At 40.4% G+C, this 1,153,364-nt stretch overlaps 6 protein-coding genes and 1 long non-coding RNA gene across 37 annotated transcripts; 3 read left to right on the top strand and 4 right to left on the bottom strand.

Annotated features, from left to right (window-relative positions):
• Window positions 1-27,582: 27,582 nt before the first annotated feature.
• CNKSR3 (CNKSR family member 3) lies at window positions 27,583-113,708 on the bottom strand. Of its 2 annotated transcripts, none has more exons than XM_005608170.4 (13): window positions 113,033-113,708; window positions 64,184-64,347; window positions 57,850-58,052; window positions 57,015-57,102; window positions 50,216-50,257; window positions 47,075-47,194; window positions 44,492-44,551; window positions 40,208-40,276; window positions 39,797-39,943; window positions 35,071-35,195; window positions 31,998-32,206; window positions 31,392-31,481; window positions 27,583-28,950 (listed from the first exon to the last, which is right to left on the bottom strand). In XM_005608170.4, the coding sequence occupies exons 1-13, from the start codon at window positions 113,082-113,084 to the stop codon at window positions 28,652-28,654; spliced, it is 1,668 nt and encodes a 555-aa protein (XP_005608227.2). In that variant the 5' UTR covers window positions 113,085-113,708; the 3' UTR covers window positions 27,583-28,651. The 2 variants fall into 2 exon arrangements, with proteins under 2 accessions (XP_005608227.2, XP_070112597.1); XM_070256496.1 differs by lacking the exon at window positions 113,033-113,708 and adding an exon at window positions 88,454-88,566.
• A 166,497-nt stretch (window positions 113,709-280,205) lies between these two features.
• On the top strand, window positions 280,206-491,014 carry SCAF8 (SR-related CTD associated factor 8). Of its 20 annotated transcripts, XR_011434429.1 has the most exons (28): window positions 280,578-280,734; window positions 286,405-286,467; window positions 311,767-311,850; window positions 314,871-314,915; window positions 323,045-323,206; window positions 325,644-325,797; window positions 326,688-326,818; window positions 329,486-329,662; window positions 331,214-331,293; window positions 333,524-333,641; window positions 338,292-338,423; window positions 338,715-338,827; window positions 340,513-340,706; window positions 342,173-342,273; window positions 344,802-344,915; window positions 346,491-346,647; window positions 348,535-348,668; window positions 350,480-350,624; window positions 352,255-352,323; window positions 355,405-355,623; window positions 356,398-357,862; window positions 454,639-454,727; window positions 458,341-458,530; window positions 464,066-464,305; window positions 476,273-476,436; window positions 483,291-483,952; window positions 484,289-484,504; window positions 487,473-491,014. XR_011434429.1 is itself a non-coding variant. In XM_023632973.1 (22 exons), the coding sequence occupies exons 1-22, from the start codon at window positions 280,227-280,229 to the stop codon at window positions 357,846-357,848; spliced, it is 4,008 nt and encodes a 1,335-aa protein (XP_023488741.1). In that variant the 5' UTR covers window positions 280,212-280,226; the 3' UTR covers window positions 357,849-358,506. The 20 variants fall into 20 exon arrangements, 11 of the variants coding, with proteins under 11 accessions (XP_070112557.1, XP_023488741.1, XP_070112556.1 ...); XR_011434430.1 differs by lacking the exon at window positions 464,066-464,305; XR_011434433.1 differs by lacking the exons at window positions 464,066-464,305; window positions 476,273-476,436 and having other exon boundaries at window positions 454,644-454,727.
• On the bottom strand, window positions 431,301-450,826 carry LOC111771399 (uncharacterized). The gene is made up of 4 exons (XR_002805213.2): window positions 450,762-450,826; window positions 450,429-450,533; window positions 431,672-431,782; window positions 431,301-431,443 (listed from the first exon to the last, which is right to left on the bottom strand). It is a non-coding gene; the product is annotated as an uncharacterized lncRNA (long non-coding RNA).
• On the top strand, window positions 484,391-718,655 carry TIAM2 (TIAM Rac1 associated GEF 2). Of its 11 annotated transcripts, none has more exons than XM_070256443.1 (28): window positions 484,409-484,504; window positions 578,753-578,846; window positions 610,686-610,795; window positions 611,933-613,108; window positions 618,318-618,753; window positions 624,025-624,197; window positions 626,278-626,502; window positions 636,680-636,865; window positions 637,526-637,672; window positions 639,821-639,892; window positions 647,216-647,377; window positions 648,765-648,869; window positions 649,217-649,295; window positions 651,865-651,957; window positions 652,567-652,830; window positions 676,924-677,027; window positions 702,290-702,469; window positions 704,813-704,881; window positions 706,191-706,316; window positions 707,184-707,292; window positions 710,117-710,296; window positions 711,978-712,096; window positions 713,100-713,208; window positions 713,866-713,924; window positions 714,564-714,669; window positions 715,581-715,668; window positions 716,048-716,202; window positions 717,517-718,655. In XM_070256443.1, exons 4-28 carry the CDS (start codon window positions 611,939-611,941, stop codon window positions 718,125-718,127), a joined length of 5,127 nt encoding a protein of 1,708 aa, XP_070112544.1. In that variant the 5' UTR covers window positions 484,409-484,504; window positions 578,753-578,846; window positions 610,686-610,795; window positions 611,933-611,938; the 3' UTR covers window positions 718,128-718,655. The 11 variants fall into 11 exon arrangements, with proteins under 11 accessions (XP_070112545.1, XP_070112544.1, XP_070112547.1 ...); XM_070256442.1 differs by lacking the exon at window positions 484,409-484,504 and adding an exon at window positions 492,667-492,883; XM_070256444.1 differs by lacking the exon at window positions 639,821-639,892 and having other exon boundaries at window positions 484,391-484,504.
• A 63-nt stretch (window positions 718,656-718,718) lies between these two features.
• On the bottom strand, window positions 718,719-787,169 carry TFB1M (transcription factor B1, mitochondrial). Its single transcript, XM_001493402.6, has 7 exons — window positions 786,956-787,169; window positions 784,246-784,397; window positions 770,307-770,415; window positions 768,815-768,966; window positions 759,206-759,325; window positions 722,613-722,740; window positions 718,719-719,071 (listed from the first exon to the last, which is right to left on the bottom strand). Exons 1-7 carry the CDS (start codon window positions 787,086-787,088, stop codon window positions 718,819-718,821), a joined length of 1,047 nt encoding a protein of 348 aa, XP_001493452.2. The 5' UTR covers window positions 787,089-787,169; the 3' UTR covers window positions 718,719-718,818.
• CLDN20 (claudin 20) lies at window positions 736,083-739,664 on the top strand. Its single transcript, XM_070256461.1, has one exon. It carries the CDS (start codon window positions 736,208-736,210, stop codon window positions 736,865-736,867), a length of 660 nt encoding a protein of 219 aa, XP_070112562.1. The 5' UTR covers window positions 736,083-736,207; the 3' UTR covers window positions 736,868-739,664.
• Window positions 787,170-845,557: 58,388 nt separating the features above from the next.
• Window positions 845,558-902,930, bottom strand: NOX3 (NADPH oxidase 3). The gene is made up of 13 exons (XM_001493342.3): window positions 902,883-902,930; window positions 902,173-902,268; window positions 901,950-902,060; window positions 900,850-900,934; window positions 892,048-892,193; window positions 889,395-889,576; window positions 885,826-885,955; window positions 880,461-880,553; window positions 878,389-878,642; window positions 872,486-872,648; window positions 860,962-861,108; window positions 856,662-856,786; window positions 845,558-845,684 (listed from the first exon to the last, which is right to left on the bottom strand). Exons 1-13 carry the CDS (start codon window positions 902,928-902,930, stop codon window positions 845,558-845,560), a joined length of 1,707 nt encoding a protein of 568 aa, XP_001493392.3.
• Between the last annotated feature and the right edge of the window lie 250,434 nt (window positions 902,931-1,153,364).

Raw genomic sequence — 1,153,364 nt, 5'->3', positions numbered from 1 at the left:
AGAGGTTTGAGATACTAAAGTGACTGTGTGAGGAGTCAGGAGATGCTGTATAGGTAGGCAAGAATCCAAAGTGCAAGCATATGGTCTAAAAAAGTCACCCTAGTAACTGACAGAGGCACTAAAAATAGAGATGTAATTATGATGGGAGGAAGACGGAGATGAGAGTTGTCAAGTGAGCCAAACCCTCGTCTCTTGTTCCCTGAGGCCAATAGATAATGTCTGAAATTGACAAAAAAGAAGCCATGCACACGATGCATAGAAATCACAAGAAGTATTAAAAACAGAATTGCTGAGTGAGAAGCCTGTGATCTGGTTGAGAGGAGAGGGTTGCTGCAGCAGAAGCTGCTTTTCCTTTAGCATCCCTTGCCCAGATCACCCTAGCTCCCCGCCCTGAGCTGTCCATGCTTCAAGGTTTAGCCCACGAGTCACTTCCACAGGGGAGCATTCCCATCCTGCAGACTGAGTTACTCTCGCCTCTTTGCTCTTACAGTATTCTGTACACATCTCTAAACAAACTTTATCATATTTTTTATAATTATCTTTATAAGCACATGCCACACGTGCCTTCTCAAGTCCCTGTCCTTGGAACGGCCCCATGCTTGGTTTAATGCTCTGACATAACCCTTTCAAAATTCTTAGTCATCTGTGAACAAGGGGCCCATGTTTTCATTTTGAACTGAGCCTTGCAAATTATGCAGCTGTCCTGTTCATAAGTTTGGCTCCTACCTGGGCTGCCAGGTCTTTAAAAGCAGGGATGGTTTATTTTTGAAATTTGTATCCCCATGAACGAGCATAGGGCCCTCAGTAAACGACCATTTGCCTAATGGATACTCATGTATATTTTACTTGTGAGGGCTATAATTTTATATGCAAGATCCAAGAACATAATCCACCTTTCAGAAAAGCTATGGTTTGTAGTAGGCCAGGCGTCACTCTAACACCATCCCTATAACATCTCTGACTCTTTCTCTGATGCCTGAAATGCTGTAATTACAGTTTTATTCCTTTCTGTGTAAGGTATTTCCTTCTCTTGCACAGTCAGTTCCTTTGGGAGAGGTAGCCTGTAGACCTCATTAGTGAGCCTTAACCAATAGAAATTTGTCAGATCCCTTCAGTTCAGACAGAAGCCCCCTATCCTCAAGGCAGGTGAATCCTTTTAAGTTCACACTTTGAACTCGTAACACCCAGCTGTGTTACTCACTTGGGAGGATGTCAGTAAAACATGTATACAAATAACTCAAATAGCTTCCTGAGCCTCAGCCATTGCAAACGGTGAAGTGAAAATTTTACTGTTACACACGAAAATATATTAATACATAAGATCTTTTTGAAAAGTATACACTGTCACTAACACATAGAGCATCATCTCTAATTTATGCCTGAAACATTTTCTTACCTTTTCCATTAATCAATGTAAAAACCCTTACTTGCTTATTTACTATTCAACATATTAATGGAACATGTTTCCTGAGTTCAAGATACTGCGTAGAACCTGAGGGCTACGTAGCTGGGACAGGAGGAGAGCTCAGAGACCTAAGTAGACAAGGAGAACAGGAGGCAGGGTGGGATAGACGCCATGGGACTAGGAGAGGGCAGAGATAGAAGAAAATCTGACTGGATCTACTTGGGCCAGCTTCACAGAGGAGATGCCATATGCACTGATCCTTGAAGCACAGATGAAACATTGATGGGGAGACGGGGCAGCGGAAGACAACCTGTATAGTGAGAGAAGGTTCAGGAGATCAGCCAGTTGATCAGCTCGGTGGTGCTCACCAAGCTGGTCTAGCTCCCTAAGAGACATTTTGGAGACTTGTAGGGGCACTTTTTGTTAGCAGGGTTGAGAGTTGCTCCTGGCATTTAGTTTGGCGGGGGAGTGGGTTTCATGGCAAGAGGAGTTGGATGCACCTCAAACCAAAGGGCAACCCTGACAAAGAAGCGTGATCCTATGTCCCACACAACTTCAAGATTCATAAATATGTATAGTAGATACGTTTTAGCTGCCTGAATCTAGAAACAAAGTATGTTTTGCATGAGTTTAATACACGTTGAAACATCATTACTTCCAAGTTCATCTTGTAAATTTATTTTTGGGGGGAATTGATGAAGAATTGCTCACCATTTCAGTAAACCACAGTAGCCTAGGAGCCTCGCTTGTGGAGTCAGTCTCGTACCCGCCCGTGTTAGCCGCGGTCATGTTTGCGGTCATCTGACGGATGTGAACAGAGTTAGTTAGGCGCTGCTTCAAAAGCCAATTTTTTTTTTGATCGGCACGTGAGCTAACATCTGTTGCCAATATTTCTTTTCCTTCTTTTTCTCCCCAAAGCCCCCCAGTACCTAGTTGTATATTCTAGCTGTAGGTCCTTCTAGTTCTGCTATATGGGGCGCCACCTCAGCGTGGCCTGATGAGCAGTGCCATGTCTGCACCCAGGATCTGAACCGACGAAACCCTGGGCTGCCGCAGCGGAGCGCGCAAACTCAACCACTCGGCCACAGTGCTGGCCCCCAAATGTTTGCTTAAAGCACCAACAACATTTAGTTGGATATTATCTACTTAGCTTAAATCAAAACTTACTCTTTATAGATTGGAGCAAAGTTCTGACAATTCCATTTGTTTTTCTAGTATGGTCATGCCTGAGCATTTCTATATTAAAATACGTATTATTTTATTACAAACTACTTTCATTTCTCCTTAATATTTTATTTAGGACATTAAGAGTTTATAACAGAGAGCTCGTCGTGTGCCAGACATATTCTAAGAAGCATTCGATGCTCACAATAACTCCCTAAGGCAGATATTATTGCTCCCATTTCAGAGAGGAAACCCAGACACAGAGAGGTCAAGGAACTTGCCCAAGGTCCCACGGCTAGCAAATGGCAGAGCCTGGATTCAAAGCTGGGCAAGCTGGCTCCAGGCCTCATGCCCTTAGTCAGATTACTGTACTGTGTTATATATATTTTAAATTTATATGTAGGCAAGCTATATTGTTTATGAATCTCATTTCAAGATAGTAAAAAGGATATTTCAACATCTAATTTTTAAAGAAAAGGGAAGCATTGAGTCTGATCAAGATGAGAATTATTAGAATAGCTGAAAATTGAAGCTAACGTGAAGGAGTAAGAAATGAGAAATAAGACTTAAAGGATGGCTGAGGGTTAGACCGAGGCACACCTTGGCTGTCAAGCTGAGTGTGGAAGGAGTCATTTGGAAAGATCCAACCTCCTTGAATAAAAAGCATTCTGAATTAATTTACCGTCCTAACATTCTATCATTTTTCCATGCAGAAATCTTCTCCTTGTTAAAAGAAGCAAGATTCTCAAAGGCAGGGGTCTTTTTATTTTTTTTTACCTCTAAACCCCAAGATACACTGTCTGGCACATTGTGGTCAAGTAATGTTGCTTGAATTAATTATATTTTCCAGCATTAAAGGCTAGAATGCAAAAGTTTGTTTTTTCTGCCTCTCTTTCCACGCTCCAGCCCTGAGGCACTTAATTAGAAAAACCAACAGCTCCATTCTCATACCTTTGTGGTCTTCCTCTTAAAAAGCAAAGATCCCCATATTAGTCTCACCTAATGGGTTATTTTGCCACCTTAAGATACCCCTATGCCTAAGAATTCCAAAGTTTACAATAGTCACTCCCTGTTCCAGTAAGAGATCGCAACGGGGAAATTTCAGCCTGGATTGCTTCTTAATAGCAACATGCTGACAGATCCCACGGAGTCCGCAATGTTGTTTGTTAAGAACCCTGTTTTACTACGTCTGAACCAAGTTTTAACCAATAATGACAGGAAGACCACCCCCACATCATGACACAACATCTTGGCCATTTTTCCCTTCCTTGGTCTTGAGGACAGGACGGCCAAGATTTCATAGGTGAGGCCAGGACCCAACAAAGGCATACGAGCCCCAAGTCAGGCTGTAACTTGTTAGGGAAGCAGACCTTTGGCAAGTAGGGGTCTCATCTCTCACCCACAAAGGCTTTTCCTAAAGGATCCCTTCCAGCCACATGTAGCAGAGCTCTGCTAAGTACTTTCCCTACTTCCTACATTTCCAGATACGATTATGTCCATTATCCTGGCCCAGGCAGAGGCTCAGCCTCACTGGATCTTCTAGATTATGAGTGCCATCAATCAGCAGACACCTGGGGAAACCATAAAGACGAATCATGGTGGAGGCGAGATAAGACACTCTCACAAAGCGGATGATCAAAGAATTGGAAACACAAGCAATGGAGCAGGTGCTGGAAATATTTTTTTAAACATATCTGCAATAAGGTTTCCAGTATAAAATATTTTATGCTGAATGAATTATCAAGATATTACTAGAAACTAGGGTTGGTATAGCAGGAAGTCAGAAGTGTTGTAGAACAAGATTCATCTAAAGGTAAGCAGTTATTGAAAGTGACTTCAACATCTACAGGTCCAGAAACTTACTGCATTATAAATTGAAATTCTTCTATGATTATAATTCTTTCTCCGCTGAAAATTCTTAGAAGCCAGAGTCAGTATCTTGTTCATTGATAAATTTCACAATGCTTAGCACATAGTAGGCACTCCACAAATATTTGTTTAAAAAGTGAAAGATGAAAGAAGTGAAGAAATAACCCAAATGGGTGTATAGTTTCCTATTGCTCTTATAACAAATTACCACAAACTTGGTGGCTTAAAGAGTCACAGATTTATTATCTTACAGTTCTGGAGGTCAAAAGTCCAAAATGGGTTGCCAAGGCTGTGTTCCTTCTGGAGCCCATGCCCTTCTCCCAACTCTGCCACCTCACTCTACCTTCAGGCCATGTCCTTGCCCTTACCAGCCAATCTCCTCACCTCCAGGTGGGTCTCTCCTAGCCATCCTCGATGATTCTGAGCGATCTTGCCAACATGCAAATCGGTCACTCCCCAGGAGCTACACATAGTGCCTCAGGAAATATTGCTGAAATATTTGTTGAACAGAACTAGGGATAGTAGATATTGATTTGGAAAAAAAAAATTATTCAAAACATGGCTCCTATAACCTGGGATCTGCTACTTGAGTCCTTACTTGTGAGGGATTACTCTGACTGGATCTCACCGGTTTCTACGATGTGTTTGGTTTTGTAAGAAAGCCCATGAGTCTGGCGATTAGGTCATGTATAATCCACAGGAGGCCCGTTTGTAACATCAGATTTCTAAGATTCAGAGGGTAAATCACAGGGGTTTGTGACTGACTCCTCAGCTTGGACCAAACATCACTGCCACCCAGTGGCAGATGTTGTCATTGGAATGACAAGCACAGGGACACAGCAGCCTCCTTCATTCATTTTCTGTTACAGCCTTAGATATATAAAGAAGACCATGAAATGTATCTCAAACTTTCATTGGCCCAGTGAGAGCTGAGATTCAGAACAGCAATTGTCAGGATTTTTATGTCAAAGCAGGAAAAAAGAAATAAAAATACGTGTGAGCATCACCATAGAAATCAGTTACTTTTACTTGTAGTTTCTGTTCCATGTTCAACATTACAAAACACAATAACACCTTATTTACTTGATATTAAAGGGACTATGACAATGTGGATGGTTATTTTCAAGGTAACTCAAGCTTATGTCCTTAAGAATTAAAATTTATTTTTACAATTTAACCATATGGAAGGGGCACGCATAGATGCCTCCTTGCAGTAGAAATTAGAACCAAATGATGTACCTGTTTGTCTTGGTGCAGCCATGGAAGGCCAGTAGCCGCTGAAAGAGCTGGCTCCTGCTATGTCACAATGTAAATTCACCACTGTCCAGGGTCAGCCCATCCTTGCAGGAACAGACACTCCATTTTGTCCCAGTCTTGGGGTTTCTTGACCACAGGGAGTCCACCTTCTCCTAACCAAGTCACACACAAAAGCCTGAAAGTAGATGTATTCATTTGATATAAGAAATGTAACACATTATATGTTGATAGTAGCCTGACGACTTTCTTCTATACCTGTATGAGGAGTTGGGGGCAGGAGCAGGAGGAAAGAGGAGGGGAACACACAGATGCCTCCTAACAGAGAGAAGCGGAGCTGGGTTCTGACGGCATTTTTGCTCCTGGTCTAGTTCATATAGCTTAGCAATATGCCTCTTTTTTTCTGAGGTACATTACGTGACTCTCTGCTCCTTGAGAACAAATAAAGGTGTTTTGACTTTTTTTTTATTTCTGTTTTTAAGTTTGGTGCATTTGAGCAATTTTTTTGTTACTGTTTAAAGTTTGGTAATCATTTCTAGCTTTATTAGAAAACAGTAAGAGAACGTCAACTGAATAATTTATGCTTTGCAAAATAGATTTACGTATTCTTATTGTCCGTGTACATGATTAATTATTGTAAATGTTCAATGAGCACCTTAAAAAAGGTGAATTCTCTGTGTTGTAAGTAATTGGTATCTATTAATTCAACTTTCAAATTATGTCACTGCTCTTAACTAAATCCTTATTGACTTGGTCTACTTGATCTGTCAGAGACTGACAGAGGGAGCTGTGTTAACTCCTATGGCATTTGGGTATCTGTCAACATCGCTTTGATTTTCCAATAGAAGCTGCATTGCATGTTTTAAGTCCATGTACTTGGGCTCATGCAGGTTTTTGATTATTGCATCTTCCTTGTAGATTGCACGTTTTTTCTAAAATGACACTCTATCTCATCTAATGCTTTTGCCTTGAAATTCATCTTATCTGAAATTAATATGGCTGCTTATTTTCTTTTGTTTGCTTGACTAATCTTTGCCCATCTTTTTTTTTAATACTTCTACATAATTATATTTTTGATCTTTTTTCCTTGTTTGTAGTATATAGTTCAGTACTTTATAAAAACATACTTTACCAGCCCTGGTGGTCTAGTGGTTAAGATTCCATGCTCTCACCACTGGGTCCCAGGTTCATTTCCAGTCAGGGAATCACATCACTGTCTGTCAGTTGTCATACTGTGGCAGTTGCATGTTACTGTGATGCTGAAAGCTCTGCCACCAGGATTTTAAATACCAGCAGGGTCACCCATGGGGGACAGGTTTCAGTGGAACTTCCAGACTAAGACAGACCAGGAAGAAGGACCTGGCCACCCACCTCGAAAGAAGTGGCCATGAAAACCCTATGAATAGCAGCAGAGCATTGTCTGATACAGCACTGAAAGGTGAGAGGATGGTGCATACAGACCGGGCAGGATTCCTCTCTGCTGTACACAGGGACACTAGCAGTTGGAATCCATTCAACAACAAAAAAACATACTTTAAGGCTTTGTACCTACTTGTGTTTGTTAAAAGTGCTGTATTTGCTCTTCTCTCAGCTTGTTCTATGCTGTCTGCTTATTTGTGCTCCATTGGCATTCCAGACTGCAGAGCAAGAGCATGTGGCTAGTCCTAAGCCAATCAGAGAAGTCCATGTGATCTGAGCTAGTCCAATCAGCGTGATCCCAGCATGTGTCCAGGAGCTCTGGGGAAGAGAATCTCTTTCATGACGAACTTAAACTTGTCAAGATGTGTGATTAGAGCTGCTATGGCCACCTTGCTGGACTAAGAATGAAATTAACACAATAGAAAAAGCAGTTGAGAGGTAGAAAGAAACAAGAGTCCCAGAGGCTTTGTTCAAACCCTTGAATTCAGCTGTACTTGAAGATAAGTCTACCTATAGGCCCAGCACAGTCCAACAGAACTTCCTGCAATGATGGAGATGTTTTATGATTTGCACAGTCCAATATGGCAGCCACTAGCCATATTGTGACTACTGAAATGTGCCTATGCAAAAAAGGAATTGAATTATTGACAGATAAGGAAAGGCAAACAACGATTAAACATCTTGACTAAATTCACAGAATTAGAGGAGAGCAACATGTACGAACAGCAACATGGCTCATTTTCCCTCTTAAACAGGCACTATCCATTGTCTTTTTCCTTTTGTATTTCTCTTGTTTGAGCCTATTTAGAAATTTTTTAAATATTTATAATAACATTGCACATATTTGGATTATAATTCTTGGTAAACTGGCAGCTCTCGATTTTGTTTGAAACATCGCTAGTGACTCAGGAAATTCCTGAAGCCCAAGACATTCACCTGCGACCTCTCAATGATTATGCTGTTACCGCCTCGAATGGGTCCTAATGGGTTGCCAAGAAGTCAGGAAATCCAGGTGGCAACAAAAATTCAAATGAGCTAAAATGTAGCTGAATCTTTTTTTTTTAATCATGAAATTTCTGGCTTAAATTTTTGTAGACCCAAATGAAGTAGAGATTTTTACATGTTAATAATAATTAGAAAGCAACTGAGAATCAGACAACCAGTCAGGTTTAGGACCCATGCTGCATCAGCCAGAGAGCAGAGAAGCACAGGAAACATACCTGAAAGAGTCTGGAAGGCTGGAAGGACTGTACCCCTATGTAGGTTGGGCAAAAACCAGCCAGGACTTACAGCCATTCAATTCTCAAGTTAACTGTCAGCAATTTGTGTAATGAAATCTCCCTTAGAAAATTTCCTCCTTTTATCGTCAGTGTCCTACTACGGAACAGTCTAACCCTGTTTTCCCACAGATCTGACTGTTGCTCTAAGTTCTGCATTTCAAGGAGAAAAAAACACCAGAGCATCTTCTTGGAGGCTCCCTGCTCTCAGCCTGCTCTCAGCCTGTGCTGCTCTCACGTCCTTCCAGACAGCAAGAAGGGAGGCAGAGGGAACTAGACACGTGGCTAAACTCACAAAACCCACCCCAAGCATCCCCACCGAGTGAGAAGCTGAACTTCTCCTCCCACCGAAGGTTGCACAGCTTCCCAGATCTGTGCTGCCAACAGCAGATGGCCCTCCTGCAGGGTGGTCCAAGCATCTTCCTCTGGAATCTGCGCATCCTACTCCTGACAGCAGTTTACAAAGAGACCCTCACAGGCACTGGGAGAAGGAAAGCAAACGCTGAAAACCCTGGCTCTGTTTGACAAACTGAGTCCAAACTAAGATTATAAATAAAAGGCCATGAGCGGCAGCAAAGTGCATTTAGGGACAAATTACCGTAAAGTTGGATGTGGAATTCGAGAGCACATCTGTAAGTTTCACCTCAGTCTTTGAAATTAAGAGTGCAGAAAGAAAAATGCTTTGGGGGTCATTTTTGACCCAGAGAAAGAAAAAGTTTGGGGAGAAATTGTGTCAGAGATTAATTAATCCAATAAAACTTTATCAATAATGATAGCTTTTTGCCAATAAACTTTAAAAAATTATATTAGGATGATAATATGTAGGTGGCTTTTTGGTCTGATTGTCATTATCAAAAATTAGGAAATAAAACCCATCCAGATACTGCGATCTTATATAGAGGTAATCCACATTTCGCGTGTTTCCCATATGCATGAATTTCAGTTACCATGGTTTAAATGACACCAGTTCCACGACGGGGTATAAACTGCAGTTACCAAAGATCAACTATAAGCAATTGTATAAAGTACAAATTTCACTGCTGGCTCTTTGGTTCCCAAATCGCTACGTAAATAGCAGATGCAAATCATGATCAGTGACCAGATACCCTACTTCTTCCGTAGTTTATCAGCGATGGGTCTCTGCACAGCGTGATGTGCAGCCCGACGCATAGTGAAGGTGAGGTCAGCCACATAAGCGAGGAATGTGGCTGTGACACAAAACAAGATGTCCCAAGAGAATAAATTAGTGGTTACCAGGGGAAAGGGGGTGGAGGGTGGGCACAAGGGGTGAAGGGGCATACTTACATGGTGTATGACAAACAATAATGTACAACTGAAATCTCACTATGTTATAAGTTATTATGACCACAATAAAAAAAAAAAGAAGAAGAAGAAGATGTCCCAAAGGAAGTGATGTGGGCAAAAAAAAAATGCGTTAGAGAACTCTGAGAGATACTCCTCATTAAACCACAAAGGATAAAATGTTGGGAGCTGATTCAAACTTAGAAAGGAGTACGACAATTCTCCAAGACACAAAAGACGCGAAGAAGGCAAGCACTTCACAAATTACTCTTGATGAGTTTTTTACAGAGAAGTAAAATAGTTTAATTCTCAGTGTTTCTAACAGTTTAAATTACACGGTACTAAATGTATATCAGTTATACTATTTTCTGCATTTCCCTATGCATTTATAACTGACAGAAAGAGCGCGTTTGAGGTTTTGAGAAAATTTTTTTAAGTTCACAGAAGAATAGGAGCTTTTTCCATTAATTATTAAGATCACTTTGCAAAGTGCCGGCTTGCCTCATGGTCCTGCGCCGCCCTCTCCTTCCTTTCCCCTAAAAGCCTCTTTCAAAGAGGAGGTATGTTTGCATTTGCTGAGAGTTAGGTGACTCGTTGGGCAATTTTTGCCTCCTTGGGTCCTAATGGGTGAGACTTTGTGTTGTATGAGCAAGGCTTGGGCTCCACACCCCAGGGCTGATGTAAGAATTTGCCCCCAGGACCACTTTCCTGTCCATTTTCGACTCATCACTCTCTGCTCACTGTTAGAGGTCCCCCATATTCTTACAAACCAGTGATGCCTGATAAAATACCTTCACTGTGATTAATGCAAGACTTAGTTGTAGAGTAGCAGGAAGGTGTTTCAAAGTTCGTAGTAACCCAGACTGCTGTGCGTGGAAGTCGTGGTTTCCTAATTCTTGCCTCTGGTCTTGCGATAATATCTCCCTTCATTGCTATATTCTAAGGAAGGATTGCAACAAATCTGGTTCCAGTGCTAATACCCTTTAAAAATTTTATTATCTATGACAGTTTCAAAATTCTGCCTTGAAGAAGTTGAGATTTGTTTTCTAAATTCTTCAGGCATGCATGCTCAATTTCTACCGTGAATATCCATATGATGACTGACAGCCTAAGAAGAATGTAGCCTGGACAGTCTAAGTCCCAACCTCTGTATTTTTCAGATGAATGTACACTGCTTGGTATTTTACTCTTCAAAGATTAGCCCTTGATTACCTAAATCTACTTTCTGAGCCCTAGTCATTAATAAGGTTGTAAGAATTTAAAAACACAAACATCCTCTCTCCCTCTATTTCTTATCTTATCCTTCATTCATTCATGCCCCGCTGTAATTCATGCACTGCTTACAAATCAGCATCCCCAACTCAAGCTCTTTGCATCATCTTGGTTTCCTAAACCCTAGCGAAAATTATGCAGTGAAGAAATACTTTATTTACTGAACTTGTGCCTCACCTTAGATCCTATTCTGATCATTCTTAATAACTAATTCTGATTCCTAGTTGATCATCATCACTTGGTATATTAGCTATCGATTGCTGGGTAACAAATCCTCTAAAATTTAACAGCTTGGAGAAGCAATAAACATTTACTTCTTCACCCAGTCTCTGCTAGTAGGAAATTTGGGGATGGCCAGTTGGGTGGCTAGGGATCTCATAGGAGGCTGGTGTCAGGACATCAGCCGGGGCTGCTGGCATCTGAAGACTTGATTGGGTTGAGGATGTGCTCACTCGCATGGCTGGCAAGTCAGAGCTGAGTGCTGCAGGAAAGCTCAGTTTCTCGGCAGATGGTCCTCTCTGTAGGACTGCTTGAGTGTCCTCACGACATGGCAGCTCGTGTCCCTAAATTCAGCGACCCAAGAGAGAGCAAGACGGAAGACTCAGTGTCTTCTATGACCTACCTCAAAAGTCACATGCTGTCGTTTCCACGTATCACAGGTCCTCTTTATTCAACGTGGGAGGAAATTACGCAAGAGGATGAACACTTCGTGATGGAGATCGTTGGAGGTCTTCCTGTAGGCTGACCACTGTGCCTGACAAATATTTGTCCTTTGAAAGGGGTATAAAGCCAAAGATCCCCAAAGACTGAAGCATAATGGTTGGTAACTATTCCATCATGCAGAGAAAAAACAGAAAGTAAACTTTTACATTTCCTCTGCAGAAGAAGATGATTTTGCATTTTTGCAAGAAATCTCATAGCTTCGGGGTTTATCACCTTACATCTTTTTTGAGATTCCAAAAATGAAATTACATTTCATAACTAAAGAGCGAGAAGCAGCAGAGTGAATAGAAACAATGGGGTTGTAGCAGAAAGTTGCTATTCAAAGGTTTCTAGGTATTCATCTTGGGAGTCTTTTGGTTTAGTTATTTTCCGCAGAATAATAACCTCCATTCAATGAACAATTTTCTTGCCCTTCTACTTCTGACAGTAACTGTCATCATAGAATAGTGGTAGACTACATTTTGTTTTGCTTTGCCTTCTGGAATGCTTGATATGATGGCACCCACAGAGTTTCTGGAATTTCCTTACAATCTTCTAAGGAGGTAGAAAGCCATAAAGTCTAATTATAAAACAATGTTAGCCTTGTAACTGCTAGGCTTAGCAAGCCAGAAATCTGGCAAAGTTCAACAAAGCAGTAGTTTAAAAATATTTGTCTAAGACTTTGTTTAGCTGCCAAACCATTGAAGAACCGGTGGATTTTTTCACAAGGTGCATCAACATCACCAAGCAATCTTCTCCACGCCCTCTCCTCTCCCTGAATGATGAAATTCAAGACATTGGTGAGATACTCTACCACCAGAATGTCCCAGACATTTTCCTAGACTTCCAGCAGATAGCAAGAAAGCTGTGATCCTGCCCTCCCAGCTGGCAGATCTCTGTTCAGTGTGGGAAACCTCTTAGGCCTCGTGGTGGTTTTCATATCTGCTCCCCTTTGTCAGCTAGCAATAAGCTGTAAAATCCAGTGATGCAGGAATTCAACTAGGAGGCCTCTTCCTTACTCCACCCCTTCTTCCTCCCCTCACCCCTTCTTTCCTTGGAACAGCACGCCTGGGGAGGGCAAGTGCTGGCTCTAGGAATGTTTCTCCTTTCAAATCTTATATGTTCGGAGTCTCATTCTGTCTAAATCCCCAAATCCCCAAATCCCCAAATCCCCAAATCCACTCAACATTTCAACATTTCAGATTTTAGACCCTTCATCCTGCTGGTGCTGCAGCTGTGCGATACAATAGCAACCTAAAGCGAATCTCAGCCCCTGGTAATTTACACAGAAGAGGCGTGTCCGGGACTCCACCACAGCCTGGAGAGCTGGGAACAACTGTCCTGGTGCCAGAGAATGACAGCCTTCCAAGGAAAGGAGAGTAGGAGTGGCAGAAACAATGGCTTTTTCAAATGGGCTCTCTGAGCTTACACACATTCTAGGGACTTCTTCTCCTGAGGAAGAAAAAAGTAGTCCTACTCCATCCAAACTCCAGACTTGCTCAATTTGTTATCTTACTCATATGCATCAACTTCTCTCCTCCTCTTATCTATCCCTCAAATCACTCTGAATTCTTTGAAAAGAACAAGGCACAATGCAAAAGCAGCTAGGGTTATGAAGTGGAGCGGTTAGTCTATTTCATCTTAAAATAAATAAATTTCCTAAAGAAATCTTTTTTTAATTGAGATATACTTGACATAGAACATTATGTTAGTTTCAGGTATACAACCTAATGATTTGATATTTGTATATATTGTGACATCGTCACCACAAGTCTAGTTAACATCCATCACCATACATAGTTAGAAAATTTTTTTTCATGGGATGACAAATTTTAGGATCTACTCTCTCAGTAACTTTCAAATATGCAATACAGTATTATTAACTATAGTTATCATGCTGTACATTACATCCCCAGGACTTAATTATTTTGTAACTGGAAGTTTATACTTTTTAAGATTTTATTTTTCCTTTTTCCTCCCCAAAGCCCCCCAGTACATAGTTGTATATTTTTAGTTGTGGGTCCTTCTAGTTGTGGCATGTGGGATGCCGCCTCAGCATGGCCTGATGAGCAGGGCCATGTCCGCACCTAGGATCCAAATCAGCGAAACCCTGGGCCGCCGATGCAGAGCATGCAAACTCAACCACTCAGCCACGGGGCCGGCCCCAGAAGTTTATACTTTTTCTCCTGCTTCACCCATTTCACTCACTCCACATTCCCCACCTGTGGCAGCCACCAATCTGTTCTCTGTATCTATGAGGTCTTTTTTTTTAAGGTTCCTCATATAAGTGAGATCATATGGTGTTTGCTAAAGATATCTTTCTACATCACAAATTAACAATCCTAAAACCTTCCATGCAAAAGCAATGTTAAAGCACTTATGGGTTACATAAATACAAAGACTCATACAAAATTATTAGCATTTTGCACTCCTTTGTCCCTCTTCCCTAACAAGGAGCATGCGTTTCCTACTGCATCCTTCCACCTGTCAGTACCTAGGATCAAAAAGGACAACAGACATTCCCCAAAGTCCAAAGGCAAGTTTCCCTTTCCCCTTCAGAGCTCTTCACTTTTGAAATGGGACTCAGTTAGCAAAACCTAATTTTTTTTTTTTCTTTTGAGGAAGATTAGCCCTGAGCTAACATCTGCTGCCAATCCTCTTCTTTTTTGCTGAGGAAGACTGGCCCTGAGCTAATGTCTGTGCCCATCTTCCTCTACTTTATATGTGGGACGCCAGTCACAGCATGGCTTGACAAGCACTGTGAGGTCCCCACCTGGGATCCGAACCGGCAAACCCCAGGCTGCCAAAGCGGAATGTGCGAACTTAATCACTGCACCACTGGGCCAGTCCATCAAAACTTAAAATTTTAAAGGAAAAAAGAAAAAGTCTCTGAACAAATATGGCAATTATCAGAACATGGGGGGTAAGGTAGTTTTTTCTATTTGAATAAGAATTATTAAAAACCTGTTTACCACTCTAGCAACTGCCCTGTGAGCGTGCCAGATTGTCTTCTGTTTGTTCCTTCAAATACACTCTTCTTGAACCGCCTGAACCTCCCCTCTATCCAGACCCCTGCCTTGGGCCAGGAAGCTGCCCTCCATGGACCACTCCATCAATAGGGCTCTCCTACCCTCTGGCTTCTGGCTGTGCCCTGCCAATGGGGGGCTACTGACCCAAGGAGAGAAAGATGAGGACACATATGACCCTCTCTGTCTCTCTCTGCCTCTCTTCCTCCTCTGAACTGTCAGTGATCTTCTACCAAAGATCATGGTTCCTAATGGGCATCCTTCCCTCTCCTACTGCCACCTTCTCTCTGGGTTCCAGGGACCTCTCCCTCTCCTAATCTTTAGTCTTTCTTGCTGGTCCTGAAATGCTTCACGGTCCTTGTGGTATCTCTGCATCTGCCAACACTTTTGTAAATAACCCATTCATGAGACTCTCATCAATGACCCCTTTTGAGAGCGTCATCTGTTTCCTGCAGTGACCATGACCAGTACTGTGCATGATTGGCTTTTTTAGCTTTCATATCAATGCATCAAGCATATCATTCTTTTCCAAATGAAAAATAAATTACAAAGGAAAAGAATCAGCCAAACATAGTGTGCACAACTCTTCATAACTAATAAAATAATTTAGGCATTACCTCAAAGAAAATTAAAGAAAGATGTTTTCTTGTGTACATTATTTAATTGAGGCAATAGGAAAGGAATGTCAAGAAAAGCAGGAATGTTTGTCAAGTTCAGGGTATATGATAAACAGATTGCTGAATGTTGAAGTCACGTGAGTAATTCACAATGGATATGAACATGCATTTATAACAATTCTACTTTTAATGAAACACAAGAAACTGACAAGCTATGGAAATTAAAAACATACGTGTTCAATTATTTTATTCAGCCTTATTTAAAGAGAAAGGTTTCCTATAATCAAATGTATTGTACATTATTTTTTTAACATCTAAAATAATGTCATCTGAATAAAAGTGGCCAGAGACATAATGGCTGAATTTTTAGGGGATTGGACTCTTTCTCTCTCCCAAATACGTTTAATTAGCTTTTCAAAATAAGCAGCTAATTGCCTGGATGTATGAAAGAGTAAGGGGTTCTCTGAATTAAAAAGCAACTGCTATTCTCTGGTGTACAGAAAAATAAACAGAACACAGGATCGAAGGACTCATAATTTAATCTTTGATTCTTTATATATCATCATCAACATCGGTCCATGTGTGTCCCTTTTTTTACTTTTTAAATTTCATTTTAAAAATAATAAAATGAATACCTATGTGCCCACCTTCCTAACCAAGAACAAGAATCTTACTGACCCGTCATGAATCATGCACACCTCCTCAACACGCCCCAGGTCTCAGGCCCTCTTCACCTGCTCTGCCTCAGTTTCTGCCCATGCCTGACCAAGTTACCCAGGCTACTCGGGTTCCCCTGTCTAGGGCTGATGAGCTCAGGATGTCCCCTTGATGGTCAACCATGCAGCCAGGCCGTCCACCTGCGCATCCAGGTTCCTAGCTCCTCCTGCCCTTTTTGGACTCAGACGGAAGGCCACACTGCATGGCATGGGCTCTGGCATCTCAAGCAGCCACCAAAGAGGCTAGGCGACACAATGTGAAAGTACAGGGACCTTAACTTCCCATGGGCAAACCTTGACCAATGGGAGACAGGAGATGGGAAGCACCCAGAAGGTAATTTCCCTTTTCATCCTCCCTCTTTAAAGCTTTCCAGAGAAGCCCCACTGAGTGGGACACAGTTGCCTAGTGACCCCTCGTGTCTCCTCATGGCTCATCTTGAAGTGGTGGACAATAAGGCTGGGCATCACTTTGTGTAGTTTGCTCAGGCTTCCCTAACAAAGTACCACAGATGAGGTGGCTTACACAGCAGAAATTTATTTTCTCAAAGTTCTGGAGACCAAAAGTCTGAGCTCAAGGTATCAGCAGGGTTGGTTTTACTGAGATCTCTCTCCTGGGCTTGTAGATGGGCCATCTTCTCCCCACGCCTTCACACGGTCCTCCCTTGGTACACACACACACACACACACACACCTATGTCCAAATTTCCTCTTATAAGGGCACCAGTCAAATTGAATTAGGGCCCATCCTAAAGTCCTCATTACTTCTTTAAGGATCCTATCTCCAAATATGGTTACATTCTGAGGTACTGGGGGTTAGGACTTCAATACACGAATTTGGGGGGGACATAATTCAGCCCATAACACTTTATAGTGCCTCACAGCTTCTTTTGCCTCACTTCCCTTTTTTCTCACTCTAGTTGGGCTGGGTTTTTACCTTCCAAATAAAGCAGCAATAAATTTAACCTTGACTCTGGCAAGAATTAGGCTAACACAACAATCCATTCCGTACACCCTCCTGTGGGTATGCTCTCCCGGCCCCACCAGAGGTAGCCAACATCCTAAACTCAGGGTTTATCATTCCCTTTCTTTGCACTTTTCACTTATATGCTGTGTTTGAATAATATTTTCTCCAGTTTTACCCGTGTTAGAGTGTTATAGGGTGTTAACTAAATGTTGAAGTCTGGCACTTACTTTTTCCACTCAACATTACATTAAGAAAATTCATCTCTCTGATGTGAACAACTGTAATTCATTCATTTCCACTTGCTGCAGATTATTCCATTGTAAGAATAAACCACCATGTAAACATTGTTTTGTTGATGGACACTAGGTTGTGTTGTGCAAACAAAGGCAGATGGCCTAGCAGCACATATAACAGGCCTGCTGGGGACACTCAGAAAAAGCAGCAGCTGAACATTCAATGTTGTAGATTTCATGGAGGGCACTGGACAGAAATCTAACAAAGCCCAACCCCAGACTCCAGGAGAAGGTACCTAACCCTAGTGAGGCTTTTAAGCTCCATGTTTAAGGAAACACCAGACCCTCTGCTGGTGTCATCAGAAGTTGTGTTTGCGGCTGAGTGACACTACCAGCTAGCAACAGGACTTGCTTTGTTAGCATCCATGGCAGGGGGACAACTAGCTCTGCCCGCGCTGGTCGCAGTGGAAAATGGGATTCGATCAGACTTTATTGACCTAAATAATAGATCATTGCCAATTTCCATGCAGCCCTGCAGGAGCCCAATTCCTTTTCTGGGATTCCAGCTTGTAGATCGGTCTTTGACACATTAGCATTTACCTATCAGGTGGTTATCATTTTATTCTCCAGAATATATACCCAGGAGTGAAATTGCTGGGTCATCTGGAACACGAGTATTCAATGCTAATTTAACCTCACACCAGCAATGCATGAGGTCTCACCTATCCTCCTAGCACATCCCCCTAGTATTTTCTAGTTACGTCATTTTGGCCAATCAATTAGGTATAGAAGAATATCTCCCTGTGGTTTTGATTTGGATTTCCCTGATGACTAATGAGTATCCTTCCGTATGCATATGGACCATTTGCATTTCCTTTTGTGAAATGCCTTTTGCCCATTTTTGCACTGGTTTGTCTTTCTCTAATCAATTTGTAAGAATTATTTATATATTCTTGATGCTAACCCTTAGGATTTGTTATCTTGTCTCAATTTGTAGCCTTTTTAATATTTTCTTTACCGTGTCTTTTGATGAACAGAAGTTCTTAAGTTTAATGTAGTTGAATTTATCAATTTTTTCTTTCATAGTTGGCCTTTTTATTGTCTTGTGCAAGAAATCCTTCCTAATTCCAATGTCACAAAAATACATAAACTTCAAAATGATGCATGGACCAAAGAATAAATCATAATGGAAATTAAAAATTAGTTGGAACTGAATGAGAATGAAAATTCTACATTCCAAATCTTGTGAAATATAGCAAAAGTAATGTTTTGAGAGAAATTTATACTTTTAAGTGTTGATATTAGAAAAGAAAAGTTGTATGCTGATGAGCTAAGTATCCAACTTAAGAAACATGGCAGAGCCCATTAGTCCTCACCAATAACCCTTTCCCAATCTCGCTGGCAGTTAAAGTGGCCATGATTGTCATTTCTAGGCCAAGTTGTTCAACTATGAAGATTTACTTCCCCATGTCCCACACCCCAATCTACCCCATGAATAATGCAGAGTAAGCTTGAAACCCCAGGTTGGAGAAACTACAAGATGGTCTGAGTCCCTGAGTCACCAGTTGGAGGAGGGCCATCAACGAGTGTTGCCCAACCTGGAACATCCACAGTAGACTTTGCATGAGGAAAATGTACGCTCGTAGTGTGTTAAGTCACTGCGATATTGGGAGTGTTACGTCGTAAGCCTAAAACAAGAAGTGAAACAAACAGAATAAATCCAAAGGAAATAGAAGCAAGGAGAAAATAACAGAGCAAAAATTAATGAAATGGAAAACAAAGCAGCAGCAGAAAGTCTCCACCAAGGGACAGCTAGCTGTTCTTTCCCGAACCTTAGAAAAGCCATCCGCTAACTGCCCAACTCTGTTCATAGTCTCCTCACCAAATGTATTTCCACCACCACATGCTGCTCAAAAGAAGAACACACTGAAAGCCTATGTATATGAAGCTGCATGGGCTGGATTATTTGTTGCTTATTCCTCCAACTGCCAAATAAATGTACTGGATTTTCTCCCACTGCAGGAACCAAAGGGTGGGAAATGCACAGAGCATAGACAGCAAATCTGGGAACAGAGGTAACTGTGGTTTGAAGGGCATCAAGAAAACACAAATGCAAAAGAGCAGAGCAAGAGGTCAAAAGTCAGAGAGCAAAGGTGAAAAAGGGCAAGAGGAAGAAGGCAGGCGGGGCAGGGGAGCAGGGTTTCCTATGGTGCTGAGGATGAGTGCTCCTCATGCAAGGAGAAAAGACAAAAGCAGAGTATGGTCATTTGGGTGCACCAACTGTTTTCCACTGCCAGGAACAGAATTCAATCCCATCTTTCACGTAATAAGGGTGGCCCACATTTTCAGTTAATTCTACAAGAGTGCTTTTGATAAAAGCACCCAGATGTATTCGGGGAAAGCAGCTATAAGAAGGTCCAGTCATCATTAATGCAATTTGCAAAGGAGTTTCTTTATTTAATTATTTGATATTTCTTCCTTTTAATCTGTTTTTCTTTATTGAACTGCATCATAGTTGAACATCTCCTGCTACTTGTCATCCTTTTGGAGTGCAGGGTTCCTAGGGGAGCAGAATGTCTGCTGGTTTTCGTACATCAACAAAATAGCCTCCCACAGACTCAAGTGAGCCCAATGTAGCAAGGAGCAAAGGACAACATTATTTTAGAACTAGACTTTCATGTCTCAGATGGCATCAGCAGCGCAGCCCGTTGTCTCTAAAACACAGCAACAATATTCTCAGTAGTTCCATCACCCGACCCCCTGGGATGAAGGTTCTTAGCAATATTTCATGGTCTAGTCAACAGCCTTAGTATTTATACACTTGGTTTTCTCAGGTCCAAATCTCCTTCAACCAAACGTCATACAACTGGAATGGTCTTCCCTCTTGCCTAAATTTATAGGAACATTCTTTTGCCCCTATTCCCTACTACTAATTTTTCTATGCCTCATTTGAAACTGCCTGCATGAGTCTTAAATGAGTCCTCTGTAGACTTCTAAAGGGCTTACATTCCCAGCAGTTACTGTAATCCTGGAACCAAAGCAGCTGTTGTCGATGGCCAAAGTTTATTCTTCCTATAAATATGATTGAGTTCTGACACCTGGTATAATGTTTTCTTTAGAATGAGAGCCAATGTAATGAAATTCTATACATAGTAGTCTGCAAAAAAAAACCTTAATATAAAATCTTTTTTTCACACAAAACTTTAATAATTTTTTCTAATTGTTTTCTGACTACACAGTCATTAATTTTACCATCCAGTTACTTCAATAATATTTTCTCTACCTACCATGTGAGTTATATATTCCCTGCTTTAGAAAGGCTCATATTCTAAGCTACAGAGCCAAACATCTAACTAACAGGATGAGTCAAGACCATAGAAAAACAGGAGAGACCAATTAATTCTGTCCAGAAGAGGGTCAAGGAGAGCCTGGATGACCTTGGGACTCACTTCGGTGACCAGACCTGGAAGGATGGGTCCATCCTCAGGATTTAAGAATCCAGAACTAAGAGCTAAGTCAGGATTTAAGGAAGAGCGTGAGCTAAAATTAACCAGGTGCTAATTAAAACTAATACACAAACCAAATCTTACACCCTCACATTTGTATTTTATGTTGTCTACAGAGTATAATTCAATTAATATCACTGAATATCCTCTCTGGGGGCCTTGGTGGCATTCCTTCATTGAGAGAAATCTGAAAAAATCAGCACTTCCAAGTAAAATACAAACAAGATTAGCTTAAACGTTCCTCCATTTATTTAAATGCCCTAAGAGCAAAAGGAGAAGCAAACCTTGAAAGGTTTGGTTTAATTCTTTTCTTCTCCAAAAATCAGGTTCTAGGTTTTTTTGTTTGCTTTGGTTTTTGTAATTGCTCATCTGGTCTCAATGCCCATGGTCTACCCTTGGCATTGCCACAAGCACAAACAGGACAAAATGCCAAGTCAGTCAATCCACTGTGACGGTCTTCCCTTTTTCCTAGGAATTGAACAAATTATTTCCTAGGAAATGAACAGATGAGTAGACCAAATTTGAGGGTCATCATTACATGTTCAGCGTAGTCAGGGGTGAGAGATCCAGGGAGGCAGACAATTAGTACAAAATGCAACCATGACACAGGGCACAGAACAGAACTGAGTTTTGCCAGAAGGAGAAATGAAGGAAAAAATATGACTCTGTCCTTGGGGCATCTGCAATGTACTAGGCTGAATTGTATGGACTGCTGATGATGTAGGTTTTTATTTTAACATGGCCGACTAACCACACATTCATATAGTTCTGCCTATAGAGGAAGAAGGTAAACACAGGAGCTCAAGCAGTGCTGGGTCCAGGAAGCTCACTGTAAAAAGTGTAGCCACAGTCCCACCACCATCGGACGGCACAGATAAATAAATCTCAACTCACGGGCAATCAGAAACGGACTCTATTCACCAAAGTCTTTCCAGAAACAACATTCATGACTACTGTGTCTGTATTAGCCAAGCATCTGTTGGTCTGTGCTCAGGTTGGCTGATACGCTGCACGTGCTCAGATGGTTGGAAGTCACGCACAACGCAATAAACCAAGTGAAAGCCAAGACTAACAATCATTTTCCAGTTCCCTTTGTCCCTCTCGTAATTTCTCTTTCCCAATTTCTCCCTGGACCTAGCAAAGCATTAGTTAGCAGAAGCATCTGAGGACAACCTTCTTCAGCTTCCACAAAGGCAACGCAATCTGTTAGTTTTACAATTATGGAAGAGTTCCTTTTCAGGAGAATTTTCAAAATAGGTACCACTCTCCATGTTTCCTTTTTTCCTAACTATATGACACACAGAAGTAAGTTCGGGGGTACCACTTCAAGCCGGGGACAGGAGGCAGAAGTCACTCAGCCAAATAGGAGATGGGGAAGATGCTCAGATTTCCTTTGTCCTCATACATCATTTTGTTGAAGAAAGTTGAGGGGATTAAAGAGAGAAGACATGCTGATGACAAATCAAGCCAATGTTAAAATAATACTCTATTATTCTGAGTGTGTCCAATCATAGACAGACTTTTATCATTTCTTGAGTTCTGACTCAGCCAGAACTTCTGAGTAATGGAGATGTGTGCCAGTAAAAACCACATTTTTCAGGCCACAGACTACACAGCAGTCTTCTGACAGTGTGACAATGGTATTATTTTGCTGGTTATGGACAAAAGAATGAGCAATTCTCTGCTGACTGGCTCCGAAGGTCATATTTACTAGAGGTTAAGATGGTGTAAACACTCCTAGAGTATTTCAACGAGAGTCAACATCTATGAAGTGCTGTGTGCTAGACCATACTAAGGGCCTTACAAACATTATCTCCTTTAATCCCCATAAGCCTAGGAAGTAGCTTCTATTATTATCCTCATTTCATAGATAACTGGGAAAGAGTGAGATAAGTAACTTGCTTCAAGTCACAGAGCTTAGAAGCAGTAAAGAGGGACAGCTGGATTATGACTTCAAAAGCTGAGCCCCCAACTGGTTCTGAATACTCGATATCAATTTCCAGAAGTCAAAGACTTCTAAATTAGTACTAATTCCTGAAATCTCTCCGCTCTTATCTTGGCACAGCCTCAGTTGGAATGACAGACAAGTATCTATGAGAAAGAAAACGACGCAACACTACAACATTAAAAGGACAATTTCTTACTTGAGAGACAATATTCCTTTCTGTTAAATTTCATCTTTAAAGCTCTTTCATGTTTCTTTAAAATAATCAAAATGTTCAGACCAAGATATGTCCGAATGGTGAAGGAATAGCTCAAAATGCCGTCTCATCACCCTAACAATAAAGTGAAATGGTAAATCTCTTTTAATGGGTCTAGTCAGTGGAAGAACAAAGAAAATGGAGTTTTTTCCTGATGTGTTTCTCTCTTTTTAGTCATTCCTTCACAAGCATTTGAGTACTTACAATACGCCGAGCAAGGGCAAAGAAAATGATGAGAACATCCCTATCTCCGGATCCCTGGATTCCAGAAGCAATGTACCCCTTCTTTTTTTAAAAAATACCTTTGAGGTTTATCTCTTAATTTTCTCCTACAACTTCAGTTTCCAAACTTTTCGAAGAAACAAGAAGCTCGGTAAAGGAGAAGGAATGTAATATTTGGCTGCAAGCGTGACATGCCTGCTCAGACTGTGAACTGTCTTTCTCAGAGCTGTGACTCCAGCATGGTTGGTGGGATCCAGAGAGAAAGTAGGATTAAACCCCACCTCCTTCAGTTGGAGCTCATGTTTTAAATCTGAGGTCCATTGTAAATTGACAGCACATGAATAGTTGATCAACTCAGAAGATAAGCTTCATAAATGTTGCCACAGAATTACAGAATATGCTTAGGGATGATCAGGTTACAACCAGAATCTTGTCCTTAATAACCCAACATCATGCGCATTTCCACGTAAGCAGAGAGGAGTAAGTGCCCCAGAGGTTCTGAAAGGCTGTGTGTGCCAGCCTCTTGGCTGAGTGACATTATTCTGTTGATTATGGACAAAATTTTCTCTCTCCTCTTTCCAAATCAGTAAGCCATAGGCCATTATCCTAGAAAGATTTTTGTAGTAGGAAAAAATTATCTTCTATAAACACACACACACAAACTGGGTTTGGGATAGACCTCACATCCCTAAAACCAGAGAAAAGCATGGTCTTCTAGCAAATCTGAATTTGATGTAATCTTTTTTTTTTTTTACTTACGTTAAACCTTCTGTTTGTCAAACTTTTGTCAAACCAGCATACTTCTAGCAATAATTCTGGCCCCAAATAAAACCCCAAAGGCAAAACTTAGCAGTTGAGACATTTCCAGAAAATGATAAGGTAAATTTTACAAGAAGATTCATATTTTTTCTAATCCCATACCCTAGAGGTCATAAAATCTATTTTTTAATCCTTTTGGGTATCACCAAACATGTACTATGGTTCTGCTAGGCTTGATCCATCATGCAAGGCCTTCCACATATTTGAAGAAACATGAGAAAGGTCAACTTTTGTGTACTCTTTAAGCTGGTTTTTAATCAACAGACTTTTAAATACTCACCTTCCAGGGGATTAGCATGAATGTATTAAAAAAACACAAAAGCAGAGTAACTCCAAAAATGAGTAAAATCAAATGTCATTAGCCAAGCCAAAAAGCGGCCATACCAAAAGTAGTTTATTCTTTTTCAAGATGTTCACCTTCCAGATAATCTCCAAGGAAGTAGCTTGCCGTGGTCTCATCCCAAAGGAAAGGATGCTGTGATTGCATTCACAAGCTTGGGAGCAAACTGTGAACCACTTGTCTGTAAGGACCAATCACAGATACACGGAAACATCCAAAGTAGGCCGACATGGCCATCCTATTGATGCCCTTGGTGGCCAAAAAAAAGCAACAGGATGTTTATTCTTTGCCGGTAATATTCAAGCGTCAAACAGAGAGATTTACTTACTCAAACTCTATAGGGGATGAAAAGTGATGTGTAAATAAATACCTCTTAGGGTTTTCTGAGGGTCAACAAACTGAAACTTGAGGATATTCATGGTCTTTGGGCCAGATGGCAACACCGGCTTGGCTCTTACGGGGAAAAAACAAAAACAAACCCCACAAAACAAATATTAAAACTTCAGGTTTGGGGAGGAGAGAACTAAGGAGAGAGAAGCAGAGATAGAAAATGGACGGATACACAACATGAAGACTGAAACACCACTCAGGGATGCAACAGGTTTCTTTTAAATCACTTGTTCTCAGAGGGATGGTACTGCCCCCTAGAGGCAGTTTTGGAAATGTGAGGGCTTATGAGGTGCCAGCAATGGGGAGGGTGCATGTAACAGGCGGAGTTTGGATGCTACACAAGCCCTGCGAGTTCGACCCCTCTCAGCTAAGAACTGACCCCGCTCAGCACAACTTTCAATTGCCCCACCAAATGTTCATGGAGATGGAAACCCACTTTAGAATTATCTGAGGCTATAATTTTATTTTACATATAAACACACAGGGAATTTTTAGCCCGGTTTTAATATACATTGGCTTTTTCAGGAACGCAGATATTCTATAAATCGAAGGAAGCCTGTACAGTAAAGTGATTATGAGCAAGGATGCCAGAGCTAGATTGTTTCGATTTTAATCCCAGCTCTGCCAGCATCAGCTGCGAATACTTGGAAACTTCCTCATGTAAAATGGGAATGACAGTGGCATCCACCTCATAAAGTTGTTAGGTGAGTATTTAGAACAATGCCAGGCATCTAGCAAGCATTGTATGTGTGTCGCTGTTGGAGACCTCTGCTTGGTCTGGAACACTGGCCACATTTTAGAAAAGCATATTGCCAACATCAATCCTGCTCCTGGTGTTGAGTTGCCAATATGGCCGGACCGCCCTGGTCTGCACTTGCAGCTGCCACATGCCTGGTGATGTTATATACAGACGCAAGTATGTGCCGTGTTATTTCATTGCATCTTGTAATATAATCATCCTAGAGGATTTACATATTAAAACAGTTATTTCATTATGAAATATCTGTATTTGTTTATATTCCACTTAGGACATTATATTGATGTGTACGTATAGAGGTCAGTTACATTACCCGTTAATTTCATTTGGGAACAGTAAATGGGGGTGATGCTTTTATGTGTGAAGGTAGTTTTTATCATCCATGACTTTCATTTAATAATTGTAGTGATGTTATAGAATATTTTTTATAAAAAGTGGTGTGTGTTGAGTTGGGTCTGGTAGGGTTAAAAAAGAACCACTGTTTTGGGGCTGGCCCCGTGGCCGAGTGGTTAAGCTCATGCGCTCCGCTGCAAGCAGCCCGGTGTTTCGTCAGTTCGAATCCTGGGTGCAGACATGGCACTACTCATCAAGCCACGCTGAGGCAGCGTCCCACATACCACAACTAGAAGGACCCACAATGAAGAATATACAACTATGTACCGAGGGGCTTTGGGGAGAAAAAGGAAAAAAATAAATCTTTAAAAAAAAAAAAAAGAACCACTGTTTTAAAGTATCAAATCAAAAAGCGTCATTCTGCATCTTCGTACGTTAACAGATGTCCACCATTAAACCTGGATTGCTTTTGAGACAAGCAGTTTCCATTAATTTCTAAGAAATTAGTATGAAAGTACTGTTTATATATCTCAACAGGAGAAATATATACAAACTTTTTTTAGCAGCAATCTCTCTCTCAAACACAATTCAGGAGAAAGCTCCAAATAAAAATAAAAATGAAGCTGGGGAGGCTGACTGAAGAGAGAGGACTCAGAAATCTCTCTGGTCTTCTTTTAGGGCTTCGGGGAACAGAGTCTAAAAAACACTCATCTAATACAGTAATTTAAGCTGGGCACTGCCTACAGTTAGGACTGGCTGCTGAAAATTCATTTTGAGGACGCTCATTTGATCACAAGTGGCATTTTTTCCATAGAAAAGGGGCTAACCTTCAGCTAAGACCTCCAAAGCTGCTTAACTCATTATTCAGCTGAACTGCAGCCCTCAGAGTCCACCCGCCCCCCCAGCCAGGGAGTGAGAGGAAGTGTTGCCACCCCATTTTCTGGGCATAAAGCCAGCTCACACTAACAGTAAAATGGGCCCGGCTGGCGCGCCTCCTTTTCCATAGCCCCCTCCCAGTCACCAGGGCCCTATTACCAGAGCTCCCCGCCCCTACGCTCTGCCCTTATGTTGTGTCCTTCAGCACCCAATGAATCACACTTTCCCACCCTCTCTACCCATTTGCCAAACTCCTTTCCATCCCCCACGAAACACCCACGTCTTCTCTGCAGTTCCTTAGAGACTGAAAGGAACCCATACACGAGGGTTCCTAGTTCCTTTAAGCCCAGCAGAGGCATCTGAAAGGGCAGATGTGTGCTAACTCTAGGGAATCTCCAATTCATTGAATTTCAAGTCCGTTTAGCAAAGTAAACAATCCCGGGGGGGAGGAGGAGGATATTTTTGTGTAGGGGACACCAGCTCTGCCTAGGAATATACCTCAGAAAATTCCCCGAATGTAATTTTACTTTCCAAGCACTTCCTCAATGTCCCTGTTTCTAATCCATAAAATCCCAAAATGTTTGGGAGGGTTTATTTTTGCTTTTATTTTTTTTTGGTGAAGAAGATTGCCCCTGAGCTCACATCTGTGCCAATCTTCCTCTATTTTGTATATGGGACACCACCGAAGCATGGCTTGATGAGCGGTGTGTGGGTTTGTACCTGGGATCTGAAGCTGTGAACCCTGGGCCACGGAAGCAGAGCACATGAATTAACCACTGCGCCACCTGGCACACCCCTATTTTGCTTTTTAATTAAGTGGCCCATGGTGGCCACTTGTGAATCTGAAAACACTTTGAAGACTCTTTTTCATTAGCTTTGTCAGTGACGCAAAACAGAAATATTTCAATTACATGTGACTAGGAGTAAGAAAAATATACAACTATATTTAAAACACTTAAATTAACAAGACAGTACTTTTCCATTCTAACAAAATATCATACATTCAGTTTAAACAGGAGTTAATATCCAGACACGCTTATCCAAAATAGCTGATGCTAGTTGAAAATTAGTGACCATGAGACTTTCCGAGAAATTTCTAATTAGCAAAATGTGTACAATTTTAAAGAACTGTCCATTCTTTTCTGGAAGATAGACATTGAACAGGTCAAAATGCAAAACTGATGTATCTCTCATAAACCTAAGTATTGTTGCTTCATCTTTCTGAATGATACTTTGGCTGTCAGCAAATCTTATGAATCTTTCTTTCTCCTTAAAGATAATAATATATAACGATAACAACGACACCCCTCACAAATAACCATAAACTTCTTGGTGCGTAACAAGCCCTATCTAAATGTGTCCCTGTGTTTCTGTATTAATTGACCTATACTGAGAGATCATTATGAAAAGGGGATTAACCAAGTGTAACAGGTCTACACGTAAACCTTTGCTTTGAAAGAATATCAGACACTTGCCACATCTTACTTCAAAGTCAAAGCTGCTACACTTACAAATACGGTATATAGCTTGAAAAATCAAAACAAAAAATGTTTTCTCCACTAGCTTTTTCAGGTGAAGAAGTTGGACCACAAACCAACACATCTGTGTGACAATGGCCACCAATTTTAGTCCCACTCCCAAAAACAAACAATGCCCCAGTTCCTTCTAATGACCAAAACATTCCTGGCGAGGCTCCAGTTTACAGAGTGAGTGTGTCTCTGTGTTCCGACCCTAAGGAAGCAAGAAAAGCAGACTCTACCCATTTCTCTCCTCCTGTCTCCACAAACCAGCATCTCAGATCCTCTGGATTTGTTCCCATTCATTTACTTCAAAATTCCAAGAAGGGCAGTAAGCAACTTTCAAAACAAAAAATGAAATCGTATAAGGTCGCTACATAATACTGTGGGTGAAATCAGAGCAGGTCGTCAGCTGAAGGAGCAAGGCACTTGGTAGCAGGAGCCACTGAGGAGTCCAGGAAGGGCCGGGCTCAGTGAGTCAACAGTTTCAGGCGAGTAAACCAGCTGACCAGCAGGGACGGCTCTGTAGAAGAGGACTTGGCTGCGGAGGAGCCGGCTTTCTTTTTGGTCCCTTCCTCCTGGAATGGAATCGTGGCGCTGCTATGGAGATCTGAACTGATGTAGCACCTGCTCCCTCGGATGTAGTCTGCGCCTCGGACCAGCTGCCTCTCCGGCGTGGGTCTTGAGAAACGGTAGGGAGGAGAGGCGCTTTCTTCGATGATCGGAGGGATCCGCTCATTGCTGAAATACCGGCAAACGGCGTCCTCACCTGTGTGCAGACAAAGCCCACGAGTGCATTAAAATAACCCGTCCACTGCCCACTGCTGTTCAGCGGCCCGCAGCCTGCTCAGACTTCTGACGCCCTCTGAAAGTGGGTAACACACCCTGCCCTCCTCCCTGGGAGGGGCTACAGGGCCTCGAAGATGGCCAGGCCCACCCCACTGGTGTTAGAAAGCAGAAATGGTAGAGGTTCATCATACTTCAGGTTGCTTTCACACCTAAGAGGTAACGAAGGGCAGAACAGATTCACAGCATGCTGGCGCTTCCTTAGCAGTGTCAGAATTTTCATAATTTCACTTGAAATCAAAAGACAAAGAGAGAAAGCCACATAATTCTATCACTCCTTCCCCATCTGTCCATGATCTATGCAGGCAGCATGTCACAATACTTCTAGAACAGTGGTCCTTATCCTGGAGCATCCCTAAGGAGCATTTAAAAAGGTGGGGGCACCTTTAAGTGTCATCCTGAATGAAAGCCAGGCTCTATTCACCTTTAATGGATGAGGTTCAAAGATTTTACTGCTCTGCAATGCTCGGGACGTTTCCAAACAAGGAAGAATGACCCCACCCTAAACGTCAGTAGATTCTTTGGGATGAGGGGGGTGCTGTTTAAGAAACAGAATAGAAATTTAAAATACAGGGCACTTTGGCAACACATAACATTCGTTTGATTCAGAAATTCCACTCCTAAAAATGCGTGAAGATCTACATACAAGGATGCTTTCTGGAGCACTATTTATAATTGGGGAGGGGGGGACAGAAAATAAATGTCCAACAACATAGCAGACTGAATCAATAGATGCTATCGTCATTAAGATGGATGACTAACGCAGCTATTTAAAAAAAAATGTTCCAGATAACATTCACCTTACATAGTATTATTGAACATCTATTTCTTCCATTTTGCACATTTTTTCCAAGTGTCTAATAAGTAAATATAGCAATAACTGGAAGATACACAAAAATTCAGAGTAATTATTTCTAGGTTGGGGAAGCAGATTACAGTTGAGTCTTATTTTCTTGTACTTTCTAGATGTTTTTAAACTACTTGTTTCGCTTTTGTAATCAAACTGAAAAAGTTACTTTTAAAAAGTTCTCATTGTCAAAAAGCGACATATCGTACAAGTCTGTATATGAAACGTCCAGAATAGGCAAATCCACAGAGACAGAAAGTAGATTAGTGGCTGCCAGGGACCGAAGGAGGAGGGAATGTGGACTGACAGCTAATGGGTCTGGGGTTGCTTTTTGATGTGATAAAATGTTCTGGAATTAGATAGTGGCGATGGATGCACAACTCTATGAATGTACCAGAAACCACTAAACTGTACACTTTAAAGGATGAGCATTTATGGTATGTGAGTTATACCTCAATAAAGCTGTTGTTTTTTTTTTAAGTGCCCATTGTGAGGAAACCTTTCATTCTAAAATGACCACAGAAGAAAAATGTGGAAGGTGAGATAGGGCATCCAGTATTTTCTTCATATCTCGATTTCACATTCCTTACCCCCACTCCCAACTCTTAACATATGAAGGCAATAAAAGGCTACATGGACGCTCAAAAGGCTAAAAGAATGGCAATGAAGACACTGACATTTCTAAATCTAAACAAAGGACAGCCCTGCCACCTGCTGACTGCTCCTGAAATTTTCACATGTCAACTAAGGGTATCTTGGACCTTAGCCAGGTGTCCTCTTCCTTTTCCTCATTGGCATAATCCAGGTGGTAGGGGTGTTTGGATGACAAACTCGACCCAGTCCCGGGAAGATGGCAGAGGTTGATTGCTTTGGAAGTTGGGCCTCCAAAAATTTATTTCTTCTTCCTTTTACTACCTAAGGTCTCCTGTACTCTAACTTTCTCTGTTTTAGCACTGCAAAAGCAATGTTATATTGTCCTGCCAGCATCGATAATCAAATATGATCTGGCAAAAAATAAGAATATTTATAAACATTTCCCTCAAGACGAGGGTAATAACTACTAACTTTAATAGCAAAGTGAATTAAATACAAATTTCTTTTCCCATAGCAATTACTCTCTAACACAAGAAGGATATGGGACCAAAACAATCCATGTCTGTTCATCAAAAATCAGACTCCAATAATAATAGTCAGAAAATTTAGGAGGAGATTATTTAATGAATAATGTATCTTTACTTGTTTAGAAATTGGACTATCAGTGTCTACAGCCTTTTAAAAACACACAATACTAATGAGGACATTTATGATCACTAACTAGGACTATATAATTCTGCTATTCTAGAAATAGGGGGGACCTTAGAGATCTTCAGCATTCCCGACTTTATAAATGAGAAGATGGGACTCAGACAGACTAAGGCCTCTATCCAGTTATTGCAATACATTTAGGAATAGGGCTGAAAGTAAGGCCTGGGTCTTTTGACTCCCTATTTGAAGCTATTTGCTTAAGTTAATCTCACCTTTCCTCCCATGACCTCGAGGTCTTGCAAAAGGGTCCACAATCCCCATCCAGCTCCCATCCGCAGGCATGGACAGAGGCCGGGGCTTGCCTTCAGAGAGAGGGGAAGGAAAGCGACAAGTCGACAGGGTTTTTGGACATTAGCAAATCCTCCCCTTTAGTTATAACTTAGGAAACGCCCCCCCCCCCCCCCCGCCACCACCAATATGACAATCCCTTAAGCATAAGCAAGAACATGTTTTAAAACCAGGAAAGTATTTTAAGGCATCGTCTTTCCAAAGCAAGCAATGAGGGCAGGGGCGTTCTGAACTTGTGTCTGCGGGTATACAGAGCAGAGCAACTCCAAGTTAGAACCCAGGCACTGAAAGTTAAAACTGTAACATGATCTCACCCCGCTGGGCTTTGATGCCAGGCAGAGTGATGACTCAACAAGGCTGTATTTCAGAGACACAGAAAGGTCTCATACTTAGAATTTCATTGAGGTTTATGTTTTCCTCGGATTACCCGTAAAGTCTGCCAAATTCATCCAACAGTTCCAAAAAAGGAAGGGGGTGGGGAAGAGAAGAAAAAGCCAACGGCAGAACAAAACAAACACTCGGAAACGTACCATAAGATGGTGTTTTCTCTCTCATTTTTGTGGGCAGAACATTGCTTTCCACTGAATACCCAGGCAACTGATCCGAGTCAGCGATGGTAAATCTGCGTCTTCGGCTTTCCTGGTCCAAGAAGGAATTGGGGGACTCTGAACCCTTAGGACCCGGCAACGGCTGTTTACACTTACTGAATCCTCCATAAAGAAAACTTCCGTTCTCATCCCTGGAAGATGATGGGCGATAATTAAGTTGTTCTCAAAGATCCTGTCATCTGAAGAAGCAGAGACCTACTGCCTCCTGCACACATGAAAAAATTTAAATCCTCCTCTTTCACGGGAGGAAAAAGCATGACTTTTTCAATCCCAGTTGCCCCTCAAATACATAGAGATCCTGTTAAATGAGAATAGATGCCATGATCCTATCAAATAAGAGAAAGTGAAATTTTTTTTATAGAGGTCTAAATGGTACAAATATACCTTTGAAAAGATAGCTCTATTTTCCCTGTACCTCTGTCCCATAATTGAATCTCCTATTTACTACAGGAATTACAAGGTAAGGTATGTTCCCTCGAACCATTTTTCTCATGCCAAGAGTAATGTCATTGCAAAGATCCAGCCAAGAAGACACCTGACGTGTAATGGAGTTGTTAGATTTGAAAGTTACATCAAAAAATACAAAGGGGCCTTTATAGTACCCCACAGAGAGTGTCTGATTTCTGAACTAAGTACGGAAACCAGCCAAAGTCGGATCACTGAGTCCAACTTAACTCTACCTAAATGTCAGCTCACAATACAACTTAATTTCAGTTGAGTCCAAGTTACTGGCTGGTTAAATTTTTTGCATTTAGTAAATTCCATTAGGTAATCACTGCAAAAACTACAGAATCAACTGAGTCCAAAAATAATCTAATCACCCTTGTCTACTGGTATTCCCAGTAAGCCTGCTGTCTGCACACCCCTTGGCCCCATGAATCTGTCTCCTACATTTTAAGTCTGGCATATAACTTCCCAGTTCACAAAGTTTTCATGACTCCCAACTTTTTCTCTGTAACCATTTGCAGTTTTGTTCCTCAGAAAATATTCATAGAGATGAGACTGGTGGTTACCAGAGGGGAAGGGGGGTGCAGGGAGGGCCAAGCACTAAAAGGGCACGTGTGCATGGTGATGGATGGTAATTAGTCTTTGGGTGGTGAACACGATGTAGTCTACACGGAAATCAAAATATAATGATGTTCACCCGAAATTTATATAATATTAGAAACCAATGTTACCTCAAGCAAAAAATGATGGGTGTGTACCGTCATTAATGATGGGTGTGTACGTGTGTGTGCGCATGTGTCTCCCCTAAGAAGATTAAAAGCCTCAGGTCCCCTACTCCCTCACTGTGTACATATCCTTTTTCTTACCACTGCTCCTGTGACCCCTCACTGAGACCCACACAAGAATATTCAGGGTTCAGGAGTTGGGAGGGTCCTCCCTACAATGTCTGATAGAATAATCCAGACACTGGTCATCAGTGAAACTCGTATTGTTCATGTGTAGGGGCAACAACTCCCTGTAGCTTTAGACAAACTTAGGACCCCGTGGCCACAGGACTCTGGTCTGGGAATACAAGGAAGAGTCTTGTCCGCCAACCAGAAGGCCTCTGAGCTCCTAAGGCAACTGCTCTACCTGCCACAATCAGTTCTGGGCAAACCAAGACTCAAGGGAGAGGAAAATGACTTTAATTCTTCCTTGTGCCCAGGGAAGAAACACAACAGAAGCAAACAGCTCAGCTTAGCACAAAAGCAAACAAATAAAAAACTCCAAAGTAAAACGTCACAGTAAGTTCAGCTCAGACTTTGTCTTATGAAATATTATAACATAATTACGTATTTCTCAGTTTATTCCTGAACGGCTGACCAAGACATTGGCCATTCTCTGGGGGCAAGAACCACGTCTGTTTTATGTAAGGTGGTAACTCAGGCCCGATGCTCAGTAAGTATGTTGAATAAATGAGTGAGATTCTCTAGTTTTACCAGCATATGTAAATATGTAAGTTGATATAAATAAGCCTTTATTTCAGACCTAAATTATCCCCTACAGAACATCTAATATGTCCATCTCATTGCACCATATAACGTTTAAGCAAGCCATTAAGAAAGCAATGATCTTTAAGACTTTACAATAGACACACACACATGTGAATATAGTGTCCACACCCACATTCACATATTTTTTTAAGTTCTGTGAAGAACACATCTCTCTCAGCAAAATAAAGCTGTACCTTTAATTAACCTCACAGAAATAGTTATTATCTTCCTTCCCAAAGATGAATTTGCCATGTCACTAATAAAACTTCAGCTTCAGGGACCCCCAAACAGCCCCTTGAGAGGCCCGAGGAGGAGTCCAAACCATGCATGCCAAGAGCACATGCCTTCGTAAACGGCCCTCCCCCACCAAACTGTGCAGCCTCAAGACCCATTGAACCTACACTTTTCCCTAAAGGATCACATTCTTCCACCCAGTTTTATTGAGATATAATTGACATATAACACTGTATTAATTTTAGGTGTAAAACATAATGCCTTATGTATGTCCAGTCAGTCCTCTGTATCCATCGTCCTAAGCCATTTGACAGAAGGACTTGAGCATCCATGGATCTTGTTATGGAGGGGGTTCCTGGACCCAATCCCCTGCAGATGCTGAGGGACTGTATGGAGAAATGATCACCACGGTAAGTGTAGTTAACACCCATCACCACAGATAGTTAGAAATTCTTTCCTCTCCCATAGTGAGAACATTTAGGATCTACACTCTTAGCAACTGTCAAAATATACAATATAGTATTGCTAACAGTAGTCACCATGCTGTACGTTACACCCCAAGACGTATTTTTTAACTGGAATTTTGTACCTTTTGACCACCTTCATCCTTTCCCCCCAACTGCCACCCCAGGATCACACTCCTTAACGGAAATTTCAAGACTCAGCCCTGTCACACGGGAGTTTAGCGACCTGTCCTCTCAAGATCCTCGTGGTCTTCACACCGCCGCTTAGAATCTCCATGCTCAGGAGACGTGCACATCACGGAAAGGACAAGGACATACCGGGGAGAGTAGGGAACGGCCGGTGGAGGAGGAATATAAAGATCCAGGATGGCTGGCTTCTCCTTCTTCAGCGAGGTATCCATAGTGCTTTCAGGGGACTGGGTTGTCATGGGTGGAGGTGAGGTCTGAAATAGGCAAAAGGGTGAAGGTTGAATTGAAGATTATTCTTGGTACACACTTCCTCCTCCCCAAAACCAACACCGGCCCCTGTGGAAACAGGGAACGAGGTCATTCACGTGTTTACAGCTACGAGCCACATTCAACTGCATTCTTCTTTGAGACACTCAGAATTCCCTGGGAGTTTTGAAAGACTAGATGCACAGTGGGAAGCGGAGGCTCGGGAGCCAGCTGCCCGGGTTAGAATTCTAGCTCTAAGAGAATCACTTAAACACCTGTGCCTCAGTTTCCTCCTCTGAAAAACAGCCACACTGACACTACCTCTTGCATAGGGTTGCAGTGAGGATTAAGTGACATAATACATGTAACTGGCTTAGCAGATTGCTTGTCACACAGTAAGTGTGCAACCCTTGTGCTGTTTAATTTAGTATGATAGACATACACACAGACATACGAGTTAAATTTTAAATCCACACAGCTTCACTTTAATTATATCATTGGTCTCCAAGGACCTGTTTTTTAAAATCTTGTGTAAGAACTTCAATCTTCTCTCTTTTATAGTCTAACAGCAACGGTCAGTGTTTTCTGGTTGGGACAGGAACAGCAAGGAAATCGGAGTCAAGGCATGAAGATGCTCGGTGAAATGGAGGCACCACATGAGAACTGTGCTCAGGCCTGGATGGACATAAAAAGGTACCTCAAACCCTATCTAGCCCAGATGGTGATGCAAGACCCTTAAGGCTCCCCGAAGTAAGACTGTGAACGAGATCTAAGGACTAGAAGGACTGGGATAGCCAGTGTTCACAGTGACAGCCCCGTTTTGGGGGAGACCCCAAGGCACAGAGAAACATAATCCCCATATCCTGGATGTTGGCCACTATCGTACAATCTATCAACTCTATCAATACGTAATTGATGAACATCTCAATCTGCCAATCTTAGACGGTGTCTGAAGCACGGGGCCAGGATCCAGGCCCTCGACAAGTAGAAGCCAAAGTGAATTGAAACATTTACACAGAACAGGAACTCTCCAAAAGCAACACTGATGACTACTTCTGCACCAATAATGCTCATTTACCAGGACTGTGGCCTAAAAACAGAACATGGAACACCTTTTTGTGACAGGACAACTCTAATGATGTTGACAAGAATTAAAGGAGAGGTGGGCACCCAGGCACAAAGGACCCTGAAGAATGAGACACAGAGCAACGCCCAGGTGGGGAGCTGAGAACGTCTGCGGAGTACTGGTCGACCAGAGTTTATATTCTGAAAATATCCCGACGCATCGCGAGAACAGTTGGTAGCTAAACTGTAAAACGACCTCTGCATTTTGATGGTGGTTCTCTCCCTGGGTCAGAAGCAAAGTTCGGTGTCTCATCTCTCACCATCACCTCTTGCCCAAACTTCAGTTAGTGGAACTCGGCAGGAAGGCAGACAAAACTGGAAAAGACGAACTTGTGTCCCTTCCTGAGTTTCCAGAGGTCAAGGGACTAACTCTAGCCTGTGCTTTGAAATAATTTTCACTTACCTTCTGAACACATCTACTTGAATTTTCCTCTATCACTTCAAACTCACTGATGCTTAAAAGACCCATCATCTCTGTCTTCCAGGCGGCTCTTTCCTGATGTTCTAATTTCTGTCACCGATATCATGACTCATGTTCACGGTCACATTTCACACCTGCCTGGCTTGCCTTCCTCATCCCTTAGCACAAAGGCTTTCTAACAGTCAACACTAACAATCAGGAGGGAGGTTTAGAAGAATTAAATACCATGTCTAACATCTCCTAATAAATGGCAGAGCTGGGATTGGAACTCCAGGGGTTCAACTCCAGATGCCCCCTCCTAACCACTATGTGCTGTTTTGTGAGTCTTTTTGATGCTTCTTCCAAATGGCCTCTTGCATTAATATTTCACTGGAATCGCCCCTGTCACCAGCCTCACCCAAAAGAACCTCATCACCCATCATCTAGACGTGCAGCAGCTCCCACCTGGTATGTCTTGTGTTTAGACAGTGTCATGGGCTGAACTGTGACCCCCTCAAAACTCCCATGTTGAAGTCCTAACCTCCAGGACCTCGGGACGTGACTGTATTTGGTTGACTGAGTTAAGCTGAAATGAGGTCATTAGGGGTGGCCCTAATTCAGTATGACTGGTGTCCCTATAAGAAGAGGCGATTAGGACACAGATACACAGGGGAAGGACCATGTCGGACAGAGGGAAAAGGTGGCGGTCTACGAGCCAAGGAGAGAGGCCTCAGAAGAAGCCAATCCTGCTGATATCTTGATCTTAGACTTCGAGCCTCCAGAACTGTGAGAAAATAAACTTTTGTTTTAGGCCCCCAGCCTGTGGGACTTTGTTATGGCAGCCCTAGCAAAGTAATGCAGATATTAATGTAAAAAACCACCACCAACATGGCACCTGTAGGACGAAGGCCATGCTCCTTAGCCGGGCACTCTGTGCCATCTCAGCCCAGAAGCCCAGCTTTCTGTCCTGCCCTCTGCCCCAGGGAGAGATCTACTCACTCCTACAGTGGGCTACGGTGCCTACTCAGCGCCCCTCTGCCCGCCAGCGAACCCGCTACCACGAGCGTCACTTACTGAAAGCTCACAGCTGCCTCCTTCTCCGTTCAGCCCTCAGCTGACAGCTGCCTCTCCCGAGGACAGCTACTGGAGCCCATCACTGTGTGGTCACACCTGTATAACATGCCAAGCCTACACTTACCTAAGACAGCACCTTGCTGGCTTCCCTTCCTTATTCTGCTTCCCTCCCTCCCTTACAAGTTTTACCTGAAGCACGTGCCCTCAAAAATCACTTTCACAAAAATCTCTGTCACAGATTCTGCTTAGGAAACCTTGTCTAAGACACCACCCTTTGCTGATGGCAGCATACCCACAGTTTGCAGGTGTGTGTCTTAAGCATTCTTGGGCCTGGTGCCGTGGCCCGGTGGTTAAAGTTCCACGCACTCTGCTTTGGCAGCGTGAGTTTGCAGGTTCAGATCCCAGGTGCAGACCTACTCCACTCACCAGCCACACTGTGGAGGTGTCCCACATATAAAAAAATAGAGGAGGATTGGCACGGATGTTAGCTCACGGCAACTCTTCCTCAGGAAAAAAAAAGGATAGCATTCTTGAGGCTGGCCCAGTGGTGTAGTGGTTGAGTTCTGCATGCTCTGCTTTGGCAGCCCTGGTTCATGAGTTTGGATCCCAACCACAGACCTACCCCACTCATCAAGCCATGCTGTGGTGGCATCCGACATACAAAACAGAGGAAGATTGGCACAGATGTTAGCTCAGTGCCAACCTTCGTCACCAAAAAGAGAGAATGCCATTCATCTCCATGACATGGCCTCCCATCTGTCAAATCCCACCTAGGCTTCCAGGATCCAAAGTGCTCCCACCTCCTCGAAAAGAGGTCCCTTCACCTACCCAGTCCATACCCATCTCCCCTTCTTCAGAACCATACATTTATCCCATGTATCAAGTAGCTGGCAGAGCCAGCATGCAGCAGATACTCCAACTATTGATGATGAATTAAGACCTCTCGATGTTAAGTAACACATTCTGAGAATTCCCCCAAAATTTACAAGTACACCTTATACTGAGTGACGCAAGTATAAGCAGCTGGGGGTCAATGGATATGCTCGGTTATTATTTCGGAAGTGATTTTAATTATTTGTCCCCCCCCTTGCTCCACGCTCCACAACCTATTATTTATTTTTAACACCCTCCCCTATTAATGTACTCATGTAGGCATATTTCCAGTGTTCTATGTATCATGAAATGTCCAAATTGATAGCTTGAGACTCCTACTGTTCCTTCTACTTGAGGATGTACAATAAAATCACAGACAGTTACATAGAAATTGCAAGACAGTTACATATAAATTGCAATCTCAGTCTTATAAAAGGGCATTAAAACGTCATTGCTTTTCATTTACAGTTTATGAAATAAACACTTAGGACCCACGGCATAACGAGGGGGGTTGGCCAGGGAGCATGGTCCACCCAGGTGTAGGCAATAAAGGAGTGTATTGTTGGAGAGAATTTAAATAATAAAATTCACTAAAAGTCGGTCTGCTTTGTATTATCACCCAAGACTGCCAATTCTAAACAAGGGAGTGATACAGCTCTCTGCTGGGTATTTTACTCCCACAGTCCCTACCCCTGCTGCAGTAAACCTCTGCTAAGGACTCAACCCCATGTCCCAGGTGCTCTAAGGTAAGCGTTCAAACTGTACACATTTATCTAACTGTGCTTTTGAAAAGAGAGAGAAGAAAGACTAGAATGAATTTGCTGCAATGATCATGACAGCCATTAGCCATCTTTAACTCCTGAACATCTGAAACGTGGCTAGTGAGACCGGGGAACTGAACTCTTCATTTCAACTATTTAAATATTCACAAGTGGCTAGTGGCTCCCATACTGTTCAGTGCAAATCTAGAATGTATATTTTCATATAAGTAGGATTCTGGGATAATTAGGCATACACAAACAAACTCCTGAAATCAATCACCTTCAAATTTTAATCTTGCTTTTTGGAGACATATCAGAAATTCGACATTGTTCAGGAGCTGAGAGGCCAGATGAAAGTTTGCAACTGATAAGATACCTGGACAAGAGGCGGCTTCCACCGCAGGTTTTTCAGGGGAGCAGGAGTAAAGTTGAAAGTACCCGTGGGGCGCTTCTTCAGCAGTAACACAACTCCTGAAGGATTCTCTCTCAATTTTCTCACCAGATTTTTTAGCTGCCATCCCACCTTCAAAGAAAGAAAAAGAGGAGAGGAGAGTCGCTCATGAATGAAGAAAAATGGGACCTATGAATTTCTCTCAAGGAAATCAGCTGTGAGCACAAAGGTAGGTACAAATAGGCAGATACAAATATGTTCATCTTAGCACTACTTAAAATTATGGAAAACTGGATATAAACTGCAAATTTAAAAAATTCAAGCAAAATGGCTTTGGATTTAGTTAAAAGTTCTAGAGGGAAATAGTCACTTTTAAGTCTCAACGAACAAACTCACCACAGTTTGCTGATTGACCTGAATGACTTCATCCCCAGCGTGAATCTTCTGAGATCTGTCTGCAGGAGACTATTAGAAATAAACAGAGATCTGCTTTAATTTTTAAACCTTCCACTTCTTGCTGCTTCTATTTCTTCTTCCTTCTTTCTTCTGTAGACAACGAGTAATGGAAATACAATTTTCTCAAGAAATACCACACAGTATACTTGAGTTCCCTGAGATACAGTCTTTAGAACGTGGCACATGAATACTTGCGTTATCTATTTTATTAGTGGTCTGTTATGATAGATAATCTGTCAGAACAGCTGGGTTCACCTAACCTATCAGGAAGAGGGGGACACATTGTCGACATGATGAGCTGATGAAAGCCACTGGTTCACCTAAAAAATACCTTACAGATATCCCTATCAAAACTAATCTTGTCAAAGTTGACCCACTGTTTAACATGTAAAGATCATCATGGCAACTCTATCACCCCATTTCCTTTTAAGTAATTATTAAAACTAAATCTTATTTTTACTCAACTTCGTTTTATATGTTATCACAATGCTATTAAAATAGAAAGATGGTGGGCTGGCCCAGTGGCACAGCGGTTAAGTTCTAACCTTCCGCTTCAGCGGCCCGGGGTTCGCCAGTTCGGATCCCAGGTTAGACCTACACATCTCTTGGCAAGCCATGCTGTGGCAGGCATCCCACATATAAAGCAGAGGAAGATGGGCATGGATGTTAGCTCAGGACCAGTCTTCCTCAGCAAAAAGAGGAGGATTGGTGGCAGATGTTAGCTCAGGACTAATCTTCCTCGAAAATAAATAAATAAATAAAAATAAAATAAAACAGAAATCTGGTGACAAGAGAAAATGTAATTCTTTACAGAAAATGAAATTTTTTTTCATTTTCAGGTTGCATTCAAAATGAATGTGTTTTCAGTATGAGATGAAGTCCATATTTTGCTTCCCCTAAATAATACTTTGCTATAAATTTGTAAATACATATACATATACATGTTCACATATGTGTATATATCAATATATAGATGTAATTTATTTGTCAAATATTTTGCCCATAGTATTCTTGTTGATTTAATCAAACTAGAACTCTTAAAGTTTAAGACATTTCAAAGGAGCAAAAGAGAAGGAAAGAATAAACCTTTGATTTCAAATTATAATCAAACGTTACCTAGGCCAGAGTGTTTTATTTGATAACTTATGTAACTGGCTGAATCTTGAAACAGATTACAACTATCCTTAAAAAAAATAGCACCTTTGAACACGGTAAGGAGGCAGCCATAAAACCCAAGACACACCTGCTGAATTTTCTCCCTCAGCTCTTGTGAGAGGTTCAACAAGAAATGAGGAGCGGCATTAAACTGCAGAAACATTCCATTTGGTTTATCTAGGTCCAACGCAAGGCATAGGTGACTGTGACAGTTATTTTAAAAAACATTTAGCCTGTCACCCTAACAACCAGCAGCGCCTCACCTCAGAGACTAGCATCCTGGGTACCACAGGGAGATGGCCTACCTCAAATCTCTTCCTCTCGAGGCACTTAAAAAAAAATGTATCAATGCTTCTCTTTGCCATGGCATCAGATGCTTAACCCATAGTTACAGACCAATTTTGGTAAGTCTGATCATAATCAGTCTAGCCCAGTTAATCTTCCTCGGCTAGGGATTCATTTAAAGTAAGCTTCACTTTATAAATGATGGCCCTGAGGCCAAGAAGTCCCTAATTATAGATGTGGAATCTTAAAAACCAAGCCCCAGTGACCTCAATTGACTTGCCTTCCTAAGGATCCTCATGCATTCATTTCTCAAATGTCCTACCAAGTGATTAAGAGCTGAGCTTGGCAGAACACGGGTAAAGAGAGAGCTTGATACCAAAATTCTCCCTAGGGCAGTAGATCTCGCCTATCTTCACCACGAGCTGGACTACTGAAAAATGATGCTTGTTCTGGTTTGCTGCACAAGGGTGATGACCTGAAGAAGAATGCATCTATTCTTCTGAGGCTAATCTCATTCTCCCTCATCTTGGGGGTGGGAAACAGGAGTATGGATGGGATCCTGTCAAGAATCCTTTCAAGGTCTTAAACAACATCAAAAAAGAAGTCAGATAGAGAATCACTAGATACTGTTAGTCTGACCCTGGAATGATCCTGGCTTCTCAGATAACCTCCCAAAAAAATGGACCAGAGGCCTGAGGTGGTCTACTGGCATTGTTTCAGCCTGGAGTGCAAGATAGAGGCATATGGAGACAATTCCCTTGAGAACGCCATGGGTGATTTCCATCTACTACCACCCTCCATACCAGTCTTCCATTAAAACTTTGTGACTCTGAAGTCATAATGACCTTAAGTGATAGCTGGAAAGCTGTCCTGGATCTGGCACTTTCTACTGCCATTTAAGTGTCAAATATCCAGGTTAAGCCTCTGAGAAGTGGGCTCTTACCCAACTTCCCACCCTCATGTACAAGACTTAGCAAGTGTTTAGCATATTCCAGGTACTCAGTGAACACAAGCTGAATGACTGAAAGAATGAATGACATTTTCAAATGGATTACCAGATGGAATAAGACAAGTTTTCCTTTTTTGATTGTTAACAAAATGGAAACCAACTCTCTCTGGGATGACTTCTGTATGGTCCTGTATGGGAGCACTGAGATTGACTATATCCAGGTAAACCTTGAATCCCTGACCTTTTCTTATGCTTCTGGCAGAAATTCTAGGAAATGTATCATTATATTAGATATTTCATTTGATTCCAAAACAGCTTGCTGAGTCTCTCACTCAACACATCCTTAAAAACAAAAGGGGGGGTGGTGAAGAAGAGAAATCTGTGTGCCTTCTGGTAGTAATATTATAGTGTTCTACACGTTTATCCAAGATTGGAGAAGACCAAAGTCTGGAACCACAGAGGTTTGGCTGTTAAACAACGCCATCACCAAAGCGCTAGATGCAAAACTTCAACTCCTTAAAGACTGAAATGACATTCGCCATCCTTCTGAACCCATCCAACTCCAAAACGATGCACTCTGTGGGACACAAGTATGTTCCTGACACGGTTCAGTTGAAATACACGAAGTCTCTGACAAGGATAAGGGATGAACCATGTAATGCGTTATGCCTTTTTTCTTTTGCACCATCTCCAGCCTCAAAGCAGAACTTCCTGTGCCGTTACTGCCTATCAAGTGACACAGTATAAAAATTCCTAGTGGTTCTCAGTATATTCTCACTGTAACTCAACAAAGAACGCATAAAGACACTACCATCTTCCACTCATTCGTCTGCCAGGACCACTCAATTTATTTATAATTCATTGACTGCCTTAAGCAATGTCATTTTTTTCTTACTACAAAAATCAAGTGTGTCACAAACCCTCATCAATGATCATGCCATTTTATTTTATCAAAAGACCTAGCAGCTGAAGCTCAAAATTCAACACGTATTTCCACCAGATTAGAAAAGTAGTTACCAAATTTCTTCTGTTTTCAGGAATTATTTCCTCCTGTCTTAGTTGATTAAATAGATAATTCCACATACGCGTGCTTCTTTTACACAGATCCAAGAAGCTGTTTGAACATTTTTAGCTTCATATCAATGTCATTCAAAAGCTAGCCATATCGTAGGTTGCAAAAAGAAAGCATCCAATTGGCGCTACTTTTTACAAATTCAAAACACTTTGAGGGGCTAAAGAAAAACCTTTCATGTGGCAAAATTTCCAAAGGGGAGAGAACAGTGTACAAAGTCTCTTACAGTAGAAAAAGCCCTGATTTTTCTATTCAAAGGATTAGGGGAAAAAACTAAATTTTAATATCATGCCAAATACTATGAAATACAATTCTATAAAAAGAGTCTATGTCATGCAAAAATGCCGAAATAGTTGCTTTGGTAACACATGTAAATTCCATTAAACAAACAAACCAAAAAAACTGTGTTTTACACATATGGCTACCAATTCCAGTTCTTCTAAGAATGATTCTCAACAACAAAGAGATCGTTATTTTTGTATTTATGGGTTAACACTCCCAGGATGTGAAAGGAATAATTAACACAGGGGCGGGGGTTAAAACTGGTCAAGGTGTGTGAACGAGAGCAATAAAGGACAATTTAAATAAGAAATTGACAACAGCTGGTGATAAGCTGTGTGCTAGCAAAAGAAATAAACAAAACAGGCACCCATGCTCTCATTACAGATAATAAAACAGCACGCACATATTTAAATGAAAACTAGAGAGATTCTGTGTGGAACTGGTTGAAACATACAACAGCTTTTAACAGACATGCACTTACGTTTTCTGTGGTTCCCGTAATCACGTGCAATCCATCGTAGGTCGATTTGATGTACATGCCCTAGAGGGAGTCACAAACCTATTATTAACTCATTACTCCAACATTTAGAAATATAGCTGCAAGTGAGACTTAAACTTATAAAACATTAAAGGCAGTCCTGTCAGAACAATACTCATTTTTAAGCCTCCTAAAAGATTGTGAAACAAGATCCAAAGAGCGGTGAAGGGAAACTAAAGTCGAAATACTAGTGAAAGAAATCAGAAAGGGGATCTCTTTGATATTATAATTTGTGTATCAGGCGCACAGAATTTTGCCATCACTCCAGGGACTCAGAAGGCATCTTCTCAGACCTGCTGAATGAATGAGGCATTTCAAACAAGGACTGTTCGCTCCTGACCGTCTCTTTGTCTAGTGACACAATGTATCCAGTTAAATTTGGTATTAACAATCATTGCAGGGTGACTTAGGCAAGCCGCTAACGACCCAGACCAGGACAAGTGAGCGAAGACTGCAAAGTAACACAACATCGGAAGTCAATTAGAAACACACATCCCTTAATTTTAAGGGAAGCATAAAAATAAATACGCTCCTTCCTAAAAACCCTGATAGGTAAACTCAGCGGTAAATGCCGTATCGTCGAGGAAACATTTCTGCAGTTTGACACATCAAGCATAAAAAATTTCTATTAAACTTTTATTAGATGGAGGAAGAGCGGAAAAAGTAGATTGGCCAAGGAGGAGTTGCTCACCCTGGTATCTGTATTGCAATAACACAGCTCCTCCTCAGAAATCACTTTTGACTCGGACCTTGCTCTGCTCAGCAACCTATCCCACTCTGTAATGAGAATCTCCTCAAATACGAACACCTTCCAGGTTCTCCACATTCCTCTCCTCTCCTGTTACTTTCATTCGCAGAGAAAGCAGCTTCTCCTACACACAGTACTAATCCTCTTCCCAGAGCATCAGCTTGTACAACTTTACCATCTGAAAGGACAACTCCATTTCTGCCCACTTGGAGCATTTCTCCACGTCAATACTTGACTGTAAACTCACCTCCGGGAAGTCTTCCTGTCGAATCTATTACAACCCATCATTTACTCTGACACCCGAGCAGTCTTACTGTCATATTTCTTACTTAGAAACCCACTTAACTAAGAATGTGGGTTTGTCGATATTTGGCCGATTTTTGCTTTCCTATCTGAGAGAAGTGACAGCCTTGACATCTCCCCATTGCCACCTACACACTAGGCACCTGTCCCCCTCCTCCTCGTCCTCATCATCATCTACACCAGCAACAGCAGCTGCAGCCACCAATTTCTGCATAGGTCCTATCCACCCAGCACCCGGTGCTCAACGTTCGTCATCTAATTTAACACTTTCAGCAACCCTGTGAGGCAGTTAGTATTATGATTAACCTTTGACAGATGAGGAAACTGACACGCAAAGAGGTTAAGTCACTTGTTAGCCGGATCTAAACCCAGGTCTCTGACTCAAAGTCTCTAAGCTCATCCATCAGCCTCACCGTTCCTTCACTTAAATTTCAGCAAACTAATGACATCGGATGCAGGCTAGGTCCTGGGAGAGCTGGGTATCTACGTACTGATCTAGGTAGCCAGGTATCTACCTGTATGTCTTCTCAGACTCTGCTACTATAGAGCTCATATATTACTGATGAAATATTTCTGAACTTTTTTTTTTGAGGAAGAGTAGCCCTGAGCTAACATCTGCTGCCAAACCTCTTTTTGCTGAGGAAGACTGGCCCTGAGCTAACATCCGTGCTCATCTTCCTCTCCTTTAGATGTGGGATGCCTGCCACAGCATGGCTTGATAAGCAATGCATAGGTCCATGCCAGGGATCCGAACCAGGGAACCCCGGGCCGCCGAACATGGAGCACACAACCTTAACCGCTGCGCCACTGGGCTGGCCCCTCTGAACTATTTTTCAAGGACCATATCTTTCAACCAGCCTCTTCTCACATTCGTCCTAAGTGCCAATAGAGACTAGCAGAGACAATGTTTCCTACCCAGGGACTATCCTTCCTTTGTCCAAATGTGTTATATCTCCTTACACTGCTAAGCCCTAAAAATAAAACTAAGACAATTCCTTCAGGATATGAGTATACAGTTTTAAAATTGTTTATTTTTATACTTTGAAAACATAGAACATATCAACAGTTCAAGACGGCAAATTCCTAACTACATAATGGAAGACAGTCTAGTTTCATTCTACTATTTAAAACGATAATGAAATAAGGAATTATTAAAAAAAAAAAAGACAATGTGGGGCTGGCCTGGTGGCACAGCGGTTAAGTTTGCCCGCTCCACTTAAGTGGCCTGGAGTTCACCAGTTCGGAGCCCAGGTGTGGACCTAGGCACCACTGCTCAAGCCATACTGTGGCAGGCACCCCACATATGAAGCAGAGGAAGATGGGCACAGATGTTAGCTCGGGGCCAGGCTTCCTCAGCAAAAAGAGGAGGATTGGCAGCAGATGTTAACTCAGGGCTAATCTCCCCCCATGTCCCTCCCAAAAAATGACAATGTGTTGTTATTTGAAAATAAAACAAGTGTTGTTAGAATTCTTACCAGGCCCTCCCCAGGTTTAATGTTGGGTAAGTGAACTTCTTCCAGACACGCACACTGGCTCATAACAGGATCCGTGGTAGATCGGATTGTTTTGTCACAGATGCCATTCAAAACCTTGACCTAGAGTTGGAGAGGCAAATAGTCAGGAAAGGGTCAATCATTAACCAAGTTTATCTCAAGCTGAATTTTAAAGAAACGCACTTCACCTATGATCTTTAGCTCTGGTTGGCAATCGTTTTGATAATACTGCTCAGTGAATGCATGGCATTTGGACTCCGTATTTGCAATCTGTGAAAACGGTGCCAGTATTTCAGCTTTGTTTAAAAATGCCGCTTTCATATTAACTTCTTTACAACCCCTGAAGAGCCCAGGCTGGGCAGAACCCCCTCTTGGCAGTTAAGGAGAATGATCCATTCCCAGCCATTTATATGCTTTTTTAGCGATCACTCACATTCTCTGCATACCAAATATTGACAAGGTAAAAAAAATATTTTTTGCCTGCACCATTTTTTAAAATATATTTTATTTTTCAAAGCAGTTTTAGTTTTACAGAAAAACTGAGCCAAAAGTGCAGAGTTCTTATATACTTCCTCTCCCACTTCAGCACAGTTTCCAATACAGTTATATTACTATAACACAGTTAATAATAACATGATATTATTTTTTTTTGAGGAAGATTAGCCCTGAGCTAACATTTGCTGCCAATCCTCTTTTTGCTGAGGAAGACTGGCCCTGAGCTAACATTCGTGCCCACCTTTCTCTACTTTATATGTGGGATGCCTACCACAGCATGGCTTGACAAGCGGTGCCATGTCCGCACGCCGAATCCGAACCGGTGAACCCTAGGCTGTCGAAGCGGAACGTGCACACTTAACCACTGCGCCACTGGGCCGACCCCAACATGATATTATTAACATCTTGCATTAGTGTGGTACATTTGTTACAACTGGTGAACCAAGGTTGATACATTGTTATTAACAAAAGTCATTAGTCGATGTTGGGTTCACTCTCTGTGGTCTATTGTTCTAAGGGTTTTGACAAGTGCCTAATGTCATGTATCCACCATTACAGTATCATACCGAATAGTTTCACCACCTAAAAATCCACCGTGCTACACCTATTCATCTCTCCACCCTCCCCTCTCCCCCACTATGAACCCCTGGCAATCACTGTTATGGTTTTGCCTTTGCCAGAAGGTCAAATAATTAGAATTATACAGTACATAGCCTTTTCAGACTGGCTTCTTCCACTTAGTAATATGCTTTTAAGGTTTCTCCATGGCTTGACAGTTCATTTCTTTTTAGTGCTGAATAAGATTCCACAGTCTAGATGTCTCAATTTGTTTCTCCAGTCATCTACTAAAGGATGCTTCCAAGTTTTGGCACTTATAAAGAAAGCTGCTATAACATTCTGTGCAGGTTTTTTTGGCTATGTTTTTAATTTATTTGGGTTTGCTGGATCGTAGAGTACGTTTAGTTTTGTGCCTTCCAAAGTGGCTGTACCATTCTACATTTCCACCAGCAGCGAGAGTTCCTATTGCTCCACATCCTCACCAGCATTTGGTGGTGTCATGTTTTGGATTTTGTTATCATGTTATTGTATTAGGTGTGTAGTGGTATCTCATTGTTTTAATTTGCAATTCCCTAATGAAACGTTATGTTGAACATCTTTCCACATGCTTACTTGCCAGCTGTGTATCTTTTTTGGTGGGGTATCTGTTCGATGGTTTGCCTGCTTTTTAATTGGGTTGTTTGTTTTCTTATTATTGAGTTTTAAGAGTTCTTTGTATATTTTGGATACAAGTCCCTTATCTGATATGTGTTTTGAAAACAGTTTCTCCCAGTCTGTGGCTTGTCTTTTCATTCTCTTAACAGTGGATTTCAAGGAGCAGAGTTTCTAATTTTCATGAAGTCTACCTTATCAACTTTTCTTTCTTTTTTTTTTTCCTAATTATTGGCATCTGAGCTAACAACTCTTGCCAACTTTTTTTTTTCTGCTTTTTCTCCCCAAATCCCCCCAGTACATAGTTGTACATTTTAGTTGTGGGTCCTTCTAGTTGTGGCATGTGGGATGCCGCCTCAGCGTGGCCTGATGAGCAGTGCCACATCCGCACCCAGGATCCGAACCAGCAAAACCCTGAGGCGCCGAAGAGGAGCGTGTGAACTTAATCGCTTGGCCACGGGGCCGGCCCCTCAACTTTTCTTTCATGGTTCGTGCTTTTGTCGTTGTACTTAACAACTCATCGCCAAAGCCAAGGTCACCTAGATTTTCCCCTGTTATCTTCTAGGAGTTCTATAGTTTGCATTTTACCTTTACGTCTACAGTCTTTCTGGCAATGGCTCATACTCTCTGAACACCGAACAGTGACAAGGTAAAATCTTGAGACATGAGGATCCCTGTTAAGTGGGCTCCATGTAGAAATCACAGTGGTTACGTGTGGTTACCTCTCCCAATCAGATTCATCTAACCTTTCAAAATTAAACAACTAAAGAAACCAGGAAATTCCAAAGAGTGATTTTCTTTTTCCAAGGGGGGACAATCCAAGAAGCGACACTTTTTACATTCCTCTAATTTGTTTAACCTCTCTATTTATGGAAAATATATTTATAGCAGTTTCATTGCTAAATTCCTCAACATCAGTAGGAGGAAGGCCTTATCAAAAGAGCACAGGCTGGCTTATGTCAAAAGGAGGAAGCGATGATGAATAGTTACCAAAACGCTCTTGAAACAGTCACAGCACACCCCCCGCCATCATAAGATTTTTGCCAAGAATTTTTTTTTAATCAAAATGGGCCTAAAATGAAATTTGCAGATCAGTTTAACCCTGATTAACAGGCTAGCTAGCAATTTAAGTACAACTGTACCCTGAGGAAATGTTCAGAGGAAAAAAAAAACCCCAGCAAAACAGAGACCCCAATATATCCAATTTAAGCACAGGAATTTTCATAACAGTTGGTCTTATCGTTAAACAACTTTATTTTTCCCTTTCCGTCTAAATTAATAGACTCCTATCCCAAACGCCAATATTTCAAAGTATATCCTAAAATAATGAGCCACAGTGCATTTACTTTAATTAATGTGATTCCCACTGTTTTGGGCAAAGGAATTTTACAATAACTTTTAGAATGTATATATACTTACTACAGTTAAAACTTTATCCTCCATTTCTGCTACAAGGCAATCCTAAGGAAGGAAAGAAGAAAATGACAACTGTAAGAGCTAAGAACTTTCAAAAACTGTCGGCTTAGCTCTCTACATATTTCCTGGAGCCCAAGATGGTGCCTGACACGCACCCTACCCTGTAGCCTGAGCAGGCATGCGTGGTCGGGAGGAGAGACTCGACTGGAGAGAGAGGGAAGAGCAGGAATGGGGCTGACATTCAGTGACTTCTAAGGCTCTGTTCAATCCTCGCCCAAGGAGGTTATCACCCAAAGAACCCATTTGACTGATTATTTAATCAGAAAACCTACAAAAATCATTGAACTGAAATATACCTACTGTCCAGACTGTGCAGAGAATAGTAAGTCAGAAGTCCAAGTCCAAGAAACCTGACAATGGCTGCCAAACGTGACCCCAGGCTCGGCTAGCATGGTGCCAACAAGACAGGAGTCTTTTGCTCTGGGGCTGCCTATAAGAACAGCTTTCAAATAAGAGCTTGAGTAAACTTAGCCACAAAAGTTTATTTTAAGCACCACTGAGATTAAATCAGATATTTCAGTCCTTAATAGAGGAAAAAGGTTCAACAAAACATTCATTAACACACTGCCAAAAAAATGGTCTTGAGGTATGCTATTGATGACATTAAATAAAGGGCTGGAATGCAAAGCATTATTTACTCAGCTTAAGAACAAAAGACTTGGAACTGTATGAACCGGTTAGCTGATTATAGGAATCAGCATTGTCCCGTCTAAAAGCAGCCAAACTGAAACCGCCATTGTGAAACTCTCACAGCTAACCTTCCAGAACTGTCTACAGCTGAGGATTTCAATCCACACAGCAGAGGGCATGCAGGAGAAAAGGGACACCAACTGGACTCTAGAGTTTATTCAGCACCATTAAGCATAATCCCAAAAGGGGACAGCCTATGGAAAATGCTAATTATTTCATGTACATGAAGGATATTAATCAACTACGCTGGGAGTGTCAGACAAAAATTTTCACCTCAATCAAAAAGCCATTTTAGGGCCCGGCCTGGTGGCGCAGCGGTTAAGTTCGCACGTTCCGCTTTGGCGGTCCAGGGTTCGCCAGTTCAGATCCTGGGTGTGGACCTACACACCGCTTGTCAAGCCACACTATGGCAGGCGTCCCACATATAAGGTAGAGGAAGATGAGCACGGATGTTAGCTCAGGGCCAGTCTTCCTCAGCAAAAGAGGAAGATTGGTGGCAGATGTTAGCTCAGGGCTAATCTTCCTCAAAAAAAAAGTCTTTTTAGGTTATTTTTTACTACCACTGGGAGGGAGGGGTGGAAATGGCTACCAATTGCTATGCTATGTGAGTTTATAGTCAGATTATCAGAGGCTTAAAAAAATTTTTCATTTTCTCTATTAGGTAAAAATGTGGGAAACAATAACAATTACTCTCCTGTTCCCAAAATTGACACTGACTCTCAGCAAAACAGAAGCCAAGTGACAAAACACTAAACGCATGTGTACTAAAATACAAAATATATATAATTTACATAAATATAAAAATATACTATGTAATGCTAAAATGCGTGAATCTGATATAAATTCAAACTACAGGAGAAAATATGAATAATTACAGCTCAAAAATGTGCTTTTCTTCCTCCATCTTGTGCAAGGAACTAAATCATCAACTACCATAATGGCTCAGCCCCTCTTAACACCATTTGAAGGAGGGAATTATGAAATCAATGTCAACTTTAGCAAAACAGAACTTACATGGTCTCGTGCTAGAAATAAAACTAATAATTTGTGTTCGCGATTTTTCATTACAAACCCCACAACGATGTGAGCACTGTCACCCTCGGGAGAAAATCACCCACAGGCAGAGAGCTCCTCTCCATACGCCAGGGCCCAAGATTCAAGATGGATGTTTGACCTCATGGTTTCTGATACTTGAGTCCTTGACAGATCCAAGAAGCCACCAAGAAAATGGGCTCCTGATGGTGAAGGAGCCAATGTGCGAGGGGAGCTCTCCTTCCTCCTTGAATTGTTCAAGTCAGTGTGTGAAAGGGCTCACTTTTCACCTTCCGCCACTGTGAACGTGGGTTCCCACACCCATTCCTACTGGGAGGAAGCAGCTGCAGGCATGACTTCATGATATCTGGCATGAAGGCAACGGAATGGAAAAAAGAAGTGGAGGAACCAAGTCACCCCCCATCATGAGCCAGACAGTGGGGCTGGGCCTTGCCACATTCCCTGGTCACCTGGATTGGCAGACAGGCCAGCCTACCTGGCAGAGACCCAGCCAAGGCAGCTATCAGGTGCCCCTTCCTTCCCTGGCTGTTCCTTATTCTACCTTCTTACCCACTGAGAAGACTTGGGTGACCCGTTTAACCTCTCCATGCTCCGTTTCCTACTCTGTAAAGAGGGGAGGCTGAAAACCTACCTCAGAGAACTGCTGAGAACCAAATGTGATAACACGTGTCAGCATGCAGCACATACCTGAGACACAGCCCACACTCAATAAATGGTCTCATGGCTTTCTCCTCCTCGGCCTTCATGGCTATCTTTCTTTCTGTTCAGTTTTCATAGGCTTTACATTGCTCATGTCCCCCCATTTTTTTCCACAAGGGAACTCAGCACCCGCCACTGTCATTTCATCTCTCCCCATCGAGATTCCAGATTTCACGTCATCACAACATTAGGAGGATACATTGACGATACAGCTCACAATCCCCTCCCACCTCAGTTTCCTTCACCTGAAATTCTAGTCTGAAAACTCAATGGAACACCCATCCGTGGACCTGGTGTGCGACTAGCTGAACCATGCTCAAAAGAAGTGTGTGCTTTCCTTACAGGGGGGAAAAAAGCAGCAACCATTTATCCTTCAAATCAGGAGCCTGATACATTATCCTTAGAAGGAAGGATGCAGAGAAAGTGACAAGAAAGAGGAGGGGGAAATGGCAATAGGTGGGAAAGGAGAAAAAGGACAAGCATACATCTGTCTTCACAGACAGAGACACAAGAAATCAAGACTCAAGGAGAACATGTTCCTTCTCACTGGCAAGAAAGATACAACTTTCATTCTTTTCATTCCCCAGTTAAAAGGAATAAATGGAAAAGACAGGTTTCTTCTCAATGAGTCGACAGATCTTCTGCCAAGAAATTTAGAGGAAAACAGTACTTCACATAGTTGTAAGAGAGTGTGAAATCTCCTGGCTCATTCAGTCTTATTGCTGCCATTACTCGGCACATTGAAAAACGACATTCAACTCATTCATCAAGTTTGTTATTTCTAATTTGTGCACTCACAGATATTAGCACTTGCCAAAGCCCCTACATTCTCCAATTACTACAGAAAGCATATGTTCATCAAGAGTTAAAGATGTTTTTTCAATCCAAGTTCATAAAATGATATTCTCATATGTATTTATATGTTGCCAGTTTTAATCCTTAAAAATTGTTCAAATTTAAATAAACCAAAAAATACCAGACTATAAGAGGAACATATTTGGTAACTGCCTCTTCTTAAACCATCAAGCTTGATTCCAGAAAACAAATACAGGGCAAGGTTTTTATATGTCCTATTATAGGTTACTCTTTTTTTTTTTTTTAAAGATTGGCACCTGGGCTAACAACTGTTACCAATCTTCCTTTTTCTTTTTTTTTTTTTTTAAGGATTGGAACCTGGGCTAACAACTGTTGCCAATCTTTTTTTTTTTTTTCTGCTTTATTTCCCTAACCCCCCCTGGTACATAGTTGTATATCTTAGTTGCAGGTCCCTCTGGTTGTGGGATGTGGGACGCCGCCTCAACGTGGCCTGACGAGTGGTGCCATGTCCGCGCCCAGGATCTGAACCCTGGGCCGCCGCAGCAGAGCGTGCAAGCTTAACCACTCGGCCACGGAGCCGGCCCCTAGGTTACTATTTCTTAAGTGGGCATAGTGCTTTATATATATCTCATTTAATCTTCATAACAATCTTTTGAGGTAGATATTATTTTTAAAAGTTTATATTATTTCTCTATTTTTAATTTTACACGAATGCATAAATGTGGTCATACGTGCACTTTTTGTAAATTAAAAAAAAATTTTTTTTTGGCTTGACATGTTCCCTCCCCACTTCTTTCCCTAAGATAGACTCAATTTTTCTTCCAAATTGCCCACTGTGCGTATCTATTCCCTTTTATACAGGTTTTTGGACACAGGTGTGTAATATAAACACACACACACACACACACACACATATATATATATATACAATTAAAAAATTGGGGGGGGTCACTATTTTTCTTCACATTACACGTTTTCTTTCCTCAACAATAACTTGTAGAAATCCCACCAAATCATCTGGTGAGGTAAATATTAGTATTCCCATTTTACAGATGAGAAAAATTGAGGCTTATGGTTTTAAGTGACTTGTCCTAGGTCCCAGGGCTAATTAACGGCAGAGGTAGGATTTGAACTTATGGCTGGCTGTCTCTGAAGCATACATTCAATGACCACCAAAGGGAAACCAAGAACAAAAAATAAACCACAAACAAACAAAAACAAGACCTCTTGTATCCCTTAAGTTGGGATTAAATTTTTCCTAAGAGACAAATTCTCTTTCGCTTCTTTGTCAAAAGCATTCTTTCATTTGTTTAAACGCACATTTAAAATATCACCATTAATCACATGCCAGGCGTCGTGAGGCCCCAACTACACAGGTCGAGCGACATGAGGGTGCTCAGTGGACACCTCTCCTGATGGAAGCAGGTCAGGTTCGGCACCTCCCACGGGGAGCCTTTCTTATCATCAGTTCATATCAACACCTCTATGACCACAAGAAGAAAAGCCACCTGAGACAATGCAATCAGCCCATTCTGTCCAGACAAGAACAGAATCAGGGTGGTCAGATTACTCAACGTCACCTTCTCAACGTAGGTGACTCTAGCCAGCGTCTCAATCCTTCCGGCACTCTCTCCTTAGCACTTCTCCAACTTCATAGAACTTGAAATATAGTTTGCGTATTTATCTTTTAATTTTCTCATTCCCCCAGAGACTGTAAGTTCCACGAGGGATTCTTTTCATCCATTTATTTACTCTGGTATTCCCATTGTCTAGAAGAGCAGTAGACCCACATAGCAAGTGCTCGGTAAATATTTATTGAAGGAGCAGTCCAAACACCTACGAAGCCAACATCAACCTGCTTAGGCAAAGCAGCAGCATCTTGTGAAAACAACTGCTACCACCTCTGTTTTCAACTGCATCCCTTTCTCCTCCTCTCCCCCGCACTACAGCAGGGGCCGCCTCGATGAATCACTCAGTCTAGGACCCGTTAAATAAAACACAGATGCACCCAAGAGCAAAACTTCCCCATTTGCTAACTATGATGTTTAACTCTTACACTGTCATTTAATCGATCGCAAGTAAATTCTGTTAAAAATCAAAATAGGAGGCAGGATATTGTGGGAAGAGAGAAGCAGGAAAAAAAAAAAAGAAAGCTCAAGGTATCAGAGAAATAAATGCCTTCTACCACCAATGCCAGGACTCCGTGGCTGTATGATTAATGTACCACAATTGGTACCAGACTCTTTTTGTCAAAATTATTTTACACATCATAAAAAAGAGCAGAAACGCAGAGTCCCATGAGATGCTCCGTGCTCCTTTCTAAGAACATGGCCTCAAAAGCATATAATGAAGCCACACATGCCTTAAGTTCAATGGCGGCTCAGGACTGGACCACATACAGCTGCCACGTGCAAAGCCAACTTCACTCTTCAAGTTCCAGGAAGACACAAAGTACAAAGCTTTTCAGAATTACATCCATTATAGATGCAGTAATACGGTGGGGACCAAGGAAAGGATGTTCTTAACTTTTTGCCAACTCAGCAGTGGAAACAAATGTGGAATCACAGAATTTTAGAACCAAGCGAGATGGGAAAAAAGAACACATTCTTCCTTACATTTTATAGCCTCAATTCAATTCAAAAATATTTTACAAGTCTTTGCTATGTGCCAGGTAATATGACAGCAAGTGACCTTAAGAGCTGATGGTCTAATAAGAAATATTTTTAAAAGTTCAGGTTACAGAAGCCAGGTGAGTTACAGACCGACTGATACAAATCTTCCTGGCTAAGGAAGATTAGCCAGATACTTAGATCTGGTAAGATACTTGCTAAGATACTTAGGTCTGGCCAATGAGCTGGGAGTGAAATGGACATGAGTCACTTCCAAACCAGGACATTTGTCAGTGTGAGAACCTCCTCTGCCACAGGCTCAAGCAACATGAGATACTGCTTGTTCTGCCAGTCTGCATCCTGAAGTGGGGAGAATTAAAGCAGATCCCTAAACTGACCCATTGGGATACAGATAACCAAGCAATAAAGTGCTGAGGTTTGTGGGTTATTTGTTACTACATCATAACTTAGCACATCCTGACTGGTAAAGCCAACCACAGAGGTCGAAATGAAAAGAAAACTAAGAAGCAGACACAGTAAGGTATTTAAAATAAAGAGGATAGTGAAATTTAGTTACTCTAGCATTTCTATTTAAAAAATTAAGTATTCTAACATTTTAGAGGAAGTACAGGACTCCTAGCTCAACTATTTTAAAACAAAAGAGGCCATCTTTGATGGAAAGGCCACTGGTCATTTTTCAGAAACCATCTACACAATACATCTGACTTAAAGCCTTTCATCTCTCCCCAATTCTGATGAGAAAAAAAAAAAAAAACAGGGAGAGAAAGAATGGTACTTCATGCCTGCCTGTAAACCCTTTGATGAAGTGGGAAAAGGGAGGAAAGAAGTTGAGAAAGCGACAACGATGTACTGACCTTCTGGACTGCAGTGGTCAGATCCAAACAAAGCTGAATGACTTTGTTCTTCGTTACTGAGAAGTCAGCGATCCCTGTAAATGGAGCCCTAGAAAGCAACAACAATTCTTAAAAAAGAAAAGTGGGGGCCGGGGGGAGGGAACCCACTGGGATCCCACACTGTGTGCTGACAAGCATGCCTACACAACAGGCTGGCTTAAATTATCCATTGTGTAACTGTTTCAGGTAACACACAGAATGGGAATCTGAATAGAAAAGAGACAGAGAAGTGCTAGATAAAAACATCACAAAATGAGCCAAGAGAATGAACATCCCTTCCGAAGTCAACTAACAGTCCTCATACCAATCAAATACTCATTAATGTTTCTGTTGTTGTTGTTTTGGTTTGGTTTTTTTTTTGCTGAGGAAGATTTGCCCTGAGCTAACATCTGTCCCAGTCTTCCTCTATTTTGTATGTGGGTTACCGCCATAGCACAGCTGCTGATGAGTGGTGTAGGTCCATGCAAGGGGACCGAACCCAGGCCACTGAACCTGAGCGCACCAAACTTAACCACTAGGCCACAGGGCCGACCCTCACTAATGTTTAACCTCAGCAAAACACAACTTTAGCACAGTTCCACTCTCTTCTAAGCGGAAGTTATTTTGTTCCTGCTATTTACCTTTTCAGGAACTTCCAGAGGGACCCTACAGACTACTACTGATCCAGAACTCCTGGAGAGATCCGATGGAAAGACATGAAGGGAGCAATGGTCCATTTTCTTGGGACAAAGTACAGGCTATTGTATGCATCTCAGACCCTCCTTTTACAGCACAGTAAAGCACACCCATGACTCACCGGTCCAGCCAAGCTAACAAGGCCTTGGCAGCGCCTATGAGCTCCACCACAGAAGTCAGGAACTCATTGGGGGGCTTGTGGGAGGTGTTCCCATCATAAGCTGGACTCTTCCGCCGACTACTTATGTAATTCTGTAAGTTGTGGCAAGACGCACGCAGCTTCAGAACCAAGTTCTTCATGTTATCAGTTTCAAGGCCATAATTCTGTGGGAAATAAAATCAAAGGGAAAAACTCAAAACTGACAACAATGTTCAGACTCTCATAATAACTCAACAGCTCACTAAACAACTTGAATAACTCCTACAACAGCCACAAAACCCTACGTAATTTACTAGCAGTGCTGGTTTCACGCACTTGGGCCACACCAGCCTTTTCTCTGTTCCTCCCACAGCCTACTCTTACCTCAGGGACTTGGCTCCCGCTCATTCCTCTTCCTGAAATGTTCCTCCCTCAAATCGCTTTCTTACCACTTGCATCCCAGCCCAAATGTTGCATCTTCTTCAAGGCTTCTCAGACCATCTAGAGCAGCGTTTCACAACCTAGCCCCTACCAACATTTAAGCCGAATAATTCTTTGTTTGGGTTGCGGGGGAGGATTCCTCTACATGGCAGGATGTTGAGCTGGCCTCTACTCATAGGTATCAGTAGTACTCCCTCCCCAGTTGTGACAACCAAAAATGACTCCAGACATTGCCAAGTGCCTCCTCAGGGCACTCTCTAGCACGTCACTTATCTGTCATCTCTCTGAGGCACCTTCTTTGCTGCTGTCTTCCCCACAGGGATGCAAGGTCTGTGAGCGTGCAGCTCTGAGCACATTGCTCACGACTCTATTTCCAGCACAGCAGACAATAAAGTAGTCATCGAATGGATGACTTTCCATCGGAGGAGAGTCGCTCACACGGAAACAGGGCAGCATAGACGAAACATCAATTTCCCTGTCATTTCCGTCTCGTGAGCTTCTAACCTGTGTTCTTTCTGAACAATGTTCAACCTACTTGGGTATTTTTAAAAAATCAATTTCACGTGACAATATTGTCCCAGACTCCCTTTCAGATAAAGAACAAATCTCAGGAAACAACGCATAAATCTGAGCTAACTTGGGGGCTCAGGGATGAAATTTCTATATTCAATGGCACTACATGTGCCTAAATTGGTGTTTCATCATTTTAACAAAAAGTGAAAATATTTCTGGGGTATATACAACTGTATCAACAGCATCCCAAAGCAAGAATGGGGTACCATTTAAAACTTGGGAATAATACAAAATGGCTGACAGGATGGAACACTTACTCCATGCCAGGAACTGGACCAGGTGTTTGACAAGTTTTATCTCAGGTAAACGCAGCATGTGGAGGTGGAAATATTCTCTCTATTTTACAGGTGAGGAAACTGAGGCACAGAGACATTTAAATAAATTCCCTAAAATTACACTACTCATCAGTAGTAGGGGTAGGATTCTAAGTGCTAGAAAAAGAAAAGAAAAAAAGAAAAGCGGCCAGTGATGCTGGATCTAGCACAAACGAACAAGCAGGTCTTAATTCCCCCCAATTCTATCCTGATGTACTCCACCCTCTCTGAAGTGTGAGAAACTTCTTCCAGCTGCTTTCAGCCATTGGGACCCCACTGTCCTGAGAGCCAGGGCACCTGGCCTGTACCTTAGCCCCCTCCTCGTACAGCCTCACCTCCAATGCCCTAGGGAAGGATAAGCTATGTCTCTAAATCAAGATATGTAAAGCATAAATATACCATGCAGTTTGCGAGAACTTTTTTTTTGGCAAGATGAAAAACAGTAAGTTGGTGAACATGATGTGATCTATACAAAATTTGAAATATATTATGACGTACATCCAAAAATAAACAAATGAAGGGAAAAAAGAAAAACGGGAAGTAATAACAATCTTAATGACTCTTCTTTTAATGAAAACAATTCTAACTTTAACTAGATTTTATTTGAAGTTTAAATTTATGTTGCTTCCTAGTCAAATAAAAAATATTTTAAAAAATTTGGATAGAAATTTTAAAAAGAGTTAAGTATAAATATAAAAAAACTTCCCAGAGCCATTAAGTGAAAATCATCTTTTGCAAGCTTTAAAAAAAAACACTAAATTTCATAATAAAAATGAGTGTTCTGTATTAACAGTAATGTTTTATTTAAACCTTATATTCATTCACTTATTTTCTCACTGTTATTTTCTAGAGACTAACACATGATATCGTCCTTCAACAGAGAAGACAAAAATGGAAAGATGGATCTTCATCATGGCTTTTTAAAGTCAAAGAATCAAAGACTCACAAAAGAATGGATAAAGCGCCACATGACACAGCTTGTTTAGAAGGACTATGATTAAAGAGAAATGTCCCCTTATTCAGTCAATTACTCAGCCTGCCAACTTACATCAAGTGTTTTGAACTAAAAGCAGGAAAGTCAGCTTTCTATAGTCAATGTCACCATAAATTACTTGGAACTTTTATTACCATACACAACATTTACTTCTTGAGCTCAAGGAGAATTAAATGCATTTTAGTGTTGCAAAAAGTTTTAAACTTCAGTCTTCTACAAACCTACCACTTTTAACATTAAAATAAAGGATGAGTATAGCTTCTTATTAACTGGTTCTTTTCATTTTCATCCAATTTGCTGATTCTTTCTTCTTTTTCCCCCAAAACAAATCATGGGGCCGGAAGGATGGATGGATAGACTATAACAAAGTATAATTTTTCAAAGAAGGAGGGAGCAAAGTAAGGAAGGAAAATTCCTTCCCCTTCCACCCCATTCCACAATAAGAAGAGAACAAGAAACTGATTATATTAGCTCAAAAGAACCTCTACTGTAGAAACATAATCAGGAAAGGATTATTGAATTAAGTGCCCCACAGTGAAAGACAGAAAATGAATAATTTCCCAGACCAGATTTGATTATTTTCACTAACCTTTTTTCCCTCAAAACCTGTCTCCTTCAGAAATTGCTTTAAGATAAGGTGTCAAGAAGATAGAAACTAAATAAGAAACAAAATGAGTCTCTGAAAATCTACATACATACTAAAAACCTTCCACCAAGATCTCATTTCATTAAAAGTTAGCCTTTGGGGTCGCTTCCTGGTCTGGTTAGAGAAATGACAAACAAGACAGAAGAAAAGGAAAGAGGCAGATAGATTCTCATTCTTCTGCTGCCTTAAGATTGTACACATTTTAACTAAGGACAAATCTTAACTTCTCCTCTCCTTTCTTTTCCCATTCCTACTAGCTCTATTCATGACCTAACAAACTTAAGGAGCGTCACAGATACATAGTCAAAACCTTCCTATTGACTTGGGTCAATTGAGTTACAGCCTAAGAAATATACTTCACATTTTTCTTAAAAGTATTTAATAAGCTCAGAAGCAAAATCAAGTTAAAAACAAATTGCTAGCAAAGATTCCTCTTCCTGTATGATTTCTCCCCATAAAGAAGGATAACATTTTTTAATGATTTGCTATGGATGGGTAAATGATGAAAATGAATCATCTTGGGGGTACACAGAAGTACTCTGGGCAGGTAGACACATCACAGGTATTTCATTTAAGGACACATTTAGGTGGCATCACTCCACACATGATTGATTCCAACCTTGTTCACTTTCTCAGCCTACTTTAACCTTAAAAACATACATATCCCTGCCTCAGTCTTCAGGAAACTAATACCTGCTTGATTTGGCAAAGAAAATGGGTTACGATTATACGTTATTACTCTCAACACCCTCTAGACCAACGCTATTCTATAGAACTTTCCGCAATGATGAAAATGTTCTCTATCTGCATTATCCAAATACAGTAGCCACTAGCCACATGTAGCCATTGAGACTTGAAATGTAGCTAAGTGCAACTGAGGAACTGAATTTTATTTCATTCTAATGTCCATTTAGTTACATGTGGCTAAAGCTATACTACTAGAAAGAACAGCTCTAGAGTCTGCCCCAGAGAAAGGGAAAAAAAATTGGGCTCAGACTCTGAATTCAATCCTGAGAGGTGGTCCTGGTTCTGCTTCATAATACAAGCCACTGTGCTAAGCCACTCCAGCCAGCCAAGGTCAATGTTCCCCAAAGGCACTTCCTCTCCTTGCTCTCTAACCATGGCCAGCTATTTGTGAGCTGTCTGCTCACTGGTTTTCGAATCTTCAATAGCTCTTCCCGATTTTAGGTTCCTATCCATTCTATCTGCCCTTTTCTTTCCAAAACTTTCCAGTGGTTTTGTTTTTTCCTCTCCCTTTCCTTACTTCTAATTCTATTCATTTCCTGTCCGTCATAAAATGAACATCCACGAAACTAAGTTTACATCAAACCGTCTTTTATAACACCAGGGACAACTGCAAATACACATTAACTGTCCAGGGAATGGGCTGTTCAAGGCAAAAAATTATCATCAATTTATATACACGAAGATCTATATGGTACAAATGGATTAAATAGATAGTATAATTAATATATGCGTTGCAATAAGAATATTTTAAAAGGAGATTACAGCAAGACTAAAGGTACTTTAGTAAAACTCTAAAACCCTCCCCAACCCAGAAAAGGCACATTCATTTGAGAACTCTCCAGTGACCCTCCTGTCAAATGCATTCACCAGCACTCTACCGCACAAAACACGTCCAGAATGAGTCTGAGGTCAAAACTTTGTCTACAAAGGAAATTAGAAGGAAATTGTAGGAGATAAAACACAGCTTTAGGTTCTGGCATTTGTCCAGCTTTGTTCATTTTGGTCTAATATTCTAAGAGGTAGGGAAGGGGAAAAGCACAAGGAGGCAGCTGTTATGTGCATTATTGATGTGCACATGTGCTCTGGCCCCTCCTTCCTCCTCGCCTCTCATATTGTGAATTTCAAAGGAATTTACCTGTCCTCAAAGTCCTACAACAAAGTGAAAGAGACAATTCAAAATAGCAGAAAAGACCAAAAAGTGATCTATCCAGAAAACATACTAAGAGTAAACTCAAATCTGTTTTACCGTACAAAAAACATACAGTTTTAATAATAAACAGGACTCTCAGACATCTTCTGGACAGCGCAAAACACTTACACATTAGCACACGGCCACATGTAGGGAAATGATGGGGAAAACAGACAGCCCGTTTCCCTGGAGGTCACAGAGTGAGGAGCGTGCAGCAGAGCCAGGATTAGAATGCAAAAATCCTGCCTCCCAGGCCAACACTCACACCACTTGGCCACAGCGTCTGCCTTGTGGCAGCTCATTTATCAACCACAAATAATTTCCCCATTACTTTCCTAAACAAGAGCAGCACATCTCAGAGCAGAAGACAAGCCTCTGTCCATTTTAAGAAGAAGAATACGCACAATGCAGTAAGTGTTATATAATCAACGGAACGCAGACCAGCAATGGCAAAATAATTGGGAGCACATTCTTTCCCACCATTCTCACTGATGTAATTGTATATACCCCTGGCTCAGGTTCATAGCATTACTAAGCCAGCCTGAATGCTGCCAAGTTTGTCCAAATCCTGACAGTTAGGGAAACTGCATCCTTAGCATGGCACCAGAACAGACAGATGTGGATCCCACCCCGTGCTAACCTGTCTATAAACACAATGCACTTACAGGTGTTATTAGCCCACTCCTAAAACAGCTCCCTCTGCAGCCATAGGTGCAACGTAAGCATCAGAACCTGGAAAAATTTAACTCATTCACATTCAAGCCAAAGCTCAGGCATCTACGAAATGTAACTAAGTTTACATTTTTTCCCACCTAGCTACCATTTCATAGGTTGACTATTTCAAGCACAAACATCAGTTATTTAAATACTACAACTATCTATGAAACATAAAAGCGATTTTTATAGCAACAAAAACAGATGTGAAAATCGGAACCCATTTCTCATTTCCGTTTAGAAGATGACATTTTCATTAGGACTATCTCCATCTTTTTATTCTTTACAGAAGATAAGAAAATAAGACTAATAGAGACTTCTTCTGTAAAGGGCAACACAGTAAATATTTTAGGCTTTGGGGACCACACTCTCCCTGTTACAACTACTCAATTCTACCATTGTAGCACAACAGCAGACACTGACAACACATAAATGAATGAGCATGGCTGTGTCTCAATAAAACTTTATTTACAAAAATAGACGATGGGCCAGATTTAACTCATAGGCCACAGTCTGCCAACTCTTAATCTAGAAAACGATTTCTTTTCTTCCCTTCTTATACTATCTTCAGCTCATGCTTCACTTCAATGGATCATTTAAGAAAATGATGATACGTTAAATCACAAACAATGAAGATTTAAGAGAATAAGGTTCTAAAGAATGCCATCACAGTACAGATCACCTTATTCTGAACTAACCAGTGCACAGAGAAGGTCGACAGCCTCCAACACAAGTTCCTGGTGTCCAATTCGAGTGACACCCAGCTCCTCAAGATCCTGGTGGGAAATCTGCAGCAGCTGCTCTCCATTTATCTTCTCCCGTTCAAACTTGTGGACGTACTGCTGCAGGCAATCATCTAAACCTACCAAAAAAGCAAAGAAAGTCCATAATTGTTATTTTGTTTCTTTATTCGAAAAATTGCTCACATTTAAATCAACCTCAGGAATCACCAACTACGCTCCACTACTTGATTGTCTATACAACGTGTATCCCACCTGAGGGACATCTTTCAAGTGTGCCCTCATCTTCTCACCTCAAACAGATTTTAAATGGGCAGTTTAAAATTTCCAAATAAATCCAGCAGAGTTTTATGACAGTTACTTTCCCATTCTCTTTCAACTACAAAAATAAACACTAACCCCTGCTGACTTGAAATGCTAGTTATCTGTACTAGACATGTTTGACTATTTGCTAAGCAACTCTGCCTTTGGGACACCATCCCTCTTCCAGCCCATGTGCTCCCAGTGGGCCTGCCAATCAAGATGATTTGCCACAGTGGTTGGCCACAATACTCTATCCACCAGCCAATTATAGGTTCAAGAATGAGCATGTGACTCAGGCAGAACCAATCAAAATCTTCCCTGATATCTGATATTTGGACACAGGACGACACAGGCTCTTTCTTCCTTTCCAATCAGAAGTCATAAGGACACAACTTTGGGGATATTGATGGTCATTTCACTGATCAGTTTTCTGATCAGTTTTCTGAAAGTAAACTTCATTTGAGAGAGACAGAGAAAACGCCTCAATAATATCTTACATGCCCCTGCATCTAACAGTCTTTAAAGATCTATCTACCCTTAGATTTTTTCACTTAAATTGGAATAAATTCCCTTTTTAGCTTAAGCTTGTTTGTGCTGAGTTTCTGTCCCTTGCAACTGAAAAAATCCTGATGAATACACAATCCAAAGGGGAAGGTATCAGCATGGTACCAGAGAAAGGCAATGTTAAATGGGTTAGCTTACGGGAATTTTTCCAGGTCAAATACTACTGCAACAGGGTTGTATTTTAATGCTCTTATATATCATTAAAATAGGTAAGCCTAATAGAACTTGGGAATCTTTATTTCTGTATAGAGAATTCTCTGGTCAACTTGTTTTAATGGTTTTTACCGGAGTAAAATTTTACATTGAATCAGTTGATCTATTCAAGCCTAATAATAAAAGCCACCTTAGTGTTTTAAAAGACTAGATTTATACAAATTCAATCCCAACACAAAAGATGAAAACTCGATTTAACTGGAACAAAGTATATAGAAGGTACCATTGTCCCCTCTCCCTTCCACACCCACACCCACACCCTTCACCCCTCACATAGCAGGGTGCCTCTGCTATGTGAGCACCCTGGACTAGGAAAGTAGACACAAGTCCAGCACTGACCCTTGGCAATATTAAAGTTCGTGGATCTTAAAATCTCATGTGCTAAGCTAAACAACATCTCTGCTCCACAAACTTTCACCACTTGCTTCCTGATAAGATAGAGAAAGAGGAACAACATCCTGATAACCGTTTGGGGCTATCACATACAGGAAGAGGAGGTAAGAAAAAATTAATTTTATGGTAACCAGTTGGAACCAACCCATCCTCCCTGAACTGACATCTGTCTCGCAGAGGAACTCTGTCACTTAGCAACCGAGGTTGGGGACACTGATATAAACCCAGCTCTGCTTTGATGGCCTTGAGCTGCAAGTGGCCTGCATAGCATGTGAGTTGGGCGGGCAGTTAAGGCCCCAGAAGTCAGCAGGTATTGAGGGGAATGCTCTGCCTGGGCAGCAGAGTCTCAGCACCCCGATACCCAGGGCCATCTGCAGAGGGGCAGTATCCAACTGTAGCAAGCAACAGTGACAAGGGCTAAGAGCCCAGGAGAGCCTCCGTACAACTCTAGTCCCATTTTATAGATGACTAAATTAGGGCTCGTGTGGCTGCACATGCCATCCACAGTCACATAGCTGGGAAGATGCCAAGAGAAGGATTTTTATAGACATTTTCTTCAGCTTGATGAAGAAAAAAAGAACTTGAATTCAAATCAAGGTCTGTTTGCCTGCTGGTAAACAGAGAATTATAAAAATTCCTCTCCAACCGTCTTCCTAAATAAGCAGTAAGGTCTCATTACAAAACAATGATTAAAATAGAATCACACAATCTTTGAGCTACTTAGAAGGTACTTCAGATGTCAGCGAATCAAAAACTTGGGAAAGTAAGGACAAAAGATCAATTACTGTCAATTTTACCCTACGTCACTTTGCCAGTTCTAAGCCACATCACAACTAATATCCTACAATCTCACCTTCAGAATGTTCTCTCCCCTTGCCTACTTTCAAGCTTTAAAAAGAATTTTTTTTTTGAATTTGTCTACAAGTTTAGGATAACTATATTATACATTTAAACCTTGCTGTGGCCGAACTGTGTCTCCCCAAGAGTCACATGCTGAAGTCCTAACCCCCAGGACCTCAGAACACGACTGTATTTGGACAGCATCTCTAAAGAGACAATAAGTTAAAATGAGGTCATGTTGGTGGGCCTGAATCCAATATGACTGGTGTCCTCATAAGAGGAGGAGATTAGGACACAGACATGCACAGAAGGAAGACCAAGCGAAGACATGGGGAGAACACGGTCACCTACAAGCCAAGGACAGAGGCCTCAGAACAAACCAATCCTGCCGACACTATGATCTCAGACTTCTGGCCTCCGGAACTACAAGAAACTAAATTTCTGTTGTTTCAGCCACCCTGTCTGTGGCACTTTGTTATGACAGCCCCAGCAAAGCAACACAAACCTAAGAGAATTTTATTTCATATTCATCCACACGTGATAAACACTTTCTTACATAAAATAAACAAGGCTCAATGACCAATAGAATTGAAAGTCAAGTCTACTGTGCCAAGTTCATTGCTCAAAACACAGCATGAGACTGAGAGACTTGCATTAGTTTTCAAGTGCAGAATAAATTAGCCCATTAAAATTAAAGTGAAGAAACCGTGCACAATGGATGTTCATCAAACTTCATCCCTGAATAATAAGTAGAAATAAAGATGAGGCTGGATATCTCTTTTAACTAACTGGGAAAAAATTCACTGAAGAAACAAGATTTCAGAAGTAGCTTTGGAGCATTAGGGAAATATTTTGCACACAGAGAAGAAGGTTGAGATAGGAGGTGTGAGGAGGGCTCTAGAGGGGACAAAGGTTGCAAATGATCAGAGAATGAGAACTGAAGAATACAGAGCATTCCCTAAAAAGGCCAGAATCTTCTTGCGGATTCTGAGGGAATATAAATGATCTACCCTTAAATAATCAAAAGATCCCCAAGACACAGGGGAACTATCAACTGAAAATATCACATTGTTACCTACCTAAAAATGGAAGCTATAGTGGCTTAAAGACTGTCCCCTCAAGGGACACATATATTGAATATGCTAGGTTTTAAATAGTATTGCCCCCAGTTTTATTATTCCAATACGTTATGGCCTATTGTTCAGCTAGCCTATTGTTTAGAATACAATTAAACATTCATAAACAGCTAAATCAAACTATTATGTGGGCCCACAAAGGAGGAGAAAATCCCCAATTTCAAGTAAACTGGTTTCAGAATTTGCAATAAACCATACACTTTAACTTATTTGTCAAATGTACCTACTTGCTAGTTTCTTGCTTCAAGAAACTTAAAGAAAGTCTAGCAGACCAAGAGAAACACATAATTAAATAAAATTAGATTAAACACATAATTCAATGTGAAAAGAATCATGAAGGAAAAGGAGAAGGAGCTGCCACAGAATGGAAGCCACAGTAAGAGACAGCCCAGGCTTCCTCGACTGTCACTAAATCTGGCTAGAAATAATCCTAAACTTTCAAAGAAATCTCAAATGCAAAAAGGAACGAAAGAAACATTTCATGATTTAAAAAAATACTATTTCAGGATTTATATCAGCAAGTGATAGGCAGTGGCTAAGAGCCTGATTTCCAACCCCAATTCCACTTCCTGCTAACTAGGCACCTGGGCAAGTTATTCACTTGACTCATTTGTAAAAACAGGGACAATAATATTCTCTACTACATAAATCAGTAATGAAAATTAACTGTTGATATTTATAAAGGGCTTAGAACACTATGAAGCCCACAATACTCTATATATTTTGTTAATTTCCTAAATGTTCTGCATAGAAGTTGCTAGAGAGAGACAGAAATTCCCTAATGCTTAGGTAGTCCCCTCTGGAACAGAGTAAATTGGAGATAAAACAAAGTCTCAACAACCCATGTTATTACCTTTCCCAGAAAGCATTCCCAAATTTGGGAACTTGCCATAATCATTGATCCCACCTAAAAATGTTTTAGGACTTCTATCAGGCTATAAGCACCACGAAAGCAGAGGCTTCTCTGTTCACTGCCTGTTTCTCAGCATCTAGAACATTGCCAGTGCACAACCATATTTGTGAAATAAACAAACGAATGCATGAAGACAAAGAACTTCACATAAATACTAATGTCACGCCAATGCACGAGTTACCTGATTTTATTTTCCCGTGCAAGTAACCAAAGATAACGGAACTCCTGATTGTGCTATCAGTTACAGGTATTTGCGGCAAGCTTCAATGTTTCAAGATTAAAGGAGATCATTTCTACATTAAGAGAAATATTATAAACAAAATCAAACTCCAATCTTTGACAAGGTACTTGGCTTGTACTAAGAATCAGTTTTTATTAATTAATGAATCTCTCCCAAATGTGGAAAGGATTATGCGTATGAGGATTAAGAAGTAAAAGTAAATGCCCCCAGTACAAAAAATCTAGAGCTATTCTCTTCTTTTCTCTAAGAGACAGAAATCAGATCATTGACTGGACCACGCTCTGTTCTGACACGTGAGACCCACTGGAAGGATCTCAGATAGCTATGCTTTGAGCCCACAGGCTCGAGTCAGCAAAAGCTCTAATTCTACAAATAGAGTGAGCCCAGAGTTGTCCCTACAGCATTTCACATCAAGTACTTTTATCACAAAAGCATGTGGTAACGAGAGGGTGTTGGTTTGGTTTGGTTTTTATAAAGAAATGTTTTGATTCAGAAATTGGTCTAGCCACAGCTTGTAGACTCGCATCTCATCAGAACTTTTAAGGGCCACAAGTGACCAATGATGCAAACAGGATTTGGGTATACCAGGTTCTTCGACTAGGAGAATCAATCAGATCACACAAATGCAATTTAACTCAACAAAATTTCTGGAGCAACCACCACGTGCAAGGCACTGTACTGAGGCGGGCCCTCCGCTATGAAGGAGCTGAGGACTTAGGTCAATTCTTGATGGTGTGAACCAGAGCAAAGAAAGCACGTTTACACCTAATTACGATACTCCCAGAATTCCCGACACTTTTGAAAACACCGAATGGCAAAGACCTGACATCAGACCTCTTCAGCCGTCCCAACTTGCTAACACCTCTGATACCCAATATTATAACTTCTTACAAACACAGCACCTTGCTAAGAATAATAAAATCAGGTTTCAAACTGAAGCGCAACATGCTTTGGCTTCCAAAGGGGCATAACATGATGAATGGAGCAAAGCTGACATCAGAGCATGCCAAAATTCAGAAGCGTGGTAGGACCTCCAAGTGCCCTTTTGTGAAGTGAGCCACCCAATGATATCTTTTTAGGATGACTTTCTTTTGTCACCCTTATTTTGTTGAAGCCTGTAGGCCTTAATTTTAAAACGAGCTGATGAAACTGGTATAAGCATAGAAATCTGAATTGAGGCGATAACACCATGTTTGAAACACAGGCTGTACTGACTTTCGGCTATAGAATTTTAAAGGACTGCGGAATTGCTTTTGCCTCGTCAGACAGTCTCCTCCTGACTGACTGACCTTTCCTAATGAGTCAAAACTACAACCAGTGTCTCTAGGAGGCGGTGGGAGGGCAGGGCCACCTCTCAGGGGCAGCCTGAGACAAAAGGCGGACACCCAGCTGGGCCACTGCCTTTGCACCTGCTGAGGCCTCTGATGGAAGCACAGTTCCTCCCTCTAGACATGGAAGGACCTAATTTCCTCACACCCCATCCTTTCTCCCCTGTCAGAATATCCTGTATCCGCTCTGAGAGGAGAAACTGCATCATGACCTCCCTTCTTTGGCTCAGGAGCCACTGTCTTCCCCCACAGGTCTCAAGAGGGCAAGAGGAGCCTGAAAAGTGATATGAACTGCACACTAAGAAGCACATGCTAACGATCAAAAATGGCAGAATGGAGGGGCCAGCTCAGTGGCATAGTGGTTAAGTTCACATGCTCTGCTTCAGCAGCCGGGGCACAGATCTACATAACTCTCACCAAGCCATGCTATGGTGGCATCCCACACATACAAAACAGAGGAAGATTGGCACAGATTTTAGCTCAGGGCCAATCTTCCTCACCAAAAAAGAAGGTAGAATTGAAGTTTCTAACCAATGGGGATCATATGTAATGAGAACTACTTGAAATATGGTGTCACATCCCCTAATGTTAATGAAGAATCACACCTAAATATATATATTTTTAAAATATTTTTAAATCTTTATCTTATCCTTTGGAAATGCCCATTTCTCATGTTAGGTTTTGTAATAAGCATGCAAGTCCAGCAGAATGTATATGCTACTTATAGATAAATGTCTACTTATTCTTGATGCCTGCCCACAAGTTATTTACTTACAGGAAAGCATGATCAAACATCTGGAGGCTACAGATCTGTACAATGATGCCTGCCAGATTCTGCTCTCTAATCGAAAACTCAACACATCCAGACTCGAACTCCTCATCTTTCCCATCAAGTCTGCCTCTCTCTCTCATTTTCCTTATTTTGGTCAACAACCCTGAGGCTTACAGAGTTGCCCAAGCCAGAACCTGGGAGTCGTCCCCTCCTCCTCCACATTCTCCAGTCCCAAGGACTTCAAGTCTCCAAGTCTTTGAGTTCTCTCCATTTTACCTGCTGAGTATTCCTTCACGAGGTCCCCGCCCTCCCGTCTTACGGTCACAGCTGAACTGCTCTCTTGCTCAGGATTCTACAAGAATCTAGAAACTGGTTGCCATGTTCTGTCTCTTCTTCCTCTTCGTTTATCCTCCAATTCCATCTGAGCAAAACCACCCTACACTTCACAGATCCAAGTCCGTGAGCCTAGCAGGGCATTCCAGGCCCTGTAGGGCCTGCCTCTTCCAAATTTCTCCACAGACCCACTTTGCTCTAACATTCATCCTTCTGAGAGGACACAGAAAAAGCCCATGTTGCTGAGTTTCTCCGAAAGGAAAAAGTGTAACTCACAGGTTGGCCAATACAGTTCATGGGCCAAGTGCGGCCACTGCCTGCTTTTGTAAGCAAAGTTTTACGGGAACACGGCCACATGCTCATTTACATATTGTTTCTGGCTGCTTTCACACTACAATGACAGAACTGAGTAGCTGTGACACGGACTGAATGGCCCACAGGCCTAAAATATTCATTATCTGGTCGTCTACAGAAAAAGTTTGCCAACCCTTGGTATAACTCACAGCAGCAAAGAGCAAAAAGTGGTGACCAATCTGCCAACTGGAAAAAATAGACTAGACCAGGAATTAAGTGAATCTGATTTTTTCTTTTCTTTTTATATTTTTGGAAGAATCATTTTATATAATTACACTATATTACAAAGCAGAGAAAATGTTAACCCCCTCCGTCACCAAAAAAGTCTTGAACATGATTTAGGAGACCCTTACAACTTTTTATCCACTTCATTATTTTCTTTTGGTCAGATTTTTTGAGGTATAATAAAATTGACCAATTTTCAGTGTACATTTCTATGAGTTTTGACAAATACATACGGTCCTGTAACCACACTACAATCATGATATAAACATTTCTGTCACCTCAGAAAGTTTCCTCATGCCCTTCTGCTGTCAGTTCCCTCCCTACAGCCCCTGGCAGTCACTAATCTGCTTTCTAACAAAAGGAACTTGATTTCTTTTTTTTCTTTTTTTTAAACATTGGCACCTAGGCTAACAACTGTTGCCAATCTTCCTTTTTTTAAATTTATTTTTTATTTTTTTAAGGATTGGCACCTGGGCTAACAACTGCTGCCAATCTTTTTTCTTTTCTTTTTCTTTTTTTTTTTTCTGCTTTATTTCCCAACCCTCCCCACCCCCCCACCCGTACATAGTTGTGTATCTTAGTTGCAGGTCCTTCTAGTTGTGGGATGTGGGACGCCGCCTCAACGTGGCCTGATGAGCGGTACCATGTCCACGCCCAGGATCTGAACCCTAGGCCACTGCAGCGGAGCACGTGAACTGAACCACTCGGCCACGGAGCCAGCCCCAGAACTTGATTTCTTATCCTGGCTTTACTCCATGTCTTCCCTGTGGAACACTGGCTAAACCACTTACTCTTGGTTCTTGGGCTCCTTGTGTGTGGATGAAGAGGCTTCAATTAGAACTGTCAACTGAAAAGGCAAATTTGGGGGCCGGCCCCACAGATGAGTGGTTAAGTTCATGTGCTCCACTTCAGTGGTCCAGGGTTTCACTGCTTCAGATCCTGGGCATGGACCTAGCACCACTCATGAGGCCATGCTGAGGCGGCATCCCACACAGCACAACCAGAAGGACCTACAACTAGAATATACAACTATGTACTTGGGGGCTTTGGGGAGAAGAAGGGGGGGAAAAAAGCACAGATTTGCCTGTTATTTTATCTCAAAAAAGTTCATTTGGGAACAGCCAAGAGAACTATAATTCAGGATGCGCATGCTATGGCAAACCATAGGCAAATCCAGAAAACAAAGGAGGGGAGCAGCTTTTATAGAGAAAAAGGGGGTCAGGGAGAGGCTGTCCTAAAGCAAAGTCCACTGGGGGAAAGCAGCAGTTCAGGGCAGCAACCGCTCCTCATTGGCTGAGCTGTGGCTTTTCTCATTGGCTGGGCTGTTGCCAGGCGAGGAGAGAAATCTTCCTTCGGTAATAAAGTAGTTTTACTTCCTGTGGAAGCTGCAAGGTCTGTCTCTTCCTGTTTGGTGTAATTGAAGATGTGTGATAGGGTGTGAGAGCTCCCCCTACAGGCCTTCTTGACTCCAATTTAATTAAGATTTCTTTAATTTCCACCAAAAAGACACCCACACACTACCACTGGCAGCTCTGATTTTTTCAGTCATCCTAATAGGCTTCTGGTTAAATCTAATTTGAAGAAAGACTTCTAAACACAATGTCTGACAACTGGATTGGAAGACCTCTCAGTTCCTTCCAGGTCTAAAAGTCTGTGCTTCTACATCATGTCTGAGCCAGTATAAATTACCTTGACTTACAATAATAGCACAGTATAAAGAAGGAAAGAAACTGCCCCGAAACTTACATGCCAAATATCCTCAGAGCTAAAACTAATTAGCAAATGAATGAACTTGGTCTTGAGGAAACCTTGGTCAGGTTTTCTGCCCCGATTAGAGCTGTGAGCACACAAAGCCATTGCTGAGACCCCTGCAGCCTTCAACGCGGGAGCCACAGGAAATCCAAACTTGTCCAGAGGTCCAGCCACGAGAGCCCTAGAAGCCCCGTGAAGAATCAACACAGCTCTTTCGCTATATTTATGGAAGGCAGCAACTGATTTTGAGGAGGAGGGACAAGCTACCGGCCATTTTTTAGGGCACGAAGCTGAAAGAACAGTAACGCTGAAGACAAAAGTATGCGCTTTTAACCATCTGGGAAAAACTGGTCCCCACAGCACTAAGGAGCTACCAAATATGGAGCAACAAATCCACAGCTTCCATTTCTTACAACAGGGAGAGCAGAAGAGCAGTCAGGATTTTGTTCCTGAAGCAAACTGCACTTTCTTGCTAGTAACCAATGTCCTCTAAGACTTAGGTCACCCCGAAGATGTAACCAAGAGACAACCCCCCTTTGGGTTTCACTAACCCCCCTTTGGGTTTCACTACATTAGCAGACAATCTTTTACTGAAACAAAACTTGGAAATAGCAAATGTATCCATGCCAGGATAATTTAAGCAAGTAAAAATAGATGGAGTACCTTAGTTCAAGGATTCCAGTTACCCAGAAAACAACAATCAGATGGACTGTCCTCATCTGAGGTTTCTGAATTGGTAAGTAATGCATCCCAGCTGACAATTTTAACCAGGAAACTCTGGCTTCCAAGTTGTAGGCCTCGGCCACCCCTGCCCCAACCCCCACCGATTCTGCACAATTTCCGATGCTGTGAAAGAGACCCATCCCTCCCAGGATGCTCCCAGCCTCCGGAGCCCAGGCATGAAGGGGGAGAAGTGCCCAGAGTGGGGACAGGGCAAAGGACAGACGGTGGTATTGTCTGAAATCATCTTTTTCTGTTGACGTCGATGCTAATCTAAATCACTAAAAAGGAACTGACAAGCAACTCAGAATGAACCAAAGAACCGACGGTGTAGATGGTCAGAATTCAGAATATAACGACAGCCCAGTCCGCTTCCCTTACCCTCCCCCCAAAACGTAGGATGAACTTGAATGATAACACAGAGGGGAGCAGAGAAGAAATTCAACATTGACTTATATACTGTCTGAGGGTACACGTGTTTGTGCACATGTATATGTACATACACATATATATCACAGTACATGTTAAACAAAAAATGCAAAACAAGTTTTTAGATTCTAAAAACAAAACCCCAGTTGTGGAGATGCACACAAAGCTTGCCACGATCCTCTGGTAAAAGAACTATGTACTTTCCAAGGTTGGTTGTTGTAATTCAGTAACCAAACCATTGTATCCAATTCTGCAATACTTGGACCAAAATGGGGAGAAAGGGAGTAGAAACATGTGAAAGAGGAGAAAAGAATGTGCTTTACCCAATAAGCAGTACTCCCCGCCCCCAGCACAGCTTATTTTGCCAAAACTATAAATTAGATTTGGTCCAAAAGCCAAACATTGGTCACAAATATTGTTACTGGCAAGTTTACACCGAACGGAGGGAAAAATTAACTAGTTCCCTGCACACACTGCAAATTTAAGTCTATAGCACTGGGGAGAATCAAGCCAGCGTGTGAACCATGCAGCAGGACGGCAGCAAGCCTGGGACCTTCTGCTTCGCCCATTGCTGGGGTGTCAACCCTGCCCAGTGGGGAGTTCCCCCTTGCGGAAGTGAACACACAGCACATCAGTCACCTCCATTCCACCTGGGTCCATCAGGATTTCTGTGGAAAAACTGCCATGTATCCAACCCTCTACCAACTGCCATTGTCATCTCAAAGTGCACCGTCCAAATAGCCGGGCTGCACGTTAAATGAGGCCCCCACATTAACTGGGGGCTGCAAGGTTTACAGAGCACCCGCATGTACTATGTGTCATTGATCCTGGCGATGACCCCAGGAAGGATGCCGGCCAGGTTATTATTATCTCTCCCGTGGCTTCCCTGGGACATCACATCAGGAAAAAGACAGAGCTACGGCAGAACCCAGACCTCAACTGGGCACCCAAATCCTCGAATCTGAGGTGGTCAACGAAGAAATGACTGGAGGGAAGAATGACCTAATTAAGTACATTAATTTACAGATATGTTTCAGACACCATGCTGAGTACTGCAGAAATGGTATAAGATATAGTTGCTGTTCAAGAAATTGAAGATCAAAGGATTATCAACAAAGTAAGGAAGGGGCCCATTTACAGGCCAGGAAGGGCAGCACGGAGGTGGAGTGTTCGGAAGTGGGACTCTGGAATCAGACTGCTGGATTCAGTTCTGCTACTTCCTAGCTGTGTGACCTTGTGCAAAATACTTAACCTCTCTGTGCCTCAGTTTTTTCATCTACAAAACAGAGAAGATAACTCCCTACTTCGTGGGGTTATCTGGATGATTAAACGTGTTAAAATTTGTAAAGGAGTTAATATTCTTAAAGCCCTTGAAAATATTAATGACAGGTCCATAGTAAGTGCTATTTAAGTGTTTGTGAAAATGAAAATTAAAAAAAAAGGAAATGAAACGGGAGCTCAGGGAGCTTTTAAGCATCTGGCCTAAAGTCACACAACCAATAAGAAACAGAGCTGGGATTTAAAACCATTTCCAGCCCCATGACGTATTGGTTAAGTTCAGCGTGCTCCACTTTGGTGGCCCGGGGTTCACATCCCGGGCTCAGACCTACACCACTTGTCAGCCATGCTGTGGTGGCAACCCACATATAAAGTGGAGGAAGATTGGCACAGATGTTAGCTCAGGGTAAATCTTCCTCAAAAAAAAAAAAAAAATTCCAAGCATTGTGAAAGGACAGCACAGAAGCCTATATGGGATCAGGAGATTTGGAGGTTTGAGGGCAAGAATCTGACATTGTCAGCAGCTGATGAGGCCTTTTACTTCATGAGGTAGCAGGAGAGGGGGGCAAAGGGGATGCCCAGATACAAGGAGGGTGGAGAAAGGTCAAACCAGCTGCTAAATTGGGGACAGTTGCCTAAGACAATGGAGCAGTTTCTTCGGGCATCATTAAAGTCTTTTTTGTTTTTTTTTATAATGCACAGACCACATAATTCACCTCTTTAGAGTGTACAATTCAGTGAGTTCGGGTGTTTTCAGAGTCACGCAATCATAACCAGTTTGCAGGAGCCAGTGTCCAAGTTTCTTACTAACCTTCTGAAATGGAGCTGAGACAGACTCACTACATTTCGTTCCAGGAAATCTGGATAGAATTCTTTTCTAGCTCTTTCACTTTTGAATGTGGCTCTAGAAACAAGCCCTTTATGCCAGGAGTGACCATAGGAGCGTAGTGAGACACCAATAAAATTGACTGCCTTTAAAGGGTCAAACATCTGTGGAAACCAGAGAACTCTCCACCTATATTTCCCCAAGTTGTTTTTCAAAAACTTGAATTTAGAAAAAAGGTAAGTTATCCCTTTCTGGAACCAAAAAAAAATCTGAAACTGTTTAGGCAGTGCATTTCAAGATTTCTGCATGCCACAAGCACCCCGGGAAAAGACAACGGCAGAGAGAGACAATATTACAAAAAAAAAAAAGAAAATGAGAAGTAGCTGTCAGAGCAGGTCAATACCTACCTGTATATCCTGAGGGCTATGGAAAAAAAAGAAAAAAGAAAAACAACCCCTGTCTGTGCTGTGTTCCCTGAAGAGAGAACAGCCCAGTTCGACCAGAGCAAGCACTGACTTGCCTCTACCACACAAACAAAAGCAAAAGAAGCACGTGCCCCACAGAAACGCATGCGAGCAGACGCAAGGATGCTGTAAAAGTTGGGAAATACGGTAAAAGTGGAGGGTTCACTCCACAACAGTCTGGGACCCAGGCTTTGCCCTAAGGGAAAGAATTGAGAACACCCTGAAAGAAAACTTTTGTGGAGGAAGGAAGAGGAAGGGTGGGGAAGAAAGATGTATTGAGCTATTCTCCTCCACTTGTATTTTTTTATAGAGGGGAAGAAAATGTGGGAGTGGCACTCTGCGAAAAAGAGCTAACCAAAGAGAACAAACAGGACAGGAATGCAGGAGGCAGGTATCCGGAAATCAAGGAGGGAGGTGAAGCTTTAAGGAAGAGGAAACACAGATTAGACGGCTACTCTGTTTCCAATGAGAGCCCCAGAGAACCTTGACAATTACCAAGACCAGCACTTAAGTGAAACAACAGCAACTTTTTCATGGAACCTCCCAACCCATCCTCCCCAAACACTACCACCACCACCCCCCACCCCAAAACTCACAGATATTTGCCTCAAATCACCTCCGCCCTTTCATTTGCCTGTTTCTTGTTTTGGAGAGGCATGGCACTACCAACAAAACAAAAGCCTTCTGTTTGGGAGTTCTGAAAGAATGACACTACCCCAGAACCAACAGTTCATTCCATCCAAGCCAACTTAGACATATTTATTCAACATCAACTAGACACTGCTCTATAGCACTCGTGTGTGTAGGGCTCAGAAATGCCTCCTCACGAAATATATGGTCAACAGGTGGTCCTGAGGAGGGCCAACAACTGGAGATGCCATCTTCTTCTTAAGGTCATCACAGCCAAATGTTTAGTCACCCAAGCAAAAACCATGGGTCATATAAGGAGTAACCTCTTGAAGTGACTTTGCATGAGGCTCATGCCTGATAGGAAAATCGCACATCTACGATATATTTCTATTGAAAATGAAGTATTTAATTTGAAATTTATTTTCATAATATATTTATTATGTATTTATACTATAATAATATACTATAAGTGTGTGTTTACATATATATATACACACACATATAAATACATATACATAGCCAAAAAGTGGAAAATAGCAGATGTATAGAAAGAAGAAGACCAGAACAATGGTTTAAACTCTGGTCTCAGAGTCTGCTCCCATAAGGAACCCAGGAAACGCTGAGGGTATATGCCGCCCTAAATATTCATCTTTCTCGACAGTCTTCTGCCAGATCGTGGCCTGGCTGACTTTCGCAGGTCCTTCCAGTCTCGACTCAAATGTCACCTTTCAGAGAGGCACTCCCTGGCCATCCAATCTAAAAAAGTCCATCTATCTGTCACAGTCATTTCTATCAGACCACCTTTTTATTTTCATCTAAGACATCACTATTTGAAATGACCTTGTTTCTCAGGCTCACGGCCTCCTGTCTGTCTGCTCTCTCTAAAAACGCCTGCCCCATAAGAGTTAGGCTCCTCATCTATCTTATTACCTGTGTATCTCCAGCTTTAAGAACAGATTCTTGCTCCTAGGAGGCGCTGAGTTAGCAACTGCTGAGTGAATGAAGAATCACCGATCCACACGCTCCAAAATAACGTGCGGGTACGATGAAAACACCGCGGACATGGACTCAGACCGCCTGCCTTAAAATCCAGCTTGATTTCTTAATTTTCTAGGTCTAGGAACAGTCATTTAACTTCTAGACGTCAGTTTCCTTAGCTTTAAGCTAACATGAAATACTGTGTTTGAGAGTACTTTGTTAATTATGACATACTCTATTATTGATTTTAAAGACATCTTGAGTCAAGATTTATAGTGGCACCAATGAAAAGGTAATTAGAATACATCCTTAAATGAGTGAGTTAATCTGGCAAGAGTGAGTTTTCTCATCTTCAACCCCATCTTGCAATCCTGACCCTGGCTGGCCACCTCTCAAGTGTGTGACAATCTGTTTACAAATTATAGTAGAAAGTATTATATAAAGACCCAAGGTCAAGCCCTTGCTTTACCATTCAATTTCTTTAAGGCTCAACCTCCCCAATTATAGATGAGTAATAGATACACAAATAACCCACAGATCCTAGAGTACTACTGTGATGACAAAAACATGCTATAATTTGCACAGCAGGTTAGAACTTACCCATGTCAATCTATATTAGGATTCTGGCTCCAAAGCCCACATGGGCACCATTGGGAAAAGCACAATCTTAATAGCAAAGGGACAATGACAAGAGTCCCATTCCATTGGCAGTGGTAGACAACACCCCCACATAAAGTCTCCTAAGACTAGTCACACATTTTTATGCTGCTGGATTTTTTTTTATTAAGATAAAAAAAAGTATAACTCACATACCATAAAATTCACCCTTTTAAATTGAAGTGTACAGTTCAGTGACTGATAGCATATTCACAAAGTTATGTGACCGTTATCTAATTTGAGAGCATTTCTATCATCCCCAAAAGAATCCCATACCCATTAGCAGTCACTTTCCATTCTCCCTTCCACCCAACCCCTGCAATCACTAATCTATCTTCTGTCTCTATGGATTTGCCTATCGTGGACATTTTCCACAAATGGAATCATACAACATGTGGCCTTTTGTGTCTGCTTATGTCATTTAGCATAACATTTTCCAGGTTTTTCCATGTTATAGCATGCGTCAGTACTTCACTCCTTTGTATGGCTAATATCTCATTGTATGGATACGACATATTTTTTAATCCGTTCATCAGTTGATGGACACTTGGGCAGGTTCTACTTTTTGGCTATCATGAATAATGCTGCTATAAGCATTCATGTACAGATTTTTATGTGAACATACATTTTCAATCCTCATGGGCACATACCTAGGAGCGGAACTGTTGAGTCATACGGTAACTCTATGTTTAACTCTCTGATGAATGGCCAAACCATTTCCCAAAGGGACTTCACCATTTTCATTCCTACTGGCAATTAAGAGGGTTCCAATTTCTCCGTATCTTCACCAATACTTGTTATTATCCATCTTTTTGATTAGAGCCATACTAGTGGGTGTAAAGTAATATTTCATTGTGTTACCAGATTTTGGCATCAAAATTTTAAACTGGTCCTCAGAAATAGAAACCAAATGTCAGATAGCAGGAAAAAATCCAGATTACACAAAGGCATTCCTAAATTTCAGTCATTCAAGAAACACCTTCACGATTTTGCCAAATCCGAGTGCCATTTCCACTATTACGTACTTAATTTTTAAAAATCAATTCATTTTTAACATCATTTAAAAAAAATCTTTAAATCACTCCCATAAGTTACTGTCACTTGCCATAAATAGAAACTATCATAAACATGATAAAAACAAAGCAAAGTTAGCTGGATATAATTGTCTCCCAGGGCCTGCTTCAAGTTAAAGGGGAAATTGCAAGTGACAGGTGTTGAAGAAATGCAACTATAGAATCTTCTCCTGACCTACTCAGATATTCTAAAATCTCTCTAGAAGCATCACAGGATCCCCCCTTTGGAAGACTCCGCTATAACATTTCAGGAAATACCTTTCCCGAAAGAGGTCAGAAAATGAGTTCCATAGTGATAATTATACTGGGAGTTTTAAAGGACAATGCCTTAAACAGCTATCATGCTTTAGAAGCCCATTACACTTGGCTGAGGGGGCCTCTTCTTCGTGTCAACAAACTTCGTTCAAATTTCCAACAAGTCGGTCCATACTCTAGCTGCAAGCACCTGGCTCTTCAAGTTTCAACAAAAACAGCTTTCAGAGCAAATGGACGTAATACAAATTAAAATAAAGAGCACCTGCCTTCGGCGAGGCAAGCCCAGACAATGCGACCTGTAACGCGACAAAGTGCCTGGATGGGCTTGACTGACAGCACTGGCCCCAAGCGTAATAAAAAACACAATACCTGGTTGTGCTCAAATACATTCAGCCTCTCTCACTCAGCCTGACACACATACTATTTATACCCAAGTTAGATAAAAACAGGCAGATGTGAAGACTAATTATCATCTGTCATCATCCAAGTTTAATAAAACACTAAATAGCATCTCACCTTAAAAAAAAAAAGAGTATTAAATTTTAAGGTATTGCACTTGGGTACACTTGGGCAGAGTACTCAGTCCTCAGATCTCAGCTCAAACATCCCTTCCAATGGGAATACATCCTTGGCCCTCCACACTAAATCTCCCTTAGTAAGTATCTCCTGCCATGATGCTTGGGAGAGAATGGCATGAGCTAGGTCTTAGAGGACGAATGAGGAAGTTATGCAGTGCATGCATTTAATAAGCATCTGGATGCTAAGATGAAGCACACAGTGTGGTGAGCAGAGATGAATGACATAACCTTTGCTCTCTAGGAGCTTATATGGATGGAAGACAATGAAGACAGAGCAGATCTTAAGAGTGTAGGGTCTGGAGCCAGGTCGAAACACTGATTAGCTGTGCAACTTTGAGCAATTACTTAATTTCCCTGTGCTTCAGTTTCCTCTACTACAAACTGGCAATAATAATAGTATCTCTCTCTTGGGGCTATTTTAAAGAAAACGAGCTAATATAAATAAAGCCCTTAACACATACCTGACACACAACAAACACAAATAAATGTCACTTATTATTATGCTCGGAACTAATGAAAAACAAGGTTAGATAGAGGAGGGATGGCCAAATCAAAGGAGTATGGAAGCAGAAAGGAGTTCAGCAGGACGTGAAGAATGTGCAAGATAGACGGGGCTGCTGAAAATCAGAGATTCCCTCAGAAAAGCTTCTGCGCAATCCATTTGCGAAGTGACATGAGCCCAGCGCAGATGGGGACTATGGCATCACAAGAGGAAGAAATGGACAGGATCTGATGATGGACTAGAAATGCCACATGAAAAGCCAAATTAATCAAAGCTAACATCGTGGGTTTGAGCTAGGTTAACGATAAGAATTCAAACTCTAGCCCAACAGAAAATGGCAACATAAAGGATGAACAGATCTGAAAAGGGAGCGAAGTGTAGGAAGCAGAGGGCTGAGGGACTGTGTTTCCTCCTGCACCTGCTGAGCTGACTGTACCTATAGGTGAGTCAGTAAGTGGGCACAGCCTGTGGGCAACGTGAGGCTCCGGACCAGGACCCTGAGGCAGGGCTTGCCCATGAAATTACCATTCACTGAGCATACACTAGGTTTATAGAGCACATGACCAAACACAAGGTTCAATTATTCTGAATGGTCCACAAGATCAATCTTATCGTCTCCCTTCCTTTTACGAAGAAGTTGATGTTAGAGGGACTAAACATTGCTGAAGATGACAAAACCAGAAAGTGGTAGAACTGGTCTTTAGATCCAGCTTCATCCAACTCCAGAACCCATTGTCTTTCCACTGGGAGGCTCAGGCAGACTAGCCAGGAGAATGAACAAGCTCTCCTGAGGAATGAGCAGATCAGAGTTACAACACACACCTGGCCATTTTCCCCCTCCCCATCCTGGGCATTATTCTCTTGGCAAGCCTTCCCTCACCTTCTCCAATTCAGCAACTGTACTCATTAGTCAAGATCCAATGACAATCTTTCCCATCCCATGCAGTTTCCACGAACCACCCTCCTAGCCATATGGAAGTGATCACCTCCCCCTGACTCCCGTAGCCCTTGCTGTCCACCCCACCCCCCTGGCGTGTACAGACAAGCTTTAACTTAGGGATGCTGATCTGGCCACCATGTGCCACCCTACTGATGAACAGGGCTGATTCCGTAGCTGTGCCTTCCCTGGGGCCTCTTCCCCTCAGCTCCATCTGAGTCATCGTGGAAGCTGTAACCAGTCAAAGGTTACAACCTTCTAGAGAGATGAGGAGTCTTGTTCAGCCATGAGCTTATCTAGGGCCGTGCTACCTTACCGCACCCTCTGACAAATTCCACGTACTGTAGGTGTTTCTCGTCCAGTACTTCCTCTTCCAAACTGGAATTTAAATTTCTAGGAAGAAGTCATTTCCCCATGTTGTTCACAGTGCCTTACATATGGTAGATGCCCAATCAATAATTATTGTTGTCAAAGATGATGAAAAACAACCTTTAGTATAATGATGCCTCCAGAGACCTCACCTCATGCACCTGGGAGCCCAAAGAGACAAATAGTATAAGAGGCCCAAGAGATTTTCTTCTTCACTCTGCAAACCCAGCAGCATTGCCAGTAGAAGTAATAATATTATAATCTTTTTTTTCTAGACATGGATGGCATAATGTTAGAAAGACTTGAACATTATAAAATGAGACCTCTTTCTTTGAAATGTTAAAGATATGATAAAGCCTATGCAATAAAGTACATTCTCTTGACGTACACAGGACTTCTCCACAGAGCCTCACCCAAGGCCTATTTACTCTCATTTTAGAAAGAAAATAAGTTATTTTGTTTTCAGCCTTCAAAGAGACAAGTTGAGTACAGTCATGTGCCACACAACATTTCGGTCAACAATGGACCACATATACAACGGCAGTCCCATTAGATTAGTACCATAGAGCTTAGGTGTGTTGCAGGCCGCACCATCTAGCTTTGTGTAAGGACACTACATGATGTTCATAGAACGATGAATTGCCTAACAATGCATTTCACAGAACGTATCTCCATCGTTAAGTGACACATGACTGTAACTTCACGTAAGGGACACATGGGCATGCTGCTAGAAGCATCCACTACCTAAAAACCAAGGGAAGTAACTTTGAAAACATGGCATCCTGGGGTCACTCAGCAAGACAATGACAAGTGGGGCCGGCCCGGTGGTGCAGTGGTTAAGTGCGCACGTTCCGCTTCTCAGAGGCCTGGGGTTCGCCCATTCGGATCCAGGGTGTGGACATGGCACTGCTTGGCATGCCATGCTGTGGTAGGCATCCCACGTATAAAGTAGAGGAAGATGGGCACGGATGTTAGCTCAGGGCCAGGCTTCCTTAGCAAAAAGAGGAGGACTGGCAGTAGTTAGCTCAGGGCTAATCTTCCTCGGGAAAAAAAAAAGACAATCACAATGTCAATACATTATCATTACAGTAATCCCACACTTCAATAATTATGTAAAATTCATTCTTTCCTAAGCAAGGAATGTTGAATGTACTCTGTTTGTAAGCATGAGAAAGTAAATTATTTCTTTTAGAAAGACTTCCAACCAAACTGAAGAGAAAAATAAAAAATATCCAGTTCTTAAAGTAATAAAGTTCAGTTATCAGGAAAATTTCTGGATATGGAACAGTTCACTCCTTCATTAAGCCCAGTAAACGGGATGATACATCATATCAATTCTCTCAGAGTAAGTACAGAATGTCCACTTTCTTATCTTTTTTCAACTTTGCAGACAACCTAACTGCAAGACACAAAAGGCTATGAGGGTCAGCTATCTTGAAGCCCATTAAAACTTATTTTTGCATAAAGAACCCATTTTATATCAAAGCATTCAATGCATTTCAAAGAAAGATCATTCACTAAGATTTCTCAAATCTTTCTATCACTGAACTATCAATAAATGAAGAAAATGATTATAACAGTATAACAATAATAACAGTAAATGACTATAACAGTATGACATCTACTGGAATGCCTGGGCAGCTATGGGCATTGTAGAGTAGAAAAATATAAATTCTTGGAGCTTCTCTGTAATTTTCAGAGCAGTTTCAAACGTCTCCAATAGAATGAGACTGATACTAACTATTGATAATTAATCAGGTCAGCAAAGCTGGAACTCATCCAAGGCCGCCCAAGGAGTAGGATCACTAACACACTTCCTTCCCTTGCCCTCCATACGCACCAAGGAGCTCTCTTCCTAAAGACTTGTCATCAGCTCTATGGGTCATTCACACTGCTCTTCCTGACACCCAAATACTCATGCGACACCTCACCCCCAATTTAGCACCTTCAGCAGTTCCCCAACACTCAGAGGATGAAGTCCAACCTCTATAACAGCACTCGACACCAGACACTATTCGAGGCACCGGGTATTCAGCCAAACCAGAAGAACGTCCATACCCTCATAGGGCTTCCATCCTAAAGATGCAACACAGGCAACAAACACACTAAGCTATAACAGGTCAGGTAAGTGCTAGGAAGAAGGCTAAAGCAAGGAAAGAAAATAAATAGTTAGAGAAGGCCTCTCACGGGAGGGGAGCAAAGTCACAAAGGAAATGGTATGACCATATGGCATGCAAAGGCCTCCTAAAGTTGGCCCGAGGCCTCCTGGCCCAGCTCCTCCCCTGCCTTTCTCCCTCTTCCATCCTGTAGCCCCAGCCTCTCTGAGTTAGGATTCAAGCTCCTAGCACACCCCGCTGCTTCCTACCTTCGTGCCTTTGTATTTGCTCTTCTTCTGCCTGCAATACCTCCCACACTCCTATCTGATCTGGCAAACTCTTCCTGACCCTCCAAGATTCACCCGAAGCTTCTCCCACTTTGAGATGAGGCCTCTCTGGACACTCAGTGACATACGACCTCCCGTCCCAGCAAGGTTCATCACCCCTCCTTTCTGTGACCTAGCCCGTGTATTCTCCTTCATGTCTCTGCCCTTAGTAAAACGGAGCTATGCCCAGGCCGGAGTGTCTTCGGTGGGGACATCCATCCCAGTGTCCCCAGCACCTGGTCCTTCAAGACAGCCGCACCTTTGGGGACTCAATGAATGAGGCACATGTCCTCTTTTTATAATGCCATCTTTGAAAAGATCTGCTCACGAAGAAAGCATAAACCCATGAATGCCTTTTTATTTAAAACTCTGTTTGTAAAACCGACTCTTTTTTTCTTGAACGCTGCACATTTTAAAAGTCTTCTTGGGTTTTTTTCCCCTCTATAAAATTATCTTGACACCTAGCCATGTGTCGTGGCACATGAACCAGCTACAACCCTGCAGTGGGAAAAACATTATGCTATAAAGGAAAAACCCTATCTGCCAAGACACCACAAGGATTGCTAGTGATACAATGAGAATGTAGTGTTGGACACAATGAAAGCTGCTTATCCTGTCTTTTATAGCCTGGGATCATTTTCATAAAACTTTCTTTTTTAGGATGATAAATTGTTTAAAAGGGAGGAGGAAACACATACTCTTCTCTGGCTTTTCTTTTCCAACAGCTAAACTCTGGACCATTAACAACTCAGCCTACACTTTCCCCATCCTCTTGGTACCCAAGCAGAAGGGCAGTTGAAGGAGACGGGGAAAAAAAAGCAGGGACTAAGACACAACACATATGGCTTTCAAAAATGGAGACAAAGTCAGGGTAAAAAATTCTTTCCTTCAGTGCAGATTCCTCTGTCATTATTTTAGTTTTCATTTTGTTTGCAATGTTGAACAAGTCAAAGTTTAGAAGGCACAGAGCCTCCTGTTTCGGCGTAAGGATGCTGGATTCAGGGTCAGGTTTTAGCTACAGAAATGTTAGCCAGATTCCATGAGGACCAGCCTGGGCCATGCTGCCAGCTGTCGCTCCGCAAGCCCAAACTAGAGTTTTGAAATGAAGACCCTTCAAAAATAACAAAGGAAAAATTCAGCTGCTCCATCGGAACTCAAGCACAAAGACAGGGGGGAAAAATCGTTTCCATATTTCACATAAACACAGATCTTACTGCGGCTGTGAGGAATGCATGAGTCAAACAAGGGCTGACAATGATTACTGCACAAATCGAGCCTCTGCTAAAAATTAATACAAGAATGTGCAACCGAGAACAACGATGGACGTCCCTCCTGTGAAATGTTTATGTTTATATATTTCAAAATGGCTTTTGTAAAAAGAAAGTGGCCTTTTCCACGGGATTCTAACTTTTTTTGTTCAAGAGGAAGCACCTGGAAGAGACTTTCAAGTGTAAAACTTGTGCCAAAGTAACTTGAGATTTTGTGCATGCAACTTACTGTAAGTGTATATTGTTGGCTCTCCCAGCCCCCAGCCTCCTTTCCACTGTGGTTAAGATTAGTTCTGCCCTTGAACAGATCTGGAGTTTACTGCACTGCAGGGGTCATGGTGGGGGAGGAAGAGAGGCAAATAAATCACAGGACAGCTGCAACTCCAGAAGGGTAATTTTTGGAGAAGCCAACTTTCTTTGTAGACTGTCAGCAACAAAAAGTTATTCCCAGTGAACAGTGTTAAGAACCAAGCACCAGAATGTCTGGGGCTGAGGCCATCTCATTTCATGACACAGGAATACAAAAGAAAAACAAAGAAAGAAGTCACAAGTACTATTTCCTGAGGGCTTCCGGATTCCATAACTTGAACAGGCCACTCACTTCCAGTGTCTCATTAATCCTCATAATAATCATATGATATATTATTGTCCCCATTTTGCAGATGAGGAAGCAAGCTCCGAAGAGCTAAGTCCTCAAGCTCATATCACCAGTAAGCACTGGAGTGAGAACTCCATGCCAGGTTTTCTACCCTGCCGCAGGCTGGCTCTGAATTCTCCCTACAGCAGGTGACAGCAGGTGAAGATCCTGTCCAGAAGGGTGACTTCTCCAGGCAAGTAAATCCTGAGTGCGGGAAGGTCTCAGGAGCAGCACGGATATAGGGAAACAGAGCTGTCTCCTTGATTTGTTCTCTACGTGATCAAAGTGACTGCTGTTTATAAACGAATGAATGCAGAATGTAAATCTAATGTCTGAAGAACCCATATTAACCACAGCATGACCATGTCCCTGTATCTGCTGTCAAAGAGGTGACACTACTGAATTGTAAATAGCAATTTCACATTCAACAGAAGATACACCCTGTTCTCTTTATGTCCCACAAACCCCACTTTCCTTGAAAGCCTGATTAAAATAGTTAACTGAGTATGAGCCGTCATATCTAGAGATCACAATTTCTCTAACAAGCCATGACACAGCCCCACATCTTCAAGAAATGTGAAGGTCTTTCTCTGCTTATGTGATAACAGTTAGTTCCTATAAAAGATCTAAGTGACTGACCAGGAAAGTCCATCTCTCCTCTAGAATTTCTCTCTTTGAAGCAGCAAATGGGAGTGAAATACAGGCGAGCTGATGCCTTCAAGAGTAGAGATTAGGAATATCGCCACGTACTGCCTTATGCCCTTCAGAATTACATCATCTTTTCAGATTTTATGATTTTATGCATGCTTGTGTTTTGTTATTTTTAAAAGAGACCTACCAGATTCTGGTCACTTTCAGAGCACTGAAGAAAAAGAATGACAGCAGGTGGCTGGCAAATTGTGGAGCCAATAAGCATCTTCCCCCTTTGTCTACACAACATGTAATGATGTCACAATGACAACATTCCAACAGCACTTGCTGCTTCAGGGACAATTGCTTTCAGGGAGCACTTCAGGGAACCGCCACAAATGCCCATGGTCTCTTGGGGTTTGGCAAGCTCGAATCTACAACGCAATTTTAGCAAATTGTCATCAATTTTAGCAAGTTGTCATCAAAGCTTCTCATGTCAGCAGCCCATGAACATATCACAATAATGACCTGCCCCATTTCTCCTTCCAAAGGGTTCCCCTTATCAATTCTGGGTCCCACTTCTCAGCGTCAAAATTCAAAGAAGTCACCTTGCCCTTTGGGTCAAAAATTGACCACCCTCTCTTAAACAGGCTTGGCAAAATTATGAAGCAATCTTTGGAGAAAGAGACAAGTCCCATATTCTCCCTATGTCTAGGAGATCTCAAAGTCACCTCTCACTGTAACACGATCCTGCCTTAAAAAACAAGACTAAATGCTTGAAGCAGAACTGGTGCCACGGGAATAAACTCTCATGGCAAGAGATCATTTCTCCCTTGCCAGGCTAACCCAAGATGTTTTGCCAGGTGCCAGCCAGCCTGGAATAAAACATCCTGCATCTAATGTTCAGCACCCACATGGGTGGGCCATGACACCCTCCTATTCCTAAGAAGCACCCAGATATTCATACAGCCATTCCTAGATTACTGATAAAGTTCATTAAGTCTGATTGTATAAAACTGACTTCCAAAATGTCTGAGATTTATCCATATATGCTGATGTGGAAAGATCTTCAAGACAGTATCACATGTAAAAAGAAACTATGGATCAGATTCAAACTATGCGCGAATCCGTTGATATGAAAGAAAATAATTATCCATGAATATGTTTAAACATTTAGGCAAATATCTAGGAAGGGTTCTGGAAGTGCTCACCCCAATTCTGGAAGAGGAGAAGGTTTAGTAGAAAGGGGGACTGGTTTTTCTAATTACGTTGTTTAAATTTTTCTTACAAGAAAGAACTTCTGTATTATTGGACAAACAAAAGTAATATCTGCAGGCAACAGAAGGACAATGGAGGCTGGGGTAAATATGTGTAAACAAACCACATTCCATAGCTTCCAAATGTCTCATCCGAGAGGACTTTCCATTGATACTCTGTGATTACCAAGTTGCTCCATGAGGCTGCAGTTCCACCTGCCATGTGAGATGCAGCTGTTTCCTATCGTTTGTTATCTGCTTCCTCCAAGGCTATGAAAACCGAGAGGCAGTTCTGTCTGGTTCCAGAAGCTGAACGTGGAAACCTGCGTCCACACCTTCACCCCAATGGCATCTTGGCGGAAGGGCAGGAAGGCTCCAGATAGAACCTGCTGCCTTTTTATTTCCGAGTCTGAGGCAAGGCATTATTCTGGAACCTTCTCCCCTGATCACACCTAAGCCATGGAGCCTCCAGGCACCCAACAGTCCACACAACCTCTACACTGTCACACGAGCCATCATACTCAAAGGCATTTAACATCCTTCAGCTTAAAAGAAAACAGGGTCACGGAGAAAACTTCCACAATCTCTTTCCATTCTGAAACAGGCTGGAGAAGGTGACAGCGTGAGGACAACCTATTGATTTCTGCAATTTGCCAGGATCCCACTGCCAACTTCACCCTCCACCACTGCCAACAGACTGTTTTTAGTTTTCTAAATCTCTCCACCTAGAAGACCCCACCCCGACTCCCCATGTGGCTGGCAAACCCCCCTCTAGCCTTTTAAACCATCCCAAAGCAACTGTCCCCAAACACACACACACACACACGCGCGCACACACTGCATTCTATGCTCCTGTGAACGGCTCCTAGGCCTGTAAACATGTCCGTTACTGAATGTCCCAGACCATATTGTGTAGTTAGTGTTGACATGTCCCCTGGTAAACGGAAAGCTCCTCATCACTTGGCAGTGAATACAGGCTTATTGATGTGGACCACGGTCCAGACAGGAAAAGAGCTCGGATGCTCCCCACTACTGCTGCGGGTGGGACCTACAAGGCTGTAAATTTTATAGGACTTCAGCAGGAAGGGTGTGATTAGAGCGAAGTTGGGAAAATAGTATAATCAGAAACATTCTAGACTGGGAGTCTGGAGAATTCGGTTCTAGTCTCGGTCCCGCCACCACATCTTAGCCGGGTAACTCTCGGGGCCACAATTTCTTTAAGTATAAAATGAAACAATTTATTCACTCAAAAGAACATGATTTGGACTGTATGATCTAAGGTTATCACCAACCCTCAAAATTATAGTTAGTGACGGGAAAAATCATGGAAATCATAGTGCTGGAACCACAGTCCTAGAAAAACACTCTCGCCTGTTATGTTCCCAGTAGAAGTCAAGACAGAGCCCAATTTTCCTAAGACACAGGCCGCCTCCCACTTCACAGACCTAACTAGGATTAGCATCTCAGCACTGCCTAACGCCTAACATTTCTTCACTGTAAGGATCCCCTGGTCTCACTCATCTCAAACCTAATATGATTTTCCCTTACAGCTTCCTCCAAATAAAATGAAGAAAAATTTGAAAATAAAACTGAATTGCTATTATCTGCAGTAAGAAAAAGGCATGACAGCAAACCCTGGGTCTTCAAGGCTTGTGAACAGATGGTGAATTAGCCACCCAGGCCTACTCGCTGCTCCTGGTCTGACTGTTCCGGGCCTTCAGAGAGGGGATTTTTAGCCTCACTCCCCAGCCCTGCTTTCTTAGAAGGCAAAACTGCCTCTTCCACTGAAGACAGTGCTGCCAATCAGAACAGATTTTAACTCTCTCTGTATGAGATTTTCTGTGGATTTTTTCAACTTCTAAATTCAGCGTACAAGTTTGAAAACTGATAGCATCTAGAACACGCTGGGCTTTAATCCATTAATCATGGACTGCATTTCCCTACACAGAGATCTAAAGCTATAACGTGGGGGGTGGGAGGTGGGCAGGGAGTGGAATAGACATCTTACAAATATATTTTTTAAAGTAATCCATAAACATAAAATAAGCAAATATACTAAGTTGGAAACTGACCTAGAAGAAATTATGTGCCAATAAGTTTCTCCAGGGGAAGTTTCTCTCTATCGGCTAGTATAGATTGATCCAGTTGGAAGACAACTTTTCTACATTAATTGCAGTGAAATTTCTGTTCCAGAAACACATACACAGGAACTAAAATATGAAATCACTTTTTCCCTCGGCTCAAAGATGGCTTATAAAAAGTCTATAGTTAAGCTTTTTATTTAACCCCCCACGCCTCTCAAAACAAACATGAGGTCCGAGTCTTACTCATAAGCCCAGGTCTACTCAGCAGTGGCAACAGGTTGCCCATCACTCCGGGTGCCTACCTGCACAGGTGTCTCTTTGAGGCCTGTGGGGATCACCCTTCCTCCCTTTTTCACGTCTGTAACCTAAAAGACCTTTGAGAAGCTTGTGACTTTCTACGATTCTGAAACTGGGGGAAGCAACTCTGGTGACAAGGACAGAAGTGATCACCATTGTGATAGCTATTCCCACAGAGCTTACAGGAGCAGATCTTACAAAATCACTTCTTGGCTCCCGAGAAGAAACCAACCGGTTTCCTTAATTGGGCTTGGCGAGACGGAGTGCCTGCCATGTGGGGCTGCCCAGCCAGATGATGACAGAAGACGATTACTCAGTGGAATACATACTACACCGTGGCCACACCCAAGGATTACTGTCACACCCACCAGTTATCAAAAGCCACAGTAAAGCAGGAAATGTAACAAGTCGGGGACATTAATTGTGATACAAGCAACATAAACTTCAAGGGCCTCCCTTTGGCGACAGCGTTCTCCCTGACTTTTAATGATCGTATTCCGCAGATGACCCTTAGTAGCTGTCAAGTCTCAGAACACTATGTTAGTGGAATAACTAGGGTGAGAAATTTAAGAAATCATCCACATCTTGTAGTTTAAGAGGTATAATTGGCAATTCCTCTTTCCAGTGCTGTTTTATATCAACATACGCCCCAAAAGATACGTGATCCAATCTGCTTTTTTTTTTTTTCTTGGTGAGGAAGATTGTTACTGAGCTAACATCTGTGCCAATCTTCTTCTGTTTTATGTGGGATGCCACCACAGCATGGCTCAACAAGCTGTGCTAGCTAGGTCTGTGCCTGGGATCCAAACCTGTGAACCTGGGGCCACCAAAGTGGAGCATGCGAACTCAACCACTGTGCCACTGGGCCAGCCCCACATTCTGCTCTTTACCATTCTTCCCACTGGGCTGTTGTAGAAGGCAGGGTATCTTTGTTTAATTTGAAACTATTTTGTTGGAAATGTGAAATTTTTTCTCCAGGATATCCCTGTAGTCTACACAACAAAACAACAGCTGGGTTTCATCAGGTGCTTACTATACGCCATACAGGTTAGCTTACCTTTCACTGTGGTAAATGTTTCACCTGCGTTATCTCACGTACCCCCCCCCCAACATAAACTCTGCAAGTTTAGTAATTGTGAGACCCCAAATTGAAAAAGAAGCTAGTGGATAAACACTGTGTCACTTGGCCAACATCACACATCTAAGAAGTGATGGTAAGGACTCAAACTGGAGCAGTCAGCCCTGGCTCTTAAACACTATGCAGTGTTGCAGCAGCCACCAAGGTTTTAATGAGGAATGGCGCCCCGACACACAAATTTACATAACCCAAACAGAGAGACACTGAGAGAGAAGGAGACTATGAATGGATGCATGAATGCATCTTCTCTCCAGGCAAAATCCTTAAGAGTGAAACAAATAGTACTCTACGGCAGGCAATTAACAACAGGCATGCGCTCCAACCTTCCCCCAAAGCAGACACATTCCAGCGAGGGTCACGATTTTTAAAAGCTGATTCCAACTTTGACTTTTAGGTTTCACCTTCCTCCTTATCAAGGGTTTACCAAAGACCTTTATTGCCTGGCCCTAATTTGAGTAGATAAACAGACACCATCCCTGACCCTCTCAAGTACACATGTTAATCCTATCACTGGGTTTTGGGATCAAAATGACCATTTTTAAAAGAGAAAAAGAATGTTATCTGTACGGAACAAAAAAAACAAAACAAAACAACTCTATTCCTTATATCTCACTGCAACAATGTCACTTTCACTATAACTTTGTATCTGTAAAAAGCAAACAAAACCAATAATTATAATAAGATCTATAGTATGTAATCTTCTTTTACAGAAAAAGAGCCTTATGTTTTTATAACATTATAGTTAGTTATCACCAAGAGTGATAATTGCTGACCTTGACCCACAAAATTGTTTTCAGATATTCTGATGACAATTAAGTCATTACAAAAGATGGATTTCACCTCATTTATCACTTCCAGGAAGTCTACACCACGATTGCATTTAGCCAGATAGATTTTTCTAGGAATTCTCCCTGAATTCCTAAGGTTGCTTAAAGGCATTTGTACTTTTTTTCTTTTTGTTAGGAGTCTTAGAAAATGTTCCTTTTCTCCTTGATTCATGAGACCATGATTTTACGAGACAGAATTTCTATGGCAGAGCTGGAACAATACATACTATCTCAACTTAATTTTAAAAACAGAAAATTGAAAAAAGGTGTCAATACGTATGATACGGCTTTTTAAAAAAAGATGAAGAAGCAAAAACACCCTCGAGATGTTTTTGTCACCAGCGAGCCCACTGATACAAAAAGAAGTTACAAAGGAGCAGAAAAATTGGCTGTTTTTTCTAAATGGTAACTATTAGAAACTAAAATTTTACCTTGTTAAATATTTTTAAACCCACCTTCCGATGAACTATAACAATGGACTGCTGAAGATGGATGCTTTCCCAGAACTGAGTCTGTGCTGAACCCTGGGAACGATGTGGCAATGTCAACCACCCACAACAAGCTGGGAAACAACGCAAAGCAAGAGAAAAGCCACACCCTGCAGAGGTGGGTTCTTATTTTCTTTTTTTTCATCCTACCATAATCAAGCCCCATTAGTTTTAAGTATAATCTGTGTGTTCTCCCAGAGTTCAGGAACTCTGAAATGAATACCCACGAGACTCCTTCTGGATCTGGTATAGCAAGCATGAGTCAACTAGGGTGTGAAATGGTCAGAGTAAGCATTTGCAAGATTTAGGTAAAAATGGCACCAAGCTAAAAGTGGAAATGGGGGGAGAAGGACAATGTGTCTTACATGCTGGACCATCCTTCTAGGGGGAGCCTTCCAAACCCCTGGATGATACTTCTGATCACTTCTAGACAATAAATTCCTACAAATACTATGCTATGCTCTGGCTCACCCCCTGGAGTGAAGACTCTGAATATATAAAGACTATATTCTATGCTGACTAGAAACAATTATTAATCATTAATCAGCCATGGGTAGCAGATTACAGGGGATAACACACAGAACACCCACAGCTCAAGGTGTGACCTCCAGGCCACACTCCTCCACACTCCCCTCAGCACTTTGGTCCTCTGGGCACACCATCCCACCATCCGCACCCCGTCTGCCCCCAGGGTCTGTTCCTCCCGCTACCACACTGCTTACATTCCCTTTTCTCTCCCACTGCCTGGCAGCCCATTCCTATCTCTTGTTCAACTCAAGTCAAAGTTTTAGTAGTTCCTTCTTTTTTATAATGAAGAGTTTTCATGTTTTATGTTTCTTTATGCTAAAAGTCCAATCAGTTTCACATTTCACAGGTCAAAGGAACTAAATACCCAGGAAGTCAAGGTAATTTTTGCACAGAGCCTTTAACTGATATTTCTCCTTGAGATTCAGGGGATCCCCCTTTACAGAAGAGTGACTAGTTCACTCCGGGTCCAAAAGCCAATATAATGCCATGTTCCATAAAAGGGGCAGGTGTCTCCCTAATAGAATCCTGAATCAAACAACATATAGGAGCCTTAAAACATATATACATATATATGTATAGTTACATGTACGTGTGTGAGTATATATATGTATTACGTATGTATACACACACACACACTTCCTCCACAAAGGAAAGCCTTTCATAGATACCAACCCTTCACTGGTTTCCACCTGCTCAGAGGCATAAACAGGGCCCGGTGATCTAGGCCCCTCCCCACACACCACCTCTCCAGCCTCACTTCTTTCCACTCTACCTCATAATAGATCCAACACAACCAAGTTCTTTCTGTTGTTAGCAAATGCCACCTCTCCCTTCCCTCCTAGTCTTCTGCCTAATACTATTTCCCCTACTCTAGGCCTGGCTACCTCCTGCTCATCCTACAGGTCTTGATTTGGACGTCGCTTCCTCCAAGAAGCCCTCTATGCTGCTTCCCTTCAAATTGGAGTTACATACTCCTCCTGTGCGCTGCTAGGATGCCCTGTACTTAAATGCCTGTGGACTTGTCTGTGTACACCACATGATGGAAGCTGCCAAAGACACAGGGGCCTGTCTTGTTCACTGCACCTAGCAGAGAACACTACAAATGAGAGGTGCTCAATAAAGATTGGATGAGTTACATTTAAAGTTGGCTAGTTTCTATTTGCACCAATTTTCCTGCTAACAAATGGCTTCCATGTACGGGCTGTAATAGACATTATTTATATACGATTTCATGGCATTCTGAATATTTCAGATAAGTCTTATCATACATGAAGGCAAATCATCAGCAATAAGAAATTCTTCCAAGGTTTTGGATCTGTCCATAACAAATCTTTTCTACCTAAATGAGTAATCTATGGAATAACACAGAACTCAGGTAGAGAGCTAGTCTTCCAAATAAATGTGGGAAAAAAAAATGCAGACAGAATTTCTGCTGAGTAACTCTTAACTATAGAAGCCACCGGCACAGTCATTCTCTAAATGAATGGCTTTGTTAGTATTAGAGTTAGAGACTGCATAATCTGCAGTGCGCTTTTATCCAGCACAGGAGGGCATGACATATCCCGATTTATCAAATATCCAGTTACCAAACAGTTACCTATTCCAAAAGTTGACGACACATCTTAAAGAACTAAAATAAAATGCATTCAGTACTTAAGTCCCACTGCGAATCAAGAGCGCTGTGTTCATTCAGGGAGATGCTTTAACTTGGGTGGCCTCTCGGGACAGCAAGTCCTATTCTGCCATTTACTCTTGAATTGGTTCTTGAATTTACTCAGACTTTCGCCCCCTTCAACCCACCAGAACTACCCTGTCAAGTTCACCAACATCCTTCACACAGCTAAACACACTGGTCGACTCTCTGTCCTCCCCTTACTGGCCTCAGGACCCCACCCTCTCCTAGTTTCCCTTCTACTTACTGGTAACAACTTCACAGCAATATTCCTGGTTGCTCACTACCCAGACTTCTCAAAGTTGGAAGGCCCCAGATTTCTTCTCTTCTCTTGTTTCCCTTTGTTCACTCATTTCATGACATCATCTAGTCTCAAAGATTCAACGGCCGCCTAATTTCTATCTAGTCCCACCCTCCCCCATTAATTCAGAGACACATACCCAACTACCTACTTCTCTTCACAGACTAATAGGCACTGTCAATCTAAATGTGAATAGCCTCCCCTCAACCTTCTCCTCCCACACTCTTCCACCTCTCTGTGGATGGCAAGCCCATCCTTCCCACTCCCCAGGCCAAACAGTTGATGGACATCCTCACACACCAATATCCAACCTCTCGGTAAATCCTATTGGCCTTTCAGAATACCCAGAACATGGCCACCTCTCATGGCGGCCACAGCTAACACCTGGTCCAAGCAATCATCTTTCAAATGATTATGGCCATAGCATTCCACTCTTGCCCCTTCAGTCTTCTCAACACAGCAACGACTGTAATCTTAAAACATAAATCTGTTATCACTCCTTGGCTCAAAACCCTCCAATGGCTCCCCAAAACACCAAACTGAAGCCAAAATATATATAATAATCCCTAAGGCTCTGCACCATCTGGCCTCCCCTCTCCTCTCTGATCTCCCCTCACTCACTCTGCTCCAGCCACATTGGCCTCCTTGCTCCTTCCACGTGTTGGGCCTTCTCCTGTCTCAGGGCATTTGTATCTGCTCTTCCCTTGGCCAAGACCATTCTTCCACCTGCTAGAAGCACTGATCACTGAAATCTTTCGCTGGTCAGCCTAGTTAAAACTGCATCCCCACTCCCTTCCGGCATCCACCTGTGGCCTTCCCCACAGCAGGGACCACATCTTTGTGCTGCGAATTCCATTTATTGTCGGTCCACCCCCACTGGACTATCAGCTTGAGGAAGACAGGAACTATCATCTACTTTATTCACCGCTGTACTTTCAGCTCTTGGAACAGTAGCTGGCACTCAGTAGGTACTCAATAAATACTTGTTGAATGAATGCATGGTGACTTTCAACCCCCACCAGACTTGGTGGAAGCGCCAGTTAACAGGGCACTCTAGTTAACAGACTAAGAGTGAGTTAAGTGCAAACGGTCAGAGTGAGACTTTTCCTAACGTGTCTCTGTCATACGGCACTTCACCGAAAACCGTCTCCAGACCTAAAATTGATGTGAAAGACAAGCGGCCTCGTTTCGGGATATCAGGTAAGTGGAGTTAGTATTAATTTAAAAATCATAAGTGAGAAAGTAACCAGTTTTCATAGAAAGGTCAGCCATGCAGAATACTGGGGAAGATGTTATAAGAAAAATCAGCTCTCATTTTATAGCTGATCCTGTGAAGTCAAGAATCTGTTACCTTTACCTGAGGGAAATCACATCCACTTCTGAGGGTTGGCTGGACCAACGATGAGTAAGAAAATGGGCCACATCATGCCTGTGGAGGAAAGACCCGCCACCCCCTCCCTTTCATGCCAGGCCCTGGAAGAGCTCTACACACCCGGCTCTCTTCCGGTTGGTGTTTCCACTCACAGGTTTGCTTTGGCAACCCAAAGAAGGCACTAATCTCAGAGAACCAGCTCACCCACCCACAGAGCAACTGCAGCCAGACCTGTTAGCCAGAACTGCTCATCTCACAAAGCACTGGACGAGACTTCAGGGAGTCCTGCAAGACGCACTTTGCATTTATCAGCACTGATTTCCTACCTCCATTTACACTCTGTCCTGCAGGACTCTAACCCTCTAGTTCGTTTTGTGTTCTGTGTCTCAGAATGCACTGTACAGGAATAATTCTGGGTGTCATACTCATGTATATTGCATCATTTCGCACTCAAGTTAGAGGACCTGAATTTTAGCTAACACTCTCCTATTTTAACACATCTCATGTGCCAAGATGCATGCTATTTACACCTCATTAAAACATGAGACAATTATAGTGCTGCAATAAGAGACAGCTCTGTGTCTTCTTAAGGGTTTGAATCAGCCAAGATGTTGGTGCCATGCAAGATGTATCGTTGACAAACGAGAACAGCTTTTGAGGTTGGTACAAGTAAGGTGTGCTCACGCTTGAACCCGTAAAGCAGCTCCTCCCAGAATTCACTACTTTTTTTTTTTTTTTTGAGGAAGATTAGCCCTGAGCTAACTGCTGCCGATCCTCCTCTTTTTGTTGAGGAAGACTGGCCCTGAGCCAATATCCATGCCCATCTTCCTCTACTTTATATGTGAGGCGCCGACCACAGTATGGCTTTTGCCAAGCGGTGCCATATCTGCATCCAGGATCCGAACCAGCAAACCCCGGGCCGCCGAAGCAGAACGTGCGAACTTCACCGCTGCACCACCAGGCCGGCCCCTCAATACATTTTTAACAGTGTTGTCATGCTAAGCCACTCAGGTACAAAACTGGGACAGTGAAGTCCCCCTCTCACCACTCTCACATTCAGACCCTGCCAAGGCTTCCAGGCTGCTCGTGGGCCGTGCCTCTCTCGGCATCTCTTCCCTCCTCTCCTTCCCAACGCCACTGTTCTAGCTCAGGCCTCTTCAGTTCTCCCTGAGAGACCACCCCAAATGCCTCCCAGAGCTGGTCTCTCAGCCCCTAACCACCCTCCCTTCATAGCCCTCCCCACTTCCCACAGTTCTGTCAGCAAGACGCTTCCTTTCAAACCCCTGTAGTATTTCCCCATTATTCAGTGAATTAAGAAGAAACTTCTTAAAAGTCAGTGCCTCTCCAGATGTTAGCTCTGGGCCAGTCTTCCTCAGCAAAAAGAGGAGGATTGGTGGCAGATGTTAGCTCAGGGATAATCTTCTTCAAAAAAAAGAATAAATAAAAAACAACAAAAACAAATAAAGTCAGCCCGTAAGTCAAACTAAGTAAAAAATTACCAAAAAAAAGTCAGTGCCTCTCAAACTGTGGTTCACAGACCATCTGGAAAAGATGTACGGGGCTGCCTGTGAAAGACGTAGCTCCCAGGGCCACACCACACACCTACGTTAGCAAACTCTCTGGAAGTCGCCCAGGAGTCATTGGTCCTTGTAGTGAGTGACTCTTATGCCCACTAAAATCTGAGCTCCGACACCCTAAGTTCCAGACCTCGTGACGGGATACATCTGGCTCTGCTGGATTAACATGCATCAAACCAACCAGACAAGACTGAAAAAGAAATCTAACAGACAGGCTAGAAGTTGGAACGTAACAGTTGGAAGGCCACTACAGCTGCCAGGACTTGATGGCTCAAGATCCTGGAAAGAAAGACAGGAAAGTGAGTCCAATATTCTCTCCCACATTGCCCTTTGTGGCTTTTCTGATTCCCAAGCAGCTGAGGATGAGAAGCCAAGCAGAAAGTAGTCATAGCTCTGAATACGAGAAAAATCATTTACCTTGGTACGTACCAACAAGAGAATAAAAGCCATCTCTAATGCTATCACCCACAGAACACCAACGCTGGCATTGTGATGTATTTATTTCCTTCTAGTCTTTTAAAATACACATTCAGACAATCCCAGAAATCTAACTTATGAGAAAACTAGAACCTAAAAACATTAAGTGACTATCCAAAAGTTACATAATCCCATTAAATATATTTTAAACCCCCTCTTTTCCCATTTACTGTAGCCCAGTCAAATATGATAAAGAGAAAAGAATTTCTCTAGAATTTTTTTACTGAGTGGTGAAATTATAGGTTAAAGTTAAGTAGATCAATTCAAACCATACTGTTAATAACATACATGTTTCTTCCTTGTCCTTGAAACTTATTACCAGGCCAAACCTATGTTGGGACCAAAGACCAGCCAGGTGAGAGGTCAGGTTCTCAAATCAAGTGTTTCTGGATTCAAAGCCACATACCAATTACGCAACCTCAGGAGGGTTAGGGCTTGGCTTCCTGAACTCTAAAATAAAGACAATAAAAGTGTCACTGTCAAATAAGCATCGTGAGGACTGACTAAGCCACCAAAAGCCACAGCAAGGGCCCAGCACACAGAGCAGCTCAATGCCACCTGCTAACTGCGGCCTCCTGACCGACTGGGAGCTTCGTGACCACAGGCTTCATTTACATCTAACTCATCTTTCTGTTCCCAGCACGAAGCAGAGTAATTGGTACCAAAAAGGAAATCTATAAATTTTTTTCATTTTGGGTTTTTAAAAGAGAATTAATAGTTGAAATAAAAATCTAATGAAGGTTTAACAAAGGTCATCTATAAGGAACATATATGCATGTATGTGTATAGTCTGTATACTTGTGTATGTGTGTGTGTGGGGGGGGGGGTCTGTTCACTTACAAAGCAAGTGAAAGGTCAAAATACTCCATAGTTTTTCTTATGAAATCGTAGATTGTACTTTCGACTGAGTACTATTCCAGTTTAGGTACTAAAGTTAGTGCTTTTCTTTGTTTTGTTTCCCAGTTCAGAGCACCATGAAGACAGAAAGACCTTGAGTCAACTGACACCTTCCTGCTTCAAACAGGACCCAACCAACCAGCACAGAAATTTGGGGAATCTGCCCTATTTCAAGTGATACATAAAATCTTTCTGTACAGGGGCTGGCCCGGTGGCACAGAGGTTAAGTTCATGTGCTTCACTTTGGCGGCCCGGGGTTTCACCAGTTCGGATCCTGGGCACAGACATGGCACCACTCAAGCCACGCTGAGGCGGCGTCCCACCTGACACAACCAGAGGCACTCACAACTAGAATATACACGTACTGGGGGCTTTGGGGAGAAGAAGGAAAATAAGACTGGCAACAGATGTTAGCTCAGGGCCAATCTTTAAAAAAAAAAACAAAAATCAAAAAGTAGAAGATCTGAAAACGGTAGGTCCAGAGTCAGCAGAAACTGAGCAGTAAATGTGTCTTTGGGTTTGCTACAGTCTCCACCACTCCCTATTGTCTCACATGACCCAAATTTCAAATTTCTGACATTGCCCACCTGTCTCCTGTTGGCATCTGAGTTTGCAACTCTTGTTGCAAGTCTCCGTGCCATTCTTGGTCTTCAGCGTTCACTTCTGTAGTTTCTTTTTAATGTCAGACTCTCTCAGCCTTTGTCAACTGCAGGGGCTCTCAAACTTCACCCACACCGATGCCATGTCCGTGTACTAAGACCAAAGAGCTTTTCACCTTGAGCTGCAAGGTATTTGCCACTCTGAGTATTTCTCTTTTCCGCTTTTTCTTTCCTTCCCTTCTCTCTGCATTTGGATGCCCTGTTCAAAGCCAAAACCTAAAGTGCTCAGTAAGCGAGAAGAACTAGCCACTCTCTCTCAAAACGGAATGAAGGAGGGGGTGTGACATTCTGCTCCTCTATTAGAGCAAGCCCTGGATATTCTACACAAAACCCAACCAGGTCCCTGCAGACTGTCAAACACTGCCCTCCTTCTGCGTTCCCGGCGCTGAGCGCTCACGGAGGTGCACAACAGAAGCATCCCCTGGGCTTAGACTGTAGCAGCTAGCTAGGAGCCCAGGGGGGTAGCAGCTGTAACCCCTCCCTGCCCACTCTGGAAAGGACACGGACACACCTAGGTGCACTACCTCACCCAGTGGAATACGTAACTTGTCCCTCCTAGAAGAGTTCTCCTTCCTAAGCAATCATTATCTATCGGCTAAAGACCAACTACAGACGGGACTTACGGGGGACAGTCTGCCTTGCCTCCCTTATTTTTGTATGCTCCACATGAGTGACACAGACCACTGGTTCTCAGATTTTAGCCGGCACCACAATCGCCCGAGGGACGCGGCTTCCTGAGAACCTCCCCCGGGGTTCCGGTTCTGTGAGTCTGGGACAGGACTTGAGAATTCACATGTCTAAGTTTCCAGGTGATGCTGATGCTGAAAAAGGAAGTCCAAGGACAACAGTGACAAGATGTTGAGAAGCACCACATATATGTGGCCAGGAAAGAATTTCTTGAAAAATCTCAGTCTAAAAACGTCAGGAGTCAGGCACAACCGCCATTCATTTATAGGTGCTCCTTAAGTGTCCCGATTAGATGGTGCCGAATAAGAATGAAGAGATTCTCCACCTCCAAAAAGGGTCTCTCTTTACACATCAGCATTCTAGAAGGTTCCTCAGCTTGGCCTAGGGGCACTTCCAACCAAAGCACTTCACATCTTATGTCTCTAGACGTCTCACTAGCAAGGAGTCTTTGTGTTTTTTCAAATGTGTATTACTAACAATTTTAGGCTTTGGTGTAGACAGGCGTATTCATAAACACTACTCACAGTCGTGTCAGCTGCTCACGGCTAGGTTAAGACTCCAGTTGGAATCCCTGTTAAGACAGTGCTGACAACACCAGCAGGTGTTACATGAACTCTGGACCACTCTACACACCAGCTCTCCTCTGTTCCAAAGATCGCATTCCAGGTAGTCCTTTACCCCGATTCTCTTTAACATATCGTCATATAAAATCGCTCTGTGAACACGAAAGACTGTTCAATTAACAGGGGTTAAAGCTGAAAACAGAAGCGAGCGCATGCATGCATGCACACACACACACACACACACACACACACACACACACACACATCCACTCCTAAACCCAAAAGCACTGAATTTCCCCTCTGCTACAAATCTCTGAAAATAGGAAATAGAATGTTTCCTTTCACTAAAAGGCTTTCCTGAGGAAAGCATGATGCAGATTATCATAATCGCCGCCTTTTCTGACAGATAACACGTAGGGGGTTTCCTCCAAGAGGGCTGAGACACTCCCTGGGGAGGGGAGGGTGATATCAGGTGTGTGTAGCAAGCTTCCAGGTTATTCTGATATGAGCCCACCTCCGTTCAACTCTCTCCCACTCACGCCCGCCTGTTAACTGATGCATCAAGTGTTAAAAAATTGTGTTTGACTCTCACCTGTTGAAAATTTCTCAAAATGCCATCTATTCAACCAGAAGCATGGTGATTCTATTTTCTAAAGTAAAATGAGGATAGTCTGTCAGCGGAACAAAATATTTTAAATCACATCTACCTACTAGTTCTTTTGACTCAAATATTTTTAAGATTTTCACATAGAAAGCTTTCTAATTTTTGCAACCTCCTGACCCGCATTCGAAGGAACCGTTTTGTTCTAATAAACACCACTGTGTTTACCCTTCTGATCCCAGGTTAAAAACTGCAATCAGCCATTTGATGTCAAAGAAAACAAACTAGGCTAAGTCCACTTTCACAAATAACCCTATTCATCGATGAATAAGCAGCTTCAGAAACTGCAGCTCCCAGCAAATCGCGCCAGGAAAGAACAATGATGCGAGCAAAGCGCGGGAATGGAAAAGAGAGATCGCCTCTCTCCTTCAAATGACAAGAGCGTAACCTGCATGAAGGGAGGAGGCGGTTCTCTTAACCCTGGCAGGGAAAGAAAAAGAATAAATGAATATACATCTCAATTTCAAACATAATTTTAAAATTATCTGGAGGTGAAGCTGTCAATGAACCAACTGTACCTAGAACTCAGCTTCTCAAACACTGGAGCCATCGATACCTTAGTCCAAGATACCAGAATCTCCAGAACACGGCAGTGCCTTCCAGCTGGACTCCTAAATTACCTTCTGCCCCAAGAATCCAAATCAGCTCATGTCATCCCCTGCTTTCCATAACAACTAGAAAAAATTGCAAACGCTTGACCAAGACTCATAAGACTTTACATGATCTGGTGTATCTCTTTCACCCCAGCTCCACTCACCACCACCCCGCCATCCTTGCTCTTCATGACTCCACCATACTTCCATTCCTCAGACACTCCAAGCTCATTCATACCTCAGGGCCTTTGCACTAGCTGTTCCTTCTGCCTACAATACTCTTCCACCTAATTTTCCAACGGCTGGTTCCTTCTTGTCATTCATGTCTAAATGTCATCTTCTCAGAGAGGCTTCCCTGATGACACCAACCAAAGAAGTCCCCCACTCAGTCACTCTCCTTCACATCTCTGCTTTCCTTTCTTCTTGGCACTTATCAATAGCAGACATTTTCCTGTTCATCTGTTTTGCTGTGGTGGTGGTTGTTGCTACAGTTGTTTGTCATCCCCACAATCACCATATTAAAGCAAGGACCCAGCTGGACCCCTGCACGTAGAACACAGCTGGATTTCCAGCACTAGAACAACACCTGGAACTCAGGACATCGTCAATAATTATTTGTTGAATGAATGAAACTCTCTTTTTACCACAGGGTGGAATTTGTCATCTGCCTAAGTGTTCTTCGTAAGCCCTTTCCAAGAGAGCTAGTACTTAGTCTTTCTGGGAAACCACCTTCCTCTTAGATCTACAAGGTCCTCAGAGGAAGTGAGGGGAAAGTATCCAAGGAAATGATGAGAAGACAGAAAATGAAGTTGATTTAACTCGCTGCCTATATACCAATGAGGAGGATGGAATTGTCATAAATTATTGGTAAACGTGAAAAGTGACTACCATTAAATAATTAAGCAAAAATAATCCAATTATATTACTTGGCCTTATTACGAATTAAACAATAATAAGTGTGTGAACATTTATATGCCGCGCATTAAGCAAAGTGCTTTCCCTATATCACCTCTTTTAATTCTAACTAAAACCCTGTGAGTTGGTTATTATCAGCCCCATTTTACAGATGAGAAACTAAGGCAGACTTGGAGAAGATAAGTTACTTCCCAAGCTTTTGAACCAGTGAGTGTCAGATACAGAATTTGAATCCAGTTCTAACTTATTCCAAAGCCTCTGTATTGTTCACTATAGCTGCCTGATGTTCTCTCCCAAAGCAGTTAAAATAAAGAAGCTGTGGGGGCCAGCCCGGTGGTGCAGCGGTTAAGTTCACACATTCCGCTTTGGCGGCCTGGGGTTCACTGGTTCAGATCCCAGGTGCGGACCTACACACCGCTTGGCAAGCCATGCTGTGGCAGGCATCCCACATATAAAGTGGAGGAAGATGGGCATGGATGTTAGCTCAGGGCCAGTCTTCCTCATCAAAAAAGAGGAGGATTGGCAGTAGATGTTAGCTCAGGGCTAATCGTCCTCAAAAAAGAAAAAAATGAAGAAGCTGTGAAGAGTCAAAGACAGGCAGAAAACAGGGCCACAAAAATTGCAGGTTTTGCTTAAGAAAGTTAAAGTATTTGTGTGTGTGTGTGTATGATTCTACCAAATAAGAAATGTTATTGTATCACATGGACAAAAAAATTGCAATATGATACTCAAAATAAAAATCAGATTAAGAGAGTCAACAAAGAGAAATGATTCATTCCATTCCTGAGTTGCATTCTGAAATAACGCAACACAATTAACAAACTACAATAAAATAGATAACTGATAGTAAGTCTCAAAGGCTAACAGGTCAGGTTCAAATATGTAGGGTCCCGCTTAAACTGTGTAATGAAAAAAGGAAAGGAAGGTACCCCACGAGTGTAAATGCTGAGGGCACAATCAGAAGCACCAAAGTCCAAAGGTCTTTGAAGCCGCCCCTTCCCACACTCGTCAATTCAGAGAGAACTAGAAGCATCCACCTTGGCCAGAGGAACCAGGAACTGGACGGAACAACAGACAGAAGCCTGTGGCATCTGGTCCCAATCCTGGCCTTTGACCTTGGACAACTCATTTAACATCCAAAAGTCAAAATGTCCTCAGCTGCAAAGGAGATGCCTTCACTGGGCGTCTCTCGGGCTTGTGAAAAGAATCAAATGAGAACAAATTAAATAAAACTTGCTTTATTCATTAAAAGCCTAGTTAGCGGCTAAGACGGTGGTGAAAACTCCAGAAAGAGCACAAAATGAGAGGAAAGGGAAAGCCAGGTGAGAACAGGAACACCCCAGAGCTAGAACACAACAGGCGAAGAATGGTCAAAAATGCAGGCAAAAGTGGTAAGACAGAGAGGAAAGGCCCTCGCAGCTCTAAGAAATGATGCGAAGGCAGAAAGGGAGGCATACAAGTGCACGGAGAGGTCACCTCCCAGTCTCCATGGGCACAGAACTGAGACACCTGGCCTTGGGATGACACATACTTTCAGATTTTGAGAATTGCCCTGGTTATTTATTCCTGAAAAGACATTCGGTGTCTTTTTCCATCAACAATGAAATCTGCCCAAAAACCAGCTAAAGGTGATGAACCCCAAGAAGTCCCAGACCATAGGATAGTGTGACTGGCCAAGGACTCATCTCACCCCCAAAGTCCACCAGAGGATCCTGAGAAGAAATTAGGACCACAGCGCCCACTGATCACCCCATAACTCCCTTCTTACCACTTGTCTTAAAAAAAAAAAAAGGCTGTAATGAGAACTCTTCAAGTCCCAAGAAATATGCAAGAAATCTCAGGGGAAATGTCTCGTTTAGCTTACTGAGAATTACCTGATGCTGTTGCTAGGTGGTGCTTATAAACATAAGCACACGCCCTGAGATTGCTTTTTTGCTTTAGCAGCCAAGTCAAGCATCCTGAAATTAAGTGTCGTCACTGGAGAACTTAAAAAAAATAGATCGAGCCCACGTCAGAGCAGATAGCAGGACCCACCAGTGGATCGTGAAAGGTGTCTGCAGCTGCGTGCTAAAGCAGGCTGCTCAAACTGGAACGGGCACACAGATCCCCCGGGGGATCCCGTTAAACGGCAGATTCTGATGCAACAGGCCTGTGCTTCTGCATCCCTAACGAGCTCCCAGGTGATACGGATGCTGCTGGTCATGAACCAGGAACCAGACAGGAGTCAGCAGTCAAAGCAACAGCCAGTCCTAATACCATGCCCACTGGAAGTCCAGTTGCTATAAGAAAGAAGTTGAGAAAATAAGGTTTGAATTTCTTTACCCAAAGAAGGTTCATGATATTGGCAACAGGTATCTATCAGTCAGCAAACGAAGAACCTTCCTGGCCAGATGCAAGTCCTGCCCAGGATCCTCCTGGAAGTTGGCAAACAGCAGGGCAACCTCTTTGGCACCAACTGGTGCTCCTGAATGGTAGGAATCAACCTATGACAGACGTGACTGCTCGGGGAGAATGATTACGTCCTGGAGCTATAGGATAAAAGAGGAGAGGAAGCAATAAAAATAAGGAGTAGTAATTTACTGAGAGTTTACACAAGACCACACAGTCAGGAGCAGAATTGGGACACAAACCCAGAGTCGGATGCCAGAACCCACACCCACTACTAAGTTCCAGTGCCTGGTACAAGCCATGGAAGCGAAGATGTGATGGAGGAGAGGAGAGCATTTAAGAGCATGACCCATAAATAAGGGACCCTGAGCAAATACTCTGTCTCTCTCTGCTTTAGTTTCCTCGTCTTTACGGGCTATTAACGGTTGGTACACCTCACTGGGTTTTCCGAGGATTAATGAGGGAGTCCAGATAAAGCACTTAGCACAGCGTCTGACACAAAATAAATGCTTCAATGAATGTTTTTCCATTATTATGATTAAGAAAACTCTATGGCTGGAGTCCAGGAGATAGAACAGAACTGGGAAGAGAGTAGAATAAAGAGGAAAGTTCTTGACCTACAGCCAGATGGTCACAACTGCCAAAAGAAAAGGACCTCCCTTCTTCAGTGACCAGAGAGGCTAAAGGAAAACACATAACCCAACTGGAAGCAGGATTACAAAAAGAAGGGACCTCTGTGTGACGGGCCAACAGAGCGAGGTGCTACTCTGCAGGTGACCTACAATGTACCAGATCCCTATAGTTACTGTGGAAATTCCAGTCCCTCCATGACCAAAATGGTGAGTGCCACATACTAACAGACATCACAGGGAAACAGCAGTGCCCACCATGATCAGATTACGGAGAATGGACAAACGCCCTGAATCCCACAAGCTCAGACCTCAAGCAAGAAAGCCCCCTTTTCTCTTGGTTGGTGATGTGGAAATGTTACCCACGCTAGCAGCGCCAGAAACTGGCAGAGAGACTTCTGTTCTGGGACTAAAGCTGGTTTTATAGATGTGCCCACTCAACAACACACTTATTGAGAGCTTGCCCATTCTAGGCTGATCAACGACCAAGGGCAAGACAGACAAGGTTGCTGGGATAAACCAATGGCCCTTCCTCCTTGTTGACAATACTCCCCAAAGGCCTGAAAGCAAGCCAAGCATAGCTTGGGTAGTTGCTTTTTACAATGCAACTTTTAATATTTAAATCAAGCTTGGAGACAAAGACCTCATGCAAGTTAAGGTTTTGACCCAAGAAAACTTAACAGGAATGAAAACATAACACTATTTCTAAAACAGGGCTGACCTACAGACTGAATGAAAGCAGGAAATTGTGACATGTGTCCTACTTTGAGAACTGATCTATGAAAATCAGTACATGTAAATGACTGTGTGTCAGACACTCCTGGCTGCCTACCAATATCTATTCTCCCCTTTGTCCTTATTGAACAAACTCAAATTTTTTTCAGGGCCAACTCAACAAACACTACAGCAACCAGCCTCCCTTGCAGCATGAGATGGCCACGCGACAGTTCTGGCACCTGAGATGTAAGCCAAGTCACCTGATGGAGCTTCTTAGGGACCTCTTTAAAGGGGAAGACTTGGCTACCACCAGTCTTTTGTCCTCGCTGGGTCTCCTTTCTCCTGCCTGGAATAGGAAAGTGATCCTGAAGGTGGAGCAACCATCTTGCACTGAGGCATTAGTATGAACATGAGTGCCACACGCTAAGCCACATGCTAAGAATGGCTGAACAGGATGACAGAAGGAGCTTGGGCCCCTGACAGCACCACAGAGCCCCCATATAGTCCTGAATTCCTTATCTCCAGCCTTCTTTTACAAGGGAAAATCAACATTCCCATTGGTTAATCCACTGTAAACTGGGTCTTTGGTTATGTGCGGCTGACCTTATTCTTACCTGATACATGTTGTAAAAGGTCATTTGCCTTGCAAGAGCCTTGACTGAGTCATTTGAAAGGCAAGGTGCCATGAAGTATGAATTAATTTGACTTCCAAATAACTTTCCTGACATATACCCAATATGTAGGATAAGGCACACGTATTACCAGGTGCCTCTCCTCCACTAACGTATGATATTAATATCTCACATCACGGGAATGCTAAAGGTCTATTCACCAATGTGGTGAAGATTGTGAGAGTCCTCTAGGAGGGACCCTGGCAAGAACCTCCTGAGAAGATGGAATAGAGTGAAGCCATATTGCCTGAGGTCAAACACTGCTCTGTCACTTCCCAGCTGTGTGACAGTGGTCAAGGCACTTAGCCTTTCTGTGTCTCAGGTTCCTCAACTGCAAAATGGAAATCATATTTCCTACCTCAAAGAGTGGTTATGCCTATCAAATGAGTTAATACTTGCAAATGCTTAGACCTGTGCCGACACATTGTGAACACTTAGGATTTACTAATATTATGATAAAATTGGTCACAGTATAGTAAGGATTAATACAAATAAAAATTATAATAATAAAAAAATAATAACAGTAAAAGCCAGATGAATTAATTCATTCTGTAGACATGAGTCTTTTTCCTAATGTAGGCATCTGCCTAATAACATCAACACAGAGCAAGCTGTCGATTGTAGCCAGGGTTAGATAGTTTTAAAGCTAAGGCTTTCTGCAGCGCCCATAATCATCATATCTATACTCAGGCAATATCAAGGGTGGCAAAGTCTACATGAAGAGCTTTTTATCAGCAGGATGTATTTATAAAATGGGGGTTGGGTGGAGAGGTTAGCAAAGACAGCTAAAAATAGTCCTATAAGCAAACAAGTTTGCATAAGTCAATAGTTAATTAAAAAGTCAATATGTTCACATCACTACTATAAAAAATCTTCAAGTCATGTGTCACGCAATTTGGGAGAATGTAGCCTCTTGTCATCTAAGAGTTAGCCACACACTTTTCCTTGTACCTTTTCTAGATTATAACACAGAAAGTATCCAGGTCATCCTGTGACGCTGTACTTAAGGGTCCAAAAGGGCACAAGCATTCCGTATAAAGTTGCCACGTGATAATCACAGGTATGTAACCTAGTCAGTAACTAATGCTCCAGACACCAAGATACCGAAGCACCCGTCATTGCTCTTTCAGGTCAGTAGGAAACTTTCCCTAGATAAAAGCAATCTCAACGAAGTCAGAACGTTAAGGCAATGGGACACCAAAAGCATTTTAATCTGCTTTTCCTTTTAAATGCTAAACAAACATAACAGGATGTAAATTTACACTTCTCCCTCAGTCCCAAGAGGGACCAAAAAAAAAAAGACAAATCTTGCAGGTGTGAAGATCTCACTCCATAATCTTCCCGTGTGCCTGTTACAATTTTTCTGGTTGTACATTATCAAGTAGGCTGGCAGAGGATCAGGAAAAGCAAGGAGTGATAAATTGTAACCCTTTCCCTACTCTGGAGTAGTACTGTCCAATAGAAATACAATGCAAGCCACAAATGTGAGCCTCATGCAATTTTCAGTTTTTAGGAGCCATATTTAAGAAGGTAAGAATAAAGAGGTGAAGTTTACTTTAATAATAAATTTTATTTAACCTTATACAGCCAAGATACTCTCATTTCGACAGGAGACGAGTAAAAAAATTGAGATAGTTTAGTTTCTTTTTTTCATACCAAGTCTGCACATGTATGTGTATTTTACACTTACAGCACATCACAATTCTGAACAGCTTACACTTCAAGGGCTGAAGAGCCACGTGTGGCTATTGGCTACCATATCGGACAGAGGAGCTCTTGAGGCCAAAAATTGCTGAAACCATCAATTTCTTAAATTGCCTCTATGATGGGCATACAGGTAAAACAGATCAACTAATTCAGCCTCAGCAAGTTGCTAGTTGAGGAATCCAGTAGTGTCCTGAATGGGAGAATACACCCCATTTTCAAAATTGGGTCTGGGTATTTATAGCTTTTAAGGTAATGTATTGTGCCAAGCACTGACAATGCCATTTACTCTTCATCCAACGTACAAGTATTTGTTGTTTTCAGCTTCATTTTAAGTAAGAGCCCAGGAAATTTTGGTCCCTGGACAAACCTCTTCTCAGAAAAAGAGTGGATCCCTTCCCTCATCCCAGAGGAGCAGGAAATGGTCAGACATACCCCACTGACACAACCCATACATCCCGTATTCCCAGGACATCCCGCTGCACGTGGTCCATGTGCACTAAGCAGGCATGAGGAATGAGATGTAGAGATGATCGGTGCTCATTATGTCGCAGCCATGGGTGGGAGAGGTTGAAAGATGACCTGGTCTTACCAGTTTTACCTACCTCACAGGCTTACTGGGATGCCAAGGGCAATAACAGAGAGAGAGCTCTGAGCAAACTGTAAAGCGCTATACAATTCTAGTTATTATTATTGAGAAGGGACACCATTCCTCACCTGAAAGAGCAGATAGAAGAAAGAAAAAAACAGTGACTTGAAACAGAGAGATGCTGAGCTGGGAGGGAGGAACCCATGAAACCACTGTGTGTTCTGGATGGACTCGTTCCCTTAGAACAGTACAAAGAGGCTTGAGGAACCTCTATGCCCTTTTGCTCCAAAGCTTGAAAGGTACCAAAATCTAAGGGTGACAGCTCAGAGGACAAGCTTCTACCCCTGCTCGACCCCCATTACCACCACACCCGCTGCTTTCTCTCATCCCAAATACAGCATAACTCAGGCGAGTGGTTCAAAACACATTTCTTCTTCCCAGGGTTTAAATGTGGCCTAAAAATGCAGCGCCACCGGGGGTACTGGCGCCTTCCCGGAGCAAAAGTCACCGAGTCCCGGGGAATCTGACTCAAGGTTTCTCGCCGGCGCGAATGCCTCAGTATTGGCACTCGTGCAGCTCTCTCGCCTTTTCCAAGAAAAACAGAGGCTCGGCAAGCCGCCGGAGTCTCCCTTTACCTGTCCAACCGCCTCGGCACGATGCGCACCGCTCCGGGCAGGCGGCATTTACGAGGTCCGAGGGGAGTCACCACACAAAGGCGCCTTGTGCCTCTGCGCTCCGGGACGGGCAGCCGGGGCGCCAGGCACCGCACCCAGGCACGGCAGGGAGGGCGCCCCCGCCCCGGAGAGCCCCCCAGCCAGTCCTGAGATCGACACCCCCAACCCTCACGGTCCCTAAGAGAGGCCATCCCTCATCCCCGGGTTAAACATGGGGCTCCCCTCGGCTCGCCACAACCCGCACCCCGGAAAACAGGCACAAGAGCTAGGGGTGAACAGGCGACTCCGAAGAAGTTTGCATTGTCACCGCGCTGCGCCCTCAACGCTTTCTCGCCTGCAGGAGCCGCTGAGCACCCCCTACCCCAGCTCCCCGTTCGCCCCATCTCCGGAGACTGGAGACACCGGGCCCCCCAGGCCGCTCACCTCTGGTCCAATCCACCACTTGTTTGGGGCTCCACTTGGTCACGGGTTCCATGGTAAATGGCTTCGCTCCCCGCTGGGCTACAAATCGGCGATCAAGTCCTGCTGCCTGAGCCCGCGGCCCCTTCCCGGGAAAGCGCGCCCTGCGGCTTGTCCCCGCGCGCCCGAGCGCCCCGTCAAGGTTGCATGGCCGCGGTCAGCGGGTCATCCCGGCGCCACTCGGCCAGGGCTGCGCGGCCCTCTCCCCGGCACACGGGACAGCCGTGCGGCTCCTCCTCCAGCTGCCGCCGTCCAGCTGCAGCTCCTCCTCCTCCCCGCGCCGCCGCCGGGAGCCCGGGCACAGCTGCTGCTCCTGGGCGACGGCAGCTGCGGGGACGCGACCCCAGACCCTGGCTTCGGCTCGACGCGGGACCCTCCCGGCCCGGCTGCTACTCTGCGCCCACGGCCGGGATCACTTCCTCCGGCTCCCGGGCCGCGCGCTCCGCTCCCCCTCCAGCTCCTCCTCCTCGCGGCGAGCTCTCCCCGGGTCCCCGCTCCGCGTGCGCTGGCGTCCCTGAGCCTTCCCGCCCGCACGCCCCACCTTCTGCGCCTCCTTCTCGGTCGCTCTGGGGCAGGATCAGGGCAGAGCGTGCGCGCTCGGGTTACAAAGTTTCAGCTCCGGTCGTAGCTCTCGGAATAAAAGAGGGGGCGGGGCCGAGGAGCCAGCGAAACTCGTGGGAGGGGGCGGGTCCGCCCGAAACGGCCGCCTCCAGTTACTTTCCCTCTCTAAGCCCTCCTAGCACACACCCGGAGTGGCCGGGCCGTACTTTCCTTTTCAAGGGTCGGGTTGTAGGTCGTGCGTGCATCCTGGAGAGCCCGTTGGCTTGAGGGAGGCCCAGGTCCCATTGGTAGAACAGTGCGTCTCGGTGTGAGCAACAAGACACTAAAAAAAGTAGGATCTGCATGTTCTGTTCATTTTCAATGCTTTGTATCAATACTGCTCTGCGCCTAAGCTTTCCTCATTTTAAATTTCTTAAGGTAAAATTATTTCACTTTATATTTTGGATGACATAGTGACAGTTTAACTCACTTCTCTTTGAATGCGACTGCAATATTTCAGCTTCACGAGGAAAATGAATCATAATGAATTGGTATCTTTTAGCGTTATATATTGCAGAAATGTAATATTCATATTTGCAAAGCTAGCTAATGCTCATCTGGATTAGTCATCAATCTTGAAGGGAAAGTTGTTAGCCAGCCAAAAAAATATATCGTGTGCACAATTTCAGCCGCTGACACAAACAGAGCCCTTCCTTAGTCACGGGACTCAATCTGAGGTCGGATTAACACCGCACTGGGAGAAAATCCTAAATTCGAACATCTAGCTCTCCTCCTTCAAGCCCCTCCTGCATTCCCTCTCCAGCCCCGAGGAGCTCTACCTCCCACTCCGAGTTAGACTCTTTGGCACTTAATAATTCTTACCTTCAATTATGGTTACTTATTTACATCTTCTGCCTGCAGACTGTTAACCCCTTGAGGGTAGAACCTACTTGATATTATCCAGAGCTTTCTCTCCTCTCCCTCTTCCTACCACCTAGCTGGTAGCACCTAGCACAGGGTCAAAGGTGTGGTTGGTATTTATTCATTCAGTAAAGATCTGTGAATGCCTCCTGTGTGCCCGGCCGCTGCCTTCATTAAATAGTTGTTGAGTTAGTGTGATATGTACTATTTATACAGGTCTGTTTGCATGCACGTGTTGCAAAGATGGCTAGCAGCAGGCCTAAGCATCTGTTATGTAGCATGATGAGCTGGAGTTACCAAGAAGAATAAACATTTGAAAAAGTGAAACATCAGACCCACCTTCCTTGCAACTTATCTATAGAACTGAGGAACCACAGAGATATGCAGTTATCAAATACAGTTATTTGGGTTTGGGGGTTTTTTTTTGAGTAAGAGTGACTGGCAGACCAGGAAACCTGGGAAAAGCAATGACAAAATTCCCGGTAGAGTAGTTGTCCTTCAAAAGGAAAGATGACTTTTAAAATTAATAACCTTCATTACTAGCCATCTTTATTGTAGGTAGTAGGGAGAAGGACCTTGATGTTTGTCGTTGGATTCACTGGAAAATTAACCAATCTTATCCACATCTGTAGTTACAGCAATCGCTGTATGTTGTGTCATCTTTGATTATAATTAGGGCAACCACATAATTTATCTCCAAACCAAGATATTTCTGAGTATGAAATAAGAGCTATCAATAATTATGTTGGAATAACATGAATAAATTGGGCCATATGGTCCCCGTAATTAAGAAGAAAAATCAAGTGTTAATGATTTTGCCATGGAATTTTACTTGATGTTTTCACAGTGTTTTCAAATTCATTTGCATTAGTCATTACTGGAGAGTAAAAGCTAAAATTCTGGGAGTCAAGCAAGAGTTTGCAAAATTTCATCCCACTGAGTGAACACTCTGTCTATACTCAGTGAATAAACACATCATAGCTAGAGGAAGGCCATGCTAACGTCTATAACTGGGAAGATCAATTAACTATCTAAACGAATTAGCATTCTGTTTACACTTCAGGTCCTGAAGGCTAATTACTATTTAAATAAGGCCTTCTACTTTAATTACAGCTGTTAATATGTGAAAATTTTAGGGAGACCTGCCTTCCTGTCTGAAATGCAAACTTGAAGACATCTGAAGTGACTAATGATGTATGATAAAGCCAGAATCTTAGGTAAATAGCTTTGGAAATCAAAGTGCATACAAAATGATCATTGATAAATTTGCTATCTTCTCTTCCCTGCTATAACCTGTAGCTATACTGTTACAGTGTATCTGTGCACATTACGGAACTGCAGCTGTGCCATCTTCAGAAGCAGAATTCATTTGCACCTTAATGTTTACCACAATTCCTGGCACATAACAAGGAGCTGAATAAATCCTTTTATAGATTGAATTGAGTTTGTGGAAGAGCTGATGCTGGAGCCTGGTCTCCTAGATTTCTCTTTCCAGCACCTTCATTTATCTGACTTTGGGTCTCCTTCCACATTTAGGTCATTTATTCCATCAATGAAATATTCATTCAGTACTTGTTAGGCACTAAACTGGGCACAAGGAGGATTCAGAAAGACATGCTGAGCAGCTTTTATAGATCAAAGGCATCATGTGATGTTCTGAGGGGAGATTTTCCGCTGTAGTCTTTAATCAGAGCAAAGTACTCTGGTAAACCCAGACAAGGGACTTTTAAAAATGCATGTGATATTAACATTTTGAGCCAGTCCATATTTCATTAATTTTTTTGAGAACTAGGGATGGAGCATTTTGGACTTGTGGTTATTACCATAATTTGTTTGATAAACACAGGAGGAGCAAAATAAGCCAACTTTTAAATAAATTACTAATCTTCAAAGACCCAGTCTCCTTCCCCAGTCCAAAACTATGTTTTTCGGAATGGAAGAAAAAAGTGAATACATGGGCTGGCCCCGTGGCCGAGTGGTTAAGTTCGAGCGCTCCGCTGCAGGCGGCCCAGTGTTTCATTGGTTCGAGTCCTAGGCGCGGACATGGCACTGCTCATCAAACCACGCTGAGGCAGCGTCCCACATGCCACAACTAGAATGACCCACAACGAAGAATACACAACTATGTACCGGGGGGCTTTGGGGAGAAAAAGGAAAAAAATAAAATCTTAAAAAAAAAGAAAGTGAATACATAAAGTAAGCGGCTCCAAATATTCCACTTTAACCCACATTCTAAGGTCCTTCTCTTGATTGTCATTTTCCTCCCATCACATTGCTTTTTCAGAACATTCAAAATTGCTTAATATTTTCTTCACATATGATGGTCTCACGTATGTCTCTTACATTGTCTTTTATCTTGAGAATCCCAAACAAACCTGCAAAATATTGCCTGGGAAATCTCCTGCAGTTAGAGCTAGGCATTCTTATCTCTGATATTACCTCACTGCAAAGTCGTGGGTTAACTAAATTATCCAGGCGGCTGATGATCTTGTCTTTCATTCAATTCCTTTTGGTCTGAATTCTTCACGCCACAGTAATATAGCTATCTTCCTAAAGACCACCAGGTTCCCCATCAGATAATTCAGGTAGTAAAATCCTCCAACTTTTTTCGGTTTTTTTAGCCTTACAAGTGCTGCCCTACTTATTCGAATTCTTTTGATCACTCAATCACATTAATGAAGTCATCCTACAGTAAGAAAGCTGATATTTGGCTTTCTAGTACTGAGCCCTCTCTGTAACTCAGAGATCAATGTCAGTTGGATCCACGTTCAAAAACCTCACCTATTTTGAATCAGACTTGGAGAAGTTGATTCAACTTTTCTAACACAAAGGAGAAACACTGACACTGTTAAATCCTATTTTCCAGGACTTAAAGCTGTATTTTTGAACAGTTGTTATAGGAGGCAGTACCCACAAAAGAGCTGAGCTTCCTTACCAGAGAGTGCAAAAGAAGCTAACAAAGGAGCATGCCATGGATAAGGATGGAACGATCAATCCTGCATTTCCCCCCAGGGGTTTATGCTACTTTTCGTTCCAGCTATCAAGTTGCAGAGTGTCCAAAAAGAACAGAATGCCATTTGCACCCCTTGTTCTTACGGTTTCCATTTAACTGCGTGGGAATGGTAATCTCTGAACAAGTAAACAGGAGACCAAGAGTTCAGACCCAGTGATTTTTGTTTCAAACATAAATTCCATGTTGATGTTTTAACATGGACAAAACTTCAGGGTGAAAAAAGATTAATGTAAGTCATTCTAAACCTAGAAATAAAACTAGAATTAAGTTAGGCCAAGGTAACTTTTAACATGAGAAATAAAACAGATTTGAGTATCATAAACACACTAAGAATTTTACAAAATTCTCTTGTGTGAACAAGCAGAACCTAAAAATAATTGTTTATTTACTATTTTGCATTTTTCTAACTTGAGTTTGGCATACCAGAAATATTTTATAATGCCATTTCAAATCAGGTGGAAATATATACCCAAATGCTCCAGACTATAATCAAGCAGCTTTAATGAACTTTGAGTTCAGTCTAAAAGATGTTTGCCCCTTCATTACTTAGCTACAATTGCATACAGAGGAGAGAAATTTCTTCTAGTTTGAACTCATCAAGAGTATTTAAATTCTGCCGCCCATTGCTAATCAATGCATCTAGATTTTCACTAGGATATTTGAGCCTGTACCAGCGCTCTATTCCTTCATTTTCCACCACTAGCTCCTTATATTTGGAAATTCTATAGCCATTTGGGATGGGAGAAAGGCAGAAAGAAAAAGAACATCTTAGAAAAGCAGGAAATATTTCAGTCTACTTCAACATCAAAAGGGAAAGGATGAAAATTAATACCAATCAGTGTTTTCCGGTAGAGAGTCAGATGATTCCATAGGATTTTAAGAGGACTCCCAAAGGTCTAATTGAACAGGAAAATGCACACTTGCTGCCAAAAGTCAGCAAAATGGTTGTTAAAACCCACAACCAGCTCACAAATGATGGCGACAGTAATTGTTTTACAGTGTGCGTTCCACTCCGGAAAAAACTCCCAGATCAAATCTCTTTTTCCATTTGAGTTCTGTATAAGTTTTGCTTTCAGTTACAGAGGAGTGGGGTTACATCCGTTCCTTTTCCACGTTTTTCTCCTTCTCCCGAGCTCAGTCCTAGAGAAACAGCGGTGTGTGTGTGGGGGGGGGGGGGGGGGGGAGAATCCAGGAGCTGGAGGAACCTCAGTTAAGGGGCCAACAGAAAGCCCTTTGGTAGTTTAGCTCATACCCAAGTCCCAGGAAAACCCTGCTGCTGGGCGGAATGAAACAAAGGTGGTATCTGCATAAACCCAGGCGGGTAGGCCAGGAGGCCTCATTTCTGTCCTTCTCCAAATAATGTCCCCTGTGGATGCCACACCGTGGTCAGCCAGGTGGAGCAGGGAATAAGAACAGGAGAAATATAATTACAGTGCTGGCCTCACCTGCAAGGACCCAGGCAACAGAGAGGAGAGGCCAGGTTTGCCTTCTGTAGGGGCCACCCCCTCTCCCTTTGTGCCCATGTCCTGTGCTTAGATAACTTCATCTCCACTAAGATGGAGATGGCCTAAGACGGCCCTTTTCTTGGAGAATTCATATGTTGAAGGGAAACTCTTTGAGGTCCCAACTAACTTTATTATCCCAGTCTCTTAGTCTGTAAACGGTCATGTAATCTTGAGCAAGTCAGCCCCTTTGGGGCTAAATATTGAAGACTTAAGGTCCAAAGGAACTTGATGGATCCTTCTAGCTTCACAATTCTCCTTTCCAAAATAGTGAGATATCAGTTGTTGAGGGCAGACGAGGGGGCAGGCAGTTTTGCACGAAGGAGCTGATGAATTCCTTCCTGTCTGCTGTAAGTCTGCCAAGCTCCCGTGGGTGTATAACCTCACGTGCTGACATTGGCTTTGAAAATAGGACATGAATAGTAATAAAGGGGAGAAAAAGGGGAGATTCAGGATTCTGTATATTGTTCACAGATTTTAACATAGAATGAAGATATGCAATTTGACGGAGGCTATTTTATTACATGTAATTATAGCAAAACATACTTTGGTTGTCAAACTGAGGGTTCACGTCTGTCGATGTTAAAATAAAATAAGTAAAAATTCTAAATGCCCAGAGAAGTACTTATTACTATTCCTGGTCATCAGATGCCAGCACTGCTCCTCCTTGAGGGGCTGGCTCCCCCAGAAAGAAATGTCCCCAGGTGTGAAGTGAGGTGTCTCAATTTCATTTAGGACCCAAACCGCTTCTTCAAGTCCCCTTTGCCCTGCCTTACCCTGACCCAGGTGGTCGCACACGCAAATATTGTTTGAATTTTAACTTTACTAGATTCCTCTTTTGATAATTTATATTCTATTTAGTTCTGTGGCTCTGTTCCTTTTTTTCCCTCAGACGAAAACATATTCACAAAATGACCTCAAATTAAATTACTATTTTACAAAGAGTGAAAATACAAAATCGGTGGTTTTGTTTTTCCTGAAAAAATGTACTGGGAGGTTCTAGCACCAGCTCTGCCCACATCCCTTCACCAAGTAGTGATTTGCCAAATCATTTCATCCCTGTGGGGTCAGAACCAAACCATCTATAAAGTCTCTCCCCCCTCTATGTCGTTATAAATTTAACCATTGCAACACTGCTTAACGCTTTTTAAAATCAACGTAAGTACATCTGAGGTTTGCTCCCTCCTACCCAAAAGAATTCCTGGATACAAGTATGGTTTTAATTAGCACTTGATTTTTTTTTTTTCATTTTGCACTCACGCTGTAAAATATTATGTCTTTTTGAGACAATGGGCATGCATCCTCCTCAGTCAGTGTCTCTGTACAACTAGAAATAGCTCAGATACTCAAGACGCTAAACTTCCACCAGTGGAATTGGGGAGAAAGTGTCTCTCCTCTTCTCCCTTTTCTCTTTAACATCTGGCTCCATCAACATCTTCTTCTATTTAGGGCAGGACTTAGGAGTAGAGATGAAATCTCCACATAACTGACAAGATCTGAAATCTATCTTTTATGTGGTTTGTTTCTTATTTCTTCTTCTGATAGCACTCGTTTCTGCCGTTATTTATTATGAAAGTGGGAACAATTCAAAGAATGGTATTATCTTCAGTTACTAATTAATCCACTAAGAAACTTAAAAGCATTCCCTTCTGGGAAAAGGGGGCTTTATATAGTTGACAAGAGTCCTTTATCTTCAAAGGTCCGGAGGCTAAATGATTATCAATCTGCAGTAGAACTGCCATACTTTTAAAGACTCCTTAAAGGCTCCCCATGGAAGACTCCCCAAAGGGGAAGTCCAGTCATGGAGAAAAGTGGAGCTTGAGGAATTCTAAATTGGCCATTTCAGTCATTAAGAGACAAGCCCTGGAACTGTCCTCACACTCGGGCCACAAAGAGGGGGCTCTCTTGAGTTCCACTCCAAGATGCAAATATTATAGCCCAGTAGCCAATGAATTACTCCTTCACTCACATCTCTCTGTGTGCTATTTCTACCCCCTGAGCAACCATACACAATCTCTCACCAAGGCTCTGGGCTAAAATGTAGCTGACGACCATTTTAAATTTTCACCCCATCGTACAGCATCTATGTACAGACAAACCTCAGTGGAGTCCTCACAGGAGGTGTTTCCGCAGACTACAGATGCCCCACCAAAGTGACTTATCTGAGAACCAGAGGGGATTTTATCTTACCCCTGGGCCATGTAATTCCAGTCTCCAGTCATTCAGACAAATCATGTTCAACACAAATGTGAATGAAGCAGTAATAGATGATCTTAAATCCATCAACCAATCCTAGAAATGAAAAAAAAACCTCAAATGTTTTCATTAATGGAACCCTAACCAGTGTTGACAGAGTGGTAGCAACGCAACCAAAACAGTGAGAAAAGAGTGAAGCTCAAGAAACCTACATTTTCAATGATTCTTTTTCCAAGAATTATAATAATAAACAATAAGAAAGCAACAGCTGTAAAATAAGGCATAACAAGACATTGTGTACTAACAATGTGTATAAAACAAGGTTTAAATAATTTTGAATATCTCTGAAACATACCATTTAGTTTGTTCTTACATTTATCAGAGTAAATTATGGTGGTTTTAAAATAAATCTGCACAGTCTTTGATATCTCTCTTGCAAGAGGTACAGTCTAATTTCCCACCCCTTGAGTGAGTGACTCGCTCCTAACAGAAAGGGCCGAGGTGAAGATAGTGACTTTGAGACTGTCTTAAAGAATGTGTGGCTTCTGACTATCATGCTCTTGGATCACTCCCCGTGGGAGGAACCAGCCTCCATGTGAGGACCCCCAAGAAGCCCTGCAGAAAGGTCCACTGGGTAAGGAATGGAGGCCTTCTGCCAATGACCAGAACTAACTTGCCAGCCATAGAAGTCGGCTACCTTGGAAGCAATCCTTCAGCTCCAGTCAGGCTTCAGATAACTGAAGCCTTGGCCAACTCTTGATTGCAACCTCACGAGAGACCCTGAGCTGAACCATTAGCTAAGCTGATCCTGGATCCATGACTTGTGGAAAGTGGGTAGGATAACAGACATTAATTGTTTCAACATGCTAAGTTTGGGGGATAAGTTCTGCAGCAATAGATAACTAATACAGAATATTTGAGCCATTTCTACATTAAGATTTCTGTCACCTTAATATACTTATCACTATCACAAACATTACTAATTTATCCATGGTCGATCCCATTCCATTAGAATGTAAACTGCATAAAAGCAGAAAATTTCTGTTTTGTTTAATGCTGTGGGCACTTAGAGTGAAAAGCAGTGCATGTCACAGAGTAGATGCTCAATAAACCTTTCTTGAATGTATGAGTCATTTGATGAACTTGTCATAATCTTTATCAGATAAACAGCAGAGGACAAAAAACATTTTCAACTATGCATCATTTCATCAGCAGTAAACTAAATATACTTCAGCAAAAGGGCCAAATGGTAACATTTATAGTGAAAGTGGAATAACCTTTCTAACGTTAAGATAATTTTATTATATAGGTACAGTATCTGTGAAATCTATTTGTTGACAAAAGGAAAAGGCTCAACTGGAGATAAAATCCTGTAATCTCTCCACATAGTGTTAACCAGCAAACAAGTATGAGAACAGAGTTCTACAGAAAAACAAACAAAAATGAGAACAATAACCAAAAACACACAAACACACCACACACACAACACTCCAGAACCTAGGGTGGGAGAAAGGCCTAAAAAGTCTCTAAGGCGCATAGTTAACTTGACTGATAACTTGAAAATGCTGAGAGATGTAACATGAGCGCAATGTGGTAAGTCTTCTAAGAGCCAAAATAAATAGTGCGGTGTTCGTTTTCAACATTTACAAAGCTGTTGTTTCCTGTGTACGCTTCAGAGCCAGATAGGTCCGTTGGTTTTCTCTCTTTCAACAGTTTCCCTATTTGTATCGAAAGACCCATCTAATCAATCTAATTATTTTCCACCCGTGTCCAACTAAATCCTTCTCTCCTAAACTGACTATTTAAGTTGCACAATTCCTCTGTGCTCTTCTGTGGCAGTCATTGTGCCATTTTTCTTTCTTTGTACTCACTGGACGTTAAAGAAACGTTTAGTAAACGACTATGCTGTATTTACCATTCAAGTCTAAGAGCATTAAAATGTCTGTGATTATCTTGTTACCGACTCAACAAGGAGCTGAGTGTCTACCACCAGCTCCTTCTGTTCTAGGTGATATAAATGGAACAACGTTTTTAAAAATTAGATAATCTTTTCTAAAAGAAAATATAACCCACCCCAAAAATGTTACTGTAGTAAACAAGGTCATCACGCTAGTTTTATATTGGGCAATTGGGGAAATTGTGTATTAATTCAACTTCCTGGTTGAATAATATCACAGAGATGATGGAAGCCATGGAAGTTCAGTGAAATTAGAAATAAGTAAACATTTCAAAAGAAGAAAAGTTTAATGCCATGTCTTGTATGGGTTGTTTGAGCTAAAACCTAAGTTACTTACATGTCCTGAAGAAAAAACTTCTGGAAAATAAAAAGAGAAAAACAGAATGAACAGAGAAAAATGATAGTGCACAAATAAATCAGAGACATAAAATCTGACTTAACAATGGAGTTCCACCTTTAATTAAAAAATGGCAGTTGATTCTTTATGCATTTCTGGGGCCTGGGGAAAGAATTAGAACTGTTGAATGATCTTAAAAGCAGATTTTGAGAAAGAGAAACAAAGTTGGAGGAATCATGCTCCCTTATTTCAGGTTATATTACAAAGTTATAGTACTCAAAACAGCATGGCATTGGCATGAAAACAGATACATAGATGAATGGAACAGGATAGAAACCCCAGGAATAAACCCATACATAGGTGGGCAATTAGTTTACAACAATGGAGCCAAGAATATACAATGAGGAAACAACAGTCCTTTCAATAGATGGCGTAAGAAAACGGGACCACCACATGCAAAAAAATGAAAGTGGATCATCACCTTGTACCATGTGCAAAAATTTACTCAAAACGGATGAAAGACTTGGATATAAGACCCGAAACCAAGAAACTCCTAGAAGAAAACAGAGGCTCCTTGCCATCTTGGCAATCCTTAACATCTTGGCAATAATTTTTTGGAGCTAACATCAAAAGCAAAGACAACAAAAGCAAAAATAAATAAGTTTGTAGTTTGACTACATCGAACTGAAAAGCTTCTGCACAGCAAAGGAAACCATCAACAAAATGAAAAGGCAGCCTGCCAAATGGGAGAAAATATTTGCAAATCATATAGCTGTTAAGGGGTTAATATCCAAAATACGTAAGGAACTCATGCAACTCAATAGCAAAAAAACCAAACAACCCAATTAAAAAAACAAGCAGAAGAGCTGAATAGACATTTTTCCAAAAAGACATACAGATGGCCAATAGGTATGTGAAAAGATGCTCAAGATCACTAATCATAGAGAAATGCAAATCAAAGCCACAAGGAGATAGCACCTCACGCCTGTTAGAATGACCATCATCAAAAAGACAAAAAATGTTTTGGCGAGGATGTGGAGAAAAGGGAACTCTTGTGCACTGTTAGTGGGAGTGTAAATTGGTGCAGCCACTATGAAAAACAGTGTGAAAGTTCCTTAAAAAGTTAAAAATTGAACTACCATATGATCCAGCAATTCCACTTCTGGGTATTTATCCAAAGAAAACAAAAACACTAACTTGAAAATATATATGCACCTATATGTTCATTGCAGCATTATTTACAATAGCCAAGATATGGAAACAAGTGTCTGTCAATAGATAAATGAATAAAGAAAACATGGTACATATCGACGGAATGTTATTCAGCCATAAAAAAGAATAAAATCTTGTCATTTGTGACAATTTGGATGGACCTTGAGGGCATTATGCTAAGTGAAATGAGTCAGACAAAGAAAGACAAATACCATATGATCTCACTTATGTGTGGAATGAAAAAAAAAAATGAAAACAAGCTCATAGACACAGAGAACAGACTGGTGGTTGCCAGAGGCAGGAGGTGGGGGCGGGCAAAATGGGTAAAGGGAGTCAAAAGGTTCAAACTTCCAGGTAAAAGATAAGTAAGTCCTGAGGATGAAATGTACAGCATGGTGACTACAGATAATAATACTATATTGCATATTTGAATGTTACTAAGAGAATATGTAAATCTTAAAAGTTCTCATCACAAGAAAAAACAATTATGTAAATATATATGGTGACAGATGTTAACTAGACTTATTGTAGTGATCATTTTGCAATATATACAAATATTGAACCATAATATTGCACTCCTGAAGCTTATATAATGTTATATGTCAATTATACCTCAATAAAAAAAGAATTGTTGGATGTTCTTATGTTTGGAAGAGGAGACAATAGGGAGGAGGTTGGAGGTGTGTTCATAGCTAGAGTGGTTACTACTATGGGCCCAGTCAGGCAACAACCACATTTCTCCCTTAATCAATTATTTTGGAACTTTAAATGCAGATAAACATCATGAGCCCAGTACAAACAGCTCTCAAGTAATCATAATATTGGGGGGAAGGAAAATCATGGTAAAAACAAAATAAGATGATGAGGTGTAGCATCATAAGTAATCTGGACTTTGCCTCCTAACCTCCCTCCCAACCCCACGAGCACTGCCCTTCTCCACTCTTCCACAGTCCACATCCCCAACAGCGTCACTCACGTGCTCACGTGCCAGGCCCTGTGTTGGCTTGGGCATACAGCAGTCAACCAAATAGACAAAGATCCCTGTCTTCTTGGAGCTTGCTTTTTAATGTGGAAGATACAAACAATAAATAAAATACATAAAGAAAAAATATATATATGATAATTCAATGTTAATATCTTTTGATGAAATTTTTAAATGAGGGGGAAAGTCTTTGATATCGACCCATGTCTTTACCCTTGCCCTGGAGTTATCTTTCCCACGGAGCAAGGGAGCTGGGCATGTCCCAACCTCCTCAGTCATGGGTTGAGTGCTACTCCCAGAGGAGTGTTAATTCCCTGGGACAGAGCAGGCTCCTTGGGCCAGAGAAAACCTTCAGGCAAAGAGATGTAAACATTGGCACTAGGTTGTAGGCCCAGCTTGCTCTGAAATGGTAAGACTGAGGAAAAAGGGTGAGCAGAGTTTGCTGCAGTTTCTAATTATATATGCTACATTATAGAGTATATCACTGACAGGCACACTACCGCGTGGGTCCCTATGGCCCTCCTCTGGCTATGACCCTCCCTACAGGGGAAGGTATCTGTGGAGCTAAGAGGACATGGCCACCTGGAACACATGGAGCGCTGTCCAAACCATGCTCCGTGAATCCCAGAATTTCTGCCCGGTAAGGGTAGAATTGTGTCTGCCACCTAAAAATATGTTGGAATCCTAACCCCCAGGACCTCAGAATTTCACCTTATTTGGAGATTGGGTCTTTATATAGATAATCGAGTTTAAATGATGACATTAGAGTGGGCCCTACTTCGATATGACTGGTGTCCTTATAAAAAGGGAAGTTTGGACACAGAGGCACACAGAGGCAGAAGGAAGATGATGTGAAAAGACTCAAGGAGAAGATGGCCGTCTACAAGCCAAGAGGAATGGCCTAACGTTCCTCAGAGGGAAGCAACCCTGCCAACATCTTGATTTCGACCTCCAGCCTCCAGAACTGTGAGGTCATAAATTTGTGTTGTTTAAGCCATCTAGTTATGGTGCTTTGCTCTGGCAGCCGTTAGCTTAGGAAACTAATACACTCACCGAATATCTTCAAGTCAGCAGTCAGTGCCTGTGCAGGGTTCTTCCTTAAGTCCATCTTCCCAAGTGTGGACAAGCCGCCAGTGTGCCCTCCTTAGTTCTAAGGTAGGGCTATTTGTAGGGGAGTGTAGATGATCTTGGGTGTCCACAAGCTTACATGAAAGCTCTTCAAGTATGAGATGGAGCTAGGAATAAGAGAGAAGTGGGGTAAGGCATAGGCCAGGGCCAACTCTCCAAGACCACACCATTTCAGAGTGGAACTCTGAGGGGTCAACGACTTATACCTCCAAACCTGGACTCCCCATTGATAGAATGATATTCCAATGTTGCACAGGTATTTAACTTTTTAACATAAAACTGCCACAGGAAATCACTCTAAACAAATGTGAAGCTTAGTGAATTTTTATAAGACAATGGCTTTGAAACCACCCAAGTCCAGAAACAGAACTTTACCAGCTGCCCCAGAAGCCCCCTCTTTGTGCCCTTCCTAGCCTAATAGCCTCCTCCCTCCAAAAGTAAGCACTGTCTTGGCTTCTAGAGTAATCACTTCCTTCATGGTTTTATCATCCAAGCATTCATCCCTACATACTGTAGTTTGGTCTTGCCCATTTTTTTAAACCTGATAAATCTTTAAATCTACAATCTAGATTTCCCTTCTTTCAACTCCTTTTCCTTACAGTTTGTCTGTTCAATATTCCAGCTCATTTGACGTGGAGTTTCCCACAGTCTGAACGTTAGCAATTGCATTTTCATGGTTCAGTTCAACACATTCCTCTGTCCTCTGCATTTCCTACATTGGCAGCTGGATCCAGAAACTTCATTAAACTCATATTCAGATATGATCTTTTTGGAAAGTCTTAAGTGTTCTTGTGTTTTTTCACAAGGAGAAATATCTAGTTTTCACTTTTTTTATGTTAGCAGCTACTGACGCTCCGTGCCTAGATCTATTCGTTAATTGTGATTACAAAATGGTGCTGTTTTAGTTCTACTATTTTTCTTTTATTTATTAGAGGAAATAATTTTATAAGATTATTTTTCCTCTCATCTACTATTTGGTTACCCAGTGGTATAGTTTGTATGGGAAAGACAGGATACATGCTTGATTTTTTCCTCTTAAGCAGTTTTCAAGATAATAAATATTTTTGTCATCCTTAGAAGGTGACTAACATTAATTTTTATTTTTATTATATCCATTTGCAAAATCTTAGAATAAATATATTTGATAGATTTCAATCCACTGCAATTCTTTTCCTTCTTGAAGCTCAAATTTTTCCACCTTTGGCTAGTGAGAGTTTCTTCAAATTGGCTCACTGAGTCCTTTTGACATCGTGTCCATGTCCTGTAATCCTCAAAGCAATTCTTTTTTGTAGATAATATTTATTACCCCTATGTTACAGGTGGATTTAGTGTGGTTCAATAATCTACCCAAGGCCACATGGTAAGTGATGGAGCTGCAATTCAGATCCAGGCAAAGCTGTTTACAAAGCTTGACCTCTCAACCACTATGACAACTCTCTCTTGACTAGAATATGTCTAAGTTTAACTTTACCACTCTTAACCATGTCAGATAACACTTTTCTGTAATTTATTTTTAAGTGAATTTGTTGCAGACTATACTGCAGTCAGGCAACAAGCATAGAATTGCCACTGGCCAGTGTCACTGTTAGATGAGGTCTTATCGAGGGTCATGGTTTAGTGTTGGCCAAGGGCAGAGGCAAAGCAGAGCAGTGTGCTCAGCATTATCATGTAGGTGACAGTAAAGTCAACCCCCAGAGATTCCTCTAGCACCATTAGATTTCAGCCATTACTTTCAAAGGGCTTAAATAGTACACTGAATTCAAATTATAATTCTGTTCTCAGTATTGATTATGATCTACAATTTAAGAGCAATGGATAAAGGCAGAAACCATAATAGCAACATTCAGACTAAATGGGATCTGTTATGGATTGAATTGTGTCCCCCCCCCCCCCAAAATATATTGAAGTCCTGACCCTGGTACTGGTGAATATGACCTTATTTGGGAATAGGGTCTTTGCAGATGTTAACAAGTCAAGATGAGGTCATTAGGTTGAGTCCTAATCCAATATGACTAGTATCCTTATAAGTCAAGAAGAGACTCAGAGAGAGAGACATGCATGGGGAAGATCACGTGACAATGGAGACAGAGATTGGAGTGATGCATCTGGAAACTAAGGAACACCAAGGATTGCCAGCAAATGTTGAAAGCTAGAAGAAGCAAGGAAGGATTTTCCCCTATAGGTTTCAGATGCTCATTTCAGACTTCCAGCCTAAGATCAAAGCAAGACAATAAACTTCTGTCTTAAGGCGCCCAGTACTTATACTTTTGCAACAGCCCTGGGAAACTAATACAAGATCTTTCAGAGGTCATCACTTTACCTCTGAGGAAACCAAAAGCCAGTGAAATAAAAAGATTTGCCAAAGATCCCACAGTGAAACTAAAGCTAGAATCCAGACCTTCTGACTTTTTTTCTAATTCTCCAGGAACATATTGCCTCTCATTTCAAGCATAAGAATTCATTCATTCACTCACTCCACAAATATTTATTAAGCATCTACCAAATGAGTCATTAACATAGACAAGGACATCCATTGGTCCAGAAAAACATTTTTTACTCATGGTGCTTAGAATCTGGTGGGGAAAACAGATAATGATTAATAATAATAGTAATAATAATGATAAAGTAATTTCACAAGAATATGTAGCAAGTATAATAATTTAATATTCTAGTAAAGGGAATAAAAGAATGAAAACAAAAAGTTACAACCATAAAACATTTTCATAAAAGTGAAAAAATTAAAGAAGGAAATTAAGTCCAATATTCTTGCAATTATCTTGCTAATAAATCAAAAATTAGACTACAATGTTATAAATTTATAGAGATTAGACCATTGGTTCTCAAGAGGGGGTGATTTTGCCCTTCAGAGGACATTTGGCAAAGTCTGGAGACATTTGTGATTGTTATGACTAAGAGGGTGCTATTGGCTTCTAGCCTGTTGGACCAGGGATGCTGCTAAACCTCCTACAATGCGCAGGACAGTTCCCGACAATGTAAAATTATCCATTCAACGTGTCAATAGGGTCCAGGCTGAGAAACTGAACTAGACTAAAATAGAGGCTATATTCTTAGCTATGCTCCTTAAGTTTATCACCAATTCCTTATTGGAAAGGACCTGAAGATTGATATCTGAACCCACTATAAATCCATTAGAGTTTATTTACAATAGGTCTATAGAAAAATGCATGTATTTCTCATTTTAGACTCAATAAATCCCTCTGTCTTCCTAATAATTTCGTAGCTATTATTTTATACCGATCTGTGGACTAGGTGAACTCATGACAATTGCTATCAAGATTCTGGAAAATCTCAAAAACAGCACCCTTTATAGAACGCTGTCTCAACCAGACCCATCTCTACTAGAGTCCACTGTGTATTTCACATATATCAGAGAACAATATTTCTATATTCTCCACTGTTCATCAAGCCAAGTAATTTGCTTCTCATATAAACTGATGTATTATCAAGATAGGAGTCTTTAGTTGTGTTAGGTACCAAGAATTAGCAGTTGAAGCTCAAACAGATCCTTGTGATGACCCTTGTGCTGATTCCTTTGACCATCAAGGATCAAACCCAAATGATGGATGGAAAGCATGCAGTAAATAATCATATGGATATTAAGTTAAGTAGGAAGTGAGTAATGCATTCAGAACAGGAACATACACAGAATCAAAACCAGAGGAGTCGGAACTTACAAATTTACCCTAGCTGAGCAGAATAATCAGGAAATAAGAAGTTTACTAAAAATAGATGACTCTAAATCCAATATAGGAATGACAGGGCAGAGTGAAGCACATTCAAGCATAAAAAGGGCAAAAGGCCAATTCAGATGGCTGGCCTGGAGCTAGGGATTTCTGCCTTAAGGTAAAGGAACCATGGACCTGTGAGCCAAGCCCCGGTTAGGGTTGACCAAGGACAGATGTGAGGCAGAGAAGTGTGATTATGGAAATCTAGCACGAATGATGTTAGGTAGAAAGATAAGAAGATGTAGTCAAAACTTAGAATAACCTGAACTTTTTAACGACCCCTCAATTAGCAGATCATGACTGTAATTACATTACCATATTCATCTATTGAAACTGCAGAATCACCCAACAAAAGGAAAATTTTTTTTTTTTATTAATGTTATGATAGATTACAACCTTGTGAGATTTCAGTTCTACATTTTTGTTAGTCATGTTGTGGGTACACCACTTCCCCCTCCGTACCCTCCCCCCACCCCCCCTTTTCCCTGGTAACCACCGATCAGATCTCCTTCTCAATATACTAATTTCCACCTATGAGTGGAGTCATATAGAGTTCGTCTTTCTCTGACTGACTTATTTCGCTTAACATAATGCCCTCGAGGTCCATCCACGTTGTTGTGAATGGGCCAATTTCGTCTTTTTTTATGGCTGAGTAGTATTCCATTGTGTATATATACCACATCTTCTTTATCCAATCATCAGTTTCTGGGCATGTAGGCTGGTTCCACGTCTTGGCTATTGTAAATAATGCTGCGACGAACATAGGGGTGCAACGGACTCTTGAGATATCTGATATCAGGTTCTTAGGATAGATACCCAGTAATGGGATGGCTGGGTCATAGGGTATTTCTATTTTTAACTTTTTGAGAAATCTCCATACTGTTTTCCATAGTGGCTGTACCAGTTTGCATTCCCACCAACAGTGTATGAGGGTTCCTCTTTCTCCACAACCTCTCCAACATTTGTCGTTCTTGGTTTTGGATGTTTTTGCCAATCTAACGGGGGTAAGGTGATATCTTAGTGTAGTTTTGATTTGCATTTCCCTGATGATTAGCGATGATGAACATCTTTTCATGTGTCTATTGGCCATATTCATATCTTCTTTTGAGAAATGTCTGTTCATGTCCTCTGCCCATTTTTTGATTGGGTTGTTTGTTTTTTTGTTGTTAAGCAGTGTGAGTTCTTTGTATATTATGGAGATTAACCCTTTGTTGGATAAGTGGCTTGTAAATATTTTTTCCCAATTAGTGAGCTGTTTTTTTGTTTCAATCCTGTTTTCCCTTGCCTTGAAGAAGCTCTTTAGTCTGATGAAGTCCCATTTGTTTATTCTTTCTATTGTTTCCCTCAACTGAGGAGTTACAGTGTCCGAAAAGATTCTTTTGAAACTGATGTCAAAGAGTGTACTGCCTATATTCTCTTCCAAAAGACTTATTGTCTCAGGCCAACAAAAGGAAAATTTAAGAATGATTATTGACTTTCAAAGTAAGCTTTTGATTTATAAAGTGATGATAATTATGATTAGCAATAATAATAAGTAAAACATATGATTCTATAGGCCAAGAATAAGTTATTGTTTTATTTTCTCATGTATACAATAATCTTATGAGATAAGTACTATCAATAACTTCAATTTACAGGTAAAAAAATTGATTGTTAAACAAGTAAAGTAATTAGGCCAAGGTGATGTAGGTAATAAGTGGCAGACTAAGGTTCTAACCTAAATCTTTCTGATTCTAAAGGCTTTGTTGTTTTTTTCTTTTTGTTCTTACCCACATATTTTAATTGAGAAGCTAATACATGTACCTGGTGAAAAAACAAATCATGAACTGTAAATGGGTGACAGCCGTTCTTTCTACTCCATACCTGTTCCCCAGTCCCCACTCCAAAAAGAACCACTGTTACCAGTTTTTTATATATTCTTCTAGAAAGTCTATAAAGCATCTCTGATTCAGTCTTTTTATCTTTAACACAAATGGTGGCACACAGCACAAGAAATTCTGCACCTCATAAAGATGTTTTTCTTAACCACTACACTACACAGTCATGTGCTGTGTAACAAAAAGGACCAAATATACAACGGTGGTTCCGTAAGATGTAGCTTAGGTGTGTAGTAGGCTATACCATCCAGGTTTGTGTAAGTACCTTCTGTGATGTTCACACGACGAAATCGCCTAACAATGCATTCTCAGAGCATGTCTCCATTGTTAAGCAACACATGACTGTATTGCTTATTTCCAAATGTTAAGCTCTCCTGATGATATACAAATTATTGAATTTACCAAAAAATAAAAATCGCATGTGAATGCTCAGGAGCATCATCACAAAAAGGCAATCTACAAACACACCTGTAGACAACCAACACTTTGGAGCGGTTTAAGTGTGACCGTGCCTACTAGCAGTGACCTCTTAGGTTCCCTTAAGCCTTATCATGATGATTTAGTGTAGTGATCATCAAAGTGTGGTTTGGGGACCCGTCATGGCCCCTACGACACTCTCAGGCATTCCACAATGTCAAAATTATTTTCATAATAAAACTAAGATGTTATTTGTCTTTTTGGCAGTGGAATTTTCCAGAGGCTTCATAACGTGTGATATTCAACAGATTGAATGCAGAAGCAGACATGAGAATTCAGCCGTCTTCTATTAAGCCAGACATTTGCAAATATGTACAGCAATGCCATTCTTTTCATAAATTCTTTTTGTTTGGTATAGTTATTTTTTATTCAAAAAATATGTTATTTCAGTTAACATTATAATTGCTATTTTAAATGAATTATAAATAAATATTTCACAATTTTCTCAGTTTTAATTTCTATTATAGGTAAACATTGGTATATATAACTTGCATAAACCCACATAAGAACTCCCTGGGGTTCTTGGTAATTTTTAAGAGTATGAAGAGATTCTAAGATGAAAATGTTTGAGAACTACTGATTTGGTGACTGAGAGACCTGCTTATTACATTAGAAATAACACAAACCTGGCGATCCTTATAGAAAAATGATTTGAACATGGAAGTCACATTGCAAGAGGAAGAAGCAAGAGAAAAGTCCATGAGAAAAACAAGTTTTCTAACTGCTAAGAATGGGCCGAGAATATTTTGTCATCTGAGAACAACAGATTTTTTTACCCCATTTAAAACCAAAATGAACCTGTTTTTCTTATTTTAAAATTAGAAAAGAGCAGGATTAGCAGGGAAGCAGTTCAATATTTAATAATCTACGGCAGAATCTTTTTAGGTGACATTAAGATCAAACAACAGGACTCAACTATCCCAAGAAAAAGAAAGCTTCCTAAGATTTCTCATAGAAGCCACATTTGATGCCAGATGTCAGTACAGTTGAAAGATTTTTACGATCCTTTCAAATTTATTATAAATAGAATTTGGTAATATGACGAGAATGAAAACCGTAGGAAGCAATTTCCAAAAATAGGATAGATATTTTTTCAGGTTTTCAAAATTGCAGCTAATAATTCTCTCTGAGATGAAGAAGTAGATGTTCAACGCACCCAATTCACCTCTGTGCATAGGTCTTAGCTGACTGCACAGTGATGAAGATGAACCCCGTCCAGCACAACAAACGCGGGGTGGGAGGACACAAGTATGCCCCCAGGGCTCCCATCTTCACTTTTCTTGCCCTTCACCTTCGTGGCATCTCCTCCTCATTCTCTTGTTTTCACCCTGGGTCCACTGCTTGATCTCCCAGTGTTCTCTGCTTTCTTTTTTTTTTTTTTTTGGAGGAAGATTAGCCCTGAGCTAACTACTGCCAGTCCTCCTCTTTTTGCTGAGGAAGCCTGGCCCTGAGCTAACATCTGTGCCCATCTTCCTCTAGTTTATACGTGGGACGCCTACCACAGCATGGCTGCCAAGCAGTGCCATGTCCGCACCCGGGATCCGAACCAGCGAACCCCGGGCCGCCAAGAAGCGGAACGTGCGAACTTAACCGCTGCGCCACCGGGCCCGCCCCGTTCTCTGCTTTCTTGACACAAGTCAGGGTTCTGGCTGTGGGATGTCGCCTCTCTGAGCATCAGTTTACTCATTTAAAAATGGGTGTAATTGAAATTTTCTAACAGAGTAGAACTTAAATGTTCTCAGCAAGAAAAAAAAAGATAAATATGTAGGTGAGGAATGTGTTACTTAACTAGATGGGGGGAATGTTTTTACAATATATACGTATATCAAATCTTATACTTTCATATGTCAATTATACCTCGGTAAAGCTGGAATTTTAAAAAATTATTTTAAAAAAATGGGGATGATAGTAATGCCCACCACCCAGGGTTAGTAGGATTAAATGAGAACATTCTTTGTATCTTGTATAACTCCCAACAAAATTGACATATTATCATTATTAACCCCCTGAAATTCACATCACTGTAGAATATTCATGCTAGGCATCCCCTATACCAGGTGGGGGTGTCAGAGATGCCCCTGCCGCCCCACGTGTCCTGAAGCTGAGCCAGGTTAGAAGTCGTGGTCTGGGGTCAGTGGGTGGAAACGCTGAGCCAGAGGGTTAATATGGTGCTTGTGATGGGCCTTCTCTTTGCTTCCTAACACCTCTTCCTCAACACGCATGATCACTACTCAAGGATTCAGGGGGGCCAGCCCTTAATCTCAATAGATTCTCTTATTCCTATATGACTGACTATCCCTGAACTTTGGCCTCCCTTCCCTTTTAGAGCATTGAAGTGTTATCTTCTTACCCACCCATAGCTGGGATCCACGGCCCTCCAACCTCATGCTCACTCCCCTAGATCCGGGGCATGGGAGCACGGTGTGGGCTGTTGGAGGAGACAGGGTGGGCCCCAGTGCATAGGTAGGACTTCAGCTCCAGGGTATGATAGGGATGCCATAGAAGGCAAAGGAACCCCAAAGACCCCGTGATTAATACAGTTAGATTTGGTGATGACAATGTCAAAAGAGAATGGTAGGTTTTACAGGGAACATTCAGGACAGATTACAAATACATCAACGCAAGAAATTAAAACTGTGTTTTTTGTAAAAATATAATAATAATTACAGCAATTTATGTAAAATGATAAATACTTATGCTTAATTACTATGCATTTCTGTGATAATTATGTTTATTACTGGATATGTGTCAACTGACCTTTGTTGTTTTCTTTGACAATGATAGCACATGTCTGCATCTGGGTGTTACCATCACATGTGACCATGTGGTACGGTCATCAGTTTCCTGCCCTGAGCAAGACCAACAAAGGCCATAAAGCTCCAGCTGAGCCTGTGGGGCAATCACAGAGGCAACCCCTTGTTAAGGCGCGCCTGTGTGAGTGTGTGTGTGTGTTCCTCTTTCTGTGTCTTCCATCTTTCCCTTTTTATTGACCTGCTTTGGTTTAAAGAAGAGCAAAGGTTGGTGAGCCTTGAATACTCACACACAATAAGTGCATCTGGAGTAGTGATTTAAGAGTTATTTTAATGGCAGCAGCAAACTAAAACATTCAAACAAAAGGGTCCTTGTGTGATTTTTAGCTGTAAAGGAATGGAGAGAGACTGTTCTGATTTTACATCTCTTATTTTTTCCCAATTTTTCACGTTACTGAAATAAAGAAGTAATTGGTACAAATTAAACTTTACTTCTTTTTGGAGGGTGTAGGTTGACAATGACTTTATTACTTCTTAAAATCATCTTCCAGGGAAAGAAAAATAGTGATGAGAAAGATTTTTCCCCCATGAATTTATGTGACAAGTTAAGAACCAGGGGGAAATACAAAAATAAGTAAAAACCCAGCCCTGATTTCAAAGGCATTACAACATAGTACAAGGGTCAGGCATCCGTGGATACCGTAATTGTGACATAAGATGTTATGGCCTTGACCCATTTAATAAGGCACTAGGAAATTGCAGAACAAAAAGTTTTATATTTTCAGTTAAGTTTTAGGCTTAAAAAAAGAAGAGGAGGGCAAAACAATGCTTATATTGCAGTACGTTATAAAAATCTGCTGAACAGATTTAGCGATAATCAATAATTTTTTAAGTAGCAAATCTTATATTAAGAAGCTAATCAGTGAAACAAGAGGGTTTTGTTTTCTTTTCTTTTCTTTTTGGGGGTTGTGTGCATTTATTTGTTCATTTGCTTTTAATTTTCATACTTAATTCCTTCTCCAACCACACATTCTCTTTTGCTATTTTCTGATAGGGTGGATTTACTTTTATATGACACTTAGATGGTAGCAAAAACTTGATGTAGTACACATGAATTATAAGACATTCTTTTGGAAATAATCAGCAAAGTAGATACTGTGAGTTAGGAATAGAAAAAAATAGATAAAGCAGAAGCTGAGGTTTTGGTAATAAAGCCCTATACAGATCATGAAAGTAATGTGAGTACATGGGAACACAAACCTGATGCTCAGAACCATCCTCCTGCGTGTTAGGAGGACCAGAAAGGTTCAAGCTTGTTGGCAAGAAAGGTTTTGGGTTTCACCCTGAGCTAACATCTGTCACCAACCTGCCTCGTTTTTTGCTTCAGGAAGGTCAGCCCTGAGCTAACATCTGTGCCAAGTCTGCCTCCATTTTGTATGTGGTCTCCACCACAGCATGGCCGACAAGTTGTGTAGGTCCATGCCCAGGAACCAAAGCTACTAACCCAGGCTGCTAAAGCAGAGCACGCCAAACTTAACCACTAGGCTTGGGGCCAGCCCCTGGCAAGAAGTTTTTACAGGCAAAGCCAAGACTATACAACCTTGTGTCCTGGTAGCAAAGAGGACAGGAGTTTGGGAAATTGAGAAATGCTTACCTACATCAAATAGCAAATATATCAAGTAAAGTTTTCTCTGAGCTTTTCCCATCATAAGCATTCAGGTCTGCACCTCCTACAACCATACTGGGACCTAAGAGACCAGCGTTAACAACCCTGGGTGTTGAACCCAGAGAGGAACTGAACATGTGAATGGAGGACCCAAAAGGGGAAAAACTACTTTTGGGATCTATTTTGTTATAAGGTAAAATGAATTTATTAAAGATCTTCGAGAAAGAGGAGAGAAAGAAAGTTTCTTGCTATAGCAATGACAAGGAATAGTTCCCCATTCATTATTATTAGTTTAACATATTTAAGATGCCCCCAAAACATTTTTATTTAGTGTACTTTTTTATTTCGTTAAATGCAAACATATGCATAAGGAACTTTGTAAAGGCTAAATCAACTTTTATCACACAAGGGCTGTCACATAGTTGGACCTTTGCTTTGTACAAAATTAGTCTTGCTTTATACAGAAAAGCTGCATTGGGGCTCCCTTACAGAGACGGCGAGCACTAAAATTCTAGTTTTAACAGAATAGTGGTAAAAATGCCTGCACTGTCTAAGTGCAAAGCAGAATGTTGATACTTGGCTCCTTCACTCCGTATTAGGACTACAAAAAGATACGCACGCATGTACTCTCTCTCTTTCTCTCTCTCTGTCTATATATATGATACTTTTTAGGTATGATAGTGACAACAGTAAACCATTATTTAGACATCCTACGATTATGGTAATTTTCTTAGCAACAGCAGAACAACTTTTGCTTCACGATTTCCTATGATGCATTTTTTAAAAATATGTTGGTAAAAACACAGTCATGACATCCTTATAAAAGTTCCTAATGTCAATCTACTAAGAATTGGAACATGCAGCCCTCCATGCTGCCGTCCTTTCCTCTTAGGTTAGTCTCCTCTCTGTTAAGGATGTTGGTGATACACATCTGCTGTGGTTTAAGAGCCAGGTCAAGAGCATCCAAAGTAGCAGATTTTGCAATGATTCCATTTGCCACCACATTCAGAAACATCTGTGTGGCAGAATAACCTTCTGCGAAACTTTGCAAAATGTCCTAATGACAGTTCTCCAACTATAAGTGATCCTACAACTCCTGCAGAAGTTCGGGCTATTTTCATGCTTCATCTTCCCAATTTGATTGGCATTAGCTGGAATTGGTGAGTCTAAGGATAGAATATATTGAATCATGGCCCCATGATGGCCCCAATCTCCATTTTGTTTTCCTGTAAGACACTAAGCTTCTTAACTGTGAATTGTTTACTATAGTGTTTTCCGGAGCTTTGGTCTAGGAGAAACTTTAAGTCAGGAGAGGCCCAGCCTGCTGCTGTGATACAGCTAACAGAACTACGAGGATCTAAGAGTGAGCCTCATAGTCACGGGACCCACCCAGCTTATGATGCAGGGGCAGGGGAAAATACTCTTACCAGATACATTTTAAAAGAAGAGTAGAAGACAAAAATAAAGCTGCATTTTTTAATGCATCCTGTCTTCAGTGTACTAATTTCATTGTTTTTAAATGAAGTATGTCGGCCAGACATAAAACAAAATTTTCTCGTCATGACTAAATTTTGTGTGCCTGAAATATGTAGGAGTTCGTATTTTCACACATACCACAATATTTTAGAGAAATAAATTCATTTCAAAATTATTGTGTCTCCTTGATGCTGAAAACTGGGAACAAAGTTTGGCTGATGTGTGAGTCCTGATGTGTTTGGCTAAGGTGGTGTGTTCACCTTGGTGTATTCTTCATGGACCTAGGCTTATCCTTGGCTTTTATAGATCTCTTTCCTACTAGGGTAAAAGTTCCTTATGATCCTTAGGCCAGGGACCACATCGTATTCATCCATAAAGATGTTGTCCATATTATACGATACAAAGTGTTATGCAATCAATTCTTTTTGTGTGTGGTGAGGGGGGGGTGGTGGGCAAGATTGGCCCTGAGCTAATTTCTCTTGCCCATCTTCCTCTTTTTGCTTGAGGAAGATCGTCCCTAAGCTAACACCTGTTCATCTGTTCCAATCTTCCTCTATTTTGTATGTGGGATGCTGCCACAGGAAGGCTTGATGAGCAGTGTGCAGGTCTGCACCCGGATCAGTACCCACGAACCCCGGACTGCTGAAGTGGAGCACACAAACTTAACCACTATGCCACCAGGCTGGCTCCATGCAATCAGTTCTCAATAACATTTTGTTAAATGAATTTACTTTTAATGTTTTTTTGAGTGCTCGTCACTCAAAACTCTTATGTGCTGTTACTATCCCATTTCACAGATGAAGAAACTGAGGCTCAAAGAGGTTGAATCCTGAAAGCAAGTTCCCACAGTAAGAGTTGGACCAGAATTAACTGTGATCCAGGGTAACTCTGGAGTCTGTGCTCTTAATAACTTTACCACAGGCCTATGTTTCACTGGTTTGTTCAATTAAAAATTCGTTGAGCACCTGCTGTGCACCAAACTGTGATTCAGATGGTGGAGATAGAGCCGTGACCGGACAGACCAGGCCTGGACTCTTATGGAGTTTACACTGTAATGTGGAGAGTCTGAAAGTACATGGGAAGAAGGAAGAGGGAGAAGAGAGAGAGAGAGAGCGCAGTGGAATCCCCTAGTCATTTAGTAACTCAATGTTTCACCATTTAGGAAAGTGTTGGATTGTTTTCCAAAGCAGCTGCACCGTTTTGCATTCCACCAACAAAGTATGTGGGTGCCGATTTCTCTACATCCTCATCAACGTTTGTTTTTATCTGACTTTTTTTTAGTATAGCCATGACGTGCTTTGTTTTTAATTTCTGATAGAACTGCTTCTAAAACAAAACCATTGGATAATGTCACAAATCAACCAGATTAAGAAAAAAAGGAAGTCCTGAGTTTAGGAGCCCCATTGAAGCTCGACCCTGGGGGCAGAGCCCCTCTGTGCTTCTGTGGGAACACGGGTTGCCCAGACACTCAGTGTCCAGGACGCCCATCAGCTATTTGGAGGCGAGTTTCCAGATGGTCTTTAAATGATCAATGAGGCTACTTTCATTGCAGACTCTTCCTCTCACGTCTTCCTCCCTGCTGTGTCTGTGAAAAAAAACGGGTAAAACACTAACTGTTATACAGCCAACAGAGAGCCAACGGAGAAGTATGGTTCATTTTCTTTCTTTCCTATAAATTTGCATTTTACAAGGGTCATAGCTCATTAAGACAAAAGTAGATCACCGGTGCGTTAGAACTTTGCCCGAAAAAGAAAGCCATCTCTTTTTAAGTGGTTTAAATCAGATATGGGGTCATTTTTCAATTAAAGGAATGTAAAATAATTATTTTGTATCGAGAGTGTATTTTTACATCTTAAATGCCATTTTTTACTTTTTGAAAGATGTGTTTCAACTCTTGGGAATATTTATTGTAAAGCAGTGTGTAAATACCCCCTTAGCAATTAGGTTATATCTAATGCAAAATGGAGCTGTGATTTCCAAGCCGCAGCATAGCAGCTTCAGCCAATATTTATTCCTGCAGAAAGATCGCTACAGGCAAAACAGGATCCGGATAGGGACAACGGACTGACTACGCATTTGGATTTCCCCGTTTGTCTTTGTTATGACTAAAGAACAGCCATTAAGTCAATAAAACGACCATGCATAATTGTATTAAAGGTTAAGAAAGGAGAAAAGTGGGATTAAAACCATGGCTTCATGCTATTTTAACTATGAAAGAACACCAATAAAAGTAACTGACAAAGTCTTACTGAAGAAGTCTTTAGATAGTAGTTACATAAAATTCTTGTTTCATGGTTTTTCACTTAGTGCTTTGATCTTTCAACTATTTTTCCTTGTTGGGAACTCCCACTGGCTCCAATTTAAATAAATAAGGTTTGTTTTGAGATCGGCTTCCCTGGAAGGCACTACTGAGAAGCCTGCAATGCACCCGTACAATGCAGTTACTCCACATTTTCTTTTGGCCCGATGCATAGAATCTCTCACGTTCCTTTTCCAAGAACATTTGTGACTTTCCACATAATACTATATTAAAATCGTACTTAAAATAACTGCTGTCTTTCATCTGAAGATCTCAAAATACTTAGTTTCATTAATACATCGCCCTGCCCCATCCTTTCCAAGTGCTTTGAAAGAATAAGGTATTAACTTTTGTTTGCTGAGAAAGATAAGGTAAGAAGGTGAAGAATTTTTCAGGCAGGACAAGACCTTTAAGACATCTCTAGGCCAGGAGTTCTCAAAATGTGGTTCTCAGACAATCTGCAAACTTATTAGAAATACAAATTCGCAGGCCCCACCTGGACCCATTGAACCAGAAACTTGGAGGTTGGACCCAGACAATTAGTTTTTAACAAGCCCTCCAGGCAGTTCTCATCCATGCTCAAGTTTGAGAACCCGTGATTCAGGCCAAGCCATTTATTTTGCAATTGAGACATCTAAACCTAAAATCATTAATGTCAAAACGGAGATTAGTTTCCAAATCTCTTGCAGATTTCAAAGGCGTGAAACCCATCAAGGCAAATCTCAACTCCTTTTCTTCTTTACACTCCTTGATTGGCTACATCTGGTCAGAGTTACAGGTCCCAAACAAGGGCTGAGTGAGCAAAGAGAATTTGATCACAATTGTTTTCAAAATCCTGCCCCCATCCCTTCTTTTCCCCTTGGCTCATTTTAGATGATTGGTTGTATAGTAAGCAAAATATTGAATTTAGATGCTAGAATTCAATCTCTACCACTAACAGCTAGAGCCCTCAGACAAATCACTTCCTTTCTCTTCTGCTTGCATCTCTGTAAAAATGAGTTGTACTAGATTGTATTAGAATTTAAGATTCTCTATAGCTCAGAAATTTCATGATTCCCTGACCCTGACTTCTAGCACATTTTCTGATGGTTACCACGCCAAACGGAAAAAATCCATTCCCTGGTGACCAGAAAATCGGAATTCCCAATGCTTTTATTTCACACTTTTCCTCCATCTTAAATCCATGTTCTTTAAAATAGCTAACATGCGACCATTGTTCAAATGCCAAGCTATGATTTGGTTGTGGTCATTAAAGCAGAATTTAAAGGACAAATCATAAAACTAATCAAGAGAAACAGATTGACCAGCAACACTGAATATTTTAACTTTCCCAAGAATGGAAGTTTAACGGACATACAAGCTTGGTCTGAACTAACGATCGCATAGTTTACTATAGTCCGAAAATAGCAAGGAAACATTTTTGAAATACTTAAAGCAAATAGCGTTGTAGGTTAAAACATTGACAATTGGCAAGGTCAGCTTCTTTTCAGTCTGCTCATGTGGTATCGTGTGTTCCTAGACATGGTATTCAATACATAGTTGCCATTATACATCTACACAAATCAACTTACCACTTCATTTAAATTGAAGAGAAATAGTCCAGAAAGTGGAGCCACCTGGAATGCCGGAGAGAATCAGAGCACCAGTGTGAGGGGGCCACATGGTCCAAGACTGCAATTCCATTGATCTCCGATCATACTTTCAAACCAAGAATTTGTGCAGGACATCAACATCTGGAGTGCTGATGTATTTCTCAGACTCTATATCGTGGAGAGAGCATCATTAATAAACCCCATATAGTGCCTTTCCATCTCTCCTTATGGTTCTCCTAATAAATGCTATTTAACAGAAAAAGGTCACTTTCCAAGAAAGGCCAAAGAGAGCTGCATTGGTGAAGACCTTTTTCCTACCTATCAGCAGTAAGCATTGCTCCCCAACTTCAACACAAGTCTAAAGTCACAAATTTATTCTGGATTTTTAATTTCTGTGTGAGAAAACTTTTTTAAGGATAAGAACCTTAACAGTTGATACAGAAATAGGGATATTATGAGCTTCTAAATTAAATTTTAAAGTATATGAGAAAAAGGAAGGGGAGGAAAAACAATGGTACTTCAGGAAATTTCACACCTTGTTTCATAAACAAGCTACAGCAATTTACAGAAAAGAAAAATCGTGAAATCAGCATCACAAAGGATTAAATGAACTTCTTTTGCTAATAGCTACATGGAAATACTTCCATATTTTATTTTCTTATCTAAAGAAAATAAGAAATACAAAAGACGTTGAATTCACTTAGTGACTTCATCCAAAGATAATGGACAGTAAGAAAATGAAAGCACAACGTTTTTTTTGTTTTTGTTTTGTTTTGCTGAGGAAGATTTGCCCTGAGCTAACATCTGTTGCCAATCCTCCTCTTTTTTTGCTTGAGGAAGATTAGCCCTGAGCTAACATTCAAGCCCATCTTCCTCCACTTTATATGTGGGTTGCCACCACAACATGGCTGATGAATGGTGTAGGTCTGCACCCAGGATCTGAATACACGAACCCAGGCCGCCGAAGTGGACCACCAGGGGGCTGGCCCAAAGCACAATGTTTTAATGGCAATATTACATGTATTAGTTGAGCAAAGAAAACTAGCTAAAAAGAAAATGGCAGAAATTTTAAGTAAGCAATTTTTTAGGATAAGAATATTATATGCATATTACACGCTTTTGAAATATGTTTTAATTTATTTGTTTATTTGCCCCCAAAGCCCCAGTACATGTTTGTACATTCTAGTTGTAAGTCATTCTAGCTCTTCTATGTGAGCTGCTGCCACAGCACGGCAGCTGACAGACAGGTGGTGTGGTTCCGTGACAGGGAAGAAAATCCAGCCGCTGAAGTCGTGAGTGCCAAACTTTAACCACTAGGCCATCACGGCCAGCTCTGAAATAGTTTTTAAAGGGAAAAAAAGAGAATAAACTGGGAATTTAAGTGCATGAAAATGCACCCTAGTTGGACCTTGTGCCATATAAATTGTCTATCAAAACACTGTATTTCATGCCCCTTCCTCACTCTCTCTTACTGGATGTAATCAAATCTCATTCCCTCTGTAAAGGAAACCCATGTATGGATTGGACCTAGAAGGAAATTGGCCTAGGCACCACCACCACCACCCAGGCCCATCCCTTTCCAAGGTGAGGTCAGTTCCGAGTCTTCAGGCAGGACCAGACTCGGGGCAGTTTGGGAGAGGGACAGGGAAGGACACGAAAACCTCCTCCCAAGCATATCCCAGAGACAGCTCCCAAGGGTGCCGTTTTCCTGTCAAGTCTTATAATTGTAACATGACTTCTGTTGTTCTTGGGCTCAGTACAGAGAGACTTCAGTTTTGGATGAAACCGTTGGCTTAAAAAAAATACTTCAGAAGGAAAAAATATCCCTGAACCACAGCGTTGCGAGGACCTTACAAGTCACAGTTCCCGACCCCCCTCAGCCTCCTCAGCGGCAGCTTTCTAAATGTTATCACTCTCTTCCTGTCCCTGAGCCCGCTCCTACCCCCCCAGAACCTCAGAGAATTTCCTCTCCCGGTTCGCTAAGACAATACTGTTCAGAGGGAGGGAATCCCAGAGCTTCCTCTGCTCCTATTTCAAAATCCTTCTCTCTCCCCACATGTACACTCTACTGGCTACTTACTTGCTACGGTGCCAGGCATTCTGCCAGGATCTGAGCACGTATGAGCCAATTTAATCCCAATGACAATTCTGTGCTTTACAAAAAAGGCTTTGAGGGGCTCAGGAATTTGCCAAAGTTACAGAATGTTTTTTCATTTATGTGTTCCTCCTGGATGTCTCAAAAGAAACATCTCGTAGTTGATAACACTGTATTGTATAATTGAAATTTGCTAAGAGAGTAGAATTTAAATGTTCTCAGCAAAAAAAGCAAATATGTGAGGTGATGGATGTGTTAACTCGATGGGGGAAACCTTTCACAAGGTATACCTATATCGAATCATCACATTGTACACATTAAGTATCTTACCCTTTTATTTGTCAATTATACCTCAATGAAGCTGAGAAAAAAAAACGTAAACTAAAAAGAAGCATACCTATCAAATCTTATACACGCCTGAGCTTACTCCAGTACTGTCCATCTCTTCTGGGGACTGATTTATCAATTACTCCATCCTCCTGAGACTTCCCTTTTTTTCCAGTCCAATCTTTCCTTTAATCCCTTGTGATGGTCAATCTTCTGTGTCAACTTGACTGGCCCAAGGGATGCCCAGATAGCTAGTAAAATATTATTTCTGGGCGTTTCTGGAAGAGGTTAGCATTTGAATCAGTAGACTGGGTAGAATGGCCCTCCCCAAAGTGGGGTGGACATCATCCAATCCACTGGAGTCCAAAATGGAACTGAAAGGTGAAGGAAGGTTGAATTCTCACTCTCTCTTGTTGAGCTGGGATGTCCATTTTCTCCTGCTATTGAACATCTGAGCTCCTGGTTTGGGGACTGAACTATACCCCCAGCTTTCCTGGGTCTCTAGCTTGCAGATGGCAGACTGTGGGACTTCTCAGCCGTAATAAATCTCTTTTATTTATCTATCTGTCCTATCGGTTCTGTTTGTCTGGAGAACCCTGACTCATACACCCTGACATCCAACCCATCATTAGGTCCTGATGGCATTACATTCAAACAACATCCTGAATGCCACCTTTTGGCGACATCCTCACCGTCAAACCCCTAGGCATCGTCCAGGCACCGACCTCGCCTTGCCCACAGCACAAGCCTCCCAACTGTTCTCGATGTTTCTCTTGTCCCCCAACAGACCGTTCTCTATTAACAGTCAACATACCTCAAGGAAAATAATCAACCCCCTGTTTAAAACCTCAGGTTGTTTCCTGCTGTGATCAAAACAGAAGCCAAACCCTTCGTTTTGCCCAGCAAGCCCTGCACAGGCTGACCACTATCTCCATCTCAAGCCTCATCTGCAACCCTGCTCCTGCCTGTCTTTCCCTCCGACATGCCAGACTCACTCCACTCTCCTCGATTGCTGCTCCCTCGGCAGGGAGGGCTGCTCACCTCCACGTTTGTGCAGCTGCCCCCTCCCCTTGGCTCAGGCCTCAGCACAAGTGTCCACCCCAGAGAGATCCTGGTCTCTAGATCAAGTGGGCGCACCCTCCACATCACCCAACTTGTATGTTTATAGCATTTGCCAGCACATGGAAATTTTATATATGTTCTGAAATCATGTCTCCTCCCACTAGAATGGGGGCCACCTGAGGGCAGGATTTTATTCACTGCTCATTGCGCTCCCCTACCCCTGATAACAGCATCTAGCATGGAATAGTTACTCAATAAATACTTGTCAAAAGAATGTACTTAATCCACTGGCTTATTCCTCTCAGCTTACACATGTGCTCCTGTTTCTTTCCATAAGACATGTCTTCTTTCCAACATGAAGTCCCACCGCTTCCTGCATTCTACCACAGATTTTCTTAAAAGAATTCCTCCCCTCCAGTCACGCCTCGCCGCGGCTTTACCTCTCGTCCCATCACTTCATTAAAACTGCGCCGTGCCCTCCTAGTGGCAGAATCCAGTAGCTTCTTCCCAGTTGGTACCCTGCTCAACTGCTCTGCAGCTTTTATCTTTTCATTTTTGCATCCCCAGAACCTAATTCCACACCAAGCACATGATAAGTGCTTAACATGTGTTGAATGAATTAATAATTAATTAAGTCATTTCACCCAGATAATCAAAGACTCTTTCTTGAATCTCTCTCTTCTTTCGCCTTCCAAAACTTTGTCTTGCTTTTTTCCGGTTGGTCATTTTACTAACAGTCTTCTTTCTCAGTCTTTCTCATTGGCCCTCTTCTCCATAATCGATATATGTTCTTACTCTTCCTGAAGGGAGGTCTCATCCATGCCAACAGCTTCCCTTATCACTCGTATCTCGAAGACTCTGGTCTATATCTCCTGTCCCAGTCGCTTGCTTAAGATCCAAGCAGATATTTCAAAATATGTCTTGATATCGATAATGCATAATTACGTCAAAGTTAAACTGGTCCAGTTTGTACCCCATAATCATGTCCCAGTTCCACATCCGCGCTAATCTCGTGTGTGTTAGAAGCAGGATCGTTCAAACAGTCGCCCAAATTTGGAACCTCAAACATTGCCTTCTGTTCTCTACTGTCTGTAAAACATTAGAAACAGAAGAAAAGGGAAAAAATGGGACCAGTGAACTGAGAAGTTTGTATTCTGCCGTACACTGTGACTCCTCTTGGAGCTTTGTGCATACAGCAGGTTTACAAAGTGTTTCACATGCTCCATCTGAGATGTGCAGAAAAATGTAATTTCTTTAGTTTCTTTTTCCTAAGTCTGGTTAATAGAAAAACAAGTTAAAAGCACAGTCCAGTCCAGTCATTTAAATAGACCATTTAGGGCATGCCACGTCTCTCTCAGGACAAAATGCTTAGTCTCTCAAGAAGCCTCCCCCTCTTCAGCTTCCTTCTGGAGAAGTCGTCCAGGTAGAGGAGCAGAGCGTGGGATGGGTGTGTCTTTGAGGTTTTGGAGACACTGGGGTTCTCAGAGCCACACAGCATGATCCCAGAGACCCTTGTCATCCCAGGTGTTGGTGGAACCTGTGATTGGGTCCTCGAGGCTTGCTCAGGACCACAAGGATCCATGGCTGCCTCTATCTCACTTGGGCTCCCATTGGTTGTCCTCCCAGATCTGAGAGCCTTGGCCTCCATCTGGACCCGCCGTAGATTGCCTTGCCATGCCTTAGCAGGCCCCATGGCTGACTTAGCTTCGTTCCCACACAGAAACTGAGGCTGAACCTCAGAAAGTATCCACACTGCCATATCTTTCTGAGACCGCACCCTAGGGTAGCTATAGCAATGGCCCCCTCCTTGCCCTTGGTGTCACCCACTGATTTAATGACTCCTCACCCTCTCAAAGGCTTAAGACTCACTTTTGGTGCTCCTTATTCTCCTTCCCCTTCACACAAACACTCTCTGTCTCCCTTCTCCTTCCCACTATCCCCAGGGCCAGAAAACGCATGGACTTTTCTTTTACTCCCCCCACATCCTGCCCTCCTCCTCCCTGACTCCATCTATGATTAGGGGCAGGACTCTCTCCTCTACACTGTGGGAGAGTTCTAGAAGTTCACTTCTCCAAGCTAAGTTGTTGGTATGCTGAAAAAGGAATTAAAGGAATTTGGAAAATATTTTCTCAAGATAGCCTGGCAAGTCTGATATAAATTAAAGCTGATGAAGTGAACTTTATCTGGCAGGCTAAGGCATTTTGATTGATCCTAAAGGCAAAATGAGGAGCCACTGATGGTTAGAAACATGATTTTTTTTTTCCAAAAATCACTTTGGCTGCAGTGTAGACAGTGGATTAGACACCAGTGCTTCCCAGATTTCGCACCCATGACACACATGCAAAACGGTAATACTACAAGGGACAATGGGGGAATTGAAAAAGGTGGCCCGAGGCCCTGCACAGCTGCCAGAGTGCTGAGGGGATGAAAGTACCCGGAGTCCACTCATGGTGACCCGTTGACAAAGTGGGACGTGAGAGCCTGGTAGGCAGGAAGCTAGGTAAAAGGCAATTGCAATAATTCATGCAAGAGATGGTAATTGTCTAAACAGCAGTTCTTTGCGGCAGTGGATATGGGGAGGAATGAATGGATTTCAAGGATGCTAATTAAATAGAAGAAGAGCGTTCTGTTTGATTGGACAGTTGAGCAAAATGGCGGTGCCAACTCATGGAGATTGAAAGGGGTTTCCAAGGCAGCGGGGAAGAGGTTGATGTTTTCACAAAGTCTGAAGCAAGGAAGATACTACAAGGGGCCAAAGAGGGTGCTGATAACACTACTTAGAAATTTTTCTGTTATAAAGGACTCTAGAGATCGTGTTCCCCAACCTGCCCATTTTACAGATCATAAGTCTTTCTGTTTACTGAGTACCTCTTATTTTTTTAGGCAACGATCTAGTTGCACTACAAATATCATGTCATTAATTCACAAGTAACTCTATGAGGTAGCTGTTATTATTTAAGAGTGAGGAAATGGAATCCCTAAGAGATAAGTAACTTGCCTGGACAAATCAGAAATTCAGTCTTGGCGGAGCCAAGATTCAGATCTTAACCTCTCTGTTGCCAAAACCAGCCATTTTCCCACTATCCTATACCTTTTTAAAGAGAATACAATTTTTTTTTTAAAGTTGCAAATCTATGGATGTTTTACAGCTTCCAAAATGCTTCCATTTTATGCCCAAAAGTCATAGAGCCAGTTAATAGTGAGCCAGGTGAGGGCTCTGCCTCCCCTTCAGTGTCTTTCCATGCTCTGTGACTTTCCTTTCCTGAGCAAAGTGCATATGGGAAAAAATGAGACTGTGTTTGTTTGTGACCCATGGAGCTTCCACGTTGTGACTTTACAGCCTCCTGTATACCTCGAGAACCTCCCACTTCCATTGTATTACCATGCTGACCATCTCTGCAGAGACTTTGGGGTTCTTGGCTTCCACACCCCTCTATGTCACAGAGTCCCCACGTTTAGTGGTGTCTGGAATATCATCTGGAGGTAAGCAATGGAGAAAGGTGGACAACTTCAGATCTGCCCTGAACCAGTTCACATACAGACTACTACTTCTTGAGTCTGATTCTGGGAAGCACAGTTATAAGATTTCAAAAATGATTTGCATTTAATTTGAATTAAACCTGATGTCTTTCCTTCTCACAGTGAAAGACACAAGATAACTCTCCCATTATTAAGGATGCAATGTACATTACCCACGTGATCAATTACCCAAACAAAGTCAAGATGATGTCATTTCTGCATTCAACTTAACCATGCCCAAGCCCAAGGGGAATGACTCCTTTTACTCATTAAGAAAAGTCATAGCTTCATACCTGGGTTAAGATATGCTTGGTGATATGACTTCATTTTTGAACCATGACATTTCTAGTGCATTCAGCTTATGCTAACTTAAGCTTCTTAATGATGTATCTGGTTGGTATAAACAAATGCCAACCTTACCACCAGCGCTGTCAAATTCCTTAGATGCCTCAGCACCATTAAGAGAACTAAGTTGTTGCAAGGTAATTACGTTGTACGGATTAATGTGTAATCCTAAAGCACAGTAACACCCATGGCAAGCCTGAACTCTGTTTTGTTACTGTGGGGGAGAAAGCCAGAAGGGTTGGGGGTGAAATTCCAAAGCAGAGGCTTCTGCCCCTCTGAGCACGCTTAGGTGACAAGTTAGTCTGTTGGTAACGGAGGGTATCCAACATGCCTGCATTCTTCAACGGCAGCTGGAATGCCCTGGGAAACCCATTCTGTCCCTCAGCCTGGCACCACACCAAAAGTGTTTTTCTGAGAGAACAGAGGAGCTGAGTGCCCTTAGGAACTTTCTTCTAGGGCTTAAACTGACAACTGTTCCTACAATTATCACTATTTATTTTCTGGGGAAGAGAAAGATTTTTTCTATCTGTGTTTCTTTCATATGGGCAAAAAATGCTTTATGAATATCCATGGTCACATGGATATAGTTAGCAAATCAGAGTAAAACAAGTTATAATTATTGCTCTGATTGAAATATTTTCTACGTTTCACTACTATGTAAGGATTCTATGAAGTAAAATTTAAAAACATTCCCTATATCTAAAGGCAGAGTTAATGTGGGGGGGAAACAGTTATCAGTATGCAAAACAGGTTATCAGCCATCCAAAATAGCTATCAGAAAATTTGTATCTTTGTGCCCCATTAGAATTTTTAGAACTTTATGGAAGAAAATCTCTGTAGACCTGTAGGCCAGATTTGTGGCTTAAATGGGTCTGCCATTTCCCTACTCGTTGTAGATCCCTTTGATGATAAATATTGTTAACAAAAACCAGAGATGAATTTTAGAACCATAAAGTTGAGTGAAAAAATCAAGTGGCAGAAATTGTCATACAATAAGAAATCATTTTTATTACGGTTTCTAATAAGCAAACCAAGTAATACTTTGCTTAGAGATACCTAAGCTCCTCAGGGACAATGTAGAGTAAAGAAGTGTCATCAGGAGGGAGCCAGTAAAGGCACGATCCCAGAACTATGACCAGAAAAGCTTTGAGAGTCACACTGTCTATTTCCACATGGGGACTACCAGTGAAATCCTGAGACAAACACTCTCTGTGGACCTGTCTTCAGACTAGCCAGAGTGGAGCTGGGGTATTTCTTTTGGGCTCAACAGCTTGCCATAGAGGAAGAAGAAAATGAAGGCAGAGATTGAGTGGGGGCCACTTTTTTTTACCTCCAGTTTTATTGAGATGTAATTGGCATATTGTATTAGTTTAAGGTGTATAACATAATGATTTGACATATGTATCTACTGCAGAATGATTACCACAATACCTTTTAGTTAACATCCATCACCTCACATAGTTACAAATAAATTGGGGCCACTTTAAAGAGATAACAAAAGCATGCTGAGTCCCTGGGGCTTGTTCTTGGGTGGCAGCAGCAGGCCTACGAGTGGACAGGCCCAGGGGTGGCCCACCGTGAGTGTGTTCCAGGGGCTGACCATGTTTCTTGAGTTGCCCTGTCACTCTCTTGCTCCTCTGAGCACAGCACTGTGACCATACCTGGTGTGTGGCCAGTTAGGAAAGCTCCATCATCCAGCATTCTCCAATGGGAACCTGGGGCATGCAGGAGTCTCCCTCAGCTCATCGAAGCTCTCTCTCCATTCTCCTGCAGCCCAGTGGGCAGCCATCTGGAAACAGTCCAAGATCTCAAGCTGTCAGACATGACGAAAAGGCGTTTTGAAATGCTAGGACATGTTTAAAGCCAAAAGTCGTATTCAGTTCACGTAGTCATCACAACAAACTGCTGCCGAGTTCTGGGAAAGCATTTCAGAAAAGTGGTTTTGTACTTTTCTGGATTCCTTATGTACTTGGTGCACTGCATGGATATTTGTATTTATTTATTCCTTCATGACCCAGCTCCTGCTCACCTCCCCTGGTTCTCCTCTGGCCACCAGCTCTGGGCACACTGAACTGCTTGCAGACTCCCAAAGACCTCCCCCTTCTCCCTCTGCTGTCACCCTGGCCATCACTTACTTGTTCAGTAAGACTCAACTCCGACATAACGTCCTCCAGAAAGCTGTCCCTGACCACGAACTTGAGCTAGATGCCCCGCCTCTGACTTCCTTTAGCGATCTGTGCGTCATGAATCAACCATATGAAATCAAGTGTTTCTGCCTTCACCAGAAGGTTTTTGGACAAATCTCCTTAAAAAACAGGGACTGATTCTCATTCACTGAATCTGTGGTGCCCAGCACAGCGCCTGCAGTGTGGTCAGTGTTCACGAATAATTGCTGCCATGAAGGATTACATGAAGTTCTTGCTTGCAAACAGCAGCTTGCAGATGCGGACACGGCCTATGTATGGGCGTGCACGTGTAGTTTGGCGTTGGCTAGAATGATGGTACTCGTGTCGAAAGTGATGGAAACAAAACTCCCAAAACCTTCTTGTGATAAGAAGAATCTATTGGTTCCCATCATCCCAGAGGAGGAAGACTGGACAGTGTCAGAAATGACTGCAAGAGATTCCAACACGGGATGCTCATTCTCTCTCTCTCCCCATCTCTTTGCTCTGGATAAAACAGACGGACTTTCTCCAAATGTTGAAAGAAACAGAGACAACCACCAGAAACACTGAGCTCACATCCTCCCAACTTCGCAGGGAAAACCATCTTCTTATCTTGGTCTAAATTTTTATTCTGGACAGGGGCTCTCTTCTGCCTCGGGTCACATATTTCCCTTAATTTATGTGCTGAAAGTTTGACAGGTCTCTTGGTTTCTAAATAATCCATGCTTCCCCACCCCCACCCCACCATTTGTTTTCTCTGTTCTCTCACTCTGCTACAACTTTGACTGATTCTCTAATTTGTTTCCTTTGGCTCCTGCTTCTTATCTCAGTGTCATTTTTTTCTGCTTTTGGGAAAATTTTTCTCAACTTCATCTTTCATACCTTCTATTTAATATTTTTCCTTTTTTTTTTTCTTTTGGCGAGGAAGGTTGGCCCTGAGCTAAGATCTGTTGCCCATCTTCCTCTTTTTGCTTAAGGAAGATTGTCGCTGAGCTAGCATCTGTGCCAATACTCCTCTATTTTGTATTTGGGATGCTGCCACAGTGTGGCTTGACGAGTGGTGTGTAGGTCTGCACCCAGGATCCAAACCTGCAAACCCCAGGCAGCCAAAGCAGAGTGTGTAAACTTAACCACTACGTCACTAGGCCGGTTTTGGGTTCTATGATTTTATTAAAAAAATTTCTTTACTGCTCTTGTAGTGGGCTTTGGGAAGGAGCATAGATAAACACATATATTAATCTGTTGGGTTTAAGCAGAATTTGCAGGGTTATACTCACACACAAAAGACCGTCCGCGGACTGCTAATGGGTGTGGGATTTCTTTCTGGGGTGAGGAAATATTCTAAAATTGATTGTGGTTATAGTCGCACAACTCTGTAAACGTACTAAAAACCGTTGAATTTTATACTTTAAATAGGTGGTTGTATGGTATTTAAATTATATATCAATAAAGCTGTTATATTTAAAAAAAGACTGCTCATGTCGCTGAAGTCCTTAACAAGACCACAAAGCAAAGCTCTATATGCCAAGTTCAAACATAGGTCACGGGGGCCGGCCCGGTGGCGCAGCAGTTAAAGTGCACGTGTTCCTCTTCGGCAGCCCAGGACTCGCCAGTTCAGATCCTGGGTGCAGACATGGCACTGCTTGGCAAGCCATGCTGTGGTAGGCGTCCCACATATAAAGTAGAAGAAGATGGGCACAGATGTTAGCTCAGGGCCAGTCTTCCTCAGCAAAAAGAGGAGGATTGGCAGCAGATGTTAGCTCAGGGCTAATCTTCCTCAAAAAAAAAAAAGAAAACAAAAACAAAATAATCATGGATCATGGGTGAGTGAGTAGATGAATGAATCCTGGAGAAAAGAAATTATAAGTCAAAACTCTTAAAATCCATCAAAACTCCCAATATAAGCACATTTCAGCATTTCTATAGACTTTTGTGATTGTTATACAACACAACTATCTAGGTTGGACCGTGTGAACTCATAAACAATAAATCAAATCAGGTGAGGAATTTCATATCATCCATCAATTTAAAAATATAAAATTTAGAGTGTTTGAGTAGATTCGCTTTAGCTGCTTATGTCTTAATCAGCTGTCAAAATAGCATTTTGTGGTGGAAACTTTTTCAAATCAACTTTATTGAATGATATTTTCAGATCTTTCTGTATATGCCAGCTGTTAGGTTTGGGGGGGAAATCTTGTAATTCGAGGACATGTCAAAACCAGCAGGCATGTTCAGTTTGTCTTTCTGCATCAATTAAATTGCTGCCAGGAAGTAGATGAGCGTCCAGGAAAATTTCAGTCAGGTACCAGAAATCTACAGGGATAACTTTGTGTTTTAGTAACTGCTTTGTGGACACAATGAGGGGAAATGACCCACCAGAAGAAAAACATCTGGAGTTGTCCAAATGTATTACTCCACACCTGGCCAATTTAAATGTCACAGGAGTGATGATACCATCATTTAAAAATATGTTTCCGTTTAAGTGCCAAATGAGGTTGGACGCGATATTATTCTGTGTGGCATGGAACATTTGCTCTCTGAACATCCCTGCAAGTGATATTTATTTTTTAGTTTGTGTTTTTATGACTGGCTGATTCTACATTCTCAGTTTGTGGGTCAAAACCACATCCCCCAAGAAACAAAACAAAACCCCCCAAACCCAGCTCTAAACAGACCAGCTGACCCTGCGCGTGGTGGAAAGCAAACCGAGGTGGACTCACGTGACCTGGCATCCAGCTGGTGGCACATTCGGTACATACGTGAATTTAATGTGGTCAAAAGATCTGACCTTGAGCTTGAGCTTTCTCACTTATTTCGCAGGTATAACCATGCCAGCCTGAGTCACAGTGTGAGGGCGAGGAGCATTAAGATAGCATAAGTAAATGTGATCTATCAACTACAAAGTATCAGAAATGTGAATTAGCATTTTAAGTGGCCGGGGATATAAAGGAGAAAAAAAACAGAAGAGAAATCAGAAGGAGACCTGCCCAATAAAGGAAATTTTCGTCTCTAATTCTAACAATTTCAAGATAAAAGGGATACTTGGATAGTATCTATTAGGAAAACTCTCCTGATGCCTGGTTTCTGAATTAATATTTGTCAGTGCTGACTCTCCCGTACTGTTTCAGACACATGCAATAAAACAGTTCCCCAAACTCAGGTTGCTTCGTGGTCCACAAAAGTAACACTTGCTCATCTTTGGAGATAATTCAGCAATGGCTACAACAAGTCAACTTATAGAAAATACTGTAGAAATTAATTTTATTTACCCAGTCTGAGCTGCTTGGGCCTACCCATGCAGCACCCGCAGGGCATGGTGGGTAGGATATCAATTTGCCCAGGCCTAGAAGACATGGTACCCACTTTCAAATTAGGCACTAGAGAACTGATCTTGAGTTTTATGGAGACACAGGAAAGATTTGCTTTATCACTTATGATTATAGTCAAACTAGAACTTGATTTAATCTTCATTTGTCTTTTGATGACCAAAATTTGATGCCTTCAACAATGGTGGAATTATTTAATTGCTCATACTGGCCCCTTGAAACATCCTTTAGGAAACGGGAGAAATAACAGCATTGTCATCTTCTGTATCTGCTGCTGGAGTCTTGGGTGAGTTAGTCAGATGGTTAGTAGGGGAGCCAACCTGAGGATACAGCTGATCAGGGAGAAGGCCGGGGCTCCTTTGATGTAAAGGACGTGTGCCCTCTGGGAGAACCCAGCAGCCGGAGTCATGGTTCAACTTTAGGGTGGGGAAGGAGATCGGAAGGCGGCGACAAAATCAGCAGAGTAAAATGTTAATAACAAATGGAGTTGTCTGAATGCCAGCTCCGACTCTTCTCTTACTTACATCTCAGTCTCCCACTGCCTTCTCACTGTACCTTCCTCCACACTAGTGCTCCTCTAACCTGAACAAGCTTCACAGGATAAAATGTCAGAACCGGAGACAAGGAATCTCCCACACAGTGTTATTTTTGGAGGGGTCCTTTGACCTTCTTAGGAAGATTTTGTATAGTAGTTAAAAAAAGATTGTGTGGGTTCAAATCCCACCTTCCTCACGCCATTTATTATCCAGATGATCTTGAGCAAGTCGCTTAACTTCTCCAAGCTTCACTTTCCTCATCTAAGAACAGGAGTTTGCAAATAACAGCATCCATGTTAGAGGGATGTATGTGTGTGTGCACGTGTGCACATTAAACAAGATGAATAAAGCATAAGGCACGTTCTACTCGGTATGTGTTAAGAATTATGATTTTTCTTGCACTTACTAATAGGCTTTATATTGGGGGATTATTTTTTCAGGAAAAAGTCAAATAGGGTGTTGAGGCTGTTGCGGTTTTCAAACTTCATGAAAGTGTTCTATTAAAACAGGGAAAAATCAACATTAGCTTTGTCAAGATAGCTCTTTGTCTCAAACAATCAGCTTCTTGTTCATTGTCAAGTTCAGTAAAAGTACACAGAGTCCTAGAGACCTGATAATAATTAAGAATAGTCACAGGCTTCTTCCTAAGGCTTCGTTTAATCATTGGCTCAGTATTTGGGTGGTCTTTCAACTGGCTGCTTTTGTTGTTTTCTATAATCTCTCGTTCTCAATATGGGATAAGAGGGGGAAACGTCTAAATTAGAACGTTTGCTACAACAGCCATTCTTCTTTCATGTTCTGGTTTTAATAATGAGATGCTATTATTCCAGAGAAACCTTTCATAAACTGAATATTGTTTCAAAATCTGCTTATTTACATTTGTTGTGGAACTTTCTATGGCACATGGTGTTCAGTAGGAAACATCTGTCTTTAGGGTTTTCGTCACAGAGAGGCAGTTTGCTACAGGGCGTGGCATGCCTGGGAACACACAGATAAGTCCCCAGTAGGGATTGGCCCATGCTCACGTGTCCACAGTGACAGCCACAGCCATATCCTCATGTGAATGCTCATGCTCATGCGCAGAGAACATTCAGAGATGTGGTACAAGCGGAAATACCCCCAAAGGTTCTAAGGAGAGTGTCTGTTAGACAGAGTCATCACTACTTCAGCGATGTAGTAACGATGGGTGCTCTTGTTAAAAGTGAGTTCAGGCCCTTGAGGGACGTGCAGTTTGGGAAGTTCTAATTAATCGGAATATTAACTTCCCATTGACATCTCTCATTTTCCCGGAACTCCTGTGTAAGAAGTACCATAGAGTCTTTTCCATTTTATTTGCATACGTCTGCCCTACACATAGTGGACTAACAAGTGAAATCCTCTATTTTTTAAGATTTTGACCATCTCACAGTGACCAAGGATTTTGGACAAAAGGAAAACTACAAAGACTACTGCTCCTAAAGCCAGAAGGAAAATCTTCTCAAATATAGACCAACACTCATGAGACATTTTTTACATCTATATGTGTTATTAGCTTTTAATTGAATTAGAGTTAAAACTCTCCAGAGTTGTTGTCCAACTCCCTGATAAAGTGGAGCAGCACTTGACAAGAAAATAAATGACTCTCTCTACTTGTAAAATGGTGTTGCTGGCAGTGGAGTGCTGGAGCTGGCCCCTCCCGGCTCACGAGAGCCCAGTGTGTGTTTCTCCTCCCAATGCCACTTTTAGTGATGTCACATGGGGAGCTTGAAATCAGCTATGCTGGAAGTACTTACACCATGGCAATAGGCTATGCTACCAGTCAGGGCTTGATTTCCCTCCAGATTGGATGTTGAGCGTTTACAGGCACATCCCTGTTTCCAGATTTCCTTTGTAAAGCTGATGCCACCTGAAGCACGTTGCCACAAAGAGGCTGTCAGGATGGCTGCAACAAAGTGGTGTGTAAAGAATCAAAGAACACTTAGGATGTAGGAATTGCCATCTTAGTGTTGGAATATCAAAGCTTCCTACTAAAAAAAACCCCCACCAGAGTGAAGGTTGGACTATTTCTTTCCAGTCTATATATAGGTATATGTGGGGTTTTTTTAACCTAAGGCTTGTCTTTTATAGTTTTTCCTATTTAATTTTGTGTGTTGAATTCAACTCATTTTTCCAGATACTTTCAATACCTTCTTGGATCATGACTCGGTTAGGCAATATATTAATCAACCTGAGTAAAAGCATTTGGTAACTGTAAAACCCAATATAAACTTAACATATTGCAAGTATTTTCATGCACCTGTGACAAATATGCCATCAATAGTCACATCTGGATCACTGCTAGTAGTGTTGAAAAGGACAGGGGTCTGGTTTGGGTTTCCCCAATGCAAAGCCTTGGAGGCACAGAGTTTAAGAGGTGCCCCAAGGAAGTCAGAGCAAAGGAGCAGGCAGAGCGATGAGGAAGGAGGGACATGTCATGAAAGGTGCTTAATAAACTACTTGTCACTGTGGACACAGTCCTGCTGGAGACTCTGAGTAACTCTGTAGAAGATACAGAATAGTCCCTCCAAAGCAGGGCATCCTGGGCATTTACCCACTGACTCCCCTCCTCTACTGGTTGCAGGTTGCCCCTGGGGACTATACCTCCCCTGCATTTCCAGGCTGTGAGGCAACTTCCAAGACAGCTTCTGAGAAAGCCTGATGCAGAAAAGCAGGGGACTCTGCCTGCACATGGAGTGGACCAGCATCCACATGCACAGCGAACGTCCACCCCAGCCATAGCTGCAGGCAGGGGGGGCCAAGGGAACGTGGCACAGGGCACCAGTGGCCTCTGCTGAGGACAGGATGGAGGAATGCATTTTGGGAATTGTTCATTAATTCAATAAAGCTCTACAGAATTATTTATTAATTGATTAGTCATCAAATATTTACTGAGCACCTACTATTTCCAGGTACCGTTTTAAGTGCTGACGATGGAGCGATAAATAAGGTCCCTGCCCTCCATAAGCTTATCTTCTAGCAGAGGAAGACAGATTTTTTGGTAAGTAATAATATAATGTCAGTCAGTGACTCGTGCTAGGAAAATAACTTTTTTTTTAATAAAAAAGGCAAAGTATTAGGCGGTGATGGACCCAGAGGAGAGGCAGGGGGTGTTATTTTAGAAAGGGCGGTCAGGAAGTGCTCTAGATGAGGAGCCATTTGAGCAGAATGTTACACGAAGTGAAGGTGGGGGCATGCAGGTGTCAGGGGGATGGCTTCTCAGGCAGAGGGAATGGTCAGTACAAAGGTCTGGAATCAGGAACAACCCAGATGTCTTAAAGGACTGGAGACAGGTGCTGTGTTAAGCACAGGATCCAGTGGCAGATGAAAGAGAGCCGCTCCTTGTCCTTGAAGAGCTGAGGGTCTACTGGGGGAGACCGCCATTAACTTCAGAAACAATCACAGAAATGAAAGTAAATTCATACATTGTGGTAGAGGCATAACTGGGTTTGTGTTTTCAAATGGTAACTCTGGCTACTGTCAGGGGAAGGATTGAAGGGGGTCCCAGCTTGGTGTTCGCCTACCTTTTGACACCATTCCTTGTGTCACGCTTGCTCCTCACTGTCAATAATCTGGATGTAGCCCTGAGTGCTTAGTGGGCTTCACGACAGACTGCTTCACCGTAGGCTTTCTATGCTGGTTCGTAAAATTGGAACTACCTGTGTCCTATCCTCCATCCCTACAGAAAGTTAAAGGGAAACAAACCTGAAACTCACAGATAGAACTGATTTCCAATGCCGTGCAGAAGAGTAAGTAAAGATTCAAGAGCCAGCGAGATATAGTAGAAAGAACATTGACTTGGACTTACAGCTACCTAGGCTCCAATTCCAGCTCTAATAACTGTTAACCATGTAGCTTTAAACAAAGTGTTGTACCCTGAAAGCCTCATATGGAAAAGGAGGGCAATGATGCCTAGTCAGAGCATATGAAGATTAAACCAGATCATGTATATAAAAAGGATCTAATTCATAACAGAGTCTGGAAAACGAGTTGTTATTATCATGTCATTGCATGATGGAAACACTGTGATTTGTATTTTTTTTTGTCTAAATCACAAAAATATTAGAACAGCACACACAGAACTGAATCTGAGCAAACAAATAAACTGAAAGGAGCTTGTAAATAGATCTGACAAACTAGTTTAGGCTAATTAGCCCAAGACACACATTTAGTATTCGTGAGAAACTGCTGGGGGTAGTAAGAGAGGGACACAGTAGAAAGTAAAAGTCAACAGCATGTGGATGATTTCCTGGAAAACTGTTTCTTTGCAGCCCTTGCGTTTGAAGAGAGGTCAGACTGACAATGAAACACAGATGCTGAAGCCTCCAACTGAGGAATGAGACTCTACAAGGAGCTATCCCAAAAAGAGAAACGTAATATATTTTGATGATCCAGCAAGAAATTCTTGTTAGCACAGGAGCACATGCCTGCCATCTGTCAAGGGAGGCTATCATCGTATCGTTGACTCCCACGCAGCAAGCAGAACCGTAATCATCTTTTACTAGGCCACAGAGATCACAGGAGCAAGCAATCCCTCTTAGCCCCAGGACTGGCTCCACCCTGCGAGGTAAGTAATTCACAGGTGTGTCTGGGTCTACTTCAGGTCAGTCAGTTTGAGACAGCTACACAGGGCTCTCGCCCAAGCCAGAGAAGGAGGTCATCCCAGGGCAGAAGCTCGCACACCAGGGAAGGGAACCTGGGTACCATGAACACCTACTTCACTGTCTCTTAGGTGCCAGACTTAGTCACATTTAGACGAGACTGCAAGCATTGGCTACAAATCCAAAAGGGAAGTGAAAATTAGAAATAGAATTGAGAGCAAAAGCTGATTTTTGTCTGATCAGGAAAAGCAGCAAAACATCCATCACATTCAGATGTGCAGGCCAGTGATCTACAGACTTTTTAGGCTCTGAACCCTTTTAACAAGCCACCTACCCCACTCATGACCACTTACCACAATGTAATGTAGACACATACATGGTATATGTATATGTACCTGTGTATATGGTATTGTGTGGCTTACAAAGATTCTAACATACACAATTTCATGATAACCCTCATAGAAATCCCATGAACAAGGTTATCTTTGTCTTTATTTTAGAGTTGAGGTCACTGAGCCTCATAAAAAAAATTAATTGGTTTACCCCAGGACCCACATGAAATAGATCTTGGGCCAAGGATTTGAACCTGGGGCTCCTGATGCCAAGTTTTATTTTTGTGGCTGCACATTTCATAGAGTCACAGACCCCAAATTTCCCAGTGTAGTGTGTCTCAGGGAGTGGGACAAAATGCATTTTCCTGTGGCTCTGGGCTGAGGCAGCCTCAGAGAGCAGGTAGCCTAGAGAATCCGTCCAAACAAGCCAGGTGGTCATTAGTCCAGAACTCAAGACACCAGATCCAAGTAAGTGTGTTCTGAAAGTGAGATCTCAGCCAAATGGTGATTTCTCAAAAGACAAGGTGATCCTGGGAAGCTGAGCTCATTAAGAGAGCAGGCTTCTTCCCCTCTTTCTGTAAAGTACGAAGCGTGGGTTGAGCAGTATTATTGGAAGATCTTTTTGAATCTATGAATAGAATTGAAGCAATCATCCAAACTTTGCCTACAGGTCTAGTCTTCACCTCTGGTTATGCACTTCCTCGGAGTAAAGTCTTTAAGTATGGAATCTTGACCAAAAGGATGGTTGGAGGCTTTTGCTGGCATTTTGTAAACTCTAAAATTCCTGTAAGCTGTTTTCCTAGTTATGGGCAATGTGTGACATAGCAACTCTGTCTTCACAATGCGAGGCATGTGTGGGTATTTCCTTTGGTGGCCAGTTTCTCTGCCATGAACCCTAATAAACGTGAAGTCTCCATGAGGCCAGGGATTCTTGTCTCTTTGAATTACTCACGGCGGCTGGGAAAATGGCAGCATAGAAGGATTGTGGATTACTCATATATCCTCAACACATGGCACATATTGGAGGCTCAATAAATATTTGTTGAGAGAATGAATGAGTTGTGATTATGTGGGGGCATTTTACTTTGCCTTTTGGAGAAAGAGTTGTTTGTTTGGAAGGTGAACTAAAAATAGATTCCCTAAAGTACCATAAGTATTTCCCCCCTTCCCTGATAACAGTAGCTGCAGCTAAGACCAACTTATTTACTGTATTTCCAATAGCATGGAGCCTTCAAAATTACCACATGCTTATTTATACAACAGATAAAATGTGTGAAGTGTGACATGTATTCATTACGTTAGCCATGGTTTCCAATAAGGGCTGAGGATGCCACACCATAATCCCACACAAGGGATTGTGGTCCCACATCCACTGTGACTTTTCTGTAAGGGGAAAACCTGTTTATATTATCTGAGCCCAGAACCTAACTCCATTTTACGTCTAAACACAAAGTATTTTTGCTCCATTTTAATATATACAGAATTCTCTAGGAATGCAAATACCATATAACTTCAAGGAAGATTGAGACTTATTTTGTTTGGAAATTTACCAAAGATAGTTGACCATTGAGGGAAATCACCATCAACAAATGCTTATAGTATTGGAGGCGCCAATAAGAGAGCTCCTGTGTCAATCCATTTTTATAACTGTGGCATTCACAGTGATACTAAATTAACTTTCAAATTTCATTATCTAGACTTTCACTTCCATTCATGAAGTATTAATGGCTACAGGAATTATTCTCCTGCCAGACACAAATTGAAAACTGGGCAAACTATATAAAACTATTAAAAAACACCCAGTTAATCAAAAGAAAGCAGGAAGCAAGAAAAAAGAGGAACAAAACCAAACTGGACAAATGGAAAACATATAGCAAGATGGTAGATATAATTCCAACCGTATCAATATTTACATTAGGTACAGGTAATCCAAATTTTCCAATTAAAGAACAGAGATTGTCAGATTAAAAAAAAGCAGGACCTAACATAGTGCGGTCTGCGAGAAAAACTCTTTAAACATAAAGAACCAGATAGGTTAAAAGTAAAAGGGTGGAGAAAGATATACCACAAAAACATTAAACAAAAGAAATTTAGTGGGGCTATATTAATATCAAAGTAAATTTTAAAACAAGGAATATTCCCAGGCATGAAAGGGACATTTTCTTAATAATAAAGCTGTCAATTCATCAAGAAGACACATCTAGAAGGCCCATGATATGGTTTATATCACATTTATGGCTCGTAAGTTTTCTGCTTGTAAAACAAGTGGAAAGACTTGACTTTTTTTTTTTTTAAAGATTTTATTTTTTTTCCTTTTTCTCCCCAAAGCCCCCCGGTACATAGTTGTATATTCTTCGTTGTGGTTCCTTCTAGTTGTGGCATGTGGGACGCTGCCTCAGCGTGGTTTGATGAGCAGTGCCATGTCTGCACCCAGGATTCGAACCAACGAAACACTGGGCCGCCTGCAGCGAAGCGCGCGAACTTAACCGCTCAGCTACGGGGCCAGCCCCTAGACTTGACTTATTTTAACTCAAATGAAAACTTTGCAATTACTTATTCCTGTTAGATTTTTTAAATCTAAAATTGTCTTTATTTTACCTTCTTTTTTTCTTTTTTTTTTTTTGCTGTGGTAAAATACAAATAACGTAAAATCTTAACCATTTTTAAGTGTACGGTTCAGTGGCATTAAATACATCCACATTGCTGTACAACCATCTCCACCACGCATCCCCATAACTCTTTTCATCTTGTAAAACTGAAACTCTATGCCTATTAAATGCTAACTCTGCATTCTCCCCTCCCCCTAGCCCCTGGCAACCACCATTACACTTTCTTTATGAATTTGACTACTCTAGGTACCTCATATAAGTGGAATCACACAGTATTTGTCTTTTCGTGACTGGCTGATTTCACTTAACATCATATCCTTAAGGTTCCTCTGTGTTGTAGGATGTGTCAGAATTTCCTTCCTTCTTTCCTGTCAGATTTTATCTCATTGACTTGTGAATCATAGTTCTAGTGTACTGAGATAATGTTGGACATCAGTTCTGACAAACTTCATAGATTTGCCTCCTATTCCCCATTTTTGTGTGAGGGGTAAACTTGATTAGCGCGTCTTTAGTCAGGAGCTGAAACGTCTTTGACATGTTCACATTCATACTTTTTAAACAGTCAGTATTGCTTTGCTGAAAAGCTCCAATATATGTATTTAGCACTATGGATTCCAAAACTGGGAGATCCCGGGAGCAGCACACTGCAAGTCTCTTAGGGACTGAGGTCTCTCAGCTCCACACCCAGCCCTCTGCACCGCTGAGGCTGGAAGCCTGCAAATTACATTCGCTGAACTCTCTTGTCAACTCTCTTCTTGTCGGAGCCTGTCAGAAGGAATCCCCGGTCTGAGGCAGAGAGAAGCCTTTTGTTTAGCGGCAGCTGCTGGCAGTTTGGGGCAATGAAGGCGGCAGGAGAGTGGGGAGCCATTTCAGCAGCTCAGGAAGGGACCACTTTAATGGTACTGACCCGGCGGGAAGACCTCTTCAGTAGATCCAGAAACAACAGTCGACAGCAGGTGGGGGCTCAAGATCAAGGGCTTCAATCAGCCCAGGGGGATTTTCAGCTTCTGATCTTTGCTAATCGCCCCTCGGTCCTTGTTGCTCTTCAGGCAGCCCTCTTCATTCTTGCTCCTCCAGCTCTTCTAATGCATTTGAAACTGACTCCCTGTATTAAATTTGCTCTACTTGAAATACCTAGCGCGGTCTCTGTTTTTCTATTTGGACTCAGATTGATGGAGTGACTTTTGGACAACATTCTCAAACCCACCAGTTTTTCAGAAAAAAAATAATCATTTATTGGGTTATTACAACATCCCAGGTACTTTGTTAGGCATTGGAAACACAAAGTCAAATAAGTAAGATATGATCCCTACCCTAAAAGAGAGTTCGGTGTGGCCAGGGAGAAAGAAAAGGAAATAAATGGTTACAGTCATTGGATACATGTTAAATTAGAAATATGTATAGGATTTGGGGCATGAAGGAGGAATATCCAAATAAAATGTTTGACTCGGGAAGTGAGTCTGCAATGTTTGTGGGACTTTTTGAAGATTAAGACAGACAGACACAGAAGAATATGGGAAGGACATTCTAGGTCGTTGCAATAGATGTAGGTGTGAGCTACCAGGAGAACTTTGGGAACATTATGTTCTGAATGGCTGGAGTTCACAGGTGTAGACGGAGTTCACAAGAGAAGAGTCACCTGCTGAAGAGCATCCGCCTTTCACGGATGACAATGCTGTTTCAATTTCATGGTTTTCTACGCTTATTCGGATGTGGACTCAGAAAGTTTTTCTGAAGAAGTTCTTTAGAAAACATATTAACATACTAAGATATATTCATTTCTACCCATGCACACATCCTTGGAAGAGCTTTCTCTCTATAAGGAAAGATTTTCATTCATCCCACCCAAATGTCCCATGTTCGTCCAGTAAGGTCAATGCTTCTATCCTACCTCTATTACAGGTGCTACACAAATTAATCATGAAACTACAAACAATCCCGTAGCCTGCAGATTGTCATCTGAGACTCATCAGAATGGGGTGATTTTAGTTGGGCACATTTGAAGATAGAGAATAGACATTCTCTTTTGCTGCTTACAAAATTAAGAAACAATTACAAGGTTAAGAAACAATTGAAAGTGTAATAGCAATGGGAGAAAAGTATTATTTTAACTATAGTATATTCTAAGATGAAGAAGATTTTTTGTTTGGTTATAAATCTGTTAAAGGAAAGACCTCTATTCGTTCATTCAACAGATACTTATTGAGAGCCATTTCATGCCAGACCCAATCAGGTGCTTAGAGTAGAATAATTTAATTCTAGAACAATATAGCAACCTTAATTTTTATCTAGTCTAGTGGTTTGCAAATCTTTTTTGGACTTATAGCTCTTTCATCAAATGAAAGCTCATGTAGAAGTCCAATAAATCCGGCCGAGAGAAGTAAAGCTGCTCCATTTGAGCAGATACTGTGGGAGCCCGGAGCCCCAGCCGCTTGTGCCCACTGCCCCCACCCTACTCACTGGTCCCTAAGGGCATCCACAGTCACACCAAGCGTTTATAGATCACAACTGAAAACCACTGATCTACCTGACGACTCAGTTTACAGATGAGGAACTGAGAACTATAGAGAAACAGAGTCCAAGAGATACAGCTGCCCAAGGCCACACAGCTAGTGAGTGGTAAACCCACCCAGAACAGAGTCTGCGATGACCGAGGTTCATGGGGTCACAGATTTAGCAGGTCCCAAGTCTAAAGGGATTCAAACTTCAAACCTCGCCAAAAGGAACCCAAATCACGTATAAGAAAACAAGAATTTTCTAATTTGAAAATATGATATTTTGTATGCTTTATGTCATGTCCGGATACTTACACTCATTTGTAGGTTTTTATCATATTCACAATGTGAGAAGAGCTAATAAAAATGTATTGAGCAAAGAGGTTTTTAGGAACTAAGTTAGAAAAACCAAACTAGTATTTCATCTTGATGCATGACTTATTGGTGATTAAATATACATTTCTGGCTGGTTTCAGGAAAAATTTACCCGATTTGTGGATTATAAGAATAGTTGGACATGTTTCCTATTTGGAAGCAGATGAAGTTGCGTCAAAATGTAAAAGCAATTAAAAAATTTTTATTGTATGATATGATTAGAGATTTACTTTGAAATTATTTCCATGTGCTGAAACCTGCTCCATGTAGTAAAACTTTAGTAAAATTTAAATTATGCAAGCGCATGAGCTAGAATTCCAATTATATGTAATCGACTTTGCCGAAGTAATTGAAGTGTGTGGCCTTACTATATAATTTACAAATCTGTGCACAATTAGTTTTGTGTGATCTTTTTGATCTCTTTTTACAGTGCTATACTTCTCTAAGTTATGTGAAATCCCAAAGCCTGTTACTGAGGGCATTTGTAGATTAGTACACATCTCTGACACCCTTCATAAAATATTTATTCCCTGTCACTCTGGCTCTTGGTTTGACTGATTAAGCAACATCTGTAGTGAAGAGATCCAAATTGGTTCTCTACTTAAAAGAAAGAAATTACGTTCTTAATAATTATCTGCACCCTCATTGTAATCTCCCACCACCATGCAAAGCGTTGATTAAATATTTCTCTGTACATTTCATTAAAAAAAGGTTTCACAAATACATATTTACTGTCCTCTAGAAAATAGTATCTTAAATGGAATATATATTAATTATCTGCCTGAACTTGTCAATATTAGCCAAACCTTTAATGCCTCTAATTTAGACCCAGATACATGGAATTTTAAATAGCAGTTCCAGGAAACCAAAAGCTTTTTTTTTTTTATTAAGGTTATGAAAGCTAACATCCTTGTGAAATTACAGTTGTACATCATTATTAGTCATGTTGTAGGTACACCACTTCACCCCTAGTGCCCTCCCCCACCCCTCCTTTCCCCTGGCAACCACTGATCAGTTCTCTTTGTCCATATGTTAAGTACCACCTATGAGTGGAGTCCTACAGAGTTTGTCTTTCTCTGTCTGGCTTATTTCACTCAACATAATACCCTCAAGGTCTATCCATGTTGTTGTGAATGGGACGACTTTGTCCTTTTTTATGGCTGAGTAGTATTCCACTGTATATATATATATATATATATATATATATATATATATATACCACATCTTCTTTATCCAATCATCAGTTGCTGGGCACTTAGGTTGGTTCCATGACTTGACTATTGTGAATAATACTGCGATGAACATAGGGATGCATGGAACTTTTGGAATTGCTGATTTCAGGTTCTTAGGATAGATACCCAGTAGTGGGATGGCTGGGTCATAAGGTATTTCTATTCTTAACTTTTTGAGGAATCTCCATACTGTTTTCCACAGTGGCTGGACCAGTTTGCATTCCCACCAACAGTGTATGAGGGTTCCCTTTTCTCCACAGCCTCTCTGACATTTGTCACTCTTGGTTTTGGATATTTTTGCCATTCTAACAGGTGTAAGGTGATATCTTAGTGTAGTTTTGATTTGCATTTCCCTGATGATTAGTGATGATGAGCATCTTTTCATGTGTCTATTGGCCATCCGTATGTCTTCTTTGGAGAAATGTCTGTTCATGTCCCCTGCCCATTTTGTAATTGGGTTGTTTGATTTTTTATTGTTGAGTTGTGTGAGTTCTTTGTATATTATGGAGATTAACCCTTTGTCAGATAAATAACTTGTGAATATTTTTCCCCAATTAGTGGGCTGTTTTTTTGTTTCAATCCTGTTTTCCCTTGCCTTGAAGAAGCTCTTTAGTCTGATGAAGTCCCATTTGTTTATTCTTTCTATTGTTTCCCTCATGTGAGGGGTTATGGTGTCTGAAAGATTCTTTTGAAGCTGATGTCAAAGAGTGTACTGCCGATATTCTCTTCTAGAAGACTTATTGTTTCAGGCCTAATCTTTAGGTCTTTGATCCATTTTGAGTTTATGTTAGTAAATGGTGAAAAAGAATGGTTGATTTTCATTCTTTTACATGTGGCTGTCCAGTTTTCCCAGCACCATTTGTTGAAGAGACTTTCCTTCCTCCATTGTAGGTCCTCAGCTCCTTTGTCAAAGATTAGCTGTCCATAGATGTGTGGTTTTATTTCTGGGCTTTCAATTCTGTTCCATTGATCTGTGCATCTGTTTTTGTACCAGTACCATGCTGTTTTGATTACTGTAGCTTTGTAGTATGTTTTGAAGTCAGGGATTGTGATGCCTCCAGCTTTGTTCTTCTTTCTCAGGATTGCTTTAGCAATTCAGGATCTTTTGTTGCCCCATATGAATTTTAGGATTCTTTGTTCAATTTCTGTAAAGAATGACATTGGAATTCTGATTGGGATAGCATTGAATCTGTAGATTGCTTTAGGTAGTATGGACATTTTAACTATGTTTATTCTTCCAATCCATGTGCATGGAATGTCTTTCCATCTCTTTATGTCGTCATCGATTTCTTTCAAGAAGGTCTTGTAGTTTTTGTTGTTTAGATCTTTCACTTCCTTGGTTAAATTTATCCCAAGGTATTTTATTCTTTTTGTTGCGATCGTGAATGGGATTGAGTTCTTGAGATCTTTTTCTGTTAGTTCATTGTTAGCATATAGAAATGCTACTGATTTATGTATGTTGATTTTATACCCTGCAACTTTGCTGTAGTTGTTGATTGTTTCTAATAGTTTTTCTATGGATTCTTTGGGGTTTTCTATATATAAGATCATGTCGTCTGCAAACAGCGAGAGTTTTACTTCTTTGTTGCCTATTTGGATTCCTTTTATTTCTTTTTCCTGCCGAATTGCTCTGCCCAAAACCTCCAGTACTGTGTTGAATAAGAGTGGTGAAAGTGGGCACCCTTGTCTTGTTCCTGTTCTGAGAGGGATGGGTTTCAGTTTTTGTCTGTTGAGTATGATGTTGGCTGTGGGTTTGTCATATATGGCCTTTATTATGTTGAGATACTTTCCTTCTATACCTATTTTATTGAGGGTTTTTATCATAAATGGATGTTGGATCTTGTCAAATGCTTTCTCTGCATCTATTGAGGTGATCATGTGGTTTTTGTTTCTCATTTTGTTAATGTAGTGAATCACGTTGATTGACTTGCAGATGTTGAACCATCCCTGTGTCCCTGGTATAAATCCCACTTGATCATGGTGTATAATCTTTTTGATATATTGCTGTATTCGGTTTGCCAAAATTTTGTTGAGGATTTTTGCATCTATGTTCATCAGTGATATTGGCCTGTAGTTTTCCTTCTTTGTGTTGTCCTTGTCAGGTTTGGGGATCAGGGTGATGTTGGCTTCATGGAATGTATTAGGGAGTGCTCCATCTTCCTCTATTTTCTGGAATAGTTTGAGAAGGATAGGTATTAAATCTTCCTTGAAGGTTTGGTAGAATTCTCCAGAGAAGCCGTCTGGTCCTGGACTCTTATTTTTGGGGAGATTTTTGATTACTGTTTCTATTTCTTTACTTGTGATTGGTCTATTCAGATTCTCTATTTCTTCCTGATTCAGTTTGGGTAGGTTGTATGAGTCTAGGAATTTATCCATTTCTTCTAGGTTGTTCAATTTGTTGGCATATAGTTTTTCATAGTATTCTCTTATGATCCTTTGTATTTCTTCGGTATCTGTTGTGATTTCTCCTCTCTCGTTTCTAATTTTATTTATTTGAGACTTCTCTCTTTTTTTTAGTGAGTCTGGCTAAGGGTTTGTCGATTTTGTTAATTTTTTCGAAGAACCAGCTCTTTGTTTCATTGATCCTTTCTACTGTCTTTTTTGTTTCAATATCATTTATTTCTGCTCTAATTTTTATTATTTCCCTCCTTCTACTGACTTTGGGCTTTGTTTGTTCTTCTTTTTCTAATTCCCTTAGGTGTCGTTTGAGGTTGTTTATGTAAGATTTTTCTTGCTTATTGAGGTGAGCTTGTATTGCAATGAATTTCCCTCTTAGGACTGCCTTTGCGTGTCCCAAATCATTTGGTACGGTGTGTTTTCATTTTCATTTGTCTCCAGATAATGTTTGATTTCTTGTTTAATTTCTTCAATAATCCATTGTTTGTTCGGTAGCATGTTGTTTCGTCTCCACATTTTTGGCCCTTTCCCAGCTTTATTCTTGTAGTTGATTTCTAGTTTCATAGCATTATGATCAGAAAAGATGCTTGATATTATTTCAACCCTCTTGAACTTATTGATGCTTGCTTTGTTTCCCAAGATATGGTCTATCCTTGAGAATGTTCCATGCGCACTTGAGAAGAATGTGTAACCTGCTGTTTTTGGATGAAGTGTCCTATATATATCTATTAGGTCCATCTGATCTAATTTTTCATTTAATTCTATAATTTCCTTGTTGATTTTCTGTCTGGATGATCTGTTCATTGGTGTTAATGGGGTGTTGAGGTCCCCTACTATTATTGTATTGCTGTTGATGTCTCCTTTTAGTTTTGTTAATAGTTTCTTTAAGAATTTTGGTGCTCCTGTGTTAGGTGTGTATATATTTATAAGTGTTATGTCATCTTGGTGGAGCGTCCCTCTTATCATTATATACTGCCCCTCTTTGTCTTTCTTTATCTGTTTTGCTTTGAAGTCTACTTTGTCTGATATAAGTATGGCAACACCTGATTTCTTTTGTTCATTATTAGCTTGGAGTATTGTTTTCCATCCCTTCACTTTGAGTCTGTGTTTGTCTTTGGGGCTGAGGTGTGTTTCCTGGAGGCAGCATATTGTCAGATCTTGTTCTTTGATCCATCCTGCCACTCTGTGCCTTTTGATTGGAGAGTTCAATCCATTCACGTTTAGAGTGATTATTGAAACGTGGGGGCCTACTGTTGCCATTTTATCACTTGTTTTCTGGTTCTTTTGCATTTTGTCCTGATGGAGAGCTGTTACTTTGTGTTATTGTCCTTCTGCTTCTTAACCCCTTTCCTTTTTTTCATTTTTCAGGAATGAGGTTCTTCCTGAGCATTTCTTGAAGAGGAGGTTTTGTGGCGATGAACTCCCTTAACTTTTGTTTATCTGGGAAAGTTTTTATTTCTCCATCATATTTGAAGGATATTTTCACTGGGTAGAGTATTCTTGGCTGCAGGTTTTTGTCCTTCAGAGTTTTGAATATTTCATTCCTATCTCTTCTAGCCTGTAAGGTCTCTCCTGATAAATCTGCTGATAGCCTTATGGGGTTTCCTTTGTAAGTTATTTTCTTCTGCCTGGCTGCCCTTAGTATTTTCTCTTTGTCATTGACTTTTGCTAGTTTCACTACTATATGCCTTGGGGTTGGTCTTCTTGCGTTAATAAAGTTTGGAGATCTATTGGCTTCTGTCACATGAAGTTCCATCTCTCTTCCCAAGTTTGGAAAGTTCTCAGCTATTATTTCTTTGAACAGGGCTTCTGCCCCCTTCTCCTTCTCTTCTCCCTCTGGTATACCTATAATCCTTATGTTGCATCTCCTAATTGAGTCAGATAATTCTTGGAGAGTTTCTTCATTTCTTTTTAGTCTTATTTCTCTCTCCTCCTCTGTCTGCAGCATTTCTATATTCCTATCCTCAAAATCGCTAATTCTGTCCTCCATATTATCGACCCTACTGTTCAGAGAGTCCAGATTTTTCTTAATCTCCTCCATTGTGTTCTTCATCTCCAGTATTTCTAATTGGTTCTTCTTTATAGCGTCAAGCTCTTTCGTGGCATAGCTCCTGGACTCATTGAGTTGTCTATCTGAATTCTCTTTTAACTCATTGAGTTTTTTAATAATGGCAGTTTTGAAATCATCGTCATTTAGATTATAGATTTCATTATCTTTGGGATTGCTTTCTGGATGCTTATCATTTTCCTTCTGTTCTGCAGATTTAATATATTTTTTCATACTGCTTTATGGCGTGGATTTGTGCCTCTGCATAGAGATAGAGTTTAGTCACTGCTTCCACTTGTTGTGACTGGTGTGGGGGGGGGGGGCAGCTGTTTAGACTGTACCAACCAGGAACCCTGTCAGCTGTTACTGACTGGACCTGGACCCCTCCTAGTAGTCACAGTGGTCCTGTGGGGTCCCTTGTCATTTGTGGGGCAATTGCAAGGGGGCCTCAGGCTGCTGGTGCCTACTGTTGCAGCCCACTTAGATGTGCTCCCTCCTTGTGGTCTGCAGCAGTGTTGTGGGCTTTCCCAGCAGCCAGGAGCAGGATCACCTATAATCGCCGCTTTGTCCCTAACAGAGCCCACAAGATCACTCTTGTCCACTATAGGTCCCAGCAGAGCTATGGGTATCTTCTGCAGGCTGTCGTTAGCTCACCTAGCTGTGCTACTTTTGCCCCAGGGCCTTCCCACGTTGCGATTGCCAGTGGGGACCTCTCCACTAGTGCTGGGCCGAGGCTTTCGCTGAGGCTGCTGTAGGAACCTGGAGTTCCCCCCTGGGCTACGTAGCCATTTCACTGGAGCTCCACTCTGCCCCACTCCACTCTCACGGGATCTCTGGGAGCCCCTTGCCTCGTCTGGGACATGGCCAGAGTCCACAGGCCTGGCGGTGGCTTGTAAGCTGCTGCCTTGTGGGGAATTCTGCTCAGGGAGTTCTGAATGCTGGGCAGGGCCTCCCTGCCAATGGCAAGCAGAGGCCCTCCCTGCTGGGGGGGTGCGGGACCCTGGAGCATCCCCCCGGGCCACAGAGTTGGGTGTTGGAGCTCCACCCAGTCCCCAAGCACGTCCACAGGAGGTCCAGGCACCCCCTGCACTGACCCGTGCACCAGAGACCATGGGCCAGCAGCAGCTGGTGGTCTGGTGCAGTGCCAGGGAATCTAACCACTGGGAGCTTCCCTTTGTTCTGGATTCTAGGCGCGGCCTCCCAGCTAATGGCAAGCAGAGTCTTTCCCTGCTGGGGGGGTGTGGGACCCCAGAGCCTCCCCCCAGGCTGCAGAACAAGGCGCTGGAGCTCCAACCGTGTCCCCAAGCACGTCTACGGGAAGTCCGGGTGCCCCCTGCACCGACCCATGTGCCGGAGACCGTGGGCCCAGCAGCAGCTTGCGATCTGGTGCCGTGCTGGGGAGTCCACCTGCCAGGAGCTTCCCTTTGTTCTGGATTCTTGGAGGGTCTCCCTGCTAATGGCGAGTGGAGGCCTTCCCTGCCAGTGGGTGCAGGACCCTGGGGATTCCCCCTGGGCTTAGGTGTAATTGCAGGGGGCTTGAGTAGGGCTGTTGTCACCTGTTTCCACCATCGCTCCGCTGGTGAGTGCACACTCCCACCCTTGGTGTGTGGTGATGCTATGGGGGAGTCCACTGGAAGAGAGCCTCCTGCAGGAACTAGGCCGTCCAGGGGTCGGGGGTCAGGGGTCAGAGTGTTTTCACCTATTTCCACCTCCTCCCAGGGGGAAGTCCGTCTGCCTTCCGATGTATAGTAGCAGGAGACTCTTAGGCATCTTGAGATGCTATCTGGATATCCTTTGTTAATCGGTGAATGTCCAATTAGTTGTAGATTCGACGGGGGAGAGACAAAGAAGACCACTCACTCCGCCATCTTGGTCCCACCTATTAGCACACTCTTATTGCAATTGTCCTCTTAATTGGGTTGGTACCCAGTGTAGCTGGTTGCTAGGCTCAGGGGCATACAGTTGTGATAGGCCTAAGGCCAACAAGGCTGATGTCAGTTCTCTTAGAAGTGCAGCTGAGTAGGGCTAGCCCTTGGCATGGAGGCACTCAGTTGTTTTAGGCTTTGGAAGGTGGGGCTGATCCTTTTTATGGCTGTTTGTGAAGCACAAGTCTTCTGCCACTGATAAGCCTCACCCCACTCTGGACCACATACACAGTCAGCACAGTCCTGGTCCGTGCACACTTCTCAACCCCCTAGAGCATACCCCACCACCACACTGCAGAGGCCCCCACCTCTGCCCCAATGCCCCCCACAGTTCACCAGGTCCTCACACAAGCCCTGCCCCACAGAGGTAGACACCCTTGCCTGCCTGTAGAGGATCAAGACACTCAGTCAATGCAGGCTGAAAAGTAGCCTGAGGGCTTGCTGTTAGGTGGGGCCAGTCCCTAGGTCAGGTTGCCTGCCCTGGCTGAACTGGATTAAATCTGTGCTCTAGTGGGTGTGGCAGACCCCTGGGCTAACAGCCCAAGGGGCACACCTCAATGACCCCCACCGTGTCATATCAGCATGCCTGGACCAGCTCAGAACAACGGCCCCCACCAATGTCTCAGTCTCCAAAGAGGATCCTCCTCTCACCAAGATGCCCCCAGAGCCCACCAGGTGAGTCTCGTTTCACCAAAGGACAGTCAGCCTTCTGTCTGGTGATTTTAGGTTGCTGCAATGAGTGAGTTTGTGCGTGGGCCCTTTAAGACCCGGATCTTTTCGGCTTTCGGCCGATAGCTTTTCTGGGGTGTCCTCGCTGCAGTTAATAGCCAGCAAAGCCAGACAGTACGACCCCCCTCTCAGTTGGGCTGAGTCCGAAGGATGGTTATAGCAGTATTGCCCCCGCTCTGGACCTCACTCCTCCAGGGAGGTCTGCGTACCTTAGGGTGGTTCCCGCCTGGCCAGCTGAGAAGCTCCACTACTCCCAAAGGTGGCTTTTTTCCTCTCTGGCCGGAGTTACTGCCTCTTCTGCTTTCGTCAGGACTGTCCCTTGTCGTGGGGGTTCTTTTTATCCAGTTTTCAGTTTTCAATCCAGGGTGATTCTTCCCAAAATTGTTGTAACCTGGTTGTGTTCGTGGGAGGAGGCGAGTTCAACGTCTGCTCACAGCGCCATCTTGACGAGAATTCGGAAACCGAAAGCTTTTTGACTATAGGTATATCGTGGGGAAGGGATTTTCCTCCTGGCCAAAAGTCGACTTCCTAACAATATAACAGGATCAAACAATTACTAGAACATCTACCTCTTTATCTTAGGCACACCCTCTTCAATGATTCCAGTTGATCTTAATACGGTCATTGTCACGGGGCTGTCAAGGTTGGCCAAGGAGGAATCTCTGGCATTTGTCTGGAGCTTTGAAGGAAGTGGCACTTTGTAGCTTGTATCTTTTTTTCTCCACTTCTCCTTCTGTGATAAGTCCCTGATTAGAAGTGCTCTCTCTTTACTGGCTGTAGCATTTTATGCACCCATCTTTTATCCCTTGGGTGCACTCATTGTGTTACAGAGCAAGGGCTCACTGCCCAATGTGCACAGAAGCCAAAATGACAGCGCTGGCTTTTGAGAGAAGAAAGAGCTTTATTGCATAGCCAACCAGCAAGGAGACAGGAGAAACAGCTCAAATCTGTCTCCCTGAGCTGAAGCAGGGACAAACTTTTGAGGATTTGGGAGTGGGAGTGGTTATACAAATGCTAACTTGGTGGAATCTGATTGGAGGGTCAGAGTGTAACAGTTTTGTATGTCCAGTGTGCTACAAATCAAGAGAACCCTGACTTCATGTTAGGTTTCCCGTTCCACTTTCTCCTCACATTGAGTTCCATAGTTAGAGAACTTTTGTTTCCTGGGCAGCTTGAGGTCATCTGAGGACAAGGTTTCCATCTTCCGAACATGCTCCAGCCACCCAACTAGGCATTTTTGCTCCGTGCCCCTGCAAAACAACTTTGATTGACATTTCATTATTGATACAATAAGATATAATAGGGCCAGTATGAATTGGTCTGTGATGGTTACAATTAGACCCTTGAGGGACAGAGATTTTCTCAGAACATGATAAGAAAAATGGGAACACATAAAGATACCTGGGTAAAAGCCGTGAGAATATTAGGCAGGTCTTGAGCTAACTCTTCTCTCCACCTCTCATAGCCCATGTGGTCTCTCTTTCAAAGTGCCATTGCCTCAACCTAAGTGTCAGTTCCATCCTTCTGTGATTTTACTCTGCATCCCCTAGAAATAATTTTGGAAGGAACTAGTCTGGTTGGCTGAGTCAGTTGCTATCCTCTTACAGGACAAAATCCTTCACTTCAGGCCTTGGGTTGGGTGTTCAATGCTGGTTCCATCAGAGGTAACCCATGCACAGCTACAGTCAGATAATGTTTCCCTAAGCAGGGGGCTGTGGCCAGGGTGGCTTCTGCTACTTAGAAACAACAACAAGAACAACAGAACTCATGGCAGCAAGCGCTGTAATTAACCTGCCCAGTAAATGTGTAATCAGAAGGCATGAGCGCCTCTACCTGGGATACCTAAGACAGGGTTTCCCAGAAGCTCAACGCTCCTCCTTATTGCACATTGAATTGGTCATTCCTAGGCTTTGAGCCTCTACAGAGGAAAACTTTGGCAAACTCAACACTGTTTCACTTTGAATGATATGTCCAGAGCCACCTTCCTTTGTCCAGTTACCCATTTGTGTTTTGAATAATTGACCTGCAATTTTGGTCTGAATATTCTAGCCATCTGAAAATCATCAAAATCATCTTGGTTTATCTTATCTTGGTTAAAAATAGTGAGGGGCCTTCCCCGCGGCCTAGTGGTTAAGTTTGCGCACTCCGCTTTGCTGGCCCATGGTCTTGCCAATTGGGATCCTGGGTTTGGACCTGGCACCACTCACCAAGTCATGCTGAGGCGGCGTCCCACACAGCAGAACCAGAAGAACCTACAACTGGAATATCTGACTATGTACTAGGGGCCTTTGGGGAGAAGAAAAGAATCAAATAATTATACTTATGTGCACTAAATAAAAGGATCAGACTGCTTAACATCTTTCCTGCATTCAGATATTCGAAGGATAGATTACCCACCTTTTTGCTAACTTTCTAGTGATATTAATTTTGGGAACAGATTCTACAAATTTCAAGTTCTGATTCACAGCTTTTGGAATAATAATCATTTTTTTTTAACTTACCATATGACCATATAACAATTACCAAGATTTCAGAAAGATGGAAAACAAAATATATTTAGCTTTTTCTAGTCATTTTCTTCCCCAGTCTCTTCAGACTCCCACTAATTGTGGGGGTTTACTTCTTCAGGAACAAAGACACTGTCTCAAAGTGTTTGGTGCTTGCTCAGTCGAAAAGGACATTGGAAAAAATGACCTTGCAAGCTCAGTAATAGTAGTGTGGAAGAAACACTTTCTATTCATTATATTACCACCACTTTCCTTAAAGATGTGCAGTTAAATATGTGGTATTTCTCACTTCCAAGAAAATTAAAACTGACATGAAATAAACTGATTGCTAAAAATGGATCCAATATTGCGAGGTCAACAAAGCACGTGTTACTCCGATCTGACGATAGCAGACTTGCGCTTCAGTTCTCTGCATCTGCGTCTGTCTAACATGTACACATATTGACTCTGAGGAAACAGGAAAGCAAAGCTCAGCTCAAGAGCAGTAATGTAAACAGCATCGCACCAACTCTCAGCAGGAGTCGTTTGCACACCTGTCTTTCTTGGAAATGTTTCAACTGGTTGTTTTCTCAGGTTCATGTACAATTTTATTAGGCCCTGGAAACACCTACTCTGTGTCAACTGTGCTGGCCATTAGAGAGAAAGAGAGAGAACATTGTATACCAGATTCAGTTTTCTAGATGCTTGTTCAATGTATGTCAGATGCAAATTCATAGACTTATAATTATAGAATAATATAACATATAGGAATAGAGAGTTGCATACACATTAAGGAGGTGAAGGAAAGAAATCCTAATGCAGCCTGAGGAGGAGTTAAGGAGTTAGGGAGGGCTTCCTGGAAGCAGCAATCACTGAGAGCTAAACAAAAAACAGGAATGTGGTAAAAGGAAATACATTCTCTACAGAGAACATAGCAATAAAAAGGACTTGCAAATAAAGAACTCTTCTTAAAGTCTTCTGGGTGGGGCAGTGGGGGAACTACAAGAAGTTTAATGTTGGAAGAACATAAAGCGTGAGTCAACAAGGATTGAGAGATGAGTCGAGAGAGATAAGCAAGAATAGAATTATATAGAACCTTGTACACCACTGTGTTTGAAAAGGCTGCTGTGTTAGGAAAAGCTGTTCAATACGATGTAATGAAAATTAATTATTGTAAACTCATGAGAGCTTATCCAAGGAACGTCCTGTCACTTTAATACCCAGGCAGGATATTAAAGATATTTTCATATTGAAAACCTTTTACTAATTCTCGTCTCTGTGACACTATCATCTACTCTTTCATTTTCAAATTCTAGCTACTTAGGCCTAATGGCAATTTTTTTTTTTTTTTTAAGATTTCATTTTTTTGCTTTTTCTCCCCAAAGCCCCGCGGTACATAGTTGTATATTCTTTGTTGTGAGTCCTTCTAGTTGTGGCATGTGGGATGCTGCCTCAGCGTGGTCTGATGAGCAGTGCCATGTCCGCACCCAGGATTCGAACCAACGAAACACTGGGCCGCCTGCAGCAGAGCGCGCAAACTTAACCACTCGGCCACGGGGCCAGCCCCCCTAATGGCAATTTTTAAGAGGGCAGGAAGAAGTACAAACGATGAAAATATAATTATAATTTAAAAATATAATAATCAAAAGAATCGCTTAAATTTTGCTTTCTGAGCTGCAAAGATCATGACAGATTCAGGAAGCTGAATGGAAGAAAAGTCGTATTTGTCTGAACCGTTTTCCTCAAATATGGGAGGCTGAATGTGTTGCCATTGTGCAGAGACTTGCTGAGATATAGCACAGGTGCTTCTCAGGGCAAAGAAAGAAAGAAAGGTTTAGGGCTCACCCAAGGGCCTCATAAGGAGCCATCTGTCCATATCCCCAGTGGCCAACTTGCATCCTCAGAATCCTTGTGAATAACCCTTCCTTTCCTCCCCCAGTTCTCTCTCCAGCTCTAGGTAAGGCAAGTCCAATGGGCAGACACAGATTTGGCCCCCTTTGTCCGTGAGAGCATTGCTTCTGCTCTCCAGCACACACAAAGGGTGAGCTGGGCTCATGGGTTTCTACTTGTATAAAGGTCAAGGAGTCTTATAATGAAGGTGACCAGCTGTCCCACTTTACCAGGCACAGTCCCAGTTTATGTCTGTGCTGTCAACATAAATACTAATAGTGGCTTTTTCACTCTCAGAAGTGTCTGTGTTCAGATGATAAATTATAGAGTCACCCTACTTCGAACCAGTTTCAGCAGGAATTCAACCTCTGCATCTGAGCCTCTCCCATGTATTCCACACAGCAGTGATATGATGAAATTCCAGTGAATTCCTGTGAAACGTAAGAACTTGAGCAGTGCCTTAGAAATTACAGTTAAGAGTCTGAGCTAATTCCACTGCTGGGTATTTATCCAAAGAACTTGAAAACACAAAGGCATTAAGACACTTGCACCCCTATGTTCATTGCAGCATTATACACAATAGCCAAGACTTGGAAGCAACCTAGGTGCCCATCAAGGGACGAACGGATAAAGAAGATGTGGTATTTATACACGATGGACTACTACTCAGAAATGATGAAATCTGGCCATTTGTGACAACATGGATGGACCTGGAGGATATTATGCTTCCAAGACTTGGCTATCGTGAATAATGCTGCAGTGAACATAGGGGTGCATGCATCTTTATGCCTTTGTGTTAACTCGAAATCTTTTACAGAGAAGTTATTTCTTTATTTGATTTTTTAAAAAACAACTATGCTGAGATATAATTGACAAGGAACACACTGCACATTCTTAAAGTGTATAAGTTAATTAGTTTTGCGGTATGTTTGTTCCTATCAAGACAATGAACATGCCCATCACCCCCAAAAGTTTCCTCCTGCCCCTTGGTCATTCCTCCAGTCAACCCCTGCCGCTCCCCAACTTCCATGCCCAGACATCTTTCATTTGGCTTAAAAGAAAACAGAAGAAATAAACAAACAAAACTTTTAAACAGTAATTCTTTTCAAATACTTTTTTAATTGGTTAATTTAAACCGTCTGCAGTTGTAACGTTTCTTGCTAATCTGCATGAAACATCCATAGTAATCTGCTTTGGTTGTCTGGCACACTTTTCACATTCAAAAATACACAACTAAAATACAAGAAAATTTCAAGAGACCAAAGAACATATTTGGCATGTTTAGCAAGCATAAGGAAAAGAAGTATCTGCTTTAGCTTAAAGCCATTAAAAGCATTCTTTCCTATGGAAAAGGGAATGCCAGGAACAGCTAGACACTGAAATGATCCAAGTTTTTATTAAAAAGTGAGAGACGGCATTGCTAAAGGAAATACCCACTCAGATAATAAAAATAAACCACATTTCACCCAAGTGGAATGCCTTGTGTTTCCTTGGAGGTGTCAATCATTGAGGAACTTCTCCATCAATACTTTATCTAACAAACTAACTGGAAACTTTAACTTTGAAAAAAATGCTCTATGTTTATTCTTGATTTGGATTGCATTTGCTTTGGGGAAAAAAATCCATTTTCTTTTAATGATGGGAACTTTGGGAAAAGCACAGTTTTAAATGTCTAGAGATTCTTCAATTAACTAACTCTGTGAGTCTACAAGTCATTTCACTTCGGCTCTTATTGGTATAATGAGAAGATTGAACTAGAAGAATCTTCAAAGTCCCTTCAAGCTCTAAATGTTATAGTGTATGACATTCTCAGGAATATCTTTGTCCAACAAAGGGCTCAGCTGTTTCAGATTTACCCAACAGCGGGAAGAAGAAAAGTATTGGCTCTAATAACCACCTTCCCCTCCCATGGTGCTTCTCTGTTGTGGCTATTGTGATAGCTTTTGTTGTATAACTATTATATAACTCTGATTTCAACAGAAACTAAATTCATTCAAAATTTAAAATATGATCAGAAGAAATGGAGAGCTATGTCACAGAACTGGTCTTGTGAGAAAACAAGACAGGCCATGACACAGCATCTTGCAGCAACCACTATCGTGCCAGAGAGCGAACCTTCCAACGTCTCCATGACCGTGTCACCAGCTCCCAGTTCAGTTTCCTCGTCCAGTGCTTCCCAGCCTTTTTCATGCCACAGCACTATAGAAAATTTTATTTTTACAGTACGCTGGGGTAAAAGAAGATTCTTATGGTCTGAAGTGACATGGCCAGAAGCTTTGACTACCCCAGGCCCTGCCAGGCATGTCCAAGGACTGATGAATTCCATATCTCAACATTCCTGTGACCTATTGGTGGTTTACCACTTTGTCACAGCGTAGTGGTTGAGAAGCTCCATCCTAGGTGATTGTGTCTACCTGGCTGAGCCGAGGGCATATTCCCTGCTGCCACGGAGGCTGGGATAGCAAATATCAATTTTTACTTTTTACTTCTGTAATAAGGGGCAGGTTCCTGCAAATTGAGGAATTCCCCAAACAGACACAGGCAGTAGAGGAAGACGGGGAGAGAGTGGAGTGTTGGGAAGAGTTGCCAAAAACCTACTCGTGTACACATGTTTATTCCAAAGGACCTTGCCAAGATCAGTTGTGCCATATGACAGGAAGAACTCTAATTGGGCTTAGAGATATGACTCCAAGAGGGTCTGATACCTCATGATCATGAGATCTGTCTACTTCCCTGGAGCTACTCGAAATAGTGACACCAGGTTCAGTGAGCCCATGCTGCGTACTATACACAGAATCACCCATAGACCCAGTTACTGGCACCTCTACTTTAGAGGGTCCTGTTCTGGCCCTTCTCTGGCCACATCCCTCCTCTTCAGATGAGGTGATCGAGGGACCACTCTGAGCCTCACCTGATGTCCCCACTCTGGGCACACACCACATGCCCTTCTAGACTATGCTCTGGGCATCCGAGACCCAGAATTCCCTGCCCAAATGCCTCTAAGCCTACTTCTAGGGCCAATGCAGGCCTTTTCCTAAGGGAGAAAACATCAGACTACTGGGGTACACACCTTCAGGACTGAAGGTAACTATTGGCGGGAAGAGCATACACAACCGGGACATGTGGGCTGGAGGGTCTGCACTCGTGTGTGGGGCCTTGCCATGAAGGACAGAGCCTGGGTGGGAAGAGAAGGGGAGTGCAAGAGGAGGCCCCTAGCTGTGTTCTCGTCCCAGACCTTGCATCTACCATACCTACTCAAAAGTCAAGACTGCCAGGCCATCGACTGCCCTCAAAGCCAGATTGTCCACATCACACGGAGCCTTCCAGAGCTTACTCTGTACAGAATTTGGGGTTTGTTAACCCCATTCAGAACTGAAAAACGATGCAAAGACTGAGCCACCACCACGCCCTAGCTAGCTGGGATAGAGTTCAAATCTTCACGTGTCAGTGAGTCTAACTGCATCTCCTGGCGGGCAAGGGCACGCTGCTCCAGGAGGGCTGTTGACTACACTAGAGTGTACCTCAAAGTTCAAAGAAATAGGACAGGCATGTGCCAGGACCAAAGACAGACTGGGATGACCTGTGGGGCAGCAGTGTTGCTCCTGCCTGGGATCCTGAAACCACAAACTTCCACAGAAACTTCTTTCTCATCCCACAGCTATGACATTGTACCCTGCTTAGTCGAACCAGCCATGCCGGCACCAGCCTCAGACACTCAGCTTCGGAGGAGGATGGTCGGAGTCCACAGCTAAACTTCTACCATGTGTCGGATGGAGGGCTGTGGAACTACACAGTGTCATAATTTATTCCAGCCTCTAGGATGTGCAGTGCTGCAGCTATGTCATCCCGGCCGTGGGTGACTGGACCGGGGCTGAGCATCGATCCCAAGCCAGCCAAGCCATTGGCATCTCAGCATCCAAGCAATTTCTCTCTTGGAAAAACATGAACTAATAGATAGCCCCAGCCAATGATGATCTGATATAGCATTAGGGCTGGCAGCCAAGCCAGCCTATGTGCACAATGGAAAAGCAGAGAAAGTCTGCTGACAGGGAGAATGCATCTGACGCAGAGAGAAATAGAGATAAGAGACCATGTGTCCCCTGAGACAGTGGGAGAGCAGTTTCGGGTTCCAGGTGGCTTTTCAAGCTTCAGTCTGGTGGAAATAATTGCAGTTTCATTGAAATTAGAATTTCCTTCCTGCGCTTGGAGTCAATGGGTTTTCTGTGACCTTAAACATACACATATAAAGACAAAAACAAATAAAAACACCTGTTTTAACTTGAGCACACAAGTATATCTAGCTTGAAGTGAAATGAAATTTAACTAGAAGTCTCTGTAGTTCAAGGTTGCTTTTCAAGATCCTATTCATATAAATAAACATCCCCAACATCTGTCATCAGGTTCCACAATTATGTAGAATGCACGAACGGTGTCCCTCTGATGACCTTTGGCCCTATGCTCCTTGCTCAGAAGACAGCTGGGTCACTTACCTTCCATCCCTGGCTTTCCCTGAAACCCCACCTATATCTCTACACTGAGATCCTTACACAGAGCTCCCACTCCTACCCATACAAGACCACCCCAAGGAAGAATGGAGTCTAGTCTTAGTATGGTTCTTCTTGGCCCAGCTACATCACACACCAGGCATCAGCAATCATGGCATCAGCCCCGTCTTGACAAACCGCCCATAACAACCATTCCTCATACTGAACCCTGTCCTCCTCTCAATCCTCAAACTTCTAACCTTTCAATATATGTCCTACTTCTGCCCTTAGACTTAACACCAAGAGCTATCCTTCTGGATGCATCTTTGGCTTCTCAATAACTATAACTGGTGCTCACACCAGCTACTCTCCTCTGAACACCCTTTGCAACCCTCACATCAATAGCAATTCTTTCCTATTCCTCCCTGATGGACACGTATTCCTGCAATTTGACCCAGACTATCAAGCAGGTACCGACCACCAGACTTTACACTTCCATAGGCACAGAGCTGGAAATCATTTGGTTATTACAGTAAATTCATCCCTTCAAAATTACAGAGAATCAAAACCCTGTGAGCCACCGCTGTACTGAACACATTTCACATCAGACTTAAAAAGCCCATCAGACACTTAGTTTACACAGACTCACCTTTTAAATATAAGCTGTCACAACGGGGTTCACAGAAGGAACAGTCCAAGGAAAATGTCATTATCTGCAGTTGAAGGTCTTAATCTGACTGGGCAGTGAGTGAAATTATCCACGAAGAGTAATTCTCCAGAGAAGGCCTCGAGGGACCTGAGGAAAGCAGCCAAAGACATTTTCTTTTTGCTGGTGGAGAAGCTAAACATAAAAAGTCCAATCAGTAATGAAGGGCATGTCTCTCCTTAGCAGTATAAAAAGTGATTAGAGCTTTATGTCGTTAAACAAACTGCCTCCCAGAATCATTATTTCACTTTCTGCTTTTCAACTTAGGTCTTCGGAAAGCCGCCAGTCATTCTTCCCCGGGAACTCAGATTTTGCTGCAGCACAATGGCCACCTGAAAGCAGTGGAGACTTCTGCCAGATCAGTAAAACTGCAGCTCTTTGATGTTCTCCAGACGCAAGTGCCTCCTCGCCCTCGCCTTTGTTCACACCACCATCCCCGCCTTGTGGCTTCTCCCCAGTGAAATCCCACCTCTTCTTCAAGGCCCAGCTCAAATTGCGTCCCCATTCGACAGTGATCTTTCTCACAGCTCTCGATTCTGATAGCGCCTACTAGCCATGTCACCAATTTGGTGTCTATCAAGTATTGTGTTATGTTGCTGATTTTCTGTGAAGTCTGCTTTCTCACTCTTTTTAACCTCCTTGGAAATCTGATGTCTCTCAGTACAACCCTTAGCTCAGTGACATATACATAATTAGTGCTTAATAAAGCATTTTGATTGATTAGATTAGAATATTAATAAATGAGTGTTTTAATGAAGTGTAGGCTGGTTTCTAAATATAAGAAACTTCTTTTTTTTTTTTTTGGTCAGGAAGGTTCACTCTGAGCTAACATCTCTTGCCAATCTTCCTTTTTTTTGCTTGAGAAAAATTAGCCCTGGGCTAACATCTGTGCCAGTCTTTCTCTATTTTGCACGTGGGCTGCTGTCACAGCAGGCTTGACAAGTGGTATAGGTCAGTGCCCAGGATCCAAACCCACAAACCTGGGCCGCTGAAGCAGAGCATGCCAGACTTAACCACTATGCCATGGGGCTGGCCCCGTGATGAACTTTGTATATGGATTTATTGTACTGTATAAGGACAAAGGTTTAAGCTAGTGAATTGCAAAACAATACAAGGGTCTTAAGTATTAAGAAAAATTCAAATCAATATGTTGTATGTACAAAAGTCTGAAATGAATACATACATTTGAGTTAGATTTTGAGAAAAAGATTTGAAATAAACTGGGTTTGTTCAAACCCTATGTTTGGATTTGAGGTGGCCTCATAAAAGGGCTGTCAGCTGGGACATCCCCAATCCTGGGCCTGGCTGAACCGAGGCAGGAGTTAAAGCAAAGCAGTCTGAGCAAGTCTAGATGGAGGGAAAACTCTGACCGAGGTCCGGAAGAACCCAGGGTCTGAACACCAAGTTCAAGATTCCAGCTTAACCTAAAAAATGTAGAGCCAAAGGGAGGAGAGAATGCAATGTGTGGAGTAGTTCAGGGCCACTGTTTCAAAATTAAAGTTGTAAACAGCTGGAATATTCTGCAAAAACTCTTTTATGTGGTGCCTGGGGCATGATTTAGGGATAAAAGTGGAGAGCTAAAGCAGCCATGTGGGCCGGGCAGTGATTCTTAAGTATTAACACTCAAGGAACCAGAAAACCCTCTTTAACAGACGCTCGCCTTCCTCCGCCATCATTCATGTACTCCCTGTGCCACTAGAGTCTCTCCCCTTTGCTCGGTGTGTTTCCAGAAGGCAGCACAGAGCCTGGAAACCAGCAGATGGTCAGGAATAATGTATTTAACTCCAAACTTAGCTGCCTTGTTCACAGATGTATGCTCAGTACCCAAAACACCGTCTGACACATATTAGACTCAATAGATATCTGTTGAATGAGCAAGAACGAATGAAGTGATGAATGGCTGCTGGCCAACGTATCAGACCCTCTCTAAGGGTTGGGGAACATGATCTTTCCCTATGGTAAGTTAAAGGAATTAAACCATTGTCGTATGTTTTATTCATTGTCAAGCTCTACAAGGGGTGAGCATGGGAGGGATGGGGGACATCATTAAATAGAGGTGAATATGAAATAACCATTGGGTCATCCGAGACCAAATGCCCCCAGATGATCTGTATCTAGTGCTGTAAACAGTTAAATAAAAGTCCATCCAACCATTAACCCATGGCTGACATTAACAGTCAAAGCCATTCCTACTTAATACACAGGGCAATCAAATTTTAGTCATAGAAAGGTCAGGTTCATTATTGAAGCTCACTCCCCCAAAATCTGCAAGAACCAAACACCTCTCCCAATAACAGGCACATGCCAAGTGCCCCCAGCCCAACCATAAAAACACATGCACTTCTTCTGACATCAGTATCACTGATGTTGACTGTCCAGTCCAGCTTGTACCTTGACATAGACAACAGTCTTTCACTTCATCTTCTAAAGGTTCCGTCTTCAGCACACATGCCCTAACGTGGCTCTTGAAGGCAAGAGTTTAATACTTCCCTGAAAAACAATAGCTTAAAGACGATTGAATTTGGGGATGTATGTTAATTATTCATTTGTTAATTTCTTCGCTTATTCTTTCTTCATTCATTAAATGTTTATTGAGTCCCTACTCCTGCCAAATATTGTTCTAGGTAGAGCAGACCATTCGAAGATAAAAATAAGACACATTCCTTACCTTCAAGGAGACTACAATCAATTGGGGGAAAAAGACAATCAAAAACTACTGTGGCGTGGGATCTATGCTAAAAGAGAGAGATCAAGAAACTACTGTGATCCCACTGAGGACAAGAACTCACTTTGATTGACTGCTTGCTCTCTGTAAGGTGCTTTTCAGAGGGTATTTTGTTAATTATTATAACAGCCCTATGAAATAGATATGCTTATACCCGTTTTCCAAATTTCAAAAAGGAAGGCTGAGGAGTTTAAATATTTGTTCCAAGTCACACAGCTAGCAAGTAGCAGAACGAAGATTTTAATCTAGTCGTATTTGGCTCACAAGTCCGTTGCCTGGAATAATAGGGCATAGCTTCACTGAGGAGTTGGAACTTTAATGAAATATTGAAAGATGAAAAGTTATTTACCAGGGAGAGCTAGAGCCTGGGTGAAAGAGCCCTGGGCAGTAGGAACAGCAGCTATGGTGGCTCCTCAGAGGAGGCATATTTAAGGAACAGCAAGTAGACCAGCGTAGCTGAACCAAGGATAAGGTAAAAGGCTGGGTTTCATCTGGATTGCTTCCCTGCCCTTCCCGATTTCCTGTGGAACTTATTCTTCTGAACCAAATATCCCATCTTCTCCTCCATGACCAATCTGAGTTTGCAAACTTGTGTGTGTTGCCAGCCAAAGGAATTCTGCCCCCTCCCTTTGCTGTCAGCTTAGACATGTTTATTTTTCATCATTGCCTCTAACTCATTAACCTCACTGTGAGGAACTCAGGCTCATCAAAGCAGCGTTACCAATATTTGCGTCAGTTTTCAAACTTAATTTCTTGGCGTGGAGGAGAGACAATGGAGCTATGGAATGTTTTTATTTCATGAGTGCAGAATTTCTGTAATGGCTTTTCATTTTGGCCATGGTAGAAGATACCTCCCTGTTTTTCCAGTCAAACAGTAAACACGTCCTTCAACTTCCTGGACTTGCTGAATAAGAAGATAAATAACAATGACTCTTACAAATTTCATTATAATGAACTATATTTTCAAGCTTGTCGTAAACTCTGTGTAATACCTCCCAAATGAAATCAGATGTGATTAAGTGAATGATTCTTTGCCTGATGCTCCAGTTCCATTCTCATCTCCATTCCAGAGTTTGTCCATCTCCAGCTAGTTTCTAGGAGGACAGATTGTGTGTGGGTGGAGCCTCTGAAAGCCCAAGTCATCTCTGCATCTTTACTCAGCTTTCTCTTCTCATGGATTCTAAGCCCCTTGAGCACAGGGTACACCCCTTGTCCACCATTGTATGCCCAGCATCTACTATAGCACCTAGTACATAGTAAGATCCGGTATTTTTTGTTAAATTAATGATACAATAAATTATCTCCAAATGGCTCTTCTACCACCTACTGTGTTTGCCAAAAAGTTATCTGTTACTAACACATTAAAGGAACCCAACAGGGTAATTAATTTAGGGCAGCCTCCAACAGGAAAAAGGCCAGTTTTAATCAAGCAAGGATGAAAGAGAATTGTGCTTGGACAAAATTACAGTCACACGCTGCATAACGACGTTTCAGTCAAGGACAGACCGCATATACGACAGTGGTCCCATAAGACTAGTACCATATCACCTAGGTGTGTAGTAAGCTATACCATCTAGGTTTGTTAAGTATGCTCTACGGTGTTTGCACAATGATGAAATCACCTAATGACACGTTTCTCAGAACGCATCCCTGTCGTTAAGTGATGCTGGATTGTATAATACATGACTACTCCTATTTTCACCTCATTTTTCAGTGCACCAATTCTATGCCCTTACATCAATGTCTTTGTGCAGCTCAGAGGAGGGCTACAGTTATGCGACCACCTCCAAACTACCTGACCTTCCTGAGCTGCTTTCTTCTCCTTAGTTTCCCCATCCATACTCTGCATTGAGCTACTGCCCCAATCACAGGTAGATGATGGCAAGGACAGGATGCTGACAGAGACATGACTTGCTAGAAAAAGAGGACAAGGGTCCTGTGCACTGGATTCAGAGATATCAGAAGATGAGTAGAGTAGGTAGCAATGCTCCCACCCAAGCAGTAGGCAAGCAAGGGAGTAAGGGTCCTCCATTACCCTGCCTTCTATTGAGACTGAGTGGTGAGAAGTAGGATTGAAACAAGCCACCCAAATGGCCCCATGGTTGTTGCTCAATCACTCTCTTCCAGGCAGGTAGAGGAGGAGATGTTATCGTGACAATGGGGCAGCAAGCTGGTGGCTGAAAGGCAATGTGGTTGTAGCAATTGAGTCAAGGAGTCTCCAAAGCTGGAAGAAAAAAAATGATGTTAGCAATGAAAACCTTGCTATTCATTATAGAGTGTTGGATGAGTCAAAAATGTTAGAAGTTAGTTTTTTCTGAGCCAGAAGCAAGTGGCTGCTCAAAAATGGAAGTGGATGTATAGCCTCTTCAAATAGAGCTAAGCCAGCCACGCTCATGTACCGGGCACCTGCTGCAGCCCAACTTGGCCAGCAACAAGGACAGAGCACTGGCTGCAATGGTGGCCAAAGGCACCAAAGACTTGGCAACAGGCACAGGCACAGAAAAAACGGGGCCTGTGGGCCCAACACCCATCAAACGCCAGCAGGTGCTCAGGGGAGGGAACAGCATCAGCGCTTGGGCACTGATGCTGGAACAAGAAATCATGGGAGGAAGAAAAGCTGCTCCAAGATGCCCTCAGGCTTTCTTCCCCTCCACCCTATACTCCTGTACTCCCAGGGGGTTAACAGGGACCTCCTGGCTGTGGTTGGTGTACCCCCAACTCACACACATGCTTGACTCTTTTGTCCACATTCCTGTAGGGGGAAATGGTACCCAATTTCAGCTTATGGGGTTTGGACAGTGGACAAGTGAAATTAAAGTGGTTTTGTGGGTGAGGGCCTCTGGGTTGACTGATGTAGTGGCTTCCAAATCTGAATGTATATGGAATTGATGTGTTACATACTCGCATTTCCCTATTCCTTAAGTGTCGGAGGGATTCTCCCATTCAGGGTCTGTGGTATATAGAAAGGTGCTAATGGAACATCACCCCACACACACACTGCAACAACCTGCCTCCCTGTCCCCTCCCAGGTGGTCCAGTAGAAACACTATAGAATCTGAGAAGGAGGAAGGGAGTGATGGTTTACTCAGACTATTTCCCAGTGCAACATCATCACTGCCTGAGGCAGCCACCAAGTATACCCCTTTTAATAATAAAAGAACAGCTATTAACCTCCTACTAAGCTCTTGTTGAAATTGGAGGTCTTGTGATACTCCCACTTGGAGTTGGGTCAACTCAGACTCAATGACTAACAAGATGGGAAGGGCCCAAGAGGCCTCACTTATTAAGTGGAAATGGTATATTCAAGAACACAGTTGACCTGGCTCCGGTGGCATCTTGGGTTTACATGACAAAGTGGCAGCCACACTTTGAGGAAAACTCCATCCCTCACTCTGCAACTTGAAGTCAAACCACTGGCTCAATGGAGTCCTCAATTTACAAGGTTCCCCTAAGTACCTAAATACCCAGGCTGGCTTCACTGATGGCTTGGCTAAGTTGAAATCCATTGGGCTGTTGTGGCTGTTCAAACACTGTGTCAGGTACACAGAACTGAAAATAGTTGAGGTTTCTCCACTCAGTGAGCAGAACTCAAGGCAGTGCTCACAGCAATGGCCAATAGTCTGCTCAATGAAATATACTACATTTTTAGTGACTCTTGGCTGTTGCCAATGGTCTAGATGTCCGGTCTGCCACGTGGAAGACTACAGATTGGCAAATTAAAGACACCCCTCTTTGGGGCTGTGAACTGTAGAAATAGGTCACCACTGTCACTCATACGTATTTCCATGATAAGGGCCATTTTCTGATGAGACCAACTAGAATCAAGTTGCTGATCAAGACTGCACCATTCAGATCACCACCATTGCCACATAGATCCATCATTACACTGGACATGGCAATACATTCACCATCATAGACCAGGCACAGAACAAAAAATGATGATGCATAAGCTAACACTGTGACTTATAACTCCTGCCAAATGTTGGTCCATTTGTCTTGTGGTAAACGAAGTCATATTGCATTGGCATTGACCCCTTCTGCTCCTGGTAAATCAACTATAGCAGACCTTGACCTCCTCCCAGGGATACTCACTTTTTCAGGGTACAGTGTTGCTGTTCTAGTCCAACCAGTCAACTCTGGCCACATCACTGTGGCTCTTGAAACTAAATTGTGTCATGTTTTTCTGCTTTCTGGATCATTTATAGTCAGAAAATGGTGTGCCTTTTGTTGCAAAGACCACCCAACGAAGTTCAATAGTCAAGATATTGATGGATATTCTATGCTCTCTCCAATCCACAGGCAACAGGGATTGCTGAGCACTGGACCAGCCTCCTCAAAAATCACTTCGAAAAGATTCTGACTCAAAAAGATTTCTTCCAATGCATCCTGGTCCACACAACATAGAAAGACAGTGTGGCCACTGAATGCAGCTGTCCCCAAAAAGAGTTCCTCTTGGGTATCAGAATAAAAGGGGTGAAAGGTTATCTACACCTATTTTGAAAATCCGGTATTCCATCCTGAAAATTTGGAGAATGATATGTCTTTCTCCCCTAATAGCAACTACCCCAGGCCAGCCTGTTTGTTATACCTGTTGGGTGGCAACCCAGACGAAAGGGGACCTACCATACCCAAACTTAAATCTGGTTCAGATACTTGGATTCTCCTGTCGAATTGACACGGTCCTAGATCATGAAGACAATGACCGACCACTTGGCTGGGTACAGTTCACTGAGGTCCCATCCTGGCCAGGTGGAGGACATAATTGGTCTCTGTAAGTTTATAAAAAATGTTCTTTTCCCACTTGCACCTGATCCTTCTAGATAAAAAGTTTGGGTTCAATTAGGGAATGATTAGGAAAAAAGTGTCTTTGTAGCTGCTGGGATGGAAGGCACTGATTTCACAGCTATTGAGGGAAAGCAACAGCCCTCGTACCTGGGTAGGGAAGACCCTGGACCCTTATTCCCAGTGGAGGGATACCCTGTGATGTACTCTCTCACCCATACAAACAAAGGCGCATTTGTCACTCTAGTTTGGAATTTTTTGCTAAACTTGATTTAGGTCCCCAATACACAGGTTTGGTTAAGCCATGGGGGGAGACATGGAGAGGAGGAATAATTAATGCCTCTTAGTCCCCTATATCTAACACCGCAGCTTGACAAAACAATCCCATGACCCATCTAAGTCAAGTAGCAGCTGCATCTGGCAATCTGACACATTGCTGGATTTGTGATTCCCATCTATGGGCTATAGAAACAGAAAGACCTGCATGGGCATGGCTGGTCCTGAACTATTCTATTAAGTCTGACATCACGGGATATTCCTCCATTGGGAATAAGGGTTGCTTTTTGGCCCGTCTATTGCCACTTGTAATTATTGCTAATGACACTAAAGATCAGTAGGTCAGTCTTAACTCCCTTGCACAAATCATAATGGATAATGGAGCGGCCTTAAACTATAGCCTGGTTATCTGAAAAAAAAAATCTACTGGCCCCCTGAGCCTTACTTACAGTTGGTTGAGTCCTGAGGAGCATGGTTGAGGTCAATACTGCAAGGATCAGAGTCCCGTTTGCCATAACCTTAATTAAATGCTGTATGAGATAAAATGAATGGATTTGGTCCCAGCATCTGTCAGTCAGATTAATCAAAGTGGCCAATAGAGTGGCATACTTCAGTGAAAAGTTACCAGAAGTCAAGACAGTATAGGACCAAGGGATTGCTTATTGGGAGAGACAGTGCTCCAGGGGTCTCTCCCACTCTTGAGAATGCTGAGAATGCAAGACCCTGACTCCTCTTTGCTCAGGTAGTTTCTTACGGCAGTATTTGCAGCGAGCAACAATGAAGGGTGAGGTCATGTCTTCCTTTATGTAAAAGAGCAGTCTTGCTTCCTGCTTGTTCTAAAATGGTGGGTTCCTTAAGCTCAATATTTCTCAGCTGTGACCCAAACCCACTGCCTGTGCAGCGTCCATCTGGACCCTCCACACTGCCCCTGTGGGACTCGGGAGACAAGGGGACTGACGCAAACACGCTGATGCTTATGCTTTCTAGTGCCATGAGTAATACAGCCCTTTGTCTCTGACCCTGGAGTTTCGTGTCTTCTGCCATCATCCGTAAAACTATAACAGGCTAACTTATTAACTTGCAGAAAGGGTAAAACTTCAGACCCATCACAGTTCTTGACACTAGCTGTGGGCAGGGTTGGGAGGAGATGGCTGATATTCAGTAAAGTGAGTGATCATATTGGCATATTATTCCCTTAGGGGTCTTTGTATTTTAAAAAGGGGCTAGCTGAAGAGAGATCATTCTTACTAATCTTAAAAAAATAAATGTCAAATAATGGAATTTCTACCACACATCAAGTAGGTGGATGGATGAAGCTCCCCCACTGTCCTTACTCTCCAGGAGAGAGAGGACTATTTCAGCACCCCTCAAATAACATGGAGTAGGTCATCACAGAAGTCAGTGGGGAGCAGCAAAAAAGCTTGGACTGGGGCCTTGGACAGGTCCTGCTCTAAATCGTGGCTTTGTCATTAACTCTAGAAACTAAAGTAAATTACTTAAGGCCTCAGAACATCCTGTTTTTTATTAATACAATGGGAATATTAACACCAATCTCATGCAGATCAAATAAATCAGTTGTCATAAATAATCTTAGCCTGAGCCTCATGCTTCCTCGCTTCCCTCACCTGCTTACCTATAGAACATGTGCCCTGTCTCAGAGCCCTCAGAGGTGACAGCCAATCTGTCATTCATGCCCACCCGCTCCCAGGCAAACTGGCGAACCAATTTGCTCCTCGTTGGCACAGAAGGTCTCTTCTTCACAGGCCCACGTACTGGCACACCATCCATTTGCAGGCTCTGTCTGAGAGAGGTTGATGCTCATGACAAAGACAGACATCCAGGGACGTTCCCTGGTGTGATGGCGGTAGCCTCTTACCTTCAATCTTCTTCCTGCAGCTGCTGCCTCTGAGCCTGAAGGACAGAAAAACAAAGCTGAAAAAGGCCGATGCCAGTGTCGGGGGTTGGATTCACCTTTCTGGGTCCCTACAACTATTTCCAAATGGAAAACATGCGTCACTCAGCGCTCCTTCCAATGTCTCCCCCTCCCCCTGCTTTTCAGCCAGAGAAGAGCAACTGGGCCTGCAGGGATGGGGGCGACCCCTGGCTCCCCCAGGGCTTGTCCTTTGAATTATAGTTGTTTTTCACATGTCCGTTTCCCTTACGAAGTTGTAAGTTCCTGGGGACTCTATTTTACTCACCTCTCCTCAGTAACACTTAGTACAACCCTTAGCATGTCCCATGCACTCTATGAAAACTTGACACTGGCTGCGTCAACTCAGCCCTGACCTTTACCGCTTTGGATCTGCTGCCCCAGGAAATATAGACTCGGAAGAGACCTGGCGAGGCCATCTGTGTCATTTGGAAACAGGCAGGTGAAATGTTCCTCGTGTTCCCGCAGAAGAGCTGCAGTCTGGGGAGGGTAGTTGACATGCCCAAGGTGGTACAGCTGGCAACAGGAAGGGAGCACAGGGCAGGGCCTGGCATGGGTTCCTCTGTTCTTTGAATTATATTAAACTACAATTTGCCTTGACAACTATTGAGTTTACAGGAATAAAGCTTCCCAGAAAACACTGGAAAGAACATCCATAATCACATTTGCAAGAAATGCATTAAAAGACATTCATGAGTGAAAAGAGAGGCTCCAGTTGTCCAGAAAAGTCTGATTAAGTTTGCAAAGGGCAGGAGGAGAAAAAGGTTACTTTGCCTTTTCCCTAAAATGAAGCCAAGAACCAAGTGGCATTCAATATGGAGACCTTCTCTTAGGCCAAAGAGGAGCATTGTAAGAAGCAAGTAATTAAGGTTTATGTATTTTTTTCTCTCAGAGTTAAACAATGCTTTTTCTCCTCAGGTTTCCTCAACTTTTCTCACTTTTTTTTTATATTTCTTTTTCCCAGCAGAGCTAATAGTAAGGAAGAGTCCGTATGAACCTTCCTTTGACTGTAATGCCTCAATCTGGTGTTAGAATGGATTCCAAAGTCGTTGATTTCGTTTGTATTCCATGTTACTTTTCCCATAGGTAACGATGTCTATTAAATCCATAAATCAGTCATTTGTAGGTGTTCTGGCATTTTTTTCTTTCTTATAAAATATCTTATGCTACTAACAAGGTTACCTTCATCCACTTGATATTTTCATTGGGTATATATATTTTAGCTCTGAGTCATAAGAAAATAATATAGCAGACAAAAGATACATTCCCCAAGGCAAATGGCAAGGAAGATTTTAAACACAGATTTCATTCAGTTAGGCCAGCCCACTACAGATACTAAAAATTTCCTTTTGTAAACAATTTGAAGCCTATTTTTGTAAATATGTTAAATAATCCTACCATTTTAAACCTGGAAAAATGTTAGAATTAATCCCGTGCCACCATCTACTTTTCCAAAAGAGGACACTGAGGCTAGGACGTGAAATTACTTGCCTGAAGCCTCTTAGCCGGGTAATGGCAGAAGCATGGCAGGAAATTGGATTTCTCCATTTTTAAGCAAGTTGTTTCTGAGAAAACCAAAATATTGTTCAGTAAAAATGTGTTATTAATGCCTTGCATGTAGTCGGGCTTGAATAAATATGTTTGCTAAGTACATGATTCATGGTAATTATAAAAATCACTAGTGATAAATAAATAAATCGAGGAGAAGAAACAAATCTTTCGTGCAGAAGAATTCCGAGTAATTTATATAGGCACTCCACCCTCAAGGAGGCGGAGCTTAACTCCCTGCTCCTTCAGCGTGGGCCGCTCTTACTGACTTCCTTTCCAAAGAGGACAGCGCGCAACAGTGGAGGAAGGAAAATAACTTTACTGTGGAGAAACTGACAAACGCTGCCTCAGTCAGGTGATTGAGGTCAACATCAACAGTGATAGCTCGTGTTGGTAGCATGTCCCCTCAACATGATGTCATGAGGACGGTACTTCACATCTGTGGTCTACCTTCCAAAAAACAAAACCCCAGTCTAACCGTGAGGATAACATGAGGCAAATCCCCATGGGAGGACATTGTACACAACGCATCACTAGTAGTCCTCAAAACTCCCCAAAACTAGGAAGGTCCGAGAAACCGCCACAGCCAAGAGGAGCCTAAGAGATATGACAAGGAAATGTATTGTGCTATCCTAGGTGGAACCCTGGAACAGAAGAAAGACAGTAAGTAAATACTAATGAGATCTGAATAAAGTAGGAACTTTAGTTGATAATACTAGTATTGATATTGGTTTATTAATTGTAACAAACACACCATACCAATAATGTAGGATGTTAATAATAGGGGAAACTGAGTAAGGGTATATGAGAACTCTCTATACTATCCTCTCAATTTTTTCGTAAATCTCAAACTATTCTAAAAAATAAAGACTATTTTTAAAATCACTGATGAAGTGGGGCTGGCCTAGTGGTGCAGCGGTTAAGTTTGCACATTCTGCTTCAGCGGCCTAGGGTTTGCTGGTTTGGATCCCAGGTGTGGACCTATGCACTGCTCATCAAGCCATGCTGTGGCAAGTGTCCCACATATAAAGTAGAGAAAGATGGGCACGGATGTTAGCTCAGGGCCAGTCTTCCTCAGCAAAAAAGAGGAGGATTTGGCAGCAGACGTTAGTTCAGGGCTAATCTTAAAAAAAAAATCACTGATTAGGGGTCAGGAAAAAAGCAAATGTTTTCTGTTGTAGCCCATTGACCTACTGGCTTGCACGCTGTCTTTTTCACCCATCACATCCCACCTAAAAGTGTGACTTCACAAAAATTTGTGTAGGTTGTTCACAACACTCAGGATGGGACTACAGATTAAGAAAACTAGAAAACACGATGTATGAGGACAGGGATCTTTGTTTTGTTCACTGATGTTTCCCAAATTCATAGAAAAGTATCTGATACACCATAAGAGCTCAACAAATACTCGTAAGATAAATGAAAGCCTTAGGGTAAGAAACTACCCTTTTTTAAAAAACATCTATTATAGGAAATAAGATCTACAATGCTGTAGCCGATTTTTCAAAATAAATATACCCAAACTTAAATATTCAAATGAGTGTGGGCCATCCCAAGTAGTATCCTTGGCAGGCACACACTTCATTCAATCTTGCTGTTATTACTCCAAATAATTTTAGAATTCTTCGCTTGGAATCTTTCAGCACTTACAGGATCAAGTCCCAACCTGAAAACTGAGACCTTCACGATCCAGGCCCTGCCAAGCTCTCTAGACCCATTGCTGTTCACTCCCCTCCAACGGTTGGCTCTAAACCACTTCCCTGGAGACAAGTGTCTTCCTGCATGAAACCTTCTGCCTTACACCCATCCACGGAAAAAATCCCAATTCTTCCTTAAAATCCTAGCTTAAGGAACACACTTTCTGAAAAACTCTTCCTCACCATCACATCATCACCACCCCGAGAGAATTAATCATATTTTGGTCATACTTCTATGCCCTATTATTGCCCTTATCATGACGAGCTGTGTTTATGTGTTTACCCTTATTTTCCATATTAGCCTGGGAGCTTCTCAAAGGCAAGCGCCTTATATCACTCATCTTCATATCCGCAGCTACCTGCAGGGCCGCTAACTCAATAAATGCCTGTTGAATGGAATGGAATGGAACAGATCTGTAATTAAGTCCAGAGTCATAAGACATATTCTTTTCAATAACCTCAGTGGTGGCAAATCTTAATGCTTTGAGGATGAATATACGATTGGAAAAAGATCAAAGCCATTTAGTACCAAGTTTCATGAACAAAGTGAGTAATCAGGCTGACCAATGCTATATTATACAAACCCAGAAATGTCTACAAATAATGAGATTAATATCCTTATATGTCTCATAAGGTAAATAGGTTAAAAAATCAGTTTTAATATCTTATAACTAAATCTGCACCTACTACAAAATGCCTACATATGTAGATAATAGAATCTACCTATTGAAAGGATTTATTCATTTATTTACTCATCAACATACTTTTGAAAAAATGCAGTAAGCGTAGCACTGTGTAGATCTGAGGTACTGCAGGGATGAGAAAAACCAGGTCTCTGTCCCTAACGAACTCACAATCAAGGGGTGAAGACGGATCCACCTGGTTTTTACACAAGTCAGACTGTGACAAATGAGAAAGGTGTAAACACTATATTTTGGGAACATAAATTCTTTTTTTATTTAGCAATAACAAGATTTTATTTCATTTCATTTCATTTTATTGTGATAAGAGCACTTAACATGAAATCTACACTCCTAACAAATTTTTAAGTGAACAATACAGTTTTGTTGACAATAGATACAATGTTGTACAGGAGATCTCCACAACGTGTTCATCTTGCTTAATCGAAAATTTATTCCTGTAGACTAGTAATTTCCCATTTCCCTCTGCCATTGTGCTCTTCAATTCTACAAATTTGACTATTTTGGATAACTCACATAAATGGTACCATGCAGCGTTTGTCTTTCTGTGATTGGCCCATTTCATTTAGCATAATGTTCTCAAGGTTCATTTATGTTGTCACATATTGCAGAATTTCCTCCTTTTTTCAGGCTGAATAATATTCCATTGCACTTATACCACTTTTTTTTAATCCATTCATCTGTCAATGGACATTTAGGTTGTTTCCACATCTTGGCTATTGTGAATAGTGTTTCAATGAACATTGAGAGTAGTTTATTTTGATTGAGAAGGTGTTAAGAAAGCATGTGAATTGTTGCCTTCGGCCATCTTTAGCTCTGGATGCCTAGGGGTAGGTGATACAGTATATGGAGAGAGAAGGAGCTGGAAAGGAAGGTTGAGGCCAGACTATGACAACCTTTCAATGCTAGTCTGTGGTGTCCTTCTGTAAAACCAAATGTGAAGCCACTGGTAGTACCTAAGCTCAAGACAACTACCAGACCTGTTTCAGAAAGATGACTCTGTGCCTGTATGGAGGACAAACTGAGGGTGATCAGGGCAAGGGCGAGACTGGAGAAGCATGAGAGTTAGACAAGGCCCCCATCTGGGCCAGCGATTCTCACACTACTGGTCTCAAGACCCCGTTACCCTCTTTAAAATTATTGAGGACTCCAAAGAGCTTTCATTTGTTTGAGTTATATCTATATTTACTGTATTATAAACTAAAATTGAGAAAATTCTAAAACAAGAGTGCATAAGAACACATGCCATTAGCCATCAGAGATATGATATCATCATCGTTTCTGGAGCTTCTGAAAAACTCCACCTTCTACTCCTTCAAGAATGAGACCAAAAGAAGAAAATAATGTTTCACTATCACTATGAAAATATTCGATCTCACAGGTCCCATGAAAGGGTTTCAAGGATCCCAGGGATCTCGAGAACACACTTTGAGAACCGCTGATCTAGGTAAGAGGCCCAAGGCAGAGCGAGCAGGTGAAAAAGAACGTAGACAGATTACACTTCAGATATAAACGGTAAAACCTGGTGACAGATTGAATAAGCGTGGGGTTGAGTGGGGTGGTTTGGGAGCAAATGAAGGAGAGGAAAAGCTAAGAATAACTCAGATTTTTATCCTGGAATACTGTGTGGATGGTGAGTCTTTCAATCAACCCCTCCCACATACGTGGTTAATAAAATAAAATGTGTATATGCTCACATAAGACTTTAAAAGTGTCCCTCAATATTTTTATCTTTCTATTGAGATTCTTAAGCAAACCCATGACATTCTACGGGTGGAGATGCTGTCAATCTCTTCCTGCAGCTGCCTTAGCCCCACCTCGTAAGGACTCACTGTAAAGGCTCGATGAAGGAATGGGCATTGACTAAACTAATTGAGTCCAGTAAATAATTTTCTGAGCCCTCACGTGAAAAACATAAAAATGCAACCATCTACTCTTAAACAATGAATCACCTTTTAAATATTTATTAAAATTATTTTCATAAGGCGACAGCCTTCAACTTGCCCAATCCAAGAACAATAGTAGTTAACTGACCTTACTCCAAGAAACACCCAGCACTTAACTGTGCCCTTCTTTAAGTAGGGCATGTTCACTTAATTAGTTCTAATTTAAAGTCCAATTAACAAGGTTTCAACATAGAACAACAAGATAAAAGTCAACCTTTTATTTCCTGAACTACTGAATCAATCTCCAATGATTCTGACTGAACCTAAACTTGTTTCTTTGCTGAGGAAGATTTGCCCTGAGCTAACATCTGTTGCCAGTCTTCTTCTTTTTCCGTATGTGAGCTGTGACCACAGCATGGCCGCTGACAGAAAAGTGCGATAGGTCTGCACCTGGGAACTAAACGCAGGCCCCGGAAGCAGAGCATGGCGAACTTACCCACCAGGCCACCAGGGCTGGCCCTCAACTTCTTTTTTAAAATGCGATTTTATTCCAAAGTCTTTATGAAGCCCACACTCAGTTTCTCTTCCCCAACTCTGTTCCACACCCTTCTGTTTTTTAGCCCATTAACCTTGATAAATGTGTTCAGTTTGCCATTTGATTTCAGTCGGCCGCTTCATTCCATTTTCTCTGTCCTGTCACTATAATGTTCTGACAAACCCAGATACACTCCCAGAATCCCACACTGTGTCTCAGGACATGGTATTGTAATTAATATGTTTTTAAAATTCCAAAGCTTTTTGCTGAGAACTTGCAGAGCCATGACAAGACCTCAGCTCAGATCCAGCTATGTCCTTCTCCAACTCTCCATGGACGGCTTCTGCCATGCCCCCAGGTCTCATTGTTCCGTGGTCAGCTTGTGCACATCATGTTCTGTGCCCTTCCTCATGCTGCTCCATTTGTCTGGTCTGTTTTCCCTCTCTCCTCTTCCTTTCCTGCAAGGTACAGTTCAATTTTCCCTTCCTGTAGGAAACCTGCTAAAGTACCCTCCAGCCTAGTTTAATGGCTGACTTCCCACAGCCCCATAGGTCTTCTAGATCTTCTCTAGAAGCTTCACAGTCCTTCACCTCATGACTCATTAGGCTGTGGGCTGCTTTAATTCATAACGTCATGTGTATAATCATCTTTTCATAATTGTTGCTTGGATGGGCTTGAACACCCAACAAGGATAATAGAGATAAGTGCAAACCTCATAACTCAGCATATCTGTGGGAGTGTCCCCAGATCCCTAGTCCACATTTGATCTCTTTCTTGGTCTATAAGAAAAATCTCCGGACTGACCCCATAGCCAAGTGGTTAAGTTCGTGCGCTCCACTTCCGCTGCCCAGGGTTTCGCCAGTTCGGATCCTGGGCACGGACATGGAACTGCTCATCAAGCCATGCTGAGGTGGAATCCCACATGCCACATCTAGAAGGACCCGCAACTGAAAATATACAGCTATATTGGGGCCGGCCCAGTGGCATAGCAGTTAAGTTCACACGTTCCGCTTCAGTGGCCTGGAGTTTGAGAGTTTGGATCCTGGGTGTGGACCTACGCACTGCTTGGCAAGCCATGCAGTGGCAGGTGTCCCACATATAAAGAAGAGGAAGATGGGCACGGATATTAGCTCAGGGCCAGTCTTCCTCAGCAAAAAGAGGAGGATTGGCAGCAGATAGCTCAGGGCTAATCTTCCTAAAAATAAATAAATAAATAAAAATAAAAAAACTTAAAAATATACAACTATGTACCGGGGTGCTTTGGGGAGAAAAAGGAAAAATAAGATCTTTACAAACAGAAAAGAAAAATCTTCTCTGTAGTAGCATTTAGCAGGTATTAGAAAAAATGTCATTATAGCTTAAGAATTATTAAATTGCCAATTCACCATCTCAAAGCGGTTAGTAAGGAAGCTTTTAACTGGAGGAAAAGTATATGAGATGAGATCCAGACAATGAATGTGCTGAGCACGGGTCTCCAAATACTTTGTCCATTGGCGTCTCCCTGGCCCCCTGTCCAAGCACTGTCCCCTGCTTTATGAGTGAACTTACGAGGTCCATTACTGTCCCCAAGAACTCAGCTGGTCTGAACTCACCTCTGGCATAAATTACTCCCCTAATCTGAACTGTCCTTCCACTGTTCCCTCACTTCTTCCTTCAAGACCAAGTTCATATGGTTGTTCCTTCCAAACTTCCTTGACCAGGATCAGAAAATGTTAGCGCTGGAACGTCTAATCCTCTTGCTTACACCCTTAATTAACAAACAGAGGACTGAGGCCAGTTAGGGTAGGTAACGTGTCTAAGACCACACAGCTGCCCAGAATCTGTCTCTTGGATTTTTAACCCTACTCCCTTTTCATCATTCCCACTTCGGTCTTTACTCACCTTGTTCCCCTCTCGGCTGCTATATCTGGTTAGAGTTTTTTCAGGTGAGATAGAGACTTGTGATTCAGGCACAGGATCATGGGAGTCAGGGTGATGCAAGGGAAAATAGATGGCATTTGAAGTGAAACAAACCTAGACTCTAATACAGCCTCTACCCCACTCTGACTGTGTGAACTTGGGCAAGCTATGTAACTCTCTGAGCCTCGATTTCCTCACCAGTAAAATAGGACTAACCATGACTGGGGCCCAGTGGAGCCATCAGAAGCCATCAGAAGCTTGACACCTATCACAGCCTGCTGTGTGGATTAGGGCAAGTCCCTTCCACCAGACAGCCTGCAGGCAGTAGATCCTATCTGTGTGGCCCTCCTTTGAATCCTAAATAGTTCTTGACTCTGGGATACAGGGTAATGTCCACTACAGTAAAACACCAGCTTGTTTTCAAGAAGGGAAATGTTTATGCTGTGTCTGCATAGAGTCATAAGGAAAAACAACAGATAGCCTTCCAAAGAGATAGTCCAAAACATAAAAATAAAAAACTTTAGCTCCGTGCCAAGGTGGTTTCAAAATATTCTTGAAGAGTTCACGTCTCTGAAGCCTGACCTTCTGGTCAAGGGCATCCACCTCCCACCGCAGCTGTTCTGGTCTTCTTGCCCTGAGCAGGGCCACGCTTCCTTCTTCACCAGATATGATATCCGGTAACCCTTCCCTCCAGGTCCCTCTGCATGGAATTCAACTTTTTATCATTTCAAAGCAGAGCCAAGCACAGAGGCTGCTCCCTGAACCCTGGGCCAGAGGATATCATCTATCTACTTTATACAAGGTACTCCGTTTATTAAAAAATAGGAAAGAAAGCCTTAAGTATGCTACATGTTTTATGTGTTCAGGCAGGGTTCAGAAATGGGAAGAGACCAAATGGCTATCTCTTTCTCTAAACACCCCTCATACTTTGCATTGTACCAATGAGCATGTAGTTGTTTTGGCATTTTATAACATAAAATCATTATTTTTTTAAAAGACACTCCTTTTAGTTTTTAATAAAATAGGTGTTGGGGGCCAGCCCCATGGCTGAGTGGTTAATGTTCCGCGTGCTACGCTTTGGCAGCCCGGGTCCACAGGTTTGGATCCTGGGTGCGGACCCACTCTACTCATCAGCCATGCTGTGGAGGCATCCTACATACTAAGTAGAGGAAGACTGGTACAGATGTTAGCTCAGGGCAAGTCTTCCTCACAAACAAACAAAAAACCAAAAGAACAGGTTTTGATGGTGGTTGTTATTTTTATCCCCAACTAGCCTCCGCTTCCCCGAAAGCTACCAAAAGTAGTTTAGGAGATGATGGACAGTGTGATCTCAGGTTTTCTAAAGTAGAAATAAACTCCAAGTTCTCAAAAGTCCAACGTAAGACTACTCAGTCCTCCCAAAGCGCCATGTGCAGATTCACTTCCCCTGATCAATAGTCAATTTTTTTGCCAAAATTTACCTGATCGGAAATAATGCCTAATTCAAGAATGAAAGTGGCTGATAACTGAATGTTTATAAAAATGTTTTTGATCAAATCACTGTGTTGTACACCTGAAACCAACATAATACTGTATGTCCATTATACCTCATTAAAAAAAATGTTTTTGAGGCTTTTATGTAATTTTTTGGATCCCAGAATACCCACAACGTGGAGAGGGTAACTATAAAGTTTAGGGGGATAGAGAGAAGGGAGCTTGGGTCACATTCGAATCTTCAACTACCCATTGTAAATTCCATTGCGATCCCGACTCTGTTATCCTGTTCCCGAGGCCCATGGACTCTGTCCGAGTCCCAGAAGAATCCTTCGTAGCTCTGAATGCACCTGGAGGCCAGGGCTAATGGCTGTATGAAATAATAATAAAAATACACAAAAATGTGTTAACATTTTAATTGAGCTTTTTGCAATCTTAGTTGATAGTTTAATAGGCTAATAAAATGAAACAAGAAATATAGAGAAAATACTGGCATGTTTGTCAATTAGTCAAGTAGAATCTATTTTTTCTTCATAGAGTAAGTTGGAATTTTCCTTTTTTCAGGAGAATCTATTTTGCAGCATGATCTTGATCCAGAATAATTACATATAAATAGAATTTTACTACAGAAAAACAAATTATATCCTTACCAACAGTGGATTCAGAGTCATAATGCTAAAAACCAAAAGGAAAATATATGACGTCACTTTCCGTGAAGAATGCAAGCAAATGATTGGAATGTAGTTTAACCATCTCTACGATCTATAAAGAGGTTAATCCTATTTTAAGTACTCTATGAGCTCTAACCACAAAACAAGTCATATTTAAAAATAAATATCCATAACTTGAACATCTTAGGAACTTGCCTACGTTTAAAGGAGTCAGTCCAAGAGAATATATGCTTTCTCCAATGAGGTTGCCATTATTTAAACAATTTAGGAGAGCTGCTTTTAGAATTACCTTCCCAGACTACAGCATATTCTTTTGAAAATTTTCAGTGGTGAAAAATCTTTGCCCTTTGAGGTTGGATTTGACCTTCAAAAACAGCCAACACCTATTTTCGGACAATCCTGAGGAAAAGTGAATAATAGGGTTGGATAGTTATGGCAATTGCAGACATGTGGTAATTTACAAGGACACTCAGACATAGAAGTTAAAACAAAGATGGTTGCTACATCCTGGCCTTCCACATCCTGGCCCATCTCTTACACAGTTGCCCATCTCTGTATGCCTCCATGGTGTTTTTTTCAACTAGACATAAAATCTGTTGAGTTTTTCTCACAGCCCTGAAGTTCAGCTCTCAGGACATAAATCGAATCATATAACATAATAACAGTACTCTCAGCAGTAATCTCTCCATGATGTTAGCTTGAAGTTTGACTCCTTGCAGTCAATGTGCTGATTGACTACATTACCCTAACTCTTTCTGTGGCAGTGATGCCCCATAGGAGCTTGGACCTTGAAGCCAGGCTGCTTGGGTTCAAATCCCTCTTTCACTATTTAATATTAAGACCAGTTACTTAACCTTTCTGGGCTTCAACTTCATCATCTGTTAAGTGCAGATAATAATTGTCTTTTCCTTATGTTCTTGTGCAGATTGAGTGACAATATACTTCCAGTGCTTAGAACAGTGCCTGCTGCATAGTCAACGCTAAATAATTAGCCATAATTATTTTGTGTGGTAGCTGTAACAGGCAAAGAATGAGAAGCTAGCCTTCTAAAACAAAAAGAAAATGGCAAACCAACCCTTTATTGATTCAACCACTATACTCTCCTAATCCAACCTTAAGAGCATCAAAAGCCCTATGGTGATTCACAGGGCTCTGAATATATAGGAAAGAGATATCTGTTGAGAGGCACTGTGGAGTACCATGACTGCAGATCCCAGTGGAATTTTAGGAACCTCCAAAAGATGTGGCACCAATGCTGTTATCAGAAAGTGTTGGCTGTATTTCATTTTATTGAATATAAGATGTCACAGATTGAAACAAACGTCTGTGTTTTGGAGATACTAGTATGAAAAAATGTGTGCCTCTGAATCAATGAAATATGGTAAGGGAAGTTTATAAGAGGATGCCTAGCTCGCTAGCCTCAGTGGATTCTTCTCCATTCTAGGTGGAGCCCCAATCCTGGAAAGGGAAACCTTCCCAAGATGCAGTGACAAAGGTGACAAATGAGTTTTGAGTTCAGCACAGCAGGGGGGGCAGCCCCCAAGGAAAGACCGTGTTTTATCAGAGGTAAAGAAAATGCAGAAGAATGTGGAAAATTTGAGGGAGTATAAATGGTTCTTAAGGCAGGCGTTAAAAAAACTACCCAAGTGAATTCTGAAATTCAGAACTATTTTTCCATCTGTGGAAAAAGTGCATTGTTCCAGTCAAAAGCGAAACAACCACCCAAGAGGGAAGAACTCCCAAACTTCTCTTTCCACGTTGCCCTTTGGGTTTGTGGTAGCTCCAGGGTCACAAGGCAATCATAATTACTGTCACCTGAGCCAACTGGTCTTCATCTAATAGTACCAGAGCCAAGATACCCTGCAAACAGCATTCATGAGGCACAAGGGTCACTAGGCCCCCCAGGCCCAGCTCCTGATTGTGACCATTTGTTTTTATATTCCAATTCAACAAATATTAGCCAAAGAATTTGGACTAGGTGCAGGGTATTGTTTTAGAAATGAGGCCAGGTGCAGAGCATTTTGCCCTATGGGATGAGAAAGTGACTCAAATTTGGCGTTCACCTGGAACTCAGCTCTGTTCGGGGGTCGGGGAGGGGGAATGAAGGGACTATGAACTGGGGGGGGGGGCGGGTGGGAAGGGGAGAGGAGGGAGAGCGAGAAGGAGGTTTACCTCTGTAAACAGTCCATTTTTCCTTGAGTCTTGGACTGCCCTAAAAAGAACCTTACACAGAAGTGTAGGGAAGCCTGCCTTCTGGTAATCCACTACAATCCTTTAATCATCATTTGTAAGAAACTGAAAAAGTGGTCCTAGGTTTCTTTGCAACTCACGTTCCCTCTGCCCCCACCAGCCTATGACTGTCTCATTTGTAAATGTGTACTACGTTCCCTATCTGAGAATGTGACTTTTGGATCCATCTCCCCAGCTGGTTTTGAGGTATTTTTGCATAAAGTTTCATCTTTTGAACAAGCCCCTGAGTGAAACTATTGCATTTTTGCAAATGAATGAAGTATCATCCAAGACTGATTCATGTCTCAGTATAAAACCTGGTGGATGAGCAGTAGCAAAACTAACCATTATTTTCAAAATTAGGGTAGAAAAAAATGTACCCTATTTTTATGCATTAAAAAGTAACTTCTTGAGGGGCTGGCCCTGTGGCCGAGTGGTTAAGTTCGCGCGCTCCGCTGCAGGCGGCCCAGTGTTTCGTTAGTTCGAATCCTGGGCGCGGACATGGCGCTGCTCATCAGACCACACTGAGGCAGCGTCCCACATGCCACAACTAAAAGAACCCACAACGAAGAATACACAACTATGTACTGGGGGGCTTTGGAGAGAAAAAGAAAAAAATAAAATCTTTAAAAAAAAAAAAAAAGTAGCTTCTTGGGGCTGGCCCAGTGGCATGGTGGTTAAGTTCAGTGCACTCTGCTTCAGCAGTCCAGGTTCACGGGTTTGGATCCCAGACACGGACCTACACCACTCATCAAGCCGTGCTGTAATGGTGGCCCACAAACAAAATAGAGGAAGACTGGCACAGACGTTAGCTCAGGGCTAACCTCCCTCAAGCAAAGAAAAAAAAAAGAAAAGAGGAAGATTGACAACAGATGTTAGCTTAGGGTGAATCTTCCTCAGCAAAAAGAAAATAACTTCTTTTTAGGACAAATCACAGTTGAGTTATGTTTTAGTACTTTCACGGTTATTTAATAATAATATTACTCATACCCTATTACAAGTAATTCCAAATTGTTTCATGTCTTCCATTTATGATTTGGATCAAATGTTACTCGAATATATCACTGAACATCTGGGCCTTGGAAATCTTATATTTATACAAGGATTTTTTTATTGCAGTAACATTGGCTTATAACATATAAATTTCAGGTGTACATTGTTACATATTTTGATTTCTGTGTAATATACAAGGATTTTTAGAGAATAAGATTGGCGTGTGTTAGGCAGGAATTGGCAGGGATCTATGAGGAGACCGTCTTAGAACATCACTTACCTAACTCAAATTTTTCTTGTTTTTTTTCATGTTATATATTTTTAAAAGGCAACTGTACAAAATATAGAAATGAATATGTTTGGTTAAATTGTCTGTAGTCTCTTTTATCATTAACCCATCGATGTTATCGTTAAAGTTTTGGTATTGTGTTTTTCTCATTGACAAGCCGAGTCAGTAACATAGTCACAGCCTGTCAGCTCTAACTTACTATCTTTCAAGCTTAATGACCTCATGGCAATGAATTTTAAGTCTTCTCCACCCCCACTCTTCCTCATGTTTTCCTGAAATGCCGGAGCTCCAGGGTTTCTGCCATTATGTCTGAGTATCTAAAAGATGCCAATGATAAAGCACATGACATCATGTAAACTATGTTATTTTGACTTTTAAATTTTCCTTAAATATAAACTCTGGTTAAGGCTGCCAAGAAGTTTGGCAAAGGTCAGCCTGTTTTTTGTCTAAGTGGGTGAAACCGGAATTCCTTGGCTGTCCAAATTCTTGTGGTCTCTGTGAACAGCTCCTCCTGTCTAACATCAAGTTCATCTTCAGCGTTTACTCAAATGTGTTTGGCCCACTAATACTTCTTTTAATGAGAATGCAGTTCCCTGCCAGAAGTCCCATTTGGGTCATTTACTTTTTCTTTGTTGATCATATCAAGCAAATTATTACAAATAATAATACTGTAATAACATAGTTCTTTCCAGGAAATGTCATCTTGCTGATGGCATCTAAGACGGGATATTATTAAAATCGAACTTGTTTTCTCATCCTGACTGCACTGCAATTTAAAGCCCTTGAAGAGAGACTACGTGGGGACAATTTCTGGCTTGTGATCAGCATTTCAGGTTGGTGGCCAGATGAAATTTCTGATAGAACTCTTCCCAAGGCTTCGTTGTGCATATACAGATTCCTTGTTCTGTGTTCACTCGAGCTGTTTCATAAAATACCTCTGGAAAACAGGCCATTGGGTCAGTTCAGAATTAAACAGGAAAAAATTTTTTCGTTTGTTTTTCATTTTCTGCACATGTATAATCCAAATAACTTTGTTATCCCTTAATGACAATTTAATGCAAAATATGCTAAACTTAATACAAAAACTTTAGACAAAGTTCTATTCTGAAATGAAAGATTTGCCTCCATCTTTTTTTTTTTTTCTTTAAGATTTTATTTTTTTCCTTTTTTTCCCCAAATCCCCCCCGGTACATAGTTGTATATTCTTCGTTGTGGGTCCTTCTAGTTGTGGCATGTGGGACGCTGCCTCAGCGTGGTCCGAAGAGCAGTGCCATGTCCGTGCCCAGGATTCGAACCAATGAAACACTGGGCCGTCTGCAGCGGAGCGCACGAACTTAACCACTCAGCCATGGGGCCAGCCCCGATTTGCCTCCATCTTGAATTTCATCTACTTTTATTCCATGTGTTCTGATGTTGTACCAATCACACAGAAAGTTTCTCCTGAATTAAAGAAGGAAATGGTGCTGGTTTTGATGAACCATACAAAATCTTTCCAAAGCAATATTTGTTTTCAATAGAACTTTGTAGCATGTACCTAGTAAATCACTTCTCAAAAAACAGTCAAGAAATACTTCTTTGGCAGGACATGGATAACAAGGAAAAAAAGGGTCGAGTCTAGGGGGAAAACATTTAATCTTAATGTCAGGAGGTATTTGGCTACAATGCAGAATACCAATCAAAAATAACAAATAATGTAGAAATTTCTATTTCTCTTAACCAGAAGCCTGTTGAAGGGTTGACAGCCCAGCTCAACAATGTCAGAGCTCAGAGCTGATGACGTCTATTGAATACTGCATTGATTCACTCTTCCATTCAACGTTCCTTTACATATTCCCTTGGTCTCCTCTGTGCCAGCCTGTGTCCTAGGAGACGGTGGCACATGCTGGTCCTGGGCCTGGTACCATTCAAGGCTATATGGCTGATACACATAAAAGGCAAGGTTAGAAGTTAACTCTTTCTTTATGAAACCAAAGTAAAACAGTCTGACACAGATTGCCACAGACTATACCCATCTGAGTGTGCACTCTGGCAAACTTAAAGCAGAAAAAGAATTTCCTGGAGGGTTATTGAGTGGCTCATAAAACTGACTGCAAGGCTGGAGGGCTACATTCAGAAGACAGGACAAAACCAAAGGAATCCACAGCCAGGAACACGTAAAAGGAACTGCTGGGTAGCAAAGCCATTATCAGACTCCAGGGACAAGACATGGCCACTGCCAGGTGAATTCTACATTATCCTTGTGGCGTTGTGTCACTGGTCCCTTCACAGTAAGAGTTCACATCTACTGTGAACTTACTACCTGTGAAGCCCTGTTCTGAGCAAGTTAATGTTATTTAATTCTCATGATAATACCCTGAAGAAAGTAATTGTCCCATCTTACAGGTGAGGATACCGAGGCTCAGAGAGGCTGAGCACCTTGCCTAAAGTCATAGAGCTGGTAAACCCAGCTCTGGTCCGCAAACCCAGGCAGGCCAGCTCCTCCACATCGTCTGCCTCTCAAAGTCCAGGTAGGAGCCTCTGAATTCCTGAACCAATGGCCTGTCTCCTAACTACTGGGAGTCGGGAAAACCACATACGTGACCTTTTTGGCTTCCAAAACTCACTCATGGCTGATTCTCCAACATGGAAGGAAGGTCAAATGCTGGCAAGGAAAAATTTACAAATATCACTCTAAAGCCTACAAAGGGAGACAGGTAAGGAGCGAAATAAGTGAAAAATCCAAACTTGGGGAGAATCATCCTAATTATTCTCAGGATATAATTTCCTGTATTCAGCTGTAGTCTGAATGTTTCTTTCAGCCTAGGAACACCTCAATATTTTGTTATACTTTATGGAAGGCAAATTAAAGTATTATATTTTTCCTTTTTGCTCTCTTTAAATTGTGCGCCAAGACAATTCTAATAAAAGACAGCTGTCTGGTTTCAGTCCTCAAATCAATGGAGATTAAAATGTCCTTATTCCATCCTACTTCTCAAATATCTAAATGATTTTCAAGAAATCATATATACAAGCATGAACTCAGAGATGGTTTTACTAAACATAAAAGAAGGAAAACCAAAGCAAAACAAACTTATACTTTTATTCTCCCCTATATCTTTGGCTATGGAGTGGAAGGAGAGCGCAACCATTTTATGGATGCCAAGTTAAGTCAGCCAAGTTGAGGCCATCTTTCCTTTCTAATGGATATAGATAAATAGCTATGACCAGGCCCCTATCTTATCTCCGTCCTTAGCACTTTGCCCTGAATCTATGGGCTATTTCAGTTTATACTCCAAGAGTAGCACATAGAAAACCCTATTGCCAATGTTCACTTTGATCAACCCCATTTCTTCCCAAATAAGGGAAATTTCCCAAATTTGGGAAATTTCCCAAAGAAAAAGAAATTGTGTTCTTCTCAAATTATTTCTTGGATTTGTGTATTTGATATCCAATATACATTACAATATGTACAATACTGATGTATTTTAATAGCAGGGATGGGAATGCAAGGGGGATAAAGGAAATTTTAAACTCTTTAGAAATGGAGCCTTATTCTATTTACTATGGACTTCAAATCATGGGAACAAAATTTTGAAGGAAACGCTAATGTCTTCTTTGGTAAAAGTATGTAAATAGGTATCTAAAGTGTATAAATATCTAGTATTCTTCCTATAGGAGAAAGTCTGGCTTGGTAAAATCCAAAATGTGAATTTAAAAGGACAGAAGCTATAGGAGCTTGCTTGGCTAAGTTAGGAACAAGAGAAAAAACTAGGCAGACATCTCAGGGAACAATTCTGCTCTCACCTTTCCTTTTTCTTATTTCATATACAATCTATCCTCAATTTCCTGAAATGTCATCACTCTCCACTCAATAAACAAATGATAAAGAAAGATCAAGTCATGAAATCAGTGGCAAAATAATCTTCATTTGATTCTTTTAAAATGCCACAGTTAGCTGTGAAAGCTGTTTTGGTTTAAAGCCTAGAGCCTATGACTTTTCAAGAAGTTTCCTGTTTGCTTTTTAGAAAAAAAGCAACCAGTATGAATGATAAGAATTTGTGGCAAATTCTGAGCATAAAACCTTTTTGCATTTAAATATTTCCACAGATTGTAGTTCTCACCGTGGGAGTATAGCTCTCAAAATTTCATTTCTCCTATAATTCCACAAATATGACCTTCCCTGGATTTGCTTCTTGACATCTTTCCAATAGCCAAAATGGGCAATTGACTTTATTGTTTTTCTAATAACATGGGCAGTTAGGGCAAAGGAATCTCATTCATTTCTGTCTGTTCTTAATATTTGTTTTTCATTTGTAAGGACAAATATTCTGAAAGGAAGTTTTTGGTGACTGGGAGAGACACAATATTATTTCTGTTTAAGCTGACTTTCATTAAGAAAACTTCATGCTGAGTTAAACCAGCCTATTATCCTGTCCTTGACAGCAATGTATTCTGGAAAACAATGGTTGCCTTCCATAAAGATAAACTCAAAAGATCAAAAATGTACTCAGAAAAACTCAAGTTGTTCTTGATAATTATAAAAATCCATAAACTTGATCTCTTTGTAGTTTAACAGGGAGTAATTTCTGAGGAAATATATTCCAAATCTCACCCTTCACCTTGTAAAATCATTCTCGTTTATCCTGAAATGACTTAGCTGAGCTTTCAAAGATGCCTCTAAATCTCTTTCTGATATTTTAAAATTATTTCAGATATTTTCTTTACGAAGTAACACATTTTACCTGCTCTTAGGAAGAACGATGGATTAAATGATTTTTATTTTCCCTCCTTCTGTATTTTTATGTACTTCTACATATCTGTAAACACTTTGTTTTAAACATATTCGCTAGTAATATTGTCTGTTGGCTTGACGGGTGGCGCTGGGTCTGCTCTGGAGGTCCGAACCCACAAGCCCCAGGCAGCCGAAGCAGAGCGTGTGAACTTAACCACTACACCACCAGGCTGGCCCCTGATCCTTGATTTCTTAATCAGCAAAATGAGAAGATTGGATAAAGATCTATAAAGCAATGTTCTATAGTTAACCCGAGCTTTTAATGAAAGCTTAAACCTATTCACAAAATGTGCTCCACTTCAGTCCTACATGTTAACAAAAACACAGTAAATATTAAGGTCACTCATAAGTGGACATAAATCCAAAATGTTTTACTCTGTTGAATTATCTGTTTTTACTTCACATTCCTTAATTAGGTTCAGCAAACATTGCCAAAATGATAGAGAAAGTTAGCAATTTTTCCTTTGCCTTTTGCTCTGAAATCTACATGTTGAACTTTCCTATCTTTCCTCTGTGGCATCCTTTCAAGGCTGCCATGTTGGTGACATTGTAAGTTACAAAAAGCTACTGTATGTTCTGGACTTACAAAATGACCTCTTTCACACGGAAAAACATCCTATAATACATCAGTAAGGATTATGTTACCCAATAAGTTAAACACTGAGTCTTTTGCAAAAAGTATTTATTTTTGAGAGGTGCAATTAAGTTCAGCCTCAAATTATGCAAAATAAATTTTTCAAGTGGTAATATTAAGATTTCTTTTTTTTTAAGATTTTATTTTTCCTTTTTCTCCCCAAAGGCCCCTAGTACATAGTTGTATATTTTCAGTTGTGGATCCTTCTAGCTGTGGCATGTGGGACACCGCCTCAGTGTAGCTTGATGAGCGGTGCCACGTCCACGCCCAGGATTCGAACTGGCAAAACCCTGGGCCGCCACAGCGGAGTGCGTGAACTTAACCACTTGGCCACAGGGCCGGCACCAAGATTTCTTTTGAAGATATAATGGAGATCTTGTACTATGTAAAACAACATTTATACATTTAACAATCTGCTAGGGAGTGCTTTAATTGTTTCATGACTTTCTTGGGCACACTGATTTACTTGTTGTTAGATTTAAGTTTTATTCCTTCTAAGATCCATTGTTAGTTCTATACACATCACTTACGAGGTAACTAGCTTCATGACATTGGGCATATTGTTGGTAAAGGAATCATCTAATACTGCAACAAATTTAAATTAAAAGAGCTCACACATTATATCAAAATAAAGTCCAGGTGGATCAAAGAGTTAAATGTAATTGAAGAGAAGCAAGAAAGAGAGAGAGAAAGCCTTAAGAAAACTCATAGTGGAGAAGGCCTTTTTAAATAGGACTCAAAATACAGAAACCATGAAATACAGCATTGCTAAACTCAGCTAGAAAAAGCAATATTAAACTAGAAAATACTTTACGATTCTTATCACTGACAAAGAGCTCATTTCCCTAATATGTAAAGATATCCAAGAACCAATAAGAAAAAGAACAATAAACCGGTAGAAGAGTGGGTAAAAGATGTTACCAGGAAGGGAAATACAGATAGCTTTTAACATATGAAAAGATATTCTACCTCACTTGAAATCAAGGAAATGCTGGTTCAAATTTTACTGAAATACTGTTTTCCAATGGTCAGATTTGTAAAGATGAAAAATTTAGCAACGTGCTATGGTGGTGCATTCTTGTACATTACTGATTGGAATGTGATCGATGCTCCGTGGAGGGAATTTGGTAATAACTACCAACATTTAAAATATACATAGCTTTTAACCTAGCCAATTACACAGATACATACCCTACATATATGCTCACACCTCTGTAAAATGGTATATTTTTAAGGCTATTCATCAATTACAGTAGAATATGAAGGATCAAAATGGCAGAAGTACCTTAAAAGTCAATCAAGAGAAGGCTGATTAAATTTTGACACTCCGTCATTGGAATGGAATGCTAAAAAGCTATTTGAAGAAAAGGTGAGGAAGCTCCTTACATTCTGACGGGCAACAAAAATTAAGATATATTTTCAGATGAAAAAGCAAAATACAGAACATCATTTGGATAAAAATGGAGGGGAAAGCATACATATAATTACTTCAATATCCAGAGATTATCTCTGGAAGAACATCCAAGAAACTGTAATGGTTGCCTCGGAAGAGTGAAACTGAGTGACTGGGAGCAACGCAAAGTGTTACGTTCCAAAGCTGTGCATCAATTGAGCACTTACTGCTTACGAAGTATTGCCAGGGACTGTGACACCCAGGGAGGGTTTCTGCCCTTATGAAGACACAGTCTACTAGAAAGAGAAAGCTAGCAGAGGTGATATATTAGAAAACCATTGTGTATTAAATTGGCCCCAACTGGAAATGCAACTCACCCACAGAGGAGCTAGAGCCAGAATAGAAAGACTCCGGAAAGACAACATCTGAGCAGAGTCAGTGTTCCAGGAGGGGCAATAGCCAAAGGTGTTGGGGACCAGCCTGCCTGTGCCAGGAGTTTGATCAGTGGGAATTCATTATGTTGCTTTCTTTCTCTTTCTCTCTCTCTTTCTTTCTTTCTTTTTCTTTCTCTTTCTTTCTCTCTCTCTTTTCTTCCTTTCTTGTGCTGCTGCTTTTTCCACTTCTTCCTTTCTTCCCTCTCCTGCTCCTCTTTTCTTCCTCCTCCTCCTTCTTCTTTTCCTCCTCCTCCTCCGTCATCACCTTCTTCTTCTCCTTCTGCTGCTTCTTTTCCTTCTCATAAATGGGGTCCTTACCATTCATGTTTCATGACCATAAGTCTGTCAAGCACTTTAATGATAGGCAAGGACATTCCAAACTCCAGTAATCTTGCCAGGACATTCCTGAGTGTAGAATGAGGTCTTTATTTTTCCTGAGTTTTGGGAATTTATCCATTGGTCATGAGATCATTCTTACATACCTAAAGCACCGAGTATGACCAACTGCTATATATATATATATATATATATATATATATATATATATATATATATACATACACATATGTGTATATGTATGTATACAGTGACAACAAATTGATTACAAAGCAAATATTAGGAAGTGCCCATATTTAATAATATCAAATTACTTCCACAGCAATAGATGTACAATAGAAGCTCCCCCCCACACACACACACACCACTCTCTCTCTCCCTCTGATAAGCTACTGTGAACAAGAAATTTAATCAAAATTTTATATATGGAACCCTGAAAGCAAGAGAGTTAAAACATCAGTATCACTGGCCCTGATTCGCACTTTCGAGTAACAGACTTCTGGGTTTTACTTGCATCTTTCATCATAAGATTTCTTCCATCTTCCCACATCAGTTCTGAATTGAAAATTCCTAATAAGTGTCCAAGTCTGCGACAGAGACACACTCACAGCTTGCTTCCTACTCTGGAAATCTTCCCTGTGCTGTTGGCTGGAAAGAAGGCAGGAATCAAAGCATTTCTTTAAACAATGGAAGCCAAGATAAATCTACTTATTCCAAGAAACAATAGAAATGAAATTTCCACTGGGATCAAACTCAGCACAGCTGATTAGCATTTCTCTAACACTAAGTGCTTGGCTTGGACGTCAGGTTAGAGGTCGGTAGAGGTGAGTGCATTAGCCATTGTATTAGACGTGAACATTCACCAAGAGCCATTAACTTGTGTTTCACTTCTTCCAATGCCCTTTCTCATTCTTAATGATGAGCATTAAGTATCCTATTTGGACCATCATTTCTGTTTGCTTTTCACATTTTTCCAGTTTGACAGTAAGAGACATTCTAGGACAATTAACAAAACAGACCACCCACCAACTGCCAACTGGTCGTATTTTGTTGTATTTTATGCTGTGTTTTTAATCCTTCTGCGGTAGCATTTATATCCTATTAATGAAAAGACTCCAGTTTCTTTTTGTTGTTGTTTCCAATAAATATGTAACCTAAATGAACAGGCTTGGAAACCTAAGAAAATACCAGGACATATAATATGTTCTTTGGAAGAGATGACTAAGCTTGTTTATGTATCCAGTACTAGGGATTAAAACTTATCTTCTTTTCAGTGAAGCTAGACCTAACCACAGGTTCTGGTTGGTTCCAGCATTATATCACATTTACTGTACACATATGTTTTTCATCTTGGGTGTCTATTCTCTTTTCCTTCCCTGGCCACTTGGCCCAACATACTCCCCCTGAATATCAAACGTCAGATGCCAGCAGTGACCTGTGCTTCATTTTACCCTTCTTTCTTCTCTTTCGTGGCTTTAATTTTCCCATCAACTTCTACTCCAGATTTACTTCTTTTCGTTGCCCAGGTCTCAAATTTCTAGCTTCAAAGCTTGGCTTCACAGTCTTGTACTGGCTTGCTTCACATCTTACCAACTTCCAAATGCTCCTCTGGGCTGTTAGACCTCTGCTTTCCTTTACTCTTTCTAATTCTACACGTTTCCTTCATTTTTGGTGCCCATTGCTGTCCCCACTGAGATTACCCTGGTGCAGCTCTCACCCGTGGGCAATCACAGAATCAGGAACTATCCATCTTGGGAACTTGTTTCAAAAGAGGCATTCCATGTTCCACTTTCCACTGGACTCTGTGTTCATTGAGGTCCAGTATAAATGTCATATTCATTGTTGTATCCCCAGGATCCAACACAATGCCACACGTATTAGCTTCTCAAGTAACAAATGTCCACTGAATGAAGTTCTACGTTGGTAAGAAAAGTCGTTTCTGTCCATTTGTTCACATAATTAAACCAACAATTTTGGTGTGTCGGCAAGATCCAGGTTACATTCTCTGATATTTATTTTCCTGTTTTGCAGGCATAGCTACATTGGGTAGTACAGAATACTCACACATTGAACTTTGTGGGTCATCTAGACCTCATTAAATGGTCCTCTTGGTGAGAAAACTGTCTGAAGGGAGCCATGAAGCTACTCTCTGAGGCTATGATGAAATTCGAAGATCCCCAAATTAATAGCAAGTAAGATAAATTAGAGAAGGCTCAGAAAATGGCTTAAAGATAATCAAGAAGTTAAAAAATAAGAAACGTAATTGATCTGGGATGCCTAATATGTTCTTTCCTTAAAACTTCTATTTTCTTAAACCAGCTTTCCTAAAATTCTAAACCTTGCCACCAAACATTTCCTGTCTAAGACAAAGATGTACAGGTAAGTGTATTGCTATGGAGGAGTTTATAATATATCATCCTTGAGGAAAGACTTATCAAGCAGCATGGATAATGTGATTTTGTTGCTGTAAAATTGTACAGGGAGGGAAAAATATCTGGAAAATTTTTAAATTGATGTACAAAATACATAAAGTGCACAAATCTTGTACAGCTTGATGAATTTTTACTTTGTATATACCCATGTGACTACCAACCACACCAAAATATAGGACATTTCAGGACTCCAAAGGGTCTCTCATGCCCCTTCTCTGAAGAAGGGTTTCCAAAACATTCAATTAGCACCCTACTGGAGGGATTTTAGGTGATTTTTAACTTTTTTCTTTATGCTGTTCTGTTGCTAGAGTTTTTGACATTAGTATTACCTGTATGGCCAGAAAAATAATAATATCATTTTCCTTGTTGTCTTTTTGAGCAGCAGAACTACTAACGAACCAATCTCAAAGAAAGGGACTTGAGACGTCCAAATTCCTGATTCCAGCATTTACCTAGCTTTCAACGTTTAACTCTTTTATTATTCTTGTTTTTCTTTGCATATTTCTTGCTTTCTTATTTTTTTCTCCTTAAAACTTAGAGAAGCTTTCTTTTCTTTCTAACGGTCTAATCTATTCAACTGCGCAGCCCAATATGTGCATGTTTTCTGAGCCTCATGGGAAGGGCAGCATACTCCTCGGCGTTGTGTGGTGCTATAGACTCAGTGTTTGTGTCCTCTAAATTCATATGTTAAATTCTAACGCCCAGTGTGACGGTATTTGGAGGCTGGGACTTGGGGAGGTGGTTAGGTGAGCCCTCATGAATGGGATTAGTGCCCTTATAAGAGAGACCCCAGAGAGTTACCTTGCCATGTCTTTCCACCATTTGAAAAGACAACACTTACCAGACACTGAATCTGCCTGAAACTTGACCTTCGACTTCCCAGCCTCCAGAACTGTGCAAAATAAATTTCTCTTGTTTATAAGTCACCAGTCTATTGTCTTTTGTTACAGCAGCCTGAATGGACTAAGACATATGGCCATCTGAAATCAAAGTGGAATGAACCCAATCAAGAAAGAGATACAGAGTCAGAAAAAAGAGATCAAAATATAAGATTTATTGCTGATAAAGCCATACTGAAGAAGGCAGCTTGGATCTGCAGCCACAATCAACCTCCTAGTACCCATGGCCATGAGCGTAGCTTACACACCCACTAGCCCACTTCACTGCAGAGACAGCATCTCTCCAGGATGTGCTGTACTTAACCAGAAATAAAAGCCTACAGCTTCAGGACCCACAGCTCCAGAAGAGACAGGGAACCAAGCTGCTGAGTGCTCAGCGCTCTCTACCAACCTCATCAAGCAGAGAAGTCACCAAGTGGAGATGGATGAGAGAATGGTAGAAGTTATTCTCCTAATGTTTCCTCTGAGGAGCTAGAGTGGAAGTTTTCTTTTACAGAAACATGAGGATTCAGAAACATTGTCCCTCCAACACTCTAGCTACATAGTTGATGCTTAAGCACTCCATAAATCCAGATTCTGTGATTCCAAAAGAAAGGAGTCTGGTCTTTTCTATCTTTCACTACAGAGTTTCTTAAAGCAAGTTTATAAATAAATAAACTAGCAAACAAATAAGTTCAATGAGATAAAAAGAAACTTTAAAGGATTGTATGGAATCTTATACTTAGAGAACGTCTTCAGTCACACACAGGGTGGAAACCCCCTGGGAATATCTGCATTATTGAAAAGACGAAACAAAGGGAAACTGGCTTACTAGGAACTGTTCCCTTTTGTGCCTGAACTTCCAGACTCATCTTCATCTCATTGTCACAATCTGAGATGATGAGTCACTGGAGTTCCTATGTCGAGTGCGGTTGGCAGTAGATTAAATGCTGAAGCTGAAATTCCCACCAAGCCTGTTTTCGTAACCTGTGAAACACAAACAGTTCAGGACCCATTTCCTGAAAGGATATTCTCCACTTTCCAGTTACTCTGCTAACTTCAAATTGGATCCAGCCTTCAACCAGTGAATGTGAGGATCCTGAAAAGGAAACAATGTTTTTCTTCAAGTAAAAAACTTCAGGATAGGGAGGGAGGGGGGAAAGTTTACAAGATAATCACTTGCTTCCCTTTCAAAGGTTTCTCAAAAAGAATTGGTACATACTTACTTACTTATTTTGTAAGTTAACTTCTTTTTACTCAAGTATAGGCTGCAGGTAGGAAAGTTCACAAATCATGAGTAAAGAGCTTGACGAATTTTTTTTAGACTGAATACATCTATGTGGCCAGCCCCAAATCAAGATACAGAATATCACCAACAGTGCCCAAACTTCCCGTTGTGCCTCCCATTCATCACTATCCCCAAAGGGACTGCTGTCCCACTTCTAACATGAGGCACTAATTTTGCCTATTTTTGAGCTTTCTGTTAATGGAACCATATAGTGTGTACTCCTGTGTGTCTGGATGCTTTTGCTCCATGTTAGCTTTGGGAGATTCATCCATGTAGTTACATGTAGTAATAGCAGAAGTTCCTTCATTCTCAACACTGTTAGTATTCCCTTGCGTGAATATGCCTCAATTTACTTATTCATTCTGCTGTTGATAGACATTTGGATAGTGTCCACTTTGCAGCTTTTACGAATAGTGCTACTGTGTGGATCCTAGCATAAGTCTCTTGATGAAGATTGGTACACGTTCCTGTTGGGTATAATGCAAGGCGTCAGGCATAGGTTACTATGTTTGCGGTGACTTGTTACAGCAGCAATAGGAAACCATATAATCATCTTTTCATGTGTTTATTGGCCATATGGGTACCCATTTTTGTTGAAGTGTCCATGTGGTTAAGTCTTTTGTACACTTTTAAAAATTATGGTATATTTTTTTTTACTTATGGGAATTCCTTATGTAACCTGCATTCAAGTCCTTTGTCGATAATGATATTTATCATACATTCTCCCACTCCATGGCTTATTTCTTTTCTCAATACTATCTTCTGCTAAAACAAAATTCCCAGTCTTAATCATGTCCACTGTATCTATCTTTTCCTTTATTGTTAGTGCTTTTTGTGAACTTTTTTTTTGGTGAGGAAGATTGTCGCTGAGCTAACACCGGTGCCAATCTTCCTCTGTTTTGTATGGGGATGCCACCAGAGCACGGCTGCCAATGAGTGATGTGTGTGTCCACGCTCAGGATCCAAACCCATGAACCTTGGGCTACCAAAGCAGAGTGCATGAACCCCACCACTACCCCACAGGGCTGGCCTCTTGTGGACTTTTTAGAATACCTTGCCTACAAGGTCATGAAGACATTCTCCAAGCTATCTTCTATAAGCCTTATTACTTTGACTCATCTGGAATTGATATTTGGATATCACATAAAGTAGGTGTCAAGGTTTACTATTTTCCATTTAGATAACCAGATGATCCAGCATCATTTATAAAAAATGTCGTCTTTTCCTCACTGTATTGCAATGACACCTTTGTCATAGATCAGGTGACTCTACATGTGTATGTCTATCTGTGGGCCTTTTTTCTGTTCTATTGCTCTGTTTATCCATGTTTGCACCTGTTCAGAAAAGAGTTAACAAAGTAGGCCTGCGAATGCCATCCTTTGATTGGCCTGTATGTAAGGTTGGCCCTTGGCTGGAGTCTGGGATCTTGGATTTGGGGAGGGTTCCTACCATTCCCAGAACAGATAAGAGCAGCTCACTGTGCCTAAACCGTTTCTACAAACAATGTGATTTATGCTGAACACTTGCTTTCCTTCTAGGAGTTTGGAACTTGGGTGCATACTAGGCAGAAAATGCACACATGACAAGCCCCGAGTAAGACCCCTGGGCACTGAGTCTCTGATGAGCTTCACTAATAGACAACATTTCACACGTCATGTCATAACCTGAAGCAGGAATTAAACGTGACTCCACTGGGAGAAGGCTTTTGTAAGCTTGAACCTGGTTTCCTCCAGACTTCACTTCATGCGCCTTTTCCCTTAGCTGATTTTTCTTTGTATCCTTTCACTATAACAACTCACGTCGATGAGTATGACTATATGCTGAGTCCTGTGAGACTTCTAAAGAATCATCGAACCTGAGGATGGCGTTGGGGACCCTCGATGCGGCACCAGTGCCACACTGTCTTAATTACTATAACTTTATACTCATAATATCTGGTAATATAAGTTTGCCAAATTTCTTCTTCCATAAGATGGTCCTGGCTATTTTTTACCCCTTGAATTTTCAAATAAATTTTAAGATCAACTCAATGTCCATAAAATTCAACCTGCAATGATTCTTATTGGGCTTTTACTTGCTCTTTAAATCTATTTGGGAGAATTGATCTTTCTCCCACATTGAGTCTTCCAATCTGTTAACAGGGTATAGTTAGGTCTTCTTTCATTTCTTTCGTTTTTCTAAATAGTATTTTGTAGTTTTTTTCTTTTGGCAAGAAGGTCTTGTACATCATTTATTAGATTTGTTACCAAGAATTTGGCGGTTTTGAGGCTAATGTAAATCATATTTTTTATTTCTATTTTCTAATTGTTTGTTTCTGTTTTATAGAAACATAAGTGATTTTTGTACATTGACCTTATATCAGCAATTTAGTAATTCCTGTATTCATTCTAATAGTTTAATCATAGAGCCTTTTGATCTACTATGTGAACAATTATGTCACCCATGGATGACAAGAGTTTTGTTTCTTCCGTTATTATTGCTGTTATGGGCTGAATTATGTCCTTCCGAAATTCGTATATTGAAGTCCTAACTCCTAATACCTCAAAATGTGAATGTCTTTGGAGATAGGGCCTTTAAAGAGGTAACCAGGTTAAAATGTGGTCATCTGAGTGGGCCCTAATCCAATGTGACAGCTCATAAGAAAAGGATATTAAGACACAGTCACACACAGAGGGACAACCACGTGAAGACAAGAGAAGACGGCAGAATAGAGGCCAAGGAGAAAAACCAGCACCACCAACACCTTGATCTTAGTCCTCGAACCTCCAGACCATCAAGGAAATAAATTTCTATCATTTATGCTGTCCAATCTGTGATACTGCGCAATGCCAGCCCTAGAAACTAGGACAATCGCTATGTTTCATAAGGCATTGTTACTGAAGCATGCCCTACACGCCAGGCCCTGGGCTAGGTAGTTCTCATTCCTCACAATGTCCAAAAAGATATATATTATTGCCTCCATTTTACAAATGATAAAATAGACTGTGAGAGGTTAAGAAATGTGCCTAAGTCACCTTGAACAAGACATCAAGCCCAAATCTGCGTGACCCTGCTGCTGTGCTGTTGTACCTTCCCAGAGTTGTAAAACACAATTATTATGCCTTTAGTCATTTTCCCTTTATTTAATTGTAAAAAGTATTTTTTCTGATTGTGGGAATATACATATATATGTATATATATATGTATACACATGCACACACATGCACCATATATATATATATAACCATAGAGACTTATCTCTGGCCCAAATCTATCACCCAGAGCTATCTCAAAATATAATTGATATCCCAGAGCAAAGCACCAAACAAGATACAAATATTCAAAGGATTTTGCAAACAAATGGGCATATAATTCTTAAACCCCTCACCTCGCTGAGGACATAAAAGCATAAGAAGAGAGCAAATTGAAAGACTTTAGGTGTTGACGTTCTGTGTGCCTGCCTCCCTCCCTGCCATGTGGAGCCATTGGAGATGTCTGTCCCTCTCCCTAAGCCCAGTGGGGGCTCTCAGTTTAGGGTGACAGTGGACTGGTTGTTCTCTGGTTCTCAACTGAGAAATCTAAAGTGAAGGTAAGGGATGGTTCACTCGCAATGGATGAGCCATAGGAGTGATGGCAGTTAGGCCATCAGCAATTGCAGAATTCGCAGAGACAAAGATGCGTTAACGTTTCCTAAGGACCAGATGTGGGCCCTGTAGGAAGAGGTTATTTTAGGTCCTTTCCAAAAGGGCAAACTACAGGGGCAAGAGACCCCAGCAAAGAAAAGTGGAAGTGATCATCCAAGTTCTAGCTGCTGAGGGAACAAGCAACCAGCTAGACAGAAAACGCATCTCCACAGGTGAGAGGAGAGAGGAGTCAGGGAGCTGAGTGCTCACCTGGAAACTCAATGAAAGAGTCAGCTTCAAACATCTACAGGCCCAGGAAGGCTAGCCCGCCTCAGGGCAGTACCAGGAAAGAAAGGACTGTCCGGCTCCCCACCTCTTCCCTATCCTGTTCCACAGCAGCAAAATAAGGGGGAACAGCTCTAAGAGTAAGAAGAAGAAGAAAGCCAACCATACCCATGAGCCAACGACAGGGTTTCCTGCCACCTCAGGCCTTAGCTGGGGGCCGGGAGTAGTTGCCTCAACTTTAAATCAGTTTGGATGTTTTGACTAAATCAAGATTCTTTCTAATACCTAAGAGAAACTGAAAAAGTCATCTGGGGAAAAGGAAGAACTAATCCCATTCAATAAATCTGACAGATTTAAAAGATAATTAGAGGTGCCGGCCCCGTGGCCGAGTGGTTAAGTTCATGCGCTCCACTCCGGTGGCCCAGGGTTTCATCAGTTGAGATCCTGGGCGCAGACATGACATCACTCATCAGGCCACGTTGAGGCAGCATCCCACATCCCACAACTAGAAGGACCTACAACTAGAATATACAACTATGTGCTGGGGGGCTTTAGGGAGAAGAAGAAGGAAAAAGAAAAAAAGATTGGCAACAGATGTTAGTTCAGGTGCCAATCTTTAAAAAAAAAAGATAATTAGAAACTACAGTGAGATACCACTAAGCACTCATTACAAGGCGATCATAAAAAGACGGATAATAACAAGTGTTGGTGAGGATGTGGAAAAACAGGAACCCTCATACATTTGCTGGTGGGATTATAAAATGAGGTGGAAATAAAATCTCCATTTGGGAAATAGTTTGGCAGTTTCTTAAAAAGATAGCTATAAACTTAAATGACCCAGTGAGTTCACAACGAGGTGTCTACCTGAGACACACGAAAACACATGCTCGTACAAAGACTGCCGCGTGCATGTTCACAGCAGCATTACACGTAATGTAATAACCAACAACTGGAAATGAGCCTAATGTGGATCAACTGATGAGTGGATCAAGAAAATCTAATATAGCCACACAATGAAATATAATTCAGAAATAAAAAGGAATGAATCACAGCTAAATGAGTTTACATGCTACAGCATGCATGAACATCATATCAAAAACGTTATGCTAGGTAAAAAAAAACCCAAGACACAAAAGACTGCATATTGTATGATCTAATTTATATGAATTTCCAAAAAGAGGAAATCCGTAGACTTGCAGATTAATGGTTACCTGGCTGTGGGAGTGGGGACTGACTGCAAACAGACACAGGGAAATTTATTGGAGTGATGGAAATGTTCTAAAACTAGATTGTGGTGACGGTTTCACAACTCTATAAATTAACTAAAAACCATTGAATTCCAATTCAATATAAGTGTACATTCACTTACAATGAGTGAATTTTATGATGTGTAAAACTATACCTCAATAAAGCTGTAAAAAAATAATAATCAACATGGGATCAGAGGCAGCAAGGTATAGCTAAAATAAGTTTGACAATATATTGATAATTACTGAAGCTGGAAGATAGGTAATAGGATTTCTTTATACAATTCCTTCTACTTTTATGTATGTTTGAAATTTTTCACAGGAAAAAGTTTTTAAAAGGTAATGAGAAATTAAAAATAATACTGCTTTACAAAGACACACTCTATTAAATATTCAATATAACTCAGCTTTTATACCTACATTTAATTTTCAAGCTACTCCATTAAATGTGGCAGTATTCAATAGACAATTGGTCGAGGAGATGCAAATGGCTGATGTGTCAGCTAGATCTGTGTTTATTTGTTGTGTCCAATGACTTTAGCAGGCCTACTATAACTCAAAGATCGTGGTGTCAAGAAATCGTAAAGCTAAAAGAGACTTAGAGAGGTCACCAGGTGACCTCAGCTTCTGAAAGGTCTCACGCAGGAAAGCTATCTTTTCCTTTTGAAATATTTGGAGTTGTATGTAGGAGAGTTCTTCCAAATCCCTTTGACATTTTAGGCAACACAATCTGGCTGTGTTAATCAATACCTTCCTTTAATCTGCTGACAGCCAAGTCAAACAAAGAATGTTGGGAAGCCAGAAGAAGTTATGCATCCATTATACATTTGGCTTTTAATAAAAATAAGAGGCTAATGAAGGGAAATTACTGAGGTGTAATTTTATTATTAGAGAGTTTCTAAAAGACTGTTTTTAAGCTATTACGATACCCCATTGGCTCACGGAACAGATGTACATAAGCCAGTAGCTGATAACTGGAGAAAGGGACTTATCTGGAAGGTTTGCTATGGAATAGTTGGCAGTGAAATAGTACCATCTGTTGGAAAGAAGAAATGTCAATCACCAGTTAAGCATATTTGATATATGAAAAAAAAAAATTTAAGTCTTTCCAAAGTGCTTGATAGAGAATCTTGTTAGAATTAGAAGTCACAAGTTCAGTGGAACAAGCACCAAAATATGTTTATACATCACATCTCCCGTAGAAACAGTCTCTTTGTATAGGCTGGGCCGTTACACACACAGACACACACATACACACGTACACACATACAGGAAAAATCTATAAATCATTTAATATTTGCAGCCCTGTAGATATTTTTGAAATGTCACCACGTTTACTTCCTTCCCCTACTTTAAACTCCGAAATAGCTATGCCTAGCCACACAGAATCCGTTTCACTAATTTCCTGGAAGTTTCTGATCATGATAATTGTTATACTCCGACAGACCATTGCCAGGCTTGAAGGGACTGTCATAAATTTTGTACAGCAAGGTAAAATCCTCTTTCCAAAACAAATAAATAGACATTCTCATTGCAATGTCAATCATTGAAAAGATGATTTGTTCATTTTGTATGTTGAATAAAATTCATAGCCTATCACAGTGTGTAAATATCTGAACACCAGAGTGCCTGGTCCTCCTACTTGAGTGCAGTAAGTATAAGAGGAGACAATGCATTATCACTACTCACAATGATCTAGAAGTCAATCCTTTAGATCCAAATTCTTTCTTCAATCTTCCAAGTTTCCTAAAAAGTCAACACTTCAAAAATCATTTTCTGTGCTAAAAATAGATAAAACGTGGACAGTTCCAACCATGAGCACAGAATGTTCTCCACTCCTTTCCTGAGATATCAGCTATTATGCAAAACGAGGTATTTTTTTTTAATCTGTGTAGCACAGAGCCTTTTTAAAGCTAGTCATTGCTGTCCTGCAAATTTATGAGCCTGAAATTTGTAATTAATTTTGAAAGTAAATATTTTAGAAGAGTCAAAGTATATATACCACAAAAAAATTCAGGTATCTTTCAAATTAAAGAAACACACCACAGGAAGGACTGGCGCAGTGGCATCATAGTTGAGCCCCATATGCTCAGCTTTAGCAGCCCAGGTTCACAGTTTGGATCCTGGGCACAGACCTGTGCCACTCATCAGCCATGCTGTGGCAGTGAACCATACGTAAAGTGGAGGAAGATTGGCATAGATGTTAGCTCATCTTCCTCAGCAAAAAAAAAAAGAAGAAAACAAACATACCATCCAAAATCCTATAGATGCTCTCTATGGTTTCTGAATTCAACTTGTTAACCACTGTTGAATTTCTTGCAGTTGTGAACTTTCAGATGTACTGTTGATTCTTCTGTTCAATTATTCACTTAGCTCAGCTTAGGAAGAACTTATTTGAAAGAATCAATGGAGAAGAGGGGTGTAAATTCCCAAGATCTGAAAATGGAGACCCGAGGTGGGATGTCTTGTGACAATAGGAAAGAAGCAAAAAATGGATGTGGAGTGGACAATACTCGCGAGAAAATCCTAACTCCAGTGGGAGATGTCAACCATCTGGAATATAGGGCATCATTCTCCCTTAGCTTGACAGACCTTGCCATTCAGTAAGCGCTGATTCTTAATCTGGCCTGAAAATCCAGTTCAACAAGTGCTAAGAACAGTCATCCCCAAAGTGGGCAGGTAAGACAGTTCTTTGTGGAGTAGAAAGAAAATATCAGGCTGCCTATTTCTAGTTTTAATTTTTATTTTTGTAAATGTTTTCAGAAATATGCAATAAATAGTAGTAATTTATAATTAAATGCATATACATAAATGGAGGTGAAAGCAAAGAAATTGTATGCTTTACCAATAGAAGTGAGAAATAAAAGAAGTTTGCAGTCCAATTTTCTAAGAAGCCATAACCAATAAGTTGGAGTTGTTATAGGAGATAAAATCTAATTGCCATCACTATTCTAGAATCTCTCTAATATACTGCAGCATCTTCCACTCAAAAAACAAAGAAAAAACCTTGATTTACTACTTTACTTCTTGATCAAAAAAAAGAGCTTTCCTTCCCTTTCTCATGACCAGTATAATAATGACTATGTTAAGATTCTATTTTTCTCCCAACCTTGAACCATACTTCTCATTTACTGACTATAGCCATGAACAGGCTTCTTAGAATACTTTATTCTTTAGATAATTATATCGTCAACACCACTAGAAAAAAAGATTTGATTTACAGGATTTTATTCACCAGGGTCTCATCTATTCTTATATGGATTATGATAGTCGTTGGTGCTATTCAACAAATATTTCCTGTTCTCTGCTTTCTGGGCTCAAGGTAGGACTGTACTTCCTTTTGGCAATAAGGGTGGGGCCGTATGACTAATCTGGCCATTGGATTATGAGCAATGTCACTTCTATTCTGGAGCATTTAATTGTCAGTGAGAGATCTTCCAGCGTTCTTTGTTTCCCCCCGCCAGGAGAAGCCTGCTGACCTTCTCCGTCAGCCCAGTATCTGAACGAGCCAAGCTTCTCTGCCAACCTGCTGGGATATGTAGCATGTGCGAGAAATAAACCCTTCTTTTAAGCCACTCAGATTTGGGGGTTGGTTGTTACCCAAGCACAGTCTGGTCTGCCCCAATAACATCTTGAAGGATACCCGAAATTCCACTCAAAACCCAACAAGTCATAACTCAAAGTTTTAGTTAATAAGTTACTGTATATTGCAAGAGATCCAGCCTCAATATAAAAACCACAGGAAGTTCTCTATCAATAAATTCCCCAAAGAGACAATTTGGCCCTACCTATTCCTGTTGTTTGAAAGGGGAATTTCACCCTTTGAAATTTCAAAGGGAATCTTTGGGATCAGGTGCCAAATTGGTCTGCTCAGAAGGCAAAAAGCAGGAAACTGTCTTGTTTGACCCCGACTTGGAATTTTCAGCCTTGAGACCTTGCCTCCGGAGGTGAGATTGATGAGATTGGCAGAACTAGTTATTCTTCCAGTTTTTTCTTAATCTCACTTTAAGTGAAAGGAATCTGATGCAATCAATTCCCCCCAAAAACTCATCTATATTTCGCAAGGGATTGGTGTCCAAATATATTCCTCTACTGTTGTATTTTCCTCCTGTGATATTTTCACCCCAGGAGAATTATGAAAGAAGAGATCTGCTCTAAGCTGTTCTCAAAAGCCTCACTCAGGTGCAGGAGGCAGCACAGGGCAGTGGGCGCGAACTGAACTTAGAACCTCTGTGTTCAAGTCACAGCCCTGTCACTAACCAGCTGTGTGACTGCCCAAGTCACTTGACCTCTGTCGGCCTGTTTCCTCACCTACAAAATGTCCATAATAGTGGCCTCACCTCACTCTGAAGTTCATCAGTTTCTGAAGAGACGTTATTTCTGAAAACAACTAAGCAAGTTGAGTTACATTCTTGGAGGGATCATGTTTGTGAATATTTATTATGAACCAACACAGATTTACTCTCATAACATTTTTGGTCAAATTGTTCTTGACGCTGCTCTGTGGTTTCTGATTTTTCATTTCTCTTTTCCAATTCTTCTCACCTCCATTTACAGAACCAGAAACTCTAGTTTCTGCCACAAAATAGGAGAGGTCAAGCCAACACAAGATGGTGAGCTTCATCCTTCTCCTCTGGTGACTATAGTCCCCTGAAATTTGTTGTTTCTTTTGCTACTGTTTTTTTTTTTCTATGAGGGCTGCAAAATGTATGTTTGGTGTCTGCCTGCCAAAAGAAATTTCTCTCCTGACACCTCAGGATATGGCTCTCTGTGTTTACCAACTTGCCAGTCAACTGACCTGATAAAATAATGTGTGCACATGAAGACCTATACTGCCCCCCAGGGTGCATCTGCATCACTAACCAGAGAAGAAATTAAATGGTTCAGGCTTTGGAACAGATCTAAAGGAAGAACAGTATTTGGGAAAAGGAGAACTTGAATCACATTCAAAAAAGCACCACCTGCACAGCCCGAAACAGAGGCCGCCGTAGTAGTGGCCAAAGACACCGGCCAGTGTGAGACCCAAGAGGGAAGCCTGGCCAGGAGCCGGGAACCAGCGCAGGGGTAAAGTTCTGCAGCATTCACTGGTGGAAACAAAAAAATAACCCCACTAACTCTGAGCAAAGAAAAGAAAAATAATTTTTCTTGGGTTTTTTTCTATGAGGGCTGCAAAATGTATGTTTGGTGTCTGCCTGCCAAAAGAAATTTCTGGAATTTATGTTGGTAGCCTTGAGCTTCAAAGTGTCCAAGGAAGAGATGGGAACGCTGTGAGGGGTGTGTGTGCATGTGTGTTTGATTTTGAAATGATCACTGTAGGGTATTTAAGAATTTCTGGTTTGGGGATGTGCTGTCCTGTTGTCACTTTCTGGTTTCATTTTGTTTTGAACTACGTGGAAAACGTGACATTTTCAGGGAGGAGAGCCTACACAGGAGGGAAATTCAGGGAACAGGAATCAAAACAAGACTGGAAAACCCCCTAAAACTCAAGCATCTCAAAACACAGGACTGCAGAGGCCGCAGCTGCTGAGGAATCAAGACAGGCTCTGCCGTGAATCCTGTGTTGCTCTGTGATCACAACAGTGCTTCCTGTCAGAGTCAACGGTGCATTCAGGGTGGAGCTCACAAGAAAACCTCTCTTAGTCATGAAGTGCCAATTTTCAACTCTTTAAAACAGCCAGGCAACATTCTAGAAGAATGTCATGTCCAGAGTTTGCCAAAAGATTTTTGAAGAAGTTTTAAAACTTGATGTTCAATGATTCCCATCTTTTGTTAACAAAGCCCACTTGTTAATCTCTCATAGACGTGTTACATGAATGCCATTATGTCAGGCACAAAACGGGGGACAAAATTAAAACAAGGCGTGTCCACGCCCTGGAGGAGTTTTCGGAAGACCTCAGGGAAGGTGAGATCTGACGGAGAACTACAGGCTTGATGACTTGGGCAGAGAAGCATAGCGAAAGGCACCGGCTCTAACTTGCTTTCTGCAGCCCCCATGGAATGACAACGTCTGTTAGCAGCCAGAGCCTCTGACCCTATGCACTCGCCTGCTGGTCCTCTGGGTTCCCTTAGCAGAGAACGACACGATAGTGTAGCTGTCGCTACCCAGTACCAGCCTGACGTGCATTGGCCTGCCTGGATGACAAAATGAAAGCCGGGAGGACTCCCTATCCAAAAATACTGGCCCCTCACCTGTAACAGGGTCTGAGGTTCTATAATTAGAGAATTCTTCCTATATAGGCAGCGTGATAAAGTAGAAAGAGCTTGGATTTGGATGTCAGGCAGACCTGAGTTCAAATCTCAGCTCTTCTGCATACTATGGGTCTTAAGCAAGTCACTTCTTTCGTGAACTCCTATTTCCACGTGTGTTAAATGGGGATAATATACGAGAAAGTGAGGCAATCGTAGAAGCTCCGGACGTAGTATTTTCCTTCCTTTCTTTTCAGAGTCTAGTAGTGTGAATACCCCAGAGTTCAGTAACAGTCTAAGCTCTTATGTTCTGGCAAATTGGATGTCTTTGTAGGGAAATTAATTACCACCTTCAGCTGTTATCCAGAATATTGGTGCCCTAACCACTCAAGGATGTGATGCTTTTGGCAAAGATTTCTCTCTTGTGAGTCTTTCCCTTACTCTCATAATCTTCTCACTACATTAGACCACCCTAGAGAGCAAGGACTGTATCTTATTCATTTTTGTATTCCTGATGCATGGCATCAAGCACTCAATAAATGTCTGTTGGATGAATGAATAAATGAATGAACAAATTCTCTAGGGAGAGGAGAACAAGAAAGACAATATGATTAAAAGGGGAATGTACTCCAGGACTAAGAAGAGGGAAGTGAGAGGGTTACCAGAACAAAACAACTTTTTCTCTTAATTTATAATTTTATCCAGAATCAGAACTGCTGCTGCTGCTGCTTAAGAGAGGAAATGATTCCTCCAAACCCCTCCTCCCTCACAGGCACACGTACAGTTACGCTGCTGCTGCTGCTGATAATGACGATGATGATGATCCTGTGGAACAGAATTAGAGAACCACCTTTTCTTAAAATGGCTTTGGCAATTTCTGAAACTATTTTTCTGCTGCTTTTAGGAAGGTAGCTATACCAGTCTTGTCAGCTACACCTGTTTTCTAAGCCACACCTGTTTTCAATATCTTGCCTACACTAAGTATGTAACAGGTGTGACTGCTTTTTAATACAAATGCGGCCTCACTGTGAACTGAGATGAGTGCCTGAAGTGGGTGTGCAGGGTACATCTCAGGCTTCATGAACTTACACTGCTCCTGGGGTACCTGTCCTGGTCCAGGCACCTCCCCAGGCTCAGTTGTGCCCTCCACTGATTGCCAATACCTCACTTTATTTTTAACAATAACTCTCACACTCAGACATTACATCCTGAAACAGGATCACCAGGCCAAAATAGATGAATCTAGAAGACTCTAGTATTATCCAAGCTCTGTGCTAAATACCAGCTCTCTCTCTGAACCTCTAGATTCTGGGTTGAGTATAGATCACCAAGGCCGATGATCACTTTCCTCAAAATAATTTTATTTCAGTCCCCTTCTTGCTCTTCCCTGATTCTGTTTCATCCATACATTTCCTCTTAATATTAAGTTTTAGAGAGCAGGCTGGGGGGTGGGGGTCTCTGAACTCTTCATGAAATAAACCCAATCCTCCCCAGAGCTTGACACACCAAGAGGAGAGACAGGTTCACTAAGCACTGAGAGGGCACCTAAAGGTACCTAATTACACACCAAAGCATCGCTACAGTGTTACCATGGCAACACTAAGGGGCCCAATCCAAGATGGAAGGACAAAAAGCTCTGCTCATGGTGGCCTTTTCTTCCTGAATGTACAGAGAATAGTTCGCAGATGCTCTAGACCAGCACTGGCCAACATATATCATATTGCAAATATGCATGAAATATAATGGAAGCCACAAAGAAAGCCCCATATGTAATTTAAAATTTTCTAGCAGCCGTGTTCGAAAAAGTGAAAAGAAAAAGGTAGAATTAATTTTAATAACATACTTTATTTAATCCAGATATACAATATATTAGTATTTCACATGCAATCAATATAAAAATTATTGATGTATTTTACATTCTTTTTTTCACACTAAGTCTTCAAAGTCCAGTGTGTATTTTACACTTACAGCACTTAGTGATCTAACTAGTTCAGGGGCTGACATGTGCCACCTGATCAAAACACACAACTGTAACAGAGAATAAATGTGACTACATGGGTGAGTCCCCAACATGCTGCTATGTCAGCTCAACCCCAAAACCAAGGTTCACTTTAATAGAAAAACACTAACAGCATTTCCATAATGAACAGGAAAAGGACCAGATGTCCTTTACCACCATTATTACCTAATACAGTCCTAGAGGTACAAGACGGTACAATTAGACAGGAGGAAAGCATAATACGTATAAAAAATTGAAAAGCAGATATAAAATCGTTATTGAAAGATTACGTGATTCTTGACCCATAGAATCCAAGTAAATCAACTCTAAAACTATTTAAAATAAGAGAAGGCAATAGGTTGACTAGATATAAAAGTTAATATGCAGAAATCAATAGTATCTATATATACAAACAACCACCACCTAGAAGCTAGAATGGAATAAATAGTTCCATTAAAATAACAAACAAAGGGGCTGGCCTGGTGGTGTAGTGGTTAAGTTTGCATACTCTGCCTCTGGTGGCCTGGGGTTCACGGGTTTGGATCCCAGGTGTGGTCATCAAGCCATGCTGTGGCAGTGTCCCACATACAAAATAGAGGAAGATTGGCACAGATGTTAGCTCAGTGACAATATTCCTCAAGCAAAACGAGGAAGATGTTGGCAGCAGATGTTGGCTCAGGGCCAATCTTCCTCACCAAATAAATAAATAGATAGATAAATAAATAAATAAAATATGTATGAATTAAAAATGAAATGTGCAAGACCTGTATGAAAAAAATCTTAAAACATCACAAGAGATTAAAAGAAAGATTGAAAGTAGAAGGGCAGACCATGTTCATGGTAGGAAGATTCAATATCATAAATATCATAATTGTCTATTAGATGAAAGAGATGCAAGAGAAATGACATGATTTTGCAAGTATGTGGGGACACTGAGTGTTTGGAGTCCATGCCTACCTGAACATGAATGGCAAAGACAGCGTGAATCACCTGCTCCCCTCTGTCCCATGACTGGATGGTCTAATTCTGTTGGAAAATTTGCAGGTATATACCTTGACATCTCTCTGGTTGCTTTTGAGTAATAACAAAAGAACAGACAACATTTCCCTAGGTCTATCTCTGCCCCAGCAGTGAAATAATGTCAAGTGAAATGAATGCAGGGGGAGAAGATGGAATTGTGGAAGCAAAGAGGTTACCCTAATCCCAACATTTTCACTTAGAAACTGCTAATTTTATGTAACTCACTTTACCTCTCCGAGCCTCAGTTTCCTCATCTGTAAAACAAAGATTTTAAAGGGCCTGCATACTTCACAGGGTTGTTGGGAGAATAAAAAGTGAAATTTGAAGGTTCTTTGGAATTTTAAAACGGTTTATCATTATTAGTTTATTATCCAACAAGACGCAATCCAGGTTCTGATTCATCTTTAATTGAATATTATTAACAAAGCTCTAAGCCTGAGACAAATAAAATAAACATAAGTTTAGTCCTCACGTTTGTTTGTTTATTTTTAAGGAGCTTCAAGGAGTAGACATTCTCTGGAACAACCTCTTGAAGGATTGCCGGCTGTGGTTTCCAATAATTACCCAGAAATATCCAGGTTCCATTCTCTTCTTCCTCTCCTATTGCCCTCTTCCCCTCCTGGAAAATGCAGAATTGTTTGCAGAAGGATGGATGTGAAACACCTTGAAACCATTCATATGTATAGAATATACATGTCCTTGATTCCCTCCTTGGAAGAGAGCTGTGTGACCGGCATCAGAGTACGCCATGAGTGAGAAAGAAACTTCGGTTGCACTACAGTCCCCAGATTTCAGAGTTTACCTGATGCCACGGCCTGGTCTACCCAGTCCTGCCTCATAGCACTTGAGTTTTATAAGTGATGATCTGAAAGAGGAATTAGAGTTCAAGTTCTTGCGTGTGGAGCAGATTCATGAGATGGCCAGGTCTAAGGCATGGCCACCTCTACAGATTGCTGATGTGGAGTGAAGATAAAGATAATTCTGATTACAGATGGGAAACTTTTCTTAAATTTTCTAAGTGAGGACTTTATTAAAGGTCTATGTAAAAAACTTCTGTAAAAATGACCCTTATCACATCAGGGATAGAATTAGATTTGGTAACTAAGGAGAAGGCAGACCAACAAGGGGTGAGTGAATATATTTGCGGCTCAGGGTCTAAAGTCTTTTCTTTGAAAGAGTGTCTATTGATGATGCCTCACAGTTTGGAATTGGCGATACAATGAAAGTGAAATTCAGCCCATACTTAGCCTACCACTCTGAAGAGTAACTGAGACGTAACACAGGTCCATGCCCCACCCCCACCACGACCATGCTGTGGCTCAGGGGCCTTTAGCAACAAATGCTTTTATTTATAATGAGAAACAGTTGAAATATGGAAGGAAATGATGGAAGGACAGGACTTCCTGTAAAGTACGTGAACAAAGCAATAATACACAAGGTGCCTTTCTAAACAGCGTTAGTAAATTTTACGTAAATGTCTGCCACGACCTTTTGTGCTTGTGAGCTACTTCAGTTACAGTAACATCAGAGACAGTGGCCAAAGCATTTACTATAAATTCAAATGTTTTCCTGTTAATATGAATCAATGTATAAAAATCAATGCATGCCTCGTGTTCAGACACAGAAATATTATGCACAGGCACACACACAAGGAGAAAGAATATATATGCCCTTATCTCATTTTCTTTAAAAATGTTACATTCAGAGAGCACCAGCAAGTACATACAGTCTAGAGAAGGAAATAGCAGGCTTCACGCAGCAATTATGAAATGCAAGGCACCAAATTAGCATTCCTAAGTCAACACAAATCGAAGTGACTCCTCCAAGATTTGTCCTAAATCATTAACAAATCAAACCCTTTTTCTGTAAGAGCTGAGAACTTGGCAATATTACAGAATTATTTCATTACTTGACTATTAAAATTCATGGAGCCCTCAATTATATACATTTGAAACTTTTTAAGTTTAAATTATTTCACTCTTAGGAATAGGGGGAAATAATAACATTCGCTCCAGCATTCTCAAAACTTATTTTTACATCAATGAAGGGATAGAGCTGTCTGTATGTGTGGGTCTAATCACTAAATCATCCAGCATATACATTATTAAGAAAAAGAAGGATCATATTTTTGGCCCCAAAGCAAGTCCCAACATACTTCAAAAGACTGAAATCATACAGACTATATTTTCTGACCACAATGAAGTTAAAATGAAAATTAATAATTATCCATATGTAAAAGATTACCATCTATTTAAAAATTAAGAAATATGCTTCAAAATAACCAATGACTCAAAGAGGAAATTTAAAAATATTTTAACTGTACAACAATAAAACATCAAAATCTATATCAAAATGTTTTATTATTTAAAGGGATGTTTATGGTCTTTATATATTAGGAAGGAATTAAGTTGAAAAGCAATGAGCTGAGCATCCATCTCAAAAAAGTAGAAAAAGAATAAAAGACAAATCCAAAGGAAGTTAATAATAAAGACAAAAGTTGAATAAGTAATATATAATAAAGAAAATCAAGAGAACCAAAAGGTTGTTTTTTGGAAAGATTAAGAAAATTGATAAATAGTTGGTGAAACTGATTAAGGAAAAAAGAAGGCATAAATGATCAATTCAAAGAATGAAAGGAAGACCTAACTAGAGATTCTACCAACATTAGAAACATCATAAGAGGATGTTATGAACTTCTTTATGCCAATAGTGTTGGAAATTTAGATAAAATGGGGGAAATCCCAGCAAAATAAACCTTACCAAAATTAGTTCATGAAAACACAGAAAATGTGAATAATTGGTTTGAAGTCTATGTCTGATAATTCTGACATTTGAGTCACTTGCACATCTATTCTCTCTCTCAGTCCTGTTTCTTGACATAAGTAGTAACTCTTTATTGAATGCCGGGCATTGTATATGAAAAGTTGCAGAAGTTCTGAACGATGTTATCTTCCATCAGAGAGGATTTACTTTATGCTCTGGCACGCAGCAGGCATGGGTGTAGATCACCTCAATACGCTCAGTGCATATAGATTTGAGGCTGCCTTGCAATCTTTTTAAGGTTTGACCTTCCTCAAAGTTGCACCCGCTCCTAGGTTCCAGCCTTCCAACAAAGCCTGGGGTGTTTACTACAGCACCTCCTCCATGGCGCCAATTTTTGTCTCCTTCTCTGGCACTGTGAGGCTGCCCAAAACTCCCACTTGGCTTTTCAACCATTTTCAGCTCAATTTATCCACCTCTCCCCTTGTTCAGGTTAAGAATCAGTAAAAATCCCAAGGGAAAAACTGGGGCCAAGTTTTCGGTTGACTTCTCTGCCCTCCCTTTTCCTTTCGAGGATTTTGTCCCCTCAAGTTTTGGCTGTCTTGGTGGTCCCCAAACTCCAATATTTATTTTTTCAGCTTTCTGAGATTACTGAAAGTTCTGCTGATTTCGATACTTCTTAGTATTCATCTCTTACCCAACTTTGTAGCCTCTGTCCCCAGGCCAAGAACTGGCAAACGCCCCAAAGGATGAAACTGTGTGCAGAATGTGGGGCTCATCCCAATGACAAGCCTTTCTCTTCAATATACTGGTCCCTCAAATCCATACTACCTTGATTCCTTCAAACATTTTTTTGGGATCGAGCTTTTCTAGATATTCTTGATGGGAACATTGATCTACTGGAAGCTATACCCTTCCAGCCGAAATCAGAAATCTGGTCATTAAAGCATAGATGAAGCGTTAAAGATGTAGTAATGGTTATAGAAGTTATGCTTTTATTTTTTTAAATTATTTTTTGTGTGTGAGGAACTTTGGCCCTGAGCTAACATCTGTTGCCAATCTTCCTCTTTTTGCTTGAGGAAGATAGCCACTGAGCTAACATCTGTGCCAGTCTTCCTCCACTTTGTATACGGGATGCCACCACAGCATGGCTTGACGAGCAGTGTGTAGGTCTGCACCCGGGATCCTAACCCATGAACGCTGGGCCGCCAAAGTGGAGAGAACGAACTTAACCACTACACCACTGGGCCACCCCCGGAAGTTATGTTTTTAACACTGGCGTGTCAGGAGTTGAAGGCAGATGGCAGCAGTTGGGAGGAAAAGAGGAGCACTGAAGGGAAGGACAAAGATGCTGATAGCCTTATCTTATGAAGTGGTCTGCGATGATTCTAGAAATAAAGACATATGCAGTTTACCAGTATGCTAAACCAGTACAACTGTGGTATGCGATCAAAATGCAGCTTTATTTCAGTTTTCCATTGCTCCTTGCAAATGTATCCAGTAATGTTCACCTTCCCCTGCCTCTGGATGAGATCTTGGACAGATCCCATGACATTTCTGCTCACCACCGGGTAATAGACGTCCCCTTGTTAATTTAAATTGCAAAGAGTCTTAAATCAGAAATTAACATCCAGTCCTCAACAAATCAAAAATTTGAACTGATTTAACGTCAGATCTTCTCTTTTCCACTTGCCGGTCCCACTGTGGGCTGGGTGTTACAGAAGGAAGGAGACACACGGTCTTTCTCTGGCTGCACTTCCTCCTGAAGCTGGGCCTTCTTGACTCTTCAGAGTTGGAGCGCAGGGAGGGGGGAAAGGGGCCAGGGAGGTTGCTTACTTGAACTGATAATAGTGTCGGTTAGCTCCACACTCTCCAGACTGGCACGTGTCCAAAACTGTCTCTTTCTTTCATTGGCACTTGCACCTACCTACTGGGTCACTCTGGCTGCAGTACCTATGACTTGTGTGATGCATTACTTTCAGCTGGCTTCTCCCCCAGCCCTTGGTTCTCCAGCAATCACTTAACAAGCATGCTGGCTGTTGAATCCAATCACCGCTCCCAGTTTGTCATCTTAGGCTGGACTTTAAATGGCTCCAGAGCATTCCACACTCCCATGTGGTCCATATCTGGTCCGTGGGAAATATTCATGCCCCTTTTGACTGGCCATTGAACAGGAGTACAGTTATCCTCTTTGGTAACACAGCTCTCTTTTATTCCATCATCTAAGCTGCTCACTGGCCAACAGTCTGACCTTTTTGTCCTCCAGATTTCTTAGAATGAGAATTAGACACCAGTCCACTCTGTATCCCAAACCCCAGGGGTACATATAGGACACCTCATTTGGTGCAAGTAAAGCCCCTTCATACTCATTTTGAGTCCGAGGCAGGCAAGCTCTGCCCCAACCCTTTCGTGGGATATGTGGATGAGGCTCACAACAGAAACTTCTCCAAAGAAATCATCTTCACGAAATGCTCTCCATCCCTCCTCACTTCAATATTTTATATTCTTGAAGTAATAGTGGGTAAAGAGGAGCTCAAGAGTCAATAAACCAGTTCTTGAGCATTTTCTTTGTAATTCTGTATATGGGAGTTTGTTTCACATTCATTATCATATTAACACTTTGGTCAAAATGGTGACAAGAAGTCTCCTATTTTCACATACTGTTTCGAGTATGTTGCTTCAAGTTGTAAGAATAGCATACAGAGCAATCAATGATCACAAATGCAAGGGCAGACAGCCAAGCAAATGAGTAAAATAGGACTGAGGTAAGAAAGATTATTTGACCTGTTTTGTCAATTTTTAACTTTCCCACATGGGTATGAAGAAATAGTTTACTATAACAAGCAAAAAAAAGAGACAGATGATGATAAATGGCAATATATACTCAGCCTCAGTAGTAAAGAACAATAAGGAGTGGTGGAGTCTGGGGAAAACTGGAAATCTGAATGACTGACAGTCACTACTCAGCTCAGCTCAACTGTTTCCATAAATGCAAACCCAGTTTTGAATATTTGATGATTTTTCAAGAGAATCTGGAAATTCTATATTTTGATGTTTATACTTGATCCTTTACATTTTGGCTCAAACACTTTTTTCAAACAGTGTGCAGGTCAAATAATACTGTCAGTCTATACTCACTACAGGAGAGACACTAAAATAGTGAGCCAAAACCTCACATATCACAGTAGAAAGTCAGTAAATATTTTCTTAAGTTGATAATTTACAAATAGCAATTTTAGTTTTTAAAATATTGCCTGTATTACTTTGAGAACAAATTAAAAATAAAAAGGAATTAAAAACTCCTTCCACAAAATTCCAACTCTGATTTGACATCCCTGGCTGGAACATCTATTTCTACCAGAGAACAGAAACAGCTGACTCCTTGCTCCAGCAAGGCCATAACAGCAGCCCCACCAGCTTTGCAGAAATGTTAACTGTGCAAGGGTTCATCGAGCTCCACGGCCAGCTTCTGTATCTCTACCCTCCTCTCCCACACTAGCTTGCCCGAGATCTTGTTCCTTGTACATACTCTATATGTAATTCTTACTGGCTGCTGAGGGAGGACAATGACAATATCTGAGGACCTGCAGAGCGTGTGCTCAATCCAAGGACCAAGCTGAGCAGTCTGAAGGGCTCCCCAGACATATCCAATATCTGTTGACTACAGAGCATTTTATTACCCAACTTCCTGTCTCTGCCCACAACCCCGTGTCGTTAATCCAACACCATCCTCATGACTACACATCCACTCACAAATGTTGGACTTCCTGCAGCAGCCACAATCACTCCCATTTACACCACTAGAATATCTTTGTCTCCATGGATTCTCCATCCAGATTATATGAGGCCATGAGCACAAATCCGTATCTTCCCTTTTGCAGAATCTCTCCCCCATCCTCGGGATGAGTCATTTGTCCTGAGCTTACTTCCAACAAAAAGACAGCCAAGAGACTAATATTATCCCAGAATGATAGAAACTACAGGGATTTTATTTCCTTCCTTTTAATAAAAGTAGCTAACAGTTGTTGAGTGCTTTACTTTGCGTCAGACACTGTTCTAATCTCTGTGATGTAGAGACAATTATCCCCATTTAAGCCAAGGAAGCTGAGGCCCAGGAATATTAAGTAACCTGCTCAGGGCAGAAATTTAGTAAGTGGCAAAGCCTGTGTTTCAGTCCTGGCTCTGACTCCCAAGCTTGTGTTCTAAACCACTAAATTATGTAGCCTTTCAGTATAAAACAAGACATGAATGCAAAATGACAAATCCATAAAACGGGCTATAACCGTCAAAATCTAATTCTATTACATCCAGGAGGTCTCTCTTCAGATGGAAAAGAAGAATTGAACATCGTTGACTCTTACCTTTCTTCCCCCTAATTATAAATCGTCTAAACGGCATTTGGAGCCTTTATAGTCAATTAGAAAGAACATTTCCAAGGCTTGTTCACTAGAGGTCACTCTCCTAACTGTGGGGTCTGGTTTGGCCCATTACAGTGTGAGAGGGCAGTTAGTGAACAAATGATGGCTACCATTCGATGTGCCCAGCAGATGTCACTAGAATCCCACAGACCCTGAGGTTGATTTCCTAACTAAAGAACTACACTTCACTGACAAGCATCTCACCTCTGTCAAGGCAGGTTGTGCTAAGTTTATTATTTTAATAAAATTTAAAGCATAACACTACTTAGTTGTCAAGATAGTCTACCCAAAACTCACACACAACTCACTTATCTTCTGGGAAAGCAAAATGAAATATCTTGCTTGAAATAACAAACTAAGGTAAAAACAAGGGGGTTAATTGACAGGAATGACAACTCAGACTAGGTTCAAGGCGGTTTTCTCAATGGCTTTCACCAAAAACCATGCTACACCCAGGATCAGGGCTACAAACGAGTGCACATGGCTGCCAGTGTTTCCACTGTCCGTCATCGAGGTGTTCTCAAGGGTCTTAGTTTGCCCAGGTTGCCATAACCAAATACCATAGGCTGGGGGGCTTAAACGACGGGAATTTATTTCTCACGCTTCTGGAAGCTGGGAAGTCCAAGATCAAGGTGCCGGCCAATCCGGCTCCCTGGTAAGGACTCTCTTCCTGGTTTGCAGACAGCTGCCGTCTCAATGCGTTCTCACACGGCAAAGAGAAAGGAAGGAAGCTCTCCAGTGTCTCTTCTGACAAGCAAGCACTGATCCCACCCTGATGACCTCATTTAAAGCTAATTGCCTCCCAAAGACCTTGTCTCCAAATATCATCACACTGGGGGTCTGAGCTTCAACATATGATTTTGGTGGGGGACACAATTCAGTCCATAGCACCAAGTTTATTGGTCAAGAGAGGTGGTCCCTGTAGCCCAGGTTAAGCAAGCACTTGGCTATGTTGGAGGAACCCAGAACATAGGTTCACAGCCTTTTATACCATGTTAGGCTTTGGAGGCCATGTCAGCCCCCAAGGATCCACCCTATTACCTTATGAGGAATTTATTGCTGCACCAATTGCTTACTTCAGAGCTCTGGCTCCTATCAGCATACCTTCAGCGGCCCTACCCACACCTTACCTCTGGGACTTTGCTTGATCTATCTAGAAGGCTCTCAGTTTACCCCTTTATGTGCAGATGCAGCCTACACGACAGATTCATGGAGGTCTCTTGTCAACACCCCTCAGAGTCTGGTGTATGTCTTCCTATTCTATTTACTCCCCATTTCATAAATGGCCAAAAGGCTATCCGGTAAGGATGAGTATAGAGATGAATATTAATGTCTTTTTATTATTATGACTTAGCTGAAATAATTAAAACTTACAGTTGTATACGTTATGAAGACTCTATTTTACCTGAGGTAAAACCTGCTCCATTTTATCAACACTGCAGAGAGTTGAGAAGTGGTGTTTGCTTAAAAGAACCAGTTGCTGAGAACAGCAGTTATGTGCTTGAGTGACACGACCCAGACAACTAACAACGGCTTCTGTTGCACTTTTGTTCATTTTGGTTTAAAATGCTTAAAGATATATCTATAAAGATATACATCTCTTGAGATATAAAATGAGAGAGTTGGAAGCACTGAGGAAAAGTGTACTTTTTTTGGCAGGCTAGGATGCTGAGAGTAGATTGTTCATAGATAAAAAGTTAAAGGGACTGGAGAGTTCAACCGAAAAGATAGAACACATTTCTAGAATATTCCATGCACATCTTTTTAGTACCTTTGCAGAGAGTATCTCTTCTGTTTGAACTTAAAACAGCACATAAAATGTTGACCAGCTCAAACTAGTTTTGCTTCCTTAAAACAGCTTGTTGATTAATCAAACTTTGCTCAACAACAGAGACAGCACTGCGCATGTGCCAAGCAGGAACCTATAGTCCCAGAATGACCCCTGAACCAAGACTCTTCAGAAATGTTGCCAGCTGAGCCCTTTATGAAGATAGAAGTCCTTCAATAAGGAAAATCAGCTTCCAGCAGCTTGACTACCTTATGTGGGCTGATTCAAGACTAGCCAGTCAGCTTACATGGGCCCAGCTGCAGCTTAGTAGCTTCTGACTCCTTAAATTTTATCCCAAATTTTGGATCAAGGAGGCAGATTTAGATTTGAGAGCCATGCCTCCTGTCTCCTTGCTGGTCGACCTCACAATAAAGCCTTCTCTTTTCTCAAAAGCCAGCGCCATGGTATTGGCTTCTATGCTCGTCAGGCAGTGGACCCTTGCCTAGTAACAAACTATCCTCTCTGCCTATAAATCTTATTCATCATTTAAGGTTAAGTTCAAATAGTTCCTCCACTGTAAATTATTCTCCAACCTCCTCAACTGTAGTCAGAATCAACAGCTCCGAACTCTCTTCCCTCAGTCCATTTTATAAACTGTCATCAGTAAAGAGTTTATCATATGGTATCATTGTCAGGCAGGTAACTTGAGGCTGTGTGTGTAGTAAGGAACATGGGCTCCAGAGCAGACTGGGTTGTGGATTCTTGATTCTCCTACATACGAACTGTGTGGCCTTAGATATGTCATTAAACTTTACCCAGACTCGTTTCCTCATCCATAACATGGAGGTAATAATACCTTTATCTTATGGGGTTTTGGAAGGATAAAATACAGTCACGTGCTGCTTAACAACAGGGATGCATTCTGAGAAATGCATTGTTAGGCTATTTCATCATTCTTTGAATGTCATACAGTGCGCTTACACAAACCTAGACGGTATAGCCTACTACACACCTAGGTTATGGTACCAATCTTAAGGGACCACAGTCATATACGCAGTCAGTCGTTGACTGAAACGTCATCGTGTAGTACGTGACTGCAACATAAAGTATGAGAAACCAACAGTGTCTGGCATAAAGCAATCCTCAATTAACGTTAACTTTTATTAACTCACCTATTAGATAGGCTGCTCTTCACTGTATATTAGAATCACCTGGGAAGCTTTTAGAAAATAGTGGTGCCCAGGCCCCACCCAAGACCTATTTTAAAAGATTCTGGATGGATGTGGCTGCCCAGGTACTGATACATTTGAAGGCTCCCTGAGCAAGTTGCATGCTCCAGGGCTGGAGACCGTTCCATTAGATTGTTACCCTTTGACAACAGGAACTACTCCTCTTTGTATCCCCAGAATTTGGGTTAACGCCACCCATATGGGAAAATTAAAAAATGTTTGTTGAACCAAACTGATGTGAGAAGATCCAGAAGGACATAAAATTGAAGTATATCCTCGAAGCACCTCCTGAGAGCTAGAGATGGTTTTAGGTGTAACTGTTGCCCGAGATTACACCCATGTGCCCAGGAGTGGAAAGTTTCCCAGAGTACATTAGGGGCATTTGGGGAAGAAGAGGCAGGGGGAGAACGTTCGTCAGCTGCAAAGTTTTTCCTAGAGACCCAGAATTCATGCTGATAGAATGCCAACAACTGTAAGATCCAGTTAAACCTTCATTTGCGGGGATTGAGAAAATAGCTTCAGCATATTCAACAGTACTGTCCAGTCTCAAAACTATGTACTACTCGTTTCCTGGTTCTTGCAACGGGATTGGCGGCGCTCTGAAGAAACAGAATGTACTACACCAAGACGCCCTGTGGCTAATAAAACCTAATAAGCTTGACAGGAAAATACTGAGCCAACAAAGACGACACAAAGATAAGGGGCATGGATTTTAGGAGTTGAATACAAAGTGAAGGGTAGGTGCTGGAAATTATGCAAACTGAAAAGATGAATGTTTGGATGGCTGAAATTTGAACCTATTATTGGGTCCTCTTATTGTGATTTGCAATGATTGCTGTAACCACAAAGGAGACAGCATTTTGAAGCGCCTGGTTATTTTTGAGGGTGCCTTCACCTGATGATCCCCAATCCAGTATAGCTCAGTTTTAGTGAGGATTGTAGAATTTTGCTACAGATTTTACTTGCAATCAATAAAAAAGTATTTATTAAGGACTCATATACTCAGAGCACTGTGCTAGATACTTCAGAGATTGGATTACATATGCAGTACAAGCTCTCCAGCAGTTCATAATTCCAATAACTCAACTACAATATGGTTCAACTGTTAACTCAGCTTGAGCAGACATAACATGTTTAGTATTTTCTGCTTACACTGTGATTTGTTTGGCTTAACACCAAGGGTATTTTAGAGTGTCTCAAATCAAACCATTTATTCTGAGCCTGGAAATATTTTCAGTAGGAACATCAAAGGCCATAAGTTTTTTTCCCCTCACCTTAAAGCTCTGTTAATTATTGGCCATATATATGCCTAACAAGTGATCTTCGTGAGTAAATCAGATAACTATAAATAAACTGAGTGAAAGATTGTTCCTAATAAACTGAAGTAAGTTGTTGTCTGTACAACTGAATACAATAACTGAATTTATTGTCTGTGAGGAAATAAAGGTCCAAGCTCTTCCACCCTCAACGCTAAGTCCTGTCCCACCTCCCTGCCCCTTTCGTATGTGTACCTTCTTGCAAACTTCCTCATTCTCTCCACATGATCACCAGCCAGAGGCAGAAACAGAGACTTCCCTTTTTGAAAGTGAAAAGTATCAAGTGAAACTCTTGGTGCTTTCACTCTTCAACCTCTTTCTGCTTCCCACCTAAGGGTAAGCTACGGGAGCCTGTAAGTCTCTGACAGGCACAATTTTTCTTTAGTTATTATGAGAGGAATTTCAGAGTAAGGAGCAGGCAGCGTATAACACAGCTACCCAGCAGCGAATCATTTAATCAAACCTAAACCACCCTCATTGGCCGTTATTGTTCTCACTTCCTTTAGTAACTTATGACTTGGGGAAGCCCCCGTCTACTGTTTTCTAGCAACCTGTGGGCTCTTTGTTCAGTCTCAGGTTTAAGACGTACTTAAATTACTGCCACATCTCAACAATCTTGAGATCTGGGTTCATTCAAACTTGGTAAATCCTTCCTGTGGCCATGTCCTAAGCTTTAATGTAGACCATATATTTCTTTATTTTTCTGAGAGCAAATCAGAGTTTTGGTGAGGTTAAGAACAAATGAGAAATCTCCTACACCGTGAGTATAAACTGGCACAACTCTGTTGGAAAACATTGGCGTCATCTACCAAACTTGAGCTCATATAAACTCTGTGACCCAAAAGTATGACTCCTATATATGTACCCAACAGAATACACACTTATATGCCACAGGAGACATATACAAGGGTGGCCAGAACAGCATTACTCACAAGAGCCAAAATCTAGGGGGAAATGTATATCATCAGTAAGTTAGGTAAATAAATGATGGTATATTTGTACAATGGAATTCTATACAGCAATGAAAAAAGAATGAACTTCTGTGATATATAACAATTTGGTTGGCTCTCACAAGCACTATATGGAGTGTAAGAAACCAGTCATGAGAGAAAATACATCATATGGCTCTCTGTACATAAAGTTCAAAAACAGTCATTGGGAGACAGACTAATGTAAACTTGGGAAGAAGGGAGCAGACAGCGATTGGCAGGAAACACAGAGACAGCTTCTGGCATCCTGTTAATGTTCCATTCCTTATCCAGGTGGTGGTAGTTGAGTGTGTTCACTTTGAGACATGTGATTGAGTGCTTCTGATTGTGCACTGTTCTCTGTGAATGTCGTACTATGTGTCTTATAGAAAAAATATCTCAGAGAAAAGATAAACTTCTAAACATTAGGACTGGAGATGAAGTCAAGGCTGGATCATTAGCAAGGAAGGGGAGGTTCTGCTGAATTCTAGAAAGACTGCCTAACATGCCTTATATCCTACTTAAGAACAGGATGTGTCCTAAAGGTAGTGATATAACCTTGTAGACAAGGTTCAAATAGTCATAGCTGTGGCAAAGTGAGGGCAATAGAGGCAAGAGTACATGCCTGGGATGGCTTAAAATCACCCAGTAGCCTGATATAGTAGATATAACTTTAAGAGCAACCTTCCGAAAACAGTTGACCAAAGATATTCACGGGGCGGGCTTACTGAAAGTAATTTGAATTACTATAATTTAATGTATTGCATTAAAATTAGGCAGAATTCTATTTCACCTAATCCTTTCACAGAAGAATAATAAATTGTTAAGAATTAACTTATTTAATATTGAACATGTCACACTTAATAAATGCGAGTTGCAGATTTACAGCAATCTATAAATTTCTAGGTGTCATCTAAAATACTTTTTTATCTTCTTCTCATGACAGGAGCTAAAGTTTTACTTAAAATGCTTTATGTTTCAAAAAGGAACTCTAACTCTTTTATATGACTTTATTTTTCTTAATTAAATTTCAACAAGAAATTCTCTTTTTAAATAATCACATTTTAATAGCCCAATAATACAATAACGTTTTGAATAATCACTTCTTCAGCAATCATTAGATTTTTTCCAAAGGCTGTCAGTGAGAATGGTGTTAGTGAAGAGGCGAAATGTTTCATGAAATCTCTGTGATTTAACAAGTTGAAAATCAAAAGTTTCCATCTCAGAGCCACGTTTGACTGCCCATTGGACTGATTATACACAACCTCAGAAGCACCTAAACCCATAAAAAGAGAAGATGCTCATATGGATGGAATGATTTAGAGGAAAAGAACAAGTTAGGAAGCAGGTGTAGGTCAATTTGTCAAAAATCAACTGAAAAATGGTAGAATATGCAGAGAAGAGCAGCAGTCAGAAGACCTGTCCTCTAGACCAGGCTTTCCCAGTAACTAGCTCTGTGACCTTAGCCAAACAAGTCCCCGTTTCTTGCTTCAATAAAATGGTGGTTTCATTCCCAACAGCCTTTGTGGAATTTAATTGACAGTGAAGAAATGTTTACCAGACATGTTAGGGAAGGGTCAGGCGAAGTCAGCGCCAAGATGACACATCGGCCAAATTCCACCTGCAGAGCTGTTTAGTTTGACTCATGAGGCATTGGTTACATGGCGTTTTAGATTTGAACTTGTTGATCACATTTAGAATTTGGAAAGTAGCATGAAAAAGTCCAGATTTCCAGCTTCCACTGAAAATAGATACAGCAACAGTGGGCTGGCATACTCATGTCGCAAAAGTTGTCTGAAGTGAGAAGTGACTGTTCCTGTAGAGACAGCCTGTATATCCAACTCTACATGGTCCTTATATTTCCTATTGTGGCCTTGTTACTAGAATCTGCTGATTGAATCTCTCCCAACTGAGTTCCATTGGTGCCACTGCCGTGCTACCGGGAATATCGGTAGGCGTATGGATGTGAACAGAAAGAGCTGTATCCCCAAGAGGCTGTGACATGAGGATCCCAAACCTACTCTCATGAGGTGGAATGCCTCTGGCTAAGAAACTTGGGAGAGAGTGGTCTACCACCTGCCACCTCAAAATGTGAACAAACACTGACATTCTTGGAGGAGGAGGGTAAATCCCACAGTGGTTCTTGCTAGGAAGAGAGGCAGCTGAACAGCCAGAACACTGGAACACTACTGTTTCCTTCCATTTTATTATGGGCTAAATTGTGTCCCCCACCCCGAAATTCATGTGTTGCAGTCCTAATCCTCAGTACCTCAGAATGTGATTGTATTTGGAGATAGGACCTTTGAAGATGTGACTTAGGTCAAATGAGGTCACCTGGGTGGGCTTTAATCCAGTATGACTGGCATCCTCCTACAAAGAAGAGATTAGGACACAGACACACACAAAAGAAGACCATCAACAAGCTGAGGAGAGGCCCTCAAAAGAAACCAACCCGGCTGACACCTTGATCTTGGACTTCCAGCCTCCAGAACGGTGGGAAAATAATTTCTATTTAAGCCACCTAGTCTGGGGTATTTTGTTATGGCAGCCCTAGCAGATTAATACAAGTTTCTTGAGGGTTTTTTTTTCCTTCCATTTATACCAAAAAGTTACATTCTTCCAACCACAAAAGCACAAACAAATCGAAGGAATCCCTGAGCCTCCACATTCCTGCTCTAACCCAGCCTGATTGCTCTGCAGACCTGCTACATAGCTATCATCTTGGGACTGACTTGTCTTCCTCTCCCAGCTTGCCTCTTTATAGATCGCACATCTTCTTTCTTGTGTTTCCCACATTTTGCTATACCGTATCATAAAGTGACTTCCTAAGAAATGGGGTACAGCATATAAATTTTCTCGCTCCTCATATGCCAGAAAAAGCCCTCATTCATCCCTCTTCCTTGATTAACAGTTTGTGCTAACATTAGAATTTTAGGTTAAAAATCACGTAGGCAGTCAGCATTAGTTTGCTAGGGCTGCTGTAACAAAATGTCACCAACTGGGTGGCTTCAACAACTGAAATTTATTTTCTCACAATTCTAGAGGCCAGATGTCTGAGATCAACAGCTCCACAAGGTTGGTTCCTTCTGAGGGCTGTGAGGGAGAAATAGTGTCAGAATGATTGCAAGGTCCAAAAAGATTTAATTTGGACCCTTGTCTCACACCATACACAAAAATTAACTCTAAATGGATCAAAGACCTAAATATAAGAGCTAAAACTATAAAACCTCTAGAATACACAGGAGAAAATCTACGTGACTTGGGTGAGGCAAAAAGTTCTTAAATATAATAGCAAAAATATGATCCATAAAAGAAAAAAAGTGATAAATTGGACATCATCAAAATTGCAAACTTTTGTGCTTCAACAGATGCTCTTAAGAAAATGAAAAGATAAGCCACAGACTCAAAGAAAATATTTGTAAATCTTGTATCTGCTACAGGACTAGTATCCATAAAATATACAAGGCCTGTACAACTCAATACTAAGAAGATGAAAAATCCAATTAAAAAATGAGCCAATCATCTTATTAAACATTTTATGCAACGAATTATATGAATGGCTAACAAACACATAAAAAGATGCTCAATCTCATTGGTCATTAGGGAAATGCAATTAAAAGCACAGTGAGAAACTATTTCCCATGACTGTAATCCAAAAAGACACCATAACAAGTGTTGGTGAGGATGTGGAAAAACCAGAACCCTTATACATTGCTGGTGAAAATGTTAAATGATACAGTGACTTTGGAAAACAGTTTGGAAGTTTCTTAAAAAGTTAAACGTAAAAATAACTTGCTCCTGATACAGACTACAATATGGACAAACCTCAAACACATTAAGTTAAGTGAAAGAAGTGAGATAGAAAAGACTACGTGTTGTGTTGTGTGTATGTACGAGATGTATGTACATGTTGTAAAGAAGCTGGATGCAAAAGACCACATACTGTATGATTCCATTTATATAAAATGTATAGGCAGATCTATGGAGGGAGAAGCTTATTAGTGGTTGCCTGGAGCTGGGGACTGAGAATTAACAATAAACAGTTATGAGGGATCATTTTGGAGTGATGGAAATGGTCTAAAACTATTGTGCTGATAGTTTCACAACTTTGTAAATTTGCTAAAAATCATTGACTTTTTCACTTAAGATGGGTGAGTTTTATGGCATGTAAATTCTACCTCAATGAAGCTGTTTTTGAAATCAGATAGCTTCATAATCTTTAGTGAACCACCCCATATTTTCTAGTATTCAGTGCTGCTATGAGAGGCCTATGCCAGTCTGATTCATGTTCTTTCTGGATGACCTGGATAGTTTCTTTGCTTTTTTTAATTTCTGGAGTCTGTTTTTCTACTTTCATTATCAAAAGATGTATAGTACTATTTTTTGGGCTTTTAAATCTATGTAAATAGTATCTTCTGAATCTATCATTTCGCAATCTGCTTTTTTGCTCTCCACATTATGTTTTTGAGTTATCCACATTGATACATAGTCATTTTAACTATTACACAACAATCTGGTTTTTCTACTATAAACAGTTGCAAAGAATATTCTTGTTTATTTTTCTTTAAGGAAAAGTGGCAGTTTCTCCTGGGAATATATCTATAAATGGAATTATTGAGTCGTAGTCGGTGTGCATCTTCAGCTTTACCAAGTATTGACGAAACGTTCTTCAAAGTAGTTGTTCCAGTTTACATTTGCACCAACAGTATATGATGGTTCCCATTTCCTCACACCCTCACTTGTACCTTTAGACTTTTACATTTGGGAAGCAAAATACATTAGCTGAATGATAGAAATGAAAATAATTTCCGTAGCCTCAAAGTTCTGAAAGTTTACAATGACGTGTTTAAGTGTCGGCTTTTGTGTTCTCTTTGTTGGGCCTCCAATGACTCTTTTAAATCTGAAGATGCATATGCTTTAACTCTGGAAAATTCTCATTTCCTCTTCTCTATTGTTTCTAATCTCTCTCTCCAGTTCCATCAGGTATGGCTGTGCAAATCGTGAACTGCACAATCGGCACAATGGCAAACTCACCTGTTCTTGAACCCACTGAAATGATCCTCTCTGATCCTTACTTTATTTTTTCCATCTCTTTTTGTTCAACTTCCTAAGATCTCTAATCAACTTTTCTTTCCTCCAGATATTCCATAGCACTTTTGTCAGAAAAATCTCTTTCTTCTTATCTGATTGTCCTTTTTTCATGGTCTCCTTCTCTTGTGTGACAGACCTAGAATTTTAAAGAGGCTACAAATTAGAGAAAAACAAAATTATGTTCTCTTAAATTTCCTGAGTCATCTGTTTCCTCTCAGGTCAACTTTCCTGCTTGCTATTTTGTTCCTCATCATTCATTTCCATGATCTTTGTTCATCACATTTAAAATTGGAGAATTGGAAGAGTGGATTGGAAGTTCTGAATCTATGGGCGAGTTTGTCAACTGGCAGGTGTTGCTTTAGGATACATGGACAGGGAGTAGACCCTATATTCCAGAATGCCAAAACTGCCCTGGTTTTGCCCAAATACTTCATCTTAACTCTCCAGGGTTTGTCCACGTTTTTAATGTCTTTAGAAGAAAAAAACCCTAGATTATTCCTTATACATCATGCACTATGTCTGGTGTCTGCAAATTTTGAGTCTCTCCAAGGTGCCTTGTGGCCAACTGGCTCTCTTTTCAGCATCATCCCTCTACACGTTGTTTCTAGGTTATAGGTCATCTACTCTGCTTTATTAGTTATTATTGTGTCATCTATTTTTCATCTTCCTCAAACAAGTCAAAATCCTTGTCCATCTTTCCCTTCCTTTGTTGTAATGATTGTACACATTTTTTTCATTATTATAAATTCTCGTAGAATTTGGGAGGGAAAAGCAAAAAAGCATGAGCTCAGTTCATCAATTTGAGCCAGAAGTCTCAAAATTAATTAGAATGTTAAAAGGAAATTTGTGCCCCAAATTAGTGAATTCAAACACATTATTTACATATAATTAAGGTAACATATTAAAATGTACTAAATTATAATCCATCATGCAACAAGCACAAATGAATAGTATCTAAAGTTTTTCGGATTTTTTTGTAGAGAAGAATTTTAGAAAATGAAAAGAGAAAAGAATATTAGAAAATGAAAATAGGGCCTTCAAGATGAGAACCCACAAAGACACTGAGGGATTGCTCAGAAGATCAAGGTTAGAAAGACAAGAGACAAACTGTCAAACCACCTCCTTAGATTTGGCCTCATCTGTTTTCAATCCTATAATGAGGCCACACCTAGGAAAAGTTAGTTTTACATGATTTGGGGAGTTCTTTTTTTAACATGGAAAATATTATAGAGGCTCTCAGTTACTAGAGGATTTATTGATCCCTATTGATTGTCTAATTTCCACTCATTTGCAATATACTTACTGATGACAACTACAACTGCTCTTGGCACTAAAAAGAGTAAGACCAGAAAAAACCACAATCTGGACCTGAAATTGTTTACAGTCTCATGGTGAAATGAGGAGCTAAATAGACACATGTTCCCCAGGAGATACCACGGAACCATGGCAGGGGGGCTCTTAAATTTATCTTGAGACAGGGAAATCATTGTGGAAGCAATGATGTTTCAGCCTAGACTTAGAAGAAAAGGATTCTGCAATGTGCAAGCTGGGAAGGGCATTACAAACAGCATTTGAGAACCACAAAGTGTTCGGAGAGCATGGTACCCTTGGAGACTTACAAGTGGGTTGATATTTCTAGAGCATGAAGTGTAACCAGAGAAGAATTCTAAGTTGGCACCACATATAGCAAATGCAAATTAGTGTGACATGGACCATTACTGTCACAAAAGTATTTATAAAGAAGGTTGTTATCAAACGTGCAAAAATACTTTGAAAATAGTACAAAAACGTTGGCATTTCCTTCTAAGCCAAGTTCATATTTCAGCTTCTTTAAAATCTTGTCAGATTATCTTAGTTTCTTCCAACAAATGACTTTGGTCAGGTTTTCTTCCTCCAGAAATGGAATTTTCTCCTTCCGTTAGGAAATATGTTGAAGCTAAAACTGACTTCTCGTGCACCCATCCTTTGTCAGACAGTCACGGATGTGTTCCTATCAAACTCTAAACAGTCATTTATTTTATCATTTTGATCAGATCCACGAAATTTAGATTAGTAGAACAGAAAACTTCATTTATTCTGTTTCAAGTTGGGAAATAAGAGCTATTCGCTTCTTTCACATTTTAAGAAACCAGAGGTATCTTCTATTTTCTGATTATCTTACGCAAAGAACCTATGGATTCTAAAGATTAACAAATTCACTAAAAGACACCCAAAAGTAAAGACTTTCAAAATGAAGTGAATTACTGGTAGAACTCAAATTGAAGAAGACAATTTAGCATTAAATCAATGTCTCATCCTCTAAACTTTTTTAAAAAATCAAAATAGATAATGGAATTTAAGATGTTTGACTCCAGTTTCATAGGCCTCAGTTTTTCATTTCACATTCTGGCTCACTTAAACATTCATGGAGGGTTTTTTATTCTTGAATTTGTTCCAACTTCAGCGCTTAAATATAGAATCCCTGATGAGTAAACACTTAACCAGAGTCACTCCCCAACAATCCCTCATGCCCTTTTCACTCTTAACACTCAAGTTACGTATTTTTCTATTCCTTCCCTAACCAAATAGAAAGGAGCATTTTAAACTAGAAAGTGCTTTTTCTTCACAAATACTTCTATTAGGTACCAAGGTTGCAAATCAGATTTTTAAAAAAGGTGTGCCTAGGCAAAATTTTTAACAGGATGATCCATTTATGTAGCAGGAATTCATAAAGCATCAACTATCAGCATAATGTTAGGTGTGGAGTTGCAAAAAGAATAAATATAAACACAGTCCCTGTGCATCAGGAGCACATTATGCTACTGAGGAGAAATAGAGAGGAAACAGGCAACAGTAAGTCTCTCGATGATTACGGGACAAGAGAGAGGGTGGCATGTCAGTTTCCCATAATTTCCTGTCAAAAGTATCCCCTGGAGGAGATTCCTAAACTCCTCCTCAGAGAGTTTATTGATTAGGTCTGGGGAAGAGCCAAGGAATCGGACTTATGAGAGCCAGGTGTTGATTATTATGAAGATAAAGGTTGGTGTGCCCAAAGAGTATTTCGTTAAGGAAATGAGCAACCAGCTGAACTTAACAGGATGCAGAGGATTTAATTAGAAGGGTGTGTGTGTGTGTGTGTGTGTTAAGAAGAAGTGTGCTAAACGACCTGTTTGACTGGGGCAAGAGGACTTATTTTAGAAATAGCAAGAATTAAGAGTAAAACAAGATTTTATCAAGGCCAAGAAAATTTTGACTTTGTAGACAGTGTATAGGTATTAGAGCTGAGGAATGGCATGATGAAATCAGCTTTGGAGCAACATTCATCCAGCAGAGGCATTTAGGATAAATTCATGGTGAAAACCAGGAGACCTAGCCTACTCATTCGTTCAGTCACTTAGCAAGCATATGTTGAACATCCACATTATGTGAAATGCCCTGTGCTAAGTAGGAAGAACGCACAGCTGTAAGCACCAACAGTCAGAAGAACTGTCGCACCAATTCTGTAAGTTGTTTATGTTTAATCTTTTTTGTTCACCAAAATTTCTTCTTGTGGCCTGACTTAATTTAGGACCATCCTAACAGCTTTCAGTTCTGTATTTATGCTAATTTGCCTAGCTATTTGGAGTTGCTGCATTTGCAATTAAAATGTTCTGTGTAGTTGTTAGAAAACTACTCTGTAAGTGAGATGAAAAACAATTTTGTTCCATCCAAAATATACTTAAGAGACTCTGAGAGGAAAAATAAAGATTAAAGCCGCATTGATGGGTAGACAGATCTTGAAATACAGAGAATAGTTAAGGACACTGATTAGAGGTTATATGTCACACCTTTCACTGCAGAACTTTTGAACTCTTAGTAAGAAAAGACACAGTCAGAAACCAAACTACTATTTGTGTTATGAGTTATCGTGTCACACATTCCGACCTGTAAGAACTAACAAATTTCTCCATTTTTTTAAGTCAACTTAAATATTTTTCAGAGAACGCCATCCCGCCAAATGATGCGAAAGTTCATCTGAGTTGTCTTCCCTGGTCAGTGCAGAAAGATATTAAAGCCATGTATATAACAGAGGTCAAAATTGGCACCCGTTGGCCTGGATTTAGCTCCCTGGTATGTTCTAATGGCCTAAAAAGTATATATTATAAATAAGATTTGTAACTACTAAAACATTTCCAAGTAGTTGCCAGAATTAATATGGGAAGCATTCATGTAAAATTTGTATTTGGGGCTTCTGTTACAAAATCAGAAGATCTGGTAATATGTGGCCTGTGTTAATTCTTGGCAACAAGTGACTGAGCCAAATGGCCCTTGTTCCTCTTAGAAGGGGTATCTTCTCATGGTTGTGACAGTCTCCAACCTAGTTTATGATCCTACACGCAACAGCTTCAGTCACTGTGTTTTACCTCCTGGCCCCAGTAGGTATTTGATTTTGGCCTCTCTGGCCCACTGGGGTTTTAAGGGGAAAATGTGACTTGTGCTGGGTACCCCAATAGGCCAACTAAGCATGTGTTTAAGATGCTCTGAAAACAGGCCACCAAAACAGGAGAATTGTTTTTGAAATTTTATGTCATTAAGACATTGACGTCACCACGAGAAATGCCAGAACTCTACTGGGTTTTCTAATATTCGTTTTACAATTCAGGATTTTTTATTTTTAATTAAATGAGAAGGGGACACATCAATAGTTTTTCAGCACTAGGACAATAAAAATCATTTTGTGGACCCTAAGTTGGAACTCAAGAACTTTTCTTCCCCTCAAGGTTTTCAGCTCTGTTGAGTCCAAAATTATAGCATCTACAGTTGAAATGACTTGGAGTCCTTTGCCAGAGAGCACAAATAAAATTAGCAATGTAGCCAGTGAGCCCTCACCTTCACTGGTAAGGATAGAAAAATACCCAAGGGGAGGGCAGGGGAAGCCTCTAATTTTGCTCTTCTTTAATTGGGGTCAGAGAGGAATGCACACGAAACACACAAAGCTATGCCAACCCTTCGATCTTAGCCTGGAGTCACTACCTTCCTTCGTAGTTTAGTAAGATTTAAAGTTGTTCATGTCCAGACAAGGCAGACTTAAGGGCTCAATAATGAGTGGTGAGAACCGAAACACATTAAAATACACAAAAATACAAACCTTAAAGGTATTATAAAACAAAGCAAATATTAAAGGTTATTCTCAAACTGAGATTAGCTAATGTTAAAAGTAATTTAAAATTGATCTGAATTAATTTAAGATTATATTAGAACAAGAAAAACAGGAAAAAGGAGGGAAGGGAGAGAAGATTGAGCAACTTATACTAAAACTACTTGCCAAAAATGAGAGGGATTAAAAGGATTTTGTCTCACTGTTGATGCTGACCATCATAGAAATCGAGATTAAAGACTGCTTTTGAAAAAAATTCATAGTCAACAGGTAATTTCAAACAAATAAACTTCCAAACGTAATACAGTAATATATTCCAGTACTCACTGCTAAAAAAATTGATCATGAACTATTTGCCAAGCCTTGTACAAAATTGTTGATGTACATTATCTCTTCTTAGTCTCCATAATTGCTTTATGAAGTAGGAACAGTTATTATCCGATTTTCACAGATGAGGAAACTGTAGCTTAAAGAGCATATGACACATACACACCCAAGGTGATACAGTAAATCATTGGTAGAATAGGAATTAAAAGCCAGATCTGCCTGATTCCAGAGCATGAGCTCATTATTATTCAAATTATATCCTACTCCCTCCCAAAACATTAGAGAAGAGACAGCAGAGAAAATATAGTTCATGTGCAAAATTAACAGGGAACAGAATACAAAAGGAAGATACAGTAAATCATCTCTTTTAATAAGTATATTTGGGTAAAATTCCTATGTTAAAAAAGTCATATTAGGCCTAAAAAAGATTCTAACTATAAGTTACTTATTGATAAGCACATAAAATGAAATGACACAAAATGATTAAAAGTCAAAATAAACAGAAAAAGTATGTCAAGCACAAAGATAAAATTGTTACCACTACATTAATATCAAACAATGTACTCTCAACAGGCATCAAGAGCCAGCCCTGATGGCCTAAGGGTTAAAGTTCAGTGCACTCTTCTGTGGCCCAGGTTCAGTTCCCCATTGCAGAACCACACCACTTGTCTGTCGGCCATGCTGTGGCAGCAGCTCACATAGAAGAGCTAGAAGAAAAGGGGCTAGCCTGGTGGCGCAGCAGTTAAGTTCGCACATTCCACTTCATGGCCCAGGGTTCTCCAGTTCAAATCCTGGGTGCAGACCTACACATAGCATGTCAAGCCACGCTGTGGCAGGTGTCCCACATATAAAGGAGAGGAAGGTGGGTATGGATGTGAGCTCAGGGCCAGTCTTCCTCTGCAAAAAGAGAATTGGCAGCAGATGTTAGCTCAGGGCTAATCTTCCTAAAAAAAAAGAAGAACTAGAAGGACTTACAACTAGAATATACAACTATGTACTGGGGCTTTGGGAAGGAAAAAAAAACAGAGAGGAAGATTGGCAACATATCTTCACTCACGGTGAACCTTTCCCAGCAAACAAAACAAAACAAACAGGCATCAAAAAGTGAGAATCATGGGGCTGGCCTCATGGCCTAGTTGGATGCACTCTGCTTCAGTGGCTCAAGTTCACAGGTTCAGATCCAAGGCATGGACCTACACCACTCATCAGCCGTGCTGTGGCAGGGACCCACATATAAAATAGAGGAGGATTGGCACAGATGTTAACTCAGGGCACATCTTCCTCAAGTAGAAAAAAATAGTGATGATTGTCATCTAAATTGATATATTATTAAATTATATATTTATATTACTATATATATTATATATTAATTATATATATTATATATTTAATGTTATATTATAAAATGTAGACTTCAGGAAAAAAGAATAAGGAATTTTATGCCAATAAAGATATATTTCACAATAAATTATAACTTTCATGAAGGTTTACTAAGTGTTGTTGAACCAGAATGCAGAGCATCCATCTATTTGCATAGCAAAATGGTTAAAAATACTGGAAAAAACAGCACATACGATAGTAATGAGAGAATATAATAGACCTTCTACCACAACATGTGATGGGCAAAAAAAACCAAGGGGATAAATAATTAAAGAGACCTGAAAAAAAAGTATATAGATGAATTTAAAAGAGCACGTACCCTACAATAGCAAATTTTAAGTATTTTTGGAATATTAATAAAATTCTCCATTTTAGGTCATAAAGAGATTCTCACAGTATACGCCAATCTTCCAGTTCCAGAAAAGATGGCAAACTAGCCCAGGCTACTAGTTCAACTCTAAAGGAAATTGGAGCATTAAGACTACAAATACAATCAAGATATAATTTCTAATGCCTTAAGAGATATATAGCAATAACTGGTAGAATTACCAGGAGTGATAGATAAATTGACAAATCCGGCCGGATTTTAACAGACCCTCTCAGAAATTTATTGATAAAGCCTACTAAAAGTAAGAGAAAATGCAGATGCTTTAAGTAACATGATAAATAAATTTATACAAATAGCTGCATAACCAACCAACAGAAAAATATTCTTTTGGAGCATACAGGAAACGTGGACAAAAATTTCCCAGACAGGTCCTCAGCAGACTTTTGCCTACCTCTCACTGACCAGTCCTGTGTCTAATGGCCACTCCTAGCTGCACAAAGCTGATAAACAGGCATTGAGATTTACCAGACTCTATTGGAGAGGGAGCCATGGGAGAAGGCTGTTGGGAATGGAAATGAGTCAGCCAACATTCAGTGTCTACCACATCTCAGTTATGTCATTGTTCTGCTCTAACTTGAATGATCAAGAGAAACTGGATCTAAATATCCAAGTCCCAAATTTTTATGCTCAGAATTTCAAAGGCATTGCCTGCTAGCACCCAATGCATCTAAGAGAAGCTTTATACCTGTCTCTTCCAGATTTCTTTTTAGTTGTCCTAATTTTAACTCTGGAAGTTTTTTGGATCTTTCCATTTATTTATATTCTTATGTTCTGAAATTGCATGTGAATGTGTCTAGGAGTGGGTCTTTTTAAAATTCATTCTACTCAGCAGTGACTGAGCCTTTTTAATCTGAAGACTTGAATCCCTTTCCAATTCTATAAGTTTTCTTCTATAGTTTCTTTGACAATATTTTCTCTTCTTGAGACTCCAATTAGTTGTATGTGTTGGTTCTCCTGGATTGTCTTTCTCCCTGTTTTCTGTCTTATAATTTTGGACTCTCTTTTTTTTCCTTCTCTATCTATGGCTTTTCTACTCAAAGTGTGTCCATGGCCAGCAGCAATGGCATAACCTGGGAGCTTGTTACAAATGTAGAAGTTCAGGCCTCACTTCAAAACTCCAGAATTAGCCTCTTCATTAATAAGATCCCCAGGTGACTCTTAGGCACATTAAAGTTTCAGAAGTATTGTGGGATTTCTTTTCAACTTCATCTTCCAGTTCTATAGAAATATTTTTTGTGTGGTGTTCATATTATTAGTTTATAGTAGCCTTTTCTTGTACTGTTTCTTTTTCAAAGTGTTTTATGTATATAATATTTTCTCGAGACTAATTAGTTTTATTTTAAGCCCTCTTCTGTTTCTTAAATTATCTGCTTTCTTTGGGATTTTTTTTTCTTCCATATCTTAGTCTCACTCTTTCATGTTGCTTTTTGTTTTTTGATACATCTGTTGATCCTTGATAGTTCCTTTACATTAAGAATAAAAGATATGATAGATTATTTCATGTAGTTGGTATGGGTTTCTCCTTCTACTGCCTCCTGATAAGCTTCTTTCACTAAATGAGCAGTGGTTATAAGTTGAAGGGACCTGTTAATGGGGATGCTGTACTTCATCATTAGCAGCCAAGGAGTCAAACCCAGAACTCACCTGGGAAAATATAGGCCTACAAACTGCTTAATTTCCTTAGGAATAAGGCTTTTTTCTTTCCTGAGGCAGCCTCTGGTGGGTGAGGTAGGAGGGTTGGGAGTAGACTGACAGAGCTCTGCTATGTTTTCTGCTCCACATTGCACTCCCACTCTCACTGATTTGTAGACTCTGCTGGTCTCCCAACTACACTACTACCCCATTGAACTGTAGCTTGAGCTTCAATTCAGCCATCCATACGCATCTGTTCCACTTTGTCTTCCAGAATTTGTTCGAAATTTCTTGTCTGCTGATATATCCCCTTATCATCTTCCCTATTACAGTGTTTATATAACTTTTTAGATTTCCATAGTGTCATATCAGTGGAGTCTCAGAAGGGACGTGAAGCGAAAGCATGTGCTCAGTCTATTACCTTGATCCAGAGGTCTCTAAAGCATTTTTGTGGTGCTGTACTTAAATCGTAAAAGTGTGGTCTTTAACTGTAGGCTTAAAGCCATGACACCTACTATGGAGTTGTACTTAAAGATGATTTATGAAAGGAATACTGTGGCATTTAGAAGGAACGTAACAGCATTGCATGTTGCTTTCGTACATAAGATGATGTAACCCGGGTGGATTTGTATTCAATGGAGTAATCAGAAAAAACTGAAACAGCGCTGTTTTATGTCAAACTCAGAAAGGGCTTTAAAGCTGAAGAACAGGCTCCTTAGTAATCAGACTTTTTTTTATAGCTACTGATATAATGACATTGAGAGTATGCTGATGAAATCTTCAGATCAGGTAAAAATAGAAGGCTAATAAATTTGATAATATCAGAGTCAAAAAAGGTAGGTTACAATGATGGGCTTAATCTAAGAGAACAAAGTTTGATATAGACAAGTGTAATGACTGGAACTTGGCCCAAGAAACAAAGCACACAGGAGAAATCTTAACAGCAACAAATGTGATGTGATATAGATACCAAAAACAGCACACGGAATTTTGTGTTATCCAAATAGAAGTATAATAGAGGCCTAAACAGGTCTGGTCCTCTCTAAGTTGGACAGTCTTTATTTGTGGTATTGTATTTGGTTTCAGGAGCCACTATTTAGGAGGAAAATTACACTTTGGACCAGAACTGAAGACAATGGTTTGGCTAGTGAGATGATCATATGAAGAATGGCTAAAAGAAGTGGGGGAAAGTATAGCTGTTTATGTCAAATGGAGAACGTGATAGTTTTTAAAAATGTTTTTTGAAAGACTGTACTGTGGAAGAGAAGTCAAACTGTGTGGCTCTGATGAAAGTTTCATGGAACCATATTTTGGCTCAATTTGAGCTAGAACTTAATAGCAAACAGAGCTGAAAGAAATTGGATAATAAATTTGACTTTCCCATCACTGGCAGCACAAAAGCAGACACTATATGACCACTTGTCAACAATTCACGTAGGAGCTAAGCATTGGTGTATGCTTACATTCTTTTTTTTTTAATAATTTGAGTGATTTTTTTTTTTTTTTTTTTTTTTTTTGCTGAGGAAGATTAGCCCTGAGCTAACATCTATGCCAATCTTCCTCCACTTTGTATGTGGATTTCCACCAGAGTATGGCTGACAAGTGGTATAGGTCCATGCCCAAGATCTGAACTCGCAAACCCAGGCCATTGAAGCAGAGTGAGTGGAACTTAATCACTACCCCACAGATCCAGGCCCTTCTTACATTCTTTTCAACTCTGAGATTTTATGAAGTGTGAATGAGGAAAAAAGAAGTGTAGGCTTGATTCTTTATTAAGTTAGAAATGAAAAAAGTCAACTTAGCTATTTTTTGACAATTAATCTGTGCTCTACAAATCACAGCCTTGTTTTCAGCATGACCTATGCTATATTCTATAGCCTACCATTTTACTTCTCACATCCCTTGCAAGACAGAAAAGAAAATATAAAATGGTGATTAATCAGATTTGCTATTCTGGTGTAACAAAAATTGAAGAGACATGGGCTTCCGTTCAAACAATTATCTTAACTATTATCACCCAATTTTCCCATTTTCTGTGAACTTCAATTATTCATTCCATGCTTGTCTTTAATATCATAGATTATCAAGAATTATTTGAATGATACAAGGGTCAAATTTCTTCTATGATTGATGTTGAAGCTTAATCAGAGAGACTCTAACCATTGCTGCATTCCTGGTTATATGATAACTTCTGGGGATATAAAAATGTTCAGGTCTGTAGGAGTGCTAAAAATTAAGTTCTTTTAATTAGTTAAAATAATTAAGTGGTCTCTTCACAGATTTGTAGTTTGAAGGATAATCTCTAAAAGGCTAGAGATTTTTCATTATTGTAAAATAAATTTTACAAAATAATTCTGATCTGCTGGTTTAAAAGACCCAGGGATACATTTAACAAGAAGGGTCAGTCCCTAAACCCCTCCTGTACTCACTTCCTTCCTCATCCAGCTGAAATTCCATGGTCACTATTATCATCCCCAAACATGTTTATAGTTCTCACTTTGAATTCACAGCTCTACTCTTGAATAGGCCCTTAACGCTGCCTGCTGTTACTCTCATAGTCTCCTTCTCCTCTTAAAACTGCCTTCCAGATCCTCAGTCTGCACAGCTTCCTGTTTCACTAAGAAAACAGGAGACTGCAGGAGCTGCCCGGTGGCGTAGTGGTTAAGTTTGCATGCTCAGCTTTGGCAACCCAGGGTTTGTGGCCCTGATCCCAGGCAGATTTACACACTGCTCATCAAGCCATGCTGTGGCAGTGTCCCACATACAAAATAGAGGAAGACTGGCACAGATGTTATTAGCTCAGGGACAATCTTTCTCAAGCAAAAAGAGGAAGATTGGTACAGATGTTAGCTCAGGGACAATCTTTCTCAAGCAAAAAGAGGAAGACTGGCAACAGATGTTAGCTCAGGGCCAATCTTCCTCACCAAAAACTACTTATCAAACTGCAAATTGGCCAGACGCTAGCTCAGCTAAACACTCTACCTCTTCTCCTGTTACTGTGAGTGAGCTGTTTGTGCTCCTAGCAAAGACCAACCTTTGAACTTGCCACTCCCTCTGTCTGGAACACGACTCCCTCCCTCCCCCACTTTGGGTCTCTACTAAAATATCAGTGAGTCTCTCCTATTTAAAATAGCAACCGTGATCATTTTTATAAATATCAAATCACTATGATGTACACCTGAAACTGAGAAGACGTATGTCAATTATACTTCAATTAAAAATAATAATAATAAAATAGCAACCTCCACTCCCACCTTCCAGGCTTCTTCCCTGCTTTATTTAGCATATATCACCAAACAACATATCATATATTTAGCTTATTTTGATTATTGTGTATATCTCCATAGAAGATTCAACTTCAAAAAGATGTCAGTTCTTCCTAAATTATTTGTAAATGTAGTAGAATTCCAATAAAAATGTCTGTGGTTATGTGTGGGAGCAGGTAAATGGATTCTAAAGTCTCATATGGAAAAGGAATCAAGAAATAATAGACAGGAAACCTTTGAGATAGAAGAGCAATAAGGTGGAACCAACCAAACCATTTAACAAAATATATTATCAAAGCCTAACACTTAAAGTAGTATTATAGAGGCTTGTTAATAGACAAACCGATAGAATAGAATAGAACAACCTATGGGAATTTAACATATCAGAAAGGTTGTATCTCAAGTCATTGAGAAAAATATACCCTTTTCAATAAGTGATTTTGGGACAATTCAGTCACCATCTGGAAAAAAACAGAATCAAATCCAAAGTAGTAGGTAAATGTAATGAGAATTCCAAAAGATAATTTTGTTGGTTTTATACTATGTAGTATAATTCCAAAAAGGAAATTAGTTGAGTTATAATTGTCAAGAAATTTTGAAAAATGAGACTATTAACTAGGAGGACTGATATTATCAGATATTAAAAAAATATAAATCTATGGTAACCAAAAACTATGGACTTGATGCATGAACAAATGTATCTACATTCATGCTCATCCCTCTCCAGAACATTATGGATTTTCTGTTCATGTTTGTTGAAGATAGAATATAATCTTCAATTCAGCAAAGTGTTATCTTTACATTATCTTCTGCCTTATAACTTAATTATCCATTACTTTATTGATAGAATTTGAGTTGTTTCTACTAATATAAATAATGCATCAATGACCAAATTTAAAAATAATACTTTGAGCTAAAGATTGTATTCTATCTTCAACAAATGTGTATGTATATGATATATATACACACAACACATACATACATATAATACAGTTTGAATGATAAAGTGTATGTGTATGCACACATAAACACACACTAGAATACACAGGTGTCAACATGGATGAATCTCGTAAGCATTATATTGATGAAAAGTTGAAAAGTACATTATTCCACTTATATGAAGTTCAAAACATTGCAAAACCAAAAGTAAATTGTATAGGCATACATTCATATGTAATAAATCTGTAGAAAAAAGCAAGGGAATAATAAATATTCATTTAATATGGTGGTTACTTGGGGGATGTAGGGGGAGTGTTGGGGATGGAGCGTGACAGGATTTGGGATAGACATAAACAGGAAGTGGGCGGCAGAATAGATGAACGGCAGGCCTGAAACTGCTCTCCTTAGAAAGACTTGCTTCCAAGTTTAGACCTTGGCTGGTATCTGAGAGCTTAGATTTCATCTTGGGAGAGTTCCCACCGTTGCCTGATAAGAGTGACTCACTGTGCCTAAACTGTTTGTACAAACAACCTGATTTATGCCAATCACCTGCTTTCCTTCCGGAAGTCTTGAATTTTGTACATGCCAGGCAGAGGGAGCTATGTGTCAGCCCCCAGCAAAAACCCAGGGCACTGAGTGTATAATGAACTACCCTGATAGGAAACATTTCGCACATGTTGTCACAACTCAATGCTGGAAGAATTAAACGCATCCCGTGCGGCTCCTCTGGGAGAGGCCTCTTGGAAGCTTGCTCCTAGTTTCCTTGTACCTTTTCCCTTGGCTGATTTTGCTTTGTATCCTTTCACTGTAATAAATCATACTGTGAAGATGACTATATTCTGAGTCTGTGAGTCCTAGCTAATATCGAACCTGGAGTTGGTCCTAGGAATTCCTTTCAGAGTGGGTTATACAGGTGTTCATTTCAAAATTTTTTATATCTTTTATATATCATAAATATTGTATATATTTGCCACTTACTCAAAAGAAAAATACAATGAAAAATGGATAGGAGTTACCCATATAAATAAAAGATGTAGCTCTGTAGAAAGCATTCCAGTAAAATGAAATAGCATGGCAATGTCTAGATTCAAACCAGAGAATATTGCATTCAGGGAACTGAAATTACGGACAGAGGAATCAAAGGAAAGGACGAAATGAGAGAGGTAATCAGAAGTAGCTGCAGTCGTGATCTTCACCAGGTGGTCTTCTCGGTTACCCCCAACCCCGTCCTCCCTCCATGGGCTGCTCCTCTTCCTCCTGATTTTCATTGGGATGAGCTGCGAGAGTTGAGGCACATGTTTTTCCAGGTAGATCTCCTTTTCTCTGTTGCCATTTATTGAAAAGACATGAATTACCTTGGCACCTGTGTTGAAAATGAATAAACTGTATCTGGGAACATATACATATATCTACGTAATTCTGGATTTTCTAGAGTCTTCTATTGATAGATAAGTTTATTCATACTCCAATACCATATTGTCTTGAAGTTGTAGGTTTATAACAATTTTTTAGATCAGATAGTATAAGTCCTTCCAATTTTGTTTAAAATTGTTTTAGGTATTCTAAATCTTTTTCATCTTCATATAAAATTTGGAATCAGCCTGTTGATTTCTAGAAAAAAAATCTTGCTTTTTAAAAAAAATTGCATTGAACCTTTAAGTCATTTTGAGAAGAATTGACACCTTAACAATAGTCTTCACTCCATGAATGTGGTTAGCATTCTTGTTTGGATTATAATACAATACTACTTAATTTTGTTCAAGTTGTTTCTGCTTTGGTCACTGGGAGCTCTTTCAGTTGGTTCCTGTGTTGCTTTGACATACATATCATTGCAGGTGTGTGTGTGTATGTGTGTAGCATACACTTCCCAGGTGTTCAATAAGCTTTCTCCACTCTGGCTGATGAGAACTCAAATATCTCCCAGTTCTGGGATTGTTCGGCTTTCAGCTCCCAAGTGCTTTGCTTTGCCTGACCTTGTGGTGTGTTACTTTATGCACATGCTGCTTTGTATTTACCCCAATCTCAAGGAGAGCTCTATGCCGATTTCTGGAGCCCTGTCTCCACATAGCTCACTCATCCCTAACATACTGTCTTACAAATTCCAGCCACCATTCCAAAATCTGGTCTCTGTTTCCTCAGTTCAGCAAGCCTGCCATGCTTGTTTGGGATCCTCCTCCCTGCATTGTGGTCTAGAAAGAGCTGCGAGGCAGACAGTAGAGTTATTGTTGGGATAACGTTTTTATTATCCTTCTCCATCTATTGTCCGATGTCTGAAAACAGTAGTTCCTTGTATTTTGTACATTTTCTAGTTGTTGATATCAAAGGTCAAGTGTGGCACGAGTATTCCATCATAGAAGGAAGCACAATGCTCTCTGCTATTTTGGTTGCTATTTTATACAGTATTTTTGTAATTGATTACATTTGTTAATATAATTTCCATATGTGGGCATATAGAAATGCAATTGTCTTGAACTCTTACTAATTTTATAATTATCTGTATATTTTTTTGTTTTCTATATAGATAGTTCTATCCAAATAATACTTTTTGTGTTTTTTTTCTTTTCAGTTCTTGGAATTTGTATTTCTTTCTCTAGCTGCACTGGTTTGGGCTTCCAGGATAATGCAGAATAGAAGGGGTGATAATGGGCTCCTTTCTTATTCTTGGGTTTAAAAGGAATGTTTGATGTTAGCTGTAGCCGTTTTTCAGATCCTAGTAGTAACGTGTTATGGCAGCCATTGGAAACTAATACTGTTTTTGTTTAACACATGATACTGAATCACATCAAATACATTTTTTTGCTTCTACTGAAATAATCATGTAGTTTTCCTCTTTTAATCTCTGAATATATGAATTGCATTAATAAACTTTTCTAATGTTAAACCAACCCTCCATTCCTGTGATAAACCCAACCTGTTCATGATGTGTATGTGTGTGTATGTATGTTTTGTCTGTATTTTCTGCTCATTCTCGTTCATGGTATATTGTTTCTTGCGAGCTTAATTATTTGTGACGATACTTATTTTGGGAGCCCTAATAATGTTCCCTCCCAAAGATGTCCACATCCTAATCTGCATGGATATATTACCTTATGTGGCAAAAGGGACTTTGCAGATATACTGACGGGTCTTGAAGTAAGGAGATTGTCCTGGTTTATCTGACTGGGCCCAAGGTAATCACATTTAGAAGGAGCGTAATGAGGGAAGCAGCATCAGAGTGATTTGACGTGGGTACTGGACATACCCTTACTGGCTCTGAAGATGGTGGAAGGGGCCACCAGCCAAAGAACGTGGGCAGCCTCTAGAAGCTGGAAAAGGGCAAGGAAATGGATTCTCCCTTACAGCCTCTGGCCAGAAGAATCCAGCCCTGCCAACACCCTGATTTTAGCCCGGTGAGACATATTGTAGGCTCCTGACCTCCAGAACTGTAAGATTACAAATCTGTGCTATTTTAAGTCACAAAGTTAGTGGTAACTTGTCACAGCAGCAATGGGAAACAAATACACCCACTTTCCTTAAGAATTTATTTGAAAGATTTCCTAAGGCCTTAGAGGAAGGAGGAATCTTCAGAGAGGACTTGTATGTACCTCTCCTAGCTGTCTAGGGGCACTACCAGCCCCGGGACACTTTAAACTACATAAAGCGTTAAGGTAATGCACTTTTTTTTTTCTTTGAGAAGTTCCCTCTATTTGCTGCATATTTCCGCATATGAAATTCACATGATTTTGTAAGTTTAAGTATGAATATTGCAATTGTATGTAGTATAATAGTTTCAGAGTTACCAAAAGATGAAGCTAATCCACGTTTTAAAAAATTTCTGTGGATTCTCCAAATTTATTTCAGAATAGTGATCTTACAGCTTGAAGACACAGAAGTATCTATTATATTTGTAATTCACATTCTTTCCTGTCCTTTCGCCTCACATGGTATATCCTGTGTATAACAACATTGAATTTATAGTAAGAGGAGAGAATACTATACTTTTAACTGATTAAACATCTGTCTATTGAATTATAAGTGATTTATTTTGTCTGTCTTAAAAGCAGCATCTTTTAAGGTCACTTACTTTTGAGCTGCCAATCCATATAAAGGTTAGGTTGTGCATACTTTTCAGTTTTTCCCCTACTTCTTGCTGTGTTAGACAAGGAAGATATTTTCCTAGTCCCTTGGGGTGGGGAAAAGAAGTGAATTTACTCCTTTTTCAGCCTAATCCTGGGTTGTCAACTTTTGCGGGGCCAACTCAACGTGAAGAGACCCTCCTATAAGACTTCCCAATTTGGGGGGCCCTGGTGTTGACATCTGCCCCCTTCAGCCCAAGAGCGTGTCAAAACCCAAGTTCAAGTTTGTCTAGAGTGGAAAATGCCCTCAAGGCAAAAGCAATTTCAGGGCTTTCTCTGGTTCCCATTTTCTTTAGGTTTTGCCCTACCTTCAGTGCTTTCTTTTTTTTGTTTTTCTTTGAGCCAGCATTTCTTGTGGTTTTCAGCAATGAGACTGGTCTGAAAACCTAGTCCATCATATTCCAAAACAGCTGTTACAAATTTTATATTCTGAATCTGTCAGTTCCACCATCAAAACTTTTTGCTGGTCTGGTTCTACTGTCTTGTGTTTCTCTTGCCTCCCACAATGCTTTGTATTCTTGTTTGTTTAATAATAATCTTATTTTCAATAGACCTTTATTTGTCAAACTTCTTTGAAGGTTGGGTTGAAGTTGCTCTACTCCAGAAAGAATTTGCAGGAGGCACACCAACCCAGCATCAATTTAAAATAATTTCTTTGTTTGAGGTTTTTCACATCACCAGGTGTTATGAATTGGACCACAGACATGCGTAAGGTCTGACTTGTGGTTACAGATTCTCAGGGGAATTTTCTTCCTTGTCTTCACTTAGCTCCAATGTTGATACTGGCAAATTTTCATGCTGCTCCCTCCTCCCCCACCCCCGCAACACCTTTGGGTTTTTTTGTTTTTGTTTTATTCTTCCTTTTACACTTCAACCACTTCACCGATGTTGCCCTTTGACATTTAGCTTTATGCAAGGTTCCCTTATAAGACTAAGAGAGTAGATCTTAAAAATTCTCATCACAAGAAAAAACAGAATTTTGTAACTAGGCATGGTGATGGATGTTAACTAGACTTGTGAACATTTTGCAATATACAAATATCAAGTCATTAGGTTGTATGAAACTAACATAACTTAATTAACAGGATGTTATATGTCAATTATACCTCAATAAAAAATTAATTAATATTTTAGACTAAGATTCTATAACTTGGTCACCTCATGTCCTATGTGGCTTATATAGCTATCAAAATCAAAGCTTAGTGACATCAGGGACTGGCAGATGCTCACAATGCTCTGCCATTTCAGTGTTTCCTTATTTCGCCACACTTCTTTGTCTACTTCTTTTGGCCTCTGAGGACAGTTTTCACTTTGTATCAACTCAGCGATGCACTTAAAAAGAAAATTTAAGGGGGCCGGCCCTGTGGCCGAGTGGTTAAGCTTGCACACCCCGCTTCAGCGGCCCAAGTTTCTCCAGTTCGAATCCTGGGCGCAGATCTGGCACCACTCATCAAGCCATGCTGAGGCACCGTCCCACATTCCACAATTAGGAGGACCCACAACTAAAAGTACACAACTATGTACTGGGGGGCTTTGGGGAGAAAAAAGAAAAAATCTTTAAAAAAAAGAAAATTTAAGTATTTTAACAAGTATTGGTAGTCGTTATGTAGCAGAAGTGTTTAGGGAATCTGGTCTGCCATGCTGCCAGAAATTCATAATTTTAAAATGTCAGCTGTCTACAGGAATTTCAGGGACTCAGAGGCTAAGACTATTATTCCTAAATTATGCACGAAAGTGTCCTGACCTCCAGGAAGCCATCCTTGACTATGGTTAAGATTAGATTCCAGGGGCCGGCCCTGTGGCCCAGTGGTTAGGTTCTCGCGCTCCACTTCAGCAGCCCAGGGTTGCACCAGTTTGGATCCTGGGTGTGGACATAGCACTGTTCATCAAGCTGTGCTGAGGTGGCATCCCACATAGCACAACCAGAGATACTTACAACTAGAATACACAACTATGTACCAGGGGTATATGGGGAGAAAAAGGTAAAAATAAAATCTTAAAAAAAAAAAAAGATTAGATTCCATTTGACCACCATTTTATGCCTTGAACGCTAATTCTTTCCACCTCCATACTCAATTCTCTTTTATAACTCTTCTTGATTACTAACCCATTCTTCTCTACAAATCTTTCATGTGAAATAAGTCAAAATAACATGGCAAGGTATATGATTTATTTATTTATTTTTGTGAGGAAGATTGGCCCTGAGCTAACATCTGTTGCCAATCTTGCTCTTTTTTTTCCCTCCCCAAAGCCCTAATACACAGGTGTATATCCTAGTTGTAAGTCCTTCTAGTTCTTCTACGTGGGATGCTGCCCCAGCATGGCTTGATGAGCAATGTGTAGGTCTGTGCCCAGGATCCATACGGGTGAACTACCTGCCGCTGAAGGAGAGCAAAAGAACTTAACCACTATGCCACTGGGCCAGCTGCGAGATGCATGATTTTTAACAGCTTATTAGACTTTACACAACTCTCTGTCTCTTCATATTTAAAGCAGAACAAAACAATAAAAGAAAATCTTAACCTACAGGTTCTCAGACTTTCTGGGTTTAAGTTATCCTTCGTATCCTAATAATTTTTTCATGCTTGGCCCCCTAGGCCAAAATAAATACCTAACATTTCCCTTGTTCAGTGGTTTGATCCAAACATCTTAACAAGTATTTATGTCCTAACAACCTAGTATCCATTTGAAAAAATAATACACAATAAATTAGAGGAAAATTTTTTTTTCTTTCTTAAATAGCACAATTACTTACCAATGGGATGTTTGTGCCTTTTGGCACTGCACAATTTCTCAAATATCGAAATCAGATTGGACACCCCCACCCTGATTTCCTGTTTCACATTGATTTTCACACGCTACTTCCTTTCTATCCCAACAACTGTCAGAAACCCAGCCTCACAAAGGCATGACCTCACTGAAAGGAATGTGGTACTACCTAATGTTGAAACCGAATGTCCTTGAACTAGTAGGTCCTCTGGTGTTCAAATATTGATGTGTTTCCCTGGACGTTTTCTATGCCCATCCTGTGATGCCCCTCTGAGTTCACTGTTTTGCTGTACTCCAGGACATTTTGGTACATAGTTCAGGAACCGCTGTAACTCCTTATCTCCTTTAACACTTGTTTTATCTCCCTCCTCTCTTGACCATAAACTTCTTGAAAAAAGTTGTTTACAAATCAATCCTCATCCCATTGCGATCTGATTTTTGCCCCCATCACTCCACTGGAGGTGTCCTCATCAACGTTACCAATGAAACCTACTTACTAATGTAATGGAAACTCCTAGACCATCAACTACCTAATTTCAGGGCAACAGTTGATACTTTTGACGGCCATCTGCTTAACATGCTTTCCTCATAAAAGCTTCACTCTCTGGGCCTGTCTTTCATCTTTGTTGCTACTTTTCCATTTAAAATCACCATTGGTGCATCTTATTTATCTTTGCACGTCCAGCAGAATAGAGAGTCAAAATGCAAAAGTAAGAAGGGAGGAATAGTTGGGCATTTGTAAGAGCCAAAGGAAAATCCAAGAAGAAAAGCCACAGAAACATAATGCGTATATCTAGGAGGAATGGACTGAATCACTGATGGACATAAAAGGTTAACCCAGAAACTGAGCAATGAATGATTGCTAGTGCAATCAAGATGACCTAATCTTCAGGGGCACTATTTCCTTTGAAACAGAAATAACATTATCCTAAGCCTCCACCTTTCTTGCCTCCAAAACTGACTTTCACTGTGCCAAACCAACTGAATGGCAAGAAAATTCTAGAGGTTCCCCAGCCTTCTACTGTACCACAGGGTTCAGGTTACCTCTGGACAATAGGAATGCCTTTGGGTATATGTCAAGTCAAGGTACCACAAGTCCCTGTAGGCCCAGTAAGAGGTGTAAACCCATTTTTTCCTCCTGCCAAAACTTAGTCCCAACTCCAACTCAGTTTAATAACTTTGCTTACGGTGAAGACAAATTTTTACGTGACCATGCTGAGTGGTGGAACAGTACTTTATTTTCCTGAGCCTTACTTCAGAATAAAACTGTGAATTTACCTTTTTAAACAAAAACAGTATTTCCCCATCATGCCCCCCCCAAATTAAGAGTAATTTACTTTCAAAAGGGGATCCAAATCTCTTCCCAGAAAAATGAAAACTATTGGCAGCTTCCCCCACTACTTTCAGCCTAAGAGCTTTAAAAAGATACTGGGGTCCCAGTCTCAGAGTTTTGCACTCGTCTGCTGGGGCCGCCGTAACAAAGTGCCATGGACTGAGTGGCTTCAACAACGACATTTATTTCCTCACAGTACTTGAGGCCAGAAGTCTGAGATCAATGTGTTGACAGTGTTAGTTTCTTCTAGGGCTCTCTCTTGGCTTGTAGATGTCCATCTTCTTGTTTTGTCTTCACTTGGTCTTTCCTCTGTGCATGTCTGTGTCCTAACCTCTTCCTCTTATAAGGACTCCAGTCATATTGCATCAAGGCCCACCCTAATGACCTCGTTTTAACCTAATTACCTCTCTAAAGATCTTATCTCCAAAAGAGAATGCTTGCATACTGTCGGTTGGAATATAAATCGGTATAGCCATTACGGAATACAGTATGGAGTTTCCTTAAAAAAAATTAAAAATAGAACTAACATATAATCCAGCAATCTTACTTCTGGGTATATATCCAAAGGAAATAAAATTTCTATCTTGAAGAGATATCTGCGCGTCCACATTCACTGAAGCATTATTCACAGTGGCCAAGATATGGAAACAACCTAAATGTCCACTGACAGAGATGCATGGATAAAGAAGATATGGTCTCTATATACAATGGAATATTATACAGCCATGAAAAAGAAGGAAATCTTGCCATTTATGGCAACATAAATGAAACTGGAGGACATTGTGCTAAGTGAAATAAGCCAGACACAGAAAGACAAATATTATATGATCTCACTTACATGTTGAATCTTTAAAAAAGAAAAAGGTTGATCTCATAGTAACAGAGAGTAGGATGGTGGTTACCAGAGTCTGGGGAGGGGGGAACAAAAGGGGAGATATTGATCAAAGGGTACAAACTTTCAATTATAAGATGAGTAAGTTCTAGAGACCTAATGTACAGCATGATGTCTGTAGTTACTAATAATGTGATGTATACCCGAAATTTGCCAAAAGAGTAGATTTCAAGTGTTCTCACCACACACACAAAAAAAGTGGTAACCATGTGAGGTGATGGTGATAAACATTTAACAATGTGTGTATATATAGGTGAGTATATGTGTATATATATATATTTAAACATGACACACCTTATATAGATACAAGTTTTATTTGTCAATCATATGTCAATAAAACTGGGGGTGGGGTGGGGGAGGAAGACCCCATCTCCAAAGGGAGATTTGCCCTGAGCTAACATCTGTGCCAACCTTTCTCTATTTCGTATATGGGTCACTGCCACACCATGGTTGACAAGTGGTGTAGGTCTGCACCCAGCATCCAAACGGGTGAGCCCCGGCCGCTGAAGAGGAGCACACCAAACTTAACCACTATGCAATGGGGCTGGCCCCCAACACACGCATTTTAGGATACACAATTCAGCCCATAAACACCATCCAAAACGTGTTAAAAAACTACACCAATACCTTGAGAACCTTCAGATTTAGATTCAAATCTAAACAAATTAATACATAATCAATAAAATCGAGGCTTCAGAAGACCGTGATTTTACTGGTGTTATTATAGGTATTAAAGTTAGCCAAAAGATGTTAGCCTAAAAAGAAAACAGATATTGGAGAGATGTTTGCAGTATTTATTCAATATAGCCTAGGAAAAAGGAACACTGAAGCTTGGGCATATGTTGGGGGGAAGGATATAAAATAGCCACTAAAAGTTACCATTGAAATATTCAAAGCAATCTTCAGATTATTAGTTTAGTTTCCCAGGTCCCTCGATGTGGATGAATTTGTCTTGAATAGTAGACAGAGAAATTCCAGTCACTTGAAAGAGACACATCATATAGTAAGTTAACACACTTGCATTTGGGGACACATATGGCAGTCTCTTGCGTGTTTGGTTTTCATTAGTATGTCCATGAGGCTCTGATCTACTCTGGATATGTTAAATTGAGTTACTAATCTGCCAACATATGAGGAACACAATGATCACAAGACATTGTAACTCTCTGAGACCTTATTTGGATGGCCACTTTGATGTCACCTATCATTGTGCCCTTAATTTATAACTGGTGTTTGTAGCAGAAAGTTAGACTGAGTCTAGAGATATAAGGAAATACCTTTTGGGTGATATAACCTCTTTTGTAACACCCCAAGCCTTCTCTCATTCTATAGCAACAAAATAATTTGGTCTTTCAATGATCTAAAATGAACGAAAATTTGAATAGTCAGAACAATCTCTGTCATTTCACAACAGCAGCATAAAACTTTAAGGTGGGCAAAATATCCCCTTCTCACAGCACCTTGTCGCAGTGTTCATTTGGGAAGTCTTGGGGAAAACTGAAGATTGTGTCTATAGGTTGGGCAAATAACTTGGGTCAGGAGTGTGTGTAATAGAAGTAAGGACAGAGTCATTGTGAAGGAGAAAGACAAGGATCTTCTGGTTTACTCATTGGGAGACAAACATTAAGCTTAAATTAATATTCAAACTACAGAACCTGGAAATTTAGGAGTTTTTTTGATCTTTGACTACCACTACTGTTAATAATTGCAGGTTGTTTTTCCTTTAGCCATCTGAAGAACTACGTCCTTAATGCACAACAAAACACACCTACCAAATTAAAAATGCCTACTTAATTTAAATGAAGCTGGTAAAAGTAAAATGTTTACTTTGTACCATCAATATCTTATGATTCTCTCAGGCAACACATTTGGTTTCAGTATCAAGTCTGGTGAATTATATCGTGCCCTTTAAAAAAAATAAGATATAAAATTACTGAATTATTGTAAGGGGGCAAAAATATTATTTTAAAAATCTCACAAAGCCATTACACTCATATAATCATCTTTATTTTTATAGACTTTTTCAGTGTTTGCGTACTTATCTTGAGAGCTAAAATACATTAAAAGTTAGTTTTATACTCCTTTGTGCTTAATAGTCTAACATATGCATTTCCCATATTTTTAGTCTTATTCTAACCAGTAAAAAAAATTTTTTTATTGTGGTTAAATATACATAATATACAATTTACCATTTTAAGCTTTTTTAGGTGTACAGTTCTGTGGCATTAAGTACATTCACATTGTTGTGCAACTATCACCACCATTCAGCTCCAAATCTTTTTCATTTTCCCAAAATGAACTGTATACTCATTAAGCACTAACTCCTCATTCCCCCTTCCCTCATCCCTAGCAAGCTTTCTGGCTCTATGAATTTGACTTTTCCAGGTGCCTCATATAAGTGGAATCATACAATATTTGTCTTTTTGTGACTGGCTTATTTCTCTTGGCATAATATCTTCAAGTTTCATCCATGTTAAGCAAAGTTTCTTTCCATTTTAAGGCTGAATAATATTCTGTTGTACGTATATACCACATTTTGTTTATCCATTCATCCCTCAATAGACACTTGGGTTGCTGCCACCTTTTAGTTATTGTGAATAATGCTGTTATGAACATGGGTTGTCAAATATCTGTTCAAGCCCCTATTTTCACTTCTTTGGGAGTATTTACTCAGAAATAGAATTGCTGGATTATATGGTAATTCTTTGTTTAATTTTTGAGGAACAACCCTATTGTTTCCCACAGTCTAAACATTTTTCTTGGCTGTATAATATGCCACTTTGTTTCTATATCCTAATTTACTAAACCATTCCAGAAGTGTTTCCTGAAGAATCTCAAGTTTTCATTTTTTCCATTGGATAGGAATTAATTCTGGTTTAGGCAATGCTCCAGGTTTTTGACTCAGTTTAAAAATAATTCATATACATATATTATTACTTCTGATAGCTGATAATTGTTTTTTTGCTTAGTGCCATCTCACAATGACTCCCCCATATCTATGAAGTGCCATGGGAGAAAGTCCTCTCTAGCTAGACTTCTGCTTTCCAATGTGGTGGCCACTAGTATAGGTTTAAACTTGAGTCAATTAGAATGAAATAAAGTTAAAAATTCATCCCCTCTGTTGCACTAGCCATATTTCAAGTGCATAATAGCCACACAGAGCTAGTGCTACTGAGTTGGGCTGTACAGATATAGAACATTTCCACAATTCCAGAAAGTTCTATGCTGAATGCTGCTCTAGACTCTCTTTTTGACTGACCCACCGCTTGGCCATGGCAGAATTACAGCCTATGAGTTACTCCCAGAAATAATTAAGTCCTAGGGGACAGGTCAATGATAACTCCATTCAGAAGAGAATGCCATAAACTCTAGAATGTGAGTGTAATTTACAATTGGGACAATCACTTTCAGTGACAGGAATATACCTGCCCACTATTTCCCATGGAATCTTCTTCAGAATATGAATTAGTGGTCTCAAGGTTCTTGGTGATGGTCACCTCATCCAAGCGGGGTCATTCAAATTCCTTCCCCATTCCCTTAGGAATCTAGAATTGGAAAGAAGAGGTTTTCAGTCCGGTCCTCTAGGTGTCTAGAACTATAAATCCAGGTCATATTGCTAGTCATATCCCACCAGGTAAAACAGAGTTTTACCTTTAAACAGATCCCCTCCATAGGCCCATCTGCATTCCTTATTTCAGGTTACAGGAGCAAAACTCGCATCCTACTAGTGAATTCTTTTATGCTTAAGCTAGCTCAAACTGGTTTGTCATGCTGGGAATAGGAATCTTAACTAATATACATACATACACTATAGATACGGGTATTGACATTTCCCCATTATGGAGCTATGTGTAGTTGTGTAAACTTTATATTTAGTCGTTTTACTGGGCCTCCGGACACCCTGTTAGCTCCCTCTAACCTTTCTCTGCTTTTCCTCCTGCTTTACTTCCGTCTCATCTTGAGAGTGTGCTTGGGCTGTCCTCTGTTTTTATTTTACTTTCCTTCCCTTGATCAAAGTATGCCCTCTACTATGTTTCCGAGTGTTAAATCAAGTCATGTAATATGTTAACAACTGATTTTATTCTTTAGCTTGCATTGCATTTTAATCTCTCAGGCCTAAGTAATTCAGTCAACATTCATTAATGAACCACTGAATGAACAATCCTTCATAGGCCAAAGCCTTCAATGTCAAGCGTCAGAATCTGGCACGAATAGAACTGAGTGGGTTACTCAATGCAAGTCATGGCATGCTACTTTATTTTTATTCTTTTTTTATTGAGGTAACATTGATTTATAAACAGCATGCTACCTTAGATGGACTGATTAGGAGAGACCTCTTGTGGGAGGGTGAAAAGATGAGGGATCAGCTATGAAAAGAAAATGAGCAACAGCACCCCACTGAGGGAAGAGGCACAAACAAGTGTCCTAGGTAGGACAACTTAGTGTTGTCAAGGAACAAAGGAGGCTGGTGAGGCCAGAAGGAAGTGAGCAAAAGGGAAACTAGCAGAGCCCTGGTAAGAGGTTATGATAATAACTGAATTGCAATGGGAAAGTTTTAAAGGGATTTAAGTAAGGATGTGACCAGATCTGATTTGTGTCCCGAAAAAAAAAATCCCTCTGGCTACAATGTGGAGAATGAATTACAGGAAGACAAGGAGACCAGTTAAGAGGCTACTGCAATTGTTGGCACGAGATCATAATGGCTTAGCCTATGGCGATGGGAGGCAAATTGAGATTGAGAACTTGGAGCACATGAAGGTAGAAATAATAAGCTCTTACTGATGAAGTTATCCCTTTTACCTTTTAAGTAGCCAGCCCCCATATTAAAGCTGTCAACGAAGTGGACTGGAAGACCCTAAAAAGTCAAAAAGGGCTTGCCTTTCTCAGTTTCAGAGGTTCTGGGCTCGGCTTTTAAGGAAGCACCTTGATTCCAACAATCTCCCCGGAGTAAAATTCTGCCATCATCTTCCTCCCTTCTCTTTGAGTGAACTGGGGAGAAGTGAACACTGAAAAACGACTCTCAGCAAGACGACAGCGGTGTTGGGGTTCACTGATACACCCCTAACTTTTAATTTAATTAAATGTTCGCTTTTCATTTCGTATTATTTTACATTGCCTGAAGCGAGAGGGAGCATTTTGCTAGCAGCATCTATTTCATCCAGGAATCTTGTATTCACCTTCTTACTCCAAACAACCTAAGGTGAAATTCCTTTGGAATAATTTATCCTCCATAAAAGATGGGTTCCCTTTCACCTATCCAGATTTTGTGCGTTTGAGGGACCCGCTGTCCGCCGCACAGACAAATGCACTCATTGTCTGTCCCACACCAGTCCTCCTGGATGGAAGGCAGCGTGCATTTCCTGCACTGAGCTCGCGGCTTGCTGGCTGCAGGCGTTCTTCCCTCGTCCCCCTGCCCCCACCCGGATCCAGAGCTTCTGTTTCTAACATTTCCTCCCCACGCTATCAAAATGCTCGGGCCCGTCGTTGCTCAAGAAATGAATGACTTGGAACTTTTCTTTGGCCTCTTAACCTTTAGGCTACTGTCCAGCAAAGTTCTGAAAGGCAACTACAGCCCGCAGCTCGTGGACAGCGGCCAAGGCACAGGGAAACAACGGAAACGTGGACATTGTTATTTCCTAAACTCGCCGCTTTGCGGGGACACGTGGGGTTTTCTTAGAGCAGAACGTCGCCGTGGCCTCCAAGGGCCGGCCGCGCGGGCCGCAGCGCTGGCTCCCGCGTCTGCCTGGCGCGGGGAGGGGGCGAGGCGCGGGCGGCCCCGGGGCCCGGCCGAGCGGGGCCTCCGGGAGGCGACGCTCTGGCCCGCGCCCGCTCGATGGTCTCCGCGCGGCCGCCCGGGTCCGCGCGGTCCCGTCGCCAGGGGGCGCGCTGGCCGGCGCCGCCGAGCTCCGAGCTGCGCGGCCCGACTCGTGGCCGCCATATTGGATGCCGCAGCCGCCGCTGCCAGCGCTTCCTCCTCCGTCTTCGCCGCGCGCTGTTGGTTCCTGCGGCCCGAGCGGCGGGGAGGTGAAACAGGAGGCTGTCTGAGGAAGAGGAAGAAGGGGGTGGAGAGTGTAGGGGACCGGGCTGGGGGGTGGAGGACCGACACGGAGCGGGGCGGAGAAGAGAAGGCGCCGCGGCCCAGCCCCTCCCCCGCCGCCGCCGCCGACCCGCCCCGGCAGCGCCTGTGTTCCCAGACCGGCGCCCGCCCGCCCTCGCGGCCATGCCGGGGCCTCGCCGCCCCTGAGGGCGCCCTGCCCCGCCCGTGCCTGCCCCTCCACGCCCGTCCCGCGTCGCAGCGGCCCGGCCACCCGCCGGCGCCCCCTCCTCGCGGCCGCGCCGCCGCCCCCGGCTCGCCCCCCCCACCCCGTGCAGTGGCCGCCGCCTCTTCCGCCGCCGGGCCCGGGGCCTCCGCAGCGACAACATGGAGGCTGTGAAAACCTTCAACAGCGAGGTTGGTATTGCAGCCGGGCCTCCCCCCGCGCCCACACGCCCCCAACCCGGGCCCAGGAGGGTGGGCACGGCCCCGCAGGGTGTCCCCGGGTGGGGCGAGCGGCGGCCTAGCTGGGTCCGTGGGGGAGGGGCGTCTCTTTGCCCGGCGCCCCTCCCCCGGGCCCCGGGGCGGGGGAGGGCTGGGGGAGGGCCGCCCCGGGGCGGAGGGAGGTTCCGGTGCTTCCAGCGCCCTATTGCAGGGCCGCCGGGTTGGAGGGGAGGCCCCGTTGGGCCCTCCCCCGGAGGCGCCCGGCAGGTCCCTCGGGGTCAGTTCCGCCGAGGCCTGGCCCGCCCACCTCTTTCCTGGGCCTGCGGGATTTTCACTGGCCGCCGGACGTCGCGGCCCAGACCTTCCCCGGGTTCTTAATGAGGCAGGCCCGGGTTAGGGGTGTGCAGGAAGAGCAGCTCCCGGAGTGATGCTCCGTGGTCCCATTGCACGGAGTGCTTATAGTTGAGATACTGTTGGCTGGGTAACCTGCCGACCGGGGACTTAGGCTGTGAGGATTGTGGGGGTCAGGAGACAAGGTTTATTCTGCAGTTTCTTCTGTTCTTACTCCCCCCTCCTCTCATCGTCAGGGCATAAAGACACAAATGGCAGGGAGAGCTGTGCATCCAGAGAGGGAAGAGGCTGGGAAGCATTTCCCACGGGCTCATTCACATGTCCTTGCTAACACTAGATTTTTAAGAAGTAGGTGTCCAGTTTACACTATTTAGTTGACTCTACTGGTTTGAAGGGAGACAGATTTCGATAAAATATATTAAATAATTTTTAAACTCCGGTTAAGTAGACCTTAATGCAAACACCAAACAAACAGCGAGTACGTATTTACACAACCAGAATAATCCTTACCTGTGCACCTTAGGAAAAAGTGTTTTAGGTTGATGTTAACTAAATTTGCATAAATTTTAGGAACTTTTGATGGGGAAGGTGCTAATACTCTGTTCAATAGTATGATTAACAGAATCTTAAGTATTCGTCTCTTAAAGTGCCAGACTCACTGCTATGATAATCCGAAGAGGACAATACTTTTAAAAGCTCTTTTACAATTTTTGTTTTAAGAATTGGCATTTGGGAAGCTTAGTAAAGAGGCTAAAAGATAGCATGCCTGTGAGTTGGGTTCTATATTAGAGTAGATGGCAGGAGCACAGTTATATGAAAGCAAGCACTTTTTTGGTAAAAGATTTTCTTTGAACACTGGATTTTGTTTTCTCTTTTACCGCTTGATAAATACTTAGAGCAACAGTGTTGGGAATCTTCTCCATTTTATTTGTGAATTTATAGCTCATAATTTGAGGCAAATTATAAAATTTGGTTCCACTCCACAATACTCTATAGTGCTTAAAATCTGGAATAAGAAATATTTAATGATACTGTATGTTTTAATTTATTAATAGTTTCAACTGTGTAGGGAAAAAGGCTTTATGTAACCTTTTTATTTGCTACATATAAGGCTACAGCACTAGTAGAATGTTAAGGGTTTTTTTTAATTAGAAAAAATCATTTACTTCCACTTTGATTTATCCCACACCTTTTTGATGGGTATCTCTTTTCTTTGTCTAGGGGGTTCCTAATATGTATTGTCCCCATTTCCCTAAACGCTCCCTCTGCCCCCTAAGTTTTAAACAGGATTCCTGCGGCATAGTGGAGTAGAAATGTTACAGTCATTTCATAGTATTGACGTCAAGAAAAAGGGGGTTAACATTTACATAAAGGAAAAGGGGCCTAACATTTACATAGCTAGCTAGATGTCTCACCTCTTTTCTCATCTTTACAGGAGGTTGAGATTTGTAGTATTCCCGTTTTAGCATGTGTGGCACTCTCCCCTTTCCCTCTCTGGATTTCAAAGAACTTAAAACATCTTTTAACTTCTTTATTGACTAATATGCTCACACTTCACCATGTTTGAAAGTGGGGTTAGCTTACAAATAATGGCAGTACAGGGTTGCAGACACAGTTGCGGAAGGGAAATGTATTTGAAAAAGATTTGAAGAGTATCTTTTTTTTTTTTGGTTTAAACACAAAATACATAATCTTGTTAGGTTTTTTTCTGATTTTGAATATAGTTCTGTGAATGTCTGTAATGCTGACCTTGTTAAAATTTTGTTGTTGTAAGTAAGCATATAGAGGGAAATAGTTCACTAATGAATATTTTCCATTAAATCATGTGTTGCCAAGTGCAAAAAATAAAAAAAGAATCTGAGTTACAAGATGAGGAGACAAGGATGTTTTAGAGTGTTTACTTATGGTGAATTTGGCTTTTAAAGGCATTTATACTTGGACTGAGCCCATCAGAACTTTCTCTGCTAAATTTAAAGATATTTTTGAAGCATTGGATTGTCAAGAAATTCCATTTGCTTTATAAGGCACCAAAATTTAACTCTAAGCGTAATCATTAATGTTTGTCAGCAAGATATTTTGATACTTCTCTTAAAATGTTTAAAATAAGAAATGCTTAGCTTTTGTGGCCTGCTAATTCTCAGGTTTTTCGAGATTGCCCTCCCCTCACTCCTACATATTGGCTTAAAAGCAGGAATGTGCCGATGATTGTGAAGTTAAGAATATAGGTTTTTAATCTGCAAACCGTGAATGAGTTTCTGTCTGAAAATTCCTGACCTTATGCAGGATATGTATGAGTCATGATTGGCATGTCCCCCTGCTCCCCACCCCCCGTAATTTCTCAAAGGGGTTCTCTGGCTTCCCCACCCCCGTGTTCAAGTCACTGTCAGCAGGTCCTTCATGTGGTAAATTCCTCTTCATTATCATGAGTTAAATGAGATTGAGGCTCAAGGGTTGATGTTTAATTGTCTACCGTGCTGGTTTTGTGGGAAAACCATAACTTCCAGTTAGGTATCATCATTGTGATGAAAGAGTTAATCTCATGACCACTAATGTCAGTTCTGAAATAATGAAAGAAAGTTTGTCTAGATTGGAATATAAGACCCCCTAAGAGTCAGTGCTGGACCCACACAGTTAACTCTAGCAGAATTATCATCATTACAAGGTATTATATTTGGTGCTGCTTTAAGATGGTGGCATTTGCTTGTTATGATGGTGTTGAGTTCTAACCTCAGTGAAAAGAGTCTTATTGGTCTGCTAAATCTGTGGACTACTTTAGGAGCACGGTTGGTAACTGGAAGGCAGCAGTTTTGTGTGAGCTGTACTTCTGTACTCTGTGCTTAAGAATGCCACTGTATGGAGGTCCTTATGGTAAGGTGTTCGTTTTTGAAAAGAGAATAGAAATGTATGACCCTTTCCTTAGAAAATTATAACTTAATTGGAGAGGGTAGTTTCATAATGTAGGAATTCAATATATAGAAAATAGAAGAGTCTGTTATGCGTTGGTTGTATTTAGATAAGAAGGTAATTGGAAGAGGTGAATTTTACTTGTGCATTGGATTCTTCTTTTAATTTTTAAGGACTTAAAAAGACAAAACAAAACCTTAGCCCCAGTACCATTATAACGCTTCAAAAAGTTAACAGCAAATTGTTAACATAGACAAATACCAGTCAGTGGTCAGTATTTTTTTAGGTTCTTTGTATTGGTATTCTTGGTTGCATCACTACAATTATTTGTTTCCCTTGATCCATTTCTCTTGCTGCCCTGGATAGGCTGAGTGGTAAGATGTGGGACCAGATATGTAGGTATGATGTTTCAGGAAAATTATTGCATTTAATTTTTGGGTTTACCTTGGTTCATAAATTCCGAGAGGATTCTAGAACCCTTCTTCATCCTTAGGATACCTAAATTCTTCGTGCTTCTTGTCATTAGGCTCCTTTGGTTAGTGAGCTTACACTTTAAACTGTTTCAAGATGGAGACTTTACCGAGTCACTCTAATGCCCAGGACCTTTTCCTCCTCTTCGCTGTGTCTTTCGCCTCAAGAGTGAAATCCCGTCTCCGTTGTACTTCATTTCCAGTTTTGTATCTAGTGTTCATTTGCCTAACTGCAGGACTTTTATTATAATCTTTTTACCAATCTCTAGTAGGAGACATGGGTTGGTAGAGAATAGTGGAAAAGGTAGAGGGAGTGATAAAAGCATGTGAAATTTGTTTTTTATTTGTATATTTTCCCTTTGTCTGTGGTTCAGGAAAGGAAATTTATGTGAAACAGGTATAAAACATTGCCTTTTTCTTTCATTTTCATCTACCAGGGAATCTGTCTCTCTTTTTTCTTTCCTGTTTTGACTTTCCAGTGGGAGTGGTGATTAATTGTATCAATCAGGCCATCTTTTTTGTTTCTACCTTGTGAAAGTCTCTTAAAGATGTCACATACTTAGTGTTACATAGGAAGGAAGCCTTCATGAGCCCCTCCTTGCCCCAGTGGTGGGATAATTATTTGCTGTGAGCAGCTATCCTGTGTGTTGTAGGATGTTTAGCAGCAACCCTGGCCTATACCCACTAGATGCCACTGTTGTGACAACTAGAAATGTCTCTAGACATTACCAAATGTCCCTTGGGGGGCAAGATCCACCTTAGTTGAGAATCACTGCTTTAGGTCCCCCGTTAAACTGTCTTAAAACACTCTGTACTTTCCCTTCTAGTGTTTACTGCAATTTTGAGTCATTAGTAATAGTCTTTCCCACCAGACTGTAAGTTCCGTGGGGACAATGACCATGTATCTTCATTGCTTCATATTCTTGGTACATACATAGCACAGTGCTTTAACACATAGTGTATACCAAATAAAGATTTCTTGAATGAATGAAAGCGTGATAGACTAGGTAGCTGAAAGACCTGGACCAAGGTAGTTAACATTTGTGGACATTTGGTTTTTTCCTCTATAAAATAAATGATTGATTTGAGATTATATTTAGGTTCCCTGTTACTTGGAAGATTCTTTGACTAAATATAAAATAAGTTTTTTGTAGGACTTAATATGTATAAGCATTATTTTGAAGGTCATTTTATGCACCCTAGGAATATAGGAGATTAGGTGAAAATTTTAAGTCAAAACTCTGATCTGTTTATAATTTTCACTTCTTAATAAGGGAGAGTCAGGAGGGGACTATTCCACTGAAAGTTCTGGTTAGATTAAATCCATCCTAAGTTTTATATTGTAATTATGCTATTTTTGTATCCTTTTTTGCTTTATTCTTTTTTCAGTTTAAAACATACGGTAAAATTTTTTTTTACCAAAATTTAAAAAAATTAGCATACAATGATAATTGAGATCGATAATGTTTTTGAGACTGTGTGATTTGAGAGTGTTATAGTCTTAATCATTCAAGACTAAATATAAAAATTTTTTGGGAAGATTGAAATCCACATGATATATGTACTTCAACCATTTTATTCTATCCTAGCATTGAGTTTATTACAGTAGTTTTGAGTGACATTTAGGGGACATCTGTATTCCCCGGTCTCCTAGTCATATTTTTTGGTTACTTGTTCCTTTTTTACAAGGGGTATAGTTGGCTTAGAATTAATGATGATATTACTACTTGTACATGGAATTTCAGTTATCTCTTTCTAGGGCCAGTTTTGCTGTTTTTGGACAACTTTTAACTGATAAGGGTTTGAGAGAATGTAATCATCCTTGACCGTGAACACTGGCTGAGCTCCTGAACTCTTAAGTGAGCTCATTTTATCTGGTTTTGTTTTCTCAACATCTTTCTCTGCTCCTCTCTCTCAGGATTGTGCCTCTACTCCTGCTTGTACAGACTGCTTTTCCAGCAGCATGGACACAAGAAGCATAGTAAGATGATTATAATCCACATAAGGCAGGCCCTTTGGAAAATATTAGGTTTAAATTTGTAGTGAAATGATGTCTTGGTTGTATGAGCAGTACTTGGGAAGCAGAATAAAGTTTGTCGGTTGGAATATATAAGTAATCTTAAAGAGAACATGGAGGAAATAAGTTGAACTTCACAAAAAATAGGTTAAGTGAAAAAAAAGTTATTCTGCTTAACAGTGACCATAAATCATACATAAACTCTTGTTGCATTTAATTGCATTCTGCTCCACATAATTTTACTGTATTTTTTTGTAAAAGAAATGTAACATTACCTATTTAATATGAGTAAGTTAAAAACCTCTTAATTTGGTGGTTGAAAACAAAATATCTTATATTTTGAGGAAGTTCTTCAAACTATAAGATGACAAATCTATGACAGATATACTGTAGGAACGGAGAAACAAAAAAGACTAAATCACATTTTTGATTTTTCTAATTATAGAGGAGCAGATTTTGGTAGAGGTACTATTAGGAGAAGTAAATGCTGATGAAAAATGTTGCTGTAACCTATGATGTCTTATCTGAGTTAGTTCTCTCTCAACTTTGATGGTAAACACGGTGTATTTGCTCTTTCTGATTTTGATTTTATGCATTTATTTTGTCTTTCTAGTTCTGCTTTACGAGAGTTTCTGATACACCATATTTTAAACTCAAGGAAGGGTATATTAATATGTTATGATATCTACTGTAGGTCAGGAAATATCTTAGGAACTTTTATGTTACTGCATTTAGTCTGAATGGGGAGTATAGATTATGCATGTTTTTTAAAGACAGTTATGGCTATTAATGTTTGCAAACTTTGTTTTTAAAATAATTTTGCAGCTTAATATAATTTATGTAGATTGGCTTGAAAGACCTAGGATTTGATTCTTTCATTCAGTTGTTCATTTATTTAACCAGTACTTAATGAACATGTAGCATGTACCAGACGTTTTTCTGTCTGCTGGGACGTGGTGGTAAACGAGACCGGCATGAAGCATACCCTCATGGAGCTCATGTTCTTGTGATCCTTTTTCCTTGACCCCGTCGGCTTTGTGTGCATTGCTCTTGCTGCAGAGCTAGTGAGCCTGGGCAGGCGTTACTGACAGTGGGGTTGCCTCTTTGCTCGGGACTGGGGTGCTTGCAGCGCTGCTCTCCAGGCTCACTTCTGCCTGGTGTCTTCTCAGCCTTTTGCCTTACAGAGTCCAGGTTGCTTGTCTGCTATTCAATATAGAGACTGAATGAGTAGACTTAGGTTAAACAAGAATATGGTCTTGTGTTTGCAACAGTGGGGAAATAAGATGAGCTACCTTAAGTTTTATCTTATACCAAATTGTTTATTCTGTATTAGAAAAAAATCTCCATTTGGTATTTTGGAGTCATAACTATTTCTTATAAAATACAGCTTTAAGGAGGTTATCTTTTGTCAATGAGATGTTAATTAGTCTCCACATGCAAATGATTTAAAAAAAACTTTTAAGTGGTGACTAAACCTGTATGAATTTGGAAGAATAAATTAATAAACATTTTTATTTGTAAAACTTCCTTGACTTAAGTACATGAAAAAATTTGGTCTCTGTCTCTCTCTTATAAACACTTATTTTCTGAATTTGATTTGATTCCTCAGGGCTCATTTGTGTAGCTTGTGAGTGAAAGATGAAACAGTTTGGATGATGTACTTTAATGTATAGAACTTGGGAAATGATGTAAAGATCTTATACTGAGTCACAGTAACTAAAAGGTTGACGAATACACCTAAAACTAATGCAATGTTATATGTCAGTTAACATCTTAATTTAAAAAGAAGTTGTTGACTAAGTCCTAGTTAATGGCCTTCCTTTAATTTAGTAATGTTTTTGAAACTATAACGATAAAGTTTTATGGTTAAAAAAAAGATACAAGTATTTGAATTTATTGAAATATTTGAAAGCACTTGGGTAAAAATAGTGTTGAATAAGTTAAAATGTTTACGAACTGAAACATCTGATATAGCAAATGTCTAGTTTCTGTAACAGCTGTCAGCTTTGATGAAAAAATGTCTGGCTTATGTGTTTTTATTTACCAAACATTGTTGAAAGTGAGCCACTTGATAATATATAGTAGTTTATAGTCTGCCTCTCTTTTCCCCAACCATCAACTTGTTTCAGTGGGTCTTTAGGATAGCCTTGTGAAAAAAGTAGGATAGGTGCTATCTTCATTTTTCAAATGCAGAAACGGAAGCCCACCATTGTGATTTTACCAAGGAAATGCAGCTTTGTAAGTATTAGAGCAGAGACTAGCAGGACGCTGGTTGAATTGTTTTTACCCTTGTGTGTAAAGGAGAACTGTCACTCCATTTTTCACAATACCTTTTTACTAGCATAATGTCCAAAGACAAATTGACTTTATTTTTTCCCACTTTATAAACTTTAGTTTTACAACTTAAGGTTTACAGAAAAGTTGCAAGAATGATAAAGAATTTTCATGTACAATTCATCATGATTCCTCTTCTTATTAATCTTATTTCCTGTCTTATTCTCTTTCTCTCTCCACATATGTGTGGGCACACGCAAAGTTTTTTCCTAAACTTTTTGAGAGTAAATTGTAATTCATGATGCCTTTTACTTCTAAATAAGTCTGTATTTTCTAAAAGCAAGGGCATTCTGTTATATAACCATAGTACAGTTATCAAAATTAGGAAATTAGCATTGATATAATGCAATTGTCTGCAGACCTTATTCATATTTTATTAATTGTACCAGTAATGTCCTTAATAGAAAGATTAAATCCTGTATCACGGCTTGCATTCACTTGTCTTCTCTTAGTGTCCTTTAATCTGCATCAGTTGGTTATTAATGTTTGCTTTGTCTTTTATGACCTTTGATGATATTGATGAGAATAGGCTAGTTATTTTTAGAATTCCTTCAATATGGATTTGTCTGCTGTTGCTTCATGATTAGGTTCAGATTAATGTGCATTTTTGGCAAGAATACACCAGAAGTGATATTATGTCTTCAGTAAGCACATGGTATCCATTTATCCCATTAATAGGGTTGTTAACTTTTTTATGCAAGGTTTCTCTATTGTAAAGTTACTGTTTTTCCCTTTGTAACAAGTATCTTATGGGGAGATATTTTGAAACTGCAATTACCTTGTTACTTATCAGACTTTCACTCTTTGTTTCAGCATCCATTTAGTTCTTGCCTGAGTCTGTTATTACTAACAGTGTTGCCAAATGGTGACCTTCTATCATTTCTTTATTTAGTTGGCTATCTGTGAGAGCTTTTCCTTCTTCCCATTTATGTATTAATGTATGTCTGCCTATCAGTATGAACTCATGGATTCTTTTTTATTCACTGGAGTTTTTTGATGCTTAAACTATCTCACTTTTGACCAGAGCTCCTCTAGGCTGGCTCCTGTATCCTTTTGACATGTGCTCATCATTTTTTGAGTACTCCCTTACTTTCTTGTATAAGAAGATATTGCCACCCCAGCCCTGGGATCAGCCATTTCTCCAAGGAGCCCTAGTTTCTTCTAGGGGATCTTTCTTAACAGATTGAGCTAGAAATTGTATATGTGTGTGAACATACATGTGTGTATATATCTACACATTTTTATGTTTTTTGTCTAATCTGTCTGCCTGTGTAAAAAGCCCTGACATCGTGACATCCCCAGTTCCAGTCCAACACCTAGGGTTCATTCCAGCCTTTCCCCTCTCCAACTCTGTGATCCCTTTCTCTGACAGTGAGAAAACTAGTTTCTTTTATCCACAATATATTTGCTTATTATTTCATGAGTCCTGAAATGCACAAAGTATTTTCAGAATTGCTAACCCATATGTCTGTGAAGATAAACCTATTAACTAGAATTTAATATTTCTTTATAGTTCATTTTTTGTTTAGCCTGAGGGCATAAAGTCAAAATACTGTGTTCAAACATTGCTTGGTTTGTTTTTTTTCCCTTAATGTAGTTCTGCTATTCATTTAAAATATAATTAGGTCCAGTTTTTTCTGCTTGTATTCCGTTTTGTTGTTTTCCTCCATCCATTTTTGTTATTTCGGTTTTTTTTAGCATGCAAAACATTAAACACAAATTAACTTTAATCCTCCACTTTTTATTAGCTTCACCATCATATGCTCTGGTGAAAAAACAAAAAGCAAAACCCAAAAAACCATTTTCTTAACATTCTTCAAATCAAATACCCAGCCAAAATTCGGAGGTTTAGATATGGAGAATGTCTTAAGTGAAAGATCTGTTTCTGATAGCACAGATTCAAAGCATAGGTGAAAGGAAGTGTGTATTCAAAAAACTTCCGTTCTCTTGTGAATAGAATCTCTGTTCACAGAGGTCAGTAGACTTTTTCTGTAAAGGACCAGATAGTAAATATTTTAGGTTTTTTGGGCCACTTAAGGCCTCTTTCTCATAATCTTGTTAGTTTCACAATTCTTTCTTTCTTTTTTTCTTTGGTGAGGAAGATTGGCCTTGAGTTTATATCTGTTGTCAATCTTCCTCTTTTTGCTTGAGGAAGATTGTCACTGACCTAACGTCTGTGCTAGTCTTCCTCTATTTTGTATGTGGGATGCCGCCACAGCATGGCTTGATGAGTGGTGTGGAGGTCTGCGCTTGGGATCCAAACCCACGAATCCTGGGCCACCGAAGCAGAGTGCACGAACTTAACCACTGTACCACTGGGCCAGCCCCCACAATTCTTTTAAAATAGCAAAACCATTCTTGGCTTGAGGGCTTACAGAAATAGACCATGGGCCGTACTTTGTTGGGCCCTGCTGCCCACTCTGCAACCTTGGAACTTGATTAATATTATGCTACTTGTAAAGCAGAATTATAATTGCACAGAAAGATGTATTCCTTATAGGCTTTATAAGGTTTATTTTAAGATCAGAACAGAAACAAAACAATGTAAAAACTGGCTTAGTGAAAATTTTTTATTCAGCAGGTTTTTTGAGCACCTACCACAAGTGCAGACAGTATTGTAAGCTCTAGAGATTTAACAGTGTGCCAAACAGACTGAAACCAAACAACCCAGCCCCCAAAGTCTTGGCCCTTCTGCAGAGTTTACGTTCAGTTTTTGTGTGGGGGTATGTACTGGTGATGCATATTACTGGTTTTCCTTATTTAGTGACACATTTTATCTCCTAAAAGTTGTTTTCATATTAATTACAGAGTAAGCATCCCTGAAATCTTGATTTAAAAAAATGCAGCAAAGGGGGCAAACTTTAAGGAATTTGGCTCGTTTCCTATCTCTCCTTTTTTGTGAAGTGTGATTTTTATTTGAAAATAATTCCCAGACATGATGCTGGCACTATATAACTATACTAACTTACTAAAGGAAGACAGTTATGTGAAACCTCACTAATTGAGACAAAGAACTCAGACTTAATTTAGTGATAAGTACAGTGTATCATAGAATCTTTAAAATAAATTATTCAAGTACATGGCAGTAATTCAGCTAATCTTTCTTTAAGGCTTTCATGAATAAAGAGAATGAGAATGATTCTTAAAATACTATCCAAAGTTGATAATCCAAAGTAGTTGCTTATGGTAGTTTTCTTGAAATAGGGAGAAAATCTCCTGACAGTGCTGATACTCATTGACCCAAAAGAAGCTCAAGAACTGTGTGCAGGTTCTCTATCTTGTCCATGGCCAAATATCAACACCTTTGAATAAAAGTCATCAAAATGAGTTTTTACCATGTTACATGTTTGTTATTGAAATGACTTCTACCTTTGAGTGCTTTATATATGTGTTTAATAAACCAGTAAGTACCTTTTTTTAAAGTTTTATTGAGATATGAGCAACTGCTTTTGTAAGGATTATTAACACCTTTGGGTTTTTTTACCCCAAGAAAAGTGGGTTTTATTTTTATAGCAATTCCTTTTTTAGCAGAATTTTCAAAATTCTTGTTTCTATTCTATCAGAGAATGCAGAACCTCTTTTAGAGGCCTGTCACTGCTTTGGTGGCAATTACAGGAATAAAGCTTGTGAACAATTTAGCTGAAGAGTATTGACCTCCTAAAGGAGTTGGCCAGAGGCTGCCGCATCTTTCCTTGTGCAAAATTTCCCAATCAGAACTTTGATTCATTTGCAAAATCAAAGGATTAGATGTCTTAGGCCTCTTAGAGCTGTAACAATTAGTGATTCCAAATAAGTCTCTGAGTGCTTCCTTTATTTTGCTAGTCTCCAGGATTATCAGACATTTTTTCCCCATTTTAATTAGAATTTTCGAATTACCAGAATACAATAATAGCTCATGAAGGTTTTAATGTAGTAGCAACTAGTGGTTGGGGAGAATGCTAGGAAGTAGTTGCTGGTTGGTTGAGCTTTGTTATTTATGCATATTTGCCGTCTATTTTTGTATTGTATTTTGCAGAGTGATTACCAGCATTGATTAGATACCCACATCCTTTTTCTCAGACAGCTCATATTTTAATAAGGGTGGGTGTGGATTACCACCAAGAATTAGAAGGTAACGTGATGAATATTATGATTCAGAGAGTAGTGATGTAGCCTGTGTATACCATGTATACACTCTTATGCGTATATCATGGTGTACACAGTATGGGGGAGCAGACACTGAGGCAAAGGATAAAGATCATTTTCAAGGAAATGGTGACTTTGGGTGGGGCTGGGGCTGGGAGGAGTGATGGAGAATTAGGCAAGGATCTGATGAAGGGCCTTTGTATACTATGCACAGATCTCATTTTTAATCACAAGGGAGTGGAGAGTCTGAAGGGTTTTAAATGAAAGCACTAGTTCTAAATTTGTGTCTTAGATATATGATTAGTATCTTTGTGGAGTAGGGCAATGGAGGGATGAGATTGGGGGAAGGAAGGTTAAATTAGTATAGAGAATGTGAGGGGCTCAGCTAGAGTAGTGGGGAGAAGAAGACGGGGATGAATGCAAAATAATTTTAGTAATAATAGGGAGCTCCATATGAGGAAGAGGGTGGTGCTATGGTTTGGCTAAGTGACATGGCAGATAAAGTGGTATGGTATCAATCATTGAGATGGGCAAATCAGGAGGGGGAAAAACTTGAGGAGAAAGATACTTTGGTGGGTTGGATTGGGTTGGATGGGGATCGTTTTTTTCTACCTAGAGTAAAAGGAAGATCTTCAGTATGGAAAGAGTATTGGAAGTGCGCATATCTGAACCACCCAAAGACACTTAACTGCTGCTACTGTTTTGTTGAATACAGTGGTCATTTTGTCCATCTGGAAGATTTGATGTCTGTGGAACATCAAGATGGAGATACACAGTTGGATATATAGGTTAGGCACCTGGAGAGAATAGGCTAGAGATGAAGATGTAGGAGGAGGTACAATTATCTAGAAAGATGCTCTAAAGAAAGAAGAGAAGCAGGCCGCGGGCAAAATCTTGTAGAATCTTTTATCTTCCTCACTTTTTGTTTTTTTGTTTTTTTAGATAAAGCTTTAACCCTTTCTATCATATTGTATTTGTGAATATAATACATTTAAAAGCAACTTTGCCTAAAACATGCTTGATTTTAAATTCTGCTTATACAACCAGATGTTCTTGTATGCAATTAAAATATAAGTAGTAAATTAAATGATCTGTGAATAAAATTAAGATTTAAGTTTTGTTAGAATTTCTTAACATTAAGCTGCCTCATATCATTTAGCATTGTATTAGCTTCTCTCAGTCACTAATTCTTTACCTTAATTCTGTCCACATAACCAGTTTAATTATGAACATGGAATTGTGAATTTAAAGACTGTGTCATTAAAATAGAGCCCGTATTTATTTGAGAAATTCTAGCTAATGTGGTTTGTGGGAGTTTGCTATGAAGAGGGTATACAAATGAATTCTTTCTTTGTTCTCATTTTGGCCATTTCACTGTTAATAGTACTTCTAAAAATTAAGAGGAGGTAAAATTCACATTTTTTCTTTTTGATGTTTACAAAAGACATAGCAATGAACTGAAATTAAACAAAGATGGATTATTTGGATCCCAGGGAAAATTTAAACTGAAGAGTTTTTTTTATATTTGTGCATTTTTTTGTTGTATTTATATATTCTGTTTTCTCCTCTGGAGAATCATTTCTGTTCTCCTTGATTTTAGAGTAGGGTAGCTAAAGATCATTACAGTCATGTTATGCATTTGTGGCTATAGGCATAACTAAGTTTGTGGTTCTATGATGGAGTTCCTTGTTTACATCCATGATTAAACTTGATTTCTAGAAATTACAAATTTTAGACCTGAAAGACTTGTGATAGTATATCATTTAACAGATTCATTTTACAGAAGAATCAAGGCCCAGAGATGATGAAACTTGTTCAGAATCACAGCTTATCAGAGGAACATAGTTGCCCAAATTAGAAGAAATTTCTGGTCTCTGTGTCTCAGTTTGTTGTTGTTTTCATTTTCTCAGTCTGGATTTTTTCAGTGAGATTTTGGTAGTATTTAAGTGTGTTGGAGGTGGAAGAGGAGTGAGAATTGGTGGTTCTTAATAGATTATTATCATTTCATGCTAGTAACCCTGAGTTGGGATAAGGAACAAACTACTGTACTGGGACACTCTTGTGCTCATAAAATAGGGTGCCACAGGAAATATGCGTTCCTTGGCAAGGAAGTCTTGTATAATGATGCCCACGTAGCCAGCAGTTCTCTAGCAACTCAGCTCTCTGCAGAAAAGTAAAAAAAAGGGCTTTGAGTACAAAGTTCACATACCTTGTACCTTCTTTGTAGGAGAGCAGTGCAGTTACTCTTTAAGCCGTTATCCTTGGCTTGTTTCGAATTTTCCTGTTTTAATAATGGTGGGTAGTTAGCAACTACTTCCTTTAGATTTTCGCAGACTTCTGTTTAGAAAGCTCCCATACTGGTATTTTAAAGCATGACAAAGCTACAAAATTAATATGGTTGCTTTCAAAGTAAGATGTGATCGATTACAGTTGGCAAGGAAGGAGATAGTTGTTTCATTATTTATAAGATGGGCTTGGACAAGATTATCCTAGGGTTTCTTAAATATTAACCCGAATGAACAAGTTTTCTAATAAATTTTTCTTAGCTTCAGTTTACTCATTTTAAAAATAGGGATAATGATGCTTTCCCGGACTACCTCTCACAATTGGTTTAAATATTTAAAATATTGTCTGGTTTTGAAATATTAAAAATGTTTGTTTAAAATATTTTAAATATTTTTAAAGTTCGTTTGAATATATAAAATAATGAAATAATTTCATGAAATGTTTGGAAAGCTAAAGAATACTAGTTGTAATTTTCTTAGTTTTCTAAAATAGGTTTTTTTCTGAAAGTCTTCCTAGAGAAAACTAAAGAAGGATAGTTTAAAAAAAAAAACTGCAGCTGGGAACATTGCATGTCATTGTGGGTATCTCTGCTGCCCTGGAAAGTATCTTCATGTTATAGCATACTTTAATAATAGATAAAAGTTACGGAGATTATGCTAGAGAAAGTGCTAGATTATGTTCAGCCTATTTTCCAAGTTGGAGAAACATTTGAACAAAACTTTTGAACAGCAGACAATAACAAAATACAGACCATGATGTATTTGGGGCCAGTATTATTACTGGTTTTCATTGATAAGAATTTCAGTTTTTTGCTAAATCCAGCAAGACTTTTTTTTTGAAGATTTTATTTTTCCTTTTTCTCCCCAAAGCTCCCTGTACATAGTTGTGTATTTTCAGTTGTGGGTCCTTCCACTTGTGGCATGTGGGACGCCACCTCAGCGTGGCTTGATGAGTGGTGCCATGTCCATGCCCAGGATTTGAACCATTCAAACCCTGGGCCGCTGAAGCGGAGCACACGAACTTAACCACTCGGCCACAGGGCCGGCCTCCCAGCAAGACTTTCAAGAAAATCAATTTTAAATAGTTATTAGAGTATAATTTTGCACCAGAATGTATAAAGTTTGTATTTCACAGATACACATATGCATTTTTACAGTATTTGTATGTGTACATAGATGCTTATAGAAAATGCGTGAAGGCAGCCTACTAGCCTTTTAACAGAGGTGGTTTCTTATGAGAACAGTAGGTGGAGCGTACAGTGAATGAGAGCTTTCAGTTTTTGGAATTTTTCACAGTCAGCATTTATTACCATATTACTTTTGTAACATTTCCTTCAAACCCAAAATAAACGTGTCTTAGCTTTGGGGAGTTGGTCTATTTTGATATTATTTGAATTAAATCCTTTAGAGAAAGTGAGTTCTTGTTGAGGGTTGGAAGACTCTTAAACCTTATTGAGGATTGCTTAAAATTTATGTTTAAATGGAATTTATTTAGCTGTTATTTGATCAGTAGATGTATAAGCTTTATAATCTGCTGTTTTTTTGATTGAAGTCTTCTTGGTTATTAGTTTGATGCTATTAAATGGTATGTCTCTACAATCATCTGTCTTACTCAGTTGTGTCTGTTGGTTGCTAGCTGGTGGACTTTTTTTGCAGGGAAAGATACACTTGAGCTAACATCTGTTGTCGTCTCTGCCTTTTTTTCCCCTCCCCAACGCCCCAGTACATGATTGGTATCCTATTTGTGAGTCCTGCTGGTTCTATGTGAGCCGCCACCACAGCATGGCAACTGACAGATGAGTAGTGAGGGAGCCAAACCCAGGCCACCAAAGCGATGAGAGCGCTGAACTTTAACCAATAAACCATCAGGGCTGGCTCAGCTGGTAGACTTCGTGAGCTTTGTTTTTGGAAACTGAGTGTCTGGGTAGCCAGAAGAACTCAGTTTGAGACATGGTTCTGTAGCTTAATACCAATCTGCATTTAGTTAGGTCACTTACCCGAAATTTATTTGTCTATAAAATGAGAATAATAAATATTAATCTTATTGAGCCATTTTGAAGGTAAAAGTGATTATAGCATTTGTGACAGTGCTTAATAATTCATAAAGTGCCATTAAGATGAAATGTAATATTTACTACCATCTTTCTCCCTGTCTCTTTTTGGTCTTTGTATTTGTTGCTCATATTTCTGAAATGATTGTATCCTAAGGCCTAGTAGTCTCTTGTTCTACTTACTCTCTCATTTAGTCTTCAGTATTTATTCTTTGTCTCTTCAACTATTATCTCTTCAGAAATGACTTGTAGTTTTGCTTTTCTCTTTTGGGGATTCAGTCTCATATCTTATCATTATTTTGTGTACATGTGCACATATAGTCGTATTGTTATCACCCCAAATAGAAACTTGTCTTTTTCCACAAACTTCTTACGTTTTTAGACATCTTGTTTTATGTCAGTAGTAAAATCATGTTCCCAAATATTCAGACTTGAAAACTTGGAATTTTCCTAGGTGCCTCTCTTTCATCTATATTTTTTTAGTCCTTAAATCCAATGCATTATTTTAAAAAATATGTTTTACATCCTTCCCTTCCTTTTTATTCTCCGTATTAAAAAATAAAGTATTAAATATATGTAAAGTATAAATAAAATATTAAAAATAAAGTATTAATACTTTAATCCATGGCCCCATCACTTCCCCTTGCTTTGTTATAGTCAGTTTTTAATTGGCTTTTAATTTACTATTCTCTGTTCTCTAGTTCGTACAGTAGAACTAAATGTTTTTTAGATTACTAGATTAAGTTTTGGTAGATCGATCTCTTCAAACAACTGTTTTGCCTGAAACACTTTGTACTTTTAAAACCCTTTCAGATTACTTTTACCTTCAACTGTGTAGATTTCTCAGCTATGGATTTAAGGCTTTTTATAAGACTCTATTTTAGAAAATAAATAAATTATTTATAAATATGTGTAAATTAAATATATAAGTGTGCTTATATATACATTGCATATACACAGTGCTATGTAGCAGGAAGATTTACTTTATGCAAAGCTGTGTGCTATGTTTTCATCTGTGTGTCTTGTTTTTGGTACTGAGTGATTCTCCGGTAGGAATGCACAGTGTTCTGTTGAGATTCTGATGCATTCCCATTAGGAAATAGCCACTTATCCAGTCCTTTATGAAAATTATTGTTTGTAAAGAGAGATTTATTAATGAGTGTGTTATAAATGTAAATAGTGTGGAAGCAGAATCACAGCTGTAACAGGAATGCTCTTTCCAGTCAGCCCATTTCTCTTCCATTTTCTTCATTAAACCTTTTGCTCTGTTATTTACCACTGGATATACATTTCATTTGAGTACCTCCCCCAGTAGCATTTTTTATTTTGGCACTAAATTATGCCATACATTCTTGTTTTCATGAGGCAAAGTCTTGAGGTCCACATGGATCCCCAATTTTTAAATACTACTTTAGTATATTATTCCTCTCTTAAATGTATATGGGGCTGTGAGCGGAGAAAAACAAAGATGCTCAGCCACTAATAGTTAAGTAAATTGTTTCCCCATGTACCAACTTTCTGTTATACACAATTCAACTTAGTGTGTCCACATTATTACCTGTGATTACATTTTAGAGACCTTTGAGATCAGTAGTGAATCATCAGAGCTGACAGTGGTAAAGCTCAGAATACTAACAATCTACTCTCTTACAATGGTATGTCTGTGCTCCCCGCTTCCATCTCAGTAGATTATTAAATGCTTGAGGTGAAGGTCTTCAAGTTATTTTTTATTTTCTGAAGGACTTAGTATTGTGCATATCTACGAGTAATGTTGGCTTGATTTGATTTGTCACCGTTTAGCTTTGACCTGTTGATCAGTTGAATTTGGCTTTGTTTTCCCTAGTTCTTTGTTTGTTTTTGGTTGATTTTGCCTTAGTGATAAAACTTTATTGATCTGAGTAGGAATACTGTTAGTGTTTATGATTAACTCAAAAGTAAATTTGAAAATAGTATACAAAAATGATTATTATACAACATTGTGAATGATATTGGAGATATTTTCAGAGTGAGACATTCTGCTGCTTTGAATATATTGGCATAGGATTATAGATACAGGGTTGCAAAGATTATTAAAAGTGAAGTCCAGGGGGGAAAAATAAGAGAAATGTATGTGATCACCTGTGGCTTCGGTATTTCATTTCTTTGAGCAAAATAGATCTGTTGCATTCAAGTGAATTTAGATATGAAGAAGCTGGATAAATTTATTTTGCCTGCTTCTCTTTGGTTACCTGATTGTCTTTGGAACCCAGTAAGCTACTTTATCAAAGATAAGTCAGGATATATTTGAATACCTAATATATGAAAGGAGCTATTTTGGGCATTGTGGAGGATATGAAAAAAAAGATACTGATAATGGTAACTATTTATTGAAGGTTTGCAATATGTGAGTCAGTGTTTTCCAAAGCAGAGGGATAGATGGAAAGATGGGTGGATGGATGGATAGATAGGTAGGTAGGTAGGTAGATAGAGAAATAGACTAAACAGAAAACATGAACAAAATAATTTTACATTGTGATGAGATTGCTGTGAAGGTAATAAGCAGAGTGTATAACAGTTATCGGAGGAAGAAGAGGATCTATATCTTACCTGCACACACGTATACATACAGAAATACACACATACATAAATTTATATATATATATTCACCATTGGTAGCAGGCTATGATTTCAGATGTGGAAGTTACTCCTTTTTCCCATTCTTCTGACTACAATTAGGAAAAAGTCTGAGTTTCATACCACTCTGTCTGTTCCATCTCTAGGTATTTGCTTATCTTCTTTAAAAAAAGAACCAAAGTGAAGATTGTACTTTAGACTCAGATTTTGGCAAGCAGGATTCTCCGAAGAGAATTTAATCATGTTTTATTTTCCTTGTAACTAATTTTGGTATTACCTTCTACTTATGACTGTGGCATAGAGCAGTGTCTCTCAAAAAAATCTTTACCACAACCCACAATACAAAATATAGTTTGTGTCATGAGCCACTAGTCAAATACGTAAATTAACAGGAACAAAAGATTCCCCCAAGATTAGTCAGTGTACCTCATTATTTCTGTTTTGCTCTGTTTTATTTTAATTAGGGGGGAATTACCTTAAGTTTTCATCTGGTGGGTGAGATTATGGTTTGAAGATAAGTAAAAGACCATTCTAGATGGAAAGAATGACATGAAATAGAAAATTTTTTCTTCTAATTTTGAGAAAATTGTCTATGCCTAATAAATTATATTCAATTTTATATTTCTCTGAACATTTTTCCTGTTCTTTTGCATTTGATTTTTATCAAGTTGTAATTATTGCAGATATTTTATATTTGTCATATAACATGTTAGACATTTCCATATTTCTATATTAATAGTATATCATATTAACTTTCTGTCTCTTAGTATACCTTACTGAATCTCTCTTCCTGGGCATGTTTTTCTTTAACTCGCATATAAAATGTTACTGTAAAAATAATCATGAATATGGCTTTTTGTTTCTTTAACTATATAAAGTTATTAGTAAAAATTTTATAACTCTTATATTTAGCATCATACTACCTTTTTCTTCCAGATATTGTATTTTTCAGTTCTGAAATATTCATTTGGTTCTTTTTTTGTAGTTTCTCTTTCTATGCTGAAAACTTTCTTTGCATTTATTTCAAGAGTTTTCTCCTTTATCTTAATGAGGATGATTATAACTTCTTTAAAATCTTTGGTAATTCCAACATCAGCATCATCTGGGGTTGGCATCTGTTGATGATCTTTTCCATTGAGCAGTATGGACAGATTTTCTGCCTCTGTGTATGTGTGTGTGTGTGTTGGTGTGTCAAGTGAGTTGGGCTTGTATGCCAGGCATTTGCAGTGTTGTGGGACTTCATTAAAATCCTCTGAAGAGTGTTGAGTTTGTTGGTTTGCTTAGAAGGTGTTCACCTTAGTTCGGTTCAAGATGCAACTTGTCTTGCCTTTTTGTGGCAGTTCCAGTGTCAGTTCAGTTTTCAAAGCTTTTTTTTTTACTGTTTGGGTGTGCCCAGCACATGTGCCACTCAGAAGTTAGTCTAGGCATTGGGCAGTTTTTTACATAGATTTTAGTCCTCAAAGTCTTTGCTGTGCTTTTTTGGGTCTGTTTCACGCAAACACAATTCCAGGATGAGCCTAGGACTTAAGTTAGACTTAATTAACTTAATTAAGGCCTTAATTAACTTAATTCTTCTTCACACGGGATTAGAGGATTCTCTTCTTCAACTCTCTCTGGGATTCTCCTGCTCTTTCCAGATCACAGGGAATCCTTCTTCAGGTTCCTCTGGCCGAAAAGTTAGGTTTCTCTCCAGGTTTAGCCTTCAGAGTGAAGTGGCAAGAGAAGAAGAAAAAAAACGGGGACTCCCCACCATATTTTTTGGATAATTAGGGGTACCTTTTCCTGGTTCCTGTGTCTGGAGATGGCTCTTCTCTTGGGGTTTTAGGTGCCAGTGTGGCAACAGTGGCTACCCTCCAACACTTAGTAGGGCCAGCAGAGAAAAAGGAGATGGGGAAGAAAGATTTTCTCTTTCCCTCTGCTAGCTTGGAGGCGTCCTTTTACCTAGCCTTCTGGCTAGACAAAGGGGGTTTTCCCTACAGTTTTGCTTCTAGTATGTGCTGCTTTTGATTCTGCCCACTCTGGGATCAAAGCTGGGAGATAACAGAGGAACACAAAACACTGTGGAAATTTACCTCCTGCCTCCCCGGGTATCACTGGCCATTGTTCAGGTGTCACTCCAGTCTCCAGTTGGCTTGTTGTTTTACTTCTCAGAGTCTTCAGTAGTTGCTTTTTGTATTGAGTCTGGAGTTTTCAATTGTAATCAGAAGGAGAGAAAGGCTGTAGTTGGCTTACTGTGCCTTGGCTTGCTGCAACCCCTATGGACTTTTTTTTTTTTTTGCTGAAGAAGATCTGCCCTGAGCTGGCATCTGTTGCCCATCTTCCTCATTTTGCTTGAGGAAGATTTGCCTTGATCTAACATTGCTGCAGCATGGCCAATGACTGGTGTAGGTCCGCACCCTGGAACTGAATCCAGACTGCTGAAGCGGAGCATGTCAAACTTAACCACTAGGCCACCAGGCCAGCCCCACTGTGTACTTTTTTAAAGAGTATTTTTTAACTCCCTTTATTCCAAAGATTTGGAGAGGATATGTAAATTTTTCTGTTGAATTAAAGGACCATGTAAGTTTTTGTGACCTAAATTTAGTTCTTTAAAGGTCGTTTTTTGGGAAAAGTTAACTACAGCTTTTCTTTCTTACCAACACAGTTTTCAGCTATACTTTAGATTCAAAAATAAACACCTTCCTTTTTAACGGTCTTCAGAACTGTGGTATTAACCTTAGACACCTGCCATACTTGAAAAATGAGGACTTCTCCTTAATAATATAAAAGGTTAATTATTTATGTGAAAATGCCTGTAGACAATATAAGAAAGGATAATTAGTTATAAAGCATATAAACATTTGTTTTTGTCATAATCTTCCTAATACTTTTATTTATCAGATTCTGGATTTCTTTTTTTTTTTTTTTTTCCAACTAGAGGGTTCCTCTCACCTCACCCCCCAAACTTGGTATGTAGGTTGATCTTACTAGACAGATATTTGCATACTTCAAATTTATAATTTTAAGAAAATAAGCATCATTTCTCCTTAAAATGTCTTACACTTAAAAAAGGATTCTGGATTTGTGATTCTGAGAAAGATGTACAGTTTTGCATATTCTTCACCAAAGAACATTGTTTATTACCTTCATTGAGTACTTAACTACACTCTGCAAACTGTTATTAGAATATTCTGTCTGCAAGAGCACCAGGTCATCAGTTCCTTGAGGACAGAGACCTTGTCTGCCTGTTCACTGGATCCATAGTACCTGGTACTAATGAGTACATTTGGATTGGCTGATGAATTGTTAAATTATAGATGATTTGCATTTTCTGTTGTCTTTGCTTTTTTGTGTTTTCCGGTTTTTCTGCTTTACTATACTAAAATATTTTTATAACAAGAAAAAAAGGTTATAAGGTCTTTTTTAAAAGATTATTTATGTTCGCTCACTGGTTTTTTAGGCATTATAACAATTCAGATTTTATGTGCTTTGGTGTTTGCAATTACATATGGTCTGTTTTTTTCAAAGATGCATTCGAAACTTTTGTTCTGAAGTTTTCATACTGGCACATTATTTAGTTTAAAATCAGGAGCTGTGCCTTTGTTAAAAGCCTGATCTGGGTGTCCTTGCAGAATATCTGTAACATACCCTTTTGGTCTTTGCTCTTTGAAAAATTCTGATTGCTCAAGAATGTTGCTACTTCAGGAGAAGTTACATTTTTTACGAAGAAATTTGCTTTAAAAATGTTAGGAAAGAGTCAGTATTGATCACATTATGCTTTTACAGTGTGCTTTTCTTAATGTTGAATTGGCTGCTGTCAATTCTAACGTTTATGGTTCTCTCGTCACATTTTGTTACATCAGGTGCATCTCATTTTATGTGTTAGTTTGTTACATGCTTATATTAACTGATACTTTATATTGTGTCCCATGTATATATGGAAGATCATGCTATATAGAAAGGAGAACTTGTATGTTAGGAGTGAGAAATTCTGGATATAGAGAATACCTAGTTTTTGACTTGAAGTAAAATTTGTAATAAAGTGTATTGGTTCTTAGGTATTAAAGTTGGTGAATAATAGGCTCTTTAAAATGACTTAATCAGTGAAACAAGGACCTTATTTACTTTTTATTCTTATATGCAAAATACTGAATTTCTATTTTTTTTTTTTTAAAGATTGGCACCTGGGCTAACAACTGTTGCCAATCTTTTTTGTTTGTTTGTTTAAGGATTGGCACCTGGGCTAACAACGGCTGCCAATCTTTTTTTTTTTTTTTCCTTGCTTTCTCTCCCCAAACCCCCCCCCCGTACATAGTTGTATATCTTAGTTGCAGGTCCTTCTAGTTGTGGGATGTGGGACGCCGCCTCAACGTAGCCTGACGAGCAGTGCCATGTCCGCGCCCAGGATCTGAACCCTGGGCCACCACAGCGGAGCACGCGAACTTAACCACTTGGCCATGGAGCCGGCCCCCTGAATTTCTATTTTTATTTTTACTTAAGTTATTTAGGAAAAAGAGAACTGTTTTATTTTTAAAATTTAATTTCTACTTCCAATTATAAAAATAATTTTCACAAAAATACGAAAATTAAAAAATTTATACAGTCAAGTTAGAAAATGAAGAAAAATTATTCACAACTTTGTTCTACTGTACGTATTAGTTTTCTGTTGCTGTGTAACACATTACCACAAACTTAGCTTGTGGCTTAAAGCACCGTGTATTTATTTCGCACTTTCCATGGGTCAGGATCCAGGTGCTGGTTGGTTGGGTTCTCTGCTAATGGTCTCAGAGGCTGAAATCAAGGTGTCAGTGGCTTGTGTTCTAATTTCAGACGTGGGTTCCTCTTCCAAGCTCATTCACATTGTTGGCATAATATAGTTCTGTGCTGTTATAGGACTGAGTTCTCTGTTTGCTGGCCTTGGCCTGGGGGTCACTCTCAGTTCCCAGCAGCCACTCTCAGGTCCTAGTAGCCATGTGGCCTTCTCACATGTGTCCACATGGCAGTGAGAAGAGCGCTAGCTCTCTAGTGTCTTTTATAAGGACACTAATCCTGTTGGATCAGGGCTCCACTCTTATGACCTCATTTAACCTTAATTACTTCCCTAAAAGCTTTATTTCCAAATATAGTCGCGTTAGGGGTTTGGACTTCAACATAGGAATTTCAGAGGGGGAGATATACTGTGGAGGACCATTGTTGGCAAGTGGAGTTAGAGAGAACAGATTGTATACAATTTTTTTTTTTTTAAAGTACAAAGGAGATTTTATTGGAAGCTCTTCCTTCTCACCCTGTACTGGATCCCCCAAAGAGAACAGTGTTTTAGTTCTGATGATGATTATGTTCATATCACTAAGGAATATTTTTATATCACTTTTATACCATTCAAGAAAGGTCAACTTCAGACATTATTTATTGGCTTTTTGCAAGAATAGATGAGACATTAGTTTACTTGTGCTGCTCTTGCCCCCTGTGGCACCTTGATTTTGAGTGATGGGACTCTGGAACTCTGCAGGACAAATTATTTCCCTCTTTGGCTGTATCTTTTTTGTGTGTACAGTGGCTTAGGGTTTTGTCTGTGTTTCATCAGTTACGAGTCCTCTTTTCACACTTCCATTCTCTGGGAATTTGTGATTTCTTGTCTGGTGATTCTGCTCTCCTCCCTATTCTGCTTTTCATTGTGAGTTTTTATATCTTTTTAAAATTTTATTCATTCATTGTCCTCCCAATAGGAGGAAGAAAAGAAAAATACCTATAGTCAGCGTGCTATCTTAAATTGAAAGTATTGAGATTGTGTTGCCTCCAGGCACTTTTGTTATTTCTGATTTTCTGATTTCTTTGGGGATTTGAGGTATCCTAACTAGCACTCTCAAGACCCTAAAGGACCATTGTTGGGAAAGATGGATTGGTTTGATTACTGTTTTAGTTATTTTAGGTTCACACTTAACGTTAATTTCATTGGTTGTAGAACCAACAACCTTGAGAGCATAAGATTAACCTGTAAATGAGCAAGATTTTACCGAAATTTGATGGTTCTCTGGAGTATGTCAGATAATAAATTCTTTGTTGGGCTCTTCCAGGGTCATAGTAGAATTCGTTTACTATTGCTGAAATTGAGAAAAGCACTAAAACTTTTGAAGTGAAGAGTTTGCTTGAAATAAAACATTATTATTAAGTTTTGGGTATTGAGATTCTCTCAGTGCACAGATGAGGGAGGGCATGAGGTACTTTCCAGAGACGTGAAATTGCAGAGTTTATCCAAAAAGAAAAAAGTGCACATTTGTAGGATTGAGAAATATTGCCCGAATTCAGGGGTTGGCCTGCTGTTGGAATGCACCCTGCCCATTCATATATGAATTGTCTGTGGTCACTTTCTTGACGCGGGTTAGAGCTAGGTAGTGGGATAGAGACCATGTGGCCTCCAAAGCCTGAAATATTCACTGTGCTGATCCTGGGCCAAGTTAGTGATGGGCAGCGTTAAACATCTTTATTAGAAAGAAGTTTTTTGTGGAGTAGCCAGCAGCAACTAAGATATCTCAGTTTAGGTAAAAGATTCCTCAAACCTTGATTAAAGTCATTAGAAACTGATTTGATTTGAAAAAGTTGTTTACACATGCAAAAATAGCCATTGATGTGGTGCCTACAAGTGATAGTATAGTAATTTAAAATGTTACCAGTTCAGAGAGCACTCTTCAGTGTACCTGAGGGGAGTTGAAGCATAATGAATTAATTAAACTGAACACCCAGGATGGTTTGTATCTTTCCTTTGAATTGGTAAGTCTTGAGTAGCCAAAGGTGGGGACTTCATTTCAGTCACTGGGGTCAGATGGATATAGAGAGGTTTATAAGTAAAGAGTTGTCACATGAGGTTAGGTAACATTAGAACACAGTGTCTGAGGGGAAGAAGCTTGGATTTGGGAAGCAGAGTTCAGACACCAAGTATCAGTAGCCCTAGAAAAGTTAAAATAGTCTTAACTGAGGGAATAATTTGATGGACCAACAAACAGGGATTAGTAGCCACTTTAGACTCTGGAAAGCAAGGTAGCAGGGAGCCAGACCGCAAGAAATAGTGTGGTGAGGTTAAAACCTATACATGAGAAAACTGGGTGTCTGGACTGCCCCAACCCAGGGAGTGCACAGTCATGGCCTCTGACCAAGCTTGGAGATGGGGATCGTCAGGCAAAGGAGAAGAGTGGTCCCAGAATCAACTTACTCTGTTTCAGCATTTTCCAGTGTAAAACTGTCATGTATTTTCTGTCCTGAATCAAATTTTGAGAATACAGAGAATTACATTCCCAATTCTTAGTGGCAGATTGACGTATCTGATTAGAATGAGGGTTGAAATAAGCTTGGTACTTCCTAATGACAGTGTTATAGCAATATTAACAAGTTATCAATTGGATAATAAAGATTTATCATTCAGCACTTGCTGTGTATCAGGCATTGGGTCATATCCTATAGCTCTAAAGGTTAAATATACTCTGTTCATAGACATTGAATTACTTATAAAAGTTTTATTTTTTATTTTTATTTTTTTAAAGATTTTATTTTTTTCTTTTTCTCCCCAAAGCCCCTAGGTACATAGTTGTATATTCTTCGTTGTGGGTCCCCCTAGTTGTGGCATGTGGGACGCTGCCCCAGCGTGGCTTGATGAGCAGTGCCATGTCCGTGCCCAGGACTCGAACCAATGAAACACTGGGCCGCCTACGGCGGAGCGCGCTAACCCAACCACTCAGCCACGGGACCAGCCCCTACTTATAAAAGTTTTTAAAAAGCTTCAAATGGGCTGGTAGCGTATTTCATCACTATTTTCTTTTTCTAAAATATTGAATGTTATAGTGACATTCACAAAATTCTCAACAGGTAGTCTTTGATGGAGGCCCTAGAGGATTGAGCAATGGTGGAACATATGGAACACTTAAATTTGGAGGTAGAAATTGAATAGAAGGAAGACTGGATGATGACAGGCAGTCTCTGAAATCTTGTGCTAGGTTCGCATTAGTTCATTAAATGTATGAGTTTACACTCCACCTACTTCAGAAAGAACATTGAAGCAGCTTAGTTAGCAAAATTAAATGCACTTGAAAATATATTTTATTTTTGTATACAACAAAGCTGGTTAAATATGGCAAAGAAGTAGGTGTCAATAGACATCTGAGATGTATGTTCAGACTGGTAAAATAAACCCTAGCAAGAACCCTAGAAACCAAGGCACAAGAAGAGGAAACGTTAAACCATCCTCTTTTGATAAAAAGTAAGCACATGAGAACTAGCTGAATCATTCTTCTATTTCTGAATTTAAGGAAAATGTATTTTTTGAATTCTTGCATTAAGGACTTTTTGGATGAAGATGATAATTTCTTTAACAGATTGGTAAAAGACAGTGTTCTAGGGGAAATTTTTTATCCATCTTTATAAGTTGAGGGCTTATTATTAAATTTTAGTAAAGGCGTTTGGTGAGGAATTAGATGAAATGATCTATGTATGTTTTCTGATGATCAGATTTAATAAATGAGAATCTAGAGAAATGGTTAGTTAAAGCATATGTATTGTGTGCCTTCAAAAAGTATTTCTTTGTATTTCTCTGAATAGTACCTTAAGTTTCTGCAGTAGGTGCATTTTTAAAAGTGGGGTCTCAGATAAGAGCCGACTTTTCGGACTGTTGAAAATGTTTTACAAGTCTAAATTAATTTCTCCTTCCTTGTCTCCCACCTCCCATCCCCCAATCCCCCCCCCCCCCCGCCCCCCAAAAGCAAGCAAGCAAAGCTTTGGTCTGCTAGAATATGGACTAATATTTGATTGAAACTTTAGGGCTTTACCACATAAAATGGAAGAAGTAATGTATTGTCAACCATAGGAAGAACCTGATGCATTTTCATTGCCCCAGTAATATCAATTGCTGTAGAATGGACCTTCAAGTAACTGAGTGAATAAATGTTTGACAAGTCCTTTAATATTAAAGGACTTAAACGGAGAATGCCTACCAAAGAGAAGGATTATTTTGTGGGGGGTGGTGAGGAAGATTCTCCCTGAGCTAACATCTGTTGCCAATCTTCCTCTTCTTGCTTGAGGAAAATTGTCCCCGAGCTAAAATCTCTTCCAATTTTCCTCTATTTTGTGTGTGGGATGCCACCACAGCATTGCTTGGTGAATGGTGTGTAAGTCCGTGCCTGGGATCTGAACCTGCGAATCCTGGGCCACTGAAGCAGAGCACGTGGACTTAACCATTACGCCACCAGGCTGGCCCCAAGAAGGATTTTAATTTTAATAATGGCTAACCCTGTTGAGCGACTTTACTGTGTTCCAAAAGCTTTATATGCAATATTTCTGTGAAGTGAGTATTGTTTCTATTTTGTAAATGAGAAAACAAAGCTTCAGAGGTTTGGTGATTTGCAATGAGGGGACGTAGTTGGCATTCAAATCCAGGTCTTTCTGTACAAAGCTTGTGTAATGCTGTATCTAGTATGTATTTGTTCATTTTAATTTATTCTTAACAATTACCTATTCTCTGCCAGACACTGAGGGTACAGTTTGGAGAAAAGGAAAAGATCTAAACAAAAAAGATAGGGTTTCAGTTCTTAGAGCTTATTCTCTTGTAGGAAAGGTCAGGAGTGGATCTCAGATGGGCAGCAGCCTGGGCCTGCTTAGAAATTCGGGAAACTGGCTTTTGCTTTACATGGCTTGCTGTGAGCACTGTAGAATGTTGATGTTAGTTTGCACCTGGTGAGTAGACTGGCATACCAGTAGGAGTTAAGGCCCCGCATATGTTAACATTCCCTGTGGCTTTGACAGAGATAGCTTCTTAAAGGATCTGATGAGATCCTAACCCTGGTCCAGCTCTATCATTCACAGGTGGGCACCTCTGTGGCACCTTACAGGGAGGGACGTTTGTACTTCTCTCAGGGTTGATTTCAGCTTGGACAGCTCTTGGTGTACAGTTAACCTCTTATTAACTTAAACTGCATTAAAGGAACTTACATGCTTTGTCTTTTCGTGCGAGACACTATCACCCTTTGTGACAGTCTTTTTAAAAATCAAGTATTAGTTAAGTAATCATACAAGTAAATGTCAGATTTCTGCGATGAATGCTTCAAAGGCAAATGACAGTACAGTGAGAGCATAAAAGGAGGTATTGATCTGGTTGGGGAGTTAGGGAAATCTTTCTTCATTATGTGATGCTTTGACTAATACGGATGAGTACGCGTTAACTAGCGGGGAGGCCCCGGTGGAGAGTATTCCAAGGAGAGGGAGCAAGCCCAGTTTAAAGGCTCTGGCAGGGAACTGAAAAAAGACCATTGTGCCAGGAGCAGAGGGCTGGGGAGAGGAGCATGTGGTGAGATGGCACTGGAAAGATAGGCAGGAGTTAGACCAGGCAGGGCCTTGTATGTGTAGATTTTTGTGTTTATCCACAATGGGAAGTCATTGACCTTTTTAAGGTTTTGGAGGGACTGGGTGAGTATTAGTCACCTGATCAGATTAATTTTTGAAGAGATAGACATGCCACATCCAATTTGGTTTTCACTGTGTGGATGGTGAAGGTAATTTGGACTTTGGTCATGGTGGTGGTCAGAGGAGGAAGAAGAGAGAAATATGGGGGAAAAATCAATAGAATTCAATATGGATGGGTTATAAAGGGTGGTAGAGCAAAAACTATAAGGGACTCCTTAATTTCTAGTTAATTAACCAACAGATTCTGTTTACGTTGCTTTTAAAGTCTGTTCAAGTTGCCTTTGCAGTGTTCTAATGGCCAAAGTTTAGTTTTCAGACTTTTACTTATCTTATAGCGTTGTAGTTAAAATCTAAGCATCTCTGAGTGCAATGCAAGTTTTGCTCAGTATTCATTTAAGCTTAGTTATTTGTCTGTTGCCTCATTCCCTCACCTTGTCTTTAACTGTTTTCTAAGTAGTAGTAGTATCCTTTGCTTATATGAGAAATTTCAAGAAAAATTCTTTTTTGAGGTGGGGATTATTGCTAAACATTAGATCCCTTGATTTCTAAAAGGTTTTATTGAGATAGAATTCACAGACCATACACTTAATAAATTTGAAGTGTATAATTCCATGGTTTTAGTATGGTTGTACAACTATCACCACAGTCAATTCTAGAGTATTTTCATCACCCCCAAAGAAATGCTGTACTCATTAGTAGTCAGTCCTCAGTTTCTTCCCAACTCCTCCAGTTATAGACAGTCACCAAAAGAGTTGCCTTTTATGGACATTTCACATAAATGGAACTCCATAATTTCTGGTCTTTTTAATCTGGCCTTTTTAACTGAGCATAATGTTTTCAAGATTTATCTCTTTGGTAGCGTGTATCGTATTTCATTCCTTTTTCATGGCTAATATTTCATTGGATGGCTATGACACATTTTGCTTATCCATGCATCAGTTGATAGACATTTGGATGGTTTCCACTTACTGAATGAATTTTTTATGAATAATGTTGCGAGGAACATTTATGTACAAATTTCTATTGGAACATATATTCAAATCTCTTGGATATATACCTGGGTGTGGAATTGCTGGGGTCATATTACATATTTACCGTATTTTGTTTTTTGAGGGACTACCAAACTGTTTTCCAAAGCTGCTGTACCATTTTACATTCCCCCCAGCCATGTATGTGGGTTCCAGTTTCTCCACATCCTTGCTTAAGATTATTTTGTCTTTTTGATTATAAGCAAGTAAGTGTGAAGTGGTATTTCATTGTGGTTTTGATTTGCATTTTCCTGATGGCTAATGATGTTGAACTTGATTTTTAAAAGAAAAGCAGCACTTCTATTTCATTTCTAACGTAAAAATGGAAATGTTTGGTGATTTCATGTAATTGATTAGAAACAATTAGTTTTGCTATATTTAAAATTTGGTCTTCTTTTTCAACAGTTGTATTCCCTAAATGACTACAAACCACCCATTTCTAAAGCAAAAATGACCCAAATTACTAAGGCAGCCATCAAAGCTATTAAGGTGAGTAATGAATTTTACTCTTGTGTTTTCAAAAGAAAATATTACACTAATATTTTGGAGGAGGGATAAATTTTACAGATTATATATTTTCTTCCTCTTTACAGAGTTAATACATATTCATGGGGAAAAACACAAAAAGGAATATCTATCACCTGCAAGCTCTCCCACCTAGAGATAAGCACTTAATATTTTGATAAATATTCTTCCATAAACTTTGAAACAATTATTTTTTCTTTTCTTAGGCAGGTTAGATTTTAGATATTGCTGTGTTATGGAGAATGTGTTTAACATTATCACACTGACTTTATAGAATCTTGAAATAAAAGTTGGTAAAAGCTTTCTAAATAAAAATTAATGATTTTTATCATTTTAAAAAATTAATTTATGTATTTTAATTTTTTTCTTATTGAGTCTATTATACAGTTGAAAATAGGCCCTTCTACAAAATAATTGAGCTTCATTGTACATAGGCCATTTGAACTGTGGGAAGACGCTACAGGCATTTAACCATTGCTCTGATACAGTGGTTTTGAACCTTTGTTGACTCATGGATCCTTGTGAAAATCTCAGGAAAAGGTTGGACCCTCTCTAGAGAAATAAACGTATGCACAAAATTTTGCATAAAATTTCTTGGATTTGAGGACCTTTTGAAGCTGAACCATAGGCACCTCTCTAAGAAGTTCTCGTCCCTGAAGCTAAGACTCCCTGCTTTAGTAGGGCTGTTAAAGCTTACAGCATTATAGTTAAAGTCCCTGTATTTATATGCAGAAAATCAGAGGGGATAAGGACAGTGTCCAGTAAACACATTTAAGCCAGAGAATTCTTCCAAGAAGTGATTTTTTTCAGAGTATCTAATAGGCTTAGTATAGAATGTGTAGTCTCTTGTGCTTTCTTTATCTCTACTATTCGACATTGTGATCTGATCTTTATGATCATGATCCTGAGATAGTATATTATTTAATTATCTTTATTCTGTGAAAATTAGTAATTGATGCATTTTACATAAATTTTTTGTTGAGCAGAATATTCTTTATTTAGAAGACTCCATAAGGTATAGATGTTAACATTATTTCCATTTTTCAGGTGTGAGAAGGGTCTAAGAGAAATTAAGTAATTTGTGATAGTCAGAATAAATAGAGCTAGATTTGAATCCAGGTTTCTCTCAATCGAGAGTCTAAGCATTATGACATAGTGTGCTATTTTGGTTTACTGTTACTGTTTTAAATTTTGAAAATTCAAACAGATGTTGCAAAATATAATGAGCAACACACAGTCTTTGCTTAGATTCACCAATTGTTAACATTTTGCTACAATTGGTTTATTTCTACATGCACATGTACTTTTTTTGGTTGAATCATTTGGGAGTTAATTTCAGATTTCATTCATAGCACTTAATCCCTAAATACTTGAATGTGAATCTTCTAAGAACAAAGACATTTTCTGAGTAACTACAATACACTGATCACATGCAAGAAATTTCGCTTTGATATCATACTTTTATCTCATATGCAGCCCACACTTTGTATTTACCAGTTGTCTCAGTGTTGACTTTAGTAGCTGTCCCTTGCACCCCTGCTTTTTCAGGATCCAGTCAAGGTCACACATTATATTTATTTATCCTGTCATCCAGCCATTTTGTTTTGTTTTTGATATCATTGGCATTTTTGAAGAGTTCAGACCAACTGTTTTGTAGTACTGTATGATTTTAAACTGCATTTAGTACCTATGTAAATTGAGATTTGAACTGCCTTTTAAATCAGATTTAAATGATACTGTGTTTCATTGAGGTAAGCCGTTTGTTTTTTACCAGTGTTTAGAGACATGATTATCTTTGCTGGGTGCTTGTTAACGTTGCACACTGTTGATGAAACTTCGTGGGTAACCTATTGTAGAAGACTGATGTGAATTAATAAACTTGGAATTAAAGTTTAGTAAGTGGTTTTACTCTGAATTACATGTAAGTAACTAGAAGCAAGAAGTGCTGTCAAGATGTTTTCCAAAACTATTTAACAAAAGTCACTCTGTGTAATTATTTAATATTTTATGTATTGATTTTAAATGTTTAGGTACCTTATGAAGTGCCTAATAACTTTTAAGTAGTTGTTTTAGCTTTTTTAATTCAGTACATTACACTATTGAATAAACTGTTACTTTATAGTAAAAAAATTTTACCTAAACTTAAACTTAATGTAGATTTTAATTTGGTGAATATCAGTAATGAGATTTTCCTTTATTTTTGATTTTATAAATAGTAGGTTTCATGGTGCAGTTCAGTTGAATGTTCTTGTGCCTGTTGAGTCTAAGGGAATGTCCCTTATAAAGCATAATTTATGAGATCAGAAGGATAAATAGAATCACAATTAAGTTCTTTAAATGAAAATATGCTAATTATGCAGTTGCCGTTGAGGTATTAAAATTTAAGCAGCACAAATTCTGGATACTTTTTGTTTCATTTATAATTTAGATTTTATTCATTTTCAGATTTATTCATAATGTTTATAAAACTTAAATCTAAGTTTTCTCATAATTGATAGTAGCCCATTACTAGTTTTTAGTCTATGTGCTCGCTTAACTTCTGCTGATCCATTAGAATGTTATACCTTGCTATATCTTATTATATATACTTGCATTTTCATTTTCTAGGAGAAGCAGAAGGAGATGAGTTGAAAACAACTCTCTTGCATACATTTATTAATGCTATTTTTTGACAGTTATTTGATTCTAGTACTTACCCTAACTTAGCAATAAAATGATACTATAGGAAATCTTTTCCTTCCATGAAGTAAGAATATACATCTACCAGTGTGCTTATCACAAACGTTTTGCTGTCAACATAACTATTTATGAAAGTAGTTAGTGGCTTATGAAATTGAGGGACATGAATGTTTGTCTCAGAATTCATGATTAAAATTCATTGTTTTGATAGGCCTTTGAAACTTGATTAAACTCTATGATTAGCAGGAAAATTCTAATCTAATCAAACAGGTTTTAAAAACACACCTTGTTTTTTTTTCTTTCAGTTCTATAAACATGTGGTACAGAGTGTTGAGAAATTCATTCAGAAAGTAAGTATAGAATTTTCCATCTACTAAATGTACTGTGATTTTAGATTAATGCCTTGAGCTCTTCTTTTTTAAATCAAATACCCAAGTTTAAATTGTTTTGATGGACTGTTCTAAAATGATGCCGTTTGTTTAATTTTCTAATTAGGAAAGAAGATGAATGTGCTTTTTGGTTAGTTCTAAAAACAGTAGCTTTCAGGTAGATGTTTTTGTTAATTTGCATTGCCATAGTGAGCATCTGTCCCTTCGAAAAATGGTGGCAATCTGATTGATTTTTAATGAAATTATGAATTCATTGCTTTTTTAGCCTTTAAAGAAATTCTCGCTTGTCATTTCAAGCTGAATGTCAAGGGAACAGCTCTTCTTTTAGATAAGGTGTAGATAAAACATTGCTTACCAGCTGCTTCTGATTCATTTTGTCTCGTCCATTAGGACATTGTACATCTCAACATCTTATATACATCTGAAGTTCCATTTTCCAGGTTAAGCAGAGGGAGATGAAGTTGAAAACAGCTGTCTTGTACACATTAGTAATGCTTTTTGTAACTGGGTCCGAGGTCACTAGATTATAGTTCTTTGCCATCTTCTTTGTGATCAGCACCCTGTTGGTTGCACAGTTTTTGGAAGGACTACCTAAGAGTTAGAACTTATAAATTGATACTGTAGGACATCTGTCCTTTCTGTAACTGAATTTAGGTTTTGTGTTCTGCCGATGTTCACATGCCTAGATGTAGGCAGGAACAGTTTGAAAATCAGAGGTATATGGCATTAAGGAGTCAGCAAGGTGGCAGTGTGTTTCTTGAAAAGAAGTAGTTGACTGGGAGAAAGGTACATGGATCAAAGTGAGCTAACTGTGTCCCTGAAACTAGCTAGGTGACCTTGGATAAATCAGTTAACCTTTGTGTGATTCAGCTTTTTTCTCTTGGAGTATTGCTGTCTCAATAAAGTATTAGTAAAATATGTTTTGAGATGAACAACTAGTGAATTGGGCCTAAGACCCAAGGTAAAATAACAAGTATGCTGTGTGTTTTAGGTAAATCAAAGTATAAAATAAAAATGGTGACTGGAAAATTTCATTGTTCTAAAGCTTTTAAAAGTCTTTTTAAGAAGGTTTAAATATCTAAAGCAGTGCCTTCTACACTTTTTTGTGCATAGGAATTGCCTAGGAATCTTGTTAAAGTGTGGATCCTGATTCACGAAGTGTGGGGAGGAACTGAGATTTTGCATTTCTAACTGTTCCTAGATGTCTTTGCTGTTAGTTCAGAAACCACAATTTGAGTAGTAGGGGTTTAAAGGATAAACGTGAATTTATGGCTAGATGTTTTTTGACTGATTTGATTTGGGGCAGGGGTACTTTTAGTAAGATATTTCAGAATCGTAGGAAGACCTTGGGTGAGCAAAATTATCTCCATTATGAGATACAGATAATCTATAATGTTCACACAGTGACAAAATCGCCTAACGATGCATTTCTCAGAACAAATCCTTGTCGTTAAGCGATGCTTGACTGTAGTTTTGTTGTAAAAAGTGCTACAATAACAAACCACATTTAAAGAGAGTTCTTTAGAGAAACAGTAAAACATACTTATACCAAACATAATACAAAACAAACAACTTTATGCCTCGGCTGTACAATCCAAGGTTAAAGGTCCCAGGGTGCCATCCTGAACTTGGAATGTACAGCCTGCAGAGATAGTTTCTGGTAGCCTCCTTGTAGTTTCCTTCTGATCTTCCTCTTCCTCTACAGAGAAATACTTCTCAGTCAAGTTTAATGAAGCTTTTTACGAAAGGGTATATGTATGGTTTACAATATTTTTTTCCCAGTTGATAGCTTGTCTTTTCATTCTTTTAATACAAGGTCTTTTGCAGAACAAAGATTTTTAGTTTTGATGAGGTTCAAGAGTGTATATATATTTTTAATACCAGAGGAACCCTTTTTTTTTCTCTTTCCTATTCTTACTGGAACTTTAATATTGGGGAGGGGGACGCGGGGAACGACAGATAAAATACAAGCGAAAGTGGAGCAGCAGTGGTCGTGGTCGGGAACCTGAAGCCCACTCCACCCGCTTTGTTCTCTGCCCAGCAACACTCACACAGACACATTGTTTCCATGGAACCCAGTTTGTCAGACCACTGGATTTGCGTATTGTTTACACTAAGAGATACTATTTTAACAAATTTATGAGAAAGTTCATTTGTCATGCACGTTATATATGGTCAAATGAGAGATCTAAGAAAAATCTGAAGTATTATTTAACAATGATAAACTTGTAATTTTGTTTATCACTCTTCCCCGGAACACTACAAATTACTCAGCTTCTCTGCTTTCCTTCGCTCACCATAAAACAGTGCCAGAAAGGAGAGTGTGGCTGTAGGCTGGTAGTGTGTTATCTGATTCTGTGTTACAGCTATGAAAGATTTATAGCTAGAGTGATGAATGTTGGTAATAAATGAAAAGATTAATTAACAATGGAAGGGGCTTTCCCATAGGCCAAGAAAATTGCTTGAAAGAGTACTCTGGCCTCTGGCCTCTAGCCTCTGGTGTGGGCTACACCAAGATTTGGACGCTTGGGCACAGATAGTTTGAAGGGAGTCAATTTCCAGATTCTCACTTTCCTCATGTATTTTTTACTAAAATTACTCTGCCCTGGGATATTTTAGATGACCTCTTTGTCCCACACTCCTTAAATTTGCATTCACTTGGATCTTGAGCTGATCAGTCATTGTTAATCATTAAGATAAGAGAAACTTTTGCCTGTTGTGTTTTAAGAAGTCAAGGACATTTATAGAAATGTTTCTTTTTATTGTGAAATATATGTACGCATATGCAAAAAAGTGCAGAAAACATAATATGTATAGCAAACTTTTGAATAAAGGGAAGACCTGTGTATCTGCCACTCACTTCAAGAAATGGAACTTTGACTAAAGCCCCCAAGTGCCTCTTGCTGATCTTATCCCTCCCCAGAAGCACAGTCTGACTCTTATGTTAGTCCTTGCTTGGCATCATAGTGTTACTCTGCAGTCCCACATTCTTCAGGCAGTTTAACCTGCTTTTTAATTTCACATAAATGGAATCCTCTAGCATGTAGTCTTTTGTGTATACTTCTTTTACTCAGTATCATATGTTTAGGATTCATTTTTAGTTTGTAGCACTATTTGTTTCTTCTAATTGCTGTATATATTCCATGTGAATAAACTGCAGTTTGTCCATTCTGTTGACAGACATTGTGTGTGTGTGTGTGTATGTATGTGTGTTTTATAGTTTTTGGAATTATGAACAGTACTGCTGGGAACATTCTTACCTATGTATCCTGGTGCATCTTGTGTTTCTGTGGGAGTGGAATTGCTAGGTTGTGGGATATGCATTTCTTCAACTTAGCTAGATAATACCAAGTTAATTTCATAATGGTTGTACTAATTGACACTTCCATTACCAATGTGTGAGTACTAACAGCACTTGGTACTGTTAGACTTAAATTTTTCTAATCTAAAGAGTCTTAAAGTTTATTTAAAAATGATACTACCCTAATATCACCTTCACTCAATGAGTTCCATTGCAACCAGCATTAAAACTTCAAGACTCTTAAGGACTCATCGAGTAGAATGAATTTCTGTGGTCAAAGAGCAAAATGTGCCCTGTTAGCAAGACAAAAATTTTAGGTTGCTTTATGACTACAGTCATGCGTCGCTTAACAGGGATACGTTCTGAGAAATGTGTTGCTGGCAATTTTGTCATTATGCGAACATCCTAGTGTGTATTGAAGGGGAACAAAACTTGCCACCCCAAAATGTATCTCTTTAACATGAGGATTATTTTAGGCTGATTATTTTTATGAAACAAAAGACTCAAAGCTTTTCTTATTACCACTTCTTTAACTGCCTAAAAGAATTTCGATTAAAAAAACCTGTCCCAGGAGGTGAGCCTAGCACCTTAGCATTGCATGAACTAGGGATAGACAGGGAGGAACCTAGAAAAGACTGTTGGGCTCCCCTCTGTGCTCTTCTGTTTCTATGTGGCCAAATAAACTCGGGCTTTTACAAACCTTTGTTCCTCTTCCACCTACCTGAGAATTGCTTTCTTCTCTTTGAAGTCCCTGACTCTCCTTGCAGACAACATCTTTTTGTTTTTAGCTGAGGATGGTATTTAAGGTGAGGGCTTTGACCGTTTTGGCAAGTTACTCAATTTTCCTTGGTTTCTCCCATGTATACATGTTATTAAACTTTTGTTTGTTTTTCCCGTTTATCTGTCTTGTGTCAGTTTCCCCTGTTTATCTGTCTTGTATCTTAGACCAACCAGAAGAATTTAGAACAACTGAGGAAAATTTCTTCCTTCCCTATAGTACTTACACAAGCTAGGTAGTATAGCCTACTACATACCTAGGCTCTAAGGTACTAATCTTATGGGACCACCGTTGTATATGTGGTCTGTCATTGACCAAAGTGTCCTTATGTGGCACAGAGCTGTGCAATTACTTTTCTTCAGTCACTGTTATCACATCTAGTTCAACCTCAGATATTTTACTAAGTTGCGTGTTAAATTTAGATTTGTTTAGCTTGTTCATCAGGAACTAGGAGGTTGTCCTGCTTGTCATCTCCCTTCTCCCATAGTTGTGCAATGACACTTCATGTCACTGAAGAACAAAGTCGTCATCTATCTCTTTCTTCCTTACTAGTGTTGGTGTGTCCAAGGCCCCCTGAATGTGAAGAGAGGAGGAATTAGTGATTTTCCATTATCCTCTTCCAGCTTAGGTGTTGTGGGAATAGAATTGCTATTGTGGAATTTCTGAGGTTCCACACTTTTTGGGGAAATTGACTTATCAGAAGTCTTGAAAATGACATAAAAGTAGTGTTGCCATTTAAAAGAAAATGTCACTTGATTTTTCCATTTATTTTCTACTAATGTTTCTGATTTTTTATGTAGTTAAATATTATTTCCTTAAGAAATACTATGTAGATTGGTTCAAAGTTAGCAGTGAAGATGTTGCAGGCCCAGTTAAGAGTATTACCTATGTTTAGTTTTAGTTGAACCTTCCTTCCCAATCTGTATATCTTTTATTTCCTTTTCTTGTCTTATTGCCTTAGCTAGGCCTTCCAGTATGATGTTGAAAAGCACTGGTGAGACGGGGCATCCATACCTTGCCATCATTCATACCTGATCTTAGTGGGGAAACTAGTTTGTCACCATTAAGTATGATGTTAGTTATAGGTTATTTGTAGAGGCTGTACTTCTGGATTGTGAACTTGTTCTTCTCCATTTTTTTTTTAATCTCCCTTTGGTGGGACAGAATGGCTACAGTGGGCTGGAGTTGGGTATTTCCCTTCCCCCAGGTCTGTTAGGCTCTGGTTAAAGCCCAGCAGGTTAGGCATTGGTTAAATAATTTCTCCTGATGGCAGATGTTTTTAAGAACAGAATGCTACTGGCTGTCTCAAAATGGTTCCTCTTCTACTCCTCCTGTGGAAGCATGAGAGGATTTTTCTCTGGTATTCACCATGAAAACTGTTATCAGATGTGACTGTGTCCTGGGGTAGCCCTCTTTTCTTACATGCTGCTGTCAGCATCATTCACTGCTTTGCACATACAGCCACATGCTCCTGTTGTCATTACTCTAGCTTTGTTTTTTTTTTTAACATCAACTTTTAGTAGCTGAAATTGCCAGCACAAATTCTAATAATAGAATCATTATATAAAGTGTGTTCATATTGCAAAATATGTGGTCCGACTCACCTAGAGGGTCCTTTGTCAAAACACCCTGACTCATCATGGTATTCAGCTAACAACTTGGCTTACATTAGAATGAAAATCACACAAATATATGTAAAGCTGCATTCTCCCTATCTGTTATTGCCTTCTTTCTCTGCAAGGGCTATTTCTCTGCAGAACAAGAAATTAGAAATTACTAGTATATAGTTTGAAGATGGTGTAACTGCAAATTTATTATGACATAGCCTTCTTTTTAATTCAAAAAGTAAAAAATACCTCATGCCTTTGGAAAATCTTAGGAATTCTTGTGTTTTTAGTGCTGATAGAACGTGAAGAAGAATTTGAAAAAAAATTTCATGTTTTTGATCTTAATTCTTGTCTCAAGTTTTAGTTGGTGACTTAGCCAAGTTTACCAAATACTGTTATTTTAAAACAGTAAATCATACTTAAAAATCTTTTTTGTCATTTTAGATGGTAAAAATGCCTAATCTACCAGTGAAGGAAATTCTGTCCCATGACGTCTTAATATATAGTATGTCTAAAGATACTGTGGACAAAGAAATGTTTTTCTCTTAGCCCGTATAGCTTGTTATTGAAACTGCTAATATATTTTTGAAGCTTTGGACTCTTCACAGTAGGCCAGAAAGGCCCAGTTGTTCTATTGTGCACTCATCATTCTTCTGTATTGTAAGTTTGTAATCTGAGTTTTTGATACAAATCAAAGAAAAAGGTATATTCGTTTTTTAAAAAACCTCAGTACATTAATTACTTGCATTACTTGCTGTTTAGTATTAATTTTTGAAGTCTTACCAGCAGTTTATAAATTCTCTTCAGCCTTACTCAAGATAATGATTTATATAAAACAGTAAATTATACATCACATTATTTTTTGTCTTTGAGAAAATTAAAATGCCAATGTCACTTAATAAATAATCACTAATCACTTATCTTTGTGTGTAGCAGTAGAGAATAGATAATTTTTAACAAAATGGATGTCCTGCTTTTCATTAAATTTTAAAAATTTGCTGCTCTTTACCAAGATGTATTATTTGCCTGGCAGATAGATATTTATTTGAATGTACAGTAGTCAAAAGAAAATAACCTTGGCCAGATATATGAACTGAAGGTCAAAATATGCTAGGTTTTGTTGGAAGATAAGGGGAAACTATTTCAGACTTCCACAAACGATAACTTTCAACAGAGCAGACGTTTTGAACCTTTAGGTTGGTTAAACCTAAAACTTTAATGTCCGAACACCAGCATTATTGCCCTTTTATGAAATAGTTCAAGTACTTAACCACCAATTGGTGGTAAAGGTCTCTTCATTTTCTTGACTTAATAAAGACCTTAAAGAGAATGTTCTTAAAAGGGATTTGAAGGAACAAAAGAAGCATCATATCTTGTCTTTTTGCAGAAAGAAATTACTCATTGTCTGAGCTAAAAATCCCCCTAGAAGTGTGTGAGTGTGTGTGTGTGTGTGTGTGTGTGTTTGTGTGTTTGTGTGTGTTGGGGGGTAGACTGAGAATCCTTTTCTTACTGGTACTCAGGTTTTCTGAAAAGTTTTTCAAGAATGCAGTTTTGAATTCGTGCCATGTGTGATTCCCAGGAAATTACTTTGGGTGAAATACCTAATTTCACCCAAACGTTGAACCTGCTTTTTGCAGTCATAATTCCATTTTAATCGGCATGCGTTTGGGAAGCAGGTTTTCTTATGTTTCTGGATATGGAGACAAACTAAGCAGTAAACTTGATAGTGAAAGTATTCTTCATTGTGCTCCCCTAACTAGGTAGGCTAGAAAAGCTTGTGGCAAGAAAGCAGCAGACGTTTCTATTTCTCAATTTGGGTAATGGATAAGAAGATTGAGCAACATTTATCAGTGGAGTAGCTAAAAAATGTTTTCATAGGATAGATTTCTGGAATCGTAATTGGAGAGTCTTATCTTTCTTGTAGGTGTGGTATTTGAGAGAAGTGTTGAAACTTTGGCTTGTCACTGTATTTAGAGTGTTATTATTTGCCATTTGGTATTTATTCCTTCATTAGTACAGAAACCCTTTTGTAATGCGTATCAGATCTAGAGCTCTTCTTTCTTGAATTTGCTGCTTCCTTCCATGTGGCTTTTTAAAATCGTTAAATAAATTTTTGTATTCTAACAGTGCTTTACTCATCCTTTTGTTTTTGTTGTTCAAGCCAGGTGTGCAGTACTACTTTGGAACTTAAGTGATTGGCAGTGAACTGAGCTTGTAGGGTAGCCAAGGTAGATTCTTGAAAATACTGTTCCAGAGAAAGATGCTCTGGAATAGTCCGTGTCTGAATGTTTGTTACCACAACATACGCAGCGTTTTTGTATTTGTATAGGATTTATGATAATTTTTGTCTCTCAAGAATTTTACCTTCTTATTTCCTTCTCTTCCCACTCTCCTTTTTCATCAGTGTAAACCAGAATACAAGGTACCTGGACTTTATGTTATTGACTCCATTGTACGACAATCTCGACATCAGTTTGGTCAAGAAAAGGATGTGTTTGCGCCCAGATTTAGTAATAACATCATTAGCACTTTCCAGAATTTATATCGGTGCCCTGGGGATGACAAGGTATGCTGCTATTTTCTTTTTTAAGTCGATGTATTACCCATTTGGTCTCACGGAGGCTCTGTGGATTATCTTAACTTATGATTTTGTTATCCTTTACTCTTAGTTATTCTGAATTTGAATATTTAGTTTTTACACTGCCCATGTTCCTTTTTGTTCTTAGAATCTTAAACAGAGAGGAAAGATGTAGGTGATCTTGCTACTGTTTCAGTTTGTTAAAGCAATTGGTGTTAAAGAAACTGGCTATAATAAGTTGGAATTATACTAAAAGCTTATTTATTCACACATGCAACCAATTTAGAATTTTGATTATTTGATCTGAGCTGATATTTACCTATTTGGTGCCTGTGAAAAATGGATTTGCCAAGCAATTATTAGAAAATAACTGCATATCAAAATTCTTTTGTTATGGTAGAGTTTTATTAGTGCTACAAGCCACACTACCAGGTCTGCTAGATCTGAATGAGTAAATATTCTGTGCTACATAAAAAGGTGGCTTCAGACTGAGGGAGAATAAAAGGGGATTGTTTATCCTCAAATGTGCTCAAAGATCTTAGAAGGTTACTTATTTTGGATGCTAATTTGGAAATTTAGTGTGCTCTTCTGACAGGGTTGATTGCAATATTGATTATGTAGGAGAAGCTAAGAATAGATGAAGACTAATAAACCACAAAACTCAAAAGCTCACCACAAATCTTTTACCTCATCTCAAATACAGCAAGATTAGGGGGCTGGCCCCGTGGCCGAGTGGTTGGGTCCGTGCGCTCCGCTGCAGGCGGCCCAGTGTTTCGTTGGTTCGAATCCTGGGCACGGACATGGCACTGCTCATCAAACCACGCTGAGGCAGCGTCCCACATGCCACAACTAGAAGGACCCACAACGAGGAATATACAACTATGTACCTGGGGGCTTTGGGGAGAAAAAGGAAAAAAATAAAATCTTAAAAAATATATATATATATATAACAAGATTAGGTAGTTTTTTTTATTTTTAATAACTATGGTCTTGAATAAGAAAAATATCTTGTTGTAATGGATAGATACGGAGATAAGTTTATTATTGTATCATTCTTTGTAAACGATTCTTGGATATACTTTCTGAGACAGAAATTTAAAAAAAAATTACTTTGGTACTTTGATAATTCTCTGCCGTCAAAAAGAATGTGAATTTTAAATGACTCATAATTGATTCTTAAAATAGATACCTTAGAATCCCATCTAAAATAACTCATTTGAAATTTTATATGAACATTTTTTGAAATAACTTCAACACTTTCATTTAGAAATTTCACTAGTTTGGACTTGGATTTCTGTCAGTTACAATGAACAATCAATCTTGATTTGTAGACTTTACAAAAATATTGTTTCTCAGTTATAATGGAGTTTAGGATATAGGGATTTTTTTAACCATAATAGGAAAGATAACATTGATACTGTAACCTCAGTCATAAACTAGAGGCGTGAGTTGTTTGTATCCAGATAGAGATGTAGGGTGATACTTGTCAGAGACTGGCCAGTCTTGAGTACATGATGAGTGCTTTGGAAACTGGAAGATTTTTCTATAAAGCAAAAAAATGTAAGGTTCTTTCTAAGTGCCCACATCTTAGAAAGGAGAAACAATCAAATCAGAAGGTATGAAGCGTTCTTTGTGTAATTTTCTTATGCTTCATTTGAAATACAAAAATTTGCGTGTTAATATAGTTTGGACATATTTTGAAAATTTGTCAATATAATATGAGAGACTTAAAGATGAAGCAGATCTTTATTAAAATTGCTTATTTTACTATTAAAATACATACGTTTAACAGAAGTCTGTTTTTAATATGTAATTTCAGCTTCTGTCATTTAAACTATTTTCCTAATGGAGTAAGTAGCATTACAATAGTAACTAATACTTAGTGCTGTTTATAGAACTTTCATATGCTGAAGAGTTGTGAAAGAAAGTAAATTTGGTTGAATTCTAATGTGAGGAAATAACCACCCCTGTCCTTAGTTTTAAAATGAAATTATTAAGTCTCGTAAGATAAGGACTTTGTCTTGAAGTTACTTATTTGTTTAAAAGATAAAGTCAACTGTAAATACAGGTTTAGTGCCGAGATGAATCTTGACTGCCTCAGCTGTCTGAACACAGGTCTCCACCCCACCATAACCATCGATCTCGTTAGAGTTCACATGGAAGCTGAAACCTCGTTGTCATTCCTGCTGTCTGCCAAATGTAGCTTTCATGTACCTTGTCTGTCTATCAAAATGAACATCGTGTTTTCAAATGAGTTAAGGTTAGCAAATGCAAAATTATAGGAACATAATTTCAGGGGTGGAAAGTACCATAGAACTATTTTAATCCGTCCTTCCCATCCACTGTCCAGATAGTCTCTATGAAATGACTGTGCTAAGGTTTTGAAAGCAAAAAATCAAAATGTCATTTTTCTTTTTTCCTCTAGAGTAAAATAGTGAGAGTATTAAACTTATGGCAGAAGAATAATGTGTTTAAGAGTGAGATTATTCAGCCTCTTTTGGATATGGCAGCAGGGATTCCTCCTCCAGTTGTCACGCCTGTTTTGGCCAGTACTACTGCTGCCATGAGCAACACACCAGGTATGTTGCTTTGATGGAGATTTGTGTTCTAAATATTCTACTTATGCTTTTCAGGTGATTTTTCATATACAATATAGCAATTTGATAGTATAGGAATTGGCTAGCATTAGGTAATTGAAAGGAAGTGTAATTTGAAGGAAAAATAGATGAGAAATTATATTTGTGTGTAATTGTGTTTTAAAAATTAGAAAGCTGAATTTTTTTAATTCCTAGAAACAAATATAATGAACTTTGGGAAATTGGTGTGTCAATAAATTTTTTGAGCTGTCTGTAATCTTTTAAATTTGCATGTAAATCAACTTGATATTCACAGTATACTAGGGAACTTAATATTTATCAAGAACCCTGAAAAAATTATTTAATGGAGCCAAGAATGCTTTAGTAATAATCTGAAAATCATGGGCTTTTTTCAGGTACTTAAATGACATTTAAAATTTTTTATCGTAGTCCAAGAATTGTGTTTAACATTTTGTTATATATTTAGTTTTTGTTGTGTGTTTGTGTATACATAAACATACATACACACATTCTTGAACAGAAAGTTTTATATTGTACATACTATTTTACAGTTTTTCATCGAAGATTGTATTTTGAATATTTCCTTATGTCATTGAATTTTCTTTTGTAGTAAGATTTTTAATGGCTGCTGAGTATTTAGGCTCCTTTAAAGTAGTAGCTTAGTTAATTGAGGACAAGTATGGACAGATCCTTTTGGTAGTTTTTTTTTTAACCTACCTAATTCTGTAATGGTTTTTCAAAATGGAGACAAAATTAAAGCATTTATTTAAATTAGTATATATTTTATAAAAGTGACAGAGCAAATCTCTACTTTTTCAAGTCTTTATTTACTTACATTGTTATTGGGGTGGGTATGATGTCTTTTTTAAAAGGAACTCCCGTGACACCTGTTACTCCAGCCAATGTGGTCCAAGGTTTACCTGATCCATGGGTATCTCAGATAACAAATACAGATACGCTTGCAGCTGTAGCCCAGATCTTACAAAGCCCTCAAGGCCAACAAGTAAGCAGCTTTTTTGTTATGTTGACAGTGATTTACAACTCATAATGTTCCTAATGTATTGTTTCCACCTAAAGGGTATTTTTTTTTATGTTGTAAAAATGTGATCACACTATATGTACTACTCTAGGTTGTTTTTTTCATTTAGTAATGCATCATGAGCACTTTTATGTCATTAAAGATTGTTTTAGAAAAAATTAATTCTACACCAAAATACTTAGCACATAATTTGTAGCAAACGTTATTAGGTGCTCTTGTTGGTGTAGCAGTGAGACAGGAAGGTCTTCGATCTTGGCGGGGTGTCTGTTTATCTTAGGGGAGACAGGTGTAAATATGACCTGAAACAAGGGAAGTCTTTCGAGTGATGACCAGCTTTGGGAGAAGGGATCAGAATTGCAGAGGGGAGCCAAGAGGTGTCTTGAGGAAGTCGCATTTGAGTTGAGACTTTAGTGGAACTAGACATGGCAGGATATGAGGATGGGCCACCTTTAGCATCTCTTTTCTTTACCTGTTCTTTAAAAATCAAATTAAGTGTGATCTCTACAATCAAACTCCCTGAACTCTCTTTCCCCTCCTATTCATATGGTTTCAGCCACCTGTAAGTTTTCGTTTAAATGTCACCTCAGTAAGACCTTCAAACAGCAGTTTAAAACTGCAGCTCTGCATTTCATCCCCTGTGCTCCCTTCTCTCTCACCTGTCTTATTTCCTTCCTTAGCACGTCCTCACTTCTATTATATCATTTACTTACTTACTTTGTTTATTCGCGCTCTCTTCCCACTAGATTGTATGCTGTACAAGGGCAAGGATTTTTGTCTGTTTGTTGACTGCTGTACCTCCAGTGTCTAGGTTATAGCAGCTGTTCAATACATTCTTGTAGAACGAATGAATAATGTATAGAGGCTTAATGATGTTGGGTATACAAGAAATATTTTAGAGTTGGGATGTCTGGAGGATAAGATGGCCTCTGCATGTAAGTTATTAGTGACAAAGTTGAAATGGATGACCTAAGTGTGGGACCTGGGTTTCAAAAGGCATAATGGTGAGCTGGGAAGTAAAGGATTCATAGGCTAAGCAGTGGGGGCTTGCCAGAGATTTTTGTGTTGGAAGTCACATGATCTGAACAGTACTCGAGTGAATGAGAGAGAAGTCTAGAGATAGGAAGTATCTTTGTTTTGGTAACAGTGATAATAGAAGGAAAGTAATAAATATGTGAAAAATAGCAGGATTGTGGAGACTCTAAAAGGATAATCTCAAAAACAAAATGGTAGTGTTCCAGAGTTTTAAAAATGTAAAAACCAATTTAGTTATAGTCTTAGATTGGATCCGGTTTCTACATTTTTGAGACAGTTGGGGAACTGAATTGGATATTAGATACAATTATTGAATTATTAATTTTATGATAATGATATTTTGAAAATAGTTCATAAAGCAAAATGTTCTCATTTTAAAAGATACCTATTAAAATAAATACTTCTGGCAGGAGAAGGGATTTTCCAGAAGAAATAGTGCAAAGAGAGTCAAGAAGGCATAGTAATAGATAGAATGTGAAGTCGGAGTAGAGGAAAAAGTAGGGTACTGCAGTGTTTTGAACCTGGGTGACTGAAGGAATAGCAGTGCTGTTGGGGGAAATGTGGGGATATCAAAAGGAGCAGTTAACATGTGCAAAGGAGGAATAGGACATGTCCTTCCTCCCTCTCTCCCTTCCCCCTTCCCTTTCTTCCTCCCTCCGCCCTGTCTATTCTGGAGCTTCCTCAGTGTAGTAACTCAGCTGTCATGTATTTTTGTATTATTTTCTTTGCTAACACATTAGTAGTTTGTAGTGTTTATTTGATAGTTAAATAATTAATTTTCTTTTTACTGTTGCTGTTTTAGATACATATGAAATTATTTTGCTTATTATCATTTTGTATGTTGTTTGTACCTTCTCCCACTATAAGTTTAACTTTACTTGAAAGAGTACAATGTTTTATTTAGCAATGGCTTTGCTATTTTTATTTTTCTATTCAAAACTGATAATTTTCAGATTTATCTCAGGTTTAGATCTTGATTAGGAAAGTATAAATTACTTGTGGGATGTATATAGGGTTTACTTAACTATGAAATATCTTCAGGATCTTATTGTTTCTCTTTTTTAAGAGAATGGGTGAATAGGGGAACAGGAGTTACTTTTAATTCTTGGTGACACTATTCACCTTTAATTTCCTTAGTTTCAGACTCTGCTGCAAGGGACAGATTTCTTATTGGCTTTCCTGTTTTCAGGAAATGTGTTATCAGGTGATGAATCTGAAAGATAGCAAAAGCATTTATTGTCAGTGCTTGTCCTTTTACAGAGATTAAGGAGTTAATTGAAGAAGAGAGAAAAAGCTTAGTGAAAAAAATCAGTCTGCTGGTGATGAATTCTTTATCTTGTCATGGCATGACCACTTTATTTTGTTTGAAGTTCTCTGACTTTCCAGAAGCAAGACAAACTTTTAAGGACTATGTTATATATGGCACACACAAAAAATCTTTTTTAAAAACATTAACTGTTGTTTTGAGTTAGTATATATGGTTTTGATCTCCAAAGACTGTAGAATGATAAATTTTATTGGATGAAAGTTTTAGGTGGGCATTCTTATAGACAAGTGCCAGCACCTGTCTGTAATAATTTCCCTTTCGTTCTCCTCCAGCTTCAGCAGTTAATACAGACTTTACAGATACAACAGCAGAAGCCGCAGCCTTCCATTCTGCAGGCCCTGGATGCTGGTCTCGTCGTTCAGCTGCAGGCTCTTACAGCACAACTTACAGCTGCAGCTGCAGCAGCCAACACCCTTAACCCCTTAGATCAGGGGGTGTCTTTTAACAAGGTAGAAATTAAGATGTCAAATCTGTTCTATATGAAGTATTAAATTTTATATATTATCATGTGGGCTCTAATTCTGTAAATTATGTTTTATCATAGAACTATTTTAATATTCACTGTACTGTATAAGACATTATAGAATTTACAAAAGGTTCAAACTTCTGAAAGAAATCAAGTAATTTTGTAATTACACTTGAAACATTTAGAATATTTTCTTTTGACTAAAGATGACTGGTCAGTAAAATTGTATATTCACCGAGGCCAGCCTAGTGGCATAGTGTTTAAGTTTGCAAGCTCCTCCTTGGTGGCCCAGGTTTTGCAGGTTTGGATCTCAGGTGCAGACCTACGCATTGCTCATCAAGCCATGCTGAGGCAGCATCCCACATACTAAATAGGGGAAGATTGGCACAGATGTTAGCCCAGGGTTGATTTTCCTCACCAGAACAAAAGAAGTGTATTTACTTTGAGGCAAATGAATATTTTCTGAATTTTCCAGTTTCTTTTATGAATGTTACAAATATGTATATTAATTATGGTATTCTGTGTTCTACAATTTTAACCTGTATAAATTGAAAATGTTCAGTAGATGAAAGTTCAAAGGAACACTTGGCTACAAGTTGTCACTATACTATAATTCTGATAAATTGAGGCCTGACTATGAAGGAGGGTGTTTTTGTTTTTAAAGATTTTGTTTTTCCTTTTTCTCCCGAAAGCCCCCCCGCTACATAGATGTACATTTTAGTTGTGGATCCTTCTCGTTGTGGCATGTAGGATGCTGCCTCAGCATGGCTTGATGAGCAGTGCCATGTCTGTGCCCAGGATCCGAACCGGCGAAACCCTGGGCCGCCGAAGCAGAGTGTACGAACTTAACCACTCGGCCATGGGGCTGGCCCCAAGGATGGTGTTTTTAAAGTTGAAAATCTTTTGTGTATAATTTGTTGTGTAATATCCTCAGTATTCTTATTAATCATGGGAATATTAAAATACTTTGAAAGTGTTATCTGTATTATTTTTACTTCTGCTGCTGTTACTTTCATACGAAAATAAATTTCGATTTATTGAATTATTACTTAGACTTTTTTAGCCAGCAGCTTCCAAGTCTAATTTAGCCTGACTCTAAATAGCTAGACCACATAAAAAGCCTTTAAATTGATCATTTAGAAGATAGTGGAGCATTCTAAGAAGACTGTACTAGGAATAGATCCATTGATTATAGTCTGGGATGTTTTTTATCAAGCTTTATTACCACTGCAAGCCACTTAATTATTTTAATCTTAATATTCTCTTCTATAAAGTTTGAGTATTAGTATTTATCCTAGGAGTATCATGATTTGTTTTGTTACATAAGACAGCATATGTCAAAGTACTTTAAAGAGAAGATCCACTCATATAAAATGCTTTATTATAGTATAACATAAAATGATATAAAACATTCACATATTAAGTGAGAAAGGTAAATTAGTAGGGTGTCAGTGACCTTCAAAATAGAATTTGTAACTTGTATTGTGTGAAGCACTTTTTAATTTGTCTCTGTCTCCTTTTCTTTTCATCTTAGAAGTTGATGGATAGGTTTGATTTTGGGGAAGATTCTGAGCATAGTGAAGAACCGAAAAAGGAAATTCCAGCTTCTCAACTGTAAGAATCATTATTTTTCTTTATAACTGTACATTTTTTCTGTTATTTTTATAAAGAGCAGTTGTGATATTGCCATTTGAACTACTAAGTATACTTTGAATAAGTTGGGTTATCATTTCAGGCTGTTGAGCTCTGACATGACAGAGAGATGGTAGAGTTGCTATTTTTTTGCCTCCCTATGTTATTTTGACTCTCAGGTCTTTGCAAATAGTTGGGATATATCAAAATTCTTTATAGAAAAATTAATATATCTGATTGTGATATTTCTGTATTAGGCTTTAAGTTATTTAACTCAATTGTAGGAATAATTGAAATAATAGGAAAGAAGCTTGCTTTCAGTGATAATGGCCACTTCAAGGAAGTATACCAAATTGTGGAAGTGTATCAAACTAGTGAGAAGTAAGGATTGAGTTGGAGGGATTTTCTGGGTTCTTTTTTTCTTTTTTTTTTTTTTTGGTAAGGAAGGTTGGCCCTGAGCTAACACCTATTGCCTATCTTCCTCTTTTTGCTTGAGGAAGAGTGTCCCTGAGCTAAGATCTGTGCCAGTCTTCCTCTGTTTTATATGTGGGATGCCGCCACAGCATGGCTTGATGAGTGGTGTGTAGGTCTGTCCCTGGGATCCGAACCCGTGAACCTGCAGCTGCTGAAGCAGAGCATGTGGACTTAACCAGTATGCCACTGGGTCAACCTGGGATTTTGATTTTGAAAGAACTGAATTATATGTTTTTACTTAGATCAGTGATTTTTTTTTTTTTTTAAACAATTCTCCAGAGTCCTAGGTTCTGTGGAGGGAGGGTTTGTGAAAGGAGCAGTGGTGGGTGAGGAAGATGGGAGGATGGAAGAGGGATGATTAATGGGGAAAGCCTCTGAGAATCTTGTTTCAAACAGGGATTATTAGTTTTATATATTGGGAAAATATATTTAAAAATATATGATAATATAAACATACTCTTTTGATAGAGATTCTACTTGAAAAAATTGAGATCATGTTAGATTGGTGTCCTGAATAATGTAAGAATCTCCTTTAATAGTCCTGATAGGATACTTCTCCAATGGTTAATGCCTTCTGTGTTGAGAAGTTAAGTAATTGTTATTATTGTGTATTCTTTTGTTACTGAGTCCTGTTTGATATGCTTTCTGCATACTGATCCAATTTTGCTTTCTGAAGCAAGGAAACACGTTTGCTCCACTATCTTTCAGGACATAGCCTTTCAATATTTAAAGATAGGTATCATTCTTCCCCTTTAGGTTTATTTGCTCCAGGTGAAGTACAGTTTTTTCCAACTGTTTCAAGGCTTCTCACCATCCTGATTGCCCATTTGGGGATGCCCCCTTTTTTGTTCAGGTCTTACCTTGTAGCACCTGGAATTCGAGGTGTATTCCAGGTGTGAATTTCCCAGAATATAAATTATTATTTCCTCTTATCTAAACACTGTTTCTGTTAACATACCTAATAATGTGAATGCTTCTCTAAAGAAAGCAGATTAGGGGCCGGCTCCGTGGCTGAGTGGTTAAGTTTGCGTGCTCCCCTGTGGTGGCCCAGGATTCGGATCCTGGGTGCACCACTCATCAGGCCACGTTGAGGTGGTGTCCCACATCCCACAACTAGAAGGACCTGCAACTCAGATATACAACTATGTACGGGGGGGTTTGGGGAGATAAAGCAGAAAAAAAAAAGAAGAAGATTGGCAACGGTTGTTAGCTCAGGTGCCGATCTTTAAAAAAAAAGCAAGCAGAAAGCAGATTAGTTTTATAAGCTTTGTGGTCAATTACAATTGTAGATTTCACGTGTACTAGTTAATAGACCATTTCTCCCAGTAGCTCATAATGAAGAGAAAGTTAAAAGTGACAGTGTTTAAATGCTTTTAACTGTTTTTATTAGTGTTTTCTTGAGACTTTCTTAAAATGCTCTAATGTAAAAAGTACTAATTTGTATGTATTTACTAGCGTGAGACGGCAGTATCACATCTTCCGCAGAGTGTCCCTAACATGTTATCCATCTATTGAAACCCTCTTGAAGAGTATATTTCTTTTTGTTGAAGAGTATATTTATATTTTAACATATTAATGTTGTGAGGTATTTCATTTTCTCTGTTACTATTTCAAAGGTAAACATTGTAGGCGAATGTGTTTCATTTAATTGTCATTTTGGGTTTTTAAAAAATACTTAGTTATTTTCATATTATGTTTATTGGGCTTTAAAATATATTTTACTTGTTTTTCCTTTTAGTTCTCATGTTTCAGAATCTGTGAACAATTCCATTTTTCATCAGATAGCAGAACAACTACAGCAGCAAAACCTTGAACATCTCAGACAGCAGCTCCTGGAACAGCAACAGCCTCAGAAGGTCTGTATCTCCATCTTGTGGTCTTCACGGTTATTGCTGTCTGTGTTCTATAAATTGGTGTTTCTTAACTATGGTGATTTTTCTTCAACTATATATTTCTGGGAAGATCAGTCTTTTCAGGATCTTTAGGTTTTTTTAATAATCAAAATGTGCTCTGGCATCTTATGAATACATTGAGAGCATTTGTAGACATTAGTTTCAGTATACTGAGAGTGGAGAACAAAAGACAGATGGTGTTTCAGTATTGACCACTTAAAACTTCATGCGCTTTGTTCTCTACTCAGTTCCCTCTCAATCAAAGTAATGATGATTTTGCTATTGTTGATGACAAAATAGATTGCTACCTTTAATTAGGTTATTATCATGTGACAGGAACTTCATTAGGCATGATTACTTTTAATGCTTATGATATAGGCATTTTGAGTCCCATTTTACACCATAGGAAATTGAAGCTTAGTGAAATTAAACATCTAATGCAAAAGTATAAAGCTCATATCATATATCATTAGTCTTAAGACACGTCATTTTATATATAGGTAAGAACTGTTAACACTGCTGAAGTATAACATCCCATGGAGTTGTAAAAACCTTGTAAATTTCAGGGATGATAAAATGTGAAGAAAAATCACACTTTAGAGTTAATAAAATGTGTCAAGTTGCAAAGTCAGAATTAAACCCATTACGAAGTCTATTTTGACTTTATATGAGAAATACTTATAGATGTAAGTTGTTTAGAAAGTAAGTGTTTGGAAATTCCCCTCTCTCACACTTCTTAATATTCAAAACTTTTTGGTGCTAATGAATTTAACACAATACCACAAACATTTTTAAAGTGAGTAATGCGTTGTTAGACAGAGGTGAACAGAAGAGCATCTGGCCTCAGCTGACCTCTTCTCTGATGGAGCACATGCATCTGCATGAACGTAAGGCAGAATTCCGTTTCTGTCGCAGAGGCACACGTGAGGGACTGTGGGAATATGGAAGAGGGAAGAGTCACTTCAGACTGTAGGGAGCAAGCCTCAGACACCGCTGGGGTCCGAGCTCGTCCTGTGAAGGCAGAGACACCGCTGGGGTCCGAGCTCGTCCTGTGAAGGCAGAGACACCGCTGGGGTCCGAGCTCGTCCTGTGAAGGCAGAGACACCGCTGGGGTCCGAGCTCGTCCTGTGAAGGCAGAGACACCGCTGGGGTCTGAGCTCGTCCTGTGAAGGCAGAGACACTGCTGGGGTCCGAGCTCGTCCTGTGAAGGCAGAGAGAGAACATAAAAGGGATATTAATGACATTTACTAGGTTGGATCTTATACCTGGAATTAATAGAATAGAATTTCATACCTTGTTTTGAAGAAATAATTGTGAAAGAAGTGGTTGGAGCAGGTGCAGTATTTTATGTCAAGCGAATAAAGCTGCCTGAGAATTCAGGAACTTGAAGATAAAGCACGATGAAGAACATTTGGATATTATTTAAAGAAAAACACAAGTTGTAACTCAAGGAAAAGAAACAGCTTGTCAGTAATACAATAGAGGATCGCAGAGCTGTTATAGAGGCAAGCTGTTACAAGATAGTAGTGGTGGAAGTTTATCCAAACAGCAGATTTGTTCACCTGTAAATGTGACAGTGTTGAATTGCCTTAGTTCCACTTTTATTCAGAAGTTTTAGCAGAAGCATTAAAATCGAGATGTGGTACGCTTGACCAGTTTGTAATTAGCAATAAGGCCTTTGACAAGGTCTTTCCTGTAACTTATACAGGAAAAAATTAGGGGAAAGTGGATTTATAACTGATCAAAAGGTGACGCTCAATGAGTGTTACTCCAGCCTTGAAAGAAGTCTCCGTTAGCTGCTGTTATCCTTGTCTTGTATTGTTTTCAATATTTTTATTGATGTTTTGCGTGAAGACATAGTTGAAGAAACTAGAGATGTATACCAGGATGTGTACTAAGGATGTATACCAGTATATCAGAAAAAATAGTCATTTGCCATCTGAGTCCAGTGGATCCTTTTTAAAAATATTTTTAAGTCATCTTAGAAATTACAGAGGTGAGACTAAAGGGATAGGGGAGAAAACTGTATTAGGAATTTTAGAATAATTGAAATGTAGCAAACCTTTTTATGTCGATTAAATTCAAATGTCATATGTTTTACCAAAACATTGGTCCAGGTTCTTGTTGCAAAATACTGCAAGGTGAAGTCCTTCCTGTTGAATGACTAATCGGATGGAAAGATCCTGTTTTTGTCCGTAGAGCTACATATTTCTTTCATCAGTTCTTGAGTTTGAGAAATACATTTAGAATGTGGTTGTCTGAAAACTCATAGTCTGATATTACTTGAATGTTACATTTCACCATCATCATTAGAGTCTAGGATGCTACTATCTATTTCTTTGCATTCATCTTTTACTTTGTTTAGTATTTGTAAAATATGTTCCTTTGTCAGTTTTCTTGTCTTTGCCGTTATGGACAGTAAGTGAAAAATCTCAATATTCCACCATGTTCCAAGGCAAGCTGAAAGCAGACTGCAAAGATGGTCTCTCCAGTCTTATTTGTATCTTTTTGTATCTATTTGTATGCAGTATTTTGATAATGCAGTAAAACTCAATGATTATGATTTATTTCACTGTTGAATCACCCTTCTCAACAATTCCACTGCTTTTTCTTACTGTTTTAGTGTTTTTTGATGTAATTGGGAATAATTGATGAGTAGTAATGGAATAATTCTTGGGATGGTGAAATAACAAAATCTTTCTCTGTATAGGAAAATAGGACCTCTAAGATCCCATAATGTATCTTAGGTATAGTAGAGGGTCCAATGGACTTGATGCTGATAGCAAGATAATAGGATAAACTTTAGTTGAATTTTTAAAGTAAATTTTCTCTTTGTTATTCGTAAGACCTCTAAGAAACAAAGTCGTGAAATTGCAATCTTCAAATAAGTAAAACTGCTCAAAAAGGAAACTCAGAAACTAAAATTGATTGCAGTGGATCGTAGTAGTCATACCCAAGGGTTAACCATTAAATAAAAAATTAAGGATGAAAAACAAGATGGGGGAGGGATAGATAAGAGGCTTAAGGTGAATGATGAAGTAAGAATAAATGATGTGAAGAATGTACAAGTACTGAATTAGGACCAAATAGTAAGGCTCAGGATGAAGCTGAAAATCATCTTGCTGTGTTGTTAAGAATTCCGTTGTTGCTGTGCTGTTTTACAGGCCTGCTGTAGGACTATACCTAAAACATGTTTATTTGATTTGTCCTGCAAGAGTACACTCACTTACTAACATTTTGCTCAATATTGTAATAGAAGTTTAAAAGAAATCTTTTCTGATTCTAACTTTAGCTTTAATTTATTTCTAAACCTTGAAAATGTTACCTGTCATTGGGGAACCTGTTTCTTCATAAATTAAGAGACGTGGAATGGTTCTTTACTGCTTTTTTGGCTCTTAATTTTTATACTGCTTTCTTTCAGTTTAAATGTCATTAGGGTAAGAGTAATTTTTTAAGAAAATTTTATTGAGATAATAATTGACATATAACATCGTGTAAGTTTAAGGTGTACAACCTACTGATTTTGATACATTTATATATTGTGATATAATTAACCGCTGTAGTGTTAGCCAACACCTCTATCATGTCAGGTAGTTATTTCTTTTTTTGTGGTGGGAAGAGTTAAGATCTAGTCTCTAAGAAATTTTGAAGATAAATTACAATATTGTCTATAATCACTCTACTAGTGTTCCTTTTACAAATAGGGAGACCAAAATTCAGAGTTCAGGTAACTTGTTCACTATCAGATTTTGAATTACTCTTTTCTGTTATTACAGTAGTTCCCAGCTTGTGTACCACTAGGAACTATTTTTGTCAATCTTCAGTACCTGCAAGATATGTTTTAGGAGAGTTTATGTAGGGACTTATTTTTTTCCAAAACAGGTTTCTCGCTTTTAGTCAACACCATAGTGTATGTAATTGCTAATCAGGTTCATACTGATCAGCATCGTGTAAGCAGTGTCACTACCACAAGGTGCTGTCATTCTAGTCCCAGGATATAGGGGTTCAAATTTTTAAATATTCCTTTAATTAGGCTTCATTGCCTAACCTTTGTTAAACTTTCTGAAATGTTTTACATGTATCTTGTATTATTTTGTGAATATCTAGAGATGGGGGTTAGGGCAGGCCAAATTGAGAACTGTTTTGCCAGATCAGTTATTTTGATGTTGGCATTTGAGCTATGTTTTGCTTCTATATGTGTAATGTGTGACTTAGTTTTTTAATGTAAAATACTTTACTGGACTTTTCATTTATAGCATTTTATAAAAATACTAATTGCCGATGTAATTCTAGATTCATTTGGCTTAATGCCATTATATATTATTCATGATATATTAATCCCTTTCTTAATTTTTGATATTGTGTTTTCCACAGTTAAAAGTTTGGTGAAGACCTACTTGATCTTACCATTTTATTCTTAGAGTCTTCTCCCCATTTTGTGGAGATGTCTCATACTTTTAAGTGAACTTGAATTTGTACATAAGTGTAATTTTAGATGATTGTAAAAGGTATGTCTTCGGGCTTCTTAAAAATTGTGATGTTTAAGTGTTTAAGTTTCCATTTGTAATAATACTTATTTCCCACTCTTTGCGTTTTTGCATACACTCTCAATAGGCAACCCCTCAGGACAGTCAGGAAGGAACCTTTGGGTCAGAGCACTCTGCGTCACCATCACAAGGCAGCAGTCAGCAGCATTTCTTGGAACCTGAAGCAAATTTGGATGATTCCATAGATATTCAGCAACAGGTAAAAAGTAACTGCTTTTCTGAGTCATAAATTTCTAAAATTGCTTAGAGAAAAAATACTGTAAAATATGGTAATGATTTTTATTTTATGTAAAATAATTTATTAATGTAAAATAATGGTAATGTCTTGAATGTTTTTTAATCCCCCCTCACTTCATAAGCTCCACATTCCAACCATTTTGCTATTAGGCATTAATGCAACCATGGTGAATATTTTGTGAGGCAGAATCATCAATAAATACTGAATCTCAACCTGGCATTTTGCTTGTTTTCTGTTCTTTTGACTTTCAAGGATATGGATATAGATGAAGGACAAGAGGGAGTAGAAGAGGAGATCTTTGAACAAGAAGCAAAGAAAGTGGCTGTTCGCTCGAGATCAAGAACACATTCACGATCTCGTTCAAGGTTCTGCAATAATGTTGAAGACTAGCTCTGTGTGAACTTTTGAAATATTGGCTCTATTTTCATCAAGATTAAAGGAAATGTTTTTCTTAGAATGACGTCTTATCTTCTCTCAGAAGGAATTCAGGATTTCAAAATCAGAAAATATTTTGTTTTGTTTTTAATTGAATATATCTCTGGCCATTTATTTGAATAATTTGCAATAATTGCAACCATTTCATGAGACTTGGATTTTGGATTATACCTCATTTTAGTTAATAATATGATGACACCCAGCTTAGGATATTACTGCCTCTGAACAACAGCTAAATCAAGCTATAGAAGACAGTGTTAGACACTCTATTATATTCCATTTCATGTCATAATAATACCAAAAACGATCATAAAAATAAAGCTACAAAAATTATTTTTATAAGCATTGAGTATAATATCCAACTGTTATAAGACATATCCTATAAATGGTTTTCTTTGCGGACTTTTCAATGTGGCCAAGCCTCATTAATGTACATGCTCATTCAAATTTGAGTTGAAGGTGCCTTATTCTTAATCTGGCAAATTTGCATGTAGCACATATACATTGTTTTTGCTACAAACTGTCTTAAAACTTAAAGTCATTAGTCTACCATTTTTATACCCTATTTTTTGCACGTTAGTACCCCTGAAAATCTGAACAGTAAATGCTGGAAGAGGGGCAGTATCTTTGATGACTTTTCCAATCATTTCTTGTTTTAAGAAGTTATTTCTATTTACCTCTTGCATATGAGAGCCTGTCAGTTCAACTTTCTCTAAACCCACCTCATGTCAATGAATTACCTTGCTAAAGCAATTACAATGTCAGTGCTGAAAACTTTTGTCTTTGTCTTAGCAACACCTCCTTATTAAGCATTTTGAAGAGAGTTCAGTGCATATGGTTGACGGGGAAAAAAGTGTTTCAGTATCGCCTTATATTCTATTGTCAAGCACCATGAAATTTTAGAAGTTGAAAACTTGTAAGCAGAATTTAGCTAATGCTCTGTTGGAAACATTCTCTATTTCCTAATTTTAAGAATGTAACATTTTCGGGGCCGGCCCCGTTGCCAAGTGGTTAAGCTTGCGCTCTCTGCTTTGGTGGCCTGGGGTTTTGCTGGTTCGCATCCTGGGCTCGGACATGGCACTGCTCACCAGGCCACTCTGAGGCAGCATCCCACATGCCACAGCTAGAAGGGCCCACAACTAAAATGTACAATTATCTACTGGGGGGATTTGGGGAGAAACAGCAGAAAATAAAAAAGATTGGCAACAGTTAGCTCAGGTGCCAATCTTTAAAAAAAAAAAAGAATGTAACATTTTCGTATCCTAAAGGATCTTTTTATTTTCTTGTCTTTCATCCCTGTTCTTGATTCTTGTTTGAAAAATAAGTTGGAAGACGCGACACTAAGAGAAAGTGAGGCCCTTAATAGAATCTCATTTTCCTCTTCTTTCTTGTGGTTGTGAATACTCACCCACACTCAGTAAGAATCATTGCAGACAAACGTCTGTGACTATTGTGGACCTAAGCAGTACATAGATTTGGGAAAATGCATGTTTGATAACTTCATTATCCTGAAACATTTTTTAAGAGGTAGCTAAATATAAGATGACCTTTTTTGTTTTCCCCCCTCACCTAGAATGGGAAATTTGATAGAGGAATAATGTTATTGTTTTTGTAGATCACCAAGAAAACGAAGGTCCAGGTCACGATCTGGCTCTCGAAAGCGCAAACACAGAAAGCGCTCACGCTCACGCTCAAGAGAGAGGAAGAGGAAGTCATCACGCTCATACTCGAGTGAGAGGAGAGCCAGAGAGAGGGAGAAAGAGCGACAGAAGAAGGGGTTACCTCCAATTAGATCTAAAACATTAAGTGGTAAGTGATGACTTTCACAGAGCTTTGGCTTCAGTAAATATTAAGAAGATTATCTGCTGCAAGTCTTTCAACCTTATTTTTAGACTAAGTTGTTGAAAAGTGGTTTGGTAAATGAGTAATTTTATCCTTGAATTTTGTAATGTGCTAGAGGAGGAAAGAAAAAGGAAGAGTGGTTCTACTCCATGCTCAGGTCATTGAGAGAGGCTGGTGAATGCTATACTGTTGGCTTTGAAGATGGAGGTTGGGATCATGAGCCAAGGAATGTAGACAGCTTGTAGAAGCTAGCAAAGGCAAGGAGACCAGTTTTCCCCTAGAGCCTCCAGAAGGGCTGCAGCCTCCTTGGCCCATTTTAGGCCTCCAGCACTGGAAGAGAGTACGTTGTCGTGTTTTCAGCTACTAGGCTTGTGGTGTTTTGTTACAGAAGCAAAAGAAAGCTAATACATTGCCCCTTGAGACTTCAGTTGAGTGTTGAGTTATGTATGCTTAAGGTGAGACTGCACGAGAAAAAGAACAATTACCAGGGATCTGTTAGCTGGACGGTTCCTAAAGCTCACACAGGTCTGGGAGACATTAGAGTTCTGAGTCCCCAGAGTCAAGAGATCTGATTGAAAACTCACATTCAGTAAAGATCTCGCAGTGGCCACTTCTTAGGCTAATGTGGAGTCAGCTCTGGAGTAAAAGCTTGCTCTCGGCCTGCCCTGTTAGAGATCAAAGGTAATCAAAAAGCTGGAAACATTTTTTTAAATGACAGTGACATAAATCCAAATGTTTTGAAACTCTGCAAATATATCAGCTGTAATTATTTTTAAAGTAAGTGCCCTCAGGAAAAGGAAATGTTCACAGAGGCATGAACAGCACAGGTAAAAGTAGGCAAGATGTGGCCTGTGTAGCGTTTGTTTAGTAAAGGGAGGTGGCTTCCAACGGTTAAGTACCTGTAAGCCTTTCATGATAACAAGAAATTCTGATGTAGCCTTTTCTTCTTTGTATCCTTAAAGACAAGACACTGTTTTCAGATTTAGCTGTTGATTAGGGAGAATCCACTTAAACATTTCAGAACAGAAAGATATTTAAAAGGTGCACAGGGAGGATTGCGGTGAAAAGTGATTTTGAAACTTTCTTACATGTTAGAATCACCTATGGAATTTTAAAACTCCCATTTCCCAGTTTGTCATACCCCATACCGTTGGTCATCTTTTAGAGTGGGACCCAGGTATCCACATGACTCAGGCATGCAGCCCAGCTTGAGAACAAGTGACGTGCAAGAGGTTGCCTTTTAGAGGCAATGGATACCTAGGAGTGTAGTTGATTTTAAACATAACAGAAAAAAATGGCAATTAACAGATATTTTAATAACAAATACACTATCTTAAGTTTTCGTCCGTTGTTGTTAGTGCCCTTTCCCTCAGGTACTCGGAAGAGGTAACTGTGTCTGCAATTTAGGTCGCTTGTTTCTTATGTCTCGACAGTGTGTAGTACTACTCTGTGGGTTGGTCAGGTGGACAAGAAGGCAACGCAGCAAGATTTAACCAACCTGTTTGAAGAGTTTGGACAAATTGAATCCATTAATGTAAGTATTAGTTCTTAAACAATAGTTTAAGGTTAAAAAGAAAAAGTAGGGGATGTTCACTCATACAGAGACTCACCTTGGTTCCTAGTTAGCCCAGGAGTATCTGCCTTTAATAATGCCCATCTTTATAAGGATTGTTTGACTTGAATCATTTCTGTATTCTTGTTTATTCTCTTGCTGTTTATCTCCTTGTGTAATTAATTTTTTTTCCAGTGGAATCCTAACAAAATATTTGGGATTTCATAGCAGTGTAGCATTTGATTCCTAAAAGCATCAAATGTTTGAGTTATCAGGAACCTTATATGTGTTCTAGTTTAATTCCTTTTTTCTTTTTTTAATGAAAATGAGGAAACCGAGTTCCACAGAATTGTAATCACGTGCACATGAGTACATCGGTAATGGTGGAGATGCGACTGGACTTGGGCCTTGTCTTTTGCCAGCCTTCCCCACTCCCGGCCCCTAAGCAAACCCTAGGCCAGAAAACCTGTGTGGCCGGAACATCTCCGATTAACTTGAACATAGCTCTCTCACTCTTTAACCTGAACATAGCTCTCTCACTCTTTAACTTGAACATAGCTCTCTCGCTCTTTAGTGGTTTTGCCCCATTCAGTCTCCTCCTTCGAGTATTTTCTTCCTCTCAAGGGCTGTTTTATTCCTTGGGGCCAAAACTAAGTAATGAAATATTTTGCAGTCATTTGTTTGAGGAGACTTGTAATGTATTAACCCTCTGACTTTCTTCACTGTTGTACTTTCATGGTCTGTTGGACCCTTATCGTTATTTACTGGGTAATTGGCTGGTTTTTAGATCCCAGCATTCCTTATAGTGCCACACGTGACTTTGCTGTATTCATAACGGCACTCTTCCTGTGAATTGTTGGACCATTTTGTATGTTACTTTCAACGACATGTGACCTTGCCAGCTCCTCACAAGAATCTGGTTAAGTCATTGAAATTTCCTTATTTTGCCATTGAGAAAACTAAGTGATTTGCCTGAGTTGCACAGATAATAAGTAGATTTGGTTGACTGTCTACACCATGCGACTGCTGTAGGTTCTCTTGCTCTTTGTCTTTTAAAATTTCGCCTGTCAAAACGTAGCTGTCTTTTAGAGTCCATGATCATATAACCTCTGAATTTCCCCTGCTCTTAAACTAGTGGTTCTCAGCTGTAGCTGAGATATCAGAAATGTGTTGGTATTTGAAAAAATAGAAGTGCCCTTGATCAGTGTCTTTAGATTCTTATCACAATGCCACAGCTGCATGGGTGATTCCCATGCAGAGCCGGGATCACTGCTCTGATCCTGAATCCAGCTGGCAGTCTGGATTTGCACGTTGGTGTGACATTTGTGGCCTTTCTTGTCCCACAGTCATTTGGGCATAGTCTGCCTTGTCTCCCTCCTCTTTTACGTCACCTTGTAAGAGCATAGTACTTACAGACGATGGGCACTAAATTAGGTACTGAAGTGTGCTAAATGGCTAGTGGTAAAATCCGGGATTTGAAAAATTGATGGAAGATTTATAAACCTTTTACTTGGTCACTTTAGGGGAGTGTGAGGACTGAGGAAAGTCCATTAGATTTTGCACTTAGTAGGTCATTAGTGAGCTTGAAAAAAATGCTTTCAGTGGGTTGGTAAGGAGTTGGATCTACATTGCAAGAGATGGAAGGACTGTGTAAGGGGTCGAGATAGACTTATCTTTTGAGAAGTTTGGTATTAAAGTGACAGTATATCGAAGTGGTAGCAAGACTGAGGGAAAGGTTTTTATTTTTATTTTTTGACAAATAGAACTTATTACATATTGAGTAAAAATAAAGTGATAGAATGCCTTTTTTGTTCTTCAAAAAGAGACTGAAATGCTCTGTATTTTTCTGAATTAATATATTAAGGATAATTTTATGAGCTGGTAGTCTCTAGAATAGTGAAATGCTTTATAAATAAAACTCAGATACTTACAGTGAGGCTGTTTTCCTATTCATGTTAAAACTTTTGTCCGGAAGCACTTGGACAAAAGTCAGTTTTATAAAATTGAGAAATTTTAGCTTTATCATTTGTTGTAGATTATAGATTTTATATTAGGGATAAGATACTTCCCCAAAGCAAAAGTCCTTCTCACGTTGCTCAGTAGAATATTTGGAAATATTGAAATACTACTGTGAATAAATTGTATGCCTTCAAGTATGTTGGCCATACAATATTATTATCCTTTTATCTGGTAGTATTATTACGTATGTCTTTATACATTTTTTTGTTTTAATAGTTATTGTGTATTAAAAAATTTTAATTGACGTATGATATTCAAGATTTCGCATATATTGTGGCTTAGAATGAGACCCAACTAGGCTTTGAATTTTATCTTCTTTTTTAAATTAAGTAATTGTATGTGAATTGTGCCACTAAACAGATAGCTAGAGGAAAAAGGGAAAACAATTCCATATTAGTTAGTAGTCAATGTTCTGTTTCCTTAAAACCCTAAAATGCTGGAATGAATTGCCCTCCTTATAACTCTTTCTAAAGAAAACTTTTTTTTAATAGATGATTCCTCCCAGGGGCTGTGCTTATGTCTGCATGGTTCATCGACAAGACGCATTTCGGGCTCTTCAGAAACTTAGTTCTGGATCATATAAAATTGGGTCCAAGGTCATTAAGGTGAGATTGGGGGTGGGGGGCATCACATGCTCTTATTTTATTGGATTATTAGAATGTTCCTGTATTTAATTCATCTTCTTTTTTAATGTTATGGGCAAACCTTGACAGAAATTTATTATTTCAGTATTGTTTAATTATAGAATTAAATATAGATAAAACAGTCACCAAAATGTTAGTCTCATGATTCTTTGAAATCACATATTCGCAATTCTCTTAGTCAACCAGGGTCCCTTTTTTTCTATTATTTCTTCTTCTTTTTTTTTTTTTTTGTGAGGAGATTGGTCCTGAGCTAACAGGGCACTATTTTATGACAACTTTTTCATTTTTAGAAGTTTGTCTTTCATTCACTTCTTCCTCCCGTGTTTTCTAATCATACCCCTTAATTATGTTATTAATTTCTCCTTTTTAACATCTTGTCTTACACAACGCAGGCCCTTGTGAAGGGTTTATTTTTAAGTATATTTTAATTTTCCTCTTTGTTTTTAAACTGAGTGTTTATTACATATTTTTCTGTTTTTTCCCTTTCTTTCTTTCTTTTCTTTTCTCTTTTCTTTTTTTGGTGAGGAAGATTGGCCCTGAGCCAAGATCTGTGCCAGTCTTCCTCTATTTTATACGTGGGTTGCCGCCACAGCATGGCCGCTGACAGGTGGTGTAGGCCTCTGCCCAGGAACTGAACCTGGGCCGCTGAAGCAGAGTGTGTCAAACTTAACCACTAGGCCACAGGGCAGGCCCTTTTTGCTTATTTTTTCTGTCTTTACTTCTTGTGACTAATTTACATTTCATTTCTGCTATTTGGAGATAATTTATTCCATGAGTTTCTGCAAGTGAATTAAAAGCTTTAAAATAACTACTTTCTAGGGAGTTAACGTGCCCATGCTTTGTCGTTTCATGGCAGAGAGTTTCTCTCTGCAAACTAAAGTGTCAGTGGTCTCCTCTTTCCTGGAGTACAAAGATTTTCTTTAAATTATAATAGCTATTCTAATTATTCTAATGTAGGAGACATTTTTATAGTGAAAAGAAGATTTGGATTGTTTCTGGAAATATGTTTTTTAAAATTACAGTAAGAAGTGGAAATAAATCCCATATTATAAAGACCATTGCTATCTAATGCAGGTTTTATTTAAAAAAACAAGACAGAAAATACATGGAAAAAGTTTTCTTGGCTACTGTTATTCTTCTAGCCATGATGCTTTGCCTGTCCAACTGAATTTTTTTTTTTTGCTGAGGAAGATTAGCCCTGATCTAATATCTGTTGCCACCAATCTTCCTCTTTTTTTTGCTTGGGAAGATTAGCCTTGAGCTAACATCTGTGCCCGTCTTCCTCCACTTTATATGTGGGTTGCCACAACAGTGTGGCTGACAAGTGGTGAAGATCTGCACATAGGATCCGAACCTGTGAACCTGGGCTGCCAAAGCAGAGCGCGCTGAGCTTAACCACTACACCGTGGGGCAGGCTCCCCAACTGATTTTTAAAACTAATTTTATTTGTGCACATCGTTTCCATATAATTTTGAACATTGTACCTTATTTTTGCAGTATGCATGAGCTTTCTTTTTTTCCTCTCATTCCTGATAGATTGCTTGGGCTCTCAACAAAGGTGTAAAAACAGAATATAAGCAGTTCTGGGATGTGGATCTTGGAGTTACATACATACCATGGGAAAAGGTTAAAGTGGACGACTTGGAAGGTTTTGCAGAAGGAGGCATGATTGACCAGGAAACTGTAAATACTGGTGAGAACCCTAAGGATGGTTTTATTGTTAAAAAGTACACTTAAAAGGTTGTAATTGATAATAGTTTTGCATGATAGGGTGAATTGTGTTTATTTTATTTCCTGGATTCTTCCCTCAAAAAAGAGAAAAATGAAATACTACTGTTCTCAGTGTATATGTTTAATAGGTCCTATTTCGTAAGTGTTAGAGTATAGATAGTGTTTGAGAAGTCTATAAATGTAGCATTTTTCATGTATGTCTTTTTAAAAGTTTTGCTCTTTAAGAGAGTTGTGTATATGGAGGCTTTTTGAAACTCAGTATTTCAGTTCCTTGAGTTTGAATGAGAATTGGGGACTTAGGAAGCTTCTTTGAAAATTTCCTAGATTATTTTGATTAGTATCCATGTTTACAGTGGCAAGAATCAAATTTTAGTTTAGAGAGCTGTAGTTGAGATTTGTGCGGTTGTAGAATGCTGATAACCAAATGATCATCTGGCCTGTTCTTTTTAAAAACGTGTTTTTTTATTCTTAAAAATTCCAGTTATAAATTCACAAAATGATTTGCAATTATAACCAGTAAGAAATCTTAAAATGGATGCTTGGAAAAGAATTGGAATATGATATATGTCTTATTTCTTTGCATTTTAGCTGTTTTACCAAAATTAGCTAATTTTCATAATATTTTCCTTCTCAGGCTCAATGCACACGTTTTCAAACTGTTTCAGTAGTTTTCTAATTGTCAGTCTCTTTTTTTTCTTGATTCGATAAATATTTTTGTTCCTGCTGTGCGCCAGGCATACTTTTAGGAACTGGGATGATAGTGGTGAGACAGATAGACAGAAATCTTTCCTCTCATGGAGTACATACACATTGTAGTAGAGGAGTTGACAACCTGGAGCCCACAGGCCAAATCTTGCTGGCAGCCAGTTCTGTAAATAAAGTTGCATTGAAAGACAGCCATGCTCACTTGTGTATACCTACTGTATGTGATCTCTTTTCAACAGCAGTGGAGTGGTTGCGACAGAGAATATATAGCCCACAAAGCTTAAAATACTTACTATAGGATAAGTTTGTCAACCATGTTCTAGTGGGAAGAGAGAGAGTAAACATATAGATGAACTTGATAGTATTTCAGTGTTGATAAGTTCTGAGAAGAAAAAACAGGGGGGAGCTAGGCAGTACGGGTGCGGAGCTATTGCAGCTTGACGTGGTTGAAGATGACCTAATGGAGATGTGGAGATTTGAAGGGGTGAGGCGTGCAGCGATCTGGGGACAGAGCAGAGCGTTCCTTACAGAGGGAACAGCAGGTGCAAAATCTATTCCAAAATCATGAGACCCATGTGGCTTGAGCAAAGTTCGTGAGGAGTGAGTAGCAGGAGATGAATCCAGAGTGGTACAGAGGGGTGACGTCATGTAACGTCTTATTAGTCATTATAATGACTTTGATCTTCTCTCAGGGAGATAGAAAACCATTGGAGGAACCATTAGGGCCTCTTTGTTCTATTCTTGCATAGCTTTATTGTCAGAAAGATTTTTCTGTATTGGGTTAATACTTGCCTTGTTGGTCTTCCCTTGTATCTTGTGACAAAATATAGAATAAGGTTGGCTCCTCTTATTATCAGACAGCCTCTGAGATATATATCTATTATATCCCTTCCAAGTGTTTTCTCTAGACGAAATATTTTAGTGTCTTTCCTTTGTGTTTCGTGTCATGCTTCTTCGGACTCCTTAGTATCCTAATCAGATTCATCTGGGCAAAACCTTGGTTGGCACCTACAGTTGTGGTCACATCTTAAAGATGTGCCAAGGTAGATGAAGGACTAGTCAGACATGAAATAAATGTATACGTAGAAATAAAATGAAAAGTCACACTTACCCAGAGGAAATCAATTTCAAATATTTTGTTTAGAGTGGGAAACTGTGAAAAGCTCAGAACCCGTTAAAGAGACGGTGCAGACAACTCAGAGCCCACCTCCAGTTGAAAAGGAGACAGTGGTCACAACCCAGGCAGAGGTTTTCCCTCCACCTGTTGCTATGTTACAGGTTAGTGCTGGGTGTTTTTGTTATTGTTTAATGTGTCATTTTACGTTTCTGTTTTTATTCATGTACTTACTTTCTAAAACTTGGAGGAAATTGCCCAAAACAGAATAAATTTGAGTTTAGTTAAACATTTTTGAAAAAACTTTTTTGGAAATGGTGTCTTTTAATATTTACATGTTTGTTTATTGAACGGATCAGTTGCCTGCTCTGTGACGCTCACTGTTGTAGGCACCTGGGATAGGGGTACATCAGTGGAAAACACACACACACATCCCTGCCCTGTATGGAGCATTTGCTCTCAACAGGGGAGACAGGAAGCAGACAGTAAGTGTATGAGCTACTGTGGAAGGCAAAAGGCAGTAGACCGATGATCAGGAGGGCCTGGGTAGGTGCTTACAATTTTAAATAAAATGGTCAGGGTGGGCTTAATTGAGAATGTGACATTTGAACAACAACTTAACGTTACTGAGGAATTAACCATGTGGCTGTCTGAGGAAGAGCATCCCAGGCAGAGGGAACGAGCAGCGCAGAGGCCCTAGGCCAGGAGCATGCTGGGGTGTTCCAGCAAGTGGGCTAGAGTAGAATGAGGGAGAGGGAGCTGAGTGGAAGGGAGGCTCCCAGAAGGACTTCAGTTTTCAGTCTGAGATGGGGAGACATTGGAGGCTTTTGAAGAAAGGAGTGACTTGATCTGGCTTACAGTTTTAAAAGGTGGCCCTGGCTGCTATTTTGAGAGTAGATTAGCGTGCGTTGTTAGAAACAGGGAGACCCATTAAAAGACAAATGCCAGCAGTCAGGATGAGACGATGGTGGCTCAGACCAGGCTGACAGCAGTGGAGGGGAGGAGAGTGATCAGATCCCAGGTGTATTTTGAAGCTACATCCGGTGGGACTTTGTGGCATGATTGGATTTGAGTTGTGAGAAAGAGCAGAGGGAAGGTTTTTGGTCTGAGAAATTGGAAAGATAGAGTTACCATTATCTGAGAGTGGGAAAGACCAGGAAGAGTTATTTTGGGAAGGACAGTTGGGAGCTCAGTCTTATGCATGGGAAGCTCGCAGTGACTTTCAGACAATGAAGTTGAATTGTTGAATAGACCATTGATGTATTGTGAAATTTAGGAGAGAAGTACAGCCATAGTGCAGATAAATATTTGGAAATTACTTTATCTAGAATGAGTAAAAGATATTTTTATGCTAGGAGTAGAAAATAAATTTATGAGAAATTTCAGCCGTTTTAAACCTGTTATTACATGCTTCCTAATGATGGTTAGGTTGCCTAACATAGCTAGGTATGACGAACTTACTGGGAGATGGCAGTTCAAAATTAAGCATGATATTCACTCCAGTCACGTGCTGCGTAACAACATTTTGGTCAACAGCGGACTGCATATACGATAGTGGTCCCATAGGACTGGAACCATATAGCCTAGGTGTGTAGTAGACTATAGCATCTAGGTTTATGTAAGTACACTCTATGATGTTCGCATGATGATACTGCCTAACAACGCCAGGATGTATCCTACTCAAGTGATGCATGACTGTATCCAAGTCGATGCCCATTACTTCACATCAGTTGAACGTAAGATAGGTTTCACAGTCTCCATGTATACTCCATTGAATAATACTGCCTTGCTTTTACCCCAGGTGGGCTCACTTACAGGTATACAAAAAGGGAAAAATATGAAACAACATAATATAGTGGTATTTGTTACCTTTGTAAAAAAGAAATAGAGATAATTTACCTCTAGTTGTTCCAAGATGTAATCATTGCAGATGGATAAAATGACTTACGGACTTTTTATTTTCTATCCACAAAAGATTCCAGTAGCACCAGCCGTGCCTACAGTTAGTTTAGTCCCACCAGCATTTCCTGTGTCAATGCCCGTTCCTCCTCCTGGATTCAGTCCAATTCCTCCACCTCCTTTTCTGCGAGCAAGTTTTAACCCTTCGCAACCACCTCCTGGTAAGGAGTTTTCATTTTATTATTTGAATTCCACTTAGAATGTCTTTTAAATTGTTCTTTTGCAGGTTAAAAAGCTGTAGAGTGGTAAACCTTAGCATACATCCACATCACTTGGAGGGTATGTTAAAGCACGGAGTTCTGGGCCCAGCCTCCTCCTCCTTCAGTCAGACTGAGGTGGAGCAAGACCACTTCGCAGCTGATGCAGATGGTTGGAGGGCCACACCTAAAAAACACCGACAGAGAAAAGAAAAAATCATTGAAATGCCCTTACAATTTATGTTGAAGCTTTTACATCAGAGTTCTATATATTATCACCCATTCATCAGAAAGTATGCATTAAATTATATAGATTGTCCCTCCTAAAAGTTACTAGGTTTCCATTTTGACATTAGAAGTTATAATATATCTTAGAAATGTTGATGGAATTCGTAATACTTTTTTTGACCTAATAAATAGTTGATAAATGAACATTCCTTGAATCAGTGTTTCTACGTAAAAACTATAGATTACTTAAACAGCACACATCGATTAAATATAAGTAATTGTTTACATAGCTTAGAGCTTTAGTATTAGGCCATGGGCGCTGAGAAGGATGGGGAGACGTACGAGAGATCACATGATGTATATTGTTTTTCAGAACTATTTTTCTTTTTCTTTATACTTCCTGAATTACTTGCATATTATAAGCAAAGTACTTGGATTTCTGAAATTTAACTCCTTAGCCATTGAATACAGGTCCTAAAAACTGTCAACAAGGCCAAAAAGTAAATTCCTCATTTGAGAATGGTTATAATTTATTTATCATGTAACATAAACTTTTAAAATTACAGTTTAATACTTAATTTGAAATTGATGCAGATTTTAATGAGAATTTTAGCCTTTTTATATTTTAAATATTAGAAAATTACTCTAGTCAAATATCTGTGATTTGAAAATTATAAATTTTTTCAGAAGATACTTTTAAATGATTATTTCTAAAACCATACCACATAGTTTAGCGTTCATTTGTTGAAAATTAAGTATCTTTATTTTTCTCTTATTTTTAGCACTGTTTTTTAATTGAATTTAATGGTGGCTCTATATTTTAAAAATGCAAGGAAGCAGGTTTATAGTTTGATCATTTCATATTTAAAATCATAAAAACAATATTAAATTGAACATTTGTTTCAGTGTTCAAAACATAGTGTAGTAATATCCAAGGTTAATGAAAATACTCTGATCTGGCAAGTAAACAGGATATATATTAAAGAAATACAATAGCTTGTTTTCCAGATGACATTATTGCGTATGTTTATCAGCAGCTTCAAGTGTTTAACTCTCCATGCAGTTACCATGCTAATAGAAAACAGGTCGCCTGGCTTGTATTAATCTTTTGATTCTATAAACAAGTGAGTAAATAGGATGTGCTCATGATAAGGATCTCTATGCTTTACTTAGATTACTAAGGATCAAATAAAGTAGTGTATATAAAAACAGTTTTTTAAATGGAAAATATATTCGCAAATATGAAGTCATAGTATTGAAAGACTATTTTAAGAATGTACAGTTTCATTTATAGCTACTGAAATCTTTGCTTTAAAAGAAGTAACTTTCTTATGCTATTTTCTTTTTGGTCTTTTTTTCCATGTAGGTTTCATGCCACCTCCAGTTCCACCACCTGTTGTACCACCACCTACTATTCCACCAGTAGTACCAACATGTGAGTTTCTTACTTTTAGAACTTTCTTTATTCACGGTAGTTTTAATATGTCAGTTCTCATTCTTGTGAATTATTGTTAATTTTTTTATTATGAAAGTTTGCAGACAAATGCATTTGTTTTGTTGATTTCCAAAAAAATAAACAGTATCATATGGCAGTCAGTTATATTTAGATTTGCTCTATTTTCTCAAAATATCTTTTTATCGATTTATTTTAGTCAAAATTCAAAGTAGGATCCTCACATTATATTTGTATGTTTTTTGTTTTGTATATTAAATGTCTTAATCTCGAGCCCAGACCTCCCTTCCTGTTTTTATCCTTCATGTCTTTGCCTTGTTGAAGAAACAGTTTGCTTCTATATGCGAGATCCCAAGTAATGGATGTGTGTTTTTGCTTCTTTGCGGTATTGAATTTTTTCCTCTATCTCCTTGAGTTTCCTTCCAAATAGAAAGTTTTTAGCACCAAAGCTTGCTTATAATCTGCTTCAGCTTTTTTAGCAAGAATACTTAACTGGTGAGGTTCTGTAGTCTCGATATTACATCACATGAGGAGCCAAGCAGTGCCTTCTTGTCCCACTTTCAGTGATGTTGAGATGGATCAGAGCATTCAGGTAGTGGTACCTGGTCACTAAAAAAGTTTCCCTTCAGATTTTCATCAGATGTCTTCATCCATTGATCATTATTTCTTGAATCTACTTTTCATTAGTTGCAAAGTGGTGATCTTTCAAATTTTTTGCAGTAATCCCTCCATATCTGCTTTTTCGCTTTCTGCAGTTTCAATTATTCACGTTCAGCCCCGGTCTGAAAATATTAAATGGAAAATTCCAAAAACAAGCAATTAATAAATTTTAAATTGCATGCCATTGTGAGGAGTGTGATGAAATCTTGTGCCATCCTGCTCCATCCCACCCAGCATGTGAACCATCCCTTTGTTGAGTGCATCCATGCTATATATGGCTACCCGCCCATTAGTCATTTAGTAGCCATCCTGTGTATCCAGTCAGCTGTCACCGTATAGCAGGGCTTGTGTTCAAGTAACCGTTACTTTACTTAGTAATGGCCCCAGAGCCCAAGAGTAGTGATATTGGCAATTTGGATATGCCAAAGAGAAGTCATAAATGCTTCCTTTAAGTGAAAAGGTGAACGTTCTCAACTTAAGGAAAGGAAAAATATCACAGACTGAGGTTGCTGAAATCTGTGGTAGCTTTTACTACAGTATATTGTTATATTTTGTTATTAGTTACTATTGTTAATCTCTTACTGTGCCTGATTTATAAATTAAACATTATGTATGCATATGTGTATAGGGTTCACTACTATCCATGGTTTCAGGCATTCATTGGGGGTCTTGGGAGGGTATTCACCGTGGATAAGGGGGGACCGCTGTAATTCCTGTTACATTTCTTAGCTAGAATTTTTCTATAGGAAAAACTGCCTCTTCTCAACTAATAGTATCTAGTTACTTTGAAATACAGTTGTATGGGAGAGCCAGGGTAGATGCTAAATTTTTCTATAAGTAAATTTCAGAGTAATGAGTTGGTTCTATGTGTATTTCCAGTGATAATCAGTATCTGAGGGGAAGAGGATTTCTCTTACTTCATTCTGCTCTTTCTCTGTTTCCTCCACTTCTCCCTCTTTCGTTTCCTTTGAGTTTACGGATTAACAGATTTTTACCTCCAAGCAGTTGCATTCACTTTTCTTTTAGAAGTTCAGTTTGATTTCCTTTTGGACAGTAAGAGACCTTTCGTGTTGCTTCTCTGTCATTTTAAGATGACTACATCAGTTTTCGTGAGCTGCTTAGCCTTTTGGCCCCATATTGGCGCAAAGGACTTTATCGTAAAAAGAATGTACGTGATAGAGTGCTTACATTTTGATAATATCCGTTTTCTGTATATTTTTAAACTTTTTTCTCTCCTTCAGTGTTTAGACAGCATTAGGATCCTTTTTTGTTATTGTTGGTTAATTAGGAAGAATTGTTTATTCTTTCTGAAAACTAGAAAAGTACTCAGAAGCCATCTCTGAATTCACCCTTCACAGAGACTCATCCTAGAGCCTACCTCCCAATTTCTTTTTAGTTTCTTCATTTTGGAAAATCTAGGATCAGTTTAATGGAGAAAGAGAAATACCACTGTGTGCCAGGTACTCTCCTAATTGTTCACACTGTCACATTTAATTCTCGTAATTCCCATATGTGATCTTAGGGGGTTTTATCCCTGTTTTATTGCTCTGTTATGTGCTGACAGTTGGTTGAGGTAATGTAGAGTTAAATGTGAGGATAAAACAGTTCTTAAAATCCCCAAGTAAATGACTCAACAGTGTTGTGACATAAATTGGACTAAAAATTCTGTTTGTGATTTTATATTCCTCTAATTCTTCTTTTTTAACATATAAATGACATATACACATAGAGGTTTTTCTACCTGTTCTTTAAAATGGAGTGTATACCTTTTTCTGTTTAGTCCATCTTACCTCCTCTCATCTGACAAGTTTCTAACTTTGGTAAAAAGTGGTGAATGTCAGGACCCTATCACGTTATTATTTCAAGGGGATTGGGCACGTTTTTATTCTCATATATTAATCGGTCTGCGCTAATGATTTCTGTATATTTAGATATTCGTATAATGGTATCCTTGGAAAATTATGATTTTTTTTGGGTTACTGGGATTTTCTTCTTGAGTACTGGTCCTTATTTTACTAAACATTTTAATGAAAATATTTCTAAAAATTGTTTTTCTCTATTTTTTACAAATAAAGCTTTCTAAATATAACTTAGCCTCTTAGTGATGACTCGTTTGTCATTTTGAGCATCAGTCAGTATATAATGTGCTGGGTGATACAGAGATGCCATTAAATGAAACATTCAAGCTGCCAGAAGTTAGTTTTCATTATAAATGACATAGAGGGACCAGAAGAGAATTCATGTGTTGTGTTAACGGAGCAGTCTTACCAAACAGTTGGGGAGAGAGGATAGGAAGTCATTTAAAACTTTGGCAAGGCCAGTGTTGGTTATAGTTAACATTTTAACTTAGCCCATGAATTTAGCTAATTAAATCTGAAATATATTTTCTCCGTCTTTAAGCAGCATTAGTGCAGCCACCCTTATCCATGACTCCAGAAGCTGTGAAAGATGTTGGATTTGGCAGCCTTGTCTTACCAGGTGGTTCTGTTGCCAGCAGTCTTGCTACTTCCACGCTGCCAGCTGGAAATGTTTTTAATCCTCCAACTAAACAAGCAGAGCCTGAAGAAAAAGTACCTCATCTTATAGACCACCAGATTTCTTCTGGTGAAAACACCAGATCAGGTAAAAAAAAAAAAAATTCCCCAGAAATATGTAGCTAAATCATAAGTACTGCTTTTCTGTATTGACGTTTAATTCTGAGGTGTCATGCATTTGTAACTATTTCAATGCACAGATGTTGAAATGTTGCAATTTTTAAAAAGAGATCACTGTCTCCTAAAATTTCTGTTAAAAGTAAATTTGGCATTCTGTTCAGGATAGTGTAGATTTTGAAACCTTTCCATTAAGACCCCTCCCCCTCCTTTTTTTGCCCTGTTGGGACTGCCTTAATGTGTTATCAAAATAAGATTGCGCAAAATATGTGGACCTACAGAAAGGTAAAACTAAGCAAGTATGAAGTATAAATAACTTACTTCTACCAGGTGTTATCCAGGTGGGTCTAGAAGATAAATATGGTGTTTGAAAGCAGCACTTCCTTTTTATGGTGCTACTGTTTAGTATATTAAGAATTGTTTGTGCTTTAGAAAGACTTTTGTTGACGGTGGAGAATCAGTATAAAACCTGACATTCTTGTTTAACTGAAAAGATTTCATGTGAAGATTTTAGGTAACACCCCTACTTATGTTTTAATATTTATATTTCACTATGCATGGTATTAATAATTTTAGCTTTAATTTTTATTTAGTATCTGGTATACCTTGATTCTTGGGGGATACAAGTAGCTGATTTAGCTCTATGCTAACTACTGGAAATTATAGCACGAATAATTACAAATATAGTTTCCTTTTCATACTAGAATAATTTTTGTCTGTGTTGTTTTTCCTCTTTCGGTTTTAGTGATTCCAAATGATATATCAAGTAGCCCTGCAATTTTAGGAGGACAGCCACCAAATGTGACAAGCAATTCTGGAATTCTGGGAGTCCAAAGACCAAATGTATCAAGTAATTCTGAAATTCTTGGAGTCCGGCCATCTAATGTTTCCAGTACTTCTGGGATTATTGGAGCCCAGCCACCAAATATTCTAAATAACTCTGGAATTTTGGGAATACAGCCACCAAGTGTGTCGAGTAGTTCTGGACTTTTGGGAGTGCTACCGCCAAATATCCCTAACAATTCCGGACTTATAGGAGTACAGCCACCAAATGTCCCAAATATTTCTGGACCTTTGGGAACACAACCACCAGCTGGGCCTCAGAACCTACCCCCTTTAAATCTCTCTACTCAAAGGATGCCTGCAATGCCAATGTTAGACATTCGTCCAGGACTAATACCACAGACACCTGGACCAAGATTCCCTTTAATACAGCCTGGAATCCCACCCCAAAGGGGAATCCCCCCACCGTCAGTACTTGATTCAGCTCTTCATCCACCACCCCGTGGTCCTTTTCCTCCAGGAGATATTTTTAGTCAGCCAGAAAGACCTTTTCTAGTTCCTGGAAGACAAAGTGTAGACAACGTTACTAATCCAGAGAAAAGGATACCACTTGGGAATGACAACATTCAACAAGAAGGAGACAGAGATTACCGGTTTCCTCCCATAGAAACCAGGGAAAGCATTAGTAGACCACCCCCGGTGGATGTTAGGGATGTGGTTGTACGGCCTGTGGATCCAAGAGAAGGTCCTGGAAGGCCTCCATTAGATGGTAGGGATCATTTTGGAAGACCTCCTGTAGACATGAGAGAGAATCTTGTGAGGCCAGGTATCGATCATCTTGGTCGAAGAGATCACTTTGGCTTTAATCCAGAGAAACCTTGGGGGCATAGAGATTTTGACGAGAGAGAGCACCGGGTTCTACCTGTCTATGGTGGCCCAAAGGGCTTACATGAAGAAAGAGGCAGATTTCGGTCTGGAAACTATCGCTTTGACCCTAGAAGTGGTCCTTGGAACAGAGGATTTGGACAAGAAGTTCACAGAGATTTTGATGACCGCAGAAGACCTTGGGAGAGGCAGAGGGATAGGGATGACAGAGATTTTGATTTCTGCAGAGAAATGAATGGAAATCGTCTTGGACGAGATAGAATTCCAAACTGGGTCCCCCCTCCTCATGCTCGGGTTTTTGATTTTTTTGAAGGGGCCACTTCTCAACGAAAAGGTGATAATGTGCCTCAGGTTAATGGTGAAAATACCGAGAGACATGCTCAACCACCACCTTTACCAGGACAGAGTGATCCTGAACTTTATGAAAAACTGACATCTTCAAGTGAAATAAGCAAGGAGAAGAGTGACACAGTTGCTGATATAGAAAGTGAACCAGTGGTAGAAAGCACAGAAACTGAGGGGACATAATCATCACTCAGTAGGTAAAAGATACCTTTTGTAAAGTTGTCATCTCTCTGTAATAGATTAATGGCTGACTGGACCATAGTTGTTCACTTTTGTCTGCCAGAATTAAGTTAATCTGATGTTCATGTTCACCTTTCTCTCAAAATAATTGTATAACTGACTTGTATAGACATTGTTCTTAATATGAACATGGTAGGTAAACATTTTTTTATTTTTCTGATAAAATATAAATGTTGCCCCCAGATTCTTTTAACTTCAAGGAAATGAATAACAGCTTGTCGGAGACTTCCTATGGAAGAAAGAATTTTTTAGATACTACCATTAGGTTGGATATGGTAATAGATATATATCAAAATAGCAAGTGGTGGTATATCTTATCCATATCTTTAGGCTGCTGCAGAATTTTAAGGTAATAGACAAAGCTGTGATATTTTATGCAAAGACTGGCTCTAGATATTTGAGGAGCACAATACAGAGATTTTAAAAAGTGATTTTGTAAAATCTACACTATGGTCTCTGTTTCTCCAAAGTAAGTGTTTGTGATTTGTTCCTCATTACTGCAGTGAGTAAAAAAAGAAAACAACGACATAAATATTAAAGTACGTTTCAATGTTGGGTGAATTTTGTTTTTAGATGCCAATAAAACTTATTTGTTTGATAACAGTGTTCTAGGAATTGTATTTTTTTAACCTATAAATTCTTAAAACCCTGGATCATTAGCATGTGCTTAGTTGTTGCAGAAGTTTTCTAGTACTCTTAATAACAACAATGAAGAACTGTGTGGTGGAAAAGCATGTACTTTCATATAAAAATCATGCAGTCTCATTAGTATGTATGTAATATCAGTGTATACTTATTGTGTAAGTCATGTAGATTTTCTGTTTCTCTGTATGTCTGTCTTCATGAACATACAGAGAAAAATAGGAAGTTGATAGTTTAGATAATAAAGTATTCTTTAAAACAAGTTAGAAAATTAGAGAAATTTGGCTAGTTGACATTGCTCATAGTTACAGCTCTTAGCCTTTATGAAGGGAAAATAAGAACTACTGTTAAGAAATACACTGGCAATTTGGCATTTCTTTTTTAATATAGTTAAGCATGAATCTAGATTTAGCATGGAGCCAAATTTCACATAAACGCTTGCATTGCTTTGTTTCACACTGTATTTGTTATTCTGCATAGATAGTGCTAGTACTAAAGTACTTGTCACTTGCCTGAAGTGAATTTCTTAATTGCACAAAATTTATATTGGTGTTGGTGGATTTCAAAACATTAATTTGTATGCCAGGAACAAAGTGTCTGTCATGTGTTTTATAGGCTCTGGGTAACACTGTTCACTCCAAGGTAAACTAAATAGCAGAAAAATTTGAGAATGGTTTTCAGTTTATTTATATAATATTTTGCTTTTAATTTTCATTTATTTGCTGTTTATTTCTTCTTTGGGTTTTACATATTTATATATACACAAATATAGAACCATTGGTATTTTTTTGTTTCTAATGAAGGCTTTCGTTTGGTCCTATGAGTAGTCATTTTGTTTCCTATGTGTTTCCAACAATTCATCATTTGCTCTATCTAAAATTCCTAAGCTACATTTGTCGAGACCCCCAAAAATAATAGAGCACACCAGCCACTTAAAATTGGATTGTTTCTGTTTACCTCTGATGATCTAGAGAGCTGGAAAAGCTTTGAGGTTCCTGGCCAAAAATAAAGTCTTTTCTTCTTACAGGTTCTGAATAGAAATAGTACATTATTTTCTTATTTGGAAAACTGGGTGAGAGTGGAAATTTGGTCTTTATTTCTAAAGTAATTCAATTCAGTTCAGTAATTTGAATTGGTTTCAGATCTTTTCCTTAAGATAACGGGAAGAACTGTGACATTGGTACAAAGTTTTAATGTTCAGCAAAGATAAGCCTTGTCCTTAAGGAAATTATATTGACTGGGATTTCTCTCAAACTTTAGTTGCATTTACCATTATTTAAAGTAAGTGACATTCACTTGGATTAAGTAGCAATAAAACATGTGAGACTTTTCAGTGACTTTTGATCCTGGGCTTTTTATCTTTATTGGGCCTTCATGTGCAAACTTGAAAACAGAATATGCACAAGTATTGCACTGGTTTGAAGATTCTGGTAGTGAAAGTTACTAATCAGTTGTCAGTACTGTATCTAGAAACCCATCTTGGCAATGTGCAACCCTCTTAAAATAGCTGGAAAAAATTATGTGTACTGGTTCTCACTTTGTCCTTGTTTTGTTGTGTAATATTTAAGCAAAAGGATGTTATTCATCCTTATATTGAATTTCTGAAATTGATATTTACGTTCACCATTTTTTTAATAATAAGGAGAAGCGTTGTCTTACTTTGATAAGTTTGACATGAGACCTGTCACATTTTTGATACTTTTGATCACAGTGCTGTCACTGGAATGCTAGTAATTAGAAGTATGCAAGGAGTGTAATGAAAGGGTTTTAAGTGCTGCAGGCAGTAACTGCATTAGACACCAGATCACATAATGATTTGATTTCTGATAGGTTCAAGGGACAGAATGACATGACTTTCTGCAGTATTAGAAGACTGCAGTAAACAATTTTTAAATGGATTTTTATGTCTGTAAGCATTTCACTAAACATTGGATTCTGTTCTTAGCATAAATGCATATACTGTACTCTGATCATTTATATTGTAGATAAAAACTTATTTTACAGCAAAGTAATTTTTATCTGCAGCATATTATAAGTGGAATGCTTCTTTATTCTAATTTTATTTCAATATATAGGGTGGACAAATACTTAGAAAGGTTGGAAGATGGAATAGTATTTGTTTAAAACTCTGGAAATGACTTCATATAATATTTAATTGATAAAATTTATTCATTATTTAAGCTATTACATTCTTACCAGAGCAGCTTCTTTTGTCCTGATAATTTAGTTGTTTCATTGAATTTATTGGCCATTTTTCACTCACATCAAAGATGATATTTTATGGAGCTACGCATTTAGAGTTGTTTTGGGGATGGAGCAGTTTTGTCACATTTAAAAAGAAAAAGTTACCTCTTTTAGTTTGAAAAAGGAATTTTTTATAAACACCGTAGTTCATCAGATCTAAGATACCATTGATTCTAATAATCACCATTCAGAAATAAAATGTTTCCAACATGACATGCCAGTGATTATAAGACCCATCCCTAATTCAGAAATGTCAAAATGTAATAAGTGTCTTAGAATCAAAGAAATATGGTATTCGTTATTGAACTTAGATATATATTCCCTTACTCATTAAGTGATTTAGAGAACATTTTGATGTTTTTCATCTTTGTATATATTTTGGATAGGCACAACCTTTAATGAAAAAGAAAATTTTAATATTTAATTAAAAATAATTTTGTTACACCCTCTGTGCCTTCATCATTATTACTTTCTTGGCTGTTATATTGGTAAAATGTGAGGGCTTTTAACTCTTTCAAATAAAGAAAACACATTTGTTTTCATTAAATATTTTACATAATATAGAAGAGAGTAAGAATCTTTATATTCATAGGCAAAATAAAAAATTAAATTATTGTAAGTAATCATAAATACTGCCATACGGCAGAGAATTATAAATGATGATGCTGTGGTTTTATATAAAGCATCTTTTAAACTATAACTTAAGTTGTAGGCAGTAAAATTTTATTTTTCACTTTTGAAGGAAAAAAATCAAGTTACTACAGTCTTTAATGGGAGATTTAAAAACAAGATACCTTGATTCAGTACAACTTTCTGGAACTATAATTTAAAATTATTGGCCCAGATTGTTTTCTCTTGGGGGACATACTTTAAATAGGGACATGAATATTGAGATCAATTTATAATACACTGTCTCTGTGGGTCTCAGCCAGGAAGTGTGTAACAGAATCACCTGTGGAGCTCTTTGAACATATCGGGGAGGGAGGGCTCCACAGACTTAGGAATATAGAATCTCCTGGGGACACACACACGCGCGCGCACACACACGCACCCCACCCTTCCTGGGTTTATATGTATTTTAAATCCCCACACACCACTGCTTTAGATATATTAAAATATGTAAATATTTAATACACCGTACACTTGACATTCTTAAAAAATGTTTTAAAGTAAAATACTTTAGTGATACAAAATTATTTTTAGTGTTTCAATAAGGTATAAACTTAATTGTGGCTATTGGTGTTGGAGGATGAATAAAAGAGAAGTCCATTATCGCAGATATTTTTAGCTCAAGCACTAATCGAAAAATGAATTATTATAGTAAGAAAAGGATGGAAGGAAGCATATGAGATGGTTTTGTAGGAAGTATTTTTGACTCAAGTGAAACTAACACAAATCAGTGGTTCATTTATTTGGCATGAACTTTACTCAGACATTTTGCGTCCCCTCTACTTAATTCTCTCCTCTTTTAGGGGTCTCCTTTCATCCTGTATGTACACTTAGAATTACTCTGCCCTATTTTAGTCAAGATACAGAACAAATATTCTAAGCAATTTTTAATATATATATGTGTATATATATATATGTTAGGGTATCAAGGAGTAGAATTGTGCTAATGGGCTGACTTTATACTGTATGAGAAATGTTAGATGCTTCAGACAGTAGGATGACCTGTAATGAAGGAAACTGAGAGAGTGCTAATGCACGGAGCTCAACAGAGTAGAGCGCGAACTTGGAACTTGTGACTTTAAGCCCTGAATTTAATGAGAATCAGATGAGTTCAATGAACGTATTACACTTGCATAGCAATGGCAGAGATGTAGCACTTGGTTGACCTGTGGTGTTTGTCCCACCACCACCACCACTCTCTCCACCTGCCATGGGCAGCTCTCACTGTTTCTTGTTTCATGTTTCTGCCTTTCTCAGAATTCTCAAATCCTTCTCGTCATGGCACTCCAGCCTCTTTTTTGACCCATTATTCCAGGCAAGGACTATCATTTGGATTTGTGTTGAAAGCAATTCCACTTTGCCTTGGCTCAGTGATTTCTAAGGTCATTTCCAGCATTTAAATACCTTGAGTCTATGAAATAAGTTTTCTCTTCTGTGAAAGACCAGTTGAGGAAGCAGGAGGAACAGAGAGAATGACTAGCAATATTGGAATACTTTTTAAGAGAGCACAGATTTTACTGCCTGTGGGTTTTCAAAACTGGCTTTAGCATTTGCTAAGGTGTATGTCTTTGGACAAGTTACTGTACCTCTAAGCACTGTTTCTTAATAGCTCATCTGCAGAGTTACATGTTTTTAATTACTATTGATGATAATATTAGCTGATATTTAATGGACATGTACTATGTGACAAGAACTGAGCTGATTTTATTACCTGCATAATATAATCCTCATGACAATCCTGTGAGGTAGTTATTATCTTAATAACTGTTTTACTAAAGAGAAACCTAAATCACAGATGTAAGTAATCCCAAGGTCTTACAACTTGAAAATATTTAAGCAAAGATTGAAACTCAGGTCTACCAGATTAAAAAATTAGTGTATACCATCTATTAAAGTGCCAGACTCATGTAGCAGAACCAACTATTAGTTCTCTTTAGAAAAGGCAGATTGTGCGGAAAAATGAACAGCCCAACCAGGCTTATCCATATAGGGTAAGACACTTAAATTTAAGTTGTGTTCTCATTGTTACAGATATTTCTGGGGCTGTCTTGTTTTCTGTAGTTAAACAGTCACCTCAGTTTCATTTCTTAGATTCCGTTTTCAGAATTTGTTTTTTCTTAAAGTTATACCATGGCATAATATTAACTTCCTTAATAACTCGCTGTTTTGGAGGCAGGTTTGTGTTGTATTGATATTAAATAAGATTTCTTTTTGAAAACACTTTTTCCCACAAATTAAATAAAATTTCAAAACTTTTCTATCCTTTAAAGTGTTTTAATACATGTAAATCAGAGCCAGCGATTGCTTACAAATTTATATTAGGTTGTGGCTTTGGCTGCTCCTTTCTACAATTTGGCATTTATCCACTATATGTGTAGCCAGAACTTCATACTCAGTGTTCTTGTGTATCAAACTCCTATATTAGGTATATTCCATGGCTTGAATTAAATGAAATACGTAAAATTATTGTTACACGTAGTAAGCATTCACTGTTAGTTTTTATTCGCCTCTTGAATTCAAGCAGTTTAGAAGCTAGTAGTTGTCTTTGGTGGCAGTGGATGATTTGCAGTTACTTTATTAGAATATATAACCTGATTCTCAGTTTTCTTTCTCTTCAATTCTTCTAGTCAGGTCAACTTAGATTCATCCACAGCATGTCATGGTGCTAGCCTTTGATCACCTTTTCCAGTGTCTTTGACCAGATGACTCTAAACACTGTGGCCATATTACTGTCTAATCCACATATCAGGGAAACGAGCTTATCATATTTGTGAGTTCTATTTCTATTTCTACTAGTTTTGCTAAAGGTAATTATTATTTTGCTTATGTTATGATTATTACATGAAATAAAAAGTTCTTGTATTTGACCAATCACTTTTTAATAACATGAGTCTTGTGTTTATTACTGAACCTGGGTCAGTTTACACATTAGTAAGAGTATTAGTAAAATCAGAAGACTTGTAGTAAGTAAATAAAATAAGCTTTGTAAATATAAAGGATAACTGTTGTTTAAGAATTGATCTTCTGTGGTGATTGAAATTACTTTGAGCCTTTTAGATAGGAGAGGGTAGCATTACCATCACAGAAGGTTCTGGAAAACATCACATCTTATATCATTGTGGTCATACAGAGGGGAATGACTTAGAGATTTCTAAGTAGTAAAACCATCAGGGCTTCATTTAAGACAGTGCTTTTTATAAAACTTGATAATATTTTAATTCTAGCCTTCTGTTTTCATCATATTACTTTCTGAATTGTTAGCCAGTCTATGACCACAGGTTAAAATGCATTCACTTAAGAGAGAAGGGTTTGGAAGTGGAGAGACTTAACGTTTTTAACCTGTGTGTCATGAACATTCTACATGATTTATCTTCAGAAATACACTGTTTGGTAGGATTTGTTGTCTCGTCTTTAGAAATAAGCAAACTTAAAGAAGTTCATGGTCACGCAGCTTTTGGTTTGCCTAGGTGTTTGAACCCAGGTTTTGCTGACTTTAAAGTTATGTTTTACTTTAGAAGATACACTTTTGGAAAGTAGATTTTAATATGTGGTCTGTATAATTAGTTTCCTAGGGCTGTAATAATGTACCAAAAATTGAGTGGCTCTGAACAACAGAAACTTATCTTCTCATAGTTCCAGAGGCTAGAAGTCTGAAATCAAGGTGTTGGCAGGGCCACGCTCTCTGAGGGTCCTAGAGGAGAATCCTTCCTTGCCTTTTTCAAACTTCATAGAGGCAGTTCATAGAGGACCTTGGTGTTCTTGGCTTATAGATGCATCACTCCAGTCTCTACCCCTGTGGCCACATGGCCATTTTCCATTATATATTTTCTTATCTTCCGTCTGTGTGTATTTGTGTCTAAATAAGGACGTTAGTTAGATTAGAGGCCCACCCTATTCCAGTATGACCTCATCTTAACTAGTTACATCTGCAATGACCTTATTTCCAAAGAAGGTCACATTCTGATGTAGTAGGAGTTAGGATTTCAACGTAAACTTTTGAAGGATCTAATTTATAACATCCTGTGACTAAATTCTGTAACTATTTAAGATCTAAGTAAATAGACCTTGAACGTTTTAAAGCACACACACTGGGAAAGATAGTCACACTTTAGAGTGACAAAACACATCTTTATAGAATTCATTTTTTTTAAAGATGTTTATTTTTTTTCCTTTTTCTCCCCAAATCCCCCCAGTACATAGTTGTATAGTCTTCGTTGTGGGTCCTTCTAGTTGTGGCCTGTGGGATGCCGCCTCAGCGTGGTTTGATGAGCAGTGCCATGTCCGTGCCCAGGATTCGAACCAACGAAACACTGGGCTGCCTGCAGCGCAGCACGAGAACTTAACCACTCGGCCACGGGGCCAGCCCCTATAGAATTCATTTTTAAGTTACTTTTAGTGTTAAGAACAGTCAAATTTAAATCCCTAACAGAAGTATTGCAAACTGTTAAACATGGTAGTGTTGCTTAGCTTTTTAGATTAATTTGTAATGCTCATACTTTTATTATGTTTCTTCAGTAATAGTTGAACTAAAGGAGTTTGCAAAGAAAATCCAATAATAGTATTATATAGCAAAGAATCTCTTCACTGGAAATTATTCTTGCATTAAAAAAATTAATGCTGGGGCCGGCCTGGTGGCACAGCGGTTAAGTACGCCCGTTCCGCTTTGGCGGCCCGGGTTTCACTGGTTCAGATCCCAGGTGTGGACATGGCACCGCTTGGCAAGCCGTGTTGTAGTAGGAGTCCCACATATAAAGTAGAGGAAGATGAGCACAGGTGTTAGCTCAGGGCCCGTCTTCCTCAGCAAAAAGAGGAGGATTGGCAGCAGATGTTAGCTCAGGGCTAATCTTCCTCGAAAAAAAAAAAAAATTGCTAACTTTTAAAAGTGAAAGGTTTTTTTAGACTTTATTAGATATAGCTACCCTGAAAATGCAGTTTGTGTCTTTCCATTTCATTTCTATTGTTTGTGTCAATTTTTATAGTATTAGCATTTTCTGTTTTGTCTACTCATAAAATTTCCACTTAAGTGATATGACTCATTTCGCCATTTCACTCATTTATTAGAAATAGGTTTTTCATTTACCAAGTAAGTTACGAGTTTGTTCACTATATTTATCTAGTGTTATAATCTTAGTACTTTTCTCTGTTTTTTTCACAGAATTAGCAAAATTTTTATTTGAGTAAAAAACAGCTTTATATCTGACTGAAATCCAAGTTGTATGAATATATATGTCCTTACTAAATAGGTGTCTTAACAAGGCCCTGGTAACCTGTATAGAAATTTGGATAGAGAGTTCTCCTGTTTTTTATTTGAAAAACACCAAAGCACTGAGAACACTGCCTGACACGTAGTACTACATAGCAGTTCAATGTTGTTAATTGTCAGTAATGGCTAATAGAAACTTTGAGGACGTACAAATCAGTGTTGTCTATTAGTTGCAAATAATTAAGGGATTATTTATTAGATTTGACTGTTAAAACCTGAAATCAGTGAGGGGAGGGGTGTTAGGTAGGGACTGGAGTTGTGTTTGATTCTTGGATCTTTATAGGTCTTGTACAGCTTTTTTGTCCTCCAGAGCCTGAACTGTTGGAGCTGTATTTGTGTTTCCAATCCTCAGTACCAACCTTTAAACACAGCTCTCTGATTAGTTAGGCTGGTGGCACGCATCCTGCTGGCCCAGGTGGCTTTCCTGTCATGGAGAGGTGGCTCTGATCTAATTTCAGGAAGAACAATTAGAAAGCATCTTTCCTTCTGTTAATTCTCTATGTCCAGATAGTAACAATTTAGTGGTTAAAAATAGTATTCCTGATTTTCTTATTCAGTGAAGTAGGGATTCAAGTTTTAAGAGTAGATTTTTTTTCCATGGGACTTGAAAAAGGCTGATTCATATGAAATGTAAAAAAGATTTACATTTTTTCATGAATATATTCATGCTATAAAAAAAAGTTGTTAATTATCCAAATAAACTGCTTTCTTAAATTGTGTCTGACTCAATCCATTGTATGGGAAACCACATTTAGAAAAATGACTTTAAAATTCTTTTATTAGACCTCCCTATGTGATACTGAGAATTTCTATAGCGTATTTAGAGCCATTTCATCCCAAAGTAAGTCTGTCATATAAAATTTGAGATCTCAAAAGAGATTATCTATTTGGGGAGAGAAGTAAAGTTACTTACCTATGGTTGATTCTGGACTCTTGAGTCACTATAGTAGGAAGACATGGTAGGGATCTTGGTTTCATTGGAAATCAAAAAATGCCACACTAACCATAGTTATCCATACTTCCAAATGCAAAGCAGTAACTTAATTTCTTAGCAGAGCATTAAAAAAATAACAGCTAGACTCTTTAGGGGATAATGTCAAATTTGTTACCTTGATACAGAAAGCTAAGTTTGGAATGGGCAATCCTTTAAACTTACAGCTCTAATCTTTCTTTGCCACATTGGTTATTTCAAATTTATTTGTTGGACTAAAGCAGTAGATGTAAGACTTTAAATGGAGAGGGACATAATATACCTGCCCCCAAATTCATAATTTAGAGCTTTTGTTTTAATTTAAGCTGTGTGCTTAAAGTTTTCTACATAACATGACTTTTATACTCTGGGCACCTAAAATCTGTAGTCCGCATTTTAGTCAATGGCAGACTAAGGTTGATTTCTAAATTAGTATCAGTTTTCAAAGGGCCAGTAAGGGGCTCCCCTCACTCCAAAAGCAATTCCATTTAACTGATAGTAAAAGTAGGGAATGTGGAAATGTTCATGGATGAAGGAAAAATCCTGATGGAGGATTCATCTGAGAAACAATGGGATAAAGGCACTGGCCTTTCCATCTCGTGAGCCTGTGGCTCTGTGGTTATTCTAGCTGTCCAAGGGATATAGACAAAGATAGGGCTTTGATTCCCCTTAAGCATCAGATGGAAATGATCTTAAGAGGATATAGGAATAGTATTACCAGGTTTTGACAACAGTCATGGTATCTAAGTTCAGAACTGAATGAGGCTGGCATTTTTGTCTTTAGTCCTTTCAGGTGTGATTTTCTAAAGTTTGCCTAAGGAATATTTTGCTTCTTTTCCCTTTGTTCTTAGTTTAGACAGCTCTCCATTCCTCTGTGTAACTCCGAGTGGCTGGTGGGCTGATTGGAAAAGGAAGTGATCATAGAGCACTGCCTTTTGTTGCATTTGTTATCAAATATCTACCCAGGCACCTTAAACAGAGCACCTGTTCTGGCTGGGAGTGGTTGGGCCAGGTTGATTTTTCATGGTAAATATTTTTTCTGTTGCTCCATGAGTGTAGTCTGACTTCTCTTTTTCTTCTCTCTTGGCTGTTTGCATTTTTAATTTAACATTTCAAAATAGTTTTATAATAATCTAATACAACTCATACTTGGAAATACATACATGTTTGTATATGCGCACACATACACACACACACACACACTAGCGTGTGTCTGTCAGATACTCCTCAAAGATCCTTCAGCAAGCATTATAAATTTTCTTTTGATCTTTTTGTGATGGCACTTGACTATTCTCTCAGGAATCAGACAGCTTCAAACCACTGCCTTTTCTTTCTCTGCTTTGATTCTCACGTTTGCTTACCAAACTTGTACTTCTTAGGAGTGAGATCTTTAAAACCTGATATTTTTCTCATCAAGGCCAACTCAGTCTTCATTAGAAAAATGACTCCTTTAAATGCTCCAGAGTAACTAGAAATAAGTACTACATGTATACTCAGTACTAAATGCATTTTCAGAGAATGAGAGTGAGCACAAGAACTGCCTATAATTTTTAAAGCAGTAATATTTCTGATAGCTGGCTAAAAAAAGAAATACTAGTTTTAAATCATTTTTGAGTCATCTTCTGAATAATTTTAGCCTAACAGTTCTCTTTAAAATCACGGTCCAGTGCTCTTAATAGCATCAGTGCTATGGTTCACTTTGTGTCTTCCTTTGGACCAGCTGGGTCCAAAGCTGCCGAAAGTTAACTGAGGCTGAACAAGAGAGAGAAGACAGACGGGGATGGGTGAGAGTGATGTGGCAGGGGACAGGCATGGGCCACTTGTTGCGTTTGACTGTTTGTTAGTGTTCACACAGGAAGAAACCTTTCTTCTGTTTCTCCTTTTTGTGACTTTTTTTTTAAGGTTATTTTATGAGCATACTCTTGGACGTTCTAATTTGTGAACTGTTTTAAACTCCTTTTATCAAACTGATAAATTCAAAGTAAAGCACTTTATTTCATTGAGCCGATGAACATAGGATTGCGTCATAGGAATAAAGATAGTGTGTTTGACTCATCATTTATTAAGAGTACATATTTGAAGTGCCAAACTCTTGGGCTCATGATAAACAAACAAGCCAGACGTTTATCTGGTTTTGGAATTTAGCCCAGGAAAGAAAACCTCTTGGGTGCTCCTGTTTAGATGGCCTGATGTATGCTCTTGGGCCCTCGTTAGTGTTGGCAACTTACCCTAGTAAATGAGAATTAATATCGTTCTCAATGCCTTTGTACCAGTATAATTGTTCCTACGCCCTTCTGCTCTCTAAGCATCATATAATCAGGAATCTACTTCTAAAACAGAACTGCTGAGGCCCTAGCCCCCTTGCTTCTGGCTTTCCCATATCCTTCTGATCTGATAGCTTTCATCTGTAATTAAAAATCTTTGAAGCCCCAGGAGAGGGATTCACATTTTTTAGAGTGTCTTTTTAACTATAATTTGCAGAATAGAACTGTGAGCCTGGGGAAAGTTAGCATTCTAATATCCATCAGTAATAGAATTTGTTATTTTCTTGTGCTGCAGAACTCTGGTTTTTATCTAGAGCAAGGTTAAAAAATGTGCACAGTGTACCAACAGTTCCCTCCCCCATGAGACACATACACATTCCCCCTCTGTGACAGATACCATTAATCTATCCTGGACTCCTTCCTTCAAAGCCCCAGATTTTCCACATTTCTCCGGATAGCCACTACTAGTCACAGTGTTAGAATTAGATCTGTAACCTCTTCTTCATGCTGGTCCTGAAGCATTTTGCTGTTAAAATTGTATGCCTTTCTTAAACAGTTGTTGCAATGTCCTCCTCTCAGTTTGCAGTGTATAGGTTTTTAGTTACGTTTATGTCACATGATGTTACTTTCCATTAACACTGTACAGAAATTCTGTCTTTTGCCTTCACTTGCCTGGAGATGCCGTCGTATCTTGCATAATTTAATGAATTAAGTGTTCTCTTCTGAAATCTTTTAAGTCTTTTTAAACAAAAATAGCAATATAAAGTTATTTATTAGCTCTTAATTTTATAGATGTCATAATGCTGTAATTGTATTTTGGCATTATTTCCAGTTCTTTATAGGGAAAGAAATCTTTAATGAAGATGTTAAATGGAGTAATTACATCTTTTGCCATTTGTTTTAGATTTGGACTTTGACCTTGTCAATAAAATTGTTTTAAATCATTGTTAGAATCATAGTAAGGCATGACCTTTGAACCCAGTTAATTTTTGTTTCAGATATTAAAACTTTATTTTTTTAAAATGTTAAGGGGACAGTTTTATTGAATTACGTTGGAGGAGGAAATTTCATAAGGAAACAATTGAAAAGAACTCAGAAAAAGAGAATGGAATTAGGATTAGTATACTTGCATTATTTCTCAAAAAAAATAAGACTAGTGAGAGGCCAGTACAAAGATTGTTTAAGAAAAGAGCAAGCATTGGTTAGCATCTAAATATAAACAGATTTCTTTTGAAATGAAAAAGGTGAAGTTTCACATCAAGCCTTCTTGTTTTTGTAATCCAAGTATGTTAGAATAAAACATTTTAAGATTATGAGTGATCATGGAAATCAATGCGTATGGCCTTGCTGACTTTTTAATATTGAGCGCCTCAAAGTTTGGATCCATTTTGTTTTTGTTAAGAAAAATAAAAACAGTCTCGTAAATTTAGCCACTTTGGAACTTGACTGAACTTGGTACTTTGAGTTGAATGAAGTGTCTAGTAAAATCTCGTTTGCTTAGATTGACTTTGAAATACAGTCTTGAATCACTTAATGATAGAGATGAATTCTGAGAAATGCGTCGTTAGGCGATTTTATGACGTGTGAACATCAGAGAGTGTACTTACACAAACCTAGTACAGCCTACCACAAACCCAGGCTGTGTGGTGCTAATCTTATGGGACCATTGTCATACGTGCAGTCCATCCTTGACTGAAATGTGGCACATGACTATAATTTGATTTAGTAACTTGCAATACTAAATAGACACGGAGTTGTTTTTCTATCAGTAGTTTAGGATCTGAGCCAGGTATTGAAATCCTTAGATTTGCTAACTGTAGTTGAATTACTTATGTCTAAACTGTTCTTTAAGTATACTTACATTCCCTTTCTCAATTCTTATGCCTCTTAGCATGTTTCCAAATCACGTGTAATTTTTATTTCCTTCGGGAGGAATAGAGACATCCTCTAACAGCTTTAGAGATCACCATGATTGCCGTATGAACATGTTTGCCTTCAGTAAATTTTTTTCCTCACTTGGATATAGGCCTAGTTATCATTTTGTAGTCAGCTTTGGGGTCAAGTGCATGGGTTTTTCCTAATATGCCCATTATCAGAGGTCATCATATCAGAGGCCTCAAGTGTATAGGTCACGTTGCAATTAGAGATACATTTGAATGATACTGTGTTCACATTCGTCTTAGAATATGGAATTTCAGCTTAATTTTCTGCCTTTTATAAGTATATGTTGCAGATCTGAAAGTGAATGCAACTTGAATTGTCTTTCTTTGGAAGAGAATGGGTGACAGATCCGAAGCGCTTCTCATTCAGCATTCAGATCAACTTCAGATGGTTGTAGAGCCTGAAGGAGTTCTCTGTAGCCCGGGAGACTAACCCTAGTGAGATTATAACCAACACTGTGGCTTCTCTCTAGTGGACAAGGTCAGGCTCTTGAACATACACTTATTCTGAGGTTTATTTAGCACAGCTGAGCATCTTTGCCTGTTATATCTGGGATTATTCTTTCCACATATTTTAGTGTGTTAGATATTTGTGTTTGAGATGCATTTGATCTCTTGAGGAAGATACTGCTAAATGCAAATCCAGTTCTGTTAGCTGCACGTGAAAGTCTTGCAATAAGTTTACGGATCCAGGAAGAAGAAAAGCAAAAAATCTCTGGGGCAAAGTTCCCTGCTTTTTTAATAGCTATTTTGGGGAGATTTTTAAGTGAGGTAAATTTCTTTGCAGATCACTTGGTAACCGTGTTGACAACACTGGGGATGTTGTTGTGCGTCCTGTCTCTCTTCACTTGCATGAGGTAAACTGCTTAAACTGTGTTGTGAGCAGGCACACTTTCAACCTTTTCAGGAAATTAGAAGATTTGATGACATAAACCAGATTTTCGAGTTGTAAAGACTGTATGGAGAAGACAAAGTTTAAGTGTGATAGCTAGTGACAGTGTCTTCTGACCAGTCAGTTCTACGGTGTGCAGTAATTAACCTTCAGGACCCAGATCTAAATAGTAATTTTTTCTCCACACTGGGCACAGATACTAACGTGGACTGAGGCCCAGCAGCATACGGAAATTAATGTGACACTTTTTCAAAGGTGATGCCTAATTTAAAATATCAGATTATTTTACTTTTGCAGGTTAAGATAAAAATTGAAGTATTGGTTTTAATGGGTAGAATTTGGGACAAATAAAATATAGGAACCTTACTGTTGAAGACTATACAAAATTATGATACAGTTGTATATTCAGAAAACACGATCAATTTTTACCCCTAAATTTCTATCCTGGCAAACAAGAAGATGGTTCTTCTGAGTCAGAACACTTTTCAGGATGATTCGATTCCTTAAGTTAAGGATATTTTGATAAAGAGCTTTCGGTGCGTTCTTCAAGCCCAGATTCCTTTTGTGTACTATTTTCTGCAGAGCCCGTAAAGGGAAATATACTTACTTTTTAGGCCTAGGAGAATAGATAATATTTCTCATACCCAGACAATTTTACTTTCCCTTATTGTGTCCCTCTGCCATTTTCCACAGAATCATTCTAAAACTCTGCCACTCGCAACAAAACATATCCTTTTTCTCCTCTCAGAAGAGGGCCTTCCTCTTTTCTCGTGGTACAGCAGGTAGGTGGAAAGCACTGTGTTCCAGCGGTCTCCCTAAGCCTGCTTTCAATTATCTAGTCTCTGCCTCTAGACCAGTCATTCCCCACCAGGGAGAGTTTGGCACCCCTTCCCCCACCGCTGCCCCACCCTCCGCCTTCTCCCATGGGACATTTAGCAATGTCTGGAGGCATTTTTGGTTGTCAGAACTGGGATGATCTTGAGAGTGCTACTGGTATGGAGTGAGTATGACGGGCAGGGATGCTGCTCAACATCCTACAATGCACAGGGCAGCCCCCACGACAAGAATTCTCTCTGCAAGTGTCAAAGTTCTGAGACTGAGAAGCCTTACTCTAGTCTTAGGAAGAAGTGTTGCTCCTCTCTTTCCTGTATTTTTAGCCTTTCCCTCTTCGCTGATCGCAAGTTTTCCTATAAATGTGCTCAAGTCTCTCACACTTGTAAAAATTTAAAAATTTGCCCTTGACCTTTTGTCCTTTTCTAGTTATTGGTCTCTCTATTTCTTCTAGCAAGATCTTTGGAAAGTGTTTCATTTGTCACAATTTCCTTTTCCTTTTCTTCCTCAGTACACTGTAGCCTGCTTTGGACCTCACCAGTGCACTGAAACTGCTCTTTCTAAAGTCCCCAGTGACCCGCTGGGCCCACTGATCTGACGCTGTTTACCTTTCCCCATCGGATCTCTGCTGGAAGCATCATGCGCTTCAGCGGTCTGATAGAACTGCGGCCCCTCCAGTGTGCTTCCATGCTTGTCTCGCTGTTTCTTCCGTCTGAGATGGGATCCTCCTCTTCCCCATCTGCAGATTCCTACTTACCTTCAGGTCTCAGTGCAAGAGCCACATCTTAGCTCCAGCCTTCTCTACTCTCACCTGGAAAAGTGGCCCTTCTCTTCTCACTACATGCCTTTGTTGTAGTGCTCTGTGGTTATAGTGCAAGTACTTGTTCACACGTGTGTTCTCTGAGGGCCGAGCGCCTGTCTCTTACTCTCCCAGTGAACTACCTGACTCATAATGCACATTCAGTAAAAATTTGTTGAAAGAATAAACGAAGGTTAAAAAGAAATTAGAAAAGTCAGAACATCACTGAGATCTGGAAAAATTTGTCTTTAGCTACACAAAGCCTTAGACCAGCAACTTCAGCATCACTTGGAAGTTTGTTGGAAACTCAGAATCTCAGGCTCCGTCCCAGACTTTTGGAATCAGGGTCTGCGTTTTACAGAAGCTCCTCAGGTGAATTGTAGGAATGATGAAACTTGAGAAACAGCGCTCTCGTTCATTCCTCTTTTCCCCAACAAATGTAGGTTTCCTGTGTTAAGTGGAATACACACATACACGATATTTTTGATGTTTGTAAAAATTAGAATAGGTAATTTTATAAAGAGGCGTAATGGCAAGAAGAAAAAATGGAAATTTCAAGGCAAAGATAAATTTAATAAGGTTATGTATTCTTTAAAATTATGTTTCTTGTAAGACAACAGCAGAAGCCCTGGTGATACTTGTTTCTGACAAGGAAGAGGAGATCATTTTTTAACCAGAAGTGCTTCTTAGTGTGTTCGAATTTTATTTGATGCCACCTTTGAATATATTTGTAAGAAGAGCCTTGAGTGCCTTTCTCATGTAAATATTTTGTCTATGGATTGAATTTCGTTGAATCTTGGCATAGAGGGGCTATGGATCTGGAGTGAGAAGATAAATTCCTAGACTTCTTTTGGCCCTTTCTGATTTGAGGAGGCATCCTAAAGTTTATCTTGGCCTCACTTTACTAGGAGATGCTGGCAATGTGCCCATAAGGAGTGAATGTAATAAAGTATGAAAGGTTAAAAACAGTCATTGATGAATGAGATGGAAAGATTGGCCACTATCAAAGCTTTATTATTTAAAAATTACTGTAAGCAGTATGACTTAGCTGTGCTTTTAAGAGGAACATATAAGGGTGAAAGCTGTTATATGATACAACTTTTGTGTAATGTAGGGTTTCAGTTGTAGTATTAGCATTTCTATAGCATAATGTCCAAAAATATGGAAAATCTTATTTTTTTATTAGTAGGTTCTGAAAAAAATGACAGCTCAAAGTTAAATGTTTTGTTCAAATATTGAAAATTCTGAGCTTCTTACCAGATCCTTTAAACAGTTTACAAAACTGGTTTTTAAATGCTGAACTTTAAACTTGATTCTAAACTCAGATATACATGCTTGAGGGGTGAGAGTTGGATAAAGCATGTTGCCACAAGGGTTTGTCATTGAAATGGAGAAGCAAATTTAACAAATTTGTAGTAAGTTTAGCAGATACTTACTGAAGAATATATGTATTTTAAGTACATGGACAGATAAAAGTTCGTGATGGTAGGTGATTGAGAAAGATAAGTAAGGGATTGACAGAACACAGCTCTGCCTTCAAGGAGCTTACCTGTCAAGTGGGAGACAGCCAGTAAACTGTATTTCAACGTAATGTGTGGATTGCTGCAACAGAGGGACATGCGATATGCAGCTGGAACATAGAGGAAGGGCACTAGTTGCTGATTTAAGTTAGGGTTTTTTTTCCCACAAATTAACTTCCTAAGTCTCAATATCCTTATCTCTAAAATGAAGATGATAAATATATCTGGAAGGCTTGTTTTGAGGATTGAGTGAGAATAGGTGTCCAGTGCTTAGTACAATTCCTAAAACAGACGGATCACTCAATCAGTGTTTTACTGAGTGGCAGTTACTATGAAGTCTTTCCTTCTGGCTCTGTGGTTTCTGCCTCCTCTTTTCCTTTTTTCTTTTTATATTCACAGCCCCCGTGCATAGATTTGAAGGAGGCTCTCTACAATCTTGGAGGTCAAATTTAGATTCCTTTGGGAGTTTATTTTCCCTTATTTTACCCCATCCCCCAATATGAGTAACCCCAATCTCTTTCACTTTTTAAAGTTTCTGGAACATTAGCGGTATGGCCCTTTAACAGTAGGTTGCCCCTCATCATTCAACATCTGCACCGTCCAGTAAGGAACTCCTTTGTCACATGTGGCTATTTAAATGAATTAAAATTCAGTCCTCAGTCACACTGCCCACACTTAAATGCTCAGTAGCCACATGGGGCTTGTGGACAGCACAGATATAGAGCATTTCCAAAAAGTTCTATTTTATAGCATTGTTCTAGAAGAGCCATTGCTGAGAGCATCAGACCCAGAAAGAGGGCTCTTTACCTTAGCAATTTTATGACTCAAAATCCTCTCTCCCCCACTATATTCAATTTAAAAAAAAGAAAAGCCTAGGGGCTGGCCCCATGGCATAGTGGGGTAAAGTTTGGTGCGCTCTGCTTCGGTGGCCCACGTTCACAGGTTTGGTTCCCAGGCATAGACCTATACCACTCATCAGCCAAGCTGTGGCAGCAACCCGCCTGCCAAACTGGAAGATTGGCACAGATCTTAGCTCCGAGCTGATCTTCCTCAAGCAAAAGAAAAACAGAGAAGAGATTGGCAACAGATGTTAGCTCAGTGAGAATCTTCCTCAGGGGGAAAACCCTATCAACTTTGGTTATTTTTCCATTAAAGAGTTATAATGCTTGAACAATTTTGGTTCTTATTTTTAAACTTTGGATTGGTGATTTAAATCTCATTTTAAGGGTTTTCTTTTCAAGTAAAATTCAGTAAAGTTTTAAAACATTTTTTGACATCTTCAAGTTGTTATTTCTGATTAAAAATAACAGTTTGGATTAAATATATTCGACAGAGTGCTTTAATCCCCTCTTTCCTCTTCGATCTTATATATCTTATACTTGCCATTTGTCATTGCTGAGCAGCTCAGCGTGTATTTTCCAAGTACAGACAGTATTCATTTAGGGTGTTTCACAGTGCAACTGCCATTTACATCTACATTGTTGCTTATGGCAGACACACAAACATGCTGACAAATAATTTTGAATAAATCAGCAAAAATGACAAAATGACCAAAAGGTTTCTCTACTGACTACTGCTGGCAAATTGACAGTGAGTGGCAGTGATCAGTTATGCGACATTCCAGATTGGTTTGCCAAGAACCCACCTGTAATTCATCCCAGAAGTGTCCTTGTGTACCTGTCAGGATCTTCCCAGAGAGACTTTTTTTTCTTAAATTCTAAAAAAGATGTTCCTTATTTTCTGACTTGTTGCAATAAAAATAAATTGGATTTAGAGATATGTAAGTAAATACTGTTTATTTTCATGATGTGAAATAGATTATTACCATGTTGCCCTGTTCAGTTTACTGTATACTTTATGATATGAAGCCATGTTCTGTACAATATATAAAGATACCCATTATAATTAGTAGTTGTAATTGTAGTAATTATTCTAAAAGACTGAGAATCGCATCAGAGTTGAAGAGAGAGTAAATAACCCCTTAGTGATTTTCAAAACAACTTGAATTTAGAGTTTGAAAGCACCATAGAGATCACTGGCTGTGTTTTTACACAAGACAAACTTAGAGAGATTGACTTCTACTCATGGTGACAGACCTAGGTAGCAATTTTTTAAAAAAATATATACTTTTATCCATATAAGTTTGTATATAATCCACATAGTATTTATAGTTTATGCATCTCTGTAGAAATGCACTGAACGAATTTGAGTTCAAAGAGACTCAAAGAGGGCAAGTTACTTCATCTCTCAATCTCACTTTTTTAATGTAAAACAGCCAATTCTTGTGTCTAGCTTAAGTGTTTGCTTTTAGGTCTTAAAAAGTAATGCATAGTGCTAATACAAGCTACAATGTGGTTGAGCCTGGAAAAAATTATGCTTGGTAAAGGAAGCCAGTTATAGAAGACCACATATTATCTGACTTATTTATATGAAATGTCCAGAATAGGCAAATCAATAGAGACAGAAAGTAGATAAGTGGTTGCCAGGGGCCAAGGAGAATGGGCAGTGGAGGGGACTGCTAATGGGTACACGGTTTCTTTTTGGGGTGATGAAAATGGTCTGAAGTTAGATAGTTGTGATGGTTGCCAACTTTGTGAATATGCTTAAAACTACTGAATTGCACACTTGAAAATGTGAATTTGTGGTATCTGAATTATGCTTCAATAAGAAAACAACCAATAATGCATGTAAAGCACTTGGCAGCCCTCTGATAGACAATAAGCTCCATTTGTGAATTTTAAGAAAATAATGCAGAAAAATCTAGGAAGTCTAATATCTAGTGTTTTATTTCACTGCCTGAAATACATACAAGTGATTTAACCACTAATAGTGTATTTAATTATTTTTTTAGCAGTAGCAGTGTTTATAACGTGAAAAAGATATTTGCTAACACTAGTTTGCAAATTGAGATGTTAACTATAGACATTTTTTTTGCAGGAAAGAATCCCAGGTTTTAATCAGTATTACAGTATCATTTCAACAGTTTTCTTAATATAAAAGTAAATGCCATTAAAATGATAAATTTTATGTTTTGTATATTTTATCACAATTTAAAAGATAAATAAATACTAAGTCTCATGAGAGTTGTCACCCTTAGGTAGCCTCTACTTATCATGTTTATAGTCCTTTTTATTGATTGAGAAGAAGATAATGATAGGGATAAAAATCTTTAATGATGGCCGATTATATGTATCTTCAGTTTGGGGCTTTTAAAATCAGAATTATTAAGAGCTAACACTTCCTGATCATATATACCAGGTACTGAATAGGGCACCCAGGAAATAAATTCCATACCTTAAGTTCCTCTCAAAATTTTAGTGTGATAAAATAGAAGATTCAGTGCTTCTGGTCTTGAGGGGAAAGTGATGCCTTAGCTTCTCATCTCAGCTGTAGCATCAGTGTCGGTAACTTATACAAGTAGAAAACTCTGACTTTCAGAATCTGTAATAAAGAAGTACTGTAGAGCTTCATGTAATGCTGTAGCAGAAAAACAATCAGTAGTTGGTGTTTTAAGGACTTACATGAGAGTTAGTGGAGGACAAAGACAATTTACTAAGTGTAGCCCCATTGCCTATAAATAGCTCTTGATGTGTAATGGTTACTCCTCAGATGTTTGTTTAATAAACTAATTTATAGGTATTCATTGGGCTACAATTTGATAATAAATACATAAATTGTAGCTATTACCAAGCTGATTGAGTATGACTGGTATTTTGTTTGAGTGGGAGTCTGGGTTGGGATGGAGATAGCAAGAATTTCTCTAGAATTTCTCATTATTGCCTTCAGGAGATGGGAGAGTTATTGAGGGGAGGGAAGGGTGTGGAATACTAAAGAACAGTGTAATGAAACAAAGGTTGAATATAGTCAGATGCTGCAGTGTTTGGTGAGGATGTGAAATGCTACAGGTGATCAGAAGGAGAACACAGTGGGGACTGCAGTGCTGGTGGAATGATACGTAGGGTAGGCCTTGAAGGACTAAGAGGGGGAAGGGGTGAAAGGGAGTCCGGGCAGGAAGAATGACGCAGCTAGAGCAGAGGTATGAGCCTAGGAGTCAACCCTTCCGAGGTTGATGAGATACAAGACCCATCTGGCTGGAGCTGGCAAGGTCCCTTTAGGAGTAGGGTGACACGTGGTTTGATTAGTTGAGACTGGGTTACAGGATCTTAAACATGAGGAGCTGAGGAGTACGTATTTCATCATTTAGGCAGTGGGGAGCCTCTTAGTGTAGGTTCTCAAACTGAAAAATGATGAGTTGATGTTTAAGGAGAGAGTCATTTATAGTAATTTTATGTAGGACAGGAGGATGGGAGTGGAGAGACTGATGGGTTTGCTCCATAGTGCCCTTGTGTGGGAGGCGCACACTTCTGTGTGACACATGAGTCTGGGCCTAGGCAGAATTATTGTAAGTAGGTTGCCACCTTCATTTTGCCTTTTTTTTTTTTTTTTTTTTTGCCTTTTCGTCTCATGTCTCTTCCTTGCCCCCATCCTCATAATAGTTGCTAGACAATTAACTGTTATTCATTGACTTAGCAGTTTTAGAGAAACATAATCTCTTTTTTAAAAACTCACTTTAACAAGTAATTTTTGTAAACAGAGCTTTCTTTGTCAAATTTTCATTAGAGGTTAACGATGAAATGGCAGGGAATTCACACTTTGGGAAGGGCACACCACCCAGCAGAGTCACACTATGGAAGGGACCACATATAGACATATCTTACTTTTTTTTTTTTAAAGATTTTATTTTTTTCCTTTTTCTCCCCAAAGCCCCCCGGTACATAGTTGTATATTCTTCGTTGTGGGTCCTTCTAGTTGTGGCATGTGGGACGCTGCCTCAGCGTGGTCTGATGAGCAGTGCCATGTCCGCGCCCAGGATTCGAACCAACGAAACACTGGGCCGCCTGCAGCGGAGCGCGCGGACTTAACACTCGGCCACGGGGCCAGCCCCGACATATCTTACTTTGTAAGATCAGTGTTTCTCAGAGTGAGGACCATGGGTAACCTGAATTAGAATACCCAAAGAGTGTGTTTAAAATGCAGGCTGAGCCCTTCTCAGGACCTACTGGAGCTGAAAGCTTTGGGAGTAGAAGGGGGAAACGTGCGTCTTTAACCAGCAATCCAGGTTGTTTATATGCATACTAAATTTTGAGAACCACTGGTTAAGGAGTTGTAATTTGGTATGGAATTATTCTAACAAGTAGTCGTCTTAGATTTTATTTTCTGTATATTAGGTTCTTTCTTAGTGGGACGTTTACCAGTAGACCATATTATACGTGGCATCTTATTCTCGGGTGGAAGCCAAAAGAACATTGAATAATCTGTCGGTGATATGGGTCTGGTCTTGCACTTTTTCTTGTAATGAAATCAATGTCCTGCGTAGTAAGGCAAACCGTTGCCCCTTTGAAAGGTTGAATACTCTCGGCATAAGCAGCCCATCTGTGTTGTTTGTATTTAATCTGTCAAATCTCGTTCAATCAAATTCCTTTTCTATAATCATGTCAGTGTTAGCAGTGTCTGGAGTTGAATGATTCCTATTTCACCTGTTGGACTGCTTATTTCAAATTCCCTGTAAATTATTAGGCTCCCCCTTAGAATGTGTTATTGTGACCATTGAACCTGTATTTTGAAAATCAAGTAACTTAACTAGCCAGCCTTTTATTTAAAAAAGTTAAAACAGGAATTCCAGAACACTGTCTCAGAAGTTAGATGAGTGAGTAAAATTAGCCTATTTTGGAGCAGCAAGGGAGTATAATTAAACTAAGTATAATTTACTTCTTGCTGGGTGAAAATGCAAACAGGTGTCCTTATAGCTGTCTTTTTATTGCACCTGGCTTCCCTGTGGCTTTCTTGACGTTTGGTTAATACTATTATTTTATTACTTACTTGACTGAGAAGGAAATTAAATACCTAACAGATAAATGGATTTCTTTATATTCGTTTTCGGTGAAGTTAGGAATGGAACCCAGAAATATTTATTCCTCGAGGCTGTAACAGAGCATGCTGCTTTTCATTCTAGTTTCCTGGTTAACATTGAAACTAAAATGATTCTTTCTAATGTGTCCACGCTGATAATCACACTTACACTGGAAGCTCTTGTTTGTAACATGAGAAGAGCAACAGTCAGAAGGCAACAGTTTGTTTATCCATATTTTAAGGAAGCTGTAAAACCCAGGAGCTGAGTTTGATACTTAGAAGCAGCAGTAATGCACTCTAGTTTTAACCCACCTAAAATGCAAATGTGCCTCCTACCTTCTTTCCTCAGAAAAGCGTTTCAAGAAGGCAGATTTATTCCTGACCTCCTCTTTTTTTCCTATATATCTCCTGGGTTAATTTTTAATTTGTATTGTTTTCTATTGGCCTAAAGTATGTTTTTTTTAAAAGACAGTGAAAAGGATTTTGTAGTTAACAGTGTTTCAAGACTTCATCCTAATGCAGACTCGTCATTCATCGAGCTGTATAGTATAGTTAGTTTGATGTAGACCGTACAGCTTTTTAGTTTGCACCTTAGTTGTACTTTTCAATGAGGAATAAGTAGCCAAATAGATCCCATCAAGGGGGGTGTTAGAGCCTCTCCTTAAAAGGCCTAATCTTTAAGTTTCCAAGCGGAAAGTAGGATTTTGAAATTCCGATCAGCTGTCAAAAAATAAAATGCCCAAGACACAGCATTACTACAAAGTAAAAAAAGTCATTAGCCATAGCAAAAATTAGTATTCAGGTTTTCCAGTTATCAGTTTTCCAAAGATCATTTGATTTTCAAATCTGTAAGGTGGCATTGTGCTGTTAGTTATTAAAATAGAAGATCTGGAGTCTCTGCCGTGAAACTCAGGAAAGAAGGTGTCTCCCTTTCAGTTTGGTCTTAATCGCATGAAAGCTTTTAGCTGAACATGAAACATTTTGACTCTTAAAGGATAACTCATGTCTTCAGGAATGTCGATTCATTTTACTATTTATGCAGTGCTAGATGCATCCCCTTTGGAGTAATTTTTAAAAATTTAATTTTAAAGGACTTATTTTGGAGAGTTATTAACATTTCTCTCCCTTGGTAATCTCCAAGAGGATTTTGTCTTTGCCGGATGACTTAACTGGTCTTGGATTTTCCCTGGTGAATACTCATGAGGGGCAACTTCCTTACTAATCATTTGATGAAGATGAAGAATGTTACTGTTTTGGCCTCCCCAAATGATAAATCTTTGAAACTGGACAAATGAATTGACTCCGTAATAGTTACAGCCACAGAAACATTTGCATTGTAAAATTATTCTCATTGCTGATCAGACTGATTATTTTTTTAGGGTCGATTGAGACTCAGTGAAAGGTTTGTCTGTTGTGCTTTTTTTACATACATAGATTTTTTATAAGGGGCACGCACACACATGCAGATACTTTGAGAAGGTAATCTGTAAAATACATTGTCAGCCTCAAGTGCTATTGTGAAATAAGTGGAGTTTACCTTTTCCTACGTTTCTTTTCTGCTTTATCTTTTCATTTTTAAATTCATCTACCCCTGACACCTTTCAGGAATTTAAAAAAAGTTATTTCCCCCCCACCCATGCACTGTCATTCTCTATCACACATGCGTTTTTAAACAGAGCAAAATGTACCCTTAAGTGAAATGAATGACTGATAAGTGAGCAGCAGGTCACGAATCCAAACTGAGTTCTCGATCTTCCATGCCAGGCCTCCTTCGCTCTGTCGCCCCTCCTCGGACAGGGGAGCGCTGGGCGGTCCTGGCCACAGCTCCACTCTGTTTTGTTTTCTTCCTCCTCATTGCTTTATTCCACTTCATCTCCACCTGCACTAGTTACCAAAATGAAAATTTATATTGTGGAATTTCATGTTAGATCACATAGTTGCTTTTGTTGTTGTTTTGGTTTTTTCTACAATATTTTCAAGAAAGTAAAAGAGAAAAGGATCTGTCAATTATATAGCATTGTGGAACCTTAAAGTTTGATCTACGTTTAAAAGCAGTGGTATATGTTTTTGAATTGTGGTTGTTTTCAAAATCATTTTTACTGCCTTCTAAGAGCGCCCGTAGAGAATTCTGTCCTGGGCACAGAATTTGACATCCTAAGTGTCTTGAGGACTTGCACAAATGGTTCATCCTGTGTAATCACATTGTTTCTGCTTTTGAGGTGTGTGCAACAAAAGCTTCCATGGGTAATGAGAATATAGTGTTGCTCAAAGCTGATTCTTGGAGTGTTAACATTAGGAGCAAAGCATTGAAAAAGGCAAATAAATGAGAAAATTTGTGAGGATAACTGGAAATAGAAAATCTTTCATAACACTGTATAACACTCCCACACTGAGTAACTCTCGTGTAAAAGTTTATTTTCTTTTAGGCAGACTGGCACTTGACCCAATTCAGTCATTGTTTATTTTTTCAAATTGACATTAGTTTATTTTGACAAATGAATTTATCAAAATATTAATTTGACCAAAAAAAAAGGTACTCTGTCTCGTTTATTTTTTTGTTGTGAAAATCTCTCCCACTGACCTCATAATGACCCTGTTTTCTTTCTACTCCCCACAGAACGGTGGTTTTTGTCATTAAGAATAGTATTTATTTCATGATTATTTTTCTGTCTGTTTTATTTTTAAAACAATACATGTTCATCATGAAAAACTCAACAGGTACCAAAGGGTATGAAGTGAAAATTCAAAATTAGCCAGCCAGGTCTTCTGCAGAGGTAACCACTGTTATCAGACCCCATGTATCCTTCCAGACACTTCCAGTGTATATAAGCATATCATTCTTTTTAATGCTCGCATAATATTCTACTGTTGAATTAACGGTATTTTAGTTAACCAACCTTCTACTGAGGAGTGTTTCAGTTGTTTCCTGTGTTTCTCCCAGATACCCAGTCTTGGCAGAGTTTTAAAAGCTGTTATTGCTTTTTTTGAGCATGTCATTTTAGAGTACTGTCAAGGCTTCAGTATTTACGTAGAATTTCTTGCCTTAATGTTTATAATTTTAAAAGCCATTAATTCTTTCAGGGAATTAGAGTTAACTTTTAGAAAATTGCTTTTGTAGTGTCGTGTTGCCCAGATGTAAGTAAAGCGTTAGCCTGTAGGCTGTGAGGAGAGAGTCTGAAACACGCAGCAAGACTGATGGGTTCACAGTGGAGGTCCTCTTTTCACTGTGTCTCCCTTTAGGCTTAAAGCTGTATGTCCATCCTCTGTGTGATTCCAGGGTGTATTATACTGATAGGATTGGTGGAATAGAAGGAGAGTTATGCAGTGCTAATTGCTTTAACAACTGTTAATATGGATAGACTTTGAGCCACAAGCATAATTTTCCCCATCTCATCCCCCAATAAGAGAGGAGAGAGATCTTTACTGGTCTGCAGGAGCATGGCCCTCTGAGTGGCTACAGATACTGCTGTATGTGGTGGGGGAGTTGCACAAAAGTCTTAGATAGCTTTTTAGTGAAAACTCTATATTTGAAGGGTAAGTTATTTAAAATATGCCCTTATAATTATTTGTATAGGAATCCTATTTTCCTACCAGCTGCACTCTTTTATTCCTGATCGTGCCTTATATGGAGTACCATAAATATCGACTGATAAGTTAATAAATAGAAATGATGAAAAGGAAATGTATTGTAGAAATATGGAAATCCTTATCATCAGAGTTAAATAGAAATGTTTTTATTTTTCCTAATCCATTGCTCTTATTTAAGCAATAAATAACATTTCTTGCAAAAGAACTCTACATTTAATCTGTATATATGTTCTGTGCAAAAACCAAGTAACTCACCAATCCTCAACTATTTTCTTATGCTTGGAGCAAGGTTAGACAGGCTGTATTTCCCCACAACTGGAGTGAAATTTCGTCTGAGTGTTCATCACCGAGAAGTATCATTTTGAATTCTTTCCTACCTCATTTTCTGCAATGGGAAGTTATGGAAATGAAGTTTCAAGGGAATTATTTCAGCCTACAAGAATTAAAAATATTCCTCTTGGTTTTTTAAAACTTATACTCTCCTTTGAACTCATGTACAGTATTTCAATCATAATTGCATATGTGTGACTGTTACATAAGAAAGCATATGATGGCTGTCTCTCAGGTTCAATATTATTTGACATTTTTTCACATTTAGGTAAAATTTGCCCGTTGGAAGGTTTTATAAACTTAATAAGCCTATCTACAGCTAATCTTATTTCTGATAATCTTTCAGATTGAAAAGGAAAAGCCAAAGCTTTAAGCCTTACTTTAAAAACAAGAAAGCAGGGGCTGGCCTCCTGGCCGAGTGGTTAGAGTTCCCCACGTTCTGCTTTGGTAGCCAGGATTTGCAGGTTCGGAATTTGGGTGGGGACCTACTCCACTCTTCAAAGTAGAGGAAGGTTGGCATGAGTGTTAGCTCAGGGCTAGTCTTCCTCAAGCAAAAAGAAAAAAAAAAAAAAGGATTGGCAATGTATGTTAGCTCAGGGCAAATCTTCCTCACCGAAAAAGAAAAAAAACCCTAAATATTCATGAGAAAGTGGGCTACTTAATATTGACAACTCCAAGTTTCAAAGCATATTGAGAATTTTAAATATGTTACATAATTCTTGTTCTATAATTGGTGCCTTTGGTAACTTTTCAGGTGTATTAGAGGTGTTTTCAAAAAGGTTATTTTCTTATAACAGCTTTGATACCATGACACTTACTCTATTCTTGCTATCACAACCAGGATTAATGTTTTAATTAACATGCTGTTTAGTTCTTTCCATTCTGTGATATTATGTATGTGGTTTATTTTAATTGGAATATTTAGTGCTAGTAGAGGAGGGAATTTTTTTTTAATTAAAAATTTTGAAAGGTTCCAAAAGAGGAAATATTCTTAGTTGTGCCTCTGAAAATTTCACTTACAGAGAAAATAGCATTTCGAGATTCTTCCTTTAGACCACTAGAGGTCACTGTGCACCTATGAAAGAGACCCAGTGCTGTCTGAAGATGAGCTGGTCATCCTAGAACTAGCATTCATCATTGGTATTTCTGGAACTTAACCACGTTCCTTCTCCCTCCTTAACAAAGTCTCCTGCCTGTTATCATCTAAGAGACAGTCCCTTGTTGTTTTTCCACATAACAGGAGCATATCCTGATGATGCTGAGTGGAATCCTGACACATTTTCCCATAGTATACTTGGCTGCATCCGCTCATGCACCAGAAGTTATGATTTCACAAAAAAATCATAGCATCTCAGAGTTTGAAAGAATTTTAATATTCAGCATCTATTATTTTAAGTTTTTAATTGAAAATCGTCTCAAAGGAATTCTTTTCAGTAGAATCATCTACTAATTAGTAGTAGGGAATTTTACTTATTAAAACTGCTTGTGCCTTTACAACATCATGGTGGTCATATTACATAGTGTTTCCTTCTCTGAGTAGAGCAACAAAGTATTTCATAGGAGAATATTATTTATAAAGTTATCTCCACAGATGTGTCTGCTGATAATAGCAGAGGAGTATTCAAGCACTAAACAGGGGTTGGTTTGTTATAAAACTGTAACGGCGCCTTACCAGATAGTCAAAGCAAATCTGTGACTCTCAAGCCAGCCTTATCCAGTGATCCAGGTTACTTTTGTATGGTTGTAAAAGATGATGAGGAGTGCTGTGAAAGGAGCAGCAGCTGGGAATCAAGGAACACTTCCATAGACAAGTGGGGTTGGGCCTCAGTTGGTAGGATGAGATGATGACGCTAGATACTGTTACAGGCCCCTTCAGCACCCCCGTTCTAGCCCTCGGTGGTCCGTGTGCACCACAGTGGTTCACAGCATGGCTCCTGGAGGGAGATTGCCTGGACTTGGACCCTGGCTCTGCTGCTTACTACTTCTAAGTTATAGGTACTCCCTGCACGTCAGCTCCCGCCTCTGTAAAGAGGGGCTGATCATAGCACCTGCAGTACGCACTAATTAAGAGACGTGAAAGACTTAGAATAGTACCTAGAACGTAGTGAACACTCAAGCTGCCGTTGTTACACACCCTCAGTTTTGCTTAGTAGAATCCATGCTGGGATATGGTAGCCGAACTTAGACCTTGTTCCGTGCTTGACTGCTACCTGAGGATCAAAATAGCATTTATTCTGTCTTCTCTAATTAACTCTCAATTAAGGACATCTATGTGAAGGACCCAGATGTATATATAATTTTTAATGATTTAGCCGTTCTCCATTTTTTTCTCTAAAGTGGTTCTCAGATTAATTCAGTTGGTTTCCTTCTTTTGACCAGTATTTTGCTCTGGAATTTTTCCTGTGGAGTTATAGAATCACATTCAGTTACTGTTTTTAATGACTCATGTTGACACTTTTTTTCCTTTTGTATTTAAATGTCCTAGTTTCAGTGAAAATCACGAGACACAAATTTTGGGTTTTTTTGCTCTGTAAAAATTCAAATTTATTACAGCATTTTATATCAGAAATCTATTATGTCATTTATAAGGCATTTGTATTCAATCAACCCATTTAAAAAATTTAAAACAGTAATCTAGCCATTTATATAAAAGGTATCTCTATTAACTTTTAAATTCTATACAGTAAAAATTTATTACATACCAATTCTGAGTTAAGGAAACAAATATCTGACATACAAATATATAAACATATTTATAGAGGTATGAACTTGGTCTTGAAATGTGAGACCAGTAAATACTTTAAATTTTTATTTTCACTATATGCTTTTAAACTCCATACCCCTAAATAATGATCCCCATAGTCATTGCCTCTTGGTAAGTGATTTAAAGCGACTATAATGACGCACTTTGGTTGCAACTGGCCACAGTCTGTTACAGGTATATGAACTATTGGGGGGCGGAGATTATCACCCACAAGTGTTGTCTTTATAATAAACATCTGGCGTTTCTCTAGGGGAGGAGTGGGAGCGATTCCCTAGGAGAGATGGAAGACCATAACTAGACTGTCCTCTCCATTAACTGAAGAGCCGTGTATTTCTTAGGCTGAGTGTTAAAAATAACGTTGACAGATATTCCTTGAAAGAATACACCTTATTAACACCCAGATATCTACACACATAGCTTCAGACTAGTGTGTGTGGATACCCCTTCCCTGTGCACACGCGCACATACACACGCGCACACACACACACAGGAAGCATCTCGTGTCGAACATTCCGTAGTGCAGTATGATCCTGGCTATTTCGTACATGCGACTGTATTTTCAGTGTTCGTTAAGTCAGCCATCAGAGAAGGAGGCCGGCCATCTTTCTCCCGATTATATTAGCATCTGTTTTGTGTGGTGAATTCAGAGTGTTGAATTAATTCAGTTTATCCAGATAGCCTAATGACTGGGAGACAGAGGGCACTTTTACTGGAATATATTATGATCTATTTCATAAGTCTAAGTTACAGAGTATTTTTTTAAGACTAAAAATAATCATTACTTTTTAGTATTTTTCATGCATTTTATAAGTTTAGTAAATAAGACTATTGGAGTTAAATCATCAGTTTCCTAACTTATTTTAGTTTTCCAGAATGATATTGTGTCAGTATATGTTTTGTCAAGAATTCTTTTATAGACGCTCAGGAAATAGCTAAGAATGCCATTTACATCACTTTTCAGTATTTTTTTTTTCATTATACCCTCCTTCTTCTGCCCAGACCTATTCTCCAGGTAAATTTGTAGCTAAAGAATTTTAATTTAGGGCATTAGGGTGATGTGTGGGTAAAGGGCATAACTTTGGAACCAAGCTTCTCTCTCTCCCTAGTCTTATGACATTGGGCAGGTTCTCAGTTGCTCTGTTTCCTCATCAGTTTAAGAGGGTTTGTAACGTCACTTATTCGTGCACACACGTTTAGGATTGGCACATGGTAAGCACTTAATCCATGGTGGCTGCTATTATTTTCATTATTACCTAGATTCTAGAAAAAAAGATTTTAAGACTGCAGACATTAGGATGACCAGGCCCTCCTTGTTGTTAATATTCATTCTTGGAGAAAGTTTCCTGGGAAATATATGGAAATAGAATTGGGGGAGGGGGCGTCTTTAGATTTAAAGTCTCCTCTTTTTAGTAGTACTTGGCTTTCAGAAAAGCATACATTTTGGGCTGGCCCCGTGGCCGAGTGGTTAAGTTCGCGCGCTCCGCTGCAGGCGGCCCAGCGTTTCGTCGGTTCGAATCCTGGGCGCGGACATGGCACTGCTCGTCAGACCACGCTGAGGCAGCGTCCCACATGCCACAACTAGAGGAACCCACAACGAAGAATACACAACTATGTACCGGGGGGCTTTGGGGAGAAAAAGGAAAAAATAAAATCTTTAAAAAAAAAAAAAAAAAAAAAGAAAAGCATACATTTTACAAGATATGGGTGTGATAATGTGCTGGATATGGTATAAAGCCAGTAAAAGCTACAGTCTCTGCCATCTTATTTATTCAGAAATTGATAGCATTATTGCACATAAACATGTAGGAAAGTACAGAGAAAAAAAGGCAGCCATTCAAGAAACAGCCCAGCAGCAAGGACTGGATGTATGTAACAGTGTGGGTATTCTTTCAGAGTCTGACTGCTTGTAGTTCATCCCTCTTTTCACTCTGCTGAAAAGGCAGAGGGAGAGACAGGTCGCTGTGGAGGAAGGGCGGGCACCTTGAGGGGAGGGAAGCCAAGCTGGCCTTCAGAGAGCTGGCTCTTGTGGGTGGAGACTGGGAAGTGGATGAGCTGACCCCTGCTCTCATCAGCCCCAGAGAACCTGAGTCTGGTGCGGAATGCAGTAGGTGTTGCAGGTGACAAGCAACAGGGCTGTAGCGACAGGCTCTGACAAGCTCCATGGGATTCCACATTCCTTGAGTGTAAGAGAGTTTGTCTCGCTTGATGAAGTGCAAGGGATGGTAGGCTGCGAGGCTGAGTCTGGAGGTACAAATTCTGTGTGAGATTCTTGAACAAATTGGCCTTGGGACTTATAGCACCTGTATGGGTCACAGATTAAAGGAAATTAGAGCGGGAAGGCACTTGAGAGATTATCTAGTCCATGAATGAGAACTCGGGTGTGTCAAATTGGGGAGAAGAGGAAGGAATTGGAAAAGCATGTTTAACATGCTTTGTTTCATAATGCAAAATGAAACTTTTCCAAACCCTCTTGGTCGAGGGAAGGTATGTGGAATCTGATCATGTGCAAAGGATGCTGGGGGCTTCGGTTAGCAGCACTTGTGAGATGTCAGCCCATCGCTCCGCCGTGGTTTCCTCATCTGTAAAGCAGGTGTGCAGATCCCAGCTTTCGACTGAGCATCAGCTGGCATCACAGGGGAACAATTCCGTGCTTAACTTAGAGCTTTTGTAAATGAATGGTGCTGTGTGTTGCAGTGCTAGAAACCTCATTCTTAGTCTCTGAGAATTGAAGATAAAACAACTCCCTCAGACTCCGTTTCAGTGAATTTTTGAGAGCAAAGATGCAGTAGAAGTAGAGTGGCCAGATTTTGCAAATAAAATTTTGAATTTCAGATACACAACGAACGATTTTTTGATAGAAGCATGTCTGAAATCCAAACTGAACCGTGCATCCTGTGTTTTGTCTTGTGTCCCTAGTTAATTAGAAACCTAGAGTCACAGTAGAGCCAAGACATTGGCTGATGGCTTGATGTTCTAGAAGGTGTAGGAATTTCCCCAGTGGCCTTGGTCTCCTTGGCCTTTTCTAGATACCTAGAAATGATGTCTCTCTTTCTCTTTTCTGCTTCCTCCTCATCCCAGCTTTGTGGAGTGTTGGAACAAGCACTTTGATGGCATTATTGAGCATTGTGTGGTTGTGAGTGTTATAATAGAAAAATAGTAATGACTGTTGTATATTGAGTACCTGATAATCTAGACCCTTTACATAAATTATTTATCTTCATAAAAGCCATGTGAGAATAGGCACCATATTTCAATTCACAGATGAGGAAACAAGCAATTTAGCCCAGGTTATATGACTAATTTGGGCAAAAGGTAGGTCTGATGCTAAATCCTGTGTTCTTAACATCCATTCTGCGTGGTTTGGATCAAGACGGTTTGTAACCAACTCTATGACAGAAAATTAGGGAGAGCTTGTCTTCTTTCCCTCACTGTCTGTGAAGTGAGCTTCTCTTCAGAACTGTGTACTCTGTGCTCACATTCCATGCTCCATCATTTTTATTTTCAGATTTAGAGTTTGTTCACTTTGCCTGAAAGAATAGATTTTATCTTGCTAATTAAAATAGTGAGCTTTGATCGCTTCAGAAATATTTCGGTTTGCTCCTCACATCTGTGGAGTTCAGCATGAAATAAGTGAATTCATGCCTGGCATTACGTGTAACAACCTGGAGAAAGGCGTAGGGGCCCACAGATCATGGCAGTCTGTCTCCAGCGTTTATCTATTCAGTAGACACAGCTTTTAAAATGAGTTGTATCAAGTTAAAGAATGAAAAACCATTGTTGAAAAACATTTCATCAACGAAATTGTGTTTGAAGTTATTTTTATTATAGCTCTCTCACACACAACCATCTTCTCCATCTGATTCCACTTCTGCCATGTTCTTAGCTACAGAGATTTTAGAAAGATGACAGTTGGTTGACTGTGAAATGTAGAATCTGTTTTTATTGAAGATCATCGATTCAAGTTTGACACACTAAAGGAATGTCATGTTCTGCTCATTTATATGATCAGCACCTGCCTTGTGAGTTCTTTTAGTCTAGAAAATGTTCAGTTTTCCTACTGGTTAAAGCTGAAGTTTTGGCTTTGTTGAATTTGTAAGGAGATTTTTAGATATGGGAATTTACAATTCACGTGCACCTGACTGGCTTTCGCTGGGGGGCCACTTGCCTGGTAATTGGGTCTCCTCGACCCTTAGTTAAACACTCCTGAGAGCTGCATGTGCTCTGTGTCCTGCACGGCCTTGTCCTTGTCATCTTTCTCATTTTGTTACAGCTGTGTTTGACAATTGCTTGTGGCATTTGGGAAATTCCTTTCAAAATTGCATTGGGTTTTAGTAGCCAATTTAAATATATAAGAAAACCACATCTTTTTAAAATTTTAAGTTGAAGGCATTTGCATTCACTATCTTTTAGATAAGGAATAACGTAAACAACGACAAAAGGGTCCAATTCTGTTAAGTGTCTTTTGATAACATGTTGGGCTAAGGGGCACTGCAAATACCCAAATGCAATTCTGTATAAAACTCAATATAAACTTGAACTATAACCATTAATAGCTGTAAATTTGAATTTGCTAAATTTTGAAATCTAGTTAAGAAATTTGAGTTTAGATATATATTTGATATTTTTGCAGAACTCATTTGCATGTGGGTTCTTAAGTAGAATTATGTTAAGTAATAGTAAATCATTCATAACACAAATGATCAGGAGAGAGATTTTGCAAATTAATGATAGAGCAGGTGTAGCAGTTCCACCACGTGTATATGTTAGTAATTTTCAGTCATAGTGTTTGTCATGGTCAGAAGTTTTTGCTCTTAATTACTTTGCTAGGTAAGTTCTGTGCACTGATTATTGTCGACTCATTTATCAATTTGGGAAACTATGGAGCCGAGTTTTTCCAGCTTGGTTATTGATATCCATGAGCGAATTTTAAGATATTACTGGTATGCAGGTTTTTATCTCTGATGCTTAGCAAAATGCCTGACCGTGCCTACCTCTCAGTGAATATTTTTTGATTTGAAGTTAAATGGCCTTGTTGAGGTGTTCAAATTTATCATCTTTAATAGAGAAATAAAAAGACATTTTCTTCGGTTTCACTTTGCATATTCCCCTTATGTAGGAATAGAAAATTTGAGGTTCTAAAATACTCAGTCAGGGGCCGGCCCCATGGCTGAGTGGTTAAGTTCACGCACTCCGCTTCTGTGGCCCAGGGTTTCGCCGGTTTGGATCCTGGGCGCGGACATTGCACTGCTCGTCAGGCCATGCTGAGGCGGCGTCCCACATGCCACAGCTAGAAGGACCCACAACTAATATATACAACTATGTACTTGGGGGGTTTGGGGAGAAAAGCAGGAAAAAAAAGAAGATGATTGGCAACAGTTGTTAGCTCAGGTGCCAATCTTTAAAAAAAAAAAAACTCAGTGAACAACCGAGATAGATAACATTTTTAGAAATATTAATAGCATCAGTTTGAGTAAAGAGATTTTTCTCTCAAAAAGCATGTAAATACACTCACCTTTTCATACATAGATGCCTATAAAAATGTGAAAACAAGAGACACGGATAAAATAAACATATATGAAGATATATATTTACTTTTTATTCATTAAAATGTATGTATTTATATTTTTATCAGCATCTTTTACGTCATTAACACATTTTTTCCCTGATGCTCTAGTTTTCCAGAAAAAACTGTGATAGAATTCTCTAGGTGGTTTTATATAGTACGGTACAATGATAAATATTCTCCCCAGGAGCCCGAACTTCCTATCATTAAAAATTTGCTCTTAAAAGCAAGAATTGTGGAATAGCATTGACTTTGTCTTCAGACTTTGCTTCAGACATTATTATTGGCTGCTAAAATAGTTAACGTCCATAATCTGTGGCACAGAAGTTGTATCCTCTGCCCAGTGACATAGCAATAAAACTTTGTGACAGTAGCAATAAAACTTTGTTCTTCCAAATAAATATTAGATAGTAATCTTAGCAAAGTTGTCTATTATATTCCACTTGTTCCACTATATTTTTCCAAAAGGAGGGCTCTCACTTTTATAATTGAAATCAGTGAGGAAAAAAATTAACGAAAATTTGAGGTATAATGGGTTTTGCTAGAATTTATTCCTCTATAAAAGATTTATGCCCGAAGAGCAAAGTTGACTGACTGAGAGAATAGGCCCACTGAGTACAAAGAGGAAAGCATTTTGGGAAATGTGCTTCTAATCACAAGTTTTATGTAGTAACAATGTTGAGTCCAGTTCCCCTGACCTTTCATCTTCCTGTTAATTTAACTTCAGTGAGTGTCCTATACTGTATAGAGAAATTTTTGGCTAGAAGATTCTAGCCCAGGCATCTTACCTCATTACTAAGAAAAATCTAAAGTTACATGGGGAAAAAAATCTTGTAATTTAATTCTCTAAAGAATATTTTCTACTTCCAGTTGACATACATTGTTTTATCTTTACACAAGCTCGTAGCAGTACCCTTAGAATCTGCCAGTCCTCCCACTCTTAGCACGTGTGGCTCTCGTGGTATAACCTGAAATAGAACAGGGCCACTCTTGTGTGCTTGTCACATGTAACTTTGCCTCAAAATTGCTCTAGTCTTATTTGTTTTAGGTCTAAGATATGTAATCAGAATTCATTTTGGCTAAGCAAAGATTCTTTATTACCTTACTTAAAATTAGCGTGACCACATGGGCCAGTTTGCCCTAGAGAACTTCAGTTTATACCTCTTGTCCCAGTTTTTTTTTGTTGTTTTTTTTTTTGTTGAGGAAGATTCACCATGAGCTAACATCTGTGCCAATCTTCCTCTATTTTGTATGTGGGTCACCACTACAGTGTGGCTGCCGATGGGTGGTGTAGGCCTGCACCAGGTAGCCGAACCCAGGCCACTGAAGCAGAGCGAGCTGAACTTAACCTCTAGGCTGTTGGGCTGGACCCCTGGTGTAATTATTGATAGTGCTTGTTTTCACTCCTGAAAGTGTTCTTCCATGGACCATAAATTACATTGTCATCATACTTGTAACTGTGAAATCAGATACAATACAGTAGTCACAACACATGAAATTTGAATGATATAGAAAGGAGAAGAGGAGTTGTCAGTATTTGACAGATTAATCTACCAACTCTGAAGTGGAAGCAGAAATAGCAACTTTCTGTCATGTTTGAGGAAGATTGATGCCAGATAGCTGATGCCCCAGAATGGCTTTTAACCTTGAGTTAGACTTTTATCTCAACAAACTTTTTTTCGTGCCTCCTGTGTGCCCAGTGCCACGGGAAGTGGTGGGGATGCAGCAGAGAAGGAGAGAGACCCAGTCTGTCCTCAAGGCGCTGACAGGAGTTCACCAGTTTGGCTTTCTGTCCAACCTACGTGAACAGGTCATTGTGAAACTTCCCTCTGACTTAGTAAACCCAAGACATGAGCTGCATGTCTGTAGTCTGAAGACGCTTGGTTCTCTCCAACCTCCTCGCCTCAGCACACTGCTTTCTGGGATCATAAATTCAGCGTGGGGTTTGTGTGCGAGGAAGCAGCTGTAGGAGCTTGTGATGACCTGACTCAGTTACGCGTCTGGTGCCTGTTAGCTGCTGTCCTGGTGCCACAGCACTTCCTTCAGAGAGACTGTCAGAACGTCCATTGTGAGAAACACTGGAGAACAAACTAACGAATGGTTTAGTTCCAAAACCCATGCAAAGAATCAGGTGCCTGTAAGCAGTCCTGACTTATTTAAAGTTACCTATCCAGGGCCTTCCATTGTTCCTAGACACAGCCGGTAAAAACCAGGAAGTGAGTACCAGAGGCTCTGGAGCAGCCGCAGCAGTGGTGGCCGGGTCTGTTGTGGAGGAGCCCACAGGACTGGAAGGGCTGGCCACGTACGTCAGGCTTGGGCAGGCCAGGAGGTCACGGCCAGTGCAGCTGGTCAAGCTGGGTGTGGTAAGTGAGTGAGTCCAGGGTCTTGTTGCTAGGGGGCATCAGGCCATCTGGGAGTTGGAGGGGCGTGTGTATGTGTTTATAGGCAGGTTGAAGGACGAGCCTACAGGTCTGGCTCTCTCCAGGTCTGCGTGAATGCGGAAGGTTCTTGGGAAGCCACGTCTGCCTCAGAGAATGAATTCAGGTTCATCTCTCAGACACTGCTCTAAGAAGCTGGGTCATCTGTTTTCTAGTCCATAATAATTGGAGAGGGAGGCTGACAGGCGGTCCTGGTGGAGCGAGAAATTCCGTCATCTAGTCCGGCATCTAGACTAGCTGTAGTGTAGAGCTGGCCCCAGCGAACAGTAATGGCTGGTGGCTTTACATGGTGAGATGAGACTCTCAATAAACTCTTAGTAAACCTCTTAATGAAGAGCCAAAACCGGCCAAGGGCCTTGTGTCTGACTTTGTCTAGATACGCCACTGCAGACTGAGTTGGATTTACATTCCATGTGCAATTGTAGTTCTGAAAAATGACCTTATGTGGAATCTTCCATTTCTCCACGTTGTAGATAACAGATTTAATATTTTTTGTAGACAGCAAGTCATCTGCTTTCTTTCCTGGTTCTTGTGTCTCGACACAACCAGAAATTCACTTTTAACTCTGAAGCCTATTTGTTTGTTTGTTTCCTGGTTGATTTTCAAGGGGCCAACCTTCCTTGTTAATTTTAGGCATATGAGGGATGTGGCTGTGGTCTTGACTCTTTCTTACGCATGTAGGACACTGAGTACCATTCTTTCTCCTCTCAACACCAAATGGCTTTCCGAATGTACACTGCTTAATTGTCTTTTTTCATTTGAAAACACTTTAGAGTTCTTCCAGCGTAGTTAAGAATGTTTAGTTTTGTTGAATAAAAACAGCAGCAAGTCTGTTTTCCTTGAAACTAGGTGCAAAGATTGTTTCCTGTAAAACAGGCAGTACCATGTCACATTAAAAGTGTGGGCCGGGCCAGTCCCGTGACCAAGTGGTTAAGTTCGCGCGCTCTGCTGCGTTGGCCCAGGGTTTCGCTGGTTCGGATCCTGGGTGTGGACGTGGCATCGCTCATCAGGCCACGTTGAGGTGGTGTCCCACATGCCATAACTAGAAGGACCTGCAACTAAGATATATAACTATGTATGGGGGAGGTTTGAGGAGATAAAGCAGAAAAAAAAAAAAGGAAGATTGGCAACAGTTGTTAGCTCAGGTGCCAATCTTAAGAAGAAAATAAGTGTGGGCCTTTGAGGTTGATCCGATTCCCATCCAGCGTCTCCCGTGGCACAGCGCTGAGATGGGAGGGAGGAGACTTGAACTGTCTAAGCCAAGCTGCCTGACGTGAAACAGGGGTTCTGCAGCGGTACCTTCCGCAGAGGGCTGTGTGGGAATTGCGTGAGATAACAGACGTCATCTCTTCCCGTGGTGCCTGGTATGTACTTGAGCTCTCGCGACTATTATTTTATGTTGATGTTTCTTTAGAAGGCTCCTATATGCTTTAAGTAATATTTTAGGAGCCACTCTCCCCACTCCACAGGCCCTGCTCCCAGTGAGTGCCTGTGGGAATCTACCGCTGTTGCCAGGCCACAGGCTGCCCTGATGGAGGGAGGACAGGAGAGGGAGAGTCACTGATGCCCTTGGATGGGGGGGATCTGGCCCACAGGGAGAAGCCGTAGAACATTCGGGAGAGATCAGTGGTCCATAGGGGAGATGCACATTCAACATTACCTATTAAAGGAAAGAGCTTGGTCTTTACTTTGAAAGATGAAAAACAGCATAGCAAACTTTAATTTTCCCTAAAAGATCACTTCTGACTTTCAGTCGCCCTGTCTAGAAGCAATCGCTTTTCCCCCCTCAGGTCTTACCTAGCTCCGGCCTACAGTTATTTGGGTGGATATTTCATCTTTCATGTTGTGTCAGTCTTAGTGTATAAGCGTATGTTATGTATGTTCCTATTTGAGGAGCAAACAGAAGGCATCTTGTCTGTATTGGATTTGGTGGTTCTTCAAGAATCTAAATGGCAAATGGGTGTGGGTTGCCTTCTGACTTGTTTCCCGAGTCCGGGTCTCTGCTCACCCAGGCAGGCTCTTCGTGACTGCTATTGCTCTCCAGCACAGCTGAGCGGTGTTCCCTTAGCAGGGGCATACTTGGCCTCAAGCTGTTTATCAAAGACACTTTTGGAAAGCCCTGAACATTCCTTATATTCCTTAAGGAAATTCTATTTAAAATTACCACCCTTCATTACACTTAGCTGAAAATATCCATCACGTATCATCGTAAGTGCTCAATTAGGTTGAATATTTATGTCATTAGAACTTAGCCTTGGCTTTAGCGATGCCGTGTAAGGGAGCACTAAGTAAACGTGCTCCTCCCTGTGCAAGGACAACCACTTGGCTGTGGAAAGGAAACTCTGGCAGCACTGTTCATGTTTGAGTTTGGGGTGGGAAACTTTACTTTTTTTTTCTCAAATGATGTTGCCCGTCCCTTGTGGAAGGCAAAAACAGGGCCCAATGGAGCAGGGAGCAAGGTGCAGTGGAGATAATGAGAGCGATGGAACACAGGGCACGTGGTGGCAGGTGGGCCCAGGAGAGCGAGACAGGGAAGACAGCTGCTGGAAGACGGCTCAGTAACTCCGAGTCACCCTGGGGGAAGGGCGAGAACTGAGCAGGGTGAGGGCTGAGCAAAAGTGGACGTGTGGCTTGGGAGGTCGTTGGGAATACCAGCTGGTAGAGTGTGAGCGCACAATACAGTGAAGCCTTGCTAGTGAGGGCTGGAAGAATGAGTGGGCACTGGCTGTGGGTTTGTTTAGTGTCCTCTGGAGGATTTGGATGTGGCAGTATTGTCTTTATACTCTTCTAGAGGGAGAGAGCCACTGGGAGAGGGAGGGAGGTGATGAAGTCACTGTGGGAATTCTTATGCTCTGCCTGCTCCAGATAATAGTATTTTAGCCATGATCCTTCTAGTTTGGGGCAGGGAGGTAGTGAAGACTTTTAATTAATAGTTGCCTAACAATCAAAGGAGAGGAAGTGGCCTTCGTCTATGAAGATGTCACACCCAGGTTCTGGACTTTCACAGGCAGCTGGCATAGAGTGAAAAGAGCATTGGAAGATTGGGCTTCCAATCCTGGCTCTGACACCTGCCTTTCACTATTATCATACCTGAGCCTATTTCTCATACACGAGGCTGCCTTAAGGCCTGTCTTGCAAAAATGTGAGGATGACAGGAGACCTTGTTATAGAGACGGTCCTAGCATATGCTCTGTAAATGTGCCATCAGTGATGTCACCTGTCATGAGACCAGCATCACCAATGTATTGAAGTGTAGCCAGCATGTCAGCATTAAACCTGTGCTTTGGCACCTGGGTGTTACAAGGATAGAGCCTTTTTGGCAGCAGAACCTAAGAATACTTTCATCATGGCACCGTCAGGTAGTCCTAGCGTATTCTAAATGTTAAGGACTTAGGAAGAAACCACTCATTCAGCAGATAGTGAGTACCCACCACATGTCTCAGGCATTTCAGTGGACACCAGTTCTGCTGTAATGGTAACAATACACATCTGAACCTAGAGTTCAAAAGAAGTGACCTCATGCCCATTCTGTCCTGGTGTGGATGGTGTTAGACAACAACTTTAACAACAGCAAAATTGGCAAGAATGATTACAGTTCTTATCTGCCATATATATATCTGGCTTCACAAAATAGCAGTTTAGTACTCCGAGAGCTATAAATATCTGACCGTTGAGTGTCCCGGAGACCAGATGACCAGTTGCCTACAATGTCGCCCCACCCAGTCCTCCCTAAAGGTACTGTGCTGTCCATGGTGGCCTGTGTTGGGGCCTGCCTGGATCTGCATGTAAAAGAGATACTTCTCTTCGATTCCTGTTTTTTCCTTCCAGGAGGTAAATGCACACACCGCGCCCCTCATTTCCTCTATATTTCACTGCTTGAAGTTATGCTAATTCTAGTAATAGTCCTCTATGTATACACATATTCTCTTTATCTGCTTCTTAGTTCTCTCTTCCCCATCCAAGGAAGTAAAGAACATCCTGCCTAGCCTTCTAGGTATTCCCCTAAATAATTATTGGGTGTCTGTGCATGGCTCCACACTGGTCTCACTGTTGATTGGAGGTTGAATAAGGCGTTAGTCCCATAGCATAAAGTTTGTAGTCTCATAGAACTGACAATTTATAAACCAAATCTATAGGACAAGCTAGAAAGTAAGTGCTAAAGTATGAGACTTTTTCTACCATATTTTTTCAGTTTTCAAATGAAAAAAAAAATGCATTAGTATAGATTTTCTAATTATTATTCAAAATAGTATAGCAAAAGGAAAAGTTGTAACTAAAAAGAATAAGCACATATTGGTCATCAGTTTGGCTTTAGGCTTGTTTATTTATTTGTTCACCCAACAGATAATTGAGTGGCCACGCACTGTGTTGGGTACTAGAGAAATTAAATGCTGTCATCCCATTTAGAAGCTCTGAGTGTAATAATAGTAACAGAAGGCAGGAAAGCCTGGAAACCCAATATGTACCCAGTGTGTTGCCTGTGACTCCATGGGATCCAGTCTAGCGACTAAGAGGGATTCATCCAAAAGGCTTCCTAAGGAAGATTAGTCCGTGATTTCTGAAGACAGTAGAGGGTGTGATTTTACAGAAAGATGCTACAGGAGGCAGGGAAGTAAGCCTAAGAAAACCCAATGAACCTTTCTGGGGTTGGCGAACATTTGTAAAATCTGATTCTGTATTTGCTAAGAGCAAAACACAAGGGAAATCGCAGAACTTCGAGAAAGGGAGTGATGTAATTATAATGTGCTGGTGGTTTAAAATGTTTCTATGACTTTATCCACTAGGTTAGGAAAGATTAAAGGCAGGTCACCAATTAAAGTCTCAGTTAAGCTTTTTTAGTAAGTCAAAACATTTTTTAAAACATACTGCTTTTAACCCTAGATACGAAAGATTTACAAAAGGCAAAAACCATAATGATGATTCCTATAACTGAATCGCAGAAAATCTTGGCTCCTGTTCTAAAAGTCTTGAAATGAAATGTTTTCTGGAAGATTAATTGGAAGACAGCTTGCTATCACCAAATTGTTAGTCTGCGGTAAAAACTCAAAACCGCTAGCAGATGCACCCTACAGATTTTTAAAATATGGAATTATTTCAGCCAGCTGCCAAACCATTGATCCATATAACTTTTTAAAACTGTGAAACAGGCATGTAAATCTGCATAGCTGTTCAACGGAAAAAAAGCGCTCCTCTTTGTACTAGATACCGTACACATCTGACTTCCGAACTGACGCTTGCCCTGGCTAGAATTAAGCTGTTTAAATTAACTCAGGAGTTTATCTAAAAACAATTTAGATTAAATTCAGTTTTTAAAAAAATAGAGTTTCTGCTTTAGTCCTTGACTCTGTCATTAACTAACTGTGTGACCTTGGACAGGTTTCTTAGACTACATAAGACATCTCCAGGTTCCTTTAGAGACTGTGTTTCTAGTTTGTGCACTTGAGATTTGTACAGTGCACATATAATCCATATATGTTGTTGGAATATATTTAGGAAAACTCCCCAAGTATTCACGTTAGTTAGTTAGTTAATGAATTGACTAAGGCGTCTGGGCCCAGGTTCACTCTGTACCCATATACGTTAATCAGACTTGCTCCCATGTAGAAGTTAAACAGAGTGGGGGAAGTAAACAGAAGACCTTTAGAAGCTGGACCCCACTCTTGGGCACATCTACCAGTCAACTCAAAATGGGAGCACCCAGGGGAGCCATCAGCAAAGACTCGCTGGAGTGGGAGGAATGGAGACCTATGCGTGTGCAGGCCTGCCACACCCTATCCCCATCCAGCTGACTAGGTGCCTCTTTAGAAAGTAAGCAAATGAATCCCTCTCCTATTTTTGTAATAAAATTCCAATCGTGAAGCCTCTCAATTTTGCAAAACTTCCCTTTCGTAATTTTTGTAACTTTTTGTAAATATTGTTCAAGGTGAAAGACTATCCCATTGTATAGCTAAAAGTACGTCTCAGAATATGCAGTTCTATTTCTATTATTATTTCTATTTAAAAAATCATATAAATTTTTTTGTAGAAAAAAGTATAAGAGAGGTAAGTGTGGAAAAAATAAAATCACCTATAATCCTAAATATGGGCCTTTTTTATTCCTAAAAATATAGAAGAAGAAGAATTCTGTTTGCCATGTAGAATAAAACACTTCAAAAAGAAAAACTTTTTCATGTGAAACTAATAAGTTATGTCAGTTACACCTCAAAATGGATATGCAAAGATGAAACTAAAAAAATGCAGTTAGAAAAAAGAATGAAATAGTATGTGTAAACATTGGAAAAGAAGTAGTTAAATCATCCTCTCTAAAAAAAGAAGAGAAAAGGAAAACTTTCTAGAGAGTCTAAGACCGTGTAGGGCGTAGAGGAAGCATGCGGGTGCTGGAGGCACCCAGAGCTGGTGACTTCCTGGTTTTACCGCTTAATCCCTGGGCTGCTTTGGGCCACAAGCTTAATCTCTCTGAGTCTGCAAAAATGGAGATAGTGATGCTGCTTGGTGAGGGCGCTGATGGGAATTCATGGTCAGAGTGTAAAGGAAGGGGGTAGCTGTTATCATCATTAGGTATATGGATGTGTATGGCATTGATCCCATAGGGCTGCCCTGCTGCTCGGAATGTGACATTTTTTGGAAGACAGATTTCAAAGGGTTCAGAGATAATTCAATGGACAGTTTCAAAAAGGGAAGCTGACACGAGAGGGATAATAAAATGTCATCCCGCTAATATATGTAAAATGACCCCTAATCCTGATGAAAAAGAAATGAGATCTTTCTCCCAAAACACTACTCTCGGCAGGGCCAAATTGGAAAAGACACTTAGAGAAGAGTAAGGTGCACAACCCAAGATGAATGTGAGGGAGTAGAAGAACACTGCAGGTCGAATGGGGAGCTAAAGGTTGGTCTGAGACGAGGCTCTGGAAAACGCTGAGGACAACAAAAGTGCCTTTTTAGTATTGCTCAGAGCGAAAGAACTAGGAAGGGAGAGGCCCCCTGCGGCGCCTTGGCATTGTATTCATAGATAAACCAAAACTCAGCCTGAGAGGGAAAGACAGCCTAAGAAAGGTGAGAAGACTAGGAGAGGGCCCTCCTTGTCTTGTTGTGCTGGCCTTGCAAACTTACGTCCCTGGGAACTAGAAGAGCTTACAGACTGACCTCACGGTTGCTGCGAAATCCAGGAACTGTGGAGAGCAGGAGAGGATTCCTGTGCTTGGAACTAGGCAGATACTGTGATGTTCAAGCAAAGAAAAAGGTAGTTTGCTAGAACTACAGGCCAGTGAACTCGTCATCATTCCCAGCATGATGCTGAAAAGAATTAATTCAAAGATTTCTCGGCTATTAAAAAGGGATTCTCTGGGGGCCAGCCTGGTGGTGCAGCAGTTAAGTTCCCACGTTCCGCTTCGGTGGCCCAGGGTCTGCCAGTTCAGATCCTGGGTGTGGACCTATGCACCGCTTGGCAAGCCATGCTGTGGCTGACGTCCCACATATAAAGTGGAGGAAGATGGGCATGGATGTTAGCTCAGGGCCAGTCTTCCTCAGCAAAAAAGAGGAGGGTTGGTGGCAGATGTTAGCTCAGGGCTAATCTTCCTAAAAGAAAAAGGGATTCTCTGCCCCAATGGAACTGGCATAGGTTCACTAAGAACAATTCCTGCCAAAAATATCCTTGCAGCTTTCAAAGAGGGTTATTTGGTGAATGAGAAAAATGTTGTAGATGCTGTGTGTCAGGATTTCAATAAGGTATTTGAGAAAGTTGCTAGAAATTTCTTTATGAAAAGGACGGAGAAGTGGGGCCTGGGTGGCAGTGCAGCCTGACTGGCTTGTACCACCCCACTCAAAGTACCAATTAGTGGACTGGTGTCAGCCCAGAGAGGTGAGACTGTGGGGGTGGACTCAGGCCCCCCGGTCTCGTGGTGGAGCACTGGGTGAGACAGTCCTTAGCTGCCTCTTGCCTAAAAGTGTGGAGCAGAGGTCAGAAGCCACAGTCTAGGTCCGAGGGAGGAAGGCAGGCCCAACTGGATGAAAAAGGAGCACCAAGACAAATGAGGGGGCAAGGGATGAGGACAGCTGGGAACAGGGAGGGGCAGGACTGCCACACGGGAGGCAGTCTGGATGGTTTCAAAGAGGAGGTATGATTGCTGCGGCCGCTTTCTGCTCCTTCTCAGTGCGCCCTTGCACATTGTCACAGGCCATCTCAAGGGGCCAAAATGGGAGAGAGAGATTTATGACCTCAGACTTGCCTTCTTCAACTTATTTCTTGCCCTCTCCAACGTATTTGTTACTGATTTGAGTGAGGAAATAGATGTCGTGCATGCTAATTAAACCTATGAAGGTAGAAGACAACTAAAATGTTGAATGAGTTCTGTACCAGGGTCCAGAAAACTCCGTTGTTGGAAGTGTGGCATAAGGAGATGCTGTAATCCGTGAGGAAGGGGCAAGGCTTAGTCAGTGCAGACTTGCATGGCTGTGAGACACCCAGGAAAGCTCGGACCTCAGCAGCAGAAGGATGTGGTTCAGGCTGTCGGGTGATAATTCTCGACGGTGTTATCCTGCTCCACCCAAGTCAGACCACATCTGAAGTTTTACATTCAGTTCCCCTTTCCATACATTGTGAGTGTGTCCTTAGGAGAGTGACCTAGATTTAGGGGAGACTGGATATCAGATGAGGGGTAATGTGCTCACCCTGGAGAACATTTGAGTGGTCTTATGACCACTGGCTTAAAATAAGGGAAGTGTAACTGAAGTGGTGGGCTTATCCTTGGTAGCACCAGAGGGCGTAGATCCGGGCATCCTAACCCTTGGAGCTGTGCAAAAAGAAGTGGAAGCCTCAGGAGAGAGGCCCGGCCGCTGGAGAGGCTGCCTGGACAAAGGGCACTTTCAGGGAAGTTAGACAACCAGGGATCCAGGTAGGCGTCTGTGTAAACCCCTTTGGACTTGAGATTCTGTGGTTCTTGTTCTTTTATGTTTTCACGTAGTTGTGGTTAACGAAAGCATAGCGTGCAAATTCCGAATGGTTGCTGTAAAGGGTGTGCTGTGTGAGATTGTCTTCTTCTTGCTGGGAGTATGATTCAGAGCTGAGAAGTTTGGGTTATCTTCTACGACAAAGGCGTCACTTTCAACCTGGTTCACTCCACGAGACCCAGGACTGTCCTTCAGGAAGGAACTGGATTGAAGTGAAAGTTAGAGGTGGGCAGTGTCCACTGCGACCCTTCTAGGGGCTCAGGAACAGAGCACATTCTCACAGGTTAAAGTGAGCTGTGGCTTTTTTCTGAATTCTTTAAAAAAATTTTTTCAGATAGGCAAGTTGTTAAGGGTAGACATTTTAATATATTTTAAATTTTTAATTATTGTTTTAAATGTAAAAGTAGGTCCTTCCTTAGAACTTTGGGTACGAGCCCAAGGCACAGTGTCACCAACTGTAACTGATAAGTGATGGCAGGGTTCCTGGTTCTGGTCAGTGCTGCGTGACCACCACCTGAGCTCAGATATTCGTCCTCGTTTTTGTGAGCAGGGGAAGGCATTCAGGAGCCAGGGGGACTTGAGTTCCCTCCTGTTACTAGGTGGAGACACCAGTCCACTAGTTGCTCTGGTGGGGAGTGCCGGTTTCCAGTGTCCACACATTCCTCCTGACTCAAATGGACATGCCCTGGGAGATGAGGGAGGGGTTTTCCTGGCCACAGGGGTCACAGGTGTGCCTTCTTCACACAGTTTGTAAATAGCGTTAACTGTTGCCTTTCCAAAAATATGCTATAGATGCTCAGCTGTTCTAAATGGAGGCCCATCTCCACTCAGGATGCTGCTTTCATGTGCTGCAGGGTCGGCCGGAAGGCGCTTTGTGTTCAAGACTCAATGGTTGCAGAGTGCTCTGCCTTGAGAGTGTCAGGGGGCCACTCCTCCCTCCCCTCCCTCCCCTCCCTCCCCTCCCACACACACCCTCTCTCCCTTTTCCATACTCTCATACTCTCACACCTTCTCTCCGTCTTAATTAGAGAAAGCCCTGAAGAGCACCTTGTCTAAACCACGCCCATCCCAAACCCCTGTGACTGTCCTTTCCCCGCTCTCCCTGTATAGCACACTTCTGTCCCCTCGTTGATGTCCTTCTCGCTCTCCCCTGAGGACAGAGACAGCGCTTTATTCACCGCTTTGCCTCCAGCGCCTAGAACAGTCCCGGGCAGATGGTCAGCGCCAATAATTAGCTGATGAGAAAAAGGAGAGAACTTGTACGGGGATATTCTTACAGTCAGGGAAAGTAGTAAAGGATAAGCATCCTGACAGACATCCTCAGTCCCAGAGTGCCCATCTCGCTGTGGATATGAAGACCACCTCTTCTGTTAGCTCAGGCTCCCTGAGGTACCCACCCACTCCACTCCCCAGTCAGGTGCTAAATAAAATACAGGACACCCAGTTAAATTGGATTTCAGACACACAACAAATAATACCTCTGCCCCATGCAGTATTTGGGACATACTTAGACTAAAAATTATTTCTCGTGTTATTTTTATTTGCAAAATTGACAACTCTACCCTCTAGTTCCCTGAAATGTATTGATTTGCCGTATGTTAGGATGTTTCAGTGTTCTTTATAGTTTTCCTAGAAGAAATCAGCTCTAATGTCAGCCTTGCCCCTTGTGTGTGGTGCCACTGATGAAAGCCGTGGTTCACTGAGGACCTTCCTTCAACTGAAATACATATGATGAGTGATACTCACGGATGACCCCTCCCTTAACTCCTGCTCTTTTCCTCCCACTCAAAAAAACATGTTGAATAGAGATGGCAGTGCCTGTTATGGAAAACCTTGAATCCTTTCTGACTTATAATTTGAAACAAATAATTTGCAGATTTGGACTTTTTATTGTTGTAACTAACCCTTGAGACACCTCTCTCAGCTGACTGCAAATTGATTCTGAGGTTGAGGATGGGTGGGCTAGATTTTAGTGCTAAAAGTGAGGATTGTGGATTTTATTTCACTTCAGAGATGTGTTGCTTTCTTTGCAAGAGAAAAAATTTCCTGGACCCAAAGAGGACCTTTCTAGAGAGATAGAGATGGTTGAATACAAGCTCGCCTCACTACTAGAAAAAGACCCCAAGCATGGATATCATCAATAGTGAGTTGACAGTTTCATTTTTAACATGTAACAAACAAAATCAGAATCCATCGAATTCCACTGTCAGGGCCATTTAAATAGTTGTAGTGAAAATCTTTTTTAATACGAAGGACTATAAAAGTGAGAAATTAGTATATCTTTTTTTGGTTCTATTTACCACAAAATATTTGCTTGTTACTTAACTGTAAAAACCACCCAGGGAGTTTAAGAAACATCAGAGGGGCCGGCCCAGTGGTGCAGTGGTTAAGTTCGCACGTTCTGCTTCAGCGGCCCAGGGTTCGCCGGCTCGGATCCCAGGTGTGGACATGGCACCGCTTGGCAAGCCATGCTGTGGTGGGCGTCCCATGTATAAAGTAGAGGAAGATGGGCATGGATGTTAGCGCAGAGCCAGTCTTCCTCAGCAAAAAGAGGAGGATTGGCAGCAGTTGGCTCAGGGCTAATCTTCCTCAAAAAAAAAAAAAAAGAAATATCAGAGATATATCAGACCTCTGAGGCACAGTTGGAATAAACCAAAAATAAAGAATACCATAGTATCCACTAAGATAATTTTTAAATCATTACTTTGAAATGTAATTGAGGATTGATATAAATTGGAAAAGAAAAAAGACAAACCCTAATACACGACCATAAGCTACCAAAGTGTAGCTTGAGTTTCATTTCTTTTTCTTAAATAGGAAATAAATGAGTAGACATGTTTCCTTGGGTCCTCTGGTTGCAGTGACGTAACCTATTGTCAACACTTTTGAGGTTCCCGAAGCATGGTTATTTTGAGTATAATGCAAACAGAGGAATGGCATGTGAATCTTCCTGTCACCTGGCACCTCTGGGTTTTATTTTATTAAAACTCCCGGTAGTGAGTTGCCTTCTTTCGTGCGTCATGGTCCGGCCCGCCCTGCTGTGTTGGTGTAAGTCCGGCTACCACGATGGAAACCTTGGACAGCTGCTCTAGAGTGACGCTCTGTTAAGCTCCTGGGAGACGTTCCAAAGAGTGAGCTATAGAAAGTGAAAAAATTTGTAGCTTGTCGTGATTCCAGAGAGAAAGCAAGCTAGAAATTTCGACACAGTTTTTGGCAGCTAGATCCTCACAGGATGATTTGCTGACATGCGCTTCGCTGGCAGCTCAAACCCAGCGTTGGGTCCTTGACTCAGAGGAGCCCTTTGTGAGGCTGGGCTCATCTTAGAGCCTCGTGGAAGTTTCTTCTCACTTGACCTCCACCAGAAACGTCAGCAGCCACGTTGAGCTGGCGACCCTCATTGGGGTGAAATGCAGTCCTCTGTTTAGGGAACATTGCAGAAAAGAGGACAGGCTTTGGGTTCAAGTGTGGGCTCCGCCTCACAGGAGCAGTAGGAGCTACGGAGCTGACTCAGACTCTCGGAGCCGCTGTCCTCATTTGTGAGATGAGGTTAATGTTGGCTGCTTGAAGGTCAGGAGAAGGACTGAGGCCCAGCACGCCCCTGGCACCTGCTCAGGTGAAGCAGACCCCCTTTCCTTCCCTCTGTGCTGCAATGGTAAGTTTCCAAGCCCACTTCGGTTGGGTCCCTTGCGAGGATTTACAAAGGCTTGCTAAGTTTAAGCAGTCATTTAAGGAAAAGGGTGGCTAGTTAAGGGCAGGACTGTCCAAAGAGGCAGAAGTCATTTCTTCGAAATTGCCAGAGAGGACACAGGCTTTTGGATGTGTTGAGTAGCCCATGGTTGGAAAAGTAAGTCGCAGTTTCTTTTGAAGATGTAAAAAGACAACTGAATTGCCAACTTTGATAAACTGGCCATCTCAAAATGGACATCATTTTCTTGTTGTGTAATACTTTCTTTTAAATAGTTGACAGTCAGGGCTGTGCTCAGGTTGTCCTGGGACCTGTTGGAATTTTGTTTTCTTAGTTCTCCTGTCTTCTAGCCAAGCCACTTATGCCAGGAACACCTTAGCCCTGTCCTTGCTTCCGATCCAGACTTCCCCTGCTTCCTAGCCCTTTGCTGTAGACATTGCTGGGTCAGTGCATCCTTCTGCTGGGCGCAAGGAGTTCGTTTACTTTAACAGTTTACTCATCAATCCTATACAAATGAGAAATGTGCTTACAACTTAGAGGGGTCTTCTGGCCTGTTTCCTAGTGTATACATGATTAGGGGAAAGGAGGGAGAAACAAAGAGAAAAAGAGAATATTCAGAATCAACTTGTGTTCCCAATATTTTTGCGCCTGACCCTGAATGGAAGAGGTTATTTCCTCTTGAATTATTATTTGTAAAGCAGATCAAGCTTTCCTTTAATACACATCATAATTCCAGGGAGGGATTTATTCCCAGAGAAACATTTCAGTTTCCCAAAGTGTGACCCTTGATGTTGACAAGCATCTGGCTCCTCAGAGGTCAAAAGAAATTTTGAAGGACATTAGACATCAGTCCAGAAAAGCCCCTGAGTTCACAAGAAGAGTTTCGTCCGAGGGAATCTCCGGGAATTCCATGTAGATCCAGGGGCAGCTGCGTTTGCAGTGGCCCCTCGTTTGACCTGATTCATTGATACTGCATAAAACCATTTCCGAAGAAGGCTTTCCAAACGAGTTGTGTATGTTAGATCAGTGGCTCTCAAAATGTATCTCAGAGACTGGCAGGAGCATGCAGGGTCACGTAAGGTACGGGATGAACCGGCTTCTGCCCAAGCTGCTCGGCATTCATCTGTCATACACATTGGACTCTCACAGCTTGGACATAGGAAGCTGATTACAAACTAATGCTTGAGCCCCCTGGCATTCTGGCTTGAACATGTATGGTTTCAGCTCTTCCAAGCTGACTCATAGCATGTAATAAGCAGTAGTTTTGCTAAGGCACAGAAGCAAATAGCCTTGACTGTAAGGCAAGTGGGTGACCATGTGTCACTTAGCTGGTGAGTTGGCCCAGTTGACTGCTGTCATCCAGGTCTCCACTTGGCCTTTTTCTACTCATGATTGCTTACCTGTTTCAGGGGGAAATTACGTATTATAATGGGATTTGTAATTTGGGGGGCTTGTTAACATCTGAGATGTGTCCCTCACAGATGTCAAAGTCTTCTGGGAAAAGGCTTGGGACTCCGGACAGCTGGATGCAATGCAGGTGCCATGGTCCAGGGAGTTAGGAGATATGTCTGGGGATGTTCCGTGCCACAGCGCCTCAGGAGCAGTGAGGGAATTCTGTGTGCGGTACAGAGGCAGTACACATCAGCTCTCAGACACTGCAAATGAAGAGATTGTCTCAGCCCAAATCCTGGCCAAGGCTTCTGAGGAATATGATTATGGAAAGCCACCCATTTTTTAAAAAAATAATGTCGCATGCTATTCTGTGCTTTCAGATCTGCCCAAGACAAATGTTCCTGAGACTGTGCTGTGTTTATAGATAAGAATATCTATCAGTGGTTCATTAACTTGGATCATGTTTGGAGTTCTTTGTGAGCTTGTTAAAATAAGACACTGTGCCTTCCTAAAAACTGTCATTCTGTAAAAAAAAAAAAAGACATGCATTCAAGTACGGTGTTTCTCCTTGACATCAGAGTTATTAGTTGACGTGCTGAAGGGACCTCGATTAAAGCACAGGCAGATGTGGAATAGCTAGTCCATAGCTATTAGCTGTCTAATAGCTAATAGCTAATAGCTGTCGGGTGTGGAATAGCTAGTCGGAGTCTTACATGAGTCCTCTTTGCTCTATGGTTTTAAGTGTAAATATGACCCTGATTGTTGCGTTTGCTAATACAGCATTGTGCCCACGCTATAGATGGGGAGCCTTAGTTCCTATCTTAGCCTTTTTATGAGCACACAAGAGAAAGGCCACGTGAAATGAAGACAAATGCATGCAACTCAGATAATTTACCAAAACAGGCCTGAAAGCATTTACTAGGTATGTCTCTCCAAACGCACATAAGGAATAGTAGTCTCTCTTTTTTTCTTCTTTTAACTTCACCGCTTACCTTCCTGGTTGTTCTTTTAAAAAGCCAATTCCGTGTTTTAAATACTTATTCTAGGTAAGGAGATAAAGCATGTGCTTACAGAGTAAAGATCTGCTGGAGGCACAACCAAGCCCACTGTGAGGGGCAGCCTGTGCGTGAGGCCGGCTCTCCCCAGGGCTTGTGCCCCACAGGGCTGTGGGTGGGTGTTCCTGTCCTGAGAACTCGTGGTCACCTTTCCTGGGGTTGTATTTTCTGGCATCCAAGAAAAGTGAGTGGCTTGTCATTTCCTTGACTAAGTCATGTCAATTCTCTGCCACTAATTCAGTTTGCAAATTAGTTTCTGCAGCTATTTCAGAGAAAGCAGCTGCTCATCTGGGCGGCCATATAGTCTCTCCAATTCAGTTGTGAAGACAGCCGAGGACACCAGATTGAATTTGCTTTAAGCACACTGGATATATGAAAATTGAAATTTTAAAAAAATGGATGATTGTTCACTTTTCAAAAAGGTCCTTTGCCTTACAAAAGAGATTAACATAGGATTTCTTTAAACACCAGCTTCTTCCAATGCTCTAGAAATAAGATTTAACTAATTTCTTGTGTTTCTAGAACATACTTTATGCATAAGGGTGGCATACCTATAAAAAATATTGAAAATCTTTTAAAATTAACTGTTTGAATTATTGAAAATTGATCTAATGGTTTAGTTTTACTAAATGAATGTTAATAGATTTTGCCCCAGCCCAGGGGTACGTCCTCCTACCAGTAGTTTGAAAATGACAAACTTAAAAGCGAGGGCGGTGCACCATGTGACCTGCCACTCATTAATCTTACAGTATCTGTTCTTGGAATCCCAAAGTCAACCCTTTTAACCTTTAAGCTAGAAGGAAAGCTGTCTAATGCAAGCTCTTATGTAAAATTCATGAGCATTTAGCGTCAGCCCCCAGCCTAAAGGCCTCCAAGCAGTCAAGGTGTTTCCACTGCCAACGGAACGAATGTCAAAGGGCTGTTTTAGACAGGTGGTCTAAAATGATTAGGGGTTTGGCAGGTAGACTTTCCTACTTCCAGGATGACTGTTGAGTGTTATATCCCTTTCATTAATCTAGTCCTTCGTTCAGTGTTGAATGGCCATGGAGAAGCCCCGTGCCAACGAGTCAGGATCTTATGGCAACAAAGACAGGCCTTGACTCTCCTCTCATGGAGCCTGCAGTCTCTGCCCATCCTGTAAACATGAAGTCTGTCTCAAGCTTATAGAATGGCCCTTCATAACCTGTTCTTTCCTCTTTCTGCTTCTCGTCTTCTCGCCCACTCCCTATCCCAAAGTTCAAGGTGTCAAAGTGCAGACTTGTCAGGTCACATGTGAGTTGTTAACAGATTTTTTTTTCCCCTTGTATCTCAACAAAGGTGTAAGCTTTGACTTTTTAAAAAATATAGATGTACTGATTCTAGTTGCTTCTGGTGATTCTCTCCTTGGAATAGGAATGGCCCAGAAAAAGAGAGAAGGTTGGGAGGTGGAGAACGAAGGAGGAGGTTGGTCTGGTTATTGGGGCTGGGAGCAGGGTGGAGAAGAGAGGGATCCTGACTCCGTCAGGGCTGAGTGGTGTGGCGTGTGTAGTCAATAGTATCACTGATGCCTAATCTACTGGGAAGTGAGGGGCTGTGGCCTCTTTCATTCACTTCTTCAGTCAATCACAGAGGCAGTCACAGTCAAGGAAGAGAAGGGAGAAGAGGATGATGGGAACAAGGCTCTCCCGGGGGTATGGACCACGGGAGGCTGGTGACTGGGCTTCAGCCACTTGAGAAGGCCTTAGAGAGGAGGCAGCCATCAAGGAGAGTGTTTTCAATGGCTGAGTACACACTCTCGAGCATTCTAGGCAGAGGGAATGGCAAATGTCAGCCTCACTCCTATAACCTGAGCATCTCTGAGCATCTCTGCTCACCCCCTCTGTCACCAGGGCTACCTGAGAACGTGGCTGGCAGAAGGAAGAATCCATACCCTTCCTACCTCCCCTGTGATGGACGCTTCCCACACAGCCGCTCACTTGATCCCCACACTTAGCCTCAACGGTGGCTATTCACCTCTGTGTTACAGTTGAGGAAATTCAGTAACTAAGGAACTTGTCAAAGGATTGTGCACCTAATAAAGAGCAAAATCAGAGATGCAAGCCCAGTGCGTCTGAGTCCAGAGTGCACACTTGTAACCAGTATGCTGAGCTTGCTGGAGAGGCTCTGCCAGACCCTGAGACCCTGTGATCTGGGGCCCTGTGCCTCTCTCCCACCAGCTCACACGAGATTGGCCTTCAACACTATGCAGACAGCTCCGTCCCTTATGGCCCAGAAGTCTATATTACATTCAGATCAATCAGAAGTCTGTGTTATATTTGGATCATTCATGCCAAGTGGCATAATTTTTCAGGCTATAATATCTGAGACATTGGCATTAAATGAGTAAGGGACATTGTGGGACATACAATGTATTGTAGAACAAGAAATCAGAGCATCGTCTAGATTCCCAATCTTTGGGTGCCCGTGGGCAAGTGTGAAACCTATGAGCTTCAATTTTCTAACGTTTAAAACCAGAATTTTGTGCCCTGCAGTTCCTAAGGTCTGTTTTAGCATTAATATGATCCCTCTTTCTATTATGTTGGAATTAAGTAGCTTCTTTGGGGAATCTCAAAGACTGTATGCACAATCCACGTATGGACATGACACAAGAAACAAAACATGTTCTCAATTTAATAGAGCCCCTCATAGAAGTAAACTTCCCTAATGGGAAATAATCACCTTTCTTTTATTTTAATTATTCTTACACTTGGTACTTGGAAAGACCTGACTTCATACTGTTCTGATCTGAGGGAACATCGCTCCACCCATTTTAAGTAGGTTTTTAACTACAGAACAAGAAAACATTGAGCAAATGATGGGAGAACACGTCTGCACACACCGATCCTTTCAGATCTGTGCCAGCCATTCTGCTCCCATATGCACTGACCAAACAGACCAGCTGGACGAGGCAGATTGGGGTCTGGTATCCGTGAAGAACTCTGGCACTTTCCTTTCGGCGTGGCAGGGCAGGCCGGCTGAGGTTTGGATCTGAAAGTCTGTTTGAAAGGACCCAGTTTTCTTGGTATTGCTTCATCACCTCCTTATTTAGCCCACTGGGGATTAATCCAGTAGCATTAGTGGTAGAACAGATCACACCCTGGTAGGTTTCCTGTCCGCTGGCTTCGTAATCACTGGCCGCCTCCTTTTGTGGAGAACAGGAGAGAGCAGGACCCAAATTCCGGTCACTCGGACTGGCGGCTCTCATGAGGGTTCTCCAAGGAGCAGAAACGAAGGAGATTAGTTAGAAAGGGCTCCAGGCCTCTCTGGGCATCCGTTTCTCCATGTCATTCTCCCTGCCTTCTTTTTCTCAGCTGTAATTGAGAAGTGATTCTTCAGGCTGTGGGCAGTTTCCAGCCTGCTAATAAGTCATTTGGAAATCAGAACACATTTACTTAAGGCGGAAAAGTGTGAAATAGACCACAGAAGCCTTTACGTTGTAACTGAAGTTAAGTTAATTTCTGCTTCTCTATGCAGTTGGCCTGCCGGTGGTCCTTTCTCTGGGAGGCGCTCTGCCTGGTCCTTACTCTTCTTCTGGGACTGTATAATTGACGTGGAAACCTGGCCACTATTTCAAGAGCCAGGTTTCTGTGAGTAAGAAAGGATGTGGCTGTTTAGGAAGGAGCTGGGCCACCTGTGCAGGTCTGGTCACTGCTGGCCCCTCATCAGAGTGTTTCAGGTCACAATATGAGTGGCCACTCTCATGTCTGGTGGTTCAGGTATCTGCAGGGCAGCAGCCTGCGAGAGGAAAGGCGGAGAATGTGGGGGTCAGGCACACTTGGCTTGAAATCCAGTCTCTGCCACTTTCTGACTGTGTCGTTGTGGCTAGGTTATTGATGCTCTTTGAACCTCAATTGCAATGTAGGATTGATGCATCCATCTACTTTGCACTGCTGTTTGCGTAGATTAAGTGAGGCATGGATGTCAGTTACCCAGAACCAGTGGACCCCCAGTGCGATACAGCTGCATTAAGGAGCACCTCCGTGTCGATATGCCTCAATAGTGCCCATTTTATAAAAGGATAACTCGGCCGTATGCAGCAAAAACATCATTTATGGCAACGTGAGCTGGTTCTAGAACTTTTACAGTTACCTCCAGGGCTTACTTCCACCTCCAGGCACTGCTACTTCTCAGTTTATTTAAAAAAACAAAAAATTTTACCCTTTGTACCATATTCTCCTTGAAAAGTGGAGGTTTTTGCCTCTGACTCTTCATTTACTGTGAAATTACAGCCGATATTATGGGGAATCGTGAGACACCCTGTTAACTGCTAACAAAGAGTGATCTGGCTATTTAAGGAGTTTGGAATAAGCCACCTGTCTGGAGTGTCCTGTTGGCAGTGGAACTCTGGAGCAGCTGGGTGGCTCATTTTGTGACAAGGCTTTAGATGGAGTAGCTCATGTTGGATTTGACACGGAAAGATGGAGCTCCATAGCATCTCTAGACACTTCTGCTCAGTGGTCGAGCATCCACCTAAACCGAATACAGAATGGAAGGAGCAGCAACTGTGGAATTAAAGGTCACACGGCTTTGAGTTCCAGCTCTGCTATTTGCCATGTGATATTAGGCAAGGCACTTCTCCAAACTTGTGTTTCTTTGTGGAGACAGTTATATCTATCTATTTTGTATGGTATTCCGTAAAAGGCACTTAATATATGAGGGGTAATAGTAGTAACAAAACTATGCAGAAGAGGTGAACAATAGTGATAAACCGTTAATTCATTGATACTCAGTGTTACTAGCCATAGATGGCATGTAGAGAAGAAAGAGTGCTGGTCTGGGGATCAGAAGACCGAGAGCTCATTCCTACTCAGTGACTCAGTGACTCGTATACCCCGGTAATGTCAGGCAAGTTGCCTAAGACCTCAAATTGCAGCCTCCTCATGTGTAGGCTTGGTCCTCGTTATAAGGACCAGAGAGTTCATAAATAAGAAGGGGCTTTAAACTAAAGCACTCTCCAAATATAAGATGTGGGAGTATTGTCACCCTCTCTCTGTATTGTTACTTGATGCTTACTTTTTAATATCCACCTTCTTCCATGATGGATCATTTTACATGTTCTTGTAGCAATTCCATCAGGCACTTATGATATATGCTAACACATCCCAGAAAACCACGGTCATAAAAATACTTGCCAGAATTCCATAGTAAATCTTACTCTTTGTTTATTTCAAGTTCATTTGTCAAGACAGAAATATTTATTTCTCTTACTTGGCAACAAAGAAACACAGAAATTTACTCTGTGTTGGTGTATCTGTATGTGTTAATAGATCATTCTTGTGTGTCCCCACCCTTTGAGTAAATTTCTGTCTTTTTCCCTTTGTTCCCCATTGTGGTCTCTGGGCCTTTTACCACACAAATGCTCATTTGCCCTGGACAACAACTCTATCCTGTTACAACCTGGCAGATCTTATCCAGATTTCAGAAAATGGCTCTGTAACTTTAGCATTGTAGCTATTGAGAGTCAAATGACTGAGCTTATGTTCATTGTCGTTTTCTTTCTTGAGTAGCTTTTAAGTCAACATTTGAAGAATAAACTCCTTGGATAAACTCATTAGCAAAATGTTTAGAATATTCCAAAGTAATAGATGATATCTGGTGCCAGTTTTGTTTTGTGTGAATCTTTCACACATTGCACAAAGGTGCATCTCCCCTAAACCACAGCAGAAAGACGAAAAAGTTATTCAGCCATTTTTCTTGTCACACGTGACAGCCAGGATGTCTTCAAAAATATATAACAGTGTGATATGATATAACGTAACATAATATAAATAATAAATGGTTGTTTTGGCAGCATCTCAGTTTTACCAGCTTTAGGATCAGAGTTCCTGTGCCTCCATCCCACCTCTGCCTCCCAGATGTGTGTCTTGGTAAAGTTATTGGCATAACTACTTAAACTAGTCCGTCTGGTTGGATTTTAGGGCTGTGTAGTATGCTCATACAGAATGAACTGGTGCCAGCAACAGAATGCTTCATGTTATGATACTTCTTATTAATGTATTTTTCAGCTTTTATATAATTATTTCTTAATTTCATATAATTATTTTTTAACCAGCAGGTACCCAAAAAATGATACTGCTTAGATCTTAAGTCAGCAAAAGATGTGAAAACATGTGGAAATGTATATTTTCAGAATTTTACACCTATATAGCTTAATCAGGTTATCATTTAAGAAGCTTTTAATTGACTTCAGATGATAATAGATATTTTGAGATTTCTCTGGAAGTTCAACTGATTCTCCACTCCAAGGTGAACGAGGACCATAGGCACCCAGGTGTAGGTATCTTGTATGTCTAACCATTGCAGCAGACTGAAATGGTTATACCTGGTTGTGCTCTGTAAGGAGCTGTGAAGGCAGGACCACATGAACCCATTACTGTAGTTGGATTGGCCTTCCTTTTAGACCTCATCCATTGAGGTGTTCTTAGTCTATATGTGAAGGAACCAAGGCCCAGCAAGGTTAGGTGACCTTAGGTACTGGCAGAATTGTGCCTGCAGCCTGGGCATGCCGACTTCTAGGACAGGGGTCTCTCCTACACCATTCCAGCACAAGGAGGGAGATGAACACTGCATGCTCTGCTTCTTCCTGCTCTACAGGAAGAAGACATGGCATTTTAGAGCACAGAAATTCATCAAACATTGAAACATTTGCTGTTGTGTTGACGCCATCTCTTCTTTAGGAATTATCTTGGGAAAAAACTAGGAAAAGTTATTCCATTGACCAGTGATGACCAGTTATTGTTCCTTTTGTCAACAGGCAAGATGATGAATGAAGTTCTGGCAGCTTCCTGTGTCCCAGGCCTTGTAGAAATAAATGAGACCTGCTTCAAAGTTCTAATGTGCATCACATCGGATCTTGTTTAAGGAAGCATTAAAAGGAACCCACCGATACCTATTGAGAAGGCTCTGTGCTCTCAGAAATTGTTTCTGATTGAATCCAGAGGTTGCAAGCATGCCTCCCTGTATTACCTGTTGGAGCAGGTTTAATTTTATAAATTTGAAACACAAACTCTATGAGTTTCTAGTTCATAATTGTTCTTTTTGAGGATCCACTCAGATGAACAGTATTGCATCTGTGATAGATATGCACTTCCACAGGACCAGAATTGATTGGAATATAAATGGCAACAAGCACCATCTGTAGCATCATCCGGTACCAGTGATGGAAAGGACAGATTGCAAGGAAACCCTTCAGGGGGAAAAGTCATATTGTGTTGGAACTACAGATTACTAGAAGTATCGCTTTAGTAAACCAAGGCTTTTTTTCTTGAACACAATGTGCATAGTCTGTGTAGTTCTTGACTGGAGGCTTTAATCCATTATTGTTAGTCATCTCCTTGGACACTCTCAAACGCTGAAAGTCTTAAGCTTTCGTTTAAAAACAAAAATGCAGCTTTGAGAAAATCCAGGGTTCGATAGAGCCTTCCAGGTATTTCCTTCCAACCTTCATGTCCTGTTATTACCAGTAGCAGATACCCAGGTGGTAGATGAGAAGCCTAGTGGGAGAGGAAGGAATTGACGATGAATGGGCATATTACATTGTATCGTAAACATACTTTATAAGTACATTTCTTATTATTAGCTTCTTATTCAGGCAGAGATTATAAAAGTTCGTTACAAATATCCAGACCAGGATTTGTGTTTTGGAAATAATCAGTGTTCACCATACCTGCAGGGGAAAGGAAAAAGTACAAAAACTCAAAGATGAGCACTCTTTACACATAAAAGAATATTTTTATCATTCTTTTATTTGTTTTGGCTCTGTCACAAATTAAAGTGCTTGGAATGCTGTAGTCTCTTGAAATTTAATCAATGAGAACCTAACACTTTCACAGTATGCTGTCACTTTGGACATTCATAATAAAAATTGAAACTAATTTTGGTTGTTAGTCATTTATTTTGATTTGTAGCTTAGCACATCTTTCATGGTCCATCTTTGCAATGGTATCACCGTGTATCCAGACAAAGAGATGCGTACATGGTTCAGGCCTTTCGCAGTCTCTTGCATTTGGTCACTGTCATTTTTTATATTCAAACAACCACTCTTTGTTATTTGTTGAAAGGCTGAGATATTTTCAAATGCCAAAGTATTTTCGATTATGCATTCTACAACAGGGATTAAAGATAATTCCTGAGGATTATACCTTAGCTTTCTTGAGTTTCTGATTATACTATATTTTCTATTAAATTGATTATAATCATATTTTAATTGTAATACATTTTCTATTAAATAAGTAGAGAATTGGAGAAGGCTATGGGTAATATAGCCGCAGCTATAGGCTTGTCAATCACTTCTTTTTTGTTTGACTCTGCCCAGAGTGTTGGAGTACATTTTTATGTATTCCACAATATTGTAGTAAGAAATATTCAGAAAACTCCAAAGAAATCCAAACACATGAGCTTATGTAGAAAACTTAGACCTTGCCTATTAGCTCTTTTACTAAACTGGGTATGGAAATAAGAAAAGACCCCTTTCCTTCTATTCTTTTGTAACAAAATCTGCAGTTGGCAGATAGACCACTCACCTGTTCCCACCTCCTGCCCCACCTGTTCCCCCTACCCCCAAAAAAGGGAGCAGAATGGATTTGGGGATTAACATGGACACTCTAGTGCGTATATGAGCGAATGCTTTTGGAACGCTTAAATTTGGAAAATAAGTAAATAGGAGCGTCTGTGGTTCTTTGCGGTGGATGGGGTGCGAGGAGAAAGCAGAACAGCGACCAGACTTAAAAACAGGATCGTGCCTTCAGAACTGAGCGCGTGCGCCATCTTAGCACTTGGCTGGAGGTGCATGTCTAACGATCAGGCGGACAACAGGGCCCACCTGTTGGAAGAGGAGTCTTTCTAAAATCCCAAGGCACCAGAATCAGGGCGGAGGTTGACTGTTTTGTTCCTGAATGAATTCTCTTTTCCGAAGCCTCCACCACCCTCTGCCTGAGCATCCAGACAGGCTCTCTTTGTGAATCGGCATGAATATTTAACAGTCCGCACTCCATCCATGCCTTCAGTCTGAGGCAAAAGGAAGCTTTCATAAGTCACCATTCTCCAGGGACTGAAAACATTTTGAGCTGATTTTAAAAACAGTATTAGGTGACTTTGACAAACTGAAGTTATTTGACGTTTACACAATTAGAAGGAATCCTTGATGTGGGTTGTTTGGTTTTATAATTAAATGCTGGCCTCTCAGTTGAGTTCTAATACCAAGACCTCATTCAAATGAGATGGGCGGTCTTATGCATTTCCTTTGTGGTTAATAAATTCTTCAGAGAGGAAAGAAAAACACACCAAACATCTGCTTCAGAATGATCTCTGCATAGGAATTGCATGTAGATGATTACTTTTGACCAAAGCAATCTGTGTTTTAAACTATTTAAGAATACAAGCAGTTAAGTGGTCAGGTTTGATGCTTTAGAAGAAAACCTCTTTCCATTCACTATTCGTAATTCCCCCAAATCCACTCTTTCTGTTAAAATTGGAGACTGTTCCACACTATTGTGGCTGGCATCGAATCACATCATTTTTGTAGCTGGGCATTCCCTCAGACAACTGCTTCAAGCTGCACAGGAGAGGAGCCCGGCTCGGGCTTCAGACCGGCTCGTATTTATTGTTATGGATACTTAACTGCACCTTATAGTATCTGTGGGAAATGTTATGTTTACTTCTCCTATTTCTTCTGCGGCACGTATCTCTTTCAAATCATTCTTTTTAAATATCATAGAAAAAGACTCTACCCATAGGCTGTAAGGAAATAAGATGAAGCTCATTTTCACACATTCTTGCATTATTGCAAAAATAAAGTATATTGTAATCCAAAAATGTAAAAGCAGATCAAATGGCTATTATTGTAGACAGTTTAGGAAAGAATATTGTAAACTAGAAAAATATATATATACCTTTTAGTAGCTATACTTTTTTGTATACAAACAAGTACTATACTCAAATATAGTTTCTAAAAGGACACCATTCATAGTATTAATACAAATTTTAAAGTCCAGTAAAGGGTCCATAGTCCTAGAAATAAATGTGGCTTTCAGGTGGCTAAGACTATCAGCTTACCCAGTTGGAAAAGAGCCTGAATACACATTTGATAATTTTACCTGGGTGATCATGGCTGAGAAGATTGTTATTGAGTAGAAGCAATTGCTATCCAAAGGATTTGCAAAAAAAGCTTTATGAAGGCTGAGCCAAATTTTTATCTTATATCATCTTAAAAGTCCCTTCCTGAAGAGTTGCCTTGATCTTTAAAAGTTCCCTTCCACGATCTCAAGCAAGCTAAGAAAAGAGCCACAGCAAACAGGTATTCACTGGGCACCTCCCTCTTTCTCATTACATCGTTCCTTTCCTTTCATTACTGACAGGAAAAAGCAAAAGCTAGTGAGGAGGGCTGGCCCGGTGGCGCAGCGGTTAAGTGCACACGTTCCGCTTTGGCAGCCCGGGGTTCCCGGCCCCGATCCCGGGTGTGGACATGGCACCGCTTGGCAAGCCATGCTGTGGTAGGCGTCCCACATATAAAGTAGAGGAAGGTGGGCACGGATGTTAGCGCAGGGCCAGTCTTCCTCAGCAAAAAGAGGAGGATTGGCAGCAGATGTTAGCTCAGGGCTAATCTTCCTAGAAAAAAAAAAAAAAGAGCTATTCAGGAAAAGGAAGTAATTTTTACCAGAACTGTCCCTGTTATCAAGAGTTTTATTTTGCCTGCGTAGACATAAGCACACGCACACGCACACACTTGATGGGAGTGGAGGGTATAACAGAGAGGTCAGAATCCAGTTAGGTCACAGAGAGGCAAAACTTCCAAAGATGAGGCCTGGCTGGGGTCTGCCAGGAGACCACAGGGAAGCGGAGGCCAGCCTGGTTCTGTGACTAGAGCTGGGAATCCGCCACCTCCCTCGGAAAATGACACCAACCCCAGAGGTCCAGGCCGTCACCCGTGTGCTACAGGCCTGACCACAACCAAATCCCCATCTCCTTCACACGATCTGTCCAGCCCACAAGTCGGACTTTTTATTAGAATGCTTCACATATGTCTCCAAATACCAATATTCTTTCATCCATCCAACACATTTATTCAGTGCTTACTGAATGCCTGGTCCTGTGTTGAGACCAGAGACAGAGCAAGAATTAAAATTATGCCTCTGTGCCTCACTAGGATCTGCATCCTAGAAAGGGATCCTGGCGTGTAATGTGTCTTAAACAGAGATGAACGCAAAAGAGGCACACAGAGGCAGATATAAAATGATAGTTTCCCTAACGATGGCTAGTTTTTTATTAGGTCAACTTTCCATGATAGGAAAAAGCAAACTGTCCTTACAGTTGATCTTTTTGCTGTTTTCTAGCCAGTAACGAGCTTATTGTTTACTTGGTTTTGAGAATCTTGGGATTATGTTTACTTATAATAGTGAACCATTCCATTCAAAAGTTTTATGTTTCTAAGGACTTACCGGATTTCAGTGGGCTTGCAGCAAAGCTCCCTGAAACCTGATTTCACAAGTGTGCTCTCAGTTGGACATGCCTTGCGATAGATCCTAAACAGGACCCCTCTTTTTCTAAATCCCTAAACTTTAGCAAGGAAACCAAGTACCACCGTCCATGAATGCTGCCCTTAAAGTCAGCATGAGAAGTGACAGCTTTCAACTGTAGGGGGTGGAGGGAAAAACACACTACTGTCAAGCACAATGACTGGCTTTACAACCTTTGGAAAACAACAGAACGCGGGAAGCTATTTCTACTATCAAACCACTAGAATTCAGAGTTTTTTGAGAGAGCTCTTGTATTTCAAAAAATATATGTATTTAATGGAACAAGCGTAGACTATAACGAGAGAGTGGGGTGGAAGACATAGAAGACGTAGAAAGTTCTTAGCCCACCTTTCTTCTGAAGTGAGTTTGGTTTTCCAGGGCCATCTGAGCAACAAGCATGGTTTCCCCAGATGCCTGTGCCAACGAACCGATGCGTAGAAGGAGGTTGACTCAATGTTTTTGATCTGGTATACCGTGCTGAGAAAGATGTTACTATCAAATACTAAAGAGGGAAATAAAGCCAATAGAGAACCAGTGAATTGTGGATTTCATTCATCTGTCGCTCCTGTCTTTATCTGAGGCAGAAGGATACATCAGACCTAAGTACAGAAATTTACTAAATGGAATATAGGGTTTGTGAGATCTATGTTTGCTCTGGGAATTCAGGCATTTGCATTCAGTGACAAACATCATAGACTCATGCAGGCAATACATGTTCCTTAAAAGACAGCAACTTATCGACTCCAACGCTGACCACCCCCCCATCATTTGCTAATTATCCCTTCTTGTACTTCAGCCGAGATATAAGCAGTAACATTCCATTCAACTAAAATTCCACTTACAGTCCAGCTAAAAGCAATAATGCCTCAATATGCTTAACTGGACCGACACAGTTTTCCAGTTGAGGTTCCACACCAATAAACTCTCATTTCCTAGCATAGCAGGGGAACGAGGCTTTTCCAATGAACCTCCAGTTGTTAAAGAATTTGAATCTATTTCTTAAATACGCTAACACACATGTTCTACTAGATGTAATCTTAACAGTCTTTGCTGTTGCAAAAGGCCGTCAGAGGGCTCCCATGCTGGTCTGGAGGCAGTGGGCAGCGCCATCTACAGAGCGTGGTGTTACCATAAAGAAACCATGAACATAAGTACACGTCAACTACACAGACACCCTCCTCCCGCAGCACAGCAGAGGATCCCCACTTCACAGAAGACCTGTGCTGAGTGTATTTGAGTTCGTCCCTTAAACACTGAGTCACCCAAAACCAGCATCCCATCTGAGGTATCTCTGCTTGTGTCAAGGAAGTTTCTTTTCTTACCCAATTTCTCCCATTGGCCTTAGAGAAAGCAGATTCCCTTATTCAGGTGTGTCTTTTCAGCCACTCTGAGCTCAGTCTTCAGTCGGCTTCGTTTTCATTCCTTGCTCATGATTCGCACTTGGGTTCGTCAGTAAACGCTTGCAGCTGGAGATGCTTCCAGGCACTAACACGGTGGTTCCCAAACCTGCCTGCATGTTAGAATCACCTGGGAAGCTTCAAAAACTGACACCTCTATCCCTTCTCCAAAGATGGTGATTTCTAGGGTGTGCCCTGGGCATTGGGAGTTTTAAAGATCCCCAGGGAATCCGAATACGCAGACAAGTTTGGCAGGTTCTGGGCTAGCGGGAAGAAAGGAAAAGTTCAGTAAGTCTGGGCTTTAATCCTAGCTCTGGCTCCCATTAGTTGTGTGATTCGGGGCAAGTTATTTAACCTGGCCCAGCCCTGGGTTCCTCGTCTGTAGCATGGAGATAATCACGCTGGCAGTTTTCTCATCTATGGAGTGAAAATATCGTTTACGTTCCATGATTAGTGACAGCACATGTAATGCATTTGGGCACAGGAAATGGTGGCCGCCATTACTTATCTCTAGGGTAAAATAACATTTCATCCATACCAAAGGCAAGGAAACAACCCTGCAGACGATTAAGTGATGTCAACTTCATGAAAGTGAAAACAAGCAGGGTGACCCCCAGGCTCCATGCCACATGGGACGCTTTTTTATTTTTTCCCCCCGCCCTCACAATTGAATTGTTCATCTATTGCTGGCTTCTGGGAAAGAATGATACAACCTTATAGGCAGAGATAAGGCCATTGTGTTCATCTGTTTTCCCAGGATGGGCCGAGTCTGCCCTGGGCTCTGTGAACAGGATCTGCTGGGCAGATCAAACCCCAGAAAACTGGGAAGTGGATGCTTTTGAAAAGGCCAGCTCGCCTCCAGGTTTTGCTGGGCACATTTGCTGATGGCACCTCGCCACTGTCCCAGGCACATCCCTAAGGCCAGAGGTGAAGGGAAGTGAGGAGATGGGGCTGCCCTTGGCTCCCCACACCACGCCCATCCCCTTCTGGGTCCTCCTCACGTTAGAATCCAACACCTGATTGTATTCTGACTATTTTTTAATGTAATAGGTCTCTCTCCCACTCCTCCAGTCTTTCTTTCTTTACTGTTTTGCATTCATCTCAAACAAAAATTAACTTCACAGAAAAAAGAAAGAACCACAAACACAGTGCCTCTTGGGATGAATAGTCGTGATTCCTGCGCACAGACTTGGGATTCCTGCGCACAGACTTGGGAGAATCCTGGAAATTCTCTCTCATTTGGCCTAGTGTAGCCCCGGGGAAGTGGTCTTTTGTGGAGGAGGGAGAGAGGGAGGTTAGTGGTGTGCGTTCCCTCGTGATAGAATCATAGAAAGATAGAATGTCAGAGCTGAAAGGAAGCTGCAGAATCACCTGAACTCCAGGGCTTAACTGTGAACACTCTGAAATGATGCGCAACATCTTAGGCACATTGGAATGTTTCTGTGATAAGGGCCGTGGCTTTTCATCAGATTTGCAAAGAGCTTAGTAACCCTCCAATACTTAAGAACAAGTTTTATTAATAAGGGAACTGAGACACAGGAAACTGTTCAAAGCCACATAGGCAGTTAGGAGCAAAATGGCGCTAGAACTCAGGTGGCCAACTTTTCTCCGGCCTCCTCTCCTGCAGTTTCATGGCAAGTCTTAAGCATCACTGGTGGGTAGGCACTGTTCAAGCCACAGGTTCGACTAATTCACCATCTATCACAGCCCCAGTCAGACAGCGCTGACGTGATACAGAATGAGGTTTCCATTGTCCTTTACCTAAGGACGCGCTGTCTCGTGAAGGCACCAGGAAGAAGGAAAAACTGTTGTAGCTGCTGAAAATTCTCATCATTTTAACCTGCAATGAAGAATCAGTCTGGCTCAGAGTCTTAATAGGAATCTGGGTAGACCTAAAGGAATTCAGGCCACAAATTGTGAAAAATGGGTGTCTTAGTTTGTGCCGGCTGCTCTAACAGAATACAGAGACTGGGGGGCTTTTAAACAACGGAAGTTTGTTCCTCACAGTTCTGGAGGCTGGGGAGGGCAAGGTCAAGGCATGGGCAGATTTGGTGTGTGGGAAGGACCATCTTCTCACTGTGTCCTCACATCTCTCTGGGGTTTCTCTTATAAAGGGGGCGCTCATCTTCTTCGTAAGGGCTCCGCTCTCAACCTGGTCACCTCCCAAAGACCTCCAAATACCATCACACTCGGGGCTAGGCTTTCAATTTGTGAATTTTGGAGGGTCACAGACATGCAGTCTGTAGCCGTAGGCAAGGGCCTGAAAGAAAAAGGATGATTGTGTTTCCTTCTTCTTTCTTTAATCTAGTTTAGTTTTCTGTGTGCGCCCTGTTTAGCCAGACAGAGGCTTGGCAGGACGAAGGGACTGGGCACTTGTCTGCCGGTCTCTGTTAACCCCGCCACCGACAGGACCACCTTAACAATTAGAGAGAAAGTGTTACCTCACGGGCTCGCTTGTTGGGGTCTGAGCTGTAGGTGGAAGGATTCTGTGGGACCCACTGAGCGTACCTTGGAGGGACCCCCACTCTCCCCGAGAGAGAGTACTGTCTAGTGGTTAGCAGCTCAGACTCCAGGATTAACTTGCCTAGATTTAAAATCCCAGCTCCACCACATGCTAGCGTGTAACTTCATCTTCCTCCAAGCCTTATTTCCTGTCTGCAAAATGGGGACTGCCGTGCCTACTTAGTGGGATTGTTTGAGGACGAAATGAGAAGATGATTGAAAGCAGATTCTGAATTTAGCTGATTCCACCTGTTCGTCGTGTTGTATATATTTTGTGTCGTGAAATCATGTTGTCACTTTACGTTATAGAAAGTTGACATTTTTAACTGCACTGGGAAGGAATCAGGCCTGATCATTCAAGTTCGAAGGCTATGAGGACATAAAAGATCTTGAATGATGGCCTTTTGTTTGCCTTTCCCATCAGCTGCTGTGTCATGTGACTGACTTCAACCACTACCTTTCTTGATTTGTTTGGTTTTTGTTACCCAAGTAAGGAAAGAATATATTCTTGTTATAAAAGGTTTTGACAAGCACAGAAATTTATAGAGTAAAGGTGACTAGTCCATTTTTTTCTAAAACAGCTATTAATAAACCTCCTAGGAAACTGCCCTGGCCGAGCCCTTCATGTGGCAAAGCCCAGAAAAAGTCTTCGGTGTGCATTTATTTTTTCACACGCCTGTTGACCTAGCCGAATATGGTTCTCTTGTGACAAAGGTTTGAGGAATTTTGCGCTCCAGGAAATAGTCAGCATGTCTACAGGAGTATTTCTTCCTTTGGATGGTTTCATGGCTGCTGTGGCAATGTTGGACACAAGAGGCTGACTTGGACAGGAAAGGAAGACCCATGTTGTGTGTGGGGACGTGGAAGGAAGGAGAGGGGAGATGCAGACTGCTCTGGAGGAGAATTCCCTCATGGAGGCAGAGAATTTGGTGCCGGAGACAAGTAGGAGCCCACTGGGGGTGTGGTGCCGGGGACCGAGGCCAAGCCGACCCCAGAAAGGGAAGAGCTGCTGTTAGCACAGCCTGTGCCTTGTGCAAATTACAGAAGGGGGCCTCTTTGCCCCAAAGGCACATGGCATGGCAAGAGGAGCACAGCTGGGTTTAAGCCCCTGTTTACCCCCACAGCAGGTGCTCTTGTGCGGTAGGCAACCTGCACAGCTGTGCTTAGCAGCCCCAGGACAGACCCAGGAGTTTAATCATTGCACCCCAGCCAGGAAGAACAAGGATAATACCCAGGAGCCAGGATCCTGCCCAGGTTTTGGAGGGATGGTGGGATGGAGGAGAAGGTGCTGGGGGCATGGAGAGGTTAACAACCTCCTTTTTCAGAACTTGGAGAGCTTCTTCTTCAAGCTTATCCAGGGCTTCGTGAATGTTCCTAACCTCTCCAGTCCTTCTCTTTCCTCCCTACCCACTGCTCTCTCAATTCTTCCCCCGGACAGGCTCTGTTCACCTCCTCGGTCTAAGTCCTCTCACTCCCTCCCCACCCCCTAGTTTGTGTGACCTTGGCTGCAAAGGGCCACAGGTGGCCCCTCCATGAGTGGGGCTGGGAGAGGCTTGTCTCGAGCCTGGCACAGGGGAACGCCGGGAGTCAGGCTCTCGGTGCCCAGCCTCGCGTCGGGGGCCCTCTGGTCTGTGAGGAATAAGTGAAGAGGAGGAGCAGCGTCGGGGCCCCTCTGGAGCACCCCTCGGGAGCGCCCCTCGGGAGCACCCCTCTGGAGCACCCCTCTTCCTGTCTTGCTCTGTGTGCACTAGGTGTTAGTTCCCAGGGCTGCCTCTGTCTTCTCACAGATGCCTCCTCTTCTCTCTGTGTCTTCTTCCCTTCTGTCTCTTAGAAGGACACTTGTCATTAGATTGAGGGCCCATCCAGATAACCCAGAGTGACCTCATCTCGAAATCCTTACGTACATCGGCAAAGACCCTTTTCCCAAATATGGTCACACTCACAGGATTCCGAGGTTAGGACATGGGCATGTCATTTTGGGGCCACCATTCGGCCCACTACACACTGTAATCCCAAGCCTGAATTGTGTCCTAATGTATTCTTCTGTATATTTCTTAAGGTCTGCCAGTGCCTTTATGCCAGCCCTGGGTGGAATATGAAACAGTCTAGAATATCCCTGAACAACACTGAGACACTGTTGACTACAGAACTGAATTCCATCTAAGAGTCCAGGCTCAGTGCCCAAGGAGTTGACGTAAAAGGCCAAAAGAGCCTTTAATCTGTGTTTTCCTCTAACCTCCGTCATGTTTCCTAATCCGAATGACCATCGTCTTTTACCTGAGTTACTACAGTCCCTTCCTAACAGGCCTCCTGCCTCCGTGCTTGCCTCCTTCCGTTTCCTTTCCACACCACAGTCAAAGTGATCATTCTAAAGTGTAAATCTGACTGTGCAAATGCACACACATCACACACTGAGACACCCACACACATCTGTTCCCATTTCTCTTAAAAATAAAACCCAGATCCCTAATATGACCTGCACATAATATATATATATATTTCTTTTTTTCTTTCTTTTTTTTTTTTTTTTGCTGAGGAAGATTCTCCCCGAACTATCGTCCATGCCAATTTTCCTCTATTTTGTATGTGGGTCACTGTCAGAGCATGGGCTCTGATGGGTGGTGTAGGTCCATGCCCAGGAATCAAACCTGAGCCGCCAAAGCAGAACACGGGAAGCCCATATTTTTATTTTGAAGGTTCCCAGCTCATATCATATCAATCATATTAAAATGAACCAACCTGCCACATTAAATATATTTGAGTGCAAAAATATTTTTAAAGTTTTAGTGTTTCGGCTTTTGAAATTATTTGCCTATGACTGACTCCTTTCATTTGAGTGCCTGTGATTTCTCAGCCATCTTCCACATGCTTGAGGAGTCTTACGAACTGAGAGCATCTAAACTGGCACTTTTTTTTCAAATACACTGAAATATTTATGACTGCTAAATCCTAACAATACCGTTGACCATGTGTTTTGTTTTACTTGCATTTTATTCAACAGTAATGTCAACTTTGCAGTTTTCCGTTCATGTTTTGGGGACAGTACATTTTTTCAGGTCTCACGCTTTTCTGTAATGTCTCTCTCCTCTCCCTGCCTTTGTCTGGCCAACTTCTCCTCATTCTTCTGGTCTCTACTCAAATACAACTTTCCCCTCAGGAGCCTTGCTTGACCCCTCTTTCCAGGTCAGCTCCTCCTGTCACATCACCTCGTAGCGCTAGGTTGCTTTCCTGTAGTGCACAGCTCAGACTAAATTCAGGGCTATCTGTGTGGCCAGCGCTTCACAGTTTTTCTCTAGCACCTGACGGACTGTAAGAGCCACATGTCAGAGGCCACGGCCAGCGGGTCTCCATTGCGTCCCACCTGGCGCCTACCTCCATTGGTGGTGACTCAAAAATGCCCAGTGTTATCCCTCTTTTCCCGTGCTTGAACCTTATAACAGTAATCAAAGCATCTTTTCCCCCATTTACCTTTTCTTATATTCAAACACAATCTACCATTATTCATTGTTTTCTTCTAGTGACTTAAGATAATCCTAATAGCCCACAATTTGGGAGTCCAAGTCAGGGAAATGTGTGACCTAGAGATTTGTTCAGTCTCAATCACCCGGACAAGGACACTTCCTCAGGGAACAGCATATGTCCCTGGTCATAGCGAATTTGTCACCATCATCATCCTGGACACCAATGTGTAGTGCGCTCCATTTTACAGAGCTCTCTGTATTCCATGTTAGTGGTCTCCTTTGCCACTCAACCACCCTGTGAGGCAGGTCATGGAAGGAACGCATCCTCTACATAGTTACTTGTGAGGCACAAGCGATATGCGGTCTGCAAATCATGTAGCCCGGGACCTGGATACAGCGAGCATTCAATCCTTTGCAGCTGTTCTTGCTGTCAGGCAGTTAGTACCGAGATCATGGGAATATTGGGTTAGTCAGAGAGTGCTTAATGTTTAGTCCCAAATGTATTCATGTCACTAGGTACCTCAGGGTCTGTGTGGCTCACATAAATGCCGGGAGCCGCAGAATGCCAGTTCAGCTTTCAATTTATAATCTGGATTCTAACCCCAGAGAAAATACTGTACAATCGTAGACCAAATGGACTGATTGTTTTGACTGTTTCTAGAAAAAAGACAAGACTTAAAGTTGATTTGGTTAAGTAACCATTTCATTGAACTTTGAATGTCTTGCCAAGATCATTCTGCCCATTTCTTTAAGCTTGACTCATTGGTGCTCGCCCTGCAGAAACTGGTACCGCATGCTCTCTGGATCTTGTTTATTCTAGAAACATTTATTAGTTGCCTACTAAGCAAAGAGTTCTACTTGCCATGTAAGAGAATAAAAAGCTGAATAAGGCACAGAAATCTTGTCCTGGAGATGGTTGGGAGGACCAACATAAACCTCCTACAAGGCAAGATGACACCAATGGTTTAATAGAGGGAGAAAGTGCTGTGCTGCAGAGAGAAGAGTACTTGTTTTGAAGGCAAGGAGAGGGATGGAGATGGATTCATGGAAGAGTTGGCATTTAAGCTTTGACTGTGGGTAGGGGTGGAATGGGATTCCAAGGTAAGGAACCCAGAGCAAAAGCAGGGAGACAGGAAAACGCCTAGCAGGGAACAGTAAGTAACTCACGAGGAGAGGTAGAGTCCACGTATGGATGTGGTAGGAATTGCTGGTCTGAGCGTGAGGGGGCAGAAACGCCATGCCGAGGGGCTCGGACTCCACATCTTCCGTCTTCCGTGCCTGTAGAGCACAGCATTTTGTTCATTTTCAGATTCAACAAATGTGTCCATTTATTTAATAGATTGCATTTGATATGGGCCAAGCACTCGCTAGACCAGAAATACAACAATGTACAAAACAAAGACCCTGATTCGTAGAGCTTTTAATCTAGTGGGAAGAGATGGACAGTGACATTAATATAGTGTTGGGTGGGTATAGGCGCAGTAGAGAAAAATGAAGCAGGGTAAGGAGGATAGAATGGAAAGAGCGTGGGGGAGGCTATGGTTAGTGCTTTATGTGTAGAGATCAGGGAAGACCTCACTGATGAAATGACATTTGTTGGAGTAGAGTTCAGAAGGATGTGGGAGGTAAGCCATGGCTGATTAACTGAAAAAATTATTGCAAAAATGAGTGAAGGCTGCCGTTTGACACAATCGAGTCAGTTTCCATGGTTTATGGTATATCGATTTTCTTTCCCATTGCCCCAAGTTCATCTTAAATCTACCACTTAGAGTTCAGCTTTGCAAGGAGGCTGTGCTGAGCTGGAAGGAGCGACACAGTCAGAGTTACGTGCATTTCTGGGAAGGCTGTTGCTATGCCGGGTGTTTGTCTATGAGTAAGTGGCTAAGCGTTCTGGATTTGGAGTCATCCAGATGTGGTCTCAATTTCCTCTCTACCACTGACTAGCTCTGTGACCATGGCCACATCATTTAACTTCCTTGAGCCCATTTTCACATCTCTAAAATGGAAATAAATAAGATCGCTACATATGAAGCACTCAGCTGTCTGCCTACAACAAAGATGTTTCTAATAAATGTTGGGCAGTAATTGCTGTAGTACAGGGAGCATGGTGCCCAAAGGATGGCTCATCCTGGTTGTGTTTGTGTCCAGAAGTTACTCATTGCCCCACGCCCACCTGTGGCCTCTTTGCTTGAACACACTGTGGTACTCACAAGGACAAAAGATTGATCTGATCTTCATGGTCCATACAGTGCTCTTCACGCACAGCAAGGGCTAAGTAAGTGTTTGATGGAGAAGTGAATTATTGACTGTAATTCAACTGGGAAAGGCCGCAGTGGAGGAAGTTTTCCAGTAGAGGAACATGTCTTCTCAAAGTCTCAGGAAATGAATTTCTTTCTATCAAATCTGTTTCTCTACATTTTTCAAATGCCGTTTTTACGATAATTGGAGGAGCATTAAAAAGAAGTGCGAATCAAGGGTAATCAATTTTTTTTTAATAGCAGCTCTGGATTTCACTGGTAAAACTAGCCTGTAGTCCCTGCATATGTAACCAAATTATACCGTGTGGGAGAAGCGGGGAGGGAAGTGACAAACTGCATCTTTCTGATTGACAGCCTTCAGCCCCCGCCCCTGCCGCTGGCCTGGTTGGGAATCTTTGAGGCAAGACCACCAACATCGACCTCCGCCTTGAGGGTTTTAATAATTTCCACTTACATGCAAGGAACTTTGAGATGCTGAGATGAAGGTTGGCATAGGAGGTCAAGGTGCCTTCTTATGATTTTAAAAGTCCCTGGGCCCAACTCAGGGGCATTGGACATAAGGGGACAGGTGCTGCCTTGTGTTCCAAGGATCCCCAGCTTGAAGCGGGGTGGGAAGGGACCCTGATTGCGCAGACGTGCCAGGCCCCGCAGGTGCCTCTTGAGGGAATCTGAGTGACTATTCCATGCCATCGTCTGAATATTTTAGGATTGTGCCAGCGAAGAGGTAGTCATAATCTTTTCATTCAAGCCAGGTGGAACGCAGTCGTATGTTAACCAAGGCTATGACAAGACTCTGACTTACAGCGAGGGAATATTACTCATTTCAAACCAGCCATCAGAATGTTTACATGAAATGTTGAGCAAAGGCAGCGTCTGTACTTTATGGCCGCTTCGGCAGCACTTCCATCTTCCGGCGTGACTGTTAGGAAGTGAATGGGCATATCATACACATCTGAGGAGCAGCTCCTCCTACTGGAGAAGCCGTGGTCATCCTTCTCCTTCCACTGAACACAGCCTGTTTGTCCGTTAGGGACTGAGGAAGAACGCGCATGTTTATAATCCTCCAAGAATGTTGAAAACCTTGCTTTTAGTCAATTTCAGAAAAAAAATTACTGATTTAAGTGTCGCATTTTCTTCTTGTATCTGTTTATCCTGGTATACAGAGAAATGTTTGGAAAGTGGGATGTGGAGGAGAGAGGGGGATGTAAATGGCCCTCAGTTATAGTCTTGGAATAATCAGTCAGCTGTAGAAGCAGCAGGCAGCCTATGGCATTTTCTCTCGTTTTTTTTTTTGGTGAGGAAGATTGGCCCTGAGCTAACATCTGTTGCCAATCTTCCTCTTTTTGCTTGAGGAAGATTGTTGCTGAGCTAATATCTGTGCCAGTCTTCCTCTATTTTATGTGGGATGCCTCCACAGTGCGGCTTGATGAGCAGTGCTAGGTCTGTGCCCGGGATCTGAACCTGGGAACCCTGGGCCACGAAAGTGGAGTGCACGAACTTAACTACTACACCACCAGGCCCACCCCTGTGGCATTTTCCTTTCACGTTCGCTGGGCTGTCATGCATTTGCTTCCTGACAACTTTGGTTTAAAAATTTCCACGATCTGCAGAGAATCGACCTGCTGGTGTAGGAAGATTGGTGCAGTTTCCAATAACGGAATGCAAATCAAGATGTGAACTGATTTAATGTTATTATTTTCATGGAGCCAAACTGCTTGAGAGGTCACCCAAGAAAACTCGGACCCCGTCCTTTTCCATACTACAAACGGCCTGGGTGCAGCATACTCATCTGCTTCACAGGGACTCCAACTCAGTGGGATCGCTGATCCTTCAGATGACTTCGATAAAAATCCAAATGACCTCAACTAGTTTATAAAATGGTCCCACAAAACCAGAATGAAATTCCTTGGGTTAAATGCCAAATGGTCGGTCACTTTGGAACAATTCCCCTTCCCCTTTCCACTAAGGAAGAGAACAAGGCGAATGACCAGCTAGAAGGGGTTGTGGGACCACTTAGGATAGCTGACCTTGATTGAGACCAACCTCCTGCAGAAGTAGGCTCAAGGATGGAGGTCACCAGTATGGGGGCTTTCCTAAGAAAAGGTGCACTTACCTCCCCCTGATCCCTCACATATGCCCAGCTGGGAACACACACACACACACGCACAAGGAATAACTCTTATTTGTGGGGCACTTTCTATGTGCCAGGCACATACCAAGCACTCTAATTACATTTTCTCACTTAATCCTCACAACAGATCTACCAAGTATTCTCTCTCATCTGTGGGATGGATTTGGAAAGGTGGGGTGACTCGCCCAATTTCATGGCTAGGTTAAGTGGTGGGGTGGGAGCTGAACCCTACATCTGTCTACCTACCTGCTTCCCTCCCTACCCACCAGGATCACTGGGACATAGACTGAGAAGGACAGGTCAACACATGGAGGTGCTAGGTTCCCTGGCTCAGAGCCAGAGTGGGCCAGGAGCTGGGCAAAGGGGGGGAGGGCGTCTATGTGCTTGGGCAAGTTCCCCCAGCCAGGACCCACCCACTTCCTTTCCTGAGATGCCATATATTTCAGCAGTTGGATAGAGGAAATGATAAATGTGTTGTTGGTAAAAAAATGGTCCAACCCAATGAATCACTGGAAACCCTTTGTCATCCTGAGGCCTCCTCCTCCTTCAGGATTGCTGATAACTTGTCTTGGCATCTTGGCCAGACAGAATGTAGCCCCAGAATCCCACCTCGGGCTTTTGATGCCGCAGTTCTGGAGGGAGGTGCTCGGGGAGTTTGGAACCAGGAGCCAAAGGTCTCCAGAGGATGTCTGACCTCATTCCTCTGGCAGAAAGGCTATTAGTGGGAGCGTTTCACTAAAACCAAGAGAACCGAAAAGTTGAGTTTAAAGTTAAATGAGGTGGGTGGGTGGAATGAAGAGCAGGACAAAATTCAAGTACCACATGGGTCGTTTATTCCACCTTCAACAAGTATTTGTTGTGGCACCGGGATAAAGTCGTGAACAAGCACCCTTCCCACAGGGGACATATGTTCTAATGCGTGAGTGACACGCATGGTCTGTATGTTCTAGGACACAAAGCGACAAAGAAATGGCTAAAATAATTTCGGTTGTAGTAAGTGCAATGATGCGAGTAAACAAGAGTCTGAAGGAGAGAATGTTTGGGGATGGGGTGAGAAGGAAGAAAAGTGTTGCCACGGAAAAAGAGGCGACATTCCAGCTGAGACCAAAGTCTGTATTCATCTCAGGGCGATGGGCAGCCCCTGAGGAGTGTTCAGTGGGAGGATGTTATCGTTGTAATCACATCACTTCTGCTGCCTTGGGGAGAAAAGATTGAAGAGGGCCAAGGCGGAAGCAGAGAGACTGCTCCGAGGCTGTCCCTCCTGTGTCGAGGGAGCTGCCATGAAGATGTCAGGAGAGAAGGAGAAATGAGAAAAGAGGGTGCATACTTTTGGATAGAGCCTCAGTAGGACTTCCTGATGGGCTGGATATGAGCGTGGCCAGTATTTTCATTGCAAGCATCTTTGCCACAGACATTTTCGCCGCATAACTAGTTGCCCATGAGGCAGTTTTGCCATGAAATATAAAATCATGAAAAATAAAAAAGGACACCAAAAAGTCATGAAAACTGAATAACAAAATTGAAAAGACCTTATTGCGAAGCACGAAATATTTGAATATATTAAAAATGTGTGTAGATTGATGACAATACTGCGCAAATAATTGATTTTATTCTGTGGGTTGTACCTAAGCGCTTGTCTTCGAAGTGTCTCATTCATAGTAGTATATGTCTTTTTTGCTTGTAGATTCATCTCGTTCAGCATCTGTCACACTTTTATTTTTCGCTAAAATTTCTTCCTTCATTAAGAGAGGTATCGGTTTACAAATACTACTATGCGTGTTTGTAACTGAGCTTTGTATTGCACCACGAAAGCCTTCTACGCTGTCAGTTCGTGGCATACTGTCGCATGTCTGTTAGACATTCTGAAGTTCTATGGGAAATGTGGAGCTAAGATTTATATAATATAAAAATGGGAGCACTGTGTGAATGGAGAAATGAAACCAAACTGTCAACCAGTTATTTTATCTTTTACGGAAAAATTGCCTTATGGCCAATTAGTTATGTGACAGAAATGCAGCAAAAATACTTGCTGCAAAGATGCTTATGGCAAAGATGCTTATGGCAAAAGTACCCAGAAGCAGATAGGAGACTGTGGGGGCGGCAGGAGTCAAAGACGACTGACAGATTTCTGACTGGGTGGGTGCCGTGCCATTTTCCTAGATGGAGAAAGTAGTTGTCAAAGCAAAGGACCCTGTGGTAGTCGTCTGGGCTCTTGAAGAGCCAGGGGGATGAGAGGGCGGGGAAGGCTGTGGATCCACTGGTCAGGGGTGAGCTAAGCGGAAAGCAGAGATGGTAGATCTTGTAAGGGTTCGTCAGATGAAGTGGGCCATTAGCACAGTGCTAGGGGCATCAAGATGACTCAGTAAGTGGGAGTTGTTACCTCAGGAACCCACCAGGTCCCTTCTAAGAGCCAGGATGGAATCGGCAGAGGAGGAAAGGACAGGGGTGAGGCATGCAAGGCAGGGCTGGGAAGACCCTGTGAATGCTGTGTGTCCGCTCACAAGGGAAAAAGAGAGCGGTGTAAGGAGGGAGTGGGTTTCCATCCCTGAAACCTGCAGGCGGGACATAGATGGCTCTTGGTGGCCCTATGGGAGGGTCCAGGCTCAAGGCATGGGCTCAGGCTTCTAGATTCTAGATTCAGGCTTCTAAGAGTCTAGACTCTTGACTGCAGTGGCTTCAGCAGCATTTGACCACAGCATCTAGCCAGGCTCCTGTTGCCCTCAGGCATGTGACCCTTGGCACTCGCAAACTCACTGCTGCTGCTTCTCCTGCCCATGGAGGAGGGGATTCCCTTCAGTCCCCACGCGACTCCTGCTGTTGCCCACTCCATCTGACTCCCTCACCCCTCCGTGTTGTCCAGTTTGACCAGTCCACTCAGACACAGTGTGATGAGAACACAACACTGGGACGCAATAAGCAAATGAGAACTGGGGACCAAATGTTTTTTGTTTGTGATCTTAGTTCTTTCTGTACCAAAATAGACACTCCATTTTAAAACATTTGCTTTTTAAAACTTAAATATGGAAAGGTGACCTTGATCTGAAATCTTTACTCTCAGACTAGATTTCCACCGACTTTAAACAGGTATCTGACTTGAATAAGCCCTATGGAGTTGGACATCAGTAGGAAGAATACTCACATTAGTAATCAGTAGTGCCTGTCTTCTTATCAGAAAATGGGGATGATTAAATTTACCTATTTCATAGTTTGTGAGCTATTATGACTGAAAGTTAATGTTTTATTCTTCTTCTTCTTATTTTTCTTGGTGAGGAAGATTTGCCCTGAACTAGCATCCGTTGCCAATCTTCCTCTATTTTTTGTATGTGGGATGCCTCCACAGCATGGCTGACAGTAGAGTAGGTCCACGCCCAGGATCCACAACCATGAACCCAGGCTGCCAAAGTGGAGCATGAGGAACTTTAACCACTCAGTCACAGGGCCGGCCCCAGAAAGTTAATATTTTTTAAAAAACAGAACTTGAGACTTCCCTACGGGTGCTTTTGAACTGCAGGGTATTTATTCCTTTTAACACACACGCAGACACACGTGTGCACACACACTGTCGTCTCTATTCACGAAACCACAAACATTTCCACAGGATTTATTGGCAGTCCTGATGGAAACAGCTCACGGTGGCCACGATACTGCAGGAGAAAAGGCCGGCGTTGAAAGCTTTAAGTAACATGTTCCTGATTTTGAAAGCTTCCCACTTGCCACCTTCCCTTTTGAGTTTTCCCTCTAGGGTGTATCAAGATTTGAAAAGATGTCACAGTGAGGCTGTTGGAAAATGTGATGCGTGGCTTCTGTGTTCACCTTTGGGACCTTCCCAGGCTTTTCTAGGTCCTAAGAGGGAGGTGAGAGAGTACACAGACTGTCCCCTGTCGCAGCTCATCCTTCACAGGAAAAAACATCCAGCCCATCCCTGGGTGCGCTGCTTCCCTCTATCCCACTTCCTGACACACCTGAAGTCTCTCACCTTTAAAACCTGGGGAGCCAGGCTGGGCCGCAGGGTCAGCGGCCTGCTCTGTGATGAGAGACATCAGGGGAGTTGCGATCCTCCATGGGGGACAACATCTGGAGCCTTCTGGAAGGTTCTGCACATCTTCCAAGCACTCCTGTTCCCCAAGTAAAGATTGCATGTCAGAGGCACTTTGAATGGCCAACAGGACGATCCTGAGAAAGGTTTCACGAAACCCTGCCTGGAATATGTGACATTTTCTTGATGTTCTTAGAGCAGCGCGTCTCATTTTTTCCTATCCATGCGCCATTAATGGCAAAGGAGAAAAAGAAAATCTCCATCCTCTGGGAGCCGAGGGCACAGCAGTGGTCCATCACAAGCATTGAAATAACCTTGTTTTATCAGAAAACTCATGTGGAATCATAAAAACTTGCACAAACCTTATGCTCTGTTCCACACGTAGGTTTGTTTCAAGATGCAAGTCATGGTTTGTACCATATCCAGCTACTTCACTCTCTGACGACAGCTCCTCGCGGTCTTTAAATGAAATTGAGGCTCTACAAGAACATTCAGTGTTTGTCCTAAGGCTCCGTATGCCCATGTGCCCCATTTGTACCTGTTGGGCCGTGAGCCTGAGCACTCTCTGGTGCTGGGGCCTGCCCCTTGGAAGTGCCTGGGCATCTTGCAAAGCTATCTCCACAGTGTCCCAGTGGGCCTTCCAGACTCCTGACTCTCTGATCTTGTTTTGTCCGTCAGTCTTTCCCCCAGTCGATTTGCCTCCGTGGGTGTTTTCCCAGCACCCACCATTTTATCTGTTGGAAACTGAGATCGTTATCTGCCTGCCTCCTTTTCTTTCCTGTTTCTCCAAGGCTGTTCAAAGCTTGCAGACTTTTCTGCCAGTTTCCCAGCTTTGTCTGCTGTTTGAATATGTGGGCAGAGGTGGAGACCTAAAACAAACAAGTAAACAAACGCACAAAAACAAAGAGGCGGCTGGGGGCTGACGCACAAGTTCGCAGCGTGTCCCATTGGCGGCTGCGTTTACTGAAGAGGATGCATCACCTCGATACTGAGGCCAGGCTGGAGTGGGAGGGAATTTGGGACAACGTCACAAATCCCAAGTAGAAAATGTTCCTTCCACCTTTCCAGCATCGTGTCAGGAAGGCAGCCTCCCCACAGCTTGAGGAGATCCAGTGCCATGCCCACGTCAATATGTTTGGTTAAGCTCTGAAAATCGAGCGAGCGATTTAACTGACTCTTCCACCAAATTGATGGTGCTTGTTCAAGTGTCGTCGGCACACTGCCTTAAAGAAGTTCACGGTTGTCATTGTTTTAATTCAGCAGATGATGTCCCCAATGATGGTGAAAAACTTAGAAAAAAAATTTTTTTCTTAGCTAATGTGGAAAGCGTGCAATAATTAGGGATGCTGGAAGCATCTTGGTGATTTTTTTTTTAAATAATGTCCTGCTCCTCATCTAAGAGTCTTATAAATGTGTAAGTGTATACATTTAATAATAATGGTAAATAATAGGAGTGACAGTAAATAATAAGAGCACTCAACACACACTTTCTGTGCACTGGGCCCTGTGCTAAGGGCCCTCTCTCTGCACCCTTTGAAGTAGATTCTATCACTCCCATTTTGCAGATGTCTTAAGGGGATTTAAAAACTTCCCCAAAGTCAAGCTGAGAAGTGACAGTCAGTGTCCAAACCCTGGTCCCTCTGACTCAGAAGTCTCTCTCTAGACCCAGTGTGTGACACACACAAACCCACACTCACCACCTGTCTTTCTGGAGAAAGCTTGCCTTTCTCCAAGGTAAGGAACAATATCTAAAACTAACAAGAGCACCAGGATTCTGAAATCACATTTATCTTTCTGGCTGTCAAAGTATGTCCAACTTTTTATTATTTTCTATTTAGGGAATGCCTTTAGGGAGGCGCTGTTTATTTTTCTGCTGGAGGTCATCTTGTCTTTTAAGAAGTTAGAATTCCTTCTAAGAAGAAGATATTTACGTCCATAAATTAGCCAGTTTATCTTCTGGATTAATTTTATTAGCTCCTGAAGCTGGGACTGCTACCACCAATTCATGCAAATGCAGTTTTCAACATCTTTGTAAAGGCTGCCTCAAGAGGGAGCTCCATGCAAGCCTTAGGTTTATTCAGTTCTCTCAGGCCTGAAACCTGGTTTTAAGACATATTTTCAGAGAATGACTTGCAACATGATATGAATAGAGCGGAAGTTCATGGAAGAAACATGAAGAAACAAAATAGAAGTTCAGGAATTTGAATTCTTAGTGGGGAGGTCATGAAGATCCAGGAGTGTAGATTCTATAAAAATTGCTGTAAAGAGAACCTAAAGAAAAGCTGCTATATTCTTTTAGTATGTAGAATCGTAGCTCCAGCTGGGCTCTTAAGAAGGCAGAGAGCATTGCCTTCCCCTGCTTTTCAGGACTTGGATGGGGCTGCGGGGGTGGCATGGTCAGAAGGTGGGGGCAAGTTTCCCTGCTCACCTCAGTAACTGATTACATAGCTTGATGGATTGATGCAGCATCTTGAGGCAGAGGGTATTAGGGTGTTTGTTTTTGTCCTTTATAAAATCATATTCGTTCAGAACTTCTGAAGAAAATGCAGAGAGACACAGTTAAAAAGGCAGAAGGGAAATGAGAATGGAATTCTAAAAACTATGTAGTTATCCCAGAAAGAGGTGAGAAAGGAGGAGCAGAAAAAATTTTAAAAACAGATGGCACAAACAAAAAATAATTCAGAGTAGCAGACGTCAATTCAGCCACCTCAATAGTTAACATTAAATGTAAAGGGACTAAACACTCCACATTAAAGGCAGAGACTATAAGGCTGGAGAAAAAGAAAGACCCAATGATATGCTGCCTTTAAATACAAACGCAAGTAGGTGGAAGGTAAAAAGGTGGAGTAGTATGTCATATAAACAGTCTGCTTTAGAGAGCTGGAGTGGCCACATAAATATAAGATAAAACAGACTTCAGGGTGATGAATAATACCAGATACAAGGGATAATCCTCCAGGAACACATCACAATCCTAAATCTGTATACATGTAGTAATAAAGCTTAAAATACATGAAACAAATATTGACAGAATTTAAGGGAGTAATAGACAAACCCACAATCATAGTTGGCAATTTTAACATCCCTCTGTCAGTAATTGATAGAACAACCAGACAAAAAAGCATTTCCATTCATCTAGACTGGCCATCCACTGGGAGAACTGAGCTGACATCTGCCAATGGGTGCTCTGCTCACCATAGGTTTCTATTTAATTTTCTTGGCTAATGAAGAAGCAGCTGTCTCGGCATCCTTTGTTCCCCGAAAGACATCTTGAGATTGATTATAATTGCTGTGAGCGTGAACCTGAGGTCTTTACCTTGGCAGATGAGCTAGAGGACTTCCTCTTCACTCACACACTTGAGATCAACGCTGTAGTCTGGACAGGATGAGTTTCTAGCGAGCAGAGTAAATTGCTTCTGCCCGAATAAGGTGAGCCCCTTCCTCCAAGGAGCATTTCATAACTACTAGAATACCAGGCCGTCAGAGAAATGAGGTCCCTGGAGGGTCCTTGTGCTCTGTGTTTGATTATGTTGATGAGCCCTTGAGCTTGAGATTGGAGTTGTACCTCTATAGCTAAGTGATGCTTAAAGTCAAAGATCCACTATCTCACAGCCACCCACTTCAAGACGGGACTGTGTTGTGCCGGGAGCCGCTTTGTAGGATTATCGCAGCACAAGGAGAAGACTGATTCTCTGGGCTCCAGGCAGAGTTCCCTCTCACCCTCTCACTTATCAATTCCCAGCCTAACCAACTCTTGAGAAGGGAATTTTTCAATTTCCTGCAGGGATCCAAACTAACAGTTTTCCCAGCCTGTAGAAATAAAGGATTCAAAAGTTGTGGACACTCCATCAGGATAATTCAGAGTGGTTATTTAGGTTAAACATCTTATGTTTCTGTGTCAGTTAAGGTTCGTGTGGTTGTGGACACTGGACCCTCCGTTCTGGTCTGGAAGTAATTCTTATTTCTAAGTTAATATTTTCCTAGTTCAGTTTAAGCCTTATTCTCTTAGTTTCTAAGTTAAGAGGAGCTAGAAAATAGAAGATAGGCTATTATCCAACTCTATACAATGGGGCGGGTGTGGGGGACATACAAGCTTAAGTTGAACCAAGAAGCCAAATTAAAGAATTGCACATGTCTGATGACTTGGAGGAAATATCCAAGATCAAAATATTATATTTTGTTAGGCAAGGGGAAGAAGTCCTAAAATGTATTGAATAGAGGGAGCTGGTTTCCACTGGGCTTTCATCTGTGGACCAGTAACACACGTTACACAAAATCCCACCCAGAGCAGGACAGTCAGAAAAACACTAGGGACCAAGCCATGTAAAAGAGAGAAGACTGAATACTCAGGCTAGTCTATGAATCATTCGACCCGCTCTGCCCTGAGACACTCAGGTTCCCCAGTCAATTCTTTTATTTTTAGAATCAAGATTGTGATAAATGCAGTATTTGTTTCTTTTGTACAGTACATTTTGCATCTATTGTTCTTTCCATCTGGTTTCCTCAGATAGGCTGGTAACTCTACCTGATGCCAAAGAAAACCTTTTTTGCCCCTTAAATCGTCACTGGTCCCAGTGGCAGGTTCCCTAAATGCAATATGGCATTTTTCCATTTTGTTTTTAGTGAAAGAAATGGAACGTGAAGGAACGAATTTTCCCTCCAGCCTCCTGAAAGACCCTGCCGTTTCCCCTTTTATTACTGTTCAGATAATGAATGGGAGGGCAGGGGGAGAATTATGGTATCATTTCAGAAATAATCTGATACATCCTCTACATTAGTTACTTCTCTTCTTGTGATTTCGTTACGTCTTCCAAAGGGGAAAAAGACATACGGAGCCCATTTATTTTTATATGATAGATGTAGGAAAGGGGAAAGACTTGTCTTCCCTTTTTCCTTCAAATCATTTGACAAGTCAGGAATCATGGCGCTTTAATGGAGAAAGACCGTAAGACGAGTGAAGGAGGTCCCTGGTTATTCACTTTGTGACCTTGGGCAAATGAGTCTTTTCTGAACCTCACTCTCCCCATCTGTAGACTGGGGAGTTTCATCCTTTCCTGCCTGCCCCGTGAAGTCGTGTGAGGAGAACACACTACAGGGGAGAGGTTGACACAAGCGGAAGACCTCACAGATGGCCGCACAGTGGTTGGTTATTATTTCCCAGTCTTGTTGCAATCTGGAACTCTTCTTCCCACTTAGCGGTCTCATCTCATTACCTGTTTTTCTTTTCCCTAATTTCAGGCCCTTATTCCTACTATAGCATCTTCCTACTTCCCTTTTTTCTATTTCCTCTTTCACTTGACTGGTCAACCATCATATTTTTCATGACTTACCACGTACCCCAGTTTTAAGTACAAAATTCTTGTCTCAACACTTCACGACACCTTCCCGTTTTAAGGGATGAATTCTTCAGATCCGTTTGGTAGTTTTCTGATCTTAACATTCCGTAGCTTCGTATTCGGTACAAGAAGCCAGGATTCGAGTTCTATTTTGGGAACTTGATCTGATGGATGAATCGAGGACACTTGTTTCTCTGCCTCTCTTTGCTAGGGGTGCTGGGTACCCTGCCTTCACTCTTTCCTCAGAGCGGCTGAGCGGGACTCCTGCCTCCAGCAGCAAACTAATACCCGCTGGATTCCAAAGCTCCTATTTTTCTTTTTAAACTCTTGATGAAAGTCCCTTTTTAAAGAATTTTAACAACTGATTTGTTGTCAGACATGAGGCTGGGAAGTCCTGTTATCCTGTGTTGCTCTTACACTCTCGTGTTTGAGGGCTGGTGGCCTGATTCTCCTTTGGAGGATATGTCTCATTGATGTAATTCTAAAACAATTTTAAACCCACAGATTAAGAACATGTGTTTCTTCGTGTCACATGTTGAGAGACTTCAACTCAATCTGAAATCTATATGGAAGAATGTCTTAAAGCAAAATTGCGACTTTACAGCTCTGTTAACTACAAATTCTGTCAAGTCTGAAGAGTGCGACCCAGAGAGTCAGACCAGAGGCCCGTCCAACCCAGAATGCTTCCTCTGACAAAGGCCTCAGGCGTTTCGTGGTTGTGCAGGGAGGGTGGGTGGAGCAGCAGTGTGATAAGGTGGAGAGATATCTTCCCCCTCTCTGTGTCTCTCAGAATGTCAGGAATGTCCCTCAAAGGCGGATCTGTCAGCCTGACCTCTGCTAACTCCTCTTGAATCTGTTTGAATTGTATCTGCTACCTCTTGGAACATCAGTTTCATATTTTTGTTATCTAGAGTAGCACAGTACTTCCTCTTTTTGTCCTAAAATTACTTCTTTCAAGCTTCAAAGAATGCCCTGTGCCTTAAGGATTTGGAAGCCATGATTCCTTCTGCATTTTCTCCATTTGGTTCCACTTGATCCTGGAGGCTCTGATGGTATCTGCCCAGCCTTTGTCAAGACTGAGAAAGCTAATTTTGATTGCGAAAATAGAAATTTTTCCAAGGAACTTTCTTCCACAAGCCAAATAGTTTTTGAGCTAGGGTGCTGCGGTCCTCATTGTGGAAATGCAGGAACACATCGTCGTGGCTGTTGACAAAGGGTTAAGCGTCGTGGACGGCATTAGCAGAAGTGAAAAGCACAACTGATCCAAAACATATAATGTATACTCCAAAATAAGCCAGGCTCGCCCTGCTTAATGGGATCATGGTAGACATGCCAAATTCTACAGCTAGTCAATTGTATACATATGGTAAAACTTTTCATTCCATTCAATGTTTGCTGCAATGTGATTTTAATTACGTACAGACTGGGTAGCTGGAAGAAAGCACTGGAATTAAATAGAATCAAGTTAAACACGAGCCCTTTTATAAGTGGCCCTGGTTTAGGTTAGGATGTATGCGAATGGCGAGAGGAATGTGTGGTTTGGGGAGCTCTAGGGGTGGGACGACGTGACTCATCTTCAACCTGGGGACCCAGTTGTTTATCTGAAAGGAGAAAGTTTCCAGAAACAGTGATTATACTCCTTTGGAAGTTGAAACTGATGCTGATGTGTGCACCTTGTTCCTTTTTTCCTGCCTAAGTACAGGCTTGTCTCCAAGAGACGAAATTGCTCTCTGGGCAGACATTGTGTTCAGTTTGAAAGGCTGCGGGCTTTGGAGATGGCAGATTGGTAGATTGGAAGCTTCTCCTTTCCTATCTAGACTTTATTCAGCTGGGCTTCTTGTTTCTCTGAGGGTAACTTTACATAGTGAATTCAAAAGTGATGCTCTTACTTCATTCAGTAAAAAAATGGGAAGCAAATTTTGCTTCAGATGGGCCTCGGCTGTGCAGAGGGGAAAACTACCCCTCTGGAATGTGCTTTTCTCAAACTTGAACAGCATACCTTTGGTTTTCTTCAGAATTTACCCGAATGGCTTTGACTGACTATCTTTTGCGTAAGCCACTCTGAATTCCAGCTTTCTCTCTTTTTTTTTTTTTTTTTTGAGGAAGATGAGCCCTGAGCTAATATCCGTGCCCATCTTCCTCTACTTTATATGTGGGACACCTGCCACAACATGGCTTGACAAGCGGTGTGTAGGTCCGCACCTGGGATCTGAACCGACGAACCCTGGGCAACTGAAGCGGAATGTGCAAACTTAACTGCTGTGCCACCGGGCTGGCCCCCAGCTTTCTGTTTTTTTGTGAAATGAAGATACACCCCGCAGAGCTGACTTCCTGAGGTTTGCTGAAGGCTTCAGGACACAAAATGTGCTCATGTCACAGGCCCTACAAATAGGGCTGCTGTGACCTCCCAGAAGACAGCAGATGGAGTTAGTGTAATAAGGAGTAGAGAAGACACTCGATTTTCTGGAGCCTGTCCTGTGATCACATCAGACCATTTCAAGGCTGGTGAGATGGGAGTGTCAGGAAGTGAACCCACTAAAGGAGCAGGCCAAGGGGTGGATCAGGCCTGGAAGATTCTCCTCACCCAGTATCCATGAAAAGGAGGCAGAGTGACCTGGGAGCACCCAGGGTCGTGGGAAGGGTGAGCTGTGGGATCCCAATTGCTGGGGAGGAAACCACACCTCCCACCACGGCTGCCTTGGGCCTGGCGAGCAGCAGCAATTTCCAGCTGTCCTACTGCCCCTCGGCTGATCTGGGCAGCAAATGTCTGTGTCCACGTTCACCACCTCTTTGTGAGTGTTTATGAATATTCATGTGCAGATATATACGCTCTGGTCTATTTTTCTATTGTTTGGGCTTTGGCTCAGTAATTTTTCTTGGGAAAACCACCAGTTTTAGCCTACAGGGGATTGTGGGAAAGTTAATTAATTAACTAATTAATTAAAGTTCCTCCATAATAACTATCTATGGACTGAAATGTCTCACTCTGGGGGAAATGGCAAGACTATCAATGAACTAAACGTAGCCACTAGATTATGAATTTCTTGAGGGCAGCTTCCACGTCTTACCCTCTTTGGTGGGATAAAGGCTAAATTGATTCTAAAATTCATTTAACTTGGTTGAAATGGATTTTTTTAAAAATGGACTGTTTAATAATGTGTTCAAATACGTAAAAATGACATCTGCCAGTCATACAAGCTAATTTCTCCACATTTAGGAAGGAAGGAGGGGAGAGAGGAAGGAAGGTCATTTGTACCTACAGTCTTAAGTCATGTAATCAGGGGGATACATTCTGAGAAATGTGTCATTAGGCGATTTCGTCGTTGTGCGAACATCATAGAGTGTACTTACACCAACCTAGATGGCATAGCCTGCTCCACATCTAGGCTATATGGCACTAATCTTATGGGACCACTATCGTATATGCGGTCCATCATTGACCAAAATGTTGTTATTCAGCACATGACCGTAATTTCAAATATGGATTCCTCATTTCCTCTTTCATATTTACTCCAGTGGCCTTAACATATTGGCCACAAAGTTAGCCACTTCTAGAAATACTTTCCTGGAGTCCAGATTGTTAGTTCCCAAACTCAAAAGAAGTGAGAGATACTGGAATGAGCTGCAGGGGATCTCTTACTGCGGGGCGGCCCAAAGAATCAACTTCGTCCATAGGAAGGTGCATCCTTTCCCTGTTGCTACCCCACTGCCTCCCCCATTGAAACCACAGCTCTTTGGAGCCTGGGCTGGGCTCAGCCACAAGGAGACCATCTTTGTCCATACTAGAAAGGAGACAGGCTCACAGGAGCAAGGCAGGGCTTGTGCATCCCCAAAAGAGTGAGTGCTTTAGATGGGATTTGGCTCAGGCCCCCACTCTGGGGACCTAGTTTTCCTTTGCTGACCTTTACCACTCTTCAATTAGTTCGTAATCTACTGTGTGCCAAATGGCAGGGGAGGAACTGAAGAAACCATGACCCCTTAAAGTACAGAGCCTGCCCTCAATGTAGCAGAAAGCACAGACAAACAAATGATTGCAGCACAATACAAGAATCTGCTACCAGAGTGGTGTAAACCAAGAACAGGCAGCACTAAAAAAAGAGCAAATAATTCTGCCTTGGAGTATCAGGGAAGGCCTTACAGAGATGGGGATATTGGGCAGAATCTTGAAGGGTGAATAGGGGTTCACGGGGCAGAGACTCAGGGAAGGCATTCCAAGCACTGGAGATGAAGTAAAGATATGCAGGTATCAAAGAACCTGGCACATTTTTAGGTAACGAAAAATTCAATAAGTTTGGAATACAGGAGAAATGGGTGAATGGGGATTCACTGGATCTGAGACTGGTACTCCAGACTGGGGCCAAATCTCAGTCACCTGCTGAAGTGTTTGCACCCTAAGATCTGGGTTTTACCAATTTTCTTCAGGCTTGCTGAATCCCACTGTGTTTTTAAGAGGGTCCAGTGGATTGTGATTGAATGGATGCATGAATCGATGTTGGTTGGCATTGGAAGTCATTTTCGCCCCGACTTATGAGCTGATTGGACTATAAACTCATCGTATACCACAGTGATTTGTTTGGACTTTATCTGTTGGGGAATATAGAGCCATTAAAGTTTCTAAAACAGAGGAGTGATCTAAACCCATTTGTATTTGAGGAAGCAATTCTGGCTATAATGTGACTGATTGACTGATTTGGGAGAGACTGGAAGTTGGAAGGCCAGCAAGAAAACTATTGTAATGGTCCGGAGGAAATATTAGAAGGCCTGAGAGGGTAGAGACTTGAGATTTATTTTTAAGGTAGAATTAGAATCCAGCCTCAATTTCTGGAGACCAATGGAATGGGAGGGGAGAAAATCAAAGATCACTGTTGACTCAGGTGAAACTAAGTCTGACTTTCAAGGAGATTTATACTCAAAGATTAGAAGAAAAAGAGATCCTAACACTTGGCACTAAACATAATTAACTTATCGATGTTGGTTTAAAATAATGAAACTTAGTGAATAAGAGTTGACTAATCAATAAGATTTACATGGACAAGTGATAGAAGGAACTGATTGATGTAAAATGTGTAATATACATATTGCTTTTATAATATACATAATATGCAAATACACAAGTAAAGAATATATTATGACGTTACAAGTATAATCAGGCTGCCACATGTGGCCTCACAGGTTGTACACTGCACAATTCTAGGGGACAGCACTAATAATAGCAACAGGTCATCCCATAAAGCTACCATATGTCCCTCTTATCCTTCAGCTCAACATGTTCACAGACTGTTTCGGATGGGAACCGGATAGACTTGTGAGGTGTAATCATCTGAGAGGAGCCTTTCCATGGGCAGATCGTTGGTGTTAGATGTGTGTTGGGTAGGGGGTGTCATTTCATGTTGAAAATAAGAGAGATTTTTCTCTTTTTGAAGGAATTGCAAGGTTATGCGCCTGTGCTCCCCTCTGACAGCAACGGGAGAAGCCAGCTTTTTATGGGTGGCTATGTTTTAAGGCTTCCTAGTGTGTGATGTGTCCCATGCCGTAGTGCTCGGTGTTTCTGTGTCTTGTTCAAAGTGAGTAATGCAGAATGACATGTGGATTTGGCCATAAGAAGGGATGGATTCGTAGAAGTGGCTGAAGAAAATACACTTCCTTATATTCTTTCACAGCAATCATATGTTGCTTTAAAATTTGTGTGGATTTTGCTCATCTGCTTCGGGGGAAATCGCTTCAAAACGTGATGGACCAGAATATAGGTTGGGCCTGCTCTCGGCTGTGCCTGCTGTGGCTGGGGGATAGATTAGACACCTATCACAGCATTTCTCAGTGGCCCGAGACTCAGCTTGGGGGATGCAGGAGGCTCTGCAGAATGTGTCAGAGAAGAAAGAGCATCTTCTTGCATGCCAGACTGCCGAAGGCTAACCGAAGGGAAAGGAGTCTTGTTGATTTCTAAGCAGCCCCGATGGCTGTATTGCAGACAATCTCCAGATACGCAGGCCCTTGGGACCCATTTGCCAAATTGTGGTCTGGAATGGGGCCTGGGCATGGCGTAGGTAGTGTACAAAGATCTGTGCTTCTCCACACTTATCCATCCAGCGTCACATGTCAGGCTGCCCCCTCCAGGGCTGTGCATTTATTTTAAAGAATGTCAGAGAGGAAATATATCGCTTACCATCTTCCTCTCTCTTTGGGTGTGTTTATTGTGATTGGAAATCCTTCCAGTCCACGTCGCTGTGACTTTCCCTCCACTCTTTGTGCTCCTGTGTTAAACAACCCTCTGTGCAAATAAACAGAGAAAGGGAAAAGTATTTTATTCAGCTACGGAAAAAGGAGTGAAGTTAGGCTCAGGAGAACTGAAATCTCGTCCCCACGGCCTGCGTCCTCTGCAGGATGCTTTGTGTTCTCGCCCGCGGAGCGAGGCCAGGACTTACAGTAGAGGCCAGTGGGAGCCACGTATCCTGCAGTAAATGGGACTGCTGGCCCTGGTTTGTTTAGGAGAATTTACCTGGGGTTTATCTTGACTGTTCCAGTTGGAGGAGGAAATTTTGGGATGCTCTGAACTTAAAACCTAGAAGCAAGAAATAAAGCTGGAGAACTTGTGCATTTTGGATATGATACATTTTCAAATGCAGTTCCGAAGCTAATAAAACCTCCATCTGCTGGGACAATAGATTAGACTTATTTGCCATCAAAACCAATTTGAACACATTCTTAGACGGAAGGGGCCAGATACTACCGAAGACCACTCAGTGATTGACGCAGCGTGCTCTGTGCCCTAGGCTCTCAAAATCCAGCCTTTTGTATGACAAATGAAGGGACCATCGCCTTTCATTTCCACTCTTTTTGTCCTACTACACCTGGAAATAACAACTCGTCATCGTATTGTTAGTTCTCTATTTCAAAAAAATGATTTCTTTATGTATATCCCTTTAGTTTGAAAGAAAAAAAAAAGTCCACAAATACAGAAAGCCACACAAATCAAGGGCATGGCTTAATGAATTACTGTAAGGGGAGCACCACCCAAGGCAAGAAATAGAACTTTACTGCTACCCCCAGAAGCCCCTTCTCTCTAGCCCACCCCGGTCACAGACCCTCTGCTCCACCGGGAACAACCACGTCTGAACTTCTGTGGGAATCAGCTTCTCGCGTTTACCTTTTAATCGCGTTATTACCCATATGTGCATCTCCAGATTTGAAAGTTTAATCTTGCCCATCTAAAAATATTGAGTATCTCTTTCAATACTTTTTTAAACTGTAGATACTTCCTCTGCCCTCTTATGATTTATCTGTTGAAGAAGCTTTAAGTAGAACTTAAAGTAAGTTAAATGCCACCAACAACACATTCGCTTTATTACCTTTCCTTGTATTACTTGTTATTTTGAGACTTTTTTTTCTGAAAACAAAGTGGTACCGCCTGATTTTAATTGACACATGGTAAAACCTAAAAACAGTTATAATTTAAAAGGCTAAGAAGGCAAAAAACTTCCTTTAAATCTAGACTAGCAATAGACAGGGTGAACTTGTCTTGCTGATGATCAGAAAGATCCTTTCGTTCACTAAGGCTGCTGGTAGTGTGAGGTGTGTGATGATAATATATAATAATCATTATGTTACATATAATCATCTATATTCTGGACAAAGACTAGAAAATAGCTTATGGCTCTATAAGGAAAAGCAAACCAATAACCAAAATCATGAGCAAGGCTAGAAGTTAAAGTCACAATGGTCTGATTCTGTGTTCTGGTTCTGCTGCTGTGTGACACTGGCCAAATCATTTAGTGTCCTCGCTCCTGCTGCTTCATCTATACAACGAAGATAATAGAACAAATTTACTCATCAAGGGCCATCTGCACTTCTGTTTTGAAGAACAATTATTTATTAAACTCTCCGCCTTATTGATGTTAATCCTTGAAGATGTTAGTTAAACCTGAGTCCTTGTGTTTAAAAATAAAGATGTGCGGAAAACTACATATCCAGGAAACATCAAATACAATTTCACTTACTTGTGGGCACTAATACTTTTAATTTTTTACTTGATAATAATTTATTAGCATTGGTAATAATAACTGAAATGTTTAATATTTGCAATATACCTTTTAGTACATGAAGCACTTTCACGTGAACTATTTCATTTGTTTCTTAATAGAACAAAAAAGAATCGTACCCTAATTATTTCTCCTGCTTTCAACACATACTACTGTTCTCTCCTGAGCCATCAGCTGTAGTGAAGAGGAACTTATTAAAGACCTTGTAATTTGTTATTTGATGGGTAAAGAAACTTAAAACATAAAATCTAGTCATTATTTTTCTATACATTTCTAGGGCTGTTCATTTTATATAGTACCCAGTTCTTGTCATTATCATCATAAGTCTGTACAAGGAAAAAATATGGACTAAATAACGAATACAATAATTAATCTTGACATCATCTCATGTTGCTTGATAAAAGGTAAATACACAATAACCAACTCCCCAAGATAACGATGAATTTCACTGCCCCCTGAGCTACTCCTTATTCCGTGGTCACTGAAACCCCACATCAGAGAAGCTTACAACATGAATGACTTGTGTTACTCTGTGGGAAGATCTTTTTTCTCTTGCCTTGAATCCATGCTCAGAAACCCGAGAAGATATCTGCACATGGCAGTTTAGTGGATTGCCACAAATCCTCAACCTGTAAACCTGGTATCCAGAATATGCCTGAAGGAAGTTTTATTAAAAGAATAGAAAATTTAGTAACTATCATATGTTGATAAGGGAGATTGCAATGACCTATCATCCCAAAGGAGGTACTGCTCTGGAGATTAAGATCATTTAAAGGACCTCACATGTGGCGTCTTGTCTCCTGCCTTCCAGATTCCACAGGCTCTCTGCATTCTATCAACAGTGGGGTGATGGGAATTTGTTCCAGACCCAGCTGATACTGGTAGACGTTCCAGCAGCTCCCATAGTTCTAGCGATTAAGGTTGGATTTGGGTTCCATCTTCTTGAGGTTTAATCCCCTCTTCCAGAGCCTGGCTTCATCGTGCAAACACAGAACTAGTGTCATTGTGCTTTCTTATGCCTTCATAGGTGCCCATCCTCTTTCCCAGGCTACAGGAGAAGGGACTTCCACTCTGTTTTCTTCCTTAGTCCCTGAAACTTCATACCAGTCCTTTTCAAGCTCTTCTTAGCTCCAAGCATTAGATTTGGGCATCCCATCCTTCAGAGACTTCTTGGTGAGAAGCCAGAATGGTACCCAGCTCACTCTGGAGCTAGGTGCTAACTAATCCACAGGCAGACACTCCTTTTTGCTCTCACCATTTTGCATGAACTTCTAATAAAGCACTTGTCACTTTGTTCTGTAACTTGAGAGCTTTCACACTTTTTTTCACCATGACCTACAAGAGAAAATATATTGTACATTGCAAACCAGTACACACAGACGTATATATGATTGATATAGATATATAGACATATAGCCATGTGATATTGCATGCACACTATTTTCCATTCTGTGTTATTCTCTTCTACTTTATTTATTTGTTCATTCATTTATTTTTCATGCTGATCAAGATCCACTAAATTATTTCATGAGCTTCTAATGAGCTGCTGTTTGAACATCACAGTGCTAATTAAGTTGCCTGACTCCCCTCCCCCATCCCTGCCAGAATGTGACCTTCCTATGGGCAGGAAGCGAAGTGTGTCTATTTCTCCTTTGTATACTCAGCACCTACCTTGGTGCCTGACATGTAGCAGATACTCAGATAAGTAGTCAATGAACCCAAGAACTCAGCCTCCATCTCTGTGCCTGTGTATCCCTCATGAGGCAATCATGAGAACTGCGTGAGATCATGTATTTAGAGCAGAGAACACAGGGCCTGGCACCAAGAGATGCTCAATTAACATACGTTTCTTTTGAGTTTTTACATCTAGTGCTCCCGTTAACTGACCCTCTGACTGTATTGCAGTTTTTTAAGGGTAATGAGAGGTTTGAACTCTATTAGTCTAAGGCCTCAGCCAGCTCAAGAGCTTTAAGATTTCCAAGACGTGGAGCCAGGGACAAATTGCCGTTCAGGAACAGGCTGAAAATATGGGAAGGTCATTGCAGAGTGTGTATCTAATACAGTGCCTAAAACCTCTTCTCTCTATAACCGTTCCTTGCTACTCCCAGGCAGAAACCCTAAATGATGCTTTAGCTGTCCTGAGAACCAATGGGGAGAGTCGGGTTATCTGTTATTTGTATAAATTAAGCCTCAAAACTCAGGCGTTTGCATGGATCATCGCTGCAGTTTGTTCTGAATTGCACTTCATCTTGTCCATGAAATGTGAGCTTTTTGTTTGATGTGGTGTGAATTGATAACTCATGCGAGTAATTAATGAGCCTACTTGTTTTCTCCTAGGACAGAATGACTTGGAAGATGATGGAGCTGCTCAGTCGAGCGGAATGTGAAGTCTTTCCTCTTCAGCTCTGTGGATTGCATTTAAGAAGGTCAGTGTGGGGGCCAGTCCCGTGGCCGAGTGGTTAAGTTCGCGCCCTCCACTTCGGTGGCCCAGGGTCTCCTTGGTTCGGATCCTGGGCGTGGACTTGGCACCACTCGTCAAGCCACACTGAGGCGGTGTCCCACATAGTACAACCAGAAGGACCTACAACTAGAATATACAGCTATGTGCTGGGGGACTTTGGGGAGAAGAAGAAGAAGAAAAGAAAAAGAAGAAGATTAGCAACAGAGGTTAGCTCAGGTGCCAGTCTTTAAAAAAAAAAAGGTCGGTGTGAATTCTGTGTGTTGCATGCTGGTCCCTGTGTGTCTTCACGAGTCCTTGACAAGCAGGCTGTCCTGAAGTTAGCTGGGTGGTCAGGAGCATCTCAGCTGCCTTGGGGTCCTGTAACTGCCTTGGATTTCAACTCAAGATTTTCTCAGCTGTCTAGGAGAAGTCAAATGCTTGGTGTGGAGGGGTCATCAGTGCAATTCTCTGCTGCCAGCCCCACAACACAGGAGCTTCTGATTTGCTCCTTCTCGGCACTGCCCCCTGCAGGGATTCTGGTGGAAAAGAAAATGACATAATAAGTGGTCCAGCTCAAAAGGCTAAGCTCCCACCAAAAAGTTTCAAAAAGGACCCCCTTCTCTTTGTTGCTTTCAAGATGAACTCAGCTTCTCTGCAATGCAGGGGCTGGTGTGTTGGTGCTTGTAAAGAGAGAGAAAGAAGATAGTGTTAGAAGTGGTCTTTTTCTTACTTATTTGCTCTCAGTTGGCTGCTTTTTGGCCATTGTTAACCTTCTGATCAGTCCCCACACCCTACCCTAGTTTCACCACTTTCCACCTAAAATAGGATGCGTATCCAACCATGTCCTTCCCCTGGGAATGCCCCTGATCGGCTCCCATCTCCTGCAGGATTAAATCCAGCCTCCCAGCCTGGCTTTCAGGGACTCTGTGGCCCCTTCCCACCCCCTCCTCAGCCTCGTCTCTTAATGCCCCTTCCTCGCCCTCTGGCCCGTCGTCTGGCAGGTTCCTGCATGTCTTTGCTGTTGCTCTTCTTTGGCATGATATCCAGCCCCTTCCTCCCTTGTCTTCTTGCAAGTCTCACTCATGTGTCAGCCCCTCTGGACAGCCTTTCCAGGACCCATTGTAATGGCTGCAGGCCTCTCCCACGTGCCCATGGTCCCACCATACGCCTCCACCCCTACACTCACCCCGTCATGTCCATATTCCATTTTTACTTTTCTCCCTCTCCTGCCGTCCTGAGCAACTTCTAGGTCAGGGACTTCCGCCTTCTCCAGGCAGTACAGCTCAGTGGTCAAGGCACAGACCCTGGAGCCTTGCTACCTGGACCCAATCGCTGTTTATCCCTAGCTGACTGCGTTTCCTTGGACTCAGTCTCCTCCTATCTTACTTTCCTCCTCTGTAAAGTGGGGGCAGTAAAAATACCTACGTTGGGGGGTTTGTGCGTGTGAAGTGAGTCAGTGTGTAAGAAGCACCAGGGACAGTGCAGGCGCGTGCTAAGAGCTATCTAAGTGTTGTCTGTTCCTAGTGCTCCTCACACTGAAGATTCAGTTCAGCGAAACCACCCATTTCGCCCTTGAAGATCAGAGCCATGCAAATTGCAACAATAATTTGTCACTAATGGATATTTTCTGGAAATTTTAGGACGTTTTGCTGAAGGAAGTCAAATGCAAACATAGTATTTGATGAAATCTTAGGGGTTTCTTCAGTTATTCTTCATTAAATGGTAGAATCGCCCAGCCAGGAAGGCATTACCACTGCTTTGATTCCAGATTCTCCTAAGTTTATCGGCTTTTGGAAGCTTCCAAAATTCTGGCTGCATCATAGTTTCCTTTAAGGCCTGTCTTAGTCCATTTGGATTGCTGTAACAAAAAGACCACGAACTGGGTGGCTTATAAGCCACAAACATTTATTTCTCACAGTTCTAGAGACTGAGACATCCAAGATCATGGCCCTGGCGGGGTTGGGGTCTGGCAAGTGCCGTCGTGCTGTGTCCTCACGTCGGGGAATGGGCAAGGGAGCTCTCTGTGGCCTGTTTTATAGGGGCTCTGATCCCAGTGATGAGGTCTCCGCCCTCATGACCTAATCACTTCCCAAAGCCTTCACTCCTAAAACCATCACCTCAGGGCTCAGTATTTCATTATATGAATGGGGGGGGGGGGCATAAGCGTTCAGACTGCAGCACCTCCCATTCCTGCGCCTCTACAGTATCTGTGCCATGTGAAGACATCGGCAGGCTCCCTCCAGCTTTCTCCAGTGTGAAGGATGTGCCAGAAAGGAGCCTCTGACCCTGAATCTCTCTCACTCAGGAGATGTCAGAGTCCGTGTTCCTTGGCCGACTCATGGGTACTTGCAACACAAGTGCTTAGATTCAGTTGGACTCAGTTGTGACATCCCAGAGTTGTGGTCCACTCGTGGGGAAGAGCAAGGAACTCACAGTCCCGCTGCCCCATCCCTTTGATGTGGCCACTGTGTGCTCTTGCCCGGGGAGCCCACAGGCCATCTGCTCTCTCTACACAGTCCCTACCAGCAGCACATGTGGCTGCGGCCTTGAAACCGGCACCGGCGCTCAGAGTTCCAAGAAACGCTCAGTTCCTGGCGCCCTGTGGCCTCTCCACATGCTCCCCAGGCACTCTCTAAGTGGGCTCTTTCTCTGGGCTCAAAGGGGCTTTGGACACAGAGGAACCACGTGTCCAGAAACCTGGGCCATTTAAAGGTGTAATGTATGGACCTGTCAGCTGGAGAAGAGAGTTGGGGTGCCTGTTCCCACATGGAGCTTTGACACCATGCTCAGGATTGAGGATTATTATAACCTCCCTCAGTCTTGCTCCTTCCTGTAGCTCCTGAACGGCCACCTCAAGGGCAGCCCACAGCCACTGCTGCTGGTGTCTTCATATTTTCTTTCTTCTGAATCTGTGCTCTGCAGCCTGGCCTCTGCTCCCCGCACTTACTGAAGTGTCTTGCTCCCCGCGAATGACCTCCTTTAAAAAAACTGCCATGTCTTTCCTCGGGCCTCACTTTCTTCCAAGGCTGTTGCTGTTGACACCCCACTGCCGTCATCCCTGCCCCTGTTCCTCAGGAAGCTCTCCCTAGAGGTCGCCTGAGGCAGCCTGGCCTGGTTCCCTTAGCTCCTGGGCAGATCCTCTGGGTACCCTTGGCTGGACCTCTCCCCCGCACCCCGACAAGCAGATTCTGGGGCATGCGCGTGATGTCTTCGCTTTTCAGAGCAGTCACTACACGGGTGACGTCTAGATTGGAATCTCTAGCCCTGACTCCTTTCTGAGTCATAGTTGCCGTCTAGACATTTCAGCTTGGGGATCTCTTCAAATTCACTGTGACCAACAGTGGCCTTATTTCCCCCACATCCTCACGCGAGTGTCTCTTAGGGGGGCATCTCTTTCAGTGATCTGATCTCATAGACTAGAGACAACTTTACACTTGCATGTCTTCCACTTCCTTGAAAGTGTCCCCAAGTTCTGCTTTACTTTCTGAAGCGTCTAGATTTGCCCCTATCGTCTGTGGTTGCTGCCTCTGGCAACAGCTTCCACTCTGGTGCCCCACTGCTGGGCTGAAGTACAATTTTTCCTCTCACCCTCTGCTCAGAAAGCTTAAGTGGCTCCTTCTGGCAGACGATGGATGAAGACCAGGTTCTTCTGCTCGGATTCCAAAGCCCCGTGTAATCTGACCCCAACCTACCGCATCTGAGCTTGTTCCCCACACCCTCACTAGACGTTCGTGGGATGTCTCTTCACGGCACTGGCCTGGGTTCCAGGGGAATCAAAACACGAGGAAGGTAAGCCCCCTTCTCCAGGACCCTTCACAGTGACGTGGAAGGTTGGAGGTAGAGTGTGGCCAGGCACAAAAACTCCAGTTATATAATTATAATGGTCACAGGCAGACTAAGTGCCATGGGGACCCAGAAAAGAGAGCCATCAGTGCAGACACATCCTCTCCTCGGGTAGTTACTTTTTGTCAACTTGAAACATAACACTGTTTCTTGAGCCATTTTGTTAGCAACAGCTCCAAACAATTCTTGTGAAACCGTATCAGATTGTTCCATATAATTTTCTGAGTAGAAAACACGTAACTACTTTCCCCAAAACAGGTCGATTTTTGAGGTAGGTTGAGAAAAGTGTGTCTCCTTTTCACTAATTGGGGGTGGGGGGGGGATGGGGGACACTTTGCCTGAATTTCTGTTTTAAAGGAGCTCCTTTAAAACTTTTTGTTATTGGTAAATAATCCATTGAATGTTTATGTGAACATAAAGTTAAATATCCAGTTAGTGTGAAATGGTCTTCCTGGAGAGTTAGTTCTTTGTCAAATGCGTAACAAAGGACTGGTTTCGGGTGAGGTGAGAGAGTGTGCCTTCTTTCTGTGAATCGCTCTAGTTCCAGCGCCCCGCAGCTGCTTCCTATGTGATCCTCCACAGATAAATTTGGGGTGGAAACCTCTGTGAACTGAGGCTCCCATAGGAAGAGCTCACGTCAAGAGAATTCTGTTTCTGTGGAATTTCACAGCCCGCGCCCACGGTCTGGCATTCATGAGACGCTGTTGTGTTTGGACAAGGAGAAAAATTCTCTGTGAACTTGAAACTTTCCTTTGGATGATTCCTCCTTCTTTAACTTCCTCGTTGTATTAATGGCTGTCCACGGGTCCAAGACAAACCATTTTCCCATGCCTGCTGAGAGACTGTAGCTCGAGCATTTGATGTTTTATTGCCACGTTAGGAGGACCAGCTTCCTAATTTGCACTGTAAAATTCTAGAGGGTGAACACCTGGGCGTATATTTTCATTTGTGTGAAACTCACACTGTGAGCACACACAGCCTTTGTTACCTCTTTGAACTTTGAGATTTCAGGTGTATGCCCCTAGGGGTGGCTCCCCGCCTTTACGCTGGGTACAACCCTACTCCAGCCCCACCTGTACTTTTCCCCTTACCTGAACATCTGAGCCAAGGGAGAAAAAGCAAGCAAGTGTCACCCCCTCACCCCCCGCCCTACTGGCAGCCCCACCTTACAAACGCACACACACTTATGCACGTGCATGTGCAAGCATGCACTTGCCTGCAACCCCTCGCCCCTCAGCATACACACACATACTTAAGAGTTTGTAAAAGGCTCTCCTCAAACACACATTGGATATCCGCATGGAGAGTCCAGGTATGGGAAGAGACTGTCCAAGGCCATACCTTGGGTAATTTCTGAATGTTCCTCTCCTTTCTCTTTGCACTTTACCCTTCCTCCCCTCTCTCAGCCAAGGCATATTCCGTGAGGCCTTATTTCTCATGGCTCCTGTCTTTCCTTCCGTCACTGTCTTTTCTCCCTGGCAGAGCTCCAGCCTGAGGTATCCCTCATGTGGATGCTACTATGATCTGTTGTTTCCAGAGACCTGTGCGGGGATTATTCTGAGCCATCCACACTCTGCCCCTCCCTCTCATAACCAATGGCACTGGCAAATCCATTGGACCATCTGGGCAGGAGACAGCTAAGGCCTTGTAGGGAGCCAGCCCCGAGCCCATCATTACTTTATTCTAACCAATTGTGCTCACTGATCCTAGTAGGTCATTATTGGCTTGAGGAGGGACTGCCGTTGTAATATCAGATTCCATTGATCTAAAGATGATCTCTTCAGCCTAACACTCGGTGACCAGTTGAACCACTCTCTGAGAATATATATGAGCCATGTGACCCTACAGTCATGTCAGGTTTTATTTTTCGAGTTTAGGCAAGTCACTGTGCACAAAACACGTTGGGAGAGTCTATGCACATTTGCAAGAAAAGTTTCAAGTCATTATTGCAGAAAGTCTGGGCCCTGGCCAATGGGATCAGATTTTAAAAGCATGTGCACCAATATGGAAAGAGAAGAGTGAAGAACCAAGGTTCATTTCCATGAGAAGAGATTTAGGGCAGCAGAAGCCTAAAATAAGCCTTGGCCTTAAAAGATGCAAAAGATGGTAAAAAGGACTTTTAAAACTATCTTCAGACGAGAAAAAGTGAGAATGGGGGGTAACAAGTGCCCTGCTGGAGGAACCAAGCATGGGTTGGGCAGCCATTGGTGTGCATATCACAGAGGGAATTGAATGAGCAAAGGAGTTGGCTAGGTGACCCCTCCAGCCCTGAGGGTCTATGATTCTGTGCAACAGATGTTGATATTTTGTACAAAGTCCATAAATGTCCAAAGATGTAAACTAGTAAGATACTTCTAGAAACGGAAAGATTGGTTATTGAAGAGTTAGTAATTATTGATTTTCCCCTAAAATGTTTAATGTAGCTTCCAAAAGTACCAAATTTGTTCCCAGGACAGAGTTTATTCTCCAGGAGGATCAGATTTGTTCAATCCTTAGCTGATAATACTCTGCACTTAAATAGCCCCTTTCATCTGTGGATCTCAAAGAATTTTATAAGCATTAATTAGTTCTCACATGTGACTTTGATTTATTTGCACAGTTGTGAAATGGAGAGTAAACAGTTTTTCATCCAGGGAAAGCCAAAATACTGAGATGGTGTCTCCTGGGTGTCTAACTGCTGGTGGATGAGACTCTGGTACTGATGCCCAAATGAATTCCAACCTTTTCCCACCATTTCTGTCAGATCTTCTTCTGACATTAAGCTATCAAATATGATGTGAAATTTGGGAGAAATTTCCAAACTTCTAATCAGTATATGGATTTGAGAATTGTTTATGCTTTCTGACTTTACAAAATGAGAGCTATCTTATCTTCTGTCACACACGCAAAACCAGAGCTGTCTGGAAGGTTCTGGAACGGGATTGAACACCTTATTGTTGCCTCACCACCCCCACCCCGGGTCCCACCTCCCCAGCCCCAGTTACCACTTAACACTGTTTAACGAGTAATAGGGAATTCCTCTGGGGTCGGAGATGAAAGGGAAAGCTGACACATTACATCGTCCCACCCCCTACCGCTCTGACTTTGACACTGACATTTTAAGAGTAGAAATCTAAACATAACCGGCTGCCTTCATTTCCTCTCCATTCGTCCCCTCTTAACCCCCTGCGCTCCAGCTCCCACCCTCTCCCCCCTACTGAAGTCACTTTTTGAAAGTTTTCAATGACCTCCTCATGGCATTCCAGAAGGCATTTCCCGGTTCATTCCACTTGACCTCCCTGATACTTTTGGCCAGCCTATCCCCCTCAAAAGTCTCTCTTCCCTTGAAATTCCCATTTTCCTTTCACCTCTCTAGCAAGTTGTCTTTCTTGTCCAGAGGGCGTTCCACAAGGAATTCCATCAGTCCTTGTGGTCCTTGAGCTTCTCTGAGTCTCCTTGTGGGAGCAACTCTGCCATCCTTATCTCTAGCAGAGATGGCGCTGTCTCTCCCCGCTCCCAGAGTGGAAAACCCAGAGAGCGCATCCATCCTTCTCTTCCTTTCATTTCCTCATCCACTGGCTCACCAAGTTTCTATTTTTCCTCTGAAGTAGCTTCCAGCACTCACTGCCATCTCAAGTTAGGCCCCTACCACCTTAAAGCATTTTCCCCAAAACTCTTTTGATCATGCACATTGTGAAAATATGTTCTGTGTGCTCCTCAATTTGTTAAAGTTTTTTTTAAAAATTGAGATATAATTCCCTCTTCCAATTCTTGATTGTTGACCTACTATATACTGTATTAGTCTGTAGGGTTGCCACAGACTGGGGGGCTTAAAGAGAAATTTAGGGGCCGGCCTGGTGGCGCAGCGGTTAAATTCGCATGTTCCACTTCTTGGTGGCCCGGGGTTCATCAGTTCAGATCCTGGGTGTGGACATGGCACTGCTTGGCAAAAGGCATGCTGTTGTAGGCTTCCCAAGTATAAAAAAAAAAAAAAAAAAAAAAGAACAGAAATTTATTTTCTCGCAGTTCTGGAGGCCAGAAATCCAAGATCAAGGTGACCTTCAGGTTGGTTTCTGGGTAAAGCTCTCTTCCTGGCTTGTAGATGGCCCCCTTCTCACTGTGTCCTCACATGGCCTCTGCTCTGTGCATGTGCAGAGACAGAGATGTGGTCGCCTCCTCTTTTTATAGGGACACCAGTGCTATCAAAATAAGGCCCCACTTATGAGCCTATTTGCCTTTTATTACCTCCTTAAGGCCCTGTCTCCAAATCCAGTCACGTTGGGGCTTAGAGCTTCAACATATGAATTTGCGGGGGTGGGGAGGGGCACAAGTCAGTCTGTAACATATTCATTTTCTATTAAACTAGTATCTTCATTTAAAATATATAAATATACACTCAAATAGATGATAATTTAAAAAATAAATACAAGTAAGAATTTCCATATTTTCTTCCCACATCCCAGTGGTTCTCCTTGAGCACACCTGGGAATACACACCCATTGTTCGAAGCCATGGGCCTCGATGATGACAATGATGTCCTAGCAGCTCTGTCCACTACCAGGCTTCTGATTCTTCTTACCCCCACCCCAGCACAACCTCTGTATTAAGCTTTATAAAACATCGGTTTCTTCTTCTCCCTTCTTCAGAAACCTTTGCTGCTCTGGGTTGCCCGGGAGAGGACAGGCCAACTGCCAGCTTGACTTTCAGGGCACTCCATGTTCCAATGTGACCTCTGCTTCAAGCCACTCTTCCTCCCCATGCCTCCGTCAGGACCCTCTTCCTCCTCCTCTGCAGGTTCTGAGCCTCTAACAGCCTCCTCGCCACCTTCTCTGCTCAATCCAACATGTTTATCTCTCCCTCCTTGAAGCTCTGCCCATCTTTGGGTACATGGTCACTTCCTGCTTGACTTACACTTTCATGGGCACCATCTTATCTCCTCAACTGGATTCTGATCTCCAAGAGCTCATGGTCCAGGTTTCTTCTTCATTTCGTGTCCTCTGAGCACAGACTCTGGTCCTGTCCTCTGTTGTTGCAGTGCTTCCAGGTCCCCCTTCCAGGATGGCACAATTGACAGGGCTGCCTGAGCCTGCTAAGTGGTTGTGGTTGGGCAGAGACAACTGTGGAGGGCTTGTGAGCAGTGACACCATCTGCTTGCTGATCACATGTGTACACGTGGACTGAATGTGTTTGGGGCAGACAGCTTAACACCGCTAAGTTCCTAAACCTACTCCAGCTCAGCTTCTTGCAAATGGTATTTCGCAGAAGTTGGTAATATATTCTCCTAAATAGAAGAAAAGTTGAGTGCTTATTGAAAAGTATGCTTTTGACTGCCAACTTGGATCACCTTAAATTAATGTTGACGAATGTGAGATTTATTAGCAAAGCATCCATCTCTTTAGTGCCTGATGGGGCTCAGGACATGCACATAAATCATTCAAATGACAATTTTCTGGGATGAGTGCTTGGTACTTACCAACCACAAATCAGTACACTTATTCACAGATGGCAGAGCTGGGATGCCGAGAATGACTTGAGATGATGGACACTCAGGAACAGAATGACTCTGAAACATCGAAAAGGCAGCAAGCCTGGAGCTGTTTGCAAATCTTCTTGAGTTCCCCTTTAAAACTCACCAGCAAATGCTGACCTGGGAATTTCAAAACAGTAGACTGAAATGAAGATGCCATCTCACCTCCTGGACTTGAACTTTATGGCCCTGCAATGGAGCCATCCTACTCCGAGGTGCGTCCACACCATAACTGGAACGAATGGCCTTTGAGAGCTGATAGCTGAAACCCATTCTTCTTTGTGAAATGAATATCTGCAGCCTACACAATCTTGGTCCACTTTAGAAGGAGACTGTCCAAAAAAAATTGAATTATTTAATATTTAAACTACATATTTTCCCCTTATTTTCATGGTAAACTTGGCAGACTCAGTGAATGTCATAATCGTGTTCAGAGTCCAAAAGTCATTTCATAGTATTTAATTCAAGTATAAAAGATTCAGTGTCCTGATCCAAGGTTATCTTGCCAACTTCTTTGGATGTTATGCCGTGGCCAAGGATACTACTTGGTACTGTGGGTGACACCCACAGAATTTGCACAGACCATAAAGCTAACCATCAGGTGATTTTTTCAGATTAAAGTGTAATTGCAGCTCTCCTATTGGGGTTAGTTATTGAATTTTCTCTCTGTTTCTTCATACTTTTTCACAGCAGCTAATTGTGTCTCTCACCCTGAAAGCAAAGAGCTGAGTCAGAGAGAGTGACAGCCTTGGGAAAAGGCCGGTGTGATCCACAGAAATCTCTGCTAGTAGAACATTTCTTTGCCATTTTTGCTCCTTTTATTTTCACAGGAGACCTGCAGAGAAAGAAAGGAAAGAGGAAGGATGAGGAGGGGGAGAGTGAGAGGGATCAAGAGAAAAAGAAAAGAAAGAAAAAGAATGAAAGGAAGGAAGGAGAAAGAAAGAAGGAGGAAAGGAAGGAAGGAAGGAAGGAAGGAAGAGAAGGAAAGAAAGTCTCCCACTGTCCCATCAATTTCAGAATGACGCCTCTCTGAGCAGAGTTTAGCTCAGGACACGGCTTTCCCTTCCAGCCTCCACCTTCCACTGTGGCTATTGGCAAGGGCCGCTGGGACCATTAGAGATGGCACCAGGGGAGGGACGCGAGCGCTGGCCTTCTTGTTTCTCCTGGACTTCTGCGGAGCCCTGTGGGGGGAACACCATGTCAGTTGCCAAGTGAAGCATTTTCACAGCCTGAGTCACACAGACAGAGCTTTACTTTGTGGACACGAAACAGGCAAATCAAGAACAGAATGCCAATGCTGAAGGCCAGGAAATGATCATAAAGTGCCATTCTATACACTCCAGATAATTCTGAACACCATTATTCTGTGGTTGTTTGGTGTGAGGGGAATGCAAACTTGTGACGCGTTGACTAGTATGAGCCCCTCCTCACTGTTTTCTTTAAACCCTGCTTTGAAGCATAATGGTGCAAAGCAGTACAAAGTGCGGAAAGTCTGTGTTCATCATTGGGCTTTAATTAAAACACTGAGCCTTGCAGAAACTTGTGGTTTAGAGTAATGGAAAACTTAGGGGATCAGAAACAGGGACTGATCCTGGGAAGAAAGGGCAAACTTCCTCTCAAGCATTGGCTTTCTTGCCTTCCTTTTCCTCCCAGACTGGTGGTTGACTCCTTCTTAAACATATGAATTGTCATTTTTCTATGAAAGAGTTAATCAATTTTTTTGAGTGCTAAGATTAACGATTTTTTTCTGTTATTTTTTTATTGAGGTTATGATAGTTTACAACCTTGTGAGATTTCAGGTGTATACTATTATTTGTCAGTCATATTATAGGTGCGCCCCTTCACCCTTTGTGCCCACTTCCACCCCCCTTCCCCCTGGTAACCACTAATCCGTTCTCTTTGTCTATGTGTTTGTTTATCTTCCACATATGAATGGAGGCATACAGGGTTTGTCTTTCCCTATCTGGCTTTTTTTGCTTATCATAATACCCTCAAGGTCCGTCCATGTTGCTGTGAATGGGATGATTTAATCCTTTTTTCTGGCTAAGTAGTATTCCATTGTATACATATACCACATCTTCTTTACCCAGTCATCAGTCAGTGGGCACTTAGGTTGCTTCCATGTCTTGGTTACTGTGAATAATGCTGCAGTGAACATGGGGGTGCATGGGTCTCTTTGAATTGCTGACTTCAAGTTCTTTGGATAGATACCCAGTAGGGGGATGCCTGGGTCATATGGTAGTTCTATTTTTAATCTTTTGAGAAATGTCCATACTGTTTTCCATAGTGTCTACACCAGTTTGCATTCCCACCAGCAGTGTGTGAGGGTTCCTTTTTCTCCACAACCTCTCCAACATTTGCTATTTTTTGTTTTGGTTATTTTAGCCATTCTAATGTGTGTAAGGTGATATCTTAGGGTAGTTTCGATTTGCATTTCCATGATGATCAGTGATGATGAGCATCTTTTAATGTGTCCACTGGCCATCCAAATATCTTCTTTAGAGAAATGTCTGTTCATATCCACTGCCCGTTATTTGATTGGGTTGTTTGATTTTTTTCTTTTTGAGTTGTGTGAGTTCTTTATATATTATGGAGATTAACCCTTTGTTGGATATATGATTTGTAAATACTTTTTCCCAGTTGGTGAGTTGTGTTTTTGTTTCAATCCTGCTTTCCGTTGCCTTGTAAAAGCTCTTTAGTCTGATAAAGTCCCATTTGTTTATTCTTTCTATTGTTTCCCTTGTCTGAGAAGACATGGTGTCCGAAAAGATCCTTTTAAGACTGATGTCAAAGAGTGTACTGCCTATATTTTCTTCTAGAAGACTTATGGTTTCAGATCTTACCTTTAAGTCTTGGATCCATTTTGAGTTTATTTTTGTGAATGGCATAATATAATGGTCTATTTTCATTCTTTTACATGTGGCTGTCTAGTTTTCCCAACACCATTTGTTGAAGAGACTTTCTTTTCTCCATTGTATGTTCTCAGCTCCTTTGTCGAAGATTAGCTGTCCATAGATGTGTGGTTTTGTTTCTGGGCTTTCAATTCTGTTCCATTGATCTGTGTGCCTGTTTTTGTACCAGTACGATGCTGTTTTGATTACTGTAGATTTGTAGTATATTTTGAAGTCAGGGATTGTGATGTCCTCAGCTTTCTTCTCGTTTCTCGGATATTGCTTTAGCAATTTGGAGTCTTTTGTTGCCCCACATGAATTTTAGGATTCTTTTTTCTATTTCTGTGAAGAATGTCATTGGGATTCCGATTGGGATTGCATTGAATCTATAGATTGCTTTAGGTAGTATAGATGTTTTAACTATGTTTATTCTTCCAATCCATGTGCATGGAATGTCTTTCTATCTGTATGTCGTCATCAGTTTCTTTCAGGAAAGTCTTGTAGTTTTCATTGTATAGGTCTTTCACTTCCTTGGTTAAATTTATTCCAAGATATTTTATTCTTTTTGTTGCAATTGTGAACGGGATTGTGTTCTTGAGTTCTCTTTCTGTTAGTTTGTTGTTAGAGTCTAGAAATGCTACTGATTTATGTAAGTTGATTTTGTACCCTGCAACTTTGCTGTAATTGTTGGTTACTTCTCATAGCTTTCTGATAAATCATTTAGGATTTTCTATATATAAGATCAAGTATTCTGCAAACAGTGAGAGTTTCACTTCTTTCTTGCCTATTCGGATTCCTTTTATTTCTTTTTCCTGCCTACTTGCTCTGGCCAAAACCTCCAGTACTATGTCAAATAAGAGTGGTGAGAGTGGGCACCTTTGTCTTATTCCTGTTCTGAGAGGGATGGCTTTCAGTTTTTGCCCATTGAGTATGATGTTGGCTATGGGTTTGTCATATATGGCCTTTATTATGTTGAGGTACTTTCCTTCTATACCCATTTTATTGAGAGTTTTTACCATAAATGGATGTTGGATCTTGTCGAATGCTTTCTCTGCATCTGTTGAGATGATTGTGTGGTTTTTGTTTCTCATTTTGTTGATGTGGTGTATCACGTTGATTGACTTGCAGATGTTGAACCATCCCTGTGTCCCTGGTATAAAGCCCACTTGGTCATGGTGTATGATCTTTTAAATGTATTGCTGTATTCAGTTTGCCAGTATTTTGTTGAGGATTTTTGCGTCCATGTTCATCAGTGATATTGGCTGTAGTTTTCCTTCTTTGTGTTGTCCTTGTCTAGGTTTGGGATCAGGGTGATGTTGGCCTCATAGAATGTGTTAGGAAGTGCTCCATCTTCCTCAATTTTCTGGAATAGTTTGAGAAGGATAGGTATTAATTCTTCTTTGAACGTTTGGTAGAATTCTCCAGAGAAGACATCTGGTCCTGCGCTTTTACTTTTGGGGAGATTTTTGATTATTGTTTCAATCTCTTTACTTGTGATTGATCTATTCAGATTCTCTATTTCTTCTTGATTCAGTTTTGGGATGTTTTAAGAGTCTAAGAATTTATCCTTTTCTTCTGGATTGTCCAGTTTGTTGGCATGTAGTTTTTTGTAGCATTCTCTTATAATCTTTTGTATTTCTGTGGTATCCATTGTGATTTCCCTCTTTCATTTCTGATTTTATTTATTTGAGTCTTCTCTTTTTTTCTTAGTGAGCCTGGCTAAGTGTTTATCAATATTGTTTATTTTCCCAAAGAACCAGCTCTTTGTTTCATTGATCCTTTCTACTGTCTTTTTTGTTTCAATTTCATTTATTTCTGCTCTAATTTTTATTATTTCCCTCCTTCTACTGACTTTGGGCCTTGTTTATTCTTCTTTTTCTAATTCTGTTAGGTGTAGTTTGAAATTTCTTATTTGGTATTTTTCTTGTTTATTGAAGTGAACCTGTATTGCAATGAATTTCCCTCTTAGGACTGCTTTTGCTGCATCCTAAATGAGTTGGTATGGTGTGTTCCCATTTTCATTTGTCCCCAGATAATATTTGATTTCTCCTTTGATTTCTTCAATGATCCATTGACCGTTCAGTAGCATGCTGTTTAATATCCACATCTTTGCCCCTTTCCCAGCTTTATTCTTGTAACTGATTTCTAGTTTCATAGCATTATGGTTGGAAAAGATGCTTGATATTATTTCAATCCTCTTAAATTTGTTGAGGCTTGCTTTGTTTCCCAACTGTGGTCTATCCTTGAGAATGTTCTGTGTGCACTTGAGAAGAATGTGTAACCTACCATTTTTGGATGGAGTGTTCTGTATATATCTATTAAGTCTGTCTGGTCTAGTTTTTCATCTAATTGTACAATTTCCATGTTGACTTTCTGTCTGGATGATCTATCCATTGCTGTTTGTGGGGTGTTGAGGTCCCCTACTATTATTGTATTGTTGTTGATGTTTCCTTTTAGTTTTGTTAATAGCTGCTTTACATACTTCGGTGCTCCTGTGTTGGATGCATATATATTTATAAGTGTTATATCTTCTTGGTGGAGTGTCCCTTTTATCATTATAAAATGTCCCTCTTTGTCTCTCTTTATCTGTTTTGCCTTGAAGTCTACTGTGTCTGATATAAGTATGGCGACGCCTGCTTTCTTATGTTCACTATTAGCTTGGGGTATCGTCTTCCATCCCTTCACTCTGAGTCCGTGTTTGTCTTTGGGGCTGAGGTGTGTTTCCTGGAAGCAGCATATTGTGGGGTCTTGTTTTTTAATCCATCCTGCCACTCTGTGTCTTTTGATTGGAGAATTCAACCCAGTTACATGTAGAGTGATTATTTAAGTGTGGGGGCCTAATGCTGCCATTTTATTGCTCGTTTTCCAGTTTTCCTGCATTTCCTTTGTTTCTCATCCCATGAATTTCGGACTACCAGTTCAGTTAGGTATTTTTCTATGTTGGTTTTCTTAATTTTCTTCTTATTTGTAATTTGTTTCTCTGCTCTAATTATTTGTTTAGTGGTTACCATGTGGTTTGTATAAAACATCTCATAGATAAGATAGTCCAATTTCTGATAGCCTCTTGTTTCCTTAGACTAAGCTGGTGCCATCCCTCTCCTCTTCCCCTTCTAAATTGTTAATGTCACATCTTTTTTTCTTCTTGTGTTGTGAGTTTGTGGTTAAAATGGCAAGATTATATTTATTCTTGATGTTTCCCTTCCCTTTATCTTTAATGTTACACTTAACCATTTGCTAACCTGTTCTGATGGACAGCTGCAATTTTCTGATTTTCTCTTTCTGCTTATACCCTTGCTCTGGGTTTTGTAACTGCTTTCCTTTCTTTTTTTCTTTTTCAGGTATGAGGGCCTTCCTGAGCATTTCTTGTAGGGAGGTGGTGTCTTGTGGTGATGAATTCCCTTAACTTTTGTTGATCTGGGAAAGTTTGTATTTCTCCATCATATTTGAAGGATATTTCCACTGGATCGAGTATTCTTGGCTGAAAATTTTTGTCTTTCAGAATTTTGAATATATCATTCTGCTCTCTCCTAGCCTGTAAGGTTTCTGCTGATAAATCTGGTGACAGCCTGATAGGGGTTCCTTTGTAGATTATTTTCTTATGCCTTCCTGCCTTTGATATTTTCTCTTTGTCATTGACTTTTGCAAGCTTCACTACCATATGCCTTGGGGTTGGCCTTTTTGCATTGACAAAGTTTGGAGATCTATTGGCTTCTGTCACATGGATTTCCAGCTCCCTCCCCAGGTTTGGGAAGTTCTCAGCTATTATTTCTTTGAACAAGCTTTCTGCTCCATTCTCTTTCTTTTCTCCCTCTTGAATACCTATAATCCTTATGTTGCATTTCCTACTTGAGTCAGATATTTCTCAGAGAGTTTATTCCTTTCTTTTTAGTCTTAGTTCTCTCTCCTCCTCCTCTATATGAAGCATTTCTGTATTCCTATGCTCCAGACTGCTAATTCTGTCCTCCATATTATCACCCATACTCTTCAGGGAGTCCAGATTTTTCTTAATCTCCTCCATTGTGTTTTTCATCTCCAACATGTCTGATCGGTTCTTTTTTATAGTATCAAGCTCTTTTGTGATCTAGCTCCTAAACTCATTGAGTTGTATATCTGCATTCTCTTTTAACTAATTGAGTTTTTTAATGATAGATATTTTGAATTCTTTGTCATTTAGGTTATAGGTTTCCATGTCTTCAGGATTGTTTTCTGGATACTTGTCATTTTCCTTCTGTTCTGGAGATTTAATATATTTTTTCATACTGCTTGATGGTGTGGATTTGTGCCTCCGCATAGAGATGGCGTTTGGTTACTGCTTCCACTTGCTGCCATGGCGGGTGGGGGGGGGGAGGGAGGGGCACAGCTGTGGAATCTGCGCTGACCAGGATCCCTGTCAGCTGTTCCTGACCAAGCCTGGGCCACTCCTTGGGATCTCAGTGGCCCTGTGGGGTCTCCCGTATACTGTGGGACCAATCACATGGGGACTTCGGGTTGCTGCTTCTGCTCCCACAGACCTGCCTAGACATGCTTCCTCCTTAGAGACTGCAACAGTGTTATGGGCTTTTGTGGCAGCTGGGAGCTGATTTGCCCAGATTCACAGCTCTGCCACCATCCAGTCCTGCTGGATCTCACTTTCCCCCTCAGTGCCACAGCAGAGCTATGGGTGTTTAACGCAGATGGCGGGTAGCTCACCCAGCCATGCCACTTCTGCTCTTAGGTCGCCTAGCCTTTGTGCATGATGGGTGGGGCCTCTCCACTAGGACCAAGCAGAGACTCTCCCTGCAACTGCTGTGGGACTGTGGATTTTCTCACTGGTCCACAGGGCAATCATGGGGGGCTTAGGGCTGAAGTCACCTGTTTCCACAGTTGCACTGATGTGCACGCCCACCCTCAGGGCCGTGGCGGTGCTATGAGCGTGTTAGTCAGGAGAGAGACACTCGCAGGTACTAGGCTGTTTAGGGGCTGGAAAGTTCTCACCTATCTCCCCTCCACCCCAGGGGTAGTCCATCTGCCTTCCAATGTATAGCAGTGCAGGTCTCTCAGGTGTGTTGAGGTGCTGTGTGAGTATCCTCCGTTGATCAATGAATGTCCATTTAGTTGTTGTTCAAAGGCGGAGAGACAAAGAAACCTGCTCACTCCACCATGTTGCTGATGTCAAGAGTTAATCAATTTTATAATTGCAAGTATTTAGTATTTACTTATACGGAGACATTTCCAAATGTTCATCTTATTTCACATTCCTTTATATTTGATTAATTTCTAAACATATGGTTATCAGGCAACTACTATGTGCAAAGCAAATGTGGGGTGCTAGGGGTACAATTGTGAACAAAACTAGACTGGCCTGGCTCCTTTCCACATAGAGCTTCTTGAATCTTTGTGGTAGCCCTTGGTCTTCCCATCATGTTAAGAGCAGGGCATTTAGCTCAGTCTCGAGAAGTCAACTTGACTTCCACGGTGTCAATTGGTTAAGAAAAATAAATGATTTTGAGTACAGCACTTGTCAGCATACAATTATATGTAATTGAATCTGTACCTCTAATAGTGATGATATAGCAGTGTTATTCAAAGCATGATATGCACATGTTACTCCCACACGTCGAACTTCATTTCAACAACTCTGTAAATCAGTCAGCGTAACTTTTCATGCATGTTGTTGGGACGCAGGTCTTGGCTGAGCTAAGGCACTTTAGAACAGGCTTTCTCAGCACACAGGTTCTGCATCCAGATCACCTGGGTGTGTTTGTAAAAATTCAGACTCTTTAGCCTCACTCCAGAGCGGCAGAATTAGCATCTCAGGAGTTGAGGTCAGAAGTAAGCATTCCTAAGAGGCACTGGCCCAGTCATTTTTGTGCAAAGGAAAATATAAGAACATTATTTTCAGGGCATTCGTGTCAAAATCAGCACAAAAGCAATCAATCAATTGGTCAAACCAAACAAACCAATCCAGTGTTTGGAGGGCACTGATATCAGGCAGTTCTTCATGATAAGTTTCATTTGGCATCACATAGCCCCTCCCTCCAAAAGCGATAATGATATGGTATCACTTATGTTCAGCTGGCTGTGCCAAGGACCTTAGTCATTTGATTTCTCACTTTCATCATCTGCAAAGTGAGGGGTTGAACTTCATGATCTTTAAGCACTTTTTTTAATGCTTTTTAGTGAGGAATATTGGCCCTGATCTAATAATATTGCTAATCTTCTTTTTTTTCTCTCTCTCCAAAGCCCCAGTATGTAGTTGTACATCCTAATTCTAGGTCCTTCTAGATCTTCTATGTGGGATGCCACCACAACATGGCTTCATGAGCACTGTGTAGATCCACGCCCAGGATCCAACTGGCAAACCCTGTGGTGCCCACGTGGAGCTCAAGAACTTAATCACTAAGCCACCGGCCAACCCCTGAACAGATTTTTAATTAAGGTTTAGAAACGAGTCACCATTAAAAATATGCAAACTTTAGGGACCTGCGCAGTGGTGCAGTGGTTAAGTTTGCATGTTCCACTTCGGCAGCCTGGGGTTTGCCAGTTTGGATCCCGTGTGCAGACTTGGCAATGCTTGGCAAGCCATGCTGTGGTAGGCATCCCACATATAAAGTAGAGGAAGATGGGCACAGATGTTAGCTCAGGGCCAGTCTTCCTCAGCAAAAAGAGGAAGATTGGCAGCAGTTAGCTCAGGGCTAATCTTCCTTAAAAAAAAAATGCAAAATTTATTTTCCCCAGGGAAGACACCAACAGCCTCTGCCCTTGTTTTGCATGAAGAGGCATGAGTGAGTGTTGAAGGCTCCCTCCTCATCCTCAGATGTGAGATGGGTGGGTGTTCTTTGCCCTTCCCCTCCTCACGTTTAGAAAGGATCTGTCTGGACTGCTGTGGGCATTCCCCCATCATGGAGAACCTCATCTGTGGTGATTACTGAGTTAAAACAACTCAGAAAATTGTTTTCACTTTATTGTTTGCATAAAGTAACACCCAAAGAATTTGCAGTGCAAGTTTCATGGTGAGCTAAACCGCACGTGTGACTCTGAGAGGAGGGAAATTCTCCTGTCCAGCGGGGCAGCTAGAGGCATTTTTCCCAGAAGTTCGGCAGAAATGTGAACTAATAATTACTTCATAAGACTAACTGTTTTGTCTGTGAGGAAGAGAGACCTCGCCTGGAACAGACGCAGCTTTCAGCCTCCCTGGGCCTGGAAACACGGTGCAGGCAGCACAAGCGCCTACTTATGGCGCTCTGTGGTGCCCATTATTACACGTTTCCTGTTTCTGATTCAGACCTTTCAGTCAATTTCCTGTGAAATGGAAATCCTGACTGCTCTTTTCTGGTGCATTCTTATTATGTGGTAAATGGCTAATTTCCTATAATTGAGGAAGCTTTTCCCAGAGAGACTAAAACTTGACTGCTGGAGAAAGTATAAAACCATATGTGGGGGAGATATATTGGTGTTTAAGGAAGGGTTGCATGTGATTTTTATGAATGCGTCACACTTCCACAGAGAAATTCAGGGACTCCAACACAGCACCAGGCAGTGCAATTTTAAAAAGCTGGTACAGCCAGTTTATTTTTATATTGAAAAACCACCTCTTTCAAAATCCTTGAGAATTCTCAAAATTCCATATGTATAATAAATTACATGTAATACCAATTGTAATTTGGAAAATTTGATATTTAAACGCTAATGATGTGAACGTTTTTTAAAAATGTGAACCTGACAGAGGCAGGGCAATGCCTTAAAAATAACACATATGACTCTTCACAGCAACCCCATGAGGTAGGACTATCCCCACTGGTCCCATGGGGAAACTGAGGCCAGAGGAAAATGAAATAGTTTGCCCAAAGTCAGATAGCTAGAAAGTAGTGGAAGCAGTTGCCCTCAACTCCACTTGACTCCAGAGCTCGTGATCTTAATGAGCCTCTGTTGTATAGCCTCCCGGGAAATGACACAGACATTTGCTTTAGTTAGTGATTGACTGTGCAAGTGTGACAGCTTTCACGTAGCAGAATCCATGTATTTATTTTGACTAGCACTCTTTTTTCCCAGTTTTACTGAGCAATAATTGATATGCATAACTGTATAAGTTTAAGGCAGACAGCATGGTGGTTTGATTTGCATATATTGTGAAATGATTACAGCAATAGGTGCAGCCAACGCCCATCTTCTCACATAGATACAATGCAAAGAAAAGAATGAAGGAAAGAAAAATTCTCCTTGTGATGAGAACTCTTAGGATTTACTCTCTTACCAACTTTCCTGTCTGTCATACAGCAGCGTTAGCTGTAGTCATCACGGTGTGCATTACATCCCTTCTACTTATTTATCTTACAACTGGAAGTTTGTGCCTTTTGACAACCTTCCTCCAATTTCCCCTGCCTCTAGTAACCTCAGGTCTGATCTCTTTTTCTATGAGTTTGTTTTTTCTTTTTTTAGATTCCCCATATAAGTGAGGTCATACAGTGTCGGTCTTTCTCTGACTCATTTTACGTAGCATAATGCCTTCAAGGTCTATCCATGTTGTTGCAAATGGCAGGATTTCCTTGTTTTTTATGGCTGAATAATATTCCATTGTATATATATACCACAACTTCCTTATCCATTCATCTATTGATAGACACTTAGGTTGTTTCCTTGTCTTGGCTGTTGTAAATAATGGTGATTGACTAGTACTTTTTTGGTACCATATGCAAATGCTCCTCTATTTCCCTAGCAAAGATGCGACTGAAGAAGCTAAATGCAGCCTGTTTGCTTGTCCTCTTCTTATCTGGAATGTTCTCTTCTCCTAATGTCTAATTTCCTTGTCACTGTCTTTCTACAACCAGTGAATCAACAACCCCATTTGTCCCTTTCATTGAAATAATGTCTGTATATTTTTGGAGTAATCAGAAGACAAAGATGTGTGAAGTAAGAAAATATGAAGAATATATTTTGATGGAGATTGTATTGCAGAATTAAGCTTTGAAATGCAACATAATTTCCTGTTTTTCCTTTGATTGAGGCTCTGATGTAAGGTGACTTTTTGCAAAGTATCCCCATGTCCTTTCTGATGGCAGCTCCAGCACACTAGAGCATCAAGCCCGGCTGTGGCCATCTGAGGGCCACCAGGATGATGGAGAAGGGATGACCCAATCCCCCGGCTGGGCTTGCGTGCTTTCCTCTTGGATGAAAGGATGCTAAGTATTAGGTTTGGCTGCCCGGCACCCCCACCAAGGCCCCGAAATGGTCTGGGGTGGGATCAGTCTCATACTCACCATACTCTGGGCTGGAACTTGCTCTAAGATGGGAACCGTGTCTTTATATTTCCAGAGACTTGTGCCGTGCCTGGCTCAGAGTACACACCTATTGGCTGATGAATAAGGAATAAATGGATGTGTGCCGTTTGAGCAAATGGAAGATGCAATGGCTTCTGGCTTTCAATATCACACTATTTTTGTGGAAATGTTGCAGTAGAAGAATGTTTCAGCTCACAGGTTTGGAACCCCTGAGCCAGACTTTCAAACAAAGCCTCAATACAAGAATTGGAAACTTAGAAGATTTCCAAGAAAAAGTTCTCTGCTAGATAAACTGACAATGTTGCTTCAATAGGAGTCTTTCTTGTGTTTCTCCCCTTACCAAATTCTTGGTGCTTTAAGCTGGCCCTAAATCTGTAGACTTTGCTCTAAAATTTGGAGCCCCCAAAAGAGCTATGCTATGGTATGTGCCAAATTAAGTAAACTGCAATACCTAAATATGAATATAAATGCCTGCACATAAATATCAGTTTATTGGGCAACTTGTAACAACTTCAACAAATGGTGTATGACAGTAAACATATGGTAATGACATTGAAGCCATTTTTTTGTTTGAAAAGAAAATTACTGTTTTCTATAGATAATAGCACACACATAATAGCATACCCCATCAGGCAGCCTTTCCCATTTTGCTTTCCTTTCAAACAGATGAGTGATGAGATGGATCTTGGCACACTGGACATTGTCTATATTGCAATAAACATTCATGAAAACAGCAAGGCCCCTGAGGCATTTTAAGAGCACCCACAGCACTGTCCCTCTCAGTGGCCCCAATGATCTTTTCTGGGTCTTGCACATGGTGCCTGGAGAGATCTGACAGAGGTGTGGCCCATTAGGGGATTTCCCAGAGCCAGCTCTGACTCTTAGATTATATTCCATTGATGTCTAGATCCAAGATCTTTCCTCTCCATGGAGGAATTCTGAAAGTATATGCTCTCAGCCCAGCCTTACTGTGTCATTCTAGAAGAAAATTCAACCTGATTTGCATGGTATTGTAACATGGAGATGAAATTTCCCCACTTGCCTTAACTACTGGTGGAAACTCCTACAGCCAGCAACGAACTTTGCTTGTTCCCTTCCTGTGACCCTTATCACAGTCTGTCTGGTAAGATACATAGTTGTGTGCATCTTATCACATCTTAGACTGCTTTCATATTTACTGGTTCTTTATGTAAATGTTTTCTTCAGCCCTTGCTTTGAAGGTCAGGAGACTTGGATTTGAATGCTGGCTTCACTACTACTAGCCGTGAAAAGTTGGACAAGTTATTTCTTCTCCCTTAGCTTTAGTTGTCGCAGCTGCAAAATAGGGAGAATAATGTTTCTGCCTCCATGGGTTGATTGAAGATAAATGAGACACCACTTGTGACATGCTCAGCATGATGGCTGGCTCATCGTAACAACCGAGAAGTGTCATCTGTCATTAGTCATGATACTCTTGGTAGAACTAAGATTTCACCCTAGATCTTTCCTCCTCAGGGAGGAACTCTGAGTGTCTGCTCTCAGCCCAACTCTAATTGTACTGCTGAAGCCCAAGCTCCTTCTCCCAGGGCCGCAGATGCTTCAGGTCTGCAGCCTTGCCACAGCGTCACTCTGCTCTGCTACTTTTCCATGTCACAGAGTCAGTGCAATGTGCCGATAGATTTGTATAATGAAGACTTGAGTCCCTTGAATGACTCAAGTTCTTGTATTAAGAAGATTAAGCTAACCTCAGGCTGTTCCTATCCTCTCTTCCCCATTCTCTCTTCCCCATCCTCAGCCCCTCAGGAGGTCCAGATGGAAAAATGTGTTATTGTCCATCCAACAACAAATATTTCTGAGCAATGACTTTGCTCAAGATACCACGCTGAGGCCATGGCATTTAAACAGGAGAGTGAGGCACAGTCTTTGCCTTTCAGGACCCTATGGTCCATGTTGCCAAGATGGGGTGCAGTGTTAAAAGGCAGCTGACAACACTGGAGGGTTCTAAGTGTTAACGGGGTGGTGCAAAGGAAAATAGGGTTGAAGGAAAGGAAAGATCAATGTAGCTGGAAGAGTCTGGTCTGGGGCTGATGGCCCTTGGCCTCAAGCAAGACCCTGAAGAGGAATTTGCTGTCTTGGTGTTCTCCATGTTGGAGAAAAGAATACTTCCTTTGTTGATTGACTCTAGTAGGGATTAAAGAAGATTTATACCAAATTGAAACAAGCAAAATCTGAAAGTGAGCTTAAGAAGGTGCAGTGATGGGGCTGGCCCCGTGGCCGAGTGGTTAAGTTCGCGCGCTCTGCTGCAGGCGGCCCAGTGTTTCGTTGGTTCGAATCCTGGGCGCGGACATGGCACTGCTCATCAGACCACGCTGAGGCAGGGTCCCACATGCCACAACTAGAAGAACCCACAACGAAGAATATACAACTATGTACCGGGGGGCTTTGGGGAGAAAAAGGAAATAATAAAATCTTAAAAAAAAAAAAAAAAAAAAAGAAGGTGCAGTGATTTATGACTCTCACCTCAAGACCTTCATTTTAAAGATGATCAGCATGAGCAGGCCTTGCCTGAAGGCGAATATTAACTAGTCTAATTATTGGACCTAAAAAGCAATTCCAGTCTTGATGATGTTTGTATCCTATTTTACACAAAGACTAGATGCACTAAATCTATAGCTCTTTCTTTCGACATCAAGAGTCTGTGTAAAAAATGTTGGCTTTAATAATATTTTTATTAAAATTACATAAACACAGAAAAATTCACTGGTCATAAAGCACAGCTTTGTGCATTTACTCCAGTGGACACACCTGGGTAACCACGGTTCAGTTCAAGAAAGAGAACATTTCTCTCCCATGCTCCCTCATAGTCATCAAAGGTAACCACTTTCCTGACTCCTACAGCATCGATTGCTTTCACCTGTTTTTGAACTTTATGTAAATAGAACCACCTAGTACCTATCATTTTACATCCAGTTTCTTCCTCCCAACATCACATCTGTAAGATTCACACGGGAGTTGATTCACTTGCTGTGCTGTATCGTATTCCATAATATGAGTACAGCACATTTTGTTTATCCATTCTACTGTTGAGGGACATTTGGGTTGTTCCTTCTTTGGGCTATTATAAGTAATGATGCTATAAACATTCTTATACCTACACTGTGCACATTTAGGTGCATTTTTATTTGGTATATACCCTGGAGTAGAATGACTGGATCATAGAGTATGCATCTATTCCATTTTCGTAGTTATCATCAAAAAGCTTTTCCAAAGTGATTGCATGAATTCACACTCCCACCGGCAATTTATGAGACTTACACACATCCTTGTCAACACTTGAGATTATCGTCTTTTAGTTTTAGCCATTTGGAAGGTAGGTAGTAGGGTCTCTTGGTGGTCTTAGTTTTTATTTCCCTGATGATGGAGGTCGAGCATCTTTTTGTGTGTGTATCAGCTATTTGGATATCTTCTTTTGGATAATAACTGTTCCAATTTTTTGCCCATTTTTTAATTGCAGTGACTGATTTTTCATTAATTGAATTGTCAGAGTTCTATACATATTCTGCATGTATATGGATTTGCCAGAACTTCATAGAGTCTAGTTATTGCAGATGTCTTCTCTCTGGCAGTCTTGGCAGCTTAGTGGTTGGCAAAGGCCTAAAGGGAAAAGGAAGATGAATCTTGGGCTCCCTTCTCCAAAATTCCTTTTTCTCAGGGATTTTGGTCCAAGACCTTGGTGTCTGGGTGGCCTTTTAATGACTCCCAAACATATGAGTGTGTGTGTGCCTAATATTTTATGCAGATTTCCTCCTAGTTTTTTGCATCAGAAGGGTTGTTCTAATATAAGCTTTTCCTCCATCTCCAGAAGCATAAGGTTAAGAACAAGACTGGTCATTTTGGGCATTTCAAAGGAAAACTGTAGCATGGAGAAGCATGTGTGAAATCCTAAGGGCAATCCCCTCAACATTTCACACACACACACACACACACACACACACACACCTTTACTGGGCTTGGGCTGAGGTGGGGTGGAGCTGGGACAAGGAAAGGATGAGAAAAGTTTAGCCAGTTGCTGTGCAGGGTTCTGCTCTCTGACCCTCGGGCCTCTCCCCAGGAGAGGGAGTTAAAATAAATTAGAGAAAAGTTTGGGGGTCCCAAAACAGTGTCTTTATATCCCAAGACTTTGGGCCTCTTGAGAAGCCCCCATCCAATGGAACAGCGAATTAAAAAAAAAACGCCAGTGCTAGACTGAGAGCCAGCGAACAGCTCTCAGGTCCTGTGTACCCAAGGGCCCCAGCGCCGTGGGAGAGGGCCTTCCAAAACCTGCCTACTCACCAAAGCAAGGCACACAGCTAGGCTGAAAATGGGCCAGCGGACTGGAGGCGGCCTCCGGGTTGAGATAAGGAGGGCACAGCCTATGGGAGTCCTATTGATGGGAGCCCATGGCCTGCCTGGTGGTGGCAGCATTTGCTATAAAGACCTAGGTTGATGCCCAAGTCCAGGCAAGATGGACTCAGGGAGGCCTGGGGCAAGTACGCCCATCAGATGTCTCTCCTGCCAGGCTGGCTTTGCCCTGGTTCTTAAGAACACCTCGCCCGCCCCACACCCAGCCTCCTCCTGGAACTTACTTCAGGTCCAGAGAGAAGAAGAAAAGGAGCAAGGATCTGAGGAGAAGCCTGAATTAACAAAATAAGCATCTAAAGGAGACCAACTTTGAAACTGGAGGGGACTGAATCTCTTGGGTGATGAGATTTAATATCCCATTATTGTTGTGGGTGGAATTGTGTCTCCTCAAAAGATATGTTGATGTCCTAACTCCTGGTACCTGTGAATGTGACCTTATTTGGAAATAAGGTCTTTGCAGATGTAGCCAAGTTCCGATGAGGTCATTAGGGAGGGCCCTAATCCAATATGACTGGGTCCTTATAAGAAGAGACGAGACGCAGACACAGAGACCCACAGGGAGAACACCATATGATGACAGAGGCAGAGATTGGAGCCATACGTCTACAAGTCAAGGACCGCCAAGGATGACAGGCAGCCACCAGAAGCAAAGAGAAAGCATGGAACAGATCCTCCACTAGAGCCTTGATGGGTTTCATGACCCTGCTGACACTTAGATTGCAGACTTCCAGCCTCCAGAACTAGGAGACAATACATTTCTGTTGTTTAAAGCCACCTAGTTGTGGGGGGGGGGGGTCCTTTGTTATGGCAGCCTAACACCATGGCTACAGCCACTAACTGGGAGCTGCTGGACTAAGCTGAGTTCAATTATGGAAAAGGAAGGACAAGTCTCTGTAACTGTCCCCAAGTTTTATATTACACTCAGACTTTGAGTCTATAATTCCCCTCAAAGGTAGCCTTTCATGTCACCTTTGGATCGGGTGACCCTGTGTCCTCAGGGTGCGGATCTGCCTCTCTCGTGGAGGAGTTCCCCAAGTTTACGTCTGCACCAGTGTCAACTGCCTTCTGTCCGTCAACACAGCGAGTGTCAGAAGGCTTTTGTTTTTCTGGTTCCAGTCTCATTAAGCTGGGCTGAACTAGCATGACTCAGAATTTCTACCGACTGAGGAAACAGATACGGTTTACAACCATGTGTACTTTGCAGTAAAAAATAACTCCGGCCAAGGTCTCATCAGGAAGAGACTTGCTGAAGTTACTCAGTGCCATTACGCTATTTTCTCCTGTGACAATGCACCATCAAGCTCGGCCTGTTGGGATGATTGAAGGGCTCTGGGGAGGCTCCTCGGTTAAATTGCCCTTATTGCTTCTAAGTGTCTGAGGTTCCATTATGTATCATCATTCCTTTGGTTCTTGAAGGCGTTGTCCATTTTCCAGTTAAGGCACAAATATCTCCTGAGAAAGTTCACACTTCAGCTCTTAGCAGCAGCCAACAGTTTATTGCTGTTTTCTGTCCTGGGACCTAGAAGAGGCACTGAGGGTTTAACACGGACGGCCACGGCCGGCTTCCTGGTTTGGCCCAGGGCTGGGTCACCATCATCCTCAACAGCCAATCTTTAATGACCATCCACCTAGTAACAATGACAATTAACTTGGAAATCTTGAACTGTATTTTCAAAATAAGAAGGAGTTCATTAATAAAATGACGAGTCCTGTCTTCCCCATCCACTCTGGGTCAGCCGCTCACTAGCTGTGTGACCACTGGCAGGTTGCTCCTCATCTGTGAAATGGGCTAATAATGTTACCTCCCTCCTGAGGAGGTTACAAGATGCAAAGGAAATAAATTCTCTAAAGCGCGGAGCCCAGGGCTTAGCCCAGAGTAAACAGTCAGTGAATGTTAGTGTATCATCAGTGTGTGAATTTTCTCTCCCTAGGTTAGTACATAGTTGAGTTTCTTCATGCTGTGTTGGTTTTGTGCTAAACTCATGTGTGTCATTCCACAGAGTGATCCATATGAATTCAGATATTAGTCCATCAAAAAGAGCAATAAAGACCCCCTACATTGACCAGAGCCCACATGATGCTTCCTATTATGTATTCTTCATATTTGAAAATACACAGAAGTAAAATAAAGCATCAGGATAAAAGAAATCCTGAAACTGTTTTTAAGCTTATATAACACGTAGATAGTGTTTACTGTATGCTTTATAAATATGAACTCATTTAATCCCCATATGATTCCATCAGGTAAATTGTATTATCCCCATTTTACACACGAGGAAACTGAGGCACTGGGGGTTAAGTCATTTCCTGAGGTCACAAAGCTAGTGTAAGAATTGGAACCAGGATTTAAACCAGACATTTAGACCCCAAGGGCTGTTAACTGTTATCCTATGCTGTGAGCGTGCGTGAACACACACACACAGGCTTCTCCTTCCATTATGCTTCCATTCACTTTCCTTGAAAATGTACGATGCTCAGAATGTTATAGACATTCCTTAGTGTAATCACGTCTGGGGGGATGGAAAGTAAGATGTCCAGGAAAGGAAGAGGAGTGGATTTTTAATAAAGAGGAGCCTCTGCTAAGGTGTAATGGTTTCTGGGAGGCAGAGAGGGTTGAGCAAGAATTGCCGCTTCTGAAGACTTCTGACAACATTCCTTCTCTCCACCCTCAGATGCAGAAGCCCATGAACGTGAGACGCCAGGAAGAGTCATCAGTGGCCAGCTTCCAGATGAAAGGAGAGAAGAGGAAAAAGGAGATTTTCAGAACCCAGTTGTGTTAAACATGGTAACAGAGGAGCCTAACAGTGAAGGAGGCAAAAAAGATAAGAGGTTCCTGCCCCTGGGGGCAAGGCATTCAGTTGCCAGATCAATGCATGGGCACAGCAAGGGATGAACGCAGCTCTGCAGAGGCCAGACGACCCACTGGGGTAGTGAGCAGCCCTGAAGTGCCAATGCTGTTCCAAGTCCTGGGCCAGTTACAACTACAACCCCCGCCCCGTCCCTGGCCCACTGTCTAGTGGGGGAGGGGGTGACCATGAGAGAGCAAATAGTCATACTGCTACGGAAGCACAGAGCTGGTTCCACGCAGACAGATCCTGGAAGATGTTCCCAGACAGACGCCATGTCTGCCAGGTCCTGAAGTGGGAGAGGGCTCCCAGGAACTTGCTGCCATTGGGCAGAACTGGCGGGGATGGTGGGGGGAGGAAGGGAAGTTTGGAAACTCTTCAGGACGTAACATGGAGAAGACTGGACACCAAATGGTTGTGGGAGTGAAGGTCGGACAAGGTCAAAGGCGGCCCCGAGCCTCTTGGGAAACCAGGATGTACTGACTGAGGTAGGTGGTGGGACAGAGGAGGAGAAAGTCTGGGGAGGCGTCCAAATGGGAAAGTGAATGTGGATAAAGGCCAGCCCTCCAAGGGGGTGGGAGTCAGGGAAGCGGTGAATCATATTGTCTTGGATTTTTTTTGTCTTCCCCCACTAGGAAGTCTTTTTGTACCGATGAAATTGTGTTGGATTGGAAATAAAAGAGGACCAAAATGTAACTTTCAGCGGGGGGCGTAGGCCGGGAAGAGCCTGGCAGGGACGGCGGTGTGGTGGGCAGGCTCTGAGGCTGTGGACCACTTGGGTGACTCTTGGACTTACTGCTTGCTCGTTTGCTTATCTTTCACAGGAGCTGGTAGACATTCTAACAGCAGGTCTCCGCCACCGCCCGCCCGTCAATTGCCCCTCCATTCACCTTGCCGTCCAGACAGTGCTGGGGAGACACAAAGCATCTTGAGTACTTCCTCATTACCTCATGGCAGTGAAAAGAAGATGGATTTTCCACCGCCTACTTCTTTCTCCAGTGGGTAAACATAGAGCGTCCTCAGCGCTTCTGCAAGAGCAGGTAGCAACAAGAGTGCTGCTGGTTAACAATAATAATCGGGGGTGGGCACACCTCTCAGTTAAAGTTCAGGTCCAGGAAGGAGTCCTCGCAAATGAATGACATCCTCTCGTTATAGAAAATTGTACTTTCACAAAGGAATTTCCTAAAACGTGACAAATTGGGTCAACCTATAATTGCTAAGTTCTATGATGGCCTCGCTGGCTAGGAGTATATATTTGCAGATGATGGATAAAGACCGTCTGTTGAGGTGAGAGGCAAAAAGTCTAGCAGCTCCCTGCACGAAGCTTCTGTTTAGTCTCCCGTTCTCAGGGCTGCTTGTTTAAAACAAGCCGTCTGTTTTTGTTAGGGAATTCCACAAGAGAAAGTGTGCTTGCCGAGACTCTCATTCCAATGACAGGGAATAATGAAATACGCAGAGTTCCCCATCCCTTCCTGGAGGGGGCTGGAGGTGGAGGTGCTGAGGAAGGAAGCAGAGTATTCCAGAGGTTTCAAGAGTAGCCAAAAACTGTGTTTTCTTTCTTTCCCTTTAAAAAAATGGAAAAATAGAAATAGTTTAAAAACTTGACACAAAGCAGGGAGAAATCGTGGGCAGAAAGATTTCATGGATCCTTGACTTTGGGGATGTTGATAGTAGTTTTATAAGAATCTAGATAAGATAATTGTAATGTCAAAATGATTTTTAACTTTTTTTTATGGACACCTATTCTTTACATTGCCATGATACAAATCTAATCTCTTAACGGCAAGGTTATGTATAGTCCTATATCTAATTTAAAAGCCTGAAGTTTGGATTTTAAAGCTTGTGGCTTATTTAAAGCTTATAATTAGAAAGTTTGGATAAAAAGAAAAAACAGTCACACATTCAAGGTATTATTGCTCTAACTTAAGACAATAAAGATTTGTTAATTCATGCATCTGTTAATTCAATAAATATTTATATTATGTGCTAGACAAAATTTAAAATGCAGATTTTTTCTACTTGACACTATTTTTCCATTCTATCACTAAAGTTTGTAAATTCTCTTTAAAAATGCGGTAGTATAAGGCTGTCCAAAGAATTAGGTTTAAGTCTATATGTATTGACATGTAAATATATTAGTTCATATATTTATAAATATGTGATGTGTATGACACATTTGATGAATATTTACTATAATTGTTATAGGATACCCTAAGACTTTATTTTTCTTTCTTTAGAGATATATTGGACTGAGAAGCAACTGACAAGCATATAAATCTAAGCTCAAGGTCAGGCTTTAGCTCATTTAATACCCCAGCTTTGAAATTAAAACCCCACAATTATATGTCATCACTAAATTATAACTCTTTAAGGAGGTTCATAATGTTTAACGTGTACCTATTCAATGACACACAGGTACACCTAAATGAATTTCACAGCTCTGTTTACAAGGAGAAAGCCGCTAGGTCAATTCCCTGTCAGGCATCCATGCTTCAGGTAGTTTAATTTAAAAAAAAATCACTTCCCTACACCAGGTGGCTCTATACCAGCAATCCTCAACTTCCAACGTGGCTTAAGTTATCTTCATCAGTGAACAGAAGTCTATCTGTTTTTCCTCCCTTCCTACCCACTTAGAACTTGACATCCAAGCCCCAAACCCCAATACTTTCAATAATAACAAGCAGCCGCATTTATATAACAGAAAGTTAGGAAGCATGTGCTGTTGAGGGCTGAGGGGAAATGACTGAACATAATGAATAGGTTTGGGAGAAAGGAGAAGGAATTCAGGAAGAGTCCAACCAGAGAGGCGGCGACCCATCCAAGAGCAAGTTTTATGGGACGAGGGAATTGAAAAAGTGGAATTGAAGGCCATAAAGGGAAACTTGAGAGAAAAGGCAAGCTCATATTTTGTAAGTTTTGCATTTCACAGAACGTTTATGGGTTCAGCAAACACATTTCCTATGCTGAGGGCTCCAGTGAAAATAAATGCTGGCCCTACTACTAGCTGGCGAGCAAGAGTTGATTCAACGTCATAGGGTAGATAGCATTATAATAGGTACTGTATTTTGATTCAGAAAGTATCAATGTTTACATTTTCAGTTATGTTTATCGGATTGCTCATAAATTATGAAAAATGAAGCAAACTTAAAACAACATCACTTTTATCAATTTAGAACAATCAATGCCAAAGGCAATTTTTTTTAAGGATATATCTTTTTTTTGGTGAGGAAGATTGGCCCTGAGCTAACATCTGTGCCAACCTTCCTCTATTTTGTATGTGGGATGCCACCATGGCTTGATGAGCGGTGTGTAGGTTCATGCTGAGATCCTAACCCACAAACCCTGGGCTGCTGAAGCGGAGTGTGTGGACTTCACGATGCCACCAGGCTGGCCCCAAGGATATAGCTTTTGAGGGTGAAGTCTGACGTTAAAAGTCTTTCTCTGTATTGCTGTGGGTTACGAGGAGCCAGACTAGTGCATCAGCATCTTGGGCTGCTCCACTCAAAACTCACAAATTTCAGCGGGGCACGTTTCTTCCCAGGGAGCATGGAGGACAGCTGTCTCCCCTTTGAAGATGCCTGGGGATGCCTTCTAGCTCTGGGATGGAGTAGTGACAGTCCTGGCCCTGGCCAAGAGAGAGTCTGTGGGATTAAGCAAGGTTTTTAGATCTGGAATCTTGAGCAATCTTCAAAACAAATATAGAACTTCTATCACGGGGTGGTAATCCTACCAGGAGACCTTACGTTTTGTAGTTTTTCTTCAAAGTTGTATAAGTTAGACTCTAGTAACTTGTCAGTGGGAGTAAGCACTGGTCAAATGAATCCAAGAAAAAGAAAAATCTATCAGTCATGTGCACAGGTATGCCCCCACCCCCTACGACTCTACATCTCAACTACACACCATACACATGTGCAAATGGTCTGAAGACAGCGGAGAGTAGATCCAGATTTTTGGGTTAAATGCGGCTCTTTCAAATGGTAATCAGGCCTACTACCTTCTTTGTTTCAGGAGTTTGAAAAATGCAGTGAGCTCAATCGTGCAAGCTCCTGAACAGACAGCTGGAAGACCCGTTTGTATTTGGCCAAGCGATCTTCAGAAAGGAGAGATGTGGCCTTCCTCGAAAAGGCTATCTTCTAGAAATCTCGACTTCCCCAAAATTAGCCTGACCCACTGGCGGAGTTGCCTGCCTGTGTTGGGGAGATGGCTAGACTTGAGTCAGTGTGGTCTTTTTTGGTTTTTTGCTGAGGAAGATTTGCCCTGAGCTAACATCCATGCCAATCTTCCTCTATTTTTTTTTTTTTTTTAGTATGTGGGCTGCCAGCACAGGATGGCTGCTAACATATTGGTGTAGGTCCATCCCTGGGAACCAAACCTGGGCCACCAAAGCAGAGTGTGCTGAACTTAACCACTAGGCCACCGGGGCTGGCCCAGTGCAGTCTTTACCTGTTTACTAGATCCTGGGTGCTGGGAGGGAGACTGCGTGTAGCTTGGGAACGTTACGGGGAGGAAGTAATAGAAAAGCATAACGTGGAAGTAACCATTGCTAGAATCCTCATTTGCACCCACAGATAGGCTGTAAAACTGCCTTTGAGCCCATGGAGATGGGTATTAAACACAGTCATTCTTCACTGGTATTGCCATCGTGTGCATGTGTGTGTGCGCACACGCGCGCGTCTAACGTCATTTCTGCAGCTGGTGGGGCCCAGGCTGAGGCAGAGAGTTCACACAGCAGGAAGACTGTCTTGCCTCAGTCGCTTGGAAAAAGAGAAAAGAGGGCAGAAAGCCACAACTCAACAAAAAAGAATCTTCTAAAAGCGAGAAAGACGTTTTAAGAGAGCTCTTTTGACATAGAACTCAGGAAGGACAACTCGTTTGTTGAGGCCGTCGGCTCAGTGTCCTGCTACCAGAAAGCCCAGTGAAATACTGCACAGTACTGGAAAGATTTTGGAAACAAAATTCAATTCTGCAAACATTACGAGGCATCTTCTGTGCGCCAGAAAATGTACTAAGTTCCTGGGGATAAAAAGCTGAATTGGGCATGACCCTTTACTTCAAGGGGTTTGGATCTGGGCAATTTAAGTACGAAGACTGTGCAACAGAATATGACACAAATGGTTATTTCTGGGGAGTGGGGTTACAGCTAATATTATTTTTAACTTTTCAGAAAATCATAGGATACTGTAGCTGAGTAGCTTGGTGGCTGTGAAGTGAGTGGCTGGTGAGGAGAGTGGAGCCGCCTCTTTTAACCTCCACGCTGTTCTTGTCTTCCCCAGGGGGGGAGTTTGAATTTATCTCTGGGAGTAGATTTGCCCGAATTGGTTCTTTGGTTATTCTACAGGAAGCTGATCCTGCTTTATAGTGAAGATGACCCAGCTCTTCTTTCTCAGTTCTCTTTGCTGACCCAACTACACCTTGTGAGGGTTCCGTCTCTTCTCAGTCTACAATCTTGACCTCCGGTATTTCAGCCATGTCCATGGCGGTCCATTCCTTCTACATGCCGATCATTTCTCGGTCCACATCTCCAGGTCCAACCTCTGTTCTGAGCACTAGCCTCTTAGATTCCCTGCAAACCTTTCCCAAATATACGCTCCAGTCTATTCTCCACCCCTCAGCTGGACCGGTGCTGAAAACCCTTTAGAGGGTTCTCATTGTTCTAAGGATAAAATCTAAAATTCTTAACATGCCTACAAAAGCATGCATGACTGGCTCTTATTCGCTTCTCCGGGCGCATCTCCTGTGGCTCTGGCCTTCCTCCCTTTCCTACAGTTGGCCCAGCTCTTGTGCACCCCGGAGCCTCAAATCCGCCATTCTCTTTATCTGGAATCATCCAACTCAGTCATCCTTCAGAGCTCAGCTAAAATGTTGCGTTCTTCAGGGGGCCCTCTCTAATCCCTTAGAGCCATGTCAACTCTCATTATATGCTCTGTGTCTTTAGCAGAGACATGGAAAAGAACTATTTGTAAAACGATCTGTTTACTATCTATCTCCTTCAGATTGTAGCAATTACAGATTCCAGCCCTACGGGCCTAACACAGTGCCAGTTGCTGAGTGACGCTCTGTACATGCACTAATAAATGAGTGAGATTAGGAATTGGGGGCTGATTTTCTCTTCCTAACATAACATGAATGTTTATTTTTGCTCTGAACAGAGCTGAGTGTCTGTAGATTATTTTTTGTTTATTGGAGGGGGACTAAGGTTGACGGGGAGGAGAAACTTTTTTCTCTCTCCGCAAGGCCCTGGTGGCATTGCAGCCTGGACTCTGGTGGGGGCACACGCTGGTTCCCTCTCTGGGGCTCCTGCTAAGGAGAGAGATGCCCTGAAACCTGTGGATGGTTTCGCCTCTTTGGGACCATTATTTGGTTTTAAACGTTTTTCTTTTCCCTTCTGTAAGTCCCTTCTGTTTTCCCAAGCCTTCTGTTAAACGTTGACCCTCACGGCTTGGTCGGGGCTGTGCTGGGAGGAGCAAAGAGAGGCAAAAGCTGTAGGGGACAACGCAGAGACAACTTGCGGTTGAGGGAGTGGCAATCAGGAATGAATGGCCAGCTGAGGGGACAAGTGCCAGCAGGGAGAGGGCTGTAGAAATGAGATTCTTCATCTGGAATGTGCAGGCGTATTTCCGGAGGGAACTGGACACCGCCTGGACTCCATGAAGTTCCATAGTGTGCCACCATTGACTCATTGCCTGTCAGCTCCAAATCCATCCTTTTTGCCTTCTCTGTAAAAATGGATCTGGGCCCTTTATACCATTTCCTCTGCCGGCTGGCATGTTGTTAAGCCTCGTCCGTAGAGGGAGTGGGGAGACTGGGCAGGAGGCCAGAGCTCTGCCTGCTGGTTGCTTTGCTCTTGCAGCCGGCTCGGCATTCTGGGCCATGCCTCCAGCATCGGGATCCTGCCGTGCAGGGCAGCCAGCAGCACCCAGTGGTCTCCAGCCAGCATCTCCTGGCACCCTGCTCTTTGGGTGGTTTTGTGGTGAAGTGCTTCTGTGGGACACCCTTCCCCACACGCTAGACAGTAGATTTGCAGTAAGTTCCACTGGCATGATACCACAGTGACAGAGGCTGCCATAGTGAGCCATGGCTGTGCTCTCCCAAATGGAGTCTAGGTCTCAGCCCACGGAAGGGGGAGGCTCATCCTTGGGTGCTCTTTCTTGGCTCTAAGGGTTATGGCTGCTCCTTAAATCTCCTATTCCTATTTTCTTTTGCATTTTCTTTACTTCTTACTAGTCAATCCCTCATTGCTCCAAAGCCTGTTGTAGTTAATAATTTTTTTTGTGTGAGGAAGATTTGTCCTGAGTTAACATACATTGCCAATCCTCCTCTTTTTTTTTTCTTTCTTGAAGAAGATCAGCCCTGAGCCAACATCTGCACCAATCTTCCTCCACTGTGTATGTGGGATGCCTCCACAGCATGGCTGATGAGTGGAGTAGGTCCACACCCATGATCCAAACCCATGAACCTGGGCCACCAAAGCAGAGCACATGGAACTTTAACCACGTGGCTGTGGGGCCAGACCCAATCCTTCTTTATATTAAACTTCCACTGTTTAAGTACTGCGTGGTTTCTCTCTCCTGATTGGACCTAGACTGATACACACAGGATGGGGCTCAGACTCTGAGCACTTGGCTGACAAGGGAAGGTGTCTCTAGAAGACTGAGGGAATTGGAGACATTTGGGCTGTACGTATTTTTCCGAGTTTGTGCAATGAACATATGACTTACATATGCAGAAAAAAGAAAAAAATTTAAAAGTTTGAAAAAATGCAATACAAGAAGCAAAGGGGACAAAAACATTCAAAAAGACCCCAGTGTGGTAGGTGTGTGGCAGAAACAAGTTATGTGCTAAGGGGGGAAGTGCCTTAGAGGAGGTGATGCTTGAAATGAATGTAAAGGGTGAGTGGCAGGGGGCACTTTCCCAGGCAGACACATGTGTGCACTGGTGTGGACACAGGACCAGGGAGAGCCTATGTCATGGGAAGTGGTCAGTCACCAGCTCAGTGTGGACAGCGCCTGTGGCGGTCAGAGGTGGAGTGCCAGGTCTGGGTGATCACAGCAAAGCCTCATGGCTTCATTTAAAAACTATGGGGTGGGTGGGAAAGTGGACTCCATTTGCCTTTTGCCGTCCGCAGCTGTGAGAATCTTCCTTGCATATCTTCGACCATCTCCAGCTATCCTGGAGCTTCACTGACCAAGGGCCCTGGCTGCTGTCCTCTGAAATTCATCTCTGGGTTTGTACCCAAGGCCACACTTCCCACCTGGCTGCTCCCAGCCAATGACTGGGAGTGATATGGGCAATAAGGCAGGTGGGTTCCAAAGAGAATTGGGAGCCCATGATGAGCAACTGGATGTAGGACTCCCCGATGATGTTCCCTAGACTGCATGGAGGTTAGAATGATGGGGTCTCTCTCCTTTACTGGGGGCAGAGTTGCATAAAGCCTGGCTCACTCCCATCCCTTCCTATTTAATCCCACAGCCATTTCCCCTAAGAAAATCCTTCCACGCCCAGCCCTGTCTTGGCGCCTGCTTCTTGGAGGACCCACATCAGCACCTGACTACGCCTTCCTTCCCTTCCCTCTCCTCTCCAGCGAGAGCCTTTGTAAAGGCGAGGCCGGCGATTGTGGGGACACAGCCTTCATTCCCGCTTCTCCTGGGCATTCTCCCCCTTCTGTCATCCGGGCCCTTGGCCTACTCAGGTTTCCCTAATGAACCCTGCAGCTTCTCCATCTGGAAAGTCCCAATTCTCCTGGACTCCGGGGTCACCATCCGAGTGTCACCTCCATGTCTGTCCTCTTCTCGGGACGGGAAGGAGAGACTCTCCTGCCTGCCGCAGGAGACTCCAGATTCCGCCTGCTTCTGTCCTTGGTGGCACCCGAGGGAAGTCTCCGCTGTAAGCTCTTTGGGGAAGGGACTGGATCCTATTCACGCATCGCATGCACGATGGCAGGCAGAGCGCCCAGCTCCTGGTAGGCGCTTCCTCAGCGCTTGTTGAGTTCTTGGTTTCCATCAGTTGGGACGTCCCAAAGAAAGCGCAGGAGGCGACGGTCGGAGCAGCAGGCAGGAGCGCGGGCCCCCCCAGTGCGGGTGGCGGGGTCGGGGCCCGGCTGGGCGGGCGCGGCGGGGGATTGGCGCGGGGGATGGGGAGGGCTGGGGAGGGGAGGGCCGGGCGGCGGGGCGGGGAGGGAGGCGGGCCGAGCGGCCCGGGAGGAAGGTGCGGCCGCTCCGGGCGCCACAGGCGCTGCGCGCAGGGCGAGGGGCAGCGGTGGCCGCGGCGGCTCCCAGCCCGCGCCCGACGACGATCGAGGGACCCCGGCAACTTCTCCGACTCTCCCGGGCGCCGCCCCGCGTCCCCGCGGTGGGGGCGCGGCGGGGACGGCGTGTGGCCGGCGGGGCGGCCCGCGCGCAGTGCCCAGCGGTGCACCGGAGGTAAGCGGCGGCGGGGCGGGCGGCGGCGGGCGAGCCCGGATCCCTCCCCGGCGCGCTGCCCGGCCCGGGGCGCTCGGGGCGCTCGGGGCGCGCGGCTCCCGCGGCGGCGGCCGCCCCGCGGGCGGGCCCGGTCCCCAGACCCCGGCTCCCTCCTCTCTTCTCCGCTTTGTTCCCGGGCCCTCCTCCCCCTGCCCCGGGAGCTGCGCCGGGGGTCGCGGCTGCGGAGCGCAGAGGACGCACGAGCCCCGCGCCCCGGGCGCTTCCATTTCCCCCCGCGCCGTCTGGCCGGGCGGAGACACTTTCCAGAACACTCTGCCACGCGGTGCCCTGGCCACCCCCAGCCCTGCCCGGCGCTGGGCTCCGGTGTCAGCGGGTCCGCGCGCAGAGCCGGGCGGGGGCGGTGCGGGGCGCGGAGCGGGGGACGGGCTGGAGCGCGCGCCGCGGCGGGAGGGGGCGCAGGGCCACCGCGCCGCCCCCCGACGTCCCCGCCGGGCCGGCTCCGGGGCCGCCGAGGTGCCAAGTTTCTGGGAAAGCCGACACGTTGTGTCCCAAGTGGATCATATGTACCAAAAACAGTTTAGGAAGAAAAGAGTCCATTCTTCCCACGATTGCCTGGTGACGGCCGTCGCTTTTAAAGGCAGGGGGGTAAGATTGCACGGGGCGGTTTATCTTTAAGAGATGGTGAAACTCAATATGGATGAGCTTCCAAGCCTCTTCTTTTTAAATAGCAAAATAGGGTAACTTTATTTAATTAGGGGGAGAAGGGGGGAGCTGCTAGGCCCTGAAGGTAATTCCCTTGCTGGGGAGGTTTTCCTGTGTTTCCTTGCCTGGCCCTGTAAGAGGCTGCCTGGTGACACTTGTCTTCTCGGCGTCGTGATAGGATCTTTATTCACTGTGGGTTGAAGATCTTGGGGTTCTCTCCGTGGTTATGCCCCCATTCTCCCTCCTGTTCCTCCGAGGCCGCTGACAGAATTATTTCCACGGCCAGCACCTGGCTGTCTCCACGTGCCTCTCCAAAAGATTTCAGCCAGAGTGCCTCTAAAAATTTTTAAAATAAACCTTCCAAGTCTCTTGCAGGTGCGGACCATCTGCTATAAATATGTCGGGCCTAGGCTCTGAATAAAAAGTGTCGATTACCGGGCTTGTGGTTTGAGCATCACCAATAGAACTTAAATATTAAAATGTTACAAATATTTCCTGATATTCCTTAAGGTTTTCATATTCTGAAAATGTAGTCTTGAAATTAGTGCAGGTCTAAAAGCAACCTTGTTTTCCGTTGCATTTTACTGGCTCAGCTTATGGGGTGAGACGTTGCTTTAGGGTATCGGAGATTTTTGTGCTTGGTAAATGTAAAATACAGCAAGGTGTCATCGAAGAAGAGCTTACCTCCACGTGCCCTATAAGGTGCTTCGTAATCTGGTGCCTGGCTGCGTTTCCAGTCTCATCTATTTCTCGGGCCGCCCCTCCCCCTCCCCCCTTACACATATGCGCGAACGCACACTGCCAGACCCATCAAACTCCTTTCAAGTTGTCATTTCCAAACTCCTATCTGGAATGAGTGAACATTCTGCTTACACTGCGCTTCCACCACTTGCCCATCTGCTGATTATCCACACATCCTTCATGTGTCAGTCAAACGCCTTCTCCAGGAGGCTCTCCTTCCTCATTATCTCTAGGCGGTTAAGCTCTCTTCTCTAGGAGTCAATGCCTCTACTAGAAAATGATTTTTTTAAACATATCTGGTCATGCCGCCTTGTACAGTTGTGCAAGTTGTGCACTGCACAAGGTCAGCCTGCCCAGTGGGCAAGTGGAGGCTGAAATCCAATTTTTCCTCCCCTGGCCACTCCCCTGGCACACCCCTTTTCACTGGAAGGGGACACCTTTTGTAATTCACTCCAAGGCACAGTATGCGCCAGTGGTGATTCTGCTTCAGCCTCTCCCCACTACTGTACTCAGCACCCATCACAGAGACTGACAGAGCAGGAACTCAGTTAAGCTTCTTTGAATGAATGTGAAAAGAAAGAATCGTTTCTACAGAACTGTAAAAAGAAACAAGAGTTGGGGGACAGGTTTCTCATGGACGTCTGTACGTAGGTGTGTGCTTCAGTTACTCTGTCTCGTGTCTGGCTGTCCCAGCGATTCTGAGACAGGTGTCTTCTACTTGATTACAGGGAAGAGTCTGGGAGTGTGGACTCACGGGTGGGCGTCAGAGATGTGTGCTGACACGTGGCTGCCTTTCAAGGCGCTGAGGTTTATACTCTAACCCTGATGTGCTGAGAGAGATAAGGGTGTAAGAATCTCGAAAGTAAGGCCGTAAAGAACTTCGCTCACTTTAACGTGCACTAATAAATCGGATTGAAGTGCCATTTCATATACAAGAACTTAAGTCATCCCAAAGTGACATGTTGCAGAATTAAACAAGAAAGTAAGAAAAGAAGGCTTTGAGTCTGATTTATTTAGATTCTTCAACGAGATCAGCATTTCAGATCACAATTTACATGTGAAAAATGCGGTTTTCATGTTGGGGCAATTTGCAAGCTCAGTTGGCTGCAACATTATAAATACTCCCAATTTGTATGTAGTTAAAAACTTCTAACATTTTGTGGGGTGATCTGGAGATAGTCTTCAAGCTACAATCAATATATGGGTCATCTCATAAAAATTTATAAAATGGTGGTATAAAAAATCATATACTTGTAAATGTCAAAAGAACTCACCAGTTGTAAGGGATCCTGGAATCTCTAGAATTCATAGCATAGAATAATTTTAACTTTAAAGACAGTATAGAGCGATTTTCCCTTTTATGGGTAAGGAAAGTTAAGCCCAGGGCCTGGTCCAAGGTCACAGAGCTTTACGTGGGGGCATGGCCAGGACGAGCGCTCAGATTTCCTGGCTCGTAGTTCATTCCTCTGTTTATTCCAGCACCTATAAGAACAGCCTCTGTATCTTCCATCGTTGGCTTCGGTTGGGAAATCTCGGAGGTGCAGACAAATTTCAGTCTCTTGGGGAGAAGAGGATGCCCAGCACCCACCAGGATGCCCTGTGTGAAGTAGTCACGTGATAAATATTTGCCGAATGAAAGAATGAATGAATGAGCGGGTTGATAGCTTACTTATTTAGAGTAATTTATGATAAAGCACACATCAAAGTCCGTTAGAGTCCATTATAGTGGAATTTGGCCTATGTGTTTGTATTCCTTAAATGCAGTAAAAAGTATTGGAGAGCCAGCCCTGATGGCCTAATGGTTAGAGTTTGCACACTCTGCTTCAGTGGCTGGGGTTCAGTTTGCGGGTGTGGAACCACACCACCCGTCTGTCAGTGGCCATGCTGTGGTGGCGGCTCACACAGACGAACTAGAAGGACTTAGAACTATACACAACTGTGTCCTGTGACTCTGAGGGGTTGGGGAAGGAAGAAAAAGGAGGAAGACTGGCAACGGATGTTAGCTTAGGGCAAATCTTCTCCTGAAAAAAGAAGGAAGAGGTGGGTAGGAATTGTTTTCTATAAAAGAAGCCAGAACTCCCAACAGAAAGATGCAATATAAACACTCAGGATTTGGAATCGGTAGGTCTGTCCAAAAGCCAGCCTTGTTCTGCCAGCCTTAAACATCGCCAGCCTCATTTCTTCATGTAACCTCCTGAGTCTCAGGGTTGTTAGAAGGAGCAAACATGCTCACATGCGTGAAAACACTTTGCAAACTTTGGACCACGGAACAGTAACAAGACGAGAGTCAGAATCTGTGGCAGGGAGTGCCCCCGGGCCCTGTGCCGGGGCTCTGTGTGCATTGTCCCATTTGTTCCTCTGAGGCAAGCAGCACGGCCCTTGTGGAATAAGGAAGAAACTGAGGCCTACACAGCTGCCCTTCAACACGGAACAGGTGCTGAGTGAGCCCCAGGACAGATGAAGTCCCTTTAATCTCTGAACTTCAGTGAGAGAACCAACTTCTAGTGGAGAAGAAGGGCAAGTGACATGAAGTGACCCAAAGTGAGTCACTTTTGTTTTCGGCGGAGGAGTGATCTGCATTCTAGACCAGCCACTCTTCAGATTGTGATGAGTGGATTAAGAAAGCAGGCCTGGCAGAAGGCGGGCAGTTGTAACAGTGCGGATGACCAAAGGCAGCAGGAATAGGGTAGTGAGCACAGACAAGGGGAGAGATTCCTGGGACGGCCTGGTGGCTTAGTGGTTAAGTTTATGAGCTCTGCTTTGGTGGCCTGGGGTTCGAGGATTCAGATCCCAGACGTGGACCTATGCACGGCTCATCAAGCCATGCTGTGGCGGTGTCCCACATACAAAATAGAGGAAGATTGCCAGAGCTGTTTGCTCGGGGACAATCTTCCTCAAGCAAAAAGAGGAAGATTGGTAATAGATATTAGCTTAGGGCCAGTCTTCCTCACTAAAAAAAAAAAAGAAAGAAAGATTCCTGAATTCTGAGGGAGGTGAAATGTTGGCACCTTGGCGAGTGAGAGAAGCGGAAGGCAGAACAGATTGTATCTGATTAAGGATGTTCCCTGATCTGAGCAACACAGAAGGAGAGGATGGGGGACCTGTGGGGGCCCCTCACCCAAACTCATACAGTTATGAATGGCGCAGCTGCACCTGACCCAGGTCTGTCTGATTTCGTGTTCCTTCCTCTCTTCCATCCTGTCCCAACTGTTGTTAGCATGTCTGTAATTGTAAATGAATCAAGGATTTTAATAAAAACAATCCAAATGAGAAAGCTTTAATTTTTGTGAGTTAGTTGTTCATCATTTTAAGAAAGACCAAGAAGGGCCCAAGCTGAAGCCCTCCCACAGACTGAGGCCGGTACACACGGGCTGGTGCCCCGAGAGGGTTCCCGCCAGGAGTGTGTGCTGTATTTCCTACCTGGGATCCTGTCTGGCCTGGGATCCAGCCGGCTCCTCCGCAGGGATCCCGTCCAGCTGGAAGTTGGTCTGCTTTGTTTCCATGTATGAGGTTTGCAGATTGAGTAACAGAATCTGGACAGCAGCACTCACTGTGTTTGTGTAGTGTTGGGTTACAAGGTTTCTCTTAAATTCAAGGTTAGATTTCTGAATGTGTCTCTTGGACGTGGTTCTTCAAGAGTTCCCGTTACTAAGTGATTCCTTTGCACTGGGAACAGGATGTAAAAGTAGAGTTTTGCAGATTCTCTTGTCATTGGTAGTTTGGGAAATGACATAGTAAATACACTTACAAATCTTCTCTGAAACCGGTAAAAGCGAAGGATTCCCAGTACCTTAAAAAATCTAGTGATAGGAGGCCGGCCTGGTGGTGCAGCGGTTAAGTTTGCACGTTCCGCTTCAGCGGCCTGGGGTTCGCCGGTTCAGATCCCGGGTGTGGACATGGCACCGCTTGGCAAGCCATGCTGTGTTAGGCATCCCATGTATAAAGTAGAGGAAGATGGGCACAATGTTAGCTCAGGGCCAGTCTTCTTCAGCAAAAAGAGAAGGATTGGCAGCAGTTAGCTCATGGCTAATCTTCCTCAAAAGAAAAAAACAAACAAAAATCTAGTGATGGGTCTTAGTGCAATATTGAATATTATTATTTTAAAAATCATAATGGTTTTTTGTCTAGTAAAGAGCATTCTGTGCCTCAGGATTTTCATCTGTAAACGGAGGGTGACAGCCCTGCTTTTCTCTTAGAAGATTGTTTTGAGAGTTGCGAAATTAATGAATTAATTAGCATAATGTGCTTAGAACCCTGGCTGCTACAATGAAGGAGTTCCAGAAGTGTTAGCAATTCCTTCCTCCCTCTCTCTCTCCCTCCCTCCCTCCCTCTCTCTGTCCCTCCCTGCCTCCCTCGTGTGATTGGCAGTCTCAAATTATGTAAAATAAGGCTGTTTGGCAGGATGGAGCTGTGGGTCGGGGCGGCAGAGTGCAGCCATACGCCTTCATTTTTCCGTTCCTTCGCACCTGTTCCCTCTGTCACTCCCTTTCACAGTTCTTCTCTGTGAGGCAAACTCCTCATTATCCATTTAGACTCAGCGAAGCCCTGGGACCGTGAAGCCCTCTTCTTGTGCTTCCAGGCGCTTCGTTAGGGCGTGGTCTGTGTCAGTCATTGCCTTCATCGGATGGTGTTTAGTTGTGGATGATTTCTCCACCGGACGGCGAGGGCTTCGCTTGTTTGATTTTTGTTCTCCTCCCAGGGTCAGCATGGTGTTTAGTGGACGCTCTTAAATGGTGGTTGATAGAATGCATGAAGTGTTCACTGAAATTGTTTTTAAAGCTGCTATCCTGATTAGGAAGTTGAGTGACCCTTTGCCAAATATTTGACCCTTTAAATGGACTTCACCAGTAATAAAGTGCTAAAAAATAAATAGCAGTTTCTCTGTCTTTCCTGAGTGTGGAACAGTAGCGATGTTGTTATGCTGGGTGTTAATCGGTCTAGATTCTGGTTTGGAATGCACCTTGTACTCATTGGGCAGGTCACCCAAACATCTGAGGGCCTTGGGCTCTTCAGGGAAAAGATGAAATTGTTCTCTGATGACTCCCACTGTCTTCTGGTATCTGAGGCGTCAAATCCTTCTCGTTAACTTGCCTCCTCAGGCTTCATGCTGAAGTGGTGATTGGCAGAATAGTAATCATACCTACCCTACCACTCTGGGTAACCCGTTAACCTGGTTTAAAATGGATTTATTGCCCTTTCAAAAGAGGGCATTTATACATACGAGCAGAAACTGAGGACAAACACATCTGGAATACATTAAAATGAATTCAGTTATTTGTGTTGATGGCATTCGAAACTTCTGGAATCAATACCTACTGTGTGAAGACATGAAGCTTTGATGAACATCTGCCAAATCAGAAACCAAAAGATTTTCCCGTTCAACTTGTCCATTTTGAACTTTCCCTCTGGTATATTCAGTTGTTCTAGAATCCATCGTTATGTGGAATAACTCTCCCTGCACAACTGTCTGTTGAACTTCTTCTTGGGAAGTGCACTATGTATCACATTGGCAAGTAACTTCATTTTACACCAGATTTCAAAGAAAATCAGAAATCTCACTGGTTGAATCCATTCATTATGGATCCACACATTCAACGTCTGCCAGCAGGTCACTTTCTTTCTTCTTCTTTGTTGGAATTTTGGTGTTAGAACTGGAGAGCACTGATTTCCTGAGACCTCTAGGCTCATCTCAGATGTCATCCTTCTGAAGCTCTCTGTGATCTTTGAAAGGATCTCTTTTCTCATGAAAAGGAACACTGCCCTCACCGCTCTCAGAATCCATCTTCTAAATGGCGGCGTTGCCTGCACAGTAGTTCCTGCGTATGTGTCTGCATCCTTCTCCCATCCCAGATGGATTCCTTATTTACTATATAAAAGTGATGCTTTCATAAAGTTTGCTATTTCTCATGTTTTGGGACACATTATGACTTTTGTCAGTGCCTTCACTTTTCTCCACTCTGCCAGACAACAAAGGATGAATTGTTTAAAAGCTACTTGTATGGTTCTTGGTATTTGTCTAGTCAGAGATAATAAACCAGGTAGTCAGCATACCACAGTGAAAAGAAGACTGGAGCTCAGGGTTCTGGGTAGATTAAAAAGTGCTGAGTTTTGAGGCCAGCCGGGTGGCATAGTGGTTAATTTTATGTACTTCATTTCGGTGGCTTGGAGTTCGAGGGTTCGGATCCTGGGCACGGACCTAGCACCGCTCGTCAAACCATGCTGTGGTGGCATCCACATAAAATAGAGGAAGATTGGCACAGACATTAGCTCAGCCACAATCTTCCTCAGGCAAAAAGAGGAGGATTGGTAACAGATGTTAGCTCAGGGCCAACCTTCCTCACACACACACACACAAAGTGCTGAGTTTTGAGTAGTTTTGTCAGAAAATAGCTGCATGATCTTGAACAAAACATGACGTTCTCTCTGGGTTTCCATTTCTTACTTTGTAACTTTGGGGGGCAGGGGAGTCACATTGGACCAAATGATTTTTTTTTTATTAACATTATGATAGTTTACAACCTTGTGAAATTTCGGTTGTACATTATTGTTAGTCATGTTATGCGTACACCACTTCACCCTTTGTGCCCTCCCCCGACTCCCTCCTTTCCCATGGTAACCACCAATCAGATCTCCTTGTTTATATGTTAACTTCCACCTATGAGTGGAGTCATACAGAGTTCGTCTTTCTCTGTCTGGCTTATTTCACTTAACATAATACCCTCAAGGTCCATCCATGTTGTTGTGAATGGGACAATTTTGTCCTTTTTTATGGCTGAGTAGTATTCCATTGTATATATATACCAATCTTCTTTATCCAATCATCAGTTGCTGGGCACTTAGGTTGGTTCCACGTCTTGGCTATTGTAAATAGTGCTGCGATGAACATAGGGGTGCATGGGACTTTTGGAATTGCTGATTTCAGGTTCTTAGGATAGATACCCTGTAATGGGATGGTTGGGTCATATGGTAGTTCTATTTTTAACTTTTTGAGAAATCTCCGTAATGTTTTCCATAGTGGCTGCACCAGTTTGCATTCCCACCAACAGTGTATGAGGGTTCCTTTTTCTCCACAACCTCTCCAACATTTGTCACTCTTGGTTTTGGATATTTTTGCCATTCTAACGGGTGTAAGGTGATATCTTAGTGTAGTTTTGATTTGCATTTCCCTGATGATTAATGATGATGAGCATTTTTCATGTGTCTATTGGCCATCCTTGTATCTTCTTTGGAGAAATGTCTGTTCATGTCCCCTGCCCATTTTTTGATCGGGTTGTTTGATTTTTTTGTTGTTGAGCTGTGTGAGTTCTTTATATATTATGGAGATTAACCCTTTGTCAGATAAGTAACTTGTAAATATTTTTTCCCAATTAGTGGGCTGTTTTTTGTTTCAATCCTGTTTTCCCTTGCCTTGAAGAAGCTCTTTAGTCTGATGAAGTCCCATTTGTTTATTCTTTCTATTGTTTCCCTCATCTGAGGAGTTAGGGTGTCCGAAAAGATTCTTTTGAAACTGATGTCAAAGAGTGTACTGCCTATATTCTCTTCTAGAAGACTTATTGTTTCAGGCCTAATCTTTAGGTCTTTGATCCATTTTGAGTTTATTTTTGTGAATGGTGAAAAAGAATGGTCAATTTTCATTCTTTTACATGTGGCTGTCCAGTTTTCCCAGCACGATTTGTTGAAGAGACTTTCTTTCCTCCATTGTAGGCCCTCAGCTCCTTTGTCGAAGATTAGCTGTCCATAGATGTGTGGTTTTATTTCTGAGCTTTCAATTCTGTTCCATTGATCTGTGGGACCAAATAATTTTTAAGGATCCTTTCAGCTATAAAACTCAACAGTTCTATGCAGCAAAAGAGTGTAAGGAAGCAGAAGAAAAAATTTATAAAAAGTTAAAAATAGTGTATCTGGAATGTGCTGTTATGCTCACTGGCATTTGCACATGACTAGATGACAGACAGCCATCACCCGACACTAGTAAGGAGGGTAGAGCTGGTGAGCGTGTTGGGTCTTGGTGAATCCAGATTGAGTAATTAGACATTGCTAGGAGGTTATTATCTGTGATCTTGGGCGCTGTGGATAAGGTGAATTTCAAGGCCTCTGAAACTGGGTGACGGGGAATTTGGTGATGAACTAGAAGAATGGCCAAGGAGGAAACTGAAATGAGATCGATGCCTTAATGGAGGCGGTGAAGTGGAAATATGGAGAGCCTGGCAGGTTTAGAATGTATAAACAGAACAGCTACGTGGAATATATGTGAACAAAGTAGCTACATGGAATTTATGTAAACAATGTAGCCACGTAGAGTATGTGTAGAACGAAGAAGCCACATTGGAGCCAAGTTAAGGCTACTAGGAGAGCGTTGGTAAGATGATGGCACTGCTGAGTCTTGATGTGACAGGTTGTAAAGATGAGCCAGAAGAGAATTTAGAGAGAAAGGTCAAGTCTCGTTAGCTTCTCTTACAGGTGGAGAACTGAAGCCAGCGACGGGAGCTCGCAAACTTGAGTTCGCATCAGTATCACTTTGGGAGCCTGTTAAGATGCGGGCTTCTGGACCTCAGTCTGAGGTGATGCTTCTGGAGGGCTTGGGTGCATTTTATCAAGAACACCAGGTGATGCTGGTGTCTGATTGTATTTTGAGAAACTCTGCCCTGTTGGTGAGACTGACCGCTGGGGACACTCAGCTTAGAGAGGGAGGGTGCACAGCGGAACGCAGGCCTCTTTCCCCAGGGCTTTCCCCTCTGAAATGGCTCGTATAGGATTGTGAGGACCTGACCGTGTTAGTTAATTTGCCAGAGATGAGTAAGAGATTTGTGGGTTACTCCCTTACAAATGCAGGACAGTTTTCCTTATTTCAGACTGATTCATGGTTTGTGATTTGGCTGGGACTATCTTTAAAAAGCACCATCTGGCCTGTAAAGAAAAGCTTTGTTAAACGTATTAATTATGAGCATATTAATAGTGACAACTAGGAGGGATAATTTCAACCTACTTAGGAACATCCATTTTGTAGTAACTGTTCGTGAAGAAGCATTTCTATCTCTTCGATTAAGTTTCCTAAGAAATACCAACAGGCAGCATTTTGCTCAGTTCTGTTTCAGCTTTCTCTGTAATTGGAATTTTAAAATTACCTATCTTTAAAAATTTAGGAGTGACACCAAATCTGATTGTAATAATAAGTTCCACCTTGGCCATTATTCTAAATGTGTGAGGAAATTAAGTCCAGAAGAGTGGTTGACATTACTGGAATCTTGGTGTGTGTTGAGATGAGAATGTCATTGCAATGTGGCATTTTCTGAAAACCTGTCGTGGCAGCTAAATTTTGATGGCTCGATAAACCTCAGTAGTTAGGGGGCTGGCCCCGTGGCCGAGTGGTTAAGTTCGCGCGCTCTGCTGCAGGCGGCCCAGTGTTTCGTTGGTTCGAATCCTGGGTGCGGACATGGCACTGCTCATCAAACCATGCTGAGGCGGCGTCCCACATGCCACAACTAGAAGGAGCCACAACGAAGAATACACAACTACGTACTGGGGGGCTGTGGGAAGAAAAAGGAAAAAATGAAATTTTAAAAAAAACCCGAAAAACCTCATTAGTTAGGAAATTCACTAAAACTCAAATGGGATATACAGAGTTGGCAGCCAACGCTTGGAATTTTCAGCAAATTAATAAAGGCATACTTCTGAAAATGAATGGGCACATGCATATTTTATTATCAACAATAAATAACACCTCATGTAATTTTTCTGTTTTCTAAAGGACAACCTTTAACCATTTATAGAGTGCGTTAAAATTCTCAAATAATTTCAAAATGTAAAAGTACCTTTATATTTCTGTGTACAGTAGAAGATATGCCAGCTCTAAAAAAATATGTAAATAATAGTGATACTTAGATGAGAATTTTTATTCACATATGTATATTCAAAATGATGTGGTCCCCAATCCCAAATCATGCTATATTATTTTAATAGTTGTTATATATTAGTAAGCATTTTATTATTTATTTTTATTTTATTAAAGATTTTTTAATTTTTCCTTTTTCTCTCAAAGCCCCCCCAGTACATAGTTGTGTACTTTTAGTTGTGGGTCCTTCTAGTTGTGGCATGTGGGACACCGCCTCAACATGGCCTGATGAGTGGCACCATGTCCGTGCCCAGGATTCGAACCGGCGAAACCCTGGGCCGCAGCAGCAGAGCGCTCGAACTTAACCACTCAGCCACAGGGCCAGCCCCTAGTAAGCATTTTAGAATAGAATAACGACCTACTTAGAAACATCTATTTTGTAATAACTATTCATGAAGAAGCATTTCAAGCTCTTCCATTAAGTTTCCTAAGAAATACCAATACTGTAGAAATCATCTAACTAGCCTGTTTTTCAGGAGAGAAGCTTGATGTTTCGAGGAGCTTAAATGACCTGCCTTCATTCCCCATCATAAGGAGTTCTTGGCAGGCAGAGCTAGGCATACATCCCACAATTCTTTTCTCTAGACTCTTTTCTCTAGTGCTTAAAAATCAGAAGGACTTGTTATGAGGACTGCATCAAAAAGCCAGGAAATGTTTTAGGTTTTCCAGGGGAATGGAAACTGAACCTCTGAGTTTTGGAATTAGCAAAGGCAATAACAACTTCTTAGCTTGTGTACTTTGCAGCCTGCCCAAAAGAATGCACAACCTTACCTAGAAAGGCTGCCACTGGAGCTTATTTTGGTAAAAGCAGATTGTGTCAAATGCTCTAAGATAAATAGGCCTTTTCCTAATTAAGTGTGAGTAGGGGATTTAAGGATACTGTATACATTATTTGAGCTGAATGGAATCCTAGAGGCAATCTAGTTCACCCCTTTATTTTGTGTAAGAGGAAACATAGCTTTGTCCTGCCCTTATGTTATAAATAACTATGATGTTTTTGTTAATAATTTTTTTTGTTTTGTTGTGGAAGATTGGCCCTGAGCTAACATCTGCGCCATCTTCCTCTGTTTTGTATGTGGGATGCCGCCACAGCATGGCTTGGTGAATGGTATGTAGATCTGCACCAGGGATCTGAATCCGCGAATCCCGGGCCACCAAAGCAGAGCATGCGAACTTAACCACTACGACTTGGGGCCAGCCCCCTAATAATTGTTTTAAGAAGAAACAAGTGACATCTTCAAAGTCTATCAACCTGTATTAATTATAAACAAAATAATTATAATGCAGATGTCCATGAAATTCAAAATACGTTTTGTTTTTGATTGTATCCAAATTATTGGAAGAGATGAGTAATATATCTATAAAGATGGTAGTTTGGGGGCTACGAATGATTTTTTTTGTTGTAAGGCAGTGTGCCATGCTCCCCAGTGCACCCTCACCTGTAAGGGCAGGTACCTACAGCCTTGCAACGTCAGCGGAGAGTCCAAGAAAAGGAAGCTTACTGTGTAGGCAAATAGAAATTACCCTTAAATTGTGGTCTAAAGTCTGGTTTTCAAGTCTTGTGTCTTTGTTACTGAATTATCACGCAGCTTTCACAAGGATATGCACACAGGTAGGAGCTTGTTTCAGATGGGGGTGGGGGACGTTACTAAGAGATGAAGAAGGCTTTGCCTATCAAATCATCAATATCGCATTGTATCTTTTTATAATAATAAATCTTAAGCAAATAAATGAGCAGAGGCTATGGCCACGTGCATGTTCTTTGTGAGCCAATCATGCGATTCACATTATTCAGTTCAGGAAATTAACTAAAAGCTTCTCCCTCATATAACCCCTCCCCCACCTAAGCCTCTCCATTTTAGTATATATTTACTTTTCAAGATGAAAGTTCATCTAGTGAGCGCTTAAAAGGGACTAGTTTAAAAGATCTTACTTCATAAAGGAAGAAATGAGGAGCAGGTTTGAATAGTTTGACGCTCACAGTAATGTCTTATAGTTTTAGATATTCGAACTTCATGTTGGAATTTCCCCTTTGGCATTTTTGAAATCTGTTAAAAGAGCATGAAATTGAGATGTGGCTTACAGCTCAGAGCTAGTCTGCATAGGATCTCTTACATGTTTATTTTGCAGAAGGTCAGCAAATTGACTTATATAGATAACTTACATATACTCAACCCTCAAAAATATGAGGGGTGGTGAAATTTAATCACCTCCGGCTGGAGGGGAGAAATGGTGGTATTCCCGGTTATTTTTAGATATTTAAACTAGGTTTTCCTGGAAGGAGCTGATAGTTTAATAATCTTCCCAGGTTTTGTTACTTTGTCTCTTTGGTGATCTTTTTAGATATCATTGGTCACGCTGACAGTCTAGGGTACCACGGTCCTGGTTTTCTGGAAATAAGTTTCTTAGCATTGCTCAGCCCTTTTGAGATTTAATCTCTGAAATATTAGTAAATTCTGCCCTCTTGAAGTATTCTTTGAAAACTTAGAAACTTTTATCTGACCCTTTAGGATGTGAGTGTTCTTATTGTGAGAAAAGAAAGAAATGTATTGGGGCCAGCCTGGTGGCCGAGTGGTTAAGTTCACACATTCTGCTTTGGTGGCCTGGGGTCCACCGGTTCGGATCCTGGGCACGGACCTACACACCACTCCTGAAGCCGTGCTGTGGCAGCATCCCACATAGGAGAACTGGAATGACCTGCAGTTAGGATCTCCAGCTATGTACTGGGGCTTTGGGGAGAAAAGAAAAAAAAAAAGAGGAAGATTGGGCAGTGGATGTTAGCTCAGGGCTAATCTCCCTTACCAAAAAGCATTAAGACAAAAAAAAGAAAGAAACGTATTGCTTGCACCATCGCAGCGTTTGACTCCCTTATGATGTCTCACCTTTTCAGTGGGTGACTCTCTGGTTAGGTTCAGCATTTTGGGGACAGTTGCTCCATGTGTACTGCAGTAGACATGTGGGGTTAGAAGAGGAAGAGAATGCTGGAAAGAACAATGGCGATTGTTCCAGACAGAGGTTGTCGGACTTTAGGGCATCCAAATCACCTGGCAGGCTTGTTCAGACAGAGATTGCTGGGCTTAGCCTCACATTTTCTGATTCAGTAGGTCTGGGGTTGACCTGAGAAGGTTCATGTCTAAGCAGTTTTCAGCGGATGCTGCTTCTGTTGATCCATGACCCCACGTGGAGAAGTGCTGCCGTGGAGCGTTAGTGCTGGTCCGCACTGAATGGGGACGTAGGTGTGGATCCATGCACACCATTCAGCTTCTCAGGGGCTCTGTTTTCCTATCTGTGAAATGGTACAAAGTTAGTGGTTTTCAAACGTTTCATGTCAAAGGAAGCTTTTGTTCTAAGCTATCTCTTGTATGAAACTTCAAAATACAAGAGATAAACTGGAATTATGTTAATTGCAGCAGGGGTAGACGACAAAGGCATTTGTGTATCCTTTCCTCTTTCTTCCTTCCTGGGGTGGACATGGGGGAGGTCCCTGAGGCCCCTCTGAAGACCCTAATACAGTAACGAATCCAGCGGAAGAGATGATTTCTAAGCCCCCTCAAATTTGTAGCTTTCTCTGTGATTCCAATATTCACGAAACTAGACTGTTCGTTAAAGAGTTGAAAGAATCTGACCAAGAATCTTATCTTAACTTTAAGTTTGGGCCTTTTAATATAAGAAACTTTTTAAAGGATATATAAATAGGTAAAAATGAGTTTGAGAATTTCATGGTAACGTAAAGCATTCACAGCTCATCTCAGGTAGAAATGGGAAAATTCTAGTAAGAAAGAAAATGGGGAGGATGCTTTGGGTACCAAGTCATGTCCTTCCCTCCTTGGCACTCAGCAGGTGTGTGTAATTGAATTGAAATGATTTAACCTGTTCTTCTAAGACTGATGGTCATGCCTGAAATTGAATTTCCTAATCTTTACTGGAATCTTTGCTGGAAAATAGATAAGAGGGAGAGCCATGGTACCAATGCTGCGATGAAAGGACTGGAAGATCTCGTAAGTCACAACTATCCAAAGAAGACATCTACCTGCTGCTCTGGGTTCCTTTTGTCAGCCGCTTTATGGGAGCCCTAAAATCAGCCTTCAGGGCAATGGGGAATTAGTTTAAGCTTGACTTTGGTGCTCAGTGGTTCTCTGCTCTGGTTTTTTTGAAATCCTTATTTTACTGTTACTCTGCTTATAAGAAAAGATCTAAATAGAAACAAACTCAGTGTCTATAAATAGGGAACAATCTCTGTGGTCTTATTAAGTGAAGAAATCCAGGTGTGGAGCATTGCATACAGCATGCACCTTTTTGAATAAAACAGCATTTTTCAAACTATGAGCCATGGGTAGTGACATCAGTTTAGTGGGTCAGGTATTTTTTTTATTGAAAAAAAATTTTTTTAGGGGCTGGTCTGGTGGCATAGTCCTTGAGCTCATGAGCTCTGCTTCGGCAGCCCAGGGTGTGGAGGTTCGGATCCTGGGCACAGACATAGCACCACTTGTCAAGCCACGCTGTGGCAGCATCCCACTTAAAATAGAGGGAGATTGGTGCAGATGTCAGCTCAGTGACAGTCTTACTCAAGCAAAAGGAGGAAGATTGGCAACAGATGGTAGCTCACGGCTGATCCTCCTCACACACACAAAAAATAATAAAATAAAATTTTAATTCCAGGAATATAGACGTTTATTTTTGGAGGAAGATTAGCCCTGAGCTAACTGCTGCCAATCCTCCTCTTTTTGCTGAGGAAGACTGGCCCTGAGCCAACATCCGTGTCCGTCTTCCTCTACTTTATACGTGGGACACCTGCCACAGCATGGCTTGCCAAGCAGTGCCATGTCCACACCCGGGATCCAAACCGGTGAACCCTGGGCCACTGAAGTGGAGTGTGTGCACTTAACTGCTGCACTACCAGGCCGGCCCCTAGACTTTTTTTTTTTAATTTCACTGGCTTTCTGACTTTTTTTGACCAAGACCCATACTAAGACATACATGAAGTGGAATAGAAAGTATCTAAATACATTGTATGTAATGAGGATAACTGTTGTTGCTTGAAACTTTTGTTTTAGTGTAATATATTATTAATATTTATATACATATATCTGTGTATATGTGTGTGTACGTATATATATGTATGTATATATATGTATGTGTGTGTGTGTGTATTATATATAGCGTATTAGTCAGAGTTCTCCAGAGAAACAGAACCAATAGCATGTATATATACGCAGAAAGACTTCTGCCATAAGGAACTGGCTCATATGATCATGGAGGCTGGCAAATCCAAAATCTGCACTGTGGGCAGATGGCCTGCAGACCTAGGAGAGCCCACGGTGAAGACAAGTCTGAAGGCAGTCCTCGGGAGAGTTCCCTCTTACTTGGGCAGGTCTTTTTGTTTTATTCAGATCTTCAACTGATTGGCTAAGACCCACCCACATTATGGAGGGCAGTCCATTTACTCAAAGTTCACTGATTTAATTGTTAATCTCATCTCAAAATACCCTCCAAGTTGACAAAGTTAATCATCACATATGGGTATACTAAGTTACAAGGCAAAATGTATCATATATATATATATATATATAATCTATATGGGTGTACGTAGCCATGTTTATATGGATCTATTTATATATAAGGATATATCGATACATATATATAGGGATATATGTATAGGGTCGTATGTGTATATATATATATGGCTATATATGGTTATATATATGGATAGATATAGATAGAAAGCTATCCCTACAATGAAGGGATGGATGGATAGATAGATAGATAGATACATACATACATACATACATACATACATACATAGATGGATGGATATCCTGGGCTATGTCTGAAGGACACACAGAGCAGTCAGAGCCTGAGCTAAAGCAGAGGTTCTCAGTCTGTGGGGCGAGGGTTCTTCTTAATCCCCCGAGGAGCTTTTCTAAAATATTTATGTCTGTGCTGCAGCCCTTCCTTCCTCTTTCCTGCCTCTCCTTCAAGAATGAATTTTAGGGGCCGGCCCATGGCCGAGTGGTTAAGTTCGAGCGCTCCGCTGCGGCGGCCCAGGGTTTCGCTGGTTCGGATCCTGGGCGCGGACCTGGCACCGCTCATCAGGCCACGTTGAGGCGGCGTCCCATGTGCCACAACTGGAAGGACCCACAACTAAAATATACAGCTATGTACTGGGGGGATTTGGGGAGAAAAAGCAGAAAGAAAAAAAAAAGAATTAATTTTAAAATGGGGGGGATAGAAAGCAGCAAAATATTTTTTCAAAATTTTGATGGACTAAAGCAAAGACAGGACTGAGCCCTGAGAGTGGGATTTGGGGCTTCAAGCAGTGATGGGAGGCCATGAGCTCTTGGGGGCAGCGGGCCGCACCGAGGTCTCTGAGGGTTCTGTGACCTCGCGTACCGGACGTGGTCCCTGATGCTCCTGGAAGTGAACAGACATTTGCTCTGCTCGTAACCATACGGAAACCAGTGCTGCTTTCTCTACCCTCCACGCTGTACCTGGATGCCGACGTTCATGCTAAGTGACAGAAAACATGTGTGATGATAATGCCCACGCATTGTATAAGCCTGTGACAGTATTCCTGAGATTCCCCATGGCCACCTTCACAGTTGTGTTATTATAACACATCTTCTACAATATTATAGACATCCTTTGAGTCACAGGTGACGAGCTTTGTTCTGGGTGAAGTTTCCCTTCCCTCAGCACTGGGGAATCTGGGAAATAACACTATATAAAAAAATCAACAGGTTGTTCATTTCCTTCAGCCCAGGAAGGAGAGTAAAAATTAATACGTTTAGGAACAGTTCTTTCAAGGCCTTGTGAACATTGGGTGAGCACTCTGGGACATGAAAAATGATTCCTCACATATTTCAGGTAGCCACTCAATTTGTAAGACGTAATTGTCATGGAGGGCGGAGGCGTTGCTCTGGCACTGACGTTGGTTAGGAAACCTCTGGACAGGTGATCATTTAGTCTGTGCCTTATCTTTTGAGTTAGAAGCTCTCCCCCATGGAGCTGACTCTATAGCTGCTGCGTTATGAGAGTCTCAGCTTATAATTCAAACGAACTGAAATGAGATTGTGTGGCTTCTCAGATTTTGCTAATATTAAAATAATTGGGTGTGAAATATTTGTTTTGAGCAATGGAGATAATTACTCAGTTGCTCTCAGTCCTGAGCTGTGAAACGGCTATTCTCAGTGTACACTTCTTTGGTCATACTGATCTATTTTTCTCCTCAGAGGTGTGTCTGACAATTCTTTGCCTTATGATCAATATATAATTTAAACATGTGCTCAGCAAAATTTTAGTTCCTTTGGGATCATCCTAGTTTTTATACCTTATCTGGCTCTGAGAAATCCGTTTAATTGCAGCTATTTTGGTATTTGGCCAACTCACTAGAACCAGTGAGCTCTCTCCCTGGGGAGATGGCCAACTTTTGATGGGAATACCAGTAAAAATGGCATTTTTCTGCAGACAGACACTTTTCCAGGATTGTTCTTGCAAATGCATAGAGAATTTGGCAGCCTCTTGATACTTTTGGAGGGGTTCTGGTGGGTACCAAATGGTGCATAGCTACTGTGTGTTTGGAAAATGTTAACGAGAGGCTCAGCTTTTCTGAATGTGTGTTTTGGCTTTTTGGGATAGCTTCCATGCAGGAAGAACCTTCTTTTAAAACCAAATGTAGACTCTGGACCTTCTCCAAGAGAAGTATTGTAAATATATCAAAGCTGATACTATACTGAATTGCTTTATAGGAAGAAGAAAAGGAGTGGTTAATAAATAACATATATGTTTGAGTAGAGGCCACAAATTTAAAGAGATCTTCTTTTTTTCTGGCCAGTTTATTGCAAACATGTTATGTTCCAGTCCTGACTCTCTCTACCCCACTTCCCTCCACATCATCCTATTTCATTTTATGACCCCGTCACCTTGGGGCCATTTTTGCATCCTGTACTTGACTAGGAGAGTTTACTAAGAAAAAGGAAGTTGACAGAGCGGGAAGAGAAAGATAATCCAAAAATTTTGGGTTTTTTTTTTATCCCTTTTGAGCTTTTGATTGAATGTAGTCTTACAAAAAACATTTTTTCTACCTCTTTGTTGGGTGGGTGTGGGGCGTTAAAAACAAAAGCAAACAGGGGCCAGCCCCCTGATGCAGTGGTTAAGTTCCCATGCTTCACTTCGGTGGCCTGGGGTCGGATCCCGGATGTGGACCTATGCACTGCTTGTCGAGACATGCTGTGGCAGGCGTCCCACATATAAAGTAGAGGAAGATGGGCACAGATGTTAGCTCAAGGCCAGTCTTCCTCAGCAAAAAGAGGAAGGTTGGTGGCAGATGTTAGCTCAGGGCTAATCTTCCTCAAAAAAATAAATAAATAAATAAATAAAAGCAAACATACCCATCGACCTCCTTTAAGTCATGGGTGTATAAACGTACATAATGAAATTTTACAGAATTAACCACAGGACAGTCTGGGATGGTATTATAGAAATACTTCACACAGGCACACACACATACACACTCCACCTTAAAATCTGACACTGCAGCATTTGGAGTGCCTGATCTATTCGAATCATAAAATACCAGGAGAGACCTTAAAGTGGGTCCGGACCCACTTCAGAGGACAGAGTGAGAGAAGTGACTTGCCCAGCTTCTCCCATCTGGGAAGTGTGGACATCACACTTCGGCCTCTGAGTTTTCTCTCACTTCTTTTCTCGCCCCCCACACGTTGCTGCCTCTGCCCTGGGCGGAGGTCCCAGGCTGTGCCTGAGCTGATGCTCTGACGATGCCTCCACGGTGCCTGCGGGGCCGCAGGGGTTTGAGCTCAGCAGCTAGTTCAGACCCTCTGTGCTACTGAAGGTGTGTGTGCCACAGACAATGCAGAAGGCAGATAATAAAATACCTCTCTGCTTAGCGATGTGCTTGATATTCTCTAAATTCTCTGTTTGGCATAGAGTTGTGTCTCTTTTGCTTTACAGGACTCTGTATTTTGGGGATGGCATGCTCTGAGAGGTTGAGGGGCTCAAGGGGAGAGAAGAAAGCCATGGTTCCTAACATTTACTGAATCTCTGTGTGTCAGGCCCTGGCTAGGTACTTTCACAGAGCTTTTTAAATTGATGCTCCCCTCCACTACTTGAAAAGGATATTGGGAATCCATATCGTAGGTGAGGATATGAAAGCCTAGAGCCGGGATTGGATCCCAGTTTGTCTAGTTTCCTGTCCTTCCTCCCGGTTCTTTCTTGAGAGGGCATGGGGTATAGAGCACATGTGCGTTTTACAAGCCATATGGACTTCTGAAGAGCCGCTCTGCTCTGACAGCTGTTTAAATTATCTATGGCACTGCATTCCGCCATTAGCATGGATGATGGATTGTTGACAGTTCCCATCAGAAGAGGCTGGAGTCCCAGTCGGTGGAACAGCAAGTGCTCTCAGAGTTTTTCCAAAGTGCCAAGTAAGCAAGAGTGAAACTTGGATTCGAATCATTATCGCTCGGCTAGAAAACATTTAAGATACTGTTAGGCAGGGTTTTTTTTTTTTTAAACAACTTAGATGGGGCAGATCATTATTCTGTTCGCTTTGACACAAAGAATGTGGGGACCTTTCCACGTACCAGAGCTCAGAAAATCTATTTTGACTAATCTCAGGCTATTTGTATTCCTATTGCATTTGTATTGACTTTTTGCCCTTGAAAATATATTTCTTCCTCCCTTATCTCATTTCGTAGGTATATATTTCATCTCTCTAGCTAATGTTTATACTCTTTGAAGTCGTTGAGCTTATCTCTTATTTCTTAGTCTTTCCTCAATTATTCAGGACAAAGTTGAACTCATTGGCAACAATGAAATGTTTATGAAGTCATCATTTTCGTTGTTTCCTTTTCAAATGACTAGTTTAAAGACGAAGTATTATGCCAAAGAGTTTTGTCTCTTCAGGTTCTCCGTAGTAAGTTCTGCAGTTCACAGTAGTGATTTTTCTCTATTACAATGTAACAGGTTTCTCTTGCTGCATTTTAATGCCAGCCGTTATCAATATCTGATTCCTGAAACGCTATCATGAGACAAAGGTGACTGTAAAGTGATTCTCTGCTATTTGTATAAATGTAGATGCTTTTGTCTGTGGTGGATGGTTTTCCTGTTCTTATGACTTTAGTTTTTGGCCATTGTGGAGCATGCACATATACCTTATTGTAGTTTCTTGTCAGTTTATATTATATGGTTCATTTACTTATGCATTTTCTTCTACCAAATATTTTTCCTCCTCAAAGTGAAGAAAGAAAGGCATTTCCTTGGCAGGGCCAGAGTCATAGAGGGAATTCCAGTAAGTGTCTGTTTATCTTTTCTGTTCCTTCTCCACAAATTCTTCTATCAGAAAAGAATCTCCTGGAGGCTACGTGGTCACGTGGAGTTTGGTGTATGAGCAGGTTGTTTGTCGCAAGGCTGGAAAGGCGATTGGAGCAGCTTGGGAGGTTTGAAAGTGTGGGTAAGATGTATGGGCTCAGCTTGATCTGCAGCTGGGAAGGGGTTGAGGGGATGGCCTGGCAGGATCGGGTGTGTGTGCCGGGCTGTTGCAGGATTCCTGGTGACCTATGAGGAGAGTCTGTACCTGATGACAAGAGAGAGGGTGAGAACTGCCCAGACCAGGCAGCTGGCTGAATGTGGGGGCAAAGTGTAGGGAAGAGACCAATAGGACACTGGAGGTTGGAGCCTGGGTACCTGTGATAAAGATGGTGCTCTGAGCCCTCTGGGGGAGGGGTCGGTCTGGAGCAGGTCAAGGGGAGTTTGGGTTTGATCCTACTGATTTTGGGGGTATCACTGGGCTCTATGAGAAATGTCCCATAAGCACTTAGAAATCTGGAGCTCAAGAGAGAGGTCTTGGCTGGATGCACACGTTTGGATTCTGCTCCTGGAAATGGTGACTAAAACCCTGTGAAAGAATGACACTGTCAAAGAAGAGTGCACAGAGAGAGGAGAAAGGGACAAGGACACAGCCGTGTTATCCGTTCCATTTTGGGAGGTAAAATCAAACTAGGAGACAGAGAAGGTGGCTCCAAAAAGCCTGTCAGAGAAACGAATTAATTTCCCGAATGCCGTGGAGCCGGGGGTGGGGCATGAAGGAGAGTTTTTAAACTTTATGTATATCAGGTTGTCAGACTGGCAAGAATTTGAAAAGTGACAATACCTCCTGCTGGCAGGGATGCTGGGAAAAGGCAGTCTTCCAGCATCGCTGGTGGGAATAGCCACTGTGGAAAGAGTCCTGGTAGAGTCCATTAAAATTTAAAATGCACATAGCCTTTGACCCAGCAGTTTCTCCCCTGGGACTCCATCCCATAGGAGTAAAAGCAGCTGTGTCATTTGTTTACACAGGAATATTTATCGCAGCATTGTTTGTAGTGGCAAAGAACTGGAAACGGAGTGGTTGCTTTCAACAGGCCAATGGTTGGAGAGCGTGTGGCACAGCCATGCCTTGGGTTTCCGTACCACTTGGAAGGATTCCCATGAGAAAAGAAGAGGCAAAGAATCACGTATAATATGAGTCTGGTTTTGTAGGATATACATAAAATGATAAAAAATAATCTTGTCTGTATGTTAATGCTGCTTGGGGAGAGAGGTTGAGAGGAGGTAAGCGGGAGGTAAATAAAAAAACAAGACTTACAAAATGTCTAAGATAAAACACCATGGAAAATTACCTCGGGGCAGGCCTGGTGGCTCAGCACTTAAGTGCGCACGTCCCACTTCGGCGGCCTGGGGTTCGCCGGTTCGGATCCCGGGTGTGGACATGGCTCCACTTGGCAAGCCATGATATGGTAGGCATCCCACGTACCCACGTATAAAGTAGAGGAAGATGGGCACAGATGTTAGCTCAGGGCAAGTCTTCCTCAGCAAAAAGAGGAGGAATGGCAGCAGATGTTAGCTCAGGGGTAATCTTCCTCAAAAAAACAAAAAAAAAGAAAGAAAATTACCTCTGTGTGTAGGTATGCATAAACAGACAGGGGAAGGACAGACGTCACTAGAATGTTACAGATGAGTATCTCTGGGTATGGAGACATAGATGATTTTCTACTTTCTTCCTCATAACTTTTCTGTGTTGGTTGCAAATGAATGAGACAGGCCACTGGGTTGGATGCCTTTCAGAGAGCAGTGGGGAAATAAGCCCCATGTTGCGCTGTCAGCAGTGGTGACAAAGTAGAATGATTTTTCCTTAAGAGATTTTGAGGGAAAATCTTTGGTGGCCAAAAAGAAAAATGAAATGGTGGCTTGAGAGAGTGATAGGGCTGGGGAAAGGCTTGTTTGGAGCAGGGGACACATGGGCGAGCTAGGATGCAAGGAGGGAAATAGACGCATTGGAGATGGAGAGGCTGAGTGAAGATGCCCAGAGGAGTGGACGTGTGGCGCAGCCGGGTCTCAGCGGAGCACAGGTGAGCGGCCTGGGCGGTGAGAACATGTCTTCTGAGGCAGGTGGGCTGGCTAAAGAGACGGATTTTGAGGTTTAAATGAAGGAAGTTGAGGGACAGTGTTTTGAAAATAATAGAGGAGGCAGGATTTTCGCCGAGTACGAAGGGGCTTTAGGGTGACTTTGGACACTTGGGTAGATGCCCAAAGTTGGGAACAGCCTCTGTAGGGGATGACAGAGAATTAATAACACGTCGGTGAAGAGTGGGAAGCTGCAGAGAGAGCTGGTAAAGAGCGAGAACTAGACCCCCCCCCCCCCCCCCCATTCAGGAACACTTAAGGACGCTCTGCAGGGACTGGCCAGTCCAGGAGCAGGGGTGGAAAGATGGACTTCGGAATTTCCCTCCCGTGGAAACTGATGAGGCTTATCCGTGACAATTAAGGTGGCGAGGAGCTGTAGGTTGGTAATGACGTCATCATGAAAACGACAGGAAATAGTGTCCAGCTGATAAAGGAAGACAAGGGAGGTCAGTGGGCCCCCTGGAAAGGGGCGGAGGGAGGGGCCCGATGGGGGAGACGGGCGGGCAGACGGAGTGGGACTGGGGAGTTCTGCTTCCTGAGAGTCGGAGATCTTGGAGCTGGAGCAGGGGCTTCAGGATTTGCTACAAGACCTTACTTCCTATTATCTGTCTAGAGCATCACTGACGTCTTTTGTTCCCGCAGAGACGAAGTCCAAACTCAGCCTGACTTTTAAAGCCCTCTCTTTAGGATTTCTCATGAAACTCTCTCTTTACGATTTCCCCTGAAATTTCTCGTTTGGCCTAATTGGTTTAGTCATTGCCCCTCAAAAAAAAGCCACTCCTATGGGTGCCCCGGTGGCCTAGTAGTTAAGTTCGCTGTGCTCTGCTTTGGTGGCCCAGGTTCTGTTCCTGGGCATGGATCTACACCACTCGTCTATCAGTGACCAGGCTGTGGTGGCAGCTCACATACAAAAAAAAAAAAAAAAAAAAAAAAAAACAAGAGGAAGATTGGCAGCAGATGTTAGCTCAGGGCAAATCTTCCTCAGCAGAAAACAAAAACAAAGACAAAAAAACCCCACTCCTAGCCATTTTGCCTGTGGACCTGTGTGTCCGCCTCAGTAGCCACTAGCCACATGTGGCCAGTGCAACGAGGATGTGCTGGAAGTGGGTTTAAAAACTTAGCATGAGACAACAAATGACCTCATTAATAATTGTTTATATTATTTACATGATAAAATGATAATATTTTGTTCTATTGGGTTAAAATATATTAACATTAATTTCACCTGCTTCTTTTTACTTTTTTTGACATAATTACTAGCAAATTTAAGTTGCATACGTGGCTCACATCTTATTTCTATGGGGTAGCCCTGTTCTGGACTCCTGTGGGTGTGGCTTCTCTCTGCTGGAGGCCTTCCCGGCTCTCATCCACTTATCCATATCTTATCTCTGTTTCAAGGGCAACATTAGTCTCTCTTCTCCTGTCTGTGACACACTTATTGTCTTGCCTCTTATCACTTCTTCTAGGTTATGTTGGGAATGTCACAGGTTATCTGTCTCGTATCTTTAGTGAAATCTCCTTGCAAGCATTTCTTATCTCCCTTTTCAGGGAGATAAGATTGGCATTGCCTCCCTCCGCCCCTGTTCCCCCCCCCCGCCCCCAAAGCAGGACCCAGAAAATAGGTGTAGTTTTTTCTTGGCTTCTGGCAGTGTCTCTTGTGTTGGGTTCTGTCCCTTTCAGGAGCTCAAATGTTTGTTGAATGAATAAGTGGATGACATATTTACATCTCCCCTGGTCTTAACAAAATGCACTTCAAAATTCAAATTAGCCGTATAATACTGTTTTCTATTTCTTAGGCATCACTGAATCTTAGGGCAAGTGTGGTATCTGAAATTGGCCAGACCTGAGATTGGATCTAGAATCATCATTTTTTTTGGCTGTTTGACCTTGGGCAAGTTATTTAATTCTTTGCACCTTAGCGCCCTTGTTTGTAATTGAGATACTGATACTTACAAGGGCGCTTTGAGGAAAAGCCCTGGTCCTCTGCTCGGGAAATGTCCAATACATGCCAGGCCCCTTCTAGAACTGGGGAGGTTTGTTTGGAAGGTTGAGGCCATGAGTGAAGGCTGACAGTGAATTTACGTAGAACTCTTTCTCCTCTTGACCACGGGAAAACTTATGGATGCTACCATGAGTTTTGGCTCTTGTTATGTTTTGATGGTGTTTTTGTTTGATTGCTTTGTGCTAATTGCAAGTAGTGGCGGTGTTGAGGATCCCCCCATCTCTGCTCAGGAGAGCCCTTGAAGAAATACGTGTTAACAGCATCCCAATTAGTAGGCGATTAGTATCTGCTGATTGAATAATGAATGGATAGCTGTAGGGGACAGTGTATGTCCAGAGCATATTTTTTAAAGAAAAATTAAGTTCTTATAAATGATTTGTTGAAGGAATGATAAAATGAAATGATTTGAATGAAATTAAATGAAAAATTAAGTAAATGGAATTAAGTGAAAAAAATGAATGATGAATTGAAAGTCTCTTATGGGACAAGGTTGAAAATGGTGGAGGCGGACTTGGAAATTCTGATGGGACCTCAGAGGTAACTTTTCTCCCCAAATATGGTTGTTTGTGGTATGGTGGAAAGAGCACCAGACTGATAGCTGGTCAACCTGACTTCTTGGCCGTGAGCCTGCTGGCCAGTCGTGTGGTCTTGGGGAGGTTAGTTGACCTTTCTGAGCATCTGCTGCCTTCTTTGCTGAGTGGGGGCCAGTCAGGTGGTAGAACACGGCCGGAGAGGCAGCTTGGGGTCCTCTGTGCTGGCTACGCTACTTCCTGCTGCAGCCTTGCTCACACTCCTCAACTTCCTTGACACTTTTCAGAGGGTGCGAGTGTGAGATGTTCCCTGTCCCCACCAGAGGAGTCCCTGAGAAAGCCCGTGGAAATCAGCTGCAGATCAGTGGGGGACTGAGAAATATTTGTTGATTTGAAGAATGAAAGGGTAATTGTCAGGGAAGCTTTTGAAAATATTTTTATTTTAAAATCAGGCATATTGAGATATAATTTATGTACCATAAACATCATTCTTTGTTTTATCTTAAAAAAAAAATTTAATGGGGCTGGCCCGGTGGCACAGTGGTTAAGTTCAGTGCACCCTGCTTTGGCAGCCCACGGTTCTCAGGTTCCGATCCCGGGCACAGACCTATACACCGCTCATCAAGCTGTGCTGTGGTGGCGTCCCACATACAAAATGGAGGAAGATGGGCACAGATGTTAGCTCAGGGCCAAGTTTTCTCACCAAAAAAAAAAAAAGAAAAAAAATTTAATGTGGTAAAATATACGTAACATAAAATTTCCCATTTTAATCATTATTAAGTGTACAGTTTAGTGGCATTAAGCACATTCACCTTGTTGTGCAACCATCACCACCATCCGACTCTAGAACTCATTGTCCAGTAGGTAATAACTCCCCATTCCTCCTGACCTATAGCCACTGGCAACTACCATTCTACTTTCTGTCTCTATGAATTTGACTACTCTAGGTACCTCATTTAAGTGGAATCATACAGTATTTGCCCTTTTGTGACTGGCTCATTTCACTTAGCATAATGTCTTCAAGGGTCATCTGTGTCAAAATTTCCTTCCTTTTTAAGGCTGCATAATATTCCATTCTGTATACCACATTTTGTTTATTCATTCATCCATGCATAGACACCTGGAGTTTTCCACCTTTTGGCTATTGTGAATAATGCTGCTATGAACATGAGTGTACATATCTCTTTGAGGCACTGCTTTCAATTCTTTTGGGTGTACACCCAGAAGTGGAATGGCTGGATCATATGGGAATTCTCTTTTTAATTTTTTGAGGAATCACCATATTGTTTTCCACAGTGGCTGTACCATTTTACATTCCCACCAATGGTGTGCAAGGGTTCCAATTTCTTTTCTTTTCTTAATTGAAGTATAGTTGACATACACGGTTCCAGTTTCTTTATAACCTCACCAACACGTATTTTCTGTTTTTTGTCTTTTTTTTAAAATGTCGACTGAAATAAAGAGTCTAGGTAAAGGTTAATTAAAAGAATTTACTTGATAATCAAGGGGAGGAATTCAAATCCTGGGAAACAGGCTAACAGAGTATTCTTAGGAACTGCTCTGAAGTCTTTAGATTTGAGTTTATATACCTTTTAACAAAGCAGTGTCTGTGCGAGAAAGGGCTTACACATCTAATAGTCATATGCTTCACGGAGAACAAGAACCATTGGTTATACATCAGACAAGCCTTCAATGTTGCTGTTATCTCTGTGTGGAGGGAGGCAAGGACCAGGGCATCACTTTTTCCCCCAATCTCTAAGAAATGCAGCTGGGAAGGTGGGAGTGAGGTCCCCATATCTCTTCCTGTTGCTGATTTATCCTGTTGGCATCTTCTGTCATGAGACAAGGGGCTGCAGACTCATTCTAACACTGGTTTAGCAGGCCTGCCCGGCTGCTTCATAGAAGAGCATGGATTTCTGTGCTGACGTTAAGCCTGTGCGGCTCGCTCGCTAGATTCACCTGGTCGACCAGGGAGAGGGGTCCGAGTTTCATTCCCAATAGTAGCTACTAATAGTAGACAGTTGACCGTATTTAAAGGCGATTCCGGTGTTGGACATGCTGCGTGGACACACGTCTGTCTGGTTCTTGAGGAGCTCACTTACGTCATCCCTGATATACTCAACGCTAACAAGGGACTCAGAAGCAACCAGGATGCCTGAGTTGTGTTGGGGCAGCTCTCGCCGTGTAGGGAAATGGTCTGGGGCAATCTTGCAGAAGCAACACAACGTCTACTGTCAAATCCCTGAGTTCTGAGAAGTTAAAGCTTCCTGAAGTTAGAGTATGGTTACTGCTTAAGTACAGGCTCCCGTTGGTGAATGTCAGAACTGATGATGGTTTTTGGGAACGCATCATGGGGGCTTGCTTGTGTCGTGTTCTGGGTTTGGCTTTGGTTTTGCAGCTGTGGATATGGATAAAGTGAATTCCTTTTTGTATCCATCTTAGGTTTCCTCCTTTCTGACTTCTGTTTTCAAAAAGTGGTTTTTCAAACTAGGGCATTGAGAAAGAAGGAGGAACCCAGCTTTTGCTCTGTGTTTTCCTGGCAAATGAATTTACTTTATTTTGAAAGCTACGATCCTTTCCTCTTTGTTCAAGATGTCTGAATTTGACTTGGATTTACTTACAACCACTTCAGGAAATGGACTTTGGAGGAAAATCGGAGCCAGGTGGGACTCTCAGCTATGGATGCTCTCTGTGCCTTGGCACCTGGCTCTCTTTAAGCCAAATCTCAGCTTGAAGTGAAATCCGAGGTGCCAGACTCTGCCAAGATGCAGAGTGTTGGGCGGTCAGTGTGAGGGGCCTTTCTGATTAGGAGCAGGAGGGTTCTTATGAAAATTTGCAGTTCAATAGCTGGGGCTTTATCTTTCTGTATTGAGCCTGTATCCTTTTCAGCAACTTCTGTGCAAGTCTGCCTGCTCTGTGAATGGGATCGAGTGCGGGTTGCAATTGTACCCGGTCTGTTTGTTCTCTGCTGCTTTTGCAGCTTTGACGTGTTGGGTGGCGTCCTGGCCTCACACCAGCTGTAGGTGAAGAGTCTTAAGTGGCTGAGCAAAGGTGAAGAGAGATTTGAAGTCGGATAAAGACGGATCTTCCCCAGCATCCTTTCAAGGCCTTCTCTTGTGGGGAAAGTTCGTATTTCTGGACACACTCGGCAATGATGAGACTTCACCAGCCTTCCTTGGAGGTGGAGCCCTTGTGACCTTGAATATTTTTGCGCTTTTGTTTATATTTAGAAGTCCTAACTGAAGCCTTGGATTGCCCTGCCTACCCACTTACTGAGCCGCAGCCTTGGTTTGCATTGTTAATTTCTCTGGTCCCCACTTTTCTTCCTCTGAGAAGTGAAGGGATTGGGGAAAGGATTTCCAAGACCCTGCTTGTCATGAGCAGCATCGTCATCTTGTTGACTTTGTAGGACCCTGCCGATGCCAGGAGCGCTACCAGGCACTGCTATCAACATCTCACTCAAGGCTGCAGCTCTCCAGAATGGATTCCCTCCCCATCTGCAGAGAAGGACCTGGGCTCAGGGAGCGTGCAGAGCTGGGTTTTGACCCAGTCTGGTTCCAAAGCACTTGGTTGTTGGACTGCACCCTGCTGTTTCCTACAGCTTTGTGATTCTGGGAAAAGTGCTTATTGCCACTTCTCTCTGGTAAGAGATAAGGAATTAGAGAACAAAAGTGAATTTTAAATCTGCTTTATGAGAATTTGAAAGCAGTCTAGAATAACTGCTTTTCTAATTGTAAGATTTAAGTACCTGTAGCTGAATCAGAGATTGAAAGAGCTAACAGAAATGAAACAACGTGATCTAACTTTTTTTTGTTTTACTGGGGAAGATTCACCCTGAGCTAACATCCATGCCAGTCTTTGTCTGTTTTGTGCATGGGTTGCTGCCACAGCATGGCCACTGACAGATGAGTGGTGTAGGTCCATGCCTGGGAACCAAACCTGGGTCGCTGAAGCAGAGTGTGCTGAACTTAACCACTATGCTACGGGGCTGGCCCTTAATTTTTTTAATGTCATAGAATTTTCAGACCACACATTTCCTGGAAGAAATTGTGCATTTTTTTCTGAGAGTGTCGTAAAAGCTGGGTTTAGGAATTGTCCTCTGGTGGCAGATGGACACGTTTTGATTACTTTAATATTTTTGCTTTGGAGGAAAAGAAGCTCCTCTTCCTAAGCTGCTCTTCTATTTAGGTCTGCAGGGGTGGGACCTTGCGAGTTTGCTATTATAGGATACTGAGACCTATATATAGAGACACTCAAATTAAATGTGGTGTAAATCCATGTCTTTAAAAAAAGAAAGCAATTACTACGTTTACAAGCCAAGCTATAAAAAGTAAGTGAAATCAGAGGAGAGCCAAGACGGGATTTCATTTTACTAAGCAAATGGCCCTGACTTTCTTTTCCCTTTTGTGTCCTGCAGTGGCAGAGTGGGGAATGCAGATGTTTCAAAATCAGGATCATAGACCTATTTATAGGTAGCTGAACTTTGGAGGTCTTCCCTATCAGCACTCATCCTGTAGATTCAGAGACAGATCTGAAAGGGTGATGTGCCTGGACACTCTGCTTGTACTTTGTAAAATGTCATTTTAGTTATTAAGCATCTCATAGAACCTTTTTTCTTTTTAAAGATTGGCCCTGAGCTAACATCTGTTGCCAATGTATTGTTTTTCTTCTTCTCCCCGAATCCCCCCCAGTACATAGTTGTATACTCTAGTTGCAGGTCCTTCTAGTTCTGCTATGTGGGACGCCGCCTCAGCGTGGCTTGATGAGTGGTGCTGGGTCCATGCTCAGGATCCAAATCGGCGAAACCCTGGGCCGCCACAGCAGAGCACGTGAACTTAACCACTCGGCTATGAGGCTGGTCCCTGTTGTTGTTTTTTTTTGAGGAGCAGGTTATTTTTTATTCAGTGTGTACTCATACATGTTGTAATATTTTTTCATCAAAGTTAAAATTAATTTCCTTGGAAATATGCATGTCTTTGACCACTGAAGCCAGCCTAGTATGTGCCAATTACATTTAGAAATGGATTTGCAATACACATACACAAATGTATGTGAGCACCCATCCTCCGTTCCTCCCACCTACCCCCTCGACCCAAAGAAAAAGAAGAAAGGGAAGAAAAACATTTGGAGCTTTTCCAGAAATACTTGGACCTTTTCTGCTGAGTGGCTGGAAGTAAGCCTCTTCTGGCAGTTGTGAGAACTGAGAACATCCAAAGTTAACTGGTGTACCCATTTCTTAGTAATCCCATCTCAGAAACGTAATAGACTTCTTTTATAGTTCTTTCTTGCCCAGAGGTACCTTGCAGCCCTGCTGGAACTCTGATAATGATAGGTTGGATTTCTGTGTGAAAATATAAAACAGCTTCTATCCAGGCAAGTTGCTTTGTTTTCTGAAAGTGCCACATGGCTTTGGCTAGGTACTAGATAAAAAAGAACTTCTAAGGAGAGCATTATTTAAGACCTGGGTAAGCTGTCACATCGTAAAATGCTGGGTAAGCTGTCATATGTAAGGGGAACAGTGTTCCCCTTAGGGACATGTTCAAAATTTCAAATGATAAAAATCTTGATTTATTCCTCAGCAAATACAAATGATCTTGGCATCATTTCTGACATGCTTTCCTCAATTTCTCCCCCAGGTTCCTATTAAGAATCATCCTTTGCAACGGGAATGGAGCATTTCTCACTTATTATTTTTTTTTCCTCGCCATGGGAGTAGAATGTTTTAATACTAAGCAGTTGCTTTTCTTTGCAAAATTCACTGTGGTTAACCGTCCTGTTCTGAAGGGAACAGACCACTGCAGAACACTGAGGGAGGGTTACAAATGGTTTGGTAACAGAGGCTGCATGCTGGAGGTGGATGCATCCAAGCTGGGGCTGGCAGGCTTCGAGGGACTGACTCATCCATGACTCAGATGGCAGCCTGTGTGGCCCTTGGCCCTGGTGCCCATCTCTGGAAGGGTAGAGACGGTGCCTCGGCTCTCCCGTGAGAAAACTGATAGTTAAAACATACGACTATGATTCTGGCTTGGTTCAAGTGTGGGCTCACCCTTGGTGAGAAGCTATAAAAAGCTCACACACACCTTTTGGCTTTGGCACCATGTATGGTTTAGGAGACACTAGTGTACTGCTGGTTTGACGCACCAATGAAACTGGGCAATGAAGCGATGTGTGGGAAAGAAAAGCCTTGGTTGTTCTAACATCAGTTGTTATAACACCCATCTTTTCTCTACTTCCTTGAAATGCCACCTTTATCATATATGCCACCTAAATCTCCTTATAACTTGCATGGATTTCTCGACTTTGAATATTTCTGTTTGGTAGCAAACTATTAAAATTATTATAATTTGATAGAATATTTTGCTATTTGATAGGGCAAATACCCCCTTGTTAGTCTTTTTTTTTCTCCAGACATTTTTTCTTGGCTATTCTCTATAAAGTTAGTCTTCCAGATGAAATTTGGAATCAGCCAGTCGTGTTGTTTTAAAAATCTACTTGACATCGTACTGATTGTATAGTAATCTTAGGAGAGTTAGCCTCTCATTGATTAGAATCTTCTTGCCAAGGAACGTAGAATGTCTCAGAAGTTTCTAGGTCTTCTTTATGCCCTTCAGTAAAATGTTTATAGTTTCTAACTATAGCTATTACACATTATTGTTAATTTCTAGTTATTTAGTAATTTTTACTGGTGATGGAAAAGGATTTTTTCCCTCATTTTAAGTGGCTATTACTAACATGTAGAAGCCTACTTATTTTATATCTTCTTTATGTGGTCCCCCTACTGAGCTTGCTTAATAATTCCAACAAATTTTCACTTGGCTATCTTTGATTTTCAAAGTTGTCGTCATATCATCCATTAAAGTAGGAACAATATTCGGTCCTCGTTTCTTGATTTTATTGCGTTAAGGTTCATGCAATGAACTGGTAAGCTTTCTCTCTTTTTCTATATGCAGGAGCTATATGTAACAGAAGAAATTGTTGTTTTTTGAAACTTTCATAGTTTTTGCCCACAGAAGCAAGTGGGCTTGAAATTATTTTTATATTATGTTACGATAACTTTCTGAAGTCGCAGTTTGAGGAAGCAGCGAGAGTGATGGGCTGGCAGCTGCAGAGGAAAAAGAACTCGGCCAGGAGGTGAGGCAGGTCTTCATCCAGAAGGAGAAGTTGAATATTTTGGAACGAGATTAGCTGAGAAAGTACTGTTTCTAAGGAGCCTTTGGGAGATTGACCATAACACACAGGTAAAGAGATGATCCAGGAAGAAGAGGAGAGTGCCATCTCTCCCCTCTCCCATCCGCCACCCCTCACCTGCAAGGACTTCTTGGAATGGTATTAATCCACTTTGTGTAGAGGGGGGAACCCACTGTGTTCCTCAGCTACTTCATGGCTGAGTTACAACGAATCTTAGGGCCTTTTTCCTGGAAAACAAGGAAGTGGCTTAGGGTGTTAAAGTTAAAACTGAACTTCTTTCTGTTGGTAAGAACTTGATTTTAAAAGTCTTGTGCACATTTTGTTACTGTGATCCCCTGAAGAGATTATGGTTGAGAAGGAGAGCTAACTAAGGATTTGACCATGACTAGCTATGAGAAGGAATTAGCATTCAATACTACTGGGAATGCTAGCCGATCCAAGATTTTATCTGATTCCTCACATGATTGTGGAAGGAAGTTCTTGCTAACTTCCTCTCACTTCTGTGGAATAATACTGATTTGTAAATCTTGGAAGAAAGCTATTTTTCTTTAAAGGTGGACATTGCATTCTGCTGCTCACTATAAATGTTTTTGCAAAGTGTGGTCCTGAGTTTATGGCTCAACCCAAGGAGATTCCATGGTTCCAGATGAGATTAATCCTCTCATTTTAGTAAGATTACTCTGTTTAGATCGAGAGGTCTGCTGTCTCTTGTTAGAAGACCTGGGAAATAATAGGTAAGGAAGTTTCTGGCAGGGTAACGATGTCTAATTAGATTGCCACGAGATTTAATAATTGGAGAATGCATTCATGGTTGTGGTGAAATGCGTTCCCATAAGAGTCTTTGTCCTCCCTGGCTTTTGTTATTTCTCTCTGTCATATATGGCTAAGAGTTTTATGAAATTCCGTACAATTGGTATTCACAGGACACCTTCTAACATATTTAATCCTTTGACAGTATGCTGAAAATCCCAATGTGAAAATGCACGTTTATACATATTTCTTGTTGTTAATTAAGTTAGTTGATTAAAGGTGTTACTTAGTCGTTCTGTCGATTTCTTTGTTTTTAATAGGCTAAATATATATGTGCATCTGTATGTGTCAGGTTTCGTATTAGAATTAAAGTGAAATCCATGTGAATCTTTGTAAATGATTCAGTTACTTTTGCTGATATTTTAAATAATTTTTTTTCTATTTTATTGTCTGTCTTAATTTTTTTTTTTAATTGGTTGTCTCAAATTACAAAGGAAATCTTGTCTGCTTGTTTTTGAAAATGAAGAGATGGTTCTTCTGGATATTATTGTGCCTCTCTGGCCCTTTAAAACCAAACAAACTGCAAAGCCTATTTAAATAAAAGGAGCTAAATGTATTAGGAGAGATTTCTGTGTCTTATACTTAAAGATTAAAATATAACATTATTAATTTGAATTACCTCATTCACTTTGCTTACTTTTGGGTGGAATCAAGAGTAAGGAAAATTCCTGGGAATGAATGTCATGTTGTATATCTAATTTGAGGGATTATGAAAGTTATTTTAATTCATATTTTGAAGGTGTATGGAGTGAGACAGGGGCTATTAATCACAGTAGAAAATTCACTGCTTCTGTAAACACTGGAGAAGACAGAACAACCTCTCAAAATAAAGAGTGTATTTTACAGAATATAGAATATACTTAATAGCATATAGAATAGAAGATCTGTGAGGGGAAAAAACTACGTGACTCAGGGAGAGAGGCTGCACTAATGCGAGAAAGGAAATTATGTTTAGGTTGAACAATCTACGCCATTTGGCCAAAATGTTTTCCTCAGTGTTCCTGTGTGTTTTCTCCTTGTACATACACATGTCTTAAGCCTGTGTGAACTTGTCTGTCTGTGAACAGGAGTTAAAGTTTGAAAAGATTACATTATAATCCTTTCCCCACTACCCACTCACCATGCGGTACATGGAATGGACCACTCTGTGGGTTTACATTTGGAAAATACAGATGCTGATAGTAATCTATGTCATGTCTGGCATTAATCATTAAATTCTTGTCCATACAAGCAAAATTAAATGGGGAATTGAAGCATCTGCCAAAAGAACTCTGGGAAAATCCTTTGAGGATGCTTAGGATTTGTTTTCTTCATCTCTGCTCTCTGTGCTGCTTTAAGACGATGCAGGAGAATTTTTAATTTTAAACTTTGGTGTTGCATATAGACTAAAGGAATTTTTGGCACATAGATGAATCCTCTCCCCTAATATTTTCTGTCTTTATGTTGATAACGGCTGTGCGTTGAGTTATTGCAGTTGAAATTCCAGGACCACAGCTCATTTGGATTTTCTCTGTGTTGGCCATGTCGGTGGTCTTATATGTGAGACTGTTATGTTGTGTCTTAAACACACATTTGGGCAAACTGGTTTTGATTTTCCTTGTTCCCAGGTCTTCTGGTTCCCTTCCTGGACACTGGGAATAGGCTAATACAGCTGGGTCCCATTTTGAGTTCATGTATATTCACTGCAGCGTGGTGGCCTCAGGACCCCTGCAGCCCTGCCTAAGTCCGACTTGAATGCAGCCCAAAGAGACCATATTTTGTGTTGTTACCAATGGGCCACTTCTGTGGTCTTTCAGGAGCCGGGGCTAAGCTTTATATTACCTTCATTCCCTACGGGCAGGTGGCGTCTCTCCCCAAGGCGACAGTTAAAAAGAGAAAATATAACCTTGTGCTTTTGAGTGACATTATCTATGGTCTGTAATATCTTTTGCTTAGAAATACCCATTTTATTTTATGATATTCCCAAACCTCGTAATTGGTATAGCCCTTTGGTTCTGAAATCCAGAGTAGAAAGACAGCAAGTTCCTCAGGTTTAAAGAGAACAAAGAAGTTTAGGAATAGGCAGGCTTAGCTTCTTAGTTGAAAAAGAACTGTGCCAGATATGAGTTATACTCAGAAAAATAAATTTTGCCCAAGAGATAGCATCTTCTTGAAGCATCTTCTGCCTTTGGCTTCTGGGCCAGCCCTTTTCTTTTGGCTTTCTTCTTTCTTTGCTCATCATTTCTTTCCTGCTTCCCTCTGGATTCTCCTTCCTCCTCCCACTGTCAGATGATGATGACTCCCTAGGGACTATCCCAGGTTCTCTCCAGTGGATAATCATATTTTTGCTCCTGCCTTCAACTACCGTTTATAAATGCTCAGTACTGCCTGGTTAATACATCTCTGGTTGGGACCTCTGTTCTGAGTCCAATGTTTCTAACTTCCAACTGGATGTCTTCATTTGGATGTTTGCTGTGCTCCTGCAACTTTGTGCATCAAAAAACCAAAGAAGTCTTTTTGCCTCAGAATTGCCTCTCTTCACGGAGCTCCTGCTTCAGAGTATATGCTTAAGGGTTGAGAGTCCCATGTTTGAATCCTGGCTAAGTTGGTTAACCTCTTTTTCCTGCCTTATCACATTGGCTAGTACCTCCCAGACAATGTTGGCTTGTTTCTAGTCTTAGGTAGAAAGCATTCAGTTTTCACCATTAAGTTAGCTGTAAATGTTTTTGTAGATGCTCCTTATTATGAGCATCTTATTTTATAAATAAATACATCTTATTTGTTTTAAAAATGAAATTTAGAAATATTTTTATTAGCTAATTATGAATTAATATTTTTAGTGGTTAGAGGATCACTACTGAAAACAACTAAAATAAAAATCCACTCTAAGGAAATTTAAAATTGTATTTCAATGAAACTAACATGGGTCAAAGAAACTTTCACAGATGAAGAGGAAAAGGCAGAAATATGGCTTGGAGGAAATGAATCTATTGTTATATCTTGTTTAATCATGGTAGACACTAATTCTTCATTTGCTGGATGGATGTGCAAGTGATGTAAATTTTATGTTGCTAATTTTTTATTTTTGGCATTAAAGCTATCTTCCTGTTACTTAAATAGTTCCGGAGACTCAGAATAATGTTGGAATTTTGCAAATACTATCTTATTCCTGTGTGTATGTATAATGACCATCATTACTGGAACTGTAAGGTCTAAACAATTTGGAATTTAATTTCACTCCCTTTTTTTCTATAATTAGGAAAATTAAACCTGATTCATTCCCAGAAGAGAGAGCCTTCTGGAAAAGCCTAAAAATTCTTGTCCTCATCAGAATCATATGTGAACCAAACATTCTGAATCTTTTTAATACAAATGACCACTCAGTGGACCGTGATTAATTCTGGGACAGAATCCTACATACAGTCCTTGCTTGATTGATGTAAATGACCCTTGGAAGGCTGTGATGATGACAAGATTGTAATTTGTCTCCTTTTTTTTTTGAAATATGATGGTTTCTATAATTAGAATTTTCAATTTTCCTAGGACTTGGAGCTTGTGTTGAATGCTTCATTAACAATTGTTGATCCTTTTTTTGGTAAATCTCAGCAGGTTAAAGAAAGAAAATGACTGTCTGCAGAATGTGCATCATTTAGGTCTGTTAGATGGAATTTTTTAATTTTTTTGGTGGGGAAGATTGTCCCCAAGCTAACATCTGTGCCAGCCTTCCTCCATTTTGTATGCGGGACGCCACCATAGCATGGCTTGATGAGTGGTGTGTTGGTCTGCACCCGGGATCCAAACCCATGAACCCTGGGCTGCCGAGGCAGAGCACGCAAACTTAACCACTACAAAACTGGGCTGGCCCCTAGTTACTTAGAGTTTTAAAGATGCCTTAGCATGTAGTAGGCACTCAGCAAACATTTACTGACAGAATGTTGAATGAGAAAAGGAGGAGGAGGGAAATGTCTTGTGTTGAAAGATGTTACGCATTTCTTGTTTTTTTCTCAAAAAATGAGTTGATCTCAAAAGTGTCTGTTAGCTCTAAAATTCTTAGAGCTGGGATATCTAAAATCATGTGATGCTAGGTTCAGGGCTTTATTGCAGGCATTTGCCTTCATCCTTAGGCAAGACTCTTTATAACTCTTTCTATTCCTCTTCACCTAATTGTTACTTCACAGTTTTCCTATCCTGTTCATGAACTTTCTTCCTGGCTGCCCTGGCCATCCGTATTGGTAGCATATTGGGAGGAGCATTGTCCTTGGAATTAGATCTGATTCAAATCTTTTCTCCATTGACTATTTATTGTATAATGCCCTTTAGTAAATTTTCTGAGCCTCAATTTTCTCATCCATGAAATGGGGGCAAGAAAATACCTACGTCAAGTTTAGCTGTGAGCCTTAAATAATGTGAAGAGTGTGGCACCATACCCAGCATTTATTAGGCCCTAAGCAAACTGTGAATATGACCATCTTTTCTTTCTCCTGAGTCTAATAGCTCTGCGGTTCTCTTTTTCAAACGATTGAGACTTTACAGTTTCTCTGCATCTCTATTGTCCTGAAAAAAATGATCACCCACCACTAAATGCTCTTTTCCCCTGCTGTTGTAGGTCAATGTGAATAGTTTTCACTGTGTTCTCCAAGGTTTCTTCCTGCGTCCTTACTTTTTCTGTATCCGTTGCTGTTCTGCATCTTTCTCTGAATCTGTGGTTGCCTGGGTCTTTGTTCTCCATCCTGGTTTTGCAATACCTAGGTGACCCTAAGGAATTCTTTGTTTCTCCATTTTCACTTTTAGTAATGAAAGAGGTGATCTCTTTCTCCAGTTATAGGAGAAAAGGGAGCTTGATCTGGAGAATTTTTTCTTTTGCTGAGTTGCTAAGCAAGAGCACTTAAAAACCTTTTTATTGAAGTATAAAGGGCACAAATCAGAGTGTGGAGCTCAGTGAATTTTCCCAAAGTGAACACACCCATGTAATAAGGATTATAGTAAATTGAAGACAAGTCTCTAACTGCTCCAGGCTTTGTTAAGCTTTCTCGCCCCATCATCCTTCACATTTCCCACCTGTTGTGAGAAGCATTTCGCTGCCCTGGTACCCTCTGACCCACCATCTGCCGACAGGTTCTGTGTGGACTGGGTTCTGCCCGTCTGCCCTCCCTCGCTTCTCCCTGAGACAGGAAGCCTGAGGTTAAAGAGACAGGCTCTTTGTTCTCAATGCTGCCTGCGTTTGAGTAGAGAGCAAAAAGGGAGACACAGAATGAATGCCATCTTTCCACTTTCCCTTCGGCCGCCTACCCTGGTGGCTAGCCAGAGAGGGATGTAGGGTGGAGAGAAAATGCTGAGTGAAACACTGACCATTGGCATGTTCCTTTGCTTTTTTCTCTCTCTGTTCAACAAAGTATTGAAGATACTGAGTAAATATAAGAAGATAGTGTGAAAAAATCATGATGTTTATGATTAAGATAAGAAACAGCATAGCCTTTTTAAGATGAAGAGTAAATGAGAGGGTTATGAATGGATGGAGGAAGGTTATATGGTTTATAGAGCAGAGGTCAGAAGGAAGTGGACCTAAGTCAAGGCAGAAAGATGTAGGTTATATTATGAAGAACTTCCTGTTGGTGGGGGCTCCGATGTATTGGAACGCATGGGTTGCTGTGAGTTTTGTGAGGTCTCTAGGATAGATGGGGTACTGTGCTTACAGTAGTCACAGTCAAAGATTGGAGCTGACCTTCCTTTAATTCTACTTCTAAACTACATTATTAAGTAATTTCTTAAATATGATGAAAGATGCCAGTAGTTTTTAACTGCTTTTGTTTAATGAGAAGAGATGGATTATCAGGTGTTCTGGTACAAATTAGGGATTTTTCCAAAGTGATATGCTAAATATTTCCAGACCAAAGGCATGAGTTCACATCCCAGCTTCACCACTTAGTGGCTAGGGGACCACAAATAAAGGATTATTGAGAGGATGTAGGAGGTGACAGATATGAAGGACTTTGTAAATTGCAACGTCTACCAGAGCTGACTGTGACACTTCCAGTAGAATTTCCCCCTGTGTGTTGACCTCACATCTTCTCCAGCTTCCAGACCTCCTTGTCTCTCAGTGTTACTTGGGGGCACTGGAATAGAATTACCTTACTGGTATTCTGTTGTTTGTCCTAGTTTTCAGGGCTGTCCCCTTCGATGGGTAATGCTGGTTGAGATGAAGGGGAAACTCTGAGAGGTGGGGAGGTGTTGTATTCTTGTTTGAGAGCTACGAAGCTTTTTGAGAAACTGTAGACATAGAAGAGGAGACTAGAAATTAAGAAAAGAAAAATCTGGGAAACATAAACAGGTTGGGAGAGTCATCCTCGGTGTGGTGAGGGACACGGGGCAGGGCAGTGGGGCAGGCTGAGTGCCGTGCCACCGCTGCAACAAACAGCACCCAACCCCCTTAGGAAAGGTGAGAAAAGCCACCGGCCCCTCCCTGTCGCTGACTGGACATCAGCATGCTTATTTCTGGGTGATAAATAATATTCCAAAGTCCAAAGTGGAAATTTACAAACTGAAACACCATCATTGTGTCTTCATCATTGTTAAGATCATTTTTAAAAGGGTAACCGTATTAGTTATCCATGGCTCTGTAACAGATTACCCCAATGCTTGGAGGCTTAAAACAACACACAACTATCTCTCACAGTTTCTGTAGGTCTGGAATCTGGGCCAGCATAGCCTCTGGTCAAGGTGTCTCATGGGGTTACAGTCAGTCTGTTGGCCAGGGCTGCTGTCGTCTCAGAGGTCAACTCCGCTTCCAAGCTCGCTCACGTGATTGCTGGCAATTAGAGTCATATTTTAAATGATGTAGGAAATCTGTCTATATTTATAAATCCTGATGCAAAGGGGGTAATATTTTGTAATTTTATTTAAATCTGGGGTTTGATATTGGGATTTGCTCAAAGATGGATATACTTTTTGAAAAACAAAGACAGTCAAATTCGTTAGAGAAACTTTTGGAAAGAATGAGATGAAGAGCCATGGCAGATAATGTCTTAGTTAGTTTGGGCTGTTATAACAAAAATAACATAACTCCGTGGCTTAAACAACACATTTATTTCTCACAGTTCTGGAGGGTGCGAAGTCCAAGATCAAGGCACGAGCAGATTCCGTGTCAGGTGAGGACCGTTTCCTGGTTCACAGACAATTGTTTTCTCGCTGTGTCCTTGTGTGACAGGAGGGTGAGAGAGCTGTCTGGGGTCTCTTTTACAAGGGCACTAATCCCAATCATGAGGGCTCCACTCATGAGGGCTATTCACCCATCAAAAGCACTGCCTCCTAATACCACCACATTGGGAGTTAGAATTTCAGCATATGAATTTTGGGGGTCGCAAACATTCGGTCCATAGCAGATGCTCAGAAAAGGTCTCCCAGTTATCTTTTTTACCCTAATGTGTTGCTGTGTGCTTAGTATGTCACATTCATGGGCCTTGTGTTCATGTATTGGATACACTAGGAGAGCAGAACCTAATGGTTTGGAACTTGGGCTCCCAAAATTCGGCAGTGCTGGTTTGAATTCCAGCTCATTGATTCCCTATTTCTGTGATTCGGGGCAAACCACTTTAGCTATTTCAAACCTTAGTTTTTCTTATCCATAGAAAGGGGCTCACAATTGTGTCTATAGCAATAGATAAGGTATTGTAAAGCGTTGAGTACAATGCTTGGAACACAGCAAAATGCCAGTACATGTTAGCTCTTGTCACAATTAGAGACCTGAAGACTTCTTCTTTAAGAATGAAATCCAACCCAGTTATTGTTTATAAACGAGGTCAGTGGCTACTTCTCTACTCCTACATGTTTTTTCCTAACTTGTGGCATATTTACCATAAGTGGATTCAGCAAACTGGAGTAGGCAAGCAGTCAAAGAGCATCCCAAATATTCAGCAAGAAGCTGCGTTCCCCTGGGCAAAGAACTTGAATAGATATTTCTCCAAAGAAGATGTACAAATGGCTAAGAAGCACGTAAATAGAGACTCAGCGTCACTAATCATTAGGGGAATGCAAATCAAAACCACAGTGAGATACCACCCACACCCATCAAGATGGCTACTACCAAAAAAATTCCCCCAAACCAAAACCAAAAGAACCAGAAAATAACAAGTGTTGACAAAAATGTACAGAAATTGGAACCCTTGTGCACTGTTGGTGGGAATGTAAAATGGTGCAGCTGCCGTGGAGAACAGTATGGTGGTTCCTCAAAAGATGAAAAATAGAATTACCATATGATCCAGTAATTCTATTTCTGTGTATATACCCCAAAGAATTAAAAACAGGATTCAGGTGTTGCATACCCATATTCATGGCAGCATTATTCACAATCACCAAAATGCAGAACCAGTGCAGTTATTCATGGAGAGATCAATGGGTGAACAAAATGTGGTATATACCGACGATGGTATACTATTCACCCTTAAAAACAATGAGATTCTGACACGTGCTGCGACATGGATGAGCCTTGAAGACATTATGCTAAGTGAAATAAACCAGTCACAAAACAACAAACACAAACATATAGTTCCACTAATATGAGGCACCTAGAGTAGTCAAATTCATAGAGACAGAAAGTAGAAGGATGGTTGCCAAAGCTGGAGGGAAAGAGGATTAGGGAGTTATTTTTTTTAAAGTAAATCCAATTTTTTTCTTCTTCTTCTCCCCAAAGTCCCCCACTACATAGTTATATATTCTAGTTGTAGGTCCTTTTAGTTCTGCTTTGTGCGATGCTGCCTCAGCATGGCTTGATGAGCCATGCTAGGTCCGTGCCCAGGATCCGAACCTGCAAAACCCTGGGCCACCGAAGCAGAGTGCGCGAACTTAACCATTCAGCCGTGGTGCTGGCCCATGGGAGTTATTGTTTAATGGGTATGGAGTTGAATTCAGTTTTGCACAACAATGTGAATGTGCTAATGCCACTGAACTGTACATTTAACACTGGTTAAAATGGCAGATTTTATGTCACGTATATTTTATGATAATTAAACATAAATAAACCAATTTTTGAAAATCGTTAAAAAAAAGAAGCCATGTCCCCTTGTGTACTGTTTTGCCATGGGCGGTTAAATTAACATATACTGAGTTTTCAACTTAAGAATAATGTTTTCGGTCAGTCCCATGAGAAAACTTTGATTGCCAGATTATGTTTTCATCGTCTTTAGCAATAACTAAGCCCCCCTCTCCCCTTTTCCCCACTCTACCTCCAACCTAAGAAATAAATGCCTTGAAGTCTTGCTTGGGCCATGTCTAGAAGGCAAAATCCGGGTGCCATGGTGGCATCCTGAGGAGTATGCTACTTTCCTTGTCCCCCTGACATTTCCAGAAGCTGTTGGCTAACAAGGTAAAGGCTGTGAGAAGTGGGCTGTAGTTCCAGGGGGATCCACGTTTTCTTGGAGCTCAAGCTCACACCATTTGGGGCTCTCTTTAAGAAAAAGAATACAAAAAGCTCTGTCTTCTGTAACTTCTCCAAGAACATTTGTTGTGAACATGTTTTGGGGCCCTTCCCAGGGTATTAGAAAGGGGCCTTGAAGCTGAAGTGCCATCAGCTTCCTGTAGCTTGTCTCTATCCCAAAATCAGAGGCAGAATAAAGTAGGGAGCGCCTGTAGCCAACTGCTCGCTCCCTCTGAGCTTTGTTCTCAGAAGCAAAAAGACGTGGAAAAATGTGTTACATTCAGAAGGCTGACAAATAGCTAGGAAGCCCCTAGGAATGGAAAATGGTTGATACAGTTTAAATGTACTCCAGTCCATGTTTAATTTAACCATTTTCCAAACTTCAATTTGGCAATAATTTGTACTGTAATTTACTTATTACAGAGCAACCTTTGACCCAAACCAGTTAACTTTGAATTTCTCGCCTGGACCATTGCGTTATAAAATTTTAGAGGCATTTTTTGAGAAATTGTACAAAATTTACATGGTAATTATGACCTTGACGTTTTCTTGTGTCAAAGAAGATGCATAATCTTTTCTTTGTCTAGTGATGACTTTCTCATCTTTTGCCCTCCTCCAATTAGTCTTCCAATCTGTTTCCTTGCTTAGATAAATACTTCATCAATCAGAGATTAGAATAATCTCATTACCTATGAGAATTCCTCCTGTCACTCTGGCCTTTAATGGAGCTGTTAGGGAGCCTTTGACATTGAAAGCATCGCTTGGTGACCAGATGGACTCATTGGAAGCTACTTGTGCAGAATGTCAGGCAAGACGACGTTTAATGAGCCATAACGCAGGCAGAGTAGGCAACAGTGGAATCCTGGTTTTCTTGTTATTCCTTTGTTTTTACCTCCAGTAACAGCATAATTTCTTCTTTTTTTTTTGTAGGGGAAATGGTTCTTTGAAAAGTAAAACAATATGTATTTACTTCGTATCATGAAAATAAAAGCAAAAATCAAAGAATGTGCCATGATTCTTTTTTGTGGCAGAATTTATTTTAATGAGGGAGCATGGTACTTGTAATGCCATTAAAGGAAGGAGGTTGCCATTCAGACTTTTCAACTCGGCCAGATTACTTCCTTTTCAGATGTAGATTTCAGTGTCCAGATTGTCCGTTATTCACATGCCCATTGGGCACTGGGGTATATTTCATTTTCACTTCCTGGACAAAGCCAGAGTTTGAATCCTAAATTAAAGGTGAAAAACAAGGTCTCTAAACCAATTAAACCCCATTATCATTCAAGTAGGGCTTTAATACTGTTTCTGGCTACTTGAGTAATAGAAAATGATTGAAAAAATTCAGATGTTTTTTCTCAGAGATTTGGGGAAACTTTATAAAACTTGTTCATGTTTGTGGTGAATTGAAGGCTCTTCCTGCTTATTTTAGACTCTGGAAAGATGAAATTAAAAGGAATTCAAAATCTGTTCTTCTAAATGTGGCAATCATTTCCATAGGTTTGAAGTTAGCCAAATTATTTTTGGCTCGATCTGTACTCCAAAAAAAAAAAGGATGTGGTGGAAAAAATAGTATTGAGAGTGAGTAAAACGAGGAGGAACTTTGTATTGTCCCAAGTTTCTGAGTGTGATCAGTGGAAGAAGGAAGAATTTTAAAAAGAATAATGCCAGATAGAAAACAGTTTGCATGTGCATTTCACAGCTTTGATTTGCTCCTGGTTTCAAACGAGTGCCTAAAATTTATGAACTTCCTTATCAGTGAGTACCTGGTATATAACTACTCTTTAGCCTAAATTCTTAAAGCACTTTAGTTAAAATATGAACAATAAGGTTTGTTTTAAAATGAACTTCCCCATGGTTTTTCCTTCTTCATCTGAGGTATTCACCTTGCAAGGGCGATGTTAGTCCCAATTAGGTCAGTTTGGAAATTTTTATTTTTAGTGTGAGAGGAAAATAAGTGGTATGCTGGCACCAACTTGCTTTCAAATAAATTAACAAATTGTCTCAGTTGAAACAGTTTTGTATTGGAATTTGTTCCCTCATGCTGGCAGATTGGCCAGATGCCACTGTTACAGCTTTTTTCTACTTTTCCCTGGACTTTTTTATCTTTTCCTGTGGCCTCCTGGTGGGTGTGGGCTCCGGTGGGGTTGTAGGCAACACCGGATTCCGTTCAGGTCCCGTTTCAGGCAGCTGCCCTCCCCCGCCCACCCTTCCAGGGTTTGGCACACTGAGCATATGTGACTCCTCAACTCCAACCCTTGGAGGTTGTCTCCTTAGCGGGTTGAAATTGCATGCAGGAGCCCATTTGTCAACTTGTTTTACTAGGACACTTAAGGATGTCACTGACCCTTTTGGCTCGCTTATCCCTCAGTTGCTTTAATTACAGAATTGTAACAGTAGTAATTACATCTTGTGATCACCTACCAAGTGCCAGTTGCTGTGTTCAGGTTCTTCACTTGCGTTGTTTTATCTCCGCCTCATAACATTCTGGGGAAGCACTGTCATCTCCGTTATAGGAGTGAAGGAGGTGAGACTGGCTCAGAGTTGCCTGGATGGGGAGAGGCAGAAAGTGGCTTTGAAACCAGGTTCTGCTACTGCTCCTCCCCGGGCCCTCCGCTGCCTTCCAGAGCCAGAGGGGCTCTTAGAGACCTTCTCGTCTATTGGTTCTCAGCACTGGCTACACATCAGAGTCATCTGCGGTGTTTAAAAGGAAGATTCCCTGGGTCTTATCCCAGGCCAGCTGGGCAGAAGGATCTCCCCAGCTGATTCTGCTGTGCAGCCAGGGGTCTCCCATTGGTCTAGTCCAAATCCCTCGGTTTTCAGAAGAATCTGAGCCCCAGCAGTTTCTTCCAGGTCAGTCAGCTGGTTAGTTACAAGCCGGGACTTGACCTTAGATCTTCCGACAGCCCCTTGGTCTCTTCTTGTTGTTCTTATTCCAAATCCTTACAGTAGAGTCTGGGTATCAGATGCGAGGCTTCTTAGCCTAGAGTGTATGCTGTGTCCTCAAGGGGCGTGGCTTAGTTTTGGAGGATTTCAGACAATCAGGTGGTTGTAATATGGTTTTGTGAATATTGGCTGAAATACTAATATGTAACAATAAATGTGAAGCATACCTTGAATTATATCCATCTTAGTCTGTTTGGGCTGCTATAACAGAATACTATAGACTAGGGTGCTTAAACAACAAATATTTATTTCTCACGGTTCTGGAGGCTGGAAGTCCAAGATCAAGGTGCCGGGGGATCTGGTGTCTGGTGAGAGCCTGCTTCCTGGTTCTTAGAGGGCTGCCTTCTTGCCATGTCCTCACTTGGTGGAGAGAGAGGGAGAGCAAGCTCTTTGGTCCCTTCTTATAAGGGCACTAATTGCATCAAGGGGGCCCCACCCTCGTGACCTCATTTAAAGCTAATCACTTCCCAAAGGCCCCACCTTCTAATACCATCATACTGGAGGGGAGTTGGGTTTCAACATATGAATTTGGGGGAGACACAAACATTTAGTCAATAACAATTCCTATATATACACACAAGTATAAGGCTGCTAGGAAAAGTTTAGGTTTGTATGACTCCTCCTGCTTGCTGGATTGTATACATATATGTTATCATCAGTGGGTGGGCCTGGGACTATCTCCATTTTCCGGAGGAGACGGAAAAAAGAGGTTCCATGTCTGTCCTCCACAGTCACACGAGTTATTCCTAGAGCCAAGACCAGCAGCCAGGTGTTCTCGTTCATGATTTGGTTCTCTTGCCACTGAACCACACAACCATCTTTGATTTCTAAAGCGCATGATACCACCATGTTGCAGAGCCCTTCTGGGTGTGAAGTGGGCAGGTGAGGATGCATCATAGACCTGGGTGAGGATGCATTCATATGCCTGGGTGAGGATGCATTCATAGCCCTGGGTGAGGATGCATTCATAGACCTGGGTGAGGATGCATTCATAGACCTGGGTGAGGATGCATCATAGACCTGGGTGAGGATGCATTCATATGCCTGGGTGAGGATGCATTCATAGACCTGGGTGAGGATGCATTCATATGCCTGGGTGAGGATGCATTCATAGCCCTGGGCTCTTTTTCATTCATCCACCTGAATACTGGTTGGGCCCCTTTCGCTTGGTGGCTCATGCCTGGTCATCTGGGGGAGACCTTTTTCAGTGCTGTGATTCTGTCCCCTCCCCTCACTGTCTTGGTTAGCCCCTTCTGAAACTCGTCTTGCGTGGACGTCGGACCTCTGGATATTTGATTCCTGTCTCTTAACTTTTTGTTTTGCTCTGCGATGTTTTTCAATGTTATCTTCCAGCTCACAGCCTTGGTTGTTAGCATGGTCCGTTTTGTTGCTCCAGTCCATTGAAGTTTCTTTTCAGCAATCATTTAAAATTTATGTTTTTTTTTTTTCTCTTCTTGAGAGCTCTTTGTCTCTGATTGCTTCTTTTTCATAGCAGCCTGGTCTTGCTTTGTGGACACAATATTATTTCAAGTCTGTCTTAAGATACTTATTAGAATATTTTTTTTTAAGTTTTTTTCTATCCCACAAAGTGTGTTTCCTCTGCGACCAGGTGTTCTGTTTGATCACTTGGCCCTTTTCTTTCATATTCGGGGTTTTCCTCAAATAACTTGTGATCCTCGGTTGTTGGTTTGTTTTAATGAACTCAGAACTCCATTGATAAGCTGGAAGGGTTTGCTTTGATCTTTTCTGCAGCTGCAGAGACAGCTTTCAAAACAGGCCTTCTGTAAGCAGCAGGCACACCCTCCTTCAAGCCTCCATAATTGTCAGAGGGAGGGCGGTCACTCTAAGGGCATCCTACCCCTTTGGGGAGCTGCTTTTTCTGGTTCGGAGGTACCAAACTACCCTTAACTCTTCTCCAACTTGCACCGCGGGATTTCCCGCAGGCGTCATGCCCGTTTTCTTGGTTTTAGCCAGTGGGTCCACCCTCTGCTGTGGCTCCCAGCCTTAAAGGTTCTGTTATTGCGGGAAAGAAGAAGGGAGGGAAGTGGCTGGGCGAGGGCGTGGAGGGCTCAGCCCTCTGCATTTAGCACTTCACTCCATCTCCCCTGTGACTGTCCCGGGTCCTCTCCTGACCCCTTATCTTTAACCCCCATCCAGGACTTCGTGGAAGGAGTCCTGTCACCTTTGGAAGCACTGCTGGCCTCTTTTCCTGTATCCAGCATTGCTGTTTTTTCTTTCTTTAAAAGAATGTTTTTCCTTGTGATTCTAGCGCTAGCCTGGGAGGGGGCCCCTCTTTGCTCTGTCCTCTGTCTAGAGCTGGAAGGTAGACAGACATGGAGAATTTGAGTGCGAGGAATCTGCTCACATATTGTTCTCGAGTGTTTCTGCCCTGGGGAGCTTCCCCTTGATCCCCATGCCTCTCTGCAGGGTGCACAAACCGTCATTACCCACAGGACAGTCCTCTCTTCTGTGTGGCAGCCACTCCCCCCTAGATTTGCCGCTGCTGCTGGGATTTTGAGTTGTTACTGTGGCTCATTCTTGTTGGAAACTCAGTATGAGATTAGCGAGGGCAGTAGGAATCGTATGGGTCTGTGAAGTGTGTCCGTGGAGATATTTTTAGTCGGATTGGTGAAGATGTGTATGTTTGGGGTAAGGAAGGGAGAAGGAAAACGTTGAAGTGCGTCCTAAGTTTGAGATTGAGTCTGAGGTCACAACATCTTCGCTTCTCCTTTTTTCCCCGACCACCTCTTCCCATGCGCTGTGAGATGTGTCCCTCTCTGCTCTTCCTTGTCCAGATTCATCTAGGAGGCAGCAGCCGCTGGTTGTCCAGCCCCCAAAGGTTTTTATGCCCTAAACCTGAGCTTAGTGAGGAGAAGAAATCCTAACACTTCATCACCTCCCACTTGTTCTCGCCTTTCTCCTTCTGTCTTTTCACAAACTTCCGGAGAAGCCCATTGAGATCTGAAACACATAGTGTGAAGAGAGTGGTTAAAGAAGGCACTTTCCCTTCGAAGCCAACGAATAAGGGCATGGATTCTCCCACAGTGCTTTTCTCCATTCCATTTCAGCAAGGAAAACAAAGTGACAAACACCTGACCGTTGCAAGTAAATACAGTCGGAGGTTTAGTCTCTGACAGTGCCCATGACAATCACATGGAGCTGAATGGCAAACGCTGGTGGGAGGCTGGCACAGCTGGGGTAATTTCAAAATTCTGATTTTAGGATTTTCTGCCGTCCTTGTAATGAGAGAGATCATTTGGAGCAGACCATACACAGAGCAGAAAACAGCAAATGAATAAATAAGGCTACAAGGAAAAGTGTGGCTGTGAAAGGAAGAAGAAGCAGGAAGAGAAGGAAGAAAGGAGGGCACGTGTGTTCTGGGATGAAGTCAGAAAGCAGCCCAGGGTGGCAGGGTTGAGGCATGAGGATGAGGGAGCTGGGGCTGGCCAGGAAGACCGAGGCCCTGATGTGTTTGGGAAGGTACCATAAGGACTGTGGGAGAGTTTTGGCTGAAAGGCTCGAGAATATTTTTACAGTGTGGTAAATGGTGCAACAAACAAACAGACACAGGGCAAGCTGGAACAGAAAGCGATCTCGAAATCCCCAGTCCACTTGTTGAAAGGGAACATGGCTTCCTGTTGGAGCATGAAACCAGAGGCTGCGTTCGAATTCTGTCCTGGCTGCCGAATGCACCTGTGAACTCGGAACAAGTCTTTGCATCACTTTGACCTCCAGAGATTCTCGCCAGGGAGTGCGGTGCGTCCATTCCTGCGTCTTCCTGGGCCAGAGGAGCCAGTAATAGGTTACCATTATGGAGGCCTGGCAGAAAGTGTGTTTTCACAAACGGCTGCTTCTCCAGTTAGTTCATTTCATACCTGGACTTTGTTGAAGTCCTTAAAAAAACTAGAGAATGGAATATGGTTCTGTTTAGTCTCCCTGTTTTCCTAATTTTTATCTACTTAGTTGCCAAGCCTGCTCATTAGTGATGGGTCATTAGTGCTGTGATAATGGTTAGATTTGGCCTTGGCTGGAAAGTTTGTCTGACTTTATTTGCAGTTGTCTTGACATGTCTGTTACATTAGCAGCAACTAACCTTGTCCTGAGCATACATTTTAACAGCCCAACCTCTGGTTTTATAATTAGTTCGCTTATCAGGATGGTTTTGAGTGTGTGTGTGTGTGAGGAAGACTGGCCCTGAGCTGACCTTTGTGCCAGTCTTCCTCTGTCTTATGAGGGATGCTGCTTCAGCGTGGCTTGATGAGCGGTGCTAAGTCTGTGCTTGGGATCCGAACCCCTGAACCCTGGGCCAACGAAGCAGAGCATGCGGACTTAACCACTACGCCACTGGGCTGGCCCCTTAATAGCAGTTCTTAAAAAAGAGCATTCATTAAAAACAATTGGTCTAAATGGTTGGTTCAAAAGGCAATTATTAAAATTGACTTCAGGATAAGCAAGATACTTTCATTTAAATTTTTCTTTTTGAATTACAAAAAACTGGTTTGTCTGAAAATGATTGTGCTGGTTAAAAGGAAAAGTATGTTTTCAATATATGTCATGATAAGAGAAATAGCACCATGAGGAGTACTTTATTTGGGTAAAAGCTGAATAATTTTTGGATAGTTTTAGCAACAACTTTCTCAACTCACTGCTTACCCTCTCTCTGTAACTGAAGCAAATGGTCTCCAGTAGAAAATAAGAAGACTAGGGGCCCGGTGGTGCAGCGGTTAAGTTCGCATGTTCCACTTCGGTGGCCCGGGGTTCGCTGGTTCAGGTCCTGGGTGCGGACATGGCACTGCTTGGCAAGCCATGCTGTGGCAGGTGTCCCACATATAAAGTAGAGGAAGATGAGCATGGATGTTAGCTCAGGGCCAGTCTTCCTCAGCAAAAAGTGGAGGATTGGTGGCAGATGTTAGCTCAAGGCTAATCTTCCTCAAAAAAAAAAAGAGAAGAAAATAAGAAGACTGGAGATTTTGGATGCCAAAGACAAAGTCTGTATAGAAGACCTCAACCAAAGGGCAGGTACGCAGTGAAAAGGGAGAGCTGTATAGAGGGCCCGGGCCCTACCCAGGAAGTGGGCCCCATTTAGACCTCTCCATTGGTGCCAGTCATGGAGCAGATGCTATGTGCTGGTTTGTTATTTTTAATCCTTTTAACCATTCAAGTTAGGTTTTATTCTCCAGATTTATTTTACTTAGAGAAGGAAAGAATCCTACTAGCTTGCCCGAGGGCAAAAATGCACTATTAGTCCTGAGTAAGCCAGAATGGAGACCCAGTCCACCTGCTTACAAAGCATGCATTCTTTCTGCTGAACCATTGTGTTTCCTGTAAGTCTACTGGCAAGATGTTTTTGGCCTAGAATGCACTCTTTTCAATCAAATGACTTCTGAAATCTCACCTCTTTCAAAGACCTTAGCAAACGGATTTAAAATGAGGTGGCCATTTCCTCCTCCATGCTGTTCTATTTAAAGATGCTGCTCCCACAGCTTGTTTAGAGTGGCCTCCGTGGAAAGTAGATTTACTTTTTAACTTGTTACCTGTGGTTTGTGTGGGGAGGAAGGGCGTGGGAGAAGAACGTGGTTTACCATTTAGTGCTCCGATACATAATAAATTAAGATGCAAAAAATCATTTAAACCCCTCTGTCTATTGTGGTGATTTTACTTGTATTATTTTACTTGTATAATACCCATGATCGATTTATATTTCAGGTGGCAAAATAATGTCTCATATTAACATGCCATTTGAAGTGATATACAAGTTTCTTGATCTATTGATTGATTATAGACAGAACTTTTAAATATTCTAATTATTTCTTGATTATGCTTAATAAACACTGAACTTTTGAAGGATTGTGAAATTGATAGTGCGATATGCAACACAGGAAAATCTCTATTCTTCATGATTTGATTAGCCATAAATTCTATGATAGAAATAAATCTTAGGAAAATATCCTGTAAGTTCCATAAGTGCCAGGACAGTGTTTGTTTTGTTGACTGCTGTAAATGTAACACCTAGCAGAATTGTGTTATTAGTATTTTTTGAATTATTAATGTGTTCAATGAATATGTATATAAATGGATGAAATTGATTTCTAAAAGCAAAAACCATAGTATGTCCTAATATTGCAAGTTAATTTCAATCTTCTGTTCCTTTTATGGTATAATAGAATAAAAATGGGTTATTATCATGACATTGGGCATACAAAGTACTGAAGCACTAAGGAACTGTTATTTACACTTAGAAAGTTCAGATGATAAGAATATAATATATTTATCAAGTTATTACTCTAAAGCGTGTATATGAAGAGAGAGAGAGAGAGGAAGGAAATATGGTAAGGTGCTGCTACTTGAAGAAACTGGATATCCAGATGAGGGGATGTGAAAGATCTTCAAACTATTCTTGCAACTTTTATGTAGGCTTGAAACTATTTCAAAATAATTACTACAAAACCTTATCACTATGTATTTTGCCGTTAGTGAGACACTAACACGTTAGACAGTACTTACAGATAACAGATGATTCTCATCTTTCTCAATGACTCAGAAACAAGGAGAATTCATTTCTCTTTGGAAGTTAAACTGTAAGACAGATCATAATGGATTAGAGCAGAGACGTGCGGAATCACCTGATAGAGACCGAAAAGGCTGTCAGCTCTGGGTATGGAACCTAACACTGTTAATACAGCTAATGAACTTGGAACATTTGTGTTTCATTGGCTAGGAATTGTGGGGGTGGTTGGATATGTTGTATCAGGTCTTTTAGTCTGATGGCATTAAAATTTCATTTTATCCAGCTAACCCTCCTTCTTTTGTGTCCAAGTTCACCAAAACCCCTCCTAATTATAGTTTGTCATGCCGTGTTTCTGTGTTGTGCAAGCACGCTGATGCAGATATCCTGGCGTGCTGGAGAGTCACATTTTTCATCATCAGTTAAAAGGCTGTCAGTCTCTGTGAACTTGGTGATGTGCTTTCTCCCCTGGGAGGCTCTCCCACTCTGTCTTGACGCAATATGGCCTCTGGTCCTCCTAACCTTGTAAGCTGCAGCCGTGCTCTGGTCTGTGGGGAATTCACTAAGATGATGGGGTCTGAGGAGGCCTCTTGGGTGAAAGCCAGTTGGCCTTCCCTCATGATATTCTGATTTTATTGCTTGCGTATTCATTTTGACTTAGACAACCAAGACTTAACATTCAAGGAAAAAAACCCTAGAAGCTGAGTAATGAGTGTAGATAGTATTCAAATCCACCAGTTTCTCTCTTTTCATCAGTTACAGTCCTGTCTGTGGATAGTAGGCGGCTAATAAATTAACTTAAAACCTGGCCTTGGGCAGGTGAAATCACAGGGACAAAGAGAAACAACTTGAAATTCACACAGAAAAACAATTTCCTCTGAAGATGAGGTCATGGTCATAAATTACAGACAATGTGAAGAAAGAATCTGCTGCAAAGAAGCAGAAAAAACAGCAATCAGGAGTATTTGTACTCCAAGGACTTAAGATGCTAAAAAAGTCTGAAAGGCGTTATGAAATAAGTATGTTAGAACTAATTAAGGTTAATAATAAAATAATGGCACACTTTAAAATGAGAATAGAAATATTAAAAGGAACCAAATAGAACTCGTAGAAATACAATGTGCTTATTGCAGTTAAAAACTCAGTCAACATGGGGGCCGGCCCGGTGGCGCAGTGGTTAAGTGCACACATTCCACTTTGGCGGTCTCGGGTTTGCCTGTTCGGATCCCAGGTGCGGACATGACACCACTTGGCAAGCCATGCTGTGGTAGGTGTCCCACGTATAAAGTAGAGGAAGATGGGCATGGATGTTAGCTCAGGGCCAGTCTTCCTCAGCTAAAAGAGGAGGATTGGCAGCAGATGTTAGCTCAGGGCTAATCTTCCTCAAAAAAACCCCCAAAAATTCAGTAAACAGTTAATAGCAAATTAGACAAAGTTGAAGAGAGAACTAGTGAATGTAAAGAGAGGTCTGAGATAATTACCTAAAATGTAGCAGAGAGTGATAAAGAGACTGAAAACATGCAAGAGATTCAGAGACATGCAGGATAGAATGAGACGGTCCCATGTCTAATAGAGTCTAGAAGAATAGAATAAAATTGGAAAGAGCCAATATTCAAAAAGATAGTAGCAGATAATCTTTTCAGAACTGATGGACAGATCCTCGTATTGGGAGAATTACACTGAATCGGGGCAGGAAATACAAAAGCAAATCTACATGTAAGTTATATGAAACTGTAGAACTCCAGAGTTGAAGAGAAACATTTTAAGAGAATCAAGTAGAACAGAGGTTATCCACAAAGACAGCAGTTCTACTTGCAACACACTTCTCACTCGCAATAAGAACAGAAGAGGATGTGAGGGCCATCTGGCTGTGTCATCGTCACCCCATTGATCGTCAGGGTTGATTCGGCTGACCTGGCTGGCTAGGTGGGTGCCCTTCCCTCACTGCTCCGTGTGCATCCCTCCCAAAGCTGTGCACTTAGTCAAAGAGGATGACCTTCCCCGATACAGAAGGACCATTCTTCAGTCAAGGGTATACGAGTAGTTACGCTCCCCTGCTAGAACCTCCTAACCAGCTCTCATGAGAGGGCAGAAAATAATGAAATAATACTTTCAACTTCCATGCGGATTTCTAGAGCCATTCAAATTATCACTCCAGAGTGAGAGACTAATTTTGGGGTAGTTAAAACAAATTAGATCTGAAATACCAGATAACAACATGGAAGATGGGACTGAAGATACTGGAGCTAAAGTGTTTCGAAGTCCATGTATTGTTTAGAGGAGGAGAAAGGTACTAGTTACTTTTAGATGTTTAATCAATTAAGTGTGTAAAACTTTTGAAAATACTATCTTTCCAAATTCTTTTTCTATGGAATAATAAGTATAATAGCTAAACTAAGTGAATTTGCTATATGTGGCCTTAAGCTAGCATTTGTAAATCAATATTAAAATCAAATATCATTTAAAATATGTATCACCCAATGAAAATTTGTTGTTTTAAAGTACTTTATAAATCCAGCTGTCACGTGAATAATCACTCTAATTTAGCTTATGTTTTTGGATGTGGATCTTTATGTTAGATTTATGTACCTTGGCAATTACAGTAAGATGAAGTGAGAGGGAACCGCAATGGATTATTTTTCTAAATTTAAAAAAATGTTTTAATTTTTTGAGGAAGATTAGCCCTGAGCTAACATCTGCTGCCAATCCTCCTCTTTTTGCTGAGGAAGACTGGCCCTGAGCTAACATCCATACCCATCTGCCTCTACTTTATATGTGGGACACCTACCACAGCATGGCTTGCCAAGCGGTGCCATGTCCACACCCGGGATCCGAACCTGCAAACCCCGGGCCGCTGAAGTAGAACATGCACACTTAACCACTGTGCCACCAGGCGGTGCCCCCATGATTGATTATTGATGTCTACCTGGGCATGTTGTGGGGAAGCTACCCATCTGCCACCCCTCCTCTAGAGGGTCTCTAGAGCCCCTTTAACTCCAGTACTCCATCAATTAAAATATACTGTTCCTATGTTTTACATTGTTTTAAAGCTATCACTGTCACTTGGTGCTAAATAATGCTTAGGGACAATCTCAGAAATAGAAGTTAGGTGAGGGGAAAAAGGGAAATTGGAAAGTTATTTGGTAGCGGCGTACCATATGTAATCATAGGTATAAAAGGGATTTCTAGTCTGTATAAAAACAAAGTTTTACAAATGTATATAGGAATTGTGATGGAAAGCATCTGCTGTGGTATTAGTCAATAAGGTACTTAAGATGGTGTACATTTGTTGGAAAGTGTCGTTTGAGAAAGCTTCAGAAGACCACAGAGCATTTGTGTTAGCTTTCATGACCTTTGTGAAGGAGGAGGCAGGGATGTACGTCTTCAAGTCTATAATTAAAGACATCGGTTTGATTGCTGTGGTCTGTGTACATACTGAGGAAATAATCTGAGTGTCCTGTTTCGTTGTGCGTGTGAGGTGGATGAGAACATTTTGTGGTTGCAGGAAGCTCTGGAACAGGATTGTTAGCTGTGCAATTACCATGTGGGGCCATTCCCTTCCCCTGGGGAGTCATTGTTTGGGTGTGTTTTGTGTTAGAATAGATTTGTCTGGATCTCTGACCGTTCCAGAACATATTTCATTAGAATAAGAAAGAAATATGTCTTTCTGGCCTGTGTATATTTTTTTAGCTTTGGCTTTTGCCTTTTGTAGCACATGCTAAAATCGAAGTGCCATACTGGAACCACAGCTTCAGAGTCCAAGTTCCTCTCAAGCGTGAGAAATATTATCATATTTCTGTGCAAAAGGTTTCCAAAGAAAACTAACAAGGATGTGCTGATTACCCATAAAGTCTCTGAGGGATCAGTTTTAGGAAGCAAGGTTATATAAGATGGAATTAATATATTTTAGTATCATTTTATATCTTCAGTGATAAAAACAAAATGAGTGAAATATTCACTTCTTGACTCAAATTTGGGAGTCCATCTTCTGAAATCTGAAACAGCTTTTGATTTTCTTGCCCACTCCCCCTTAATACATATATTTACTTTGAAAAGATCTTTTGTATAAGAAGACAGGAAATTTGGAGTGTTAATGAATGAATACGTTAGAATGACAAGTGTTTGCTAAAGAATTGAGCAGCTCCTGCCAGAAAAATTCAAAATTGACTATTTTCTTCCAGTGTCTTTTTATTTCACAAATAGTTTGTTCAAACTATCTTTTCATTATTTTTTTCTGTATGCTCTATGCTCCTAACTGGTTGTCATGGATCTCCGTGTTTCTTTCTTGGGTCCTGGGAATTTACAGTTTTTGCTCACACTTGCCTATTTCCTATAGCTGAGTCCTGCTCTTTACTCAAATTTTTCATGACTCTTCAGCAATTTCTTTACACTCTGACCAATGGCAATGTAATGATACCATCCATTTATCACTCGGCCAACTTTCTTTTTCTTTTAATAAACTTTTTGTTGCAGAACAGTTTTATATTTACAGAATTATTGCACAGATAGTATGAGAGTTCTTGTATAACCCACACCCAGCTTCCTTTATTATTAACATCTTACGTTATTACATACATTTGTCACAACTTATGAGCCAATATTCATACATTATTATTCACTACTCTATTCTGATATGCTGTTTTTCCCCAGTGTCCTTTCTTTGTTCCGGGATCCCATCCAGGACACCACATTACATTTAGTTATTGTGTCTCTGTGGCTTCCTCTTCACTGTGGCAGTCTTTTAGACTTTTCTTGTTTTTGATGGCCTTGACAGTTTTGAGCAGACTGCTCAGATACTTTGTAGAATGTCCCTCAATTTTCTAATTAGACTGGGCTAATGTGTTTTTGGGAGGAAGATCACAGAGGTAAAGTGCCATTATTATCACATGATATCAAGGGTACCTACTATCAATATGAGTTATCACTGTTGACATCAACCTTGATCACCTGGCTTGAGGTAGGGTTTGTCAAGTTTCTCCACAGTGGAGTACCTCTTTTTGTCTCTCTCTCTCTATACTGTGCTCTTTGGAGGAAAGTCATTATGCACAGCCCTCACTTAAGGAGTGGGAGTTACTCTCCATCTTGAGGTCAAAGAATCTACATAAATTATTTATAATTCTGCATGGGAGATTTGTCTGTTCTCCCATATTTACTTATTTAGTCAATCATTTATATCAGTTTGGATTCATGGATATTTATTTGATACTTTAGGTTCTAATACAATACCACTTTATTTTGTTGTTCAAACTTCCAGCTCTGGCCATTGGGAGCTCTTTCAGTTGACTCTTGTATCATACCCCCATCATGGTGGGTTCTTCCTGCCCCAGTCCTTGAATCAGCCGTTTCTCCAAGGAGCCCTGATTCCTTGGTATTAGAAACCAAGATCTGGGTGCTAGATGTGCTTGTTGCTACTGGGTTGATGTTACTTCTGTATACATATATTTTAATATATATTGCCTTTCCCTCCAACTAGACTAGTGGCTCAACCTGTCCCATCTCAGGTCAATTAAATCAGAATTCCTGAGTGTGCAGCTTGAGCATTAGTATACAGTTGAAGTTCCCTAGGTGATTTTAATGTGCAGATAGAGAAGCTATTATAGCCCACAAAACCCTTGAGGATAAAGGCTGCTGATATGTGAAGTAGGTATTGGATAAATGTTTGTTGATGTTAATAATTGATTAATTCATTCATTCACTTAGCAAACATTTACTGAGTCCTTATCACCTGCCTGACACTATACAAATCACTGGGATAGAAGACTTAGCCCTTGACATTGATAAAGTTGATAGGTAACACTCTCTACCACATTGAAAATATTCTGCATGCAAGCACTGAGCTGATTACCGTATGCACATTATTTCATTAAATCCTCAAACCACTCTTTGTCTTAGGTCTGTTTTACCAATGAGCAAAATTGAGGCTCCGATAGATGTAGGTAACTTGCCCAAGATGACGTGGAAAGTTGTGGAGCTGGGGTTTGAACTGAGATCTGGCACGTCTCCAAAGCTCGTGATCATTATCACCCACTGTCCTGTCTTCCTTGGGGATCCCAAGCTTGAATGGGAGAAACAAATAGTTAAGTATATTAGAACGGGATACATTTTATTCTAGAAGCTCCTGTAGGATGCTAATCAGGAAAGAATAGTACAACACTAAGTGATAAGTGTTATGATAGAAGCCCAGAGGAGTGGTATCTAACAAACTAGAGAGGGAGTGTGATCAGGGAAGACTTCTTGGAAGAGAAGGCACCTGACCTGTGTTTTGTAAGTTTATTAGCAGCTGACTATGCAACATGCAGAGGGAGAGGGAGATGTTTCAGGCATCAATGCTAGGAAATTAACATTGGGACAACACTGTTAACTAAACCACAGACCTTACTTTGCCTTCCCTAGTTTTTCTGCTAATGTATGTTTTCTGTTCCAAGATCTAGTTTATGATTCTATGTTACATTTAGTTGTCATATCTCCTTAGTATTCTCCAATCTGTGACCATTTCTTTATTTTCCTTGGTTTTTCCAAGGTCATGAAAGACCTTGACGTTTTTGGTGAGTCATGATCAAGAATTTTGTAGAATGTCCTCTATGTTTTCTCCTGTTAGATTGAGGTTGTGGATTTGGGGCAGAATATAATATAGGTGATATGTCCTTCTTTTTGCATCATAGTAGGGACACATGATGTCATCATGACTGATTACTGATGATGTTAACTTTGATCACTTGGTTAAAGTGGTGTCAGCTGGCTTTGTCTACAGTGCAATGACTATTTTTCACTTTCTATGCTCGTTAGAAGCAAGTCACCAAGTCCAGCCCACACTCAAGAGGAAGGGATTTGGCTCCACCTTCTGGAGGGAGGAGCATCAAATAATTTGTGGTCATATCTCAGAACAGCACATTTAGCAAATTCGGGGGGACGTACGTTGAGGCATTGCAAGTATCCTGTTTCTCCTTAACATTTCACCACTGCCTGCTGCTTTTAGGGTTTATCCAACTTGTGGCAGTTGTGACGGTGCTGTTCTAATGATGATTTTCTGTATCTCTCATTCTTTCTGCATTTAATAATTGCAATTCTTTTGTCAAGAAGATTTTTTTCCTTCTCCTCTATTTGTTTATTCAGTTATTTACTTATATTGGTATGGACTCATGGTCATGTATTTTATTCTTTGGGTTTTAGTGCAATACTATCATTATTATGTTGCTCAGTTAGTTCTAAATTTGGCAATTGAAAATTCTTTCAGGTTGACTTCTGTGTCTTTTGATGTTCTGGCATTATAGGATGTGCCAGATTCATTTTAAGTTTTTCCCTGTTACAGCTCTAGAATCAGCCATTCTCCAAAGAACCCTGGTTCCTTTTATTTGAGAATGGTATTTAGAAACCAAGATCTGGTTGTTGAGGGTGCTCATTGCTACTGAAGCAGTGTTCCTTCTTTAGGCCCTCTCAATGAACAAACTAGGAAATATTTGTCTGTACACATCTGTATTTCTCTCTCTCTGTCTTCAAATAAACAGGAGTTCATACTGATATCTCTGACTCTGCATGTATGTCTATATTTCTGTGTCTATATCTATTAAAATAAATGTGAGTTCATACTGATATCTCAGAATCTACACGTGTATCTATATTTATTTTTGTGTCTGTTTACCTGAGTGGATATTATCCAGCACCACAGGGTTCATTCTAGCTTTCCTCCTTTTCTTCTTTGTAGGTTCTTTTTCTGACAGTGAAAATCTTGGCTCCCATTATCTATAATTTATTTGCAAATGTGTTCAATCCTTGTGTATATGTAAAGTAGTTTCAGAATTGCTAACTGGTACTCTTGAGAGCAACACATTACCAACCACAGTACAGTGTGTATGTGTATACACACATACACACACACACACACAGATATATATATATATATATTTGTCCTTAGCTTATAGTATCAGTTAAAATATTGGGTTCCAAAGTTGTATAGGTCAGCTCCCCCCTCCCTCCACACTCACACTGCACTGAAGTTGTGTCATCCATCCATTTGTAATATAGTTACGTTCCTTTCTTACAGTCTGCCTTCCATTCTGAGATCCCCTGACACTCTGGTTGTTTTTTTTTTTTTTAATTGAGTTATTGATAGGTTACAATCTTGTGAAATTTCAGTTGTACATCAATGTTTGTCAGTCATGTTGTAGGTGCACCACTTCACCCTTTGTGCCCATCCCCCACCCCACCTTTCCCCTGGTATCCACTAATCTGTTCTTAGTCCATAATTTTAAATTCCTCATATGAGTGGAGTCATACACAGATTATCTTTCTCTCGCTGACTTATTTCACTTAACATAATTCTCTCAAGGTCCATCCATGTTATTGCAAATGTAATGATTTTGTTCTGTTTTGCAGCTGAGTAGTATTCCATTGTATATATGTACCACATCTTCTTTATCCATTCGTCTGTTGCTGGACACTTAGGTTGCTTCCACGTCTTGGCTATTGTAAACAGTGCTGCAATAAACGTTGGGGTGCACAGGACTTTTGGGATTGCTGACTTCAAGCTCTTTGGGTAAATACCCAGTAGTGGGATGGCGGGATCCTATGGTAGTTCTATTTTTAATTTTTTGAGGCATCAACATACTGTTTTCCATAGTGGCTGCACCAGTTTGCATTCCAACCAGCAGTGTATGAGGGTTCCTTTTTCTCCGCAACCTCTCCAACATTTGTTGCTATTAGTTTTAGATATTTTTGTCATTCTAACAGGTGTAAGGTGATATCTTAGTGTAGTTCTGATTTGCATTTCCCTGATGATCAGCGATGATGAGCATCTTTTCATGTGCCTATTGGCCATCAGTATATCTTCTTTGGAGAAATGTCTGTTCATGTCTCCAGCCCGTTTTTTGATTGGGTTGTTTGATGTTTTGTTGTTGAGTTGCAAGAGTTCTTTATATATTATGGATATTAAGCCTTTGTCAGATATATGACTTGCAAATATTTTTTCCCAGTAGTGGGTTGTTTTTTTGTTTCAATCCTGTTTTCATTTGCCTTGAAGAAGCTCTTTAATCTGATGAAGTCCCATTTGTTTATTCTTTCTATTGTTTCCCTTCTCTGAGAAGGCATGGTGTCTGAAAAGATCCTTTTAATACTGATGTCAAAGAGTGTACTGCCTACGTTTTCTTCCAGAAGCCTTATGGTTTCAGGTCTCACCTTTAGGTCTTTGATCCATTTTGAGTTTATATTGGTGAATGGTGAAAAAGAATGGTCAATTTTCATTCTTTTACATGTGGCTGTCCAGTTTTCCCAGGACCATTTGTTGAAGAGACTTTCTTTCCTCCATTGTAGGCCCTCAGCTCCTTTGTCAAAGATAAGCTGTCCATAGATGTATGGTTTTATTTCTGGGCTTTCAATTCTGTTCCATTGATCTGTGCATCTGTTTTTATACCAGTACCATGCTGTTTTGATTACTGTAGCTTTGTAGTATGTTTTGAAGTCAGGGATTGTGATGCATCCCGTTTTGTTCTTTTTTCTCAGGATTGCTTTAGAAATTCGGGGTCTTTTGTTGCCCCATATGAATTTTAGGATTCTTTGTTCTAATTCTGTAAAGAATGTCATTGGGATTCTGATTGGGATGGTGCTGAATCTGTAGATTGCTTTAGGTAGAACGGACATTTTAACTATGTTTATTCTTTCAATCCATGTACATGGAATGTCTTTCCATCTCCTTATGTCGTCATCCAATTCTCTCAGAAAGGCCTTGTAATTTTCATTATATAGGTCCTTCACTTCCTTGGTTAAATTTACCCCAAGGTATTTTATTCTTTTTGTTGCGACTGTGAATGGTATTGTATTCTTGAGTTCTTTCTCTGTTGGTTCATTACTGGACACTCTGATTGGTTTTTAAGAATTTTGCATAAAGTTCAGTTCACTCTTTGTGGTGTACAGTTATGTGGGTTTTGACAAATGCATAGAGTCATGTGTCTCCTACCCAGTACCATACTGACCAGTTCCATCATCCTAAAATTCTCTGTGTGGACCCTACTCTCTGGTAACCAGTGATTCTCTCCCTGGAATTTTGCCTTTTCCAGAGTATCATATAAATGGGGTTATAAAATGTGTAGCCTGTTTTTTTGTCTGACTTCTTTCACTTAGCACAATTCATGTAATACTCACCCAGTTTATTGGGCAAATCAATAGATTGTTCCTTTTTATTGCTGAGTAGTATTCCATTGCATGGATATACCACTGTTTGTTAATCATTTGATTGTTGAAGGACATTTTGGTTGCTTCCAATTTTTGGTGATTATGAGTAAATATTTGCATACAGGTTTTTGTATGAGCATTTTTTTTTTTTTTAAAGATCAGCACCTGAGCTAAGATTTGTTGCCAATCTTCTTCTTCTTCTTTTTTTTCATCTTCGTCTCCCCAAAGCCCCCCTGTACATAGCTGTATATATTCTAGTTTTAGGACCTTCTGGTTGTGCCGTGTGGGATGCCACCCCAACATGGCCTGATGAGCGGTGCCATGTCTGTGCCCAGGATCTGAACCCGTGAAACCCTGGGATGCCAAATCAGAGTGCACGAGGTTAACCACTTGGCCATGGGGCCGGCCCCTGAGCGTGTTTTTTAATTCACTTGGGCAGATACCTAGGAGTGGGACTGCTGGGTTGTATGGTAGAAGAAACTGAAACCATTTTCCAAAGTAGCTGTTTCGTTTTGCATTCCCACTGTTGCTCCATGGGGCCGGCCCCTGAGCGTGTTTTTTAATTCACTTGGGCAGATACCTAGGAGTGGGACTGCTGGGTTGTATGGTAGAAGAAACTGAAACCATTTTCCAAAGTAGCTGTTTCGTTTTGCATTCCCACTGTTGCTCCATGTCCTCACCAGCTTTTGGTGTTATTATTTTATTTGTTTAAATGTTAGCCATTCTAATAGTGTAGCAATATCTCCTTGAAGTTTTAATTTGCATTTCCCTAATGACTAAAAACGTTGAGCCTCTTGTCTTGTGCTTATTTGCTGTCCATATATCTTCTTTGATGAATTTTAGATGTTTAGATCTTTTATTTAGACTTTTTGCCCATTGTAAAAACTGGGGTTGTTTGTTTTCTTATTGTTGAGTTTTGACAATTTTTTATATATACATTTTGGATACAGGTCCTTTGTTGGATATGTGATTTGCAAGTACTTTTCCTAGTCTGTGACTTACCACAATTTTTTAAGGAAAGTAGCTGGTTAAGATTTGGTGGCAAGGCAGCATGATTTAATGAAAGGGCTAGTGATTCAAGACTTAGAAATGTAGTAACAAGATCTCTGCAGCAAATTGTAAATGATACTTTAAATTCTTTATTTTTTCCACAATCAACTAAAAAAGCAGTGTTTTAGCAGTTGGTCGTATTGTGGTCGACCTCTTTCCTATTTGTTTATTCCACAGCTTTGATGCAATCCTAAGGATGGACTGTGGGGTTTGGGTGTGGATATGGGTGTGTATATGTGCGTATGGACACGAACCATTACGTGTACATTTCTTGCAAAGTTTTTGATTTGGGTGATAACTACATGAGTAAAAAATGTAAAAAATTATGGAATGATGGGGCTGTCCCGGTGGCGCAGCAGTTAAGTTCACACATTCTTCTTCGGCGGCCTGGGGTTCACCAGTTCGGATCCTGGGTGCGGACATGGGCACTCCTTGGCAAGCCATGCTGTGGTAGGCGTCCCACATATAAAGTAGAGGAAGATGGGTGTGGATGTTAGCTCAGGGCCAGTCTTCCTCAGCAAAAAGAGGAGGATTGGCAGCAGATGTTAGCTCAGGGCTAATCTTCCTCAAAAAAAAAAAAAAAATTAAGGAATGGTATAGTTATGATCTGTGTAATTTATTGCATGTATGTTATAATTGAGTATAAAAATAAACAATATATATATATATGGATGTAAGATAGTGAAGCCTGGGATAAAAGCAATAAAGAGAAGAAGACAGAAATTATGTAGAAAGAATGGATGAATAAATATGGCCAAATATTCATCTGGAATCCCAAATGATTATCCCATGACATACTTTGGAGGAGCTTAGAAGGACAGATGGTAGACCGACCAGAATATGCCTCATGTGTAAAGCTGGATATCCTATAGCTTTGAAAATTGATAGTTGTCTCTTGATAACTATGACTATGAGTAAGTAGCTTAGCATCTCGATTGTGGGGTAGTATTAACAATCTACCAATTTACCTGTAAACCCCTTTTAAGCTCCTTTTACTTTGTGCTGATTCAGTAATTACCCAAAAGACTTCCTGGGCCAGTGCAGGAATGTGGATGTTGTTGGTGAGTGCTAGAGTAAAATAACATGAGGGACAGTCCCTTACTTTTAAGCACTAAAGCTGAGACTTGTAGTCCAGCTTTTACTGCTCAAGGTCATGAAAATTGCATAACTCACAGAAAAGTGTTATCGTCTCGTAAGCATTACTGAAAATGTAGAACCCTGATAAGTTTATGTCTCTGGTTTGCCTATGCCTTAATTGTGAACTGTGACTATATTTTGGGCTGGATTTTGAATATTTGACCTCCTGAGAACTTTTGCTTTGGCCCTGAACTGAATGTAATAGAAGAGCCGGGCACAGGGAGGGCGTGAGATCTGTCTCGGAGGTTTATTACTGTGGCTGAGACTTTGTTTCTTTGTTTCTCAATGGGGGCAAAATGCTTTAGAGTAATTCCAGGTGGAGGTTTGACAGGGTTCAAACATTAAACTAGGTTGCATAATTACACTCCATGGCCGTGATTAGTAACTTGTGTGCAAGCATATTGAAAAGAAACAAAGCATCTTTCTTTTAGGTTATGTGTGTATCCTTAGCTGTCGTTACTACTGGAGTGAAGATAAACATCTTATTTCATTTTCCCTTCCTTTCCCTCCTGTCACCCTGTCTTCCTTTCCATCTCCTTCATTCCCTCTGCCTTGTTCTCTCCCTCCTTTCTCCTCCTCTTCTCTCCCCTCCCCTTTCCAGAGTAAGATATTGACATTTGTCGGTTTCGTTCACATGTACACACTACTAAACCATTTCCTTCTAGTTTTGCTTATATTCAAGCAATGAAATTCTACTACAAATAAGTCAGGGGAAATAATTGTGCATTTTTTTTCTCTTATTCCTATGTGACCTTCTTATTTTTAAATGAAAATAACCTTTTACTTTTATTATGAACCACAACTTCCCTATGCTTTCAAGGGTGAATTTATATTTGAATGAAAATAATGACATAGTGCAAAGAAGGAACAGCTCCTTTTTTTGGCTTGGTGACTCTGGTTTGAAATTGGGGCAGAAACAGGTACTGAAGCCAATTTGGCAGCAGATCATGCTGCTAAGTTGTGTCAGTGACCCCTAGGCATAGGCCAACCCAGTATTGGTCGTTTGGAGATGAGGTATTCGATACAGATCTGAAAGTCCCAATGCTGGTCTTTAGCCTTTAACTTTGGAAACCCCAGCTGCCTTCTGAAGCCGTTCCAGAATAATGGGCTCTCCCTTGTGCCATCCAAAGTAGTTCTGGGCTGCTCTCCACTCTATAGTCAGTGTCTCCTGCCCTCCCGCTCGCTGTCCCCTCTTCCCAGCCTCCACCCCTGTTGCCACTTTTAGTCTCACCGTGAAGACTCCTCAGTGTTTCTAATTTTGCGCCTCTCTGTCCAATTCTTGTTTGTTTACATCCTGTTTTGTTGATATTTTTTGTTTATTGTTCACGTCACATTATACCCAAGGCTGTGAAGGCCTAGAGTGTGGGCGGAACTCGCATCTGTGAGGCTGTGCTGGTGCACTGTTGTGGTCTCTGGTCTGGAAGAGTGTCTTCTCAGGGAGGAGGTTGTGTGCGTGGGCAGACTCAGAGGAGGCCAGTGGGGGAAGCTTTGGGTGGATGGGCTTCTAGAGTTTATGGGACTCCTGCCTCATATTTCTGCCGTGTCTTTCCTGCTTGGCCCTGGTTTCCCTTTAGTTTTTATCCTTTGTAAGAGACTTTGATTTCAGAAATGGGAAGCAAGCCCAGATTTTAACAATAAACTTAAAAAAAATTGGTGGAATTCTTTTTTGCATACCTTCCTGATGTCTGTTACGTTGAAGTAAAGATGTTTGATTAATTCTTTACAAGTATTTCTATTTATGATCTTTGCAACCTGCTGGATTTGCACGGTTATCAAAGAAGGCCCTGCATGGTGTAGCCACAGCATCATAGGACCCCACTTAGCAGGACCCTAAAGATCCAGTTGGGCTGTGGGGAACTCACTGTGGACTTGGCACAGAGGATATTAACTTCGGCCTCATTTGCATGTAGCAGTGTAACATCTTGGTATGGAAGGTTACATCCCTCCGTTCTTAGAGACCTCTGGCCATCCCGCTGCAGGAAGTCCACTGCCACAGGCGCTGGAAGCTCCCAAACTCTTGCCGTATTGCTTGGCCTGTCTCTTGCTTAAGACTTGGCATGGATCTCCCGACTGTTGCCTTTTCTGGAGCTCCTCTCCGTTGACTGCTAAAGACCGAGGACTCTCTATCCACCTTTCATACACATGGAAGAGCTGGGAGAGGCTTTCACATTTCTGCCTTTCCCTTCTCTGTCCTTCGTCAATCCTTTTCGATGGAAAGGAGAAGTACCGAGATTGATCTGTCCACAGATATACATTGTGCTTCCTCTTCAGGCGACAGAAGTGGTCATGGTTAGTGTTACTTTTAAATAGCATTTTGCCTTTCACTCCTGTGAGTTTACAGTGACATGGAAGAGACGTGCATCGAACATACATTTTCATCTGTATCCAGGTCCATCTTCCTGTCCTGGATTGCACTAGATCGTCCTTTTATGAGAAGAACTGAATCTGTTTCTCTTTTTCCTCCATACCACCTCAGTGATGTCCGTGGGTGTAATAAACACTCACTAAATCTTTGTTTAATCCATGAATCTTAAGTGGCTAAATTCCTTAAGTTTAAGAGATCTGGCTGAACTGAGCTTTGTATGGAAGTGCCCCATTTTGCGACGCTTGGTTAGTTTCTGACCGTCATCCATGATGATCTTATGGGGTTTCCAGAAGCTTTAGGATTCGGAAGAGGTTATACTACCAGATTACCCAGTTCATGTCCTGAGGCTGTTTTCTCTCTGGGTCTCCAATTGTTTTGTACATAAATGTAATGTTTGCCTTCCAGTGTCCAAACATAACTTCTTGATGTCCTAGAGGCAAAATAATGTTTGGGAATGCATGCCCAAATTATTAAGTATAGCTATATTCATTATGAAGCACATAATCAGTGTTTTCTCTATCTCAGTATAAACATTCACACTGTTTTTGTTATTGTAGGAACTCTTCTCCCCCAATCCTTAGGGGCCCCTTGTGGAGAGACCTTCCATACATCATAGCGAATTAACTTTCCTTCCTTTCCCAAACTTTTTAATTAATACTTCACCAATGCTGTTGGAAAGAAGTTATATTTATGTGAAAAAGATAATGACCTTGAGAACCATACCACTACTATTATCTACCGGGGTTCTCTGGTGTGCCAGGCCCTGTCCTGGGCACAGGGAAACAGAGAGTGTAACAGATGCCCTTGGTCTCTGAGCCACGTCCTCATGACCCGCCTCCATTTTCAGACACGGCTTTAAGGGATGGTTCAGTGTGGTTTCAGATGCACTTTGTGGTGACAGTGTTGTCCCTGCTGTTTGCCTCAGTTCTCCAATGCTGGGGGGGCCACTTGATGTGCAAGCACAGACTGGAGGTGGGAGAGTTAACACCCCTGGGCATAGCCCCCTAAATTAGGGGGAGACTGAAACCGGTGGACAGATGCTTCTGCCTCCTTCTTCCAGAGGGACAATTCTTGGTGGCATCTGCATGGCTCCCAGGAGGTCCTGATGGGATTGACACTCTGCTGTCCACGGTGTTGACCGTGGTAACACACCCTTATATTGGCTTTCCCTCCTTCCCTGTTTCACTTTCCCTACTCTCTCTCATTGTTTTCTCCTTGAAGGATCTCCCAAAGATCTCCCAAATGAACCCTCTGTACCAAGTCCTTATCTCAGGCTCTGTTTCCAGAACAATCAGGCTAAGCTAGTGAGTAAGATTTGTTTGTTCCCTGCCCTCCTTTGAATTTACAGTAGCAAAGACATACATTGATTAATCACCTAAGTAAAACTATACTATCTCAGCTGTGAAAAGGAAAAGGCACTTGTTTTCATGAGAGGTGAACCTGACCTAGCTTTGAGATGCAGGAAAGGCAATAATTAGGCTGGGGTGGGGTCAGGAATAGATAAGATCCTTCTGCTTTAGGCAAGAGAACGGTGTGTGCAAAGGCCCTCAGGCAGGAGAGAGTGTGGCTGTAGCATAAAGAGGGAGAATGCAGAAAGTGAAACTGGAAAGGCAGGTAAGGGTTGACTTGCAAGGTTTTGTAGACCGTATTAAGGACCTTGGTCTTCATCCAAGAGTGTTGGGAAGACTCCAGAGGGCTTTTAAAAGTGTATTTGGGGAACCCAGTTGGGAGACTGTTGCATTAGTCTAGAAGAGAGATGGTGTTGTGGACTAGGGGGCAACAGGGGAGATGGAGAGAAGTGGGCACACTGGGAAGATATGGAGGAGGAACCATCAGCAGGCCTTGGAGGTGGGCTGGGGGTGAGGGTGTGTTGAGTTTTCATTGCCCTGGAGACAGCCTGGTGGAAGCGTCAGGTAGGCAGCCTGGAGCTCAGAGGAGAGGTCTGTGCTGGGTTTTTTAATACACATGAAGCATCTAATCACCGCAGCCCTGTGAGGTAGGTCATCGCCGCCGTCTTTAAGAAAGTGGTGGAGGCAGGGTTTACGTCCAGGATCCCTTTACCTCAGAGAGCACTTTCTCTCTGCTGATGACTTCTAAACTGCAAGCAATTCCTTTTTGGTTCCGTTTCCCTCTTCAGGAAATTCTGTGAGTGAGAAGTACCTGCCTAGTGTCTTATAACCCTTTAGAGCCACAGGGAGCTGTGAATAAACATGACAGACTGGTTTTCCATTGTTTCATTCAAGTTCAATCAGAGAATGGCTAGCGTTTCATTCCCTGGAAGGAAATAATGACACACCTTTGGGAAAACCATTATCAAAGGTTCTATAAAGCAGCATGTGTTTGCGTATCATCTTGGTGAAATGTTATTGTCTGTCCCTGTTTGAAGTTAGACACCAGAAGAAAATAAGAAATGGACACAAACGAGGAGTTACATTGTAAAAGCATAGACAAAGGTTGCTGGCCTAGAAAGTCGTACACCGTAATTTGAGTATAGACGAGACACCTCACATTACACTAATATTCTGTATAGCAGCTAAAATATATTAGAAAAATGAAAATATGGAAACAAGGTCAGGTGATTTGCTTTGTCATCTGTTTTGAGTCGCTGCGCAGCTTCTATTATTTAAGTAAAGAAAATGGAAACAATAGAGATATCGAAGAAATAAATTGTCTTGCTGTTTTTTAACTGTACCTCGAGTTTTGTCACACTGTGTGTTGCCCAGCTCTGCAATGTGCTATCTGGACAGCAATTTGTTTTTTAAGTTGTAATTTGATTTACTTTGGCTGATTTTTAAAATCCTATGCCATGTAGTCAGTATTCGTTAAAGAATGTTTCTGGTAAGTGTATCCTTCCTGACTTTGAGGTGGTTCCTCAGAAATTTCCTTGTGATGAGTTAAAACAGGGAAATGATAAATAACTAAGGGCAAAGGCCTTTCAAAACATTAGGGCAAATTGATTGTCTTAGTTTTTTAAAGGAAAATTTATGTTAGGATGATGGTACCCTGAGGCTGGAGCGGGGACTCTCTTCCCAAGAAAGTGAGTTTATTTATGTGGGTCTTGACTACTGAGCCTGGTGGTTCAGCTGGGGCTTTTGAATGTATAAGAAATATTTTTGGAAAGATGTGTTTATGCGTTATAGAAATGAATAGGTTCACATTGGCTTTCCAGACAACTTCGGGGTATGTCTCTGTGGAATTTCCATCAAGGATGAGGACACTTGAACCCGAAATAACTTTGGATTGATGGATGAAGGAAGAAAGTGGAAGCAGCATTTTAGAATGGATTTATTAAACATTAGGACTACTCCATTCTGGAACTCGTATTTGATTATTGTCATTCATTCACCAAACACTCATTGCTCGTATGGTCTTTACCACGCCCCATGTTAGGAATGCTGGAGAAGGACTCAGAGAACAGAGTTTATGCCCTAGTAAAACAGGTGAGCATATGAGCAAAGAATTTCTGTGTTGTGTGGTAAGTAAAGGTGCAGTGATATATCTGATAAAGATTTATTGTCCTTCTTATGTGACATTAGGGAAGTCATCTCCGAAGAACCACATAAGTTGGTCTTGAGAATGACAAGGAATTTCTCAGGTCATTCACGCGTTTTAGCCAGCATGGAGCATTGGACCACACAGTGTGCTGTGGCTGCAAGGAGTTCACATCAGTGGTTGGCGGGACAGGAGGTGGAAGGGTCAGTGGAGTTTCGTATACCATGAAAAGAAGTTTGGGACTTTTGATTGTAAGGGATGGGTGATATTGAAAGATTTCAAACTGGAGCATAACAGAATCTGATTTGTGTTTCAGAATTTTTCTCTGGCTGTTCTGTGCAGGAGAGATTTGTGGATGGAGAAAGGACTGGAAATATTCTGCTAGGAAACAGTGGAGGCAGAGCTCGGATCAGCTCCTGGGCTCTGAATGAACACAGTGCAGTGAAGGAGAGGGGGCACATGTGAAGGGGATACTGAGGGAGTAGGAGCCAGAGGATTTACTGACACCTCGCCGTGCAAGATGAGGAAAAGGAGAGCAAGCCTAGGATGATTGATGGGGTTCTATCTTGTGAGAGTGGCCAGATGGAGGGGCCATTATCCTGGTTTGGGTACACAGAACTGGGTAATTTTGGGGCAGAGTAGGATTGGGAATAACTTTAGTTTGGGTCTTCTTGATTTTGAGGTGACACATCCAGTAGGTCGATGAGTAGGTCTGGAGCTGAGAAGAGCCATTCAAGCTGGAAATGGAGACTTGATTATCATCCACAATAGTGAGAGCCATGAAGTCACCCAGAAGGAGAATGTTGAAGGTGAAGAGATGAGGACCAAGCCTGGAGCTGAGGAACATCGAGGGAGGTGGGCGTGGGTGAAGGAGCTCAGAAAGGAAGCTGAGAATCACAGGAATCTAGTACAGTACAGAGGTTCAAGAAGTTGCATAGACAGCATTTCTTATTTTCGATTTTGTGATGAATGAAAAAATCTAGAGAAATGATAATCTTTGTTAGCAATATTAAAATCCATATTTACCATTAGGAACTAAATCAGCTTTCTTTAAGATACCACTTATAAGTTGTTAGTTATCATGCGTAAAATCTGCTGTTAAAGTTTAGTAAAGGGCTTTAGAAAGACCCTGTATTAGATTGCATTGTTAACCATTTTTAGTTGTACCTGGTACTCTTCCTGTTTCAGACTAAGTACTTCTCTGGGAGGGCCTGAGACTATAGCCACGTCCTACTTCGTGTAATTGCCATATTATGCACGTTTCTACTTCAGTTTGGTTTCCTCTGAGTAGAAGCCCTACTTCTCACAGGGGCTCTGTGTGCTGAACCTGGACGTCCAGAGAAGAAGGTGAGGCTCGAGGTCACACGGACTGTAGCAGCTGAGGAAAAAGGAGAATGGAGGGGCCTCTGGTCTCTGCTCAGCAGTGAACTATGCCCCCTCCCTGTAATTAAGTCTATCATAATTTCCACTTCAAACATAACATTTTCCTACCTGCAGGACACACCCACAGAAGAATTCCAAACCTTCCCATGGGGCAGAGTGGGGGTGCTCCCCACAAATACTCATTAGCCCCTTTCATCCCCGAAGATGAAAGATCGTTCACACATCAACAGTCCCCACGAAATCTCTTTGAGGCCGGGAGGTGGAGAATGCAAAGTGAGTCTGGATGGAGAAAGACCTGAGGTGCTGTTTGCAAAACAGCTTGTTAGGAGACCAACACTCGAGCCAAGAGACTGAGTTTATGATCTGAAAGACGACTCACCGTGGGTACGATCCCGTATTGTCGGTGCCGTTGTGACACCAGGTGCTGCATAAATCCTATCAATGCCTACCTGATCAATAGCTGATATTATCATTGATTTGCTGATGGAGATACAAGCGTTCTGAGCAAAAGACGATTTCTGATGACAAACTTATTCATGAGCTCCTGTCCTTATCAGAGTTAATTTTCTTCTAAAGTTAGTCTTTTGTAAAATAGTTAGTGTACCGTGAGTTTAATGTATCTGTATAAGGTTTAACCGTGTTAATCTTATCTAATTAATTGAATATAATGGTAAGCTTATTAACATGCTCTTCAAATTATAGTTATCAATAAGCCTTTTTCCTGTATGTTTATTAAGTTCTTTCTAAGGAACTAAGCGACTGTTTGTTGCTAGACTGTCATCGATATACTTTCTCTCTTCAGATCTAATCCCAGTGCTATTTAAAATAGTACTGGAGGCTCAGAGAGTTGTCAGTAGAGGGGGTGATGGGGCCACCAACGTTCATCTCACGACCAGGGCCTTGGGGAGTTAGAGACTGGAGGAGTAGACAGGAAGTGGGGCTCCGAGCAGCTCTGGACGAGGACAGGGAAATGCAAGGTGCAATTCTGGAAAAGAACAGTGGGTTCAGGGGGAGTTCCGGCCAAGGACAGTGGGTTCAGGGGCAGTTCCGGACAAGGACAGTGGGTGCAGGGGCAGTTCCGGACAAGGACCGTGGGCACGGGGGAGTTCCGGCCAAGGACAGTGGGTTCAGGGGCAGTTCCGGACAAGGACAGTGGGTTCAGGGGCAGTTCTGGACAAGGACAGTGGGTGCTGGGGCAGTTCCGGACAAGGACAGTGGGTGCAGGGGCAGTTCTGGACAAGGACAGTGGGTGCAGGGGCAGTTCTGGACAAGGACAGTGGGTGCAGGGGCAGTTCCGGACAAGGACAGTGGGTGCAGGGGCAGTTCTGGACAAGGACAGTGGGTGCAGGGGCAGTTCCGGACAAGGACAGCGGGTGCAGGGGCAGTTCCGGACAAGGACAGTGGGTGCAGGGGCAGTTCTGGCCAAGGACAGTGGGCGCTGGAGCAGTTCTGGCCAAGGACAGTGAGCGCAGGGGCAGTTCTGGCCAAAAACAGTGGGTGCAGGGGGAGTTCTGGACAAGGACGGTGGGCGCGGGGCCAGTTCTGGACAAGGACAGTAGATGCAGGGTGGGACACCATGCCAGTAAGCACCAGGTTGGGAATGGGACTCCAGCTCCTCCAGGTTGCTCTCCACCCTTACTCTGGGGAGGCAATACTATTAGGTAGTAAGGGGAGCCTGGGTGAATTAGATATTCAAGTTGGATAATATGAAAAAAAATCCTCTCGCTAATTAATACGGAACATTTTCAAAAACATGCTTAATATCATAGAACTATTTTAAATGCAGTCAAATTCTGTTATAGTAAAAAGATTAAAGATGAGCTAAATAGAATATTGCCCTTTTTATGTCCTGCTTAGAACAACAACAAAAAAAGCCAACAACCAAAACTGTTGAAGAAAGCCTTCATCTTTGTCTTTTTAATTCTGTTTCCTTGGGAGTGAGGACATAATGACCCTACCTTTTCTTTCCTTGCCTAATGTCACTTTGGAGTCCCTAGGGTTTTGAACCAAGTAAGAACAAGATTGGCCAGAGGCATTGGTATAAAGGCAGAGTGAAGGAGAGGATGTGTGTGGTGGAATTATGAGAGGCAGGAGTGAAGGACTCTCAGGCAGGAGGAGAGTGATGGGGTTCCAGACTCGGAGCCGGCCGGCAGTGGAGGTGAGAGGCTGAGGGGTTATTAATAGTTATTGGGTTGTGGGATGAGGCATGGGGGCTGGAGTTCCCCGGGGGTGGTTTATGAGGGGGAAAGGAGTGGAGCATTCATTCTGGGCCCAGAAATTTTGACTCGAATTGCCTTCCTAGATTTCATCCCTGTTGTGCATTTCGCGTGCTAAACAGCAATAAACATTTATGTTGCTCTCCTCTCCCCACCCTTTCTCCATTTACAGCCATGTTCTGATTGAAGTTTTAGTTATTCATTTTCATAAAATAACAGGTAATAAAATACCTATGGGAAATGTGGTGCTCATTCCATGCTGAAGTAATTAAAATTAAAGGTCTGACATACTTTCAGTCGAAGGCAGTTCTGTGATTATAGCTGGTTAGGGATGTACCAGTGATTTAGATGTAGTAACTAACTTGATGCTAATTGGTATAGATGCTGATTTGGTCCCCAGAGAGATTGATTGCTGGATGGATGGTCACAGGAAGAGCCAAATCCTGAAAATATACCATGGCGACACCTTCAGTCACATCCAACTACTGAGTGTTTTGAAATTCATCTCTCGCCCCCAAATTCTTTTTATTTCACATACACAGAACTCACTTTTAACAAATTTGCCATAATTTATGCTAATTTCTCAATTCCCATAGTTTATTGTGTGTTGGGCCCAAAGGACAAGAAGCTGTTTATTCTGTAGACTCCTAAGGCATGCTGAGTACCTTTTTTAGTGATGGATAATTTTTTTTTCTTAAAACAGCAATCCTATAGGCTTAGCCTTATGTTAAACTTAGAAACAGACCTACAATAGCCTCCCTTTTCATAAGGCTCCCTTGCTTGTCTGGGATTGAAGGAAGCCTCAATGCCCTAATTAATTTAATTATGAATGATTTTAGAATATTATGAAAATAATTTTAGCATATTACTATAGATATTAAAACATAATCTTCAAGTCTAATTGTGTAGGTTTCTCAATTTACATTTTTCCCTTTAATTTACCCACGTAGTCAGTTCCTAGAGAAATACATTTTTTTAAAACATTTTGCATTATTTGTTAGTAACGGACATTTTGGCCTCGGCCTGGGCATGACTGAGTCATCTTGCTTGCTTTGCGCTTGTTAAAAATAAGTCAGAGTTTTTATTAGTGTTGCTCACTGTGGAAGAAACCCTGCGTTTCAAGTCAGGGGTTACAGAAACCAGGAGTAGAAGAGAGAACTAACATTTATTATTTAACATTTCTTTACTTGGATAAGCCGTATGTCGGATAATTTAAAGATCTTTTCTCATGTTGTTTTCACAGCAGCCCCGGGTGGTGGGTATAATCATTTCCATTTGCATGGAGGGAGATCAGGTTTAGAGAAGCATATAAGTGACCCTGAGTCTGGGATTACCGAGGGGCAGGTGTGGGGTTTGCTTCTCACTCCTCACCGGGCACTCCGGCATTCTTATGAATGAGCTCTTTTCTGTTTTGCAAACACACTGTAGGATTTCCCCATTGATTTTCATCATTACAAACTCCTTTATAGTTAATGCTCATTCGTATTGATGGATGGTGACGGGTAGTACCTGTGGGTGGGGGCTCATTCATTGTTGGCTTGTGACTTCTGCTTTTGAGGTTGCTTCTAATGAATACAGCCCACGTGACAGCCTGGACTTGAGGAGGCTCCAGAGTGGGGCATCTCAATCTGCTTCTCTCTTTGCACTCATTTCACGCCATGCTCCAACACAGTTGAGGCTTCTCCATGACTGTGCGGCTCTCAGGCTTCTTGGTCTCTCTGTCCTTAATCCATACTGTCCTCTTTATGAGAATATTCATAATAATTCAGGGTCTTCTTGGTTCCTCCATCCGAGTTCGACAATTCTTAAAGGCCAGGTCCATTAGCAGGGCTGTCCTGCTCCGCTCAGCCTGATGCCATATTGTCCTTGTCTGAACTCCCACCCTGGGAGCTGCTCCAGAGCCCTGAGTGATGCTGGGGTGGGTGTCATCCCTCGGTGATCTTTCGTGATCCCAGCCTGCTTTCATCTATAGGTGTAATATCTGCCTTTATCTCTTTGGAAATAGATTTCTCGCATCCTCCAAATCTTTTTTAGAAGTTCTATAGTCTGTTTCATTATAGAGGTTGAATTTTTTTTTAAGATATGTTTTCTTTTCCTTTTTTCTTTTTTTTAAAGATTGGCACCTGAGCTAACAACTGTTGCCAATCTTCCTTTTTTTTTTTTCTGCTTTTTCTCTCCAAATCGCCCCAGTACATAGTTGCATATTCTAGTTGTGGGTCCTTCTAGTTGTGGCATGTGGGACACCACCTCAATGTGGCCTGACGAGTGGTGCCATGTCCGCACCCAGGATCCGAACTGGTGAGACCCCGGGCCGCAGAAGCAGAGCGCAAGAGCCTAACCATTCAGCCACGGGGCTGGCCCCTTCATTTCCTTTTAAGCTGGATCCTAAATATATCCTCCTCTAGTTTAACTTGATGATCTTAGTGGTGGTTGCTGCTGAAAATCTCTGTTTCTGATAGATTTAATGGATTTTCGGTCATTTTTCTTTTCTTTTTTTTAAACCAAGGGAAATTTCTGGCATTTTCTTCACAGCACCGTCTTGCTCCCATCTGAGATTGCCAGTTTCCCTTTCCTCTTTTTATAACTTATAGCGTCTTTACCATCTTTTCTCCCCTCCGACTCTGGGCCCTTTGGTAAGTGCTGCTGTGTCTAATTCATCCTTGTAGCAGGCGTTCACAGTGCCCAGCATCGCACCTTGCTGTTAATTGGGACTTAAATGCTACTAAATGTAGAATGACATATTTGTCAATGACAGTCAATACCGCTGAGATTCAGATGTATATAGTGTGAAACTATAGGCTGAGTTTATATGGATTCTAGCATTTTGCTTTCTTCAAAAAGTTCCTGATATCGTTTTGTTTCTTGGGTCATTTCGATTTGCCCCGTAATAATAGAAGGAAACAGCAACAGCTGTTTGACCATTGGGAACTCTCACACCTTCCCCTTTCTGCAAAATTAATTGATGAACAAAACCCAAAGCAGCCTTCTGTCAAGTGTTTCTCTCACTTTCCAGAAAGGCATCATTATCTGTACCGTGGCTTTTGGTTTTGTATTTGTTAGCATCATTCCAAATCTTGTCTCTGATTTCCATATTGTTGACACAAGCACTGCAAGGGCCTTCTCTGTGAGCTGGTACCTCTTTATCTCCCCCGTACTGTTTGTCAGTAGGAGGACATTAAAACATTTATGAAGGGTGTTTAAACGAGAATTTACAACAAAACCTACAAAATCTTTATTTTCAGAAGTAAAAGTATACATTTTGTGGGCAAAGTGTATAGCCACAGGTTTTCTTTTTCTAAATATTTAATTTTGGACAGAAGTTTAGGTAAAAACAACATGGCATCTTCAGGTGTCAAGTCCAGTATGGCATCTTTTAAGTTAGAGTGACATTAAAGAGCTGTGTAATATGTTGCTATAAAAATAGCGTCTGAAATAACGTTTCACGCCCCGAACTACATCCTCGGCCGTGGGATGAACTCTCAGATGTCACCAGAGGGCAGGATAACAGTTAAAGCAGTCTTAAAATGAACCTTGCATGGGATGGACTGGTTGCTTTTCTGGTGGGTTCTATGGCATGAATTTTCTCAGCTAAGTTCATGACTCTGAAATCATTATTTCCTGGGCGTCCACAGGACCGGGGCCAGCAGAAAATATTTCTTTGTCCATTAAAGTATTAACTTGTATCCTGTCTCCAGGAAGGGAAAATGTGACAGCTTTGAAAAGTTTAGGAGGATGAAATATTTTAGTCATCGATAGTATCATTTTGTGGCCGTCTTTAGTATTAGAACAGCTGAGGACAAATCTTTCCATTTTCTCCTGAAATCCAGGGATCCTTGACTCATCTGCTGCTGTGAACACAGAAATAACTAGCATCATATTTGTTTGTTCCTTCATTCGTTCATACACTCATTCTCTCCCTTATGGTCATTCAACAATTACTTGCTTTCCAGGCATTGTGAAAGAGATCCTCGGTTGCCCTGTCTTTATAAATGAATCCTCTGAAAAAAGACTCACAAATTTCTTTTCCATAATATGCTACCTTTCAGGAGTTATGTCTAGCCTTGGAATGAGGTAAAGTTATCCTTTGAAAAATGTGTCTGGCTTAGTCAGCTGAGCTCTGAGACAGAGGTGGGAGTCCCCTCACTGATTATATCCCGGGAACCACTCACACAGCCCAGGTGGGCGGGTGTGTCCCGTAGATGCTTGCTGAGAGCTGTTTAACACGTGATTCCCTACAGATGGCTCAGAGCCTGTAACACTTCCTGATACAAAAGTGGTTGATGAGTTAGTTTTATACTTGCATGTCCTGGTGTTTGCCCTTTCAAGTGATGTACAAATGTTTATTTCCTATTTTAACGTCAATAGAGCCTTTCAATTCCCCGCCCCCCACCCCCCCTTTTTGGTAAAGGAGCATTTGAATCCATGTTGTAGTAGCTTCTCCTTGTGTTTTGTTCTGTCGCTTGGGCCACCCTTTATAAGCCAGTGTGTTGTGGTAATTTGTTAATTTAATAGTTATTCAACAGTGCCTTGCTTGATCTCATTTACTTCTTTCATCCCCATGCTTCTTCAGTTACTGAAAAGGAATACTTCATTTAATCTAAGGATGGGATAAAGGAAATGATAATATTGTACACATGTAAGCTGTTCCTATAACGAGTGAATGGATATAATTTCCTTCAGTAGCGCCTTTGGCTGTTAAAGTGGGATATTTGCCTATTATAAACATAGAGCCTTGTGATGCTTAGCTTGTGTCGGTGACACTAAGCAGATGAGAGAATATGATAGATGAAGAGAGATCGAAAAAGACAGGTAATTGAGAGCCCCTGCTACTTTTTAATGCCTACCCCTTCATACACAAGCGTTCTGTTTTGTTTATTTATAAATCTTATTCTTCCTTTCTTCTCTCCTCTTCTCTCTCTGAACAGATGCTAGGTATGAGGATGGGATGGTTCTCAGTGTTGGTAGGGCTGGAAGAAGAAGTAGAGATGGGCAGGACGATCATCTCACAGGGGTGAAGAAGAGGAAAGCAGATATTTCCTACTGTGATCATCCAGGTGGTCTCCTGGGGGCCCACACAGTTTTGAGTTTCTTGCGTACGAGGTGATTGCCTGACTCATCTCTGTTCTCTGTACGCCCAGCACTGCATTGTAAATGGGGTGAGATGCTGGCCTCCCCTAATGTAATTCTTGGTAATGGATGCTGTGGTTTTAGAAATGACAGGGAATTATTATATTGCAATTCTCTAGTGAAGAAAGTCAGTCCCCGTGATTCGCTGAGTTCTGTCGATCAACTGGATGAGGGTCATCCTTCAGTCTAGAAACCAGAATTCAGTGGTGGCTTTAAGACACGCTAAATTTCTTTTGTCTTGGCAAGTGATGGGATAAGATCCTTAGTGGTGTCTTCTCATGTCCTGGAAAATATGGCAATAGGTGTCAGGTTGATACAGGGATGAAGGAAACCAGGTCAAGTGCCCCCAGAAAAGCAGGTGTAAACTTGTGGCTTTTTCTGACTTGGACACAGAAATCCTGTAGTATCATGTTGGCTGTACTCCTAAAGGTTGAAGCAGATTCAAGGAGTGGGAGCATAGATTGGCCCACCTTCCCTCATAGGAGAAGTGTCAAAGAAATGTAGACATTCTTTCCTGGTAAAGAAAGATCCATTCTGTTCTACGTGGACACTGAATATAGGTAATTTTTGTGATGTGGGCATCATTGTTATTGCTTTTGGGTTTTTTTTTAACACTAGGCTTGGGGCCACCCCTGTGTGCTTCCATAGCATCTTAGCCCTCTGTACCACAATGTCTACACTGCATTGTGACTGATGACTTACTTGTTTACAGGCTGTGCGAGACAATAGGCAGGTTCTTGGTCACCATCCTATTCCCAACATTTAACATAATGCCTTGAACACAGTAGATGTTCAGTGGATGCTTCTTGAATCGAATTGAATTAACTTAATTAATGTCCTGCACATTAAGCACTCAAGCTAAATTGTGTCAACTTGTGCATCCTTGAATTTTGTCCCTGGATACGTGAACTTTGTAGGAATCCTAGGGAGGATGAATTCTAAACAGAAGCCATCCTAGGGAATACAGTGGCCCATATGGATATGCCTTGTTCTGTTTCTAGCTGTTCATTGATTTTTTTTTTTTGGTGTTTCACATGAACTATTTTATAAATAACAAGGACCTTGCTGTAGCTTGGTTCATAGTCAGCAGTAAGTACTGTGCTCTGTGTGTATAAAACTCTGCCATTTGGGATAGACTAAAACTTCCTATTTTCATTGTAATCAGTCATCCCTTTGTCATCGATTCTCTGACATCCCATAGTCTACCGGGCATCTCTACAGTCTTCTTTTGTTAAGGAAGACTGCTTCTTTGGCTAAGCATCTGATCCATTAGCTCTTTGTGCAGACACAGTGTGTTAGTTTCACCAAGAGGCTGATGACAGTTGATATTTAATGAAGGCGTACAGTACATCATGATCCGTCTTACCTCATGTCGCAAGGAAGAGTCACAGAGAGCTTTGTTTGTTACGGCTCTGACATCTCTATGGCCAAGAGACTGAGATAATAAATAATCCACCTGTGAACGGAGATTCTGGAGGGGCTCAGTCACGTGGTACACACCCGGGTCACATGAGGGGTAAATGGAGACTGGAGTCGCATTTCTCTCCCCCACAGAAATGGCTCCTGGAAAACCTCCCACTTTCTGTCTAGTGTTACTACAGATGTTGAGTTGAGTCTCTGAGTTGATAAGCTGCCTAGCTGATAGCAAGGCTAGAGTAAACCCAGAAACTTTAAAACAGTTTTTTATTCAGAGAGATGGGAGATTACCAAGGGGATTTAATTTGAAGAAGGCGAGAATTTGAGAGAGAAATTTCTCAGTGAGAAATGCCTTCTTTTTACCTAGTTGGGGTGGAGGGGGCGTATTGGAAGGGCTTGGGTTAAGTGGTGACTTTATCTTTCTCTTCCCCAGCAATTTCTCCTTGACCTGCGTTGGGAATTGTGTTGAAGGCTGCAGGCTCTCACTGTGTCGCCCAGCACTGAGAGTTTTATAAACACTGGGTGCTGTGAACTTGGTCCAGGACTCCACAGTAGGCTTCCACATTGATTAATGTGCTAGCCTTTCTTGCGGTGTGGCCTTCCTTTTTTTTAACTGTGCTGTAGCTGAAGGTCCAGTTACATTCAGCTGTTAGGGAAGGTGTGGGGGCAGAATCGTCAGGACTGTAAAATCGAAGGGCTTTTTATCCCGAACTCAAGGGAGAAAAATGTAAGATGTAGTCATGTTGAATTAAAATGATGTCATGGTGGCAGGCAAGCTCAGAGGCTCCAGGCCTGGCTGGTTTTCATGCTGAAGGGAGCGTGAGTGAAATCTATTGATTGATGACTCTGTCCACACATGGTACCTGTGTGCTGTTATAGATGCAAGCACACTCCTGGTCTGACTAAAAACACAGAGATGCTAGAGTTTTATTATAGGTGTGGTTTACCCAGCACAGCCTTGAATCTCAGACTTCAATACACAATGGGCCCCGTTAGATCTTTCTATAGTCACAGGGTATTGCAGCCCCTGTCCCATTGTTCACTCACCTTAAATCATGGCATTCGTTGACAGCTAAACCTAGTCTACACTGTTGAGAGAATATCCACTTGCTGAAAATGGGTCGTAGTCCTTCCAACTAGATGAAAGTTAATTGTTCACGTGGCCCTGGAATACACGCGGGAAGTGGAAAATGTTGTGAACAGGACACCAGGATCCAAGGAAGAGCACTTTGGGCAACCACTGATCCGTCACTGGGACAAACCACTGTCACCTGTTCTGAAACAGGGCTGATGCTGTTGTTTGGCGATTGAGTTGCAGTCCCAGTTTTTGCCACTGTCTATGCGGCAGGTGTAGTTTATCCTCTCTGGGCCTCGGTTTCTTCATCGGCAAAATGAACAGCGTTGAAGTGAGTGTGCCCTAACCTTAAACATTCTGTAATCCTGCCCAAAATCATTTCAATTCAATATGATTAGTGGTCATATTAATCAGGATTCTCCAGAGAAGCAGAATCAACAGGAGCCTGCCTGCCTATCTATCTATCTATCTATCTATTGAGAAATTTTAAGGAATTGTTTCACATTATTGTGGGTGCTGGTAAGGCTGGAATCCATAAGACAGGCCCACTGACTGGAAATTCAGACAAAGGTTGATGTTGCAGTCTTGAGTCCAAATTCTGCAATGCAGGAGGCTGAAAAGTCAGACAGGGTTTCCATGTTGCAGTCTAGATGCAGAATTCCTTCTTCAAACCTGAGAAAAATATCCTAACTGAGAAATCTCAGTCTTCGCTCTTAAGTCCTTCCACTCATTGCATGAGGCCCACCCACGTTATCGAGGGTAATCTGCTTTACTCAGAGTCTAGTGATTTAAATGTTAATCACGTCTTAAAAATACCTTCATGCTAACATCCAGACTGGTGTTTGACCAAACAGTTGTGTACTACAGCCTAGCCAAGTTGACACATGACATTAACGATGACAGTAGATAAGCTGTAACTTCCCCTTCATTTGTAATATGTCATAGTCATGTGATGGAAAAGCAGGCTAGTCTAAAATTAAATCATGTTGTGTTAACAATTTGATGCATCAGTTCTTCTGTTGGTCCATTCATCATGCATTTATTAAGCACCCGTGTGTAAGGCCTTGTGCTAGACATCAGGAAAACAAAGATAAGTAAGATGAGTCCTCTACTTTCAAAGCAATCAAAATCTAGTAAAGGAGGAAAATAAGTGAAAAAGTAATTACTGCAATGCAGTTGCCTATACTGGCCAGAGTGGGGAGGTGAAGGAGAGAGTGATAACACTTCATGGAAGGTAGGAGGTCAGGGAAGGCTTCACAGAAGAGGAGACACTTAATCTGGGTCTTGAAGGGTAATTAGGAGTTCTCCAGGGAGGCATTCCCTGCAGGGAACAGTATATGCAAAGGCATAGAGAATAAAAAACTGTCACACTCATAAAATGGCCAAAAATTCAGAATGAATGTATGGAAAGCTTCTGTCACATAGTAGGTGCTTGAGACTCAATATCTGTTGTTATCACTGGAGAAATTAAAATGTGGTAGATCTTATATATTTTCGTTTTGGTTAGTAAGTAACCATCTGTCAGGTCATCTGTAAAATTTGACAATTCTTGGCTTTGAGTCCCCTGAAGCTTGTTCAATTTCCCATTCCTACCATTTGAAAATATTTTCTTGTCCATACTGGGATAGTTACAAAGTGAATTAAAAATTTATGTCTGTGTGGGATTTATCTTATAAGTCAGGCATTCTTAACCAAATATGTCAGGTTTCTAAAAATGTTCTTTGAATCAGTTATGTCACCTTGGGCATGTCTGCTTCATTTAGCTTTAAATTTTCACCTGTAGAGAGAGGGAGTTGGGCTGGTTTTTGAAGGTGCACCCAGAGGATATTCTATGATCCTATAAATGAAAATTGTTGTCTCTGCTCTGTCTGGTTATGTGCATGTATTTCTGTAGCGTGGACCATTGCTCTAATCGTGCCTTTCCCAATAGTGACTGTTTACAATAATAATACTTTATTGCTACTTTGAGCATTTCACATGTTTCAACCCCTTTATTAAGTATTTTATGTGCGTTATCCCATTCAATACATAGAATAACCCTGCAAAGTAGATAATATCATTTCCATTTTATAGTTCAAGAAACCAGCAGCTCAGACAGTTGAAATAACCAGGCTGATCTCACTCAGGTGGTCATGGGGAAGCTGGGGGTTGAACCCTGATCTTTTGACTCCAAAGTCTGGATTCTTTATCAAAGACTGTGACCCAGAGTACACAGTTATTATCATACACAGTATCTAGTGTACATAGCAGAGGTGAAATAATGTCTTCTAAGAAGACAAGTCTCACTCTCTGACAGCAATCTGTTTCACATTTTAAGTAATGAAAGAAAAGGGAGGTACTTTCTGGTGTGTTGACTAATGGTGCTGTGAGTTTGGATATATCACTGGGCAGCGTATCAAACACAGGAGGAAGTTAGTATTCTCCATAATATGAACGGACCCAGAAACCACCTGCTTAATAAGTAACAAAATTTTGATCCTTTGAGTCAACTTACTTGCATTTGGATTCTGCCCCACAATCCATGATAACTATCCTTAACGCGCTGGTTCTTACTGGGGTCTTGGCTGGTCCCTGTGCCTGGGGGATCATTTCCCTAACTTTGAAATAGCATTCAGATCTCAGCCTAGTTGCCATCTCAGAGAGCCATTTCCTGATCTGCCAATTTAAATCAGCCACTTGTCACTCACCATCTCATCATCTTATTTTACATCTCTCCATTGCATGTATCACTCTAGGATATTTTTCTTATTTGTTTATTTACCTATTTGATTTGACTGCTTCCTCCCATTTGAATGAAGCTCATTGAGAGCAGAGACTTTCTCTCTTATTCACTGCTGTATCCTCAGCATCTGGAGTAGTGGCTTGAACACAGTAGGCTCGCTCTGTCTGTCTATCTAATCATCCATCCATGTATCCATCCATCCATCCAACTGTCCATCATCTCCTCCTCCTCTTCCTCCTCCTCCTCCCTCCTGCTCTCTCTCTCTCTCCCTCTCTTTCTCCCTCCCTTCCTTCCCTCCCTCCATAGACCTATCTATGAAATGACTTGGCCATACGAAGTTACAGGCTGAAGCTGTAGACTTGCTTCTCCAATTAGAATGTGGGAAGACCTTCATATTTCCCTTATAATTAGTCGCTTAACCCTTGGTTTTTCTTTCAGATTCTCCCTTTTCGTATCAAGCCCAAGATATAGCAGAATGCTGAGAAATTGAGCTTTCATTACAAAATTCTAATTTTGAAAAGTTATTTCTCACCACCTCTGTGTGTTTGTTTTCTCTTGCCAGGGCTCTGTGGTTGAATTACAAAGTCACCTCTTCAGCCAGCTCATTCTGGATAAATGAATGATTAGACTAAGTGCCATCCACACTTCCTCCAGGGGTAAGTTCACGGCACTTGTACATCTCAAAGAATTATTGTCTTTCGGTCTGTATTTCTTACGTGTCTATTGCCCATGTAACTCTGTTAACTGATCTTTGTTTGTGGACCTGAGTGGGAAAAGCCAATGTGGATTCCTCAGGTGCTGGTAATTGAGGTTCCTGCGGGCAGTGGGGTACCAAATCTGAATGGCTTATTACAAACACACTTTGATCTGATATGCTGGGAAACTATGCATCCCTCCTCTCTGGGAGCCTGGGTGGAGAAGTTGCAGTCTGGGAAGCATTCATTTCCATCTCTTTCCATGTCAAATACTGTTAGAGCACATCCTTGAACTCCAGACCAGCTAGGACCTCCTGCTGAAGGACAGCTCTAGAGGAGGTAATTTCTGGTTGTAAGATCAGGTAAGCTCAGGAGACTTGGATGCTAAGAAACCACTGAGGAAAGGTGAGGTTCCAGCTGTGATGTCAAGGCTGTTTCCTTGTGACTGGGGCATTTTACTCGCAGCTGTATTGGCGTTGCAGGTTAAGTACCACAGCAGGACTGCTGAATCGTTCCCAAAGCTGTGTTTGGATTGGTTGCAAGGAATTCCCTGGAAATGTTTGCAGTGTCTGCAGTTCAGCTTGCTTTGCTGCAGCACACAGGCACGAGCATACACTTTCCAGGCAGCAATTCATCCTGTCTTTCCTGGGCTGCTTCATGCCCTCTGGATCTCAGCTCAAGGTCCTGCCTCCAAGAGACCGCCTCCGACCACCCAGTCTAAAGTAGCCACCCAGCCACCTGCCACCAAGTCACTTATTTTAATTCTCTGCAAGTGCTTGTCTCTACCTGATAGTTTGCTCCTTTGTGTATTTATTTATTGGTCTGTGGTTCAGCTCCAGTGTCACTGGGGCAGAAGGTCCATAACGACAGGACACTTGTCTGTCCTGTTCCTCACGCAGCCCCACAGCCCCTGGTGCACAACAGATGGTATTTTCTGACTGAATTCGTAGTGCGTGCAACAGTTAAATGAAGCTCACTGTGTGAGTTGCTCGGTGTCATATGGTGAGAAGTTTGTTCACACTGCAGGAGATATTGAAGATTCGATTTGTCTGGGTAATAGTTTTTAAAAATGTGAATTGTTCCATCACAGAATTATCAAGTTTGTCATTATATTCCATGTGAACAGGAAGTTTTCTAACATTTCTGAGTTTATTTGCAAATATAGTACATATTAAAGCTAGAAATTTTGATAATTGGTAAGTTTTGTGTTGACTGACTTTTGTCTATATTAGAATATTCAAAAGAAATATCTAGCCTCAGGGAGGTATTTTATTTATGCTTTAATGAAGTTAAAAAATTGTGACTGAAATACACCTAATTGAAAAGCCTAAAGTCTAGATGTTTTTGGAGTCAGACTGCCTGAGTTGTTTGACTCCTGTCTCCGATATTTCCTGGCTCAGTGACCTTGGGCAGGTTATTTAACCTCTTGGTGCCTCAGTTTCTTCTTCTGTAAAATGGGGGTAATGAAAGCATTTTCCTTATAGAGTGATTATGACTAGGTATGTTAATATGTGTGTTATATACATTTCTATTTTATTAGTATATTCTCAGATTTTTATATATTCACTACATCAACGAGGTTTAAAAATCTTGCATTTGGATACGGTTCATAAAGTGGATGCAACTTTGAGAATTTGTTTTCACATGACACAGATGAAAACAGCTGTCCATTCCTGAGATCACTAGAAAGAATAGACTTGCTTATATTATTTGTAATTTTAATAAGTTATAATAATGATGAAACATTGTAAATAAGCCATTTTCCATATGGAGAGCAAGGCCGTTGTCTCTCTGCTATCAGATAGACTTGGTTTAAGTTTTTTGGTCATCCTAGTTTTGTGATCTTCAGCAAATGACTTTCCTTAGCCTCCTTCAGCTGCAAAGTAGTGAATAATACACAGATGAAAGAAGATTGCTATGAGAATGAAATATGAAAATATATATAGCACCCTGGCACAGTGCTTTAGAATTCTGTTTCCTTCTTCCTTTCCTTCCAGGCCTTAGATTTAAGAAGGATATTGATTATCCAGAGGAAAGTGATCATGGTGAGGAGTGTTTGGAAGTCGTGTCCTTTCATGATGATGAAGGGAACAGAATATTCAGCCTGGAAAGTAGTAAGCTTAGTAGGGAGCTTAATGCCTGTCCTGATGTATTAGAGAGTATGTTGCGTGAAAGGGAGCAGGGATGATGAGCTTGATCAGAAGCTTGAGCAGCTCCTAAGGGAAGCGCTAGTTGGGACCCGTGAGTGACAGCAGAAGGAAGCCACTTTGGGCTTCATGTGAGGAAGGACTTCGTTAGGAGCTGTGGGAAGTGGGAGGGGTGGCCCTGCGGGGTATTGAACTTCCCAGGGCGGTTGTGGTGTCTGGAGGCTGGTTGGCTGCGGGTCAGGAGCTAGGTAGAAAGGATTCCTCTGCTCACCAGGAAGGTGGGGGCCGTGGCTGTGTGGTCCTTTACGGTGCCTCTTCTGTGTATGCGGCTCCCTCCCCAAATCCTGCCTGTACATCTGGTTGTCTTGGCCAGATGTGGTTGTGTAGAGACATATGTTCCTAGAGACCCAGGATTTAGCTTTCTGAAGTCAGGGAGTTGGGACTGCTGATTGGTGTCTTTTAAAATATTTTTGGGGGCCAGCTCCATAGAGTAGTGGTTAAGTTTGGCGCATTCCACTTCAGCAGCCCCGGTTCATGGGTTTGGATCCTGGGCACAGACCTACACCACTCTTCAGCCATGCTGTGGTGGTGACCCACATATAAAATAAAGGAAGACTGGCAACAGATGTTTCTCAGGGTGAATCTTCCTCAGCAAAAAAAAATTAAATTAAATTAAATTTAAAAAATTCAAGATTTAAAATGTTCCTGTTTTATCATTTGCATCCGAGGTTACAAACTGGTGACCTTCCAGCTGCTTCTGGGTTGTGGAAAAGCTTTGTTGGGCTGGCAAAATATGTCCCTGACAAGTGTTTTAAGGATATGTAAATTAGTTACCTACCTTTAAAATGAAAATTTTACATAAAAGCAGCATGAGTGTTTCTTAAAAATGTGTTTCCTCTGGCAACATTGGGTTCTGCATTCCCAGGTGGCAATGGAACTGAGTGGCTGGTGGCCCTTTTGGATGAGTTGTGGATGGGCCAGTTTCCCACAGTCCCTGCCACTTCATTCTGTCTCCCCAACACTGAGTGTCAGTTGCTATTTTTCATTTACTTAAGTTGTTTTTCTTATAGTAGAATTAGGAGAAAATCAAGAACGTTTTATCTACTTCTGCATTAGTTGTGGAAAAACCAAAGATCTTTCTGTAGAGTTTCATATTTCAAGAGAAATGGAACCAGAGGTTTTTTGTGTGTGCTGAAGAATACTCGTACAAGTTTAATTTGCGATCAAGTGGTCTCTGTTTCGTAAGAACACAGCACCCCAGCCTGCTTCATTCATATATTTTAAACAGCCTTGAAGGTATGTGAGTGTGGTCCCCAATCTGGACAGTAAAATTTTCCCTCTGTGTTCAGAGACAACTCTTTTGCTTTTATTTAAGGCCATTTGTTCTCTTTCAGCAGCAATCTCTGTCACCTTCCTTAAGATCACTTGTTGGGTCTCCTGGCTCCGTGACATGGGAGCAGTGTATAATCTGCGCTCGCGTGTGGACTCTGGAATTAGGTTCCATTCTGCCTTCTCCAGGGGACCCCAAAACTCCTTAGACTTTCTGGTACCAAACAGATAAGGGCCTGTAACCTCGTTTTCTCAGACTGGGGTTGCCAAGAGAGTTACGGTCATAGCCCGCTAAGGCACAGACTGAAATCTTAGGACTCTTTTCTGTGTGCATTTGATTTTTAGGGCAAAACATAATCTGGTTGGTTTGTTTATTCTGTTTTACAAGGGTGGTTCTGGCTTCTTTGTGAAGATAAACTCGAAGGGAAGGAGAGAGCAGGGAAGAACCATAAAAATTGACTTCCGTTGTTTGTAGGATGATTGGGTGGCAGAGAGGAGTGGGAAGTGCGTTGATAGTGATGGAAAGACTAAACTTAATTAGCGGAATTGTTAGGATGGCTGATTTAAAGTCCCTGGAAGGAGTTCTCATCTATCAATTGGGTATTTCACCATGGAATGTGCTCCCTAATAGAGCTGTGAACTTCCCATCAGTCAGCGTATTTAGACAGAAGAGAGGGCCCATCTGTCAGGATACCATGGGAGGTTCTCCAATTAGAAGCAAGATCGGGCCAGACAGACGACCTCTGCGGTCCCTTCAAAAACCCAGATTCAATTATTCTCTGAATTAAACCGATTAGGAACCTTTTAGCTTAAACAGCTTCACTTCAGTCCATAAAAAGGAAATATTGTGAGTGGAATCAGAGGCTGAATATAACACTTTTTAATTGCATTTCGTTCGGAGCAGATTACTTGTACTTCCCTAAATGTTCCAATATAACCCTTAAAAAATGTTGTAAACAGATGTGTCTAGTGGCTAGTAAAAGCCACAATTTTATAAGCATATTTCGTAAATGATTATTTCTACTGAAAACTTTTATTTTACCTTAGCTCAAACTCATTTTGTAGTTTTCCTTTTGGTAGCATGATTTTTTTTTTTCAGATTGGCCCCAAGCTAACATCTGTTGCCAATCCTCCTCTTTTTTTTTTTTTCCTCTCCCCCAATTCCCACCAGTACATAGGTATATATTCTAATCGTAGGTCCTTCTCGTTCTGCTATGTGGGATGCTGCCTCAGCATGGCCTGATGACTGGTGCTACGTCAGTGCCCAGGATCTGAACTGGTGAAACCCTGGGCCACTGAAGCGGAGCACGCAAAATTAACCACTCAGCCAGAGGCTGGCCCCTTGTAGTATGATTTTTAATACAGATTTTTTTTTTAAATTAATTATTTTTGTATATATGTTTTTATTTTTAAATTTTCTTTCTTTTTTTTTATTGTGGTAACATTGGTTTATAACATTATGTCAATTTCAGGTGCACATCATTATATTTTGAATTCTGTGTAGATTATATCATGCTTACCACCCAAAGACCAATTTCCATCCATCACCACACACATGTGCCTAATCACCCCTTTTGCCCTCCTCCCTCCCACCTTCCCTCTGGTAACCACCAATCCAATCTCTGTCTCTATATGATTGTCCGTTGTTGTTTTTATCTTCTATTTATGAGTGAGATCATATGGTATTTGACTTTCTCCATCTGACTTATTTCGGTTAGCATAATACCCTCAGGGTCCATCCATGTTGTCACAAATGGCAAGATTTCATTGTTCTTTATGGCTGAGTAGTATTCTGTTATGTATAAATACCACATCTTCTTTATCCATTCGTCCCTTCATGGGCACATAGGTTGCTTCCAAGTCTTGGCTACTGTGAACAGTGCAATAATGAACATAGGGGTGCATGTATCTTTATGCATTTGTGCTTTCAAGTTCTTTAGATAAATATCCAGCAGTGGAATAGCTGGATCATATGGTAGTTCTATTCTTAATTTTTTGAGGACTCTCCATACTATTTTCCATAGTGGCTGCACCAGTCTGCACTCCCTTTAATATAGATTTTATCATTTATACAAAAATATTACCTGTTACTTATTATAATGCATTCTATTTAACTTCGACATTTAGGATTTTATACATTATCAGTACTTGTCAATTGTCAAAGTGTATTTCATTTGGATAGAATGACCTGCAGAAAGAAGTCCCTTTAAAAGAAAAGTTTTGTTAAGAATTTGTTTTAAATCTTAATTTTTATGTTACTTCATATTTGCTCATTCTTGCAAAATTAATTAACTGGCCATTTGGTTAAATTATTGGGGCTTGCCTGTTATGCAATGTTTAGGTACCACTTGAACTTTATAAATATTTATGCCATAAAATATCTCATTTTTGTGATAATTGACTCCATTAAAATTTTTTTGCATGTTTGACACCTTTGAAACGCTTAGAAAAAGCTTGTATGATGAAATTTAGATTTGCTGTGGGTTTAAAGTACTGTGCTGGTATTGCATTTTGAATTATCTTAAAACTGACTATTGATTTTAAAGATACATGGCTGTGTTCTGTTCAGGCATTTTCGTGAGGCCGAAGCAGCCTGGAATGTGAATCACTACAGGAAAACAGCCGGGGAGTTTTAAGCAGAAACTCTGAAAGTTTTGCTCAGTGGGCATTAATAACACGAGGGGTGGCTTATTTTAAAGGAGTTCTAGACGCTTCTGGCACGAAGATGTGGACTGCAACAGATGTGGTTCTTTTCACGTTCTCCACCACCGCCACCATCACTGTCATCTCCCAATCATTCATTCATTCACTCATTCACTCAACGGATATTTATGGGGTATGCACCATGTGCCGGCACTTTTCTAAAGTGCTAGACTTAACAGTAAACACTTTTAACAAGATCTCTGCGTTATAGAGTTTGCATTCACAGGCAGGCCTTGTGTTCGACAATCTGCATGTATGCTTACAACATCCCTGCGAGATAATGTTATTCCCATTTTACAGATTAAGAAGCTGAGTAGTTAAGTGACATGTCCAGTGTCACACAGCAGGGCCTGAGATCAGGGCAGAGGGACCCTAATGCCTGGGCTCTGAGCTGTTTTGCTGGCCCCCTGGGAACAGTGACTAGGTGACACATGAATTGCAGGTGTCAGTTGTACATTTGTGTGGGTTCTCAGCGTCACACCACGCTGGTAAGGTAAAACCTCTGGGAGGTAAAACCTTCAAACCATGGCAGGTTTGGATGTGGAGGCCAGCCATGCATGCTCTCACTCTATTCTCTGGACCAACTTGGAAGCATTTGGTTTCAGAAACAGACCTGCTAGATTTGTGCCTTCTGATAAAGTGAGGAACAAAGTTACCTCTCCCAGTAATATTCTGTGGACTTTAGGATTTTCACATGACTAATTTGCGTGCTTCATTTTCCTCTAGTATTGCCTTCCTCTAGGATATTTTTGCAATATTACTCCAGTTCCATGTTTTTTAGCACACATTATTTGAAGAATTGCTTTTCCATCGGAAACAGCAGACCACAGCTCTTTTTAGCACATGAGCTCATTTGTGTAATTTCATCAAAGGTGGAAGTTTATCTTTGTGAGAGATTTATTTAATCTTTTGCAATCCTGTTTGGATAAAAGTAATTTATATTTTTAACCTTTATTTGTTATTATTACTATTATATATATGTGTATATGTATATATATATATATATATATATATATATATATATTTACTAGATGAAGCCCTTAGAAGTGACTATAGATTACCAATCAAGAATGATGCTTGGCGGGTATTCTTTCCATACCATTGTGTTTGACCTCAAAAGTGAAGACTATGGAAGGCGTTGAGTTTCTTGAATTTTAAGCAGAGAGATTATTTCTGACAGCTCATATTACTTTAAAAATTGTATTTTTAATGTCATTTTTTATAACTATTTATAGGCTAGCACATCCTTATTTATATTTTTATTTGAGATAGGCATTATTATTATCAGCTCCATTTTGTGATAAAGATAATGGGATTTGGAGGGCTTCTGAGTTACTAGGAGAAGAATTGCTACCCAGGTCTACTGGTTTTGAAGCCTATGATATTTCCGCTACTCCCTGCGGCCTATTTTTTATTAATTATGATTTGTCAGGTGATAGTGAGATGGAAGATATTCATGTCCTTGATTACAATCAAGTTAGCAAAAATTTTTGCTTAGTCTTAACTAGGCATATAGTAAACACATGGTGTTTTTAAAAAAATTTCAACTTTATTGAGATATAATTGACGTATAAAATTGTAAGATATTTAAAGTATGCATCGTGGAGATTTGATATACATACACATTGTGAACGGATTCTCACCATCTAGTTAATTAATGCATCCATCAGCTCACATATTTCTCTTTTTTTTTTTTTGGTGAGAACTTTTAAGTTCTACTCTCAGTAGATTTCAATGATACAATACAGTGCTATCAACTATAGTTGCTATGTTTCACATTAGATCCTTAGAACTTACTCACTTTATTGCTGAAAGTTTGTACCTTTTTTCCAGCCTCTCCCTATTTCCCCCACACCCCAGCCCCTGGCAACTGCTTTGCTACTCTCTATTTCTATGAGTTTGACTTTGTGTCTGTGTGTGTGTGTGTACGTGTGTACCCGCCATTTCCCCCCAACTTTGTATTTAAAAAATTTGCAAAAATATAGAACAGTGGAAAGAATTGTACAGGGAACAATAACCCCACCACGTGAATTCTATAGTTGTTAACATTTGCTATATTTGCTTTTAAATATGTCATTTTGCATTATATGTTTGAGGATAGAATACTTCTTAAGTAGTAATTTACATAATTCTCGGAGATCTTTGCCAACGAATTTAATTTTAGATGCCTGTTAACACATATGTCCTGTTATATTATTATCTCAGGATGAAGCATTAGAAAGCTAGAGTCTAGTTTTACGATTTGGAAATATGCTGGGTTTTGTAATTTTAGGATGGAGTACTACATTGAGAATATTTTACTGAGTTAGGCAAAGTCTAAAGAACTTGAAAAATCTTACATAGTTTGAAACCCCAAGTGACATTATAAATTCATAGAACTAAAGTTATTTGGGTGACCTCAGTGATAAAAAATGGAGCCAGACGATGCAAGCCCATTGGAAGAGTCTGAGGCATGTTGGAGATAGTTCAGTCTTGAAGGCATTTCTGGCGTAGAGAGATCTACGTATAAAAAGTATCAAAAGATCAGAATTGTCTTAGAAAGTCTGGAAGCAGGAATAGAACGGGGGCGTGCAAATCTTTCTGTGCTGTTAATTGTTCTTTTCACGCTCTTTTCACTCCCAGGAGCATCTCTCTCTCAATTTCCTGCTTCCTTCTGACATAATGCCCCCTCCCCTATGTGTCAAGAAGTGGTTCTTCTGTCTCAAGGGTATATGGAAGAAATGTGCTTCTTTTATGCTAGTTTATATTTTATTTTTTTCTTTAGTAACAGAACTGATGCTGCTGGGTCTAAAGGAGCAGGAGTTCAATGACTTAGCGTTCTTTCTTCTTCCGTATTTACTCAGGGTGTTTTTTAATACACACACACGTCACATTAACATTTTGGGAATTCCCATGTTTTCTGTGATGTGATTTGGCTTCCGTGGCAACCTTCTGACTTCAGTCCTGAGGGTTGTGGTCTCTTGAGTGACATGGCCTGGCTCTGCTGCCTGCTGCTGGCTAGCCGTGTGACCTTGAGCAAGTAAAGTGAGGGAATTGAGATAGGCAATTTTTGAGGTGTTCTTCACCAGCACTAAAAATTCCTTTGTTCCGTGTTCACTAATTTAAATTTTTGCAGAGGCTAGACTAGTTTGTATAACAACTGGAGTGACGATCTTACGTAATGGCTCTTATTATCTGCCAATTAAAATTAGAAAGTTTACTTTTAAGAAAGTATTAACTACGTGGAAACTATATGGAAAAAAAATCTGTGTGCGTGTACATGTGTGTGTAACATATATGTAGTTGCATGTGTGTGTATGTAACAATTCATTTTTCCTGTAAGATAAGGAATTAAAAGCTTGTATGTCTAACGTAGAATCTGGTCTTTAATATTAAGAATCATGTCTGTTACATATATACATCCATTCACATTTTTTGAAAAATGAAAATATTACCTTAACAAACTGTCGTCACGTGTTTGTCCAGGATAACTTGAAAACTTCTACTTAGATTGTTTTCTTCTATAGAATATAATTTCCCATCCAGCACTCCCTCCCCAATAACTAATATAAACTGATCTGAAAGTGTTGCTTTATCTTTTGGGCATACTTTAAATTGAAGGTCTTTCATCAAAAAATACAGCAAGCCTTAAAAACACTTGAACTTCTTGTCTGTCACTTTTTTGAAAGGCAATTGAATGCATATTTTTGATAAAACTGTGACTTGTTGGGATGACAAGGACTTCCAAGGTGCGGCACGGTAGCTCAGCGAACTTAAAAATGAAATAACTCCAGCAAGGAACATAGAGTAAGTATACACCCGAGATTTTGCACATCACAAAATTATTGCAAAGGGCTGCTCTGGAGGCAGGGTTTTTATGACCGTAACATTCCAGCTGCGGTTTAGGAGACGGAATGTTTACTACTCTCTAAACCCAAGGATGGTAGGTGTGTATTCTTGCTGCTAAAAGGCTGGAAAAAGCAGCTGAGGCTCTCTTTGAGTGAGTAAACCTTTATTCAGCAGACTTTGGAACCGAGTTCCTATGGGACTTTGGTGGTAGTTCTGGAATGCACGTCAACAGCAGCGCAGTCATGGGCGAGCCCCGCGGCTCCGAGGCGTGATGGCAGGCTGTCCTGGCTGATTGCTTCAGGCAGCCCGTGGAAAACCACTTTCTGGTTAAGTCTGCATCATTCTCTTCCACCAATGGAAAAAATTGAACATGATGAGGGTGTGTAGCTAGCAGACAAAAATACATCCAGCATTGCACACAATCTGTTTTTAGCTCTTAACGGCTGAGCATTTGAAGTGGTAGACGCTGCTTCCTGCCTTACCATGGGCAGAAAGAGGAGCGAGTCCGTGGATGTGGATACAGACCCTGACTTCGGGAAACTTCTTCTGCTAATTCAAAGAGCCTGAGAAAAACTGGCTGCATCCAAAGTCTTGGCAAAGGTAAGGTTATAGATGTTTATTTTTCCTCTTCTGGAGTTGAGACTTAATTTTCTACGTGAGATGTAAGTGTTTCTCGGAATGCTCCTGATGGCGATATTTCATTGTGTGCTGACTTTTCTTTGTTTTACATTATTTTGCACTTCGGCTGCACATATTGGTGTGCATAAGGGAATATTACCTTTAAATCCGAGGGTCTATATGCTTTCAAACACCTATTGGTGAGTCATTACAGCTCCCCACCCCGTTTTACTAATTAATTCTCCCAAAGCTGATGTATCTGTTCTATGGATTTCCTTTGCCTGGTATCTCAAGAAAGTACTATTTCTCAGTCTGATCATATTACAGCACTAATGACTGTTTCCTTATCTTTACCAGTTAATTCTTTCAGGGCACAAAGGGAAATTAAAATGTGGCAGAGATCATCTTTTATAGTTTCCTGGTTATTATGTAACTTCCTCAGGACTCTGTTTTAAGCTGAGCGAGCTACTTGGTTTAAGAGTTTCTTTTGAAACTTGGAATTTGATGTTCAGTGTTTATTAATGTCACTCCTTCACTTTTGTCTCGAACTTTCTGAAAAAGAAATGGAATCCCTTATAATCTGTGTGTGTGTGGGGGCTACCTTGTTTAAGTAGAATGATGGATTCTTGTCGTAATGCCTCAGAAGCTGCTCATTCATCAGGCGTTTGTCTGAACACTGAGTTTATCAGCCGGGGTTGAGGAACCCTGCCTTGACATGGTACTTCCCCTGCTGTACATTAATTTGGCTAAGCATGTAATTCTCAGAAAATTGGTAGGTGGAGACACTGAAATAGGGAGCTTTATTGAAGTCCTTGTGACCTGGAAGAGTATTTATAGAATTTCTGGAAAGTAAGGGAACTGCTGAACAGCTGCTGGAGATTTTCCTAACACGTTTCAGCATTTCGCTGTGGCCCTCTGTCACACTGAGGGATTCTAACATTTTATGCTTCATTTCTGTGTACTGAGGGTGTGCGGTATTTTAGGCGAGCAGTGTTCCTTTTCAATGTGTGTCCTCTCTGTGGGTATATTGTGCATCATCAACTCCTTCTGTTCCTTACAGAAGGATCTTTTAGGGATGGAGGAATGGTGCGTGCTCTCCAGGTAGCTTAGAATTAATAGAAACATTGGTAGCATTTTATTTATTACCTTTTTTTCCATTCTAGAAAGTGCTGCTCAGACAGAGCTGGCACCCACTTAGAGCAGGGGCACAGCAAGCCCAGCTGCCGTCTTCTCTAGTCAGATTAAGACTTGTCAACTACTTTTATTTTTTCCAGAGCTTGTAGACAGAAACTGAAGTCTGTTGAAGAACCTTATGACTCCAATCTAGACTGTGAATAGTGTTTGAATCCAAATAGATAACACCTTTCCTTTAGTATTTTAGCGTAGAGGGAGTGACTTGCACAGCCCTCTCCTTAGGCCAGGCCTGTTCAAGGATGCCTGGAAGTGCGAGATAAGGGCGAGGCTCCTTGCCAAGAGATCATCCTTCCAAGTGGGCCCTCACTTAACTGCGAAATAAAACAGATGATTCTGTCCTGGTGGTCTAAGATGGTGTTTGAAAAGAGACATATCCGCTTTTTCAGAGATTTAAAGTGAGGGCAGGGTTTCTGCAACCTCCTCCTGCCATAGATGCTGGCTGGATATGGGAGGACCACAGAGGGCAGCCTAAGGGGAAGCTCGTGCTCCTTAAATGTCCGATGGGATGCTTTCCCATGTCTGTAGGTGCCTCCAGGTTTGGCCCACTTTGGGAGATTCATTTACCTGGAGATAATAAACTGGGTTAGTGAGACCCCTCAGCTCAACTGTGAGATTCAAAAAGTAATAATTTCCTCTTTACGGAAAAGTCAGAACAAGCTCTTTTTGGACATTAAAAAAATTTTTTTAAGTGATAATCTGCATTTTTAATTTGAAGTTAGTTGTACCTTAACTAAGGGCCAAGGTAAAGATGGCTTTACTAGAAGGACTAAAATCATAAATAAGTAATGGTGTGGAATTGAAAGATAAAGCAACAATATTAAAGACGGGGGCAAGGTGGTAACGATAGTACTGGGTAAACCTGAATTTCTGACTGTTGACACACAAAAGTACTAAACATCGTGTTTACGACAGTTTGAATTCTAATAATGGTGGGTTGAGTGTCTTTTTATTACTCAGTCCTATCTAACATAGGCTTACAAATGGTAGGAGGCCTCATCGTCAGTGTCCCTGGAATATATTGGACACTCTCTTGTCAGCTATCTATAGTCCATAGTTTTGTCAAGCTGAAAAGGGACCTCAGACGATTTTCAAATGGGAAAACTGGAAAACCACACAACACGCGTGGCTCGTCCAAAGTCACTGAGATTGTTCGTGGCCGAGCTGGGACGAGATACCAGCTATCCTGTTAGTCAGTCTTTTCTTTACATTGCCTGTATCTTTAATTGGAACTACTTTGTATATCCTGATATATCTTTGTAAATTGATAGAAAGAGACATGAATATGTATACAGATGTATCTATGTGTGTACATAGATACATATATATGTATACACACATCCATACCCATCTGTCCATTTCTCTCCTTCCTGCCCTGCCTTCATTCTTTTCTTTCATCTGCTTACCTACCTACTTACCACACCAGACAGACTCAACGCTCTAGTCAGATACAAGACAAAGACTTCTGTTTTTCTTGCATCCCAGTGAAGTTCAAATCGGTCACTCAGTTGGTGGCCATCAGCCCCATTGGTTATTGCCACAGAGAATTTTAGGCACACGTGTGTTACTCTAACCTATGGTGATTCAATTAGATTTCATCTGCCAATCTGTTCCTGCTTCAGCCTTAGATTAAGAGTGTTTTTCACACTCCTATTCCAAGAGAAGGCTGTTTGGGTTTTGTTAGTTCTGGGCCTGACGAGAGAGAGGCCATGAATGGGAACAGAATGACAGCAAATGGGTTTAGTGTTAGTGCCAAGGTAATGTAAGGTACTTTTGGAAAAATAAATTTCACATATAATGTGACAGACTAGGTTATCATGTCACTCTAGGAAAGGGATGTGGTAGGTGTTACAGATAGTGTCAGGAAGAAGTTGATCCAGGGCGTTCCTAGGACTTAAATAAAGGCTTGAAAATCCTGGGTATCTTGAGGCCAACATTGCAAAATGAAAATAATCCTTATCTTGTTTTCGTATTTGACCATGACATATGTCTAGTTACAGAATTGTTAGAGTAGGGTTTCTAAAATGCAGATAGGAAGAGGGACTAAAGAGATACAGAGTGTATGGGCTGGGAAAGAAAACTCAAACTCCACATGATTAAAGCCAATTAAAGAAACTCTGAGGGGAGAGAATGAAAATAGACTTCTTTTCTTTTTTTTTTCTTAGAAGGTGCCTATTTCTTTTTTTTTTTTTTAATTAAGGCTATGAAAGTTAACATCCTTGTGAAATTACAGTTGTACATCATTATTAGTCATGTTGTAGGTACACCACTTCACCCCTAGTGCCCTCCGCCCACCCCGCTTTCCCCTGGCAACTACTGATCAGTTCTCTTTGTCCATATGTTAACTACCACCTATGAGTGGAGTCCTACAGAGTTCGTCTTTCTCTGTCTGGCTTATTTCACTTAACATAATACCCTCAAGGTCTATCCATGTTGTTGTGAATGGGACGACTTTGTCCTTTTTATGGCTGAGTAGTAATCCATTGTATATATATACCACATCTTCTTTATCCAATCATCAGTTGCTGGGCACTTAGGTTGCTTCCATGACTTGGCTATTGTGAATAATGCTGCGATGAACATAGGGGTGCATGGAACTTTTGGAATTGCTGATTTCAGGTTCTTAGGATAGATACCCAGTAGTGGGATGGCTGGGTCATAAGGTATTTCTATTCTTAACTTTTTGAGGAATCTCCATACTGTTTTCCACAGTGGCTGCACCAGTTTGCATTCCCACCAACAGTGTATGAGGGTTCCTTTTTCTCCACAGCCTCTCCAACATTTGTCACTCTTGGTTTTGGATATTTTTGCCATTCTAACAGGTGTAAGGTGATATCTTAGTGTAGTTTTGATTTGCATTTCCCTGATGATTAGTGATGATGAGCATCTTTTCATGTGTCTATTGGCCATCCATATATCTTCTTTGGAGAAATGTCTGTTCATGTCCCCTGCCCATTTTGTAATTGGGTTGTTTGATTTTTTATTGTTGAGTTGTGTGAGTTCTTTGTATATTATGGAGATTAACCCTTTGTCAGATAAATAACTTGTGAATATTTTTCCCCAATTAGTGGGCTGTTTTTTTGTTTCAATCCTGTTTTCCCTTGCCTTGAAGAAGCTCTTTAGTCTGATGAAGTCCCATTTGTTTATTCTTTCTATTGTTTCCCTCATGTGAGGGGTTATGGTGTCCGAAAAGATTCTTTTGAAGCTGATGTCAAAGAGTGTACTGCTATATTCTCTTCTAGAAGACTTATTGTTTCAGGCCTAATCTTTAGGTCTTTGATCCATTTTGAGTTTATTTTAGTAAATGGTGAAAAAGAATGGTTGATTTTCATTCTTTTACATGTGGCTGTCCAGTTTTCCCAGCACCATTTGTTGAAGAGACTTTCTTTCCTCCATTGTAGGTCCTCAGCTCCTTTGTCAAAGATTAGCTGTCCATAGATGTGTGGTTTTATTTCTGGGCTTTCAATTCTGTTCCATTGATCTGTGCATCTGTTTTTGTACCAGTACCATGCTGTTTTGATTACTGTAGCTTTGTAGTATGTTTTGAAGTCAGGGATTGTGATGCCTCCAGCTTTGTTCTTCTTTCTCAGGATTGCTTTAGCAATTCGGGGTCTTTTGTTGCCCCATATGAATTTTAGGATTCTTTGTTCAATTTCTGTAAAGAATGACATTGGAATTCTGATTGGGATAGCATTGAATCTGTAGATTGCTTTAGGTAGTATGGACATTTTAACTATGTTTATTCTTCCAATCCATGTGCATGGAATGTCTTTCCATCTCTTTATGTCGTCATCGATTTCTTTCAAGAAAGTCTTGTAGTTTTCCTTGTATAGATCTTTCACTTCCTTGGTTAAATTTATCCCAAGGTATTTTATTCTTTTTGTTGCGATCGTGAATGGGATTGAGTTCTTGAGACCTTTTCCTGTTAGTTCATTGTTAGCATATAGGAATGCTACTGATTTATGTATGTTGATTTTATACCCTGCAACTTTGCTGTAGTTGTTGATTGTTTCTAATAGTTTTTCTATGGATTCTTTGGGGTTTTCTATATATAAGATCATGTTGTCTGCAAACAGCGAGAGTTTTACTTCTTCCTTGCCTATTTGGATTCCTTTTATTTCTTTTTCCTGCCAAATTGCTCTGGCCAAAACCTCCAGTACTATGTTGAATAAGAGTGGTGAAAGTGGGCACCCTTGTCTTGTTCCTGTTCTGAGAGGGATGGGTTTCAGTTTTTGTCCGTTGAGTATGATGTTGGCTGTGGGTTTGTCATATATGGCCTTTATTCTGTTGAGGTACTTTCCTTCCCTACCTATTTTATTGAGGGTTTTTTATCATAAATGGATGTTGGATCTTGTCAAATGCTTTCTCTGCATCTATTGAGATGATCATGTGGTTTTTGTTTCTCATTTTGTTAATGTAGTGAATCATGTTGATTGACTTACGGATGTTGAACCATCCCTGTGTCCCTGGTATAAATCCCACTTGATCATGGTGTATAATCTTTTTGATATATTGCTGTATTTGGTTTGCCAAAATTTTGTTGAGGATTTTTGCATCTATGTTCATCAGTGATATTGGCCTGTAGGTTTCCTTCTTTGTGTTGTCCTTGTCAGGTTTGGGGATCAGGGTGATGTTGGCTTCATAGAATGTATTAGGGAGTGCTCCATCTTCCTCTATTTTCTGGAATAGTTTGAGAAGGATAGGTATTAAATCTTCTTTGAATGTTTGGCAGAATTCTCCAGAGAAGCCGTCTGGTCCTGGACTCTTATTTTTGGGGAGGTTTTTGATTACTGTTTCTATTTCTTTACTTGTGATTGGTCTATTCACATTCTCTATTTCTTCCTGATTCAGTTTGGGTAGGTTGAATGAGTCTAGGAATTTATCCATTTCTTCTAGGTTGTTCAATTTGTTGGCATATAGTTTTTCATAGTATTCTCTTATGATCCTTTGTATTTCTTCGGTATCTGTTGTGATTTCTCCTCTCTCGTTTCTAATTTTATTTATTTGAGACTTCTTTCTTTTTTTTCAGTGAGTCTGGCTAAGGGTTTGTCGATTTTGTTAATTTTTTCGAAGAACCAACTCTTTGTTTCATTGGTCCTTTCTACTGTCTTTTTTGATTCAATATCATTTATTTCTGCTCTAATTTTTATTATTTCCCTCCTTCTACTGACTTTGGGCTTTGTTTGTTCTTTTTCTAATTCCGTTAGGTGTCATTTGAGGTTGTTTATGTAAGATTTTTCTTGCTTATTGAGGTTAGCCTGTATTGCAATGAATTTCCCTCTTAGGACTGCCTTTGCTGCGTCCCAAATCATTTGGTACAGTGTGTTTTCATTTTCATTTGTCTCCTGATAATGTTTGATTTCTTCTTTAATTTCTTCAATAATCCACTGTTTGTTCAGTAGCATGTTGTTTAGTCTCCACATTTTTGGCCCTTTCCCAGCTTTATTCTTGTAGTTGATTTCTAGGTTCATAGCATTATGATCAGAAAAGATGCTTGATATTATTTCAACCCTCTTGAACTGATTGATGCTTGCTTTGTTTCCCAAGATATGGTCTATCCTTGAGAATGTTCCATGCGCGCTTGAGAAGAATGTGTAACCTGCTGTTTTTGGATGAAGTGTCCTATGTATATCTATTAGGTCCATCTGATCTAATTTTTCTTTTAATTCTATAATTTCCTTGTTCATTTTCTGTCTGGATGATCTGTGCATTGGTGTTAATGGCGTGTTGAGGTCCCCTACTATTATTGTATTGCTGTTGATGTCTCCTTTTAGTTTTGTTAATAGTTTCTTTAAGAATTTTGGTGCTCCTGTGTTAGGTGTGTATATATTTATAAGTGTTATGTCATCTTGGTGGAGTGTCCCTCTTATCATTATATGCCCCTCTTTGTCTTTCTTTATCTGTTTTGCTTTGAAGTCTACTTTGTCTGATGTAAGTATGGCAATACCTGCTTTCTTTTGTTCATTATTAGCTTGGAGTATTGTCTTCCATCCCTTCACTCTGAGTCTGTGTTTGTCTTTGGGGCTGAGGTGTGTTTCCTGGAGCCAGCATATTGTTGGATCTTGTTCTTTGATCCATCCTGCCACTCTGTGCCTTTTGATTGGAGAGTTCAATCCATTCACGTTTAGAGTGATTATTGAAACATGGGGGCCCACTGTTGCCATTTTATCACTTGTTTTCCGGTTCTTTTGCATTTTGTCCTGATGGAGAGCTGTTACCTTGTGTTATTGTCCTTCTGCTTATCTCCTTTGTTCTGGATTTTGTAACCCCTTTCCTTTTTTTGATTTTTCAGGAATGAGGTTCTTCCTGAGCATTTCTTGAAGAGGAGGTTTTGTGGCGATGAACTCCCTTAACTTTTGTTTATCTGGGAAAGTTTTTATTTCTCCATCGTATTTGAAGGATATTTTCGCTGGGTAGAGTATTCCTGGCTGCAGGTTTTTGTTTTGTTTTGTTTTGTTTTAAAGACTTAATTTTTACCTTTTTCTCCCCAAAGCCCCCTGGTACATAGTTGTATATTCTTCATTGTGGGTCCTTCTAATTGTCGCATGTGGGACGCTGCCTCATGGTGGTTTGATGAGCAGTGCCATGCCCAGGATTTGAACCAATGAAACACTGGGCCGCCTGCAGCGGAGCGCGTGAACTTGACCACTGGGCCACGGGGCCAGCCCTTTACTTATTTTCAAGTCATCTGTAACCACTTCTGGAAGGTGGAGTGACAAGTGAAAGGAAGCATTCTACACATAAACCAGGAAAACTCATGATATTAAGAGGTAGTAGAGAGTAAAGAGCTTCATGAAAAGTGTACATAAATCTGTGGAATACACACATGCACATGCACATATGTATGCGTATGTATATATATTCCATTGAGAATTCATAGGATGATCACAAATGAATCAAAAACCACCAGACAGGTTAAAGACAAAACAACAACAAAAAAACAGGAAATAACTGGAAGCTAGCAAAAACCTTCACTTAGCTTTTTTTTCCTTGTATAACTTACAGAGAAAAAAATGAAAATTAAAGAAGACACAGTGATAACCAATTCACCAAAGGGTTCCTCACTGGAGTTAATGCTCTTTTGTCCTGCTGCCCTGTATCTCCATACGGGTGCCTACACATGCATGTATTGCTAGTTACTTTCACGTGTCTTTTCTGAAGTTTCTCTAACAGTAGAGGAAGTTTGTTCCTGGGCCAATTCCTCCTCTTGTGCATGAGTCCTTCCCCTTTGGTGACTCGAGGACAACATTTGAGCAATTGCCCCTCTCTCTCCTGCCACATCAGATTTGCTCTCCACTCATTCCCGTTCTCATGCTGGGACTTTGCCTAAAAGATACACACGCACAACAGCAATCACCACCACCTTTTTTGGGATTCCTCTGTCCTCCTAGCTACCGTCTGAGTTCTCTGTCCCCTTTATGGTAAAGCTCCTTGAGCAAGTTGTCTCTATTCACTATCTTCAGTTTCATTGACTCATCCTCAAACTCACTCCAACCCAGGTTTCTCTACCCGGCAGCTGCTCTCGCCACGTTCGTGGATAACCTCCACATTGCGAAGTCCAGTGCTCCGTTCTCAGTCCTTGTCCTTTGAACTCTCGGAAGCATTTGACACTCGCTCACAGTCTCCTTCTGGAAATGCCATTTTTTTTTTTTTTAAAGATTTTATTTTTCCTTTTTCTCCCCAAAGCCCCCCGGTACATAGTTGTATATTCTTCGTTGTGGGTCCTTCTAGTTGTGGCATGTGGGACGCTGCCTCAGCGTGGTTTGATGAGCAGTGCCATGTCCGCGCCCAGGATTCGAACCAACGAAACACTGAGCTGCCTGCAGCGGAGCGCGCGAACTTAACCACCCGACCACGGGGCCAGCCCCATGGAAATGCCATTTTTTGATTGGTTTTAAGGGCAGTATATTCTCTTGGTTTCCTCATAATGCGGTTCACTGGATGCTCCTTCTGTTTCCTTGGGTGTTTCTCCTTACTTCCTTGATCTCTTCTGGTCGGGGTGCCCAGGGACTCTTCTCTTCCCTTTGTTTACTTATTTCCTTGGAGACCTCATCCAGTGTTTGTTTTAAATACCATCTTCATAGGGATGAGTAGCAAATTTGTACCTCAAGCTCACCTCTCCCCTGAACTCCAGGTTCTTGCATCCAACTGTCAACTCCACGTTACCACTTGAATGTCAACAGCCAGCTCAAATCTAGCAAATTCAAAACCCAACTCCTTGTCTTCCTCCCAAGCCTGCTATACTCTGCCCTCCCCATTTTTCCAGAATACAATCATGGTGTCTCTTTGACCTGTCACTCCTCACTCCCATCCACCTGGGAAGCCTGTTGTCTCTTTCTTCAACTCTATCCAAACTCAGCCCATTTCCTCCCACTCCCAGCAAGTCCAAACCACATCATCTCTCACCTGAATCACCCTAACAGCCCGACAGGCTCTCCCGGCTTCCACTTTGCTGCCAGCAGTCCGGGACACAGCACAGCCACAGTGGTCCTTTTGAGATATGTCCCAGAATGAGCTTTCTCTAGTCACAACCCTCTAATCATGACTTTCAATCTCAATGTGAAAGCCAGTGTCCTTAAAACATCCCTTCAGGCTGCACTCTCGGGCTCCCTGTCCCCTCTCTGACCCCTTCTGCTCCAGCCACACTGGCCTCCTGCCTGTTCCACCTCTGGGAGTTTGCACTTTCTGTCCTCTGCTTCGGATGCTCTTTCCCCAGAGTCCACGTGGTCTCCCCTCCTGTGAGTCCTTACTTAAACGTCACCGTCCACCTTCCTCTACTCCCCTTCCTACGATGACAGCTCTCCTCCCCCACATTACCGCATATGTCCCTCTTCCTTTAGTTTTTTGCTAAAGTACTTGTCACCTTCTAATATATAATTGACTTATTTTCCTTATTGTTCATCTCTCTCCACTGTAATATAAGCTCCATGAGAGCGGAGATTTTGGTTTTGTTTTTTGGTTTATTTATTGCTGTATCCCCAGGGTCTGGAACATTGTCTAGCACAGATTATTACTCAGTAAACACTTAGTGCATTAATCAATGATAGTGTAGCCTACCTAGCACGCCTGATGATGTAGCTGAAGCAACCTAATGTAAATGCTAAATATCGTTGACCTCCTATATTTTATCTTCAAAATGTAAATATTATATTTTACTTCATGGTGGTGTTTCTTTATTATGGAAGTAATTTTTTAATTACTCGGCATTGGATGAAATTGAAGCTTCAGGAAGGTGTCCCTTGGGTGTTCTGTGGTCTTGAGTACCCCCCCCCCAAGCCTGACGCACTTGGTCTTGGCCGCCATGTCCCACCCCCACAGCTTTTGGGAGCTATATTCTAAGTTATAAGCGATATTTAGGATAATGACCATGAAGCTTAAACTGTCAAGAAAACAAAATTCTCCTTTGTGCAATGTTCTCCATAAAGCAGGAGAATACAATAACTACATTTTAGCCTGAAAGCTCCATAGTTAACTTAAAGTTTCAGTTTTTTGTTTTATTCTCATGTCCCCATTCCCAGTGGTGGAGGCCTTTGCTGCCTGGAAAAAGGATACTTCTAGAGAAAGACTTTTTCAATGCTTTATTTATGAAAGGGGCATAGATCACAACCATTCTTCTAAAAAAGGAGCCTGGATGTGAAATTGTACTTTTAAAAAAATATGGAATAATTTCAGATTAAAAAGTATGGAAAAATTGGGGCTGACTCGGTGGTGTAGTTGTTGAGTTTGCACACTTTGCTTCAGCGGCCTGGGGTTCACGGATTCAGATCCTGGGTGCAGACCTATACACTCTCATCAAGCCATGCTGTGGTGGCGTCCCACATTCACAGCAGAGGAAGATTGGCACAGATGTTAGCTCAGCGACAATCTTCTTGAAGCAAAAAGAGGAGAATTGGCAACAGATGTTAGCTCAGGGCCAATCTTCCTCACCAAAAAGAGAAGAAGGAAAAAAAAGTACAGAAAAATTTAAAATTATTTTGATATACTGCATATGATCTAAAAAAAGATTAAAAACATTTCTATTGGATTCCTACCTTTGCCTCTTAGTGATCTTGGTCAAATTATTTCATCCCCAGAGCCTATCAAACAGGGATGGTTCTGCAATGTGTTGGGGTGATTGTACCCTGGGTAGCCCTGGCACATGGCACCTCAGGGCACATTAAACCCTTTCCCCTCCTTCTGTATGTCCATCTACTTTAGGTCTCAAAAAATTTTAAATTCCTGTAAATTATGAAATTTAAGCTGTACCTACCAATACTATCCATTTTTTTCCCAGAAGACTCTGTAAAGTTGTTAGCTAAAATCTTATCAGATTTGTTGTGAATAATCATATGATTTAAGGAAAAGTGCAACAAGGATGGGTTTAATTTTACATGTAGGCCCAAGAACAATTTCTGGTTTAGCCTTAAGTCGTAGACTGATAGAAATGAACCCAATCAGGCTACAAGCTGAGCTGAAGTAGCGTAGTTGGACATTGACGAGGGCGAGGAAAGCACGTATTTAAATGAGGAACAAAAATGTGTGGTTTAAGCCCATTCATTTTTTAACTGAAATGGACCAGTGTATCATGAAGAAATGTTTTGCCAAGAATAACTTGGTGCGATTACCATGGTATATTTTGGTCACAGAATGTGATTGAGGTTCAGGAGTTCCATGTCTGCTTCTGATTTCCGGGAGTGTGTGCCTTCCATGCAGGTCTCGGCGTCAACGAGAAGCCATGTAGGTACAGCCTGGGATTTCAGCTCAGTGTCTTATGTTTCAGGTTTGGTGTGAAGCTTGGGAAGTGCCCACCCGTGCTAAACTTGCTTTTTGTGGAATGGCTCACGTTTATAGAAGTTAGAAAAGACAGGTTATGTAAAAGTCCTGCTGACAGTTTTGAGTCTCATGATCATAAAGGTTACAAAAACCAGTTATTTAAAAGTCGTGCTAGCCATTTTGAATCTTGTGAATCTTTGCTTCTGGCAGTCACCAAATCAGGACAAGGTCTATAGAGACCCAGATGGTACCAAATTGTGGACGGGATTTGAAGTAGACTGGGAAGAAAAGGCAGAGTGGGACTCAACATTTGATATTTTTTTTTAAAAAAAATCCATGCTAGAAAGAGTGGATGGAAATGTATGAAATTCAGTTTGATTATTTCTAAAAGAAAAATAAGAAAAAAGTTTTATCTTTGCCAGGATTATTTTATTTTAAACTGTATTAATTCTACAATTTTGATCAAAAAGGTGATTTTTTAAAAAAAATCCCTGAAGTAGTTTCAGTTTCTGTGATGGCTCAGATGTAGCTGGGCCTCTCAACTCACTGACATTCCAGAAACATACCAGTAATATTTGTGGGATCATTGGTCTCACCACCTCTCTCATAAACTCAGTACTGTTACAGTTGTAAACTCACTTACTGAGTCTACAAATGTGTCATGTTAATTATCGCCCCTCACCCCCCTGCACAAGAGGGTAAGCCCCCTTGGGGAAAAGGATAAGGTCATACATCCCTTTTGTTTTCCTTGCAGTGCCCAGCACACACGTGGATATAGAAGAGGGTCTGGTGTTGAGTTGGTGACTGGAACTCTTATATTTCACTTCAGTTCCCCAAGTTTCTGCCAACTCTAAGAATGTTCTCCTCCTTTGCCAGTACTGCCTGCCACACTGATCTCGGAGCTGTTGACTACTGTGGCCTCCTTCCCAGACAGTATCCCAGAGTGTCCCCAGGAGATGGTTGCACTGCGGTGCTTCTGGGGACAGTGGGGTGGGGGAGGGCATGAGGGATGATGGGCCAATGACCATCAGAGTCTTCCCCAGCCTCCCTTCCCTCCCTCCGCCGTCCCCTCTACCTCCTCCTCGTCTCTTTAAGCTTTGTCCCTGCCGTTTGTGCTCAGGCCCTGATGCCTTGTGCCCTTTCCTGAACAAGCTGGGGTCTTTCTCCATTTAGTTCATGGCTGATTCAGTCGTTTGTGGATTGAGCCTGCAGTGATGGAGCACCCTTGTCTCTGGACGTGCTGTTTTCTGTTCCTCGGAATGTCCTTCTTTCCTTTCTACATCTAGCAGAATCCCATGCATCCTTCAAGACTCAGTTCTTTGGTTAACTTCTTTCTGGGGTCATTTTTAACTTTCCTAGGAAGAATTTGAATATCTGAAGAACGTTTCTCTTAAGTTGTAGCATGGTGAGGACCATGGGCCTAACTTGTGTCCAGAAGTGCACGTATATGATGGGTAGTCCTTTTCTTATCTCTCTTTTCCTATGTCTAGCAGAAGTGTTTGCCTTGGGCAATGATTTTTCAAATGTTCTGAGACTCTCCAGACTTTGGTTGTCGTTGGATCTTATTAGAACAGATGTGGCATTCTGACAAGAGTGTCACTAGCAGTTTTATTTCATTCTTTTTCAAACTCTCTCTCTCTTTTTTTTTTTTGTGAGGAAGATTGGCCCTGAGCTAACATCTATTGCCAATCTTCCCCTTTTTCGCTTGAGGAAGATTGTCCCTGAACTAACATCTGAGCCAGTCTTCCTCTATTTTATGTGGGATGCCACCACAGTGTGGCTTGATGAATTGTGTCTAGGTCCACGCCTGGGATCTGAACTGGTGAACCCAGGGCCGCTGAAGCGGAGTGCACAAACTTAACCACTATGCCACTGGGCCAGTGCCTCAAACTGTTTTTTTGACCATTACTTAAGAAGACATAATTTTACGTAACCCAGTATACAGGTAAACATACAACTACACATAAGAATTTAGTGTCATAAAACAATTTTTGCCCTTACTGGGATGCACATCTCTATTTTCTGTTCTGTTATGTTCTCTGCTCTATTCTATTTCTTTTCTATTGTATTCTGTTCTCTCCTAGCCTGTTCTATTCTATTCATTTACAAATACTGGTGTCAAGTCATTAAATGAATTTTGTGACGCAACAATCATGACCCAGAGTTTGACAAACACTTCTATAAGCAATGTCGCAGATGTTAGAATTTTTTATAAAACAGGTGTGTATCTGAGACCCTGCTTGTGATAAATTGGCTTACTAAGGTGGTGAACTGTGCAAAAAGCTGGGCTATTGTCTCTGTGGAATTTATTACTTTCCCTCCGTTGAATACCAGCCATGCCTGTGGACTGAGAGCCTGTTCCTAGGCATTCCTTGCCTCAGATTGGTTTATCCATTCATTCATCTGTTAATATGCATTTGGAAAGGGTCCTGCTGAGTTGGAATAGACCCAACGGGGCGCCACAATGGATGCTTAGCTTTTTGAGGCCCTTAGCGGCAGGCTGCTTTCTGTCCACTTTATTTGTCAGGATTACTCTTTCTAAGCACTATTCCTGTGGAGACCAGATGTTCCTCTTGCCTGCCTCTTTACGTGCCTCTTTCCACATATCCCGTTCAAGTTTTCCTATGGTTAGAAACGAGCTCCTTCAAGTCTTGGTATTTGATTCATGTATTCTGAGTGCAGTTCATTGACTCAAGATGAGAGAAGCAATTTTGGGCAATATTTACTGTTTGTTAGTAAGTTTAGATCCTTGGCGGAGTTGAATGCTTTTGTTTTAGATTTTTAGGCATATTTGTTCCTGTGTTTTAGTGTTTTTAATGAGATGGGCAATAAAACTTTAAGGTGGGGATTCTCAGCCTTGGCTCTATTGACATATGGGGCCAAGTAATTATTTGTTGTGGGGGTTGCCCTGTGCTTTATAGGATGTTTAGCAGCATCCCTGACCTCTAACCACTAGAGGCCAATAGCATGACCTCAGCTGTGACAATGGAAAGTGTCTCCAGATATTGTCAGATGTCCCCTGAGGAACAAAATCGCTGTGACTAAGAATGACTGTAGATTATATTCTTACATTTTCTAACATGAGTATCTAATAATACAAGTACATGGCTGCTGCCATTGTTTTTGTTGACATTTGACAAAAATGTTGGACAAATTAGGTAGTTTTATATGCTGTAATAATTTGGAGAATTGATCAAAATCAGACAAGTGCTAATCGTGGAACTTGGAAAATTCCAAACATGTATATAAACATATAATAATTAATAGTTAATAAAATATCAAAAACAGCAGACTGTTATAATAAGGTTTGATATCATGGTACACAAAGTTAAATTTATAACTAAAAATTAATAATAGTACTGCTTGTGTTGCATTTCTCAGTTTTTTAAGTGGATTCACATATTTTTCCACGCTTGATTCTCAATCTATGAGGTAGGTAGGGCAAATATTTTTATCCTCAACTTGCAAATGGGGAAAATGAGATTCAGAAAGTGTAAGTAATTTGCCTAAAGACTCACATGCTATTTAAGAGACGGAAGCAGGTCTTAAACCCAAATTCTCTGACACAAACCAGACTACGATTCTGACATTTGTCTCCTTAATGACTGAAGCTCTCTTCAACCTCCCGCTGCCCCCTCCCAAATAAAGGGGACCAAGTAGATATCGCTGTGGTTAATGATGCTTAGTCCTATTCTTATCTTTTTCTTAGCCGTTATCACTATCTGAAACATTTGCTTTGGACGATGAGGAGGCTCCTGTTTCAGTATGAAAATCTCTGGAATTGGGCGAGAAGCCCTGTTGGTATCTTATGGTGGTAGAACTTGTGCTTCCCCTTACTGCCTTGCCCAGCCATAATTCTTCTTTTGTGCAGTGTCCCCACGCCTCCTTATGGCTCGCCGTCATGGGTCAGCCCCCAGCCCCCCTCACGGCACCATCTGCCCACGGGGGGTTGCCTCTTGTTCCCCTGTAGTTGCACCATCTGGGCAGCCGGCTCAGGGCAGGAGACAAAGCAGAGTTGGAGGGGTTTAGTTTCCTTTGCTGTAAACTCTGTGCTACTTGGAAGTAGAGACTTTGGGAATCTGACATCAGTTCCAGTCCACGCTCAAGGCATGAAGAAAAGGTAAATGTTGAGTTTCCCTCTGGAAGGTGTTTTGCAGCGGGATTTGGTAGAGCACGTGGCTGCTGGGCTCGTGATGACGTATTTGTGAAATTCCTCCACATCGCTGGACATTTCTGGGGTGGTTAATTGATCCCAATTTAAAAAAGAAAAACACTTCCATACTTGTTTGTGATTTTAGCTTAAAACGCGACACAGCATGTTCATATGAATGGGGATTGGAAGGGAATACAGAAAATAAAAAACGAGAGAAATATTTTTTAGGTTCATGAGATTGTGGTCAATTTTTAAAAATTCTAATATTTTATTATAATTATCCAATAAATGAAAAATTATAGCAATAAAGTATATACACAGCATACAGTATTTGCTATGTACACAGAGTCTTAGCAACATATCATTTGTTCCAGAGGGACATCACTTAAATTACCTCTCGGTCAGCTGTGGGCCTCGTTGCCCATTAGTACACCTGATATGTATTCTTTCAGGCTACTACACCTAATGTGTATATTTTTTCTATTTACAGACACTGGGGGCTCTAAGTATTTCTTTTCTTTTTTCAGAAGTTCACAGGGAATCTGTTGTTTTGATATTTTCAGCCCCCTTTCTATCAACCAGAAAAGTTTTTAACCTAAATACCATAAAATTCCCTTCGTAAAGAAGTCAGGGGGTCAGAGGTGCTGAAAATTTGACCCGTTTATTCTCTTGCTTCCAGACAAAAATCACAGCTGAAGCGTGACAGATAAGTATCTGTTCAATTTGCCAAACTCCTCAGGGACAGCAGTTTCATGGCTGCCCTCAGAGATTAGCCTTCCTGTCAATAAATTCCTTGTAAATATTGGATACATTCTTCTTGCTCCAGTTTAAGGCTGTTTTCCTTCTGCAGGATTGACTGGAGATGTGGAACAGCTGGTCCGCATTACCCACATGTGACAATGCACATTGTTGTCCACCTCTGTCATCTCCGCTTTGGTTTTCTCTAGGCAGAATAATGTTAATGATCGAGACATTTCTTCACGGGTTTATGTACATCAATCTTTCAGCCCGACCCAGTTGGGAAGGGTTCCTCTTCTTAGTCTGTATCCAAATCAACTTTCTAGGTTGCTTTTGTTCAATTCAAGAGGTATTTATTTTACTTTATTTATTTATTTTATTCTTGCCTCTAATATTTTATTTTTATAACAAGACTTTCATGTATTTCTTTTGAGAGAGAAGGATTTTTTTTCCAGTAATTTTATTGGGATTATAATGGTTTATAACATTGTGTAATTTCGGCTATACATTATTGTTTATCAATTTCTGAATACACTTCATTGTGCTCACCCACCCAGTAGTCTAATTTTTATCCTTCACCATACATATGTACCCCTTTATCCCTTTCGCCCACCCTCCAACCCCCTCACCCTCTGGGAGCCACTAATCTGTTCTCTTTATCCATGTATTTATTATCTTCCACATATGAGTGAGATCATGCAGCATTTGTCTTTCTCTGACTTATTTCATGTAACATCATACCCTCTAGGTCCATCCATGTTGTTGCAAATCGGACGATTGTGTCTTATTTCATAGCTGAGTAGTCAATAGGTGTTTATTGAATGCTATGTGAGTCCCAAAGTTGCAGGTCATGAGTGGATAGTGCTTCATAAAGGACAGGGTCCCAGGCTATGTTTTTTGAAATATAACATGAAATGAAAAATTAAGGGGGCCAGCCCAGTGGCGTAGTGGTGAAGTTTGTGCACTGTGCTTGGGCGGCCCAGGATTCACGGGTTCGGATCGTGGGTACAGACCTACACACTGCTCATCAAGCCATGCTGTGGTGGCGTTCCACATACAAAGTAGAGGACAGATGGGCACAGATGTTAGCTCAGGGACAATCTTCCTCACCAAAACATAAAATAAAATAAAATAAAATAAATTAAGCTATTTAATTTCAAAAGTAGTAAGATGAGTTTAGGTTATAATTGGCTGCTGGGGATAAGCTTCCAACCCAGAGCCCTTCTGAGGCTTTGCATCTGGCTTTTGTGTCCCTGAGCGGCTGACATAGTAGGCCTCTCAATAGTGGCTTTGTGCCACTGGTGTCAGGCAGTTTGACTTGTTGCTGTGCGTGCTGGTCCTCGGGCACGTGCCCCTCAGATCAGAAGGGCCTGACAAAGAGGAGTGGCTGCTCAGTGAGCCACCCAGGAGCCTGTCACCTTTGGGGTCATCAAGGGACCTTGGTCTTGATGAAGGTGGCAAACACTAAGGCTCACACTTGGATCAGCTCCCTGCAAGAGGTCTCAGTGGCAGCAGCCAGCAGCTTCTCTGGCCCCTTCTGGTTCCCCAAGTTAAAAAGTGTAGCTGAGGAAAGACTGATGACTCAGGTTTTGAACTTTGAAAAGGGGAGGTTCTTGTGGTCCAGCTCTTGTATCAGAGATGCCAGGTGGCCACTTTTTAGTGGCAACTCAACCAGTGGCTATTCTATCTTTTCGATGTTTGTGAGAGCCACCTGCTAAAAGGTAAGTGGTCAGTAACATAACAGGTACTGTTTCAGATCTCGTTAATAAGATTCTGGCCTCACCCTTAATAGACTCAAATGAGCTAGAGATCTCCTGCTGATGCGCAGGTGGGAAATTTTTGATTTTTTTTTTTTTCCAACTTAAAATGTATGTGTAGATGGTATCTTTGGCCTTATTGAAGAAACTTCATTCCTGCCAGTACTTCCTTAACTTTAAAAGTCACTCTTGGAGGTTGTGGAGAAAAAGGAACCCTCATACACTGCTGGTGAGAATGCAAACTGCCATAGCCACTATGGAAAACAGTATGGAGATTCCTCAAAAAATTAAAAATAAAACTACCATACGATCCAGCTATCCCATTACTGGGTATCTATCCAAAGAGTTTGAAATCAACAATTCCAAAAGTCCCATGCACCCGAATGTTCATTGCAGCATTATTTACAATAGCCAAGACGTGGAAGCAACCTAAGTGCCCATCAACAGATGATTGGATAAAGAAGATGTGGTATATATACACAAAGGAATACTATTCAGCCGTAAAAAAATAACAAAATCGTCCCATTTGCAACAACGTGGATGGACCTTGAGAGAATTATGTTAAGTGAAATAAGCCTGATAGAGAAGGACAATCTCTTTATGACTCCACTCATATGAGGAATTTAAAAATGCAGACAAAGAGAACAGATTAGTGGCTACCAGGGGAAAGGTGGGGTGGGGGGTGGGCACAAAGGGTGAAGGGGTGCACTTACAACACGACTGACAAACAATAATGTACAACTGAAATTTCACAAGATTGTAACCTATCATTAACTCAATAAAAATTTTAAAAAAAAAGTCGCTCTTGAGCCTGGTGGCTCAGCAGTTAAGTTTGCACGTTCTGCTTCTACAGCCCAGGGTTTGCCCGTTCGGATCCCAGGTGCAGACCTACGCACTGCTTGGCAAGCCATGCTGTGGCAGGCATCCCACATATAAAGTAGAGGAAGAGGGGCATGGATATTAGCTCAGGGCCAGTCTTCCTCAGCAAAAAGAGGAGGATTGGCGGCAGATGTTGGCTCAGGGCTAATCTTCCTCAAAAAAAAAAAAAAAGCGTCACTCTTGAACTCTCCAAAGAAGCTATGTGAATGGTTAATAAGCCATGAAAAGATGCTCAATATCACTAGGCATTAGGGAAATGCAAATCAAAACCACAATAAAATATCAGCTCATACCTGTAGGATGGCCACTATTGAAAAAAAGAAAATAACAAGTGCTGGTGAAGATGTCCAGAAGTTAGAACCCTGTGCGCTGTTGGTGGGAATGTAAGATGGTGCAGCTGCTGTGGAAAACAGTAGGGTGGTTCCTCAAGAAATAAAAATAGAATTACCATATGATCCAGCAATTCCTTCTGGGTGTGTACCCAAAAGAATTGAAAGCTGGGTCTTGAAGAGTTATGTGTATGTACTCATGTTCATAGCAGCACTATTTACAATAGCCAGGAGGTGGAAAGCAATGTAAGTGTCCACTGACAGATGAATGGATAAACAAAATGTGGTAAATCCATATGATGGAATATTATTCAGCCTTGAAAAGGAAGGAAATTCTAACACATGCTACAGCATGGATGAATCTTGAAGACATTATGCTAAGAGAAATAAGACAGTCACCAAAAGACAAATGCTGTATGATTCTACTTACATGGGGTACCTGGAGTAGTCCAGTTCATGGAGACAGAAAATAGAATGGTGGTTGCCAGGGGTTGGGGAGATGGGGGAGAGAGGGATGGGGAGTTGCTGTTTAATAGCTGTAGTGTTAGTTTTGCATGACGGAGAGTTCTGGAGATTGATTGTATAACAATGTGAATGTGCTTAATGCTACTAACTGTACACTTTAAAATGGTGAAAATGGTAAACATTATGTAGTAAGTATTTTACCACAATTACAAATACATTTTTTTTTTTTAAATGAGGAAAAATGTCACCATTGACCCCTCACTGCCCTGCTCTACTATGCCTGCGGTGAAAACAAAGGCTTTGTGTCCTGCCCGTGAGCACTGCCAGATGGCAGCCCTCGAAACCTGTCCTGGTCCCTCAAAGGTGGGCCTCCCACCCCCACCCCTCATGCAGCAGGACCCAAACCTGTGCTTGAAAAAAACGTCCAATCTCATTCATGGGGTCAGCCTCTGTAACGTAAGTTGTTCTAGCCAACGACTGTTTCGCTGCGATGCTGCGTTTGGGGTTGCTCTTGCTGCTTAGTCAGATGAGAACAATGAGCTGTTTTTGTCGTGTCAGGATGATGCTCCTGCAGTCTCGTTGGAGTCTGAGAGTTGTTTCCCTAGGGGTGGTGACAGATGAGCCATGACTCATTCCAGCACTTTCACCTGCTCTCCCCTGACACAAAGGCCTCCCTTTGACTGCACACTGTGTGTTGAGCTAATGGCCTTTACAAGATCGGATGGGCAGTTCTGGATCTTCCAAACAACCCGGATGAATCAAGCAGTTCACAGACATTTCATTTATTATTTTGACAGTGATTCTGGACTCCAGTTGTTTCTTCAGATAATTTACATTAAACCTTAGACTTTACTCTTTGGGAGCTTGATGTCAAATGCTTGACAGAGTTTTCCTGTATTTCTGTTTTCCAGGATCATTTCATGGACTCACTTCCCTCACTGTTAACCATGCTGCCTTGCTCCCAGGACCACGGAAAGCCGACTGACCATTAATCTTGCTCAGAGCGCAAACTATACTGCAGGTACGTTCAGCTCACGTGAGTTTGGTTCATGTCAAGTTACATGACTGTGATTAAGGTGCTAAGTAAAGGTTTAATTATTTGGTCCAGTTATTTTGTTTTAAAATGGGTTTGATAACTGCCACCAAAGTCAATGCATTTGACTTTTGTTTTGTGGCTGTACATTCTTAAGTATAAAAGAATTAAAACTAAAAATCTACCCAATATAATTGGAAACATAACTGGAAACATCACCTTCCACTTGCCTCCAAAAGTGATATGTTGGTTAGAATGAAAAACTGAGGGTGGAGGGTTTGATCAAATTTTACTTTGAGTTTGACTTCACTAACAGACTCATTAAGCAAATTGGGGTTTTAAAGAGAATTAAAAGAATCTAACAATTTTTTCAGATTGTAACAAGTCAGCTTCAAACTTTTTTCTCTCATCATGTTCTAAAGTGAGGGCCCTTAAAGTCTTTGGAAAAGTTCTAGAGATTAGTTTTATTAAAATGTTTTTCTGCCCCAAATGAGAGCTTTTATTTTTTCCCTTTTTTTTTCATCTCACTCTAGTTTTTGAGAACTTCCAGTCCTTTTCTTTTGTGGTATTCCTACTTGGCGTGATATGTGAACGCTCCGGCAGAATATGGTAGCTGGAGTCATGTTATTATAAATGGGGTAGTTTTTAAGTAATAATTGCTTATATGGCGGTGTCGTATTAGCTCTTCCAGTAGTTTATGGGTAATGAAAATATATCTCTCTGGTCATTGAAATATCAATGTATTGGAGTGACAGAGTAAAGATACTTTTCCCTTATTTTTTCTTCAAGAATCATTGATTCAAAACCTCCCAACCCCAAGCCTGAAGGATGCCTTAAGCTGATTTTTATGCCTGTTCAATTTCTGAATTAACATCATACAACAAATTATGTGTTTACAGTAACTAGCATGTGAGTGTGTGATATTGTGTATCTGGTTGATGACCTGCATTGCAGGAGGAGAACCGATTCAGTAACTCTTGTTGCTACTTCTCTGAGTTGGTCAGGCACAGAAAGAAGTTGCTTGCTTCCTTTGTAACATGAAGAACATTTTTTTTTAGAAAGTTCTTTCATAACAGAATGTAATTTGGGTCATGACTCTTACTGACGCTACTGTTCTTAATTTAGGTTAAAATGGGGAACTCCGAGAGTCAGTACACCCTTCAAGGATCTAAAAATCATAGCCATACTATTACTGGTGCTAAGCAAAAGCCTTGCTCCCTGAAAATACGCAGCATTCATGCAAAAGATGACAAGTCGTTGCATGGATGGGGTCACGGAGGCAGCGGAGCAGGTTACAAGTCCAGGTCCCTGGCCCGAAGCTGCCTTTCTCACTTTAAGAGTAATCAGCCTTATGCATCGAGACTGGGTGGACCCACGTGCAAAGTCTCGAAAGGCAGTGTCTGCTCCAAGCACAGGACAAATGCCTCAGGAAGTGATTTCCAGGGCAGCAATGTTGCCTCCTCCTCCGAGAATGGCTTCCACTATGTCGGGCATGAACCGGCGGATAACCACGTGGCAGAGAACCAGGTGCCCTCCAGGGACTGCAATGGACATCTTCTCAACTGCTATGGCAGACACGAGAGCGTTGCATCCACCCCGCCCGGCGAGGACAGAAAGAGCCCCAGAGTGCTCATCAAGACGCTGGGCAAGTTGGACGGGTGTCTCCGGGTCGAGTTCCACAATGGTGACCACCACAGCCCAGGGCCCCCGGGGGACTCGGGCGGGCCCGTGCAGCTGCTGCGGTACTCGCCCACCCTGACCCCCGGAGCCGACTCCCCGCCCAGCACCCGCCTCTCCGCCACCGACTCGCACCCGCGCTCCAGCAAGGGCAGCTCCCTGAGCTCGGAGTCGTCCTGGTACGACTCGCCCTGGGGCCACGCTGGCGAGGTCGGCGAGGCCGAGGGCCCCTTCCTGGCCTCCGGCACCCCTGACCCCAGCCTCCATGGCTTCCCTCCTAGGGATGCCCAGAAGCCTTTCAACCAAAGCTCTTCCCTCTCCTCCCTCCGGGAACTCTACCCAGCTGCCACCCTGGGGAGCCTGTCCCCCTCCGCTGTCCGACTCTCCGATGAATACATCGGCGCGCACGCCAGCCTCAGCCACCGCGTCTCCTTCGCCTCCGACATTGATGTGCCCTCCAGAGTGGAGCACAGGGACCCGGGCCAGTACGCGTCCTTCACCCTCCCCTGCCGGAAGTCCAAAGCCTTGACAGAGGACACGTCCAAGAAGGACACTCTGAAAGCCAGAATGCGCCGGATCAGCGACTGGACTGGAAGCCTTTCCAGAAAGAAAAGGAAACTCCAAGTGAGTAAACCTTAGAGCCCGAGGGTGGATCCCCTTGTTTCCCCATCTGTAAAATGGATGTATTAGTTAGCAGAAGCTACTGTCGAGCGCTGTCCAGAGGCTTGAACGAGCTCGTGAAAGTGAAGGTTTTGCCTAAGACCTGGCAATCTTGTTTGCGGGTGTCGGTTTTATTTCTTTTGCTTCAGATGTGAATTTTCACTCAACCCACAACTTGTCTCTCTGATTCTGTGTTAATCTCGCCTCCCGTACTCTCGTATGAGTTCCGCAGGCTTTGGCCCAAGATGTGGCCAAACTGTTCTTAGAGAGTACAGCCTTAGAGAGAATTCCCCAAGGAATTGGTTACCTGAGAATTTTGCAAGACCTCATTCTTTTATTATTATTATTATTTGTTTGCGGTAACGTTGGTTTATAGCATTATATAACTTTCAGATGTACATCGTTATATTTCAGTTTCTGTGTAGATTACATCATGTTCATCTCCCAAAGACCAATTTCCATCCATCACCACACACATGTGCCTAATCACCCCTTTTGCCCTCCTCTCTCCCCACTTCCCCTCTGGTAACTAGCAATCCAATCTCTGTCTCTATGTGATTGTTTATTATTGTTTTTATCTTCTGCTTATGAGTGAGCTCATTCAGTGTTTGGCTTTCTCCCTCTGACTTACTTTGCTGAGTATAATACCCTCAGGGTCCATCCATGTTGTGATAAATGCTGGATTTCATTGTTTCTTGTGGTTGAGTAGTATACCATTGTGGATGTATGCTAAAGTCTAAACAGAAAGAACAAGAGGTAGATTGTTGTTATTTTGGGATGAGTAGCCTTCCTGAACTTGATGTTACTTTGGGGAAATTAAAATTCCTATATTTAAGTTGGTACATCAAAAATCAATTTGCTGATGTATGTGTATAATCTCACCACCTCCTCATGGGGCTAGCTACCAGTTTTGAAAACCTTTCATACCTAAGTACATGTAATAGCAAAAATATGATAATTCTGATAAAATAAGAATCACGATGATAATAATAATACTTTCAATAGGTCTGTGACGTTTGGATGGTTTGCCACCAGGACGAAAAGTAGCAGTTTGCCTTTTTAGGTAATTGGTGGCAATTGCTAGATTTTCGGTTTATTGCTGTTGTTTTTTTGTTTTGTTCTGTTTTTACTTTGAATGATTTATAGAAAAGAGATAGCTTTTTCTTTTTTTAACTTGCTTAATGTGTCATATTGTTGCAGGGAATTTGAGAGGGCAGTTGTCTCTAGTAGAATTGCATTTAACCATCCTAGATAGATATATAGATAGAAGATTTTTTGAAAGCTTTGGGGGTGGAAAATAATGTAAATTCCCTGAGCAGATTGATTCTATAAAACTTATCCTTAGTTATTGTCTTCTTGTGTATAAGGCATTCACCATCCCCTCCCATATTGTACTTCGTGGCCCCTTTCTGCTTCTTTACGTGGAGATAAAGAACAGATGATCATCATTCTGTTGCAGAACCATTCATATCCCTGAGTATAGTAATTTGCTTACTCCTTACTCATCACTTCTTCAGGCTAGACTCCTAAATAGAGATTTCTGTGACCTTTTTCTCTCAGCTCCCATTCCCCAAACAACTGATAGCAGTCGAGTATGATCGGAGAAATAGCTGCTACTTGCTCCAGGGCTGCAGTCCCACGCAGGCAACTTTCATATCTTTTTGATTCAAGTGTTACAGTGCTGACAACGTTCAGCTGTCGTCCGATACCCCTAATTGATGCTGGCATTGAGCCATTGAGCCGGTTGTTGAGCGTCTCGTATTTGCATGGAGTGTGTTTCTCATCTGTGTTTGTGGCCTGGCTCACCACGGCTCTGCGGAGTTTCATTCAAGTTCAGTTCAGTTCAAACACAAACCAGTTGCTGCTGTGTGTTGACCACGTTCTGCCCCATGCAGGCCCTCTCTGGCCAGCCCAGCCATGGGAAATTCTGTATCATCCAAAGACCTAACTCTGAATGATTTGTAATGATCCTTACTAGTGTGATCAGTGCGTGGGAACAAAGTTTGTGACACTTTACTGTAATAAGGCACCAACCGAATTCCTTTTCTCTTACACACACACACCCTTCTGTGAGCCAGCAGGGCTAAGGCTCAGAAAGTCTTACCGTGATGGGTAGACTTTTTAAAAAAGTGGCATAAAAAGAGCCACCTTTTCTTTATAGGGCCTTCAATTACTCTGGTGAGTTAGAACCTGAAAGCGGGTTAATCAGTGAGAAAACTTGCACAACAGAGAAAGGATATCACAGTAATCACAAAAAAGAAGGAGGGAGGGAGAGCGTGAGAATGGATACATGCTGGAGAGCACTGTGTGTTTATTCTGATAAACTCCTCATATTAATGTGGCTGTACTGTGACATGTGAGGCCTCACTCCTGTCCTGGGTAAACTTTCTGTTCTCTCAGTCAGGGTAAATTAGGTTATGCTGAGGTAATAACAAAAAGCCCTCAAATCTCTGAGGTTTAGCACAAGCAAAGTTTACATCTCACTCATGCTGCTCTCTGGTCGACGTTGTTTCTCTCTGGGAGCCCCGGTCCACGTCTGGTTACCAGGTTACCATCTGCGATACTGCAAGCCACTGTGGCAGTGGGAGAAGGAAAATCATGTTGGCTTTTCAAGCTTCCACTCACAAGTGACGTGTTTCGCTTCTGTTCACATTTATTGGCCAGAGCAAGTCACATGGCCATGCCCAGTTCCCAGGGAGGGAGGGAGCAGGAAGTGATGCTACCATGCGCCCTAGGGGAGGACCAGAAATATTCAGTGGGCAGCACACTCATGACTCCTGCAGAGTTTATTGCAGACTAGGTTTGGACCCAGAGCCCCTGACTTTCTGGCCCTTTTTAGACTCATTGATCTTTGCGGGCTGCAAAGTCACAGGGAATTTCCACAGAGGACTAATGGTCCTTACTCTGTAATGAAGGAAAATGGCATGTGAAGAATGACAAGGTGTGAATCTCATGCTTTTTCTTAGAAAGTGAGGAATGGTGATCAGAGTTTTCCTTTAGCTCCCCAGAAGGTGAGTGACATCTCTTGAGTCCGTCCCTACTCTTTGCCACAGTGTCCTAGTCATTAAGGTATATTATCCATTGTTTATGGTTGTCTGATTTCGGGGAGTTGGAAATCCAACTGCTCGTTCACGTGCATAACATGACACCTTAGTTTCACACCTATAACACAGTGATCAAGAAAGCCGGCTGAGCCTATTTAGAGATATTCATTCATTCATTCATTCATTCTTATTAGCCTGGAAATTTGTCACTGGTTATTAGGATTCAAGCTAGAATGCTTTAGAAATTTATTAGAGACTGGGAAAGTTCACGTCTAGATATAAGAATCAGTTATAAATACTGAAATGCAATCTTTTCCCATTTCTCGAAAAGGAAAACTTGTCTTGCCTTGCTGCAGTCATTTAAAAAGTTGAAACTACCATTTGAAGTCTCCCCCTTATGAGGAACAATGTCAAGTGTTTATAGGTCGCATTTAAGTCTGGCCCTTGAGTGGCTTTCTCTGGCGGGTTTTGCTGGTTTTGAAACATCCCATTTTAGCTCCTGCTGGGTATCAGAGGCAATCCCAGTGCTGGGGGCTGAGAGTCAGTCTTATTCATAGCTGAAACATTGTTAAAACTAGCTAAATGAGGAGTATTCCTTCACCTCCTAGGAGTTTTTGAAGAGCAACAGTGACAATTAAACAAATCTGAAGCTATTTTGAAAGTTTCCCCAGTGACTCACTGCATCTGGCGTGTTTGCTCTGTTCTTGCGTAAGCATCGGTTCATAAATAAATATGACTATGGGACATAGTGCAAACAGAAGCAGAAAATGATATTTTTATTAGTAATAGCTATGTTGGGGACTCAGCCATTTATAGCCCCTGGGTATTTGGAAACACTCTTCAGGTGATGATTTTCCTACAAAAGATAGCAAATAATTGCTACTTGATTTCTGGATGAAATTTCTGAAAAGAAAACCCCTATGCACAGTGGAATATTCAAAATAAGGCCTTTGGTCAGTGATCCTTGACCCAGTTTTCCCTCATTTTTATTTATGGATAAGGATGTATCACTGAAAGTTCACTACCAACTGAGTGTGTGTTGAGCATCTCGCTGCAGAGTTACCTTAATCTAAGCGCCAAGTGTGGAATGTTGGTGTCTCTTAAGTCGTAAATTAAGCACACTTTCTGCTGAAAATTTAGTTAACTGCTGTTTACTAAATGGTGTCTATGGAAGTCATTCTTCTTGAATGGCTAGTCTTCTAATCTAGACGTCAGAGGAAACCTCCCTGGTGTCAGCTCTCTGTGGCCTGTTGGATGTTTAGTGAATGTAGTCCTAATGAGGGCAGCGGTTATTATAGAAATATTAATTTTATATAGAGCTGCCTGTGTCTGATTTTGTGTTGGGATAAATGTTAAAGTAAAGAATCATGTCTTTGGTATCACCAGTGCTTAGAATAAAATAGGTATTTAAATAAAAGAATGTGAATGGATGAATAGTGTGTTCTTTTCATGAAAGAAATTCCCAAGTCAAGTAAAAAATAATAGTTTTGAAGAAAGCTACGGTTCCTAGCTCCTACCCTTGGTGGATACGGAATCCCAGGTGCATGGTTTTCACTATCTGAAGTGGGAAAATAAGATGCTGGAGATCCTTAAGTCTAAACCAGGGCAGGTGATGAGAGGCTGGACACTGTGTTTATCGTGGGGAGCAGGAGAAGTGTGTGAATAGCAACACTGAGTCCCTATGTCCCACCCACCTTGACCCTGGGACTGAGGGTTTTCTAATTAACTTTAAAATGATCCACAGGAAAAATGACTGAAAGAACATGAGTCCTTTCCCAGAAGATACTGAATCACAGTTAAGAAAGAAGTATCAGTCTAGAAATCCTCACTAGCGTGTTTTAAATATACTAGCTGAATTTTTGATGGTAAGTATAGGTTAGAGTTAGAATAGTCAGTGGTATTTTATTTACATTTTTAAGCCTTGACTTCACTGGCTATAAACTGGCTTGGGTAACACTGTTTCTACAATTCTTTCTGCTTTGGAGACTTGGTGATTAAAGATGCATTTTTGTTAAAAGAATCTTACTTTGCAAGATTAGCAAACAACAATATTACATGTATGCCCTGTAGGGAAGGGATGCTTTCGATATACGTAACCTCTGATGGGGGGTCATGTATGTTGCTCACAGGAGCCGAGGTCCAAGGAGGGCAGTGACTACTTTGACAGCCGCTCAGATGGACTGAATGCGGACATGCCGGGACCTTCCTGGGCGTCTGCCACGCTCTGGTCGGGGGGCTCGGCTCAGATCCTGTCCCAGAGAAGTGAATCTGCTCACGTGATTGGCAGCGATCCCCTCCGACAGAACATTTATGAGAATTTCATGCAAGAGTTGGAAATGAGCAGGACCAACACGGAGAACGTAGAAACATCCACAGAAACCGCCGAGTCCAGCAGCGAGTCCCTCAGCTCTTTGGAACAACTGGATCTGCTGTTTGAGAAGGAACAAGGGGTGGTCCGGAAAGCAGGATGGCTCTTCTTCAAACCCCTTGTCACTCTGCAGAAGGAAAGGAAGCTCGAGCTGGTGGCTCGGAGGAAGTGGAAGCAGTACTGGGTAACGCTTAAAGGTAAGTACGTTATTGACATGTGCAGGGCCACCGGAAATCCTTTCTCCACCTGTCCTCTTTCCTAGGAAATGCCAGTGACTCCAGTGCTAATTTGAGTGAATGTGAAGGGATTTGATACAGAATCTTCTGGCATGCTTTACAAATACTTTCTCAAACCTGTGTATTATGGCTTACTTAATATTCGTATATATTATTCATTCTAATAAATAATGATTGAATTTAATAGTTATTGCTTATTATTTTATAGGTATTTCTGGACCATTCCTTAATACTAAAAAAACCCCAAATAAGTAACCAAATGTGGTTTAGTTATTTGGAATGTAGATCTGGAATTTCATATTCTGTGCTTGTTCAGAATTCCGAAGAGGCCCTCCCCAGCCTGTGCAACTAAGAATTTCGTCTGGATTATTTGATTTGCATCATCCAACCTTTACACTGAGAGAGTCTAATTGTTAGCATTACAAACTAATACTGTTCTTTTTTTTATGGTAAAGGAAACAGGAATAAGGATGTGTTTTGTTAAGATGATCAACGTTTCTCACAAACATTGTCACCTAAAAATTATCAACTCCTCGCTCACTGTGGATGTATATTTTGGAAGCAATTTAAATGTCCTGTGAGAAAGAGCGAGGCTCTAAGTCAATACAGTGTTGATTTATACAGATGTAAAGATGCTTTATGCAGATGGAAACAGGAAGAGCCTCTGGCATTTCTGCACAACTTTCCTGTGACTCTTTGTCAGAGGAACTGAGGGTCGTGTTCAAAGTCAAACCTCATTATCGGGTGACACCCTTCCTTATCACGGGAGAAAGCAGAAATGGGAATGCATCTGCAGACAGTATGTGTGAAAGGCCCCGAGCCCTCTGTTCTGGCTCCTTCCTAGCTTCTTCTGTTTTTTTTTGTTTTGTTTTGTTTTCTTTTTTTTGAGGAAGATTAGCCCTGAGCTAACATCTGCTGCCAATCATCCTCTTTTTGCTGAGGAAGACTGGCCCTGAGCTCACATCTGTGCCCATCTTCCTCTACTTTATACGTGGGATGCCTGCCACAGTGGTGCCGTGTCCGTACCCAGGATCCGAACCGATGAACCCTGGGCCGCCAAAGTGGAATGTGCGAATTTAGCCGCTGCGCCACCAGGCCAGCCCCCTTTCTAGCTTCCTTTTGTACCCTATTGAGAAATTGTGAGCCCCTCCCCAGCCTTGGGGACCTGGTGTCATTTCTAAATTACCCATAAGCCCCTCTGGGACAGGTGCACCTGCAAAGTTCATCTTCAAGTAACATCTTTCACTAGGAAACTGGAGGATTTATAAAAGGCATCCCAGCATCCCACAGATATTGTAACCTTCCTTTCCAACTCTGGATTGAATCCTTGTGGTACATTGTGGCTGAGGAAGGCAAAAAGCTTACCTAGTTTTGGCATACTGGGGAGACAGTTTCTTACACTGAATGACAGAAGAGATTTGGAAAGTTGAAATAATGGGTTGAATCTAGCAAGATAAAATTGTGAAGGGATAAGTTATGCTTTAAGGTTTAATCGTCAAATAACTACCCAAGTACAGGATAGTGAGATGTGGCTGCAGAGTATGCAAGTAAAGAAGATTTGGGGGTTTGATTTGCGGGCCATTCAAAATGAGTTTCCAATGTGATGAGGCTAAAATAACAGTAAATGTGATTTAAGAAGTGAATGGGCTCTTTGGCGACGTCATTAGAGACGTCACGTGATCCGTAGCTACCTTGGTCTCTCCTTCCTCTGCCCTGGTCGGAGTTGGCCCTTTCTCTCCTTGGGGACATGATATTGTACGAGACTTGTTCGTAAACAAGAAAATGATTCTCACAAAGGTTCTACCTGAAACTGAGGAGGAGAGTGAAAATGTCCCCTCAGGGCAGCGAGCGTGGGAATCATTCAAGAGTCAACAGTCTGAAGCTGCCTCGTTGCATGATACTTAGAATGGATACACTCCACTCCATAATGTGTCATATATCTATTTTTTTTAAACCTGAAAATTTGTTTGTTAAAATTGATGCTTTGGGAAGTTGTTCTCTGCCTGTCTTAGGGCTTTGAAAACCCCCAGTGTACATCCCATGGTGGTAGGGGGCTGGTGATGGTGTGTGTGTGTGTGTTTGTGTGTCCGTATCCTACTTGAGAAGCAGGGCCATAGGTGACACCAAGGGTATTTAGAGCCATGTATATGGAGGACGGCATGGGATCTAGGAACATTCAGCCTGGAGAAAATAAGAACTGGGCTCAGTGGGCAACGGTTTTGTAGAAGAGACGCTGAATTCATCCTGGCTCTGTAGAAGTTAGGATGGGACTGATAGATGGAAGACAAGCTGATTCTGAGTTAATGTAGGAAACAACACAACTAGAGCCATGGGCAAGTAGAAAGACACTACCTTCCTGGGTCCCTGCTGCTGAAGACACTCGTGCAGAGCCACACTGCTGGAGGCCTCCTGGGGGAGAGTCAGGCAGGTGCCCCTTAAGGTGGGAAGAGTACAGCTCGAGGTTCCTGTGTTCCATCCTGGAAGCTAAGCCGGGAGCATCTGGCTGCCGACTTCAGGGGCGGGGGTGGTCCAGAGTTGCCTTTGACAATTGCAAGATCTAGTCCTGCCTGTGTCCTGCTGTCTCAGTGCTTGCTTGTGAAACACTTCAAGACCCATGGAGAAAGGGTGTTTAGTAAGTGTAAGTGTTATCAAGGCCACATTCCCTTGTTTCCTTTGCAGCCAAGGAGAGGCATGCGATAAAGATGTTTTTCCCAGCATAACCTTTTCCATGTGGTGTTCTACACCCCTTTGCTCTGGGAATCCTATATGTTGAGTTCAGCTTTCTTGACTTGGAAGCCAAATTGTAATGTTTGGACATAACTATTTGGTTTAATCTTAGTTAAAAACATATATGTGTATATATACACACATATACATTGAAGCAGAATTTTTAAATTATCCTTGAAGTATCTATGTAAATAAATTAGAAACAGTGTTCTGGAGAGAGCAGCTGTTAGCAAACCGTCTGCTATGTACCTACATCCAGTGGATAGGTATGCTAAGGGCACAAATGTTCCTTAGGGCTGAGAGGATGTAATAAATTTTGAACAAGGGTGATTCTGCTTTCCGTCTGTCTTTTCCAGGCAGTGGATTTTCGTGAGGTTCACAGGGGGCTTCCTGGGCGGAATAGTTGGTAAGGTCCTTGAGACATCCCTCAGAATGCACAACAGGTGACCTATGTCAGGAGAGGGGTTTAGAGAGTAATTTTAGGTGATGGTGGTTCTGCCCTGGGAGAGGCCTGGCACAGGGAATGGAGTGGTGAGTGTGAGTCAAGAGGGGGTCAGTGAAAAGGTGGCTTTAAGGGAAGACTAAGACTAATGACTCTCCTTCCGTGGGTGATACTGCTGCTAACAGGGCCTCTCCTGCTCTCGGGCTTCCCCTCCTGTTCCAGTCTGTACTCTCTCTCTGCTACTGTGGCAGGAACTTCCACTGTCAACCCTCCAAGCCAACACCAGCTCCTGGTGAGGACTGGGCAGGGCTGGTGACCACCACATGTGGGGGACAAGAGACTTCACTGACCTGAGTGCAGCCCCTTTCCGTCAGCCTCGGCACCCCACTGTTAGAGTCGCACATTAACGTAACCTGGATGTAACAGATTTACGATTGATCTCCTGTTCTTTTTTTTTTTGAGGAAGATTAGCCCTGAGCTAACTACTGCCAATCCTCCTCTTTTTGCTGAGGAAGACTGGCCCTGAGCTAACATCCATGGCCATCTTCCTCTACTTTATATGTGGGACGCCTACCATAGCATGGCTTTTGCCAAGAGGTGCCATGTCTGCACCCAGGATCCGAACTGGTGAACCCCGGGCTGCCGAGAAGCGGAACGTGCGAACTTAACCACTGTGCCACTGGGCTGGCCCCGATTTCCTGTTCTTTAAATTCGACAGCAACAGGTTCTGCATATTGTTTTACATCCTGGCCTCGTCTAGAACGAAATGTCCTGTTTTGGTTTCGCACTTCCACGGTAGAGCTGCAGTCTGTCGTAGATGGGGTGTTAGGTTTGGCAATGTCTTGGCATCCGCCCAAGGTTACGTTCATTTCCTTTGGATGGAATAATTCAAATCTCGCCCGCAGGGAGCACAGTGTTAGGGAAAGTGGGAAGTCAGTGTTAACCCACTGGAAAGAATTTGGATTTGGGTGGAGCCGGCATCTCTCTGTCACCTTTACTGTGATCCTTGGGTCCCCAGATCATGACATGTTGCATACGCAGCAATAGTGTCAGACAGGCCTTTCTTGATGGGAGCATTGTTTCTAAGTGCATCAGTTGTTGGACAAGAGACTAGCTCCGCCCTGCAGAAGCAGCTCTGGCCGTAAACCTCTTGCTACTTTTCCTTGTTCTAAGAGCCTCTCTCAGCCTTGGAGGAGCTCTGTTTGCAGGAGGAGAGATTGCTCCGTGCTTCTTAAGATCATAAAGTACCACCAAGGGAGAAAGAGCTGTCCTGGTAATGCTGTTTCTGAGGGCTGCGCAGGGGCATCTTTTTCTCCTGGCTTCTGTGCTGTGCTGGGTTCCATTATATAAACTTGTTTGTCCATGTTAAGATTTGCTTTTAAAGGAAGACGTGAAACTGGCAAGAATACGATGGTTTTTAAAACATTTAAACTTTTATGAATGAGGACTCATAACGTATCGGGGTAAAAAAGGCAGCAAGTGGGTGTCATTCATTTACAAAACAGGCGAAAGCCAGCTGGTGCTTCTTTACTGTCCATGTGAAAGGTTTTACAAAGCACAGGGATGGGGACCACAGCATTCATATTTGTATGCCAAAACGCAGCACACGAGAAGTGTTCAAAAATGTTTATTGGATGATGGTTTTAAGGGATATTCAACAAGAGAACGTACTTGTGAGCATTTAAGAATTTGCTTAAAAATTGCCTCTAATAATTATAAGGCATTCCTATCTACTTTTCAAAGCAGACCCTTATCACTTCTGCCTACAATACTTTTTAGCTTCTTAGGAGAAAGCTGGGTACTTGCAAGCATATGTAGCAGCATTTTTAGACTAATATGTTAGAATTCAGGGGTACTGAGTACCCTTTTTCTCTCCTAATCTACATCAGTCACATTATAGTAATATTTCCCATCACTGTGAGATACCAGAATTTCCTTTTGTGTTAAAGAGTTGTCTCATTCAGTTTTTGTGGGTTTTTAAAGATACATCCCTTACCTTCTCATTCCTTTCCTAGATCCTCAGGATGTGTGACAGGGACTTTATTTTGCTTCTCTCTTCCCAGGATGCACCCTGCTATTTTATGAGACCTACGGGAAGAATTCCACGGACCAGAGTAGCGCTCCTCGGTGCGCCCTGTTTGCAGAAGACAGCATCGTGCAGTCTGTCCCAGAACATCCCAAGAAGGAAAATGTCTTCTGCCTCAGCAACTCCTTTGGTGATGTCTACCTTTTCCAGGTACTTCCGAGCTTGCCTTCTAAATGTCAGGTTGAGGCGATGACTTGCATCCTATTAGGATGAGAAGAAACAGAATTAAAAGGCACAACTTAGCAGTGGAGTAGAGTAAAGCTTAGAGAGGCTTTGAATTGGGGCGTAAGCAAGAGAGTTGGCTTCTGCTAGCTGCCAGGTGGGGTGGGGCCAGGGCAAGTCCAGTCATTCGTACAGCACACGTTTCTCGGATGCCCATGAGGGGCCAAGCTGTGGCCCATGGGATGCTCTTCAGGATACGAAGAGAGAAAAGTCCTTATCTCTCTTCTGGAATAGCTCGTGATCTAGTGGGTGCAAGGTCTGCAATTCCCAGAGTGGAGGCTTTTTAAATGAAGCCTAGAGAATATGGACGGGAGAAGTGTAGGTTCTTCCCCAGAATTCCAGTGGAAGTGAAAGAAGCAGCTTTTCGGGAAGACTCTCCTGGACAAAGGCTATCAGGTCTCATTTTCCTATGGAAGTGGTCTTAGGACGTTAAGATTCAGGTTATCTACCGTTGGGATTCTCAGCAACTTTCTAGCAAGTGAGAGGCCGCAGAGCATGTTGGTGTGGGGTCAGGCGTGGGTGTGAATCCTGGCACTGTTGTTGAGTACCTCTGTCATCTTGGAGCGCTCCCTGAACCCCTCTGAGCTTCGATCCTTTAACTAATAGGACAATAATAGCTTCTGGGATTGCTTTAAGGGTAAATAATATAATGTGCATGCGTCAAGTGCTAAAGAAACTCTAACTATTATTGTTATTATTATTAATTAACTGAAAAGAGGTGGAGGTGATCGCCAGGAAGTGAATTGTGCTTCTGAAATGCCTTCCAGTCCAAACCCAGCACTGCGTGTACACATAATACGGGCTATAGATTATATCCAGCTGGAAAGTTATAGAAAACCCCATAGGTCCTGGGTTCAGGTCTGTGAAAAGTTGGTCCTGGATGGCCCCAGGGACCCTGTAGAACAGCATAGTGTTCTCCTGCTGACTTTGGGAATCCAGAATTCTCTGAAGTGTTCGCTGCAGCAGGATTTCCTGGCACCAGTACCAGGTAAACTCATTGGGCCTCTAGCCTTTACTGCTGTCCCCAAACTGACTTGACTTACAAGAATCAGGGCCTGAGATCTGATTTTCCTTCTCTTAACAGAAAAGCTGCTTAAACCTTCTATGATGCTTTAAAGCAAAGTGATGAATTGATGTTAATCTGAGTTATAGGGCAGGTAAATACATTAGATTCAATCTGCACGGACTTCTTAGGGGCAAGTGTGAAATGAATATTTTATGTTTCGATTCAGGTAAAATATCTTTAGTTTTAAGAAATTTTCCCAGTAGGTCCTATTGTATGATCCCAGAGGTCACTGGAGGATCGACCCCGTGGCTTGAATGTGTGTGGTTATTTCTGGACATCGGGAACTGAAAATGCTTTTCAGCCTGCTTGCCCATTCTGCTTTATTCAAATTTTCTTTATTGTTTTTAAGATAAAATATTTTTCTTATATGAAAATAGTGTATGGTTGTTGTGTTGGAAGTTACTGAAGAGTAGAAAAAGAAAAATCACTATCCTTATTCCCAATGTTAAAAGACAGCTATTTCAGTATTGCTCCCAATGTTTTTTATTGGTATTTTTCATAATTGCATCTATACCATAGATGAAATTTCATAAGCACTTTTCAAAATTTAACATTTTAGCTGTAGTATTTTCTCATTCTGTTAAAATTATGAAGCTAAGCCGCTTTTTAGAGAGGGGTGTAATGTAACACTCAGCCAATATATGCTGAGTTTCTTATTATTCCCTTGTTGTTGGCTTATGGCTTGACTCTAGTTTGTCTTGCCATTGTATTTGGGGCTACATGATTATTTTTGCTCTGCTCTCCATGTTCTCGCAGCCCCTCTGGAGTTGAGGAAGCTGAGAACCTGAGCTGAGTGGTCGTGTGTGTTTTCAAAATTAAACAGTTTTTACAAAGTGAAGGTACTTCTTGGGTTTTACACTTCAAAGCCCAGCCTGCCACTCTGGAGATTACTTTTGTGGTAAAACAGCTCCAAATAGGTTTTTTTCCTCCCACTGTGTTTAGGCCACTAGTCAGACAGACCTGGAAAACTGGGTCACTGCCATACATTCGGCATGCGCATCCCTTTTTGCAAAGAAGCGTGGGAAAGAGGACACCATTCGGCTACTGAAGAACCAGACCAAAAACCTCATTCAGAAGATAGATATGGACAGCAAGATGAAAAAGATGGCAGAGTTACAGCTGTCCGTGGTGAGCGACCCAAAGAACAGGAAAGCCATAGAAAACCAGGTACTATTTATTTATGTGAGTATTTTCTTCCATTGTTCGTATCAGTCGCAGCAAAAGTCTGAGTTTGAATGCAGACTTTTGTGGCATCGTTAATGTGATCTGCTCTGTAACCTTTGTTTGAGATAGATATGTATATATAGGAACAGATTGTGACCAAATCTTTGTTCCTAATATTGAGTAGTTTCTTCTTGCCTGGCTGATTCTCTCATATAATGTCACTTTCAGAACAAAATATCATAAAACCCCTAGAAGATTGGAGAGTCTAATGTGAAGGATGGCTTTGAAAGGAGTGGTTTGGTCTAACACAGCTGTTCCTAGGTCTGTGGATTCCAAAACCCAGCATTTTTTCTGTTTATAACAGATAAGGTGCTAAGGAAAAGTCTTTCTCTAGTGTAGTTCCAAATTCATATAACAATTAAACAGTGAGTTTTTGTGCTGTTTGCACTTTAGAGGAGAAGTAGCTTTTTTTAGTATTTATTTTCCTTTGCTCAGACAACCTAAACGCTTAGAGAAATATCAGTGACGTTTCTAGCATCCTTCTCTTCATAAATGCGTGATGAAAGTAACATCTTTGGAACACCAGTTAGGCGGTGGCTTGAAGGGCAGATTGAAGTGGGCAAAGGCATTGGGCAGTGGAATGACGCTGGTCTGCTTGTGCAGTTACAAGGGTCTGGTCCAGAGTGATGCAACAAGAGTTTAACAATTTCTATGGAAAATGTATTCCAGAGTGCATAATTTTCAATAATTCTACAGAATCTTAAAGAGCATATCCTACACTCCTGAACTGAACTATGCCCCAAACAGAATATGCCACTTATTTAAAGAGTACCTGCTGGCAGACAACAAGCTACAAAATAGATGTAAACAAAGGACTGAAAAGTAAGTTGCAACTGCCAAGGAGAATGTAGGGAGGTGGAAGGGCATTCGGGGTTTGATAAGAACACAGCTGCTGGGAGAAGGGCAGCCTCCAGGACCTCAGCTTGCGCTGTCTCTGCCCTCTGCCTGCTTCCCATTGAGAAGCCGCCCCCTGCTCACATCTGGGAAGAGCTCAGGTCCCGATCTCTCAGCTTCCTGCCTGTGTGGCATGTCAGGATGTGATGCTATGTCAAGGTTACGTGAGAAATCCAAAGCTTGAGGAAGAGGAGAAATGGTTATCCCAGTGTTTCCTCTGTGCCATGTCTCCCTTGTGGTTCTGAATTTCCAGGATCCAATCGCCACCGTGCTCTGTCTGTCATCTGAGATGCAACTCATGGATTCAAGTATCTCCGAGTGTTTGGGGCACCCCAAAAATCTCATTCTGATTGTAGAGGGAAAAAGTACAGTTTTAACTTTTACTGGCTTTCTGAGATTTAACTTTGAAGCCATACTTTAATCCTCTTGAAGGGAAACCCAACTTGGAGTTGTCAGGTCCTTATATATTGTCATATGTTTAGGTCCAGGCAGAGAAAAGGGAAATTTGGCAACATTAAGAAGCTCCTGGCTCGAGACCGGCCCGGTGGCACAGCAGTTAAGTGCGCATGTTCCACTTCAGTGGCCCGGGGTTCGCCAGTTCAGATCCCAGGTGCAGACATGGCACCACATGGCACACCATGCTGTGGTAGGCGTCCCACATAGAAAGTAGAGGAAGATGGGCACGGATGTTAGTTGAGGGCCAGTCTTCCTCAGCAAAAAGAGGAGGATTGGTGGCAGATGCTAGCTCAGGGCTAATCTTCCTCAAAAAAAACAAAAAAGAAGCTCCTGCCTCATCTTTTTTTGCCTCCTCTTTCCCTCTTTATGGCCACAAGAAGTCCAAGCAAACAGGTTTTTAAAAATGTTCATTAAGTGTAATTTTATTTCCTTGTCCATTGTTGGTAAATGCTTAATTTATGACGTCACAGTTGGTGCTGTTCTCTGCTTGGGAGGGGGGAATTACTGTCACATAAACCCCTACATGCATCCAAGGGTCTAGGATGGTCAGGTGGCCCGAAGAGAAGCTCTTTTAAAGCATTAGGGTAATTATTACTTGGGGCCCATTGTGCATTCTTTGACAGAATCATAACGGCAGTTATTTTAAGCACACCATCCTAATACTGCTAAATTTTCATTTCAGTTCTCCTCTCCCCCCGCCTTGGCCCTCACCCCTTCCCCTAACGCCCCCTCCCTCAGCCACCCCTTCCGCGCACACACTCACCTTCTCATATTACATTTGTGAGTTTCTGGTAAGAAACAATTTGGATTGACCTTTAGAAATTCCACCTGAAAATATTCTCCTCACCATGTAATTTAGTCCTGTTTTCCCAGACGGCTTTGCAGTGGGTGACGTGAATGGCATTTGCTGTGCCCGCCATCCTTAAAGCATTTGCCAGATGGTTGTAAAGGGAGCTGTTTGCTCTTTACTTGCACACACAAAATGTATGAAACATTAAGGAGGGAAACAGGCACATGCTTAGAATTACTTTTATGACATGGCCTTTGTCTAGAGAATGTTATGTGAAGCTACAAAGGCAGAGGTATTTACAAGTCACGACCAATAAGAACATGATGTTCCAAATAGCCCATAAGTGTAGAGAAGTTTTCTCGAAATGACCTTTTAAAAACTTCCTTAAAAGAGCAGAGCTTTATCCACTTACCATTTAAAAATCTCAACTGTTTTACATAAAATAAAATACTTGTTTTATTTATGTAGTGTGCTTTCCCCAAGAGCCTCAGATGTAGTCATTTATACCCTATAATAGCCTAACTTGCAGTCTCCATTACATCATGCAAGATAAAGTCTCTGGAACAGGTTTTCTGTGGCGTACTTGGGTGGAGAAGATCATGGTCAATGGCTTTTCCATATACAAAGACTCTACCACAATAATAACAGCCGAACTTCATACTGTTGTGTGATGACATGCTTTGCTCGAGGAGGACCATCATGTGGTCTTGTCCTAGGGCCTTTCGGGGATTCTGTGGGGCGGGATGACGCAACTTTCATCTGAGCATGTCCACTGCGGAGCAGACCCCGCAGCCAGTCCACATGTTGGATTCCTTTTGAAGTTCTGAGGGAGGAAGAGCTATAAATTAAGTCCAGTTAGTACTTTATTTGCCTGTCTGTTGATTATTTTAAACGCGTAAACAGGAACAAAAATCTCACCGCTCTTAGGGGGTCTTGGCCTCCTCCCGTATGGCTTTCCCAGCATCCTGACGCATTCTGTGCCTTTGTGTGTTTCTCACTTCCCGAGGTTAATTAGGCCTGAGAGGCCGGAGGCAGTGAGGATGGTGGAGATGATACAGAGGGAGGAGCCAGCGCTCGGTCGGTGGGCTTGGGACTGCTCTGGGTTTTGTGAACCATGGGCTTCATTTTAAATATTTACTTAAAGTTTTAAAATCTTGAAGAGGATGGATTGAATTTAGACAATTGGAAACTGTGGTAAAGGGAACAAAAGGAGCAAAGCCTTGAGGAGAATATGATATGGGGTGTTTGGGGAATAAAGTATTGGAGAGTAGAGTATTTGCGAAAGGGGTTTGAAGGAGACAAGGTCAGATTATGGAGGTGTTGGGCCAAGACTTGGGTTTCATTCAGCAGACAATGGGGAGAAGGTGGCAGTATTTTGGGCAGACGATCCACATTCACTTGAGTTCAGTGGGCATTTACTCAGTGAATACTCTGGGCCAGGCTCGTGTGCACAGACGGGGATTCATGAAGATGCTGTCTCGGCCTTCCTGCTGCTCTCACTCTAGCAGGTGGCAGAATGCTGAGGATGCAGTTTGAACATATATGATAAGTTCAGAGCAAATGATGTTCCAGAGTGTTGTGGAAGACTAGCAGGAAGTTTAGCTTCCTAAGTAGTCGTGGAAGACTTCCTGGAGGAGAGAGGTCTGAATTACTTCTTGAAAAATGAGGGGTTAATCAGGAAAGGAATGGAGAAGGGCCTTCCAGCCAAGAGACAGCCTGAGAAACGGCAGAACGCTCTGAAATGAGGCACTATACCCTGGCAGCTTGATTTTTCAGGCACATGATGGGTAGGTGGTGAGAGATGGAAGGATAGTACTGTCTTCTCTCTTCCCTGGATGCCAATTTTGCCTCAGATACATCCTCCGTACAAGGCTAGAGTGGTTTGTGTCTAAAAAGCAAATCTGATCATGTGATTGCCTGGTTTAAAATCCTTTAGTGGCTCCCCACTGCTTACAAGATAAAGTCCTGATAGTCTCTCCCCAGCTTCCCCTTTATCTGGCAACGCCAAACTTCCTGTAGGTTCCACTGCTTTCTTTGAGTTTTTCCTCAAGCAGAACGGACTCACCTAGGCCATGCACCCATGCACAGACGTGCCCCGTGCCCCCTCACCCCTGCGATCAGGCTCACCCCTCCTCATCTGTGACGAAGGATTTAAGGGTTACTTCCTCCAAGCAGCTGCCCGTGACTCCCCTGCCACTCATCCATCAGGGACCCCTGCTATACTCCCCTAATTCTCAGGGTCACTCTTTATCCCTGCTCTCATCATTTTGTAGTTACCTCCTTGTGTATAAGGTCGCTCTTGGTCTGAAGAGCTCCTAAAGGATCCATCACTCTTCCATCTCTGTACGCCTGGTGCTTTGCTCAGGTTGGTGACTGAATGCACCCACGTCCCCTTTCCTCTTTACTGGGGCACATTGGGTTCCTCTCTGTGTCGGTCCCCAGCCCAGCTCCTCCAGCTTTGCTCCCTCAGGCTTCCCTCCTTCATTCCCCAGCTCACAGGCCATCTCTTTTGCCTCCCTCCCCATCCTCGTGGGCCCTTAGTTTATTTCTCAGGTGTCCTCTCTCAGGCCAAGATCATATGTAATTTCACCATAACTCCAGGAGGTAAAGTTGTTGTGCCGCTCATTTGATGGAGGCGTGAATAGACCTGAGAGAGGTTAAGTGAATCTCTAAGGTCACACAGCTGGGAAGTGGCAGAGCTGGGATTTGAACACTGACCTGTGCTCCTCTACTGCCTCTCAATAAGACTTCTGTGAATCAGATTGTGCTTCGCTTGCTAGTTAACCACATAATGAATGGTTTTGTATAAAATAGAAATTAACCCTTAATTTACTTGTGTTCATAACTTGGATTTTTCAGCTCCATCTGATGGAAAGTGTATTTGTTATAAAACAGAGTGGGGGCCGGCCCGTGGCTGAGTGTTTAAGTTCATGTGCTCCGCTTTGGCTGCCTGGGGCTTGCCGGTTCAGATCCTGGGCATGGACCTACACACTGCTCATCAAGCCGTGCTATGGGGGCGTCCCATGTAGAAGAACTAGAATGACCTACAACTAGGATATACAACTATGCACCAGGGCCTTGGGGAGGAAAAAACGGAAGAGGAAGATTGGTAACAGATGTTAGCTCAGGGCCAATCTTCCTCACCAAAAAAAAGCATTAAAAAAAAAAACAGAGTGAATTTTATGGCAAGTGAATTATATCTCAAAGGAAAAAGAAAACAAAACTGATTCTCTAGACCTTAGCTGGTTGTTCTGACTACTAGTTAACCTCAGTGTAATCTATTACTGGATGAGTTCTTTTGAGAAAGGTTTTAGTGCTTGGAAAATATTGCTTGGGAGTTTTCAACTTACTCCACTAAAAAGGAAAAACTAGTTATCTTTTAGGACCAACCTAGTAATGGACAAGTGACCAAATACTGTGATTGAATGACTAAATGGTAGAAAATATTTGTCTAGCAGCATTGGGTGTGGCAGGAAGGTACTTGTCATCTTTTTAGTGTATCACTCATTCATCCGTTATTTTTAGCTTTGGCTTTCCTCTCCTCCTCCCACTCCTCCACAGCAGACCGTAGGCTTTCTGAGCTCATTGAATGAATATAGCTGTATTAGTAATAAAGAGGGAACTTTTGCATTACATTTGTGTCCGTGCTTAAAAATGGGAGTTTTCTTCCTTAATTTTATTGTTAATGATTTTCCCTTTTACAATGAAAGATAATGAAAACCTCCTTAGAGTGAGTTTTTTTCATCCATATCATTTTTATGCTTTGTGCACGGACATCAAAAGAAAGGAAAGCTCAGTGTATATAGAAGTTGAGTTTTTATTTTCATGTCCTGATATTTATCTTAAGAAACAAAGAAATGTCTAGGGACAATTATCGGTATTTAAGGAATTTAGAAAAAAAGGGAAAAAATAGTTTCATTTTATGGGAATTGATTTTGGGCATTTTAGTTTTTGATAATGTTAGAGAAAATCTCCTGAAATTCCATGTTAAATGTGGTGTCAGATAATATTATTTTAGTTATAAGGATGATGATCATTTAAATTTACTGAGGTAGCTTATGTGCTATTTACAAAACTGTCTTCTATTTCTCTGTTTACATTTTAAAAATGTATTTTTATCTCCTCGTTTATCTCATCTTTTGAGGGATAATTATAAAATTTAGTTTTCTTTTTAGTTAACATTAAATTTGGGCTGAACTTGCACATTAAGGCTGGTAGGAAATGGAAATGCAAAATGTTCGATATGAATAGGGCACCCGAATAAGAGTGTATATTGGCTTGCATCCTTCTATGTAGAACAGCTGGGCATTTGTGGGGAGAAATCAAGTCAACAATTAGATGAAAATGTAAATGACAGTTGCCGTGTAGTTCTTGGATAGTGCCCAGATCCCTGCCTTATGAGTGAGAAGACCTGGCATTCAGGGGCTCCATTTTAAGCACGTGATAGAAGCTTGTCCCCCACGTATTGTTCACACCAGGATCAGCTTGGGCCTTTGCTGGTCTGGAAGAGCTAGCTTAGTATGTGACCCTGGTCAAGTCACTTCCCTTCTGGGCCTCAGCCTCCACTGTTGAGAAATGAAGGTGTGGTAATCCTGATTCCCTTGCAAGTTCATTGCAGATGTTGACAGACTTTCTCAATATTGCGAGGTCTGTTTTGAGCTTGTGGATCTGGCCTTTCTGCTTCCCTCTTGCCTTCAAGGAACCCAACCGTCTGAATCCGTGTCCTCACCATGCCTTGACCTACGTATTCTCCCAAATCCTTCTCTACAACTTTGGTGAATCTGTAGAAAGAAAAATCAGATATTTCATTGTTTCTTATCCAACCACAAATCCTCATTTAACTTCTATGACTGCTTCTCTCTGTAAAGAACCACGACTGTAAAACAAAATAAATATTGTCTTTAAATATGGAATAGATGTGAGACTAATGATGGCTTACTCTTCCACAGAGACCTATGGGGATAAATGCTGTGTTAGTCAGGGTTCTCCTGAGAAACAGAACCAATGGGATGTCTGAAAAAATGTATATAAAGAGATTTATTATAAGCAATTGGCTCATGGGATTACGGAGGTGGGTGAGTCCCAAGATCTGCAGAGTGAGTCAGCATGCTGGAGACCCAGGAGAGCTGATGGTGTGGTTCCCATTTGAAGACTGGCAGGCTCGAGACCTAAGATGAGCCGATATTTCAATTCAAGCCAAAAGGCAGGAAAAAAGTCAATATTCCAATTTGAAGGCCATCAGGCAAGAGGAACTCTCCCTTGCTTTGGGGGGCTGGGGCGGTCAGCCTTCTGTTCTGTCCAGGCCTTCAACTGATTGGATAAGGCCCACCAAAATTGTGGAGGGCAGTCTGCTTTACTCAGTCCACCCATCTAAGTGTTACTCCCATCCCAAAACACCCTTATCGAAACACCCAGAATAATGTTTGACCACATAGCTGGGTGCCCCAGGGCCCAGTCAAGTTGACGCATAGGATTAACCATCTCAAAGTGTCAGTCAGGATACGGATAAGAGCATTGTTGAAACAGAGGAGTCATAAAGCCCTTTCTCATTTGCATTTTCTACTCAATTAAATTTGAAAATTACCTCTACAATGTACAATACTGATTGAGATACTAGTTCTTTCAAAATGTAATCACGTATGTTAGCCAACTTCTTGACCTTGATGAGATCTGCTTTGGGCTGTTGGGGTCTCCCAGCCCCTTCTTCCCTCCAACAAACCTCAGCTTCTGAATCTGTGTTTTTCCTACGAATTCACCTGTGTGTTGTCCCAAGTGTTGGGTGGAGAGGTCTAGGTGTGTTGAAGATTATCAAAGTGTTTCTGACAAAATTTTAAGATTCCCCGTGTTTAGGATGATGTTTCAGATTGCATCGTTTAGGATGAAACTGCCTTTACCTTCCAGTGGTGCCTGTGTAGTCACGTAAATACACTGAGTGATGTCTTCAATGTAAACTGCAGAATTAGTGAAAATATAAGAGATTGTCATCTTCCCTGATAATGGTGATTGGCATAGACCTGGATTTTATTTTATTTTATTTTATTGTTTGTCTTTCTAATGCACTGTGGATGGCGCGGGTTTCTTTGTCTTCTGGTATCCAATGACTCATTGGCTTTCTTTCCTCTTATGCCTCCACCCCTAACAGAACCACTAGACAGTGTCTCATAAACTATTTCACCTGGAGCTATAAACGAGGGCTAAGCTTTAATAGATGACCCAATCTAGAAATATCTACGTATTACTAGAGGACAGAAGAGTGCATCTATGATTGTGGATTTTGGGGAATCAGCTAGAGAAGACATTTGTGAGATAGAATGAGAACCTAGTTTGGCTGTGCTTGTAGCTTCTGGTAGATGTCAGTTTATCGTTACATAATACCCATCCCTTCCTTCTGCAGTCAAGAAGTCTCTAGCATGGCAAGACCGGGAAGAGATTTCCAGCTGCAGTTTGAACTGTCTCGTTAGTCTAGAGCAGTGGTTCTCATGAAGGCTGGGCACCTAGGCGTCTTCATTTTTAAGAGCCAACAGGTCAGTCTGGTATTCATTCAAGGCTGACACCAGTAGGCTATGACATCACTAATAAAGGTGTACAGCGACCTTCCTAAGAAATAGATGTGGAGGACTTGGAGCGGGTCTGGGCAGCCCCAGAATTTGTACTGCTTTCCTCTGGGGAGAGACTGAAGGGAGCAGACTGTTAAATGTTGGAGATCCTTCAAAATATCATTTATCCAGGATCGAGAGTTGACCTGGAAAGTTTACTGTGAAAGGCTAGGATCTGCTTGCGTGCTAAACGTGGCAAAACTAGCGGTGCAATTGTTGCAAATGAAATGACACAAAGATTGTACCGAATCTTTATTACGAACCTTCACTGCAGACCTCCTCTTGAATTCTGAGATTGCTCTCAATGCCATTTGAAGCCCAGCTTTCTGTTCTGCTCCTGAAGCCCTGTGTTGGCAAGTTACTAGAGGCTTTCCTCACTTATTAGTTTATCTTTAAATGAAGGTAATACTTATACATAACATGTCTGTTTTTTTTTCTTGAGGAAGATTGGCCCTGAGCTAACATCTGTTGCCAATCTTCCTTTTTTCCCCCTCCCCAAAGCCCCAGTACATAGTTGTATATCCTAGTTTGGAGTCATTCAAGTCACTCCTCTATGTGGGATGCCACCACAGTGTGGCTTGATGAGCAGTGCGTAGGTCTGCACCCAGGATCTAAACCGGCAAACTCCAGGCCACCAAAGCAGAGTGCACGAACTTAACTGCTGTGCCACCAGGCTGGCACCCATAACATGTTTTGACATTCTTGGAAGAAAGGAGAGTAGCCCCCAGAGTTGGCCTGTATTTCTTTACCAACTTATGACTTCAATTTTGAGGATGTGCATAGGAATTTCTGTTGCGTAAATAATTACATACGCTTTAATTTTATTCAGATGTGGACTTGGTGGTTATTCTCTGTTAGACGGAAAACAGGAGTAAAAGCTCTATTTGTCCTTATCCCTGAAGTCCATTTGCTTGTTCTGGTTTTGAGTCATTTGCTCAGAAAGTCCAGAAATGTTAAAGTCCCTGCTGTCATTTCTTCAGCATCTGTGTGCAATTCAGTTAATCTGGCTTAGGATCAGAGGCTGCGAATGTGAAGGAAATGTAACAAAGCGAAATAACTGACTTGCAGTTGTGCATCCTGCCTTAAATCAGCTTGATTTGAAGTGCTGGAGTTCTCCAAAGGTTGTGCTGTTTCGCGTGACACTGTGTTGGGACCACCGGCTTTGTTTCCTTTCTGACCATCCTGATGAAGTACATTGCCGTCTGCCCCAATGTGTTTTGGCGGGAGGGCGGGAGATGGGGTGAGCAGGGAAGGCTAATTTCAACCAGGCAACACCAGATGAAACACATTTTTCTTTGAAGTTTGTAAAAGGGATCGCATTTTCAACGTGACCCAGGAAAACCTCTCATTTTAATTCAAATTACCGCTGTTCTGGCTTAAACAGATCCAGCAATGGGAGCAGAACCTGGAGAAATTTCACATGGATCTCTTCAGGACGCGCTGCTACCTGGCCAGCCTGCAAGGTGGGGAGTTGCCAAACCCGAAGAGCCTCCTTGCTGCTGCCAGCCGCCCCTCCAAGCTGGCCCTCGGCAGGTTGGGCGTCTTGTCGGTTTCCTCTTTCCACGCTCTGGTAAGTTCCCGAGGAGGGCTGTGTCAGCAGTGCTCAGGGAGGACTGAGGATGCTCATCTTTCTGGAGCTTGTTGCCATCAGCTCCGTGACTTAAGCCACTAACTGACCAGGTCCACCCAGGGGCCGGGCACTGGGGGAAGGAGGGTGGGAGGCATCCTGCTACAGAGAGTCCCGGCTTCTCTGCTGCTTAAGTCTGGGAATCTAACTGCTAGTAGAGAGTTATTAAATATTCGCAACTGCATCTGTCTTTCTGTCTGTCCCACCTCGCACAGTCAGGACGGTGGAGCCCCCGAGGAGGAGCAACAATGATGTGGAAAATTAAAGGCTGATTGGGGGCTTTTATCTACTTCAGAGATCCCCACTGGGTTTTCTGAAATCGCTCCTGTGTGGGTGGGTACTCCCAGCTCAGCCTGGGGGGTCCATGGGTAGTTTGGCCGACCCTGCTGTCCGCCCTGGAGAGATCTGAATGTTGTAACTGAGCTTGTGTTATCCAGATAAGAGATGTCTCGATGATGGATGCATTTCTGGTATGTCAGAAATGCAGTAGTTTTTGGTGCTGGGCAGAACACATTTATAGCAAGCATGGCTTACTTCTGTTAATTCTCTCCATCACCGAAATAATATGCCTTAAGATGTTTTTTTAACTGTGTTTTAAATTAGGTATGTTCTAGAGATGACTCTGCTCTCCGGAAAAGAAAACTCTCACTGACCCAGCGAGGAAGAAACAAGAAGGGCATATTTTCTTCATTAAAAGGGCTGGATACACTGGCAAGAAAAGCAAAGGAGAAAAGACCTTCTATAACTCAGGCGAGTTCCTCAGCATGGGAGGGACAGCAGGCATGGCGGGAAATCCTTGCTCTCCAGCAAATCCTAGATGTTCATCACCCATTAAGGATGACATGAAAGTTGGTTCAGAGGAATGTGGCCTTAGCATGGCCTTTCCCCAAGAGGAAACACCCAAGTTGCTCCCTCTCTTTTTGGCATTCCCAAAGAGGTATTCATACCTTGCTCACATCTACAGAGCCTGGGAACACAGAAATAAGAATGATCAGAAAAAAAGCCACACTTTTCATTGCCTTTAGAGCTAATATTTATTTTTCCTCTGGAGTTTATATTAAAATGCACATTAAAGTTAATAATAGAGTAACAGCACCTAAATTCTATCGATGGTGCCAGACACTTGGCTCACTTAATCTTTGTGACACAAAGTAGGCATTTTGTCATCACATTTTCTAGATGAGGAGACTGAGACCCAGAGAGGTTAAGTCACTTCCTGGTCCCCCCCCCACCCCCCTTCATGCAGTGGCCGCAGGGCAGGGCTGGGGTTTGATCTACCCAGATACAAAGCCGTGTAACACTGGGCTATTGCTGCTGTTTCTATTCCTAGAGGAAGGGTGGCTGTTTTAACGTTTTTTCGAGTAAAAATAGCCTGAGCACTCATTGTTGAAATGTGGCCCACATGCAGAGAATTGTTCTCAGAACATTCGAATACTCCTATCTGAAGTATTTCCTGATGCTATTAATACAGTAGATGACAATGAATTTTATGTTGCTGATTGATATGTTTTAGGATTACTATTTTTTCAGACTGTTGAAAAGATGAGTTATCACATGATGCTCTGCTCATTTCAGTGAACAGGGAAAATGTTTGAGATTAAGTCCGAAGAAGTTCTTGTTTTTACTTTTAACGGGTTGCCGTTATTCTGATATTCTGTGATTCTGAATATCCTCTGGAAGGGAGGGTCACATTTTCTGGAACTTTGTTTTCTCGTTTTATATGGATATTTATTTGATTGTGTGTAATAGTTTCGTGAATTAGGTGAATAATAGGGATAATATCAACTTCTTTGACCTGTTTGCAACCCTGGAACGATAAAGGCGATGGGAAGTGGGTTGGTTGACTAAAGGGCAGCAGAACCACGTGACACCTCATTTGTGTGGCCACTGGTTTTGTATACTCATACAATCGGAAAGAATATCACATTTTAAAATGGTGGTTCTACTTGTACTTGAATTACGAAAAGTACTTATTTGTTGGTTATAAATGGAGATGTTTTTCTTCTTTATAGATTGTAGTCAAATATGAATCATTGGATAATGCTGGGCTTATATTTTTGAACTGAATTTCTGTGAAGTATAAATAACATCTTTGAGGCAAATTCTGATTTTAATTGAGAATCAACTCTATATAATTAAATGATAATGATAAATAGCTTGATAACTTGCTTGTTTTTCTTAAATGTTGACATTTAGCTAATTAGGTACAAGCCTAATATGGTCTTTACACCATCATATGTGGTAAATATTCTTAATGTAAGATTTCTTAAGAAACAGAAGAATTTAGTTGAACGTTTTTGTTTTAAAATGATATGAAACTAATTGTAACATTGGTATTTATATAAATGAATGAAGTTGATGTAGTAGGTATCCATAAATGTTTAAATGGCCTATTCTTTAATGTTTATTATTCTACAGAATCTAGAAGATAAGAATTGGAAAAAGTACAGGAAATTATTCCTAGTTCCTCTACCCAAACACAACCACTTTTAATACTTAACTATATTTCTCCCCAATATTTATTCTATGCACCTTTAAAAAAATAGTTGTATAAGCTCGATTTTGGTGGCTTTGCCAACTCGTCGTTGAACTGTGTTCTGCATCTTCAGAAATGTGTACTTCTCCTTTAAAAGCAACATGAGAAAGATCCAGGATGACAAATAATATATGACATCACAGAAAAGTAAAATATGTAACCGTATGGGAAGAACAAGAGCACAACTTTTTCTTTAAAGTTAAAACTTTAAATGTGGTAGAGTAGTAAATGGTCCAAATTGTGATATGAAGATCTTATAACATGTTATAGAACTTAAATTTTTAAATGCTGATAAGGGATTGCTGCCAAATGAACACAGCAGAACTGTTTCATTAGTCTTTTCTCCCCCCCTTGTCTATCAGATATTTGATTCAAGTGGCAGCCACGGATTTTCTGGAACTCAGCTACCTCAAAACTCCAATAACTCCAGTGAGGTAAACTTTGCCATGGGTGGCCGCCATCTTGTTTTTACATTGACAGCACAAATGCTACATTAATTGGGGAATGCTAGTTCAAAAATCTTTACATCAATCGGCTGAAAATAAATTAGAATTCAAATGGTCCCTATTAGGTAAATAAGAGATATTCTTGGAATGCCAAGTATGTTTGGAAGTATCTAAACTCATCTTAAAATTAAACTCCATCTTAAAATTAGTGACGTGACTGAAGTCAAAATAGCAACTTTCACTCATGCTTCCCTGTTCCTCAGCTCAGTGAACCCAAAATTGCATTTTCGTCTCAGGGTTGTCAGGAATCTTCACACAGATAGTGTAGCCGTGCTGGGGATCCGCAGCCTGTGCATCTCCGGGTGCCCTCGGTGGAGCTGAGTACAGGGTCCCCTTCCAGTCTCCACAATCCCTCCTGACCAAACACGTCCTCACGACTATTTCTGAGTGGAATTCTAGAGTAGGGTGGACTGCCTGCAGGGGCTCGTGCCTCTTCTTTGTATCTTTTTCAAACCCACAGCTTCCCCTTAAAAGCTGTGTTTCCTGTTACTGATCTCTATCTCTATCTTCTTCTTCACCAAATTGTTTATCTTGGATTTTATGTCCAACCAACCTCTTAAGTTATTTCTTGAGGTTGAAACCTGATTTTAATTTATGCTTTCGCAGCGGCAGGCAGTACCATTTAATAAATTAACTGGGGAAATCAGTGAATTTAGTTTGAAAAAACTGAGGCACGGTGGTTAGACAGCGTGATGGGCTCTGGGAGGTGAGTGAGGAACTTTTTTGGGGTGATCCTAAATTATGCAACATAGCCGCCTCTTCTGCCTTCAGGTGAGCTTGGCCGGAACTGTGGGCCCCGAGCTGCTCAGTGGGCCATGGGTATTGTTGAAACTGCTCCCAAGGGCATCTTTGCCTGAAGTGTCTTGAAATGGGGTAGCAGTTTCTCCTCGAGACCCTATCTCCCCGTTCACCTCCCATTCGCAGAGGTCAGGACTTCGAGGGGGCAGGCAATGAGAGGGAACAGCTTGGGCCGGAGGCCGTGGTGCTGATGTTGGTTCTCTGTTCTCAGCGCTTTCCTTTTGCTGGATTTGACCAACCATGAGGCCACACGGAAGCCAAAACCAAACCTTCCTTTTTATAAATCATACTATCAAAATGGCGGACTTGTTATAATAAATAATTTCCATTCCCTCCCCTTTATTTCTGTACACGTGCAGAGCCTATTTCAAAATCCACGTCAAATCACACTGTCCTCTGGGCATTTTACTTGATTAAAAAAAAAAATTATATCACTGTTATTTGCTTGGTTCTTACTAGCCTTTACTGTTAGTCATCCTACCAGATATCTGTGTCCTGTCTCCCAGGCAAGCTTGCAGTTAAGACCCTTGCTCTGCTTAGTTTATGTATATCTTCTGATTATGTATATATTCTCCATTCATAGCACGCTGCTAAGGATATAGTATTGTTTAATAAGTTTGCCTATTAATTGTCTACATTGGAGGTAAGTCTTTAGTGTTTGAGAAGAACTGTTTGATCTACAATAAAACCCCATAATTTTAAGGTTGTATCTCTCCCAGCATTAAATAATTTAAAATTCTTACTTGGAAAGTTAAGAAATTATATCATCAAAGCACTTTCTATTAACAGAACTTATGTTAGACTGAAAATAAATTTTGCTAAAATAGCCATTAATGGTCAGAATTAAGCTTAGTGCTTATTTAAATTGGGCTCAAATTACCAAATGATTTTCTTGTGATTTAATCAAGTCCCATGGGTGCTGTAACAGGTGAGAGGAAGGTATTATTGCATCTGGTTTTGAAAGCATATGCATTTAAACATTTATTCCTGTTTATTTTATCTAAGCATTGCTTCTGGTAGATGGACACCGAAGAAATTCCTGTGACTTATTGGGCTATTTTAATGGTGTATTTATCATTTCTGTACTGTAGTACTCAGATAACAAGGTTTAAATTGAGTTGTAAATAGAATTAAGGGTATTTGGTTTTTTTATAGCTCTGGGACTTAAAATTCTGCCTGTAGCTGGTTGAATGATTAATTTTTTTTTTTCACTTGTTTTCCTCTGCTAATCATTCTTGGAGAATATTTATAACTTGCACAAACCATTTATTTGTATACAGTCAGTATATTGTGTCCACTAGCGTAACACAGAAAAGCAGTCATTCCTGAGCCTCGGGAGGGAGGGGGTCTCAGGCATTTTAAAATATTCCACTCTAATTGGTGCATCATGTCATAGTCCAACAGTGAGTCACCCTAATTTGAAATCTGTTAAGGTTGGAATAAGGCCAGTCTTATTTGAGCATTTTTCAAAGGACACTTTGGCTCGCCAAAAATGAAAGCTTTTCATAGTGTCCTTCTTCATGAGTAATAATGAGTCTCAATCAGCATTTGAAGGGACGTGTTTGTTGTGGAGATTGTGACAACAAATCCCCCACTGAGGCTCGGGATGGCAGCTAACCCAGAAGCTTCATTGCAGAAACTGTGAAGCCCCTGGGCCTTGGCTCTTTCTCCTGGAAAATTGGCTTGGGGTGTCCCAACTTTCTGTGGCAGCGAGTGAATGAAGTATTGTCGCGTTAGTCATTAGCTCCAAACTGGAAAAAAAAATTGCTAATGTTGGTTTTTTAAATGGAAAATATGAATGAACCTACTTACTCTTAACCATAAGATAGTAGTCTGTTTAAATGGAATATTAATATGGAATCCTACATAACATAACACACATACAGATAGACAGATGCATAGATAGGTCTTTGTTTTCTTTCCATATTAACTGATGTTTGGGCATCAGCCCAAGAGGAAATAAACGCTTTCTCCTCTATGACATTTGACTGTGGTTAAGAAAACCAAGAGGGTGTTAACTCCTTTTGTGTTTTCTCCTCATCTCACTTGCTAATCGACTCTCCTTTTATCAGCAACTGGGGTGTGGGCCCATTTGTGACAGCCAGATTGGGATTTTTGCTACTCACTTCCCTTCAGTGATCCAAGTAGTAATTACAAGGCGTTTGATCCAAAAGCATCTGCTGTGAGAACACACGGAGGTTCAATTTTCTCTCCTTGAGGCACACCGAGCGTGAGTAATTTGCCATGTGCTTTCTGGACCATTAATGGAATAGTGGTAATAAATGCTTCTGCAGAAGTTGCCCTACAAGGAGGGTTAAAGTGACTTGTGAACCTTGACTAGTTAGTCTGCAGCGGCCATGGCTGCAGTTCAGGGATGTTGTTCCCATTTTGTGCATGGCCAGTCAGAGCTGGACCGCGGCGGGGACTGAGCGTCAGCGGCCACCAGAGCTCCCCGGGTTTTGAAACAACGGATAAATCTCGTGCAATTCTTCACAGTGGCCATCAGTGAATTCTGCAAAATAATTCCACCATCCAGCCTGAACTTCAAAAATGTTCTTTTATATTGTTATGGCTCTTTCCAGTTTGTGTACCTTCAAATGCCGTCCCTTACACCACTCTGCTGACCTCCCCGTGAGGCTGGTGTTTTTTAGCCCCTTTTAAAGGTAAAAAAACCGAAGCCAGAGACATTAGATAACCAGCCCAGACGAGGCTAGGATTTGACCCAGATTGTCTGTCTGTTATATTTTTGCTGTCTCAGTTTATCTTCTCCAGGAACTGGAAACCTTGAACAGGCTGATTGGAAACTCATGTTTAGGGGAACAGGCAAGGTGGAGTTGGAGGGAGGAAGGGTTTGAACAGTCTTGACAGAAGTAGCCACCATGGACTCTGGGTGAGCGGTTAAAAGATGAGTTTAACGGAGCACCTTTGAGAAGGGTGAGCCAGGAAGAGAGTTTTCCAGATGGCTCAATTTGTTGTGCTTATTTTCAAGAGTCTCTGTTCCTTTTTTGAAAAAGAACGTAGGAGATTGTTTTATGTGGCTTATTGAAAATAAAACTTGTGTGTTTTCAGCATGGCCAGCATTGACCCTTGAAGGAATCAATCTAGTTTTCTCTCCAGCCCAAGGGGGTTAAGCTTACAACAACCTGGGAGATCTGTAAACACCAAATGGCCTTTTCTTTTTCCAGTTGTAATTCATTAATTAATCAGTTCACATTATGATGCTTCCTTTGAATAACCAGGTTTTACCTTTCTTTAATTGCATGTATTTGTGAGATAATATGTGTATGTGTGTGTGTCTTACGCACAGGAAAACACTACATATAAATTTTCATTGCAGGATCTCTTGAGAGGATCAGAATCTTCCGTGTCCTTGCCTTTGATAGGCATCTTCTCTTCTATATTCACTTGACCTTAGGTCAAGTGTAGACTCAGGAAGTGATTCCTCAGAGCAGGTGTAGGCACAAAGTCTTGTTTAGTTGAATATGATATGAATATATCTTTGGTCTTTCTTTCCATCTCTGCATTTACCCACATACTTTTATCTTGTCTAGGACTTCTTCCCCTTCAGTAACCTTAGTAATCTATAATTCAATAATCAAAAATCTGTTAATTTCTGTTCTTAAAACTTTAGAGGGGATTAAGAACTTGACACTGTATAAACAGATTTGAATAACATCCTGAAAATGGACAGGTTTTACCTCCCAAGCGTATGTATGACTGAATATCTAGTTGCATCAGTTCAACACCCATGCATTGGGTGTGTTCTGGGTGTAGGATGCATTGTGTTAGGGCTGAAGGAGGCTGAGAATGAGAAAGACAGAGCCTCTGCTGTCCTTCCTCTTAGCACCCGGGGGCATGAGAGCACCTAAAAATGACTGTCAGGTGGGCTGGGCTTGGCTAAGTGCTATACCAGGGACATAGAGAGTAGACAGATAGAACTGAGTGGAACTGAGGGTAGAGGTAAGACAGCAGGAGAGACAGAGTGAGAGGGGGTAGAATTCGAAATAAGGTTGAAGGGTATAGATAGTCTCAGCACTGGAGCTGTGAGGCTGGTAGAGGAGATTGAAGTGAATGAGGGCCTGGAGGCAGGAGAGTGTGAGGAATGTCAGGTGAGCCATTTTGTCCAACTAGAACGTGGGGTGTGTCATAGAATAAGAGAAAGGAATCGAGAAAGTTGGGTTGCATCCATTTTCTGGGGAGGTGACTGCCAAGCTGATATTTCTGTAGTGTAGTGGTGGTGAGCACAGCCTCGCAGCCAGGTTTCCAGGGTTCAAGTCCCCACAGTACCACAGTCACAGCTCACTGTGTGAGCTTGAGCAAGTTTCTAGAACTTTCTGAGCCTCATATTTCTCACCTGTTAAATAGAAGATCAGGACTGTGCCTACCTCAGAGGGTTGTGAATAAAGAGGGGACTGACAGCATGTCAGAAGAGGCCCCCGTGTCATACAGTCTCTCTTATGGACAGTAAGGGATGGGAACAGGATGGCAGGTACAGATCGTTGTGAATTTGTATTTCCCATGTCCCTCCCCCACCTGTCCATCCTCAGTCACGTTTTTCCTGGCTGCTCTACAAAGTGCAGAATTAAATAGCTTTGTGGCAGTAATCAGTCCATTCGACTTCCTCTGGGCCTGGCTCTCTGTGTGGTTGCGTACTCTACAGTGACCTCTGCTGGGGTTTTCCTTTGATTCTGAGCAATCGTGGCTTGAGAGGTGGGGCTGCGCCTTTAAGGCCTGCCTGCTTGTGGCTGATGCACCTGGTGGAAATGACTGCCCAGATGAAAAGTATCTGGAGGCTGAACCAGAGAAGCAAGTGCGGTCCACGTGAGATAGGACCCTTCAGGAGAAAATGGTGTCTGTGCTGGCTCCCTGCATCCTTGACTCAAGGCACCTGTTCTTCTGTCTCTTTCTTTTTCTTTGGCAAGTGAGGTTCGTATTCATTCTGGGCTGTGATCATCTTTCCAGGAAAGTGTACAGAAAGTGACAGATCCAGAAATGTCACTTCAAAGATGAGCATCACATTTAAAAAAAGACAACACAGAAAGATAGATTCTTCCCTTGCTTTGCCTAAACCTATTGTTTTGAATTTCTTTATCTATTATAGTTTCTTAATCTTGTGTAGAAGAATCTTTTGCCTTGTGTTTTTTATATAAAAAAAAAAAGTACATGGAATTCAAGGTAAAATCACCCATCAATGGTAACTTTAATGTAGGATGAGTGGGATACAATAATGTGATGGTATTGAATCTATATGTAACATTGTCTGTTGTATAAAGTGTTTTCACATAGAGGGCCTCCTTTGCTCACAAAAATTTATATTGTTAATTAATAAAATTATTAATAATATCCCCTTTCACAGAATAGGAGACAAGGCTTAGCAAGGTTCATGTCCTACCCTACTGCTGGTTAAGTGGTTGAGTTTGTGACTTGGGCATCAGGTCTTTTGATTTCCAATCCCCAATTCTTTTCTTTTCTTTTCTTTTGAGGAAGACTAGCCCTGAGCTAACATCTGCCACCAATCCTCCTCTTTTTCCTGAGGACGTTTGGCCCTAAGTTAACATCTGTGCCATCTTCCTCTGTCTTATATGTGGGACGCCTGTCAGAGCATGGCTTGATGATAGTGCGTACGTCCGTGCCCGGAATGTGAACCCGAGAACTCCAGGCCGCCAAAGTGGAGCATGGGAACTTAACCGCTATGCCACTGGGCCGGCCTCCCCAAGAATTTTCTTGACCACCAGACTAATACAAGAACCTAACCAGAGGAAAAACATTTCTGAGTGGCTTAATAAATGTTAACTCTTTTTGTTTATAAGTCATAGAAGTACATATTAGCATGAGGTCATTGAATTCCTGTGAGGATGAAGTTCAGGAAACTCAACTTCTTTGGGAAAAGCTTCCTGAAGGTGGTGTGTTTGGGGATGATTTCTAAAAGAGTGACTAGATGTGAAATAGAATAGAAAAAAAATGTCCCCAGGATTAGGGGTTGATTTTAAAAAACAAGTAGAAATAGGAGAGAAGGGAAACGTGCTTAGATTAAGTGCAGTGTGGGGTTAGGCTGCAGGCAGGCATCAGTGGCCGTGGATGAGAGTGTATGAACATTAACTGGAGTTGTGGCTTGGATGCAGAATTGTCAACCGACAATTCTAGAGCAGGAAGAGTGGATATCGAGCAGCCTTGACCTCGACTGCACTGTCCTAACTTGGGCTGAGAGACAAAGGGCATCGTGGCTGGAGCCCGGGACAAGGAGTCAAGTGACTTCCACTCAGGCTCCCCGAGCTTCCGTTTCATGTGGGTTAAATGAATGAGGACGGGTTGGCTTGTCTGCCCCAGACGGTTGTGAGGAGTATGAACAGGCCTACTACAAAATACGCCATCAATTAAGGGGACGTTATTTCAGTAGTTCCCCTCATTTGTTTATCACATCCATCTGCATTTTCTTTTGGTATCTAAAAACAGGTGGATGAACTTCTGCATCTGTATGGCTCAACAGTAGATGGTGTTCCTCAAGACAACACGTGGGAAATCCAGACTTACATTCACTTTCAGGATAATCAAGGAGTTACTGTAGTGATTAAGCCAGAACACAGAGTAGAAGATATTTTGACTTTGGCATGCAAGGTAATGGATTTTGCTGCAGAAATATACTTCTGCATAATCATTGATGTTGTACTCCTATGCTTTCTGTATGTGTGTGGTATTTAAGACCTCACTTTCTACACTGGGGGACATAGTAACATATTTATTAATTAGCATTCTCCTCCTCCATCTTGTAGGAGAATGAGTCCTTAGGTCGTGACCTCTTGCCTTCATGAAGAACCTGAGCTGTTTTCCTGAAATTCTATATATGCCTTTATATCTAGAATACTTACGAAGTCTGTTGTTATTTGAGTTACTTAGAGATGGTGCTCTCTAAGAAAGTGGCAGAAACTTTGAAGTCGTTTGATTTAATCCTAAATAGTTTTGCCAAGTTTCTCTGGATTAAATGAGTCACTTGACATCATTCACAGTTCTTCATGGAGACTGTTATGAGATGATGTTTTACTCCTTATTTAAACTGGGTTTTATTTCTGAAAAGGAGGTTCATGATGAGTCTTAAAGAGAGACCACTGAGATAGATGAAATAGACTCAGCAACAGAGCAGATGTTTTCAGACCACCAGATGGCGTCGTAGAGCTTAAACATTTGTTTTCAGAGAAAATGCAATCAAATGTATGAAATGGTTAAAAAAGCATGTGGGGTTTGGTAACTCTTTACCATGTACACTTAAGAGATGTGGATAATATTTAATTAGTCTTCCTTTGTCACTTTGACTTAAGCCTTAGGATACCAGACATTTATACATGTTGCTTATATTCTTACGAACTTAATTTCTCTTTACTCCATTATGCAAGGTTTTTATTCAGGCAGCCAACAACATTGTTTCATACCAATGATATCTATTATTAAGTTGATAAATTTTCTAAGTGATAGAGGATGTCAGAAGTAGTGGATCAATTAGCCCAGTTAGAGCATAGGCAGAAGATCATTTCCCACTGTTGAAAATGTGTATGAGAGAGAAAGAGTGAAAATGAGAGTGAGAAAGAAAGAGAGAAAAAATGTGTAGATGTGTACACGTTTTCCTTTTGAAAAGTTTTTGGAGTAGGAAATTCCCAATTCTGAAGTTTGTAGAATATGAGATTGTTCACATTTCACAAATTTCTCTACTTTAGTAATGGGAAACAACGTACAATTAGGTACAACCAATGTATAAAGAGAAAGCATTTGCTGAGATGTTAAGATATATTCTATCGTGTTAAGCAATATCATTTAGAGAAAACAGTCTTAAAAAGAATTATTTGTCCCTTGTTTCCTTTGTTGCACATTTAAATTCGAGCTCTTATATAGGTTTAAACTCAGCAAATTATATATGGTATTTCCTTTAGAAACCTCCACTTCGATTTTTAATGAACCGTGATGAATTTAGAAAGAACATTTAAAATCCGAATAACTGTCTTTTTCTTTCTAGATGAGGCAGTTGGAGCCCAGCCACTATGGCCTCCAACTCCGAAAATTAGTCGACGAAAACATTGAGTGCTGTATTCCTGCGCCGTATGAATATATGCAAGAACAGGCAAGTGTGTGTTTGCTTTAGAAAGGGAATTGTTTTTCAATTGAGGCAATGTTGGTTTATAACATTATATAAATTTCAGGTGTATGTCATTATATTTCGATTTCTGTGTAGACTACTTCATATTCACCACCCAAACACGAATTACCATCCATCACCACACACGTGTGCCCTGTCACCTTTTAGAAAGGGAAATTTGAACCACATCCATGGCCTCTTGATTTTAAAAATATGGAATTTGGGGAGAAAATACTGTTTACATTTGGCATCCAGTTTGGACACAATCTAAATAAATTTCCAAGGTATCCTGACAGCCGATCCTCTGATTTTGTTGTTTTTACCTTTTGTAGGTTTACGATGAAATAGAAGTCTTTCCGCTAAATGTCTATCATGTGCAGCTCACGAAGACTGGGAGCGTGTCTGACTTTGGTAAGCAGAGCTCCCTGCTCAGAGAACGGTGCTGTCCATCTCTGCCTAGTTTGCACAGGATCTTCGGACCTAACTTTTTTCTTTACGTTTACATTTCGGAAACTGTGACCATCGTCTCCTTTCATTTCTATTTATTTACATTGGCAGCCTAAAAAGATATGTATTAATGCTAGGCCAAAATGCCAAAGGAATGGAAAGGAATGAATATAAAAATTGACGAGAAATTTGAAATGATGGTGATAATGACACCTACAGTGAATTTACTGTGTGCTCAGTTCTAAGCTGATTAACTCATGATGCATATGACAGTTCTTTTCATCTCGGTGTCTTAGCTTTTCCAAAAGCTCTTGGCTCTTCATCCACCTGGAATTCTACCCTTCACTGCTTCCCCTCCCCCACCCCCTCCTCTCTGATTGCATAAACCCCATTGTCCTTCAAGTACTAACTAAAGGTCTAACTTTCTTGAAGAAGCCTTCTCTGATTGCTTTAGCTTCAGTTTAACAATTAAGGGTCAGTGTTACCCAAATCAGTTTGTAGGACAGTTGTGTGCCACATAACGACGTTTCTGTCGGTGAGGGACCACATATATGACGGTGGTCCCATAACATCAGTACCATAGAGCCTGGGTGTGTAGTAGGCTGTACCATCTAGGTTCATGTAAGTACAACTCTGTGATGTTCGCACAACGATGGAATCGCCTAACGACACATTTCTCAGGACGTAATCCCATTGTTACGTGATGCGTGACTGTATTTACTTCTTGCATCTCTGTTGTCTGTATTTAAACTTGGTTTTGAGCTCTTTATAGACTGTGCTCATGTCTTAAAGTTCATTTCTATCTTTCATTGTCTTTTACCGTAGGAACTCAATAATTCGATAGTGATCAATAAATATCTCCATAGAAAGGCTATCTCTTATCTTGTTAAATATATTGATATATAATTATTTCCCTTATAATGACTCAAGCTGATCAAATTCTAGTGGTCGTTTACAATATGTTAAGATTTCCTTTTTATGATTTGTTCTTTGTTTCTTTGTTTTAAAATCGATATAATTGACTTGTTCTTTGTTTCTTAATTTAAATAATCTGTTTTGACCCCAGTGTTGCGTTGGGTTTTCCTCTGAAGCGCTCTGAGCATGTCCTCTCTATTTCTGTTGGCCTTCACTCCACTGTCTGTCGTCACCATTTGTGAATCTTCTTTGTATTTGAGTGACTGAAGGACTGGATGAAGATACTTGCAAAGAGATGTTTTGGTGACCACAATCTGCCAGGCTCTGCCTGAGGCACAGAGGAACAGGGGAACATGCCATTCTTCCTGTTGCCAAAGAACTCCCAGTGTAATGGGACCAAGACAGGGAAGCATGTGCTCCCAACTGTGGAATCAGAGAGGAGGGAGATGCATTTAGAGAAGGACAGAGCTGTCCTGAGTTTCCCATGGAGTCACATTTAGGGCAAACGCTGTATCCATCCATTTTACCACCCACTGAGAGTGCCTGACCTCATGTAGAGTTGATTCTTAACAAATATTTTGTATTGAACTGAATTTAGTTTACTTCAATGAGAGTGTATTTTGGTTTCAACTTAAAAAAAAATTGTAATTGTGGTAAAATACACAGGACACAAAGTTTACCATCATGACCATTGTTAAGAATGGTTAAAAATGCTAGTTCCATGACACTGAATACTTCCACATTGTTGTGCAAACCATTAACATCTCTAGAACTGTTTTCATCTTGCACAACTGGAATTCCTCATTTCTCCTCCCTCCAACCCCTGGCAACCCCCATTCTACTTTCTGTCTCTTTGAATTGACCTAAGTACCTCATAAAAGTGGAATTATACGGTATTTATTCTTTTGTGACTGGCTTATGTCACTCAGCTCAGTGTCCTCGAGGTTTGTCTGTGTTGTAGCACGTATTAGAATTTCCTTCCTTTTTATGAGTGAATAATATTTCTTTGTATGTATATACCACATTTTGTTTATCTGTTCATCTGTTGATGGACAGTTAGGCTGCTTCCACCTTTTGGCTGTTGTGAATAGTGCTGCTCTAAACATGGTATATGGTCTCAATTTTTGAATCAGGTTCTGCACTCATATTTCTTTCTTTTTTTTTTTTTTTGAGGAAGATTAGCCCTGAGCTAACTGCTGCCAATCCTCCTCTTTTTGCTGAGGAAGACTGGCCCTGAGTTAACATCCATGCCCATCTTCCTCCACTTTATGTGTGGGATGCCTGCCACAGCATGGAATGCCAAGCGATGCCATGTCCGCACCTGGGATCTGAACTGGCAAACCCTGGGCCGCTGAAGTGGAATGTGCGCACTTAACCGCTGCACCACCGGGGCGGCCCCTGCACTCATATTTCTTAAAGCTTTAAATCTGATGTGTTCTTCTTTTTCTGCACCTGCTAGATATCTGTGCTTTCAGAACTGTTATAATTTAGACTTTTTCAACTTCAACATACCGTACTTATGAGAATAGATGTTCAAGGAAATACTGCTGATTCAGTTGGAGAAATTAATTAACATGATGAATTTAGGCTTGTTTTTCCCTTTTATTTTCATTCCCAGGCTTTGCAGTGACAGCACAGGTGGACGAGCATCAACGTCTCAGCCGAATATTTATAAGCGACGTCCTCCCTGACGGCTTGGCATATGGGGAAGGTTCGTGTGGCACAGAGTGTCTCTGTTCTCTCTTAATTCAAAACTGGGGAGTACAGGCTGTCTAGTGAAATTTTCTTCTTACAGTTTTGTCAGAAAATGGTTTCTCCTAGAATTTTAAAGAAAGTAAACTTAATAGTTTAATTGAAAATGCATATGCATATGTATATATATAGAGAGAGAGAGAGGGAGAGTATTTGTGTGTGTGTTTTGAGAGAGAGTATGTACATACACAGAGAGAATATACATTCATATGTACAGATGGATGGAGAAAGAGAACGTGGGAGCCAGCCAGGCAGACACAGATAAAACAAATGTTATTTCTCGGGACATTTAACATCAGATAAATAGAGGAACAGTTAATTTGGATGGCTCTCAAATTGTTTCCCCTTCAAACTACTCCCTCTAATAATAACCTTGAGAGAGCTGGAATTTGGGTTTTTTTACCAGTGGCATCTAAATACTATACATTTTGGCCCTTTCTTTGAAGATAGCAACAGAACGGTCCCTAAGAGCACCTGGTTTGCGTTTGCAGCCATCTTTCATCTTAAAACATTTCTCGCAGTAATCTCTCTCTTTTTTCTTGCGCTGTTTCCCCTTCCTTGTTCTCAGGGCTGAGAAAGGGCAATGAAATCATGACCTTAAATGGGGAAGCCGTCTGTGATCTTGACCTTAAGCGGATGGAGGCCCTGTTTTCTGAGAAGAGCGTTGGACTCACTCTGATTGCCTGGCCGCCGGACACAAAAGGAACCCTGTGTTCTTCCTGGTCAGACAGTGACCTGTCCTCAAGGGACCAGAAGAGTCTGTTGCCCCCTCCTAACCAGTCCCAACTTCTGGAGGAATTCCTGGATAACTTTAAAAAGAACACAACAAATGGTCAGTCTTTCTTCTTTCTTCCTTCTTAACTGCTACAATCAACAACTAATATTTTTAGGCTGTGATTTTGCTTGCAAACTTATTTAAGCTGTTCAAAGAATGTTTTCTCATTTATTAGGAGAAAAACACAAATGCCAGCCAAGGTGATTTGATAGAAATTCCATGCATTTCAGTAATTACGACACTTTCATGAAAATACAAAATTGTTTTTGTACAAAATAACATTCTTTAAAATTGCAGAATCCAAAAAATCACCTAGGATATTTAGCATTGTAATTGCTTTGTGATTGAAGGCAGATGAAAGCCAACATAAATGGCAAAGTTGATTTTCTATTCTGTTGAATCTAAGGCAAAAACATTTTACCGTAATCTCTTGGGTTCTTAGGATAGTTGACATAATTCACTTCTTCACCTCTTTCATTAAGTACTACTTTGTCAATTAACTGCAAACTTTTAACGTAGGCCAGGGCTTTTAAACTTTTGTGACAGCCTAGAAATGAAAAGTTGTGCGACAGTTTATTTTTCTAAAGGTAAAATTTCCATGTGAGGAGATCATTTGAAAGTTTGAATTTCTGAGCTTATCATTCATGCGTGTTTCATGTATGGCAGTCAAATAAATCAGAGTCTCCAGCCGATACTGGAAACCTGTAATTTTTCTCTGTATTCCTGGAGGGAGCTGGTCAAGCCCCCGAGGGTCGTTATGTTACAAGCACACAAAGTAATTTTTATGCTTAATTACAATGATAACAGATTTCCAATCGAAATCTCTGCACGATTACCAAAAATGAATGAAAAACACAAAAGAGAAGTTGTTAGGCTAGATTTAATTATAAAGCAAGTTTATTACGTCATTTTTGGAATTAAAAAATCAGATTATAAGATTTGTGATCCAGGAAGACACATAATGCTTTCTCCTCCTCTCTGGGGGCTTCGCTCCAATTTAAAATACCATTAAATCGACTATTGGCATATAAAAGTGAGTGTCATAAAACAAAAATTATGATGGAACTAATTAATTACTTGGTTATATTAGGGCCATGATTCAGCCACCCCGGGCTGCTGTTACAGCCCTGAGTATTCCTATGACACATGCGTGCATCCATTCATTGGATTCATTATTCTTGAGGGATGCATTCACTGCCTCTTACATCTCTGTGTATTTTATCATGATAAGAAATCACTGCAGACTCATGACACTTTTGGTACTTGCAGAAATAAATTTCTATAGAAGCAGCAAAAGTGGCAAATTTACCTTTTTTTAAAATAAAGATCAAGCAGGTCCCTTAACCACTTTATTTATTTATTTTGCAAGGAAACGGAGTCAGAGGAGGTCCTGGGTATGTTAGTAACTATTGATTACTTATCTAGGGAGCCATTCTGATGATAGAGACCTTTATAACTTACCTAAGGAGTACCGATGTCTGTGTAGACAGAAGGCTTAGCTAGTCTGACTGTGGCCGGGTACCTACACAGCTGCTCTTCCTTTCCCGGATGGCGCTTTCCCAGCAGCCAGGAGAGAGCCGCTGACCACTCCCGGGTTTCCTGGCGAGACTGCGTGCCCTGCGGGGCTGCATCATTCTCCCCAGCGAGCGCACCGCCACATCTGCCTGGGGTTGTGCTGTCTGTCTCATTGACTGTTCCATAGTAATGTGCTTGTGTTGGAAACAAAACAGCCACGATACACTGCTTCCCCAAACCCTTTGCAAATGTGGAATTTAATTTTTTCCTTTTCGAAGTGGTTGTGTAGCTTGCAAAGGAAGTTAAGTGCCTGTGAGCGAACATCTCAGAAAGAAGTCTGCTCATTTTTAAGGTTGGGGGAAAAGAAACTGGGGGGGGAGTAGGTGAGACATTGAAAGATGAAAGAGAGCAAGAAGAGCCAGTCTCTCATTTGTGCATCATATCTCGATTACACGGAAAGCCTGCATTGTGGAAACCGAGAGGTGGGTGGGGTGGTGATGAGCGCTCCGGCTTCGAGTCAGTCCTGGGTTCGAGTCCTGGCCTGTCCCTTACCCATGTGCCACCTTGGGGGCAGCTGTCAACCAGGGATGTATGGGCATAGTGGACACCCCAGCTTCCTTATACCCTGCTGAGACAGTTCTGAGGTGCATTCCGCAATTCTTCAGTGGCCCCGGGGAATTGAGCCCTGTGGGCACAGCAACCTCGTTTTCACACCTTGTATGGGCTTTCTTCCTTTCCAGTCTCCCCGGCCCTATTCCCTCACTTGAGTTTCTTGGGATCACTTTCCAAATAAACTTCTCTTCCCACGTACTTGGCTCAGACTCTGCTTCTGGGGAACCCAAATGAAGACACTGAGCCTCTGTTCCTCATCCGGAAGATGGGGCTTGCACCCTGCCCAGGGGGTCGCTGTGAGGTTGAGGGAGTCCATGTCTGCCCGTGTCCCGCCCAGCTCCTTACATGGCAGGAATTCTGAAAACGTAGTTCTCTTCTTCCCCCTCCTGTGTAGCTTAACGTTTTATTAAAAATGACCTTGATTTGCTTTCACAATGAATTAGAAAACAGCAATCATTTTCTTGCTAAAAAAAATGAAAAATTGCACAGATAAAACAATTTAACTGACTTTGGAATTTTTTTCATACTACTTTGAATTATACTTAGCCGTGGTTCTTTCAGAATCTCCTTTCCCTAAATTTCACGTTCCCTCGGCATTACCAGAAGTCAGCCTGGTGCTTGAAAAGAAGGGAGATTTTCCCGTTTTGTTTTCTAGAGAAGATAATCCTCTGCGTGTTAATAAAAACCAAACAGCTGGCTATCTGGCAGGGAGGACCTGCTTGTTTTTTTGTGTGTGTGATGAAGATTGGCCCTGAGCTAACATCTGTTGCCAGTCTTCCTCCTTTTGCTTGAGGAAGATTGTCCCTGAGCTAACGTCTGTATGAATCTTCCTCTGTTTTGTATGTGGGACATCGCCACAGCCTGGCTTGATGAGCTGTGTGTAGGTCCACGCCCGGGATCTGAATGCAAACCCCTAAACAGTTGTTCTGGGCATATCTTGACTCTCCAAGTTGAGTATTTACTGCCCTCTATTGGGTGTTTAAAACGTGTCAGGCTCTGGGAATAAGCTCCATCGAGTTCAGGGCTTTGGGTCTATTTTGGGTTTTGGTCAGGTATCCAGAAATCGACATTTGTTAGCTTTAGACTCTTCATCAGGTTTAAGCAAAAAAGCCACACCCCTTCTTACTGTTTATATACCTGACTGAAAGAAGTGTTGGTCACACTGCCAAGGAGCCCTGGCAGTGACTGGGTTCCATGCTTTTCTAGAAAGGAGGCATCCCCTGGCATTTGAGACTCAATGAGATGTATACTGTTTAGGGAAATGTTGCTCCTACTTCCTGATGGTGAGCTTGTGAAAATGCAAATTCCTGCATCCTGCTGTCAGAGAGCCTCCTGCAGGGCGTGTGGATCCCTCCATGGTTAACCAGTGCTCGCTCACATGGCCCCGTGGTGGTGGCTGTTCATCTAAGGGAGGTAGAGCCGAACCTGAGCACAGGAACTAGACTTTTCTGAACCCTTCTGTGCCAAGGTTTTGAGCATTAAATGAGATAATATGTGTAAAGTTGTAGCAAATGATAGCTACTGTGCTCGTGTGTTGTTATTCTCTCCATTAGGGGCTATATATCCAAACTTCTACCACTGTCCTCTTTGGTGGCTCAGAATGCAGCGAGTTGACTTGCTGGCTCACCTCGTTTGTTCCTCAGCCCACCCTCAGGGGACCCTGTCCCATTCAGCAAATTGAGTTCGCTGAGAAGCAAAGAACTTCCAACAGTCACGGGCCTGGTTGTGATGTCCCTCTGACACTCTGGGAGGAGCCGAACAGACTGGAATGCGTCCAGAATCGATGAGTGTTCAATATTAAGTTCCTCTGTTTCCTTAGAAATGAATGACTATTTGATTCTTGCCTCTGAGGGTTTGAAGTTCGGTTCTTGTTATCCGCAGTAGAAACAGAGGGAATGTCTATAGGCTGTGTTTGACTTGAGCGGAAATATCATGTGTAAAGACTTTTCATGGAGAGAATTACTTTTACCGCTGGAATTCCCCAAAGAGGCTGGTGTTATTTTTGAGCCAACAAGGCCACCATTGAAGGGATTGGACGCACCAGCCCTGTTTATACTGGGTTCCTGTTAATGCTGTTTTTGTGATTTATATGGAAAATCCCTTTTCTAGTGTATGCCATCTTTTGAAAAATTCCAGCGGCTTTTAAGAGAGTCTCGTTGGGCATAGAGTTCCTGAACAAAGTCTTTATGTAAACATTGAACTTGTGGTGGCATTAATATAGTCTCCATCTATAAACAGCTATTAATACTGCATTGTTAGGATTAGGGGTGTATTTAACAGGAGAAAAAATAGAAAAGACCTATGTTCCTGTGCCCATTTAGACAGTATCAACCCAGCAAATGCTTACCAGATGATGAAGGTAATTGCAGCCCTAGGATCTTTTTTTAACCTCCCACCCCACTTTGAATCACTCCCTTTTTAAATTGATGTATGGCTAGTGCACAGTCTCAAGCTACCAGAAGCCACTTAGATGCAAATTTACTTTTTGGACTGAATTGCTCCTGGGAATGTATGTGTCCATTATACAGCTTTTCACCGGGGGAGGAATTCCAGAGCCAGCTGTGATGTGGCAAAACCACTGATTTCCTGTTTATGAGAGCGACGGCATTTTTGGCTTCCAGAGCCTGGTTTAGGATGACTAACAGCATTCAGCGCAGAGAATGCTCTGTTTGTGTGTAAAACTGCTATGACCGAGTCTGGCTGGCTGACACCCCAGATCCTCAGATGGAAAAACATATTAGACTTCCTAAAGATGGTTGGTGCATTTAAATAAATTTTTTTTTTTTTTTAAATCTGAGTGGGAAATATCAGCTTTGCCAGGACACAGAGAACTTTGCTCTCAGGATTCTTAGTTATAACACCGTTACACGTATAACAGTGCTGAAGGAGTCTTCAGTTTCATGAGTGGACGTGAACGTGTGGCTTTCCATTAGCAGTAGAGGGAATTAAGTTCCTTAGATATTAATTCCCTTACAAAAGCTAGTGTTATTGTGGAATTTGTTTCCCTTTTTCTGAATCTCAGTCATTCATTTATTCACTTGTTTACTTAACAAATAATTACTTTTAGCTAAATGTTGTGGGTACATAAAGATGAATCAGACATTATTTTGTGCCCTCAAGAAGCTTATAGTTGAGAGGGAAAAGGAAAACACTTGTCAATAATGATTCACAGTTAAAAAAATACCACTTTTCAATAAGGAGAATTAGAGGTCCAGCTCAGAGGTGTAATTCCCACTGATTTTTCTGTTGATTTTGAGGAAAGGGGTCCAAAAGAGAGGCATGAGAATCAGAGAAAGGTTAGCATTTGATCTGAGCACAGGGGTTGGGTTGGGAAGTGTGGGGGTGGGGGGCTCACCTAGAACCTGGAACCTGGACACAGGCTAAAAGCAGAGGTCACCTGGCAAGTGTGTGACTGGGGAAGAAAATTGGAAAGTTCGTTGGGGAGAGATTGTAGAAAACTCTGAATTCCAGGAATGTGAAAAAACTAGCAAGTATTGCATAACTTTCCCCTGCCTATGTAAAATGTAGAGGATTTGTCTGGTCATTTAATGGCCACTAAAGTGTGGCTTGAGATGCTTCCAGGTAGATAGTCTGGCTCTCGCATACGAGCTTTATTATTCCACTCTTGTAGCTTCATTCCTTTGGGTCTTAAAGTGTTGTTGTTTTTAATGACCAAAAGTTCCTTGTAAAATAAATACTCAAATAAATATTTTGGAAGCAAGAATGAATAAGTGAATTACTGTCGGTGCCCTATAAAACTGAAGTGCTGGGGCTGGCCCTATGGCCGAGTAGTTAAGCTTGTGCGCTCTGCTTCGGTGGCTGGACTTTGCTGGTTCAGATTCTGGTCGTGGACCTACACACTGCTCATTAAGCCATGCTGTGGTCATGTCCCACATAGAAGAACTAGAAGGACTTAGCACTAGGATATACAACTATGTACTGGGGCTTTGGGGAGAAAAAAAAAAGAGGAAGATTGGCAATAGATGTTAGCTCAGGGCCAATCTTCCTCACCAAAAAAAAGCATGGGAAAAAACCATGAAGTGCTCCTCAGCATTGTGAAGCCCTATCCACTAATGGTGTGGTCCTCACAGGTCACCGTTAGGGGTGTAGCAGGAAGAATAACACCTCCCTGGCCTGTAGTAGGGACAGCTGAAGTCCCCATAGCAAGGAGGACGAGGTAGTGTTGGAGCTGAGGGAGAAGCTGGTAAATAAGGTTTGCCAGCATTTTGAGTAAAAAGCAGTTCTATCTTCTCTCTCTGAACATCAAATACAGATTCAGCTTTCAGGTGAAAATCTACAGAATTTCTCCAAAGAGCACGGTATGAAATTTCTGTTGCATATGTCACTTTTAATAGCCATTTGAGAGTTTGGGATGACTGGATCACACAGAATCCTGTGCATGCAGAGCGGGCCACATTGCTCTGAAGTAGTAGTTCCTTGGAGCTGTGTTAACTGTTGGAAAGAGGAAGCTTTATAGACTGTCACATAAAGGGAGAAAAGAGATCTGACTGTTTCTGTGGCTGTTACGAGTACGAACTGCTAAATGATGCTTGTCTGCATTTCCATTTTTGTTCCCCTTCTTTCGTAGTGGGCTTAAAAGTGAATTATAGTCCTGGGGCCAGCCCAGTGGCATAGTGGTTAAGTTTGCACACTCTGCTTTGGCAGCCTGGGGTTCAGAGATTCGGATCCCAGGCATGGACCGAGCACTGCTTGTCAAGCCATGCTGTGGTGGTGTCCCATATAAAATAGAGGAATGATTGGTGCAGATGTCAGCTCAGGGCCAATCTCCCTCAAAAAAAAAGAAGAAGAAGAACAAGAATTACTGTCCTGACTTTATTCCTCCCTATGAAGAAATTGAGACCATCAGGAAGGACGTCTCCTTTCAGCTCTCACTTCTACAGACAGCTATCTTGTGACTGCACTTTTAATTTTTTGGATTGGTAATACATGTGCATGGTTCCAGATTCCAGCAGCATCAAAGTTTAGTGAGTGCTAGAGAAGTCCCCCTAAGCTATATGGTGAAGTGGTTAAGAGCAAGGACACTAGCTGGACCACCTGGGTTCAAGTCTTGGCTCCAGGCTCGCCCTCTTACTAGCTGTGTGACCTTGGTTGCAGTCACTTGCCCAACCAAGTGACTTCAGCTCTCTGTGCTGAGGTTTTGCAACTTTAAAATAGGCTAGGATTCTCATCAGATGAATGAGCTAATATTTGGCAAGAACTAGGTTGTGCCCGGCACATAGTAAAGGCCACATAAGTGTTTGTTAAATAAATAAAGTAGATAAATTTCTCCCACCAGTTCCTCTCTCAGAGGTGATCATTGTTGTTTGTTTCCTTCTCATCCTGGTCTGGAGACTGAAATGGTGGGGTATTTCTCTGCTTTTTCTTTTGGCTACATTATTTTCATACATGGCTGCAGTAGGCAGATAATGGCCCTCCAAGAACATCCACATCCTAATTTCTGGAACCTGGGAATTTGGCAAAAGGAATTTACATGGCAAAAGGGACTTCAAAGACGTGATTAAATTAAGAATCTTGAGATGGGGAGGTTATCCTGGATTATCTGGGTGGGCCCAGTGTCATCATGAGGGTCTTTGTAAGACAGAAGCTGGAGGGAGAGTCCGAATCAGAGAAGATGTAATGACATAAGCAGAGATTGGAGTCATTCAGACCTGTGAGCCAAGGAATGCAGGCAGCTTCTAGAAACTTGGAAAAAGCATGGAAACAGATTCTTCCCAGAGCCTCCAGATGGAATACAGCCCTGCGGACCCATTTTAGTCTTCTGCCCTCCAGAACTGTAAGATAATAAATTTGTGTTTGTGTGGCCACCACTGGGTTTGGTGGCAGAGATACAAAACTAAAAACCCACAGTCCCCACCTTCAGGGTGTACAATGGGGGGCGCAGGGCAGACGTGTGAACAGACAGCAATCACCATCCGCCATCATAATTGCTGTAGTTCTGCAGTTCCCCAACTTGTTGGCCTCCAAATCCTTTATTGCATAAAATTATCAGGGACCTCAAAATTAATTATGTGGGTTACATCTATTGATAATTATGGTATTAGAAATTTAAACTGAGAAATTTAAAAAATGTTTATCTATTAAAATTTATTTTAATGTAACAATAATGAATCTACTTCATGTTAACACAATTAGCATTTCTTTTTTCCTGAGGAAGATTTGCCCTGAGCTAACATCTGTACCAATCTTCCTCTATTTTGTATGTGAGCTGCCACCACAGCATGGCTGCTGACAAGTGCTGTAGGTCTGTGCCTGGGAACTGAACCCGGGCCGCCAAAGTGGAGCACGCCAAACTTAACCACTAGGCCACGGGACTGACCCCACAATGAGCGTAGTTTTAATGAACTAGTTCTTCAAACCAAGGAAAAAAATCAGTGAGAAGAATAACATTGTTTTACATTTTTGCAAATCTCTTCAATGTGTGTCTTGAGAAGACAGCTGCATTCTTCTGTCAGCTTCTGCATGCAGTCTGTTGCAGTGTATTGTTTTGCTGGAAGTGGTATCAAGAAAATCCAACCTCACATAGATTTGTAGTTGGAAAAGGGAGAAGTATTTTAATAATCTTTTCAGATAATTGTGGATATTCTTCTTTACTATTACACCAAAACTCAACAGTGGTAGTTTTCTCAAGGTTAGTTGCAGTGTGAATCTGAAATATTACTGGTGGACTTGTCTTCCTTGGTCATGTTACAATCCATTGGCCTGTCTTGCACTTTGACTGGATCCATTACTCATGTACGATTTTGTAACATTCAATGATTATTTGGAAAATATTCGGTCACTAGGTTATGCCGATCTTTTGAATAAGGACATGTCATTATTCAGCACTAAAAATCACATTCTTTACCGTCACAACCAATCTCACTGGAAAAGTCTTGAAGTATCTAGAAGCTGTCAAACTCACAGTGATGGCCACAAGTTTTCCAAGATTTTTTTTTTTTGCTGGAAAGTTTGAATTATATCTACAAATACTGTCAGTTTTTTTTTCTTGGAAGTGAAAGACTTGCTTTCTTTATTTTAAAGAAAACATTTTCTTTAAATATTTGTTTTTTGTTGTTTTTTCAAGTAAAAAATGTGTTTTGTGAAAGAAGCAACAAGTTCAGCTTGCAACACAATCATTGTAAATGCTTTTTCGAGAAACAGCCATTGCAGACGAGCTGTATGGGTACTTCCCAAACACGTTCCCAAGAGTCGAGATGTAGTAAAATCAATCATTTTTACTGCTTCATTGAGGACATCCTTGAGTGAACCTGGCATGTTTCTTGATATAAGCATGTGGTAATGAAGCATGTGGAATGATGACCAGTACGGTTGGTACCACTTCCTTGACACAGGCTATGATGCCAGCAGATCTACCTACCCCTGCCCTGCGCCATCAGGGCAAATGTCCTCAGAGAGAAAAAGGCAAATGGCATTTAGTATTGTGACAAGAATTTTGAACTTGCAGACCCCTTGAAAGGGTCTCCGTGACCCCAGGAGCATACAGACCACACTCTGAGTTGGGCTGTTACAGTGCACAAGGAGCAGCAGTACAGCAGGAGTGGAAAACTCATGCTCCAGGATATCAAGGCCACTTTTTTTTTTTTCACAAAGATTGGCACCTGAGCTAACGTCTGTTGCCAATTTTTTTTTCCTTTTTCTCCCTAAAGCCCCCCAGTACATAGTTGTATATTCTAGTTGTAGGTCCTTCTGGTTTTGCTATGTGGGACACTGCCTCAGCATGGCCTGATGAGCGGTGCTGGGTCCTCGCCCAGGATCTGAACCGGCAAATCCATAGGCCACTGGAGAAGGGCGCATGAACTTAACCACTTGGCCTTGGAGCTGGCCCCTCAAGACCACTTTTGAAGAGGGTCTCACTCGTGTTAAACCTTGAAGAAAGCATTCCAGAGCCCATTCCAGGCACAGAGAAGTTGTATGTGTGTGTGTGGGGGGAGGGGGGGGCGGTGTCTTGCTGGGGAGGGTAGTATGAGTAATGCAGGGTTATTGGAGGGTGGAGTATAAATGGGGAAGATGGAGAAGATAAGGCTGGACAGGTGAGCACGGGTCTTGTATGCCAGGCTGGGGAGCCTGGGTGATGAGGATCCACGGGCAACTGGGGGCCCTTTGAAGCTGCTAATAGTCCGGAGAGAAATGATAAAGGCACGGGCCAGGCTGCAGTGGGGTGGAGAGAGGGGTGGCATGGTGGTGACAGGCAGTCTGCGCTTCCCTCCATCAGAGCACTCAGGTACATAGAGGTCAGTGCCCTCCCTCAGCACAGGCTCCCTGTCTTACTTGTATTTTATCACCAATAAATCTCCAGACACATAAGCAGAGTCACTCAATAAATATGTGCTTGATGGTATGAATAAATGAATAAAGGATATAGGAATGACAGGACTTAAGCTTTAAAAAAGAAAAAAAAAATCCCCAGCTCTTCCATTTCCACTATTACCTTTGTTTTTCAACAGGATGCTAATGCTTACATTGCATGTAAAATGTGGGTGGTATAAGTGCAGAAAATAAAGCTTGTGGCTAAGAAGGGAATCACGGCTTTGTTTAGGAGGTTGATTTGTGATGCAAATAATTTGACTTTGAGAATTCTTTCTTCCTTGAAGTTGGGAAATGAGCTACTATACTTAATTTTAATCTTAATCCTGCATTAAGTCCATGGATCCTGAATTGTTAGTCCATGAAATGAGACATGCAGTTTTCTACCTACCTACCAGACCACCAAGAACTCATTACTAAGGGAGAATGCCCTGGGGCCAAGCTGAGAACTAGTGGTCTCCAGACAAAAGTCTTTTTTTTCTACTTTCCTTTCATGTACTTACTGAAAAATATTTAGTGGCTTCCTATTGTGTGTCAGGCACAGATAACAGGTACAGCAGTAAAACTCCTTTCCTATGTGGAGCTGTATTTCAGTGCATGGAAATTGATCGTAAACAGTAAAGATAATGAATAAGTAAGTTCTACAGTACCCTGACAGGTGATAAGTATGATGGAAAACAGATGGATCGGGGTAGGAGGGACTTGGGGTAGACGGGCAGCTGCAGTGGTAAATAGGGCGGCCAGTGGTTGTCAGTAAGACCGAGGCACGGAGCAAAGATGTGTAGGCGGTGAGGGATGGAGCCGTGCGCATGTGTGGAAGCAGAGCTTTCCAGACAGAGGGAATAGTCAGCGGGTGCCCTGAGATGGAGACGTAAGCAGCAAATAGTCCAGCGTGCCTAAAGCAGAGTGCGGAAACTGGGGAACGGTGGGAGGGAGGCCCGAGCGGACGTGTGACACCGCGTCAGGGAGGGCTTTCAGGCCAATTCCAGGGCTGACGTTTACTCTGAAGAAAACGAAGACCCCCCCCCCCCCAAGTGTTTAAGCAGACCAGTCACCTGATCTGACCAATGTTTTAAAAGGATCACTGATTGTCGAGAATGGACTGTAGCGGCCAAGAATGGGGCAGAAGCTTTTGCAGCAATGCACGCGAGAGGCTATGGTGGCTTTGCTCTCTGTGGTAGCAATGGAGGTAGAGCCAACAGAACTTGCTCAGAGATCGGGCAGGGGGTGTGAGGACGGGAGAGGAGGCGGGATGACTCCCAGGTTTGGCCTGAGCCACTGGAAGGATGGGGTTGTCATCAGTTTAGACGGGGAAGCAGCTTTGGGGCAAAACCAGGAGTTCATTTTGGAACACCTTGGGTTAAGCCTCTATATTTATAATGAATATCCCAGCTGCTTCCAAAATGGTTTGGAAATGGCTTATAATGAAAGCCCATCCATAAAATCCTGCAAAATTCATCAAAATTAATGACAAAGGGCAAGGGAGGAGATTTGAGAGGCAACTTTTCTGCTTTCCAGATTTTCACTGGGGGGTAAGGCAGAAACATGTTTATTTATAGGAGAAAACACTCAATAAAGTTTGAAATACAAGTGCCAGCAAATCAATTCCTTTCATTTCAAACAATTCAGTTATGATTTGTTGCATCTTATAAATTTCTTTCTGATCCTACAGTACCGAGCTCTGAGTATCTATTTATAAATTGTCCATTCCCATGTATAAAGCCTTTGATCTTTTATCCTTTTTTGCTTTTTGGCTGTTAACATCTTTTAACGAGTTATAGGAAAATGTGACAAAGTTCAGATTATCCAGTTTCGTTACTTGTTAGTGGCTCTGGGAAAACTTATATGGAAAGAGGCATATGAAATTGTTAGCAAAATTATTTTGTCTCTTCTGTGAGGAGCCCTGACCGCTGCCCCTGGTCAGTGGGCAGACACTGGACCATATGAAACAGTTTATAGAGTGGCTGGTGCCCCTTCCACTCAAAACTCTCCCAGCGGGCTTCCTACAGAATCTGGAATCTCCAGTGATGCACTCAGAAGCTCGTAAACAGACGGAGTGCTAGTCTCAACTTCTACGTGATTACCTTTCTAACACTAATCATTTACTCCTAAATTGCCACTTGTGAATGTCATTCTGACTTGTATGTTTCAGTTGATGACCACATCACACTTCTGTGAAGTTTAGGCATCTTTGCGTAGTAGTATCAGCAAATTACTTGAATGTTTATTGAATTTCATTATTATTTTATAAAAATGATTGAGGGCAAAAAGGGGGCTGAAAATGTTGATAAGAAGCCTAGGTTTTGTAAGCTTAATACCTATGACCCCCAAATCACGTGTGCCCCTGCCAGTGAGCCTGTAGCCCCAGGGGGACATTCCCTGATCTTCAACAGGTCCCTGTGTCTGCACTGGGGCAGGAGGAGAAGATTGAGATATGTATCAGGTGTGTTGAAAAGGTGAGGCATAAATAGAAAGTTTATAATTTGTTTAGATCTCTGGGAATAGAAGTCTATGCAATACCTATAAACTCAGTTTTCATACTTTTAGGATTGTATTCTGTAAGAAGTAGGGGGCTGGCTGCCTGTCACCTGGAGGGATTGTGGGCTCTTCCTCTTTTGAACTCTGAACACGTTTTGTCTGTATCCATGATCTGGAAGATAAGATTTATTGCCTTGCAATATCACTCTGTGTGCTTGTCATAATTTACCTAATACACTGAAAATTGCTTGAAAAACAGGGACTTTGAGGACTACAGTGATGTTTAAGACACAGCAGCTAGCACAATTCTTGGTGAACAGCAGGCGTTCACTCAAATATCTGTTCATTGAGAGGAAAGTTCATGGGAGTCTCTCAGTATGAAGGAAAGGCCGTGTTCCTGAGCCTAGGTTCTGGGGGTATAAAAAGATGCCTTGGAGCATGTCTCGAAGCTTCGCAGATTTCCTCTTTATAAATCTGATTGCAAAGGAATTGTGCTGGAGACTTTCTCCAAGTGGAAGACTCTGCTCACTTGCACACGTGTGTAGGGGACTCTGGGATGGCCCACGACCCTGCTTAGCTGAGAACCATATGCCCCAGCTCCAAAGAGTGTGACTGTATCTCCTGAGAGGACAGGAGCCAGCTCGTGCCCCACGTCTGCGCTGCTCTGCAACTTTAGTGGGCTGACGGGTGCCCGTGACATAGGGTTATTTTGGCAGATAAACCGAAACCACAAGTAAAAAGGAACAGCAACTTGTGGGTCACTATTGTAGGTCAATGCTAGTAGTGGGATGTGTTTTGAGTTTAATTTGGGGCAGTAACATTTATAAGAGGCTACGAATCTGGGTGGGGTAAGGGAATCTAGATTCTGGCTCTGAGCTTTGTCCTTGACCTTGGGCTGGTGACTCTAACGTCTGTTTCCTCAACTCTTAAAATGAAGGATTGGACAAAACAGTTTAACATTTCTTTCCCTAAAATTCAGTTATTTAATATGATTAAAGCACCGATTTAAATGACTGTAGGAATGTGCATTTCTTACAAAAGTTTGTGAAGTGAAAAAGCAACGTAATGGATCCAGCATTCCATTTTGGTTTTACGACAAAATCTCATCACCTCTTTAAATAGAATCAGGTCTTGACTGCTGTAGAAAAGGTGTTTGTTAAGGCTACATAGTAATAGCAGGCTGTCTCAACGTAAAGGTCGCCGAGAACCTTAGAAGCATTAATTAGCTCTTACGTCACCCTGACACAGCAGAGATGTATTGTTAGCACTTTACTTTCACAGCTGGGGAAATCAAGGCACAGAGACTCATTCAGTTGCTGGTAACTTGGACACGGTCATGGTCCACAGTAGATAGGAGAGAACTGTGTCATCTTGTTTTTCCCTCCATGTAGAGGAAAATGTCTGGATTTTAACCACTTTTCCTTTGAAACACTTCTGTATTAATGTACATAGAGTAAAACTCAGTCATAACATGCCCTGCAGGAAAACCAATTTAGATGTAACTGAATTGATGATGGCCCTTGTCTTCTCATCTGGGGGGCTGGGCATGGCGATTAGGAACTGTCTGCCATGTGATCATTTGGGGCTTTCTCAGTTCAGGAAAGGTCAGTTGTGTCATAACAGTTTCACTTTCTTTGTTCCTGTGCCTTTTTTGGTAATTCACACGGATGTTCATTAACGTTGCAGTAATGGGACCATATATTTCGTGTGACTCTCATTTCTCTCCTGTAAAATTTGCACTGGCATACTTACCTTCTTTTTTAAAAACTGAGTGTAATTCCCATACCGTAAAATTCACCTTTAAAGTATACAATTCAGTGTTTTTTAGAATATTTACAAAGTTGTGCAACCATCACCACTACCTAATTCTAGAACATTTCATCACTTCTTAAAGAAACCCTGTACCCATTCGCAGTCCCTCCTCATTCTTTCCCCACCCCCAGCCCCTGACAACCACTAATCTACTTTCTGTTTCTGGGGATATGCCCAATCTGGATATTTCGTATAAATGGAATCCTATGCTATAACCTACTGTGTCTGCCTTCTTTCATTTAGCACGATGTTTTCTAGGTTCGTCTGTGTTGTAGCATGAACCAGGAGGACTTCATTCCTCTTTATAGCTGGATAATATTCTATTTTGCCCTCTTTTAATCCCACAGAACAATATTACTTCCCTCGAGTTACTCAGGTGTTCTTTTTCCCATAGGACCTCCCCTAGTAGAATCTTGTGTGTGCTTTTTTTTTAGGTTTCTTTTCAAGGTCTTTAAATAGAATTCCAACTAAGTAGTTCGTAAGGGATTTCAGCTTAAATTCTCCTTTATTAAAGTTCTTTAAGTGTCTGAAATGGAGTGGCATCTGTTATTAACCCCTGAATGTAATTAAGTGTGGCATCTGGGACCTCCTAGCTCTGGGGGCTATCAGTTTCTGGTGCAACCGAAACCTTGGCGGAAGATCTCTTTTATCGTTGACCTTGTATTTTTCATAAAAAATTGGATAAAGTCCAATGGGAGGCCCTTCTCCTTCTTTCTATGGGCTGACCACAATGCCTCTGTCACAGGCATAGCCTGCCTGGAGAATGAGAATATGGCTCTACCTGACATCGTTTACCTAAATTCCCTTCTCCCCTTTTCTAAGAGGGTTGTATCCTCCATTATGTTGTAATCAGCATGAAGGTGGCCTGAGCACATTTCTACCCTGATAAACCTGCCATATTCCTATTCCTCTAAGTATTCTTTCAGATGTTGAGGATATTTATCACAAGGCAGTTGAATCAAATCATGGCAGCCTGCTATTAAGAAACATTTACTACCAGTATTTACTTCTCTCTCTTTATCACCAGAGACCTTGCATTGTCACGAACATCACCAGTTGAAATGTGACCTAAGGTTAAGTGGACTTGGAAGATGTATGAAATTTCCATTTTTCTGACATAGTATTTATGCTATGATAGAATTTACTTCTCTGCAAGCTTAATAATGACATTTAAACTGCTGTCTTAAATATCCTTGACCCAGGAATAATAACAATAAAGAAATGTAGAGTCCTAGATATCTTCAGAAAAGTAGATTAATTTTTGTCTATACAGAGGCACAAATTAATGGTGATCTCTTTGTTAATGGTGCAGTTTAGGGCTTGACCAGCCTTTGAATGCGGTCAATTTGAAGTTATTTTTTTCTCTCACTGAATACTCCGTCTATTATTTCATTTAAATGGTTTTATTCTCATTCTGTTTCATTGATAGATAGTAATACTTGCTTGGTTGACAGAGCACAGCAAATGTCATTAATGAAAGATGTCACAAACCATTTCTAAGTAAAAGCATGAGTAAAATTTAGGGAAATCTGAGTTAATTAAAAATAATCATGCTATATAAAGTTTGCAAATTTAAATTTAAAAGGTGAGAGATTTTAAGCTCTCTGCACAAACTCAATGCTTAATGTGCTCTTGGCAACATGATAAACTATGCATTATGAACATTAATACAGAATTTTATAATAGTCGGCAAAGCTTGGAGAACTGAAAAAAACCCTATAATTTTGTATTTACAAAATGCCGTATCCTTCCAGCTTTGATTTACCAAAATCTTTACTTTTTTATTAAAATTGTGTTCACACTTGTTTTTAAAAAACAAAAGAGATACATAAGATGAAGGAACTGAATTGGATAATTTCTAAGTTTCTTTTTAGAGCTAAGATTTGTTGATTCTCTACCAGCTGTTCATTTATGAACTTGCATAATGGAAATTCTGAGAAATTGAAGAAATGGAGTAGATTAAGAACATAATTCACACAAACTATGTTATCTGAATGTAAGTAGATATAAAACTAGAGTTGTATACTGCTTAACGATGTTTTGGTCAATGACGGACCCCATATACGACAGTGGTCCCATAAGATCAGTACCATGTAGCCTGGGTGTGTAGCAGGCTGTACCATCTAGGTTTGTGTAAGTGCACTCTGTGATGTTTGTTCAACGTTGAAGTTGCCTAACGATGAATTTCTCAGAAGTATCCCCATCATTAAGTGATGCATGACTGTATTAAATGTCACAGTTGTACAATTCTAATGCCACAGGAGATTACGTAGTTGAAAACTTAATTAAACCGTTTGTCATTTACTTGTAACTTCTCTGATATTATTTTTTAGATTTTTTTTCCATCTTTTTAATAGAAGATTGTCCTTCTATAGTTTTTACCTCATAGGGAGTCTCAGGGTTAGTGATTTAATCAACTAAACCTTTCTGAACCTGAGATGAGAGCCCCAATTAAATATGCTATATTATTTATCTGAATGCTGTATTTTTAATTGCTTTTGTGAGCATATTTCATCTTTCTTTGGGAAGTGAGGGAGCTAATATCACTTTGCACCTGCTCTGGGCTGGGTGTTTTTTGGTGCATTTTGCATCCTCTGGTGTCACTGACCCCCCCCCCCCCACCCCCACCGCCCCAGATGTGAAGTTCAGGTCCTTGCTGCAGAGAGAGCAGAGGTGGTTCTCAGCAGATGAGACATTGCCCACCAGTGACCTTTCGTTAGTTTATGGGTCTGTTTTTGGTTTTTAGAATGAATTGGGGGACAGTGGCATTCAGTGGTTGGGGACATGGTTGCTGGGTGTCCTGCATGCTCAGGTTAATATCTCACAGTGAAGAATTGATCTACTAAACATTCATGTAGGTGAAAAATGTGTAATGATCTGAGCCAAGAACTGACTCCATTTTACAAATAAACACAAATTATTTTTTCTCTACAGTTAGGGTACTTTGAATTTTCTAGCAATGCAACAACCCAATCAATCAAGGGAAGTTTGTCCTCTGTTGGTTCAGAACTTTGTCAAGATTTTTTGCCCTTTTGGAAAATCATGTTACTGATGGCAACACCCCATATGCATTTAAATCTCCACCAAGACATGCTGGCATCGGTCTCTGACAAAGTGGAGACATCACCATGATTCTATGAGGTGCAAGCATTGGACAGCTTCATCATGGCTTAAAGAGAGGTTGTGCCCACGCATTTACATATTGAAACACCCATACTTTTAAAATTACAAATTACTTTCCATTTGTTTTTCTCTTTGGGTTACTATTAGGGCATTATATTACTTTTTATGAAATTATGTGTGGAGATAGAGTAATATATTAAGAATGAATTTTATTTCAGGATAGTAAAAGTACATGTTATCCCAAAGGGGGCTGTGGATCTGATAGTACTGAGAATCAGTGTCCTACAATGTATGCTTTGAAGCATGAAAAGCATGGTTTAAAAATAATTTCCATTCTCATTGCCTATCCTTTCAGTCTACTTCACATGAATCTTCAGCTCACAAATTGAAGCAGAGCTTTTTAGGATGCTGCGACTACCATCACTGATTTCTCAACAAAGTCTTATTGTCCCTAATAGGGGAAAAGAAATGTTCTCCTCTTGATACTAAACCTCTTAATCTCAGGTCTGTGCCTGATGCGCTGCAGTAGGCCAATCACTGAGTACCGTGCTAGGAGATGTAGAAAGGTTTATTCGGATTGGCCAAGATGAGAAGGTGGGAGAGTAGGTTCTCTCAGTTCAGACTTAACAAAAGAAGGAAGCAGGGGATCTTTATAGGGCTGCAGGGCTTGGGAGGAAGAGTTTAGGGGAAACAAAGGGGAAGTCCATGTTTCTTTCACTTCCGGTAAGACCTTGAGCAACCATACTTCTTGGCATCAGCAGCAGCCGGGGGCTGGTTGTCTGGTGGTCGTAACTTCCTTTAAGGCATTCTTTTTCCTCTGTAAAACGAGCTCATAAATCTTTGCGACCCCTGAGTCACTCCTTTGGTTAGGCAAGAAAACAACAAATTAGCAAGCTGTAATTATGCATGGACTGTGAAGCAAGCATGTGGGCCCGACAAATACATCTAATGGAGACTAAGGTTATTTATTAACTTCTTTTCATCTGTTTCTGTGTTGGTAACAGGTTGGAGGGTAACCATGTTCTTATGGAACATTTACAGTAACGTTACCTCAGGTACCTGGCTTCACTCTCGTTTTGCTTTCCTGTTTTCAGCCCCAGAGATTGATGTCATCTTGAGATGTTAACCCAATTCCTCTTAGAGGCGCTATTTCTGAGAATGCAGGAGGCATGCTCAGACTTTTGGGTAGGGGGTTCTTCATCAGTCTGTCCTCTGGAGGCTGGCTCCTGGCTGCTGCACAGGAGAGCACCTCTCCCACCCTCCTTACAACCAGAAGTTGCCTGGTGACTCCAGGCTCTGCTGGCAGCCACCTGGGTGGGTGTCCGGGGACTGGGAAGAAATTGTTGCCTGTTCCCTTGCTAACTGGTTGAGCAGGGAGGAGGCAGCCAGCAAGAATGGGATTATGGATGGCATCAGCTAGATGAACAGACATTGTAGCTGCCTGCTGAGCAGAGCGAGAGCTCCTGAGGAGTAAGTAGCACGCAGGAGACCAGCAGGGACACCAGCTGACCTCCCCCAGCCTTCCCAATGCCACCCATTTCCAAAAGATCCTCCTTATGCATTTCAGAGTTAGCACCTCGATATCCCGGTGCTTCTTAACGCCAAGGGGAACAAATGGCAAAGCCCACACTCCTGCACGTCACCTACACTAGATTGGATTTGGAACTGATGGAAATGACGCTTTGAATTCACATTACGAGCTCTGTAGGCGAGGCAACCTTAACTTTAGCATTTCCTGATGTTTCTATTTTTAAGTTGATACCCAGGATGTTACTTGAACACAGGTTTTGCCCTTTAATTGTAAAGGATTTGGGGTAGCTAGCTGCCTGGGTGACAGTGACACTAGTGGGGTCTGTACTGACGCACAGAACAGGAAGACCCTGAGTTACTAGGTGTCTGGTACTCCCAGTTTTCTGTTAGGATCTGTGGGGCGGGCAGGAGAGCAGGGAGGCAGTCATCTTCCGGGATAGCCTGCCTGGTGTGTCGTCACTCTCCAAAAAATGTGTTTTGGTTAAAGGAGCAAGATGTCTGACCCTGGTTTCATGCGTGGCACCTGACATATTACCTGGTACCCGGTGGGTGTGCAGTGCTCAGCACCCATCTGACGAGGGAGTGAATAAACTGAATGAGTAGGAGCAAATGGAGACCCTGCGACAGTGACTTGGGACCATGCAGCTCCTCTCACGCGACTGCTGAGTAGAAGGTCTTGTTGATCATGTTAGAGGTTAGATGTTTCAAATGGCTAGACCTCACCCCAAATACTTAATTTCCACAAGGAACAAGAAGGGGCGGACGAAAGGGTGTGTTTACCAGATATAAATAGATGTCTTGACTTGAATTTGTAATTTTGTTATTTTTCATTATTTACAATCATGTTGGCCAAAAACTCTTCTGGAGCGAGTTTGAACATCTGTACTGTAGCGTGCTGAGCACGAGGTGGGCGAGAAGCACGTGCTTATTATTGTCTGATAGAGACGAAGTGTCCTAACACGTGTTACAGTGAACGTGTCCGCACGAGGAGGCTCTCCCAAGGTGGGAAGCCGGTTTTTGGTTGGGATGGGAAGGATATCTTTACTCGCTTCAGCAGCTGGTGCTCAGGACGTGGGCAGAGTCTAAATGGGGCAATACATAGGCTTCTAGCGCCCAGGACAGGATGTCAGTGCACGGCCTGCTTGAAACAGCTTTGTAAATAACATTCAAATTTTACCGGCCTACCCTTATTTATTTTTTTTTTTAGCCAGTCTGCTATTCTCCCAGAACGTGCTTTGTTCTCATTTTTCTTCTAGAAAGAACGCTAAGGGAACACTACTTTTTACAGGTATACAAGTCCTGGGGAGATCTGAGGCTCCTGTAGTTGGGATCTGCAGCCATGGACACTGTCACTTCCCCTTCCCCTGTGCTTTGCCGTCTCCAGGAGTCTTGGCGCATTGCTGGTGGGGTTGGAAAAGGAATCAGTCACCACAGAGATCCTGTTTATGCCCAGAGACCATTCCGCCTCTGTGACATTTGGGTGGTGGAACAGCCCTGAGATTTCCTATCTTGGCAAGGCTCAGGGACCGCTCAGAGCTGCCTCCTCCCCTGGGATCCCTGGGGCCAGCCTCAATGGGAGTTGGCTTCTGTGATCCAGCCTGTCCAAGCTCATGCCTCAGAGAGGATCCAAGCACCACTGACGGCTCCCTGAGGTTGAGGGGTACTGAGGTTGATAGGGGAGCCTCACTGATTCATAGCAAAGCCTTTCATCCTGGGTTGGGCAGGGTTTTGATAGGAAGGATGTCAGACGTTCTGTTACCAAGTAAACCTTTTGCCTTTGTAAGAGGTAAAACATGGTTTGGGGAGTTTTCAGCATTTAAGTTCCAAAGTTTTGTGAATATATTGAATGGATGACTCAGAATTCACATGGCGCCTGCTTTTGACATCAGCCATGTTATTTTCACTAGCATCCATCTGGCTTCTGCCGGCTTCAGAGCTCCTTATGCCCATGCCATCTCTGACATCTTCAGGGGATGTGAGGTTGCCTTTGTCTTTGCATCTCTAGAACTTAGTACATACCTGACGTACGGCAGGTGTTGTAGAAATCGTCATCACGAATAAATGCATCAATTAATTGTGTGTCCTATTTCCTATACCTGATACAACTGTCTGGATATACCAAAGCTCTTTATTTACAAGGTAAAGGCAGCAATAAGGAAAGTTTGATTCTGTTACTAGCTAATGTACTTTCACATTACATGGCTTCTGTGACATTGCTCTTTCTTGATTTCCTTATACTTCTCTGTGATGTCTCTATAAAGAGAGACACCTTCTCTGAGGGCCTCTCCTCCCCTGCGCCCTATGATTGGTGTTTCCAGGGTTCTCTCCTTGGTCCTCTTCCCTGTGCACATTCTCCCTGGGGGCACCATCCATTCCTGTGGCTTCACTGACGGGTGTATTCTGATGACTCCAAATCCACATCCAGGTGCAGAGGTTTCCTAGGTGACTTGACTCTTGGGCACCTGCCGTCAGATGGCCCACCTGTGTCTCAATCTCAGCATTGCCAAAGCTAAGCTTGTGATTCCCACTGCCACCCTGCCCTGTTCCCCATCTGCCCAGTCACCTATCAGGCATCTGCCTTGATACTTCTCTTTTTTGTATGTCCTTCTATGAAGTAGGTAGCAAAGAGGAGCCCCGCAGCTCTACCTGCTCAGACTTTTGTCTTCCCTTCACTTCTTTGCTGTGACTCTGTCCTGCACTCATCTGGGTCCCTACACCTTGTACCTGCAGTGTTGCTGTGACTTTCTGACCTGTTTCTCTCCTAAGGTCTTGCCCTCTATCAATTCCTCCATCCCAGGGCACTCTCCCCGCCCTGCCCTACTCTCTTGGCTGCAGCCACACTCAGCAAGTTCCCACATCTGCTGAGCTCTTCCTACAATTTGCCTGTACTCAGCTGCCTTCTGGTCTTGGAATCCCCTCTCCCCACTGCCCACCCTGCCTGGTCATCTTCAGCTTTAAGAACAAATACATACCCCTCAGATTTAAAGACTTTGCTCAAGTGGCTCCTTTGCTATGAAGCCTTTTAGGGTCCCAGAGACAAGTGACTTCCTTCCTGAGTATCCCCACTCAACCCTGTGTGGACTTTCCTCACATCATCTGGGACACTGTGCTGTAGTCGTGTCTCTGTCTCCCCTCCCTCACCAGTCACCTCCTGCCAGCCTAGAAGTTCTCCTTGAGAGTAGCAACTGTATCTCATTCATCTTTGTATCCCCAGCACCTAGAACAGTGCCTGGAAAATAGCCAGTGCGTGTTGAAGGGATGGATGGAAAGGTGTGCTTATGCTGAATACAATAAGGATGCAGGCTCTTTTCTTTTGAGAATTCTGTCAGTTGGTCTCCCTTAAATAGAGGTACAGCAGCCTAAGGAGGCAGTGATGAGGGAACAGTGGTGGACCACTTTTGGCTTAGGGTCTAATCTTGCTTCCCATGCAGTCCACCTGCTGGTAAATGGACTGCCTCTGTGGTGTGGTGTTAGGGGCCTGGGAGAGGTGATCCCAAGTTATCCCGACTTGTTGTCACTACCTGAAATTTTCCCCGGGATGGCTCATGCATTTGTGATCAGCACAGCCTTATTTGGGCTAACTTACTCTATAACCAATAGCAATGAAGTATGACTTGGACTATCTAGTCCTTTTCTAGGTGGGGTTAGGGTGTTGGAAGAAGAAATTGGAGCTCCAGAATTCTGTAGACCATTCAGATGTTTTCTTTTGGTCCTCCGTTGTCTTAGAAGCAAGTGCCTGTAGTAATTGGTGATATCAGCATGGATCACAGTCTGGCATTCCTATGCATTAGTTTTATCAACTTTCTAGGGCTCCCATAGCTCCCATAGCTTCTAAAGGTCTCCTACAGACCACTGTCCTTGCCCTCATCATGCTAGACAGTTTCTTTGTCAACATCTATGCATGCTTTTTCAGCCTCAGTCAACTCAGGTACAAGATTGATAGCCTCTTGTTGTAGCCGATTGGGATCAGAAACCATCTGGTTTTACCTGGTCCACCAAATACAAGAATTAGAATGAAACCTATACTCTATTTTGATAGAGGCTCATCTTTCCATCATTCTTGAATTTGTTAATTTGGGAACCACTGGAAAGAATTGTTGAGGATGACGTGTGTATAGCTGTAGGCTGGCAAGCTGTGTGCTCTCCTTACTGTTCATGTCATTTCTGAACCCTTCCTCTGGAAGCTAACAAAGGTTTGCTGTTCCTCTTGGCACTTTCAATTTAGGATGCATTGTGGTTGATGTCAGAAAAAGAAGAATCATGCTTGCAAATGAGCCAGTTGTGGGTTGTAATCAGAATCTATATATTACATTATTGGTTTTCCAAGATGTGCTTGGTAATTTTGCCCTCACTTAGCCAAAAATAGGGAGGTACCAACAATAGTCACTGCTCTTTGATTCTTGGTCCAAATAAAGTATTTAAGATCAGAGTTTAGTGAAGTATAGTTTGCACAGCAACAGGAAAGGTGACAAGGCATTTAAGTCACTGTCTTGATTGCTCATTGGTCTCCTTTGACCAAAACAGGCAGAAGATGTTGCTTCTTCAATCGGTGAGAGGCCACACTTGTTTCAGAAGACCAGCTCTGTGCATGTTGTAACTTCAGGGTCCTAAGAACCACAATGTGACGCCTTCTAGGTTGTTAGTTGATTTTTTCTTTCCTCTTTTTCTTTATCTGAGCCTTTAAGCCAGTTATTACTATTCTCTGCAAATGGCCAAACTCACTTTTATGTATGTTTTTTGTCGCTTTTCATGTAGATTTCAGCAACGTCCCTGACATCACAACTGGCCTGAAAAGGAGTCAGACTGATGGCACCCTGGATCAGGTTTCCCACAAGGAGAGAATGGAGCAGACGTTCAGGGTAAGACGCTGTCCCAAATCTCCAGCAAGAACCCAGCAGACAAGCATTAATTCCCAGCTTTACCAGAGGCAGGGAAAAACCAATGGAGTTATCTTCTCCCTCGGTCCAGCAGTCAGAACAAACATTTTTTTCCCTTAAAGAAAATAGTTTCCTTATTCATTTGAAGTGAAGTACTTGTCCTCCATGACGTCTGGCATGCCACCAAAGAGCAGTGCATTCGTACGTCAGGATGGTTTTGACAAGGAAAATCTAAGCCTGGGTGTTCTCATAGTCACGTTAAATTACTACCCATTACTTTCCTACTTTTTTTTTTGGCTGAAGATAAATTATTTTTGCAATGTTGTCATTTTGTTGTGGTAAAATCTATAAAACATAAAATTTGCCATTTTAACCATTTTTAAGTGCACACTGCGGTGGTGTTAAGTACATTCACAATATTGTGCAACCATTACCACTATCCATTTCCAGAACCTTTTCATCATGCCAAACAGAAACTCTACCTATTAGACAATAACTCCCATTCACGCACCACACCCCCCACCCCCCGTCCCTGATAACCTCTCTTATACTTTCTGTCTCATTTGCCTATTCTAGGTACCTCGTATAAGTGTAATCTGTACAATATTTGTCCTTTTGTTTCTGGCTTATTTCACTTAGCATAATGTTTTCAGGGTTCAGCCGTGTTGTAGCATGTGTCAGACCTTCGCTCCTTTTTATGGCCAAGTAATATTCCATTGTATGGATATCCTGCATTTTGTTTATTCAGTCCGCTGTGGATGGACATTTGGGTGGTTTCCACCATTTGGTTATTGTGAGTAACGCTGCAGTGAACAGTGGCATACAAATATCTGCTTGGGTCCTTGTTTTCAGTTCTTTTGAGTATGCGTGGAGGAGTGGAATTGCTAGGTCACATATGTGGTAATTCTGTGTTTAGCTGTTTGAGGAACAGCCCAACTGTTTTCCACAGTGCTGTAGCATTTTCCTTTCCCACTAGCAATGTATGAGAATTCCAATTTCTCCACATCCTTGCCAACGCTTGTTCTATTCCATTCCTTTCCTACGTTTTTAACTGTTCATAGTCAGCTGTCCTTTCAGAAATGGCCTGATTGACGTGATCTATTTTAATACACAGTCCAGTTTTAACAGATTTTGAAATTATAACTCTGTTTTATATTTCTTGCTTTTGTCTTAAATATGAACTAAGAATGGAGGAAATATAAGCTAGGACAGGTATTTAATGAAACTTAGAGCAAGACCATCCCCTTTTGGATTTAGACTAATACTATCAGGAGCCAGGCCCTTGGTGAGTGGCCACGTGGCACACGCTTTGGTGACTGGGGACGTTCACTGTGAGAAGGGTGGATGAGGTTAGAGGCCGGCCAGCTTCAGAGAGGATTCCAGTGGCCCCGGGCACCTGGCCTCTCCTCTCCTCTTCTTTCCCTTTCTCACCCCATGCTCTCCTCTGCCATTCCCTATCCACCTCCTCCAAAATCTCCCTTCGTTTCTCTTCTCTTCCTCATACAAAGCAAATAGTCAGCTGCCTTCACTGGTCTGGTTATGCCCCCAGGATGCAATGTCTTTTACTAAACTGAAATCACCAGCATTTTTAGTCTCACTCTGTTCTATCTCTACCAGGTTATTTACCTTTGGGAACCCAATATCGTGGCTAATAGTCATCTTTTTGTTGTTGTTGTTTTTAAAGCAATAGACCCTAGAGAATTAAATAAATATGTTTTGATTGTTTTGTCTTAAATTCTTTTAAAAAGCCAATGCTTCTGAAACACTCAAGAATCTGGGTGTTCTATTTAAGGTAAGTGTGCCTGTGGGGCACTGCGCAGTGTGGCAGCTTGGGGAAGTCACTTAACACCATTAGGGATGATGGTTTCCTTTATGTTAGAATCTGTTTGAGTTCCACATTAAAGTTCTAAAGAATGAAATTAAATTCTTTTCCAAATTGTCTTTTACTTTAAGATTTAGTAAAATAAATATGCAAGAAGTTACCACATTGTGGCCACTTTCGACTCTATTATTTAACAGTGCATATTATAATTAAACAAAGCATTTATGAAATGAACCTTAAAGCGTCAGTTAGAAATTTAGAAAAGGAGAGCCAGCCCTGTTGCCTACTGGTTAAAGTTTGGTGCTCTCATGGCTTCAGTGGACCATGTTTGGTTCCCAGTCGTGGAACCACACCACCCATCTGTTGGTTGCCATGCTGTGGTGGTGGCTCACATAGAAGAACTAGAAGGGCTTGCAACTAGAATATACAACTATACACTGGGGCTTTTGGGAGAAAAAAAAAAAGAGGAAGATTGGCCACAGATGTTAGCTTAGGGCAAATCTTCCCTAGCAAAAACAGCTTTAAACAACGAAAAAGAAATTTAGAAAAGGAGTGAAAGCTGCATTTCAGCTTGAAATTGAAGTTATCTGGACTTTAATTTTCATTGCTAAAATAGTTAAATAAGAAAGCAAATATATAAATACCAAAGAACACAGAAGGAAAAAATACGGAAATGGAGTATTTGCATGTTAACCATTTGCTGCCAAATTCCTCTCAAGTCTAAAGTAGTTACCTTACTTTTTTCAAATTTGAAGATATCTATCTATCTGTAATAGTGGATTTCAGTACATTTTAAAGAAATCCTAGCCAAATGCCAAGCGGTTTCTCAGTTTACATGTTCTTTGTTCCTTGGGAAAGGAGAATTGGTGACCACCAAAAATAATAGTTGTGATGGGTATTAGTGAAAAGAAAGTTTTCAATCTGAGACTTAAAAAAACCTTTCTGTTCTATATTATTATTATTATTGTTACTATTATTTTTAGCCTCCTAGAAACATCAAATTATGTCTAAAAGCAATCCTTTTCTGTTTTCCAAATGGATTTTGCAGTTCTGTGATGCATGCCCAGTGTGTGTGGGCGTGGACCTTTCGGGATGACCCTAGTGCTGCCCCATGGTGCCCACAGGAGGTCGTCATCTCCAGTGAGGAGACCTGCCTTGTGGGCTTCCCACTGAGGCCCATCTAGCCCTCTCAGAGGTCATTAGCTTCTTTTCAGATTAGACCCTGGCTGAACCTGGGTTGTTTGGGATATTTTCCTAACAATATTCTAGACTTCGGAATAAGGAATAATTTCCCTTGAAAATCAAATGCCCCCTGGCTTGATGAAACACAGCTGTAAGTAGGGCTTTTGACAGCCCCACAATTTCTGCAAATGGTTCATAATTGATTGCCTTCTTTCTCTTCAAGGGTGCCTATTACTGTCACGGCTCTTTGTGTGCCCCTGTCAACCTCTACTGTGTGGGGGATTTTTTTTTCAGTATTGTTAGCAATTAGCTTGCACTATGGTAACAGTTTGGAGTGTGAAAGGAATAAACAATTTCTCTTTGGGTGAGGGGGTTGAGTTTCTGGTTTGTTCTGGGAACTTGAGGTGTGTTGAGCAGTCCCTGCAGAAATGCTGTCTGTGCTCCATGTTCAGCTCCCTGAGCTGGCTCTGAAGAGGTGGCACTTTGTGGTTCTGTCGTCTCCGCATGTGCCCTGACCTGGTGCCTCCCCAGGGCGAGCAGGCTCCCAGCATGGGGTGGAAATCCAGAGGAAGGGGGTGAGCCTTTCCCAACCACCGGTGCTGCCTTGGAGGAAGAGCTTGGTGGCGCTAGGACGTCCTTGTGAGTGTGACTTGGAAGAACAGTTTGGGATTTTTTCATTGCCTGGGGATGAGAGTGAGAGAGAGCGTGTCTTACTCATTTCCCAACAGCCGACTGTAGATGTGATCGTTTCTCCCCGAGGGAGCAGGTTTCTTTGAACTTTTCCTTTTCATGTCCAGCATGTAAGTAAACGAGGGCTTTGATGCTCAGGGGTGTGGATTCTATTCCAAATGTGGGCATGCTTGCATGGTTTCCTTTTCTCTGTCTTGAAAGTCGATTTGACTCTAAAATGTCTAAAGACTGTTATGCAGATGAGAAGATATGCCTTTCTTTCCAGAAGGAATCCTGACAGTAATCTTTAAGCACTCTTTGCAGCTAAGGAGAAGAGAATTGCTTTCGGATACTAGTTCTTCTGTGGCATCGTCAACTTCTCGTTTCTCATTCCAAGGATGCATAGGTCTTCACGTGGATCTCTGAAATAGTTTTGTCCTTTTGAAATAGAAAGATAGCAGGAAGTCCTAGGGAAATTTCAAATATTTACTCTGTAAAATACGTTTGAAAAGAGAGAGGAATTACTTGAAGATGCTAAATAATTTTATGCTTTGGAAAATTTCCTTGGAGTATAGCACAGACTTATAATGAGCTTAATGCTGTAAAAGAAAATCCACAAAAGCGAAGCCGTGTTCTAGAAGGTAAGTGAGTTTTTACTTTAGTTATTCCTGATTAAATATTTTTTCAGCTTTTTGGAAGAATTTTATGTAATCACCTAGTGTAGCGCTGGCAGCAATTATTTTTACAGTTCGTAGGCGTTGCATCGCTAGAACAGAGAGCTTTGGGAATCTGGAGATGTACAGCATGACGACTGTGTGTTGTGCTCTTTGCAATTTAATCATGTTGAAGATATATTTTGTCCTGTTTATCTTTTCAAGGGAAGAAAAAGGGACATGCGCTAATAGCTAGGTGTCAGTACACAGCACGAGCATAACTGGCATTTAATATTTAATGCCTGCTCACCCACTTGGCTTAACCTTTTGAGTTTGTCACATGAATTGCTTTTAAGAGTTTGCATCTCTAAGAAGCTGAAGGAAGACAAAAAGATTATTGGGCTGCGTGATTTGTATTCCAACATTCTCAAATTATACATCTTTCTCACCTTTCTTGGCGTCTCCTGTATTATTTCAAGATCTGTTTGGGTATAAGATGTTTTTGTGAAAAAGTCAAATTAAGATATCATTTATTTATAAATAGCAGTCTTTCTGCATAGCTGCTATTCAATAGATTAATATAATCATGATCTTTTCTTTTTTAAACTAAACATACCTATTTCTAAAGGCATGTCATCTGACATAATCCCTATATGAGTGACAGAGAGAGAGCATCCTCAAAGTAAACCCATTGTCTCTGAAAAATGGAGTCTGACATTCTCCACTAGGGAGGCAATAATCTTTCACAATGACTGAATACCAGGTAGCCTTTTCTTATAGACAGTGGTATAATGGAATCTCCACCTGATGGGCGGAAACCTGAATCTGTATCCTGGTCCACCAGGCTTTCCCAGGGCAAGGTACCCAACCCTTCTGAGCCTCTGTGTCCTCACCTGTAAGTAAAAATAGCAATACCACTAACCATGTGCTGTTGAGAGGCTCATGTACGACTAGAAGCACAAATATGAGAGATTCTTAGGCTAAAAGTTCCCCCTTCCCAATGTGTCTCATACACATAGGTGTTTTGGAATGCTTTCCCCCTCTGCTCACCTAGCGTATGACTTAACCATCTTGGCTGCCTACCCCGTCTTCTTGAAGTTAGTGTCAGTGGTCAAACCCTGCTGAGCTGTCCCATGAGATAAAAAAGAACTGGAAACCAAGGGTCTTGGCCATCGAGTCCTCCCAGCTCTTTGTCATCTGCATGAAGATAAAGACCACCCACCTTTTAGCTTATTTTTCTTGTGTAGGGTGTTGGAATTGTTGCCCTTTTCTAACGGGTTGCTTCCAATGACTAAATCAAAATAGTATGTGTTCAAACTGCCTTTATCTTTAGCAGGAGTGGGCTGTGAATATTGAGATGCCTAGTGAATTGTGACTGACTAGCAGTCGAGGAGGTCTGGCAGGCTTTTTGCATTTGGAAGAGAGGCGCCACTTCAGGGCACAGAGAGGTGCCAAAGGCACAGGCTGAGAAGGATCAGAGTTGAGCTGAGTTTTCCACCGGCTCTGAAATGAATTGTTCTGCGTTACTAACACCCTGCTTCCTTTTGGCCGGCACTTGGCAGGTTTGTGGACTTTTTTGAAGTGACTGTGCTTAGTCTTCATTGGAGTCTAGGAGGCCATCTGATCTCTTTGTAGCTTGTTGGAATTTTGTTTAAAATTTCCATTTTCCTAGCTCCAGGGTATTTGTGCCTTGCTCTTCTTGGTCTGTTCTTGATCCTTAGGGCTGATGTGTTGGGAAGATGCCAACTCTTTGCTGGTGTAGGGGAGGAAGACAATTTCTCTACCCTCTGGGTCCTTCTGGCTGGTCTAAGGATTAAATGGACGAGACAGAATAACAGGAGAAAATCAAACAAAGCTTTATAACATGTATACACGGCAGAAACCCAGGAAAACTGAGCAACTCACCAGAATGACCAAAGCCACCACCTTAAATATCGCCTTCAGCTAAAGACAAAGGATGATGTTGGGGGTAGTGGTTAGGGACTTCAAAGGGGAGGAAGGCAATTCACGTGGAGATGGAAAAGCAAATGTTTGGCAGACAGAACTTTGATAAGAATGGACTTAGCAAGGACCCTCACAGTCTACGATACCCAGAGTTATCTAAGGTGGTGGTCCGTCCTGGAACAGGCCTTCTATCTTAAATTCTTTTAGGCAGTTAGGGGGAAGCTCAAAGTTTCTTTCAGGGTCTCTTGTCCTTAACCAAAGAGATGCATTTTGGGGTAGCCAATTCTGATCCCTGACACGGGGATGACAGAAAGGGACATCACTGTAGCATGAACCACACAAGAGTCCTGTCATCTTTGTTGCCAAGGTCACTTACTCTATCCAGCAGGCTTAGAGATGTTGCCCAGTGTCAAATGAGAAAAAGAAAGAAGGAAAGAAAACCAAATCCTAGGGCAGGGTGTGGGGAGGCTAGCTGTGAGCGGAAGCACTGAGCTCGAAGTGTGGGGCGGCAGCGAGCACTCAGAAGTGACCACTGAGCAGATAGGTGCATGGCAGGCAGCAGGAAGGGAGAGCCTGTCCAGAGGAAGGAGGACGAACAGTGGAGTTGACAAGAAGGCACTGGGAAGAAATGTTGCTGGTGGTGACCTCTCTCTCCTCTCCCTCCCCAACCGCAGACTCCCAACATGACTGTGGGGCGGGGTCCTCCAGGGGTTTATGCTAGGCCTAGTGTGTCCCTGGACAGACGCAAACTGAAAAGTGGAGGGAGGGCTGTTGCTGTTGGCTGAGCTATGGGTTAATGGGGTCCAGGGCACAGAAATTGCCGACAACAGGGTGAGGCACCAAGCGATCAGCTGTCTGTGCCTTTGCCAACAAGGCTTTTAGAGCTCAGACACTGGACTGCTCATTGAGTGAGACTTTGCTGGGGTCGGGGTGTGGAGACCGTAGGAGGCTGTGAGTGTGCCACAAATGTGGCACAAGACTTGTGTGCCCTGTGTTAATATAGAATACACGCATGTTTAGGCAGCAGAGTATGTGGAACTGGACAAGACTGTTCTGGAAGCTGGGTGGCATGGTATTAGCTCTGGGAGGCCTGGAGCCAGCTTTGCCCTCTCACTCTTCCGTCTCCTAATCTGTGAAGTGGGGACCATGCCACCTGGCTCACAGCGAAGCTGGTGGGGTTAAGGCCACGGAGTCCCTTTCTTCCCTTCCCTTTTCCTGTGACTGTGGCAGGGCTGGTTTCCCTTCCAGCCTCTTTCTTCCCTCCATCCCCGTTGGCCCCTCAGCACTTTCCTTCCTGCCTTCTTCTGTCCCCTGCATTCTCATTCTCCTCCAGACTTTCCCTTTTTATCCTGTTTTTCTGGAAAAAAGAAAAAGTTGTTATTGCGAGTCATCTTCAGGGTCACAAAATGAAGAAGAAAAAAACGAGGAAGTCATGAAGAGGCAGCGCAGAGGCTCAGCGTGAGTCACCCGGGGTGGGCCGTGGATCAGGCCTGTCAGGTAGAAGCCGGCACTGGAATTAACTTGTGTGGAAGCAGCCCAAGTGCTGAAAGGATAATTGTACCCTCTTCCTCGCACTGCTGGGACGATGACTCACAGGAGAGTGACTTGGACACTCCCCAGAGCCAAGGCCACACAAAGATTTGACCCTGACCAAGCAGAGATGCCTTACGAACGTGCCTGGTCTTCGCCTCATGGCTGGTGGGGTGCATTTACTTCTGTGCAGCCCTCTCCTGACCTTTCCTCTTTTTTGAAACAGCAGGGACTCTGGTTTTACTCCCATCCTCTCTGAGATGAGACTGTAAGAGGGATGTGTTTGTCCTCTCCAAGGAGACAACAGTTCGGAGTAGCCAGCCAGCTCCCTGCAACTTGGGTGGTGGGACTGGGTCTCCAGCCAGGCTCCTTGACATCTCGTCCTTCCTTCTGGCTTGCCTGGACAAGTCAAGATGGGGTTGGAGGGCGAGTTCCCCGGGTTCTGTGTTGGTTGAAGATGGGCCATTGGCTTTTAGCTGTGGTCGTGGGGGAGAACGTAGCCTTCTGCCATCTTCCATCTTCATCCTCTGTGGCCTTCAGCCCTCTGTGTCTCCATCTTTCTTTTCTTTCTAGGCTTCCTGGATTGGAGATATAGTTATGGAGACCTCAGTGTAATTTCACTTTTTGGAGAAGAAAGCATGGAGTCTGAGTTTCTCAGGCCAAACCCTAACCTCAGTAAACCCCATTTGTAGGCTTTTGCATGTTCTCAGGGGAGGCTGTCTGGACATAAGGCGGCCTCAGAGGAAGAACACATGGGATTTTGCCCCAAGTCTTACACCGAAGTCCCTTTTTCCTTGGATAAGTCCTCAAACTCCTGTGTCTCTGAGGGGCGGGTCTGCCAGTCTCCACAGGGCCATCCCAGCTCTGTACTGCTCTGACGCCTCTCCCGGTCTGCCTTGCTACTTAAATACTTGAGCTAAAGCAGAACTTTGCTTGATATAGCCTTTTCTCCTCATGAATATGGAGAGCTGCTTAAAAAAAGCACTTAAGAAGAACCCAGTTAGAATTAGCAGTGGTCATTTGTTGTCCTTCACACAGTTATTGACATTAAAACATCTAAGATTTGTGGAGGTTTTAAGGTAATGGGACATGAAGGTGAGGATTGTCAGATACCGTATTCCCATATCTGCTCTGGTCTTTTACTCTCTTACTGTGTTTAGGAAGTTATCGCGAGCAGACCGTTTGAGAATCTGATGAGCGGTATGGACCCTCAGAAGATTGCTCACGTATGTCAATTCCAGAGTTCACTCATCTTATGACAATTTACCCGTGGATTCTCCCCTTGGGGATCTATGAACTCTAGGTTCATAATTCTGACTTTGAGTAAACGTCTGCATAGCCTAGCTTCTGTCTTGACTTAATATTATTAACATTACAGAACCAATTATCAAGTACCTACAATAGGAAAAGTACTGTGTTTGTTTAGTCAAGTGGCATTTTGAACTTCGTTTTCATCTTCAAGTCTCATTGGTTGGGTGGGATTGGCTATTAACGCTTTATTTTTTTAATATGCTAAGAGACATTGAGGAGCATAAAATAAACGATGACCCCTCCCTCGAAGGCATAAATTAATAATTAATAATAATAAATTAATAATTTATTAATTATTAGGTTGAGACCAGAAGAGAGAACATTGATGGTGGTGGTTAGATACCTCCGGATCGTTGAACACCAATTGCTACATTATGTGCTGGTGTTGTAGGGTTTGAAAAAGTTTTATTTTCTGTAGTTAGTGGAAAAAGGTGATTTTTTTTTTCCGGAACATGAATTTAAATTTTGATCCTGAACCAAAGGTCTCTAGAACTTGCTTTAGTGAACAAACAGCTACCCGAGGGACTGGGGGGGAGTGGTTGTTATGCTCACTTCACTGGATAATTAGGCAGCAGTTGGTTCCTGTGTTTCTCCTCTGAGGCCACTGAGAGGAGGACTTCCCCCCGCCACTGTCACATCAGCAAGGGAGCTAAGTCTTTGTTGCTGCTCACTCTTTTCTTTTTCTTTTGAAGGAACAACAGCCACAGTTACAATGTTATCTTGGCTGGCCACCATGTGGGCACCATGAATCTTAACAATCTTCTCTTTAATATTTACCAAGAATGGGGGTCGATGTGGTGTCACACAGTTCATTTGTTCCTTAAATCTCCTGCACAGAGACCTTCTCAGATGTTAGCCATTGTTAAGAGGCCCAGTCACGTTGATGCCTTCTTTAAATATTTTGTGCACTTAGAGATTGTAGTCAAATGAAATCTCTGATTGTGCGATAGATGATGTGTTTGAGTCTCCAAGCTTCATTTACGCCTTTTATCACTCATAACAGAGTCTCACCTTTTAATAATGTCCCAGCCCCACAGGGTAGCTGCTTTCACTTTAAAAAAAAATACGTTCTGAGAAATTGTTCTGAGTCATTTTGTAATTTCCTCTCTAGTCTCCACTCTGAGTAGACTTAGGTGCCACTCTCTGTGCCGGGCTGGGCGATGAAGGGAAGAGAATCATGGGGAAATTTCCTAGGAACGCTGCCCACGAGCACACCTTATAGTGTTTTCACATCTCAAATACCAGCTTCTACTTGCTGAGAGCCAAGATTGGATTACTGGTTTTGTAAATCGGTCTCCTGCTGTTCTTCATAATAGCACGAAGAACAGGGCAACCAAAAATATATTTTTTACTAATATGGGAAACGGGAGAAAATTGAAGGTATGTCTTTCAAGGTGCCCCCATTCTCTCTTTTCTCCTTTTCATTCTCTTCTTGGTGTCACCTCCTCCTTCTCCTTTATTTTGTTTGTTCTGCTTCCCATGGCTCCCTCCTCCTCTGCGATGTACCTTCCTTCGCACTCTCTAATTCTTTGCTGCCACCTAAGTTCTCTTGTGTTTTCAAAAAACAGATGTCAGATGAGGAAGCTGTCTGATGTGCAATTGCTTAGAAAGTTCTGGCCTGGCACTTGCACAGGCAGGGGTTTCATTGCTCACTGCTTAGAAACCACAAGTGTTGCATAACTTGAGGAGTCCTGCCGTCTTCTTACCTCTCAAGCTGCTGTGAGCTGGCTTTGGAATTTTCTAGAATCCTTTGCCTTCATGGTTCATTCAGTCACAAGATAAAGGGTAATGGTGATGAGAAGTCTGGCCCGGGCCACATTAGCCTGGTGATTCCAGGCATCAGGATGGGGCAGGGTGTGCATGCTGTCTTCTCAGTTGCATAGCATGGTTTTGAATACGATGATTTTATAGACGTTTCCAAGATGGGAAGACTGATTATCAAACTCATAATCTCAGGTGAGATCTAAAAAATTTTTCTATGTCTGAGGCTTTAAGAAAAGTTTTTAACTGACATTGTATCATGGTTCCATTGTCTCCGATGTCTTCTGCTTTTGCTTGAGCATCTGCCTGTCCGTGCAGCCCCTTCCTAGACCGTCAGCTGTTCCCACCACCACCAGGAAACATGGCTTTAGTTTGTATTTCTTGATTTGCATTTTCGAGCAGTTTGATTGGAATTGCCAAACCATTTATTGAAAATAATCACTGTCCTGTTAAATTTCTTACTTCATTTCTATTACTTAGTCAGTGTTAGATTTTAGACATTGGTTAGTGGTAAAGTCTGGATAAATGTGTAGGAGACAGACATTGTTCCACATGAGAAGATTATTTTGAGACCCTGTCAATAAGAAACAATCCAGAGTAGCGTAATAGACTTGATTATCACATTGCTTAAATCTAGCAAAAAAATTTACCTAAAACTACAAGTAAAGGGGTGTACAGGCTGTATCTGTGCTCACTCAAGGCAAATAGCACTTGGCAATACCCAGGCCTGATTAAAGGTGTCAGGATATTAACAAATAATTTGATGTTTTACATTTTTATGATTTTCCCCCCCAAAAGCTACAATTTTTTGAAACCAGATTCCAAGCATTATTTTTAGCCAAATATTAGAACTGAAAATCTAGGCCTTTTTAAGCACAAAGGGGATGTGGTGGGTCTCACGCAAATCCTAGTGCCTGGACCCTTTCTCCCTGCCCCATACCATTCTTCAAAAGGGACCATGGGGCATCCTCGATCCATGAAACCTAATGCAACAGCAGTCAGTAGATGTCAGTGTACTTGTTAAAGATGTCACAAAGGTACCAACCTCCGGACAGGAGGAGGAGAAGAGTTGGCGCCCCCTTCCCTGAAGCTACAGTGCGGGTCATGCAATACTGGTCAGTCTTGGTAGCCGCCTCGCTGTGCTGTGCGTCTGTGATAGCTCTGCTTCTCAGTGGCAGCAAGACATTGGAGATGGTAAAGTTTAACTGCTCAGAAAAGCTCTTTAAGAATTCATAATTTGTCTGCATCAAACTCAGGCAGGGAAACTGCCCTTCACTCCCCCAAATCAGAGCTCCCGTCTCCCTGTCCCAGGAAGGGGAACCATGGCTTGGTTTCTTCTGGAGAATGTCGCAGGGCAGAGGCAAGCATGCTGGCTTTTGTTCCTCCTTCCTCCGTGGCTGAGTGTTGCTGTCACCTGGGCTGGATCGTCCCCATGGCCAAGGCTATACCAAACAGCACATTTGCAATTTACGTTTGGAGGGTGGGATGGATAAGAAAGATAAGAGAATTCACTAGAAGGATTTCATCCCCTACTGTAGTAAATTGGAAAAGAAAGTAGGTGTTTGTCTCAATTCACTATTGCTGGCACAGGCCGGACGTGGACAGACAACCAGACCCAAGTGCTGGAGCCTCTCACCCATGGCTGTGCTCTTTAGGGAAACCACCTCACCCCCTGAGAATCCTCATGTCCTTATTCCTTAAGAAGATTGGGATTACGTTTCCAGGTCAGTTTCATGGAGGTGTAATTAAAGAAGAGCCGTGTCTGTGAAATGGCTTTGTAAACTGCACAGGGCGCTGAGCAAGGATTCTGATATTTAGCCCTTAGCTTGCACTGTGAATTTTATATGTATCATCTCATTTAAACCCGTTTTCTCCACAACAACCCTATTGAATAGATATTACTAGCCCCTTTTAGCGCAAGAAAACTGATACGGGAGAAGTTAACTAACAACCCAGTTAGGGGTAGGGCCAGCGTTCAGATCCACCTCTGTCAGATTCTAAGCCAGTTCTTTCCACTACACTATACTGCCTAGGAAGGAGAATGTGGCACTGATCGCAGAAGAAAGGGAAAAAACCAACCACTCTACGTTTAAATACCAGAGACGTGGAATTTATGTGTGTTGACTCTTGCAATAGATTTAAAAGCAGAGCAACTCTATTTGTTAAATTGCACGTATGATGTTAGAAATCTGGACACAACTTGGTGGTTTTTTAGCTTGATTTACAAACTTGGTTAAGCTCCATAAATGTTTGTCGTTGTTATTTTTTACCCTTTAAGGAATCTATTTCACAGAGCTATAATGAAATTTCGGTAGTTGTTATTGTCAAATAATTAGAAATCTCTGGGAGAAAAGTTCATAAGTCCCGGAATACGACCTATTAATATCTGATATTTGCATCTGAATAGTAATTAGTTTGATAATGTGTAGTTTTGGTACTATATACAGGTCATACTCATATGTAAATATTTTCACCTCTAACTTGTTTAATAGGTAAAATTCATGTTTTAAAATCTGCCAATGTATAATAACCTTAAAATTAAAATAGTATAGTACAAAATGCAGATATTGGTCTTTTTAAAAAAGAACCATTTAAAACTATATTTGGGGTACACACAAGTACAGCGATATTGGAGAATGCCACTTGTACCTGAACAGAAATGCTCCTCCTGTCCCAGGGCTAGTCCATGGCTTCTCTCTGGATCTTCAGTCACACCATGGGGACTATCTGCCTGGAATAGAGGGGTCGTGTATAGTAAATCTGCAGTTTTTGTCAGTGATTCTCAGAGAACATCTCTCCAGCAATTTATAACCACCGACTTTTCTAATCTGAATGTACCTTTGTAATGTTGGGCTTCCCATTGGAGCTCCCTCCTTGCAGAATTACATTTATATAGACCCCAAATTATACAAACTCCCATCCCCACAGGGGTAAAGTGTCTTTGCACATGAACTTTCATACTCTTGCTTGCTTCTGCTGCGTTTGCTGTTTTTCCTGCTCTCTCTCTGTGGTGCTGGGAGAAGCATTGCAGGGAAAAAAACAACAACAAAGTAGAACTAAGAAATAACCCCAGTGGGTAGGTATCCTAATAGTGTCTATCTTGTGGATTCCTACAAAAATATTTCCGAAGATAAACTTATTATATGGCAACGATATGTCAATGATGATGACATCTAATAAAAAGACTACTTGGACAGTGGTAGGGTTACATTAATTACGAGAAATGAAGGGCAGATAGCAAGTTGACTGTGTTGGTCTGTGTTGCCATGAAGTCCCCCGTGACCCCGCACCCCCATGGATAAGAGGAATCTGTGAAGCCCTCTGTGACCCCCTCGCCCCCACAGATTAAGTATAGAAACCCCAGGCTCATATTCCAAAAGAAGGGAAACTAAGCCATCTAGATAGAGCCAGCAGACAATGTAACTCTACGACAATCCTGAAAGCTGATCTGCGATGCCCAACGTATTTCATCAAGGGACTGGAATGGGTATAACTGAATGACGGTTTTCTGAGCATCTTAGACCTGCTTTCAGGGCTGAGTGCTCGGTCTGCAGCTGGGAAGCCAGGTGTGGGCCTACTTTGTGTTTTTCTAGGTGAGGCAACCAGGAACCCACATGGATTACAAAAAGAAACAAAATATACTTCTTAGGGAACCAGAGAAGAGGAGAGAGGACTCAGCTGGGGGACAGTCTGGCTGGAGGTAGTTGGGCAGAGCTGTGCTGAGCAAGGCTGGACACGGCCTGAGCTCTTACACCTGAGTGTGAGGGAGTCCTCCCCGGGGACTCACCTGGACGTCCAGTCTCCTAGATACAGTAGACACTTCACCTACCCACAAAGTTCTGGCTAACAACGATTTGTCAAAGCTCTAGTCTGTCAAGAATTTGATCACAATTGGTGTTATTATTGATGTATTTTCTCTTCAAATAAAGTGACAAAGATAGAAAAAACCTCACCTGAGTAAATTCCCAGAATATGTAACACTTAAAGACCTTTGCTGCAAAAACCACTCAAGAATATATTGTCAGTGGCCAAGAATGAAGTCAGAGACATAACTGTTGAATAGAAATGTTGTGTTTGAGAAAACCGGCAGTAAACATGGAAACCAATCAGAATGATAGTGTTAAATAAAAACATTAACCACTAAAGGGAGAGTTATTGTAAATATAGGTTTAAACTAATTTATGTGATTATCAGAACAAAAGTAGGCTATGAGGGGAAACTGAAGGAAGAGAAAAAAGAGGGAGCTGGGACCTGAGATAAGTACCTCTGGATGGGAAGGTGGGTGAGGGGAGTATTGACAGATACAAGAAATCATAGTTAAATATATGTTTTCCCCAAAAAATGAGTTGAAAGATACTGGTTTAGAGACTTCTTTTGAAACACTTATTAGAGTGAATGTTAAATGATACCAGGTAGTCACAGATAGAATTTAAATATAGGTCTTAATGCCCCAAGTCACAGGAAAACAAACTGAATTATCCCATCCATCGAACAGCGCTACAAAATAAAGTAAAAACTGTTAAAGAGAATTTGAGTCATTTTTCTGAGCCAGGTGAACACCCAGGTGTGTTTGTTTTGCTGTGTTTTTGACACAGTTGAAAGCATACTACATAAAAGGGTTTATATCTTGTGTGCATTAAGATGTCATTGGTAGTCTCTAGAAAAATAACATATGAAAGTCATTTTTAAAATTTATACTTTACTCACTGAAAAATTTCAGGATAAAGTTTTATAGATTATTTCGAGTTTTAATTCAGACTTAATTTCAAAAGAAGAATCTTTTTTGATCTGGGTTCATCTCTCTCTGTCAGAAGTTGGCAAGCTTTTCCCGTAAAGGGCCAGACGGTAAATAGTCTAGGCTCTGGCAACCACTCAACCCTGCACTGCAGTGTGGACACAGCCGCAGACAACAGGCAGACGAAAGAGCATGGCTGAGTTCTAATAAAACTTTATTTACAACAAGAGATGGCAGGCTGGGTTTGGCCTGAAGGCCATAGTTTGCTGACCCCTGCTCTCATGATCCGCCCTTAACTCACCTGTTTGGTTCAGAGGGGGCCATTAACGTCTCTTTTATACCATGGGTTGCGTATTTTTGCATTCAGAAGTCAAGGAGAAATTCTGGCCCACACTCATCTTCCTTGATGAGTAGGTTTAACTATAATTAGAAGTGAGCCACATCTTTCTTTCTGGGTGAAAAATGGGGAAGAGAAAACACAGTACCTGGCGTAGGATATAGTAGATAGGCTGAGCCGTGGTTTGTAAATTACATAAGAGTAATATTGAAACACCCAATATTTTACATGAAATAAGTGCCTGGCTGGGTAGAAATGCTGCCCCAGCCCTTGAAACCTCCTTGGCAGAGAGAGCATATCTTATTCCTTCCAGAATTCTGACCAAACTCCAGTTAAATAAGGCAACTGAGCAGAAGGCAGGCAGCAGGCCTGTTTTGCACTGGCTCTGGATCAGCGCTCCCTCCCCGAGGAGGTGACTCTGTCTGGGAGCCACGTCATCGTGCACGTCGTGTTTCCCTACCTCTGGGCCACAGCTCTGACCTGCCTTCCCCAGGGATGTGCCACCTGAGTACTGAGTATTCACTACTTGGTACACACACACAAATGCCCTCTGCCGTCTCGAAGACTGCCTTCCATCCCAGTGGCCACAGTTTCCTTTGGGTCTTTGTACAAACCTCACCTTCTCCATCCATCTCTTAAAGCTGCAGCCCATCCCAGCCAGCCCTCCATACACCCACTCCCTGTTTTGGCTCCCTCCCAGAGCATCCTTATAACCTCTGTCTAGACACTGTGTGTTCCACTCTTTGTCATCATGTCCTTGTCACCTCTCTCTGCTCTTCCTCCGACTCCTCATTGCACTCTTGCATGAAGGCCAACATCTTTTGTGTTCAATGCTTCATCTCAGCACCTAGAACAGAGCCTGGCGTAGAAGTACTCAATAAAAAATGGATGAATAAATGAAATTTGATTTTTCTGGCCCCTCCTTCAGGGAACTCAGAGGAAATTTATGCTTTTAGACCTCTAAAAATAACAGAACTTGGAAAATTAAGCTCTCTGTGCATATATATCTGTTATTGAGCCCTGACATGTTTTGATCCCTTGCACCGTGCTAAGTATTTTTACATGTTTTGCTTCATTGAATCCTCTCAACGACCCTATAAAATATGATCCCAGCTTTACAGGTGAGTAAACTGAGTCAGGGAGGAGGCAGTCAAGGCCACACAGCTGGTATTGCCATGAGTGGCCAGGGCTGTAACTCCAGGGCTTGTGTGCTTAAGTCTCCTGTCTTGGGAAAAGTAACTGTTTAAGAAAGCTTAGTCCAAAGCACGTGCTGAGGTCCTGGGTGTGAGTTTCACGCTTACACTGGGTAATGAGAAGGGGCGAAGCTCAGGCGACGGGCTGCACCACTGAGGGTGCACATGCTACCCTCTTTAATGCCATCCACGGTTACTTACCTTGCCGTCTTCTGTAAGGTGTGTACCTAGTAGGTGGCAAGGATTGCCTCAGTGCCACGTCCAGACCGCTGCACTCAACTCCAGGTGGGTCTCCACTCTCCCCAAGAGAAGGCCCTGCCTCTCTCTCCTGCCATGTCTCCCTGCATGACATGGACCACGGTTGTCCTGGCCCTCAGTGCCTGGCACTGTGCCTGCCTCCTCCAGCCCCAAATGTTGTTTAGTTTAGCTGACTTGATTTAGCTTCAGCGTCAGCTGGCGCTCACCTTGCTCAGTCCAGAGGAGGTCTCTCTCTTCTGTTTCCACAGGACCCCACATTTCTTTGGGCATCCGTCACACTTGAATTACTTGCTCTAAGCTTATCTGCCCAGCCAAACTCTGGGCACTATGAGTGGGGAGATCGTGTCAGTCTTGTTCATCACTGTGTCCTCATAAAAATAATGCTTAGCAGGCCTTTTCTGCCTCAAATCATTTTTTAAAGTGACGGGAAAGCATTCCATTAAAAATTAAAAAACAAATTAAACCACTATAAAAAATGACAAAATTCAGATAAGCCAAACTATTAAAATGCACCGTTAACTACTGCATTTAAGATATATATATCGTTCCATTTTTTAAAAATCTATGCACGTATGTTTGTATGTAGTAGATATACATACAAAATTACTTTAAAAAATGCAAACCTCCTTTCTTCCCTTCCCAATAAATCATCTCCTTTTTTGGTCAACAGACGCCCATCTCTCCCATCATTGGTAACTGCTGCATATATTTCATTATATTTTCATACCATAATTTATTTAGGTTAATCTCTACCTTTCAATATAAAATAAGGACTCTTGTCTGACATCAGCTTATGTTTAATTTTACAGTTTATGTCCCCTTCTGCCTTTGGAAATAGAACTGTCTGGTTATGGATAATAAAGATTATGAGCGTTTCCTCATCCTTTGTGTACCATTTTGGTAAATATAAAACCCTCATGCCATTTCTCTAGAGTTTTCAATCCAGGGGTTGAGTGGATCACTATAAAACAAATGATTGTCCCCCAAATATAAAAATAATCCTCTTGAATGTGCTTTTTAACTCCCACCCCATCCTGCCAAGGTGCTGAACATGACCTTCTTCCTCCCCCTCCTCCTCCCCTCTGTGGAGACCCCCCAGATAGGCTAGGCCTGGGGTTGCCCTCTCCTCTCAGCCTGCAGGCCCTGGCAGCATCTCTGAGCCTGGAACAGAGTTTCACTCTGGAATTCTGACCTGGCGGAGATGGGCGGCACAGGATCGCTGAGGCTGAACTTGCAGGACATGGGCACACCCTCGTTCATGGGGGGATCCACCTCGCCTGGAAGCACACCCATCGTCTGCCTCTGCCCATCAGCCTTCCTGGGGAAGTCACTTAACTCTCTGTGCTCCTTCTGGATTCCCTCTGTTCGTAACATTTGGGGATAATGTTAGATCTTCCTATAGTTAGAGACTTCAACAAAGTGCAGAGTGAGTTGGAAAAAAAGTCCTTTGTGCAATTTTTAGATGTGTTTTTTTTTTTTACTAAGGGGAGCTTTTCTGACATAACTAATTTGCTGGGCTTATGACAGCTGACACTGTAGTTGCCCTCAGATTAATGAGTAACGCAGACTCCTCATGGCTTCGGGACAATGAACTGAGAGGTTTGTAGTGCACAGTGTGAGCACACGCCATGGAAACCACACCATCCCGGGGCCAGACTACCCTTGAGAACCACTGACCATTTGCCCAGGGCCGACAGCTTGCTTTTAATTTTTTCCAACATTCTTTTGAGGGACAGCAGAAGTAGCAGAAGCTTAGTTCTTCTTAGCATCCTGGTGTGATGAAACTGTGGACATTAGCCAGAGTTGGATTTGGTCCACATCGATGGCTCAGTATGGCGCTGGTCTGTATGGTGGAGGGAGAGGAGGTCATGGGTGGCAGTTGGGGATCTGCCAAATTGATCACATATTGTGATGTGACCAGTTAACCAAATAGTGTGAGGGCATCTTTCCTTTTAGGTCTGTGTCTTCGCTGAGTCCCTTACCGATTTCCCGCCCGAAGTTAATCCTTTTCCTCCAAAACAGGGATTTAGAAGTAGAGCACATGCCATGCTGTCATCTCCCCTTAAGTATTTCCCTCTGAAATATTCCCCTGGATCGTGCAGCACTTTTAATCCTTTTTTCTTAGGCTAGAAGTGTTTTGGAGCCCAAGCAGTATAAACAGATGCCTCTCACAAAAGAAGTGTGCGGCACCTGAAGCCCTCAATTGAGCACGTGGTCGCCTGCTGTGCCAGGACGGGGGGTGGAGCTCGGCTGCTGATGAGAGCGGGGCTACAGGGTAGCTACGAATCTTTGTCATTGTCCCGAATTAGTTCCGGATATTGTGATGCACTTACACAATGATTTTTTTTTTAGGTTCCAAAACCCACGGGGAAATTGAAAAGCCTCAGGTAGTGATGTCTCCAAACATGAGCAAAGTAAACATCAAAGGTGTTACACTCATGGGAGCGGATTAGACTAATCCAAGCCAGGAGGAGTCTGGCATGACGTAAAGTACTCTCCTGACGTAAAGTACTGGAGTGCATCAAGATGAGGGCTCATGTGCAGGATTCGGAGCTGGATGGAGAAAGCGGCTCTGACCGTGCGTTCCTCCAGGGAGAATCTGGGGCAGGTGCTTGAGCGTCCTGAGCAGTGTTACTGCCACCCCCAAGAAACAGGGTCCCTGGAAAACAGACACATCTCAGCCCTAATATAGGGAAGCAGGTGTCCTTGTGCAAACATTTAAAACAACAAAAAGAAAAGTAACTCTGTTTAGATGTCTGTCTTCCCCCCCCCCCCAATTTTTTTGAGGCATAGTTGACAACTAAAAGTTGTATAGGGGGCTGCCCTGGTGGCAAAGTGGTTAAGTTTGCAGGCTCCACTTCCGTGGCCTGGGATTGGCGAGTTTGGATCCCAGGCGTGGGCCTACACACTGCTCATCAAGCCATGCTGTGCTGGCGTGCCACATAGAAAATAGAGGAAGATGGGCACAGATGTTTGCTCAGGGACAATCCTCCTCACCAAAAAAAAAAAAAAAGTATATATCTCAGGTGTTACAACTTGATGATTTGATGTACATATACACTGTGAAATGAGGACCACAATCAAGTGAATTAACACACCCATCACCTCACACAGTTATCTTTTTTTTTGGTGACAACACTTAAGGGTCACTTAATTCAGAGATCCTGAGTGAGACGTTCCTGAACTATAAGTAAGGTCAAGTCATTTTCAAGCAGGGATCAGCCTTAGAATTAACCTTAAAATCCTGAAAAAAAATTGTTTTGGTCAATACCACTGCTTTTCCATACAGGGTAGTTTTAGGGAATACTGTCTCCATTAGATTTTCTAAGTGAGTTCATAAAGAAAATATTTACGTTGTGCTCTCTTTTAAAAGGCAGGACCCATGATGAACCCAGGTCCATAGCATTGATTCCTACACCCTGGAAAACACCAATCTGAGGCACATGTTTCAAGTGCCAGTGTTTCTGATTCTGCACAAGCGCACACTCTCAGGCTGCTGAATCCTCACACGTGCCCAGCCCTGACTTGTGAACATCTGTCGTGCTTTTAAAGCAGGGTTCCTCGAGAAGGAGCGGGATCAGCCACGGAGAAGTCATAGTTGTCTCTGGATGTGTGGGAGCCGCATTCGCCTCTCTAAGCAGAGATGGGCTCCAGAAGTTGTATTCCTAGCACAGCTGGGGTGCATCTGGATTCTCCTGGGGCCAGGCGAGCCTTGACCTCGTGGTGGGCAGAGGTGGCTGGAGGAGCAAGCCAGTTTTGCCTGTGCTCTGCCAGATGCCTGGGTGTGGTCTGCACTCTGCACTGAGAGCTAGAGAGCAGGTGGGTCCTGTGCCATCAAGGCCCTGCCGATGCCTCCCCACCCTCATCTGTGGTCCCAGCGGGTCATATAGGAAGGAGTGAATGCCCACAAATTCTGTGAGAACCCCTCCCAGCTGCGTCTGCATACAGCAGGTGCTCAAGAGATGCAAGTTCCCTTTTCCCCTTGATCCAAATGGCAATTTGAGGGGTTACTTGATGGGCGAGGCACTCCTACTTCTCTTTATCAGTAAGGAAATTGAAGACTCAGAAAAGAGTCTTGCCCAGGATCGCATGGAGGACTGGGGCCTGGAACTCGGGTCCTCAGAATCTTGTCTGCACTTTTCACTTCCGTCACCACATAGACGTGTGAAAATAGCCCAACCAAAATAATCACTATTCTTAGAAACAGCTTATCAGATACACCCAGAATTCTTCCTTTCACAGTTCAGTGTCTATAACCATGACTAAGAATGGAGAAACTAAAACATAACCAACCAAGCAACTCTTTCAGATTCAATCTAAAGACACATTTACAATTACTCTTCTGCCTCCAGGGGCTCTTCCCACTCTTGATCCCAAGCAACCCTCACGACCTTCCCAGGACAACACGTAACTGTTACGTGTGAGGAAGGTGGCTCCGCAGCACTTGAGTGTGTCATTGTGGTAGCTTAAGAAGTACATTTGCTCTGAAAATCTCAGCCAACATTCACTTTTCCAAGTTAGTCCTACCAGGAGTGTTCTTCAAATGAATTCTGATTTTCGAAAATGGCAGGATACTTTATTTTTGAAATTAACACTGCATTGTTAGGTGTGATTTCGACATCCCAGCAAGGCAAAGCTGTAATCTCACCAGCTGCCATTTAACTTATGGCGCATTTTGTCAGTTCTTATTTTATGCGCTAGATGTGAACCCAATTTAGATTCTACAGCCCTGGAAACTGTTATTTTTCAGGATTGCAAAATTCTGTTGTCTGAGCTTGTGGCGCAAATACCAGGATAGGGATTTCAAGTGAGTGAGTGTTGGAGTCTTGAGTATTACTAGCTCGGGCTGCTTAGCTCCATGAGGAGAGCGCCAGACCTGGAATACTGGGGTCATGGTTTAATTCCGTCTACTTCCTCCTGTCTTGTGGGCTCAGTCCACACCTTTTATATGGCCTTCAGTGCAGACCCTGGGGACAGTGTGATCTGGCTGGAGGCAGCGCCGCTCCTGGGAAACCCAAGCAGGATGCTCACTCTACTGATAGGTAGACCAGTAGTTTCTCACGTGGACCATACGTTAGCATCACTTGGGAAGCTTTTAAAAAATACCCATACCTGGGGCGCCAGGGATTCTGATTCAGTTGGTTCAAACATGGGTATTTTTTAAAGCTCCCCCAACAAAGCTAATGTGTGGCGAGGGTTGAAGTCCACTGGAAAGGAGGAGGAGGATGGGAAGAATTGGGAGGAGTTTGGCTCTACTCCCTAGTGCTCCTTTATGATGCTCACATCCTGGAAGAGAGGGAGAGCCACCCTGTGGCTGCACGGCCCATTCTGGCTTTTGCTATATGTCATGAAGCTGTTAGGGCATGACTGAAGACTTCGGCATTTCTTCAGTAATGAATCATAAGATTTGGTTGTTTTAAACATGATATGAGACATTTTGATGGGTCAAGTTGCCTTCTGATTGGTGCCTTAAGATCCACATCCGCTTTCTTAGTCTTTGAAAGTTTACCCAGAATGAACATCTTCTGACAGGCGTTACCAGAAATATGCTTATGTTCACAGTTAAAAAAAACAAGTGAATAAAGGGTCTCTCCAAGGAGAATCATTAGTACTTACACTTGCCTTGAGCTTTTCTAGAAGTAAATTATATTATATGTGTCTATGTGTCTAGTTGGAGGCGTCGTATCTGTTACATGGTTGATCATACTTTTGCAACAAGATTAACATCAAAATAAAAGAGAAGCAATAATATTTAAAGAGCCCCGCAGCCTGGGAATTCTCATTGCAGACATCTCCGGGCGGGGGGTGGAGATGGAGGGGGCAGCGCTCAATTTCATAAATTTCATAACTGCCTCCTGCCAAGTTGAGCTCTTTAAGTTACTGGGCTCGTTTTTCTCCTCACGTTCAGCTCCTTCTCTGGTTCCCCCTTGGAACACACTCCTTCCAGGACCACGTTACAACTCCCTTCTTCAGTGAAGCCTTCCAGACCACCCCTCCCACAGCCACGCTCCCATGTGTTTAATGTATATTCCATTTTTCATTTGTTCCGCATAAGCTTGTATTGGTCTCCAGTCTGCCTTGTGCTGTCCTTGGTGTTTCTCACCTTGGCAAGTCTTATCTCCTTGTGCAGGAGCTGGTTTCTGTTTCTTTGGAGACCGAGCAAGCTCTTAATTGGTTCCCATGGAATTGGATTGAAAAACTAGCCAGAAGGTCACTGCCTGAAGGTCAATGTTGATTGTGTATTTCCATCATATGAAGACTGTGTTGGGGGGGGAGGTAGGGAGGGCAACAGGGTCCTGTTTCTACTTTGAGGCACCTAAATTTGTCAGGTGACAGCTTTTATAAAATGTATGCATCAAGGCACTGAGTTTGACCGACACGCTTGTGTAAGTTGTTAGTGTTCTCAAATAGCCAAGCAAAGAAAACAAACTGAGAATTAGGAGATGCTTCTGACAAGTTGAGCTTCTTACCCCAGACAGAGTGAGGGCGTTTAAACTGAAGAGAGGGGAGTTTTAGTTGAGAGGCAGAAAGTTACCAGAGATGGATGGATATTAGTCATTTGCATTGGGACTAAGCTGCTTTGTGATTCAATAACAATTTCAGTGCAACAGAGGTGAAGTGAACACTTCATGTGCGCCAGCCAGGGAGCCGGGCACTTGTGGGCAGTGACAAAGAAAGGCAGGGCTCTGCCCTTGACAGGCTTACAGACTGGTAGGTGGTGAGTGGTGAGGTGGGCCGCAGCTTGCATGTGGGTGGAAGGGAAAGAAAGATAAGTAAAAAGATCCTTTGAATGTCATCTGAGGATGCTCCAGGCGCTGTGGATATAGGAGCAGACTTTAACACACGAGCCTAAGGCAGGAGCACACGATGGGTTCCCCTTGAGAAGGCTTTATCCCACTGTGCTTAAATCTCAGTGAGAGCTTGTGCCCAATGTTGTGAGTTCCCTGAGAGGTCCTGCTCCTTCTTGTCTCTTAATGTGTGTAATTCTGTTCCCTGGAAGAAGTCTTCTCTCTCCCCTGACGCTCCCTGGGTCTGGCACATGGTACTTACTGCTGAGAACCAGCTCAAGGCTCCCCTCCTTCATGAAGCTTCCCCACAGAGCCAGTTCCTCCCTCTCCTCTAGCATTCACCAGGCTTTGCTGTGTCATCCGCTCCTATCTGTGCCCTTCCCGGGCTCTGTCCCCTGCGGCATGAGGAGAGGAGGGGAGGACCTTATCTTTCCTATACATCTCTATCTCTACTCCCAGTCCTAGCACATGCAGCAGATCAAACTTTTTCACTCATAACTCTGCTGTCTGGTGCGAAACAGCAGAGCTAAAGGGTTGGACTTGGGGGCAGAACGCCAAGCCCATTATGGCCAAGCCATCCTAAAATTGCTATGGTGCCGCACGTTCCGGATCTCCCAGGACTGTTTTGTATGGGAGACTGCGCCGTATTAGGCCAGCCGTGGAGGGGACAGAGTGGACCACGTGAGGCTGCCTCTCCTTGTGATCTTAGCCAGCCATACCCTTGATTTTAGAGCAACCTCACCTTTACTGCAGAGGGTCAGCCCTGTGCCTTGTTCTCTAGTTTTGGTGCTAAAGCATCATCATCAAATAGCTGTTATGACAGGGAAGAAGCATCCTGTGTAAGTACTGAATGAGTGTAGGCTCATAGCTTCCCCACTGGGATCTTAAAGGAGAGCCAGAGTGGTTTGAGATGGAGGACACCGTGGGCCCTAGGTGTAGGCTGCTGTGAGATTCCCGAAGGAGTGCTGGGCAGAGAGAGACACTGTTTGTGTCCTTGGTGGGCGGCTGATCATCATGGAGAGTGTCCTGTACATTCTTTTCCACCTCTTGTCGTCTTTCAGAGTGCTGAACAGATCCCTGTGCTGTGTAGGAGTTTTAACGACACCCAGACTGACAGCATGGAAGGACCAAGAGAGGGTGAGGAGGCCACTCCGAGGCCGCTGGCCCGCCACCTCTCTGATGCAGATCGCCTCCGAAAAGTCATCCAGGAGCTCGTGGACACGGAGAAGTCCTATGTGAAGGTAATGGAAGACGCTGATCCTTCTTGCCCGCTCGCTCTTCCTTCCATGGCCAGTCACATGCTGGGAGGGGTCTCCAGATCACAGCTGCCTGGGACCCCACCACTCAGGAGGGAGACGCCTGCTCCTTGAAGTGATGAGTTGCTGCAGGAGAGGGCAGGAGGGTGGAAAAGCTGAGACGATTCGGAAAAATTCGATTCTCGGCTTCTTTTGTTACCAAGGCAGCTTTCACTGTGGAAACAGATGTTCTAATTTGTCCCTTGGATTCTGTGGGAAGGGAGTCTGTACTGGTTTAGTAAGAAGGGGATGGAGGTCACCTTAGGTGATGAGGAACAAGGGAACAATTTGTTCACAGTGCCTGTGGCTCTGGCCCTCAGAGTGCAGGTGGTCACCAGGCCCGGCCCTGCCTCATGGTGGTCCCTGTGCAGGACAGAGCCCCACGGTGGATGTGCTGGTCATCACACGGGTGTCCCCACACCATCACATACGGGGAGTTGCCGAGCATCTTCTTCGAGTACCGAAAGAAGTCAGTTATTTGTCTCAGAAGCCCCCAGTTAGTCCCTTCCAACTCCCTCACCTGGGGTCTGAGATGGGTGTGCCCTTGTTCCAGCTGTGACACGCCAAGTCCAAGAATTAAGTCTTGGCGTGTGCTTTTGTGTGCATACAAACACATGGGCACACACACACACACACACGGCTATCACCTTTCTCCACAAGACAAAGCTGTAGAGATGACCATTTCATGTCATTTCCCATTACCTCTTGTCCTGCATCTAATGTGGGGGAGATGAAGTGCCCATCCCAGGAATTCAGACTAGATGTCTGAGTCATCCTGTGAGCCACAGGGGGCCTTTCCCAAACAGCCCTGTGCGCCTAAGAGCAGAATCCAAGCCCCTTTTTATGGTTGTTCTGTTTTACTGTTGAACCACTTTGACCAAGGGGTCATTTCACCGTGATGCTGGCAGAGCACTGAGATGGATGTGATGGGTGAAGCGGACAAAAAGGACCAGCTCTGCCTTCTCTCTGCAAGAAACCTGCGCTTTGTTTTCTGAGGGCCCCAAATGTCGCCGCCCTCGGGCACACACGGCTCAGCACGGACCTCTCTCGGTGTGTGAGTCCTCCTGAGCAGCCTCAGCTGGCGTGAGGACGGCAGCCCGCCACGGTCTCTGACAAAATCACCAGCACCTGGTGCCTACTGTGATTCACACACACACGCCATTTTTATTGTTTTAATTTCTTTTTGTTGCTGACATTTAACATGGAATTTTACTCATTATTCTTTCATCTAACCTGGATCTCTGCATGCGACTTGGGATTTTCAACATTTGTGTGTTCCCTGAGCTATGGTTCAGTGACTGCTTACATCTCTCTGCTCCAAAGCAGCCACTGTGGAATATGGTGAGGGTGGGAAGGCCAGGCAGGTTTTTATCGTGAAACAATAAAAGGCATCACAGGCTGTTTCCCTGCATCACAGGACCTGTGCCTAAGGTTCTGGAGGCTTCGGGCTTCGCAGAGCTGTCTAGGTCTAGATTTCTCCACTGTAAAATGAGGGAGGCAAAGAATTTGACTTTGTAGTCAACTACAAAGTGTTTGGGGACTCAAAATTCTTCAGAATAAATGAAACAAGAAAAAGGAATCTTTTCCATTGCTAAATTGTATCCTGGTCTTGGCTTCAAATTATTAAATTTAAAAAAACACAAACCTTTATCTAGAGAGTTCTGTAAATACAGGCAACTCCCACTATTCTGTCCCGCTGGAGCCCAGTTTACTGGAGACTCAAATATGGCCTAGATTGTAAACATCATGACTGCTGATCTTTGGAATTTTTTTCTTGTATTTGAATATGGGAGTTTGACTTTCTGCTAAGGCGTCAACACCAAAGTTGAAGAGCTCCCCAGATCTTGTCCTGTCCCTCTCAGCTCCACATTGGAGCTGTCACCTTGGTCCCTGATGCAGAGGAGGAAGCCCATCAGCCAGATGTGGTCACACCTGACAGAAGTGCCTAGCCAGAACTCGCCTTCTCTGCAGGGCAATGAGTGGTCCTGCCGTAGTCGTCAAAAGAAAGATCCTGGTTCTGCCAACAAGATATTTCATTAAGCAGAGTAGGTGATCAAGCTATAAAGAAAATTGTGGATTCCAGTTGCTGAATGTATTGTGGTATTAAACTCTTTGAATTAGGTGAGCAATAATAATAATAATAATAACAACCACTCTTAGGGTCAAGAATTTAAACGAGACATAAACGTCATCATTCCTAATGGGAGTCTGGAGCCGCGGCCAGGGCTGCTGGAAACTCTTGGCTATTTTGGAGACTTAAGTGTTAAAGACTCTTCTTTCATCTTTCAGGACCTGAGTTGCCTCTTTGACTTATACTTGGAGCCGCTTCAAAATGAGACCTTTCTGACCCAAGATGAGGTAAGTCATTACCTGCCCTCAGTCCATCGATCCATAGGTTAGTCTCTGTTTGCTCTTTAGTGAACTTCCCAGGATATTATATCTACTGATCCCAAAAGAACATCCAAGACTTCAGGATCTTCAGAGAGACACAAGCGTGGCCTCCTTCAAAGCCATTTATGTGTCCTCTGCTGCATGTAGTATGGTGGCGGGAGTGTACAAATGCAGAAGGACACTTTCTTTTTTTATTGAGGTTATGAGAGTTTACAACATTGTGAAATTTCAGTTGTACATTATTATTTGTCAGTCATCTTATAAGTCCGCCCCTTCACCCTTTGTGCCCATCCCCAACCCTCTTCCCCCTGGTAACCACTAAATAGTTCTTTTTGTCCATGTGTTTATCTTCCACATATGAGTGAAATCATACTGTGTTTGTCTTTCTCTGTCTGGCTTATTTTGCTTAACATAATACCCTCAAGGTCCATCCATGTTGTTGTGAATGGGACGATTTTGTCATTTTTTAAGGCTGAGTAGTATTCTGTTGTATATATATATACCACATCTTCTTTATCCATTCATCCATAGAAGGGCACTTGGGTTGCTTCTGTGTCTTGGCTATTGTGAATTATGCTGCAATGAACAGAGGGGTGCATAAGTCTCTTTCAGTTGTTGATTTCAGGTTCTTTGGATAGACATCCAGTAGTGGGATAGCTGGGTCCTATGGCATTTCTATTTTTAGTTTTTTGAGAAATCTCCATATTGTTTTCCATAGTGGCTGCACCAGTTTGCATTCCCAACAGCAGTGTATGAGGGGTCCCTTTTCTCCACATCCTCTCTAACATTTGTTATTTTTTGTCTTGGTTATTTTAGCCATTCTAATGGGTGTAAGGTGATATCTTAGTGTATTTTTGATTTGCATTTCCCTGATGATTAGTGCTGTTGAGCATCTTTTTATGTGCCTATTGGCCATCTCTATATTTGCAGAAGGACATTTTTGTAGTAGAAGTTGTGACCGAAAATTACTTTTTAATACGTAACTTTTTAATGTTAAATCACAATACTTCTTTTCTACTGACTTCAATTTTTCCCCAATTTGAATTCTAAAACTTTTATATCCACGTAAAAAGTTACTTTTAGAATTAGTGTATAGGGACCGGAGTTGTAAAACTCTCTGCGTCTCAGTTATATCCCATCAGGAATATACTATCTTAAGATTTACTTTTCTCCTTCTCGGTGAACGACTTGTGCTTTATTTGTGCAGCTGAGCATTGGAGCGGTATCTAGATTTTCATCACTCATACCCTCTTCTCAAATCCTGCTCTTCACGTAGATGGAGTCACTCTTTGGAAGTCTGCCAGAGATGCTGGAATTTCAGAAGGTGTTTCTGGAGACCCTGGAGGACGGGATTTCAGCAGCATCTGACTTTAACCTGCTTGAAACCCCCTCGCAGTTTAGAGTAAGTATTTTAGACTTCAGGTTTAAAGAAAACATACATGGGTACAGTGCAGAATTCTCCCTTGCAAAAGAATCCCTTGTCCTCAACTATTGAGAAGACAAATTTAGTGCTTTCCTCGCACTGTTTTCCTCTGGCAGGTGGTAAAAGGCGGCGACATTTTTATCCTAGAGTAAACGCCTCTGGTAATCAGAGATCTGGGCAGCACTTCTGTGGGGTCGGCCTGGTTGTTGACAACATCTGTGGTCTTTACTCAGCTCTACTGTAGGATCTGTAGGGCAGTTGCTTCTGACGCAAGAGCACCTACTGCATCTGTTTTCTCGTCTCCATGGTCATGTGATGCTAGGATGAAAGCATAGGTTTTAAATTGTTCTGGGAGAGCGTGCTCTTCTATGAAGCCCCATCTCCAGTGTGAGCATCTGTGACTGGCAGGATGCCCTCCAGGGAAGGAGAAGCAGAAGGTAGCAAAAAGGCACCAAGGAAGTGCCCAGAGAGCATCATTGGTCCCAAGTAATGCAGAGTCGGCTTTATTAATTAGCCTCTTGGATCATTTATATCCCACTATGTCAGCTGTAATTTTATAGAACTTTCTTTCTTGTCCTTGATTGCACACCCTGACAAGAGGTTCTGCTGTCAGAAACTTTTTCGTCAAGCTGAAGGTCGGTTAGGGGAATGCCCGGGCTGTTCTCCATCCGCTGGGCAAATGGGGCAGTCCTGGCTTAGGTCATTTGGTGACTTCCTGGAGGCATTAGTGCTCCAGTATCTGAAAGACAAATGCCATGGAGACACCAGCGCAGTCAGACGCCATGCCAGAGCCCGCGGACAATTTGATTAAACCATGCCTGATGTGACTTTCCCCTCCCCTTCTAGAAACTACTGTTTTCCCTTGGAGGCTCTTTCCTTTATTACGCGGACCACTTTAAACTGTACAGCGGATTCTGCGCTAATCATATTAAAGTACAGAAGGTTCTAGAGCGAGGTAAGTTGCTCACACCTTTTATAGCTGTGCTCTTGTATTTTAATTGTTAACAGAGAGTAAATTTGTATTTAATAAGTAGGGATAAGTGTCATTTTAATCAATTATGCTCCATTGGTGACCTTGAAGTTGACAGACATTAAAAGGAAAGTTTTCAGTTTATTTCAATTTATTGGTAACAGTCAACGTGTGTGCTGAGAGCAGAAATGTTGCCTTGCCACATGTTGTTTTGCTGTTAAAGTACATCTGGCTTCTTTTTTGCCAAATTCCTTGATCTAAAAACTTGTAACCATGAGCCCCTGGATGGGGGTAGAAAGAAACGGTTCCTGTTTTCTTTCTTTCTTGTTAACCTTCTTCTTAAGCCTGAGGAACCACGGCAAAAAACCCACCACCAAACTCACCAGAAGTGTGTTAACTAAAGTTAAAGCCTCTTTGGTGAAACCTGGAAAAAACTAACATTTATCACAACCCATATCCTTTCACTTGAAGTACCTTTTGTCTCTCCACATTTTTATGATCTTATGTTATTTTATTGGCTTTAACTGAAGACTTATTTCTTTGAAGTCCAAGTGGACCTGAGTGATCCGCCCGTGTGGCCCCTCCCCTCCCTTGCGCCTACGGCAAGTGTTACTCTGGGGAATTGAGAGATGCTTAGCTTTGGCCACTGACTTGCCATGAGTCAGCCTGTGAGCTGACGGCCGGAACACTGATCCACGTGGGCTTTCAGTAACGGGCCAGGCAGTCAGCCCTGCCTGGGACGTGTGTTGCAGGATTTGATGACAGCAGTGACCTTCAGGGCTAGGAGTATTGGCGGGTTTTTTGCTGCAGTCGCCATCACTGTATCATCAACCTGCTGTGCAGTCGCTTCCTGTGATACCTGAAAGCAGGGTACCTCGCTGAGCCTGTTGTGCTACTGAAGGCTTCTTCTAGTCACCACACGCCTCTCTAGGGAGGAGATTAGAATTCTCAAGTCTGTCTGTCTCAGAAGACATTTTTCTCTCCCATTCTTTGGAATCCTCATTTCTGGTGGCAGAGATAAGAGGAGGAAAAATCAGAGATACAGGCTTTTACACTCCAGGTTGTGAGCAGCAGGAATTCAGTCTGCACGGAGAATATGAAACAGATACAGGTCCTCAGGAGTCTGTCCTCTTCTGCGCGGCTCTCACAGTGGCAGGTGTCTTATGAAAACATATGTAATCCTATTGAAGTTCATTGGACCTGTCTCCAGGAAAGGTCACTGTATTCTCTCAAGTGTACTTGGAAATAAGATACAAACCCACTGAAGCTTGAGCTGTGGTAATCTCCAGCATAAGAAGACTTCCCCCAGGACTTGAATGCCTTCTTCAGAGTTAAGGATGGCCTCCATGAGATTCACTCCCATTGTGATTTGCCACCTCTGTAGAAGCCAGTGATCAGGGCTCTCTTCCATGACAAGGGCAAATGTCTGAGGAGGGAGGTTTCTCTGTTTGAACGTTTTTGGTTGGGTCAAGAGGGTAGCAGCAGTAAAGCTAAATTCCAAGCCCCTTCTTCTGTCTGTCCTCAAATGCTTCCTAATGGCATTGTCGAAAAGGATCCAGTGTGTGCTCTTCAGTGTTTCTTTCTCAAAACCTGGGAACAGTGTCTACCTGCTATCGTGGAGGGTACAGAGAGGTTTACCCCAACACTGATGGTGTTTAACCAGTTCCGCTGATGCGGTTCTGCCATTTGGTTTAAATCCAGAATTTCACAGTATCCTAGAAGAACAAGCTCAAGTTTAAAACATAGAGTCTTGGAGTCCTTCAGAGTTAACCAGACCCAGCCCAAATCTGTCTTCTCTAGTTCTTGAAACAGAGGTCGGATTCCATCATCATTTCCTCCCAGGAACGCCTTCTTATTGACAGTACACAGTGAAATAAAAGCAGACCAATGGTTTACTCAGTTCCTTCTTTGTCATACAGATGAAGGATCATCTCACCATCCCCTTTGTCTGGTAGTCACTTTCAAAATGGTCCTGCATCTCCTACAAGTTGTAGGTTTTTGCCTGTGTAACAAGACCCCAAATAAAGGACTATCTTGATTCAGATTGACTGAATTCCAAACAGCTGGTCAACCTGTGCTGGCAGGTGGCGTCCAAGGCAGTGGCTGGGGCATCCACTGGCGTGCCCCAAACTAGACTCACTCAGTTCCTGTGTGCACCCTTCGTGGCCCTCAGACACCGCACAGAGAGGGCGTTTTCACTGCCCGGAGGGGTCTGGATGTCACCTCTGGTGGAAGGTTCAGACCGCTTGGAGCTGTGGAGGTGAAGGCTACAGTGCTTATCAATTTATTTTACAGGAAAAAAAGATATTGCTTTACAAATAGCCCTTAAGTGTATAGAATACAAGTGACAATTTGTGCTGAGATAGTGGAAAAAACTACTGGGTTCTTTTGCTACATGAATCTTTGGGGGGCTTGTAGCATCTGGATAACACTGTTCTGTGGCTTTATGAACCATTTGAAACTCACTTCTAGGCACCTATAACAATCTCTCATGGGTCTGCGTGTGAATGTGCCTTTGAAGTCAGACATTCCTACGTCTCAACCCGGTGTTCCTCTTTGCTGTGTGGACAGTATTGTTCTGGCAGCCTAGTAAGCTCCCTTTGCTTGCGGGATTTGTCACAGAGCTGTGATGCTGGATCCACACTGATAGCTGGGTCTTTGACCTGCTGGTGCATTTGGGTTTTTATTAAAGGATGGCATTAGGAGGACTATGCAAATGGATGGTCTCTAACTCCATCAGAAGCTCAGTGACGCAGACTTTAATTCGTCCTGCTCTGCTCTTCTAAGGGTCTCATCCATCTGTTTGTAGCTAAAACTGATAAAGCCTTCAAGGCTTTTCTGGATGCCCGGAATCCCACCAAGCAGCACTCCTCCACGCTGGAGTCCTTCCTCATCAAGCCGGTCCAGAGGGTGCTCAAGTACCCGCTGCTGCTCAAGGAGCTGGTGTCCCTCACGGACCACGAGAGCGAGGAGCACTACCACCTGACAGGTGAGAATGAAGGGGCGCGAGTTGTACTGTCACTGCTGCCCCCCCGGGCCTACAGTTCCCCTCTTCCCTCCTTAGTCATCTTCTGAAACATTCCTCAGTACCACAGTTGTTAATCTTAGATATAATTTTTATCTGTGAAAATAGCTAGATATATGGCCATCCCTTTGGATGGGCAACAATTCTCTCACTGGAGTAGCCCCAAGCCCCTCTGGAGGGATGATTCCATTTTCATTTTTAAAAGAAGGTAATTTAAGTTCCGTGGTTGAAATAAATGACTTCAGGTCACTTGGTTAGCAAACAGTCCTGCCAGAAACGAAAATCAGGCCTGTTTTTCCAGGACTTTGTGAAGTTTTGTGTTTGTGCCCGAGTGCCGCTGATCAAACATGTTGGGTGAGGCTCCACCTTGTGGACGTCTGAGCAGAGCCCGACTCCGAAACCAAACTCCCAGTGACAGACTATGCTTTAAAGCTGACGCTGATGGGTCTTTTGTAACCTCAGAAATTATTGCCCAAGATACAATTTCTCAAATGCACAAAGCCCCTCGGTTTGATAGTAAATAGGGTATCCCTTAAAGAGATGCTGTATTTGAATTACAGAAACAGTGGTTTGTTCTCCCCACATGTCAGAACTAGGAGGTCCCGTTAGCTACGTGTAATAAAGCACATGGAGAAAGAAACAAACTTACTAATAAATATCAGTGTTGCTGAATAACAAACACTGAGAAGAGTGTAAATTAAACTAGTTCTTTTTCCGTGACAAGCATGCTTTTGTATGATAAGTAAGAAGAACAAAATTTTCTTTGAAAGTTCAATTCTGTAAGTAAATGATACAAATTATGATTAGTATTCAGATACTGGCTGAACAGTGCATTTTGCATTAAGATGATCTTTAAAAGGGGTCTGTTAAAAAACTGCCTTCCCAAACTCCCTCCAGACCGAACTAAAACACTGAATCAGAAGAACAAAGGATGAAAAACAGTGAATTTGGAAGTGACCTGAAATTTTGCTCTTCGACTTTGACGAAATCATTTTGTCCCTTACATGGCCGTGTAGAAAGTTATAAACTCTATGCAAAAAAATGCAACAATTGCTCTGGAATCAGGCATTTACAGACACCTTTGTAAGTTCTTGTAAAAAAATTATTACAGATCACAATTCCCGTAACTCGTCCAGGAGAAGCAAAATTTAAGAGCAGGTATCCTGTGGCCGGTCAGCGTTGGGTTTGAATTCCGGCTCCACTCTTTATTGCTGTCTTTGGAAGTTTGGCCAAACACTTAACCCCTCTGCACTTCAGTTTTCTCGTGTGTAAAATGGGCCTGATGATCACAGTTCCTACAGTTCTCGAGTTTGTGGGGATTAAATGAGATGATTCACTTAGGTCACCCGTCACAGCCCCTGCCGGAGAGAAAGTGCTCCCTGAATGTCAGCGGCTATTATTAGTGATACTTTTGACTTGTGCTTGGCCTCAATTCAAAGAGAATTTGAGGAGGAAGGTACCCCTACTGTGCTTCACTGTAATGACTAGATTACAGCGGGCTGTTTGAGCTGTACCTGAACAAGGCTGCTGTTAGTAAGAACTAGTCTCAAAACCTGGCTTGAATCTTGAGCTTTTTCCTGACTGCTGTTGGATACACTTCAAACGAACAAACATTATCAGATAAATATGGTTTCATATTTTGCAGAGGCACTGAAGGCAATGGAGAAGGTAGCGAGCCACATCAATGAGATGCAGAAGCTATACGAGGACTATGGGACCGTGTTTGACCAGCTCGTAGCAGAGCAAAGTGGGGCAGAGAAGGAGGTCAGCAGGACTTCTGGATTCTGGAGGCTTAATGCATGTGTTCACAGGGTCTGTTAAGTGACCTCCAGACTATACCACCCACTGGGGCTTTCCTGGAGGAGAAGATGCCTAAAATTTTCTTTTTGATCTTAATGCTTATAATAAGCCACACATAATATAAAATTCCTTACATTAGTTTAAAACTACAGCCTCATGCCCTGTTAGCATTGTACAAAAGAAAACAAGGAATTTCACTGAGCTCATGTCCCTGCCTCTCCCTCCTTCCTGTGGGGCACGAGGTTAGGACAAATCGCAGAGGCTGGAACCTGTATGGAGAGCTCGGCCTGGCGGAGGGTGGGAAGGGTAAAGGAAGTGGGAGCCAGCACATGGAGAAAATCTAGGACTCTTCCTCTTTTCTTTTTTAACATCAAATATTGATGGCTATCTCCTTACTTATGAAAGTAGTTTAAGTGGAATTTGACAACTTCTATATTTTTCTTTTCTGGCTGATTACTAAATTTAGAATCTTGAGCTTGTAAAGTCTACCTGCAAGAAGGAATAAAGTTTAAGTAGAAAAAGGCAAGAACAGAAGACAACTGGAATTTAACTTTTTATAACGGTCGTTTCAACATTGGTACTTTTCTGATTAGCAGGCCTAGTGTAGTTTAGAGATTTGAGGTGGTACGTGCACTAGATCCTGGGGAAACGTTAACAAAGGCACTTTGGATGAACTTGACATTGTGGTGGAATTAATGCTACGGAGGAGGTCATGAGGCGCGTCTCACCCCCAAGTAACATGTACATGGAAGCAAAATGCCTTCACGTCATATTATTTTTCAAACAGTTCGATGCTTGGCCCATATTTTAAAACCTCCACTACTGAAGGCCCCATGTTCACAGGGACCATAAAAATCCAACTGAAATATCCTTGCGTTTTAGCAATGATACGTGATTCACTCTCTAACTTGAGACGGCCTACCCTGGGGTTTCCACATCTTCTTCATCTCCTGTTTTTACGACACAGGTGACAGAACTTTCAATGGGCGAACTTCTGATGCACTCTACAGTTTCCTGGTTGAATCCGTTTCTGTCTCTAGGAAAAGCCAGAAAGGACCTTGAGCTCACAGTATTTGGTTCGTATTCCAAAGAACGTAAACGTAAAAGAGGCTGAAAATAATGAAGAACGTACCAAAACCACCAGTGCAGCTGACTCCTGATTTCCAGGAGTCAGAATCCTTGCTGTCATGGCTTTTCACTTACACAGCCAGCCTTCAACTATTTAAAACTCGGCTGCTCTGCATGTTCACTACCTGCTTCTCCCTTCTGCTGCTTGGCTTGGTGATTCTTACCAAGTGTTACAGGAACAGACCTCCCGGAGCTATTTTGAAACCTGCTATCTTAATAGTTTGCTGCATCTCCAACTGTCTTAATTCTCACTGAGAACTAATTAAAATGTCGTAATTCTCAGAGAGCCCCGAGAGTGAGTATAGACAGTGTCTTCTCACTTAGGCGAACGCCCTGTCCTCAGCTTTCAATAAAACAAAACAGGAATTTTAAAAGCATGCCAAGATAGACTTCAGATAATAGCTTTTAAATAAGCAGGTACTTCTGCATAATTCAAATATGAACAGAAGCAAGTACCGTTCACTCACTCGGGTGCTGGCCGAGTGGGATCCTGGAGCCTCCTAAGTCTGAAGAGCTTTGTTCTAGTCCAACATTCAGCTCTGGTTTAACCTTGGAAGAGTTTGTACAAAATAATGACAGACTTCTTTCTCTTTTCCTTTCTTTAGTTTTTAAGCGAGCCGTCATACTGGTTTATAAAGAAAACTGCAAACTGAAAAAGAAATTGGTAAGACAAGAATTCATTTTAATGAAAGCCACCTTTGCGTGGCTGTCTTCCTGTTAGTGTTGAATGACAGGCTGCTGAGCAGCAGAGCTCACTGAGGGCACCACGTGTTCCTAGGTAACTCCCCAAATCACATACTCAAGGTTCCTTATTCTCCCCACAAAAGATGTCTGCTTTAAAAGAAGATATAGACAGATACCCACGCTGGGGCCTACACAGAAAATCAGCTTTTATATCCCTGAAAACACGGCCCATGTTTGCTCCATAAACATAAGAGTCTGTGTAACTTTGGTTTGTTTTCAAACACCTTTTCCCTTGATTCAAAAAAAGAAAAAGCTTAGCTGTAAATACCATCGCCGTCAGCTCACCACTCAGTGGTAATGTGCGGACCCGGAAGGGTTGGTTGTCATTCTTGCTTGGAAATTTAGAGCTCTGCCCCCAAACCACGACTCTGCCCTGTGCCCACCCCGTCTGTGAGCTGCTTGAGAACTGGGAGCACAGCTGACCCGGTTCATTTCTGCCCCCTGAACACCCACACGGCTGCAGGAGCCTTGCACACGGGGGAACTGGAAGCTTCCACGCTGTGTGCACGCCCTCCTGGTGAGCTGGCGCTAACGCTTCTTGGTGGCCTTTGTCTTACAGCCCTCGAATTCCCGGCCTGCACACAGCTCTGCTGACCTGGACCCATTTAAGTTTCGCTGGTTGATCCCCATATCCGCACTTCAAGTCAGACTGGGGAATACAGCAGGTAAGTGTTCTGTGTAGCACAATGCCAGAAAAACAAACAATTTAAGAGACTTATTTAAACTACGGAATGAAAAAGTAGGAAAGGACTTTGGGGATAACTTTTGGTGCTTTATTTTATAGGCAAATGAGGACGAGAGGTTGTTTTGACGTTTCTTTGCAGACTTTTGGAGACAGTAAGCCCCAGTAGATGGTTGTTCTGTTCTCTTCATTGTCTGCTTGTTTTCACTGTCAAGTTTCCAACATTTTTCTTTCTGCCTAATATCCTTGATACCCGAAAAATTTTTACAGAAAGGAAGGTACACACACTTAAATTTTTACAAATTTAGACACACCGAGAAATTCCTTAAGATTGAGCAGTATCATAAGTGATACAAAAACAAGAAAAAATCTTCGACCCAGGAAAACATTCGGAGGTCCTTCCAGAGTAACCACATTCTGGTGACAGGGCCTCTCTGGATGGGAAGGCCAGACAGGCTGACGTGTGCAGTGGGTCCCTGTTTAATTTTTGTCATGCGTCTCCTAGAACATGACTGAATTTGGGGCTGGCCTCTTTTTGGGGCTTTACCTCATGCAGCTGACTGAGCACAACCTAGTGTTCCTTCCAAGGAATGGGGTTGAAAAACAGGACCCCTTTAACCTTTTTCCCAGAGAGATGGAATCTGGGCAGAGGCGGGACTAAAATGGATGGAAAACCTCAGCAGGAAGATAAAAAGTAACTGCCAAAGATTTAACTTTTTGTAACTATTTGTGAAAGTCACACACAGCATGAGTCACATAGGAAAATGGTGAGTCAGGATTGGGAATATTTGAGTTTTTAGTCACTAAATCGTGAGTTTTAAACTTCACAAGTGTTCTTAACCACAGTGTCTTTGGCAAAGTTGTAGATGCTTGTTCCCATTTCCTTTTTCACAGGCACAGAAAATAATTCTGTATGGGAGCTGATCCATACGAAGTCAGAAATAGAAGGACGGCCAGAAACCATCTTCCAGTTGTGCTGCAGGTATTACGGATTCCCAAAAATTAAAGCCAATGGGAACGAAACAGAATTATGTTCTCTTAACAAAAAGGGAGTTTATTTTTAGTAATTTCCTGAATTTTGATGACTTCAGGATCACACCCACCCTCCCCAAAATGGCAACGGTGGCTCTAGTAGAATACATTGATCAAATAGCTCTCCAGTCTTAGTGCTGGAAGGACCCTCAAGAACGATCCATTCTCACTCCTTTTCTAACTGTAGAGGCCAAGACACACAGACGCTGGTGACTTGCTCTCAGTCTGTCCTGAGGGCGGTAACATGCCACAGAAGGACCAGGGATGTGGCCTCAAAGCATGATGACACTCGGGACACTCCTGCTGTTTTCTCTCTCTCTCCCCACCAGTGACAATGAAAGCAAAACCAACATCGTCAAGGTGATTCGATCTATTCTGAGGGAGAACTTCAGACGTCACATAAAGTGTGAATTACCCTTGGAGAAAACATGTAAAGATCGCCTGGTACCCCTTAAGAACCGAGTTCCTGTTTCAGCCAAATTAGGTGAGAACTTCGTCTCATGTTTATTCAGGAAAGCATTAGGCACTTCTCTACGAGGACGTATGCTCTGGTGATACAGCAGTAAGCCAACACTTTGTAAATATCAGGGGCGGCTTTGTAAGCTCTGAACCAGACACCCGAATTCACAGGATGGTGTGAGAAGGTAATGGGCCATTTTATTTCCATTTAGGAAACGGAAACGGAAACGGAAACGTGCCTCTTGCTCCAGGACCTCCTTTTATAAACTATAACCACCCCCAACCCCAAATGCCCCTTCTCACCACCAGCTGACACGGTCGACACTTACCACCCTACCTGTTTCTTCCCCTGAGATGGACAGGAGTCCAGGGACTTGGTTTGCTCATTGCAGTGTTCCCAGTGCTCAGAACTGCATGGGGCATCTAGAAAGGCATTACTTAATGAATTAAGATCAAGAGACCTAATACACTCATTCTTACCCAATAAGTCAGTCAGCGGGTCAGCATTCCAAATCCTGCTGTTCTTAAACTTTCTGCCTGTTTTTAAAATTTCAGCTTAAGTTTTTAGAACCTTCTTTCTGTATTAACTATTTTGTTAATAGATCTCTGATCTTGTTTTTAGTCTTACAAAATGTCTCCCTTTCCTTTTTGGTCACAGTTTGACCTCTTCAAATTTACTATTTCCCTCTATTGCCAAAATAAGCCATGACCATTAAAAATACATTACTGTGTCTGCAGAAACACCACAACCCAAAGCTCCTCCTTTGCCCTTCCACCCAAGAGAGAGGAATTAAATACACACACAAATGATTAAACTCATATTAAATCTCTGAAAGTTAGCTAGAAATTCCAGCAGAGACAGTTGTCATGAGAGAGAAACAGCATTTTTCTACTTTCAATTGAGCAGCAAGGGAAATAAAGAAGGTAAGTAGGTAGGCATAGAAATAGGGTGCCATCCTGGTTATCAAATTACAAAGTACGTTAGTGAAAGAGCCTAGGTTCTATTAGTAATTAACTTTTCAATTTATCCATGGGCAAAATAAGTATTCTAGCCCTTATAGTAGTTTCTAGCTTAATGTTCTGTCCAAATAACTGAGGTCTGGTAATTGGTCATCTAAAAATGCCAAATACTCCAACTTACAATTTCAAATAAACCAAGTAAAAAATCTCCATACTTGCAGTATTTACATGTTTTGGCCTAAGTCCCAGGGTAGTTGGTTACTGAAGTGAGAGGATAAAATCTTAAGTAACAAAGATGTTAAATCTTAGAACCTGCCAAAATTACACACGGTGGAGTGTGTTTCTCTATGATGAGGGGAAATGTGCTTTTCTCCTGCAGCTTCCTCCAGGTCCTTAAAAGTCCTCAAGAATTCCTCCAGCAGCGAGTGGCCCAGCGAGCCCGGCAAGGGCAGCTCGCTGGACTCCGACGAGGGCAGCCTGAGCAGCAGCACGCAGAGCAGCAGCTGCCACACAGCCGGGAGCAGGCAGGACGCCCTGCAACACCCCCACACGGGCTTGGCCGATTTTTCAGACCATCTCATCAAAGAGAGCGATATTCTGAGTGACGAAGATGAGGACTACCATCAGATTGTGAAACAAGGCAGCCCGACCAAAGACATTGAAATCCAGTTCCAGAGACTGAGAATCTCCGACGGCCCCGATGCTCAGCCGCCCGGACAGCAGCCTGGCACGGATGGCCAGCCAGGAGGGGAGCAGCCCAGACTGGTCCGGGGGCACTTCTGTGCCATTAAACGGAAAGCGAACAGCACCAAAAGGGACAGGGGAACTCTGCTGAAGACGCAGACTCGTCACCAGTCCCTTGACAGTCAATCTGAAAATGCCAGCCTGGATCTCAATTCTGTCCTAGAGCGAGAATTCAGCGTCCAGAGTCTCACGTCAGTTGTCAATGAGGAGTGTTTTTATGAAACTGAGAGCCACGGAAAATCATAGTACAATTTCAATCCAGATATGGGTTAAATTGCTCATTTGTCTTTTAAACTGGTGGTAAAGTGGAAATGGCAGAAAAACCATTCATTATTGGGTTTTGTGCAGCATACATTTTCCCACAAAATAGTTGTAAAGATTTAAGTTATTTTAATTTATTGTGGATCAGAAAACTAGATTAAACTGGTCAGAATTTGTAAATTACTTAGTTTTACATCCCTTTTGAGCAGGTATCAAAATGACTTAGAATCCTTAAAATAAAATTCCATTCTAATTATTTTAATTTATGTGGAAAAAGCAAGGTGGGGAAGTTGTGATTAATAGCTTTTAAAAAGATCATTTCTTTCCAATCCTCTGGGCATTTTCTTTGAGCTGTTAGTTTTTGCTTTATTTAAAGCATCTTTAAGTTATTTTAATGTGGGTTAGGGGCACACTGTGCAGATACTTCATTTTTGTAAGGTTGTAATAGATGCTGTTTATACTAAACATGTCATATCTATGCAGTATATATATTAAAAGAAAGCTTGTACTGTATCTTATTTGATTATATTTATTTTCTCTACCAAACTGTACAGTAAAAGGGAAATAAGTCACATCTGGTAATTGGTATTTTTATTGTCATTCTGTAGAAGACAAGAGAGTACACACATAAGAGGCTCAGCATTGTAAAAATCAGCATTCAGTAAGCTGCTAGCCCCTAAGGAGGGAGCTGGAGTCTGTAACTCTCCTCATCCTCTTTTTCCTGGTTTTTGCTTTTATTTTGCTTGAGTTCTTCTCTGAAATTATAAGCGAAGAGGTGTGGGTCTTCATCACACATTTTCCGGTACACATCACAGAGGCTCTTAAAATGGGAGACAGAGAGCTGGCTGGGTCGGAGGGTAGGGTCCACATCTGCCAACTGTAACAGTTTTCCAGTGCTTTCTAGGCGCTGAGCTTCAGGGAATAACATTCTGAGAGGAAGAGAGAAAAATTAGACCTTTACTTAGGCAATTCTGCACACCAGGGCGCTTCGTTCTCCCTTCATTTGAAAACAACGTGGCTCTGACAGCTGTGAGCTTGAGGGAGTGGGAGAGGCGGCTGGCGCCTCCATGCTGTCCTGGGGGACTCCAGGGTGACGGAGAAGGACCTGGGCTACTCCACCAAGCAGCAGGTAGGACAGGGCACCAAAGGCAGAGCCAATCTACCTGCAAGGTGTGCCCACATGGGGAAGTGATTTCCAAAGCTCAGTCAATACGGGTGTCTTTAAGGCAGGCTTAAAGGGACATCTGCTCAGCTGCATCCTTACAGAAGTATGTTTGATCTGCCTCATTTTAATATGAAAGTTGTCTATTACTTCTTGTGTGACATACTATTAGTTTTGATTTTTTGTAATTTGAACTTAGCCTTTGGAACTCTTTTTTTTTTTTTTTTTTTTTTAAAGATTTTATTTTATTTTATTTTTTCTCCCCAAAGCCCCCAGTACATAGTTGTATATTCTTTGTTGTGGGTCCTTCTAGTTGTGGCATGTGGGACGCTGCCTCAGCGTGGTTTTGATGAGCAGTGCCATGTCCGCGCCCCAGGATTCGAACCAACGAAACACTGGGTCGCCTGCAGCGGAGCGCGCGAACTTAACCACTCGGCCACGGGGCCAGCCCCATAGCCTTTGGAACTCTTCATCCCAAAGAATGACCTTGCTTTTTGCAAAGTCAGAAAACAGTTGATGTGAAAACACAAACAGCTATTTCCTGCTTTAAGATATCCTGAAGCATCTTTAATTTCATCTAACCAAATTGGATCATTGCTTTAAAATGAAGAACAAAACTGACTGATCAAAATATTGTGAAGCTTCACCTGGATCTTATTTCCTTCTCTCAAGTCTCAGAGGCTCTACAGAGCTCATCTCAAAGGGCGTGGAAGGTGTCGCGGCCAGCGGAGACCGAGTTTTTCCTACAGGCTGATGGCGCTCTCAGGAAGGAACTGCACGCCGCACCCTTTCAGGACCAGCTGACTGAGATCTCTGAGTTCAGTTTCATGGCAAGGAGAGTCTGATCATAGTTCCTAACATCTGGGACCAATCTGTGGTGTGGCACGACTGAAGGACACCAACAGGTCAAAGTGGGTCACACCATCTGGTCCATATCCACACAGGGGATTGTGTTTGTGAAATGAATGAGGCCCATCACCTAGCTAGAATGTTGTCTTTTTAAATAGGAGGGCCAACTCTGCGCTGAGGCCAATTCCAGGATTTCCAAAAGTGGGATAAACTTTTTGTGATTTTTTCCCCATAAATCAGGGCTATCATGCAGAGTTGGACATGTCACACCCCACATGAAGGGTAAGTGTGAGCTGAAATCCAGTTTCTGTTCTACTCAGTGCATCCTGGCAGGGGCTGCAGCCTACCAGAGGGGTGCAGCCAGTGACATCTCTGTCCCCAGCCTGCGCCTTAAGTCTCTGCGAGAGAAGCAGTGACTATCCTGGCCTAACTAGAGTCAACAAATGGCAGGCGGGGAATTAAAGCAGTCGCCTTATATCACCAAGACTGCGTTGTGAGGACTGCAATGGCTTCAGGATGCAGCTGCCCAGCTGTACCTAAAGTAATTCCATATGCTAAAGGAACACTTGACCAAACCAGAAAAGGAAAGAATTAAGTTGGAGCTATGTGAGGGGGTTTTAGAAAATGAGAAATGTGTGCCTGTAAAGCTGAGCCCCTTTAACAGCTGAATGTTGACTATATTAGATGGAAATCTTTTAAATAAAACCACACACACACACACATTTTCCTGCCTTCTTAGACTACAGTTGGGCCTAATTAAACATTTTCTTGGCTGTCACTGGATGTAACATATCGCTGTGGTCACCTCGGGGCCTACTGAGGCATGTGGACTCCACCCTGTCATGCTCTGTCTGAGTTTCCTGAGGGGCCGATGTGCTTATGCAGAGCAGCAGGCATGGCAAGACAAAGGAGCTCTCTGGTGAATAAAAATGTGCTTGCCCGAATATGTGGTGACATCATTTTGGCTGCTCAGAAGTTATATTTGCTTCCTAATCTAAGTGTGTCCTTAAAGAAGAGATACAGCAACTTGATGGAAAGAAGCATTTTAAAAAGCTGCTTAGTGTGATGATAAGAAATCTGTAGGTGGTCTTTGTCCCAGGTTCCTGACACAGCTTCGAATTTCCTGAGTGAGAGTGACAGGAGGATCTTTTGCTATTGCTAACAAGCCCCTTTCAACCACACCTGAGTTTGTGCTAATGTGGTGACTCTTGGTGGGCCCCTAGGTGGCTTCAGGATGGGTGACAGTTGCCAGAGAAAGCAACCATGTGATCAGAGTTGGAACTTCGAGCTCTACTCCTAGACCCCCAGGGAGGTGAGAAGGGCTGGAGATCATGAGCTCAATCCCCAACAGCCAACAGCCAATCAACTGAGCCCATGTAATGGAACTTCCATAAAACCCCTGGATGGGGTTCGGGGCGCTTCCAGGTCAGTGAACACACCGAGCTGCTGAGAGGATGCTGAACCCAGAGGGCGCATGGAAGCTCTGAGCGCCCCTACCCCCGAGACCTTGCCCGATGCGTCTCTTCCATTTGGCTGTTCCTGAGTTACATCCTTTATAATAAATCGGTAAATGAAAGTAAAGTTCTCTGAGGCATCTTAGCAAATTAATGAACCTGAATGGGGGTCATGGAGCTCCCCAGTTTACAGCTGGCTGGTCAGAAGTACAAGCGGCGACCTGGGACTTGGAACTGGTGTCTGAAGTGTGGGCAGCCTCGTGGGACCGAGCCCTGCACCTGCAGGGCTGCAGTGACTCCAGGCAGTTAGTGCAGACTTGAGCCGAACTGCAGGACACCCAGTTGGTGTCTGGGGAAGTGGCTGGTGTTGGAAAAAATACTAGACATTTGGTGTCAGAAGCGTCGAGAGTAAAAACAGTTCAGATGGTCTGAGCCCTGACTGAGAAGTCACGACCTCCGCAGTACAGGGTCATCATAAACTGTGTGACTGTCAGTTTTAGGTTGTACTTATGATAAAAGAAAACCCCTGGGGGCCGGGCCCATGGCCAAATGGTTAAGTCCGCAAGCTCCGCGGCGGAGGCCCAGGGTTTCGCCAGTTCGAATTCTGGGCGCGGACATGCCACCACTCATCAAGCCATGCTGAGGCGGTGTCTCACATGCCACAACTAGAGGGACGTGCAACCAAGATATACAACTATATACTGGGGGGATTTGGGGAGATAAGGCAAAAAAAAAAAAAGATTGGCAACAGTTATTAGCTCAGGTGCCAATCTTTAGAAAGAAACAAAAACAAAAACAAAAACAAAAACCCCAAGTGGCATCTGAGGTTAAATCAAGGTTTCGCTTTTTCTTCAGTGGCAGTCAAGGTTGATTCACCACAGGATTTGAACTATGAGTGATTATTTATAGAAAGGTTGAAGAATCATCAAAACAAAGTTCTTAATTATTGAAAGTGATTGGGGATTTATAAAGCGTGCTACTAAAAGGCAGAGAAGGCCTTCTCACCCAAGCCCTCGATGGCAGTACTTCCTTCGGAACTGAAATACGTTCTGAACGACCTTCTCCACCAGCTGGAACGGCTGCTCTATCCTGGGCTGTGTCAGGGGAGTGAAGCGCACCACACCCACGTCCACCTTTGTTGGAAGCAAACATACATCATTTTGTGGCATGGCATAACATGATCAAACAATCTATCTTCGCAAAACACAGGAGGACAGGTCATTGAGCACGGTTTCCACAAACAAACCTTTGCATGGACTGCACTGCCATCTTCTCTAGGCCTGGAAGATGCTGCATCTGGATTTGAGCTGACTCAGAGAAACCACAGTTGGCTGCATCTGTTCTATAAGGACACCACTCGACCTGAGCTTGATGATCACTTACTTTTAAAACACAGCTTTACAACAGCCTTTTATGATCAATCCAAATAATCATTAAAGCCAGTAGGCAGATAGCAGATAGCATTAGAATATTCTATTTAGGTTCTGAATGAGTAAAAAACAAGCTGCAGCAGCAGTTCTGACTATAAGGCTGGGCTTCAAAACAGAGAGAAAAGGCAGATGGGCCCCCAGGGACCACTTAGTGCTCAACACCCCACAAAGGGAATCAATTAGGATACCACTTCTTTTGGATACAGACACCGATTAATCAGCTGGACTGAAATCGTGATCCTCATCCGCACAGCCACAGAACTTTTTGGTAGCAACTTTAAATGCCCTAAGAGGCACAGGGAGGATCCAAATAACAAATGAAAACCACCAAAAATGTTACTGTTTGAGTGTGAAGCTACTACCAGCTGTTGAGATTCTTTAATTATCAGAAAATAAAACTTCTCAGGCATATCTGGTAAGAGATTTATACCCTGCCGTATTCTAAAAATGGACTCATGGTGATTCACAAGTAATTCAAAATAACAGGGAAAAATACTGAAAGTAAAGACTAAGGGAGACATGGAGTCAAATCCGTTACCACACACACGACAAAGCCGGGCAGACCACGGTCTGGGAAACGGCAAGTCTGCTCGTGACTTTCTCCAGCATTCGTCTCTAAGGGACTGTTCCACTTGCTACTGAGAACATCACGCAGACTCTACAAGGGCTCGGAAAGCACAGCAATTTACGAAGAGGGGGCTGGACCACTGCTTTTCAAAAGGGATGCTAGTTTTTAAATTCCACAGGGGTCATCATGTTCTCTTGGGAGGACTTGCTTCTAAAGATCCTCGCGCTACACAACTCCTTAAAATTAGCCTCTAACCTATGACGATAGGGGAGTGTTTTCTGTTTTGTTTTGTTTTTAGGGTGGAAGAAAAATACCTGCATATGACATGAGACTGTGTGGACAAAAACAGAAAAAGACTGAAGACGTGCCCAGCATCAGGCGGCCTGGATGCACCTTCCGAGGAGCCAGCGGCGTCTCTCCTGCGGGGTCTGAGCTGCCTCGCCGGCGAGCTGACCCACCAGACCTTCTCTCCCCCTCGATCACTGATCTTTCAGATGAGCCGCAGCTGCGCCTACCGGATGTAACCAGAAGTGAAAGAGTTGGATGGTGGGGATGGTGCGGCCAGCAAGCGCAGAGAATGTTCTAGGCAGCAGAGGGAAAGTGCCAATGGAGAGGCCCTTCTACATGGAAAACGCTCCCCTAAGTGTCCACGGCTTCAGACGGCTGCTGAGCAGCTTACGCCCCTTTGGGGGAACAGCAGCTATTCTGCGTCAGAGTGACTATCCGAAGACAAGGTTAAATGTTCTTACTAAACTGCAATCGTTTCTCAAATTCTGTGTGTTGCTTAGTGAGTTTCTCACTTCAGCAGCAGGAACTTCCTGTAAGAAACGAACTGCTTTGGTTAGAAGGCCAGGGCTTTCCTTAGACCTTCACAACAAATGCCACGGAGCAGGGTCCAGGGGTCTCGGAGACATTTGTGGTCAATACAGAGAAGAGACGCGCTGAAGAGGATACGGGACTGGGCAGGTGACTTCAGGGCTATGTGGACAGAAGCACTACTATAGAGAAGGAAGAAAAGATGGCTTCATCCTAGAGCATTTCTGTGGAAGGACAAAGAACAGATAATTTATGAGTGGGGAGAGTAGAAGAAGCTGCCCAAGATACACTACAATGACTTTATTTTATTTTTTCTTCTTCTTCTCCCCAAAGCCCCCCAGTACGTAGTTGTATATTCTAGCTGCAGGTCCTTCTAGTTGTGCTGTGTGGGAAACCGCCTCAGCATGGCCTGATGAGTGGCACCATGTCCGCGCCCAGGATCTGAACTGGTGAAAATCCTGGGCCACCGAAGCAGAGCGTGCGAACTCAACCACTTGGCCACGGGGCCGGCCCCTATAATGCCTTTAAATGTCAAAGACTCCTGCTCACAAATTCTGAAATGTCCATCTCCCCTTTCCTCCTCTTGATTTGGGACAGAGAAGTGAACCCAACTATCTGGGAAGGTTCTAGACTTCACCTCACCCATCACTCTGTAACTTTCCATGCCCTTTCCATCATCTGAGCTCACCGGCACTCCTGTCCCTACCTCTCAATCGGCAACCCTCTGTGACTCAACTCCTTCAACTCTTTCAATCCAATACTTCCAAATTAGTCAGTTCTGACAGGATTCTTCCAGAGACAGCGGGTATGAGCCAACTGCCTGCCAGTCTCCAGAGAAAATAATCTTTTAGCAAAATATGAGATAAAATTAAATCCCATCTGACCCTAAAGCCATGAAATATTATCAAAACTCTATATAATGTTCAAATTCTACTAAGGCCAAAGGCACAATTACAAGGATAGACACATTCTCCTTCTAGTACAAGAAACGGCCACTTCCAGCTTCCTTGGATTTTAAAATTTGGTCTTGTCTTTATTTGCCTGATTTTATTCCTTTGCGATATAGTTGGTGTCTGCAAATACAGGAAATGTCTAATGTTTGCATTATTTAAATAAAGTTTTAAAACCCTGTTCAAATATAGCAGCACCCCACGTAAACTGGAGCAGTGGACTTCTAAAGTTTGAGTAGAATTCTGATAGCCAGTTAAGTGGCTAACAGTCTATCATAGCTAAAAGAAAACTTCCACTCACAACCCAATACAGGCACTGCTTAGTGGAGGACCCTGTAACACTCAGTGTAGACAGGCTCTTCCAGGAACATGTCCTACTTCTCTGGGAACCTCCTGTAGCACCCTCTTCTCTGCCCCTTCCCCAAAAGCACTTCTCCGAATTACTCTGAATGATGGAGCCCATTTTCTCTGGAAACACAGGAAAGCCAGTTGGTAACTATGGTAACAGACACAAAAATGCTTTTAACTGAACTCTTATTTAAAGTTACAACCATTATTTTTCCTTCCTGAGTTTTAAGTCTATGAAAGGGTTTGATTACAAAGAAGAAATCAGTACATGGGCATGAGACGCACTTGAAGATTCTAATTCCGCCAGCCCCTTTCCAGACCCAGTCTATCAGCAAACCAAAAGGACCTACTAAAATGTCAAAGCGAAGGATTTATAATGAACTTAAATATTTGCCTCTCGACTCCACTACATCAAGGCTACACGAAGCTGAGATTATGTTTTTCAACATTAGCTGCCTTGGTTACAACAGGCTGGAGACAGATGTCTCATTTTCTAGGCCAGGGTGTCTCGGACGTGACTGGTTATGAGCTCAGAGCAACACTTTGGACTCATAAAAGACCTGGGATAAGAAGCCATTAAATCTTAAATCTTAGATATTGCCAATTCAGATCTCGAATCAACATGATACAGCAAACACTGAAGGATGTATGGCCCAGTTCCTGACTTTGAGATGATCATGAACGTGCCAAAGAGCTAAATAACTACCACACAAAAAAGGTAGAGAAACAATATATGCCATAATCTAAGACAGGTCTTCAACCTCCCATGTGGTTCAAGATCATAAAGGACAAGCCAGTGGAAAAGAAAATGATTAGGAACTTACAGTCTAATCAACTGAGATATGTCCTAACTGGGATATGACAGAAGGAATGGTGAGAAAAAAGAATCACTACCGGGGGCCGGCCCAGTGGCACAGTGGTTAGGTGCACACGTTCTGCTTCAGCGGCCTGCGCTTTGCTGGTTTGGATCCCGGGTGCGGACATGGTGCCGCTTGGCAAGCCATGCTGTGGTAGGCGGCCCACATATAAAGTAGAGGAAGATGGGCACGGACGTTAGCTCAGGGCCAGTCTTCCTCAGCAAAAAGAGGAGGATGGGAAGCAGATGTTAGCTCAGGGCTAATCTTCCTCAAAAAAAAAAATTAATAAATAAGTAAAATAAATAAAAAAAAGAATCACTACAGGGAATCATCAATAAGCCCTCAAGAACAGTACCAGAAGGATTCAAAGTTCAAGGTGGTATCGTCTCAGACAGACTTGTGTAGCCGGGAACGGGAAGGGTCTGGCTGGTTCTGAAGTGGTAGGCACCACAGGATGGAACATGGCTCAGGTCTGGGAGAGCCACGTTCAGGGTCAGGTGAAATGAAGGTGAGCACGCTGGGGGATGCTTGGCTCCTCCACCCACCAGTGTCTACTTCCTCTGCAGGTGCCTACACCAAGCTAATGACAATGAGAATGTCACAGGCCCTGCAGTTACAACCTCCCCGGACAAGGGTAACAGAGCTGCAAGTCATCAACGCCTATGACACTAGAATTACGCACTTTGTAGAAAAACAGTATTTACAAATATGAATGAGGTCACATTTCCTAGAATTGGTTCAGTCTGCCTGTAATCCTTGTCCCAAGCCCACTTTAAGGACAGAATTTCCACTGTAAAACCTTAAAACTCACAGTCTCCAACAACGTTCCTGTATTTCAAACGAATGTATTCAACAAAGACTGACACAATGCTAGAACTTGCATTTCTTTCTCTAAAGTTTACAATTTGTGTTTGTTATTGTAACATTAATTTCTGCAGAAGTTCCACCCTACCTTTTTTTCCCCTCCTATAGATCTTTGAAAGGCTTTTCTCTTTTCCTGACTGCAATAATAAAAAAAGAACAGATTTTACAGTCACATAGTGTCTCCTCTCAGAGCATAAGCATGTAAGAGAACGGCAGAGTGAGCCGGGAGCTTGATAAGAAATAAGCCTGAGAGGAGCCCAGGCTGAGGGGAGGCGATGGAGAGAAGGGGCTTTTTCCTGAGTGAATTATGTATGTAAATATATGCATGCATGTAAGCTGTCGGTCCCAAGAAAGGAAACAATGTCAGAAAGCAAACACTTAATTCTAAACAAAGCGCAAGAAGGACAAGAACTAACAAACACTGGATTAGGATTTTCTGTTACATTCAACCTGGAGTTTCTGGATAACCACGAGGGAAACACCCTTCCAACACCAGGACCTTTCCAACAAACTCTGACTTCGGTGTCTGTGAAACAGCAGCACCTCGAGGGCCCTGCTCCCCCTGCAGTCGTGCAGGTGGCAGGAGCTGCTGGAGGCTGCCTCAGGGCTGTCTTGTCAGGGGCCAGCAGGGGGCAGCACGCTGGGCAACTGCCAGGGCCTGGTCTCCAGTTTTGAGGGTTCAGAGAAACTCTGGTGCCTCAGAATTAACCCGTTTGTCAGGGATGGCTTCAATCTAAGCAAACTCACGGGGCACTCAATGAACGCTGCTGTCATAGAAAATACTATTATTACTATTATTAACAGATAAATGAACATGGATGCAAATATATTAATTCAGAATGAGCCATAGCTGCCAGAGACTAGATGCTCTACTCAAGTTGCCTGGTCAGTAAACGCCCTTCCTGTAAAAACGACCTACGAGTGTGAGCTCTATGAGGATTAGCAGACTGTGCAGCGATACGGAGTGGGAGCCAGTATACCTGGACTGACGGCTGTAAATGGGCCCAAATCTGAGCGCTGACCGCTCAGGGGAACAGGTACTGGGTGCTGACCCTCCTGGCCTACGTGTTTTCAGTACCCAGACCAGCCCTCCTTTTGCTGCGATTTTCTTTAAATGTGTCCATGCTGTCCTGTTTCTGTTTCTGACCTGAAAGACACTCTGTCTTCTTAAAGGGGAGTTCTACAGCTGCTGGATCTCATCTTTCCATGCAGATTTTACTAGTTTAACTCATGGAGGTCTCAGGGGCCTCACGGTCCCCCCATGTGTCACCAGAGATACACAACTAAATAAAAGAAATTATTAAAACTGACACAAGCTCTCCAATTCGGCAAGATCACAAAGTCCACATGAACTCTTCCAGGAGCCTGAGTGTGTGCTGGGACTGAGAGGCAGGAGGCCCAGGTGAGCAGAAGAGAGTCCCAGGGAAGCAAAGCTGACAGGAGGAAGGGAAGAGGAGGAGAGGCAGTGAGCTGAGGGCCAGGCCTAAAGAAGGCACTCTCAGCCCACAAGCTCAGATGCTGCCAGTAAAGGAGGATGTTTTAAAAAAATGTCCTGCTCTTCAAAATAATGTGCAAAGAGAATGCAATGGTAAGTTCACAACAAATACATATTTATACTATTTATGAGATTGAAAAAAAAAAACTAGGGGCCGGCCATGCGGTCAAGTGGTTAAGTTCGTGCGCTCTACTTTCGCAGCCCAGGGTTTCACCATTTCGGATCCTGGGCATGGACGTGACACCGCTCATCAGGAGCACAACCAGAAGGACCTACAACTAGATTATACAACTATGTACTGGGGGGCTTTGGGGAGAAGAAGGAGGAGGAAACAAAAGAAGACTGGCAACAGATGTTAGCTCAGGTGCCAATCTTTAGGGGAAAAAACAAAACAAAACTAGGTTGATTGGCAAATGCCACTGCAAAATCGAAAGACAGTCTTAATGCTCTCAAATAACGCAATGAAGACGTAGAAAACACATCCTCCAGATCCTCTCTCATGAGGACAAAAAGGAGTCACAAAATGCTGTAAAAGTACGGTAATAATAGATAAACACAGAAACACACACCCAGTTTGCTATAAACATCAACAGAACTGGGATGGCCTTATTAGACACCTGAGAACACACATAAACCAAAGAATATTCATCTTCGTTTTTACCAGAGGCCTCACTATAGTCAACTAATCTACAAACTACCAATTTTAAAAGTTAAAAAAGTCTTCAGACCAGCCTAAAGCATTATTTTAAAAGCAAAATGATCATAAAGATGGAGGAAAATAATGAACTGATCAGGCTTTGAGCTGGTACTTTTAATTTCCTAAGATTATGTCAGAAGAAAAACATTACTTTAAGATTAAATCAATCACTTTAAATTTGTGGGACCGGAACAGCTAACTATTTTCTCTTACTTGGAATTTCCTTTATTTTCAAATTTGAACAGAAAGCAAACAGGAAAATACACTGTTGTTTTTTAAAACCAGAACCCCAACTTTTCCCTGGAATTAAGTGGGCAGCATTTTAAACATACAATGACTGGGCATCTTCCTAGACCAATGACACAGGAGCCACAGGCTGGGCCCGGGCCTGAGGGCTTTTCTAAAGCAAGAAGATGCTTAAGTGAGAGCTAAGTGAGAGAGGGGCTGAGAAACACAGGTCTGGACAACGACTCACAAAGGTACGGGGTTATTATTATTTCTAAAATACTCAGTTAAATTACCTGTTTTTTCAGAAAGAAAAGCTCATCTGAATATCCACATTATCACCACTAAGAAAAACAAACACAATAAGGAAATCACATATAATTTTTTCTTAAAAGTAGATAAATGAAAACATTTTATAGAAGAAAATGGACGGACTGCTGAGTCGCTGGCCAGCTCCTCCGCAGTCACTCACGGACTCTGCGTGCATGGGAAGCACACGTTCGTACGTAGGGTTCAGAGAGGTCAGGGTTAATGCGTCTCCACAGCTCGTCCAGACTACCAGAGACTCACTATAATGAGCCTCCGCAATGTGTCCGTCCTGACTGCAGGCAGGGCAGGGCTGCGAGTGTAGACGGGCCGGAAGCGCATGCCTGCTGCTTGCTCACTTCAGTCAAGTGACTTCATTTCCCTGTAGCTTAGGTTTCTCACCTGTAAAATGAGGATGCCTGTGATCTCACAGGCTTGTCTTGAGAATGAAATACTACAGTGCCTTGAACAGTACCTAGCATACAGGAAGCAGTTTATAAATAGCAGATACTATTTGTTATGCCAAGATTACAAAACTGAAGAGCAACAAAATTACTTAAAATTGCAGTCTCATTTAGAAAGGACAAAATCATACTGTCAATCATGCAAAGATAACGTATAGTTTAATTAATGTTATTTTTATACTCAAAATCAGTTTCTGAGTTCATTCATTCAACAAGTACTTACTGCACCCCTACTGTAAGCTGGGCAGCCTTCCTGGCACAGGAGAATCAGGAATGAACGAGACACAGAAATCCCTGCCCTTGTGAGGTGTACACTCCAGAGGTCTTAAGCTAGAGAGTCAGCAATGGAGGGGCACAGAGATGGTAGAATTCTCGATCTACTTTGAAGTTTAGAAACAAAACCATTTGTTGACTGAATGGATGTTGGGCCTGGAGTCAAGGATGCTTTTAAGATCCGGGGCCTGCCCAATGGAAGGATGCGTTTGCCATGAATGGACGTGGGCAAGCTGGGAAGACGTGCTGTGGGGAGGTCAGGAGTTGAGCTCTGTCCATGATGGGTCTGAAGTGTCCTTTAGTGATGTCACATTGGCACGTGGATATACAACTGGGGTGTTGAGGGGAGAGGGCCAGGGAAGAGACACAGACTAAGGAAAGATAAACTAGGACAAGGGAGATCTAGCGGAGTATCTGGACGTAAAAAGACTTCATTCTCTTTAGTGTCCACGCTGGAAGTAGATGATAATGTCGATGAATTGTATTTCTCAGTACCTCTCCACTTTTCCAACTCCTTTTTTTATATAAGAAATTCTGCCTTGATTAAAGGTCTGTAGTTGAAAGTTATTTGCATTTCAGAAGTTTGCCTTTTTAAAACACGCAGTTAACATTTTATAGGATAAATGTTCTCATCAAGGCAGAATCATCATCAACAATGTTTTGAAAATAGAAATAAATGTACATGAAAGCATGCTTAACCCATTTACCCTCAGGAAGCTGTATTATGCTCGAGGTCAGAGCTGGCAGCAGGTTGGCCCTCCAGAGGCCATCAGTCAGCTCAGCACAGGTGAGTCCGCACCAATGACCACAGCAAGGAGCACAACAGGCCCACACACAGCAGGGGGCTGCCGGACTTCTGCTAGAGCATCAGGAACAGCGCCGGGCCTGTCAGCACCTGAAACTCCACTCTGCTTCACTCAGTGTTTATACAAAGAACTGTTTATCTATTTCCATGAAATAAAAAAGGTTTATATATCAAAACTCTAACACTATGGCTGAAAAATAAATCCACAGGCATTAAGATTTCTAAGAGAAGAAAACAGTATCTTGCTAAATGCCAGACTTAGAAAAGATTAAAACAAACCAACCAAAAAAATCGAGAAAAATCTAGATAATTGAAACATGCATTTTATTATTCACTGCTTTTAAAGAAATGGCTAACATCTAACAGTTATAAAATTTTAAAAATCTAATCAAAAATTTATTTTCCTTCTCAAGAGTGACTGTCAATTTACAGTGTGTAGAATTCAAGTTACTGAGGAAGGAAAACCAGAACCCAAAGCAAACGGAGGTGAGGGAGTCGGTATCTTTGTGCTCTGGAACCTCAGCGTCTGACTTCACTATTTCATCTAACGTGTTCCATCACATCATTTTGGTGTAATTTCCTCACAACATTTTCCAAAAGCTCTAATTTATTAAGTTATACTCCAGAAAACTTTCTCATTGGAGGGAAGAGCAGAAGAAAATTCAGGACACTCCAAAAGAATACTTGTAGGTTTACTGATCAGATTCTAGTCAACCATTGTTGCTGGGTTTTCTTTCTTCTTTTACTTTATACATATTTTAAAAACTATCTTTTGATTGTTTATTTTGAAGCTTACCAATTTTGTGAATCCTGATTTCAGGCAAATCACAAGCACCACAACAAAAGATGGTCTTAACTGTCATTTGCAAAGCACAACTTAGTTAAAAATACTATATTCTTCAATTTAATTGGGGACATAAAATAATAAACTGTATCTTCCAACACAGATAAAAATTCAAAAATAAATTATAACTATAGACTACAACATAATATTAAAAGAAAAGAAAGCCCTTTTGTGAGCACGCAAATACTTCCTCCTCTGTATATGGGGACACAAAAGCATTTTCAGCTTTCAGGTTTCGACAAATCCTGTTGTAACAACAACTCCCTCCCTTGCCCGCCTCTCCTTTCTTAATTCTCCCACAGTTCAAAAAATGAGATGGAGAACCTGGTATTTATCTTCTGGCACCATCAGCAGTTTTTACCTCTCAGATTTCTATGTTGCTCTTTATTTGCTATTTGCAAGTTAACTCACTAATACTCAGAGGCTGTGAAATGAGCCTCATGCATGTGGTTCCTCTTCATCATACCTCATTGGGGTTCATCGGAAGACAACTGACAGAGGGGAGTTAAGACACTGAAGGCTAGCAACCAAAGGTATGGAAAATGAGAAGCTTTTCTAATGCTCTGAGACCTAAATATATCTTCAAGTGTTATTTAGTTTGAATTATAAGTTGTACATCTGTTTTTAAATATTCCTTGTGATACAAATATACCTTGTCTGGAAAACTGACTTTACATTTTACTGAAATCCACCACAGACTTTCTGTTGGCAAATGGTTCATAACTTTAACATTCAAAGGTTCTGTTCTGTATGCAACGTGTTTCAGAACCGTGAGAGGGGTTCTCTATTTAGAGCTAAGCTGAGACGTGCGACCCCTTTGGTTTGCTTACTTTCACAGTATTTCTCTACCAGCAGTACCACCACCAACACTGAAACAAAGTATGCCTTTATTCTCCAAGAGACAGAAATCTGAGAAAACAGGCCACAAATTGTGTCATGCTTGTGGCTGGAGAGGGAACAAAAAGGATTTCATAGCAATGTAGCTAAGATGCCAATATATTTTTACAAAAGGAACAGAACAGTGACCTTCATTTTGGAGAACAAATTCCTTCTGCATAAGTTCTGTATGCAGAAGAAAGCATTTAAAGTCCAATATTCGGCAGCAAGCCAGCGCTATGCTGACTGAATGCAATGTCATATTGTTTACGCTGATTTGGGCTGTCTGTAATTTATCACTGCCAGTACTTGTTAATTAAGATGAACAAGCTGTCTGCAAGTCTGAATTACATTGAAATTTATAAAATGTACTGGTTAATGGGAAGAAAAGAGTTATAATTGGGAAGCTGAGCATAGACTGATCAACACATAAAGGTTACTCAACCAAAGTAAAAATAAAGAAATGAGATGCTCTTCGGGAATGTTAACAGCAATCTCTAGCTCTTGAAGAATCCCTAAGATGAAAAGGGTCTGGAAGGCAGTAATTTAGCGAGCTGGCTGGAGCCTGACATGTTAAAACCCAAACCTGAAAACAGCTATTATGAAACTATAAACATGTCTTTCATTTGTTCCTAGAAATGTTAACTTTTGTTCTATTTTGATCTCAGATATGAAAAGAAATTTGGAAAACAGAAAAGAACTGCAGGATGGCAGGCAAAGCCTAAGCACTCTGATGCTTATACTAAGTCTGACTCAAGAATTTAAAATCTCAGGGAAATCCGCTTCCAGAATGGTAAAATTTACACTTTAAGACTATGAACAAAAATTCAACAATGGAATTCAGATAGCCCAAGATTTAACTTCTTAGAAAGTCAATGTTAACTGTGGAATTTTGTAATTTTAATACAGGCATGGGTCAGGATTACCTCTGATACTTCACAAGAGCTAGGCATCAAGCTCCTTGGGAGTCTCTGAAGCTAAGCCATTTGTCCTATTAGTACCCTCTGGAGTCGTTTTTGTCTTGGTGGGAAAGGGAGTGAGAGAAGTTGATAGCTAATGGTGCTTTTTGGCCCCCAGATGTAGCATTTTCCCCACTTCCCACGGAAGCACATGGGGAAGATTTCACCAGAAAGTACTGTGCAAAGGGGGAAAATGCAGGATGGAGGGAGGCGGGAAGAGACGGGGATGAGCTGGACACTGCCAGTCCGTCAGAGACCTGTGTGGCACGGGGTGATTTAACACCTAAATGTCCTAATCTGAAAAAATGATGACGCACAAGATTATAGCTACGGTTTCTTTCAGCAATCAGATTCTATGAAAATAAATAAAATCAGCCTTTTGCAAGAGAAAAAAGAAAAAAATCCCATGTCATTAAATATCAATTGTCTCATGATACAAAATAAATAAAAATACTAATAATGATGTCAATTACAATTTATTGAGTAACTCCTTTGGGTTGGATATTGTTCTGAGCCCTTCAAACGCATTAACACAAACAATCCTCCTCATTTCCCAGCAGAGGACACTAAGGCACAGAGAGCTTCTGGAAAGCCAAGATTTGACCCAAGTATTTTGGATTCAGAGCCCATACTGCCTTTTGTGAAATACAAATGAATCACGATAGAGCCACTCAAATACGTCATTCAAAAATTAATTCAGAAACCCAAACAGGCCAGTATTGCTGTATCTCAGAAAACCACTATATTTCTCTCAAAGGAGGCAACAAATACTGCCAGAGTAAGACACAGCCAAGCTACAAAGTAAGTGCTATCTTTTCCTCCTCAAAGAAAAGAAAGAAAGAAAGAAAATAAAGTCACACTACTTTTGGTATCCTTTCACATACAACTAACGATGTGGTTATTCCTGGTCCGTATTTTCATGATTTGATGTCACTGCTCCCGACCGTTCAGAGTAACCGGTTCTGCGGCAGACTACTTCATCTGGGTCAGGGAACGATTCTGGTCCCAAGTAGAAAGGATCTCACATTCTCTTAAGCAAAGACAGTGGCTTAATTGTTGCAGTTTTGAGTACTTTGCACCTGAAGAGACACAACTGCTAACCTAGGTAAGGATTTTGCACGTTTACTAACTGGAAATGAGGGATAATCCTGCCAGTGACTCGGCCTTCTATTACTTTCCTCTCCTCCTTAAACAGTTCACCTGGGTCATGTGCCTGGGATACAGTGGCTGCTTAATAGATATTTTTTAAATAAAATCATTTTTTGAATACTTAAAACTTTTCTAATATATATTTATAAATCATTTTTAAGAGGTGGGTTTAAACCCTTCTTCCTTATTACCTAGAGTATTTGAATTAGAAATAAGTTCTAAAAGCCTGTAATGCTATTAAAATTCTTTATCAGATCCTAGGGCTGCAATTTGAAATGCTATATCTCCTAACAAGGTGCATGCCCACTTTACAGACAACTTCAGCACAGTTTAAGAAGAACGCAGTGGACAGTTCTGGCCTTTATGCCATGTATCCAGCACCACCCACCCACAATACTCAGCAGAAAGGGTGCCCTCGGAGGGCCTGGTGTGAGCTTTCCTCCTGGGCTGCAGTGTCCTCATCCACCCTGGGCCCTATTCAGATGTGTTCTTGGCTCCCGGTGCACACGGACGCCTTTTGTTTATTCTTTCTTTCCTTCAATCCTGATTTTGTCTTCTTTCCCCAGCCTTTGTTACTTGGTTCTCTACTGCACAGAAGGAGCTACAACTTGGACCAAGAGCCACCATAATTAAGCACCAGGATTTTCTAGGCAGACAAAGATAACGGTAACATCATGGAGTCGGGGGGTCTCCAGCTCTTTGCTTTCTTCCTGGCCTTATCTGGGGTCTCTGGAGTGCTCACAGCCACTCTGCTGCCCAACTGGAAGGTGAATGTGGATGCGGGCTCCAGCATCATAACAGCCATCGTACAGCTGCAAGGGCTGTGGATGGACTGCACGTGGTACAGCACCGGGATGTTCAGCTGCACCCTGAAATACTCCATTCTGTCCCTCCCCACCCACGTGCAGGCTGCGCGGGCCACTATGGTCCTGGCATGTGTCCTGTCTGCTTTGGGGATCTGCACTTCTACAGTGGGGATGAAATGCACCCGCTTAGGAGGGGACAGAGAAACCAAGAGTCATGCTTCTGTGGCTGGAGGAGTCTGTTTCATGTCTGCAGGGATCTCTGGTTTAATACCGACAGTGTGGTACACAAAGGAGATCATAGCAAACTTTCTGGATCTGACAGTTCCGGAAAGCAACAAACATGAACCTGGAGGAGCTGTCTACATCGGATTCATTTCCGCCATGCTGCTGTTTATCTCTGGCATGATTTTCTGCACTTCCTGGATAAAAAAGCATCCAGAAGCTTGGGTCGACCCAGCCAAGCAGCAGCATGTCTCCACCACACAGCCTGAGGGCAATTCAGCATACAACCTGAAGGATTATGTGTAAATATCTGTGTAAGGCATATGGAACTTCTAGGTGCCGGCTGTGACTTTTGCCTTTATTTCAGATAAAAAAAATAAATCAGAATTATGTTAACTCTCTACAAAGAATGCAAAACACTTTAAAAACAATAAGGGCATTCCAAATGCCAATAAATTACCACATACAATTTTATCTCTTGTAAGATTATTTTTCCATTACTGTTTTCATGGTTTATCTAAAGGTTTATAATTGAAAAGAGGTTCTGATTATATTAATAAGGCAATCAATTGATGGATTTTTTTTTTTTTCCCTTTTAAGATAACCTGTTGATACATCTTCAGTATTGGTCTTAACTGGATTTCATGAAAGCACTAAATTGCCAAGTATAAAAAGCACCTCGGCCTGGTGTTAACACAGGGGACCGTCCGCCTGTGCTGTCTGCTGGGGTGCACCACCGCTAAACGGTTTCTGGGTTACGGCGTGTTAGGGACAGAAGAGCTGTCCACATCTTTCAGATAAGGCCAAACCAGCCGCCCCACATCTCCATCTCGTCTGGCCTCCCTGTCTCTTTCTTCGGTTTAAAAAAATACCTACCTTACATCTGCGAGAGCCAATCATACAACAACCAGAAATTAGGCAGAACGAAAGAAAAGAAACTGGTAAACGCTGCCACAGCAAGGCAAAACCACACCAAACCCCAACTCAGATCTCTAGGACTTTTAAAGCATTAAAGACAAGCTAAGTGATAACAACAGAAGTTTGCTTATTTTAAAATGCTGAAGAACTGCCCTCTTCTGCTCAAGAGAATACTCCAGATGAAGTTCATTGACCCTACGACAATTTAGATTCACCCTCATCTCATTTAATCTCTCATTGATTAGTATTTGGATGATAAAGGTTACTTTTAAATTGTCATTTTTTTCTCATTTGATTCACATTAACAAAAACACTGTTGTTCTCTTATAATTGAGCTGCTTCAATTAGTTAATGATGTGAAAATAACTTTAGAACTATGAAGAATGCTTTTAGAAATATAAATTAAATTATGATATTTAATTCAAATATCTTAACAAGAAAGTAAAAATTGGATTTTTTAATGTGCAAAGGAAATATTGCATGCTGTTGTTTCTAGTAATTTTTTAATTAAGCTTACTCATTATTTACAATACAATGGTAAAAGGGGGAAAAAGACCATTTCTTTGTACATTAATAGCTCAGAAGTGGGAAGAATATGTTTTATGTGACTAAGTAATTTTCATCTGTGCATACAGACGTAGAGACTAAAATATTTTATACCAATTTTACTCAGTAGATCATCATGCTCTTCTGAAACAATGTCATTAGCTATTAATGGAACAGCTAAAATGAAAAGAGACTATTTCATACGGGAGTTAGCAAGGGAATCATTCAAACGGAAGTTCACACGTTGTTGAAGGTATGTATTCCTTTTGAGTGGTCAAAATATTTTCTGAACAAATGTCATATTAAAAATAACTCTATAGATAAAAAGAATATTTTTATGCAAATTAATGTGGTAGGATTGCCTTGACACCTATGGTCTCTCATTTTAGAGAGATCCATATGCTCTCTCCCATTTATGCTCTCTTTAAAGCACAGACTGGCTTTACCTGCAGTCTATGCATCCTATAGTCCTATACTAAAAGTTTACTTTATATATTCTATATAACCCTATACATACTTCAAAAAACAATTTTTATTTAGTTCTGGAATATTTTCTTTCTAAATAGATACAGGGATGTTTTGAACTCTCAGAAAAGCAGCCACTTCACAGAAAATAAAGGCCCAATTCTACACATTCTGGAAATGCGACCATGAAATGGTGAACTGCCTCCCTCCCTCCAGGATTCACCCCTACTGCGTGCCTCCTCCCAGAATCCTCCCACACTCACCCCTGCTGCCCAAGCTCCTACTCCTCCTCCTCTGAGGTTCACTCGGGACCTCCTTCGTAAACGCAATCCTGACTCCCTGAAGCAGCTTGCTGCCTCCTTCTCTGTGCTCTCAGAGAATGCGCTACTTAAACGATAGTTCACGTGATTGCATCTCCAACTAGACTGGGAGAGAAGCTATCTTCTTACCTTTGTATTGAGTGACTTGTCACTGCAAGTGCTCACTATGACATGCCAGGCCTGTCTCAATCCTTTGCATACACTGACTGGTTTAAACCTCATGAGGACTCTAGGGAACAGATACTATTCTCAGGAGCTTACAGGAATTTGAGACAGAGAAAAGTTAAGCAAGTGACCTAATTTGCCCAAGGTCACAGAGCTAGTAAGTGGGGAGAGAGGATTCAACCTGAGGGAAACTTGCTCCAGAGTCAAACCACCTGGGTGCAAGGTTCCCCAGGACACAAGGTGTCACAGTACGCATTACCTAATCTAAGTCTGGGTTTGCTCATGGGATATTGAGGATAAATAAGCGCCTATTCACAGAGCTGTTGTGAGGATTCACTGCGAGAGACACACAGAGCAGCAGGGGCATGGGGAGCAGCAGAGTGCTGCCCAACAGTTCTTAGTTATTCCAGTGGTCTTCAACTGGGAGCAGCGTAGCCTGCCGAGGACACCTGGCAATGCCTGGAGACCTTTTAGGTTGTCACAGCTGGGGTAGTGGCGCTGAAATCTAGTGGGCAGAGACCAGGGATGCTGTCAAATATCCTACAATGCACCAAGAGGGTTGCAGCAACAAAGAATTATCTGGCCCCAAATGTCAATAGTGATGAGGCTGAGAAACCCTGATATATCTGAATATATTTAAATATTCATTTTTCTTTGATTAAAAAGTTATCAAAACAAAAACCAAAAGAACAAAATGCCAAAAAATCCCTAGAACATCATGCTTATTTCATGATGCGGCAGATACGTGTGTAGGTGTGTTAATGTGTATTTATATACATACGTGACTGAAGAAGTCACCTAGCAATTCTGGCAAAAATGATGAAAACTTACATTAAGTCAGGAGAATTGGGTATAAGAATGGATAGCTTTAAGAGAAATGTAGGTGATGTTAGAAGTTGGTAACTAGTGACGGGTTGTGAGGGTAAAGCTAAGGGGCATGGGGACTAAGATGAGGTTAGCCCAGGTTAGGCTTGGATGACCTGGGCAGATGAAGATGTCATCAGTCAGCAAACTGAATACGTGGGGAGCAGCAGGCCTGGGGTAGGCAGACAGAAGTGAGTTCAGTTTTGGACATGGATTCAATGCTTTCTCATTACGTTTCTTTTATCACTATATTTTAGCTACATGACTTTGGCATATACTGACTTTATTGACTTTTAAGGATTTACATCACAGCCTGTGATTTTGCGGAACCTGCTGCATGTCTCTACATTACCTCCAGTAACATTTGTGCTCATTTCATTGTACTTTATACATACATAAAAGTGTCATCTGCACAAATGCAATTCTGTGTCTTCCTTCCCTGGTTTTGTAATATTTATTGCTTATTTCATTCTTGAGTAGTTATGAAAGCATAACTTATACTAAATTAGATTATAAGGGTAAACACTCATTTTTATTCAGCATTTATTTTATTTGACTTTTAAGGAGGATGACCCTGGTACTTTTGTAATTATAAAACTGGTTCTTAGTTTACATATTTATTTTCATTTTACACTCACCCACTCTCAAAAAAGAATTTGAGACAACTTACAATAAAATTACTGATACATTAAATACAAAAGTCAATGATAAAGTTGAACAACTAAAGTTACAAAGACAAGGACGAAAGAAATAATGTTATTAAATCATCCTGGTTGAAGGCTGCTAAAGCAATTAAATATGAAACTTAGTTTAGAATCTCCCAGCAACCAAGGCAGAGACGACCACACAAGGGATCTGGCAGCTTTGTCCACTGGCAGGAACACAGACGCTACTACTGGTCCCTCGCCCAAGCTCCTTCCACTGGGCCTCGCACCCATCGCCTAGTCACTGCAGTGATGGGTGCTAACGGCTCACAGATATGGGGCTGCCCGTGCTGGAAGGCTACGGCACCACTTCTCCCAGGAGGTGGCCAGGAGCAATACTGACTGATACAGGGGTACAAAACGCTGCTCCCTTTGTGCCTCAGAGCTCCCCTCAACCCCCAACCTTCGACAACCGTGAGACCAGGCTGAAGCTGGTTTCCAGGCCAAACAACAGCCTCACCTAGCAATTTTTCCCTCTCTTATTCTGCTTGCCTCCTTTCCCTTCTCTGGAGAGCACTCCTCAACACACCATTTTCACAAAAATCCTTATCTCAATCTCTGATTCTAGGAAACCAGACCTAACATGGAAGAACAATAGTTAAGCAGAAAAATATTAGTCTTCTGACCTTATGTTGAAAGGATTCTTAAATATAGGGTAATAAAAAACAGAAATAACATCCTCAATATTAGATTTCAAAAAACACAAAGGCATGAAAAATGGTTGTTTCTTATGCGGACCCGTCCACTCACTAAGCTCAAGACTATTTCACACAGAGGTTGAGGCCTCAGCAGCTGTGGGTAAGCATGGGTGAAAGCCACTAAAAATTAGCACTGTCCTCAAAGGTCAGGCACAGATGCCCCAAGTGCCGACCCCTTCTTTATACTATGTTAGGGGTGTATTGTCATTAATTCATCTAAAATTGTATTGATATGATCTATGTTTTAAATCTGCACCACGTTTGGGAGTAACTTGCTCTATAAGGCATACTTCCAAACAGGCAAAATTAGATAGAAATTATATATATGTCTTAAAAATTATAATCCACAGTACTATATCAGAATATTACAACTAGTTTGTAAATATTTGCTTATAATCACAACAGTAACACCTACCTTCCACTGACTGCCTCCATGTGCCACATACTCACGTTAAGCACTTTACATGGGTTATCTCTATTCCTAATAACAGTCCTCCAAGGGTGGCATTACTGCCCCAATGTGATGGATTAAAACTCAGCCTCTTAACCTGCCCAAGTTCTCATAACCAGGAGTGCTGGACTTCCAGAAGATCTAGCTTACTTCAAAGTACTTCTAGCTCTTCCATTAGGGAATGCTGCCTCTATCATGTCAATCAAAAGAGCCTGTTGCAATTCTCACATTATATCTAAGTGACCTTTCTAGTAGGTTGGAGTACAGGACAGTGGTTAGACTAATACTTGTCCATTCTATGGGAAGGATGTTAGATTACCAGACCCATGACCACAATTTATAAAAGAAAAATATGACACAGAATTTTGAGGGAATAGCTAATAGCTCAGTATTTCTCAAATTTGAGTAATGTGCAGACTAGCTGAAAAAAAATTACTTTGGAACCCCAGAAATATGGAGATTTTCAGGGGTCTCCAGATGCCAGCTTGAGAAACTAAAGAAATAAGTTTTATTCTCTCATGGAAGCATCTTTCAGTTGTGAATTTGTACTGAAAAATAAACATTTTTTTTCTTATAATTGGCAAAATGATTTGATTAACTCTAAAGTGAAATGAAAATACAAAATTTTAAAAATTCTAACTTAAAATTCATACACTACAAATTCTAGTAGTTTAAGAAACGCTAGACAGACTAATTTGTTTAATTTTAAGAACCTAAGAGGTTGTGTTTTTGTAGATAGAAAAGTATTTGGGGTTTGAATTTTGGGGACTGCATTAGAGAAGTGAACGAGAGTGAAGAGCTTGTAGAATTTAGTTCAACCAGTCAGAACAGGTCTGTAAGAGTTCCACGGCAGTGAAAGTTCTCCCACTGAAGCCTGATTAAGTTAGTTAATCTAAAGATCGACAACAGAAGGGTTAACAGATTCTCACCAGAAAAATCCTGAGGTGGTTATAAATAAGCCCTTCTTGTCACATCACAAAAGAAATTCTCCATATCTAATTCTTAGAGTTTTGCCTGAGGATAAGCAGTGAATTTTAGTAAACGTCTTCTGAGCATCTACAGAGAATTAGCCTCCCTCTCTCAACGCCCCCAGGACCTGCCTGGACCCCTGTTTTGGCACTCGGCACATTGTACCTGTGTTGTAGTTCTCTGTGTCTATGGCTTTCTCTTGTGTTCAGAAGGGCTTGGCCAGAGGGACAGTCTTGTATTGTTATCTTATCATCTCTGTAAAAATTCTTCCCCTTTCTTAAGAAAATGAATTTTTTAAAAATTTGCTCAATGTAACTATCAAATATTTCCTGGCTTTCCTCAGAGTATTCCTGATCTGCCCTAATATGGTAAAACTACTTCAGAGCAGCAGAGAATTCTTTTAGAACTACAATTTAATCATCTGATTTATTGTTTTCCTTTATCGGAATACATTCTCTCTCCTCCTTGATAACTGCTTTCCTAAATTATAAGTAAATCCCCTGCACGTAATATTTACAACATGATGAAAACGCATGTAAACAAAGTTGCTATGAATATGTTTAATTTGCCAAAAATCAAGCATCCTCAATAAAAAGAGAACCGAAGACATACCTAGCTTATTTCCAAATAATAAATATTCTCATAAGGCCTTAATCCCGGGAGAAAGAATTTTTAACTAACTAACTACATGTGTACCTTACCCCTAAATCAAAGATAAAGTTGATAACACCTTCTAAACACCATCAACTACTCTCAAACAGGTAACTAAAACAAAGACTTAGAAACTTTCCACTAAAAATATTCTAACATCCACCTTAAGAAACTCTTTGTAAAATTCAGATAGCCCATAGGTTCTGGATTATGGTAATAATCATAACTATAAAAGCCTAAAAGTAAAGATCTTGGTTTCTGACATAATTGGGTCTTATATGATTCAAAACATTACATACACACATACACGCATTACAGGAACAACCATCTCTTGATTTTCTTCATTACAGTGGCCAGCTGTTCTAGGATAAAAAAAATCCCTGAAAGCACAAATGTGTTAAGTCTGCTGATGAGGTATAAGGTGTCTCCAGTCATCAAATTCTGTCTAGGATCTAACAGGATCTCTGATTTGGGAAGAAGTCATGTACAATGTCGGAAACCTTGAGATGCTGAAGGGAGGTGGTACCAAGGTTGATTTACAAAAGGCTGACAATTAAGTCTGTTACATAAGTGGAAGATGGCCTGAACTCCTATAGTCACCCGAAAGCTTGGTTAATTGCGGTGGATAACACGGCAGAGGAAGTGGAAGGTGGTAGCAAAGACCATGAAGATGATTCAGATGATGCTTCAAGATGTATAAGTAGGTCAAACACTATTGCTTGGGGGCCCCATTCTAAATCTATAATCTATATCTGTATCTAAATCTAAAAATCACGTAACCCAATTTTTCATGCTTTCTACTTGTATTAGTGAATGTCAAACAAATGATGTAGGGAAACTCTGTAGGACTTTATAGTTGAGAGTTGCAGCCAGGAAGGAGAAATCTGTTCCTCACTAGCTGTGAACTCCAAAGGCTGATGCCATGTCTGACTGGGCTCCTAGCCATGTCACCTCCCCGTCCCTCTCTGCCTAGCCCAGGGCTTTTCACAGAGTAGGTGCTCAGGATACATTCAATAAAAAGAGATGAGTTATTACAGTACATGTCCTGTAGTAACTCATCCACTAGTGCTTTGGTAAAACAGGAACCAGATTATTGATTTTCATTTTTGGCAGAGAAACTTTCTGTAATTAACACTTACTCTTCTGTGATTAACATGGAATAGTCAGAGCTTAGTTTAATATCCAACTATTTTTCTACAGATGATTGATCACAAGTAACTGACAAAAGAAGGGCTCTCAAAAACGTGGGAAAAAATACGATAAATAAACATTTGGATTTTAGAAGTGCCGTTAGCAACACAGCAGTGTGAGTCCTTCCTTTTTTATCTCCCTTTTTATCTACAACTAATTGGTCATTCATAACTGAACAAAAGTGTCTCTGCACATTACACCAGAACATTGAGGAGATTTCCACCCACTTGTGCTTCAGAAAGTGGGTAGATATGACCTCGGACGGTGCCGTGATCCAAGGGAGGCGATAAGCCTGCCCCACACTCACCTGCCTCAATCAAGGAGAAAAAGGGAAACTGGAGACTGCAAAACAGGGTGGACACGCAAGGGAGATAGAGAATCTGTGGAGGTCCAGCCAGACTGAGGGAGAACCAGGTAAGCCACTGTAGCAGGACAGAGACAAGTCTGGAGGCAGAAACAGAGGGACTCAAGGAGTCAGTCTCCCTCCCCAGGGCAACTGCAATGAACCGGGCTGTCACCAGTGAAAGTGGTGACTTCCCACACAGAGGAGGTAGAAAGTAAAAGCGGTGAGTGACTGATCACCTGGCTCCATGAGTTGCAGCTTGAGGGACCTGTTTCTCTTCAGCAGCACCCAGATTTCTAAGGAGGGAACCTCCTGACTCGGGGTTAGGAGAGGAAAAGGAAAGAGGCAGACAAGAATAACAAAGGGCATTGAAAAAGCATGTTCCCTGCTTTGTGCTTTGGGATTTCAGCAGGAGGTCCACCCAGGGACCTCTAGGAGTATCCCCACTCAAGGATCACTCTACTGGGCTGTGGACACCCACAGAGCCCTGGGTGCTAAGCTCACACCTCCCCCCACTCAGCTGTCAGCTTTTACTATACTCGCTTTTTTTACACCCACTCCCAAGTGCAGTCTCAGAGCCAGCTCAGGTAAAGAGAAACCAAAAACTTGAGCTACAAGCATCACCTTCTGGAAAATAAAAGAAAGGTTTCTAACTGCCAGTTTGTTGGACTTTAACAAAGTAAACAAGTAAGAAAGATGTGTGCTACTTCAAATGATGCCAGAGGCACATTTTGTCACATACTATGAAAAATCATAGTAATATGGTATCACAACAAGAAAATGATAATTCCCAAGCAACCAAACTCAGAGGCACAGAATACTGCAATCTAAATGATAAAGAATTCAAAATGGCTGTTTTGAAGAGATTCAATGAGCTACAAGTAAACTGAGAAAGGCAATTCAATGAACTCAAGAACAAAACTGATAAACAGAAGTTCTTTATCAAAGAGATTGAAATTTTAAAAAAGAACCAGACTGAAATTCTAGAGGTGAAGAATTCAATGAATGAGAAGAACACATAAGAGTTTAGGAAATAGGGCAGATGCAATAAAAGAAAGAACTAGTAACTTGGAGGACAGGAATTTAAAAATGACTCAGAAAAGGGGAGAGAACTAAGATTTTAAAAAAGTGAAGAAACTATGAGAGCTATCAGGTATGATGAGAAAAACAAATATAAGAATAACTGTTCTACCAAAAGGAGAAGGGAGGGAGAAGAGAGCAGGGAGTGTATACAGATAAATAATAGCCAAGAACTTCCTAAACCTGGGGAGGGAATTAGACACACAAGACAAAGAAGCTAACAGAACTCCCTCTTATCTCAAAACAAAAAGACCTTCTCCAAGACACATTATAATGAAACTGTCAAAAATCAATGATAAAGAAAGAATCTTTTTTTTTGTTTGAGGAAGATTAGCCCTGAGCTAACTGCTGCCAATCCTCCTCTTTTTGCTGAGAAAGACTGGCCCTGAGCTAACATCCGTGCCCATCTTCCTCTACTTTATATATGGGACGCCTACCACAGCATGGCTTTTGCCAAGCGGTGCCATGTCTGCAACCAGGATCCAAACCGACAAACCCCGGGCCACAGAGAAGCGGAACGTGCGAACTGAACAACTGCACCACCGGGCCAGCCCAAGAAAGAATCTTAAAGGCAGCCTGGGGGAGAAAAGAAAGTAGTCTACAAAGGAACCCCAACTGGTCTATCAGTGGATTTCATCACAGCAGAAACTCCACAGGCCAGGAGAAAGTGGAATGACAAATTCAAAGTACTGAAAGACAAAATCTGCCAGCCAAGAATACCGTACCCAGCAAAGTTATCCTTCAGACATGAAGGTGAAATAAAGGCTTTCCCAGACAAATAAAAACTGAGAGAGTAGATAACAAAACCTGGGGAGGGGATCCAAGATGGTGCCGTGAGTAGTTCTCTTTGTCTCTCCCCCTTCGAGTCTACAATTATTTGGACACTTATCGCTTAACAAAGGATATCCAGACAGCATCTCAGGACGTCTGAGATACCCACGCAACTATACATCGGAAGGCGGATGGACTTTCCTCCGGGAGGATGTGGAAATAGGTGAAAACTCTCCGACCCCGACCGAACAGCCTAGTACCCGCAAGTGGCTTTCTTCCAACGGACGCCCCCAGAAGATCAACACACATCTAGGGCAGGAGCGAGCACACAACAGAGGAGCGACGGTGGCAACAGGTGACCAGAACCCTACCTAACCCCCCCGCAATTACTCCTAAACGCAGAGGGAAACTTTGGAGTTGCACACCTGGGCCCGCGGGGAGAGTCTCTCCCCGCCATTGGCGGGGAGATCCCGCCTGGTGTTCGCGGCACCCGGAGGGTCCCAGAGAGAGTCGCTGAGGGTATGGAGGTCTCCCGGCTGCCACTGCCGGCACGGTGGGGCTAGGGATTGCCGGAGATCTCCGAGCGGACTGGGGCTGGGTGAAGCTCCAAAGGCCGACTCCACGCCCCGGAGGGGAAGCTCCGGAGTTCCGCCCGGGCAGCAGACAAAACTCTCTGTCTGCCATTAGCAGAGGGGCCACGCCCAGCATTCACGGCTCCGGGAAAGTCCCGGAGAGAATCCCAGAGGGCGAGGCGACCCCCAGCTGCCGTTGCCTGCCCCGTGGGACTAGGGATTGCCGGAGATCTCGGAGAGGACTGGGGCTGGAGGAAGTTCCAGAGGCCGGCTCTGCGCCCCAGAGGGGAAGCTCCAGAGTTCTGCCCGGGCAGCAGACAGAACTCTCTGTCTGCCATTAGTGGAGGGGCAATGCCCAGCATTCAACTCCGGGAAAGTCCCGGAGAGAATCCCAAAGGGCGGGGCGACCTCCAGCTGCCATTGCCCGCCCCGTGGGGCTAGGGATTGCCGGAGATCTCGGAGAGGACTGGGGCTGGGGGAAGCTCCAGAGGCCCGCTCTGAGCCCCGGAGGGGAAGCTCCAGAGTTCTGCCCAGGCAGCAGACAAAACTCTCTGTCTGCCATTAGTGGAGGGGCCACACCCAGCATTCAACTCCAGGAGAGTCCCGGAGAGAATCCCAGAGGGCGAAGTGACCTCCAGCTGCCGTTGCCCACCCCGTGGGGCTAGGGATTGCCGGAGATCTTGGAGAGGACTGGGGCTGGGTGAAGCTCCAGAGGCCCGCTCCGCGCCCCAGAGGGGAAGATCCAGAGTTCTGCCCAGGCAGCAGACAAAACTCTCTGTCTGCTATTAGCGGAGGGGCCACGCCCAGCATCCACAATACCGGGAGGGTCCCAGAGAGGAGAATATTAGGCAGGGTAGCAGCTGACCAGCTACCACTGAAATCAGGATCTCTGGCTATCCCTCCAAGACAGGGCAAAGGGCTCCCCGAGTTCCTGGGGAACAGGACTGGGGCTACGGGGAGTTCCAGCGACCAAGCTCCGTAGCCTAGGGGGAAACCCTACAGACTCACAGCAGCCTCAGGGAGAGCCTCTGCACAGCACCAGTAGAAAGCACCCAGCCGGCAGCCACAAGGCTGGAAGACCCCGGGACAAAAGCAGCATAGCTAGGTGAACTAACCACAGACTGTAGAAGATGCCAATAGCTCTCCTGCGACCCATAGTGGACAAGTGAGATTTTGTGGGTGCCGACAGCAACGGAGCGACAAATATAAGTGATCCCACCCCTGGCCGCTGGAAAAGCCCATAACACCGTTGCAGACCCCAAGGAGGGAGCACGTCTAGGTGGGCTGCAACAGTAGGCACCAGCAGCCTGAAGCCCCCCTGTGACGGCCCCCACGGCAGAGAAGGGAATCCAAAGGACCACTGTGACTACGAGGAGGGGCCCAGGCCCAGTTAGCAACTGCGGACAGGGTTCCTGGTTGGTGCAGTATAAACAGCTGCTCCCCCCACCGCAGCAGCTGAAACAAGTGAAAGGAGCAACTAAACTCTATCTCCATGCGGAGGCACAAATCAACAACATCAAGCAATATGAAAAAATACATTAAATCTCCAGAACAGAAAGAAAATAACAAATACACAGAAAACAATCCCAAAGAAAATGAGATATATAACCTAAATGATGATGAGTTCAAAACAGCCATCATTAAAATACTCAATGAGTTAAGAGAGAATTCTGACCGACAACTCAACGAGTTCAGGAGCTATGTCACAAAAGAGTTTGATACGATAAAGAAGAACCAAACAGAAATATTGGAAATGAAGAACACAATAGAGGAGATTAAGAAAAATCTAGATGCTCTGAACAGTAGGGCCGATAATATGGAGGAAAGAATTAGCAATTTGGAAGATGGCAATATAGAATTGCTGCAGGCAGAGGAGGAGAGAGAAGCAAGACTAAAAAGAAATGAAGAAACTCTCCGAGAATTATCAGACACAATTAGGAGATGCAACGTAAGGATTATAGGTATACCAGAGGGAGAAGAGAAGGAGAAAGGGGCAGAAAACCTATTCAAAGAAATAATGGCTGAGAACTTCCCAAATCTGGTGAGGGAGATGGATCTTCAGGTGACAGAAGCCAATAGATCTCCAAACTTTATCAATGCAAGAAGACCAACTCCACAGCATATAGTAGTGAAGCTAGCAAAAGTCAATGACAAGGAGAGAATACTAAGGACAGCCAGGCAAAAGAAACTAACCTACAAAGGAACCCCCATCAGGCTATCAGCAGATTTCTCAGCAGAAACTTTACAGGCTAGAAGAGAGTGGAATGATATATTCAAAAATCTGAAGGACAAAAATCTACAGCCGAGAATTCTCTACCCAGCGAAAATATCCTTCAAATACAATGGAGAAATAAAAACTTTCCCAGATAAACAAAAATTAAGGGAGTTCATTGCCACAAAACCTCCTCTTCAGGAAATCCTCAGGAAAACCCTCATTCCTGAAAAACCCAGAAAAGGAAAGGGGCTACAAAACCAAGAGCAGAGGAGATAAGTAGAAGGACAACAACAGAGAGTAGCAGCTCTTCATCAGAACAGATTAAACCATGGGACGAGAAACAAAGGAAATTGAAGAAAACCAGAAAACAAGACACAAAATGGTAGTGGTAGGCCCCCACATCTCAATAATCACTCTAAATGTAAATGGATTGAACTCCCCAATCAAAAGACACAGAGTGGCAGGATGGATCAAAGAACACGATCCAACAATATGCTGCCTCCAGGAAACACACCTCAGCCCCAAAGACAAACACAGACTCAGAGTGAAGGGATGGAGAACAATACTCCAAGCTAATAATGAACAAAAGAAAGCAGGTGTCGCTATACTAATATCAGACAAGGTAGATTTCAAAGCAAAACAGATAAAGAAAGACAAAGAGGGACAGTATATAATGATAAAAGGGACTCTCCACTAAGAAGACATAACACTTATAAATATATACGCACCCAACACAGGAGCACCAAAATTTGTAAAGCAACTCTTAATAGAACTAAAAGAAGACATCAACAACAATACAATAATAGTAGGGGACCTCAACACACCATTAACACCAATGGACAGAACATCCAGACAGAAAATCAACAAGGAAATAATAGAATTAAATGAAAAATTAGACCAGATGGACTTAATAGATATATATAGAACACTTCATCCAAAAACAGCAGGTTACACATTCTTCTCAAGTGCACATGGAACATTCTCAAGGATTGACCATATTTTGGGAACCAAAGCAAACATCAATAAATACAGGAGAGTTGAAATAATATCAGGCATCTTTTCTGATCATAATGCTATTAAACTAGAAATCAACTACAAGAAAAAAGCAGAGAAAGGCGCAAAAATGTGGAGACTAAACAACACGCTTCTGAACAAACAATGGATCATTGAAGAAATTAAAGAAGAAATCAAATTTTATCTGGAGACAAATGAAAATGAGAACACGACATACCAAACCATTCGGGATGCAGCAAAAGCAGTCTTAAGAGGGAAATTCATCGCAATACAGGCTCACCTCACTAAACAAGAAAAAGCTCACATAAGCAACCTCAAACGACACCTAACAGAACTAGAAAAAGAAGAACAAACAAAGCCCAGAGTCAGTAGAAGGAGGGAAATAATAAAAATAAGAGCAGAAATAAATGATATTGAAACAAAAAAGACAATAGAAAGGATCAATGAAACAAAGAGTTGGTTCTTCGAAAGAATTAACAAAATTGACAAACCCCTAGCCAGACTCACCAAGAAAAGAAGAGAGAAATCGCAAATTAATAAAATTAGGAATGAGAGAGGAGAAATCACAACAGATACCAATGAAATACAAGAGATCATAAGAGAATACTATGAAAAACTATATGCCAACAAATTGAACAACCTGGAAGAAATGGACAAATTCCTAGACTCCTACAATCTCCCCAAACTGAATTAGGAAGAAATGGAGAATCTGAATAGGCCAATCACAAGTAAGGAAATAGAAACGGTAATCAAAAACCTCCCCAAAAATAAGAGTCCAGGACCAGACGGCTTCTCTGGAGAATTCTACCAAACATTCAAAGAAGACTTAATACCTATTCTCCTCAAACTGTTCCAGAAAATTGAGAAAGATGGAGTACTCCCTAACACATTCTATGAAGCCAAAATCACTCTGATCCCCAAACCTGACAAGGACAACACAAAGAAGGAGAACTACAGGCCGATATCACTGATGAACATAGATGCAAAAATCCTCAACAAAATTTTGGCAAACCGAATACAGCAATACATCAAAAAGATTATACACCATGATCAAGTGGGATTTATACCAGGGACACAGGGATGGTTCAACATCCGTAAGTCAATCAACGTGATACACTACATCAACAAAATGAAAAACAAAAACCACATGATCATCTCAATAGATGCAGAGAAAGCATTCGACAAGATCCAACACCCATTTATGATAAAAACCCTCAATAAAATGGGTATAGAAGGAAAGTACCTCAACATAATAAAGGCCATATATGACAGACCCACAGCCAACATCATACTCAATGGACAAAAACTGAAAGCCATCGTTCTGAGGACAGGAACAAGACAAGGGTGCCCACTTTCACCACTCCTATTCAACATAGTACTGGAGGTGCTGGCCAGAGCAATTCGGCAGGAAAAAGAAATAAAAGGAATCCAAATAGGTAACGAAGAAGTAAAACTCTCGCTGTTTGCAGACGACATGATCTTATATATAGAAAACCCCAAAGAATCCATAGAAAAACTATTAGAAATAATCAACAACTACAGCAAAGTAGCAGGGTATAAAATTAATGTGCATAAATCAGTAGCATTTCTATACACTAACAATGAACTAACAGAAAAAGAACTCAAGAACTCAATCCCATTCACAATCGCAACGAAAAGAATAAAATACCTTGGATAAACTTAACCAAGGAAGTGAAGGATCTATACAATGAAAACTACAAGACTTTCTTGAAAGAAATTGACGATGACATAAAGAGATGGAAAGACATTCCATGCACATGGATTGGAAGAATAAACATAGTTAAAATGTCCATACTACCTAAAGCAATCTACAGATTCAATGCTATCCCAATCAGAATCCCAAGAACATTCTTCACAGAAATTGAACAAAGAATCCTAAAATTCATATGGGGCAACAAAAGACCGCGAATTGCTAAAGCAATCCTGAGCAAGAAAAACAAAGCCAGCGGAATCACAATCCCGGATTTCAAAACATACTACAAAGCTACAGTAATCAAAACAGCATGGTACTGGTACAAAAACAGGTCCACAGATCAATGGAACAGAATTGAAAGCCCAGAGATAAAACCACACATCTATGGACAGCTAATATTCGACAAAGGAGCAGAGGGCCTACAATGGAGGAAAGAAAGTCTCTTCAACAAATGGTGCTGGGAAAACTGGACAGCCACATGCAAAAGATTGAAAATTGACCATTCTTTTTCACCACACACCAAAATAAACTCAAAATGGATCAAAGACCTAAAGATTAGGCCTGAGACAATAAGTCTTTTGGAAGAGAATATAGGCAGTACACTCTTTGACATCAGTTTCAAAAGAATCTTTTCGGACACTGTAACTCCTCAGTTGAGGGAAACAATAGAAAGAATAAACAAATGGGACTTCATCAGACTAAAGAGCTTCTTCAAGGCAAGGGAAAACAGGATTGAAACAAAAAAACAGCTCACTAATTGGGATAAAATATTTACAAGCCACTTATCCGACAAAGGGTTAATCTCCATAATATACAAAGAACTCACACTGCTTAACAACAAAAAAACAAACAACCCGATCAAAAAATGGGCAGAGGACATGAACAGACATTTCTCAAAAGAAGATATGAATATGGCCAATAGACACATGAAAAGATGTTCATCATCGCTAATCATCAGGGAAATGCAAATCAAAACTACACTAAGATATCACCTTACCCCCGTTAGATTGGCAAAAACATCCAAAACCAAGAACGACAAATGTTGGAGAGGTTGTGGAGAAAGAGGAACCCTCATACACTGTTGGTGGGAATGCAAACTGGTACAGCCACTATGGAAAACAGTATGGAGATTTCTCAAAAAGTTAAAAATAGAAATACCCTATGACCCAGCCATCCCATTACTGGGTATCTATCCTAAGAACCTGATATCAGATATCTCAAGAGTCCGTTGCACCCCTATGTTCATCGCAGCATTATTTACAATAGCCAAGATGTGGAACCAGCCTACATGCCCAGAAACTGATGATTGGATAAAGAAGATGTGGTATATATACACAATGGAATACTACTCAGCCATAAAAAAAGACAAAATTGGCCCATTCACAACAACGTGGATGGACCTCGAGGGTTTTATGTTAAGCGAAATAAGCCAGTCAGAGAAAGACGAACTCTATATGACTCCACTCATAGGTGGAAGTTAGTATATTGATAAGGAGATCAGATCGGTGGTTACCAGGGAAAAGGGGGGGTGGGGGGAGGGCACAAAGGGGGAAGTGGTGTACCCACAACATGACTAACAAAAATGTACAACTGAAATCTCACAAGGTTGTAATCTATCATAACATTAATAATAAAAAAAAAAACACAAACACACACACACACACAAAAGAATAACAAAACCCCCCCCAAAAAAAAAAAAAAACTGAGAGAGTAAACCACCACTAGACCTGCCTTGCAAGAAGTGCTCAAAGTAGTTCTTTAAGCTAAAATGAAGATGCTAATTAGTGACCCAAAAGCAACTGAAAGTATACAATACTCTAGCAAAGGTGAAAAACAAACAAAATTAGAAACCTGTAACTCTATGTTAGAATGGTGTATTAACCACTTAGTTCGAGTGTAAAGACATAGGAAAAGAGCATCAAAAACTACAGCTACTATAATTCTCAATGAATTCACAGTATAAAAAGAGGTAAATTGTGACATCAAAAATATAAAAGAGGAATAAAAGGGTGGAACCTCTATAAGAGAATGAAGATAAGGTACTCTCAGCAAAAGAAGGCTTATTTTATCTATGAGATGCTTATGTAAGCCACATGGTAATCAGAAAGCAAAAATCTAGAGGACAGACACAGAGAATAAAAGGGGAGACAGAGCAAATCACCATGGAAAACCACCACTTAAGAAACATACATAGAAACAGGGAAAAAGAAACAATGGAGACCTAAAAGAACCACAAGGCCAATGATAAGACGGCAACAGTAAATCATTACCATCAATAATCACTCTAAATATAAATGGACTGAATTCAGCAATCAAAAGGCAGAGAGCGGCCAGATGGATAAAAAACAAGACCCAACTATATGACCCTACAAGAAATGCATTTCAACTCTAAAGACACACACAGGCTCAAAGTGAAGGGTTGGAAGAGCATATTCCATGTAAGGGGAAACCAAAAGACAGCAGGTGCAACCATACTCACATCAGACGAAATAGACTTCAAGCCAAAAACGCTAACAAGAGACAAAAAAGGTCACCATACAAAGGGGTCAATACATCAGGAAGATATAACAGTTGTAAATATATGCGCACCCAACATCAGAGCACCAAAATACATTAAGCAAATATTAACAGATCTAAAGGAAGAAATAGCAAACAATACTGTAGCGGACTTCAATGCCACTGTCAGCAATGGACGGATTATCCAGACACAACAACAACAAGAAAATATTGGAATTAAACCACACTCTAAAACAAGCGGACTTAGCAGACACATGTAGAACATTCCATCCAACAGCAGCAGAACACACATTCTTCTCGAGTGCACACGAAACAAGTTCCAGGACAGATCATATAATAGAGTGCGAAACAAATCTCAGCAAATTTAAGATCGAAATCATGCTCTTTTCTGACCACAATGGTATAAAACTAGAAATCAACAAGAGGAAAGCTGGGAAATCTAAAAACGTGGAGACTAAACAACACACATTGAACAACCAATGGGTCAAAGAAATCAAAAGGGAAATAGAAAACTATCTCAAAACAAATGAAAATGGAAATACAACATATCAAAACCTATGGAATGCAGCAAAAGTAGTTCTTAGAGGGATGTTTATAGCAATAAATGCCCACATTAAAAAAAAAAGATACCAAATAAACAACCTAACTTTGCTTACACCTCAAGGAACTAGAAAAAGAAGAACAAAGTTAGCAGAAGGAAGGAAACAGTAAAGATTAGAGAAATAAATGAAATAGAGAGCAGAAAAATAGAAAGGATCAACAAAACTAAAAGTTGATTCTTCATAAAAGATAAACAAAATTGACAAAAATTTAGCCAGACTAAGAAAAAAAGAGAGAAGATGCAAATAAAATTAGAAATGAAAAAGGAAACATTACAACTGCTACTACAGAAATACAGGGGATCATAAGAGACTATTATGAACAATCATATGCCAACAAATTAGATAACCTAAAATAAATGCTAAATTTATAAAACACATAAACTACCAAGACTGAATCAGGGAGAGACAGAAAATCTGAACAGATCGATAACAAGTACAGAGATTGAATCAGTAATCAAAAACGTCCCAACAGAGAAAACCTCAGGAGCAGATGACTTCACTGGCAAATTCTCCCAAACATTAAAACGAGAATTAACACCAATCCTTCTCAAACTCTTCCAAAAACCTGAGGAGGAGAGAATACTTCCAAATGCATTCTGAGGCCAGCATTACCCTGATAGCAAAGCCAGATAAGGTCACCACAAGAAACGAAAACTATGGACCAATACCCTTGATGAATACAAATACAAAAATTCTCAACAAAATATCAGCAAACTGAATTCAAGGAACACATAAAAAGGACTATACACTGTAACCAAGAGGGATTTATCCCTGGGATACAGGATGGTTCAACATACAAAAATCAATAAATGTAATACATCACATTAATAAAATGAAAGATAAAAATCACACAGTCATCTCAATAGATGCAGAAAAAGTATTTGACAAAATACAATATCCTTTCATAACAAAAACACTCAGCATATTGGGGCCAGCCCAGGGTTCACCCGTTTGGATCCCAGGTGTGGACCTACATACTGCTTGTCAAGCCATGCAATGGCAGGCGTCCCACATGTAAAGCAGAGGAAAATGGGCACGGATGTTAGCTCAGGGCCAGTCTTCCTCAGCAAAAAGAGGAGAATTGGTGGCCACAGATGTTAGCTCAGGGCTAATCTTTCTCAAAACAAAACAAAACAAAACAAAAAAACACTTAGCACATTGGGTACAGAAGGAACGTAGCTGAACACAATAAAGATCATATACAACAAACCCGCAGCTAAAATTATACTCAATGGAGAAAAACTGAAAGCTTTTCCTCTAAGATCAGGGACAAGAAAAGGATGCCCACTCTCACCACTCTATTCAGCATAGCACTGGAGGTCCTAGGTAGACCACTTACACAAGAGAAACAAATAACAGACATAGGAATTGGGAAGGAAGAAGCAAAACCGCTGCCATTTGCAGATGATCTGATTCTGTACACAGACTCAAGCGAAACACTGTTTGAACTGATCAACAATTTCAGTAAAGATGAAAGATACAAAATCAACATACAGAAATCAGTAGCATTTCTATATACTATGGATGAAAAATCTGAAAAAGAAATAAAGAAACTATCCCATTCATGACAGCATCAAAAACAAGAAAATACTTAGGAATAAATTTAACCAACAAAGTGAAAGAACTGTACAATGAAAACTACAAGACTTTGCTGAAAGGAATGGACCAAGATACAAACAAATGGAAAGACATCTTGTGTTCATTTATTGGAAGAAGTAATATTGTTAAAATGTCCAGCCTACCCAGAGCCATCTATAGATTCAATGCAATTCCCATGAAAATACCAATGGCATTCTTCACAGAAAGAGAAAAAACAATTCTAAAACTTGTAGGGAACCATAAAAGCCCCAGAATAGCCAAAGCAATCCTGAGGAAAAAGAACAAAGCTGGAGGTATCACACTTTCTGATCTCAAACTACACTCGAAGCTACAATAACAAAAGCAGTAGGGCACTGGCACAAAACACATAGACCAATGGAACAGAACACAGACCCCAGAACCAAACCCTTGTTTATACAGTCAACATTTGACAAGAGAGCCAAGAGCACTCCACGGAAAAAGGACGGTTTCTTCAACAAATGGTGCTGGCAAAACTGAATAAACACATGCAGAGCCCTAAACTGGACCCCTATCTTACGCCACCCAGGAAAATTAACTCACAATGGATCAAAGACTAAACATAAGACCTGATACTATAAAACTCCTAGAAGAAACATAGGCAAGAAGCACCCTGACGCTGGTCTTGGCGATGATTTTTTGGATATGACAAAAAAAGCACAAAGAACAAAAGAAAAAATCAACAAATGGGGCTACATTAAACTCAAAAGCTTTTGCACAGCAAAAGAAATAATTAACAAAAAGAAAAGCAATGTACAGAATGGGAGAAAATTTTTGCAAATCATATATTGAATAAGGGGTTAAAATCCAAAATATACAGAGAACTCATACAATTCAATAACAAAAATAAACACAATCTGGTTGAAAAATGGGAAGAAGAACTAAACAGACATTTTTCTAAAGAAGACATCCAAATGGCCAACAGGTACATGAAAAGATGCTCAGGATCACTAATCATCAGGGAAATGCAAATCAAACCCACAATGAGGCATCACCTCACACTTGCTAGAATGGCTATCAACAAAAAGACGAGAAAAGTGCTGGCGACGATTCGGAGAAAAGGGAACCCTTGTGCACTCTTGGGGGGAATGTAACTTGGTACGGCCACCATGGAAAACGGTATGAAGATTCCTCAAAAGTTAAAAACAGAGCTACCGTATGATCCAGCAATTGCACTTCCAGGTACTTACCTGAAGAAAATGAAACCACTAACTTGAAAAGACATCTGCACCCCATGTTCACTGCAGCGTTATTCACAACAGCCGAGACAGGGAAACAACTAAGTGTCATCGACAGATGAATGGATAAAGAAAATTGGTACATGTACACAATGGAGTATTACTCAGCCACGAGAAAGAAGGAAATTCTGACATTTGTGACAACATGGATGGACCTTGAGCATATTATACTAAGTGAGATAATTCAGAGAGAGAAAGACAAGTACTGCATGATCTCACTTATATGGGGAAATTTAAAAAGCCAAGCTTGTGAAAACAGAATAATATGGTGGTTGCTGGGGGTAGTGGGACAGGACAGATGTCTTTAAGGGCACAAACTCACAATGAGTAGTAAACAAGCCCTAGAGATATAATGCACAGTACAGAGAATACAGACAACAATATCGTATTATAATCAAACTTGCTAAGAGATTAGAACTTAATTATTCCAACTACCAAAAGGAAAGGATAATTATGTAACATGATAGAGGTGCTAATTATCGCTACAATGGCAATCATATTACAATATATGAATGTATCAAGTGAACATATTGTATACCTTAAATTTACACAATGTTATATGTCAACTGTATTTCAATAAAAATAAATAAATAAATAAATAAATAACGTTTGATATAACTTTAGTCAGAAGTCTCTATCAGAATCACAAAAAATTCTCATTTCTTTTTGTGAGGACTGAGTGACCATATAACTTATCTTCCATCCTGGGATACTTTTAAGAATAAACAGGGATGATGGTAATAATAATAATAGTAATACCACCACCACCACCAGGGCAACACGGACAAACCTCGACATTTGGTCATTCTACCTAAGGGGGAGAAAATTAGAACAGAACTAACTATCCACATTGTGATTTTTATGGTTCTTATTCTGGAGAGGTAAAGAAAAAGTTATGGTACAGTTTGCATATAAATAAAGATCAGATCCAAGAGAGAATTTCCTATGACACATCCCCGGAAGAACCAAGATTATAATTAAAATCCTAATTCCAGATACTAAAACAAATAGAAACTCACCTCTGGTTTGGGGACGAAAGCCCGACCTGGAATTGTCAAGACGTGCTGCACGCTGCAGAGGTACTGGGCCATAATGGAAAGGCGACTGCGCTGTTTGCTTCCCGTAGTGGCTGTAAGTCTCTATGGAAGAAAAGGGAATTTGAGCAAATAATGACTTCAGTCTGGTCAGATGGAATGGAGCCAATGTTGCATTATCTATGAACACCAGGTGGATTTTTTTGATGCAAATTTTAAAAGCATAAGCTATTTGACACATATTATGTCGTCAGCATGGGGAACACTCTCCCCCAATATCAACTGAGGTACATCAAAGAACTGTGAATAATACCATATACAATGCACTCAAAAATCAAGTAAGAAAACCTCCCTGCCACTGACTGTGGAGGATTTTCAAATCACCGTTACTTTCTGTAGAAGAAAGTCCTGTACGAAACAAGTAATCAATAAATCTTTGATGAATGAAGAAATTAGCAAGCATAATGAAGAACTAAAGATGCTTAAATATTTTAGTTTTATGAATTACTCCAATATATAAGCGAACATTTTCAATGGTGTCCTTTTCTTTATTTAAACGTAATAAAACCTTGACTATTCAGAACTCCTGGAGAATTGGCTGTTTTTGACAACTGATTTTTACAAGAAACTAGGAATTTATTCTTTTAAGTACCCAAACATGTTCATTTTAAAATCAGGTATATACAAATTAACTCATAAATACAGTGCAATTTCAACGAAAATCCCAAAAGGATTTTTAAAAAGAACTTTAAATTCCATTACACTTTAAACAGAAAAGCAAAGGGCCAAGAAGAGCCAGGACACTCCTGAAGAACAGGGACAACGGACGTGGAGGGGAAGACGAGGTGGGGTGACTCAGCCCACCAGGTGTCAAAATGAAGGCACAGACCACCAACAGACCAACGGGACAAAAAGCCTTAGAAACGGACCCAAGTACATGAGGATATTTGATACGTGACAGATGTGATGGAGCAAGTGCTCAGGGGAAAGGGATCATTCAACAAGTGATGCTAGTACAAGTAGGTGTCTACAGGGGGCAAAGCAGGTCTCTGTCTTGTACTATAACCAACAATAAATGCCAAGTGAGTGAAAAGCAAAACTTTAAAAAATTTTTCTTAGTAAATATCTATGACCTCCACAGTAGGGAAGAACTTAGAGATGCAAAGGCAGAAGTCATAAAAGAAAAGCCTGATATATTTTGTTCTATTAAAAGTAAAGACGTCTGTATAATAAAAACCCTATAAAGATAAGTTACAGGGGCCAGCCCCACGGCCGAGTGGTTAAGTTCACGCACTCCACTTCGGTGGCCTGGGGTTTTGCCGGTTCGGATCCTGGGCACGGACCTAGCACCACTTAAGAGGCCACGCTGAGGCGGCGTCCCAAATGCCACAACTAGAAGGACCTACAACTACGTACTGGGGGGCTTCGCGGAGAAGAAGAAGGCAGGAGGAAAAAAAAGAAGATTGGCAATAGATGCCAGCTCAGGTAACAATTCTTAAAAAAAAAAAGATAAGTCACAGACTGACAGAAGGTATTTGAAACTCATACATCTGATAAAGGATTAGTGTTCAGAATATAGAAGAAACACCTACAGATCAATAATCAAAAGACAAACAACTAATAGAAAATATGGTAAGAAATGATAAGAGCAACACAAATGAACCATGAACTGTCTTCAAGCAGATTACAAATTAGGGACATGCACATTAAAGCCATAATGAGATACAAGTTCACATGCACGAAATGAAAATAATTTAAACAGAACCAAGTAAAGGCGAGGACATGGCAAGAGGACACTGCTAGTGAGAGGGAAAATAGGCACGAGCACTTTGGACCACAATTTGGCAATATACAGAGTAAAGGTGAAGCCGAGTCAACCCTTCTGATCCTTCCAGTCTACCTTCAGAAGTACGTCCTAGAGAAGAGCTTACATACTCCCCAGGAGATATGCAGAAGAATGAGCACTGCAACATGGTGTGAAGCATCACGAAAAGTGGAAAAACAAAGGTCCATCAACAGGTGAATGAATAAGTAAATTGTGGCAATTCTGACTGGAATACTAAAGGATAGTGAAAGTGAATAATAGGGTTACCAACATATATCCCAAAGTCGAATAAAAAAATTAAGTGGCAGAAAATAAGTATAGCATGACTCCATTTGTATAAAAACTTCAAAAGATAACTTACTGTTCACTCTGTGTGTGTATCTATAACTGAGATGAAGGTAAAAGACGTGCAGGGGAGTGATGAATATAAATTTCAAGATGGTACAACTCAGGAGAAAAAGAACGGGGTGGAGGACGGCTCCAACCCCATCTACAATATTTTACTTCTTAAAAAAAGCTATGAGAACTACGGCAATATGCTAGGGTTGGACCAAGCTAAGTCACGGGTAAAATAAAATTAGGCATACCATCTTTCTAAAATGCATTCTGCTTCTCTGTGTTCTAAGAGCTCACTGGACATTCTAAAGCTCTTCTGAATGACAGAGGGTCAACAATAAAATAGCAACGATGACTGGGATAATCCTGGAGCTGGTAAGCCAGCAGCGTGCCTCCTCGCTAAACAGACACTGTGCTTTCTGAGTTGTATTTACCGCACTGGGTTTTCTCTTTGCTGCATCACTGTCGTGCCAAGCTCTAACAGTCCCTTTTACTTTGCTGCTTCTAACCTGCTGTGGGCATGAAAACCACATAATTTGGCTTGTAAGAGATCTGCCTTAAATAAGATGAAAAAATAGGTTTTAATCTGAGATACTGAGAAAATTTCCTATGGGCAAAATTAACTGCACGTTTGGTCGCATCTACTTTCTTACTCAGAAGCCATCCCTCATCTCATGCCTTTTTATTTTAAGTTACCTGGCTCTTGCCTGTATTTGGAGAGTTGAAATTATTAGGAAGTTGAGTTCAAGACAAGTAATGAGTTGCTACACTACACGTGACAAAACAAACTCTTCCCTACTAAAATGTAAAACCAACAAAGACATATATTCTCAAGCAAATATAAAAAACATAAAGACAAACAATGGAAGTACGGATTTAAGTTAAAGAATAAGCTTATGGATCAAATAGTCAAAAATATTTCTAGTTCTTCATAAAGAAAGAAAAAGAGCTTAATTTTACCACTGGTATAAAATTCAAAATGCATTGTGCAAACTGGCTCAATTCAAACAGCTGTATAAAACTAAAATCTAGCATGAACATAATCACAAAATTCAAAATAAACCAAAAGAAATGCCCAGATTAAAAACTATTATTTCAACCTGGATTTTCTTCCAATTTTTCACTTTACATCTGAAAGGTCTGTTTGCACTGGTGAATGCAAGAGAATTTAAAAATCACTTTAACCAAAAAGCAAAGCAGTGAGGCACGGAGTAAGCTAATTTGATATAAAGACACGTTGCAGAACATTTCACGTAGAGCACTATGCATCCAGTCCTGCCAGGGCACAGGGTATCCTGACCCACTAACTTGACCCATCCAATCTCTGGAGCAAACACACCCAGGGTGTGGAGATGAAAACACGTGAATCCTAGGTTTTAATTTAGAAGAAAGCAGCACACACATCTGCCCTAACTCATTACGGAACAATTCAAACCGGAGAGCTTTGCAAAAGACTTCACTAAAAGCTAGCTTAAGAGTTAAATGGTCGATCAACCATTCAAACATGAATTGACATTTCTGTGATACATACATTATAGGTAAAGCTATGAAAATTCAAAGTCGAGATAGAAGATTTTAACAGCAAAGGCCAGGAAACCAAACCAGTTAATTTTTCAGTAAAAGGAAACCTCTAACCCTTGAGCTTTTAAGCATTCCGACTGAGTATAAGAAAAACAAGGGGTCAAAGAATTCGCAAGGACAGTGTTATTTTTTTTCTTATTCATCTAAAATAATTTTAAGTAGAAAAATAGGGCTTATACTTGAGAAGCTACACAGCCAAATATCAAGGGCAGTAAGAACTAGATAATTAACAGAGAGGTGACTCTCTCCCTGCTAGGGATGTGACCATTCAACAGCCAGGGTCCCCACAGAGGATAGGAGATAAGGAGGCTGATGCTGGACCCAGAAAGCAAAGCCCACAGGCCGCTCACATGAAGGACTTGAACACCATGACTTCAGCAGAAAACATGCGACCTGTGTTCAAGTTCAGCATTCTCTGTCACTGGCTCCATGACCTTCTGGAAGACATTAAACAACTCTGAGCCTCGGTTTCATCATCTATAAAATGAGGTCAGATGAGATTTGTTAAGGTCTCGTTACTGCTACACAGTCTGATTCTACTTTATGAGCTGTAACTTTATATAGTCTGTGTGTCCCTTAATGTGTGTGCGCTGAATGCCTACACTTCCACCCTGCAGTCCTAGAGAGAAGCGAGTAAGGGGACTGTGCTCATTTATTTCTGTTTTGTAACTCACAAAGCCAAGCAAAGAAAATATTTATTTAAAAATGTTTTCCGCGGCTAAAATACAAAATTACAAATAAGACTGTCAAGAACAAAGAGAGGGTATGTAAGAAAATCACGCTATATATTCTCCCATAGAAACTTCCACTTGCAAAATGTGAAAATCAGTCAGAGGACCAGTGGTACCCATACTTCTAAAGTATTCCATAAATTATAGACTCAATATAAACTCTTCTCAATATTCATATTAAAATCAACTTTTTTTGGTTAAAGAAAAATAATTGCATATGGTGAAGTCGAAGCAACACTATTATTAATAACCACACTGACATTCTGAGTCACTGAAAATATTACTCCATCTTTTAAGCCTGTTTCTTTGCTCTTTCCCAAAAAGAATTAGAGTACATGGTATTTTGCATCTCTACTGTGTTATTCAAGAACAGAAATACTATAATCATCATGTCAGCTAGGAAAAAAACCCAAGGACAAATCTAAAGGTTGAGAAAACCAACAAAGCAAACTATTAACATGGCCTCAACTCAAACCAACAGAAGAGAATGAACAGACTCATGAGAAGGAAGTGACAAGAAGCTTAGGAAAGTGGGATGGCATCTTAGAGTCCCTCACAAATGCAAAAGGGTCCTACATTCTTGTGATGGATTTTATGGCCAAGTACTCTAAAGCAGTTTCTCAACCTCAGCATTATTGACATTTTGGGATGGTTAATGCTGAATAATTCTTTGTTGTGGGGGACTGTCCTGTGCACGGAAAGATGTTGACCAGCATCCCTAACCTCTATCCACTAGACACCAGAAGCTCCTCCCCCTAGTTGTGACAACTAAAAATGTCCCTAAGGGGTGGGTGAGGCAAATCACTCCATGAGAACCACTGCTCTAAAGGGCTTAAAAGAGAGAGATGTATCTAAGAAACAAAATTCTTATGATAGTCTCATACATTATTTGAAAAGAAGGCATCTAAAGAACTGAACTAATGTAGTATATAATCCATTCTCAAAGGAATTCTGATATTAAAAAGCTTCTTACAGAAACAACTATGAAGCTGAATAAAATGCATGAAACAATAGTTTTCATAAACTGGACAACAGGCAGCATGGGACCATGATCAGTGACAGAAGCTTACAGCTGGGGGCCATTCTCAGGCTGCAGCACAGGGAAGAGGAACACAGAGCCCAGAGCGCTCCCTGACCTGAGGAGACAGAGGCTGGAGTTCTGGGGGGCCAAGGCAGCCAGAATGTGCGGGGCTGACTACTGGAGATGTGGCCACGGGTTGGGGCAGGAGGAGAAGAAGGGAGTGAGCAGAGCTCCTGAGATCTGCTCCTTTAAGTCTTTGGCTGAGCACTGATCTGTAAGTGCCTGAGGTTAACTCAAGGCTTGGGAGGCTGGGAGGCAGGACCATCAGAAAGCAGTAGGACAGAACAGAGCTCACGCAAGGCTAGAAATAGTTTGCATTTCCAATAGCTAAAGTAGAGAGCCCTTGAAATACACAGGCACTGGGGGATTCCTCAGAAAGGTCGTGACTTAGTAGTGGGACTTAGCCTCTGATTAAAGGCTCTGGACCCGTCATAACAAAGCCTAAAAGCAAGCCTCAAACCAACCTGCAAGTAACTTATCTACATACCGGAACAAAACCCACCATGCAACCCAATACAACAAAATCCAGCCCTCTACAACATTAAAAACAAACACAAAAACACTCATGATATCTGGTATCTTGTCAAAAATTACCAGGCTTGCAAAGCAGGAGAAAATGGGACATGTAGCAAAGAGGGAAAAAAAATCAACTAGTGGTGGGGGCCAGTCCGGTGGTGTAGTGATTAAGTTCACGAGCTCCGCTTTGGTGGCCCAGGGTTTGCAGGTTTGGATTCCGGGCATGGACCTATACACTGCTCATCAAGCCTTGCTGTGGTTGTGTCCCACATACAAAAGAGAGGAAGAGTGCCACAGCTGTTAGCTCTGGGACACTCTTCCTCAAGCAAAAAGAATATTGGCAATAATGTTAGCTCAGGGCCAATCTTCCTCACACTCACACAGAGACACAAAATCAACTGGTAAAAGAGTGCAGAAATAACAGAAGTAATGAAATTAGTAGGCAAAGATCTTAAAACAGCTCTTTTAAATATTATACTTATACGCAAAGATGCCAAGGAAAGCAGGAACATAATGAGCAGAGAAAGGGAAGATAAATAAGAACCTAGACAGAACTTCTAGAGATAAAAATATAATATCTGAAATAAAAAATAAATTGAGTAAATGGGGCCAATCCCTTGGCACAGTGGTTAAGCTTGGCACCCTCTGCTTCAGTGGCCTGGGTTCATGGGTTCAGATCCTGAGCATGGACCTACACCACGTGTCAGCCATGCTGTGGTGGCAACCCACATATAAGATAGAGGAAGACTGGCACAGATGTTAGCTCAGGGCTAATCTTCCTCAAGCAAAAAAAACCCCGGAAGATTGACAACAGATGTTAGCTCAAGGCTAATCTTCCTCAGCAAAATAAAATAAAATAAATTGAGTAAAATTAACAACAGATTAGCCATTGCAGAAAAGAGTGGTGAATTTCAAGACACAGTAATTGGAATTAACTTTTATATATAGTGAACTACTAAATTTTTTCATAAGAGTTAACCAAATATCCATGTATTTGCTAAGTAATTCTTCTTTTCCCCTGATTATGATCTGATTATTATTAGACACTAAGTTGTCTGATTCTGGGCCTTCTAATCTCTTCACTGATCTGCTTCATGCTGTGTCACAGTGCTTCGATTATTAGAGCTTTACAACACATTTTAATATTAGATAAGTAAGTCTTCCCTCATCACTCTTCTTTTTCAAAATTTTGTATCTATTCTTGCAGGTCCATTCCTTAAGATGACCCCTGGAACTCAACTACATCTCAAGACATTATCGAAAAACATAATTTGGAAAAGTAAGCATCTTTACAATAAAAATTTTTCCTTCCAGGGTTTTGATATTTCTGTTGACGTATCTCAGTGATCTTTGGAGACTCTTGGTAAAGTTTTGTGGTTATTTTTATATAGGTCCCTCTTTTTGCCTTAGGTTTCCAAAATAAACAATTATGTACCTCCAAATGTTATTTTTTACTTCTCTTTTCAATATTGGTATCTTTTATTTGCTTCAATCCCTACTGTATTTAGTTTTCTATTTATTTATCACTAATTCAATCCTAAACTCTCCCCAACTTGTACAACTACTCTTTCAATGTATTAAACACGACAGGTATTCTGTCAAATTCTTGATCTGCTCTGATGTGAACTGAATGTTCTTCGTGAGGATTCGCTCCTCTAGCTTCTATATTGGGCCTTCTGCTTCCTGGATTTCACATCATCTGTCTTCTTGGTGTCTCTAATCAGACCAATGCTTACATAAGCTTTGTCATTACGTCAGAGGTTTTGATAGAGGTCAGTGAAAGGCAAACTTTTCAATAAATGGTGTTGAATTAACTGGGATATGTTAGAAATAGCAAAATTGGCTTCTACTTCAACCAAACAGAAAAATCAATCCCAAGTGGATTATAGATATAAATGTGAAAGGTAAAACAATAAAGCTTCTACAAGATAAGAGAAGACTATCTCCACAATCTCAGGATATAAAAGGATTTCTTCACCAAAATACAAAAAGCACTAACCATAAATTTAAAATTGCAAAAAGACAACAATAATAGGCCATAGAGTGGAAGAAGAAATTTGCAACACATTTAATTAATAAAGAACTAGTATGAAGAATATGTAAGAACTCCTTCAAATCATGAGAGAGACAAGCAACCCAATAGAAAAACGGGTAAGAGACAAGCACTTCACAGAACACGTTATCCAAAAGGCCAATAAACATGTAAAATGGTGCTCAATTTCATTAAAAATCAGCAAAAGACAAAAGAAAACCACAGTGACACATTCTTCCCAGGTTAACAAAAATGCCTAAGTTTGGTAATAGCACGTACTGAAAAGGATATTGAGCAAAATGAACTCACACACACTGTTGGTGGGAATATAAATGGGCATAACGACTAGAGAACAAATTTAGAATTATCCAGCAAGGGTGAAGATTTGCAGACCTTATGATCCAGCATTGCCACTTCCGGGTATACACCCTAGAGAAATCTTGCCTATATGCTCCAGCTGACATAAATATAACAATGTTTATGATAGTTTTCTTTGTAGTAACAAAATACAAACAAATTCAGGGTCCCAAAAGAGGAGAATGGATAAATTATGACAGAGTTAAAGAGTGGGCAGTATACAGCTCTACAAACAAACTACAGCTATGACCAACATGAGTGACTCAGGATAAAAGAATACATACTGTATGAATCCATTTGTATGAAGTTCAAAAATGGACAAAACTAAAGTATATTAATTATATAGATAAGAATCTATGTAATAAACGACTCAGGGAATGGTAAGTCCCAAATTCATGGTATTGATTACCTTGGTAGTACATGGGGGACAGGAGATGCGATCAGAATGACGTATACAAGAGGGTGTCAAAGATGTTGGTAATTTAATTATTAATTTCACTGGGGGTATGGATTTGACTGTCTTTCTATTAAGCCATACATATACATTATATACTCTTGTGTATTTATATGTCACGATAAAATTTTTTTAAAAACACTTAGTCTGCAGATCCCCTCCTTAAACCACTGCAGCTAAAACACTGACCTTGCCTACCCTGCAGGTTTACTTTCTAGAGAGGGAACCTGGAACACTCCTGCTGTGGGATCGCAGGCATAGCTGAGGTGGGGGATTAAGTGGAAGTCTATACGCTGAATAATGAGACACCAAACCCCCTCCCTCTCTCAGCTCCAAGTTGATTATCACATTCTCATTAAGTTCAACATATCAATTTTAACATATCATGTGCTAATCCCTATGTACTAATGTATCACCAACATCCCACAGTTTCGTCTTTCTTCAGTTGTTGTATGGCCACTCCATCCTACATTTACTATACTGCCTTCTTGAATGTCATGATGTCAATCACGTTCTCCATGGAGAGTTTACTGTAGTCACATCTGTCATCATCATTACATGTTTGATTTTTGGTTAAGCTGTTGTTGGGTTTTTCTGTGTGTATAAAGGAGTATTTACTTAATGCAGTATTATTTTGAATTTGATCATGTGATAAAATAGCCAGAAAAAGTTGAAACTTACCTCTGCCACTTCCTTTTGAAAAGTCAATGTCATCTGGGTTCTGCCATAAGCAAAAGGTCCATCTCTACGAGAAACATTTTCAAGCCACTTGATGATCAGTGGAGTTGATACACTAAAAGGCAGATTTCCAATAATATGTACATTTGGAGGATCTGGATGGCAGAAGAAAAAACAACTTGGAATGAATATATATTCTGAATAAATTTTAGTTAAGGGTAAAATCAAATTGGATATTAATAGCATCAAACAAAAATATATGAAAAGATATGGCTGAGTATTTTTTCAGTCCATTTATTCTTCAAAAGCAATATACTCTCACAATCAGCTTTGGATTATTAAGGGAAAAAATTCTACCTAATTAGTGTTCAGAGTTGGTTTATGGGAAAAGAGAATTTGCTTCGGACATGACGAGGTCAAAGTGCCTGTGGGACACCCAGATGAAGCTGTCAGAGGGTCAGAAGCCCAGGAAGGGGATACAGGCTGGACATAAAGATGTTAAGTGTCTGCATTATATAGGTGGTCAGTGAAACCGTAGGAGTGGAGTAATGTAGTAATCTGTAGCATGAAAAGAGAGATGCCTCAAAAGAAAAATCTCAGAAACAACATGTAAGAGGTGGGTGGAAAAATAACCACCAGCAAAGGTTTGAGAAAGCTCCCAATAACGTTAAAGGAAAAGTAGGAGGGCCTGGTATCAGGGAAGACAGGAGCAGAGAAATCCTCCAGAAGACAGTAGTCAACAGTTAAATGAATGCTGGAGGACTCCAAGGTTTGAAATAGGCAATCAGGATGTCACAGTGACTCAAGCGTGGCTGGGGCAGGGGCGGAAACCTGAAGGCAGCGTGCTGAGAAGAGAGCGGCATGTTGGAAGGTGGAGGTGGACAGCGGGAACCAGTCCGAAGGAGCCCAGCTGTGGAGAGGCCAGAGGCACGGTCGCAGCTAGACGGGCGTGCACCAAAATCGCTCCTCCATTTGTTCTGAGGGGTTGTGGAGGCAAGAAACCTATCCTGTCTACCTATGTATTCCAAAGAGCTGGCACATAGCAGGAACCCCGTAAACACTGTCCATGAAGGAAGAGCGCCCTGGTTGGTCATCGAATGCAAAAGAATGGAAATAAAGGTACAAGAAAGGCTTGGGTGTGGCTTAGTTTACTAAAACATTTCTTTTCCACCACTGGGAAAAAGTAACACTTCAGAGTTCACCCCATCCTTACACGGTATCATAAAAATGACAAGTTTATGTGAACAGAACCCAAAGAATTTGAAAAATATGACACAAATAAATTAGAATTAAGAAAAAGTAATTAGATTTTATATTTTTGAAGAAAGTAGAAAAGCAAAAAAAAAAATTACAATGCACAATACTTAATTCTGTTCAGATAATTTTTAGGATAAATGTATAACAACAAACATTTGTAATACATAATAAATAATATAAACATTTGTAATAAAAATAATTACAAAAGAAAATAAGAGAACCAAACCAAGTCACTTACCATCCTCCCAGTGTCTTTTAAGACTTTCTGGAAAAGCCCTTTCTATCTTAAATGTCAACACATCTCCATGGACAATTCTCAGTTTTCCGGGTGCTGCATCAGAAAGCATCTAGTTACAAAAAGGTCAATAAAATGAGCTCATACACTTTGGAGAAGAATGAAACTAATTTTTTTTTTTTTTTTTTACTTCAAATCTGTGCATCATTAAATCAACCTGAAAAGCCAGAGAATAGGAGTGATCATTAATGAACTCGTAGTATACTGTGTCCACTGCAATAGACAATTGTGGCGTTTCACTTTTAACACATAGCAATGACTGGGGATGGTAACAGATAATAGTATAACGATAGCTTATAATTTCACAAATAATATATCAACATAATTTCGACCCTCAGAATGATTTGTATTTCTGTATAAATTTAGCAAAAACTCAATTTCAATCCGTAAGTTTTTAAATTAAAGACTAAGGACATTATAATGAAATACTGACAATTAATTAGGAATAAAGCATATGAAAGATGAGCTCAATTCAACTAAATCTTTATAGCCTAAATGTATACAAAGGAGTCTATGTATTAACAAGATCTTTAACGTAATCCATGGGTAGATTCAAGCCAACAGGAAAGTCATTTGTCATTGCCGAGCTGTCTGAGACACTCAACATGACCACAGCGCCCCCAATCTTAACATTTCTTGATCCACAGGCACTTTGAACCTAATGAATCATCCTGCATGAACAGTAGCTACCTCCTAGCTTATTTCTACCTTCCTAACCATGTGCTTTCCTTCAGTCTTTCCGAGTAAAAAAGAAAAAAAAAATGCACCCATTCCGCTGTTATCTTCTTTTTCTTCATTTCATCCACCTCAGCACCACACCTTAAGAAATGCTCTCACAGTACCGAAGTGTCGGCACCCAGCTAAAATGAGCCCTATAGCTAAGCCGTCTATAAATCTATGCTGTGTTAAGTGCCCCTGTACCCAACACAAACTTGATTCTCAAAGTCCTTGGTAAAAAAACCAGATGCAGTCCCTGAGCTTATAAGGTTTAAAACATGGGAGTAAATATAATCAACGAGAACAAACATCATTACTAAAGTAATTAAAAGCAAGAGGTGACCCTCTGCCCACAGTAAGTCTCAGCTCAGGGAGCTCAAAGAACCTCGGCTCCATCCAATTCAAGGCATTTCTGCCCTGAGCACCCCGGGGTCTTGCTTTTCAATTGGTCCTCAATTAAAGCTGACTTCCTCTCCTAACTCTCTCCTTGCCTAACTCAGGCAGCTGACAGGAAGGATGAAAGAAACATCACATAAGCCAGAGAGGAGACACTGGACCAAGGCACCCAGGCTGTAGATTCCTCCTACCTTTGGGTCAACACTGGGCCTTGCACGTGCGTCTTTATAGCACTTAAAACACACTGGACCACAATGATGCCCATACAGGGTTCTCTCCCTGCAACAACATAGGCTCCTTAAGGGCAGCACCTGTTTCCTTCTACCTCACGGGCCTGCAGCTACAATAGTCCATAGTAGGGGCTTCATATATATTTGATGAGTGAATGAACAAGTAAATGACCAAACGGCATTCAATTTTCTGTCAAGTTGGAGACTTCCTCTCCTAGCCTTCGAGATTTTTGGCTCCCAAAATTTCTAAGGTCAAGAAACTTGCAAAGATTTATTTCACTGATAGGCAGAATTATACACGTAATGTTTGTTTTAGAAATACATGGCTGAAATGCCTATATTGGTAAAAGGCTAAACATTTTAAGTGTGGGAATCATCCAGTTTACTATGTTTAGTCATGGTAATTTAGTAAAAATAACTGCATACCTCTGATATTACTGTACTTACAGATTATTTTAAATTACCATGATTTGCTAAAACTTAATCTGATGAGTTCCAGACAATAAATCTTAGAAAACATAATAACTTCAATATACTGTAAATAAGAAAGGAGATAGTTCTCCATGCGACAGGCTGTTACTGTAGAAAACCTGTGTATTTAATAATAGAATTTACCGTCAATGAAGAACATTAGAATTTGTTTCTATAATTATGCCTCATATAATTAAAACAAAACAAATTAGCATACCAAAAACAAAAAGGCAGAACTAAAAGCTTATGTTTCACGATGTCAATATATAGAAAAGTAATTAGTAATTAAGACTAAAACCTAACAATGTAAACTTGGCTCTTTGGCATTAATTTACATGCTCTGATAACCACATCTGGAATGTTATTTTTTTCCACATTGACACACACAGCTGCATACCAGAAAACTGATATAATTCACATTCACCTTCCTTTCATAGGGTTAAAGTTCCATTTCTATTATGTTTCTTTGGGACTCCCCTTCAGGCTTAAGTCTCAGTCAGTGACAAAGCAAACCCTCTCATCCTTTAAAACGTCTCCCTCTTCCATGACTACTTTGTAGTTGCTTCCCCTTCCCAACTCCCCACTGCAGAAAGAATGGAGGCTGGAGCTCACAGCTTTACGTGAGGGCCCTGCAGCAATTATCAGGGGAAAAAGCGCCACACAAACTGAAATGATAGTATGATTACAGACAACAGCCATTTAAACACCTAATGATACTCAGCAGAGACACAGAAGGACGTTCTAACCAACCGCTAACAGAGAAAAATGTTTTTATTATCATAATGATATTGGAGCACGGTGGAGGGGTGGAAAAGATCACTATTACAGCCCTTCAAGAATAACACTGTGCCTTACACTTCAAAACCCTGGAGATGTTACCTCGTAATGTGCTCAAAGGCACAGATGACTATGAATGCAGACACTTGATTACAGCCAAATGAGTATTTTTACAGACACTCTTAAATTGTTCTATCATTTTTATTTTAGTTTTATTTTAGTTTTCAATCCTATATTCTTTCAAAATGAGATGTAAGTAAGCTTAGAGTAAAAGCCATTCATTAAATAAAATAAAAGAAGAAACAGAAAACCAAAACCATGCAAAGGAGAAGCATGCATGTAAATCATACAAGCCAACAATCCTCAAGATGTTAGCTCTCACGACTGACATAGTGAATTATGTAATTCTTATTCTCTATTGGAAGTACTTATATCAAGTACTTATATCAAGTCTCCAAGAGAGAAAATGTTTTTTTTCTGGTATTAAATAGGTTTTCCAAAGGGTACCTGGAACAAAATAATGGAGAATGTCTTTAATAAAAATGAGAAAAACGCAGAAGTATTGTTCATATGGTCACTTAAAAATCTCTCTCCTCTAACAAGTCAAGGCTTAGTGAAGGCTTTTCTGCGGAAGGCAAGTAACGACAGTCCTTCTACGTAGTTTCTTGGTGATCTAATTTGATGAAGAAAGAATTTATGCAAGTCTTGGAACTTACGCACAATTATAAATTCCTTGAGAACGAAAAACAGTATCGAATAGCTATTTTGTGTGTTTTATGCGACCTTCTCACGGCGAGGGCTCATGGCAGCCAACACTGTACAGTGGGCTAAGCATTCCTTTCACAGCCCAGGGTATTACCTTCTTCCTGACTTGCCACACAGTAGAAACCCAAACACTGCTGAAATGAGGGCTGGGCAAACTGTTAGGTAAACTACATGAGAATGAAGGAATCTACAATACGCAATATGAGAGGTGAAAAATAAAATTTTTATTCTTACTAGAATACACAGAAAAGAGTCATACTGTTAGACTAATAGAATTTAAGATAATGTTACAATAGACTCTTTCGAGGGTGAAGATTACGGCACAATTTCAAAAAGTCAACTTGCTTTGCTTTATATTCTTTTCATTTTTTATTTTTTTGAGGAAGATTGGCCCTGAGCTAACATCTGTTGCCACCTTCCTCTTTTTGCTTTAGGAAGATTGTGGCTGAGCTAAGATCTGTGCCAATCTTCCTCTATTTTATATGGGATGCCACCACAGCATGGCTCAATGAGTGGTGTGTATGTCCGTGCGGGGGATTCAAACCTGTGAACTTAACCACTTCACCACTGGGCCGGCCCCTTGCTTTGCTTTTTAAACAGGACCAGAACATGTACAGGAGAAACTCATTTACTCAGCCTCATCAAGGAATTAGATGTTTGATTTAGCACATTTTTCTATTCAACCAATGTTTACTCCTTGAAGTGTTAACATTTCTTAAAAAGAAACTTACAGGTGGAAATCTTTCTAAACTATATCGCATGCTTCTCTCCCTTAAGCTAACAACAATGAACCCAATTTCACCCTTTCCTTGATGACTTGGGTCACTGTTGTCAGTAGAGTAACAGCCTTAATGGTTATGATCTTTTACTAGTGCGCTTTTTTCAGTTTTTATATTTGCTTTTCATAGCTTGTCTGCCACAGTAATAACTTCTTGCCGTTGTGAGTGGGTCAGTTTCTAGCACTGATCTCTGTACTTCCAATTTGCAGTGGACTAGGAAATCACTTTGGCTGTAAGCTCTTTTTGCTTAGTTGTTGACTTCTGTCTATGTTATGATTAATTATGGTTATATCTATATCAAGTAAGTTATGTGTGTAAAGTATGTAATCATCTCACAACAGAAAGTCAGGCAATCTCCCTTTTTAAAAATTTGCTTGAGATGAAAGCATTTCAAATTTTTATTATCTCTGATTAAAAACAGCTCCTTTGCCAGGATGACTAAATCACTTTATATGTCCCTTTATAAGATGATGGGGAATGGGAATAATTATCATAGCAAACGTTCATTGGCTACTGGCAATACGCCAGGCTTTTTACATAAATTTCTATCTATCCTTGCAATAACCACAAAAGATAACTATTATTCCCATGCTGCAGAGGAGAAGCTGAAGCTAAAAAAGTTTCAACAGCAAGCTCAAGGTCACAAAGCTGGTACATGCCATATGTGAGACTTGAACACAAGCCTATTTGATTCTCAATACCATGAACTTTCCACTTTTCCTATCAAGTAGAAATAACCACTCTGTTTACCCATTATACAACCTAGAGGCAATACTAACAATAATCGAAGATGTACTATTGCCAAAATTCCATGAAATAAGCACATAACACTTAAGAAGAATCCTAAAGCTTCTCACTCCGGCCAAGATGCAATATAAGGGACCACATATACTCTTCTGCCTTAACAAATAAAAGATGGACAAAATAGATGAACCAATTTTCACACATCGGACAACAGGAAGCACAGGAAAACCTGCAGCTCCAAGAAGGTTAAGGAGCCCCACACACAAGAAACACAAAGAAAATGACACCAAGGCACATCGCGACAAAACTGCTCAAAACCAATGATAAAGAGGAAATCTTAAAAGTAGCCAGAGAAAAAGGCAGACAGGCAAAGATGAGGATGACAAGAGATTTCTTGTCAGAAACAATGCAAGTGAGAATTGAGCATAGTAGTATCTTTGGAGTACTGAAAGAAACTACTAGTATGTTTTTCAAAAATGAAGGCAAAATAAAACACTTTTTCAGACATACAAATGCTGAAAGATTCATCACCAACAGACCCGCACTAAGGAAAGGCTAAGAGAATTCTTTCAGGCAGAAAGAAAATGATACTAAATGGAAATACGGATGAGGAACAGTCAAAAGACTAACCACAGGGGTTAAGATGAAAGAATTTTTTATTATTATTTAAACGTCTTTAATATAGAACTGTTTTAAAACAAAAGTAGCATTGTATTGTGAACTTTGTAACATATGAAGAAGTAAAATGTATGACAACAATAACACAAAGGCCCGGAAGGGAGAGACGCAAGCACACTATTCTAAGATGTGCACACTGTAATGACGTCGTCGTATAATATTACTTGAAGAGAGACTGGGATGTGTTAAAGATGTACGCTGTATACCGTCAACAAACCACTAAAATAACAAAACGAAGGGTTACAGAAAATAAACCGCAGTTGGCTGAATACTGCCCGGTCGCACAAACATGTCTACATCCTGATCCCTGGAACCTGTGACTATGTTACCTACACAGTAAAAGGGACTTTGCAGATCTGACTGAATTAAAGATCCTCAGACGGGGAGATTTTCCTGGATTATCCAGCTGGACCCAAAGTAATCACAAGGGTCCTTCTAAGAGAGAGACAGGAGGATTGGAGTCAACAGGTAGGAGATGTGGAAGCAAGAGGTCCACGGGCTGTTGAATACAGATGGCCTCCAGAAGCTGAAAAGGCAAGGAAACAACTCTTCCTGAAGCCTTCAGAAGGAATGCAGCCCAACTGACCTTGACCTTAGCCTCTGACGCCCAGAACTGTAAGAGAATAAATCTGTGTCACTTTAAGCTAATGAGTTTGTGTAATCTGTTACAGCAACAATACAAAACTAATACATAAGGCAGAGATGGTTAGATTGGTGGGAAAAAAGCAAGACAACTATATGCTGCCTACAAGAAACTCACTTTAAATATAAAGACACAAATAGATTAAAAGAATAGAAAAAATATGCCAGTCTCATGCAAATCTGAAGAAAGCTGGAATGGCTACGTTAATATCAGACGAAGTAGATTTCAGAGGAAAGAATATCATCAGGGATCATGAGGATCATTTCCTAATGATAAAGGAGCCAATCATCACAAAGACATTACAATCCTAAATGTTTATGAACCTAATAACAGTGCTTCAAAATAGATGAAACTAAAACAGACAGAACTGCAAGGAGGGACAGACAAATCTGCAATAACAGTAAGAGAGGTTGATACCCTTCTCTCAATAAATGACAGAACAAGTAGACAAAAAATCACTAAGGATATAGAAGACTCGAATAACACCAACTTGACCTAATTGAAATTTATGCTCCACCCTACAGTAGCAGAATGCATATTCTTTTCACCAGAACACATGCTTACAGAAGAATATATAGTCTTTTCAGCAGAATGCATATTCTTTTCAAGTGCATAAGGAATATTTACCAAGATAGATCATATTCTATGCCATAAAACAAGTCTGAAAATTAAAAATGATTTAAGTCATGCAAAGTATGTTCTCTGATAACAATGGAATTAAACTAAAGATTAATAACAGAGTGTATGGAAAAAACCCAAGTTTTCAAACTAAATGATACACTTCTAGATAAGCCACAAGTCAAATAGGAAATTAAAAGGAAAACTGAAGCTGAAGGTTTATGTGGAAATTTTGAACTTTTTTGGGAGTCTTTCTTTAAATCTAATCTCAAAAAACTTTTAAAAAAAGGAAATTAGAAAGTATTCTGAATGGAATGAAAAGGAAAACACAACATAGCAAAATTTGTGGGATTCCGCTAAAGCTGTACTGTGAGGGACATTTATAGCACTAAACATGTAAGAAAGTAAGAAAGGCCTTAAAAAAATGACCTCAGCTTCCACCTTGGAAAACTATAGAAAGAAGAACAAATTAAACCTAAAGCAAGCAGAAGGAAAAATATGACAAAGACTTCAGAGCAGAAATCAATGAAAGAGAAAACAGCAGAGAAAAATCAATGAAATCAAAAGCTGTTCTTTGTTTTGAGAAGATCAATAAAGTTGACCAATCTGTATGTAGCCAGACTGATCAGGGGAAAAAAAAGAGAGACATGCAAATTACCAATATCAGGAATGAGGGAGATAATACCACTACAGATTCTACAGATGGTTGGTTTACCATTAGAAAAATCAATATAATTCATCATATTAACAAACTAAAAGAGAAAAGCTGTATGGTTATCTCAATAAACTCAGAAAAATACTTTTGCAAATCCAAAATCCATTATTTCTTTTTATTATTTTTTGTGGGTGTGAGAAGGATTGACCCTGAGGTAACATCTGTTGCCAATCTTCCTCTTTTTTTTCGCTTGAGGAATACTGTCACTGAGCTAACATCTATGCCAATCTTCCTCTATTTTACGTGGGATGCTGCCATAGCATCGCTTGATGAGCAGTGCTAGGTCTGCACCCAGGATCTGAACCTGTGAACCCCAGGTCACTGAAGCAGAATACGCGAACTCAACCACTATGCTACCAGCCTGGCCCCATGTATTCATTATTAAAAAAAGAAAAACAACACCTCTCAGCAAACTTGGAACAGCAGGGACCTTCCTCAACCTGAAAAAGGAGATCTAGGAAACCCTACAACAACATGATACTCAATGGTGAAAGCCTGAATGCTCTGTTCCTAAGATCAGGGACAAACAAAGACGTCTATTCCTACCACTTCTATTTAAATTGTACTGGAAGTCCTAGTCAGTGCAATAAGACAAGAAGACATAGAGGCAAACAGGTTGGAATGGAGAAGGTAAAACTGCCTTTATTTGCAGGTGAAATGCTAGTATATGCAGAAAATCCTACAAAATATCCTCTAATAAGTGAGCATTTAGGTTGTAGGATACAAAGTCAACACCCAAAAATAAATGGTATTTCTATATAGTAGAAATAAACAACTGGAAATGGAAATTAAAAACCAGTACCATGTACAATAGCATCAAAAAATACGAAACAGGGGTAAATTTGATAAACAATGTGCAAGACTTGTACATTTAGAACTATAAAACCCTGCTGAGAGAAATCAGAGAACACCTAAATGAATGGGGAGATACACCATGTTTATACATCAGACTACTATGTCACTAAGATGCCAGTTCTCCCCAAAGTGATCTTTTCTTTTAATCCAATCCCAATCAAAATCCCATCAGGTGGCTGGCCCCGTGGCCGAGTGGTTAAGTTTGCACGCTCCGCTGCAGGCGGCCCAGTGTTTCGTTGGTTCGAATCCTGGGCACAGACATGGCACTGCTCATCAAACCATGCTGAGGCAGTGTCCCACATGCCACAACTAGAAGGACCCACAACGAAGAACATACAACTATGTACCGGGGGGCTTTGGGGAGAAAAAGGAAAAAAATAAAATCTTTGAAAAAAAAAAAACAATCCCATCAGGCTTTTTTAAAATAAAGGAAACTGACAATCTGATTTTAAAACTATACGGAAATGCAAAAGACCTAAATAGCCAAAACAATTTTGAAAAAGAAGAACAAGGTCGAAGACTTCACTACCTGCTCTCAAATCTCGCTATAAAGCTAGATGGTTGGTATTGGTGAACAGACAGACCTGTATATCAACGGAACAGAACCGCATGTCCAGAAAGAGACCAACACATATAAGATCAAGTGATTCTGGAAAACAGTTCCAAGGCAATTCAATAAGGAAAAGATAATATTTTCAATAAATGGTAAAAAAAAAAATGAACCTCTACCCTTACCTCATACTATATACAAAAGTTAACTCAAAATGTCTATCACAGACTTACACATAAAAGCTAAAACTATAAAACATCTAGAAGAAAACATAGGAGAAATTCTTAGTTTTAGTTTTGACAATTATTTTTAAAATAAGACACAAAACAGGTCAAATTTAAAAGGAAAAAATGATAAATTGCACTTCATAAAAACTAAGTATTTGCTCTTCAAAAGACACTGTTAATTGTCTAAGAAAATAAAAAGGTAAGACACATCTGAGGAGAAAGCACTGCAAAACACGTATCTGACAAAGCACCTGTATCTAAACTATATAAAGCTCTCTTATGATTCAATAATAAGACAAACAACCCATTTAAAAAATGCTCAAAATATCTGCACAAACAATTCCCCAAAGAAGATAGATGGGTAGCAAAAAAGCACATGAAAATACATCCAATATCATTATTCATTAGGGAAATGCAAATAAAAACCACAATAGGCTACCACTGAATACTCACTAGGATGGTTAAAATGAAAAAGACTGACCATACCGAGTGTGAGCAAGCATGTGCAGCAACTGGAACTCTCAAGCACAACTGGCGGGAATGTTACACGGTACAGCTGCCTTGTAAACAGTTTGGTAGTTTCACAAAAACTTAACATATATCTACCATCGGACCTAGACATTCCACATCTAGTTCTTCCCTGAAGAGAAACAAAAGTATATATTCAACGAAGATATGCATGTCAATGCTCATAATAACTTTATGTGTAATGGCCAAAAAGCAGAAACAACCAAAGTCCACCAACTGGTGAAAGGATTTACAAATTTGGTCTATCTATACAATGGAATACTAGTCAGCAATAAACAGGAGCAAACTATCAATAAACACCTCAACATGGATGAATTTCAAACTAATTATGCTTAGTGAGAGACATGAGGCAAAAAAAGTATATACTGTATGATTCCATTTATATAAAATTCTAAAAAACGGATAACAATCTACAGTGACAGAAAGCAGATCAGTGGTTGTCAGGATAGGGAAGAGGAGGAGGGAAGCTTGAATTATAAAGGAACACGAGGGATCTCGAAGGCGATGGATGTTCACTTTCTTGATTGCGGTGAGACTTTCACGTGATTACGCATTTGTCAAAACTCAGTCATTTCTATGCTTTTAATATGTACAGTTTATTGAACATTAATTATACCTCAATAAAGCTGTAAAACAAAGTAGTTAGTGCAGTAAAATCACCACAAATATTAGTTATTGTTATTAATATATGAAATCTTTAAAACAAACAAAAAAAATGAAGAAGAATTCGGACCGCTTATCTGAAGGAGAACCCATTACTTATAGAGTTATCACCAATTCAGAAATAGGGGAAGAACTTATCAAGACTTCAAGCTCCCTGAGGTGTCAAGAAATCTCACTCCCTCCAAGGCATACAGAATTGACCAGCTAAAAAATGTAACAATAAACAACCAAAAAATAATAAACAAAAAAAAATCCTGAGAGAATGCCACAACATTAAAAGAAGCCCTAGATGTCCCATGCCAGTTTGATGAGCTGGAGAAAGCCCCGGGGTTCCCCCAGCACCAGGCATTTTCTAGTGCTCCAAAAGACTAACATTACTTTTCTCCTGTACCTCTTTCCAGATTAGCAGTCTCCTGATCAGTCCTTAACTACGAGAGATGCCCAAGGCATGGGGTTGATAATTTAATCTATTACTGATATTGAAAATTGTATTGAGTGCTTACTAAGTATGAAGCATTCGCTTAATCCTCATAACAATCCCATGAGCGAACCGAGGCACAGAGACAGTGAGTTACCTGCCCAACATGACACAACCTAAATGGAAAAGGCTGAAGTTAAACCCAGGCTGAAGTCTGCGTTCTGTGCCACAAAACTATACTGTGATGCTTTCACATATTAGATGTGTTCTTACTTTACAACATGCTGATAGCGAAAGCTATATGTTATCACTGTATTTTTTCCCCTAAAATGCCTCTTGATAATGTTATAAGAATTGAATTAAACTACAAATAACACACTTTCAGCTAGAAGACATTTTATAATTTATTACAATTTCTTTAAAAAGTAATTCTATTAGCTTAGAAATCACTAAAATGGAATCTTCAAAATAGATCACTCTCCTTCAGCCTTGATTCAGTTTTATGATTAATTTAGTACCTCTAAAAGAAAGTGGTTTTACATATTGAAACATTCTTTACAGGAAAATGAAGTCTATTTGATATTTCAGTACCCAACATTTCTTTTTAAGGCAAATTCCTTTCCTGCATATAAGACATTAAGAATTAATTTTGCTTCTTCTACAGAAACAGGTAAGTCAAATATACATTTCCTGCAGGGTAATTTACCTTGAAATTAACCTTCACATTTAGAAAAGAGAGCACAAAACTTTTTGATAATCAATGCTACACAATTACTTTCACTATTAAATGACACATTCAGTCAGCTAATTAAGATACATAGACAACCTTTTTATTTCCCATGTGAGACATTCCTGAACACCTGCTATGTACCGGGCACTCTTATATACGGCAGAGATACACCAGTGGACAAAACAGACAAAAATCTCTACCCTCATGGCACTCACATTCCAGAAGAGCGAGATCAGCAACAAACACGTAAGAGGAACATATCGATAGTGTCAGATGATGATAAGGCTAACGAGATCAATAAAACACAGCAGGGCGTTAGGAGCGCAGGGACTCAGGGAGTGCTGTTGAGGAGAGGAGGATGCAGTCGTCTTTTAAATAACCTGTCTTCAAAGATCTTTAATTGAGTGCTGGCCCGGTGGTACAGCAGTGAAGTGCACACATTTGGCTTCAGCGGCCTGGGGTTCACCAGTTTGGATCCCGTGTGAGGACATGGCACCACTTGGCAAGCCATGCTGTGGTAGGCGGCCCACATATAAAGTAGAAGAAGATGGGCACGGATGTTAGCTCAGGGCCAGTCTTCCTCAGCAAAAACTGGAGGATTGGCAGCACATGTTAGCTCAGAGCTAATCTTCCTCAAAGAAAAAAAGATCTTTAATTGAGATCAGAGAGGAGAATATGTCGATTAAGATGGGGATCAACAGAAATCTGATTCACCTCCTTGCCTAATGAGAAAGAATTACACGTAACAGATGGTGACACTGAGGGTTAAGAAGTCTCTTCAAGGGTAAAACTCAGAGGAGTATTCCCTGCGTTCAGAAAGGGCGAGATGAATAAACCTGAAGGAATTACACAGTGTTATTCAGTTTCTTTTTGTCATCTCATGACTTCACCAGAAATAATAACATGCCCACTTCCACCTCCAATTGAGATAAAGCGTTTCAAAGCAAAAATCACTATTAAATTTCACATTTGATCAGAGAATATGTACCATATAATAATCTTAAAATAAAGTTATACATCTGAAACCAATTCTGTCAATAAAGACTGGCAAAATTAGATAAAATTAAATATTATATAATTTTTAAAGCATAAAAATTGGATATAGCAAAATAATGAGGGAAAAAACCCTAGCTTTCTAAAAAAAAATCAGATGCATGCACATACAGCCCTAGATTTTCAAACAAATTTTCTCAAACTGTTCTGACAAAAATTAAACATTTTTCCATTATTATATACACAAGTATTACAATGTACTAATTTAATTAATTAATTAATTTATTTATTTATTTATTTATTTTGTGAGGAAGATTGGCCCCGAGCTAACATCTGTGCCAATCTTCCTCTATATTTATGTGGAATGCACCCACAGCATGGTCCACACCCAGGGTCCAAACCTATGAACCCTGGGCCACTGAAGGAGAGCGCGCCAACTTAACCACTATGCCACTGGGCCAGCCCCCTAGAACGTACGAATTTCAAACCAATTTCTCCCCTTGTATGAAAGTAATAATGCAGATAATTTTACTAATCTACTGGACTCACTTAATATATTGCTACTCATCTGAACCAAAGGCTAAGGGCTCTTTTAAAGTTTTAGAATGACAGAGGAATCAAACAAAGGCCCTTAAGTCAGTAAGTGCCCCCTATGAAGAATTCCCTTTACAAGATCCTTGATAGGATCTTTTCTACTGTTTGCCAACATATTAAAAATATAAGTCCCTCCTTATTTTAAATTCACATCTGCCTCCTTCAATTCCCACTTATTTGCTTTAATTCTTTCCCCAGGAAGATCAAAGTAAGCCTATCCTCTCCACTGCCAATTGCTGATAGGCAGCTATGAAGTCCCTCACTCAAGGCTTCTCTTCACCAGTTCCTTAACCATTTCTCCTATAATTACAGTACCTACTGTTTTAAAGATGCATGTATCACTGCATTCAGACCTCACCTTAAATCTGTAAGTGGTACAACTTCAGTCCTTCACTTAAATTCTCTTAAACAAATGCCTAAGCTTAACAATTAGTCTCTCTCAATAAAGCATATGTCTTCTTTATGAATATGACTTATTTTTGAAGGAATGGGCCATGACACTAGAGCTATCAGATTTTTTAAAAAGGTCACACACAACAAATTAGTTTGTTTAGCATTACCGCATAAAGCAGGTTTATTCAATTGTGGTCAACAGACCATGTGAAGATGCTTGTCAGAAATGCAGCTTTCGAGACCTCTGCAAACTACAGAATCACAATCTCTGGAATGCAGCCAGGGGATCCACAGTTTGAGGAGGAACCTATCCTTGAATACCCTGGGATTTAAGAATCATAGCCTAAAGATTTAAAGTGGGTTTTTGCCTCCTAAGAAAGACACATTAAGTACCTCACCTGTAATCCAGGAAGAAATCGACTATCCTTTTCAACCACCAGAAGTTCAGCAACACCGGCATTGAGAATGGATCTCGTGATTCCCCCTGGTCCAGGGCCCACTTCATAAACATAAGCATTTGTCAGAGTGCCAGCTTTCCTTACAATTTTATCTAGAGAAAAGAAAGTTTGAGTTATCTCGATTATCTTGGAAAACTGCAAAGTGCAGAATTTAAAAAGAAAACTAATCTATACAAAATCTTATCAGCCATTGCTCAATCAATTCTTTATATACAATATTTATCTAATTATTTAACTCTCAACCCAAACCAACATATAGTGGCCAATCAATGTTCTATCACATCACAGTTGAGTCGTACCAGTTCCTTAACCAAAATAGGATCATCGTGACAAATTTCATTAAATTTAGCTACTATTCTATTTTCTAATCAGTTCCTCAGCCAAGCCAATCAGTTCCTAAGAGGAAAGTGACTGGATTAGCATGCTGCACTTCGCTACAGTTCTTGAACATCAAATATTTGAGTAAGCAAGACTAGCTTCACATTCAGAATTTTCAATGTTGTTAGTTAAAAATCCAGAAGCAAAAAGTGCTGGCAGTCTCCATTTTTACCTATAGACATCTAGCCAATGGCAACAGCAACAAGTTCCTGGATCACAGGACTTGCAGAAATTCGGATTCTTGGTCATTTTTAGGAAAAAGTTAAATATAACAGTGGAGGCTTTTCAAGCTTTGCAAACATTTAAGTCGATATCGAAAAATTAAATTTTTAATTAATTTCTTTAAATCAGGAAACCTTAAGAAATCAGGGAAAAGCAGATTACTGAGGATTCATTGCAAGTAATCACTTCTGGAAAAATACACAATGAGCTGGTCTTACTGACTGTGAGATACTGAAATCCAAGCAACTGGGCCTGGTGGGATTGTGACAATTCAGTCACTGAAAAAACACCAGTACTTCATGGCAGTGTTTGGTGATACTGTGCAGTCCCATTTTTGCTTCTGTTGATAACCTACCTTTGCAGGCTTAAAGGCAAAAACAGTGTGTCAACCAACCAGAAACAGTTTTCTCTTTTAACGGGGGCAGGAAGAGAATTAGCAACCACTGACCATCTATTTGTTAGAAGTGCTTTCCATGCTTTTTCACAACAAATCTTTGCAACACGTTACCTAAGAACTACTATGCCAATAAACCTTTCAGTCTCCTTGTCTGTTGGTTTACGTGTGCAAACTTATCTAGAAAGCAAACGGCTGAGAAGCAACTTCAGGTCAGGTGTCAATTATAAAGCCAATCCTTCCTCCACTACAGACCATACCTCCCGGAGGAAACAGAGATTATACAGTAAGCGCAGGCAGGATGAAGCGAATTTAATATTCTCATTTTTAAGAGAGCTATTGCAGCTGGCAGATCAGTGGCTCTGCTCTCAAACTTTTCCACCACAAATACAGTAATATCAAAGACGCACTGTCAATTCACCAAGCTTGGGTTTCAACTGTGCTCTGCTCTCTCCTGAGCTTCTCACCTCAGACAAGTACCTTAATCTTCCCTGACTTTGGTTCCCACAGAAGGGAGAATAAGAGTATCCAGATTCTGGAATTTACTCCCGAGGCTGAATAAAGGCTCAGATGAGAAAACGTATAAGAAGGAATTTTTTCAACACAAAGATCTATATTTTCACCATTTCAGAATGGTGCTTTAAATACCTAGATTGTGGCTAACGATTGCCAGAAAAGGCAGAAAAGAATTTTAGAGGTGGGTAACCCCAGCTCTTGTAGGAGGGCCCTCTTCCATCTAAGAGAGGAGAAAACTGAAGCAGAGTTAAGTTATTCCCAAAGGCATACTCCTACTGGCAGCATAAATAAACCATTTTATTCGTACTTTGTGCACTGTACTTCATTTAACTGAAAGTGAACTTTCTGCGTGTGACTTACTGATCTTTTCAACTTCTGACGGGGGGCCAAATAGAATATCAAAATCTTAAAGACGGTAAGTACTCCACCAGCGAATTAGTGTTAGTATCTGTAACACGTCTTATTCTTGCAATCTCATCTTTTAGAAGAGTATCACTGAGAAACGGGGGTGGTGGTTAAACAATGTCTACATTTACCAAAACCGCTCAAACTCTGTGCTTCAAACTGGGGGATTTATCGTACATCAATTTTTCCTCAGAAAAAGTGATTCACAATAAGGAGTGGGAATGTACACTTGCTAAATGGAAGCTCCCTGCGGACAGACTGCCTCGTCCACTGTCACAGCGCATCCTCAGCACGAGCACCTAGAATGCTCCATATATATTTACTAAACGCACGTGCGAGCCTTCGAGGGTTTCTTAGACTCAACAAGAAACCGTTTAAAGAAGTCCTACGAGTGATACTTTTTCGACCTGTTATTGACAAAATCCCTGCACTAATTTAATTCTGATCATTTGAAACTACAGGAAAAGCCAATCTCCTCAACACATGCAATGCACGTCCTAGGGCGACCGCAGCGAGATTCGAATCCGTCTTCCCGGGTGGGGTTCCGGGAGCAAACCCCGAACCCACGCGTCCCCTGGGCGGTGGGGCTCCGGAGTTTGGCACAAAGCGGTGGAAGGACCTGACTAAAGGTCCCCTGCACCCAGAGCCTGACCTCGGACACCCGTCCGCAGGACCCCCGGCCCGCGCCCCCAAGGACGCGGGGGAGACCCTTGGGGGCACTGATAAGCCATCCACCTGTGAGCCTCAAGTCCAGGAGAAAATTCTGGGAGAGCTGCTTCACCGCATGCAGTCTGAACAACTTAATGATTTCCCGAATCGTGGGCAACGGCGGGAGACGGAAGGTGCTGAGAGACCCCCCGGCAGCCATGACGCCCGCGGGGCAGCCCGGGCCTCCCGCGGGCCTCTCCGCGCAGCTGCCGCAGCACCCGGCGGGGGAGGAGCCTGGGGCACTACGGCCCGCCTCTGAGCCCACCTCATTGGTCGGATGGACCCCGACGGAAGCGCTGAGCGCGGACAGGAAATCCGGGCGCACCCAGAGCGCATGCGCGGCGAACCGCTTCACGCGGTGCAGGCTGGGTGAGCCCTGCAGCCGCACGACGGGGCGGTGGAGGAGCCGCGTGGGCGAGGCTTTTCCGGGCGGCAGGAGCGGCCCGTAGGGCGGGGCGAGGCGGGGCCTGAGCAGGGATGGGGAGGGGCGGATCCGAGGATCGGAGGAGCCCGGCAAAGCACCGGGCGATCGGCTTTCCCAGTACCTCTCTCTGAATAGTTGCGGGAAACTGATTGGCAGCAATTGGCAAAAACTCTCTCTTAAGGTTGGATGTTTTGAGAACCTCAGCACTGCAGGTGCCGGATGGCAGGTTTCTACCTTCTCTCAGCCTTAATGTTTTCATCTGTTAAACGGACATAATGTCTGCCTTAAAATTGTGAGCCCTGAATGAGAGAGGTCACTTGGTGTGCAAATTCAGAACACAGTGCAATGCATGGCCCATAGTAAGCCCTCAATCAATGGTGGCCATTACAACTATAATTATCCAGCAGGTGGATGCGACCCAGATTAGTTAGACGGTACCCCTCTACTCTAGTACTTTAGACTTTTCGTATATATCGAATATTTGTTTATTAACCTTTCACTAGCAGTCTTGTGAAACAAATAGGATAGGTATTACTACCTTCAGTTTACAGCGGAGGAAACAAAAAGTGAAGAGAGGTGATAAAACAGTGAAATGCACAAAGCTAGATAATTGTGGAACCCAGATCCACTGTAAGTTTCCTGACAAGTATGGTGGCTGCTCTGTCTACTAACCTGCCTGTGCATTGAGAATTGGTTGCCGCTCCTTGTTTACCAGTCCCAAAGTTTTGTTATTGCCCCTTCATGCTCCAAGTATTGCAGCCTGTCCTTGCAATAACTGGAAAGCTAAGGATGAAAGGGAAGGGAAATAAACATGATAGTACTAATAATAGCTAACATTCACTGAGCTTTTTCCAAAGTACCAGGCTTCACAGCTGAGTGCTTTACAACTATTATCTCATTAATTGTTGTAAAGATAAAGGCTTAGAGAGGTTAATTGTTGTAAAGATAAAGGCTTAGCAATTTGCCCGAGGCTGCACAACTAATAATTGGTAGAATCAGGATTTGAATCCACAAGTCTGTGTCCAGAGCCTGCTTTTTAAGCAGTGTGGTCAAGGTAGAGAGGTCATTTGACTTGCCAAGGATGGTTACATCCAAGAACACAGAAAAGACTCAAATCTGAGTTCTGTCTTTCCATTTACCGGAGAAAACAACAAAGCAAAGAAAGATTAAAATCTCTGATAGATGGGAGAATTTAACTTTTCTAACCCTGTTTTTTGCAAATTACTGCACTGATCACAAATGAATCATAATCTTTTTTTTTCTCAGAGTAGTAAGTTTAAAATAAAGCTAATGGAAAAACAAATAACTGTGGGTATGATATAGAAATGAGGCGACTATTGAAATCCCAGTGGAAAACCCAACCGCCTTCTGTTACAGCTGTATTAGAAGGACTGTGAGATGGTTTGAAATAACTTCTAGCTTTAGAAAATTGGGAAGTGACTCCCATGGAGCTAAGGCAATTTGTGCAAGATGGCATAGAAATGAAGGTTAAAGCCTAAACTCTTGATTCAGAGCTCTTCTTTTCTGTAACATATTACTCCTGGGAAGGCACTCATTCACAGTTTTATCCATTGTTTCATTTACTCCTCACAACGGTCCTGTGTGGATGAGATTCTTATTTTGATTTTACTGTGAAGAAATAGAGGGAGGTGAGGTCAGTTGACTTGCCCAGGGTCACACAGCAAAGTACAGAAAGAAGACTTTAACCTGACTTCTTTCTTTTCTGAGTTCTGATCTCATGGGCTATGGCCCCTCAAGTATTAACTTAAATTATTTTAAAGTTAATTATTTAATTAATCATGTTAATTTTATAAAGTTATTTAAGTATATAGAATATAAATCTGGGTATAAACTTAAGTTTACAGTTTTCATATGACTATTTAAAATGCAATTACAATAAATACATGCAAAGCTACAAAACTAATAAAAATGATGTATGATGTTAAATCATTGCTCTTAATGCAGATTAGGGAGTGTTCTTTTTTTAAAGTTCAGCTTATGGGGGCTGGCCCAGTGAAGTAGTGGTTAAGTTCACACACTCCACTTCGGCAGCCTAGGGTTCGCAGGTTCAGATCGTGGGCGCAGACCTAGCACCACTTATCAAGCCATGCTGTGGCGGCATCTCACATAAAATAGAGGAAGACTGGCAGAGATGTTAGCTCAGGGCCAATACTCCTCACAAAACAAACAAAAGAATAAGGTTCAGCTTACCAGTGCTATAGTGTGCCATCTAATGATTAAATTTCCGGATCCAAACTGCCACCAAATCTTGTTCAGAATTTTTGCTGTGGCACTTGCCCTTCTCTTGGAGGAACACAGAAGCTACATATTAAGTCTGCTTGTGTTTGTTTTCATTAGCTTGGAAGCAATTGAAGTTGAATTACTTGGCACTAATACTATCATGAATACACATGTTACCTGGCAGTTATAAGATATTCACATGATCCAGAATGTGCTCACATGAACTTTTTTTAAAGACTAACACCAACATAAAAACAAAGCAAAACTGGAAAGAGCAAAAGCACGTTTACATAGAGAATTTGTGGATTCCTGAAAATTTGTCCCCACATCTAAATATGAGAATTATTGTCTTATACCATGTCACCTTTGATAATCAACATTTGTGAGGTTATGACCTATTATTTACAAGGTAGTTTACAGTGTCACTCCACTTAATTCTCCTTTCAATTCTGTGATGTGGGTTTACAAGGATATTCGGTGAGCATTGTTACGGTGCTGGTAAGCACAGACCTGAGTTTCAAATTCCCATCTTCTGACTCTGCTGTGCTCTTTTACCTCTGGTATGTGTTAAATAATTATTGAACTGAATCAAAAAATTCCATCTTAGGAGAATCTCCCAAGTTTTTAATAGTTTTTGAGATCCAATTTTTATCATCATAAATATCTGCTTCTCAGTCTTCTAATTTTCAGAATATTATGCATAACTCCCTGTAAAGCCTCTGAAATCAGCAGGAGGTCTTTTAGTAGAGTATTTCACATATTAATGCAAACAGTTTTATCCCTTAAAAGAGAAGTATGCAGTTTCATCAGTTTTGAAGCTTTGAAGTATCTGCTTCATCTAGAGATTTTAATATGCTAAAATATTATAATGAATACAGAAATTACTAGCCCCACCTATCAGCGAAGAGAAGAACTGCAAATGATTCAGAATAAACTATAATGCAGAATTCTAATTTTCTTAAATCCCCAAATGGTTATATAGGAAAATTACTTATTATTTTAGTATTTATTTTAGTGAAAATGCACATATGACTTTATTTGGTGTAAGTAATTTAGTGTCTGTATATAGAAAAAGTGCTAATTCTAAAAGGTTGTCATTTTACAGTTCCCAGAAAGAGACTTGAAAACCACAAAGAGCAATATCTTCCTGCCATGCGGGAATTTTCAGCGAAAATTAAATGTGGCTTGGAATTACCAAATTGAACTTTATAAAATGACTATTATGGCATGTAAAATGCCCTTTTCTGATAGTATTTTATGATTTCGTATAATATGACAATGCTCTAGAGAAATATCAAGAGCTGTATTTTGCACATATTTAGTTTTCCTTTTTTAATGACTGTTAGATGCCCACTGTTCATAAAGGAATCTAGTGACCTACCTAGTAGGAAGAAGGAAATATGTGATAATTCTGAGCAGACAGACCAAATGCTTATTCTGTAGGGATAAAATCAGGTCAACGTATGGCAAGCAACACAGGCTAATTGCCTAGGGGAACCATGTAACAGTTACACTATTTTTTTTAATGTAGTGTTTATTACTATTCTGGGCAGTTTTTGAAGGCCTGCTGATTATCCCCATAGATCTGTGAATTATTATCAAGTATTCTAATGAGGTGATGAGGCTAGGCTACCCTTTCAACTCGGGATGGCGCAAAGAGCTGTGGGTAGCATTTTTTCTACACAATAAAGCAAATCTTTTTGTGAATGAAGAAAAAGTCAGCATGTGCTAAAGGCATTGAAAAAAATTGGGCTTTATTGTATTAATAGTTTATTAGTTAAAGCCTCGTCATTTAATTGGAAAAAAGGTTAAGAATAAATAAAACTGTGAATATGATCACATTTGCATTTAAGGCTTTTCCATGCATTTAAAAATTAATGTGGGAACAAACTGCTCTGTGAATGGGGAGGCTCTGCATTCAATGAGTAAATGGGTCTCTCTGGGCATCTTGGTGACAATCCCCTGTCCGTCCCAAGCAAAAGAACATTGGGTGGACTACTAAATAAAGCCACATCTAGTCCTTCTTTTTCTGTGCTAGATCCGCTATCCTTGCCCATCTCTACCTCAAGCCCCAAAGACCAAAGAGTGTAGACAGAGGCCATAGGAGGAAGGCAGTGCCCCTGTGCACACACCTGGCCTGTGATCCGTATTCTTTTGTACAAGTTAGTGAGTTGGAATTCATTCACAGCAACTGGCTGCCTGTTCCTCCAACTGAGAAAACTTAGGTGAAAACAAAAGGAAGAAGGATGGGGAGGCTTGCTCAACCTTCAGGACCAGGACCAGAGCAGATTGTTGGCATCCTCTCACTTCCCTTTTGGCCCACCTGGAGCCCAGTGCCTTCAGACCACTGTTGGACTTTCCATATCCATCTACCCTACTAGACTTCCCCTCCCCTAAATCGTCAAAGTTAATACTCTCCTCACTGTCCTCCATGGTCCAGTGTAAACCATCATTCCCCTAGTGAATTTCAGCTGTTGGGTTAAATGACTCAGAACGAGCATTCTTATTGTTTCCCAGTGATAGTTATGTCTTTTCAGTTTGGGAACTAGGACCAGGCAGACATCTAGGTCAAAAGTCTAGGTTAGGGGGTTGGCCCAGTGGTGTAGTGGTTAAGTTCTGCACACTCTGCTTCTGTGGCCCAGGTTCGCCAGTTTGAATCCCAGGTGCAGACCTGCACCACTCATCAATCCATGCTTTGGCAGTGACCCACATACAAAATAGAGCAAAGACTGGCACAGATGTTAGCTCAGGGCTAACCTTTCTCAAGCAAGAAGAGCAAGATTGACAACAGGTGTTACCTCAGAGCCAATCTTCCTCACCAAAAAATAAAAGTCTAGGTTGGCAGCTTCCCTCCCTTCATCCAAAGTGGGCATCTAGATTGGGCAGTTCCTGCTCAGGTATCACTGTGGATGCTCGTTAGGAAGAGGAAGGCAAAGCTACTGTTACCTGTCCCACTCTTGCCTTTGAAGAAGAGGATGCCAGCCTGGATGGTATGAGAAGAAGGGAGAATTTGTGACTCCTAACAATCAACATAGCCTACGTGTGTTTCCTATCTTAAATAAGTAAGAAAAGAATCATACACCCTTTAGGCCAACAGTCCTCTTCAGCTCCTGCCCCATTTCCAGCCCTTCTTCACAGCCAAACTTGTCCTGAAAGTTAGATATACCTGCTGTTCTGACTTCCCTATTTCCTGTCCACTCTTCAGCCCACTCCATGCTTGCTTCTAAAACGACTGTCATCAAGCTTCCCAAGGATCTCCATGTTTCCAAATCTAAAGGACACTTACATAGTCTCACCTTACTTAACATGTGAGCAATAAATAATATGTAGATTTATCAACACTTACTACATGGCAGGCTGAGTTCCAGGTGCCTTGCCCGTATTAACTTTTTAAGCATGCACAGCATATTGTCCCCTTTTACTACTGAGGAAATTGATGCACAGAGAAGTTGAGCGTCCAAGTTCACACACTCTTTACTGAGAGAGAAGGAGCTTGAACTCGGGCAGTCTGATTGCAGCATCTACACACCTCAACTCTGGGCTCTGTTGACTCACACCGATGGCTGGCAGTTGACTTCTCTTCGAAGTGTTCTGTTCTCTCAACTTGTACTACAACCTTGTGTCTTTCTCTTTCTCACGTGCTGACTTCTCTTCCTCTGCCCAAACTCTCGAGGATATGATTTCTCAGGGCTTGGTCCAAGATCCTCCTCTTGCCAACAGATCTCATGTGTGACTTCTACCCTCCAGTTGCACGGCCAGCATCTTTCACATAAATTCCCGCAACAGCCTTCAGTCTTCTTACTCTACAAACCATTCATATTCAGCAGCAAAATGATCTTAAAAATGTAAGTTGGATTACTTCACTTATCTGCATATAACCCTTCAGGGGCCTCCCATTGTATTTAAAATAAAATCTAATTCCTTGCTATGGCCTTAAAAAGCCTAATCTGGCCCCTGCCTATCTCCAACTGCATTTGGATCCACCTTCTCAATAAACTACAGCCATGCTGGTCTTCTTTGTTCCCCAAACACACCAAGTTCTTACTTCCTCTCTTTTCTTGCGCATTCTGCTTTCCCTGCCTGGAAGGATTGCCTCCCACTCTTTGGCTGACTAACACCGTCTCTTTTTCTATGTCTCACCATCAAGGTTACCTCCTCAGCCAGAACTTTTCTTGACAAATGCTAACAAGAGAGGAAGCTAATTTGACCTTTGACTACCTTTCTTTAAGGTTTTGCTTTTACATTGCTTCCTCTAACACGTTTGTTTGTTTTTAAATAGTCTCAATAACTATAACATCAACATATTTCCTGCAAAGCTTCCGTTTGGGTAGAATGGACTCAAAGCAAGCAACTGCTCGCTTTCCTCTATATCTATGTCTTTGTTAATTGATCTACCAAGAGGGGATAGTCAGTGTCTAACAATCAGAAAGGACACCAGAGATCTTGCTGCTGGGGCAGGATCTTGGAGGCCATCATAATTCTTTGGTTGCTGGTCTGTGAGGACTTCTAGAGAGTCCTATGGGAGAAGCCAATATGGCTCAGGTACCAGTGGGGGGAATTGGAGAAGCTGGGAGCATCTATTATAGCAGGTGTGGCTGTGCCCTATATCAATGTTTTTACAAGTGTGGCTATTCTCTTGCCAAGTATCAACACATATTTTGTTGGCAAAATATCAGTCAGTCCTGGTTCTACCGAAGGGTCTACCTTCTCTATGACTCTCCATCTCAGTCCTTTTTTCCTCCTTTGGTACACCCACTCTGTACTTACATTATTTTTGTTGTTGTTTACTTGTTGTTTTTTGGTTTTTGGTTATCTTCCCTGCTGAAATATAGGATCCATGAACACAGGGCAGTATCTACTTGTTTTCTAATGTAAACATTATTTACCTAGCACAAACCTCCTATACAGTGATATTTAATAAATATTTGTTAAATAAGTGAATGAAAATGACTCCCTCTGGTTAGTTAGGGTAGACTTTATTTTCTACAGGATTATGAAACTCCAGAAATTAAAGTTGTCCTTGAACTTTAAAACTTCGGGATAGAACGTTTTGTGGACTATCTTCCATTTCCTCCCAAGGGCATCTATCGTGTAACAGGCCAACAATCTCCCTTTCTCCAGGTTTACATTGCTAGACCTCTTTAGCTTAAAATTTTTTCTGGTTCCTGTTTTCCATTGATTATTTTTTTTTTTCTTTTAGAACTTCTTTCTTTCTTTCTTTCTTTTGCTGGGAAAGACTTGCCCTGAGCTAACATCTGTTCCTCCTTTTTTTCTTCCTCCCTGAAGCCCCAGTACATGGTTGGATATTCTAGTTGTAAGTCTTTCTATGTGAGCTGCCACCACAGCATGGCAACTGACAGACGGGTGGTGTGGTTCCGCGACCGGGAGGTGAACCTGAGTCGCCGAAGCAGAGCGCCCTGAACTTTAACCACTAGGCCATCGGTTCTGGCTCTCCTGTTTTCCATTTAGATGAAAAAGTTCAAACTCCTTACTGTGCCATTCAAGGTCCAACACAGTATGAGTTCAAACTCCTTTCCAGTTGTATTCCTGTCATGCCCTCTTTCTTTTCCTCCAGTGTACCCTGAGACTTGCTACTCCACAAGAATGCCTCTGCAACTTTGTTTATTTGCTCTGCTGCGTGAAATCCTGTTCATCTTTCTGGGCCCAACACAAGTGTCACCTCTTCTGAGAAACCCTTCACACTGATCACCTTCTTGTACTCCCTGCTCTGATCTTGATCTCTCCCACTCTGAGTTTCTTTTTTTTTTTTTTAAATGAGTTAAGAATTTTATTATTATTATTATTATTTATTTATTTATTTATTTTTAATTTTTATTTTTTTCGGATGTACATCGTATTTCAAATTCTGGATACATTACATCATGTTCACCACCCGAACACTAATTATAGTGCATCCCCTCACATGTGACCCTAATCACCCCTTTTGCCCTCCCCCCCACCCCTTTCCCCATGGTAACCACCGGTCCAATCTCCAATGCTATGTGGTTTTTTTTTTTTGTCATTTTTATCTTCTACTTATGAGTGAGATCATATGGTATTTGACTTTCTCCCTCTGACTTATTTCGCTCAGCATAATACCCTCAAGGTCCATCCATGTTGTCACAAATGGCCGGATTTCGTCATTTCTTATGGCTGAGTAATAGTCCATCGTGTATAAATACCACATCTTCTTTATCCATTCATCCCTTGATGGGCACCTAGGCTGCTTCCAAGTCTTGGCTATTGTGTATAATGCCGCAATGAACATAGGGGTGCAAGTATCTTAATGCCTTTGTGTTTTCAAGTTCTTTGGATAAATACCCAGCAGTGGAATAGCTGGATCATATGGTAGATCTATCCTTAATTTTCTGAGGATACTCCAAACTGCTTTCCATAGTGGCTGCACCAGTTTGCACTGCCACCAGCAGTGAACAAGGGTTCCCTTCTCTCCACACCCTCTCCAACATTTGTTGTTTCCTGTCTTGTTAATTATAGCCATTCTGACCGCAGTGAGGTGATACCTCATTGTAGTTTTGATTTACATTTCCCTGATAGCTAATGATGTTGAGCATCTTTCGTATGCCTGTTGGCCATCTGTATTTCTTCTTTGGAGAAATCTCTGTTCAGATCTTTTGCCCATTTTCTAATTGGATTGTTGGTTTTTTTGTTGTTGAGCTGTATGAGTTCTTTGTATATTTTGGATATTAACCCCTTATCTGATATGTGGTTTGCAAGTATCTTCTCCCAATTGTTAGGTTGTCTTTTCGTTTTGTTGATGGTTTCCTTTGCTGTGCAGAAACTTTTTAGTTTGATGTAGTCCCATTTGTTCATTTTTTCTTTTGTTTCCCTTGCCTGGTTTCTATAGCACTGTGTTCGTAAAGCCAACAGAATCCTCTCCGTATTGCAATAAAACTTGCCTCATAATATACTGCATTATAATACAATAATATAATGTCAGGGTCTCCTTTGTCAGATTCTCAGCTCTTCAAAGGGAATGATGTACTTTATTCATCTTTGTGTATCTAACACCAGCTCAGTGCCTGGCACACAACAGGCACTCGAGATGTGTTTCTTGATCAGACCCAAACCATGGAGAATCTTGCTGATTTAGACATATAAACTGCACAGCAAATTGCATTGAATAAGGCAGCAGGGGTGCTGGAGTCAGCCAAATTGGGTCAGAATCCAGACTCCACCCTCCTTTTCTTTCTTATGTGACTTTGGGCAAGGTACTGAAGCTTTTTGGAACTCAGTTTCTGTGGTAGGCAGAATAATGGCTCCCAAAGCTCTCCACATCCTAATTTCCAGAACCCCTGAATATGTTGGGTTACATGGCGAAGGGGAACTGAGGAGGCAGATGGAATTTAGGTTGCCAGTTGGCTGATTTTAAGATAGGGAGATTATCCTGAATTATCTGGGTGAGCCCGATGTAATCACCAGGGTCCTTAAAAATTGAAGAGGGACTTAGAAGAGAGAATGAGAGAGAGGTCAGCCTGAGAAGAATGTGGCCTAGGACGAGGGTCAAGAGATGAAAGGATCAAATCTTCAAGGTCTGGAGTGCCACTGGAAGACGGAAAGACAAAGAAACAGGTCTTCCTCTAGACTCTCCAAAAAGGAGCCCAGCCCAGCCAATATCCTGATTTTAGCCCAGTGAGACCATTTCACACTTCTGAACTGCAGAACGAGAAGACAAATTTGTGTTGTTTTGAGCCACTATTTGTGATAATTTGTTACAGCAGCCACAGAATACTAATATCGTTTCTTTAACTATAATGTAAGAATAGCGATAGATAACCTATAGCATTACAAAACATTTTGTAATATTAAAATATTACCAAATATTATGTCTTATTATACCTCATAAGATAATGCATATAATAGACTAAATAGTGTCCAACACATTGAAAGTATTTCATGAATGTTAATTCTCTTCCCCTTCTCTCTTCATGTCCAAACACACCTATCTAGCACATATATATCTACCTATATATAATCAGCATATGAATTGTTAGTACTTTTATGGTATTGAAATCAAATAACTACCAGAATGGAGTTCCTTTATTGTTGTTGTAACAGATGACAAAGTAAGCGCCGAGGATTACCTGCTCATTTCTTATTCTGTGGCTCTCGTGAAAGATGACTTTCCCTTCCTCAGATTTTTATTGAGCTTGACTCTTGCATATTAACTCTTTATTCTTTTGTTCATTATTTATAGGCATTGACAATTATAACAGCAGAGAATGATCTTAAGGATAGAACTACAAATGTTATACCTTCAAATAAATGTGTCATTTGATATTACTGTTACCCAGTTTAAAAACAATTCATTTCAGCCTATGCAATCCTTCTCTGCTTCTTCTTGGGGAGGGGAGAGCGAGAAAGGGTGAGTGATTTTAATTAGGCAGAAAGGTTTTAGGTAAGAGTTATGTTATACCACATCAAGTAGCAGTACAAAACATAAAATATTACATTATTGCTATAAAATATTGAGTTGTGAAATGTATACATGTGATGTTGTGACTGAAATCCTATAATTTTAGACTATCTTTAAAACAGTTTGCTCAGGATACTTGTGAATAGGAGAGGCTATGAGGAGGGAAATGGAAGTGCTGGCTTAGGGCTGTAATTACTACAATAGTTACTTTATACTGTATTATGCCATTATATTTCATCATGTCATTATATTAATCATATTGTATCTGAACACATTGTAGCGTATCATATCGTGTATTATAATTTATATATTACTTATATTATGAATTAAATAAACCTTTGTTGTTTCACCCAGGAATCCAATCATGACCTAAACTATTATTTTTCTATGAAGAATGCCTCCCAAATGTCAGTGAATTTACAAATAATCTGCCACAAATTATCAAACTGAGATCTGGTCATCCTTGTTCTCTTGTGCTTAAATCTGCAGCCGCTCCGTAGACCGCACATGTACTTTCCAAACTTTTTAGACTGTGAGCCATGTAAAAGACCCTTTTACATTGTAACCCTGTACACACACACGTGTTTCATAGAACACTTAACCTAAGTGTGTGGGATGCAATCTATTTTCTAAACCAATCTATTCTATTTGAATCATTTCTTTCTTTTGATTGTTACAACATATTGATTGTTCCAAATGATTGTTATAACAAATATATTAGTTTGTTAAAACATATTATATTTGTTTTTACTGCTCCATAATGAATCATGACTGGCAGTTTGTAACACACTATGTTGTTTTCTTATTGGCCCCTAAGCCTAAGATGTGGAACATGGTACATTCTTCCAAGATCTCCGTCAGTTTTTCTTCATTCATCTGGGATGACAATCTCTGTAACTCATATGACACATTTTTTTGTTTGCTTTTTTAAGTTTTAGAAGGACTAGCAGGGCAGGTCACTGGCAAATGTGATTGGTGGGTAATTTTTTTCCTGAATAAATGTGTATACTCTCAATTTACTGTAAAATACAATGATTGATGTCATATCAGAAAGCTCATATATTGTTTTCTCACTCTCTGATATGTATTGATTTTGGGGAGTCTCATGGTGCATGTCTGTTTCTGGTATATTCAGCAGAACGTAAGGCATTTTGTGTCTTTTCTGTTGCAGGACTAAGGCCCAATGCATCGCCTCACTGTTGGGGGGAGTCTTGGGAAGAGACGAGCTCAGAAGCTTATACAATTTGGGAGGCTTTCTTTAAGAAAAAGAGTAAAATTAGACATGAAAGTCAATATTTCTTTGGAATAAGGAAGGACATCGCTAGGCATGACAAATATTTAGTGACAAATAGCACAAACATCACAACATCTAGAAAAGCAACCAAAAATTTTTTGAAGAAGAAGATCAGCCCTGAGCTGACATCCACCATCACTCCTCCTCTTTTTGCTGAGGAAGATTGGCCCTGAGCTAACATGTGTGCCCATCTTCCTCTACTTTTTTACTGGGACGCCTGCCACAGCACGGCTTGATAAATGGTGTGTAGGGCCACACCCAGGATCCAAACCCGCAAACCCTGCCAATGAGCCTGGAGTGCACAAACCTAACTGCTACACCACCACGACAGCCCCCCAAATAATTTTATTAATTACTTTCAGACTTCTTTGATAATTTTTACCCTACACTTTTTAGAAGCAAACTCTTTGGTTGCCCCTTAATATGATAATATTTAAGAATATTTTCCATAAAGAGAATAGAAAGATAATTTAGTTTTTGTTCTACCATGATTGATTAAAATTTGATTGTTACTTTTGATAGTTTAGAAACATTTCTTGCAACTTCACAAATCATTATTGGCAATGTCATATAGATTGTTAAGATTGTTGTCAAATTTGGAAAACCTCTATTAAGTTTTTTTGCATATACGATCTGTATATTTTTCGTGCACCTAGATTTTTTGTGCAGTGTCTAATTTTAAATACTTTGAATTGATGACACTCATTAACCAATTTGTCACAGATGTCCTCAATGTAGCGATATATTATGAGCTTATATTATATTCATTGATGTCAGTATTGGTGTCAAATAATCAAGATATTTAATTTTTTCCAATATAGTCATCTGATTCACTCCTCTTTATTAATTGGGCTATCAAACAATCCTTGAGCCTATTCATTATTTCTACTCAATTTATTTATTCCTCTTAATAAATTACTTCATTTGATGTGATAAAAATTTTTGTTGCAATTCACTTCTTGATATAGGAATAATTTCTATAGATTTTATTGCTCTATTTATCACTCTAATGATTTTGTTTCTTACCATATTACTTTTTTTCCTAAATTTTCTCTCAGTTCTTTAAATACATAAATTTAAAAAGCTAGCAGAAAGTACACTCCGTATTCACACAAATCAGGAGTCTCCAGTTTTGCCAAAATGTACTAAAGCATCTTTCCAAATTTCAATTAAAACAAAAACGGGGGGCCGACCCCGTGGTCGAGTGGCGAAGTTCGCAGGCTCCGCTTCGCCAGGCCACCCAGGCTTTCGCCAGTTCGAATCCTGGGCGCGGACACGGCATCACTCATCAAGCCATGCTGAGGCGGCGTCCCACATGCCACAACTAGAAGGACCCACAATTAAAAATACATAACTATGTACTGGGGGGCTTTGGGGAGAAAAAGGAAAAATAAAATCTTCAAAAACAAACAAACAAAAAAACAAAGGTACGCTCTTCCAAGATCTCCACCCGTATTCGACTGTATTCCTAACTCACTTTCCCCCTTCGCCAGATTCCCAAAGTGCTCTCTGCCACCAGACTGCCACCTGGAAAGAGACAGTGCTTGTAACTCTGGTTAAAATGTCTTACTTTTGCCAATTTTACAAAAGCATACAACCACATGCATCTATTCCCTGGGCCCCTCCCAGGGCCTTGAAAGAAGCTTGTTCAATTGAAAGGCCTGAGCTTTGACTTCCCCAGCTTCACGGTCCGTCTGCCCCTGTACAGGAATAAAGGCCAGACTGAATGACCTCGGGGACATCAGTGTTAGAGGACTAGTCATGCCACCAAGGCTAAACACGGGCTTCTTTGCAATAGGTGCCTCGTAATTTGTGTCACCTTAAAATCAGATCCCGAGACAAGGATGTGGAGGCAGGTCGTTTATTTGGGAGGGGATCCCAGGAAGTGCAAGCAAGGAAATGGGAAACATGAGATGCAAAAGGGAGAAAGAGCCAATTAAATGTGGTTAAAGAGTAGTTTAGTACTAGGGTCTAGGACAGCTAAGGTTCAATCCCACTGGGACACTTTGAATAATTTTGTGAAACCCAACCTTTCCCACCGGAAGCTGGGTGGGCTTCCAAAGCCCTCTGAACGGAAGATGGCAGGGCCGGAGGGAAGTGGTCAGTCTGCCTGGAAGCACAGATGCAGGTGACTGCAGGAGGACGTGGGGACGTGGGGCGGAGCAAGAATGTGCAGCACCTGCTGTGCTGTGTGAACCCTGTCCCACCTGGGAATTTAGGAACTCAAAGTTATGTGGAGCGATAAGGAATCTTCAGTGTTATGGACCTTTCTTATTTCATTAAGATGACCTTGAAGTTAGAGGAGAGGAGGTGGAATGGCAATGTGGAGTCATCCCAATTTGTGGAGGAATGTTCTCTAGTCTACACAATTAAATTCTAGAATCAAGACATTGCGAGCTGTAGATGAGTATTTTCTTTAAATCGAGAGAGAGCACAGTTAGAATTTCGAATTCCCTGACTTAAATTCATTACCTCCTAAGTATAAACAAAAGTGGTGAAATATTTTTGTATCTGCCAACGAGGAGCAATTCATTCATTCATAAGAATGAAGTTTGCGTTTCTAAGGGCTCCCATGCTGTGGTCATATTCATCATGAGGGAGGAAAAGCTTGACTACTTTATTCACAGATATTGTGGTCACCTGTTAAAGACTGATGTGATAATTCAGGGGAGAAAAATGAAACATTTAAAATGGGGTTGGTCTAGTAGGAGAGTCAGCACCAGGCTAAGTGTTGATAAAGCTGGGTTCTTGTCCGGGTGCAGTCAGCTCTGTGAACCTTGAGAAGCCATTTCCCTTTTCTGTGCCTCAGTTTCCTCATCTGTATGATAGGGGGATTGGATTGGTTGACCCTGAAGTGCATTTCCAGCTCTGAGACACTGTCATTGAAATAATTAAGTGTGTAGCATGTCATGAGGCATGAGTCTTACTGTGGCATTGTGGGCTTGACCAAATAAGTTAACCTTTTTGACCTTCAATTTTCTCAACTGAAAAATGAAGGGGCTGAGTTAGATATTATTTAGGGACCCTTCTGCTGTATATAATCCAATGAAATAAAAACATGAGAGGAAAAATCTGGAAGAATGCACAGAAGAAATCCCAGCCTGGCCACTGGGTGGTGATCTTGTTCCATGTTAAGAAAGATTTTATAGCTTCTACCGGTAGTGCCAAAGTTTGAATTAACTAAGCATAGTGAAGAAAGATTTTCAAAAGGATACTGAAATAAAATCAGGTCAGCAAAAACCCAGAATTATAGAGGCATGACAATAAACAGCAATGCCAAATAAGAGACATAAAATCCCTATACTCAGGGCAGTAAAATATAGAGAGGTATATGAGAGTTGTGTTTTGGGTATTATTTAAAGGAATATAGGGAGAGGAGTACATTGTAAATTTATATAGTTTTTGGAAAACATGGCTTAAAAGTTAACTCTAGCATTTAAAGATTTGACTTATAGGATAACCAAATACATTAACTCTGCCAAAAGATAAAAGTCTAAATCTACAAAATCTGAACCAAATCAACGAGCATGTTATTTCTTTTGTCTAAATCTAAAGGAAACACACATAACATTTTAACATTAAATAAAAGGAACCAATGAACAAGTTTTGAGTTTCTTCCCAATTTATAGGAGAATGTGGTCTCTATCAGGCTACCTGGCTTACCTTTAGAACCTTGGAATGATGGCTCCTGGAGTTAATGATCTGTGTGGGTGTCTGTAAGGCTTTGAGTGGAAGTCCATTTCCGGGAGATAAATGAGCATCAGTAGGAATGCACGGGAAGATAAAGGCTTTCTGATCAGAGCATTGCCCACCACTATCTCTAGAAAAGGTCATAAGCAAAAGAAAAACATAATCTCCCCAATAAAGCACGAGTGAACATGAAGGGGAACACCCAGGGGTTCAAGGAACAGGGCAACGATGGAGAAACTTGACTCTTGCGTGAAATATTTGAATATTGCAAATCACATCTTGTACAATAAGCTGAGAGATGATGGCAGGAGGATGGGTGGGCCAATGCCCGCCACTGTCTACCGCTGCCTCTTCTGCTTGCCTTCCCTCTGGCATCCTTCTGGTTCCTCCTTATCTTCTCTCTGAGGGTGGACACAGGTTTCTGCAGAAGGCCAAAGCGTGGGCCTCCTGGCTCTGTTGCCATGGCTGCCTCTCTTCTCCCCTTTCCTTTGATACTTTAGCTATTAGTTTACATAATCCTCTCACAGGAGGATGTCCCCATTCAAGAGAAAAAAACAAGTTATATTGCTAAGTAACCTTTAACAATGAATAGCATTCATTATGCATTTGCTTAATGATACGAAGGCATTGTTTGCTCTATTTCAGGTGATAACAGCAGATCAAAGGCACGGGAGACCAGAATGTACTTTAGAAGAGCCAGCAGACATTGTATGGAAATAATGCTTAGCATTTCTGTCGCACTTTATACCCTCAAAGGATTCTGCAATTATTAATTAATTATCCCGCACAATAGCTCTATGAGGAAGGTCAGTGTCATTAGCTCTATGAGGAAGGTCAGTGTCATTAGCTCTATTTCACAGATAAAAAATCAGATAGCAGTTAAGTGATTTCCCCTCCAACATTTAAAGATCTCATGTCAAAGCAGACCCAGAGGTGGGTACTGTAGGTAAATGATGAAGAAGCTGAAAGGTAAACAGACCAGAGCTGCCTCTGGCAGAGGTTCCATTTCCTTTGATCTGTCTTTTGAAAACCCTCTGAACAGAACTATGCTCTGGACTTGCCCACCACCTCCCCTCGCAGCCTGGTTCCTCTTGCTGTAGTTGTGTTTTCTACGTATCTACTGTTTGGTCTGTAATTTCATTCCCTTTTCATTCATTCATTCGTTCATTCAATGAACCTTAATTGAGTCGCACTTACTGTTGTTGATTTGGGCAGGAACATAGAAATGAAAAACAACTGATTCTTCAAATACTTCTTGTCCTCAGGGACTTTTATTTCCTAGCCCACACGTGTGCACACATGCAGGAACACACACATACACACACACGGCACGGTCCTCCTAGAGGACATGGGAGGAGGTAGGAGGAGAAGCCCCCTGTGGAATCAAGGCCTACACTGAGGAGGTGATGCTGCAGCCAGTCCTGCCCCCGAGGGATCCTAAAGACCCTAGGGGAGATGGGATGAAAATAAGAGGTCCTGAATGTTGGCTACTTCACCTTTTTGCTTTAGCCCAGCCCTTCTATTGGCTAATCTGATAAAGCTGGTATTCTGCAGTGTTTTAAATATTTGTGTGAATGTCTTCCCTTTTTATAAGACTAAGCAGGGTGAAAATGCAGACTAATTCTTGTAGCCCATAGCAACTGTAGGAAATAATAACATAAATAGGACCACGCATTGAGCGCCCACTCTGTTAGTGCATTACAATGCTAATCTTAGTTAAGCCTCACAAAGACCTTGGAAGTACTATTGTGACTATCCTTTCTTTTTACAGATGAGAAAAGAGAGGCAGAGAAAGTTTAAGTAATTTGCTGAAAGCCACATAGTTCTTTCAGCCATTTAAAAGGAATTTAGTGACCTATGCTTTGTGTTAAGCACCCGATCCAAATGGCAAGCAAAACAGACACGTGGTCACTCTCTATTTTTAGCTTACAGTCCACTGGGGGAGACAGACCCTTCATCAAATAGTAACTATACATCAACAGATTAATCACAACCTGTGAGAAAGCCCGAGAAGGAAAAATAAAAGGCACAATATAGGAGAAACTAGCCCAGGGTGACCTGATCTGGTCACAGGCCAGTGGAGGTGGGGACAGATATGTGGGAAAGGCCAAGGTGAGGGAAGGCATACCTGGAGGCTCTGATGTTTAAACTGCATTTTGAAATATAAATGGGTGTTAAGTAGGCCAAGGGAACAGCATGTCCAAAGGCCCTAATGTAGGAGGAAGCTGCGGGTATTTGAGAATCTAAAAGCCAGTCTACTGGGGGGAAGATGAGGAGGGAGGCACATCCAGGGGAAGACGACTGGAGAAGGAGGTGGGGCCTGATCTTGGAGGACCCTGTAGGCTGGCGTAGAAGTTGATGGCTTGGAACAATAGGTATTCAAGAGTTTTAAGTAAATGCATGCCTTGATCAGATGAAAAGTCAGTGTGGATGCAGTGGGGAGAATAAATTGGAGAAGAGCCAGAGTGTGTAAAGGGAAACTGGTTAAGAAGGTTGTGATGGTAACTCTGGTGTGAGATGATGGTGAGACCAGGGTGGCCATAGCAGAGACGGTGAGAAGCAGACGGGTTTCTGAGATGTTTGGAAAGTCAACTGCACAGTTCTTGGTGATGGGTGGGAAGAGGCTGGGTGGTGAGAGGAAGGCAGGTGTCAAGGGTGATTCCCAGGTTCCTGGCTTGGACAAGTGAATAATTGGAGGTGTATACTGGAGGGGCCCAAGGGTCGGGGGAAATCTCTTGAGTAAGTGGCAGAGGCAGACTTGCAATTCAGATCTGCTTCTCATCAAATTACACTTGGTTCCCACAACATGCACATGTTTTGGGAAATCCAGGGTGGAACTGCACTTGCAGCTTGCTACCCACGATCAGCTTCCATTGCCGTTATTGTGGTCTCCTGGAAGAAACGCCCTTCACCTTAGCTGTCTAATCAATTAGTGACATCAGTGGTAGAAATGTCCGTCCATGCAGGAAGGCAAGGGAGGTCCTGTTTGGGAGGGGAGACCTGCACTTCCACGACCCTTACTGTCCAGCAGTTAGCCAGGAGGAAGGAATTATAATAGTATCTACTCCATCCTGGGGTTGGTGGAGCAGTCAGGGCTGCCAGCTCACAGGCCACCTTCACATGAATTGACAAATGTTTCCGTTTTTAAGTAAAAAATCTTTTTGAAGTTAGTATATTCTATGTTTCTCATTAATGACAATTATACAAACAAAATCATTCTGAATTAATAACATAAATCAAATTATTAAACGTAATATAATGTACCATTTGAGTTTTTAATCACAATAATTAGAAAATCAAATTTAAAAATAATAGATATGCAACAAGACAAAAATTTTAATAGTAGTTAATTATGAAATTTCCATAGCAACAAATAAACAAGCGGTCTAATATAATTAGCAGATTGTTATGTAATAATCTCTAATTTATGTCAACTTAATACTTGCTTTGTATATCATTAATGCTAAATTAATATTAGTTATTACCTAGTTATTTGTATCATAATGAAAGTGTCTCTATATTTAAAATAGGAACTTTGCAATCCCACTCAGCACAGAAAACAAGTGGCAGAGTGTATGAATTGCAGTGTATTGATGCTGATAGAATTTTCTTTTTAATTTTAAGATACTAATCAATCAGCACTTCAATGAGAAAACCAACTTCTTATTAAGAAGCACAGGTTATTTTGAAGATTGTTAGATCATCAAGACCTTTTTTGTAAAAAAGTGGGGTTTTTTTTGGTGAGGAAGATTGGCCCTGAGCTAACATCTGTTACCAATCCTCCACTTTTTTTTTTCTCCCCAGAGCCCGAGTACATAGTTGTATATCCTAGTTGTAAGTCATTCTAGTTCTTCTATGTGGGATGCCAACATAGGTGTGGCTTGATGAGCGGTGTGTAGATGTGTGCCCAGGATCTGACCTGGTGAGCCCTGGGGCACCGAAGCAGAGCACAGGAAACTTAACCACTTGGCCGCTGGCTGGCCCCCCCATAAAGGTCTTTTAATAATCAAATGTATTCTTCCTTTCTAAGTCCAAGCAGAAAGTGATATATATCAATCCTACAGAAAAAAGACACTTTACAGTCACCTGCCACAAAACTGCCTAATAAATATATAGCTCTCTCACCTTTGATGTAAACTAAGTTATGATAAAAATACAAAAAAATCAAAAAAATGTCAGAATCGTAAGATGGCTCCGATGTGACAGTCTCCCTAGATGTGCTGCTTTCATGCAGTGTACAACCTAAACCTCTGTATGCAGTGGTTCTGGGTAAGATTACAAGAAATAATTCTATGAAGTTCTTAGCATACAAAGGAACTGTCATATCCAGAGTGATCACTAAAGTTTGCTTTTTATTTTTAGTTATTAAACCCACACAGTAATTGAGGTGCTTTAGGAGTAAAATGCTCTTGCCCAAGTCCTAGCTCCTTTTTTGATTAGTACTAAATGTACAGTGTGGATAATGGAGTTTAAAGAGTGATGCTCAAATGAATTGCACAAGAACTTTCTTTTTTGTTTTTGTTTTTGCAGAAGAGTCTGCAAACTTTTAAGTTCCAATTAATTGAGTACTAGAACTCTTCAACTTTTTTTTTTTTTTTTAAAGATTGGCACCTGAGCTAACATCTGTTGCCAATCTTCTTTTTTTTTCCCCTTCTTCCTCCCAAAGCCCCCCAGTACATAGTTGTATATTCTGGTTTAAGTCCCTCTAGTTGTGGCATGTGGGATGCTGCCTCGGCGTGGCCTGATGAGCGGTATCATGTCTGCACCCGGGATCCGAACTGGTGAAACCCCGGGCCACCAAAGCAGAGTGCGCGCACTTAACCACTCAGCCACAGGGCCAGCTGTGAACAAGAACTTTCTTAGGTGACTCCACCTCCTCTCTTCACCGGCACCACACTACGACAGGTGTAACTACCATTATGGGATGTGCTTTGGTATCAGTTGAAGTTGATTGCTTGTTCTCAGGTTCCATATGGAGAAAAATCCACATTATGGTTTTGCATATAATGTTTTGCATTAATCCTCTTAACAGCAGCAAGCTGGGAAAGGATCCCCAACGCTGAATGCTAAAATAGAAATAACTAGTAGCCCTGGTGGGTGTTCTATGTGGGGATATTGAAGGGAAAGAAGTGGGAATCACCCCTGTAGCTAGAAAGCAGCCATGGACAATATGTAAATGAATGAGAGTGGCTGTGTTCCAATAAAACTTTATTTACAAAAACAGATGTCAGGCAGGATTTGGTCTGTGGATTACAGTGTGCTGACCCCTGATTTGAGGAATCTAATCCCCTATTTCCAGATGAAAATAGGAGCTCCAGAGTGTTTCAGTAAGCTACCCAAAGCCTCATAGCTCAGGAGCACAGAGCACAAATTGAAGAACAAAAAGTCTTTAGGTATGCACTCATTTTGGAGAGATCCTGATCTTTAGAGAAAAATAACAGTCAATCGCACTGCAGTTTTCTCAGACACTTTACTCTGGATAACTGAGGCTTTCGAGTAGCTCTGGGGCTTGGTCTTGAAGCAACCAAGCCTTTCCTTTTTTTTTTTTTTTTAAAGATTTTATTTTTTTCCTTTTTCTCCCCAAAGCGCCCCCAGTACATAGTTGTATATTCTTTGTTGTGGGTCATTCTAGTTGTGGCATGTGGGACACTGCCTCAGCGTGGTTTGATGGGCAGTGCCATGTCCGCACCCAGGATTCGAACTAACGAAACACTGGGCCGCCTGCAGAGGAGCATGCAAACTTAACCACTCGGTCACGGGGCCAGCCCCCGCAACCAACCCTTTCCATGTTAACTACTTTGGTTGGACCATCTTTCTAAGGTCGATTACATGTGGCCACATCTTTTTAAACAGCATATAAACAGAAGGTTCAGGTTCATCATTTAAAACCAATTTTAGAGCTAAGAAGCCCATTTGGTATCATGTAACCAAGGGCCCTCAAGAACTCCTGGGACTCATCATCCTACTTAGCTTACCCAGACACCTGTCTGCTCATTCAAGGGCACCTGCCTCTTCCCAGTTGTCACTTGGTCAACAGTTCTCTGGCTGTGAGAGTGCCCGGGTCCAGTAGCATCCCATTCTCCACCCACTCAGTCACCACTCAGTTGATAACCAAGATGATCAGATGATGAAGCCCATGAGAACTGGGGTTCCCATGAGACTCTCTGTTCTCTCCTTCTTTTTCAAGACTAGCTGCAACGCCTGAAGATCTTGTCCTGGCCACTAGCCTAGCAGAAATTAAAAGCTTCCTTTTTGGGTTTCATATTGTTGCCCCACATCTGACATTTGGTTCTCAGGTCTCAGCGACATGAATGTCCCAGGAGCTGCTGCTCTCTCGTAAGTTCCCGCCACATGTGCCCAGTCTATATTCTTCTTGTTTGCTGCAGCTCTTGTTTAGCTGTCTTTCTCTCTTTTGGGACTGGGGACTACTTTGAGTTTTAGCTCTCTTGTCCCAGACTGACGTGCTTGACTTTTGCTGTCCCCGTCTCCTTCCTCATTTCTTACCAACCCCTGTAGTCCAACTGCTCCCTGAAAATACTGGGAACAAAGCCCTGAGACCAGGATTCTTCCACTGCCTGACTCAGAGTCTGGGCACTTGCCTATGTCCTTATGACTGATGTGAAATTTGAATCAGACATTAGTCATAAGTTCACTAAGTGCCCTGGTCATTGTGATTTGGACCATTGGCCTAGTTCGTCTGTGTTAGATTCCTAGGTCCAGCCTTGTCCTTCCAGGCTGACTCTGTGCCCCTCACCTGTCAGCTACAGGTAGCATCTTCTCTCATAGTGAAGGTGCATCAGCCCTGACAAGGAGCAAAGAAGTTCTGAGTAAAGACCTGAGGGGCTTGTCTACATAAGGGCCTTTGAGCCATGGCATTTCTAAAGTGACTGTGTGATCGCGTTTGTCTGGGGTCATCCCAGTTTACATTCGTTGTCCTGGTGTCATTATGAATGGTGCTCCCATCGTTGTACTGATATGGATGAAATCTTATATAGTAACCCTACATTTCTCATCTGAAAAATGGGGATAATATTGCCAACATTTTCTCTCTTACAGTGTTGTTAAGAGGACCAAACGAGATTATGTTATGAAAGTGTTGTAAAATGATTTAAGGAAAACCCGTCCTGACAACATGAGGTGGTGGCATTATTTTTTGTTGTTATTATCTGCTTTGGCTCTCATAGACGTATTAGTTCAATTCGATTTTCTTAGATATGCTTTAGATTGTTGAGGTCATGAAACCAGCTACCTCCAGATGTGTTATTACATACATGGTCCATTAGCTGTAAAAAATCTCATTTTTTCTAGTTAACACTTCATTTAAAAATACAATTGATTTTTGCAAAATAGAAACATACTACCACTATAATTTTTCCCCCACTACTCATCTTGAACTTCTAAATGATAAAAAAGGAAAAAGATATACAAATAGAATTTTAAGCAAAGGATAAGCAATAAAGCTCTCATGATAGCAAGAGCACAAATAAGAAAAAACCAAAACACAGAGTACCTAACCCTGTGTGTGTGTGTTTGTGCATATGTGCATGTTTGTGTGTGGTTCAATTTAAGAAATATAAATTTGATAGGCGTACATTTTCCTGTACCTATTAGTATTGAAATGGACAAACAAACAAGAAAGGAAAAACACTGGGATTAGGTAACCAATAAGATGATGAATCAGATCCCACATAACTGAGAATTGGCTCTCTGTGACATTTCTTCTTCTTAACAAAACAGACAAACGATCACATCTGTGATTAACCTCTGCTCTGACTGTGTTGCTATATCTAAGTATTTGCCTCCGGTATAATAATGGGCTTTCTCAAATGGGATTGCTTTTCCATTGCTCTTCATTCCCAGAGGATCTTATGGAATGTCAGTCCCTTGAGATGCTCAGTGGAAAGCGTCCCATGGACTCGAGTTGGGATGCGCTACATATTTCTCTCTTGGAAATTCATAAGGCATATTAGCATATTAAAGGCTCTGAAAAGCCCTCCAGTAAGGAAAATTGTTAAGTATTGCTTCACCATTGTTCCTATATCAAAACATATTTTTTTAAGTAGTATCTATTACCTCCACAGGGCTGGTTCTGGGAACACACTTCAAGAAGCAGTGATTTATACCTTGGCTCTAAATGGAAGGCTATTAACATTTACAGATTAATAAACGTAGAATATAAATTAGAAAGCTAGGAAAATCTTTGCAAACATATTCAAAGGGGAAAAAAATCACTGATTTAAAGACTCTTCATCTGTAACTTGAAATAAGGTGCTTAGCCTTTTTTGTGAAACACTAAATTTGGACAGATCTTTATGTTTTCCCTTTTTTTAAAAATTGCTGTTTGTATGGAGAATATAAAATTACTATAGTATAGAGAATTTTCTAGAACTCAGTATGGAGAATGTGAAGACAAAATAAATAGGAACCGTTTTGAGGACTGATTCACTAACACATGCATGAATTCATTGAGCAAAGTCAAGTCCTGTGGGTTTTCCCTCCTACTTGTCACTCCTCTCTCACTCCCTGGCATCTCTGAGTAAGGCACTACTGTCATCTATCTCAGCACAACTGAAAGGCCTCCCACCTCTAATATATTTCCTGTACTGTACCCAGAAAGAGCTTTAAAAAATGTGAATCTGATCACATTTCTCGAAACCTTTGAATGGCTTCCAATTTCTCTTGAAGAGAAAACTCCTGATGAGGTCTGCAGAGCCTCACATGCCTTGGGTCCAGCTCTCTTCAGTCTCATCTCATTTAACCCCTCCAACTCTTTTTCTGTGCTATGTTCTCTTAAGCCTTTCAGTTCTTCAACGAGCATGCTCCCTCCTGCCCCAGGGCCTTTGCACGTGTTTTTTCTTGCCTGCAACTTTCCCCTCCCCCTCTTGATTCCTCCCTCCCAACTTCTGCTGGGTTAATATCTAGTTATTCAGATCTCAGCTTCTTTCTTGACACACTACCACCCCAGTCCCACAACTACATCAGGTTCCCCTGTTCAATCCTTTCATGTGACATGCTCCACAGTCATCGTGCTTTGTAATTACATACTTTTTATAATTATTTAATCAACATTTGTCTCCTTTTGTTTACAAGTTTCGTAGCACCTGGCACAGTAAGGAACACTCAATTAATATAACTGAAGAGGTGTGTGACAGAAGATAGAATTTTTATGCATATTGACAAAATAAGTGACAGAATCTACCTTTTTGGAGATTTAGTAATAAGCCCAGATTGTTTATAACCTGGGACGTTGATCAATATATTTTGGTATAAACTTTGTTTGCTGGAGGAGGGAGGCGAATGGGAGATGGGATGAAACTAATATAGCATCAAAGAAAAATTTTTTTCTAGTGAAATAAGTAATGGTTTTCGGGTTGGATAATTCTACACACAGAAAATGATTGATTAAAGCTTCCTGCAAACTTGGGCTATGCAAATACAGCAGGTGTCTATGTATATGCAAAGCTTGAACACAGTCTTCAAGCATTTTCTCAAAAAATTGCCCTAGTTGAGTTTTGAATCATGCTTCCACATCTGTCAGTATGTTCTGGTCACTACCCAAGCAGGTATTCGACATGGCCACCTAGGCCAAAAGGTAGAATAAAATACATAAAAGTCGTTTGGCTGCCCAGTATGGAAAGAATGGTCCAACTTATTTCTGTTTCAATGAAAAAAAAATGATAAGATGCTCATGAAAGCATAAGCATTGTCTAATGAATTCTGGAGGCTCCTTAAATATTTGTTACGTTAGCTGAACGAACCAGCCAATGAGTAAAGCTCAGCAGGGAAAAGGCCCTGGCATTCTGTGACATTCTTCACTTGATCCTCTGGTGATCTAACACAACCAAGCTCTCTTCTGAGAATTAGCTCTTCACTTACGACCTTCTGGCGTTCGTTTGGCAAATTCTTTCTACGTGGCATTACACGGTGCCATGGAAGAAGCTCTTTAACAGTTGGTGAGAAAAGGCCCACTTTGTCCCAGGGAATGTCCTACATTTCAGGTAGGTCAGTGGACCAGTGTTTCTGGTCCATTTCAGCCTAACTACATTCCACTTGTGGTATCATTTTTTATGGTCATCTTCTAGTTATTTTTCCTCCTAAGTCTCATTGACAAGCTCCTCAAGGCGACCACGGCTGCTAAAAAGTGACTTCTGGCAATGAATTTGACAGCAAAACTTTACTCTGACTCATGGTTATGTTGCTGCTCATTTCCTCTTCGTCTTGTACTGCAGAAACAATCTTTGACCGTTTAAGTAGGAATTGCTGAAAATAGTCAGTGATTAGGATGGATTCGTATATAACCAGCCCTGTTTTTCAAGATCCATTTTTTTCATTATTGGTAAGAGTTTCACATTGACATGTATTTATTAAGTGCCTACAATGATTGCCAAGTTTCCTTCTAATTCCAATAAAATTCTATTAGTCTCTTCTTGTATAAACCATCTTAATTTCTGATTCTGTGACTGACCCTGATTTATATGTGAGTCTAAGTTTAAACTCTGCTCAATTGTAGAGCATAATAACCTCCATTTCTAGTGGCACAAGCTAAGAAAAGTCATATTACATAAATTAACTAATCGTATTCACTTTAGAAACTGATATTAATATTTTGACTTTTTAAAGTTAAGGGTAGTAGTAATACCCTACTAGCTCTCTCAACACCTGGATTACTCCAGATCTGAAGAAAGCAGACATGAAAGAAACTCCAGTTATTCTCAAATAGAGAAGAAACTTGATGATATTCATGGCGACCTTCAATAATTCCATTAATACAAGTTATTCTTTAAGGTGCTATTTAAAATGTTCTCTGGTTAAAAATTATATTTTTAGAAATGATAAATCTATGCTATTTGTCTAATGGGTTCCTTGACAATTTAAAATGAAACGTGGCTTACTATGCCACGATTTTAAATGCATTTCTTTAAATATACTCCGCTTAATGTGCAACTTGAAAATCTCTGGGCTGACGTGAAAACATGTTTGTCTAACTCTGATTTGCTCTTTGAAGTCTGGCCATGCTTCTTAGTCTTGCTTCTCTGGCTCTTAGGCGAGTGATGGAAAATTCCCCGGGTCTTAGGAATCACTTTCTGTGATACAAACTCTGCTGAAACTCTCCTTTGTAGTTGTATGTTTTCAAGTCTGAGATGGATATACATTTAATTATTTTAAGTATCGCCTAGTGTCTCCTTAGGTTTACCACAGTATTTATCTTAAAAAGGGGTACCCCTTGAAGGAAAAACGCCTTAAATTTAGTAATAGGTTTTGATAGACAGAAGGAAGTGGACTCTATTATAAAAACAATTGACCTAAGCGGAGAGAGTTTTGCAGGTCCTCATTCAGGGCTATTTAAATGACACTAGAATTCTCAATGTCGATTTTGACTGCATTAAATGTAGTGTAATTGTGTGTGCACACATGTGCCTGTACATGCGTACACTTGTGTTTTCCATTCCTTAGTCTAACATCCTCAAGCCCTAATTTTTCAAATTTTAAAACCCAGCTATCATCGCACTCCTTCAAAGACATCCTGAATGAAGCTAAGCTGTCTCCATCCACAGTAGTTCCAAATTCTCTCTTAATCAGGGGTCAGGGGTCAGGGGACCTGACTATTTAGCCGTCGTTTACCCCATGACCTCTATTGTTCTCCTTTTCTGGGGTCATTAAATTGACTCCTAGCCGTCTCAATGTTGATTTTAATTAAAGATAATTATACTGCCTCACTCAACCTGCCAGAGATAAAATGAGGTATTTTATAAATGCTTTGAAAAGTTGAAAACTTTCACCATTTCCCTTCTCCCCTGCTAATGAGAGATGGGGCTGGGATGACTCCCTGGTGAGTAGACCACAGGTCATGGGGCTGTTGGAAGAGGAGTTTCCACAATGGGGTGGGAACAGGTGTTGGGGAAGACAGAATGTTCCTGTGTCGTTAGAAGTCATAGGTACACAGGAGGCTCCGGAAGCTCCATAGATTTGTCCCTTCATTCATTCCAGATATTTTTGGAATGCCTTCTCTATGTCAGGCAATAGGATAAAGGACTGATTTGTGATTCCTGGATCTTTTACTCTGGATTAACTAGTTTTGTTTTCTGATATGCCTTGGTTCCTCTTTAAAAGGAGCTCCCTGTCCTCACTACCTGTGTTTGCCAGGTTCCAAGTGAGTTCAACAAATGCTATTTATTGACGATGATGTTTACAACAAGGCTTTTAACCCAATTTAGCTGCTGAAAATTTCCTATATGAGAGTTTTTCCTTTGCGGAAATCATTTGTCTCCTTTCTTCCTTGTTCTTTTCTTTACTATCACTTAATTTCTTGAGTGACTCTTTGTCATTCCTTTTCTTATCTCCCCTAACCTCTTGAATTCATATTCTTCCTTGGCTAACTAAATAAAAATGCTTGGAGGATTTTTTTACCCCCATTTTTTTGTATCTCTTTTATCTCTACATGACATTTTTCCTTTTCTGATAGAGCTTTCATTTTTGCGCTTTTCTCTTTGGCCTTTTCTTTGGCGTTGCTTTTTATTCCTGTGCTCCGAGAAGTCAGGTTTTTTCACACATTCTATTAGTTCTTTTCAAGTTGGCCCGTATCCGCTCTCAGTTTCTCTTTTTTCTTCTTCTCAATAAATCTCTTTTCTTCTCTCTGATCTTTTCCTGTCTTCATCTCTTATTCTTCTTCTTCGTTTTTCAAATTTTCCAGTATACCTTCATTTTTTTTTCCTTTGTGATTTCTTTCTTCCTCTTCTCAGTTCTTTTGTTCTTACTTAGTATTTTAAGGGGAAGAAAGATTCAGGAGTTTTTTTTGTTATTAGCTCGTGTCAGGAGAGGGGACACTTTCCAGGCCTGCGTCCCTCAGCACAACAACAACCTAGGAGGCGTTAGGTTTGAGAACCTGCCCTGCGCAGCCCTGGAACTGGAGCAGACAGCTAGGAGCCCATGCCTCCGCCTTTATGCAATAGGGTTCTTTTACTCCAGATATACAGAGCTGTTTATAGTTTTCTTAAAAACACTCAAAATGACTATAAAGTTTAATAACTTTTTCAACTTTTCAAAGTATCTATACTTCCTTTTTTCCCTAAAGTTGAATGAGGCAAGAGGATCATCTCCATTGGGTGAATGAAGCACTGAGGCGGAGCGAGGGTGAGTGTTTTTCTGGAGATCGCTCAGTCCTGCAGCAGCTACCCTGGACTCGGGCATGACATCGAGCATTTTATGGTCCTAGGTATTTCCCTCTAGGTTCCATGTGGGCATTTTCAATACTTCCTTTGGTCTCTCTCCCAGCAAGACAGTGCTTGTTGTTCTGCTTCTCTCTCCTCTCTCAGATTCCTTTTCCTCTTTCCTCTTCCTTCTCTGAGAACATGGTTAGTAATTAAGATAGCTTTCCATCTGTACATCGTTTGGGGAGGCATCACACAAGGTCTTACTCATCTTATTAATTCCAGGCTGGCATCCTCCAGTCATCAATGCCATGAAATAGTTTCCTGACTTTAGCTGGTGAAGGAGGACCATGTGTGTTTCAAGTCCCTTCTAGAGGACCATGTGATTCACCGATGTCTCTTTAATAATTCTGTGTTGTGTGTGGAAATACTTGTTGTTGAGATTTTTTTAAAAAACAGATGTACATTCCTCTTACTTCTATTTAAACAGATAATTCCTTTCATATTTTCTTTCTCTGTATTTCGCAAGTAATTATCCATAATCACTTATGTTTGCATGTAGACTGTCAACAAATCCCAGCCTTTTCTTCTCTAGGTCCTAACCTGAAATAATACAGATTTCAAGATTGTTAGAATGAGGAGCCTCCCTAGATACGATCAAGACTTCCTTTTGACTTACAGGCCAGATTCTTGAAAGTTGTGATGTAAGGGTAGCAATGTTCTATTTTCAGTTTTAGAAGGGGGACTATTTCTCAGAGATAAGTTGTACAAACTATAAAAATGTAATTTTTCAGCTCTTGGCAGTAATCACATCAACTTGATGTGTTAACATGGTTGTCTTCAGGGAAAAATAAAAGGTTCTTGCCTAGTGAGAGGGATTTGGCAGTCCAAAATTTTCTCAGCATGAGCCCAACATGGGGGAGAAATAATAAATATGGTTCTTTGTGTTCCAAAGGTCAGGGCCTCCTCATTGGAACTTAGTCCAGATCCAAATGCAGTGAGTGGTTGAGGCGGGGTTAGAACTCAGGACTTTTGACTCTGACTCAAGAACTTCTCACTGCAGTACAGTGTTAGTTTGTTCTTTCACTCAACAAACATTTGCTGAGTGCCTGTTATAAGTCAGATAGGTAGAATAATGGGAAGACACAAAGAACACACAGCTGAGTAGGAAGGCAGCCTTGTCACTCAACAGAGTGACTCCCAGGGTTCTGCTAGAATAGGGAGGGCTTAGCGGAACCCCGTAAACCTTACAGTTTCATCTTTTATTGACTAGCTATTTCATGTCTCTCTGTTATATTTACAAAATGTGCCTATTTTACATCTATTTATGTCTGTCTTGTTTACTTTTAACCAAGGTACTAAGTTTCTCTACAGCAATTGGCCCTTTTCTGCTTTTAGACCGCTTACACCATAATTACATCTCCCGAGCTTGGCGAGTATTCAGGAAATGTTCTTTGAAAATAATGATAAATGATTTGTTCTTCCACTTAGACAACAATCTCATCATAGATCCCTGTTGAATTTCATTCTTTTTAGGCCTGTCTACTTTTCCAACTTGCAGTCATTATTAATTTTAACAAAAATCTTATAGTTGTGGAGCATCCCCTCCAAATTTAACCAGCATGTTCTCAGTTCGTTTAAGTGACTGATGAACACCATCCAGGGCTAACCTCTGTTTTCTGCTCTGGTCCTTGCTGACCAGTTGGCTTTGTAAGGAGTTTCAATTCACCCAAAACCTCCCTAGAAAGTTTTTCTAAAGTCGAGGACAGCAAATAAAGCTATTCTTGATCAAACACTTAATAGTCACTATAGAAATATTAATTTTTAGTCAAATTTATGACAAAGAAGAGTTGTATTTTTATGCGATCAGTGTACTTACGAATAGGTTAGGGCCCTCACAGAATCATTGCCTGTGTTCTATTGGCACTCATTTTATAAGACCTGGGGCCTAATTTTACTATTTCAAATGATTATAAAGTTTTATAATTGTCTTTTCTTTTATGACATATTGTTGGTCATATCTGTGATTTATTGGATTTGAGTCCTTGGTCAAGAACACAACCCCCGATTACGAACTGGTTTCTATGGGAAAGTACAATCTGCTTTACAATGATATGGTTCATGAGGAAGTTTTCCAGGAATTCATTGTGGCAATAATTGTGGGCCGCTTACACTTAAAACAGCTTCAAGTTCAGATTCCTATCAAGGGTCCTTGACATCAAAAAAAAAAAAAATCTGTCACTGCATTTAATAAACAAATATAATTTCATTTCTGTTTTTGTTTTGGGTTTTTTTTTTGAGAGAAAGATTTGTAAATTATTTTAGTTTATATGGTTTAAGAGCAGAGATTCTAAAACCTTATTTATTTCACATAAGTATATTGAAATGTTTTGGTTTAATACTGTGGTCATTTCAAGGGAAAGGGAGAGAAATGATATAAAATGGTGAGAGATGGAGAGAAGTAGCAAGGAAGGAAGAGAGTTTGCAAAAAGGAGAAATGTGGAAGAGAAAAAAGCTCAGAGCAAGCAAAGAAAGACAAAGAAAGAGAGGGCTGAGTCAGTAGAATGAAGGAAACTAAGTAAATGTAAGACCCTGTTGGTCACTGCTTCCATGTTTATTGTCTAAAGCCCTTGGAAACAAAGAACACCCAAGAGCTGCTGTGCACAGATCTGCCAAGGCCGTGGGCTTGCACCCTGGGGGCTTGTGCTGGGACAACTTAAGTAGTCCTTCTCTAGGCTGTAGCGCCACAATGTTGCCGAGCAGAGGATGGGGTCAGGCTGACGGTGGGAGTTGGCCCTTGATCACCGAGGTTCTCATCCCTTTTTCTCTAGCAGTGAAGCCACCCATGAGGTACATGTGGTATAGACACCAAACTAACACTGTGACTTCTGGAAGGCCAGTGGAATCCAGAGTCAGACAGCTCTATGGAGTATCCCCTTCGTGGCAGCCCCTGCAGACAAACTACTACCTTCCACACACTTCATTTGTCACCCAAATCACTCCTTCTGAGTTTGCTCATCCCTTGGTGAACTGAGCTCAATCCCAACCATGATAAATAGATAAATATATGCCATTGGTCTTAGAGAATTGCTAACAACTGGCAGTTGCATAGCACTAAAATTTTACAGAACTCTTTCCAGCTACATAATCTTATTAATTCCTACAACAACTTGCAAGGAATACATTATAATCACCATTCCCATTTTACTGGTAAAAAAACCAGGCTCAGAGAAGTTAAATAATTTGCTTAATGTCACACAGCTGGGAAGAAGCATAGTGACGACATAACCCACTGGTTCTAATTCTAGCAATCTTCCTGTTATATCTTCAGAACTCTTTAGCTTACATTCAAAATAAATATTTGATGAAATGTCAGGGTAGAGATGGTGCAAATAATTGTTACAGGGATCTCATTCTTCCCAAGGTTGTCACTTCTATTAGAGACCTCCACAACACTGTTCTTTTTTTGTCTCAAACACACACATTCTCTCTTTCTTTTACTTTTATCTCACGAGGGAGTTCCATACTACCCTCTTCTTCCCTTAGACTTATACATCTGATTTGGCCCTCTGAGCCTGCAGAGAAGAACCCTTTTGTTTTGGCTGTTCTGTGCTCCAGCTGTCCCTGAGGCCTTCACTTGTTTCAATCTGAGACTGATTTCGGTTCATGAATATCTGAGAGCCGTGGAGGGGACGGATTGGGAGAAACTCCTTAAAAGACCACAAGGGTTACCAGGGAGTAATGGTCTACCATCAACAAATCTTCAAGAAAGCCAAAATCATGTCGAATTTATATCCTTAGATGCCCCTTTTCTTTATATTACACACCTCATTTCTTCTGGCATCTGGTCTTATTATTGTCATATTTGTGTCATTAATGAATATCATTAGAAAAGCTGGCTTAGCAAATGTTAGCATAAACTAAATTGATAATATCATCTATAACTCTGTTATTGAAAATATGTTTTAGATTTGCATGACATCGAGTTTTATAATCACTAAGAACTGTATATTGCATCACATCCCACTGGAAAGTACTCTATCATAATATATTAATAATAATATGTAATATATTATTATGTCTTAATATAGTATATCCAATGTATATTATAATATAATATATAATATACATGTGTGTTGCTACCAAAAGGATATCCAATTTATATTTCAGAGAAGCTACTTATTCTAACATAAAACACATCTACCTCTATTTCACTAACTACAGTATCTTTGATCTTGAAATTAGGAGGAGAAGGACAAAAATGAGATAAAAATGTTTTTCTTTTTTGATGATGAGTATTTTGGTAGTTTAGTGTATTAGTCTGTAATTTATTATGTGGCTAGTAGTAAATATCATACGATAGAAAATGCCAGAGCCATCTACCTACCCCTAAGGGTTAACAAAATTGGGTATTATTATAGGGAAAGAGATCATGGGGATTCACGTAGTTGAATACGGGATCTGTGCAATTGCCCTTGATAAATGGTAGGAAAGAGACCTCAGCAAACTCATGACTAACTTGCTGAAGATTTCTGGAGAAGATTGACCATAAGCGCAGCACAAAAGATGACCGTTAGAAGCATGGAAGCTTGAATGGACAGGGGCAGGTTTGGGGAAATGTAAATCAAACACAATTGCATGGGACACACAGAGTCTACTTAAATAGTTCAGGAAATCCCAGTTGCCTGGAGTCAACTTGCATTCAGAAAAGAATACTCAACTAAGTGGGTCCATCCAATAAAAAGAGGATGGATGCTAGAGAAACGCAACGCAGCCAACTGGCTCAGATGGACGCCCATCAGAAGCTCAGCTTCTCCTCTCTCTGCTCATCCTCTCCAGCAGGCATTCTCTTTGAGAACTCCTGAATAGGGTTGGGGACAACCGAGAAGAGCAAATATTAAAACTGTTTAATGACAGAAACAAATGCATGGTACTGAGTAACTGGGTCTCAGGGACTGTTTTTGGCTGTCTGGTCCTGGTTAACTCAAGACTCAGCCCTCCTCTCCCCTTTATACTCCCTGCATGTCCTAATCTGCTCCTTCACTGAAATATAATGACTTAGAGCTTTTATCTCCTGCCTCAGATCCAGCTCATACCAGACAGGACTATGCGATATTTCACTTGAATGGTTTCCCATCATCGCAAACTCTGCATGACAAGGCTGAGCTTGCTCTCCTAAGTCCTAGCCTGACTTCCTCTCCTAGAAACATTTTTCCCATTTCTATTCACGTTGATATCACGCCCCCAGCCACAAAGGCTCAAAGTCATCTGGTTCATTCTCATATCTCGTCAATTTCCGAGTTCTGTCAAGTTTTCCTTAAAAGTTTTTTTCCCTTTTCTTTCCATTTCTACTGTTAATCCCCCAGGATCTGGAAATGTGAACCAATCTTAATGGTTCTCTCTACGATGTCACCCGTTCCATTTTGCCTGACGTACCAATACTTGAATACTAATTTTTAAACATTTTAGAAAATCATGTTGAAAGACTTTCAGAGACTTTGTTTTACCAACGAAATAAAGATTGCCTAAGACCACACAGCTCATTAGGGACAGTTATGGCTACAGCCAGGATTTTTAAACTTCAATTCCAATACTTTCTCTACTAAAGTATACTGTGTCTTATGAATTCCAGCATAGGAATGCATTACCTGTCCTATTTTATCCCTAAATACTTTAGTGTTTTGTACTTCGTTTTATCTATAAGCTGTCTCAGTACTTTTTGGAGTAGGAGGGATCTTAAAACTTAAGTAAATCAAAACAAATGTTGGTCAAAGTAAAAATGCTGTAAAATAGACGAGCAAAACTACATTAAACCATTTTTATTTTCAGAGACAAATCATACTGAAAGAATTTAGTTTCATATGCTATTGGCCACCCAGTCCAGACCATTTCTGATCTGAGATTCTCCCTTCATTGACTCCTGCTTCCAGAGAGTGTCTGTTCTGACTACACAAGCTGGAGGCGGCTCTTGGTACTGAGCTCTGGCTCTTGTCATGCTGGGTTTCAAGAATATCTGGAGAGCTCAGTCTTTCAATATTGTTAAAGAATGGAATACCACTTATGCAGGGAATGTTGGCTAAAATCACATTTTAACAAAATCTAAATTTGCGTTGGAAGCGTCTAACAAGGCTATTTATAAAGTCTTCTCTAAGCCCTACGGGGCCTCCTGCCAGGGGCCCATAGAGAGTGGGGGGAATTGGCAGACAAAAGCAGAGAGCTGCGGGGACTGGGGCTCCAGGGCTGTAAGCTCACAGACACTTGGGAAGCATGCTTTACTCAAAATCCTAGAGAAGGGCTATGCTGGGCTTAGTCTCCTGAGGGCCAAAGCTCTACAACCCATGTTGGGCAGAATAGCTGTCTTAAGTCTTGGACTTGTTTCTTATGCCATTTATAACAAATGAGAAATTGGTTCAATGTACAAAGCCCTTATTTGGCAATTTTCATCTTCAATGCACTTTCCAAATGTTAACTAATTAATCTGCTTGACAGTGTTCCATTTAACAGTTGTACACGTTTTATGTTCATAAAGGCTTATAAACTTTTTATTGCTTTGATATTTCATTTCTAGTTTTTTTTCCCCTTGTGGTCTTCCAAGGCCAAATTAGCACAGTTCTTTGCTGACATGGTGCCATGTTCTCCTCCACAATCTAGATGCCCTCATAGTGTTAGATCCTCAAGTAAGAAAATGAGATGAGCATGTGGGAAGGAGAGAAGGAGGGAAATAGCCTCACTCTTGTGAATATCAGAAATGCTACCCAGAGGCAGACCATGCTTTCATGCAGCCACTGCTTCTGATAGCGCCACCAAGATTGATCCAGCTCTGGAGTGATTATTGAGTGCCCAGTACATGCCAGCCTGGGTGGTCTAGTGGTTAAGATTCGGCACTCTTATTGCCATGGCCCAGATTCGTTTCCCAGTCAGGGAACCACACATGTCACACTATGGCAGCTGCATGTTACTGTGATGCTGAAAGCTATGCCACTGGTATTTCAAACACCAACAGGGTCACCCATGGTGGACAGGCTTCAGGGAGGCTCCTGAGTAGACAGACTGGAAAGAAGAACCGGGCCACCCAATTCTGAAAAAATTGGCCATGAAAACCCTATGAATAGCAATGGAGCATTGTCTGATATAGCACCAGAAGGGGAGAGGATGGCACAGAAAGTCAGGGAAGGGTTCCGCTCTGCTGTACACAGTGTCGCTAGAGTCATAACTCACTTGACAGCACTAACAAAAAACTATGTGCCAAGTCCTTGTCTAAGCACTAGAAATAGAGCAGTGAGCAAAACAGACCTCAGTGTTTGCCCTCATGGAGCCCCAATACCAGATGCTCGGAGGTCCCCCTCAAACATTCCCATAAACCTTATCTTCTTATTCTATAGCATTTCTCAGAGAAATGAGTTCCACACATTTATTTTTTATGAAGTAAATACAACTAAATTTGCTCTAAAACTTTCTCTTCTATCTTCAAGTTCTGCTCCCAGGAATCAGTGACCAAGTCCACACCCTTACCATCTAGACCACTAGTTCTTCAGATTTTGGGGTTGTGAATCCTGTTAAGAATCTGATGATAACTATGCATCCACTCAATGGAAGAAATATACATATATCATAAATACATAAAATTTTTATTTATATACTTTTATATATTAAGATATGTGAATGCATATATATGTAGAAAAATGTGCATGCCATTTTAAGGAGTTTATAGAACTTCTGAAGTCCGTGCATCCCCAGTTAAGGAACATCGCCTAATGTAGAAATATCACTAGTTTATAGACTTTGTCTCATTTAGATTTCAGCTATCATAATTACTTTTACAGATTGGAGAATGCCAATTATTAACACTGATTCTCATAGGCAAGTGTCTTCACTTCTTTAACCTCTCACCATTTCTTTGAATTACTTTGGCTCTTCTTAAGGCAGGACTGGAAATGCACAGAGCATTCTAGCTGTGGATACACGATTATTCTAGAGAGTAGAATATTGGTTTCTGCATCATTTTTAATCTTTTGCTTGAATCAGGACATTGTCTTTATAGTCTATAATGACGGCAAGCTCCGTGTTCAAGATGGTGACTGAAACCCCAGAATCCAAAATTTTTCCAGGATAATTGGTCTTATAGTGCCCCGAATGTATTCTCTTACACCTGCCTATGAGGAATTTCATCTGCCAGTTTTCTGCTCCCATATGCAGTCTTCTGAAATTTTCACAGTTTCCTCTGCATAAATGGCATAATATTTCATTATTAAAAAGAAGTTAGTGTCATGTGCAAACCTGAGAATTTTATTGTAAACAGTCTCTTGTTACATCTTAGCATCCATTTGTGAATTGGAACAATTTTTAAAATATTTATCCTTGCCCTTTTCTCTCTTTTTTGGAGCCAATGTCAGCTCTCTTCCAAGATGAAATAGTTAAATTCTATGTTTGGTCCCAAATAATATATGGCAAATATTAACAGTGGACATCTCTGTTTAGCTGGATTATGGATGATTTTAATTTTATCCATTTTGCTTCTCTGTACTTTCCACATTTTCTACAAAGAATATACTGCTCTTGTAATAAGAGATGTTATTAAATATGCATAGTTTTTCACAACATCTTATCCCAGTCTTACTGAGTATTTATATAGAAGACATCTCTGTCCTACTGGACTCTCTTTCCCATATTCTTTCTTAAAACTGCTAGAGAGGTGTAATTTCCATTTCAGAAGCTATCTTGCCTTTTTTTTTTTTTTTTACTGTAGATTGTCTTATTCTTAAATGTATGGGGAATCTTATCCTTTGGTCCTTACTCATGAATGCCTGTCATATTAGCAGCTTGCCAATTCTCCGTTGAATTGATCTGTGTACACAAGTTTCAATGGATCCAAAATTTTGCCTTTGAGTTTCTTCTAAACTCTTGGGTAGAGCCCATTTATTTCCAGTGATTACTCAAGTTTGGGAAAGAAAATTGTGACAAAGTGTGTTATTGATTCAGCCAAGAACATCTAGTTTATTTATTGCTATTTGATTTTGTACCGGTGACTGATTGGCTTCAAAGGTTAATTTAGGAGTGAGAATGTCACTAATGCCTTCCTTTATAAACTGGTTCATTCTGCTGTCTCCTTTTCAGACTTGCATGGACTTTTTATATTGTGGTCATCAATCAATCGGTCTCATTGATTCTCTTGCTGTCTTTCTGCCTCTTATGTTTCTAACAAAGATTTTAATACTGGGATTGGATCCTCAGAAATGGCCCCCAATTCCTTTTTAGCTTGAAAAATTCTTTTTATTTGCATCTTTTCTGTTATGTATGACATTCCTTATATTTTTCTACTTGGGCACACTTATTTTTAATATAACATCTTTTAAAATAATATCTTTCTTCTTAAACTTCACTTAACTTACAAGTTACAGAAATAGGCTATGGGCTAGATTCGGCCAAACTCTGATCTAGGTTATCTAAGCATGACATTTCTAGCCCCAGTGATTCTATCTTTTCCCATAAAGTTCTGCAACTTGTTTTTGTTTAAGATGTCCTAAAATTCAAAGCCACAGCCCCTCCCGTGTGCTTATACCATATCCTTCCTTGTTTGGCAGCAAGAGTCTATCTGGTTCCTTACATGCTAATTATATCATAGTCATCAGTGGTTGCCAAGTGTTCCCATCTGGCCATTTGGTCTGGTAAGTCTTCAATGTTTATTTAAAGCCGTTACACATACTGGATGGTCTTTCACCACTTCTCCCCACCATTAGCTCTGAGATTAGGGCATCCTTATTTTATTACCTTTATTTTTCTCAGATATGTTGTCCAATTTCTCCCGGATTGCTTTGCTTGCATCTTCAGTAACTCAGATATTATGTTTTCATCCATTTTCCTCCCCATTTATTAACTTTAGACTTTCTGAAACTTGAAAAGTATCCTTAACAGTCTGGTGCCATTTTGCCCTAGATGGTAGGCTAACTTTTTCTACATAGACTCTAATTATCCACAAGATATTCTGATTCTTAGTGAACCTAGGAATCTCTTCCTTATACCATTATCTTTTCTACATATTCAGACTCTGGAAATCTGCTTATCTTTAAAATTCTTCACAGAATCTGCATTACTTCAAGATCTCGGACTGAAGCTACTTACCTTGTAACTTAAGTTTAATATTGGCATGATTCAAATTGAGTCCCTATAATTGTTAATCATTTTTCCTCTCCAACATTACTGGCCTGTTTGATGAAGGTCACTATGGGTGTTACGACAGGAAGTTCAGTATATGGATCATGACCAACACCGTCTATTTATGAGCCAGTTAGCCAACCAACTAATGAACCTAGCTGCCCACAATTCAGTAGCATCCCTCATCTTGGAGAAGTTTGGTCAGGGTAAGTGGCTCTGGGAATCTCTTAGGAGTGGACTGCAAATAAAGATCAATTTCTTTTCTCACTGTTTAGGTATTTTTACTTGGTGTGATGAAAATAGCATTGAAATAAGAGTCAAGAGATCTGAATTCTTATTCTAGTTACATGAATTTAAGTAAGTGAGTTAAACCAGTCTGGAAGCTTCCTCAATTGAAAAACAAAGAATTTGGTGTAGTTAGCTTCTAAGACTCCTTCTATGTCCAACATTGTGAGGCTCTCTAGCTGACTGTGCACTAGGAACAATGATGTGCCCAAGTGGTAACACAATTGGCGTGGACAGATGTGATTTCCAAGGCCACAGCACTTTCATGTGAAGTAAAATCTTAAGTTTTAGTTGCTTAATTTTTTAATGTACAATATTTTCAGCGATGCTGAAAATGACTATGTCTGTTAGGACCTCAAAGAACTTTGAAAATTACTGCCATGACTATGCATATGAAGAATTTGAGGCACAAAATGGCAGATTCTTCCCCAAATGGGAAAATTTGCCAGGTCCTAGGATTAATTAAAAAGCTTTATATGTAGCAGTTTCAGATTGAGAAATGCATTATCACTGGCTCCTGGACACTGTTTCTCATGATGGTTTCATGATATTCAGTGTATGCTGTTTCCGGTCCAAAATTCAAACTGGCTTTGACTTCTTATTCCCAAAGTTGCTTTTCATAAGAGTAACAACTATTCAAGCCAAAAGATCTCTCTTTCCTCTGGGTCCTCAGACCAAGGTTATTTAAAAAAAATAAAGTAAGTAAGATGTTTATGTCGAAGAAATAATATAATACTTAAGTGACACTCCACTCAGATTTTGGATTTGGTATCTCTGTTGGTAGAAATGAAATAATTGAGTTAAGAAATATGATTTAAATAGTTCATTAATATTAAGCAATAAAAACAGAGAATGTAGAGTATTTTTCCAATATGTCTCAAACACTGGGCACATTTTGCTGGTAGGTCAGCATCGGCCACATTTGGCAGTTTGCTGTATGTACTCCAGTGGTGCTATTGAAAATGCCCAGTGGACCTTGCTTCAGTTTTGACTTTGTCTGTGATGATGCCTGTTGACATTCATCTATTTTTGGTGGTCTTGCCTCTAGACTTCTGACTGCTTTTCTTGGTTCTTTGAGTCTGGCTTTGGCCTTCTTTTTGGCATCTCCTGCCCATGGCCCAGGCTGATACCATGTGTGAGAGGCTTCCAGAGATTGGTGCAGAAGGAGCTCTTTGCAACAGGCAAATTGGAGAGTATTCTTTTTTTTCTTTGAGGAAGATTGGCCCTGAGCTAACATCTGTGCCCACCTACCTCTACTTTATACGTGGGACACCTGCCACAGCATGGCCTGATAAGCGGTGCATAGGGCCACACCCAGGATCTGAACTGGCAAACCCTGGGCCGCCAAAGCAGAGCGTGTGAACTTAATTGCTTCACCACTGGGCCAGCCCCTGGAGAGTGTTCTGCCCTCATGAATTTAACTTTGAACAACGAAAACAGGCTATGGCACAGAGGCTTTGTTTGACCTGGTGATTGCTAGATACAAAAGTCAAGTGGAAAGATGTGGTCTTCAGAATATAAAATAGCCTGACTTGTATGTTGGTGCAATTGCCAGGTGGGTTATCAGCCCGTGGCAAGGTGTACATAAGTGGCAGAGGTTATTAAAAAAAGTCACTGAAAAATAGTTGTCTTTAGTCACAAAAAGAGAAATACTGTATGATTCCACCTACATGAGGTACACAGAATAGTCAAATTCATTAAGACAGAAATGGGAATGGTGGTTACCAGGGCTTTAGGGTGAGAGGAAATGAGGAGTTATTGTTTACTGGGTACAGAGTTTCAGTTTTGCAAGATGGAGGAGTCCCGGAGATGAATGGTGATGATGGTAGCACGATAATGTCAATGTACTTAATGCCACTGAACTGTACCCTTAAAAATAGTTAAGATGGTAAATCTGAGGCTATGCACGTTTTACCACAATTAAAAAATATTTTAAAAATAACTGTCCTTATTTGGCTTATGTGTAGGTATTTTGAGCCCTCATCAAAATTCACTGTATCAGTTGTTTTGCTTTGGGAATTTAGTGATGTATCTTCCAGGGAAACATATCTTCTGATAGTTGACTTTGTTAGGCGAGAAAGAGGTCAAGATGGTAACTAGGAGGCCTTCCAGTATGCCTCAAACATTTCAACCCCAAGACTGACTGTAGCATTTCCCCAAACCATAGAAAAATGAATTACTAAAGGACTTACTAATGCCACACTTGTAACTTTTGGAGCTTTGTTCTCTTCTTCTTTTTAATTTGAAAAATTAGAATGCTTAGAAAAGCCGCTGGCAATTTCGTATTTCACTTAGCTTCACTCAGAATGTTCTCCAACTTGAAAATTTCTTAAATATAAGACTCATAAAAATCCATTTGCCCAGTTAAGTTTGATATCTAGTAATATCTTGTATATTGAGCTTATTTAAACATGTAGAGCAGAAATCCCAAATCAACTATGTTTTCCCAAAATTCTGGCATTTTTGGGCACATTTGCATGACTCGTTGGGCAGAATACGTATCTAGTTATATGAAGGAGCTGGGAAAGATCTCCATAGAAGAATTAGAGGTTCTAGTGTTTGGTCCAGGATATTGGGGTTCAAGGAGGTGGACACATAACATCCCGTTTTTTCTCCATCTGAGTTCTAAGCCAAATGAGAAAGTGGAATAAAGGAAGTGGAAGGAAAAATACCAATTTTGGCCTTGGATTCAAGGCTTCCATCTTGACTCTCAGAATTAGACAAACTTACCCACCTAATCACAAGCAGCACCCCAGGCTCCTCATGTGGGGCACTGAGCCTTTGCCATTAAGCTTTGGCAGGTGGAAAGCATACCAGATAATGTGTCCTATACAGGCAGAGGCTGAGCTGTCCGTACCTACAGCTTGCTCCCAAATTTGCCAATAAGATAAAACTATCCTCCCGTAGGAAAGAGTGAGTGAGGAGATAGAGCGTATCCAGGAGTGTTCTCTCACTGTTGTCCCTTCATCGGGAAGATGAAGCTGGGGGCCAGGAGCCTTCCCTCCTCCAACCCTCACCCCACTACAGCACCGCTCTCTCATCGGTATCTTTGTTGCTGTGTTTCTGAGTTGAGCACAGCGCCAGCCATGCGGGCTCTTCTCTGCTCCAGTTCCCAGGGAAGAGGTTGCATTAAGAGGAACCAAAATCTGAAGAGTGACCAAAATCTGAAAAAAAACCACAACTCTGGGTCATTGGGAGCACAGGCTCCAGCAATAGTGTCTTTAGCAGCTTAGGCAGGGCCCGGAGACAGCAATACACGTGGACACCAATACTCTGGTCTTTGGGTGGCAGTGGCCTTCATGGAAATGTTGGCAGATGTCAGTAGCAGCAGTGACAGCCTGGAAATAATAAAAACAATAACCATGATAAAAGCCAATATTAATAAGCATTTGCTGTATGCTAGGAATTCTGTTAAACAATTTGCATGTATTATATCATCCTTTTACATTTTCTTATTATGAAAATTTGCATACTGAAAAGTAGAGTCTGAATAAGAATTACCCATAACTCTATCATCTACATTTAACAATTATTCATATTTTTCTGTAGCTGTGTCTTTTTTTTTTTTTTTTGGTGGAAGTACTTTAAACTAAGTTACATGTATCATGATATTACACTCTTAAATATTTCAATATGCACTTCCAAAAAATAAGGACACTTTCTACATAACCATAGCACCATTATCATCCTTGACAAAATTAACAGTAATTTTCTGATATCATCTAATATTCAGTCTATATTAAAATTTCTTCAATTCTTCCCTGTAAATGTCTTATAGCTTATTTGTTGAAACCAGAATCAAATTGTCACATTTATTATATCTCTTAAATATCTTTTGATCTAGAACCTCCCTTTCAATTATTTTATAATCCAACATTGCCTGCTTTGTTTTTTTCTAAATCATGACATTGGCTTGTTGAAGAGACGAGGACTGTGTCCTTTATAATATCCCCCCTTCTCTATTTGTCTGATGGCTTCCTTGTGGTGTCATTTAACTCATTCCTCTGTCTCCTGTATTTAAAGGCCCAATTAGATTCAGGTTAAACATTTTGGCAGGAATATGTCATGGGCATTGCTGTGTATTTCACCTTGCTTTGCATTGAGAGGTACCTGATTTCTGGTTGTCTCACCGTTAATGGTACTAAAATTCATCACTGGGTTAAGGTGGTGACAGCCTGACTCCCCATTGTTGCATTATATCATCTAAGCCTCATGACCACGGTTATTTTACCCATTTGACTGGCATCTGAGGAGCATCTGATCCCAGACTCTACGTGCTTATAAGCGCTTCCTCATCCTGTCTCCTATTAGCAGCGTCTTTAAGCCATGTCAGAGGCGTGGCTGACCTTTGTTAAGTGATACATATCCCCGCAGTGAGCTGGTGCAAGAAAAGAAGAAAATGACAGAGAACTATTCTGGGTATTCCCAGACTCATCTGATAGAAATTTATGAGAGCAGAATCTGAAAAAAAATTTTTGTAAACTGGTATGATAAATTTAAAATCTGCATTTGTTTACATTCTTACTCTTAGGTTATTTTGGCCTGGAAAACATGGTTAGACAAAACCAAGCGTGTTAGTAGTTACTTTCCTTCCTCTTTTGTGATGAGATTTGGGAGTGAGCAGTCTGTAGCTGCTGCTGACAGGGTCGTGGGGCTTGGTAAGTGTGAGGAGAGTTCAGGAAAATCATTGTACAATCGCTCACTGTGTCCATTCTCTTTTCTCTTAATCATATCCTACCCTGGGCTGTTTGTTCTTGTCTTTTGCCTACTAAGTGTTGTTTCCCTATTTGATGGTAAGCCCTTTGAGGGCAGGCTTGGGACTTCTGCCTTTTAGTAACAACGTTTATGTGGAAAGAAGCTGGTCTTTGGAGTCAGACCTAATTAGTCTTGACTACAAGCAACCGTATTTATTTGTTGTGTCACCACCATGTGCAAATGGTTCAATCTTTGAGTTTAAGTTTTTTTATCAGTAAGATGGGGTAATGATACATGCTTCACAGATCTGCTATACAGATTCATTCATTCAACAAATACCTACTGAGCATGTTCTGTCTGCCAAGCCCAAGCTCTGGGTAGGGAGAATACTGTGTTGGTTATAAGACAAGATCTCTGTTCTTGTTGAACATCCATGAATCAGATGGGACAACAGGTGAGCACAGAGTGGAGCTTGGAGCTGATTATTTCTTTCGATCTCCTCTGTTCCACACTCAGTGTCTGGCACTAGCATGAGCCCTCATTGTGTGATGAGGAGTCAATTACAACTTGAACTGACAATGAAAACATCCACTGTGTGTGGGATGCGAAGACACATGCTTCACTCTCTTTCTGTTCTGTGGTCCATAGTGTAGCTTTGACACGGAGAAAATCTGAAAAATAAAGAAACTGAGACTTCCTAATTAAGCGTGTTAGGGAAAAAATGTAAAAATAGATATCATATATGTAAATTAAAATGTTTATATATAAATATATGTATATAAATGCACACACATTCTGGAGAGCGAACAGCTAAATTCTTAGAATACTTTCCTTAGAATTTGCATCGTTGCAGCAACTTGTTTGAAATCTCCCTGTTCTTGGGTTTCTAATGATCTCTTCAGGTGTATTTGTTTTGAGTGCCCAGTTGGACGGAGTGTAAGCTCCTTGCAGACAGCACTGCTGTCTTACACAACGTTTCGCCCTACCCAGCGGCTGTGGGCATAATTCGTGCTCCAAGAGTTCTTACGCCAGAATCACAACACAGTCCGGGGACTAACTATTCTGATGATGCCGGGGTCTGGTCCGCATTTCACTGATTCAGACAGATATACGACTTCCACATAAGCCTACACAGTTCCTTATACTCTGTATTTTGGCTGCTGTTCCTATTCCACACCTCCAAGCGTTTTCTGCTAAAGAAGCTGACTGAGCAAACTCATAAAGATATTTTTCATTTCCTTTGATGGAGCGTAATACTTTCATATATAAACACAATAACCCAGTCATCGCATATGCACTTACATTACCGTAGCGCCTGTGTACTCAGCAGCAGTCCTGGCTAGGCGAAGAGTCCCATAGTTCTATTTTCCATTCTGATCTAAATTACCTTCATAATAAAAGAGTTTTCAATCAAGGTAAACACAATTTCATCCCGGCATAACATCTACATTCCTGCCCTCTCTCTCTTTTTTCCTCTCTTTCCTTTTATTCCAGGTCACCCACGCTGAGACAGGTGAGATTCTCCTCTGCTAAGGATAACAGTCTTACTCCTCAATGAACTATAACAACCGCTCTAAATGCATCTCCTGTAACATACCTCTGTGATTTGCAAAAGTGGGAATAAATCAAAGCCGGGAAGAGATGCCACGTTAAGCCAGAAGCTAAATGTTACATCATGTCGCGCGAGGCCAGGGGAAGAGAGAGGCTGCTTTTCCCTGGCAGCACAATCTGTTTATGCTCCTTACCTCCGCCACAGCCCCATTAAAACAATCATTCTGAATCTGCGGGAAATTGTCACCTCTTTCTTTTCTGCCATGGCAGCTGGTATTGGAGGCTGCAGACATTGCTCATTCCCTTCAAGGTTCTTAACACACACGCAAAAAAAGAAAATGAAGCTTAATTTGTTAAAAAAGAAAAAAAAAAAGTGTCAGCTTACCCTCAGGCTCAGTGCAGGCACCAGGGGAAAAAAAAAGCAAAGATAAATGCCTGGAGGTGAACTGGCGCCAACTCTAATTCTCCTCTCACTCTGCTGCTCCTCTGTATGCATCACATTAATCATGCTGGAGAGGGAGACATTTCAAAAACTTAAGCAATTTTCAAACAAAGATGCACCATTTAAAAAATACAATAACATAACTTTATTTTGTGATGCTTTCTCTGTACCAGCAGTGAATCTGAAAAATGTGCTGCAGATGTTAGAACAAATAATTAATGCCGGGGTGGGAACAGGAGAGAGAAGCTGGAGGAAATAGACAAGCGTAAGCAGAAGAGGAACAGCCGATTCCCTGTCCTTTCTCTTCTCCTGACTTTCCCCAGATCACAGGAGCTGGGCCAGGTCCTTCATTCACCACAAGGGTTAGCTCTGCCCCGGTTCCTGCACCTATTTGGACAAGAGATGGGCACTATTCAAACAGCTCCATTGCTTCGTCCCATGGAATTTAATATACCAACCTCTCAGACCCCAACAGCCCTGTGATGTCTCTGGGCTCCCATGCGCTCAGCTTCTAAGAACTGAGCTCTGTTTTGGTTCTTGCAACCCTGCGGTCCTCAAGTGAGGCCAGGGATCTCTGCCTCGGACACTCAGCCCTGTAGCTAGTACCCTTTTTCCTGGGTTCGAGGCTTGCTGTTGACGGTACTTGCCATTCTCCATCCAATGTGCTGTCCATCCCAGATTTCCACTACCCTGGTCTACTGCAGTGTGCCTATCTCTTCTTGCAGTATTAATGCCCGCTGTTGCCTGACCCACAGCTCTTCTTTAGGCCCTACTATTTGTCTTGCCTCCCCAACTGCTCTTGCTTCTAGGCTGAGTCTGCCTCCCAGCACCCAATCTGCTACAGCTCGGGAGGTTTCTTGTGTTTTCTTTCCATACTGTGTTTCTACCATACTCTGACCCTTACTCCAAAGTTCAAAGAAAACAAATGCATAGAAGTGGAGTGGAAGTTCCTAGGACTCAACATAGTGTGACTGTGGCCAAAGATACTAAGCCCTGGAAAAGCACATCTTCGCGGATTGGAGTATTTCGGTGCAAAGTCCTAGAAATCCAGATCCCAAAGTGACTGAGACAAGTGATCATGTGTATTGAGGGTCGGCAGCTGTGGGAGAGGCCAAGCAAGCCTGGGTTTCTTTCATTACAGACTTTTAGAAAATTTCTAGACATCTATTGTTGAGAGACATGTCAGGCTTCCTTGTCACAGACACAATGATGAATTGGACATGCTTTCCTTGGTTCCAGAAAACCAAGTGTTCAAACTCTCACCTTTAATTTATGGGATACATGTACAGAACCCTCAGCAAGGGTGAACTTGGGAAACTCCATCCACTGAGGAAATCCATGCGTCCCATGATAACTTGAGGAATCATCCCTTCCCTAGCAGAGCAAAAATCTACCAAGAATATTTGAATACCATGAAATATATCAGATGTGTACAAAACTACAGCAGAAGTAACACAAAATAAAAAATCCAATTTAGGGAATTGGACTCTTGAAGTCCTCAGTCTGTTCCCATTTTCTCTTCCCTCTTATTAGAAATAAACGGTGGTCTGAATTTGGGTCTTGTAATTTAATTTTTGTGCATTTCTATACACTTACACATATGTGAATGTATGTGAATGAATAAATAATATTGTTTTGCATGTTTTACAGTCTTATTTGAGTGGTTCCACACTATATGTATTTGTCTACAATTTTTTGTTTCTCAATATGATTGTGAGGCTTATTCATGTTGTTCTAATTCTGGGATCAACAGATATGGTCCTTGGGCCCAATCTAGCTGGTGGTGTGTTTTTATACATCCCTTGAGCTAAGAATGATATTTATGGTTGTAAAGGATTGAATAATAAAATCAAAGCTGTAGACATGGCAGAGGCCATATGTGGCTGAGAAAGCCTAAAATATTTATTATCTTGTCCTTTATGGAAAAAGTTTGATGATTCTTGTTCTTTAATTTTGTCTGGGTTATTCCTATTTCTATGTTCTTCTAAATACATTTTTAAAATTAGACTCTCAAGTTTCATGAAAAATCTTTTTAGGATTCTGGTTGACATTTCTTTGAATTTATGGATCATTTTGAAGAGAATCGATATATTGATGGTATTGCACCTTTCCATCTGTATTAACGATCTATTGTTAGCATAACAAATTACCAAAAACTTAGCAGCTTGAAAGAACACAAGTTTATTATCTTATTTTTTTAGCTCAAGCTCCAACATGAATCTCACTGAACTAAAATCAAGGTGTTGCCAGGACTGAGCTCCCTTCTGAAGGATCTAGGGGAGAGTACGTTTCCTTGCCTTTCTCACCTTCTAGAGGTACCCATATTTCTTGGCTTATGGCCTCTTCTGTTTTCAAAGCCATCTGTTGCATCACTCCAACCTCTGCTTCTGCCATCATGTCTTCTGCCTCTCTTTTTCACTTCTGAAGTCCCTTGTGATAAAATTGGGCCAACCCAGAGAATCTAGGATGATCTTCCCATTTCAGGGGAATCATCTCAAATCAACCACAATTTCATCTGGAACCTTAATTCCTCTTTGCCTAATAACTCACATATTCACAGGTTCCAGGCATTATTAGCATGTGGACATCTTTGGGGCACTACTCTACCCACCGCAAGCCCATCTAGTGAACTTTTTCTTTCAATTTTTATATTTTAAGTTCTAAACCTTGCATTTGCTCCTTTTTATGTCTCCCATTTCTTCGCCGAGACTATTTTTTCCATTTGTTTCACGAGTGATTGCAGTTGTCTGTTGGAACATTTCGATGATAGCTGCTTTAAAATTCTTGTTAGATAATTCCAACATTTGTGTCATCTTAGTGTTGGCATCTGTTGATTTTCTTTTCTCATTTGAGTTGAGATTTTCCTAGTTCTTTGCATGACAAAAATTTTGGATTGTATCCTGTGCATTTTGTGTATAATGTTATGACACTAGGGTTCTTATTTAGATCTTCTATTTTAGTTGGCAGTTAACAGGTTTAGGTTCAGAACACACATCCTGGCCCACTTTATGGTTTGTGATTCCAATATCAATTTAGTTTTCAAAGCCTTTGCAACGTGCTATTCTGGTATGCCTCACTTGTGTGCAACCCAGAGGCCAATCTGAAAGCTGGATAGTGTTCCTCAACAGAGTTCAATTCTCTAATCATTTGCTGTGTTGATTCTGCTTGGTTTCACACACCGGCCTTTTGGAAATTTGCCCAGGACTTCATACAAAGGTTTAAGAATCTTTTTCTTCAGTTCTCTTCTCTCTGTAAACACCTCTTTTCTGTGCCCCCACCTGTTCTAGATATTTGCTTAGTTCTGAGCAGGAATACAGGACAGCTCTCCATCCCACAGTCTCAGGGTGAGGGGTGGACAGTGAAGGAGTAGAACCTCTGTTCATTTTAGCATGGGGCAGATATGGCCGATAGAGTTTTATAATTTTCTTTGTAAAGCTTTCATTTTTTTAAAGAATTACTTATTGGCACCTTATATTTTTTGGCACTGTTCTTATACTGCCAAACATTTGAAAAAACATTAACTTGAATTTTGAGGTAAGTTGGCTGGAGATTTGGAGGGTATGGCTCAACATTGTCATATAAAAAATGTAATGGTGGGGCCGGCCTGGTGGCACAGCCATTAAGTACACAGGTTCTGCTTTGGAAGCCAGGGGTTCGCTGGTTCAAATCCCAGGTGTGGACATGGCACCACTTGGCAAGCCATGCTGTGGCGGATGTCCCACATATAAAGTAGAGGAAGATGGGCACGGATGTTAGCTCAGGGCCAGTCTTCCTCAGCAAAAAGAGGACGATTGGCAGCAGATGTTAGCTCAGGGCTAATCTTCCTCAAAAAAAAAAAAAAAAAAAGTAATGGTGATGGTCCTTTCCTTAGTTAGGGGTTTACTTAACTGAATTAGTAAACTGAGAGTGGATCATTATTGAGCTGTTGTCTTTAAGATCAATCAGGAATTTCTATAATAATTTGAAGGTGCTTGGAATTGATAAAGAATTCTTAAAGCAGCTTTTCTTTTGTTCAGCCTGAGGGGAAGAACTGAGAGAAAGTAACTTACAAGGCTGCATATATTCCTATGAAAATTGATAAGGACAACAATTTAAGAATTGAAGAAAAGAAAAAAAGAAAGGAGAAGAGCAAAAAATCCAGTACAGAGGATCAGGCCCATGGCTGAGTGGTTAAGTTTGCATGCTCTGCTTTGGTGGGCTGGGATTCGTCAGTTTGGATCCTGGGTATGGACTTTTGCACTGCTCATCAAGCCATGGCTGTGGAGCCATCCCACATAGAAGAACCAGAATGATTTACGACTAGGATATACAACTATATACTTGGGCTTTGGGGAGAAAAGGAAAAAGGCCAATCTTCCTCACTGCCGCCACCCCCCAAAATTCCTACCTTTAAAAAAAATCCAGTATGACAATGGCTGGTAGATGTCTAGGAAGATACTTTAGATTATTTGGTAATGAGGCAATCTATGTAGACAAAAACCATGCACAGCTAGGATGCCATCCACCTCTTAGGGAAGGAAAATGTGGTTTAACATGGTGAGCGGGGCTTTATTTATGCCAGGAGTGTGGACTAGCTTTTCCTATAAGTGTGGACAGATTGCCTGAAGTTGCAATATACATACATAAGCAATTGCGTTAACTTGGAAATGTCTATTGTACGTACTGGAGGTCACAAAAGCACAATTATACTTTCCTAAAATGTTTATAGAAAAAGGTGGAACAAATAAGATGATGAAACAGTGGTTTTGGATAGAGGTTGGAGGGCATGGTGAGGGTGAGAGACAAATTAAAGGTGACTCAGAGATCTTTGTGTTTTTAGCCTAGACATTTTGATAGGTGGTGGTGCCATTAACTGAAATAAGAAAAATTGGAGGAAGAGCAGGATTATGAGGAGAAAAATAAAGAGTTTGGTTTCGATGTGTAAAATTTGAGATGCCTATTATGTTTCCAATGGAGGAGGAGGCAGTTGGATCTATCAGACTGGAATTCAGAGAAGTCTATTTTAAATTTGGGATCCATGAGCAAGCAGATGGTGTTTGAAGCCATGGGAATGTACGATATTACTGGAAGGGAGAGAGTAGAGAGAAAAAGAGAAGGACTATGACCTAGTGCCAGGACACTCCAACATTTTCAAGTCGGACAGAGGAGTCTGAGAAGAAAATGAAGAGATTGTTGCATCTCCAAAGTCAAGAGAAGGAAGTGCTTCAGGAAGGGAGAAATGGTCAACTGTTTCAGCTGCTGCTGCCAATAAAAAGGAGTTCAATTTCACATCCTGGAGGTTATGGTGTACCTTGGAAATAGTTGCAGTTGTGGAGATAACGTTCCCATTGGAGTGTGTGAAGGAGAGAATGTTGTGGACATTCCACTACGGAGAGTTGATTGATATTGTGAAGAACACACACATATTCACCAACAGACAAGATAAAGGACAAATCTAATCTAAAACATTTAAAAAACTTGGGCACAAGAAAAGGAGCAGACACAACTAGAAGGACGTGCAACTAAGATATACAACTGTGTACAAGGGTGGTTTGGGTAGATAAAGCAGAAAAAAAAAAAAGATTGGCAACAGTTGTTAGCCCAGGTGCCAATCTTAAAAAAAAAAAAAAAAAAAGGGAGCAGAGGCTTCTGGAGCACAATGGAGACCAGCAGTATGACTTGGCTCCTACCTCACGCTACTTCTCCGAAGCCCCATTCATGAGTTTAAAACGTCCTAAGAAATTTCACTAATACTCTTTCTTTTGGAAAGAAGTGAAGAGAGAAAGAGAATTCTTATCTATTTCCTCTTCAGCTGGGAAGTTACGAATGAATAGGGGAAGAAATCAATAAAGGTGACTTTCCTTGTTGGAAGAGAAGGATCCAAGCTTCACACTTATTTAGGGGTGAGGGTCCAAAGCCTGGGAGGATCTCCTCGTGGAAATGCGTTGCATCCTCCCTCAGTGCCATTAGTTAGAGTGAACCAAGACACAGGACAGTCAACACAATCTCAGAAGGTAAAATGGAGCCGGGAAATGTAACACAGTCTGCACACCACCCACACTCAGCTTCCCTCCTCTCTTACATACCGCTCTATCCCGGCTGCTTTTCTCTCAGACTGCAGAAAAGTGGATAAAACATGAAATAACCAGGCTAAGATGAGTCTTTAGAAGAGAAAACATGATCCACACAGAAACTTGTACATAAATGTTCATAGCAGCATTATTCATAATGGCCCCCCAAAGTGGAAACAACTTAATGTTGTATACAATGGAATATTGTTTGGCAAAAATAAGCAAATGAAGTACTGATAAATGTTACAGTATGGATGAATCTTGTGCTAAGTGAAAAAAGCCAGTCACAAAAGACCACATATTGTATGACTCCATTTAAACGCAATGTTCAGAATAGGCAAATCTATGGAGACAGAAAGTACATTAATGGTTGCCTGTGGCTGGGGGCAGGTTGGGGGAAAATAGGGAGTGACTGTTAATTAGTATGGGTTTTCTTCTTATAATGATAAAAATGCTCTAAAATTGATTGTGGTAATGTTGCACAACTCTGTAAATATACAAAAACTTTTGAATGGTATATTTTCCACAGGTTAATTTTATAGTATGTGAATTCTATGTCAGTAAAGCTATTATAGTAAAAAAAGAGAGAGAGAGAGAGAGAGAGAGCATGGTCTTGGAGACAGCACAGAAAAAAAAACAAACCCAAGAAATTATTCACAATATGGAAGAACCAGTAAAATATCTGGGCAGAGTCAGCTAACATGAGCAAGGTGAAAAATATACAAGGAGCATAGCAACTGTACAGAGGCACTGCAGGAAAAAAGGGAAAACAACCACACGGAATAAGAAAAATAACCCAATCCAGCAGAAATTATAACTCAGATAATTCCTCAATATTGCTTCATGTAATTGAGAATTTAATGAGAACATTAACTATAAGGTAGAGAAAGAAGATAAAAATCATAAAATAACTGAATGAGATCAAAGCGGGTATTTCAGATCTAGGGTAACAAGTCAGGGCTCCAAGCAGAGTCTTTACAAAACTAATTAAAAAATTGAAAACAGTAAGATATAAAATAGACATTACTGGAGGCTGAATTCAAAGTCTGTAACCTCTCCCTAAGCTGAAATTCCAAAATCCAAAAAACTAAGAAAACTTAGAGCATTTTTTTTGCTAACCCATTTGGCAGCATAATCTGTCCTGAACAGATGTGAGGTTATTTATAATCTTTGCTTATCCCACTTAATTTGAGTACTCATATTTATACTTTTCATTAAAAAAACATTAAAGCTTTTGAATACTGGGTGCTGCCCCAGACTCTACTGGGAATATTATTCAACATATGGAATATACATTCGTTATTTTCTAAAATATGAACTAATTATGAATTCCAAAACATATCCGGCTCTAAGGATTTCAGAAGGAGATGCAGACCACTAATAAAATAGGAGAAGCCACAAGTAAATTAAAGAGGCAAAGAGAGTAAAGTAATTAGAAAAACTAGCAGAATGGAAACAAAAAAAAATGATCTGCTGTAAGGATAATTGATGTCTCTGAAACAGGGAGGCAAAGAGAACAGAAGTGTTTTCAAAGACCTAATACAAGAAAATTTTCCTGAAATGAAGAAAAAAATGTTCAAAAAACACACTATAATACAGAGAAAAATCTATATGAAATATTCAATACCAAAAAGTGATGAACTTCAAAGATAAAGAAGAACTATTTAGTATCCAGGCAGGAAAAAAAGGTAATTTATTTACAAAGGGAAAAGAATGAACTTGGTCTTGTACTTCACAACAGCCATATTCAATGACAGAAAACACTGGAAGAATAGCTACAGAGTTCTGAGGAGAAGAAAATATGGTCCAAGAACACTATATCCAGCCAGCTATGAGCTGAATGAAAAAGCGACAAACTGTCATTCTCAAATGCGAATTCAATCAGGGAATATTATGCTCATAACTTCTTCTTAAAACTATTGCTTGAGGGGGGCAGCATGGTGGCGCAGCGGTTAAGTTCACATGTTCTGCTTCGGCAGCCTGGGGTTCTCTGGTTTGGATCCTGCGTTTGGACCTACGCACTGCTTGGCAAGCCATCCTGTGGCAGGTGTCCCACACATAAAGTAGAGGAAGATGGGCATGGGTGTTACCTCAGGGCCACTCTTCCTCAGCAAAAAAAAAAAAAAAAAAAAAAAGGAGGATTGCCAGCAGATGTTAGCTCAGGGCTAGTCTTCCTCAAAAAAAAATATATTGCTTGACAATCCAACAAATTAGTAATTTAGGTTCAATAAAACTCAAGAATAAAAAGTTAGGCTGAAAGGAATGGTGGTGAGTAAGGAATCCATTTTCAGTTATCCCTTTCAAGTTAGTTATAGAACTTAACAAAGGCTACATTTAATATTTCTTTTATCCTTCTGAACAATATGTGGACCTTGGAATGCCTTAATTCAACATCATCCTCCCATCTTCTATACTATTGTTGCCCAATATTTCAGTTTCACTTTTTAAAAACATTCCTTCTGAAATAATCATTCATTCTTTTATAGTTAATGCTTAGAGATTTTGACAAAATATTTTTCAATGTCTTTGCCCATCGCTGCTTCTTGTATCCCAATAATTGAATTTCCTCCTTCCTTAAATATATCCTTTTGTAGTTGTTTCAGTGAGGGAGATAAATTACAGGGTTTTCTTTTGTTTGAAAATATCTATATTTTGTCTTCACTTTTGAATAATAATTTCACTGAGTGCAAATTTCTCAGTTGATAATTACATTCCTTCAGCACTTGGAAGATATTATTTCATTATTATCTGATCTCTACTGATGCTTTTGAGAAGGTAGCTGTCGGATTTGTTGTTGTTCATTTGTAGATAATGTAACTTTTTCTTTCTGGTTACTTCAGTCACGGTCTTCTCTTTGACAATGATGTCTCTGGATACTGAATTTCCTTTTCGTTTCTCTTCCTTGTCTTCCTTTCTATTCTTGTCCTCTTCTTTCTTTCCTCTCCTCTCTTCTTTCTTTTCTTTTCCTTGTTTCCTTTGCTTTCTTTTTCACATTTTTTTGCTTCTCTCTTTCTCATATATTCTCCTAGAGGAAGTTTAGATTATTGACCACACCAAAAGTTTTTAAAAAGAATTTAAAATTTGACTGGAATTTCACTTAACCTGTTAATTAATTTGGAACAAATTGATATCTTTAGTATGTTTAATATTCCTATTTAGGAACATGCCACTTCTACCCATTTAAAAATGTTTCTATAAATGTTTGTTCATTTATCAAATCGTCTTGCATGATCCTTGTTAAATTTAGACATGTGCTACTTTTTTGTTTCTATTTTGAATAGACTATTTCCTTTCTTTAAAAAAATCTGCATTTTCTAGTTGATTATTTCTGCATTAAAAAAATTTACTCATTTTGGGGCTTGCCCTGTGGCCGAGTGGTTAAGTTTGCGCGCTCCGCTGCAGGTGGCTCAGTGTTTAGTTGGTTTGAATCCTGGGCACAGACATGGCACTGCTCATCAAACCACACTGAGGCAGCGTCCCACATGCCACAACTAGAAGGACCCACAACGAAGAATATACAACTATGTACCGGGGGGTTTTGGGGAGAAAAAGGAAAAAAAATATTTACTCATTTTACTGAAATTTTACTGATTTACTGGATAGGCCAGATTCTACATAGTATGTAGGGAAGTAGCATAAAGGTCAAAACTAAAAAGGGGCTGAAAACTGCCGAAATCTTTTTGAAATGCAGCAAAATCTGTTTTTTAAAGACAATTCTTTTAGAACAGTTTTATGTTTACAACACAATTGAGAGAAATGTTTAGAGATTGACATGTTTTTAAGAACAAGTATGCACTAATTTATTAAACAAAATTAGTTAACTAAAGAGTGGACTTTGTTTTCAAATAGACAGGAAAGAAAAGCAATTGAATATGACCAAGAGAAAATCTTTTAATATATTTAATTTTCCTGCTAATGTGAAGATAGGATATATACATTTGACTGCAGAAAGTTCTATTTGTGAAAGCTGAATCAAACTTAAATGGGGAAATAAATACACAGAAAGACTGAGTGTATTAAAATTAGTAGAGTATGCATCAAGCAATACTTAAAGATACCGAGAAATCTCAATGCAGTGTTAGTAGAAACAATTTTTGAGACGTCACAGAACATACCCAATTTTTCCTAGAGTATTTAGAAATATATCCTAGAAATTGTAGATTCAGCATCAACATCTGAGGATAAAGTGAAAGAAATAATCAATTTATAATTTAGAAATACCTGAAAGAGCTTAAGTGGCTACCTGACTTTATAAAAACAGATCATGTCAGGGGCTGGCCCCGTGGCCGAGTGGTTAAGTTCGCGTGCTCCGCTGCAGGCGGCCCAGTGTTTCGTTGGTTCGAATCCTGGGCGCGGACATGGCACTGCTCATCAGACCATGCTGAGGCAGCGTCCCACATGCCACAACTAGAAGGACCCACAACGAAATATACAACTATGTACTGGGGGGCTTTGGGGAGAAAAAGGAGAAAAATAAAAAAATCTTTAAAAAAACAAAAACAGATCATGTCAGACCAATTTAATTCTCACTTAAGGCAGAATGGCAGTCTACAAAGATAAGAAGCATTCGTAAAACATAATCTATTTTAATTTCAATAAGTATTTTTGTTCTATTGTAAGTGGCATGTTATTTATAAGCTAAGAAAGTATGGGGTGGTATGCTGTTCTCAATGGCTAGTTGTCGTGAACCCGTTCCCAATGGTGCTCATATTAACAGATGGTTGCAAGAATTGATGGCGGAGTCCCTTGGATTCAGTAACTTGATCAAAAACCTAAACAAAAGACAGAGATATCACCAATTAAATCTGTAGATACTACTAAGCCAAATACTAGTATTAGTATCTAGTGCTAAACTTCAGAACAATCTTAATATTAGAAAGCAAAATTCCAAAATATTAATCAAAACAAGTAGAGAAAGCCATAAGATATGAAGAATACTTTGGGAATGCTTTTGGGATAAAACAGTTGCAAGTCATGGGAAAAAGGGCTCAATGGGAGTATAAAATTAAGAAAAAAAATCCCAGTATGTTTATAAGGCAGAAGGTGAGTTGGGGTATAAGTGTCAAAATGATCATAGATCAAAATGTGGTAGTAATAAAAACTGTTTGTTAAAAGATAGTGAGAAAGAAATGTGGGAGGAAGGAAGGAAAAATGAAAGAAAGAGAGGCAAACAGAATTTAGTTGTATTGAAAAGCATATGGCATACAGATCCAAAAAATCACTCGTCTGCTCAATACTAGTCATGCTTCGATATGAACATTATGTTTCATTTTAGTCAACATATTTTAAAAGGATGTGAAAAATGGAAATGAATTTGGAGAAGAGCAACAAGAATGATTGAAAAGCTTGAATATCTCTTCAAGGCTGAAAGGTTAGCCATTCAGTATTGTTTGGACTAGAAAAGAGATAGGTAAGGGGTGCTTTTACTATCATTTTCAAGTATATAAAGGACTTTTGAGAGCGATAACCCCCACCGGTGATTTGTTAGGTCTATAGAGGATGAAAAAAGCACAAAGCAGCTGAAGTTTAAGAAGAAAAGATCAGGTTTGAATATAAGAAAGATGTCTCACCATCACGGTGATAAAAATTTGAAATGACTTCTAAAGCAGACTATGAGCCAAGCAGCCAGACCAGTCTCTACGGTGGATGTACTGTTAAGCATGAAAACAAGTTTGGGAAAGATGACCTATACCAGGGGTCAGCGAATTACCCACTGGCCTCCTATCTGTTTTTGGATAGCCCATGAACTAAGAACAACTTCTATAATTTTAAGTCATTGAAAACAAATCAGAAGAAGAAGATTTCCTAACACAAGAAAATCATATGAAATTTGATTTGTGCCCATAAATAAAGTTTTATTGGAACACAGCCATGCCTGTTCATTGACTTGTTTTTGGTGAGGAAGATTGGCCCTGAGCTAACATCTGTTGCCAATCTTCCTCTAATTTGTATGTGAGACACCAGCACAGCATGGTGAACCCCAGGCTGCTGAAGTGAAGTGTGCACACTTAACCACTATGCGCCACCAGGCTGGCCCCTCATTGACATATTTTTTGTGGTTACTTTGGGGTATTACAATGTCAGAGTTGAGTAGCTGCCACTAAGACCATTTGGCTGACAGAGCCTAAAATAATTGCCATTCGGTCCTTTAGAGAAAAAGTTTCCCAACTCTTGACCTATATCATTGTAGCCACTTACAGAACATGGATTTTACTTCCAAAGTCTAGAAGCTTTCCTTGTTGTAATAAAAATGGACCCCCCGGGGGTCAGCTGATGAATATAAACGGCACATCCCTTGAAGTGTCTTTGAGAGGGTTTTGGGTCCACAGAAGAAGACGCCAATGTTGCTGCTGCAGGAGGGGGAAGAAAAGGAAAAACCATGTTACCCAGGGGCAAGGTGAGCCAGAAGCCAGGGCAGAATTATACAGTTAGTAAAAAGGAGGTGGTTGTGACTTTATTTGTTAACTTTTCTCCACCCATTTCCTTTTTTCTTGATTCTCTTTTCCTACTTTGAGCAGCACCAGCCTCTCCCACAGGTTCCCAGAGTCCTTTGATGTGCTGATCATACCGCTAGGTGGAGCCAACAAGATTGAGGCTAGCAGGGGCCACGGGGGAGGCAGTTTCAATACGGAGGTGATGGTGCCTGGATTTTGGGTCAGGTGACTTTGATTAGAGTCCTTTTAGATTGGAGACTAGAATGTAAACCCTTGAGAGCAGGGAGGTGGTCTGTTTCACTTATCATTTTCTGTAATTCCACCACCCGGAATAGTGCCTGGCATACAGCAGACAATCAATACACGTGTGTTGAATGAGTGAATAAACGGTTCTGCTGATTAGCATATGCGTGGTCTTGAGCAAGACTTTGGACCTCAATCTCCACAGGTGTAAAACGAAGACACTAATGACTACATTGTATGTTTTATTGAAAGCAAAATGAGATAATACATTCAGGAAGGTTTTGAAAGTATTCGCTATTACTAATATCCTGTTCAATCCTTCCTTTTTACAGATAATAAAATTTATTATAAAGTAATAGCAACTTAGTTTATTTCTCCTGTTGGAATTATTTTAGTGTTCAAAGAAGGCTGAAAAGAAGAATTGGAAAGGAAACAGACATTGCATATATACATAAACGATGCATCAGTGCAAGGATTTGGGCTGTCTCTGGAAGTTGGGATGGGCTAGTCTTTATACTTACAGAGAGCATGTTTTCCCTTGTCTTGCACTGTACTCTTCCTTGTAGCATTTTTCCCATCCCTGGCACAAACTTGATTAGTTACGTTAATCTAGATCCAAAGTTCTCATACTTTGCTGGGCATAAAATTATCCAGGTATATTGTTAAGGCATAGATTCCCAGGCTCAGATTCAAGGCATGCATTTTTAGCAAGGCCTCCAGGTAATGTGAAGGCACATGGTCCTGGGAGCCACACTTTAAGAAACACCGTCTTCGAGAAATTTCTCAGACCCCAGGACCAGCCCACCATACCACCTCTACTTCTTGACCCCTGGTTTTTGTAGGGGAGGGCCTCCTCTAGCCTAGCTCTTCTTAGCTGATATATTAACACGATTGTCTGCCGTGCATCATATCCACATTTAATGATGTGTTCCAGGACCATAATATCCATGGTAGAAATTGATAGTTCAATTACGTTTCAAACTCCAGCTTCAAAGGAACTTATCAAGTGGATTCATTTGTAAATGACAATATGTTTAAAATGTATAAGTACTATTTTTAAAAGACATAATTCCCATGGCTAAATTTGAGAAAGCACTTTTTCAGAAAATATTTCCCAGTGAAAAATATGAGTTTATGACTGAATAAAGCAATTTTAAGGTGTTTGTGGAAAATAAGGCAATGGTTAAGTGTACCGTTGGTTTCACCACTTTGTTCCTGGGCAACTTTGGGCTTGTAATTATCTCCTCAAAGCCCCTATTTCCTTGTCTATAAAATCGGGAGAATTATAGTACCTAGCTCCTGGAACCTCTGAGAGGATTAGACAAGACATTGCAATAGCAGCCTTCCACCCTGTGCTTGGCACGTGGGGAGCTCTCAGTAACAATTAACTTATGTTATGACCCCCATGTCTACCTGCTCCACAAAGTTGAAGAGAAGATGTGATGTGAGCTGATAACCCAGTGATGATTTCAGCCTTCCTAGATCAGCAGTCTAACACTAGGCTTTTTTGAGTTCTGGACTGAAACATTTTGAATGATAGATGGGTCAGTCAAAATCCTTGCCGGTGAGGAGTCACAGGGTGGCTTAGTATCTGATGCCCAGAGATACCCTTGCATCTAGGTTCAAAGATGCTGTTATGGATGGTAATATTTTCCCATCAGTGTAGGTGTCACCAAAGAGATTGCCCACTGGCCCATTCCCAGCAGGCTAAGATTCCCCTTTTTCTTAGAGCCACAGTGACTGTGTGCAGAACCCGAGGATGCTCTTTGATGCTCTGCCTTGAAGATTCTCTTTCAAAGGATTCTGATTGCTGGCTGCCAGGTGTACCACTGGTGTCCCCAGCGGCTCACAGCTACCCCGCCTCTTTTGAAGTTGTAGCAATTACACTGCACGGTTAAGGACACACTTTTCTGTATTCATGTAACTGTCATGGTTGTGCAATCGCCAAAAAGTTTCACAAAGACCGTTCATTATCTACCTTGCACTAAGGCGAAAAGGCTGGTCCTTCACTAGCTTTCTGTGCATTACTGTCCGCACACATGGCATTCTTTCGCTCGCCTTGCTTACCCTTCTTAGCATTTGTGGTTTCAAGTGTGGAGATTTCTCGTCACAAACACATACTGTGAATCATGGAGCCGAGGATCCCCATAAAGTGGTTAAGGCACAGACATGGCAGTCTTTTTTTTTTTTTATGGGGCAATGGACAAATGCAACAGAACCCTAACAGGGTTGGTAAAGAAAAAAATTCTTCTATAAAGTTTAATTACCCACCATCGTTTAGAATTAAAAAGAAAAGATTCTCTGTAAAAGACATATAAAAACACAAGGCATTATTCTTCAGTTTACAGCCTGCAAGCTGCAGAGCTTGCACACACAGGAGGAGTCGGATCAGCACCGACATTAGCCGCATCGATCAGTCTGAGCTGCTGACTTTGATGAGAAAAGGACACATTTTACACAAGCTGCAAAGAGGGTTAACATTAATGGTATTATTTTTAGCTCTGATAAACAATAAAGAAAATCCTCTCATCCCCCTTTTATTTGCTAGATAACTCTTATGCTCTTCTCGGTGGGGTTGATGCATTTTTGAAAATATTTCAGCAATGCCATGCATGAAAGACATCCAAAATGTTATCCACCAGGAGATTTCCGTCCAGCAGATATATGGGAGAGTGGGTGCGCCTGGGAGGAATCCTACCATCTTGCTGGATTCCCAGGTTCTGCTGCCTTGAGCCTTTCTCTCCTTAAATTGTATTTTTGTTTTTACGTGTTGGCTTTTATGCTTGGTAAGTTATAACCCTGTAGGGGCAGACCCTAAACCCCATTTAAAAAAAATCAAATTACTTTATACCCTGAGTGAATTCTGCAAATAAAATCGATAAACAGAAGCTTCCTGTGGATTTATGGAGGCTTAGAAAGAAGACAACGGGAGCTACAAACTCAGTACCAGACAATGGACACCACTTCTGGTTAATCTTTCCCAGTGAATGTTTTTCATTAGAAATGCCTCCAAATGATTCATTGCATCATTATATTTTGTACAACACCTTCTTTTTCATAAGCGCACATGATAATTGTGTTGGCCAGTTTTTTGTACCCCAGGTCCCAGTTGATTTGCAGCAGGCTCCTTTGTTACTTTTCTCTGCATCCTAATGATTCAGCTGTTCGTTAGAGGCTACAGATGCTCACTGCTGTGGTGCTGCTTCTTCCCGCCAACTCCATCTTCTTTGGCAAGAGTGACGACTCTCGTCCTAGCTTCCTCATCCTTCTCCCTGTCCCTTCACTTGCTGATGCTGGCCACTGTGCTCAGTTCTGAGGAGCATAGATAAAGTTGCTGCCCTTGAGGACATCATGGTCAAATAGGGGTTAGAAATGAAGGTAGTTGACTTATAGTGTTGGATCCCTGGGAAGGGAAGAGCCATTTTTCTGCCAATCTTGTCCCCTCCCCATCTCTGATAAAACACCAACATATTGTAGGGGAGGAAGACATTTCCTCTACCCACTCGGGGTCCTTCTGGCTGGAGAATGAACTAAATTCACATGAGACAGAATAACAGGAGAAAATTAAACAAAGCTTTATAACATGTATACATGGGAGAGGCTCAGGCAAACTGAGCAACTTGCCAAAATGGCTGAAGCCACCATCTCAAATATCTTCAGCTAAAGACAAAGGAGGATGTTGCAGGTGGGAGGAGTCAGGTACAGGAGGTTATCAGACAAGTACAGTAAACAAGAGTAAGATTATTATGCAGATTTAAGTCCTTGCCTTCCGAATTGATTAAGAGTTTCTAGAGATAAGGTCATCCCCCTTTCTTCCGGTACAGAGAGGGAGACACATTTGCGGATGGAGATTTCCTTTACAGATGTAAATATCTCTTAACAAAGGGTAAGAAAATTCTACTTTTCAGAGTTTCTTTCCTGTCTTCTGTTTTTTAAAAGTAACTAGCCCCAAATAATCCTCATGTCAAAAAGACGTATCTTGGGGTGGCCAATTCCAGTCCCCCATGATATATACACCTTGATCTAGAAATATCCCAATATTTTTGCCATATCTAATGATTTGGTAGATAATATCACCAAAGAAACTTTGCAAAGTAATGATAAATTCACCTTGTGCTCACCCACCTCCTTAATCTCATCTACCACAAACGGAGTAACGCCAGTAATTTTCATTGAATCTTCACTTCATTATAACTGGAGAGCTGGATGTCCTCTGGTGGAAAGGTACAATTTAAATATGCCAACACTATCCAAGGCATAAGTTTATGGTGCTTTATTTTTCTCATGAAGCTATAATTCATCATGTGTGGGATTTCCATTTAAATCTATTTCTTTGAGTATTCTGATCACTTTAGTCATATAATGAATGTTTAGGATATCCTGTTAGATCGAGGGCCCTGTATGCTATAATCAGAATGCTAATTTCTTAAAAATATCATTTAAAAACATTTTGCACATATGCATGTACAAATGAGAAGTGGAGGGTGTGCACACAAGCAAATGTGGTTCCAGATGGATGCATTTACTCAATTTAGTATAAAGGTATTTTTACATTTCTGAAAACAATGGGTGGTCTAAAATACATTCGTGCAATATGGATCAGCCACTCTCAATTGTACAGTAAGTCGGCATCTTTCTTCATTGTGTTGGGTTGAACTGTTCTAACAAATGGTAGCACTCTCTTATTCTTTCTTTTTCCCTTCAAGATAAAAGAAACACTTCTCCAGAAGTTATGAAAAAAATGGCCAAATCTTCAAAGTTTTTATGGTAATTAATTACATAAAGTTTTATGCCTCTGAGGCATGGTGAAGTTATTAGTACATAAGTCAAAAGTGGCAAACTATAAATATTATGTGAAGTGTAAGATCAAAGATTGAAGTCCTATGGAAAAGAATTTTATTCAATTAATTAAAAACAGCTGATCCACAAACCCAGAGGATTGGGTATATGCACAATATGTGTTTATAAAAAAGGAGCTGCATGTGACAAAGATACATTTATTTTCATTCTGTCTACCTTTTTGGAAACAGTTCCCTGATTTTCTGAATATTTGTCTTAAGCTTGGGAACATATTGAAAATGTTTACAAAAAATGAAACACAGCTTCCATTTTTGTATAAGATGCACATTTCTGTAGATTAGTAAGACATGGCTTTCAATGAATATATTTAATTAACCTACTCTGTTTTAATTGGGAGAACGACTTTCATTGTTTTTGTGTTTGAGTTTTTTCTCTTTTTGTCTAACTTATGCAATCTACAGCAACTGTCACATGCGTGTGAGTTTGGGCATAGCGAAGACTTTTTGTACATCCACTTACTATTTGTTGATCTTCTTTTAAAACCATATTGGTATTTTTGTAATACAGCTGATATAATTATGAAAATTAATTGCAAATTAAACAATGAAATGCACTTTCCCATTTTCTACTTTCAGTCTTTGATCTCTTTTAAATTTTTTCTTCCCCTTTCCTTATTCGTATTCATTTTGATGTCCATCAATTTGTTTCTCTATTACTGTTATTTTTGCAATTTTCTGGTTCCTTTATACCTTGCACTGTTCTCTTTGATCTGTTCCCCTTCAAGCGTTATTTTTGGTGCTGTTTCTCATGTTCTATGAAAAAATATTTTTGCCCCTCTTCCTTTTATTCTTTTGATTTAACTCCTTCTTAGAACAAGAACAAACTCCAGCTCTGAGAGAACAGGTAAATGTTTTTAAAAGAGTAAGCTCTACGAATCCATGGCTTCTTGCTGATGAATAGAAATGGCTGAGAATCTACTTCAAAGACCCTCAAGAACAAAGAATCTTTTCTGAAGCCACTAACAAATCCACCAATTCTTTCTGACCCATCTCTGCCAAAAGATACACGCTAATAACAGGACAGACCTGTCTTGTAAGAGTAGTGAAGTCAGCTTAGGAACAAACATACCTTTGACATAATCAGGGGAAAACATACTGTTTATCTCTTTAATAACCATCTCGAGGAAAATTAATGTGACTTTGTCCTTTGTGTGGAACCGTAATTGGATTGTGTGTTTCATTTATATCTGGACAAAGGCCAGGATATTGAAATACTTCTCAATATTAGATTTTCTTGTTTAAAAATTAGATTTTATTGGCATTCTCTTTCTGAGATTTCTTCATTAAAAGCTTCATTAAACATAAATCTTCTTTTACACAGCAGAAAACAAAATTATTTTAAGGAGGTCATTTTAAAAGTCTTTTGGAAGGGTGGTGCTAAGCTTTTAACTGGTGGCTTGTCTTTTCCCAGGGACTTGGCATTCCAGGGATAAAATAATAATTGATCCTTGCCTACATGCGTCTAATAGTAGTTACATTGATAGTTGAAGTTATATAACAAGTTGTAGTATTCTAGAATCTAAGGCTATTGCAGGTACACTATTTTTAAATTTTTGGGCTAGGAAGTATGCCATAGAGGCTTGAGTCAGTGACATCCAAACCTTGGGTTGGGGACCGTTATTCTGGAAGAGCTAAAGTCATCCATTAGGATGAGAGATTTTACATAGCTAATGTGCTGAAAAATTCAATTGGGCTTTAAGTACATTTATGTTCTAAACTTTGATTATGGCTTCTGAAAAGGGATGAACACATTCCTCAAAGGGCAACAAAAAAAGTGACAGGTTGTTTTCCCACTTTCAAACTGTTTTCTATTCCTCACTCCCTGCAAAATCGGGCAGACTCACTTCTCAACACCATGCAACATAATTTTGGGGGCAGAGTTTGCGCAAACTCCATTCTGCTCTCCATCTCTTGATGTTGTGTTCCTGGCTCACACTTTTCTGAGGGAAGAGACATAATTAAATGGTTCGGTTTGAAAGTCCTTCCCCACTGGGCTGAGAATTTTATGTGTAACAAAAATAAACAAACACAATGTGAGATGTCAATAAGGGAAAATCACAATAAAGAGTGGTCCTGTCTATGAGAACTTAAAACTGAGACACATGTGTCTGTGTCAAAAGCGTATAAAGTAGGAACATTCATTCCATGATCATTGAAAACTGAATGTGAAACATTTATTAGATGAAGAGATTTTTTTTTCCCCAAAAGGACAAAATAGCATCAAAAAAATCTGGTTGTGGCTGTAACATATGAGCTTGTAACATTTTGTTAGTTTTCTACCCATAATCCTTTTAGGGAAACTGCAGATAAAATGATCTAGTCTCTGTCTCTGGACAAGTACCCGGTGGGTATGCAGTGAAACCTCGTGACTTTCAGGGCCCTGAGGAGGCTGGGGATGTAGGAGCCAGGACTGGGCATTGAGTAGGCAGCACGGTGGAACCAAATTCTGAGGCTCCAGAAGCCAGGATGGGTTCAAAGCACCACGTTTGGAGAAGCTGTAGAGCCAGAACTGGATGCTAAGCCCAGTGTCAACAAGAGTCAAGGCAAGAGGCGAAATGGAGCCAGTGGGTTTCAGGAGTGGCAGGGGGAGAGCCCCAAGACCACTTACCATCGGGCTTGGCCAACTCTTCTAAGGCATCTGAGGCTGAGCCCCCGGGGTAAACGCAATGTGCAGCTGGTCCATTTGATGTGGATGAGGGCTGCCCAAGGTAGAGAAGCCCAAGGTGTCCTGGCCTACATGCCAATCTATATGACCCAATGGATTTTATGGCGTGGATTAGGGCTGCCCCGGGGAGAGAAGCCCAGGGCATCCTGGCCTACATGCCGATCTATATGATCAGATTCATATCTAAAGTTATACGACCACACAATAACCAGACCCCATCTGCACTGAAACCATTTAATGACTTTTTACATCATCTTTTCTTTGTCTAGTAAAAATAAGTCATGTACCCATACCTTATAAATTTAGCCTTAACCTTCAACACATTGCAGCTCTTCACTGCCCATGGGTCCTGTCCCCATGCTATTCTCTGAATAAAGGAGCACTACTGTCAGACCTTGAGAGTCCAAGAAATCTTTCTTTCGACTCCTTGACTCCCTGAGCCACATCACCTTCACTCCTTCCCTAAACCCTGAGGCCAAAGATTAAGCTTTTCTTAGCTTTTCTTGTTGGAAATCTTTTGCTCTCAGGATAATTCAAGGTGAGGAGTAAGCCCCACAAGTGCTCCTTCCAACTCTCTCTTCCCTGGGCTGATGTGGGCATGATGTAGTCAGGAGTCCAGACCCCCCACAGGGAACACTCTTGTTCTGAGTCCAGGGTTTCTTGGACAGGCTGCTAAGGCATAGGGTGTAGAGAGGGTTGACTGTGGCCTCACAGAGCACAGGACAGTTTAAGTCAAAGTGAATTCACACGACAGAGACCACTGGAAGTGGGCGGGTTATGAACCCTGGACAGCTACCTGATCACTTCTTCTGCAGCTCCCTCCTCCCTAAATCTCTGTCCAATAGCTGTTCCAGGGCCGTCTAACAAATTCAGCAACAATTAATAAAACAGAAAGTAGAATAGTCTGGCACAAAAAGAGTATAAAAAATGTAAAAAAGAGCAGCCAAACTGACCAAAAGATGAATAATATTCACCAGAAAAGTATTCCATACTATAGAAAAAATGCTAGGGAACTACAGAAAGTGTAACGAAGCAGTAACCTTGATGCAAGAAAATCACAGAGTAGCAAGGCCAGAGCTCAGGAGAGAGGACAGGACAGTAGGGAAATAACAGGAAATAGGGAATTAGTTAGAAACACCCTGGTGGATTTTAATTTACTCTTAATGGTTCAATACTGATAAAGCGGACAGAAAAAAAGGTCAGGGTGTAGAAGACCTAAATGACATGATTAATAACATAGCTGTGAGTAATATGTATTAAACTCTGTAACCAGCAAATAGAGAACATATTACCCTACCCTCCAAGTATTGTGGTTCCTGGATCTCTTGTCAACCTGTATTTGCTTCTTTGTCCATCTCATCCAGTTTCATGGCTCCAAACCCAGTTTATAGGCTGCCTCCTCCCACGTGTGTATCTCCAGCCTGAACTTCTCCCCTGAACTCTTGGTTCATATTCATCTGCCTATTTGACATCTCCACTTGGATGTTTTATAGGCATCTGGAGCTCAACGTGTCAAAAACTGAACTCCTGGTATCCCACACCGGCCAGCCTGCTCCTCTCACAGTCATCCCCGTATCGGTAAGTGGTAACTCTACTCTAGCTTGGGCCACATCTCCCATCCAAGCCATCAGCAAGTCACATGAGCTCTACTTTCAAAAAATATCCGGAATCCAGCTGCTTCTCAGCACTTACCCTGCTCCCAATCCAAGCCACCACCGCCACTTACCTCCTCACTGGCCTCTCCACTTCTGCCTTATGCCCTTCACGGCATATTCTCTCACAGCAGCCAGAGTGATGTCGTTAAATATAGGATGGATCATGTCACTCTTCTGCTCAAACCTTTCAGTGGCTTCCTTTCTCAGAATAAAGGCCAAAGTCTCATAATGACCAGCAAATGTCCCCCAGTTACCTCTCCTGCCACTCTTCCTCCCACTCACTCTGTTCCTACCTCACTGGCCTCCTGGGCCACGACAGGAACTGTGTGTCTCCTGCTTCAGGGCCTTTGCAAATGCTACTCTTTCCCAGTTGTCCACATGCCACCCTCCCTCACTTCCTTCAGCTCTTTGCTCAAATATGGAAACTATTCTTTAGACAAAGCTTATACCAGGACATGCTGACCTCCAAGAGCTGTAGATGATGAGGATTCAGAACGAAGATTGATTTAGGGGACATATAATAACAACGATAAATGTGTACATTAGTGCCTCGCACTTTACCAAACTCTGCAATGTACTACGCATTTTTTAAGTTACGAAATAACACCGTGACTGCATGGTATCATCTATTTTTGCAATGGGCTCAAAAGCTCAAATAAGCTACCTTGTCCAAGGTCACAGAGGCAGTAACTTCTAGAATCAGAGACCACAAGCTTTACTCCTGTTTTATGGTCCCACAGCAAATGCTTTTCCTCCTCTGTGTTGAAGTTTGTTATATAATGATAACAACGGTAATAATTGAAATAATAATAATAATGATAGCAGCTAACATGTTCTGAGTTCCAAGCACTGTTTTAGGCACTTTACATGTATTCACATGTTTAATCCTCACAGAACCTAGCAGGTAAGCACTATTGCTATTTGCAGATTACAGAGAGGAGGACTAAGTCAGTGGAAGGATAAATAACTTGTTGGAGGCAAACCGGTGGTAATGGCACAGACAAGATTTACACCCAGGCACTTGGGCTGCAGATTCTGGGTCTTTAAGTACCAACCTAAATCCTTGTTTGGTCTTAAAACATTTTTTTTCTACTTTGCTAGACATGCTAGAAACAGTCTACAGTTGGACATAAGTGAATTTCCAGATGGGTAGTTAGAAATCAATTGTGTTCACCAAAGATCTCTTGAAGACATAGGTAGTTTAAGAAATATCATCTTTAGTTAAGTTTAAGTGTGAAAAATTTCAACGTAATTGCTACTTGTCAGATGCTGTAAGCCAGTCAAGCAGAGGTGTGGTTCCTGAAATATCCCATGACCACCTTTTCTGAGGTCAATGTTTTATCCTTAAGCAAGGTGCCCAGGACTGCAGATTAACTAGCAGCCAGCTCAGCCCAAGACCTTTCCATTTTGGCAGAATTTGAGTTTCTCCAGGGAGGCTCCCAGCAGGCAGGGAGAAAAGATTGTGCCTTACCTGGGGTGATTGTAGGCAATCTGTCGAAACTCGTTGTTCCAGTTGGGTCTTCCATAGAAGGTTTTCTGCTTTAACCCCGTAACCACATCAGTATTTTCATCCCAGTGTAAAGCTATGTGAACAGCCTAAAGTAAAAATTGTGGTATCAGTTGACATTTAGAAAAAAAAAGGGAACCTGCTTCTAAATAAAAGATGAAGTTATTATCTTATTTATAGATTTAATACTCAAAAATTGTCTTTATGTGGCTGGAAATGCTTATCATTATAATCAGATATCACGGATTTTGCATTATAGGACAGGCATCATATCTCAGTTATCTTTGTATTCCTCCACTATTAAAACAAAGTGCTTTACACCTGGGAGATGGGCAATGACATGAGCCTGGAGAGAAGATTTTTCCTTAAAAGGATGAGAATAACACAGGAAATATGGTTATGGGAAAGCAAGCACTAAGCTACTTCCTTTCTTCTGCCAAAGTTTTCAAAAATTAATCTCTGCCTCTGACCCCACTCACTTCATAGGAAACCTGGGGGATTTGAGAAGGGCGCCGCCAGATTAAAGTGAGAAAGTGTCCAGGAGGAAGCTGGATCTTATGATCGGATCTCCCCACTGGGGTGAGATGGTTTGAAGTGTGCTGTCCGGGTTCAAGTGCTGGGAGGATGCTGAGTCTGGCAGACAGGACATGGTGGTCAAGCATAGCAAGGGGCATGGTTGGAGCTCTGTGCCCAACTGTTTGCTATCCAATGACGTGAATGCACCCAGGCGTCAGGTCAGTAGTGGTCGATTGACAATAGCCTGAGGCATAGCAGTGCCTGGGGATGATTTTGTAAGCTGCTGAATTCTGATAGCTACCTTGCTTCTTATCTCCCAAGATTTGTGTGCCCTGTGCTCATCCCTTGACGCCTCCACAGCTCTTGAGCTCACCTGCTCCATCTGCTCACATTCTCTGACTCTACCTGCTCCTGACCATCGTGGGTATCAACCCTGCGAGGCGAGCTCTTAGCCCAGGTTCCTTCCGCATGCCAGACTTCCCCGGCTGGCCTTCTCATCAGTCTAGGAAAGCAGCCACAGATAGGCAGATGGAGCAGAAAATAACGGAATGGCCCTAACAAGCCAGTAGATGATGGTGGATGATGGCAGAATCGTAGAAATCCAGGCTGCAGGAAGTTGCCTTCAGGCAAGTCTGACCCCAGGTAGCAGGGCTGCTATTGGAATTGAGTTTGGAAATAGGGCTCCAGGCAAGGAGAGGGAAAAATGGTGAGAGGAGCAGGATCTTCTTCTTAGGCAGGTTTATCAAGACAGAGAGTGAAGCAGACAGGAGTTCAGGAATAAGAACTGAGCTGGTAGTTCAGGACTGAGCCTTAGAAACTGGCAAAAGCTCTGTTGTCAGAACTAGAACTCAAGGACAGAGTTGTATTAGCCTCCAGGTGGGAGTGGCAGTGTTGCACACCCACAGCCCCCTTACTTAACAGTAGGATTGACTGATGGCGCAGAAGAAGCTGGTTTCAGCTGTAGGCAGGAAAAGCAGAGACAGTCAACCCTCTTCTGACTAAGCGTCAAATCTAACGATAACTCTGGCCTTATTCTCCTTGGCTTCTCCACCACATGCCTGAACATTGCTGCTTCTTGATTCTATTTGCATTGTAAAATCCTAATTCTTTTCCTTCTCTCTGGCTCTTCTTTTGATCCAAGGAAGAAACATTAGATTTTGTTTTCTTATCACATTCTCCTATCTCAAAATGTAGCTGCCTTCTCAGTCTCTGGTCTCAGCTCTCTGTATCTCTTTTGGACCACTACTCTCCAAAGAGGTTCCATTTTCATGGCCCAAGTAGCAATATCTACAAAGATGAATCCAAACTTTCTCTCCCAAGCCCTCATCTTCCTGCCTGAGTAGACTTCTGCCTCTTGAACTCCCCAAACATACCTTTATGTGGATTTTTTTCTGTTACTTCCAATTGATGATCATAACTAAAAATAAATCTTCCCAAATAATTTGTGACTTCAAGTTACTTTCGCATACAATCGTTGAGTGATTTCAATAGGCGGGCAGTGTATTATGAATGAAGTGGTACAGAGAAGAAAGAGAGGTCTCTGCTTTGTGAGGAACTGGTCATCGAGAGAGGGGCAGCCCACATGTATGACTACCGTGATATGAACCAGACCAGGATCCCTCTTTGCTAAGGACAGAACAAAGTGCTCTGGAGAAGTAAACAAGTCACTCTGGTGAAGTCCAAGTAATTTTGACTAAGAGAATTGGGAAGGCCATCCAGGGGCCTGAGCTTTAAAACATGCAGTAGGCAGTGGGGAAGAACAGGGGGCATTAAAAGACATATCAGGGAATAGTATGAGCGAAGACATGGAAGCATGAAATTGTACAGCATGATGGGAAAGCACGCATTGCTTGGTGGCTCCAGAGCTGGCGGAAAATGATGCGGATAGGATAGAAGAAATAGGATGCTTTAGGACAGGAAGAGCCTTAAAATACTTGCTTCAGAAGTCTGGGCATTATCTAGTAGAAAAAAGGGCCTTTCCAACTTACGTTGGTGGTACCGCCAAACTACCAATCACTGATGTTCAAACATTTAGAATTATATTTTTTCCATATTTCTCAGCCCAATGTTCAATTAATCTCCAAACCCTGTTGATTTGCCCTTCATAATACCTTTTCCATCTGTCCCTTCTGTTCTTGTCATTCTGCCACTTTGAGGTTGTTCAATTCAGTTTAACAATTGGCTGTTTCTAAAACAGCCTCTTGATTTCTTACTGACAGAATGCACCAATTATTTTTTTCTGTAATTTGGGCATCTAAAGAATTTCCAACATGTCAGGGCAAAAATTTAAGAGCAAGTCTATTGCAATTTACTCGTATTCAGAAAAAAAGTATATTTTATACACTTTTGGATGTGGCAGAGATGGGATGGGACAGAGCTGTGTTGTCACAAAATCAAGCAGAGCCTCAGTCTTGCAACTCCCAAATGACTGGGAATGCCTAGTGGACACGGGATCAATTCACTTTAGAAGCAGAAGGGCAAGCATGGTACCAGACAGCAAAAGGCTTGTCTGTGCTTCACCATATGGATCATCAGTCAAAAACCCCATCTGAATACAGAAAATGTTTGTTTGGAAAACATAATTAACACTATTTAATTCATTAAGATGTTTCAAGCCTAATTCCCAAGAAACCTATATTTCAAATCATCCCAGAGGAATAAATATTTAAGGCCGACTGCAAATAAGTCCCTAAAAATTCATTTAGCTACTGAATTTCAAACAACGGAACGTCTTATTCATTTGCAGAAGCACAGAGTCAAATTACAGTGATGTTCTATAGGGCCAATGTCTATGTCTCTGTGTGTGTGTGTGAGAGAGAGAGAGGGAGAGAGCACGCACTCAGGAGCTCCCAGGAGCGCATTTATTTGTAAATTTAGTGATTAATGCATATCTTGGCTAAAACACACTTTCCTTAAGTAAATATCAATCATAGTCGCTACGGAAGTGCTGATTAGGACATAAATTTCGTAACCTAGTAATCACTTCATTGTTAGCTTCCATATTTGAGGAGTTAAAAAAGATTTAAAATTTGATAGTTATCATTCAATATTATCAACACTGAAATACTACCCTGGTGCGATATTTTGATAGACATTGATTTTGGTAAACTCAACCTTGATGCTTCTTTAGTGTAATACATTGCAGATCACCTGCCACAATAGATCATTTTAATCTTAGGTGAATAAACATATGTGCACAGAATTTATCAGAATGCCTTAAGAAAAAGAAATCTCTAGATAAATCATGTATTCATAGTAATTATTTTCTGTAGGAGCTCACATGCTTTACAAGGCAAAATATTGAATGTAAACACTTGGGAATTTTTTCTGTTTACCTCCGAACAACTCAAAACATAGAATTAAAACCAATGAGAAGCTCAACAAGACAACACAGCCAATCAATAATATTTGCTTGGTGTCACTAAAATGACAAATGCAACTTTTGATGACATCGTTTTTCTTGGGTTTCCATACTTGGGATTGTCTTCCATGAACCAACCTCTTTTCTGGTCTTCGTTTCTATTCTCCAGCAGGTTAACTCTAGGTTCTTTGATTGCTACAATTTCAATAGTTTGTTTTAATCTGGTTTTACTTTATTCTTCTTTCCTTTTTTAAGAACATAAAGATAATTCTTTCATGCTACCAGATAACTACGCATAGAGTGCATCATTGAAATTGTTCCTCTTCTCTTTGCTCTATTGTTAGATGAGATAGATAACATTGCTCATTCTCAGGGCCTTATCAATACCTGATTTTCATCCCAGCCAGTAAGAAATATGTGATAACTCAGAAAGCGAGTTTTCCCTCTCTCACTCATGCACGTTTCCAGTGAGAGCAAGAGATCAGCAAACCACTCAAAAGCCGTTGGATCCCGGCAAATCCAATAGAAATACACCTGTCAAGAGAGAAGGCAAGAGCACAGATCTGTCTTTAATGTGCTGATAATCGCAGCCTACTTTATCTCCATTAAATTATTTGAGCCCAAATGGCCACTTCTGCAAAATAACATGCTTCCCTCTGCCAGGGAACAAACACTCACACTGTGATTTCTTTGGAAAGAAATTCACATTGTGTTTGAAAAAGCCCAGAGTGAATTCAGAGAGTCAGGAGCTTATGTGTTGTTGCCAGTTCCTCTGGCTGAGGATCAATTCACCGTCTTCCTGGTTGTGCTTCTTCTGAGCGAGGTTAATAATCTTGACTCGCTGTGCCTTTCACAGCTCCCAAAGGGGGATAAATCCTTAGCCCCACCCCCTCCATCTTTATTATGACCTAAGCTCCGGATTTGAACTCTCTTCTCCAGAGACCCCAAAGGCTTGTGCGCTAATCCACTTCATCAGCATGACCTCAGGAGGGTGGAGATTATGGTAATTGCAGAATCAAGCCACACAGGTTAGAAGTTTTCCCTCAGCCAGACATATTGGTGTCCAAGAAAGCGGGTAGGTGGTGGCTGTGGTTGTGTGTCAACTGCTAAAATGAAATTAGGTCTTGGAACACATTTCTTTTTAAGTCTCCATGTTTTGCGAATGGCATGTGACAAGAAGTAGTTTGGGTTTGCTAAAATAAAGGCTCAGCTCTTGTGCTTTGAGCTTCAGGAAACTGTTATCTAGAAGAAACCATGGGAGATAGATATATTAACTCTTCTGAATTTTCTCGCACTCCTCTCATTGCTGCCCACTATGGTTTCCTGCACCCGCTGTCCACAAAGAGACATCCCCACTGCTTAGGAAAATCTACCAGGGGGCTGTCTTGATCTCCACCAGGAAATAGCTCCTCTAATAGCCAGTGTTCAGCCAGCCCTGGTGATCTAGCGGTTAAGATTCAGTGCTCTCACCACCACGGCCTGGGTTGGTGTCCTAGTCAGGGAACCACCCCACCCATCTGTCAGTTGTCATGCTGTGGTGGCTGCATGTTGTTGTGATGCTGAAAGCTATGCCACTGGGATTTCAAATACCAGTGGGGTCACCCATAGTGGATGGGTTTCAGTGGAGCTTCCATACCAAGACAGACTAGGAAGAAGGACCTGGCCTCCCACTCCCAAAAAATGGGCATGAAAACCCTGTGAATAGCAGCGGAGTAGTGTCTGATAGGGTGCCAGAAGGTGAGAGGATGGCACAGAAAGACCCAGCAGGGCTCTGCTCTGCTGGAAACAGGGTCTCTAGGAGTTGGAATCTACTCCACAGTGCTAACAACAACAAAGCCAGTGTTCTCCTCTTTCCCCCGACATCAGCCAGCCTGCAAGCTCGGAATCACATAATGAAAGTAATAGATGAGATTTAATTAACAGATCAAGTTTGATTTCGAGGCTAAACATCTTACCTATCTCACCTATTCTCTCCAGGTTTGTGCAGGAATTTATCATATTGAAGTATTAAGTCAAATGGTCAAGGAAAGGGGACACTTGAGCAAAGATGTGGAGGAGGCAAGGAAGTTGATGGTTGGGGGAGGCACACTAGAAAGATGGCAGGAACAAGGAGTGAAGAGGCCACGTGGGACCTCTCAGGGCAGAGCCGGGAGGCCAGTGTGCCTGGAGCTGAGTGAGAAGGGGAGTGGAGGAAAAGATGAGGGGAAGGCTGGGGAGGCACAGATGTGGGCTCTGGGGCCATGGTGGACTTTTACTCTGAGTGAGATAGAAGGCGTCGAGCAGGGGAGGTGACGTGATCTGAGGAAGGAAGATGGGCAGGGGCACTCTGGCAGCTGTGTTGAGAAGAGACTGGGCAGTGTGAGGGGGGAGGGAGGAAGACTGGAGGCCAGGAGGCTGATTTTATATCTTATGTCGGTGTTGAATACTGCTATCTTTCTTTCCACCTTGCGTAGTGCCTAATCTAAATTATTCTTTGAAAACCTTAGCCTTCCTTTGAATGTGCTTTGCTCCTGGTGGAAAAAGAAGACCTACTGACTGAATTTAATGCTCTTCTCACCTATGTTCCTCCTCCTCTTTCCTGCTCTCCCTAGGTTGTTTTATCTAAGAACATTAATGGTGGCATTTGGTATAGAACAAACATCTTTGATTTATTTTCTGCTATTTCCCACTCTTTAAGGACCATGCTTAAAATATTCATATAAGAATAATAAACCAAAACATTTGCTTTTTTAAAAAACATGTCAATTTCAAGTCCAGTTCCAATCATCCTTCTGGGGAAAATGCCCACATCTTAGCTTCCTTCCCTCACTGATGCTTATCTTTTCAAAGAGAGATCATTGCTGTCCTTACTTTCTTGTGGCATTGCTGTGTGTCAGCGTTCTGAGGGCTTGCCAAGCCTTTTATACTTTGTTCTTCCCTGTAATGGTTTTGTGTGTTTTTCCCTCTGTAATTGACTTAGAGGTGACACTGGTGCAAGAGGCAATGGAGGGACACTGAATAGGCTCAGGAGAAGTGTTCAGGCAGAAAAAGAAGAAAGCAGACTTTGAACAGAGGCAAAGGGTATTTACTCTGACACTCTTTCATCTTTGTAATGGTGAGGGACGCTCACTGTGAAGGCACAGAGTTCCACCTCTGCATTTCGTCTGGTAGGAAGGACCTGGTCAATGGTAGAAGAAACATCCTAGACAATAGGCTACTCCTCTGTGATCTGTGCTCCCACACTCACCCCTCCTTAGTCTCCAAAAATAAAACAAACCTAAAATCAGTTACCCACAGAAAGCATGGCTTTCAGAATTGTGTAGCTGATATCACAGGCCAAAAATACTTAAAGTTACTTTGAAAGGTTTTGTTAAACAGAAAGTCATCTTCCGTAAAATGGTGAAAGTTCTGAACTTTCATGGTAATGAAGTTATTCCTTTTACAGGACTCATCCCATACATTTTTGTAGACATAATGGATCCCTGAATGTTTTAGGAGACCAGTCCAGGACTGGGTAATAGGGTTAGGGAGTTGTGTGTGCATGTGGCCTGTCGCAGACCTCTGCTCTCATATCATTCCTGGGCACTAACCACCAGACCAAACTCAGCCACGTCCAGTCTCAGAGGGCCTTGGCCTGAGCGACACTCACAGCCCTGTGTTCTCCGTGAACTGCATCTCATCCCCATGTTCCCCGCAGCCTGGGCTTCTCTTTAAGAATTCCATGGTAGCGCATGTGGACCAGGTCAAGGAGATCTGGGGCCAGTGAGAAATGGACCTGTGTTATTTTTTGATAAACAATTCCAGAAAAGAAAAAAAAGAAAAGCTACTCATCTGTTTTACCACCGGAGTTCCAGACTCTCCAATCAGAGGCTCCTGTCCCATAGCCTGGATAGACATCCACAAAGACAGGCAGAGACACATCCAAAAATACACCCCATAGGATTCTTTAGGATCCAAAATCAATTTCCCAAGAATAGCATGGGAACAAAAATTACTTATTTATCTACGGCCCAGAAACTTTCCAAAGAAGGAAACTGTACCTGAGGGCGCAGGTTTAGGATGCAGCGTGGCATAGTAACGAGACATTGTGAGCCCTTCAGCCCTATGACAGCCCTAGACTCCTGGCTTCATCGTCTACGAGCTGTGTAACTGGGGGCAGGTTATTTAACTGAGCCTAAATTATGACACATGTAAACTGGCAAAAAAGCACAGAACACTGCCCATGAGATTATTCCTGGAAGCATTTAGCTCAAGGTTTAACAGAGGCATTAAGGGCTCTGAGATGTTAGCGGCTATTGGTACTGTCCTCACTGTCATTTGGAGGAGCTTATAGAATGAATACCGTGTGTTTATATTTGGGAACAAAGGGGACCATTTGCCTTACTTGAGGTTGTGTCCCCCCGGTCACTCCTGAATTATAGAGATGGTAGTCATTGAGAAGAGATGAAACTAGACTTTATCTCTAGCACCAGTCTTGAAAGCTCAGCATTGATCATAAAGACTTAGTTCTGAAAAAGGAGCCCTTTCACTAGTGACAGTGTACCCCAGGCTCTCTGTGTGCTAAGCACACATGGAGTTGTTTTACAGGGTACCAAGGTTGACCTTGACCTTGATTAATGCCTCTCCCAGGAGAAGGCAAGCGCACTGTGAGCTTGCCTCTTTCTAAGCAGCACCAGTGTTCCCCACTGTTGTGGACTGAAAGTTTGTATTCCCCCAAATTCATATGTTGAAACCTTAACCCCCAATGTGATGGTATTTGGAGATGGGGTCTTTGGAAGATGGTTAGATTTAGATGAGACCATGAGGGTGGGGCCCCCACAATAGGACCAGTGCCCTTATAAGAAGAGGAAAAGACCACAGCTCCCTCTGTCTGTTAGGTCAGGACACAATGAGAAGGTAGCCGTCTGCAAGCCAGGAAGAGTGTCCTCACTAGACCCTGACCATGCTGGCACCTGATCTCAGGCCTCCAGCCTCCAGAACTGTGAGAAGCAAATGTTTGTTATTTAAGCCCCCAGTCTATGGTACTTTTGTTACAGCAGCCCGAGCTGACTAAGACGTCCACACTGTAAGAAACAGTAACAGAACTGGCAGGAGCTCCAAACGAGCAGGGTGGGTAATGGAGACTTTCCATGCAGGGAATCACGACTGCTTTCCCAACAGAGAAGTTTTCTCTCTGAAAAGATAGAGATTGTAACTGATATTTGCAAAACATAGTACCACCTCAGTAAGTCACTATCATGTCCTGGTTTTTATTGTGTGCTTGTTGTCGCCAAGGTCATCCTGGATGAATACAACAGCAAACAAATTTTGAAGCAAATATTTCTTCTTATTTAGAAGCTTCCCTCAATAATGTGGCTTCCATATCGAGTTTTGTTTTTTGCTTTTTGGTTTGTGAGGAAGATTGTCCCTGAGCTAACATCTGTTGCCAATCTTCCTCTTTTTTTCCTCTCCAAAGCCTCAGTGTGTAGTTGTCTATCCTAGCCGTAATTCTTCTAGCTCTTCTATATGGGATGCTGTCACAGTATGGCTTGATGAGCTGTGTGTGGGTCTGTGCTCAGGATCCAAACCATCGAACCCCGGGCTGCCAAAGCGGAGCAAATGAACTTAACCACTACGCCACTAGGATGGCCCTCCACATCCAGTTTTAAAGAGATAGAATTATAAAACTGTTTCTCGGGTTGCCTATTGTAAGACTGAGACCACCCTTTGTCAATCATTTTTAGTCCTTAAGACTTTTTCTTAAAGACATTATCCTTAATGGCAACTATTTCATGGCTGTACTGAGGCTCTGCCCCTTGACCAAGGACCGAACTTATTGTGCCTTTGTTTGTTCTAATTATTGTTAATAATCCTTGTTGGATAATCAAAATGTTTGTTAATATAGATGTGTGCTTAATGATGGGGATATGTTTTGAGCAAAGCATTGTTAGACAATTACATCCTTGTGTAAACGTCATAGAGTGTACTTACACAAACCTAGATGGTATAGCCTACCACACACCTAGGCTATGAGGTACTAATCTTATGGGGCCACCATGGTATATGTTGCCTGGAACTTCATTACGTGGTGCATGACTGCAGTAGAATGATTAAATAAATTGTGAGATTTTCATACTACAGAATACTCTGAAGGCACTAAATAAGATGAAGGCAATCAGCAGGTATTGATGCTTGAAGGTGCTCCAAGTCATAACAGAAAAACAAAAACAGAGCAAATCGCACATCTCTCAGTCTCTCTCTCTCTCTTTCCCACATCCCACATCCCTATTTACATAAAAATAAAATAACACCCTGCGCATGTGCATAGGTCAGTATGTGTGTACAAATGCACGAAAAAGGAAGGGAATAAGATGCTCTCAACTAGTTAATGGTGAGCCCCCCTGGAGAGCAAAGTGATGGTGGTGGTGAATTTGGAGAGGTAGGCGAATGAAGGGAGGTTGTTGACTGTTTGAGTATTTTATTTGAATCTTTTACAAGGACACTGTCATCATGTATGGCTTGTGTGGTTAATAAAGCAAGATATTAAAAATATTAATACTGGTCACCTCCCTACAGGCAATGGTGAGCCCTAATGGAGGACTGAAGTCTTTTGAGGCTGCCTAGTGAAAGATGAGAAGCACGTGTGTCTTCTCGGGAGAGAAACACGGCCTTGTGCTCCCCAGTTCAATTTATTACAACACTCTCGTGGTTAGCAGAGATGATCAATTCCAGGAGTAGCCAGACCTCCAGTGTGAGAGAAAGTGAAAGTAAATAATTCCTCAAACTAAACAGATTAAATTAAAAGCATTTTTCATTCATTAGAAAAAAGAGCAGGCCCTCCTTTGTTTTGTTAATATATTTAAGTAGAGTATGGATTTTTGCCTTTCTTGGCCTCTTTGCCTTGTTCCCACCGGCTCATGCTGTCTTTTTATTTGAATTATCTGTTTATTATATTAGGTTAAGAACCTAAAGGCCATTTTGCATGGGACACACTATAAATACCCATTATCACAGTTATATATTATTGAGCTGATGAAGGAAGACAATTTATGAAGAAATTAGATTATCTCAGTTTTTCTATAATCTATTTTACTATAGTCTGAAGATTACATATGCAGTTAAGAAAATGAACCAAATCTTCCAGTTGGCAGTTCTCTCAGCTCTGTCTACATGGCTGTTATATCGGGGAAACTAAAACGTGTAAGCCTATATATTTATGTCAGCAATCATTCCCCTCCCTCCCCATTCGTACACACCTATTTCATTCATCATTTTGACAGTTTGCTTGTGCAAACTATCCTAATTTTTTTCAAGAGCTCTTTTCACAAATTGAGTGTGATGTAGAATTAATCATTGCCGGTAGGCAGGAGTTGGAGGCCTTCCATCACCATGGGGCATCTCTACCCCTCAGTGCTGGGCGTCCTCCATATTGCATGCAGAGCCTTCTTACCCTCCCACACCAGCTTCCCTCAGCCCAGAGGAGCACTACGTTCTTATCTGTGTTCAACTAACTGAAGTTTGACTCCTACTCCTGTGTTGAAAATATCCCTTTCATATATTACAGCTTTTTCCATTTCCTCCACAGCAAGCCATCATTATATTTACTGTTGTTTTGCCTTCTTGGGAAGTCTCCTAACCACTTCTCTCTCTTCCTCTTCCTCTCCTCCCTACTATCTTTAAAAATAAAAGAGGGGCCAGCCTGGGGGCATAATGGCTAAGTTTGTGTACTCTGCTTTGGCTGCCCAGGGTTTGCAGGTTTGGATCCCAGGCACGGACCTAGCACTGCTCATCAAGCCACACTGTGGCGGCGTCCCACATAAAATGGAGGAAGATTGGTACAGATGTTAGCTCAGGGCCAATCTCCCTCACACACACACAAAATGATAGAAAGAAATTTTAAAACACCAGCTTCAAATAGAGAGTGCTACACATGATCCCAAGTGGTGAGTGTCCTATTGGCTATTCTCTTGCATTTTACTTAGCAGTGTTCTAGAATAATGTGGCAGAGAAGAAGGGTGAAGAGATACAATGGCAACAACTGAGAAACTTTAGTGCAATTTTTTTATTGTAGACTTGCAACATGAGGCTTGTGTGTAAAAATGTATGCCTTTATGCCAACTTGTGTTTTCCAGAGGGACGAGAAAATGCCACCTAATTGCAATTAACCATTTAGGCTTAAAATCCCAGCTCTGAACTCCTATGCTGTTTCTCTGCCTCTCCTTGTTACAAAAAAGAACAATCTGAAAACTATAGACCAGATCTATAATTGTGAAGACGCTGTTAGATAAATATGCACTACTCTGCTCTGCTGCACTTGAAAAATTATAGAGATGCCAACAATTTAGTGGAGGGAGTAGTATTTATATCTCCAAAGCATGTGGGCGGCCCTGGAAAATATTAGTTGCCTAGACCTAACCATAGCTGTACTCAAACAAACACAAAGTTTCTTTAAAATAGAGTGACTTAAACTTTGTCTCACACATGCAGAAGCTAAGGAAGTGGCTCTTCAGGATGATTTTCAGCCTAAACTTTCAATAGCATGAAACCTCACTTCTTTCATACAAGAGCTTTGACGTGGAAGTCAGAAATGCGCACTCTGTCCTGCCTCAGTGGCTTTGGGCAAATCACTTCCCACTCTAAGAACAGATGTCAGCTCTCATTTGCATATGCAAAGCTAGGAGGTCAAGACGCCTCAAGTTAGTTTGTGTCTGTGCTTTTAGCTTCTTTCCTCTCATATACCATAGTCCTACCTTTATTTTCAGCAGAATATTGTCCCTATTTTACCTCCAATTTTTATAAGTTATAAAAACATTCTTTTTTATTTCCAATTCTAGGGTTTCAGTTTTTTGGAATAGAGATCAATGTCCCTGTTTTATAGTTCAGTGGTAACTGCTTAAGGCTCCTACTGAAACAGCTTTGAGAAATACCATAAACAGAACCCAGGAATAACAATAAAATGGTGAGAGAGGAGATGGTATCAAGAGTTTGTGGGTTCCTGTATGGACTTTAAGATTTTGTAGGTTTTTATGAGAAATTTTCCTTTCTGTTTATAATAAAATAGTTGGAATGTATTATTTTAATTATAAAACTACTGAACAAATAGTCTTTTTGGTTAAATAAAAATTGAATGGATCTAGTCACCTAGAGTTTTACAAAAAATTGTGCAGAAGCCATTTGGCCATTTGTGTATTTATTCAAAGTTTCTAGACTGTGTGTGCATATATATACATATCTCATTATGAAGATATCCAGAGAAGCCTCGCTCAAGGAGCTCAGAGTGAGGGGAAAAGAAGGTAGTTTGTGAACACGATATAAAAGGAGAACAGCACAGTGGTGATGGAGGTTGAGAGAAAGACGTGGTGTGAGGAGAGTAATAGGTTTTCACGTCAGTGTGAGAGGGCCTGGCACATGGTGGGTGCTAATAAATATCCAATGAGTGAATAAGTGAATGAAAGTGAGATACACAATCTGTCACCATCTCCATGTGAACTATCATAGGATCTTTAGTGTAATGGAAGCCATGAAGTGATGAGCCACCTCTACAAGTGGGTTTTACTTGGTGGACACCAAGAGGAAAGAAAGAGCCTAGGGGGACTGAGAAATCATCTAAACCATAACAAAGCATTGCTGTGGGGTCCATATATATAGAACAGTGGCTGTTTTGCTCACTTTGTGCCATAGATTGTTTGTGTCTCCCCAAAATTCATATGTTGACATCTAATCCCCAATGTGATGGTGTCTGGAGGTGGGGTGTTTGGGAGGTGATTCGGTCATACGAGTGGAGTCTTCATGAATGGGATTAGTGCCCCTATAAAAGAGACCCCTGAGAGTTCCCTCTCCCCCTTCTGCCATGGGACGTTATAGCTAGATGGCCGTTTATAAACCAGGAAGTGGGTTCTCAACATACACCAATCTGTTGTTACGCTGATCTTGGACTTCCCAGCCTCTAGAACTGTGAGAAACAGTTGTTTGTAAGCCCCTTAGTCTATGGTATTTTGTTATAGCAGCCCAAACAGACTAAGACACTTTGTTAAACTCATTGTGGTGTAAAGGAAAGAAGATGGACTTTAGCGCAAGAAGGACCTGGATTCAAGCTTGCATTCTGATATTTATGAGCTCTCTGTGCTTCAGGTTCTTCATTGGTAAATTGAGGGTATTACTCATCTGAAAGAGGTATTATGACAATTCTGTAATATGACTCTATCACTCTTATTAGATTTGTGATCCAGCTATAGTTTCATCATCTATAAAATGGGAATAAAAGTGGTAAGTACCTTAGAAAGATGATGTCCGATAGTATGTATAAAATGTCTAACCCTGCCTTGTGGGTAGTCAATGCTAGACAAATCTAGGCCAGCAGAAGTAATCTATACCTTTGTCAGATATAATGAACATTTATATAATTTTATACACATTTACACAGTAGTATTTCCACATTATTTATTTGGTATTAAAACTCCCTGTTAGATATGGACTCTTATTTCTCCATTGTGTGGATCAGGAAATCCAGCTCAGACAGCTGAACTAGTGCACTCAAAGATGCTTCTAGTGAGAGAAGAGGAATCAGGCTGAGGAAGATTCTACGGCCAGGAATCCCACAGTCTGCCTACGATACAATGGTGGGATTCATGTCTACCATGTGTTGTTATGTCATGGACAGAGCCAGAGTTTGAATCCTGATTCTGCCTTTCATTATCTGTGTATTTTTGGGAAAGTCATTTTAGTTTCTCTAAGCTTCAAATTTCTTATCTGGAGAAGAGTCATAGTATTATCTACTTTTTAAGGTTGTTGGGAAGGTCACAAAAATTAAATGAGAAAATGTATGTCAAGCACCTGTCACTTGGAAATTCATGAAATGACCACTGATTTTACACTTATTTCTTAGTTAGGGAAGCTCCAACTTTAGAGGTCTTCTAGTCTGGCATAGCTCCCCAGAGCATCACAGAAGGCTGTTCCTTAATAAATGTTAGGGGAAGAAAGATTGAAGCTGAATAAGCTTGGGAAGGGTGGGTGAGGCAAAACAGAATGAGGTTCTTTTCTGCAGGATTTATTCAATAGGCTCATGGATAATGTGACTCTTCCAGAGTGGGATTTGTAGTAGAATGTCTTCAGTTCACTTGGCCACAGAATTCTCTTTAGTGGACCATGTTATGTGATAATGTTCCACAGAGCACACACTGGGGCATGTTGATCTAATCAAGCATCTTTGCTAGATGAGGAAACTGGAGCCAAGTGTCAGCCAGAAGAGAAGTGGCAGAACCTGGACCAGGACCAGGCTGGCCTGACGTCCTGGGGACTCCTGAGTTGACACCCCTTGGTGTTGGCATGGCTCCCTTTCTCCCACTTCTCTAGTGTCTTTGCTTGTCCTAAGAGGGAGAAAGTATGGGATGGAGTCTCTTGATAGGACCCAGGAAGGAAGGGAACCATGGAGGAATCTAGCTAGAGAGCATATAAGACATACAAGAGGGAGATTCAGAACTGGATGCCAACACCAAAGTCAGCCGGCCAATGAATCCCAGTTGTGACATTTTCTTAAGACCCTTTTGTTAAGACCCTGAATCTATGAAAGGAAGATATTGAATTGTGCACTTGCAGCCGTAGTATCAAGCTAAAAAGACTGAGGAAAAGGCCCCTTGTTAATATTACCCACTGCAGCCCAGTCACATAGCCATTTGCAGCCTGTCCATATTTTACTGACATGAACAATTACATATCCTGTAATGGCAATGAAGCCATAAAATTTATGTCTTGTCATCTTTAACAAGATTAGACATAACCCTTCTCATAAATGTAATACCGAATGGAGATTTTTAAGAACATAAGTATAGTTAAGGATCCTTTAGTTTATCCCTCATAGTTAATTAAAATCCTCCCCAAGAATCAGCAGATGATAGATATAAGGACTTTGAACCTTTTAATCCATGGAAGGATGAACTAATGATTTTTTCCATACCTTGCTCAGCTTCAGCTGGGTGTGTGACTCACAGCATTTGTACCACAGGGATTTCAGGAGGGAGGCGAAGGGAGTGGCCCCTATTCCCGCAGCAATGCACACGCTCACGGGATAGTGAAACACGTCGGTCAGCGCGGCTCCGAATGGCCCGTCCACAGCCAGCCTGCAATGACAGAGGGCAGCCCGTGTGATGTTCAGAACACTCTTCTCTTGAAAACAAAGCCATCGGAAACCAGTGCTTTTTAGTGGATGTATTTGTGAGTGTGTGCGGGGAGGTTGGCTCTGTGCTCGAGAACGCCCTATTTGGAGAGCTCAGACTGAGCGTGAGGATACGCAGGCCTGTGTCTGGGAGACCCCCAGGCAATCCCACCCCAGTGTCATGCATGGAAGGACAGAGCCTGACTCCTCTGATTTGAGCTCACACCTCTTCCAGGTGGCATCCTCTTCTTACGGTTCTTAGAAGCTGGTTTTGGCTCCAAGTATCATGAAGCCTGGTAGAAAAGGCCTCTGCTTTCTTTCTTTCTTTTTTTGCCCAGCTGCCATCAAGGTGCTGTCCTTTTACTTTCATACTTCTCCCCTACTTTTGTTTGTTCAATCTCACATCTTAGTGTGTTTATACAATTTTAGTCCAACAGAAGCCATTTATTTGGAATACATAAAATTTTGAGATAATTTGTTAGTTATATGGAATTTCTAAGACTCGTTATTTTAGATTATGGAAACAAAATCTGCAATAATTATGCCAGTGGTGGCACTGATGTTTTGTCTTTGCCTAGCAAATTTTTCTTTGTAAGGATAAAGTATGTTCATTGAAGATGTAGACTTTACCATGGTCCTAAATGGATTGCCTTCTGGCTTCTGTGCCATCTCTCACGACCAGTTCTCCACACTGACTTTCCTTTCCTTTCCTAAAATACGTAGTACTCTCTTCTGCCACAGGGCCTTTGCACATGATAATCCAAGTAATCACTTGGGAAATTCTGCCCCAATTTCTCCCCTCTCCTCTTACTTGGTTAATAGTTACCCTTTCATTAGTTTTATCCCAATCATCATTTCCCTAGACTAGGTTAAATCCCGTCTTACATAATTTATAGCACCACGTACCCTTCTTCTGTTGTCCTCATCACAGTTGTAATTTTGCAGGTTTTTGGGGTGTATGTACATGATTTGATTTGTGTCTATCTTGATCACTAGACTACCAGCTCTATGGAGGGAGGAACAATGTGTGTTTTTGCTCACCACTGCATCCTAGCACCTCTCTGGCATGGAGGTGTTCAATAACAATTTGTTGAATAAATCATAAAGGGAAGGTTTAAAACATTTCAGCCAGCAGAATGTGTTAAATAAGCTCAACTATTCCAAAAGCACACATTTACATATGAACAAAGATATGCTAATTAAAAGTCTTCTAAGTTATTCATAATCATTCCCTAAGGGGTGTCTGTTGAAGGCACCCAAGGTTGGCCCATTTGGGCTTCCTATGTGTTCATGAAAGTTCAATTGGGTTTATTCTAAAATAATCTATATGCCAGACCTCCGAATAATTGAAATGAACTCTCCTCAAGTTAATCTTAATTAATAAGGCTTTATTACATATTGATATATGGAAATGGAAGAATAAAAATAAAAGATTGTTAACCAGAAAGGGTGAGCATCTCAGCCCATCGTAGATTATTTTATAAATAATTAGGCAAGGGGAATCAAGACAGAAAAAAATGAAACTGCCCATGGATTAAAATGTCTTATTGTTAATTGTTTTTATAATCAGTCATATTTGGGATTTACTCGACACTGATTTGAAAAGATAACAATTAAACTGAAAGAAGAATTATATCATATAATCCACAGAAATACTTAATAAACAAATTTTTACATAATTAGGATTGAGAATCTAAGCTGGAAGCGGCAGGAAAAAATATTTAGGCCAACTGCCCAGGTCCCTGATGGCTGATGGTTAAATCGCAGGGCGCCTTGTTGCATTTGGGGGCAGTTCTAAGCATTAGACCCTTTTTCTCATGTTTGCCTGAAATCTATCCTCTGACAGCTCACCCCTCTTGCCTTCCTGAGAAACACACACCAGGTCTTGCCCCTCTCCTGCGCCTCAGGCCTTTCAATAGTTGCTCAGAGCTATCATGACAGCTCAACTGTTTTTTTGGGCCAAAATTTCTTCATTTCTCAAGACGTCTCACAATCCTGAATTGGCTTCCTTTGCACAAATTCTTGATTCTCTGGTTCACTCAGCTCCTTCCTCTTTGATGTGGATACAAAGTTTAATAATGCAGCTGAGAAAACAATCCGCCTTTCCAGCGTCCACATCGTGATATTCCTTGTTGCTTAGCGTCAGCAGCGCCCCCCACCCACCTCACCCACCGCCAGTCTTGTCTCTCCCAACCCACATCTTTATTCATCTACACTGTCCTCTCTGTCTGATCATCACTTTCATTGTCATCTCTGTGGTAGCTGACTTTTCTTATTTTGCTAATAGTAATAGCTAACTTTCTTTATCATGCGTTATGCTAAGGGCTTTACAAGGACTGTCACGTTTGATCCTAAACAAAGCCTTAGGTACAATGATTATCAATCATCTTCATTTTACAGCTGAGGAAACTGAGGCACGGTGTTACGTACATTCTCCAGGATCGCACACGAAGTTGGACTTTGAACCCAGGCTGTCTGATGCTGGAGCCCCTGCCCATGGGCAGCCCCGTTAAGTAGCTGAAAATTCACTAGTTTCAACTCTGAGAAATTCCTCCAACTTACTTCAAAAGGGAGAGTCTTTTAAGAGCTACATTCTCTCCCTTTGTCCTGGGCTCCGAGGAAGAAGTTTCCCTCTCTTTGTCTAGGTTTGCATCTCTTCTTGGGCTCCTCCATCACTGCTTGCCTCACAGATTCCTGGGGCTGACTTAAATCCTTTCTGGGTCCAAGGCAGCGAAAAAAATATGGTGCTCTCCCTAACATGTTTGATTTATTCCAAAATTAAAAGAGAGGTAAAATCATCCAGGGAACTCCAATAAAATTCTGCTTCTTGATATGTTGAAGATTTAAACAAATTCTAGGTTTTCTGGGGTTTTACTACTCATACGTCGCCAACACGTACATAGAGGCAGAGATCAAATGAATTTAATAAATGAAGGGAAGCTGCACTATTTACAACTCATTTTTATTCATTCAATAAATATTTATTGAGTGCCAACTAAGAGTTAGGGTCAGTTCTAGGCATTGGGGACAACAAAGTGAACCAAACAAAGTGCCTCTTCTCCTGGAACTTCCAATCAGTGTGAGGCGATAGGTGGTAAATGAGTAAACGAGCTGATATTGAGCGTGTCCAGTTGTGCTAAGTACTATGGAGAAGACCAAAGTACAGCATGGGGCCTGGTGAAGGCCGAGTGTCAGCTGGGGGCTGCTGTTTCTCTGAGGCCGGAAGGAAAGGCCTCAGTAGAAGGAGATGTTTGAGCAGAGAAGGGAGGAAGTGAGGGAGCAGCCAAGGAGAGATCTGGGGGAGAGTGTTCCAGAGGAGGGAACAGCAAAGGCACCTCGGAAAGCATGTTTGGTGGGGAAGAAAACCAGAAAGGCTGGAAGAATGGCTGAGTGCAACCAGGGAGCAGGAGGTGGAGCAGAGGAGCCTCGGCGGACCAGATCATTTCAGGCCTTGAGCTGACAGTGTGCTCCACAGACGGAAAGCATATGGACTACTGAGAAACACATACGGAGTTCCTGTGGAGGGTGGGCGGAAATATTAGCTGGTTTGTGAAGAGAAGGGTTGGTTGATAGACTGGATGTCTAAATACACCCAGAGCAGAGACCAGGCTAGCAAAGAGGATAAAGGTATCCATCTTGGCAATGCCCAGGGGAGGGCAGGGACCTGTGTGTACAGGGCTGTATCAACTTTCATTCCTGATTTTAAGCATTGGCATTGCATTCTGAACCTTAAAAATTCTGTTATGTTGCTTGCTTTCCATGATAAAAAAGAGAATGACTTAGTGGAATAGTCAGGTGTTGTCGTCTGTCTTGGAGCTCTGCTCTGATGTTTGATGATGTCAGATGATGTTTCTACTTGGTTTGTTATCACACCTCTCTTTCATTCCAATGTTTGAAATGAAGGCATATGACTCTTCCTACCCATTGAACACAGCCAAGCTCAGTGTTACATAGTTACAGCTCAGTATCCCATGGGAAGGGGGAAGGAGGGACAATAAGCTGATTAGAATCTGTGCCTTTCATCTATTCTGTCGGCTAGTTTTCCACCTTTAAATATTTGTTAAAATAAATGAAATAAAGCATCCTTATTGGGTCCACGTATTCACTCTTCCCTTCACTAAATATTTACTCTGTATTCACTATGTGTCAGACACTGTTCTAGGCACCAGATGTACCAAGGAGACAATGGCCTGCCCTCAGGAAGTTCCACTCTAAGTGTGTCCTCATGGTGTTCCCCACCCAATTTCTTATGTCAGTGGCCACCGCTTGGGAGTTCCTGATACCCTCCAAGGATGGCAGAGAAAGACGCTCTTGATGCTTCCTTTGAAATATCAAATACTTTCAAAAGTTTTTCTCAACATTTTCTTTGTGTGTCCCTGTTTTTGTGGGGCCCTAAACATGGGCCTGTGTGCTGCTTGGGTAATCCTGCAGTCAGAGTGGGCCTCGACTTTAAGCCACTGTTGACTAAAAGGAGCCAAGGAGAGGTAATTGACGCTGGGATTTCTGTTATGTGCCCAGGCTTTTCTGAATCCGATGCTGTTGTGGGTTGAGTTGTGTCCCCAGTTGGTAGGTTGAAGTCCTCTCCCTCAGTATCTTATTTGGAAATAGGGTTATTGCAGATGTAATTAATCAAGTTAAAATGAGGTCATACAGGAGGAGGGTGGGCCCTTAATCCAATGTGACCAGCATCTTTTTAAGAAGAGGCCACAGAAACACAGAAACACCAACACAAGAAGGGGGAACACCATATGACAACAGAGGTGGAGATTGAACTGCTGCAGCTGCAAGCCAAGGAATGCCAAACATCCCTGGAAAACCACCGAAGGCTGGGAAGAGGCAAGGAAGGAATCTTCCCCACAGGTTTCGGAGGGAGCAGGGCCCTGCTGATACCTAGATTTTGGACCTGTAGTCTCCAGAACTGTGACAGAATAACTTTCTGCTGGTTAAAGCCACCCAGTTTATGGTATTTTGTATGACAACCCTAGGAAATCAATCCAGATGGCATCAGTAGATCCTCAGATCCACCCTTTGCACATCTCCCTTGCAACAAAATTAAATAATTTTCTTGCATGTCCATGTTGATTCTGTTAGAAGTCCTAGAGAATGGAGGCAATGTTTTACATCTCTGTATTTTGGTACACAGTGCAGCTTAATTAATACTTGTTGCATACACACACGTGGGACTGATGGAATGAATGACACCACTAACTTTCTTGACTCTCAGATCGTTTTGTCATTTTATGAGCCTCAATCTGTAACTGTTTGGCCCTGTCTCCAGTATATGGGGGCTGCCAGATTAATTCTGACTCTCAAGTATCCTTCTTATGAAGACCAAACTTCATTAAATTTACAAATATAATTTAAAGACATCGGACTGTGACCGCCAAAATTCATAGGGCTGTCTTACTCATCGCGGGCTACACATAATTAGCCAAGTGATGTTTTGGAGTTGGGATAACAAAATGCTCCTTCTCCCTGTATCGTCGCCTGCCTTTACCGAACATTTGTTTTTGAAAGAAACGTACTTGCTTCTACTGGAAATCTACTAAATTATACTTTTGATATAGATTCTTGAATTTAAAAAATGGACTCAAACTTACCATCTAGAATAAAGAGAGTGTTGAATTTGGTAACACATTCTTACACTGAAACAGTTTACTTTTATAATATTCTAAATTATACATAAAAAAGAAATGGGATCCAACCTTGGCGGTCTCCAGGGCTCCTTGAGGGCCTGTCCCTCAGCCCCAAAGGCCTTACATAAAGCTTCCGTCCAGTCTCCTGCTGCCCGGATGTGCACACTGAAGAAGTCGTCCTGGGGAGCAGAGGTAAGGGTGAAGGGGTGCCATTCCAGCGAGGATATGGACGGGCACTGTATCAAGACGTACTGTCCTGGCGCCATTTTAAAGTTACGCTTTTTCATGTGAAGTTCTAGGACTCCAGAAGGATGGCTGACCACCTAAATCAGAGCAAGAGAATTGTTGGTCTCATTGCTCAGGTGAAATAATTGAAAATAGCCTTCATTCCATCAAAGCTTTTTAAATTTTTAAATCAGCTTTGTTGCAGTGTAATTCACATATACCACTTGCTATGAGCGTTCAAGGATTTTTGCCATCACTTTTATGTCTGGGTTGGCAACTCCAGCAAGGACAAAGTTCACCTCCTTCACAGTGTTATGTCTGAAATTTGGGTGGCTGCACCCAGGTGCAATGTGGCATCCAGCATGTGACTTTGTGTCTCAAATGGCCAAGCTTTGCTTAGCACAGTTAACCAGACCCAAGAAAACATAAGCTAGCATGTCATCCATAGCACTTAATTATGCTTAAAGTTATTAAAATAGTCACATAGTTATCTCCACATTTTAAAAATCGAGGTCCAGTTTGTTACTGCTTTCAGTGATCTGCATCTTTTCTCAATCCCTTGTGAATTAACCGTGGAATTTCTTCATTCTAAGCATAAAACAATTTTCAAACTCGCTCTGAAATGTTTTGTTTGTTTGATTTGGTTTTAGTCCAGCCTCCAGTCTGGGCTCTGAATTTTAGACATAGGAAGCATCATGCAAAGGCTCTTAGCACTTTTATATACTTTATAAACTAATTTAGTTTTTATAAACTAAATTCATACAACTTTATAAATTGCTGCTTATTGGAGAGAAAGAACTAATTTCCCTTCTTAGATTTCCTCCTTGTTTTCTGAAAAATCTTTCCAGGCCCCCACACTTTCTTCTGTAGCATGAGGCATAAGGGAACAAAATCTAGCATTCCAATTCTGTGACAGTATTTTTCCATTCAGAAGAGAATTTCACAGCATTTTAATCATTAGTCCTATTTCTCCCCTCCCCACTGATATTTATTCTGATTCTGTTGTTAAATTGTCTCCCTAGAAACAGCTTTAGCAGATTTCTAGAAGTTTGACTGTCTGCCTTTTGATACAGCCTGATCTCCTTTGGTGCTTAACTTAAAAACAGCAACATGGAAACCACTTAAGACAGAAATATGAAGCAATTTCTCTGCATCTATTTTCATGATGACAGTGAAAGAGATATAGTATTCTGTTGATATTGTATTAGCAAAGCAGGATGGGTTTGGTTAGCAAAGAATTTCTTCCTAGACATTTATAAAACTAAGGGGAGAGTACTTGGTAGCTTTTCCGTCTCCTAGACATATATTCTCGGTCCGTATGCTCCTATCTTCCTCCAGTACGAGGTAAAAATTGGAGAGCTGTGAGGAGGGATGGCAAGACTAGAACACGCTAGCACGGAGCACTCATTCACTAGGGTAGACCTCCTTAGACACCGTTCCTCTCCATTTTGAAGGCCCCAGCGCCTCCTCTCGCTCGAACCTGAGTGACTGTTCTCCTATTTTCTGCTCAGAAGTTCCAGACATGAGTGTATGCTTGAAAATGTATGGATATCCTTGGTGTGTTTGCAAAATCCATCTCTTTATGTGGCAAAGGAAGTGATCATACTATAAGTTACTATGACCCCTGTCTTTTTCCCCCTAGAGAGAAATCGAAATAAAGAGAAATACAGATGATTCCAGTGCTGTACTGTAACCTTTATTAGAATTCTGTGTACTGGTCTGGAACCCTGATTGCTGTCTTCAGTAAAGTTAGTCACGCTAAAAGATGTGCAGGGTACAAATAATTATTAGAACAGAAGACGACCCTCTAAATTATAGACAGTTCTGCAATAAAAATGGCAAATTAAAAACTTGGGCTAATAAAAATTTTTCATCTACACTTAGACTTTTACTCAGACATAAAGCTACATGCATACCTTGGTAATGACAACTTCTTGTTGGAATCGCCAGAACCTAATTATTCTTTCACATGCATACAAGACCACAGGGCCTAAAACCCATTTCCAAGCCTGCAGAGAGCAGCAGAGAGAGAGGAAAAGGAAATGAAAATAGAATCCAAATATTTTCAATTTGAACCAAATCAATACATAACATCATGTGGTCTGGACATTTTCCTTTCGCTTTGGGTCAGTTATCAACAACAAAGATGTCTCCTTGTATTAAATACTATAACATTCAATTATTCCTTGAAGTCTACAAGCTTATTTAAGAGATTAAACTCTTCTGTATTGGTTTTTATGCTTACTTGATCAATGATGCCTTTATGTAATTAGAAATAATTGAATTTGCAAAGAAGTAAGAAAGCAGATTGATGTTTATGTTACATATGATAGGGTCATAAATGCTCCCAAACTCAGCCAAAGTTAAAGGCTTACTAAGTCTTTTCATTACTGAGCCAACAGAGGACATGGGAAATTAAATAAAAACATTTCGAATGGTAATTTTTTGGGCCAAAAATGCATCACAACTTGAGGGTCGGCCTGAAGAAACACACACACCCACACCCTCACACATACACATATGTGCTCACACAACACACACACACAGCCAATTGTGATCTGGAATAAAACATAAAGTTGGTTTCTCAGCATTTTAAATCTAGGTTTTTAGAATCAAAACAAAAGCCTCAACAATTGTCTGGAGAATTGTGACAGTGAACATTTCCTTTTTATTTTTGGCGAGGAAGACTGGCCCAGAGCTAATATCTGTTGCCAATCTTCCTCTTTTTTTTGCTTGAGGGAGATTGTTGCTAAGCTAATATCTATGGCAATCTTCCTTTGTTTTTGTATGTGGGATGCTGCCACAACATGGCTTGATGAGTGGTGTGTAGGTTCATGCCCAGGATCGGAACCAACGAACCCTGGGCTGCTGGAGCCGAGTGCACGAACTTAAACACTACACCACTGGGCCAGCCCCAGGATTGCCATTCTTGATAAGCCACATCCTATGTTAACATTTTGTGAGTATAATGTACATTATCAATGATCAGTTTACCAGCAGGCTATTCTTGTACCAAGGGTTGGGTACAACTTAAGATGTCTTCTTCCCCTAAAATGGAAAGAATGGGAACTTTAAAATTTGGAAGACTTACACTAGGTCTGATACCTAACAACCCTACGAGGCGTATGGTATTCTCTTTATTTTATAGAAGAGGAAACTGAGGCTCAGCAAGATCTCACAAATTGCCCAGGGTCACAAAGCCAAGGAGATGCACAGTAAAGACGTGAACCCAGATGGGCCTGAGCACCCGGCCAGTGCTCTTCCCGGGACTCCAGTGCCACCCTAGAGCGTTTACCATGCAATCATTCTTCTTTCTGTCCAATGCTGACATGGGTACTGACACTTGTTTTACAAAACATTAGAGACTCGTGAATTCATTGAATTTGAGGATGTTGAGGGTTCTTGGAAATATAGTCTAATTTTGCATTTAAACAAAAACAAACAAATGAGCAAAAAAGAAATAAAGTAGAAAACACAGAATGTTCTGGGAATGAATATGAGTTGCCTGGGAGACAACAGAGCTATATCACAGGGAGCTAAGACTAGAGCTCAGGCATTTTCCTAATTTCCCTAAATTCCCTCCTTAGTATGCTAATTCCACCATGACCTCACTCCTTGTATACCATCGTAGGAGCAAGAAGGGGGTCTCATTCTTTTGAACTCGGACATTCAGAAAATCCTCACCAATTGCCTCCCCATCTTGGTCGCTCATCACTCCGTTCCCCATCACCTTGCTCCGTCTTTCCCATGGACAGGTCACAGGCCCTTCAGCATTATTTTTCCTTCTGTTATCGTTCTTGTTTTTTTCTGTTTCTCTTTTGTTTATTTCTGGGTCTGTTTGCATTGCACGTCTTCCCGCCTACATCAACCCTCTCTGCTTTTTCCTCTTGTTTACCTGATAAGGGCTTGATTTATTCAGGCAACACAAAGCCATTTGACCCATTTATTCATTTCTGCCTCAGTGGGGTTCAGCAACGTGTTCAGAATAGCAGAGAGAATAAAACCTTTTGTCCACCTATGCTGTGGGTGTGGCAGTGATGACGAGCAAGGTAAAAGACAGGACGGAGTAGACATGAAGGATGGGGTTGGACAAGGGAGTGAATCCTTGGGTGACTAATGCGTGAATGGACCAGAAAGTGTTTTGAGACTTGGTTTGGTTATTTACAGAAATGATAGCAAGAATGCAATTTTTCCTATAGGAGCTTAGAGAGAGATTTGCAAAAACACTCACATAGCCTGTACATATTTCCACAAATAATCTTCCCTGCCCATGTTAGAAAGGTTTAAACATCACACACTTCAAATCAGTCATGGTCTCTGATTTTTCCATGTTGATAAAATGGAAAGGATTATTTTTCTTTATACAGTTAGTCGGGAAAGAGAACGTAAGCTAGTCATCCTTGACGCTATCTCTCCTCTAGTTTGTAAATTGCTCTAGGAGGAGAAAGCCCAGTTTGGTTACATTGGTACTCTTGGAGCCCCTGGAAACTAGGGAATGAGGGAGAGCTATGTGCAAACGTGAATATTAGAAGATTATCCTAACAGTGACCACCAGGACAGACAAGAGTGAGTAAGGACGAGAAGGAAGCCATGCCCCAGAGCAGTAGGGGCATATGGTGAGGTAGAATCTGGACTGAGTCTCAGAAGACCTGGCTTCTTGCAGTTACCATCCCTCACCCTATGCCTAAGGCAAATCTTGGGCCTTTTTATGTTCAGATTTCCTGTTTTGCAAAATGGGAGAGTTGGGGGAAATTATTATTTAGGTTCTCTACAAGCTCTTAAATGTTTTAGCTTTATTCACAGAGATAAATATAGTGTTGAGGGTATGTACTTGTAGATAGCAGCAGAGGATTGACAAAATGAGGGGTGAGAGAAGGCCAGAGGTTCAGAATGAATGTCGAAGAGTGTAGAGAAGAAAGTTTATGGCCACAGTGTTAGGAGCCCTGGTTCTTTGATGTGGCTTTACTGAGAAAGCCTTTGTGACCTTTGCCTTTGTGACCATAGGTAGGAAATTAAAAATCCTTGGGCCTCAATCTCTCCATCTATTAAGTAAAGGGGTAGAACTACTTATTATCTAAGTTTCCTTAATGCTCTTTAACGCTAAGTTCCTTTAAAAGACTCTGTGGCATCTGAGCTTTATTTTTTCTTCTCCCAAATGCTCAAAAAGCCATGGTACAGTGAGTGTTTTATGATAGAAATAAAACCATGTTGATTTAAAAGCTACAGTAATGAAACTTGTTTCCTCCACTTTCACTCCTGGCTTTTCATTCCTACCAGAAAATAAGAACATGCTGGCTTTGATTTTATTTTATGTGTGTTTACGAACGGCCTCTTTTTCTAGACAATAAGGTTTCCAGGGGCAGGAACCACGTCTCTGAATCCTGCCTCTAGTGCAACGTCAAGTACATAATAGGCACTTGGGAAAATTTGCTGGATTGACTCTACTTCAGTTAAAGCTTTTCCCTATACCATTGACATCATTCCCTAGTAATTAAAAAAGTGTCAGCCTTGTTATTATTATTTATGTTGTAGTTAAATGAAATAAGGTGCTTCTTTGGCTAAGGAAGACAAGGCCTATTTTGAGGATGGGTTGCATGAGCAATTCTAGAATCTGGAGTTGTATATGTGTCTGTGAGTTTGGGGTAGAAAGGGGGAGTCAGATGTGGAGGAGAAGAGGACCACAAGGTATAATTCGTTCGGTTTCTATGAGGTGATGTAGAAAGCATTCTCAGTCCCAGTTTGGGGGTAGTGCACCACTGAATTGGTGAATTGATAAATAATCTAGTGATAAAAGCGCCATGAAAATGCACCGAGTTAAGAGAGCAAAGGGGAAAGCCTTGCCAAGCCTGGGTAGGTGTGGGGCAGGGAAGAGCAGGACATCTCCTTGTCCTTGGGATGCCTTTTGGATTCAGTGTCTATAAGACATCAGACAGAATATTGTAGAGTTCAGCCAAGCGGTAATTGCACAGCCCACACACGCTTTGAATCAGGATCCATTAAAAATAATGGGAAAGAGTGACAACATGAGTTTGGGTATGCAAGGAGGTGTAGCAGGGGAGAGTTAGTAGAGAGATGGGTCAGTTACCCCTTTTAATGATAATTAATGTCAGCATACGCTGCTGGGAGCAGGCTCTGGTCTGTATTCATGAGGTGTGGGAGGGTATTGATTTTTTTATGGAGACGCTGTCGCTGAAAATTCGAGAGAGGCATTCATGTTCCTCATTAATATGCAGGCTGGGTAGTGGCTACCGATAGTTGAGTTTAAGACAGAGACAATCTATACTGGCCATTAAAAGAACCACAGTCTAATGGGCACATCTATTCCAGTTCTCTCAGTTTTAAACCTTCCTTCTAGCAGTTTTCACCCTTAAAACCCAGCGCTTAATTTAATATATTTGAGGATTTTAGAAAAAGTCAAGCATTATATTCCTCATATGTTGACGGTTTAATTTCCTAAATCCCCACTATTTGTATACTATTATTCCATTTTTTTATGATATATATATTTTTGGCACTCCCTTCCTTCTAGTTTTAATCTGCTGGCTTCATTTATTTTCTTTCATGCATCACCCAGCTGTCCCAAGGCTTGCCTTGTTCTAAGATACCTCAAGAGACCAAATTGGATTATTATTTCTATTTACCTATGCCACCAGCTATAATGATTAAGGCATACCCAGGAAACATAACTCTTGAGATCTTATAGACATTATCATGGATTCTCATTAAGTCCCTTTTTGGCTAACATTGTCATTATTTCAGTTATGGGAGCTTAATTAGAACAGGAAGTAAATCCATTTAAATCCTCCAATTTTTTCCATCCCAGAAGCTGTAGACAGAAAGAAGGCAAGCTTAGAAAGAGGGCATGATTCTCATCTGGTTGCTGCTGAATGTTTGAGAAGTGATGCTATTAATTCTAAGAATGGAGAAGGCAGTTAGGCAGGGGATAGGGAGCTGAGCTTTCTAAGACTGGAGGGGTGAGGCCAAGGCTTTTCTAACTCCTCCAGAGACATTATTGTGCTTGATGTGCTACGAATTCCCGCAGTATCAGACATCCACATTCCGATGTAAGAAGAGGAACGCATTTCAAAATGGACGGAGGGCTTTTGGCAGTAAACCTCTCTTAAAATTACTCATAACTAGATTTCTCCATTAGCACACTTAATAAAGAGTTGGCTCTGTCTCGTGGTGACAGGGGCTGTTCTTTTTCTGAAGCATATAAAAGCTCGAGCTATTTTAACTGTGGCGACAGCTATTTTTAAAAGCCCCTGGGTTCATTCTTACCGAAGGCTCCTTGCCTGAGAATTGAGGCACTGGGCACCGGGTCGCTGGCCGCCATTCCGCATGGCGGTCTCTACAGAAGGTAGCGTTGTGCAGCAAGACACTCTCTGGAGTTTGGCCTCTAACAATCCGACTTGCCATGTAAAAAACAAAACAAAGGAAAACCCCCCAAATTTTAAATTGATTTTGTAGGCCTTGTGATACCACCAATTTATATTCTACTCTGGGCTCCGGAATAACACTGCCACTGTCTTGAAACTTGAGCTGTCATTCATTTCCCTCAACATCTTTAAAAAGAGGAATTTAAGAAGCTTCGAGTAACTTTGAAGATCCCAGAAAAGAAGAGCCCCTCTGTGGTATCCTGTGTTAGATTGAAAGTGTCTATATTAGAGAATTCATAATGAAGGGAAATTGTCTGAGCACATCCTTTTGTAGATTGTTGAATTTAATTAGGTTATATCTCGTCCTGATTGCTCATTCCAGCTAATTGGCCAACTTTATACTATTGGGGTCTTTTGCTGATTTATTTAACTTCTACCCTTCTTGGTTTGTTTCTGAGTACCTAGAAGTTTTCAAGTGAAAAGTCAGAAGAAGTGCTTTGAATAATGGTATTTTTTCCCCCAGGGATCACTAGCAGGCTTAGTGTTTGACAAGGTCAAAATAGGTCAGTATAAAGTGTGTCCTCAGGACTATGCTGATGAATTTGAGAGCAAAAAAGGAAGTTGGCCCTCGTGAGTGGAGCACTGGATCAAGAGTCCTATAATCCTGCTGTAGCATAGTTGCCACAATGCAGTACAAACTGACCTTGGACAATTTGCTTTGGGACAGGCTCCTTGGGTTACCCATTGGTGCACGAGCTGTGAAGCATAAGACACTGAGGTCACGTCATCTAGGATTTTCTCAATTCCTACATGTTTCTGAATAAAATAAATTGATTTATTCTGGAGGAACGCGGTACCCCTAGACTGAGAATCTTTAGCAGCACACAGGCTCAGGTCCTGGGTAGCCTGTGGAGGGACATGGCCCCTTTCGCATCATAGGCATGGGAGGAGGGAGCAGCAATGCCCTTGAAACAGCCTGGAGAACTGACATCTTGGCCTTTGTCCCAGCCTGTTTTATGGAAGTCATCCAAACTTGATAACATCCCTTTGAGTTAGATGAACACAACTATCTGTGACTCCCTTGAGCAAATGATGCCCAGACATGGGAAGGGTGAATAGTAAATAGAAACCAGAGGAAAAGAATCTGTAAACTTTAACACCTTCCTTCTCCGGCTCTAAAACCTTCTTCTCAAGACAATATAAGGCAACATTCCTTATATTATCTAAAGAAACCCCAGAACATTCCACAAATGCAATATCTTTTTATTTTCTGCAGTATCTTTTTAAAAATTTAAAATTTTTAATGTCTTCATCTATGCCATCCCATAATAGGAAGGTTAGTGGGCTTTAACACGTTCTAACAATCCTACTATACTTGGCATTTTGCATGGAATTTGCAAATTACTTTTTGCTGTAAACAGTAGCTGTAGAATACTTCATGCTGAGAAGATTAAACGAGGCCCTTATCCCAAAATAAGCCTTTCAACTAAGTTAAAATGACTAAAAATTTCATCTTATGAAACGTTATTTGGATATTAAAACCTATCTCCAATGAAACACTGCCCATTGAAATCTTCTCAGGCTTCTACGAGGCACCAGGGTGTGAATGCAGGGGAGGTAGGATCAGGGGCTGCTTGCGTGATTTTGGTGAAGAGGACTTCTAACCTGTGAATTATGAAGAGCCTCTTGCATGTCCTACAGAGGTTAACACCTCTGCGTCGGGGGAGGAATCCACAGAGAAAGGGAGGACTGACAATCTTTGGGGCGGAACACTCAGAGACCACATACCATCCACCTTGCCCCTCAAAGTGCAAAAAGTCAGGGTCATGGATCACAAATTCAGAAGAGCCAATCGCAGGTATTTCAATGCTAAAAGTGACTAGAAAGCCTTTAGTCAGGCAGCATAAATGGGAACATTGACTGAGCAGGTTTCTAGAGACTATCAGAGGCATGGGCAGTTTTTTTAGGGTAAAGTAGACCCCCAGGGGCAATCCTTCCTTCTATGATGTCTGTGTGTCAGACAAGCTGATGGCTTTTGAAAGAGCTCTTAATCAGGCATAGGCAGTGACACCAGCAGAAGTATGACCTTCTAATATTGGGGTGCTGAGATGGAAGGAGCATCTAGTGTGAGGAGGGAGATTGGAGGAGGCGGTTGACTTGCTGAGGGGCAAATCCAGAAGAGGTACCATAGGGCTGTGCAGGGGATCCACAGTCACTGTGTCATGTGTGACTTGCTAGGCCATGAAGTCTCTGTGGCCATGTGCTTGCTCTTCCGGGTCTGGCCAGAAATGAAGGCCACCTCCAGTACCAGGCCCCTCTGCACTTAGCAGCAGCAATGGTGGGAGAACAGGGTGGAGCACACGGTGTTCTGCTAGTGTGGGAAGCAGAGGAAGAGCTGCTGGCAAGCCATGCAGGGTTTTGTAATTTCATAATTTCACCGACCACATCATTGCAGGTGTCGAAGAGTGTTTAACTTGCGAAAGTGAGGACCCGTTCCTCATGAATAAAGGGTTGGTTGCCTGAAGACCGGCACCCTAGGACTGAGTCTGCCATTTACTCATCCTGGGACCTTGTGCAAATCACTTAACCCTCTGAACATCTGTTTTCTCTTTATCAAATGGGACAACAGCACCGTCTCTATTGGACAGGACTGCTGTTGGGTCAAATTGATCATGCATGTGAATGTGCTTTGAAAATCGAAGCATGGGGAAAAAAGGCATCCATTTATAAAATAATTAATATGGGACAAACTAGTTTATAGACATCAAACTATATATGGTTAATTGGTCCGCCATTTTGTTAATATTTAAAGAATTGAAAATGTTGTCGTTGAGGGTGCTATGCTTCACGTGTTTCTCCAGTTTCCTGATGAAGAGATTACCAGTATTGGGCAGGTGCCGAATGTCACAACAGCATTTTATGGGATGTTTGAACCTATATGTCAGATGGGAAACTGGGGTCCAGAGAATTTTAAGGGCTGGCACATAGTCCCCTGATGACTCGTGGCAGAGCCCAGGTCAGACAGACCGACCACATCACACACTGTCCCGTCTCCCACACTGGCTTTCCTAGTGGTTTCCTTTTGGTCAAGCGTAAGTGAATTCTGGGTATCAAAAATATATATCCTAACTAATCCTACATAAACTGGATTGCAGAAACTGATTCTGAATGAAACTTAGATCTATTGTCATCCAGCATTCATTAAAATTCCTGCATCTTATAAACATATCAAGAGTACCAAGCAGAGTTAGCTAGGAAAAATAAGTATAATACTTCACAACCCATGTCACTTATTTTCAGTACTACTAAAAAAGCTTCATTATGAATTTACCACAGTGAATGTGCCTTTTCATATGTTCTATGCGTCCTTTAGTCCCTGCATGTCATGTTCCTCCATCCAAAGGACTTTCTGAGATTATTTTGAGGTTCACAGAGATAAAATCTCACACACTGAGCACAGTATGGACTTACCCTGCCCCGTGGATAGCCAGACTGATAAAGAAGATGATGAAAACATGGTGTGTGTACCAGAACAACTCATAGGAGACCTGTCTGATGAACTCGGTAGAAGAGGTCATGATCAAGATTAAAGCCAGAGAGATCATCAGGCCAGTAATGCCCGCGATTGTCGTTAGCAACTCAGTGGTTGTGTTCTGCAAGAAACAAATGCCATGACATTAATATCTTCGTTCTACGTTTCCATTTTAGGATCAATCCTTGTGAGCCGAAGCAGGGAACAATTCAGAATGTTCTAATCAGAATCATATTAGCCTAAAAGGATCCCCATACAACTCAAGGAGGGACTTTCTCGCCCTTTCCTCTCTGCCATCTGATGGAAGACATTCACTTTGCTCAAATTTCATCAAATGTCATTTCACGAATTACATTTTTTCCATCTATATAAATCATTTTTCACGTCTGAGTTATTGTGTTGAGTTGAAATTAGGGCAATATATGAAAATGCATTTTAAAGTAAAATACTGCAAAATAAATCTGTTTCAAGTTTTTAATTTTTAAAATAAAAATGTGGATCCCCATACTTAATTGAATTTTAACATCAATAAACACTTCTTTTGAGAGGTCCCTTAGGGGCATTCTTAATAAAGCAGCTGCACACTCTGTTCCCCTGGTAGTTATTCCTTGCTCTTGCTTTTTAATTGGAAGCACCATGACTTGCATTTCTTTCATGCCAGCTCAGGAGGCTTGGAATAAGGCCTCATAAATCCTACGTAATCAATAAAGATACAGCTATTCTTATCTGGTAGACACCGCCAAAAGGTCAGAATTCTGACCTGTGAGTGCAGGGGATGGTTTAGAATGAGAATCACAAAACATTTTGTTTTTATTGTGAGTTGCCCATGTTCTTGCCAAGTCATTAGTATTCATATATTGTGTTACCATCATTGAGACGCCCAGGAGCTCAATAAACTCACACTGTATCTTTTGTCAGTAAAATCTCATTAATTTGAGCTGCTTTGAGATCTCGAGGTAATTGGGACAGGGATTTCTCCACTGTTTATTTTTTCTTCATAGAGCAAAGAGTGGAAATAAAATTCAAAGTGGTATGTCTAAAACATTTAAAAGATTTTTTTTTCAAGTGTACACAGGCATTTTAGAAATCCATTTAGATCATATGATGTGCTACTTTCAAACCATTCTTCTTTGCTTATTAAAGCAAACACCCACTTTCTTTTTCTTATAACATATTTATTGACTGGTTTGAGTTGCAATGTATGCTCTAAAATAATCCCATTGCATCTCTTTAGAAATACTCTATAAAGTACACTTTGTGTTATTGATACTTATCTTTCTCCAAATACCCCAAATTAGAGGGTTTCTTGAACTTAATTAGTACTTACATAGTATATTGCTTCTAAAATTTTGAAATAACTATATTGGGAGTAGCTTAATCATCTTCTTAAATTGCTTTAAAAGTGTTTATAATAAATACTATTTACTATGTAGTCTCCTTGAAATGTTGTGATTTATTCTTGGGTGTGTGTAGCAATGAACTTTCCAGAGCCTTAGTGGGGAAAAGTGTTCACTCCAGTAGATGCCAGGTAATGGCTCAGCTGAGTGACCTCAAAGGCATTCCCACAGGCTGAGGGATCTGTAGTTTTATTTGTAACTGTGAAACATATGCTTTTAATTGCTGTCAGCTAAGAAAATGTAGCTCTACTCGATCAATAGCCTGATATTGGATACCATCTTAAGATAATTAGAGAACGCAGACAAGGAAGAATTTCCCCCAAAAGAGACTTTGAATTTTGCTTCTTCAAATAAGTTTGCTTGGGCAAAATGGTCACTTAAAGAGATGGCTTAGATGGTAATAGAGAGATTTCCATTTCCGGAGTGTGTTGTCTTAGGGCTCTTCTTGGGCAACATAGATTTTCTTAGCTTAGTCAACACGTGGGATGCATATTCCAATATGGCAGCACCTGGCCAAAGGTTTAGATCAACCAGGAAGAAAGAGGTGGGAGGTGGATTAAGCAAGAGGAATGTCTTTATCTCTACAGGTGGATTTCTGTGGCCACATTGTCAGTTTTCTTCTTGTTCCCCACGTGTGCTGGTACTCTGCGCACACGGCTAATTAGCATTAAGGATGTCACTAGCTATGCAGGTCTCATTATGAAATTAGCTACTTTGCCCAGTATCTGATTTGGCAAACCAGCTATTCACATGTGTGCCAAAATATGACACAGGAGACGAGATCCAGAAAACAATTTGCAAATTGAGAATGAGGACATCCAATTTATAATCCCCGGGTTTAGATGGCACTTCACCTTCTTTATGATTCTAACGTCAGCAAAAAAATATCCAATCATGAGCTGCTTTTAAAATTTAAAATATTAAGGTTTTAACAGATTATTGCATTCGCTGTTTAGGTGTATCATGTTTTCTATAAACTAATTAAGTGGCATCAGTTTTTCTCCTTGCCCATAACCTCTTAGCAACATTTGTTATAAAAAAAGAACTTTTATTGAAATGGTGAAATTGATGTTAGCATTAGAAGGAAGAAACTTGTTCTCTTGAACTCTTTTATTAAAAGCTTTTGATATACAGTGTTCCTGATAAAGGGACTGGAAAAGGATAGAGGAGAAACTGGTACCATGCAAGAACTCACAGTGTGGAAGGTCCGGATGGGGTTGAGGTAGCTCTCATTCGGGGCGTCGCCAAGTTTGGAAAGCGCAACCAGAAGTCCCTCTGCTTCCGCCGACTGGCTGGAGTGGTAGTGCTCCAGATTGCACAAATGAGCCACGATGTGGATGGCTGTGGCAGAGAAAACGACATGGGACACACGCCATATGGATTTCTTTCTTTGTAGTTTCTCAACAACACAATGCCTATATGGTCAAGTTTCTCTGTTCTGGTTTTGTAATCTCCAAAGAAGAGTGATTTATTTGCACATCTTTCCCAATGTCTTGAACGGAGTGGAGTGAAGACTTCTGAAGATATTGTGTGACTCACCACATTAATTTTAATTATATTAAGAAACAAAGTCAATCTCAATTCACCATAATTTGATTATAAGCATATGATCATTCTGGAAGTGAAATAGATATTATGATACCATAACATAAGTTAAGATATGTTCCATTATGTACATATTTTTCCCCAAGAAATCAGAAGGCATTATGCTAGAAAACTGTACATCATACACTCTGAAATATTTGCCTATGCTATATACGATAGATATGAGGAGAGATATTGTTTTTGTTCTCTTTTAGACATATTTCCTATTCTTCCTTTATACATTTTAATATATGTGTATATATACCCCTATACATATACATACACACATATATTTGCATGTGTTATTCCTAGAGGATTGAAATAAGCCAGTGTTTGTGGAACTAAACTTCACTGTGTATTCTTAAGAAGAAAACTCAGTTTTTGAACACTGGGATGTGGTGATGTGTAAATTCTAAATGAGGACAACAAGCTCAGGAACACAGCGCCACCTGGCCTAAGGAGCCTCTGCCCCTCACTACTCTTCCCTGTCTTGTGAAATCCGTGGGGAAGCCAGCAGTCACAACATCCGGGCAAGGACATCCTGATGATTTTCCTGCAAATGGAACTGCTGTTGGCGGGCCAGTTGATACCTGCCATTGGGATCAGATTCAAGTGTGAAATGAGAATTCGTTACCCAGGGTATAGATAATTTCCCAGTTGATACGCTTTTTTTTTTTTTTCGCTCCCACAGTGAAAAGTAGCAGAGGCTACTACTATTATACAGTCTCTACAAATTGTGGGCAAACTCTGGGATCCTCCAGGGCTCTATGTTGTGGGTTGAGATGTGAGAGTGAGGGAAAAAGGAACAGCAGAAACTTGTGAGAATATTGGTGTCATTTTGGTCCCTGTGGTCTAAGTAGCATATTTATTTAGAAATATCATCCTCTATTTAGCCTCTTCTCTCTGTCAGCTGAATTTCTTCTATCAGAGCCATTCCCTTTTCCACCTTGCAAAGTTCTAGTTATGCTTTAAGACCCAACTCAGAAGTTTTTTCTATTGAACATTCTTCAATTCCACAGGCACAAATGATACCTTGATGATCACACTTCCTAGGCATTATTGTTATGAGTATTTATTTATACCTACATTTCCCAATGGACTTTAAATCCTCAAAGCTTGTTCATCTTGAAACCTCAACACCTGGCACATTGCCTAGCCCCAGTAGGAACTTAATAAAGATGTGCTGACTGACAATGAGATCACAGAAAGAGAGAAAGGGTCAGAAAGTTGATCTGTAGATGCAATATTTTTGGAGGAATTTTTCTCTGCTGATATATGTATTTTTGCACATTTTTCTGCAGCCTTAAGTAGAAATCAAGTCAAATATGCTTTTGGTTGAGGCCCACCTAAGAAGGGAAAGCACGAGATAGTGGTTGAGTCTATGATATTGACTGTCTCCTTATGGATTCCATGGTGTTAGAACCCAAAAGTCAATGCATTTCTTCCTTATGTTCCATTTGTCAACATATGTAGCCGTGTCCATGAAGCATCTGCCTCGCTCAGTTTCAGGATCCACAAAGCTGGAAAAGCTTATCTAGTACAATTTCTTCTAATATGCTATATACAAAATGAGAACAAGCTGCTAAATTGAACACAAACATCACGTAGTATTCCTAATTGCTGTTTTCTGATAATTACCTTAAAGTTTAAAAAAAAAAAACAACAGGTACTGTTTCTCATAGCTAGCATATACCAAAGATTGCTACACTTTGACAAATGTTATAAATGCTTTAGGCGTATTATCTCACTTAATCCTCAGGTATTGGTCTTATTACCATTTTGCAGACCAGTATTCAAAAAGTTAAGGAACTTCTAGTCTATTAGTTACCGAGATGGGATAAAACCTTTTTAGCCTGATTCCAGGACCCTATCTTTGGACCTTTAAGTTATATTGCTTCTTTTCACTAATCTATGACTGTTATACCTTAGTTTTTTACTGAAAATTAATTTCTCCTATAGGCTTAGCTAAAACACTTTGAGAAGTTCACTTGGTGTCTTTAATGTAGAGTCAAATAGCTCCTAAGACTTAAGACTGAGCACAGCCCTTGGAGCCCTCACTGAAGGTGAGTGTAAATACTCCTTTTACGTTCCACCCCTTTATCCTCACTGCCCTGCTCCTAGCTTTCTTCCATTCTCCCTCCATGGACCAAAGCAGACCAGGCAGGGTGTAGAGCTGTTCTCATCACACAGACACAGACACTGGCTTCACACCAAATTAAGTGATGTGTTTACTATTACGTAATCCAAATGAGACAGTCAGAAAGGGAAGACAGGATAAATTTTGTGTCTTTTATATTCTACATCATGTAACATTCTCCTCTCATGTAATGAGTTGTTGATCACAATCTATTTTCTATTAGATTGATTTGCACAGGAGAATTTGACACTGCTCAACTAAATTTCAGTATATTTGTTGAAAGAGCACAGACATTGAACTAGTTATTTATTCTTATTGCCAGGTCTCCCATAACAGAGCTGAAGAAACAAATGAAGGGGTAGAAGAAAACCCAAGACACTTTTCAAGAGGTAGCTCCTGGCGGAATATGGTGAAAACTATTCTTTTGAGCTTTTTTCATGTACTTTAAAATTTACGTCTTAAATGTTCCTGTGCTCCAGCTGCCTCCATCCTGTTTTCTTTTCACAAGGAGGAGATAAAAAGTGGAATATCTTATTTTATTTATCTCAGGAATTCTCAGAGAGAAATGTTTGTCTAAACATTTTATTTCCTCTTAGATCAGATCCTAATTTTATTGTGATCTTGACTTGAACTAAAATTACCCCAGCTACCAAATATAGGCTGTTGGTACTTGACAGATACCAGGGGAGATATTGATTGTGTTCCTTTTCAGATATTACATTTTCCATTTTTCCCTGCCTACATTTTAGTTATTTTAATATGAATAGCCATGCCATTTACGTTTACAGCGACAGCTGCTTCAAGTATGTGATAAAATAGTGATGTGGTTGGGGCCGGCACTGTGGCCGAGTGGTTAAGTTTAGGCGCTCCACTTCGGCGGCCCAGGGTTCGGATCTCAGGCACGGACATGGCACCGCTCATTAGGTCATGTTGAGGAGGCGTCCCACGTGCCACGAGTAGAAGGACCCACAGCTAGAATATACAACTACGTACTGGGGGGATTTGGGGAGAAAAAAGCGGGGGAAAAAAAAAGAAGAATGGCAACAGTTGTTAGCTCAGGTGCCAATCTTTAAAAAAAAAAACAAACAAGAGTGTTCTGGTTTTATTTTTCTCTCTCTTAGTCATTGATATCATCGCATGTTATTAGATTGGATACTGGCATGGAGCAGAAAGAAGACTGAAGAGGATACCCCTCAGTTACCTCAGTTCTTTCAGCCTCTGTTTTTTTCATCTATAAAATGGGTGGGTGGGACTAAACCGAGAGATAGCTAATCTCCCTTCCAGCTGTCTGGCTCCTGTGTCTCCATCTGAAATTAACAGGGAACATTTATCATCTGAAAGGGATCTGTAACCTAATATGAAAGTAACGCAAACATGAAACTCATGTTTTAATATGTTTTCAAAATCAACACTGGCTTAAAGGGGCTTTTTTAAGTTTTGTGGCAAATCCAGTACTGTTAACTTCACAGGTGTGCTCTTCAAGGTGCCTTTGTGGAATTTCTGCCCAAAGACACACATTTCCAGAACCCACCCAAATGTGCCAGGCTAAAGATGCTAAAACTGGGTCTTTCCACAATTTTATTTTCTCACCAAAGTCCTTGTACAGTTAAAAGAGAGCAGCGATCTTGGAAACACTACAAATGCACATTTAATTGGTGTGTGAACTTCTGAGTTCAAATAAGGAGCTTTTATTGAAGAGGGAACAAAAGAAAAATCATAAAGGCTGCAATTAGAGCCAGTTGCCCTGAGAAAGTTCCTTTCCCTTCCTTCTTTCCTTCTTTTTATTTTTCAGGAGATCAAAGGAAGCATAATTGAGGGAGAATCTTGGAAGTGTGGTCAGTTCTTGCTATCTTTCTGCCTGCCTGTCAGTGATAACAGTCATTTTGGAGTTAGTCACCTCCTAATTAAGCAGTCTTTGGAAATAGGGATCCAGGAGCAAATCCTGGCTGTGCTTCTGCAGCCAGAATATGGCTCCAAACTTTCAAACTTGTAGTCTGATTTCTGCAGGAATGCGTGTTGACTATGGTGCCCTGTGCATGCTGCTCATTTGTAAATTGCATTAAATTGTGTTAGGCAGGACTGGGGATAAAGCCTCCTTTTGAGGTCCCCATGCTCAGGCAGAACTGGTTTAGTGGCAATTCTTTAGGGATCAGGGGCTATCCTCCACCATGGGGACTCCAATTTTTTCCCCCAGGACTCTTATTCTGAGCTTGTTTCTCTCAACCTGTCCCTGTTATGTTTACTGACATTTGTAAACTAATTTTACCAACTCATCAGGAGCAGCACATAGGTAATTGTACATCCCCGGAACCCAGCAGATGCAAGCTGCAGAATTTGCTGGAGAGAGATGCCTGGGTCACTATTTACAGCCGCCTTTGAAGGAAGCTCAGCTCAAAGTACCACCACTCAATTGGAAGGGTCTTCAAGGTCTACTGTGGACCAGACAGTCCAGAAAGATCCACATTAATAAGAAAAGAGAGGGTGTGAAACTATGATTTTTATACCAGTGGGGTTACAGGTCCCTGAAAATGATTTATTAGTGGTTGAAGCATGCTCCAGCAGCTCTTATCATCGGCAGGCAAGCAGGAAGGCAGGAAGCCAAGAGAAGAAGAGTTCCTGTCGCTGCATTTTCGGTGATGCCCTTGATTACAGATACCATTGTTTGCCTCTTCCCTCCTCCTCTCCAGCCTACTTCCACCAGGCTCTAATTACATCCTTTAATGATTTGACCAATTAAAGCCTGCAGTTCAACTTATAGGGGAACGGATGAGAAATTAGAGGCTGGCACGCAAACTTCGATGTGGATGTACTTCTTCCAAGGTTACACACCTCTATTAAGCCAGTCGGCTATTTGAAAAGCAGCATAATGGCCGATGCTAATAAAATAAGCATGGGGACATTTTCAGCTGCTCCCAAGTGAATACACCAGAAGGACAAAATGTGAAAAGCAAAGGTATATCTGTGAAACCAGGGCTTAGCATTTTTTTTTTCCTAAAAGCGCAGTTGCCAGCCGCATTTCTTAGTTAATGTGAAATGTAATAATTGCTTTGTCAGGACTCTGGAGAAGCAAAGAGCTTTCTCCCCACCCTCCTGCCTTTGCCCAGAATGTAACAACTGAAGCACTGCTGGTTGCCATGGCGGTGGGAGATGAGGAGCACTTTGCTCTCAAAGGCAGCCTGACCCTGCTCAGGAGCCCCAGGAGATGCTTGGGAGCCTGGCAAAGCAGCGGGTATTCAAGCAGAAGGGGGCCGGAATACTTGATTCTCGCCAGGGATTTGTGAGGGGACGAGGGAGAAAGAGCATCCGGCTTCTTCTTGTTGCAGCAGAATGTGAATTTATTGTCTTGGATGACTGGCATCATTTTGAATCTCTTCACTGCCCACCTTCAAGGTTTCCTGGACCCTGAACTGTCCCTGGTCCCATGAATGACTCTAGCGCTGTCATGTCTGGTGTGTTTCCCAGGAATTCCTTCAACCTCTGTTGCCTGCTGGTCAACTCCTACTCATCCTCAGGTTTGACCAAGTTTGTTGAGGACCTGTTATGTGCCAGGGGCCAGGAAAGCCAAGATGCCTAAGGCACAGTCTCAGCCCTTGAGGCCATCAGGGTCTGAGAAGTTTCACTATGTGGTAGGAGGTGTGACGGAGGCCCGCAGGTGAGGTGGACTAACAGCCCAGACCTCGTGGGTCAGAAGGAGGCAGGCCAGGCAAGGAGTCCTGAATGTGGTGACATCTCATCCAACGAAGAAGGAGAGGCAGAACATTTGAGACAAAGGGAGTAACAAGAACAAAGGCATAGACTGCTCAGGGACTGCCAGCAGTGTCACTCCAGAGGGGAGAAGCAAGGAGGTGTGACAAGAGATGAGACTGGAGTGGTGGGTAGGGCTCAATGAGTGGAGCCTTCCCGCCGTGGGAAACTTAGACTTGATTCTTTGCCATAGCAGCAAGTGAATGACCTTATAGGTTTCCAAGATGGCCGCTCCTGATGACTAGTCTGCACATCTCACAGAGATGAAAAGATTGCATTATTGTTCTTTTAACTCCACAGAGGGAAGGGCATAAGGAACTTATCTGAGATCACACAACCAATCTACTGTTGCAGGGATACCGAATAACTTGGTCATCTGATGCTAGTCCACTGCTGCCCCTACTAAATTATACTCCATTCTGAAAGCAGTACTGACCACACTGGTTTCAGAAGGTTATAGTTCTTACCAGAGTATCTTGCACATGGGAGACATTCAACACATATTACTGATGCATTTACGCTATCAGTATATTATCACACATGGAGAAGTATACATACCCAAAGGTTTAAGGAGAAAATTATTTCCTAACACAAATTTTCCTTTATTCTTTGCTTCCTTTTCTGATGTGTTTTGATACTGTGGGGTTTTTTTGGGTACCTTTTCTCTATAATATCTTTATAACTTTCTCTTAGAGTCCAATTCGCCTTGAAGCTATTGCATGGTGGTAATATTCTTCCTGCCATTTTATTGTGTTTTATCTCCTCTCTCTCTCTCTTTTTTTTTTTTTTTTTTCCTGGTGATGAAGACTGGCCCTGAGCTAACATCTGTGCCAATCTTCCCCTATTTTTTGTGTGTGGGATTCTGCCACAGCTTGGCTTGATGAGCAGTGTGTAGGTCTACACCCAGGATCTGAACCCAGGTATCCCCAAGCTGCCAAAGTGGAGTGAGTGAACTTAACCACTATGCCACTGGACCTGCCCCATATCTCCTCTTTTAATGCAAGAATTAAGGATTCTTAAGATTTTTGTGTGTGTGTGTGTGAGGAAGATTAGCTCTGAGCTAACATCTGTTGCCAATTTTCCTCTTTTTGCTGGAGGCAGATTGTCACTGAGATAACATCTGTGGCAATCTTCCTCTATTTTGTATGTGGGACACCCCGACAGCATGGCTTGATGAGTGGTGTGTAGGTTCATGCCTGAGATCATCCCAACCCGTGAACCCCGGGCCCCTGAAGCAGAGCGTACCAACCTAACTACTACGCCACCAGGCCAGCCGCAAGATTCTTAAGACTTTAAAGGAAGCCCAAAGAGGTCTTAAATTCCGTTCTCTGAATAGCCTTCCAAGGAGCAATCTAGACACCACCCATAACATGTGGACGCCCCCCATGAGGGGGAACTCAACACCCTCAGGGACAATCATTCTAACTTCAGATAATTTTCAAGGTCTGGAAAAGACCTTGATTTCTGAGCTGAAATCTGCTTCCTTGAGTCTTCATTCCTTCATGCATTCACTCATTCATCAAAGGTTATTGGTGCCTGTGTGTGCTCAGCACCATTGTAGGCCTTGGAATGCAAAGATGAATTGGCCTTGGTCTTTGCCCTCCATCCCTTAGCTGCTTTTCTTTAGGACATGATGTCCTTTTACCCTTGTCTCTTAACAAACTACAAAGACCTTTTGCAAACATTTCCTGGGTTGGTTTAATCTGGCGTTGAAGACAATTGATGGAGAAATCTCCCGCCAGTCTCACCACACACCCAGAGTTGTGTTAATTGGCACTCGGGCCCCGTCTGTCATGTCTTGTTGCTTAATTAAATCCACATTTGTTTTGAGTGTTCTTTTCGCTCTGCTCTTTTTTATGCATGAGAGGATAAAAACAAATGAGGAAAACATTTTATAGTTAAATTAGTTTGAAGGAAACAGCCTCAAATCATAACTGTTTATCGTTCAGATAACCTTTTATTTCAATGTATTTGTTGTCCAACAAAACCACAAGCCAGCTGGATATTGCCCTTCTTTTCTATTTTACCGAAGTCTAACCTTTCCCTTGGATGCTAATTTCTGGTGCCTTTCTCTTGATTTCTCTTGTTTTCTAATTCAAGAAATAGCAGTAACACTTTATATGCCTATAAAGCTTCATATCTTTTCAAGATCCTTTCATATCCACCAGCTCAATACTCTCCAGAGCTTTGTCCACATTGTCTTGCTTTTCCTTTTTCTTTGTACTGCCCATCACACCCTTCGATAGTCATTTTCCTACCACCATGAATGAGATTTTGAATATAGGTCAATTTTATTTCGATGGGAATTATATTGAATAACACAGGGTTCAAATTGAAGGCTTGGTAGGGAAAATTGTGTGAGTATAAATTAGAAATTTAAAAATCCACTTATGTAAGGTTTATATGGTCAGATGGAAGGCAAAGCTTTCTTTAACCTAAGGTTGAGCCTTTTGTTGAGGGGAATAAGCAGAACTGTAAAGTCAAACATTAGGTATTGTAAGATCCATCAGGCAATTAACAATAAGCACTTACTTGCATTAACAGCCATCCCATAGGCGACCAGTTTGTGGAATTTGAGGTTTTTGTCTAATTGCCTTCTCCATGGTCCTCTACAGCACTAGAGTATGAAAAACAAAAGTCTTTTGAAAAGTGAAAAACCATAGTTGTGACAGTGTCTTAAGAGTTAAGAGAACAGCACTCAGATTCTGCCTCTCAATTGCTGAAGCTGGGGCTACATGACACAAAAATGAGTGACCGTCAATTAGTCCAACAGGCAAAATCAAATGATTCTTACTGGCTTTGCCGAAATTTCAACTCAATAAATGTGATTGAATTAGTAGTTTCCCTGGCTATAAGTCAAAACTCTAGAATAAACCTGGTAATATCCATGCCTCAGCTTATTTGGAAAAGGAAAATGATAGCCATCATCCTCATCGATATGGTTTAAGTAGTCAATAAATTATTCCTTATTGCACAGAGACAGGCACTATTTTCATCTATATCTAAATATTCATAAAATTATGATAATGATTATCAAATAAATTATTTCCTCTACTAAGGGTTAGTGAAGGTCTCATTTTTCTGTACAACATGTTTTTCTATTTAGCAGGAAACACAGGGAAATATCCAACACAGTGAAATCAATATAGTTAGGAAATGTCCTATTATGTCTGCTAGCAGTTAAAATCTACATAGTAAATTCTGCGTATTGTGATTGTGCTTTTTGGGGCTGAGAACTCAGAGAGATGTTTCCTCAGTGGCATTTGGCTCATTTGCTTATTTGTCTCTTTTCAATCAGAAATGGTAATAGTCCAAGCTGTTCCAATACTTCCATCTTTACGAGTCAGGTCAATTTTACTAGACTTACTTTCCAGATGGAGTCAGTGCATCAGCGAAAACTTGAGTAATGAGTCCACTGTCAGGTAGGGAGTCAATGGCAAAAGCAAAAGTCATATCAGATGTACCGATTTCTGATTTTCAGTGTTAGACATTGTGTTCTCTCTGACCAAGAAACAAACCTCAATCTAAATGGGATTATTGGGAATTTCATATAAAGTACTTCTCTGTTTTCCATGGCACTTATATTAGTAAGTCATAACGACTGAAATTATTCCAAATATTTTAGTACTTACGATGCTTGTCCCTCTGATGAATGAAATAAGGTTTCGGCTGATTGGTAATAGAATTAGCATGCAGTTGAAATTCAGGCATACAGCAGAAGCTCGTGCCCAAGCCAGTGTTGACTGCCCATATATAAAGACACGAGAAAGAGATACAGTGACAATAAGGAAGCTGGGGAAAATAAATGCATTTTGTTTTTTGAAATCATAATGCGTAGTCACCAACTTTACTTACACCCAGAATAACTCGTGTGTAAAGGAAAGACTCTTCCTCTTCGTACCAACAGAAGGTGTCGATAAACAGATATAAATTCACTCCCAGCCAGGAGACCTAGAGAAGAATGAAAAGAGACCCCATCAATACAACCTTCCACTTTTCTTCTATTCAAAATCACTTGGGGTTCTTCTTTCAAAGTGAAATGAAGAGCTTCTCAATATTAATCAGAATTATTCCATATACATATTTCTCATAGATTAGTTTTTAACAGTGATTATAATGGTAAGAAATTGTTGCTAACTTTATACTTTAAGGAATTTAGTGAAGAGTACATAACCTTCCTAATCAACGTTACTGTAACGTTTTAAGTCAATGATGTCAAGAAGGAGGAAATCTTTAAAAGCAACTCAGAGAGTGCTCTAGAAAAATTCCAATTTCAGAGTCTAATTCAAAGACTTCATTTGATTTAGAAAAACATTCATACATTATGCAAAAACAAACTACTTGACTTTAAAAATAATTAAAAATGAACTCAATCGGAAAACAACTTTGCATCATTCTGTAAAGGTAAATTAAATATATCTACTGAATGTTTTCTAACAAGTTTTAGTCTTTTAACCAGTGTAATACTTCAAGCTATTTAGTATGCCTGTACAAATTATCCTAAAAATCAAAGACTATTTAATATATATAGTTATTTAAAGTTGAATAACAAAAATGATACTTACTACTAATATGATGGAGAGACTCTCATTGAAAATCCAGCATCCCATCATGATAGCTTTGCCCTTTTGCTGTCGTCGAATTATTTCTTTCATTCACCTGAGCCTGGATGTTGTGTTCTGAGTAAGGGCTTCCCTGGTAAATTATGTTGTCTTTTTGTCGGTGGAAGCACCTACTGGGAGCAGCTCTCGAGGAATTTCTAATTAAGGACTTCTTCCCAGCGGCACATCACCAAGCTGACATGCCTCATGACCTGGGTGAATACAAGGCACGTCTCTGTCTAATGATTCCTTTCTTCAAAGATTTCATAAGAAAAGAAAGCTTGTTTTATTAAATTCTCCTCATGTACTTTATACTCCATTCATTTTCTAGATGATTGCAGTCAAGATGATAATAAGTCTTTATGTAAATTTGAGAAATAACCTAATTGCTGAAGGTTGGATCCAGCAAAACACTTCTCCTGAGCTTTCTCTACTTTGTTTATTTTCTCTTCTTTATTTCCTTTTCCTCTCTTTAAAAAAAGTCTCTGTAAAGATATAGAATGGTGGGTAAAGAAATATGAACTAAACAATCTTTCAGAAGATGTCAAAGAAAAGAGAAAAATCACATACAGGAGAATGCTCATAAATCTAAAAATATGACTGCACAGAATGCAGCAGGTTATTTTTGTGGGATAGATGAAATAAATCCTATTTTTTTCCTAATCCCACTAGGTGCACCCATGAGGCAAATGAGAATATCCTTTTACACTTAGGGATCCCAGGAGTGGCTGTGCATGAGCCTGGCTGTACTCCCATTTTGTATAAGCCATAGTTGTTAAGTACCATGACTATGACCACTCTGGTAGGCAAAGTTGTCCCAAGTGAAGCAGTTTCTGGCTAGTCCTGTCCTGAGAATTTCATTTAAAATTTTCAGACAATTAAGATGAAAATAGGAGATTTGAATCAGTTGAATAATTACCGAAGTTTTCTGTGTCATCATATGGTGAACCTACTTATCTGTCTTAAAGGAATTTAAAGATTTTAAAAACCTGGTAAGAAAAATAATTGGTTATTCATTGACCTATATAATAATAATAATCCTAAATGCTAAATAAATGATCCAGGCACTAGGTTAAGAGCTTTTTAAGTATTGTTCAATTAAATCATATGCTGACTTTATGAGGTTGGTTTTATAAGCCCCATTACACAAATGTGGAAACAAGCCCAAAGAAGTAACTTACAGTAGGACCAGCTGGGACTTGAATCCAGTTCTCTCTGGCTGGAGCATCTTCAGCTTTAACCACTACCTTATACTGTGCCTTTTATGAAATGCTAGTACATGGGTTTGCGCATCAAATGTACTTAATACACAGATATCAATTTCATTCCTATAAATTGGACACGTTTAACTTACAGGAATTAATTTAATTTATTAATTACAGATAAATATGTTGTTATATATGATTAAGTATGTTATCTTAATGATACCATTGAATTATGAAAAAATGAATAAGTTATCCTATTATTGAAATTGTTCAAACTATCCAGTCTAAGCTTGCTCAGCTTTCCCACACTGTCTAGCTCATTCTTTCGTGCAAAAACTACAATAAAGTCTCTGATCCACGTTCTCTCCCTTGCTCCTTCTGCCTCTTGAGTGACCTGGTGTTTCACTATGTGGCCCTGTGTGTGGTATGGTGTGCCCCCTCTTTGGGGAACTATAGGTAATCAACTCTTCTTTCAAGGCAGATGTCCCAATGTCTGTCACCTTACTGTACTTGATTAAAACAAATTCCAGGTACGTTTTAAAACACCTGTATTTCTAAACATCTTGAACTTTGGTATCATGGGTTAAGCATTTTGATGAATGGGCGAGCTTTCTACTTGTTATCTAGCCCTGACCGTGTTACCTCTTTTTGAGCCTGAGTTTTCACATTTGTTTAAAGGGCTAATTATAATATCTACCTCATAAGCTAACCCCGTTCCTCCCCCACCTTCGGTTCCCCTAACGCACATGCATATATCCACATACTTACACACACCCACAGACTCACACATATGCATGATGATGCCTCTTCCGGAGAGGTCTTAGACTTGCCAGTGAAAATTTAGCAAATTTGCTTCTCTTTAGAAAAAGACATCATTTTAAAGAAATTTTCCGCTCTAGAAATATATAAAAGTACAGGTATTCTGGCAGCTTTAACCTGAGGTCAGAGTGCAGTTAGCGAAATATCTGTAGTAGCTTCTTTAACAGTGAGCAATATAAAGATGTAAAGTCTTCATATTCATTTCTTTAAGCCAATAATCTTCTATGATGAATGATTTGTTATTTCTGAAGTGTATAGGATTTACATATCTTAGAGGCCTTATTCAGTTGGGTTATAAAAATTAATACAGAGAGAATACATCTAGAATTTTATACTATCTTGTCTATTTTAGATTCAATGAGTGTGAGCTGGAATGTTTTCTAGCCTTCTGTACTCTTCATACAGTGTTACAAATGAGAGGCATATATTGCTGAATAATAATGTGTGGTCACATTTTTTTTCTTAATTGCTTAGAATATTTCTAGTGCTACAGCAGAAATAAAACGTAAAGGTTTAGGTTTAAAAACACATCTTGGCATGCTTCACTCTTATTTCTAAAATGTGGTATGTTTATTCCTTATTTTAAGTATGTAAGTGTACATTGTGTTAACGGGTAGCTATTATTCATTTATAGTGTACAAATATGGTTCATGGCTGTGTTAGGAAAGTGTAACTCAGGACTTAACTTCAGCATTATTCTTCATAGATTTTATTTTTGTAGAACTTGCCATGATATTTAGTTTACTCAAAAAAAGGTGAATTTCAAATTCTATTCAAATTCATTCAGAGCTCAACCATTTTGTGCAATTGATGGACATACTTTTTCTTCTCCACTTTTCTAGTTTCATATTTGCAAATAATCTCATGACACCACTGACTGATGCACAATACTGGAATCAGACTTCACAAAGCCCAGGATGCTCTATCTTATACCAGACACCCAAGGCCAACTCGGTTGAACCTCTGGGCTCCTTCCGGGAGCTCTCAGTTTTGATTAATAAGACATTGTGGCTGCTTTCATTATTTTTTAATTTACCTGGTGAAAGTTCCGGAATGCCTATCATGCCTCAAATGTCTGCCTCTGTTTTTACTTCAATGAAGGAATCTGCACAGATCACAATTTAAATCAAGACTATCTGAATCATTTCCCAAGAATTGGGGCCAAGTGAACGGAGTTGCATCTAAGGAGAGAGGAATTGTACAAAATTTACTAAAATGATATGAATGCTCAGAATTGATCTATTCTCATCTAATTGTTTTCATCGCTAATATATAGTACCCATTTCATTTCTCAAAACAAAGGAAGTGAAATTTTCATTGCCTGTTTCCAAGGTGGATACAGTCTTTCTAATTAAACGGATATACTCATTGGCTCTTCCAGCCCACCACAAAAGATGATGTAGGGTTTTTTCCCTGATAAAGATCACCAATAACAAACTTTCTATAATGGAAAAAGTAGGAGGGAAGTAGAACAAATATGTTTACAAAGACAGGTTAATTGCTTGTGTATATGAAAAACTCTGCATTGCCCACACCACATTCCTGAACTGGATATGCTCTCCTATATTTTTAGTTCTTTTCAGTTTCTTCGTTGAACAGTTGACCCAACAAAGCAACACTTTGATCCTCAAGGGCAAGATTGATCATCCAGTAGCTTTTGCTGCTGCATACTAAAATCTAAGTTCCCTGCAGATATAGCAAAGTTCATACAGTATAAAAATAGCATCACCAAGTTTTCCTCTTTTAAGCATTAAACATGTTTTTGCCTTTCCTAAGAGCATTTTTAAACATTTAAGCATTAAAGTAAAAAGAGATGACAAAAAATAAAGAAAAAATACAAGCACATATCATCTCAAATCCTTACATGGCTATTTTAAGGAGCATTTGTTGTGATAATTATATTAGATAAATCATATGTTGGATAAATTCCATTCATTCTTTTGTGTGTGTGTGTGTGAGGAAGATTGGCCCTGAGCTAACATCTGTTGCTAATCTTCCTCTTTTTGCTTGAGGAAGATTGTGGCTGAGCTAACAACTGTGCCAATCTTCCTCTATTTTATGTGGGATGCAGTCACAGCATGGCTTAATGAGCCGTGCATAGGTCTGCACCCGGGATCTGAACCTGTGAACCCCAGGCCGCCGAAGTGGAGTGTGCAAACTTAACCACTACACCACTGGGCCAGCTCCAAATTCCATTTTTTAAAGGAAAAGCAGAATAAAAGAAAAAAGTTAAGAAAGTTCATACATTAAAATATATCTGATTTTAAAATAAAATTTAGTTATGTATATCACTGATATCCTACCTTTTGCTGAATTAAATGTATTGTCTAAGGAAACATTGTGCTCTCTTAACATTTTAAAATGGATTGTATCACAAACTTAGTTAACATCTGGTTCAAGCTTTTTCCCACCTCTGGCATAATTCTTTCATTTATCCAACTTTCATAATTTCAAATGTATATTTACTGAGAACACTGCAAGCATCACATGAGGCTAGGCACAGTGGGTATCAGATGGAGGTCTGGATTCCATTATTTAGAAGCTTACAATGTAGCAGGGAGGCAGCAGGTACACGTGCAACAGCTAAAGAATTCTTTAAAGGTGAGTGCATCATGGAGCGGCAGAGATTGTCCCCCTGGGGACTGAAGCACAAAGAGATCCAGATGAGGGATTTGCTTTAGGGAGAATTCCTCAGAAGAGGTGGATTGAGCTGGAGTTCATCAAAAAGTATATAGTGTGGAGGAGAGAAGGAGGAAAAGAAGTTTGAATTTCTGTGGTTCTCAAAGGGTTCCTTTAATAAGCTCCCAAAACATCAAACAGCAAGCAAGAGGCTCCTGGCCTCAATCCTGTCCTCTGGGCAGTTCTGGTCTGGTCTGCTAAGCCCAGCTGCTGAGCCCAGCTCTGCCTCGTTCGGTTCTCTTCTGCCTTCATGGTCCTCATTGCTCACATGCTTTTGCAACACGTTTCTTCTTTACATTTATCAAGTCACCAAAACCTTTCTCAAAGTCATTTGGAGAGCTGCTTTCTAGGACACTGACGCTGCATCACTTGAGGATCTTAGTTTCAAAGAGAGCAGGATGACTGACTCATCATTTGTTATCCCAAACTAGGTGGCACAGTTCAAACCCTCCTGTTTTGCTAGTTTTAAAGATTTTTTAAAGATTTTTTATTTTTTCCTTTTTCTCCCCAAAGCCCCCCGGTACATAGTTGTATATTCTTCGTTGTGTGTCCATCTAGTTGTGGCATGTGGGACGCCGCCTCAGCGTGGTTTGATGAGCAGTGTCATGTCTGCGCCCAGGATTCGAACTAACGAAACACTGGGCCGCCTGCAGCGAGCGCGCGAACCCAACCACTCGGCCACGGGGCCAGCCCCCATGTTTTGCTAGTTTTAACTTTTTGGTTTAGGAATCTGGTGAAAGCCAGAATCATCATGCTTTTTACATGTTTTATATTGTGTTCAGCACACCCTGGAACTACTAAATGTTAAATAATAAACACAGAACCACATTCGTGTCTCTGCTTCTTATCACATCAGATAATTCTAGACAAATCTCTCCACAGAGGGTCGCAGGATTGTCAAGCAGTCCACGTTTTCCCTCAAAGTTTAGAAGCGCCAGGGCAGTTTTCCTGTCTCGGCAGTGAATCACTTAACTTCTGAGTTCAGGAAAATTTAGAGTTTACGAAGGCTAGTCTAGAAATCCCTTCTTTGCATATCCAAGCTGCTCATCTCTCAGAAGCCAAAGTGGATGCCAGAATTCCATAGATTTCATTTTTCAAGATGAACATTCATATTTGAACATATTTCAAGCCAGATGGTTTACAGTTCATGTATTTGTTGCCGTTTTCCTGCCACAACAACTAAATATTGAAGACACATATTTGTGATGGGGAGAGCACTTCCAAGCGATCTTCTCCCGCTGCTCTTGCACACTGCTCACTCACGAGCGCCCTGTGAGCCTCAGGGGAAGCTGCTAGGGAGTCAAGAAATGACTTACGGCCATTCGATTTAATAGACAGGGGAGGGGGGAGACAGCGTAAAACAAGCTTCCTATAAATAAATATTCCTTGCAACGGCCATGAATTTTCTGGTAGCAAATAAGAAAGCAAATGAACAACTATTGAAATACTCTGTTTTCAAGAACCATTTAGATAAGCTGGAAAGTTTACTTTGAAGGGAGTTTGCCAAACTGTGGGACTGTTTGATGAGAGTTCAAAAAAGAGCAGAGAGACCAAACAAAGGTTTAGTATTTTTTTAAATAAAACCATCAGATAGGAAAATGTCAGCTGGAGAAAACATTGCACTTTTGCCCTGAAGGATGTCAACGTCACTCAACAGGTTCAAGGGTATCTCTCTTCTAGGATGAAATGCTTCGCTCTTCATTTGTCATCTCACGTGCAGTCTGTTGTTATTCTGCTCAACTATCAATATTTGCATTATTACAACTTTGAAATTCCTTCTGTTGACAAAGGGCCATTCACAAGCTGAACCAAAACAATACAAAGTTCAAAAAAATGGAAAATAGAAGAAAGAATTGCAAGCACAGAAAGAAAGTTTGTTTGCTTGGTACCATATCACGGTTTCTGTGAGCATTCGATAAGCCCTAACCAAGAAACAGGCAAAATGGGACAGATCTATCCATGGTCATCATCATAGCCATCATCCAACAAAACAGGACATGCACACACAAAAAGACTCAGTAATACTTTTTTAAAGAGATGGTTTGCAGAGCCTCACACTTTGAATCAAAATTGCCTAGAATTAAAATACTGAAGAACTGAGGGAAACGCTTGGGATCATTTAGGGCAATATGCTCATTTTACAGTGGAGAAAACAGAGATGGGAGGTTAGGGACTAGTTTAAAGTCATATTGCTGGCTGGTGAGGAAACAGGACTAGAACCCAGGTGTTCGAGTCTTCTGGCTATTCCATTACGTCACTCACTACACCTCTGTCTGTCATCTATGGTGGAGAGAGATGAAAGAATCATTAAAAAGCATCCCATAAGAGCTTACTCCAGGGGCCGGCCCCATGACCCAGTGGTTGAGTTCGTGTGCTCTGCTTCGGCAGCCCAGGGTTTTGCTGGTTTGGATCCTGGGAGCAGACATGGCACCGCTCATCAGGCCTTGTTGAGGCAGCGTCTCACATGCCACAACTAGAAGGACCCACAACTAAAATGTGCAACTATGTATTGGGGGGGTTTGGGGAGGAAAAGCAGAAAGAAAAAAAAAAGAAGACTGGCAACAGCTGTTAGAACAGGTGCCAATCTTTAAAAAAAAAGAAAAAGAGCCTACTCCAGGAGCCTGTGTCCTACACGATGGGGCCCGGAAGTGCTAATAGGGAGAGAGTAATCACTCTCCACAAACCTGGAGAGTGGATATTTCTGGAGGGCCTTCCATGTGCCAGACATTTAATAAGTTATGATGTTTAATCCTCAAAGACCTATGAGGAAGGTAGGATAGGATCTGTTTTATAGATGAGGAGGAACAGGCAAAGAAACTCAGCAAATATCCTACAATCTCCTAGTTGTACATATCACGGCTGAGCTGCAAGCCCATTGTGCCTGACCCCCCGTCCTGGGGTCTGTCTGTCTGACCATGTTGCTTTTAAGACAGATGTACAGATGCAATTCCCAAACCACCCATGATGACTTTCTGTAGGTGAGTGAATGCTTCTGTTTTGATTGGCATCCAGAGCTAGAGACGCTTTATGATGGCCTGGCTGATTAACTGGAACCAATAAAGAAAAAACATTATTCACAATGACTGGAGCCATTTAGCTGTTTCTGTCACATGTAAAGATAGGATCCATCAACTATTGCTGCTCTGCCCTCCCTCACTGACAACACAGCTCTTGAGAGAGTGTAGAATTTATGTCAAAGTTGAAACCGTTAGACGTAAAACATAAGTTTGCCCAATGGCAGAATACAATTCAATAGGACAATTGTCTTGAAGAAATGTCTTGTTACTGGTAGATAATTTAAAACTAAAATTTGGTTTTGCCCTTGCCATATTTTTAGCAATTCCTTTGGCCAAGAGGAGAAGAAAAAAATTGCTCCAAGTCCACCTTAGAGTGATTTTTAGAAGATGAATCTTTCACAGGAACAAGGAACTTTTGTAAGTATGTTGAAAATCAGTATATTGGTCTGTTGTTGCCTTTGGCGCCTCAGCCTACTCCGACATCCTGCTCCGGGTGGCCTCAGCCCTCCCAGCTCATCTAAATGTTAGCTGAAGCTGTAGGTGCTCCAATGGCTACAACTTCTAACTGTGGCGCTTCCATTTTCCAGGTCAGAGTCCTTTCCAGAAGGTGAGGCCAGTGGAGCCAAAATCATGGCTGTACATCCTTTGATTGATTGATCCTGGCTGTGAGTAAGCCATCTGCCCTTTGCACTTTATCCTTTTTGTGAATAACTACAATGTCCCCCTCCTTATCTCATTCTGTGTTAATGGCACAAACTCCTTTCAGATGCCTTTCTGCACATTTCCATAGGTGAAGCTGGCTTAGTTGTATGCTATTCCACCTATGATTAATATTTGCTTAATTTGCAAGGGCTTTTCTTGGTATGATATTATTGTCATAAGAAGGAGGATTTGTTGTTAAGGTGACCAAGGTGATGCCATGTGCAATTTGGCTTTTCCTCAAAACCACTAGGTCAAACCCCAACTTCCTTCAGTTGACTTTTGTCAGATGACTGCAAAATACCCATCGGTGCTCTTGGAATCTTCGTAACGGTACGCCTCTCCATACTGTATGGGTAGCTCTTGCCTATGCATACACTTTTTCCCAAGTTTGATAACAATATTTTTTCTAACCAACCTTGATTCCTCTTCCACTAGACCAGACCTCCCCTCTCATCACCATGCCCTCATACTCATCAATCACATCTCACATACTCACGGCTCAGAATGATACAGGGGAAACCAGAGGATGGACAAAGAGAAGGGATTGGATGGACTGCGAAATCGGAGGTAAGGCTTAAGGGAGAAGACGTTTTGAGGGAAGCTGAATCCACACTGTTCCCAATTATTTTTAGACGGTATGGACTTTGAGGATGAGCGACAGGACGTAGAGCTTCAAAAAGCTACCGAAAGAAAGAAAATAGGCATTCTGATGCAGAAGCATCAGGGCTATTTTTAATCCTTCCTTTAATCTCTTCCTGTGTATTCTTCCATTTATTAACTCATTTAACAAACTTTATGGAGTGCTGTGTCCCAGGTGTGCTAGACTCTGGGATGCCGAGATGAATAAGACAGAGATCGACTTCAAGAAGCTACAGTGCAGCAAGTTGGCTTTCGGTTTGCATCACTTGATTCTGCCCTGCATCTTCACATGTCTCCTCCCATCCATTCCAGCTGCCTCACCCTATGCCTTTATTATGTTTCACTTGCATTGTTGCAACAGTGCCTAACTGATATGTCCCTTGTAGTTAGTTATTTCATTTCCATCCCAACTCTGCAATCAGAGTAGCTACCTTTCTAAAGCACAGACTAAATCATGTCTTTACTCTGCTTGTTTGTCTGAAATGCCTCCCAGGAGATGCTGGCCCTGAGCTCCCACTGCAGCTTCACCTCTTTCCATGTTTCAGCTCACACTATGAACCAGCCACACCTGAACCCACTGGCATATCTGGGTTTGGTTCCCACTTCCTGAAATGCCCTTCCTTTTCTTTCCTACCTTGTATTACTCAGGGATGTCCAGAGAAACAAAATCAATAAGACATACACACAAACACACACACAACTCTATTTTAAGGAATTGTCTCATGTGATTGTGGGGGCTGGCAAGTTTGAAATTTGTCAGGTAGGCTGGAAAGTCAGGCAAGAGTTGACCTTGCAGTCTTGTCTAAATTTCACACAGTAGGCTGGAAACTCAGGAAGGCTTTCCACACTTCAGTCTTGAGGAGAATCCTTTCTACTTTGAAGAACCTCAGTCTTTGCTCTAAATATCTTCAACTGATTGGACGAGGCCCACCATATTATGGAGGGTGATCTGCTTTACTCAAAGTCTACTGATTTAAATGTTAAATACATCTAAGAAATACCTTCACAGCAACATCTAGACTGGTGTTTGACCAAACAACAGGGCAACATAGCTTAGTCAAGTTGACGCATGAAATTAACCATCATATGACTCATAACATTAACTTCCTTAAAGGATTAGTTCATATATAAACTCCTCTGGAAGATTTCCTACCCTGGAATAATTTCAGCCTGGTATGGTTAAGTGATAACAGGGAGTGTTGTAGTTCAAGACACAGTATTGCCACTAGGGGGCAGCAATCTGCTCAGTGTGGGAGATGAGGAGGCGGAGTTGCGTAAGGAGTTTGTCCTACGATACGAGCCTTAACCAGGGAATTGAAATTCAACCAGGAAGAAAGAGATACAAGAGTTTTCTAGGCAGGGGGAGTAGCGGGCGCAAAAACAGTCACAAAACCACATGGATGTGAGGGAACTGCGAGCATGTACACGGAGGTAAAGGTGAAGCCAGGACAGGCAAGAGAGGAGACTGGAGAGGCAGGCCAGGGCTGGATCGCTGACCATCTTTGTCTTTTTCCCAGGGCAGCTGTAACAAACTAGCGCAAACAACAGAAACTTGTCTCACGGTCTGGAGATTAGAGATCTGAAAGCAGTACGTCTGCGCGACTCGTTCCGTCTGGAAGTTCTGAAGGAGCATCCTTTCCATGCCTCTCTTGTAGCTTCTGGTGGCTGCTGGCACCCTTGGCATTACTTGGCTTGAGGCTACATAATTCCAATCTCTGCCTCCATTTCCACATGGCCTCTTCTCTGTGTCTTCTCCTTTTCTGTCTCTTACACCGGTCATCACATTTAAAGTTCAACCTAATCCAGGATGCTCTCTTCTCCAGATACTTACCTTTGTTATATCTGCAAAGGCCCTTATTCCAAATAAGGTCACATTCTGTCATTCCGGGTGGACATATCTTTTGGGGGCCACAGTTCAACCCACTACAGGCTTAAAGGAAAAAGAATAGATTTGGGTCCGAGCCTGCATTCAGGGATGACAGACTCAGATTCCAGGTAGCTAATGTCAGTGAGGCAGGGGCCCGAGGTGCCTGCTGTGACTGACCTCATCTCAAAGGGGCAGCCTCTGCTTAGCTCCAGAAGGAATGTCGACCAACATTATCTTTGTAATTTTTCATGTCTTTTTAATTTTTGGAGAAAAGTTAGATTTCTAGAATTTTATGTGAAACCTCCTTATGTTTAAATTAGGAAGCAAATTTAAATTAAAACAAAAAACAGGACTGACTTCACAGTATGAGCCCAAGAAGCACATCTGTTGACTGGAAAGGGCTCATGGGCCCTTCGTTTAGAGCTGCCACTGAAGGGAATGATAAGTCAGATAAAAGTGTGAAACACAGGGATACAGGCCCCAGATTGCTGTATTGGAAGATGATCTTGGGGTCTGGGTGGAGGATGGACTGGAGGAGTAAGCCTGGAAGCCAGAAGGCAGTAGAAGCCTGTTATAATAGACCAGGAGAGTGGATGTGAATGTTAACTCGAGGAGGGAAGCCCCAAACACATTGCCAAATCCCATATGGACACTTGCCAAATGAGTACAGGAATTAACGGGCATTTAAAAACTCTAGGACATCTGAAAAAATAAAACCAGGAGGGAGAAGTTTTTTCCTATGGAATTAAAATATCAAAGAATTCTTTTTTCTCTTTTTTACGAACTAGATCTATCAACTACCATTCTGCTTTCATTTTCAAATGAAAAATATAACCGTAAACACAACTAATTAAATTAATATCGCTTATTATGACAAAAATAATTTCTTTTAACTTGTGGACAGTACCACATTTTATATTAAGCTGTTAATACTCATAACTGTATGATTTCAAAATCAGCCAAGCTTGAAAAATTATTGTCTCTGACATTCCCCAAGTTCAAAGCAACCCCAATTATAATATTATATTAACCAAGCCAAAAAATAGTATTACAATTTCTAACCTCTCTGAACTATAATTAGTTATCTAGGTATCCAAATTTATTTGATATATTTGCATAGTTAATTAATTATGATTCATTTAAAAGTATTCCATTTGTAAAACTTTGCTCTCCTTAGCCTCTAAATCAAATTGCCAAGGGATAAATTTAAGTTTTAAATATCTTTTTGGAATTGTCTTAAGATATATTTAAGGCATGGAAGTAGAAAGTGCTGAAAATATATGATTCCTTCTCGTTTAAAAAATGAAACTTTTAAGAAGAAATAGGGGAGAAGTTTGAGGACCCTAATAATGTAAACGCAAATGATGCAATTGAGGAGCCATGAGGTCTCCTTCAGAACAATAGTTAACTAAATAATGAACTGAGAAAGATAGTGCCCAGAAAAGTACTTGATGCACACCCAGAGAAAAAGCTTTCAAACTGGTAGCGTCTAGTATGCTTTCTCTAGGACATTCACACATCAGGTAAAGTCACATGATCTAGAATACAATAAAGTATCCACTGAGTCAGCGAGAGCTTAAGGGTCATGCTCAAGGTCAAAATATTACAAGACAGACTAAATGTTTAAAAACCTTTTGAAACAGGTACAAAATGGAAGTATTTCTGCATGAACTCAAGTGTCCAGGTGAAAAACTCAGTTATTCAGATGTTTACAGAAATCAAAATATCTGGATGAAGAAAGCTTCCAGATTTCACCTGGATTTTCTGGACCTTGTGAAGATATCTGTACAAGTTTAATTTCTGAGACTTCTGGGCAAGGCTGTGGCCTTAATAGATGCAGGGAACTCCACTGCTACTTAAAATACATAGACATACCAACTAAACTATTTTTTTAATTGATGTGTAATTGACATATAATATCCTATTAGTTTCAATTGTACATCATGGTGATTTGATATTTATATACATTATGAAATGATCTCCATGATAAGTCTAGTTACCATCTGTCACCATACAAAGTTATTACGATATTATTGACTATGTTCCCTGTGCTGTACATTACATTCCCATGACTGACTTATTTCGTAACTGGGAGTTCGTACTCCTTAATCCCATCACCTATCTCACCCGCCCTCTAGTCCCTCTCCCGTCTGGTATCCTCTAGTTTGTTTCTTGTATGCGTGAGCCTGTTTCTGTTTAGTTTTGCTTGTCCATTTGTCTTGTTTTTTAGATTCCACATATAAGTGAAATCATCTGATATTTGTCCTTCTCTGTCTGACTTACTTCACCTAGCATAATACCCTCTAGGTCCATCCATGCTGTCGCAAATGGACGGGCTCATGGAAGGATGCTCAACATCACTAATCATAAGGGAAATGCAAATCAAAACCACCTCCCATCTGTCAAGATGGCTATTATCAAAAAGACACAAAATAGCATGTGTTGGCAAGGATGTGGAGAAAAGGGAACCCTCGTACACTGTTGGTGGGAAAGCAAATTGGTGCAGCCACTAGGGGAAATAGCATGGAGGTTCCTCAAATAATTAAAAATAGAACTGTTATACAATCCAGCAATTCCACTTCTGGCTATTGATCTGAAGAAAATGAAAACACTGATTTGAAGAGAGATATGCACCCCTACATTCAGCTAAACTATTCTTAAATATTAAGAAATACACAACCAGATTTACGACAAAAATAGAAAACTCCAGGTAGCCAAATGAAGAAAGTATGAAAAGCAGTAGTGGTGAGAGGCCCCCAGGACGGAAACTCACCTTCAGACCTACAGGTTAGAGAAGATGCCCCAGACATACACAAGAGATATACCGGCCTCCATGCCCATTGGAAGAAGCTGTGAAACTGCTGCCTTGTTTGACAATAGGAACTGAAAAATCGTTGCTTGTAAGGCAGGAAGCTGAGTTCATACTTACTGTGGGGGGAAACAGAATTGCCTTGAGAGTTGGAATCTTAAATTTGTCCTGAAAGGTGATGAAACATGGAGCCACAAATTAAGGTGAAAATGGTTCATAACCAATGAAACTTTTAGGGTCTTGGCAGAGGCACTGGGAAATATCCCACTGAAGGTAAGACTCAACTATCGGGTTTCCCTTAAGACTGAGAGATGACTTTACATATAGAAATTTTAATACATCCAAGGTTCAGTACAAAGCAAGACAGTCCGTAAATAATAAATTGGATAATTGCCATCTAAATTATTAGGAATAAAAGAGCAATAACTACAGAGAGAGGAATTATTCTAAGTTATTTTAAGAAAGTAATTGGACTACATTTTGAGGTATATGTTTTAAGCACAAAAAAACCTAAAATATATTTTTAGTCGTAATATTATTCTGAGACTTGTGTGTATTGAAGTTTAAAGAAAATGAATATTTATATTGGCCTCATTGAAAATCAAGGTTTCCAATGCGGTGAAAAAAAAATGATGCAGATGTGAGATCAATGAGACTAAGTAGAAACTCTGTGATTATGGATTTGAACTAGAAGTATCAGTATAAAGTCATGATACGTATTTATCTAAAAGATTATTTTCTAGCTATTTTAATTTAAAAGACCTAGAAGAAAAAAAAAGAACAACCAAATGGCAACAGACAATGAGTATCTCTTGGCTCAGGTTGTGGTTTTAAAGACCACTTACCAAAAGAAGAAACCACAAATCCATGGAGAAGTCCTGAGTCCACGTCTGGAGCAGGAAATTTAGGAGAACCTGGAATATCTTGTCATACCAGGAAGAAGGAAGCTGTCAAAGGCTCCCAGTAACATGTCAAGACGACTTAAGAGCCAAACTGAAAAAGTTTCCTCTGGCCAGAGATGGGACAGCTTGAGGACCAATGAAGATAACAACGTATCAAATATGTTTAAATGCACGAGTTCATAAAGATACTAAAAAAGAAGCACCTCCTTTGTTACCTTTGGAAGCTTTGGGGATTTCAACTCATTATTTGAAAACTGATAAATAAAGGGAAAGAAAAAAAGTTTTTACATTTTTATCCCATCCTTCTGTTTGAACTGTGCCTAGGCTAACCAAATGATTGATGAAGAAAAACTTCTCTTTTTCAGAGTACTAGTTTCAAGCTTGTAATTGGAAAAAGAATAATAAAATTTTAGAATTATCATTTTGCATGCCAACCCTAACTCCAACACTAACCTGAAGTTGAGAGCATTTAGGCAATTTTTACCACTGGCTGCTAACGTCCAAAAAACAAATTCAACCAGATGTTACAAATCTCTTCATGATACATAACATTATGAAGTATTTTTGCCAAACAAAATACTGAACTATTATTTGATCAGGTTTCTAGATCTAACCACCAATTTTCAGGAAATACTGGGCATAGAAGAATATTTAAAATAATATCCTGATGTGTTTAGAAGCTCTGAGTAGAATAGTAATGATGAAAGCAATGAATTAATAGTCAAAATCCTACACTGACCTTTCCCAAAGTGGTGATAAAACCAGAGGAAGTTTTAGAAGAAAGTTTTATGGAAACTTTAGAAGACATCTGTATCTTATAAAAACAATTCCGTACTAGTATAATCTTGACAATCAAACTGGATAAGGAATGTACAAGAGAGGAAGATTATAGATAAATTTTATTTTGAAACCTGATATAAAATTCCTAAGTAAAATATTAGCAAATTGACTATAGGGATGTATAGAAAAATTTGTTAGGACCAATTAGCATTTATTTAAGGAATGCAAGGATTTTTTTTAAGATTAGAAAAATCTCTAAATACTATTCACTATATTAACAAATCAGATCAAAATCCATATAAACATCTCAATGATTGGAGAAAGAGCATTTCTATAAAAGTCAATATTCATTTATGATAAAAGTTGCTAGTTTACATCTAAGAAAAAATTATAATAAACTTCAAACAATGATAAAATTTAAAAGTATTTTCATTACTGCACTTTATTAGGCAAGGATGTTCATTATAATCATCCAACCTTGTGTTCATGGACCTAACCAACAAGATATGACAAGAAATAGAATTACAGTTTATAGAATTGTAGAGAAAAAGGTAGACTGCAAATGATCATCTACACATATGATCCGAGAGAATCAACTGGCAAAATATTACTGCCGCTAAAAGATTTTAGGAAAGTTAGCATATACAAGATTAACATACACAAACTAATAGATTTCCTATTTCTAAAATATAATCAATTAGAAAATGCCATTCACAATGATAATAAAATTTATGACGTACCCAGGAACACATTTAACAAAAGGTATGTTAGATTCTCATGGAGAAAGTTACAAAACTTTGTTGAGAAACATTGAAGTAGGCTTAAAGCAATAAAAATATATCATTGTCATGAACGGGAAGACTCACAACAATGAAGATTCAATTTTCCCCCAAATCAATTTTTAAATTCAATGCAATTAAAATCCCGTCACTAAGTTTTTGCAATTTGAGAAAAAGATTCAAAAGTTAAAATGGAAAAATAAAAAGTCCAAAAATATCTAAGACGATTCTAAAACCAAAATTAAACAAATGAAATAGACATAAACAAAGAAAGAGCAATTATTCTATCAGGTATGAAGACAATATAAAGCTTAATTTAAAAAAATGACATAATATAAAACAATGTAAAACTATATAGTTTGGGAACAAGAACACATTACTGAGTGGTACAGAATATAATGTCTAGAAGCAGATTCAATGTCCTATAAGAGATGCCATTGCAACTCAGTCAGTAAAAGATGGACTATTTAGCACAGGATAAGGAGATAAATGGTTTTCAACATGGGAAAAACATAATTTAGTCCTTTTCTAACATCACGTAAAAATCAATTCTTTGTTGTTTAAATGCCTAAGGTGAAAAGCCAAATTTTGAACTATTAGAAAGACTATGTTATGTAAAGATTAGAAAAACTATATTAGAAGAAAATATAAGAAATGCATTTATCACCTGGGAGTGGAAAAAGATGTCTTAAGTAAAGTACAAAAAGCTCAATCCTTAAGGAGAAGATTTATAAATTTGACCACATCAAAATTATACATTTTTTTGATAATTTATACAAATTATACAATAATTTATACAATAACAGATACAATACGTAGTTAAAGGAATGTGAAAACTGAAAAAAATTAGTAACATATATAACTGATGTAGAATTAGTATCTTTAATATAAGGAAGATATAAGGAAATTCTAGAAATCCATAATAAAGAGACAAAGAAGTCTCTAGAACACTAGGCAAATGAAACTGGACAACAATGAGAAGAGGAAATCAAATTGGTCAACATATATATAAAAGGAAATTTGACTTTATTAATAATCAGAGAAATACAAACTGGAGAAATAAGGTATCCTCTCTTACTCATTTGATTGGCAAAAATTAAAATGTCAGACTCTGCTGAGTTGGCACGGGTAAGGGAAAAGGAACGCTTCCAACCTGTGGGTGGGAGTGTTAATTGTTATAACCACTTTGGAAAGCCATTTAGTAGAATGTAGCTGTCTTAAATATTTGTCCAGACTACCACACACCAACTCTTCTAAGTACCTGCCTTAAAAAACTCTTGCACATGTATCCAAGGAGATATGTACAAGAAGTTTATCGCAGCTTTTTAAAAAAAGTAATACATTTTAAACCACCTCATGTCCATGAATAGGAGAATGTATCAAAGGCACATGATTCTGTCCTATGTTTGCTATTATAATTCTGAATATTACCTTTTATTCTTAATCAAACTCACCTCTTGTGTTTTGCCCTTGATTTGATGGACAAAATATGTCTTCCCACCTTCCTCTGTGATTTTCTAAGATTGCATTTCTGTATGTTCTTATGAATCCTTAAAAAGGAAAAACTTAATTGGAAGTTAAAAATAACAAAGACTTGGTTTTGGAGGAGAGTCCTAAATAGTAACCCAAGACTCAAGAGAAAGAAGAAATGTATGGGGTGGACAGAGGAGGATGTGACTAGAGAAGCATTTGGGATGGAGAGTGCTGGGGAGCTATGTGGGAGCTGGGGAATGAGGAGGAGGGTGTGAACTGATTGAACACCAGAGGCACTATCCTTTCAATACTAAGTTCTAGGTCAAGTTTCTATTTTCTCTTTGAAGTGAAAGAATGAATGAGATATCACCTCATACCCATAAGAATGGCTATTATTAAAAAGATGAGAAATAACAAATGTTGGAGAGGATGTGGAGAGGATGTGTACACTGCTGGTGGGAATGCAAACTGGTGCTGTCACTATGGAAAACAGTATGAAGATTTCTTAAAAAATTAAAATAGAAATACCATACGATCCAGTTATCCTACTACTAGGTATTTATCCAAAGAACAAGAAACATAATTCAAAAAGATATATGCACTCTTGTGTTCATTGTAGCATATTCACAATAGCCAAGATTTGGAAGCAACCTAAGTGCCCGTCAATGTGTTACCCCACCCACTGACCCCATAAGACATTAACCACAACCCTGCTCAGAACAAGCTTAACATATTATCTTTAGCTTACGGGAAACCACAAAGAGAGGAAGAAGTCGTATGAGACATATGTCAAAACCAGGTAAAACTGGTTGAAGGCAACGTGACGGTGTGACTTGACCTGACATAGACCCTGCAGCTTGTTATATGTTCATTGTAGTATATTACCATACTAAATAACATAGCTGCCCGCGGCCACGTCAGCAAACACCAGACCAAATCAGGGAGGAAAAGAAATGGCACCCCAATTCCCAGAAAAGCCTGCCCATTTCCCCACATAACTGAATATTCCTCCTCTTCATTACCCTGATCCCTTATAACAGCTGCATAATCACCCTAAGAATTGAGAAATTGATTTGTGAACTTCGTTTCTGCTTCTCCATCCAATGGCCATTGAATAAAGCTTGCGCTGTTGAACGTTCAGCTGGGGTTTCATCTCACATTTGTGACACCAAACAGAAAAAGGACCCTCCAAGGAAGGAATGGGTTGTGGGTTCGCAGCTCACCCATGGGATCTTCCTTGGAGCCCCAAGGAAGTCTCAGCGGATTGTGGATTAAAGTCTCAGTGGAGGAAGGCTAAATTAGGGAGGCTAAACTGACTATACAGGTGCCTTAGGCTAAATTGGTAACAAATGGATGAATGGATAAAGAAGATGTGGTATATTTACAGTGCAATATTATTCAGCCATTTAAAAAAGACTGAAATTGTGCCATTTGTGACAACATGGATGGATCTTGAGGGTATTATGCTAAGTAAAATAAGTCAGACAGAGAAGGACAAATGATGTATGATTTTACTCATATGTGGAAGATAAACAAATATACAGATACGGAGAACAGGCTGGTGGTTACCAGAGGGGAACCGGGTGGAGGAAGGGTGAAAGGGGTAAAGGGGCACGTATGTATGGTGATGGATGGAAACTAGACTTTTGGTGGTGAACACGATGCAGTCTATGCAGAATCTGACATATAATGATGTATACCTGACATTTACACAATGTTATAAACCATGTGACAAAAAAAACAAACAAAAAACTTTCAATAGATGCAAAAAAAAAAGAATGAGCAAATATTTTATTAAAAACCATGTTATCTCCATTGAAAAATATTTTTAAAAGCATATATAGTCTTTTAAATACAGTCCTGTTGTTGACTTTGGTGCCCAAATGCTATAAGACTATTTTCTTCTTTTATGATTACATGTTAATTAAATATTCTGATTACATTACATAGTGATTACACATTCCCCTGCTTTAGTCTTTCCAAAGGCAGCGTTTTAGACGATCTTGAAGTAGTCTTTCATAAATTATCACTTAATAAAAGAAAAGAAGCGTAGCCAATTATAATGAAGTGTTCAAGAGCTAACAGTTTTTTTTTCCTTTTCAAAAACAAGTTCTAGGAAATTGTGCAGCCTTGTAGTCTGAGGGGCTAAAAAACCCTATAGCAACTGAAAAATGACATTGTTAAATAAATGAGGTGCAAAATTTGATTTACCTTAATATTGTTACAGTCTATTGGGGAAAATCCACAATATTCTTCATCCTGTCACTTACAAATTAAAAAAGTAGCCATTGTTTATTTAGCCCCTATCATGCTGTCACTGTTTAAGGCAACTGCGACTCTGTGATTCATCTAAGTTCTTCCATGTTAGGGAACGTGTGACTATTACACTCATGCACACACGTGCTAACATATTTGTGTCTACTCTTTGCGGACAGGCGTGATTTGTGTATGTGTGTGCAATGAAATGAATTTTAGTTACAATGAGTGACAATTGTAGGGCAGCTGGAAATACTCTTCTGCTTACCAGTCTTGAGTAATTTACAAACTTCACTTATGCGCAAATTGAGGACTCTTTATCACGCAGATAATTTAGGAGAAAATTTTAAACTTTTGGTAATTGCTCTACTAAATCATTATTTAGGTTTATGTCATTGTATCCGTTCAGTTTTGGGTCACTTAGAAAGGTAGAATAGAAGAGCCATTCAGGTTCAGGGTTAGTTTAAACAAAATTAATTACCTGTCTAGTGGTTTATCTGGATTGTGCTGGATCTGCTAATTAAATTTCTGTAGTATATAGTTAACCAAGTAAATGATGTAAGGATAACTTTGGAAATTGACATGATATTCCGGAACATTCTAGTAGAACCTGCAATAGAGTTAGTTTTGTGTTGTTAGTCTTAAATTTTCACTTCTGGCTTTTGCTTTTGTCTGTGTAGCCATGGGAATTAATTATTTGGTTATTCTGTATGGCCAGCCATAGCGCTTTTTTGGTGGGATTGATTTGAAAGTGGGAGGCAGCAGAATTAGGCACACAGCTTGGGTTCCTGTGAATCCTGGCTCTGCTAACCTTGGCTAAAGTGCTAACCTTCCTGAGCCTCAGTTTTCACAGCCATATAATGGGGATGATTATAATACTCACTTATTGGGTGATTCTGGGAATACATTAAGATGGTATACATCAATTCCTGGGCACGGTGCATAATGAATGCATAAAATATGTTAGTTATTACTAAAAGTCCCTGGCATGCAACAAGAGTTTGCAAGTTTCTTCTGGGAGATACCCAGGAGGTTTGTGCTTGGTTTCTTCCCTGTCGCTTATGATAATGGTCCTCAAAACTGGCTGCAAATTCGAATCACTTTTGAAGCCTTAAAACAATATAGATGTCAGATCTATTTCAAAATCAATTGGATAAGAAGGTTGGCATTTGGCCTGGGTGTCATTATTTCTTAAAGTAGCTTGAAGTGATTCCAATAAGTAGCCAGGGTTGAAGACTACTGACAAATGAAATCTTCCCTTTAAAGAAAATTCAGCTCTTGGCTGCATGGAGATGCAGGAGTTGGGGCGGAGAGATCTATCTCTTTCATTTCACCAAGAAGCAACTAAAAATATAGCCTATAATTCTGCTTTCATTTGCTCACCTGCCATTCTGTTTTCAAGCTATTGCAGTTAAATTTCCACCTTTGCCACGGAACGCATTACCAACGGCTCGATTTCCTTCTTTTTTTTTTAGTTATTTTACTGTGGTCCTATTGGCTTACAACATTGTGTAAAGTTCAGGTGTACGTTATATTTCAGTTTCTGTATATACTGCATTGTGTTCACCACCAATAGTCTACATTTTATACCTCACCATGCATACGTGCCCCTTTACTCCTTTTGCCCTCCCCATACTCTCTTCCCCTCTGGTAACTACTAGTCAGTTCTCCTTATCTGTATGTTTGTTTATCTTCCACATATGAGTGAAATCATATGGTGTTTGTCTTTCTCTGTCTGGCTTATTTCTGTTAACATAAGACTCTCACATCTTCTTTATCAATTCATCAGTCGATGGGCACTTGGGTTTCTTCCATGTCTTGGCTATTGTGAATAATGCTGCAATGAATACAGGGTATATAGATCTTTTTGAATTATTGATCCCGTGGTCTTTGGATAAATGCACAGTGGTAGAATAGTTGGATCATATGGTATTTCTATTTTTAACTTTTTGAGAAATCTACATCCTGTTTTCCATAGTGACTGCACTAGTTTGCATTCCCACCAGCAGTGTACGAGGGTTCCCTTTTCTCCACATCCTCCTGAACACTTGTTATTTCTTGTCTTGTTAATTATAGCCATTCTGACTGGTGTGAGGTGATATCTCATTGTAGTTTTGATTTGCATTTCCCTAATCCTTAGTGATTTTGAACATCTTTTCATGTGCCTATTGGCCATATGAATGTCATCTTTGGAAAAATGTCTGTTCATATCCTCTGCCCATTTTTTGATGAGACTATTCACTTTGTTGTTGTTGAGTTGTTTGAGTTCTTTATATATTTTGGAAATTAACTCCTTGTCAGATATGTGACTGATGGCTTTCCATTGTTATATAGGATCTATTCACTCATGTGGTTGGCTATTCCCTCTTTCTTTGCTTCCTTCTCCCTTGACTTTAATGGCAGCCTCATCTGGCTCCCATTCTATTTCTCCCAATTCTTTCTTCACAGTTTCCTTCATGGACTCTTCTTCCTTTGACTATCCTTTAAATGTTGGTGGTCTCAAAGGTTTTATTCTTGACCCTTTTTTCTTCTCACACTTCATGTTCTCCATCATCAATTCAGCAACGCTCATTGTTTCACACTAGTGATGATAAACCCAAATCTCTACTTCTAGATCAGAACTTCTTCTTGAGCTCTAAACTTTGAATTAACAAGTTTGTTGTTATTGTTGCCCATCTAGAATAGTTCCTGGCACATAGGAGGGGCTTACTTATTTTTAAAATTAAATTAATGTGCCAAGAATGATTGGCCAACAAGGCTAATACCAGACTAAGCAGTATGGATTTCATACTGGACACAGTGAAAAATTATCAGAAAATTTTAAAGCAGCAGAGTGAAATGATCAGATGTACATTTTGGGGACGATTAACTCCAGCCATAGTTTAAGAAATAGTTAATGGAGGAGACACCATAAAAAGACAAGGTAAGAATATGACAAATCTGACATTTATTGAGTTCATCCTATTTGCCAGGCAAATAGTCCTGAGCTATGTACTTTATATGTCTTGTCTTATTTAATGTGCACACTAACCTGAGAGACAGCTTTTATTATCCTGTCCACTTCTGTGACAGGAAAATTGAGGATTAGAGATAGATTCAGTAATTTGCATGGGGGTACAAAGCAAGTTAGTGTTGGAGTACTAATCCTAGGGGGAAATGGTGAGGTACTTAATTAAGGTTTCGGTGGTCGAGGTGGAAAGGAGAAAACTGATTCAAAACTTAAGTGAATAGAGCTTGGTGTCATTAAGTTAGTGGTGGTGGGGAAGGGAAGGATGGTGGTTCGTAAGCTGTAGATTTCCTTCCTAGGTGTATCCACTGGTCTTGATAGACTTATGTGCCAAAGCTTCCATCTCATTAAATTATCTACTCCTCAACAGAGCTCATCATTTTGCATAAATTTGCATTGACATTTCTCAACTTACTATCTCCTTTTTTCATCTTGATATTATCAAGTTTTTCTCCTATTTATTCAAACAATGTAAATCATATCAACACTTCAAGACCTGTATGTCAAGTTTTATCTTTCCCATGAAACATTTTTAGAAATAATTTTAGCCAAAACAGAATCTCCCTTCCTTAGAATATATTATCTACATCCAAAAACTTCAGCAGGTGATCAGAGGTTGTAGAGCATAATGTTTAAGTGCGTGAACTTTGGAGCCAGAAAGATTGGTTCAAGTGATTAGCTGATGACTTAGGAAAATTATTTAATTGCCTTGATTTGAGCTTCCTCAACTGTAAAATGGGAGCTTCAATGACAAAGAGTATAAAGTACAGTGAACATTAAATAAAATAATGCATGGACCATGCTTAGCACTTTGACAGACCGTAAGCACTTACTAAATGTTGGTTAACACTACCTTTATTATTAAATGCTTATATTTATCTCAGTGTTCTCACATTGTTCTCTTTTACACTTGCATGCTTTGGCTTCCCAGGAGCAATGTAATTATCTCAAAGACAGGGAAAGTGTTCAGGACATCTGGCAAATTACTAAATACTCAATAAATGCTGAATGAATGGATGATTGCACAACTTCTTTTGCTTTTCTTTCAGTGGCTAGCATAATGTGGGACCCATTCCAGACACTTATTAAACCCCACTTGAGGGTCTTAAAATTATTATTAAAAAACAATGATCAGTATGATCTCATGCTTGATTAACCTAATTGAATGGAACTCCAAGTATACTGTAATCAGAGGAATTTCCTCGAAATTTCATAGCAGCAGAGCATTGTGCTGATGCCTTTTCTTGGTATCATTGGTATCTGCATGAATGTCTCCATCTTGAAATTCATGTTTCCTGCATAAGTATGCCATTGCTAGGACTACAAGGATGGAGTGTTTTAGTTTATGAAGAGGATGCAGGAGAATTCCTTCCTGTCTTCCTTTTCCCTCTCTCCCCACTTTCCTGCCTTCCTTCCTTCCATCTCTCTTTCTCTCTCTTCCTCTTTTCCTTCCTCTCTCAATTCCATAAATGGATATCACATGCTATTATATGCAAGGCACTGTGCCAGCATTGGGGATACAAAGATGAACATGAATATTGCATGAGGAAGAAGATGCAATCACCATCTTGAGGAGCTTGTAATTTAGGGGAGGGGATAGGCCAGTAAATAGACAGTAAGATAGAACAAAACACATGATGTTATAGGGAAAACATGAAGATCACTAACTCAAGATTCATTACACCATTTTTTGTTATCCTGGAGGTATCCAAGATGTAATTCTTTGAGTATACTAGGTTAATGTGAAAACGCATCAGTGTGAGCTTCAATCTAGAAGATGTAGGGCAAAATTAGGCTGGGGCATCTTCTTCCCTTCTGACATTATACATCTTATTTCACTGAGATATAATGCACAATTACTTGAAACAAGTGCCTATAAAAGTCCATAAAACCAAGTGACCTTTTGAGATATAACAAAGGTAAAATGTTACTGTCATCACTCTCTATGAATCATCCCATTATCAATATTTTAGACTTTGAAATAAAGTAATGAAAAGTTTACTTAAAGCAATGACATCGGCTAATTAAGACATTCTTTGGTAATTAATACCAATATTTCAGAAACGGGATCCGAAGTAGTTCCAGATGTGCTTATATATGCTGATTGGTTGTAGGCCTATCATTCTTCGCTTCATAACTACATTAATGCAAGTGGTTCTCTTCACATGGAGAGTGATTGTGGTGACATTTGTCACTCTGACATTAAGTAAAAACATGGCACAAATGGATAAATATAGAGGTAGCGAGGCAAAGATGACAAAATGTGTAAGAACATTTTGTTTATTTGTGTGCCGCATTTCATTATATACCCTATTTGCTTCTTATTTAATGTTTTAATTTGTGCCATTAACTAAATCTCCCCACACATTCGTAAATATATCCCATAATGTTATTGCTAGAGAATACCCATCAATGCATCTGACTTATTAAAAACGAACAGCTATACATGTACTTGTTCCGTCACCCATGTGACAAACTGCAAACTTGGTATCACTACAGTTGCCATTTACGAGAAATAGAATAATTATGCCACTGCTGTAAATTACAAGAAGATTTCTCATTGGAACCATAGACTGTTAATAAGGGCTGTATTCATTACAGATTTATCAAGTCTGCATTTCTGCTGTGAGCTGGCATTTACATATCTGTAAATTCATTTGCATAAGAAATTGAAAGCAATTGATTGAGGCTATTGGCAAAAGAGCCTTCAAATCTCATGAAATTGTTATCTGCATAGTTGAAGACGGAACAGCCCTCAATCTGCTCCAAGTGAAGCTCTTAATGAGTCTCCTGTAGACCCCTTCAGTGAAACCAGTCTTTTTTTTTTTGAGTATGCTATTTTCTGAGTCAGATTTGCTAGGGCTACTATTTTGATCAAGCTTGGTTGCCAATTATGGGTGGCAAAATCTAGGAGAGGAAATATGTCAGAGCAGTTAGATGACAGTGGTCAATAGCAAAGGTCTGGAACCAGATTGCAAGAATCAGAACCTTGATCTATCTTTGGCTACTAATATGATCTTGACCAAGTTCTCTTTGAGCTTCTGTTTCTTCACCTCACACTCAAGCAATAATGCTCTCCACCTTGCAGTTTTGAGCTGAGGATTAAATAGAAAATATATATATATAATGCACTTGGCAAGGGCTTGGCACACAAATAATAAATTTTAGCTATTGCAAGACATATATATTTTAAAAATTGAGATATAGTTGACACTGTATTAGTTTTAGGTATGCAACTGAATGATTTGATATACGTATATACTGTGAAATGATTATCACAGTAAGTTTGGTTAAGATCCATCACCAAACATAGTTACAAATTTTTCTTCTTGTGATAAGAATTTTTAAGATCTACTCTCTACAGAGATCAATGAAACAGAATTGAAGCCCAGAAATAAAACCACACATCTACAGGCAGCTAATCTTCAACAAAGGAGCTAAGAACATACGATGGAGAAAGGAAAGTCTCTTCAGTAAATGGTGTTGGGAAAACTGGACAGAAAAACTGGACATGCAAAAGAATGAAAGTAGACCATTATCTTGCATCATGCACAAAAATTAACTCAAGATGGATAAGAGACTTGAAGGTAAGACCTGAAACCATAAAATCTCTAGAAGAAAATATAGGCAGTACACACTCCTTCATGGGTCTTAGAAGGATCTTTTTGAATACCTTGTCTACTCAAACAAGGAAAACAAAAGAAAAATTAAACAAGTGGGACTTCGTTGGACAAAAGAGCTTCTGCAAGGCAAAGGAAACTAGGAACAAAATGAAAAGACAACCAACAAACTGGGAGAAAATATTTGCAAATCATATACAAGACAAGGGGTTAATCTCCAAAATATATAAAGAGCTCACACAACTGAACAACAAAAAAACAAACAACCCAATCAAAGATGATATACAGATGGCCAATAGGCACATGAAAAGATGTTCAACATCACTAATTATCAGGGAAATGCAAATCAAAACTACACTAAGATATCACCTTACACCCGTTGGAATGGCTATAATCACCAAGACAAAAAAATAACAAACGTTAGAGAGGATGTGGAGAAAAGGGAACACTTGTACACTGCTGATGGGAATTCGAACTGGAGCAGCCACTGTGGAAAACGGTACAGAGATTTCTCAAAAAATTAAAAATAGAAATACCATATAACCCACTATTGGGTATTTATCCAAAGAACTTGAAATCAACAATCCAAATAGACTTATGCAACCCCGTGTTCATTGCAGCATTATTCACAATAGCCAAGACGTGGAAGCAACCCAAGTGCCCACGGACTGAGGAATGGATAAAGAAGATATGGTATATATAGACAATGGAATACTACTCAGCTGTAAAAAAGACAAAACCATCCCATTTGCAACAACATGGATGGACCTTGAGGGTATTATGTTAAGTGAAATAAGCCAGACAGAGAAAGACAAACACCATATGATTTCACTCATATGTGGAAGATAAACTGACACATGGGCAAAAAGAACAGTTTAGTGGTTACCAGAGGGGAACGGGGTTGAGGGGTTGGCAAAGGCGGGGAAGGAGCACATTTATATGGTGACTGACGAATAAGAATGTACAACTGAAATTTCACAACGCTATAAACTACTATGACCTCAATAAAAAAAAAAGATTTACTCTCTTAGCAACTTTCAAATATGCAACATGGTATTGTTGACTATAGTCATCATGCTGTACACTACAATCTTGGGACTTATTTACATGTAACTGAAAGTTTGTGACCCCTTACGACATTTTTCCCCAGTCCCCACCTCTGGCAATCACCAATCTCTTCTCTGTTTCTATGAGTTCAGTTTTTTTAGATTCCACGTGTAAGTGAGATCATACAGTATGTGTGTTTCTCTGTCTGACTTATTTCATTTAGCATAATGCCCTCAAGGTCCATCCAAGTTGTCACAAATGGCTGAATTTCCTTCTTATATATTACTGGATAATATTTCATTTTCTTTACCCATTCCACATTTTTGTTTTCCATTCATCTGTCAGTGGCCACTTAGGTTGTTTCCATGTCTTGGCTATCGTGAATAATGCTGCAATAGACATGGAGTTGTAGATGTCTCTTCAAGATAGTGATTTCTTCTTCTTCAGAGATACACTCAGAAGTGGAATTACTGGATCGTATGGTAGATCTATTTTTAATTTTTTGAGGAACCTCCATAGTGTTTTCGATACTGACTGTACCTATTTACATTCCCATCCACAGTACAACATTTCAAATTTTAATATTGATATCTGCATGGCGATTAGACGTGCTTCTCATATCCTTATTCTGGTGATCCTATTCACATTCTCAGGCTTAGTATAAAAATGTGTACATCTAATAGAGTAATTTTGGCAGAGATGTAATAGCTCAATAGCTTTATCAAAATGAAAGATTTTTTTTCCAAATTTCAACCAAGTATTTGTAATTACTGTACCCTAAGTGAAAACAACAGAGAAAGACCAGAAAACAATACTTTATAAAGATAGTTTCAAGGTCAGAAAAACAGTAAAAGTAAGTTCCATGAACCATCAATAAAAATAAGTAAGTAGAAAAAAAAAGTGGTTAGTATTGTACGTAACACAAAAAGCAATTTGGTTTTTACCTAGTTTTATTTTTTAAAATACTACCATCAGATTCCCTTATAGTGATCATGGGGTCCTTCAAATTGTCATTCAAGGACGGCAAGTAATTTCAGGAGCACATTAGTGCTTTGGTTTTCCATGGTCATATAGTTGTAACATAGTCTGATGGAAAGAACATTGTGTATAACAGAAGGCAGAACACTGCTTTCCTACCTAATCTCTTCCTCTAAAAGGCTGTGTGATAATCCACTTAGCCGCTCAGATTGGTCCAGTGTAAAAGAAAGGTGCTAGACTAGATGATCTTTTAAGATGCTGTCTATCTCTGATGTTCTATAAACTAGAAAATGTGTTAGAATGTCAATGCAGATTTGCAGTTGCAAAAACCCCATATCTGCTTAAGCTTTCCTTTCTACTGTGTAATGGTGTGTTTACGCTGACTAGCGCTTGTTCTCATGTTGGAGGTATTGCTGATTTCAGAAAGGTTGAGAAAATCTGTCATCCTAGAAATATTCAAAATTACAGTCTATTTAAAACAATTAAATGATAGTTCAGTGCTTTGCCGTTGTGTTTGCATTTAGGATAATATAGCTACTTAATCTGAATAACGATTTGAAACTAACGATGGTTAAATCACCTCATACTCCTTGACATCGACGCAAATTAATCCGAAATTTAACTCCATTTGTCGGAACCTGAGAGTCACCAGGCACCAGTATTAGATCTCCTCTAGGAGATGATTTAAAAACATTCTGACATCAAATCCTTCTTGACTTTGGGGACTGCATTTCAAAGTACCAGAATTTTTCATATTGGATCATAAATCTGCTCCACAGGAATTTGGTCTCCTTGGATTCCGGCTTTTGGTTTACGCTTCCAAAAACAATTAAACTAATAAAAATGTCTAAGCAGGGGATAAACAGAAGTAGAAGCACATCAGAAGCCAAAGCAGGATTTTTTTTTAACAGAGAGGGAGAGACACCTCTTTGGCAATCACCATCATAAAACACAAGATTAATGCAGTTCTCAATAAGAAGGCTAAGTGCATAAAATAAAAGAGCAAAACTATTATCCATCTCAATGGATATGCCTCCAACTTACGAATCCCAACAATACATAAAAAATACATGATGTTATTAGGTGGTGGAAGCTGGCAATATATTGTCCATAACTTATTTATACAAGTCTGTCCTGAGAAGCAGTGTTTAACTCTGCTGGCTGGGCAGATGGGACTTGGGACCTAAGTCATTGTTTACTGAGTGTCAGAGGGTAACTGACAAACATTCCCTGAAAACAGATGAGACATGGGACATCTTAACACCTCTGTCATTTTATTCTGGAATGTTCTCGGTTTTCCTCCAAGTTCTGCTGATCTCACACAACAGGCGCATCTCATCATTTTGTTTAAACTTTGTACTCAGTTGTTTACCTCATTGGTGGATGTTTGAAACTACTAAATGTCAAGGAAATTAGGAACTGGTGGTTGCAGTCAATCATGGAGTTATTTGACAGGACTGCTGCCGTCTCCAGATGAAGTACTGGAGCCTGGTTTGGGCTTCCACGGGACTAGGGCTGCTGGGATGTCACAGGTCTCAGAGAGAGAGAGTCTCAGCAATAGATTGCGCATCATTTAGGAAGGTCCATTGGTAACCATAAGAAATATAATTGAGGGGCCAGCCCGTGGCTGAGTGGTTAAAGCCCTGAGCGCTCCCCTTTGGTGGCCCACGTTCGTGGATTTGGATCCAAGTGTAGACCTATTTCACTCATCAGCCATGCTGTGGAGGTGTCCCACATACCAAGGAGAGGAGGATTGGCACAGGTGTTAGCTTAGGGCTAATCTTCCTCAAGCAAAAAAAGGGAAAGATTGGCAATGGATGTTAGCTCAGGGTCAATCTTTCTCACCAAAAAAAAGAAAAACAATTGAAATAAGGTTCAGTTGCAGGAAAGGAACTCTTGAACCAGCATGTTCAGGGATCCTGGGACCCTGAGAGAGAAAGCACCTGGTCAGGCTAAGGCCACTCATGGGAGGTGCATTCATTGGATAGTTAATGACATTTCACGGGATAGCTCCTATTTTGTGTATCTACATTCCAAAAATTGTATTTCTGTGACTACTGTTAAAATTTGTCTACATATAAAGGACTTTCACCATTTAAAAAAAAATTTGTTGCTTTTAAAATGATGATATTAATCAAAAAGTGTCTTTAATTTTTACTCAAGTGGTCAAAACAGTGAGTGGATAAGGCCAAAATAGTGCTTATGAAGACTGCTAAGTGTTTCTTCAGATTCCCCAATTCAGAGCTGGCTCTCATTGTGTGTCCCTTCACTCACTCTTTTTGTGGAGACTAAAAGTTTCACATTAGGGCTTAACAGGATGTCATCAACTTTAACCGGCAAAGGCTCTCCCAATGCATTTGGTGAGGAGAGCACATGTCTTTTAAGGTCATCAATTTATAGGGAAGTTAGATCATGTTTTTTTCTGGGATAATACACAATTGATTTCTCAAAGGTCACCAATGAACTCCTTCAAGCGAATTGAATTTAAAATTTAGTTTAGGCTTAAAGGCCATTGCAGTTCAATGGTCTAAATCAGGGATTAACAGCTAAAGTTCTGAATCCTGTTTTTCTGGCATATTGGTGACAGGAGCGACATCGTGGTTGCCCATTGTTAGCCAGGGTTGCACGCTCTTGTTCTTGCTCATGTGTATTTTTCTTGCACATGATGTGGGATACATTTATAGTTATAAAAATATAAAATATATGTTGAGAATTTTAAGATTATTGGATTTGACAACTTAATATGACTTATTGTGGTCGGTTAATTAGAACATTGTTTTCCTGATGAGTTCAGTTGCACTATGGCAGGCAATCTTAACCAAGAGTGCTCTTACGAATCCCCTACTTATGAAGGTAGACCCTGTCCAGAGATATTCTGAATCGATAGGTTAGGGTTAGGATCCTGGAAAGTGCATTTTGACAAAGTTCCCTGGTGATTAAAACAAAACAAACAACAGCAACACACATACACATGTATGTATGTATACAGATTTCACACATATATATGCATATTTTTCACTTAATAATATACTAGGGATATCTTACAGCATCGATATCCATTGGAAGTTCATTCTTTTTAACAGCTGCACTGACTCATTAACTTGATGAACATTTTATTTAACAGTAAGTTTCTTTACTTCTCTGTGCCTCAATTTTTGTCATCTGGAAGCTGGGCATAATAACAGTAGCTGCCTCAGTGTTGTTGTGAGGATTCAGTGTGGTAGGTAAGGGGCTTAGAAATAGGTCTGGAAGCTAATAGGCATTATGCAGTGGTTTGATATCATTTTCATTATCAACATTATTTTTAATCCCAATCTGACAGTATTTGTAAGAGATGTGAAAATGTGTACGCAGAATTTGTTGTGTTTCCAGGTAGTTCCGGGTAATTGCATGAGAACCGGATAGTTTTTTCCAAACTATTGTATGAGGTGCCATTTTGTAATTTAATTTTAAATGGACTGGGGAATGAATTAGGTGGAGCCTGCTAGGAGGCGGAGAACTCAGTTATTATTTCACTCTGCCACTGGAAGTGTGTGACTTTGGACAAGTGATAGAGAAATTCTGGGTCTAAAGTTCTCCATGGAGAAAATGAGGGTGTTGGAAGAAATGATCTCTAAGGTTTCAACAGTTTTAACTGTGACTTGGTGTTGAGGAGACAAAGGGAAGGTACACATAATATAAAATTTCCTCCAGAACATAAGCTTCATGAGGGGAGGCACCTCAATTCTAATCCAGAGCTAAAGTCACAAAGTCTAGAGTGACCCTTTGTTCATAGTAAGCAGTCAATAAAATTCTGTTGAAAGAATGTTTAATAAAGAATGTTCAAAACGCAAAATGAATACTAGGCACCCAAAAGGTCTTCATACCTAATTTTTTCTAAACTGATTATCTTAGCTCCTCTGTAGGAACTTCTCTAGAAATTTGACCTATCAAATTTCTTATCTTTCAACATAAGAAACAATTTTCAATAGATTTAATTTTATTTGTAGCACATCAATGCACATCCATTTCTCTTGCCTCATTAAAATACTCTAATTGAACATTTCAGCAGTTGCAAAATACTCTGTCTAGAATACTTTGTTAATCTTAAGGAATGGAAGATGCATGAAAAAAGTCCATTTGCACTCAGTGTGTACAGAGTGAAGAGCATTTGAAGAGTCCAACTCCTTTTAGGGGAAGTATGTAAATGCAGTTGTGCAGTTGGAAGGACCCATTGGACTGTTAATTAGAGTGATCCTTTCCACGTTGATGATTGAGGATGAATTTTTATAGAGCTGCAAGATTAGATGCAGTTGCGTTATGCTTTCATAACATTAGCATTTGTTATGTGATTGGAGAAGAGCCCAGAGATGTTGGCAGGTGAAAGGATGGGCCCCTTGAATGCGTTAGTCTTACTTTCTATTTGATAATTTGAAGTCACTACTTCCAGAGAATCTGAAGCATGAATTATCCTTGTGCTTAAAGGCCTCTGAAATAGAATTAATTTTTTCATGCCGGAGTATGGATTTTTAAAATGCCAAGTTTCATTTAATTAAACAATGAAACCAAACCACGCTTCTTCTTAGTCAGAAATATTGTGGGGGAAAAGTTTGGAAAGCCAATGAATTATAATAAATAATAGTGAGTTTTAATATAAAACTCACTGGAAGATACAACAGGTCATCCAATCTATGAACCTCTGGAGGGTAACAAGACAGTAAACTTGACATTGCACAGTATTTGACATACTGTGGTATTTCACATACAGTGAATCATTATTTACATTCTATCCAAAAACATTTACCTGAGAAAAGGTCATGGCGTTAAATTTGGAGACATTTACAGCAATTGCCAAATGTTTACTATCCACATGAATGTCATGCTTCTTAGTCAAAAGCAGGTTGATGTGCTAAATGTCAATTATTTCAACTTGTTTGATGGTAGCACAGATTGCCAAGCAACATAAAAAGAGGTTTAATAAATATTATATACACTGCTAGCCATTAATCTTGCCTAGCAGAGGCCCGAGTTTTACATATAGAGGATTTATGACAAGCAACAGCTCAGGACATTAAAACTCAATTATTGCAGTCCTGGATGGTGGCACTACCATTAGCTTCTGGAAGCTGCACCTTGTTTCCCCTGCTTCTGCTGTCACTTTTGAGAAGTCTTCTGGGGGAATGGAATTATTTCAGGAAATAGCACTTTGATGTTTTCCAGTCCTTTTCAGAATTAGCAGCAAAAGAGGATTACCCAGAGTTATGGTGGTAGGAAATTGAATTGTTCCATTTTTCTCAATGATTTTAAGACATAATGATATTCTGCTACAACTCTGAAGACTTTCAGAGAACAGCACAGAAATGTTAAGAGGGATGCAGAATAAAAAGTTATGAGTGAGCCAGCAATGAATGAAATGCAAAATAGTTTCCAGGATGGTTTATCAGGACTGAGACTTGATGAGAGCAAATTATGAAGCAAGTAAATACAGATACATAAAAGGCTCAGTGATAGAACCACAAAAATGCATTGGATCAAGTACCCAAGGTCAATATTCTAAAAAGCTGGCCTTCTGCCTAAAATGAACATGCAGATATGCTATTTATATATCTATTCTGACTTGATTTGTTTTTCACTGGAATTTGAGTATATGAGCAAACTCAAGTTACTGGTTTAAGATTGATGCCATCTGATAAGCACTTATAGAGCGCTACTGGATTCAAACATGGTACTAGGCTCTGGTGTAGGAGATTACTGTGGTTAGGTAGGAAGATGATAAAATATTGTAGGTTAGATTATATAAATACCACAAGAAAGGAATAAAACCAATTCCCTGAGAGTTTAGAAAGAGGAATTATGAACAGTATCAAAGAACTCTTTGCGGAAGCATTCGTGTTAGACTTTGACGGGCAGGTAGAACACATTCATTTGGAAACAAGCAGCAAAGGGCGTCCCAGGCAGAAAGGACATCCAGAGCTGATGTGAAAATGTTTGTGTATATGGGAGGTAGGTACAATGGTTAGCTTTGCCTAAATCAGAGGAATTATGAAGAGAATGTGGGAAGACAGCCCAGAGAGGTAGGAGTAAGATGGCTCATGAAGAGTCTGGATTGCCAGGTTAGAGTTTGGCTTTTCTTCTGGAAGCAAATGGAACTGCTGGCATTCTTTGAGCAGGTCAGAGCTGACTTGGCAAAGATTAATCTGGCAAGGTGAGGTGAGTGAAAATGTCTTGATGGGAATAATAGGAAAAGGCAGGGAGATTCAGAGGGTTTAGATTCAGGGTGAAAAGGGCAGAGGGACCCACAGTTGTATTTAAGTGCCACATTGGCAAGGTAACCACAGGATGTAGTGGCATTGTTTTCCTGAGAGACTTTTAACTTCTCATCAGTCAGGGGAGGTTTAGGGGTTCTGCCTTGAAAGACAGCTGAGCTAATGGGTCATTCTGTCCATAGAATGAAGGCATTTCTAGAAATGAGGGTAAAGAATTAGTTGGGTTTTCTTCCCCTGAATATATGAGCAATATATGAGTAATCACAGGAGAACGCTTGTGGTAAGCTTCTTACTTCCCAGATGCAAATTACAATTCAGCTGAGCTGATTTGAAGCTTATGCCAGACGTGTTGAGTCATCTCCAAAAACAAATAACGTAAGCAATTCTTTTAACATTGAAATGTAGGTTTGTTCTAGAATCTGAGACATATTACTATTATTCTCCAGCACTGGGCCCTAGGCTAGACAAATCAAGTTTTCTTTTAAAAAGGTCAAAAGCACTTTCCACATCTCAAGGTCCCATTCTTTTGAAACTGCTAGGTCATCTGATGTTTGCAACATCATGTACTTATTCATGTTAAATATCGATGTTCTCTGATAAAATAAAATGATGTTATCGGAAAAGGCTAAGTGATTCTGTCGTATTCACTTATTAGTCCAAATTCACGTTAGATTTCTTACCAATCACCTATTAGGGACTTAAGGGAAATATTATAGGTAAATGACGGGGAAAAGTACAAAGTAAGGGCTCTCCTGGGGAACAAGCAGGGCAGCGATGGAAAGAAGTCATGAGGAGAATGGAATTTCAGAAAACAGCACTTGGATGCTTTCTTTGTGTTTTCTGGTCAAGCTGATGAGCAGATAGGTAAACAAATGGCTTACTTCATAGTTAAAGCTAAAGGATGCCCTTGTTACCTGACCTTAGCTGCAGTCTTGGGTATATTCAATGAGCTTCAAAGTTGTTTTCAATACTTGACTGGCTTTCTGAGTAGATTTCTGTTTGGTGCATGGGACAATAGTTGGAAGCCACAAATATTTTTCCCATCAGAATGAAACAAAACAAAAAAAACACAAAAAAATACATCTGCACTGTCCAAATAAAGGGTTGACTCACAAGGTATTGAGTCACCTGGAGGGCCGAGTAGCCATTTGGGATTCTTTTTATTGGTCTGCTGGGAGAGTGGGGTTTACATATCAACAGGGTGGCTTGACTAAAGTGATCTTTAAAATTCTTCCCAACTTTGAAATCTTTTGCCGGAAGAGTGCTGGGGACCATAAAATGATCATAGTAAGGACTTAAGCCTGCAAAAGGTGGCTAAAATAACTCAATATACTTTATATGTCTTAGCTAAGTGATGAATTGGGGAAATGCAATAACTCTTGACTGCCATCTGAAGGGTAAAAAGAAAGGTAGGATTATATATAGTGCCAAAAGGAAGTAGAATGAGAAATAATACCATGAAATTCACTAAAGGAAACTGTAGGATCTGAATTAGAAACATTTTTTCAAATTAGAGCTTCAAAATCTAATGTGTTTTGGCACCGTTTCCCAAGGGCAGCCATAGAAGGCCCTTTGAAGAGCTCGGCACAACCTTGCTTGGAACAATTTAAGCTTCATGCCCTTTAGAAAATAAAAAGCCTTTTCTGGAGGACAAGGAGGGAAAGATGGTACAATTTCTTTTCAATACAAAGTATTCTGATGTGAGGATTTCTCCTTAGGTTTATCCCCCACAGACCATTTCTTCTGTAAACAGGCTGCAGGCAGACCCAGGCTTCCTTGTGCCTGATGCACATAGGCTGCATATTCTCAATATGCAGCTGGGCATGTCTGCAACAGCTCTCCAAGCCTGCTCCCCCGTGGTCGTGGAGCAGCTACACCTTGGGATAGCTTTCTGCCATCTTTCCTCTTGGAAAATGGTTTTGGGGAAGCCCAGGTAGGTCTGCTTATCTTCTCCCTCACCTTTCCCCTAAACTAGCACTTCAGACTTTTGCCTTGTGACCATCAGCCTAGCCGAGGGGGTGGGGGAGCACACCATTCTCATTCGTGATTGGGGTTTGGTACTTCCGGAATATTGCAGCCGACTTACCTCATCTTCTCCCACTTCTCCTAGGACTGAATCTGCTCATCACTCCTCAGGCAAGTCCATTCTCCATCCTCACCTCCTTTTTTCCTCAATCAGAAATGTCACACCTTCATTTTCATTTAAAATAGGTAGGCCATAGCTTAGAATACCTGAGCAACATCAGGAATAAATAACCCTGAGTCTGAGTCAGAGCCCTGGATCTTTCTAGTTGTATATAACCTAGTTGTGCAACCTTAGGCAAAATCATTGAAACTTTCTAAAGCTCAGACTCTTCATTTGTAAATTGAGGATGTCCTATTTTCCTCACAGTCTACCATGGGGATCAAAAGTGATGATATATGTATATGTATATTTTGGCAAAGTTCAATGTCAATTTGAGTTACTTTTATTACCAGTTAAATAGACAAATCTTTCTCTGGTCCATTGTATATACAATGACTTCTCCTTGTGTGACTATGTCTCTCCTAACAAGATTTAAGTTCTGACAGAGGGAAAGGACGTTTATTACATAATACTTTAAACTTACAAAAATCTTCAGATGGCTGTGAGCATGGTTTATGGGCTGGAGAAATCAGGGAGAAGCTGGGAGGTTGTATCTGTTCTTCAGTAGAGTAGGACGCGAAGAAATCCAGATCGTTCACCGCCGGTGGTGGCCATGGAAAGGGAAGTGGGCAACACAGGTACAGGAACAGGTGAAACAAAAGGAAAAGGGGGGATTTAGGGACTGGGTTTAGATTTAAGTGTTTCTGGGTTTCTTCTGAGAGAAGGTATTATGAGTTGAACTGTGTCCACTCCAAATTCGTATGTTGAAGTCCTAACCCCTAGTACCTTAGAATATGACCATGATTGGAGGAAAAATTGATTAAATTAAAATGAGGTAATTAGGGTGGGCCATAATGTAATATGATTGGTATCCTTATAAGAAGAGAAAATTTGGACGCAGACAAACACACAAGGAAAACCATGTGAAGAGATTGGGGAGAAGATGGTCATGTACAAGTCCAAGAGAGAGGCCTCAGGAAAAACCAACTCTGCTGACATCTCAATCTTGGACTTCTAGTCTCCAGAATGGTGAGATAATAAATTTGTTGTTTAAGCCCCCAAGTCTGTGGGACTTTATTATGATGCCCTAGCGAACTGATTCAGAAGATTGGGATATGGTGGCTCCTCATTCTCTGGCTGCATGAACCCTACTCCTCCTCAAAAGTCAGTCATCACCAAAGGTATAGAGTTGGTGGAATCTGTCTTCCTTTTGGTTAGCTGAATGCCTGGTGGAGAGGTGCTCCTGATAATCTAGGCTGTGTCAATAAAAAATATTTCTCTTTGAAACGTCAACCCCTGCCCATGGTGTTTAGTTCTATAGGTCTGTGAGGACAGCATTGTGTTTGAAGTACATCATGATAGACCAGGAATTGATTAACTACAGCTGGCTGCCCAAATATGGTCTACCATCTGTTTTTCTGTACTAAATTTTATTGGAACACACCCACATTCATTTGTTTGTGTATTGTCTATGTCTGCCTTTCTGTTACAACAGCAGAATTGAGTAGTGGTAATGGAGAATAGATAGCCCACAAAGTCTAAAATATTTGCTCTTTGATTCTTTACAGAAAAAATTGCTGACCACTATTGTTGACTGAAGGCGCTTCTTGTGCCTAAGCCTCTGATCATCCTAGACATGTAGATTTCTGGAGGAGAAAAATAAATTTATAAACTACAGAATTTGTCATATAGCTATAGGTCATTGGTAAGTTAGGACTACATATTTTAAATCTTCAGCAATCACTCCTGGGGGAACTTTCCCTAATGTTTCTTGGCATATTGTCTTAATTTCCATGTTCATGGTCATTCAGTTTCCACATTCTATAGTAAATCCCCCCTCAGTAAAAATTATTCATTCAGCACTTACAAATTAGCTTCCTGTAAAGTATCTTATAAATTTAACTGGGTACTGTGGGAGATGCAAAGTCAATAGAAAAGAGAATTCATGTCTTTAAAGAGCTTTTATACATAACAATTCAAACTGCTTGGTCAAGAAGGCACAATGGCAATAAATTCACGGGATTGATCATTTAAAAGGTTATTACATGAAATAATACATAACTTTAAAATGATTAGGGAAATTAAAGTAAAAGAAAAATAACAAAAGAAGTGCAAAACTTGTGCACTGAAAACCACAAACATTGTTGAAAGAAATTAAAGCAGATCTAAATGAATTAAAAAAGATATCCCATGTTCATGGATCAGAAGACTTAATATTGTTAAAATGGTCATACTCTCCAAATTGATCTACTGATTCAACACAATCTCTACCAAAGTCCTAGCTGCATTCTTTTGTAGCAATTGACAAAGCTAAAATCCATATGAAATCTCAAGGGATCCAGAATAACAAAAACTATCTTGAAAAAGAAAAAGTTAAAGGAATCACATTTCTTAATTTTGACCCTACAAAGCTGCAGTAATTAAGATAGCGTGGTAGTGGCAAAAGATAAACATATAGATCAAAGGAATAGAATTAAGAGTAGAGAAATACGTACATCTATGGTGAATTGATTTTCAACAAGGGTGTCAAAACAATTCAATAGAGAAAGAATAGTTTTTTCAATAAACAATACCATCAAGAAAGTGAAAAAACCTACAGAATGGGAGAAAATATTTGCAAATTATGTGTCTGATAAGATATTTTTATCCAAAATTACAACCTGATAATAGAAAAGATAAATAAGCTGAGTTATAAGTGAGCAAAGTATTTGAATGGACAGTTCTTCAAAGAAGATAGGTAAGTGGCTAATTAGCACATGAAGAGATGATCAACATAATTATTAACTGCAAAAAATGCAAGTTACAACCACAATGAGATATAATTTCATATTGACTAGGATGGCTATAATAAAAAAGACAGATAACAACAAGTCTAGTGGGGATGTGTAGGACATTGTTGGTGGGAATGTTATACCATTCAGCCATTTTGGAAAACAGTTTGACAGTCCTTCAAAATGTTAGCCATACCATAAACCTATTATTCCACTTCTAGTATATATCTAGGAGAAATGAAAACATATATCCACACAGTAACTTGTGTGATGAATTATAGCAGCATTATTCATAATGACCAAAAAGTGGAAATAACCCGTGTCCGTCAGTTTATAAACGAATAAATGAAGTGTGGTATATTCATGCAACAGAATATTATTCAGCCATAAAAAGGAATGACGTACTGATACACACCACAACATGCATAAACTTTGAAACATTCTGTAAGTGAAAAAAGCCAGTCACAAAAGACCCCACCTGGTATGATTCTACATATTTATCAAATATCCAAAATAGGTAAATGTGTAGATACAGAAAGCAGATTAATGTTTGCTGAGGGCTGGGGAGGGAAGGATGGTGAAGTAACTGTTAATTTTGGAGTGATGAAAATGTCCTCAACAGACTTTGGGTGACAGTTGTACAACTCTGAAAATACAAAACCCACTTTAAAAACACTTTAAAAGGGTGAATTTTTGATATGTGAATTACATCTCTATAAAACCGTTACAATAAAAGAAAGAAAGAATGAGACCTTAGTAGGTACTTAATAAATATTGATGGAATGATTTTTCAAGAAGAAGCAGACCTCAATAGATGAGTTATATATGAAAATAAGTATTCCAAAAATGCTATATTGATCTGAGTTGCCATGGGACTCTGTGAAATTCCCCTTTCTGGAGGACTTTTTCAATAGGAAAAGTTTTTGTCTACTTGAGATAGTTTTGGTATCGTCCTTCTTGAAAAGAGGAAGAAGGATTACATGACATTTAGTCCTTAAGCTCCACTTTGAGTTTGCCCTTTAACAACCTCCGGGTACAATTTAAAAAGCAAAAGTTGCATCAATAAGAAAATTTTCCCTTAAATTTCTTGCATAGTCCTTTATTGGAGTCCACATGCTATAAGTGAGATGCCATGTATTGTTATTATCACATAGAAAGTTCTCCTGGCAGGGGCTCACTGGCCTCTCTACCAAGTTATGTTATGGCGGGACATTTTCTAGGGAGGAACCAGCACATTTTTCTATTCTAGTTTTGTTGTTGTCGATGTCAAAAGACTGGAAATAGGCAGAATGCCCCGCTTCTGAAATATTTACATTTGGAAGGAGGTAACTGACAGCTTGTTATTATTAACCACTGTACCTTAATCTTAAATGAAAGGCTGGAGAGAAGCCACATGAAGTGTTAAGACCTTGTTAATGATCCTGAAATGCATTTTCTCCTCTGGAGTATTGACTCAGTGTCACCAAATAAATAAACAAACGTGATCCTTCCATATCGCTCACAGCACCCTAGAGAGATTCCTCCTTCCTTTGAAGTTCTTTAGTACTCTTCTTGTGGTTTGTTAATAAAGATTACCTTAATAGTTTAGTTTAAATTAACTTAAAAGTTAATAAAGATAATGCTGTGTTGACTAATGATCAGTTATATCATCATCTGCCCAAAGCATAGATTACAGGACACCAATCCTGCTGTTTAGGTTGTCAAAGAATTTTATTTTCAAAGAAAAGTTAGCTTCCTCAGTTCAAAGTAACAGGAAAGATCCTTTTGGAAGGATTAGGTCATTTGCTGGGCAACATGCAAATTCTAACCTATGTGCTTTCCTAACCTACAGAGACATCAGGTTCAATGCCTAAAAGAGGAATTCAAAGGAAATCTTCCAATCTTCACTGCCAGTATGGGAACCTTGACATTGTGGTCACAGTGTAAGAGGTAAATAAATTCAGGAGAGAAATATTTATTTAAACTCTCTGGCAATGAGACTGTTATTATCTTTTGTTATTGAATAATTGAAAAGGTATCAAATAGCAAAGTTTCAATTATTCATCAAGTTATTTCATTTACTAGACAAATGTCTGTAAGCAAATAAATGACACTTAAATTAGAAACTGGCAACATCTCTGTAGGTTTGCTTACTGGGTCATCACTGCGTGAACCCTCAGGTATGAAAGCTTCATACAAGTTGTTCATCAGTGGTTATAGAGGGAGTTTAGTATTTGGATTAGTTTCTATTTCTGCCATAATAAATTACCACAAATTTAGTACTTAAAATAACACTCATTTATTATCTCACAGATCTGTAGCTCAGAAGCCCGAGTACAATTTAGCTTAGCTGGGTCCTCTGCTTAGAGAATCATAAGGCAGAAATCAATGTGATGGCAGGATCACACTCCCTTGTGGAGGCTCTGGTGATGAATCCACTCCTAAGCTCATTCAGGTTGTTGGCTGACTTCCTGTGGGTGTAGGACTGAGGTCTCCATTTCCTTGCTGACCATCAGCAAGGTCTTTGCTCCTAGCTGGATTTTGCTCCTAGAGGCTGTCCACATTGCTTTTCATGCATTCCACGTGGTGCCTCTCCAGCAACTATGGGGCGAGTCCCTTTCAGGCTTCAAATCTCTCTGACTTTCCCTCTGATGCATGTTTCTGGCCTCTAGTTAAACGTTCTCTGGTTTTAGGGGCTTGTTGGTTAGATTGGTCCACCCAAATAATCTGAATTATCTTCCTGTTTTAAAGTTTGTAACCTAGATTACATTTGCAAGGTCTCTTTTGCCATGTATTACAACTTATTTTTATGTTCTAGGGATTAAGACATGGATATTTTATGAGGCTATTATTCTACCTACCACGCAGTGTTGAATAATAGGATAGAGGGTTTCATAGTCCAAAACCTTGGGATTTTTTTTTTGTCCTAAAAGAATAAAATGAAGAAAATGATATAGGAATACCCCGTTAGGTGCTAATCATGAATGCAGACAGTGCAATCTTATTTCTCTAATTCCAGAGCACTTATTTTTCTGGAATGTTGTTCTTTGCAGTTTGCCCCTACAAGGTACCTTTCAAATCCTTTCTTCCATTCTAGAATTGCAAGCAGGCAGTATATATTCTGATCATCCAGGGAAACCAAAATAAAGATGTAGTATAGTTCACACATAGAACTATTTTGGCTTTCTAAATTTTTTTATTTTTTGCAGACCTATAGAGTATTCGTGTGTTGACTCTCCAGATTCTAGCTTCCCACCACTCTCCTCTGTTTGTAAGTCACATAATCTATATAGAGGGTACAGCTGGACCATGAAAACAAAACCACTGTGTTCTAAAATTCTGCCTCTGTCATATTCTTTTTGTCTTTGTCATTGTGTCTTATATTGGCAGTCCCTGGGAACCAACGCTATGTATTTGGCTCTTTCAACGACATTAAGCCTCCTTATTTCTTCCCACCTTGTGTCATTCAATCCTCCACTGACATCTTCAAATCTTTTCTGCTATTAGATGGGAAGATATTCACCTGAAAATGTCATCTCAATGTAACTGTTACAGCTGCCAAGAACTATGAAAAGTCTGAGATTTTGTGCTACGTGCAAGCTAATAAGTTAGCCTGTCACACTTTCATGGATGCTTGTAGAAGATATGAGACTCCTGAGTCAGAGACAAATAATATTGTTACTCACGGCACAGTGTGAAGCATGAATTTCATGTTCACAATGTTTCCATTGCACCCCAAGACCTATGGGTCTAATGTGGAGCGGCCCAGGTGGAAACTCCATATGCAGTGGGTTTGTCTCATGGCTGAGGAGCCCCGAGCTTTTAAAGGGAACTCAGGAATCAATCTTTTAAAGGAACCCCTCTTTTGAAGGGGGCTGCTAGTAAATCTGCCCAGCTTTTGTCTGGAGTCTTATGCCCCAGAGGGAGACTCTCTCTCTTGCAAGGCTGTTTTCTATGCAAATGTCCTTTAAAAGATAGTGCTGAAAAAAGCTGCCAATGCCTCTGGTCCTAGAACATGCAGAAATGCGAGAGACCAATGGATAATTGTCTTCTAACTGCTTATTGTTTAAAAAGTGTCCCTTTGCAGATAAGTGGGTATGCCTGTCTGATATACACCAGACTAGCACACCAACGTTTAGAAAATGTTAGATCCATTCATAATCACCTAAAAAGTATATGCATACATTTTATAATTATTTACTTATTGAAAACAAATTGCAAAAATATACACATGTATACAAATAAACATTTTCTAAGAGATTATTCAAAAACAAGTCACAAAATCATTTATTTCTGACATTGACCAAGCAGAATAAATGAAACGACATTCCTATTAAAAGATTGAGATGAGATTTAGAGAACTGTGCTCACATATTTAAGAAAGAGTTTCTTTGGGAAAATGAACACCACGTCAAGACAGCTTTCCCAAAGTTTGTTTTTCAGATACAAATTCCAGTAGCTGATCCTTAATAAAAGAATGCATGATCAAATAATTTGGGGGTCATGTAGCTTTCTCTATAAGAATCACAATGCAGATGAGCATATTAAATATTTTAAGAAATCCTGATATGAGGAAACTGGCTTTATTTTGTTTAATTCAGTATTATTCTAATTGATTTGGTAATAAACTCATGGGGTATCTCCAACATTTATCCCTTCTGCACAGCACACTCAAGATTGTTGCCAATTTAAGGTGATCAAGATTTATCAGGTTACTCTTTTCTCATTCAGCACAGGTATTTAAAGTCTTGAAATATACCTTTGAATCTGATTTATTCTGCACATTTCACGTTCAAACGCTACATTTTTATTGGGCTTGATTATCTGGAAATGTCATTAACTTATTCTCAATGTCCTTCTGCTTTCTCTGATCTATTTATAAGGTTAGTCCCTGAAGTTTAATTTTCATATTGATGAGGAAATGTGCTTAATGTTACAGGATTGATTACAATGAATTTGAAAGCCAAGTAGGGAAAATCTGTTCCCCTCAATGAATTTGTTTTTCGGATTCTGACAAAACAGTCTAGAAGTGAAACTGCAAAAGGGTAAACATGATATTATCACGACGCTATTTTTATTATAATTGTATGTAAAAAGCAATGACTTATTGATTATAAAAATTAGAACGCTCTAAATGAAGCTATAATTCAAATAAAGTATTGAAGGTAGTAAATATTGACATTTTTGTAGACATGTCAAACTACTTAAATCACAATGAAGACAAGCATCCACATGTACTCTTTGCACTTCTAAAATACATCTTAAAAGAGTATTGATTAGTTACGACAAAGTACTCTGGTTTTAATATAAATTTATTTATACCACTTGAAGATCTGTCTACATGGTTTACTTCAGTTTTAAATAGCTCAATTTTTCCCCTGCTGGATAAAAGACAAAATACATCAGGACACACAATAACAGGGAAAAAAGCAATATCTTTTTATGCAGAATTTTAAATAAATGTTGATAGTTTCTATTATATTTCCTTCTAATCTTTTTAAAAATATTGTTGTACAATTATACAATCAAATTAATCAGTTTTAAAGTATAATTTTGGCAAATGTATACAGCTAAGTAAGCATCACTATAATCAAAATACAGAGCATTTTTATCATCCCTAAAAATTCTTCTGTGACCTTTTGTATTCAATCTCTCCTTTGCCCTGGTCCCTGGAAACTCTGGATCTTTCTATCACCATAGTTTTGTCTTTGTCACATAGTGTGTAGCTGTCTGTGTCTGGCTTCAGCCAGTTGTGTAATTCATTTGAGAATCATCCGTCTCAAGTCTATAGTAGTACATTTCTTTTATGACTGAGTAGTATTCCCTTGTATGGCTATGCCATTTGTTTATTCATTCACCACTTGAGGCACATTTGGTTTGTTTCTGGTTTTGGGCTATTATGAATAAAACTATTACGAGGGGCCGGCCCCGTGGCCGAGTGGTTAAGTTTGCATGCTCCGCTTCGGCAGCCCAGGGTTTCACCGGTTCGGATCCTGGGCTCAGAACGGCACCGCTCATCAGGCCATGCTGAGGCAGCATCCCACATGCCACAACTACAACAGGATCTACAACTAGAATATACAACTATGTACCAGGGGGCTTTAGGGAGAATAAGGATAAGAAAAAGAAGACTGGTACCAGATGTTAGCTCTGGTGCCAATCTTCAAAAAAATAAAAATAAAAATTAATTAATTTATTAATTTAAAAAACTATTAGGAACCTTCAGATATAAGTCTTTGTGTGACATATATTTTCATTTTTCTTAAGTAAGTATGTAGGTGTGTAATCTCTGGGTAATACAGTAAATATACTTTTAGCATTATAAGAAGCTGCCAAACTGTGTTGGATAGTGGCTATAGCAATCTTTGCTGTATTTATACATTGAAGCAGTGTATGAAGTTCAGGTGATCCATATCCTCATCAACTCTTGATAGAGTTAGTCTTCTAAACTTTAGCCAATTTAGTGGGTGTGTAGTCCCCTTTGTATTTCTTTAATGACTAACATTACTGAGCTTCTGTGCTTTTTTTTTTGCCATTTGTATATCTTCTTTTAAGTATTCATACTTCTTTAAAACCCAGTCTTTACTGGGTTGTTTGTCTTCTTATTAGCAAATTATGACTTCTAGGGATATTCTGGCTACAAGTCTTTTATCAGATACATGTTTTAAAAATATTTCCTCCAAGTCTGTGGCTTACCTTCTTTACAGTATCTTTTGAAGAGCAATGCTTTGTAACGAATTTTTCTTATGGTTTGTGTTTTTTGTGTCCTAAGAAATCTTTGCCTAGTCCAAGGTCATAAAGATTTTCTTCTGTGCTTTGTATCGGAGGTATGTAGGCTTATGATTCATTCATTCTGAGTCAATTTTTGTATATGGTGTGTGATGAAATTTGGTGTGTGTATGGATATTCAATTGTCCTATCACCATTTGTTGAAACGTGTGCCATTTCCTTATTAAATTACCTTGGCGCTTGTGTTGAAAATCAATTGACCATATATGTCATTCTATTTCTGGACTCTCTATTCTGCTCTGTGTTTCTATATGTCTATCCTTACACCTACACCACACTGCCTTGATTATTCTAGCTTTATAACAAATTTCAAAATCAGTAAGTTCTCTAAGTTTGTCATTCTTTTTCAAATTTGGTTTGACTATTCAAGGATTTTGCAATTCCATATAAATTTTAGAATCACATTGTCAATTTGTACCTAAAAGCTGTCTGGGATTTTGATTTTGATTGTGTTGAATCCATGGATCAATCAGAGAGGACTGACATCTCAGTCATATTGAGTCTTTTAATCCACTAACGTGATATACCCCTTCCTTAATCTAAGTTTTCTTTAATTTCTCTCAGCAATGTTTTATAGTTTTCAGTGTATGTCTTACATATGTTATGCTACATTTATCCTCAGATGTTTCAATTTTAATTTTAATTTTAATGCCATTACAAGTGGAATTGTTTCTTTTAAAAAATCAATTTCCCATTGTCTATTGCTTGTATATACAAATACAATTGATGTGGTTTTTTTTCTTTTTTGGTGAGGAAGATTGGCCCTAAGCTAACATCTATAGCCAATCTTCTTCTTTTTGTTTGAGAAAGAGTGGCCCTGAGGTAACATCTGTGCCAATCTTCCTCTATTTTGTATGTGGGATGCTTCCACAGCATGGCTTGATGAGCAGTGTGTAGGCCCATGCCCGGGACCCGAACCCACGAACCCCAGGCTGCTGAAGTGGAGTCAGTGAATTTAACCACTGTGCCACCAGGTCAGCCCCTACAATTGATGTTTTTATATTGACCTTATATCTTGCAATCTTGCTAAAACAATTTAACTTTTCTAGATTCCTTAGTATTTTCTACATCAATGATCATGTTGTCAAAACATAAAAACAATTTTATTTTTTCTTTTCCAGTCTGTATGCTTTTCTTTTCTCTTTTTCTTGCCTTGTTGTGTCAGCTAGGAATCTGGTAGATTGTTGAATAGGAGTGGTAAGAAAAGACATCTTTGTCTCATTCTTAATCTTAGGAGGAAATCATTCCCTTGGTCACCATGATTTATGATAGTAGTAGATTCTTTTGTAGATGTCCTCTATCAAGTTGAGAAAGTTTTCTTTTTGTAGCTCACTGAGTTTTTATTATGAGTATGTGTTGAGTTTTTTCAGATTCTTTTCCCGTATCTATTGAGAGAATCATTCTTTTTTAACTAACACTTAATATGGTAAATTACATTGATTTTTGAATGTTGCATTCCTGGAATAAATCCGACTTGGGCATGATGCGTTGTCTTTTTACATATGGCTAATATTTTGTTAAAGGCTTTTGCCTCTATGCTTATGAAAGATCTCCAACTGTAGTTTTCTTTTTTTGTGGTATTTTTGGTCTTGTTTTGGAATCAGGATAATGTTGGTTTTAGGAAAATATTTCCTTTTCTTCTATTTTCTGGAAGTGTTGGTGTTATTTTTCCCTCATATATTTCGTTGAATTTACCAATAAGGCCACTTAGATCTGAAATTTCCTTTGTGGGATAGTTTTTAAACTATGAATTCAATTTTCTCAGTAAATGTAGGTCTTTAAGGTTATTTCTTCTTGAGTGAATTTTGTTTTTTCCGTCTTTCAAGGAATTTTTCCATTTTATCTAAGCTGTCAAATTTATTGGTATAAATATGCTTACAATATTTTCTTATTATTCTTTTAAGATTTATAGAATCAGCATTGGTGTCACCTCCTTTATTCCTGATATTGATAATTTATATCCTCTTCCTTTTTTTCAGATAATGAGCTTTTGGTTATGCTGATTTTTTACTATTGTTTATCCAGTTTCTATTTCATAGTCCTCTTTCTTATTATTTCCTTTCTTTTGCTAAATTTGGATTTAATTTCTTGGATAATTATTTCTAGACTGTTTTCCTTTCTTAGTATAAGTATTTAAAGCTATACATTTCCCTCTAAGCCGTGCTTTTGCTGCACCCCACAAATATTGATATGTTGTATTTTCATTGTCATTTAGTTGAAAATATTTTCTTATCTCCTTTGTAATATTTTTTTTGACCCATGGGTTATTTAGAAGTGTGTTATTTAATTTCCAAATCGTTTGTCATTTTCCTCATGCTTTTCCTTTTGACTTTTAGTTTAATCCCGCTGTGCTTAAAGAACATACTTTGTATGATCAGTCTATTTAAATTTATTGAGACAATGTATGACATAGCACATGGACTTGTTACTGCGCATAGGGCACAATCTGCTCACTGCGAGACAAAAGCCAAAGCCAATGGTCAAGAGGTAAGATGGTGACAGAGAAAGGGCATTTTATTACAGCTTGCTAGCAAGAGGGAAGATGGCCGATTAATGTCCAAAAGAACCATCTTAAGGGGGCGCAGAATCTTGAAGCAGTTATATAGACCAGTGGGTTATAGAGGAGGGGTTAGGAATGTTGACGCTCTGGTGTTACAGACTGGGAGTCGCCACACCAGATCTTTCAGTTTTCATTGATGATGGCTATCAGCGTAGACTTTCTGTTTGGGGGGTCATCACATTCCTAAGGAACTCAAAGGAACGAAGCTATCGTCTTATCATAGCTGAGAAGTATATGCACTAGCAGGGGTCTATAGAACAGGTGGATCTCCTGGAGGGTGCAAATCCAGCTGGGTTAGTTAGTCAGAGGTCCTTCAAAGTTACAACATGGTCTCTTTTCTAGAATATGGCTTCCCTTATGTCAACCTTGTGTTGAGCTGGTTTCAGTCATGTACAGTTGAAAAGAATATGTATTCTTCTGTTTTGGGGTGGAGTGTTCTATAAATACCAGTTTGGTCAACTTGATTGATAGTGTTGTTCTCAGGTCTTCAATATTTTAATGATTTCTATTTGTTTTTTCAATTATGAAGAAAATATTCAGAGATCTACTTATAATTTTGGATTTATCTATACCTCCCTTCAGTTCATCAATATTTGCTTTATATATTTAGAAGGTCTGTTGTGAGGTGAGTACATCTTTAGGACTGTGATGGATTGACCCCTTCATAGTGATGAAATGGTCTTCTTAATCCATGGTAATATTTCTTGCTCTGAAGTTTAGTTTGTCTGCTGCCCACCCAGCTTTCTTCTGATTATTTTTCTTAGTATATCTTCTTAGTATATCTGTTTCCACACTTTTACATTTAATTTGTTTTAGTGTTTATGCTTAAAATTGGTTTCTTGGTGGCAGTTTATAGCTAAGTTTTGTTTCTTTATTAAATCTGACAATTTCTGCTCTTAATTAGTCTTTAGACCATTTCTGTTAAAGGTAGTTATTGACATGTTTTGCGTTAAATCTACCATGTTGCTGCTTGCTGTCTACTTTTCCTTTTTTCTTTCCTCCTGCTTTTCCTGCCTTCTCTAAGATTAATTTTTCATCCTAATGCTTTTTGGTTCTTTCCCCAATATTCTGGAATTTTCCATATGCATATGCAGATTAGTATTCAGGCGATGATCCGAGTGGACACATCTACAGATCTCTGGAGGTGTCTCCCTCTCCTTCACTCTGCTGTTCTACCAATTTTAGACACTCTGGCTTTTCCAAACTCCAAATCTGAGCTCTTCAACTCAGTGAGACTTCAACCTCTTTGTTTTCTGCCGACTGCTTTTGGTCTTAGAAACTGCCTCCAGGCAGTCAAGTAGGGTAATTGTAGGATTTACCTCACTTTTACCTGTCTCTCAGGAGCCACTGACCTATATCTCCTGTTGTCCACTGTCTGAAAACATTTGTCTCAAATATTTTGTCTGGTTTTCTAGTTGTGTAAAGCAGCCGGCAAGTCCCATAGCAGTTAACCCTTCATGGGTAGAAGCTTTGACGATGCTTTCCTTACTCTGTAGATATGGAAGTTGTCTACATAAATTTGCAGCTCCATTTTGTATCTGAGTGAATGATGTTCACCTTAGAAATTAGTCCCCACTGTGGAAGAATTCCTCCCTCCTCTCTTCCTAAACTTCATTTTCCAAACCTTAATTGTTTCTCATGGAAGACTTTTCAGGCTATAGAGTTGAATTTACATTTTTCTTAGCTGTTTAAAGGTTTTTAGAAATCTCATTATTTTATTCTTTATTAGGTTGATTTTAGGATCTTAAGGGGAGTTTAATTTTATGTTCCTGCCAACTTTAAAGGAGAGTTTAAAACCATTTTTTTCTTTTACAAAATATGGTTAGAACATAAAAGTGCTCATTTTGTCCTCTACCAGGACTGGAAAACACATAAAATAGAGTGGAAGTGTAAAAAGGGGAAAATTGTTAATTATCAAGATCACTCTTTGATATAATCAGCTTACTCTTCTCCTGAGCCTTGAAAATGAACCTGTGACATGTTTTGAGAAGAAAGGGGAGGAACAATCCAAATCAGAAGAGGAATGAGAAAATCACTGCTAGAGAAATCTAGAAATGATGCAGAGGGTCTGTCCTCCTTTGTGGTAGATGTGTGACATCCCGGGCCACAGGAGTTCAAAAGCCAGCATGATCACAGAGGGGTAGAGAGTTGACTAGTCTTCTCATGACGTTGCAGCTCAACTCTCAGCCAACCAGCCTTGTGCAACCTTCTAGATATTTCTTTTCTGACATGGGCAGAAGGAAGGCTGAAGAGAACTGGAGTTTCTTTTCTGTTCACTTACTGGGGAGTTCCTCACTGATGGGAGAAAAGTGGATTCCTGTGTAACAATGCACGTCCAACACATTGGCAACAGCATTTTCTGCAGAAAAATAACCACCTAGTGTTATGAGGTTCCTGCCTTTTCAAAGGTGCTTCCACAACTACTTGCACTTTATAAATCAAAATTTATAGTTTTGCTTGAGGAAACAAGCTGCTTAAACAGGCCCATTTTAAAAAACCTTTTCTGAGACTCTCTCTTTTTACTCAGTCATTTCAAGTATGAAACCTAGTGATTTGGGCATCAAGGGTGTTTATTCAATTTCCTTTCATACTGCACTATAAGAAACGAGAGTAACTGTGCTCATTTTTCTGTTTACACTAGGTGATAAACTATTCCTGTTTCAACATCTCACCGAGATGCACTAGATTGCCCTTCGGCATTGCTTGGTACAGCTATTTATCTTCCCTGCTAAAACCTTCCATTTTGCTTTCCTCTTCTGTCACTGCAGAACCAAAAAGTCTTATGATCTTCTGCCAAGGGCTTGGTTATGCTTCCTAAGGCTTCGGATAAGAAAAAATGTGGGAGGGTATCAGTCATTAGAAATGGAAAGCTAAGGTAGTCAAATGGCTGGTCGCTATTCAGTTTAAATAGTCAATACATGTTGTATGAGCGTCGATGTGACATGCACTATTGCTTGAGGTTGGGGACACAGAGATGACTAATAGAGAGCTCTTATTCTTGTGGAGCTTATCATCTATTCATATGATTGTCAGATAGTATGAGTACCGTGGGTTATGTGCCAGGACAGAGGGAGAGGAAATCGCCAGAACACGGAGGAGAGGCATCACCTCACAGAGCAAGGAGATGTTCCAGATAGCTACAAAATATCCATAAAAATAATTCTCACATTCTTTGATATCACTGCAACTGAGTGAAAGCTGTAAAATTCAGGAGTAGAATGTATCACGTGTTTCTGCAATCCTCCAGTGTAGGAATCGTGGTGTTTAAAGAAGGCATGCGGATGGATTCGCTGTAGCGCTGTTATCGCAGAGTAACATGTAGACGAATGTCAGTTTCACAGGCGAGCGTCTGATAGATACTGGACCAGATATTTGTAAACCAAGTCTTTACAAAAAATTATAATCACATTCTTCTTCTTCTTCTTTTTTTTTTATGAGGAAGATTGGTCCTGAATCTGTTACCAATCTTCTTCTTTTCGCTAGAGGAAGATTCACCCTGAGCTAACACGTCTGCCAATCTTCCTCTACTTTGTATATGGGACGTCTGACACAGCATGTCCTGATGAGTGGTGCATAGGTCCCCACCCAGGATCCAAATCTGTAAACCCCTGACCTCCCAAACGGAACATGTGAGCTTAACCACTATGTCACTGGGCCGGGCCCCACTCATATTCTTCTTTTTTTTTTTTTTTCATTAGTTTATAGTTGTTAGCATATTTTAAAGATTTTATTTTTTTCCTTTTTCTCCCCAAAGCCCCCCACTACATAGTTATATATTCTTCGTTGTGGGTCCTTCTAGTTGTGGCATGTGGGACGCCGCCTCAGCGTGGTTTGATGAGCAGTGCCATGTCCGCGCCCAGGATTCGAACCAACGAAACACTGGGCCGCCTGCAGCGGAGCGCGCGAACTTAACCACTCGACCATGGGGCCAGCCCCTCATATTCCTCTTTTAAAGTTATCAAACTACTACTGTTCATTTGAGTGTAATACAAATATATTTAAACACCTTCCCTTGGTGTTTGTATTAAGTATAAGCCATGGTTCTACTTCTGAATCACATTCCCAACTGATTATGTCAAGTTATTTGTGAGAACAGACAACTTTCTTCTGATAAACATGCCTATAAGATTTTACACAGTAATAAATAAGTTTGAGCAGTTACATTTACAAGTGACCCACTTCAAGGCCTGGGATTTCTAACAATTTGTCATTTTCCTAGAAAAGCAGTTGGCATCTCACGCACCAGAATCCATGCGTTCTTACCTCTGCATGGCGGGTTATCTAGCTAGGGAGCAAGCCTGGCTGACCAGCCTGAATCTGAATGCTGCTTTGCTTTTCCCTCCTGGTTATTGTATTCAAAGTAACTCTTTTTGAAGGGATTGAAGAAGTCATTTGGGATTATTTTTTCAAATATAACTCACTTCATTATGTGGAAGAATTTATAAGCTATAATGCTGCGTGTTAATTTGTAGATACACAAAGCTCTTGGGATTTAGTTCCCCGCGAATGTCAAGAGCTACTATACTACCTGGACAATTTCGCTTCTCAGCCTCAAGCAACTGATTGAATTTTTAATTATCTCCTCTTAAAGTTTGTGGCCTCCATAATTTAGGTTCCCTGAGGAGTGTCTGCGTCAACACCACAAATGGTGCTCGGAACATGAAGGACGCACTGGAATCACAGGCACCAGGAATCAGCAGCATTTCAAATATCCATGAGTGGAGCCCTGGCTGGAAGCTGCTCAAAGAAGGCTTCAAAGTGGACGAGTAGATTCTAGAGAAATGTCCCCTGGAAAACTTGGGTAATTGGATACTTTTGTAGAGTAGTCTAGAAATTCATGAAGTTGGTAAATATTTCCCCCAGTTTTTCTCAGGCCTGGCATTGATATTAAAATACTGCTAATCACGCAACAAGAACTTGAGCACCGGGGCCAGCCCACTGGCGATGTGGTTAAGTTCATGTGCTCTGCTTCAGCGGCCTGGGGTTCGCTGGTTCGGATCCTGGTCACGGATGTACATGCCACTTATCAAGCCATGCTGTGGCAGCATCCCACGTATAAAGTAGAGGAAGATTAGCATGTATGTTAGCTCATGGCCAGTCTTCCTCAGCAAAAAAGAGGAGGATTGGTGGCAGATGTTAGCTCAGAGCTAATCTTCCTCAAAAAAAAGAACTTAAGCACAGTTCTCTACCAGGGTGGTTTTATTGCTAATGCAGATATTTCCTATTCTTTTAATTCTTTCATGCTCTTTTAGTCTCAGTAGGATATCTCTTAGGTCTCAGACTGGGTCAGGGCTTATTCATATTATTCCTATTGTGAAATAATAATTACAACAACAGTAAGAATTGCTGATAGGCAAGGAGAAGATTTTTCTGAAGGATGCTTTATTGATGTGTGTATATAACAATGTCTAAATCTCCAAAATGGAGCATAAATTTGGAATTTAGTTCCTTGATGTAAGGCATTCTTCCTCTTTAAAGTGTCTACAAGGTTGATTGGAAACAACTTGCTCCTACATGTGAATTTTAACATTCCCACAAATACTCAGCTACCCTGCAGTGTGGCATTATGGAAACCTAATGTGCCCACCAGTGGTCACTTGCATCTCCCAAAAGTTAATACCTTTAAGTAGGAGCTGTTTTGCTATTAGAGATGGCTTTAAGTTACGGGACCAAAATCCACACACTGGTGTCTAATCTATCTTGCAGTTAAGTTTATAGCAACAAGATGGTACTGCCTGGCTATATATGCTGAATTCCTTACATAGGTGGTATTACAGTTCTAGTCTAAATAAAGCAATCAATCAATATTTCTTCTCTGCTTACACTCCAATCTTCAGAACTGCTTGTTACGCTAGCTAGGTGGATTTACTTAGAGCAGTGAAAGACATTCAGCAAGTCCATCCAATTTCTTGATTTATTTGCTATTGATGCATAAAATAAGCTTGTCTGTGAAATAGCCAGGTTGAAATTGCTGTTCTCATGCATTTTCATTGTTATTATTTGGCTAGACTGACTCTTGAGGGTCAAATTAAAACTCATTCATCCAGAGCTACAGGAGTGATGATAGATAGCTTCTTCAGCTAAAATCAGTAGTAGTACCGTATTTGAATAAAACTGTTGAAGAATTATAGATAGTATCTGGGTTTACCAAATATTCTAAAAGATGAGGAGAAAGAGCATTCACCTAAATTGTTCATCTTAGAAATTTGCTTAGAATTTAACATCTAGATTTTATTGTCACTAAAAATGAAAACTCAATAGCAGCATATGTGAAATTTTTTAGCACGGACAATATTATTATTGTCATATGTAGTGATATTTGTATTTTGTATTGGCTTACAGTTGACCAAATATTTTCATACATGTTATGTCTTCTGATATTACATCTCAAGATATCTTAAAAATAAACTATTATCAGCTTGTTTGAAGACTGAATAACTTAAAAAAATTCTTAGAGATAGTCATTACTTAGAAACATTTAAAGTCCTGCCTGCTTTTCCAACCTTTAATAATGCAAAATCCTTTAGGAAAAAAATCATAGATGACTTATTTTTTAATAAAAATTATTTTTGTAAAATACTAAATGCAAAAAAATTTCAAAGGAAACAATATTTAGTCCATGTCTTACTTCTTCTGAAACATATATTTTAAAGTTTTTGACCCTCTAGTGCTTAAAAAATATATTTCCTATTGTGTAGAGCTTAGAAATAGTTCTGGTCCAAGGCCTTCATTGTATAGATGAGGAAATGAAGACATACAAAATTAAGTGTGTTGCCCATTGTCAAATACTGCACATCAGCTGACATTGGAAACTCTCTTATTACCCTTAGTCCACTATTTGTTTTCATAACACCAAATCTCTGTAATATACAACAGTTTCTAAACAGGATTTTACAGTGAACAACCAATCTTATACGGTAAAATATTTCCATGGCAAATACTCCATGTAAATCACTATATTCTTTCTCCAATAGTGATTCTTGTTTGTCTCTCTTCTTTTCCTCTATTTTTCTCTTTGTGATCATTTGCACCACTGAACAATTTGTTATACTGGTTACACTATTCAGTTACAAATTCCTTGAAGACAGGGAAAATATTTAGGGAAGTCAGCTGAATTAAGCTTTGTATATATAAAAAAGCTGGTATGGAACTTTCCTAATAACTCTGTTGAATTAAGGGTGATCTTATTATATATTGCACTTCTGAAATCTTTTAGACTTGGATTCCTCCAGTTTGCCTATGTCCTTCACATATAGTAGAAGTAAAAAAGGGAATAATAAATTGACTTCAAAAAAACCCAAGTTTGGATCTTCCAAATATGTATGTTTGCACGCACTAGTGCAGGGCATTTTGTCCTTCTAGGTTTAAACAATATGATCCACAAGAGTTGAATTATTCCCTACTGCCTCCTCTGTTTATTTTGGTACAGGAATTTAAATATGTGATAAGAAGAAGGCAGTCACTCAAAATAAACTGCAGCATTAGGCAATCATTCTTGGCCTCTCTGGTCGAGAGCCAAGTGGAAGATTGTATTCTTCGCTTCAAGAAAACCAAGTGGATCCTAAGAAGCTTAAGGCTACTGGTGAGTAGTAGTGCAAAATCTGATCTGCTTTTTCTTGCTGTTAGACATGCATAGGCTGTAAGTACTTTGTCCAGGGGGAAATAATGATTTGGCAATTAAATAGGTCATTTGATTGTGTAGAAAACCTCTCTCCAACCCAATGTGCTGACCAATGCACCGTACTTATCTACAGGAATCAAATCAACTTCACTTAGTAATAAGGTAGATAGAATTCTAATATGGCGGCCATTAGAGTAATTTCTTCACTATTGTGCCACTTCTAAAGCCACTAGACAGAAGAGACAAGTGACAAGAATAGCCAATGAGGTCCATAAGACTGAATCCTCTTTTGGAGTTTTTCTTGTCATTTCTTCCATTTAATCTCAATATTCTTCCTGTATCTCCAAATACCGCTCCCTTGCCAGGTCTGAATCACCCTTACAAGTGTATTTTCTTGTACTGTTGTATTTTCTCGGGAAAAAAATTCCTGTCTTTTTATTTAAGGATTTTGGATAGTATTATTTTTTATCTAGAAAAAAATTCTTTTTTTATTTGAGAGTCTTGATCAGGAACTTGAAACATTCTACATTTTCTTTTTCCTTTGGCAATAAAATTAAGTCTGGAGTAAAAGAACTGAGTAACCCGCAGCATATCCATTTGTCAATGTAACATGCTGAGTAGCACACTTTAAACTTTTAAGCATATACATTTTTAAAAGATTTCCCTATAAATAGCTAATGGGGAAAATCTTAATATATGAAAGCTCTGAGTCATCTGTCTCACCCACTGCTACTGTCATGAGAGAAGGAACAGAATTTGTCATTGAGGGTTCAGCTCATGGGCATTCTCTTTCTGAATTTCAAAATGGCTCCAGATATATTGCAAAATATGGTGTAGGTGCTTCAAGCAACTTGTATCTAAGGGACATGATTCTTTTATTATATTTAGAAATAGTACTTAAATAGTTAAAATTGTGAATCTTGTCAATGGGCATTATCCTTGAAAATTTTTGAAGACTCCGGATGTGTAAGTTTTGGTCAAACCATTTCACCCTGTCTTTCTACAAGTGGACACAGTGGCATAGACCAAGAGATAGGTCACACTGCTGTCACCTGGTGGTCAGCTAAGGAACTCTGCCTTTGAGATGTCAATGAAATGAGCTCAAACAACAACACCTGGCTGTGTGAAAGTTCAATGCGTGCATCAAGATTCCTGTGATTCTCTGGTGTGTGTGTCGGGGGGGACGGTGAGGAGGACTCAGATATGGTCAACTTTGGCTCTCCTTTTGCCTCTGCTGAACTGCTGTTCATGCTTCACCTCATGGCTATTCCTACATCTCAGTCCTGGTGTTGACACAAAGAAGGAACACAGATGCTTTTCATTGATTCTCTTTTCACTGCAGAGCAACATTAATGCAGATTAATCACATAAAGTAGGACTTTTACTAACTGTTTGTGGTTAGAAAAACTAATCAGTGCATGTGCTAAAATTTTTAAGTAGTATGGAAAGTGTACAGTGAAAAATATTCTCTTAGCAGATCCCCAATTGCCCCCGTCAGAAGTAACGACGGATGAATATCTTTTTGTAATCTTCTATAACATTTATATATGTTTATAGTCTTATGTATATATCTCAATCCCTTTTTGTAAACAAAATGGGATCGCACTATGCTCAATATTTTGTAACTTGCATTTCATTTAACAAAATATTTTTGAGTAATATAATATCAACATCTATGGACCTGCTTTATTCTTTTGAATAGCTGCATAATATTCCAATGTAGGAGATGTACCATAATTTATTAACCAGTTGGCTCTTAAAGGATGTTCAAGAAGTTTCCAGTCTGTTGTTATTTCAATTCTGCAACAAAGAGTCTTTTATATGCCTTCATCCCCACGTGATTGAAGGTTTGGTAGGATAAATTTCTATGAATGGAATTTCTTGGCTAACAAGGTATTCAGATATTTAATTTCAACAAATATGGCCAATCACTCTCTTTGAGAACAAACTTGTCTCACTCTCTCTCTCAAAAACCCATTTGTAGCTTCATTGGGATCACATTGAATTTATTGAATAATTTAGGTAAAATAATATTTAAATATTAAATCTTACATACTATCCAAAAACAGAAAGCCTTGCAATATGCTTATCTTATTTTATGTCTTTCAGTAGAGTTTAAATTTTTTATGTTGTAGACTCTGCTCATTTCTTGTTATGCTTTTGTGTGTGTGTGTGAGGAAGACTGGCCTTGAGTTAACATCTGTTGCCAATCTTCCTCTTTTTGCTTGAGGAAAATTGTCCCTGAGCCAACATCTGTGCCAATCTTCCTCTATTTTGTATGTGGGATGCCACCACAGCATGGCCTAATGAGCGATGCACAGGTCCACGCCTGGTATCTGAACCCACAAAACCTGGGCTGCCAAAGCGGAGTGCACAAACTTAACCACTACACCACTGGACCAGGCCCCTCTTGTTAGACTTTTTAAATTAAACTTTTTATTTTGAGGTAATTATAGATTCACGTGTAAGAAATAATGCTGGAAGATCCTGCACTTTACTCAGTTTGCCCCCATGGTAACATCTTTCAAAATTGTAATACAATATTACAACCAAGATAATGACATTGACATAGTCAAAATACAGAACATTTCTATCACTACAGGGACCCAACATGATGCCCTTTTATAGCCATACCATCTCTCTACCCTCTCTCCTGTCCCTAATCTCTGGCAGCCACTAATTTGTTGTTCTATTTCTATAATCTTGTCATTTCAATAGTGTTACATAAATGTAATCATACATTATGTAACCACTGGGGATCGGCTTTTTCACTCAGTGTAATTTCGTGGAGAGCCATCCAAGTTCTGTGTGTGTGTCAATAGTTTGCTTCTTTGTGTTACTGAGTTGTACTCCATGGCGTGGATGTACCGCAGTTCGTTGGACCGTTCACCCGTTGAAGAACATCTGGGCTGCTTCTAGTTTTTAAATGTCTGTTATAAATAAAGCTGTCAATAACACACATGTACAGATTTTTGTGTGAACATAAGTTTTCATTTCTCTGGGGTAAATGCCAAGGAGTGCAGTTACTAGGTCATCTGGTAGTTGAATATTTAATTTTTTGAGTCAAAGAACTCTTTGTCTAGCCCTATATCCTAAATATTTTCTCCTATGTTGCATTCTAAAATTTTATAATTCTATGTTTTACGTCTAACTCTGTGACTCATTTTGAGTTAATTTTATGTAAGGTGTGAGTTGTAGGTCAAGGCTCTTATTTTTATTTTTACTTTTTGCCTGTGGATATCCAATCCCTCCAGCACCATTTATAGAAAGGTCTAGCCTTCCTCCATTGAATTGAGCATAGATGTTGGTCTATTTCTGAGTTAGTTACCCTCTGTTCCTAAATTGATGTGAATTTTTATCATGAATGAGTTTCAAATTTTGACAAATTTGGTATAATCTGCATATTTGGTCTAATCATGAAATTTTTCTTCTTTAGTCTGTTACTATGGTGAATTACAGTGATTGATTTTCCAATGTTGAACTGCCTTGCATAACTGAAATAAATTCTAATTGGACATAGTGTGGAATTCTTAGTATACATTCTTGTATTTGATTTACTGATATTTTGTTGAAGTTTTTGCATCTAAGTTTATGAGAGAGGTTGGTCTCTAAATTTCTCTTTTTGTACTGTCTTTGTTTTTTGTATCAGAGTAGTAATATTAGTTAGGAAATATTTCTTCCATTTTTATTTTCTGGAAGAGACTGTATAAAATCGGTATTAATTCTTCTTTAAATGTTTGCCAGGATTCCTCAGTGAACGAATCTGGGCCTGGAGATTTCTTTTTTGGAGCTTTTCAATTATAAATTCAATTTTTTTACTGGTGATTGGACTGTTCTGACTAACTCTTTCATTTAGTCTAGTTGGTAGTTTGTGGGTTTCGAGGAATTACTCCATTTCTTCTAAGTTGTTGAATTTACGGGCTTAAAGCATTTGTAGAATTTCTTTATTGCCCTTTATATAACTACAATTTCTATACTGATATCTCCTGTTTCATTCTTGATATTGTGATTTGTGTCTTCTCTCTTTTTGTTTTTGTCAGTCTTGCTGGAGTTCTATCGATATTATTGATTTTTTCTAAAGATTTTCTTCTTTCTACGGATTTGAGTTTATTTTGCTCTTTTCTTGTAGTTCCCTGAGTAGGAATTTAGATTATTGAATTGTGACCTTTCCTCTTTTCTAATATAAGAATTTCGTACTATAAATTTCCCTCTTGGCTCTGTGTTAGCTCCCTCCCACACATTTTGACATGTTGTATTTTCAATTTCATTTAGTTCTACATATTTTTTAAAATTTTCTTTGGGACCTCCTCTTTGACCACGAATATTTTTTAATGCATTGTTTAATTTCCAAGTGTTCAAATATTTTTCTGTTATTGTTTTGATTCCACTATGGTCAGAGAACATACTCTCTATGATTTCAATTCTTTTGAATTTGTCAATATTTTCTTTTATTGCTTAGGATGTGGTCAGTCTTGGTGAATGTTCCATTGGCAGCTGAAAAAAATGTGTATTATTGGGTGGAGTGTTCAAGTGTTCTAATTAGATCAATTAGATTGTGGTGTTTGGATACACTACATTCTTGCTGATTTCTGTCTTGCAGTTCTATCAATCGCCGAGAGGCAGGTGTTGATATCCCCAACTATAATTGTGGATTTGTTTATTTCTCCTTTCAGCTCTATCAGTGTTTGTTTCATATATTTAGAGGCTCTATTGCTCAGTGTCTACACATTTAGGGTGATTAAGCCTTCTTGGTGGATCCTGTTTCCCTTAGGACTATCTGGGCCACTTTCTGTTGTTAGTTTTGGTGGTTGGGAAATACCAGGGCTGGGTTGCCTTCTTATGTTGGGCAGGAGATTGCAAGATGCTCCAACATTATGTTGTTTCTTCAGTCCTGGCTCCCTGATCAGTTTTTCTTCCTCTTACCACTTCTCAAAGTTCTCCTCTGAATTTCTCCTGCACTATTTCCAGGGTTTATCATTGCACCTAGCGGGGAGAAGAAGGGAGAGATGAGTCTACACAAGCTATTTTGTTTGGCTAGAATTCTTGTTAGATTTTTTTAAAGTTATATTACTAGATTCTTAGATATCCTTTAGATACCACAGAACAAGGGATTTCTCACTGGCGTGTTCCCCTCTTACTGCCTGGATTCCTGGCTTCCCTATTCCATCTCTCTTCCACTCCCATTCTCACCTACATTTTCTGGAGAATCACAAATTCTCATTTTACTATGCAGAGAACTCTGCTCTCTCCCATTCCTACCCTGTAACTCTGCTCTAAGTCCCTTTGTCTGTCTCAAACCCATCAATGGGCTCAGTTGAACAAAAGAGCCTTCTGCTCTTGGGCAGCTCAAAAGATAGGCAGAGACCCAGGGCAAGAGATCTTTCCTTTCACAGCAGCTTTGTCCTTTGAAGACATTCACTATTTTAAATAGCATCTTCTATCACCCCTATGTGCTAACAGTTATGTAGATGGAACGTTTTTGCTCCACCTTTTGACCAAAGCCTATGATCTCCTTAAAGGTTGGGATTGCATCTCTAGCACCAAGCAGAGTGCCAAGCACAGAGAGGGTCTGCAATAAATGTGTGTTAAGAGTAGAAATAAAAGGCAGACTGTTAGAATCTTTCTTCCACTGTGTGAACAGGTTCAGGATGACAATAATAGGTCTGGAGGGACTCTGAAAGTTCAATTAGTTCATCTTTCTGCTTCCGTCCAAGAACACATACCAGATAACTAGGTAGCTAGTCTGATTTTAAGTACTTTAAAAGAAAAGAAAATTACAATTTCCTTTAGTAATCCATTCCAGTGTTTAACAACTCTCATTGTCAGCAAGATTTTCTTTATGTCTAGCCTGAGTCTCCCACATTGCATTCTTAAACCTTAGCAGGGAGAAATGTGCAACCAGGATTTGAATGGTCTTTATTTCCTTAATTATTTTTGAGTAAGTATTTACAAGCTAAATACTTCCTTTGCATGCATCAGTTTCCGGGTTATTCTTTATCAGAAGGTATAAGGACTTACCTGTCTAGTTACTTAGCTCTGAACTACCGATACCTTGATATTGGCTCCTTACTGTGGTATGTTCCCTTTGTTAATGGTTCCAATTTGTACCATCTCTTTGGTCATGCCCTCCCACACTGGCTCTGGGCTTAACCACGTAATTTGCTTCTGTCAATAGGGTGATAGCAAATTAGATGTGAGCAAAGGCTTGAAAAAGTGCCTGTGTAGCCTCTTTTCTTGTACCTCACCATGAGAACATGCCCAGGCTAACCTGCTGGAGAGATAAGAGAGCATCCCGGAGAAGAGCTGAGTCTCCTGAGGTGAAGCCGTCCAAGACAAGCCAGCCCCCACCTAACAGCCTAGCTGATCACAGACGCATGAGGGCACTCAGCCAAGATCAGCTGAGCCTGGCCCAGATCATCAGAAACAACTGCCCAATGAGCCCATGTACCCGTGATATATAATGAATGGATATTGTTTTAAACCATTAACTTCTAAGGTGGTTTGTTTGCAACAAAAACTGACTCCCTAGGAGGAACTTCCTGGCTCTGGGGGAACTTGACCTCACAGTAGCTCCCCTTGTTGCCTGTGAAGCATGTAAGTTCTCTAACTCTTATTGTCTTCCCTTGCATGTGAGCATTTTCCTCTTTGCTTTGCTCTGAGTGATCAACCAGCGCAAATCACCTTGGACTTCCGGCCGTTGACCCTCAGCTCTTCGTTGATCAGGATTCTAGTTATGTAGCTCTATGTATATTTATTATATACCAGGGTCTCCCCTTGTTTTGTAATCCCTGATCCTGTCTCCTTACTTTCTCTTTGAAATCTTGCTAGAGCACTGGCTGTTCCAACAACAGTGATATATTATCATGAGATTGTATTCTGATTTACAACTAAAAATATTTCAGGGTAATAATGCCTCCTGGGAGTTAACTAAGTTTGAACGTAATGCTAATGAGTCCAAATTTGTAGGCTTAGTCCCCATGTAGGTCACTAGCTTCACAAAAAAGAAATAATAACCATTTTATTTAAATTATACTCTTAAACAGGTCAAAAATTGCATACTCCATCACAAAGGATTCTAGGCAAAAGAGCATGGGTAGTCCAGGGCCAGTGATAGCCAGTGTTGATACTCACATTCACATACACATTTTGATGACTATAGGGGAAGGGAGAAGTCTTTATATGAAGATAATATAACCACATGCAAGTTACCTGTGAAGAAAAACCAAGAATTGGTCTGTGTAGAATTGGTGATCTTTAACAATCATTACCGTTGGTAATGGAGAGTCCGTTTAGCAATACTATGTCTCATAAAATAATCAAGAGAATCATTTTTTTGAGTTATTTTGTATAAGACTATCATTATTATTGAATATACTAAATATTTTTTAAATGATGACACATTCCTTTGGTGAATCCGCCTAGATTTTACTATTAAGTGGACTGATTACCAAGTAGACAAATGTTGAGTGAACTCAGGTCTCTGGGGTTAAGAGTTCTGGTTAACTTGAGAGATATGCTTGAGGTACAGACAGAGAATTGGGTCTTAAAACAAGAGATTTGGCAATTTTTATCTATCACTAGTTGGCTACACAATGCTGGGAAGATGACGAGATCTTTAGGTGTTTTCTTCCTCTGAAGAATGGAGAGTAGGGAAGCTGCTGGGTGACAACTGAGTGATAATTATAGTGTTGCACATACAATGCAGCAAGCAATGGGCTCATTGGCTGGAGTGGAAGATTCCCAAGGCCTCTTTTCTGCCATGTTTATTTCCATGTTGACTGCTCTAACCCTGGCTGAACAGAGATATGCACAGAAAAATGAATATGACATTGTTTTAGAAAGGTTTTTCTAAAAAAATTATTTTCTAAGGATGTACTACAAGGGATGAAACTAATAATTTCAAGGAATCAAAGAAATAGGTAGTGTTTTATAGAAAGTGAATTTTAAGATCATTTTAGTACTCAATTGTACCATGTTTTTGCTCAGCACTCTTTGCATTCCTCTGCTGTCAGTTTCCCAATTGTTTCAGAACAATCCCACTATCTTATAGCTCCAGTCCCACTTACCCATCTCAGAAATGATACTGTCACTGCCTACTATGACTAATAGACTGAAACAGTCTGGCATGGATCCCCACCATGTTATGTTGACAGAAGTGTGTTCATCCTGCTCTCAAAACCCTTAATTTTGTTATTCCCTGTTAATCCTCTCTCATATAAGGTTAAACTCCACTTCCCTGCCAACTCTTCATTCTTCAAGTTTAACTCCTTTTCATCTCATTTTCATTGATTCTAATTAAGCTGGATACTCAAGGTAGAAAGATGACCAGCTACTTATGAAATCCAATGACCTTTTGTCAGTGCTCATACTTCTCAAGCTTTCTTGAATATTTAATGCCATTGGACACCTTTATCCCTTTCCTGAGCCATTCTCTTTCCTTTGGCTTCTGTGCCGATACGTTAGACTCTGATCACTCCTTTTATAGATCTTTCATGGCTCTTCTCTCTCCACCCATCCCCAAGTGTAAAATTTTCCTAAAGTTAAGTCCCTCTGTCTTTCTGTCTTTGTACTTTCTTCCCTAACTACATTTCTTAGGCCCTCAATCTCTCCCACTCATTTCATCCCAATACCCATAGGTCTCAATCTGTGAAAATGTCCTCCCCTACCCACAGAACATGTGCTTCAGTAGTCAGGCAAGTCATACTGACCTTGACAACTGTTGAATAAAGAATAAGTCATTTTTCTCCTTTCAATTTGATGTGTCATAGCCAAAATCATTTGGTCTAGAACTATGATTTTGTAAGGCACATAAATTATGTTTTGTTATTTAAATAAGTCAAACCTTGAAACTGCTAAATTCAAATGTCTATGAGACTTCTCTTTACTGTAGGTGCATGACTTTGCTGTTTCTGGATACACTCACATTTACTCCAACATATTTCTGTTCAGTCAGTTAGGAAAATGACTCTTTGACTTTGCTTTCTTTCTTGATGCAGCACAACAGAACACACTAGAGAACTCTGTAGGGAAGGCTCAAAAGTAAATGACTTTTATTTAGTATTGAACATTCAGCAAGTTGAAGAACTTTTTTTGAGGGCTTTTAGTTGGTGTTTCCACCCCAGCCCTTTCACATAATGTCTGCTTTCTTTTGTTCTGTGTGGTTAAATGCCTAGCCTCTGATGCTGAGTGTGCCCTGGGGAGAGATGTGGATGTTCACAATGGCCCAGCATGGTTCTTGGCTCTGTGCTTGGAGGAGGCAGGGGGACCACACAGCAGGAGGAGGCAAGTCAGCAGCAAGCTGCGGGTCTCTACATGGTGTAGAGCATCTCCAGGCTTTCCTCTGTGCCTCATCACACTTCAGGGCTTTTCCTCAAGTTCAAGGCTGAGGGGACAGATCCCGTCCACAGATGAACTGTTAACAGAGCTTTTATTCTTCCACTGGGTCTCAGCTTCTGCTTATCTATGTCAATTATTCTGATCACCATGTTGCTGCATATGATTCTGTTTCCTTTTCCTATAAATGTGGAAATTCCTTCATACAAGACTCATTCAGTAGCTCTTAAATTCAAAGGATAGACTCATGGCAGCAACCTCAGACTAAGCATCAATGATTCACACTTGTGAGCTGAAGAAAGCTTGAATTTGGCACACTAATAAAATAAAGACTTCTTCCCATAATGTGATCATGGTACTGTCAATGAGCTAATGATGATTCAAGGGCCTTCTAAAATCATTTTAGGCATTTATCTACACTGTGTGGATGGCTTTTTTCTCAGTTCGGGGAACTAGGCTCTTTGTCAGCCTGCTCAAAAACGTTGTTACTCAAAGTGTGGTCTGTGGACCAGCAGCATCAGCATTAACTGGGACTTGTTAGAAATGCGGAATCTCAGGCTCCATCCTGGCTTACTGAATGAAAACTTGCATTTTTTTTTTAAGATTTTTGTTTTTTTCCCTTTTCTCCCCAAAGCCCCCCACTACATAGCTGTATATTCTTCGTTGTGTTCCTTCTAGTTGTGGCATGTGGGACGCTGCCCCAGCGTGGTTTGATGAGCAGTGCCATAACCGCGCCCAGGATTTGAACCAACGAAACACTGGGCCGCCTGCAGCGGAGCGCGCGAACTTAACCACTCAGCCACGGGGCCAGCCCCTGAAAACTTGCATTTTTAACAAGATCTTCTGGTGGTATGTATGCACTTTCAATTTTGAAAACAACATTTTAAGGCATTAAGTCTGTTTTTAAAAATTTGACTCATTGATATCTTTATCTAATCACCCTTCTTCTCTCCTTATATGTTTGTTTCTTTCTGAGTGTTTGAGAGAATATCTCCCAAACACATACATTTAGTTGAGTCCAGGACTTCTTGGTCACGCTGATTAGAATTAACATCAGTCAGATCATGTTTAAATTATCTGAACACAAACCAATGAGAATCTGTTTCTAATTCTTGACTTGACTATTTGGTAAACCAGTTCTGAGCTTTCTCTGTCTCTGTCTCTGTCTCTGTGTCTCTGTCTCTCATTCTCTCTCTGTCTCCGTCTCTCAATCACACGCACTGCCAGTGAGCATGTAAAAATCCAGTTTTCCAGGTTCAAGTAGAGAGCTGGTTAAACGGTGTATGTTCCAGGCACCCTTTAACTGACACAGTAATTGTAGGAGCCCAAATGTCAAGAATAGAAACGGTTCTAATCAAATGCTATTGCTAGATTGCCTGGTTAGGAAAATTGTTTCTCAGTAGACCGTTATTCTTGCAAAGATATCTATCCAAAGACAGAAATGTTTGATCAAACTCACAACTACAACTCAATACAGCTAAGTGAAACCTCCAAGATCAGTTTTGGGGTAACCTTATTTACATAGAAAGAGCCAAACATTATTGATAATTGACTATTCAACTTATCGTTGTTTGCCTCTGTCTGTAAGAGGAGTATTTTGGACGGGATTGAAGGTACTAATTGAAAGCAAGTCCTAGACTTGCTCATCCCCCAACACTAATGCTCTGAGTTTTGACATTGACTTGAAGGCTGAGCTGGAGTGAGGTCCCTCCTCCAGGGGAGGAGTTAAAAAGAGCTTACTATGTTCAGGCTGAGCAATCTTTTGGGAGCGACAGCTGTACTAATCATGGATCCAAACAATAGAGAGGAAGCAACAACTTCTATCACCAGGGATTGACTGGTCGCCCGACTCCATTTCAGAGGCCTTGGTTAGAAGTCAAGGAAGGCCTGGAAAGATAAGTAGGACATTTAAGCAGAATCCAGGGATACTATGTGGAAATTCTTTCAATATGACTACTTCAATAATTTATTTACTCATTTATGTATTTATTCAATAAGTAGTTATTAAGGATCGCTCATCTGTTAGGCACTATTCTGTATACTCAGTTCACAGCAGTGATGAAAACAAAGATACCTGCCATTTACAGCTTAACAACTTTCTAGTTGGAAGCCACTGGAAGGTTTTGAGTGGACGTGTGACATGATTTAGCTTACAGTTTAGGAACATCCCTCTGGTTGCTCTGTTGAAAATAGGTTGTGTTTATTAAATAGAATGGACTGGTGGAGTACCAAAGACATCAGTGTGAGGCCTTCTCTATGTCCATCTAGGCTTGTGAACATAGATTCTCAGACCTAGTTGCTTCAGATTCTAGAGCAATTTACTCCTGATAGCCCTTTTGATTTAACATCTTATATTAAAGTTAAAGACAGGGAAACTCTTCCCCAGAAAGCATTACTTAAATCTTATTTTGGTAGTGGACTCCACTGCATGTATGGTAGCTTTGGGTTGAATGGTGTAGACTGCTATAAAAAAATCTTCCTAAAAATGACAGTAGCTGTTGAATGTCTCCTGAAACTTCCTATCAGACATTTATTAAAAATTCAGGTCTTCATCTCTCAGTATATCAATTTGCATGAGAAAAGGAATTGAGGATTAAGGAGGAAAAGGCTAACATTTGTTGATAGTATATTATGTGCCAGGCACTTTATGTACATCTTTTCATTTAATCTTCATGCCAACAATGTGCAGTGCAGTAGGTATTGTTACTCCTAATTCACAAATAAGGGAAATGAGCTCTGGGTAGTTCAGTGTTTTTGCATGTTGCACAACTCGACAGTAGCAGGAGCAAAATTGGGAAACTCAAGCTGTCTTCTTCTGACGGCACTATGCCACATCAGCAATGACTACCACATTAATGAAGACCACTGCTATGCACCACTATTTGAGTAAACACCATTATTACACCAGTTTAAATTAATTAAATGTATAGATTTAAAGATTGTTGCAACCCTCGAAATTCTATTATTTTGTAATTCAGGTCATCCAAGCAACATCTATCTTGAATTGCTTGCTGTAAATTATTCCTGTCAAAAGTCTGGCTGGCACAGTTGATATTTGATACAGCAATATAGAAGTGATCATTGCTCATTGGGATGGCTGCAGTCAAAAGAAAATGGCATGTGTTGAAGAGGATGTGGAAATTGAAACCCTTGTGCACTTTTGGTGGGAATGTAAAATGGTGCAGCCATTATGGAAAACAGTATTGATGCTCCCTCAAAATTAAAAATGGAATTACCATCTGATCCAGCAATCCAAATTCTGGGTATATGTTCAAAAGAATTCAAAGCAGCATTTTAAAGAGATATTTGCATATGCATGTTCACTGCAGTATTAGTCACAGTAGCCAAGAGGTGGAAGCAACTCAAATGTCCATCAATGGATAAATGGATTCAGAAAATGTGGTATATACATATCATGGAATATTATTCAATCTTAGAACAAAAGGAAATTCTGTCTTATGCTACTACATGGATGAACCTTGAGGACACTATGCTAACTGAAATAAGCCAATTACAAAAGGACTAATTCCACTTATATGAAGTATCTAAAAAAGTCAAAAATCATAGAAACAGGAAGTAGAAAGGTGGCTGCCAAGGGCTGGGGTGAAGGAGGAGAGAAGATTAGTGTTTAATGGGTATAGAATTTCAGTTTTGCAAGATGAAGTATTTCTAGGGTCCAGCCCAGTGGTGTACTGGTTAAGTTCACGTGCTCTGCTTTGGTGGCCCAGGGTTCACAGGTTCGGATCCTGGGCATGAACCTACACACCGCTCATCGAGCCATGCTGTGGCAGCATCCCTAAGTAGAGGAAGATTGGCATGGATGTTAGCTCCGGGACAATCTTCCTCAAGCAAAAGGAGGAAGATTGGCAACAGATGTTAGCTCAAGGCCAATCTTCCTCACAAAAAAAACCAAAACATGGCTGCATTCGATCTGTCTGAGTTTTCTGAAATTGGAAATGTTTGTCTACTTTCTTTATACAATATTATTTTTCATTTATTACAAAGTGAGAATGATACCACTCATTCTATTTGCTTTTTACTTAGCTTCTAGGAAGCTCAGAGTACATTTTTTAATAAAATTTAGTAACTACTTAGCCCTGATTTCTGGTATAATCACCACCACCATCACCATTAAGCGTTACATTTTTAATTTGTATTTTATTGTGAACTAACTTTAGCCCTATTATGGATTTAACAAAATGAAATTTCTGGACTTGTAGACCTTAAGCCATGGTTGAGTCTCCAAACTTGTCATTGGATGGCTTTCATTCACGTACACTTGCCTATTGAAGCATTTCTCAAATGTGTAAAAATTGCCCTTAAAGGCAGCAAGAATGAATGAGAACTCCGGATGGGATTTGGGTGTATCTCAGATAGTCCACTACAGGCATAACATTCCTTTGTAGCTTCATGTTTTATCTCCTCCATAACACATCTGCATTTTTAAAGATAAAAGGATAATTTTTAAGTCACTTACCAAGTACTTAACTTTTCTTCAAATCTTTGAATAAAACTAGTACTCAGGGTAGACGTGCTTTCTTTTGTCCTGTGACTTTGAAACCCCTTTAATTCCTAACACTAAATATGATACAAGAGTGAAATTTAGAAACCAAAGTAAACTTGCACATAACCTCTCCCAATCCTTCATTTTCCGTCTAAAGGAAAACTGGGTACAGAAAAGTTCAACCAAGATCAACCAGAGTAGAATGTGTTTCTGGTCTCCCGCACTAGGGGACTTTGTTACATTCCTGACTCATTCTATGGTCCTGTCTCCCAACAAATCATACAAGGAGGCTGGATCCGATGATCTCCAGGTTTCTCTCTAGCTCTTCTGTTTCTTTTTTGTGTTTCATGCCCATGGGGAGCTTCAACAATATGAGTAGAGTTAAAGAAAATAATGGAGGCCAATCACAGCTCTGAAGATATCTAAAACTATCCAGTCTAAACACATGGCCCACACGTGAATCTTTGAAAGGATGTAGTTATATTTCTAGAGCAGGCTGTATACGGAGGTGTACAAAAGGTTACATTTTAATTTCTTCTATTCACCTGTATTTCCATTTCAGAACGTAATTGTAACAGAGAAAGATATTGAAGGGGCGGGGATGTACCACTTGTATATATCAGTTCCCGGAAATACAGTCAGGTCTTTGAGTGATTATCCCTCAGGCAGTGCCGTCCAATAGAACTTTCTGTGGTCATGGGAATGCTCTATATCTGCTCTGTGCAATATGGCAGCCACTAGCCTTGTGTGGCTATTGAGCATGTGAAATGTGGCTAGTGCACCTGACAAACTGAATTTTAAATTTTATTTAACTTTAATTAATTTAAGTTTAAAGATTTTTTCCCCCCCTTTTTCTCCCAAAAGCCCCCCGGCACATAGTTGTATATTCTTCGTTGTGAGTCCTTCTAGTTGTGGTATGTGGGATGCTGCCTCAGCGTGGCTTGATGAGCAGTGCCATGTCAGTGCCCAGGATTCGAACCAACGAAACACTGGGCTGCCTGCAGCAGAGCGCGCGAACTTAACCACTCAGCCACGGGGCCAGCCCCTAATTTAAGTTTAAATTGCACACATGGCTACTGGCAACCGGACTGCACAATCTCAGAGTCATAGCAGAAGAGAGAGACAAAGTGTTGAGGCATGAGGTGATTAACTTTGAAAACACAAATGCAAGGAATAAGGTGTAGGCAAGTAATTTTCTTTTCTTTGTAGTATTTTCAGAAATATAAAAGTCATCTTTGTTAATCATATAAAGAGATATCTCTGCAAAGGAAAAATCTTTACCTTTAAAAAAAAAGACAATTAAGTGACATAAAATTAACTTCTTTAAAAAGAAAATAAAAGTGAGCACTAATGCCACCTTGTGGATTCTGGATGCTGGGACATGTTCAGGTTCTGGGAATGTGCTCACGGGTGAGCTGTGAAGTTGAGGCTGTGTTAACAACAGCCTTTCAATCACATCTTTTGAATGCAGTAGTATGAATTATAGTCACAGGGCCTCAAAGAATGCCTACACGACAAAAGTCAATTTTAGAAAAAATCATCTTTTAGCCTTGAGTGGCTGATGTAGGATGGGCAGCTATCTGAATTCAGTAGCAGCGAGCTTTTGAGAAAATAGTGGTTGGCTCTGTTTTGCTTCATTTCCATGACAATAAACCACTAAAAAATTGACCCGGGGTCCTCCTTTACCTCTTTAAAGCATCATGGAAAAGAAAAGGAAAAGAAGATGCAATAAAGTATTTAGAAGTTTTCAGGATTCTTGAATCAAAACAAAACTATCTTTCTATGTACCCTTTTATTTTAAATCCCTGAAAATGTTTCTGATTGTCACTCATGGTTCTATTTGCTTAAACACGCGCGCACACACACTCACACACACACGTACACACACATACCTGCAGTAATTCATTTTCCTTTTTCTCATTGCATATTCTTCTCATTAAAAGAATTGTAGGACCCTTTAGGGCAAGAATTCTGCCCTTGGTAGCATGGTGCTGGTCAAATATTAATTATAATTTACGCTTATTAATTGATTTGTCTTCTGGATCTCCTTCTATTAAAGCTCTTACAGATACTCCCCTGGTACAGCTAAGGATTTGGAAATTGCTTTTATTCTAGACAATGCTTATCTGTTAAAGTGAAAAGATCAAAATGATTTTGCGCCTATGGTGGGGATGAAGAGGAGTGATCCTGCGTATGGAATTACATTAGCGCATGGGAAGAAAGAGGCCATTATGTCTGTTTCATTCCTCCCCATTTGGTTCTGGAATGGTACTGATGATGGTATTGGAGGCATCTTTCTGAATATAGTACCGAAGACTAGCTTTTTATACTTTTTATGTGTCAATAGCAAACTAAGCATAATATTAGGGTATTCTGTAAACCTGAATTTGGGATGAAGGGAAAAAGAAGGAAAGGAAGAAGTTGTAATTGATGGGAAACCTTGAATTCAGAATTCTGGAAATTTAATTTAGAAGGTAATAATCATGCACATTAGTACACACACAAAGCAGAGATTGAAGAGGTGGAAGTAAGGAGAGTAGGGACATCAGGGACTCTAGATTCTTTGTCTCCTGGGGGGCCGGGCTGGTGGTGCAGTGGTTAAGTTCGCACTTTCTGATTTTCAGTGGCCTGGGGTTTGCTAGTTCAGATCCCGGGTGCGGACATAGCACCACTTAGCAAAAGCCATGCTGTGGCAGGCGTTCCATATATAAAGTAGAGGAAGATGGGCGTGGATGTTAGCTCAGGGCCAGTCTTCCTAAGAAAAAAGAGGAGGATTGACAGTAGTTAGCTTAGGGCTAATCTTCCTCCAAAAAAAAAAAAAAAAAAAGAGAAGAAGATTCTTTGTCTCCAAAAAAGAATTTACTGGTGTCATAAACTGGAATAGGGAGACACACATACTATTCTACAGAAAGAAACAGCAGGATTTTCAACATATCGTAATGAGCAATGAATGCATTGTATGCTGTAAGAAATAATTAGAAAAGAAATGGATTAGGAAGAATAGGTGATGTTATAATAAGAGACCTGGCCATTTAGGTACACTAATGGAATCAAGAGAGGAAAAGAGTTTCCTGGATCATTGAGTTAAAAAGAGAATGGAGGGGGTGGCCTGGTGGCACAACAGTTAAGTTCACACATTCTGCTTTGGTGGCCAGAGGTTCACCGGTTTGGATCCCAGGAGTGGACTTACACACTACTTGTCAAGCCATGCTGTGGCAGGTGTCCCATATATAGAGGAAGATGGGCATGGATGTTAGCTCAGGGCCAGTCTTCCTCAGCAAAAAGAGGAGGATTGGCAGCAGATGTTAGCTCAGGGCTAATCTTCCTCAAAAAAAAAAAGAGAATGGAAAGCCTAACTTTCAGTGGGATAGGTAAGAATAGAATATATATATATATATATATATATACAGGAGAAGCTGTCTTAGAAATAAGACACAAATCAAGTATAATGCCCAAGGAATAGAAAAGACAGCAATATCAAAGATCTCAAAGCTGACAATAATGAAGATTAACATATGAAAACCAGGAGCATTTCAAATGAAACAAGGCAATGCTTTCCGTGCTTAATTTCCTCTTTCAGGAATAAATTTATTGGCCAAATGTAGGTCAATGAAACAACAGTAGAAGATTTTGAAGGTTTGTACTCCAGAAACTTCAGAGGAACATAACTTATCCTGGGAGACATTCATGAAAGAAGACTCAAGTGTTTGTATGCATAAATTCATTTTTTCTTCAGCTAGAATTTAAGTAAAAATGTTCAAAGGCAATGAGGAAAATTTATATTACATAAGTTTAAAAAAGGAAAACAAAATTAGTACTTCCATTTCTGACAATATGGCAGACTAGATTATCTTAAAAGTCACCTGTAACTAACATCTAGAAATGGAGGATGAAATGTAATAAAAATTCTTTGAAATATAGGTCTGAAATACAAAGGAGCATGATATAAGAGTCAAAAAGGAAGAAGGAAATGAAAACCACTGTTGCAAGTGTGTGAGCTGAAACTACAAGCCTGGAGTGTTTGTCATAGAAACACTGATAGAGAGATAAGAGAAATTGAGGCTTAGCAAGCAAGAGGGGTGGAGCTGATATCGCTCACAGCTTTACAACGCCAAGACTCTCAAAGGGCTATGAGCCCAGTGAAAGGGAATATTAGAAAATTTCTGCATGCCAGCTAGAGAAGATGGTAAAGATGATAGTGTGTCTCAACCTGGGCTCTAGGAATTGGTAAGCACAGGCATAGCCTCACTTTAATTTGGGAACTGAATTTATGTTATCTGAATTGTTAATCTGAGAGAGAGAACATAAAATGGTCCTTTGCTAGTGATAGCCTTGGGGATCTTAGCACCAGAAAAATCACTGGGAATACTTTATAATCCAGATCATAAGAGGTTCATTGATAAAGGTTCCTATCTAACAAATGCTGACCTCACAATACACTATTTCAAAACTTGAGGTCAAATAGCCGTGGGTAAAAGTTAGCATATAAAATAAACAAGAATATTGAACTTCAAAAATTTAAGATAGTAGGATTGTAATATGAAATATAAAATAAATGTTTTGTGTATATAAAGAATAGTCCTGTTAGAAAAGGAAACTAATAAATTTCACAAAATTAAACTATACTTTTAATTTTGTGAAATTTAAATGAAAAATCTACTAGACAGGTTAAACAGCTGAACATAGAACTAATGAACTGTAAGATATATTTGAAGGAATTGTGCAATGTCCAGCACAAAAGGATAAAGACAGAAAGTATGAAAGAGAAGTTAAGAGACATGGAGAACAGAATGATGTTTCAACATAGTAAGCAGCAGATAGAGAAAGAGAAATTAGTGAGAATGGAGGAGAGGTAAAACTCAAAGGTACCAGGCTAAGGATATTCCAGAATTGATGCCAGACATGAATTTTCAGATTCAAGGAGCATAATGAATTCATAGCAGGATAAAGAAAACTTCAGATCTAGAAATACTTAGTGATAAAAGCAGAACACCAAAAACTAATACCTACAAATTAATAACAATTAAATTGTCTGCACACTTCCTAATTGCAACAAAAGTAAGTAGACAACAAAGAAATAAGATTCCAAAGAGCTTTGAGAAATAATAATCTTCAACTGTATTTCTATACACAGCTCAACTATGATTTAAGCAGAAAGGGTTAGAGAAGGACATTTTCAGACAAAAAAAAATTGGGAGAATTTACCACTCATGGAACAATACTGAAAGAGCTATCAAAGGGTAAAGTGTAGGAAGAAGAATTGTGAACATAGTCTTGTGTGGTATACAAGAGGCAATGATAGACCAGCAAAATGTAAACATGTGGTAAATCTAAATATGATGATGATGATGATGATGACGACAACTGATTTAGTGGATATAAACATAAAGGTTAAAATGCAGAGCGACAATAACATAATATCGAAGGAGTTGGATTAATGTTAAAGCTTTCTCTAGGGTCTTGCCTTGTTTGTGAAGAATGTAGAGATACTGACTAACTTTATTATGTTTATTTAACACATTTTATTGTGTATATTAAAATTTTAAGGACTATCCGTAAGAGAAAAGAAATAGAATGTGTGTGTATATATATTTGCATAAAATAACCACTTTTTCTCTAAAGAATTGAGAGCTACTCCTATAAAAGAACAAATTGTTATCAGATGAAAATAAAGATGTGATGGGTATACCTCTTTTTTTACACAGGCATTATTTTACTATTTTCTTTTCAACTTCAGATTACTTCTTAAAAAATGGGCCTATTTCCCTATCGTCAAAAATGACATTATCACATATAGTAATCATTCCTTAATATCTCTTCTAACTCATTTTGCTTACTTGTTAGAAAAAATGTCCTTTAGAGCTGATTTTTTTTTCGTAAGTAGAATCCAATGTTTCTTTTCCTTGTGAGTGTATAGTGCTCTTTTGGTATCAAAGATATTCAGCTCCCTGCTAACCATTTACTTAATGTTGATAGTCATTGATAATCTTTTCTTGAATCAGTTAAGATTGTAAAGTGATGATTTCCTAATTCCATCATTTCTCCTAAATATATTATCTGGCATTTTCTATAAAGTAGTGCTTTTTGTTTCATCAATTTAGGCTATTTGGTTGTCCTGAAATAAAATTCTTGCTTGAAAGACAGAGTAAATGCTTATTTTCTTCCCTTTATTTAATATTTTTCAGAGTAAGGAGTTGCTTTAAGAGTGGCCTTACATGGTACCGAATGATTTTTTTTGCTTTCTCTTTTTTTTAGTGTCATTATAGACATTCGGATTCTCATACATGCCAAGTGGCTCAATCAGCTACAACGATTGTTCTTTTTGATGCTCCAATTGACATAATTCTGGCCATAGAAGAGCCCCTTCAAGTTGGTTCCTGTGTCCTCTTGACAGACCCCATTAATCTTGAAAATGTTCTTGCTTTTCAGCAGAACAAGATAAGAAAACATGCCCTTCTAAATAACTTGAAAAACAAAAAATTAATGAAAATGTTGCATATCAAAACTTGCAGAATGCAAGTCAATCAGCTCTGGAAGGAAATGTACAACCTCCAAATATGTCTATGAGAAAGAATGAAAATTAAAGAACCAAGCAGATGACTCAACAAGTTAGAAAAAGGAACAACAGGGTGTGTGCAAAGAAGCAGAAGGAAGAAAATAATGAAGTTCAGAAACTAATAAAACAGAAAAGAACATTCAATGGATAACATCAGTGGGGGTAAAAAGTGTTCCTTCGAAAAGACCAACAACATGAAAAAACCCGTGGCAAGGATGATTAAGAGAAAATAAAGAAAAGGCAAAAAGCAAAACCAAAAAATATTAGGCATGACAAAGAGTGTGTAACTATAGCTCCAGCAGAAGATAAACTCTTTGCATTTGCTCAGGGTTCTATTTTCCATGAGCAGCAAAATCCATAGCAGGGTGGATAGGGCAATAATATTTGTTGAAAAACTGCATGGATGAGGCAAACATCCCTGACAATTGTGACAAATTAATCACTAATATACAGAGCAAATTAATTTATTACCTTGTTTTTTTTTTCCATGATAAGACATAGCTGAGAGAGAGAGGAATTTTCTAAGGAATAAGGTGGTGGTTTGGGGGAGGCTTAGGAAGGAGTAAGGGGAGATACAGAGCAATGAAGTCAAAAGTTCAGTGTAACTCAGACTCTGCAGACCCGATTCGTGGGAATTCACGTGCTTTTTGGGGAATTCCACCCCAAAATGGAATGTTAAAGAGTTTTCAGAGGTTCAATCATGCTTTTACGGTAGTTGGCCCACGGTTTTATTTAAAAATATTAATTAAATTTACAACAAAGAGGGATATTTTGAGCAATATAGTGATACATGGGCATGAACACATATTCTCTTGTAGGAATAGGAGCTTTCAGCGCTGTGTCCTGCAAAGGCTTCAATAAGGGACAACCATGTCGCTGAATTGCACGCACCTTCAAACAAAATATTATTGAAGGATATTCCCTGAAGATATTTTTTTCCTTCCCTAATTGTTTGAAGTGTTGCCAAGTTCCAGCAAAAAGAACATGGAAGGGAAATACTGAGTAACACACACAGTATACATATTTATAACACTTCCAGATGTATATACTCATTTTGGACTCTGACGCATTAACACTCATAGGCTTCTTTTAATGTTTATTGCTGGGAACAAATGTGATATTAAATGAGTGTTGATTTGGATATGATCTTAACGTCCATGGCAAATTTCGTATTAGAAAATCAAACCATCTTTGATTGTTCTCCAAGGAGGCTGATCCTTATTTGAGCTGCAGACAGATCTGGCTACATGGCTTCTGCCAACTGATCCTTTAGGTAAACCTTAATATGGAAAATACCCTTCCTTATTTCTTAGGCCCAAGAGATAGTAGAGAATAGGAAAAAATACACACATCACAAACTAGTAAAAACAAAAAAGACTTCAGAAATTAAAAACATTTTTTCCTCTTGATATTCTGATATTAATTGTCAAGTGATTAACTCCTGGCATTATAGGCATAAGAATTAAGAAAGGCAAATCGAAAGTTATTGTTGCACTCAACTCTCTCACAAGATGTGTTTGCAGGTGGAATTCTGTGGTGGGGGGGCCACAAGTAAAGGTCAACAATTAAAATTTCACAGACTTTCTTTCAGTTAAATAAAATTTGCATCTTGCACAAATTAATTGGAATTTTACAACAGATGGAGCCAGATCTAGGGTCAGCAGAAAGTTTGCAGTTGATTGATGAGACTTGATGAAAATTTCCTACCTCCTTTATGTAATAGAAGAACTTCACAAAGATAATCCGGGTCTGTCAGTGTAGCTTGGGTCTTAACAACGGGCACAGGCACTGAGGTAAAAATACACTAGGGCCGGTTCAGTGTCCTTCTGAATTAGCCCTCTGACACTTCTCTCTTGGGAAGGTGTTTTTCTTTTTGTCTCAGTTGTGTTGGCTAAGTGACAACAGAATGGAGGTGAATTTCTCTCAGCATCTCACTAAGCATAGCTGATGCATTGTGCTGTTTAAGAACATTATTTCCGCTTTGTGAAATAAGAATCTCAGAGTGGCATCTGTGAATAGACTTTCTTGATTTGTGTTAAAAAACATTACACCCAACCAACCACCACATTACATAGTATAAGAATCTTGTCTTTGCCTGTCATCTGAATGAGTTATACTTGTATAAAGTTTTGCTGGAAATTTCTTAGAAAATCTAGATATTTCTTTTTAAAAGATACAGATTTTTTTAATAAGGCTTGAATAAAACTTCACATGCTTTGCAAAGATTGCAAAGATTGAAGGTAGAGGCAATTGCAGACACCTATGGAGATATTTTTCTGAACATTTCTCTGACATACCTACTCAGTTTGCTGTCCTTTGGTGACCTGCATTGTGGGCTGCTGCTCACAGCAGTGGTTGAATAGACATTTGTCATAGAAGGGACTAAAAATCCCCAAAGTGTTACTGGCCTGGGTGTAATAAAACAGACAGCTGAACTCGAACTGATTGAAATGCAGTCTAGCCTACAGCTACAGGCAGAGTTGAAGGCGCAGGCATGGCAATGCGTATAAATTGACTTAGCTTTTAACACTGGCTCTGCGCAGTGTCTACCATCCCTTGTATGTATGTGGCTTGCTGAACTTGGGGTTGTTTCTGAGAATGATAGTCACCAGGAAGAGCTTAACAACCAAAAAAATCACCAACATAAACCATGCATTTATATACCTTCTGAGTATGTGTTTATGTGTGTGTGTACACATGCATACACACAAAGATGCAATGGCTATGGAAAATGGACATCCAAGGGCAAAAATGAGTGATAATGATAGTTACTTTTATTGACTCATTTAAAGCAGAATCTTCATCAAGTTCCAGTGTTTGCAAGGCATATGCAATGTAGGATAAGGGTTAGATTTCTATATTTGCATCTGAGACTGGAAACTAGCTAGGCTTTCCCAAGAACACAACAGACACCTGCAGTTTCTCATCTGCAAAAGACCAGTGGGAACACTCGCAATTTCTTCAAGGCCACCTTTCCTGATTACCTTATGGCAGGGCATCGCCCTGAGAAACAGGTGAAAGAGTTGCTGTTGTTATAATAGATTTCCCAGGTTTGACCACAGGGCTTGGGGCTTGTTTCCCAGCGTCATTTGTAGATGTGGCCACGAAATAATGCAATTAGACGCCAGTTTGATTTCAGAAAGGATGATCACATCCTAGATCTGCCTGCAACACCGTATGAACAGGAGCTCCATCATTCCAAGTCCCTTGCATTTGTAGTCATGTAAAAGATGTACTATAACAGTGAAATAAGGAATGGATACGGAGATCCAGGCCCAGGTAGGGTACCATTCCTACCTGGCCTGCATTGGAAAAAGGGGAGAGGGTCCATTGAAAGCAGATAGAACAGGAAAGATAAATTAGCAAATAACTGACTGGAGTGCTCAGCTGGTTAATTTAAGACACTTTTCATGGTACCTGATTGGCTGGCTAGCAAGTTGTCCTTGTCCTTGTCCAAGAGAATCACATAAGGACTGAGACCCTGACTAACATTCGAGGAGAGACACAGGACCAACAGCTTAGGCAGAGGGAAGGGGAAGACCTCAACCTCATAAGATAAAGTGTATGTGGCCTGGGTTCAGACTTTTCACATATTTCAAGTCTATAACAACATTATAGTTATTTGTTTATTTGTTTGTTTATTTGTTTTGAGGAAGATTAACCCTGAGCTAACATCTGCCACTAATCCTCCCCTTTTTACTGAGGAAGACTGGCCCTGAGCTAACATCCGTGCCCATCTTCCTCTACTTTATATGTGGGATGCCTGTCACAGCATGGCCTGACAAGTGGTGCGTAGGTCCGCACCCGGGATCTGAACTGGTGAACCCGGGGCTGCCGAAGCGGAATGTGTGAATTTAACTGCTGAGCCACTGGGTCAGCCCCAACATTATAGTTATTTCAAATGTGAAGTACATTTCAAGTCTAAAGTAATATTTCTAGCACATTTCATAAACTTGAATGATAATTGATGCAGAGAATTAGAAACTGAAAAAAGTCATACATAATTCTATCTGGAAATATGGTTTCTGAAGATGTTTTCAGGTAAGAATATGTATTTCCTCGTGCCACTGGCTCTTTTCTCCTTATCTCTTCCTTAAGTCAGAAGAAGGGAGGCAGTGGGGACTTTTTACAACATTAAGCATTATTTACTTCTATGGCTTACCTTTCTAATTAGACATTAGCACAGTTTACATGCAAATAGAGGAACTACACAGGTCTATGCGTGAATCTGCTTGTACTTGTCCCCGTAAGTGATTACAGCTAATTTTGGTAAATAATTTATATTGCACTTGGAGGCATAAAATGAATTTACAAATGAGAAAAAATTAAAACAATTGTTTCACACCCTCTGACATTTTTTCGCATCTTGAATCTGAAGGTTTTTTATCTCCCTGGTTGGCCTTAATTATCCTCGTGTGGTAGTAATTCTTTTAGAAGTGATTATTAGAAAACCGTCTTAATTTTTTTTCATCATATTGATGACACCGAAAATACTCTTTACTAATATGCTTTTATCAGCTACATTATAAAGGTTGCTTTAGAAAATATCCTCTCGTTGTCCATGCAACTTGGTAATTGAATTTAACATTAGCAAGTAAAATTTAGCCATTTGCTTTGATTTTGAAGACATAGCCAACAAAATACTGTGTTCTTCTCAATTACCCCATGTGAAATGTAGCTCCTTTAGGATACGTAGCATAGCTTTTCTTAGATTCTTAGCATAGAGATCCAAACCCAAGCTTTGCTTGTGATAATGGATTGATTAATGATTCAATGAATATTTAGAGACTGTCTATTATGTGCCAAGTCCAAGCAAGTTCTTGGAGATATACATATGGGAAGAGCCCTACTTTTAGGGACCTCAAAATCTAGAGGGCAAACCAACATGTAAATAAATACCTAATATATGATTAGATGCCTCCATCATAAGAGGCGCCGGCAGTAGAACAGAAAAGTAACTGAGTAGACAGGCTAAGAGCAAGGACTCTGGAGCCAGAGGGCTGGACTTTGAATCTTAGCTCTACCAATTACTAGCTACCTGGCGGTCTCCTACCTATAAATGAGGCAGGAATAATAGTGCATAACTTGCTGTAATGAAAAAGTGAGATAATATTTGAAAACCACTTAGAATAGAAATCGTAAAGTACTGGTGATAATATCTGCTTTTACAGTGTCTGTTTAAATCTGCTGGAGAGTTGGGGGTTAGGGAAATTGTCACAGAGGTGGTGTGTTGTTAATTGAATGTTGAAGGATGGGTGGGGATTTGTCATTGTAGATAAGGAGGTTGATCAGATGCAGCTTTCGAGGGTGCCACTCTATATGGGGTGCTAAAACATCACTTGACGATTAAAAGATGGTGAAATTGTATTTATTAGAACTCCTCCCAGGGAGAGCACTGATTGTAGTTGTAAGAAATGCTATGAAAAGCCAATTGGAGTTGAGCAGTGGGACTCCCAAGGGCTATGCTCTTGTGACAACAGATGGTCACTAAGTGGCTTCCTAGGAGATGGGTCTGCTTAACTGCTGGATGGTTATTTAGATGAGCTCTTACCCTACAAAGCTTTCAGTCTTTTCTCTAGATTGATATTAATTTGACACAGTGCCAATTGCTAGCTTGCCTTGAAGCAAGATTATATGGTTATCCCAGGCAGGGAAGAGCTTGTGTACGAGTGAGAATGCACAAGCAAGTGTGGTGGAATAATTCAGGGTGGGGCGTAGAAAGCTTCTGGAAGAGTAACAGGAGGTGATGATGGGAAGATGGATGGGACCACGGGATGAAGGGCCTTAGACACATGCTAAAGAGTTTGAGCTCAATCCTTTAGGCAATGGACAGCTATTGATGGAATATGAGCTGGGGATGATATAGACAGACTTCAATAAAATAGACAACAATAAGAAAGATGGCTCCAGCTTCGAGTGGACTGGACACAAGAAAATATCAGAGGCTTTTGAAACATTCCACAAGCTGGAGGAAGAGAATCTGAAAGAGTCAGTGGTTGTGGATGAAGAGGAATTGGATACAAGGATGGTGAGAGGGCAACAGCTATAAAACTTAGTGACCAGGGGGTAGTTATTTTATTATCGTCATTACTATTTATTTATTTATTGTAAAAAAGTAAAAATTTATAAGAATGCTGCGAAACCCTACTGAATCAAATTAGAATGTGTGAACTGGAACCAGGAGCAGCCTTAGCTGTGTCAAAGCAGTCCTCACACTTGTGTATTCCAAGGGACGCACATTTCCTGAAAGAATTCAAATTGACTATGGACTCTTGTCATTCAGAAATGTAATTATTTATGACTTCTAAAACCCAAACATATTTATTCATAAATGATATCTGTGTGGGTTTTTTTAAAGAAGAAATATTCAATGCAACCCCTTCAGCGCAGAAGGTAATTCCATGTAAAAACACAAAAGAATATTATGCAGAATCTTATTGCTCTCTTTTTTAGGCTTCAGTTATGTTAAAGTTTCCTCCCCAATTTGATTTATGTCTGTCACTCTCAATGACCACTTTAAGTTCTCCTACTGCATTCTCTGAAAGGAATTTGACAGAAGTCTGCAGATTCTTTGAACTTTAAAACCCTTGGCTTTCCAGTAGCTTAATTAAGGATTTTTCAGTTTAACTAGGTTATGTATATCTTTGTTCCATCCTAATTGGGCCCTGAGCCAGGTCTCTGAGCATTTCCTGACTAACGTTTCAGACATATTTTGCATTGTCACTTCATTGTAGGAAAGACTGGAACTTCTTTATTGTTTACCTAAATTACATAATCCCATATGCAACAGAAATTTTATTGAGCTCAAAACAATTAAAGTAAAGATGTATGATGCTGTGATTAGAGTAGAAAAGTAATATCTGACCTAAAACCTTGTGTTTGCAGAGGGACCTCCTTGATACAAGCTTTTTAGGTGCTTGGAGAACCAGCATTGGCAGCTGGCTCAGGCTGTGCGTGAAGAGGTCACATCAAAGAAGCTTAAACTCTTTTAACTTGCTGCTCCTCAAGGGTGAATTTCCCAGGGTGAGCTTGCAAAGGTGGAAACACTGCCTCCAGCAGCCCCTGTGTTGCAGTGGATCCCAGGAAAAGAAGTATCCTCTCTCAGATTGAAAATAATAAGTTTCATTAAAAAAAAGTATATATAAAGGGTAAAGGCAAATAATGTTTATTGAGCAGTACCCACTGTGTATGATGTCCTTCACTTACACAATAATATGTAATTCCCACAGCAAACCTATGAGGTGGATTTTATTCCTCCCATTTTACGGTTGAGGAAACTGAGGTTCCCAGGGGTTAATGTCCTCAGTCACCAGCTGTGAGCAGAGGAATCAGGCGTCAACTCTTTTGACATGATGCAGAAATACATGTTCCTTCTACAGCTCCAGACTGTCATGTCAATTTTCTTTTGCTTTAATGTTTTACAATTGAATATGTAAGCACAATTTTCATCATGTGATAATGGTAAGGAGGAATATCCACATTTTAATTTCTTTTTCTCCCTCCCTAAAAGTTTATTTATGAGTTAAATGCATGGAACTTGAAGCAGGTTTTTGCAAGGTAAATGTGAGACAAAACTGGGGTTATATTCCAAACAGAACTCCCTCCTAATCTCTAGCTTGGAGTTCTAAAATCCAAAGGCCAGTTGGAAGAGGACAGTGTAGATGCAGAGAAGGAAGAGAATTGAGTTCCCTTTGCATTTCCTGGGGTTGGCCTTGGCTCTGTGTAAACTGTTGCAATTGGTGAAGTTTTTGTTAGCCTCTTTTTATTTTCTTCTTTTAGCATCAGCCACTCTCCTGGTATCTTGTCTCCAAAGTCCTTTGTACTGGTCTGAGTCCAGTCAGGAGACAGAAACTACACAGTAATTTAAAGAATGAAGATTTAATATAAAGTATTATTAAGCTATGATAGGGGAATAGTTATACAGGTGTAAAGAGAACTCTAAAAGTACCCTAGGACTGAAGGTGAGTACCTAAGAAAGGAAAAATGTGGAGGAGGGTGTCCCCTCCTTCAGGCTGGGTTTCAGACCTGGTTGGAGAACATATGATTGCAGCCACTGGATGGTGGAAAAGTTTGCTGGATTGCCCAAGCCAGAGGTGATCCAGTCACTGGGAAGCCAGGAAGCAACCTCGGGGGGTATAAGCAAGTCAAGGGTGCTGTAACTCTCTGGGTTGTAGGTGAGCCAAGGCTGGTGGGTGGGTATACAGAGGGAGTCAGAGTGCTGTTGTGTGGTGGGCATGGGGCCAGGAGCACGTGGCGTTTGCATTGGGACGACGGCAGGAAGGTAGCCAAGGGACCCAGGCCAGGGCTGTAACGTCACCAAGGGACTGTGAGCTCTGGGGAGGAGCAGCATAGATGTCTCACACATACACAAAACTGCAGAAGCAGCAACAACAACAACAACAACAAATAATAACAATAATGAACACAGCACACAGAACCAGTATAGGGAGCCCCTTCTTTCTTCATTATCCCCTAGTGCCTCTACTTGCAAAACTTAACATCAAGCTCACTGTAAACGAGAAACACTTAGAGTCCAGTCCATTATCACAGCGCAGGTAGTGAAGGGTGAATTTGGAGCTAAGAGGCAATGAATTGATAACTAGCCCACTTCTAATCAGGGGAGGATGATCTTGTCCCCAAGTCACTTATTTCCCTCCTTATGTATCTGTATAGTAGTCTTTTTCCTCCCTGAAAATAATTTCACACGTATACCCATAAGGAAAAAGAAAATCAATTTAAATAATTTTTACTAACTGGGAAGGGCTGATCACATATCATCATTCCCAAATATGTCTAGTTTTTTTGCTGCTATATCACCAGTTATTAGCAGGGTGCCTGGCATATAGTAGGTTTTAATCAATATTCGTTGAATGAATGAATCCCAGAAATATTTACATTTGTAAAAAAGATGTATGAACTAATAATGATAACCTGTAAGTGGTAGAATTTTAGATAGTAAAAATATGTTAAATGAGAAAGGACGTATAGCAAGGCATACAGCACAGGTAAGAAGAGTGATTTTGGACAAGGGAATAAATAATTTGTTTCATTGATGTGTGGAGGGTGGGTGTTGTTATTTGGGTCAACTCCCTACCTTGCCCCTGCTTTGGTAGCTTCTTCCTTTCTTCTCTTTTGAAATTACCGATTCACCAGGCCCTCCAAAGAGTTTCACTGAGTGTTTCTGAACAGAGAGAAGAGACGGATGGATCCTCGGTACTCAAAGGTATAAGCAGGAGCCGTAGGAATTATTTTCTTGATTAGGATTAATTTTAACTGGGGAATTGTCCTCATTAGCAGAAGTGAACAAGTGCCTTATTGAAGATGTGTGAAAATCTGGTTCATATCTGTGTTTTTGCTTTCTTTCTTTGTCACCTAAGTGTGACTTAAATTTTGTTTTATTACCAAGGGAATCAGCAAGCCTCTGATTTATAATCTACTTGTGTCTATTTATTAATTTATTTATGATATCCTACCTTTTTCAAAAAGCTTTAAAGCAAACATAATTAAACCATATAAAAGATTAATTAAAAGGCCAGGAAGAAGGATTAGAAATACATAAGAGGGGAAAAGCCTATACCTGAAATTAGAATAACGTGGTTACTGGAGAGAATGAAATTGTTGGGTGCCATATGTTGGGTGCCTAAAATATTTGTTTAGCTAGAAAAGTAATTAATTTGAGTTCTAAAGATCTAGGATCAAACTCTCGCTCTGCCATATGCTAGCGTGGTGGCCTTGGCAATTGCTTTTCTAGGGTCTCAATTTTCTCATCTGTAAAATAGAGGTAGTATTAACATGTTACTATGAAGATTAAAAGAGCTTTGGTTTGTGCCCATGGTTTGTAAACACACCATGTACATCTGAGATGTTACTATGAGGGAAACAATATCCATATGCTTAGCATATTAAATATGTGGGTAATAAAATCGGCATTTAATTATGAAGAGATTAGCTCATATTTTCCTTCAACAATAGTGATAATCCAATTGCTCCCAGGTAGACTGTAGATGGGCCTATGCTTAAGGTTCAAATGTTCTCAAAAGGAAAATTCCTGGTGAAATACTTGGCTTAGACCTCAGAGCTCAGTGCCACAGAATATGAAAGAGCCCAAGTGGCCTAGATATTTTTATGAGAAAATATTACCAATCAGTTCCCTCAAAGACAAAGAACACTTGACGGAATGGTTGATTTTAAATAATATTGCCTCCTGATAAGTTAGCTACAGTATATACCTTGAAGTACAGTGCAAATTTATGCCCACAATGGAGGTGCCTTATTATTCAGAATGGCCTTTGAGAACGTCTGTCGCAAAGAGGACTTTCCATTTGGGTTGATTGTGTAATCAACCTACAGCTTCAGAAAATGGATCTTGAAGGCAACGCTCCGGAGGTTTATCTTCGGTTTCAGGATTCTGAGCATGTTCCTTAGGGTCTTATATGGTGTCTGGAACAAAAGTAGGTGCTGAATGAATACCTTAAGTCATTCTGGCTTCATTTACTGAGAACCCCAGGAAAAGTCATCTGAGGAAGCCAGTGACTCTGCTCTGAGATACTCATTATCTATCCTGTCACCCCTCTTGTCCAGAACAGAGATGACGTATTTAATTACTAGTCCCTTGGGATTCTGTCTGGATTCTTATCTCCTCCTGCTCACCGTGGTCTCCCTGTGCGCTTGCATCCACTCCTTTGGCATCAATCACAGTCTCTATGCTCAAGACTCTGGATCTTTCTCTGAAATTCCTGCTCCATATAGTCAATTGCCCACCATATATCCAGTTAAGACAGCTCCCTTGCATGTCTCACAGGTATCTCAAATTCAGCATTTCTCAAACTCACTGTTTTATCCCCCAAAATTTGTCTCCAACAAAACTGACTTTAGTAGTTAACTCCAGAAATAAGTCTCAGGGCTTATTCTTGATAGTTCCTTCTTTCTTCTCCATTTCCAGCCAATCATCAGTTTAATTTATTCTCTTCCCAGAACATCTCTCCATTCGACTCCTTCTCATTCTCACTGCTGCTACCATAGTCCAAATCACCATCACTGTTTTCCCTGATGATATTTAATAGGTTATCCAGCTACCAAGCCAGGCTTCTTCATTTCTGTCCACTATTCAGCCTAGGGGATTATTCTAGAACCCAAATCTGATTACATCATTCCTCTAAGAGGCAGTTAACTCCTATCCATCCTTCTGTCTCAGTTTAGCGGTCAATTACTTTGATTAGACTTGTCTGATTCCCTGTGGATTAGATATGAGAAGTGTGAATTATATATTCAAAGCGTGAATTATATATTCAAAGCATTTTTTTTAACATGAAAATGTAGATTGTACATAGGAAGAATACAGTGCTAAAGCCTTTTATATGTTAGACCCGTTGAATAAGCAAATGGAACTTATCTGAGAGTTAGTAAGAATTACCGAACACCTTACAAAATAAACATCCCTAAAACCACAGGGTAATCATGATATTTTTCTAGCATTGCATTCTAATTCCATCTCCACCTTCCTAAGTCCATCTGCTTTCACTTTCTAAGTTTCACTTTCATTTTTCTAAGTTGCCACTTAGAACCATCAAATCGTTTGCCACTATCACCATGGCAGAATCCCTTGACTACTGGTAAATTGTTACCAGATTATTCTATCTTCCTCCTTGGTTGCTTTCAGAGTCCAGTTTTTTGAAGTTATTTTGCACTGTGTGATAAATCTCTATTTCAGGCGTGCTGCCTTGATTAGATCTCTGTTTTTCCCAAGTCTGTCAGAGTCCCACTGTCTTCTGAATCAAATACAATCTTCTAATAATAGCCTTGACGTTTTCCATCACACAGTCTCCTTCTCCCGGCCAGCTCTCACAGAGTTGTAAATCAGTTGTGGCTGTCTACCTCTCTGTGGTTCTTCTTCTCTTCTCAATAAGCCCTCAACGTACGAAAAACAGCCTTAAATCAGCAGTGCTAGAATTAATCTGTCTCAGAATCACTTGTGGGCTTACCTTCTCAAAGGCATTTCCTCTTATTAAACATTTTTCTTTTGCAACCTACAATAATATACCCCAATGCTCTTCTTAACTCATTTTAACATCATGATATTTCTTTGAACATTCTATTCATCTTGGTTGTATATTTTCCTGCCTTCTAAAATCCTTTAGGACAGGAACAATTTCTCTGTTTCTATACCTTGTGTAATCCTAAGTGCCTAGGAATGGTACTGTTTGCTCCATGGGTCTTCAATAAATATTTGTTGATTTAGTGATTAATGTCTGGGTTTGTGACCGTATTGAGGATTCCACGTGGGAAAAATGAGGATCCTGGATTCTGCCTTATGTGCTAATTGTTGTTTAGGATTTGAATACAAATATAATTGAATTTGCGTTACAAAGATTTTGAATATACTCAAATCCTTAGAAAACTATGTCTCATAAAACCTAATGGAAAGAGAATTTTGAAATAATATAGCATCTAAGAAATCGGTATGAGTTATGACTGAATACGTCCATTTGAAATCTTTAAGGAGTATCTTATATATTGGAAATATAAAGAAATACTTGGAACTTTATCATCACTGGTCACACCAACTTTTGATACAGCTAGGAACTTTAAATTATGATATTGGTCTCATGATGGCCTTTGAAAATTGTAAACAGTTTTGGGCAAGTTCTGATTGTGATTCATGAAATAATCACCTTGAGTTACTTACTTGTGATGCTTTGTAGAAATTTAATGGCTTTTATCACTCCAATTTTTAAAGTTCTGGTCACTACCTAAAGGCATATCACAGTGAGTAGAGTTCTGAAGATGTCTCCCCAAGATTCCTATCCCTGACTATTTAATCAAACACAAAGTAGGTGCCGTCGTGAAGGAACTTTGCAGGTGGTATTAAGGTTACCGATTAGCTGACTTTAAGATAGAGGCTACTGGATTCTCCAGGGGGATCCAATGTAATCGCATGAAACTTTAGTACCAGGAGAGGAAGGCAGAGGAGATAGTGAGCCAGAGAGATAAGGCAGAAAAGGAAACCAGAGAGACTCCAAGCATGAGAAGGATTCTACCTGCTGTTTTGGCTTTTAAGATGTAGGGGACGAGGTGTGAGAGCAGGAGGAGGCCTCTAGGAGCTAAGAGTGACCCCCAGCTGACAGCCAGCAAGGAAGCAGGAACTTTAGTCCTACGACCCCAAGGAAGTGGATTCTGCATACCCCCTGAATCAATGTGGAAGCAGATTCTTTTCAAGGCATCCCAATAAGAGCCTGGCCAGCCAACTCCTTGAAACGAAGTGAAAGAATAAAATTTTCTGTAGAGGAAATTTTAACTCATTTCATGCTGAGCCCTTCCAGGCACCATCCTGAAATTTACAGTGCTCTATGGCTATATGACTAATACAAGCTTTGCTTTAATATGCTTTGTTCTAGAGCAAAACTTGGCTTGTAATTCAAGATGATTTTCAATGCATTTGGGAACACTTCTGTAAATTAAAACTAAGACCTTAGTTTGATGGGAATCTCACCTGTAGAACATTATTTGTCATGCACTATTTGTTGTGCAACGACCCTTGAGGTGGTGCTATTCAGAGCCTACCTTTGCAGTAAGATGACCATGGGTTAAAATATTCATGTGCTATGATCTGAGAAGAATCAAATAGAATGTTCCTCTTCATGGAAAAACATTTCTTTCATTAGCCTGCCTGAAAATTTCACCTTTAGAGATAAGATATTAAAAGGAGTTGCTCAAATGTTACTGTGAAGAAGTAACACTTAATTGTAATGCCTTTGTAGAGCTTGTCATGGTTTGCAAAGCATCTTTACATACATTACCTAATTCCCTCACCATGTTACCAAAAGTTTGGTCTCTGAACCCGATGTTAATCCAAATAACAAGAACAGAGTCTTGAGTGGAAAGGAAAGGCTTTACTTTCTTTGCCAGGCAGAGGAAACAAAGCAATGGCTAGTGCCTTAAGAATTGCTAGCTACCTTTTAGGAAGCTGTTAGGGGTTTTTAAAGGTTGGGAATGTGGCTATTTGTAGAGAAGGGGTGGTGCTGTGGCCTTACCAGTCAACATTTTCCCATGGGCTTGTATCTGGGGCTGCTTCCAGCAGAGGAGATAAAGGATTTCACAGAAGAGCATCCTTGGCTGTTTATCTCCATGGTGGATGGTAGCCTCTGGCATCAGAAAGCCATGGAGTTGGGACCTGGGAAGCTTTAGTTTCTTGATATTCTCTGGACATTAGGTTTCCTGTAATAGACTTCAAGGACCTATAATTAGTTGCAACTTTAGTGGGAACCCAGAGTGAGGCCATCTGGGCTTTCCACAACTTGTAACTTCTATTTGGTTGTAAAACTCAGGGAGTCAGAGGTTAAAGAAACAAATATTTACACATGAGTGAAACTAAAGAAGCAGGGAGCCCGGATGTGTGCTTTTAGTTTTAACCCTATATATGTTGGGTTCAGTGTCGGGGAACTGATATCAGTGCTGGTATCAAGAGCCTGTAACAATCACAGCAATTCCATGAGATAGATGAGATGAGAGAGGTGAATTTTTTTTTCCCCTCACAGCACTTTTTAATCTTCATCTTGTTACTAGCACTTTTATTTCCTTTATGGGGAATTGTCCTCTTCCCTATTGGATACTGTGAGTTAGGACCTTGAACTAGGTGGGTGGCCTTCTCCTAGCCAGGTAGACATGTGATGCCTCCAGACTAGCTGTGCTCCTTCTCTAGAATGTTCATTCAGGTGGAGACCTGCCACGCTGCTGCTGCCCTGAGATGGAGCCGCCCTGCGATGGAGCCACCCTATGATGGAGCTGCCCTGTGATGGAGCTGCCCTGTGATGGAGCCACCCTGGCGTTCTCACCTCCAGTGCCCAGGGGCTTCCTTCATCCTTCTGGTTTTCAAGCTTGGATCCTCAGCCCTCATGTCAATTCTGTGAGCTCTTAATATCCTTTTAAAGATTCCCTTTTGCTCAACTTATCCAGAGGTGGTCAATCTAATTGCCCTTTTGTACCATGTCCAGCTCCCCCCAACTCTTTAAAAATGATTTTGGAGGCCATTCGGTGTTGTATAAAGAATGTTAGACTGGAAGTTAGGAGATCCAGATTCTAGCCTTGACTTACCATTTAATTAGCTATAGAGAAAGCTGTTTCTGGGGGGAAAAACACGAAACAAAAACACCATTGAAAATCAGACTAAATAAACCTCTGTTTCTTACAGGCTGGGATAATCAGGCTGTTGGGAACACTAAAAACAAGGGAAAAGATATTCCGCTAAATTAAACCCAACAAACATTTATTTAAGACCAATTTAGAAAACATTTAGAAGGAGAGGATAGGAAAGGGTTTGGAAAGACTTTGGAAAACAGGATATGCTGTTTGATAAAAGAGATTCAGCTCTGGGGGCAAAAGCAGGGCTTCCGACCCTGGGGTTTGCCAGGTGGGTAGGGAGCTACAGGATTTACGTGGGGAGTTTTCTCAGTGGTCCTTTATACTACAATCTTTTGGGGGAAATTTTTAGGTAGTTTAGGTAATTAATTTTATATTAAAATAGATATAACAAATTTCATAATACAAAATTTGAATAAATTTTAAGGTAAAATATGAGATTCAAAGTTATTTTGTCATTGTGGCAAAATCTCAGAACCTTGCTCTGAGTCTCTTGGGGCTACCTGGTTACTGGACACCTTAGTGGGAGAGTTTGAAAATCACTGTATATGGAGAACAAAGGGGAAAATGAATTATCAAATATCCACGGGCACAGCTTAAGTAACATCAGCTATTTGCCTGGTTTAAGATGGAAGGAGAATGGGTAAGAGGAGAGATAAAGGAGAAATGGTTAAATACAGCTCTGATTTTCAAAAGGGGTAGAACTATATACCATAAATATATACTAGTAATGTTATCATCAATGTCACCTAAGTTTTTTTTGTCTTCTGCTTTGGACTTCTTATTTTTCACTTTTGACATCACTGAATGCTTTGCTTTTAAATTAAAAATTCAGTTATTTGTATTAGTGAGAAACACATACTCAGTGAAAGTATTCAATCACTATTAGGTGTTGAAAGTAGTTATTTCTCCCTCGTATTTCCAATTTCACCAGTCAGTAAGAAGGAGGTATTTATTTGGCAATGCAGATTTTCAGTTGTCTATATTTCTGAACTCTTTATTTAATTGTTGGTCAGTTGATTTTATAAGATTTTCATATTGTTGTCAAACCATGACATTTGTTCTTCCTTTCTGATATTCGTGCCCCTAGGTTATTTTTCTTGTAGAAACTTCAATACACCGCTCAATAGTAGCATTGACGGTGGATACCTTAGTCTTTTCTTCAATTTAACTGAGTCCTAATGTTTTATGATGTAGTATATTTATGATATGAAAGTTACTGATTTGGGAAGTGGTCCATACTTTTCTTTGGTTTAGAAAAGATTGTATAGGATGGGAAATTTCTGTTCCTTGAAAATTTATTAGAATTCTACCATAAAGCTCTCCATGCCTAGTGGTTCCAGGGGTTATATCTTTCTCTGTGGTTTTATTTCCTTGAACAGAGACGGTCTACTCAAGATTTTATTCTCGAGTCATTTTGGGGAAATTAATTTATTTAAAGTTTCACAGATTTATTAATATACATTTGTTCTTATAGTTAAAAACATCTCCCTTGTATACTTTCCCTTTTCATTCCTAATTTTTCTTTGTGCTTTTCAAAAAAATTTTGTCTTCATTGTACTTATCAGTTTTTTCAAAAAGCAGTTTTATAGAATTTTTATTGGGGAAAAATTTCAAATGAATGCAAATGTAGAGAGTGGTTGATGAATGCAATGTATCCATCGTCTAGCTTGAACAATCATCAGCATGGGCTGCCTTATTTCATTCAGACTTCTAATCATGTCCCTTTACCAAACTCCCCAGATTGTTTTCCGCAAATTCTAGACATCATATCATTTCAAGTATAAATATGTAAGATAAATATTTCAGTTTTTATCTCCAAACAGCAGTTACATTAAAAAAATACATGGCAACAATACTCTGATGCCTAAATATCAATAGTAAGAATTTCTTATTATCAATACCATGTTTATGTTTTCAGATTGTGTCTCATGCACACACACAGTTTGAATTAGGGTCTAAATAAATTCATCATTGCAATTGATTGACATGTTTCTTAAATCTTCTTTAATCTACAGATTCTCTCTCTTCTCTTTCTCTGCAATTTGTCCATTAAACAACCTACCTGATTTGTCTTATAGAGTTTCTCACATTTTGGATTTTGCTGATTACATTCCCACTTAACATTTCTCTCTGTCCCTTTGATATCCTGTAAATTGTAGTAAGATCTAGGAGCTTGATCAGTTTCAGTTTTAATTTAAAAAAAAAAAATTCTGGCCAGCCTACTTCAGAGTGATGTCTCCTTCCTTCCGTGCTGACTCTACTCTTTATGGGATGTTATCAGCTGCTGATAGTGATTGGTGACCCCATGAAATTGCCCTGAGGTTAGATTCTGTAGGAAAGGCAGGATAAATATTTGATGCTTTCTCTTTATTTACCCGTTTTCAAAATAACAAGTGTGTGAATGTGAACAATGAGTTTTAAAAATATCATTATAAGTTCATAGATTTAATCCTATTTGTGTTTCAATTGATTATAGGTATTGGCATTACTGACGGTTTAATTGTCCTACCCTCAGCCAGAAGCAGCTTCTCCAGGTTGGATTCTAAATCCTCTTGACGTAACCCTTGTGGCCTTTGATAACTTTCTTCTTTCTAGTATGACAAGGATCACTCACCTTGTACGTCTCCTGCCGCTGACCTGGAAGAAGCCATTTATCCAGGGAACCCTGGTTCTTTTTAATGGGAAATACATGTAGGTAGGGATCACAGTCCTGGTGTTAAGGATGCTCTTTGCTGCTGAGTTGATTATTTCTAGGCATTTTCAGTGGAAAGAGCTAGAAATTAAAAAAAAAAATAGATTCATCGTGAGTTTGCAATGATATATCCAAGTTAAAATTTAAATGCTTACCTGGTTTCGAAATCGAAACTGAAAAAAAAGATATATTAAAAGAAGTGAAGCCAGTATGTATCAAACTATATTCCTTATAAGCGTTATTTAGCCTTAGTTCTGTAAATAAATAGCCATTGTCAAGTCTGATGTCTTTTCATATAAGTGATTTGACTTTTTTTACCTAGATGCCCAGAGGGCATTTTTTTTCCTTTTTAAAGTTGAATAGCTTTACTAGAACATGTCTTGATGTTGGCCATTCTGGACCAGTCTTCAAAGACATATGGTGACTCTTTAATATATAGTTTCAAGTCATCTTTTTTTCAGAAAACTTTTCTTGAATTAATTTTAGTATTAGTCTTTGGGGACTCTTGTTGTATGTACGTTAGCTTTCTTTACCCATAGTCCGAATCTATTCATTTCTTTTGTCTCTCTCATCATATCTTTTAGATTTAAAGAATTTTCTCCTTTCCATCTATTTCTCTTAAGGCATTACCTGTTCTATCCACCAGCTCTTATGTTCCTTGTAGTTTAGTCTTCATTTTTGATATGATTTAAAGAAACTAAAAAAAATATTTCATGAATTATGCCACCTCTTTGCAATACTATTAAGTATCTTCATGGCTGAGCTTTTTCTAATTTGGATTTATATCATTCTTTCACAGTTTCTGACATAACTTGTGGTGAAAATATGAGGTCACAGTTTTACCTTTCTGACTTGTTTCCTTGTCCTTCTGACATGTTTGCATTGCTTGTAAAGATATTGTCTTGTTCTCTTTCCTCGTTTTGTTTAGAGTAACTTATATGGCATTTGACTGATTGATTTCTGGTCCTCATTTATTACATAACATGAGTATTATTTTCCTTATAGAAGGGAAATGGGGAAGAGAGCAAGGGTGGGTTTTTGTTTTTGTTTTTTTTTTACTTTCACAGCTCTGGAAATCTTTTGTCTTCTAAAAATGGTGAAAAAAAGGCCTCATTCTTTCTGAGATCTGCTTTCACTGTTTTCCTTCACCCCCCCCCCCCTTTTTTTTTGGTGAGGAAGATTGGCCCTGAGCTAACATCTGTGGCCATCTTCCTCCACTTTATGTGTAGGACACCGCCACATCATGGCTTGATGAGCAGTGTGTAGGTCCATGCCCAGGATCCAAACCCTGAACCCGGGCTGCTGAAGCAGAGCGTGTGGAACTTAACTGCTATTCCACCAGGCTGGCTCCCCCAACTTTTATATGGGCCTTCGCTTTCCTTTATTTCTACTGTGGTTGCCCTGCTCACTTTGGATTTTACTCCTAGCTGTTTCACTTCAATACAGGGCTTCATTTAGGAATGGAGCTTTGATTTGCTAGTTTTAAGGCTCGAATGGTGCCAATACCATCCACCCTTTTGTGATGTGGTCCCTTCCAGACACCTGTGAACTGGATCCTGCAGTTCACCTTCTGGTTTCCATTGCTGTTCTCAGGTTGCCATGTGGAGCTTTCCAGTGAGTGTCTCTTGCTTTCCTAGAAGCCCAGACGTGTTCCCACCGTCTCCTCCTGCACAGATGCATTTGCAGTCTTGTACCAGCAGTGTTTTGTCCCTATCTCTTGAAATGGGGGGTTTGTGGGATAACTTGTCACCTAGATTTAGGCATCTTTGATTTTGCTCTGTCTCTTTTCATGGTGATTTTGGGAGATCAAAAACAAACACTGCTAATACCATAACTTCCATCCATATTTGGGCTTTTTCTTTCTCTTCCTCTCCCCCAACCCCCCCAGTACATAGTTGTTTGTTCTAGTTGTACATGCTTCTATTTCTGCTATGTAGGATGCCAACTCAGTGTGGCTTGATGAATGGTGCTAGGTCTGCACCCAGCATCCAAACTGGCGAAACCCTGGGCCGCAGAAGCAGAGTGCATGAAGTTAACCACTTGGCCTGAGCAATTTTAATTTTTTTTCTGTATCATACGTTTTTATCTTTAATAATTCCATCCTTCACACATGATTAATTGCTTGTTTGGTGTAGATTCCTAGGTTCCAAGTTACTTTTTCTAGGAGTTTGAAGATATTTTTCCATTGTTTTCTTATATTGCTGCTGAGAAGACATTGTCAATCTGATTTTTAACAATTTTTGTCTTTCTTAAAATATTTAAGATTTTTTATTCCTTCCTAATAACTTGAAATTTAATGATTATATGTCTAGGGTCTAGGGTGTGTGTGTGTGTGTGTGTGTGTGTGTGTGCTTAAATTCTACTCAAGGCTACATAAACTGCTTTAATCTGCAGATTTATTTTTTCCTTCCGTACTGAGAAAATTTTCTCCATTATTTCTTGGAATATTTATCTTCCATTCTTTCTATTCTTCCTTCTCAGAAATCCTATGAAACATGTATTAGGACTTCTAGACCTATTTTCCATGTCTCCTGCCCTTACTTTATAATGTTAATCTCTTATCCTTTTATTTGGCATTCTGAAATAATTCCTTGGCTCAGTCTTCCAACTCAATATTTTCCTTTTCATCTGATCATTTACCTTTTGAGCCCAATTGAATTTTATCTTTTCATGATCAAATTTTAAATTTAATTCACTTTACTTGATTTTTAAAAAATAAATAGTCTCACAAATATGAGGCTTTTCAGTGTATTTGTTCTAAAGATCTGTTCTGTTTGCTTTACAAAATGTTTTCTTGGGGTTACTTTTTCATTTTCTCGAAATTGACCCCTGTAATGGAGCTGGTTTTTATGAATTGTTTGGTGATTCTTGCTACTTGCTCATCTTTTATTGGGAGCTTCCCTGTCAGACCCTTGCTTTATCTGTTTTCACCACTGCTGGCTAAGCAGGGCAGTCTCTTTGACTGAGCCTTGCTGGAACATCCTCAGAAAGAGGGAAGAAAAACATGCCTTTGTGGGTGTTTTGATGGCCAGTCTCCTGGACATGGGTGGTCCCTGTCTCTTCCAGGTGTCACCACTGATTATCTCTTCAGCCTTAGCTCCTGAGTCAGACACAAAGGACCTTATTATTCACAGCACAGCAGGCAGCGTGAGCTTCCTGTTCACATCGGTTCTCCTTTCTCCCCAAGGGGAGATGTTGGAGTGGCCCAGGTGGATGCTGCATACACAGTGGGGTTTGCATCACAGTGGAAACAACTCTGAGCTTAGAGAACTTGAGTTTTTATAAGCAGCAAGAAAGCCTGTCTGACCTTTGCTCTGGAGAGAGATGCTATTTCCATCTTCCAAGGTTGTTTGTTGTACACTCATCCTAGAAAAGGAGACAATCTGAAACAAAAGCTGTCAGTGCCTCTGTTTGCAAGACTTGCAAAAACACGAGACTCGATGAAGACCTGTCTCCCAATACCACCTTATTAACCATATCATTAATAGTAACAGATCTGGGGACTTTTTGATCTTCTAGATATAGTCTTAGCTGCAAATAATGATGATGATTTCTTTTCTCTAGCTTTTCTATGTTTATAGGACTGTTTTTTCTTGTCTTATTGAATTATCTAGCATCCTTAGGACAATGTTAAATAATAATATTCCTTAATGGGTATCCCTGTTCTGATTTCTGATTTCACAGCAATGCATTTCTTTTAATACATTTGCTATCAGCTTTTGGAAAAGACTTTTTATTGTGTTTAGAAAGTATTCTTCAACTTTTACTTTACTTGCTTTTTATTAAGAAGAGGCTGAATTTTATCTAGTACATTTTCTTCATGTGATTATAGTCATATAAGTCTTTCTTTAAAGTTTTAAATGCAATAAACAACATCAAATGCTAGTGTTGAAGCATCTTGGAATAAATCCTCTTTAGTTGTAGTACATTATTGCTATATGATCCTGGATTGAATTTGCTAGCATTTTATTTCAAATTTGCATCTAAATTCGTAACTGAAAGTTTCTACAATTTTCTTTTGGAGGTTTTGTTATCAGGATGAATTGGAAAGTTTACTGTATTTTCTTACACCTTGAAATAGTTTAAATAACGAAAGAAGATTTTGTTCCAAGTAAGTTATATATAACTCACCCACAAAACCATCTAGTAAAACCTTCTTTACCCCTTTCAAAAAATTGGTTTTAACCTTTCCATCCTATATCTTTATTTTCTAATAACTATTATATTAACATATTTTAAGAGTCAAATAGTACTAAAAGAGCAATAACCAAAAACAGCAATTCTTTTCCACAATTCTTTAAGCATGTTCCCCAAGGCAACTACTTTCAATTTTTCTACTTGTACCTCAATATTTTAAAAGAGTATACTTAAACTGCCACTTTTACTTATCAACTTAGTTACTATCTATTGATTCCCCACACTGATAGATGAGGATTTAACTCACATTTTCTCCCCTCATTTTTTCATTGCCTACCTTACCAATTTGGTTATGTTTTTTCAATTAAATCAGTGTTCAATATTTACATGATGACTATTCAAATATTTTTCACTTATGATGCTTGTTGTATACTATGATATTTTCCCCATTTTCTTTTCAAGCTCTTCTTGTGAAGAGGAAAGGGAAATATAACGATTGCCTCATTAAAACAATTTTTTCTTTTGCTCAGTTTTTTATTTACCTATTGCCAATTATTCTCCAATACTCCATGATCAACCCCTCAGAAGAATTCTCCCTTTGTTTCCTTTCTCTGGCTACTCCTCCTATCCATCTAGTCCAGTCAGGATGGTTGCATAGCCTAGACTGTAACATAGCTATCATTTTGACACTTCACTTTTCCATCATTTTGGGAAATCCTTTAACTTTCTTTATATTGATGCCGTTTCTTAGATCTTGAGTCTTTCTCTTTTTTGGCTCATTGCTTAATTTTTGTAAAGCACATCCTACTGAATTTTTCTAAGTGAGGGTACATGAGAGGTAATATTTGAGGTTTTCCATATTTTGTATTATGTGATAGTTTTGATAGGTATAGAATTTTAAGTAGAAAATCACTTTCCCTCAGGATTTTGAATAAATTATTCCCTCTTCTTGTTTTTAGTGATGCTATTGAGAAGTTCAATGCCATTCTTACTTTTTTGTTCATTTTTTAAAATAAAGTTTATTGAGGCATATCCTGCATGAAGTACACTAATCCTAAATGTGGAACTTGATGCATTTTTACACACAGAAAGAGCCACCTACTGAGACCAAGTTTACACAAAACATTTCCAGCAACCCTAGAAGGCTCCCTGTGTCCTTCACAGTAAATCATTCTCTCTCTTTCTTTCTTTCTTTTTTTTTTTTTGGTAAGGAAGATTGGCCCTGAACTAACATCTGTGCCAATCTTCCTCTATTTTGTATGTAGGATGCTACTGCAGCATGGTTTGATGAGCAATTAGTAAGTCCATGCCAGGGATCTGAACCCAGGAACCCCAGGCTGCCAAAGGGGAGCAGGTGAACTTAACCACTACACCACCACCAGGCTGGCCCCACAGTAAGTCATTCTTGATCCCTAAACCTAAGTGCTATTCTGACTTTTGCCTGATTTTGAACATCTTACAAATGGAATCATATAGTACACAATCTTCTGTATTTGGCTTACTATGTTCAACATTTGTCTCTGAGATCTATCTATATTGTTGCCTATAGCAGTAGCTCAATTTTTTTTTCCAGATTTAATACTATTGTTGGTGGACATAATGGACATTTGGACTATTTCTAGTTTCTTTGCTTTTATGACTAAAGATGGTATGAACATTCTTGCACGCATTTTTTATTCTTGATTCATTGTGTGTCTATTTTTCTCTCTGGAAACTTTTAGAATCTTTGCTTTTTCCTTCAGTGTTGTAAAATTTTATTTAGTGTCTTTAGTGTGGGCTTCTTATTTTTCTTTCTATTTGGCACTTATCTGTTTCTTTCAATTGTGCGCTCCTGGGAAACTTTCTTGTACTGTTTCTCTAACAATTTCTTCCCATGCAAGTTCTCTGCTGTTTACTTTTAGAACATCTACCAATCAAATTTTGAACCTCGAATTTTCAGCTTTTCTATTCTATTGTCCACATATGTCTTTTGATTTCCCTTTATGGCAGATTTTCAAGATCTTACTTTTCATCCGACTAATGAAAACTTATTTTCAGTATATTTTCAATTTCCAAGTGACTTTGTTGTTGTCATTTTATTTCTTGGAGCAGTGTGAGAGATGGATTAAATTTTTACTGTCTCATATTCAGAATTTTACTTAATCCTCCCAGTTTGCTCTCTAGTCCTCACTCCTATTCTTTGCTGTGCCTGGTATACAGGAGTCTGTTTCCCTCAGATTTTTTCCTCTGTTGTACTGAATTTTAGTTTCCTCTGTTCCTATATGCCTGTGGGAAGGAGGGGCTACACCTGGTCGTGTGACATGAGGGGATGCTTGGGGGTCTAATTATTCCATATATCCATTTTCAACTACTGTGCCTGTTTTAGCAGGCATCATCTTTTCCTTATGCACTTCCTGGTCCTTCCACATGCTGAGCTTCTCCAGGTTCCCGTGGGGCATGTGGGCGCACTTCTCATTGGTATTCTATTCTGTAAGCTCTTCGGTAATAGATGCCGAGATTTTACTAAGTCCTCTGCTTTCCATCCTCCAAATGATAGTTTTATTTACTGTTGTGTCTTCTCTTGTTCTCTTGGTTCTTGTAGTTTTATAGCTTTTTATGCTTTTAACTGTCATTTTATTGAGTTTCTGTGAGGGAGAAGAGATGAACGTATGTGGTCCCAGACATATTTCAAAATATGTGCGTGTGTTAGTTTTCTGCTCCATTGCTATGTCATTGGTTTTTCTCTCTATTTTCAAATTTATTTCTGTGAATTCGTACACTGTATTATTTTATGGTTTCTTGCAATCTTTTGGTTGGTAGTTATATGTGGGCAAGAGTTTACATTAGAAATAAGTTAAGGGATTAATTGTGAGCGCCTAAATAAGGAAACAGTGATCTCTAATAACCAGCATGCAGTTAACTAAATACAGCTCAAATCAGTTTCACTGCTTTTCTTTTTTTGACAGGCCTTTACCTATGTCACTTTTTTCTGTTTCTACTAAAATTGCACTGCTCTTTTTATCAAAAATGTTGAACCTAAGAATTGGTAACTCTTTAGTTTTAACTTTGAATTCCATTCATTTAGTATAAAAGTTATTTTGAAGCAAATGCACAGAATAGGTTTTGCTACTGTCGTGAAAAAGAGACCCTTCTTGCAGTAGAACAGTTATACTTCATCAACACAAAGAGTTCAGGACCCGTCTACACAAGAGCTACAGACTTTGCAATAGCTATGTTCCTACAGAGTTCAGTTTTGTCATAATCAGTTTGATAATTAGAGAAAAATCTCAGTGGAAGACAATAGATACGGCATTCATTAAAATAGCTCCCAGTAATACCTCTTAAGAATTCACACAATGGCTGCGTTTTTTTTCTTTTTTTGGTATTCTTTGTGCATAAATGTCCTCTTGTTGTTTGAGAATTTCAGTTGAGTCTGCAGAGATTTTGAAGAAAATGTTGAAAAACTATTCTGAACAATGAGTGGACCAAATATCTAAGTGAACTTCTGCAGACCAACACCAATTTGAACATCATAGAATTTTCTGATATGCGGAGGCGCGAGTGTTTTGTAAGTATAAATATAACAAGCTTACCTCTCAGTTCAGTAGTGTTTTATATATTTAGTGTGATACTAAATAAACTTTGCAGATATCTTTGTTCTACATCTATTCCACAACAAACCAACGTTAGTAAAAATGTTTACAAAGAGATTAGGTTCTATTTTTTTAATTCTTTTTTTCTAAAATAAGTGAAAAAATTTCCAATTCTCTTATAAAACAATTTGAGACAGGAAAAACTCTAGTTACATTGGCTTTATGAGGCTTTAAAAAATAATTTATTGACTGTTTTAATAACTCATAACTTTTTACATGGATAGAGCTGGGTTTTACTGTCTGGACCTGGAACTAATTCCTTTAAATCTAAACCTTGGTTCTCATTTGAAAACCTGGAAGGTGTGGGGTTGAAATGCAATAATGTAAGCAGCTTATTTAGCTTCGTATGTAGAACACAGAGAGGTTGTTATTTTTCTAATTATTATATCTTTATAAGACCCAATAAAACTTGGAAATATACACTGGTAATAGAATGTGAATAACGCTCCGCTCCTAATAAAGAAAATGAGAAGTAGTACTTAGAGGTATAAAATGATTAGATCAGAACACTTTGGGAGTTCTGGGAAGTCTTACGAACCACTCAATTTTAGGAGTAAAATGAGTTAAGACAAGTTTCATGTCCTTATACAGATTTTATTAGCTAGCAATATACAGAATATTATAAAATTGCCAATGTAAAATGCTTTTTATACCATTCATTATTTACTTTTCAGGGACATTAAAAAACATACATAATAAGTATCTTGCAGTTTTATTATCTAATGGATATTTAAATAGATTAACAAATTATGGTCTGGTAAATAACTTGCGAGAATTGCTTGAAAAAATTGTTTTATGAGTCATAAAATTTTCAGTCTAGAATATATTAAGCAAGTTTATTTTCACTAGTTCTTATAGATTTCTTTCATCAGGTTACTGACAAGTAACTCTCTTTCAGTTCTGTTGCCTTTGGCTGCAAATAACAGGAAACATGGATAAAAGTGGAAAAATAGAACATCTTTTCTCACATAAGAAATCTATGATAGGATAGTTCCAGGATTGGTAAAATTTTCAAGTTAGATCTATCAATGTCCAAACTCTATTTAGAGAAGAAGACGTGAGTCCTGTGTAAAGCATTTCTTTAAGAACATTAGCTACTGTTTCAGAATCACGTTTCTGCTGCATGCTTATGCCTAAACTAGTCAGGAACAAAGAATTATAACGACGATGATTGGCTTAGACTAATCAACGTTTCCTGCCTGAGTCTTGGGGGTGGCCCAGGAAATGCAGGGCCACCCAAAACATGAACGGGATGGCACTCTTTTGGGAGCAGGAGGGAATACTTTGGAGTCTGAGATGGAATCATATGAATACATAAGAAATACTTAACCTTGGGCACCTGGTTCTCAAAATCTTTCCAGTTCCCAGACTGAGTTCTTCTCCTAGTCCCTTCACTTCTGGCAGCACCCAACCCCGCTTCCCTCACATCATTGATTCCTCTCTCCTCCTGCTCCTTCCCAGAAGCAAAAGTAATCTTTTTTTCAAGTAAAGCAGTTTTCCCACAATGACTTGTTGCCTTGATTTTTTCCAATAATCAGTTTCTACCCTTAGAAATTCATCAAGGTGTTTTTTCCAAACAGAAACAGACTGCTTCCTAAAAATGTACACAATGTGAGCTGGTACAGTAATTCACTTTTTTCCTTCTTTACACAGTGGGTTAACATGAAAGCAGAGTGAGAAGTTGCGTTAGAAAATTTCATTAGAAATCTTTGTAACTGTATTAGGGTTCTCCACAGAAACAGAAATATATATATGTATGTATCTGTGTGTGTATATGTAGATACATATACCGAGAGAGAATTGGCTCATGTGATTTATTATAAGGAATTGGCTCCCGTGATTATGGAGGCTGGTAAGACCCAAGATCTGCAGGGTGGTGAGTTGGCAATTTGGGAACCAGGAGAGCTGACGATATAGTTCCAGTCCAAAGGCCAGCAGGCTTGACAACCAGAAAGAGCTGATGTTTTAGTTCAAGTCTGAAGGCAAGAAAAATCTGAGGTCCCAGCTTGAGGGCTGTCAGGAAGGAAGAATCCTCTTAGTTGGGGAGGATCAGTCTTTTTGTTCTATTTAGACCTTTAACTAATTGAATGAGGCCCATCCGTATTAGGGAGGGCAATTTGCTTGACTCAGTCTGCTGATTTAAATGTTAATCTCATCCAAAAACAACCTCACAGAAACACCTAAATTATATTTGACCAGGTATCTGGCTACTGTGTGGCCCAGTCAAGTGGATATATAACACTAACCATCACATCAACCTACTGGTTGTTAGGTTTCAGAGAACCAAAAGAAAAAACGGAGGGTCTTAATCTTCTTACCTTCTGTGTTACTATCAGAAGCGCAATTATTTCCTGAGTCATGGTTAAGGATTTTAGGGGTGGGAAGCCAGCCAGCCTACCCAAACTCTACCTTTCTTTAGCATCCACCCAGTAAGCCATTTTTCCTTCTGTCATATTCTCTGAGGGATGCCTTCTCTGACTTTCTGGATTAGGTCAATATCCTGATTATTCTAACAGTATCACATATATATCCCTTATTGTATACACCACAGTTACAAGATATTTATTTATTTATTTAGAGGAAGATTGGCCCTGAGCCAACATCTGTGCCCATCTTCCTCTACTTTATATGTGGGACGCCTACCACAGCATGGCTCCATAAGCAATGTGCACGTCCACGCCTGGGATCTGAACCAGCGAACCCTGGGCCACTGAAGCGGAGTGTGTGAACTTAACCACTGTGCCACTGGGCACGCCCTGGCTTTATTTATTTTTAAACTCCTTCCACACTTTAATTAAATAATCACAAAGAAATGACAAAAAGGTCCGTGCCTTGTACATTTAACATTGTAACTTCAATACCTGGTCTATGATAAATGCTGCATAACTATCTGCTGAATAAGTTGATGAACAAAGTAAGGAGATGTCTAAGGTAGATGAGCTTGAAAAGATAAAGTGTCTATCTGGGAAAATAGTGGTGAGCCAAAGCTGGCATCTACTGGTTGGGGGAAAAAATCATCAGTTGGTATACAAGATTAAACAGAAATATTGGCAAGGCAGAAGTTCAATGAAGTATGGTTGCTTTCATACTAAGTTTGACAGTTGGTAGAATATTTAGATTTAGATGGAGATGGGTATGTAGTCAGCAGTTGGTAATGAAGAATCTGAGTAACAGAAGCCAGAGATATAGATTTGGAGAAATTTGTGGTCCCCTAGGAGAGACTGGAAAAAGATATGTATAGAAGCTAGGAAGCAATGTCTTCATCAAGAGAATAGGGGGTGAAGCTATATCAGTGGAAGAGGGTGAGAAAGTAGAATCAGAGATCCAGTGGGAGAACCAGAAATTTCAAAACCAGGAAAGGAAAGGAAAAGAGGGTATGAATTCAGCAGAGCAAAGCTATAGCATAAAGCAGTCAAGGAGAAGGAGTCCTAAGAGAAGGTTACTGGGAATGGCTGCCATCTTTGTGGCTCCCAAGAGCAGAGCTGGAATAAGGGTTTGATTGCAAAGGGTTAAGGAAGAGTTAGGGGAGGAGCAAGGGAAACTGGCAAGTGTGGCCATCTCATTTGAAGGTGGTGGTGATAAAGTGAAAGACTGAATGAAAGTCAAGGGAATCTCATTGAAGTAGGAAGGTATTTTTAGAATAGAAAAGATGAACATGACTGTAGGTGGGAAGGAAGAGGGCAGTACAGAGAGAGAAACTAAAGATAACTCTTCTAAAGAAAAGTAGTTTACGCATTGTTAAGAATTTTGCTTTTTCAGTCCTTATTTCTTAATTCTTAACTCAGTCCTTATTTCAAAATTCTTATTTTTTAAATCTCAGCTGCCTTAGTTTTAACAAATCAACCTCTATCCATTCAGCTTGTAAAATGTTTTCCCTTCTTGCCCAGAATTGGTGACCTTGAAATAATTTTAATTGATATTTCCTTTAACCTCATGTTGTTGTTTATATTAGGACTAGCCTATATTCATTAGCAAACTAATTTCTTCGAATTCAAAATGTACAGTAGAAAGGATGACACGAGTCATTGTGCTCGGAAAGGGAGATTTCACATGACCATCACCATTTCTCATATTTTCCCTCATTCCATTTGGCTCGTTCTTTGTTCTGACACTGGGATTGCTCATTCAATTTTATAGCCCCGTTTAGAGTGACCATCGTGGTAACCAACCTAGATCTTTGATCAAGAGAGACGCTAATTAACAGTTGCCTTAACATATTAAAACTTAATTTATTCTTAAGAAATTTATGGAACAAGGGGAAAATTTTGGCACCTTTTGTGCCTTTATCTCATCAAGATCTAAATTCAAGTTCTAATCTGTGTGTTACTCTGAGTTCTCTGACATCCTTTTAGAAACAAGATGATTGTTTTTTCCTTTTCTTCCTTCGATATAGTTCTCATTGCAAATAAAATTCTTTTTGCCTTTCTTTCTGAACCATTAAAATTTTTCTCAAAATTTTATCTTAAAACCATCCTTGGGGGATTCGGTGAATGGCCTTTGAAGTAGTTTGGTAATTCCATGTTTTGTGGAAGTAGATTTTATTCAACTAAAAATGGTCTGCTATCTTTTATTGTCCTTCTGAAAAAATTATTCAACTTAAAATGCAATGGATCTGTGCAATAGCCTGCCTGAGGCTGGAATTTCCTTCACTTGTCTAAAGTGAATTACAGGAATAAGTTGTCTGTCAGCCTCCTTGGTTTGCAGGTAGGCCAAACAGTTATCTGAGCTATTTTGATTTTCATTATGTGTTAAGATAAAGACAAAAGAAAGCTTTCTAGGGAGTATTAAATGCTTCAAATATGAACTTTAAACAACAAACTATCATGAAATTACAAATAGATTGCAAGAAAGGCAGTCTATTGGAGAGAAAGTGGCTCCGAATTTATTGGTGGGAGCAAAAGAGAGGAAGTGAATAAACACGTGGGCCTATTCTCCAGAAACTTCTTTTTTCTCCTTATAATGTAAATTGTATATGACACAAGGCATGGATTCAAGAGTGGCCCAATGCCACTTAAAATTGCAGCCTCCTTGATTTTGACCAATTATGTTGGTCATATTTTATCTGTTTTAATATTTACTTTTATTCTTATGACATGACGTGATTTTATTAGGACTGCATACCTTTGTTATTATTTCCATAGAGAAATAAAGTGCTAATTGTCTCACTTTTTCTGTAACAGACATAAAAAGTGATCTGAAATATCATTATTAAAATATTTCCTGAGCTTCTACTCAGAGCCTTAGTCATAATTCTTTGAGATTGGAGTAGTCAGGTCCACATCGCCAAAAGGATTATAGGATTATGTATACATGTAGAATGAAGAGAAAACGATGGATATCTATCAACATGGAGATTAAAATGTAGCTGAATAGTAACTTTGGTAGGAGAGCAGCTAGTTCAAGATTATAAGATTTTCTCTAGCTTAACAATAACCAGGGAAGAATATGAGGGTTTCATTTTTGGCATCTCACATTCTGCTGATTTGCAGAGTTAGGTACAAGGGAGAATGCAAAGTTAGCTATTTCTATTAGTGTTATGGGTTGAATTGTGTCCCTGGAAAAGCTGGGTTGGAGTCCTAACCCGCAGTATCTCAGAATGTGACCTTGTTTGGAGACAGGGTCTTTATAGATGTAATCAAGTTAAAATGAAGTCATTAGGGTGGGCCCTAATCCAGTATGACTGGTGTCCTTCTAAAAGGGGAAACGTTGGGCACAGACACACAGTCTTCACATGCCTTGTGAAGCTAGGAGTTCACGTGAAGATCGGAGTTATGCTTCCACAAGCCGAGGGGCTATCAGAAACTGGGAGACACACCTGGAACAGATCCTTTGCTAGCCTCTTCGGAGGGAGCATGGCTTGGCCAGCACCTTGATCTTGACCTTCTAGCTTCCAGAACTGAAACAAATATATTTCTATTGTTAAGCCATTCTGTTCAGGGTACTTTGTTGCAGGAGCCCTAGAAAACTAACACAGTTAATTAGGATAGTTAATGTCAGATGGTGTAATAGTCAAGCCTGCAGCTCTCAGTGCACAGATACAGTGGAAAGTTGTTTCATGCTGATTCAGATGCCAATGACTTTGGTTGGTGGATAGCCTTCCACACACATTCAGAGGCCGGGCTTCCTCTTATCCTATAGCTTCGCCAGTCTCGGGGCCTTGAGTTGTTTGCTGGGTCATCTGATCCACAAAGCTAAAGTGGGGATGGAGTAGGGGAAAGGAAAGGAGGAAAATTGTATTTCATCAAGAAAAACTTGATCCTATGAGTTTAATTCTTGGGGCTCAGAAGTGTACTGGTAATTCAATATCATTGTCCTGAAATAATGTTGAGACATTTTTAAGCACTTTATACCAGACATTTGTAAAGCGCTTTATATGTAACAGTTTATTTAATTTTTGATTTAGTTAATAGTTGGTACTATGATTAACCTTGTTTACAAGGAGGAAACCAAGGATCAGAGAGGTTAAGTAACTTGCCCAAGATCACACAGATGGACATGGTGGAGCCATGACTGAAACCCTGCCACTGTGACTGCAGAATCTATATTTTTAACTCCTACACCACGTTGCCTCCATAACATACGCAAGCATATTTATGAGTATTCACTCTAGCCCACAGTTGTTTATACCTATGGTCATCCATACTAAATTTGGTACTAAATTGAATGGGTTCAACCTCATAAATAACAGCCCAAATACAGCCTCATGAGAAAGGAGATATTTAAAGTACCCTCAGGAGAGAAGGAAGAGGCACAGAAAAGGACATTTGTTCATAGCTACTCCTTGTCTCAACATACTTTAAGAGCCCAGAAATTCGTCTAGAATTTTTATCTTTCCTTTTACACTCCTCCTTTTCTCTCCTTGTCATTCCCAATTTTTATTAAAGTGCCCAGTGCCTGTCTTTCTTCTCGTGTCCTCTCCCACCCAAAAGAGTAAAAATATCTCCTGTGTTAGTTATTTTCTGAAACTTATTCCTACCAGTCTATTAACCCATTTGAGTAATTGTGCTTCTAGGCTTTTTATGACTTAGAATTAGATTTGGCTGCAAGTAAGAGTAATCCCCCAAATAAAAGAAGCTTAAATAACACAGGAGTTCATTGCTCTTTTGCTATAAAGGCTAGATGTAGGCATGTAGGGCTGCTTCCATGGCTCTGCTCCACTAAAGCCTTAGACTCGGGCTCCTTTTTGCTGGTTCCTTTGCTGTGTATGGCCATTTGCAAGGGCAAATCCTATGGAAGACAGTTGCTCCAGGTCAGGCTGTCGCACGTGTATGCCAGCCAGCAGCAAAGAAGAAAGGGGAGGGAGAGGGCATGCTTCTCTTCTTTAGGGCCTTCCTGTAGGGCCTTCCTGTAGGGTACATGCGCCATTTCACGTCTGTCCCATTGTCCAGAACTTAGTCAAATGGCCACATCTAACTGTAAAAGAGGCTCCCAGTTAAAAAGCAGGGCTTCCATTATAGCAGAAGACGAAGAAAATCAGATATTGGGCGATAAATAGGAGTCTCTGCCACATGCATTACGATTCTAACTGTGGAACAAAAACTTACTGTTCCTGCTAAAGAAATTCCTGCTATCAAGCAATTTGGAAGAATGCATTTTCTGTAAGTTGCTTTATTCTTGGCTCTGAATCATTGCTATGCTTAAAGCTCGACTTTAGGATTAATCTCAGGCTATAGGGCTGGGGTTTAAGCTTCATCAATTGTGCCAATTTTTTTCTACTAGTCTCTTTACTTTTGCGTTACTGTTGTCTGTGCAACAGTAAGATTCTCAGATTTGGGGGATGCAAGACTTCTTCATAGCTTGTCTTCTCCATCTCTGTGCCAGCACCTCAGGCTTGTACTTACTCTCACTGCCTGGCATGTCTGCTACTTTGATTCCATTTCCTCCATTGCTGTAATGCAGTGTTTACTCAAATTACAAAGTCAGATTAAATCATCTCCCAGCCATATCTGGGGATCCGTGGTGATTATTAGTAGATGACATTGGAGGAAGGAAAGCAACTAACAGCCTTAGATCCACGATGATATATTCCACTATGTCATGCTCACTGTCACAATATTTTTGTTACTTAATTCCCAATCTTTAAGCTTTTTCTGTCCTCTTCATTAACAAGATTTATATATCACACTAGGTGTGTGTAATATGCACTAAGGACTTAATTAGCATATCAATATAAAGTAATTTGTTTGTCTGACCAGTGAATACTGAATCTTAACTGATATGGAAATAAGAAAATCCTTTTTCCTGCCTTTTCCAGAAGAATACAAATTTAAATAAATTTCAAATTGCTTGGTCCTTGGCCACTGTTTCTCAGGAGACTCATTGTCATCCTTAAAACAAGTTATAACATTTCGTATATAATGCATTTTGTTTACATAAACAATTCTGGAGATCTGAGAACCAAAAGGAAATTTTAAAAATTCTTTTTAAAAACCCAAAGGGAGCTGGAATTCACCACTGTCATTTTTATTTTGTTACAGATTTTCGATACATGTAATTGGCTGGTGGCAAGTATAAAACAGATCATTTATTAGAGCTGAAGTATTGCCCAAAAATGTGAAGGGGGAGGAGAATGTTTTCAGTTTAATAAAGTTAACATCTGTACACTAAATACAAGTGCTGTTTTGGTTAGACATTTTTTTTTTCCCTGCAAGAAAATGATGCCAAGTCATTTAGTTTTACTACATTCTCATTGAGGATTCTAACTGCAGAATGGGGCATGGTTGCACTGTCCTATTGGAAATATAAACTGAATGGACCTTCTGAGTAAAAGCTGAGCCAAAATGGTAAACCACTGCTGTGAATGTTTTAGCTGTATGGCTTTATTTCATTTGCATAGCTTTTTAAATTTTTTTTTATCATATTGGGTAAGACCCTCAATTTTATTCTTCATTTAAATAATTTCTTAGGCTATGCTAGGTTCTCTATTTCCATATATATTTTTAAATTAACTTAAGAATTTCTACAAAAATAAAGCTTTGATTGAAACTGTTAAATTCATGGATCAATTTAAATATAACTAACATCTTAGGAGTACTGACTTTTCTAATCAATGAACATGTTCTATTTCTCCACTATGTCTATAAGTGTTGTGTAGCTTCATTGGGATTTTTGCAAATAGGAAAAGTTTTACTTTTTTCCTGATTTTTACGCCTTATATTTCTGTTTCTTACCTTACTGCAATGGTCAAGACTTCAATTATAATGTTGAGTAGAAGTGGTGATGTGGGCATTCTTGCCTTGTTAATAATTTTAGAAGGAAATATTCAATATTTCTTCCATTAAATGTGTTGTTAGCTATGTCTGTATTTATTAAAAAAAAATCAGATTGATAAAGTACCTTTCTATTTCCAGTTTGCTAAAGATTTTAATTGGGAACGTATGTGGAATTCTGTCAGCTGCTTTTTCTATATCTACTGGGATAATATGAAGTTTCCTCTTTGTTATTTTAATATGGTAAGTTACATTGTTTGATTTTTAAAATTCCAACCAACTCAACTTGCTAATAATGTATTATATTTTTTATATATTGTTGAATTCTATTTGCTAGTATTTTGAAAAGGATTTTTGTGTCTACATTCATGATGGATATTAGTCAGTAATATTTTAGGTTTATAGCCCCAGAAAATGAGTTGGTCAGTGTTTCTTCCTTTTGTTTTTTGAAAATGTTTAAGATTGGTATTATTTCTTTCCTGAACATTTGATAGGATTCACCAGTAAAACTATTTTTGTCTGTTTTTTTAATTGAAATGTTTTTTATAACAAATTTAATTTTTAAAATTGATATGGGGGTATTCAGATTTTCTGCTGTTTTCTATTTTTATAGATGATATTTTTAAAGACATTTGTCCATTTCCCCTATATTGTCAAATTTATTGACATTAAAAAATTTGATCTTTTAATATCTTCAAGATCTGAATGGATAATCCCTTTTTTGTTCCTGATATTAGTAATTTGTGTTCTCTCTCTTCTTTTCTTGGTCAGTCCAAGGGTTTACCAATTTTGTTGATCTTTTCAGAAACCAGTTTTTCTTTGTTCGTTTCCTCTATTGCCTGTCTGTGTTGTATTACTTCTAATCTGAGCTTTCCACTTATTTTGAATTTTGTTCCTCTTCTTTCCTAAACTTTTCTTAGAATCTTAGGTCACTGACTTATGTTATTTTTCTTTTCTAATATAAACATTTAAAGCAATGAGTTTCCCTGAGCGGTGTGGGCCCGGTGGCCTAGTGGTCAGTTTCATGCGCTCTGCTTGGGCGGCCTGGGGTTTGCCAGTTCAGATCCTGGGCATGTACCTACACACCACTCATCAAGCTGTCCTGAGGCAGCATCCCACACAGAAGAACTAGAATGACCTGAAACTAGGATATACAACTATGTACTGGGGCTGCAGCGGGGGAAAAAAAGAGGAAGGTTGGCAACAGATGTTAGCTTAGAGCCTACTTTCCCCACCAAAAAGCAAAAGGAAAAAAAATGCTTCCGCAAACATTGCTTTAGTTGCATCCCACATATTTTGGTGTGCTGTAGTTTTGTTATTCAGTTCAATATATATTCAGATTTCATTTATGATTTCTTCTTCAATTCATGAATTGTTAAGAGCATGATTTGCTTTCCAAATATTTGAGGTTTTCCTAAGTATCCTATTGCTATTGATTTTTAATTTAATTCCATTATGTCCAGAGAACATACACTGTATCATCTCAGTCCTTTACCATTTATTGAGAATTGTTTTATGGTCAATGTTGGTAAATATGTCCTGTGCACTTGAAAAGATTGTATTCTGCAGTTGTTGGATACAGTATTCTATAAATGTCAATTACATCAATGTGGTTGAAATGGTCGTTTCAGTATCTTTCCTGTTTTATGTTTAAATATTCCATCAATTGCTGTAAGAAAGGTGTTAAAATCTCTTACTGTCATTGTGGAATTGTCTAAATTTTCCTTCAATTTTGTCTTTTTTTCCCCTACCTGTATATTGATTCTTTGCTTTTAGGTGTATACATATTTAGGATTACTATGTCATCCTGAAGAATTGGTCCACTTATCATTAATTAATTAATTAATTAAAGAAATGCCTGTCTTTGTATCTGGTAATACTCTTGGTCTTACTGTCCATTTTATATGGTACGAATATTGTCCCTTGAATCTTCATTTGCTTACATTTGTATCATGTTCCATCCATTTTCTTTCAATCAATCTGTATTTTCCTACTTAAAATGCATCTTTTATAGGCAGAATTTTATGGTGGTTTTGCTTTTTTATCCACTGTGACAATCTCTGATTTTAATTAGGATATTTATATCATTAACGTTTAATGTAATTATTTATATGCTTTGATCCATGTTATCCATTTTATTAATTTTTTCTGTTTGTCTCCTCTGCTTTTTTGGTTTGTTTTTATGTTCCTCCTTTCCTTTCCTGCTTTTTTTAGGTTATTGGAATATGTCTTAACATTCTATTTTAATTTACATGTTACTATACCTCATTGTCATTCTGGCTTCAGGCATACCTCAGCAATATTGCAGGTCTGGTTGCAGACCACTGCAATGAAGCAAATATTGCAATAAAATGAGTCATACGAATTTTCTGGTTTCCCAGTACATATACAAGTTACATGTACACTACACTGTAGTCTATTAAGCATGCAATAACATTATGTCTAAAAAAATCACGTACATACCTTAGTTAAAAGATACTTTATTGCTAAAATATGCTGACCTTCATCTGAGCCTTCGGCAAGTCATAACCTTTTTTAGCTGGTGGAAGGTCATGCAAAAATCGCAATATCTGCGAAGTGCAATGAAGCAAAGTACAGTAAAACAATGTGTGCCTGTATATCTTTTTGCAGATTTTTAAATGTCTTTTTTCTGGGAACAACAATATATATCCCTAACCTTTCCTAGACTACTTACAGTTAATGTTGTACCATTTTACGTAAAATTGGAGAACTTTCAATCATATAGATTTCTTTAACACCTATTTTACCATATATACCTTGTTATGTATATTACAGCTGCTTACACTGAAAATCTAACAATGTTATAATTTATATCTTGAAGTCATAGCTATTTTGTGGAACTTGAGAAGAAAGAGTAACCCAGATATTTACCATTTCCAATGCTTTTCATTTGTTCCTGAATATTAAAATTTTTCTCTGGAAACGTTTCTCTTTAGCCTGAAGAAATACATTAAGCGTTTCTTGTAGTGAAGCTCTGCTGGTGACATATTTTGTAAGTTTCTTTGTCTTAAAATTTCTTCATTTCACCTACATGCCTAAGAATATTTTTCACTTGGCATAGAATTCTGCATTGACACTTTTTTTCCCGCTGATGCTTTAAAGATATGATTCCTCCGTCTCTGGCCTCCACGATTTCTAAAAGAAATCTATGATTATTTGCATTGTGATCCCACTATATGTATTGTGTCTTTTTTCTTTTTCTTCTGACTACTTTCAAGTTTTTCTCCTTACTGTTGATGTTTTGCAGTTTTAACTATGATATAGATAAGCATCATTTTCTTTGAATTTTCCTTTTTTGGGGGGTAGTTTCTGACCTTCTTTAATATGCAAATTTAAGATATTCACATAAGTTGGAAAGTTTTGGGTGATTTTAAATTTAAACATGTTTTTTCTGCCCCATTTTCTCTCTCTTCTCTTCTCAGATGGAGCCGGTATGTGGAGCCACCCTCCCAGCTGTTCGTGGGGGGCAGAATGTGCCATTACAGCAAATTTCTTTTGTTGCATAATTTGGTCTAGGTTGGTTTTGTCAAAGATTATTCTTTCATCCTGCATTGGTCAGACCTTTACATTTTTCAAGTACAACTTCCAGAAATAAAGGAAAATGTGGACGATGTTAAGAGAATTTAGAATTACCAGTGACAACTGAAAAGCTAGAAAAAGAAGGGGCTGCTTATAAGTTAGAAGCAGTGGCCATATTTAGCCTGGACAGAGAACAGTTCCCGAGGGAAAGGAGACAATACTGGCTGACCTAGAGGGCTCCAGGGGTGTTCTCAGGCTCCTCTGGAAATGGCAACTAAATGGTGTACTGGAAGGGTCTTCTTATGCTAAGTGCATTCATCCTGGACTAGATCATAAAAGGTTGTAAACACAACCTAAGATTTGAAAAATACATGCGTTTTCTACGGGTGTAGAATAGTTTATATTTGGTCCCTACAGAGGCGTAGATGCTGACTCTGCTGATTTCTCAAGGTCCTTTTCAACTCAATCGTTCTATGATTCTATAATTAATTAGTGAATGAGAGCATCATTTAATTAATGTTACAATGAAATCTGCCCGAGGTATGCTTACATCCCTGGCATTTCTGAAGAAACCATAGGTATAGTTTCCTTGAAAAGACCCTTTTGGGAAGTAGTTAGAGGTAGTCTTGCTGAGTTATCAAAGAATTGTCTGCCTTTGGCATCATTGCAGGACCGTCTTGTTTATCATAGGATAATGCTTGATAGAAAATCTGTAATCATATACAATAGCATGGCAAGAGATCAACTTCTTTGCTTTTGGCAAGAGCTAATGATTTTTTTTTTCTTTTTGCAAGAGCAGCATAATGCATGATTTTGCCTTCCATTTTTCACAAAATAAAAAAATTTGCATACATTTTTTGCAAGAGTAAGCCATAGTATTGAAGAAAAACTAAGAATCATCTAAAACAATAGCTTAGCATAAATAAAAAAGATTGGATGTACCACAGCACAACAAAAAATAATACTAACTTGCCTCATTGCACTGAATTTCTGCAGAGCATAAATACTAACTTGCCTCATTGCACTGAATGTCTGCAGAGCATAAAACTTTCATCAGAAAACACAACAGTGGAAATAATAAATGGATGCTATGAATTAAAACTGGTGCAATTATAAGGGGGCATCCCCCAAATTATTCTTTTACATACAGTGACTTCTAGTTGTATTGGAAGATCTCTTGTTTTGTTTTGCAAAACAAATTTCACTCTCCAAAAGAAGGAAAATATATATATATATTTTAAAGATTTTATTTTTTTTCCTTTTTCTCCCCAAAGCCCCCCGCCGTTACATAGTTGTATATTCTTCGTTGTGGGTCCTTCTAGTTGTGGCATGTGGGACGCTGCCTCAGCGTGGTCTGATGAGCAGTGCCATGTCCGCGCCCAGGATTCGAACCAACGAAACACTGGGCCGCCTGCAGCGGAGTGCGCGAACTTAACCACTCAGCCACGGGGCCAGCCCCGAGAAGGAAAATATTTTTGATGTGCATGATTATAACTGGCTGTTGAATTAAGACTCTAAGGCTTTGCAAAATAGAGAATCTGAATATTCCTAATATGACACAATCCAATATAATAAAGCTGAATTTCTCTTATTATACAAAGCTCTCCTTTTCTACGTTCAAATGATTTCCCAGTGATGCACTTAAACCCAGACTCATTATAACATTTATATTATTCCTATTATTGTGGTTGGAAAGTACAGTTGTATTTCATGGAATGGAAGGATGTAATAGCTGTTGATAAAAGGAAGTCACAAGAGTGTGAAACAACTGTTTCCGTTATCCACAGAAAAAAGTGTCAGTTCATTTAATCTAAATATATTTGGAGGACTCTTGGCCATTCATTTTAACCCATGTTTATTTACTCCAGTTTTCATGGATGACTAATATGGCACATATTCTTCCAATGATGAAAAGTTATCTTTTCTGAACTTTTCTGCTGAATTATTCACCCACAAGGGAATTTGCTTAAGGAGTGTTAGACTCTCTTGAGAAACAGAACCAAACTTTTGCAATCACTTTAAAAAAAAAAAAAGAGTAAATAAGCATATTGCTATTTCTCATTATCAATTTCTATTTTCCAATCCAAATGTGAATACAAAAAAATATTGCCCTTCTACTTAGATAGAAATTACTTGGAATGTGTGGTGGCTTATTAAATGATGACTTCAATCTTTCTTCTATAGTTGGAGTGTTGATTATAGAGTCTTTGTCTTATTTGTGCCAGGGTGTTCTGTGACCGCCCAAACAGATGATTCTGTGGTACTGGGCCAGCAGCTTTGTCACACACGTATTTTCTGATTCATCAGCTCCCACTGTTGCTGCTTCCCTCTCTGTCACCCTTTATTGGCTTAATAAAATTGTTGGGATTGTTACAGGCTCAAAAAGAGAAACCAGGAAGAAAACAGGAGTAAATAAGAGAAAAGTTTAGGCATGTGTCTTTGTTATTATGTATTCTTCTCAAACCTAGCCTTCACCATTGTTTTCCGCGTGGTGGTAGTTTTCCTGGTAATATTTCATATTTGAAAGAATATTTATATAGTTAAAATAATTCTGATTTTGTTATATATTTAGAACAATACCTGAGCTACTTGGAAACTCAACATAAATTTCTGTGATACATGGTGACTTTTCTTTTTAGAAAAAGGGCAAGAAAAGCAAGTAAATGTACGCATAAAAACATTGTATAAGGGTGCATTTTGGAGAAAGTAGGCATTCAGGCTGATTTTGCCTATGTAGCCTCTTCACAAGTTTGGTTATGATATAGCAGGAGATCTGGACATCCGTTGCTTCATTTTCCAGGTGACTTTCACACCTTGTCCAGTCCTGGCATCCCGCTGTTGGTGGTTGGTTGTAACTTATCATTCCTCATCTGGAAGAACGTGTATTTCTTCTACCTCCATTGCCTGTAACTCTAGAGTCAGCAAAAGAGGGAAATACACAGACTATGAGGCCTGGGAGAAATAAAAATGAGCTCTTCTGTGGAAAATTTTGGGAACCTTGTCTTAAATTTTCCACAGGAGCTACAATAAAATGACAACCTTGAGATACTGTAAGACGGTTATTACATTTTTGCATTTCACAAGGGAATGTCCTCTTTTTAAATGTAGACTATAAAGACTTTTAGAGGCTGTATTAGTTTGAGTTTCACCAAAAACAGCTCCTGAAAGAAGGATTTGGGAGTAAATACTTCAGGAGGTGATCCATAAAGTGCCGTGTAGTAGTGGAGGAGTGAGGCAGAAATGGGAATAAAGTCAATAAAACGTGTTTTAATGAGTACATCATTGCAGTGGGCAGTTAAAGCTTAAACCCAGTAGGGACTCTCATAACAACTGTGGAACGTGCCTCAGAATTGTCCTGTGGTATGGCGAGGAAGCTAGAGAATTCATCTACCAATTCCCATCTCTAACTGTTAGAGGGTTACTCCTGCGGTGCTAATTTTCTGACACTTCTGCCCTCCCTGAGGTGTGAACCAAGCACACTCCTGTGGCCAAAGAAATCATTCTGGTAAAGAGATACATGGAGTCGTGGTACATCCGAGACCTGAGTGAGGGTTAGCTCCGGGATGAGCTGAAGGACATGAGAAGGGCACCAACAAGTATGTATTGCTATAAATTAGGGGGAAATAACAGCTGTGAAATAATAATCCTATAAATCCATTGTATCAGTTAGGGCTCAGTCAGGAAGATGGAACCACTCTGAATGATTTGGAATAGGGAACTGTTGCAGAAGTCTGTGGAAGACTGTTGCTTCTGTGTGTGGTGGAGGATCTGAGTTCACTACAGGTTAGCAGGGATAGCAGTCAGGAAGAAAAGCTAGACATGAAGAGGGACTGAGCAAGGACAAGTCAGAATCTTCAAGGATACTTTGGGACCCACGAGGACAAAGCAGAACCTGTGCATATTTCTCACCACTTCCAATCTTGGCAACGAAGTTGACCTACAGAAGAAGCTGGCACTCTTTGCCAAAGAGCAGCACCCGTATCTGGCCCCAGACTAGAGAAGCTAAAGGAGGAGATGCAGCAGGAGTTCAAGGACCTGTGGGCACAACAGCTGAATGCTGCCAATGAGGTGGGCCAGAAGATTGGCGACAACGTGGCTTACGACATCAACCTTCAGAACATAATAGTTACTGCTTTATCATCTGACTTCCATATCTCACAAAAATCTCTCTTGTGGTCACTCCTTATCCCAAACAATAAAGAGAATGGATTTCTGGACATTTCACTGTTTATATGGTGCAAAACCACCACAAGCATGTTATAATGGTTAAATTCTATTTACTAGTAAGGGTAAGTGAAATGTACATATACATTCAGAAAATCTCGTGATGAATAAACTTAGTAGTCCTTGAAATTTTTTTAGCTCTAAAACTTAAAAGCTTTTAGAAGTATACAGATACTTGAATGAAATAATCCTCTGGTTAACTTTCATTTTAACAAAAAATTATTTAATTTCTCATGGTGTTGAATAATCAACACCAATTTGATTAGATGTAGTGTGTGTGGAGGCCAAAGAGATGTCTCTCTGGGTGATTCATCAAGCCATGAACTTTATGCTTTCCCTAAATTTCATCCGGCTTTCTCCCCTCGCCCCCCAAAACCAGATTCTCTCATTGTAGGAGCTTGAACTAGTCACACACAAAGTGAACAGAAATTTTATGAACCATGTTTGTCCTTTTGGGGCACTTACTATTAAATCCATTATTATGCCTGTATTTTTAATGATTGACTTTTATAGGTCAACTTATAAGTCAATGGTTGACTTTTAACATCGCTCTAAGAAATTGTTTAAACATGTTGTTGTTGGTTGAAAAACTTTTTAGAATTTGCATCAGCATGTCCAAAGACCCAGAGCAAATGCCTGGTTTTCTTGTAACTCAGGCTGGAAAGTTGTTTATGGAATTCTTGTGCCCACAAAGAAGCTGTAGGTCAGGCACTGTTATTTGGAATCTTTCAATATTCGACTTACAGAGGACCCAGGGAGAGTGATGCAGGCAGGCATCTGAAGGTAAGAGGTAAATCAGAGTGTAAAGACGATGGTGCAATCCTGACAGAGGGAAAGCTCAGGATACGTACGGTGGTATGTTGGAACTGGCTTGAACTTGCTCACATGAGCTGGTTGTGGGCAAATTTTCCCAACTTCCAGTTTAATGACATCACATTGGTAGCTTGAAAGTAGCCGTGGTGGAAATATTTACACCAGAGGACTTGGAAGACACCGCAAATCAGGGCTTCCTCCACTCTTCCCACCCCCACCAGCTCAGGAGCTGAGTGTTAAACTTTTACCAGCACACCACTGGCTAAGTATGTTTGAAGTTATCTTGCTCCTTCTCTTTAATATTTTGGGCAGATCTTTCTATGCACAGGGTACTGAAAGGTGGGTGATGGATGTATGTTTCAGTCTATGATTTCTTTAACCATTTCTAACTCTCCTGAGATTTGAATTCAGGCAGCCAGCAAACCTTTGTTTAGCACTTATAATCCTTCCAGATTTGCTGCATACCCACAACGTGCCAGATGCTGTGCTCAGGGCCAGGGATAGCATAGCGATCAGGATCCACATGGCTTTGGTCTTCACAGCGTTGAGGTTCTCCATGTTGGCACTATTGACATTTTGGACTGGATGCTTCTTTGTTGTGGGGTGTTTAGCAGCATTCCTGGCCTCTATCCACTAGATGTCAGTAGCAACTACCCCCAGTAGTGAAAATCAAAAATGTCTCCAGATATTGCCAAACATCCTCTGGGGAACAAAATTGCCCTGGCTAGAATCCCTGTGATAAACAACTATTATGTAAGAGAAACTAGTTGTATGAGAGAAGTTGAGGCTTGAATAGGTAGAATTGTTATCTCTGTCTTACAGATGGAGAAACTGAGGCAGTCAGATTAAGAAATTACTCAGTTAAACACCTTTTAAGGAGTCGAAGTAGGATTATAACATGTCTTCTTGTCTTTACAAATATTTCTTAAATTAGATAAACAGAAAAAACTGGCTAGGTAGCTAGAAATGTTATAAACTTTGGAAGAAAAATTATTAATAGCCAACAACAACATTAGTCACAGATTTTAAGAAAGTAATTTTAAATATTTATTAAAAATATACATATTTTGGGGCTAGCCCAGTGGTGTAGTGGTTAAGTTCACATGCTCTGCTTTGGTGGCCTGGGGTTTGCAGGTCTGGATCCTGGGTGTGGACCTAGCACTGCTCGTCAAGCCACGCTGTGGCGGCATCCCACATAAAATAGAGGAAGGTTGGCAAAGATGTGAGCTCAGTGACAATCTTCCTCAAGCAAAAAGAGGAAGCTTGGCAACAGATTTTATCTCAGGGCCAATCTTCCTTACAAAAAAACAAAGAAGAAAAAGGTATTTTATGGCCAAAGACCATCTATACGAAAACAAAACTTGAGTTTTCTATCAACTAAATTCTAATAACATAATTGGAAAGGATCCTGATAAAAAAGGAAAGAGAGATTGTCTAAACAAACTCATGTGACTGTGTGGCTGCTCTAGGAGCTATCTGATGAGCTCATGTTGGAAAAGGACACACACAAGATGTGGAGAGAGTTGAACCTGAATAATGATGAATGGTGCAAATTTATAAAAATGATTTCTGGAGGGTGATGCCCAAAATGAGCTGAACCTTGCAAAAAATGCCAAAGACAACAGAGAGACCCTTTAAAGCTATGTTTGGAGCAAGAAAGAAACAGAGAGGCCCTCTGTTTGGAGCAGATGGTATAATGCTAACAGATGACGGAGGGAAAGCAGAGCTCTTAGCTTCAGTCCTGCTAAGCCTCTTCCATCAAGGAAAATCTTGTTCCAATGGGAAAGATATTTTAGAACAAATATTTTGAAAGAAATCAAAGCCCAAGAAATTGAAGGAATCATAAAAGCACTTGTTTTAAATGTATTAAAATTCACTTTCATCTATTTGTTCATTCATTTATTCATCAAATATTAACTGTGTCTACCACATACCATACACTGGGCTGAGCCAGGGAGAAATGGTTGTTCTCAGTTCCTGCATTCAAGGACTTCATCCTTTCGTGGAAATGAGCAAGTGAAATTCAGTGGGATACTTAGTGGATCTAGTATTCCATGCACCACGTTAGGGCCACATATACAAATCAGTGGGATGTAACGTGGTGTGGAGAAGGGAGGGCGTAACATTATTGACTTCCCAGAGTCCTGAAAAATGAGGATTTAACACAGTGGAATAATGAAGGGCAGGCAGTCCTGGTGGTCTAGCGGTTAAAATTTGATGCTCTCATGGCCACGGCCTGCAACCTTTCCCAGTCAGGGACCCACACCACCTGTTGTCATATTGTGGTGGCTGCATGTTGCTGTGATGCTGAAAGCTATGCCATTGGGATTTCAAACACGGGCAGGGTCACCCATGGTGGATAGGTTTCAGGGGAGCTTGCAGACTAAGACAGTCCAGGAAGAAGGACCTGGCCACCACTTCTGAAAAAATTGGCCATTAAAGGCCTATAAATAGGAGAGGAACATTGTCTGATAGAGCACCAGAAGGTGAAAAAAGACCGGGCGGGGTTCTGCTGGGAGTTGGAATGGACTTGAAGGCACTATCAACAAAAAGTGAAGGGTAGGGATGGAGAAGGTTGCTGCTGCTGGTAGAGGAAAATGCATGCTCAGGGGCCAAAAATTACATTATAAACCCCTGAGGGATTCTGCCTATGTGACCATACACCCACTGTTGGCAATCTCTGAGAAACCACAGGAATGGAAGTGATCCCAGAAGACTGGAGATGATTAGAAACTTGATTCTCAAAAATAGAGTCATGCAGAAGGATTGTTCACGCTTTTCCAAATCTTAGATGTTTCACTCATTCATTTAAAATTATTTGTACCGACATGTACAAAGTAAAAGATAGCCCTATTTAACATGTGGATGTTGTCAATGAAGAAGGAAGGGGTTCCAATTATGCATCTCCTCATTCTCCTACATTTGGCTCTGGGTGGGATATTTCTAGATTCAGAGTTGTTTTTCTCTCTCTGGATGGAATCACCTCATGGAACTTAATTGATTCCCGTGGGATAAGCTTGGAGGACTGTGAGCTGGACACCCAGGGTCGCCCCCATTGCTATGCAAGGTGTGCACGGCTCCAGAGGGTACCAGCCACATGGTGCTGGGGCCCCACCAGTGGTACGGCTAGGTGCGGAGACGTTGGCTGGTGGAACAAGTTAGAATAATGTTGGTGAATATATTACCACTTCCGGGCAGGAGGGATCCAGTGACATAATGCTGGGCTCCTTAGTTTTGTCTTGGCAGCACTATTTTAGCATTGAAATGCAGTGACCAAAACTGCAGGTGATAAACAACTGGTAGAGATAGATTGTGAGTTGAAGGAAAGAGTCAAAATTAAACAGTTGCCAGTTTGCAATGAAAGACCGAAACACGGAACGTGAAATTTATCACAGGTTAAATATAAGGCTCTGAATTTTGTTTGAAAAATCAATTTTATGAGTATAGCTTGGAGGAGACAAAACGATTTATTTTAAAAAAGGCTTGTAGGGGCCCACCTGGTGTCATAGTAGTTAAGTTCATGCACTCCACTTGGTGGCCCAGGGTTTGTGGCTTCAGATCCTGGGCATGGACCTACACACTGCTCATCAAGCCATGCTGTGGCAGCATCCCACATACAAAAAATAGAGGACAGTTGACACAGACGTTAGCTCAGGGAAAATCTTCCTCAAGCAAAAAGAGGAAGATTGACAACAGGTGTTAGCTCAGGGCCAATCTTCCTCACAAAAAAATCAAAAAAGCCTTGTAAAGTTTAATTAATCACCAGCTCAATATATGCAGTAATGTGATGTGGCTGCTGAGGAAACAAAGGGGATCTTTCTTTTTTCTTGGAAGTTTCCTTCCTTGATGCTTTTCAAATTACAAAACTAATAAATGCTTGTTTTAAAAAGTGAAACCAAAATAAAATTGTAGAAGAATGGAAGAAGGAAATGCTAATCCTCTCCTCCTTTCTAGTTCTTGGTCCTCTCACAACAAAGAATTATCCATCCAAAACGTCAACAGTGATGAGGTTAAGAAATCCCCCCACATCATATTTACATAATCTACATATTTCTCTGCATACCATGCATCCTGGAAATTCCTGCCGAGTAAATTTTCATGCCAGGGTTCCCCCTCAACAAAATGGAGATAGCAACAGCACCCACCTCGAGAGCTGTTATGAAAATTAGATTAAATAAAACATGCAAAGCATTTAGACCGGTGTGGGAGAAAATGGCATAGAGTACTGTGAAGAGTGAGCCTTTATTCAAAACGTCACAGCAAGAGGAGGCGCTGAAGGAATGTTCTGCCTTCAGGAAGAAGGGTGGATTTTTTATAGAGCTTTAGCAGAGAAAGGTCAGCCCAAGTTCAGCTAGTTTTGAGACTTGTTGCTCCAAAAGCGTCCTCGGAAGGGGAGGAGTTGCTCTTCTGAACTATCAGCTGTTGGCTGGGCAATTTGGGTTTTATCAAGAGGAAGAGATGTGTGGCTGAGGTCATCTGAGGCTGGGATGGAAATTTTTTAGTTTTCAGGGCCTCCTACACTGGTATTTATAATGTGCTCAATAAATGCTTATTGTTGATGTTATTCTGTTTTCCTCCCATCCTGGGCAGACTCTCTGTTAAGCTTGTCATCTCCAGGCGCCAGTGGGAAATGAGGCAGAAGTTCTCCACATTCTTAGAACTCACAATCTGACCTAGAGGTTCAGCTGCACCCCTCCCAGGAGGGTGTGGGCTCCTCGTTGGGCACCCTGACTCCGCTTTGTGGAAATAGATGAAGACCAACCAAATGAGAAAAACAAAGCTTATTTATTCAAAGTTGGCTATCCAAGGCCACCAGCGCTTGTGTTTGGCAGAAACTCAAAGACAAGCAGAGGGATGGGAAGGCTTCAGGTGTGTTCTGATGGAGACTGTCGGCCCAGGGAAGCTGTAGGTGAGCTAACTAAAAGTAGGGCATCCATGGGATCAGTTAGGGGTACATATTTGGCTTTCTCTGGTTGGAATTGGGGACAGGAATGAGGGAAGTTGTTAATTATTAATCAAGTCCTGGTCATTTGGGGGCCAATAGTTTCAGATGTTTTTGTTTAGCTTCCTGGATTGTTACTAGGGATAGCAATATGGCTTCCTGCAAATCTGACTGACAGCAGACCGACTTCTTGGCTGGTTTATTGTAGATACGGGGTTGATTTTCTGGGCAGGTTGCCCCAGGTGGTGGGTCAAAGTTCTATTTTTATATGTGGTTCAGTCATTGTCCACTTGTATCTTCAGATTCACTCTCTCACTTTGCTTTTCCTCTGATTATTTCCTCCTTTCTAAGCTTCTGGTTATTATCTAGTTTGGGGGGCAGAAAAAAAATTGGCTTTAATGGATCATGTATTTCTTCAAGTTTATTGTTTCTAACATAAATTTTATGATGCAAAGGGCTAACAATTTTGATGCTCAGATTCTTGAGACTTGAGCCTTAACATTCAAAAGCTAAAAATTGCATACTTTTCTCCTCCTTATTCTGTCTTTCCAGAGGCAACGAAAAGGAATCGGGAGAGGGCAACATGTATACGGATATTTAAAAAAAGAGCAAACCAGGAGCTAGTGGTTAAAGTTGGGCTCTCACTTGCTTCGGTGGCCAGGGTTCGCTTCCTGGTTGCAGAACCATGCCACCCATTTGTCAGCTGCCGTATTGTGCTGGTGGCTCACACAGAAGAACTAGAAGGACTTACAAGAGGGATACACAACCATGCACTGGGGCTTTGGGAAGGAAAAAAACAAAAGGAAGATTGGCAACAGATGTTAGCAAAACAAACACAAAAACAGCCCATAACACCTATTACACAGGATTTATTATATTTGCAGTATGCGTGCAACATCAAGTTGCTTTCCCTGGAACTTCCAAACAAACCTAGAATGATTGTTTGGAAGGATTGTTGAAGGAGCAGCTTTTAGAGACAAGATTTGAGTCAGAGTCTAGCATGAGGCCTGCTGATAAATAGGATTCATGGAAGATTAGCCTCCCCTAAAAAAGACTGGCTGTCTTTTTTCTTTTTTTTTTTAATGCTATACATTAAAAATTGCTGAATTAAGTTTCCAGGACTTAGTTTTGTATCTTTTTCTCTCTAGGCATACTTGTCAGTATGTACAGGTGAGTTTTCCAATAGCTTGTGATATTAGTTATAGATCTTTGAGTGCATACGTTAATTAAGGCTGGTGTCTTATCCTACAATTGAAAACCAATTCAAATGAATGTATTTGAATTTTGGCAGATGCACCTTTTGTAATTTCTCATCAGAGTGATTAGTCTAAAGTTAATTTCTACTTGCAATTCACATGGGGTACTGGCATTTTCGTTTTAGCATCGGTTTCACTTTTTGTAATGAAAGTGTAGCTACGGGACCAAGAACAGAATTTACCACCCCAAAATAAGCCTCCTTGGCATAAGGGCTATTTTGAGCTGATGATTATTTAAAAAAAACAAAAATAGAAAACAGCAGACTCTGAAAACCTAGTAGAATTTACCCATTAGTAAGGGAAATTTACATTAATAAGAGAAATCTCTATTTGTAAGGGTGCCTCCCTCTCTGTGCCAGGAAAGAGAGGATGCTGAATCTCTAGAAACTCTTATCAATAGAGAAGACAATGACTTAAATCTACATAACAACTTTACCCTTGCTTATATTGCTTTTCCTAGTAACCTCCCATAACTGACTTCTTCTAGGATGTTAAAGCTATTTTTCGTGGGTGGAGAGCCAGCCAGGAGCACGCGCAGAAGAGAAAATTTTGATCTGCCTATCGAAACTCACCCTGCCCGCGCTTCCGCATACCAGTCTGCACTCCCTGATCCCTTGAACCTTACCCCGTAGCTGGATCGTGGAGACGGAGTTGAGTCTGTTGTTTTGTCTCCTTAGCAATGGACTGAGTAATACACTGCTGCTTCTTTCACAGACGGGTGTACTCGGAATTGGCTTCTGTGTGTGTCGGATGGGGAGCCTTTGCCCAGTAACAAAAGTGCCTGAGGGTGCTTATAGCATATTTCCTCAGTCTTCCTGTTTTAAATTTATTACTAAATAAAATACAGATTACTAGATAAAATATTGTTCTAATAAGTTGAACTTTAGTCCTATTTATTCCATTTGACTTTGAATTAAGCAATATTTCCTAAAATATTTATAAACTAACTTTTGGGTGATGCAAATTAAAACATTTCAAAGTAAAGATATTAATATTATAGAACCACATTATAAAAATAAACCACGGGGAGCAGCTTTTAAAATAGCCATATCGTGCCAGCGCTAATGAGAGATTTTTGCAATAAATACATTTTGCATATGACATTTAAAGCAGTTGATTAAAGGAAAGGAAAGATTGAACGTTAGCAGGAGGAGAGAGAAGATTTTTATTGGGTACTTTCTCTCTCTTCTCTTTATGATGCATTAGTGAGCGACCAGTTGAGGGTCGTTCATGGAGCCTTGCCTGTACCCTGCTGGGATGCTCACAGTGAAAAGATTGCTGAGTTCTGTTTCCTTGGTCCTAATGTCTCTTCCTTGCAAAGCTTGGGGTATATGAGAGGTGTTTTTATTGGTTTACAGGAGCGCAGTTGCTTTCAGAAGACTTATAATTTGACTAAAGGGGCTTTCTGTGAAAAAGACATGGTCAGGTATGTTCTGCTGAACTGAATACTAATATGCCTTCTGTAGAGGCACATTACACTTTTATTTCTGACTGTACATTGAATTATTTACACCTTCAAGGCAGCTGATTGAACTGAAGCATCAGTCAATTAGCAAATCAAAAATTTATATGATTCCAATTTAGCATGGAGTCCTTCTCTCTCTCTTTTTTTCTTTTTAGATTTTCACCCTGACAGTGACAAATTACTCCTCTGCTGGCTGAGATTGGAAATTAAAAGCATTTAGAGTTGCTCATGCATTTATGCTAATGAGAACTTCTGATATGATTTGCATGCAAAAGAGGACAATCTGAAAGCTCATCAGTTTTTCATGCTTCCGCATTTTGATGTAGCAGAATTTTTTCTGTTTTTCTGTGGAGGAAAATTTTTTTCTCCAGGAAACAATACCAAATGTGAACAAAAAGAGTTCTTTTAAGTCAGAAAGTTCTTCGTTTTTTTACCCTGCAGATTCTTGTCAAATCGTTTGCTCGCTCTTTCAGCACTGCAGCCCACATTCATTAGCATTTTAGATGTTTATCACAGGAAGGATCCAGTATCTGCCACACCAGATTATAGCTCAGCTTCATTTTCAATTCAGCAAGGAAAAAAAGACCTGAGGACAGATAAGAAGAGGGACATGCACCCTGACAATCTTTTTCGTACATACGCCCGAATTAATCCCATTTAGAGTAAATTTGATTAATTACCAAAGGTGGCAGTTTTAACTTTCATAGATGGCGCTGACAGATTTTAGGCAGTCACAGAATAAAATCCTCCACTGATATTTGCACAAAAAAGAGCGACATTAAAAATGGATACAGAAAACTTGAGGGAAAAAAACGAATGAGGGGGAAAGGTAATATCCAGAAATTTTGAAAAGGATTTAATTATTTCCATAAATATGCATTTCTTAAACCATTAAGATGGCAAAGGGGGAATTGAAAGGATAGGAAACGCTTCATTTTTTAATTTTTACTTTTCTTAGAAGTCAGTCCCTCTCTTGGGACTCTTACAATTTGGTGAAAGTGAAATGTTATCAAAATGCTGTTGATGATGTGGAAATTTTATTTGCCAAAAGAAATGTGCTTTGTTATTGCTTTCAACTGTTATCATTTGAGGTCTTTATTTACATTTACTGCAGTTCAGAATGATTTTGCACCAACTATGTGAAGGGCAACATACTTCACCCCATAACGATACTATCCACTCAGTCAGAGAAGTCAGGAGTTCCCTTCTGCTTTAAATGCACATGATCTTCTTATTTACCTAAGATGTTTTGAGGACAATTCCACAGAATTGCCTTTTGGGCTGGAGTTTACTTTAAAGATGAAAACAATGGTCATCTACTTGCCTGCCTGCATCTGGTGCCCTTAAGCTGCTGGAACGTAAGAAATGCGTGCAATTCTAGCTGAGGGTATTGCCTAGTCTTTGGAATCCATTTGGATCGCTTTCTATTTCGTCTATTACCTGCATCATTCTCTGTCCCCTCCCCCCAGCCCCAACACCTCTTTCGAGATCCTTGGGCTTCCATTCTACATTGTAACCTGACTGAGAATGTGTATTTCCAGCGTCCTTGGATTTCTCCAAGTATGATGGACATCCTAAGCCAGGCATTCCATTTTGGGTATCATCTAATACTGACTGACTGGCACCTAAAGTTCAGGGAGAGACTGCTAGCTCTGGATCCCCTAACTTTCCCTTACTACAGCTGATTGAGAGCTGGGTCAACTCCTAGTTCAGCTGACCTGCTTACCTACCACGAAAGGGGATCGGCCCCAATGGGGTAGTTTTCTATTTTGGGTTAAGGGTCCAGGGGAGCAGAATTTGCCACCTCAAAATGTAACTGTTTGTCTTGAGGATTATTGGCAGCTGATTATTTTTAAGACCAAAAGACTCAGGAAGAAACTTTGAACTTCCCTCTAATTACATAAAAGAATTTAAGATAGAAAGCCTCATCTAGGAAGGAGCTCTCACCATAGATAACCATACTATAACGTGAACTAGGCATGGTAGACAGGGAAGAACCTAGCAAGGCCTGTTTGATCAAAGTCCTCTCTGTGTCCCATTGTCTCTAGCTGACCCAACAAGCATTTGCTTTTCCATCCCCATGTGAATTGCCTTTTCCCCCTTTGAAGTCCCAAATCAGTACCCTAGACATCCTCTTTTGTCTTTCATGGAAGATGGTATTTAAGGTGAGGGATTCAGCCATTTTGGTGAGTTGCTTAGTTTTCCTTGGTTTTTCCCATGTATACATGTTATTAAACTTTGTTTGATTTTCTCCTGTTAATCTGTGTCATGTCAATTTAATTCTTAGACCAGCCGGAAGAACGTACAGGGGTAGAGGAAAATTTTCTCCTCCTCTACAGAGTAGTACTATGGACTGAATTGTGTTCCTCCCAACCCCAAATTCACACATTGAAGCCCTAACCCCCAATGTGACTGTGTTTGGAGATTGGGCTGTAATTAAGGTTAAGTGAGGTCATAAGAGTGGGGCCCTGATCCAATAGGGTTAGTGTACTTATAAGAAGAGACACCAGAGCTCACTTTCTTTCCCTCTCTCCCTCCCTCCCTCCTCTCGCCAACCTACCCCCATCACCATGTGAGGACACAGCAAAAAGGCAGCATCTGCAAACCAGGAATAGGGTTCTCACGAGGAACTGAATGAGCCAGCACCTTGATCTTAGACTTTCCAGGCTATAGAAATGTGAAGAAATAAGTTTCTGGGTGGTATTTTTGTTTTTGTTGGTGAGGAAGAGTGGCCCTAAGCTAACGTCTGTTGCCGCTCTTCCTCTTTTTGCTTGAGGAAGATTGTCGCTGAGCCAATTCATGCCAATCCTCCTCCACGCTGCATGTGGGAAGCTGCCACAGCATGGCCTGATGAACAGTGTGCAGGTCCGCACCCGGGATCCGAACCCATGAACCCTGGGACACCAAAGTGGAGCACGTGAACCCAATTACTATGTCACCAGGCTGGCCCCAAGTTTCTGTTTTTCACGCCTCCACTTCTATGATATTTTGTGCACCCCAAGCAGACTAATACAGGGAGAGAGATGAGAAATGTGTTATTTCTAGACTTAAAACTTATCATTTGTTGTCTATCTATGGTTCCTGATGTGGTTTAACACGACAGTCTTATGAAATAAACTTTTGATCTGTTATCCTCCATGACCATTTAATGTAATCTATCATCTTTGTATGGAAGTATATAAGTGAATTTTCAATGACAGAAAATTCTGTTCACTGTAAATAGAGGTGTGTGCAACATAGAAAGTAATCACTTTTAGCAGAATTTTGACAGTACGGTTACTTCTAGAATCCATTAGCAACTATAAATCCCTTCCACCTGCTCAGCACATATGGAGAGAAGTCTTTTCTACACAGATATGGTAGATCTACTGGTCATCTTGGAGGAAAGTTACATAATCTTAAGCTCAGAAGTTGTAGGTCTTCATTCAATGGCTAAAAGGCAAGAATGAGCCAGAAACAGAGCTGTAAACTCTAAAGCTTGAGTTCTGAGAAGTTGTATAAAAAGACTGAGAATTCTCTATAGTTAGAATGTCAGCCGTACTACGAAAATTATATGGAAATTTTCCTGAAAGAATTCCTAATTTCCTTGTCTTAGGCTATATATGCAAAGGGAAGGACTAACATCTTATTTACTCAAAAGTGTATTACTTTTCTTTCAAACTTTCTAAGAAAAACAAAATGACATTTTGGTACTTCCGCATTGATCCTGGGTGTAATTTATCTTTCGATATCTAGAGAAGTGTTAACAGCAAGGCTCTGTGAAGCTACCAAAGCTGCTAGAAGGGGAGGGGAACAGCCAAGAGGGGAGAGGGTGGCAGGGATGTCAGGGCAGCAGGTGGCTGAGCCATTGGTCCTGTCCTATTGTGGGGGTACAGAGGACTGAATTACTTAGCCCACTTTGCTTTGCCCTTCCTGGTAGAAACTATCTTTTCACTATATTTCTGGTATAATTATTTTCTCCTCTGCCTTATAAGATATTTAATTGCTTTTATTGTCTCTTTGTTTTTCATTCCAAATGACCTCCAATTCTTTCAAGGGATGTCAATCAATCTAACAACCACTAACATTTATTGAAGGCATGATAAGTTCTAAATGTTTAAGTGCTAAATGTTGATGTAGGTTACAGTCCAATGAGACAAATAGCATTTCACAGAGGAGGGGATGGAGATATAGGAAAGACACGTAGCCTGCCCAAGGCCTGAGTTTCTCTAAGTGGCAGAGCCAGGACTAACATCTGGCCTCATCTGTAATGGAAGTTGACAGCAGAGTGATGTTAGTGGCAGAGGGTTGGTACCTGGGACTTCCTCAGATGTCATCTCTAGAGTTGTTCACTGAAAATACTCAACTCAAAAACAGATCCACAATCTATCTCTTTGGGAACAGGTAAAGTTGCTGGATTCTATCAACTGCATGGAAATGCACAGAGCAGTGTTTACATCAGTCTATTGAGTTACTATGATGTGGCTGCTCCTTTGTGGTGGTTATTATAAGAAAAGGTTCAAATTAGTGAAGAAAACAGGTTCCTTGATCCTTGCTTTATCAACGCAGATTTCCATCCTGAGTTAAGACAATCCTCTAGGGTCTATACTAACCTTACTTCATAGAACAAATCTCTTGCACAGCAAAAGCCCCACCCATTTTCCATTTTAGTGGATTCTCCTGCAATTTATATTGTAGGAGCTTAAGCTCATATTTACTCCAAACCATTATCTGTGTCCAGCTGATCATTCATTTACTGCAGGCTTTTGAATGTGCTTATGCCAGAGAAGGCAGGCAGACAGTACTCTCTATTTCTTTAGAACATGTGCTTTTGTGGCACAATTCTTACTTTGACAAATTACAATGATGGTTTTGCCAGATGGAATATGGACTCCCCAAGGAAATGTGAGGACTGCTAAGGACTCTGCAAAGGCAGCAAAACTTGTTCCCTTTGGAACTAGAGGTGACAGTCAGAAGTCAAATAGAGGTTGTACCAACAACCATTTACACTTATAAAGCCCCCTTTACAAAGGAGTCCCAAGGCACGATGTATTTAGACTTTTTAAAATGTCAGTGGTTAAGGACAACAGAGAGCAGCAGCAAACATAACCTTTAGTGTAGCCCTGAATACTGATAGTGAGAGGTTGTATGCTTTTTATAGGCGGTGCGTGATGCTCTCCACATTGTCTTGAACTAACCATTGTTCCTAAAGTGAAACTTCTATCATATGCCAATGGAATTCTGTGTTGTTATGTGATGGCAACATCTGATGATAACACAGCAAGCACTTCCTAGCATTTTTCTACATGAAATAAAAATGCTACAAGGCAGCTCTGCTTTGTAGAGACTAAAAATTATGGCCGATCACTGTTCTTTTAACATAAGATACAGCATAGGTATTCTATATTCACACTGTAGTAATATTTTTAAAATTTGAGCATGTTTTTCTATTCAATTCTTTATCAAACAGACTCTTGTTCTTTTTTATTCCAAGCAGATGACAGTGATAATTAACAATGCCCATGTGAATGACAAAGGGTTTTCTTGCACTGTGTATGTGTAAAACTTGTCCATCTTTTATAGACACAACAGTATGCTACATTGGAGATTAATGTTATCACGATTCTAAAATTTCAGATTCACAATCTACTTTAAGGTTTCCTTAAGAATAAGCTGCCATTTTTCTAAACAATGAAACCCATAAAATTTGGCAGTTTATTGACTAAAATCTATACTTTTATGTTACAATTTTATTCACTTGACTTGTTTTACTAAGTCACTGTAGGATACAAATGTTTTCCCTGTATATTTTCTAATCTTCCAAATATTGAGATAAAGCAATAGTTTACAAGGCAAGCAGAGGTCAGCAGACAGTTCTAAGTAAGTTATTCATTGCTTCATATATATCAATTTCTTCACAAATATTACTCCCCGCCATTTTTGTGGTGATGATAGAATGAATGAAGAACTCAGAGATACTTTTGGGCTGATTTCATCCTCAGCTTTCACATTTTATCTTAGAGGATTTCCTTTGATTTATCATTATGATTCATTTTTTAGTCTCCAGAATTACGAAACTAGATTAATCTTCTCTCTAAATATAAATCAGAACTAATTGACAATAGTTGCTAAATTACTACAAATCCATCATGAATCTGACTCTTGAAACATGAATATTCTTTGAATGGATGATAGATCTTCAAATTTTATCATAAAATAACTAAAATATAGCAGTGGGAAAGGTATTCTAGGTTATACCACACATGATCTTTGTGGCTAAGGAACTGAAATAGAAATTCATCTTTTCTCTCTTTCCTTCAGTCAGCTGGGGGACTCTGCTTCAGACTGAAGAATAAGTCTGGTTTGGTATGCTTCACCTTGAAGTTCAGGTGGACAGAATATTGACTACCTGGTGTATGTTCTCATAGAAATGGCAGAAGCCAAATAGAGAAAACCCATAAGTATAATTTACTTCTGTCATGTCACTAATTTCTTATTTGCTGAAGTAAGTCAAATGGCTAGGACCAAAGTCAGTGGGTAGGAAAGTATACACTGCCCTCCATGAGACGATGGCAAATGTGTGGATGTACAGGGGAGGGAGAGTTGTGACCAATCAATCCATTTCTGCCTGTGCTAGCTATAGTGGGAATATTATCACAAGTGGTAATATCATCAGCCTCAATGAGGTGTATAGTATTATTATCATCATTTTACAATGGGAAATGCTGGGGCAGAGAGACAATTAGTAATTTGCTGACAATGACATAGCTAATAAATGGCAGAGCTTGGATTAAAGCCATGTAGTCTGGCTCCAGAGTCCCAACTAACCTCCTGTATGTATGGCAGCTTGACACACCAATTTCTGTCATAGGTATTATACAAAAGTAAAAGATAATAGTAATAATAATGATAAAACTCCTATAAATTCCATCTTCACCAAAACTTTAAGAGATAGAATATTATATTATGTTACATTATACTGTACTACCCTATGATATATTAAAATGCACAAAGGTTACCAAAAGTAATCAAAATTAGTACAGAAATCTCAGAAGTTAAGTGCTTCTGAAATCATGCTGGAAGAAGTAAAATGTGAGATGATCCAATGGAGGCGGACTTTAAAAAAAAAAAAAGCCAATGAGGACAAGTCTATTTCCTGTAAGTGAGAGGAACCATCACTCTAAAGTAATAAGCCAATATCCGTTGCATACGACAAAAGCTGCAGAACCTGGAAAGAATCACAAGGAGATGGAGCAGATGGTACATGGGAGAGAAAGTTCAAAGTCTAATGAGACAGCAGGTCTAAGAAAATACCAGCATAAAGCTGGGCCAGGATTCATAAAAGGGAGTTGTCATAGCATGGATTCACAGACAACATGGGGAAGCAGGTGGAAAAGGACAACTAACCCCTGAAGAACACACACTAGACAAGATTGCCATGGGCCAGATTAAAATACTGAGATTTTACCCTTAAAAAAAAACTTTAATGTGGCCGAGTGGTTAAGTTCGTGCGCTCCACTGCGGCAGCCCAGGATTAGGATCCTGGGCGTGGACATGGCACTGCTCGTCAGGCCACGTTGAGGTGGCATCCCACATCCCACAACTAGAAGGACCTGCAACCAAGATATACAACTATGTATTGGGGGGGGTTTGGGAAATAAAGCAGGAAAAAAAAAAAGAAAATGTTGGCAACAGTTGTTATCCCAGGTGCCAATCCTTAAGAAAAAAAAAAGGAAGATTGGCAACAGTTGTTAGCCTAGGTGCCAATCTTTAAAAAAAAAAAAAAAGGACTGAAAAAAACCCCTCAAAACAAAAACACAATAACTCAAAGAAAACACTGGTGAGAAAATAGGGAGAATTGAAACATGACCCAGCAGAACTTAGGAAAAATGCAATAGAATAAAAATAATCAGTAGAGACACAGACAGGAAATAATAAGGAGCCCAAAGGAGAGCATACACTGCAGTAAGTACAGACAGAGATCTAAAGACTAGACCAAGAATAGTGATTAAAATAAAATGGAAACTTATGAAAAGATTGGGGAAACATTCTAAGTAGAATATAAGGCAAAGGAGGTAGAGCATATGCATAATTGGTGTCTGAAAAAGAAAACGATGGAATGGAACAAATATTTCAATATAATTCAAACAGATTTTCAAAAATAAAAGTGTCTATATATTTAAAGACATACCTCATGCCAAAGGAAAGAACGCCAGAATGGTCAACACTGAGATACAGTCTAACAAAGTTATTGATCTTTAAAGAAGAGGAAAGATAGCTCTGGACAACCAGATTATAAGGGGGCAGTATCATCCTGGCTTCAGATTTTTCCACAGGAACATTCAATTCTAGACTTGAGTAGTAATATGAAATCATAAAAATGTGTTATAATGCCTAAGTAATTAATGTAGAATAGGAGGAGGAACAGTCTAGAAATAGACACCAAAAACACAGGAAATGTAGAAAATGAGACAAAATTAAACCATGAAAGTTCTAGAAGAAAACATGGGATAATTCCTTGAAAATGGAGTGAGAAAATCTTTCTAACCATAACTCAAAATTCAGAAGCTATAGCAGAAAAGATTGATAAACTTGCATAAAAATAGAAGATGTTATGTATGGTTAAAAAAAGAATATAATTAAAGTCAAAAGACAAATGACCTACAAGGGAAATAGATTTTTAACTTATATATAAAACAGACAAAGAGCATATATAAAAAGTCTCATGGGGTCGCCCAGTGTCATTGTGGTTGGGTTTGCATGCTTTACTTTGGTGGCCCCCGGTTCACAGGTTCAGATCCCAGGCACTCTGTGGGAGTGTGCCACATACAAAATAGAGGAAGATTGGCAAAGATGTTAGCTCAGGGCCAATCTTCCTCACCAAAAAACCCCTCCCCAAAACAACAAAAATACCTCTCATGAATCAATAGAAAAAAAGGAAAACATATAGGAGAAGATGCTTTATGAAAAAGCTTTATCAATATATGACCAGCTGTCAGTCTCAACCTTAACAAGGAAAGACAAATCAAACTACACTAAAGTGTTTTTTCCCCTATTAGAGTAATCCCAATATCTAAGTTTGATAATATATTCTACTGCTGAGACTGGAAGGAACTGGGCATCTCATTCACTGCTGGTGAAAGTTTAAATTGGTACTAGTGTAGAAGGCACTCATATCATCTTAAAAATATTTACAGTTTTTTCCTCTTTTCCCTTCTTTAGACTTCATTTCCAAGTGTGGGTTTTATTTTTATTTCATCATAAGCAAATATTTTGTCAAATATTTGTTCAGCCTCTATCAACGTCATCATGACTTACTCCTACAGTCACTTAGCAAATAGATTAAATTAGTAGAGATCACCTGATTAAATCATTCTTTTTCTACAAACCAGAGTAGAGTCAGGAAAATGAATACCATGCCTGCTAGTTCGAAAGTGAGAATTTAAATGGGGAACTAGTTACAAATGTGTTGGGGGAGCTGGAAGGGATGGCTGGGGATGCAGAGCAGAAGAGGAAGGGGAGGCATGTATGTCTGAGACCAAACAGGCAAATGATCTGTACACCTGTTTTCTACCATCTTGAATTGAATATTTATTCCATTTATCAGTCAATATAATTTTAAGTCAGTTTAATATGCATTAAGACTTCATTTTTCTCTGAATACAGCTTAGTCAATATCCCATGAATTCTGAAACATAAGACTTTCATTGTCATTTATTTCTAAACAAATAATTTTGCTATCCTCTTTACTATGTAAATTTTTAAAATGTTTATTTTACTCATATAGAAAAATACTGAAAATGATATGAATATCTATATGCTTACACCAAAGATTAAGTGCTAAGAGATACCAGAATTTTGTCACATTTTCATTTCATTTTTAATTCTTTAAAGAAATGAAACAGTAAATAAATTAAAAACTCACATGTTATTCTCATCTTTCTCTTGCTTGAGGAGATAGATGTGTATCATTTTATATATGCTTAATAATTTTATATATCTACAATCAGTATGTACTATTGTTTGTAACTGTAGTTGTAAATTTCCAAAATTTTGTCGTATAGTAGACATCATTATGCAGTATTTTACGTAATGTGATCATTTTTGGATTTATCATATATGTTGATATTCATAGAACCAGCTTATTTATTTAAACTGCTATATAGTACTCAACTGTATGAATAAACTATTGAATTTTTTACTACAAGACAGGTTGTTTCTAAATTTATTTTTCTATAAATCGTATGCCGATGAACATCCTTTTGTATGTTTTCTCATGCAATATACAGATATTCTCTAAAATAGTTATTTAGAAATAAAATTGCTTGATAATAGACATTTCTAAATTAAATTGTGCTCAATATTGCTAAATTTTCTTCGACAACATTTTATCAGTTTACACTTCCACCAGCAATTTCCATTGTCTTATCCTCTTAATGGCATTTGGTATTACCAATTTCAATTTTGCTAATGTCTTTTTAATTTCCACCCAGATTTCTTGCTCTGTGAGTTGCTAGTTAATATCCTTTGTTAATTTTCCTATAGGTTGTATACATTTGTCTTATTGATTTGTAGGTATTTATTTACCTTCTATATTCAAATGCTTTACTAGTTAGACTAGTTACAAATATCTTTTCTCATAAATGACTTTCCTTTTCATTGACTATCTTCTACAAATTCGAGATTTTAATTTCAGTGAAGTCTATTTAATGAATTTTTCTTCATTAGATATGATTTTATGTCTTATTTAAGAAATCATTTCCTACTGTAATGCCATTAAGTTATAGTAAATGTTTTACAGTTTTACTTTTTATCCAAAGTACTTATTATTAAATTGTGCACTTATTAAAAACACAATGCATACTTAGGTCTTAATTCTTCTGAGATAAATTTCAGTATATGGTGTGAGGTAGAGATCAAATTTTGTCCTTTTCTATATGAACAATCAATTGCCTCACTGACATTTATTGAATCGTTGCTGCGTTCTCCATTGATTTGTGATGCCGTCTCTGCCACATAGAAAATATCTCATTTATATGTGAACTGGTTTCTACACTGTGTTTTCTGTACCAATGGAATATTTGTCTATCCTTGTACTAATTTTTAACTGTTTCAGTTAAGGTAACTTTGTAGTCACTGTTAACATATAGTAGAGAAAATTCTCTATTTTCGTTCTTCTTGAAAATTGTCTTTGCTTTTATTTTGCATATGATTTTAGGATCAGTTTATTATTTTTCATAAAAAACATTTTTAGAGTTTTGATTAGAATTAATTTAATTTAAAGATTAATCTTAGAAGGATTTACAATATCACTTCTTCCCACATTTCTCTTTTTACTTATGTTTTCTATTGTGACTTTCATAACTTTCACCTAGAAGGTCTTGTTCATTTTTGTTATATTTATTCCTAAATATTTCATTGTCATTTTGTTGCTGTACACATTATCTGTTAGGAAATTACAGTGTTTTAACTATTGACTGAGGGAAAGTGGAGAGCAAAGCCTGCCAATACAGGAGGAAATGCAGAGTGACAGTAGATGAAATCTTTTCAAGTAAAGTGACTACAGAGCTATTGTGGTGTCTAAATCAGGGGACGGATGACGAGACACGCTTGCCAGCATATGTTTGACTCCAGACTACCAACCCTAATTAGAGAGCTAGAATAGCTCACATGCATCCAGAAGGACGGTTGGTATTTATCACCTCATCTGAAGCTTGCTGGCTTGAGTGTTTAGAGCAATAGCAATAACTAAAATCAGGAACACAGTGGCCAACCCATGACAGGGGAGTAACACTGGACATTTACATACAATTTATAATGATTCATTTTCTAAGGTGACTAGAGATGGATTTTTTGTGTATCATACATATGGCCTTGGATGTCAAATCTCAAAAGCCAAGCTCCATGGTAAAATACAAGCTTCCTACTGAAAGTAAGGTGGCTCAATGGGAGGATTTGGGAAGAGGGAACAGAATTTCAACATTCTTAACATATTTGATTCCCTCTCAGATGCATAGGAAGTACCTGAGCTTCTGTGGCTCAAAGGAATTTTATAAATTTGCTTTCATGCTCCTTTATTCCAGTTGAAAGTAAAACTCCTATGTTTTATGTTGTTGATTGAAGCTTTATTGATATTCTTTTTGACACAAAGTTATTCCACTATAGCATACGTACAAAATTATGAAACTAAAAGTGGTTCAAGAAACGGTAGCAAAATTGAGTGTGAAATGAAGGAAATTCTGAAAACCAACAATCTAAGCTCATTCACATACACACATCCACCTTTTCCTATACACATTCATGTCAGACTTTTAGAAAAAAATATAGAGGTTTTGATATTCCCTTATAGCGTCCTTTAGAAATATATTTTTTGAATATTTATGGGAAATATTTGCCAACTTACCTAGTATTCTCTTAAATTACCAATTCCCAGAGGGCTAAAAACCTATCTTTCCTGTAGTATATAACCCTACATCCTTCCTAATGTAGCATAATGCATGAAATACATTCTTAATGCCACTTGATGCTCAAAGTCCATAATTAGCAGAGAAAGTTCTAGTGTTTATAAAAGCTTCAGGTATCAATAGTCTTATGTTGCATTCTACCCTCCTACTTGTTCTACATCAGGCAAAAGACTGAAATATAGGGTTGGAACGAACTCATTGCTGATCTTGCAAAAATTCAAACACAAACGTTAAACAAAAAGTAAAATATCAAAGAACTGTAGTTTCCTCCATTATAGGAAGGATTATATAATTTTAATTTTTCTACTTAGGAAATGCCACTGTGATGTTTGTGATGTAGATCTCTTTTTTCTCCAAAGAAGTGTTTTGGGATCTATATAGTGCAAAGAAGACCCAATGAGTGAGAAGGTGAGCATCAAAGCCTAGAGCAGGCAATAGGCTGAGGAAGATATTTTAAGAAAAAATGCAACGCATAAGCATTATTTGGAGTGAGGAGGCAAAGAAAGAGAATGGAGGAAACAGTGTCATTGCTTAATAAAAGGATATACTGATGTAGAGAAGCCAGGTGTATGAAAGCAACAGAAAACAGATTGAAAAATGCTTTGAAAAGGAGGTCACTATTTTAATTCAAATGTCAAATCTATTCTTCCGATTTTCAAATGCAATTTATTTTTAACTTTACATACCGTAAACTTTATTCTTTGTGGTATGGCTCTCCTAAATTTCAATATGTCAATAGCATCTACAGATCACTATAGTCACTTATCTAAATGAAGTCAGCCAAGAATGAACACAAACACACACATACATGGCAACCTGCACAAAATGCCATGGGATTTTCTGGCCCCTATACACAAAAGACCAGAACATTCATTGAAAAGAGGACAATAGTGATCTTGTTAACATTCTAGAGATCTCCAAGGGTATAGTAAGATTGTCTTGCCCCAGAGACCTTACCTATTGTCCCAGTGACAGCAATTTATATGCCTGCAGTGTGAGGACTCTGCACCCGGCTTCATTTGAATCATTGTTTTGGTGACTTACACTTTAAGATTTGCTGGGACTACTTGTCGTTAAGATTTGTACCACTGAGATAAATATTAGTGAGTTAAAATTCTCTACTTTTTTGATTAACTCCGTTATCACAAAAGAATATCCTACTAATATGGAAAAGGGTTATCTTTGGAGGGGATTTTTGCAATGATACTGGATTGAAAACTTGCATCATGTCATTATATTTTATATAACCCTGTACAGTCATAAGAAAAAATATTGTGATGGTCTCATCAGAAATTGCACAGTTAAATTATTTCCAGATAAATAATGTAAAAGATGACAAACTCCCTTTTCAGCCATGAGAATATGAATATGATCTTAAAGGCAGAATTAAAAGATTTTGGAATGTATAGGGGAAAATTCTGTCCATTTATACTCAGGAGAAGGCTCTTATGCACCGTATAACGTACAAGTGAAAGAGAGAAAAAGATGCCCCATTGGTATTTATCCATTTCATTCCAGAAAAAATGAGAACTTTACATGACTTGAAATGTTATATTTATTGGTATTTCATTCCCTTTCTAACATGAAGACACAGTAAAGTGGAGTAGGGGTGCGACTTCTTATAGCAGTTAATACAAAAATTGACTTTAATAAAAGGTTGGTAATGATGCCACTCTTTTACAGATGTAGCACTGAGAACACTGTGGCTGGGTCAATATATATTAAGTAATTTCAACAGTATCACTATTTGACTTTGAGACGTGGTGTTATTTTACTAAGCGCTGCCCTAGAGATTTTTTTTGAAGAGTTGCATTATATGTTTTTATTTTTCAATAATGTTTTGTTTTAATTTGGCTTATTAGTATACAGAATGGATTTCCTACTCTATTCTGACTACCACATCTTCTTAAAAATTGGCTGGGATCACCCAAGGGGACAAGGTCTGTCCCCAAGATGTCTATATCTTACAGGGGTAAGAAGAGTCACCAATGGCAACGTCTCCAGGAAGGTTTTTGTTGAGTGAAACTCTTCCAATTTCTTTGGTGAAGGGCTCCGTCTATGTCCAGCTTGTGATACCAGCAACAACTTTCATTTGCACGGCAGGAAGTTGATTTTCCCTGTACTGGGAAAAAGAGGCTCAAGCAGTCTGGATTCACCAGCTGCTAAACGTATAGATTAGAATTAGACCTGAATGAAGATTCCTGTGCAAGCCAACGTTTTTCATAGAGCTCTAATGAGCCCCAATTGGCTTGACCTCTAAAACTCTCAAGTTTGCCCTGGTGTTGGAGACACACAGGAAATTGTGAATTCAGGTTAACTCTCCTACAAATGCAGGTGAACTAGAGGAGCGCCCCAGCTAAATCTGGGAAAGTGACTAGGGAATTCTGTGGTTTTAAGTACTGGCTCGTGTCAGATGATATCTCAGAGATGGCCTCTGAGAATACATTTAATCGATCTTTTATCTTCTTTTATATGAATGGGGGCTATGGTATATGTTTGAATGAGTTTTTGATTGCAAGCTCTCTTGAGGAGGTGATACAGTCATGTTATACTTTCTATGCATCAATACACGGTAAAGGTAATACTAAAATATTTGGACTCATGATTAATAGTTTGTATCTGTGCACTTAGCACAGGGTGGTAGTTTTCAAGGAAGTGTCTGTTCTTCATTGAGAATTGAGTTAGGTCACTGAACATAGCTAGGAGACTGTATTTTTCTATAGCCAAGACAAAACATGATATGGTCTCAAACTATTAATGAATGCTCTACAACAAACCTATTCTGGATTTCCTCTGCTTCCTTAGAAATTTTATCTTTATCCACATGAAAATTTCTGTTAGTGACTAACTGGGTGGTCTACATTTTAACTTCAGGCCTTTATATCACTCAAGACAGCATGTCATTGACATCATCAGATAGATTGTTAGTTCTATGAAGTCAGCTTTTATCCAATACACACAGACTACCTGGCATTGTCACCAAATGTCTGATGAGAGAATGAATGACTAAGTTAACAATGCTCAAATTTCTTTTAAATATTATCAGATTTCAAACTAAACCTACTTTTGCTGGTAGGTAAACATTTGATAAAAGTGGGAAAAAAGTCCAGTGTCACTGGTTCATAGCCATTGAAAGTAACAAAGCCCAGTGACTCCCAGGCCCAGTGGGCTTACTTGGCTTGCACAATGCTTCTGTATCTGAAACGAACATTTGGGATCAGGACATGGACCTGGCAAATAACTGTAAGATCCTAGTTCTACATAAGAGTTGTTATTTCTTTTTTCTATTTTCTTTCAAAGAAAGATATTACTGATCAATTAAATTATTTCAAAATCCAGTTTTGACTGACGAGTCATGCTCAAGGATCTATATATCTGGACTCCATATGGATGTGGCAACCTCATAACCATGCAAGTAAATATTAAGGAAGGTGAAACTACATTTGATTTGATTTAATGCAGAAAATTAGAAAAGATAACAGTCTAATTAAGGAGGTGTGACTATGGCTATGTCAACAGAGGTTGGAGAAAATCCTAACCCTAGTTGAACCTGTTATCGAATACCACTGTAAAACTTAAAGAAGGATTTCAAACTTTTTTCTTATTTTCATCCGATCTTATTAGCAGATTAGCTAGCAAATGCCACTGCTTAAAAACATAAATATTAATGAGCTTTTTATAAAGATTCCACACTAACTATGGAGTGACTAAAGAGCACAAGCAGTTGCTTAGTAGCAGCTTTCTTCCTAAAGCATCCCTAACGGCATTTAAGAAAAAACTGAAAACACCACGTGCATTTCTTTTAAAAATAAGATGCACTCTTCAGCAAAAATACCTCAGCATGGCGTGTCTGCCCATGGCTGAGATTAGAAAATTTCTTGTTCAAATCAAAAGCCAAAAGGAGTGTGACAGCAAGACCCCAAACTGTAAGCTAATGTTAAAAACATGGTGAATTTAGGGCTAAGAATTAGAGGCTTGAAGAGCACCAAAAATTATATGGCTGGAGATAACTGATCAGCAGAACATCATTACAAGAGCACCAGACCGAGAGTCCAGAGCCACAGATGATACTCACACTCAACTGAGGGAAGCCACTCTGTCCGCTTGGGCTGAAAGTGTGCTCTTGCCCTGAATTCTGTGATTCAGTGAAGCAGCTGAGAGAAACATAAGCTTGTTTAGACACTCAATGGAGAAGGTAGATGGCCACATTGGGAGACTGAGGGTGGCAGTATTTTAGTGAAGGTTTTCCAGAGAAACAGAACCAATTTTTATATTTATATCTACACCTATCAATCAATCTATAGATAAATAGGAGAAAGAGATTTTAAGGAATTGGCTCATGTGGTTATGGGGTCTGGCAAGTCTGAAATATGCAGGGCAGCTGGCAGGCTGGAAATTCAGGTAAGAGTTGATGGTTCAGTCTTGAAGGTAGATTTCTCCTTTAGCAAACTGTGATCTTTGCTCTTAAGGCCTTTGATTGATTGGATGAGGTCCACTCACATTATTGAGAGTAATCTTCTTTACTCAAAGTTCACTGATTTAAATGTTAATCATATCTAAAATTTGCCTTCCTAGCAACATCTAAACTGGTCTTTGACCAAACATCTGGGCATCATAGCTTGCCTATGTTGACAGATAAAATTAGCCATCATACTAGGCCTCTAGAGGTTTGCCAGAAGAATATTTCAAGAGACAATCTTGGTGAAATCAACCCCAGGCTATGGTCTCATCTTCACCCCATGAGGTTTAGAAACCTGATTTTTGTCAACACCTTAAGAAGCATCTGCCTGTCAAGATAGGATCCATAATAAGAAAGCTCACGAGACTGACAGTTAAATGGGAATGCCAGTTTGTGAACTTGAAGTTCCCTGTCACGGGAATTAAAATGCTTGCACTGGCATGACCAGCACACTCTCTTTATATAGGCACATCTACTTAAAAAGTCAAATTGTAATCTAAAGTTTGCTTAGTGAACAAGAAATTAAGACAAAAGATTAGACAATTCAAATGTTTAATAGCATAAGGTTAAGACAGGTTGACATATTCATCTTCACAATAGGCATATTATTGCCAGTGGGGTTGGAATGATGTTAGATGTTTGTTTTGGCCAAGCATCCCCTTTTCCTGGATAGGACTTAGATACACTGAGAGCACTTTTCTTTTCTAGGCTTACAAGGCAGAGACCTCCCCTTTTGATGGACACATTCTTTTTTAATATGTTAGTATTTTGATCTTGTTACCTTTACAGGTCTGGTATTCATTCAATTTCTTTAAGATGACTCTAGCTGTTTTTCCTGTTGTATGTTTCTTGATACATATTTTTTCCTGACATATCCATATCTTGAGAGGTCAGTATTATTCTTTAATTATTATGATTGATACTGGCCTCACTTACCAATGATACTCAATATTTATCGAAGACTAGAGGAAGGGACAAATGAACAATATTTCACCTCTAAACTTAAATTCGAGGCTAGACTCTTGAGGAGAGATGATTAACGTTGGCATTAGACAGATCCAGGTTCAGATTTTTGTCATAAATGCTCACACCTGTAAAATGTTGATAATTTAATACACGGAATTATTTTGAGGGTTAAAATGAGATAATGTACATAAAACAACTAATAAATATTTACTGGCATAGAGGCAGCGATTAATAACTAATAATTGTCTGAATTTGCTCCTTATCTCCTCCTCTGCCCTCAAATTTGTACGTATTTGAAGGTGGAGAATGAGAGGAGATATCCATGTTTTATCTAGAATCAGGATGCAAATACTTGGCAGAGTTGCAGCCGTAGTGCATGGTAACAAGAGTCACGAGACCTCCACCTCCATTCTCGTAAATTCTAGACAGATGGACAATGAGAAAGGAAATGACAATCTCAAGTCATTCTCTGATGTGAGGCATATCTGAGCAGTTGATAACAAAAACTGAGCAGGCCTATGTCTGAAATAGATGACTGGTCTAACGTAGAATGTTGAGGCAGATGGTCAAGGATGAGGGATGTCCTAAAAAATTCACTCTTCCAACATTGTACAGGACAGGGAAAGTTATCACTTCCCATACTTTGCTCGGATCTTTGCCTTCCGTGTTTTAGGTTATAAACTATTAATAAAACTGCCAGAAGATGAATATATATTTAAAAGTAATTTCTATAAATGGCACAATCTGACATGATCTAAGAAGCCTAGATGTGAGGGAGGCGGGTTTAACGATTTATGTTCTGATTTAGGCAAATATTAGCTGTCCAACCTTTGGCACTTCACTTCAAGGCCCTAAACTTCAGTTTCCTCATGTTAATAACTACCCTCAGGGCTGTATTGAGGATTAAATAATATGAAAGCCCTTTTGTAAGGTGCTACTCGGATGTTCCTCATTCAGATAGTCACGTATCAGTTATTACCATAATTAAATAACTTGTAATTGAAAAATTTGATGTAGAATATTCTTTACATTTCTGTAATACCTGTCATTTGAGATCACAAACTCCTCACGAACCTTAATAGTATATGTGTTATATATAAAATTGATTTAAAAATTGATTTAAAAATATACCTGGCTGCACTAAATACAAGTTTCCTTAATTTGAAATGTGTCATCATATTTCATATTTAAAAGTACACATATTTTTTATATGTTTAATAATTAATGCACTTAACATGTTTAGATGATTTTAGATCCCAAATCACAAAGAATAAGATTTCACTGTAACAAAAGGGACAAGGTAAAGCTATTATGATAGACCTAATTTCTTAATTGAACTGGAAACTAGTCTAAATTCTCAACTCTTAGCCAGAAAGGAAATGTAGGTGCACCATTTCCTAAGATGGAGTCATTGTGTCCACCAAAATTTCTCCATTTCAGATCTCAACCAGTCACCAGTGGCTGGATTTTAGGTTCAATTTTTGCTTAGGTATTTGCTACATGGTTGGGAAGACCCTCACAGGAGTGAAATTTGAAGAAAGACCTGAAGAATATAAGGGAGTGAGTCCTGCACAGGTCTGGGAGAAGAGTGTTCAAGGCAGAGGGAAAGCAAGAGCAGCGGCCCCATTTGGGAGTGAGTTCAGCATGATTGAGAATGGCCACGAAGCACAAAGGGGCAGAGCAGAGCTATGGTCGCGCCCACAGAGGGCTGTTTAGGCAGATGAGGATGCCTGAAGGGAAGTCATAGCAAGGGCCCACCGTGTCTCCAGATCTACCCGATAATGTTCTTTAGCCTGGAATTCTTTTTATGCTCCTAATTTGCTCCCAACATGTTGTTCATCCTTTAGGAATCAACTCAAAGTCTGCCCACACTGTCCCTCCTCTGGGCTCTCACATATATATTGTGTCCCTCTGGTTAGCACAGGCTTCCTTTTCCGTCTTAGATCATAACTAATATTACTTGTTTACATAGAATTTTACAGCTTATAAAGTACTTACCTGTACAGTGTCTTCATCTGTGGTCAAAACTAACCTGTAAGGTAGGTATCCTTATGGTCCTTGCTGTGCAAAAGAGGGAAAAAGTCTCAGGAAGCAGCACAGTTGGAACTGAGGGGCCAGAAGCAGGACCTCGGGCTTCTGCTCAAGCTGGGATCATCTCTAGCCTTAGCTGCTGCCTTGTCCTTCACTGCCACCAAGACTGTAATTAATCTGAGGATGAGGGGTACATCTAAATCTCTGTCTCCTCTCTCTCCTCTCCTGTGCTTTCTAGAACTGACCCTGCTGAACCTCCACCTAGATCCCTGGACCAGAGCCCTTTGCCTCCAACAGACCCCTGTGAATGCCCTTCTTCCAGTTACCTTGAGCTCCTACAACAGCTTTGCCAAAAGAGAGAAGGTGGGAAGTGCCAGGCAGTTTAACTTCCCTGGGGATGACTCATTGACAGCACTCTTGCCTCAGCCTGTGACAATTCTTTACATTCAAGAGCCACTCTGAGGGATCAGGCTGCGCTTACCAGGCTCTGAGACTACCTGAGAGATGCACTTGCTCGCTCCTTCTGTGTCCAGCCCCCTCATCCTCTTACTGTTGTTTTTTTTTTTCTTCTGGGAGCATTTCCTTAATAAATCATTTGTACAGGAGTCCCTCCTCTGAGAAACTGACCTTCCCCGCCTCCAGACCTGAAACTTCTGACCCGAACTCCTCCCCACCCCCAGAGTCTAGCACAATGTGTTCAACATGGTAGATTGATCAATGTTCGTTCGATGAAGACTGGCTGTGGACCAACCTTACAGCAGATAACCAATACAGTGACGTACATTACCATTTGTTTGTGTAACAAACATTACTAGGGGGCTGGCTTCCATTTATTTATTATTTCTTTGCATTCATAAAAGTAAACACGACTCCTCTTTCATCAGTTACAAGAGGGTGATTCCATTTTTACCATAAGGGTATTTGTCACCTTGGAGTTGTTTCTTCCCTATAAGATAAATTGTGAAAATATGTTAGATTTCTCAGAGCCACCAGGACTGATTAGCACACTTAATTAATATATGATTTTTATAGTTAACATGCAAAAATACTGCATACAGCGTTTTTAACTTTAAGTAGCAGTCTCCTATTGCTGTCGAAGTAGAACACAGTTTTTTCAAGGAAAAAAAGGTTCGTTTGGCTGCCAATTTAAAAATATACAGACTTCTGATTGAAGGATTAATTTAAAATTAAGTAATCTAGATGCATGAAATGAGGCTCATAATAATGGAAAGGGAACTCTTTAGTATAATTATTGACTTTTTCCAAGAAACCTCATTCCGTGTTTGAATAAAAATACACAAGTATGCACACAGGCGGGCATACACATACACAATGCAGAATGCGTTAAAGCATATGTTTTTCCAGTTATGAACATGCTTAAATGTCTACAAAGCAGGGTCTTCCTAACCCATCTTCAGCTTTCTCTCTTCCCAAGATTTCTGCATGTGCCTCTCTGTGGCATGTGGTACGTTTAGCCTAGAATTGTGCGTATTCTCAACTAGTCTTAGCCTTAAACCTAGCACATGGCTTCTTGAGACAATCTGAAACATACTCATGTCCCTCATCACATTTTTTAAAGCCCTTTGCACTTTGGAATCACTCATAAACCTTTAAAACTCAGTAAATTAATTTTTTTCTGATTATAAAAATAATACTTGTTCTTGTAGAAAAAGAGAAATTACAGAAACTTTTAGTGGACAATAATAAAGTTATCCAAGATCTAATCACCCAGAGATAATTACTGTCAATATTTTATAATAGATATTTCCTTTGACCATTTTCTATGTATATTTAATATATATATATATAGACACATTGATCTATTGGAGAATTTTTTTTTAAACTGTTATGTTGTTGTAAAAATAGTTTGGTATCTGACTTTTCTGATTTAATATATTAGAATTTCCCATTACTTTATTCTACAAAGTTATGACTTTTATATGTTATTCATTATTCCATCACATTGCAGTATCATAATTTATTTACCCCCCCCATATTTTTGGACTTTTACATTGTTTTCAATATTTTACTCTTATAAATGTTATAAATAATTCTTTAGAAGAATAATAAACTTTCTTGAACATATGAATACAATCCTAGAAGTAAATGAATATAACCACAGAAATATATTATTTTTGGAAAGTTTGTACCAATTTATTTTCCTATGAATAGTGAAACTATTACACAACCCCCTCAACAGTTTCATTAAAAAAACAAAACAAAACTTTAATTTCGTAGATGAAAAAATGCTACCTCATTTGTTTTAATTTGCATTTTAGAAGAGTAGTAGTAAAGATCAATTATTTTCTGCTTTTCCAATAGTAGTTTAGACTTTTTCTTAATGATTTGTATGGATCAATATGGTGAAGATACTAACAATTTGTTATATACATTACAAATGTTATTATGTACATTATACTTTATAAAAGCCTTTATATACATATGTATGCATATATACATATAGTTTTAAGGAAAATAATACAGTGAATATCCATAATTCCCACACTCAGCCTTAAGAAATAGAAAATGACCAGCACCTTAAGGCCCCCTTGACATTCCTTCTTTATCACTTCTCCCTCCCCCAACCCCAAAGGTAATCATTATAGTGATGCCCCCTTATTTTCGGAGGATAGTTCCAAGACCCCCAGTGGATGCCTGAAACCATAGATAGTACCAAAAGCTGTATATCCTGTATTTTCTTCTATACATACATACCTATGACCAAGTTTAATTTACAAATTAGGCACAGTAAGAAATTAACAACATAACTAATAATAAAATAGAACTATTATAACAATATCCTGTAATAAAAGTTATACGGATGTGATTTATCTTTCTCTCTCAAAATCTTCTTGTACGGAACTCACTGTTCTTCTCATGATGGTGTGAGATGACCCAAAGCCTCTGTGATGAGATGAAGTGAGTGAATGGCGTAGCCGTTGTGACATAGCATTGTTTTCAGACCACATTGTTTTTTGCACAGTTTCAAGGTAACTGAAACTGTACAAAGCGAAATTGCCGATAAGGGGGCACAGCTGTAACTTGAAATTTGTATAAGTCGTTTCCTTGCTTTTATATAAGTTAAAAATAACTGCATATTAAACATTGTATTGTTTAATTTTGCTTGTGTTTGTGCTTCATATACATGAGCTGTTATGGTGTGTTCTGTCCTGTGGCTTATTATTTATTTTTGCACAACCAAGTTTTTGAAGATTCATCCATGCTAATGCATGAAGTTGCGGGTCATTCATTCCACTGCTTTACATTGATTTGGATTTTTCAGGCCACAAAAGTAGTGTGAATTCTAGCCTCAAACACAAGCTTATGGTTAGGAATTATGAGGTGACATGCGTTCTTGTCCTTTATCCTAAGCTAAGGAGGAAGCTGGCAAGCCTTCTTCCACGGTTGGTTTTTTCCCTCATTCATCCATGGAGGGTATCACTTTGCAAAGCGGGCTATATTTATGTCTTTTCTGCTCTGGGTCTCACACCCTGCTCAGGGCCAGGCTTTGTCTCTTGTCCCCTATGCTAATGTGGCCTTTTAGAGCCCAGGCTCTAGGCCACCAGGGGATGGCAGATCCCTTAGAGCATCTCCAGACCCGGGTGGAATTTTTCTTACTCATCATTTCTGGCTTCCAGTTGACTACTTGACTTTCTTATAGCTTAACCTTGCTTTCCAAGAGTCATTTTTATTTTTTATTTATTTATTTATTTATTTATTTTTATTTTTTTTTAAAGATTTTATTTTTTCCTTTTTCTCCCCGAAGCCCCTCCAGTACATAGTTGTATATTCTTCGTTGTGGGTCCTTCTAGTTGTGGCATGTGGGACGCTGCCTCAGCGTGGTTTGATGAGCAGTGTCATGTCCGCGCCCAGGATTCGAACCAACGAAACACTGGACCGCCTGCAGCGGAGCGCGCGAACTTAACCACTCGGCCACGGGGCCAGCCCTCCAAGAGTCATTTTTAAAGTTAACTTTTGTACTGTTTTACTGAAGAATAATATACATACCAAAAAGCACACGTTCTAAATGTCCAGAATGATACAATTTTACAAACTGGACACATCCTTGTCAGCACTGATGGAGACTCAGACCATTCCCAGACCATTCCCAGCTCTCCAGAGGCTCCCCTCCTCCCTCCTTCCAGTCAACCAGGATAGGACACAGCAATGAGCCTAAGTGACTGCGACTGGCCACAACAAAACGAATGATCTCACAGAGATGACGTTTGGTGAAAGAGGCCTTATGTGGGAGAGGGATGCGCTGCGTCCTTCCATTTATGTAAAGCTCAAAATTAGACAAGCCCAAAGAGCTACTTCTGGAAGTAGATTCCTGGTGTTATATTTTGAGATACAAAAGTTTTAAATTTTCTGTAGCAAAATCTACCAATTTTTCTTCCTGTGTTATTTATTCCTTTTTCCTTTTGAGCAAGACCAGATCGCTGTGTCTCTATAATGCCTTCTAGGTGTTTTATTATAAATAAACCCTCTCACGTTGATTTTGGTTTAGGTCATGTACTGTGATTTTCAGTTAATCGATTGTTCCAGAATAATTTATTGATATGGTATTTCTGGGATGTATTATCATCTCCATTTTATTGTTTGTTCAAGCATCAATATAATACTCTGTCTATTCTTGTCCCATTTTGATTATCACAATTTTATATTATGTACTTCTTAACGTATGTTAAGACATATTCTACCTTACTAGTCCCTATTTTTCTTTAAAAAATTTCTTCAGTTATTCCTAACATTCAGATTTTTTGGGTGACCATTAAAACTATAGCCCCTCCCCCAATATGCCATTAGGATATGAATTAGAAATGCAAAAATTCTATAAAGATATTTGAATAGATTTCAAACATTCAGCTATCCAATAAAAGAATATGGATCATTTTTCCATTTATTTAAATATTCTTTTACGTCCACCAGCAATGTCGACACACCTCATTACAGTGTGTATTTTCTGTGTATTTACCATTATAAATGTGCTCTATTTTAACATCTTATTTTCTAACATGTTTGCATATAGGACAATTAATGATTTTTAAATATATTTGTTTTGTTCTCAGCTGCCCAATTAAATTGTTTTATGTTGATTCTAAAAGTTTGCACTGATTTTCTTGTATTTTCTAACTAAAAAAAATATATAATGTATAAATAATGATAACTCTCTCTAGTCTATTTCTGATGGGGTGCCTCCTATTTCCAGCTTATTTCCAATAGCATTGGTTAGACAGATGAGAAATAATTATGATACTAGTAGATGTCTTTGTTTTTCTTCTCGTTTTAATGAGAAAATATCTAGTGTTCCCACTATTAGGTTCAATGTTAGCTGTTGGTAATAGTTATTTTTTTTTTTTACCATGTTAAGAAAGACTTTCTAAGTCTATCTTCTTTTGTTTATGTGTTTCAAATTAGGAATGGTGTTAATTTGATCTAAAGACATTTTAAGATGATCTTTTACAAGATCATTTTATTCATTGGATGTAGTTCATTATGCTATGTTCCAACTAGGAAATAAGCTGTGAATCTGTGTATACATATCTATAGATTCCTGGCTTGTTTTTTTCTATCTATAAATATAGATTATACATAGGTATCTATCTACCTATCTATCTATAAAGGAGATATATGTTATATATCTATCTCCTTTAGATACTTCTTAAATAGTCTGTTATTGGAAAGTTGTTTTTCCCTCCTTGGTTTACAAAGTGATTTTTGGAGACAAAAATTCCAATGTTTATTTATAATTTTTTGAATCATTGTATTCTCTCAGAGGCTAATGTGGTTTTTCTCTGTTGTGCATTATACAACCTATTTATATATATGCTTTATAGACATTTGAAAAGACATGGGGTCTGTGATGTCTATATTTTAATATGCATCTATTCAAGTTTATTAATAAAATATTTAGCTTCTTTATATTCTTATTAAATTTGTTTTCTGTTCTGTTTCTATTAGTTTCTCCTTATATTTCAAAGAATTTTTGCTTCAAATAGTTTGATGAAGTGATGTTCTGTACATAAATGTTCACTATTATATCTTCATTGTATATTTCATATTTTATGAATATGAAATTATCTTTTACACACTTATTTTTTAAATCTTGAATTTCATCTAGTCTGAAATTAATACTGTCAACCCTTTTTATCTCATTAATATTTTGCTTACGAATATTTATACAATCATATTTTTAATCTGATGTGCTCTCTTGCTTTTAGAATTTCCCTTAGAAGGAAAATATTGGAAAATATTGTTGGATTCTTTTTTGTAACCTAATCTGAGTCTTTGGTGTCTAATAGGGAGCTTAAATCATTTACCTTATCAAAACTTACACCTTAGATCATCTGTCACTTTTTTCCTACTTTCTATTTTTTACACTTCCTTAATGTTAGCTTTGTTTTCTATATTTTGATGTATGGACTTTTATTTTTAAGCTTTTATCTTTTTCAGGTTTTAATTCTACTGGGACTTATCTTCTTACTCTTCCTCATACTATTTTTCTCTATGAAATTCAAGAATAACTTGGAATCTCTGAAGTCCTTCCTCTGTATGGAAATTTTGCACATTTGTGTAAAATCTCCTATAAACTCCTTGCCAAAGTTTTGCATTTTTTACTTTATTTATACATCTAGTTTTACAAACGTATTTTTTTACCAAATTCTTTTTCCTCAAGTACAATTCTTGTCATGTGGATTCAGTTTTATGACTAATTTGCTACAATTTCCTAGACATAAATCTATATATAACTGGTTATCAACTCATTTCCGACAGTCTTTATATATATCACCTTTCCCATTTTTTGTGTGTTGAATCCTGGTGAAATGGAAAACATTTTTAAGTATTTTTTTTTCTAGAGGGATAAATGAGTGGCATATTTTATGAGCCCTACATATCTGAAATGTATTTCTATTGCTTTCACATACAAACCCACACACAAAATCAAAACCTTGACTGGGCATAACCTTCTTGAGTCGTCACACTTTTCTTTCAAAGTCCTATAATTATGCTTTCACTTTTTTCTAAAATGTAAGATTGCAGAGATGGTTGAAGCATGTCTAATTTTAGATAATCTGTGCATAATGCATAACCTTTCTAAATTTTATTCGTTGGCTGAATATTGGTAGGATATTTTTCCGCTTTTTTCTTCTAATTAAAAATTTTTCCAATTTGCCTTCAAGATTGGGATTCTTTGATTCCATCTTGAGTCCAGGGAATTTTTAAAATCTGTGTGCTAATGTGTTTATTGGGCTAATAAAAAATTATTTTAATTATATCTTTGAATTTCTCTTCTGCTTTGATTATTCTGTATTCTTCAGAAACAGCTATAATTCTAAGATTTAATTTTGATCTTATACAATTTTTTGTACTAATTTTTCTATCATCTATTAATTTTTCTCTCCTTGGTCTTGTTTCTTTGTCCTTTCCTATGTTTCAAGTCTGGGAGAGTTTTGGAACTTATTCAATATCACCAATTCAGTTTTCTGTAGATTGAGCTTTCCATTTACTGCCTCTAATTTGAAGATAAACACTGTAGGTCCCACAACAATTTTCTCCATAATAATGCTAATTCTCATATACCAATTGACTCTTCCTGTGTACAGCCATTTTCTCAAGGTGGAGCAGTTAAAATTCTTACTTTCTTGTCATGACAGGAAGGCCGGGCCAACAAAGGAATACTAGGGTTCTTGGGAAGCATGAGCAAGAGAGATGATTCCCTGCTCTCAGGATTAGCTCAATTCAATTTTGCTGAGTTGGGCAGATAAAGCAAGTATCATGCACCTAGGAGACTCCTGGAATTGCTGCCACTGTCCTGGAAATCAGCCAGCTGCAGAACCCAGAATTGTACCTATCAATCTTTAAGTGGAATGGACAGCCACAGGACCCGGAATTGTCTCTGTCGATGTCTAAGTGGGGTGAATAGCCTTTACCGGGTGATGCCCAACAGCGGCCAAGAGCAGCATCAATTTAGATGGTGCAGCTTGATCCCCTTGTAATAACATAACTCTGCATTTTACACAATTGAATTTTGGGGGTCTTATTGTACTACAGCTCATCATTAGTTTCACTGAAATCCCTTTTTAGCTCACTCTTCTTCGTTTTCATCACGATCTCATCTCTATAATATTCAGCTTCCGGTGCCTCAAAGCCATGTTCTTTTGCATCTCAGCATTTCTCTAAAATCTTCTGAATGAAGGAATCCATCCCAAATCACACCATACTACATATTCTTCTCATAAGATTCTTCTTAGTCTTTATTCCTCTGTCACTTACCCAATCCGTATACTTTGTGGTCTAAATAACCCAATCCACAATAACTCATCATAACTTCCCTCCAACAGCCCCACTTACTCTATTGTTTCTGGGAGTAGCTGAAGGATTTGTAAAGACGGTTATGGTTAGGTGGGAAGGAGGCCTCAAAACTACAGAATCCAAAAGGTGGCACTATACACTTGATACACAGCTACCCTTTTATTAATACTTGATCAGAATTAAAGTACTTGGATAGGAATAATTTCCTGAAGATAAGTGAACAAATACTCAATATTACAATTGCTGGTTATAGCTTTTTCCACAAGCACCTGTGTTGTCAGCGGTGGAGGGCCACGGGATTTTTCTTACAGAAAATTTGAACTCAAAAAGAGGAACTGTTTCTGCAGTTTTATGGACATCGAAATTTCCCTCTTTGCGTGGATGATGGCCGAGCTCCAATCCATGCCGCTTCTCCACAATCTCTGGAATTTGCCCGTCCTCCCTGTGAAGTCCAGTTTTTCATTTCATGAGGGCTCTTGTCTACGTGGATGTCATGACAAGTATGGCTACTCTTTGACCTGAGGTTTGTGAATGAGTCTGTATCATAATTGCTTCTAAAGAGGAGCCAGGGGGTCACAGTCAACACTTACCAAGAGCCCGCTCTGTGACAGGTACTGGCTAAGCACTCATTATTCAATTTAATTCTCATGTCCACATGATGAGAAAGGCATGAATGTTAGACTCATTTGACACATCAGGAGGGCTACATACCTTAGAGAATTAGGGAAGATACTTCACTTCTCCAAGATTACACAACTCATAAATGGCACAATTAAACTTCAAACCCAGCTCTGCCTGACATTTAAGCCCATAGCCTTTATCCAGTCCTATATTCTCCCAAGACCACCTCTAATCTTGCTTGATCCTTAGGAGTGGGCATAATTTGTGAGAGAAAATGTCTAGGTACCATGTCAGAATAAATTTCTAAAAATTATGCAGTTGGAATGACATTCCTGAACCTCATTTGTAATTATATTGGTTCAGGACATAGTCAAATATATACTGATGAACTTGCATGTTCAAATGAAATAAATTAGCTTTATTTATGAGCATATTATATCTGCCTGTATAATAAAACAGTATATTTTCTACAGATAGCTATCTTAGGTGGTACAACTTCTTCCCTCTTCTCCAGACTCTGATAAACTCATTTTTCTGTAATTGTACAGACTATAGGAGAAAGAAACATGAAGAATTTGATTCAGCATTATTAATATGTCATGCTATTTTGCTAAATGGTGGCTTAACCATACTATTACCTCTCACATTTTCCTGGGTTTGGGGTTATAGAGGCATCTACTCTCTGATCATTTCTACCCATCCTTTCTGACTAATGGCAAATAATATATTTGTCAGACTTTGATATCATAAAAGAAAGAACAAGACAGTTAAGGTGTAGAGTTCTTTGTGACATTCTTTTTAAATGAGAAAACACTTTCATCTCCTAAAAATTAGCTTACATGTGCTTTTTGTACTCTTATGAACATATGTTATTATTTAAAAGCTACTTGTGTATTTGTTTTTAAAATTAATCATCAAATCTCTAATATGTTGAATTTCAATAATTAAACCTAATAGGAATTAAGAGGAATCATGGAGAGGCTGTGTGGGAGGTGTGTGAATTCTACAAGCTTTCCTTGAAATAAAAAGTACACAGCTGACAACTGTAGAGAGAGGTCTCTTTTTGCCTTTGTAGTAAAAGGTTACAAATAAAAGCAGGTCGAAGAGCTCTGCTCCGCGTCTTCTTTCTTTTGAACTCCACTCTGGTTGTCATTGATCTTTTAGGAAGCTCCTTCGCATGTTAGAGGCATGCAAGCCTGGGAGGCAGGACAGAAAGCACTATGAAGCAATTAAACAGGGAGAGGAAGAACCCACAAAAGATCTGCTTAGGAAGTCAGTTTCAAACTCCACATTCCTTCCACTAAAAGCCTTAAAATCTCGCTTCCATGAAATCTTGGTGACACACACTAGACCCACCCTTTCTTGGAACTGAAGAGGTCAGTTGTAGAATGAGGTGAAGGTGGGGGGGTTGATGAGAAGTGAGAAAGCTGGGAGGTCCCCCTAGAGGAAGACGTGTCGCGAATATAAAAACTCGAACACTGGGCATCTGAGTGGTCAATAGTACAGAGGGACAAAATGCAGTTTGTCCTTCCTCTGTGGGCTGCTTCATTTCAAGTGGTGAACTGCAGGTTACTGATCAATTCTGGCCTAACAGTCATCGGAAATGCCTCCTAGATTCTGGCCACAGATTTTTCCTTTGGGCATGATGTCCTTTGGCACTGGCACTGAGTTCACGAACTTTCAGCATATTTGTAACTATTTTAGGGTGTGGTTAGAGAAAGTTGCAAGGCAGATGCCCTTTTTACTTCCAAGAGTAAACATTTTAGATGACTAAATAAACAAATGAGAAATTCTTAGGCAAACACTTCCGACTTCTTTACCTAAAGCCCGTCCCTAATAGGACATATGAATCCATTGGTACCCAATAAGAAGAGCAAGTGACTGATTTTAAGTCACATTAGACTATCTGTGTTTCTCAAAACAACCACACTTTATTACAAGTAAAGATGTCAGGGGGTGGGGGGGGGTGTGTGTGTGTGTACACACCTGTGTGTGTCCATGCGTGGCTGCCCTCGGAGACTCTAACTGCAAGGCTCACAATAAATGATTCTCTTCTCCTTCCATAATTTGGTCAGTTCAGTTGTTTTGGTCTCCCTCTATAATATTTTTTGCTGATAATTTTCTTTTCTTTTCTCTTTTTTCAGTTTCTTATTACTCTACAGATTTCAACTCCTGAAATTTTATACCTGAAGCCTTGCGATGAAATATTCAAAAGATGCTATATTTCATACTGCTGAATAAGCAGTGTGTTTATGCTCCCTTGGCAAGTTATGCTGCATAACATTGTTTCTAGGAAAGGGGTTTATGCGGATGATTAAAAATTCCATTTTCATAACGTGTGTCTGATAGACTGCCCATTCAGCCCCCAATATTTGTAGAAAACTACTAAATTGTAGATTATAACATAACACTTCAGCAAGTGGCCTTCATTTCCATTTTGTTTAGATGAAGAATTTTAGGCAACAACTTCCCCACTGTCCTTCAAAATGACTCTTTTTATATACTTACCCTCTTTTCCTTCTTTATTTTTTCAGAGAGCAAGAACAACTCTTTCTCCTTTCCAAAGCCAGCCACTCTATCTGTAACTCTGCTCCCAGCATCCACTATCTCTTCTGAGCCCTCACTCTCTTATCCATCCTCCTTCCCAATATTTTTAATCTCTGTTTTTTTCCTACCTGCTTCTTCTCTTCCTTCAGACATACACTGACCTCCATGTAGGAAAAAAAATTTTTTTCTTTACTTGACTCTTCTGCTTACTCCAGCTGATCCAAACAAGCTATCTGAGCTTTCTTTGAACCATCAAATTCTGACCTTAACCCCATACAATGTAGTCTAACCTTTCTGATAATATTGGATACGCAGTCACGTTTCCCAATAACCTCCTGTCGTCAATTCTGATATTTTCCTCATTCCTCTTTTTCTTCACCATTGGTGACTACTGACTATTTCTTCTTAAACTCTCTCCCTTGAATTCCATATGACTTTACAGTGATTTCCTTCTCAATTTTTAGTCTGCTTATTTTCTTTTCTCATTTTCTTTTCTGGCCCCTTATACCAATAATTTCTTGACACTAATACCTGTGCCTTTTTCTCTTCTTTGTTTAAATTCTTTCCTTTAGAGATTTCATCCATTTCCAGGGCTTCATTTTTCAGAATGAACTAGAAGTCAGGGTGTCTGGGGCAGAGTTCTAGTAATGAAGACTATGTGTATGACTGTGACAAAACCATTGATCAGGAACAGCTATATCATTTCTGCAAAATGAAAGTGCAGGGTCCCTATTTAAGGGGTTATTAAGAATTTTAAGATGGCAACAGAGCATTAAACCAAATGGGATGTCCTTCTAAGCATGGGGCTCTGTGTGGCTTCACAAGCCACAAGGCCTCGAAGCCAGCCTTACTATTTATCTTCCTGGGCTGTGGCTTCCCTATCAGTTAAATGAAGAGGTTGACTTAAGCGATCTGTAAGGCGACATCTATTTTTCTCTAAAATTCAGGAATTCTAAGACTTCTTTCTCCAACAACTCCTGTATCACTGCCTTTATTCCTTTCTCGCCTTGCTGGTACAGTGATGCCCACATACTTGATGGTAATTTTTTTCTTACCTACTCCAATCTTTCTTCAGTCCATCCTGCTTAGATTATTATCTCCGCATATCACTCACGAAATAAAGGCTCAAGTTCAAACTCTATTTTGCTATCAACATTGCTTTCCAACCTCGTAGTTCACTGTATTAGTTTGCCAGGGCTGCCCTAAGAAACTACCACTGACTGGCTAGCTTAAACAACAGAGATTTATTGTCTCACAGCTTTAGAGGCTGGAAATCCAACATCAAGGTGTCGGTAGGGCTGGTTTCCACTGAGGCCTGTCCCTTGGGTTGTAGATGCTGCCTTCTCACTATGTCCTCATGTGGCTTTTCTCTCTGTGCATGCATCCCTGTCATTTCTCCTTCTTCTTATAAGAATGTCATTCATATTGGATCAGAGTCCCACCTTTATGTCCTCATTTAAACTTAATTACCTCTTTAAAGGCCCTGTGGCTAAATATAGTCACATCAGGGGTTAGGACATCAATATATGAGTTTTCAGGGGACACAGTTCAGTTGATAACATTCATTATTCTTTTATATGATTCTAAGTGTATTGAGAGAAAGCTCTGTTTAAAGGCATTACGGGCACCCATTCACGGGCAACTGAACACTCTCTTTCTGCTATACTCACAGCTCCTGTAAAAGTCTGAACTGTTCCCTTCTGCACCTTGGCTTCTGTTGTGCCCCACTTATTAGAGCAGGTTAATTTTCGCTGGCAGTGTCCTCTCCCCTTTATCTCTAGCTTTCTGAGTCTCCTCAGCTTCATGCTTCCACATTAAGGCTCACCTCAGCAGGCATTTGCAACGTCTTGTCCTTGACTGTGATCTTGCTTTCCCTCGAATCTCAAGAACGTTTAAGGTCTTTGCCACCCATTTAAGGTCATATAGGGCCTTGCATCATGTTCTAACTTTCTTCTTCTATATCTTACCATCCCAATGAGTCTGTGAGCCCATTTAGAGAAGACACCAAACCCTAGATCAGGGCTTCTCAAATTTAATGTGTATAATTATGCTCTCCCTGGGGCTCTTGGTGAATCCAGATTCTGATTCAGTAGCTCCAAGTCGGAGGTGGGACCTGGGATTCTGCATTTCCAACAAACTCACACGGGCTGCTGGGGCTGCTGTTCCATGGGCTTCATTTCAGTATTGAGGTGCCAGACTTCTTGGTAAAAAGCATCCCCTTATCTCACTCACCTTTCCCTTGGAAACAACAAGCATGCAGATATTTTCACAATGAGTTATACTCTATTGATTAACCTCTTCTTAACCTTGATGTATTAATTCAGCATAGACTCGACATCCTGGGCAGGGTGGAAAGCTGTGATCTCTGGAGTTAAAGTCTGGGAAAGGTAACATTTACTTAGACACTTACATGGCTGTGTATTCTTTGTTGGGAGGCCACAGAGTAAAGGGTGTAATAAAGCTGCAATTCCAATCAGTTAAAGTTCAATTTTCCTCCACAACATAAAACTTTGTAGGACTATATTTCCAAGAGGAAGCTAAACATACACTGCTGGGCTGGATAGAGCAAGAACGGAACACGTTGTGTTTATTCTTTGAACACGCAGTGCATTTACTTCATGTGAAATTATTTATCTCCGAGAATTTACTTTATTCCAGAAGAAAAATATAAATGTCTTCAGGGGATTTAGTTCTGTGAAGCCTATTCTTTTACTCTTGTCCTTCTCATTTTAGACATAAAATAACTTTTGATGCATTAAATTCTAATGAATAAGAACCCATTTTAAAGGGCTTTCTTTGTATTTTATTCAGCAGCTGACTTTGGTTTCCTACAAAATGCTTTTCTAAATTCAGTTTTTTATCATGGGTTCCATCCAGAATAAAATATATACTGCCCCTGGAGCACACAAGCTGTTTATGTGCCAGGCCAATATATCTCAGGGAGAGGTCTGTGTGATGTGTAGGCTATAATTTAAAAAAATAAAAATAAAAACCCAACTCCACATCAAGTATTTAGAGCTGCTCAGTGGGAAGAAAAGGCAGAAAAGGAGAAAAGAAAGCAGCTTATTAATTAGCTCTTTTTGCTTTGAACTGTGCATTTCTATGCTGTGTTCGAGCAGCCTATTTTCACATATAATACTTCAGAGCATATTCTGGCATGTTTTAAAGTCAAATGGAAGGAAGTGAGGGTCTGAAAGATGGAGTGATTTTTTTTTGGAATTGAATTCTCTTATAACATTTTTCAGTAACAAGTTCTTTGAGATGAAGAAGAGCATGCCTCTAAGTTACCACCTTTTCAAAGAATGCACAGAGTGTGGAGTTGCGCAGAGCAACCCACTAGCCTTTGTTTGGAAAGGGGGCCTCTTTCTAGGAGTGCTGCCATCAGGAAGTTCTCATAGGTGAAGTTTCCAGCCTGCCTTTAGCAAAGCACTGATATTGTGACAAACACCAACCTCGTGGCAGCTCAGGATTGCTGTCAGCCATATTGACATCCCTCTAATGAAGAATCCTGCAAAAACCTGGTCCAAAATCTGCTGGAGGGTGTGAGTCCAAGGACAAAGGGCTTGTATCCCTGCCTAGAGGTTCATATTAAGCAGCTTAAAGACACTGATGAAAGAGCCAAGGGTCATATGCCCTGCAGACCTGTGTGTCAATGCCACGATGAAGACAGGACATAACCACCAGACAGTAGCTCTTTCTTGAGCTTGAAGTTTTCAGTCACACTCTCTCTGCCAGACTCCTGAAGGACACAGTGGGCTCGTTTATCTAGTTCTCAACTTTGCCAATTGCTGGAAAGTCAACTCTGTTAATTATTGGCAGGAATAGAGTCCAGTGACAGCTTTCCCATTCTCATTGCCAATGAAGATAGTTAGCTCAGTATAAAGATTCCCTGGGGCATGATGTTGCTTGATGGTATAAGTCTTTTTCAGGTTTATTATTAGTCTCTTGTATTATATTTTGACTAATTTCAAGTGTCTTGAGGGCTCAGTTCTCAGCAGAAGGAAGTGCCTGTTTAAAAGTCTGGTGATTAACTGATTGCTTGCTTTATCCATCCATCCACTCATTCATCCCTCCATCCATCCATCAAATGTTTATTGAATGCTTACTGTATGATAACACCATGCATAGTACTTGCACTCAAGAGGCTCACACTTGAGAGAAAGATAGACCAGGAAGATGAAGACTACAATACAGTGTGACAGCTGGAAAGAGATAATGACTAACAGGGAGCCATAGACCTCTGAGGAAAGAATGTTACACTGGAGTGCAAGAGTGGAGCAGGGCCACCCTGCCCACCTCCAGGAGACACAGTTCACATTGCAGGGCTGGTGAATGACACTTTCCAAAGATATTTATGCACATTCTACTCAGCCTGCAGAGAGATAAGGGAAACTGCATTTGTGGGATAAGTTGATGTTAGCCATGTTTCCAAAGGATTCAGTATGGTGCCAGGAAAATTATGTCTGTGAGCTGTAGATGGGAGCCCAGAGGTGATGGTGAGAAAAAAATGATTAGTAAGGTTAGTAGGGACCAGATTCTATGGAGTCTTGCTTGCCAGGCCAAAGGAGTTTAGACTTTATTGCTATGGAAAATTAATTGAAGGATTTTCAGCAGGGGGAAGTCCTGATTACTGGTGTAGCATGGATGTGGAGCAGCAAGGCATTGTGTCCTTGTGTCATTTGAAGGAGACTTCAAAGCAACCCCAAAGCTGGGCTGCCCATTCCTGGCTCCAGGAGAGCACAGGATAAGGGCTGGTCCAGACCGAGAGAGGGAAATGTTGACCCCCTCCCCGGACACTTCACAGTTTTACGTGTGGCTGGCCTCTGTCAGTAGCCTGAGTGGCTTTTAGTGATGTTTACAGCCTGTGAAGTTGGAAGTTTCTCAAAGGACTCCAAGAGAGTTTTCTCTCTAGCTGTCAAGTCTCTTGCTGTGTCCCTAAGGAGAGCTGCACGAATCTCTGACCCAACCATCTTCACCATCAGAGAGCAGCTTTATTGAATTTCTCTGGGAGGCTAACCTCGCTTAAGAGCTTCAACATCCTAACTACTGATGATATAAAGTGATACTGAAGGACTGGTGAAAACAAGAATGAGATCTTGATGTTTTTCCCGTGCTTCTCCTATATGTGAAATGCAGCAGAGTTGTAGCCAGGGTTTTATAACACTGTAAGAAAGTCCTTGCTGTGTAGGCTGTTCTAAGGGAAGCAATCCCAGTGTTGCTATAGCCTCAGCACTTACATCCCTGAAGATCATCTCCAGTGAGTGGAAGTCTCCCTTAGGGTCAGTGCATACTCATAGGTGATTTTCAAGTCATGGTCAGACCAACTGCATCAGAGTTACCAAGGGCTGCCTTTTAAAGTACAGATTCATGGTTGTTGACCCTAATCTGTAGGACCAGAATATCTATTGGGAAGCCTAGGGATGTGTATTTTAACCAGCTCAATTGCCTAGGTGATATTTATGCTCATGAAATTTTGAGAACCACGGCCCAATTGTTCCCACCGATGTTCCTATGTAGCCCAGCTGTGAAAATATCTTGCTGATGTATTTTGTGAAGTTCTTTGTCTGCTAGGTTTTCACATTGAGTCATAGTCATTAAAATTATTGTATTTCGTCAAAAGATACTACACATAAAAATGATTACTTATCCTTTATTTGCATATTAACTAATTGTTGGAATATATCTTTGGAAGTCATCCTGTGTATTTCTTTGACAGCTCCACTGTCAAGGTATATGTGGTTATGGAATTGCCTGATTCAAATTTGATAACTGCTAAGCGTACATAGAATAAGAAATGGAAGGTTCTTTTAAATGAAATACCACGCAGGGTTCTGTGAAGCCCCACTGCTGAGAAACCTAGTCTGATGATGTGGCTGTAATCCAAGGAATGCCAGTAGGCACAAGAAGCTGAAAGAAGCAAAAACGGATTCTCCCCTGGAGACTCGAGAGAGATCACAGCCCTGCTGACGCCTTGATTTCAGCCCGGTGAAACTGATTTGGGACTTCTGCCTCCAACAATGAGAACAATAAGAAACTAAAGTTCTGTAGTTTGAGCCACCAGGTTTGTGGTAATTTGTTACAGCAGCCACAGGAAACTAATACATTGGGGAAATAATCAACATTTTCTGACTAGCCATGTTTCTAGGGAAGATGTCTTCATCAAAAGAGGATAGATTCAAACACATTAATAACAACAACTGAATACAGTTACCTGACTCCCTCAGAGATACATAGAAAAGGGTTGTCTCTTGCAGTTCTAATTGAGGGAATAAAACAATACATTAAGAGTTAACCCTTATGTGATTATCTCCATATGAGGGGACATTTAAAGTAGACCCTGAAGGAGTCATCTCTGGTCACAATGACCCCTAACATTGCTGCTCCATGCTTGACAATACTGTGACCTATGATGGTGTATTTGAAGCAGGGCTCAGAGGAAGCCAGGATTTACTACTACTAAACTATTTTATAAGTAAGTATAAACCATACAGCAATAGACTCAAACCATACAATGATAGATTGTATAGAAAAGTTCTATGCCCAGATATTAGGGTGAAAGCAATCAATGTAAATTCAGAAACAAAATTTCACTTACTGTGTGTTGGGAAACAATTCTCCATGGATCTTTTACAGCCTGCACCTCATGAGAGCAGCATGTCATAAGGCACTGACTGCTTTTACTCTGGACTATCTTGTCAATGATATTAAACAGCCAACAGTCTCAGAAGATAGAGCTAGTGTCTACCCCCAGATTTGTTTACAACCTTGATCGATTACCCTTGGAATAAAGAGCAAGCATGCTTATTGTCCATTAGAAAAGATTTGCGTTCCTTAAGCTCCAGGCTCTTCTGCAATGCATCCTACAGTGCGTGCAGGCATCAACTGGACTTCTCCCCCTCACTCTGTGGGAAGCAGGGCTCAGGGAACTTATGCAAAGACTGACACTCTGGCTACTGCTATTGCTGTGAGGAATAAAGTCCTTTGCACGTGACCGGGAGTTTTTTGTCTTCTGCCAGCCTCCGTGAGACTGTGGCAGGATAAATTGTTGTCTTGAAAATAGGATAAAATCTCAGACTCTTCAAAGTTCTTGCTAGTGTGACTTTACAAAGAGACATTGTGGAGACACACATCACATTCATGACTGGTAGAGTCCTTTTTCTTGACTTTGTGCTTAAGCAATGTTCTTCCTCCTTACAAATCCCAGAATTCCTTCTTGCTGGGATCAAGTGACCTCCTCTAATAATAGACATCAACTTTCTACCTTTTCATTTTGTTTTTATACTTATGTTAGAAACCTTTAAACTTTTTAAAGTTACAAGAACAATACTCAAAAAAGGACTCATTTTCAGCTACAGTTCTCTGATGACTGAGTCAGCATACAGAACACTGTGTTTACCAAAAGGATAACACTTCAGCTTACCCCAAACCAAGGAGTTTATTGTTAGCTCTGTTGCTGGTTATGAATTCAGCTTCAGATATACTATAGCAATTAATTTAAAAAGCAAAAAAGTCAATATGTAAAAACTAGGGACCTCAACTTATTAACAATTATTAGCAAAATTACTCTCTAATCCCTATAAAGTTGGCATACATATGCTGCACACATGATTACATAGAAACTCAGCTTACTATGAAATGCAAATATAGCATATACCATATCCTTAATCACATCAGCAAAGTCCCTTTTGCCATATAAGATAACATATTGTCGTGGGCATTAAAGCATGGAAAAGTGTGTGTGGTCATTATTTTGCCTTTCATAGTTTATTCCCACCACCACTGCCAAAGATTCACATCCATCCCGAATGCAAAATACATTTATCTCACTGCAAGTTCCCTGGAAGTTTCAACTCATGACAGCCTCAACTCAAATCCAAAATCTCATCTAAATATCTTCAGCTAAAAGTGCCAAATCTCATCATCTAAATTATCTGGGCTCAGTATAGGTGAGGCTCTGGGAGCAATCCATTCTGGGGCAGAATTCCTCTCCATCTGTGAACTTGTGAAACCAAAGAAAAAAGTTATCTGCTCCCAAAATACAATACTGAAACAGTCATGGGATAGCAGTTATAGACACTGGTTCAATAAAGGAGAAAATGGAAAGAAAGAGAAGTCACTGGTCCCAAGCAATTTAGACATCTAGCTGGGGAAACTCCATGAGGTTTCAAGGCTTGAGAATAATCCTCTTGCAGGCAGTTGACAACTCTGCTTTAGCTTTCACTTCCTGCTTGCATAGAGACTCACGGCAGTCAGAGATGAGAGATAAGGACCTTCTCAAGTCTTTCCTGAGCATATGCACAGTCTTGTACATATGCCTGGCCTTCTAGATTTCCAGGAATATGTTGCAAGTTTTAGAAGCCCTCTATGACCATTCTCATCTCTCAGTTTTTTCTTTTAAATGTTTTGGTCAGCATCTTGTTAGCTCAAGCTAGAATCTCTGCCTCAGGCAGCTGTAATGTTAAACAGTTGTTGCTGATTATTCTCTACAAATGCTTTCATAGAGTAAGCTCTGAGCTGCAAACCCATTCTGCTCCCTCCCAGTGGCTGCTAGGCTGCTGGTTTTCACAGCGTTAGTGATTGTGAGACTGTCAATGTTCACTTCTGCTCCAGAGCTGGGAGAAGGGCGTGGGGATAGTTCAAGTTAAAACACCACAACATCTGCTTTTTGTTTGTTTGTTTGTTTTACCAAGATTCAGCTGTTTTTCTTGAAAAATGCTCCTTAGATTGTTGCAAGACTTTAACTAATTTCTAGAGTTCTGAAAAAGTAAGTTTTGACTATTTTTGCAAGTGTTCCTTTGCTTTAATGGAGTGGATTTTCAAAGGTCCTTACTCCACCATTCCAGAAGTGATTCTCATTCTGCCTTACTAAATTTCGCTTATCACTTAGGATACAGGTTAGATGTCATTTCTATTAGGAAATCTTTGTGCTCTTAAGATTTGTGTCTCTCCTGTATCTCCAAGAATACCTTGTGCTTTTTGCATCAATTTTTGAATTGCCTGTTTCTTATCTATTTCTTCCATAAACTTCTAGATGCAAAGATCATGTCCTGCTTGCTTTTTTATCCCCACTGCCTAGGAAACTGCCTAGCGCATTGGATCCCACTATTCATTGTTGAATGAATGAATCTGACTTATTTTAAAAATGTTTCTAGCTGAAATAACTAATTAAATATCCAAAAAATATAATTTTGCTTGTTCTTTTAAAAGTTTTAAGTCTTTAGGGTGATTTGTTTAGACATATTTCATATTTTTACAGACTGAAAATGTCCTTGTCAACAAGATGGATATTTGCCTAGATATCACTTTATAGAAAATTCACTTGACTCTGAAGATTTTCCATTTCTTTCTTTCTTCTATACTCTCTTCTATGTCCATCCTGACACAAGAATTATCAAGATCAGACATAAAAAGGGAAAGTAACATAAGGATAGTCTTAGTGGTGCACATGGAAGAGAGAAAGGATCGTCATACTTTTTCCCTCAGTGGTGAAGAGGTGGTGTTTATAGGCTGATTACATGAATATGAGTTTCACAATATTTTTTTTAATTCTCGCACCAGCAGCAGGGTTCCTTCAGCAGAAATCCTTGATTGAGGAGCTAAAGGCAATGAGAAATAAGTGAGGCTGCTAATTAGACACTCTGAATGAGCAAGAGTGGGAAAATGAGCCATATAGAACAGCAGGGACTGCCTAAACCCTTTTGATATCTGACAATCCGAATTTTAAGAGTGTAGCAGCAACAGACATACTGTTATTCTGTCTGGACAGTTTTGACTTTGGAATCTTGTCAAGCCAATGAAAATATTGGATGAATTGAGTCAAAAATGAATCACACAAACAATACCCCATTCTTTAGTGTGCTTTTCAAGAAGTATTGACAAAATATCTGGATGTTGAGTCTGATATGTCTAGTGTATTCTACTATGTTATATGTAACAAGTTCATAAAGAGAATGGTATTGACATTTTAATTAGCTGCTTTCTTTTTCTTTCATGCTTTTCTTTGCCACTGAAACGTAGCTGACTATTAACAGCTTAAAAGCACAGTAACATATTCTGATACAGCATAATACAATCACTGAGAATGCAGAGTGTGACTGATCGGGTGGTCTTTCTTCTGTGTTACTCTGCCCCAACCTCAGCAAATCTGTGTCTGTACTTTATGCACTTAAACTTTTCTGCTTTGTAACATTGTCTCAGCACAAGAACATGAGTAATCAAGTCAAACATTAAAAGGTAAAAGTACATGTATATTCTCTTCTGCAAGCCATCCACCCAGAAAATAGCTTGTGTAACTTGAAGAGGAACACACGGCATGTGCAATAAACTAGAAACAAAGGTTTTCAAATACAGGGTGTCAAACAATTCATAAGATTCAAAAGTACAGTCGTTTATTGAGATTTTAAAAAATATATCTGCCTGAAGAATCCTCAGATGCTTTTACTTTTTTCTCTTTTGTTTTTGTATTTTTGATGTACTGTCAAAAGGCTTAGCATGTTAGTTATATTGGCAGAATCTTAAGAAATAGTGATCAATTTCTTTCTATTTGACATACAAGTTAAAAATAAGAATAATTAGAACTTAACTTTCTCTTATAATGGGCCTTCAGATTTATAGGGTTTTACTTTCAGGCCAATTTATGCAATCATGTTAGGGAACTTATTTCCTAAATCATCCTCTTATTATTTTTTTTCTTAATATTGGTTGACGAATTTACTCTAAGTAATTTATTTGCTCACTTAGGAACACATCTGTGCTTCGTCTAGTAACATCATTGTTCAGACTTGCCCTAGATTTTGTATTCGGTCCAGACATATTTCCTGAAAAAAACTGAAAAATGCAAATTTAGTTGTAAAGCTTCCCATATCTTGGCTATAGAGGACAGCAAATTAACATTTCAAATAAATTTTAGTTCAATTTTCAATCTAGTGGAACAATGTTCCATTGTGTTCCAACAGTGGCTTGGCACACGTATTAGCTGAACAAGAGCAACAAAAAAATATAGGGAGGGAAATTCTACTGCTCTACTGTTCATGAGGACGGGTTCAATCCCAGCTGCCATATTTAGAGCATGTGTGTTGACTAACTATTTGCAAAAGATAGTAAGCCTCAGCCAAAGCAACTCGGCCTTCAAGAGCACATCGTTGTAACAGGCTTCGGGTTTCACGAATGTGCGTGTCCACCAGGGTCCTGCATGACTGTTCCGGTAGTGTGACTTCCTCAGTAGCCCTGTCTGCCAGCACGGCATAGGGGCGTAGGAAGTGGCATTGATGAATGGTGATCTGAAAGTCACAAAACGCTGACCCAGGCAGTAAACTGATAGCCACCGATGTGACTTTCAAAGGCCTGTTCTGTGAAATCATGAAGTGGAACCATGAAGGCTAATTAAACCCTTCTTAAGCTCTCTGGTTGAGCTATTGATTCCAATCAGAAGTTAGTTGGTTCTTATTAAAGGTGATCCAGGAGCTGCAGAAATTTCCCTTCTGTTCTGTTCTACAAGATAAAGAAGCTGAAAAATGCCTTCCAAGCAGTGACGCATCGTTCATAAAGATGGCTCTTAAACTTGAGGCCACAGCAGAAAATCCCTAACCTAAGTCATCATTCTGAAATGCCCTCTTCCATGTGCTGTGTGGTATCCTGAAATAAAAAACTTTCCAGAAAAAGAATTCACCACTCAGTATTTTATTCGCTTTCTATCATATGGATTCCAATTTTCACAGCAAGTTGTCATCTACTTAATAAAAAGTGGGGCATGTGTATTCCCTTCATGAAATGGTTTAAGAATTATAATGAGTTTTCAGTGTTTTATTTATTATTATCTTTAAAAGTGGCAAGCATTAATATTGTATTGTACTGTTTCTAGTTTTAGTCCTGGATTTATTAAATAAAAGGCTTATAAAAGTAAATTGCTCAATTATCATAACCGTCAATTACCTTATACGATCAAAGCTTCGGACCTTATAAACAAGCCGTGACTATCATACCTTTTTAACACTTGATCATTCCTTTTGAAAACATTGGAATTTAGACTATGAAGCTTTCTAATTTCAAAATAGAGATATGCATTCTTAAAGGCAGGGAAGAGTTTATATGTCTTCCTCAGCGACTCAATTCCAGGGCAGGAAGTCAAGTCCAGAGGATAAAGAGAAGTCAGTGTGAATAGATAGAACTGAGATAAGACAGAAGACTCAGCTGAGCCTCAGCCTGTCCAAGGCAAACAATTTTACACAAAGAATGCTTCATTGAAAAAATCTGAAATCTCAGACATAGGGGAGAATTTTTCAAGGAGGAAATAAATATGAAATTAAACAGACAAGAAATCTTATAGAATCAGAGGGGCCCCAGGAACTTTGGTAAGTGGGGCGTAATGGAGAGAAATTCATTTCCTGTCCCATGCTCAGATTTCTTTACTCATCTTTCCCACCCTTTTGTCCTTAACGACCTTCTCTCTTTTCCCCCACCTGCTTTCTTTCTCTCTGTCTCTCTCTCTCTCTCCCTTTATCTCTCGCCCATTCCACAGCCTGGCTGTCCGTGGCTTTGTTGCAGGGAGAATAGAATACTGAACATGTAATAAGTACATGTTGACCACTTGATGTAACGGAATAAAAACTGGACTTGAAATAAGAGGAATGGTGTTTAGTTCCAGCTCTGTGGCTTACAAACTGGGTGACCTCAGAAAGGTCACTCAGCCTCTCTGAGCTTCAGTTTTCCCTGATGCCAAATCGACTGTATAGGATTGTTACGAAGCACAAATAAAATGATATATGTTGGAGTGTTTCATAAATCATAAATAAGCATCATCCAGATGCAGCTATAACTATGTCTATTTTATGTTGGAGTTTGGCATTAGATTATAACTGCTTTAATAATTTTCATATCCCTCCTATCAGAATGTTCAGATTTCTTGGGTGTAATCACTGTCTTATTCATCGCAAAAAAACACAGCACTATGGTTTGTGCAGAGTAGGGCAATGATTTTTTAAGTTGAAATAATTATATTAAATAATAATAAAACATATTCAGATCACGTAGGCCCTTGTATAATCAAATTGTATGTTAGAGAGGAGGCCAAATCATCCCAAAGGGCAGTTCTGGGAGCCCCAGCTCCTCACGTGCTCATCTTCTCAGCTTCACCCTCCCTTAGGACTCCTGTCTACACAGACAGCCAATTTCATCTTCCCCGTCCGTCTTAGAACATCTCAGGTTGTCCTAAGGTGCTGACATTCCTGGCATGTCCATATCTGGGTCCTCTTCTAGCAAATGGTGCCCTGTTAGAATTATATAACACTCTGCATACGATAGCATTGATTCCTCTTCTATTTTAAGCTCCAAACGTTATACTCTGCTCACACCATTTTTAAGAAGAAACATGCCATCATTTCGGACATTTCTAAATTTTGGAGAAATATGTTCATTTTTATTATGTTTCATGAAACAAAATGTATGCTTTGTATTTCTCATTACTAATTTACTGAATTATTATCTGTTTTCAGGCATTTTGATTTTCCAAATGGGAATTTCCATGAACTGTTTCAAGTACAGAAAATAGAGTGAAGAAAATCTGCTATCTGCTTTTGACATGGATTACCATAACAGAATGAATATATCCTTCTGAGGCTTAAAACACCTCAGCTTTCAGCGCTCATAAAATTCCTGCAACTTACATGCACCAAGCAATCAAGGGGTTAAGCAAGCTTTCTATTTTACGGGCCCTTAAATCCTAAGTGATGTTCTGTGTCGCACATTACGAGGGCAGCCATGAAAGGATATATATAACTTTTTTTTTTTAATTCTTCACATCACCTGAGTAAGATTTTGAAAGCTTGCTAACATCCCAGGAGCAAGAAAAGCATAAAAGCATTCAGCAGACACAGAAGGTAGAGTACATGCATTAAGATTAGTAGCCACTTTGGAAAATATACGTGCATGCACACACACACGTGCACACTAAAAGGAAACAATTTCAGAAAGGTTTCAGGTTTGCTTTTGTAAAAAAAAAGTGAGCTCTAAAACACTTGAAAGAATTTTTTAAAATATCAAGTTTTCTCTATAATATGGGCACATTCTCAAATATGGCAATACTTATTTAAGTTATAGTTCTAAGAATAAAGTGTCAGCATTGTTTTTTTGGTTTGTGTTACTTGTTATGGATACAAAACATCCTTACGGTTTTGCTTTAAAAGAAAGTCTTAAATTTTAACCCTTGATCAATTTCTCAAGATCTTATATTCTCTGAGTTTTATGGATATTAGTTTTATTACTTATCCTTTGTAATTTATATTAATATATCATTGTTGAAGTAATAATATATGTAAAACACTTTTGTATTCTGCACTTGGAAGTGTTCGATTTACGGACTGAAAGATTATAATAGGATACAAATGTAGGCAGATGAAATTCATATGTATATTTGTGCATAATTCAAATTGCTTTTTTTGTTTTATAAAAAGAAATCAGCAACCCACTGTGCAGAAATACTTAAAGTATACAAGAACAGAAAAAAACCCTCCATATTTTAAATGTAAGACAGAATGTACACACGCAACAAATATATGTTCAGCTTTTCTTCTTAATTAGAAACAGTTTTAAATTGGACCTATAGCTAGTGAAAAATATCTTGGTGGTGTTGGTTCTATATCAGATATTAGTGAAGCAAACTATTTTAATGAAGTGATTCGAATTACCCTCCATTACTAGGCAGGGAAGTTACAATACCAATATGTTTTCAAACTCAAGCTTGTGAAAACTGAGTACAAAAATACTGGGGCTCTAATATACAGATCATGATAGCGCCTAGCTTTTAGGCTTTTATGAGGAATAAAACAATAGTTGCAAATTAGCACGAAACAAGCACTTAATAAAATTGGCTATTTTTATTGTTAGTTATTATTGACTTAGTTATTGATAAAATGAGGATAATACCCATCTTTCATTGGTTTCAGTAGGATTAGTGATATAAGAGATTTGCTTTTCCTGTATCTGCTTAAATGATTATATGGTTTTTTCACCTTTAATCTGTTAATGTGGTATATTACATTAATCAATAGATTTCTAATAATAACTCAACCCTACATTCTTTGTATAAATTCAGTTTGGGTATGTCGAATTATCTTCTTATACATTGGTAGATTTAGTTTGCTTATATTTTGTTTGGAATCTTTGCAGCTGTATTTATGAATGAATTTATCCTTTTGTTTTTCTATCTCATATTGTATGTTTGCTTTGGTATTTAATACCTTAAAATATATTGGGGGAATTTTCTATTTTTTTTTCAATTATATGGAGGGGCTTATTTAAAAATAGAATGACTTGTTTCTTGATTGTGTGCTAAATGAATTTTAACTAATTATTCAACTTATTTGTTATATAAATTCTTTGACTTTTTCATTTCTTCTTGAGACAGTTTCCCTAAAATATGTTTTTCTAGGAATTTACTAATTTTTTCTCAGTTTTAAAAAGTATTGGCATAAATCAATTAAAAAAAGATGGGCATAATAAAATACTCACCTCAAGGAGTCGCCACAGAATTAAGTAAAGTATTAAATATACAAAGCAGTTAAAGCAAGCCTAATACATGTCACATATTCCATAAATAATAGCTAATTGTCATTACGATTATTATCGCCTTTTAAATATCTGCTGCACTTCTGGTTCCATCTCATTCTTCATTCCTAACATTAATTTGTCCTACTTTTTCTCCTTGTTCAAACTTGCCAGAGCTTTGTTAATTTTATTAGACTTTTGAAAGAACCATCTTTTTTTTTAATTTGTCGATTCCCTCTACTATATATATTTTTTCTGGTTCATTAAATTTTGCTTTGATTATTTTAATGTTCTTTCTTTCTACTTTGCTTTCTTTCCTCTGCTTTTTTCTGTCCTCTTATGTAGTATGCTTAGCTCATTAAATTTTAGCTTTTGTCTTTTCTAAATATAGCTTTTTGAGGATATATATATATTTCCCACTAAGAACTCCATAGTTACATTCAACAAGTTTTTTTCCTTTTTGTTGAGGATAAAAACATATATATTAAAGTGATAGAATGCGCTGATCTTAAGCATACAGTTAGAAGAATTTATACATGTTTATTCGCCTCTGATTACACCCAGATCAAACTGTGAAACATTTCAAGCACTCATAAGTTCCATCATCTTTCAACGCAGCCAATAACTTCCCACCAGTGTAAGATAACCACTTACACTGACTCCTATCACCATGGACTAGTTTTGCTCGCTCTTTATTTTCTTTTGGAACGGTACACTGTGTTCTCCTTTGTGTCTGGCTTCTTTGGTCCAAAATGATGTTTGTGATATTTATCCTTGTTGTATGTATCAGAAATTCATTATTTTTACCGGTATAAATACACTATGCTTTATTTATCCATTCTAATGTTATGGGCATTTGTTTCTTTCCAGGATTTGTCTATCACGAATAAAACTGATAAGAAATTCTTCCGCATGTCATTTGACGGACCTCGGCCTCCCACAAGTTTTGCTACATACGCTATGTGGCATTTTTATTATAATTCAAATATCAGTGTTTTAAAATGTCCATTAGGATTTCTTTTTTAACACATGTGGATATATATATTATATATTTGCAAACGCTTGTTGTTTTTAGCTTTCTGTTTTGTTATTCTTTTTAAACCTATTTGTATTATGGAAAGAAAATATAATTTGAATAATATCAGTTCCTTGAAATTTGTGAAGATTTGCTCTCAGATCAATTTATATAAATGGCTACAGTATGCTTGAAAAGAATGTGCATTCTCAACTTGTTTAAATGTGCTTTTTGACACATATCCTTTATATCAAGTTTGGTTTTCATATCATTTAAATCTTTTATATTTATTTCAGCTTAATGACAACAAGAGGTGTATATTAAAATCTCATGATGATGGCGACTTTTAAAATTTCTCTTAATTTTGTTAATTTTTGCTTTCTGTAGTTTGAAACTCTTCTGCCAGTTTTCTAGAAGTTTAAAATTATTCTATCTCATGGATAAATTGAACTTTTACTGGATCTTTTGTGTGTCCCAGTTTCCTCAACTATGAAATGAAGATAATAATGTACTCCATCAAGTTCTTATGAGGACTGAAGTAGTTAATGTTTGTAAAACACCTAGAAACACGTCTGAGTGCTTTTTTGTGTTTGGTGAATAAATAATTGCCCTCTCTCCATGTCTAGTAATACTTTTTGCTTTTAAGTATATTTTGTTTGATATTAACATTGTAAATGTGGTTTCCTTCTTTTAGCATTTTCCTGGTATAAGTTTTTCCATCCTTATATTTCTACCTTTTCTGTGTCTTAATGTTATAAGTGTGCATCTTGTAAGCAGGATACAGCTAGACATCCATGTCTATATTTATAGCCACCTCTATTGCTATACGCTTTGGTGTCAAACAACCAAGCTCCCGTTACGTTGATTATGAGTGCTGTATTTGTATTCATTTCTAGAATGTTATTTTGTGTTTGACGGTTGTCATTTGTTTCTTTTCTCTCCTTCCTCATTCCTTTGTGATTAATTGAATTTCTTGCAATCACTCATATTGTTACTCTTGCCCTGTTTCAATTTCTATTCTTTCACGATTACTGCTGAAATTTTATAACCCATAACTAACCTAACGAAATCTAAAGTTGATCAGAATAGTTTTACCAATCTCTAGAAGAATACACAAACCTTGGAATGCTTTAATCCTTCCACTTTATTATGACTATGTTTAATTTCTCATTACATAGCTATATCTATAACTTATAACTCTACAATTAGACATAGTTTATATAATGAGTATATATTTGAATTCACATACATGTTCACCAATCTATTTGCTCACCATCCTTTTGTGTATCAGACCTTCCTTCTGGAATCATTTGGCTACTTTCTTTAGAAGCTCCTGTGGTGAGTGCTTTTATTTTGTTGTCTAAACTTGTTTTCATTCCAAACTCGCTCTTCAAGAGAAGTTTTACAATCCAAGTTTACAGGGTTTTTAAAATTTTTTAAAGATTGGCACCTGAGCTAACAACAGTGTCTAATGTCTTTTTTTCTCTCCTTTTCGCCCCAGAGCCCCCTGGTCCATAGTTGTATATTCTAGTTGTGAGTGTCTCTGGTTGTGTTATGTGGGACGCCACTTCAGCATGGCCTGATGAGCTGTACCATGTCCGTGTCTGGGATCTGAACTAGTGAAACCCTGGGCCACTGAAGCAGAGCACATGAACTTAACCATTTGGCCATGGGGCCGGCCCCTACGGTTATTTTCCTCTCACACTTTGAAGGCATTATTCTATTGCCTTATAGCTTCTATTGTTTCTGTTTAGAAACAGGATATTTGTCATTATTTTATATGCAATCTGTTCCTCTCTCTGACTACTCTTAAGATCTCTTTGTCTTTTATCTTCTTTTATTTTGTTGTAATGTGGCTAGGTTGCATTTATTTTTTTAATTTTTTCATCAATTATGAAAATTCTCGGTTAGTTTTCTTTGAACATTGCTTTTCCTCCATCCCTGTGTTCTTTTTCTGTAACTCTGGGTAAATATGTTTTAGACTCCCATATTCTTATGACTCTTAACGTTTCTTTTCTATTTTCCATCTTGGTTTTCTGTGCCACATATCTCGAGTAATTCCTTCAGATCTATCTTCCCGTTCTTAATTATCTCTTCAACAGCATCTAGCATAGTTTAACAATTAGTGGATGTTTCAATTTCAAATTTTGTATTTGTATTACATAAATAATACATTTTGTTATGTTCTTTTATTTTTGTGACATATTTCCATTTTTCATTTCTAGAAATTTTATTTGGCTATTTTTCAAATCTCATTGGTTGAGTTTATAGTCTTTTCTTTGGTCACATGTTAAATCCTGTCATATTTCTTAAAACATATTATATATGTGTTTTATGTTCTGTGTCTGATAATTCCAATATCGGATGTCTTTTCAAGTTTGATTCTGTTGTTGTTTCTCCTGACTCTAGATTATGTGCCTTTGTCTTTCATGTGTGTTGTAATTTTTTAATAATAAACTGTTTTCATTAGAACTTTATTTATGGGAATTATTTGAGGCTTGGCTGGAGGGAGCATTCCTCCCAACAGGCTTAGTGTCTGTTTTTGCAAAGTCTCTGGGGCATCTTAAGCTACTTTTAAGCTCCAGATTTTTTGTCTCATTAGCCAATTCAGGTTGGTTAATAACTTTTGGAGATCAATGGCCCAACTTGGTGATGAAGACGATTGAGGGAGGGAACTGCTGGGTCCATATCAAAACCCTAGCTATGCCATATCCAAATAGACTCCAAAGCATTGGGATTTCAAATATTCCTCTTTACTGCAAGAGTTGTAATGCTATCCAGAAACTTCCCATCTCTATCTTCATTTAATTTTCTTCTTTCTTTTCACTCCCAACATTAATCTGTACTCTAAGAGAACATAATGTCGAGATATCGTAGAAAAACATCTTGCAAGATATTTAGGGCTACTTTCCTCATACATATCACTTTGGGAAATCTCCTTCATCACCCCAGATTATAGCACACTCTCTCCTCTTCCAATATCAATATTACTTATTGTTCATAGCACTAATAATGTCCTTCCTCCAGCTCTATTGGATTGCTATTTACGTTTTAAAAATAAGTACATATTCCTTCTTTATAATTAAACTGTAAAGTTCTGCAGTTGAAGACCACATCTTTATAGTTTTATATCCTTCATCATCATTACAATATGCTGGACAAAGCAGGCATTTAGGGAAAGTTTGTTGATCAATTGGTGGTCCATCTCTGCCAAACCTTGGGTTATGCTGTGAGCATCCACGTTAATACTTACCTGACATTGTATGGTACTTAGGTTTGGCTGCTAACTTGATCTTCCTTCCTGTAGGCTGCCTCTGTTTCTTCCAGGGTCCCAATTCCCATTTTTCTAACCCTCATCTACTATATCTTCAATTTCATCGCTTTCAGAACAACAAGATCTTTTGGCCAATAAGTATCTCAGTCATAAATATCCATGAAATTTAAGCTAAAAGCAGACTAAATGCCTTTTATTACAAATGCCTGGCTTTCATTAGTCTTGACTTTGTTCCATGAGATCAAACAAATGAACCAATGCTTTTCTTTTAATAGAAAATCATTAAAGGAAAAGAAGAAGACCCTTCACAAAACCAGGTTCCAACCTGGTAAGCTAATAACTTGTTTGCCTTTCCACTCCTGCAGCCTTCTGGTGTCACTTCACTGCATGTTTTATACTTTGCCAAACCCAGGGATCGATTCTGACCCTAAGTGTTAACATAGACAGAGTTCTAATCAGTATTCCACTGGCACAGCTTCAAGAACATCCTTGTACTCCAGTCCCTTTAACTGTTGCTTTGCCTCCTAATTTTAGCAACTAAAGTGCTTTCTTTCTTTCTTTTCTTCTCATGCCTGTGTCTCTGACGTGTGCATAGGTGGCCTGGTACCCCTCATTTTTCTTAGGTTGGGTCTTGTTCACGTGGAGTCCTGTTGCTGCTTCTCCCTAATGTTCCTATCTTCCTCACCTTCCCTTTCTCCTAGGAGTTTGGATCTCTCCTGATAGTTTGCTCCATACCTGAATATCTGTCTGTTGTCTGTGTTTACTCATCTCTGTGATTCCCAGAATATTCCTATGGACTGCTGCTCATTGAAGACCACTTATCACTAATCTGGCTACTAAAACATTTAGACTAGTCCAAGAGAGGAAATAAAGATGCTGCAATTACAACAATTGGTGGAAGATAACTCTTGCCTCTGCTTCTAACCTTGAGTTGACAGAGTCATACCCCTATGCTTTGGGAAACAGATATGAATGTATCCAATAATGAGTGATATGTCTGTGTTACAGGTATGGCCATAATTAGAAACATCAATTTTGGGGGGGAACATATGTTTTAGACAAATAATAATATCATTAAACAAATATGTCAAATAATGCCCAACATCTCCATAAGCCTAATATATCTGTACTGTGTTAACTCATTTTATTTGCCTAAGTTGTTGTAAGATGCAATAAATTGCATAATGTAAGAAAAGTTACAATAACGTTAGTAAAATTGGTTTTCACATAGTGTCATGATTGGCCAGTAAGTCATCAAAATCATATTTTGATCTTCAGATCTCTAAAGAAAGTCATACACCTTAGTTTTCATCTCTTCTCAGACTTCAGGGATTCCTGGAAACATCACCTCTGAATTCTTGTTCTTTAATAGGATGGGGTCAGTGCAGAGGGAACAAAAATTGGTGGAAATGTACTTTCTGCAGATGGTATTTGGCAACAGTGAAGCAAATCGATATGAAACCTCTAGTTTAATACTTACTATTACACATAAAAACACAATACCAAACTTTTTAGCAGCAAAGAAACATATTAAAATCAATATTAAGCACAAGTATGTATCGGTCCAAAGAATATGTCAGATGAAAAGCCTGTGGAGATCAATATTAGGGACCAAAAATTTCACATATTTTCTCTGCAAGATTGCTGGTAAATGAAGAAATTCGTATTAGTGACGTTGACAATGTGCAAGATTCTCTCATTACAGAAAGTTCAGCTTAATAAGTACATGTTACAGTATTGGGCTTGTTCCAAACTCTCTCCTCGCTCTTTTGGCATTTGCTCTTGTAGGAGGTTCTGATACACCAGGTGAGTGTGACCTGTTAGTTTCAGCCTGGGTGTAGGAACAGTAAAGGGTATGAGTCAGCCGTGGCTGCAGCCCTAAAAGAGACAAGGGAGGGAGTTAGGCTTCGGTACATATATGTATTGGTGACAGCGCCAGCGTATCACTGAGGGGAACAAAAATTGAGAAGCATAATTTTATCCTACAGGATTTATTTCCCCCCCTGAACAATAGAAAAATGCTTTTCCCCTGATATCTGTTGGAAGTGTCAACTTGTCTCCCCATCTCCTGTCTAGATTTGGCCATGTGTACCTGAACACAAACATTAAGTTAGATAACAAATTCAGTTTAGTTACCTTTATTTTAGATTGAGTCTCCATCAGAGAACAATTTTGCATTAAGACGTGCTTGCAAACTTCAGGAAAGTTTTGGATATCACTCCACAGAGCATCTCTCAACATGTCTTTGGACAATGATGATTAAGCTCATGAAGTAGACACTCCATCAGATCAGAGAACTCTTGGTCCTTTCTTCTTTGCTTTGGTAAAAGAGCAATACTTAATGTCATGTTGATAACTCCTTTATGCAATTGCCCATCTTTCTAGAAGTTTCAGACAGGCATCTATACCACTTATCAGCCACAAAAACCAGACAGGTCACTCAACCTCATTGACACCTTTTCCTAATTAATAAAATGCATATAATATCAGAATTGCGTGTTCCACAGGCTGTAACAATCAAATAAAAGTGCTTTTGAAAACTGCAAAGTGCTATACAAACGTGAGGTGTCATTCAGTATGAAACTCACAGATGTGAAACCACGTGAGTGTAACTGTGATGTTGGTGGCAACAAGGAGAATGCTGCATCAAGATCCAGATCTTATTTAGGGGCTACAAAGCAACAGGGAGATTTAAGCCCCATTGTGGAAAGTCAGCCAGGGTGAGTTTTATCAGTGTTGGATCTATCTTGTTCTTTCACTGTGTTTTGTGAGTCCTTGACCTCATGTACCTGAAAACTGCCCTTGTTTGGGAGTAGTTAAGAAGATGCTGTGGCCCTTTGACTCTCAGTCTTGTTTGATGAACGAATCCAAAATAGCCACTTTAATCTATCAAGAGATAAATGTGATACCACTTAAATATGCAAAATTAGGAAAAAAATTCTTGTTAAACACATTTTCAAATCTTGTTGCGAGAGATTCATAATTTGACAAGAATGTGTGAATCTAGGTTCTGATGTTCAGAAGTATAAATAAAGCAATTCGCAGCCCACATTGTAAAAACCAGAGCTTTGCAACCCCCATTTGAAAACCGTCCTTTGTCTTTCCCCATCACCATAATTAACTAGTTCCTATTCATTAAACAATGAAACAGACAATTAAATAGTAATAATAGTACTTTAATTATGAAGGTATTGTTATCTGCATAGAATGTGGAAAAGGAGATCACTTTAGCTGCATTTAAAACGTTTGCTTGTCTGCTTTTTAAATACTAAAGAAGAAAGCGTTCATATTTTCAGAGCATCTAACAGGAAAACGGATGGAATCGGTACCCTCATAAGGCCATTTCTGATCAACAAGATTCTCATTTATTAATGGAGTAAGCATTGATTAAGACTCGTGAATTCTTAATAAGCATGCTTAGAATTTTTTCAAGAGGCACCTCTAGCAGTCTTAAGAACCATCAGCAAGTATTTTTAGACACAAGGATGCATGATTAAGACGAAAGCCCTGTGCAGGATGACTCTTGGAGTTTGTTAAGCATCACAATACCGGGCTTCAACCCAATTTAAACTACTCTTCAACTTGCCAGCTCTTTTTTCCTTTGGCTTGAGTGTGATTTTAAGAGTATTATTATTTTATGTTTTGATACAACTGAATAAATGATCATTTCTCCAGTTGTACAAAAACATGCTGAATCTCCAAAATATGTTTGTTCCCTAAAATTTGTAACAATTCCCTACATTTTGGATTTTATTTTTCCGGAAAGAGCTGCAGATGTAAATAACTTTCTCATTTATCATAGTTGTCTTTCACTGAGAAAAGTCCTAGGACATGGTAATTAGAAAGGTATGCTTCAGGGGCCGGCCTTGTGGCCAAGAGGTTAAGTTCGCGCACTCCGCTTCAGTGGCCTGGGGTTCCCGGATTCAGATCCTGGGCATGAACCTATGCACCACTAGTCAAGCCATGCAGGGGAGCCCTCCCACATAGAAGAACTAGAATGAATTACAACTAGGATATACAACTATGTACTGGGGTGTTGGGGAGAAAAAAAAGAGTAAGATTGGCAAGAGATGTTAGCTCACCAAAAAGCATACCTTTAAAAAAAAAGAAAAGAAAAGAAAGAAATGTTTCCTTTCTCTTTTACAGTTAAATATAAACTTAAGTGTTTAATAAATGTTACATATTCACTTGAAAGCGAGGTAATATTGTATGGCCATCACAACTGGATTTGAATCTATGTTTTGCCACTTAAAGCTCTGTGACCTTGGGCAAGCAACTCCTTTGAGTCTCTGTTTCTTCATCTGTAAAATAGGGCTACATTATAGGCTAAGGATTAAAGGGTCGTTATATATAAAACGCTTAGCATAGAGCCAGGCTCAGTGAGTGCTTAGTAACCTCGCTTGTGATGATCACAGCACGTTTCTTAGTCTTTCGTCACACTCCTTGGTACAATGAACCGCTGGAACCAGCTAGAAGACATAAAGAATGAGTTATTCTTGTGTGTGTGTGTCTGTGTGTGTTTCCTAATCAGGTCCACTTTGGCTTTTGAGTACTCCTGAAAATAATGACGTTCCTTCCACACGATCTAAGAAACTCCAAGGGATTTAGGATCTTCCTGCAGTCATCTGCTTCTTCTGAGAGTTGGCACTACATCCTGGTGTCTTGACTCCTGGTCTTGCTGTCTCCAAAACACGGCATCCTTTTCACTTCTTTCTTAACCTAAACGACATTTACTTTACTAGTTAGACATTAAAAGATCATTTAAGGCTAAAATCTTAAAGGTTTAAGCAATCTAGATTTCCTTGGAGGTTCATGTCCCTTTCAGATTTTTCTCTGGGTAATAATGACATTCTCCTCAGAATCCTAGCCTTTGCTGATCAACAGTAAATTGATGGCAGGATATTAGCTGGCAACTAGTTAAAAACCTGAACTATGGAATATTCAATGCAAACCCGAAGATTAGAAAACTCTAATTCGGATGCGTAAAGTTTTAGTTTATAAGGTCACCTACAAGAAAGGTGTAATTGCACAGCTGAACATATATTCAGAACTCTGGGTTCTACTTTTGCTCTTTGAGTACCCAATGCATTAGTCTTTAGATGTCCTCTCAGGCTGACGTTAGATTTGAGGCTTTTATGTAACCCTAAGTAAGTAAATAATTCTCTGTCTTTTTAATTAAAAACAATGTTTCTTAATAAGTCTGCGTCAAATTCTCCGATCAGTCTCACTTTCTCCGGCAAGGAGGCGAATAATCCCAATAACTAATCCCATACCAGCTGTGACTGCAGTATTAGATGAGGGAACTCTTTAGACTGAGCAATGACGTGCTTTGTGCCTGACGGTATCCGTCAAGTTCCCCACTGGATCCGAGAAACATATTGATCCTTAAAGAGCCACAAGACCGCTTGAAGCTCAACAATGTACTTGTGGCTCTTTGCCGAGTCCTACGAAGGAAGAGCTGTTTTGATCAATTTAACAGTCAATTTTTTTGCCAAGGTCATATTGTATTTCATTAATTTACTGTCTAGTATCTTCCTTGGTTAATTAGTGAGTTCATGAAATCAGAAAGAATTAATATCCTTACCTTTGTTCACACAATACTCCTGAATGATTTTCAATGTTATAATCCACAACTATTCAATTTTATCTTCAACCTATACTTCAAGTTCATACAAACACTATCTTATATTTGATTATAAACTCATAATTATTTCAGTTCATTAGAAGAAATGTTTTTGAGTATCTATGGTAAGGCCGTTTTTAGGGAGTATTCCACTATGAATAAAACACAGGCTGACCTCAGTGGCTTGATTTTCTACTCAGTGAAGGAAAGGGATATTACCTTTTAAGAAATGTAGAATAAAAATAGGATAAAAAATGTAGAATATAAAGATAGCTGTATGGCAGATTATAGATTATAGATTTACGCCAAGTGCCTTATTTATAAGATGTTATTTAATCCTCCCAATATCTTATGTGCTGAGCATGACTATACCCATTTTACAGGTAAAGAAATTGAGGTGAGGAATGTTGAATAAGTTGCCCACGGCCATACAGCTGGAATGAGATTGATGTCACTCTTATTGTAATATATTGCTTCTGTCTACACATAAAACATTCAAATAAAGGAATAAAAGGGATAAATAGATAAAGGGCATTCTAGGTGGATGGGGTAGCTTAAGTAAAGAAAAGGCATTGAAGGAAAGGGGAGGCATGTTCCAGAAAAGTGCATAGTCAAATTTGGCTGGAGTATGGTGCATATGAAGGAAAGTAGTAAGAGAAAGGTTTGAAGAGGTAGGTTGGGTAGAATTGTTGGGGGCCTTTGATACCTGGCTAAGGGATTTGTACTGAATTTGAGATACAATAGAGAATTCTAGACAGTTTTCAAGTAGGAGATGACATGATTGCAGCTGAGATTCTGCTAGGTTGATCCAGGAAGGTTTGAAGCACTGGAGGAGCAGCTTGGTCAGGAGCCTGTTGGTTAATCCAAAGGAGTAGAGCTGGAAAGATGAGAGCAGGTGTGCGATAGAGCAGGGGATAGGGGCCCGCCCAGTGGCACAGTTGTTAAGTGTGGATATTCTGCTTCTGCGGCCCAGGGTTTGCTGGTTCAGATCCCAGGTGTGGACCTATGCACTGCTCATCAAGCCATGCTGTGGCAGGCGTCCCACATATAAAGTAGAGAAGGATGGGCACAGATGTGAGCTCAGGGACAGTCTTCCTCAGCAAGAAGAGGAGGATTGGCAGCAGATGTTAGCTCAGGGCTAATCTTCCAAAGTGAATGAATAAATAAATAAAAAAGAACAGGGGAGAGAGAGGAGTGAAACATGTCATCAAGATTCTTGAATCTAAATGACTGTAAGAATTTGGTGACAGATAAATAATGACATCAGTAGGACAAGATGTTGGCTTTTTATATTTGTTTACTGTTGGAGGAGGCAGCTATGTTTATTTGCTTTGGTAAAAGCTGAAGTTGAGGTGCTCATAGGACACTGTCTCAGTCTGTTTGGGCTGTTATAACAGGACACCATAGACCGGGAGGCCTAGAAACGGCACAAATTTATTTCTCACTGTTCTGGAGGCTGGAAGTCCAAGATCAGGGGGCCATCAGATTAGGTGTCTGGTGAGGACCCACTTCCTCGTCTTCTCACTGTGTCCTCACACGGTCGAAAGGCCAAGGGAGCTCTCTGGGTCTCTTTTATACGGACACTAATCCCATTCATGAGGGCTCCACCCTCATGACCTAATCACCTCCCAAAGGCCTCACCTCCAAATACCATCAGACTGTGGATGAGGATTTAACATATGAATTTGCGGGAGCAGGTGCACAAACATTCAGTCTATAGCAGACATCCCAGTGGAGACATCATAGAGGCGATGGGAAAATTCTGTTCAGAACTTAGAGGAGAAGTTGGACTGGAAATATATGGGAATCATCTGCCTCAATGAAGAGTTACAAATGAGAGAAATGAGAAACCTGAGGGAGCATTCTAGAGCAGAGTGTTACAACAGACATTTAAGGAATGCTTATATTTGGGGAGTGGAAGAAGAAAATCATCTGGAGAATAAGAAGGCAAAAGGAAAAAGTGTTTAATGCCATTCCTGAGAAGCTCCTGTGGCTCAGAGTCAGAGCTACATGCCTTAGGTTTAATGAACATGGCAAAGCTGTGAAGTAGGTATGATCTCACTCAGTTTACAGATTAGGAAACTGAGGCTCAGAGAAGTTAATTTGCTCAAGATCTGATGATAGTATGGTAAGTGAGGGAGCTGGAAATGGAATCTGATGCTCCTGATTCTAAAGCCTGTGCTTTTTTCTAGGTCAGAGTTTGCAAACTTTGTGTAAAGGGCCAGATAGTAAATATTTTAGGCTTTGTCGGCCATATGGGCTCTGTCATAGCTACTTAATTCTGCTGCTGTCATGCAGAAGCAGTCATAAACAATAGTAAATGGACATGGCTGTGTTCCAATAAAACCAAATTTAAGGACACTGAAATTTTAATTTCATATAATTTTCACAACTTGCAAAATATTATTCTTATTTTGATTTTTTTCCTAACATTTAAAGATATCAAAACTATTCTTTTCCTGTGAGGAGTGCAAAAACAGACGGTGGGCGGGATTCCACCTGCGAGCTATGGAACTTCAGTAGAGATGGGTGGGTAAAGAGATCAGAAACATATCAAACCACAGAAGTTTGCTGGACTGTACCACGACTATTGACTCGAATCTTTATCCGATAATTTGTACTGACACCTTCTGTCTGATGCCTTCTCCTTGAGCCTATAAGATCAAATTAGCTTATTGCAAACTTACTTCTTAGTTTAATGGTTCTTTTGGAATTGGGAAGTCTGCTCAGGCACAACTTGATCAGCTCTATTTTCTCACCTTACTCAGCATATTTTCCTCTCCTCTTTGTAATTCTGTGATGAATGACACTTCACACCTTTCTTCTAGGTACATGAGCTCCATTTTAACTCTGCTTCTTGTATCAGAATAATTCTGCTGGATGAGGATGAGGTTGTCTACCTTCTTCCGTAGTAATGAACTTCCAACATGAGAAGCAAGATCGCGATCATCATTCTCCATTCAAAATTGCTCTTTCAGGTTTTGTTCTTCCTGTTTGAAAACCAAGCACGAGAATTTTTGTGCATCCTGCCTTTCACCTGCTGTTCACTTCTTCAAGTAACTGCATTTTGATTTGTTTGAATGTCGGTTGTTGTGAGCCAAGTTCCTCCCTTATACACACAAACTCAGGCCCAAAGCAGCTCTTCATTTCTGAAAATGCATGCTTTCCTTTACTTATTTTTTTCTCAGTGTTATTTTATCCTTTTCCTTCCCATTTCTGGCAATGCAATTGTACTTAAATTTACTAATTTTGAGGAGATTATGTTTACTAGAAAAGACATAACTGAGAAAAAAATCAGACTCCTTGATTAACTGGAAGAATATCTGACAGAGGTAGAAGTACATTTTATCATCTGTGATTTATCTAGTTCTTCAATACTCCTCAAAGTGAGCCTTACATTGTGAAAAGTTTGGGAAAAGATTTCAAGGGCAGAGTCATCTAAAAACCATGCAAGAAGTCAGGCAAGCATGTGTTGGAAGAGATATGAGCTCTCTTTTCAGGCACATGCTCTCCTCTTGAATACCATCCAGGAAATACTATTTCTTTGTTCCATTCCTTGCTGACTTCAGGGCCTTGATACTCCAGCTGCAGAGGCAAACAAACAATGACTGATGGTAGGTGGAGATGGAATTGGCATCTCCTTTGCCTACAACCAATTGATGCAGGACAGAATGACTCAGGATGCCTCAATGCCCACTAAGCTTACTCCTTTCCCAATTACCTCTTTCTCTTGCTTAGCTCAAAAAAGGGGGCCATATTAATCTCATTCTTTGTTGATAAATAGTATCAAGCAACTATATGATGTTGATACGAGCTATTTGGAAATCAAAGAAACCCAAAGAGGAGTTTCTGATTGAACTTAGTTTCAAACCATTGCTTTGACGAGAAGATGTTGTGAATAATTACTCTCGTGTAATAAACACTAATTATGTACCAGGCCCTGCACTGATCCTTCTTGGATATTGTTTCATTTAATCCTCACTCTTTACATGAATTACTGTTGTCCTTCTACTGTAGACAAAGAAAGTGAAACCCGGGGAGGTGATGTATTCTGCCAGGATTTGAATCCAGGTGTGATGGGCTCCCAAATATCGCATTAGATGATGAGGACCCTGTATATTGGTAACCTTTACTTCGTATTGAATGCATGATTCTGAGCTCTGTGACATCTGTAAACCTTCAGGCAATCATTACTGGGAAAGAAAGACAGAAAAGCAGCTTTCTCACATGGCGTACAAAATGAAGCCAAAGGGGAAAGCCCCTTCCCAGTTTGAACGCTTGCATTTGGGAGTGGAGCCTGGGCCAGAGCTAGGCCCAGAGGTGTCATTGTTCCCATAACTGAAACTGAACACGGTTGTTCCTGGATGAAATGGATTCCGGTCTGCAGGAGTTCACAAAAGGGCATTCTGCTTGCTTAAGAAAGAGTTAACTCTTACTACCAGGGAACATTTAGATATGAAGGGAATAGATTCCAACATTTAATGGGATTGTAGATGACATGTTGTATAAAATTTTCAAAGTGGGATTCTTACATACATAATTTATTCTTGTAATTAAAAAGCCTAATTTGAAAAATAATGCAGATGCAACACATAATGGTGTGATTTCCTGTCACAAAAACAAATTGTTATCTTGATAATGCAATACTATAATTTACCTTGCTACAAAATACAGTACACTTTCAAGAATTGCGTGATAAATGTTGTCTAATTATTTTCCTCCTGATTCTCTCCTTCTTGACTCATTTTGCTTGTTCGGCAATGAGTCCAGTTGTCAGTGGTGGGTTGAGAGCTCTCGGTCAGCATCTGTGGGGTGCGGACAAAATTCAGGAAGGTCCCTAGGCTTTGTCCCATTGGATAGCAAAGCAAATGACATCCAGTGCTTTAATATGAATGGGCACGTCGCAGAAGGTCCCTAGGGGGGCTGTGTTTTGTGTGTGTATGTGTTTTGTTGCAAATTCCTCAAGTATGCTGCAGATGAGAGCTAGGGGCCTACTGTTATGGGGGTACTTTAGCCATAAATGACCATTATATTTCTGAGCAGCCCCTTCAATTCCCCTCGCTTTCCTCCTGGTTACAGCACCATAATTCTCGGCCGGGAAGGGAGTGTAAATAGCGCTCCCAGCGCTGATGCCACTTAGCTGGCTGCAAATTGATGTGGATGGCTCTTTAGCTTTGGAGACTGTGCATTTCACCTTCACAGCGCGCCCGGCTTTCATTGGCCTGGGGCTTCAGAGCCTGAGATAAATCCTTAACTAGAGCTTGGCTCTCTGCATTGCAACACATCAGAACTAGTGGACGGAAATTTCAAACATTTTGGAAATTTACACCTTGTCACTCTCCAAGGGCAATGATTTTAAGAAATTATGCTGTCTCCACCCACATTTGCATACCAACTCTAAAAACCACTGCCATTTCTAACTCCAGCTAAAGCGCTGAAGGTCAGAGAGGTCAAGACAAGCCAAAGCTTTGTGCATGTTTCCTATTATTATGCTAATCATATGCATGGTCTTTCTGCACTTACACATCCATTTTCATGGCCCCAAAAAATACACATCAGTGTTTTAAATAATGTTAATATTTAAAACAGTGACAAATGACTGAAGATTTCAAGTAAAGACCACATTTTGCCCTTGGTTTGTGATGTTTGGGAAAAGGGAGTAAAGATATGACCTAAAATGTCATTTTTACATTCTGTTATCTTTTTTTTGTTTGTTTTGTTTTGTTTTTGTTGACTTTAATGTTCATACCACAACATTCTTAACAACCTGTTTTTCTACAGTGAGCTTTCTCATGATTTTGGTGCATGGTTGAAAACAAATGTTGGGATACGTATTAACGTATTTTCTATGAAACTATCTTGGGCCTCTGAGAGTGACATTCACTGGTTTTGTGAGAGATTCCCAACCAAACATGTTTTCCACTCAACATTCGGAAAACAGTTATTAGTAAATTAACTTTCTCTTCTATGGGTGAAAACATTTCAACTAATTTAACTCTTTCTCATCCTTTTAATTGCAGAACACAATCATTTTTTATTTTATTTTCTAAAGTCTATAGATTAATTTAGCCAAACAACTTTACTTAAATCTGGTGCTATCATAGGCATTTAGTACACGAAAAGCATAAGAAATTGCGGAATTACATAGACAACGAATGGTAATAGCATGCAATGTGTCTTACGTTGGTGATATGAAGAATCACACTAAAACAATGCTCTAGAGCACAGAGTGATTAGTTCGGCTATGTTGGAGGGGAGGTGACTGGAGAGCTTCCCAGAAGAGTACGAACGACCATGGATGCGGAAGATGAGAGAAATTCCCCTTGTGAAGAACAGAGAAGGGATTTGCTGGCAGAAGGAAGAGCACGAAGCAAGTGCTGGATGATCCAGGCTGGGACTGGGGAGTGTGGAGGAGACTGAGGAGCTGATGCAAGGCCGCACTGTCGTAGTAGCTTAAGAAATGAGCTTAGTAAGGGGGTTGGGGACCACTTGAGAAAGGCTTTGATTGATCCACTCAGAGTTTTAGAAATATAACTGAAATATCATCAATGACTTTTTTTCTAATTATCCCCCAAGTGTTATAGCCCTCATCCATATGAGTAACATTGTCACTTAAACTGTCGTATCCATTAGTATGCCTGACACTTCCCAAACGGAAGAGAAATCTCTATACTTTATATTTCTTTTCTATTCTCTTTCAAACCTGGACTGTGCCAGGACTGTACGCCACATTCTGGAGATGGTTTAAAAGAATTGACTCTAAAGTGTCTGTTGTCTCTAGAGCATCACTGCAGCCAAAGGCTCTTTGCACGGCTCTCTGGGCCATGTCTTACGGCGGATACACTGAATCCCCATCTGTCCTCCAATTTGATACGTTAAGCAAATTTCACACTTCTTGAATCACATTTCTAGATTAAAGCATTGTTTCTAGAAAGCCACAGGGAAAATATGTTCCCTAGTGGAAAGGCAGAGCATTGTGCCTGGCCCAAATATAGGATCCCTTAGCATGAAATCTTTGTCAGGTGAATTGGCTATCTCTAATGGGGACCACGTTGGGTTCCAGCCCAGTGGTCCTGCAGGTGGAACCCTAAGCCACTAAAGGGCAGAGAGAGAGCAGGGCCACCGCAACACAACAAGGAGAAGGAGGGTCTAAGCACTTCACTGTGGCGGACTAGGCATCCAGGAACTGGCCTTGCCTTTCCCTCTAGCCCTGTTCATCCCTGCCACCCTGTTGCATAGGCTTCTCTCCAATGACACCACCCTGCCTGTGCTTCCCTGAGCACGTCATGATGTTTCACGTCACTTTGTCATATTTGCTCATTCCCTTCCACCCACCGTGCCGTCATCCCATGTATACACAGGGCTAACCCTACTCACTCTCTAACAATCCCCAGAGTTATCATTTTCTCCTTGAATCCTGACGACCAGGTGCTCTGAGCACCTGTGGCATCTCCAGCATGCCTCCCTAAGAAGATTTAATTTGAATAAACTCCGTTTACTTTCAGTGTTTTGCTCCCAACATCACTGTAAGAGTCTCATACACTGGGCGAGGTGATTGAGACAATATCCTTGGGCACCACAATTTAAGGGGCATCAAAAATCCTCCATAATCAAAATAAGTAACATTTTAAAATATCAGCATTTTCAAACAAACACAGTGTCTGCATCACCGATTTTTCTTTTCACCTCCGGCTCCAATAGGGCTTGGTACAACTCTGTTATGGATCTTGTCTTTATTTAAAATGTTGATGTTTTGTTCATCATTGATTTTTGCAGTAATTTGATTTTTTAAAATACTGCATTAAACTCTTACTTAGCTTGATGAGAGAGGGGTTTTGGTATCCCCTTGAATTTTGTGCCGAGGATAGCACCTTACCTGCCTCACCCTAGTGCTGATGTGATGCTGGGACGAGGTCTTCTCCTTCTTTGATACATGCAGTTTGGCACAAATCCTTACTTGGGATAGGTGCTTATTGAATGCTACTTTATCTACTTCCAGATTCAGTTTAGAATGGACTTCAGAATGCAGTAACGTGAATTTTACTCTAAGCTTCAGACTTGTTATCAACACTCTTCATTCAATGTCTTCCCCCAATATAATCTCAGTGGTTGAGGAAATTGTTATTCTCTAACATAAAACTGAACTTCTAGGCCTGTTTTTCAGGCTGATCCTGAGTAACTGACACTTATTTAAGCGTCCATCAATTTCCTTTTAGGTATACATTAAGTATCTGATACATGCCAGTGGATTCCCTGTTCCTATGGAGCTTATTAAATGAAGGGGAGTAGATGAATGAATTGATGATGCATGAGATCATGGAAATATGTACAAGATAAAGAAGTAATCCAGAGAAGTGAGCAATCACAAAATAAATAAAATTGTTTCCCCAGCTTGCTTTCTACTCCAAGGGCCAAAGATCATAAAATAAAGATAAGTTTTCTTTCCTCCTTGCCCATCGAAAATTGTTACTTTCTTTGGGTGAAAGGATATTTGCAAGGCTCCTTTTATGATATACAGCTACTTTCACCTCAAGTCAGAGCACTTTAGAGATCAATTTTCACAGCACCAGCAGAAGACAAGGGATATATATCTGCTAGTTGCCTGGAATTTCACTTCTGACAGTGATTGAAATGGCTAAGACCACCTCTGCCCCAACACATTCCCACTCAACATCAGTTACCTGAAAAACGATTGTAGATTATCACAACAAAGTGTAGCTTCCAGGAATACCAAAGGCTAATCAATTTGGCATCTGCCTCACTGAGATGAGGTTTGGACCACATTTTGTTAACGTATGCATGAGACTGTCATAAAGGAGGAAAGGAAAAGCTCTACTGAGAATTATACACATAATAACTATTTCATCTTTCATCTATGTATATCTTGCTCTTTACTTGAGTCTAGGGACTTTGTTTACAATTTAGTTCAAGAAATGTTTATTAAGCACATACTATGACCTAGCACTGTACTGTCAGAGCTTGAGATACAAAGATATATTAGACATAGTGTCTACCCTAAAGGAGTTTATAGTAATAAAGAGAGAGAGAGCAAACAAGAGAGCCACATAGTCGTAGAGACTCAGGATGCATCTATCAATGTGTCTGGTGTAGCCTGGCCATTAACAGGGTGGGCTCTGGGGTCAGGCTGCCACTGTGACCTCAGGCAAGTTATGTAAACTCTTTATACCTCAGTTTCCTCTTCTCTAAAATGAGAATACTATTTCCTTAAATGAGTTAACATAGGTAAACCACTCAGAATAGTGTCTAGCGCATAATAAACCCTTGGTAAATATTAGCGATCATTAGTATAATATCGTAATGAGAGGATTATGCGCAGACTTCTGCAGGAGCACAAAGTAGAGTCATTTTTTCCAAACTGGATGGAGTCCCTGGAGAAGATGACATCTGAACTGAGTCTTGAAGAATTCTGGTGTTCTCCAGAGAAGGATGAAGTGGAAGTCACACCGAGGAGACAGCATGTGCAAAGTGGAAGGAAGCAGTGAGGAGCGGACTACCAGGCTGCATTTTACTTTCTAGAGTCCAAAGGAATGGATACCTCAAGTCTGAGAAGGGAGGGAACAGGAAATAAGACCAAAGACAGCGGCAGAGGTCAGGACATGGAGGACCATCTGGCACAGAAAACTTAATCCTGCAGATAATTGAGAACATTCAAAGAGTTTACATGGCCGAATTAACATTTCAGATTGATCACTTGGTTGGCTCTGTGAAAGGCGGAAGATCAAGGAAAAAGAGAAACTCTTGCAATGATACAAATGACAGAAGATGAACGAAGACACTTACTGTAGAAATATTGATTCACTTGTCATTTACATAAACACACTTCTATTTTGTGATACACCCTCTGGATATAGAGGAAAGATTAAGACTAACACTGTGTTTGCTCTTGTGAAGTTTATAATAGAAGAGTAGAGAAAGCTATTATCAAAATAATTTGAGAAGAAGGTCTTTATGTATGGTTGTAATGGTCTATGAGGAAAGAGTACGGACCTTGGGAAGACTAAGCAGTAAGAGTACCAGTATAGCGTTGTGATTATGTGCAGGACTCTAAACTAGAATCTCTGAGTTTAACTCCCAGCTCTGTTGCTCAACTGCTGTGTGATGTTGGGCAACTTATTTAACTTCTCAGTGCTTCAGTTTTCTTCTCTAAAAGGGGGGTAATAGTACCTACTTTCTAGGATTGTAATGAAGATTAAATGAACTGACATATGGAAAATATTTAGAACAGAACCTGCACATGGTAAGCACAATATATTTATTATCATCCAACCTGTTCTGGGAGGAGCTCTCAGCAAAAGCTTTCCTAGAAAGTATCAAGTATGATGATTCTAGAGGGATAAATATGAGTCAATCAGAGTAGACCATTCCAGACAGGCAGAAGGGCAGATATGAAGACCTTGAGACTGGAAAAGGGTTGCTTTGTTCAAGGAACCAGAGACGTCAGAATGGCTGGAGTTTAGTAAGCAAGGAACGTGTTATGAGCTGAGAGTAGGCAGCTGTGTGGAGGTGGATCACACAGAGCATTGTCAGTTAGGGCGTTAGAATACTTGAGAAACCATTGACAAATTTCAACCAAGGGAGTGGCATGGTCTGACTTATGTTTTTAAAACAGAATCTTAGCTACAACATAAAGAATGGAGAGGGAGGAAGAGCCACTGTTGGGGACTAACCAGGAGGCTATTTTATTAATACTGTACAAGTTGATGGTGGCTTTGAATGGGGTAGTCACAGTGGTGGAAACTGGCAATTCACTGGATGTAAGGGGAGTTGATAAGGGAGAGACTGGAATCAAGGATGAGTTTAGGTTTTCTTGCTCCTGCAGCCTGAGTAGAGATTGATGTTCTAATCTGTCCAAAGGAAAACACTGAAGGAGAAGCAAGTTAGGGAATTTATAAACTAGGATTGGGTTTGGCTGGGAATAACAGAAGACCTCCAACTAATAGTAGTGTAGCAAGAAATGTTTGTTTCTTCCTCACATTCAAAACATTTGCAGGCTGGTACGGAACAGTGTGGCCCTTCACAGGGTAAGGGACCTAAGGTTTTTCTGTATTGTTACATCACATGGATGGCTTTTATTCCCAAGGTCACCTTATGGACTACTTGGTTCCTGGTACTCCGCATTCCATCCATACTCTGACCAACAGGAAGGAGGGAGCGAGTGGACAAAGAAGCACACCCTCCCTTTTAGGAAACTTCCTAGAAACTGTACATACCGATTCTGCTGCTAGCCCCATGACAGTTGATTTTATGTATCAACTTGACTAAAGCAAGATACCCAGATATTTGGGCAAATACTAGTCTAGATGTTGCTGTGACGGTACTTTTTAGATGAGACTAATGTTAGATTTTGAGTAAAGCAGATAATCCTCCATAATGTGAGTGGTTCTCATTCAATCCTTTGATGCTTCTTAGGAGAAAAAAGACTAATGACACCCGAGGAAGGGGGAATTCTGCCTACAGACTGCCTTTGGACTGGGGCTGCAACAGCAACTCTCCCTTGGGTTGCCAGTCTGCCAGCCTACCTGCAGACTTTGGACTTGCTGCTTCCACAATTATGTGAGGCAATTCTTCAAAAAATCTCTCTTTCTCACACTTTTTCTCTCTCTCTCTCTCTCTCTGGTAGACATGAAGAAACTGAAGGAAAGGGGCAAAGACAAGATCAGTGAAAAGGAAGACCTCCACCTGCGGATATTGTATTCTGCAAAAACTAACCGAGGGGTCAAGGATGCCGACACGATGAAGTACATTGAGACAGAGCTGAAGAAGGGGAAAGGGATTGTGGAACATGAGGAACAGGAAGTCAAGCTGAAGAATACAAAGGACTGTCTTTATTAACTTCCAGGAAGTGTCTGTGTTTCCTCAGCAAAGACTGAGGAGATGCTTTCCAACCAGATGCTGAGCTGCATCCCTGAGATGGACCTAGGCATTGACAATAAAATAAAAAGTATCGTCTCCACAGAGGATGCCAAGGCCTTGTCAGAGCAGCAGAATAGGAAGAAAGAAAGTAAGACATATCTGTCACATATACACACACACACACATACACGTACATACATCCTGTTGCTTCTGTTTCTCTGGAGAACCCTGACTAATACAATCACATTGGACTCCACTGGACTACATGGCTATGCATGGCTTTGAGGATAGCTGGGAACCGTGGTGTTAATTCTGGTGGTCAAGGAGCCAGCTACAGTTTAAGGGAGTTATTATTATGGGAGAGTAGAAGAAAGTGTAGGATAATGGGGAACAACTGGCAGTCTTAGTCACAGCTAACTATTTAAAAATTAGCTTGAATAGGCTGTGTTGGAAATGCTCATAAGACTTTCACATATGGAGTCAGGTAGCTAGTTTAGAAACATGTACTTGACGCATTGAAGAGAGGACTCAGATAAAGAAATAAATTTGGTGGTCTCCAAGTTGTATGTAAAACAAAAATCATAGACTTGAGTAAGATTATCCAGGAAGACAGTATTGTATGAGATGGAACCTAACTCCAAGCTTGTGCAACTTCAATATCTAAAGTTTGTATGGGGGAGGAGAGGTTGGCAAATGAGCCTAAGCAGGTTGGCAAATGGCCATAGAGGGAGCAGGAAATTATAATTTGAGGTGTGTTTAAAAAGTAAAATATGTTGAATTTAGAAATTATTTAAATATGAGGTTGAAGAAACGATGAATTTAAGATGACACCATAGTTTGTATTGCTGGGGAAACAATGGTGTTATTAATGAATGGCGAATAGAAGAAAAAGAAGAGAGTGAGGAAGAAGATAATGGATTTGAACATATTGGACCATGAACAGCCTGGAGAAAATGCCCAAGTGACAGTTGGATGAAGGAGTCTGAAGCTCTGAGGAGACATTGTGGCTGGGGATAGAGATAAAGGGGTCATCAGCTTATATAGGTAAAAATTGAAGTCATAAGACTAGGATATGAGAGAAGAGAGAAGAGCAATGAATGAAAGACAAAATTCTTATGTGTGAAAATCAGAAGAATTCTTAAAGGAAGCCAAAAATGAGTGGCCAGAGGGATGTCTCAGAAGCAAAAGGAACTGTTAAAACACATCATTGAGATTCCATAACATAAAGATTAAAAAGCTTCCTCAGAGTTGTCGATGAGAAGGACAGTAATAGAATTTGTCACAGTGGTCCAGTGTGGCGGTGAGAGTGGAAGCCAACCTGTAGTTGAAGAATAAAGTGGTGGAAAAGTAGAGGGAGGGGGAGAAATCTCGCTGGAGGCTGACTGGGGGCCGAGTGAGAGGGGTTTGTCTGTTTTCATCTTTACGGGGCCTACTTCATCATGTTGATAACAAGAGGCAAAGGAACCAAAATGAACAAACAGAGTAAATGAGAGGGCTGTGTGGCTGGCTGGAGGAGGAGATCAAGTTAGCTGAGCTAAGGAGCTCAGAGAGATTCCAGGCTATAGCGCTGAGTCATCCACGTGCCTACGGACATCACCTGGAAGGCAATAAGACCTTGAGATAGACGGAAAAAGTAATCTCTGTACACTCATGGCATCTACAACAGTGCCATACACTTAATAATATTGTATTAGTTGATTTGGCAGTGCATTGACTATTTCTTCTATGTTATTTATAAGGTCTGCCACCGAAGACAGAAGAAATGTTGCCTTCATTGAAGTTTTAGTGTAATTGTTCCTTTGGGACAAGTTCTCCCACGATCCCCCTACTTAATTCCTAATTTATTCCCACTGCATAAGTCCACATCTTTGTTATTGAAATGATTATCTTGGGATGCAGCCAATTCAGTTCTTCCAAGAAAAATCATTTCTAGAAATTCATTAGTAAGTTTAGTCCAAAAATAAGAATTAATGCAAATCTCCTGTCCAACTGGAGGATAAAGCAGGGCAAGTAGGAGGCTGTTTGGTGGGTGACCCAGGGCCTGGGCTCATAGGCTGGATAACTAGACTCATTTCCTTTCCAAGTCAAACGCACCTTCAGCCTTTCCCTTTCCGATTCATCAAACACATTCAGAACACCTTTTCTACAAATTGCCACCTTGGTCTCAAATTAAGTAGTTTCAATCAGCTTTCTCTCTCCACAATGTCTAAGTAACACCAGATTTGGGGACAGCATTTTAATTATGCCATAATTATTAAGGCAGCAGGTGGCTTTTAATAAGATCTTGAAACACAACTGTTTCCTCGATGTCAAATCAAAATCCACACTTTGTTGTGTTGACAGAAAACACTGAATGCTTTTCTCAGCTCTGGGGAGGTGAATCAAGGAAGATAGTGATTATTCTAGAAATTGAAGTTTCTGATTGAACTTATTTTTGTGTTTTACGTGATGGGGAAATACTATTTCTTGGAAATGAACAATAGCTACGTCGGCCCCAAATAAAAAGAAATTCATGCAAATTAGTTCCAACCTGGTGTGAATGATTAATTCGGAACTACAACTAAGAAGTTTTTTTTTCACTTCTCAGTTTTATTGAGAAAAACCTGAAAATCTGTGAAAATGTACGCACTTATTCAACATGAGAGTTCTAGCAATAAAAACTTTTTAACAGTTTAGTTGAGCAAAGAGCTGCTATTACCTTCTTAAACCCAAATAGGTCTGTCAGATTTTTTTTTTGTTTTTGCATATAGCTCAGAAAATTCAGTAAAATTTCTCAGAAATTACCTTCTCTCTATTTTTGAGAAGCTTGTTGGTTTAGAAATAAACAGAAACCAGGTCTTCTGCCAGCGGAGTAAACGCTCATATTTTAAATTATTATTTTCTTAGAGTTCACCATCGAGTCCCCTGCATATGATGGTGGAGTAAACAGATGACCTTTTATCAAAAATATAGAAATGCTTCTTATACTGCCAAAATATTAAGCTTTTGCTTGGCAGATCCCAGATATTTCACTTCTTCTACTTCCTACGCACTTGTTTGCTTTTAGATAGAATTTAAAAATTTACAGAATGAGATAAGCTAGACTTCTAAGCTGCCAAGATAGTACCATAAATGGCTATTAGGGCGTTTACCTTTCCCACTCCTTTATCCCTACAATATCCAGCATTGTTGCTCAACAGCTGACTTAACTTGCTGTATGAAGAAAATGTCATAAGTCATGGCATGTTGGCCCCACTAAGAACTCACATTAATTTAGGTTCTAGGATTTAAGGAATCAGTAGCATCTCACTGGATACCCAGCAGTCTTCAAATCAAGCAGTGTAGTGACCAGTGAATGACTGAACTGAAGCTAGTCAACTGGGATTGTCTTGTGCACAGATTCCTTGAGTCCAAAGAGTTTGACTGATTGCTTTTTCCCGCCTTGTCGCGACATCCATGTAAACCAATTTCCATCCCATAAAACTCAACAAGGAAAGCACTAGCAGGCGCTGGTGTCAGGAGTGAACATTGGGAGCTCTGGAAAGTACTTCGGTGGGCCCTGATTATGGAGTAGGCGTTGGCGGTGGAGACAGTGGAGAGGAAGCAAGCTCTAGAAATGTAGGTAACTTGGACTTGATTCTAAGAGTACTGGAAACCCATTGACTATTTGAAACAGGAGATTGAGATATGCAAATTTGTATTTGAGAATAAATTTGAGGGAACAAGACCGAAAACAAGGAGATAATGTAACAGCACAGGAAGAGATGCAGAGAGCATGAAAAATGGTAGAGAAAAATAAAAACTTTAAGAAATGCAAAACCAAGCCAAAAAGGTAATGGAATTCTTAGTAGTGGGGACAGAGTGGAATCAAGGATGGCTTGAGCAAGTGCATGGAGGATGCTATCTAATATCTTTATCTGGGAGCAGAATTAAAACTTTACAGCAGAAATAGAAGTTCATCACATTATTGAAAAAAGAGGCACACACACAAAAAATCTCAGAAGAGTGAGTTCTTAAAGGATCGGGACCATACCTGACTTCTGCAGTGTCCTCTATGGAGGTGTCGTGGGTGGTCAGTAAAATTCTGATATTTTCTCTACATTCATTCTTTCCCATTGGGTATTGTCAGTTTTCCTATTATATTTTTGTCTCTCTCTCTTTCTTTTGTATTTTCCCAAACAAGTATTTAGCACACAGTAGAAATTCTACTAAAATAAATTTGTGCAGAAGTACCTCACATACTAAGATGCAAATTTTCTGTGCGATATTTGGCATCATACCTCACTTGTAAGGCAATGATTTGAGAAGAATTGCCAGTTCCTTATATAACATATGCACAATTTCTTCTTCTATAACTTTTATACTCAGGTATTGCAATCAGGATGCGAAAATGGCTTAAGACATTTCCATGATGAAGAAATATAAAGATTTTAAAAGATGTGTTTCTTCATAATTTCAATAACAGCATTACCAATAAATTCCAGGTCTCATTGTATTATCATTATTAAAAAAAGAAAAGAAAAAAAAGAAAAAAAGAAAAATTAAAATTTTTTTACTGTGATGGTAAAACATAATTCCTAATGTTGTAAATGATATCATTAACATTTTAAACAAAAGTTATAGTCATTCTTTTAAATATATTGTTATTATAAATCTGTTTCATTTTTAACATATCCAAGAATCAATATTATAAGATGTCCATTTTCCCTGATTTCATAGTGAAAGTAAATTAGAAGATAGGGTTTGCTTGGCATAAATTTGCTTTACTGAAAACTACTGGAATGCGCCCCAATGGCAAGACATATTTGAATGACTATGATTGCCATTATCTGACTTACACTTGAAAAGAATAGAAGGAAATAAAGTTTTTTATGTGTCCTTCACAGCACTTCATTCATTCTCTCACCTGCTCATTCATTCAGGAAATATTTATTGAGCATCTCCTAGGCGTGGACATTTCTGGCCAGCGAAGTGCCGCCTGACTTCCTTTTGAGGTGTTAACTTCCCTCCACTGTTTGAACCTTGGTTGGGTGGTGAATCAAAGCATCTCTGTCCCACCTCAGAAGTCCAAGGGCCCCACGGAGGCTCCTGTCTCCATATCTTTCCTCTCACCATCCTGGCATATCTAGTGTGCTGATATATGACCTAAACTTGGCCGGTTAGACACTCTTTTCTGGAATGATAGTCTTCGAGGAGTGTAACATACTGACAGAAAATTGGTTAGAACTGGTCCCTTCATTCCAGTGTTGGTGGCAGGAAGGAAAGAGGTCACAGACTTTATTTTCTGTGTCTGAAACCATCGAAGTCCTTCTTGATCCCTGCCTCTTGCAAACCTGCTCTCTCTGCCTTCTCTTTTGTCCTCTCTGAGAGCACTTATTTTTCCAATAGTTCTCTTTTTCTCTTAATTTAGCCACGCTTCATTTCTGATGCTCACAGCCAAAGAATCCCAGCTAAGAAAGACACAAACCCTGAATCTGAGGAGCATGCAGTCTCGTAAGTACACACTAGATCTTTAGATCAGAATACTTTGAATGACAGTGGATATCATGTACCCTCCAGCTTTCTAGTTTTCAAGCCACCAACATTCCAGACTTGTGAAATACCAGGAGCACACACAGTCCCCATGTACTCACTACACAGTAGGAACACAGCAGTGTATTTCTGAGTTGCTCTGTTATTTTAGGGGAGTGGATGTATGAGAAGTAAAACATGAAGCAAAGATGGTTTTGTCCATGTAACAATATCAAAATAACTTTAGATCTCCTCTAGCTCTAAGTAATTGATGGCAGGTGTAATCTGCTGCCATAAAGATCAAATGGAACCACTCAATGAGTTAATGTGAAGATCAATTTCATTTTCTTACCAAAAAAGCCTACTTTACATGATTACATTAAAAAGGATTTAAATCAAAGGAAACAAAGCATCCAATATAATTTAATAAGAAATAAATCTATTACAGCTTATAGTTTCATTGCTTTGAGGAGATAAGGAAGAGTAAATTTAACTTTTTTCTAAATGGATATTCCTGGAGTACTTTCTCACGTAGCCTCTGCACCGGAGTCGAAAGATTTTTGCACAAATGCCAATAATGGTTTTAAACAATATAAACACTTGCTTGAAGATGGATACTAATGCCCTCTTTGGAACTATTGTGGTCTATCAGGTCAATAATATTCATTTAAAAAACTTTCCAAAAGTGTTTTCATACAATAGCCCCTGAAGATAATAAAAGGGCCATTATGGTCTCCTGAGTCAATAATCTACGTTTTTAATACATACCCCCAAATTCATTTCCTTTTCTATGCCAATGTTTGTTTAAACTATTTCAATTAATTATTAAGAGGAAGAGTTGTAATCAGTTTGAACTTTATCAACTGTTATTCATCATATGGTTCTGATAACAGGTTCTTTTTCCTGATATGTTAAACTAGATCACTACCCATAGGTTAGGCCAATGGAAGATGGAAAAAATCATGTGTTAGAGTGTAGCAAGAGTAAATATTTCTGAAGAAAAGAAAGGACTTTCTATATCAACATTGGAAAAACTGGGCAAAAGCAAGTTTTGTGCTCAATTGTCCAAGTTGTTGCAGGTAATTTCAAATTTTCTGGATATTTTTTTTAAAACTTACTTTTATAAAATGATTACATCAGAAATGTTAAACCTAGCCAAAGGACACAAGCATGACCAATGGGCTCAAAATAGCCTGTTTTGAGCTATCATTTCACCTTTATTTGATTTGTGAGCATAGGAAACACTTTAATGTTTAAAACACACACATTTTAAATATAGTTTATATATTTAGGATCCGACGATTGAGACTAAGATTGCTTATACTTGTACAGAAACTCTGCTTAGGTTTTAAGGACTAAATTGTTAAATTTATTCCGGAGGGAAGCACTGACGATTTGAAATAAGGTTACATTTATTTTTTAAACATCTTGTTGGTATGTATGTATGCATGATTTAAAGTGTTGGTATTCTGTAATTTAACTGTATGATTTTATGCCTGCTGCTCTTCGGATGCTCGTGAAAATGAGATGCCCATTCTCCTTGCTTCTCTGCTGAACAATATTTCAATAAATATTTTCTTCCCCTTCCTCTCTATTGTGTCTTTCTAAAAAAGCCTTTTAGCTTAATTATTTAACCTTGGTTTATTTTGCTGGGTGGAAAGAAGCTAGCATTTCTGCCTACCACTGTTATTTGAAACTGACAAGTTTCACAATTTCAATTAAGCTGGATTTTCTAATCTGCTGGTTTTTCCCTGCTAGTTGGGTGAAATCCTAAAAACAGGGCAGCCCATGGGAGCTGTCAGAGTTCACACAGAGGTGTCGTGAGGAAGGTAGATGGGCCCTGGAGTTACCTGAATCTGCAGCATGAGGGGAAATGATGTGGCCATGGTGGGTACTGGGAGTCCTGCCTTAGTAGGAAGACTCATCTTCTGGAACTGGGCACAGAAGCCAATATGTTGTGGCTGGTTCAGGAACTGTAGTGTACACAGATAAGCCATGTTGGGAAAATAAAGACCAGTGCAACTTGCAAGCCAAGGGAAGTTCTGACTTCATCACCCTACACCCTGCTTGGCACCACCTCATTTATCTTATGAGATCTGTGTTCAAGTTGGCAGGATTAATCACTGAAATGAGAGTCTATGCCACAATTCATTCATTCATTCAACAAAGAGTTACTGAGGGCTGACCATGTGCCACACCCTATGAATTTGGGAAAAAGTGGTGAGCAAAGACCAGCTGGAGCCCACTGCCTTCATGGAGCTTCGTGGCTTCGTGAGAGAGACATTTATCGATGTATCAAAGAAAAGAACGTAAAATTAAAATGACAATAAAGAGAGGTCATAGGTAGGAAGAAATAAGGGTCTGCTCTAGGAAATAAGGGTTTGGGTGGGAGATGAAGGATTATTATAAAAATAATGTATTAATAGTAATATAGTATTAATTATTTCTAGTGATAACAAGTAACATATACTCAATTTTCGTTATATGTTTTGGGCACTGTTTAAATGTAATAATTCATTTAATCTTCACAGTAACTCTGCAAGGTAGGTATTGCAGTTAGCGTCATTTTACACAAGGGAAACAGGCACAGAGAGATGAAGTAACTTCCCCTAGGTCACACAGCTCATAAAGGAGGAAGTGGAATTTGAATCAACACAGCCTAGCTCCAAAGTTCTTGCTCTTAACCATTACGCTTGAGCCTTCTAAGCAAATGATCTGGAATTGTAGGTCCTCAGCCACTAGAAAATCATTATAATAGTGAATACTTATAAAGTACTTTCCCTTTGCCAGACATTGTTGTAAAGCTTCTGGTTATGTTAACTCATTGAATCCTCAAAACAACACTTCCAGTTGGTTTCTCTTATTACCCCCATTGTATCAGGGAGGAAATGTCTAGAACTGCTTACAGAGTTCTTGCTCTGAATCTCTTTGCTATTCAGCCTCGTACTAAGTAGGTAGTAGTTGGAAGCGCAGGACCCTTCTAACCATGTCATGACAGGGGCTCAGTTGTCTACTTGGGGACAAAGGATGCTCTAGAGTACTGTATATAAGCAGCTGGAGACACCTGCAAGAGGATGGATTATATTGTATTAAAAAAAAATTTGCTTCAGTATTGTAAATATTTACATAATCTCACAAGAATATTAGGAATTTGTGATAAAGAAGAGCTACGGAACATAGCCACGGATTACAAATGTCACTCTACAGACCAGTCGGTTGAGTAGATATGTAAGAAGTGAGTTTACATACAAATCACACCAAAGGGGAGCCACTGACTCCAATCTAATATCTTTGAATCTGGGCAAAGTCTGTTGAAACAGTTCTCTGACAAATCAAATGATTTTCTAAATATTTGACTTTTTGTATATCTCAAGGCACAGACAAAGTTAGCTTACGATTGTTTTAATACTGTATTAATTAAAAGCACTCATTAAAGGCCTGATGACCATCTGGTTTTCTATAGAATTAAATGAGGGCTGTGTTATCTGCAATTTTAGAATGGAAAACAGAAATATTTTATTAGTTAATATTTGTGTTTACAATTTCATATTCTGTACACAATTTCCAAACCAGTCACCAGAGACAATACCCATAAGGCTGTGTTTTCTTCTAATGTTAGCTTCGTATGCTTTTTTAAAAAGTTTAACATTAAAAAGAAAACACTACCGTCATGTTAAAGTTTGGTTCGTTTTTGTTTTTGTTTTTGTTTTTGTTTTGAGGAAGATTAGTCCTGAGCTAACATCTGCTACCAATCCTCCTCTTTTTGCTGAGGAAGACTGGCCCTGAGCTAACATCTGTGCCCATCTTCCTCTACTTTATATGTGGGACTCCTGCCACAGCATGGCTGGACAAGTGGTGCGTAGGTCCACACCTGGGATCTGAACCTGATGAATTCCAGGCCACTGAAGTGGAACATGTGAACTTAACCGCTGTGCCACTGGGCTGGCCCCTGGTTCGTAATTTTTGAACCGATATTCATAGAGTACACGACAGTCATGAAAGGTCACTCTATGGCATCAATGGGGTCAGCATAAATGAGGAAAATTGGACATTACCGGTGGACTAATGGAACCTCATTGGCCATGGTTAGTCTGTGTTGGTCTTCACACAACTAAGAATTAGAAGTTCTAGTTCCAGTGATTTAAGATTCACTGTTTATAATCCACTAGGTTAAATCTTTTAGCAAGAGCTGGTTCTTACCTACCTCAGGCCACATGTAGCCATGAAATAGAAAACTGTTTTCTGTGACTCTAAACCTTGGGTTAGTAGAAATCTATTTATAAGTTTCTTCATGAAGTGGGAAGAAAAGTCACATTTCTCCCTCATGATCTGTGACCGGGGCTGGGGCTGAGGAGCACAAAAGAACAGAGTCCCAGCCCCACATAACTGCCTTGAGTTGATCCTAGACCCCCACTGGCTTGGGGTGATCCTAGACACCCAAGCATCCTTGAAGGATGGAGAGAGCTAAGTTTCTTCTAACTGCAAAAAAGGAGATTCAGCTCCGTCTTTCTAAATTCAGAGCCAGATTTTCAGTGGTGAAATTTCTTACCAGGGTGATTATTAATTTCTTAGACTTCTGTTATTCAGTTTCCAAAGGGTCCAGATTCCAAATCAAGAAGTTAGGAACATCTGAGTTACAGACACATACACATGCATGTATGAGATCCCGCGAGACACACACATTACATTGTTTTTAAATACCTAAATCTGGAGACGCGTGACTATGAGTTGATAGACATGTTCTTAAAAGACTCCTAACAACTCTCTAAGATCTTTGGGGAATTTCAGTTCCTCTGTTATAATAAAGTCATAATTTCAGACCCTAAATCCCAGGTTTGTTGTCACTTGCTCCTGGTCTCTCCCAGATAACAGGTGGCTCTTGGTACACATTTGAAGAATGAATGCTAATATATTTGCACTTGAGAGCTGTTAGGCTTCCCGAAGAGAAATGAAGATGCACAGAGATTAAAGCAATTCATGGAAAAAGGTAATTTTTTGGCATGTATTTAAATAGAAAGACTCATCAATATTTTCTCTATGAATAGCATGCAAATTGACTTTTCCTATTATTATCAGATTATTTCTAGCTATTTAAGAAGTCATTTTAAAAAATCAGTTTAAAACCAATTGCAAACAAGTTGTAAAGGCCTGTCTGCTTTCATCTTATCAGCGAGAATTTATGAAGCGATCTCCCTCTTCTTGTAAGTGACTGCTCTCAGAAATTCACAGAGCTTTGCTTAAACTGTGTGAAAATAGAAACCAGGCACAGTATTTCTGTCATGAAAGACATCTTTCTTTCTACTTCTTTCACTATATTTGATCATAGACAATGAGATATATAGATGTATACAGACATGTACATGCCTCTCCACGGATAAAATTCTCACTAATATTTGGTCCATCATTCATCTTGACTATTTTGGCTTTCTCCTGGTTGACTTTTCTCATCTCATTTCTTTCCCTCATGCCCATTCTGAAGGTTTCTTCCAAGACTACCAATTTTTTCTTTCTTCTTCTCTTTTTCTTTTCTTTTCTTTTTTTTTTTTTTTTTATCAGTTCTGACAAAGAGCTGTGAATTTCCACAGAGCTTGCCTTTTTTGAGGGAGTATTTCTTGTTCAAAACACTGAGGACAGCTTTATATTTTGGTTATGAAGGGACAATTTTTCTTCAGTAGAACTGCCTTTTCCATCAAAAGAAGAAAAACAACTCTTTCCCTTCCTACTCAAATTTTAATACAGAAAAACTTTAACGTAGATCTATGGATAGACAGTTGAATCCACAGGAAGCCACACATTTACCAAAAGAATTCATGGGATTTACTGAGTCAGTAATTTCTATTTTAGGCAATATTCTGAAAAATGCAGACTTGAAGCAGAACACTGAGCTTTGTTTTATAATAATGATTTTGGGGTTGTTTGTGAGGGTCATGTTTGAATTACATATCCTTTCATGCTCATAAATCAGAGGGGAATAGTAGCTACCGTCAACTCATCAACTTTTTTAATTCTGTGAAGCAAATCTCTCTGGAAAAATGAATATTAATAATTAGACAATATCCAATTAGGGGCCATAGGCCAGAGCTAATCCCTCAACTCAAAAATCCACAAAGCGCATGTAATAGTAGAAACTTCAGTTAACAAACCCTATTAACATAAAATTAATGATAATAGTATAGTGTGAGGGATTTCAGCCCCCTTCAACTAAGAGCCTATTGACATATTTTTTTTTTCCTCAGGAATTCATTTTCAGCATAAGACTTTAATATTGCTCTTTGAAAGAAGCATATAATCTTCTTTTTACATCAGTTTAAGAACCTGAGTTTGGATCGACTCTTAAATAGGAGCACTTTTTCCTCTCCAGTGGAGAACACGTCTAAATCTATATTTTCCTTTACTTGAACAGAGGAATTGCTGTGTTTCCAACAAACTAAACAAGGAATTGCTCCATTCCTCACTGATGTAGAGTATCAAACAGATGCTCAGAATAATTTAGAGTTTTATTAGTATATCATCTTGCTAAAGACTTTCATATTCATTATCACAGCAGTCTTTAAATGGGACTCCATTTTACAGAGACGGCAATGGTGGCTGTGATTCATTAAATGAGTCATACGGGGTCATCAGTAATACCAGCTGAATGAATTTTGGGTGGCAGAATGAGTCTTGAGTTGACGCGGTCTCCCCGTTTCTCATCGCCTCCATAACTTCATCTTCTACCAGTTGCCCAGTGACCTGAAGAGACTTCCTCTGGCTTTGGTTTCTCGCCCTGACCCTTGGCTTAGTCAAATGGAAGGAAAATAAAGAGGCAGGAGAAGGGATGGGAATAAAGTCAGTTTCCTTCAATCCATGCCCATGTTCCCATTGGATCTAGTTAGGGATTTTCTTGACTCTTCCATAAAAAAATAATGTTTTAATATCACTCTCCTTCATCTTGCTGGAAACTATGAAGAATATCAGAGGCAGATCTGAAAGATACGTATACGTCTTTCTTATAGACACAAAACTGGAAACTAATCCTCCGTATTTCAGGTTTCACATATAAATTAAATCGACCAAATGTGACTGAAAGCAAGGTATTCATTCAGCATCCGAACAATAAAGGGAAAAAAGCTCCAAATATATTAAGTCCTAAATTATACAGTACACACAAGTAGACACAGGCAAGAATAATCTACAAACTGTTCCCTTTATGTATAATTCAGTACACAGATGCTTTTTATCTCACTAAATCAGAATGCAATAACAAGTGCTAAAGCTTCATTATTAACCAAATACCCCCCAATAAAATGCTGATGCTGCTTTTCAGTCCTCCAATTTAGAAATTATTTTCATGGGTACATTTTGAGTGTGCCTGATTTTTTTTCTTACAAGTTTCTTGAAAACAAATTTCTGTGGGATGCAAATGTCATAGTTTTAGTCTGATCCTTGCTTTTTGAAATGAGAATATCTGTTCATTTTGGTTGTCACAAGTCCTCAGCTATTCCAAACTAGAGACGAAGAGAGAGAAGAAGTAATTTTCTTTTATCCTTTCCATCCATACTCCCACGAAGTTTCATAAAATGTTTATTTTAGCCAATACAAAAATTTAACCTCAATAGTTTAAGAAATGAAGATCTGAAACAACAAAGAAACACTAGTTTTAGCCCATCGAATTGGCAAAGCTTAAGAAGAATGACGATGTTTGTGTCGGCTGCGGGGGGGGGGGGGGGGAGAAATGGGTATAATTACACACAGCTGGAAGGACTTTAGAATTGGTACAGCATGTGTAAAGCAATTTAGTAACATCTGTCAAAATACATTAAAATGTACCTAGCTTTCGACCCAGAAACTCCACTTCTAGGAATACCTAAAGAAAGTATCAAAGATGTGTATAAAGATATTTGTCCAGATATTTTTCTTGTGCAGTCATTTATAGTAAAAAAAACTTACAAAAATATCCAATAATAGTGGATTAGTTAAGCAAATTGTGGTACATCTATTTTATGTAAAAATTCGTCTTGTACATACATAAGACACAAAAGAGTTGGAGATGAGAAAATACTTACTATTCTCAGTATTTTTTTTTTTTTTTGAGGAAGATTAGTCCTGAGCTAATATCCACTGTCAATCTTCCTCTTTTTGCTGAGGAAGACTGGCCCTGAGCTAACATCCATGCCCATCTTCCTCTACTTTATATGTGGGACGCCTACCACAGCATGGCTTGAGCAACAGTGCATAGGTCTGCACCCAGGATCCAAACTGGTGAACCCTGGGCCGCCAAAGCAGAACGTGTGAACTTAACTACTGTGCCACCGGCCTGGCCTTCTTACATAGTCTTTTTAAGTGAAAAGAAGAGTTTATAGAAGAGAACACCCAGTGTGATGCTGTACAACTGTAAGGAGATCTATTTCTGGAAAAAAAATATGCCAAAACGTTATCTGTGGTTTTATCTGTGTGGTAGATTTCAGATGGGTTCTTTCCTTCTTTTTTTATTTCTCTTCTTTCTTTTGCTCTTCATTTCCTCCAGCCTTCCCTCCATTCCTTTTATTCTCTCTTCCTAACGTTCTTTGTTGTAAGGAAATTTGGAATAAACAGACAAAATTACTGCGTATCTCCAGTGGAAACCATGCATTGTTTAGAGAACACTTTCTTGTGTTGTGTCATTTTAGTCTTTCATTGCCTTTAAGTTATTTTACAACTCTGTAAATCGTAGGTAACTGAGAGCAATGCAGGGTTGTTTTTGTCTTTAGATGTACAAATTAATTCTGCCCAGTGAAAGTTCAATGGTCAGCCCTTCTTTCTGTTAGCAAAACCAGTTTGGTGTCCTTTTGTAAATTCATTTCAACGTTCTTTTACTTCATATAAATTTGTATTCTTTGACTTCTCCTTTGAACTGGGTGTAACCTCTTTTTTGGTTCTCTCAGTTAATTAATAGGTTAAATAAAATATCAGACAAGTGTTCATTTTATATCTGTACGAGATTCCCTTTAGCTTTCTGGAAAATAATCTTTCAGTATGGGTTTCCTACTTTTATAAATTAAGCATGTATTACTTTTTTATTAGAAAAACCAAATACTAGAAAATGTGATTTAAAAGAGTAGATTGTGTTACAGTCCAGTATGACAATGTCAACATAGCAGTTTTAAAAAACATCTCACATCCAGTTTTCTTAACATCTCTATAAACAAATTTAATAAACACTTATTGAATGCATAGTATTTTTAGGTCAATAGACTAAATTGGAGAGTGTAAGGATAATAAGACCAGGGCCATAATGTTAAACATCCTGTAACATCTACAGCTTTTACACTAAATATCAAAATATCTATTTCATTATTAAATATCTGAAAATATCAACTATTTCAATAACTACTTACTCAAAATGGCTTTGGCCATTTTTGGCTTAGTCCCTGCAAGGCAGAAATAATGTACCGCTGAGAAGCACAGCGGTTCCTAAGATTCAACAGTTGTTAATTTACGGAATAGGGACACGCAGGTTCCAGAGTTTTACATATTCACGAAGTGCTGTTTGCCTTCAGAATCCGTCCATTAACATATTGTCTATAATAGAGCCAAGAGTTAGATATGGAGGTAATAAAAAAGAATAAGACACATGACTTTGGGCAGGCGAGGCAATTCAGTGATTATGCATAAAATATAATACACAGTAGGCTGGAGAAAATACTGGCTTGGTCATCCCAGAATTTGTTTCAATAACAAATGATCTTTTGTGCATACGAAGTGTGTCTTTTCTTTTTCTTGGCCAAAGTCCATAATACAGTATGAGAATACAGAGGCACGTGTTTTTGTTGGTGTTTGGCGGACCTGCTCTTTCCCCATTCCCTTGGTTTTCATGAGAAGGTTGCCCTATATTCTTCTTGCTTCCTGCTCTTCCCTTGCTCTTTCCTTTGGAGAGAAGGAGCACCAAGCTCGTGGCTTTTCCTGCACAGGAAAGAAGCATCCGAAAGGGGACGAAGAGCTCTTTTCCCTCATCAGGATGACTGGCTGGCCTCCACAGCAGCAGCTCTGGGGGAACTCTTTGGTTTGGAAACTCTGCTTCATAGGGAAGGTGCTACTTCTCTTCCTTGGTCACATAGCTGGGTGGGTGCAGATTGCTGCCATCTGACTTTTGGGCACCATGCATCCCATTTTATAAGGGCAAAAACAAGAATCCAACACAGGCATCACAGGATACTTAAAGTTAATAGAACACATCAGCCTAGAACTCTCATGGCATCCTGGGGAGGGCATCAATATCAAGCAAAGGTGAGGTCTTAATATTTGCATATTATTAGATTAGTTAATATCAATGGCTTCACTCTTTCTAAAGCCCCCAAACTAACTATCTCCGATTTACTCCACAAGATCTAGACATAAATAATTGACACTCCTGTATTCACAAGACTGTATTAGGTTTCCCAGGTGGATGCAGTTCCTAATCCAGGTGGTTTGAAGTATAAACTCTGTGAAGACTCTATTTGAATAGCCTTTGGTTTTGATAGCATTTCATATTGTAGATCTTACTTTTTGTAACTTCAGATAGAAACAAATCTCTTTCAATTTCCCCAGCTCCAGCAGCAAGCATTTTAACCACAGAGGTCTCCAAAATAAATATAAAGTGTATTCCACAGCAGGTGGAAAGCCATCATCAAGATTTCCAGAAAGGCCTCTCAAAGCCCTTTGAACATCTTGAAGACGTGAACACATTTGTTAACCTTCAATTAAAATGTTTGGTTGGTGCTGTCTCCTTCATCTTTCTCCTTTGTTGACCAGTTGAACTCCTACTTAACATTTCCTATCAAATCTGAATTGTGGCATTTTGGTTACTTCTTTTCATTATTTCTCTGTGTGTTTTAAAAAAATGTTCTAGAATTTTCATGTTAATATCCCATTTCATAGCTACAACTTCTAATTGATTTGTCAATGTTTACAGTCTTTTCTATGAAGAAAGTACTATTTTTAAACTACAGAAAATCTGGAACATATTGAAAAGAGAGGGGAGGAGAAGAGAAATCGCCTGTATTACTTAAGTGCTATTAACATTTTTATGTACATTCTCATGAGCTTTCCTCTAAACTTATAGTGTTTTAAAAATATTTTCTCTAATGGTGCTGTGTGTAGATTTGCGTTACGAAAGTGGACTAAAAGGATGAAATTTGCTGCTTCTTTAACTGGCCCTTGAGCTATGTGATTATTCTCCCCTCTTCTGCATTTACCCCTCTAGCCATCCGTCTATCCAAGACCCGTGAAAGAAAAGGGGCACTGAAAAACACAGCGAACAACTTTTAAAGTTTACGCATAGCTAGAGGCTGTGGTTACATTTGCTTGTTTTTTCATTTTCTTCTGGCCCAGGATGGACGGTGTTACTGGTCAACTATTGCTTTAAATGTGCCAAGAAGGTGAAATTAGAGTGGAATAATATCTGGAATTCCACGTGATCTGAATTTTTTACTAAAAAAAAATTTTATTTACTTATTTTACAAAGAAAGGCACACATTACTGAACACTTAAAAACATTTAAAAAAACAAATATTTTCTTTTAAAAGCAGTAAAACAAACAAGCAAACACAGGATATCATCTGTCACCCATATACTCAGAAACAATCAATGTCACTCCTTCGAATATACTACTTGTTCCATCCATAAATATTTATTAAAATGTGTGCTTTATGCCAGACTGTCTTCTAGGCATGGCAGTAAATAAGAGAAAAATTCCATGCTCACAAGGAGCTTACATTCCACTGGAGAGAAATAGACTTTAAACTGGAAATAAATTATGAGGAAAATAATGTTACCTTGTAATTACATTGTTATGAAGATAATAAGTGGGAATATATATATAACAAAAGGATCTCTATCTATCTATCTATCTATCTATCTATCTATCTATCTATCTATCTATCATCTATCCATCTATCTATGTGGGAACGTATATTTTCTACCCATATGTATATATGGGTAGAAACATACTACCCTCCTATGTGGGAATGCGTATTTTTTGATTTGTAGCTTCTCTGAAATTATTCTTCTCCCATTAGGGGAAGTAGAACTATATTCCCTTCTAAGGGAGGAAGTAGGGCCAATTACAGGAATATCTTAAAATCATGGAAACATGACTGGGTGATCTCAATCAAACAAGTTTTTGTCTTAGTTCCTTGTCTGTTCAGAAGTGACACGCATTCATTTTCTCTTAATTTATGACCCACAGAAGGATTTGATGGATCCGTGTACCTCCTAAAATAGTTTGCAAACTTTTATATTTGCGGTATCTAGGAGGATGGTCATTAAAGATTTCTTTAAAGTCTCAAAGAAATTCATAAACTCACACTTAAGAACTCCTGGATTTAGTGTCTAATGCCCACTTTTACTCCAACATTCTATGACATCTTTGCCGCAGGAGCATCCTGACAATAGCAGGATGCATCAATATTTATGCTAATATCACATCTGGTACATTTGGATCAGTTCAGGGTTGGAGCCGTATTTCAGCGTTTCAAGTAAATTTTGTTTCTAGTTTTCTTTTGAAAATCTGTGTCTCTTCTCTGTTTTGGGGTCCTCTAATCTCTGCAGATTTTCATTTCTGCTCTCGCAGAGTGGCTTCACTTGTACAGTTGCTTTATGAATAAAAAATCACATACACACATACTCATCTAAGTTCTGATGAATTCAAAAAGAAGAACTAAAAATGGCTGCACAATCATATGCTATGGTCTGGAATATAATAATTTTAATTACTGATCACAAAACAAATAAAGTATGTGTATGTTGACAGCTATGAAAATGAGAAGCAGCTGCCTTTAATCCTTACTAGAACAGTCAGAGGATGTGTAAACAAACAAACAAACAACAAACAAACAATGATGAAAGTAGCCTTGTCTTCAGGGTATTGCAGCAAACTCTTTCTGATTCCTTTATGTACACATTTTTCATCCTGAAAAATAAATGAAACCATCTCCTTGTAACTCAGTCTTCCCAGTGGAAAATCTAATCAATGGTAACTGTATTTATTTACGCAGAATTTTATACCTCATTGACATTCTCAAAATGAGATCTCCAACATCCAGAAGGAAAATTCTCCAATATATGTCAAAGAATTTAAAGTACCTTCCTACTGACATGCATTATACGCTGAAACCAACACTGTGCCCAAGAAAAATGTTAGTGTTCCTCCACTGACGTGCCCACTCATTTGTTTCTCTAATACTGACTGTTGGCTTCAATTTCCCTGTCCTTAAATTAAAAAGAAGAGAGTTCCAGATTTCAGATTAAGAGAAGAAAACTCATAGATGCATAGATTTAGTGCTGAAGAAGAAGCAGCCTTAAGAGCTCAGGCTGGAAGCCTGCCCATTAATTATACGCTCTATCCCATTATGTTAGTAACTATTATTCCTTGCATGAGCAGGTACGACTCACCCTATAATCTATGTCCATATCAAATTTCTGTATGTTGATTCACGTTTAAAAGCCACTTTAAATGATCTCTTGCTTAAACTCTATGAGGGCAGGTATCTGGTCTACCCTCTTCACTGTTAAGTTCCAAGTGTTAACATAGTGCCTGGCATCTACAGAGACCTCAAGAGGAATTATTTGAATGAATAAATAAATGAATAGATGAATAAATGAGTTAATTAATGAAGATACTAGGAGATATTTCCCGGTTAAGACTTCCAATGACTTCTTTAATTTCTGTATTGTATAAATGTATATTTTCATGATATTAAGTTCTCAAAACTCACTATTTACTCTAATGATTATTTTATTAGAGAGTCCCTTTTTCTCTTCTCAGTGTTTTCAATAGCTGCAGTCAACTAAAGCTTTTGTGCGATACCTCCTAAGAGTTCATTTTTTGTTTAGAGGAGGAATGACTGGGAAATGTTACAAGATTCCAGCTGCTGAACAGTCCTGACATCATAGGATGGTGTTGGTAAGCAGTGTGCAGTCTGTACAACTATTCTGGAAGTCCTTAAATCATGGCATGATTTAAGGGTGGCTAAGGAAGCCAGAACCAGGAAGGGACAAGGTCTGGGGAAACTTCCCTGGTTCTGGAGCTGGCCATTGGAAGTCCATGAATTTGTCCAAAGGCAGCTCGGAAGCTCAGGCTTGATTTGGATGGGAACAGAAATTAGTGATATAAACTGGTGGTTGTAGTAGGAATGCTGGCAGCCCAATATGCTCAAAATCAAGTGGGTGATGGTTATGTGATTTCAGGGTTAGGGCCTAGATAGGATGTTACAAGATGAAGGCTAACCTTATAACAAGACATCAATCATGGAGCCTGTATTTCAACTTGGATCAATATGACACAGTCTAGAGGCAGGACACAATTTAGAGGAGGGGGCACATGGCACCAAGGGGAAATTCAAGATCTGCCCTGCACCAGCTCTGCAATACTGAGCCTAATTCCAGATGGCAAGGCTAATTTCATGTGGAATGGCTGAGGGTCTCACTCGGCCTCCTGCTCAATTCTAGAATGGCTCAGGGTCCAGGAAGGGCTCACCTGCAGGTGAAGGGCTCTGAGCACTACAGCTGAGGTTTGAGAAAGGCAACAACTGACAAATTCAATCCATCAAGAAGTTAGCACCAAGTCTAGGTTCTGAGAATTCTCATCCATTTATAAAGGAGCTCTAAATATGTGTAAATGTGTCAATTTGCACCCCAAATCTATCCCTCTCACAAAAACCATATTTCTATTCAGGTTCCTCCCCGGTTGAGTGTTCAGATGGGAGCTTGTCAAAGAAAAAACAAATCTGAACTTAGTAGGGAGAGATTTTTATTCAAAAAGAGGAGAAAAAGGACTATTGCAATCAGGTGAATGTGACCTAATATGACCTAATGGTCTGCAAGAGTCTCGTGAGTCTGGCAAAGGGTTTCTCTCTCTCTTTTTCTTTTTGTGGTGAGGAAGATTGGCCCTGAACTAACATCTGTACCAATCTTCCACTATTTTGTATGTGGGATGCCACCACAACTTGGCTTGATGAGCGGGGTGTAGGTCCGCGCCAGGGATCCGAACCCACGAACCCCGGGCCACCAAAGCAGAGCGTGCCAACTTAACCACTATGTCACCAGGCTGGGCCCAAAGGATTTCTCTTTTATACAGAGGAGTAGACAAAGTTAGAAAGAGCTGAGTATGAGGAAGTGGGATGGATGAAAAAGTGGCACAATCGGACAGTAGATCAGAGTGTGTTTTACCCCAAGGCCTGCCTGTTCTCAGGAGGGGTTGTTTGCTTGATCAAACTGAAGTTGCACTAAAAGTTCAGGCCTCTGGGGGAAGGAGAGACATTTACCCAAGTTTGGTCAATAAGTATTTTGTTTAGAATGATTAGCAGTTCAGCTAATTATTTATGAGGTAAGGAAGGGAATTTTGAGCATCTCTGTCCAGCCTTGTCATAGTAAGACAAGGGGGCAGGCATCTGTGAGTCAAAGTCATATGGAGAAGGGTGCCTCTCTGCAGTAAGCTGTTTTGCAGAACATAAAAGTGTGGAGGGATGCCTTTAACCCTCGCTGATCACAGGCCTTGGGTAGGATTCAACACTGTCAAGCTCAACTCTGAGGCAGGCTTTTCTTTAGTAGGACCTCACTCCACTCCAAAGGGGGCATGGGAGCCACTACAAGTCCTGGCTTCTGCTTCAGGTGGCTCCTTCCATCTCAGGTCCATGTGGTTCTAGGTGCTCAATGCAAAGAAGAGAAGGGACGATATCATTGAAGTGACTGCTGGAAGGTCTTGCTTATTCGCCCGCTCCCTGGGTACCCACATGGCCAAATCTTGAGTCATCCAGACCACAGCAAGGAAACTGCCAAACTTACATGAATTTATGAAATTCTCTCTCCACTGTATGTATTTTCCAATAGTGAAACCCACTTATTGGGCTAAATATATTGACAAAATTCAGACTTTGATACCATGAATACAAAACTTCTAGATAACTGACTGAATCTTTTTTGTCTTCTTCATCTTAGTACAAAGGATTGTCTTGGCCAAGGTCATAAAAATTATCCTTGGGGCCAGCTGTGGTGCAGCAGTTAGGTTTGTATGTTCTGCTTCGACAGCCCGGGGTTCGGCAGTTCGGATCCCGGGTATGGACCTATGTACCACTTGGCAAGCCATGCTGTGGCAGGAGTCCCACATATAAAGTAGAGGAAGACAGGCACGGATGTCAGCTCAGGGCCAGTGTTCCTCAGAAAAAGGGGAGGATTGGCAGCAGATGTTAGCTCAAGGCTAATCTTTCTAAAAAAAAAAACATTATCCTTATAGTGATCTAATGAGAGATAAAAGAAAGTATGTGATATTTGTGTGCAAGCAAAACCATTAAGAAGCATAGTAGTATTTTTTTTTCTGAATACATTTAAAAAATAAGGATCCATATGGTGCCAGGCCACTGACCTGGGAGGCAAGAGAGTCTAGCTCAAATACAAATATACTGTTTGATTAAGAAAACACTTTTTTATTCATATAAAGTATTTATTAGGTATTGGATTTTATAAACTGTTGGATCCTGGAGTCTTTATTTTAGAAAGGTTATTCTGAATGCATTACCATATATCCTGTGGAATATTTCACATAAAAGGAAGGAGAAAATGCATAAATGTAAACAGGCTAATTGTATGCAGATATAAATTATGGATGTTGGTCTTATGAGAAAGCATTGCTGATTTGCAGGGGTCTTACTCAGCAGTGCTGCATCTTGTCTAAGGGGATATTTAGTATGGCTGTGATGTGCAGAATTTAAAACAAAACTTTAAGTTCTGGAGAATAAAATATAGCCCAATTTTGCTAAGACCACAGTGTTGGGAGAACGAGGTTTTTAGTTTATTTTATTGCCGTTGACGTTGACACTCATTAGCTCTGATATCCCTGGTGTGTTCTTGTCTCCAGATGCTGTGCAAATGCGAAGGATTGAGAAGAACAGTTCATGTGATGCTCCATGGCAGTCATTGCAGGTGACACTGTCTCCAGTAGTCTGTGTGGTTTTCTTTGCTCAAGTGGGCATGTCGTACTCACAAGTAAAGATAAGACAGGGAGACAGTGGGAATCTCAGGTGACACAGGTTACTAAGGCTTCTTTTTTCCCCATTCACAAAACAATTTCAAATAGGAAATGTATCAAGGGTGCAATAAGACTAAAGACAGTCCAGCTGAATGGTGTCAATGGAAAGAACTATATGATTACACCGTATAGTAGATAATTCATCATGCCACCGCCAATTTTTATCTAAGTCATACCAACAAGCTTAAGTTTGAGCTTGAGACACTGCCCCATCTCATCTCAAAGCACCGAGGATTATGGGAAATGAACAACTTCGTAAGTGTAAAATAATTGGCCTAATATTTTATGATACATGACACAACATATTAGAGAGATTTATGTGGACAGCATAACCCTTTAGCTGACGTGTGCTGTAAATGCCTCGTAGTAAACAATTGACCAGCACAAGGCTGACTCTCTGGGCCTCATCCACCTGTTAGTCTAATCAAAAGGCATAGACCTGAGATACAAACAAAGGCATTTTTTTCTTATTCTAATTCAAGAGTAGTAAACTTACCATTTAAATACAGCAGGAGTTTCCAGGATATACATCAATAAAATATATTTTAAAATATTTTTTAATGCAGTCAAAAGAAGGCAGCGTTGGTGTTAATTCCCTGAAAGGAATGAAACGTATTGTGTAGCAGAGTTTTTCTACATGAAAGAATGAAAAAAGCACAAGGTTTGCAGTTGTGCACAGGATCTGCTTTTTCTCTTGGCTTGTGCTGTTTGTAACCAAGGCACTCCCCAAGGGGATATTTTGAGGTGTGACCATCCTATAGACCAATTCTCAGGAAGAAGTTTGGGCTCAGTATTTCAATTCTTTTTAAACTTACCTTCTCTCCATATTGCTACTCTTTATCCAACCCAGTGGAAGGGCGCCACACAGCAAATTTCTCTTCTCAGCAACATCAAAATCTCTTAGCCAGGACATGATACCCAGGGCACGCCTGGACGATTTAATGGGTTACCTAATTTGAATAAACTAGCTCTGGTCAAAGTGTTGATATATTGGCCTCCTTGCACCCAAATGCTCAGGTTTCCATTGGGAGCTTCAGAAATGTACTTTGGGCTAACACTGTGGGGCCGTCTCTTCTGCAAATATTCATTGAGTGCTTACTGCAAGCCAAAATGAGACAAAAATATTCTTTTAATAACCCTGCGAGGTAGGCATTAGTCAGTTTTAAGATAACAGAAATCAGGGTCAGAGATTAAGGATTTCCTGCAGCATCATGTTGCCCTTTATCATCATTCTTGGATGTTGCATTTACAACACTTTGTCAAGAAGAGCCTAGCAATTGATTGGGTTAATTTAAGATGTGTGGACAGCCAATCTCATTCCAACTGGGGTCCTGATAATCAAGTTTGATCACCTATATTGCCTAAATTGTCCATTTAACTACCAAAGAGACCCTTCATTTAGTGCTGTATAGACTCAACTTTGTTATTTTGGAAACTGGATGCATTCTTGCTTTTCATGTCAAGTACAATTCCTCAAAAATTCATTATATATTAGGTCCATATATTTAAAATCTTATTTCATATGTATTTATTCAAGACTCACCATTTCAGGTCTGAAAGAGGTCCCTGGAAGTGTTGGAGGATGTATGGCTTATTGTTTAGTTACACGGGGCTTGTTTCCCATCCCCCACTCCATCCCAGTAGGTCCAGTAAGAGCTTCCCTGAGGCAAGCCTTCACTCTGCGGGATAATAAGGCTGATGAGTAAATGATTAATTACAGGACACAACCAAACACCTGCTTGGTTAAACAAATTATCTCAGCTCAAAAAAGTGGGCTCATTCACTGAAATCTAAAGTTTATAATACATTTTTATGACTACTAAGACAGCTCTGTAAATATAACAAAAAGCCTGTTAATAAAGACTATTGTATCTGAAAATTATTGCTATAATAACTAGAATTTTCAATAAAATTTCTGAGAGACTTGATGGCTTACTCTCCCTTGATAGAAATTACATTTGTAGACAAAAACTTTTTGATGTTATAAAAATGCTGTGATAGGATTCTGGAAGGCACTTCCTGTGGGGCACATAAGAGCTAAATTATCAAAGGGAACCCCAGAAATGTGGGGAAAATTCATCTCCACTTTCAAGGATTTAAAGAGTTCATCTCTGACCTTTCATCTACTTTGGTCTGCAAATGAACTGAGAGCTAGAGTCGTTTCAGGTGGAAAACTGGATTTTGGTGGGCAGCCACAAAAGAGTATGTGACCTTTCATTCAGAAAAGATGAAGAGCTATTTCTGGCTATTGGAGATGCTAAAGTAATGTAGATATCCCCCAGGCAAGCAACAGCCCTGAACTCAAGGTTACCTAAGCATCTGTGAGAGCAGGTCTAAATGAGAGTTTAGACCAGTATGCGGTAAAGGAAGTTTTATCAGAACATCAACAGTTTCTTATTCTTCATGTGACTTAATTCTCAAGTTGAGTTTGGGCCATGAATTTGGACTCTGCTTTATCATCAAATAAATTAAATGTGGTAATTTGCGGCTGAAGTACATTTCATTTTTTTTTTCAAGTTTACTGCCTTTCTCGATCCCATCTAGAAAGTGAAAGAATTGATTGCCCACACTTACATGTCAAATCACCTGATGCCACCACCCTTAGTTCCAGAGTCAGGTTGACTCAAAATTTGAGATCCTACAATTATGAGCACTGTGCACACACACACACACGCACACACACACACACACAAATGCTGTAGCACTTCACATTGAAATAATGAATAAATTTAATAATAAAGTCAATGAAAAGAGGGCATTTTGTTGAAAAAAATCCAGTCCTCCTGTGCTTGGCTAAGAACCCAATAGAGATACAAAATGAAGATCAGCAGCCAACAGACTCAAAAATGCAACATATGTTTGTGTATGAGAATGATTTGAAAAGAAGGCCTTACCTGTCTCATGAAGAACACCTGTTTGCGCCTTATGGCCGAGAGAAACTGCTCAGGATCAGTTACTCCACTGCACGAACAACAAAGCTCTCAGAGTGTGTGTAAACTCATGATTTCTGTTGATTTGCATAATTTGTGTCTAATTTATTCATCAGTGAGTACTGAATAAATACATATGAAACAAGATCTTAAAAATATGTGGACCTAATAGGCAAAAAAAAGTTTTGCTTATTCAACCTAACATTCATAACCTCAAAACTAAGATGTCTCATTCAGAATTCAAGAGGGTTTCAACCCTTCTCTGACTGTGTCACCATCCTGGACATAGAGTAGATATGAAAGAACACTTGTGAATTGATTGGCTTATTTCAGAAGTATAGGGCAGACTACTCTTAATAACTAAACATAGTCATTCTAAACAAAGTCTCTCTGGTGTGTGTTTTTCACATATTTATCGGCACAGTCCTTATTTTCTATTTTTTAAATTGGAAAAGTGTCCTGTAATCTTTAAGGATGTGTCCCTGGATTTCTTCAGCTTCGAATTTCCCTAATAAAAGAAGGAGAAATCAGACGTTATGACTAGGAAGTGTGCCAGCCCTCCGGGCTTCCAACCTGGGCTCTTCTACTGCCTGTTTTACAGGCCAGTTCTCTCATACCTCATTGCTCCCAGCTCCACCACCCCTTCTTGGGAATGACAGCATGGGGGCGTGAAGAAACATATAAGCTCCTATTGCATGGAGTACTCCTCCTTCCACATTATGGCCACTTTTAGATAATAATAACTTACAATTTTATTGTTAGTAAACACATAATAAGTAGACTTGATTTAGCTGTGATTCAACCAAATATGTATTTCCATATAGAAACATACCTATCGTGACTCACTGTTGATGGACCATTTTTTTCATTCCTTTATCTCTTTACTGCCAATGTTATTAGATAATTTTCTGTTTGATTCAGCCCAAAGCAAAGCCAAAAATTACTAAACTGCAATAATGTTGTCTATTTATATATTAACTTACAGTTTATAAAGCATTTGGAGAAAATTTACACATTTATTGTCACAATAGCTTTGCAAAGTAGGTAAGACAATGTTATTATCTCTATTTTACGGATTGGGAAAACCAGAGAGGTGAGTGACCTGCACAAGGCCACATGGCTAGTGAGTGATAGAGCTACTAGTCATGTCCAAGGGCTTCAAATTGTGGGAAGGGTGTGCATGGAGTACATCGTGGTGCTTATAAGGAATGAGAAGCCGCTGTATAAACACGTGCGTCTCCTTGAGTGTTAAATTTACTCAATGGTAATTATTTCTGGCCCACTTCCTTCCTTCCTTCCTTGCTTCCTTCCTTTCCTACTTCTTTCCTTCCTTGCTTCCTTCCTTCTCCTTCCACTTCCTCCCTCCTTTCCTTCATTCTTTCCATCTTTCTTTCAACAAACATTAATGAGGATTTACTATATCCTAGACACTCTTCCAAATATTGAAGGCACAATGATGAAGAAAAGAAAAGGAAAGTCACGCTAAGATATGGTATACTCTGGAATCAAACTGAGCTCTCAGTAACATAACAAAAGTTTATTTCTTATTCATGGAAGTCTGATGAGGTCGGAGGCCTGCCTTCTGTTTGGGCTATGCCATCTGGAAAAGGTAGTCTTCAAATAGTCTTGGTGGCAGGGGAAGATTGGGTCAGAGGAGGCCCCCTGGCTCTTAACTGTTTGCTCTAGAAATGTCACAAGTCACTTCTGCTCACAGTGCACTGGCTAGAACTAATGGCCCTCACCCAACTAAAAGGAAGGTTGATGAGCACGACTGTCTGAGCTACTGTCCTGTCCTCATGGAACTTTCAGTCCATGGGTAGGGGAGACGCAGATAATTAATAGATGAACAACTAAATAATTCCAAAGAGTGATAGATATAATGAAGAAAATAAGCAGGAACACATAATAATAGAGCTCAATAAAAATTGGGAGGTCAAGGAAGACCACTCTGACCCATAGAAACTGTGAGATAACGCATTTGTCTTGTTTTAAGCCGCTAAGCTTGCTGTAATTTGCTATTCAGTAATATAAAACCAATACAGTGTTACAGTTCTCTCATTATCTGTTGATAACCATTTTACATAAGTTTTTTTTTTCGAGGAAGATTAGCCCTGAGCTAACTGCTGTCAATCCTCCTCTTTTTGCTGAGGAAGACAGGCCCTGAGCTCACATCCGTGTCCATCTTCCTCTACTTTATATGTGGGATGCCTACCTCAGCATGGCTTTCCCAAGCGGTGCCATGTCCGCACCCAGGATCTGAACCGGTGAACCCCAGGCCGCCGAAGTGGCACATGCACACTCAACCGCTGCGTCATCAGGCCGGCACCTATTTTACATAAGTTTTTAACCTGGGCTCTTTTATTTGACTTCCCCTTTAATATTTTTGTTAAAATTTGAATAGGTACAAAGAATGTCTAAAATGTATGAAAAGCGTAGAAAGTAAAACAATAACTCAAATACCTCCCAGCTCAAGAGGTAGTCTTTCCCCATAGGGCCCCTACATGCATCCCCCCGGCCCCCATCCACCAGAAGTGAATAATATCTAGGACTTTTTTGTCACTCCTTTGCTTGTCTTTATAGATTTGTCACATATGTGTGTCTCCTTTAGACAAGGTGTCATTTGTTTTGCATGCCTTTGTTCTTTATATGAATGAATCATGCTAAAGGTGTTCTGCAAATTACTTTGTTTGTTCAATATCATGTTTTGAACTTCAACAATGTTGACGCGCATAGCTTCAGTTTATTATTTTTTCCATCACTGGATAGTATTTCATCTTGTGAAGCGTCTGTGATGTGTTTTTCCATTTTTTGTCAACGGACATTTGGGTTGTTTATTTCCAGGTTTTGTTTCTTTTATTCTAAACATTGCTAGAATGTACATCCTTGTCTATATAGGCCTGTAAGTGGAATTGCTGGATTGTGAGTCATGCACATTTTCAACTTTCTGAGGAAATGTCAAACTATTTTCTGAAGTGGTTGTATCAAATTATACTTCCACCCTTAGTTCATGAGAGTTCCTACTATTCTGCATTCTTGCCAAAATTTGTTACTATCAAGTGTTTGAAACTTGCCAATCTAGTGGGTGTGAAATGATATCACTCTGGTTTTATTTGCTATTTCCGTGATTGATAATGCTGTTGAGCATCTTTTCATGTGTTTATTGACCATATGGATTTTCTCTGATGTGAGAGGTCTCTTCAAGTCATTGGCTGAATCAGCCAGGGCTCCAGAGGGAAACATATGGCACATCCTTCCTGGGCGATTTCAGAATATTTTAATAAAAGGGTGATTTGCAAATGTGTGGGTATGTCCCCAAAGCAGGTGAGCATGCCAGTTACTAGTTACACTCTTAGGCCTGAAGGTGCGAAGTGAGAGATCAATCAGAGACAGAGATGTGACCTTCTGTGGAGGGCGTAGCAGGCCACAGGGAAAGAGGTGTGGTGGAAGAAGGGGAGATACGCTCTTTGACATCAGCCTCTTCCCTCCCTCTCATCTCCTGCCAGTGCTTCATTGTTTGAGGCCCAGAGCGAGCCCCGGGGGAGCAGGGAGTCTATTGATGTGGTCTTACAGGCCCAGAGCTGGGCAGAGAAAGGTGGAGAATGGATTCTGAGGGGCAAAACGGAAAGTCTCCAGTCAAGGAGCCATTTCTCTACAAGATTGTCTTAGAGATTTGTCGGTGTTTTATAGATACAGGTGTTCTTCAGCCTCTGCCCGGCCTATTTCTGTGTGGGAATCTCACTGCTTTACAAAGATCCATTTTATGTTTTTGGTGTGATGTTTCTCTTTACATTGAGTCAAAATTTGCCTTTCTGAAACACCCAGTTGTTGATCATGTTCTAATTCGCATAAAGGACAGGGCTTCAAAATTCAAAAGACACTCTCGCATCCTCTTTGTTTCTTCAATACTTCTCTCTCTCTCTTTTTTTGGCCTCCATATCAGGTTGATGGTCCATATGGAGTTTATAGCCCACTAACCATGACTGGCCACCCCCATTTCACGTGAATTGCTATCAAACCACGTCTGTTCCATCCCAGTCATCCACAAATTACATTTAAATCTAAATTCTCACTGTGCAACTATATCTGCTATAATTTATCTTACTTGACACAAATCTTGGACAAATATTCCTGTTGGAAACTATGTAAATTTGATGCTTTCAGAAAATGTCTTAGTCCCTTTTCCTGGCCCTGAGTCATATACAATCTTTACTAATGTGGACTTTGCATCAAGTAAACTCAAATTCAAATTTGGCTCTATTGTTTACAATTTGACTTTGTACAAATTTCTTATCTTTTCCGAGTTTCATCTTGTCATTAACTGAAAGGTAATCAGATCTGTCTTGTAGGGCTATTGTTCACTATTTTCAAAAAACTTTAAGCTGGAGAGAATTAATTAGGATAATACATGTAAAAACACCTTAACAATAGAAACTCTGTAGTGTAAGGGAGGCATCATTTTATTTTATTTTTTGCTGAGGAAGATTCACCATCAAATGTGCTTGTCTTTGTTGTCTTACCAAGTGTGTGACCTTTGCCCCAGCTCATCTCCGCCTCCATCTGCCTAAAGTGATATTGACATTTGTTACAGCTAAAAGGCAGAGAGAAAAGCCAATCAGAATAAGATTATGCAGCAAGATAGTAATTATCCCAGGCAGGCTTTTGCCTTGAGAAAACGATTTGCTCTCCCATATTCATTCCTTTTTCTCCATCTTTGGCCTATTAAAAGACTCAGTGCATACTATTCCCCTATAATGTAGGAGAGAAAGCTTGTCCACCATCAGGGTCTACCTGGAATTAGAGGAAAGTACGACACAGGTAACATTTAAACAAACAAAAAAAACCCTGCCTCCTTTCCAGCCCTAGAGTTTACGGGAACAAGTAAAAACAGTGCAATCGTCAGATACCTGGTTGCTGATTTTCCCTCTTGGAGCTTTGATCCAGAGAGGAGGAGATGATTTAAATAAAATAAGGGAGGCCCGAATGGCGGGGTCTTCCCCTTATTAGTTTGGGATGCTGGGAAGAGGCTTACTTGCAGACTGTCCTACACCGGGGCAGAGCAGAGCTACAGCAATAGCTTTGTGCGGTCGAGTAAATGAAGGCCCTTGTATTTAGCATCCCCATGCTGTCCTTGTTTCTGGATGGGAATGGGCATGAGCATGACCGGGAAGTCATGCTGAATGTCTAGCTGGGGAGCTTGTCCATGGGGGTTACTAGCAGAGGCATACCTAGTGGCTGTCACCTTGACGTCCAGAATGGACTACTCAAGCTGGGAGCAGATGGGTCGCACAAGCCCATCCCCAGGCTCTCGTTGCAACAGGGAAAGTCCAGATGGCCTTGAGCCAGCAGGGGGCACTCCTGAGCACTGATCAGACCAAGAGTGACCAAAGCAAAAATCACTTCCAACTTCCTATTTCGTCTCCTAATGTCAGTTCAGGAAAGACAGAAGTAGCCTTCCCTGGGGAACTGACACTATCCTGCTGCCACAAGGGAGCGGGAGAGCCCTCCACGATCTCTACACTCAGAACCAACAGAGGGAGAGAAAGGTGAAGGACCGTTTCAAAATGGAAGAGCATTTCCTTAAAAAGGGATTTCTTATGTTAAGGTAGTAGACCGAATTCAAACAGAACTGGACTCCTAGTTAAATTTTTCCTTCTTATCAGTAGATGAAGGATCATGAAGAGAAAAGCTACAAATAAGATAAACTTTTTATCTTTGCACAACCACTTTATAGTATAAGATGGCTTTTTAAAACTTTATTTGGTAGACATTTAGTAAATGTTAATTTCCCATATTTCTTTCTTCCTCCATCAGCAAATTTTAAAAAAGTATCTAACTGCCTTGGCCTAAACACAGAATGCTGGAATTTTATTAAGGATAGATGACAAGTTCAGCCTTGATAATTTCCACTTTTACCTTTTATTTCCAATTTACTTCTCTTTTATTTTGCTGTTTATTTAAGCTAGAATCACAATTCAACGTGGCTTAAACAAACAGAGACAAAAATGTAATTTTTTTTGGTTTGTATAACTGAACCGTCTAGGAATTTATTTCAGACATAGTTAGATCTAGGTAGATGATATATAAATACTTGATATTTATTCATTTTGTCTTTCAGCTTTATTTCTACCGCTATGGGCCTCAAGCCCAGATGGGCACCCCTATGTGGGACCCCTACTGGTCCCACGTCAATATTCTACCAGCGTCAAGGCCAGTGCAAAAGGATGTTTTTATGCCAACAACTCAAAATACGTCCTAGAGTTGAGTTCTGTTGGCATGTCTGGGATCACTTGCTTAACCCTGAGACAACTGCTCTGGCCAGTGGGATGAAATGCCCCGCATGATTAAGCCCAAGTCAAGTGTCCCCACTTGGGGCAGCAAGTCAAGGCAGCTTTATCAGAACCACATAGACTAAAGGTGGGAGGAGATGGTTTCCCAAGGAAAACGGGGCATGACATCATAAAAGGGGACTGTATGCTGAGCAGGAAAACCTTGCAAATGTCCACTGTTCACTTTCACCACCAATTGTCTGTCCATATCTTGCTCTCTGTGGTTCTGAAAGGTTTCTCACTGAAGGTTCCCCTTGCAAAGTTCACCAGTGAAGGTTCCCTATGTAAGGTTCCCCTCAGAAGATTCCATCAAAAGATTTCCCCAAGGGGTTCCCTTCAGAAGTTTCTCTCAGAGGTTCCCCTCAAAAGATTTCCCCAGAAGGTTCCTCTCAGAAGGTTTTCCTCAGGAGCTTCCCTCAGAAGGTCGTCCCAATATAATTGTCCTCAGAAGGTTTCCTACAGAAAGTTCTCTTCAGAAGGTTCCCTACAGAAGGTTCCCCATAGAAGATTCACCACAGAAGTTTTCCCCTAGAAGGTCCCCCCTAATATAGTTGTCCTCAGAAGGTTCCTACAGAAACTTCTCCTCAGAAGCTTTCCTACAGAAGGCTCCCCTCAGAAAATTCCCTTCAGACGGTTTCCCACAGAAGGACCCCCTCAGAAGGTTCCTCTCAGAAGTCACATGATTGTAGCTGCTACTTATTTCAGTAGCGTGAGTTATAATTTACCAGTCCTGAAGAACTGAGCTTCCCATATTCTTGCTTGGAGAATGATCTTCCCCTCTCTGGAAAAGGCCTCGTTCCCATCTGAACATTCTGCTGTGAGAGTGGTGAAATAGAGCAGCGAGGTCCAAGGGAGCATGCCTTAGCCGTCTAGTCCAGCAGAATAACCATAGGTTGCCAACGGGTGGCAGATGGCCACAATCAGCTCCTCCTTGTCTCTTGGTATCTGGTCTCCTTACCTAGAGCTCAACTCCCTGGTATATATATTTATTTTGCCTTTTCTGAGTGAAGAGCATTCTCAATGAAATGGAAAACCAATCAATCTTGAATGAATAAAGGGATATGAGAATTTCCTACTCTTCATGGGTGAATAATACTCCATTGTGTATATGTATATATATATATATGCACCACATCTTCTTTATCTATTCATCTGTCAATGGACACTTGGGTTGTTTCCACGTCTTGGTTATTATGAATAATACTGCAATGAACATTCTCAAAGAGTCAGTTTCTTTCCTTTGCATATCTAGCCGGAAGTGGGATTGCTGGGTCACATGGTTGTTCTATTTTAAACTTTTTGACAAACCTCCATGCTGCTTTCTGTAATAGCTGGACAAATTTACATTCCCACCAACAGTGCACAACAGTTCCCTTTTCTCCACATCCTCACCAACACGTGTTATCTTTTGTCTTTTTGATAACGGCCATTCCTAACAGGTGTGAGGTGATATTCATTGTGGTTTGACTTGCATTTCCCTGATAATTAACAGTGTTGAGCATCTTCTTATATCTGTTGGCCATATGTACGTCCTTTTTTGAAAAATACCTATTCAGGTCATTTGCCCATTTTTAAGTCAAGTTATTTGTTTTCTTGCTATTGAGTTGAGTTCTTTACGTATTTTTGATATTGACCTCTTATCAGACATATAGTTTGCAAATATTTTCTCCCATTCCATAGACTGTCTCTTCACTCTGTTGATGGTTTCCTTTGCTGTGCAGAAGATTTTGAGTTTGATGCAGTCCCATTTGTCTCTTTTTGCTTTTGTTTCCTGTGCTTTTGAGATCACATCCAAAAAAATCGTTGCCCAGATCAATGCCAGGAAGCTATGTTTTCTCCCAGTAGATTCATGGTTTCAGGCCTAACATTAAAGTCTTTAATCCATTTTGAGTTGATTTCTATATGTGGAGTGAGATAGGGTCCAATTTCGTCCTTCCACATGTGGAAAACCAACTTTCCTAACACCATTTATTGAAAAGACCGTCCTTTCCTCATTGTGTGTCCTTGGCACCTTTGTGGAAGCTCAATCGACCATAAATCTGTGGACTTATTTCTGGACTCTATTCTGTTTCCTGGTCTGTATATTTGTTTTCATGCCAGTAGCATGCTCTTTTGATTACTATGGCTTTGTGGTATATTTTGAAATCAGGAAGCGAGATGCCCCCAATTTTGTTTCTTTTTCTCAAGATCTTTGGCTATTCCGAGATTTTGTGGTTCCATACAAATTTTAATATTTTTTTTCCTATCTGTGAAAAATGTCATTGGGATCTCGATAGAGATTTCCGGGACTCTGTAGATTGCTTTGAGTAGTCTGCACATTTTAACAATATTAATCCTTCCAGTCCATGAACATGGGGCATTTTTCCATCTATTTGTGTCTTCAATTTCTTTCATCAATGTTTTGTAGTTTTCAGCTCATGGATCTTTCACCTTCTTGGTTAAATTTATTCCTAAGTATTTGTTTGATGCTATTGTAAATGGGATTGTTTTCTTAATATCTTTTTTGGCTAGTTTGTGGTTAGGACATACAAATGTAACTGACTTTTGTGTGTTGATTTTCTATCTTAATCTCATTGCTCTTATTGTTTAAACCATATTTCATGAAACAAATTCCATTTACCCTAGTTTTATTGCTTTCCTAGAGATCCAAAGATATTTTTGATTACTTTAAAGTGATACTTACTCTTTTAGAGAAGTGTTACTAGGGGGAGAATTGCCGTTTGCCTAACTGTTCCGCACCCCCAGACTCTCCATCACAAGTCTCTGAATCTAGTCCCCACCTAAGGCCTAGATTCAATTTCTGAACCATCTCTGAATGACAGTACATCCTACTCTACTCTCTGCTTTCTATTGTGCTTTATAGCATTTGTAGTTTGCAGCACACAGTTTTGTACTTGTTCACTGCCAAGTTTCTCTATTTTTGTTTATTGGTATTCTTTCTTCACCTAGATTTTTCAGCATGTGTAGGGCAGGATTAGGTTTTCTGGTTTTGTGTGTGTCCACATTGGTCAACAGTGCAGCGCTAGACACACAACCAATGATCAAAGAATATATGCACCTCCATGGTCAGTTTCTCGAAATTCGCTAACTGGAGCATTAAAGTGCTTTGCTCTTGTGTGAAGCTTGGCCAGACTCTCACTCCCCATTTCCATTCTCTGCTTCCTCTTCTGTTGTTATCCTACTTCCTGCTTTTATAGTGCAGCATCATCTTTATTTGATTTCACTTTTTCTAGTATTTCATGTTGGTTGGTACTTATTTCAGCCTTTTAAAAATTTTATCAGATTTTCTTTCACACTGGCCCTCTTCCAAGCTTCAGTTTTTTAACTTAATCTAATTAGCTAGTAAACTAAATCCAGTCAATGTGGGGCATTTGGTAGTCAATTATTAGCCCATTTCTTATATAAACATTACTATATTCTATTCAAGGCTTTTTCACTTCAAATGAGTAGTATGTTATACGTATTCTCATTCCTACCATGTGAGGAATTCTTTGTATAGCCCTGCTATGGTGACTGGCTTATATCAGACAAAATATTTTTAGTGACTACTGCAATTTTTGGCTTCTGCATGAGTTGTTGGGGTGATTCACTGTTGGCTAATATGCTGCGTTTGCAGACTTTCATTTATTTTCTGGTGTGTCCTCACTCCCCATTTGCTTCAGATGGCTTGCAACATATTCGTAGGATTTGTGGAGCCCTGATTATTTGGCTACATTTCTTCCTGCCTCACACATTGTTACCTAACATGACAGAATGACAGAGATTTCCTGGGATAGTAAAAGCAGAGAAACAATATTAGCATTAAGAAGTAATATTATTATTTACTCAGTGTTATTATTTGAAGGTACATGAGGTTGACACAGTAATCTCAAAAGGTTTAAAAGCACAATGACAGAATCTGTAATGTTTATTAACAGGCAAAGATAAATGATACTTTAGCGGTTGGAATGCTGGGGTGGAATACAATCAATTTGGATTAGATGCACATTACCAAATTGAATACCTTTTATTTCTGCATAATGTTGGATCATGAATCAGATTTTTATTTATAACATTAGACTATAGAAGCAATCGAAACTGAGTTCACTCTAAATTACTATAAACAGAAAAAGTGCAACAGGTTTTCGTATTTCAAAAAGAAGTAGGTTACTTAAGGGTAACTACTTAATCATAGTTTTAAGAAATATGAACAGCCAAAGAAGCTGTTTTTGTCTGGGTATAATGTTTTATAATGTCAGAGAGAGAATTTGCCTATATCACACTACAACTATGAGAATTCACCTTTTTTTTTTTTTTTTTTGGCGAGAAAGATTGGCCCTGAGCTACCATCTGTTGCCAATCTTCCTCTTTTTGCTTGAGGAAGATTTTCACTGAGCTACATCTGTGTCAATCTTCCTCTGTTTTGTGTGTAGGATGCCACCATGGCATGGCTTGATGAGCGGTGCATAGGTCCACACCCAGGATCCAAACCTGCAAACCCCGGGCTACCAAAGCTGACCATGGGAACTTAACCACTAAGCCACTGGGCTGGCCCTGACAACTCACTTTTTATATGTGGATGGAGGAAGATAGACTGGATGGTACATTGCCTAGCAAAATAGAAAGCGTAATCAGAATACGCATGATTTTAGACTGTTGGTATTAACTGGGTCTAACTTGGAAAGAGAAGGTTTTGAAATATTCAGTGATAATGATATCTGGCATAATCCAGAAAGAAATAAAACTTTCTTCCGGCCTCCCAGGAGGGAAATTGCCAGTGGGGACTCGGGGATTTGAAGGATGTTCGTGAATGTGTTTAGTGAGTGAGAGTTACATCAGCTGCGAACTGTCAGTTCAGAAAGACCAACTTGTGGAGCTAATGCATCTGATCTCCAGCAGAACTGAGTGCCTTAAATTAAGTATACTTTCTGCTAAAGCAAATATTATAATATTTTTCTATTGAAAGAGATATTTAAGTCATTATGACATTTTTCTCTACTATTTCCGCTTGATATATCCTACCATCCTGGCGTCCGAGAATATCTATTAATACTGAAATACTATTGATGGCATATGTACATGGTACATCAAACAACTACTCACCACCACTATCCCGCCCCCCCCCCCCCTTAAAAATGTTGAAAGCATTTGCACAAGATGAATTTCAAAGCACAGCTCAAAGGGAGTGAAATGACTTCTAGGAATATATTTTTAAAGGACTATCTACAGAGACTAAAAAATATTAAGCATATCCATTAAAGAAACTCCACATCTACACAAATAAAGAGATTCATAACATTGCAAGGGCATCTGGCTACTGTTTACTATAGAATTTTTTCTTTAAAATTCTTTCCATTAAAACAGAAATACACTTATTACATAAAATAGTTTGGGGCATTGTATAACATTGAAATTCATATTATAATTGATTTTTCCCCTTATTATTACTTGACTATTGACTATTTGTCTTTTAAAACATATTTAGTTGATTTCTATAATATGAAATTTCAGGAAGCAAAAAGTAGTTATATAACAAATATTTATATCTTAGCTTCTGTACTTTCTATCAAATTTATTTTATTAAAGATTTTCTTGTTTAGTTTAATAACTTGTCTTATGCTTTCAAAATTCACTATTTTAATGTTTTATCAATTCTTTAGTGTCCAAGAAATTGTTGCTGTTTACCCAGTTTTTACAAGCAATGCTTCTAATGTCCAGCTTCTCTGTGTTGTAGAAATTTCTTAAGGATTTTGCTATGGGGTAACCAGCATTTGGATTGGCTTATCAATCATTTCCTTTCTTCCACTAATCTTGGCTCATGATTGATCCTTTCTTCTTCCTTCTGATACTCCCCTCCCTCACTCAAAGAATTACTGTTTTCTTTATCCTGAACTTTCTTATGCTAAGTGAATTCCATATGAATGCAACTCCCCAGATTCAATTATATTCTAGAAATATTCGGTGTCTCTTTGTTTTCTTATATCTCTCGAACTTCAGACATTATGATTTATTTGAGACTTTAAACTCCTCCCATTCACTTTATACTATATTCATGCATCTCCATCATTACTATTTTGTCAATTCTCTTTAACACATGTAGTGTCTTTTCTTTACAAGATACTATACCTAGATGCCACGGGGAAAGATAGAGCATAAAATGTTTTGCCAAATATGAGAAAATAAGTGAACAGAGTGGTGGAGGTGAGGACAGGGAAAGGATTTTAGAGGTTTCTTAAAAAACTACCTAAAACCACCCATTTGAGATGCAAATAATTATTCTCTTATTACAGATGAAAAAAATGGCTCAGAAAGGTACAAGAGCTTGAGAAAGTCATACAACTAATAAATGACAGCATAGGGATATGAAATAAAATTTTCCAAATTATGGTTCCCATTATCTTCTCCCTAGACTGCATCATCTTTCTCTGTGGACAAATAGATTCCATATCTCCTGGTTGCTGGTTCTTTCTAGAACACTTCAGCTCAATTCCGCTTAGTTCTTAAGGTTGTATAACAGGCTGAAGCTTGATGGCCTTTGAGGTAAGGTCAGATACCATTCAAAGGACAAGCTGTGGACTGGCAGGGTATCAGACAGTTATCATGTTTTGATCCACTCTGTACATAACCATGAATTCTGACATAATTCTAACAGATCCTTGTGTTCCACCAGGGGATGAAGTTGAAACACAATCCTGATAGAAACCCCTCCATATGTCTGATTTTAAGTGAAAATGGCACCAGATGTCCTGGGGATTGATACCCTAAGATGACTGGCAGGGAATTTAGGGTGTTTTAGACTTGAAGAGACTGCCAAAAAATGCTTGTGGCTCCTTTGAGCCCAGCTCAGCACAAATCACCATCAAAAATTCCATAATTGCCTCCTTATATTTGAATCAAAATTTCAAAATATTAGCGAATTTTACTACCTTAAAAGAAAAATATCTGCATGGTAAAAATAATAACGTCAAATGATAAAGTAAGGAAAACATTGCCTTTCATATCAAAAACAAAGGACTAAATCCTTAATGTACAAATAGTTGCCATAAAAATGGGCAAGAACATAGATAGTTAACAGTAAAATGAATACAAATAGTGCTTAAATATATGGAAGGAGGTTCCCCTTCAATGATAAGAAAACAAAAATTAAAACTACACTGATCTTCTGGTTGGAGTGTTTCAGGAATTTCAAAAGTGAAAGAGAATAGGATACAGACTAATAAGAGTCTGTTGGATTTGGCAATTGAGCGGCCACTGCTGACTTCAGTTACAGCAGTTTCTGAGCTATGATGGATGGAAAAGCCCAGAGGGTTAAAGAATAAGTAGGAAATGAATATCTGGGCAGAGAGTTGTAGCCTTCTTCTTGAGAAACCTGACTATGATGAGAAGGTAAGCAATAGAGCAGGTTTAATGAAGGCACAGAGATAGGGAATGTTTTTTTTTCTTTAAAAATTGAAGGTTGGACAGATATGAACATGTTTGTAGACTATGGTACAAAAGCTAGGAGAGAGAAATTCAGTTTTAAGTAATAGAAGTTAGGTAATTTGGATCAACCTCTCCATGAGGATTGGAAATATTGGACCCCAAATAATCTGCTCAAAGAGCTAACAAAACAAGGAAGAATTGTGAGGCCAAGACCTGATAGAAGATGGACCCCAGGAAGGTGATCATAGCTTTTCTACTAAGGATGTCCATTGATTCTGGGAGATTGAGCAGCTGAGAAGCTGACCATAATTTTGCTAGACTCTCATGACTAGGGTGACACAAAATGGAGTCTGGGTACCACTGAAGTCCAGGGTGTCTGGTAACTCCTGAGGCTTTGAGTAAGGAACTGGAAGGACAGCATCTTATGAGTAAGACACACTTAGTTAGGTTAGTAAGAGATATTTAGTTAGACTTTTACAAGGACTGAAGATCTTATTGGATGAAGTTATCCTGAATTGCTAATTCTCTAAGCCACCTGCCAGAAATAAACACAATTTCTTTGGAGGGAGGCAGCATTATCCTAGGCCTCAAATTATTTCTATTAATTTTTAAATAAAACATCAAGCAGTCAGTCAAAATAAACAGATAATCAAGGAGACACGACCCTATGAACAAAATCCAAGAGAAACAGACAGGGAAAAGAGATTACATAAAAATCAGATAATGAAGTAATTAGAAATAGACTTTTAAATAACTATTCCTAATATTTTAAAGGAGATAACAGATAAGGAGCGTTAAGTTTGGGAATTATGACAGAGAACAGGAAATTAAAAATACAAATTTCAGAAGTGAAAAATACAACAATCACAGTTAAGATCTCAGTGAACGGATTTGACAGCATTTTGGGCATAACTGAAAAGAGAATGAGTGAATCAGAAGAAAGGCATAAGAAAAGATCCAAAATGAAGCATGGGGAGACAAAAGGATCAAAAATTACAAAGAGTCAAGAAACATCTCAGATACAAATAAGAAAGCTTAACATTGGTGTCCCAGAAAGAAAACAGAGAATGGATTATAACTAATATTTGAGAATTTTCCAAATTAACATAAGATATCATGCCATAGAGTCAAGAATCTTTACAAATCCTAAGTAGGACAAATAGAAAAAAATAATGCATCTAGATACATCAGAGTAAAACTAAAGACAAACAGAAAAATCTTAAAAAGCAGCTAGAGGGAGAAAAATTATATTATCTTGAAAGGAGCAGTTGTTCAATTGAGAGATGACTTCTCAACAGAAACAATGAAAGCCAAAAGACTGGAGAATGATATTTTCAGAGAGTACCTGGAATTCTACTGCTAGTGAAAATACCCCTGAAGACTGAAGGTTAAATATAAACTGTTTCAGACAACAAAAACAGAGGATGTACCATCAACAGATCTACACTAATATAAACACCAAAAGATGTGTATGATTACAGATGGAAACTCAGAGACGAGGGAAGGAGTGAAGAGGGTAAATCCATGACCGAATACAAACCATAACTAATAATACAACAAAAATAATGCATACGTTAGGAAGGGAGAAAATGAACACTTCGTCTGGAGTGGTGATAAAAATACACAATGACATCAGATTTTTATATGTCAAGGATGTTTTCATCTCTAATTTAACTCCCTAAAACAATAATAAATGAATATATAACTACTAAACAAATGGAGGAGAAAAACAGAATAATTTTTAAAAACCCCAAAAAACACAAGAAAGAGGAAAAAATATACAATTATGTCAAAACTATAAAGCAAATAGTAAGATAGTAGATTTAAATAAAAGATATTAGCAATCAGGGGCTGGCCCTGTGGCCTAGTGGTAAAGTTCAGCGCACTCCACTTTGGCGGCTCACGTTAGGTTCCTGGGCTCAGACCTACACCACTTGTAAGCAGCCATGCTGTGGTGGCAACCCACATACAAAATAGAGGAAGGTTGACACAGATGTTAGTTCAGGGAAAATCTTCCTTAGGAAAAAAAAAAATTGATATATAGATATATAGATATATATGGCTATGTCAGCAATCACATTAAACATAAATGGAGACTAAATGATCCAATTAAAATACAAAGATTGACAGACCAAATAAAAAAAAAGAATACATACTGTTTACAAAAGACATATCCAATATATTAGGATACAAAAACACTGAAAAAGATATTCCATGCAAACACTGACCAAAATAGAGCTGATTTAGCAATACTAAAATCAAAGTACACTTTAAGAAAAAAAGTAATAGGAGAGATAAAGGGGGACGTTTAATAATAATGAAAGATTTAATTCACCAAGGAGACAAAACAATCCTAAGTTCTAGATTTACATACCTTGCATATAAAACAAAGCCACAAAATATATAAAGCCAAAATTAACAGAACTAAGGGAGAAACAGACAAATTTCCAATCACAGTGGGAGATTTTTTGATAGAACAGCCACCAAAAAACACACTATACCAACAAGTACATTCCTTTCAAAAGCCAGAGAAAGATTGAAACTATCCAAGAGCAGGGGACAGCCCTTCCTATGACAGCCCATGCCTTGGCCACATGGAACTACTGGGTCTCCTAAATATGCCAGTCTTTCACATTTCCACATTTCTCACTTTTGTGGATGTGTGTGTGTGTGTGAGGAAGATTGTCCCTGAGCTAACATCTGTGCCGATCTTCCTCTATTTTATTTGGGATGCTGCCACAGCATGGCTTGACAACAGGTGTGTAGGTTGGCACCCAGGATCTGAACCCGTGAATTCCGGGCTGCTGAAGCAGAGCGTGCGAACTTAGTCACCAGGCCACCAGGCCAGCCACCACATTTTTCACTTTTTGCTGTCTATTACTTCAATGTCCTACTCCTCCTCAACTGGTGAATTCTTACTCCCTTTTTTAAAGACTCGGTTCAAATATAATTCCCCTTGCGATTTCCCTCTCCTGGACTTTCACAGAACCTGAATCATATTATGGCATGTGTTGCATTGCAATTTAGGATGCTTTTAGACCTTGCACTGTGCCCTCTTTGAGGAAAGGCCCTGTGGCTTACAAATAGATACACAGAGCACAGTTCTTGATATGCCTAAGATGTTCTCTGTTTATTGAATTATTTGCTAGATCACAATCCTCACTCTTTCTCCCTTTTCACCTCTATCTTAAAAGTAAACACATCCTCCCAAAGGCTCTCCCTACACAGGCTTGTTTAAAGTATTTTAGACTATTGGAAGTGTACCAACAGAAAATCATAGGAATTTTAGAAATATTTAGAAACACAGAGGCACTGTGAGTAGCTGGAGTGCATAGGAAATCCCTGGCTGCATTATCAACATCAAGGTTAAGGTCTGAAGGCCAGTCAATAGGGAAAGTGAAGAATGAATAATTAGGAAATCAGTTAATTGTACCACTTGAAACTTTATAGTATTACAACTTAATATTTAAGTAAGGCCCTTGATTTTGGCAGGAAACAACTAATTAGGATTAATAGGAGAATGGATTTTCAAGGTCTGAAAGGAGGGTGTGAAATGTGTCAGAGTTTGCCAGCTGCCCTGTGTGCAACTTGGTCTTGCAGTTTCAGCCCGTGGAGATGAGAACATTCCTCACTCAGGAGATTTCAGGCCGCTGCTGGACTAGGCAGTGAACAAGCTGCTTTGGTCTGAGAAAACGATGGTGGTCCTTTCTTCTTTGGGAACAGTCAAGAGAAACAATAAAAACAAAATAGCAAGTTATAAAATGGCACCTTCATTTTTTTTTTAACACTTAGCTCATTTGTAATTATTAAAGGTTTACGTGTAATTTTTAAAAATGTTTTCTCCCTACAGTATCTCCTCACTGTATCCTCAGGTTAGTACATTATCAGATTCACGGTTTGTGCTCAACAAATGTTTGACCAAATGAATAAATGAACATCTCACCCTGTACTGCCATTAAAGATCTTGATTTTAAACCATAAAAATGGAAAGGCAAATGCTTTTCAATAAACAAACAAAAAATACAAAAACAGTTCTAATGTCATTACGTGGGACACGAACATTTGTTCTCAATTTTATTTCTGAATGCAATTCATTTCTTCTAGTCCAAATTTTGAACATGGCAAGTTTCAAAGCCGAATCTTAACTACTCACCCCCAAAGTGGCTGGCTTCCTTTGTCTGATAATTTGTTACAGCTTTTCTTCTTTCAGACATGGCTGAGACTTTCTATATCCTCTCTTTTCACTACAAGTTTTCTCAACACAACCATTCCTCAATAGCCGGACACTTCTATACCAATCAGAGTCGTAAATCTCCATTAAAACTTTATTTTTCCTCATGAAGATCTTGTCTTTCCTCCCTTATTTATCATTAAAGCTGTAAATATCCAAAGAAAAACTGGTTAATAATTTTTCAGAACTAAAAGAAATATGAGAACTAGAGAAAAATAGACTTCAACTTGTTTATTTTCCTAAGGCTTGCCAAATTCAATCTCAATTACAAAATGAAGAGCTTTTTTTTCACGCTTTATACTGTCCAGACATCAAGGTATAATCTTTTAGTAAAATAAATAGAGAATTAATTCTCCTGATAGGTGGGTAAACATTAGGCTACTTTTGTGTGTGTGTGCTGCAGGAGCTATTCCAAGCTATTTGTCTTTTTAAGCTTTGCAAATGTAAAATATATTAATGTAGGTTACCTTAGTCTATTACAAATTCACCTCACTGTCTATTAACATATTTCAACTCTAACTCAATGGCACTTCTACCTGTATTATTCATTTTTCATTATCCCATAATCCAGGGCTCTCTGCTGAGACTCTATAAAACACAACTAGTAAGCCCAAACTCAGGGATATCCGTCTGTTGGGACACGGATTGGATCATCATGTATTTCACCACACTAAACCAACTGCCACTCAACTGTAGTATGTGTCTCCCACCACTGCCTGTTCTAGCCACAGTCCACGATTAAAAATTTCCATGTTCATTTCAGATTGCCTCTAGCACCAACTTGAATTAACTTGCCAAGTTATCATGCATTTTTAGTTACTTAGCCAATAAAGCGGCTGCCTGGGTCTCCTCCTGTATATTTTCATCTAAATGACGCTCTACAAACCTCAATTTCCCCCAAAGAGAGTTCCCACTGAGCGGAGGACAACAATTTCATGTTTTATCAATCTCACGTCAGAACATCATCTGTCAAAATCAATTGACTTTCTTCTCACCTTTCTCCTTAAGAATTCCAGCAAAATATGTATGAGGTGAAACCCCAGAACAAACATGGTAGTCCAAAAAGTTTTAGAGTTTTAAAGTCAGCTCTGTGTCAGGGCAAAAAGCATTGGACTATAGACTTAAGTTACTGGAGTTTATCAGAGCACTTTTTTAAATGTCAATAAGTTGGAAAAACTTAGCTGTCCCGTAATAGGGGATGAGTTAAATAGATATAATGCATGCATTCATTAGAATGCTATAGGATCATTAAAATGGGTGATAAAAATCTACTTTTCTTGACTCAAAAGACAAGTTATAGAATATTTATTTGATGTGTGTCTATAAAATATTGAGGGACATTATTAATGGTGATTATTTCTAGGTTAGAAAATGTCAAGCAACTTTATTTTTTATTTTACTTTCCTGCATTATTGATTTTTATTAAAAATGAACACATAGACTTCTGCTCCCAGCCATGATAAGGATATGGGGGCCAGATTTACCCTCCCACGTTAAATATTGTAAAACTAGATAAAATATATGAAGTGGTTGTTTCAGACATTAGACAACAGGAAGTGCAGGACAGTAATCCTTGAAAGAAGGAAAATAAATGAGGTGAGCTTGACAAGGTCTCAGTTGACTGCATAGAGTGGGTTTCTAGGCTGCAGCACAGCAAAGAGGAACCCAAATTGAGCCTGGGTTGAGGAGACAGAGTTGAGAATTTGGGGAGTACAAGATGGCTAGAACTAGCAGAGCAGAGTAGCAGAGAGAAGAGAATGGCATGGAGAGTGAGCTGCAAAGACCTGCAGGGGATTCCTCTGGAGTCTCCAGCTTGGTATTAGTAAGCACTTGCTACGAGGAAACTACTTGAAGTCAGAAAAAGAATCACAAGAAAGAAGAATAGTCACACCAAGAAGGAAGTTGTTCCTGTTCTCAACAACTATAGTGGAAAAACCTCATAATGTGCAGGTATCAGTTTAGTACTCAGAAGGATATTGTCTCAGTAGTGGGGACAAATTAACCCTAGATTAAAGACTGCTCTTATCTTGCCTATCAAAACTTAAAAGCAAGATTCAGAAGGATCAATCTCTTCCTAGGTACCTAAACTACATCCTAAAATAAAGCTCAAAAATATTTAAAAGAATTCAAAAAGGATTCAGTATCTACCAGCATAAATTCACAATGTCTAGCATCTATTCAGAAATTACAAGACAAGCAAAGAAGCAGGAAAAGAAAGATCTATAATGGGGATAACATTCAATTATTAGAAAAGACACAGAAATTGAAAATATGTTAGGATTAGTATACAAAGACATTTTGTAAAAACTGACTTTATTTGTTCACAAAAGTAGAAGAAAGCATGTTATGGAGAAATATAAAGATAAAAAGAGATTAAACGGAACTTCTAGAGTTGAAAATAGAATGCTTGAGATGACAAATGCATTGGATGGCATCAGCACCTAATAAAGGTGATAAAATGGAATCATTAAAAATACTCAAGGAGCCAGCCTGGTGATATAGTGGTTGAGTTCATGCTCTCCACTTTAGTGTCTCAGGTTCATGGATTTGGATCCTGGGTGCAGACCTACACACTGCTGAGCCATGCTGTGACGGCATCCCACATACAAAATAGGGGAAGATTGGCACAGATATCAGCTATTGGACAATCTTCCTCACCAAAAAACAAAAAACAAAAAACAATTCATTTGCAAGAAAGCATAAGAGAGAAAACAAAACAAAGAATAGATAGAATAAATAGAAACTATTACAGGATGGTAGATTAATACTCAAACAAACTAATATTTACATTCTATGTATATGCTTTAAACACCTCAGTTAAGAGCAGAGATTATGGGATTGGATTAAGAAAAGTGTGTTTATAAGATACCCATTTTAATTATAAAGAAATAAATAGGTTAAAAGCAAATGAATATGAGTTGATATACTGTGCTAACATTAAACAAAAGAAAATTGAAGTAGCTGTATTAATATCAGGCAAAGTAAATATCAGAGTAAAGAATACTACCAAAGATAAAGATCATTTCATAATGATAAAGAGTTGACTCATTAAGTGGTACACGTTTATGCACTTAGTAACAAAGCTTCAAAATACTAAAGCAAAACTAATAGGACTGAAAGGAGAAATAAATGAATCCACAATTACATTAGAAGATTTCAGCATCTTTTTCTCAACAACTGATTGGCTGAATGGACAGAAAAACCAGATAGAGAAGACTTTAACAAAATTAGCAAACAACTTGACCTAATTGATATTTCTAGGACCCTATAACTACTAACAGCAGAATACATATGATAATCAAGCACACTCAGAATGTTTTACCAAGATAAGTCATGTTCTGAGGCATAAAAAAATACCAATAAATTGTGAAGTGTGGAAATTATAAAAGGTATGTTTTCTGACCAAAATGGAATTAAATTAGAAATCAGTAGTAGGAAGATATCTGGATATTTCTCAAATACTTAGAAAATAAACAATGCACTCTGAAATAACTCAGGAATCAAAGGAAATTAGAAAGTATTTTGAATTAAATGAAAATTGAAATTTTACACAAAAAATTATGGGGGTTGCAGTTAGTCAGTACTTAAAGGAATTTTATAATATTAAATGCTTATATTAGAAATGAAGAAAATTTAAATCAATGGCCTCTATGAACATAGACATGTATTTTCTTAACAAAATTTTAATGAATAAATTGCAACAATATATAAAAGGATAATATATCATAGCCAAGTAGAGATTATCTGGGAAATGCAAGGTTGATTTAATATGTAATTCATCACCTTAACAGGCTATCAATACAATTCACCATATCAACAGTTGAAGGAAGAAAAACCATATGAGCCCTATATATGTACAGAAAGCACTTGACAAAATCCAACGCTGATTTATAATTTAAAAAAACTCTCAGTAAATAAGGAGAGAAGGGAATTTCTTTGATCTGATAAAGGGCATCTAGGTAAAATCTACAGCTAATTACACCTAATGGTGAAAGTCTGGATATTTTCCCCATACAATTGGGAATTAGTTAATGATGTGTATTATTACCATTTCTATTCTATAGTGTGTTGCTGGTCCTAGCCAGTGCAATATGGCAAGAAAAAGAAACACAATGTATCCATATTGGAAAGTAAAAAATAAACTGAATTTTCATTTATTAGCCACAAAGAAATAGAAATTGAAATTAAAGAAACAATACCATCAAAAATAGGAAATACTTAGGGATAAACTGCTAAGAGATTTGCAAGACATGTACACTCAGCTGCTTTGGCGGCCTGGGGTTCACCGGTTCAGAACTCGGGTGCGGACCTACACACCACTTCGCAAGCCATGCTGTGGCAGGCATCTCACATACAAAAAGTAGAGGAATATGGGCACGGATGTGAGCTCAGGGCCAGTCTTCCTAAGAAAAGAGAGGAGGATTGGCGGGAGATGTTAGTTCAGGGCTAATCTCCCTCAAAAAAAATAATAAATAAAGCAAAAAAATTTTAAAAAATTTAAAAAACGATGTACACTCAAAGTCTCAAAATTTTATGGTGAAAAAATAAGAGACCAAAATAATAGAAAGATAGAGCATGTTCATTGGTCAGAAGATGTAATAGTCTTAGAATATCAATTTTACCCAAATTGATTTCACACAATTTCAATCAAGATCCAAGCATATTTTCTGCAGAAATTCACATGCTAATTCTACAAGTTACATGTAAATGCAAAGTATTTAGAATAGCCAAAATAGTTTTGAAAAAGAAGAGCAAAGTAAAGAACTAATGCTACGGGATTTCAAGGCTTGTTATAAAGCTACAAGTAACCAAGACAGTGCTGTATTGGCGTAAAGATACTCACATAGATTATTGGAACAGAAAACAGTCAGATATAGATCCACATAGACATGAGCAATTGATTTTCAAAACAAATGCCAAGGCAATTCAATAGCGAAAGGAATATTTTTTCAATAAATGGTGCTAGAAGAATCAGGTATCTATATGCAAAATATGAACTTTGACCCTTTCCTTAAACCACATACTGAAATTAACTCAGAATAGATCATAGACCTAAACTAGTATAAGAAAAAATAGGAGAAAATTAATGACCTTGTTTTTGGCAAAGACATCTTAAATATGACACAAAACCACAACAAACTGTAGAAAAAAATCAATGTGAGCCTTTTTCAAAATTAAAAAGTTTTATTCTTTAAAGTACCTATTATGGAAATGAAAAAGCAAGCCAAAGACTGGGAGAAAATGTGTGCAAACATATATATGACAAAAGACTTGTATCTGCGATATATAAAGAACTTTTGAAAATGATTAATAAGAATACAAATGACACAATTTAAAAATGGGTAAAGTTTTGAACAGAAACTTCATCAAAAGGGATAATGAGACTGCAAGTGAAAAGATGCTTAATCTTATTAGTCATTAGGGGAATGCAAACCAAAATCACCATGAAGTATCACTAGATTAAAACTAAAAATATGATAGTAGGCAGAATTCTAAGATGACCTCCAATGGCCCTTGTCCTGGTATAGTGCTCTTATATACTCTCCTCCCCTTGAGTGTGGTGGAACATGTGAATATGATGAAATAGTACTCTTGTGGCAAAAGGACTTTGAGGATATAATTATAAGTCAAGTCAGTTGACCAATGCTGGGAGATTATCTGGACTAGCCTGACCTAATCAAATGAGTCCTTTAAATCTGGATCTAGAAGTCAGTATTGGGGAAGTCAGAGAGATCAGAAGAAAGAGAAGACTTCTGTGCCCCAGTGCTAGCTTCCAAGATGGCGTGTAGCCACATGTCAAGGAATGCAGGGAGCTTGTAGGAGCAAAGAGCAGCCCATAGCAGACAACCAGCAAGGAAATGGGGATCTCACTTCTACATCAGGGAACTGAATTCTGCCCCACTGAGGGAGTTTGGAGAGGAACCTGAGCTCCCGCTGAGGATGCAGGCTGGAGAGCGTCTTGATCTTAGCCTTGTGAGAATCAAAGAAGTGAATCCAGCCACACTCACACTGAGCCTGGATTTCTAACCTACAGGACCGTGAGCTAATAAATGTATGTTTTAAGTCACTAAGTTTGTGGAAATTTGTTACACTGCAACCGAAAATTAATACACTGACTAGTACACATGTCTGCGGAGAGGTGAAACAATTGGAACTCTCACACACTGCTGGTAGGAATATAGACTGACACAGTCACTTAGGAAAACAGTCTGGCAGTTTCTTAAAAAGCTAAACATCACCCACCATAAGACACGGCCAATCCACTCCTCATATTTACCCAAGAGAAATGAGAACATATGCCTCACAAAGATTTGTACACAAATGTTCACAGCAGATTTATTTATAACAGCCCCAAACTGGAAGCAACCGAAATGTCTATCAACAGGTTAATGAATGAACAATCGTGGCATGGAATAGTACTCAGGAATAAAGTTGCAGGAAATAATGGTAAATGCAACAACACAGGTGAATCTCAAATAATTTTTTTGAGTAAAAGAAACCAGACCAAAAAAGATAGTGTACTACATATGTATTTACTATTTGATTGCATCTCTGTAAAATCCCAGAAAATGAGAAATAATCTATTAATGACTGAAGGTGGGTCAGTTCCTGTCCGCAGGCACTTGAGGAAGATCGAAAAGGATTACACTGGAGGAAGAAACTTTTGGAAGTCAAGGATGTTTCATTATCTTGATTGTGGTGATTGTTTCATGGGTGTGTATATACCAAAGCCCACCAAATTGTACGCTTCAAAGAATTATGGTTTATTGTATGACAATTATACTTAAAGCTATAATAAAAAAAGAAGACTGATATTATCTGTAAAATAAAATATAAACAAAGGGGATAAAACTTCATGGTTTCCTGTCTTATTCCCCACTGTTTCTAACTAGTTGTATGAGCTTAGGCAAGGAACATTTCATCTCTAGTCTCAATATACTCTTCCATAAAATGGGTTGGTAGCATGAGATGCCATTTAAAGAGCTTTCCTATGAATCTGTAACAATATCAGATTATTATTATACATATAACAGTGCTCCTTTATATTTTATTTATTTATTTATACCTTTATATGTTGTTATATATATAGCGGCGTAGCTATTATATATATAACAGTGGACCTTTCACTGTACATTTATTAAACACCAAGCCCTGTACTCAGTTTACATCATGAGATGTGACTTAGAGAAATCAATAACTTTTCTAAGATCTCAAAGTGAAGAAGTGGAAAATCCAGAGTCAATCATTTCTGCCTGACTCTCCACACCGACATTCAGCCAACCCGCTCTACACTGATAAATGCAATTGTCTGACCCATGTTTGCTTCCTAGTAGCCTTCCTAGCAGCTTAGCTTTGATATGTCCTATTACCTCTCATTTGACCTATCCCGTCCCCTCCTATTTGCCATCTTTTCCCACAGTTTAACACCCAGGGTGGAGAGTTTGTCCTGTGATTTGTGGAATTTAACAGCACAGCTCTTATTAACGTTAATGGGAGTCATCGAGCAGAACTTCATTCTTGTGCTGAGAATTTATACTAGATACAATTTCATCACTAACATAACAGCTCACAAATTACAAGGCTTCAACATCAGTCTGAACCTTACTTTTTATTTTCTATCACTGCCTCTTCACTCAAGAAGAAACGTGGAAGCAAAAAATCCATTGTATATAGAACAATGCATTATTTCTCCTCTTGCGGAATTTAACTTCACTTGAAAGAAAGGATCATACAAATCCCCAAAGAGACCTCTCGTAAGAGAGCTCTATTATATGCTTTCTCTGTCTTTTGCTTGCATGTATTTCTCCAGAGAGCATATATGTATTATATATATTCAAAGAAAAAATATTATGCTAATTAATTAATTAATTAGTTTCGCTTCTGAAACAGAAGAAAATAGGCTCATCAAAAAATTTCCCCACCGCAGATCAGCCCCGGATCCTCTTCCTGTCTTAAGTGGGCATATTGCTGCTGAAGTTGTAACAGACTGGAGAGTGAGCTGATTAACAAGAATCTGCTCAGCTTTAGAGAAATACTCGTTCTTTATTGACGTCATGGCTTACACTTTTTACGATGGGTCCAGAATGAGGATTTCAGGAGGTACGTGGAAGAAGCTATTGCCAAACACATTCCATAGAAACAGTTCAGGATGCGGAAACCAACTGGATGGGATTGGACTGTTTCCTCTATCTACTACCAATGTTCCCCCTACCTACATATGCTCTTCTCCAACCTTGTATGGTTCTCTTTGATCTTTTTGGGGTTTTTATTTTTGAGGAAGATTAGCCCTGAGATAACCTCTGCCACCAATCCTCGTCTTTTTGCTGAGGAAGACTGGCCCTGAGCTAACATCCATGCCCATCTTCCCCTACTTTATATGTGGGACGCCTGCCACTGCATGGCTTGACAAGCAGTGTGTAGGTCTGCACCCAGGATCTGAACCAGTGAACCCCTGGCTACTGAAGCAGAACATGTGAACTTAACTGCTGTGCCACCAGGTCGGCCCCTCTTGGATCTTAATTTGTGAGAAACAAGAGCCTAAGAAAGTCAGAGACTTAACGCCATTGTCCCGTGTTCTTTTACCTTGAGCCGCCTCCAATCAGGTAAATGAGGCAAGTGATGCTGGAAAACCTTTGTAAGTAGGGAACACATTTATTTTAATTGCACTGTTTTTTGATGTTGGAAGGCATATTTCTTTCTCTTTTGTTTTCTTTTTCTTTCTTTCTTTTTTTTTTTTTTTTGAGGAAGATTAGCCCTGAGCTAACATCTGCTACCAATCCTCGTCATTTTGCTGAGGAAGACTGGTCCTGAGCTCACATCCGTGCCCATCTTCTTCTACTTTATATGTGGGGTGCCTACCACAGCATGGCTTGCCAAGCGGTGCCATGTCCACATCTGGGATCTGAACGGGCGAACCCCAGGCCGCCGAAGCGGAACGTGCAAACTTAACCACAGCACCACCGGGCCAGCCCCCGTACTTCTTTCTTTTAACTTTTAAAAACATCTTTGTCAAGATATATTTGACACACACATTTGAAGTGTACAGTGAGTTTTGACATATATCTAGGTAGTGAAACCATCACCACAATCGAGATAATGCACGTCTCCATCACCTACAAAAGCAAAACACATTTATGACTTCAGTTTTCCCTTTCCCAATCTGTCCCCACCCACCTTCTCAGCCTTGTCACCTATGTGGTAGGATTCTCACCCTGGCCATCTGCGGGTGAGACAACCCACAAATGTATTTTGTTTGATTATTACATCATATTAAAATTTCTAAATCATTTCTCAAAAATAAAAAATTGATAGATTTCATATAAAAGTCCAGATTTCTGCTCTTCTCTTTTTGAATCCCAAACTCGGGCAAGTCGGAGCCAGCTTTTCAGCTGGCAACCATGCATCTGTCGGAGCTGTGCAGCCACCAGTCTCTCTAGACAAGACACTCACCCTCCACTTTGACTCAGTCTCCACAAGGCTTGCTTTACTTATTGGTGTTGTTTATATGGCCTTTGAATTTACCACTCCTGCCACTCAGTTGGCCCTGTATCCCAACACAAGCATCCATTAGTCGCCCCAAACACCGTAAACTTTTCCTGTTTGTGCTCCTGCAAAGAACCCTGCTGGTCTCTGCCTAGCTAGAACAACAGTGGCCTCCAGCACTGCTTGTCTGTTTTTAAATCTCTTTAGGCAGGATGCATTGCTCCTGGCCCTGCGCACCTGCAGCCTTTTTTCTCCCTGTTCTTACGGAGCACATCACATTGTTAGTTGTTTGCACACATGGCACTCCTGTCAGACTGTGAGCTCCTCAAACCCAGGACAGACATTTTTTTGTCCTCGGGTTCTCAGCATCTAACCTGGTGCCATACACAAAGCAGAGACCTGTAACATGTTTTTGTAAATGTCAAATTAAATTGATTCTTAAAAACATAATGCATTTATTCTAGTCAGGAAGAAAATCCCATGAATGCAACCCCAAATTAAAAAAGAACAACTAAATATTTTATCACCAATTCAAATTTAAAAATGTATACGTATCAGCTACTTTGATGCTGTCTGTTGACTGAGTTAGATGCAATAACCACGGAGACTCACACGTGAGATCATTGAAACAGAGAGGTCATCTGGCTCATAGGTGAGAAATTTTACAATTGAATTTCCCACATTTTGGAAAGTGCAAGGTCCTACTAACACATATACTGGTAGTTTTATCTATGAGCACAAAAAAG

Source organism: Equus caballus, chromosome 31 (genome assembly GCF_041296265.1).
Source record: "Equus caballus isolate H_3958 breed thoroughbred chromosome 31, TB-T2T, whole genome shotgun sequence".
Lineage (NCBI taxonomy): Eukaryota > Metazoa > Chordata > Mammalia > Perissodactyla > Equidae > Equus > Equus caballus.
This window is presented reverse-complemented; position numbering and strand designations above follow the sequence as displayed.

Coding starts and splice junctions, on each gene's coding strand:
- TIAM2 (XM_070256443.1), top strand. CDS start 611,939: ATGGGGAACTCCGAGAGTCAGTACACCCTTCAAGGATCTAAAAATCAT. Junction 647,378..648,764: donor TTTTGACTTTGGCATGCAAG/GTAATGGATTTT, acceptor TTTTCTTTCTAG/ATGAGGCAGTTGGAGCCCAG. Junction 651,958..652,566: donor CGGCTTGGCATATGGGGAAG/GTTCGTGTGGCA, acceptor CCTTGTTCTCAG/GGCTGAGAAAGGGCAATGAA.
- CLDN20 (XM_070256461.1), top strand. CDS start 736,208: ATGGAGTCGGGGGGTCTCCAGCTCTTTGCTTTCTTCCTGGCCTTATCT.
- NOX3 (XM_001493342.3), bottom strand. CDS start 902,930: ATGATGGGATGCTGGATTTTCAATGAGAGTCTCTCCATCATATTAGTA. Junction 902,269..902,882: donor GTCTCTCCATCATATTAGTA/GTAAGTATCATT, acceptor ATTCTTCTCTAG/GTCTCCTGGCTGGGAGTGAA. Junction 892,194..900,849: donor TGGGATGGCTGTTAATGCAA/GTAAGTGCTTAT, acceptor TCTCTGCCACAG/CCATCCACATCGTGGCTCAT.
- CNKSR3 (XM_005608170.4), bottom strand. CDS start 113,084: ATGGAACCCGTGACCAAGTGGAGCCCCAAACAAGTGGTGGATTGGACC. Junction 47,195..50,215: donor AGGATAAAGTTTTAACTGTA/GTAAGTATATAT, acceptor CTCCAACTCTAG/GTCAAGGTTTTGAATGGCAT. Junction 44,552..47,074: donor TTAAACCTGGGGAGGGCCTG/GTAAGAATTCTA, acceptor GACTCCCTCTAG/GGCATGTACATCAAATCGAC.
- TFB1M (XM_001493402.6), bottom strand. CDS start 787,088: ATGGCTGCCGGGGGGTCTCTCAGCACCTTCCGTCTCCCGCCGTTGCCC. Junction 784,398..786,955: donor CCTGGACTTGAGGCTCACAG/GTGGATGGCTTA, acceptor TCTTTTCTCTAG/ATAAAATTGTAAGGAAAGCT. Junction 719,072..722,612: donor TACTGCCATCGAGGGCTTGG/GTGAGAAGGCCT, acceptor TCTTCCTCTCAG/AATGTTATTCCCTGAAGCTC.
- SCAF8 (XM_023632973.1), top strand. CDS start 280,227: ATGCCGCAGCCGCCGCTGCCAGCGCTTCCTCCTCCGTCTTCGCCGCGC. Junction 323,207..325,643: donor GGTGCCCTGGGGATGACAAG/GTATGCTGCTAT, acceptor TTTTTCCTCTAG/AGTAAAATAGTGAGAGTATT. Junction 326,819..329,485: donor AAAGCCCTCAAGGCCAACAA/GTAAGCAGCTTT, acceptor GTTCTCCTCCAG/CTTCAGCAGTTAATACAGAC.